Consider the following 889,238-nt stretch of genomic DNA (forward strand, 5'->3'; position numbering starts at 1 on the left):
ATCACGGTAGCGCACCCACCCAGAAATGGGAACTGATGCTAGCTGAGACAAAGAGAGAAGGAGGAGGAGGAGGAGGAGGAGGACAAAACAGGATGCTGGTCAGATGAAAGAGCCCGGAATGTCAGACAGCCTACAGACTGTTGTCGCCTTGTAATCTTAACAGCCAACACCAGTCTGATAAGCTATGTGGCAGGCCAGGAGAGTGACCAACGCCGATGAGCGCGAGGACACCGGACAGAACAAAAGCCTTATAATCCCACTTACCGTGACAGGGGGGAAGAGGGAGACGGCAGCGTCGGGAGGGGAAGCCGGGAGCCAGAGCGCCCAACAGTACCTCTCTGTTTCGAATTTACTCGAGTGATTCGTCTCTTGGCTCTGCGACCGAAGGGAGTGCAACGGGTTCATTCGGGGGTTCAGCTGAGGTAACGGCACAGACGCTTTTCACTGTGCACTCGCGTGAGGCTTTTTTTTTTCTCTCCCATTCCTCCTCCTCCTCCTCCTCCTCCTTCCCTCTCTCGCTTGTGCCGGCTCGAGCGCCTGCTGCGCTCAGTCCGGCGTAGCGAGGTGGCGGCACATAAGAAACTAGAACACTTCACCGGCAAATAAAAGATACCTGACACACACACACACACACACACACACACACACACAAAAGACCATTGATATAAATGCCCTTCCATGATCTTGCGGGGTTAAAGGTTTCAAAAGAGAAGCACTTACCAGAATGTACATGCAGGCGGCTAGTTTGGACAGACTATGAAGAGATAAAAGCGAGAGCACATGCAACAACACTAGCCTATTGCAACTCTGTTTCCCTTCGCACACGTCAATATGATTCAATACATGCTTGTATCTGGTAGCTGACTCATGCTCCCTTCCTGCAGGCAGAACAATAAGGGCAGACAAAAGGGGCGATACGGGCCGCGTTTAACGTTTGGCCTCGGAAGGTAGCGGGATGAGCGCTAGAATAAAGACGTGCGCCGCGTCTCAAACAAAAAACGCAGTCGCGGTAGCTGACGCTGACACGGCTCGCCAAACTACTCCGAAAATGGCCCAGGCAACCGGGAAAAAAAAAGACAAAATAAGTTAAAACAATGACTTTTTGGAATGAATTACTCTCACCGTAGCTTTCAAGTACTCACGCAAGGACATGCACGAAAGTATAGAGGGAACTCGGACGGGAGAAAGCCGCCCCGAAGAAAGATGAGGTGATCCTTCGCTCCGAGGTGTCCTCCTGATGCGCCGGTGAAAACACGGCGGCGTGAGACCGCAACCTTCATTCAGCCCTCCTTGTGGGGACCACGAGCTCGCCCGTGTGCTGTAAACCGGCGCGGGATCCAGCTCCATGTGCAGGACAGATAGAGATCAGTGGTAATAAAACACGTCGCAACCCCCACCGTCCTCCCTCCGAACGCCCCTGCTGACCCCAGCCCTGCGAGTAAAATTGCCTTGCCGCTCTCCTGTAACTGCGGCGGGGGCTCGAGTTACAAGAAAAAAGGAACATTGTTCTTGAAACTCCTTAATCTGTCTTTACGCAACTTAAAAGTCTTTCCTTCTTCTCATTCCAAATACAGCCCATAAAAAAAAATTTAATAAAAGGAAATCTTGTTCTCAAAGAATCACTCGCAGCGACAGCGAGGAAAAAAAAATAGCGTTGGACAAGACATGAGCTGGAGCTACAACTGGCTCTTTTTGTTCCAGACAGGGAGGTTTTGATGGATTGTCACTAGTAGAGGGTGGGGAGGGTGGCAGTGCTGGCTGCCCCCGCCCCGGTCTACAGTCAGTGCTGAGTTCAGGCGGGGCACAGAGTGCAAGTGCGTATATGTGAGACACACACAGGGGAGTGACCATACGCACGCACTCACATGCTCCCAATTGGAAAGATGCGAGCATGAGTCAGCACGCTACAGTCGTACGCTTCAATACTGAGTGGAGCCAGACCCCACAGTGGCCCCTCTCCTCCACCCCCCACCCCACCACCACCTACCCACACACACACACACACACACACAACCCCCCGCCCCCAGCCCGCCTAGTGCAGCGCTCTGTTACTCTAAACAAGCCCCTGTAATCTAGCTGAAAACAAATAAACAGTAATTAAGATTTTTTTTTCTGTGTCTACGAGTCCAATTTGGAAAGGAAACAGAACTGTCAATGTATAATGAAGCAGAAGAAGAAGAAGAAAGGAGTAAAATTATACAAGTGCGGGGAAAGAGGCAAAAGTGAGGGGGGAAACATTCCTTCCTCGGTGCGCACATGTGAATGAATAGAGGCAGTGAGCTGGGGGGGTGAGGTGGAGAGGGAGGGTGAGGCAGTGGGGGTAGGGTGGGGTTGGGGTGGGGGCTTGTAGGCCCCTGTACTTACAGTTGGGATCCCCTATCCGGCGCGGTTTGGCCCTCTGGGGGCCTCCGAGCGCGCCCCTTAAGGCGCGCTGCAGTGCCGCACCCAGCAGAGGGGCAAGTCTGCTCCCACCGACACCCACACACACACACATCGGAGGAAGCGGGAGACAGAGAGAAGGAGACACAGATAGAGGTGGCTAGGTATGGAGGGTGGAGGGGAGCTGGTGAGGAGGAGGGGGGGGGGGCACAAATCACGTCACATCTTTGTTTCTCACCCGCCCAAGGGCAGCCACAAAGGGGGACACGCTGTTCTTCGCAGTCTCCACCGCTTCCCTACGTCCATGTGGAGGAAGACGAGGGGGTTGGGGGGCAACGAGTGCAAGTCCCATCGCTGCGCACGCACACAGACAGAAAGACACACACACACACGCACGCACACTCGTACAATAGAAATAGCTAATAAAACAGCGGCAAAAAGTCAACATGGTGTTCAAAACTCCCAATAAAACAAAGAAGGAAAATTAAAGTTGTCTGGTCTTCAGATGGTGCCTGCGACAGCTGTAGTCAGCCACATTCTCCCACTCGGCGCTCAGCTTCCTCCCGCTCTCTTTCATACACACACTCGACACTCTCACACAGACGGATGAACCCGTTCAACTCACTCGCAGTGCCGCCTCTGCCGCTGCGGCGAGGAGAAATGAATGACTTCTCAGAACTCTCACATTTATCACAGGCGGATCCTGTAAGAACTGGTTTCAGCCAATTAATGGGGAAGTGAGTCGTACCGAGCTGTGTCATCACTGGCTGAAACCTGAAGGGGAGGGGGGGGGGGTCACGGGGGGAGGAGGGTGCTCCTGTAAGACGGCCCATATTAGGAAACCCTTTACAACATTTAGCCACCAAGTACAAGCTCACTACCGAACACCCTCCCTCCCCATTGTCTTGGGGGGGGGGGGGGGGGGGGGAGCCGCGGCAAGAGGTTGCAGAGAATTCCCTCGAAGAGCCAGAATTATCGCCCCAATCCCTAAAATGCAGTTTGTAATTAATCAAAAAGCAAATATATCCTAAAGACACGCTCTGGGGGCTATGCAGTGTGACATACAACATCTGAGCTGGATCATGGTTCCATCTTTTATTCGTTTCCCGGCATCATCATCAAATATTCTATACGGCAAGTCCGCGTGGGCAGGCACGTCACAAACGGTTGACTTTATGGCTGATAAGTTTCTCTTGAAGGAGGCAAGTCATTTCCGTCCCTTCCCACTTCCTCCAACACACACACGCGCACACACACGCGCGCGCGCGCACGCACGCACACACACACACGCACACAAATAATTAACATCATACAACTCAACTGTATTTGTATAGCATAAAAAAACCTCCAGATAATAATTCCAACATTTAATGTTTCACAGAACAGGAAATCACAAAGAACCAACATTGAAACTGTTGTGTAGAGAAAATGGAACCTCCTCTTCCATTCCCTTCCCCCGACATCAACAAATTCCTGGGATCTTCACACACAGAGGATGCAACAAACTCAAAACAAAAATCACGTAACCTGAATGGACATTTTGCCAGGAGTGCACAAATAGCACAAAGATGATAAAACAAAGTGTAAAAATACAAGAGCTCGGCAAGGGAAAGCAGACCGCAAAGAACAAAGAGCCCAAGAAAGGGTTTTCAGAAATGGCGGGCGACTCATCGCCGACTCGATGAGCAACACTTGAGTCATGAGCACGGCCATATTCACCAGCTAACACCGCAAAAAACGCTCAGTTTGAAAGTTGTTCATGCTCAAGAAGTCACAGGACTGTTTTACCAACAAAAATTGATTTGGAACTTTTTCTTTTTGTTTTTTTGTAGGAAATATACTTTAACCTTCTGAAAACGGATACCAAAAAAATGGGATTCGATGTTCGATACCAACCAGTGAGTAGGACTGACCTTTGCAAAGTGTTTCTGTATGGCATCAATTTGTTCCCAAGTGTTTCTTCATTCGTGTAGCTTGATGTACAGACTGTATATTTTTCGATTCATGTAATAAACAATATTGCTTTGTGCTGTAAATGTGGCTTTTCATGTTGGGCAAACGTTTGGAAGTGCTGAGCAAAATTGAGCACGTGAGAGAAGAAAAGTTTGCAAAAAAAAAAAAAAAAAACTCTTCCGGTAGTTATAGGATGTAATTTGGAAATGAGCTTCTCATCAAACTAACAACAGGTTTCTTCAAAATGCTGACCTATTAGTGACAATACAGGCACAAAAAAACATCCTAAAGCATTTCAAAAAAAGATTGTGTGAAATGTACATGTAAACGTAAAAAAAAAAGGAGCATTTGTTGGAACTAAATCTTCATGAAAACAAGCAATGACATTCTGTAATGATGGCATGCTACAATCGAAGAAACATTATGTATGTTACAATCCTATATTCATTTTAAATCCAGCAATCAAAATAAAACTCCAGGAATTGAGTCTCGAATGGTTTTCGGCATACTGTATTCATCAAATTATTATTATTATTATTATGATTCAAAAGCTCCAATGTACTCTCTTTTTTAACATCAATAAATGTGTTTGAAATTCACAACCAATGTCAAGTGTAAATCATTCACCTATTAGCACTATTGCCAGGTCATTTTTAACTTACTGTCACAATATGATTTTTTTTAAAAATCAATGTGTTTGCAAAAAAACGTGTGTGTGTGTGTGTGTGTGTGTTGTGTCTGTCGCTTCTCAGTTATCCGGGTTACACTATTCTACAAAAGATTGAATCCAGGCAAATGGATTCTGCTTGCTGGTGGTTTTTCTTGCGTGCCAAAAATGTTCCAAAATGAGAAAGGCAATTAATTGTGTGTGCTCTTCGGCTGATGGAATACTAACTTTCACACACCCCCAAAAAAACAAAAACAACAAAAAGGTTCTGTCAAATAGTAGTGGCAGTTGCAAAAATGATCATGTCCTCATTAGATTTCATTTTAAAATGATATACTGTAAGTATAATGAGTAATTCTATGCCGCATTGTGTCTGTGTATGCAGTACTGTATTACAGCTACGAAATTCCGCAGTGGTGCATTATTCTATCAAAGTGTTTTACTGATGACATGCATCATTCCGTGACTCAAGCTTGTGCTTTTTTTTTTTATGTGTTGTAAATGCGTTCAAAAGCGTACGGTTAAAATACCATATTGTCCTTATGTACAAAATGGCATGACAATACTCATGTATGATACAAAAATAGGGACCTATAACCCAGTATACGTCAATGAGAAGTCTTTGTGGTGACAAAAAGTGCAAAATGTGTTCACAGCCCTAAAAATAATTTGTTCAAGCACAATTGCGCTAATTAGAATATTGAGTCTGTCGGCACTCCCAAATGGATGTGACAAAAATTTCCTTGGAAAGGGGCTTCAAATGAGTCACTGTCCAAGGGCATCATCACCTGCACACAAGCAGGTGATGCACATTTTTTCAGGTCTTCTCCAAAACATTTCCAGTTGAATTTAGATCAGGGCTCGGACTGGGCCAGATATATCCAGAAAATGTATCCTCATTCTTTTGTTTGCGTGGATACAGTATGCTTGAGTTCATTGTCATGCAGAAAAGTGAAAATGTTTTTTATCTGTCGTGTTTGGGAGACAATTGCTATGAACAGCACAATTCTGGAGTCACGCAACCTTCACAAATGCATAGCTTGGACCTGAAGAAAAAAACAAGCCCCAAGTGTGATGGGCCCACTCGCACGCTTCTTTGTGGGTATTAAAATAAAAAAATAAAAAAAACGTACTGAAACAAAGGTCCATTTTATTTTACTGGACTAGAGTGCTGCACTCTTCTAAATAGGCTTATTATATTTTACAGGTCACGTGCAGTGCTTAATATCTACAATTTTGGTTGACACGTCACAAAATAAATCAAAATACATGTAAAGGCCCTGTTAAGAGAAAGGATAGACTCAACTTCCTTTATCGATTAAAAAGCAATCTGATTATAAATTGTAAAAAGCGCAATTTATGTATGTGTGTGTGTATATATATATATATCACACACACACACGCACACTCACACACACACACATGCACACACGCAAACACACACACACGCACACACACGCAGAATATATGTTCATTCATGACGGTGTGCGTGGCTAGATAGACTTCCTGACTTCCTTCTCTACTTGCCGTACCGTCCTTTGCGTTGCAAATTGGTTTCGGGTGAATCAGCAGGATGCCTGCTGAAAGCATTTTGCCTGCGACTGCGACCCATCAAGAATCAGAGCCACGTCGTTTGTCAATTTGCTTCAATACTCGATACATATGCCCAGCTCTACTTAACAGATGACAACATCAACCATCAATCGACGAACTTTACAAACTTTTTTTTTTAAATAAAACAAATTAATAAGTATATTTGCAACAAAACAACAACAAAAAAGTTAAACATATTTGATACAGGTTTAAGCTTATACACACAACCACAGGTAGATTATTTTAGGTATAATAAATATTCGCAACTGAAACATTTTAGGTCTGAGTGTATCGATGAATATACAGTTTTAAAAAAAATCTAAAATGGTGTTTTATCCACAGTACAACTGGCGTCATTCATCAGGTTGAATACACTGGAAGCCCGAGTTTCATGAATCTTGAAATGTTGCATTATTTTTGTTATCGGACTGATAATTCACTTGTCTGGTCGAATTTTACGAAGTTGCTCTTGTGAATGCAAATCAAACTTTGAAGTAGAGAAATAAACTTTTATACTGATTCATGGTTCATTTGTCTTTATTTTAGCAGGAGCCAAACCCAGTATGACCCAAAATATTTTGGCATCATAAATCTGATTTTGTTTGTTGTAATACAGATAAATGTATCGCTTGCGATGGTTCAGAAATACATGGAAAGAAAACTGCGGGGGGAAAAAACTCGCATGTTAAATTGCAATCGCAATATTGAGCAAAAACATTTATATTGAGAGTGTTCTAAGAAAACATCGTTCACCGTGAGCGCATACTTTACTAATTTGGGTGCTGATTCAAATGTAGTATTAAATTTATTCTGAACTGACCAGATTTGTCCTTAATCACTCCCTTCGTGTAATTCAAAAAGAAATTGAGGCTCAGTGTTTGTCTTGACAGGATGAGTCACCTGAAACCTTGACACGCAGGTGGCAGCCATCTTGAATTGCTCCCCCAGGACTAGTTTGTCTAATTTTCTCCCAGTCAACCATTGTTTTGGCGTTATGTAGACGGTGTGAAAATCTAAAAGTAGAAAAAAACAAGTCACAAATTTCCATGACAGCAAAGGAAGCTCAGTTCAAGTTCAACCTATCATTTTCGGGGGAAGTTTTCCCTCGTTGGCTAGCTTGTTTCGCCCCATCAACGCAGCTACAAAAGCATCGCTTTTCTCTCCAGCCACTGGATTTGATCCTCATTGATTTTTAATACGCGCCTCTCGCCTTCAGTCTGTATATTTTTATACAGTTAAGAAGTTAATTTACTCACAGCCAACCAGGTGAATACCGACTATCCCGCCCTCTGAAATGAACATCAAACATAGAAATTGACAAATTGACACTGTAAGTGACAGAAGTGACAGACTTGTATAAGCAATAAGTTAATGTGCATTTAAGTTTTTACAGATACGTTTTTAATAGACTTTCATATATTTAAGTAAAAAAAAGGTAAGGTTGGAGACCTTTGTATATGTTTTCTGGGAAATTGTCATTCGTGGAAACATATTTTAAAAAATAGGTTTGAGCTTTGGGTCTTGCGTTCATCTGATTTGATCACTTAAAGGACAATACAACTCAAATGTTGAGGAGACTCATTTGCTGGAATCTTAAATTATAGAAAAGATTTGAGGCGAAATGGACTCAGAATTAAATCCGCTGAAGTGAAAATGCCCCGTTGCATTATTTTGCGAAATTATGAACATGACTGAAATAAGTGGTAACAAACGGACATTATGTTCATTTGATATGCAGTAGAATCATCTTCCATTAACATTTTAATTAAGCACGGTGGTGAGTCAAATTCGTGTTTTGTTTGTTTCATTAATGAGTTTTAGTAGCCTTTAACCTTTGTTCCAAGAATGAGGTTTCTTTTCCAAAAATGTTTTCATCTGTGCCTTGCCTGGTGGGGCAATGCGTCTTACTTGATCAATAATAAGGAACACTAAGCGAACAAAGTCTGAAGGGGGGGAAACCCCCCCATGTCTCAACTTCCTGGAACCCGGATGTTGCTGAGGAGGTTTAATTGGAGAGCACTCTCATCTCCCATTTTTTAATAAATGACTGTTTCCTGGTGCTGTTTGCAAAGTCTGCACATGCGTGTTTGATGTTTTGGCATCCTGTGTTTATTTTGTTTAAAAAAAAAATTCCACAGGCCATGAGTCAGAGATTCACCTTTGACCTGTGTGCGCCTTCCGAAGGCTGCCACCTCGAATAGGCATTCACACACACGCATGCACACATGCTCTGACGTCCCAAGCAGGGCATGATAGAGAACAAGGGCTCACATGACAGCCTGGCTGGGTCCAACTCGTTACGACACCTTCACAACATCGAGCTTAGGCAACACTGTTACCCAACACGCTGCAAGGCCACAGTTCACACCTAACATAACAGCACCAACAACAAGACACAGATTTGGCAGATTGCAGACATGAGATCCAACCCTGCTCCACTTAAAAAAAAAAAAAAGAAATCAGCCATATCCAATCGAGCCAGGCTTGCTGGAGGGTTACGATTCAGGTTTACTGAGTGAAAAGAGAGAAATATGAGGAAATATTTCACTGAGGGGAAAATGATGGGTCTCGTGCAATCCAGTAATGTAATATCTGCATGTTTTCCTGCATCGGTTCAAGTGGGCTTTTTCCCCAATGATCTCATCACTAAAGCATTGCGAGCCCACTCCTGGATGGAGATCCCCCTGCCTGGAGTGTTTATCACATCCGTGCTCCACAGTCATCTCTGTATATACAAGCTCAGACACATAACTATCCTCTTGGGTAGCGGGTCTACTGCCAGGAAGCCAGGCGGGCAACATTTTTTTTTCCTCCTTTCACATCTGAACTGGCACCCAAAGGTGGTCCTCCAGCCCGTAAGACACACCCACCAGTCCCAGGTTCAGGTTTGCATGCCTACACTGAGCTTGGGTGCAGAGGTGTGAGCAGGAGCTGGTTCACACGCACGGACTCGTGGATCAATAAACTAAATCAGACAAATGATTCTTGTTGTAGCTATAGAGGGGGGAAAAAAAAAGTCAAAAGATGACTTATACATCCCCCGACATCGCACCATAAATGAACTTTTTTTCTCTCTAAACATAGAGATTTAGGAATTGCATTGTTTTTTTAAACAAACATCTCGTGACATGGTTTTGCCTTGGACTCAAATTGACAACTAAGGATCCAGTAAAATAAATAAACAAATAAATAAATAAATACTGCTTCATCTAGTGGACACAAATAGACTCTGACTCGTTATCGGAAAAAAACAGAGTACCCAGTATGTTGTGACACGGTACAGCATCTGCGCAGTCCATCTATACTGAGACTGGCTGCTAATGTGACCGCAGTGGTTATGAGCATCCCGATCAAAAGCCACAGAGTGCTGTCAAGATTTTTGTTTTACCTTATGGCTGTATTTTTTAAATCAAATCTTTTAACTTTTTCATGCACCCTGTAACCTGATAACATGATAAGCTGTCCACTGTAGTAACCGCTGTCCCTTAAAGGGTTAATATATACCTGGGTGGTATAACTCAATGTGTGGCATCTGATAATTATAAATAATAAAACCTCATCCTTGCTGGAATTAAAAACGGGTGTCCCACAAGTGTCAATGTCGGACCCCATTTTATTCTCCATCTATATGAAAAATTTAGGTTGGTACAAAGGTTCAATTTTATGCAGATGAGACTATTCTGTACACCTCCGCGATATCAGTGAGTGAGACAATAACATTAAATTCCAATCACATAATCTATTATTTGTGAGGACAAACTGGGCTCAAATAGACTACAGTCTTGGGCAAATGGCATTTATTCTATCCGTTTTCCATTACGGTTGAGGAAATTTACAAAAAAAAAAAAAAAAAGGTATTCCATGTTATATTTGAAGTTGCAACAGTTTGTTAATGTGCTGCAACAGCACTGATGACGTGCTGAAAATTGGAATCCAGCAAAACTTTATGAATGGACAGAAGGCCGTATCTGATGAAAGCCACGGTGACGACTTTTGACCGTAAAAATAAATGACATCGGCAAATCATGTTGGGAAACAAGCGTACGGTAGCTCAGCCTTGTCCCAATTAAATTGTTTTCCCATCGATGCCTATCACGGAATTCGTGTAACTTTGTCACAGAATAAGCGTTTACAGTCATGGGCGAAAACGACCACTCCCTCCCTTTGTTGGGGATGGATGGGTGACAAACTGTCTGTTATGACTGAAGCAGGGTGGGGAGCGGAGGGTTTTGGATGGCTGACCAGCTAGCTGGCTTATGAGTCACAGCCCGTCTTGGGTGACTGCTCAAACAGTGTACAGACACATACTAATGAGAAATGATGAAACACTGAATGATATTCATGGGATTTTACTAACTCCCTAAATGAGTGCATGTGACCTGCACGGAAAAATACATTCAATGGTGGTAATTCATATTAAAATACAATGCGCTCATTATGACTATGATGACTACATATAGAGGCAACATCACTTCATTTGATGAACAAGCAGCACATGCTATGTGGAAGCTGAACACAGAAGAAGAGGAAAAGATGGTCAAAATCGAGGACTGAATGCTTTGCTCATCAGCCATGCCATTAAAATCTATCTATCTATTTCTATATCTATATCTATAGATATAGATACATAGATAGATAGATATAGATATATTAAAACAATAATTTAACATATTGCACAACAAAGCATGCAAGCTGTTGTTTGAACAAACACCTTCAGGTTGGGGGACAGTACAAGGAACAATTTGTTTGATGAACTCATATTTATTTGGTGTGAAATGGAAGAAAGACAATTTTCACAACAGCAAAATTTCAAATATTTTAGTTGACGTTCCCCAATTTAAATTTTGTTTGTTGCCTTGAAATTTTGAATTCCCTCAAATTTTCTTTTTTTTTTTTTTTGCATCAGCTCATCAACATGACAAGACCTCTCCCTAGTCCTTATGTCTCTCTCTCTGACACTCACCGATGCTACAATTACATTAGGGTCATTGTTCACCCTTTCAGAGTCTCTCATTGTGCCGTTAAGTTCAGAAAGAGACCCCCCAGGCCCCCAAGTATACTCCACCGTCTGAACAATACGTCCTCTCTTCTCTGACCGAATACGAGCCTATATCACTGCGGTCGGCCGAGTCATCCTCACCGTATGCTTGCTCACTTGCATCAAATTTTAGGATTCTCAATGAGGTGATGAGATGTGAAAATTCTCATTCTTTACGGTAAATGTGAGATGCTGTAGAGGAGTGTGACGACACACGATCACAGCCCTACAACAATGACGCTCGGCTGCGGTAGGGCTAATAGCAAATGGGGCTCTATCTTAAAAAAAAAAAAAGATTAATGCCATCATTGTCAAGGTGCTTCTCAGGTGATCGGCACTCCCAGTGACTAATAGTATCACAAATACAACCTTCCTAAAGATTGGGTTAAGTGGAAGCTTTTGCTCATAGGGGACTATTTATAGGAGCCGTGACGGAGCCGAAGTGCAAATGGTCAGACATTTTGGTTTTTCTATCCATTTTAACTCATACTTTAAAGTGTGTTAATCTGGCAATGGGCAATTATTTTCCGTGGCTATCTTTGGTTCAGAACACAAGAAGGGGCAAGAAACAAAAAAACAAGGAACAAGGCTAATTAGGACGTGTAGACCGATTACCATGAAATCGCATAAATCTGCTTTCTGTGCAAGCAAAGTAACTTTGTGGTGAAGGAGAGTGAAATTTTGCGTTAGCTAATATGAACAACATTTTCCACCCACGAGTGCCACTCCCTGTATTGACCCAAATATCAAGAGTAAGGTGAAACCCTGAATGGTTCATTTCAATGGTTCTCATGATGTGACTTCGTTTAGCATGTCTAAGTTATTTGATCTTCTCTTTTTCCGTTATTTTATTGTAAATTTTTTTTAAAAAGAACATCATGACAACAGAAAAGTGCCGATGACATACAGGTAAGATATTTTTAAGTGTATAACCTCGCTCTAACACGGTTCTTTATTTGCGGCTTTGCCATTTCACAGATTTTTTTTTTTGTGGATTTTTTCTTTTAAACAATGCATTGTCATTTGCAGCCTGATGGGCAATGGGACTGTAGACTAATGTCAATAGTCTCCATGCTTCATCGCTGTCCAGCGTGCCCAAATTTTCTCTATGACAAAACCCACAATATCGCCGAAACGATCTGTACAATATTTCTAAAGACGGTCAGTTGTTTGTAAGAAAATATTTATATTTTTGTTTAGTGTTTTTAAAAAGCTTGGGCTTGAAAAAAAAGGTTGAATCTTTGGTTTCATTCAATACAGTATTGTATCCATCCATCCATCCATCTTCCGATCCGCTTATCCTCACAAGGGTCGCGGTGGGTATCTGGAGCCTATCCCAGCCGTCTTCGGGCACCAGGCCGGGGACACCCTGAACTGGTTGCCAGCCAATCGCAGGGCACACAGAGACTAACAACCATCGGCGCTCACAATTACACATAGGGACAATTTAGAGTGTTCAATCAGCCTGCCATGTTTTTGGAATGTGGGAGGAAACCGGAGTACCCGGAGAAAAGCCACACAGGCCCGGGGAAAACATGCAAACTCCACACAGGGAGGCCAGAGCTGGGATCGAACCCGGTGCCTCTGCACTGTGAAGTCAACGCGCTAAACACTGGACCACCGGGCCACCTACAGTATTGTATATAGCAGGGGTGCCCATTACTTCGATCCTGATCTACCAGTAGATCTAAGACAGGTCCCAAGTAGATCCGAGGAGTGTCGAGGAGAAAAAAAACAAACAACCATTTGTGTGTCTTTGTACATGTTAGTAATATTTTTTTTTTGGGGTTAATGTACGCTGCACGCTAATCATCCTATCAGTCTCATTTTCACAAAAAAAATAAAGCAGGTAAATCTTATTTTTATTTACGGTGGCACGTGATTACGTCACCGGAAGTTGTTAGCGCTCAGCAGTCTGCAATTGCAGCTTGTGATCAGAGCTGTTGCGCTCTATCTTTTATCGTCACTATTCTCATTCAGAGTTTGCTTTGTGTGCAATTCACCGAGGGCACGGGCAAAGAATAGGAATCTAGGAGGGCACAGGGAAGCACTTTAAAACGGTACATGTGAGCTACGATAGTTAACAGGCTGCAAAAGTGCATCACATGCCTCAGTTTCAGGCTGTTTCTCATCATGGCGTGCATGTGTGTGTGTGTGTGTGCGCGCGCGCGTGCCGGTAAAGGTAGATCCCGGGAGGTTAGTTGATCGAAAAGTAGATCTTCGGTCCAAAAGGTTTGGGCACCCCTGGTATATAGGTAATAATTGTAAAAAAATAAACAGAACTACTTCACGGATTTTTGGAAGGTAACCCCCCGCGATAAACGAGGGATTACGGTACTTGCCGAGTTTCACACCCCTCTCCTGCTGAAAGGCATTTGAGTGCTGAGGAAAATCTGGAAAGATCCAGCGGGATCCAGTAAGGGACTCATGCAACCTGCGGTGACCTGCCCTGACCCATAAACTCACGCCTGGTCTCCTTCTGAGCAGGGCTGCCTGCTGTGATACCCCTTAATGCCAGCGGCCTTGCGAGGCAGGAACAGCCATCTGCAGGCTCATTGTGCTGGTAATTAACTCCCGCATTAAAGATGGGCTTGCATGGAAATGATTGCATTCTCATGGAGACATGGAAGGTCCCCCCACCGGGCCCCCCCATTGGTCCGCCACACCAGTTAGTACTGGATAACCTTTTCAGATCTCGGCCTTTCCTTTCTGCATGTCAATGGCGGTCTCCCCAAGAGAATGCCAGTGATAGAGCCACCTTGACAGAGGAGTCTCAAGGACCCATCCAACACAATATACAAGACGCGCTGATTGGATCAAGATGGATGATTGACAACAGTCGGTTGAAATGAGACACAAGATGAGATGAGGACTGCGCCCGTCTCTCTTTAAACAATAAAGAAGCTGCGGTTCTGCTTCATATAGTCCTGGAAAGTTTCGCATATTGATGATTACGTCAAAAAGACACTCATTCAAATGACACTACAAAATTTGCAGTCCTGTACAAGTAGAATGGAAATTTCAGACCGCAAATACTGCAACTTTTTGTCAGTTGGTCAGCGTTACGTATATTATACACACACACACACACACACACACACACACACACACGCACACACACAGAAAAGCCTGCAAGTCAAAAATCTTTTTTAAGTTTAACTAATTGAAGTGAAGAGATGTTCTTTCAAATTAAGTTCTGGTTCATTCTCTTTTTTTCTCCTTTTTTTAAAGCATAAGTCTAACTACAAGCCCAAAATATGTATGTAAAATAAATCGGATGCCATTTCTTGTAATGCAGATTAATTTATTGCTTGTGTTTGTGTCCAAAAAAGTATATGGGAGAGGGAACTCCAAAAAAAAAAAAAATAATCACACATTAGATCACAAACACAAGATTATGGGGTGGGGGTGGGGGGGTATTGCAATTCAATTGTGTTTCCATGTTGTTCAGCCCAACTATTCGCCCTATCATTTGTTTTAAAAAACAAGGAGACGGCCGCAAAGCATACTAAGACACATTGGATCACAGTCACAGCCCACAATGACTCCAGTCTAGCACAATGGTGAATCACAGCAATACAAAAGTCCTCATTGTTGTCACATGCAGCTATTAGCAAAAATGTAACATCCTGACCATTTCATCTTCGATATACACAAGAAGGTTGATCGCGACAGAGAGTCCCAGGAGCTAAGCGAGAGGAAGATTTGCAAGCACCACTACTTTTCCCTCTAGTCCATTTTGTGGCATTTGCGGATTAAAAAAAAAAAAAAAAGAATTAAGAAAATTGTGAATTATGATTTCTTCACAGAACACAAGTACGTTTTCTTTCTGGGGGAAAAAAGCTATCAATCAATATTTCGCGACTAGGCCCATCAGGCTTTATTGTGGCTTAAAAGGCAGACAAAACACTAAAAGCCCGCGGTGTGTGACTGTTTCAGATGTTGATCAAAGCTGGATTGCTTTGGACTATGCAGTATATTTCCTGACTGTAGCAATGACTGTGCACGCACGGACGCTCTTCAAGAGGAGACAAGTACATTAGTCACAGGATGCAAGTCTGATCAGACACAGAGCTCCATCCACCATGGCTCCATCAGCACAAAAGGAGGCTTGCGTTGTGCATTTCTGTCAGTTCAAAGCAAAATTATCTTTATTGCCAGCAAGGCATTGCTGACGGAAGATTTTTCGATGATAACCTTACTTGTTGTACACAGGAGCTTTTGGGGAAAATTCCATTTGCAGTAAATAGGTTGACGTCAGACAAAATGCACGACATCTACGTTTCTTTTTCCTTACTCAAATGTTCTCGTTATTTGGAAAAAAAAAAGTTTGACTGAGCTAATGCCTGGAGAAAAAAAACATCATCACACATTTCCCCACTACATTTGTAGACCAAAAAAAAAGACCTCAGACTTTAAATGTTAATTATAGTATAGTTGAGGAGATATAGTCATTTTGTTATTTTGGATTCACCCCCCCCCCCCCCCCTTGAAAGCAAAAAATGAAATAAAATAAAAAAAACACAAAAAACAAACAAAAAAAAAACTTGTTTTACACTTAAAATTGCTAGAAATGTTTGCTGACCGTTTTGGAGGCTTTGTGAGATCAAATATCAGATCCAAATCTATCATGTGTCAGATTTGATTTTCCCATACAATGTAAAATGTTGATAAATGAAATGCTAATGGCGCATTTTGACACGATAATCTGTCGTGATGCTTGGATGTCAATTGTGAGTCTAAGTGATTCTGGTTGAAAAACAGCAAAGCTGAAACTGCTCAAAAACAAGTACATCATCATAATAGACCAATAATATTCAAAGATGGAATCAAATGTAAAACACACACACACACACACACACACACACACACACACACACACACACACACACACACACACACACACAGAGTCTTCCCTCTCCTTCTCTCAGAAGGAAAATAACAATTGAGGTGATTCCAAAAAGCTTCGTTGGGCTCACATCACCTACCGCGGTTAGTCGGGAGGTCAAGGGAAGCCCTGTGCTACTTACACAGAAGCAGCTAGCTAGCTAGCAACAGCTTCAGCTGGTTACCGGTGCACCTAACCACGTTGTGCAGCCGCTACTAATTCAGTAATTGTCTCCTAAGAGGCAGCGAAGGAGCGACATTACTGACAAATACCACAGTCACAAAGGGATGTCAAGAAAAGATGGAAAAACTAAGCTAAACGCTAAGGTAAACTAAGAATGATGCGCCCATACTGTATATATGTCCGTACAGGCAAAAGGAATGGCATAAGCTAAAAAGTACATGAATAAAATACGAAATATTTGACTTTTTTGGTCTCCGCAATAAATGTTCTCAAAATTACTTTCCAGCAGAGCTTTTTGTATTTGCTTCTTCACTGAAAAAAAAACACATCCTGAGAATGTCCTTAATTCGAACATGTACATCATTTTAATCATTTGCAACCCAAAATTTCCCACTGGAGACATAAATATTATTATAGATAATAATTTGCTGCTACACACAATGTGAATTCATGAAATAAAAACTGGTGATTTGATTAAAAATAATAAAATAAAATAAAAACAATTGTTCATTCATTATATTTTCATATATCATCTGCCAATCAAGGAGTAAGAAGTTGCATGTTCAGTAGAAATTAATTACATGGTCAAAAGCTTACGGATCTTTGGTCACTAACAAACCCAAAAACCAGGTCCATCATTTCCATAGATCAAAACTAAACCAGATCCACATTCACCACAAACTAAAGATGTATTTCATAAAAATTGATATGCCATCCTCAGAATTTTCATTTTTGATCAATATTAATAATATACTACTGGATAAATATCCATCCATCCATCCATTTTCCGAACCGCTTGATCCTCACTAGGGTCGCGGGGGGTGCTGGAGCCTATCCCAGCTGTCTTCGGGCAGTAGGCGGGGGACACCCTGAATCGGTTGCCAGCCAATCGCAGGGCACACAGAGACGAACAACCATCCACGCTCACATTCACACCTAGGGACAATTTAGAGCGTTCAATCAGCCTGCCATGCATGTTTTTGGAATGTGGGAGGAAACCGGAGTACCCGGAGAAAACCCACGCAGGCCCGGGGAGAACATGCAAACTCCACACAGGGAGGCCGGAGCTGGAATTGAACCCGGTACCCCTGCACTGTGAAGTCGACGTGCTAACCACTGGACTACCGGGCCGCCCTGGATAAATATAATGATGTCAATTAATTTCAATTTTAAAATGTCATACACAATACAACAAAGATGAAAACAATCCTTCAATTACGAGCGAATGAATCGAAACTGAAGGATGAACTGCTGTAAAATGAAAGGAGACTGTTCGAAAATTTGATTGTGTGTGTGTGTGTGTGTGTGTGTAATCTTCATGAAATGTTCATGCGCAAGGTAGAAGTGCATGTGCCTGCAACATGTTCAAGGTGCAAGCCATTTTCTAGTGCCTGCACGTCATCGGATACTCAACGGAGCTCCCGCCTAAAGGGTTAAATTTGAATGGCGGGCACCCATTCAATAAGATGATTTGCGGATTAAGGGCGAGGGCGGCATGATCAAAAGGCGCGGCAGATGGTTGATTGGCAGAAAGAGTGAAACTTGCTGCCGGGCCAAAGCAGGAAGTGAGTCAGAGTGCAACTGTCACAAACCAATCAACTGTCACTTAAACATGGCAGCTCAGTGAAGTGGGTTTTTTTGTTTTTTTTTTTTAAACCAGTAAACCGTTTGGTACAAACAGGACATCAGGAAAAATATACCGGATGTATAACGTATTACAATTTCACACGTGAACATTATGTGGATATCACTATTAACTATGAAGATTCTGCCTTGCATTGACAATAGATCCATCGGTCAATCAATAGAGAGATCGACTTTATTTATTCAGTGCTGAAATTTAAATGTCGATGTTGCTTGCTGTAGTTTTTGCATCCCATTGCAAGTGGTTACAAATATTTTTGAGTCTCACCTTAGCAATTTGAGGTAGTTTAAATTCAACACCGGGTCCTCATGATGGTGCAGGACAGTTGTCGATCACAAGGAACATAGAGTTAAACGGAGTTTCTGTCTGACATTTGTGATGCGGCTATTGTGTTCGGCGTCATTACAGTGTGCAATTGTACTCAACTTCAGTGAGACATCAAATATTGACCGAATCACAAAGCAAACGCAAGAAATGCCAAATTACGAAGATAACACAACTGCATTGCCTGTGTGTGTGCGTGTGTGTGTGTGTGTGTGTGCGTCCGCGTATCTGTCACTCCCACCCACAGGTGTGTCAAAGGCAGTTTCCAAGCTGCTGCCCCTGGCATTTCTTCAAGGATATCAGTCATGGCAGCAACCAGCCCCCCCCCCCCCCCCCCCGCAGCCGGTATCAAGGCTACAATTTGATTGCGCGAAACCTCATTTTCACTGATGTCGAGCTGTGTTTGGGGGAAAGAGAGCATGAGGGGAATTTTTTTTCCCCTATTTTGCATTTCTGTTGAAATGATTTCAGTTTCGCTAGTTTGATGTCTTCAGAAGAACCTGTGACGGATGGCTTCATGCAACGGGAGAGCACAAAGATGCATTTGGATGGTCGAGACGAGTCAGTCATCCTGATTCCACGATACCCTAAACACTACGTATTCCTTCACTTTAGAGAGTCTCTGGCTGCTGTGCTCTGCTGATGGCAAAACAGACAATTTTAAAAGGCCCTGAACAGAACCAAAGGTCACACCAAGATATTCTATCAGAGTACAAAGAGACACAGCCTGTTTTATTTTTTTTTCTTCCTCAGCTGGAGCTTCCCCACGGAAGAAGTAAATAAAATCGTAACGCCAATGTCTCATGAGAAATAAAACACAGACGAGGCCTCTCCTAAGGATACCAGAGACCATCTTATCCTGTGAAGCAACCACAAATTGTTCAGCAATTCGGTGGAAAAAAAATCCAAGTCATCAATCACCTCGCACACTATTTCGGCACCAAAAGGGGGGGGGGGGGGGGATGGAATACAACAAACTTTTAAACTTCAAGACCTACTTAAAATAAAGCATTCACAGGCTCGCAATATTCGGTTGAAATTAAAAATAATAATAAAATAAAAAGCTCCTGATTACAAATAAGAGCAGGAGCAGAAATTACCTGAATGCCACATGCACCGTACATCAAAAGGTCCCTTGACAGTCACGTTCAAGACCCAAGTTTTTGGCAAGTAACACACACACACACAATTTGAGGGGAAGGCTGACTACCCTAAAATGTGACGATGACAATCCATTTGTGCCTGCTACACACAAACACAAATTAGCAAGTCAGAGGATGAGGGGGGAACCATGGGGTCACTGTTTGCTGCAGAGTGTGTATCATACATTGATTTTTTATTTTTTTATTTATATATATTTTTTTACCACAGGCACAGACACACGCGGCTTGCACATCCAGAAGCGCTTGATCTCTTTTGAAACGATTACGGCTCCCTTTTTGTCCAACCGGCGCGAAGCAAAAAGCTTTTTAGATGTATGACACACCGCTGACACGACATTGGGCAAACACACGGGCAGTATATCATGTTGCAGTTTTGTCCATACTTGTGTGAAAAGGATGTAGAACGTAGCACAGGATGTGTCATTGCTGTCGAGGGGGGTGGGGGGCGGAGGGGCGCGGGGGTCTGGAGGCCAACTCCCGTCTGTTCTGATTCCTGCTTAGTCACCGGGCCAGTCGGGACAGAAAGGCGACCAGTAGGCATGATGTGGAACATGAGTTTGGTGAAAGGAATCATAACACGTGTGATAACATGTCCCGCACACGCGCGCCATTGTTTCCAAGTTGCTGAATTGAAATCTATTTCGATATGTTTTGATAAGCGATGTTGTCAGGAGACATGGTGGTCGGAGAAGACCTTAGCCCTTGGCTAGTTTGGCCTTGCAAAGTCAAGTTATGCAAAAAAAAAAAAAAAAAAAAAGGGAACGATTCAAACCCACAGAATCTTATTTTAAATTCTAGTCCAGAACATAGTGTTTCCAGGGGCAACTAAATATATACTGACGAATTACAGGGACAAGTGTATTAAATGACACACAAGACATCTAGAATTTTCCATTTGATGTAATGCTGATGCCACAAAAAAAAAAAAAAACTTTGATCAGAAGCTAATACTGACCCCTCACGTTTGGCTTCCGAGCCTGGTGGCAGTAATAACGAATGACACTCATTCGTTGACGCAGACAAATGCAGATTTATTGACGATAGCAAATGAAGAGGACAAGCTGCAAAAGGTCATGCGCAGCAAACTTCCAAACAAACTTCAGGGTAGTATGATCACCGACACTATAATTTGATAAAAATAACTCCAGGAGCACAAAAACCCAGTGGAATATCAACTTCCATCATCCTGCGACGCGATGGTCGTGTAAATAATGTGGGATGTGGTGTCGTTCATCTCTGCACTATGTTTGTTTTATTGATTGATTCATGATTTATTCTATCACTGTTGCTCTGTGCTTATGTGCTCAAAGCGTCTGTTGAAATTTGTTCCGCCAAAACATTAAATTCTATGAGTAATTATTGTCTCTAGAAAAAAAAGGCAGCAAACTTAGCATACTTAATTTGAATGATGTGAAAGGAAAATGCCTCAAATCAATAATCTTCCGTGCACAGGAATCAATCAGTCCAATGACAACTTTGCGCCGTTAAACATCCACACTACCATTTTTACAGAAAGAATATCAGACTATTAAGTGATATTTGGACGACCGCTATTTATTATTTGGTAACATCAGTACACAGCTTTGTAGACAACCTTTTACATTATTAGTCTCGCTCCGGATTTTCACCCCCAAAAATATTTGGTGATTGCCAACAAACCACATTGATCCGTCATCACACGTAGGCACAACTGACTCAATAACACCATAAAATATTTTTTTGTTTTTTGGGGGGGGGGAGGGGAGTGGGGTGGCAAGAAGGATTTTGGAGTACCGGCAGAACCCACACAAATAATATGAAGAACATGCAAACTCCAGACAGAAAAAAAGCCAGAGTTAAAATCAAGGCCAGAGCCAAGAATTAAACCCAGATTGGAACCATAACATTTGCGCTGTCAGGCAACAGTGAAAACACGGTGGAACCCGACTGTCAGTCACACGACAGACGCATTCAAAAAGCCAATGCAGTATTTGAATTTCCCAAATATATAAATAAATAAATAAACAAACAAACACAAACACACACACACACTACTTTTGCTGTCAGGGTATACCGACTATTTTTTTTTCTTTTAAAGCACTCTTTAGACTTGGTTCATTCTGATTTAATTCATTGTTTGACAATATTTAAGTATACAATAAGTATACAGCAAACACAATTTATTCCAAAAGTAACCAATTCAGAATGTCGTGAAACCTCTTTCATATATTTGGAATATAAGATATTTTGTGGGCGGCCCGGTAGTCGAGTGGTTAGCACGTCAACATCACAGTGCAGAGGTACCAGATTCAATTCCAGGTCCGGCCTTCCTGTGTGGAGTTTGCATATTTTCCCCGGGCCTGCGTGGGTTTTCTCCGGGTACTCCGGCTTCCTCCCACATTCCAAAAACATGCATGGCAGGTTGAGTGAACACTCTAAATTGTCCCTAGGTGTGAGTGTGAGCGTGGATGGTTGTTCGTCTGTGGGTGCCCTGCGATTGGCTGGCAACCGGTTCAGGTTGTCCCCCACCTACTGCCCGAAGCCGGCTGGGATAGGCTTCAGCACCCCCCGTGATCCGAGTGAGGATAAAGCGGTTCGGAAAATGAATGAATGAATGAATGAATATTCTGTGTCAGAAAATGACTTTTCGCCATCTTAAAGTATATTTACTAAGGGTGGGGAAACATATGGACACAAATAGACAAGTAACACATTTTTTAACACATGTATACAAGAGAGCAGCACGGTGGTCGACTGGTTAGCGTGTCGGCTTCAGAGGCACAGGGTTCGATTCCGGCTGTGCAGAATTTTGCATGTTCTGCCCGTGCCTGCGTGGGTTTTCTCCGGGTACGCCGGTTTCCACCCACATTCCAAAAACATGCACGGCAGGTTAATGGAACATTCTTAACTGTCCCTCGGTGTTATTGTGAATCATTGTTCCTCTATGTCTGTCCTGCGATTGGCTGGCAACCAGTTCAGGGTGTACCTTACTTATTGCCCGATGAAGGCTGGGATAGGCTCCAGCACTCCCGCGACCCTCGTGATGATAAGCGGGTTGGAAAATGGATGGATGGATACAAGAGTTGAAAAAAAAACTACTCCTGTAATTGTAAGGTTTTTGAAGGTTTTTGGACTGAGCAGCCTGGACAGAAAAGAGTTGAAAGCAGTTATTTCGATTTCTGATTCCAGGGTAGTAAGCAATTTTTGTCTTTGGTTTGCCATCATCAGTACACTTGTGTCACGGCATTTCAAATATGTACATTCCCAAAAATATGACAGCAGTTGCCTGAAAGCACTTTTAAACTGTTCGTTGGCAAGCCATTTTATTGGATTGGATTGGCACAATTCAGACGTTTGTGTTTTCAAGTGCATTGTAAATCAATTTAAAAATCAATTCGGCACATGCGGTTGACAGAGCGAAAAGAAAAACGCGTCCAAAAAAAAGAGCAAGGGTGGGAGTAATTCAGATTGAAATCCGCACCGTGTCAAGTCAAGTCAAGTCAAGTCAACAGTATTTATAGAGCACTTTCAAACAGCCATCGCTGCATACAAAGTGCTGTACATGGAGCAATTTAATCATACAATAAACAGTAAAACAAATCGGTAATAAAGGCGGTAGAAAGCACCAAACAGTAAAACCAAGAACAAATCTTAGTCATGCTGAGTCGAATGCCAAGTGAGTTTTGAGGAGGGTTTTGAAGATGGGCAGCGAGGAGGCGTGCCGAATGTTCAGTGGGAGGTCATTCCAGAGAGAGGGACCAGCAACAGAAAAGGCTCGATCCCCTCTGAGCCTGAGTTTAGTTCTTGGTACTTCTAATAATGTCTGGTCCACAGACCTGAGGCGCCGGGCAGGTGTGTAGCGGCGGATGAGCTCAGAGAGGTAAGGTGGCGCGAGATTATTCAGAGATTTGAAAACAAATAAGAGGATCTTGAAAATAACTCTAAAATGTATGGGGGGCCAGTGAAGGGATGCCAGAGAAGGAGTTATGTGCTCCCTCTTACGAGTACCAGTCAAGAGGCGAGCAGTCAATGTCGCATAATCATTGTCACAAACATGTTCAGGGTTCAAAATGCCAATCTGACTGGTGACTCTAGAAAGTTACCAGCCGATCAGAATTTCCACCAACCATTTTTCCCCCCGTTTTTTTAAGCTCTTATCTCTGCTGTTTTTATCTCCCTCTGCCTTTCTCGCGCTGGTTGCACTCTAGACAGTCGTGTAAAATTCACGTTGCCAATGGGTCTATTAAAAGTCATTATCAACCATTACTTCAATATTTGTGTCTGAAAATTTAAAAAAATCCCTATTGGGATCGGACTGTAAAAAGTCTGCTGGTCCAAACCTGATTGAGCCATATTTCCTTAAGAGTGCAGTCAACTTGATTGCTGGCCCTTTCTCCTACATTCTCAAATATCAGTCGGTGGTTCGCTTCTAAAATCATGGAAATGTGAATTTGTCCTCCCTCTTCTAAAAAGTTTGGACCCTTGAGTCTAAAAACAAATTATTGCCCACTTTCCAGAATGGCTGTCTTTGTAAAAAATGTTTGGGGTTACAAGATTTGTATACCGAGAAGAGTTGTGCTGCTTTATTTTTTAATTTATCTGAAGCATTTGACACCGTGAAATGTCACCTGCTACTGCAAAGACTGCGAAGCATAGGTTTTAGTAGTCGTGCGCGAAACTGCTTTAACCCTTTCGTGCACCCTGTATCCTGATAACATGATAAACTGTCCACTGTAGTACCCGCAGTCCCTGTACGGGTGGTATAACTCAGTGTGTGGCATTGGATAATTGTACTTTATCCTTGCTGGAATTAAAAAACAGGTGTCCCACAAGTGTCAGTGTTGGACCCCATTTTATTATCCATCTATATGAATAATTTAGGTCGGTACTAAGGGCAAAGGTTTAATTTTACGCAGATGAGACAATTCTGTACATCTCCGCTACATCAGTGAGTGAGGCAATTACATATTGACAGTCAACTTTTGTTCAAGTACAAGAATCTCTGATGGGGTTAACGTTAGCATTAAACGCTATGTGAACCCAAATGAATGATTTTTACCTGTTCATACTTTTCACTGGAAGTCACTTTGTCAACTCAGAATGGCACTATAACAGAGAGAGTGTCCCAAAAATACTTTGATATTTGGTTGGACGATAAACTGTCTTCTGGGGTTCATTGTGAGAGCCTTTAAAAAAATAAAAATAAAATTAGACCCAAGTTACGTGCTTCAAATGAAGAGGTGCTTTCCTTTTTCAGCAAGGAAAAGGTCAGTGCAGTGCACTTTTTATCAGAGTTGAAATATGGTGACCTTATTTAAATGCATGCTTCTTTAAAACAAAGGTTTTAGTGAGAGGAGCGGACACCGAATTTGACTCACACAATCGTCAATGAGTCTTCATGCAATTCATCAAAATCAACTGGTGGTCTGATCATCTTCGACAACAGCGTCAATGTGAGTCTGCTGGCGACTGATGATGTCATGGTTTTGCTGATGTGCTTTACGGAAAATGGTTAAAAAAAAATCACTGAATTCATACGAGTCATTTGCGAGCGCATGCATGCACGCGCGCGCACGCACACACACACACACACACACACACACACACACACACACACACACACACACACACACACACACACACACACACACACACACACACACACACACAAAATGTAATAATGAAATATTACATCCATATTTTGTTGAAGTGACAATAAGGTTGTCATGTTGATACAGCTATTCAATACCACTGGCACAAGGGAAACTGCATCAAAAATTCACCTCCACCACAGCTCACACCCATAACACATCTCAAGGACACCAAAAAAAGTGTATTTCCATTACACCACCCATTCACATTTCACGAGAAGATGGCGCAAATGCAGAACAACAACAACAACAAAAAGTCTCCTTGGAGACTCCTGAGAACACACCTGAAGCAGTGATGTCTACACTCACACACACACACACATTAACATCAAAGGTGAAAAAAATAAAATGAACAATCATAATAATCATAATAATAACAATAAGACCCATGAGGTACAAAGTCACCTGCTTCCTTCGCGAGCTTGATATTCTTGCTTATAATAGTGACTTGTTGCATCAGACCCAAAACCAGAGCGTGAGGAAAATTAACACAAGCAGCTACTGGTAAGATTGGGGCCCCACCGGACATGTCGGAGAGACGGGTGAAATCTTTCTTTCCGTGAGACAGAGAGGGACACACCTCGGGCAGAGGGGCCACTGGGTGTTATCTGGTCTCGTATGTGTAACCATGTTGGGACGTCCAGGACAAGCCCTCCTTCTCTCCTCCTTGCCCCATCATTTCTCTTTCTCCATCACCTCCCACAAACAATGTTCCTCTACATCAGCTCTTCTTGATGGGGTTCACCCCTCTCTCCCCCACCTTCCCCTGTACTCAGGACAAATGTCATCTGCCTATGATAAGGAAGGAGGCCAAACGGGCAAATATGCTCAACGTTTGAACTCTTTCTCAACAATGAGTCCACCCACATACACAGTGGAGACCGTCATCAGACATACTGCAAATACCTTACGGATTATCCAGGATTAGATCTATGAAGTCAATTCCTCTTTATCAGCACTTTCTTTAAAGGGTAAGCTTGTATATATTTCTTCTCTCAACGTTTCTCAAGCGCTTGGGAGTCTGAACAGGGGGCAGTGAGCAAGCACAAAATGGGGCGGCAGCAGTGACAAGCACAAAATGGCTGACTCTTTCCTCTCCACCCTGACTGCACAAAATGGCGCCCCTACAACAGCTCGCGACTCGAAAGAGGTGCCGTGATCAAGTCTGATTCATGATTTAACCGCTTCCTACCTCTAGACAAGATGAAATATGGACACGAGGCCAAAGTGAAACGGAATATGTTCAATACAAATGATGACAAGTATAAGAAGGTCAAATCTTAAACTGAATATATTTAAGTTCAATTGCAAAGTAGAATGAAGAAAACGCCCTGCTGCTTTTTCGATGTGGTTAAGCATACAGACAATTTTATTGCACAAACAAGACAAGATGACAGACAAATTTACCTCAAAAAATACTTCTGCCTTGTACCCCAGCACTTAAACACACACACATCTGTCCCCTCTGCTAAATAGGCTTCACATTCAATTTGTTAAAGACACTTTTTTCCTCACGATTTTGTTTATCTTCCTTTTTACAAGATACATTCGCAGCATAAAGAAGTACCTACACTATGAAAACATTATTTGGAGAGCAAGAGGGCAATAATTCATTAAAACAAAAGAGTATTGGATTTTGGTTTTACTGACCTTCTGGACAACGACTTCTGTTGCTGCTTCAGTTTGCAGGGCAAATTCCTGAGGAGAAAGAGGGAAAATGTGAGTGTATTTTCTATTTTGGCATTAAAATAGTAGGTTTTATTGATGTTGCTTGTGATCACATGATGTAATTCATCATAGTGTGCAGGTATATTTTCATACGATCTTTGGTGCCTTTAAAATAAATTATGCTGTGGGGAGCATATCCGTGAAGAACTATTCCCCCCCAGCAGGCAAACTTGTAATATTAATATATGCTCATTTTAATTTTATTGAAAGCTTTTAAATATTTTTTTGGGATCCGCTGGTTTCATAAATCACACATTTAAGATAACGTTTCACAAAATTGGTATTAATTCAAGAAAATATTGAGTTTCGTTTGTTCAGTCAAATCAGCAGTCGATATGATTTAGAAACTCCACATAGAAAGACCAAAAGGTGGAGTTTGAAGCCAAGAATTAGACTGGGTACACTTTTTTGAAGATTAAAACTAGAAAGTCACATTAAATCATTCCATTTTATTTCTAAAAACTCGCACATATCATCATGAAACGAAAAATATACGGAAAAGTTCACCGGCTTCTTTCTATTTTCAACTAGAAATGATAGAGTGTTTCCTCTCCAAATGGAGAAAAGACATAGCAGCTAAAAGTTTAATATCTGAAGAGTAAACAATGCAGATTGTCAAGATTTATATTTCATTGAATAGCTCCCAAACATTTGTGGCTTATTTTGATTTAGTTTAGAACCCTAAAAATAAGACAGAAATTGATTAAATAATTAAGAATGCAGCATTCATCATTTTCCATATTTTGCCCATTTTAATCTCCAAAGTGAAAAGTGAAATAATTTCACCAAACAAATAAACCAACAATTATTTTCCAAGTAGGTGAATCATTTCTTCAAATACTTAAACACAAAATGCCAAGTTTTTGAGCTGAATTGATATCAAACCATTACTAAAAATCTCCCAATAGTTCCCAAACTAGATGATCATCTTTAACATTTTTTTTTAATGACTGATTTTGTGTTTTACAAATTTTAGAGCAATCAATCTGGTCACCGTGTTATTGTGCCAGAATGATTCATTGTGTTTATCACATATATTTACGTTAGCTCCCGTGCCAATGTTTAATTGCAAGGTTGCAGGGGAGAAACCGGACAAAAGACTTTTGTCATGACACTGACTCACAAATTCTTCTTCTATGAAATGCCCTATTCCGACTGACAGCCCCACAAAGCCTCTTTTCACAGCAATGACACAGATCTTTCCCCCCAATATACCTTTTCTGGGAAGGGGGAGCCTTAATCCTTCTGGATTTTACTCATATTAGTTCTGGGAACACAGGAGGGCTTGCACAGAGAGGAAATTGCCAGCATTCTTTTTTTGTTTTTGAGGCGTTGGGGGGTGATTTTGTCAACAGAAAAGGTAAATATAATTGATAATTGATAATGATATGTTTTGAATTTAAATTGCCATTCTTCTATCTAGAAATCCTGAAATAAGATTTTGTTGGAGCTGATTTTACTTTGACTCTTTTTAAAACTAATTCTAATCATTTTGACCATAAAGATGGATAGTACAACATGAATATAGGAAACAGGTTTTCTGAATGTGTCAATCAAGCCCGAATGAAATAAGGCAGTTAATAATACAGTGGGAACTGGTTTATTTAAAATTATCCACCTCAAACTAAATACATATGGTTTTGCTACTATTTAAAAAAAACTATTAAGGAATTTGGAAAAACTAATTCTGACTACTTTACGGACCTTAGTTTCTAAATTTAACTCTGACGGTAATCAACATTTTTTGTTATCTGAGAGTAAGATATCCATGAAACATTTTGAGCTCCGTTATATTTAATTGTAAATCGTGTGGAGGATTTTCACTTATTCTCTGCATAGTTTCCATGTCTGATTTTGGACTTGTTGATTTAGAACATTCCAAAAATGAACTTTGAATAGTTTGCGGTGCTTGGCCTGAGCTTATTGAATCTAAATAAACACGGTTGCTGTTTTACATAACGCAACGCCACTTCAACGGACAAAGACGCTAGAAAAGGAACAGATGAAAAAATATACTGTATATTTTAGAGATGAAAATAATATTTTATATACGCTGTGTATAAAGGACAAGGAAAACAAATAGATTTTGTTTTCTTTCAAAAAGAAGGCCTCAGCCTTCCAAGCATCATGTTAATTAAAAAAAAAGAAAAAAAGGAGTGGGAGGAGGCTAGCAATCCAGGATCTGACCTAATATGGTCAACAAAACCAGTACAGTGCTAATGACATCCAACGCAGGGTGCAACCCAGTGGACAGGAAATCTGAGAGCCATGGGAGGTCCTCTAATAAGGTTATGGAGGGGAAGGGGGAGGGAGGGGGGAAGCAAATGGACACAGGATCCGATTGGTTTACGAATTGAATTTCAGCCTCCTCTCACATCCAATCAAGGCGCTTCCTCATTCGACAAGCATGTCATTTGAATTTCAGCCTATCCCCTTGTGTGGTAGTGTGTCTGTGTGCGTATGCGTGTATGTTTGTGTGTCGGTGAGAGAACAAGAAAGCAAGAGAGAGAAAGAGAGAGAGAGAGAGAGAGCTGTTCAGCTGGTGGACAAGGAGGAATGCGTACGGGTGGTTTGCTGCTGAACCAATGAGGACACCGTCTGGCTTGAAAACACCTGACGAGCGCCGGTGCTGCAGTGTACACGGACCCCCGCGAGGACCCATCTGTGATTTGTGGTGACACCATGGGCGCCCGTCATTGGTTTCCTGACACACACGTGGTTGGCATTCAGCGTGCAACTTTTTCACTCAAACCGAGTGCATGAATGTATGACCCAGGCGCAGGTGAATGTGTGGGTGACTTTGCGCCATTGTGATTTACTGGGGAGGAATATTTTCGTCTCTCTCTCTCAACTGGGGAGGCCTCTCTCTATGATGACAGGGGTTCAGACATCCAGACTCTGTGGTTGGTGGTTTTTAGAAAAATCATGATCTTAGCCAGGCAGTTTGCCAAAGGCTGCCTAAAAAACCCCCACCCACGCCCTGACACCCCATCAACCAGTAGCCTACGGGTGAGCAGTCACATCTGGCGAGATCTTGTCGAGAGTGCAAGCGTCATTAAAATGATCGAGGTTTGGGGTCAACGTTCGGAATAAGATGATGCACTCAGCAAAATGGCGCGGTCGCCAAACATAGGAGGAGACACGTGGTGGACGCAGTCAGTCATCATTTTTTCCAAGCGTCTTTCTATCATCCAACAATTAATCACGTGAACAGACATCACATTTTTTACAATGCAATTTTCTCTTTTTTTTCTTTTTTTTTGGTAGCTACGAGGCAATATTAACTTTTGACGCTGTGGGGGGGGGGGGGGGGGGGGGAGCAAGTCCCATATTAAATTTGTGAGGTCGCAGGAGAGAGAACATTACTTTTAATATGGTCTGTACGTGCGTGTTGCCAAGTGATGACAGTTGATAAAAACAAAATCCTTCGGGAGGAATCTGAATTTTATGAACCTAAAACGGTGGCGACCACAAAGCGTTGACAAGGAAAAGTTTTCTTTAATTAATAAAAAAGTGGCAGTTCACCATCATTATCATCATCATCATCATTCACAAGATTCAACAAATAAGGCAGGGTTGTTTGTCTTTTGAATTGCATTCCAGAGCGTGTTTAGGATCGATTCGAGACTCTTCGTGGAAAAATAATGTTGATAGCCCAGATTCAGTCGCAAGGCTGGTAACGAGTAACCAGTAACAAGACACTCGAATCCATGTGGAAAAATCTTTGCATAGCCTATACGCGAGTCAACACGAACACACGCATTTTCCTCGCCCTCTCTGTGCTTTGATTTTTATTTATTTTTTTCCCCTTCAATGAAAGTCCTTCACACAGAGGACACACGTCTCGGCAGCAGTTGCGTGCCCCCCACCCCCCTCTCCCACCCCGACACGAAGATGACAAAAGTTCATCTCATTAACTCCTGACTAGCCTGCGCCATCTCTCTCTGGCAAAGGAAGTGGCGTGATTAAGCGACTCCTGACGCAATCTAATTGTCCGCCCCACTTAAAAAAAAAACACAAAAAGGAAAAGAAAATGAGAAGACCTATCACTCCCTCACACACACACACACACACAAAAATGTACCCCTGAGTCCACGTTGACAAATTCTTTAACAAGCTGTGGTTAAAAGGAAGCTGGTTTTACTCTGAGTCACCCCCCTCCTTTCAAACGGTTTACTGGAAATAAAGAAGGAGGAGGAGGGAGGGGGCACTTTCAGAGAAGTCACGTGACGGAGCTGGGCAAACCACAGCACAGTGAGCCTTTGAGTGCAGTAGGACAGGGGGGGAGGCAGGCATACGCCCAGTGCAGATGGCCCTGATTTGAGTTACAGGAGATACAATCCTGGGAGTTGGCGATCAAGATTTCACAGCCTGTTAACCCTTTCGTAACCTCCCCAAATAAATGAAAAAAAAAAAAAACCTCAATACAGGAAATGACTTCATCATCGAGCATTCCTATTTCATATTCTTGACTCTCGCCAGGAAAGGTTCCCAGGCGTGGCATCTGGGGATGCTGAGGAAGTCCAGAGTTCTTTTTGTTCAGAGCTACTAATTTCTTCGAAGCGATTGATAGAAGCGGCTGGAACCTGAACAAAAAGGCATGACTTCACTCTTCTTAAATAGCCGGCGTGGAAAAAATAAAAATAAACGCAACCACTAGGGCATCACGCGACATTCATGGCAGGAAGTTGGCACGCGTGTGCTAACAGAAATACCACGGTGTTTAAGTCAAGATGCTGCCACCTAAAAAAAATAAAATAAAACATTCAGCCATTAACAGAAGGGACAAAGGCAACATCGAAAAGCAGTTCTGTTGCCGCAGGGTGAGGGAATATGGCAAGGTAAAGTCGGTCATACACAAAATGTCCCGTTACACTTAATCCAGTTAGGTCTGACATCAAAGATTTCTGTCCAAATCCACAATGGATGAATGCCTCTGTTTTCCCTTAAACATCGAGAGAAAAAAAAAAAAAAAAAAGGTAACACACGGAGTGGTGGTCCGGGACGTCCTTGGAAAAGATTGAAACATCCGAGTCATGTAAATGCGCGGCCAACTCATCCAGACGCCGTCCAACCGTACAGGGAGAACATTTAACCTCGAGCACAGGGCTGCCAGACATCATCAGGGAGCGAGTAATGCACAGTGGGAGATGAACAGAGTGCGTGAGAAAGAATAGGCGCATAAGGGAGAGAGTGAGACCCAAAAAGAAAAAAGAATCAACGAGAGCAAGAGGGAGAGCAAGACAACGGGAGTGTTTAAAGACGGCAGCATGCGACGTCACTTCAGATCTGCTCTCGCTTGGATGCAGGACGCGCGGAAGATGCTGTTCTTGCATCACGCCGCAGGAGTGCTGCCATAGTGAAAGTCACGTGGAACAGAAAAAAAAAAATTCTCTTCCACGTGGTGTCTCCTTGTATGATGTACGCTTGGCGTTCAGATTAATAAAGCGCAACTTGATTAGCGTAGCACGCAGTATATTGGTGGCTTGCCAGCCATGTTTTTGGAGCGAGCTTGAGTTGGATTGCATTTCTGTGGGTGTTTGCGATGACATAGTGACACTCTTTTTTTTTGGGTTTAACATGACATTATGAACACAAAAATAAGCCTATTTTTAGATACTGTACTAAAACTGGCTGGAGGAGTCCTTGTTTGCATGAACTGTGGATTCGCCCTCTAAGCAATTATGTGGGTAACTGCCTTCCTTGAATGAAGAAAAAAAACATACAATTCAAATTACGTCCAATTTACGTACTATTTTCAATATATGACGAGTCTTGGCGGGGACAAGCGGATGGATCTATGTTGTAATTCTTCAGCGAGTCACCATCCTAACGCATCGCTGTGATCTGAAAACTGATGATATCCCTGCGTGGCTTAACACGGAGGCTGTTGCATATGAAGGCGGGAGTTCCACCTCCACATCCTTCATCACCCATTCACACATTGTGAAGTTCAAAAAAAAAAAAAATTGGGGGTGGGGGGGTCAAAATAATGGATGTCGATGGGATCACGTCAGTTGTCGCTAGGCAGAAGTTCCATTTGGGTGTAGTCATGTACATTGATGGAGGGAAATCCTTCATATTTTTTTTCTATATCGCACTTTTCATACATGAAAATGCAACTCAAAGTGCTGTACCAAAAAAAAATAAAAAATACACACTAGAGATGCATACAACATTTATACACACACACACACACACACACACACACACACACACACACACACACACACACACACACACACACACACACAAAGACACCTATACACATACGTGTACATGGACGTTCACACTCTCACACATACACACAAAATAAATTCAAATCAATATATAAAAATGTGCGGCCCAGTGGGCCAGTGGTTAGCAATTTGACCTCACAGTGCAGACAGAGGTCGTGGGTTCGATCCAGGCTGCGGCCTCCCTGTGTGGAGTTTGTATGTTCTCCCCGGGCCTGCGTGGGTTTTCTCCGGGTGCTCTGGTTTCCTCCCACATTCCAAAAACATGCATGGCAGGCTGATTGAGCACTCAAAATTGTCCCTCGGTGTGAGTGTGAGCGCGGATGGTGGTTCGTCTGTGTGTGCCCTGCGATTGGCTGGCAACTGGTTCAGGGTGTCCCTCGCTTAAAGCCCAAAGACGGCTGGGATAGCCTCCAGCACCCCTCGCGACCCTTGTGAGGATAAGCGGATCCGAAAATGGATGAATGATATAAATATGCTTTTGTAAGCCAGGCGAAAAAGATGTGCCTTAAGCCTTTATGGACCACCACTTGGTATTTCCTTCAGGGATTGTTTTGTAAAGTTTGTAACCGTGTCCTACAGTTTGTAGTTCATAGTAAATGTCGTGAAGAGTGAGAAGTTTTTTTTTGTTTGTTTGTTTGTTTGTTTTTCTTCCTCTGGCATGTTGAGTCCCGAGCGACAGTGTGATCCAAGCTGTTGCATTCCTAAAAATGGTACACGGCATATGAAGTCACCACACTCACCCGATTGGTCTTTCGGCTGATTTGTGTCCCATTACAGAGCACGAGTGGCATTTCTAAAGGGGGCACAAATGGCGGGACGATTAAATTTCAGAGCATCATTTGTTGCTCTCTTAGTCATTGAGCCGTGAAAGCACACACCAGTGACGCACCGAGGTGTGGCTTGGGAAGTTTGTGCGCAAGCGGGCTGACTTAAGACGAATGTTTGATCGTTGACAAAATGGAGACGCACGTGATCGGCAGACAGGTGAAGTGAAAAATAAAGAGCATTAAAAAAAAGAGATCATGAAGATGACGAAGGGCTGAGCGAGCGTGGTATCGCCCGATGCCAGCTGCTTTTGGCCCCGAATAACTCAGAATTGAGTCATTGTCTGTCGCGGTCATAAAGTCCGGCGGAAGCTTTTGTAGATATTAATGCTCAGCTGTTTATGATTAAGTTAGTGCTCTCTGACATCATGTGTCGACAGCACAGGCTTCTGCTCACCACGTCGATAAATCTGAATTCAAAAGGAGTCGCTGTCGTTCGGAAAAGGCAGATGTTACTTCACCACGGAGCAGGGGGAGACTGACACGATTTATGAGTGTTGGGTTAATACGTGACTGCGTTGTTTTATTTGCAAATTGTAACAATCATGCGTTTGTCTTGTTACAGCAATGACGCGATGATCCCCCCCCCCCGTCCCGGTGGTGTCAAAATGAGTCATCGCGTTTCCAAAAGACAGAATTGTGAGATGACGACGCACAATAGAAATAAACAGAATGGACTCGCGAGGAGCGATCGTTCCGCAGGTGTTAATGAGTCCGACGTACATCAACGTCAAGGTCGTTGAACAGCCAAGTGTCACCTCCAAACGCCGTGTTTAATCCTCTCCGCACGCGTGGGATGTAGCGTCTTTGCTTTTATAGGTCAAAAGTTCAAGAAGTGCTCCACAAGCCCAGTCGCGTGCGACGGCACCGAGATCCTGAGATGTGACCGTCAAAAGGCGCTCGGAGCTATAAAAACGATGGAGCCCGTGTGGTTTAGGGGAGGCTTAGTATGAAGGGGACAAAGAGGAAGTGATTTGAAGGGAATAAATCCTCAGAACTTGGTGGGTTTACAGCGCCAAGACATGAGGACCGCGAGGAGGAGGGAAGTCGAGGGTGAGAAGGTGAGAAGGTGAGGGGCAAGGGTCACAATTAACACAATGAAAAGAAAAAAAAAGCTGCCAAGAAATGCAGTGGGCTTTATGGGCTGCTTACAGCTCATTACTTTGATGTTTATAGGCACGAGGGGGGGGGGGGGGGGGGGGTCGGCTGTAAAACGGGGATGAGAGGAGAAACCGGCGTATAAAATGAATGTTCCAATGACAGATGTTCTTTCGGATCCATTTAAATCTCAACACTTCCCTGACATCATTACATACGCAGACAGACGCGAGCAAAAGAGCTTGTGGCTCCACGCTTACGTTTCCCCCACCAAAAGAATCCAGTGCACTCATCACAATAAAATCATTTGCATGTAGCTGGGTAACTTGAGGTTAGCGAGCAACCATGGCAGCGACAACAAGCCCAAACAATCACTTTTTTCAGTTGGTCTTCCTACCCGGAACATGGCTTTTTTTTTTTAACTAATCTCGACGCCCTTTTTCTCTTATTGAAACCGGTCTTTGATGAAATCAGCCGTTTGTTTTCTTTACAAAAGGGGACCCGGCAGCTGCTCTATTCAACAGCGTCTGCCTCTGCACGCGTTTGTGTGGGGTGCCGCGAAATATGTCCATCTGCGGGGCAGTGACGATTGAAGTGGGCCACCGATGAGAGCTGTAGTCGTGGACCCGCAAAAAAAAAAAAATAGGGGGAAAAGGAAGCTGAAGTAGTGAGGACGGGACAGCCTCTCCAACGACCCATCCAAGAAGGTAGGTGAGTTGACGTTGTTTGTACCACAGGTGTCTATTACTCTACAAAGCGGACTGAACGCCAGGGTGACCTGAGAAGTCTTTGATCGGGCGGCGTGGACAACATCATCCCGAGCGGGGCAATAATGCGTTGGATTTTATTACGTTGGATAATGACGAAATCCCTGCCGTGCTGGCGTTCAGGGGCGGGGTCAGTGTTGTATGCACACGGGAAACGAGATCTCGATGTATTGGACCTGACTCAAGGAGCTCATCTTTGGTGAAACAAAATCTTGATGAAAATGCTTTCATATGATGATGATCCTTTGGTTTTGGTTTTAACAAGCGTCTGGCTGGAAGGGGGTTACTTTTACTCAAAAATGGACAACAAGAATGATTTGCGAGACAATCAACTGTTACTGGTTCACAACAGATTAGCAAGAACAGAAAATATCAAACGACCAATAACCCGGCGATCGACTGGTTAGCGTGTCGACCTCACAGTGCAGAGGTCGTGGGTTCGATCCCGGCTCCGGCCTCCCTGTGTGGGGTTTGCATGTTCTCCCCGTGCCCGAGTGTTTTTTTTCCGGGTACTCCGGTTTCCTCCCACATTCCCAAAACATGCTTGGCAGGCTGATTGAACACTCTAAATTGCCCCTCGGTGTGACTGTGAGCCTGGATGGTTGTTGGTCTATGTGTGATCTGCAATTGGCTGGCAAATGTTCAGGGTGTCCCCCGCCTACCGCCTGGAGACAGCTGGGATAAGCTCCAGCATCCCCCCGTGACCCTCGTGAGGATAAGCGGGTCAGAAAATGGATGGATGATGATGATGATGATGATGTACGCCTTACATTAAAACTTTTGACTCTTGACATTCATGTTTCCTGCCTTGTTAAATCATGAACATGATCAGCATCTTCACACAGATGAATATCAATAATTATTAATAATGACACAATTAAAGGTAAATCGAGCTGATTCATTATTTCAGAAATGTGCGTCAAACTGGTCGCCCTTCGCATTGATCAGTAGACACGAAGTAGCGAGAGGTGGACATTTCCTCCATCCAGCATGTTGGACATCAAGTTTTAGTCTGAAAATGATTGACAGTATAATTCATTAAATGCTCCTCATTAAATTGACTGCTGACTGTGGATGCACGCGCGGCGGCTGCAACATTGGTTCCAGGTGTGAAACCACCAGGACTGCTTAGGGGAAACTCTTAGCACCTAGTGGGGTTTTCCTTGCTAACTTGTTTTTAAAAAAATAATAATAATAATAATTAAAAAAAATCACTGTACTTGTACGCGCAGTTTGAATGCAAATTTGTTTCCTTTCAATCTCAAGCCACCAGTTGTGGAAATAATCATCAGCCTCTGTGGCTGAAATTAAATATTTTCTTTAAGTGTGAAAAAGCGCAATTTATATTCATGTGTGAATACAATATAACTAATTCAGAATTTAAAATATTGCTACGGGTATTTGCTTCCTCACACCAGGACACAAATTACATTTTAGCTGAGAAACAACATTATTCTTGTTTGTGTGTCGCCCTAATGACGCTCCCATTCGAAAACTAACACGTTCTCACGTAAGGTTAATGCGGTCCTGCGATAACATCAGTGATTGCAGAGCCTTTTTTTTTTTTTTTTGAACAAAACTAACTGGCAAGGAGGTACTCACCCACATAAATGCTTCCAGACTGACGTTGGATGAGATCACACAGAGATACAGTAGGTGTTCCCATGATTGCTACTATCCTTCTCTTCCTCTTAAACTCATGCTCAGACTTCAGACTTGCTTGGCAGGAGCAACTTGGGAGAATCCAAAGCACACAGGCCGCAATCTCTCCGAGGCTGTGTATTGAAACAGAGAAGAAGGGAAAGTGGTTGAAAAAAGAAAAAAAAACATGACAGGAGTGAATCCATGACTGGAAATAGTTTTGAGTCAGAGAAAGACCCTCTCTCGATCAGACTCCCAGCAACAGTGAGCCAAATGATGAAGAATAAGCCCCCTTTGAATAAATTAACAAAAAGGCAACCAAACCACAAAGACAGAATAGAAAAAGACAGTTTCATAGCCTCAGACTAACTACCGTGACATGACACGCAGTTTGGTCGAAAAAGGCCCCCCAAAGACTACTGTAAGGGTGAAATTAATAATCAAGATGGGTCATAAAATGCAGAAAAACAAAAGAAATTAACGGAGGATGAATAGGAAACAAACCGCATCCACAAAATGAGCTAAATATCAAATAGGCTCTTATGAAATGTTCGCAAGCATTTTACAATATTCATCTATTTTTATTCATAGATTTTTTTTTCCATGAAAAAGATATTTTTAAATAGAAATCACCCCCCCCCCCCCCCCAAGTCCATCAGGAAAACAAATGCGTCAAATGTTCATCCTCAACCCTTTGAGGGACAGCGATTACTCCAATGGACAGCTTATCATGTTATCAGGTTACAGGGTGCATGAATGGGTTAAACGGTTTTTACAATTTCAACAATACAAGTATTCAAACCTGCCGCTCCATGAGGCATCATGATTTTTTTGTTTTTAATGAGAACCCAACAATGTATAATTGCTTAATCGTTACATTATCTATCATATTGACGGCTCTTTGTATTTATATCTTGCAATTACGGTGTTGTGTGAGAAAACTTCGGAAAGGAAGGACGAGAGGAGCCGGATGGATTTCTACTGCCAGTTTTTTTTGTTTGTTTTTTTTTGGAGTCGCCAACTTTGTGATGGTGACCTGATAAACCCAAACAACTTATTCCACCGCTGCTCACATGCATTCCCCATTTATGACAAACAACCACAAGGGGATTCCTTTTCAACATGCCATTTGTAACGGCGCGACCCGCTTGAGGTGTTATTTTTGAATTATCATTCATTTTAAATATATTTAAAACATATAAACACATTTATAACGCTATCTATTCATTAAAAAAGGGGCCACATTGTATGAGTAACTAGTAGAATGGGATGACTAGGATGGATAATCATAATTAATTCCACACACGCACCATTAAAAAAATATATATCCCAAATTTGGTAAAAGGTCAAAATGTGTGTTACTTGTTTGTCCAGAGCGCAAACAAAGTATAATACCTGGTTGTCAGAAAAGAACAAATAAGCTTCGTGCAACTCGGCACAACGCTAGTGATACAATAACGACACGGACGACAGCATCATGCAAGAATATTAAACTGATCAGGCACTTAATTAGAAAGAAAAAGCCATGTGGTTGCGCAAGTCTTCGACACACACACACTGTACACCCACTTGAATGGACTTGCTTGATTGACAGATATAATTAAACAGGTTACTAACAGTTGAATGGGCCACAAAGGGGGCCAGTGTAACGCTTCATGCTCCGTTTGTTTAAGCTCATGCACACATACATGCATGTGGAGAAAAGGGTGCTTGTGACGCACTCGGGCAGTTTGGTATTACGCAACGGAGCACCAAAAGCAATCTGGCTAAACTGGGTGGAGAGAGAAGTGCCGGACTTAGATTAGGCGAGGCAGGACAAGATTTAACAAGTTTGTGTGCACGTGTGTGTGTGTGTAGGGAGCGGGGGGGGGGGGGGGGGGGGTGAGCAATGGTGTGTGAGCAATGTCTTCAGACAGGGACAGTGAACCCCTTTTGATGACACCGACGCCTTCCTGGAATCACACACGCACGCACAAAAAAAAAAAAAAAAAAGACGAACACCTACTTGTGTTTAATAAAACAACTGAAATCATTTTAAGGTCCAATTTATGACTTTACAAATGTGCTAAGAAACTCACGGGCAAAGTAAAGAAACTGTCCGCCATGACTAAAAACTCTTTTGGAGGGGGTGGGGGTGTGCAGCAGAAGCAGATTTTGACACAATGTCAAGATATAACCGCCATCTGTTAGGCGGGGATGCCCCCTTATACAGTACAGATGCCCCATGGAATTTTTCGTGAACGGGAGTGAAGCGTCTGTCTGTCTGTGTGTGTGTGTGTGTGTGTGTGGGGGGGGGGGGGGATTCCTCTTCCTATGGTGTGATTCATAAAGCTTCATGAAGCAGTGCGGACATAGAAATGTTTTGGATCACATGTATATTCTGCGCTGACGCACCAAAAATGGCGCCTCCTGTTTGTGGAAACCCAACAAAATATATTTTGGGGGGGTTCTGTAGCGCAAATAATCAGACAGGACCTTTTCCCAAGATGACATTGGTTCTCCTTCAAAACAGATTAAAAACATTTTATGATGCAGAGGCTAGGTATCGCCGACGTCACACCAAAGAGACAGCTTGCAAATTTTGTGAATGCAGTTAAAACACACACACACACAGACCACAAATAGGCCTCCTCTCACTATTTCACGATGGAGCTAAGAAGGCAGTGTCAATCAAGTGGGTGATTGCCATCGTGATGATTAAAATTGAATACACAGACTCCGTAGGAATTTATGGCTTTGACATATCGCACTTTTGTCATTGTTCTTGCAAGGTCGAGCACAGACAAGGCCATCCGCAGAAGGACAAGAACCATCCTACCCCACTTCAAAGAAGACCTTCATGGCAGAGCTATTTGGCACGGTTTTTAAAAACAACACAACTCCAACACTGTCTCCAACATTGTTGAAGATTTAATTCATTAATTAATTAAAATTCACTGGATACAAAACAAAGCTGCCAGGCTTATTTTTTATATCCCAATAGCGGAAGAAATCATTTTGTGATGCCCCCACCGGGTCATTAATTTTGCACTTTCCATCCTGAATTTAGAACAGGGGTGTCAAACTCGTTTTTGTAGTGGACAGCATTTTAGTTACCGTTTCCCCTGGAGGGCCGTTATGACTGAAACCTTATTAAAAAGTCAATAATAACGGTTTATTCAACTATTGTTTAAGTTACTGTAATGAGCGGTTTGGTAACAAGAAAACGCTTACAATATCTCGCTTATTTATTACATATGAGAATTTTACATTTTGGTAGAATTTTAGCAAGCATCATGGAAGTTTGATTTGCTTTTGCGGGCCACTTAAATTAATGTGGCGGGCCAGATCTGACACCTGAGTTTGACACCTGTGATGTAGAAGAACGCATGTGGCAAATATTTGCAAAGAACAAAAGTGCATCTTTTTAATTTTGAGAATTTAAGTCTCTACCGCCCACTTGCGCTCACCCCAATCATCGGCAAGGGTCAAGAGTGGCTCTTCCTACAACACATCGAGGCCTACCATTCCCCCATCTTCCAACCCCCGCCATTTTGCCGACAGAGTCAATGCGCTGACAGAAGCTGCAACAACTATCGCACTCGACACCGCGCTGACCCACGACCCCTGATCTGGGTTTTCTGTGACATTTTCCATAATATTTGGATTGGATTTAGTTTTGTTTCATGTCATGGAGTAAAACCAACTCAAAACATACTTTGCGCGCTTCGACCTGGCGGACTCTCAGTTCATTTTTTGTGAAAGAACATCGGATATTACGTAAACACGATTGGAAGTATGGCAAAACATATTCTGTAAGAGCCCCGCCACTTCCAATGTGTTGAAATGTGAGGTCATGCTTCAAAAGCAAAAATATATATATATCCTTTGGATTTAATTGTTCCTTCTAAAATTTGGCTGCCGCTGAAGTACAAAGTGAGCTGGACTTAAGATAAATGGTGTGTCAACATGCCCAGCGAGTGAAGATGGGAAATCTCATTGGCCAACAGACGCCGCTGAGAGGAGCAACTCTCATCCCACCGTATCGTGCGCTTTGTCCGCCGTGTGATTCATTTGTCATCACAGAAAAACCGAGGCCGGAAGTAAATGGCAATGGTTTGCGCATGACCGTCACGGCCAAATTTCAGGATTGTTATTCTTATTTTTTTTTTAAATGAAAAAAAAGGACAATTAGTTGATACAACAATGCAGTTCTAGAATTGATATCCATTTGCATTATGTCATATTCATACAAAATATAAACAAAGTAAAGCAAAGATTTATTTTCTAAAGATTGACCAAAAAGTACCTCTTTCCTAAAGACATTGTTTTTAATACCTGTCAAGACATTCATTCGTTGTGTTGCCCAGTGATTTTCATTTCCAGACTTTATAATTCTTGTCAATTGTGTCCGTTGTAAAAGTCCGCCCTGCACGTCAAAAGCTCAGGGTGCTTCCCCACTTTGTGCCATTATGAGAGTTTCCGACATGTCACATGTACCTCTTTCATCAAGTCTCGAAAAAACATTTTTAACCCTTTCAGGGACAGCGGTTACTACAGTGGACAGCTTATGTCAGGGGTGTCAAATTAATTTTAGTCACGGGCCAATTTGGAGTTGCGTCTTCCCTCGGAGGGCCGTTATGACAGTGGAACCACAAAATTATTACTTGTACACAACAAATTAATAGAGTTTCGAAATCAAGTCAATTATAATAGATTGTTCAACAATATTATTGCAAAATCTCAATGTTATGACACATGACAATTTGACATTTTGGCACAGATTTTAGCAAGTTGCAACATGATTTGCTTTCACGGGCCACATAAAATGATCCGGTGGGCCAGATCTGGCCCCCGGCCCTTGAGTTTGACACCTGTGGCTTATGTGATCAGGTTACGGGTTGTCATTATTGGTGCATGAAAGGGTTAATCCATCCATCCATCCATTTTCCGAACCGCTTGATCCTCACTAGGTTCGCGGGGGGTGCTGGAGCCTATCCGAGCCATCTCCGGGCAGTAGGCGGGGGACACCCTGAATCAGTTGCCAGCCAATCGCAGGGCACACAGAGACGAACAACCATCCACGCCCACACTCACACCCAGGGACAATTTAGAGCGTCCAATCAGCCTGACATGCATGTTTTTGGAATGTGGGAGGAAACCGGAGCACCCCGAGAAAACCCACGCAGGCCCGGGGAGAACATGCAAACTCCACACAGGGAGGCCAGAGCTGGAATCGAACCCGGTACATCTGCACTGTGAAGCCGACGTGCTAACCACTGGACTACCGGGCCGCCCTTGAAAGGGTTAATATTAAACCTAAAAAAAAATAAATAAATAAAAAACATTTGGAGGCATTGCTGCGTGCTGGAAGGACTTCTTTTTTTTCAAAGAATCAGGCCACTGAAAATGAACCTTGCAGAATTATTTTTTCTCAAGATCCTATCATTTGTTTTCAAATCTTGAAATGGCCTCATCCCACCTGACTTCTCCGCCCCTACACACCTGCCTCAGGTCTGCAGACCAGACACTATTAGAGGTATCGAGAACAAAGCGGAGGTCCAGAGGGGATCCAGCCTTTTCCGTTGTTGGTCCCTCTCTTGGGAACGACCTCCTGCTGAACGTTAAGCAAGCCCCCTATCTGTCCATCTTTACAACTCTTGTTAAAACTCATTTGTATTCTTTGGCTTTTGACTCAGCATGAGACTTGATTTTTAGTTTTACCGTTTTGGGGCTTTCTACTGTCTTGTTGTTGTATGAATTAATTTTGCTCCATGTGCAGCACTTTGTGCACAGCGGTTTTAAAAGTGCTCTAGAAATCCAGTTGAGTTGCATCAACAATCTTTCCCATGCGGGCGCTACATGTGGCACCCAGCCACTCATTAAATAATACAATTAACAACAATGTAATTAATTTAGTTTATTTCATTTTAAAAAAAGAAAAAAGAGCCATAAATAGATGACCATAGTGCACTCCAATCAAGACTTCCAAAGACAGTAGGAAACAACGGACAAAAACTTGAAGCCTTTGCCAGTGGCATCTTTTAACCAAATATTGATTAAACCAGCAACCATCTTGTGTACCTTGAAAAAAAAAAGAAAACATAAGCTCGGGTAAACTTTTTTTTTGTAGTGTTGCCTATAATTTGCTTCCCGTCTGCAGTTCGCTCTCTCTTGTGTGTGTGTGTGTGTGTGCGCGCGTGTGCCAGGACTGCTGGAATTGATGGCGAGTCAGACACATGCCTGGGATGGCTAAGATGTTCCATTTGAGAAGCCATTAATCCAATTCATTAATATGTGCATTACATACAGTACACGGAGAGCGCTCCCCATTGACAAATCCCTTTGGTATTCGTGTATAAAATCCTGGCGGAGATGCGTCAGTCACAAAAATTTTGGGCAGATTCCTGTCTAACAGGACGAAGATGGAAAATAGTTCAAAAAAAGAACGATACCAGTTGTGCTTGTCTTTTGGTCTCTTTTTTTTTTTCCAGGAGAGCAGAAATATTTGTGGCTGGGTATGTCCTTCTCATCCCAATGTAAAAATCTCCCAAGCATCAGTGCGTAAAATCTCCAACCGACTGAGCATCATGATAAATACTCAAGTGAAGACGGCAACAATGGCACATCACCGCAATTCAATTCAATTGTAATTCCAAAATGGATGCTTGTTTTACTGTAGAGCAGCTCGGGGCTCTGAGTTGGGAAGCTATTGCGTCAATCATACGTGTCAAGTGACACCAAAAAAAAAAAAAAAAAGGCAAGTGGAAAATTTACTCCAGATCGGTGCAGCGTGAGCATGAGTCACGTTTCAAACAAAACTGCGACATTTCAAGTAGGTGTTTGTTTATGGAATTTTACAATGGACGGCACACACCGGTCAGGTGAATTGAGAATGCTGAGCCACATTCTGCGTTGTTTTTTTTTTTGTTAAGAAAAAATTCTGACTTTTTGTACAGCTTAAAGTGATCTAAATGAGAGGTGTGCCACCTCTAATTAAGATGTGGAAAAATTGACAAACTATGCACTTTATAAGTTAGCAAGCCTATATGGTGAAAATTACAGATGTGTAAAAATTAAGTTGGTTATTTATGTAACTATTCCTGGAGAGGTAACCATTCACTCAAGCCCCAATTTGATTTTCGATTTTTAGTTCCCAATTTCTATTTAATTATTTTTTTTCAATCTTTTTTTTTTAACAAAATGAATGAGTCATTTTAGAACCAAAATATGATTTGATTTTAGCATCTGCATTTGGTCCTTGTTACAGTCACTTTTTGTAACTTTACAAAAACAAATTTGAAAATGAGCTGCCGGTAATCATTTTGACTATTTCCACTCCATTTTTATCCGTTCTTTGTTCTGTCAGTGCCTGAACTAAACATGAAAAAAAAATAGACAATATACAATAGATTTGGCTGTTACCGTGACCAACCCTTTTATGATCAAAAATGTGATACCGATCTTTTTATTTTTTACATTGATGCAGATTTTATCGCGTATAAATGTTTCAGTGACTCATGACATTCCCACTTATTTACTGCGAGCCAACAGAATTATTTTTTTATCCTTAAAAGGGAATTAGATGAACTTTCACTGGAAAAAAACTCCTTCAGCCCAAAAAAAAAAAAGCAAACTTTAAATTGCATGCATCAATGTATGTTTTTTCAATCCTAACAAATTCACGTCACAACTACCGTCATTCTGCTCACTCTTTGAATTGTTCATTGTTAATCCCATGACAAGTAGATTGACCAATAAACCTCTAAAAGGGATTTCAAAAAAACGTTAAACAGTGAAATAACAATCACTCAAGTGTAATGTTCAAAATAACGACAATTGAGACAGAACAATGTTCACGTACTTTGTAGAAAGTGAGAATACTGATTCCCACCTCTGTGCCCCCCCCCCAAGTGAAACAAGATCCCGTTAATGCTCATGCTATATTTTATTGTCTTTCACGGTCTGTGAATTTAGCATCCACCACCCACTAACGCCCTCCCTGGGAACAGCAGGTTAAAATACACTTGATGTAGTGCCAAGAAGGGTGCTTTTTCTCTCGCTACGCATGAGCGGCATGGTTTTTTTTATCTTTTTCCAAGGACCAGTTCTGCCCGTCTACAATGATCTCCCGCAGTCTCAGCAGGATGCACAGACCCACCAAAAAATAAATAAAGAGCTCAAATCCTCCAAGTCAAGGAACAAGAGAAGTGCCACCATACTCTTCACTTCGGTTATTCAGGATTTGCAACTCCCTCTCCCGGAGAAATGTCAGTACTTGAACAAAAAAAATGTGTGTAGTAAATTGGTGATGGGTGTGTGATTAGCCAGCAAGCTTCAACCAGCATTTGTGGCAAGTCAACCAATGTGGCAAAAGAGTGCATTAAGATGGCCATGTATATTAAATTTCAGATTTATGGGGTTAGAGATGTGACAAATTCAGCTTTCTAAATGTCAGGCTTCATGAGAGCCACCATAAAATTAGACTTCTTCCATCCAAAATGATTTTTTGGGGGGGGTGGGGTCCAAACATTAAATATGTTTGACAACTTGTATGAGAATTTTCAAGGTGCCATTTAACAAAGAGCAATGAGATAGAATAACATGCAAACAATGCGAGCAGATGACTAGCATCGCGAGACAACAACATACCTGTAAATAAAAACATTTTAAAAAGGGAACAGGCAGCTTTATATTGACTCCCAATCATGCACAACCTAATGTGCTACAGTACAGTAGTTGAGTTGTGAAAATGTATCAAATTGTATAATTATTATTATTGCAACGATTCTGTAATTGTAACATTTACAGCATTGTGTTGTCAGTGCAGAATTTTGAGCCACAATTGGATGCAAGAACTTTTTTCCTCAAAACATAAAGCTTTAAAGCCTTACCCCACTGGGGGCGCTCGAATAAGAACAGGTTGCAGAAAGGCGTGTTTGTAGCTGTATAAAATCAAGTTGCCATGGTGATTGCACCCCCCTTTGTTGTTTTCTCAACACCCAATGAAAGATCTCTGGCACCCCCTACTGATCACTTGGGAAAATACCACTGATACGCCACACAATGACTAGTACATTACCGTTTAATGAAAATCATCCAGAACAGGTAGGATTTGAAACCTTTTCACATCGTACTATGAAGTAGATTCTTTAAAAAAAACACACACAACGGTATACAGTGTATATATTTCTAATGGAATACAACGATCTCTGAAAGTTCAGCTTTTCATACCTTATCTGTTCTTCATAGATCTGTCGACCTCAAACTGATGCTGTATATTTAGCTAGCTGCATCCAATTCGTGCAAGTTTTTTTTAATCACATTCAATTGACAAAATTCTTAACTGTGAAAAAAATCTCTAATCCACCCACATTTGCTTTGAAATGGCCTAATCAAATCACAGAACCCATCGATACTTTTAGTAAATTGAACCCATTTAATCTGTAGAAACATCCACTTTCAGCATCTATAAATAGCCTACATATCTCAAAGTGTAAAATCAATATCAAGCAAATATGTATTAAACGTTGAGGTCAAATAAAACGCAATAAAATATTCAGATAAACTCGATCAGTTGGTGGATCAAACAAAAACAAGACGGTTCCTTTAAAAACAACCCAATTCATAAAAAATGCATGAGAGCGGCCCGAGCAAGGAGCACAGAGTTTCATCATGAACCCAATGACACCAAAACCTGCAGTAGCAACGACACCCGCTAGATGGCTTAAAAATAGCTCTCAAAAAGTGAGCAAGGCTAAACTCAAATTGCATGTGGGAGGGAATTAGTTGGGTTTTTAAAGCAGCAAAATGCGGGCGGTGCACGTTGTGGTTTCAGTTCAGGTCCAACGGACAAGGGGATGTGCGCCTGACTGTTTTGATGACAGATGGAGCCACAGCACCAAACACAAGCAGATGTCTTTGCTCAATTTGATTGAATCCACGGTGCAGACCTCCTTGGTTCTAAAGAGCAAAAATATTCTCAGGAGATTGAGAGAGTAGAAGGGGAATGAACACACAGAAAGGAGGGTGAGCGAGTGAGTGACGAGGTGAGGGGGGGGGGGTGAGAGTCATTTTATCCTCGTGCGCATTCATTCGGAGGGGTCAGCGAGTGCGATTGTTCTAGGACGGCCTGTCAAAACAGTGCAGCCACCATGTGTGCCCCCCACTCTCAAACGCACGAAGCCGTGCCAACACGCTCCCGTGCGCCCTCAAAAGCTTTTACCAACAGCACCATCGGGACCTTTTTTTTTTTTTTAGAGCTGCGTCACAGCGGCAACATCACCCACTGACATGCAGAGGCAAGTGAACAACATCACACAAGCAGTGCACAACTTGCTGCCGAGAGTCAAGAAAAACGTTTGCCTTACCAAGTGAGCTGGAGTCAGGTTGTGCAAACCCCCCCCCCCCCCAAAAAGGAGGGGATGCCGAGGCCAACCCGACGGCGCCTTCCTCTCCCAAGTTGAGCGCACACTGCGGAGGCCAGAGAGAGGCAATAGTCAAACACATGGCAGGGACACGCTATCAGAGTGTGAGCAAAACAAGGAAGACAAGACGAAGGGTGGGGTAGGGGGGGTACAACAGAGAGAAAGGGAGGGACAGAGACAGAGCCGGAGGAGTGAGAGAAGGTAGAGGAGTGAAAGTGTACCAAAACGGCACTTGAAAGGGTGGGAGAGGGCAAGTGAGTGGTGGAGAAAAGGGAGGGAGAGAGGGAGCGAGAGACCTAAGGAGACAGCGGTTGTTGTTGTTGAGTTGAGAGGACAGGGCCGTAGGGTAAGAGTGTTCAGCACACTGACACAAGAACAGCTCCATTCTTCGGTCTGCGTGCAGATTATATTTCACATCCCATGAAGTCATTTGAACACAAGCAAAGATCTCTCCTTGCCTCATCCCTCTCATGGAACCCGATCATTGCGATTCCATTGCCTCCTTCCCCATGGAAGAGGTACTTGCATGAGATTATCGGAAGTAAGGTGACGCTGTGGATTTGGGCTCTGACAGGAGATGCTCAACTTCCCAGGAAACCCAGCAAAACAAAAAAAACGTGTGCAGGTTCTCTCTGGTGGCCGGCTACTGGGAAGTGGCATGCCAACAATAAGCGTGTAGTCACCGCGAGGCCATTGCACAACACTTGAGTCCGTGTCAAGGGAAGGAGGGGTAGGTAACACAGCGGCAAGTTGCAAAGTGCAACAGCTTGTGGCAGGAACAACAGGAAAAAGTGGTCGCGGCCAGCGCGAAGGTTTTCTTTGACGCTGTCATTTAAACATCTCCAATAATTTTGTTTGGCTCGTAAAAGCACAACACAGCCAAGCTTGACTTCACTGTACCCTAAACTCAGTTTTGACCTGGTCAGTGCTTACTCATTTGAATGTCCACAACCAAGTGAGACAACTGAAAATGTGCACACTAAAGTATGTAATCACACTTAAATGTTTTTTTTTTAAATCTTGAATATTGCCTGTTATTGTGGCTCAAGTGGTCAAGTGTAAACACTCTCACCTGAACACTGATACTCTCATGAGGCGTGTTGGTAGAGCCGGCAGGCAGGATAAGCATTAAGCAGGGTGGACTGAACAAAATGTATTAACAAAACACTGGAAAAACTAAATGGGAGCGCATTAACAAAGCCTTGAAAAGATCGAAATTCAAACGAACAACAAAACATGAGGAACTAAGACACCACTACGGGCAACAAAACACAACAGAAACGAAACATCGCACTAACACAACAAGATTTCAGAACCCAGGAAACTGAATTCAAGCTGATGAGACAACGAGGAACACCTGGACGAGGACGAGGTTTGAGCGAGCTGATTGGTTGACACAAGGGACCCGGATGACAACAAGTGGACACAACCAAAGGAGGAAGACAAAAGCGCACGAGGAAATAAAAAACAAAAAAAAACGTAATCCAAACAAAAACAAAATCATGACAGATAGACACTGTTAAACTGGCAGCAAAAAGCAAGCGAAAATCAGAAATATATTACAGTACATGCGTCGTCCAATAAGACGATATGCGTCTCAATACATGGGGACAATTCAAGAAAAAAACACTGTTCAAGGTTTTGTAGTGAATGCCAAAATGACATCGTAGGTTTGGTCCAATTGCTTCATTTGCGAGATTATCGTTAGCAATCAGGCAGGTATGTTGACAAATAGGTCAATAGTAGCGCTCACGGACCTGAGTGTGGATAGCGTGTTTTCCCTCACGGGTACAATAAAATACGCAACATACAAGCAGGAGCTGAGATGTTAAAGTGTTTACCGAGTAGGCCGTCTGATTTTTTTTGTCAAACCCTTGCCATGCACGTCGATAGCTCAAGTGCTTCCTCACTTTGTGCCATTATTTCCTACACGTCACATTTACCTCTTTCATCAAGTCTCGAAAAAAATTTTTTTTTAATCCTTTCAGGGACAGCGGTGACGACAGTGGACAGCTTCTCATGTTATCAGGTTATAGGGTGCATGAAAGGGATAAATGCGGGTGTTAAATTGCATGGCATGGAATCTGAGAATTCTAAACAGCTGCAAAAAAAACAAAAAAAAACATGAACGCTTGGATGCAAAATTTCATTTTAAAAAAACACTTAATTTTTTCTCATCTATAGCTTGACCATATAGAAAAACTTTTTTTTTTTTTAAGCACAGGCATGCCCACCAAACCCCGATAAGTTTTGAATGCACAGAGAAAGTTGTCGTTATAATGTAACCAGAAAGGTTCCAGGGAGAGGAGAAAAAGTACCGGGACATCAATCATGTTCAAATCTGAAGAACCATGAATATTCTGAACTGTTATTAAGATGATGAGAGTATCTGCAGGTCCTCGTTTTGGGCCTCAGCTCAGGCCCTCTTGGTCTATGTTTTTACTGAGTCATGTCCAAAAACAAAATATGAACACATAAGAAAATTTGACCCTTTCATGCACCCTATAACCTGATAACATGATCAACTGACCACTGTGGTGACCGCGGTCCCTGAAAGGGTTCATCTCCATTGTGATCAGCGAATATCAACACTGGAATTCGTCATTATGTATTGAAAGGTGATTTCTCAAAAACAACATGACAAAGAGTGACTTTGTCTCCCGACTTTTGTCCTAAATCACATGTGAAGCAAAACAACTTTGGAGCCTCAAATCAGAACAGCATGTAACCTTCAGCTTGTACACGTGTTTTATAGAAATTGTACACCTGAATGACAACGTATGCCTTGAATGCACTTGAATAACCCGTAACATGAGCTCACATATCCGTGTGAACCACACGTGGAGCCATGTGCTTTTCAATGTTGTCGAAGAGCAGGTCCTCCTTTCGAGAGCTCGCTGCTCGTAGCGCTTGTGGCTCACCGCATCCTCTTGTCGTTTGCAAAATAAACACGTTGTCATCACACACTTAGAGGCCTCCCCGAGCGCACGCATGCATTGACCTTCTCGGAGGCCCCGCTGTGTTGTACATTACGCATATTTTCCGCACTATAAGGCGCACCTAAAAGCATTCCATTTTCTCAAAAGCCGACAGTGCGCCTTATAATCCGATGCACCTGATATATGCTTCAATATTCTAATTTCTTGGATGTAGTATTTTAAATGTTCTGTAAAGAACATTCTTAACCTTGGCGTTCTTAACCTTGCCAATGGGACAGAATCCAACAAGTTCATCTGCACATTCATCGAACCCTTTATGAGTGAAAAACGAAAGTATGACTTTTTACAAATTCATGACATAAAAAACACATTTATTAAAAACAAAACAAAAGTAAATAAAATTTCAAGACATAAGCTTTTTACAGAACATTTGAGCACCGAGCGAACTAAATTTCCCACAGCACTGATTGGACAAGCAATGTCACGTGATCATCTGCAGCCAGTGATGGCCAAGCGGGCGTGTCATAACTAATTGACATGTTGAGTCGGGTGTGTCTTAACCTCTATGGCAGAGGCTCCGTCGAACCCCTGAGATGATTCACCGAACCTCTAGGGTTCATTCAAAACCAGGTTGAGAACCACTGCTCTATATAAATAAAGCTGAATTCTATTGTGTTGTATTCCCCTTAGCATAGCTCCATCAAGTGGGTGCATAACACAACAGCAGCCACTATTGTGGCTTCTATTCTATGCGCCCTATAATGTGGTGCGCCCTATATATGAAAACTGTTTTAAAATAGGCCATTCATTGAAGGTGCGCCTCATACCCCGAAGCACCTTATAATGCAGAAAATACGGTACTTGTTGTGCACCCCACGGATTTTCTTCTTCGTCTGCTGACCTCCAACAGCATCTGTTTGGAATGAAAAAATTCAAGTCTTATCAGCATGCAAGATGAAGGGTACTGACAGAAAAATGGCAAGAGTGTCCTCAGATTCCACTTCTGTGCAGAATAAAATATTGCATGAGGAAGACTAAACAATGAGAAAGAAGGTCTTGCAAGTTGACAGCACCAAGATCGCCAAGGTCACCTCTTGTCGCTCTGTAACAGGCATGAGTTTTTGGGGGGGGGGGTTTCTGCCATATATGCGGTGGTGAAAGACAAACAACACAAACACTTTAGTCAGTCAGTATTAACCCTTTCATGCACCAATAATGAAAACCTGTCACCTGATGATATGATAAGCTGTCCACTATAGTAACCGCTGTCCCTGAAAGGGTAAAAATCTTCCTTTGTTTCATGCTCAAATTAATCTGTTGCAGTTTTCAAATCGGACGGTAATTTGGACAATGATAGCGTCTTTAAAAATTTTCCCTTGACATACCACCACGATGGATCTGCGATAAAATGAACAAAGTGTAAACTACAGTATCAGCTTTCATTGAAGTGCACTGTGTACAGTGGGTAAGTAGACTCTTCTTCTGCGATTCATTTAACTCTGCTCGCTAAGTCCATCTAAATCCTGGATAAATACACTTTTCAAAAATACTCAGTGAACTCATTGCCTTAACATTTCCAAATAATGCCAATCACTGCCGACTCATTTTTTAAAATTCAGCCTGTTAAATGAGAATTCCTCCATTCTTTGTTTCCGAATCTCAAAATGCCTTTCAAATCAAAGGTCTGCATCACGTGGTACAATGTTTACGGAATTCAGCCTGCGTGTAGGGCTTGTTTTTTTTTTCCATTTCATATCGCCAGAGTAGCGAGGCGGGAAGAGGTAGAAATATTTTGAGGGTATCAGTACAACACTCTTCGATGTCATAAAGATGGCATCACGTTATTGCCGTGTGTAATAGATGTACCATCTGCGTGGCTGAATTACGACTATCGCCGCAGATGTCCACTTGATTCATGTTTGTGTGGTGGATAGCTGCTTCACTGTCTTTGCTCCCCAATGTACCCCACTTTACTTTCTCAAAGCAGTTGAATAGCTAATTAACTTTGTGGCTGATGACAAGCTAACCTTAGAGTTGGGACTGTCATAACATGCTCGGAGTGGAAGGGTCCAACTCAGGTTTTTGTGGCTGAACTCAGTTTCAGTGAAGCTTCCTGGCTTGAACAAGTTGCTTGGTAGAACCTCACACATAAAGGAAATTAAATCCAATCCAGCTGAATTGTTTTCTCCCTCCCTCTCTCTTTCTCCCTCTCTCTTCCTCAAACGGCTTTACTAACCGCTGTTGTAAATTGTCTGTAAAAACTAGTCAAAGAAAAGCAGTTGCAATGAGTGCTTCTCACAAGTTCACTTCCTCTGGAAAAGCACGTGTGTGTGCATGTGTACAGGGCTGCCCATAACAGGTCGCTCAGGAACATGTCAGTGGGCAGCAAGGTGGGGGGACTCTTGACAGTGAAGCTATGCAGCTCACCATCTGGTGGAAGTGTCAGTCATGTACACATTCAGGAGTTCAGGCCTTGGAGATCCGGATCGCCTGCTCGTGTTTCAATCTGGCGGGCTCGAGAAGCAGACCGCTGGTGTCTCATGTAACTTGTGCTTCGTTTTAAAAACAGCGTACCAGGGGCCCATTTTGCTTTCATGAAGTTCTTTGAGAAGCTGCTATTTTGGTTGACAGTGATCATTTTGAGGTTATCTTGAACATTTCGAGGTGTCCTTGGAAAATCAACTCGTACTGCGCTTTATTCCCACTTGCAAACAATAATTGGAATCAGGTACAGTATAACAGAGAGTAAGGATTGGCAATTTATGGAGAAAATATGTGCATGTGTCATGTTTGAGATGGCAGGGGACCCAAAAAGCAGGCTCGCAGGAGTTGAGTTGAAGAATTTAATTACTGAATCCTGTACATTTATGTCCTACCAGTTCGAAACCAAAAGGTAACGACCAATCACGGCTTTCCTGTACATTTATGTCCTACCAGTTCGAAACCAAAAGGTAACGACCAATCACGGCTTCCGGGTTTGATCATGTGACGTACGCGACCGAAGCCCTTCGGTCTGTGACGTCACTTGCAGTCGAAAACAAGTGCCAAGATGAATAAAACAAGTGGATTTTGCTGATTCATATTCTACAAACGCAACATTAGCATATAATGTTTTGACGAATGGGTGCACACAGAACACATTAAGACAATCTTTGACTTGACTTTGTTTTTAAAAAGCTGCAGCCTGACATTGGAATAATGTAAACAACACTGCCTGAGCACTAACTGTGAATTCAGCAATCATTATCGGTAGAATAGCAGGCTCAAAAATAAAAATAATACCCATGACGCATGATTTCTACAATTGTATTGGAACCAGGACAAAGTTTTCATGACTTTGCCGCTCATTTTAATCATGATACATTTGTTTATTTTGTGTTATCCTGAGTGGGCTAAAAGCACACATTAGAATCGCATTTGTTCTTGCAAAGGCATGCCTTTGAAGCAGGCTCCTGGCATTTAAAACATGCCACCACTCTAACTGTGGACAAGAAAGAAGTTATTCATTTCACGCAAGTGGACTTGTGCACACCAAACACACACGTCAAGAAGTCCAGTTTATGTGCTTCATCCAATGTTTCAACTGTTCATCACTGTCTGTGCATTGAAAACAGATCCGTATCAACATGCGTGTGTGAGACATAGCGCGGATTGCGCAATTGCTTTCGACCAAAACAACTCAGACCTGTTGAGTAACTCGCTGAGAGAGAGAGGGAGAGAGAGAGAGAGAGAGAGAGAGAGAGAGAGAGAGAGAGAGAGAGAGAGAGAGAGAGAGAGAGAGAGAGAGAGAGAGAGAGAGAGAGAGAGAGAAAGTAAGCCCATAGCACATAAACCTCAGGATGAGATGTTTAATGGGTGGCAGAAAGCTTACATCGTTCAAAAAGACAAGCATGGGACACTTAAAGAATGATAAAAATAAGACAAGGCATAATAATTCAGTTGTGAGATAAGTGAGTAGGTTTCAACAGTTATATAAACTGCCACTGTGGCAAAATAGGCTCACGATGGGAGTCTCAAGAGTTCAGGGTGTGGCGATGGTGGAGATATGGCACAAACAGACACACCCCCTCAAAAAAAAATCTAGTTTTCCCTTGGGAGGGGTTTGGAAATGGTGCAGCCTGCAAGAAGACATTAAACAAGACAAAATGTTCATACAGTATTAGGCTGGCACAAACCACAAGACGAGAAAGTCTAATTAAAGCTCTATAAATAAGCAGATAACTTGCCCTGGAGCAGTTCTGTGACGTGTCAGTTCTTGGTGGGTTTCACATAAAAACACATTTCACAAAAAGACAATCCAAGACACATCCAAGGAAATTGGGTAGCAAATCAACAGGAGGAAAAATCTGTCATTTAAAAATGTGCCGGCAAAAATAGACAAATAAATAAATAACAGAAGCAAACAGACACTCGTAGTTTACTTGTAGAACTGGATGAGACTACTCATAGCACACCATTCAAAGTTATGTGCAGTACAAATACTTTCCGTAAAGCCTTTTGAGGATTTATGGAGATAAGGAGGGTATTTATGTGTGACATACTGTATGCCTACGAGGGGCCAGTGTGTTACGAGTGCAGCACCATACTAGTCTGGTTTAATTGAGTTCTAGTAAGCTAATGTGGCACATGTAGCGTAAAAAAAAACACTCTTGAGACAGCAACACATTAGTGCACCCTCGTCATTCTCGATGCCAACAGAAGGGTCTACAAATCTTGCTAGTGCTAGTGCTCGTGTAGTAGTGCTCAAAAAGCGGCACTAGTAATGGATCAATACATTATTCATAATTAGATTTTACGACTGGTGAATTCAATCGTCTTAGTATTCGTAAGACGATCCACAAAGTTCCAAGTGATGACAAAGCACGTGCTAGTTCATGGACTTTACATTGGATATAACTGATAACATGCTCAAAGTTTCAAACGGCTTGCCAACGAAACCGCGTTTGGGAAAAGGTAAGTACCTCTCCAATACGCTAGGTGGCGATAAAATACTCTTCTACGATTAAGACAAAAAAAATGCTACCTCTGATACACCAGGTGGCGCCACCATACTTTTCTACTATTCAAAAAGACAGAGGAAGAAGCAGCTTCTGTTCTATACGTGGAGCAGGTTTGAGTGAGTAACATTTCGAACGTTCTGTGAATAAATGTTCACCAAAGCGTTTTTGCATTCAGCCAAACGAGCGAGTTGAGCGTCAGCGCCACTGTCATAAAGACTGATGTGCGACTGACGAAGTGTTTGTAGGCGCTAACGTTAGCTTTCCAACTAGACCGTCCTGCACCAAAACTGACCCGTTGAAGCTACGTCACGTGAACGCACCATGACGGACGACAAAAGATAGTTAATGACTCTCGAATTAAAGTGGACGGAAAACGGAGCGAGTTAGCGACTGTATACATTATTTTTGCCGATTGAGCCATGCCACCCACCACTTCAACTGCTGCGTTCACTTGACCGGAATTCACAGCACACAAGCTCTTTGATTGGTTTCAATTCCGTATCTCCTTAACACCGGAGCCGATTTAAAACCTTGAAAAAGTCTGGTCGCATATTAGTTTTTTTGTCGCTGGTTGGGTCTCTGGGACGAGATGCTACATTCATACCAGGTGGGACAAGATGCCTTGTAATGGGCAAGGTAAAACTTGCTTATGATGTTGATGTCTTTTTTTCTATCGCACATTCCGTCCCGTTTCCGCCCAGTGCCATGCAGTAATATAATGACTGAGTAAAATATGTGAACAATGATTTACTAACCCTGTAAAAATTGGTCGCTGCAAATCCTCGAATACTGCTGTCCATCACCGTCTTTTATCGTCATCAGCGGGTATGTGATAAAAAGCCAAGTTTGGTGTACACTCTTGTCTATTAGTACACCCGACCGCACAACAAGATATAAGATAAGATATCCTTTATTAGTCCCACACTGGGGAAATTTACAGCCTCCAGCAGCAAGAATGTAGGCAGAAAGAAGAAGAAAAAACAAACAAACACCGTCCAATTAAGTGCAATATAAATACAAAATGGATAAATCGCAGTGCTATTTATCACCATTTTAGAAGATACTTGCTGATATAAATAGAGGATTATTGGCTTTTCGGGAGTTTCAACAGGTGCAAATAGTTATTTTGCCGTCTGTCTTGGCGGTGGGGGCGTTCCTTCGAAGACTCGTAGAGATTTTTTTTTTTTAATAAGCTCTCTACATTGACAACATCAGCGTGAGATTCCATTAAGAAACAAGATGATCAACTGGAATCAACTGTAAGTTGGGTTACATTGTCTTGTACACTAATATTAAATTTGTATGTGAAACTTGGGTAAAATGGATGGCTGCAACTTGATCCAAGTTTTGGATTCAATCATTTCATTGAAGAACAAAAACAGCATGAATGTTGTTAAATATTGCTCAATCCAAATGAAAATTACACACCAATCCCTCCAAAACGTCCAATTCAAAATCCTCCCATTTCCTACGAAAGCTTTTTGCTTCTTTGAAAGTTTATCTTCTGTTGAAATGTTAATGTTTAAAGCTATTGTCGGCAGATGCAAGTAATTGTGCCCCCTTTTAGGAATACATGTCCCATCAAGTGAGTTTTAGCAACCGTAAAAAGGTATGTAATGTTTCGTTGTTTGTGTCCCAGGTTTAACATGGACTTCCTCAAGAGTCCGTTGGACATGCTCAAAAGTCCAATGGCCATGGGTGTCGCCGTAGGACTGGGTTGCGGGCTCCTCGTAGGTTGGCAGCTGCGCGCCTTCTTGGGTCCATCACCCCGAAGTCTGATAAGCTCTATGGCGTCTGGCTCGAATGAAGCCGTGGTGATGGGGGAAGGAGGGAATTTCAAATTGACCCTTGTGGTCCGCAGCGACCTCAAGATGGGCAAGGGGAAAGCGGCCAGCCAGTGCGCCCACGCGGCTGTGGCGGCCTACAAGCAGGTGCAGCGCAGGAACCCCGAGCTTCTCAAGATGTGGGAGTACTGCGGCCAGCCCAAAGTGGTGGTGAAGGCCCCAGACGAGGACACCCTGGTTCAACTCCTGGGGCTCGCTAAGGAGATGAGGCTGCCCGTCAGCCTGATCAAGGATGCAGGCAGGACACAAATTGCCCCCGGCTCCTGCACGGTGCTCGGTATCGGTCCTGGTCCGTCTGAGCTCATTGACACTGTCAGTGGAGATTTGAAGCTTTACTAAAGCTCTTCACATCAATGTCCTGGATACAGTTTCCTCTACTAAAACTTGTGAATGGGTATTCAAAGGAAATGTGATGACATTGCCTGTCACAATATATCAGTGTCAAAGATAGATGATCAAAGATGCATTATTTTTAGTAATCATCCAGACGAATAAAGTGGAATTGGTCAATGTCCAATGGCACATGATGAATCTCACACTGGTTTAACCTAAATTTGACAAAAGCAACCAAAAGGTGCACCTTGTGTTGAAGCCTCAGCCACTATGTAAAACAGTAGTACATGTTTGGTCAGTCATAATTTGAATCTTGAGTCTTTAGGCACTGCTGCCCCACCTTGGACCAACACTATTAACATTTACCTTTGTAAAAGCTCAATTTGTATCTGGCTGTCATGTGCCCATTTGCAGTTAGTGTTGTGTAATGGGGGTGGGGGGGGGGGGGGGGACATGTTCATTTCTCCCCAAGTTGTTGCATAAACTATTTTCTACTACATTCACATCACAAATAACGTACCATGTAACATTTTTCAAAAGACCATTCCTTCAAATTTCTACAGTATATAAAAGTACATTTCTTCAGAAGGTGAATTTGGTTTTTTTTGTTAGCTGTTTGTCAAAATTTAAAAAAAAAAGTGCAACGAGTTTCCATTTTTTAAATTGAGCTACTGAAATTTTCGATATTCAAATTTTAGATACACCTGCTTGGCCACATGACGAACAAATTAACAGTATTTGCTCCATTTTTGTATTAGCATTTGACACATTTATCCTATGGCAGGACTACTCATTTTACAGGGACAGAATTTCCCCGTCTTCAATGAACCCAACATGCATATTTTTGGAATGTGGATTAAACTTGCAAAATCCACAAAGGCAGGCCTGAAATGTCAACAATGAGGCAGTCATTGAAACGACTTATTTCCACACACTTGTTAATTGATGGTAATCGCCGTTCTCAATATCTCAAGCACCATGTTTGTTGACATGTTAGGTCACACACGCGCACCGGCACAGGGCATGTTCAGTTAACACTAGACGGATTCCCAACCAAACTGCCATGGGATCAGCCATGTGGCAAATAAAATAGTCAAACCTCGGTTTTCGAACATCTCGACCAAAAATTGAGTTTTTTATGCCTCGGATGATGACCGAATTTCGGTTCTCGAACAAACTGAGCGCACTTGAATGTGTCACTTGACTCCTCTCGCCTTCCTTACACGAGGAAGTGACGCTTCCTCGTATAGTGTTCCATTGTGAACAGACGTGTTCAATAAAGATTTTTTTTTTTTTTTTAAAGAGCGTGGTTTCGGTTTTCGAACAGCCTTCTGGAACGGATTATGGTCGAAAACCGAGGTATGACTGTATATATAATTTTTTAAAATTTAGCCGGTCCAAATGACCACCAATGTGTTTATGCCACCGATGTTCTTCCTTAAGTGACATTTTTGTTTGGTGTGCTGCGAGATTTTCCTAATATAAAATGTGCCTTGGCTCAATAAAAGTTGGCAAATAATACAAGTCATCCTGTGTATGGATATATACCCACGGTAAAGATTGCCATTACACTTTTGACAAACCAGAAGCCTTTATTTTTTTGTGGAAAACAAAATGGCTGTTTCATTCATGATCCTGATTATGCACAATCAAGTATTGTAAGTGTACAATTTCATTGTGGATAATTTAGGCAGGGTTATAAATTCAGAAAAGTAATTCATGATTTTCTGTGTAGATGCAAACTTGTTGATATATATATATATCTCTATATACTTCAAATTACAACTCCTGCGACAATTCTGCACCACAAGAGGACATTTATTTTGAGAATTTCCGCAGCGACCCAGACTAAAAAGGGCAGAAATGAGCTGCAGCATCAAGAGGGTGCATTATGGGTCTGCTTCCCTCCTGAGTTGGAATGGTCCCACGTCACAAACGCATTTAAAGCACAACGGCATGTTGTATGGATACAAAGTCCTGCATAGACTGGAAAGAGTCAACCTTATCTGAAAATGCTCTCGTTTGACATTCGGCAGGCCCCGAAGACCGTTTTTGATTGGGACGACGTAGTGTTTCCGGACTGCGGCGGTCACATGATCAAAAGAAAAGGAGCACAAGTGGGTTTCGTGACGGAATATACAATATCAAATACAGTCAGGAAGCTACTTTCAAACACGCCGAATAGGGAGAGGGTCTACATGAATTTCTTCTCACTTGTGAGTGCAACGCCGAAGCTTAACAACTGAGAAGAGAACTAGCTCTTCCCCCAGCCAGGCCCCTGCCCACCCTATTGTACATAAACCACATACCATTCAAATAAAATTATTAATCTAGTCAATATGGAATGTGAGCAAATTAATCTTTTGTGATTAAATCTTTGAAAACAAAACAAGAGTCCTTCATGAAAGCTTGTAAGGGAGAAAAGTACAAAAAAGAAGGTGGGGGTGGGGGGGGGGTCTTTGTATGATCCCTAAATTTGCTCTGTGTTGATGGTAAGGACAGAGAGACAATAATGGTCTGCTGAAGGACTGACTGGATTCGAGCGCCAGTCAGCATGAGGACAAAAGGGCAGGGGGGACCTTTACATGCCGTAGCCGAATCCCGGCGCGGCGGCTGGCTGACCATACCCGGCTGGCGCCTGGTAGCCGTAGCCATACGGTTGTTGGGGGGGCACGGCGACGCTGGGGCCCGCTGTCAGCATCAGCTGGGGTGTGCCTGCAAAAGAGACATGCAACGAGCTTGAGGAGAAGGGAAAAAAAAGGGAACATACCCAATAGGATTGGATTAAATGTCTTGAGTCTTAAGACCCACTACCCCACCATAAATATGAAGATGGATGCATGTAACCCTAAGGGACTTATGTAGTCCCCCGCTGTATTAGTTCATCTTTCACACAAACTATATTATTCATTTTTAAGAAATGGTAAATACCGTATTGGCCCGAATATAAGACAGCCCTGATGATAAGACGACCCCCTCGTTTTCAAGATTCAAGTTTGAAAGAAAAAAAAAAGACTTTTTGAACACCAAATTAATTTTTATACAGAAAATAATTACAGTACATCTGAAACAAATGATAATATATTTGAGAGAAAAAGCATGTTATTTTGCCTCATTCAAATCTTGATATCTGAACCTTTAAATATGTAAACTAAGGTGCAATCACATTCGTAAATGAATGGCTTGTTTTTGAAATGTAAATTACATCATAACTTCTCAGCTGCCGGTGAAACTGGCCGATCTTCGACCCACTTTTCTCCAGATTGTCGCTACGTTTCACCATGTTCTGTTGTCTCTTCTATTATTTTCTTCTCTTTTCTTTCTTACCGCCATTTATATTTTTATTCTTCATGACAGGGGTTCGTTTTGGCCTGGGGAGTCAAGTTCAGCATTTGCTTCAATGGTGTCTGGCGCCATATAGCGTCGTGAATGGGTATAATGTCTAGACCCCGAATCTATGACGACCCCCACTTTTTCAGTCTTATTTCAATGCAAAAAACACCGTCTTATATTCGGGCCAATACGGTAGTACCGTAATGTCCCGAGTGTAAGACACCGCCTAAAATAATACCCACAATCGCATAAATAAATAAAACACCCTTAAAAAAAAAAAAATTCCCTTCTATAACTTGTGTATAATACAGGTAAGTGTCAGGTTTGCAGCGTCGATGCAGTCTTGTATGGGTGGCATGTGCTTTCTATGTCCGTGGTTGCTTTTTTTTTTTTTTAGTTCGGGAACTACAAGTGTCACCACCCTTGCCCTCCGCCCTGAGTTGTCATGGTAACAAAATCCATGACAAATGTGTTCTTAAGGCACCTGAGAGCCGTTTTGTGAAAAATACACAGGTATCCTTGAAAAATGATACTTCATACATTTTAAGACAATACAATCTAAGACAATCTGTTCTCAATCCTATATTGTCCATAAACCTTGGATGTAGAACACAGTGAGGAAAATGTTGAGATTTGTCCAAATGAGTACTGATGATTAAGACTTTTACCATAGACGATGGGCTGCGTCTCCGTTGCTTGTTCCTCTTCTTTCCTTAGTGATTCTGAGGTTTCAAGCTTGTCCAGCTGTCAACGTAAAGAACAACAAAAAAAAGGCTTAGTGGCACATACAAATGACAAAAAGCTCTAGTCGCGACCAAAACAGCCAAAAATTGCTATGCCCAAAAACCTGGCCAAAAAGTGAATTTCTCCACCATAAAAAGGAATTCGTCTTTTAGTGGAAAGTGATGCGAGAAAACAAAGGCTGATAATGCAGTGCACCTAAAGCCGTTACACATTCGCCATCCAGTTTGTTTCAACAACAGGCACTTTCCCATGCTGTATGCCACTGTGGTGGAGAGCAAGTGAGGCAGGAGGAGACTGTGTTTCTCTGGCCAAGTTTAGATTGCATTTCAAAAACACACGCACACACACACACACACACAAAAAGGAAGAACCCTGCCCCCATGTCACACATACTCATGCCTGTCAACCGTCAAAACAACTTTTGAGGAGCCACATCTTGCCTTCATGCCATGTACAGCCATTACAGTAGGTTCTCGGCTTGCCATGCAACTAAATAACGTTCTCTATATGGGGACCAACAAGAAATGGAGGGAACTAATCATGTAGTTAATGCAAGAACGACGTAGAATCCTACATCTGGTATTTAGGGGCACATATATTCTCTCGTTCGCATTTAAGTCAATTCCTTCCATGCCTTTCGAGACATGGGTGATTCTCCCATCTAAGTTTCTGCCACACCAACCATGCGTAACCGGTGAAAACTCGGGCGGCAACCGTTAGAGGTGTGACCCACTCACTCTGGGTAAACTGCAGAGATCGACAGCTAGGGTGGGGGAACCTGTCCTATTAGTTGCACACTGCACAAATCTAGCCTTTATGGAAGAGTAGCAAGAAGAAAGGCATTCCCCGAAAGAAAGAAATAAGGGCCGTTTTTCAAGTTTACCACAAGCCACCTCGGGGTCACAACAAACTTGTGAAAGAAGGTGCTCTAGTCAGATTGGACCAAAATGTAACTTTTTAGGCTAAATCCAAAATGTGATAGAATGCATAAAATAACACTGCACATCTTAAACAGATGCTGTTGATGGCACCCACAAGCTAATGCAGTGTTAAAACGGGTGCACTGTCTGTACTGGTGAACATTTGGTTGTACAAACTGGAACCATGCATAATCAAGGCTGCAGTCGTCATAACTATTTTAGATGATAAAAATCAAACTGCATTGAAAAGTTCACCTGCTCCTGGATTGCATCAACCTGTAAGAGAAGACGTTCGGAATAGAATAGAGTTTAATATTTCCCTAAACAAGTTTTATGGACTTCAGCGTCCTTATTGTGGCTGTACATAAAAAAACTAATAATTCTGGATGGTACATGTAAATCCCAAGCACATTAGATTCGCTTGATGTCGAATGATAAAGAAAAACAAAACAGCTTTGTTGTGCTGGAAGCAGGAACACTCAATACTTGCACCACAATCTTATGACTATTTTCATAGTTGTGAGCAAAGTGCAGTTGAAATCCCAGCTTCAAAATGGTGACAATTTGAGTTCGACCAACATTTTCTGGGAAAAACAAGCCTCAAAAGCCAAACAAATCTTGACAATTCTGCCCGGTCAGCATCACAAAGACCAACGCCACAAGGGTGTTTTGCTTTTTCTTTTGACAATTTTTTTTTTCCTGAAGCCATCACAGAAGCGTCCAAGTGAGGTTAGCAAGAGAACTTCATACAGCATAGGAATACATCCAGCTCAACTGATTAATGAAATATTGCCAGACTTTTTAAATTCAGTTAATCTTATCTATAAATTTATGCTCAGTGACCGCATTGCTCTGCAGACATGTCTGAATTTACAGGACAGTAGTTTTACTGTTTATTGGTAGTTTTACTGTTTATTGCACAGCGGGACCTCAATTTACAAGAGTTGTTCATTCCCATAGTCATGACGTAATGTGTACTTTTACGTAAGATGTGCCATTGTCCATCACTAATCTACCCTAATGCAGGAGTGAAGTCATAATTAAAGTAAATATTTTTATAAAGGATAGGAACAAATGAGTGTCATCTTGTGCAACATGCCATAAGAAAAAAAAACATTAATATCAATGATAGTAAGTTAAGACTATGATGAAGGGTCGAGGAAAGAATTCATTAATTTGACATGCATATGGGAAAAAAAAAATCAATAAACTTGAAGGACGTGTTTCCACTATACTGATTTTTTTTTTTTAAAAAGCAACAATTTGGGATGAGCTGCATAAAAACTGATTTATATACTAAAATTTACTTACCTTAGTGAGGTGTTCTCTCATGACCTGAATGAAGTATGGCATAGAAAAGTCCATGATGTTGTGCCTCCAGGAGGTCTCCAGCACCACGTCGGGCCGCAGGAGGTCATAGCACGAGAACAAGCACGCAGCAAAACATTCCTTCTTGTTCTGCTGCAGGAACCAGGACAGCAGCTCCTCGGCCAGCTCGGTGTCCTTCGACTCCGCCGCGTATTGCATGGCGTCCTGCAAGGAGCACACAGCGGGTTAGGAAAAGTCAATCTCACCACTCTCCAGCCCCAAAAATAAAGAATTTAAAAAAAAAGGCACCTTGTAAAGTCTGTCCTTCTTACAGAGTTCCACACTCTGTTTCCAGCGGTTGTTACCCTTGAAAAGATATGCGGCAATTCTTCTGAATTCAATCAGCTCATGCTTCTCCAAACGCTGTGCAAGTGAAATGTTGTCAAAGTTGTCGTAGGCATCTATTGATGTCCTCAAGGCCTGTAAGACATTAAAAAAAAAAAATCATGAATCGTAATAACATTTATGTCAGAATTCTTTTTAAATGGTGAATGACAAAGAAGCTTGCTCACCTGATAGTCCTCTTCTGTGATGAAGAGGTTGTTTAGTGCTTCATTGACGGACTTGTTGTTATGGTTCTGCACCGAGCGCAGGTAGGCTTTAACCAGTGGCAGCTGTTTAACCTGGGGAAAAACATCACATCATTGTGTCCAATCCAACAACAACAATGGATGTCATTTAACGGGGAAAAGGCATAATGAATAAGTTCCTGAAAAAGACAGTAATAAAAATTTAACAAAAGATACATTTGAATATTTTATTTTTCTTGAGATCTGCTCACAGCCTTGGGCAGATTATATTGCGTGATTAATCTTTGGTGAGGCAGGAGGGATTTTCCCTCACCTACTTGCTCGGGAAACTGTCAGGAGAGACAACCGCAAATGATTAAATCCTCACGAGTGTGTTCAAGACCGAGGTTGCCCGATCCACAGACTGTAGAATTGTGCCGTGAAATGGAATTTAAGAAGCAACCTGAAGCATTTTTGTCGATACAAGGAGGAGAGACTGGCTGTGTTTACTGTGGTTACCGTCACCACAGTAAAAATGACAAGAAGAGTTTGCCCTGTCAAACTTGTTAGCAGGTAGCTTTACCTTCATACATTTCCTCAACTACTCCTCTTTTAGTCTTTGTATTTTCCTGCAGTCTGGATGCCACTGTGGCACATAGTTGCTTGCCCACAGATCAAGTCTTGGTCGGCAAAGGTATCTGTGCAGGTGTGGGATGCTGTGTTGGTGATTTCAAGAACATTGAGGCACATTTTTCCCTCCTCCTCATCTACAGGGTCTTTGACATTTTACGAATCAATGTGTGTGTGTGTGTGTACACGTCACTGAACACGCCGTTATTGTGAGAAGCTAACAGTACCTTGCTGAAGAAGTTGACAGCACGAGAGTGGTCCAATCTTGGAGACAGCACGATGAGCAGATCATTCAATAACAAGGGCTTGAACTCCAAATAGAACTGGATGGCTTTGTAGTACAGTTCAACATTGGCCACCTGCACAGGTCAACAAAGAGAGAACACGTTGAAGAAACTAGTTAGCGAGAATGACAGTATGAAAGGCATGTGGACTACAATTACATTGCTGCCATAATTGTATCAAAAATATAATTGGCATGGGCACGATAACCCGTTTGCTGATTGATTAAGAATTATGCCAAGTGGGTGGGGCCAAAAGTGGAGTGCACATCGGAGAAAAAAAAATTCTAAATGTATCAATGCAGATTTTTACCCATAGTTTGTCAAAAAGTTACCAGTAATCAAAACATACTAAATGACGCCCTTGCGACAAAACTCAAGATATACCTTGGTGACTATGTCTTTGAACTGTCCTTCCTTCCAAGCATCCGTTGGGTGGCTCATCATGGTGATGATGGCGTTGTCGTACTCCTCATACTTGTCGTATAGGAAAACCAGTTCGGCCCACAGGTGGGCTTGTTCTGCTGCTCTCAGGACCTTGGGGATGTTCACTCTTGACCAGAAGAGCTCCAGGTGCTCCCTCATCTTCTGGGGTTTGAACTTTGAGTAAAGGATGGCCAGCTCTGTGAACATGCCCATGTGTGCGCGCTCCAGGCCCAGAGCCGCCTCCAACATGGTGATCAGCTCCTCAAAGTAACCGCGGTCCTGAAGGGGAAGATGAGAGGATGACCTCAGATCAGTAGGAGTTAAATGTCAAACGCAAATTTGATTAAATACCAATTTTTAAAAAGAGTTAGCGCTCCCAGTTGTTTTGCGGCTAAATTTATTCGACCATCTGTCATAGAACAACCTATACATGGAAATCATTCTTACTTGGTAGTAATTGATTAGCTCTTCCAGTTCATCGGCGTGAACCACAATGTGGAGGCCGCACATCTGAGCCAGTCGGAATTCCTGTCCATCTACGCAGGCGAAGCAGACTTCCTTCCAGGTACGGGTGCTGTTGGCTTTACGGGCGCCGTCTACTGCAGCCTGGTATTCCCCGAGGTGCACAAGGGTTGAAGCCAGTCGACCAAAGTTGGAGACGTTGTTGTACAACAGCTTAGCAGCCTCGTACATCTTCTCATCAAAGCAGCGGTCCCCGACCTATGAGATTGGAAACAAAAATATTGACGGGAGGTTGAGTTTTGAGCCAGCAACACAATGGCATAATACACCATGAGCACAGCTCACCTGCTGAATGTGAGCATTGTTGGGTCCGTTGATGAACTCTTCCAGTTCGGCGAGGCGATTGGTCTTCGCCAGTGCGAAGATCAGCTCTGTCTCCACATAGGACTCGCGGGCCTTCTTACGGGCCATCTGCAGGAATTTGACCAAGTCTTCCCAGTTTCCTAAAACACAACATGGAGTTGTAATGAAGGGATTTTGAAAACACGATTGCCCTTTGTTCGACAAAGACATTCACAACTTAGTCATTTCAAAGTTTGATATTTGCCAACCTGAATGGTGACTTATTGGACAACACCGTGCACCCGATTAAGAGCCGCAACAGCAAAATGTAGCCATTTAAAAAAATTTTTTGCATATATTGGCCGCTTCGTATAATTAACCGATGGTCTCCACGTTGTCACATGGGATATTTGCAAAGAAAGAGTGATTTAACTTTTATTTCTTTCACCTGCTGTCAGCGACAATGCAAGTCGCTAACCAAAACTGAGTGACTGCTGCACACTGCTCATTATACTCAACTCAAGATATTTTCTTTTTCAGTGAATACATTTTACAAATTGATTTTTTCCTCTTCACCCGATCTCTCCATCCATCAGGTAGGTCCCTGACAGTTTGGCTGACTTTGATGCTTAAAGTCTATAATCCCAATTTAGTAATGGTCTCTGCACCTGCCACTGGCCTGAATATGGAGAGAATTATTTTGAAACTGTTGAACCGAAGCGCCTAAAACCCTTTTCGGTGGTCCAAAAGGCACATGAAGACTTATTTCAATTCTGTCCACCAGATGGCATCACGCTTAGGGATCACTGTGAATGGACCTGTGAGGTTTGATCAAAATCAGCGGCCCTCCCTCCTTACCGCTCTTATCGGCAGCCTGCACAACCTCCATGTATGCAGAGGGGTCATCAGCTTTGATGTAGGAGTCTATGGCCTCTTTGACAAGACCCTTTTGGAGTTGAGCTTTGGCCAGCTGGCTCCACACCGCAGGTTCATTGCAGCGCTCTGCGAATTCATAGGCCCGGTCGAGGTTGCTAATGTGTTCTATCAGCACCTACAGACAAAGAGGAGGGTGTAAGCATGATAAAAGAAAAACGCTACCTTAAATGCTTGGGCTATCAAGCCAGCGATACAAAGCAATAACACTCACCTGCACGGCCGATGTGTTGACATCAAACTTTTTGAAGATGGCAAAAGCTTCTTCAAACAGCTCATTGCTGATGGCTATGTTGGCGATATCGGGAGCATCGTAGTTGTCAAGTCTGTTGATGTACTCCATCACGCGTGTGCGGTCAGCTTTGATTGCCGTCAAGATCAGCAGATTCTGCAGATTTCTGCAGGCAAGAGTCATAAGGCCGATACTTTCAACACAAATTCTTTTTGACAGTTGATCTTGATAACATTTGGTGAACAGAAATAGGGATCACTCGAGGCTGCAAGTAAATACCTGTGTTCACTAAAGACAGAGTTGTCCAACACAATCTTCTCCAGTAGCTCAATAAGCTCATTGGGCAAGTCAGCGGTCATGAAGGCCTTGACTGTGACAGATACCTCTTCTGGGTCCTGGGTCTCTGACAGTGCTGTCTGTACCACCTGAGAGAACATCAAAAGCTATATGTACTGTGGAAAAGACAATGAACGTCAACTGAATGTCTGTTTGTGAATACCTGGTCAATAAGTGGTCGCCGGTAAGGGTTGGTCTCCAGCAGCACACTAGCCCAGAGATCGGGATCTTTGCGACGCACCAGGTAACGAGATAAGCTCTTGAACAGCGAGTTTTCATTGCAGACCTGTGTGAAAATCAGCAATACAGTTGAATGAAGATCAGGAAAAAAAGCACCGACAGTAGGGCTCAATAATTATGGAAAATTATATCATATTTCCCCCTCCATAATAAATATTGCGATTACGATTTAATATCCAGTCATTTTTGTCCCGTGGTCCCTTTCTGTGTTTTTCCCCCCCAACAAAAACAGGCAATAAATTAACCTCTATTACAATAAACTATCAGATTTATCATACATAAATGTTTTAGTCTAAGAGGTTAGGTTTCTGCCGTAATAAAGGGAAATGAGACTCAATCATCAAGGAAGTCCTACATTGATCAGCTCCTGGTCACACTGCCCTCTCTCATAGGCCACACAAGCTAGGTGGGGGTCTCTCTTCTCGCAGTACTTGCCCACCACACGGCTATCGTAGAATGGGTTTTCCCTCAAGAAGCGTTCAGGGTTGTTGTTGCTGTCAATGTAGATCTTGGCCAGGGCATTGTGGGTAGCTGGCTCTTCGCAGCCCTCATGTATGCGAGACTCCAGCCATGGCAGCAGGAGCTTCAGTCTTTGAAAAACACACACGTTAACACATAAAAACAGCAAACCTGTACAACCAGCGTTGCTTTGCGCACATTCATGCTGGACGAGAAAAAGGTCTGGTCTGACTGAAGGAATTCCAACAAAATTGGAAGCAATGTTTGTCCAATAAGTCTCACTAGGTCCATCTCAACCCATGATTAATCACTACATTAAGAGGTCAGCCTCAATATTTCTGTTAATATTTGGTTTATCACCACACTACTTTACCTGTTCCTCTTCTCCACCTCAGCCACAAGTTCATCAGTTGAAAACTGCCCCCTGACTACCAAAATCAGGCTCTTAATGACATCTTCTGAGCAGTCCACATCCAAGAGACCCCCGATCACCACAGGCAGACGACTTGGGTTCACCTACAACACAGACGCGGTTGAAGTTTACATTGCAAGGCTCAAAAGTACGGTCTCTAAAAGCTCTTCTAAGATTACCTTCTGAACATAGATCTCAATGTACTTCTGTAGGTTGTTGCGGTACAAGTACAGGACCAAGTCGTGGACAAAGTCGAAACGGTCACAGACGATGATGAGCGGCAGCTGGTCGGTCAGTTTTGCTTCCTGTCCATGACACAAAGAGAGAAATAAAGGCTTATTGCAACCAGAACCCTTTAACACCATTCTACAGAGGCTTAAGCAACAAGGGGGTTTGCCTTACTATCACACGATCGATTGTGCACAATGACATTGAAACTCATCTCAATGTCAATCAAACCTGATCAGATATGTCCACTCAACTCATGTGGTGCAGTATCAAGTGAGGCAGGGCTTACAACTACAACCAAGACATCCTAGGAGTAGCCATCTCCCTATGGAAGAGGCCAATGCGGTTCCTCTGAAACAATGCAATGGGGTGTGCTGACAAATTGGACTTATCCACAAAAGATTAACAAAGTGGGATTTTGCAATAACATGCTGCACAGACTTTGGGGTGTACTGAAGGACTAAGATCACAAAATTTAATTCACTTAAAGAGTACAAGGAACTAGCTCCTTCACTAATTACTGCAGTCACACTAAAGGATGGACAGCTAGGACTCAGGATGCAAGCATTTGTACCCCTGTGCGTGGATGGATTTGTGGTATGAGAACGTACGACTATACAAATCCCAGTTTCGATCCTTCAAGTTCAACAGGGATGATTAAAAAAAAAGGGGGGGGGGGATTCTTTTCGATATGGAAAGACAGATTTACCTGATATATGTCCTGTATTCCAAGGACAAGAGTAAAAGCACAAAAATCACTGATGTAATCGCTGGTTGAACATTTGTGACCAAAACAACAAAAATAATTCTACGGTTAAGTGCGATCATCAACTTTGAGGACTTGGTAATACGAATGAGAGACTCCATGACACAAAAGCTTGAAAAAGTAGTCATGTATCATCATGATTTATGAGTTCAAAACGTTCCTTGAACGATCGTAACTCAGAACACTGGTCTCTCAATTTTTTTCCCCCTATTGAAATGAATTAACATTTCAAAGCACTATTGTATTGTACATCATAAAAACAAGTAACAATTATATGAAGTGTGAAAAATTGTATGTTTACCAAGGATGATTAATTCACTGTTTGTCTCCTTCTGGTGTGCATGCCTTTGCCACCAGAGGGAAGTATAACAGACATGGCTAAACATGAAGGAGACCGTCACAACTGCTCAGTGAATGTTAGGATAAAGTTGTGAGTATTGTTACAATGTCCGTATACATGTGTGGCTCTACCATTTGTGTTCATAAGGGTGTATTCTTTGGTGTCTTGCATTGTATTGTATCATTACGCTCGCGCAGTGTTCCTCAACCTTTGAGCCAAGCCACATATTTCATATTGGGAGAAAAATTCACAGCACACTACTGAGCAAAACAATGGACAAAAAGTGGATACATAGGTTGCCATGTAGTGGAATAATTTTTGATTGTTCTGCCTGTTACTATATATGAGGTTGGCATAGATAGATAATTTTTTTGGGGGGGCAAACAAATTTTCCGTCCAAATAATTGACAGTGGACAATTTCCTGCAGCACAATGTATTGTTTTGTGTTTTTTGTTATTGTAAAGTGTCCTTGGGTGTCTTGAAAGGCGCTTATAAATAAAATCTATTATTATTATCACTCACTGAGTCACTGAGCTAGCGGACTTGACACAAGTACTTGGGCCGTTTTTTTGGAAGAATTATTCAATGTCATACTCCCGCCTGTGACATTTGCACTGCCACCATCTTGCGCTCGTAATTCAAGTCAACGCAAAAACAAACAAAAAACAGTAAAGCGACAGTTCATATTTCAAGATATTAATATATCAATTGGGGGGGAAATGTGTTCTTATAATTAAGTGACAACTCATCCAACACAAGGCAAAACACCAAAAAAAATTTACTTCGATGAAATTAAAGAGACAAAGGTGTATTAACCTTCAGGAAATTCTTGACACGCTCAGGATCATAACAGTTGCTCTCTCGACATATACGCTCCACCTCCTTGATTTGGCCTGTCTTGCAAGCAGCCTGGATGTATTTGAAGTGAACCTCGGGGTCTTGGCTGAAGTTCACAATGGAGCCCAAGAAGTAGAAGAGACCTGAAAGAGGGAGACAGTTTACATAAGCCCAAGGGAGCCAAGCATAACAGCAAGTATAACGTGAAACAACAAACATGTATTTACTTACTATATAAACAATTACAAACTGCTATGTAACATGATATGTGACGCTTTTATGATGAAATTCTAAAATCCAGCAAATAAGGGGTTACAATATTTTCAAAAACAATCCCTTTATCTAATCTGATCCATGTGGTGCATTCTGCAAAGGTTATTGATTGCCCTGCATTGGCTCTGGCCTAATTGCTGAATTGATATTTTGGGGGCATGAATCCCGAGTACGTCACTAATGCTCAGCGATGAGTTCAATGTCATTTAACAAGCTAAGATTCTCCATCAAACAAACATACTTTTGAAAGCAGAGGTAAACAAACAAAAAATAATAATAATCGTAGGTTAATGTTAAAGGTCCTAGGCCATCATAACCCTTTTTTCTCCAGTTTTATGCATAACATTCCAAAATGCGAGATGGAATACCTAGACTTAATGAAAAAAGCCAATCTGGAGAGGTGTTGATAGAGGAAAATGGCGTCTTTGGTCAGCAGGTGTGGGAAGTAATTTGCTGCATGGGCGGGTGTTACGTACTTGAGATATAAAAAAATTGTCGTCAGTTTCAGAAAAAAAAAAAAAAGGTACAGACAGGTACACTATTAAAAATTTGCAGGATTAAATTTTTCATGCGGTGAGAGAGGCAGTGCAGTTAAGTCCTTGGCCACTAACTAGTTGGCAATACGATTGCATTATTGGTATAACAAGTATTATTGAGCTATCAGCCTGTCTCATCAACCAACTACAACAGCTTGAAAAAGGGCACCAAAGGCATTTTCAACCCTGACCTTGAAAACCCAATAAAAAGGCTGTCAAATATAATTTTCAAATACATTAAAAAAGGATAGGCGTGGCATCGTAACTTGGGTGTAGGATCTCACCTTCAAAGCTCTTGAAGGATTCAAAGAGCTCTGTGAGAGACTGTGTGGTTAGCTGTTCATGGTATTTAGAAGCCACCTGCACGCATATTTGCAGATTCTGGCGGATGTTGGCTGAGAGCATGGCCCTGAGGCACTCTAAAGAATCCTCCACAGACAGCGAGCCAAAGAAGTTCACCAGCCACTGGAATTTGAAGTGGGTACAACAGTTTTTCATGGTCCCATGCACCAAAATGCTGCTTCTCAGTTAATTAGATTCAACAGTGGAGAATTAAAAATTAGATGATTTAAAAAAGTTCTACCTCAGGGTTGAGAAGATGTGTGTGCACCACAGCACGCTTGATGTCATACAGGTCAGTGTAGTGTTCCAATGCCCTTTGCAGTAGTCCGGCCTTCTCACAAAGTTGGGCAATGTGCGCTCGGTCGTAGTTGGTGAACATTTGGTTGCCCAGGATAGCATCGGCAACCTACAGGCATGACAAAAAAAGTATTCAAAATTAATATCTAATACTTGGAATTATGTCCTTTCTGCAAACCATATATCCACCTGAGGGGCATGCATGAGATTCATCTCCAGCAGGCGGGTCTGCAGGGGACCTTCTGATGGCCTGTTGTTCTTCAGTGCATCCAGCAAGAATGAGGTGCACTGCTGGATCAGATTGTATTCCATGAATACATCCACGATCTGAGCAAACAAATGGAAATGAGAACTTGAATTTAAGAACAGATTACCTGCACTTTATGTCTGGCGAGTTCTACTTGGACAACAGTTTTTAGTCAGGACAGAAAACATAATTCAGGAAAAAAGCCAAACTGAATTTATCAATGCCATGATTGCTACCCTATCTAACCTGTGTGATATCGGCCAGAGGCTCTTCATCCTGCACCAGCATCTGGGCAAACTGTAGGCCTTGTTCTGGGTTGATGCGCATTACATTCCTCAGAAGAAAGATCCAATCTGGAGTGTAGCCCACCTGGGGAGAAAAAAAAAATACAAATATACAGGGTTTTATGATCATCATTTCTATGAGGTCATTTGCACAGTAAAAGGATTTAGCCAGACAAACAAACCTTTTTGGCATAAAGGACAATCTTGGGGAACTGGCCAGTCTCCGCGAAACACTGAATGACCTTGTTGGGGACATTGGCCCTAAGGTAGACACTAAGCGCCAAGGTGGGATCCACCGCCTTCACCAGGTCCCCAAGCTCCTCCGAGCACTCCAACTAATAATAGAAAATAATGTGAGCACAGGATAATAAATAAAATATTTGATTTAACTTGGGAATTCCCCTGGGGGGCATAAATTCAGTCAGACATTCAATACCTTGTCTTCCTTGAGCCACTTCTCCAGAAGCTGTTTTCTTCCCTGCTGGAGGACAGGCCTGCAAAGCTCAAGAGATTCAAATTTGTTGAGCTGGCCCTGGTCCAACAAGATCCCAAAGTACTGGAGCAGAGGGGATGTCTGCCCTGCTTGAGTAGGCACACCCTGGAAGCGACGAATGGTGTCCGGGGTTCGCAAAATACCCTGAAAAGAGGGACATTGTCAGGAAAAAAAAAAAGAACTAAATGGATAGTCCGTACAGTCCATTTCAAAGGACAAACAGCTGACATATCTGCATTGCCTTCACTTTAGTACCTTCGGAATTGGCACTAGGCTACCGTACTTTCACCTCCCATGCTGAAAATCTATCACAGTTTCTGGGTTGGCATCTGTACTAGAATGTGAAGAGGTTTTGGCCTCAGTGTCTCATACAGTCTGTGTTTTTCTTTTTAGTTTCCACAAGGGGGTTCTGGGTTGGAATACATTTCAATGGGGTTTGAATTCATGCTTGAATTCATCAAAACAAAATAAACAAGTAACCTGAACAGCAAGTTGATCAGGGAATTTAAATCTTATTTATAATACACCATATTCGTGTAAGGCTGACAGGAAGAATACCTTTGGTGCGTTGGCAGCCACCTTTGCAGCTTCTGAGTAGTTGCCAGCCGCAAATAAGTTGTTGAATTTGCGAGCAAAGAGCTCTTCAGCACCGGCGAGGTTGTTGCGTACAGCCAAGCGTAGAGCCAGATCTGGATTCTGCAGCACATTGGTGATATATGGAATGATGTTTTCTTCCTCCACACAGACGGACAGCACCTGTATAACATTGACATAGACGGAACATTTCAATATAATCTCTTGGCACGGACTCAGGCAAAACGTTGGGCACCACAAACCATGTTCAAATGCCAACTTGATGAACACAAAGAAACAAAAACATTATTAAAATGTAAACAAGACATTTTTTGTTCCTTTCCACAGAATGCAATCTGAACTGTGTGGCCTTTTAAACTAACCTTGCAAGCATATGACAAATACCTTAATCAAGCTCTAAAGCAAACTCGACTGAATCTCACAGTGGGTCACATTAAGTCTCTGTCTGGCCTCGGGTTGTGGCTTCTGAATAAGAATGTACTCGGAGTGGGTCAGTGTCACGCAGTTTTTGTGAACAGTCTGGCATCTGAATGAAAGGGGAGTTGAAAAAAGTCGTGGTACAAGGGAGGTGGAGAGGGGGTGCTAAGGAGAAAGACAGTCTGTGTTAGCCCCCTCGACTTACAACCTCAGCAGATCAGACCTCCATCCATTAACATAGTTGATTAGACCGCATTCTTGTCAGCACTGAAGCAGTCTGTGTCACTTATAATTGTGGGGGTGATAATCAAATTAGCACAAATGGTCCGAAAATAAATCATATGTGGTGCCAAGTATACAACAACCAGCCACAATATTATGACCACCAGCACAAAATAATGGGATAAGATAAATCACCAGGTACAGTGTAACTGGCTGGATTGACAGAATATTTAAAATCAAACAATGCCAACTTTTTCAGACGCGTGTCATGGCAGCGCAAATTTAAAAAAACACAAATGTGTCCTGTGATGTTTTCTTCCAAGCAACTGCAGAGTGGAATCTGACTTGCATTTGTTTGCAAACACCAACTGTAGCAACAGGATTTTATGGTTTGATGGATTTGCTTACAGAAGCTCGGGAGGGAAAAAAAAACCCAGACAAAAATGTTTACAAAAATATATATTTTTAAACATGTTAAAACTTGCAATACGTGGTCATGGCCTACTGAACAATTTTAACTAAAATGCATTTCCAAAAAAATTAGGTGGATAAAAGCAAGTGAGATATTAGGGAAACTTAACATTCATCCAAATCAAAAGGGAACCAAAAACATTATATTTCAACCTCTGTTCTACGAATGGCTGCTTGATTCATGATTTTGTACCAGGTTACCGATATTGCTGTCGACCTATTGACAAAACTGCAAGCAGAGGGGCAGCGGTCTTTTATTTTCCAGATCGCTGCTGCCACACCCGCCAACCCCTCCAATACCACACACACGCACACGCGCACACACCCTTCACTGCCTGATCATGCTGCCAAAACTACCATTGCCTTACGATCAGTTTTCTTCTCTTTCCTCAATTATTCATGTGCCGCACAGCCCGACTGGAATATTCATCAGCTGCCTGGATCCAGTTCTCCTTTCTGGTTCAGCTTTACACGAGCAGTAAGAAACAAAACATGACTCCCTCTCTGTGTGAAATACTACCCTTTGGATAATTTACACCGCTTTCATGCAGAGGCCCAGAAGTGATGCCGTTGTTGGCACCAGAAGCAAAAGCTTATGCGTGCCATTAGAAATGGGAGTGCTTTCTAGGTGTTAAAATGCATCCGTTTGTCTCAATATTTCAAAAATTAAAAAAAAAAAAATCATAATTTGAATGAGGTAATGCTATAGTGCCTTGACATGACACACTTACCTGTCCCTTCCTGTTGACCCCAATGATGCCTGAGGTGGCCTCATGAGGAGCTGTGACAAAGATGGTCTCTCCGCTGATGCGGTTCATATAGATGCAGGTGCCGGTTTCCAAGTCATACAGGTGAATGTAGCCATATTTAGTGATGAGGAACACAACATCCTGCTTTGAGCTTATCTGTTAAAAAAATAAATAAATAAATAGATAAAGACACATCGGGGTGGATAAAATATAAACAGAATCACTGTGGTCGCATAATACTTAATAGATAAACCGCTTGTTTTATGCCAAAGCAATTTAATGGGATCATGCCCAAAAGAAGGTGTGTAATGAAGACATGAATATCCAGCAGTTGCAAGTTTCTTTGCTGCAATGGCGATTACTAACTCATATGTTTAACTCTACAAGCATATGCACCTGCATGGCGACAGGGAAGTCATTTTGGGCTTCTGGAGGGAAGAAGACATCCACTGCTTTCTTTGGAAATGGCTGGTTGCCGGTTGGTGGGGTTCCAACTTCAATGATGTGCAACTACACGGGTTAAAAAAAAAAAATCATTATGAATAACTACATTGTTTTTTGACAGCGAATGTGCCAAGCACATTCGAATTCGTCCCCCCACCCATGATGCTCACTTACCTTCCCACCAGCCTGACTTCTTACAGCAAAGCAGAAAAGGGTTGACTCCTCAGAATTGCCCTCCATCTTGAACTGGGCAAAGCTGGCAGCATGTCCCTCAATGGGCTGAGAAACCTTTCTATCCACAGAGTACAACTGCATGGCTCCTACCACCCGACTTTGCTAGTTAGAATGAAAGAGAACCACAGCCGCACAATTCAGATTTCCAAACATTTCCAAGAGAAAAAAAACATTGCTTTAAATAAATATTTTAAAAATATATAAAATAACACACCCAAGATCTGAATGAAGGAATATTCTTAAATACTTTGTTCTTTACATAGTTGAAAGTGCTGACAATCACTAAAATTATCAATGGAAATCAAATGTCTTAACCCATGGAGGTCTGGATTTGGAGTCACACTCAAAATTTGAAGTGGAAAAACACACTACAGGATGATCCAACTCTGATGCAACGTATTTAAAACAAGTAAAAATGAGGCTCAGTTGTGTGTGTGGCCTCCTTGTGCCTGTATGACCTCCCTACAATGCCTGATGAGTTGGTTATTTTTGAAGTGTGAATAAAACCAGTCATCCTTTGCCTTAACCCCGTACCCAGGAAAGTGACTTGCAGTTTCAAAGGGTTTGGTGACCTCTGGGGTGACCGAGGAACTCTATGATTACCTGTGCTGAAATACCAATGAGGAGGAGCCACTTTTGCTTGGCGTCAGTGCGATAGTTGATAATCTGGCAGCCTGCCAGACTGGAGTGGCGGTCAAAGACTTTGACGGGCTGCGAGTCACCCTCCATGCTCCAATGGTAGACCGTGGTTTCAGTCACAAGCGCGACTGTATTAAGGGAAATCCACTTCCAAAAGGTAACATCATCGGTCATGGTGTGCTCCTTCATTTTGCTCTTCATTTCAATGTTGAAAATCTGAAGGGTTTTGCCAGCTAAAAGTGGAAGAAAAGGAGCAAAAAGCACCATTATAGTCTAGACACAGACAAACTCGTAAGATGACAAATACAAAATTGGAACAGAAATTGAAAGAATTTTTTTTATCAGGCAACAAAGGCCATACACGCGACAGTAAGAAATCGCATCCTGTTTGAATGAAATGTGACAAGTAAACGCTCTGTTATAAGATGTCAACGGGTGGATGAATTTAGAATACATATGGCCATAATTTTTGGGTTACCCCTCTGTTCAAGAAAGAAAACCCTCAATGATGATGATGAACAGAATTATATTTAAAAAAATTAAAATACTGAGACATGCCTGGACAAAAGTGATGGCCTCAACGGAATATTTTGTTGCATAGCCCTTTGAGGCAATCGCTGCAAACAATTTCTGTAACTGTGAATGAGACATATGCACCATGACCTGAGTGTTCACCTTTAATTTCTTTGGACGTTGTTGTGTGCGCTTTGGTTACTATTCAGGTGATCTGTGCCATCCATTTTCTTCTGGCGGCCAGGTGCAAGGAGACTGGCTCCAGTCCTGTGTAACTTCCAACTTCTGAATAACTGTTAAGCGTCACTGTCGTCACGGCAGCGTCAATTTTGCTTAGAGATACTCATACAGCATTTACTGTTCAACACGCTGGTCTATAATTTTCTTGCGAATCTCCCAAGACGACTGTCCTTTCACTTTCCACACGTCCATGTTCAGTGTGATACCAAACAGCATCATGGCTACTTGTCAGCTTTTCAACAGACACACCAATTATAAGTCTGAAGACACCAGTAATGTTAGCTGGAGGACACAACTTAGTTTAACATGTCCATCTGTTCAAATTATTTCAAGTATTTTCTATGGGTCCCTTCATTTTTTGTCCAGGCTGCTGCTCCTGATTCATTCTGTTGAAACATTTCCAAAGCAATGTCTGATTTTCATTGGTTTCATTGTTATTATTATTTTAAACTTTTGGTGAGTTTCAAGTTATTACGCCGACAACTGTGGGGTTTTCTTTCATTAACAGAGAGGTACTGACATTTTGTCCACGTGTGTTTTTGCATCTACCCTCAGGGAACGCAAAACATGATTCCTTAATTTGCATTGCTGCAATTAACATTAAGTCTTGGTAGAGTTACAGCATTCGGGATACCTGTAATAAGATGGCAACACAATTTTTTTTATTTAAAAAAAACAATTCACCACTTCACAAATTTTGTACATAGTTTCCAAACGGATGTGCATCCAAGTATGATCTCCAATTATGAGACCAACCCATCAATTGAAGATGCCTTCAAAGGTTAGAAATAAAGGAGATTAGTGGGTATAAACAAAACATTTTTGAAAGTTTTTGCATTCCAACTAAAACAGTGAAATAAGTGTCAAAGGCAATTATGTATTCAAGGAACTTTACAGCAAGAATTGAAGGAAATTTTTCCTGCATTTCATTTGATTCATTACATAATGACAGGCCACAAGATAAAATGTGTTACATTTACTCACCTGTATCACATTTAATTAGTTGGGGGTTAATTTAGTAAATTTAAGCTTTATTAAGAAGCGGCGTGACATCATTGTTTGATCATTATTCATGACTCTTATTCACGTCGTGAAAGAAAGCAAGTACACCAAGCCAAGCACAACCGTCACGATCACTTTGCCATCACTAAGCCAAGAGATTCAAACAATTTTGCAGCAGCAGCCAAATTTCAATGAGCAAGCGCGGAACAATACAGTGAATCACGGGCTAGTGTGTGAATAGTGACTATTCCCCAAGTTTATTATGTCAAAACTGTTACGTGCAAATCTTAGTTGTAAAAGAATCAATGATACAAAAGCAAGAACTAGTGAGTGGTTGGGACTGCTTCAAGGTTTATGAAACCAAGACTAGTACTGACTATGACCTGAAGCAATATGAAGTTTTGTGTGTGTGTGTGTGTGTATATATATATATATTTGATGTCTATCTTTCTGATTTAATTAGTAATTTAATAGAAGAAAGAAAATTTGGTCATGCCGGTGCCCTAAAGGTCTAAAATGAGATAAAATAATGGATATAGCCATAGTTTAAGTTGATGGATAGGAGCAGCCCCTACATTGTAAAACCAATGCCTTGGTGTTCTAAAATATTGATGGCAATGTGCTTCTTACTTGTAGGTGTATTTGACGTTTATGCAGACTGAATTTGTATTACTTGAACTGAGAGGTAACTACAGGTGTTTGAAATACGATGAATTAAAGATATCAAATACAATTAGGAAAAAAAGAGCAACATATTGGATCGACTGCATGGATTTAAAATGGAAATTAAGAAATGTGAATTAAAATATTGACATATGTAAAATACGTTCTAAATCAATGACACTTAAAAAAATGATGGAATGCCAGCTTGATAGCTTGAAGCCATGAAAGATAAATCCTGTTTCATTTTATTGAGGAAATGGTCCAAAAAGGAATAGAGCAAATTACAGTGGTGCGGTGGGGAGTGACTCAAGGTATTGTAAGTCCACCTTGGAACGATTTGGACCAAAACCTCATGACTGTCTGTTTAGTTCACTCAAGCATTTGTTGAATGAATCGATGACATCATTTCGAAGTCTCTTTGAAAACAGGATTTTACTTCCACAATATGAAAGTTAAATTTTAACTCACCGTCTGCAAACACAAGAAAGCAGTAAAGAAAAACAAAAGAGCACAGAAAAGACAAAGTCAAACAAAAAAAAAGTCAAAGCAATCATGGATACTTAAAGAAATATATTTTTTAAATAAAATTGGAAAAAACTATGCTTTGTCAAACAGTTATAGGACATGTTCATATAAACACACCTGCTGAAGGGAAAGTGGAGAGTTAAATTAGCTGCATTTTTAAGGCGACTGGCAAAAATGTTTGCCTTCCATACTAAAGTACTGCGAAGGAATATCTCAAGGCTGAGCAATACAGTCCATATGTAGAAACATTTGATAACCACTGGATGGTAAATAGACTGCCTTACCTTTGAGTGCAATGACCTTGCTTGCTGGATTCATGATGGCGCTGTCGGCTGAGATGGGCCTGCGGATTGGTGTGTTCGGATCAGCCACGTCAATGATCACCACCTGAGTCTGCTCGCCGACTTTCTCCCGGATACAGATGAATTTATCCGATTCCATGGTGAGGGTGCTGAAGCCGATGTTGGATGGGTTGATGCCCAGATTTTGGAGCTAGGGAAGGAAAAAGCACAGCATTTTAGGTTGACGACAAACAGGGAGCGGGGGCGGGGTGAAAGTCACTCTTTTTACATGCACACCATCGGATTTCTGACAGCACAGTGTCGATTTGAAGTGTAAACAAATGTTTGGAAAAAAAGTGTTTGTGTGACCTCTTTGCAAAAACCCAATAGACTGTTTTTAATGGCTAAATTTAACTTTAGCCGAAAATACGGTACATGGTGTGGTTCTTCCACAATGCTGCATGACAAAAACGCTCCTTTCAAGTCATTTAGAGCTGGGGAGTCTCAACCAAACAAAATGTCAACAGTACGACGAAGATCCTATTGCAATTATCAGATGCCAATCAAACGTTAAAACTCAGTCAAAGTCATGTTTTGTCTCTTGTATTCTTATCCGATTAAATTGAAAAACCTTGCACGGGTCATTCTTTTATATGCATTATGTGTAACATGAACATTTCTGAATTCTTGTTCATCAAAATAAACCAAAGGTTATTTCTAAAGCCCTTTTCCATACAATAAAATTCAACTCAAAAGTTCTTTACATAGTTGAAATCAATCCCATCACGCCCACACAGACATGCACACATAGTTTAAAAACAATAACACAATGACCTATGGCCCGGGCAGAGGGAATGCTAGTTAAGAAACACCATCCCAGGAAGCACTGGCAGGGGCCTCCATCGCAGCGGCCTAATTGGCACCTTTTTGCCACTGTAAAAAGCTCATTAAACACTGGCTCAGTATTTTATAGAGACAGAAGACTACGTCGATATTGGGCACTGTTAAAACTACAGTGTTGTGACAGTGAATATTGTGACATCCCTAATGTTATCAATTGATGGAATCGAGACGAGGTTGACTTCCTCTTTTTTTTTCCACGATCCAGTGAAACACTGGTAATTTCTAAACGTTGTCTATTTCATGCCTTGTTTTGTTGAAACTGTTTCATGAAATGTTAAAATAATTGCTGTTCGTTCATTGTTTAGAAAGCATTTTAGCAGATCAGCTGATATTTATGCCCACCGTCAAGCAAAGAAATTTAGTTGAATGCTCATTCTACAAGGGATACTACTTCCATTTCAATGACACTGCGATTAAGTGCTACAAGGACGTATCGAGAAAGAATCGGATATAGCAAAAGAAAAATTGCACCACAATGTTTACAACTGCCGTGACATAGGAGTGCCGACTGCTTCCTTTCATAGCTGCTATTGTCCGGTTTAGAGGCCAAAGGGAACATTATTACTCAAGTATTGAAACACAAAATGAGAACGAAATCAGCAAGCACTTAAATTCCAAATGAAACGGTTTTCAGTGATAAGCAGTGACCGTTGTTATCATACATTTGGAGACGCGGCAAGCGTCCTTGAACTACAGTTGCTGTAACACAAAATCCACACAAGAGCTCAACTCCATTCGGAAACTATTTGAAGATGAGACAGAAGTTAAATCTGAATAATTTGTACCCTGATGAACCAAATTGAGTGTTGGCGCTGTTTAGAGGTGAACGATATATACTGTCATCGATATCAATGTATTCACAAAGTGCAATTTTTCACTGAGTATTCTCCCCCCAAAAAATTGGGTGAGTCCTTTGATTGGCTGAAAAGTAGGAGGAAACGAACGTCTTCATTCTGCAAATCAGTGGACAGGATTCAGTCACATCACTCTGGCCCCATCCAAACAGAAAACGTGACAAAATAAAATACCTACCGAATCTGTTTCACCACGAACCAAAAAATAAATTTAAAAAAAAATGCACGGCGAGGAAAACACACGCATAACTACAGCAAATGCTTGCCAAATTGCGCGAACACGCACTGTATCGATGACAAAGCTAACTGCTGGCGAGACATAATTTCGCCATCACCTCCATGACAGGCGAGTAAAAGTTTGCCGGCTGTTCGATATTCACTCAACATTCAATTCTTCCACGCTCGTGCGCTGCATTATAGCTACATTAGCGACTATATCACTGTGATCAGGTATGGCTCAAGGTTGTTTTCCAATACAGAAAGCGGCAGAGAAAAGAATTCCTAAATACATTTTAGAATTTGAAATAAAATGGAACATTTCAGAAATTAACTTCATTTGCTGTGCCTTTAAATAGTTGGGGGGGGGGGGGCAGTGCACTTGCTTGTGAGAAAGCAATTATCAAAGCAAGAAGCCACAAATTTAAGCCAGTGGTTGTTCTGGATAAACTTTCCTGACACCTCCAGTAGAGGTTTGGACTGCTCATAGAACATGCTTACCATTTCCTTCAAAGGAAAGCATCAGCTTACTCAGCTAAAAAAATAAAAAAAATAATAGTCCCGTGTAAGTCCGTCACATAAAGTTCAAGGAAGGGCAGGGAAGGATGTGCTGTGTAATGTGCTGAGCATTGCACCACGTCATAGCCATATTCCACAACAGGAAATTTGGGACCATTGTCCATCGGGACTGAAACAAAAGGCCCGCCAAGTTTATACTCCTCCGCTAGCATGTGACATGGGTGGGTGACATGTGAGCAGCTGAAGAGTGAGGAGTAAGACCGCCTTTACGATTACTCAGATAAAGGAAAGGAGAGCTTGCTCATTTTTTTTATGTCTATCTAGTTCTCAGAAGAATTCGGAAGGGGAGAGTTGTGGCTTTGCAGTTTCCCTTTTCTCCCAAATGCTCTCTCTCTCTCATTTAGACAACGCTGCACAATGTCAAGTGTTCAGCATATCCGCAACCTTGCCAGCCAGTCACAAGGTATCAGCAGTTTTGTTACAAGCAAAGTTCAAAGGCCAAACGTAAAACTTAAGGAAGCATGATACCAAAAAGTACTGGAGAGAGCAAAAGGGAATTCATTCTGAATTTCAAAATGACATGAGTGGCCTAGTCAACTTGCCGAGTCATTAGATGGAACTGAATTCGAACTTAAATGTCAATTATAAGACTACTAGATAATGGCAGAGTACACGACCAGTGAGAAGAAATCCTGGCAAAATCCAGCCTGGACTGAGTGTATGGACGCAAATCATGTGTGACAAACTATAAAGTGTGTCTAGCAAACAAAAGGTGTTCAAGAAAACATTTAATTTGACATTCAGGCAATTAAAGTTTGCTTAACAGAGGTCAGCACCATCCTATATAAATGGATGATGTATGAAAATGCAAGCTTAGCAAGTTGACTGGCTAACAAGTCAGAAGACTTACAAGTGGAAGGTGATTCTTACTTACAGATGTGTTACTGCTGATGTGAAAAACATTTATTTCATACCCTAGCTTTTGTTTGCATACCAAATAGGCATGGGCAATAATAATCTATGAATCAATTAAGAAATATGTTGGATGTGGGGAAGTGTCACTGAGTCAGGTCATGTAGTTTTTGAAGCAACACACTCTGCTGTGGCACAACTGGAGAACTTTATGCTGCTGGAGAAGACACTGGCACAGAAATGTGCTCACGTAGCTATATCGCTGTCTCAACCAGGAATGGGCAACAGGCAGCTTGTGGGGCATATGTAGCCCTCACATTTAGTCAGCGCAGCCGGGAATTCAGTGGCTGCTACTTGAGTCAAGTCCAATTTTTGAGTTATGGCGGCTAGGGAAACAACATTCTTGTGGGTCTCCAAAGATTCGGTGCTGTTTGGCACTTGATGGAGCTCTGGGATTTTGCAGCCAAGGTTCCGTGCAAAACGTCACCGATGTGTAGTATTGTTTCACAGTATTTATTTCATGTGTCTAATTTTAGACAAAACATTTGTTGACCTCATTATCAGTAAAGTTCATCTGATGGATGACTCATTTTCCCCATTATCAAACCAGGCAAATTTAATCCCGATGCCCAGCCATTTTCAGCTTTCACATCCCAGCCACTCAAATCAAGGTACACTATTAAAGCATTTATTCTGAACCAGCTAACACATTTTGAATGTGCACTGAAGCAGACTTTCTCAGCTATGTTGTATACCAAGTTTATCTTAACGGTAAAACCCCCCCAAAAAAAATAAAAGTTTTTAGTTAAACATCTGAAAGAAAACAGTGCAGTGGGGTTTTATTTTTTGAGCAAAATAGCATCTCCATTCATTAGCGAAAGTTGCCTTTGAGCCCTCGGAAGTAGGGATAAACTATTTTTCATTTTCTGATTGAAATCCCAATTCCAGACAACACAATCATGATTGCCAAAGGTGTGGTGATCCACAGCATATTAACTATTTCACACAAATTTCATCTCCCTCCTCTCCCGCCAAGTTCACCAATCCGAAGTGGCCCAGCTACTTACAAACCAATCAGCTCTTATTTTTGGTAAAATAAACAAATATATAAAATGCATAGGGCGGCCCGGTAGTCCAGTGGTTAGCACGTCGACTTCACAGTGCAGAGGTACCGGGTTCAATTCCAGCTCCGGCCTCCCTGTGTGGAGTTTGCATGTTCTCCCCGGGCCTGCGTGGGTTTTCTCCGGGTGGTCCGGTTTCCTCCCACATTCCAAAAACATGCATGGCAAGCGGATTTGACACTCTAAATTGTGGGCGTGCATGGTTGTTTGTCTCTGTGTGCCCTGCGATTGGCTGGCAACCAATTTAGGGTGTCCCCCGCTTACTGCCCGAAGACAGTTGGGATAGGCTTCAGCACCCCCCGCGACCCTAGTGAGGATAAAGCGGTTTGGATGATGAATGAATGAATGAATAAAATACATTGTAAGAAGGCATCCATGTGACATCACACAGGCACCCATCCTCTCTTTGCAGGGAATGCAAGGTGCTAACTAAGCTAAATTGTTCTGTACCAAGCACATCTATGGGCACAAGCTACACACAACTTTCTGTGAACAAGGTATTAAAATTAGCCATCTGCCACTGTGGAATTAAATGTGAACATTTTTTTGGGATATTACTGTTCTAGAACCAAGTCATTTAATTCATGGCCAGGTGAATTGTCAAAATGCAATTCCATTCAAACAAATGTCTGCATTCATCCCCAACCCCGCAAATGTGCTATTCATTAAATTGATCCCATATCATTGGGTTATAGCTGCCTCTTTAAATGAATAAAAAGTGTAAAAACAGCACATCACATGACTTCTTGAAACCCGGGCGATCGTGAGCTCATCCAACGAATACAACTATACATGTTTTAGGGCGTTCCGAGGTTACACCGAAACTTTCAAATACAAATCACACAATGTTAGCATTTCCGTAACCATCACGCAATTTCGCAATGAATAAGTACCACAAAGCAAGGGCATATGTAGGCGTGACACGATCATGCATTTTAATTGTGTGTGGCAGCCTCAAAGTAGTAGCTGCATGCGTTTAAGACCGTCAACTTACTGAGGTGATACTAGTGTTAGACGTGCTTCGTGTACTTGGCCGAGTCAAGCACACTAAATGCTTAGTTAACGTCAGCACAGTTCATAGTCAGCCGTGTAATTTCAATCGAAAACCATCGATAATAAACTGACGCATTAAAGCCAACAAGGGCGGCTCACAAAACTGTTAGCTTGAAGGCTAGATGCTAACTAAGATAAACGTCATCCACCCTGCCCGGCTAGCTAGCAAAGCTGGCGATGCTAACTTTACTTGTTAGCAATGTTCGTTTTGAACGAGAAAGTCTCTCAAGCGCCACAAGAAAATTCATTGCGAGTACCAATGTAAGGAAAGCCACCCACATAAACGAAATAATTAAGTCATCCACTTACTTGCAGGTGCTCCTGAAAACGAATTGGCAGGATCTGAGCCATGGCGGTTCCTCTCACTCTCCTCCGGTTTCTTCGAATGCTAACAAACTACGGCGTCTCTCAGATCCCAGCCGGACAGCCAAACAACCTCAATTCGGAGGTTCCAAAAATATAAGTGTAAGTGCTGTCGGTGTGATGGTACGTTCGAATCGTCTCTTGGCTCTCGACTCACGAGCTTTCCCTGGCTAACCTCGGGCTGCCACTACACCGACTCCGTGGAACCGCAATGGCGGTGGAAGTTAGCAAGCACGTAACACATCCCGGAAATGGAAGTACTCGGTATGGCGGATGAATACAACGTTACACTTTTAAAAAGGTGAATTTGGGCCAGTTACGTTCACTCTTCCATTGATATTACAGCAGTGTTTAAAACCAACTTTTGATTTCTTGAATAAAACATGGGATTAAAAATACAGGACGAGGGCAAAACGTGGCATTCGAGGAACTATTTCTTTTTATTTGCGCCTTGATTTTTGCCACATCATTCGTCTGTGTGAATGGACGTTACGTTTGTGATGCGCGTTGTACACTTGTTCCAGTCGACCAATTAGATGCAATTAACGACCAGGGGTTCAATTCACTGCACTCTAAAAATAACAGCATGAATGGTTTTCCAAGTGATTGCTTGTAGAAGCTATGAAGTAGTCTATATGTCAATCATGCGTAAATCTACTGCAATAGGGCTGACAAGGGCTCAAAAGACAATTGACATGGCCACATCTATGACAAAACAATGACACTGCTTGGCTGGTGTCTCAGAGGTTGGCCCAGAGAAATGGCTTATATTGGTCCGCATAAACCACCCCTTGTGATTCTGCTATGGATTCAGAAATCACTCTAATGGGGCCCCTGACTGAGGGCTTATATATGACTGGACTAACGGCTGGATCCCTCGCGACTGAAGTCCAAGGGCAGCCATCTTATGTTGCCACTGTAACTGACATCGTCTTATTTTTTTTTTTTCGTGCTGAAAACGCTGTGACCAGTTCATGTTTTAGTGCCAATGCCTCTCCAAGAACAAATTTCACTGTTCGCATCGACCGTTCAGAGTACTGTACATATCTCAGTATCGTGAATAATAACTTACAGAAGTTAGGTTTATATTTCGCAACAAATTTTTGTTCTGATGGGCTTTGCATTCATTTCATTGTTTATGGTTGTGATAAGTGACAACATGACGCAGACAACTTTTTGAGTAGCACTTAGAGTTATACGTTAAAATAGAACATTAATAATAGCATTCATATCAATAAAATGTGCATGTAGCGCTTCCCCTAGACTTACTGGTACAACCGTATGGCACACATCTTGGTGTTTCTGCTGTAGAGATAGCCAAGAATGTGAAAATGCTGCAGAGAAATTAATGTAATCAAGTTTGGTGTGCTAAGTGAGTGTCAACATCAGATGATTGCTAGTGGCTTCACTTTTTTCAATGGTGAGTAAGTGACATTGTTAGTCCATTCATATATTTACACCCGGGCCTCTGAGTAGCCTCTAGTAGTGTTTTTATCATTCTGAAAATTATCCAGTGTCCGACATTAACGTAGACCAAATAGCCCTGGGCCAATGTGGCACTGTGTCAGGTCACCATGTACGGTACCTGATAGACACTGGCCTAACCGAGCCATGTATAAATGTCATACAAATATGTTCAATTTAACATATTTGTCTTTGCTTCTTTACATATAAAACAAGTAACTGCATAGAAGTGATATGTTCGTTGTTGTCTTTTGTTTTACATTTTATGGTAACTTTTATGAAAAGTGCTTTTCACAACAGATACAGCTGACTTGTCAAGCTGAATTATACACCGTAGGATCCACAACCGCCACCCCCCTCCGCCCCCACCACCACCACCAAAAAAAACAGCAGTTTGGGTCGTTTCAGTGTAGTATGTTGGCCACAGTGAGTACCCAAGTCCTCATTTCCTCTTTTAACATCCACAATTTCTTTGAGCAGAGGATGTTACCTCAATTGCTCAATGTAAAAGAAATTGCTGGGTAAGCAATCTCAATTTTCTACAGATTTTTTTCTTTCTTTTTGTGCTGATTTAGCATCTAATGGCTGTAACTCTCTAAGTGATAAATACTTTCAATGCAGCATTTGTCTTTCTTTTATTTTATTTTTTCAATTTGGGGTAATATATTGTGAAGCATTCTGTGTGATCTAAATGTATATTGCCTCATGTTGAAAGATGCACAAGGATTTTACCCAAAACATGCAAAATGATTTTAAAATTAAGAGAGTCTTTAATCACAAAGAGTTGTATAAATATATATATTTTTAAGTTTATCAACTCCGCTATGACATTCTAGCCTTTTGTCTAGATATCCTGTACATTGTATAAAGCGAGCTATTTTCCAAAAAACAATAAAAGCCAAACTTGATTAAATCTTTGTAATATTTTTGCCAAGATTTATTCAAATGAAAACAGCCGAGAGGACTAGTGGGCTAACTTCGCTCCGAAATGACAAAATATTTTCTCAAGTAATTATTACTTAATCAACAATTACAATTACAATTATATCAGAAATGACACAACAGCTGGGAAGTCTGCCCGGCAGTTGAAAGGTCCTTGATTGCTCTGTGGAGTTTACATGTTCTCCCCATGCTTGCAAGAGTTTCTTTTTTCCCCAGTACGCCACGCCCAGATTTGGCAAACATGCTTGTTAGGTTAATTCAAGACTCTCTGTTGTCCATTTGTGCGAATGTCTGTATGTGCCCTGCATTTGACTGGCAATCAGTCACTTGTGTACCAACAAGTCGTTTGGGATAGGCTCCAGCAAACTAGAATCTTAGTGAGAACGATATACAGTATATTCATCTGTTGAATTTGTGAGGTTGCTCAATTACAAAAAATCTAACCGACTGTATTTTGATGGCTATTTCTTGATTATGGAAATTGTATCAGTCAAAAATATGGAAAAAAAACTCATTAAAAAAATTTAAGTTAATCAATGTTGGGTTGAGTGAAATCTGAATCTGATGTTCTGTTATTAGTTGGAAACCAGAATCGTCAGCTCCCTCCACAGGTTTTCTACTGGATTGCAATTTGGAGACTGACCACAGTATGAATTTGAGATATTTTGAGCCACTCCCTCATCGCCTCGGCAGTGTGGTTCAGTGTAACGCTGGAAGGCCAAGACAAGAGAGGAGGATTTTATCAAAAATACTATGTGGTTCCATTCATTGGCCCTTCAATGAAGACATCCTTCACCCTTTCCCACTTTCGTGCTTGATTGAGGAGAAAGTGCTCTTTTGGGTAACTCCAATTTGTTTTCCATCCCCAAACCTACTAGGTCAACTTGAAACGCCCAAAAACTTAGTTTCATCTGACCAAGCCCAGCCTGAGTCATTGATGTTCGCTGGTCTCATAAACACAGGCATGTACACATTCCTTCTTGAGGACGGCAACCTTGGGCACAGCAAAATTTCAGTCCATTTCACCATTTTGCTTTTTTGGTGAACGAGGTCACATTTCCTTCAGATCACAGACAAGTTCCTGCCGCACTGAACTTCGAGGCTGCTTGGTTCCCTTTTTCATGACCATCCTTCTACCCACAATGTAAGACCTTTTATTACCATCTGCTGCTATTCTTAAGAGAATACATGCTGCTAATTCCAGAAATTTCTCCACACGATATAGTGAAAACACATATGCCTCACGATTTGTTTTTAATTTGTTTTGTGGATTTATTGTAAGTCGCTGATGCTGTAGTGGTACACTCTCCTATCTTGTGTGCAGGCAGCTTGGGATCGTTTCCCACTCAGTGACGGTGTGTATGTGGGTATGAATGGTTGTTTGTCTCTATATGTTCCCCGCAACTGGGTGGCGACCAGTTCAGGGTGTAGTCTGCCTTCCGCCCGAAGTCAGCTGGGATAGGCTCCAGCAACTCCCCGTGACCCTCTTCAGGATAAGCTGTGTTGGATGGATGGATGGATGGATGGATGGAATTATTGTGACAAGGCAGAGGAGGTTGTCATGGCCACTATTAAAAACAGCCATGACTTCCATGGCACTCATTAAAAAAAGAAGTAAAGTGTGACACAATTGTGGCCTTCGGACTCTAAGGATGTCACAGAGAAGGCCATAGATTTAGGCTATTATGAAAAAATAAAAGAACAGCAGCATCTTTTCCCCATATTTTCTCTTCCAAGAGCTGTTTTCATCCCCTTTAATTCATTTTGATTTTCATCTTTAGCATCAGAAGAACTGAAATAGTGTCAATGTCAAGAGAAATGAGCAGCCGTTGCACGGATGATGATTCGCAAAGTAAATGACTTGCAGCTGACAAAAAGTCTCCTTTACAGAGTTTGACCGCTAGTGCACTCCAGTACTTTGGCAAGGATTGTGGTACAGATGGGAGCTCTGTCTTCCTCTGGGGCCATCTCAGCGACTCAGAAGGGCTGTCACTTGCATCCGGAAAGCTGTGCTGAAGTCCCATAGACACTCCATTGACTCCTCTGCTCTCTTTCTCTTCCTTCTCACTCCATCTCCCCTGCCTTGGAACATTAAAATCCATCCATCCATTTTCCGAACCGCTTGATCCTCACAAGGGTCGCGGGGGTGCTGGAGCCTATCCCAGCCGTCTTCGGGCAGTAGGCGGGGGACACCCTGAATCAGTTGCCAGCCAATCGCAGGGCACACACAGACGAACAACCATCCACGCCCACACTCACACCTAGGGACAATTTAGAGCGTCCAATCAACCTGCCATGCATGTTTTTGGAATGTGGGAGGAAATCGGAGTACCCGGAGAAAACCCACGCAGGCCCGGGGAGAACATGCAAGCTCCACACAGGGAGGCCGGAGCTGGAATCGAACCCGGTACCTCTGCACTGTGAAGCCGACGTGCTAACCACTGGACTACCGGGCCGCCCGAACATTAAAATATCTTGTATAAATAGTTTTTTAAAATTGGCCTTTTCTGAGTGTCTCTGTTTGAGATGGATGTATGATGGATGGGTGATACTACTCTAATTGCCCCACGGGGATGAATAAAGTTTTCTGAATCTGAATCTGAAAAGATGTCCACTCTAGGCAAAGTTAATACATTTTTATCTAAAAGGCATTTCAATATTGCTTTTAGATGGCAGAAAGGTACTGACATGAAATGTGCATTTGCTCATTATTTCAAGAATAGCATTTTATTTACATTTGTTTGAGATGAAATAACGAATACTATCGCTGACATGAAGTTGATCTTTCAACTAGAAATTAGTTGGGACAATCTGTTGGTTGGAGTCAAGTCTTGAACTCCATTTTGCCTCAGTTATTTCATGTACAGCATGTAACAACTATAAGCTGCACTCGTGGTTCGTCCGCTTCATATTTCTAGGGTTTGGTTTTGAATCTACAGTATTTGAAAAGTAGACCTATACATGTAAGCACTGCACAATCTGATTCTAAATTATCCAAATTAATCCAAAGTATCCACATTCTCAACTGAATCTTTACTGAAATCTCGGAAATTATGAGCAGAACCTTTGAACCACTTTTGAGACTAAGTTACTAATTGACTAGATTTGGGCCTTTGCTCACTGTATACAAGTGGCTGACGGTGTGATTTGAAACATGATGCCATCTAGTGGCCTCGGAGTTTCATTTAAAGTTATGAACATGCTTGGTTTTGCAAGGTTTGCAGGGAGGATACTCAAAATACAGTGAAGACTATTTTTGCTCCTCTTTTATGAATGAATAAAACGTCACCGACCCCCGCTCTCAACTCTGGTGCTTCTTATGCTGCAGTGCCACATGATAACCATTCAACCCAGACGGTTACACCTGGCGGATGTTTTTGGGATCTTAATTGTTGTTGTTGTTTTTCATTGTTTTACAATAAAAGGGCGTAGCCTAATCACTGTATGCCCGTTACGAACAGTTGTCCTGCAGTATATTTGCTTTCCCAAGAATGCAATCTCTTTACATACATCTACTCATTTACACAAGTCTATTCTGATATTTTGATCTATCTGGGAACGGTGGCCAGGAAAATACAATTTGAAATGTTTTATTTTTATTTTTATTTTTTATGATGGAACCTTTAAAAAAATTACAAACTACACTATTTTTATTTATTCACTTTTATATATTAACAACGTCTGAAGGCGTATAGTCTTTGTAATTTTTTCGACTTTCGAGAGTAAAAAAAACATTCTCACTGAATGATTAAGGTTTGACATTAGAACCACGATAGACTGAAGTATGTTGGCCGAGTGATTTGATTAAGTATTGTGACATAAGTAACTAGACGGGCTATTGATTGTAATTAAATAACATTGCAACGAGATCTCACACCCCCATCGTTATTCTTGATATATTTTAGTTTTTACAGATGGCTCGAAAGCCCACATTATTTAGAGATTTGAAGCGATTTATGTTAACTCCATCGCAGGGCTTTCTTCCGCTTCATTTTGAAATGTCCGAAAGTATTTGAATGCACCTCTCGTCTAGCCCAACGCCGAAATTGTCACTGTTGAATGTCAACTTCCCGTGATAACCCTCGCCATTCGAACCACAAAGGTGAAGTGTGTTAAAAAGGGTTGTTGGGATTGTATGATTGCCTTTGCACGTGCTGTGAAGCGACTCTGCTAACAAGGGTAATGCAAATATTTACTCAACAGTACCAAAAGTATTTTTTGTAATTCCACATGTGTCACTCACGTCCGTTGCCAAAATACGGAGCGGGTCATCAACTACTCAATGGGAGCGAGCTGAATGGGAAGTCGTATTTACGAAAGCAAATCGTGCTACAGTGTTTAGATGGTCGTGAACGTTGCAAAGTCAAGCACTGTATTTGTGTACAAATTTCATAATGATTAGACATTGCCCCTACCCAGTGCCCCGGGGAGGAGCCACACTGTTGAGAATAAAAGTTTGGGTTTGTTACGTCTCCTGCTCTGCGACACAGCATGACATCAAGTACAGGTACGACATTTAAAATATTTGACCAAGTTATGTTTTTTTTTGTTTGTTTGTTTGTTTTGGCAGCAGTCCGCCATCCATGTTGCAAACTATTGTTTAATATTTTGATTCGTTGTCTTGTGCTCTCGGCTGCCTTTCGATTGACTATCTGTGAATGGGTAACAACTTGTACTTTTAATGCAGTTTAACTCTAAAACTACAGTCTCTCTTTCCACTCCTACTCAACTAGGTGTCTCATAGGACAAATATTAGCAAAGTGAACCTGACTAGAAGAACCTGATGAATACTGTAATCCTGCTGGCCAAAACGTTTTATGATGGGAAAAGCAAACAGTGATCCATTAGTAGCACCAAAGTGTTTTTGCTCTCCTCCAACCAAAAAGAGAAGTTGCATGGCCACATGCAGTATGTGAAGAATTCCATGCTGCCGAATTGTACTACTCAGTGCATTACTTTTATCCTGTCCAACTAGAAAAGAACAGGGAGGATGAGCCAGTGTAGTTTGTTACACTATGTGAGATGGATTAAATGTAACTGACATTGTTATCAAAAGCACGGCAATCATCTGATCCCTGTATTTGTGGGAATCATCATTGTCCTTCATGGAGTATTAACTTGGAGTTGATTGAAGTTAAGAAGCAACAAGAAAAGTATTTCAAACGGAATCTGTCTTCTATCACATGATTGATAACAGAAAACGATTTTGGCGGATATGCTGTCAAAAACCTGCACTGTATGATTCCAAAGGCATCAAATTGGTCCTGACTCAAAATTGACAATAATGAATCAATAATACAATTAATCAACCACATTCCATGACAACAATTAATGTGGAAACTACTGTTTTTACTGCTATCTTTGATTGTATTTGACAGAAGATTACGAAGTTCACAGTGTTCTTTGGAAAGCTGACCCTCCTTGAAAGAGAGCAAAGATTAAGATAATTCTCGGAAAGTTGAACCCAATTTTATGGTTCTGCCATTTAACCGTCAAACACTCTCTTGAATGCTGATGCCTCCATTCAGTGTATAGAACTGACATTCACAGAGCACGAAGTTCAAATTGATATTCTTTTCCTTGAACTGTGATTGTCATTTATTAGTCTGTGTTTTGGGCTGGGCGTTGAGAAAATAAGAAACATTGTAAATATTCACTTCACTGCATGCTACTAAAACCAGAAACTTAATCTGATCTTTTTATCTCAAAGTTTGGTAGTAATGAAATGCAGGAAAAAGAACGTTTTCCTGTTGGTCTAAACATCTATTTCCTTATCTTCCCCCGCTCTTTCAGTCAGCTTTATTGTGAACAGAGAACTGCTCAAACATGAACATGAAGCCACCCAAAGAAACACGGTACTGTATACAGTTGAGTATAATGATTAAACAACAGAGCTTCGACATGAAAACATTAGCTTGCGCAGTGCTCATGTTAAAAATATGACATTTCACCGTGTTTTTAAATGTATTTATTTATTCTTTTTTTTTTAGTACAGCATTTTCAATTTTTAGGTCACTGTCATTTTTAATCCATTGGCACCAAAATAAAACAATCTTCACAGATTACGGTTGTATTTTGGCCATATAATTGTCATGAGGGTGGCCCCGTGGTCCAGTGGTTAGCGCGTCGACCTGACAGTGCAGAGGTCGTGGGTTCAATCCCGGCTCCGGAACTCCCTGTGTGGAGTTTGCGTGTTCTCCCCCGGCCTGCGTGGGTTTTCTCTGGGTATTCCGGTTTCCTCCCACATTCCAAAAACATACATGGCAGGCTGACTGAACGCTCAAAATTATCCCTAGGCGTGAGTGTGAGCGCGGATGGTTGTTCGTCTCTGTGTGCCCTGCGATTGGCTGGCAACCGGTTCAGGGTGTCCCCAGCCTCCTGCCCGAAGATGGCTGGGATAAGCTCCAGCAACCCCCCGCGACCGTTGTGAGGCATAAGTGGTTCGGAAAATGGATGGATGGATGGATAATGATCATGACTCTATATTCATTGAATGTAAATTGTAAATAATTCATTCATTCATTTTCCGATCCGCTTGATCCTCACAAGGGTCGCGGGGGGTTGCTGGAGCCTATCCCAGCTGTCTTCGGGCAGTAGGCAGGGGACACCCTGAACCGGTTGCCAGCCAATCGCAGGGCACACAGAGACAAACAACCATCCGTGCTCACACTCACACCTAGGGACAATTTGGAGCATTCAATCAGCCCGCCATGCATGTTTGTGGAATGTGGGAGGAAACCGCAGTACCCGGAGAAAACCCACGCAGGCCCGGGGAGGACATGCAAACTCCACACAGGGAGGCCGAAGCCGGGATCGAACCCACGCCCTCTGCACTGTGAGTTCGACGCGCTAACCACTGGACAACGGGCTGCCAATTGTAAATAATTCCCACTTGATTTATGTCTAAATTAACGCATTTGATGCATTTTATTGTTCATATTTCTGATTACTTTGGGTTGATGTCACTGTGCACTGTTGCAAACCAAATCATTCTACAAAGGACAATTCCAATAAAGTGAAGTGAAAGATTGTTTCATCAAGTAACTTACCCGATACATTTAAACTGCACATACCCACCTTAATTACACGTTAAACTAAAGCGGTGTGGTCTCTTGTCTCTTGCTGTGAAGGAAATTTACATTTAATCCTAAAGAGGGAATAGACAACCCCCTGATGGTCCTTACCGAAGGTACCTCGTCATGCAAGAGCTTCTCGTCATCCACTGTCGACAAATGCATTAAAGCACCGTTCTCTTCACTTCACAGAATCGACCCCCAGACCACGTCTCTGTGTGCTTAAAAAGGAAGAAGGGGAGGCCTACGGCTTTCATTTGAGAGTGGAATGGGTGAAACAAGGACATATCATCAGAAATGTAGTTTCTGGGGGGATTGCGGGGCGCTGTGGACTCGAAGATGGAGACAGGCTTCTTGAAGTCAACAACGTTTATGTCGAGGATGCTCCTCACCAGGAGGTAAACCAGTTGAGTCTTCCATTTATTCTCTCCGCATTTTCTTTCATATCCGGGAGACGGTTCTTGTGTGTGTATGGATGTCTTTCAACTGAAATAAGAGTCATTTTGCATCAGGTGGCCAGGAGAATAAAGCTAAGTGGACATCACTTGTGCTTATTGGTTCTGGACGGGGACGCATATGAAAAGGCAACCGCCAAGGGTCATGACCTCCGTGATCTTGTCAAAGCATATAAGGGTGAAGACTTGAAGCCACCTAGACTGTGTCACATCACCAGGGATCCTGTCTTGGGTCTGGGCATGAACTTCACACCTGTTGGAGGTAACACCACTTGTGGCACTCACGTATTCAAAGACTGCGCAGGATTTTTCAGTTTTGTCCATTTTGCCACATAGCTGAAAAGGGTTGCTTCTCTGTCAGCCTGTTGCCTGGAGGGGCAGCTGAAAAGGCCGGCGTACTCAAGGGGGATCGACTGGTGTGGATGAATGGAGCCGTGGCTTCAGATATCACACACTCTGCACTCAGCAGAATGGTATAAACAGCTCGCTTAATACATAAAGATCAAGCATTTGCACAGTGATGGAATATCTATGAGTGTATTTCCTTCTGTGAAATGTTATACCAGGACTTCACCTGGTATACCCTACCTCTGCTGCTGCTTGTTGGTGGAATTGACTGCCTTCCTTATTGTTTTCAGTCAAAAGTCTTGCTCTGTTTTGTTCAGATCGTGTCACTGAGTTGACCAAGCAGGAAGTGTATTTGCCTTATTAAATTACATCTCAGACAAGCTGGCTACGGATCTGAAGATTGTTTTTGTTTTGTATTGAATTTTGGATTTCCTGTTCTTGAATTTTGCCTGTGATTTGCAGCAGGTTGAAAATCCACAGTACAATACTTACAATTTCTAAGGCATCACCGAATTGTACATCATAATCATAATTGACCGACTGCAGAGTATTCTTGAGTTGTTGATGCTGTGTATTTTTCTTCAAGAATCGATTTACAAGAAAATAATTTTATTATTGGCGGCCGACTGGTTAGCATGTCGCCTTCACAGTGCAGGGGTCAGACGTTCAATTTTGGCCTCAGCCTTCCTGTGTGGAGTTTGCATGTTCTCCCAGGGCCCGCGTGGGTTTTCTCTGGGTACTCCGGTTTATCCCCACATTCCAAAAACATGCATGGCAGGTTAAATTGCCCCACACTCGTGACCCTCATGAGGATAAGTGGATCAGACAATGAATGGATAATTTTGTTATCTTCCATTTTTGTTGCCTTCTGTGGAGATTAAGATCAGGGAATTGGCCAAAATCAGTCACCTGATCTCAACGCAATAGAACATGCTCATAAGGTACGGACGATAAATGTGAAAGCCAAAATTGAATGCGGCTGCGGTGAAGGTCTGGCCAAACATCTGCAGGGGAGAAACTCTGAATTTCGTGATGAGTATTGTCTCCAGATCTCTGGCAGTCATTGATTGCAAAGTCATTTCATGCAAGAATGTGGCTTTGTTGAAACACTTTTGAGTGCCTGAAAATAGACATACTGTACTCAGTTTAAAATGGATATGATTCTTAAATAGTTTAATTCAAACCATATATACAATTTTGTTGCAGATGAAAAAATGCGGCAATGACATCACCATCCTAGTGATCGACAGCAAGAGTGAGAAGAAGTACACTCAACTAAAAATGCCCATACTCCCTACTATGGCGGTTCCACACCATCTGCCTTATAGATCGAAAAAATTCGAGTTGGATTTGGCGCCTGAAGGTTACGGTTTCCTCCTTCGCTTCGAGAAGGCCCCTTCAGGACGTACAGGTGGGTGCTCAAAGTGTGTCCATCACCTGTATTGCATTTTAGTTTGAAACGTTTCTCCGTACGCGACAGCTCATGTGCTGCGTAAGGTGGACACTGGCAGTCCGGCAGAGAGGGCTGGGATCCGAGATGGCGATATACTGCTGGAGGTGAACGGAGAGTCTGTGGAGTTGCTACAGCATGACGAGATTGTGACAAGAGTGAGAGAGAGTGGCCGACATATCTCACTGACCACAGTTATTCCGCAGGGCCATGAGTTTTACACACAGGTTGGTTTCGTTTTGCATTCCATATTTTTTGTGTGTGTGTGTGTGTGTGTGTTGAATACAACCACAGCATCTGTGAATTTCATCTTAGAATGTCAGTGAAGCTCCATACTTGATCTAATGCCTTCACAGTTAGGACTGTCACCTCTCATCTTCTGTGAGGATGATGCTATTCAAATGGAAAGCAGAGAACCAGTCCCCGCATCAGAACATTGCCTGCAAACTGTAGGTTCATCTAAGACCAGGCTCTGTTCTCTTCAAAAAGGCTCCTTGGGGTATGGCTTCAACCTTGGCTGTAGACCACAGTGTCCTGGGACCTTCATCAGTCAAGTAGGGTTGAATATCATATTTCAATTACACTGCATGAAGGTAATATTTTTTTTTCTCTTGGTCAGGTGGGCCCAGGAAGCCCGGGGAAGAAAGCAGGACTAAGAATGGGTGATACAGTGATAGAAATAAATGGACAAAATGTGGAGGACCAATACCTAGAAGATGTAATTATGCTTGTGAAGGAAGGAGGGCCTTGTCTTTCCTTACTCGTTAAGGATAAGGAGGGCTATGACGACTTGAAAAAGAGCGAAGCACTTTCTTCCACCGCCAGTGAGGTGACAAAATATTTCACTGCACAATTAAACAAGCATTCAACAATGGTTACGTGTATAACATTTACCTTGCATTTCTGGCTCATTCTCAACAGGGCGAAGAAACAGAAGTCTCACGTTTGTGAAATGACTTCAATCGGCATGACAACAAACACTCCATGCTGTGCACCTTCTGATGGGACTTCCTCAACTCCAATTTTCTAACAGTGTTAATATTAACTGGTGACCCATTTGAATAGCCTTATATGCATGGCGCATAAAATATCCAAATCATACAAATATTCTCTCCATTTTACCGCATCACACATAATGCAGTCAAATGTGCTACTTGGATAATTCACTTTTTCTTTTTTTTTTTACTCACATGTTGGGTTTTTTTTTCTGTATTCCAGGACTGAAATGAACACCTTTGTCAAAACATAAATGAAAAAAATGCACGACATTAAATTATTGAGAGCTTTAATTGAATTTCGTTTCCCAGAATCACCCGATTAAAACATCTAGTAATATGCAGACTGGTGTCAACAGCTATCCGTGATGATCTTCAGCTACTGGTAACCACACAAAATACAATCTGCAACAACTGCATTACAATCAGTGGCTGACTACAAAAACACCATAAATGAAAAAAAAAATTCTGCCTTCATAGATGATTTCAGCAGTTTAAAAAAGTACACATTATGGCTGTTTAGATAATTAATCTTTATCTCCACTTTGGCCCCAATTAAGTAAATTCATCTAATGCACAGCTAGCTACCAAAAAAGATTGTATAATGGTCTTTATGACAAGGAAGACCGTACTGTTTCAAACTCATGAAATATGAATCATAATGATGTTACCCGGTTACAGAATTAGCTCATCGTGCAGATGTTGGATAACAGGATATTTGCTGTCATGGCTGCAGCAACTTTGATTGAAGTCATCCAGGTCCAGGGACAGGACAAAAACTCCTCCAAACTGGTATTTTTTTATGTAATCAACCTTCGGAGCCAAGGGAAAAATGTTAACTGTACATTGTGCGCGTTCATATTATCAACTTGATCAACCACATTTTGCTGACTTCGTTTGAGGGGTTTGACTTTGATTGAATTGGACTACCTTTGCATCGATAGAAGCGATGTCATCAAAGACAACCTGCGTAGTTGATGAAGCCCCAAGAAGCCCTTGCAGGAAAGAGCACACCTGAAAGGAAGACCCACATTTTGAAATACCGCATTCTCATCTGTTCAAACAGAAGCTGCCGCTGCTCATATTTTACCTCATAACGAGCTAAGAATCCTTCCGGTAAATCAGCTAAATTGCCTCTCACCACGTGAACAGTGCCCAGAATGTCAATCATAAACGATTCTCCAAATACCCCAATTCCCATGTTAATCTTATGGGCAGGTACTCCCAATTTATGCCAGACGTTCACTGCAAAAGCCTGAGGAAAAAGGTATGGTGGAAAATAGTTAGGGCCAAGAAAACAGAGATGGTGTTCAAGCCAAATAAATCATGACGCATGGATTAATTTAGGTCAGAGGTCGGCAACCCAAAATGTTGAAAGAGCCATATTGGACCAAAATAAACAAAAAACAAACATGTCTGGAGCCGCAAAAAATAAAAAGCCTGATAATGAAGGCAACACATGCTGTATGTATCTATATGAGCTATATTAGCCTGTTATCAACATGACTATCAACAAGTTGGCTACAAATACACAACAAGCATTCATGTTTAAAGTTTTTTTTCCCCTGCAGTTCATCCTGTAGAGGAGGGGTGCCCAGACTTTTTTGACGGAAGATCTACTTATCGAACAACCAACCTCCCGCGATCGACCCATTACCGCACACGCGCGCATATGTACACACATGCCGTAATGAGCAACAGCCTTAACGGCCGCTAAGATGAACGAGGGACGCACTTTCACAGCGTGCTAACAATCGTAGCTCATATTTACCGTTTAAAAATGCTTCTCTTGGCCGCCCAGATTCCCATTCTTAGCAAGTACCCTCGGTGAATTGTACACGAAAGGCAGCTGTTTTTAAAATTTTGTTTTTTTACAACAGCTCCGTGACTGACATCCCGCCCTGCAAATAGAAACGTGTGTCGCAGGCTATGACACAAATATTCGTTGACGAAATGTTGACATTTAATATTTATTCGACACATTTTTACAGCATCGTAAAACGTTAATAATGTTTGTGTCATGTTTGTTCTGTGACAGAAACCATATTAAAACAAAAAATATATATTTCCCTCCCATCTTTTTCCATTTTTAAACATTTTTGAAAAGGCTTTAGGGAGCCACTGGGGGGGGGGGGGCGCTAAAGAGCCGCATGCGTCTCGAGAGCCACAGGTTGTCGACCCCCGAGTTAGGTAAAAAGCGGGCTTGCGCTGGTTGTTACTTACCGCCTCACTGAATGATTTGGCCGGAGTGGCGAAAGATGGTTGGCCTTTTTGAAAGATGATTTCAATATCGGACGTCATCACGTTGAAGAAGTCGACGTGGCTGATAAAACACAGGAGAATTACCGCGCGGCAAAACATGAAAAGGGCGCATTGTGGAAAAATGTTTGAAAATGTGTATTTACTCTGCAATGTGTTCGACCTCGTAGCTCTGATGAATGACAAATGGCTGAGCAGAGACACTCATAGTGAGCAGGAGTTTTTCAGATGCATTTTGGGCCGCCTCGGCTATAAAAGCTTTGTGCGATTCCTATACAAACAAAAAGGCTTTGTGAAGCGGAAACACACGTTTCTCTGATGGTGTCCTCAGTAGATGGGAATTTCAGGATCATACCTGGATGAGCTTTGCGTACTGTTCCTTGATTTCTATTAAAGTCTCCGTTTTAGCCTGCCACAAGATGTTTATCCCATCAAACATATAAGCAGGTTCTCTCAGAACGGAGATTACAGACTGGATAAAGGTCTTCCTATTTTCTTGTGTGGCTATCAGTTGATGCAAACTGATGAACACAAGGAAAAGCACAGCGGCAAAACAAAATAAGTTGGGTGCAGACGAAGGGAGGGATGCAACTTTCCAGTCTTGCAATGATGACTTCAGTCATAGTAACTACAGTATGGCTACATCGTCCACCTTTACTTACAATGGATATTCCATCAGGTTGACCTCCAGAAGGATCTTTAGATCTGGATTACTGGTGGACCAAACATGTTTGCTTGTTTATTACTCAACATAATATTCAGTGAGGGGTAAAAAAAAAAAAAGACAAATTGAAATGCACAAGGTCTAACCTGGTCTTCAGATTCTTGAAGTGTGGGAATTTTGTTTTGTCACTCGAGTTTGGGGAAATGTTAAAACTCGAATCGATGGTGACAAAACTATAGATCAGGTGGGTACACAGATGCGGTTGGATGTCATCAATTGTGAAATTTCCAACCCCCCATCGTTGGTCAGAGACGCTGTTATAGACACACACCAGTCTTTCGGTTGAGCCTGAAAGATTGTAAAAATCAAATGGCATGTACGGTAAATATAGCACATAATAACCACACTATTGAGACCTTGCAAATTTTCCTCACTGGATCCACAAACCATGGCAAGACATGAACTTACCCAACCAAGCAGTGGCCAGCAAGAGACCTGCAAATTGACATACCTTATCAGAAACGTTCAAACTTCAAATGCAACCTGTTAATCTGACAATCACTGTTAAAAAAACCAAAAAAAAAAACAGTTTTATCATGTATTTGTGCACCTTACCTGCAAATAGAATTGTCTTGTGCATTCTGTTTGCTATAAAGGTACAAAAAGAGGAATTTAGAGGTCGTGCGATGCAAGATTTTACTTTGACTTGCCTTTCAGAATTGATCAAATGGTTGAATCAAGATTTTTTTTTTTAACCTTTTTTCTTATTTTTGGTGGGAAAGATTGAATCAGCGACCAAAGAACATCTGAAATGATTGGAGAAAGCGCAGGGGGAAATGAAGAGCACAATTCCTTCCATCAATCCATTTCCCATAGCGGGCACAGCTGAGTTAGAGCCATCCCAGATACCTTTGAGCAAGAGGCGGCTTACACCCTGGACTGGTTGCCACATTAGATTCAAACATTCTACCTCTCCCCCTTCACCACCAAAAAAATATATAAAAATAAGGATTTCATTTAATAGCTTTTCAAATGACTAAATCGAGAATACTCAACACATGAACATATCTACTTACCAGCACAGACAGCTTCGAGTGCCTCTCTCTATGCTGATGGGTGAGCGATGAAGAGATGGTCTCACGTCTCACTTATGTGGTTGAAAAAGGCGTGTCATTCTCTTTGGAAGCTTGCCCTTCTTTATTCAACCTTCTTATTATGCCTTCATTATCAAAACTGATTCTAATAGCCCAAACATGACGAGTCAAAAAAAACTGTTGCAATCGTCACAGCAAAGCGCCTGAGAGCTGAATATGTCGCACCCCAATGGAAGTTCAAGTTCAGCCTACAATGGCTTTTGGAGAGTCTCTTTAAATTTAACTGAAGGGTTTGGACAAAGCTTTTCGCAACACTTGTTACACGTCACCACTTATTGATCAAGCAGTGAATCATTAAAGTTCAGGTTGCGGCTTCTTTATTTATGAATTCTGTTGTTCATTAACCAGTCCGGTTTGGTGATTTGGCCATTGCTGTATGGAGCATCTGAGCTGAACTCAATTCAGTCCAAATTAACTTAATTTATACAACAGAGTCTGCAATCTGTAGCCCTTAATTATGTGGAAATGTTTGTCATGTAGACATTGCATCGAGCATTGGAATGACCCGGATTGGTCATAAATGTGATCTCATCATTATCCACGTCACAGCTGACTTTCCTCAAATTCCTGAACTACTGACATGCAACAATGGATTTAAAAACTGGCTGAGTCGATTTTGGTCGTGCAGCAAAAAACTCAACTCAATGTTTGCTGCAGTTGCAAATCAGATCTGCATAACGGTCAGGAGGAGATTTGATCTTTTCATAAACCTCTTGACTGTTCAGCAATATTCTTGGGCTGTGTTGTGTGAATGTCTTTCTCGAGGTCATGCCACAGCATCTCAATTGGGTTGAGGTCTGGACTCTGACTGGGCCACTCCAGATGGCAATTTTTGTTGTTGTTGTTGAAGCCATTCAGTTGTTGATTATCTTCTGACTTTTGGGTTACTGTCCTGTTTCACCCTTCAATTGGTCGACAGATAGTCTTGGCATCTTTCACATCATCCATAAGAGCCTGCCATGTACCAATGATAACCTGTAACCTGATAACATGATAAGATGTCCACTGTAGTAACCGCTGTCCCTGAAAGGGTTCAAGATGGTCTCATTGTCATCCTCAGTAAATGAGTGTAAAAACACTGACTAAAAAGATGAAACATTTTGTCATTTTTATTGCCCAGCGTATTTTATAGTAAACATCTTCATTTATCAATATGGAAGGAGCCTTGAATCAAGGAAATAATGTCAACAGCTGTGTAGAATTTTCTTTTTCCTGAATCAGCCACCATCTTGAAAAGCTTGTAAAATTGCGTAAGGCACCCTTTATTTTGACTCAGGCAAAATAAAAATGCCCAAGTCACACTCTTGACATAGGTAACTACATTCATGGTTAGAATGGCACAATCTGTTGAACTGAGGTTATCGGCAAATCAACAGGCAATCATAGCATTTTTTTTTTTGTAAAAAAATGACTTCTACAATTATTTTAAGAGGGTGATGATCCGAATGAATAGTTTGTACAGTACAAAAACAAAGTTTGCATTGTTCCAGAATGTAATCGTTGCTCATTAAATAATTCTTAAGGGCATAATCAGAAAACACACCCTGGATTTTATTGTGAGGTAACCTTTCACTTCTCACAACAAGTGTTGACCGTCCAATAGTTTAGGTAAAAATGCCATTGTATTGTTGAACTTGCCCTAGCTTTACTGGAGATAGCGCAGGTTCAGTTCAGGGACATTCAGGCATGGCCTACTGTCCCGATTGCAGAAACAAATGAATGAAAAGTAAAAAGACCAACCGAATGATTTTTACACTATTTTTTATTTTAGTTCTCTGGTGCTTTACACGTAATTTTTGTTTTCAATCCAATCATTTATTTCTTCAATAAAATAGCTGAATTTCCAATATATTAGAGAGAAAGGGGAGAGACGTGTCTCAAGCGACGACACACATTAACTGATACAGGCAGTTATCGTGTGTCATGTTCTGTCTGTTTTGATTGTGTTTCAGCTCCAGCTGGAGTGAAGGACGGTTCCCTCCCTCTTGCGTTTCCCCATCAAGCCTTGCCAAATATTTAAGTCTCTGTCAGATTGTTTCCAAGTTTATTATCCAGGACTCAACTAACAGCAGATGTCTGTGGCAGGCGATCCAATCCATGATGACATGGCTGCCCTCATCCCCCTGTCAGGACGTCAGCTTCCCCAATGAACTAATACATTTTTTGGATGAAACATCATTCCTACTTTGTACATTCGCACCAAAAAATGTTGGAAGTAACTGTAATGGTGTTTTAAGCCGAGGCTTCGTAGTCCTCATGCGCTGCAGAACACGCCTTCCGTCAATAATGAGCACCTCAGTAATTATTCTATCCATCCATCCAGTTTCGAATCTTCTTATCCTCACGAGTTTTGGGGACGTGCTGGCGCCTATCCCAGCCGTCATCGGGCAGTAGGCGGAGGACACCCTGAACTGGTTGCCAGCCAATCGCGGTAATTATTTTACATTTTGCATTTTAAAAATAAAAATTAAGTGAAACAAATGTGGGAACCACGAGAGGGAGGATTCACCCTTTCATGGATTCATGGATTTCACCCATTCCGGGTAATTTTTGGAACATGACACCCGTGATAAATGAGGGACCAATGCGGGCAAACCTGTGCATTTATCACAGGGTAATCAGGTGATTTTTGGGTAACACTGCTGAACATTGACGGATTACAACCCTGCCACCTTAGGGCCATATGCAGAATACACAAGGCATATTTGAAATACAATACTGACTGTACAGTACTGTACTATACTGTATACTGCATAGGTAAAAGCAAAGGTGTAAAACATATTTTGCCAGTGATTTTGCATGATCACATCCCATAGGTTTGTTTTGCCCTGCTCTCAGAAAAATTAGCTGTGGCTTGTTAAAAATGGGGTTTCCACATCTATTTTTAGATATGATGCATCGGGTAATCTCATCTGTTACCCCGTTTTCAGTTTGATTATTTTCATGCAGTATTTCAATGTTAAATGCACGGGAACGGCGGGATAACTCATGTCTGTTGACTGCCGAAAAAGTGTTGAAATCTAGGTGACATATTCATATCAACTGATAACAAATAATTTGGAGGGGTTTATGGGGACATGCAGACGAAAATCCATCCAAGTTAAACATGCTAACATTTGTGTCACCAAACCTTGAATGAGGAGCGGGAGATGCACGGCCAGGAAAAAACAGCCATTCCTCGCCAGTGACGGTGTGTGTCAACTTTAATTGGCTCTATTAATTAGAATTTATTATTTATGTAATAATCTATGTATTTAATTCACTATAATGATTACTAGGCTTGTGAAATGGAACACTTTCAAGTTGTCTATCATATTTATAATTCGGTCCATATTGTAAGGCCTTAAGATCTCAGCTTCATTCTTTTTGCTCAAAACTGATCACAGGCCATCCCATTGTTTTGAATTAGAAAGACGAGACTTTTACACGCATTTTAAAGCCTTTAAAATGGCATACCTTGCTTAATTCTTAACTCGTTAACAAATTGAAAACACATTTTTGTTCTTTTATTCCAACTATTTGTGGTGACATTGGTGTTGCTGGAAAAAAGTAAAATATTTTAATATTTTAAAGCATGGTCGTTATGGAAATACCTACTCACAGATTTAGCATGTTTAAAAGAATTTCGGCGATATGATTCAATTGATTCGTACGGTACATAGAGTATTTGCTTAATTAAATTTGGGCAACGACTTCACTTAGCATGCATGTTGCAAATTAACCACAAATCTAAAATTATTACAACACTTAGTCGAACATTCATTAAAGAAAACAATACATACAGTGTATGAAAAAGACTTGTCGGACATTCGGGACTAAATAAAACTCGGCACGTAATAAAACGTCACGTGACGCCGGCACGGATTATGTTTGCCTCTGAATCAAACACGAACGGTGACATTCGTTAGTGTTTAGGTTTTATGACGATTCCGGTGACGACCGTATAAAATACTAACACCTTAACCCAGAATGGAGTAAAAGGACATTTTCGCCTACCAGACTCATAATTTCAACTATTGGAAGAGCGTTCGGCTGTAAGGACATTACAAACTTTAACAACCTTTTATGAAAATGTATATTTTAATACACAGTAAACGCAATAAAATTTGAGATGCACAATAATCATTATTAATTGATAAGTGAACTGGATTTTCACAAAAGGGAAATTCGCAAGCTCATTTCAATAATAATTTTTATCAACAAAACATACAAGTACATTATATGGACAAGTGTAAAGACAAAACGTGTAATTTTTAAGGTGTCCCAGTTTAAGATATACAGTACACACTTGACATTCCTCAAAAGTCTTGCCTAGTTTTCATACACTACATGAAAAAAATGATCTATTCTAATTTCATTGAATAGTCAATTCAAACGTTTGACTTTTACTGGACAAACTTGGAAAGTTCACAGTATGGATAAATTCAGTAAAACATTATTTGTAACACATCTTTGTTTTAAAATTACACACCCACAAAATTATCTTGTATCTTGCATTCTTTATAGATTGTTTCTTTGCCTCTGGAAACAAATCTACTTTCTGTACACAAGCTTACATGTATGGAACATGAAAGTTAAATTAAAAATTGTAAATGCTTGAAAGTTAAATACAGCTGAACTACTTTAAACATTGATTTGGATTCTTTTACATATCATGAAAGGGAAGCCCACGAACCACTGGTGGTAGAGCAGCATATTTTGAGTATCATTGCTTAAGCCATTCGACTTTGAAGAGTCCACTGTTGTGAAGCATATTGATGGTGAAGTTCGCTGTTATGTGTGGTTTGCCCTTGAAGGGGCAAGTGTAAAATACTTTTGTTCTTCTCTTTTTTTCTTCTAAGGTGCAAAAATGCAAATCTTTGTGAAGACACTAACTGGCAAGACCATCACCCTTGAGGTTGAAGGCAGTGACACTGTTGAGAATGTTAAAGCCAAAATCCAGGACAAGGAAGGTATTCCTCCTGATCAGCAAAGGTTGATCTTTGCTGGCAAACAGTTGGAAGATGGCCGCACCCTCTCTGACTACAACATCCAGAAAGAGTCCACCCTCCATCTTGTCCTGCGTCTGAGAGGTGGAATGCAGATCTTTGTAAAGACCCTAACTGGCAAGACTGTCACTCTTGAGGTTGAGGGGAGTGACACTGTTGAGAATGTGAAGGCCAAAATCCAGGACAAGGAAGGCATTCCACCTGACCAACAGAGGTTGATATTCGCTGGCAAACAATTGGAAGATGGCCGCACGCTCTCTGACTACAACATCCAAAAGGAGTCCACCCTCCATCTTGTCTTGCGTCTGCGAGGTGGCATGCAAATATTTGTGAAGACCCTCACTGGCAAAACTATCACCCTAGAGGTTGAGGACAGTGACACTGTGGAGAATGTGAAGGTCAAAATTCAGGACAAAGAAGGCATTCCTCCCGACCAACAGAGGTTGATATTCGCTGGCAAACAACTGGAAGATGGCCGCACTCTCTCTGACTACAACATCCAGAAAGAGTCCACCCTCCATCTTGTCTTGCGTCTGCGAGGTGGCATGCAGATCTTCGTGAAGACCCTCACTGGCAAGACCATCACCCTTGAAGTTGAGGACAGTGACACTGTTGAGAATGTGAAGGCTAAAATTCAGGACAAAGAAGGCATTCCTCCTGACCAACAGAGGTTGATATTTGCTGGCAAACAACTGGAAGATGGCCGCACCCTCTCTGACTACAACATCCAGAAAGAGTCCACCCTCCATCTTGTCCTGCGTCTGCGAGGTGGCATGCAAATATTTGTGAAGACCCTAACTGGCAAGACTGTCACTCTTGAGGTTGAGGGGAGTGACACTGTTGAGAATGTGAAGGCCAAAATCCAGGACAAAGAAGGCATTCCTCCTGACCAACAGAGGTTGATATTTGCTGGCAAACAACTGGAAGATGGCCGCACCCTCTCTGACTACAACATCCAGAAGGAGTCCACCCTCCATCTTGTCTTGCGTCTGCGAGGTGGCATGCAAATATTTGTGAAGACCCTCACTGGCAAAACTATCACCCTAGAGGTTGAGGACAGTGACACTGTGGAGAATGTGAAGGTCAAAATTCAGGACAAAGAAGGCATTCCTCCCGACCAACAGAGGTTGATATTCGCTGGCAAACAACTGGAAGATGGCCGCACTCTCTCTGACTACAACATCCAGAAAGAGTCCACCCTCCATCTTGTCTTGCGTCTGCGAGGTGGCATGCAGATCTTCGTGAAGACCCTCACTGGCAAGACCATCACCCTTGAAGTTGAGGACAGTGACACTGTTGAGAATGTGAAGGCTAAAATTCAGGACAAAGAAGGCATTCCTCCTGACCAACAGAGGTTGATATTTGCTGGCAAACAACTGGAAGATGGCCGCACCCTCTCTGACTACAACATCCAGAAAGAGTCCACCCTCCATCTTGTCCTGCGTCTGAGAGGTGGAATGCAGATCTTTGTAAAGACCCTAACTGGCAAGACTGTCACTCTTGAGGTTGAGGGGAGTGACACTGTTGAGAATGTGAAGGCCAAAATCCAGGACAAGGAAGGCATTCCACCTGACCAACAGAGGTTGATATTCGCTGGCAAACAATTGGAAGATGGCCGCACGCTCTCTGACTACAACATCCAAAAGGAGTCCACCCTCCATCTTGTCTTGCGTCTGCGAGGTGGCATGCAAATATTTGTGAAGACCCTCACTGGCAAAACTATCACCCTAGAGGTTGAGGACAGTGACACTGTGGAGAATGTGAAGGTCAAAATTCAGGACAAAGAAGGCATTCCTCCCGACCAACAGAGGTTGATATTCGCTGGCAAACAACTGGAAGATGGCCGCACTCTCTCTGACTACAACATCCAGAAAGAGTCCACCCTCCATCTTGTCTTGCGTCTGCGAGGTGGCATGCAGATCTTCGTGAAGACCCTCACTGGCAAGACCATCACCCTTGAAGTTGAGGACAGTGACACTGTTGAGAATGTGAAGGCTAAAATTCAGGACAAAGAAGGCATTCCTCCTGACCAACAGAGGTTGATATTTGCTGGCAAACAACTGGAAGATGGCCGCACCCTCTCTGACTACAACATCCAGAAAGAGTCCACCCTCCATCTTGTCCTGCGTCTGCGAGGTGGCATGCAAATATTTGTGAAGACCCTAACTGGCAAAACTGTCACTCTTGAGGTTGAGGGGAGTGACACTGTTGAGAATGTGAAGGCCAAAATCCAGGACAAAGAAGGCATTCCTCCTGACCAACAGAGGTTGATATTTGCTGGCAAACAACTGGAAGATGGCCGCACCCTCTCTGACTACAACATCCAGAAGGAGTCCACCCTCCATCTTGTCTTGCGTCTGCGAGGTGGCATGCAAATATTTGTGAAGACCCTCACTGGCAAAACTATCACCCTAGAGGTTGAGGACAGTGACACTGTGGAGAATGTGAAGGTCAAAATTCAGGACAAAGAAGGCATTCCTCCCGACCAACAGAGGTTGATATTCGCTGGCAAACAACTGGAAGATGGCCGCACTCTCTCTGACTACAACATCCAGAAAGAGTCCACCCTCCATCTTGTCTTGCGTCTGCGAGGTGGCATGCAGATCTTTGTGAAGACCCTCACTGGTAAGACCATCACCCTTGAAGTTGAGGACAGTGACACTGTTGAGAATGTGAAGGCTAAAATCCAGGACAAGGAAGGGATTCCCCCTGATCAGCAGAGGTTGATCTTTGCTGGTAAGCAATTGGAAGATGGCCGCACCCTCTCTGACTACAACATCCAGAAAGAGTCCACCCTCCATCTTGTCCTGCGTCTGCGAGGTGGCATGCAAATATTTGTGAAGACCCTAACTGGCAAGACTGTCACTCTTGAGGTTGAGGGGAGTGACACTGTTGAGAATGTGAAGGCTAAAATCCAGGACAAGGAAGGCATTCCCCCTGATCAGCAGAGGTTGATCTTTGCTGGTAAGCAATTGGAAGATGGCCGCACCCTCTCTGACTACAACATCCAAAAAGAGTCTACCCTTCATCTTGTCCTGCGTCTGCGAGGTGGCATGCAGATATTTGTGAAGACCCTTACCGGCAAGCCCGTCACCCTTGAGGTCAAGACTAGTGACACTGTTGAGAATGTCAAGGCCCAAATCCAAGACAAGGAAGGCATTCCCCCTGACCAGCAGAGGTTGATATTTGCCGGCAAGCCACTGGAAGATGACCAAACCCTCTCTGACTACAACATCCAGATGGAGTCCACCCTCCACCATGTCCTGCGTTTGAGAGGTGGCATGCAGATCTTTGTGAAAACCCTAACTGGCAAGACAATCACTCTTGAGGTTGAGGGCAGTGATACTGTTGAGAATGTCAAAGCCAAAATCAAAGACAAGGAAGGTATTCCACCTCATCACCAGAGGCTGATCTTTGCTGGCAAACAGCTGGGATGTGATCGCACCCTCTCTGACTACAACATCCAAAAGGAAGCTACTCTTCATCTTGTCCTGCGTTTGAGAGGTGGCATGCAGTTGTTTGTGAAGACCCTCACTGGCAAGACCATCACCCTTGAGGTTGAAGCCAATGATACAGTTGAGAATGTCAAGGCTAAAATCCAGGACAAGGAAGGTATTCCCCCTGACCAACAAAGGCTGATCTTTGCTGGAAAGCAGCTTGAAGATGGCCGTACCCTCTCAGATTACAACATCCAAAAGGAGGCTACGCTTCATCTCGTCCTGCGTCTACGAGGTGGCATGCAGATTTTTGTGAAGACCCTTACTGGTAAGACCGTCACTCTTGAGGTTGAGGACAGTGACACGGTTGAGAATGTGAAAGCCAAAATCCAGGACAAGGAAGGAATTCCCCCTGATCAACAGAGGTTGATATTTGCTGGCAAACAATTAGAAGATGGCCGCACACTCTCTGATTACAACATCCAGAAAGAATCAACCCTCCATCTTGTCCTGCGTCTGCGAGGTGGGCTCTAGAGCAATTCAGGATTCCATGCTTAAATCTCCGAAGTTAACATGTTATGTATGACTTGCTAAATGTGATTGAATAAAAGATTAAACCCAACAATGGTTCCGTTACAATTTGTTAGGGATCTTGAGATTTGCGTTTTCTGATTACTAGTTGGTGTGTTTGCAACGGGAAGGCCCATGCTCTCACCAATCGGGGATTTTAACAATTAGAAAAAAATATCGCAATTAAAATGTCTAAAATTAAATGTATATTAAAATGGTGTATTTAACTAAATTTTATATGCACAGCAACTCCATTTTGTTTGGTGTCTGCTGCTGTAGACTTAATTTTTAGTCATGAAAGTACTCTTGAGAATTCAGTGTTGCACAGAATACATGCTCGAGTTGCTTGAGAATGAGAACCAAGGCAAATTTCCTTACTATTCTGACTTCACTGGCGGCTTCATCTGACCTGAAAGCTTCAGTGCTTTTAAGTTTCATCTGGCCATCACAACTACGGGGCAGTAGCTCCAACAAGCTATCTGCTGCCAATACAGTTTAATGATTCCGTAATGAATGAAGTGTAAGTAAAGTCAGACCAAAGCAAACTATGAACAATGTAAGAAATATTTAATATGAAATCACATCGTCAAGTTTTTGTAACCTTGCATGGAATAATGATTTCCATGCATCCAGCCATCCATTTTCTGATCAACTTATTCTCACAAGGGTCGCGGTGGGTGTGGAGCCTATCCCGGCTGTTCTCGGGCAGTAAGCGGGGGACACCCTGAACCGGTTGCCAGACAATCACAGGGAATAATGTTTTTAAGTATTGAAAATGTTTGAATAATTTTGTTTTCATTTCATCGCAGTTTATGAATGTCAATTTCAAACCTGAAAACGGTCATTTAAAATATTAATGGCATACAAATCCAATATACAATATAATTTTTTTCATAAAGCGAGTGTTGGTGTAATCTGCGCTGGTTTTGACAATGACGTTCCTCATACTGTTCAGAATTACTGATTTTTTTATCGTATCAAAACGACTGGTGGCAGAAATTTAGCAATAGACATTTTTTATTGATCACTAATATTTTTGCCCTTGTACACAATACACGAGCAATTATGTACAGGCAAATGTTTGGGCAGCTCTTGATACGGGTCCTTTTGCTGGAGGTGACATTCAGTTGGCTAGCGTCAGACGATCGAACAGCGTCGATTACCGTCTCAAAATGGCACAAGCCGTGCAAAAGCTGGTCGCTAAAGTGCCAAGTATGGTTGGCGGTAAGTTTTGTGTGTGTGTATTTGTTTTGTTGCAGTTCTATAATGCGTGTCCAGTTTGGACTCGCTGTTTCTTTTTTGGTTCCACTATGTCAGTTGAGTTACCATGACCTATCCTGGCTGGTTGCTCACCGAATAAAATAGTCGTAGCTATTGCGAGTTGGCGCATTTTGTCGTTGCCATAACGTGTATTGATTATGATTAAATACCTAATTGGGGTTTGGTTCGTGGTTGGTTGCTGAGTGATAGTTTTTTTTTGTCGGAAGCTCAGCGCTAACGTTAGCATTAGCTGCCATTATGTTGGCTGATCGTGTCTCCTCATCTCTCAGCCGCTGTCACCTACTCCAAACCTCGGCTAGCAACCTTGAGTGATCGTTTTTTTTTTGTCGGAAGCTCAGCGCTAACGTTAGCATTAGCTGCCATTATGTTGGCTGATCGTGTCTCCTCATCTCTCAGCCGCTGTCACCTACTCCAAACCTCGGCTAGCAACCTTCTGGCATTACGCCCGCGTTGAACTTGTTCCACCTAGTCCAGCCGAGATCCCCAAGGCCATCGAGGGGGCATCCAACATCATCAAGGGTTTCCAGACGGGACGCCTTGGACAAACAACAGTCAAGGTGCGTTGACGTGGTTTCACAGACGCTTGATGATGCTTTTTCCAAACGCTAATTAAAATGAGTGACAACAAGACGAAAAGACTTGTTAGTTGGTTATCAGCAAAACAACATACACGATCCTGACGCTTGCACAATTTGAAATCCTATGCAAGAGCTGCATCACTTTTTACAACTACAGTATAACAATGCAAAGTCACACGGACACTGTCGAGCGGTGCTGTGTAAGATTATTTTACTGCATGGGTGCCCAACCGCGGACTGGTCGTATTTGGAGGAAACAAGGCGCAGCTTATCACCTGGGCACTACCATCCCTACAGGGATGCAAAACACTCCCACAACATGATGCTGTGGGATGGTTTTGAGTAGCAGGACCTGGCAGACTAGTCAATATTGAGGGAAAGATATATTTTTTAAATGTGCAAATCTATTATTTCAAAAACTACTTAATTGTTAGAATTAATTTGTGTGTAGAATTTCAAGGTTAGAATTAATTTATTCAATTTTGAAATAAAACTGTAACATAAAATTGCATGAAAGTAAATCACTGTGAATGCACTCCGGTTGACCTTGGACCGTACAGAACCTGGTCAAATTCTGGTTGGTAATCCAAAATCCTTTCCGGCCATCCTGATGTTTTGAGCAATCTGTTGAGAGATTTTTACTTATTGTTTGGTTCAAGTGTTTAAAGGTACCGTATTTTCAGAGGCTTGAAATGGAGCTCATCTGTCATTCAGTTTGAAACAGTTGACTGGTGTTCTGTCTTAATGGCTTTTGTGTCTGTTACATTGATTAGACTATGGTGTAACTGTTAAATTATTATTCAGAATGGGTTTTTTTCCCTTTCTGTACAGGACGCTCTAAGGAACGGGCTGGTGGCTACTGAAGTACTGATGTGGTTTTACATTGGCGAATGCATTGGAAAAGGAGGAATTATTGGCTATAATGTCTGAACTTTTGGACTGTCTATTTTCTTTTCCTCTTAAGCATTGTATGCTCTGCATCCTACAAAATGATAGGGAACAATAAACAGATGTGTATTATGACAAAAACTGTTTTCTTCACATTGTCTCTCTCATGCATTGTTGCAGTAACTCTGAGGTATTTGACTTTCCAACCTCCAAGTAGGCAGAGTAGTTGGTGAAATATCTTTTTCGATGCTTCCCAGATATGTTCATTATTTTTATGTACAGTACCTGAGAAGTATTTTTGCTTATTTAAGTTGTAGGAACAGCAAACGAGTTGTAGTTGATCGATTAGTATCAGAAACTGCTTATATGAAAAGTCACGCCTTTTAGATTTTGCTTTTTAAAACAAAGTACATTTTTGTATTATTAATGGTATATTGTCAGTTTGTACAAAAAGGTCAGATTTTACTTGTCACATACAAAATGTGTAATACAAAAGTATGATTCAGTAATGATCAGACCATGAATGCCTTCCAAAACAACAAAAGTTGTGGAATGGCAAAGAACGCAGCCTTGTAGGAATTCCAGAATTCAAGATTTGGTTTCATTTCCGAACCCACCTACTTCATCTTGCCAGTCAAATGCTCAATAATGTTCATGTCTTATGACCGAATTGGCCCATCTCAACCGTTTTGGTTTGCAGGAACTTCAAAGTGGAGGCTGAAATATGAGAACGTTTGACAACGGGCAACCTCAGAACAAATAATTTTTAAAAAATCAGTTACTGTCATCATCCACTAGAGGGAGCTGGTGGTACATTTGCTAGACGACACACCTTATGTGTTCGACAACACCTGTCATGTGTACTTACATAACTGTTGCCTTGAGGGTGGAAAAAACAATGAAACAAACTACCTTTTTTATTTCGCTCTTTATTCAAAACTATAAATCTTTTCCAAAATATAAAATAAGACTGTTTTGTATAACAATTATCTTCAGGGTTTTCAATAAACAGTCCCCTATGTAAGTAAACATGCATAACGTTAAATAAAAGGTTAGTTGAACTGTGAAAAGGCAAATATGAGGGCATGAAATCATTTTTCCAGTTTTTTAAAATTATGGTCACAAAGAAAAATGTGACAATGCATCCAGTTATCTGTTTTGATTATAAGAACATTTGACACATCCTCTCACGCAAGATAAATATGAAATAGCAGGATGTGACATGCACTGTAACTTGAGGTGAAGCATACCACTTTTAAAGGCCTTTTTCTTTGGCAGTGATCAGTGATCTTTGAAAGTGTTACAGTAATTTGATTTTGAAAATGTATAATAATACAGTATGTGACGGTTTACACATTTTGGTGGAAAACAGCTCTAAACAGTGTAACATTGTCAATGTTATGCAAAAATATATATTTAAAAAGCATCATGCAGTAAAAGACATCAAAATGTAAGTGTTGGGTCAAATATGTTCATTTGATGGTGCAGATTTTGACCGAGGTTCCAACTCCAAAGCCTGGGTAAAGGGGCTCAGTGAACGTGGTCTCAAACCTGTGCAGCAACGTCATGCCACTTCCAATGCTATAAAAAGCCAGCACGCCTGCGCTATGGTCCAAGTACACACCTATCCTCGGAGAGTGAGGGCCGCTGACGGCTTTATCAACTCTGTTGTGCCAGGCCGAGTAGCCGGTGTCGGAGCAGAGTAGACTCCAGGATTTATCGTTGTAGCCCAGCAGACACAACGAGCCTTTGCCCTTCCGGCTGATGCCCCTATAGGCCGCTCCGATGGAGAACTCCCCACTCCACTCGATCTCCCAATAGAAGCGGCCGCCAGACAGACCTTCCCGGCACAGAACCTGGGCAAAACTGTCAAACCTGTCTGGGTTGTCCCCATATGGCTGCAGGTCCCTGGTTCGGATGACTTTTCTGCTGTGCTCAGAGATGTACAGCTCTTTGTAGGCTGTGATCGGATCCAACTTCAGCTGGCAGAAGTCTGCATTATGAGAAGCAATACACTTTTATTTTCTAACTGAAGTACGTGAAGTCAAATTCAATAGTGCTAAAATGGACATATAATGCAAATGTTACTTTTTAATGGCTTGTATACAAATATCAATCTCCGTGGTGCCTGCCCAAGCACTCATTGTGAAACGAAACAACCAGGTACTGTAAATCTTTGATCTGTCCATTTTGCATTGTTAGCAAACTGTTCTGCATTACCACTTCACTATGATGTAACAGTGGGGATATTTTACATAATAATTGTCCCCATGAGTTTTTCCACCCATGACATGACCTACGAGATGTAGGGTGGACAAAGATCCAGAGCCACTTTCAAGTGATGGCCGGACTACACTGCCAGTATCAAGCGGAGACACCCCACAGTCTCATACTGCTCCCATAACTCCAGTTGCAAGAATCATGCTGCATCCCCTGAATTAACAACCGCCCCACCACAATAGTCATTGTAGCGAAAGCCAGATTCACCATTGGCTCAGATCGACAAATATATCGGGTCGAGGTATACAATAGCCTATTTGCATATGAGAGGGCTAGCCCCTGAAAATGGGCTAATTTCAGCAAGACAAGAAATATGGGGGTGTAATATGTGGCAATTTTGACAAAAGCATTCCAGGAATGTAACATAAGCATAATTTGTCTCCTTTAAAAAGCTATTGTGAATACATACATTTGATAAAATCTGCTCTGCTCCTTGGCTCTGGGGTAGCGGGGTTGCTGTCCACTGTGGTCATATTGTGGTCTTTACCTGCAAATCAAACAGCATTTAAAAAATCTGTCGGCTGTGTTGTTTGAACTCGTGCATTGACGGGTCAGGACAGGAGTGGGTAATCTGGAGAACCAGGTGATTTCCTGTGGGCGCTACATGTTATGCTTGAGCTGCTTTTCCAGCCCTCACCTTAATTTCCTCCAGACCGAGGATACATTTTGAAATCAGTAAATAAAGTGCATTTGTAACATTTAAATTTACAGTTGCCTTGTTGCAGCAGTAGTGAAAGCACTATATGAATAAAGATGTATTCTATTGTATCGTACAAATGAAGTACTAACATATTAATTGCTATTGGTAGACCAATATATTATAGAGCACTGACTACAGATGTCACCAAGTCGCAATCATTTAATACACAAGAAACGCCACTGTGACTCTATTATACCCTGCCTGTACAAAATACCACATTAAAGAGGCATAACAATCACGGGTGTGACTTGTAAAGGTAACAAAGCAGGCAGGAAAAACTTTTCTCGAGCTGCGTGTTGCTCTGTGACGTTCAAGTTGGTGTCAGTCCACTGAGCGGTGTACCGGAAGTGCTGCGATTAAGTTTTAAATGGGAATGCTAACAGGAAACGCCATGTTAGCTGCGTAAATATCGCTGTCTTAACATCGATTGATAAATCTACCATTCAGTGCCAGGTGTGTTATCCAATGTTAAGTGCACATGCCTATCGGTCTCATTTTTGTCTTTTTGTCCACTTTAACCATCTATTTTGTTCTCATATTTCTTCAAAGTCACACCGATCGTGATCTTGTAAGCATGTTGAGTTGTGATTTTGATCAAATACAAGATGAATATTTTTGGAGAGAATGGTTTTACATTGATACAATAATGAGGGTAAAACTGTACATCTAGATTAAAACATTGTGACCTTAGGTGAGGCTGGCATTGAGCCATAAAACGTCAGAGTGGAAAATGAGCTCCACTCTGGTTATTCTAACTATTTTTGCGCATCAGCCTACCTCTGCTTCTTCTGTCCAGTGTTCGACTTTCCGTAGTGTACACCGGAACATCATTCACTGTAAGACACGGTATACATTTATTAAAATATTTTTTGAGCTTTTCTGGTGCACTTTTATTTGCGAAAATCAGACAAACCTGTTTTGGAGATCTTCAGCAGCTCTTCCCTGCCAAATTCTTCCAGCCGTTCCTTGATCTCGGCTACAGCTTTCCTGACGGCCCCAAAGGAGAAGTCGGGGTTCACGGTCACCTTTGGTATGAAGCCATCATCAGTGGGGGTGCACAGGTAGTTGAAGTTCTGAGGGAAGCAAGTTTTGACAAATAATTCATGTAAATAATATGCCCAGTGCAAAAATACATCCAGGATCACAGTATCTGTATGTAAGAATGTAAAAACAGTTCATTTATTGTCAACTCACATGAATCATAAACCATAGTTTAGCTGTTTTGGATTATCAGAATATGGTGTGTTATTATTGTGTTTGTGAATTTTTATACATTTAAAAAAAAAGGTCATGTCAGGATCAAGTCCTGCCGTGTTTCTGAAGTAGGATACCTGCAAAAAGTGGATGTGGTCGTCCGTAGAATAAAGCTGCTTCAAGCCTGACTCTTTTTTCTTCAGTTCGTCAATCTCCTGTTCCAGACGCTCGACCAAAGCTTCGGCTTGGTTGAATGCAGCCTTCTCATTGATCCCAATCAGTTTGGTCACCTCTGACCTCATCCTCTCGATGGAACGAATCATGTCCTCAAACATCTTCTGACTCTCCACCATGGCTCGCTGGGCCGAGTTCTGCACAAAAACACGGCGGATGCGTTTTACTGGAGGTACGACTACTCTATCTTGAGCAGTGTGTTATTTGTGCAGGCAAATGAGATGTAACTTGAAGGTCATGTGATGAGAGAGGACCCCCTCGAGGCTAAGCGCAATTCATTGCTAGTCCACTTTCAATTTGTCTTGTTGTTTTTACCAAACCGTTTTCACGATAAATAAAGGAGGAATAATAACAACGGGTTCTGGGACCGTTGCCATCCTAAAGCCTGAGTTTCTAATGCTTGACCTTACCTTTAATGAATCCACCGCCGTCTTCAACTCCTCCAGCTCCTTTACGCGCTCTTGACATTTTTGTCTAATCTCGGCTGTGGAGATTCCCAAGAGTTTCTGGAACAAATGATTTCTTATTATCATACTAATCAGCGCATTTCAGAAAATCTCAAAGTTATAGTTCAATGTCATGCTGGCTCGATTGTTGTTGTTGAGAAAATACAGGGGTCATATTTGAAAGCTCAGTACAAGCAGCCAACTCAGCATGTCTCATAAACCTTATTCAAAGAGGCTTCTCAATATGGGGCAGGTTTGATCTCAGGGGGGTGGGGGGGTCTGTAATGGAATTCTGGCCATGTCAGGAATGTGAAACCACCACTGACTTTTTCAAGAGATGTTTCAAGGTGACCGCCATACTGGCCTGCAGAATAGAGGGCTTTTCGAATTCAGCTTTATTCTCAAACTCACCAAGCCATTCTTCAAGATAAGCTGGTGGAATGTGGGGAATCTGGCAGGGGGAGAGTGTGAGAGGGGGGGAGGAGAGACAGGAGGAGATGGTGTGAGATTTGTGAAACTGTGATTGTAAATGTCCTGATTAGAGATCCTAGACTTTCGTGTGAGGAAATGGAAGGCAGGGGGCAAGAGGGGGGGGGGGGGGGCTAAAGTACAATAAACAATGTCGATTCATCCACACACAGTCTGCTGACCGTCTGTGTTTCCTCACAGCACTTGAGCGCCTCGATTGTGTTTGGCTTTGATTCACGATCCCGAGCGGCTGAAAGCCTTGACTCCCTGACATTCCAGTATCACTCCGAGCCTCCTCCCACAGGTGGGAAATGGCACGGGAAAACAAGTTTCTGTGTAACCATCCCACAGATGGAACACCACATTCACTGAAAATCAACTTTCGGTAGTGATAAGCGAGACACTCCCCCAAACACTCCACGCAACTAATCAGAGAGCCGCGTTGGTTTTGGCGGTGAATGCCCGCCAAGTTAGGTGATACCATTGGAAAAATAGGGCAAAGTACGTGCGGCGGTTTTCCTGAAGGTTGGGGAAAAAACAAACAGATAATTTTCAGTGAGCCAACATGGCCTGTCGAATGGTTCTTGTCTAACCATACAACAGTGACACTGTGACATGAGTACACATTTTTGTTCTCTGAGGCTTTTTGTGAAGTGATCTAACAGGTAGCTGTCGTACTTGTGTTGTCGAACAACAAAGTAAAGCATTTTCACAGACGACCCTACCTGTTTCTCACTCCTCTCGGCCTCAGCGGAGACGATGTCGTGGCCTTTGTGTTCACTGACTGTGCAGATGGCACAGATGCACATTTGGTCGGTTCGACAGAAGAGCTCCAAGGACTTCTGGTGCTGCGGGCAAATCTTCCTGTCCAGGTTTCCCAACTCGTCTACCAACTTGTGCCTTTTGAATGTGGCTGACTCATAGTGTGGCTTCAGGTGTTTCTCACAGTAGGATGCCAAACAGTTCAGGCAGGACTTGATGGCTTTGAGTTTCTTCCCGGAGCAGAAGTCACAAGGGACGTCGCTTGGCCCGGCATAGCCGTTCCCTTGGGGCATGTGGACGTTCAGGTTCAGACCACTCTTCTTGATCTTCTCAGCCACCATGCTGAGGGTGGCGTTGGGCCGCAGCACGGGCCTCTGGGTGAAGGTGATCTTGCACTGAGGGCAAATGTATATCCCCGTGTAGTCCGCCTCATTCCAGTAGCCGCTGATGCAGTCCATACAGAAACTGTGGCCGCAAGGAATAGCGACAGGGTCCCTCAGGAGGTTCACGCACAGGGTACAACTAAAGTAGTCTGGAGACGTGTGGTCAGCCATTGTGGTGGGCACACGGAACGCTTTCAGTCCTGAGGAAGTGGAGAGAAAATGCCGGGAGCAAAGAGCGCTGAGCTGAGTCTGCGTGGGAGCCCGCCCTCCTGAGTGTGCTACAGCCTGCCAGAGACAGGACCTACTTGTATTTCTGAATTCCAGAGGTTATTGATTGAAAGCAGACAAGGCCCGCCTCCTGCGCCGTGTGAGTGTATGCAGCCCTGCCCTGTTCAGATAAGCAGGTTGAGCAAGGGAGGAGAGAAAGAAAGCAGGAGGGAGGGAGAGCGAACCTTGTAGGCCGGAAAGAGAGGAAACGAAAAGGCTGAAAGAGGGAATGAGTGAAATGTGTAAAGTTCAAAACGAGAAAAGAAATATGCTCGAAAACGCCTTCATTTCCCCTCCACAGCTTAATTCCAATTCCTCCTGTGGCTCATCTGGGGATGAATTGCGCGCACTTCTCAACAGCTGTATTTCCACCTATTGTTGTCGGACAGAATCGCCATTGTCTTAAACCGGTTACAGTCCAACAAACACAAACGGAGGGTTAGGTACCGCTGGAATTTAAGGGACCACCCAATATACAAACACGGATGTCGCAGGCTTGTAGATTTTCAGGAAAACATCCTTTTCCCGCGCCTTTGATCCGAGTTATACTTCTTACATCGTAACCAGTTGGGACGGTCAAATGCAGCCCTAGAGGTCAATATGTAACCGCAGATATGGAGATTGCATCTGTTTGTTCAGCAGAAGAAACCGCAGATGCAGCCATGCGCGAACGGAACATTCCTGTGAGCTGCAGGTGTGTGTAGATGTTTGACATACTTGAGTGTTACATCACGTGGAAAGCTGCCGACTCCACTGTTCAAATTAGCCACAAGAGGCAAGTGCACGCCGACATCACAAACACCTCATTAGCGTTTCTATCAGGCCTGGGCGATGAGTTACACACGACCGTAGTCATTCTAATATTTATTATTATTATTTTTTTTTTATGGACACTGAAAAAAAAAGATTACTTTCCACAACGGAACTGGAAACAACATCAACGAAACACATTTTAAAGCAATTAAAAGTGCAGTATCCGCTCTTCGTTCAGTATCCTGCATGACTTCATGCATATTACTTCACCATATTAGGTCAGGTTGTGATAAGGCAGTTTTTTCCCCCCCTTTCCTTCCACCAGAGTAGAGGGTGCAACCTGTGATTACAGATTAACTACCTCGAGCTGTTGCGGAGGGGAAACACTTAACACACTTCTGATATAGAAAAAAGGGAAGACTGTGCAGCCACAATGTCGTTGTTGTACTCGATGAAACTTGATCATGTTTGGGATACAGGGCAGTTTTAATTTGTTTTAATGACAGGACCGTGGAAAGAGTCAACCGCTTGTTGTGAACTGAGGAGGTCTGTTTTGAGCAAACAGATACTCCACAGTCATCCGTCGTTAAAGCGAGTTCAAGGTGAAAGGTCAGCATCTCTTACGATAGAGGCGGGCATGCACTCGGCGGGGTAAAGCGCAGGCAAGCACACATGGCTATTTTATGGAAGGAAGCAAAGTCTGAGTTCACTGAGGGTGTGTAATAAAAACAGGAAGACACCATTCTAAATATATGATGCCACAAAAACACAAAAGTGATTTTTGGTAGGTACCCAAAGTGAAGACACGGACAAGTGTGACTGCCAATATCTAAATGTGCACAACATTGGAAACTAAAGTTTGAGTCTGACTTAGATAAATAAGAACCCCCCCACCCCACACACACTTTTAATTCCACAAGATAACATTGGAATAATTCAACAACAATTCGCTGGATTAATGTTATGACAGTTGAGTAGCTTGTCAAGGTACACCTTTAGTAAAACAATTAAATATTTTGATGCACCGTCAATGTCACTCAACCTTTGCGTGTGTTTCTCAGAAACTAAAACATGAGAGGAAATGTGTTTTTAATCACCAATTACAATTTTAATAAAATATATTCTGTAATCATATCCAATGAATGTAAGAGAACAACAAAAGTGGCTGGTATCAGCTATTTTTGTGGGAATTTTGACCGTTGTTATAAGTACTATTACCACTAATAATAATAACATAAATAACAATAAGAACATTTTTTTCTTCTGACAGTTTTGTAAAATAAGTCTTCTTTCTAGTCATAAAATGATTTTTTTCTCCAAACATTAGGGTCTCTTGTCACATGACATATTTCATCTCCTACCTTTGCAGATTTTGCTTTCATTTTCCTAATAGTGATGCAGCCCTAATACTTTTATGCACAGACACATCCTTCGCTTCAGATCGGCAAACAAACTTTTCGTCAGTTAGTTATGTTGAAGAAAAATTATTTTAATCGAACTAATCCTCTAAACAGACATCCTATGGAATGACTAGAATGAAGTGCAGTAATCATTGGCCAATAGATTCCTCTTCACCATAAAAACTTTGTTTTTTTTTTTTGTTGTTTTATGGAAGCAAAGTCCATTTACTGTGCAAACCAAGGTCATTTATGTTGGCAGAACAAAGTACAGACAAGTTTGCATTATCAAAACCTCCTCAGTGTCAATTTACAGCCAACGAGATTTGTTGAAACTCGAAAGAATGCGGCTCTATGGAATTTAAACAAACGTTTATTTTCACAGGATTTGCATTTCAGTTTCATTAATCATATGAACTCACCTGCCGCTGTGAAAAACCGTGCAACATTTCTAACCAGGCAAATTTTTAATGAGTCATAAGAAAGATAATCAGAATCACGACAATCATTCATTCTTCAAAAAAGATATATGAAGTCTTGTTACAATTAAAAGGAGCATCGTCCATTATTGATGTTTGTTGTGATTGATCGGCTCACTTTGCATCATTTCGATACACTGTTCTCCTTTTCCTTTTGCTCGAGCATATCAGCTGTTGTTGGTGTAGCAGACCTGTTAGTAGCCCACTCTGCAGGGGCCATCTTGGCTCTTTAACAATGGAATCTGTTTGCCCCGGCTGTTATCTGGGCTATCAAGTGTAGTCGCATTCCACTCCATTCCAACAACCCTGAAACTCCATCTTAGCTGTGTTTGTATGTGTGTACGCGTATGCGTGTTCACTGTAAAATGAAACATTCCTCTAAAGGTATTTTTTTTTCACCCAGAGGAAAAAAAACAAAGAAAACCCCAAAAACATTATTCTCTGTCAAAAAGAGTCTCTGCAGCAATGTTTTGAAAAAAAAAAATCATTACTAACCCCCGGAACCCGTATGTTCAACCTCAGTCGAAATGAGTGTTTTAAATGAATGCTAAAAAGTTACATTGATGAGTTACTTGGCGAGGTAGTGGTTGAAATATAACTCGTCCAGCATTAAAGCAAGCCAAATGAATCTAACCAAAGCAATTAACCGCGCATCACTGCAGGAACGCAATCCCTCCGGATTTCATTGATGAGACATGACGGCCGATCGTCATAAAAAAGAGGCGTGCAAACAATCTGTTCGTGGCGCACTATGACTTCAATAGCTATCATTACATGATAGCTGTGACACACCTGTATTGTTTCAGATACGCCTCATTGTTCTTATTCTTCATTCAAATGCAAATCGGCGGTGCAAAGTTCATTCGGTCCCATCTAAATTCTGTTTTGAATTCCTTTATATTTGGAGTGTCTACAGGCAATCCCATTCAAAAGAAATGATGAAACTACTCAATGACCACGTCATCTCACATTTTATTCATTCTCGAACTGATGAAGACGTTTTGCTGTGCCCTTGCCTTGCCCCGCCCTTGTTTTACTGGTTTCGGCTTAACCAGTTTAGCCTCTCCCTCTGTTTACTCCATATAACTTTACGACAGTAGTCGGGTTGGGATCATTTTGCTGCTGCGCTGACACAATCCATCGAGTGTCACAGCATTGAGTGAAAAGGACCGAAGCGGTTGCACACCATGGCGTCCGAGCAAGATAACTGCCACCTGTGTAAGGAATACCTCAGGGATGCCGTGTCAATTCCATGCGGGCATATTTTCTGCTCCATTTGTCTGAAGACATACTGGGACCACGCAGACCACACAGGCACATACCTGTGTCCTCAGTGCCGGGTTACCTACAACAAGAGGCCTACACCGAGACGCATTGGAGGTTCTCGGCATTCTACCTTGCAACGCAATTCGGACGGCTTCCCGCCGCCACCACCGTCCCCTGACTACAACATAGCCGGACCGCAGGACGTGGGCTGCGACATCTGCGTCGGCAAGAAGAACAAAGCCATCAAGACCTGCTTGATGTGCTTGGCATCCTACTGCGAGAGGCACCTCAAGCCCCATTACGAGTCGGCTACTTTTAAACGACACAAGCTGGTGGACGAAATCGGCCATCTGGACCGGCAGATCTGTCCCCAGCATCAGAAAGGTCTGGAGCTGTTCTGTCGCACTGACCAAATGTGTATCTGCGTCCTGTGTACGGTGAAGGAACACAAAGGGCACGACATGGTGTCTGCCGAGCAGGAGAGGGCGGAAGAACAGGTAAGCAATTAAGTGACATCGTACAATACTATAATCCAGAGGTAGGGAACTCCGGTTCCTCGACAGCCATATCCGGCCTGTTTTAGAGTTGTCCCTATTCCAACACACCTGATTCAATTGATGATGATTGTGCCGGGCTTCTACAGAGTTAGCTGATGAGCTGATCGTTTGAATCAGGTGTGTTGAAGTAGAGAGAGATCAAAACAGGTGCAATATGGCTCTTGACGAACCGGAGTTCCCTACCCCTGCTATAATCAAACAAAGTGGGGTAAAAAAAAAAAAAATCTAAATGTCAGAATATTTTGTAAATTTTGCTACTTTCCCGACGGTTTGTGACAAGTTAATCCGATTATTGTCGCCTCCACAGCAACGCTTAGGTGCCACCCAGGCTGAGATCCAGGAGAGGATTCATGATCGACTCAAACAGATGGAGGAACTGAAACAAGCAGTTGATGCACTCAAGGTTCGGAACAGTCATTTATCAGGATGAGAAAACCAGGCAAACCACTTGCAGATTGAATCGGATGTTGAATCAACTTCCTACACGTTTGTCATTCCTTCATGTTGGGAAAGCTTTGTTCAGGATACTTGTAAAAAAAAAAAAAAAAGGTTGACACCCGCTTGATTTATGGCCTCCCCCCGTTTCCTGCGCAGAACTCAGCCCATAGAGCAATGCAGGAATGCGAGAAGATGTTTAGCGATATGATCCGCTCCATTGAGAGAATGCAGCAAGAGATGGCCAAATTGATCTCCACCAATAAACGAGCGGCACTCAACAATGCCGAGGGTCACGTGGAGCGTCTGACCCACGAGATCGCCGACCTGAAGAGGAGAGACAATGAGATCACTCAGCTGTCGCGCACTGAAGACCACATCCACTTCATTCAGGTAACGCGGCGACTGAACAACAACAATATGATTCGGTGCACTTCATTTGTTTTTTTTTTTTTGTATTTATTTTTACTGAAATGCGACAGTGTACCCTTACTTCTCCATTTTTTTCCCCTTTCGTTATCAGAGCTACCACATGCTGATAGCCCAGACCGAGGCTGAGGAGCTGCCCACAGTGACCGTGAACCCTTACTTCACCTTCGATCCAGTTACCAAGGCCGTGTCTGAGACGAAACAGCACATGAACGAATTTGGCAATGATGAACTGGTTAAAGTAGCCAAGACAGGTGAGAATGAGTCACTTATTGTGATTATTATGTGGCTTTATTATACAATCCATTGCTATTCTCTGACAATGCCAACACATATTTGTGTTTACAGTGAACAAAATGACCTTTTGTCAACTGGAGGATGGTAAAAAGAAACGTGCATATAAAGGTGAGTTAGGTGAAAACGTCATTTTGAACTTTTTTTATTTATTATTATTTTTTTTTCTGTGGGCAGCCAAACTGAGTGCCGATTTTGGCATATGCCATCCAAAAAGGGAGATCCAGTTCACCCATTGAAAATAATGCATTTACAACTACTCCAACTCAGGGTCAAATTATTGCCGTCATAAAATTTTATTACTTACATTTTAAAACAACAAACTAGGTTGTCACCCTTAACTGCAATTGGGCTTGGCAGAAATGTCTTCACATTATGACTGTGATTATGGAAAAAATAATAATCACGATATTTAGATTGATATTTGAATCAGGATTAATAAAAAATATTATTCATTGATCTCATAGCTTAATATTTCAAAAAACTATACCAAAACTCAACTATTCAAAACAATCATACTCATTCACATACATTCCTGCATGTAGAACACTTTATTTTTGAATACTGTGTTGTCTTTGTCAAGTAAAAAATAAAATAGTAAATGTCATATCAATTTCAAGTTTCCTGCATTTCCATTCTGATGTAGCCTTGAATCCTTGAAAATTTAACTTTGAATAGAACTTGAAAAAAAACAACCACTAACAAAGTAAAAAAAAAAACTACATAGAAAAAAATTAAAATAAATACTGTGTTCTTGTTGAGCAGTGCCTAGAATACACTTTTGAGACAAGAAGGGTCGAAGACAGTTGCGACCTATTAGTATGAAATAATTTTAACACGTTTTTCAAAGATTAGAAGAATGTGTGCATTTGAGCATTGCTGTTTTACTTGTGTAGCGTTTGTGTATGAATATTCATTATTTGAAAGAATATCACTCTCGGGGCTCGACACTAATTTCCCGTTAGCACGTCATGTTATTTTCCATTGACTAGCATTAGCAAAGACGATGTTTTAAAAACGAAGCACGTCTTGTATTTAAATATATAAGGCGTGTAATTATTTTTGTTGAGTTTTTCTTTTATACTAAACTCTAACTGGGGTGTCATTAAAGAGTTTAAAGCACAAGCAGGGCAGAATCACATAACGTCACACGCTTGCCATGCAAGTAGTATGGTGCATTCAGGGTACTTTGACAACGTGTGGAACTTGCATATACACCGCACCGCTTGGTACAATATTTTTTTCTTTTCTTTCATGATGATAATCCAATGAATTACCCAGCCCTACTTCACATTCTAAACATGGCTGACTTTACAACATGCACTATGTTATATACTTTTCGTTTTATCCTTAGCGACATATCAGCTCTGTATTTTGCCGGCAGGACAAAGTCATCAAAGGGATGTTTCCATTTGAAATGAACGCATTGGGTGACTTTTGCATCACTTGGCTTGAAAAAGTCAAGAGTTGTCTTGTCTTCTACAAAGTTGTGCACAGTTCAGTCGAATATTTTCCCACTGCGGTTGTATTTTATTCATATGGCGTAATTTGACGTCACTTGGTAGCCACTTGTTCAAATGTTTACTTTGATTGTAATGTGACTTCAGTTTACATGAACACACCCATTGTCCTTTGAATCCAGCCGTTGTTTGCCTTGACCCTGTAAATACCATGAAGTTACGGTTTACTTTGCACAGTACAGACATCAAGTTTTGCTTATCTGCTTTAACAGCACTTTTTTTTTTACACAACATGTTCTGATCAGGATGTTTTTGTTGTTTTTGGTACCACTGCAGATGACGCTCCCATGTACAGATCTGTGCAACTGCAGGAACCACAGCACAGGGACGACTTCCTGAAATGTGAGTGTCAGCTGATTTCGCTTCCGTTGATTCCTGTACTCTCTTCTCGCTTGTTTCAGCGCTTAAGTTGCATTTGGTGCTCATCAGCTCCTCTGTCAGACCCTGTGGCTGACCACAAACCCAACACGTTTTTTTCTGGACATACTGTAATTTATTTGTCCCACCTTGTAACGGAGAAAGTGACACTGATTTGCTGTAAAAAGATTAGGGTTAAAAAAAGCTATCTTTGATAAGAACCAAAAATACTTTTATTATTATTATTATTATTATTTTAATAAATCAGGAATGCTTGTATGAATCCAAGCCTGAGCTTTACAATGCAATATGCTAGTTATGTTACGGCAGGTTTCTGTTTGTGGTCAAACTTACAAGCAGTGTTGATACCTCTGGCATTCCAGATGATAAACCGGGCAGAACTAGCAGGGGCCGCCGGGTGTCCCACCAACTGTGATCTGGAGAGGGAGAGAGAGAGAAAGACAGAGCAGGCAGGTGACATCTAACCCCTGCAATGATTCTCATTTGTTTGATGTGTAAAGCCAGAGGGTCTCACGCTTTTCCGCTTCAATCCACATTCCCATCTTACCTTTGAGCCTTTTCCACAGCGACTCCTTTCTTCTGCATAGAACGATCCATGTCTAAGAACATGCTTTATTCAAACTTACTTTTAATCAGTAGTGGTGTGTTGTGCATTTTTAAATCATTGTGAAGTACCTTGAAAAGTGCTTCACAAATAACAGACAAAACATTACAGAATACATTACTAACATATAAGTTACTAATACAATAACAAGAGTGGTGATATGTATTATGTTATTACTTGGCGCATACAAACACTTGTCAACATATTTCCTTACTTTTTTAAAAATCTAAGCTGCAAGTAAACGCTAGATGAATTCTTTGCACTGACCTCCCATTGAACATTCGGCAAGCCTCCTCGCTGCCCATCTTCAAAACCCTCCTCAAAACTCACTTGTATTCTTTGGCATTCGACTCAGCATGACTTAGATTTGTTCTTGGTTTTACTGTTTGGTGCTTTCTACCGTCTTTATTACCGATTTGTCTTAGTGTTTATTGTGCATGTTATATTGCTCCATGTACAGCACTTTGTATGCAGCGATGGCTGTTTGAAGGTGCTCTATAAATACTGTTGACTTGACTTGATTCCAAATTTTGCCTCGTTTTTCTCAAGCACATCAAGTGTTCATAAGACTAATACTAATAATAACAATAAGTAAGACGGTATTACATTTTGTAATATTTATGAATTAAGATTTCAGCAAAAGGTGGATTTTTTCCCCCACTGAATCGCCATGCTATAATTTACAACACATATTAAAATATGTATTGAACAAGCTTTATTGGTCAGACTTAAAAATGAAAATATGTCAAAAAACTGATGTGCTAGCTAGACAAAGAGAAAACCCCCACAATTTTAAAAAATCTGTGTCCAAAATACATTCAATTTTTGTATTGCTATTAGTATTACTATTAGCAGTAGTACAGTCGACCCTCCCATACTCATCATTCGGCACCTGCAGATTCACATTTTCACATTTTTTTTCAATCCATTTTTTCAAATTATTAAAAAATGTTTTCCTTTTTGTTTTTTTCATTTTGTGGAGGATCCCCCCCTGCCCCCATTTTGGTGGAAAACATACTGAATGATTATCAATGTTATGGGAAGAATTTGGGGGTTTGTGTTTAAAAAATAAAAAATTCGGATGCATTTCAATTTGCGTCGGTTACATGCAGCTTTTGAGAATTTGTGGGCCGACACGGTCCTTATACAGTTTCAGAAAAAAAAATTCCACCTGTTGTTGAGCCCGATTCCTAATTGAAAAAAATGTGACGAAAATATTTGACTAAACCACATTTTATCTTATTGTTATTATGGGTATGAAAGAGGGAATGGTTGGAATCAGCACAAAAATTATCGGTAAGTTTCTTTACATCTCTGATAACATTTTTGGGTAACATTAAGTGACCAGTGTAATTAAGCATATAGTGTTGCTTGTTCAATGAGGGATTCCTGTGTAGGTGAAAGAATCCAACTGTTGTGCTCAAATTTAGGACTTGAAGCTGCTGCTGCAGTGGTGATGGGACATGTGACGAATAAGCTTTTCTCATCTTGCGTTTTACCATTTCTGTTTTTTAAGTGATGTTATGTAATCTTTTAAAATCCATACCTTGTGTCTCTTCTTAGATGCATGCCAGCTTACTCTGGACCCAAACACGGCGTACCGACAGCTCCACCTTTCCCGAGGGAACAGGAAAGCTACCCTCAGGAGAGAACCCCAATCCTACGGAGACAATTCCGCTAGATTTGACTCTTTGCCCCAGGTCCTGTGCATGGAGGCCCTCTCAGGTGGCGCCTACTACTGGGAGGTCGACTGGAGTGGGGAGGGCGCTGCCATGGGTGTCACCTACAAAGGCATCAAGAGGTCCGGTTACGGGGATAGCTGTCGCATCGGCTACAACCGCAAGTCTTGGAGTCTCTTTTGCTCTGACTCCAGCTACTCTGCACGCCACAACAAGGACCAGATCGAGGTCAACGCACCATACTCTTCTCGAATTGGGGTATTCCTGGACCACGGTGGGGGAACGCTGTCTTTTTACTCTCTTGGGGAAACAATGTCTCTCATTCACCGCTTTAAGGCTTCATTCGGTGAGGCTGTCTACCCAGGCTTCTGGGTTTGGTACGAGTCAGCCATCACACTCATCCAGCTCTGATTAGAACACACATCTATGTACAGTAGTCAGTTCTCTGTTGTAAGACAAATATGATTTAATTACATCAAGCACGTTGAAAGTTATACATATATTTGGTTAGTTGGGGAAACTATATTGTTGATGACTATGAATATTCTACAAATTTGTGAATTTGTGCAATCAGATTAACCAAGTCAGGGAGTGTCCTGTATAAATCTGCATTTAAATGAGTATAAATTGTACTGATTGGAAGATCTGATGTGATTTGTATAGGCCATTTGTACAACATTTATTTTTTATCAATAAACATTTTATGAAGGTGTGTGGTGTTGAGTGGTCTGTGCTGTTTTTTTTGGTATATTTTTTTCATGACAAATCTGCAAAAAGGCAGACATCTGATCTTGAAAAGGAAATACTGTACTGTAGATGTTCATTTAATCAGGGTCATCTTTTATCAGAAGAAATATGACAGCCCCCTAGTTTCTCAGACTAGAAACTGGAGTCAAACTCAATCACTTAAGCTTCCAGGTGCCGAAATTTAACACCTAAATCCAGTGTGTGGGCAGACTGGATTAAATAGTTTATTCATGATAATACTTAAAGCACAAACTTTGAATATGAATAGTCTGCAAAAAAATTTCGATTGCCTTAATTCCATAGTGTTCATGTTTCTCTTTTCTGACAAGATGAGAAATAAAAGCCTTTTTTTCTGTAATATTTTGCTAGGTTTGAAAAGCGCATTTGTGTTTTGCAAAACTCAATTTTATTATTTTCATTCCGATGAGCGCATATACGCACTTAAAAAACATCACAATATATTGCGCTCTTTGGTGACGAGAGCACCTTATTTTCTGTAAATGTCGTTCGAGTTTCTACACTCCGTCTCTTTGGCCTGCCGGCGTTTACTATAGACCTCTGGTGGACAAACGTTCAATGCTGCCTTTATTCGAGCTTTTTTTTTTTGCGACCCTCTATTTATTGAGCCATCTCAGATCTATCCTAAATTTAATACAGTATTAAACCATCAACAAGCTTTGCATGCGATTACAATAACGTGTTGTTTAAAATTATATTTTACTTGTAGTGCCGCTTCACTATAGGTTTCCGTAGTGTAGTGGTTATCACGTTCGCCTAACACGCGAAAGGTCCCCGGTTCGAGACCGGGCGGAAACAGCTTTTATTTTTCTTCTTCTTTTTTTGGGGTGCGATTTGTACAAACAGCAAAGTCCATAACGTAATCCACAGTGGAGTTGGAAAAACATGTTAAAAAGAGGGTTTGAGCTAAATAAGTCTTAATGTACAGTATTGTTCACAAGATGTCTTCGTGTTGGTAGAGGGCAGCTAACTTCCTGTTTCTCATGAAAACCGACACTTGTTTCTCTCCGGACTCGTTTAGCCAGCGCACCTCACAGAAAGAAGCGCCGCATTCTCACGTTTTGACAACTGCGACCGTGCGGGTGAGCTTGCGTTCATATTATAAACGTTCGGAATTGTATTAGTTTCCAATATTGACACGTCCATGTGCGTTTTAGCAAGAAAACTCCGTCCACCAGCGCACCTTAATTTGCATGTAACCGCTCTACACGATTATAAACAAATGAATGAAGCTAACTTGGCTAGTTCGCTAACATAACCAACGTGAGTTCCGTCTTATCTATGCCAGAGTTGTTGAGAAAGCAGTTAACTGTTAATATTTTGCTCACGAGTAGATCAATATAAAACTTAAACACACATGCACATTCCTGTCGGTAGACGTATAGTTTACAGCCAGTCAGAGCGTGATGTTTAATGCTATTGCTTGTGTTGGGACTTTCAATGTAACAGTCGCTATGACAACCAGAGTGAACAAAGGAAAGATTTGAACCACTCGACACAAAGCCTGGACCTTATTTGTGCTCAAGTTAGAAAAATTACTAATGTTTAATGAACTAGAAATATTTGACATTCATATGTACAAGTGAACGTATAGCTTCACAGACATCAGATCGTTTCGGTAGCATACGTCAAAACACGCTTGACAAAGAATTCATGTCACTCGCCGTTGTGCAATTTTTCTCTATGGGTGCATTTATTGCTGTAGTATTGGTGTGTTGCTGATGCTTTGGTTACTTTAGCCGTATTTGAACACTTCTCACTACTCCCCACCAGAGTAAAAGGACGCTAATGTACGTATACTAAAATGAATACTCCCAATACACAAAAAGTAAAAATAAAAAACAATAGATTTTCTTTGTGAAGGCAGAGGCAGACATTTTTATTCAGCCACAATCTTCAATCAAATGAGGCCAGATGTTACATGTTTTAGTCCAAGAGAGTCTGAGCCAAAATTGGACATTTTGAGCTTCCTGTATAACCTTTATTTTATGCACATCTATTTCCATTGGCCTTTTTACTGATTACAGATGGCGACTACTACTACTAAAGTTCCAGAGGTTCGTGACATCACTCGGATTGAGAGAATTGGTAAGAATGTGCATTTCCACAGATTCTTTGGTCGAAGCCGTTGTGCATAAACCACAGTCCAACAGCCTTATATAACCATTTATGTCTGTTTTAATTTTATTTTGTCATTAGGTGCACATTCTCACATCCGTGGCCTTGGTTTGGATGATGCTTTGGAACCAAGACAGGTGCTATTTCTGTATTTAATACATACACAAGACGCTCTGCATTATTGGACGCAGGCAATAATATTTCAAGTTTCAGTTCAGGCAGGAAATCCTGTTTACTCACAACATAGTGGGGGGATTTGTTATTATTATTATTTTTTTACTTGACAATGTGCACTGAATTGGGCTTCCTGACTCTCACCCAATGTCAGCAAATATAGGTACCAGCTTACCAGCGACCTTCATGCAGGGTAGCAGTACAGAAAATGGATGGATAACTAAGTATTGCTGTTCACCTGCAGGTGTCTCAGGGGATGGTTGGCCAGCTGGCCTCCAGACGGGCAGCAGGGGTCATCCTCGAGATGATTAAAGATGGCCACATAGCTGGCAGGGCAGTGTTGATTGCAGGCCAGCCCGGCACTGGAAAGACTGCCATCGCCATGGGTGAGAGCTGAAGAGAAGAAGAATGAGAGTGTTGCTCTGCCATTGCACTTCTACACCCAAGCTAAAGAAAAGTTCATGCGCAGGTATTGCTCAGAGCCTCGGCCCTGACACCCCATTCACAGCACTGGCTGGAAGTGAGATCTTCTCTCTGGAGATGAGCAAGACAGAGGCACTCAGCCAAGCGTTTCGAAAAGCCATTGGAGTGCGGATCAAGTGAGTGGGCCAACGTGTACACTGTCCTTGTTAGAAATCAAGTTGCCGTCATGTATAGGTGGCTTTCTTTTACAGGGAGGAGACGGAAATTATTGAAGGAGAAGTTGTAGAAATCCAGATTGATCGACCCGCCACCGGAACGGTGCGTTAAGTATGCTGTACTTTACTTGGACAAAAAGCGTGCTGAAGCTCATAAATAGAAAAACAATCAAATGAAAAACCTTAATTACATTACTTCTAGTGCCGCATGATGATGAGGTATTCTTAATACGCACGCCGTTTGTAACAGTGAAATGTTTAGAACGCTGTAAGAGGACCGAGGACACTCTGCACATAAATGATATTGCTACCGACAATGATAGTGTCACAGTATTGCAATAGAGAAAACACCAAAGGAAAATTCAAAATTCCCACACAAACATCAGCACAACAGTGCGAGTAGCCGCAGCAGCAGACTTTGTTAGTATGCGCACCTCTCACATGACACATTAGTATTGCTTATGTCAGATTTTTTTTTCCTGTCAGTGCGACTCTTATACTATCCAGATATCTTTGAGAATATTCTACACAGCTAGATGTCACAATAATTTAAGAATGAAAAATTCGGTCCAAAATCACATTTTGTACCGCGTTTCGTAATTTCATGAATAATAATTTTATTGCCTAAGAAGCATATGAAAAATAAAATAATTGTATCTAAAAAAAAAACAATCTTACCTTTCCGATGATTTAATTTCTCAAATCAGAACATGTAGTCTTTGTGAATGAAATATTAAGCAAAACATGGTCTCATTGGTTAAATGCCTCACCGGATTTATAGTACCAGTCTATGTTGCTTATTTTCTCGCTTTGTTATTTAAAGTGAACCATTACTTTTGGTGCAATGATGGGAAAATGGCACTTTTATTATAAATACCCTAAACAAAAATACACCTGGTCTATTAGGGTGCCAAGGTTGGCAAGTTGACTCTAAAGACTACTGAGATGGAGACAATATATGACCTGGGGAACAAGATGATTGACAGCCTCAGCAAAGAGAAGGTTCAAGCCGGGTAGGTTTATTTTCTTGACTTATATCTTCTGTGTTTCACTGTTGTGTCAAAGTATCCCATCACTCAGGTCTGGTGGACTCCCTCCTCCTTTCCTTTTTTCCTCCCAGTGATGTTATCACTATCGACAAAGCCACTGGCAAGATCAGCAAGTTGGGCCGCTCATTCACCAGAGCCAGAGATTATGATGCCATGGGAGCTCAGGTACCAGCGCAATATTTTAAATATACCCCAAATAAAAGCAGAATGACCCAACTATGTCAGGAATAGTTTGATTGTTTACCGGAGCACAGCTATTCACATTCACCAATTTCAACTGCAACCGTAATGGCTTTCTTTGCAGACTCAGTTTGTGCAGTGTCCGGAGGGTGAGCTGCAGAAGAGGAAGGAGGTGGTGCACACAGTGTCCCTGCACGAGATCGACGTCATCAACAGCCGCACGCAGGGCTTCCTTGCCCTTTTCTCCGGAGATACTGGTGAAATCAAGTCGGAAGTCCGCGAGCAGATCAATGCAAAAGTTTGCGAATGGCGAGAAGAGGGCAAAGCGGAGATCATCCCAGGGGTACGCGGAACTCTGCTTTATTGACCTAGTTCGGACAGATGCAAATTATACAGCAACATTTTCCACAGAACATCAACGCCTATGGTATTTGGTCACTTGAAAGAATGAGAGCAGTGCTTCTCAAAAATTTTGCACCACGTACCACCTTGGAAAAAAATGCTTGTCTTTCCAAGTGCCACTATCATGACCAACATTTAAAATATAGAAGCATAGTAAGCCAAAGTGTTATCAAACACAAGGTTTTACTCCTAACATGTATGCTATCAGTCACAAGTTTGGAGACCCTCCTCCTTTCAATAGATTGAAAATGTTTCAAAACCTCTGACTGGTAGTCTACATTAGATATAGGAAAATGGAAAGCTACTTCAATGATTCAATTAAAATTCATAGTAATAAGTGTGATATCAAAATTGCAGTGATATAAAAGTTTAAAAACCAACCTGAAAGAAGAAATAAAAATGGCTTAGACTAAAAATTTAAATACAATGTACCGTATTTTCCACACTGTAAGGCTCTTGGTAGTATAAGGCGCACCTTCAATCAATGGCCTATTTTAAAATTTAATATATAGGGTGCACCGCATTATAAGGCACATTGAATAGAAGCTGCGGTTGTGTGATGCATCCACTAGATGGAGCTACGCTAAAGTGAATGCAATACAACACAGCTTTATTCCTATAGTGCTTTCACACCCGCTGCAGGTGTAATAAAGCGCTTTACAGAACATTTAAAACACGATGTCCCAAAAAAGAATTGTATGTTATAAATCCACTCCAAACAAAGAACTCGATGTCCTTGTGCATTGTGCTGATACATTTTGTTTTTCTCAAGCTAGAATACCAACGACGTGGGAAATAATTTTTCTGTGTCAGCGCAATGCATCGTGGGATATATTTTATTATAATTTTTTTTTCTTTTAAGATACGTTTTTGCTCTACTGAGTTGAATTCTAGTTATATATCTGGTCATTATATTAACTGACTGCACCCTTTTTCTTTTATTTCCCAGGTGTTGTTTATCGACGAAGTGCACATGCTAGACATGGAATGTTTCTCCTTCCTGAACCGTGCCTTGGAGAGTGACCTATCCCCTGTTCTCATTATGGCCACCAATCGAGGCATCACTCGGTATTCTTGTTGTGTGTTACCTTTATTCTTGTAGTGTGTTACCTTTTTTCCTCATTGTCTAAAGTGTCCAAAAAAATGGAAGCGTGGAGGTGCCAACGTGGAGTACAAATATTTGGCCTGGAAAATACACTTGAATGTACTCGGAAGTACGTTCAAACGTACTCTCAAATACGTGCGAACATACTCGCAAATACATTCGAACATCCTCGCAAATATGTTTGAACGTACTTGTTGGCTAAATGTTACAAACGGAGCATTTTCCCCATCATGCCATGGGATATTGACTTTCACATGCATTTTGGGAAACAATGCAGAACATAAATCATGCACTGCAGCAAGAGTAAAGCCATAAAATTAGGAATGAACAAAATTTACTACCTTAATTTTCAAACATATTGGCATTGGTATAATTAGAAAAGATCCAAGTTACCCCCATGCCAGGCACTGACTCATTTGGATGACGTAGTGTGACTCAGGTAAATCCTGACAACAAATTGGCTCTGCGCTGCCATCTGCTGGAAGAAAGTGGTAGCACACCTTTGCTTTTTGAAAAAAATCGATTCTGAACTTTGACATCAGTTTATTGAATCTTGGCATATAAAATGCAGATAATTGAGTGAGTTGATTTTTTTTTTGCACACCCCTCGTACATATCCAAATACATTGTTGTTTTAACATTTTATTTCAGTCCTACTGTCTGAGTGGTTTGCTTTGTTCGTGTGTTTCCTTGTATCTTTAACCATAAGGGGACAAAGTAAGCTGTTGATGCTTATTTCCTCTTTTCATCCCAGCATCCGCGGCACAAACTACCAGAGCCCTCACGGCATCCCCCTGGATCTGTTGGACCGCCTGCTCATCATTGCCACCTCCCCTTACACCGAAAAGGAGACAAAGCAAATCCTGAAGATCCGGTGAGGATCTTGGCTCGTCATTCACCAGCAACTTTGCGTCACTTACTACGTGTTGTCGTTTCTTAGCTGTGAGGAGGAGGATGTGGAGCTGAGCGAGGAGGCTCACACGGTCCTGACTCGCATCGGCATGGAGACGTCACTGCGATACGCCATGCAGCTCATCAGCACGGCCGGATTGGTGTGCCGCAAGCGCAAGGTGAGTCTACCTCATGCGCTTAATTTGACCTTCTCGAAGCTTTTGAATATGGCGTCGCTACATATTTCAGTACGTTTTGCACAACTTTTGAACTGAACGCCACAAGTCATTGTAGGTGTTTGATCCATGAATTGACCAATACGTTGGCTGATTCGGTGAAAATTGGTATGAAAACAATCCTCAGCGCCGTTGCTGTTTACATGTTGACATCATTAGATCAATATGATGCCTAACAATTGGTCAGCAGGCTTCCAACCGTCTCTTCTCAGAGGCAAGTGGCCACTGAACTGAGTGGGCACGGTTTTATCTCGCAGCAGAGATATGCAGAGACTGGAGGAGTCACAGAAAAGCGTAGAACCTGTGCATTCCAAAGTTTAGACAAGGTCAATTAAAGTTTAAAGGTTATCGTGCATTTTGAGTTCATTTTGAAAGTTCACCCGAAATCCAGTACCCCAAACTTTTTGCGAGTAATGGAGGCATTGGATTAATTGTGTGAGCGTGCCTTTTTTTGTCATCCTTAGGGCACAGAGGTCCAAGTGGAGGATATAAAGAAGGTTTACTCTCTCTTCCTGGATGAGGCCAGATCTTCTCAGTACATGAAGGAGTACCAGGAGTCCTTCCTCTTCAACGAAACACGTGAGCAACACCAGCACATGCAATAATGTTTTACATCAGAAAAAAAGTGAAATCGAAGCAAATAATGTGGAACGACTGACACATTTAGACTTCTAATGAGATTTTATTTCCTAATACACCCACAGATTTTGTGAGTGAATATCCTTTTGTTTTGTCTTTTGCAACTAGTAGTGTTACATGTTGGGATGGGATAATTTCATATTCTTTAATCAGATAAAGTAATTGACTGCGAATCTTGGAATTACTTCACTGCTCTCAATTTCACCTTTCAAATAACCCTTGAAAGGAACTATTTATAGACCAAAATGGTGCCGGATCATTTGTATTTTAAAAAGAATATGACAAATTAAAATGTGAATTGAAATATCATTTGGGATAAAAGAATTCAGATTTTCATGAATATTCGATCACATTTGGTGGGAAAACTTGAACGTAACTAAATTGTCCATCGGTGTGAATGTGAGTGGAAATGGTTGCTTGTCTGTACGCGCCTTGTGATCACAGCTTGGCAAAAGTCAATTGGGATAGGCGAGATGCTAAGTACTGAATAAGTTGTTTAGAAAATGGATGGATGGATCATGTTTGATTTAGACACCTTGAAAGGAGAGGTTTTCTGAATTGTGCCAGAAGTTAACAATGTACATCTGCTCTGTCCCCTCCCAGAAACAACTCAAATGGAAACGTCGTAATGAAGAAGACACATTTCTTTCGGTGTCCATTTTTAATGTTGTCCATCTTCAACACAGTTTGTCTGTTTCCAAACTTTTCCTTCCGTTTGAATTAAACAAGTGACTGGCAGGCAATAGTATGGGCTTGTTTGCAGTCGATTGTCTGTTTCTATTCTTTTTTATTTTAAAAAAAAAAATAATTTCCATCATTTGTACTCATACATGAGATAAAATATGAATACAAAAATCAAAATTACATTTTTTATCCCCCTGAGCAAGTCAACGTTGCACTGCAGTCGGTTCAACATGGAAACCTCACCCCAATTACTTGCACGATTTCTCTCCATTTATGTTCCAAGTTCACCCTTTTACTTTTCATTGAGCATTTTTGTCTTCATGTTCATCTCTGAGGCCTTTCCCATGTCTTCTTGGTTAAATTGTCATTCCATGGTTTTTTTTGTTTTTGTGAAAAAGATTAAACTGGTTTTACAACTCTGTGTTCTCTTGTCTCGCAGCCAAACCAGCTACTTTTAGTTTAGGGTGATACACTATACTGTACATTCTCTCTCTCTCTCTCTCTCTCTCTCTCTCTCTCTCTCTCTCTCTCTCTCTCTCTCTCTCTCTCTCTCTCTCTCTCTCTCTCTCTCTCTCTCTCTCTCTCTCTCTCTCTCTCTCTCTCTCTGTGTGTGTGTGCAACATCCATCTAGTATTATTTAGTAGGTTCAATTTCCCCCTATTTGTTAATATTTGTGCAACAAAAATGGATAGAACATCCACAAAATAAAAACATGACCCTTTAACTCTCCAGAATCACTGCAAATGTGACTTTGTCGCATCGGTCATGCTAAGTTTTAATTTTTTTTTTTTGAAAAATACTACGAGGCTATACATAAGCCCATAAAGCAATCACATGACAAACTCATACTATAAATAAAGAACCCAGTCAGTACTGCAATGACATAAATTGGACGGCAAAGCCATCACAGTCGTACTGCAATTCTCGGAACGAAATTTGTAATTACAATCTGCAGCCACACGGTGGCAATCGTAAACTGCTAAAACAAAGGTGAACGCCTGCAATAGTACCCAATACAGTATACATAAAAATCGTATTATATAAAAACGCACTAAAATAATCAGCAAATAAACCAATTGCATTTTTTTTCGGGATGAGAGCACATTTCTGTACACAATCCAATGTGTTTGTTTTCGTGTGACAATGACACAAATTGTCTTTGTCAGCACCGGCGTGTACTTGCTCATTCACTCAGCAGGTGAGAAATTCCCTCACACGTTCTTGGCTCTGAAATCACGATAGTGATAATCCCATCAGACCATGGTGTTGATTCATCATGAGCAATTGTATTTGCGTTTGAAGTCAAGTCAGGACATTTCATTAGTATTTTAATAGATGTGTTAAAAGCTCAGCAACCGAAGATGGAAACGTTTTCTTGAGACTTATGGAACCCATTCACACTGTACAACTGTCATTAAAATGTGGTGGACAGCAATTTAATCACTAAATACAATTCAGAACGTGTCGTCTGGGGTTTGAATCTCGCACCCCCTCATCTTCATGTATTTCCAGAGCATTGGTGTCAAACTCAGGTCCCGGAGGGCCGCTGTCCTGCATGTTTTCCAAGTCTCCCTGTTGCAACACACCTGATTCCAATGATCAGATCATCAGCATGCTCTGCGCAAGCCTGACATTGAACCTGTTCATTTGAATCAGGTGTGTTGCAGCAGGGAGACTTGGAAAACATGCAACACAGCGGCCCTCCAGGACCTGAGTTTGACACCTATGTTCCAAAGCTATGGCGTCATTGAATCCAAACAATTTTAGAGGAAACTGTGGCATGCATTCTGTAAATTGAGGTGTTCGTAGTTTTTGAATGGATGGCTCTACGTTAAGAACAACTATGTTAAGCAAAAGGAGAGATGGACTTCGTTTGAACGGAGCTTTATTTCCCAAAACGTCTGCACCGCAGTATGAACAAGAACACACCTCCTTCGGCAATTAAAACACTTCCTGCTTTCCTTTTCTTCAGCCAATCAGACGCTATGACGTCATAGAAGACAAACAATTTAGTGGCAACTGTGGCATGCTGTTATCTGGCTTTCATTTTCAATTGCTCTTCTCAGCCTCTTCCCATGCTTTAGCACGTCAACAATTCGGGTACACATGTATAGTTCGACCCAAGCTGAAACCAGCTTCCATGCCAATAATTTTCCCTTTGGTGCAACTTCAACCCCAAGCAGCAGCAGGTAGAACCCTGGTCGATGTGGTGTGTTCGAGAAGTGCCGCAGGCAAGAGTTGAAAAGTTATTTGCATGCACCTACAACACCTATGAATGGTGATTATGAATTAAGCCATTGAAAAAGAAAAAAAAAAACACCCGTAGTACTACAGTAGGTTCGGAAACACTCAGTTCAGTATGAGTCATGAATTTTTTTTTAATCAAACTGTGGCGGCTGACAACTTGCAAGAAGTGATGTGTATGTATTACAGAAAATATTACGAATGAGAATATGAATTTTTACGGGCTCCGACAAATCCTTGGAATCTGACTTTTAACTTATGAAGTGAACGCTATTGCAGATTTTAATATGTTGCGATTATTTAAAAGCAATCACACTTGGGGCTGATACTTCACTTCTGTTGGCAGCTTTTCAGTTTGTGAACACCGGCATATGGTTGCCAAGCCATCCCAATACAATATACACAGTAATGCATATCCTTGTTTATTGACAGTATCACTCAAATATATTCCAAACTTATACGTACCTGTGGCAAGAACGCAAAGTATAGGAGAGTCTGTCACCAAAATGCACCTGTGGAATCGATGGATGGTGCAAAAGATCACTGTCAACGGCCGCTCAAAATATCTCATTATTCTCTCCCACCTCCTCTTTTTTTGTGGGCCTCTTTTTCTTGACAACTACACCATGTTTTTGTGGTTCAATGAAAAAATAATTAAGTCCAGTATATATGGAGCCTGAAAACCCAATGCAGGCCATTTTTCCAAATGCACTTAGTGAATAGATGTGCAGTGCACAATCGCTTGCCACAAAAATTTCCCAAGGGTAATGGTTCGAAATAGTCCACTTTAGTCGGCTTTGCCAGCGTCAATCTTTACGCGACAGTTTTATCTCTGTGGTACGCTCTGTTGTCGTGTTGAGTACTCCAAAAACTATAAGACCATTAAGACTTGTACTGCCTTTTTCCCAGTCTTTAATGTAAAAAAATATAATAATAATGGAAAAAAATCGGTGCATGTCTATTAGTGTAATGTGTGTGTTCACCAACCAAGGGCTGAATCTCTTTCATTACCAATTATAAAATGGACCAGACCTGTCTGAGTGTTGGCAGACTGTCTCCTCCACACAAGTTAATATTTAATGCTTAGTGCTTGGAGGGAGACATTTGTGCTGCTTACGTCCCATAAATCTCACTTCCACAAGGCTGCTATTGGCTTCAGCCTTCAGCAATCGGCCAGTTCAGGGATCGACTGCTCGTTCTAATGAAGGGAGACTTGTCTTTTGTGTGTTTGTGTGTGTGTGTGTGTGTGTGTGTGTGTGTGTGTGTGTGTGTGTGTGTGTGTGTGTGTGTATGTGTGTGTGTATATAGAAAGATAAACAGTGAGCGCCTGTGTGTGGTGCTTGTTACTGCATTCACAACACTGAGCGGCATCACCTCCCCGGTCTGCTCGCTAAACCGTCGGTGCTCACAATCGCAAATGATCAAACCTGCTCGATCGTTACAATCGTACATGCACATCACGTTGCCATTTTTTTTCCGTCATGTGTGGGTAAATATTAACCAGGTTGGACATTTACGATTGTAGGCTGCAGGATAATGGAATATCTTTCACGATCAGGCCATTCCTCACTTTGATCAGAAGGTAGGCGGATGGGTGGAGTGGGCTTGGGGGCAATGCTGAAGTTTGTCCCGATTACCATATTGGCCCGAATATAAGACGGCCCTGATTATAAGACGACCCCCTTTTTTTCAAGACTCAAGTTTGAAAAAAGACTTTTTGAACACCAAATACATTTTTATACAGAAAATAATTACAGTACATCTGAAACACATGATTATACAGTAATCCCTCGTTTATCGCGGTTAATGGGGACCAAAACCACCCGCGATAAACGAAGATTTGCGAAGTACCTCCATATAGGTACATGTGCATATTTATAAGCCCAAATTTAATGGTATACATTCATGTAGAAGTAAATTTTGAAGTAATTAACATGACTTAATGCTGTATACTAATATATTTAAACATGCATAAGTTAGGTTAGTTTATGAATAACAAAATACATATACATGTAGTACAGTACTGTATATGTTGCTCTATGTGACTCGCTGTTGTTTTGCTGACTTTCGCTGCTTCTTGCGGACCTTTTGCGGTCTTAAAAAAAAAATTAAATAAATAATAGATATTTTTTTCTGAATATGTTTGAAAAAATCCGCGATTCACTGAAGCCGTGATAAACGAACCGCGAAATAGCGAGGGATCACTGCAACAATATATTTGAGAGAAAATGCATGTTATTTTGCCTCATTCAAATCTAAAGTGCAATCACATTCGTAAATGACAGTGGACAGTTTATCATCTTATCAGATTACAAGTTATCATTATTGGTGCATGAAAAGGTTAATTTCATAGATCAGTATAGTTTACCGACATCCTGCGCATGTTGCTTTCTTAACCATCACTGTCATCTTTTAAAACGGGAGCAGGTTTCCGCGGTTTGTTACGCTTGCTCTTTGTGTCAGTGTCCGCAGGCTACAAGGCATGCGCAGCATGCTAACATGCGATGGCATTTTGCCTACTGAACAGATTCCGGAGACCTTTTCTGCACCATAGGCTGGCCTAAGCAACATTTCTGTCATGTTCTGCTCTGCCTTGTTTTTTTGTTGGGTTTTTTTTTGTTTCAGCACCAGCTGGAGAGTTGGGCGTGGCCATTCAGCGGTGCACCTGTCTCTTGTCAGGCAATCAAGCTCCAGTGTATTTAAGGACTCTGACTTCTTATTGCGCTTGATTGCTTTTATTGTCCAAGTGTTGTTTTTGTAGACTTCTTGCTGATAGTTGCTTTCCTTGTCATAGCTTTTGGTGTTGACAGTATTTATTTTGTTTGAGTATTGTTGACCATTGTTTTCCTGCCCTTTTCATTTCATTTAACAGAAACTGCATGTTCTCCTTTAGCTGAATGTTTATTCTTGTGATTGTAGTTTGTAGTGTGAGACTGCGCTGCAGCATCATGAAAACTGTTCCCAATTCTCACACGGGAGGTGCAATAATCACAAGTCACCATGAAGTATCAATCACAACCGCGTGTTGCTGATGTCATGAGATTGTGGTGACGTACCAGATGAAGTGTCCAGGTTGTGTATGATGCTAGTACCATATTTTCCGCACTATGAAGCGCACCTAAAAGCATTCAATTTTCTCAAAAGCCGACAGTGCGTCCTATAATCCGATGCGCCTTATATATGGTGTCACAGTCTCTTGATGTTCCCCACTGAGTTGTTTCCCTGTTAGTGTTCCTATGCCATCTAGTGATGATTTTTAAGCAGGAACCCATTGTAACGTAAAAGGTTTCTAATTGACACGTGCATTCGCCAACACACACTCAAACAGACAACTACTTTCTGAGCTCTGCGCAGCCATTATGAATCGAAGATAATACCAAAAGCATAGTTATTTGGCCCCTCGTGGATGTGAGCCCACAAGCTTTGTGTGCCTTTTTCTTGAATCAATTGTCTTGTTTTGTAATGCCACTTAGATGTTTCGTGTCCGTGCGTGTGACCAGTTCTCATGGCTTTGTTACAGCTGCAGCATTTATGAAGGCTCGGGATAAATAAAGCTGCATTGTATTTTATTGGATTGGCTGAGCCCTATAACGTTTTAAAAATAGGCCGTTCATTGAAGGTGCGCCTTATGATCCGAAGCGCTTTCTAGTGCGGAAAATACGGTAATTTAAATGCAGCCATCGTTAAAAGAATGACTTCCATCTGGACAGTGTGTTTCTTGTGGAGTTGAGACATGATGATGACTGACGGCTCTCATCCAGATTCGCAACCCCTCAGTCATAAAAAGGCATTCTTGGAACAAGGCGTAGACTAGTACTGACGATTTTAAGAGAGCACGACTCACTGCACTGCTAAATTAGACCTGATGACTTTCATCAGCGTCACATCATTGGGTGGGGAAACTCATTCTCCTCTCGAATGAGGTTTTAAATGAATGAAATATTACAATGGATCACAGCATTTCACCTTGAAGCAATCCGCATGCTCAGACACCCAAAATTGCATACACTTATGTATTAACTCCACGGGCATCAATGTCATGCCGTGACGGCACAGAAGTAAACAATAATATATAGTACCACCATTTATTTTTTCTTGATTTTGGGGGGGGGGGGGCGTAGCTAAAACAGTGACCATGGATGTACTTGGGCATCAGGCTTGAGTTAAAAAAATTTTTTTTTTACAAAACACACAGAATTAAAACACAGATTTAATATAAATATTTATTAATATACAATTGAATAGAATGCTGTCAATTATGCTTGATAATAAAAGCTAACGCGACCCTTTCAATGAGTGAAAAAAAAGATTCCTCAAAATCATCCAGTCATATAATGACTACTTTTCACGAATATTTCCTGACACATTTAGCCTACGGTCATTTCCAGCCAGAATTCACATGAACTCAGATTTTTGGCAAGTGTCTGAATAATTTGGCCTCAACTGTAAATTGAATTCTATCCAGCAGATGTAGTGTGGTTAGCGTGGGATTAAAACTAGTGATTATATTTTCTGTGAAGCTGCAGCTAGAGCCTGGGAACTGCTTTACACCCAGTTCACATTTGTATTTTTTTGTTTCGTTGGTGTTATTTTAAACCTTTCTGTAATTTAAAATGACATTTGATTCTCCTTTGGACTCACATAGCAATCGGAAATGAAGACTTCCTAAAACACACACGGTTAACTTTCCATCGTCAAAATTACTTCTCACATTAGATCCGGCATGAATGGAAGTACTGTACTGTATAATTTTGCTTGTTATCAACCCACTTGATCATATAGTTCCCATTCTCCTATTATTATTATTATTATATCCCTACTGCCATATTTTCATGATCGACGCCGTGTTCCTTAATATGTGATTGAGAGTAAAACGACTGGAATGTGGAGCTCATGAATGGTGAGACATGTGAGCTCAAGTACAAAAAAAAACAAAAAAACATTTCATTTCTTCCATATGTGAAAAGACTGAGAATAACATTCCTCTGAAGTGGCGCTGTGAATTTTGTGGCTTTGATAAGACAAACGACAAGGAACATATGATGAGCTGATGTTTTTTCAGCCAAACCTGAGCTGCTTTCAATATTTGACCAAAAAATCATTTCATGCCTCGATCACTGTTTTAGAAAAGAAGTGTGGAGGTTGGTACTGAAATCATTTAAAGCACAGGTGTCAAACTCAAGGCCCTGGGGCCAGATGTGGCCCGCCACATCGTTTTAAGTGGCCCGCGATAGCAAATCAAAGATGACAACTTCCATGATACTTGCTAAAATGTGTAGCAAAATTTCAGATTTTCATATGTAATAAATCAGTAACATGTTCCCAAACCCCCTCATTACAGTTACTTCAACAATAGTTGAATAAAATGTTATTCTCGATTTCTTAAATCGTTTCAGTCATCCCGGCCCTCCAAGGGAAACGGTATGTGGCCTGCGACAAGTTTTTGATGAAAGCTTTATCATGGATAATAATGTCAAGCTGAATTTAAAGAACAGAAGTACCCTTATAGTTGTTTGTGCGTGTATCCGGTGTGACTTGTTCATCTGCTTCCATTCATGCAGAGCCGTTACCATTCATGACCTCAGTCCGCACACACAAGTCATTCACAAAGCTTCTTCGCTGCCTCCGTCTCACGTGTGAGATGCACCAAGCCAGACGCTGCCACGCATGCGGCCACGGGCACGTGTTATAAATAGCCTCTGGATGTTTTTTTTGTTTTTTTTTCTGAATCACTAAACGCTGCGGAGGAAACATTAGTTCTAAATATGGAAACACGAGAGCTAAAGATGGCAACCAAAAGTCAGCCGACATCATTCGCTGTTTGCCAAGTCAAGCGAGAAAGCCGCTCATGTTTAATTCAGAAAACTTTGGCGATTCGTAGACTGCGACGTTGAGCCCGCTGCGGTGAATAACAAGCCAAGTTACAGCGGCAGCACTATTCCCTTGTCAATTGACATCACATCATCCTTGTTGGTATGCATGCGAATCAAATGAGTCCCTCACTGGCACAGTATGAAATGAAGGCCCCAGCTGTTGGGCACGATGAGACATCAGTGTGATCTTCCCAACAAGTTTGAGGGCAGGTGAGGGGTAAAAGTCTTCCGCTACTCCCACCGCGGGCTTAAACTATCACTTGCCATTCTTGTCTTGCTCAATCGTTGCCTTTTGTGCCCTCAATGACATTGCTCAACCCACCATGAAGCGCAGCTCTTATTCCGCATGAGCTGACAGCAACGAGGAGGACGACATATCTCGTCTCCTCCGGAACATGTGTCAGTTCCTTTAAGCGCGACGTAACGTATGTGGAGCCTTGCATCAACGCACACGCTGACAACTGAAGGTTACTTGGCTCCTCAGGCCCGATGGTTCACACATTGCGTTTGAATTAAGCTCAAAGAAGTGACGATCGAACAATACAAAAATATACGGATGCTTGAGAGTCAACCAACTCAAGAATAAAATGTGTTGATTCCCGAATTGGTGAACAAATAATTTTCACAGCACATACTGTGTAGTTCCTAAATATTGGAGATTTTCGGGAACATGGTCAAATCCAAGGAGAGCAGAAACATAAAAGTCATTTGTGTGAGTGTTTGGTCCCTATCACCCACAAATGGTGAAGGTTTATCCATCCTTCCATCCATTTTCTGATCCGCTTTATCCTCACAAGGGTCGCGGGGGGCGCTGGGGCCTATCCCAGCACGTCTTCGAGCAATAGGCGGGGGACACCCTGAACCGGTTGCCAGCCAATCGCAGGGCAAACATTGACGAACAGCCATCAACGCTTACACTCACACCTGGGGACAATTTGGAGTGTTCAATCAGCCCGCCACGCATGTTTTTGGAATGTGGGAGGAAACTGGAGTACCCGGAGAAAACCCACGAAGGCCTGGGGAGAACATGCAAACTCCATACTCCATTTAGCTGGAATCAAACCCTGCACCTCCGCACTATTATGTCGACGCGCGAACCACTGGACTACCTGGCCGCCTTCATGAAGGATTAACAAAGTGAAATTTCTCATTCCACATTTTGATGTCCCAGAGAGAGAAATATCAAATGTAACATGCGCATATTATTGTAAAATGACAACCAAAAACTTGGAACTTGATGGGAATTGAAGAATCATGTCACGAGAATTCGCGCTGCTTGAGTTCAGTTTTTTTCAGACCAGAGAAGTGGATGGGTGAGACATTTACAGTACGAACATGATCGTGCAGAGCAGATAATCTTGAATTATCTGACACGATATCACGTCTGTTTTTTTTTTTTTAAACTCAAAGCACCAGGACTGACAAAAGATTTGCTCATTCATTCATCCACTAACCCTGATGAAGATCACAGTTTGAAAGGATTTGCATGTCATATTTTTGAGGATTAAGGACTCTGAAGCCAAGATAATAATATGATGCTTATGAATTTAAAAGTTCCTAATGACAGACAGAAAGAATCTCAGTGGTGCTCACGCTAAAAGCTGACATGGATCCTCATGAGTTCCTTAACTGTCCAACAACAGGCTCTTGAGAGTCGATGGTAATGACATTTTTTTTTTTTTACAAGGGCTGGTCCAAACAACGCCGCCTTTGAACCCTAAACAAGTCGAAGCTTCACATGGCTCGGCAGGGACGGGACCGCCTCACTTTGCCCTCGCGCGTTTCACTAAACTGTCCTCTGTGAGTTCAAGCGCTGATGTGTATATGGAAATTCCACCGCTCCCGAGAATGGCTCCGCTTTTCCTGTCTACGCCCCAGTGTTTCCTGCCCGCATTTGAGATCCGAGCGCTTGACTTTGGGGTACATATTTGCCTGCCTGTGGGAAAGGGTGTGGGTTGGTGTGGGTCATCCACCAACCAAACATTGATTCTCCACTTTGAGCTTCCTGTGGCTGCTATATAATCTTGCCCCCCCCCCCCCCTTTTTTCAAGCTGACACATTTCAACTGCAGCGCCGTCTTAATGAAAGACTCCAAAAAGCATAATCCCTGTCTTCTTTTGTCACTAATGCAGCTTATACTTAACTTTGAGTTTGCACAGGCTTGTCATAGACATATCCATTAGCGCCATTTGCATTCATGTTAATTTACTCTGTCCTCTGTAATGAACATCAACCCAAAGAAAGCTTTGAGGTGCACTTGTTCACGTCCGGCAAAGGTAAATATTAAGTTTCTTCTTCTTTTTTTTTGTCTGTGTGGCGAGTCTAAGATGTTTCAGTGCATCTGGACACCCCTCAAGAGACTCTCAAGATTATTTTACAAGCCAGGCCTCACAGAGCCCTGCCTCACTGCACCTGAACAATATACTAGTTCATTCCTGAACTCAGTCAAGCACTGTGGAGCTGTGATTTAAGTCAAGGCTTTGTGAGTCGACAAAGATGTCGACAGGAGAGAGAGAGAGAGAGAGAGAGAGAAAAAAAAGAATGTTTATAGCCACAGTTAATAAAAACAAACAAAAAAAACCAATAGAGTGTGCTTTCATGATCAGACGTTCACTTCGATGCAGTCGAACACATCAAAATGAAATTATGATTACTTTTATGAACAGGGCTAATGGGGGGAAAAAATAATTCTGATACGAGGGTATCATATTGCATTGCGTAACATTGGATTTACCGAAAAGAGTTACATTTGTAATACACTGCACCATAATGGGAGGTGTTTGTTGGTGTGACCGATGTTGTTTTGGCTACTTTGTTTAGCGGCAAATCATAAGAAACAACTCTCAGTATGACCATGCTTCCTTCCTTTCTTCCTTACTTCTTAACATTCAAATGATCGATCAATTCACTCTGGTTGAAGGTCATGTACAATCCATAACGAAACCGCCTCATGCGCGCAACCAGATGTCTTGTCCCTATTTGCTACCTGGTCGAACTTTGAGATGTGTGCATGCATGTGTTAAAATCCAAAATGTACTGTGTCGTAAACGTATTGAGAGTCATTGTTATACCACGAGAAAAAACAGCCGTAACCTTACGACCTGACACCGTGCCAGTGACAATCAAAATGAACTATTTTTATCATTTGTATCACAGCTAAGTTTTTGGTCTCGGCTTTTATTAGAACAAAGTCTCCAGTGAGTCTATGGGCGTGTCCAGGGCAATGACAATACAAATGGCCTACTTTTACTTGAAAGAAGGGAAGCCGTGGAGCAATTGGTCATCTGATTTGAAGGTGTTTAGCGGTCTATTGAAATAGTTTTCCTTTAGTTGTGCTGCTCGTTTCATTACTGGCCCCCCTATATGTATAGATGTATATATTTGTGTGTGTGTGTGTGTGTGTGTGTGTGTTTGTGTGCATGTGCGTAAGTCCCCATTACGCATGTAAAATTGAGTTTTCTGAAGTCCCCAAATGACATGGTCCAACCATGAGTTCATAAATTCTGATATTTAAACGTGTATATAAGCTCACAAAGCCACCGTGTGCATCCCTAATTTTTTTTAAATCGCTGTATATCATTTGAAAAGGGTGGTCCCCATAAGTGATGAATAAACAAGTGGTCCCCAGAAACCATAAAAACCTGAATTTTTGTGCGTGTGTGTCTATGCGCGCGCGCGTGTGTGTGTATGTGTGTCGTTAGTCCACATGCCGAATAAATAGATACACGGACAAAATGTAAGGTGATTAAATATTGTTGGTTTATTTTGAATTACAGATGTGTACATTTTGTATCAACCCATGACGGGAGCATCACAGTTCAGTTCTATCAGATAATATCGGTTCACACTTCTCTCGGGTCAGCCTGCCTAAAAATAAAAAAAATGACCTCTTTGTTTTCTGCTTGAACATCAGAAAAAAAAGAACAGATTTCTTTATTTACATTATTCTTGTATGACAAGAAATTGTGCATTCTCAACACATCATCTCAGTGATGATTAACATAGACTTACGAGATACGACAGATACTTAAGGATTGGTGCGAAATCCACTCAATTTGGCAAATCAAATTCATGACTCATTTGTTGTCCGATGCCGTGATGTGAGCATGAAATGACCTCTTGGGGTAGAGGCAGGGGACATGGATGCTACGCTATTGTTGAAATAAAATCCCTGAACATTAATGTGCAAAATGATTTAACCAGTTTTTGGAAAAAAAAACACAAAATGAAGCATCAATTAGCTGTTCCTTCTGTGTGTAAAAAGTGTGAGATAAGCTTGATGAGTTGAGCCTTCGTGAAACAAAATGTCGTGAAACCAGCAGAACCAGCAGGCGTCTCGAAACCCAACCACATGAAACAAAGTGTGATTTACACAAACCTAACAAATAAATACATTGCATCCAAGCCATCACTTTACAATATATTACGATTGCTGCATATATATATATATATATGCATATGTATATATTTCATGAAAACATTTGGTAATAATAAAAATTAATTTCAGGAAGGTAAGAAGCTTTATTAAGAAGATGCATGCGTATAAATGCATCAGGTTGGACACAATCACATTCAGTGAGCTCCACAGAGAGAAGCTAAAGCTAATCATCCATCACCAAGGACACAGCCCATACACGCACACACACACACACACACATGACCCGTTCGTCATGCGCACACATCAGTGCTACAAGGATTCCCGCAATGACGTCGTCACTTTTTATTCCTCCACCAAGGTCTACTCATCCTCATCATGTCTATTTCCTTGCAAGCCTGAAAAGTGTCCCCCCCCCCCCCCCCCCCCCCCCCACAAATCCTCCCTCCTCTTCCTTTTCATGCACCTGTTTCAAAACTTGGACTCTTATTAGTGGCTTTCAGGTTTCCCCCCAAAAAATTGCATCCACCAGTTACTGCCAAAAAATGATCCTTTGAGCTGTCTTTATGAATATTTTACACTCAAACTAACCTTTAACATTTTTTTCCCTCCTAGTTGAAGTTAAAAAAATGTGATAGTGATCCTCGCTTATCTGTTGGAACATTTCCCTTTCCTGTCTGGGATTTAGATTTCCTTCAGCAATAAACTAATGTCTACAGCTCATGGCAAAAGTTCTTTTCTGGTCAAGGCATGAGATAGCTAAAATATCGACAGGGGGTAGATGTTATTCTATCCAGTGTGGGCTGGGGCTGAACTCTTGTCTTTAAAAAGAACCTCTGTGAGGGTATTTTGTCCAGAAATTCTAAACCAAACATCAGAGAGTGAGAAAGCCAGCTCACTGATAAGGCAGTGTGGATAAAAAGCTTCCACCCCCCCAAAAAAGTATTGCTTCCCATATACATCAAAATACTTTATACATCCCCAAGTCACAATAATAACATTCTTTTTTTTTGGGGTAGGGGGCATATGTACATACCATAAATTATAAAATATATAATCCAGTGTTTTTTTTAAACCACCTCGATTGTATCATTTTGATTCCTCTGAGACAATCACAGGCAGTAACCTCCGACTATTAAAACAGACCTCAAATCGAAAAACATCCAAATAAAGATTGTGAAAAATAACTGGCAGAACTTTCTTCCCATCCCGTTCATGCTCTCTGGCACACACGCTGATTTAAGTGCTCCCAGCTAAAAAGGATACGCATCTGAGGCTTGTCGGAAACAGCTGGTTTGCTCTGTGGACAGGAGCGCTTTAAGGCTGATTCACCGACCCGTGTGCAGTAACACTTTTTGGCTCTCGGATGAAGACTATGTTTACACACACACGCAGCGCGGCCTTACTTTAAATGCGATCGTGGCGGCCGGTGAACGCGGCTGTTGCCTTTGTCCCAAGATGATGTGAAGGGATGAACACTTGCGGGTTTTACCGTAGCATTTTTTTAAGTTTGCAGCTTTGGTCTGTTCTACGGGCTTTCGACGGTGAAATCCACACGTATGATGGAGAAAGGGGAGGGGCTGGAGCTTGCGTTATCTTTTCATTTGAGGGACTGAATGGTGCATGTAAACATAGCCGGTGGTGATGTCATGAGGGTGGTCAGTGCAAAGTCTGAAGGAATGTAATGACACTATGGCACTTGGTGCAGATTTGACAGCCAACTGACGGACAAGTAGACAGACAGACAGACAGACAGACAGACAGGCAAAGACAGACAGCGCAGGTTCATGGTCAGCTTTCAGTAGTATGGCATCAGGGGGATGTCACGGAGGTCACCTCCTCCCTCTCCGAGTGAAAGTTCAGCGGATCCTCACAGACAGAGGTGAGGTGGACACCAGCTGTCACGTTGGCAGGCTTTGGCACACCGCTGGGCGTCATCTCACACCCGCTTGTGATTTCCGAGGCGTCACCAAGGAGGAGAGGCAAGACGCTCCCTCACGTCTCAAGCAAGAGGCATTTCCGCGGGGGCACGTTAAGACGAGGAGCAGCAAGGGAGGACCCCGGCCGTGGAGGACGAGGGCACGGGTGTGGCTTGGAAATCAGCGGCTCTTGAATTTGATCTCCGCTTTGTGATCCCGGTAGCTGCTTTATCACTGCGTTGTCACCTGGAAGAGGAGAGGAGGCGGATTGCGTGGTTAGTACGTGTCCTCGCCATGGGTATGTAATTAATGTTGAGGTCCAAAGCTCTTAGGCCATCTGTTCGGACCTTCATGATACAGCTAACACCAGACTGTGACCTAAATATTTCCCCCTGCATCCATAACAACACTTCGTGACCCCAACACCCAAACATGCAACAACAATACCATGCTGTGCAGACACACACATATTGACATCAAACGTACTTTGCAATCTAAACTGTTAAAAATTGGAATAATAAAGTACACACATATCGAAAAAAAAAATGAAATACACAAGAGAAAGGGAAGAACCGCGCTCGCTTCCTCAAGGTGCCATTGCTGTGATGTGATCAGAATGGATGAGACAGAAAGTGGCGTGGCCCGCTGTCTATTCCGGTCTGTCATCCGTGGCCTGCCTGCCACCGTACACAAACTACAACTGCTGCTACAATGGGATCAGTGCCCGGGAGCTTGGCACAATTCCATTCTTGCAAATATCATATTGACCGTAGATGTGGGTGATTTAATCAGTGTATGAATTAGCCAAGGGTTGGGCTTAACTCTACCAAGATCCCAAGGTTGATTGGTAGACACTAAAAGATGTTAGGTTGTTTTCCGAACCCACTCACGCTGATTTTGAGCAAGTTGGGTAACCTTAGCCAATATTTTGATCTGGCAAGCGAACATTTGATTTTATGAGCTGAAGCCACTTGCCATATTGGACATTTTGTGTAGGGTTAGGGTTAGGCGGCCTGGTGGCCCAGTGGTTAGCGCGTCGACCTCACAGTGCAGAGGTACGGGTTCAATTCCAGCTCCGGCCTCCCTGTGTGGAGTTTGCATGTTCTCCCCGGCCTGCGGGGGTTTTCTCCGGGTACTGCGGTTTCCTCCCATATTCCATGTGCGTGTGAGCGTGGCTGCTTGTTTGTCTGTGTGTGCCCTGCGATTGGCTGGCAACCGGTTCAGAATGTCCCCTGCCTACTGCCCGAAGATGGCTAGGATAGGCTCCAGCATCCCCATGACCCTTGTGAGGATAAGCGGATTAGAAAATGAAGTATAAGTAAATGTATTCTTCGAAAATATCGATGGTAGCAGTGGGTTAACACAACTGGCGTCGTCAGATAACTCAGCATTTGCTTAGTTCCTTTCGGACACAGCGCTGGGTTCACTATTTCACCCAATCTGGGTTAGTTTTAGCTCAGAGCGTATAGTTGGATGAGGAGGAGAACTTAAATGAGAACAAACTTCAAACAAATACATTAGGGGATACATACTCTTAAAGGATCATTCGCAGTCTAAAATGTGATGAACTAGTTAGAATTCCACCTTGGCTACAAATAGATCGGATGATTCCATCATCGTATGGCAGGTTAGTCTTCCCTCAACCCCCCCCCCCCCCCTCCCTCCCCACCCCCTCATAGCTTTACTCTTCCTGAGCTAATGGGAGCTGGCGAGGGAATAAAGTCCAATGAAGTTGATGGAGTGGTTTGGGACTGACAGGATGCAGATCATGATTAAAGCGGTTCCTGGCTTCACACTTGGGCACAAGTGGAAGTGTCTGGTAAAGGAGGTCAAATATTTCATCACTGGCACAGTGTGTGACGCACGGTGTCTTCCTCTTTACTGCTGACTTGCGTTCCAGAGAGTTTCTACTCAATGAATGTGTGAAGGCTAGCAGCTGTATAAACACGTCGCTTTGGATGGCGGCGGTAACCGAATGCGATTTTCGCTTCAAGATGTGATTCCCTTCACGAGCTGCGTGGTTCCTGCAGAAATGAGCGTGAGGTTCTGCTACTGTCAAGATCTCACGCTGACTAGCTTGAGAGTCACTAGCGAGAGGATGTCCTGCAGTGCGGAAGCCGAGTCCACCCACCAAGAATGTTAATTGCCTCTCAGCGTCTAACTTTGGATTTGAAGAGGATTGTCAATCATAGTTTAATCGTTTCGAAGAGTACTGCTTCACTTCATCTTCATTCGTCAGCAAAAAGATGATTGGGAATGCTCTGCCTTGGTACATGTCACGGGCACACACGCTAGTTAACCCTTTCATACACCCTGTAACTCGATAACATGATAAGCTGTCCGATGTCGTAACCGCTGTCCGTGAAAGGGTTCAACAACCATTAGCATCATTCAGCTCAAATGAACCGGTACGAGTGCTCCGATAGTTTTACCAGCTAATTTCTAATCAAGCTAACGCCAACAGTTGCTTGCTTGACACCCACATCCGCAATTATTTGTATACAAAGTTTCAGATAGCGTCAAGAGGTCGAATAATCATGGACACTACAAAAGAGGTTTGACAACATTTGGCCGAATACGATAACCTTTAAAATTAAATTTTTGGTGGAAATCGGTGAGTCAAGAGTTTATTCTTGTAACTCTGAACTGGGCCGGCGACTACATTTGCTTCTCATTGTTCTACTGTGCGGACTTGGCTGCGGCATTGCCCCTTATTGTTTTGTTTTTCTTTTCTTCCCCTCCTTAGTTAAAAATTAGAGAGCTTGGGGCAACATGTGTGTACATCTGATAAAAAAAAAAAAAAAACGTCCAGGAACTGGGGAAGGCTGCTAGCATGGGTCCTGATAAGACATTAGGCAGTGGGTCAAAGAACCGCACCAGGAATGTTAGACACTCTGTCAGCACAATGCTACTGTAAAGCAATCAGTCGTGTGTATTTTAAGTCTGGATAACCTCACGTCAAAAGGAAGTATGCTGCTTCAAGCCAGACACACTTTGGTGTTCCTCCATCCAACCATCCGTTTTCTATACCGCTTATCCTTTTCCGGGTCATGGGGGAGCTGCAGCCTCACCCAGCTGAAGACAATGCTAAGGACTTGTGGCCAGTTAATCAAATAGTAGATAGAAACAGACAAACTTTCGCCCTCCCAATGTCCCCGAGTGTGAATTGAAGCTACGCTACCTGCATGCAAATGAACCAAAATACGATCAGTGGTGTTGATGTTAAAAAAAATAAAATAAAATTAATACCTTATCACACCTTGACCGAAGTGGAGGGCCGTGAGAGCTGGCTCAACCTGATGAGAGAAAGAAAACATTTATGAATTTATATGCCAAAAACTGTTTTGGGTAGTAACCCTTTCATGCACCCTGTAAGCTGATCACATGATAAACTGTCCACTGTAGTAACCGCTGTCCATGAAAGGGTTAATGGCGGTGAAGGACGATATATTTAAAACTAGTCAAACTAATCCGCACTGCAAGCATCAACACTAGCACATACCCCAAAGCGGCTTCGTTTTTCTTTCACCACCCAATCAAGTACGCTGAGTTTTCGAGCCGTTCAGGCCAAAGTGCTCATTTTTTTCCCCCTGATATGCATAAATGAGTCAAAACAGGGTGGCCATGGCAGTTTTTTTTAGGCCATCACTGAAGTCCCCAAAGCAAGCAGTGCTCACACATCATACTGAGCGAAAAAGATGAAAACATTTCCCGGTATGGTGGCTCTCGTTTTACGGCGGTTCTGACATTTGCCATTTCCAACGGACAATTGCAAATGTACCATTTTCCCTTCGGTTGCCTGGAAGTGTTATTCATCCTATGTGGGTTAGTGATATATAAAGCCTCACCCTTTATATATGAGAACACCACAGCAGAGCACTTAATTAGATGAAGTGGTGTTCCCGTGGCAATCACAATGACACGTCTCTTCTAATTACAAGCTTACAGTAGCATCAAATTAGGTCCAATATAAAATCAAATTAGAAAACGTTGCTGCATTTGGTCCTAAAATGGTTGCAGTTTCCCTACACCCCTATATGGATGTGCCCAACGAGTCATCACTGGCGTGGCAGATGAGATCTACTCGCACATCGGTAAATGGAGATCAGGCGAGTGTGTGTATGTGGCGGGGTGTGTGGCTAGGGGCGGGGTTGCACAATGAACTATTAATGGAAAGAGTGTCGCTAAAAAAAGCAAGGAGCCTCGAAATTAAAAAAAAAATGCTCCTTGAAGCTGGAAATAGATGCGCTCCAGTGAGTATACTAGTTCAGCTCCGCCACTTTATACAAATAGCTCAGTATGCGACGACGTACTCAAAGAAGGGGAAACGGCGCTCTGTAAAGTCAGCTGGAATTGATCCAATCAGAGGCTTCATAGCGTGAATGTAATCTACAAATATCCGCCGTGGAACAACCCTTGTCGTACAAAAGGTGTCACCGTTCTTGCCCCCCGAGGAGACAATGTTACATAAGAGACCGCTGTTGTTAAAGTTTTCCTTCACTTCGATGTCTTGTACAAATTTGTGAAAGGGGAGCGACTATGTATTAGACTATGTGAGGTCTGTACCGGGATGTTTGCGAAGCATAAATACTTGGAGCTGGTGTACAATTAACCTGTGTGTGGGTGAGTCCACCCGTTTTCCCTGGTGCTTGTCTTTATTAGGGTCATGGGTGAGCTGGAGCCTGTTTGACTTCGGGCGAGAGGTGTGGGTTCACCCCGGACTGGTTCCCAGCCAATTGCGGGGGAACGTATAGACAAACAGCTATTCACAGATGCTTTCTAGCATGTTGGACCAAAAGTCAATTAGAGTTTTTGTGTGCGTTTTGAATAAAAAATGGATTGGATTCTGCCATATTTCTGTTTGATAAAGTGATAAAAGAATGCAGCACTTTGATCGATTTTATCTCAACGGGACTACAGACTAGTCGTGATAATTACTGACGTAACTACCGGCTTTGTTCTGCATATGTTGCCTTTTTGTGTTTTCCAGGAGCAGAGCCCACAAAAACCACATCACAGCTAACGTATGGCCGTCATAGACCTACTCCACTCTCAGACCTCTGTAAAATTATACATTTAACAATACACATAGGGCATATTAACAGCTTGGAATGGTAGCCTGACAGGAGTACTTCAAAGTACTGTACATGAGTCTTTCCACAAACCCTTCCCAAACGTTTCCCCGTGGTATTACTTTTCAAGCTTTTACAATCGCTAATAGATTTTTTTGTTTTCCATCTTAAGCGATAGCAAATGTCTCAATTCCCTACGCGAGGTGGTTCGGCGTGGGAACAAGTACCAAACGGCAAAGAAGACAAAGAGGCTGACTGACTGGAGACAAGATGTCAGGCGTCAGACTGCCATCCTGTCTAAAAAAAAAAAAGTCCTTCATCTTTAATAGGAAGGAACTAATTTCTGCGAGCGCAGGCAGCGGGGGAGTATGGCAATTAGATAAAACGTCAGACAAAATAAGCAGGAAGAAAAGAATACATGAAGTCATACCTCACCCCCTTGCTTTTAGCCTTTTAAGGCCATGGGGCAGCTGCGTCTTCACAGTGGGGTGTTAGAAAAAGAGTGCTCACTATAACGGGTGGCAACCGGTAGAGAAAAATAGATCAAAATAAAAACAAAATAAAGATGGCTAAAACAGCAGGGTCAGCGCTTGAGGCTTTTTAGCTAACTGACCTTAGTGGTTCAGTTTTGATCACGTACTGTACCACTGTTGGCTTTGAGTGTTCGCTCGTCCCTGACGGCAACAGAGTACCCGGTATTGCTTTTACCGATTCCCTGATTTATTCTGTTTTCTCGTCTTTTATACTCAGGCCTGACCATTTTTAAAACACACATTACAATTTATTGATTGTTGTCAGGGTCATGCTGGGATCAAAATTAGGCCGGGGAATAGTCGTCGAGGGGGGTTGTGCGGCTGCCATGCTCTGAAAATTTCTTGTTGATGGGCCGTCACACGCCGAAATGTAGCCGGCAAAGGGGTGCAGCCGTCACGTGCTGAAACGTAATCGTTGACGGGTTGTGGAGGACAGATGCTAATGTCCGTGATGGCTAGGACTCGCCCATAAATACACTGGTCGTTCAGGAAAATCAACATATTTTCCCGAACCTGTCGATGGCTCCAAGCGGCCCTGATTGCTATCTCCATTGTGTTGGTCAAGTAGGCGTATGGTGGCCTTTAAGGGTCAATAGTACGTTATTGTTGTGGGGTTTTGAGTTCCTGGTCATGGAATGTGTTCCGACTATTTTTTCAAAAATGCTCAGTAAACCAGTGCTAAACACTCGTAATTCCATATACACAGAGGATGTCCGTCAATGTTTGCGCTAGAATTTCAGGCTAGCCCACATGGGCCCAGTCCGTTCCTCGTCGGCGACAGCCAATCGGCGTTGACAACGTAATTTTCACGTCACATGCAGGCATCATCGCGCAAGCCGACATGCAGCCGAATGATGTTGATTGGTGAAATAAAAATAAAAAGCCAGTTTCCATTCAAAAAGAGATGATGAGTTAGTTCTAAAGTGTGCGTAAAATGCTCAAAGCGGATTTCAGCACCATCATAGACAAAAGTGCTTCCGTATTCCAGCATTGCCAAGAGCCACTTACTGATTCTGAGCCTTCTCTCGGTCATCCAGAAAGAAGAGCGCGGTGGCCAGGAAGAACATGCCCCCCAGGACAATGATAAAGGGACAGAGCATGAGGGCGTAGCCCAGGCTGAGGAAGCGCCACAGCGACGACGTCGCGTAGCTCTGACGAAGGCTGTCGGAGATCTGCAGCCGGCAACACGCCAGAAGAGAAAAAAAAGAACAGCTTTAACGGATGCAAAATGGAGTTCTCTTGGTTTATACAAAGAACCTGCATGGTTACTCATGAGAATAGATTCAAATCAACCTTCTGCACGACAGTGCAGATACCATATGGACAAAAGTATTGGGTCTTAGGTTCTCTCAGGCCAAACCAAAATGCATGCCTTGGTGAAATTTCTTCAGTCGAATAGAAAATGTCCTTCTCCAAACTGTTCCCACAGATTTGGATGTATAGAATTGTTCAAAATATCCTGGTAAAATGAAAACAGATGATGTTTGTCCATATAGTGTCATGCCATGGGAAAACACGCTCAAAGAATAACACCAAGAGGAGAACAGGCCTCAGTGTACCTCCATTCATATCTCAAACACAGTGACAAATGTGATGGAGAGGCTCGTTGCTTTAAATAGATCGGTAATTATTCAGAGGCGTGCAAAAAAAAAAAGGAACAAGAGCTTCTTGTTAGAGAACGACAGTTTCCAAGAGGTCAAAAGTTACCCTGGGTGAGGCGCATGGATTTTACAGTATGTTCACGTCAGCAAAATGAGATCCTCTATGGAGGGAGCTGGTGAAGTGCTGACAGGAGGAGGCGTGCATACCGGGTGTGATCGTCTGTGTGCCCGGTGTTCATCTTCAGCAGCCCGCATGTGTGTTAGTGCCGATTTTCTTCACGTGTGTTTCCCGCGACAATAAATGATTGCCCTGGGCCAATGCAGCCTGGCTAAAAATACAGAAACAGCTGCCCGTCTAATTATATACAGTATATATATATTTTTTTTTTTCCGAAGGAGATTGCTGATAGATTGTTCCTGGTGCCTCCCACCCGCTCTGCCGGCGGCCATGTCTCACTCATATAGAGTCTGTAATGTGCGTCTGCTGGGATTCTGATGTGACAACTGCGTACATGCACACGACGACATATTGGCGAGAGAATAAGAGACGTTGCATTGGAAGTTGCCGCTAAGTGATATCTTGGAGGAAGTTTATGAAGGGGTCCGACCCATTAAAGCACAGCTCTCAAAGTCAAGGCCCGGGGGCCAGATCTGGCCCGCCAAATCATTTTATGTGGCCCGCGAAAGTAAATCAAGCATGTCAAGTTTCATGTTGCTTGCTAAAGTCTGAACCAAAATTTCAAATTTTCATATGTAATCCACAATAACAGTCATGATTCTTGACTTCTGATTTTAAAACTAGTTAATTCATCAATTTGTTGTGCGCCGTGTATGCAATATGTGGAGGCGATTAAACATTTGTATGGTTTCCCAAAATTCATAACGGCCATCCAAGGGAAACCGTAACTACAATGTTGCTCGCGACAAAAATGAGTTTGACAGCCCTGCTTTAGAGGCTGTTACCTCGTACAAAAAAATCCAAAAAGCAGCTCTGTCGCAGCTTTCACGCATGTTACTCAATCACGGGATCTGCACGGGGCGGCTGTATACTGTATCTGCTTGCGCTCAGTCAGCGTCACGATGACTCCATTGCACTTGTGTGCGAAACCTCAGTTTAGGAACTGAGGCGGTGAGTAATGACGCACTTGGAGCATTGTGGCTCTTGTTGGTCAGTTGTGTGAAGCCCTGGGACTTTCACTGCCGCAGCCAGATGGAAAATGTTGGGTGCTTTCGGGTTGAGAATTCTCATACATCCGAATGTAGTTAGATTACTAAAGATTTTACTGTGCATTCTTTTAAACATTGATAATGGGAAATGAATCATTTTTGGTACCTCTAGTGGTTTGCAGCAAATGGAGCCATTTATAAGACGATAGGAAAAAAAAGTTTATTACACCCTAATTATTGATACAGTATATATCATATACTTGGTCACACAAAATACATTTTAATCCTTTCCAATCCATCCAGTCGTCATTCACCCATTTTCTCTGGCGCTTGTCCACTTTAGTGTCGCGTGTTAGCTAACTTTAAGCAAGAGTCAGGGGACACCTTGTTTTCAGATTGGACCGCAACTCCATCATTTCTAGTCAAGAAAAATATGGCTGATCATAAATGGAAAAAAAATGCAGTGTGAAAGAGATACTGTGAAATATTGTAACATTATTCTTCATCATTTAATTTAAAATCGCATCGGAACAACAATAAAACCCCTTTTTTTTTCTAGTGTTGAAATGATTGGCTCTTCACATTTTAAGGGCTCAGTAAATTGTTAGCTTATGATAAAAAATGTGCTACGTGACTTGAAATACATTTTCAAGTATTTATGTGGAGCAAAGTGGCAAGCGGCGCCGATTCCCAGCAAGATAATTCTGGGCTTGTATCTTGGCTGTGGTATTTCGAAGGGTCGTTTGCATATTGTCCAGGACCAAAACATGCATCTGAGGTTTATTTAAAACTCTAAATTGCTGACAGGTTTGAATATGAACGGCTATCACCCATTCCAGTCCAGTGACTTGAGTGATCAAAACTCAGACTTTTCATGCTCAGGATACGCAGTACAGGAAAGGCATGAATAGTAAAAAATAAATAAATTCATGCAGATTCTGAAGTAGGCCGAAAAATGCGAGTTGGGTTTTTCTTCAGTCCTAATAAAGCGATCATTTTACTTTGATTCTAAATCGAGAATTCAAATTACTTTTTGTCTTTTGAAGAGCTTGTCAACCACTGGGAATTCCTTCATTCTTGTTTGCTCAGCATTAAAAAAAAAAAAAGGGGGGGGGGGCGCTCCAGAACGGTTTGACAGCTGTGGCTAAGAATCAGTCTGATTCAAGAATCAAAGACTTCCTGACCAAGCCCCCTGTGAGCATTCCGTACAATTACACAATATGCGATGTACATCTGTCAGGAAGCTATTCCGCCGATAAACAAAGTGGACTCCGATATCCTTGATGTCACTACAGCGTAAGCGGTGACTCACGTTTTTGTGTTTTGTCATGCAAACAGTTCACTGTTCTTTCCTGTGTACTTTGATGGAGTTACATGTCAACTTAAGTTCTGGTCATCTCATATTTGGAATGACAAGAATGCTTGTTGACCAAATAAGGTGGGTCCTGTTTTACACTCCACTGAGCACAAAACACAAGTTTCATTCTTGTCCACCTGAACACTGTTCTGTGTGTGCGGGTGCGTGTGCGTGTACGCGTGCGTGTGCATGTGCGTGTGTGTGTGTGTGTGTGTGTGTGTGTGTGTGTGAGGGAGCCGCTGGGTGTGACAGTTAGAATAACTCTCTGGACTCTCGTCTTCTGGAACATTTCCTCGGAAAACCAAAACTCCAATGAAACAATGACGACTCAGAGCTGAGAGGAGCAAAGCTCACGTTGTGTCCTTTTGCACATTCCAGCTCACATCCACACCCTAGTGCGAAGCTCAACTTTTAATTTCACTGTGGGAGAGAGTCTTACCAGGCCTATTAGGTATGGACTTCCTGCATCACCGAGTAGGTGAGAGGTGAAGCTCTGGAACGCCACCGCCGTTGCTCTCCGTGTGGGAATCACCACAAACTGCACAGAGAAAGGGGCAATGAGCAACTTGAATGACCGTGTCAGGTGATGAAGATATAAATTCTCTATTGCACACGTATCAATGAATAATAAACCGATGAGGTGACACACCCCGTACATGTGAGTTTAAATCACTTGCTATCAGGACTCGGTTTAAAAGAAAAATGCTTTGGTAAAATTATTTGATGGCGTCAGTCAATGTTTATATGTACACACTGTCATGAGTGGTGTTTTTTGTTTTTTAGATGGTATTTGACTTTTGGCTTGTCATGTTGTCTTGTTTTGGGGTTTTTTTTGTCGTTCATGTTTTGTCCCGCCCACTTTATTTCCCCCCCTCTGTGCTCATCAACTGAGGCCCTCGTATCTTCCAATCAGCTCGCTCAGCCACACATGTCTTGCCCAGGTGCTCCTTGTTGTCTCGTCACTTTGCTGGTATTTAGTTCCTTGGTTTTGCGCCATTTTCGTCATTGTGTTTGTTGATTCTGTTGATGTCAGTCCTGTTTTACACCATGTCATGTCTTGATTCCGTTTGTAGTTAATTTGTGCCCGGTTTTGGTTTGTTGTTTTGAATGTCATTTTTGAACTTTGTTCATTGAGTTTTTGATTCCTTCCAGTACCTTGTTTGCCTTTTGACTCTTTTGAAATAAATGTTTTTTGAGAGCACTCTGGCCTTACTTAGTTGAAATTTATGTCCCTACCAAGTATTTGAAAAAAGAATTTCTGTCGAGGAATGTCTCTTTGATTTTTTAAAATTTATTTTAAAGGCACAACAATAACGACAGGGAATTGAGGGAATGGTGTGATATATTAAAACGAGACATGTGGCAAGAGGATTGGTGTTGTTCGCATTATGCCTACCCTACACTTATGTGACAGAATCTTCACGTACAATTGACACATTTATCGTAATGGTAAGAGTTTAATCCTGGAAAATTCATTTTCCCATTATTTTCTATGCCATGCGGCAGTATCAAACATACGGCATGCGGGCCTGAACCGGCCCCCAAGGAGGTTCGATCAGGCCCGCAGGACGATTTAAAAGTGAAAAAAATGCATAAAAGACATGGAATGAATATTTTTAATAAGGTGCAATTCATGGAGTATTCCCCCGCTGTTTTGATCAGAGTAGAAGACAACAACAATCTCAGTCTGTCACTGAGACAGACCCAACACAGCAGACGCTATCAAGGACATGTGAATATTTTATTTGTTACACATTTAATAGCACCCTCCTTAGTTTGTAAGGTGTAGGCAGGGATTAAATTTAAAATAAGGTATCCTTTATTTGTCCCACACTGGGGAAATTTACAGTCTACAGCAGCAAGATTGTGGGTAAAAAGAAGAAAGAAGAAAAACAAAGTGTTTGCTTTCACAAAATAAATGTTACAGTTTCAATGTACACCGTTCAGTTAAGTGCAATATAAATATAGATATAGATAGGTGGCTGTGTGTTATTTCACATCACATCATTTTATTTTTTATTCAGCAGCCTGACAGCAGTCGGTAGGAACCAGCGGCATTTAGATGAATTATGTACAAGTGTGAATGGTTTAAGAATTCCTTTCTTTATAAATCTTGTTTAATCTTAAAGTGCATTACTATATTTTTCAATACCAATTACTTGTGAAGGTTTTGTGCCTTTGTGCAAACAGTGGGATCAGTTGCAATGCATATATGTGAAAATCAATGTAAATTGCACATTTGTCTCAGGAAATCTTAAGGTGCTTCATGAAATGTTTTGTAAAAGATATGTTCATTCAATTTCAACATTTTCATAATGCTCTTGTGCTTCTTTATACCAAAACAAAGGAAAGACATATTATTTTGGTTATTTATAGCAGAGTATGGTATAATTTTTAATGGTCCGGCCCACTTGACATCTACCGAGGCCGTATGTGGCCCACAATGTGAAATGAGTTTGACACCCCTGTTCTATGGCATGTACTGTATATTTGTTGAAAATACGGAAACCTTAGTATATGGCAAAATGGATTTTGTTCCGCTGTCTCATGTTGTAGCGTTATCAAAAAGAGAAAACTTCCAAAATGAAAACGAGAAAGGCCAAAAGAAAGAACCTTGTTTCACCACCCGGCTAAGTGATTATAAACGATTGGAGAACATTTACACTCAGGCGGTACGAAACAAAGGTCGAGTTTGCCTGAGGATGAAAGGCCAAGTGCGCGGAAAAATACATTTGAAAAAGAACCCAGGTTCGTGCCTACATCTCATCCGCCCTCACAACTCAAAATACAACATGGGTATTTGTAATTAAACTGGTAAAATAACAGAATTCCCGGAGACGCCAAAGAGTAAGTATGGGTTTTGAGTACTCACCATTAAAATGTCTGCCGTTATGGCCCAGTTCAAGAAGAGCAGCGTCTCTCCTATGAAGATGCAGACCTAAATAAAGAGGACAACATTTAGCATTATATAGCCGCCGGGGATTAAGAGCGACCGATTTCCACTGTGTGGTTTGCGAGACACAAAGCCACAAGAAGACTTGTACATCATAGCTGCTGTGTGTGGGCATGCCCTGCTATAATACAACTGCTTGGGTTGCTGTGGTTGGAAAAACATGTTAAGATTTGGCTCGATTGCACGCAAAAACACGCAGGTCTTCAGTTTGATTCCGATGAGACAAGCCGAAAAACTGCATGGATGATAACGATTATATGCCTTGCCCGTGTATGTGTGTGTGTGTGTGTGTGTATGTACAGTATATACTGTATATACAGTACATACACACACACACACACAGTATATACTGTATATATCCATAGTTTGACTCTAGAGCTACTTTATGATCTTTTGATGTGGAGCAGTAAACTTTGAATAGCTTGTTGTGGTCGTATATACAGTAGATGAAAGGTGCGGCAGCAGCTGCAAATTCTATTTGGCGATGTTCTTAAAAAACAAACCCATTGGGGTTGTTTGTCAGAGATCTATATGGGCTTCTTTTGTGTGGCACAGTTAAATCCCTGGCTCTTGACGTGTGTTTTCTGCCGAGGAAATACCCCACTGTTCGTGCGCCAGACCTCCGGCGGTACCGCACAGCTACAGAGGCGGCCCGACACTGGGGACGGAGACACGGCTCTCGTGAAAGCCGCAAGCCCAGACGCTGTTGACCGACACGTTGCCTCTCAAGAGCACGGAAGAAAGGCCTTTCATCCAATTAGCTATGTGTCGATGATACAACAGCTGCGAGATGTCAATCCGTCTCGACAAAGCAAAACTGACCGCTACAACCGTGTCACACTGCATCATATCGCGCATCTGTCAAGCGCCGAGCCGCGAAACCTGAGCTGATCACTTACAAGAGGGACTACACTTGCGAGATGAATTCACATGTTAACAAGTGAGGTCTGAGAACATTTTAGATTTTGATAGGAGTGGAGTTACCCGTTTTATTACATGATTTTAGTATATTGTTGTTTTTTTCCCGCCCTGCACATTTTCAACGGATGTTTTTGAAACCCCAAAACACACAAGCAAAACTTATCAAAACACATTGTCCATTCCGAATGATTTAAGGACTGACTTGGAAACAGTCACAAGAAGGACTCATGCATGCCACCTGACTCCTTTCATTTCCATGTGTATGCAGAGTTTTCAGAGCATAAGGAGACCCTCTCAGAGCTGTTTTTTAGGTGTTTATATTAGGTGTGTAATTTTTTTTAGGTGTGAATATGTTTATATGGTGTTTAGGTATGTATACGTTTGTTTTTATTTTTAATATTATTATATTTTTTAATATGTTTTGTTTTTATGTTTGTTTTTTAGGTGTGTATATTTTTATGTATATATTATGTGTATATACAATATTAAATGCAATGTGTGAAGCAGACAAACTAAGTGCTGTCACGATGCCGCCAAGGAAAATCAAAATTTCATTCCTCCGAGTAGCTTTTAATTACGGTATATGGAGCAGAATATTGTTTTCCCTCTTGTTCTGTTGTCATATCTGCCAGGAAACCGAGGCGATGCCGAGGTGAGCCAAGGTAATAGTTTAAGGAATTAGGGATGGGAGACTTGTGTTGCTTGGGCAAAAGATCATCCGTCTTTTCCCATTTTTCCAACGTTAGCGGCCAAACTGTTGAAAGTCATTTCCTGTTGGTTTGTACCCGATAAGAATAAGAAGTAAGTGAGTCTAGACCTGCCAGAGTTCATTGTTTCACGGCCACGAGTGTTAAGTTGCACCCTTTCCGACTTTACAGAGCAACAAGAGGCATACATTTATGTATGTAACGTTTAGTTAGGGCAGCGGTCCGCAACCTTTTTTGCCCGGTTTAACGTCAGACAATATTTTCAAGGACCGGCTTTTAAGGGGTGACAGATAAATACAACAAAATAATATGATATGATCCACATGAAAACTGTGGTATTTTCGAAACATAATAATAAACACGAATCATGACACGAGGAAGCTCCTATCTGGCCGCAACACTCTCTGGTCGCTATGGTCACGTTTAGACATGCCTTCAAAATAAGATACACCTCAAATTCAAAGTGCATGAAAATTACGACGTACCGTCACCGCCTATTACGCAGGGTGGGCTTGGTGCGTGGGAATCTCCCGTTGCGAAAAAGCCGTATTTTAAGGAGGACTCCTGATATGGTCTCTTAACACACTGTAGACCATGGGTGTCAAACTCAAGGCCCGGGGGCCAGATGTGGCCCGCCACATCATTTCAAGTGGCCCGTGAAAGCAAATCAAAGTTGACAACTTGATGACGTTTGCTCACATCTGTACCAAAATTTCACATTTTCATATGTAATAAATCAGTGACATATTGAATGCATTTTGTGACCAAAACCCTCATTACAGTTACTTAAACAATAATTGAATACAACATTATTCTTGACTTCTTTATATGGTTTCCGTCATAACGGCCCTCCAAGCAAAATGGTAATTATAATGTGGCCCGCGAGAGAAATGTGTTTGACACCCCTGCTGTAGACGAATGTTACAGAGAATCCGCTAACTTTTCAAAATAAAATATCTTTCAGATTCCGAAATAAATAAAACGAAAGTAATGTAAGTCCTTCATTCTTTTGTGCGGCTTGGCACCAAAGACCCCACGGACCGGTACCGGTCCACAACCCGGGGGTTGTGGACCCCTGAGTTAGGGTATCCGAGGCTCTGGTTTTGGCAGGATTCTAACTTGAATTAAAATTTTTCTCAACGTGAGGAGTGTTGTTACAGTGGTTAAAACAATTCCACTTCTAGTTGTCAACTCTTGATATTTCTCTTTATCAAGGCTTTCTTCTCTTGGGGCACATGTCGATTGTTTAAGGGTGGAAAGACAAACAAACGTTTGGCCAGCAAGTTCAATGTGACTCTTACATAAGCTCCAATGATGTTCTTCTTTGCCACGACGAAAATAAGGCAGATGAAGATGGCTGAGCCCAACATGCTGACAGCGCACACGAGGGGGTCGGCACGCTCTGTCTTCTTCCGGCATAGGCGTGTGGTGGCTGCCCCGATGAGCACACCCAACAGGCCCGTGATGCACGTGATTGCCCCGAAGACAAGACTGGATGAGAGGAGAAGAAGAAGCGCGAGGGGGGACAAAAAAAATATTAGTGTTGCTGTAGTATTCTTGGGCCAAAGTTTGAATTGAGCATTTCGACATTTGTGTTTCACCTCTCTGTGCTGCTGCAAATCTCTTTGTTGTCGCACGGCTCTGCAGTCGCAGTCTTCTGCACCACCTGAGCTCTGGCAAGGTAGATGGGAATCCACATCCCGAACGCGCCCGTCGCGAAGGAAACGGCGGCGGATGCCAGGGATGAGAACACGTAGCTCCGACTTGACATGGAAAAAAACCACACATGCACATAATATTGGTTTAGGGCGGAGTTGTCAAATTAATTATCATCACAAGCCACATTGCATTTATGGTGGGACCATGATGACTATAAAAATCATCGAAATCACGTCTAATATTATTCCATTATACACAACTGGCACTGCAAAAATCGTTACACTCAATATATTTTTAATAACACATTGATTAAATTTGAACCCTTTCATGCACCCTATAACCAGATAAAAAGATCAGCTGTCCAATGTAGTAACCGCTGTCCCTGAAAGGGTGAATGGTGCAACTAACATGACATTTGGTTATATTTTTTTTCATGAGAAGGATGGTATCGGGGATGAAAGGAGTCGGCCGAACGCCAACAACATATATGTTTAGTGTTCAATTGCGGAATGACTCAAGACAATTACAGTGATCCCTCACTTATCGCGGTTAATGCGGACCGAGACCACCCGCGAAAGAGGAAAATCCGTGAAGTAGGAACCCCCCGCCCCCCCGTACAGGTATATGTACATGTGTATGAGTATATATGATATTTATAAGGCCAAATATAATGGTATATATGCATGTAGAAGTAAATTTATGTAGTGATTAACATGACTTAATGATAGATACTAATGTATATATATATATATATATATATACATACGATGGTTTTCGACCATCGTCCGTTCCAGAGGGCTGTTCGAAAACCGAAACCATGCTCTTTTAAAAAAAAAAAAAATCTTGATTGAACACGTCTGTTCACAATGGAACTCTATACGAGGAAGCGTCACTTCCTCGCCTACCCGAGGAAGCATCACTTCCTCGTGTAAGGAAGCCGAGAGGAGTCAAGTGACGCATTCAAGTGTGCTCAGTTTGTTTGAGAACCGAAATTTGGTTGTCATCCGAGGCATAAAAAAACCTCGAAATTTTTGGTCGAAAACCGATTTGGTCGAGAACAGAGACGTTCGAAAACCGAGGTTTGACTGTATAAGTTTGGTTAGGTTAGTGTATATAACAAAATACAGGAGACATAAAGATGAAATGTACATGTAGTACTGTATATGTTGTTCTATGTGACTTGCTGTTGTTTTGCTGACTTTCGCTGCCTCTCGCGGACATTTTTGCATCATTTTCGCTATTTAAAATTATTATTTGTTTTTTTTAATGAATACTTTTGAAAAATCCGCGATGCACTGAAAGTGAACCACAAAGTAGTGAGGGATCACTGTCGTTTGATCATGCACTTTAACTCTTCATGACAAAGTAGCATTGCCAAGTATGGGCTTGGCATCAATAAAACGGCCTTTTGGTTGTTTCAATTAAAAATGTGTCTTGTTTGTTCAAGATTGTTGTCATGCAAACAAACAGCTCCTGTGCTAAGTGGTAATAAAATGAAATGACTTGACTTGACAGTTTTATGTCGGGAGACAAAAATAACACGCTATTAAAACAGTTTTCCAGAGTGACTGAATGCAGAAGATTGTGTTGGCCGACACTCACACTGTCGCTCCTCCGATCAAGCATATGGCGCCTCACCTAGAATATATTTTGCAATAAACCCCCGTCGCCAAGTGAACTTTATGTCGCTGAAAAAGCTATTTTAAGAAATGTGCCCACCAAAGGTCATACAATGACAAAAGTGCACACTGTCACACATCCAAAGCTGGCTTCACTCACAGTCGAGCAGTGTTACCGAGTGGCGGCGAGTGATTGACAAAGACTCACTGTGTCTGCTGTTGACATTTCCATGACTCTTAATGGATTCTGCAGGTTAGCCACGCAAGAATGTATATTTTCATCGACAACTAAAACCACCAGCACGCATCCATCAGATCCGCCTGTCTCCCCGTGCCGATGCTTCTCGGAAGCATCGACGAGAGGCACGATTGGGATGCGAAGCGCGGATGTCATTCCCGATCGGACGTCTTACTTCTTAGCGAGCGTCTTCATGTCACACAACCAGGACGTGCGGGTCTTGATGCGTCCCCCCATCTGGTCGGCACTCCCTCGCTTTGGCTCGGGCACAAAGAGCAGGATTAGGGCTGCTGCAGTCATCCCCAAAACTGGAGACACCTGTGGGAACGGTTGTATAAAAAGACCTGGCGTCACATTGGAATCAAAGCTGAAGGCAGGTTAGTTTGGATGAGTACACATCAGTGGAAAGGACAAGGAACGGTGTGTTTAAAAACTGAATGGATGGCCGCTGTGTTTGCTGATACGCTTGACATCCAAACTTTGAACACACGCTGCTTTCTCCGCTGGTGCTGTCCTTGTGTTTGTGCGAGATGGTAACACCACAAGTTACTATACTCACTGTATCAACCGACCTCAACTATATTAATACTGTGAAATATTCGATTGATATTTATCTAATCGTTTGTGCACGTGAATTTGTCATAAAAAATGACACTTTGACACTGTTTCATTTCAGATTCCAACCTACCCATTATATATCAACCGGGTCGTGTATTTTCATACCGTTGTGTTTTCACGACATTGAAGGTTACTTAACCCTTTCATGCACCCTGTAACCCGATAACATGGTAAGCTCTCCACTGTAGTAACTGCTCTCCCTGAAACGGTTAAAGTAAGTGCACATGTAATAAATATTTTCATTTGTTTTGTAATTGTGTTTATTTTTACCTGATGACAGTATTGGCCTTATTTTATTGACAGTAGACTACCGTACTTGTATAACACAAATGAATTTTTGATCACATCCAGATATAATGCATACCTGTCAACTTGTACGTTTTCCCCGTATTTTGAACGTTTATTTTAATCATTTCAAATCATGTACGGCGTATTACAACTTTTATACGGGAAAAAAAAAACAATTGTGAACCGATCTCACAAAGACCATTTTGGCTCAAATCCAGATCGTTTCACCTGCTGGTAGCCAACGACAATGCCGTCGTCGATCGCTACTATTGTCACGGCAAACCAGCAAAAGTAATCCTCGATCGTATATTGTTTTTCATCGCTGCGTACGGTCGGATTGATAAAGCATGATATGCGCATGCACGGTAAGCCGTTGTACAGGTTTTTGTTGCTTTGTAAGGGGAATCGTAATCGTTTATAAAGGCAGCTCTTAGCCGAGGTTGACAGGTATGATAATGGAGCATAGTGTGCCATTATATTCATCTATTATGACGAAGCAGAAAAGCAGATGATACAAAAAAAAAACCCCAGCAAATTTTCTTCATATCACCTAAGTAGCTTATGAAACTGCTTCATAGGCATAAATGGTGCGGTGTGAAAAAGTGAGCGCTTTGAGGCTCATATGTGCGGGTTATGTGAGCGTCTCCGAGCCGGATGTGGGTGATGTGGCTTATTTTGCAGATAGCTGTGGTCTCTGAGGGTGTGAGGATTACACACATTGATCACATCCTTCTTTATAACTTAAGCCACATGAATATTAATAATTGAATTTTATAACGTGTTCTCAGAAAAGAGGCATCCGTCTGGACTGTGCTTTTTATTGCAAGGATTTCATCCATTTTCGATTTCATTTGTTTGCTGCTTGAGGACACCCTTTGATGCATATTTATATTTAATACATTTACTTTCTTTTTTAAAATTTTTATTCAGCGGGGCACACCATGACTTTTAACCCCTTGACTCCCCCGCAGGGCCCATTAGACACTTCCTGTACGTATGGATGGTTGGCAATCCTCGATACGAGCAACTGCCTCCCCCCCTCCCCCCCTGAAACTAATTTCTATGACTCTCTTATTTGCCGTCCACCTTTTGGCCAAACAAGGAAGGTTGCAGGAACACGGCGGGCGAAAACAAGCGGAAGCTCGGTCCAGTCATTTCTACTGACAGCAGGATACCGCTGCTGAAAACACGTTTCATGCCTTCATATTTGTTTTCCTCCCCGCATGCCGCGCCACTGACTAATTGGCTTTCGGATTGTTCTGTTAGAATGTCACCGTGGCCACGGTGGAACAAAGTGCCCTACTCATTGTGTTGTTTTTAAAAGTTCCACCAGGGCCGGTAGGAATTGACTTCCTGTTTCCCTGAAACCGAGCAAACTACCTGCATGTCACGTCCAGGAATCCAAAGAAATCCTCTGTGACCCGCTGAAGGAATGTTTATTTTCTGCCGTCAAATGTCAGTTGCTTCATTAGAGGAGTCACGGCTTTACATTGTTTCGGGGTTTTTAAAAAGGTGACCTCGAAAGTCTGCCGCACCCGCGGAATCCTGTTAGATTTTTCACAAATTTGCTTCCATGACGACTGCAATGCAACTCAACATCTGCAGTTTGATGCCTCACACTGACTGCAGTTGTAGTCCAAAAAAAAAAAAAAAAAAAGCAGGAAGACGCCAAGTGTTTACACTTGCACTCATCCATATCTCCATAATCTCCAGCAACAACTGTTGTTCCCACAGAGCAGAGAGAATTTATGCCCGTGAGCATTGTGTGGTGTGTATGTATTCAAGTGGAAGTTGTTTGAAGGTTTATAACTACAGTAACATCTACGCCTCTATTGTGTTTCAAATTGTATGTTGGCGTGAAGAAAATGACATGGTTCGGTGAACAATTTGGTGTTTAAATACATATTGATGAATTTTCTTTTGTTTTATGTGTCACCCGCATCTATGTCTGTATATATGTGAGGTTATATGACGTCAAAGAATGTTTCCAAATAATGTAGTTTATAAAAAACATTTTAAAAGTGTTTATTAAAGCATGGGGATAGGTTAAAACTGCAGAACAGGATTATATTTTGTTCATGGTCTTGAATGATCAGAATCAAATGTTTAAGTAAGGAGAGAAATCAAGGGTCTGTCCAAAATATATATTTATTAAATTAACTGAGGGCGGCCCGGGGGTTCAGTGGTTAGCGCGTCGACCTCACAGTAGGTGCAGGGTTCGATTCTGTGTGGAGTTTGCATGTTCTCCCTGTGCCTGCATGGGTTTTCTCTGGGTACTCCGGTTTCTTCCCACATTCCAAAACATGCATGGCGGGCTGATTGAACACTCAAAATTGTCCCGAGGTGTGAGTGTGAGTGTGGGTGTGGATGGTTGTTCGTCTCTGTGTGCCCTGCGATTGGCCGGCAGCTGGTTCAGGGTGTCCCCGCCTACTGCCCAAAGACTGCTGGGATAGGCTCCAGCAACCCCCCGCAACCCTTGTGAGGATAAAGCGGATCCAAAAATGGATGGGGATGGATAAATTAACTGATGAGAAAGTGTGTCTTGCATTGAAACTTAGTACGTTGTAAAAAACGATTTGGACTAATTTTAATTTTTTTTCCAGAACGAAATACTATCTTCAAGGTCCAAATGAAAAATAATATATATATCACAAGTACATGCTATTTCAAATTACAGTCTGCAAACAAGTTTGCTTTCAATCATAGTCATTTTCGCAAAGTTTTCTGAAGGATGCTGGAGGCCGTGTCAATGTTGTGTGTGACTTGTTTAGCCTTTAGCTCTCTTTGCACTGTCACTTCCTTGCAACGTCCACCAGCCTTGTGTGCCCCCCACCCCTCCCCGTGCGTCCGACCCCTCTGAACCCGGATCCATGACGGACCGACCACAATCCCTCAGGAGGGGCTCTAAATCCGTCCTTGTGTGGCTTTGTTTGTGTGTCTAATGTAGCAGTCTTACCCTCAGTGCCCAGTGCCAGTCTCCTGCAGCTACCTTGGCGCTGGTGCCCAGGATGTAACCCAATCCGCTGCAGGAAAACAACACAACTGTCGATTAGCTACACGCCACTGGCACACGAACGTCATTTATATATGAAGTCTATGACTCATTGCACTGAGTTTGCTCACTGTTTGTTTTCTTTCTATCCGTAGAACTAAACACATCCTCTTTGCAGCCTGATTAAAGAGTCGACTGTCTGCGCACTTGATGTCGATGAATACGGTACTCGCGACTGAGCTAATTTGAAAACAATTGCGTGTTTGGGTATTGAACTGGCGCAGGGTGTGATGGGAGTCATTAAAAAAATGTTTGAGGCAAAAGTAGCTGCGATAAGCCTTTTATGATGAATACAAATCGGCGTCTAATTGACAAAAAATAATAGCCTGCAAATTCACTGAGGACAAAGGACCAATCTTATCAGAGCGCATGCAGAGCAAGTCTGGAATGTACCACACTGTTAATAAATCTGCACATTAGCGTCAGTTAAACTAGGCCCAGGATGAGAGGGTCCACATAAAAAAAGGTGGAATTAAAAAAAAAAATCCTGTGAATTGGATATAATTCTTGAGGTGATTTCCTTTTAAACAATCACAACAATGTCAGCTATTAACTGCGCTTTACTCAGGCCAACCCTTTCACCTTCTATTGTGTGTGCTTGTGTGTTGCCGGGCAGTTTAGCAGGACCCGCTAAACACACTGCGCAGAGGTCACTTTAGTTTTCCCTTCTCTATTTACAGTCCAAAAAACATCAGGAGTAATCCTATAATGAAGCTCCCCACGGCCTGTTTTACCATCAGAGGATTATGTAACAAATCAACTCTTGCGTTCTTATGGCACATTATATTGATGTCATTTCAATGAAATGTTACAGCGTACGAGTTCGCCGTCTATTTGCATCTTCTTGATAGCACAGCCGGATTCTTCATGCATGAGCTCTGCATGCTGGTACGCACTGTACTGTTCATAATGTTAAACCTCCGAGGAGTTTGTCTGTGCACCATCCACCGTTTCATTCATCTTTTATCACTCAGCTTTGTTTACTCTCTCCCTATGGTCTTTATTGAATAAAGTCAAAAAGCTGCAGATTTGCACTTTACATCCCGCCAGTTCCCACACCGCTGCATATTTAAAGTTTCGCATTCTTGTGGAGGAGATGTTAGTGCAGCTGTGTCAAGATAAAAACCTTTTGTACGACCGAGCGTGACCTTCATATGTCCGAATTGACCATGCTAGCATAATCGCTAAAACTTTCTGCCGCTTACCTTCCCAAAGGGATGGCCAGGTAAAAGAAAGAGAGCATCATGGTGCGCTTGTTATTCGTAAACAAGTCTCCGATGATGGTGGGGGAGATGGATGAGTAGCTGGACTCTCCAATGCCCACCAGTCCCCGGGAGAGCACAAACAGCCAGTAGTACTGCAGAGACATATCGAACACTGAATGTTAAAATGTTCACATGCTGGACCTTAGTCATGCTCCAAAGAGTCGAATGAGATCAACAGGGGTGTAGCTAGAATATTTTTCAGCGGGGTGACCAGGGCGACACAATATTTCACTGAGGGGTGTGTACATTTGTATGCTCGTAACTTCTTCTGTAACTGAGACGTTATTGTTTTTCATACCATCCGCAATCAAAGTTTATGAAATTAAAAGCACACATATCCATAAACTCCTTGTATCTCATGCGCTGATTTGCTAGCTAACAGCCAATCAAACTGACCACTTGTCACCGACAGCCATATTGCATACCATTCTCAACAAAGGCTCAATCAATTCAAATCATATCTAAAACTCACAATAACACAAAAAATCACATAGTACTTCGGAATTCTAAACATTGCTCTTTTAGGTTTATTGCTGCTTGTAATATTTATGTGTAGGACAAGATTGGTATCTGCATGCATTTGATTTCATGAAACCGTGATTGCGGATAAAGAATGACTTCTCAGCCATGTTAGTTACTTGCTACGGTCTGAATTTTGGTTGACATTGACTGTAAGAATCAAATCTTCTCTGCTAAACACATATTTCAAAGTCTGCATTCAGTTTAATGTGAATTTGTTCTTTAAATATAGTTAAGGAAAATGCATCCATACTGCATCCATGTGAAAATGGCAGTAAAGTCACAGGTATTTAAAATTAAGTAAATTTCCCCCCCAGATGTGAGGTGGCCAGTGGGGTGGCCATGGTGGGCCACCACATAGCTCCGCCCCTGGAGATGAAGCTATAGGATCAATGCAGGAATGTATCATGTACTGTATGGATTTCATTATCTTTTCTTGCATTTTATTGGCACACTACACCAAACTGATAATAGTGTCATTAAAAGGCTTAAGGAGTGGTCACATTGGCAAGGTCACCCGTGTGGGCAACTGTTTCCTTGACAACCCACTCTGTGGAAAGATAGAGGAGGCCTGTGTCTGTAATATGACAGTGCAGCGAAATGCTTTCTGATCGCACTCAGATGTTGCAAACTACTCGTACAATTGTAACATTGTGAGAGGGGGACAATTCAACATACTTGTTACTTGTTTGCATGTTAGTCAAATTTGGAAAACAAGCCATATTAAATTTGAGTGACAATGCTAATTGAGCCGAAAGTGGTATTTGATATTTTTATTAATGGCACTGTTTTAGTTTAGTTTTGTAGTGCTGTTGACCTCAAGTGCGTATTGACAGCTGTTTATAATTCTTGCGGACCAAACATACTTGATGGCAGATGAACAGTTAATTTGAGATGATAACAAAATATATGCATGTGTTCATTTTTTGCGTAAGCAGCCATTCTTATTAATTTGATGTCATAAGATCAAGACATTTACTCGCATGTTTACTTTCTAAAAATAGCTTATGACAATGGAACATAATACGGGGTGTCAGAAAAGATCCAGGATTAGCATCACAAACGATATATTATTAACATTTGTACTACAAACTTCAAGTTTTCCACTTCCAAATATCCCCCTTGAGTTTAAGGCAGTCTTCTCTGCCGCACATCATGCACTCCTTGAAGGATCCTTTTGACATCCTCCGCAGCTACATCATCTATCAGCCATTGTCATGTTGCCCACGTCTTCAAAACGGGCTCCCTTGATGATCACTCTCATTGGGGGGAGGGGGGGGGGAAAGCACGCAGAGCCAGTCCAGGTGAATATGCATTTCTCAGGGCCAGGAACTGTCAGATGCTCAGGACATTGTGAGCAGACAGGTTGTCATGGTGAAGCAGCCACAACTTGTCCTGCCACAAACTCTTGCCTGTTCTCCTGCACTGAATGAAGCAAAGGATCTTTTGTTGTTGACTGGCTGGTTGATCATCTGGCCCACATCGAAGGGGAAAACTCATATTTTCGTTAAGTTTGAAATATATCTTTTGGAACACCAGTCCTGGAACTTGAATGGGCTGCAACAATAGCATTTTTTCCATTTATGACTTTAACCCGTTCAGGGACAGCGGTTACGACAGTGGACATCTTATCATGTTATCAGTTTGTCATGATTGGTGCATGAAAGGGTTGCCGTAAGTTCCTCTTGGTCTTATTGGATCGGCATCAGAACAGTTCTCAAAGATGGAGACTTAAAGAGTCTCGGGACCAATTCCTGAATTCAACCGCAGCACTTCTCAGGAGGGAAGGACCACTTAATTTCATCTCAGCCTTAAGCCGCCTGACTGCATTTGCCGCTCAGGCAAATAAATGACTGTCATCTTGTTGCGGAGTGGTGGACACCCTCCCGAGAGCCATCGGCGCGCACACACACACGCGCACGCATCTCAATGTCTGCGCTGTCATTTGTTCCACAGCTGAAGAGACTCTGCGGGGAACTCGGCACTCACGGAAGACTAGAAAGCGGTCAAGCCAACGACGCTGCTTTGTAACGCTGCCATATGCTCGGAGAAATTGAGTGGTTCCGTTTTTTAGGCTGCGTGTGGCTGCCAGTCAAGTTGTGTTATAATGGCAGCATGTTAGCCCTTTTCATTACCTTGGACACGGAGGTAATGTGGATTTGTTTGCGTGCGTGGGTGACCTTCCATCTATAATACTTGTCTGGAATTTTTATGACCTGTGCCTGTTATTTGAGGAATGTTGCCTATTTTGATAAGACACCCATTGATTACATGAAAAAAAAAAGGTACGATTTCAAATCATACAGAAAAAAGTGGGGGACGGGGGGGTTGTTCCAGCTAGAAATATATATTATCCATGATTTCCACATTTAAATTTAGCATAATTAGATGCTTATGATATGTTTCGTATTGTATATCTTTTATTCATTTATTTTCCGATCCGCTTATCCTCACGATTGTCGCGGCGGGTGCTGCTCACAATCACAACAAGGGACAATTTACAATGTTCCATTAACCTGACATGCATGTTTTTGGAATGTGGGAGGAAACTGGAGTACCCGGAGAAAACCCACACAGGCTCGAGGAGAATATGCAAACTCCACACAGGAAGGCCGGAGCTGGAATTGAACCCGGTACCTCTGCACTGTGAGGTCGACGTGCTAACCACTGGGCCACCTTATCGTATATCTTTCATATATATTGTGTATATATATATATATATATATATATATATATATATACATTTTGTCAGATCAGTAATAATTTGTTGTTGAGTATCTTCAAGTGAAATATTGCTTCATTATTATAGGTATTAATGACACTCACTGAAATACACAAGTTTGAGAACGCCTCCATTTTAGTTGTATTTTTTTTTAACTGAAATGAATGCAGGTTATTGTCTCATTGTACTGAGTTTCACATTACAAATGAAATCATCAAGTCAAGGCTTGAACCAAAATATATTTTCAACTTCTTTTCTCGAGCGCTTTTATCAGAGACTTGGCAATGTTGTCTGCACGCACACAATGCCTTTTACTGTGCAAGTTAATCTCACCCTGTAATTGCCCCCTGAGAGTCGTGTTATTGTTGAATGCACACAAAGGCTCGTTGAGATCTCAAAACATAACTGTCAAGAGGTAGCCAAACTGCAGTCTTATCTTCTCCTAAGTGTTGCAACCGAGCCCCTGAGCGTCGGCCTTTGTTAATTGGATGGAAGGCAAAGATATCAAAAATGCTAACGCAGCGATCGCAAAGCGAGAGTCTCGCTCAACAGGCGTGACATTTCATTTCCCCGGTTTCAACAAAAAGCGTATCCACGTTAACGAGCTTGTCTGCGATACGGACGAACACGTGCTGCCATTGTTCCCGCCGCCTCGACGTACCTCTTTGCTGATGAAGGAGCTCAAGAGCGTCACGGTGGACCAAAAGAAAATGCCGCAGCTCAGGATGACCTTCCTATTAAAGCGATCGCCCAGGTAACCGAAGATAGGAGCCGCCACCATGAAACTGCAGATAAACACTGTCCAAGGAGAAAGAAATGACAAAATGAGAGAAATGACTTTCTGAGAAAGATGAGTGTCTGTGCCCTGACAGAAGAACGGCAGATTATTTCCCACTGGCCATCAATAACTGCTCTCACGTCTTACGACTGCACAATTTGCACATCACGGGGAAATTCACATTAGTGCTTCAAAACATGTTGACTAATTGCTCCACTGCAATGAGGCCTCCTTCTCTGGGATTTTAGTCAATATTTATGGGCAGGGCCGGACCCGCGCAAATAGATCTTGCAGATTTAGCATTTTGAATCCACTCACACGCTGACTTTTGAGTCTTTGTAGCGTAGAGAGGGCAGAGATGTTGCTCTTGACAGCAGTGGGAGAGCCACGGAGGCAGGCTGCTGTTTTGACACATTGTCAGCATAAAGATGAAGAGGAGGACTGGTGGTGGGGGCTCGGGGAAGAGAGGTAAGGGGGGTGGAGGGGGGAGCACGTTATATAAAATACACACAGCCCAGCCTCAACGAGACTCAGCAGGATAAGGAGAGGAATCCGATTATGTGAACGTGATATGGCATAAAAAGAAATAGATGTCCTTTCATAACCTTCCATTAAAAAAAACAAACATCATGATTGAGGTATGTCCATTCATGGTACTTTGCTATCCAAACAATTTTCCCCATTGAAAATTGCGTGAAATGTCACTCATCTGTTCCAGCCCACCAAAATCAACAACATTTTTGCACTGTATTCGTCATTCATTCAATATCCGATGATTCTCACAAGGGTCGTGGGCGTGCTGGACGAAAATATGAAAACATACAAACAGATTGTAAAAAAAAAAAAAAAAAAATCGGCCTTCATGAAGTGTAATTAAGATGAAAGTCACGCACCCACTGCAGTCGGTGTTGATGTGTGTGTGTGCGCCTCGAGTGGGCGTGGTCTCCTGACTCCAGCTCAGTTTGGCTACTGACCATGCCGCCAGTTTATAGCATTTTGCGTTATGCAGATACGTGGCATTTAGATTTAACATCATGTCTTCTCCATGCACATTGTGTTTTTATTCTGTATTTGAGTTTGATTCATTCTCACATTAGATCAATTGAAAGTACATCAGTGAATGTCACTCTCCTATTTCACTTCACTTTCGTATCTGAAGTTTGCAAATTCAAATGGTGGCGCTCAGCACAGAATCAAAGTGAAAGTATCACTGTATTAAAATAAAAGACAATTTTTAATGAAATGTGTTCACGGTAGGCATCCCCAAAATTGTGTTTAATTTCCTGCTTCTTTATCCCGCTGTTCCCGTCTTCAACATTATGAAAATGTACAGCATGGCGAAGTGGTGTAAGGTGATTGTGTCATGCTTAATGACTGCAACCAGCTTTACCAATTCAAACACACACACACACACACACACACACAAAGACACATGCACATACATGCACACACGCGCCAGCTGTTCAATGTGAAGTAGGGGCCAGAGAGCATTAGTCGCTGTTTAGCAGCTTGTCAAAAACACCTGTCTTATCATTTAATGGGATGATTTGTAATCATTAACAAGGCATCATATCACCCTTTGTGTCTTGATTTTCCGTGACTTTGTCATTTGTTGATTAGATGATAAGATACGATATTTTTAACGTCTCATTATCCCCTCGTTGCAAAGTCTGCACGTCACAGCAGACGGGCGCTCTTGATGTTATGCTTGCAATTATTCAGTGTTAACCTTCTTAGTTGTTTTTATGCTCTGATTTCAAAACACAGCATGAAACCTTGAATTTGTGTGATTTATCAGAGGAAAACTGCCTGCTCCGGTGTTGCCATTGATTGGTTTTCAGTCTACGTGTAGCTCAATCTAACATGCTAATTGTCACAGCGGGGTTATTTAGAAATAAAATCACAGACAATAAAGTCACCCTTAGGCAGGCAACGTGCATAAAATGCCGCCCGTCCGCACAAGCCACATTCCACGTTGTCCACCTTGCCTTCCTGTTTACTCAATCTAACGGGACACATCCACATGTTTGTTTGAGCTTAACAAAGCTTTCAGAGTCCCGAAATAATCGCCAAATCTGAAAGAAAAATTGTGATTCTGAAAAGCAAATGTGGTCGGACAACCCAAACAGTTGTATGGACGTTTATGCTGCTGGCCAAAAGAGAGACAAACTATTTTGATGATCTCACGTTGGGTAAAATACCCGCGATTTTTTTGACAAAACTACATTCAACACAAGGGACTCTGTATGGAAACAAAGTTCAAATTTACGCAGCTATATGCTAAATTCAGATGACAGAATATAGTGGCGTATTATGCAGCTGTATCCCGACATCATAAACAAGAATTCTTCCATCCATACATCCATTTTCGAATCCACTTATCCTCACAAGGGTCGCTGCACAATAATTCATCTAATGGAAATAATTGTAAAAGTAAGTCGTTCCTGGTTAAGGGGGAAAAAAAATTCAAAAGTACCGTATTTTCCTCATTATAAGGCGCACCTAAAAGCATTCAATGTTCTCAAAAGCTGACAGTGCACGTTATAATTCGATGTGCCTTATACGTGGATCAATATTCAGATTTCTTGGACGTAGAATTTTAAATGTTCTGTTAAGCACTTTGTTGCAGTGGTTGTGAGAGCTCTTTATAAATATATCAAGCTGTATTATGTTGTATTCCCTTTAGCGTAACTCCATCTAGTGGACGCATAACACAACCTCAGCCACTATTGTATCTTCTATTCTATGCACCTTATAATGCGATGTGTGCTATATATGAAAACAGTTTTAAAATGGGCCGTTCATTGAGGTGCACCGCCTTATACTCCGAAGCGCCTTATGGTGCGGAAAATACGGTAATTCAATGAGTAAAAATTAAGATCTGTTCTTCTTGTTTATCTTGGTAGAAAAAGTCCCTTGTACTCAGTGACACGTGATAATCAAGTGAGATAAACAAAGATGAGTGTCACACCTGTTCCGACAATGCCCCTCGAATTCCAAATGTCATGCATGCTTGTAAAAGCTCGTAAAATGCAACCAGTGGAGAACAATGCAAGCCTGGCAAAATGACTGTATGCTAGCTGTCTTGATGGACATTCTAATGACTACTCATGGAGTCAGTCATTTCTTCACCTTAATCTTGGAGAAGAACAATTTGCTCTTTGAGTTGATTGTGTAGTTCAGGGGTGTCAAACTCGGGTCCCGGAGGGCCGCTGTCCTGCATGTTTTCCAAGTCTCCCTGTTGCAACACACCTGATTCAAATGATCAGATCATCAGCAAGCTCTGTGGAAGCCTGGCATTGAACCTGTTCATTTGAATCAGGTGTGTTGCAACAGGGAGACTCGGAAAACATGCAGAACAGCGGCCCTCCAACCTGAGTTTGACACCTATGATCTAGTTGGACTTGCAATGACTTTTAATTGAGGCATTTAAACACACAGAGAGACGCTTCAATACAGAAAGCACTGGAAATCTAGCTTTTGCTTCGATTGGTTCAGCAAAACCTCACGAGGTGAGTCACCCCTTTCAATACAAGCCACGGTGAATAGAGAGAGCATCAGGAGGAAATACAGACACAATTGTGCTGATATGAATGCGTTGAGGTGTGTTCTGTTTATTCACCAAGGCGCGTGCACACACATTTGCCTGTGAAACATGAGACTGACCTGAAGACAGCACCTGCGAAGCGAAACATTTGGTTGTGCGATACCCAAATGTTTTGTGACGTGTCTGCTTTGAATGAGAATATTTCAAGAGGGGAGCTTGTGCTTGTACAAAAAGGCAGTGATTTAGTTTGAAAAAACATGCGGAGGTAGTCGACACAAAGGGACAAGCATTATGCCGCTTTCATACCTTTGAAGTGGAAAAGATTTGTTTGAGCGGTTTCTGCTCAACTGCTTTTATGTGCTGGTGAAACTGCGACACATTTGATTCTGTCTCAAGGAGAATAATACGACTACGGCTTTATTGCATGTAACGAGAAAGGCGCGGACCTCCGCCGGGGTGGAACGATTGTGTTCTGCCTATCAACACAAAAATCTAATGTGAAGGAAGTTTTCTTTTGACACCGTTACGATTGAAAGGTGCATTGATGAAAACATATTCAATAAGAAAATAGTATTGACATTTGAATCTATCACACCACCAATAGAAAATACTCAACTTGCAATGTGAAGGGCTCTCATTGGTGCAGTTTGTGCAGCTATGCAAAGTGACAGTTTCATACCGTGTGCTGGATAGTGTGTTAACATGCGTGTGAGACCGTAGCATCTGAAATCAGGGGTGGATGGTCTTGTGAAAGAAAACAGTGTGGAGAAAAAAAAATTCCTTTCTCCACATTTTCCGTTCCATTTCTTTTTTTTTTTTAAATAACCGCAGCAACATTTAATGGTTCCCTGCTAGGCACACGCCACCGATCCACAGTTTCATGGAAATCAGTCGGGCTGTTCTAAAGTAGCTTTAACTGGCTAATAGACAAACCAACATTAACAGTGGTGAAAAGAGATTACTTATATAGGCCTAAAAGGCAATCATTTAGTATGACCTTAATCTTGAAACAAATCCGAATAAATGTCATTGTTTTATTGTCTCAAATGACTGCTGTGAAAAAGGGATCGGTCAAATAATCACACTGGTTGTGGCTGTAGAGCTTTGCATTTTAGCTATTTCACAAGAAAAGTGAGGAATATATCCCACGGTAATTGAAAGCAGCGTGCATCTGTCAACTGTGAAACCTGACAGTCAGGACGGTCAAACGAAGGGTGGACAGCTGAAGGAATTTGACCATTTAGGCCGGAGAGAGACATAATGTGAGAAGTAAAGAGGGGCACCCGCAATAATATGCAGGTCGGTACATGTCCGCAGGCTAGAAGGTGTCAATCAGTCCCATTTTTAGCCACATTGTCTCGTTCACAGCCTGTTTCTGTGTCAGTGCTTATCCCATCACACATTCTTCCATGAATACCGCAGCCTTCCGCGCTTGCAGTCGTTACAAGTTGATCAGCTTGTGGCGGCGGAGGTTGTTTGTCTGAAGAGAGAATTACGGTATGTCTGTTTTGTCTCTATAATGAGATGTGTGACTCTGCCCTCACTTTTGCATTGTTTCTTAGAAAAAAAGTTGGATAACCGGGTTGGACAACTGGCGGCTTGCGATGAATGTGATTAAATTTCAATTTTCATGTGATTAATCCCTTCCCCCTTTGATCCCACAATTTTTTGAAAAAAAAATATACATAATTTTCAGGGGGGGGGGGCAAAGCATAAAGGTGTTTCCGCTACTGCAGTTAAAGTTTTAAAATCACCATTCACCATTAGATGGAAGATTTGCGCTTTGACTGGGTTACAACAATAGTTAATAATAATAATAATAATAACAATAATAACAATAACATGAACATTTTGACTGAGTTGATTTTTATGGAGAAATAAAAAAATCACAATATCGTTTGTGCCGTCAGTGAATGGTCATTCTTATGCAAGAGAGCCCTTTGCGCTGGGGAACAAAAAAATCCCAGTATTTGGTTATTTTTGTGTTTGCTTCATGGCCTTTATCGTTGAATAATGGATCTTTTAAATGTGCATTGAGAAATGTATTATGAAAAAATTAAATGTATCAAGCGCATGTATCTTGCATGTATGCATATATTTCATCCATATATTAAATTTTTGTGAGAGATTTGGTCAGGAAGTTGTTGGACCTACGTGCCCCTTCCCCCCCAGTTGCAATGATGAAAAATTGTGGCCCCCTCCAGCATTTAAGTTGCCCATCTTTGATGTATTAAAAAAAAAAAAGATATGATTTTAAACCCGAATTAAGAAGCTATTCATGCTCTCTGTACACAGTCAATGAAAAGAAGTGAGATTCCACTCTTGCTATTCTGGGCGACATTTGCTTGTAACCATGGCGACTGCTATGTAAGGCCGTTAACTTTTACACAGGACGTGAAAAGCACACTTATTATCGCCCCATCAATACCGTGCCGACAAAGGGATGTGCTGAATATGCGGCAGAAATTGAAAGCCTGCATTCAGCGGACACTTACGGATTAAATTTAAGGAACACGGCCTGTATTGTCGCACAAGCAACATTTCATTGGAAAAAACGAAATTGTCCTTGGTGTCAACGTGCGTGTGAAAGCTTGTTTGTGTGTGGATAGCTCCAGTTGAGAGTATAAATGAGGCGTCCCTGGACAACTTTATATAGTCAGGTATTTTGAATGAAATCAAAATAGCCACGTCGGTTTCCTGCTACTGTGGTTGCAAGAAGTAGCTTTGACCGAAGGGTGTGTAAATGTAATGCTGTTTATTTTGGGGCCGGGGGGCGTCATAAAAGCGACAGTGGTGCTGCTTTCTGCCTTTTTAAAGTATCGCATAAAGTGACTCCAAATGATTTTTGAGTAAAGTTTGATTCTTGTCTTTCTGTTTACCTGACATGCGAGCACGACGATATATCATCCAAACAAAAGGTGCTCTGTGCCCTGTGTTGTGTCAAGTTGTACAGCTGGGTGTATGTTTCTTTCTCTAATGATTAATGGGACTGCCTGTGGCGGCTGTGACACTTCCATTTGGACATTCGCACATATCAGGCTTCTGCCTTCGGGATTCCCCTTCAAGTGGCGCCCCATGTATTCCTGCATTCCTCAAATTTCTGATTACCACAAATTTACTCCTCAACCCCCCTTTGCTTACTCTTGAGCGGTGTTGGATTACCAATCCGTTGAACTCCACACGCAGCCTGGGAAATACCTCGGCAGCTCCCTCTCGCCCGGATCTGAACACTTAATTCCGACAGAAGCTGCAGTCAAATGCAGCCCAAACTCCTACTTAAACCCTTTTTTATTGTATCCAATCTTCCGTCCTCTCCGAGCCGATAGCCGGTGCATGTCACAGCTGCGCTCGATCCTGACTACCTGCTCGGTGCGAGAGCTGCAGCTGGGGGTGAATTGCACGCGGCTACAAAAACAAAAACCGTCTGGCAAGATTGCGAGGCAACATAATCTTTTGCTTATTAGCCGCACATAGTAGGAGCAAACACACATGTGCTAAGACTATCGAAAAAGCTGTGAGCAGGAAGTGAGATTCACGTCAGGTCCTGACTGCTATTCAAGGCGACAGGAACAATAAAAACAGCCTTTTATTTATTTATTTTTTTGCAGGGTTTTGTCCAAAAAAAAAAAGTAGCATATAAATTTGCATAGGCGGTCCAGTGGTTAGCGCGTTGACCTCACAGTGCAGAGGTTTGATTCCAGCTTTGGCCTTGCTGTGTGGAGTTTGCATGTTCTCCCGTGCCGGCGTGGGTTTTCTCCGGGTACTCTGATTTCCTCCCACATTCCAAAAACATGCGTGGCAGGCTGATCGAACACTCTAAATTGTCCCTGGGTGTGAGTGTGAGCGCGGATGGTTGTTCGTGGTTGTTCAGGAATCCCCCACCTACTGCCCAAAGACGGCTGGGATAGGCTCCAGCACCCCCCGCGACTCTTGCGAGGACAAGCGGATCGGAAAATGGATCAATGGACAAATGAGCATATTTGTCCACAGCTTTGATATGTCAGAGTTTATACCTCGGTTGTGGCCCTCCTGTGTAGAGTTTGCATGTCTGCCTTTTTCTTCTATATAACTTGACTTCAGGATCACAATTGGATGGTCAACCGTCAGCAGTGTTATTGGTTTGCTGAGGCAAAACTGTAACTTGTAAACTTTCCAATCACAGCCAACAGCTGCCCTCCTGCGAGACAGGGCCTATAAAAATATTCCGGATATAGAGGCACATGCATACAGGGTGATGTCGGTGAATCATCGGGTCATCATTCTATTCCGGTCTCCGCACTCCGCGCTACCACAACGCAATTATTGACGTATGGGAATAAATAATGCAGAGGATTCAAATCCACAGGTGCATCTTTCTTCTACGCTTCATTTGCCTTTATCCCCGCGTCTCTTAAACTCTTCTTCGGTGCCGGTGGCGTGACAACAAGGCAAGAACAGCTGTGAAACTGCTGATAGAGAAGAGCAGTACTAAGGGATAGTGACGCGGACAAGAGACAAAATAGAAGCAAGCTGTGAGTGCTCAAAACAGCTGATCAAGCATTGATATAGCTTGACTTCCCATTGCAAAGAAAGAAGCTAGAGATGATACACACCACATTTTTTTATTAACTGCAAGACCAACACAGCGAGCAACCTGAAGCGTTGGTACACAAATACTTGGTGTAAAACCCGCATGGAGCACGGATTTGACTTTTCATGACGTATGGTTCGGATCTTTACAGATGAGCGTTCTGCAGACGCATCAGCTGCATATCCGATTTATATCCACTATTACCGTATTGGCCCGAATATAAGGCGGTGTTTTTTTTGCATTGAAATAAGACTGAGAGTGGGGGTCGTCTTATATTCGGGGTCTATACATTATACCCATTCACGACGCTAGATGGCGCCAGATATTGAAGCGAATGCTGAACTTGACTACCCAGGCCAAAGTGAACCCCTGTCACGAAGAATAAAAATAAAAATAAAAATAGCGGTAGCACGAAGAAGAAAAATAAAAAATAGCGGTAAGAAAGAAAAGAGAAGAAAATAATAGAAGAGATAACAGAAAATGGAGAAACATAGCGAGAATCTGGAGAAAGGTGGGTCGAAGATCGGCCAGGTTAACCGGCAGCTGAGGAGAAGTTATGATGTCATTTACATTTCAAAAATCAGAAGCCATTCATTTACGAATGTGACTGTACTTTAGTTTACATATTTAAATGTTCAGATATTAAGATTTGAATGAGGCATAATAACATGCTGTTTCTCACAAATATATTGTTATAATCATTTGTTTCAGATGTACTGTAATTATTTTCTGTATAAAAATTAATTTGGTGTTCAAAAAGTATTTTTTCAAACTTGAGTCTTGAAAAAGTCTTATCATCAGGGCCGTCTTATATTTGGGCCAATACGGTATATTGAAAAAAATCCGATTTGTACTGTTCACACTGCAGGAAAAAAAAAGATCTGATCCCCAAAAAATATCCAAGACAATTGAGGGGACAAAGTATGGAAGTGACCTGCAGTGTGAACACAGCCTTTGAGGCAGACATGCCAATTATCCCTCCACCTTGCTTGCCTCATTGAATTATTAGTGATTGATTCCACACAAACCTTCAAAGACAAATGCTTTTTTTGGAAAGAAACACGATGGACACTAATCGGTTGCCCCTGCAGTTGTTCCTTGAAAATCTATTCTGAATATTTTTTGTCATTATATGTTGCCAAGCAACATTTACAGCATGCCTTTACCTCGAACCATTTTCAATCTCCAATCTTTTGAAATACTCACACCAAAAGGGAATATTTCATTGAAAAATGCTGGAGCCTAAACGGTTAATAAGTCATTTCCATCTATCTGTTTCCACTTGAAAACAGTCTCTGAACGGTGCCTATGTGTTGATATTTTGGCAGCGCTCGGGTCGTCAGTCTCCCGCAGCACCTGTGGCCTCATTCCTTTGGCTCACATAGCTTCCCAATGACAGACTGACACCATGTTATGAGCGGAGGGCTGTCATGTCATTTGTGTGTGTTGTGTGTGTGCGTGAGTGTGTGTGTGTGTAAATGAGCGCGTATGTCTGGGTGTTACATTACAGACAAGGTGGTCAGCCACACACAGAATGGGGCACAGGCAGTATGTGAGCTGTTTTGAGTAGCGGCTCCTCATTAGTTTTCTTTGCATCGAGCATAGCTGACCCCGATATTGCTTCCATGCTCCCCCCAGTTGTGGATAATTACATGGCCGGCTTACATTATGACGTTAAAATTAATCCTGCTAAGACTTGAGTTTGGATTTGCCTCAAAGCACTTCTTGCATACCCTCAGGTGTTGTGTCGAAAGAAAACTCTTGATTGTCTTCGTCTGGTTGATCTCGAAACTCCCCTAACCAAAGTAATACCGTCCAGGTGAACAACCTTTTGCATTAACCTTGCCTGCACTCCACACCCTCGGGACGAGTCCAGTTCACAGCTGTGCGAGAGCGCACTCACCCCAGGCAGCCGGAGGGCCATTAGAGCAGACCTGCCATTTTCAGCAGGGGAGCTAAGAGGTTGTGCTGTTGTCTGACAAGTCCGGTGGGCTCAGGTGAGAGCGTGGATGGGCCTGAGAGCTCCAGGCTTAAACTTCAAGTTTGGAACTGACAGCGATGCACACCTCACCCTCTCACAAGAGAGCTGAGCCCGCACCTCCCCCCGGTGTAACAAAGGCTGCACATCTCTTGTCAATAGGTGCTGTCTAGGCTGTTTTTGAAGTGTGGACTATTACGAATAATGGCAACTGCGAAGACGCAACTACCCAGGGGATCATCTCATCGCATGCAAACAGAGTTGAGGATTTGGTGTCTTGCTCAAGGGCACTTTGGCAATGCTTCGGAAGGGAACAGTCCTCCTTCCATCCTGTAGGAACCAGTGGCAATTTCCCTCTGTCCCAAACCCAAGTCCCTATAAACTACAGCCTTTTATTCATTAGTGCCAAAAACACATTTGGATTTATGGAGCAGATGTGAATAATAGTTTAATTCTTTCGGTATTTACCAAGGTGGGAACAGGGAGAAGGGGGTGTTTGGAGAACGCCATCCCTTTACCAGACAATGGGGGCAGCTCCCCTCATTCCATTTCAAGTCAGCACAGAGAGAGGTGTGCGGTGTGCATGGCATGTAGATGCAGGAGATCAGCGTGATTACAAAAATAATTTTGAAATTATGAAACTAATTCTAACAATGCATTCATTGAATGGTTTTCGACAACAATTCAGAGCGTTTGTCCCACACTGGTGTCACATTTATAAATGAAATACAGCGTCATGTCGGGAGCTGAGAATCTGTCTGCCTGCACCAAAAGGGCCATCACAATTGATGGCTCCACATTGCGCCACAACTTAGACCTGCTTTCCGCTGGTCTAAAATCTAGTCGACTATGTGTCACCAAATTGGGGCATGTAATTTTAAAAAAATGCCCTCGGTCTGTCGGAACGCCCAGTAACGCGTTAACGCAGTCTGGCAAACCCCAAACACGGTAAACTAGACTCTTTGAAACCCTTCGGTGATTAAGAGCTAAACAAATACACTTGATCTGAAACACATCCGTTTTTTTGGCAACAAAAAAGTAAGGTGGTAATTGACCAACTCGATTCTAGCTGGAATAAAGACAAAATCCTTAGAAATCTCTGTGACCTCAACTTTACCAGTCACATTAGGTCCACAACAAAATCAACTGCCAACCATCTTAAACAAATACTGTTCTGAGTTAGGCTTGTAGAGTTCAGTAGGTTCTTCAAAGTGTAAGGGTGACCTGCCAGCAGAGAAAGCGAGACACCTCCTACTGCCTTTCGAACACCTCTACTGGTAGTTTGTGGTCCTAGGTGGGCGGAAGTTGCCATATCAGAGGCGGCGAGGGAGGAAAGAAGGCAAAGCAGTTCTGAATTAAGGTGAAGAGTGAAGCAATAAACTAGAGGGACATATGAGAATACCTGTACTGCAAACAGATACAGGTAGAGTCTGTGTACACACACACACTGGGAGTCAGCCATGCAACCTCACTCGTTACATCACTCCGTAACCTTCCCTTCACACTTAGCCTCCCGGCCTGTGCCCACCAGTCCCCTCAGATCACAGTTTGGACATCTAGCATTCCTCAGTCTGTTGTGAGAAAAGGTCGTCTGGGGATCAAGGTCCAAGTGGAGTCTGAGCCACAACAGGCCGAGACAGGCCAGGCAACACAAGGAGGTCTACTACTTTTAGCTGTGCCGGCTGGGTGACTTTCAGAGACGTGGAGGGCAAATCAGGCATCCCTTCACTCATGAACAATGTGAAGTGTGTGTGAGTGAGCGTGCACTAGTGTGGATGTGTCAATAACGCAGATTATGGTCCAATCCAAACAGAATTAAGAGTCAAAACCTGCCCGTGTTTCCTGCTACTTGTCAAAATTTTGGCCAAGTCTTGTGGTACAAAATGTGCTGGTGAGGTAGTGTGCTGTTGCGCTTTTGACACTTACTCAACTTGGACTGAGGTTTAAAAAATGTCAGTTGTCAAGCAGCAAAGCAATAAAAAAAAAAGGAAGAAAACCGGGACTCTAAAATGGAGTTGGGTGAAAATTAGATTTGGAGGTGATGAAATGGCTTTTTCACTGGAAAAAAAAATAACTGACATGGCTTAAGTGTTTTTTTTCCTGAAGGATATTTTTGTCTTTAAGACACCATTCAGGTCACACTTGGTTAGCCGAGGAACATCAAGTAAGGGAGGAAACACTGGGCTGTATTCTTTTACAAATGCAAGCTGGACTGCTAGGCCTCAATGGAGCTTTGTGTACCCAAGTGATGGTGTTGAAATAAATCGGCGGCCACACTGAGACAAGACTGGCTCCTGTCCTCCAATAAGAGGGCTTTGCATGGTATCTCCCTAAAAAGGTGGATTCATTAGGGTCGGGATGGGAGGAAACCCTGCCCTAAACCGAGGTGCACACATATTAAGGGTTGCATGCATGTCAGTATTCAGCCTGCTTTGACTCCCAATTTCCAATGTGTTTTCCTTTCTTGCACTACTGCTGCTGCTGCTGCTGAGTGAGGCAATGCTGCTCCAAAAAAACACCCCATGAAAACAACATTATGGAACTTTTTTTTTTTTTTTTAAACAAGACCTCTATAAAACACAGCCCGTTCTGATGAAACACCGACTAGTAATATGGAGAATGGTGCATATGCTGCAGTAAAACCCCTGAACCAAAACCAGACCCAAAACACAGCATTGACACATTATAAAACATGTTTAGTTTTCTGCAGCATATTCTGCACCTGACTCTTTTTCTAATTAGCACTTCAGGCAGTGGAGGTTGCAGCTGCCACCACAAAAGCAAAATACAGGATATTATTATTATTTTTTTTGCCTTATGCAGTGGTCACAATGTAGTCAATGAGTTTGGGCTGGGGAACAAATACCTGTTTGCAACAAGGCGACGACGCTGTCCGATACCTCGAAATCCTTCTGGATGTCAAGTGCGACGCCTGCAAACAGGAGAGGAAAATTTCAATGCGATGCAGGCGCTGTTTCAATCATTTCGAAAACCCCCCCCCCACAAAACAAAGACATTTGGATGAGTATGATTTATAGGCAGCCAGAATCACTGGACAGTAATAGCGCTTCAGTGATCAAGTGCTTCCATAATGGGCGCAAACATCATTAGCAGTGGCCTGTGATAATTGAACAATTTGCGTTTTAATGTCGCGACACACAACGAGCCACCTCAGCGGGCACCTCCGTGAGATTAAATATCGCCGACGGCTGCGATCAAAACACACGGATGAAGAGCAGTGTTGTAACCGCCTTGCAGTGTGAAAACCCGCAAGGTCTTGGAAGGCATCTTCAGCCTGTTTCTGTAACCCAAGCACCTTTTTGCAGAAATGAAGAAAATTCCCATTGCATGCACTGCTCTCATTACAAAATGACATGAACATCTCTTGACATGACATGCGTTTTTCTAGTGTGTCGCTTAAAAAAAACAAATATATATGAAACCAAATGTAAGAAGACAGAATACATTGTAATTCATATACAGTATAGTCACGCATGGCAGCTCCCCGCAACCCTGAACAGGATAATGAATATAGAAAATGGATGGATGTTAGGGGTCCTCACCTCGCCAATAAAAGACGATTCGATATGCATCTCGATACATGAGGTAAAATACAATTCAAAACCGGGATATTGTCAAGTTGAATGATTCAAATGATTCAATTCAGCACGATTACAATTTCATTTCATCTGGTAGGATAGCTGTTTATTAATAAGTAACAATAGATGAAAGCTTTGCAAAGTCCAAATTATCCATCCGTCCATTCATTTTCTGATCCACTTTATCTTCACAAGGGTCGCGGGGGGTGCTGGAGCCTATCCCAGCTGTCTTCGGGCAGTAGGCGGGAGCCACCCTGAACCCGTTGCCAGCCAAATGCAGGGCACACACAGATGAACAACCATTGGCACTCACATACACACGTAGGGACAATTTAGAGTGTTCAATCAGCCTGCCATGCATGTTTTTGGAATGCGGGCGGAAACCCAAATACCCGGAGAAAACCCATGCAGGCCGGGGGAGAACATGCAAACTCCACACAGGAAGGCTGGTGCTGGAATTGAACTATGAGGTCAACGCGCTAACCACTGGGCCGCCTCCAAACTCTTCAAGTTAATTCAATTCAAATTAGGAAGAAAAAAAATCATCAAGAACATCAAACCGTTGTACACAGATTTATAATCAAACCAAAATTAAAGTCTTGCAAGAATCATTACAATACAATGTGTGCAATGTTGCGTGCTTGGTAGCGCTCCTGTCCTCCTACGAAACACAGCTGGGGATTGCAACACAACTCCCCGAAAATGAAACGGAGGCATGACTAACATTTTTTTTAAAAAACTGGCAGCCTGTGATCTTTCCGAGCTTGACCTTGTACAACCTGACCTGGAGGCTCTTGCGTTGGAGTCTCTGCAATAAATTACTTTTAGGAGCGGCATGCAAATTGTCGTCTGCGGAGAGGGGTGTTTAGGTTAACAACGGAGATCATCACCAAGTGGGTCATCAGGTTCCCTCGCTATGGTGCTGGCCCTGCTATTTTCAGCATAGGCATGGCTTGGCCTCGTCAGCTGGGGGAAGACATCCTGTTTCAAAGAACACGTAATATACTCGGGCAGGTGCGCCGTATGTTCTTCCTGAGATGTGAATTTTCCATACATAGTGAATTTCGTACAGTACATTTTACTCTAAAAAGACTATATTTGGTCCGAGGCTAAACGGAGTAAAATAAGACTTAAATTTTAAACACAAACAAATGTTGAGTGACATTTACTTAAACATTTACCCAAGCCACTCCTACTGTGAGTTAATCGCGAGCGTCTCCAAAAGAACCCACTTCGGAAGTACAAGTATTCCGCATTACACCAGCAATTTACTTACTCACACCAGGAGTGGCATTAAGGTTGTGGTTTCGTTCCTCAACCCTTAAGTGACATTTTTTTTATACCGTGCAAGAAAAATTTACTCAAAAACCCTTCTTATAAAATTTATTGAGAATTTATTGATCTATTTATTTATTTATTTTAAGTACGTATGCAAATATCACCCAAGAAAAGTTTCGGTGTCAAATTTTTCAGGTAAACTGTACTCCACGAAATTTACTGTGTGGAGATCCATTTGAAAACATGTCATACTTAAAATATGAAATTACTTGCGCAGTGCATCTTGAAGTGATACTGATCTTCACCAATGCCGTATGTGCAGCTCATCCACAGGCTACTTTGAAGAAGTGTGCGTTTTTGCATTCGGTACTTGTTACATACACCCCCTCCGAGACAAAAGATGCTTAAATCGGAAAATCTGCGCTCATATTTCAAGGTCACTGGACACAGAGTGTGTACATTCCACGACGGTGCTTGAGTGACAAGTCAATGTGAGAAATCTACACAGCCTCAAAAGTGTGCAGCGGCGCCTTTTCTGACTTCAGCGCATGGGAGAATATCCCTCTGAATGAATTAGTGAGGTTGTTTTGGTAAACTCTTCCTTCTCTCACCTGCCACAATATGGCCACAAAACCTACAGCGAATGAAAGAAAGAAAGGCTTGAGTTGGTCCCCAGAGAGAACCACCTGCAGACGGGGAGGCTCAGGGATTAGATCGAATTCTATATGTTCCTTCTATAAACCTTTGATATAGTTCTTAAGACCGATGCCCAGATAAAGCGAGAAAATATCGCGTTCTGGCTCATGATGATGACATCTTGTTGTCATCCATAAACGTTGAACGCGGCAGTGTATCAGGGAGGAGACACAGTGTTTATCAGTATACCCTCCCAAATTTATCTGTGCTCTTCAGTAATTAGGCCAGAAGAAGTATGTGAGCTCGCCTGGGCATACGAGCAGCCTCCCACGTGGAAGGGGGGCGGCGGGGGGGGGGGGGGGGGGGGATTCCTACGCCAGATGGTGGAGTCTCTCTTTCGGACACAATCTAAAATTTGTGTGCGCCACAGAGATAAACTCACACCACACACCCACCCGAAAAATATGACGGGTAGAACCGATTTCATTGTAAGAAAACGGAGCTGGAAGGAAAACGGAAACTCATACAGTATTTCCAACTTTTCTGGAAACCTGTTCAGAAACGAGAAACATTTCGCAATCCAGCTGCAAAAGACGCATTAATTTGCGTGGCGTAAATCATGTTTTTGCACTAGATTCAAGGGCAGTGAGCTGTGTAATGAACTGTGCTAATCTGTAACAGATTACAGAGAGCAAGTAGCTCTGTGTTTGTGCGGCAGCCTATCAGACTATCATATCAAGTCTTAGCCAGGTCCCGCAAAGCCCTTCAAAAAACAAACAATGTCCTTTCTGTTTGTCTTCCCCATTAATCAACTTGCTCTCTCTGAAAATATTTCATCATTTTATTTGGAAAGGAAGCAGTGACTTTTTGGAAGAAATGCAACAACGGATGAATGCTAAGATGTATCTGATGATGAGGTAATACAAAGACGAACCCTCTTAACTGGCAGCAGAGAGTACAGTTGCCATGGCAATGCTGAGTACTCAAAAAAGATAAAGGTCAAGTATCCACACTGGAATTGAGGTGTGTCTTTTTGCAATGCTCTCCTTCCTTTCCGTTGAATCTTCGGCTTGCTTATTCTCTCACCGTGTATCTACTGATTCCTGTTCCAAAGGTTATTTGGACATCAGAAACTGTGAAAAACCATCGTACTTTTTGACACATTCACAAACGGTATCTAATCACCGCAAATGTTGGACAAAAACTCATTAAAACAAACGTAATTCGTTTCTCGGACCTCCTGGGGGTTTCTCGTGCGTGTGAGCATGACGCAAAGCAAGAGCCATTGGAGGAATGTGGATCCTCCTGACTGAACACAGCTAAATCAGCAGCTTCCATCTTCATTTACCACAGCATTGTACCAGCCAGCTTGAAGTCTGACGCAATACTCTGGGCGCTCCCTCGATCAATAATGGGAAATAACAGACAGAATACATGTCAATCTTAACAGTGTTAACAGCCTCGTCTTTTCAGTCACCTTAATTGTGAAGTTAAATACTGTCCTGTACAAACGTTTTTAGTCCACACTTCCCTTTGTTGTTTTCATGACTTTTTCAGAACAAAATAGATTTACACGGGTATGGCATATAATTCAAGGAAGAAACCACTGAAATCTGAGGACCTTGATTAAGGAATTAATTTTCAATGTGTGAGTGACTGCAGGATTAATGGAAGTGTCCACCCGTTTTACGCTAACAGCTAGCATGTGTAAAAATCCTCTGAATCAGGAAGTAGCCTGCTAACTGACAACCAAACAAAAATACTCTTCACTATGGACCTTCATTAATAATTTGGCCGAGATGGCCCAACACTTTCGCAATGTAACTTTTGAGTAGTGTACCGGAAGTGGCGAACATTGGTTTCAAATAAGAGGAAGAACCGCGGTCACTGCCTAAATGTTGCCGACTGAACAGCGATTGATAAATGTGCTTTCTTAAGTCTAAAGTATCTTTCCTTTTGGTCCCTTTCTGTCGTTTTGTCCTTTTTGACTATTTATGTTCTCATACTTGTTCAGAGACAGGTTATGATTTTGTCAGCCCATTCAGTTGTAATTTAAATATTTGATGAATCAGGGTTAATATATGTTTAGATTTTTTTTAGTTAGTTTTTATTTAGGTTTTTCTTGTTTTTTTAATTCCGTTTTTTTCTTAGTTGTCATTCGTTTTATATTTCATGCAAAATGATTTGTTTTAGCTTAGTGTTTATTGGTTTTAGTATATATACTGTATATATATTTTTATGGAGTATTTGTCAAGTGCAAGACTTTTTTTAAAAAGTCACTAAATGTGTAAAAAAAAAAAAGTAAAGTTACACCTTCCATCTCCTGAACAGACAAAAATTTAAATAAAAACATTTCAAATGACAACAAAGGACATTTGCTATTTTGAATTGATACACAAATCCGGGTCAAATTAGCCATGAAACTCCAGGGTTGAAAATGAGTCCCACTCCGACCCTGCTTCAATGTGACCTTTCAATAACGGTTTGCCTGAGGTGATCCAACACTTTTGCACAGTAACTTTTGAAACCATGTTGGTGACGTTATTGTTCTGCTGGACTAGACATAGCACTTTTTGACTCCCAACAGAACATTCACACAACAGTCGGTGCAATGCAGCGCTGACACTTGCTCCACCCTCTCATAAAGTCTGTCTTTGTGACCCCTTTTTCAATGAGCGGAAAGGACACGCAAATTGGTAAACATGCCACAAATGCTGCATTTACATGAGCGTGTGTGCAGGTTTCAATACAGATATTAACATGTGCTCTCTGCTATTTTTGGTTTTGTTGTAAAATCACACAACAGCCGACGCAAATGTCAGTTGTCTACAAATTTTACATTAGATCCCCGGCAGAGACTGAATGTCCGGGTTCTATTTCTGCCCAGAGAAAGTAGGTGAAAAGGAATGAGAGAATAGCCTGTCCTATTTAAGAGCAGTTATATGCATAAATAAATAGGTGATGGCCTTAAAAAGTCAGACAGGGTGAGTGAAGCATTTTTTCCCCCTTGTTTACATTTATATCGAGTAATGGGGGTGTGCTCCTCTATCCCCTAATTTCACTGTCACTGCGTGTGTATTTGTGTGTGTGTATCTGCCTGTGTGTGTGTATGTGCATGTGTAAGTGACGGGGAAGTAGTGGATGGAAGTCATTCATTCTGGCCAGGTTCTGGCGTGCGGCGGTAAACCGCCGTGCTGATGTGGCTCCATCCTCCCCCCTTCCATTCCAGCAAAAGGGGGTGATCACCCAGTCAGTATAAATAGTCAGTGAGAGACCAAAGCAGGGAATATAATAACCGAGGAGAAAGTGCATGTTTGGGTTTGTTCTGGGTTTGATCAGTTTTTAGATGCGAGCATGAGATAGACGCTGCGAGGGACAAACAACGTGCAGAACCAAGCCGCGATGAAGAGCGGTTCAGACTGAAGTGAAGAGAAGTCGACCGCAAATATGTCCCGTTGTGGCCGGTGGGCTCCTGACCGACTGTTCTCCTCCCTTGCCATGTGGCCACAGTGGACGAGGAAGCCAGTTTTTTTTTCTCTCGTTTCAATTCTTTCCTCTGTCACACAGAAAGGAAATGTAGTGCAGATGTCTGAGAAACAGTGAGGATTTGGCTTCACGGTCGGGCTAGAGTGCATGTTGAGGTGGATTTCCCCCACAAAAAAATAACAAGACATAGAAACTATTCATTGCTGAGTGAAAATATGTGTCCTTTTGTATCATACTTGGGAGAAGCCTTCCTATCGATTTCAAGCATTTCTCCAGTATGTCCTTTACGACAGCATTCGTAAAGGACATATTTAGATGCATGTCTTCAAACTTACTTATCACATGAAAAATATGTTAAAATTTTAATGCTGTGAGAGAAACGCCGCAGTCGAGTCTTCACCCGCTCTCAAACTCGTTGGCCAGACAAGCCGTTCTCATTTAAGTGGATTACCGGTCACAATATACTGTAGCTCAATGGGCCTCCGTTGTTTGTCCCACATTAGAGTTTTGTTGTCCAACAAGTAACTGGTGTGCACCTGTAGCGCTTTATTTCCACTATATGGTGCCCAAAGCGCAGCTCAGCAAGGTCATTGGCTGGATATATGTTGCGTTTAGCGCAGTCAGCTTCAAAAGTTACTTGAAGGGACTGTATGTGACTGTTATGGATCGTATTTTTTCAAGGACGTATTTATTCATTTTAGATAACGTACATCAAGAAATGTGTGAGCTGTCAAAATCATTCAGACTATTATCACGGAGGACCGCTAAGAGTTAGCAGGCTAGCGGGCTAGCTTGACACGCGCAACTTTTAAGTAAATAATTACTTCTCGTCACAAATCATGTACATCTTTACTATCTCAATGCCTATCTAAATATGTTTATATATATATATATATGTTTATATATATATATATATATATATATATATATATATATATATATATATATAGAGAGAGAGAGAGAGAGAACATATAAGACAGCAAATCTAATTTCCCTCACAGGATGATTATCTATCTATCTATCTGTCTATCTATCTATCTATCTATCTATCTATCTATCTATCTATCTATCTATCTATCTATCTATCTATCTATCTGTCTGTTTGTCTGTCATCCATCCATCCATTCATCCACCGATCCATCCATCCATCCAAACTAAAAGCATGTGCACAATATATTACAAAGACACCCTGCAACCGTTTTGATCAATTCCAAGCAAAAATAAATAAATATAATATGAAACATACCTGTCACTCTACTTTTTTTTAATAGATGTTTTTTTCATACACTGAGCAGGATAAGCATCGGAGAATGGATGGATGGATCCACTGCACCCAAAATAAACTGAACAGTGAACTATGATCTATCCACAGAGAGTTCTGCTATTAAGTTATTAGCAATGTATCCATTCCTAATACAGTATCGGCCTCCAGGCTTATTCAGGAATCTGCAGTCATTTCAATGATCAAAGCTTGATGTTGTTTGAGGCGGTCTTCAGTCTAATACTCTACATTTGTGACAGTTTAACTGGGGCAAAATCTCATGAATGGCTTGTATGTCTGCCAGCTTCGCCACTTTGATTCATAGACTTTTTTTTTTAACACAATTTTCTTTCACGAATCAAAAGGTTTTAATTCAGCTCTGGTGCTGCAGAACATTAGTCCCAGCCGGTATGTGCTAAATATTTGATGGCTGTAGAGGGAATTCACGGTGACGCACCACAAGAGCAGACTGAACCTATAGCTTTTCAATAATACATTCTGAGGGCAGCTCACTTGTTCGGGAGATTATGCATTAGATGGGATAGAAAAAGGGGCAGTGAAGCGAGGCAAAGGTATTTGAGGGAAGATGAGTGACTGACAAGGAAGGTGGTCTGTCTAGCCAAGGTCGAGTTGTGCGCCCCTTCTGTATTCCTCGGAGACTGTGGTTTGAATTCTCCTCGAGGTCCACCGTGCGAGGTGAGGTGTAGGGGTGTGAGAAACAATCCGTTGCTTAATTTGTTACAAAAGAATTTATATGCTATACGTTTGCCCACCTATTGCGTTTTGCATTGTCTTGTAATCATTAAACCAAATGGACTTCAACCAAAGCGATGTGGTTGCTTTAAATACACGAGTATTTTTTTTGTTTCATTTTATGTTTAATTGGATATTCATTCGTTTTTTTGGTAGCGCTTTTGCAGTGCCGTCAGACATCACTTTTCAATTTGTCATTCTGGTGTAGCGCAAGTCTGCCATAAGAATGCGAGATATAAATCACTTTGTATTCATGCTGTTGTGAAAACCTTGAAAACCTAAAGGCAACAATGTATCATCCTGTTTTATTGTGACTCCCGGTTTAAAGTTCGGGGAAATCAATGTCGGCAATGTTTTGTGAGCGTGACGTGGGTGGGCAAACAGCAGCCTCCTGGACTGTGTTATCACATACGGATGAGGAGAAGCCCGATGAGATTTTTCATAACAGTAAGCAGATTAGGTCATCGTATAGCATTTGTGATTCCGTCTTTTACTTTCCCCGCTTCGATTTGAGCACATGAATTAAGCGATGGGTGGTATTCTGTAATTAGTATAAGCTATGCACAGCTAAGAGAAAGTTTGTTTCGATTTCTGTGTTTAGTCATTTTCATTAGCATAACACCGCTTTAATTATCAACGGATTAGGATGTGTGTATCTTTCCACTATGAAAATAACCTCTATCCGATGTCCCCTCGATTAAACCGCAGTGTGAGTCTCTCTTTGGCTGTTATATCATCCACAGGTTCTCTGGGCCTCGATACTGAGTTGATATGTAATCCAAAGAGAGGAATGGGACTCTATTTTCAGTTCAATTTAGCATCAAATGGCTGCAGAATTTGCTATCTCCCAATACTCAGCAAACATAAAATATCAACTCAGGTGTAGTCATTTCAAAAAGTGGCTTTTTAAACATTTTTTTAGGGAGATATATCTCTTTCTTTTTTTTAGTCTGGAAAAAGACAAAACATATCGTATATCTTTTTAATAGGCACGGACCATCAAACATAAAATACGGCTTTGGTTTATGTACACTGGAATGTGACTATGTCTGCAAAATAAGAACACTACTTCCACTCCGATACATCAAAAAGGATTCCCTACGGGCAACCATAACGACTCCATTTCGGTCATAACTAATAACATATCTGCCATTCCCATCTCATGTAATTTCACTAAGTGTAGACATTTATTTTTAACTCGAGAAATTCTGAGATAAATATGCAAGTGAAACATGTTATTACTATGACCAGACTTCCGTCTGGCTTTTCATCGAAATCATACACACAAACACATTTATACCGCGCGAGAAGCTGTCAAGGTGACCTGTGGAAACAGTCAACTGACCAATCGCGGTCCAGCTTTCACGAGAAGTAATTTTAAGAAACTCAATTTCAGTTCTGGGCGGCCCGGTAGTCCAGTGGTTAGCACGTCGACTTCACAGTGCAGAGGTACCGGGTTCAATTCCAGCTCCGGCCTCCCTGTGTGGAGTTTGCATGTTCTCCCCGGGCCTACGTGGGTTTTCTCCGGGTACTCCGGTGTTCCTTTGAACACGCTAAATTGTCCCTAGGTGTGAGTGTGAGTGCGCATGGTTGTTCGTCTCTGTGTGCCCTGCGATTGGCTGGCAACCGGTTCAGGGTGTCCCCCGCCTACTGCCCGAAGACGGCTGGGATAGGCTCCAGCACCCCCCGCGACCCTAGTGAGGATCAAGCGGTTCGGAAAATGAATGAATGAATGAATTTCAGTTCTGGAGATGCAAGGCAGTTTAGCTCAGGCTGCTCGGTTCATCTTTCCTTGTCTCACAAATTCGGGATGCATCACATTATTTCCTCCACTATTTTGTCAAACCTTCGCAGAAACACAAAGATGTGTGTCATTCAAATGAGTTTTTCTTTCAAGTATTTTATATAAAAAAAATAATGTGACCTTTTTAAAAATCTAAACGACATTATTTACGACTCAAATTTCAATAAATAAGTGAGAACATTTCTACATTCTACACCCCTCTGACCACATCCCAATATGCACTGTAATGAAAATCCTACTATGGTCTCATTTACCTCTGACATCACTTCGATATCAACAAATCAAACCTTAAAAAAGAACGGTACTGAAACTAGAGGAGTGCGAACACATAACAAAGCTTGCCGGCTGTCTGATATGAACTATTACGTAATCCCTCCGCTGAGCTGTTGACACTATCACATGTAAATGCAGGGGGGGAAAGATGATTGTTATTTCAGAAGCTCGGCTTTTCAAATACAGCGCCACTGTAAATAAAGAGCGTATGTGAGATTACGGCAGCTGTGAGCATATGAAGAATCATAAATATACAGTACTGTAGAGATTGTTATGACTAACCGGAGCAGTGCTTTCTCAGCTCCTGGTCAAAACTGCGCTCAACAGCGAATTACAAATTTGGCCCTTCCCTGAAACGCAAACGTACAAAAATGAAACAAACGTACAAATACCTCCGTTGCCTCATGATGCAAACTGGCAAAGAATGCCCCGTAACTGACTGACTTGTTAATGATCAGTTAATTGATTATGAGCCCATCCCTTGTGTATAAAAGATGACTAAAATTAAGTTTGTTTGTTTTGTTTTTTTCAAAATCGATTGTGTGTGAGCATGTTTGCCTCACAGTTATAATGAATGGGCAAGGTTCAAATCTCGGTCTCCTCGATGTGGTTGAATGGGTTTTTCGAAATAATCCGTAGGCCACCCACCTCTCAACAGTTCACAAGTGGAAATGTCTGAATGGATGTCCTATGATTGGTTGTCAACTAGTCCAGGCCAAGATTATTATCCATCCATCCATCCACGCATTTTCTGAACTGCTTTATCCTCACAAGGATCTCGGGGGGGTGCTGGAGCCTATCCCAGCTGTCCTCGGGCAGTAGGCGGGGGACACCCTGAACCGGTTGCCAGCAAATCGCAGGGCACACAGAGACAAAACAACCACTCGCGCTCACACTCACACCTGGGGACAATTTAGAGTGTTCAATCAGCCTGCCATGCATGTTTTTCGAATGTGGGAGGACACCGGAGTACCCGGAGAAAAGCCACGCAGGCACGGGGGAGAACATGCGAACTCCACACAAGGAGGCCAGAGCTGGAATTGAACCCGGTACCTCTGCACTGTGAGGCTGACGCGCTAACAACACGAACCACACAAGGTTACTATAGTTAAGTTATTTATTTATTCAAAACACTGTAGTTCTGGTTTGAAGCAGTGATCCGATGGAATGGAATGCAGGGAGTCCATATTTTAGGCAGGATTGAGTTATTACTTGACAGTTTGTCTTACACAGCAATGTTCTGAACACATCACCTATCTCTCCAGTTCCTTCCTGTCATCTTGTTGCCTGCCAGCAGGTAAACACCACAATCTTCTTTGATAATGAAGCAGGAAGGGACGTTGCACTTTTCGATGTTGGGAGAGAATGAAGGATAGTTTGGTTGGTGGGAAGCTGGGCAAATCCTTCTACATCTGACTCATCTTTGCTTCCCACTCCAACATGCCTCGAAATCTGGACTTGGCACCGCCTTACCGCATTTAGCTCATCGCCCGTGATCCCCAACACACTCGGTGGAGGAGGCACAGGCAAACAAACGATACCACTTTGCTGTTATTTCCACACGTCCTCCCCATGATGACAAGGGAGGTTGGTGATTATCGAGTTGCTGCTCGCTATCTTTGCATGTCAAAGATCAACAGGCAGCTTGAGCAAGCTGTTGACTTGACAAGCTACTGGACTCTACAAAGATAAGAACCAGCTGAGAAGTTTCATGACAAGTCCTTGAAACAATCACCTAGAGGCCATTAACAAGACATCACTTTCATGTGGGTTTCCTTTTCGCCACGCCACTTATATCCTTGATATTCAGATTATGCTACTTTTACAATCTTTGCCCACACTAGGAAAACAATTCTGTGTCCATGAAAAACAACCAGGGTGCAATCGCGGAACCTCTTCGTCTTACCGGTGATGCCTTTTTTCACCTTCCATGACTGGATGACATTTCTCGAGCATTTCTAGACTAACTACATCTTACTAGTGAGACACTGGTTGACATCTATGGGCTACTGCTCCCACTGATAGAGTGCTAGATGCCTTTCTGTGTGGAATTTGCATGTTCTCCCCGGGCCTGCGTGGGTTTTCTCCGGGTACTCCGGTTTCCTCCCACATTCCAAAAACATGCATGGCAGACTGATTGAACACTCAAAATTGTCCCAAGGTGTGAGTGTGAGCGCAGATGATTGTTCGTCTGTGTATGCCCTTCGATTGGCTGGCAACCAGTACAGGGTGTCCACCGCCTACTGCCCGAAGACAGATTAGAAGCGGATTAGAAAATGGATGGATGGATGGATGGATGGATCAATTAAGCCATTTTGTTGTGATAGTGAAAGGTATGGATGCATTGATTTGAAGATGGTCAAAGTCACCAGTAAGTGACTTTCCAAGGTTTGTGGAATATGAGTTAAGCAGCAAAATCTACCCGTTTATTTTGCTGTCGACCGAAAATGACATCACAGTTGATCAGGGCTCAGGTAAACAACCAATCTTGACTCAGATTCAGGAAACGGTTGCGCCGTGATTGATCGTTACTTGAGCACTGAGCAACTGTGATGTCATTTTCAGTTGACAGAAAGTGGCAAAATGGCTCAAAAATTGGTGGATTTTTCTGCTTAACTCATATTCCACAAACACAATATTAATCAGAATGTCATGTTTAGATTAGTAGAGGCACAAAGAACATATTGCTGTCAAGAATTTTGGGGATTTAATTTCCCCTTTAACATTGTAAAAAGGAGCTGTTACCATCATTTGAAAGGATGATGTAATTGGAAACAGCCAGACATCAGATTTAAAGCAGCAACACCATTACTGGAGTCCCCTATATCTTTTTAATTCCCTCTGCTGTTCCAACTCTTGTATAATCTCTTTAATGTGTTGCTGTAAAAGAAAATGAAACAAGCACAAAGCGGAAGAAGGCCCACACGGCAGTTGACATTCATCCGCAACGTAAAATTGACTGAGATCTGCGGTGACGTCACGGCGAAATCCACTAAAGGCACCGACATCTACTTTTATATCTTATTTCTTGCTTCATTGCAGACACCTACGTTTTCCTCACTTCCCTCCTTCTCAAGGCGCCGTGGAACTGAAACTTTACTGAACTCTGAGCACTTCCACGCCAGACTGTTGTGGCGAGTGACATCAGAGAGGAAATCATGTCGCGGCGAAGGAAACACATGCCACATTTACCCTGTAACCACGCTGACTGTAAATGTTCGAGCGCCAGAGGTGTGAATTGCGGATGATCATGAGAAAACGGACTGAGCAACAAGGAATACATGTCAGACCGGCCGTATCTCCACATCTCTGCTACTGCGTGACAAAGAGCGGGCCGCCTTAAGAGGATTATCACCACGTGCTCATCTACGTCTAAGATGCAAGAGGCCAAAAGTATACAAGCACTTGTCCGAGAGGATGCATTTTGGTTTTGGGGTATTCCTGGAGTGACAGCTTGACATACAGTACATCTTACATGATCCAAGAATTAAGCTGTACCCCCCCCCCCACCCCTCCCCTCCCTCATCATGCGATTATCTTGCAGCCCTCAAATTACCACTTTGACAAGGCTAGGTGGGGGGCGTCGGAGATAAAAGAGATCAAGCTTGACTTACTGATCAAGCAAATAACTTTAAGTGCCGAGCGTCTGCCTCCACATATCCTCGTATTCTGTGAGCAACACTTAATCCCCTCCTCTTTATGAAAAACTCGAGGGGTGTCTGCCGTGAAACCGACTGTCGGATTTAAGGTTTCAAAGCCACCTCAAATTCAATTAAATTCTATGGCATCCAAACTCGAATATTTCTTTGCACAAACTGTGAAGCACTTTGAATAAAATGTCCACGTGCTCTTTTCTAGTATTTTTCAATGGGTCAAATTGCATTTGCAATAGCTGTTTGTACCAGACATGAATATTCCTTCCTCCTTCCTCAAGAAAACAGCCTCATATGTCGCCGTGCACACAGGACACTGCAGCCTTGTCTGCGTCACAGTCTAAGTCATAAAAAGGAGCGTTGGGCACGGCGCGTCAGCTCCGAGAGTCAGCTGAGCTTAAAGGAAAATGGCTAGTGGCATTTACTTCCTCGTACTTTCGGGAAATCTAGTTTATAGTTTTATTTGAATTATAATTGCCATGTGTTTTGAAAGTGTTCATGTAAAATTTCATTTAAAAAAAAAGAAACCAGGTTTGATTTTGAGGTCTGCAGTCTCGTCTGCCGCTATTATGATGTTTACAAAATATTGTTGAACAACTATTGGGAAAATTGTGAATCATTCATCTGGTATTCCTTAGAGGCATGATATTTCTGAATGTTCTGAACTCCTGATTCCATGCCAATGTTATTTTGCACAGAAAAAAAATAAATGCTGCCTGAATGAGATGCACCAAAGAGGAAGTCTGCATGGATGTACACTATGATGACTGTTGACGGTGGAACAACGTTCCACAGCTGACATCATGTCGCTGTTCATGAGACGTTTTTATGTGCCGGTTTCAGCTCTGATACACGAGATTAGCCGTTGGCTTGAAGTCTTTGACAACTTGGTGCATCGTTGGGTGCAATTTTCACATCATTGTTGAGAGGCAGAATAGCTCCGATGTCTGGAACGGTCACTCTCCGTTCTCACTGACAATGCTTTATTGATCCACGCACACACAACACATACTACAGTCATGGCTATCGGTACAAAGACCTTTTGACGTTCAGGAGAAGGGGTGGGGCGGGGAGTAGGGGGGCGTGGCATCACTTCTGCTTCATGCTGCCTGCATTCGACATCTACTTTCTTCTGACTGCCCTCCTTCCACTGCAGCATCCCCCTCCTGTGCTCACAACTGCCCTCATCCATTCATCCCTGGAAGGGTGGTCGGGTGCAGGGGGGAAGCATTTATTCTGGGTGTTTGCTTTCTGTGGGTGTGCACTCATGCCTGCTTAATTGACATTAAGATCTACGACTTGGGATTAGGTACCTGCTACTGAGCGGAGTCAGGGTGAGAAAAAGACTGCAGGACATGCAGAAAGCAAAGAGGATGAACAGAAAAGATGAAAAAGTTAACTGAAGGCTGAAGGGCAGGAAAGGTGGATTCACGAAGCGACTGCTGCTCACTGTATCCAATCACAATCACGCATGGTCAAACAGTCTGAGGCTCCAGCCGTACCACAACCCTGAACAGGCTAAAGTGAGCAAGGTAGTAAATGGAAGCAGGTTTCTACATTAATGGCCCAATGGCCCTTGAAGGGCCACCACGTGACTGTGTTGGGTAACCTAAAGTTTACTGACACTGTCCCAATTGGACCGGTATACATTCTTTTTTGTGCATAAATTGATCATTCATCGTGTATATCATTTTTAGATTTCTTCAGAATGAAAAGTGCATTACAAATCAACTCTATCGTAATCAAGATTTTTTTTATCTCATCATACTGATGAGATAAAGCTGCTAAAAAAAAAAACGGATTTCCAGGTTACCGGTATAGCTGTGGTTATATATATATATATATATATATATATATATATATATATATATACTGTATATATGTGTATGTTTTTTTAAAAATAATTTTTACCACCAACATTATCGAAGAAAAGGAAGCAGTAAGTCACTCGCATGCTATGTTTGGCACGATATTTACACTGGACCTTCCTTATGCAACCAAGCCGTTGGGTGGGCCGCCCGCTATGAACAGCATTTAAACCCGATCCAGTGTGATCCACTATGTCATCCAGCCGCCACTATCTGCTTCCAAGAATCTTACATTAAAATAACTTCACCTTCAGTACAAAGCAAACCTCCAAAATAGCGAGCAGCTTCAGCTCTTCGCCCAAATCTTCAACCCCAAAATAATGAACACAACCGTGGGTACCTGCTCAAAATCTGCAGCTACTCAGCAAGTGGTTTAGGAAAGCAACCCAGCATTTTTCTAGCGTGCATTCAAAATACACCCGTGAGGATGTGCAATATTGCACATGCAGTCGGAGACAATGCAAGACAGATGCAACGTGTTGATAAGCTTCCACCATCTAATTACTACTGCAACGTCGCTCACCCAGCGGGGGAGGAGAGAGAAAACCTCACAGAGAGATTGGAGGAGTTGGAGCGAGCAGAAGGATGGCCGATAAGCTCACGCTGTATGTTTGGTACATATTATTTCTGTCTGATGGTCCAATGCACATTATGCCCATTCATAATGCAAAACCGCCATGCCGAGTTAAGGTGGCAGGGATGGGTGAGCCACACCCGCATCCGCCCAGCGCACTTGCCCCATTATCACCTCCTTTTTACAGCAAGTTTGTGACTTCATATTTTCCACCAATAAATGTTGATTCAAGATCTTGATTCAGATGAAAATAATTTTCAACCCTTTTGCCAGGCCCACAGAGATGGTGAGACTAATCTCAGAATCTCTGCACACGGTCTGAGCATGGATGTTGCAGCAGCAATCTGATGCCCCGCCTGCAGTGATCATCAACACCCTCTCAAGACTCAGCCTCTTCAGAGCTGACAGACTAGACCCGAAGCCCTCAGGATGCTGAGCCACAGGCATGTGGCCACTTAGCGAGTACACATTGTTCCATGTTGGACATACTCCTCCTACTTCATGATTGCTTTCAGTCCAAAAAAAATAAATAAAAAATCCTATTGACTAGAAGTCAGGATTGCATGATAACATCTCAGTGTAACAATGATGGATTTTTTTTTTTAAACCAAGCTTGCAATTCAGCAGTGTATACATCAACGCAAATAAGCATTAATAAAAAGCGTTACTCAGGAATCACTTCCTAGAACCTCCTATTACACTTCCCTCCATTATTTGGTGCTGCAGCAATATTTTTAACTCATTCACTGCCAATGGGTACAATGTCCGATTGAGGAATGTATTACTTGTTAAACACTGGAGTTGAATTCGATTTTTTTAATTAACCCCAGCATGATCTTTTAAGATCGCATTGAATATCATCTCAATAGCACAGTAGATAATCCTTCATATTAATTTGTATGTTAAAATGTCGGTTTTGGTTTCACAAAGAATGTTGTCTTGGGGACAAAAATGCGGCCAAGAAGAATTAACACCACATGGCTTCATCTCATCATCTCACAGCAAGCTGCAGCATACAATATTGAACTATTTCTCCACCTCCAGCCCACTTTGCTCATTTTCCCTCCTTCATATCCACCCTAAACATCCATCAATCATGATCGACGCGTCACGCTCGTTTGTGGAAGAAGCGTGGCCTCAGTGGATCGATCCGTAATTATCTGCGGCATATCAGTGATCACTAACCCACTGTGGAGCATTTCCTTGAGAGATAGCGAAGGCGCGTCCGCTTGATTAAATCAACTCGGAGTCTACGAGCATGGAAATAACACAGCAAGTGTGTGTCCACTGCGCCGAGGCGATCCCATTGTTCCGCCCGTCTGAGCTGAGGTGAGCTCATCAAGACTAAAGAAGCTTCCAGCCAATTAATGCGCGGACAACAGTCCAGCAAAATTAAAAAAAAATTACAACGTGATCTTGAAAGGTTTTGTTATAGTAGTGAGAAAAAGGAAACCCTTACCGGCTACTGTGCATCTGTCCATGTAATTGAGGACGTTCCCGAAACTGAGGATCACAGCAGCGACGACCGGCGAGCGGCATCGGAGCAGCGCCGCGCGAAATTTCTGCCCGGGTTTGCAGGCGTGCAGATCCGGGTTGGATTTGAGCGCGGGGCTCATGCTGCCCGACAGCGTGCGCACCTCATCCAAATCGCTGCAGCCTTCCAGCTCGCACCCATCACCTTCCACACACATACTGGTGAAAAAGTGATTGGAGGAGAAGAAAAAACAGGAAAGGAAAAAAATATATATATTTGGACAGCGACCGGGGTGAGCGGTTCTCCGCGGGAGTTAGTCGCTGTGGAAGTGTTGTCTTGAAAGCTGGAGCGCAGGATGAGCTCTTCTCGGGATCATATTTTTTCCACCAGTGTGTAGTGACTGAGGGCCAGTGCGCTCCTGAGTTGTCTTTTTTTCCCCCCCTGTCAACCAGGCGCGCGCAAGGGGTGTGGCTAGGAGGTCTAAACCACACCCCTTTGCGCCCTGCAGCCAATGAGGGAAACGCATCTGCTTGAGCTGCCGATGCCGAAGAAACAACAGCAAACCCGCGTGAAGAGAGACCGGATGAATCAACTGACGGTTGTGAAGAGTACGGATGACTTCACTTATTTAATGATTAACGTTCAAAAGAGAAATTATGATGAATAGGTTTTGCTCAGCTCAGAGTCCATCTTTCAGGTTATTGTATTTTGCATCTTTTGGTGATTACTGTATATTCTTTTTTTTTTAAAATTCTGATAGTAAACTATATTGTAGTATAATAAGAATATTTTGGGCAGAAATTTCAGGGTGGACCAAAGGATAACGGCTTTGACGTTCTCTTAACTTGAATTGCACATGCCCTATTATTCAATGTTTCAGTACTTTTTGCACAATTCGCTTTTCTCAAACAAGGAGCTGAATGGAAAAATTCACAACAGGCGTTTGATTCACGAATCGACAAATACAGTACACAGTATTGTCGCAGCTGAGATGAGTTACCAGGTAGTGTATACACAATTATGATAACTGGTAGCATGATGGCCCTCAGTAATTTCCAACACCATACATTTCTTTTAATGTGGTCACCTTGACTTGCTATCTAAAAACTTGATGTGAATGGTGTTCACAATATTTACAATCAGCATGAAGCTTGCACAATCTATTTCCAGTGGAACCTTTTACGCTAAAGATGTTTATGGTTGTAACATATCAGCATTTGGCTAAACTATTCAAATAAGACAGGTATTACAATTTATATTTATTTTTAAATATGCTGTAATATAATAACAAAATGGATGAATTAATAGCTGTTAGAAAACTTCAATTGTTTGTTTACTTTAAACAATCACCTGCTTCAGCCAATGTGAGTGACATCATGCAACACTGTGATTACAAGATTACAATTTCAGCAACCCGCTGCCCTCATACTGGTCAGTCCTTATGTTGGCAGCGGCCTGTTGGTGCTCAGATTCTGCGCAGGAGGGAGAGAAGAAGATCCGTATGCTCGCTTCACATTTGACATACGGGAAATCCACACATTTCATTCCCTTTAGTTGGCTTACCAAAATGTTGTGTTGTATTGTTTTTCAGTGAGAGAGAACATGACTGAAGTCTCCACTGACCAGTATAAAGGCACCACAATGCTAAAATTGTAATCTCAGAGTCAAAGTGCGCATGCCGTCGCTCACCAGAAGAGCTTAAATCCCAAACGTACACATCTTGAACCACCAGTGTAGATGGTTATGCTTGGCTATCAGAGGAGCTGAATTTCTTCTTCCCTTTGCTGCAAGCAAAGAAAATGCCAAAAACAACTCTAACCCACCCGGCAGTGGACTGCAATCTCAATCTTACTTTGAGAAAGCATGATTTGAGACATATACGAAGGTCAGCAAACCGCAGGCAGGCAACTGGACCTCATAATGTCACCAGGTACTAAAAGTCTTTGAGAGAGAGAGAGAGACAGACAGACAGACAGAAGATCTGAAAGAAAACCCACGTAGGCATTAAATTGATCTTCTCATTTTGATTCTGTTTCTGAAATGACGGCTAGGAATTTCACGGTGAAACAAGTGCCTCATCGTTGACGTTGGTGTGAAAAGCTAACTGATGATAAAAACCCACCTCAGGTGACAAAGTCTCAAAATGCGTCATCTTAATATGATGGGAAAGAATTCTAAAACTTCACACCTAAAGATATTCTCACAGATTACATCATCAGGTCATGAAGACCTGATGAGTGTTCAAATCAAGGACAGTAAGTGCATCTGAATGACTTTAGAAGGCCCAATGTGGGCCAGTATGGCCTCTCAGAGTGAAGGCAGCTATTTATTGTTGTCGTGACCCTGTTCTTTTGTGTCTCCAGCAGATGGCAGATGAGGGTCCGCGCTCCAGTGTGCACACCTGCTGCCAATGTTCAAATCAATTAGTCGTGTATTTAAGGACTGTCAAGATGCTAAGCCTTTGACGGGTTATTCCTCACTTTGCTCGAGACTTTGGCTCCAGCACTTGAATTCTCTAGTCTAGCTGATCTCTCTTATCCACGCCATGTATTTTCTCGCCTCGTTTTTTTCAAACATTCTTCCTAGTAAGTATTTTTATTGCTAAGCTTCGTCTCAGTTTTGTATCCTTCGTGTTTTAGCTATCTTTGTGTCTTTTCACATCAAGCTATGTCCGTTCATATTATCCTTGCCTTTTGCAAGCGTTTATGGTTAGTTTTGTTTTTGTTATTGTAACTAGCGTCGTTTGTTGTACTTGTGTTTTTGTGTTAATAAACTTTATTTTTTGTTCAATTGGATCTCAGGCCACGTTTTGAGAGTCCGATTCTGTGGGCCCTTCAATTGTGAACATGCTCATTTTGCAGACGTAATCATTCAAGTGAAGTGTCAGTTTAAACATAAGCGGAAACGGAATCAAATCATCTGTTGATCCATCAGCCAATGATGTCTGGTGAAACGTCTTTGTCAAGACTTGCATTGTTTTCAGTAGATTGTTTCTGCCTACCTGTAGTCAGTGAATGCTTTTTCAATGTTTTAAACCGTCATTGAAAGTGTAACATGTGAAAGTCCATACATTTGAAGCAAGGAAAACAAAAAAAGGGGAATCGTATCTTAGCATCAGTGCTTGGATGTTTGCCTGGCTCTGCCCTGCAGGCTTTTGGCATTGCGAGGACCTCAGAGTTGAGGTCTGAATATTTTTTTTTTCCCCAGAAACACTCAAAAGCAATTAGCCATTCACTCCCTAATATCATCATTGAAATTCAGTCTTGTATTCATTCTGAACTCTGTATACGAACAAGGCAGCCTGCTCGTACTGTTAGGGAAGTATTAGGTAATCCTGATAATTTTGAATGGTTAATTGAGCGGACAGACGAGGGGAAAATTCAGGCAAAAAAAGAAGAGGCCCAAAGCAGACAGTGGTCTCATGTGGATAGCTTAGGAAGGAGCCCCTCAAGCGCAGTTGCTCCAATCTCTCCCTCTGCACCCCCTTTTTTTTTCTTTCTTTGAGATGTGTTTGATATGCTGCGCATGTCTGCGGGATCTTGTGTGTTTTTCTTTCAAACAGAATAGCTCGGTGGACCTGGGCCCTACCTCTGGCAGTTTTTCTGCTATGTGGCCCAGAGCCACTAAGTCACCACTCACTCTCTGAAGCCTTCCTTCCTGTCTCTGCTCAGGGCCAGCCTCCAGTGCAGGATGGGAGATAACTCCGCTAATCGTCGGGCCCAGCGGCTGCAAGGCGATAAGGCCGACCGAGTCTTGCTGAATCAAAAATGCAAGTGAAGTTTTAAAAAACCATACTGACACTTGTCTGTCATCCGAATGTTGTTCAACTGTAAATATAGGTCTGCCTTTTGTGTGTGGAACAATGTGTGCAGTGGTGATATTTTATCCTGGTTCAAATTTCCTTTAGGGGGAGAAAAACCAAAAATGCTTAATGATAGAATTCAATTTAATGAGCCATAAACATAATTTCATCTATTTTTTTATAATAAAAATAATACACTAATTTGCTGTTGCCCTTAACAGTGTAGAAAATATCCCTAAACATGTTCATCTTCGTACATTTCAACTCCTGAAGATTGTACTTTATTAGCAAATGGGGAAAAATAATCGTGTAACAGTACAACTAATTTTAAATGAGCATCATGCTTTTAGAATTTTTTTTACAAATTTGTAAAAACAATACAATATGCCTTATATAGAGCAAAACATTGCATTTTCTTTAATATGACATTTTTATCACTTCAGAAAATGGAATGCTTTACTTGAGACCTTGTTTATTTCGGTAAATTAGTCTACCAAACAATAGTTTTTGTCCATATCCAGTAGTAATAACACTACAGGATTGTTCCTTTGTTGCTCGAATGAGTCATGTTTCAGCCAGTTTAATGTACACATTTCCCCATCCTGCATTCATGGAACAATCTTCGGACTAAACGTTCTTATTTTTCCAGAGGAACACAATGTACGCTGAAGTTCCGGGAGAAGTGAATGTACAGACTCACCAATATTGTGTCCACACTGATTCCGAAGTCACATCTTGGACACCACAATCTCAGATGATTGACAGCGTTGCAGGAGCTGTTGATGTCCTTCGGACGGTGAGTCGAACTGGTTTTCTGAATGGTCAGGCGGTGAAGCATCTCACTGGACCAGTTTTGTACAGGCCAGTGAGCATTGAGGTTTCCTCCATTCAACAAAGGCAGTCTTGTACAAAAAAAAATAACAAATGCTGAACTGCATACATCGATTAAGTGCTGTGAAACACACTCTAAAAGGGCCAAAGTAATTTTCGAGGTGCTTTTCACAGTTTGCTCCAGTTTGGTCGAATTACAATACTCAATGTGAATAAAATCAGTTTTTGCATTAGTCATTTTTTTCCTCCAAAATGCCTTGAGTTGAATTCAACCCCGCAGAGGATGCAGAAAAACCGCTCCCCAACATTACTTCATTCATCCCAATGTTTGATGGATTTGAGATCAAGTTGCTGAAGAGTTGTAAACTCTCAAACCAGAGCAGAGAGGGCCTGCCCCACACTGTGCCTGCATCAAAATGAACATGAAAGTGTGATCTTGCATTGTCCTTTAAACTATCATGAAGTGATGACGGTCCATCAAAACCCATAACTTTGTGATTATTTGATGACGAGATGTGTATCAGTACTTTCGTTCCGCAGAGCTTTGTCACCCAAGTGCTGAGCAGTGCAAAGTCCATAATGCATTCACAATGCACTCTGATGGTTAGACTTTGAGAACAGCTGATTTCGAGTTGCATTAGTCCAAGATAGTCCTCCTCGAGTGCATTTGTTTTTCGAGACGGAGCCGTCTGGACTTCGATCAGCCTTGAGGTGTGGGCTGTGCTATTTTGACCTTTTCTCATCCAACGTGCCCTTCCGACCCCTGTGTTGTCGGTGCCTGGCTGGAGCTCACGGGAGCAACTGCAACGCCTTCTGCCTTGTAGCTCGCTAAAGTGAAGATGTGGAGTTGCTGTGGGCAGAGCAGCTGAGAATTTTCATTTGTACTAATGTCTCCTGATATTGGGGGTGGTTTTCGACAAGAACACAGCCGCAACTGCATTTCGTGTTCATGCGCAGAGACATCGTTTATTGGTCATTTGAATTATTCATTCAGCGGCTCTATACGCTGTTCTCCTTTGGTCGTGGGTCATCTGTCTCAGTTGCTGTGATATCACTATTTGCATCCCCTTGACTTGAATTCTTAAGCTGATGGAAAACAATGAGCCTTGAGCTCACAAAAAAACATTGTGCACCCACACAACAGAATTGAACATGCAGCGATGCCAGATCTGTGTGGTTGTGCAGCTCTTATTTATAGTCTTCATGGGTCTTGGTAATTGCCACATTGCCTTTGGTTCTTTCTGAGAATCAGCTCTCTTCAGCCCAGTGGCCAGCAGGCCTCTGGAAGAGGAATGCTAAATACATAGGAGCAGACGGCATGCACTATTGTAGAGCGAACCACAGAGTTGGCAGCCATTCGCCATCCACACTGTGACTGCAAGTCATTTGTGTGACACTTGGATGATCTCAAGGTATTTGATAAACACAAATGTGTGAAGGCTAAGTTTGCAGTCACAGAAAAAGAGGGGGAAAAAATGAAGTGACATATTGATAATTTATCACGCTTTTCTCTCCAATTGTCCCCTCTAAAAGATCGTTCTCTCCAACTACATTAAATAACAGAGGGAATGAATCCAAATCCCCTGTTGCACAGATGAACTGTTCCACGATAAAATGGCCAAACATTCTGCACAAGCAAGAAACTGACCAGGAGAAGGGAAGAAAAAAAAAGTGCCCTGAAAAAAACGGTCTATTTATTGCGAGAGCCAGCGAGCCTAAACATTTTTTGACAGAATAATTCATGAGGATGTCGGCTGGAGTGGCGACATGGAGAAAGTCAGACGAGTTCATGTCTAGAGGTGCAATATTGTGATTTGTGAATGGCCTTGAAGGTGTCGAGCAGGTGTTTGAAGTGGATCATCTGTTTGACTGGCAGCCAGTGAAGATCCTGGAGGAGGAGGGGTAATGTGATGGGAGAAGGTTGCTTGGGTAATAAGACATGTAGAAGCGTTCTGGACCAGTTGGAGTTTATGCAGGGACTTTTGATGGAGGCTAAAGAGGAGAGAGTTGCATTAGTCAATACGGGATGTAAAAAGAACGCTGAAAAGGAAAGTGACAGAATTGGGGGTTTCAACTTCGGATAATATAGATTTGGTGCCCATTATTAGAATTCCGTTGTTGTTGCTGCTTAGTTTCATACAAACGGATGAAACAGGAGTTGAATTTCAAAAGAATTAATATCTAATATGCAGGAGGTATTGGAAGAGGGTGGAAGTGAGGCACGCGGTTTCCAGGAAAGGTGGAGCCGGGTGCCATCCACTAAGTAAAGCAAGAGAAGATTAAGTTTACGGAAAATAGCGAGAAGGGAGAGGAGGTCAGTGATAAAAAGCAGGGGCCCCGGGACAGAGCCCTGTAGCACACCCGAAGTCACTAGGGAGGGGACGGATGGAAAGGATTTCTTTGGGCCTTTTCTGCACTGTCATTTAGAAGAAATGTTCAGTTTTTGAACAGAGGGATGCAAATTAAAATGTATTTTTTTTAAATGTGATTTAATGATCAATTTCCTAAATAATCGCTAGATGACATTGATTATTAGAAAATCATTAGTTGCATCCCGGTTTCAGGGTAACTCTTTTGAGAGAGATCTGTCAAATTTACTGCAGTGGCATACACGCCAATCTGATGTAATGGTCGAAATACTGAAAGAGGCCTCACTGCGGGTGGAGAAGGTCTCTTCCGAAATTATGTCATGTCACTGCAGCAGTGTCCTGGTGATAAGCAAAGAATGCAACTTCATATCCACAAAGGTTTGTCGTCTCTTATATCGTCATCATCCACTCCATTTAAAGAAAGGCAAGGAAAATATGGAAATGGAACGGATAACTTATTGTCTTTTGTTCGTGTGGATGAACACGTTGTTTAATGGGACTGCATTCCAAGCTGTTTTTATGTAAAAAAAAAATGCTCCCCGTCCTTGAGTAAACACTGACCATATCCGTTCTACCTCATTGATCGACCCGGACAATTTATTAGCCATTGTGACAGTTTCCTGTGCTGCCACGGTCGACAGGGGAAACTGAGAGGTATGCAGATAAAGTGCTCAGAAACATGGTGCACAATGCCCATTGTCTTTTAATTGCAGGTCAGACTGTTACCTCTCCAATGTTTTCCACATACCGTGAAGTGTGCGTGTGTGTTTGCTTGTTTTTGCACATACATGTCTGTCTGCTCAGTCTGGTCTGGTTTCCTTAGCATATTTGTCAGTAATCCCATATCGTCTTGAAAATGACAAGTTCAAGGACAAATCTTTTGGGAAAGGGACAAAACAGGATATTCCGTGACTACGATGTTACTCATTTCACAATTGATTGGAACCTACAAACTGTAGCCAGAGTGAAATGTGCTGTTTCTTGACATCTCCTCTAAGCGCTCACTGGCCACTTCAATAGGTAATATAACTTCTTCCCAAGACCTTTCATCGCAATCCCATGTGACATCAGTTTGAGAGTGTACAGTGTATTTTGTCAAATTGTGTGTGTATTAATCACTTTTTTGTGAAATGTATCTTAATACCATTGACTATCATTCCCACATGGTACAAAAATAGTTTGGGACCAATCCCCTGGAAACTGAAAAAGCAAAACTAACAAGACAGGGTACTGTACACTCTCAGGCTGATGTCAGATTGACTCGTAATTGTCTATCATATGTGGGCGCAAAGCTTAACATAGGTGGTGCACCCTAGACTGGTCGCCAGTCAATCACAGGGCACATGCAGTATACAGTTGACAAATGACCATTCACACCAAGTAGGCCTAAAATTTAGAGATTCAAATTAATCTAAAAAGCATGTTATGAAATGTGGAGGGGATGCAAGAGTACGTTTATAAAACACATGCAACTGTCACACTTGATCAATACAAATATTAAGGTTAAAATAATGGCTAATAATGGTGATACATTTTTTTCTGAACTGGTGGGGGTGGATACAAAAATAATTACGATGAGAGGCAAAGTATATGACACGATAAATCTTGTAACACATCAGTTTACTAGAGAGAACAGAGCACAAACACACACACGGGCCATTTCGCACATATGCAGAAGAAAAATGGACAAGATCGGCTCAACTCAGACAAAACCCAGTGGCCCGTCGCATTTTTAATAAAAGGGTTGCAGCACCCTCTAGTGGACAATATAATCACGTACTCTACACCAATTTTGATTGAGATCGTGAAATTTGGATTTTTCCTCCGTCCACTTCGGAGGGAAGATTTTTGACTCCATCAAAAATGCATACATCATAGTCGACCCTGTTTCGCCGTTTCTGCTGTTTCTTTTTCTCAACACTCAGCATTTTCCGCTTAGAATTGGACTTACCCAAGGGAAGGGTGATGAGTGTCAGCAGAACTTTAAGGGTCTCATTTAGATAAGAAAGACACGATGTGATGATCGTCGAGGAACGTTTTTTTGTCGTGTCAGCTTATCATTATCTGTGGAAAGTAATTAGGTTTAATTGGCTCATGCAAACTGGGACTGTATTACTGTATATGGAACAAAAAGCGATTGTCCTGATGTTAGACTGTGATATTAATTCAATTTTGATTCATTAATCTGCTTAAGGAGAAAATGAAAGATCAAAAAGATACCCAAAGGTTTTTGTTGTTCAATTTTATTGATAATGCGAAATATTATAACATATACTGTGTTCTGAATCTATTATATTTATCCAGTTTTAATGTTGTGCAACGTGGCAGAGAATGGAGGTCAACTTGGTGAAATGAGACGATGATATTGGTTGGGAAAGCACATCTTTCGCATTTCTGCTGCACTTTGTAACCAAAAAAAAATAAAATAAAGAACTTCTTGTCGATTCCAAAATCCATCGCCGCGCTTGTCGCGTTTGATTAATTTATTAACAAGAGCTTTAACTGCACATCTGCTTTTGTCCAGCGTTATCCACTCTGTGGATTGTTCATCTCCACAGTAGGCTCTGGTGTCGGACCTTGCAGGAAGGTATCTGAGCAATAATTCACAAGAAAGACAGAAAGAAACACATGGCGGTCAATAGAAAAGGCAACAAATGACATCTGAAGTGAATGAAGTGGCCTTAGTTGGGGCATTTCCCTCGCACACCACAAACAATGGAATTGATAGGAATGTTCTCAATGCCGGTCCAATCTAGACTGACAATGACCCATTTATCTGCTTGAATCCATTTCTGACTCAGAGATGTTGTAGAACTGGACTGTCAATTGTCGGGTCCGTGGAGGAATTTTATTTGCATTGAGGGGTGCTATCAGGTCAACAAAATAAAAATTTACTGCTCAACAACAATAATGTAGCTCCAGAGGACTTGCACAATGTTTTATGCTTTTAGTCTTTATAATCAATTTTAAATTAAGCACCCATCAAGTGATTGGAGTGTAGCATTAACTTCCAGGTTAATTTGTTATTTGTGGTTTTATGCACAATACCTTAATTCAAAATCCAATTTTTCCACTTCACATAACTTGGATGAATCTCCTATTGAAGTCAGTGGCTCTATCTGGATTTAGATGATCTTATTTTGTGCAGTCACTAGACGCAATGAAATTGAGTAAATCCAACAAAGCCATTATTTTCACTGACCTGGATCTTGTTCACTGGCCAAAACAGTGACTTATATTGGAAAGCTTTATTTATCCAATAAAAATTTAAGGTCAGTGCACAAGTAGGCATTTGTCCCCACTAGTCCGAATATGCAGCACACAAAGAAGGGAGTCCTAATAAAACCATTTTGCCTTTTTTCATTATTGCCTTCCACTACTGTACGACATTACTGTCATAACTGCATGTACCTACCGCTAGTATGAGTGATATATAAAATCTACGCTTTGAGGTCAAGAAGGGTGACAAAACTGCAGCTGCCTCTCAGTTTTGAGATTGCAAGTTCAAATCCATGCTCTGCAAACACCGCACAACACATTGTGCGGTATTTGGTGGACATGGTGGACATGCAAACACCGCACAACACATTGTGCGGTGTTTGCATGTCCACCTTATGCGTTCTATTGGGTATTGTACTCCAGCTTCCTCCCAAAAACATGTGTTCGACTCATTGAGGGCTCTAAATTTCCCATGAATGTGAGTGTGAATGGCTGTTCAGCTGTTTGAATCTTGGGCTTTTTTGTTTTGTTTTGGCTTTTGCTGCTGGGTGACACCAGCCAAGACCTACATGAAAACATAACAAAACCATGCTGGTCTATGCTATTTTATTTTATTTTTATTTTTTTTAACTCTATAGAAAATGGATGGACAGAAGAGCATACAGAGCTTCACGAGTAGTAATACTAGCGTGAACTGCAGCACTTTTTTTCCCCACAAATAACATGTACCGTAGTTGTTGCACTAATACAGCGTAATTGTTCTAATGTAATACGGTAGTGGAAGGAGGTAGTCACAGTGGGTTGCATTGTCTTATGAGTGAGCACAAAGACCAGATTAGTACTTGGACCTTAAGATGATATCGAATAAATGCCCAAAGCGCTTTCCAAGGCAGTAATTGTAGTCGTGGTAGTTGGAGTAAATATAGTAGTGGTAGTAGTAGTACCAGTAGTAAAGAACTAAGTGCTTAGTATTAATGATGGTGTTAAAAACTTGCTCAAATATTTCAAGACGTAACAATGCAATTACATACCTTGAACCAGCTGCTGAGCTGCCGTTCTGTCATCACTGATGTAAAGAGCAGTCATGAGGAAGAAAATCCCACCGATGATGGCAACAAAAGGGCAAATCAAAAAGCTGTACTGAAGACTAAGGAAGCTCCAAGTACTGGATGGAGGCTTGGATGTCTGTATTGCGTCGGATATCTGGTGTGGACACAGCCATTTGCGGTGGGGGTTATCGATGATGAAATGATCAAAGCTCTCTACTTCTTACTACAGTACTCACTATTCCTATGAGATAAGGACTCCCGGCATCCCCTAGAAGGTGGCAGACTGTAATCTGGAGAGCCTCAGCTGTGGCCCTTCTGGTGGGTACAACAATGTACTACAGCGGACAGAAAACACAATCTGACTTGAAGTGTTACAGTATTTCATTGTGTCTTGCTTGGACTTGTCACACTTACAAGTAGCATGTCAGCCAGAAGGGACCAGTTCAATGATAATAAGAGCTCTGCTATGAAAACGAAGACCTAAAATGAGATGGGGATGTCATATACTGTGTACACAAATTTTAAACGGTTCTGTACATTCCAAAACCAGAGGATATGTGTATGAATAACCAGAATGTAGGCTTACATAAGTGGCTGGGATGCTTGCTGTCGCCACAAAGATGCTGATAAAGAGGCACGGGACTGATCCGAGCATGCCTCCTGCACAGATGAGTGGATCTGCATTGGGCACTTTGTTCCGCAACCATCTGGCCAAACCAGTGCCGATACACACTCCGAGAATGCCAGAGACCACTGTGATGGCGCCAAAGATAAAGCTGTACTGGGAGCAGAGGAAGACAGCAATTTTCAAAAGCTGCAGTTATTAGGAATTGGAAGGGAATAATAAGCAGAGGGTGTTGAACACCGCACCTGTCGATGGAGTTGCAGGACCCTTTTGTGCATGGCGGTCGAAGGCCCTGAGACACCTGGGCTCTGAACAGAAAGCTGGGCATCCAGAAGGCCAAGGCTCCAGTAAGGAAGGCCATTGCTGTCACTCCCAGAGTTGACCATATGTAGCTTTTACTTTGGTGGGGGAGTGAAAAAATACCAGATTAAAAGCCTTCCTCGTTTTTCTTCAGGATCTGTGTCACATGGGATCTCAAATAATCCACCACAGCATTTTTTTAACTCGTTCACTCCCAAAGACGTATTTAGATGTCTTTTCAGACACCACACATTTAATCCCAGCTCCTCATTTTATATTGACTGTACTTGAATTTTCAGACCCTTTTCAAGTACAGTCAATATAAAATGAGGAGCTGGGATTAAATGTGTGGTGTCTGAAAATACATCTAAATACTGTACTTGAAAAGGGTCTGAAAATTCAAGTACAGTCAATATAAAATGAGGAGCTGGGATTAAATGTGTGGCATCTGAAAAGACATCTAAATACGTTTTTGGGAGTGAATGAGTTAATGCCCTACTTTTTTAGAAGATACTTGATGTCCTCCAAGTATGAGCTCCGGTTGTTGCCGTCATGGTGGTTGTTTTCTGTCACCCCCCTGGGTGGGTTTGGGCATAATAGCACCACTAAAAACAGCCCAACAAGACCGAAAATGGGAGTTATCTGTCAACACAGTAACACGCAAAGCAAGTTGTCATTGTTAGTGTTCTGTTAAAATATTTTCAGGTTGAGTTAGATAGGGTGCACTCACCCTGAGAGACCAGTGCCAGTCACCAGTCAGGCTTGCTACTGACGCCCCTGTTATATAGCCAAGACCGCTAAGGACACACATACACAAGTCATTTTAAGGGGCAATAACACTGATGGTAAAAAACAAAACAAAAAAAAATGCTAACTCAAATTCAATCACGCATCATGGATACAAAATATCTGACCTCCCAACCGGGATAAAGATGTAGAAAGCAGCAATCATGATGGTCCGTTGTCCCCCAGTGAAAAGGTCCCCGATAATGGTGGGAGCGAGAGTGGAATAACTCGCCTCACCTATCCCGACCAGGCCTCGTAACAGCACCAGAAGCCAAAAGTACTTGACAAATGAAGGCATCATAGAAACACATGATCCGTATTTCGTCCAGTGTGCTATAACACTGAACATAACACTGTGTATCATATTGTTTTTAGAACGTCCCTTAAAAAAATAAATAAACACATGATGAAGTCAGCATTGGCGTGCTGCTCGAAGGGGTAAAGCCTCTTGAAGTGTATGCGAGCATATCTCTTTTCCACATACCGAGTTAGTAACAAAAGAGCTGCCAGTTGCAGTCACCAGCCATACAGTCAAGCCCACCGCCATGATATGTACTCGGTTGTAGCGGTCGCCAAGGTAACCAAAGAGAGGGGCCGTGAGCAGGAAGCTGCAGATGAAAACTGTGAGTGTTTTAGTATATCATGTTAACAACGGAGTCTTGATGGGAGGACAACTACTTTAAAATTTTAACACAAAAAACAAGGCAAAAAATTGTTATATACTACAAGAATTTTAGCCGTTGCCATTCAAAGAACAGAGCAGCTTTGCGTTCAACTAAATAGGAGTAAAGTGAGATGAAACCATTTTCATTCAAACTGTTTGTATTTTATTTATTTATTTATTTTGGTGTGGAGTGCTGAAAATCAAAGCGGGCACGGGGAGAACATGCTACCTCCAAACAGAAAGGCCCGAGCGAATATTGTCATCCTTTCGACTGTGAGGCAGACGTGCTAGTCACCACATGCCGCCCTATTATCAAGATAATTATTTTCATCATACAAACATCAGTATATTTTACTCTGTCACTCGTAACCTTGACTGGGATAAGTAATTAAAAATGGATGAAAGGACCGATGGAGTCTGAAAACAGTACTGCAAAAATTAAGAAATAACTTTGTGATAATACATTCTGTTATGTATTTAGCAGTATGGGTTGCATATCTTCCAGGCTACAGATTTTAGCAGTTATTCTTCCAAGGCTGTTCCCATTTGATAAGACGCTTAAAAATGAATATACCGGCTGACATCTGATAAAAATAAATAAATAAATAACATTGCTAAGAAATTGGGTGTTCCTTTAATAATCCATTTTCTGATCCGCTTTATCCTCACAAGTGTCGTGGGGCATGCTGGAGCCCATCCCAGCTGTGGGACACCCTGAACCGGTTGCCAGCCAATCGCAGGGCACACAGAGACGAAAACAACCATCACACTCGCACCAAAGAACAATTTAAAGTGTTCCATTAACCTGCCATGCATGTTTTTTGGAATGTGGGAGGTAATTGGAGTACCTGGAGAAAACCCACGCAGGCCCGAGGAGAACATGCAAACTCCGCACAGGAAGGTCGGAGCCAAGATCGAACACATGACCTCTGCACTTTGACCACTGGGCCGCCGGGCTGCCTAATAATCTCATAGAATAGCTTTCAGCAATTGGTATCATTTTATATTGATTTATGATTTTGATTTCATGCACAGTGCAGTATTAGTATTATTGCATTTGGGGCAGCTAGTGGTTAGCATGCCTGCCTCATAGTTCTGAGGTTCAGGGTTCGAATATCGGCCTTGGGCTTCCTGTCTTGAGTTTAAATGTCCTCCCTGTGCTTGCATGGACTTTCTCCGCGTCCTCCTTCCACATTCCCAAAGCATGCATTTTCGGTTCATTTTGTACACGCGCGCGCGCGCGCGCGCGCGCGCGTGCGCGTGTGTGTGTGTGTGTGTGTGTGTGTGTGTGTGTGTGTGTGTGTGTTCGCCTCATGTTAGTCAGCCGGGATGGGCTGAAGCCCATCTGTGACCATAGCGAGGACAAACATGAATGAATGGGTGGATTCTTTATATTTGTCCAAACATTTTGCTGAATAAAGTTCATGAAACATAATCCAAAACACTCCTCACCTACTAGAAAGTAATCACCTCATCTACAGCACATTCTGTTCTTTGCACACAGCACTTTAATGCCGATGCGGCACGATTGCACTTTTGACCTTCCTCACATCTCTCCCGCCTGAGTCTCACTTAGCTTCCACTGGTACGCAACTCTGCCTCAAGTGTGTGCCTTTTCTTACAAGTTATGTTGTGTAAAAAAAAAAAAAAAAACGTCTGGATGATGCAGTGAAAAGACTAAAGATTTTTTTTTTTTTGCCCAAACCACTGTGCTGAGATGTGGTTTTCTGATCCAAGTATCTTCAGTGCTGTGAGACGGTCACTGCAGCACAAATTGATGCAATCGCAAACTGTATGTTCTGCAACTGCATTACAGCACTTCCTTGTGAAGCAATGGAGGGTGGAGTGAGGAACTTTCAAAACATGCACTTGGTTAAGGACTTTCAAAAAGATCATCATTTTACCTGTCTGCAGAAGTCCAGCTGTACTGTCATGTATATCAAAGAACGTCTGTATGTTGAGAAGTACACCTATATATAATAAAAAAACAATTATTTGCAATTTGGCTCATTGACCACAGTTGAACATGTTGTGCGGGAGAGAGGCAGCATTGTCCTGTGTGTAGAAACCTGCAATTGTGTATCGCTCCATGTAGTTGAGTAAATTGACATAGCAGAGCACAGCAACAGTGATGTGGGCTCGTCGACGTGATATCGCAGGTCTTTCGTCCAGTTTGGGTGTCAGTGAAGAAAGACTGTTCACAAATGAGCCATAGTGCAGACCGGAGATGGAACCCAGACTCGATCGAGGTTGTGGCCCATCTTGGCCGATGGTAACAGATCCTTTCAGCTCCATGGTGAGCAGGTTTCTCCTCACCTGGACTGGGGAGGGATTGTAGTTTCCCAGTTTCAGAGGAATCAAAACACCTCTCCTAACAAAACTGCTGAACTTGTTTTAGTTGTAAAAATGAATAAACACGATCGACTGGTTTGAACTCAAATGAGATGACAAATGTTGAAATTAATATGGCTTCTCTTGCTTTCCGTGTAATTTATTGACATTTGTGTAATTGTGTGTATTCGGCATTTAATACAAGGGTGCTTTTAAACCAATATCCATAGAAGACTGTTACACAAGTGTGGTGAAACTAGGGTGACAGAAAATAAGAGAAGCGGATTTAGAAAAAAAAGTCTGACATTTCACAATATAAAAAATCAAAATACTGTACATTCTATCCGCTTCATGGGAAATTCTGCTCTGCAATCATTGAAAACAACAGCAAATAATGATTTTTGCTCCCTCAAAGAAGGTCCATTTTTACAGCGAGTGACTTCACTGTCGGCTTTCAACATAATTTCCAGTGCCTGTCTGACAATTTATAGTAATCTGACATACTTGTTGACGATCTTGTTCATTCCATGGTAGCGGTAGTCAGATGACCGAAGAGCTCCCAGCGTGTCTCTGAGGCATGAGGAAGCCAAATGAAGGCCCTGCTCTTATATTGAGTTAGTAAGTGAGGGACAGCCCATTTTAGGGATGGCTAAATGCTTTCACACTGTTCTTCACTGCCTTGCAATGCTGTAAACAATCCATCTATCACGTTCATTTCCTCCCACTTCTTTCTTGAGAAACAATAGAAGAAAATGATTAATATTGGTAACCATTACCTTATGTTGCTTTGGTGTGGGTTTGTTCATCTGCAACACTTGTGTCTCTGTTTTTCAGTTTCTCATACCCACAAAAGAGCACAGGAACATTTCATCTTCATTTAGCACGAAAGGTCTTAAGGCAATGCAGCTTTTTCCAGGTCCAAACTTAAAGATCAATGTAAACAATCAATAATGGATCATGGCGATTAGCTTTACGCAAACACAAGTCCTGTCACATGTGGCTGTCAGGTGATGAGGGCTAAATGAATGTGTTGTGACTTCCAGATCTCAGTTAAATCACAACACAATGGTTTTAAGTGAGATGGTCTTACTATATTAAAAAATATTTTTGTGGCACAATGTATATGAATCATAAGAGAAAGTGGGACAAAAACAGTGCAGCTGATCAACCGGCATGTTACAATACAATACAATACATACATACTGATTTATATAGCACTTTCACAACAGCGGCAGCTGTAACAAAGCGCTTAACAAAACAGTTAACATAAAGTAAAATAAATAAACACAACACATAACATAAAACACGGACTTGTTGTTGCAAGTGTTTGTGCAATTCACACTGACATTCAATGTGCCCATTCACATTTACATATTCCCACTAATCCTCCATTTTCTATTTATATCCTTTTCTGGATTGCAAAACCTTTCCTGCATTACTTTGTATATGAGATATACAGCGTTGACCAGTAAATCACAGGGCAACCAGTTATCCAAGATTACAATTATGAATCTCAAATGAGCCTCAAATATAAAATTGAACAATGTGAAATAAAATATCTTTCATGACTTTCGTGTTGAATTTGTTTTCAGGTAATTGCAGGTTTAGGGAATCAATAAAAATAGCTCACATATGTCTTGTAAACATTAGTGGGAAATACTTTATTACTGTATTTACAGTAAATTATTTTTTGGGCATCTGTACTTCACGAGAGGGTACCGTACAGTGCTGTGTTTGAAATACAATTAATTTTCAGAAGATGGCAGCAACGTACCTATGAGGACACCAGCTGATGGGAAACCAACGAAGAAGAAACGGTAGCGGTGCTCAGCAGAGAGAGAACTGCAGCGAAAGGCAACGAAGAAGAAGAGATGTCGCGAGTGCTAAACGGAAAATAAAAGGAGACAGCGCACTGTGCAGTTAACGAGAATAAAACGCTGTTACCTCGGCATATTACTGTTCACAATAGCTGCATCACATTGGCTAAACTATGACAGAGCCTCAATCAGCGCTGTTACTCAGGAGACAGCTCGCAGGTAAAGAAACATTTGGCGTTAGCGGATGTTGCCTGCCTTGCTAATGAACATTTTAGCTGGGACTCAGGCGATGGCACGGTCGCAAACTGTTTGCAACAATGTCCCACACTAACGCGAATGTCCCATTCCGAATTGAATAAACTGCGGGAAGCTTGTCGAAGTGATTGTTGACAGACACGGTATTGTTTTTAAACAAAAACCTCCTGTGTGTACGTAGTCGGAGACAACGCTATCATGATGCATACAGATAAGTTGCACGTTCGTTGTCAGATATGAGGGGCCGCCGGCCACCCTTATGAACAATATTCAAGGATTGACCTCTTTCACACAATAGTAAAATACTCTTATAGACACCACTGAAACGCGTCCAGTGAGAGTACTTAGAGTACGCTGCCATGAACACTACTGAAACACTCACTCACTACCGAAACATTCTCTTTCCCTCTTGAAACATTCAGCAGTTATCCCTCGTTCACGTTGAAAGACATTCCCCCGTAATAGACGAAATCTGTTAAAGTAGTTTTTATGTTATTAGAAGAATCGTCTTTATTTGCACGTGAACACATCCATGACATTTGACCTCAGCATTGCAACACTTCAGCAACACAGTAGTGGACACAGAAAACATACACTACTCGAGGCTCACTGGAGAAGGGAGGCTTGAACTAGCGTCCATTGGTGGTAGCTAGCGATCTCAACTACTTGTCCACAGCTGCACCTTTATTTATTTGAGTATTTATTATTTACGGTATATGTTTACCAAGTAGCTATGACTGGATGTGTGTGTGTGTGTGTGCTTTAAAAAGGCAGGTCTATGCTCAGTTGGGCATCCTCGCTACAGCATTAGCCACTCCAGTGCAGGACAGGTTTGCAATTGAAAAACTCTCCGGTACTGTACAATATAAATATTTGTGATCTGGACTCGCAAAACGTGATCTAGTGAGGAACGACTTGTGTCATAAGTGCATTTCAGTATGATGTGTGAAAGGATTTGTGGGGCTAGCTGTTATCGGCATGAGCATTTTCCTTTTTATACCTTATCTGACATGCGGTTGTAGATGCAGAGTTGGCACTCACTACAGGGAAATTAACAGTTGAATTTGTGTAACAAATTGTATTTTTAAAAAATATTATTTTAAATTGTGACACTTTTTGGGTCGTTGTTTTTAGCAGGTGTTGGGTGCGATGAATACTAAGTACAATGAAACAAAAGCATGCCTCTTGTGACATATTCTTATACCACTCCAGAAACTAGTTCATTGGTTCATCATGCTGCTATTCTACTTTTGAAAGTCTTGCCAGAGTCGTTACAGAGGTGATGTAAATGACAAATGCTGGATCTTCATGTGACCACCAAGTCCGAAAATCGCATAGACACATAACTTGGTGTGACTTAACTTGCCATTTGTTTTTGTCTCCAGAGCTGAATAAAAACCCGGTAGAAGGATTCTCAGCTGGCCTGATTGAGGATAATGATCTGTACAGATGGGAAGTTCTTATCATTGGGCCACCGGACACGCTTTAGTAAGTCGTCACCTTTTATATGTTGAATGATACCGCGTTACATTCTTACATCTGACTTGCTCTTGTCACTTACGGGTTTGAATGTTTTGAAAGTATTGACATTGTTAAAGTAATTTGTTTTTTTATTTTTACTGTTCACAGTGAAGGTGGTGTGTTTAAAGCTCATCTGACGTTTCCCAAAGACTACCCTCTCAGGCCACCTAAAATGAAATTTATCACAGATATTTGGCACCCTAATGGTAGGTACAGCCGGGAGATGCATGATGTTTTTGCTGAAATATCTGCAAAAAAATCCAAAATTGTTCACGATTAAGAAGGCTTCCTTTATGGTTCACCATGAAAATATGCATCATTTTCATAAAGAGGAACTTTTTTTTAAATAACCAATAACTATTACGATGAGAAAGTACTGTAAGCTCAAGATCATCAAATTAATATGTTGTTGAATCGCCTTTAACTTTAATTACATCATGCAGTCAAGTAATTAATTAGTCGTGGATTGAGTTCTGGGCCCTGGCTGAGCCATTCCAAAACAATATCCTCTATCCAAGTGGATCGCTGTGGTTGCAGCATCATACTTATATCATAGCATCATAGTTGTAGTTTTTCGTTTTGCTCGAACAGGATCTTGAATGAAGGTGGTGACACTTATGAACCCTTTCCAATTTCTAGATCTAGTGATCCAGCCAGAAGCCAGACCTAAATCCAATTTAAAACATATGTGCTGATCTGAAAAAGGCTCTGGCAAGAGAGGCCCTTGGAGTCCGACACATTTGGCGCTTATGTATAGGGGGTCTTCCATTTATTAACTGAATTCCATTTCGAAGTACTCGATTAACCCTTTCAGGGACAGCCGTTACTACAGTGGACAGCTTATCATGTTATCGAGTTGCAAGGTCCATAAAAGAGTTAAAAAAGAAATACTTTAATACAGTGTAGCTGGTGGGTTGTGATTTTTAAAGTTGTTTTTTTTTTAAATCAGAGTATAATGTCAAACAAACATTGGTAATTATGCAACATCAGATATTGGCCAACAATATCACTTCAACTACAACAATAATGAATTAAATCTTAAATAACATAAGGAAAATTCAGTCACAAGAGATGGTCTGAAATTAATTGTTTTTTTACACTTGTGAAACAGCTCCATATGGACCGATGCATCCAGCCCAACAAAGTCATTAAGTATGGCAGTAATTGAGCATTCCGTCGCTTGCTGCGTCGCATTTGGGGATGACCCCCCCCCCCCCCCCCCCAGTACTAGGAAATGTGGGCAAAGTCACATAATTTATTTCAGTGGTTCAGCTAAAAAAGTAACACTCTTAGATAGTTTCATGACACGATATTTGGATCCCCGCATTTTGGAGGTTTATCGGTGTGTTTTGAAGATTTGTTTGGCTTTCATTTATCCTGCCCAAACCTTACCATGCATTTCAGTGGCCTTCAATTTTACTCGGCCTTTCCCTATTCATGGGCTGGCCCAGTCCCAATTACCCGTAAAGAGGAAACCCCAAAATTTGCCATCTCAAGCCCGAATGTAAGATAACAAACACTTAGAATTAGTTCGGAAATGTTCGTTCTGAAAAGTATTTTCTATATGTTTCCCGAATCATTTTTGTGATTTTCACTTTTTGAATTAAGCTATTAAAAGAAATAAACCTTTGTATGATGTTCAAATTTATTGTGATCCACCTCTATGTACTACACATTAAACAAGAAGTTTGTTAGAGTTGTCCTGACATGTCATTAATTGAATTCTTTGCTTTTTGTAGTTGACAAGAACGGCGATGTATGTATTTCTATTTTACACGAACCCGGGGAGGACAAGTATGGTTATGAAAAACCAGAAGAGCGCTGGCTTCCCATCCATACAGTTGAAACTATTATGATTAGTGTTATCTCCATGCTGGCAGACCCAAATGGCGACTCGCCAGCCAACGTCGATGCAGCAGTAAGTTGGCTTGTTTTAAAAACACAAGAAATTAGGAATGTTTGAAAAAACAGCTTTCAAACTAACCCCCCGTCCCTCCCTTTTTTTTCTCCTTTGTAGAAAGAGTGGCGGGAGGACAGGCATGGAGCATTTAAAAGAAAAGTTGCACGCTGTGTACGGAAAAGCCAAGAGACTGCATTTGAGTGACATGTAGCAAGGATCTCGATTCATGTTTTCGGGGCAAGTATGCGAGATTCGAACCCTTTCTTTGGAGGGTGAGATGTGGAAAAAATGATAAGAGTCCACATTTGAAAATAAATTCTTCTGTGAGCGTAAAAGTTTTTGCTGAAGCTATGAAGTCTCAAAGAAAAGCACCAGTTGAATATACTTTTAATCACAATATTCATTTACTCTGAATCGAATCAGTCACACTGAACGAGAATGGCAAAGAGCTCATTGAGATCACTGACGGCTCCCAAATAACCCTTATTTGGATTCAAATAAAATTTTGCATTCGTATTCATACTGCACTTCTTGTTTTCCTGCCAGCATTTTTCTTACGATTCTCAAACGCTTACTGTATAATTTCAAGGTTAGTTTTGTTATGCCAATTTGAACTGCTTCACATCTTAGTTATATGGTGTCACCCAAAATCTGGCACCTGTGAAAATGGGTATTGCAGCCCAGGACAATTAGATGACACTCCTCAATTCTTCTGCATGTCTTGGTTTTGCCTGAGAAACGACACCTTTGAAGTCATCCAATTGTTTCTTTGTCGGATTTTTAAAAAAACGGGGTTTGGCCTCTCCCCTCCGTGTTTTTATTTTGTTAGTCTGGAATCAAGATGCTGCTTGTTTACTGGTGTGTTTGGGCTCATTGTCTTGTTTCAAGAGCATTTCCTTTTTGGAGTTAAGCAACATGAACTGTGTGAGGATTCTGATGTCTTCAATCTGATCCGCGATGCTCATCATCATGTCATATGTCGGCTCAAAAGCATGAGTGTGAGAAACAGCCACTTATCCTGATGATTGTGCCACCATTCATCACTTTCTGCACAGTGCACTGTGGTTTGAATTCAGTATTTGGGGGCTATCCGGACAAAGTCTGCAGCCCCGAAACACAAGAACAATTTTGTTTTTAACAGTCTTGGAAGTAATGTTGCACCCTTCCCCTTTCGTCCAGGCGATGTGTTCTTTGGCAAGTTGGAACCTCTTCAGAGCTTTTTTTTTCTTTTTCCAAGCGAAGGTTTCTTGCTGATAGCTTGACTTGGCATCTTCAAAAATTGCAGAGGAATTTTTTGAATGTATTCAAATTGCCCGTCGACTGGATCATGCAGCACACCTCCACAAAGTACATGTACATATTTTTAGCATGTGCAAGAATGTCAGGAACTCCATTGTGAATCCCTATAGAGTCCCGATTTGCTGTTTACAATTTTTTTCCATTTGCAGATTGTTTTTTAAAATCCTCTCCTCGAGTCTTTTTGCTTAAAAAACTTGAACTCGTTGCTGTTTTTGTGCTAAGGCCACCAAAGCAAATATATGTCTAATTTTAATGACATCTTTGTTCCAAGGAACTGTTGATATGAGTTGAGGAGCGTCATTTAGACAAAAGTAGCGGCGCGAATTGGCAACTATAAGCCTTTTTAGTGGGGTCATCAATTGCTGATGGAGTTTAATCTATTTCGCAGAGGTTCATTGTACTAGTTTGAGCTGCAGAAATGGTACCGTGTTGTCTTGAAAAACAATTCTTGATAAGCCATCTTGAATCTAAAGGAGTACAAATTCGTTTCTGAACTCAAGTGGAACTTTCACACACTTGCACTTTATTTCTCACCACTTTCACTTTTACCTTGATAAAATGTATACTTTTTACACCGATACATTTCCCCTAACCACGTTTGTTCTTCGTTACTGCAAATCAAATCCAGAGAAATTGTTTGTTGACTTGATGCCTGAACCACAAAGCACAAATTGACCAATTCGGTCCTTAGATGTTGAGGATACCGTTAGGGAGCGGTCATGAAAGTCGGTCCACTGATTCGTCTTGATAATTTCTGTTCTGTGTTGTGCGCCCTTTCCACAGGTCTGCAATGAAATTCAACATGGCACTGTTTCCTGCACTCTTCCACCATTTTGCCAGGCTCGTCGTCCTTTTATTTTGGCAGGAAGACTATGACTGGCAATCCTCTAAGCTGCAATAGAACATTACAGTGACTACCACGGCTGACAAGACAACCACCAAGCAAGTGCCAACTGAACATTAAAAAACAAAACAAAACAAAAAAAACCAACACTTTGCAAGTCAATGAACTGCTTCAACATTCAGGAAGATATTGTAAAGACATGTATATAGCACAGACTAAACCGGATAATATATAAGATCCCTCTCCATACATCATGCACTTAGTCTCACTGAATCACGCTGGCTCTGATTTATTTGACCCTTTTCCCCGCTCCAACACGTGCCCCATTATTATTCGAATTATTGTTATTTTTCAACAGATGGTCTTAAATTGCGGATCGGATTGTTGCGAAGGACTTGATTGGTTCAAGCACGCTGTGAATGAAAGTTTTGTCATTTCTAGATCAGCCATATTTGGTGTTTGTCATGGATTCCCAAAACATTTTTGACAACCTAACTTTAAATGTGTTGATAATGATATTGGGTTTTATTTCGCTATTAAAAGTCTTATCATCCCATTCTTTTATCAAGAAACAAAGCAACATACGTTTTCATTTTGTGCATGCACAATTGTTTTTTTTTTATTTTTATGGGTCTTTTTGCAAAAGTGCCTCCAGATACAAATGCTTGGCCACATCATCCTGCATTGAGCAAGTAGTAAATGAAATGTTGGAAATCAATGGAAAAATGCTGTATTTGCGGTGTATAAAGTGGTCTGATAACCAGCACACACAGTATAGTAATGCTATTGTTCCCAATTTAATGTAGCAATAAATCTCCTTATATGAAGTGTAGTCTTGTACACGTGGTACAATTTAAGGTCCTCCAAAAATTTGCTCTTTTAGTGGCTGCTCTGTTTTTTTGGGGTCAGTGTCATCCATAGTAGAAATTGTTGCATGCTTGTCTTTCTTTTTCTGTTTATTTTATTTTTGTTTGTGAATGTTTGTCCATACGGTGTATGTGTTCATATCGTGCTCTTCTTTCATCAAATCCAACCTCGTTATTCTGCTCACTTGAAAGGTTGCAGTTTTTGGCTCAAGTGCAAAGACAAAATACTGATGGGTATTTTTCATGTTATGAAACCTGTCACCTGTCGTGAGCTCTTCTATTATATTGTGCCCCCCCTAACCCCCCACCCAAAAAATGCGTGTGTTAAATTCAGTCTTTTGTGTTCTGGGACCTTCATAAATAGCACATCTGTTCTGAGAAAGTTAGCTGAAGCATTTCCTGGAAGCAAATCTAATTGCCTCACTTCCATTTCCAGTACGTTATTATTTCCATACTCCAAGGGTGTCCAAACTACAGCTCAGGAGCCCTTTGTGGCCTACGCCATGTCCTAAAAATGACATTTGACACAGCCCGCTTGGCTAAAGTTAATTTTTTTTTAAAATGCAGAGGTTGGCAAAGTGAGAATATAGAGTGATGAAAAAATATTAATAAATCTAGCTTTTCTAGATATTTTGAAATACAAATAAACTAATTACGACTAAATTTCTCTTCAAAACACTGTTGAATAAAGATATTTCAACTTTAGAATGGGCGGCTCGGTGATCTAGTGGTGAGCGCATCAACCTCACAGTGCGGAGGTCGTGGGCTCGAAACCCGGCTCCGGCCTTCCTGTGTGGAGTTCACATGTTCTCCCCCGGCCTGCGTGGGTTTTCTCCGGGTACTCCAGTTTCCTCCCACATTCCAAAAACATGCATGAACACTCAAACTTGTCCCTAGGTGTGAGCGTGGATGGTTGCTCATCTCTGTGTGCCCTGTGATTGGCTGGCAACAGGTTCAGGATGTCCCCGCCTACTGCCCGAAGACAGCTGGGATAGGCTCCAGCACCCCCCCCCCCCCCCCCCCGGGACCCCTGTGAGAATAAGGAAATGGATGGAACTTTAGAATTAAAAATGGTTACTTTAATGAACATATTGATTCTCAAATAACTTAAAAATTGTCATTTTAGTAATTTGTTCCCATTTTGGCTCTGAATGTGGAGATGGGATTCGACCGCTGTTCAGTGCAGAGGGAGTGGGGGGACAGAAAAGGGCAAATCCTAACCTATACTTTCCCTTATCACCTTGAACAGAAAGTTGTTATGTAGCGGTTTTTCAAAATAATCAGAAAATATGAATACTGTAATATATAGTTGCTTACTTGACTGATTTTAGCGTGTTTAATAATCGTTGGAGAATTTTAAAGTGGACTTTGCATAATTCCATTTTATGTGTGCGACCCTCAAACAAAAAAGCTTGGACACTCCCTCTCAAAATCTATTATATTTATGAAAGAAATTCACCTGTTCACAAATCAAGAGGCAGCTGTATATTACTGCCTTTAGTAGGAGGGGAAAAAATGTTTTATTCACTCATTACGACAGATACAAATCAACTTTCTGCAAGCACAGACGTGTTCACGTGACAGCACTCCAATTGACGTGCTTGAACGCGGTGCTTCCGACCCCTCTCGGCCGTGTTGGTCTTATCGCGAGATCGCCGCCCGGTCACGAAGTCAACGCAGAGCAACATGGCGGAAGGTATGAGATTGGGTTTTTTAGGGGTCTTGTCTGTCCACTCCCTTTTATTTGCGTAGGCGTGTTACGATATATGGCTTGGCCAACTTGCTCGTACCGATTTCATGTATATTTCCTTTCGAAACAACACGACACATTGTTATTGCCCTGTTCAGTTTGCAAGTGAGCAAGCTTTTTATCAGTCGCTCTCGATGTTGCTAGCAGTTTATTTTGTCGCTTCTATTCAACTGAACGAGCAAAGACTGACAGTCGCCTATAGTGCTGCAACCGATGACTAATGTGCTTGTGCAAAACATTCGTTACGAAGTTTTAATTAAGTGACAAGCAAAACCGATCGTCGCTGTTAGAAAATAAAGACCATGTGCTGCTGAATTGAGTAGAGTGACATATTTTGGACGCACATATATGCACGTATAGCACCTATTCTCTTCCTTTTCAATAAATAGGAGCACTGAATTCTGTTGAGCTACTTAATGTCATTTCCTCCCTATCAGGTGTTTGTGCTGCCTTTACAAATGTCATGCCCATGACCACCAACAGAAGGAAAATGCTGCTGCTGTCAACAACTTAAAAAAGTCACCTACCAAGAGTGCGAACAGTTGTGATAAAGCAGGGTCGATGATGTCGCCTTAACTGTATATGTGCATTTAAATGACTAGGCTTTCTTGTATTAAGTCAGTTTAAGACCGCTTCTTTGTACTGATAACTATTTATCACGCAGTTTTCTGTTTCAGTTCGACGAAATTTAGTTTTTTACATGCTTTGAAATTTTTACGAGCACAGTTTTTGTCGCCCCTACTATGCATGGTACGGCTTGCAATGACATTATTTCCATATTGTATACAACTAAAGTCTACAAAATACAATGGCCTGTGTTTTACCGGAGCTGCGTCGTGGTTATTTAATTTTCAGATGCTGCTCCAGTATAGCACCCTTCTTATGTGGGGCTTACCACATGCTTTTTTTTCCAAAGCGACTCTTTTGGTGTCACATGACTTGCAGCATTGCCACTTACAGTTTACAAGGCAGGACAAAGTAACTAGCCTCCTCAGCACTTTTATCCTCTTTACAAATAGTTTAGTGCTTTAAAGGAAGGAAATGGGCCCCAGTGGAACTTGGTGGACTTGGCTGAGTCATGATTTAGAGTTTCAACATCAGAAGCTATCGAGAAAGTCACACCAAAAGGAAGCACATTTATACGCACCACTTGATACTTCTCTAATCTCTTTTTTAATGCAACAAATGTCCTGCAGCAACAAATAACCGCAGAATGCCATCATAGACCACAACATTGTGTGCGCTTGCACAATCAAATGCTTGGTCTTCTCGAAAAATTTGGATTTCACAAAACATTGGATCTCACTTTGTGCCGGTGTAACTAATGAATGACTGTACTGTATGTCATTGCTTTGGAATACTGCAAATGAAACTATTCTGTGCTTTGGAAGAACAGTATAGTGTCTTTTCTCCCATTCTATTTCGTTCATCAATGATTAAACTGTATGTGTATGGTGGCTTTTTGCAATTTTGTGAGACTGTGTTGCCTTAGGGCGGCCCGGTAGTCCAGTGGTTAGCACGTCGGCTTCACAGTGCAGAGGTTCCGGGTTCAATTCCAGCTCCGGCCTCCCTGTGTGGAGTTTGCATGTTCTCCCCGGGCCTGTGTGGGTTTTCTCCGGGTGCTCCGGTTTCCTCCCACGTTCCAAAAACATGCATGGCAGGCTGATTGAACACTCTAAATTGTCCCTAGGTGTGAGTGTGCGCGTGCATGGTTGTTCGTCTCTGTGTGCCCTGCGATTGGCTGGCAACTGGTTCAGGGTGTCCCCCGCCTACTGCCCGAAGATGGCTGGGATAGGCTCCAGCACCCCCCGCGACCCTAGTGAGGATTAAGCGGTTCGGAAAATGGATGGATGGATGGATGGATGATTAAACTAAACAGGCTTTTGTATTCATGCAAATTTGTTTGTCCTCTGTCTGCATGATATCAATGTGGCGCAGAGGAGGTGGCCAAGCTGCAGAAACATCTGGCCCTGCTGAGGCAGGAGTACGTGAAGATGCAGCAGAAGCTGGCTGACACAGAGAGACGCTGCGCTGTCCTTGCTGCTCAAGTGTCTGTCCAAGGCCCCACCACGCCAGCATCTGCGGACACCTTTATTAGCCGTCTTCTGGACATTGTGTCAGACCTGTATCAGCAGGAACAATACAGGTGGGCACATTGATTTGCTGAAGCAAATGCTATTATGCTTTCTTTCTTTATTTTTTCTTATCCAGCTTGTTCTGTGGTTTTCTGACTTTGTTTGTGATTGTTACCTACAATTACATTTTTGTATTCAAGTATTTTCAAGGGTGTTTGTGTTGTTCCTGCAGTGATTTGAAAGTGAAAATCGCGGGGAATCAACTCAATGCCCACAAGTTTATTCTAGCTGCACGCAGCGATGTCTGGAGTCTGACCAATATGGCCACCACCTCTGAATTGGACTTGTCTGGTAAGTGACTGTGATATTGCTGAACTGTGATAAAGGCAGTGAACCTCTACCTGTTGGCTGAGGGCCGGAGTGTGGGGGGGTCTTAAGATATTTGCTCTTTCTGTAACAAAACACAAAAAGCACAAAAAAACGGTGTAGGTAAGAGCCACAAAATGGTGCCAAAGTCAGAAGGTAATAATTAGTTCAAAGCTAAACAAAATGACAGTGGCCTCATTACTGATAGACAATTGGAATTTGTACAGATCGCATATGGAATATACACTTCTGGTGCATTAAAAAAAAAAAAATCTCCTTTAGGCCATTTATTGTTATTCATAGCAGGGCTCATCACCATACCGTCCGCAAATAGTAATAGGAATATTGTGTAGCTATGACCCCGCCATTTAATCTACCATCTCTTTGGTTGTGCAAGATGCTTAAATGAAAATAGTGGATGACTAACATTTACTTTGAAGTGCAGAAATACAGCGTGTCCGTGTCATCTTCCAACAGGGCTTAAAGTAGTAGCTCCTAGCTGAAGTAATTTGTTGGATCCAGCGGAAGTTAGAATACTGTTCTGAGAATTCTAACTGGTCTCTTTCTGCCCAACGCTTCATAACATGTCTGCAGACTGCAAACCTGAGGTTGCTCTGGCAATGTTGCGCTGGGCATACACCGACAACTTGGAGCTCAGTGAAGATGATGCATTTCTCATTGACTTGATGAAGCTGGCCAACCGCTTTCAGCTTCTGTTGCTCAGAGAAAGGTCAGCCTGGCACAAATACAGAGGGTCTTCGGTTTACAACATTTCAAGGTTCTGAATGGCGTGCAATGAACTAGTTTGCTCAGTGGGACTTGAATATAAATGGGTCAACTGGCAATCGAAGGCATGCTCAGTTACTGTTGTGCTTTTTAATTGGTTTTATATTGATGGACTCTTTTTCAAATAAATATTTACTATAATTATAACTACTGCAAAAAATCATTCAGATTACATTGCTGCCATATGTAACCAACATTACTCTGTCATGAATTGTGGTTACTGCTCACCCTAAATGGCCCCCACACCCCACAATACAGCACACCTCTTGTGGGATTTGGTGGCCATTTGAAGCAAAATAACAAACACAAAGCCAGTGATATTTATGCAGTGTGAGGAAAAAGCACCAAGTTCTGAACCTTACATGGCAGTGCCAAGACTGTTCGGAAGCTGAAAATGGTGCAACCCAAAGTTATTTTTCCTTGAAACAAATCATAAACTGAATTGTTCTCTACAAGTTCACAGACAAACGAGATGTATCCCACCGATCATCCACCCGGACAGTTAAGTTTAGAGTCTTCAATTAACAGAACACGTATGGATTTGAATGTGTGACAAGGAAGACAGTGTAGCAGAATAAAACCCACGCTTGAGTGTACAGGTGGACCTTGTGTCATGGTCAATGACAATATTGGACATACCAAGCTGACGCTACATTGTTTGCTGTCCGTGGGGTTAGGTGTGAAAAAGGCGTCATGTCCTCAGTGAACGTCAGGAACTGCATTCGCTTCTATCAAACAGCCGAGGAGCTAAACGCCACAACTCTGATGAACTACTGTGGGGAGATCATAGCCAGTCACTGGGTGAGTTCTTTTCATATCCGGGAGAGTTCCTGACCTCAGGCTAAATCATAATTCTCTCTCTGTCCTCAGAAATATGTGTTGTTAAAACTTTCATCGTATTCGCTCTTTCTCTAACATGCTCTCTATATTTTATGAATCTGCTTGATCTTTTTGAAATGTTGCATTCTTATTGTTGCAGCAGTCTAAATGAATTGTGGCTTCTGATTAATGTCTTTGTCTTTCTACTTAGGATGACCTCAGGAAAGAAGATTTCAGCACCATGAGCGCCCAACTATTGTACAAGATGATCAAGTCTAAAACGGACTATCCTCTCCACAAAGCCATCAAAGTTGAGCGAGAGGATGTGGTTTTCCTCTATCTCATTGAGATGGACTCTCAGGTCCGTTGTCATCTCTACAATCTTAATAACTCCTGACTTTGGTGAGCTGTGCTGTAACTGGCACAGCAGAATAAACATTTTTCATTGAGATTTAAACGGTTTCATTTGTAGCTGTTGTTGTTGTTGTTAGTTGCCAGGCAAGCTGAATGAACCGGACAACAATGGCGATCTGGCTCTAGACTTGGCACTGTGCCGAAAATTGGAAAGCATTGCCACCACTTTAGTGAACAACAAAGCAGATGTGGATATGGTGGACCAGAGTGGATGGAGTCTTCTACATAAAGCGATCCAAAGAGGTGTGAAGTTACTACGTAACGCTCCGGCGCTTTATTTAATTCAATCTTTGTCTCAACTGTCTATTGTTATGAACAGTGAAGACTCTGCACTCGTTGCCACTGCATTCCAAATAGCGATCATGTAAGCTTTCCTTGTCCTCCTCCATCACAGTCATCCTCTTCTTTCAGGTGACGAATTTGCCTCCGTCTTCCTAATTCGCCACTCAGCTCAGGTCAACGCCGCCACTGTGGGAGCGGTGGAAACCCCTCTTCACCTCGTTTGTTCTTTTAGCCCCAAGAAACACTCAGTAGAAGTCATGAGTGGCATGGCGCGGATTGCAGAAGCTCTGCTCAAAGCTGGAGCCAATCCCAACATGCAAAACAGCAAGGGCAGGTTGGTCCCATTTTTTTTAATGAACCTAGCATCGGGAAAATATTCTTGCACAAGACTATGAAGGTTGTTCCACTTTGATTTGTTTGGTTTGTTAGAACTCCCTTGCATGAAGCTGTATCTTCGGGCAATGAGCCAGTGTTCAACCAGCTACTTCAATGCAGGCAGTGAGTTACTCTATGCTTACCTGTTGAATATATCGCTTGAGTTTCACTTTTGATGAGAAGCTGTCTTACTATTCTACTTACTACATCTGGTTAGGCTTGACCTGGAACTTAAAGACCACGAGGGCAGCACAGCTTTGTGGTTGGCTCTGCAGTATATCACAGTGTCTTCAGACACCTCTGTAAATCCATTCGAGGATGATGCCCCGGTTGTGAACGGCACCTCATTTGATGAGAACAGTTTTGCGGCACAATTAATCCAGAGAGGGAGCAATGCCGACGCACCTGACGCATCAACGGGTGTGGATTCATTTTCTCTTTTTGTCGTGGTTTGTCTTAATGGAAGTGTACTATTTTCATGCACATTTTAATCTCATTTCTCTTTTTGTTTCTGCAGGAAACTGCCTAATGCAGAGAGCAGCGTGTGCAGCCAATGAGGCAGCTGCTCTTTTCTTAGCCTCTCATGGGGCACAAGTCAACCATGTTAACAAATGGGTGCGTTGATGAAAGGAATCCCCATATAATAAACAATTTCAACAAAACAGGAAAAATTGGGGCTTTGTAGATTGTCAATAAATATACTGTATCATGTCGTGTCCTGGAAAATATTAAAAAGCAACAAGACCTTTATCCAATATCATCAAATTCAAGACAGTAATCTGGCAAATTTATCACAAAGTCCCCAAACATTAGCTGTTTAACGTTTTAAAGAAAACAAATGCATTTTTAAAAAACTGTTTCTCTGTAAGGCTGGACCCTATGGTAAAAAAAAAAAAGATATATATATACAGTGTATATGTGTGTGTGTGTATATATATATATATAATCTGATTTCAACGATCACAATGTTTTCTTGAGGTTTTTGAAACTGACACTGAAAGCGTATTTCAGAAAACCGAAAACAAACTAAAAAGTACTTCAACATTTAGTTCACAATTGAAGTATTGTAAATCAACAATTGTCACACATTACAACAATTGCTGAATTGAAAAGTCAAAGAAGAGGCTCCAAAGAAGGTCACATTCGAATATCGAAGAGCTGCACATAGCGTTGTGACAATCGTTATAAACAAGTGTTTAATATTTTTGTGTTTTACAGAAAAAACCGAAATCAAAACTGAAACAGATTGAGACAAGTATCCACTTGTTCCCTACATACTTGGTCATTCGAATATTATGGATTGTCTCCAATTTCAGGGGGAAAGCCCTCTTCACACTGCTTGTCGTTTTGGCCTTGCAAGCCTGACAGCAGAGCTGCTCCAGCAGGGCGCAAATCCCAACCTGCAGACCTTGAAGCCTCTGCCGGATGACACCTTTGGTGTGGCTACACAGACCCCCCTTCACATGGCCATCGCTCACAACCATCCAGATGTGGTCTCTGTCATCCTAGAGCAAAAAGGTCAGAAATTTTGTCTACTTCAATTCAATCATACTGTAGGTTGAGACTAAGATGAACATATTACAGTGGATTCATTTTTTTTTATCCTCCTCCTTTGTGTTGCAGAAAATGCACTTCATGCCTCCAATAATTTCCAGATCATTCCCGACTTCAGTCTCAAAGATTCTGTGGACCAGACAGTTTTGGGCTTGGCCCTCTGGACAGGTATAATTGAACAATCTTATGCAGTTATTTATTAAAGCAACTACAGGGTGTCCTCACTTTTACGATGGTACAAACACGCAGTGTCGATGTTCTGAATGGCGTGCAACAAACTAATTCACGCACATCACCACGAGGTACACAAAAGCACGCTCGGGTACTTCGAGTTTCTCAATTTTCTTTTTTTTGTAACGGCCTTGGAAGCACTTTTCTTGCAAATATTATTCTGAAGAAAACCGAGGACCTCCCACCTATTTACATTTCATATCTGTACCTGCATGGAGATGTCTTAAACTGGCCAATCTGCTCCTGTCAGGTATGCACACCATAGCAGCTCAACTTCTGGGCTCAGGAGCGTCTATAAATGACACCATGTCCAATGGACAAACCTTACTCCACATGGCCATCCAAAGGCAGGACAGCAAGAGCGCCCTGTTCCTTCTTGAGCACCAGGCAGACATCAATGTTAGGTAACTCATCTGTCATGAAATGTTTGGGATGCATTTGCCTTAATGTCATTTTCATTCGACTTCAGGATAGTTTTTATTAGACAACTAACAACAAATAAATGATAGTCTGATGATCAAAGATTTCCATGACCAGACAGATGTAGCAGTTTCTTTCTTTATATCGTAGTTTTTATTTTGACCATTTAATCAATTACCGTAAATGATGATTGTAGACAGATCTAAAATACATTTTTGGACATTATTTTCTTTCTTGTGTCACTGTTAGGACCCAGGAGGGACAAACAGCGCTGCAGTTGGCCATCAGTAATCAGCTGCCATTAGTAGTGGATGCTATTTGTACAAGAGGAGCTGACATGTCTGTGGTGGATGACAAAGGGGACCCTCCCTTATGGCTTGCTCTGGAGAATGGCCTGGAGGATATTGCATCCACGCTGGTGAGAAAGATTAGAATTTTATTTCCACTGGCACTGAAAAGTGAATGTAGAGTCAGATTTCATGCAGATGAACTTGCGTTTGAATAGTTGAATTGAACAAGAGATGGCTACACGAACAAAACCACGTTTTTAACTCATTCAGTACCAGCCAATTCTGGACCAAGTCTGAAAAGACGTTTAAAAACGTCGTTGGGAGTGAATGAGTTAATTGTAATATCTGCCTTTTCGTTTTTCCCCAAGGTTCGCCATGGCTGTGATGCAACATGTTGGAGCAAAGGCCCTTCTGGCTGCCAACAGACCCTCTTGCACAGAGCCGTTGATGAGAACAATGAAATCACGGCTTGCTTTCTGATCCGCAGGTTTGAAACCACATTACCTTCATTCAGTGTTTGGGAAATTTAAGTATGTACACATTTTTATGCCATCATTGACTATTCTTGAATACAGACAAACCATGAATGTTGAGGTCTCAATAAACTTTGCTGTTAAATATAATTACCAAATCAAATTAGAAATATTTTATTGTACATTTCTGGAACTGGTTTAACGTGTATTGTTATTATTATTATTCCAATTGGTAGGTCAAATTCTATTTTACACAAAATTGTTCAAATTTCTGGCCTTCCTATGTGGAGTTTGCACGTTTTCCACGTGCACAGTAGCTTAATTGAAGACTTGAAATTACCCATTATTGTGACTGTGAGTGTATCTGTTCTTTGTGTGCCCTGCTATTGACTGGCGACTAAGTGCAGACTCTACCTTGCCTTCTGTCAAAAGTCTGGCAGGGATAAACTCCACCTCATCCATGACCTTAATGGAAAATGGATTGATGGATTGCACAAGTGTGCCCCATTCCCCCCCTCAATACACATCATATCTTTGTTCGGTGCAGTGGTTGCGATGTGAACAGCCCAAGGCGGCCAGGCCCAAATGGTGAAGGAGAAGAAGAAGCCAGAGATGGGCAAATGCCTCTTCACCTAGCAAGCAGCTGGGGCCTGGAAGAGGTGGTGCAGTGCCTTCTAGAGTTTGGAGCTAGTGTTAATCCACAGGTCAGTCTCATTCTAGCTCCATCAACTTTGGCCTGAGGAAAACTTGTTCACAAACGAATGCATTCTAACACATGTTCTCTCATCTCTTTGCAGGATGCAGAGGGGAGAACTCCTATCCATGCTGCCATTAGCAACCAGCACAACGTTATCATACAACTCCTGATTTCCCATCCGGACATCCGTCTTAACATACGTGACCGCCAAGGAATGACACCCTTTGCCTGTGCCATGACGCACAAGAACAACAAAGCAGCAGAAGCAATCCTCAAAAGGGAGCCAGGTGCTGCCGAACAGGTAGGAATGAAAACGGCAGAACAAACCCCAACTTTTCATCACTCATGACCTCTCACATTTGCATCTCTCCAGGTTGACAATAAAGGGCGTAATTTCCTTCACGTGGGTGTGCAAAATTCAGATATCGAAAGTGTTCTGTTCCTCATTAGTGTGCAAGCTAATGTGAACTCCAGGGTTCAGGATGCCGCTAAACTCACCCCTCTCCACTTGGCTGTGCAAGCTGGATCTGAGATCATTGTTCGAAACTTGGTATAGCCTCTACATAGTTTTTTTTAAATTTTCATTCATTTTGCCATGTCATATTTTTGTGATATTGAATCCTTTTTTTATTGAGCTTTTTTCCCTGTGTCACTCACCAGCTGCTTGCCGGAGCCAAAGTAAACGAATTGACCAAACACCGGCAAACCGCCCTGCATTTGGCTGCTCAACAGGATTTGGCCACCATTTGCTCTGTGCTTTTGGAGAATGGCATTGACTTTGCTGCTGAGGATGAGAATGGCAATAATGGTAAATTTCATTTTTGAAATTCACTTCAGATTTACCGGTAATTGATCTGCCCTTCAGAGATGCCAAATGTTCTATTTTGGCCATATTTCGTTATGGGCAATTGCCATGTCTTCCGCCGTTACGGGGAAGTCGAAAATGTTCAGGAGATGACAAGACAACAATCACAGTCGTTTAATTTATTCGCTACCCTCCCAGTATGACACTGTCTCCAGTTTGGGACTTGTACAACACAGCCAGCTTCCAATATGAGCCAAAAAGGAGCAGGCGTAGACTATTTGGCGTAGCTGATTAATAAGTGCATGGACTTCTTCACAGCTGTTGAACCAAGAAAGCAAAACAAGTTGTATTGAAATCCCCACCCACCTAAATGACTGCCGATTTTCCTGCATTTTTTTCCCCATTAATGTCGAAGACGTTTAAACATGTAAATGTTTATCTGCGGGGGTTTTTTCTTTTGCCTTCTCGTGAAGGTGGGAGTCGACTGTAGATTTTTGTCGTTTGTTACAATTGATATATTGCTCCATCTGATCAAATTAGTGATTAATTTAATTTGTTAATTATTTTTTGCTCCAGTTACACTTCAAAAACTTTGTCTTCCTGTGATAATTCCCAGCTCTTCACCTGGCAGTGATGCATGGCCGCCTTAACAATATCAGATCACTTCTCACAGAGTCCAACATTGATGCCGAGGCCTTTAATCTCAGGTACATTTAACCTTCTGGATATTTTTAATGCAACCGAAAGATATTTGCAAGTAATTGAATTCATATTTCATTGTATCCATATATAATTCAGGGGCCAGTCACCAATGCACGTTTTAGGCCACTATGGTAAAGAAAACGCTGCTGCCATTTTTGAGTTGTTCCTGGAGTGTATGCCTGAATATCCTTTGGACAAGCCAGATAATGAAGGGAACACAGGTACATCAACCTTAGATTATTTCTTGTTCTTTGGTTACCAACTCCATATTTGTGATGAGATAAATGACACTGATGTTTTTATCTGCAGTATTGCTCCTGGCCTATATGAAAGGGAACGCTAACTTGTGCCGTGCCATTGTGAGGGCTGGTGCTCGCCTGGGCATCAATAATAATCAGGGGATTAACATTTTCAACTACCAAGTAGCAACAAAACAGTTGCTTTTCCGCCTTCTTGGTAAGTGTATACTTTTTATTTATTTTTTTGTGGCCCATAGTTTGTATAACCTCAGACATTTTTAATTCATTGCCGGGTGCTTTTTTTTCAAGTAAATCAATGCCTTACCTAAAAAAAAGACAACCCCGTTTTCCCCTCATGAAAAATGTACGTTGCCACTAGGTAACTGTAATTACCTACATGACACAGTTAGCTACCGGAGCTCCGCTTTGACGGTCAATTCAACAGAAAGGAAAACAAAACATAATACCCAGTATCATGCCATGCATATCATCTTTTCAATGAATGCATTTGGTTTTCTCCCATTGTTGATTTGCCAAGAAGCACATGGGGTATTGGTTTAAAAAAAAAAAAAGAGAGAGAAATTAAATGAGCCATTATTCTAATTAAAACAAGATTGAAAAGACACTAATCATTTAAGACTAAACAGGGAATCCTCGGTTTCCGATTGAGTTCCGCTCCTACTGCAGCTCCGTAGCCAGTAAACTAATGAACGCTCCCGCGTAGTAAAGCAAAAATTACAGAAAATATTCGTATGAAAAACATTTCTTGGCCATGAATACAACAATCAAATGGGGGGGGGGGGGGGGTATTTTCTTTAAACTTTTGGAAGTGCACAGTGAGATTATCTATTTTGTTTACAAAGAAAAAGCATTAAAAAAATTCCCATACCCCTGGTGCAACACTAAAACATATTACCAACTTGTATTTCTATTTTGATTTTTTGTTTTAGATATGCTGTCCAAAGAGCCCCCTTGGTGTGATGGTTCCAACTGCTACGAGTGTGTTGCCAAGTTTGGAGTTACAACAAGGAAACATCACTGGTTAGTATCATGACCTTTCTACAGTATTTTGAGTCATTGTTTTGTCGTCATGGTGTGCCACACTTGATTTTAAATCCTGTCTCTCCAGCCGTCACTGTGGGCGCCTCTTGTGCCACAAGTGCTCTATAAAGGAGATCCCCATCATCAAGTTTGATTTGAACAAGCCGGTGAGGGTGTGTGACATCTGCTTTGATGTACTAACTCTGGGTGGAGTGTCCTAATGCACTGGCCTGGATTTTCCCTGGATGGCAATGGTCGCCACGCCGGGGCCCAACTTAGCAGTTACTGGGTACATCATAAAGGACATCAGTAGCAGTACGTACTAAAAAGAGTATTCTGACCAATTCTGGACCATTGTCTTTCTACTATGCCAGTCTTGTGAAAAGCATTCATGTTTTAATGGAACGTTTATTCATTTTGTTGTTGATCAAAGTGTCAAAAGATATCAATGAATAGAAGGCAGTTTAGCCACTGCTGGACTGAGGTAACTTAAGCTCACTGTTGGCAATGATTCGCTTGTTTTCTAAACAAATGGTTTCTTCTTTCGGTCATTGCAATTCAAGGATAAACATCTTAATTACCGAAGCAGTGTTGGTAAGATGTTTATCTGTGGTGAATTATTTCACTCTCTGCAGCTCATGCTAAGGCACCTACCCAGAGAGAAATGTTTAATGCAACATGAATAATACGCTCACGCCATCAAAATGCTGTGCAACCTGTAAAAGAAAATCAAAATCATAAGGTTGTTATGAATTGAACTCTTCCTCTTGTGACTGTGTACTGTTTTCCCTGGATAAATTATTAAATCAAATACACTTTGCAAGACTCTGAAGCATAACATGGACAGTTCCATTTCACGTGTGGTTGGGGGCGGGGGGCACAACTGCCCACAAATATGAAATTGTTGATGAACGGGATGCTTGAACCATTGATACATTTGGTCTGTATAAGTACTGACAAGCAACTTTGTATGCCTGCATGTACTATAATTTGTACCATTTCAAGATCATGTCCTCTTTTTAAAATCAGTCAGCATCTGAGTACATTCCAGTTTTGACTTGGCCAAGAGGTCGTATATCAGTTGTGATGACTGTCCCCACGATGATGCCTCAAGTCAAGTTGTCTTGACCCGACACATTTATCGCTTTGTTGATTTTCTAAACCTAAAAGGTGCACTTTATAAAGATCATGTGACATGTCCGATGGGTTGGTGGAGTCAGAATGATAGGGATGGCCGATTAGTGCGGCCTCTTAAGTATTGTTAAATTGTACAGATAAATGTGTAATATTTTTGACCACTGCTACCATTTTTGTACTTACTGCAGTTTGTGATCGCCATTGTGACAGACTTAAATCTTGCCTCTGTTAATCTTTTATGCACATTGTAAAATCTTTTTCTGCACATGTATCGTATCTGTATGCTCAGATATCTAGCCCGTTTCTTCCAAGTGTAACCTTTTTAGAGAAAGGAAGAACAACTTTACATAAAGGTCATTTAAAACAATTTCTTTCCCCCCTTGTTTATTTATGCAAAGTAACCCAGTTATGTGCCACTATCCATGTCACTGTCCATCTTTTTAAACTACTGTACTATTCAACTGAAGAGCAAGAAACCGCATGCGTCGAGCAGCCATCATATTCCTGTAGGTTAGGGTTTTCCTTGGCTGCAGATGGATCTTCTACACAGACACAACGGGATCCACTAGCACCTGCAGGGAATAGTTTTCGAGGAACACCTGTCCAACTTCTTTCAACACCACCACTGGTAAAAAGCGAGTAAAAAAATCATCACAACATTGCATCTCGGTTCTATTTGTACATACTCAAACTATTTATTTACCTCTTGGTGGAGCACCAGATCCTCCCTCCCCTCACAGAGCTCCACTCAGAATTACAGGCAGGAAATCGAAGCATCTCCGCCTCTGTCTTGGCTTTGAGTTGCTGGCCGTTTGCAAGTAATGACTCAACGTGCAAGAGAAACTTTGTGGGCGTTCCACTTTTGGAATAGAATCGTCCTATGACCAAACCTAAAAACAAGTCACATTTGATTCAAGTGTATTGCGGATATCAGTTAGTACATTCACATTTCAAAATATTGCACAGTTGTCCTGTTTGCTGTCAATGACAAAGCTGTTCTTGGAACTAACAGTCCATAAAACTATATTTACATAGTTATGGTTAGAAGATATGAAATTGGTCCATCTAACTAAAATCAAAGTATTTCTGGACACATGTCCATTCTCAACCCGCAAATGTACAGTCACATTATGGACTAAAATTGCACAATGTATGGCAAAGCATTTACGCACCTACAGTTTGATAGGTCCTCTGATAAAAGAGCAACCAGTCAAACAGGGCTACCACCTGCAATGGGGACAAACTGGACACATCATCTGTCAAGCCGCTTTCTGTGAAATCTCCTGTTATAAAGGCCAGTGATGCATCTTTACCTGGGGAAAATAAACAACATACTGTATAGACATAGATATGACCTATTTTCTGTTTAATGGCCTTTATGATTAAGATATCCTTTATTTGTTTTTGTTTTTAATAGCATCACAAAAACAATTGGGTCATTACAGAAATGGAGGACACCACCTGAGCCTCCTGAAATATTTCAAATAAACCATGCACTAAATAAACATGCCCAAAATTAAACCAGGTAAACCTATAAATATGCACATTAGAAGTGTGTATCTCTCCAATAAAAGGCAATTTGATTCGTGGGGTGCAATGTGATTCAAGGTCTGTTTGATTTGGAACAATTTGATAGGTTCGATTCAGTGATCTGATTTGATATATGGTTCAGTTTGAGAGGGTATAAAATATAGTATAATACATATGATGCAATGCGTTTCTTATTGTCATTCCACATAAATATGAATGAACTTGTCAGTCCTCGAAATGTGCCATTTCCCTCATAGATACAGGTATATCTCCAACAAAAGACTATTCGTATCTCGAAATAATTACGTGGAGTGATTCGATTCAGCTCAGTTTGATGACCAGCATTTTTTTTTAAATCAAAACAAATTTTCCGATTCAAATTGGTTTTGTTACACCCCTGATGCATTATGTAGATACAGTATGGTAAATTAAATCGATGGATTGTTTTTCATATTAAATGTGCACAGTATATGGAAGACATGAGCGCCAGCAACATTATTGTAGTGGCGCAATTTATGACTAGTGTAGTCATGCAGTATAACAGATAAGGATTCAGCATATTCTAAGTTAACTAACTCTTTATCTAAGGCGAACAAGAAAAATCTGAATCACCTGCCATAAAGTGATATGCACCACCAGGCCCGTAATGCTTGATGCCATTGTGTACGTCAAACACCTGGCCTAATATCGCCAGGTAAATACCCTTGCTGCCTACTTCGCCGTCGTACAAAGACAATTCCTGGCTGTTTAGGAGTCGCCTGGGTAGCTCCTGTGTTGATTTACTTCCTGAATATAACGACCACTGACGAGGAAAGAAAAGCACCGCCAAGGATGCCGATAACATTGCAACCAATGCAGAGCAGAGTATGCTGATTGTTGATGCCATCATTCTTTGTGGTCGCACAGTTACGCTGAAAAACAAAAATCATTAGCGCCCTCGCAGGTGCTTCCGTGAACGAAGAAGAAAGCGCGCATGCGCATGCGCAAACGGCAACGCAAGCAACGTTTCAGGCTAGTCCACGACGTACAGTACGTCAATGCGGTAGTAGTCGAGGCAGAGATTTGTGTACAGCTCTGTACAACCGTTCTCAAACTGCCCCTCTGTGGGCTCGACAGACTTATTCGGCGAAGTCTCATCGACGCAGTCATGGGGAACGCGGAGAGCGGTGGTGGTGGAGGCAGCTGCGACGACGAAGACATCGGAACAGAGAGCCCCGTGTTGGCGGAAGGCAGTCCGGCCTCTGCGGCCACTGCTGTCGGAGGCACCGGTACCGGGAGGGGTGGAAGACGAGTACCGAAAAATGTCTCCGTACCCACCGGTGGGCCGCCGAGCCCCGCCGTCTTCTTCGAACAAGTGAAACTAAGAGAAGCGGCGGCTCGTATTAGCGACTCTGGAGTCGTCATCCGGGAGTCTGTGCTGGCAGGGAACGAGGGAGTTCTGGTCCGCTGGCTGGAGGAGCGGTTAAACCGAGGAGAAGAATCCGTCAATGTTGAACAGTTTTGTGAGATGTTGGAGAGTAGAGATGCCCCCAGAGATGAATGCGAAGAGGTACATGAGCGATCACATCAAATGACTTGAATAACACGACCGCTTGTAGCGTACTGCATTTGAGGATGTGCACTCACCAGACTCTTCATTCGGCATACTTGCACAGTGAAGTCAATATTGGAGCAGTATAAATCTATTCATAAAATTATTGACACTATCGCCGAGGGTTTCGTTGAATAGCGTTGTAATTTGCAGTGTTGGACAACGACACTGCATGCAGAAACACCCCACAGTCATGACACTGTGAAGTGTTTCTGTTTTTTCCTTTTCAAGCTGGTAACCAAACTATTACAACTACCTCTCGGGTTTATAAAGCACATAACATCCCTGAAAATTACAACCACAATAATAAGCGTATTGTTACATTGACAGTCAAAACTGAGCATTGCTTTGTAAAGTTTTAATTGTTTACATAGTTTTGTTTTGAGTCCTGATCTTAATGAGATATGTCCAATTACAGTCGTGTATTGTAACTTCTCTTTCAGCATTATTTTCTGTGCTGCTTTCAGCCAAAATGTTATCACTTATCCTGTCAACTGTTAAATAACTTAACAGTACAATGTAGCACTGCTATTGGATGGCGTCTGGTCCAGGGTATTCCCTGCCTTTCATCCAAAGTAAGATGGAAAAGGCTCCAATTCATCTGCGACCCGAATGATGCCTGGATGGAATGCAACATTCCTATGAGTTGTCATTGTCACCTTTTCTAATCAGGTTTATTGTCAGAGCTGTCTGAACTTTGACCACTTTTGTTCAACCAAAGAATGTGAATGAATGGCCCAACAGGTGATTGTGTTTTTCAGTGTAAATGTAGCTTTGTTGGCATGTACTGTAGATGGAATGCCACTGTGGCAAAGCTGGCTCATGTGCCCAGAATTGCTGCTCGATGTCATCTTTCTGTCTATCCCTTTCTGCATTATCCCTTTTTCAGTCAACATGCATTCTATATTTCAATTCAATTCAATTCAATTGTATTTATAGAGCACTTTCGAACAGGCATCGCTGCATACCAAGTGCTGTACATGGAGCAATTTAACATATACAGTACAATAAACAGTAAAACAAATCGGTAACAAAGACGGTAGAAAGCACAGAACAGTAAAACCAAGAACAAATCTAAGTCATGCTGAGTCGAATGCCAAAGAATACAAGTGAATTTTGAGGAGGGATTTGAAGACGGGCAGCGAGGAGGCTTGCCGAATGTTCAGTGGGAGGTCATTCCAGAGAGAGGGACCAGCAACATTATTATTTAGTAATAAGCTAATGTAGACTTGGTCTACTGTACACCTTTCACTGTGTTGGCTTATGCATGATAAAAAATGTCACAAAGTGCGCTGTCTATCTCCATCTTAGGCCTTTGGACAGTTTGATGCTGAGGGGGATGGGGTGGTAGATGTCGAGAGCATGCTGCTTACTCTGAAGAACTCCAATGGAGCTAATCTACGGGGAGAGTTGAGTCATGTGATAAGGCAGCTACAGGCGTGCTCCCTAACCCCAGGTACGTGATGTGTTTAGTCAATTAACTCATTCAGTACCAGCCGATTCTGGACCAAGTCTGAAAAGACGTTTAAAAACGTCTTTGGGAGTGAAGGAGTTAAGTGCCATCAGTTGTTTTTGACCACACATTGTATACCACCTGTATTTTAAAATGATGCCTTCGTGTTCCCCACTCAACAGGTTTTGTTGACATCTTCTCCAAGACCAAAGACCGGTTGGGGGCACATGCCTTCAAGATCCTGAAATTTTTGCACAGGAATCACATTCCCAGCAGCGCTATTCCTTATCCTATTTTAGACGGCTACAACAGTATCTGCACAATGAGGTCGAGTGTGGTCCAGGACTTCCTGGAGGTCCTCTTGCAACGGGAAAAAGGTGAACAGCACAGTTTGAAGTTAACAGTTTAAGATTTAGGTTTTGTCACATTGTTGACAGTATTTGTTTTACACTTTTTGTGTGCTAACTGTTGTGCGGAATAGCTTTCAGACCAGCCGTTTGGTACAATGAAGATGACTACACACCTAAAACCGTGTTGTTGGTTTTTTTTCATATTCAGATCTGGATATCCAGTACAGAGCGGAACTGGACCGTGACCCAGATGTGGACAAGGTGAAGGTGGTCACACAGTGCTACAGCATGATCGAAGCTTCATCCAACGTTGCTGATGTTTACAAGATGACAAACGGAGAAACGACATCTTTCTGGCAGTCTGACGGCAGTGCTCGCTCACACTGGATAAGGCAAGGCCATTTGCTTTGAAATATGTGACGATTCAAGATTTACCTGATGATTTTACTCTGCCTGTTTTGATGTCGAACCTTTGTCTCCTTTGGGTTCCCAGATTGAAACTGAAACCAGACGTGGTTTTGAGGCGTCTGGCCGTTGCCGTGGCAGCTAATGACCACAGTTACATGCCTCAGCTGATCTCAGTAATGGTGGGCAAAAATCTCCATTCCTTGGACAAAATCAGAGACATCCGCATCCCCAGCAATGTGACAGGCTACGTTGCACTCTTGGAGAATGCCAACATTACACACCCATGTGAGTCATCACCTGTCAGTTGGTCTCATTTCATCATCGTTTGTTGCCCTTTTAGAGAATTTATTCTAGAGCCTGATTGGTGCACATCTGAATGAAACCTATTTTGCCTGCTGGCCACATCATCGTGTTTAGTAAAGAGCAACCTCAATAAAGACAGGAAGAAGGCAGAATGCAATGAGGTGCTTGTAAGCGAGAGCAATCACATGATTATGAACAGAACATTTTGAAAAGAGCTTTGCAGTGTGTGTCTCTGAACAGCCCTCTGCATTCACAACCTTGATTTCATGACCTGTTATGTGCCTGTAAATGATTCACGATCGATCCAAAGATCTCTGGCCTGACTTTACAAAGACTCCTCATTGTAAATTGTCACAACAAGTTGTTTGATTAGTAAAGCTCCACTTTACATCACACTGTGACTCTATAGCAATTCAGCACATGATTTCGACACTGCGCGTTCCATCAGTGTGTTCACAGCATTGTGTGTTGCTCAAACCCCAGACATCCAAATTAACATCAAGCGGTGCTTGAGCGATGGCTGTGACACACGGATTCATGGTTTGAAGACCCTGGGCTATCAGATTACCAAGAACAAAGAGGTGTCTGTTTCGGATGCTTCAGCCATCTGGTACCTGTCTCTCCTCACCTCTTTGGTCACTGCCTCAATGGAGACCAACCCTGCACTGGCTCAGACTGTACTTCAGAGCACTCAGTAAGACAATGTGTTGTTGTTTTTTTTTGCTTTGTTTTGTTTTTTAATAGCGATTTTTGTCAGCTATGACAAACGTAGAAGAAACACGAAGCGAATCCGTTTCATTCTTCAATGGTCTGACAGATTTTAATTGACTATGCTGCTCTTTCCAGGAAGGCATTACAACACATGCCACCATTGTCACTTACGCCGTCATCTACCAAGTTCCCCAAGTTCTTCTCCTTGAACATCTTAGAGGAGGTGGATGCATTTCTCCTCAGGATAGCAGAGTAAGGCCCTGACTTTCCATCATCACACTCACCCAACACAGCCTCGCTGAACTGATAAAGCTGACAGCATCGCATGAGAGACAGGCTCAAATCAATTCTGAGCCTTCGTGTGCTGATGACCCACTTTGTCAATTACACCTAATGTTGCATTCCCCAGTTGTTCTCTGGGACTTTTATTCGCAGCTTCATCGTGACAAGAATGATATTATCAAACATAACAATTAAAGCTTCTTTACAGTTTCATTGCATGATCCACATTGGACATGTTTCTTGACTGGTATTGGCCATACTGTATTTATACCATCATATATTACAGTATACGCTGTTTCTCTAATAACGTTGGTTATTATGTTGTCGTTGCTTGGAAAATGTATTTCACTTACATTTTAAACCTCTGAGCTTTCACTAACTGTGTCAGACAATAACAACACCCAAGTCATGACCAACACCAGTGGACACACCCACTGAGGCATAAATACGGAAGAGACTCCACGCCTAAAAAATTGAGAACTGAAGAAACCTTTTAGATGAAATATGAAGCGTCGTCTACAAATAGAAACAGTTTCCCTCATTCAACTTTTGTGACCCCTACTCTAAGGTTTACCAAAAATCAATGATCGGGGTGGTTGATCTCCTGTTTATTTGTATTAAAAAAAATACCATTAACACATGTCAGAGTTAAAATCCCGAAATGTTAAACATATGAAATGTTAATATTCAGACATATAAACATTAAAACACTCCAGTATCTCAAACGTCACATTTTTAAATGTCTAACCATCATCCAGGTATAAGAAGAAATTAAGTTTAAAAAAAAAAAGCTTTTATTTGGGTAACCTGGCTCTCATCCATCAGTTTAAATGGTTATTGTAAAAGTGTGACAAAAGGCCAAACATGAAATAGAAGAAATACACACAATGCTTGCTTGGTGAGGTCTTGTGCAAACACGCCAATTTGATGCGTGACCTCATGCATGACTTTGATTCCAAGTTTTACATGACTACAGAAGACAAATTTGGTCCACTTTAGAATGATATCATTTGGTATGGTTCCGTTGTAGTATTCTCATTTAACAACACTTCATTCACCTGGTTCACTGTTGTTTAATTTTTTTACATGCTTTAAATGTAACTAAATGCCTGTATTTTTCAATTTGTACCTGGGAAGTTGCTGTGTGAGTCCTGATGCAGAGCTGACCCTCCTCGCCTTTGCCCTGGCCAGAGGGAGTGTGGCCAAAATCCTCCAAGCCCTTTCCTGCATCAGCGACCGCTTAACGACAGAATACAAGGCCTCCTCCCTCATCTCGTCAATGGCCGCAGTTCGGCTGCAACTACTTTATCAAAATGGTAATGTCTCCGGTCTTCCATCTTTGTCATTCACGTTAAGAAATACTGAAACCAGACCTTTGTCAAACACCGGTCTCTACCAAGTCTAAAAAATTCAAGCCACCCCTGTGCAATCATTCATTCATTCATCCATCCATTCATCTTTTTATTTAATTATTTTCCTAAGACATTTCAGTTGGTTTCAGTTGTATGCACATTTTCGCTATTTGTGAGCCAGCGGATAGAGGGGCCTGAATGGTACTAATTTCGTAAACTTTACGAAATATCGCTTGCATATATCTATGTGTATAAAAGTTTTTTTAAAAAGTAGCAATATATTTGGGTCCTTTCAAACTAGATTTTTCACAGCACATACTGGCAAAAGCTGTGTGATATTTCATAATGAGATCATATCAGATCAACATCTATGTGACATCACAGGGAAGCCCCTCCAGCTGCACTTGCAGGCATGTGATGCGAAGAGTAAAGAGGAGAAATCAGGACCAGAGAATATGCTGACAGAATCCTCTAATGGAGATGGTAATAGTAAATAATACAAGTGAGCACACTTTCTCTAATCTTGGTATGACGCAACACTAAAGGACAACAATTGATGCTCCAAAGGTTTTCTCACTGAAAGTGGCAAGAGGAAAGCCACTGTGATCCTGTCAACCGAGGACCAGAGCAACTTTCAAGTCACTCAGATGAAAATCAATGTGAGTGTCCTTAACGATGGTGATAATGTCTGCTCATTTTGCTGCTCTTCACATTAAAAGGGAATGAATACATAACTGCCTCTGCATTCATGTGATAAGGTGCGAAAAGGTGCCATTGGGGCGAAATGTGGCTTGGTGTTTGCCTACAAAGACGAAGAACCGTTTGATGCCGCAAAACATTTCAAGAGGTTCAAAAAGTATGATACGTGGGACTACAAAGACTACAAGGAGTTTGTGCAAGACAAGTAAGAAGCACTTTTTGTATGCCTACAATGATGCATTGTATGACTCAGTTTTACTTCGGAAAAGGTCGCGTGGTTTTTAGACTTTTGCCTTTCTTTGTACTCTGTTATCTTTTCAACTGTCACATGTCACTTTCATGCGGTCACCATGCCAAAATGCAGTGCTATAACGCTGATTCTTACATGACCTTAACTCAACTGTATTTATAGAGCACTTTAAAACAGCCATCGCTGTATACAAAGTGCTCTACATTGAGCAACTATCATATAATACAACAATAAAGCAATAAATCTGAAACAAAGACAGTCGACTGATCGATGGCACAGCTGAGGTTGTTGAAATTTTTGATATTTTTTGATGCACAATTGGATGAATGCTTTTATCTGAGCATTCATTCAGTAAATGCAAAACACATCAGCGTTTGTGTCTGGAGTGTGGATACCCCACAGCAGCTTGGGGCTTTGGCTGAGTGGTTTCAGTTCAACGCTGACACATCATGTTGTCACTTGACCTGCAGTGTGAGGATTCCAGCACTGACTGAGGATGAGCCGATTGGCTGGTTTGAGGTGGAAGAGGACTGGAATGATGTGGAGATCAAGCTGCAGCAGTGTCGTGTTGCAAAGGTAAATTCTGTCTCAAGATCAAACTGGCAAGTGAACGACCTTGTATCCTTGAGGTGCTTTTCCCCCCCTTGCGCGTTTGATCCCAACACATGATTCCATAACACTGTTTTAGTTCAAATGATTTCTGTAAGAGCTGTAGAATGTACATATTTAATCTTGATCGGGTGCAATTTTGCTATTTAATCGCAAGTTGATTTGGATCACTAGTGTGACATCATACCATCACAATATAGTGTAACCTAACAGTAAATTTGAAGAACTCACTGCACAAAAAAAAGAAAATTAAATTTCAGATAAGGAGTGATATGTATACCGAAAATTAGCCCAACCAAACTACCTTGTGGAAGCTGGACTTTTTAGATGAATTGCTTTCACCAATTTCTCACTCATGTCTCTGTCTCCTCAGTTTCTGATGGTCAAGTTCCTGTGCACCAGGCAGGACTCTGCTGAGCGTCTTGGGGTGCAGTCCCTGAGCTTCAGTGGATATTCGTGCGGTGGGACAGAGAAGCTTGCAGATCTTGACGAGCTTAGTTCTCCAGGCGAGCACTGCAAAAGCGAGGCTGTCACCGGCCTTTGCCTTCTGAACAAGACTTTGTTCTTCATTCAACAGCTCACACAAAATATGGTAATTAGAAACAACACTACAGCATGTTTCCTAATGATGAAAGTGTACACAATTTACCTAATTACTGCCTTTGGGAAAAAAATACATGTGATTAAGCCACCACAAAACAATGAATGAATTGGTTGCCAGCCAATTGCAGGGCACACAGAGACAAACATCAATTCACATTTATGTTCACACCTACAGATAAATTAGGGGAAGTCGTTTGTGAGACGGATATTCTAACCCAGGGGTGTCAAACTCATTTTTGTCGCGGGCCTGATTTTAATTAGTTTCTCTTGTAGGGCCGTTATGACTGAAACCATATGAAGAAGTCAAGAATAACGGTTTATTCACCTATTGTTGAAGTTACAGTCATGAGGGTATTGGTACCACGAAAATATTTACAGTGTCACTCTTATTTATTACAGATGAGAATTTGAAATTTTGGTCGAGATTTTAGCAGGCATCATGAAAGTTGACTTCTTTGATTTGCTTTTGTGGGCCGCAGATAATGATGTGGCGGGCCAGAGATGGCCCCTGGGCCTTGAGTTTGACACCCGTGTTCTATTCCCTCGCTCACTGTGCTGGCCATCGAAAAATGATGTTAGACAATATTTAAAGTTGATGGATGGATGGATACAATACAATACATCCAATACATTTTTATTTATGAACTGCTTTCACAACAGTTGCGTTATGGATGTATTAAGTGATCTATGACACCACATTTCATTACTCAATGCTTTGAATTGAAGTCATGTCAAATTTGAACAACAGCAGCACAGGACCTATCAAACAACTACAAAAAACATTTTGTTACAGGAAAAAAAGGAAATCACAAAATATTCATTCATGTAAAAATGCAGTCTTAATGTTGAGTTGGGAGACATGATTTGAATGGTTGTCCTTTTTCGGCATTTGATTTTAAGCGCTCTCTTTTCCCTTAGGATTCCTCTCACCTAAAACTAAAGTACCTTCTGGACTTCACTGGGCTTAATGTGGACCTCTTCTGGAGTTTCTACACTAAGCTAATGGTGATGTAAGTAGAAGCAGCCACTCTTTTTCCCTTGCATGACCACATTGCTGCAGTCTCACTCTCACTTGTAACTGTGCTTCTGGCTTCATTTCAGTGAAGGAGAAGATGTGTTGAAAAGCAGAATTCACCTCCTCCAGTTGCTACAGAACTGTTTCTCCACGCTGCCCAATCCATTACACTCTCAAGGCCCAGAGATGAGCAGCGCAACCGTTGACCGAGCCCCAGATGGGCCATCCACATCCAGCAGTGCAGAGCTTGATTCCGTCAGGGCTGTCGAGCAGCTTTACTCTCATCTCTGCCACAGTACAAACCATATGCTCATGATCCATCGATATCAATAACAGTTTGAGACTCCTGATAATATTGTCATCCCTTTGTTTTAGTCGTGAATGAGCCCGAGGGGGCGACATTTGTGGAAAATGCCTTGCACAAAGAGGCCGTGAAGGCCATTCTTAATGGTGCAGCTGTTTTCTTCCCTGATAAACACGTTCGGCGGGACAAACTGTTCCACCTGATGGTGTGTGTACATATTTATTCTTAAAAATGTATTTTTTTTGTTGACACAAGTTGAATGTTGGAGGTTTTTATTGTGGGGGTTTTTTTTCTTGCAGAAAAATATCACAGAAGATCAGTTGCCATCTGTAAAAGTTACTTTTGAGTCACTGTGTAACTACTTCAGGTGAGTACACTGAAGATTTGAACATGTCATATTATCACATACTGTACATGGATGTACGACATATTGTACTCCATGCAGTGATCTGGATCCAAGTGGCCTTCTCCTGCTCCCACCTAAAGGTGCCCCTTCTGACTTTGACATCAGCCCAATTTTAGCAGTGATGGAGACACTTCTGCTGGTGGCAACACAAGAGGTGAGACCACTGACAGCTCTTTTAATTACGGTGATAAAAAGAAAAGCGGATTCGTAGTTCTGTTATTCAACAATTGGCAACATGTTGTTTTTTTTTAGTCCTATCTTAGGTTGTTTCACAGTGTGATGTTTTTTTGATGCATGTTGCTTTTCTCTCCAGTGTGAAGTTATGATGTCAGAGGGCAATGGTGGACCCAGTCGGCAGACAGTGTTGCTGTCCTTGTTTTGGGCTCTTCAAGGGAGCCTCCTCTCTTGGTGCTACCTCCAGCTTAAAGGACCCACCTCTTCTGCTGTTACCATGGAACTGGCCAGAGTCATCTTATTAAAATGTAAGACACACCCTCGTTTAATATTTCAAGTTATGAATTAGAATATTCTATTCTAATTCAGTGTCTTTATCTGAAGGCCACATTTTGTAATGCAATCAATTTTAAGAGGAGGACAATGAACTTGAATGTGTTGCTCAAACCACTTTTTTTAAAGTGCATATGTTGATTTCTGCTCTCTCAACAGATGTAGAACAATTCTTGGGAAGTATCAGAAGTGTCCTAGGTTCCCTGCTGGATAAGTACACTGGCGCTGAGATTACGGACAAACTAGGCAAATCTATCATTGCCACAGTCTTCAGACAACTGGTAATGTTCAATTATAGTCATGATATTGAATTGGACAGTTGTATTTGAGTTGAGATTGCTGAATTGAATACAACATTTGCTCTTGCAGCTTATTTTCCTCCTAGAACTTTCTTCTTTGGACCTTCCTCACTGTGTGCTGCTCAAGAGCTTCTCTTCTCTGATTGAGCTGCTCAGAAATCTGTCCAGTGGTACAACAGACATTTTTTCAAAGGTAAGTGTAATCTGTGTCTTTTCAATGGATCTGACGAGACCTGTCACAAATGAATCTTTTTATAATTTATTGTTCTATCGATTATTCTACTCTATTCTATATTACTAACTGTGGTGACATTACAACAAGATATGCCCCTGTGGAAAAATTCTCTGCCTGTACTGCAGTGGAAGCTTTCCACCCAAAGTGGGCACATAGGACCATGCACTTCCACACCAGATGTATGACAAAATTACCATTTTAAATACGAACAAAATATTTGCAAAATAAATACTCAATACATTTCATTTGTCATAATACATTCCTCAGTGTGTGTCCAAAAGATCCACTATTCATCATGAATCATTGACCATGACATTGTTTAGGCGAACCAGGAGAGCTGGCACCAACCCCAACAGCCAGTGGTGCTGAGGACCTGGACGATGGAGTCCTCTCATAACTATGAAGATAGCCGTCATGAAACCAACATCTTTGCCTGCCCCGGTGCTACATCGTTTGAAGTCGAATTCGATGAACGCTGCGAAACAGAGAAGAGGTCAAAAGAAACATTGCTCTTTTCTTTACTGCTTTCTATCAATCCAGCCCATTCTCATCAGTACAGTTATTCATCAGAATAGGATGTGATTAAATTGGATTTCAGTACATTTTACTCAGGCACACAAACATATATCTATATTCTTTTGATTTTCGTAGGTATGACTACCTGGAATTCACTGACTTCAGAGGTGGAAAAGTTCGCTACGACATGAAGGTTGGAAGTGAAAAGTGGCCAAAGGTAGGAATTAAGCCATTTTACCTCAAGATGCCTTCTTATAGTCCGTACCTTTAACACGTGTTGCTTCTTTCTGTCTCTAGAAGGTAACATTTGACACAGGCCCTCAGCTTCAGTTCCTCTTCCATTCTGATAGCAGCAATAACGAGTGGGGTTACAAATTCACTGTAACAGCCATGGGTCTGCCAGACATCACCATTTCGTGGATGTCCGACCTGCAGTTGCTTGTGGCTCGACTAATGGGGCGTCTCGCCTGCAGAACCATGGCGCTGAAATCACCGCATGGTGAGATTGTTGTCTAAAACTGCATGGTTCCGAACGTCAATTCATTTTTGCCCATTTTGAACCTATGGCATAAAAATATGTAGTGCGTGACCGAGTTATTAAACCACCACTCAGTTTAAATGTTGCCTTAAATTAACATCACTGGCAATTACCAGAATCATTTTTTTATTGTTTCTATACTTTTAATGCTGAAATATAGTGTTCAAAGGTACTGTTTTCTAAAACTGCACAAATCTTAGGAAATGTCTTAAGCAGTGTATACAGAATATTCAACCCCCCCCAAGACTTATCCATCCTTGTCCTGTAGAGTACCAGTCATCAAGTTAATTGTACATATTAGCTGGTAGTGTATTTACAGGAGATTTTTTTTCCCTGAAAATTGATGATGTTATTTACCATAATTCCCTCCCATAATTATTCAGAGATACGCTCTGTGAAAGAGCTGCCACCCTGGAAAGTGTCCCATGTTCAGTCTTCGCCACTTTGGAAACCCATTCTTCGACATGGGTTTTGTGAGTCAAGAGACACGGATCCGACAAAAACAATTCAGGTAGTCAAAACTGTTCTGAATCCTGCAGTCATGTTCCATTTGATTGTCATGATCTGACCTTCCCCACAAGGTTGTAATCTTACACTTTTTTTGTGTGTGTGTCTGTATGTTAGATTAGCAAGTATAATCTTGATGATGTTATGAGGCTGCTGGAAGACTTTGCCCGATGGAACCCTTCCCAGGAATCCACAGACAGCAGAACAGAACTGATGAGAAACCTTGTGCAGTCCTGTAAAAAACAGGCAATCAGGAACGAATTAGCTACAGGGTCAACGGCAGACCATGCTGTGAATGCCATTTGGGCTGTCATGATCTACCACACACCAGTCCTTATCCATGCCCTCAAGACTTATGGTAATGTGTACTACATATCAGCTTTAATAGCACAATCTCCTTATTTTCTTTTTATTTTTGTTCTGGACAATGAATTGGTGCATATAGTATTGGTCTTACTTTCTAAAAATATTTTTTTCTGTTTTACTATTTCATGTTTAGTCAATCAAGAATGCAAGTCCTGTATAAATGAGGACTTTGTACAAGTTTATTTGATGGCAGATAGCATCAGAACTTGGATGGTAAGCTTTACAGGATCCACGACTCTTTATGAATTGCTGTTGAATTTGCAGTGTATGTGATCACGTCCATGAGCTTGAGTTGTGACCCATGTTTTCTGTTAGTTGGAGATGAAGCAGAGATATATTGTTGGGAAATTGAACATTCCCGATGAGAAAGAAGGAGGCACTGAGGAGGTTACAATAGAGACCTTGGGTGAGGATCCTTGGTTCTTATTGTCTTTCCTCATTGTATCATTTGTCTAATGTGACATCATTTCTTTCTCGGCAGCTGAGATGTGCATTGAGAAGTGCCTCCTGCTCTTCAGATTTTCACCTTGTGGTATGACGTACCCCGACGGTGATTCTTCCAAAGCTGCAGAGGGCAGCAGTGCTCTTCTTCTCTGTCCAAGTTCAGTCTTAGAAGATGATTTCCACGCTAGTTCCTCACTCGAACATTCAACAACAGCATCTACCCAGGAGACTGTTGAAGCAAAACCAGTTCAGAGCGAATCCTCCAATGTCCTCACCCCCACTTGTATCCACTGCAAGTCAGACAAGAAAGGCTCCACAGAAAGCCTCTCTTCCTGGGGAGGCGGCAGTCCAGCCTCACCCTCGGCATTAACCCATAAAGCCCCATTCAGTCGGGCACGGCTACGCCTCCTGTCATGCCGCTCGATGGAAGAACCCCGCACATCCCCCTCCGTCAAAGATCGCTACCCAGTTCTCAAGCACATACTCAACTACATAAAGGACAACGCCCTCACAACTGCAAAGTATGTGACAGCCAGTCTTATTGTATAGCGTTTATATGATTTATGCCATGCAGCTTTTAGTCATGTTTTTTTTTTTTTTTAATTCCATAGTGTCCTGCAGACGTTGTCGCTGAACAAAGCTCAGGCTGTTAGTGTTTGCAAAGTCCTGGAGCTCGTTCAGGAGTGTTTGTATTCTCTGGGGAAGCCACACCTCTTTCAAGCACCTTGCATCCTGTTCCTACAAGAATTGTTGACATGTCAGAAAGACTTCACCAGGTACATGTTTGAAGAAAATTACAATAACGAGCAGTACTGCATACATTTGTATTTTAGTGACTCATATCAAAGGTAATGGGAATAGCTTAATAGGCGAAAATGTAACACTCTTGATAGTTGATTTCCTCTGTTCTTTTTCAGTTACTTCTCTCAGTTGTCAGACAGCGGGCGAGAGCTAGGGGAGCAAGTGCGACGTTCCTACCATCAGCTGGTGCTCGTTCTGGTTGAAGCAGTGCAAGGATTCAGTCATCTCAATGACAAGTCAGCATATTTTTCCATTTCCATTTCAACTGGAAAGTGACTGGAGCCGACAAGTTTATGTCGTGACCAGTATAACCTTACCCCTGTCACTCCTTCCCAGAGCTCTTCTACCAGCCCTGTCTTGTGTGCAAACCTGCTTGCTGCACCTTCTAGACTTGAATTGGGATGTGCACGACATTCCCCTCTTCCTGAACGTCAAGCTTCCTGAACTCTTACTCAGCATGTCCCAGGAGAACATTAGTGTTCATGACATTGCCATCAGGTAAAATCTGAGCCACGCGAGAAGTAAATTAGGCATAGGAAGGTTTATCAGTATGAAATGTGTACCAGAGGTTTTACATGAATGTTGAATTATTCTGTGGTCTATGTAATTTTTTCAGCCAGTGGACAGAGGAGGATGAAATTGCAGACTACAAGAAGAACCAAGAGTGGATGGATGAGTGCATGGATGGAATGTTTGAGAAGTGGTACGACAAAATTGATGAAGGGGACTCTATGGAGGACAGCCGAAAGGTGCGTGAAAATAAAAGTCCAAAAGAGTTTGATTGAAGTTTCGCAATTTTGAAAAGTAATTTCATGTGCTCTTCCATCTACAGATGCACATGTTCATTGCACGTTATTGTGACTTGCTCAATGTCGTGATTTCCTGTGATGGCTGTGAAAGGATGGCACCGTGGCACCGCTACCGATGTCTGCAGTGCATGGATATGGACCTCTGCAAGACATGCTTCCTCAGTAAGCTACACACCACTATGTATATCTCGACGCGTTCAAGTTAAAGAGCCAGAAGCATTATCCACTGTGCTAATAGGATGAAAGTAATTTGATGAAACCAAAATGTATGTTTGTTAAATAGGTGGTGCCAAGCCTGAAGGCCATGAGGATGACCATGAGATGGTAAACATGGAGTATGCCTGTGACCATTGCCAGGGACTCATTGTCGGCAGCAGGATCAACTGCAATGTGTGTGAAGACTTCGACCTGTGCTTTGGATGTTACAATGCAAAGAAATATCCTGACAGGTGACACATTCAAATTCAAACACTGGTAATTATTTTTCTTTTAATCTCATAGTTGTACGGAGCCACTAACACTGTTGCTGTTCAACTAACCTTTAGCCACCTGCCCACGCACCGGATCACAGTTTACCCGATGGTGACCATTAGAATAAGCGATCGGCATCGTTTGATTCAACCATACGTCCACAACTACTCCTGGCTTCTGTTTGCTGCGTTGGCACTCTATGCTTCAGAGGTGATTAGCGAGAAGCAAATAGACGGTGAACCCTTGGACAGTACCACCTTGAGCCAAGCGTCAGCCTTACAGACATGCTGCTCCAAGCTCATCACTGACTGCTTGCTCAAGGGGCAAACCAGCAAAGGTATCAAACCCCAATTTAATTTTTAAAAAATTCAAAATACAATTATTGTCAGAGGTCCTTTGTTTTTTTTTGACTAGTATGGAAAAGTACAAATACTCATATAACTTTGAACGTGTGTCAAATGCTGCGGACTTCCTGTAGGTCTTCGCTCTTCAGCTTTGCTCAATCTACTGTTGTCCAATGACTCAGCCTCCGACGGTGAGCTGTGTCCAGCCTCCCCAGAGTTCTCTCAGGAGGTCAGTACTGCCACAGACACTTCATCTCTCCCTGGGAGTACTGCAGCAGTCTGCTCCCCCTCATCACCCAAAGACAAGGTGAGCTACAAACACGGATATTTGTCGGCTATCGTGTGTATGGCACTTTGCATTTGATGCGCATGTATGCGTGTAACATATCTACTTGTTGTCATCACACCTCAAGAGCAAGCCATCAAGAGAAGACCAAAAGTCGAAGGAAGTGAGCTCTCCTCCCAGTGCCGCCGCTGAAATGTTTTTACCAGTGAGCACAGCAGAGGTGGAAAAAAGAAAACTTGTCACCCAAGACACTTTGGAGTCAATCAGCCTTAGCAAGACACCATCCATGTCCAGCGAGGAGCCCCTTTCGCCTGTGACACGACGTAAGTTCCTCAATAAGCTTGGTTTATATCACTGTTCATGTAAGGTAAGACTTGCGCAGCTGCCTGATTCTGTTCTATTTTGAACAGCTTCAGAGTCTAGTCAAGCATCCAATTCTCCAGCATCAGATAATGTCAAGGGGACTGATGACCGGCTTCCCAAGGTCCCCCTCCAGGAGCATGTCTTTGCAGAGTGCTCCAGAGAGAGGATCCTGGGACTTCTAGCAGCCATGCTACCATCTGTCAAACAAGTAATTCATTAATTTAAGTAGGTTTAGGAAGGGATTACATGTCCTTTTTATGATCCTTAAATGGTTTCAGAGATACACTGAGATCAAAAACGCCACCTCTATGTAAACACACCAGCTGAAACCAAAGGATGCTAAATGAGTGAACCTTTTAATATTTTTCCTGAAAATCATCTATTGGTCAGTCATATGTTGTCCTTTGTTGTCTGAAATTTGCATCAAATATTTTATCCTTTTGTTGTTTATGATTCATGAAAGGACTTTTATTCTGAATCATGAATTGTTCCCGTTTTTCCTCTTTTTAGGAAAGCACTCTGAGTCTGCCAAGTGTCAGCTCCATTCTGCACCAACTTTTCAGGGCAATCATTTCCAATGCTGGGTCTCTTAATGAGACATATCACCTTACCCTGGGGCTACTGGGACAGCTCCTGATGGGAATCCCACCCATTGAGGCTGATTGTGCTGTCACAGAGGCGCTCACAGACAAGTATGAGTTGCTGACACATAACGAGACAGCTCTTTGTGACACTCACGGGTGGAAGACCACCCAGTTGCTCTTCAGCCTGGGAGCTGTCTGTTTAGACAGGTATTGTTCGCTTCATGCTACAGACTCATACTACTTGCACCACATGACTGAAGCTTGCTGTTCAAGAAAATATCCCTGATTGTAATGCACGCCTACTCTTCTCATTCACAAACATTTAGGTTTTTGTACGATTTTTGTCATCCTTACCCATCTCTTTTTCATGTTTTTCAGTCGTATAGGTTTGGATTGGGCGTGCACAGTAGCAGATATTTTACATGATCTGAACACTTGTCCTGGTTGGAGCACCATCATTGCTGCCTTCACTAATCATTGTGTTCAGCAGCTGCCGCAAATTCTGAAACGCACCAACCTCTTCACCTTGCTGGTGTTGGTGGGCTTCCCTGAGGTAAAAAAAGAAGCACAAAATGTAACATGCTTGTTTGTACTTGGATCATTTTATTTGACACAAATAATGTGTAATCCTGTGCCTCTCAGGTGCTGTGCATTGGCACGCAGACTGTGTTCATTGACAACGCCAATGAACACCACACCATGATCTTACTCAAACATTTCACAGAAACAAACCAGGCGGCAGTGGTGGATATCAAGACTCGAAAGAGAAAAACAGGTCAGTATTCTAGTAGTGTAGGAACACACGGTCGGCAACACGGCAGCAATGAACCTTGTGGGCTTTACTTCCTTTAATAGTCAAAGACTACCAACTCATCCAGTCTCAGGATTCTACAGCATACCTTGCAAGGCAAACTGAGGGCCAGTGTCCGCCAAAAACACTGCTCAGCCGCTACCTGAACAACTTCATTTCCATCATCTGCCACCTGCTGCAGACCAGCCAGGAAAATGGCTCTCTTGATGGGGTGGAGGCTTCTTGGGTTCTCTCTTTAGCTCTTAAAGGACTCTACAACACGCTGAAGGTACCTTGAAATCTGCAAGAATGAAATATGATCTTACCACTTAGATCTGCAGACGATCAGTGTGTGCACATTAGGAACAACGTGAATCAATAAAACATATTGGAAAGCCTTATCTTTTTATCTCCTTGTTCTTCTGTGTAGAAGCATGGAGTGGAAGAAGCTCAGGAAGCCATCCAGCAAGCGGGATTAACTCAACTGCTTGTCAGCAAGTGCAGCAAGGGGACGGGTTTTAGCAAACTGTGGTTGTTACGAGATCTCGAGATTCTCTCCATCATGCTCTACTCCTCTAAGCGGGAAATACATTCCATGGCTCAGGACCCGGAGCGGGATCAAAGGGAGCAAGACAAGGCGCACGACTCAGACCACTCAAGCAGCATAGCTGATGACCCAGATGACAACAGGCCGGAACCACTTGACGGTCTAGATGAGGAGACTAAAATTTGCTTTCAGGTGACGAGGGAGACAACTTCTTTTTACTGTTAAAAATAAATAAGAGGGAAAAAATAGTTACATATGAATGAACTCGGTTCTTCTTTTCTGTACAGATCACCCCCGATGCCTTGAATGCTCCTCTGCCCATCGTACGACCCATGTATGAGTTACAGATGAAAAAAACAGACTTCTTTGCGGAGGTGCAGAAGAGGTTGGTGTAAAGAGGTTCTCCATTCTGTGTTATCTTCTGCATCTAAGATTTCCCACTTGATCATGTGACGTGCTCGTTCATTTCCAGATTTGACGGAGAGGAAATAAAAAACGATGACACAGTCCGGACTTTAGCGCAGAAATGGCAACCACCCAGACGGCCTCACTCGGAGGACAGGAACACGAAGGCTGTCGACACTGATATGATTGTGGCATCTTGCATTGTGAGTTATTAGCTAAGAAATCGCTTTTAAATTGAAATTTGAACACTTCCCTGTGGCTGTTTTCCCCTAACAGGTGTAATGTCAGAAAGCATGACTGTTAGTGAAAAGAAGAATTGGAATTGGTCCAGAAATGTTATGATGAGTGTCATAATTATGAATGTTTTCCTTTGACAGTCTATGCCAGGTCAATGTGAAAAAGCCACCGAAGAGGTTAACGTGGTGACACAGAGACTCATCACCAACTCTGAGAGCGACTTGCAGATCAGTTACGCCAAACAACGGCGTACGAAAAGCTCAGCGCTGTTGCACAAGGAACTGGATGTTCGCAGCAACAGGGCAGTTCGTCAGTACCTAGTGAAGGTTAACCACGCCATTTCCACACTGTACGCTCGCCACGTGCTTGCCACCCTTCTGGCCGATTGGCCAGTCAAGGCGGCCTTGAGCGAGGAGGCCCTGGAACTGAACGGCACGTCTCACATGGCTTACATCCTGGACATGTTAATGCAGCTAGAGGAGCGGCTACTGTGGGAGAAGGTGGGACGAGCATCAAAAGTATTATTGTCAATTTGATTCCACTCAGTCTAAAATAATGCCATCGTTGTTCAGATTCTCCAAAGGGTATTGAAGGGCTGCAGCCAGAGTATGCTGTGCAGTCTTTCCCTCACTGCTTGTCAGTTTATGGAAGAGCCCGGAATGGCAGTGCAAGTCAGAGAATCCAAGCACCCATATGACAACAACACCAACTTTGAGGTGCGTGGATTTTTATGTTTCCCTCAAAACATCAGAAGCCATAGCCAACAGCTTTGATTGTTCACTGTTCGCCAATTTGAAATGTGCTAAAATTGTTTCGCAAGGGTTTATAAGTGTTTATACGTTTACTCTGATATGCCTTAGCCATTCACTTTTCATTTTTCTACGGTTTTAAAACACCATTTTGCATCTCTCTTTCGCTGTCAGGATAAGGTGCACGTCCCAGGAGCCATTTACTTGTCTGTAAAATTTGACTCCCGCTGCCACACAGAGGAAGGTTGTGATGAATTCATTATGTCCAGCAGCAGTGACTTCCTTCAGGATGTCCACATCTTTAGTGGCTCTCCTCAGAAATGGTCTGATTTTGAAATTCCAGGTGAGGGTCCTTTTCTTATTTGTAATTTCACAACTCCTTTTTGTCGTAGTGTCAAGCTCTTGTTTGGCGATATCTTTTCTCAGGTGATACCTTGTATTACAAGTTTATGTCAGACATGAGCAACACAGAGTGGGGCTACAAGTTTACGATTACAGGAGGCCACAGGGGTCGCTTCCAGACAGGTATGTAGAAATAAAAACGCCACTCTTCCAAATGCCCAAGGTCATCTTATTGAGCCGTCTTGTTGGCTCTGTTTTTACCCTCTGTGCTTTTGCTTCTCCATCGAGTCAGGTTTTGAGATCCTGAAGCAAATGTTGGCTGATGAACAAGTGCTCAGTCAACTGCCATTGACAGACATCTGGGAGTGGCAAGTGGGCGTGGCCTGTCGCCAGACTGGGAACCAGAGACTGAAAGCCATTCACCTCTTGCTCCGCCTCCTGCAGTGTCAATCCCAGATGTAAGTGAGAGGACCAATTTTTACACTGGCTTTATCTCCTTGGCTAATTATGACATCAGTATATCCCCTTAAATCCTATTTTGTCGACAAATGAACTAGTTCGTCTTAGAAATGGGCTCTATCTAACATGAATAGAATTTGTTTCCAGACACATGAACATGTCTTTGCTTGTGAACATAATTTACGAGAATCAAGGGCGGGGAAAAATCCCATTTAACGTTCAACAGGTACTGTTATTAATACCAGATAATACAATCTTAACGAATAGAATATTGACTTAAGTTTCTTCCGTAATAACCAATCATAAACATTTGTTGACCATTTCTAATCTTGGCAAATACCGGTGTATATTTTCAAGTGATGTCAATATAGAATGTATGAGACTGCTATTTCAAGAGTCCCATCCATCTGGATATTACATTACATCAAACCTTCTTTGCATTTGTCTGAGCAGGCTTTGCATAATAGCCTTCATATATGCCTCGTGTTTTCCATCACAATCACGTGGTGAAGATTGCATTTCGGAATTTGCCTATGTGGCGACTCGCTCAATTTCCATCTGGTCAAACTGGCAGTGACATCCACTCATTATGTGATCTCAAGGTTAGGATGTCCTTGAACCAAACAGAGCAGCAGTCAGAGCACGATATCGAATTGGTCAGTTGGATTCGCAAGATAGTTAAAAACTTTTTTTATTTGACATTGGACAATTAATGTAACATAGTCAATATAATATGTTGCCTTCATGAGAGTCTTGACTTTATGCCCGTTACCTTTGCTCACATGAACTACTGGTTTGATTGAATCGCAGCTTTTGCAAGTTCTTTTGCCTGTGTACACCTTTTGTTTCTGATTCAATCTGGATTTGTTTGCACTGCAGAGCCTATGAGCTGACCTTGCTTCGACCTCTGTGGCAACTCTTTATGTCCATGGAAAACAATTTAAGCCAGGATCCAACCAGCATCACTGTGTTGCTACCTCTTCACAGAGCTCTCACTGAGCTCTTCTTCATCGCAGAGGCCCGTGCCATTGTGAGTAAATTTTAACCACACATGCTGGAAAAGACCGGTCACATCTGGTATTATGTAGACTTGAGTTTGTTGTTAATGGGAAACAAATGGGAAGTGGATTCAGAGGTGAGCCGTTCTGTCGTTTGACATTCTGCAGCAGTCAGGCCTCCTAGCCATCATCACCAGTCTTTCGTTATTGCAAGCCAAACCAAAACTGCATTCGTCAGTCGGCCACTCCGTCATCGTTATTTTCGCTTCCGTCATCACGAAATTACAGTTGGTCAACACTATTTTAGGACCACCAGATCTTCTTCTTCTTCGGCGGCGGCATATCGGCAACAGCCAGTCAGCATCAGGAACGTTCGACTTATGTCACACACATTCGCAGCACAAACACTGCTTCTAGTCCGGTAACTTGCAAACTAAAAAAAATATATTCCATAGTATCTACAGTCAATAATTACAATCATGTCTTTGACTGAAACACTTAATAAATAAATATATAACATAGCCGTGTACGCCTTGCAACCCGGCCGTAGATAAACCAAAGATAATAAAAGTCCATCACATGGCATTATACTCTCGACTCTCCAGCGATCTCACTCTCTCTCTGGCAGACGTGACTCAAACCGAAAGTCATTGCTCCCAAAATATTCTCCAAATAAATACTTTCACCAATATCTATTTATTTATTTGATTTCACCATGAAGGTGTATATGCAAATAAATACGTAAAATATTGGGCTCCAACATAGATCGCAGATTTCTGTTTTCCTGGTAACCAGTCAAAAGTAATACTGGTGCCAGCGCATCTGCAAAGTTGAGAACCTTAACAGTGTTGAAATTTGACTTGGACTTTCCTCAAATGACACTTTCCCTTGTGACACGGGTCGCTGATGTGAGGTCAATAATAATAGTAATAATAATAGGGAGAAGGAAATCCACACAACATTGTAGGCTTTACCTATGTCGGTATCTGTGTCTCAGTGACACAAGCAATGTTTTTGCTCAGATCACCTGCTCTCCCAAAGCCCCGCCCTGCCATCTGCTAGACAGCACAGAGCTGCACCGGCACCCTGCTCGCTTGTCCTCCATCTCGCTCTATCTTCTTACATTGAATTATTAATACCGGTAGTAAATAGTCTCCTGGATTATGAATGTGCAGATAGGAGTTTCCCATCCGTAGGTGCAACACGGGCTCTTCCCTTCAGGCTACCTCACAATGTTTTAGGCTGCTGCTCTGACAAAAAAACCATAAACAAAAACATTATAAATTAATGGATACCAGATGACTTATTGGTCAATATTGAATTGTTTTACCCACACAATCCCAGAAAGTTTCGAATTAAAAAGTTGTTAAGTACTTATGAACACACACCAGATGGCAGTATCACAGCAAGTTTTTCCTGCCTAATTTTTCATTGTGCATGTATACAAGTTGATTTCAAAAGTTCTCTGAGCTTCTTGTTCAACTTCATGTTGTGTGAATGAAAGCTGATGTGTATTCAATTTAGCAGGGGAAAATTGGTGTTGGGATTTGTTAAGGATGTTCGACACAATAATACCAAGAACTGTGCCAATGGCGGCTCGGAGTTTGTAACACCTGTACTGTGCTTGGTCATTCTGAATTTTACGTTGACATACCGGCAAACATTCTGCCGTGTGGATCAGTTCTCTTTTTATGAGCTTCCATCGATTGAGAATGTGTGAACCTTTAACCCCAGGAAGCGTGAGTTATATTTAAGGTGCACTACCGAGTCTAAAAATTGTGCTCGGATGTTTCCCAACACAAACACTTTGGGAGGCTGTGGCAGACCAAGGCCTCTGGACTGTGTCTACAAAGGGATGCATGTTCTCCATGTCGATGGTTTCGGCCCATTTCGCGCTGTCGTCATCTTATCTGTATTCCTCAAACGCGTGTGCTTAACCTCTCTTTAGTAGTGGAATCACTCTTCACTGTGTTTATGGATCACAATAACTCTTCCAGCATTCCACCGACCATTATTTGGCCTGTATTCTGATTTGATTTTCTCATTGTTATTGACGAATGCTGCAGCAGATCATTTATCCCCGTGACACATTGAAATTTGCACTCATTGTAAATCTGACTGTACAATAATTTATTCGCGAATGTACATCAGCAAACATACAGCTGCCTTCAATTCCTTCTATGTCGGTAATTCCTCTTCTGATTTCAACGTGCAAAAAAACCCGATAATGCAGCCATCCATTCACTGAACCACATATCGTCACTCGGGTCGCAGGTGTACTGGAGCCTCTATCCCAGCTCTCATTGAGCGAAAGGTGGGGTACACCCTGAGCTCGTCACCATACTTGTAATCAAAAACAAGAGTGAATACAATAGATGCGCATACTGCTGTTGTGATCATTTAATTCCCCTCACGGGGTTGATGAATTATCCATCTATGTATTCTAAATAGTTCCACTTGTATGTGTTTTTCAGGCACAGGGCATCCTCCAGGAGTACTTGTTAGCGATGACCACCGATGAACACCTCCTAAATCATACAGCACTGGTAAGGTTTTAATTTTTTTCTACAATTTGACCATGTGCATTCAAATCATCCCTAAAAAATGTGGCTGGGAAAAATTCACAAAGCACACAGTGATGATTGGCACTCGTCACATTTGTACACTCGGTTTCTTAAACAAGTGCTCATTTGATTGAACGGTCAAGGCCAAGGTTCTCTTTATGTCGTGACTCATCAAGCTGGAGATGCCCAGTGGAGCGCCTGCCCCCACCCCCTTGTTTTGTATGTGTGGGCAGCACTCAGAGGACTAATGTATTTGGTAACTAATTACAGTCCATTATCATTTGTGTCAGAGCACGCCTCTGTGTTCGATGTACTTAACCTTAAATAGAGCCTACGGGTTGACCAAAGCTGCAGAAATGATGTGGGGAGGTGGAAAAAATACAACAATGTAGGTGGATCTGTAGGTTTGGTTACCTAATATTCCTGAAGGGTGGGGGAACGACGACACTATTCAAGTACAGCAGAGTAGTATGTTGTTTACAAAATTTTTTCACTTCAAAGCCAGAGTCTTGCTTGGTTTCTGTCCTTATAAAGAGAGGAAATCATGTAATATCAAATTAATAAGTAAGGTATCTTATGGAGTGACGGAAACAAAAACAAACGTCATTCTGCACCGCCAATTTGTCATTGAAGTACTTTACTACTTGCTTCAAACGAGCTACACGAGCAGGGCCACCAACACATGAGCGAGGAACAATGCGCCAGCTATTGCAAAGCATTCTGGGACTTGGAGTATCAATCGTGTAGCGTACATCACGTGCTAACTGGATAATTCAGATGCGTAGAAATGTCGTGGTCCAATTGTCAGTTCCTCACCCTCAGGGTTAATACACTGTGTGACAGAAAATAGAAATAATAAAATCAGAGTGAACTCACCCCCCCCCCCCCCCCCCCAAACCCGCCTCTCCATCTTTCTTTCATTTTTGCTGTTTGGGTACTCATGTCAAAAACAAGTATGATATACTTTGGCACCATCCTGTGGCTTCTTAGTGTCAATGGACTACGTTGGAGTGAGTTGAGGAGTTGTATTTCGACAAAAATATCGCTACCATCTTGTCGTATCAGTAGGCCGTTACAGTTTTACTTTTTTCTCATGGACTTTGGCTATTTACGTCCAGGCTCGGTCCCGATCCTCCATCAATAAGGTGGGTAGAATAAAATCAGTATTCACGGTGGTACGAATGGGTCTTGCGCATATTTTATTGAAGCACGGTCCGGTCAATGCTGCTGTACATTTCAAATAAGTGTTTTCTGCTTTGTAATTGTAATTCCTCATTAACGTTGCCAGAATTTAAAGGCTTGGGGAAAAAAAGTGTCAACTTGCAAAAGCTCTTGTGTTGATGTTCTCCCCAGGCATGTATTCGATTCGCACACTGATTCCTATTCATTTTGTCATGTAGGCTTTGAAGAACATCGCTGCCATTAGCCTGGCTATCAATTACCCCAATAAGTCTACCAAGCTGCTGAGCGTGTCCCAGTGAGAGATCCGGAGGGAGACATATGAAGGGAGCAGCCTAAGGGAGCGGACACACATCTTGATCATGAAGGGAGAAGGGAGCGAAACCTCCCTGAGCAGCCAGTGCTCTTTTTCCACTGACAGGAAACACCCTGGCGGCTTTTTGCCGTACTCTGGAACTGAGCTGCTTGTGGCAGGCTCGACAAGCACTTTTTACATGTATTCACGATCCCCTTTGCCTTAGATGAAGCCCATATGTCTTGCATGTGCATTCACATGTAATTACAATGGGGTCACACACATTTTTTTTGTTTTTTAACTGGATGATGCTGTGCTGAAAGGGCCGAAAGGACTTGGTTTGCCAAATTCCCAACTCTCAAGAAAGCATGTCCCTCTTGCCTTAAAAAAAAAAGTGTGTGTGTGCGCGCGTGTGTGTGTGTGAGTTTGTTAAAAAAGTGAAGGCACAGTAGAGGTAAAAAAAAAATAGTTGAACTCTTCTCTTGAATCTTTCCTGTCTTTCTCTGTCCCCCATCTTCACTATATTTTTTCCTTTCCAGATACTTGATATAGAGAAACTAACATAGGATTTGGGGGGGAGCTTTTTTCCGAGGTTTAATCAGTGTCCCAAGAACACGCACCTCTCTGCCAGATAAACCCGATGCCTCGTCGTGGCATCGAATGGGGATTTGGGACAAGGGAAGACTGAAAGCCTCTTGTGAGTGTGTTTCTCTCATCACTTTATTCAAGTGCAGTGTCCTCAAGGGACTCGCCTGTGAATTGATACAAACCAACTGTAAAGTCATCTCATGAGAATGAATAACAAAAAAAAAGGCCCTTGCATCTCTCTTAAAGGCCTTTAGTTTTATCCACAGACTTTATTTATTGTTATTTTACGACGTGTACCTCGACGTTAGATAGTCTCGATGTCGTTTCAACGTCAGACTAAGTGGGGCCATGAATAACCGTACACGAGGCGAGTGTGTATTGCAGAGTAAACACTCTTATACCATTAAAAAGAAGGGACAGGCTTCAGGCGATGAAACATAACTGACTGTTCGTCTAAAAGTCTACAGATGAACAAGTTAGATGATTGACACTCTCATTTTATGAGGATATTTTCTGGAGGTAATGTTGAATCGCATGAAGAGAAAGAAGAGAGTTGATTAGCCGAATGCCGACAATTCCATGCACTTTTTTTTTTTTTTTTTCCGGGCAAGTTGACGGTGGTTGTTTTTCAGCTGTTACTGTGCTATTCGTTTGAGATAAAACGGGGCGGGGGGAGAAAAAAAAAGATCTTTTGTTGTAGAAAATAATGTTTGTTTATGCCAAAGAAACCCACAGCCGTGAGAATCTCCAAATGGGCTCCTAGCTGAGTTCCCTTTAGATTATTACATATCACGAAAATGAAAAGGTTGTGCAGAAGAAACATTTATAGATATGTGTTTTGTTTTTGTTTTTAAATGTTTTGGATGATAGTCCTATGAAATAAGTAGGAAAGCTCAGTGCTTTTGTTTACACCAACATCAGCTTGAATTAAATGAGGACCGAAGTAGGTAATTAGCCTCCTCCTGGCTTCCGAAAGGCCTCACCAATCTACAATGTGCCTAAGATTAACAATGAAGCAATCATAACTTCACGAGTGGGGTTCATTCATTTGATTTCAAAGACGAAATGCAATATTTTCTTTTGAACGTTCTTTTTTTTTTTTTTTTTTTTTTTTTTTTTTTTTGGTAACTTTTTACTTTTAATGTTGCATTGTTTTTCTTGAGGATGCCGGATTCAAGGCATTTGAATGTACATACTGTATCTTGTGAATAATAAATCGCACCAGAGATCGATAGCAATCCCTTATCAATATCATATTGGTCACAAGCAGATGGACAAGTCAGATTTTGTATGCATGCCACATTGAAGGCAAAAACTACTACTTGGGTTGAACCATTTCTAATATAAGAAAAATAATAAATCAAGAGAAATGAGGTCAATGTAACCCGCTGTCTTCTTTTTCCTTTTTTTTTAAATGTGTAATACATTATTTCTTTCCAGAAACAAATGCATTGATTACTAAGCTGACATTGATCAGAGCCCACACACTGTCAGAAATTAGCAGCAGCACATCACAGTTTTTTGTTTTTTTTGGTGCCTCCACGAAAACTACAGCTAAAAGCAGTAAAAATAAATAAATACCATGCGGCACATTGCTTTCCCTTTACTGCCATGCTGCGCGATGTGCTTTTTATACACGACGCGGTCTGACTCCCTCCCTGCAATCTGGAGCCTCGCAAGGTAATGATCACTGATGCGATAATGACATCAAATGGAGGAAATTCTCAATAAGGCTCCGGGTTGATTCGGTTCCCCCTCTGTACCTTCCCGGAGATCCCTCACTGTGCATGAGTCAGTTCTCCCTCCTCTGCCTCGTCTGATCGTTTGCCATCGTGCTATCTTTTTTAAGAATGACAAGCTTGGAGAGAAAAAAAGCTCATAGGATTGTTTGCACCCTGTGCTTGCTTGTGACAGAGATACTGTATAACAATTGGACTGTATTCCTCATGGAGCACCGGTGCCAAGTCTTAAGCTTTCATATACAAAGAAAGCGGAATTAGGATTTGATCCCCTTGGCAGACTTCATTAGTAAACACAGAACAGGTGCGCCTGCTGGAGGGAAACGCCCTTCTCTCCAACTGGAACAAAACAAATACAGGACATGACACTTGACTGGTCAGTTTTAATAACAAAAAGCAGCATGTCAATGTTATTTTACTGTACAGTTACCGTATTGGCCCGAATATAAGACGGCCCTGATTATAAGACGACCCCCTCTTTTTCAAAACTCAAGTTTGAAAAAATACTTTTTGAACACCAAATTAATTTTTATACAGAAAATAATTACAGTACATCTGAAACAAATGATTATAACAATATATTTGAGAGAAAAAGCATGTCATTTTGCCTCATTCAAATCTAAAGCGCAATCACATTCGTAAATGAATGGCTTCTGGTTTTTGAAATGTAAATGACATCATAACTTCTCCTCAGCTGCCGGTTAACCTGGCCGATCTTCGACCCACTTTTCTCCAGATTGTCGCTACGTTTCTCCATTTTCTGTTATCTCTTCTATTATTTTCTTCTCTTTTCCTTCTTACTGCTATTTTTTTTTTTTTATTCTTCGTGCTACCGCTATTTTTATTTTTATTCTTCGTGGCAGGGGTTCGCTTTGGCCTGGGGAGTCAAGTTCAGAATTTGCTTCAATGATATATGGCGCCATCTAGCGTCTTGAATGGGTATAATGTCTAGACCCTGAATATAAGACGACCCCCACTTTTTCAGTCTTATTTCAATGCAAAAAAACACCATCTTATATTCGGGCCAATACGGTATATGGAAATATTACTGATAATGTATGTTTTTGTTTTTTGACATTAGATTTAGTTGTGTTCATGGTATGGCTCGTTTTCTTCAAACAAATATTTAGTATAATTAGGACTTTACGACTAGTCTAGATTATATTCCACTGTCACATTTGGGTGACTTTGCAGACGTGGGAACGGAGCCCTCAAGATCAAATGATACCGTGGTTGGGTGTCAATACATGCACTCAGCCGCCTCTTTTCGTCAGCTGAAAGAGGATTGAATCACCTGCGAACTGAATGAGGATATCTAGAAAAAGGAGAGGTCGAGTTTTCAGAAATGACTTTTTTTTAAAAATCTTATTATTAGTATTACAGTATTATCTGCTGCTCCTTTTCAACGCTACTACCATCTTCATGTTCTTGGCAGCTGTGTCAAAGTTGTTGTTTTTTTTAACCTTTTCCTATCTATTCATCGTGCACACCTGATCCCTTTTGTGCACGTAGATGTAAAGGCTAGCACATCCTCACCTTGTCATAATGAGACCCACTTCCTCTCACCCACCTGGGACAGAAGGCCAGTGGAGGTCAGCCCTCATTGCGCTCAGGGATAATTGGGTCGTTCAAATAATCCTCTGAGAGTAAGAGACACTGAAACCCTGTGCTCATATTTAGCGGCTCTGCGGATAATACGGTGTCACTGCACCTGAAGAAAAAAGATGGCGGGTGTTGGTCTCATTTCGAGATTGATCTGGGTTAGGAGTTGGCTTTTATTGGAAGGACCACCTGTGGCTCTGATATAATGGATAGCCGGGGAAAGGTGAAGGCTGCAGTGCTTAGCCCGTTGACTCATCTGGAAGATTAGGAAAAGGGCTGCGGGTTTTGATTCTTTTGAAATTAAATCCTTTTTTTTAAGGGGGGGGGGGGAATACTCTTGCTCCCCAGGCACGCCTTCCTGTTTCTCTGCACTTGGGTCCTCCACCTCAAAATCACCAAAAAGATCTTCAACCTCGACGTTGAAAAATGACACAGGTAAAACTCAAGTATGTCTTACGTCATCTGCTTATTTTTGTAAATTTGTCTGTTCTTGCAATTCAGCTGGAATTTGACTGCAACAATCTCCTGTTTGTCAACACCAAAAAGGTACAGCAAGTGGCATAGCGCTGTCTCCGTGAGGGAAAATAGAATCAATTCATCTCATGGAGGTGTGCTTCGCAGTCTGCAGCCACTTTTTTCGAGTCTTGAACTCTAAAATGTAGAATGCCCCTGGTTGTCATGGTAATCAAATCTGCACTCACCATTGGCAGTATATGGGGCAGCATGAGGGCCGGCTCACATGTATCAGACAGGGTCACCCTCTCGTGGCCTAATTTCCTTATTTCACATGAATTTGCATAGACTTCACCGAAGCACTGTCAAAACACGCAACCTCCTCTCAAAAACAAAATGCTGACCTTGGATGGTTGCGTCTCTGCTTGTGTGATCGCAATTCATGTTGCTCTTTTCACCTCCAAGCACGAATAATAAATCGAGCTTGACCAAGAGTATTATGCATTTTATTAATTGAGTAGAAACTACATACATAAGCTGGAGCCTTCTGTTGCGTGACAAATGTGTCACTTGCACACGACATCAAGGTATTCTATCCGTGCCCTTGAAATCAGGTGAAGGTGACACTTGTGGCTGGCCATGTAAACGGAATCCCACATAGACAATTTTCAATGACTGTACTTTCCTCCTTTGAAAACACAAGCTTGACTTGTTCCATATTCCATTTCCTTTTAGAATCCGGCCACACACCAACGCACAGCTCTGGGCTGTTCTACTTGTCTCATTAACTTGTAACCGTGCCACACAATGCCCGTTTTCTTCTGGTGCCTGACTGTGAAAGATGATAGTTTAATTCCCTCGTTTTGATACTGCCATGCTTGGTATCCCTTCTGACAGTGACCCCGGTACACAAAGAGGCTTCAGGCTAAATGAAGTAAATACTGGTTCATATTTAATGACCATCTCTATTATTTATTTAACTGAAAAAAACAAAAGACGAGTACCGTTTTTCATTTATGCGTCGCTCCAGAAGACGTTTCCCATTGAAAAAGGAGAGCACTTTTTAACGGCTGAAGGGAAAGTTTTCAAATGATTTGTAAGAGATGGAAATTAAAAGTAAACCTGAGTCAGCATTGACCACACTGGAAAGTAGTTCATTTAAAAATATGAGTTGTAGCCATCGTTTATTTGGGGATTCCCTTTTCAAAACAGTCACTTTATGTGTGTGTGCGGGCGTGTGTGTGTGCATGAGAGAGTGACTCGCACGCAGCTTTCTGGCTACCTGTCAAAGTCAGCTGCTATGTCCTCGTGTGTGTCTCAGCCACCTGGGTGAGAGCACATATTTTAGATGCAATTGATCAGGGTGGGCAATGTGTCCATCGGGATTGACCGGTAGCTCGCGGTGTGGTCCCAAGTCGAACGCGAATGTAAAAGGGGAAAAAAAGCAACCCTAACCATTTGTGTTTCTGTGTGTGTGTTATGAACTCATTCAGTACCAGCCAATTCTAGACCAAGTCTTAAAAGACGTTTAAAAACGTCTTTGGGAGTGAATGAGTTAATCGTATATTCTAGTGTGAATCCACACTGCACCCTTAGCGTTCTATCAGTCTCACTTTTTTACAAAATGCACTGTACATTGTGCCCCAACCTCCCTCGTATAAACTCCTAGACCTGCATCACCGGAAGTTGTTCGCCGTCAGCAGTCTGGAATTGCAGTTTGCGATCAGAGTTGTTGCTGAGATCTTTTATTGTTGTTATTATTATTCGCATCCAGAGTTTGTTTTGTGTACAATTCACAGAGGGCAATGGCAAAGAATGGGAATCTGGAGTGCCGAGAGAAGGATTGTCAAACGGTACACGTGAGCTACGATCATTAACCCGCTACAAAAGTGCGTCTCATGCTTCCGCGTCACGTCTCGACCGAGTAGATAATCCCCCCCCCCACCCCAAAAAAAAGTTTTGATACATGCAGAAAGGAAGTCTCAGAACATGGTTCATTCTTTTCATCATTATTTTCTATCTTTTAGACTTTCTGCATTTCCTCATTTGCCATCCAGTTTAGAGCCGAATGAGCACTAGTTCAGTCCTTGAACTTAAGTGAGCACAGTTAGTGGTTACACACGCGCCACGTGTAGCACAATTTGAGTAAAAAGGACTAAATATAGCACTGGAAATAACACCAGCCTACATCATAAGTTTATTTGTTTGGTTATTCAAAATCAATTCCACTTTTTTATAATGCTTGTTCCGATCAGTACGACCACGGCACATGCATGAATGCATGCGTGCACAGGCAGACACACATTTTTTAACCTTGTTTACGTCCCTGCTTGCTGTCATTTGTTAGTCAAATGCTGCACATAAGTCAAGCAGACCCGCCGTCACACAAGCCGAAACAATAAATAGATTCTTGTTCTTGAGCGAGTTTCCTCAACCCCATTTAGGTTTTACTCAGACTAATACATTGCAAAGCCTACTTCAGGAACATTACGGCGGTGTGGATACATTTTGCCAAGATTGTGTCAGGCAGAGTTTCGCAGCGTAATATTTACATCACTGGGGCGCCAAGGCTCCTTTTTGAGTCATTGAGTATATTTTCAATTCCCTTTTGAGAGTGAAGGGCCGCACCGTATTTGGCTGGGCTTTCCATCAAGGACATGCGGGCGATCTGCCTTCCGCTCGCATGTGTGCAAATCTTGAGCCTTTGCTGTGAAGAGGAGCTGTTTAATCAGGGCAGCGTTTTATTTCAAGTCTCTAACGTGGGCAGCAAATTTTCTCGAGGGCTTTGCTGCATCACTGCACAGCCCTCATAGCCGTGAGCAGACCTCCAAAACTTTTAACACTTCAGCTATACTCCCCCCCCCCCCCCCCCCCCGCCCTCCTACCCCTCAACTTTGCAGCTGCTTAGAGAAGACACCAAATTCCCTCAACAATTGAATATAAAAGCTAGTGTTCAAAGGCAAAAGCTAGTTATTGCGCGGTTCAAATCTCACCGTAACATGTATTTTGCATGCATGTTGTCGACGTGCGGTTCATCAGCGCTGTAAATGCTGTATGTGGGCGGTGTGTGCCATTTGCACAGTGGCCATGTGTTTGCGAACGTGCCTGCGAAAACATAACAGGTTGGTAAACGAGGTGCGAGGTTTCTCATCTGTTCCCCCGGTTTCTTATTATGGTGAAAAGAGCAACATACCAACATACTGTAGATGGATTGGATTGGACAAGCTTTATTGTCAAATGCACTGATGAAATAACAACAAGAGTGGATGTTTGTATTTCAAATTTCAAGTTCAGAGACAGAAAAGGAAGGGATGTTTCAGTTCTTATAAGTATAGGTTTTATTTATGCAGCATCTTTTCCAGGCGGACTCACAGAGTGCTTCATGAAAATATAAAATTCAGAATCACAACACCTCTTCCTCAAGAGAGAGTCACAAATCCATTGAGAGCCAACGTCCAAGTCTCCTGAATTGATGTGGCCCTTGAGCACAAAGCTCTGGTTTGAGTGACAAACTGATTTGTCATTTCCACCATTTTGGAGCATGTGGGAGGACGGGAGATAACTGCCAGGTTCACTGGTGAGTAATTCCTCCCATCTGTAGCGATACACCTGCTGCTGGTCTGCTCACTAATGTTGCTGTCCGTAACACCCAGTGTCAGAAAACCTTCTAATGCGTTGATGTGCATTTGCTTTGAAGGGATAGATTGTACAGTCATGACTGCAGCCATGCTTGAAATTGGGGTGGATTTGTAAAATTGTATTTTAACTCGGGTAGCAGAAGAACATTACGTCTACCAAAAAATAAAATAAAAAATGTGTAGACTGAGAAGAATAAATAAATAAACTTTTTATTGAGAAAAAAAGTATGTACAGTATGTACTGTATGTATGTCCAAGATACTGACAATAATAATTTACAGATTGTAAATGTCATAAAGAATAGGATAGTGTATATTTTTTATAAAATCATAAAGTCATAACATCAGCAAATAAAATATTGTTGGCGTGGGGCCGAAAACTGCTATGTCACAATTTGGTCCAACCGGGCTGGGTTTTGAGGAGGACCCACCTCTCCAAAAGTGTCTTCCTCCAGCATTTCAGCTTATCGAATGGACTCTCACATCATTCTAAGATTGTACAGCACCATATTGTGTTCAATGTTGCACACTCGGCATTTGTTGTCGTTGTCCTGGTCATTCTAGAAAGGGGATTCCCCCATCTGCGGCCCCTTCTCAAGGTTTCTAATTTTTCCCTTTATTTTTTTTTTCCCTTGCCCTCCTTGGGGTCCAGATCAGGGGATGTCATAAATATGTGTCCACTGTAGGCATTTGAAGCCCTTTGAGACTTTTCTGTGATTAATGGCTACATAAATAAACGTGCCTCAACTTTGTAAATTTCACATTTTTTCCCGCAAATTTATACTACGAGTTAATCCACACAAGTGGTTTATTATTATTATCACTGCTATTATTGAGCAATCTAAAGTGTTGAAAATAGCCTGGGCGTTCAGATGATAGAACTGCATGCTTGACATCGAACAGGTTGGATTGCCCTCTTTGTTACACCTGGAGTTAATCTTTAAATTTTATTCAAGACATGTTTGGGTGTCGGAGAGAGAAAATGAGACGGAGAGTGCAAAAGCATAAAAACACTCAACCCACAAAGTATTGCGAGTTCATCCTTTAGCGATGCCTGCAGGTATTTAACTGTCTTTATTTATCGAGTGTCCACATGCTTGCATAATGCTCCTCCTTATCTAAATGTACTTCTGGTGTTTGCTCTGCATTTGACATTTATCCGTGTACCAGTAAATGCTGTATATTTATGTTGCGCTGGCGCTCTCCCTGTGATGCAATAGTCGTTAGCCTCCTAGCATATTTGCCTTTCGCAATTTTTAGCATTGTCAAGAAAAATAGTTTTGGTCTCAGTATTTTTTCTCACCTTCTCAGTTATTGAGGTTATGTTAATTCAGAAAGGTTGACGCAAGGAAACTAGACTTTTTTTTTTCCATTGACCGAAATTCAAATCTCATTTAGATTATGAAGATGTTGCGACATGACAGTTTGCGAAAGCTGTTGTCATAGATTCAAAGTAGTTATCGTTTGATAAATTGAACCATAGAAGCATGTTTCGCTGTCATGAAGATATTGGGGGGGAAAAAAGCTCGAAGATAAAAAGCAAATAACATACAGTTGAAAACAATATCATATAATAGAAGGTCAGCCTGAAAAAAAAAACATGGAAAGAGTAATTGTAAAAGAAGAAAGGCTAACCTTATCTGGCAACTCCAGTTGCAAGCTCTTCCTTATTTTTAATGCGGTGAATGACTAGTAAGGCACGTTTCTTTTTTATTTTTAAACACTCAACACAACCATTTGTGTCTTATGAACTGGCACAAGCTCCAGGTTGCTCCCTAATTGGCGAGCTTTATGATTCACCTCAAAAAGGAACTTCAATAACAAATGGATACAAAAAGGAGAATTTATTTTCTGTTCGCAGCTATCGTGGACACTTGCAATGATTCATTTTTGTTTCCATTCCTTCTGAACCACCGAAAAAGATATATCTCCAAAAATGTTAAACATAAACATGTTCAACACCAGTACATCACTTTTATCTCCAAATCAGCTAAAAAAAGAAATCTTTTTCCCAGAGGACCAAAACTCTCTGCGGAATCCACATCTGCTGTCCTGATCTCTGACCTCCATCCCCATGACTCACCCATTAGCTGGAGTCGGCGGAATAAAGTCCCCCGTCTACGTCCACTGCGAGGAGAACTAAAAGTCCCCACCGTGTTGAAATTTAAACAAGACCGATACTCAAAATTGTAATTCTGTAAGTCTGTTGGGATAGCATTACAAGAACGTGTTCTACAAATGATGCAGGCTGACTGATGAATGCAGTAATAATGGCACGGCAGGAAAATGTGTTAAATGCCACGAGCGTCAATATCAAATTACAAGTCAGCCGTTTAAGAATTTCGTTCATGGCAAGGGGAAAAATGCTCCTAAATTGGTCAGCTGGTTTTTTTTTGGGGTTGTTTTGAGAACGCTTATCAGAGTTAAAGGTGCTGGAAAAGCTCGTGCCCAAAGTGAGATGAGTTTCGAAAATGTGGCCTTTTCTTTTTCTTCGGGAGACATACAGTAGATTATCCTAAATGCAGTCTGAACAAATTTCTCCTCTGGAGGGGATGAAAAATAGAGTACCCTTGAAATGAAACCCTGCTGTTACGCTACAGGAAGTGCACAACAGTTCTGAGAGGTAGGCAGAAAAAAGTAGTTATTTGACATGACTTGGTTGTATCGTTCCATATTTGATTGGTGGGCAGGCACTCCAGACACACAACTATTCTTCTCCAAACTATCAATTTAAATATCCCTTTCGTACGTAGAAGTCTTATGATGTCATGGAAAGGATAAGCTAAACAACACACTCCATGTTGACACTTGCATTCTTGACAGGCAGTGGCAGTCGGAACGAACCGAGCCAGGAAGTCCTGCCAGCGGCTCCACGATGGACCGTACAACCCCAAAATGAAAAGTAAGAGCAACTCACAGCAACTGTGAGGTACATGCCGATGTACCTCATTCGTTTCTGGCGACGCGTGTGCGATCATGGAGAACAGTTATTGAAGACGAGTGTGAATTAACTGCCGCAACACAGTTTGCTTGATACACCGGTGACGGATGACAAACAGCCCACAAAAGAACCCGGCGGAGCTATCGGGTGAGTGAACAAACCAAAACGGTTTCAAAATTGTGAAAGGATATGAATTTGTATCTTTATTGCCTTCAGGTCAGACAGTATATTACGGCGTGTAATGTCCTGCCATTTTGCGATGAAGAGTTGATGAGCAGGAGCAAGATGGCGAGGGACCATCTGTCTCTCATTAAAATACGTTTGCGGGGAAGCATGAGAGCAGTCACCGCTGGACTCGGAGCAATCCATAATTCAGATGTACGTACACGCACGGGACGAGAGACAGACCAAGGATGTTTCTGTTTTTGTTGACATTGCAGTCAGGTAAAACGAACAAGAGCTGTTCCCTCGTTCAAGCGGAGTCAAATACTGTTATTCGTCCACCTTCTGTGTTCATCTTTGGAAATGCAAGTTGATTTGTGGTTTCGTAGCGACCGTTCGCCGTCGTGCTAAGAATTCAATTTGTAGTGAGGCTTTGCAGCTTTCCTCCATTCGAATAGCATAGTTTTGTGCGCCACCTGCTCCGGTCCCCCTTGCTCGGCTCCCAGTTATCAGCCGCCACCCTCCTCCGACACCAGCAAGTCTATTTCCCAGGTCACTGATTAGTAATTGGAACTGTCTGACCAGACGTGACTGCTGCCTTTGTTGCGCTCCGTCTACTGTGATGTGGAAAAGTGTGCACATTGGTCATTTCCATAACTGGCATTTGGGGAGTGAAAAAGATCCATTTAAATGAGCCATTCTGTCCTTGGAAGTGATTAGCAACCCGGAGAAAAGGATCAGATGAGACCAGGAACCAGACTTTTGACAAATGACCGTATTCTATCAATACCTTTAAAAAAAGAGAAGAAAAAAAAGGATTTGCGAATACTGGAACACATTCTCAAATGAAACTCAGGTTTGTCTGCTAGTCGATGCAAATGAAAAGACAATCTTCCAGGAACCATTCAAGTCCGAAAACAAACCATTTAATTTATCCATTCCGTGCATTTTCTGATCCGCTTTTATCTGGAGCCTATCCCAGCCGTCTTCGGGCAGTGGGCGGGAAACACCCTGAACCGATTGCCAGCCAATCGCAGGGCACACAGAGACCAACAACCCTCCACACTCACACTCACCTCGGGACAATTTTGAGTGTTCAATCAGCCTGTCATGCATGATTTTGGAATGTGGGAGGAAACCGGAATACCCGGAGAAAACCCACGCAATCTTTTCGAGCCTTGACTAGATATTCCCTTTTCTTAGTTAAATGACATTCTGTGATGATTCAGCATTTGGGATCGTGTGCCCGCTCACAGTCACCCACCGACTTGAGTTCATCACTGCTCCATCTGGAAGTTGTTGTTTTTTTCGAGCAGCTCTAACGTCGCTTCAAAGGACAAAATTCTGACCCATCTGCATGTGTTGACAGCTCTTGATGCGGGAGTTAATTGCTGGAGAAGATGCTTCACATGAACCGTGTCTGACGAAGACAGAAGGGTTGAAGAGGAAACTGCCGTGAAGTTGACGACCGCTATTAATAGCATAAGTGAGCCAAAGTGCGAGAACCAACATCCACTCTCTGGACCCATTAAATAATCTCAATGCTTTACCTAGGAAGAACGGAATAGTTTCTTAAGTACATAGGCCACGTTATTGTCCCGCAGGAATGTATGCTTGCGTTTCTGTAACTTGGACAATAATGACAGATGGGGTTAGATGCCTCCCTCCGAGCTTAGCAGCCATTGGACTAATAACCTGGAGGCCAGTAGTGGCGAAGTCACAAGTTTGACTACATTTCTCAGTAGCGTGGTGGCATCGTTGTTTGCAACACGACGGTGAAGTTACATTTAGGATCACATAACTGTAGCGTCCACAGAAGCAACATTTGCCCGGGCAGTTGTAAATCTCTATTACATCTCTTCAGTAGCTAAGACGAGTACTATGTGGTATGTAAAAAAAATAATAAAAAATGATACTTGTGAGTTGTCTGATAAACAAAACAGTTACTGAATACAGTAATCCCTCATTTATCGCGGTTAATGGGAACCAAAACCACCCGCGATAAACGAAAATCCGCGAAGTAGCGACCAATTAACATATACAGGTTAAAAAAAAAAAAAATTTAAGTTCGCAAACAGTCCGTGAGAAGCTACAAAACAACAGCGAGTCACATAGAGCAACATATACAGTACTGTACTCCATGTATATGAAAAAAATATATACTGTATATATAGTATATATATATATATATTTATATGGACACTGTATGTCCAACACAAATGTGAGCGCATCCCCATTAAGGTATTTTGTGAAGTTAAAGCGCGAATCTCCAACTAAGCTCTTCATCGCACCTCAGTCAGCAAGAAACGAGAAGCTAACATCGCAATAGATAGCGACATAGAATAACACTGTGTTCCATTCCTGTCATCATCTGCCTTTTTATTGACCTTAGGTGAACGACGACTTCATCTGAAGCTTTACATTGTTGTAGAATAACACTGCTGTTGAGTAAAGGATTACCACCCAGATCAAGCTTCTCCTTTGTTGTATTAATCGGAATCCCTTTTTCATCATGGAGAATGGTTGAGTACAGCGCCTGTCCAATCAGACTTTGCGCCACCTTTTTACTGGTCTCGTGGTTCACTTGTGTCGGATGGAGCACGACTATGTTTGGGTGTACGCAGAGCACGGGAGCCTCCGCTAATTTACCTTTGGTAAATGGTCATTTTGATCCCATTACTGAGAGAATGGCTGTCGGTAAAAACCCCATTATCACGGTGACTCATCTTGGCCCAAAAAATGATTGAACTGTAAAGCATTTTGTCTGGATGCACTGATAGAGGAGTGGACGTGTTTGTGTGTGTATGTACGAGAGCTACTGCCAAGCCTGTTTTGAAAGGGGGATGGAGATGAACATATCGGAGAGCCGTCTCCAGGCCTTGGCTGACCCTCTCACTTTGACCATTTGAGTGAGGGTGATATCCTGAAGAGAGGCTGGTTGTGGCACCCATGGCTCTGTAAAACCTTTTTTTTTCCACCCTTTCCATTCGAATTGTACCAACGGCGGGCTTCTTTCAAAACTCGTCACTGCAAGGAAAGACGCAAAGGGCATAATGAACATAAACTGAAGAGAGAAATGAGATGATGATTCATAATTATCTTCCCTGAGTGTGCATGTCTGGTGAGAATTCTATAAAATCGATTGATTCATTATGTACTGTAAAATGATGCAGGCAAAGAGACAATTCTCAGAATGAGTCCCTGACACAAATACAGAAAGCCTTCTCCGCAATTGTTTCATTGTTATAAGCAGCAGATATGAAAAAAAAAAAATTCACCCCAACGTGAGCGATGAGACCAGCTGTAAGGTTGGACAGAATTGGAACGCCGAGGTCCCATTCTGGTTCTCGTGAGCTCAAACAGAAGACCCATTTCTGTACGTCCTGTAGTAACCTCACATTTAAGGATAAAGCGATGGAAAGGAAATGTGTCACGTCACTTTCCCTGGAGCTGGCTCCCTGTCAGTGAATGAATGGGCAAATTCATTTCACTTCTGCCCAAATGCATATAATGCATTTTCCTTCTGTTAAAATAAAAACACCCCCCCCCCCCCCAAAAAAAACCACAACAAGCATTTCAAACTATCACTTAGATTTAAAATAGGTTTACGCATAATCTAAAAGTTTAAACTGAAATTTATGAGGCGCATTTCCTTGATCAGTGAACATTGAACACGGTCTACAAATGTGTGATGGTGCCATTGGTTGGACTTTCTTCGCACGTCACATGACTTCATCAGTGGTTTTCCAGGAAGTAAACTCCCAGGTCTAAAGGTGACAGTAAATAACATGCAAAATATGCTTGTCGTGTCTACTGAGGATACTCTGCACATATTCACACCAGAAAAAAAGTAGTCAGTAGTCACTAGCTGTCCACTGTCGTAACCGCTGTCCCTGAAGAACAAGGACAGAAAATCTCCTTCAATTCGAAAATGACCCAAAAGTACAAATCTGCGAAAATGTATACTTTTTGCCAAAATTTAAATACAGTAAAATTTGGTCACTGATTTTCAAATTTTACACAGTTAATATGAAACTTTACCAACATTAAAACAACGTTGACAGCATAAAACGTATCCGTCAGTAATCCGAGTTCTTCAAAATTAGGTAGCTAAAACACAACATGTCTGAAATGCATTTTTATTGAGGTTTCAAATGCTGAATTGATAAGATTATTCAGTCCCAAAACAAATGGGATATTGTTTCCTCTTCATGAGAACAAAAAGAGAAACAAGTATTCGTATGTTTACATGCCACCACTGCATTCGAAGTGATCACCCGCATGCAAAACGAGGACTGGCTTGTGTACGTCATGTGCGTTCGGTGGAAGACCCCGCAGCCGGACTGAGTGCCGACAGGTATGCGCAACCAATGGGGGCGCAGGGGGGAGTGTACAACAGATGAGAGGCGGCGCACGCCGTTTCACACATCCAAGCACACCTTCACACGCAGATGAGGTCGACAGCAGGCGAGCATTTGAAGCAGAGCCGCTTGCGACTCATTCAGAGCCGGGGGATCGCTTGTTCTTGTTCGCGGAGCGACAGGTTATCTCGTGCAAGGAGAAGCATCCAGCCGCCTCACCGTCCGTCTGCGGAAAACCTTTGAGAACCCCCCCAACCCCTTAACAACATCACCACCTCGCTCGTCTCCACCACACGAGCGCCTGAGTCGATGTTCAACTCCATGCATTCTCATCCCCTCATCTAAGCGCCAAATTTTATCCGCCGACGCCGAGATGGAAAACGCGCACACCAAAGCGGCGAGTGAAGTTTTAGACTTTTTCGGCGTGAATGAAAACACCGGACTGACTCAGGAGCAAGTGAAAGTGCAATTGGAGAAATATGGGCCGAACGGTGAGTAGTTTGACTTCTTTATCTCCTCATCACCCCCCCCCCCCCGTTCTTGAAACCTGCAAGATTCAATTAGCATCTGTCAAAATATGTGCTTTACGTTGCATTTTTCTGATGAACTTTCGGTGCAATGTTAGATTAAATGGCACCTTTTTAAATATTAGGACGAAGAAGATTTTGTTACATCGTCACAAAGACGGAGTCCCTCATTCTATAATACACATAAATGTACTCTATATGTCTAATTACTGGACTGCAAAATAGTTATTTGTACCCCTTATATGCACCACCAGGGCTGGTATGCTCACTTATTGAAATTGTCCTTGTAGGGACTCTACGAGTCCCGAACAAATGACAAGTTATTTACCCTTAAAGATATTAATTAACTCCTTTAATGTGGTCTGCTGGTCTTTTGAAGTCGTCTTATGTCAGGTTCCTAAAATAAGTCAAACAAACCCGCAAACTTCCTCTGTGTACACACCGTACACATCCCTGCTTGTCATTCAGGCCACCATGCAGGAAGTACACACACTTCAACTACTCGAATGGAAGATGAGGCGATGACGTCGATGAAACCCAAAAGCTTGATCAACCTGTTTTCATTTTAAACACTTGTTTCTCAAAAATAGGCTGATACTTTACCGCTCAAGTCACAAGATAACATCAAATAAAAACTGCGGGCTGTCATGGCATCAGCCTTGCAGCAGGGAAATACAAATGGCCCCAAAATTAATACAGTTGAACCTCGATTTAACGGGTTGTTTAAGGAAAGGCTCCTCAGCTAGTGCCGGTTGTACATGACATCGTAGTGCTTACATACAGTGCAAATTGACTGTAAATAAATATGAAAAAAAAAAAAGCTTGAAACTGTTTGCAAAATTTTCAAGTTTATTCAAGTTTACCTTGTTGGTGCTTTGAGGAAATGGCATGCACTGCATCTGGTCATGTTTATGAGTCACGATGCTGGCACTTCCTTTTTTCACCTCTGTTATGATTAGTTTCCATAGATAAGGTCTTAACGTACTATATACTTTGAGCTGCATCCTTTGGGCAACGCTTCCCATTAATTTTGATGGAACACTCGCCCCTTCTAACATGGCTGCCACGGATGTACAGTACATGCATTGTTTTTGATGGGAAGTTTCCCTTGCCAACATGGCCACCACATTGGTGGTTTTTTTTTTTTTTTTTTTTTTTTTTTTAGCCTGCTCTAGTCTACTGTAAGTCTGCTTATCTTGGACAAGAAAGCAGCACAAGCCGGAAACAGGCACTGTTTCCAGTCGCTCTGGCAAATTGTGACCAATTCCAAAACTTAGAGAATTTGAAATGTACCATTACAAAGGGGCATTTTGAGTGGTCTGGACACTATTTCTGTCCTTTTAATCAGGACTCCATTGCTACCGGGACCATTAATTCCAGGTTCCACTGTAATAGAGTGATGTTGGTGTTTGTGATCTTGTGCAGTTGAGATTGGGGAAATCTACCATCTATTTTAACAATTGAAGTAGTAAAAGTTGACTAGTCGTGCCTGGAGAGTGAGACACAAGGTTTAATGTAACACAACAACAGTCAGCTTGCTATTTGATCATTTCCAGGTATACCCTGGATCCAATTCTTACACCGATGTTAAGAACAAAGGTGATAACTGCAGCCGCATAGACTTTAAATAATAGAGAAGGTAAAATAATGATAGTTTGTGTGGATAAATATGAAAAGAGCTGGTGATAGCATTAGCATCATGCAATAGCTAGGAAGATTTCCCCTTATATAGGCTAAGACATCGCTCAGTGATTTGCGAACAAAAACACAGTGTAATTCCTTCAAAGTAAAGTAGCACATTTTATCATGTACTGTATTCATTTTATAACTACAACAAGTATATTTGGAATTATTTGATATCAATGGAAAATATTGGTTGTGGGTCGGTTCAGATTGTGAACATGCCAAGGAAGAACCCTCAAAAGTTTGGAGAGAATCTACAGTTACATATTTTCACACAGGTCCATCCATCAAAATTTTAAGTGTTTCTCATTTGTTTGTCACCACGTAAGAAGCAGGATATAGCCTGCTTGCTAACAATGACACACAAAGCTTTTTTTAAAACAGTTTCCAGCCTTGGTGGATATCTCCTGTATGTCCATCAATTGTCGAATTGCCTTTTATTGTTTAGTATCAGCTTTCGCGTGCTTCCAGCGCTGTCAACTTGTGTGAAGCCTCAAGTCAATGTCGGAGTGTTGAATGTTCACAGCCCCACCTTTCCCTCCTGGCCTGTCATTTGCATGTGTGGCCAAGCTGCGGAGTACTGTATAGCGCCATATTGTGCAAGTCAAACAGTTGGCCTCTTGTTTGCCGCGCAGCCTGTGATGACTTCATGGAAAAAGCAACGTCTCGCCGCAGATAACATCGCTTTTCGCTTTTAGCTGTGAACTTCCTGTTCGTGCGTGTGCATGTGCGTGTATGTGTGTGTCTGTCTAAGTCTGTACAGATAACAGCTGGTGCAAGGGGATACCCATTTCCCTTTTTGGATCTGACCATTATTGTGTTCACTCTTGTTTGTTCTCGAAGAGTAAGGCAAAGTATCGAGGCCAGTCTTGCATGCACTTGGCTTTGTTGACTACTTTAGGATATGTTATTACAGGGTGTGAAACAGCTGCTTCTCCTTCCCCTCTTCTCGGAAAATGTTGACTTTCGAGTTGACTGCAAGGTGTTTGTTTCTGCGTCATTATAAAAAAGCCTTGCAGTGGCACAAGCATGTTAGCTCTGGCAAACACACGTGCACCAAAAATTAGGCAGCGTTACCAGAATCTCATTTGCATGATGAGCGTAAGTGTTTATCTTGGTGTGGACATGAGATGGCAAATAAAAGGCAATCTTACATGATCCAGTTCCATTGATACACTCACGTACTATCACCAAAGGTATCCATCTGTACCTTTCCGTAGCTCCTCACCGAGATTAAACTAATATTTACTTGGCTCCTCTACCCGTTAGGGGATTTTTGTGCAATCATACCGAATCGTTTATCGAAATCGCTTACTCTTATTTGTCTGCGTGTGCAGTCACATTGTTCACTTCCCATGAAGCAGCCCAGACCAAGTGGGGAACACGAATTACAAGAACTCACCAGAGGTGTTCTTGATTCATTCTCAACTAATTTGCGGTCTAAAGACAAGCATGCAACCATCTATGGGAAGACACCCTTCTTAGACACCCTTCTTCACTGAGAAGCATTATTATGCTCTATATGACACTGGCCCGGCAACTTCATTTTCTCCGTAGTCAATCAAGGACATTTCGTGTGACACTATTTACAGGATGATATGGACAATAAACCCAGTGATTTTTTTTTTCCCCTGAATGAAAACATATTTTTGATTTGACATGAGTTGAATGTTAGATTGATAAGTACTTTACCGACACACTAGGACGCATTCTCCTACTGAGAAATGTTATCTTGTTTTGACCCGGAAATGATCATAAAGATGTTTTAAAACATTAAGGAAAAAAATAGGGAATATATGCTGTTGCATACAGTCCCCTGCAATGTAACCACATCTTATCGCTGTATCCCAACAATTCATTTTAAGCTTATCAGAAAATATCGCTTTCCGTGAGGGCTTTTTTTTAAATTCTCCTCCGTCAGACGCGCAGACGCGAAACAACTGACTGTTCATTCACACCTTCCATATATGGCCCACCAACAACTCCTTTCATTTATTCCTCCACTTACTGGCGCAGCAAAAGTGTACCCCCCCCCCCCCCCCCCCTCTCCCTCCCATCAATAAGTCACTTAAATTGCACATATTCACACACTGCCTGCGTGCGGGCACTCAAAAGAATGTTTGTGCTCATACAGTCTGTAATGCTCAATGAATTCCGTCTTGCACATTCACAGTCCACAAGCAAAGGACTCCCATTTTTAGCAGGTAGAGAGGAAAAAAAAGAGGCTTATTTTTTTCCGAGAATGGGCACACTGACACTTTAGGGATTGTTTTCCACTTTGTTTTTCCTCCTTCGCTGTCAAGACAAAATGGTGTCCTCTCCTTGATAGTTCGAAAACATGACATGACCTGACATGAACTATGGGAAGTTGGCGACATCCGCGTAGTCCTCCGCTCTGGAACAACTCCCCTGGGCAGGTTTTTTTTTTTTTGCTTAATACAACACTAGCAAGTAATTTTGAACAATTAAGAGAGCCATTATCGCAAAATGGAATAATTCTCAGTAATTATTTCATCATTTAATATTCAAATCAAGTAAATAAAGTCTGCCCTTCCCCTAAAAGTGGTTGCCGTCGGAATTATTTTGTGGCTTCATTCAAATAAAAACCTAGTCGATTATCGCACTCTCAAATCCTTATCGGAGTGGGCGACACGGAGTGTCGCTGAGCCCTTCGCTGCATGATTGACATGAAACGGAATGATGGCTAATTAGGAAGCGATGTGACGTTTGTGCTGTGCGACGCAAATTGAGGAGCAACTAGTGGTGGTGGTGGTGTTCTTCTCCCGTCATGTCCCCAATAGAAACGACAAGAAGCGTTTCGCTACTGCAATTTAGGTACCAGATGACAGATAATTTTTTTTCCCTTAATATTGAGATTGCGATTTAATATACCCTAAATTTTTCAAGGTCCGCTTCCCATGCACTTTATTCTGTTTTTAACAAACACAAGCAATAAATTAATCCAGGTTACAATAAAATATCGGATTTATTTGTCATCAATGTTTTGGATTGATGGGTTAGGCTAGCCCCCGCCCCAATAAATAAATAAATAAACCCAAACCAAAAAAACAGCAAATAAAATCATATGAAAGACCTTTTTTTTTTTTTTTGGTCGACTTCAGTTAGTTGCAGCCTTTTCAGTGTTCACGACCATAACTTCACAAATTTCTACCTCGCAAGTGTGGCGTAAATGACAAATCTCTGGCTTCAACTTTTCGTATCTCATAAAAATGATGACATGTAAACCCGTGGAAAACACTTTTTAGCCAATGAACTTATCTCGACACCACACATACAGAAATAAGTAAACATGAAAAAAAAAAGTAATGCTGACTAAGCCACTAATATAAAGACGTGGCCCCCCCAACCCCCAAATTGCAGCCTATGTGATTTGAAAATTGCATTCTACTATATCGTGATGTTGATTTTGAATTTGATTCAACCGAATGTGCAATACTTTTTGTTCTTTGTCAGTTTGGCTCAATTTTGTCATCTCTCAGCATCCGTGGGCGATTTGTGCGGGGAATTCAGTTTTCACTTTGAATTGATTATCTTGGCAAAGGAGAAGCGCTCAGTAACACAAATGTAGACAAATGATCAAACGTTTAAAAAAAATAAAACAAACAAACGGGCCTTTTGCATCAACAGAAACGGTCTTACGTCTTGGAGTTCCGCTCATGAAAAATGGCAGCGTCAACAAAAGTGACTTGTTTATATTTTTCTTTCGTGTATTATGGGTTGGTTGAAGATTCCTGTTTAAAAATATCCATCCATCCATTTTCCGATCCGCTTATCCTCACAAGGGTTGCGGGGGCGTGCTGGAGCCTGTCCCAGCTGTCTTCGGGCAGTAGGCGGGGGACACCCTGAACCGGTTGCCAGCCAATCGCAGGGCACACGGAGACCCTCACACTCACACCTAGGGACAATTTAGAGTGTTCAATCAACCTGCCATGCATGTTTTTGGAATGTGGGAGGAAACCGAAGTACCCGGAGAAAACCCACTCAGGCCCGGGGAGAACATGCAAACTCCACACAGGGAGGGAGCTGGAATTGAACCCGTTTAAAAAGATACAATGTTGAATTCTCTTTTGTTTTACGTGTTGCTTGTACACTAAAACTTCAACTAGGAATGACAACTTTCTCTTTTGGGGGCTCTCCCCTCGCACAGTTTAGAGTTCTCCTTCTGCGCCGCACCACGACTTGAAAGGCAGAATGCGTCACTGGTTGAGTGAGATGTTCCATTGTCTCCTCCTCCTCGTCGTCCTCCACGCCAACACACTCCTGAGTGTTCTCCTCAATCAGGCGTTTGTTTGCCTTTCACTTGAATTGTCTGATCATTTATCCAATAGAGAACCGCGTCGTGCTCCGTTGGAGTTATGTGGGCTGAGAAGAGCGAGTGGAGTTGTCGAAAAAAAAAAAAAGAATTCAAGGCCACTGGGTTTGGAGTCACTTCTTGGCTCAAGTGATTCCAGTGTGTCATCCTGCTTTCGCTTGTCACGTGACTTCATACATCCCACTTGTGCGGCTTGTGATCGCACGTGACGAAGGTTTCACTGAAAGGATTTTCTGTGTCAAACATTTAAAAACAACAACAAGAACAAATATCCCGTATTTTAATTGTAGTTTGTTGACGACAACATTGTTTCGTTCTAAAATTTTAATTGCAAAGGATAAATTCATTGCTCCAGCCCACCCGCACCCCGAATACAACGTGAATACATGGTACCAGAAATGGACTTTTCTGCCTGGAAACTTATCCCGTTGTCATAACGTGTTTACTCAAATGAAAGTAACGTGTTCATCATCAATTTATATTTGGATATTTCGATAAACGGAGAATTTGCTTCATCCACGAATGTGCACGTGTACCCTGTTTACTCAAAACCGTACCGTGCCGAATGTCCGTTCAACAGTTTTTACAATATTCCGTTATTTATACAGTACAATTACATCCTTTTTTAAAAACATTTTTAACGGACGATATTTGTTTGTCGTTTGATATTTTAACGTTTATCATTGTTGTGGTTTGTGAGGGCATTGCATAGCGATATCGGAAAAGATCACACCATTTACGATAAAAGCCAAAACCGTTTGATTGGATGGAAGTAAACGGAAGACAGAGCCGGTGACCTGAATTTCAAGACATTTGCTCTAAACTAGAAAGAAAAGAAGTTTCCGCTTGATTCTATCTTATGACATCGCTCAGAAACAAAGAAGAGGGGAAAAAGAAGTCAGTTTCAGACGGTACATTTTGGGCATTTGGTGAGATTTGCTCACCTCATAACATTATGAGGGTGAATTAAGGTTTGATCCAACACAGAGGCTAAAATAATGACTACACGGTATAAAGATTTTTTTTGTTCCACCCTCACCATTTTTCTGTGCATGATCCAGTGTTTAATGAGTGTCTCGGTGGTATATAAAAATCCACCATTCCATCCATTTGGAACATCATGAATAAAATTGTTTTCAAATGAGTCTTCATCTACTGTATTTTTGGAGTCCACTGCAAAGTTTTCTCCTTGTATGGTCCTTGAATTGGGCTCATCTAGAAAACTCGTTATCAAACCATTTTTGGGGGGGGGGGGGGGGGGGTGAGGGGGGGGTCAGTGAGACATAACAGAATATACAGCAGGAAAAATGTGTTATGAAAAATAATCCACAGATATCAACATAATTACTGTGTGCGCGCTCATGATCCGTCACGCATTTATTTCTGTGCAGTTGTAAATTCCAGTTTGAGGTTTCCCATGGTGACAAGCAGATTTCCTCGTTTTTCTTGTGCTGCCGAGAAATGATAAGAGCGGCTTGGTGTCACTTCGTCTGCTGGCGACGGGTATGTGGACTGAACACTTCAAGTTATTTACACAGGGCTGAAGTGAAGCAGGAATCGGACGTTGTCTCTTACGCAATCGCGTTAATACGGTTCGGTAGGAACATTGGCGACATTTGCCGTTCGCTTTTTGTTAATGCATTTCAGAGCGTTTTCCAGTGGGATCGTACATTACGAGAGGAAGTGTATGGAGGAAGCGATCATACATTAGTGCGCAATAGCTATTAGGGGGGTTCCCGGCACGATATTTTTAGGCGGGTTTTACATTCTCGTGGATGATTGGCTCAACTCTGGAGAGGTTTGGTGAAGAATATACTTCCTCGCACTTGTAATGAGCTGACCCAGAAGCTGTTTATGGTTCAAGAGAGGAAAGTAGTCGTAGCCTGAGACGAATGTCAACAAAAGCACGAATCAGACCAATGATGGTATGCTTCGCTTGTTTATTTTTGGTCTAGTTTGTTAAGTTATACACCCCAAAATGCCCCCCCCCACCCACACACACATTTCATGACGTCTCCAATTTGTGTTGATATATATACAGTATATATATATTTTTAAGAATGTACAGTGGTACCGCGACTTACAAAATTAATTGGTTCTGGAAGAAATCCCGAAAGAACGAGATCCCGGATAAAAGCGGCCGAAATGAGTTTTGTCCGCAGGGTGTCTGGGCTGTCCCTTGGTGATAAGGTGAGAAGCTTGGCTATGCAGGAGGGGGTCAGAGTCGAGCCGCTTCTCCTTCACGTCAAGAGGAGCCAGATGAGGTGGCTCGGGCATCTGATTAGGATGCCGCCTGGACGCCTCCCTGGTGAGGTGTTCCAGGTATGTCCCACCGGTAGGAGGCCCCAAGGAAGACCCAGGACACGCTGGAGAGACTATGTCACTCAGCTGGCCTGGGAACGCCTCGGGATCCCCCGGGCAGAGCTGGAACGAGTGCCTGGGGAAAGGGAAGTCTGGGTTTCCCTGCTAAAGCTGTTGCCCCTGCGACCCGACCCCGGATGAGCGGTAGAAAATGTATGGATGGGATGGAAGGAATCTCTTAAGTAGAAAATTTTATAAGTAGAGAGGCGTTTTCCATGTAAATGCCCTCATCTGTTCTAAGCCCCCCCAAAATTCAGACATAAATGTTTCCTGAAGCATAAAAGTGCATCAAAATATGTAACAAATACATGTTACAATTAGATTATTGCACAATAAATGAGAGTTGGTCATAATGTAAAAAAACAAAGAAAATGATGGTCATTTAACTTTTAACTGGGTCCTCATCATTTTTTGCCCTCTTTTATTCATGTTCTCTCTCAGAAGTGGTTTTTGCCTGGCGTTTTGGAAATAACTGATCCAAGGACGTTTGCTTTTGTCGGCTTTTAACAACCTTCAAAAAAGTCCAAGGCAAACATCAGCATCGTGAGCGATCGACCGACAGGTGAACACTTTTTTTCTGGGTGATTCACATTTATGTAAAATTGTCGGAATGCCTCATGACCCGAGGGGCGAATGACGAGGACGCTGCATCGACACATTTCTATCCATCTCCAAACAAAGACACATATGGTAGAGGTCCCTCTTAGCCAATGGGGTGCCAGGATGATGCTTGGTTGTAGCTAATGGCAGAGCAGCTATAAGTATGTTGCGTTCAGGAAACTCGGAGCTATGAGTATTGTATTTTTACCTTTCGTATTTTGAAATGTATTTCGTAACAAGAGGCAATGTTTTCCTGTCGAGGCGTTTCGTAATATGAAAATTTAAGATGAAGAGATGTTCGTAAGTAGAGCTACCACTGTATATTTTGTAATTGTCACATTTCAGGCATGTGGATTCAGATTAGAATTGTTTGCCCTGGCAATGTTGATATTTACCCGTGAGACTCAGTCACGCGTGGTAATTCTGTTCAGCCCTCCTCGTGTGACATTTATTTGGTTCTCGATCATCTGCAGATGTGCAAAGAGAGTCAAACCGTGAAAGCAATGAAACAATGAGAAGTGCTGAAAGAAAGATGTCAGGTTTCCCGCTTTTTCTTCCAACAGTTGGACACAGAAACAAACCCCTTGCTGTTGTTGGCAACCGTCTCCAGGAAGTGTTTCCCCTTTTGCTTGGCATCGACTGCTTCTCTGCTGTGTGTAAACAAGCTCTTTTTTTTCCTTTTTTTTTTTCTTCATTGTCTGGGCCCGTGGGGAGGTGGTGGGGAGGTGTTGCGGGGACACCGCTTGACGTGAGTAAGTATTCAGGAATGTGACTGGGCAAGCCTTTGGCTTGACGCAGCCCAGAGTGACTGCGAGGGAATCCTTGGCAGAGGGAAGTCCGGGAAACCCGTTCTGCACCTCCAGCCCTCCCTCTCGCTGTCTTGTCCTTTCAGTCAGTCTGTCTTTTGTCTCCCGCACTTGAGCCTCAGCCAGCCCGTCTGCTACAAAAACATCATACAACCAAGGGAAAGCGCGGTAATGGGGCTTGTGTCAGACCGGTGAAGCGTGGAAAACAGCGAAACCCACTTCTCCATATTGCTGCTCCCGCCGCTGAATTCCCCTCTGACTTCACTCATCAAACCTCAACGGTAAAAGCCCTCGAGACTGCAAGTTTGAAGTCTTCCACAGTGACTCAGCAGTTTATTACGCCCACGCTATTTATCTGGCCTGCTTGCTATGCCCCGGTTGGCAGTGGTGGCGGGCCAAGCAAAGATGCCCAATCCCAGCATCCAACTCATCGAGTTTGGGGGGGCCACTGAGGCAATCCAAGGTCAGCTTAATGACGCAGTCGCTCCAATGTGGTCTACTTAATGCCTGGACATGCCCAGAACACATCATCGGGAAAGTGTTTATTTGACACCCGTAATAAGGTGCAGTCACACTCGTCTGTTTTAATCAACATCAAGTTGTTTTCCGCCCTCGGATCGGTTTGTTTAGTCAGGTGTTAAAGTAATGGAGCTCAGGTGCGGACTGCGGACCAAATCAACTAGTTTGAGATGATGGGGTTCCAAATTAATTTTAAAACATGGTTCCTTGAAGCGGGGGGAAGCACGCAAAACCTTGCATGATCCAACTGGTAAGGAAAGAAACCAGGTAAGACATCAAACGACACAATGGTGACGTAACTCCAGGCAGCACGTTGCTTACGGAAAATCTCTTTTTTTTTAGCCTGGCACTTGAATGCAGCACTTCTTTTTCAAAAAATGTTTTTTACATACCGTATATGCCCGAATATAAGACGGCCCTGATTATAAGACGACCCCGTTTTTCAAGACTCAAGTTTGAAAAAAGACTTTTTGAACACCAAATTCATTTTTATACAGAAAATAATTACAATACATCTGAGACAAATGATTATAACAATATATTTGAGAGAAAAAGCATGTTATTTTGCCTCATTCAAATCTGAACATTTACTGCAAATGTGTAAGCTAAAGTGCAATCACAGTCATAAATGAATGGTTTCTGGTTTTTGAAATGTAAATTACATCACAACTTCTCCTCAGCTGCCAGTTAACCTGGCCGATCTTCGACACACTTTTCTCCAGATTGTCGCTACGTTTCTCCATTTTCTGTTATCACTTCTATTATTTTCTTCTTTTCTTTCTTACCGCTATTTATTTTCTTCTTCATGCTACCGCTATTTTTATTTTTATTCTTCATGACAGGGGTTCACTTTGGCCTGGGGAGTCAAGTTCAGCATTCGCTTCAATGATATCTGGCGCCATCTAGCGTCGTGAATGGGTATAATGTCTAGACCCCGAATATAAGACGACCCCAACTTTTTCAGTCTTATTTCAATGCAAAAAACACCGTCTTATATTTGGGCCAATACGGTATTTCCTGGACACAATGTAGGCGCCTGAGGTTAGCACATTTAAACGCTATCATTTTTTTTTGTTTTGTTTTGTTTTGGTTTTTGCTATGAACTTCAGATATGCCGCCAATCGAGTGCATGGTGGGGGGGGGGGATAAGAAGAACAGTCTCGGACAATTAGTCAAACACATGAATGTAAAATGAAAACACTTGCAAGGAGCAGCGAGAAGAGGCAAACTAACAGCGTGGTAAATCGAGCTGGTCTGGCCCCTGACATCATTTATTCAGCCGCGCTTTTGAAAGCCAAACGTCAAAACGCAAATACGACGCTGTGTGTGACTTTCAGCTTAGTTACGCTTGATCAAATTAGTTCTTGAGAATTCCGTTTTTTCAGCCTTGACTACGATGTATAATAGATGTGTGTTGTCAAGACGGTCCATTTTTTTCACTACACTGTTTGTACTTTCTTTGATCAACAAAATGAAACAAGCATTTATTTTCAATGATAGCAATCCGTTTTGGAGCAATATGTAAAAAATAAAAAAATAAAAAATAATAATAATGATTGCCCTTCCACTTGGTTAAAGTTGCTTCATAGTAAGAGTAGTTTGGACAAACATTTACGATTGTGGAGAAATGGGCTGGTCCTCTGCTTCGGACACCGAGCAGTCTGACATTGCAATTTTCGACCTCGGGGCGCTCCAAAATCTGCTGAAATCATCAGGAAACAAGCTTCAAATCACTGCTGGGTCTTTTGGGGACGGGACTTTTTAGTTCGGGCATCATTTTCAAGTCCACAACTCGAAAGTAAGTGCCAAAGTTTGGCCAATTGCCCTTTAAGTGGTTTCTCTTTCCGTTCGTGACGAGTGCAAACTGAGTGACTGCAAGGATTTTGTTTTTGGAAGGCGGCGGAGGCCTGGCGTCACCGTCCTCCCGCTTTCCAACTCTTTTCCCCACACATGGTCACGTTTCATAATCGTGTAAAGGACGGCTGCTCAAAACATGCTGGAGAAACATGGCGCTTCTTTCCACGGCACCATTTAGGGTCGCCGCAATCCGCATGTTGCTTCTTTTCCCACTGAAGCACATCACAATTTTTTTCTACATTCATCAGCAGTCAGGATACATTTGTTTCTTTGTGTTGGACTTGACTGAGCAGGTTTGTGTCATAAACGTGGTAACAGAATGAAACGCTACCCGCGTTTTTCAGAATACGTCTTGTTTTCTGCCGAGTGACTCACCTGAGTGCGGGGTGATCTTATTTGCTCATGAAACCCCAGCGGCAAAAAACAAAACAAAAACAATGTCGCTTTCAAAACGTTCAGATGAGAAAAATTGTCAGGTGCCGAGATTTCGTGGGAGTTTTTGCTCTGACGGAAATAGACTACAAATAAAAGCTGAGAGCCGAAGAAAAATATATCTGTTTTGGGTTTCTTTTTCAGTTTAGAGTCATAACTTCCTTTATAATCACATTTTTAAAATTTGCAACCACCATCCAACAGGAAAGGTCTCTGTAAATTATGGTTTCATGATTTTGAAAAAAAAATCTACATCTTCATATTGCGATCGTGATTTGTAATGCAATTTTTAAAAAATCATTATTTATTTATTTTGGGGAACAAAAACGAAATTATTTCGTCTCACAGAACATTCTCAGAACTATTCTCCATCACCGAATTGGTCTTCAAGGTTGATCTTCTGCTAAAATAAAGTCCAAGAGCCATGAATGAATGTGAAAGACATTTGATCAACTTCAATTGGAGTTGTTCACTCTTGAAAATGCTTTGACTTGTGGTCTTTCAAGCAGGTCCATAAAATTCAATGTTAACAAAATATATTTTCTTTTTTTTCCCCCTTACCAATCCTCGCTTCCTTTGTCTCCGCCTCCACCTCTTCAACTGTTCTACGACCATCGTGACGTCACATCGACAGAGCTCCCTGCTGAAGAAGGTAATTTTTTTTCTCCCCCCCAGTGTGACTTCTATCCTCCTCCCCTGCTTGATTAAATGTCTGGGGTGATTTCTGGAGACCCGGGTATAAACTAAGCTGCCACGCTCATACATATGTATACACGACTACTGTATATACAGATTTTTATTTTTTCTTCTGCTTGTAGATGTTCAGAAAGTAGATGATACACATTCTTTCCACTGTTAAATCTTCTCGACTTTGACTCCTTTCAGACAACTGTGTGTGTGTGTGTGTGTGTTTGTGTGTGTATTTTTGTGCATATGTGTGTGCATTTAACAGGAAAGTCCCTGTGGGAACTCGTGTTGGAGCAGTTTGAAAACCTTCTGGTCAGGATCCTGCTTCTCGCTGCCTGTGTCTCCTTCGTAAGTAACGCTCTGTTCACCCCCCTTTTTGAAATAATGACACTGGAATTGGATTTTGGATTGGGAACCGATACTGCTTATCGGCCTCATTCTCATTAAGGAGCAGCGGTCACTTAGTTGCTGCTCTGTTTTAAGCTGGAAAATAGAGCATGAAAGTCTTTTCCATCCAGTGTCGATACTGTTTTAGTGAGGGGAACATCCAAACCACTGCAGCGGCTTAAATTGTGACCCTGCTTGGAGTGAAGGTAGGGGAGGCGTGGAACGGGGAATCCAGAATATAAATGCAGATGTTTCCATCTCTTACAGCACGTCTCTGGTGTTTTGGGATGGAATTGCTATTTCTGAAACTGGGGGGGGATAATATGGCTCTAAAAATGTATTTGACACAATTTGCCCTCCCGAACGGCTCCGAGGGCAGGCGTGGGTTGGAAAAGCTCACTTTTCCTCAAGTACTGTTAGATGAAATTTTCTCTGTAAATACGTTGGTTGACGTGGAAGAGTGAAGGCAAGCTGTTAACTTCTTAAACACCCAGCCTACTTGACATTCATCAAGCTGTTACATTTCTGTTGGCTTCCACTGTTTGCGCATCCATGTTCGCACCTAAGGCAACGTTCCACCTGAGCTGCTACGACCTCTTTGCGTGACGTCACACTGATCACCTTCATGTCTTTTTGTACTTTTTGTACTACTTCAACAATCAATAATGGCAGTGCATTTGTCTTCTGTTTTAACACTCGTATTTAAACCAACTCGTTATGTAAGGTTCTTCTTCCGCAAATAAGCTTCTACTCATCCTGCCCGCTGCCCCCTGCTGGTTGGATGACAGAATCTGGATTTTTACATCACTAAGGACAAAGAGCAAATGCGAGCCAACCCGAATTCTCATAAAAACTGGATTGATTGTATTTCCATTCGTGGAGGCGACAATTCATTACAAAGCCACCAAAATACATTTGTCAGCTTGGGTGCGGATCCTTGTCGGTAGCGCAGGCACATTATTTTGCCACGTCACAATGGGGCCAACAAAAACTCTTGAAAGTCTTGCTTACAGACACATTTTTGGAAATAGCGCACAGGAACTGAACTTAATTAGGAAGTTTGACATTTGACGGGAAGACTCAACTATTTGTACACGGGCACTTCAAAAGTAAGCTTTCCATCATTCGTCTCCTTATGCGGTCAAGTGACTGTCAAATCAAATGTTTGTCTTATTTATTGACCGTGTTTATCTTGAGAGTTGGTGCTAGCTATTGCTATGCAAAATGCTCGCGTCAATGTGTGCAGACCGCGTAATGCGTTTTACAAAAAAGGTCCTTTTCCGAGAGCGCTGCCATTGTCGCCATCCAATCTCTCTGTCATAAGGCTCAAACGAAGTAGAATGACGTGCTATCGACCGCGCTTGGAGTGTCGTGAGACACTCTGTCATCCACTGAAAAGTGGCCACACTTCATCTCTCCTCACTTACGGTGCCCGTTTAATAACGGTGCTGTTACCTTCTATTGACAACAAAAGTGTAACCTGAAATACAAAACCAAATCAACACTGAGTCTCTGTTAACACATTTGTGATTAGCTGCCTGACATGATATACAAAAGATCTTTGTCCCTCATAATCCCTGCATTTTTTTTAAACCGGACTTAAAAAAACATATAAACATGCAGATAAAAAGTCAAAAGTTGCTGTCGGGAAGTTATCATTAAACCTTTCAGGGACAGTGCTTACTACAGTGGACACCTTATTGTGTTAGCAGGTGAAAGCATTAAGCTAGCAAGATGATCTTTTCAACGTCAACATTGTCACAGTCATCAAAACTGCATCGAAGACAAACAGAATGTGCAGCTGATCTAGTTTGGCCAGAAGATTTCAACTCTTAAATCTTGTCTCTCATATTTCGTTTAGTTTTCAGCCATTTTTACATGCACTGCCAACAGCGAGTGTAATCTTTCAGAGTGGTGCAATTGCAATTTAGCGCTCTCTCTTTGGGGACTTAGTTCAAGATTGTGATCTTAGTCGGTCACGTGCAACATGCCCACCGACAATGTGAGCAATCTGAGGGAACGCATAGTTTTTTGTCTTCTCCTACTAAAAAAAAAAGGAGAAAAAAAAGCCTAAAGAATGTGTACTTTTTGGACAATGATGAAGTGGAGATAGATGACGTTTGAGTCAATCAACCGTGTAAAGCGCTGCAGTAATTTTAGTGTAATGGGGCCTAAAATGTCATGGTCATTTTTTTGTTTGTTTTTTCTTGCCGGGAAGTTTGAGTTGTAAAACGGATCAACGGTTTCACTAACTATAGGCAGATTTGTTGTCCGCTCGTAATTGTGTATCAATGAGGCATTCAAATGACTTTTAAAGCAACCTGATTGCTGCAGCTGCCAGTGCAGGAGGGAGCCTGGATGCAATGAGCTGTTCGCCATTTCGTCACACATCTGTTGTCTCACTGCATCAAATGGTTTCGGCTGTGATGAGAGTCAAGTCCAAATAAAGTTAGGAGTTAGTTGGGTCTGGATCCTAAAGGTATTCCAGGGAACCCTTTGGCATCATCGCACCAAAGGTCTTTGAAGAATCGAGCGTGGCAGTTGAGAGTCACCAAAGAAAAATATGTTGAGGTCTTCAGTTCAGTACCTTCAGGAGTGAACTGCATAGCCGCTATCCGACGCCTGTGCGAAAGTTCTGGTTCCATCCATATAAACCCACAAAAATCCCAAATATGCACAAATATTGAAAAGAAATTGCTAAATAAGCGATTCCGCAGGTGCCGAATTGCTAATACAATAAGAGGGTTGGCTGTAGTTTTAAGTTGTAATATCACGAATGACCACCAGATGGCAGACATGTCTTGGTTGTGCTTACACTGCCCGATACTGCACTGGCAGTGAGCCAAATAATTTTTGCAGCTTTCGCACGATATACTGGACAAACGTAGTTACTGCCTCATTTAAAAAAAATAAATAAATCAGTTTAATTTTGCCCAAAAATGTGCAAAATGAATTCTTGCCCTTAATGCTGTTTTGTTGTTCTGCAGTTTGAAACTGTCCTCAATTGGAATTTTTATGCAAGACAGACCTTTGCACTTGGAAAAAAAAAATGCCGTATATGGTTATTTTGTTGTTTGGTACGAATGCTGATATTGGAAAAATGTATTATTAAAAACTGAAATATATTTTGAGTGCATGTGGTGCAAATTTGCATGTATTTTGTCCATATTAATTTTTTTTTTTTTTTCAGCAATCTGGTTCGGAAGTGCGTGGTCTGATGTGCCCAACACACAACATTTAACCCTTTCGGGGACAGCAATTACTACATGAGACAGCTTATCAGGTTATCAGGCTACAGGGTGCACAAAAGGGTTAAGTTTGTCATCCCTGAATTAGAATGTTGTGGAAGTGGACAGCTTATTTCAGTCATTCAATTCCAAAACTGAAATTGACATTTGTCATAATTTTGAGGATTGTAGATCATCGATCAACGTTTTTTGCCTCACGGACCGGTTTGTGGTCGGACAATATTTTCAGGGACTTTTTTAAGGGTATAAAATAATATGATATGACCTGCATGAAAACTGTGGTATTTTCAGAACATAATAATAAACACGAATCATGACATGAGAACGTCCTGTCTGGTCGCAACACTCTCTGGTCGCTATGGTAATGTTTAAACGTGCCTTCAAAATAAGATACACTGCACATACAAAGTGCATGAAAAATACGACTCACCATCACCCCATCTTATGCAGAGTGGACTTGGTGCTTGGGAATCTCCCGTTGAGATAAATCTGTATCTTAAGTACTGTCTATTAAATGTAGCCTTCTATTTCTTGGAAGTCGTAGGCCCCTCTTCTGTCTCCTGGCTTCAGCCTTTTCCCCTTCCCAAAGCTGTTTGTTTTTTACTCATTTTGACAGCTCCTGGGTTTCATTTTAGCGGTAACCTATCACATGACTGAGAAGTGCGTCTTCACCTGTGTCAAGAGTGACATATTGTAGATGGATGTAACAGAGAATCCAGTAATTCTTCAAAATAAAACATCTTTCAGATTCCAAAATGAATAAAACGGAAGTCACGTATCAAGTAAGTTATTTATTCTTTCTGTGCAGCCCGGTACCAAATGACCCACGGACCGGTACCGGTCCGTGGCCCGGGGATTGGTGACCGCTGTTAAAGGTTACAGCTCTAACAAAAACCCAAATCCAAAATTTGAAAAAATAGACAGAATTAAACAAGAATGTCTCTCTCTCTCTTTTCGAGTGGTGCAGAATTCCACCGCATCGTAACGGATGGTGCCCGAGTCACCCCCGCTTCATGACGGCACAGACTCGGATGATTAAAGTGGTGTCGAGCGTCTCCTCACAATGGAGTCAAGCGCGCGTTCATTCTCAGGAGAATGTGAATAGCAACCAGGAGCATTAGCGAACCTTTTTGGGATATGTCCAGGAATCAATCACAGCTAATGGATGAGGTTGTCTTAACATCTTGAAGTCCATATACAGTCAAAGATCCTCGCTGGTCCCAGATCTCTGTGGTATTATTGGACCTGGATCTTATTACATGCTGTTTTGTTTGAGATCATGCAAATGGTTGCATAGCTGGAGCGAAATCCCTTCAGCCAATACTGCCGTACATTTCGATTTCCCAACTCAAAAAAATCAGGTTTAATAGTAATAAGGAAAACAACTCAAGGTTGGGTCTGTTTTCTTTTTCAGACGGACAAACGACTACGGTACTTCCGCTTTTTCCCAGCATTGGATTGAAACCGTGTGACCAAATTTCCTCTGATAAAACTTGATGAATGAATAACGACTAATTTCAAAGTAGAGAAGCGTAGCTTTGACTACGTCAAATCTGCATTATTGAGTTTGTTTTGGCATGCGCACACTGTCGACCTAAAAGATGGGTTTTCAGAAATAGTCAGCCTTCTTGTGTTGTCACTACATTGCAGTCTGAAATGTTTGCAGCCTTTCACTGTTTTGATTGTTTAAAAACCAGTGGCTTTTTTCATTCCATGTAAATGCACTTTATTGACGAAAGATATCCCGTAACAGTGATGGACCAGTTCTAACCGTAGTTTCCAAATGGCATGTGGAAAAATTTATGAATGGCTATGGTTTAAAAAAACTAAAACAAATTTGAAATTGGGATTTGCTGATGAAATAATGGCAGCTTTTTGTTCTGTTTTTCCAAGGTAGCAAGCATGCAATTGAGTGTAAATACTCTCACCTTGTACTTCCTCCTTCTTTCATTTTGTTAGCTTAGAAACACTGTAAGAGAGAAACAAGAGGTTAATATTGCTTGAATTGTAATTCTGACCTTTTTTTTTTCCCAAAGTACTCAAACAAATGAATTCATAAATTGCAAGGTTAAATGTTATGATCACGTCTCACTGGAGGCGCAGCTGTCCTAAAACGATGCCATTTTTATTGTAGTCTCGACTCTGCCCTCCGTGAGGACATTTTTCCTCCGCCACACCAAAACACGACTTAAGTATCAAGTGTGTGATGAGGAAGTTGTGACTATGCGTACCATATGTTTGTCTAGGTGTTGGCTTTGTTTGAGGAGGGGGAGGAGACAGCCACCGCCTTTGTTGAGCCTGTCGTCATCCTCCTTATCCTCATTGCGAATGCCGTCATTGGTGTATGGCAGGTGAGATATGCTTCTCTTTTTTTTTTTTTTTTTTCCCCCGAAAAGAATGGCGACAGAGAACAGTGAAGTTAAACATTGTGCAGTAGATTCCTTTTCTCATTGGTGCCTTCCAGCTATATTGGCGCCACGTGAAACTGTATCATCACATGCACATTGTGATGCAATTCGACGACTGAAACCAACATCAGCCCAAGTATTACACTTAACTTGCATTAAATGGGAATATGAACAAACCCAAGAAGAAGAAATGGACATATTGAGTCTGCGCAAACCCCAGTGAAGTTAAACAGGATGCAAATATTTGCTTCATTTTCAAACTATCTTCAATTAAGTACAAAATAAAGATGTTCCCAAGAAGATGGGAAAGGGGCATGTTCACTACTCTGCGACAACATATTTCCTTTTAAAAAGAGTCAATAAGCATTTGGGAACTGAGCTTTATAGTTGGAATTCGTTCCAATCCCAGTTGCTCACCAATCTGGGGTCTCCATTCTTCTGTTTTGCACTTCATAATGTGCGACATGTTATCAATAGGAGACAGGTCTGGACTGCTGGCAGGCCAGTCTCGTAACGTGCACGATGTAGCTTGGCATTGTCTTCCGTAAAAAAGCAGTAACGTCTCTTAAAAACACGTTGCTTGAATGGCAACATGCCCTACTCACGAAAAGTTTGGGCTATTTGGCTTTCCGGTGAAATGTATGGAAAATGTAAAAAGTTGACGCTACTGTGATATCTTATCATGAAAGTAGGACAAATTAAGAATTACAATTCAAATTCTCCTCATTGGAGAAGAGCAACGTGTGCAAAAAGTACTGAAACATTTAACACTTGGACATGTGCATTCAAAGCTTTGACGTCACATTAAGTTCACCTGTAAAGGTTTGAAAGCATTATAGGCTCTACTCGACTTTTCACCTGAAAACTAAATAACTTTATGTACCTTTAAATATCACTTTTGCATGTTAACATGCTATGGGAACTAACACACCTCGATATCATACATATACACGCCTGCCCGCGCAAACACATACACACAAATTTATGGCAGCAAATGATGTACTTTATGAAGTTTGGAAGTGTTGATATGAAAAATCAAAATTCTGTCCTATTTCATGACACTCTGAGTTGAGTAAAAGTCATGACTTGAAGCATGTTGACATTTGTTCCGGTCCCGACCTGATGTCTTCTCCAACCTGACTCATCTCTTTTCAACAGGAACGAAATGCTGAGAACGCCATCGAGGCGCTCAAAGAGTACGAACCCGAGATGGGTAAGGTGTACCGCATGAACCGTAAGGCTGTGCAGAGAATCAAAGCCAGGGACATCGTTCCAGGAGACATCGTAGAGGTGGCGGGTAAGCCTACCAAACCCTTGGCGAAGCTCATTTACTCTTCCGTGTTGCTTTTTCTGAGGTGCAGGTGTGCTTTTGCTCTCAGCGGCTTGCACAGAAACATGTACTCCTGCACCCTTTGATGCCCATTCAAGAGTCTGGAACTATCGTTGGAATATCACACAAACTCGATTACATAAGTCTTTCCCCCATATTCGCAGGTGCCAGAACTACCGTCCAGTTGTGCATGCATGGATGTGTGTATGTGTGTGTGTGGTTCGGTGTAAGTGGTTGTGGTCTTTCCTTGTGTTTAAGGCCCAGTTTAACTTTCCACAGCTTTCCACTTCCCTTTGCTTTCCATACTCTCAGTCTCACCACCTGGATGTTTGTCAGGTCTTCACTCCTACCACACACACAGACACACACAGACACTCATCCCCCGCTATAAACTCGCCCGTGTGTGGGCAGCCCTATCTAAATATAGTCGTGGTGTCATTGTGGTTTCAGCATGCATGTACGGCAGACTTCATGTGCAAGCGCATGACCTCCGAAGATGAATGTGGTCACTTGACCTTTGGCTTTCCCGCTTTTGGGAGCATAGTCCATTGCCGTTGCATTTCCCCTTTTTTTGCTTGGTCTTGGAGTTTGGGCAGATTTGTGGGAGATCCATAAATGAGTGAATCTAAAATACAAGAGGTCATCAGGTTTAACTCTTACATGCTGTTGGGAGAAATGTGATTCATTTTCCCCATTTGATAGCAATACAAGTACACTACATGTCATTATTTCACCGTGAAATGTGTTGTCTTTTCTTAAAGTGACCTAAAATACTCCAAAAAAGAAAATACTAACATCTTATCATCTTTTTGTACCGGTTCTACAAAAATTGTATACACTGAGACTGTGCCGAGTTAAATTTGTTCACAAAAATTGATTTGACATGTAGCAGTATGTTTAAAAAAAACAAAAAAAAAAACATGATTGTTGTAATCTTAAAAAAGTGAAACTGTACATTCCACAAATGTGCGAATGTTTTCTGGGACAGTGTTAGCGATGTTCAAGAGGGAGCTTGAAATAGTTGCGACAACTATCTGTGGTTCCATCACGTTTGCACAGCTTCCTGCAGAAACATGCACCTGTTGAAGGGTAATGGGGGGGAATCATTAAACAATGAAATAATAAAACAGCTGTATGTATATATAGAATGTCAGAGAGGTTGCTATTATCCACCTATCCATCCATGCGTTCCATTTTCAACACCGCTTATCCTGAACAAGGTCACGGAGAGTTGCTGGAGCCTCTCCCAGCTGACTTTGGGCTTATACAACCTGTGTGGCTAAATGGGAACAATTATATGCCTCCCTTTTGAGTGTTTATGATTATGTAAGCGATAGTGCTTTGGAATTTGGGCTTGTTGCAGCCGGCGTGTTCCTTCGCACATGCGCGTGTATTCAAGAAGACTCGCAGACAAGCTCACGCAGGTCGCAAAGCATCAAAAGTACTCTGCTCAATTCCCGCCTACCGCCAACCGCTACCCTCATTGTAACTGTCAACACTGTACCGTCGTCTTGACGACGACCCAGACTCACTTTTTGCTCACGCCTTTGTTATGAGAAACCTGGATGCTATTGTGGAGCTTTGAGCTGTGAGAGTGTTGTCATCGTTTTAGTTCCCTTATTTAGCCCAATGGAAAAGAGAGAAGTCGGGTTTCGGGGTTGAGAAATTGCATTCGATTTTGCTGGCTTTTAAAATGGGTACTCCGGCCAAAACTAAAAATAAAATACGTTACAATATATGAAGATTTGAAATTGTCCATAGGTGTGAATGTTTTTTTTTTATTTGTCCTGGGTTTGGCTGGTGACTGGCATGTGCCCTCGTCTCTTGCTCAAAACTCAGTTCACCCTGCAAACTGACCCGAATGACGACAAGCGGTATAGAAAATGAATTGATTATGGGCGGATGGATATTATAATATAGTTCAAATTTCATTCTGAAAATATTTCAGACGAATGAATGAAAGAGGGCGTGTGGTTAGCGCGTCGACCTCACAGTGCAGAGGTACCGAGTTCGATTCCAGCTCCGGCCTTACTGTGTGGAGTTTGCATGTTCTCCCCGGGCCTGTGTGGGTTTTCTCCGGGTACTCCGTTTTCCTCCCACATTCCAACAAAACATGCATTACAGGCTGATTGAACACTCAAAGTTGTCCCTAGGTGTGAGTGTGAGCGCCGATGGTTGTTCGTCTCTGTGTGCCCCGCGATTGGCTGGCAACCGGTTCAGGGTGTCCCCCGCCTACTGCCCGAAGACGGCTGCAAAAGGCTCCAGCATGCCCGCGACCCTTGTGACGATAAGCAAATTCGAAAATGAATGGATGTTCAATGGAATCAATACTTCCCCATTGAAAAACCAAATCAAATCACTTCTCGAGAATTTCTTTGTGGGTCCATCATGTGGTGGCAAACTGAAATTTATTTTGTGTTTAATAGCCTGTGTGCTGTATATTCACTCTCAGGAAGATAGCTGAGCACTTCATTCTGCCCAAAAGTCCCATTCGAAAACCATCTCACACAAATAGTGCTACATGGGTACATTGACAAAGAAAATAAATCTGCATCATTGAACTTACTTCATTAAACTCCCAGTTTTTTTTCCTCTACCTCAGATTACCCGGAGGTGGTTCCACTGGAACTTGATGTGAGGAGGGTAAAGTAAACTGTATGGAGGTATTGGAAAAGGACACAATTTGACCACAAATGCCTCAGAACAGAAAAAAATATATAATAAATATATTTACATAAGGTTCCACCCCTGCAGTGTACTTGCCCTCTCGTAGGTACTTCGCTGGCAAAGCTGACCGCCGTTTTGACACGCTTGCCTTTTTGCGCCTCCATCGGAACTTTCCTTGAGGTTTTTAATGGAGTGAGTGCGGCGGTCTCGGTGTCAGGATTGTGTGAGGGTTTACAGAAGACCTGAAGAGATGGAAACCTGCGCTGCGCTTCTCCCGTTAAACGAGTCGCGCTTACTCTGCCCAGTTTCTTATGCAAGAGTGAGATTCTGACTGTGGGGTTGTGTCAAAAGCAGACGGCAAACTGAGCCAGCTGAACTTCGAATTTGTTCTGAGAAGACACTCAATGGACACTTTATTCGGCACACTGGCTCATTAAAGCACAGGTGTCAAAGTCAAGGCCCGGGGGCCAGATCTGGCACCCATATCATCATATGTGGCCCGCGAAATCAAATCAAGCATGTCAAGTTCCACGATGCTTGCTAAAGTCTGAGCCAAAATTTCAAATTGTAATATGTAATCCACAATAACAGTCCTTATTCTTGACTTCTGATTTTAAAACTAGTTATTCATCAATTTGTTGTGCACCGTCTATGTAATATGTGGAGCAGATTAAACTTTAAATGGTTTCCCCTAATTCATAACGGCCCTCCAAGGGAAACCGGAACTACAATGTGGCCCGTGACAAAAATGAATTTCACACCCCTGCATTAAAGCAAATCAAGAGCTGTCTGCATACCCGGACCAACTCGCATGAATCGAATCGTGACAGTGTCGTACATTTTGTGACAGCCAATCGACATGTTATGTTTGTGATTCTACTGTATCAGAGAGATTATTTCCAAAGGTAGATTTCAGAAAGGGAAAGTGTCTGATGGAGGCGAGGGAATCTGAAGGTAGGCGTTCTCTCGCCTGCCCCCGGCCATTGCGGCCTTGGCCAACTTGAAGCCTGCAGCCGTCTCCCACGCAAACGCAACCCACGTTGCACCCGACACCCTGTCTCCATCTCCCATAGGTGCTACACAGAGAGGCCGGCGGCTCAATGAAGTCCATGTTGTGATAAATGCAATGGCCGCTCATGAGATGTTGGTCATAAACAAGACAAAACAATTGTGCATTTGTAAAATGCATGATTCTTTTTTTTAATGGAGTTTTTCATTTCAGTTGGTGACAAGGTTCCAGCCGACATCAGGTTGACCTCTGTTAAGTCCACCACCTTGAGAGTGGACCAATCCATCCTCACAGGTACTCTCAACCGTCTCTTTATTCAAATTTGATTTGTATGGATAGATTTGTGTGTTTTTGACTGTAAAATTAAAACTGGAATTTACCCATTAGGCGCAATCAAACACTCCTTCCTCATCATCCACCAAATCTAATCCATTGTTGGAATTAAAACAATTATTCTGACGCCATCTTTTCCACAGGGGAGTCTGTGTCCATCATCAAACACACTGACCCAGTTCCTGACCCCAGAGCTGTCAATCAAGACAAGAAGAACATGTTGTTTTCTGTGAGCGTAACCTCAGAATTATTTACGTTATCATTTATGCCTCTCACCTCAACTTTAAGTCTGTCTTCATGTCGAAAATAACAAAATAAATGGATAATTAATTGATACTAGATTTATCCCCAAAATGTATCAATGATTCCAATTCGGAGCTGATCGCTCAGAAAGGACAGATTGAAGACTGACATCCGCATCCGTCGTTTGGTCGGGGCTCTCTTTCTCAGACAGTCAACAAAGCTGCTTGAACTAACAACACCAATTTAAAGTTGTACTTAAAGTGATGCGAATTGCTCCTCAAGTGGGATAAAGACTTGACATGTAAAAATCCACTCAATTCATTACACTCGTGTTCAACAAGCAGCAACTTGTAGAAAAAGTGTTGTTTCCAACACGTCCGTGGTGAATCTGACGCTTCCCTGTGTGGTTCAGTGGATCGTTTTCCTCAAGCACAAGTCTGAATTTCATTCTTCTCTAATGTGAGGCATACTGTTCCCCCCCCCCCCCCCCCCCCATCCAGTCTTCCATGAGGTTAAGAGTATTTGGACTGCAATAGCACAATGAGCTCTAGTGTGTACACAACTTGACTCTTTACTATTTCTAATGCATGTTCTGTTATAATCTTTCCATTTTCTGATACTATTAATAGTAACTCTGGTTAGGTGTTGGCGAATGTGATTTTATCTTGTAGTAATGGGTACACTTGACCAGTGTTGCCATAGGTACCTTGAAAAAGTAACTACCGTATTTTCCGCACTATCGGGCGCTTCGGAGTATAAGGTGCACCTTCAATGAGTGGCCTATTTTAAAACTGTTTTCATATATAGGGTGCACTGCGTTATAAGGTGCATAGAATAGACGCGACAATAGTGGTTGCGGTCGCTTTATATATCCACTAGTTGGAGCTACACTAAAGGGAATACAATACAATACAGCGTTATTTATATCGCGCTTTCACAACCGCCACAGCTGTACCAAAGCGCTTTACAGAACATACGTCCAAGAAATCAGAATATTGATCGGTCAATAAGGCGCATCGGCTTATAAGGCGCACTATCGGCTTTTGAGAAAATTGAATGCTTTTAGGTGCGCCTTATAGTGCAGAAAATACGGTAGTTACCTTGATGATCACTTGATTTTAAATTTACTTAGGGGAGTTACTTTTAGCCGTAGCGCCAATTCCGAATAAGCCAGTATTTCATCAGCGACTCGAGAATAAAGCCAAATGCCCCAAAATAAACATGTTTGTCTGGTGACTTAAAAATAATCCATGAATGATTATGAGTCATGACTCGATGTAAATGCCTTTCCTGACTGAGTGATGTATTAAAATGGGCGGCGGCGGGGGTCAACCTTTCACCTACAACCATCTCATTTTCCGCAGGGCACCAACATTGCTGCGGGCCGGGCTATAGGCGTCGTCGTGGCGACCGGAGTTGCCACCGAAATTGGCAAAATCCGCAATCAGATGGCGTCAACAGAACAAGAAAAGACGCCGCTGCAGCAGAAGATGGATGAGTTCGGCGAGCAGCTCTCCAAGGTCATCTCCCTCATTTGCGTGGCTGTGTGGGTAATCAATATCGGTCACTTCGCGGACCCCGTCCACGGTGGCTCCTGGATGCAGGGAGCGATCTATTACTTTAAGATAGCAGTGGCCTTGGCCGTGGCTGCCATCCCCGAAGGCCTGCCTGCCGTCATCACCACTTGCCTGGCCCTCGGAACCCGTCGCATGGCCAAGAAGAACGCCATTGTGCGGAGTCTGCCCTCAGTGGAGACCCTTGGCTGCACCTCTGTTATCTGCTCTGACAAGACGGGGACCCTCACCACCAACCAAATGTCCGTCTGTAGAGTAAGTTACGATTCCACTTATTGTAATTACACCCCCAAATCTGCTTTTGGTTGATTTGGGGGTTTGCCACTCTAGACCTGGAGTGTTAAACTCATTTTCAGGGGCCACGTCATAGTTGTGGTTCCACACAGACTGCTGTTCTGCCCTTCACAGGCATGGTTATTGCATTTATTTTTACCTAGACCTTGAATTTGAAATTAGACGTCCTGGAAAACGTGACAACCAATTATTTAAGTGTGTAATTATTCTTCAATTCATGTTACACACCCAACATGGCATTTGGGTTGATCTGATTCATGTTCTCCAATTCAACATAGACAGTCAGACAATTTAAGAGAGAAGGAACAGTTTGCTCAGAAATCATGTGGGGGGAATTCTAAATTATTCATACCAGTGGCCAGAGTTCCTTGTTCTTCCTTTGCTGTGTGCTTTATCTTTATTTATTTTCTGGGAGACATGCATATTACAGACAATGGCCGCGTTTATATTAGTTTTGGGATTGTAGGAGACAACCTCTGGTGGTACTGCACACCGTTGCCATGACTCAGCCGATCCCACAATCTCATCGGTTTACCAAAAATCACTTTATCCATTGCATTGGGCACTTAGCCTCACCTTGAACTGCAACATCTGGTGCTTCGCTAGCCCCCCCTATGCAAAACCATTGATTTTGTTTCCACAGAGTACATGTCAGTGGTGGTTGTCTTAAGTTGAGTAATATTGAGATTTCGAAAAGCAAAAAAAGGGATTAGCAGCTTTGGCTTAAGTTATTCAAAAGCATATTTATTTATATTATTATTATTTATTTTCTCTGTGGGTGTTGAAATCCTCCGTAGCCCACCAGACAAATACCCCCACTCACAGATGGCGTGGCATGCGTGTGTGTTTGTGTGTGTGTGTATATGTGTGTGTCTGAGTGTGTGATTAACGTGTAGCTGCAGGGAGTTCCCTCAAACTTGGCGGATGTGTAGGAGTGACCTCACCGCAAACCTTTAAACCCTCCCAGGCACAGAAAGACTAAGCCCAGCTGACATTGGCAAATATTGACCCGCATTCACCGAAAGGGGAGGACCTGACAGAGAATAAGGCTGCACGCTCATATACCGTCTCCCCACACAATATGAGGAACAACTGCAGTTCTGCAAAAATAAAATTAAATTAAATTCTGATGCAAAGTATATTGAGGCTCTGATCAAGCTAAATAATGTCACAAAATATTCAGAACAGCTCTCAGTATGATGCAGGGTAATTCGATAACACTGTTAAAAGTTTTATGACATCCTCAAGGAAGCGTTCTCTTCACCTGGTAGTCACTTAGTTTGTTACTAAGGAGTCTGCAAAAGCCATGAAAGCGTTTTCCAAGATACTCTGTGGAGGGGAATATGATTTTGAAAAATAATTGAAATCCTCTTTTTTTCTCCCTCAATATTATGAATTAATATGGGGTTAATTTTGCCATCTTTAAAATGATCTCACCCTTTCTCAGCACAGTATGACCTTTTTAAAAAAAAATATGATCCATCGTTTTCTGATCCATATCCCAAACTCCCTTTTCCCTTTGAGCACATGCAAACCCGAATAGTGGCTACTCGCCCCGTCATCCCCGCGCAAGATGAGATAGTGAGGAGATGAATCCGATCCTGTGCCACTATGACTGAGTCACATTGATCACACTGTGCCTTGTTACCGTGGAGACCACGGTAGATCAGATAGTGAGGGAAAAAGTGGATGGAGGACCAATCTTATTATATTTCTCAGTCGCTGCTTTGGCTGCACTGGGTGTTCTCTTGTGGAAGTCATTGGGGTCCCCAAATAGCCAGTTGTTGATTTGTTCGCGAGTTGTGGAACTGGGCCTCATAAACCTTTTGTCTGCCGCTTTTAGTTGACCAGACGACTAAGGTGCAATGAGGTCGTTTCTTTTAACATTGAGCCTCTATCTCCTGTGTCAGGACGACCCATAGATCCTCTTGCAATAACATTTCAAAGTCATGAAACTTGGACACAGACATTCATGCCTTCATCGGATCATTTCCACGGTCACCTCCTGACTTTCCCTCCTGGGATAAATGGATACAAATGATTACTTTATAGTGCCCACCCCCCTTTTTCTAGTAAAATGCAATGCAACAGTCTGCAGGATAGGATGAGACTGTCTTGATCTTGCATTTAAATTAGAGCTTCCGTCGAATGAGTGATACTCTCAACTCCCCATCTCCAAATGTTTGTCGCTGCTACGAGCAGTGGTGGAACTACAGGGTGGCCAGGGGTGGCCAAGGCCACCCGTCGTCACTTTGTAACCAACCCCCCTGGCTATCCTCATACCTCGAGGAAAATTTTTATATCAGATTTTTCTGCCATTTTGCAGTAGCCTATTGTTAGACCCCTTGATACTCCGCTGCATCTTTTTTTTTTTAACTGTGTATTTAAATAATAAAATAAATCATCAGAATTCAAACTGTACAAAAATCTGTTTTAAGTCAAGAATATTCAATTGTTACAATCGATGTCAATCAAAATCATCAATTCACACCACAGCGAGCAAACAACATGGCCGAGAAGGATTTGTTTATCGTACCATCCACAGTCATGGGGTCGTGAAATGAAATGCACACTGATAAAGACGCAAGCTTGGCCACCTCTCAGTGAAGCATGCAGTCCATTTATTATTAAGTGCTAAATCAATTTTTAGCTTCATCCTGCAGTCTATTGACATATTTTGGTAATCTCAAACAGTTTCAAACATGTTTTCCAGATTGTGTGTGTGTGCCTGTGTGCCTGTGCCTGTATCTATGGATTATGTAATCCGTTTTTTTTTTTTTTTTAAAGAGAAGAGACTGTAATGTTTTCTTGTTCAGTTGATATATTTAATCCATACAAATCTTCTTGTGTATACAACCATACTTGTATTACACATGCGGTGCATCCCGTTGTTTTTCCTGTCAACTGCGAGGGTTCAATTCCTGTCTCGTGCGCCAATGCGTTGCCAATCAACCTACTTGATGGTTTTAGGGAGTCTGAGGATTCAAGAAAGTTAGAAACGTAACTAAGGCAAGAGTCTTCAAGTGTCCTATTTCTTGACTTGATTTATGTTGCACAAAAGTGTGAGCGTGTGGGGGGGGGGGGTGGGGGGTGAGTTAGTGAGTGAGTGAGTGACTGATGAGGCATAACATGATGTGTGACTCCCCCGCTTGTTTGGAAATTGGCAGAGGGTGGAAATCAAAGATGTGAGTAAAGGATTTTTGGGGCCTTCTCCAACAGCAATCAGTCATCCGCAGCGGTGATGTCACACGGCGGATACACTGCAATCGGCTCGCTGGTTTTGAATTGAAAAAGACAAGCGAGGCCAGGTTTTCGGATTCTCAGTGGGCAGCCGTTTAGAATTAAGGAGCGGTTGTTTGAGCGCCGCAATTGGCTAGATCTGCGCAAGCTGTCTCCAAGACCGCGGAATCTGTCATGTCAAAAACTATCCGTTCCTGGACAATGTGTGTGGTTTTTTTTCTTCCCCATGGAAAGAAATACAAATGAAAGAAAATCGGTCAAACTGTGAGTGCGAATGGTTGTTTGCATATATGTGCTCTGCGATTGGCTGGCGAACAATGAGTCCTGGTTGCCGAAAGTCTCCTGTGATAGGCTGTAGCGCACCGTCGGCAACCCTAAAAAGCACACACGACATAGAAATTGAACGGGTTGATGGATTTGTGTGTCACAAAGTGACAGAAAAGTTAGCTTGAAAGAAAGTCACTTTAGTATCCATCTTCCATGCAAATGTATTCAATTTTTTAAATGTGAAATTGAATTTGCGCACCTTCACTCTCACATAGACAAAGTAAAATGACTTCTTTTGCACTTAGAATTAGATCAATTACATGACAGGTCGGTACTAATCTCGGCTAAGAATAGAAGCGACATGTTTTCGCACGAACACATGAACTGTGACTGCGCAGCTATTTACTTGTTTGTTTGTTTTTTTCCCCTCTCCAGATGTTCGTGGCGGACAAAGTGCAGAATTCCAGCTGCACCTTGCATGAGTTCTCGATAACAGGATCCACATATGCACCTGAAGGGGAAATGTAAGTTTCATATCTTAAACTTAAAAGGAAAAAAAAAAAGAGAGTGAGTTCTTCTGCAATAATTCAATTGTGTAGAGTGCATGTCTTTTATCTCGTTATTTCATAACGTGCTTCAAAATGAAAAATTATGATAGCGTCCTGTCCCAAAAAAAAACCGAAATGATGTTGAAACTGAACGACGGGGCGTTTTTAAATGTGTCTGCATGTTGTTTGTTTAGCTGCACAGTTAAGAATGTGATTCCACGTCAACCTGTGGCTTTCATAACAGCACAGCATGGGAGCTTTGCTAGCGACGGCAAGTCGTCAGGCCACCGGCGTCGTCGATCTTGAGAACGAACGCATGCCGTCCCGCAAATTCCACACCGGCATTGAAACCGTGTTTACATGACAATAGTTTCTCATCAAACCCTCCTATGCTGAACAGCCGAACGTTTTCCTCATGTCATGAATTTTCATGAGCGCCCGATGTGTGGTGAACTGTAAAGTGTTTCCCCCTTGTGTTTAAAATTTTTAGCGTCATGTTGGTCTTTTTTTTTTTTCTCTCTCTCCAGACTGAAAGGAGACCGGTCAGTCCAGTGTGGAGACTATGATGGACTTTTGGAGTTGGCCACTGTGTGTTCCATGTGCAATGACTCTTCATTGGATTACAATGAGGTCATTAAAAGCGCACGCGCGCACACACACACACGCACGCATAGCAGTACTAAATATAGTTCTGTTGCCATACAACTGGGCAACGTTGCGTCGTTTTGGTGAGTGTCCTTTTTTTGTTCGAAGAGCTCGTTTTAGCCCAATCTTGAGCGAAAATTCTTGGAATTGCTTTTCTCACCTCTTTGTCATGGCCACAGTATCTTAGTAACCAGACTGAAGAGAGAGCCCGGGGATAACACAACTTAAATTGCATGTATCCTCCCTGGCCTAACTGATCCGTGGCTGTTTTGCCGCCACTTTAATATGTTTTTAGGTGATGAAATACCTGAGTGGGAGCCCAAGCAGAAAAGAGGAGCAGCTGAGCACCGGCGAGGGGGGTAGAAGGGGTGGACGAGGAGTTTTATTGCTTTGTGCTGTCACACAAACAAATGATTGGCCATTAGTGCGTCCTCTGCCCTACTTCACTTTTCAGCACCTTTTAAAGAGACTTCACGAGTATGACTCACCACCGGGGTGGGTTTCTAGCAGATCTAAATATTGCCCTTGACAGAATGTCGAGAGCAAAGGGAAATGAGTGACTTGTTGAGTATCCTGCTTTTAGCACGTGTAATTGAGAATGACGCCTTCGGCAAGGTCATTGTGACCAAAGAAATACATTTTTGCACAACACCGTGCAGCGGTGCAGCAAATTGAGTAACTCGAGTTTAAATTGTCTGCATTTTCATCCTGTGTGCTTCCAATAAATTTAACATGCTTTGTTAAGTGTGCAGAAGCTATGACAAAGTGGAATGAATACATCTGAGCTTTCGGTTTGCTAAGCCATATAATGTTAATTAAACATGCTGTGCCATGAAATTTGTACACTACAAGAATACAGACAATAAATTCTTTTGATTTGAACGACTATCCACCTTTTAATATACCGTATTGGCCCGAATCAAAGACGGTGTTTTTTGCATTGAAAAAAGATTGAAAAAGTGGGGGTCGTCTTATATTCGAGGTGTCAACATTATACCCATTCACGACGCTAGATGGCGCCAGATATCATTGAAGCGAATGCTGAACTTGAGTCCCCAGGCCAAAGTGAACCCCTCTCAGGAAGAATAAAAATAAAAATAGCGGTAGCACAAAGAAGAAAATAGCGGTAAGAAAATAATAGAAGAGATAACAGAAAATGGAGAAACGTAGCGACAATCTGGAGAAAAGTGGGTCGAAGATCGGCCAGGTTAACTGGCAGCTGAGGAGAAGTTATGATGTCATTTACATTTCAAAAACCAGAAGCCATTCATTTACGAATGTGATTGCACTTTACATATTTAAATGTTCAGATATTAAGATTAGAATGAGGCAAAATAACATGCTTTTTCTCTCAAATATATTGTTAGAATCATTTGTTTCAGATGTACTGTAATTATTTTCTGTATAAAAATTAATTTGGTGTTCAGAAAGTCTTTTTTCAAACTTGAGTCTTGAAAAAGAGGGGGTTGTCTTATAATCAGGGCCGTCTTATATTCGGGCCAATACGGTAATTTAAAAAAAGAATTCCCTTCTTTTTCTTCGTGAAAGGTGTTTGACATTCTTTGGTCAAAGAATAAAAGCACTTTCAGCATCCGTCTGTCACATGAGTTCAAATCACGTTGCTTTGGGAGGGCAGCTCTTTCTCATGCAAGTCTTGACTCTGGCTTTTGTTTCCATTTTTCACACTCTTTGAAAAAGAGTAACCAATCTAGCAGTTGATAATTTGGTGGCTGAAAAAAAGATCATGCCTGCTGGAGCCACATAAAAGTATCAGTGCAGTTGATGTAACGTAATTTTGGTGAGTTTGATTCGAGGTGGAGACACATCCTGGGCTCCGTGGACATGTGTAGGGCATGTCATCGTATTTCATTCATAAATATTACAACAGTATATATCGAACTCCCTGAATCATTGCAGACTTTAAAGAGAATGAGAGGAGCCAAATCAAGTTGGCTGTGCTCACACCCACAACGGCACAGAGCGCCTGCTTTAAACTGCGCCAAGCCGTGTGCCTCTGCGAAAACACCCACAAAACAAAGTCCAGCTCTCCTATAAATGAGCCCGTGCTTTACCATGACACAATTTACCAAACAAATGGTGATTTGCATTTCATATTTTCATTCTTCCCGACTGATTAACGTCATAACAAATGCTTGTTAATGCTTCTCTCAGTCCAAAGGCGTGTACGAGAAAGTGGGGGAAGCCACAGAGACGGCTCTTACCACCTTGGTGGAGAAGATGAATGTCTTCAAAACGGACCTTTCCGGACTCAGCAAGGTGGAGCGTGCTGGGGCCTGCAACTCGGTGAGCCTCACGAAAGAGTGCAAATGCGCAAACATCATTGGCAGTACAAGCTTTGTGGTTTTAACAACACTCTTATCAAAGTCATTTTGACATTTTGAACTGTAAATGGTACAGATCGAAGTGAGAAAACAATCTGCAGTGATTATTCATTTTACCAGCCGAATTGCCATAAAGAATCGTCCAAATTCTAATACGCTTCTCCTCACGAGGGTCGCAGGTGTGCTGGAGCCCATCCCAGCTGTCTCCGGTGAAATAAAAAGGGTCAAAGGTCATTTGTCAGTGTCTTTAACCCTCTTTTACATTGCAAGGCCGCCAAACGGCCTCGTCAGAGCGGAACAAAACATTTGGCAGCAAAAAGGATTTGTTTTTGCAACTGAACAAAGAAATTAAGTTGAAAAAAAAATCTATTTTCGTGCCGAAATCGTGTGCACATTTACATAACGAGTTGATGCGTGATAATGGCAGTGCAAATATCTTGTGTAACTTCAAATACTTGGCGCACACGCGACATTACACAACAGGCAGGGCGATTCCAGTGTGAAACTATCCCACGTTCTCCGGCATTCACAGTTTACAGGTGACTTAGAGCTCTGATATTCCCTCTGAAGATGTTTCTGGCCATTTCGTGTTTCGTTTGCACAGGACGGGGTGTGTAGAAGTGAAAACTATCAAACTTGTTTCATATTGCCTAAACATCATTTATAAAGTCGACTCTGACTGAGAAGGACATCTAGTGGTCGAACCAGACCTGATGCAGAGTACAAGAAAATGATGATGACACAGTTCGTGACTTTATGATGTTTCTTCAACATGTTGTTTGCACTTAGCATTTGCTAACGTGACGAATGTGGTCAACTGCCTTCATGATGTTGATATTTGTTCGAAAGCCGCCTCCTTCTACTGAATCAAACCCTCCAGCTGCCCCCCCCAAAAAAAAACTGCACTATGACACTAGCCATGATCTTCCCAGGCTTTTTTATTTATTCCTGGGTAATCTGATTTCCTTCCTAATTGCAAAGATATGCACGTGAGCTTCATTAAACATTCTAAATCGTTAAAGGTAAGAAAATGGAAATAATCTATTGATACCTGCCTAGGTCTAAGGCCAACGACTTTTTTTAAAATGTATTTATTTATTTTTAATTGCTGTTTTTCCATGTCGCCCGTTGCTCCTTCAGGTGATCAGGCAACTGATGAAGAAGGAGTTCACCTTGGAATTCTCTCGCGATCGCAAGTCCATGTCGGTCTACTGCACGCCGGTCAAGCCCGGCTCTCAGAGCAAGATGTTTATCAAGGCATGGGAGAATCGTACAATTCAAGAATTTCTTTTTCCTTTCTATCACATTCTAATGTCTCTTTTTGCCTGTATAGTCAGTTGTAGTCTTTTTCAACAGGGTGCTCCAGAGAGCGTGATCGAGCGATGTCAATACATGCGTCTGGGAACCGGGAAGGTGGCACTGACACCGGCCTTGCGTGAGCAGCTCATGTCCAAGGTCCGTGACTGGGGAACGGGGCGGGACACCCTGCGCTGCTTGGCTCTGGCCACCCGTGACAACCCGCCACGCAAGGAGGACATGGATTTGGAGAATTCCAGCAAGTTTGTGGACTATGAGGTTGGTTGTTATGAAAACTAGACACAACATGGGTAATGTTTCTTGAGCTGAAATTAGATTTACTGTATTAACTCATTCACTCCCAAAGACGTTTTTAAACGTCTTTTCAGATTTGTTCAGAATTGGCTGTACTGAATGAGTTTTTATATGAAAACATTTTTTTTGCCCCCCCTCGTCACATGTTTCACTTGACTTGCTGCTAGGCGGAGTCATAACTGCCCATATGCAAATGAAAACATTTGCGAGATGACATCACCACATCTTGAAACTAATACTCTTTTTTTTTTTTTTTTTTTTTTTTTTCCCTCCTTCTTCCGTTTTAGTTGAGCCTCACATTCATCGGCTGTGTGGGCATGCTGGATCCGCCGAGAAACGAGGTGATAGGCTCGGTGAAACTCTGCAACGAAGCAGGTATTCGTGTGATCATGATCACGGGGGACAACAAGGGCACAGCGGTGGCCATCTGCAGGCGCATCGGCATCTTCGGCGAGAAGGAGGACGTGGCAGGAAAGGCCTACACCGGCCGCGAGTTCGATGATCTTTCACTGGAAGCCCAGAAAGAGGCTGTGAAACACGCACGATGTTTCGCACGAGTGGAGCCGGCTCACAAGTCCAAGATTGTTAGCTACCTGCAGTCCTTTGAGGAAATCACCGCCATGGTGAGCACAATCAAGAATCATTGAATCATTTTTTTCCAGGTGATGTCTGGCTCAGCTCAAGTATTTCTTTTGGCAAAAGTTGTGAAAACACAAACGTGATGGGTTTGTCCGGCTTTCTGTAGCCTGCTGCTTATTGTAGCATCCACAATGTTATAAGATATCCTTTATTTGTCCCACACTGGGGAAATTTACAGCCTCCAGCAGCAAGAATGTAGGCAGAAAGAAGAAAAAACAAACAAACACCGTTCAATTAAGTGCAATATAAATACAAAATGGATAAATCGCAGTGCTATTTACAGTTGTTTTTCACATCATTTAATTATTATTAATATTATCGTTACTATTTTTATTCAGCAGCCTGACAGCAGTCGGTAGGAACGAGCGGCGATATCTCTCCTTCTTGCAGCGCGGGTGTAACAGTCTCTGGCTGAAGGAGCTACCTAGTGCTGAGAGGGTGGGAGGGGCTGTCCATCATAGCTTTTAGCTTAGTTAGCATCCTTCTGTTGCCCACCTCCTCCAGAGTGACAAGGGAGCAGCCCAGGACAGAACTGGCCTTCCTTACCAGTCGCTCCAGTCTCTTTCTGTCCTGGGCTGAGATGCTGCCTGACCAGCAGACAATGCCATAATGGATGGCCGAGGCCACCACCGAGTTATAGAAAGTCTTAAGGAGCGACCCCTGAGCCCCAAAAGACCTCCGTTTCCTGAGTAGGAAGAGTCGGCTCTGTCCTTTCCTAATCAGGGTGTCCGTGTTTGTAGACCAGTCCAGTTTGTTGTTCAGAAGAACACCTAGGTACTTGTAGGAGGTCACCCTCTCTATGTCCATACCCTGGATGTTCATCGGTGCTGGTGAGGACTGTTTCCTGCAGAAATCCACAACCAACTCCTTAGTTTTCCTAGGGTTGATCTGGAGGAGATTCTGCTGGCACCAGTCCACAAAGTCCTTCGTCATTCCCCTGTACTCCCGATCGTCCCCCTCTGTAATGAGGCCAACAATCGTAGAGTCATCGGAGAACTTCTGAAGGTGGCAGTTTGGAGTGGCGTGTCTGAAGTCCGAGGTGTAGAGGATGAACAGGAATGGAGCCAGAACAGTCCCCTGCGGCGCTCCAGTGCTGCAGAGAAGCCTGTCCGACTAACAGCTCTGCAACCTCACGTACTGCGGCCGATATGGTGCCGTCCTTGGGGAGTAACACCTATTAAAAAGTAGCACATACACTACAATAAGGACTTTTTCTGGATGATAATGAATTCATTATCATATCATTTAAAAAAATAATAAAACACCGTCCAATGCCGTAAGACTATGTAATAACGCGGCTTGTTGACAGCCGTAATCAGTTTTTCATGTCATTATTTTATTCTGGCCTAGTCGTGTTTTTCATCCAAATTCATTCATTCATTCATTTTCCGATCCGCTTATCCTCACAAGGGTCGAGGGGGGTGCTGGAGCCTATCCCAGCGGTCTTCGGGCAATAGGCGGGGGATGCCCTGAACCGGTTGCCAGCCAATCGCAGGGCACACAGAGACGAACAACCATCCGCGCTCACACTCACACCGAAGGACAATTTAGAGTGTTCAATAAGCCTGCCATGCATGTTTTTGGAATGTGGGAGGAAACTGGAATACCCACGCAGGCATGGGAAGAACATGCAAACTCCACACAGCAAAGCCCGAGCCGGGATCGAACCCACGACCTCTGCACTGTGAGGTCAACGCGCTCACCACTGGACCACCGGGCCGCCCTTTCACAAATGTCTACTGTAACTTGAACTACGGCATTCGTGCTCAAGATTTTGACAGACCATGGTGGACAAAACCGACTCAAACCCATCAAACTTGTTTCGGTCTTGAATTAAACAGACCCCGACGAGAAAGATCACAAAATGCTGGAGGATGTCCATTGTTGATATTTGATTAGCTGCGTCACATTTCTCTTGCTCTTGTCATGCGAGTATGATGTCACACTGTTTACAGAAGCTGCTACCCCGCCTGCATTCCACTTTATCTGATATATGCTGTATTTATCTGATAGTTCTACTATGTATGGTATGTCTCATGCGATTCATCCTTCCTTTCAAAATATATAAAAGGATAAAGGGCATGTTTCAGTCCTCCCCTGCAGCCGCTGTCTTCTATCGGACGCTGTCATATTTTACGCGCTCTGCTGCTTCCTCTCTGTCTCAGCAGCAATATGATGCATTGTAGGTTGCGCTACGGGCCACCTCTCCCCGCTGCTTCCTAAATGATTGTTAAATCAACGCTTTTTCTCATCACAGACCGGAGATGGCGTGAACGATGCCCCCGCCCTGAAGAAAGCAGAGATCGGCATCGCAATGGGCTCGGGTACAGCGGTGGCCAAATCAGCCTCCGAGATGGTACTCTCTGATGATAATTTCTCCACCATTGTGTCTGCTGTGGAGGAGGGCCGGGCCATCTACAACAACATGAAGCAGTTCATCAGATACCTCATTTCCTCCAACGTGGGCGAAGTCGTGTGGTGAGGAAGAGCGACGTGCTGAGATACCGCAGTCATTTTTCATTCGTCTCAATGCTTATGTCCGTTTCCCTGCAGCATCTTCTTAACCGCCATTCTGGGTCTCCCTGAGGCTCTGATACCAGTCCAGTTGTTGTGGGTCAATCTGGTGACCGATGGTCTGCCTGCCACCGCTCTAGGCTTTAACCCCCCTGACCTGGACATCATGGACAAACCTCCACGTAATCCCAAAGAACCTCTCATCTCAGGATGGCTTTTCTTCCGCTACTTGGCCATTGGAGGTACTTACTGAAATAGTTGTGCCTTTTATCCACAGCTCGCTTTAAAAGAAAACTGCTTTTTTTTCCTTTTTTGACAATTTAACGCAGTTCCCAGATGTATGCGGCGATATTTTGTCAAAATGCACCAAGCACAGTTTATACACCATTTCTCTCACCTTGCCGATATCACCCAGTTGTAGAGGCGGGTTATCTCATTTAAATGAGCCAGCCCTCATCCCCGCCCTGTTTTCTGCTGGGCCAAATGCAAGTCTGGCATTTATTGCAATGAAGCGGCAACCCATGTGCAAAGAAGTGTCCCTAATAGCAATGAAAAGATTTTAACTTGTGGTGTCAGCAGTTCATACACAAGACTGTGTATGTGGCGCAGGGACACGCTGGCAAATACGGAAACCCTCTCCTACCTTTTCTTTATAAAACGTAAGCCCCTGTAACGCTGTGTAAACTTAAAATTTGCAAATGAATTTTTCAAGAATGGAGTCGTGACAACTGCTGTACATTTTTTGTATGTCTTAGGCTACGTGGGTCTGGGGACCGTGAGTGCCGCCACATGGTGGTACCTGTTTGATGAAGAAGGGCCACAAGTGTCTTTTTATCAGCTGGTGAGTCCCAAATTGATTCTCTCTCCACAGTATTTTCAATGTTGAACACGACGAATTCCCATTTCCCCCGTTCTGTACAGTCTAGTGGCATAGCATGAACTACCAAAGCCCAGGGCTAGTCAAGCAGTCACACTCTCAACAGCCAGTCCTGTAGGGAGTTTGTTTTGTCTCTCTCGGGCTGCTCTCGAAGGCAATCCAGAAGTTTCAACCAAAAAAGGATGAGTTGGCAGGTGTAACAATTCATGACTCTTAAAAGAAAACCCCCAAAAAAACTGTTTTTTTCAGGGACAGCGGTGACTACAGTGGACAGTTAATCGTGTTCTCAGGTTACAGGGTGCATGAAAAGGTTAATGCAAAAAGCGTACCGCTGGCAAAAAAGCTGAAATATCACATCACTTTTCACAGAATTATATATAAGAGTTCATAAAACCTGTGTCATTTAAAACATGGACTTCATGTCATTTCCTGGTATATCGTTTAGTGTGGCAGCAATGCGCTTGCTTCCATATGTAGCCACGGAGGCTTCCGGGCCCCTCCTGTTGATAGGTGAAGAGCTCTGCTACCTTATGAGGGTTGAATCCTTTCTTTGGTCGCTAGAAACCCATTTCAGAAGACTTCAGTACACATACTGATAACGATGTCCTCCACAGTGCTCAACATCTCACCACATGTCAAGCCAAGCAACAAGCTATATTCTTGTTCCCGTATTTTCCGCACTAAAAAGCGCACCTAAAAGCCTTCCATTTTCTTAAAAGCCCACAGCGCTTTAAAATCTGATGCGCCTTGTGTATGGTCATTACGGAAATATTTCGACCCCCAAAATGGCTCCTTGCTCGAGACATGCTGACAACGCAGAGTTCAAACTTAAGGCGATCGGTTACGCAGTTGAACATGGACATAGAGCAGCGGCAAGAGAGTTCAACATTAGTTGAACTCTCTGTTGGTTAAGTGAACCGTGTCGCTGCTTTATTAAATTAGTTTTACTGACATCTGATCGTTCTGTCGCCGTTTCCTTGGGCATAACTCCATCTCGTGGATGCGTTGTGGATTGCGTCTTACAATGCGGTGCGCCCAATGTATGAAAAAAATGACAAAATAGGCCATTCACTGAAGGTGCGCCTCATAATCCAGTGCGCCTTTTAGTGTGGAAAATATGGTACATTCTCTTATCATTTCGCGTTTCTTGTTCTAATAGAAAAATATCTTGTCTGCTCTATTGGAATGCAGCATTTTATCTCATCTGAATTTTTTTATGTCCTGTGTCACAATCCTTCCTGCTGTGGTGGAATGTTCCCCTGTGTTCCTGGCAACACATCAGCTTGTTAGCCATACATTCACACCTGCAGAGCTCAGCTGAAGCTTGTTATCCGGCCACCTTCGAAGCAGCCTCTACTTCAGCGTTGCCAGATATATCTTTTTGTCATTACACTATTTCCAGTGTTCACTTCCACATTTACTGCAGTTTTTTGATCTTGTTTATACCTGGAGAAAGCGGTGCGCCGTAATCACCCTGTGTAGTGGGGATGAGCTACGGCTGACCTTGATTCGGGGCATTGTGAATTGGTGGGGATTGGATAAGATCTGCTCGGCGTTCGTAAAGGGCCGTGGGCCCGTCTTGGTCAACACACCTCTCGAACATTGCATTGGCATCAAGTCAAGTCAAGTCAAGTCAACAGTATTTATAGAGCACTTTCAAACAGCCATCGCTGCATACAAAGTGCTGTACATGGAGCAATTTAACATGCACAATAATCAGTAAGACAAATCGGTAATAAAGGCGGTAGAAAGCACCAAACAGTAAAACCAAGAACAAATCTAAGTCATGCTGAGTCGAATGCCAAAGAATACAAGTGAGTTTTGAGGAGGGTTTTGAAGATGGGCAGCGAGGAGGCTTGCCGAATGTTTAGTGGGAGGTCATTCCAGAGAGAGGGACCAGCAACAGAAAAGGCTCGATCCCCTCTGAGCCTCAGTTTAGTTCTTGGTACTTCTAATAAAGTCTGGTCCACAGACCTGAGGCGCCGGGCAGGTGTGTAGGGGCGGATGAGCTCAGAGAGGTAAGGTGGCGCGAGATTATTCAGAGATTTGAAAACAAATAAGAGGATCTTGAAAATAACTCTAAAATGAATGGGGAGCCAGTGAAGGGATGCCAGAGTAGGAGTTATGTGCTCCCTCTTACGAGTACCAGTCAAGAGGCGAGCGGCGGCATTCTGGACCAGCTGAAGGCGCTTAATGGAGGACTGGCTGACTCCAAAGTAAAGGGCATTGCAGTAATCGAGCCGGGATGTGACAAAGGCATGAATTACCATCTCAAAGTGTTCATGTGAGAGGAGAGGTTTTATTTTGGCCAGCTGTCTAAGGTGAAAGAAGCTGGATTTAACAACGGCACCAATTTGCCGATCGAGTTTGAAATCACTGTCCAGTTTAAGGCCCAAGTTTGAGACTGTTGACTTAAGATAAGGAGACAGGGGGCCCACGTCTACAGGATGGAATGTACAAGGGCCACTGGGACCAAACAATATCACCTCTGTCTTCTTTTCATTGAATCTCAAGAAATTTTGTGCCATCCAGGTTTTGATTTCTTCCAGACAGGATAGGAGTGGCCTTAATGAGAAGGCGTCTTTCTTGCTCAGTGGGACATAGATCTGGCAGTCATCTGCATAGCAGTGGAAGGGAATACCATGTTTCCTTAAGATGGAACCCAATGGGAGCAGATACAGCGAGAACAGCAGAGGCCCCAGAATTGAGCCCTGTGGAACACCACATGACAGGGGAGCAGTGCGTGACTCAGAGCAGCCAAGGCTGACACAGAAGGTTCTGTCAGCTAAATAGGACCTAAACCACTCAAGAGCACTGCCGCCAATGCCCACCAAGTGCTGCAAACGCATCAGGGACAGTCCCTCTGACTGTGGTGGTGTTCACTCTTTTTGCAAGAAAGAGAGGACGAAGGGTGTGTGCCAATTACAGGACGATAAACATAACCCAATCTTACGGTGAAAATCTAAGAGTTGCTCAGGAGAGGGCTTCTGCTCCTGCGCATCAAGACGAGCCCGATGAAGTGGCTTCGGTATTTCATTAACTCCTGGATACCTCCCTTTGCTCCATGAGGAGGCTCCGGTGGACAACCTTGGACACGCTCGAGAAACTACTGTATCTCGCTGGCCTGAGAATGCCTCTGGATCCATACCGGAAAGGGCTTGACAAAGTGGCTAGGGAGAGAAAAGTCTGGGCTCCCCTGCTTGGCAACTGCCTCCGAAAACCAACCCTGGAAAAGCAGAAGAAATGGGTCGACGGGTGGATGGATCAAATATACTGTATGTGAGCATGAAAATATAAACTGCACCAATATGGTAGATCAAGACCAGCTCGATGAAGTGGCTTCGATATTTCATTTAGATGCCTCATGGATACCTCCCTTTGCTCCATGAGGAGGCTCCGGCGGACTACCTTGGACACACTCGAGAAACTACTGTATCTCTCTAGCCTGAGAATGCCTCTGGATCCGTACCGGAAAGGGCTTGACGAAGTGGCTATGGAGAGAAAATTCTGGGCTCGCCTGCTTGGCAACTGCCTCCGAAAACCAACCCTGGAAAAGCAGAAGAAATGGGTCGAAAGGTGGATGGATCAAATATACTGTATGTGAGCACGAAAATATAAACTGCACCCATATGGTAGATCAAGACAAACCCGATGCAGTGGCTTTGGTATTTCATCTTGATGCCTCCGGGATACCTCGCTTTGCGCCATTAGGAGACTCCGGCGGACTACCTTGGACACGCTCGAGAAACTACTGGATCTCTCTGGCCTGAGAATGCCTCTGGATCCCTACCGGAAAGGGCTGGACGAAGTGGCTAGGGAGAGAAAAGTCTGGGCTCCCCTGCTTGGCAGCTACCCCCGAAAACTAAGTCGCTAGTGGGCTCTTGTTTGACTTGAGCAACAAGGTCAAACAGGTCCTCCATTGCATCAGCGCACGCACACATTCTTGAGCTTGTATGCGTCTGTCCCCGCAGCGACACTTCATGCAGTGCACTGAGGAGAACCCAGTGTTTCAGGGAATCGATTGTGAGGTGTTTGAATCCCGCTACCCCACCACCATGGCCCTCTCCGTGCTGGTTACCATTGAAATGTTCAATGCGCTCAACAGGTCAGTCATCGTCTCCTTGAAATGTCACACTTAAATGTCAACTGTCACGTGGCTGTAATTGAAGAGACGCCGTCATCCGGCATGACACCACTTCTTTGAGAAAGCCTTACACACTTGCCAGAGGGATAACCGCATAATTTTCATGCCAGAACAACACACACATACAATGACCTTAACAACTTGAATGAAAGATAAGACTGAGTATAAAGGCTGTTTTCTTTTCCGCTCGCCACAGAAACAAGACCCGCTGTCTTATTTAGAAAGAATTTTTGGGGGGGAAAAATGAGATCAAAATAATAGGCTGCCTAATGCATGTCTTCCTAGTATAAGACAGTCTGAAAAATAAATACAAATAAATTAATTGGTACTGGAAGAAATTTCTTAACAATAAGATTGTGTAAGTAGAGGCGCGTTTTCCATGTAATTGCCCTAATCCGTTCCAAGCTCCCCCAAATTCAGACACAGATGTTTTGTAGAGCATAAAAATGCATCAACATATGTAACAAACACATGTTGCAATTAGATTATTGCACAATAAATGAGAGTTGTGCATAATGTAAAAAAAAAAAAAAAAAAGGACGCTGCATAGACACATATCTATCTATTTATCTATCTACACACATAGATACATATGGTAGAGGTCCCTCTTAGCCAATGGGAGACCAGGAAGATGCCAGGTAATAGCCAATGGCACAGCAGCTACAAGTATGTTCCGTTCAGGAAACTCAGAGCTACAAATAGCAGACCGTTCTGTATTTTTACCTTTCATATCTTGAAATTTCTTTTGTAACAAGAGGCAATATTTTCCTGTTGAGGCGTTTCGTAACTTGAAAATTTCATATGAGGAGATAAATAGCGGTACCAGCGTAACTCGATTTCAATTTACAACATAAAATATTTTTTTTGTCAGCGTTGTAAGAAGAGGCAACGATTTTAACATATAGCTCGACTGTCGAGTTATCTGCATATTCTGATCAAAACCACTTTCTCTCCCGACAGTTTGTCCGAGAACCAGTCCCTTCTGCGAATGCCTCCCTGGGTCAATATTTGGTTACTGGGAGCCATTGTCCTTTCTCTCTCCCTCCACTTCTTAATCCTTTATGTTGAGCCTATGCCAGTAAGTACATCTTTGGGGCAGTTGGTGTTACCGTCTGGTGGCGTCACGCGATTTTTGTCTCAATGAAACGCCTAAACTCACTTCAACAATCACAGTAGTTTCCTCTGCACCACGATGCCAAAAGGATGCCCGACTGGTCTAAAGCTCCTCGGTTCAATTTAACACGCTGAACCGCAAATATGTTGCAGTTCACCGTACAGTGCAAAAGTCCACCAATTATCACATCGTAAAACAGTCAATGGGAGAGAAAGATGCAGTCGGAAGAATGATGCATGAAACTTTGTGGAGGTGTGGCACATGAGTCACAGATGAAGCTAATAAATGTTGGTCTGCAAAAATAAAATCAATAAGCAAAGAGAAAAGAGTACTGTATTGACAAAACAACAAACCCAATGATGACCTTCGACATTTTGACAGTAAAACTATTTTGCAATCTTTTCAATCATTTTCACAGTAATAACCATGGCCAAACTTTTCGGAAGCAAATTATTCAATGCAGAAACTTGTGTCTGTCACCTTTCCTCAGATGACGGTGTATTTATCAAAGTCTTCCGTTGCTTTTATCATTCAGCTGATCTTCCAGGTGACCCCTCTGCGTTGGTCTCAGTGGACCGTGGTCCTGAAAATTTCAATCCCTGTCATCCTCCTGGATGAGGCACTAAAATATATTTCCAGGCATTACCTTGAAGGTATTTTTCAATTTTTTCCCCCCCATTTATTGTATTTCATCAAGTGATGGTTTCGTGAGCCTCGAGCAAGTCACGTCTGTCTGAAAGCCGTTTAATGTTCTTACGGGGATGTTTAAATCAAGTACAATTTCATCCTTTCACTGACTTTCCTTTTTTTTCCTCCTCTGCATTTCTAATGCAGCCTAAATTCTTATCTTCCCTTCTATGGAAAGGTACAACCCCTCCTAGTACCGCTTTACTCTTCGATATGATGACTGCAAACTGCTCATCATCTGACTTAAAATAACTTTTTTTTTTTTTCCTCGCTCTGGCAGGTGATGATGAGAGGAAGTACCGGAGGAAATGGCAGCAGAATTAAGTCGTCTCCCTCCAACGCGCTCACAGTTAGACACAGGCTTTCCTTCTTCCCTTTTACAAGCGACGACCCCCTACTCATCATTCCGTGTCGGATGAACCATCACTACACAGTCAAGAGGCGTGCCTGAGGAAAAACAAACAAACAAACAAAACAAAACAAAAGCTGCTGCAATCTTTGGCTTGAATGTGAGCGAATGCCGGAAAAAAAAATGTGCAGTAACTTTTTTTTTTTTTTTTTTTTTTCTTCCAGTGGAATGAAGATTGATAATGCAAGGTGGGTGGGGTGAGGTGTTAAAGCAGGAAAATAAGCCTAAACTCTGAGATGGCGTGTGGAAAAATGTGGCTCTTGGGCTGCTGTTTGTGTGTCGGGTCACTGTCAAGAACTACCGAACCTGTGCGTCTTTGTGTCTGCGGGCGCGTCCCGCGATAATCTGGTAGTACTGCCCGAGCTTCTGCAAATCACTTTTCTAGAAGTAGCGTGATATATCTCTTGATCTCAAGGTCATCACAGGAAAGCTTTCCTCATCACTCTTCATCTCTTCCCCCTCAACACAAAGCTCAGCTGTCTTGAGCTCGGGCCACTTTTTTCCGGTGCTTTATTTGCGGGCCCACCTTCAAAACTCGGCGAGAAAAAGTCTAGTTAGATGATAAAAGATAAAAGGTCAAACTGCAGTAAAACCTGTGTATTAGTTGTGTCTTTGTCATTTGGCTCTTTTAATTAATAATAATTCTGTCTGTTTGTGTGTGTGTAAATGCACGATAACCTTGACAGCTGACATTCTCTCAACTTTTTTATTTTTTTTAATGCATGAGCTCAACTGGTCCATGTTTCAATATTTTTGGCGGTGGTTTTTTGCTTTCTCTGAAAAGAGCTGAATGGCAACAGGTTGTCCGAGGACATCGGCCGCGATACCTTTCTGTGATTCTTGCCGTCTTTCCGTGTCTGTGTTGCAACCCCTCGGTGACACTCGAAGTTTACTGGCACTTCACTCTAAGCTTATTGCCAACTTCTCTCTTAGAGCATTGTTCGAAGTTCAGAACTGTGAGGTCCCGCCAATCAAATCAAATGGGTCAATGAGTGGATTTGTTTCGGAAACGTTGTCGTATTTTAACATTCAGCTCCTTCGTAGAGAACGAGGCAAAAACGAAAACATTGAAAAGTTGTGATATTTGCATTCAAAGGTTTAGGGAAGATTACATGAAATGCAGCTGTCAAGATTATTGGGCACTTTTAGTTCATCCTGTTCATCGCTAACATTTTTCGGAGTGGTGTGGCCCGTAATCTGGTTGACGTTTCAGGCTCTGAGTTGAACGTATTGTACAATATAAGTTCAAGAATGGCAAGTAGACTGCTTGATTGCCTCAAAAGTACGTATTGAATCACACCAGGCCTTATACAGCCCCACTGCAACTCCACTTGGACCAAGTGGTGAAAATGAATGTCTTACGAGCCCTTAATGATGTTTTTGCCCACCGCGACCATTCCTGTGTACCCCTAAAAGTCAAATGTTGGTCATGAGGTTCAAAAGCTTTTGCCGTGTGTGCTTGGCGCGCTACTCTTTCGCTTCTCCTACGTTCTCAAGTCTTTTAGAAACTCAAAGGGTCCATGTTTTAGATAATTCAATAATGTATTAGAAAGAAAGCGCACGGTTGAGATTGTGTCTTTTAGCTCTAAATTATTGGTTTCGTGTCGGGTCCGGAAGCTCTGTGGACTGGGTCACAGTGGTTGGCTGCATGTTTGTTTCGTTTTTTTTTTTTTCCTTCATCTCTTTGATCCACTTGCCGAACACGCACCCGGAAAAAAAAAGGCCGAAAACGGTGCAAGTGTTCCTAATGAATTCGTTTCGATTTCTTAAAAAATAAATAAATCAAATAAAAAATAAAATAAAATCTTTTGAACACCAAGAAGAGAAAGTGTGCTCAGAACCACATGCTCCCATGTCCTGGTTTTCCCATCGCTTGCCAACCTCTGGCCACCGGGCCCCATCGAGGTCTATAAATGTTTATTTACTACTGAATCCTTAATTCTGTACAGAAGATGAATATATGATTGCATGGAATCATGTTACTGTAATAATAACCTATACAGTATATAGATTGTTTGGGGAGTATCAATGAAACTACTCCCCCCCCCCCCCCCCCCCCCCTTTTGGCACTTCTTTGGATTTTGTAGAATAGAGAGTTATTTCTTGATCCTTTTTTGTTTGGCTTTTACATTTGAGTTTTTGTGTGGTGACTGTCGGGGAAGCATACAATGTCAAGTTTGAGAATCATTACGCTGATTGATTGACAATGACAGTGATCGTTTCAGTTTGCCGGTGTGACAACGATCGAGAATTCGTGTAAACGCTGGTTGACGATGAGCAAGAAGCAGTGAAGGATTCTGGGTAGTGAAATTGTGTGGCTGTACAGTGAAGGGCTTGGTGTAGATAAGCAGGCTCTGGAGACGAATGGCCCGTCCTGAGAAATTGAACTCATTGATGGGACCGCCATCATGGTGCACCGACCATCTCAGATAACCTTGTTGTCTCACAGTAGTGTGGCGATCATGTTCATATCCACAACAAGTCACAATTTAAATAAATAAAAGTCCCGAGAGCCTGACTTTCAACTGAAAAACGGAAAAAGATTGTCTGTATTGCCTTGTTAATATTGATTGTGGACACATAATTTTTATAAATAACAAAGACGTGGAAATAAAGATTATTTATCTTATTTATTCTGAGCTTCTATTTTGTTTTTACTTTTTGCAGGTTACATATGAAAAGAAAATTAACTTTTTAATTGTTTGTATACAAATAGGTGCTTTCACACCCATGAAAAGTGAAATTACAAAACCAAGTCTCACTAAAATTTGATTCTGTAAAATACAATTTGAAATGAAAATGAAGGACATATACTGCATGTACGTGTATATGCATATGAACATATGTGCATTGTACCTGGCCATGGAACAGAAGCCAATTGTCCAATTTTTTTCCTCCCTTAAAAAGTCAAAGGCACAGATAAAATGTGTTGTATTTCCGACACCGTTCACCTAATTTGGATGTAAACACCCTCCCATTAAAGCTCAGAGTCTGCATTTAAATCACGTCTCGATTGTTTCATTCCAAATCCATTGCGGTTTTATGAAAAACTGAAAATTGTGTCAATGTCCAAATATTTATGGAACAGTGTGTATGTACATATGCATGTATATGTCCACTACCCAGTACAAGGTTTATGCCACTGCAGCATCAATCGTAATCTTAATTTAGATTCTCATTCAGCATCGCTCCGCGTGATTCGTTTGCGTTTTCGAGAGGAGTAAGCAAGTGGCCATTCGATTACGTGCTCGTTTAAACATGCATTGGACTTACACCACCAGCAGAGGGCGATATTTCACCACCTCTTGTGTTTTCATGACCCTTCAAATTCAAATTCAAAATCAGCTTTGCAGCGTCATAAGAAGTTTGTTGTGGAATGAGGAAAAGAGTTTCTCCACTTCAGACATTTGTGCTCAGGACAGGGAAGTGATGCTTCTCCAATACAACTTGGGGGGTTTTTTCGATACTGGTCAAACACCTGGCTCGACTAGCACATTTTCGTGGGGAACTTGCTGTTGTACAAGTAGAACGCTTGCATAGAAAAAAAAACTCTCACAGTAAGAGGATGATCTCAAGAAGAGACCGTTTGAAATGTCCACTCTGAGCTTCGGATGGATACATGATAGTTCCACAGTCACACATATTCGAGACAGCCAGATAGTGCAGGTGATGAATCTTCATGCAACACGAAACAAATGAGAAGGTCGTGCGCACGCACACACAAACACGATCAGACAATGAAATGCATCTCCTGCCTCTGCAGTGTTTCATGATGGGCTGTTAAAAAGGACGCTCTGTTAGGAGTCGGCAATGACGCTGCAAAAACACAGAAATATGAAAAAAGACGTGTGTGCGGATGAAGTAAAAAGGCAGAAGCTAAAACTGTTTTAATACAGCGATGACGACAAACGCGCCATTTTTTTTTCTAGTGTCCACTTTGTCGATGCTTCGCTTAATATTTTAAACCACTTCCGGCATCTAAATTACATCCGGAAGTATTCAGACACACCTCTTTAATTTAACGAGGAGAAGGTAGCACGGTGGAATAGTTGTAAGCACTTCTTTACAGGGGGGTTTCTCACCTCTCACATTCCAGAACCAGGCGTGTCCTTAGGTGTGAATGTGAGTGTGAATGGTTTTCTCTCTCGACGTGCCCTGCAAATTGACTGGCAAGCAACCCAGGAAGGAGCCGTTCTCTCCCCTGAAGGCATCTGGGATAAGCTCCAGCTCATTTGTGACCTTGCGCATGAAGAAAGAATTCTCTGCTTTCGGTTTTACGGGAATAGTTTGGGGAAGGCCTTTTTTTCTGTTCAGGCCTTGCATGACTGTGCCTCAGATTCAAAGTATCACTGACCTGTGATCTACCAAATTATTTTCTGAAAGAAACGGACAAGGATTTCGTGGTAAAAAAAAAAAAATATATATATATATATATACTGGGGCGGCCCGGTGATCCAGTGGTTAGCGCGTCGACCTCACAGTGCAGAGGTCGTGGGTTCGATCCCGGCTCCGGCCTCCCTGTGTGGAGTTTGCATGTTCTCCCCGGGCCTGCGTGGGTTTTCTCCAGGTACTCCGGTTTCCTCCCACATTCCAAAGACATGCATGGCAGGCTGTTTGAACACTCAAAATTGTCCCTCGGTGTGAGTGTGAGCGCGGATGGTTGTTCGTCTCTGTGTGCCCTGCGATTGGCTGGCAACCAGTTCAGGGTGTCCCCCGCCTACTGCCCGAAGACAGCTGGGATAGGCTCCAGCACCCCCCCCCCCCCCCCCCGCGACCCTGGTGAGGATAAAAGCGGTTCGGAAAATGAATGAATGAATGAATATATATACAGTATATATTTTTTAAAAATCCTCATCTCACCCCTCGGGTGGTGTCCGTCCCTCATTAGGCTCGGGTCCTCTACCAGAGGCCAGGAAGCTTGAGGGTTCTGCGCAGTATCCTTGCTGTTCCCAGCACTGCACATTTCTGGACTGAGATGTCCGATGTTGTTCCCGGGATCTGTTGCAACCACTCATCTAGTTTGGGGGTCACTGCCCCGAGTGCTCCGACCACCACAGGCACGACTGTCACCTTGGATTTCCTGTGTCTGACGGAGACTTGGGCAGGTACTGGTGAGTACAACGCTTTGCTTGAATTGTTGCCACCCGACTGTGGTTTCCTCGATACCCCGAGGACATCAGGCCGTGGTGGAGGAACGGTGAGCATCTTTAAGAACAATTTCAAATGTAAACGGTGCACATTCACCACATCGGCCACCAGCTTTGAAGCAACCTTCTTTGAAGTCGGTCGTGTTTTCCCGGTGCTCTGTGCTGTCATTTACCGTCCTCCTAAATACAACAAAGACTTTTTAAGCGACTTTTCAACCTTTCTTGCGGAAATCAGGCTGAGATATGATCATATCCTCCTAATGGGGGATTTTAATATCCATGTGTGCTGTCCGGAAAAAACGCTAGCAAAGGACTTCTTAAGACTTATCGACTCTTTTAATTTCGTGCAGTATGTGACCAGCCCGACACATGAACAAGGTCATATTTTAGACCTTGTCCTTGCTTATGGTCTACCGGTGTCAAATCTGGAAGTCCTTGAAAATGGGATTTCTGATCACATGGCAGTTTTATTTGACGTAGTCTTATCGCGTGCTGCTGTGAAATCTGCCGCTCCTAGTTTTAAACGCCGAATTTTTAACCCTCGCACTGCTGGTCGTTTCTCTGATGCCTTTAATAACCTTTGCGTATCCTCGTCTAACACAGAGGAACTCACCTCTTGGTTCAACTCATCATGCTGTGCCATCCTGGATTTGGTGGCTCCTTCAAAAACTGTGCTCCCAAAACCTAAACCCGAGCCATGGTTTAACGACATTACCCGCGCAGCTAGGCAGGGGTGTCGCAAAGCCGAACGCAAGTGGAAAAATGACAAATTGCATGTCTCTTATCAAATTTGGAAAGACTGCTGGCGTAACTACCAGCTCACAGTAAAAGAGGCCAAAAGAGAATATCTGTCGGACCTTATTCAAGCTAACCGTCACAACCCACGCGCACTATTTAAAACAATAGATTCTGTACTCAAACCCCCTCTGCCTACTTGCTCGGATTCTTCACCCGAGATGTGCAACAGATTCCTTCAGTTTTTCATTGGTAAGGTCTCTACAGCTAGGACTCCGGTCTCAAATACCGCATCTGACCCCTCTGTCCATGTTCCATGTTCAGCTGTGCTAAATTCTTTTGAAACTGTGTCCTTGGCGCTTTTGGAGGATGTAGTTCGCCAGACAAAGCCATCTGGCTCCCCTTGCGACTCTCTTCCCCCGCACTTCTTTCAGGAGGTTCTCCCGAGTGTTGGCGCATCAGTCTTGGATATCATCAACAGCAGCCTCTCTTCTGGTGTAGTTCCCCAACAGTTTAAACATGCTGTGGTCCAACCCTTGATCAAGAAAGCTGGCCTTGATCCAGATGTGCTGTCAAGTTTCAGGCCCATTTCCAAGCTGCCTTTCATTTCCAAAATTCTGGAAAAAGTCGTGCACATGCAGTTGAAAATTTTCTTGGATGAACATAACATCTTGGAGGTCTTCCAGTCAGGTTTCAAGACGATGCATAGCACGGAGTCAGCCCTGTTACGCGTTTCTAATGACATCCTCCTGGCAAATGACTCTGGAGACCACGTGTGTCTAGTTTTATTGGACTTAACTGCAGCATTTGATACAGTGGATCACAGTATTCTGCTGTCTCGTTTGCAGCACTTGGTGGGCATTGGCGGCAGTGCTCTTGAGTGGTTTAGGTCCTATTTAGCTGACAGAACCTTCTGTGTCAGCCTTGGCTGCTCTGAGTCACGCACTGCTCCCCTGTCATGTGGTGTTCCACAGGGCTCAATTCTGGGGCCTCTGCTGTTCTCGCTGTATCTGCTCCCATTGGGTTCCATCTTAAGGAAACATGGTATTCCCTTCCACTGCTATGCAGATGACTGCCAGATCTATGTCCCACTGAGCAAGAAAGACGCCTTCTCATTAAGGCCACTCCTATCCTGTCTGGAAGAAATCAAAACCTGGATGGCACAAAATTTCTTGAGATTCAATGAAAAGAAGACAGAGGTGATATTGTTTGGTCCCAGTGGCCCTTGTACATTCCATCCTGTAGACTTGGGCCCCCTGTCTCCTTATCTTAAGTCAACAGTCTCAAACTTGGGCCTTAAACTGGACAGTGATTTCAAACTCGATCGGCAAATTGGTGCCGTTGTTAAATCCAGCTTCTTTCACCTTAGACAGCTGGCCAAAATAAAACCTCTCCTCTCACATGAACACTTTGAGATGGTAATTCATGCCTTTGTCACATCCCGGCTCGATTACTGCAATGCCCTTTACTTTGGAGTCAGCCAGTCCTCCATTAAGCGCCTTCAGCTGGTCCAGAATGCCGCCGCTCGCCTCTTGACTGGTACTCGTAAGAGGGAGCACATAACTCCTACTCTGGCATCCCTTCACTGGCTCCCCATTCATTTTAGAGTTATTTTCAAGATCCTCTTATTTGTTTTCAAATCTCTGAATAATCTCGCGCCACCTTACCTCTCTGAGCTCATCCGCCCCTACACACCTGCCCGGCGCCTCAGGTCTGTGGACCAGACTTTATTAGAAGTACCAAGAACTAAACTGAGGCTCAGAGGGGATCGAGCCTTTTCTGTTGCTGGTCCCTCTCTCTGGAATGACCTCCCACTAAACATTCGGCAAGCCTCCTCGCTGCCCATCTTCAAAACCCTCCTCAAAACTCACTTGTATTCTTTGGCATTCGACTCAGCATGACTTAGATTTGTTCTTGGTTTTACTGTTTGGTGCTTTCTACCGCCTTTATTACCGATTTGTCTTACTGTTTATTGTGCATGTTAAATTGCTCCATGTACAGCACTTTGTATGCAGCGATGGCTGTTTGAAAGTGCTCTATAAATACTGTTGACTTGACTTGACTTGACTTTACCTTCCAGGCTCTCTCCAGCTCCTCTCTGAGCCCTTGGTATTTCTCGAGTTTCTCGTGTTCCTTCTTTCTGATGTTTCTATCACTTGGGACCGCGACATCCACTACAACGGCTTTCCTCTGCCCTTTATCTATGATCACGATATCTGGTTGGTTCGCCATTACCATCTTGTCAGTCTGGATCTGGAAGTCCCACAGGATCTTCCCTCTGTCATTCTCCACCACCTTCGGAGGTGTTTCCCATTTTGACCTTGGGGTTTCCAGTCCATACTCCGCACAGATGTTTCGGTAGACTATGCCAGCCACCTGGTTATGGCGTTCCACGTAGGCTTTCCCTGCCAGCATCTTACACCCTGCAGTTATGTGTTGGATCGTCTCAGGTGCCTCTTTGCACAACCTACACCTTGGGTCTTGTCTGGTGTGGTATATCTGGGCCTCAATGGCTCTGGTGCTCAGGGCCTGCTCCTGAGCAGCCAGGATGAGTGCCTCTGTGCTGTCCTTCAGGCCAGCCCTCTTTAGCCACTGATAGGACTTCCTGAGATCAGCCACTTCAGTTATGGTCCGGTGGTACATCCCGTGTAGGGGCTTGTCCTCCCATAATGGTCCCTCTTCCAGCGCCTCATCTTCTGTTCCCCATTGTCTGAGACATTCTCTGAGTACGTCATCCGTTGGAGCCTTCTCCTTGATGTATTCATGGAGCTTGGATGTTTCATCCTGGACAGTGGCTCTCACACTCACTAGTCCCCGGCCTCCTTCCTTTCGGCTTGCGTACAGTCTCAGGGTGCTGGATTTGGGATGGAACCCTCCGTGCATGGTTAGGAGCTTTCGGGTCTTAACGTCCGTGGTCTGAATCTCTTCCTTTGGCCACCTTATTATTCCTGCAGGGTATCTGATCACTGGCAGGGCGTAGCTGTTTATTGCCCGGGTCTTATTCTTGCCATTGAGCTGGCTTCTTAGGACTTGCCTCACTCGCTGGAGGTATTTGGCCGTAGCCGCTTTCCTTGTTGCCAATTCGAGGTTGCCATTGGCTTGTGGTATACCGAGGTACTTGTAGCTGTCCTCAATGTCTGCTATTGTTCCTTCAGGGAGTGAGACCCCTTCAGTGCGGACTACCTTTCCTCTCTTAGTCACCATCCGACTACATTTCCCAAGCCCGAATGACATCCCGATGTCGCTGCTGTAGATCCTGGTTGTGTGGATCAGGGAGTCTATGTCCCTTTCACTCTTAGCATACAGCTTTATGTCATCCATGTAGAGGAGGTGACTGATTGTAGCTCCATTTCTGAGGCGGTATCCATAGCCTGTCTTGGTGATTACTTGGCTTAGGGGGTTCAGTCCTATGCAGAACAGCAGTGGGGAGAGTGCATCACCTTGGTGTATGCCACATTTGATGGACACTTGGGTAAGTGGCTTGCCATTGGCTTCAAGTGTGGTTTTCCACATCCTCATCAAGTTCGCAACGAAGGCTCTTAGGGTCCTGTTCACCTTATACAACTCCAAGCATTCAGTGATCCATGTATGTGGCATCGAGTCATAGGCTTTCTTGTAATCAATCCAGGCTGTGCACAGGTTGGTACGTCCGGACCTGCAGTCTTGTGCGACTGTTCTGTCAACCAGGAGCTGATGTTTGGCTCCTCTGGAATCTCTACCAATGCCCTTCTGTGCTTCGCTCATGTATTGATCCATGTGTCCACTTATCTTCGCCACAATGATGCCTGACATGAGCTTCCATGTTGTGGAGAGACAGGTTATTGGCCGATAGTTGGATGGGACTGCACCCTTTGAGGGATCCTTCATGATCAGGATCGTTCGCCCTTCGGTTAGCCATCCTGGGTGAATCCCATCCCTCAGCAGCTGGTTCATTTGTGCTGCTAGGCGCTCATGGAGTGCTGTGAGTTTCTTTAGCCAGTAGGTGTGGACCATGTCCGGGCCTGGTGCTGTCCAGTTCTTCATATCTGAGACTCTTTCCTGTATGTCTGCCACTGTTATGGTAACTGGGTTCTGTTCAGGGAGGTTGCTGTGCTCCTCTCTCAGGGTCACCAGCCATTGTGCACTGCTGTTATGTGCAACCTCCTTCTACCATATGCCTTTCCAGTACCTTTCAGTTTCCAGTCTTGGTGGGTCAGCTCTGTTGTTAGGACCCTGCCACTGAGCGTACACTTTTGCAGGTTGTGTTGCGAACAGCCTGTTTATTCGTCTGGCCTCATTCTCTTTCGTGTACCGCTTTAGGCGGCTGGACAAGGCTTGGAGCCTTTGTTTGGCATATACTGTATATATATATAATAAAAATGTGCAGACTCTTACGGCTCCAAAGGGCAACTTTGTACCTTTCTGCCCTTGACATTATTTGTTGCATAAGTGTGAAACATAAAATACTTAACCAGTGTGCGAATTAATATGTGGATGTGGATAGAGACTTACTTTTATTTAATCTATAAGAGGAATTAATTTTCACAGTTCTGCAATTTCATTTAAAGTCCAATTCTTTTCATTAATGCCCAACGGGGTCGTGACGACATGTTACGGTTGACACTCACATTGTGCATAACTACCACCTATAGGAATGCAGTGGAAAACAATGACAACCTTTTCAATGAAACCAGTCAGACAAGACATGTTTAGTGTTGTTCAGTCTCCGAAGCTACTCTACTTCACTCCAGTAACATCAAAGTTGTTGGGAAAATTGACTTTGAATCATTTGTATATAAATAGTTGTGTCTCTGGAGTGTTTCCCCACCTATTAGTGAGGAGTTAAACATGTAAGTATATCTGTATGGGTCTATTTTTGAAGGGGGGGGGGCAGCAAGTGAAGTGTTTGTTTTAAATGTAAACTTTTGTCAGAAGCGCAGATTGGCAGGAACGTGACTTTCTTCATGACTTGGTGAAGTTGTCTCCTCCGTGACATCCAAAAGGTCCCCAGAGTAATTAACTGACAGCTTGGTGAGAGAAACTCAAATGCATGCTGACAGACTTCTCACACGCTTGTTTAGGTTCCTGGGCGCTAAGGTCAGCTATCCCTAGCGCCGTGCATAGTTGTCATGGTAACAAAATACGTGTTTTGCTGTCAGCGTGGAAAGTGTCTCTATCCTTGGGATAGTTAGCAGAAAGCTCATTTTCCAAGAATGTTCTTGAGACTCACGGAAACTTAGTGGCAAGATCCATCATTTCTCCTTCGTGAATTATTTCGCTGGGATAGTTTGTGAAATGTCTTGTAAATTACTATCGTTGAACCATGAGGACTTGGAACTCGAGGAGGAGGCTCATCTGGTGTTATTTAACTGAGCGCCTAACATTTAGACATATAAGGTTGTGTTGTGACTGAGCTGCTCAACATAAATCAACAAGCAGGCGCGGTTCGCTGGACACTCTGATGTCTTTGCAGTCGAAGCTGTGTGAGGATATTATTTTTCTTTGGAGATTCTTGGCAAGGAGAAGAAGGCACACGCTGTGACCTCTTCCTCACAGCAAGCGGTCGTAAAGAAGAGGATGATTCTTGCGGCTCATGCCAAAGGATGCGAAGGCCAGACGACAAGAGCTTTGTCAGCTACAGTATTTAAAAAGTGCGACGTCGCAGTAATCAAATGTGGATGCTGTTGGTAAACAATTTGTTTTGGAACACTCGAAATTTAACAATGGACATACCTGTCAACTCATACGGTTTAGCCATAGTTCATACGGTGAATTTGTGGTGAATCTTACGTATATGGTCGTATCGCACGAATCATATGGATTCTGAAAATTTCCGTTTTTTTTTTCACCAACTCCAAATGATTTGGAGTTGGTGAAAAAAGTAATGCAGGAATACAACTCTGAACACAGTAATGCCACTAAGTAGAATGATGATTAGACATTAACCAGACATTGTATCATGGAGATCTACAATAAATCTCGTTGAAAATTTCGTGGGTTTTTTTTCTGCCGTTATTTTGACATATAAAATGCTTTGGTATGTTATAAGGATTTTTTGCTCTTTATAAGGATTTTTTTGGTAGTTTATACAGGTTGGCGCTCCGAAAAGTTGACAGGTATGAATGAAATTGGAAGATAATACGACATAAATGAAGCGGTGCCCTTTAAAATTGGTGTTACATGTAGGCGTAAATATTTGTGTATTGAAAGTAATGCTATTAAGTATTGTTGTTACTGCGGAATATATTGGAGCATACCGTACATGAAAAGAAAAAGCATTGTTATTTGCGCGCAAGCATTTGTTTGAACAATTGGGCCATTTTGAGCAACATTGTGATGAATGAATGCCAATTTACAGCAGCCTATTTGCAATTTGCAGTTCAGTGCATTGAAACAGCAATGCTGATGATGGTTTACAGTACGACCACTTTTTCACCCCTTGCATAAACATGCATGCTGTCATGTTTGCTTCTCTGGAGCATTCACACTCAAACCATAACATGAGGATTATTTTAGATGTGACAATTTGATCGATCTAATTCAGGGGTGTCATACATACGGCCCACGGGCCGGAACCGGTCGCCGAAGAGGTTCCATCAGGCCCGCGGGATAAGTGAAAAAAATGCATAAAAGACACATAATTAATATTTTTAAGGAGGTACAATTTATGGAGTATCCGCTAAGGGACACACTGTTTTGATCAGAGTAGAAGACAACAGCTGCTTCATCTCTCACTGAGACAGACCCAACACAGCAGACACTATCAAGGACATGTGAATACTTTATTCTTTACACATTTAATAACACTCTCCTTAGTTTGTAAATTGTAGGCAAGGATTAAATTGAGATTTTATATGCACATGTGTAAATGGTTGAAAAATTCCTTTCTTCATAAATGTAATTTAATCTTAAAGTGCATCACGATATTTTTCAATACCAATTACTTGTTAAAGTTTTGTGCCTTTGTACAATCAGTTGCAATGCACATATGTGAATGATAAAAGCCAATTGCACATTTGTCTAAGGAAATCTAAGGTGCTTCATGAAATGTTTTGTAAAAGATATGTTCATTAAATTTCAACATTTTCCTAATGTTCTTGTGCTTCCTTAGACCAAAACAAAGGAAAGACATATTTTGGTTGATTATAACAGAGTGTGGTATAATTTTAATGGTCCGGCCCACTTGACATCTACCGAGGCCGTATGTGGCCCACAATGTGAAATGAGTTTGACACCCCTGATCTAATTGTCAATGTGTAAACGTAAGTAGAGGTCAGTTTGTCCATTCCTCCATGCATTTTCTGATCCGCTTATCCTCACAAGGGTCGCGGGGGGTGCTGTAGCCTATTGCAGCTGTCTTTGGCTAGTAGGCGGGGGACACCCTGACCTGGTTGCAAGCCAATCGCAGGGCACACGTAGACGAACAACCATCCGCGCTCCCAATCACACCTGGGGACAATTTAGAATGTTCCATGAACCTGCCACACATGTTTTTGAAATGTGGGAGGAAACTGGAGTACCCGGAGAAAACCCACGCAGACACAGGGACAACATGCAAACTCTATACAGGAAGGCCAGAGCCCGGAATCAAACCCTGCACCTCTGCGCTGTGAGGCTGACGCGCTAACAAGACGAAATAAAAAAATCTCAAAATGAAAAATAAATCTCAAGTGTACTCTGAATGCTTGAGCAGGATGACTCAAATTACATTGTGGTTTATTATTATTATTTTTTTTTGCCCCGAGTCACTGCTCTGCCAATTTGCCGTTGAAAGACGTTTCGAGTTGTGCCGTTTAAGAAACGCTTTATGTAGTAATAAAAATGAGCCCAACGGTGGCGCTCTCTCTCCATCGTTCCAAACAAATGCACGGATTAAATCAACCAATATAAAATGGGGATGTGGGAATATCTAGGTCCGTGCGATCTTGCATGAATACAGAGGGCAATGCAATGTGCAGGAAGTCCAAGATTATTCTATCTCTGTGTTGTAAATATGACTGGCGCATTCTCGTGACGCTGCAGGGAACCGGGCGGAATATAGGACCCGTGTCATTCAAGTCAAGGCGAATAACTGAAGTTATGGTTTCCCGTGTGCGGCAACCAGCGTGAGACAAAAGCAGCGAGTGCTTTCACGCGCGCGGATCGCTGCTGCAGCGTGCAGGAGTGGCCGATTCGCTTGCTTTAATCTTCAGCGAGGATACGAACACATTACGAGGAGAGAGGAGAGAGGGTTCGGCGTGGGCGCACCGTGGCACTGTTATTTCCGGAAGAAAAGAGAGGGACGTCAAAAACAACATGGGACACATCTCAGGTCAGCAGCTGGTGGTTCTCGTTCGCATCTAGCCGGGCAGGACAGTTGCACCGACGCGTTGTTTTGGCGTGTGCTCGCCGAGACACGCGGGGACGGACACGTCCGACCGGGACATCCCCCGCCTATTGGGTCTGTGACAACGCAAGAAGAGGTTCGACGCTCATTTGGGTGAGTGAAACTTTTTTTTAATTTGGTGTGCGTGTTCGGTGAATGCGTTCGGTGGTGCTGACAGGCGGTCAGTCGGACCATAATATGGGGAAGTGGGTCGGGAAAATGCATGACGGTTGTGTTTCACAATCTCGGCGAAGAGAAGGCACGTACAAGGTACCCTGATTTGCGAGTTAAACTCGTTAAGTGACCAGGCTCGTAACTGAAATCACTCGCACGTGAAAACAACTTGACCATTTGAAATGAAAAAAAAAAAATACTGTTACCCCCCCCCCCCCCCCCCCATCAAAACAAGGTGGAAAGTATTTCATTGTTCAAGCAATTTTTTTTCACTCCATTTTGACAGAATTGATTCAATCTCAACTGTTTTTTGTTTGTTTTTAATTCCTGATTTTCCCACTCACACCATCTTCTTATACTTTTAATAGACCCCATCTTGAAAATTATTTCAATATCCATGGCTGGCTTGACAGTCTTTATGGTATGGGTGTCACATTTTATACTATTCACCATCACAGCACCGCCAGAAACAATGAAAGTGGAACGTCTGGCAGTTGTTGCGAGAAACTAACGTAAAGCTAGTGTCAAGTAACAACAATAATGTCTGCAGTATGGAAATACTGTTTATTAATGTGGAAAGTGGAGTCGGTGCAGCGGCGACTTGCAAAGTGTGCGAATTGAGCATTTTGCGTGACGGAAAGGAAAGGATAGGAGCCCACGTTTAACAAATTCAATCCAACACCTGAAAAATTGATGTCAGGATCGTTATCAACCTTCTGCAGAGCTTACTGATGAGCTGATCATTTGAAGTGAGTGTGGTAGAGGAGGGACAAATCCAAAACGTGCAGTATAGTGGCCCTCAAAGACTGTATTTGAACACTCCTCCTTGACTATACTTTTACTGCGAAGGGATTCAATTTCTACTGCGATAAAAATTTGGGGCCATATTGCCCATCCCTACAGCCATCCAAAATAGCCTCAAGATACGCCCCTCACTAAAATGTAGCCACATAGAAAAACACCAAATTACTCACGTAGCTTCTCCTTCATTTTCATTGCTGAAAGCCACTTGATGCGTAATAAACATAATGCATGCTTGCCTGAAGTGGTGCTTGCTCAGCTGCAAGTTGCATATTTCTTAATCACCAGCCATTGTTCTGATGGTTTACTGTGAATTTACTAGAGACTGACCTTGTACAGATCTGCATCTCTGAAATTCAAAGCGGTGTATGACAAATAAGGAAGTCCACTTTTACTTGGAGCCCTGCCCACTTGGTGCTTGATAATTATTATTAATTGAATGTTCTGGTATTTGAATGAGCCTGAGGGTGTTTAGCAACAATGTCGCCTGAGCAGCTCCACTTCCCTTTCAAATGTTCATTATATTTGCGGACATAAATATGCACTGTGATAGACATTATGCAGACGAGGGCTTCTGCAATGAGAAGCACAGTAATGCTGTGGCCCGACGACCATATTCTATCTGCACTGTGCTGTACTGACCAAAAGAAATAATAGTGACTCTGCAAGAGACTTAAAATGTTAAAGTTAAAAAAAAAAAAAAAATTCTCCTCATTTGTGTACCGGTATTTTTTTTTTGTTGGACGCTTTCACTTGATTCAAATGACTTGCGATTTCCCTTCTATTTCACACGTCACTGTGGTGCTGCTTTCTCAGCGCTGTATTAGAACCACTCGTTCACTTTGGCCATCGTGCAGAAGTGCAAGCCAGCTACTGAAAAAGAGGCCATGTCAAAATTTCATCGTCTTACAGCGCCTCTGGGAAATCACTTGATTAAGGCGAAGGGATAGAAACTGGTGTGTGTGTGTCTGTGTGTGCGTGCGCGCGTCTGTGAGAGATTTTATGCAGTTTGTGTTTCATCTCCTTAAGCCAAACATAAATACACCCATTTTCACCCATGTAGTGAAGTAAAGTACATCTGGTCTGTGAGTCTGAGAGTCGCCAGAATGTGGTTCTGCTGGATGCCAAAAATTATGTCCTGTTGCTTTTCTTATTGAAAAGTTTTTCTATTTTGGGTTGATCATAACAAGTGATGCTGATTTCCATCAAGTTGTTTCCTTGGTACACAGAGTCATACTCAATACCTGATTCGGTGGTGTCCAATTTAGGGATGGTATATTGTGAATGAATGAGTGTGCCATGTATTTTAATGAGGTAAACGAAATGAATGAATGGATGAAACTAATCATTGCATAGGATGGACCAACATACGATAGCAAACAGTTCTTTTTGTATAGATATAGATGAACGTATTGTGACTGTCATCCCTCTCGTCGCCAACGTTATTTCCACCGGTTCTGTTCCATCCCCGCTCAAACTTAAAAAAAAAAAAAAATAGACAACCTTGACAACGACAGAACCATCTTCAATGATCCATTACTAGCACTCAGTCACGCAACTCCAACATCATGCTCCATTCAGCTGTATGAAACTTTTCTGTCCGGATTCAGCTCACAAGCTGACGTTGGTTGCGTCGCCATTCTCTTTTTCCTTCATCGTTCTGACACATTTGACAGTATTAATCACACAATCCTCCTCCACCGTCTACATTCTGTTGGCATCTCTGGAACAGCGCTCTTCTGATTTATCTCGGACCTCTTCGACTATCATCACTTTGTCTTTGTCAACAACTGCAAGTCCCACACTTCCTCAGTCATCCATGTAGTCCCCCAAGGTTCCGTGCTCGGCCCCCGCCTCTTCTCAACGCACATGCTCTCCCTCTGTCAAATCATTCACCACCATGGACTCCATTTTCCTTTTTTCGATGACGATACTCAACTTTAAATCTCGACCAAATCTGTCATCCTCGACTGACTTTTTGACATCAAAACCCGAATGGACAAAAATGAAACCGCAATAAAACGGAACTCCTCATCACTATACCCAAAAGGTCACACCCTCCCCCTCCATTTGCATCCCTTGGCCGAATCATGGACTCCACTCTTTCACCAATCCGATATCGACCATATCACTTAACCCTGGAGAACTCAAGAACCCTTTTCTTATTTGGAAAATGATGAATTATACATGGGCGGCCCAGTAGTCCAGTGGTTAGCACGTCTATTTCACAGTGCAGAGGTACCGGGTTCAATTCCAGCTCCGGCCTCCCTGTGTGGAGTTTGCATGTTCTCCCCGGGCCTGCGTGGGTTTTCTCCGGGTACTCCGGTTTCCTCCCACGTTCCAAAAACATGCGTGGCAGGCTGATTGAACTCTCTAAAATTGTCCCTAGGTGTGAATGTGAGCGTGGATGGTTGTTTGTCTCTGTGTGCCCTGCGATTGGCTGGCAACCGATTCAGGGTGTCCCCTGCCTACTGCCCGAAGTCAGCTGGGATAGGCTCCAGCACCCCCCGTGACCCTAGTGAGGATCAAGCGGTTCGGAAAATGGATGGATAGATAAATTATACATTAAATGACTGCTATATGTTCACTGAACACCAAAATATATGTTTCTTCAAAAATTCACTGCTTTAATCCTAATTTACGATTAGGGCCAAATTTGACCCTTTGGGATTTAAGGGTAGTATTTGAGTAGCAGAATTTATAGGGGCCAAATTTGACCTCGTGGGTTCTCCAGGGTTAAACATCCTTTTTCTTTTCCACCCACGCAACATTGCACGCCTCCGTCGCTCCCTTTCCCAGACCACAGACAAGATAATCATTCACGCTTGCAGTCCTTTCAGATTCAACTACTGCAATAGCCTGTTCTTTGGACCTCCACTCATCTAGAAAAAAACTTGTCCAGAACTCTGCTGTCCACTTCCTCACCAACACCAGCCCCAGGGAACACATCTCCTCATCCTCCATCACCTCCACCTGCTCCTTGACCAACACTGCATCCAATACAAACCTCTCCTCCGAACCTGGCCCCTCCCTACCTCTCCGACCCATAGCAACATTCCTGTCCCACCCGGCCCCTCCGCTCTGCTGACTCGGCTCTCCTCGCACCCATCACCCGCACAGAGTGCCGGATTTCGGGGAAACCGAGCCTTCGTCGCAACGTCACAACCGATCAGGAACTCAGACTCTAGAAAAGTTCAAATCCTTTAAAAAAAAAAAGAAGAAAAAAAAAATATATATATACAGTATACATATATTTTTTAAAACTCTGTTGACTCTGTTGTCTCCGTTTTGTTGTCTTTGTTTGTCCTCCTTTTGAAAAGTGTCTGAGTGTCCAAAAATTGTTGAACAGTATAAATCAAAGGCATTATTATTATTATTATGTTTTGTGAAAGGCAAAAGTCCTCATTTTCACAAATGTGGTGGAAACAACCATTTACACAACATCCTTTTTACGAAGGTTTTGCAGTATCGCAGCCCTGATGAAATAGTTTCCCTCTGAGGTTAGACATAACCTTGTAATGCCTGCCTGAAGTGTTATTTTCAAGTCTGAAGTGTTCAGTTATACATTTTTTTATTCCGACACAAAAATGCATTTCATGTCTGAAAAGCTCTCAAATTACAATTGTAAGATGAAAAAAAAAAGTCCCACCTCTGTGTGCCGCCGCGTCAACTTTCAAAGCAAGTTCTTTTGACACACAACATCTCTGTAGAAACAAACCTCACTTGCTGGAATCTTACAAAGTAAGTCTGCTGGAGGCCTGCTACCTTTCAGTCCCTGTAATGCACCGCTCACTGATAAAATAATCGACAAGTTCTGGAAACATCGCTTGGTTCTAACACCTACATCGAAATCATGATGTGTTGGCGTCTCGATTTCCAACCAACTGCTGCTCAAGGACACCTCTCCATCCGAGCAACTTTGATACATGTAGCGCGACTATTTCTATTTATTTATTTATTTTTTGTGTGGGGGTTCATGATGCTTTTTTAAACAAAGCTGTTCATATTTACTGATTAAAGCATGAGTGGAACCTAATTTCTTTTCTCAGTGCTTTTCCGTGGCTCTATTTGTGCCCCACTTAGAAACGTACGCCTCCGTTTTTCCCCCTCCGTTTGTGCTCGGTGTTAGCGATCGTAGCTGTGGCGATTGGATATTCTCTTTCGCTCAAAGTTAGCTTTGCGCTTGAGGCAGCCCGTTGCTTGTCGAGAAGCCGCAGGAAGTACATCCTCTCCTGGGTCTTTTTCAGGACGGAGTTGATGTTGGTCTCCAACTTCAGGTCCCGAGAGACTGTCATTGAAGGCCTCGAGCCTCTCAATGGTTTCCGCAGGGCTACAGAGTCAGTGTGAGGGATTGCCGTGGCGAAGGATGTTTCCTGAAGTCCACGCTTATCTCTCCAGTCTATCATGAAGCTTCCCTCCACTTAATTAAACTTTGCCATTAGAAAGAGTAAAGTATAAATAGGTGGAGTTTGGGTGTTCTCCCCATGCTTGTGTGGGTTTTCTCTGGGTATTCAGTGCGAGATTAATGAAAAGTTCTAGTCAAAATGAACAATAGGTTAAAATGTAAGTGTGAATGTTTTATTTTTTTGCCCTGCCACGACTTGTGACCAGTCCAGACTGTAATCCACCTCATGACCAAGGGCAGCTTTTCTGTTCCGCTTTATCCTCACAAGGGTGGGTGCTGGAGCCTATCCCAGCCGTCTTCGGGCAGTAGGCGGGGGACATCCTGAACTGGTTGCCAGCCAATCGCAGGGCACACAGAGACGAACAACCATCTGCACTCACACTCACACCTAGGGACAATTTTTAGAGTATTCAATCAGCCTGCAATGCATGTTTTTGGAACGCGGGAGGGAACCGGAGTACCCGGACAAAACCCACGCAAGCCCGGGGAGAACATGCAAACTCCACACGGGAGTTGCTGGAATTGAACCCGGTACCTCTGCACTGTGAGGTTGACGTGCTAACCACTGGACCACCGGGTCGCCCTCTGTAGCACCCTAAAGGATGATTTGGAAGACCACAACAGCAGGACTCCTCCAGCATCTTGCACCGAGCTGCATTAATTATTTGTTTATTCCCCAAGCTCCGTGATGTTTTTAAATTAAATCATCAGCCCCGGAGCTCTCGCACGAGAAGGTAAATGTAGCGTGCTTATGGTCACAACTTGAGTAAATAGTGCCACACTATTTGTAAACTTAGCCTGGATTCACGACACGCAACATAATCAACGCAATTATGTTCCTTAGTTGACGACAATGCCGCAGCGCGTGGATACATAGAGACATTTTTTAGGCCTCATTAGTCTGCCTCATCTGCATGTTAGCCTTCATTATTCAAAGCATGACCAGCAAAGACTCAGGGGGGGGTTCTCAGATCTTTCCTGTTAACCGCAGCTAAGTGCTAGCCTGCACTTGACCCCATTTGCACTTTCCGTGTTCTCATTAGCTGGTATAGAAAAGACACTATCAGGAACAAGACCGTGACTGGGATCTTGCATCTTTTCATATTTTGGATGATTTGGTTATTTGATTGACCACGTAATGTTAGTGAATAATTAAAGGGCTGTAATTTCTTTTTAACAATTGAGGGTGAATACAATAAGCAGAAGATATCTTGAATTCATAAGTCAATTTTGTCTCCCCTTTGACCTGTTTTTTGAGGTCATTTTCAGAGCTTGTATTGTTTCTAAATGTTAAACCAATAACACCGTTTACTTTTTGAAATGTCGGATTGCTTTTCAAAGACAATTTTAGAGATGCAAAAAACTTTGTACACGTTGATTCTGACAGCCTGACACATTTGCTGTTCCTCCTGATCACTTTTTAACAAAACAGGCTGGTCGCCCATTAAGTGGAAATGTTTGTCTTCTGTATTCATAATCATTCTTTAACCAAACAAAAATATGCTTTATTTTTATCTGAATATCCGATTATTTGATATAATTTTCAGTCAGATATCCGAATGCCAAACTATCAGATAGCCGCAGCTCGTCTTTACATGGCTGCAGCCTTACTAGCAATTAAATATTGATGAATCAGCTAATAAAAATGTTATTTTCATTGTTTTCTATTGACCCAAAATATTTTCTGGTTGCTTAAGCACTTTTTTGAACTCTGATGCTCCAGCTTCAGTAACTAAATGAAAACTGAGCTGTCTTTTTTGGTCAATTGCTGTTGCTTTGGAAGGTAGGGGCTTATTGTGCGCCGCCTGACATCATCAGTCTCCTTTTGTGAAAATCATTCAATTTTTTTTTTTTTTTACTTTGGCTCATAAATCCAATCTGGGGAATCGACCAACCGTGGCGCCGCTCCACATTTCTCAGAGTAGGTTGGACCACGGTGGTGAATTGTAAGCTCTATTGATTTGGGGAGGAAGAAGCATGAAATTCTTTTTACTTGCCAGGATGAATCTTATCTTTGTACTTTCAAAATGTACTGTTGTCCCGAATAATCAATATGTATGTCCTATAAAAGATCTTGACGTCTCAGTTTCTAGTCCTAATAATAAATATTGCATCGTTTTTCAGCCTTTGCTAAGGTAACATCAGCATACCACTTTGGCTACGGGGACAAAGATAAGTACTTGCAGTCATTGAAATGACCTAAATTGGAGAAAATGATCTCCAAATAACAAATGGGTTTCAATTGTGTTACAAACTATTGTGGGGTCATAAAGGAGCTCCATCTGTTCTATCAACAGCTTTATAATCATGATTCACACTGCAGAAATTAGAAAAGGCATGTTAAAGTTATGGTGCTCTGTATCCACAGGTATATTCAAATGAGACTAAATTAAATTCAAATTAGCATTTTGGATGATACTACCTGTATATATTAATGTTTGGAAGTGTCTTAATAAAACATTCAAAATTCTAAATCCACAAAGCATCATAGCATCCTAAACATGCACTTACACCACCAGTGTCAAACTCAAGGCCCGGGGGCCAGATCTGGCCCGCCACATCATTTTATGTGGCCCTCGAAAGCAAATCAAACACGTCAACTTCCATGATGCCTGCTAAAATTTCAAATTCTCATATGTAATAAATAAGAGACATCCTGTAAGCATTTTCTTGTGACCAAACCCCTCATTACAGTAACTTAAACCATAGTGGAATAAACTGTAATTATTGACTTTTTATTATAAGGTTTCAGTCGCCCACAACAAAAACGAGTCTGACACCCCTGACTTGCACACTCCCAAATAGACAGTAAAATGTTTGACGATTGGATTTTCACATGTGGAGGCAGCATTTTGCCGTTGAATTTCACGTCAGGTGGTGAAGAACACCCGCCCCCATGTCAACTTAAACCCAACATTTGACAAATGTGCTGATTTTCACAAGTGAATACCAATCACACTGTTTACGAAAGATAATGTGTGGTCCCATTGTAGCACATTTTAGCTTTGACATCATTGGGAGATTGGTGTGAAAATCGTTGATGTCCGTCCATCCTAGCTGCAAAGTCATGGATGGAGAAATGGGATGTGATAGTGTTAGCACTGTACCTCCTATGTCACAAAACGGCTAGTTTGCAAACACGTTCTGAAATGGGCGGTGAACCAAAGATTTACTTGGTTGTTTCATTCCACACTTGTTGGGTGGGCACTGGGCAGGCAGTCTACAGGACCCTATTTCTATTGTAGAAAAATATGTCCCATTAAAGCTTCTTTCTGAAAATGCGTCTGTGATTAAGCCATACTAAATTTTCACCCTACTGTTTTGGAGTAATATTACAGCTACTTTACATAATAACCGCCCCCGCAGTGAGTTTCTCAGCCCACGTGTCGGCTGTTTGATTGGATAAAGAACAGCAGTCGGACTACACAGTTTCAAACACGACGTTATGTCAAAGCCCAAAAATAAATCGTCGTGCGTTCAGTTTTTTGGGATGCAAAATAATGGTTAGGCTCTTAAGGGGGAAGTCAACCCAAAAATGTTCTTGACAATAATATGTTCTATGCAACCCGGCATTCTGATGTAACATTTCATTTGTGGAATACTTCTTGCGGGCTAGGGAATCCATTCTTATACAAAACACGGCATTGTGTAAGACTTGTTTTTTAAAATTTACTGTCGTTTCCTTGTTCCTCGTCCCAACCTGTTTTAGGACAAATCCACAAGCAAGGCTGTCATGATTCTTAATGAGCCAGTGAAAATGTTGTTCAAGTGATGCCGAAAAAAAGGGAGTCAGAAGAGGGATATCACAGAGACTTGACCAATGTTCCCTCTAATTTTTACCTGACCAAAACCTGCGATCATAACAAGCTACGTGATGTTGTGTGTCATGAAAAAAAATTCCAATCACTTTTACATCAAAATAGAACATATCGTTGAATGGGGATTTATGACTGGATTAAAATAGGTCCAAGTTTGTTTGATTATTCTAGCACCCAGGTTAGTTTCAGCATAATTAATTACGCCAATCTGCTTAACTATGGTCCCCATTGTTTTAATAAAACACGAGAATTCCTAGTCACCCGACCTTCGAAATGTGCAAAAGAATAATAATAATAATAATTAATAAAAACAGCGGGCAGCCTGGTGGTCCAGTGGTTAGCCCGTCGACCTCACAGTGCAGAGGTACCGGGTTCAATTCCGGCTCCAGCCTCCCTGTGTGGAGTTTGCATGTTCTCCCCGGGCCTGTGTGGGTTTTCTCCGGGTACTCCGATTTCCTCCCACATTCCAAAAACATGCATTGCAGGCTGATTGAGCACTCAAAATTGTCCTTAGGTGTGAGTGTGAGCGCGGATGGCTGTTCGCGTCTCTGTGTGCCCTGCGATTGGCTGGCAACCGGTTCTGGGTGTCCCCCGCCTACTGCCCGAGGACAGCTGGGATAGGCTCCAGCACCCCCCGCGACCCTTGTGAGGATAAACGGATCGGAAAATGAATGAATGAATAAAAACAACATATATTTCAAGTGACCAATGGGCATTTAACACGTTTCATGTGGTCAACAATATCGATTTTAAAGCGTGTATTCTAAACATCTCAATGACATTTGTTTCTGACATTCAACTCGGACTGCAAATCAGAATGTAAACATCATATTCCATCAGCACCGGTTCCTGCCTGCCTGCATGCAGTCAAAGATGCCAAAGGCCTGAATGACGCCATTAGGCAAAATGAAATTGAGATGAAACCCAGTGCAGGAAAAATCCCGGCGGTTCTCCATGCTGCTCTTTGAGCTTTTTTGCTGCTGGTGACCTACATCCGTGACATGAACGTTTACATCATCTCCGCCTGGCCTCTCTTCAATATTTTAGCCGCTTTACAAAAAGAGGACACTGCTTCAATTTTAAGGGGAACTATACCCTTGGTGAAAGGGCCATTTTCGTCTTCCTCTGATGTTAATCTGTCTTCGGTGTATAGAGAAGAAATGATGAGCACACACAATTTGACTCTGTTGAGGGCGTTGTTTTGAGTTGTCAGTTAGAGTTTTGACTAGGCCGCTGGGTTGAATCTTAATTCTTCATTTAATAAGATAATTTTGGGCGGTTCTCCCCTTTTTCCAAGTTTTTGCGAAAGGTTTGCTGAAAGCTTTTTTTGTTCCAGCATAACGGCGCCACAGCTCACAAAGCAAAGTCCATAATTGAATGTAAAATTGTAATCATTTGTAATCAATACTATGCACGTATTGAAATCCCACACATGGCGTTGCACTGATCTCTTCCAATAAGTCACATCAAATACGTACCATCTCCAAAGCGATTCTTTGTCATTTCATTGAAATTTGTTTCTTGTCTTACCCACGCAATGATCTGTTCTCTCACCCAAAAGCTAATATTTGAGAAGGAAAATCTAATATTTAGCAACGGGTTAGTGCTCTGACTCCCGTATTTGCTCTCTGATGAATCACTTGATGTCTTGTGAAGGAGCTCCACCTACCGCAGCCATATTGTAACATGCTGCTGACACACCAGTTTGGTAGGATTCGTCATCACGTTATGATGTCATGACGTGTATATCAGCCCAAGGGACCAAATTCAAGATTTTATTTAACTGAGTGTGACCCTCTTTTTCTGTTTGTTTGTTTTTTTCAGTAATAATGTCACACTATATGACAGTTTTGTTCAGTATCGTTGGTACAGAAAAGAAACACTGGTAGATTTAGCAAGCTCATTGTAACTTGTATTGAAAAGAAGATGATAATATGCGTCACTGTATTTCGTCCTGATGTCGTCACTGATGGTGTTTGTCTGTACTTGGTTTTCACCGTATGCGATTGCCACTCACAAGGGCCAAATTCATTCGAGGATTGCGTGGCTTTAGCATCGTGCTAACCAGGAAGAATTCATCAAACCGATAGCGGCTAATCAACGTGCGGTGAAATGTGTCATAAAGTGAGACTAAGCACAATGTGTCTCGATGTGGCAGTGGGATTTCTGTATTTAAATGAGGTAACGCGCATATATTTGGCAGAGAAATTGCCCACTTCCATGCTAATGAGCCTCATTGAGAAACAACGTTTGACTACTGCCAGCGCTAATAGCAGTTTGAGTGAGGCAAATAACCGTTTAAAAAAGATGGTGTAAACTTGGCGCTCCTGTGGAAGTGTCTTTTTGTCGCATTATGACCTGCGACATCAATGTACAATGCCGTCCGAAACGACGTAGCTCGGTCTCTCATGGGTAAACGATAGCTTGGTCTCTTTTCTGATTTAAGCCAAATCTCATTGCATATCGAGTTGGTCGTTGAGCAGATAATGAATGTCAGCCGGAAGCAAGTCAAACAACGTGCTCATCCGGCCACCTGGTCACGGGTTTTGAATATTGAAGAGAGGAGCTTTGGATCAGCGGGATGTTCCGAGGAATTTAGAGGGCACCGAGTTACATGCTGAAAGGGGAGGATCCTTTCTCATTTCCAGTAGCAACATCATAATCCCTGCGTGGGTTCTCATCATTGCAGACTTCCATTGTGGTGATATTGAGCCCCCTGTCTCCCAAGCCCCATGGCTTTGCGTGATTACCTTAGCGCCTGAAATTCAATGCGACAACCTTATAAAAATAGACGTTCAAACCAGAGGGTCTAGCACGTGGATTCAACTGGTGATATGATGAGACATGTCAACAAAGACGTGAAGCTCTCTTGATACAAACGTTTGCCTGAAGGAAAAACCGGAAGGGGGATCTGGTTTGTCCTTGTGAGTGCAGCACCATATCAAGGATTCCAAAGAAGGTCAGTAGAGGAGAAATAATAGGCTCATCCAGCATGACACTTTGCAGTGTAATCCTGGAAGAGTTAATGGCACACTCAGGTGTGGCAGCCATGGCTCATAAATTTTTACTAAGGAAGATTTATTCATAAATCATAGACATCTCTGTATGTAGAGTTTATTGTGTTTGTGTCATCGTGTCTCGCTGAGGTGTTGAACAGATTTACAACAGAGTGGTGTCTGGTACAATTGCTCGCTAATCCCGTGGATTAATTTAACGAGTTCCAGGGATTAGTCTGTGTCAGACGAACAGATTCGAAAGTGTCAAGTGAAAACACCGGATGTATCATGTTACTTCCTCTGGAGTTGGGAAGAAATTCATCGATTATCCAACTAATTTTAGCAGACTGAGCGGGATTCAAACATGACGCATCCATCTACATACTGTACATCTTCAGAAATACCTAATATGTAGCGCAGTTTTATAGCGGTTAGCACATCTGCCTCACAGTTTGGAGCTTTGGGGTTTGACTCTGTGGAGATTTCATGCTCACCCTCCAGCTGCGTAGGTTTTCTTTGGCTACTGCTTACATTCCAATAACATATTTAATTGTTTTGCTTATTTTGATTCGATAGAAAATAATGAATATCAATCATTGTGGTCCGATTTGGAAAAACCAGAGTGTAAATTTTTCTGTCTTTGTCGTCGGGTTTAACAGTTAACTGTTGAACCTGTATTATTTTGCACTTCAATTTCTTTTGAACAAAGACGAAAACTCATGGTTCTGTAACTGCAGAGTGACTCTTCTACCTTTAGTCAAAAACAAATAAAAAGTCTTTCTTTCACATTATCTGATATTGGTTTAATAGAAATTTAGCATCTATGGTCATGGTGGTATCGGTTACGTGGTATCTGTATTGCCGAGTACTCAAGAGTTGAGATCGGATCACTATGAAAGAAAAAGGAAATCCCTGTAACATACCAAAATCTTTCTGGTTCCTTTTGAGGACTATGAGAGGCTTATGTAATACAGGGTTTTTGGGTTTCAAGAGAGTTGCTGATGTACATGAAAAGGTTGTGAGGGAGTAGCAATTTTCTTTGAAAACAGTCAGTTAGCCAACTACTAATTCAAAACCGACATATTATGCAAATTAAGTCAATCGGATTTATAATTTTATTTGTCCGGATGCACAGATTTGCTTTAGCGAACAAAATTGGAATCGAAACAGCCGCACACACTTGATTGCTTGAGCAGGTTGTCGATGCGGTGGTTGAGCATATTTGTTTACACACACTTAGAGCAATTTTTTCCAGATTCAGCGACATCTAAATACCCCAAAACAATTTAAAACTTTCTTGGCAGCGAAATGTGTGTCGATCAGTGTCATCAGGGTGAATAATATGAATGAACTTTCAAAACATACCAATAAAGTGTCAACGCTGTGTCTACAAATGCAACGTCTGTCCTTTTATATGAGAATCATTTAATGCACATGTGTCAAACTCAAGGCCCAGGGGCCAGATGTGGCTCGCCACATAATTTTATGTGGCCCGCGAAAGCAGCTCAAACATGTCAACTTCCATGATCCCTTCTAAAATGTCTACCAACATTTTTAATTCTCACATGAGATGTATTCGAAGCATTTTCTTGTTACCAAACCCCTCATGATAGTAACTTAAACAATAGTTGAATCAACAGTTATTGTTGACTTCTTTATATGGTTTCAGTCATAACGGCGCTCCAAGTGAAATGGTAACTCAAATGTGACCCGCGCCCCAAATGAGTTTAACACCCATGATTTAATGGTTACATCAGTATATTTTTGTACAACCAAACTCTCCTTGGTTTTAACTTTTGCGCTTATGAAAACATTTTCCGTGATGTCAAAAACGGTTTATTCCCAATCCCATAACGCATTGTTGGTGCGCTAATTTTTTTTCTTAAATGGCGCATTGACGAGGTATTTCAAATAGACTGTCACCCGACACAGCTCTCGCCCGTGTGAAAATCATTTATCTGACTTTGATTGTTTTAAAATCCATTTTTTTGCTTCCCATTACCATAGTTGAGAGCTGATTTTTATGCGCGCTCAGTCTCCGCAGAGGCCTCTGAGATGATGTGGGCCCGTGCTCATTGAAAGAAAATGGCATTCGAAAATGTCACGTTAAAATCTCAGTCAAAGATGATGAGGCATAATCACTCCCAACTGATAGCACAACAAAAGAGGACATGGGGGGTGCAAGGGGAGTTTTTCTATTTGTGTGTTTCGGGGGATGAAATGTCTCATTTAATCCGTTCAGAAAAAAAAAGCGAGAGAGGAAAAAGAGAGAAAAGAATCAAATGCATCCCTTTGTGCATGTGTATTGTGTATGTGGGGAGTGCTGTATGTTGGAGTGGGCACTCGGCAGGTGTACAGTATTCGTGCACATGTGTTTGTGTAGTGATGTCATCATCAAAAGAAGCCAGTTGATGTCCCCGACGCGCTGTGCAGCATTTCCCACTCCCGCTTCTTTGTGCTCAGTGATTTATATGACCCAGCCACATTTTGAGTCACATCAAATGTGACAGGTGAAGCAAAGTCGAGGCCTGGCACTCCTTGGGAGCGGGGACTTTGGAGGGGGAAAAAGAAATGTTAAAAGCTCTACTTTTGCACGAAGCGGGCATTTAATTTGAAACGCATATCTCCTGACTCCAACACGCATGATTCGAATGATCAGCTGATCGACACGCTCTTTACAAGCTCGATAGTGATCCTGATCATTTGAATTACGTTGGGTGACTCAATGCCACGAAAATAACATCGCACTCTCTTTATCAAAGAGATATTATCTTATAATGGCGACGTACAAAAGCACACAGTCAACAAATGCAGTCTCCCATTTTTGTATTGACATTTTAATTACCTCATTGAACTGCACGACGGTGAAATTTCTTGAAGAAGCGGTTCATTAAAAATCAACTCCACACAATTTTGAGATTTGTTTAATCAATGAATCAACAAATCAGCTTGGAATAATCAGTTATCACACGTGCCGTGTCCCCAGTCGCAGCGCTCGGTGCCTAGCGCCGTTTTTGGTGCATTCTGAATAAGATAAGATAAAACCTTTATTTGTCTCTCACAATGGAGAAATTCCCAATTTACAGCAGCAAAATTATGAAAGGGAGAAATAGAAGAACAAAAAGTATCTAAGTTATAAAATATAAATATAAGCATATTAAAAATGGGTGAGTGGGGGTGAGTCCAGGATTTCAGGTGCGTCTATTCAATAGCCTGACAGCAGTCGGCAGGAACGAGCGGCAGTACCTCTCCTTCTTGCAGCACGGGTGTAGCAGTCTCTGGCTGAATCAATCAATGTTCCGAGGCACATAACCCAATGAGTGAACTCCCAGTGCTGTCAGGGTGGCCTGGAGGGGGTGGGAGGGTCTGTCCATCAGAGCTTTTAGCTTGGCTAGCATCCTCATGTTGTCCACCTCCTCCAGAGTGTCCAGGGAGCAGCCGAATTACAAATTTGAGCAACGTTCAAGTTTCCGAACGGTCGCGCTGAGATTATTTTCGACCGCGGCCCTCATGCGCAAGAAACTGAAACTGTCTGCTCTTCCCATCTCCCACAGTGAAATAAAGACGGACTGCTCATAAAAATGAAGATAAATAAGCCTATGGAGGCTTGCAAGGTCGAATGCTTGCAATAGAAAGCTGAGGGGGGATTTATCTGTGTTTGTAATGGCAATGCTCTCTGCTCTCTGTCAATTGAAGATTTGTGTGCATTATTATAGCCCGTTCCCCATTTCTCGACCTTTTGAAAATGAAGTCTTTTGTCTTTTATTTTGGCCTCGGATCTTATTTGCCATGTGTGTGCAAAAGAACGCTGGCACAGAGTGATAGAAGCTAGCTAAGAGTGAAAGTGGTGCACTAATGGAGTCATTTGTCCACCAAACCACTCTGGAGCTTTTACCGTTATTGCTTCTCGGGTAGCTAAACTTGTGTAAAGATGGTCGCTTGACAGTCAACTGTGGCTCATGAGGCTTTCTTTCATTGGCTTTCATGGATCAATTGCTGTATTTTTTTTTTAGATCACAGGAAGCCATTTTGACATTGGACATGTGGATTTTCTTGTTAAAACCTCATCTTGATACAAAACATGCAATCATACTCATTCAAAGGGAAAATTTACACTTTTATTGTCAGATACTGTAGTTGGATTTCGATGATGCAGCCAAACATCATTTATTTTCAAAATGGAAAATGTTAAATGGCGAAAGCATTATTTAAAAAGTATTATGATTGTTAATTCCCTTTACTGACTCCCTAGATTTGAAATTATTGTTACCAGTGTCTGACAGAAAATCTGCAATGTTTTGCAGGATTCCGAGAGACGGAAAACTCTTTTGTAAAAAAACAAACAAAAAAAAAACAGTTAATTTATTTATCAACCATTATTTTATTTCATTAATCACATCACATCTTGTGCAGGCCCCATTCGATCCAACAAATTGCACATACAGGCCAAAAATGAGAATATGATGTTAGCTTTTCAGGGAAATGTCATTACTGCTCAAAAGAATAATTACAAGGCTGCTGCTACTCGCCTCGCAGCACGATATTGCTCACACGTTTATAACGGTCCGAATGGTGCAACATTGGAGAGGGACCCGCGAAGACTGATTGTCACCTCTTTGTATTAGAATGAGCAAAATGTGACATCTCTGTTTTTCTCTCGATGAGTCAGTTCACAGCCTTTACAATGGTCTGATTCTGAATAATAGTCATCTCAAATCTAAATTTCTCTTGTTTCGGAGTTCTGTGGTTGTGTGCGTTTGCAGTTTGAATGAACGATAACATGGATTATCGTGTCTGCGGAGTTTGCATGTTCTCCCCCGTGCCTGCGTGGGTTTTCTCCGGGTACTCCGGTTTCCTCCCACATTCCAAAAAACATGCATGGCAGGCTGATTGAACACTCTAAATTGTCCCTAAGTGTGAGTGTGAACGGTAGTTTGTCTATGTGTGCCCTGCGATTGGTTGGCAACCGGTTCAGGGTGTCCTCAGAAAATAGATGGATGGATAGAACAAAACGTCATCTGTGTCATCTCCATCAGACGCATGCACTTCAGGGCCATGGGATGAGTTCCGAAACCATTCGAGTTTGGCGTCTTTGGTCGCATTCACTTCAATAGCTCTGTTTTTCTTATTCTTGCCTTTTTCTGCGCCAACATTGCTCTCTCCATTATTCATCTTGACTATTGACTGCATCGTCTTGGCTGTGTGAAGCAAAGCTAATTAGTTTACATTTTTGGGACAAAATGCTGACTCTTCGCTGAGTCTCGACCAAGTGTACTGATTGGCTGACGGCCAGGAAGTGAGTGGTGGCGTGGGGGTGAGGATTAGGTGTGGGGTCTGGGGGGAGGGGGGCGGGTCGATACCTGATGTGTGTGTGTGTGTGTGAGAGAGAGAGAGAGAGATAGACGCCCCCTGGTGGCCCACAGGGAAAATGCACAGTGCTCCAGGTGAGCCTAGCAGCAGACGGATTGCAGAATATGCGTTTTGATTTGGGTTTTTTTTTCAGTTCTTTAGTTTTCTTACGCTTCGCGTCATGTGACAGTGCCATCAATAGTTTGTGACAGAAATACAGGAAGACTGGAAGAGTCACAGAAAGGCAATGAAGTTGACTTCGTTGGAATTGGTTGATTCGTGGATGTAGGTGCACTTTAGGTTCAGGTACCCTTAAGATGAATATTCCTAACTTTTTTTCTGAGTAATACTCATTAAAATAAAATAGTCGGAGTACAGCATTTTAATATTTTTATCAAACACTGTTGATGATACAGTATTGTCTTGTAAGAAATGCATAATTAGTCAGTGACAATGTTTTTCTATCCTCTTCTAGGTTTCCAGCTCTTGTAAGACAGAGAACACTGTGAACGCCAGCTGCTCCAGTTCCCGTTGATGCTGGTGGAGGCTCAATATTCCGCTTCCCGCCAACTCCGCCTGCGCCAAGTCCACCTCCCTCCCCCTGCCATGGAGATGAGCAGCGAGCCTGGCATCGAAAGGTTGGGGTCCAGTTCTGAGAAACAGAGCAGCAGTCTCACAGACATCCTGGCCGCCATGTCCACAGAAGATCTGGGTGGTTCTGTGAGAAATGGACGTGCTCAGCTGGACAGGGATCAGCCCAGAAGGACTCAACCGTCACGTCCTCAGTTGACTGGAAGGAAGTTCTCTCTGCAGGAGAGAGGCACTTACCACTCCTGCGGAGGGGGCTACACACACATCTCTCCTCGGGTAGCTCGAAGGCCCACGGTGGAGTCGAAACGTGTGTCCATATCAGACTCACAGGTGAGTATTCATTGAAGTAGAGACCATTTTCCTGGAGTTGTTGTTGTTATTGTTTTTGTTTGTTTGTTTGTTTTTGTTTTTTGGTATTGGAAAAAAAATAAACACAAAACTAAATTTGGACTTGCGGAACCACCAAAAAAAGTTTTGATGACCAACACGGAATTGCTCATGTGTGCATAACGTTTGTAAGGAAAATATCCATGAGTAGTATTATGTAAAATTTACAATAGAGCGGGGGTCACGAACCATGAAACGCCATACAGCGAGGCGACACAGTGCTATCAAACTGGATCGTAATTTTTAACGTAATTGCAGGCAGGCAAGCGAGCACATTGTTTCGCGCCAAAAATGTGATTCACAGACATAAAGTGCATAGCCATTGATCTGTGATGCTAAAGCGGGGAGTTCAGCAGAGGAGGCTGCAGCGCTGCACGACTAATTGTTCAAAAACAACCATGAGAGAGAGAGAGAGAGAGAGAGGGAGAGAAACCGAAACCTCTGGTGCTCATTTGAGAGCTCACCAATATTTTTATGAGCAGCACCACTTTTGAGCTTATACAATATGTATGGGGGGGGTTTTTTGTTTGTTTTGGTCACGGACTAATTCTTCATTTCAATACTGTGTCATCAACAATGTTTTATAAAAATATTAAAATGCTATACTCTTTTATTTTAATGACTACTACACAGAAAATAAGTTCGGAATATTCATCTGAAGGGTAAAATTTCAGGATGAACCTGAAGTGCACCTACCAATCAACCAATACAATTCCGACGACGTCAACTTCATTGCCTTTCTGTGACTATTCCAGTCTCCCTGTATTTCTGTCACAAACTATTTAGTTTAGGTGAGTTTTTCCCGCTTTTTTTTAAATCCACTGCCCTATTTTGTCATCTCATTATTTTGCACAAACCAATCAAAGCATTGCTAGCAGTCCAAAACTGGCAGGCTAAGCACTGAGGTAGTTACAATCGTAGAATAATTGCATCAGTCTCCCCGACGTGAAGTTTTTTTTTTTTTTTTAATTTCCAATTTGGCTTGAATATGCAAATTTAGCGTTGTCATTGATAGCACAAATTGCACTGTCGAAAATGATGAATTTTTTTTTCTTTTCCTTGTCTAACTGATTTATAGTGAATTGTTGTTGCTTATCAACAACCCAATTAAACAAAACCTCCATGATGACAACAGTATTTTGTTTTTAAACATAAAATGAAAAAAACAAACAAACCAAAAAACAAACCTTTTTTCCCCTGATGCCTCTGAACCAAAGCAACCCAGAGTTTCACCTGTTAATATACTTGACCATACTAAACTCTTCTTTCGAACTCTCGTTCTCATCCCTGCCCACACTCTATCACGGTAGTCAGCAATCTCCAACACAAAATCCTCATCCCAGCTGTGATTTTTATTTTTCCGGGGGGGGGGGGGGGGTTGTTAGCCCTGCAAGCAAAACCTTATATAACCTGCTTCATGAGCTGCTGCTGTATTTTATTTTTTATTTTTTTTGTCATGCTATTCCCGTCTGTTTTTGCACCATCGACAAAATGTTCTTCCCCTGCTCTCAGCCTTGGAACACAAGCCTCAGGCGGTGCTCCGGCTCTAGCCACCGCCACCTACCAACTCTCGTCCATCCATTTTTACTGGGGATCCATCTCTTGATCCTACAATTTCAGCACTCACTTGCTTTGCCGTGTGTGTGTGTGTGTGTGTGTGTGTGTGTGTGTGTGTGTGTGTGTGTGTGTGTGTGTGTGTGTGTGTGTGTGTGTCCAAAGCCTCTGACCGTTCTGTCGTTTGCTCTCCTCCACTGGCTGGCTGACACTGATCTGTAGTGACGGTGGTTGCTATGGTACCGCAAAGCAGCCTTTCAAAGCAATACCACTCTAATGGACTTGCAGATAGTAAACACCAACTACTGACTGCACCATCGACTAGCCGGCAAAAGAAATCAACTTTGGAAACCAACAGCAGCGTGTTGATTCTGTATCTTTGTTCCTTTTTTTTTTTCTTAGCCTGTGTGCGTTAGTATTGATTATTGATTATGTTTCTACTCTCCCACTTTCCTGTCCTAATTTTTACCCCTGCAGGATTGTATCCAGTTGAACCAGTATAAGTTGAAGAGTGAAATTGGAAAGGTGAGTTTGGCGGAGTGTGAATGGCGCTTCCCTGTTTCACTGTGAATTTGCGGCTTTTCACGGCACGTGTGCACACTATACAATGAAAACAAACTTCATTTATCCCGTGATGGGGGAAGGAATTAGAACAACTGTTCAAATGTTGAGGCTCATTGATTTTAACCCTTTCAGGGACAGCGGTTACTCCAGTGGACAGCTTACCATGTTATCAGGTTACAGGATACATGAAAGGGTTAATATAGTGCAATATAAATTTGTAGCTGTGTAAATATTCTCGATTAAATACGGTCAGTTTTGGTGCTGTCAGCGATGCCCTTAACCATATGTTTCTGTCGTGATCTGTTTTTGCATTAAAAGGGACAAAACATTAGAAACACATTATCTTTGACAGAGACATATGACCTTTTAATGCAGGGGTGTCAAAGTCGTTTTTGTCATGGGCCACATTTTAGATACCGTTTCCCTTGGCGGGCCGTTATGACCGAAACCATATAAAAAAGGCAATAATAATGGTTTATTTCAACTATTGTTTAAGTTACTGTACTGAGGGGGTTGGTTCCAAAAAAATGCTTACAGTATGTCTCTTATTTATTACATGTGAGAATTTTAAATTTTGGTAGAGATTTTAGCAAGCATCATGGAAGTTGACATGTTTGATTTGCCTTTGCGGGCCACATAAAATGATGTGGCGGGCCAGATCTGGCCCCCGGGCCTTGAGTTTGACACCTATTTTTTAATGCATGTATTTTATGATTAAACCTTTAAGAAGAGGATGACCATATATTTGTTACGAATGTTGGAAAAAAAACTATCAGTGAATGCCCGACATACATTGCTTGCAGCAATTTCGGCTCATTTTGTCTGCTTTTTGGAAAATTGGTCGGAATAATACACAAATAATTATAGTGTCAGTTAGTTAAAGACATAAAGCATGCAACCTGTCTTCCACATGTTTGGTTTACTTTAAAAGCAGCGCTGTGACAGAGATACTCCAGGCAGACGACCCAACCGAAAGTAGCACAGTAAGTAGAGATCCTGGAGTGGTGAAGCTGTACAGGCCAAAAACGTTGGTTTTGAAAAGATTCAGTGCAGCCTTCTTGGATGTCTGAATTTGTTTTCATTAATGAACAGCAAACTATGGGGGTAAAACCTGCCTTGACAACTGCATCTTTATTTTTTGTTTTGCAGGGTTCCTATGGTGTGGTCAAACTTGCATACAATGAGGATGATGACAAACATTATGTAAGTCGGCAAACTTATTTACCAGTTAGCAACCAGTAAATTATATATACTGGATATTTTTTCTCCACCACAGTTATTCCACACATGTCTAAGTTTTGCTTTTTTCATCACCAGTAGTTTTTAAATGATATATTCTTCTCGGTTTTCTTTACTTGGTGGAAACCAATTTGCCAGACAATGCATGTCTGTGCTTTTTACGCCCACTGCCTAACCCGAGCACCTACATGTGGTTCTAATGCTGGGGGGAAAAAAAATGCTGGATAAATGGAAAAAAAAAAGGTGAACTGTGTTTTCAGTAAAATGTTCATGAGGAGGAGTGTTTTTTTTTTTGTTTGGAGATGTCTTTTAAAAAAAAAAAGCATTCTTATTTTTCGAACCATTCACTGCTGACACTGATTGTTGAGTGTGACAGAAATGGTAGCCTCTTGGGACAGATTGTGGGTTACTGCAGCTTGTCTCCGGGGACATCTGAGTATCCATCCATGCATTTTCTAATCCGCTTATTCTCACAAGGGTCGCGGGCGGGCTGGAGCCTATCCCAGATGTCTTCAGACAGTAGGTGGGAGGTGGGAGGAGGGGGGCACCCTGAATTGGTTTGCCAATGACATCGGAGTATAATCCTAAATAACAGTGACAGGAATCAAGAGTGGAGCAGATGAATAATGGCAGATGTAAAAGGTTGATTCTGTTCCCTGGTCATTTGAATTGCATAAAAAAAAATAATAATAAATTGGCCGACGCCCACTCAATGTCAGGTTTACACCTTTTGAGAGATTTTCCTCCACGGTTAATGTTCACAACAAAACATTGTCACCAATGGACAATTCAGAATGTTCAATTAATGCATGTTTTTGGAACGTGTGAGAAGGCTGGAGGATCTGGAGAAAAAAAAAAACAACAACACGGAGCTGAATCACAAACCCTAAAACTCAGAACTGTGAGACAGACTCTCGAAACTCTCGACCACCAGGCTGCACGTAATCCATCCGTCCTTTAAATGTGATCTCACCACTACTTATAAGATGCCAGAAGTTACTTTTGCAGTCGCAAACTTTCTGTCAGCATTAGCTTTTTGTTTTCTTTCTTTCATCATAGGTGAAGGTCTCAATAACGCAATACTATCATAAAAACGGGTTAGTTTTCGATAGAGACAATTTTTTTTACAGTCAAGGCTTTAATTATAATGCTGTGAGGTCGCATATACACACCTGCCAATACATTGTTTCTGTTATAGATAATCAATTAAATAAAGACTTCGTTGATTGTTTTAGCTTGTCGAAATCTTACGGTAACCGGATCAAAAATTGCTTTTTTGCTTTGCAGGCCATGAAAGTGGTGTCCAAGAAGAAGTTAATGAAGCAGTGTGGTTTTCCACGTAAGTCAAGGCCCTCCTGCCTTCAAAAACAAAAAAGGTTGTTTTTATTTTGCAAAAAAAAAAAAACCCCATCAGGAATATGAGGATTACTTTTTTTATAAAGCATTCCCTGTATGGATGAAGAAAAAAAATCATCAAAGCATGTTTGTAAATTGGTTTTGAGGCCCATTGGCATTGAATTGCTGCATCAAACGGGCTTTTAGAAAGGGTCTAATCACGCTATTTTATCCATTGTGGTGTGTGTGCATGTGCGTGTGTGTGTTTTAATGAAGGCATTAAAATGATTTTGTTGCATGAAGAGACTGCCAATATACCAAATAATGATTACTTTTTCTATGTGACCAAGTCATTAACACCCACTCCCCCTATCAATTCAACTCTGGTTGCTATCGCTAATCAATGCAGCTGTTTCCAAGTGTGTCTTAGGTTGTGTGTGTGTGTGTGTGTGTGTGTGCGTGTGTGTGTTTGTGCGAGTGCACCATGAAATGTATTTCGCATTTCTCGATTGTGTGTTTGTTGATGAAAAGATGGCATATGCTAGGATATGTCGTATTCTGAGAAGAGATCAAGTTTGAATGTTTTTCTAAATTTGTGCATGTGCACACTTTGGGGACTGCAGGTCGTCCACCTCCAAGAGGACCAAAGGTAGTCCAAGGAGAGCAGCCCAAATTCTTGGGACCATTGGAAAGAGTCTACCAAGAGATCGCCATCCTCAAAAAGCTCGATCATGTCAATATTGTGAAACTAGTGGAGGTGAGTTGATCAAGTTTTTTATTTTTATTTATTTTACGGTAAACACGAATACAGGTACATACTGGATCCAATCACACTGACAATAGAAGATGGATTTTTCTGATTCACCCACTCACTCATCATGGAATCTTAATTTATTGTCATTGCCTATGCACTAATATAGTGCTCCAAAATTCACGTTACAACCCATCCAAAAGACACAAACCGTGACCAACAGAGAGAACCAGAATGGAAAAGCCTGGCTGGTCACTAAAATTGTCACGGATTTTCTTCGATGAAAAACAAAAACATAAGGAAGTGGGAGGCGGGGAAGCAAGTCCCAAACTTTGCTCTTTCAACTCATTCAATCCCAGCCATTTTCACACAGAGTATTTGGTTCTCATGCTATATAAACATGGAGCCTACCAAAATGAAGTTTGGACTCTCTTCTGTCTGCAGAAAAAAAAGTTTTTCTTTTTCCATTCTTCAGCAATCGGCATTACAAAATGGCTAGGTTTCATGAAAATGGCGATTCCTGGGCAAAGAAACGGAGAAAAAGAGCTTTTTGTAAAAGCATGCATTTCAAGCACGTGAGGCACCACTGCCACCTACTGGTCGCTTTTTTACATGATTTACAATGCAAACGGCTTATTCTCATTCACAGATTGCATGAGACTCTCCTCCTCTCTATGACGCAAAAAAAAAAAAGACTTAGACGTACAAGTACGTCCTTGGTAGGCGTGGCCTAATTTTAAAAAGACGTACAAGTACGTCTTATGGAATGAAAGACTTAAGGGAGGGGCACAGTATGGGATTGGAAAAAAACCCCTCTGCAACAGCCACATGTGTAGGTGGCATAAAGAAACGACTCAAATACTTGCGGGGGCAGATGTAACATGGGCGGCGACTGCAGCCTTTTAAGGTACGCTGCACCTCCTCAGTACACCTGAAGGAGAGGTTCTTGGGGGGTGACAAAAAGATTTTGATTAGAGTGTTGTGTATGCCGTTGTATGAGCATGTGAAAGTGTGTCTGTATGTCTGTGTCCTCGATCACCAGCCAGCTCGCAAAACAACATGGTCTCGTTGCAATGGAGATGACCTCCCTGACTCCTGAACTGTGACACCAAGCCCAATAAAATGAGGGGGGTGAGTGAGAGAGGGGAGGCTCCAGCGTCTGCTGGCATAAACATCCAGGAGATAAGGGTTCCAATCATTAGATTGGTCATGCCACGTTTTTCTTTGGACTCGACCTGCAACCATATCGGTGCACCTGATTGTTCCCTGAATTTTTCTCGGGTCAAAAGAACTTTCATTGTGGGTTGACTAGGAGACTGCATTCCAGTCCTTTTTTAATTTATTTTTTGGTCTCGTTATGAATATCGAAGCCCACACAGTGCTGAGCATTATAAATGTTTTGTGTCCATTTGTCACAGATGGCTGGGACAAGCAGGAATATCATCCATGCTGAGTCATAGAGTACCGCTTTTTTTATTTTCAATTAAGTTACTCGTTTAATCTCTCTTAGTCAGCTACTACATTAGTCAGCAGCCGCCAGTAAAAGTACCACCTCGCGCGGGGTCAGAATCTTCTTTCTGTGTGATGACTTACTACTTTTAAAACTATATTTGGAAAGAGTCATATTTCCATGATTACCGCATGCGTTTCAGCCAACTAGCTTTCATTAAACCGGCCATGTGTGAATTAGAAATGAAATTTACTACAAATGACGAAAAGTTTCTGAGTATTACCAATAGTCATGTTGCGATTATGTATATTGAAATATAAATAGCAAATATGTCAAAAAACAAAAACAAAAAACTTCCAGTCTAAGCCACATTAACTCGCACTAGTTGTGCCATTTTGACTGGTTCATTTTCCACTTGTCTTTCTGCGAGCATTTAATGATCCATTATTGTGTAATGATCCATGATTAAAATGCAAACGATACATTTACCAAAAAAAAAAAAAATCAATTACTTCTCCCACCCCTTTTACATCGAATTAATTCTTTCATTAGAGGATGGCTTTTATTCGCCTCAACAGCATCTTCAAGCTACTAGATTATAAACCAACATTCCCAGATGAACTTATACACTTCAGGCCTGACTTTGACAGACCTTTATCTTCCCCTCTTGTCGTTTAGCTCCGGTGATGACATGTCTGTTTCTTAAAGACGGCATCGGTTAGATTGAAGCAAGCCATTGCGGGGGGATGACATTTTAAAATGAAAGCTTCCTCTGCTGTCTGTTGCCGAACTGTAAAGCTGCTTTAAATGTGCCTTGACAGAACAGGTTGAAGAGTTAACAACGGGTGGGTCGAAAACGACTTTGCAGCTGTCACAAGGTCTCCTTTATTGATTTATTGATTTATTTTTGAATGTCAGTCGGCATATCCGTCATGCACAGAAAGTCATTTTTTTCTAAATGATGCGTTGCTTATTTATAGCATGCGGTCTCAGCCTGTCATTCACTGCCGTGTTCGTCGTCTAACAGGTGCTGGATGATCCTTCCGAGGATAACCTTCACATGGGTATGCACGCTGCATTCTCTTTCTTCTCTGCTTTTTTTTTTTTTGGGGGCCACTTCAGTAACTGGCCTTCTTATCACTAATTCAGTTTGTCCTGAGCTTCCCTTTCCATCTCCTCGAGGCGCACGCGAACCCTCATCAGCACTGCTAGGTCACAGTTGGAACGTCAAACATCTCACTTGCTTGATACAGCCCATTTACACAATTCAATGGTCCAACTTACTGTTGGCTCGCGAGACTGCGCGGCGGCCAAACGTCATGTCATGTTTGCATGAATTAATGACTTATTTTGTCTCTGGCGTTCATATTTACTGATGCAGTCTTTTTTTTTTTCCCTGACAGTATTCGAGCTGATGCGCAAAGGGTGAGTGCAACGTGTCTTTTGTTAATATTTGAAGGCTCATCCCCTCGGTTTCTCTTCCTCCTCTTCCCCTCATTTCTTCATTCCCTCCATCCATCCGCCCTCAGCCTCCGCCTTTTGAATGTTCTGCTACTGGGCTCAGTGCCGGTCTTTGCGCCTTTTCTTGGCTTCAAAGGGATTTGTAATAAGTTCATGCTTATTACCAGAAGAAGTCAGCTCCTGCATGCACGGGCTGCCTCCCCCAGAAAGCTAAAAATGGGATCAAATGAAATGAGACCTGTTGTTATTACGTAAGAGTGCGGGGAACGCGGTTAAACATTACATGCTTGCATGCATACGGTTGATCGGATTTACGATTTGATCTTTTAATCTTGAAGCGCAAGGTCACGAAAAAGGCATGTTGTTGATTGCGAAGATGATCCACAACAATCAGTTTGATCGAACTGTTTTCTATGGAGTAAGCAATGTGCATTTACAATGACCAAAAAAATGACTGACAACATCAGTTACCTGTTTCTAATTTAATAACATCCTATGCAAAAGTTCTATTGATATATTTTGATTCAAACGAGAGAAGCAAAATATTGAAAATGTATCCTTCTAGCATTCAGGGTCGAAAACTTCATTAATGACCAATCGTGATGACGTTTTGTTTGGTCAGACACGAGTACTGTCCTGTACCTGCTGTACAAGTGATCTCGAGCAGGTGACTGCACATTTAACTCAATTTGTGTCTGACCGTGTTGTGAAATCACTTCACTCTAACATCTCTCCTGAAAGAGGGAAATAAATGTCTTAATGGGGATCGTGAAAATGTAATTGGTCCAGATGAATCCATGACTCCCTCTTTCTTTTTTATTCATTCATTTTCCGAACCGCTTAATCCTCACTAGGGTCGCGGGGTGTGCTGGAGCCTATCCCAGCCGTCTTCGGGCAGTAGGCGGGGGACACCCTGAACCGGTTGCCAGCCAATCGCAGGGCACACAGAGATGAACAACCATGCGCACTCACACTCACACCTAGGGACAATTTAGTGTGTTCAATCAGCCTGCCATGCATGTTTTTGGAACGCGGGAGGAAACCGCAGTACCCAGAGAAAACCCACGCAGGCCCGGGGAGAACATGCAAACTCCACACAGGGAGGCCAGAGCTGGAATTGAACCCGGTACCTCTGCACTGTGAAGTCGACGTGCTAACCACTGGACTACCGGGCCGCCATGACTCCCTCTTGCATCCTTCAAAACATTTTTCCTCCTTTGTGGGCCAGTTCAGATCATTGTGATGAAAGCGTAAGCTACCAAAACCTAATGGAATCAGATTTACTATATTGTACTCAGATTTTTATCCAGCCTTGATTGTATGGAGAATATCCCAATGTAACAGCACTATAGGCACATAGATCAGCTACGATATATCCTGGCCTTGTAATCACAGTGTGCTGATCAATGGCGTTCACTCACCAAAATTACCTTCAGCGAAACCTTTCAAATTGTAATTGGGCAAAAACGCCTCCGGCACACATAAATGCGGCGTTGGTGATGTTTGACTTTGACTTTCCATTTCGGAGCCCTGCCCAGATATGTAATCTATCAATTCCAAGCGCCGGTTGGCATATTAGAGTGCATCTGAAATGGAAAACTGTGTGCACTGTCAATTTGCAGGCCCGTATTGGAAGTACCCACCGACAATCCGTTGTCAGAGGAACAGGCAAGGTTATACTTCCGAGATGTCATCCTTGGTATTGAGTACTGTAAGTATCCTTCACATGGAAGCCTCATGAGTACAATATAAGGGACGTTTTTAATCAAGTAAAAATTGCCACTACATTTAATTGTGCGTATTATGACCATTGTTTTGTGTCTGCCCAAAAGGACATTTTTCAGAAATATATATCAGTTTCCAACTAACGGGACTTACGAGAAGTCTTTGGACACTCCCCAAGTTCAGGACCCTTGGGGAGTGTTTCTGCTTACAAGCTAATCAATACTTTGCTTGCACTGCAATATATCCCTTCACTCATGTTTCTTTAGACGTTCCCTTGTATGCTGCAGTAGATTGGTTTCACAAGGCTTCAGTCCTAATGATCCCGAATCAATACTCGCTCGCCATTGCACCCTTCAGATAAGTGCAGAGGGGACTTGGAAACAAGATAACCTCTCATGCTGAGGGGTTCTTCAGTGAGTTAGATGAACCAGGTTACTCTTGACAAGTCTGCCTAGAAGTACTGTCCTATATTTTTCATACTTATTGTATTGAAGTCTCCATGTGAAGACATCTTTTATTTTTTGTTTATTAATTCCCATAGCAAATAGAATAGACCAGGCATGTCCAGCTCCAGTCCTCAGATTGGATTGTTTAACAATGACACTGGGGTCTGTGTGTGTCTTGTTCTATTGGACTTCACAGCAGCGTTTGATACGGTGGATCATATTATCACCCGTTGGGCATTAGTGGTAGCGTTCCAGAATGCTTTAGATCCTACTTGGCAGACAGGACTTTTTGTGTTAGCCTTGGTTGCTCTGTGTCCCACTCTTGGATGGTGTCCCACAGGGTTACATTTTGAGGCCCCTGTTGTTTTTATTGTATTTTTTGTCCTTGAGTTCAATTTTGAGAAAATAACCAGATCTATGTCATGCTAAGCAAAAACAATGGCTTCTTCTTAAGGCCACTTTTGTCGTGTCTGGAGGAAATCCAACCCCATATGGCACAGAAGTTCTTGATTGTCAATGAAAAGAAAACACAAAGTTATGGTGTTTGCTTCCAGTAATATATTGTCTTTGCTTATGCAATTATGAAAAGTTAAAATATAATCCGACTACATTTTGTAAATCACCTGCTGAGTCTTTTTTAAGCGCTATTTATGAACCTGTCTTCACAGTGCACTACCAGAAAATTGTACACCGGGACATCAAGCCTTCTAATTTGTTACTGGGTGATGACGGCCATGTTAAGATTGCAGATTTTGGAGTGAGCAACCAGTTTGAGGGCAAAGATGCTTTGCTGTCCAGCACAGCTGGTACTCCTGCGTTCATGGCGCCAGAGACCTTGTCAGACAAGCGGAAGAGCTTCAGTGGAAAAGTAAGTTGGCTGTGGTGGATGGATGGATGCCTGCATACTTAACACTTTTCCCTTTTGTTAGAGAAAGTTAGTCACACAGTACCATTTAATAATAAACATGGATGGCGATGGTGATGGTGATGGATTGGGCAGGCTCAGATTTGTCATTTCAGATCAGGGCTCGAGCTGCTTAGAAATGTGAATTTCTGTGCTGTGAAATACAAACATGTACAACAACGGGTACATTCAATTTCCATTTGAGGGATTTTGATGAGTACCAAAAGCAAAATAAATTGAAATAAATCAAAATGTACCACTCAGTTTACAAAAAGGAATTTAAAAGAAACCTGAAATGACCTGTGTGTGCGTGTTCAATAACTCACACTTCCACAGTCATTGCACACACAGACACACATTGCAAATTAGTCCTTGTCTCTTGTAGGTGTTCTCTCAACATGCAGGATTTTTTTTTTTTTTTAGATTTAAAAGAATCCTTTGAAAAAGATCTGATTCAAGATACTTGAACTAGCTATGGCCTTAAACTGTCGGGATCCATTTTATTATTTTACTCCCTGCTATTCAATCATTTATTTGCACTTTCTTTTTTTTTTTTAGGCACTGGATGTTTGGGCCATGGGAGTCACTCTCTTCTGTTTCATCTTCGGAAAGGCAAGTTTACTTCTTTCCTCTTTGTTTCAGCATTTGGTTGAGTTGTTTCATTGAGATTGTGTTTTGACGACATGATTGTTGATTCATGAGTCCACAGATTTAGATCCGTACATCATGACCTGCTGTTAAAAAAAGAGAAATGGGGGTCCGTGGTTTACCTCGGTCCAGGCAAACAAGTTGAATCTGTTTTTCATTTGATTCTGCGACCGAGGTTTTTTTTTTTTTTTTTATGGCTAAGATGTATTTCTCCAAACATTTACTGTAATTGTAATTTTACTACTACGTACCACTTGGGTAGTGATAGACTGCGGCCTGTTCCAACTTGTGTTTAAATTTGGGTTGTGTTGCTGCCGCAGAAATAGAGGGAAAAAAACCAGAACCCTTTGATTCTCTTTCTGTGAAAAGGAAGTCTTCATTTTTTATGTCAACCAGTGGCGGTCTGTCAGGGCCAGCGAGGCCTTCTCTGCCTGCTTAAACATTAAATTCTAATATTTGTTCCATCGCATTGGATTAATTTTCTCCCAACAGTCTATTCTCTTCATTTTGTAGTTTTGGCTGCACTACATGACCAGGACTGGATGTGGAGTTTAGATTTTTCTTTTTTTTTAATCCAATCAGATTTCTGACTTCTTTTTGTTGCTATGTGAATACAATCTGCCAGGGGCCTTCAGAATCAATCGTGCTGGCCGGTTGTAACTTAAAATATTTGCGATTAGACTGTTTCGTTAACCAGATTACAAATCTGTCATCCCATATCTGATGATCTCTCCATTGATGAGGTCAACATTTTTCCATCCTATTTTTGGTTGTTCAGAGTAAGTTCAACTGAAAAAAAAAGTGCGAGTTCAACATATTTGTTTGTGTTTTTTATTTTATTTTTTTTTGGTCATGTGATTAGACAGATATTTTTTTCATTAATAGCATTTTATTATATTCGATTTTTGGATACTATTGATCGTTCCAGTGGTAGTGGCAGTATTAAGAGGTGTATTAAATGAGGTATGTTCTCACTAATTGGCCGGGTACAAAAGCACCCTCAGCCTTTCATTTTAATGAGCATCAAACAACTCATTACATGCATCTCTGTTACATTTTCCCTCTAGCAACGGAATAATTGAATCTACCTTTCTTGTGTTTTTTCCATTGTTTCCCACACCCTGTCTGTAGTGCCCATTTATTGACGAGTACATATTGGCTTTGCACAATAAGATAAGGACCAAAGCTGTGGATTTCCCCGAAATGTAAGTTTCCCGTACCGCACCTGCACAATGCCACTCCATGAAAAAATACAGGCACATCCAGTTCCCAGGTCATGATCTGAAACCATTTGCCTCTCACTCCGTCTGCATCCCAGACACAAACATATCGTTGCACCGCCAGCAAGCGCTAAATGTCACCTGCATGTGATCAAAACAAGCAAAGAAAAGGCAAACGGGGACATCAGCAGAATGGGATGACACAAACATTTCTTTCCTTTCGCCTCTTGGTTCAACACACGCGTCTTCTCTGTATCTTCAAATTCAACCTTCCAATCAGGATAACACCGCAGGATACTGATGAATGGAGATGTTACATTTGGCAGCATTCATTGGTTGGTTATAGTTGTACAACAAGAAGAGCTTGTGTATTGCTTGGCAACATGCAAATGTCCTTTCACGAGGATTTCCAATTCTGTCATCGTGCTGGTTTGAAGTATGTCTGAACATTCACAACACTTATTTGAGCTCATCACTAAAACATTTGAGAAGAACAAAATGTCGACTTAGCTTTCGCCGACTTCACAGTCCCTCCCCCACAGTCAGCTTTCAAAAACTCCAATGAGTTGATTGCTTTGTTTTTTTGTGAGATGAAGCTACCGGTACATTTCTTGCAGCGCAATCGCGGTCATTACAAAATGTATACATTCAAATCAGCTTCTCGCGTTGAGGGGTTTAGAGAAGACATTCTTCAGCTTGATTTGTGAAGCAGTCTGAAGTGTAATGTGGTATTCATTCTCATTAGCTACCACTGATAGCAGAGTACGGTGCTTTATGTCCTTTAAAACAAAACCAAACAAAAAAAAAACCCCAGAACATTTGATTGCAATCAAACATGATTTAAGAGCTCAGTTTTTGCAGCGCTGTAGGGCTTCCTTTTCGCTTTTCATCTTGGGAGTCTGTCGCCGTGCCGTGTGAATCTTTGCACCATCCGTGGGTCATTATGTCCTTCTATTTATTTCGGCTCGTTTAATTCAGTGGCCAGTCAAGCGTGCCGTGAACATCTGAGTGATAACAGGGTTTGTATTTAAAATGAGTCTCTTAATTGTCACCTTTGTACTTAACGCTGCCTCACTTGCACTGGATGTTAAGTCTACACACCCCTGTTCAAATGTCACTTATGTAATGATGTACAATTGAGACCAACATACGGTAAGTCATTTCAAAAGTGGTCCCACCATCAATGTGGCGGATGACCCGAACTGCTCAGTTGATTTAAAAAAAAAAATAATAATAATAATAATCTTTTCAAGAGGGCAAGTAAAAATGTGTGCACAGCTTCTCAGAATCGTGATAGACAATTGTTTGTTTGTGTGTGTGTGTGTGTGTGTGCGTGTGTGTGTGTGTGTGTGTGTGTGCGCGCGCGCGCGTGTGGACATGAATTATTACCATTTCATGTGAGTTGAAAATATAAGATCATGCTTCCGATAGTGTTTTGGTCAGCAGAGTCCATGGCCGCACACTTTTTTTATAATTCAAAAACTTTGGATTTGAGCAGGGGTGTGTAGACTTTTTATATCCGCTCTACATAACACTCACTTCAAACTAAAACTGGTGTTTGCCATTATCCTAAACAGAAAGAGACGCAGTCAAATAACCATGTCCCGAAAGTAAATCATTTGTCGATTTATTTGCTGTTTAAAATAAAAAGCATGTCAAAAACATTTGGCAAAAAGTAGAACTTTGGTGTTCACCCTCTCACAATTTATTCACCACTTCCACCAAGCGAATGGTTGATTTTACTTCCAGAGCCAAGCAGTGTCAAGGGCATCCAAAATTCATTCACACAAAAAAAGGGACGCTCAAAGCAACTGATTAGGTGGACTGATTAGATTAATGCGATCGTTATTATTTTACTGTTTAGTGAGCCACCATTTAATTTTGATCAAAGATTCCCCGTGCTGTTTGAACATTGCTTGGATTCTAGAAAACAGGAAATGAATTTAAGTCTGTCGCAAATGATGGTTTGTTTGACACTCATGAAATCTTCAAGATGGACTGTTTTGTATTTTTCGAATGCGGAAAGAATATAATCTTTTGAGCATAGAGGCCACAATAACAGCCCGAGGGCATTCAGCCAATGAGCAAGAGTCATGGGTGAGTCTCGGTGTGTATGCTTTCTATTCATTTTACATGGGCTCCTAATTGACCTCCTGTGGCAAAAGACGTTCTCCCTTCAAGGTTGTCCCTACCTCCTATGAACTCGGCTTACTCGGCCAAGAAATCAGTCGTCAACCTCTCTTAACTCCCACTCGCGCAGAAGAGAGTTTGATAAAATAGCTTCTCAAGCCATGAATATAAAATATAAATGGAGGGGGGGGGGGGGTTAACAATAACATAAAACAAGCCCTTAGCTACACTCCTGCGGTTGGCCTGCACACTGGAAGGAGCAAAAAATAAAAAAATTAAAAAAGTTCATTGTACGGCATTCAGAAACGTGAAGGATTGTGGTTCGTTATCAAGTCTCCCCTCCAAAAAAGTCGCCCGTAGCATCATTATCTTGTGTTTTCCTTTCAGACCAAAAATCAATGAAGAGTTACGGACTCTGATCTTGCGAATGTTGGACAAGAACCCAGACACCCGAACCACCATCCCTGAGATCAAGGTAACACGAGAGAGAAAACAAAATGGGTGAAATTTATTCCACGGGGGTTCGTCACTTGATGCTTGGGTGTCATTACTCACACTTGAACTGTCCAAATTTGCTTGGCATGCTCCAGCGCATGATTGAATCCGTTTTTCCCCCAATCGAGGACTGGGCACAAACGAACATGAGCGGCAGGGATATCCGATATCTACAGGATGGCATTCCCTTTTCCTATTAGCTTTTTGCCTGACACAATCAAATTATGTGTCGATGAGTCATCCTGAGTCTTCTTCCCAAGAGACTGTGCTATGCTTGTGTTTGTGGCTCAAGACGTCATTTGGCTGCCAGGACATGCATGTTCTTTTGCACACTGTTGATGCACGTATTAATTTTAATTGGTTCTTTGCAGTTGTTAAGGACATGCAATTCCTGTTTGGTCTTGATGATTCTGAACTATTCAATGGCTGTTTAGATTTAACTTAAGCTCAATCAATAAAGGCAGATGTTAGGCAGTATATTGTTTACTGTATATGAATACAGTATATATATAAGAAACATTACATTGGAATGCAAGTAACTCGTAATCTGAAATATATTACGTCTTGTAGAGTTTACCTTTCAACGCATTCATACTCATTTATGTTGCGCAACTCCACTCAACATGATCTTAGTCCAATTTTTCTGATACACCAAAGCGAAGATTCAAACCCCCAAACCAAATCAAAACTATTAGCTTGATGTGTTAAACATTCGGCCACCAGGATATGTTAGAATTAGGATCTGAATTTGAAAAAAAAAATTCAAATATTTAAGAAAAAATATATTTCCCATGCTATAAATCGCTTTGGAGAATAAGGCACCCCTTCAATGAATCATCTAATTTAAAACTGTTTTCATACAAAAGGGTGTACCGCATTATAAGGTGCATAGATAGAGTAAATATTCTCTAGTACGGACTCGTGTTTGCGCTGTCCAATTTGTCCTGATAACAGAAATTCCTCATTTGGGAAATGAGCATGGTACATGTCCTTTATGAACCTGCAAGTATGTTGAAAAAATGCACGTGTAACAACACAATCAATAAAATACAAAAATATACTGTCCAAAAACTGTTTATATAACAAAAAACTGCAATACAGGTGTATCCCAAAAAAATCACAACAGTAAAATACGTACAGTATTTTAATGTTTATTTGTTTCTGTCTTGGGGAAAAGAAATGTGTATTTTGGATTGTTTTGTTGGATGCATTCTTTGGTTTATGACAATGTTTACATACAGTTTTCTTGCTAGTTGCAAGTAACTGTCCCGTTGATCACCGATGTCTGGTAATTCTTGTGCATACTGAAGGATTTTTGTTGCCATTTGCATTGCTTCCTTGCTGGGTGGTGGCTTGTCATCAGGAGTTGAATCGATGCCTTGTTTTTTAAAGCTTCGTAGATTTGCGTCTTTCCGACTCCAAGTGTCTGCTGGATGTTTTTAACTTTGTGTCCAGCCTCGCTCAAACGGATGCATTTCACTCGCTCCGCTCCAGTCGTTAACAGTTCTTCTACGTTTCGATGCGATGATCTACACGACGTAAGTGAATAAAGTTAAAATCTTTCGCAATTACAGTAAAACGCACGCCAATAAAAAGGCGCTTACGCGTCTTCGTTTCGAATCTGATGAATGAAAACGGCAAAGCGAACACGTTTCTTCGGTCATGTCGAGTGGGTGCTGCTTTTAAGCTAGTGCCGCGTTCTCCAGGACGTAAGTGAACAAAGTTAAAATCATTCACAATTACAGTAAAACGCACGGCAATAAAAACTCGTCGTCGTTTAGAATCTGATGATCGAAAAAGGCGAAGTGAAAACTTGTTTCAGCGTTGTCTTTTCCGTCGCATCGGGTGGGCGTTGCGTGTATTTAAGCTCCCGCGGCATTACACCTCCATCCGGGTTACGGGTAGTGGAATTTCCACTTACGCAAGTTCCGGTAACATGTAATATCGTAGTCAAAATGTTAATGCATAGGTTTTTATTCCGGGTGAAGGATATTCCTTTCCATAGAATTCCGGGGATGGGAATATTTACTGTAGAAGCTACAATATAGCGGCTGAGGTTGCATTATGCATCCACTAGATGGAGCTGAATGATCACAGCATAGGTTGCGCTTATCGGAGCGAACAATGTCCGTCCGTGTGCTTAGGTGGACCAATGGGTGACTCAGGGTGGCACCGACCCCCTGCCTCTGGAGGAGGAGCACTGCTCTGTGGTGGAGGTGACGGAAGAGGACATCAAGAACTCGGTCAAGTTTGTTCCCAGCCTCTCTGCTGTGGTAAGTCAAATGAAATGTCTTCTCTTTTCATCATACTTTAAGTAGCTCGAACGGTTTTCACCATCGAATGACTGGGAGATCATAACAAGTGCGATGTTAAGCTTTAAGCGAGGAAACTGAAAGTGTTGGATTTTTTTCTGGCATTTCAAAAATGCAAGAAAGATCCTTTCTTCCTATCGCCTCTCGTCGTGTCCGTGCATCCTCCTCGCCACAATAACGCAGTCGTCTCAGACGTGGTATATAAAGATGCTAATAAATCAGCCACCTCAATTAGCATCAGGCTTGATAAATCTCATTCCTCATGCTAAATAATCCAGTTGAGTACACCCCCAGAATGCGCATGCTATATTCATCTCGTTTCATATTCTCGCAAAATGAACTTTGCCTATTTGGCTGACGCAATTCTGTGGGTGCGCCCTGTTAGTAGTAGATCAGCTTCCACCTCTGTTTGCCTGAGCAATCAAGCAAGCAACCCTTTGGTAAATCAGGCCCCGACTGCATAAGCAACTTAGTCCCGTACTGATCCAACGCGACAATGCAAAACAAGCCCAAAGCTGTTGTGCAGTTTGAATCCCATTCGCATTGTGAATTTCAGATCTTGGTCAAAGCCATGTTGAGGAAACGCTCCTTCAGTAATCCGTTTGAGTGTCCGAGTCGAAGGGAAGAGAGGTCGATGTCGGCACCCAGCAGCCTGCTCATGTAAGTCCAGACGTCAGACTCATCCGGGGTCTTTTTGCTATTTTGTGAATAAAGAGCACAAAGGTCGCAATGGTTGTTCAATATTTAAGGTTGCTTGCGGTCTAGGGCTCTCGTTGCTACTTCCCCTCCTGTCTCCTCTTTCTCTTCTATTAGACGAGCTAGCGTCGCTGCCGCAGCTCTTACTGCTGCTTTGTCCTGTCACCATAGCGCCATAATTCATCCTATATTTGTATGCAGTGGAGCTTACCGGCTTTTGTAAGGGTTTCTTTGTATGTTGGTGTCAGACATCAGGGACAAAGAAAGGATTGGATGGGGAAAAAAAAACAAAAATGCAGTGATAAAGACCCAATTGGGTAATGTTTCATCACATCCCGGAATGCTTTTGAAACAGCAGCAAATTGCTGCAGCAGGGGTGCATAAAATGAACAATTGCCATGGCAGCTGGTTTGAACAAAGCTTGGTTTATGTTTGCGGGTTTGCATGGCTCGTACAGAAACAAACATCCAGAAAATAAATTTATCACCTAAGCGACTCAATCACCATTTTTGCCCTCTTGATGCGTCATTATGAGCCGCATACGGTAGTCGCAATTCCAATGGAAATTCCTTGTGAATCCTATGAAATGGGACAAGAAAGAAATTAATTAAATGGCGGCGAGCATTGAAATATGCCCTTTGAGAAATATGATCTTCCGAATTCAGACAATCAAGTAAAGCCCCTGCAAGTTGACTGATGATTCATCCCAATGATTGGAAGAGAGAGCATCAGTGGTCGCCTCCACCAGCTGCCATTTTTTTTCCCCTCCCGAACTCCTGAGGTTTTTCGTTCACAAATGGCTCTCCGTCTTTTCTCCTACTTTGCTGCAGGGACTCTTGGCCTTTCCGGCCAACTTTAAAACTGCACCCATCACTCAGGTAACACGTGCCATATACACTCACCGGAAACATCATTAAGTACACCTGCAAATATGAAGGGGATCCAGAATAAGAGCTGTATTTTGTCGTCAGCTTTTAGAAAGCTGACCGGAAGAGCAGCAGTCAGCAAACATCAACAAATATGAAATTCTGACCAAACGTTTGAAAATATATCTATTTGTCCATCAATATGTTAGTTAGGAAGCTACTTTCTCATTCATGAAAAATGCCTTATTAGATTTTATGAATGGTTGTTGCCATTTGATTCTGTATTCATTTTGCAAAAAAAAAGATGAATCAATAAATAAATTATAGTGATGAATAAATTACTGAATGTGATCGAAATAATAAAATAAAACTAACCAACCAGCCAACAAATCATCAGCTTTCGCTGTGTGCAGTTTGACCTTGCCAGAGCTTATGTGCTTCATGGCGAGTGATGATGTCAGAGCGGCATGAATTCAACAATGTTTTTGTGATTGTGGCTATACTTCACCAACGACTCTGCATCCCACTCATAGATATTTCTCATATTTTTGTCACCTATTAACCATGACTAAGTCACATCGCACGGCAGTAGCACAAAAAACAGCTCTCGGTATTATGCGGTACAATTGAACTACTCTGAGCAGAACACCTCTCGGAGTGTCACACAATCTATTTAGCCTTCAATGCATCTCTGATTTTATTCTTTCTGATAGAAATGGGTTAAAATCCACATCTACAAATTAATAAATTAATGCTGCTACAAGTACTAATAATAATATTTAATAATAACAATAATAAATAATAATTAATAAAATTGGTTTTGTATGTGTGTGTGTACATATATATATATCCATCCATCCATCCATTTTCCGAACCGCTTGATCCTCACTAGGGTCGCGGGGGGTGCTGGAGCCTATCCCAGCCATCTCCGGGCAGTAGGCGGGGGACACCCTGAATCGGTTGCCAGCCAATCGCAGGGCACACAGAGACGAACAACCATCCACGCCCACACTCACACCTAGGTAGAATTCAGAGCGTCCAATCAGCCTGACATGCATGTTTTTGGAATGTGGGAGGAAACCGGAGCACCCGGAGAAAACCCACACAGGCCCGGGGAGAACATGCAAACTCCACACAGGGAGGCTGGAGCTGGAATCGAACCCGGTACCTCCGCACTGTGAAGCCGACGTGCTAACCACTGGACTACCGGGCCGCCCCATATATATATATATATACATTTATATGTGTGTGTGTGTATGTGTGTGTATATATATATATATATATACACAGTATATACACACAAACGGTGTATCTCAATCAATTGTTTTTTCAGTAGTTCAATTACATAAATGAAACTCACCCATATTGTATGGATTCATTGCACAGAGAGTGAAATATTTCAGGATTCTATTTATTTGGTGATGATTAGAGCTTAGAAAACAATATTTCTATAAGAAACCATTGAAATAATTGTAAAAATAGAAATGAAGTAGGAGCTGGCCATCGAAAGGTATTTTAAAAGTGTTGAAGGCATCCATCTCCATAATAATAAGTTTCCCTTTTTGAATTGAAATTCAAATTAAGACCCATTTTTCGATGATATTGTAGCTATCCCAATTATCCATCCATCCATTTTCCGAACCGCTTGATCCTCACTAGGGTCGCGGGGGGTGCTGGAGCCTATCCCAGCCGTCTTCGGGCAGTAGGCGGGGGACACCCCGAATCGGTTGCCAGCCAATCGCAGGGCACACACAGACGAACAACCATTCACGCCCACACTCACACCTAGGGACAATTTAGAGCGTCCAATCAGCCTGCCATGCATGTTTTTGGAATGTGGGAGGAAACCGGAGCACCCGGAGAAAACCCACGCAGGCCCGGGGAGAACATGCAAACTCCACACAGGGAGGCCGGAGCTGGAATCGAACCCGGTACCTCTGCACTGTGAAGCCGACGTGCAAACCACTGGACTACCGGGCCGCCTCTATCCCAATTAAGAAAACCTTTATTAGTCTCGCAATGGAGAAATTCACGATTCACAGCAGCAAAGTTATGAAAGGAAGAAGTAGAACAACAAAATACAGGAGCTGCTGGAAAGGCAGCCACTCTCGCGGCGCCATTTTGAAGTCCAAATAACAAAAATAACACAACACAACACATAGGACACAGACAGTCGTGCAATCTTCACCACTTTTCTTTTAATCATTAGATTAAAAAATGAGTTTACAATTCACAGAGGACATGCAGTAAATTTAAGCCTTGGTGAAAGTCATCCGTCTCATTGTAATGTCTGCAACATTCTCAATACAAAGTGCTTTTGTATTCTGCTGATTAGATTATGCAGGTGTACCTAATGTTGTGGCAGGTGAATACAGTGTGTCCAACATCCACCGCATCATCGGCCTCCGCTTGCCTCGTTCTTGAGGCGATTCAACCGCTCCTTTCCCACCTCTGACTTTCTTTGTCATTTTTTTCCTGCCGCCGCCGCTGCTGCTGTCATTTAATGGCGTCAGATGCAGTCCTTGTGTATTTAATGCTCATCCGTAACGGCCTTTTTTCACTGGTTCCATTTGAAGTGCGCTGGAGATGCCCGTGTATTGACAGTCATTCTTCTTCTTTCTTTCTCTCGAATGTTTTTTTCCAGAAAGAGCAGCACAGGTGATGGACCCAGGGAAGGAGAGCTGGAGGATCTGCATGAAGATGAGCCCTCGTCTTGAGTCTTAGACATTTTTCTTCAACCTCTCTTCCCCTTTCCTTTGCTTCAACCGTTATGTGCTTGCCACTTTATGCGCTACGCAGCAAACGGGCATGGAAGTCCAGTGTTTGTATTTTTTTTCATACTCTGACGTGCTTGTGTTTGAACTTCCTGTTGACCTCGGAGTGACATTCTTCCTCTCCGCCCCCCCCCACTTTTTTTTTTTTTTTACTCCGCTTTTAATCATTTTCTCTTTTCACGTTGGCCTGTTGTGGAGAAGGAAAAGTCAAAGACTGGACCTTGGCTTCCTAGTTGGACACTCTACGTGGAGTGTGTATTCCCTTTGAATGACTTACTGCAGAATTTTTCATTTCTGACCAATTATGGCTTATTTAATTTTTGTACATAGATGTCTGAAGGTCTTATCGGGGTCATTCCCACAATTCTTATATCATATTGTTTACTCATTCCTATGTTGCCTTCTCTGCCCTTGAAGCCTGTGAAATTTCTTCCCAAAGTAACGACAACCACAGTTTTGACAGTGATCACAAAGAAAGCGGCCCTTCACTTGAACAGTTTTTGCTCTTGAACAGACCGAGACGGGGACATTTTATGACAAGAGTCTGATAAATATTCCTGGAACCATCTCCGGATTTCGTAATAGGGCAACGACAAGAGTTTAGCACGATTTGGCCGTCATACATCCCCATCACTGATTTGGAATGAAACAATCAAATTGTGTTTGAAGTGGAGTCCTGTAGAAAAATATTCCATTTGCCATTTTGGAATTATAGCCTGTCTGTGCTGAGCCCCTCAATTTGCATTTTAATGCTTGAATGAAAATCATTTGCAGTCACTGAGTTGAGTGCTTGAGGTCAAGAGCCCATAGATCATCACCAAATGCCGATTGTCCTCCCTTGAGATATTTTACCAGGTCTTCACTTGATGCTTGTTTGTGGGTCTTTCTGTCTTTAGTAAGTGACTTGAATTTGTTTTCCAAATGTCTGGAGTTCAGTCATTTTTGGGTCATTATCAGTCATCTTGCGAAAGTTTTCTCAATTTTGTAGCATTTGTCTCCATATTAGAACAGAATCAAGCCCGATTGGTGCCCCCAATCATATTCAGGGCTTACCGGTACTTTTTGTGCGTTGGCCTAACTTGTGCGTAACATGAGAACATTGCCATGGTGCCATTTTGTGGCATCCTTGCGCAAAGGAACAATGTTGAAGTCAGTTGAGGAGCTTCATGCAGTGCTCTGCTGATATCTTGGTACCAAGGAACTGTGTTTAAGTAAGTTAAGGAGCTTCCTGTGGTGCTTTGCCACCTTTTGAGACACTTGATAGGTAATTCTAAACCATTTTAGTTTGGTTTCCATGACCGGAAGTTGACTTTTTTTTCATCCATCATCCATAAACACGAATGACCTGGTTCCATTTGTAGCCCTAACTTGTGTCCACCATGTGTAATACATGATGTGGTATGCTTTGGATCATGACTCTATATCTCCATTTTTTTTTCCCAATCCTTCTGATACAAGTTGACCTCAGTTTCATTTTTGCAAAGCATCAGATGGCACTTAGTTGTATTCTATTTGCATTCATGAAGGTGTTTCTTGATTGTAGATTATAACGATAGAGTGACCTTGTCCACTTCACTTGTCTCCTGTTGGCGTCCTGGTCTTTTATTGCTGAGCTCACCAGTGCTTAATTTTAAAGAATGCAGCCAACCGTTATTTGTTTGTTTGTTTTTGCAGCATAATGATGATGGTATCCTCACTTGAACATTTTAGCCCCTGGAAATTCAATTACTCTCCACAAAATGGCTGTTAGTCCTAAATTAAATTCTTTATTTTTGTGTTTTATTTCAAATCAACTTTGGCGGTGTCGAAAGACAAAATCACTCAACTCTAGCTGAATCATCACATTCAAAACACATTGTAGTGTCAATGTCCTGTTGACGTTAAGGGAGATCTTTTTTTTTTTCCATATTGGATTCTGATATTGACGGTTGTTTTTTATTGTTCCTTACTTGGGATTAAACTGAAATTATTGACCGGGTTTTCATTGGCCACCACTTGCGAAATAGAAATCCGTTGAGCCGCACTGCCAAGGTGCATTTCAATGCCACCATTAGGCTTTGTCTGGCAAGAACAGCACTCGGCATCCATCACTCTGCTCTCCCCAGTGTGGCTAATTAGAAAGGGGGAACGTTGCACTTTTGCACGCCCTCGATCGGTTTCCTTCTCGGAGTCGTCCGGTGAAAGATGACGAGGGGGAGTATTGCTCCAACTCACATTGGAGAGCGTTTTCCATCCCGTTTTATCAAGTCTGCGTACTTTGAAAGAGTTCATGGAATCACGAACGCTGCTGACAGCCTAACCGCTATTGCATCAAGGGAGAATGTTTGTTTTGTTTCCAAAGTGTAGACAAAAGAGCCGTTTCATATTTATATCTTCATGTGAAATTATCAAAAATGTGTCGGCATCAAACAGCAAAAGTGCTCTATTGTTTTTTATATTTTTAATTGTTTTTCTTGCTGTATCTTGAAGTACTGATGTGGGGAAGTTTCAATGAAGGGCTTTTTTTTTGTGTGTATGCAAAACACTCGATGTGACTATTTTTTTTCTTTCTTTTTTAATATTTACATGTCTGCGCCGCTAACTTTTTTTGTCCAAACACTCAGGCTCTTGTGTACTGTGATTTAGTCATCAACCTTCAAAGGTAACCCACTGCTTGCACTTTACATTTACTGTAAATATGTCACTTTTACATGAAAGACCTGCAACATCTGCAAGACTAATAGTCATGATGTGCATCCCCTTTAAAACAAAACAAAACAATAGATGCTCTACTCCTGGGTGCTTATTTACTTTTCACAGTTGTGTGCTAATATTTAAAGGTATTCAATGGTAAAAGCAGCAAATAAAATAACTTACAGAAGCGCTTTCTTTCACATACCCAATGTGCATCAGTTATAAACTTTGAAATCTTTGGTGAGGCATGTGTCTGTTAACCTCTTGAGTCGGTATATAAGAGGCCCCCCCAAAAAAGGTCAACGTGTAATGACATACCCTCGCGGTATTCTGCAGCTCCAAAATATCGAAGTAAATAACCTGCATGTTTGCTTTTCTGTGCATCCTCAATGAAAAGTTGTAACACTTGCAGGAATGCTACTGTTATGCATGTTGTTTGCGATTTATGCCCAGCAGCATTTTATGATGCATACAGTTAATATATTCTTACATGGGAAATGTGAAACGTGCCCCGGTGTCGTGAGAACGGGGCTTTTAGAAAAGATGAAAATGGATGCTGCAATTGTTGCACTGGAATTGATTTAGGGTGAAGAAAAATGGAGGAATGTGAGCTTGCTGCTGTGTATTTGACTGTCCTGTTCCATGTTGAAGGTCTGTGTTGCGTTGTTTGGTACATTTCTTGCATGTACTGTGCTTAACTCATTTGTTCGACCACGTCATAAGAAAAAAAAAAACAGTATTATGAAGTGTTTTAATGTGGATGTTTTTACCGGTTTGAACAAAAATAAAGATATTTTAAAGAGTATTCATGAGCGGCACAGTGTACGAGTGGCTAGCATGTCTGCCTCACAGTCGAGAGGTCCCGGGTTGCTCAATTCAAACCTTTTAGTGTGGAGTTGGGTACTGCAGCTTCCATTCACAATTGGGGGAAAAAACTGGCGCGTTAGCTTTTATTGAAGACGGTAAACTGCCCGTTGGTCTAAATGTGAATGGTTGGCCTGCAGAGGGCTGACTGGTCGGTAAAAGTTGGGTAGATTGAAAGGCTTCAGTTCAGGCATGATCCCAATAAAGCCTAGCAGGAAATGTATAAATGGAAACTGAAATCTCCTTTTGACAACTAAATTAGATCCGTCTGACTTGTCTTTTTGAGAAGTCCGGAATTAATCAAATAAAAATGAGCTTAAGATTTTAATCGAACTCATGATTTACAAATTCAGAGATGACAATATTTATATTTTAGCATCAAGTACATCTCTCCCCCCCCCAAGAGCTTCTAAACATTGGTGCTGGTCTAATACGTTTGTTAAGCACTGTACGTAAGCAGAAACATTCCACGATCATACGGTCACATTGTAAATACAGTATCTACTTTATTTGTAAACAAAGCTATTTTTGCATGCATTTTTGTACACCTTGATTTTAAGACTCAATAAATATGGGACAGAATCCAAAGTTTTTGCTTTTTTTTTTTTTTTTTTTTTTGCCAAACTACAGTATGTTTTATTGAATATCATTAGCATGAAGAGGTTCACACAGAGATCAAGTTGGTGCGACAGCCGGACATTCACACACACAGTGTAATTCTCGCTTTGACATTGACACCGACAGGTACAGTAATTGATTGCACAACGCACAACACAACTGATGTGGAATGGTTCCCTCCACCCATCGGGACACTAGCTTTATTAGGTGCACCGCCGCAATCAAATTCCGATACAAATGGGGGTGGGGGGGTGGAGTTTGCAAAGGCAATAATTTTGAGCATGTTATGCTCAATATGAGGGTGGGTATTGTTTTTTGGGAATGTCGACTTTGACTAGATTTTTTTTTTCAGTATGCTATTTGAGTTAGGTACGTTCATTCCAGCAGTTATAAACATATTAATGCTTTTCTGACGACGTCGGGCAAGACTTTGTGTTTTTAAATGCAGAATTATTTATACTGCCATTGTGTTGGATTATTCAGGTGTACCAAACTGAAAGGCATTTTGGAAAGCCTACGCATTAAAAAAAAAAATCAATATTCATTTTACGATTATGTTGCTTGTGGTCAGTCCCCAACGGTGTTCACCATTTCGACATTCATAAATTGAATCGTGAGTTGTTTTTGCAAAGCAATTGTACTTCTGATACGACCTCACTTAGCTTGATGAGAGCAAGTTCAGAAGAAGATAGTTGTCCACAGTTCACACATCTGCAAATGTTTTTGTTGCATGTCGTACATCGTGAGGAACCGCAAAATTGTCAACTGCAATTCAAGTCGCTTTGTTTTGCAAGCACAATTAGCTGTAGTTTCTTTTTTGTTTGTTTGTTGATGTGGGTCGATGATGCACAGTCAGGTCAAAGACATTGTCCTCTTGTGTCCATTGAGAAGGGGTGTTGACTTGTGTCTTTTTGAAGGTTCCACTGTATCACATTATGCAACGCAGCTTCTGTGAAATTCTTCCCCGTTGTCACTTCTGCAAGGGAATATTAGTGGAAGTCGTAGAAATAAAGGTTAAACTCCTGTATTGCAATAAATAAATAAAATTTAACCACAATAAAATGTACTTGGGTATAAAAGTAAAATATCCATGTTGCTTTGCTAACATTTTAAACTGAGAACCCCCCCCCCCCAAAAATAATTCAATTAAAAACGCAAAATTAGCTATTGATCACAATTGAAAAAAAATACTGCATATGTTTTTTAAAGATTATACTTAATTTTAGAATGTGAGAAGCTTATGATTTTAAGACACAACATTCGCTAAGAATCATTGTTGGAGCAATTCTCTAAAATATGGCCAGGGAAGTCGAATTTCTCACGTCTCTAAATCTGTTGCATCAGATTCTTTCATGCTCCCCATTCCACACGCGCAAGTATTTGAGTTGTTACATCTTCTATTCATGTGGAAGTTTACAAACCCACAACTATGCACCTGCCCTACTGGAGCATAGTTGGTCTTTCCTTTCCCCCCCCCCCCTCCCTCCCTCTTCCTTTTTAAAAATGAATTTGTGCGTGTGTGTGTTTAAATTAACTACCCAACATTTTCAAGGTGACACCAAACGTTTGTAACCAACAGCAAGTGCCAAGCAGAGACTCTTGCCAGTAACAGGAGCACTGTTATCAACGTTAGCCACGGATGCACTCGAAAATAGGCTTTTCATCACAGATATTGAGTAGTGGGTTAAATCAGTTGAACACTTTTTAGTTGATGATGACAATTAAAATGTTCAAAGTCTATGCAGTGCACAGATGTGGAGGTCAAAAACACCACAAAAATAATAATAATAAAAAAAATAAAAGCAATTCCCTACTTTGGATTCCTCTGTCTCTGTACTGCCTGCTTCTGAATCAGGGTCCTGCATCACAGAAGCACAGGAAGTCCCCTGTTAAGAAGACCAGTCAAGGGAGTGTGCATAAACTCATGAAAATGAGACTCATGACAGGTGTGTTACAGACTGTGAATGAGACAGCTACTCTAGACTCACATTTGACCGAGCAGTGTCTTGGCCTGGTCTTGTTTTGGCTTCACTGGCGAAATAGACGCTGCTTGTGTCTAAACCGAGCGACTCGCTGTCATGCTGTGAATACAAAATGTCCTGCCTGGTTCATTGATGGAGAGCAAACTGTCTGGCATGATATATATGTATGGAATGGTTTCCTTCTTTTCAGCCTAGAATATTATACAAACGTTAATATAGGGGAGCATTCATTGAATAACTGCAGAGTGCTGCTGTTTCAGTTGTGAGGTAGATGTAATGGATACTCAGTCAAATGAATAATATCAAATCGGTATGTCGATCCTCACTGTAAATGAACTGTTCTCTTTTCCGATCTCTGCCGCCATCTTGCGGCCAAACTAACAGATTCGTCACTGAAACATTGATTGACGAACGTATGTGGCTTACCTGTCCGTGTGTGTCGGTGTATTTGAATTTCATGTTCTTGTAAAATTCTCTTTTGGGAAGCAAATACAGCAGCACCAAGTCACAGACAACAGTAGCCTGAAAAAAAAAGGTATTCAAACTGTTTGAGATCTTTTCAAATTAAAAGTTGTTTTTTTTTTCTTTTTAAGACGAATAAATAATAAAAGAGTCAGTACCAACATACCACGCCAAAAATGCCCACTCCGGAGCCTATTGCTGTTAATGTTGGGATGATATCAAATTTTCTGGCCTGTCAATACAGAGTAAGAATGTTTCAGATTCAATGCGGTAATAATGCCCACATGCGCGGAATAAAACGTGCAGGCTTGACTTTTAGCCTAATACGAATGTTTTAGGAATTAGAAAGGAAGCGGAGGTTTCATGAGAAAACCAACATGTCTACTTCATCATAACTGATAAGGTATCTCTCATGTAATAAATATCAAAGTATTTATTTATATTTTAATAATGCTATGTCAAACTTGAGACGGAAGAGGTTGATTGTATTTTGTACGCAAAACATACAGTATGTGAATACTGTGTTTATATATTATACATTACAGGAGAGTTTGGTTGTGAGTGAGTTATTTTTCTTTTCGTTTCGACGAAATGATGCTATACGATAGTGTCTTTACTGTTGCATGAAGTTTAGCGCATTGAGTTTTTAAATATGTGCACATTGTTAATTTTGTCAAGCTTCTGCTCTTCCCCTACATGTCTCTGGAAAATGTTGCTTTCATAAAAACCACTGGAGCAAACAATTATTGTGAAGTGTTAGGTACCATTTCCAAGAGAGCTCTTTTACGAAATCTCAGCAGATTGTAGAGGCATACCTGATGAATTGGTCAGTGTTAATACTTCCACAAATATGTTAGGATTTGACTTACCAGCGATTGCACAATGATATCTATCCGGATGCCAAACACTTTTAGGAGGGTTCTTTTTTGTTCCTTGCCGTCCATATAATGTTTTGCATACCTGAAAGAGTTACGGAAATGTTAACATTATATCCATGCTCTCATTTACCACATCACCCACACGTAATTTTCTCCATTCTACTACACTACTCATCATTTTGAGAATCAGAATTAGGAGGCACTGAAAGTAGAGCCAAAAGCGCACACACAGCAATGCTTGGAATAACTACATAGTAACCATGTTCATCCAAAGAAATATGGCTACACGCCTAAAGTTGTAGCCAACTGATGCTCTGGCTTTGTCTGTCTCTGCGGGGTTTCCATACAGTCCATGGAAGTTGTATGTGGGTTTGCAATATTTTACATCCACATCAAAGTTGCATGTCCAGTCAACCACGATGCCAATGGCCCCTCCCTGCACAAAATGAGCAACACAAAGTGTCATTATAATCAGGAGCGAACAAACAAAAAGCGTTCTGTTAAAAACTGAACTGGTTTGAAATGTCCAAAAAAAACCCCAATTATAATATCCCTTCCCATTCACAGCCAATCGTTCACATTAAACTTACCACTTTGGCAATTGTTTCAAAATTAAAGCCAGACTCCTTGACTATGTCTCCCAGTCTGAATATGGGACACAGTGGAGAATCTCTTGTATTGTGGAGACATTTGTTGATATATGTTGCATCAATGCCCTCGACAAGGTTACTCCTGCAAAGACGACAACGTGAACATCTGGCATTTATTATCATCTATTTTCTATCCCGCTTGTCCTCCCTAGGGTCACGGGTCTGTTGGAGCCTATCCCAGCTGTCTTTGTTTTCACATTCTCGTCAAGCCGGTCCCTTGTCTCGACCAATCGGTTTCCTCAGGTACTCTTGTCTTATCCAGGTGCTGCTCGTCTCGCCAGTTTGCTTGTATTTAGTTCTCTGCTTTATTTTTGTCTTTGTCGGTTGATTGCTTCTGTTTCTGTCATAGTCAAAGTTCCCTGAGTGAGTTAGGTTTGTAAGTTTGACTCTCGTTTTCTTGGGCCTTTTCCTCTATAATCCTTGTTTTCTTTTCCTGTAAATTTTTTTTTCTAGGAGTGAATGTTTTTTGAGATTCCTCCTGCTCCTCAGTCCTGCCACCCTGCTTTCTTGCACTGGGTACTCCAACGCCAGGAAAAAACAGCTTGTGACCGTAAGTGTAAAACGAATCTCGGCGTTGCATTGTGTGTCTTGAAAGATGTATTTTAAAGACCTCCCAGTAGGGTGCAGTGCAATCCAATATAATCCAATATTGACATATTATTACCTAACGGAATCAATCAGAACCAAGCAGGAGGCAGAATTAGTGCCGTGGCTCTTTTGGATTGGATCTCTTTTGATATAATTATAGCATGGACGTAATTTGACTTGTTTGTTCATATCTTGGGTAGCAATGTTCTTTTTTTTCTTTCTTTGTTTCTTTTCACGAGACTTGGCAACAAGTATTCTATAATGTGTCAAATGTGTTTGGAAGAAATGAGTCCTTTTGAATGTTAAATAATATTGCCAACTACTGTTATGTTATGATGCACAATAGCAAAAAAAATGTCACCAGTGATTATTCTTTTCAATGCACCACAGTTTGGTTTTGGTAGATTCTCATAACCATAATAATTCTATAATATTGTTTCTTTTTAATATTTAGCTTGTGCATTTTTTCTACAAAATGCTTTCTAGGTTCATCACATCTAAATTTTGGTCATACATACCTTGTCACACCAAATATGGGGAATGTTACAGAGTTCTTGATGAACAGTGTGTAGTTCTCTGCAGACTTCAAGAGGGGAGGGCTGGAGAAACAAGAAAATTGTACAAGCTCTCTTTCTTTGAAACAGGCTAAAGAATAGTAACGATTCAGGGTTAAGAACTTACTCTGGTATGTTGTGGTCATTCTCAATAGGGCACCATGCCAGAACCTCGCAAGTCTTTGTTGCATTATCACACACACCAGTCATATGTCCTTGAAAGAAAAACATCCATCAAAATATCCAGAATCGCTGCAGCACTAGCCAAGCACATTTTATTTTGAGCGGGCGCTTGGGGGGTGGGGGTGGGGGGGGGGGGGGGACACGTGCCACTCCAAACATTTTCTGCTTCCACTTGTGATCGACTTATCTTTAATTAGCATCAACTGTAGCAAGCGAGATGTGAAGCAAAGCAGATGCTGAATTTGCCGTTTCCCTTATCTCTCTCTCTCTGCGGCTTCTCTATCCGTACCATAGATGAATTCACAGTCGGTTTCCTAGAAGGTATTTGGTCATTCGCCATAAGCCTCCTCCCCGACATCCCCCTAGCTTACTCGTTCTCGTGAGATGACCAACGCTCCGAGTGGCGCCTCGATGTAAGCTTGATTGGTACACACATCAAGCAATGTCTTAACTCTTCGGTTTGATGTGGGGAGTCATGCAGAGGACATAAATAGTTAAATATTGAAAGATGGAGGACACGAAATATGCCGAACTATCTTTGAAATGAGTGACAAATTAGATGTTGGGCCCATCAAAGTAGCTCTCATGTTTGTTTTTAGTGGCTCAATGTCAGCTCATACGGAGCACGAACATTGAGTCTATTTGCATAGATGGACGTATGCATTTATTTGCTTAAGGCGGAGATTAGACACATGCTTGAATGTGAAGCGAGACAAGATAGAAGCATGCACAAAGTCCAGGGGCAAGAATTAATAAAAGAGACATCAAATGTTTGCCAACGATGAGTCTTCTTTTTTTTCTTCTTTTTTTTTTTTTTTGCACGAGTTCATCTTATAGCAGTTCTCATTAGCCAAAGCCCATTTTGCAAACACAAGGCCGGTGAGCTCTTTATCTCATCCGTCCACTCGGCATCATCATGTCTTAAAAAGGCTTTGAGAAGTTTGAGGAGGGCTATAAGTCTGAGGCCAAGTCAAATACGAGAAGAATAGCCAGGAGTGATCTCTTGGTTTCCCCCACAGAAAAGTAGACGGTTGTTCAGTGAGGACTGGTGCGGTCACACACTGTCGGGCCGTCAGGATTTACCATGTCCCGTACGTTTGAAACTCCCTCCTTCGCAGTCGGCGTTGGAGCTACAATTGTGCTTGCCTGGGAGCTGTTGGAAATAATGAACTGGGGTTAGGTTTTTTTTTTTTCTTCTTATAGAAGTTAAGAAAAAGTCAGCCAATGTACAGTGAAACCTCCAAAGTTTCTCTGGTCATTTTTATGGTCGTTTGCATTTATGTTATGATGGACCTCTGCCTTTCACGGGGTAGGAACCGGGACAGCTGGCGAACAGCGAAAATCCACATATAATTGGCGCCCATCGAAATGCGTCAAATTTCATTCATAAATATCAAATGTGATTATTGTAAAAATCAGTTCATTGAACTTACTGTCATATTTATTGCATCTTTTAAAACGCCTCCCTGGGTCATGGCACAGTTTCATGTGATGTCAAAATCCAGGACACGGGCTGTTTGAGCGACATAAGATGCAATGAATCAAAGTGTAGAGTTGGCTGGCTGTTAACTGCTTAACAGTTAGCCACTCTGTGTGTTGAGTGACTCAATGCAAGTTATGGCAGGTGGCGTGTTTATTTTCATATTTCATATTTTCAAGCTCAGACTTCCCGCTCCCCAGCCACTTCTTCTAGCTTCCCAGGCCAGCTGGGTGACTTAGTCTCTCCAGCGTGTCCTGGGTCGTCCCCGGGGCCTCCTTCTGGTGGGAAACACCTCACCAGGGAGGCATTCAGGAGGTATCCTAATCAAATGCCCGAGCCACCTCATCTGGCTGTGATGATAGTAAAATTAAAATCCACGATGCAGTGAAGCAGCAAAAATGAACCATGAAATAGCAGTGGATAACGGATGGCAACGAACTGTTGAGGTGAGTTGAGGAGGCTTCTCTAGAAATAAGTAGTCCTTGGTTCTCATCTTGTGGCATTTATAAATATTTACAGCATAAACCTTTTCAGGATGGGCGTCAATTATTCAGATTTTTGCTATTCGCTGCAAGGCACGCTCCCTAGTTCCTCAAACAGACATATTTTGCTCAGTTTGTACTGAGATAAGAAACTATTTTTCAAATCAATCGAGAAGTGAAATTTACTATAAATACCATCATTGGTACCTGTCTGTGGTACTATCACTCCAAAACACAAGAAAAATCGAAAGCACACTCATCGTATATTTACACATGCTCAGTGAGCCCCTCCAATTTTTACCACCGTTGTAATGTTCAACTTTGGTGTTTTCACTGTAAAATGTTTTTAAAAAGTGTCTGAAATACACACGTATGACCACAGTTAGTCATTTGATGACCAAAATCAATGCAACAATGTTTCCTCTTTGGCACAGTTATAAAAACAGTTTTGGAATGAGACCCTGTTTCTGTTTTATTTTAAGGTTTTTGGACACCTATACGATATAGGTACAATATGTCTGAGTGAAGGGGTAGGGAGGAGAGGGACTTGCATACCTCCGGACACTTTCCCATCTTTTGACCTTCCGTGATAATGTAGTTAGTCATCACCACAAATGAAGAATCTCCCTGTAGTTTACAGAAGACAAATAGTTAACAGTATGTTAAACAGTCGCATAATAAATAGCCAGATCCAGAAGATTGTGAGACTTTTTTTTTACACCGCGAACATTATTTACATTTAATACAGAACCTACGCAATTGTTATTTGACATTCCAAAGTTTTGAGCATTTTTAGAGTTAGTTAAAAAGGCCTGTCTGGTATATGGACCGACCACCTGTGGGGGGAATTTATCATAAAGTTGGAAAAACTAGCACAGTTCAGCCTTCAGGGGGGACTGTTGGGTAGAATTCAGAAAATCCTACTTTTTTCCCGAAATGTTTTATCTGTTGAAGACTGTGCATGCTGGATCACTTTTGCCAATGGCTATCGAGAGCTTCACCTCTGTTTCGTTCAAGAGGCAGCTGAAAACGTGGCCGATCACTCATCAACACTCGCGAACACTCAAAGACACTTACACGGGCACTTGATAAACAGCACCTTCTAAAGCCATTTGCCTGTAAGCACTTAAAAAAACAACAACAATCACTTCATGGTAGCACAATATAACTTGCACTTCACCCATTTTATTCCACTTGTTTTACAGTAACTGCGTTATTGTAAGGTTTATTTTTATGATTTTTGTCTGGTATTACACAGAGATGTGCAAACAGTGTATTGTCGGTGCTATTTCTGTGTTTTAATGTATGCGACTACAAATGGAAAATTATTATACGGCTAAAATGTATTTTATCGACGGCGATGCTATCCCATTCAAATAAATATATACATAAATAAATGCTGTTGATTGTGAACTGTTCCATTCGTTCCCCATACATTTCAGATTCCCATCATTTTCATAAAATTCCGTTAATTTATCATGGATTGAAGTACTCTTCGTGGCTGCAATTCCTACACTGAAGAAAATGATGTGTTGAATTTACTCAATTTCATTTTGGCTGCACACAATATAATAATCTTAGGTTAGCTTCATTTTTAAGTCGATGTAGAGTCGCTTCTTTTTTCTTTTTTTTTCCAGCGTCCATGCTAAAAATCTCTATTTTTGGAAGCCCTTTAATTAAAGCTAAAAGAGTACACATTCACTCAACCCGTTGCGGTGGTGTGAACGGCAAAATCCGAAGAAATGAAAGTTGACTTTAGTTCAATCACATGGCAGTTGAGTGTTTTACATAAGCCGGTCCTATAATTGCAAAAAAGGTCCACACCCAACACCTTACAGCCGAACAAGACAATCCACCGAGCCTTTGTTATTTCTTTCTCAGAGTTAACAGGACCCGGGAACGGGTTAGGTAAACAAAGAAATATATTGACCGCGGTCTTTTCATCGACTGTTTGCTTTGTGCTTTATGGGACACATGCGAGAGAGCACAAAGACACCTTGAGGTGAAACCGAATCTGTGCTCGTACCGTCATGTGTCGTCGTTGATTACTTCTGGCATGAAGTCAAGCTAACAATGACGTTATAAACCTTGAGCTTTGTCGCCAGGTGGTCGCCGTGCAGCTTTTGGGGAGAGCAAATCGTTTTGATGTTTTCATATCAACTCAGTCTGATTTTTATGAACCCTGACAGTTTGATTTATGGAGGCAAGGACAATGGTGACTTGAGATGTTGACCGGCTTTGACAGTGCGTCCAGTGTGACGCCTCGATTAGCGTTGACTGCAGTGGTTGAAATTTATGAAGAACGTTGCCTGTGTGAATCGCCACGAGTAATCTAGTGACCAACCTGTGGCGGGAAGACATAGTCGGCTACATCCCACACTCTCTCCTCTCCGTTCACGTTGGTGTAGCCCACTCCTTTCATTTTGGTAAAGACGGAGCTGACGGCCGTGTCTGTGGACTGGTAACCTTTCTCGTAGATGAACACCCACCTGTACAGGACAAGGGACGCAATCGGTCAGGCCCGTCATGACCTCAGCATCCAGCTACGCTCTTGCCAAGCATCTGAGCTCACAGGCAAGGACATGTTCGGGATAGTGTTGATCTTGACATGGAGCACTGCAATCTTGCCATGCCAACAGCACGCCTCACGCGTGAGTCGGTGGAGTTGCATAATGTCGTGGACTTCTACTTGAAATGTCGCAATAAGAGAGAGTGATGGATTATTTGTGTGCTCATATGACACATGAATAGCTACCTCACACAGTAAAACGGAGTATTTGAGCAGTGACCGTTTCCTCGGTGGAAGTCATTTGTCAGGGCTTGACTGAAGCTACTTTTTGTTGTTTGTTTTTTGTCTGACTGGCTTAACTTTTTGTCTTCGCCAAGTGAAAAGAATTCTCTATTGGATTCGAGATCTGACCTCTGACCTGACCATTTTAGAATCTTGGATTCATATGCCTTCAAGAAGTCATTTTCTGTAGTCTTGTCGCATTTATTCTCATGAGAGTATGTCAATACTGTATACACTTCAGTTCATTTTTGTAACTTCTATCAGTCATCTCAAATACACTGGTGCACCATTAGGTGACATCTCCATACTTTGTCTCATTAACTATTCTATTCCTTCACAATTATTTTTTCTTTCCAGTCATTCTGAAAAAAATGGACTTTGGTTTTATCTGTCCAAAGAATCTTGTTTCGGATGTTTTCTGGTAAAGTCTAATCTTAAAAACTTTCCGTCAACCCCCCCCCCCCCCCCCCCCACACACCACCACCACCACCACCACATTTATATTCTGTGTCCCAATAATTTTCATCACCTTACGTTGGAGCTATTCTGCAAAAATAAAAAATAAAAATAAAAAAAGACTATAACCCCTACCATCGTTTCATGAATACTCTTAAATTTAAAATGACAATCGACCCCACACCACAATCATATACTGTCGTTGCTTTTTAATTTCATATCTATTGTTGCGATGTATGAAGATTAAAGCCTCAAAGGTTGTCCAAGCACTTGTGGATGCAACAATACAGTATTTGTACAAAAAGACAATGCAGCAAAGTGGCCGTCATTATTCGAAAGTGCATTCTCTCATTTTCAGTCAACAGTTTGACAATTCAGTTCAGACCTCCCTTCCTACCGTTGGGTTTGCCCGTTCTTGGGTAATCCGCTTTCCTCCCCTACTCGGTTGGGATAACTGAAGACTCTAAATGGTTCATAGGCATGAATATGAGTGTGAATAATTCTCGGTCTATATGTGCCCCATGAGTGGCTCGCAACCAGTCCAGGGTGCACCCTGCTTCAGGCCTAAACACATGCTGGTATAGACCCCGGTTTACTCACAATCCGATGAGGAAAAGCACAACTGGCACATTTATGTATCAGCCTATGAAGCTTTAACCCGAATGATAAAATTGGAGTTCTACAGTTGCTTTTAGGTTATTGATGCAAGTATCACAATTAAAAATTAACCAGCCATGACAATATGACCACTTGCATTATGATCAAGTCATCATAAAAGAATATCAAAACGTGTTCAGTTTTGAATATAAATCTAACCATTTAGCTGTGAGTGAGGTTTGTAGTTGCATAGAAATGAATCATCCATAAATATCTAACATTTCATTTAGCTGTGTTACAGTAGTTGATATGCATTTGTATCTCTCAGTATGATGTGCTGTGCACCATGACAGCAAACTACAACCACATGAAACGTATTATTAAAAGAATACTTTTCGAATATTGTCAGTCAAAACTGAACATTACCTTTATAAAGGAAGAATATTTAACACACTTCTTGTGTTGGATATCATTAGATCTCACCTTTTTATTGTCATTTAAACAATAACAAAAAAAAAATCGTTATGAAAAGCACTATAGTGTCAAAGCCAACGCGTGCGTTATGGTCTTACAAAATGAATAATTAGTGAATTTTATGAAAGTATGTCTTAAATGTCTGAAAAATGATTATGACAAAATACAGCGTGTTGGAGTTTCTGGTTGTGTTTTAATTGGAAAATGGTGTTGCATGTTCCCGCCGTGCCTGTGTGGGTTTTCTCCGGGTACTCCGGTTTCCTCGCTCATTCCAAAAACATGCAAGGCAGGTTAACGGAACGCAGAAAATTGTCCCTAGGTGTGATTGTGAGCCTGAATGGTTGCTCGTCTATGTGTGCCCTTCAACTGTCTGGCAAGCAATTCAGGGTGTATCGCCCCTACTGCCCAAAAACAGCTGGGATAGACTCCAGCACACCTGCGACCCTTGTGAGGGTAAGCGGCTCATATAATGAATGGATGGAGTGTATACAAATAAGCCAGCTTCTTTTGGGTAAATCAAATTATGTCAGGTTATAGGAGAAGTGTGGGAAACTAGAGCACATTGATAGAAATATGAGAGCTTGGAAAAGCATGAAAAATGGAAGTCTAACAGTGGAAGTGAGATCTGTATCTGCTGCGACAGAAGGAGAACAGCGGCAGAAAGGAGGCCTCTTGATGCGCTGAGGGCTTTTCTCTCACCATGCTGTGCTGCAGCGATTACCCGTCAGTGTTTCAAACATCACCATCTGTCTCACATCTCAAACAATGGGTTGTCATTTTTGTCACTTTAAATGTGACATTCGGGGAATTAATTAGGTTGTTTTGTTTTTTTAATTCATTCATTTTTTAGACCAGTCGTTTACGTCTGGCTTCATCCAAGATTACGTTCTCGGCTGAAACCCTTTTCCTTTTCATGTTGTATTTTAGGAAAGATTTATGCAAAGCACCGTTTGCTCACAAAACTGTTGAATTTTCATGCCTCGGGGAGGAAAAAAAAACTCAATGGAGATTGAGAGTCCACATATTTATGCTTTCCTTAACACTAAGAAGAATGCGTAACTCCAGAAATTAAAATAAAATCTAGATTATATGAAAAACCAATCGATGGTTCACTGATCCCAGATGAAGACATCCAAATTATAAATCATAATCACATTGTGAAACCCTGATACAAAAACACATGAGACCAGCTAAATGTTTGAAAGACGAAATTTAAAACCAATGTAAAAGTCACCTGTGCTGCTTCCACAAGGTTAAAATGATCATTTGTGGACTTTCAAAACACTCAAAAACATGCTATAATGGCTACCTGATAATAATCTAATTCTAATACTGTACAATAATTCACACCCTGACCGAAATCTTTTTTTTCTTTTCCCGAAAAAACGTATTTCCCCCTCATAGTTTTCTCTGCATTTTTGTGTCTGACAATTTTGAGTGAGTGCAATCTTTTGCACTTTGACATTAAAGGGCTACTTTGACATTCTTCGACTTATTAGCCCTTTCATGCACCTTGTAACCTGATAACATGATAAGATGTCCACTGTAGTAACCGCTGTCCCCGAAAGGGTTAAACACATTCAAACCAATCCATCAAGCAATTATAATTTGCTTATACCGTATATATAATGATTACTTTGAAAAGCTGCTAAATGTCAAAGGCAAATAACTTTTTCGGGGGGGATTTTGGGGTGGCTCTGACCCTACACTGACGATTATCCAAATCATAACCACATTCTGAATCAAAACAAGGGCATGCTATCAATAAGCTGTGTTACATATTATTTTTAGAAATGCCATTAAAAGACAATGGACCATGGACAGTGGGCTACAATTGGCCCCCCAAACCATATTAGGGACACTCGTGAATGAATGATGAGTCTTCCAATCTATTCGTTGTGAAATTTGATATAGATATTAAAATTAGCAATTTTTAGAATAATGACATTTTGGACAAACAGCTAATCACAAAAAATGAACGCAACAGCTTAAATATACCCATGTACTAAATCCAAATTGAATTTAACTCAGAGTTTAACTTGAAGGTGAAGTGTAGGTCATTACATGGGTCTTACACACACACACACACACACACGCACACACACACACAAACTGTTGAAGGCAACACCCCTCCGCACTGTTTGGCAGGGAATTGGGCAGCACTTGATTGTTATCTATGCTAGCATATGTCCCAGCCTGTTCATCAGACACAGTTCCTCGGGTTCTGCAGCCTAAGGTGCGCGCACGCACACGCACACACACACGCACACTTAGAAGTAACTCAAACAACAAAACATAAATCAGCATGTAGTCCTGGCAAGTGGTCCAAAAGAAAGCAGACCTTTGAGGAGACATTTAGTGAAGTCATCATACATGTCAGTGCGTGCATGTTTGTGGATGCAACGAGTGGGTCAGTGCGTCACTCAGCTTGCACATTTGTTTCAACTTGAAGAAGAGCGAACGATGCGACTCATCGGTCTTTTCTCCTTAGCATCAGAGACATTCCAAATCCAAGAATCCTTTTATGCAAAATATAATGAGAACGATTGGGATGAAGAAGCTGTTGGAATTCAGGAGGTCACACCGAGAGGCCACTCCAAACAAGCTCGGACTTTCTGGACAATGCAAACTTCTGTATTCAAGGCAGCCAAGACATAAAAGTCTTACCCGATGATGTAAGCCAAGACCCCCAGCTGGATGAGGCGACAAACCACCCCTACTCTCCTATTCCTGACCAGCACCTGGCGCGGGGTCTCATACTCGAAAAAAAAGTCAGAGAGGGCGTTGGTGATTTGGCTCTTCATTTTCAGGTGGCTGACCAAGCGAGAGGAGGGGGCTCTTCACCTCACTCGGAGCACCCAAACGCTTGCGCTCCCTCTGGCCTGCTTCCCCTCACCAGTGACGAAAGTCTTCTGCCACCTCTCCTCTCTCAAGGAATGTCGGATGCGCTTCAAGAGAAGTCTTGACTTCCTCCCCCTCTCTCTCTCTCTCTGTCTCCCTTCCTCCCTCCCTGCCTCTCTTTTGCCCCTTCAGCCTGTGGATCTTTGCATTTATTCACTGCTTCATCTTTTATTATGTCTTTGGCTCAACATTCACATCGTGATATTTTGGGGGACTTACATTTTTCGTGTAGGTTGTTTCGAAATGAGTCCGTTGTTGCTGACACACACACACACACACACACACACACACACACACACACACACACACACACACACACACACACACACACACAGAGGCACACGCGCAAAGGAGCATGTGCTTTCTTTAAGCAATCAAACCTTATTGTCATCCTCTTGACACACACTTCCTGCATGTGAGGCGGAGATAGATGCCACAAAGTTGAGACGAATACACATTGCCTGTTTGCCGACCCTCGTGTCACTATTTGCAGACATTAAGCCGTCTTATTATCATCATTTCGAGTGGTGGTGTTCTGACGGACAACAAATTGTGCTCCCGCCTTCCACAAGGTGCTTTGAATTTATAATTTGAGTGCATAGAAAGTAGTATTATACAGATATGACATACGTACAAATAATAATCTATTAAAAAAAACTTTCCACTTAGGCTGAAAATCAGTTTTTGTTGAATTTACTCAATTTTATTTCACCAAGAGGTTGCAAAAAAGTAAAATCACATACCTAAATTTTTTTTATCTGGATCCAGATAAAACTAAGAACTCTCGGGAACGGCTCAGGTTTTGTCTCATCTAACACAGGTTTGCCTGTAGAGTGATCGGGAAAGCCTTTGTGTGTTTTACTAAAGGAGACTCGAGTCAATTGTCAGGACGTACAGTAGAGCATAATTGTTTTAGAGAACGGTAGAGCAAGTATGCTCGAATAGCTTTGTGAGAATGTTTTCAAGGAATATACACAACAGTGGCCCTAGCCCGGTGTTACGATGAGAAGCTTAGGATACAAATGGTCTGTGAAGGAAATATTTGGTTGTCGACGTCAGTATCCGATAACAGGCATTGGGTGTATGTAGTTAAAGCTTCCAAAAATGATAAAGAGGTGATGCTATGAACACATGGACACCTCTACACCGATGAGAATAATTTATCGATATATTTATAATTTACACAAATTATAATTACTGTTGTTAAGAGAGGTGTGAGGTAATCAGTCTGATTGCCTCCAACTACCCCTTTTTCTTTCTCTCTCCCCTTTGACAGCACTGTCTGGCTGTTCTGATGTTACTAAAATGGTTTTCATATTATGTTGCATAAAACTCAATTTTTATAGCTCCGTTGGCATATATATAAGGCTCAGTAAAGGAGAAAACGATGGGTCAGACTGACATTGGTCTCCAAATCCTTTGCAGGACTGAGGTGTGACCTGGAATGAGCTTTTTGTTTCATAAGCACACTGCATACTGTCCTCATGAGAATATTTCCCTGATCAGACCTGATGATTTATAAGTATTCATCAGGCCTATACAGATATAATGTACATTTAACATCGACACAGAGTATCAAAGAGTGATAAAGAATAAAACACGAAGAAATGAGTGACTCGGTATGACCTTGTACAGATGAAACGGTGCTTGAATGACAGAAACGTTAAGAATACTTGAAAATCAGCGCCGAATATGACTTTCTAAAGGTTCTAGATCATTTACTCAGACTGTGGCTGAAAAAAACAAAACACTTTAGTGCACCGGTGTCAAAGTCAAGGCCCGGGGGCCAGATCCAGCCCCTCACATTATTTTATGTGGCCCGCAGGAACAAATCATGTGTGTCAACTTTCATGATTCTTGCTGAAATCTGTACCGAAATGTCAAATCGTCATGGGTAATAAATAACGTTGAGGTTTTGCACCGGCCCTCCGAGGGAAGCCGTAAATCCAAAGTGGCCCGCGACAAAAAAAAAAAAAAAGAAGAAAAAAAAAGGGTTTGACACCCCTGCTTTAGTGTGATTAACTTTGCTGTTTTCTGTTGTGTTGCAGGAAAAAGGGTGGTGTCAAAGTGTATTGTACTCCCCAGGAGGCAAGCATATTAATGAAGGTAGTGTGAAGTGATGGGGTTTAAGTGGAACAATGTGCTGCACGGATTTTGAATGGGAATAAATCCTGCCACAGTGAATCAGAATAGTTTATTGTCATTGTGCCACAAGGTGCAACAAAATGGAACAGATACAACTCGTCCAAGAGAAATAGAAAAACAATGATCAACAGGGGCAGACAGAATGAATGTCCGCCGAGTCGCCTTTTACAGCGATCCGTTTTCGCAGATGAAAAAAAGAAAAAAAAAACACAATAAAGTAGATGTAGGCACAAATATTTTAAATCAAAGCTGACCTGACGGTGGCATATGTGGTGTCAGTTTATGCAAGGAGATGGGACTCCAAATTAAGGACTAAAGCCTCAAAGGCAAAAAGCAGCAAAAGTGAAGAGAAAAGAAATGAGGAACTACAAATCCTCAAATTGTTTCATGTGAAGGTAAAGTGTTCAAGAAAATAACCAAGAGGAAAGTCAGTTAGAGGAAGCCAGATTTAAAAACAAAAACAATCCAAACAAAATCCAAACTAGTCAGTGCACGATGATGCCTCAACCTGGCCTCGATCCGATCCTCAGCGGAACCGTCAAATCACAGTAGACGTAATTTTATAAATATTAAATCACCAGTCTCAACACGTTTATTGCCAAATTCACCACATTACAGCAGCATGGCGAAAAAGGGCACCAAGCCCAAGAAATAAGAGCTTTTGAATTGTTATGGTAAAAAAGAAAAGCTCTTAAACATGTGAACAAATAACCAGAAAAGACAACCACTTATGTTGGCGAAAGCAGGAGTACTCGGATCAGGACAGAGAGTGTGAAAGAGTTAAGATCTAGGAAGTTAAGGATGAGATAAATGAGGCAGTCCGGGCCGCAGTTGGAAGACAGGAAGAGGAAAAGGAAGGCGGAGCAATAGGAGAGTTGGGCAAAGTTCAAGGAGGAAAAATAAGGATAAGCTTCTCCGGATAATGCAAGAGGTCAAACAACAATCGGTAAAAAGAGAAAGTCTTAATTTTGCAGCAACCGGGAAGGAAAACAAACACTATGACCTCAGATACAGACACCCACTAGCTAGATATATTGAACCAGCTAATTTATTACCGATATTAATAAAAGGGACACCGCGACAATACATACATGCAACAGTTGAGCTGGAAGGCTTGATCTCCGAACTGTTTGATGTCCATGAGGGGGCCACCTAACGGATGGGGGTGTTTGAGGAAGGAATATTCGGCCCTTGGAGACATCAATGTTGTGTGGGCACCGGTGATGGGAATACCAACAGTGCAGAAAATGCTACATCTAACGGGACACCAAGGGAAATGGGTAATAATAATAACAAGAAAAAAAATAAATATTCCATTTACGTCGTGTTGTGTCGGTATGTGTTCACATGACTGAGACACTTAATGGGAAGCAAAATAGAAAAGCTTTTACAGGCTTGCCGCCCAAGGCATCCCATTTTGTAATGACGGCTGAGATATTGAAAACTACCATCCATCCATCCATCCATTCTTTACCATTTATCTGGGGTCGTGTTGCTGGGCAGCCCTTTTAGCAAGGAAGGCCAGACTTCCTCCTCCCCAGCCACTTCTTGCAGCTCCTCCCGGGGATCCCAAGGCGGCCAAGCAGAGGAGAGCTGGTTTCCACATTCCGATTCAGCAAAACAGCGATCATTTATCTCTCGAGCATTAATGAAAAATTCACCCGTTCAACAATTCCAGTCGTATTTGACCAAATAGAGTACCTTGAAAAAGGCCATCCTTCGGCATTTCCAACCGGATTATCTTCCAAAGCCAATAAAAACCCTCGTGTATTGACCTTGTAAACATTATTGAACCATTTCCTGTCGTCCGAGTCGTGCTATTGAGTCTACTGGCTGTGGTTTGGATGAGACGAGTTGGTCAACATGGACACAACCAAATCCTTTGAGGTTCTGTTCCGATCCCAAGACCATCAGCTAAAACAGCTTGATGAGCAACTCACCCCTGGCCGCCTCATAGCTCACCTTAGTCAGTAAAAGTTGTTGAACTGTGACTGCTGTTGTTTGAGTTATGTTATTGAATCCACCTGTTGCAGTCATGAGAGGGTCTCTGGGCACATGTATGACTGATGTGCGATTTACATTCTGTAGAGGGACATAGTCCAGCTGTAAATGGCGAAAATCTGCAAGTAATTGACGCCACCCGAAAAAGGTATACTGGACTGTAGATGCCATAAGATAGCAGCAAAGAACTATATTTGTCCAAAATGAATCCCCTCAACTCATTTCAACAGTTGATTGGCACTAAGATCCCACCAGGTGGCGCTTTGGCCTGAGAACCAAACTGAGCTGGCAATAAAAAAACAAAACAATAGGTCAGCAAAGAACGGAGGCTAGGTACAGCTAAAATAGCAGCGAATAGGCGAATTTGCGATTAACAAACAGCAAATACTATGTGTTCAGTGTATTTTTGAAATAGCCTAATCTAATGTACAGTATTATTATTATTATTGTTGCCACCAAAATATGGCTTGATGGGTCAATGTTATTTGCACCGAAACACTGAAATGAAAGAATGATCGTGCTCCTGAATCAACAATTTACTTGACTCAAAATGTATTTTTCATTTTTTCGATTCACTCTCATTTAGCACAAAATCTTCATGGAGTCCTGAATTTTTTAGTGTTAGCATTGTTACAGGTAAATGCAGTCAGATTAAGAAAAATAACTACAACAAATAAAAACCCTCCAACATTTATCAGGCAGGCAGTGAGGTTTGAGCACCGAAAATTTGTATAACTAATCTATCTATTCAGAACAATACACGTTTGCTTACAATTTACTGGACATTTGCCCTCAAAGTTGTTTAGTTTTGTGTGGTCGAGCATGAGACAGACTCAGGCTACCATTCTTACAATTAAAAAAAAAGGATAGAATGACACTGAGGCCATACCAAGTAAAGTGTAGCTGTTACTCAAGTTAATGGTTTGAATATCAAATGATTATAGAAAGGCTACAGAAACATTGCAGTCAGGGAAAGACAAATGCTACTGAGTCACAGCACGACAGGAAAGTATTTCCACTAAAAACAAGAGAAGGTTATTTACTGAGTGATTCCAGAGAAGCTTGGCTTAGATACAAATCCTACTTTAATCCCCAACATTAACCTAAGCACAAGAAGGTCGCAATAATAACTCCTGATGCTGTGAATTATGATGAAAAATGAACTTAATGTCAGATGGTGTATTTTTCCAATAAATAACTTGTTTCCAAGCATAACCCACATAACATATTTTCAATACCTAAAATGTCTGAAAGGTTCTTCTTCCAGGTTCATACAGTGAAGAAGACTAAACCAAAGCAGTGAAACATCCACTCAGTTCGAACGCCTTTGGTATGCTAACTTTGCTGTTGATTTGATTATGATAAGTGAGAAACCATAGCAAATGAACCATTTATACAGTTGGACACAATTGATCTTGTATGGATTGTGAATGGTTTATTTAGTCAGGAATTTATTAAACTTGTACTATAGCAACATGATCAGATCTAGATGTTAGAAGCATGAATGCAAAAATACACTCATACAGCTAATACTGAGACGGATTCAAACATTTACAAAACACACTAACAAGGCACAGTAAACTTCCATTCGAGGTAAACAAGAGATAACTCACCAATATAGAAACAATTTTCTCATTCTTTGTTTATTTCAAAGTATTTACATGCGCTCTCCAAGAAATAGTGGAGAATTTGTAAGGGATTTGGACATTCCTATGGATATTTTGTCGGAGTAAAATTTGATAGAATTTGAGATTGATTACAAAGGTAAATACTTTACCCCATGTTCAAAACTATAGACAAATTGAACGGTTTGACCAGTGTTTTCACGCATATATCTTTCCAAATTTTTGAAGACACACGGCAATTACAAAATAAATTTAAGAATTGTCCTGGACTCACTCCCATAGAAGGTGCATTTGTCATCTGTGAAAAGTCAATGAACTTGGAAAGTGAATATGCAAGGATAACTGTTGCGTCGTATTTTAGATTAAAGCCCTAATTTTATTTGAAATGCAGAATTGAAAGCGACATAACCATGTTCTTCGTCAATTTGTTGTGTAACTACGTTCCAGTAGAATTTACTCCGAGGAGAAATTTTATTATAGCGACATGAGTACATGCATCTTTATTTGTGCGACTCTTCTAATTGTAAAAGAAAATGTTTGAGTCTATATATATTGATGTGTCAGATTATATTAGCTCAAGAAAACTCTGAGGAACAGCATTTAAACCGCGAACAAGCCAAGCCAAAGAAAATGTAATAGGCTGTTATATGACGTCAAACTCATGCGACGACGTTTACCTCGTGGACCTTTTTTTTCAATGTGAGCAAAACAACCGCAGTAACGCCTGGAAATACCTTGTCGAGAGTATGAGAACCATTTTCGCTCTCATGTGTTGACACTCTCTAGCCTTAAGGACGCGACAGCGAGTGCTCTTAGGAAATCGTGTTTTCTAGATCATGCCCTACGATACCGACCATCCTCCGGCTAAAAAATTCAAGCCGGGGTCCGTTTTCTTTCGCCTCGACAAGCAGAAACCTGGTATGCTGCTGCCTGGGAAGGCAAAAGCGACCACCCCAATTGATGTCCAGAGGAAACAGCTTCCCATTTACCAAGCGAGGGCTCAGCTTTTGAGCCAGCTAAGACAGCTCCACAATGCTATTCTGATAGGTAACGTGTCACCTCGCACACGCTGTTGTGTAGTGCTGTTCACAGTAACCTTCGTTATTGTGCTTGTCATGTCTATGTCTTGTGCCAGCCATCATATATTTTTTTTGTTAAATTGTCCATAGCTAATTTAGCATTTTTTTTTTGTTGCTTAATTCACAACATGAGCAAAGTTATGTGTGTAAAAATCAAGAAACATCTTTACCTTTGTACTGAAGTACGTTTTAGAGTGCACCTTTTGTTGTCTTTTGGTCAAGTGCATGAGTTGAATCCGGCTAAAAGGATCCTGTCCGTGTGTGATGTCTCAGCACATGTACTGATTTTTTCATTTTACAAGACCCGCTCTGTGTTATCAGGCGAGACCGGCTCAGGGAAGACCACCCAGATCCCCCAGTATCTGTATGAGGCTGGGATCGGACGGCAGGGCCTCGTTGCCATCACTCAGCCCCGTCGAGTGGCTGCAATCTCACTGGCAGGCAGGGTGGCAGAAGAGAAGGGGACGCAACTTGGCAAGCTGGTATGTCCCCTTCATCCATGCAAGCATGACCAGATTGATCACAATTTTACCATATAACGCACTGGTAATGTAAAAAACAGAAACACAGACTTATGCAACAAAAGCATTGGAGCATATTTTCTAAATATAAAAAGCCACCCTATGTCGTCTTTGAGGTAAAGGGAGAGAGAACAAATGGTAACAACCAAGACACCACTGGTTTTTCCATTTTATTTTGAATAATTACTTCTTCTATTTACAACTACAACCATCTCCAGGTGGGCTACACCGTGCGTTTTGAGGACGTCACATCCTCCGAGACGAAATTGAAGTTTATGACTGATGGAATGCTCTTACGCGAGGCCATTGGTGACCCCTTACTGCTGCGCTACACTGTGGTGGTCCTGGATGAAGCTCATGAGCGCACCGTGCACACAGATGTCCTGTTTGGAGTTGTCAAGACAGCTCAGCGCCGGCGCAAAGAACTTGGCAAGATTCCTCTGAAAGTATGTTTTTAAATGGATGAAATTGTGTCTTTATGTAGTGCCCTATGTATTTTTATAGGAGACATGTTTGACTTATTTGTGGACTTTTTTTCATAATATAAAACAGCAGGTGTCTTAAAAACATCTCTGTGACTTGCTTCTGTCAAAATTCAGGATCAAGGACAATAGTATAGCTTAGCTATCCTATTTCATATCTTGTGGACATCTTCTCATTTTAAGCATCCCATGCAAGTGAAATACTGCTGCTGGGCCAGCGGTGAGCCGCTTTTGTTATCATGGTGAGCAAGATGTGGCGCATGGACACATTACCAAAAACAAAATGCCTCGACCGCATTTAAAACTCCACCAAGCAATCAAGTATGTGCTACTTATCAGAAGCGAGCACTAATCTGTGCATTTATGCAGCAAAACTTAATTCCACTCTGTTAACGTTTTGGCTTTTACATGATAGCATGGGAGTTCCACCTTTTTGGGATATGGTTATTGGCCATTACTTAAAAGTGGCTTTGGCTCTTCGCCCGCCCTAGCTTATCCTGTCGCAGCCAGACGCACTCTTTGTGAAGGCGGGGGTTATGCAATTGTGAGTAAGTGCAGCATGTCTCATTCCCAGACACATTTTTAGAAATAGGCAAATGACAAAAGGTTTACTTGGATGTTTAATTTCTTCACACTTGGTCACTCCAGTGACCCAACTATTGATATACAAGCAATTAAAATGTGTTTTTTTCCCTCCACAATACGTGCTATTTAAGTTAATTTCCTGTGAAACATGGCCCTTTTGTCTCATTGTTTTTTCTGCCCAGCTCATCGTGATGTCAGCTACAATGGATGTCGACCTGTTTTCGGAATACTTCAACAAGTCACCTGTACTTTACCTGGAGGGCAGGCAGCATCCCATTCAGATCTACTACACCAAACAGGCTCAGTCCGACTACCTGCAAGCTGCTCTAGTCACTGTGTTCCAGATACATCAGGTAGTCTCCACTGAGGACATGATAAAATAAACAAATGAATAAATAGGTAAATAAATGAGGAAGCATCCTTTTTTTAAAAAGATGAATTATAGTCTCAATTATTATTTAAATGACTTCAACAAGGGTTAAAAAAAACCAGAAACATTTGTATGTGTGAAATATCCATGAAATATGAATGCTTAAAATAAAAAGGGGACCTTGCATTATACAACAGATATTGAAATGAACTGTCATTGTGTGCCATGAGACTACATTTGATCATGCCTAGTCCATCAAAATTAAAATTAATCACACTATCACACGCAATGGAAAAAAACTAATGAATTCTAATTCAAGCAACATAGAAAATGGGTTTCTGATGGAAATGGTAAGTCTTGCTGGAAATCTTTATTTAATCAAAACATTTTCACGTTATTTTAACATGTGCGTCTGCATTTTCTGAACTGTCAATTTGAAATAATCTCTTGTTTTTGACCCAAGGAATAGAAGTTAAAACATATTTTTATTTATTATTAAAATGATCATTAGTTCCAACCCTACACACGGTAAACATAAAAAAAATACCAGTAAAGACTTTTTCCTGCGTATGTGTATATATATATATATATATGTATATATATATATATCCATCCATCCATCCATTTTCCGAACCGCTTGATCCTCACTAGGGTCGCGGGGGGTGCTGGAGCCTATCCCAGCCATCTCCGGGCAGTAGGCGGGGGACACCCTGAATCAGTTGCCAGCCAATCGCAGGGCACACAGAGACGAACAACCATCCACGCCCACACTCACACCTAGGGAGAATTTAGAGCGTCCAATCAGCCTGACATGCATGTTTTTGGAATGTGGGAGGAAACCGGAGCACCCGGAGAAAACCCACGCAGGCCCGGGGAGAACATGCAAACTCCACACAGGGAGGCCGGAGCTGGAATCGAACCCGGTACCTCTGCACTGTGAAGCCGACGTGCTAACCACTGGACTACCGGGCCGCCCTATATATATATATATATATATATATATATACTGTATATATAATGTGTGTGTCATCGTTCGCTACAACAGTCTCGTCTTTGCTCAGGAAGCACCTCCATCACATGATATATTGGTCTTCATGACGGGCCAGGAAGAGATCGAGGCTCTAGCAAGGACATGCCGGGACATTGCCAAACATTTGCCTGACAATTGTGGACCTATGGTAGTCGTCCCTCTGTATGCGTCACTGCCTCCGACGCAACAGCTCAGGGTCTTTCAGGCAGCTCCAAAGGTAAAGTCACTGGCAGAAGAGTGAAAAAATCGAGAAAGTGACGATGTTTTTTTTTTTTTTTTTTAAATGTGGCTGTTAGATGCAAAATGGATATTAATTTAATTCATGCCATTTGATTCTCTTTCCGTGTTCCAGGGTTGCAGGAAGGTTATCTTGGCAACCAACATAGCAGAGACGTCAGTGACAATATCTGGGATCAAATATGTCATTGACACAGGAATGGTGAAAGCCAAACGTTTCAATCCTGGTGAGATAACACTGTCGCCAGTCTTGTGAGGTCATTCACTGACTATGACTCACCAAATGCAACATGCTTTGCTATGCTCTATTCGGTGTATGTTGGTTGTCGATTGGCTCTCAGACAGTGGGTTGGAGGTGCTGGCTGTGCAGCGGGTTTCCAAAGCGCAGGCGTGGCAACGAGCAGGCCGGGCCGGCAGGGAAGACTCAGGAATTTGCTATCGTCTCTACACGGAGCAAGAATTTGATCATCTCATTCCTATGACTGTGCCCGAGATTCAGAGGTAACCTTTGTTTGTTCCGTTTTTGTTTTACAGTTAATTTAGGGCCAGTACACACTCGAAGCTGAACATTTTCATTCAGGTCAAACTGACCCGAGTGGCCTGTTGTTTTCAAAGGTGTAACCTCGCCAGTGTGATGCTACAGCTCATGGCTCTAGGGATTCAAGATGTTATGAATTTTGATTTCATGTCCAAGCCCTCCCCAGGTAAGATGCAACAGGTCATGAGCTGGAAAGCATTTCCGGACCGGCCTGTAAGCTTCAATTTCACCACACCGTTGCAGATGCCATTCGCTCAGCTGTGGAGCATTTGGAGCTGCTGGGGGCTGTGGAGAGGAATAACGGGCAGGTTCTCCTCACTGCGTTGGGAAAAAAGATGTCCAGCTTTCCCCTGGAGCCAAGATATGCCAAGGTAGTACTGTTTGAAATGTTTTATACAACCAAGGGGTGGGTATTCGAAGTGACATGCAAACATTTACCGGTATATTTGATTTGACTTGGCTGACAGAAAGCACATCAGAGGAAATTGTTTGGCAAATAAATTCTGTTGACGATTCTTTTTATAATCAAGCATGAACTGCCTTGCTTGAATGAAAAAAAAAATAGCGAACCCTGATTCTCAGAGGTAAACCTCACAATCAACTGCAACAACTCCCAAGTACTCAATAAATAAGTATAGTTTCAAGATATAGGAACATCCCCGATAATCTTGTAGCTGCTGTTAGTCATTAGCTCTTAAGATCCAAAGTTGCATATTTGATATTTGTGCAATTTCTGAAAATGAGAAAAAAATTCTAACATTCCAAAAACGTGGGCGAGAGAATGAATGACGGTTCGAATTCGACTGAGCAAAAATATTTGAAAAAAATGGCAACTAGTTGTTTGAGAGATACGATGTGCTTTTGGGTTACTCTTTGTGTTGCTTTTGAGCAAGGCAACAATGCATATATTGTTTTGTGCGTGTGTTCGGGCCAAAGCAGTAAAAGTACGACTTTGATGTAATGCCGTGGCATCTTGGGGACGAGGAACTGTGTTGACGTTAATTTAGGAGCTTCATTTAGACCAAAGTAGTGTTTTACAATCATCTTGTGGTGAATTGCAACCATCTTGTGGCAATTTATAGGTAAATAGAAACCTTTTCGGGGGGCGGGGTGTCAATTACTTGTGGATTTGTACTATTTGCGGCATGGCCCACCCCCATCCCTCCATGATCAGTGGGGTAACACAACTATGTACTTTATGTAGCCTCGTTGATTTGACAAATTGCCCACAGATGATATTACATGTATGCTCCCAGTTTTTGACACTTTAATGTTTCGCAGACCATCCTGCTGTCCCCCAACTATGCCTGCTCTGAGGAGATTTTAAGCATCGTGTCTCTGCTGTCAGTGGACAGCGTGCTGTACAACCCCCCGGCACGGCGTGAAGAGGTACTTGCTGTGCGCAAGAAGTTCATGTCCAGTGAAGGAGATCACATGACGCTCCTCGGCATTTACAGAGCATTCAAGAAAGTCAGTGGGAATAAGGCAAGTATTGTTTGTTAGGGCTGCTTGACAGTTAATCAGACTTCACCAAGATACTTGATGTATGAATGTTTTTTTTTCTTTTCTGTAAAGGAATGGTGTCGCGAGAACTTTGTCAACAGCAGGAACATGGGCTTAGTGAAAGACGTCCAAAGTCAACTCAGAGAAATATGCTTTAAGGTACATCTCCACAAATCCTGATGCAGAAATTCCCCATCTACAATATTTCTAGTTTGCTATTTGTTGATTTTGCAACCTATGTTCTGTTAATTAGATGGGAAAAACAAATTTTCTATTCGATTTGCGTTTCTGGGCTCTTTCTGTCATGCTTAGATGCCACAAAATGTCTCCCAAGCATTGTGAGGATAAGTAGATCAGAAAATGGATGTATAAATATTTATGCAATTTCTGGCTCTAGAGCACAATTACCATCTCTAAATTCCTCCAACAAACATGCAAACGTTTCAGCCAAGTGGTGAAGTAGGAAGATAGTATCTGAGAGGAGTTGATTGCTGAAATGAAATCATGAAAAGTAAATTGATAAATTGCAGGGAGAAATATGGAATGGAAATAATAAATTGCGACAGGAGAATTTACACTTGAATAAGAAAACAAGCCACAGTTCAGGATGTCAAAGAAGAAGTCGCGATGGACTAGGCATCCTGCCAGAATGAATTACATCTACTGGACAAAACTTTGAGGCCGTTGACAATTGCCATTCTGTCCAAAGAGTCAAAGAAGACAAAACGAAGATCATATCTGAAGTGTTTCCATTACTTAGATGTCAGCAGCCGAGAACAGGAATAATGGGTCCATCTTAATGGCTGGATTGACGATAATGGAGGCTCTGTCAGTGTTATTTTACGCAAGTGAACAGTGTAAATGGCTTCAAGTACCGCATAAGCCATTTTTTGTTGTTGTTATGAACAAACTATTATTGCAAACCAACTTCATCGCAAATAATACTTTCCTGAAACCATTTGAAAAACAATTTAACATGTTTTAGCATGCTTGTCAGGGTAATTATATGATCTGATCTGAAAAAATATATATGTATCATAACTACTGTAACTATGACTGTTCTGTTTGGCTTATTACAGCTGAACTTAAAGCTGGAGTCATGTGGAGCGGACACAGGGAAGGTTCGCCAATGCCTCGCCCACGGGATGTTTGTCAACGCTGCGGAGCTTCAACCCGACGGCAGCTACTTAGCCCTGGACACCCACCAGTCGGTGGCCATCCACCCTTCGTCTGTTCTTTTCCAGGCGAAGCCAGCGTACGTGGTGTTCAATGAGCTGCTGCACACCTCACGTTGCTACATGAGGGACTTGTGTCTGGTAGATGCTGATTGGTTGCTTGATGCAGCACCGGAGTACTTTGGCCGCAAATTGCGCCCGACCAAGAGTTAACCGTTTGTGTTTAGTGCACCTCCCAACCCCAGAGTTATGTTTTTATATATATGTTCCGGTCAATGTCCAAAAATCAGGTTACACTGGCACTGAAGCAAAGGAACTCTGTTGTAAACTAAGGACCGCCGCTCCGTGGGACTATCATAACATCTTTTGAACACCTCCTTAGGTCATAAGAGTGCTCAAAAAATCATATTGTAATACTGTATATAGTGATGGTTTACACTACATCCCACTTGAGTCTTAAGGTATCACTGCAGCATGAATCTGCACATTGATGTCTCACAACTCCGATTTGCCAGTTTTAGTAATCCCATTTTGCAAAATGTTCGGCTGCTTAACAGGGATTTGTTCTGGGATGTTAGAAATGTCTTCTCGTTCGCTTGTATTTTAAAAGAATATGAATCGCAGTTTACCGTCAGTTTATGTATTCTTTGCTGTGAATGTCAGCCTATGTAGAATAGAAATATTTGGAAACCAAATGTTGACAAGCTTCCAAAGAAAGTTCATGTAAGACTAAACTAGGCCTTGTATTGTATTGATTTGATACAAAGTGCTCTTGAAGAGCTTTTACATATGCATTGGCTGTAGTTGATTCAGTCAACAAAGTATTTAAAAATGTTAACGTTTTGACAATTTGTTGTGGCATGTAATATGAGCTCGCTTTTGTAATATCTGCACCCACTTGGTGCATGCTTTTTGACATATTTTCCAAATACTGTATTGGCCCGTCAGGGGAAGATGCATGACAGCATCTGTTGATTCTACCTTTTGATATTCTCTGTAGGTAGCTCAGAAAATGTATGCTATGCATGGAGAAGAAAATTACAAGAAAATATCTGATGACTGATTTCTTTTGCACTTTGTAGAAAGTAAATCACAACTTGTGAACGTTTCTTTTGTGATTTTGTACACTTGGGACTCAGGATTGTAAGATAAATACCTTCAAATATTTTTACACTATGGAACCATGTAAGAACACCCGCGTGTACTGTTCTAATAAAATGACTGCATTTGACAAGGTTATTTGCCTTTTGAGTTTGTAAACGCATTAACTCAGTCCGAGCTAATGCTGTTATTTATTCTGACGTCACGTCAAGAGTTTGAACCAACAAGGGGTAAAAACTACCCACACTGATGAGTTAAAGCTCCTATTACTGGAGTACGAGGTTATCCGTTTAGTGGTGTTTAAAAGTAGGACTGATTCTATTCACCAACATTTTCTATGAAAAAGAAGCCACCGTGATTTGCTGTCGACCAGACTGGGGTGTACCCCGTCGTCTCTTGCCGGAATTCAGACGGTGTGACTTGAATGAAGTCAAGTGCTATTCAAAACGGACGGTTGAAACAAAACTTGCTTTGATGCGAAACTTCTCTAATGTGAGGGTTGAACACTTTAGACTTCAAAGGTGATGTCATAGTAATGTTTTGTGAGAAGGGGGATTGGCGTGAGTTGGGACTAAGATATTTATAAAGTAAAGAGGCAGGAGAGCTGCAAGAGGAGTGAGTTGAGCTGACCAAAACGAGGTATGTAATTGTTACTTTATGAACATTGCCCCCGAGATTCTGTTTGTGCCAACAACAGATATCGACAGATTATGATGGTGATATGGGAGCTCGCATTAACAACGCGACGGGTTGCAAGCAGCTGTGGGGATTGCACAGACATGTGACGGTGTCACCATATCGAAACAAAGCTACTCCTTCAGAAAATGGATATGTGTTTGTCTTCTATTTGTTGTTGTTGTTGTTTTTTTTAGCAATCTGCTGTGAACTTTTGTAAGAACCTAAATTTCCCGTCTGGGGATCATTATTTTATACGAAAAAAAAATCCTTGTCAGAATTGACAGTCAGAAACTCCTCCCCAAAGACCACACTGACGTCAGTTTGGTGCCTATACATAGTGTCCTATTGAAATAGTGATGTCACGACTCCCATCACTTTCATTCCTGAAGAAAACGAAATCTGATGGTACCTTCTTCAAATCTCTGTGCAAATACAGTTTGTCAGAGGTGATTGCCACTAAGCGCCCGGTTGACAGGCTCTTCTTAAATTGGAGTGGGACTCTTGTGGTGGTTGAGCTTCAGGCATCTCTATTGGGATGGCGCATAATATATCTAGTAACGCACCACATACAGAACAGTGGAACAAGTCACATAATCTGAGGTAAAACAAATGTCATGTTAATTTGATTACCTCGGTGTGTGTGTGTGCGTGTGTGTGTGTGTGTGCGCGTGTATGTGTGTGTGTGTGTGTGCGTGTGCGTGCGTGTGTGTGTGCGTGTGAGTGTGTGTGTGTGTGTGTGCGTGTGTGTGTGCGTGTGTGTGTGTGTGCGTGTGTGTGTGTGTGTGAGTGAGTGAAGAAAGCGGACACGGATGCGCACATGCACACAGGTTACTGCTGGGGGGAGGTAGTAGATTTTAACAGGATGGTTAACAATATGATTATTCACACTAATAATCTGAGTCAAAGTTCCTTAATGACCAGTTATAATGTAAGAAAACCCTGCTCACAAAGATGATGATTTGTAATAGCCAAGTGTCATCAAACGGCATTTAGTCTTAAACCTATGTGCTCTTGGTACAGTACAACAATTTTCAAAGTTACTAACGGGACATGAATGCCACATCAAATATGGCAACAACGTTGACGTGCAATTTTGTGCTAAAAGAGGGCCTTTGGGTTTTCTGCTTCCTTTACGTCAGTCATTACTTCCGGCGCATCGGGCATACGTTACGACAGGTCAATGTGTCCTTCCATACACGTGTGTTGCGGCGTCCGTGTGCAGTAGCCACAAAATTTGCCGAGTCGGAAGGGTTCGTCGTGTCCCAATTTTCCAACATGCTCAAGTCTGTTGTCCGTGTGGTGGGAGCCGCTCTCCGCCTTCCGACGGCTTCCACGTCCACGACACGGGCTTTGCCGCTCAATTGCCCGACATTGTGCTCGGCGAAAGCGGCTACGGCCAGAACCTTCACCCGCTCCCTCTGGATGATGAACGGCAACGGAGCGTCGGGATACAGGCCCAAACTGTTTACGACAAAAGTGTTGAATCCTTCGGCGTCGTGTGGATGCGGTGCAATGCACACAGAGGGTAAATAGCATGTTTTAACAGTTGATGCAAAGTTAAGTGTGTGCCAACCGGTGTAACAACGTGTAAAGAGAGCATTAATAGGATAATGGCGCAATTTACAACATGCTTATTGGTAAAACATCCACAATATACTTATTTGATGGGTAAAAAAAAACATTTGGTCGTGGTGAACCTTTACAGTTCGTGGTGATATGCTAACCATAGTATAACTAGCTGGTCAGCACTCAAGCTTGAATGAATGCGTTTACGACCACTTCCTGATGTCTTTGTACATTAATGTGAGTGGTTCATGGTAGTGAATCATTTCCCAACCTTCATTCCAAATTATGTTTCATTCAAAAATTTTAATGGTACACCACCAAAGAAATGTCACTACTGTACATCGGTAGTGTGTGCAATCTCAAAGATCAATTAATTTACATAAGACTAAAATTATCAGACAGATGAATGATTCCAGTGATACAAGTGTCGTTTTCCTGAGACGCATATCAAAAAAGTTGACTCTTTGAAACTGGTGAAAATGGGCCAATTTCTGTCTGTCTGAATAGGGTTTGAGATTTTGAGTGTGACCTTTTTCGTTTTTTTTTTGACCTTTTGACTTTCAAACGTTCCTAAATTTCTGAGCCTTGATTATACATTCAAAAGGTTTCTGTCATTTGAAAGTTTTGCTAAACACATAAGCGACAATATGATGAACTTTGTATAATTATAGAAATCTAAGTCTTACAGAATACTGGTCAAGAGGATATAAATAAGGTGGTTTAATTTGGCACTCAAATATGCATAGATAAAACGACCAGAATGACCAAAGACAAGTTCTTATAAAACAGCAAGAAATAAATATAGCCCAGTTGAGAAGGATTGGTCATGGATAAAGTTCATGTAGTTACAAGAAAAGGCCTTGTCATTGCAGGCCAGAGTAACATCAAGGTACCCAGCCCACCCCCCAAAAAATGTGTGTGTGGATCAACACATTTGGCATCAAATTTGGCAGAAACAGAAAAAAACCCCACTACTCATACTCTGAATGCACAGCTGTGGTTGTCAATGGTGCGGTTATGCATCGCGATCTAGTCACGTCAGTCATCGTAAATTGTTACAAATCAGAAAAATCTGATATAAAATATCACCGATTTGTCCCATGTATTCTTTCCTATTGCAGGTGACAAGGCATTTGGGGAATTCCTATTTGATGAAATTAAAGAGGAGAAAAAGATTCAGAAAAGTGCAACTCTACCCAAGATATCCGGAGGTTGGGAACTGTCGATGGACGGTACCGAGGCTCTACTTACAAAACGCGTTGCTGGAGAAAAGTACGCCACCTGTTCCCTGTGCTTTCTGCTGTCAGAGATCTGTGATTATATTCACCTTTTTTTTTTTATCATCCCCTCGCAGAGTCACTGTCACGTTCAATGTCAATAACAGCATTCTTCCAAATTTTGCGGATGAGGCAGATCAAGGAGAGCAAAAGTCAGGAGAAGAGGTATCAAAGGTCATGATTTTCAGAGATGGAAAACATATCTACTTCGGACTAGTACTTTAATGTCCAGTTTTTAAATAAGCATCCCGCTTGTCCTTGCAGCCTGAAATTTTGTCCACGCCCAACTTTGTTGTCGAAGTTACGAAAGAGGCTGTAAAGGAGACACTGGTGATTGACTGCCAATTCCTTCAAGATGAGGTACACTCAGCCAACACCACTTTGAACAAAAGAAAAGTATCAGCACAACTCCCAATTGTCAATGATCTTATTGTTGATCTGTTTGGGCTAGCTGTCACATGGCGAAGAGGAGGAGAGCGACATTTTCGGCATCTTTGAGGTTAGCTTCCAGCCAGAAGGGGATACAGAGTGGAAAGAAACCAGCTACACACTCACCAAAGACTCTTTGAATGATGTGAGTTTCTGCACAATGGCTTACCCTGATATATTTCACAGTTTCTTGTTAAAACCCCACATTTTCCTCCTGGTCCAAGTCATAAAACTATTTCATTTTAACACAACCAATAACCCCATTTTTGTTTTTTCAGTCCCTCTATGATCACATGATGGACTTTCTGGCTGACCGGGGTGTCGACAACACCTTCGCTGATGAACTTATGGAGCTGAGCACTGCCATCGAGCATCAACAGTACATCAAGTTTCTGGAAGAACTCAAAACCTTTGTGAAATGTAACTAATCTTATTTATAGAGTCGTGGTGTCCATTTTGGCCGGTCCCACATCCACTTGCAACTAACGCAAATATTAAGAGTACTTAAGGATCAAAAGGAATGTGAGTTAGGTGTATCATTAGACGACAGACATGTTCCGGAGGTTAATTAAATCTATTGTTTTTGTAGGTCAAAATGCAATTAAAACGTTTTCCAACATCGAGGGATCATGTACCTGTATTCTTTTGCGTGAGTTAGCTATTAAAGTCAATTTGCCAGTCAGGTAATTATCCATTCATTCATTTATAGACTCGGAGAAAGTTCATAAAGATTTAATCACACAGTTCAGTTGTCCATAGATAAATAGATGAGATTCAGTCATTCCGTGTATTTGCAGTGTAGTGTGTACAAAGTGTTAGGATTAGTTTAGTCATAAATACATGCACGGAGACAAGACATGACATGACAAGCTTTCAAATCAAATGAAGAACTGCGATACTCTTCATTGTGCAGCAGGGGCCCTTAAAGAGTTCAAATGAAGGAAATGGAATGAACCATTGGCTGATACATCAGAGAGAATGTCTCATTGGTTCATGAGGAGGCTTCACTTTGCCTCATCACTGCTAAGGCCAGAAATATAAGACCATCAAATATCCATGATTGAAAATTATTCCAAAGCCACTGACCGTTCCTAACCAGAAATGTATGTAATTTAGGGAGCATTTTTCCCCACATCACGGTGCCATATGGTGGAATATTGCACTGATTGGCCTCATACTGAATGAAGGTTGTTCCCTCAAAAAAAAAAAAAAGTCTATTAATAATTACCACCTCGGGCTTCCCTTAAGGACTTTAACACCATCGAAGTGGACAGAGTGCTGTTGCACAATCGTCCACTCGGAGGAAAAAATCGTGACGCCTGGTGAAGCGGCTCAGCTGTCAAGAGGAAACCCCAAAGTCGGTCACTGTACGATATTTCTTCATTGAAAGAAGAAAAGCAGGAGGTTCGTCCTGATCGTCGCATTTTTGTGAATGGTAACACGGACTGAAAACGCGACAATGGCGGCTAACTGCAGAGTCCGTAAAGTCGTCGCCAGCGACCTCCGCGACACCTCCGAACCCGAGGCAGAACACGCTCAGTCACCTGCCAGCGGGCCGGCGTACGCGCCTTTCACCTATACGCAGGTCATCCACAGCGGGCACTTTATGGTGTCGTCACCCCACCGCGACGCATCACCGGGAGGCTTGAAAGGCGGACGGTGCCCGAGGTACGATTTCGACACGGTGAATCGGACCTGGTGTCAGACGTACCGCTACGGGCCGTTCAGCTCCGGAAGCCTGAGCATCGACCCGACACTAACCCGCCTGTTTGAGTGCATGTCCCTGGCCTACAGGTACGTGGGCCACTCCAAGACCCCGACTGCACGTTTTAATCATTTTTGGCGCCTATAACTTGGTTTTAAAACGTACTTCTACGGAAATCCGTTTGAGCATTTAGTCGCTCTTCTTGATAACGACTTCAAGATCCATTTACTAGTGCAGTGTTTCGAAAAGTTTTTACGCAAAGCAAGACAGTCCAGTTTTATTTATGTAGCACGTTTCACAAACAAGGCAACTCTATGTGCCTCACACACGCCAAGACACATTTACAAACTCTAAAGTTAACAACATTCCGAAGCAAAGCAGAGAATACAGAAATAACTTACCGATACAAATATTGCGCAAAACGTAAATTGACACCATTTAAACACATTAATCAAACTTTAAAAACATTTTCAAATGAAGTAACGAAATACAATTTCGAAAATAAAAGAAAAATGATTTAAAATTGTTTAGAGGACCTTATTGAGAAAAGATGCTAAAAGTTTAACGTGCATGTTAAAGCATTTACATGTACAGTCAAGTATTAATCATAATAAAAATAATTCTTAGTTCTCACCACCAAAATCACCAACATGAAAATAGTGAAGCACACTGTAGTAGGTGTTAACTATAAATCCCCAAAAACTATATTTTACAATCTTGAAAACCACATTTGAAACATGGGGAAAATAAATATACTGTACAAAAAAGTGACAGGAAAATTTTACCTAAGTAAAAGCTTAAAAGCAGTTCTTAAACATTATGCAAACATGTACTAGTGATGGACAACTGTTGGCCCGTGACCACAGTGAGTGGCCCAATTGGTAAGAGGAAACCAAAAAGGTTTTTAATTAATTAATTTATATTTTGAAAAAAAAATTTAACGAACCCTTTTTAGTGGATTTGGAATGATATGCCGGACAAACATACTGCCATAATAAACTTCGAGAGAGTTGTTTTGTGGAAAAATTCACAAAATGAGTTCTTGCATTTAATGTTCATTTCTTTGTTCAGCATTTTGATCCTGTTCTTGAATGGTATTTTCATGCTAGAGTTTCCTTTGCACTGAAAAACAATACCGTCAAAAATGGCTGGGATTCCATGAGTTAAAAAACATTCAATTGGTTTGTTGATATTGTTCCAGACTTGTAAAAGGTGATCATGTTCGTGTGCGCGCGCATGTGTGTTGCTCTTGTTTGTTGTGCAACCGCTTGGAAACTTAACCACAAACTGGACTTTGATTCTAGTTGGCCGCACGGGATAGATCTGAGTAGGGCTGAGGTAATGCAGAATTGTTGCAATGATACCCCTGTCTCATTTTGACACAGTGTGTTTGTCTTGCTTTTTTTCTTTTTTCATAGAGCTTTATTACAGGTTTGTGCTTTAACTAAATTAGGCTGACTAATCATCTAAACCACAATATTTGAAAAGGTAAATGACCAATACTGCTCAGCTATCTATTATGTGATACAAGGCCTGCTCCCACGTCAAAGTTAACTTTATTTAGATAATTGTTTCCATCTTAAATTGCCGTTCTCTCCCCTCCACCCACCCTCCCAATTATGTGCCACAAATATTTTTTATTAACAAGACTCCAGTACAGTGTTTTTCCTCCTGCAGCAAATTGCCGTCGTGGCTGTTTTGTGTGTGTGAGAACCCCTGATGCCCCTTCGTTAGAAGCATGTTGAAATGTGCTCTTCGGCTTGGCTTCCTAGCAACTCTGTGAGTGTCTCACATTAGCCGTCTCTCTCTCGATTCTGTAAAAGCAGAGAGACTCTGGCGAACCCAAATTAGCGAGATGCAGTCCCATTAGTCAAGATCGGGACAGCTTTTCAACAAAGACATTCATCAATGTCACCGCTTTAAAAAAAATGTTCGAGTACCTCGAAGGGGGAATTTGCTGTGCTAAAACTTCTTCAAGTGTCTGAGCAAAGTCATGCCTTTCAATAACATGTGCAAGCACGATTCTCAAATTTACAGACAACGCATATCCAGATTCAACAAATGCTTAGCTAACATTAACACAACAATAATAAAATTAGTCAGAGCTACTCTGTTGGTTGCATGACTTATTCTTAACGATGTGTTTCTATAACACTAAATGGGATATTTTCTGGGGGGGGGGGGGTGGTATTAATTAATATTGTATAATATACAATATTAAAAATTAAAAAGAGCTGATTGTTGCTAATTGTTCTTGAAGCCCCCATACCTCTTTAAGGCAACTCCTATTTTCACCTTTGTCTGAGTTTTTAATTTTCTGGATGTGGATTTCCCACAGTAGATTCAGCAAAGCTCCCGAAGCCCAAACTCACAGGTGGCTACCCAGAACGAGGCTGTGGGGGCTGTGCCGGCTACAAGTGGGCCCAGGACTCGTGATCATTGACACCTTGGTTGCCATGCCTTCTGCCTCTTGTTGAATGTTTTTCCTCAGGCGTGATGGTTTCTTTCAATTTTTTTAAGGTTTGAAAAGGAAAGCAGCAAAGTTATCGTCTTTTTGTTTACTTTCTAGTGGCAAGATTGTCTCCCCAAAGTGGAAGTCGTTCAAGGGACTGCGGTTACTGTGGCGAGATAAAATCCGTCTAAACAATGCAATTTGGAGAGCATGGTTCATCCAGTGTGAGTCTTCTCCACTTATAAACTTCTGCACACGAAAGTAGCATCATCTGTTCAGAATTTGTAAAGTGGCGATTTCTGACGACTGTTTAGATGTGGAGAAGCGGAAAAATCCTGTATGTGGCTTTGTCACCCCATTGGAGGGATCTGAGGCAGATGCCCACAGAAAGCCTGAAGTAAGTAACTGGTGTTATTGTGGATTCCTTTTGATGCTTTCCATAATGCAACGGTTTTATTTATACAGGCGATTGTACTAGAAGGCAGCTACTGGAAGCGGCGAATTGAGGTGGTCATCAAAGAGTATCACAAGTGGAGGATATATTACAAGAAAAGAGTAAGTATTTGGATTTTCTCTTTCTTGTATTTTTTTTCTCCACTTCCACCTTTGACCTGTTATCTTGTTGTTCCTTTACAGCTTCAAAAAGAGAAGGATGGCATTCTGTCAATGCTGCAAGAGGTATGACAAGTTCGAGTCCTGCTGTTTCATGATGTCACGTTCAAATGTTCATTGGAATAGATGTAAATGTATGGGACTATAGTCACAATTATAACTTTAGAACGATTATAGTCCTTGGTTTTATTTGAACGAAAAACTAATTGATTGTATCAGCGATGTTTTTCAAGGACAGGCATATGGCTGAGTAGAAAACCTACTATGCATTTTGGGAAGTATATGAAGTCCATACGTGGATTTATTTATTTTTCAAAGAACATTTTTCTTCACTCACGTGGAAGTTTATCCGGCAGATGTTGTTATCGACAAGGTCATGTTATGTAAGTCTCTCCGTCAGGAAGAAATATACAGTAGGCTTTGTGGAACCAGCAGAGGGTACAATTAATTCAGGTTCATCTGTTTTACCAATTAGCTGTGTAAACTGGCTGCTGGTCAAATCCAAAGTGAACAGGAAGTGACAGATGTTGGTCAGTGATGTTCGCAGCCAGTCTCGCGAAGTGTCATCCCTTCAGGAAAGAAGAAATGATGAATTGCGAACGCGCCTACTGGTTTTGCCTCACAGTTCTGAGCTTTGGGATTTGGATCCAGCCCGGGGCCCTCCAAAGTGGAGTTTCCATGCGCTAAAACTTGTTTCTCTGGGTATTCTCCCCCCCATTTAAAAAACAAAAACATGCTTATTATGTTAAATGAAAACTTCAGTTGTCATATGCGCCTTGTGTTTGGCTGGCAACACAAACATGGAGTTTGACCCTTGACAGCTGAATTTGACATTGACATCGGCCTCATTTTGGCTGTTGACTTTTGAATGCAGCTGCAGTCCAACGTACTGTACGATCAGCCACACAACTATTTTTACCTCGTGGGTTCAACCTCAATCAGATAAGTGGAAAGGAAAATTGCTTTGCCTGAGATAAAAGCGTTCACAACAGAACTTGCGTCATGCTCCAAACTGACGCATGATCATCGCGAGCAGCAACAATCGCCCTCTTGAAGTGTCATATTTATTTTGTAGGGAAGAAGCGCAGCAATTTAATCAAATCTGACCTATTTCCTGATATGCCTGATTAAAAAACAACAACAACAACAAAAAACAGCACGTTCAACAGTGACGTCAAATTCAGAAACGATCAAAAGATGGTGAAAGGAAGTAGAGGCGGAAGAACGGCAATGAGGACGGACGCTCTGGAAGTGCCTCACTGACAATAGCTTTAAAGTGAGGACACGTGTCTTCTCAAAACACAGTGCAGTGATCAACTGAGCCACCTCACAATTCATTTGTTTTCACTGCTGCCACCTTCCCCATGTCACTGGATGCAAAGATCAAGATCATGTCAAATGAAATCAAAGTATAGATTCCGGTTGATAGGTCAAGGTGCACTAAAGAAGACTGGTGTCTGCTATCCCACTGTATGTCGCCCTATGGATTATAATCTTTGAATGGCAAGTTCCGTACTATTTTGAATCGCATTTGCATTCTTTTGCAAACTCATTCAGAAAGCAGAATCACAGGGAGAACATGCCGATTCCAAACAGGCTGATGCTGAGATTTGAAACCTCACCTCAGAACTGTGAAGCAGATGTGTTAACCACTCTGCTACCTGAAGTAAACCAGGCTTGTCTAGGGACTATATATATGGATCTATGTTGTATGTAAAAACATTTTTTTAGGGAAAACTATAAAAGCATTTTGAAAGCTAGATATGCTCTCTTGGAGATTCAAAAGCAAGGAACAATAATTCATGGACTTTAATTTGATTAAAAATGTGCCTTATTTCAAATCGGCCTTTAAAATGACTCATGGCAACAGTGAAACTCCTCTACAACCAAATCATGATTGCAGCAAGAAATTTTTCACAACAGGGGACTTTTCACTGTAGCAAATTTGATCTCAGATGTAAACACACACACACACACACACACAAAACGTATATGTGAACTCTTTATTTTTATTCTGACAGTGTATAATTATGAGCATACACTTATTTGACACTTCATATAGAAAGAAAAAAAACGGGAAAGAAATTGTGAAATTTACGATCAGCATTCACTTTCACTTTCATCAATTTCTTGCAGAATGTCTTTTACTTTGCTTCCTCCATCTTTCTTTTGTATTACTTTTATCTCGCTTCAAGTGTCGGAGTTCTTCTTTTCTTAACTCCTTGGCATGCAAAGGTCCGTTTTGTAGCCATTTTAGCAATGCAACTTTCGTGTTGCGTCTGAAACTAACAATAACAAATACTTGCTGTACTGCACATGCTTAAAAACCAGTGTGGTGGTTGCTGTTGCTGCTTCGGAGCGAAGCAGTAGGAGTCGCTGTGGCAGGCTGAGGTCAGATTAGACTTTTGCGGAAGGCTTGTTTTCGTTGTAGTGAACCTCGTTGCGAGGCAAGGGCAGAGAAATATAGTTCGTATTACGCAACAGGGGGACTTTTCCTTGTCGGGGGAGTAGAAAAGTGGGAATGGCTTTCATGCATGACTATTTTTTCACACTCGAAAGTGAGAGACAATTTCAGTCTTCACAGTGAGAGATTTACTTCCGTTTACCACACACGTTTTCAGACCATGTGCGCCGTGCCTCCGGAAGTACGATGACACACAAGTCAATCAGTCGCATCGCTAAGCAATGGAGGGGAGTCCTGCGCTGTACGTTTTGTTCATAAGCAAGGTCGCGGCAGCAATTAGCGTCACACGGTTCATTGTAACGAAGGGCCTTTTCACCATTTTGTGGGAAAAATCTGGACGTTATAATGAAGTTTACCTTATAATGGTGTTCGTTGTAAGCAAAATAGTCAAATGGAAAATGAATTACGTGAAATCGGGACTTTGAAATGTAACCGTTATAAGGGTGAAAACGTAAACGTGGTACATTGAAACAAATTTCGACTGTATTTAGTGACCATAAAAACTACTGGTTCATAACTTTCCTTCATTTGATCTCCCTACCCGTTTCCCCAGCTCAATAATGAAAATACGAATGAAATGTACCGACAGGAAATCCCTTAAAAAAAGGCAATTCACCGGAACTAGGAAATTGCAAGCCGTGCGTTTGCGTCTGTGCTTACCGCTTCAGTTGATGGGGGACTTTAAGTCCTCCTTTTCATCCGCACGTGAGGATGACTACTGTCGTAGAATTACATGTAGGTCAGGGACAAAAGACCGCCCTTCTTATTGAAATGGTGAGACGTCAAAATAAATGAACAAACCCAGCATAATGATTACCCGGAAGGGGGCTTGTGCTTTTGAACAGTATGCCCTCTATGTATTTTTCATCATCCACCACACACACACACACACACACACACAGACGCACACAGTCAATCTTTACTCTTTTCTACTTGCACATGCATACTATTCTTCAATGACGGCCAATCAGTTGGCAAAAACAAATTGCAGGAGGAACAAGTCGTGTGCTTAGACGTAATCCAAACAGGACGTCGTCCTCCGGTCTTCCCTATAAATGTGATCTCGAATGTGGATGATCATAATGAAGCGACACATATTGGGCAGAAGGAAAGGCTGTGTAGGGACCTTCTATGTGGCTTTCAGGTCTGGATTTAGACAAGAGGTTGGTACTGAGCACTTTATATCGATACTGTATTTCGTTTTGTGTAGTTCTCGATCTGCTGCGGGGCAGTTTCACGACAATAACACGTTATTTCCGAGCCTTTAAATAGGTTAGGTTGGGGATTGACGATGGTTTTCTCATCTTTTATATGATGTCCTCAAGGGTCAAATCTGCCAGGCAAAGTTGGAGAAATGGTCCAGTCAGCTGTACCCCGAGCCTGAGGCGACACCAGAGGAGGCTCACATGTTTGACCTGGACTACCTTCTGTCTGACATCTCTGACACTCTCTTCACCATGACACAGAAGCAATGCCCCTGGGCCAGCAGCGAGTGGCACAACAGTAAGTAAGCAATCGGTTTTGGCTGCGCCAGTGCCCTTCAGAATAAAACGAAGATGTTATTAAATGTGTTTGTGCTTTTACAGAAAGTGAAAAAAAGTGCTTTAGTGACATTTGCCTTTTATTTTGTTCTTCTCAAAGAACACATTGGCTGGCGTTAGGAGAAATGGCACAGCATTTTGTGGACTGATGAAAGCTGCATTGCTCTGCTTTGCTTTAGAGGCCAAAGAGATTTTATTGGAGAAATCACACAGACCCCCCCCCCCCCCCCCCCCCCAAAGTACGCTTGGTAGAGCAAGCTTCATTATATAGGAATGTATCTCAAATGGGCCTTTTTAGGATCAATCTGAATACATGAGAATATTTTGGGAGGTCATGTTGACAAATGCCGAAGATGAAATGTCCTTAAAATCTCCGTTTTGATGAGATACTGATCCCAAAGTATAAGAAGCAACTTGTTACAAGATCTAATCAGCCAAACCAGTCTCCAGACCTTAAAACAAGTGAGATTTATTTTTTCAACTTAAGTTGTGGCATCGATTTTACAGTGTAATCTGTCTGGTTTATGTCTTTTTCTATAAATTTTTTTTTCCTTTGGCCAAAGGAGCAGTTTGGATGAAGTTGGGTGAAATGTGCTCAGCAACAAATGGCTGTGTTCATCAACAAATTCATTACAGCAGTTGTATTGATTTTATAGGTCACATTTTATTGGAGTGAAGTTTCATAGGACTCCTGAATCACACTCTTCTCTGATCTAATGTACCGTTCATGGTGATATCGTTTCCCTCCTCAGCGTACACGACTAATGCTGACATGATTCAGCCAGGCCTGACTCCTCTGCAACCCAACTTGGATGATTTCATGGATATACCAGGTACTCTTTTTCACCGCATGTGTCTGTTTTCTTTTTTCGCAAATAATTAAAGTAAATCAGATTTTCCCAGTGGATGCACTGATGATTTCTGAACTTGATTATTTGAAATGTCCACATCAGTACGCGTTGTCTTTGTGCTGTTAGCCTATTGATATGACCTTTCATTGACCGCTAATTGACTTGTGGCGCTCAAATGTCCAGACAGGTCCAATATAAAGTGGACACTTAAGTTAATTTATGACTCCAATATTACAAAAGGTGATGAGTGAAAACAACTTTCTTCTGTCACCCGCAGTAGTGAGGCCAAAATGACTGCTTTGCGCACATCATCATGGAAAATAAAATGATTGAAAAAAAAAATAGGATTCTCCTTTTACCGTGCCTTTGTGAGTTTTGCTTTGGCCTTTTCACAGATATCTTCATGAACGCGGGGGTCCAGCCATGTGACCAGTCAGGTTTTGCAGACTCAGGCTATGATGAAATTTCATCCAATATTGCACTTGCCCCTGTTGCAACTTTGCACGCAGCTCCTCATCTATTCATTGACACCCACATCTCACAGGTACTTGCACACGTAGTTATATTCACCGCATTACAGTCTGGCAAATCAAATCATAAGCCTTTTTTTTTTTTCCGCAGGCTGCTTTGTCATCTGATAATTGGCCTCAGGCCACATCATCTAAATCTCAAACAGAAGGTAGCGGACTAAACCAGCATTGTAGTGGATACCACTCGACCACCGCGGCATTTAGACTGCAATCATACACTGATCCCGTTGTCCCTGCTTCATTCCCCGCCAACGTTGAGCAGGTGTTCTCTGCTGCCGTCCCTTTATTTTCCCCATTCCCATGTCACAAATTCGGCTACCACGCGACGGCCAGCACAACGCCGACCGTCATCACTCACACTGCCTCCACAGTGGACAGTACGCAACAGGGACATAGATACCCTCACCCAGGGGACACGTACCCCCAAGCTCCATGCCCCTCTCTCGGCTACATGTCTGACCCGGTTCACGCAGCCCAGCCTCCCGGAGGCACATTGCACCGCTTTGCGGTTCCTGAACAAGTGTCGACCACAGACGTGCGAGGAAAACACAAGCAAAAGAAAGGAGGAGAAATGCCATTCGGTCCACCTGTGGGTCTGTCTTATGCTTCGTCCACCGCCCCCACGAGCTGCCTGGCGAAGCTGCTCTCCACAGGTACCCGTCCGTGAGTGGGAGTTTGTTGTCGCTGTTGTTATTCATCTTGAAAAGTAACATACGCATGACTAACTTGTGCTTGTTTGTGCTTTCAGGGAAGCCAACGGTTGGGTTTGAAACGACTTATGTGACAGTCGAAGGTCAGAAGTTACCATCTTCGAGTGCTTCGGTGAGCACGCTTTTCGCGGCAATGTGCTCGGTGCCACTTATCTCTAACAACTTTCTAAAGTTGTGGTAAAAAGACATGACCAAAATTAACTCATTCAATCCCAGCCATTTTCACTGGAGCAACCCCCTCAATCCCAGCGTTTTACTGGATTTTTGACTGATCTTGCAAAGCCCACAGAATATTTGGTTCTAATGCTATAAACATGGAGCCTACCAAAATAAAGTTTGGACACTCTTCTTTAAGCAGATAAAAAACTTTTGTTTACATCTTTTTCTATTCTTCAGCAAAATGGCGATTCCTGGGCAAAAAACTGAGAAAAAGAGCTTTTTGTAAAAGCATGCATTTCAATCACGCGAGGCACCACTGCCACCTACTGGTCGCTTTTTTACATGATTTACAATGCCAACGGTTTATTCTCAATCACAGATTGCATCAGACCCTCCTCGCTATGATGCAAAAAAAAAAAAAGACTTAGACCTACAAGTACGTCCTTGGTAGGCGGGGCCTAATTTTAAAATGACGTACAAGTACGTCTTGTGTAATGAAAGAGTTTTTTAAGATACAGTTACCATGACAATGTTCTGTTTTACTTCTAGTTTTGTTCCTCCATAATTTTTACCCTTCAGAAAACCCAAGTAAGCACAAGGGAGAACTGAGAGACTAAGGTGCTAATCACGAGACATGAAGCTGCCTTCGATCAGGATTTAGTTTGGCAATATTTGTGTATTGAAAAAAAAGGCATACCCCAAATATATAGGACTATGTTGAATGTCTGGCAGCATAGTGTACTCATGTTTAATATGTCTGCATTACACTGCTGAGGTTCGAGGTTTCAAATCTCAGCTTGCGTGACGTTTGCATATTCTACCCATGCGGATGGGAACTCTATTTATTTCAGGAACTCTGGCTTCATCCCACATTGAAAAAAAAACACAAATGAATGTTTAACTCCCAACTCTGACTCTAACTTGAATTCCATAGTGTCAAATTGACCCTAAATGAGTGTTGGTCCTTCTATACTTGGCGATTTACTCTCGCTTACTTTTCCTCTCGTCCAGTATGCGTACTTTGTCTAACAAATAATGTGTTTTGCGACAGGCTTCCTCCAGTGGGCATGTTGGAGGAGCTTCGTCTCAAGTGCTGCATGGAGCCGCTTGGCATGGAATGACCCCAGCGTTGCGCAACCAGAGTTCAGCTCAAGGTCAAAGTCGAACCTCCAAATGCTCAACAGCGCCCGCCCTGCTCACTGATGAAACTGCTCACACCAGCACTACCCTTCTCGTCCCCAAGACTGAGAAACTGTCACCTGTCCAGCTTTATGGCACAGACAGGAGCATCTTAACAGGTATGCAGCGTAACACAGTACACTTCATTGCTATGGAATATTTTCTCACACTGAGAGGGTTTTTCTCATATTTTGCCCCTGTTATCCATCATTTTTTCAACACCACCACTTGTCTTCGTTGTAGTCACGGGTAATCAGAATCTGTCCTATTGCCTTCAGGCACGACTTTGACCAAACAGCCATTCATATTTTCAAAGTCTTTTATTTATAATCATAACAAGCATGTTTTTGAAATGCATTGTTTTTTTTGGGCTGACTGATAACTTTAAGTGGCCCAGTGGCCCAGTGATTAGCATGTCGACCTCACAGTGCAGAGGTACAAGAGGTTCAATTCCAGCTCCGGCCTCCCTGTGTGGAGTTTGCATGTTCTCCCCGGGCTTGCATGGGTTTTCTCCGGGTACTCCGGTTTCCTCCCACATTCCAAAAACATGCATGGCAGGCCGATTGAGCACTCAAAATTGTCCCTAGGTGTGAGTGTGAGCGCGGATGGTTGTTCGCGTCTCTGTGTGCCCTGTGATTGGCTGGCAACCGGTTCAGGGTGTCCCCCGCCTACTGCCCGAAGGCACCTGGGATAGGCTCCAGCACCCCCTGCGACCCTTGTGTGGATAAAGCGGATCGGAAAATGAATGAATGATAACTGTAAAGTAGTGGATGTCACATCTGCCTCACAATTCTCACGTTGCAGCTCTGGCCTTCCTGTGTTGTTCTCCTGATGCTTGTGTGGGTTTTCTCAATGCATTCCAGCTTCCTCCCACATTCCTCCCTCATTCCAAAAGCATGTTTGCATGTTTGGTTAATTGAAACCTCAAAATTGACCTATACATGTGAGTGTGAACAGTTGTTTCTTTGTATGTGCCATGCGATTAGCTTCGCAACCAGCTCAAGGTTGTGCAAGCGCTAAAGAAAATTTATGGACAGTTTTATGTTAACAACATGCAGTACACAGTAATTTCTACATGCCGCGATTTTGTGACGCATGAGATTAAATCTTTCAAAGAATAGAAATTGCTTGTAACATACCTACTCTTAGTCATTGTTATTGGATTTTCAAATAGATTTTCCAGGTTATCCAGGCCAAACATCGCCCCCAACCCTGCTTGAGAAATCTTCTAATCCAGAATCTTCACATTCAGGTTTTCTCGGATATGGGATGATAGAAATGAGTAAGGTAAATCAATTGTTTTTCAATTGAAAAGGGCAGTGCTGAATCTGTTCGGAAGAAATGTGCCAAGATATATAGACTGTGTGATGTTTAATGTATTCTGTAGCACACAGAGAGCAGGAGGATAACCCACATTTCTGCCGAACAGAAGAGGCGTTTCAACATCAAACTGGGATTTGACACTTTACATAACCTTGTGACAACACTCAGCTCACAGCCAAGCATCAAGGTAGGGTAAAAGGACACAGAATCATGAAATAGTGGGGGGGGGGGATCAGCACGGTGTAATGGCTGACATGCAGTATCTTGTCTGCCTGCTGGCTCAGATCAGCAAAGCCACCACATTACAGAAGACCGCCGAGTACATCAGTAAGATGCAGCAAGAGAAAACTCTGCTGCACGAGGAGGCTCAGAGACTCCGAGATGAGATCCAGCTCCTGAATTCTGCCATCAAGTGAGACATTTAGTTTGGTTGAACGGTGTGTGTTGTGTAGGAACAATGGCTACTGTGTATATACCCCCCACACACACACTTATTTATGTATGTATGCATGCATGTTTATTTGTTCTTGTTGTTTTTTTTGCAGTGCATGCCAACAGCAGCTACCAGCCGCAGGTGTACCCATCACACGGCAGCGATTTGACCACATGAGGCAAAAGTTCCGGGAATACGTCCAGGCACAGACACTCCAAAACTGGAAGTTCTGGATTGTATCTTTCACTGTGAACAAACACAAGAGGCAGGGGTGAAACGTGGAAAGAGAAAACAGATGTCATAATGTTTGAACATTCATGAGTTAACTCAATGCTGTACAAGGGCAAACGGCGTATGGTGACGTAGTGGTTAGCACGTTATCGTCACAGTCAAGAGGTGTGAGGTTCTAGTCTCTGTCGCAAGCAATCTGTTGGGACCTGTCCACCAAATAGTGAGCTTCTCTGACAGAATAGTCATTGACAAACTGAACACGTCATTCATCAATTCTCTGATCCGCATATCCTCACAAGGGTCGCGGGACATGCTGGAGCTTATCTCAGCTGTCTTCGGGCAGTAGGCGGGGTACACCCTGAACTGGTCGTCAGCCAATCGCAGGACAATTTAGAGTGTTCCATTAACCTGCCTTTATTTCCTCAACTTGTTCTCAGTTCAGCATCATCATCGAGCCACTTTTTGAGTCCTATAATGGAATGGTGTCCACTGCCAGTGTGGAACAACTGTGCCAGTCCACTTTGTCCTGGCTGGACCAACACTGCTCTCTGCCATCTCTAAGACCCAGTCAGCCATACACAACTCATCTAATTCATTGGATTCTTGTTATTTCTGTCTCCACTTTAAATTGTGTGTTGTTTGATTCGCAGTGGTCCTGAGTTCACTCCGTCTCCTGAGCACAACTACATCCATCCTAACTGACCCAAGCCTGCTGCCCGAGCAGGCCACTCTTGCCGTCACTCAGGATGAGCCCCCTACCACCTTGGACCACTCCATACTCCACCCTTCTCAAGACAATATAGGCAACATGTGACTGAAAAAAAAAAAGTCCAATAGTCCATTTTTAGACTTGTAATTCTGCATTATTTCCTCTAAAATTCACTGGCTGTTAAAAGAACATATGCCTAAAAATGTCACTTGCATTCTATACTTGTTCCTCAGCCAGGTGAAAAATACAGTGTTTTGATGTTATTTCTCAGAAAGCAGTATGTAGAAAACAGTGTTTATTATTGTGTGTGTTTGAGAGAGAGACACACAGTGTACTTTTGAGTGTTACTCCTATTAAGTAGTAAAAGTTGAAAGTGTACTGTAGTCATTTTTTACGTAGCCCGCCCTAACATTATGAACCACAAGGTTCATAATGAACAATTAATTTAGTTTTTCGTTCAGCACCACTCCGGTTTCCTCCCACATTCCAAATACATGCATGGCAGGCTGATTGAATTGTTCTAAGGTGTGAGTGTGAGTGCTGATGATTGTTCGTCTCTTGTGTGCCCTGCGATTGGCTGGCAACCGGGTTTCTTCCCCGCCTCCCCTCTGCCCGGATCAGAAATCGGATGGATGGATGGTGTAGCACTCTCAGCAAATCGTGTGTTTCTTGCTGCATTTTTGGACTCCATGGTAAGGTGTGGCTTTGTAAAACAATACGCTCTCATGCCCTATGACAGAAACGTTCTTGCGCAAAAAGGCTTTTGAAGCAGAGCATTCTAGTCTCCCCAGAGCAAATTCCAGCATTTTAGCTTTGTGTAAGCTGCATCGTTGTGAAGTAAACAGATAATGCAACTTAATTTCCATGTGCAAAATCATCTTATAATGACCGTTGTATGCAATTTACAGTTGTGTAAATTACCATTGTAATATAAGCCAAAATATGGCATCGGGCAGAACCATTCTATCTCCAAAGTCATCACTTGGAAACTTTACTTTTCACCACTAGACACGAGGGAACTGAAGTGCAAAACATCAAGAAATTAAAAATAAAAAAACAACCTGAACACAGCAGCATACGAAAACCAAATAATTAAACGGAGCATCAAAAACAAATAATAAAGCAACATATTTAAACCCAACAACTCATCAAAAAACCTAAAAACAAATAACTACACCGAGCAAGAAAAAATAAACAGGACGTGAACTAAACTGCCCCAAAATAACAAAGCAAAAAACAGAAAAACGCAACCGTATTGAAAAAACAGAACAAAACAACTTCGACAGTAGCACATCAAAAACACAAACTAAACAAAACCCTCAACATATCTCCCGACCAGTACCTACCTACATAATGTCATGTCGTTATGCTTCGCTTTTTTTGTCCTTCTGTTTGGTTTGTCGTAATATTTGTTTTTTCATTTGCTGTTTTTCTTTTTGTTTGCTTTATTTTTTTGTGCTTATTATGCCTTGCGTTTCGGCGCCACCGTAATAGGTCAAGCCATCACCTTGCACGTCTTTACTCCTCCAGTAGATGTCGCTATCACGAAGGGCTTCACGTTGCACTCTGAACCTCCCTTTCGATAGGGGGCGCTGTCTACAGACTACCTGGATAAAACGTTAATTTCCCCTTCTTCTCTCTTCCCCACAGCTGCTCGGTGAGCTGTCCACTTCAGCACCACAAGCCGAGCACAGGCTGCGGGGACTTTGCTAATGCCGCAAAGGAGGAACGAAGAGGACCAAGCTACGGCTCCACAACAACAGCACCAGCTACCCAGCGCACAAGAGCTAGGAACGCACGCCGATATCGGCTGGGGACGCCTCCGATTACCTGTCCGAAGACTGCGGGAAAGGAAAGGTAAGAGTTTTCGAAGTAGCTTACGTAGGATTAAGTCGGTAATAGTGTGGCATCACCGAAGGAAGGATAACGAACTGGTGTTGTAAATATAGGGTCAGTATTGGCGAACGCGGCGTGTCTGCGTCTGAAAAGACTGTTTAGTGGTTAGTTTTGGTTGACAAAGGCAACACGGACGTGTTGTGTTGTTGCCACAGCCTCCCGTCGCGGTGCAGATGGTGCCGTTCTTGCCCTCGTCCATGTTTCGCAGCCTCCCCTCGGCCAGCTGCCGCTTCATTGTCAAGCCGCCCGCCCCCTCCCCTTCTTTCACCCCCGTCTGTCTCCTCCTCCTCCTCCGCATGCAGCCACGGGACAACATGTCACATCTCTCTTTTTGTTGGAGTTAAATGAAACCAGCCACCGCGTTGTAAATCTCTACTGCACTCACACTCTGATCTCAACGCCGTCAGATAAATACACAGAAAATTACTTATTTACTTGCATGTATTTTACTCTAAAATGACTATAGTTGGTAGAATTTGAGAATAAATTTTACACAGAAAAAAACCCAGTTGCTTTAAAATTCGGGTTGTTTGTTTTTTTACTCGGAAATGCAGTCATTTTTACAAAAAAGCTTTTGAGATTTTACTTGCATGCATTTAGTTTATTAAAAGAAAGTCACACAAGGGTTGAGCAATGAACCACTTTTAGATTAGAAGTCGGCCACTTGAGCTAAAAGCTGAACCACTCCTAATGTGAGTTCATTAAAAAAAAATATATGTATATATATATATATATATATATACACAATATAATCTTTGTAGCTCACGAGCATGCAAAATCAACGAGAATGGTCACAAGATATGTGCACATGCTAACTGCAGATGGATGGTCGGCTTTAGTCATATAGAGATATCAGATTGATAGAATTGATTCAGATGAGCTATTATTGAATGGTGGAAATGTTGGTTGGTATGTCAGTATAGATTCAGATTGCGTTCGGTCCAGACTTTTTGGTCATGGATTTGTCTGGTAGAACTAAAATTTAATTGGAGTTTGAGGATGGCCAATGAGTGGGACGGTGTTGGAAAGAAGTCTTTTCGTCACAATGTGGTTGTGGGCGAGAGAGCCTCAGGTAAGGGAAGTTGTTGCTAAGTTACTAAAATCACTTTTTGAATGAAGTGTATTTGTCAGGGTAGTTTTAATGCAGCATACTTTTACCTCAATATTTTTTGTGAAATAGAAACGGAGAGACCTGTGCCTCGGGTGCAGTCACATGACTCTTTCACCAATCCAACGTAATCGGTTCCACTGTTTGACCTTGTTTCACCAATCACACAGAGCCAAAAGTTGAAGTAGCACATTCCTATTTTATAGTTTCGTCTTTTTGACATTCCTGCCCTGATTGGATAAATAAACAAATAGATCTGAAGTTACTCACCAGTTACTTTGTACATGGAGGACTACCGTACTTTTTACATTTAAGCACCCCTGACTGCACGTGTATTTGGCAGCACATCTGTTTGGACTCAGCTCTGTGTTGTCATTAACCTGAGATTTGCAGCAAGACCAATTTGCCCCGACCACATCCATTCTGCAGTGTTTCCAGTTGTTCTCCTGCATTCGAGCATCCTTCTGGCGGTCTCAAACTGCTCCTCCCACTGTCCTACTTCCCTCCATGCGTGAACGGGAGGACGCAGGGAACAGTTGAGCGAGTGCCATTGGAAGAGCAGCAGGAGCTCCCTCTGCAAATTCTAAGCCTAATAGGTGGAGATCCACGGGGAACATGAGTCAGAGCAATTGAGCTCAGTTTCTACTTGAAACTGCAATTTGGCACAACCGGGTTTTATGCCTGCACGTCAGGTGGCGATGTCTTTGCTTTGTCCAAAAGGCTTGTCGGCATGTGGGAGAGAGGATGATGGACGATATTTTTAGTGCTGTATGGTTTTTGAAGTGTCACTTTCAGAAATGTTTTGTTCAAAGAAATGCTAATGGCATTACAGTACGAAGCATGTAAGTGCATAAAACCCTTCATCAGTCTCCTTCCATTGTGATGACTTGACTGGATATAAAAATCTTGGTTTGAAATGCTCTTTAGCATCCTGGAGGAGTGAAATAGTGACGGGCAACGTCTGCTTCACCTTTCTGAGGTTATGACTACATTTGGAATCTTGGCGTGGCTTTTACAGCGTTTGCTCATTTCGATTCGTTGCCTTTTCAAAGCACACGTCGACGAGCAAAATTATAAGCCCCGTGCTCTCTTTGTTCTGCCTCATCATTGCCAACCTTCTCGCAAGCACACCGCACCGTCTTCTCCTTCTTTGAGGTTATACCTAAAAAGGCTTATCAGTCGAAGCAAATCCCCACCCTGGCCTTATAGCAAGCTTGTCTCCTAGTGCTCGAGCAGACAAAATAGCGAGCCAGTCCTTCCGTGTTCAAGCGTTTCCATTTATAATCGTCCCTTGTGTACCCATATTTTCACAAGAAGTCACACACACACCGTCTCCGCTGTCACAGTGTGGTTTTTGATGTCTTATCTTATTTCAGTTTCAGACCATTTTGTTTCGCAGTGTGTCTGTGTGTGGAAGTTAGCACAACGGGGGGTTACTGAAGTCTTGCTCACTGGATAGCTGTTTTAGGTTTCTATTTGCATTATTTTAAGTATCCCCACACAAACGTTTAGTTATATTTGTGGAATTCTTGTGGTATACTGCTTGGTCATTTCACAAGCCTGTGTGTATAAAATATTTATTCGAAACATGAGCGGATGGATCTCTCTGATGTAGGGGTGCACCGATGATAATTTTCGCAGAATTTTTCATACCTCCACGGAAGGAGATGAGCTCGGTGGAGAAGATCGGTTTTATATTAAGACGCCGGCTGTCCGTAAGTGGCAATACTTGCTGTATTACTGTAGTAAATTGACCCGGGCGACATTTATGTTATGCCAAAGCCAAACACGGTGATCGACCCAAATGTTAATTTTCATGAAGATTGGTAGCATCTGAAGTTGGGTCTTCCGGCAATCCGCTGTTTAAACTTCATTTTCAGAGTTCAAAATTCCTCTGCGGGAAGCTTTTAAGCAACTTTGAAGATCACAAGAACGTCTGCTTCAACTTGTGATCAAAGGGAAATTTAATCCCGCGTTGCACCCCTTCCTCATGAACATGGGCAAAAAGACATTGATTAAAATGAATGATTTAACTCAACTTGTGAAGTTGGCAGGAAGGTGTTGAGAAAGAATTTTGCCCGTCCCACATTTATTCCCAGTTATTCATTTAGGACTCACACGTGCTTCAACTCTATTCCGTCATCTATTTGTGCGATAGCCCTTTTTAAACCCGTCATTCTGTACAACATCTCCCATCTGATATGCTGTCTGTGTTTGAATTTGAGCTGTACAAATAAAATGCCACAGTGAACTGATTTCTTGAATTCTATACACTCTTGAGAAACTGAGGTATTCTATTAGAGCTATGCCCTTTTGAAGCACCACTCGGCGAGTGTTCAAAAGGCACCGCTAGGCCGCTTGTTAGCGCTCTCTGGGACTGTGTGCATGCATGTGGGCGCGTATGTGTGATACTTTCCCCCAGGGATCCCTTTCCTCTACCTCACCAACTTTAAATCTGCCTTAAAGGTCCTCAGAGCAGCGGTCGAGGTAGCGCGGGGGTGGGTGGAGACGGGATGAGGGAGGAGCTAAAATATGACAAGGAATTGTGAGCCAATTTGCTAGGTGGGACTTCACTTGACGGCCAGATTCATTTTTGGATTATCAGTGATAATGCGCCACAAATTTGGCCCAAAACACGATGCTGAGATGACCGCCAGCCTGCTGAACTTGGTGACCATGGCGCCGTGACATCATATCTTTACAGTGCGCCTCATGGTCCGATAAATACAGTATGTGTTTATTTCTATCCGGTGTCATGAACGTCTGATTTTACTCCAGGGCTTAATAAAATAATTTATCTCTGGAAGGGGAGGGCCTTAAATTGTTGAAAGTGATTTTGAACATGCCACTGTAATGCTACATGCACGGCTGATGAGACTCTAGAGAGCGAAACACAATGAACAGCTCCTCAATTGAGGAAATGAGAGCCTCAGTAATCTATTGGTCAATGATTGTCTATTTTTTGGGGTCTTTTATAAAACAATGAAGCGACAAAATCCCTAATTAACATGCTAATTGATCCTTGCTCAAGAGCAGTTACATTTGACTACAACATGTTATTCCAGCAAGAGTGTAATTGCGCCGGAGGAACAGTACTGACCGGGCTTAATGAGAGACGGTCTCTCATCGAGTGAAACCAGCAGCCAGCAGCAGATGACAAAATGTCGTCAGAGCATGAGCAGTGCCGCGGGATACAATTTCATTTATTTGGCCACAAGACAGGAAATAGGACACAGAGGAGCACAGGCAGAAATAAAAGTAATGCTGTGTGCATGAAAATGTGATGCGGAGCTTTGAACTTTGCTTTGCAGAACAAAACCGATTTTTTAAAAAAATCCTCCCATCCCTTTTTCTGCCCTCAAATATGGAGTCAGAATCCAAAGTAAACATTACTCTCATCTCGGCGCTTGTGGGCTGATGGATATGAAAGTCGATCGTCCATGCAGTCCAATATACACTCACTGGACACTGAATGCAAGTCCACTTTATTAACAAAAGAGGAAAAAAAAACACTCCCATCTTTGGACATGCATGAGTAGTGTGTAATATTTTTTGTTTTTACTCCTTTATTGGAGAATATTGCCAATGTGGTCGTCTAGCAAATTGCATTTGCGATCATATCATGGTAAAACATACAGTGTACCAAACATGTTCATTTAGGTTTGCCATTGCTTTATCTTTTATTAAATCAGATCAACCAGCTTGCACTCGGGCATGCCTCTGGTTCACAAACAAGAAATTGCAGCAGTCAAAATATTTTTGGAAATTATTGGAGCGGCGTGATAGCACTGGAGCATGGCCGCGCCACTGAAACTGCAGGGCAGCCCCCGTGTGTATCTATGGTAACCTTCCACTTCAGGGAGAGCGTGAGCAGGTAATTGACATGGATAGTGGCTTGTGAATTATTTAGAAGCTTGATCGGGCATTTGGGTGGCAGGCAGACGCAGCCTGACGCTAGACTGAGAGGGGAGGAAAGTGAAGACATGAGCTGGCATCCCTCATGGCAGTCTGTGTCTCTGCTTGAGTAAGCAGCAGAACAGTTGAGCTGAAGTTTATGCTTGGTCTGCAGTTCGTTATATTGAGAAAACATAAGAATGTTTTCTGGTGAACCTTTTCACGTAGTATCCATTGATGCCAACACCATTACCGTATTTTCCGCACTAAAAGGCGCACTGGATTATGAGGCGCACCTTCAAAGAATGGCCTATTTTGTAATTTTTTTCATACATTGGGTGCGCCGCATTATAAGACGCAATCTACAATGCATCCACTAGATAGAGCTACGCTCAAGGAAACGCCAACCGAAAGAAAGATCAGAAATATTACCGTAATGACCATGCACAAGGCACATCTGATTTTAAGGCGCACTGAAAATGGAAGACTTTTAGGTGCGCCTTTTAGTGCGGAAAATACGATAACTCTTTTAGGGACGGCGGTGAATGCAGTGGACAGCGTATCATGTTATCAGGTTACAGCGTGCATGAAAGGGTTAATACATAAAAAAACAGACCGAGCTATCTGTAGTTTTTATGCAAAATGTTTAGTCGGAATTTAATACAATACATATTGTAAAGTGAAGCTTAACTTAAGGGGTCTGATTGTCGTGATCAGTTTCAAGAAAAATCCTCGAAGCAATGAAAGATTTTTTTCCCCGTATCATCCAACATTGCGATTTCAGATTAATGCGTTTAAGACGCAACTCTTGTTTTTTCTTAATCTTCGTTAGATTTTTTTTCTTTGTTTTACACAGACAACAAAATTTAAAAAAAAGATAATAATAACACTTAATTTTGGTTAGCCATACCAAACACAGTGAGATGTCCACAGTGGTATACTGCATTTAACTGTAGTCACAGTAAACATCCTGGAGATGCACTCATAGCTTTTGTCTTTTATGTTTGCCTCTTATTTTCTTTCTCATCTCCTTTGACAATGCTCTCCTTCTTATCCTTAGGTCCATGTTCAGTGTGGTACTCACCATGTCACCAAACAGCACCGTGCCTACTTACTGTATCACGTTTCAAACAGGCCGACAGACTGGTTACAAGTTTAAAGAACCTTTCATGCTAACTAGAGGACACTTTTTTTTTCCTAGGTGGACCATCATTTTTGTCCAGTCCTGTTTTCAAAATAATTCTGTTGAACCACAATTCAAAAGCAATGTTTGATTTTCATTGGGTTACCATAATTTTCATTTCATTTTTATTCATTAATACTTTTGTTGGCTTCAAGTTCTTGTCAGTTGTGTCCGTGTGTGTCTTTGGCCTAGAGACGAAGTCGAGGTGAGATGCAGTTGAGTCTCTGAGCTGCTCTCATATGACCACTTGAGCCTTGTTACATTTTGAGGAATGTGATTGCGGGCAAGCTCAATTGAGACATTGATTTAGGAATATTTGATGCTGGCTCTATGACACTTCTATTTGCTGCTGGGACTCGTTTAAGTATCTTGTCCAATCTCATGAAAGAGCCTCTATCGCTTTTCTCAACTCATACTTTTAGTGGTTATGGTAAAGAGTGTCTCTCAGCAGTAGGAATGCAATGTAAATATCCGTTTATAGCTGTCGCTCAAACATTTCCACAGAACTTTTCATGTTCCCTGGGTCGACGTCACAAACGGGTGTATAGAAGGCACGGCTTTTTTACTGACAGTGTTGCTTTCCCCTTCAGCCCCTCTGCCGCTTTTCGCATCTGTATTCTGCTCCGTATCTTCCAATATCATCAATTCGCCTCCACAGGTCCTGTGCTGGGTTTAAAGGACTGTGTTGTCGAGGAGAAAAGCCATGCTCTGTGCCTTTTTCATTGGGGAAGAATTTACTGTATGTCTTTGAGGGTGCAGATAAAAACCGCGGACGGTCAAACCTATAGGCAGTCACGTACGCATATATAGCTTTTCTTTTTTAAACTTACTGGCTTAGTATAGTTCTCATTTTAAAGAATTATCTTTATACTCCGGTCACCTGTTATGAGATGCAATGATTGCAAAAGTGTAACTTCTTTCTTTTTAAATTTTTTTTACTGGCTCTTCAGAGATGTATGCCAGAATGCTGTGCAGGAAACAGATGGTGATGGGGGAGGGAAAGGGCAAGGGAGGGGCGGCGGTACATCGTTGGGTGCGCTGCTTGGCCAGAGGATATTACAGCAAGCCTGCATGGACACACTTTGTGAGACTCTTTAATAACCTGGCTGGAGAAGGCCAAAGAAGGACTGTGGCAGTGGCAGATTAGGGGGATGGGATACTATGTTAGCCGTGATCCATTTTTTTCCCTCCATCTTCGAATGTTACAATTTGATTGAGTTATTTATTTTTAGGACGAGTCAGTTAATTTATCCCTGAATAGAAAGAACACAACTCGTACTCACAGAGCATGCTTATGACAGAATAAGAAACAATTTATCATATCGACACATTTAATATTTGACTGCTAATATACCGCTATAAGTCAAAAACCTGCACGAGATTTTGATATATTTTTTTCTGTCTTTTTTTTTTTTTAAACATCATAGACATTTTGACCTAAATTATACAAAAGATTCAAGTGACAGCTGCATGGTGGACGAGTGATATTAGCACGACTGCCACACAAGATGAGAGATTGTGGTTTCAAAATGGGTGGCAACTATTCTAGTGTGCCCCCCTGCCTTAAAATCAGAGATAATTCCCTGACTAGCTTAGCGCCGTTGTTTGCACACGAGCAGTGATTCAGTCATCTGATTGGTTGCCCTCTATGTCAATCAAGTAACGGGATTGATGATAGGTTGACGTAGTGCATTCTGTGCATTTCGCGCCTTTGTTTGAATGGCAGCGCCACTGCCGAGGTGTTTTCAACGCTTGTCATGTGAAAGACCGGGAGCCGCATTGAACCAGCCAAAGAGCCGCATGCGGCTCGCCAGCCGCAGGTTGGACACCCCTGCACTAAGGCATAAAACCACCTGTTGACTTATCATCCTCCACTAACCAGAAAATAGCCTGCGAACGAATAAACAGATGAATAATGCACATAAACCACTCCACAATTTTTGGAAACCGTTGAGACTTGGTGGAGGTCTGCTATCTAGTGAGTTAAGTTAATTCGGTATGTTCAACATAGCTTGTTCAAAAACCAAACCAAATGTAATCTAATTGAAAACGGTTGTATTTTACGATACAAGGAGACGACTGTCCACTTGCTATCGCCCTTTGAAAGACGCGAGCGTTTGCACACTCTAGCCGCTCACTCAATATCGACTTTTTCTGCAGCTTATTTGCTCCCGGTGACATTTTCTGTCTTCTTCTTCATCCTGGTCTGGCCTAAGGCTTTGTGTGACCTTTGAGCTGCCAAGCGTGAGCCCACTGGAGTACCTTCAGCTCACCTGACCTTTTACTCATGCTTTCACATTGCCTATTTTCACCCTTCGCGGCCAATTTACAGCCCGCTCCCTCCTCTGCAATCAAATGCGCTGCGGTCCTCGGCACCCCAAAGGACCAGCCCGCCTCAATTTATTGACACAAACCAGCATACAGAGAAAGCTGACATAGCGAATTGACTTTGAGGTACATCCTGCGGATGGGTTTTATACTGCAAATAGCCGGCCTATTTGCGATGAAACCATCTGTCAGACTTCTCTTTGTGGAACTATGTTCTAGATCAGAGTAGCTGGCATCATCTGCGTACGTGTTGAGCGTGTTTGTGTGACACTCTATCACGACAGTTTTCACTATTAAAGGGGATAAAGGAATGTGTTTTTGATTTGACTCACTGGGTCTAGTATGACATTTGCTTGGATAAAATGTTAATTATCTGAATGGATCAAAACAGTTGCATTCTTTACTCGGCATCACCGAATGATTGAATGAGGCTCTTGCTGTTCATTTGACACATCAAATCAGCTTAAGTGCCCTCCTGTTACTGAGATTAAAAAACATCTACTGTAACAATAGCAACCGTGATGCACATCTTGCTGGTGTTCACAGTGCATCGACAGAAAAGTGAGGAGGCAACACCGTTTGCCCGGCTGTCAAGAGTTGCTTGGCTGATATTTTGTGAGAAATTTGCACACTTGCCGTGCTTGCATTGGTTTTCCCCGGGTAATCGTTCCAGTGTCTAACAAAATATGCTTGTTAGGTTTCTTTGAAGACTTTAAATAACCCATACATAGGTGTGAATGGGAGGTCGTTGCAACAAGTCGAGCTGTACAAATAAATAAATTGATGTAATCATACACAAGGAAAATCTTGACTAGTCAAGTGGAATCTCGAGTTAAATTACCCGAATGTTCAAAGGTTAGCGCTTGGCCGTGATGAAAAATCTGCCTCTGTTGCATAAAACTGTTTAAAACTGCTCTCATGGATGACATCGGAGTTTGGTTCGGCGTGCATCTTTGAAGTTCAGATTTGAGGAGTTTATTGTTTACGTATGAGCAGTGGTTAACAGATATTTGTAGTACCGTAATACATACCTGTCAACTCATACGGTTTAGCCATAGTTCATACGGATTTTGTGGTGAATCTTACGTATATGGCCGTATCGCACAAATCATACGGATTCTGAAAATTTCCGTTTTTTTGTTTTTTTTCCCCCCCTAACAGGTAGTTCCGTTTGCTTTTGCCCAGAATGGTGCTCGTCTACTCGAATGCTTTCATTTCCGGAATACAACTCTGAACACAGTAATGCCACTAAGTAGAATGATGATTGGGCATTAACCAGACATTGTATTATGGAGATCTACAATAAATATAATTGAAAATTTCGTGGGTTTTTTCTGTGCCGTTATTTTGACACATAAAATGCTTTGGTATGTTATAAGGATTTTTTGCTCTTTATACGAATTTTTTTGGTAGTTTATACAGGTTGGCGCTCTGAAAAGTTGACAGGTATGCGTAATAGGACAGGTAGGTTCATCAAAATATGACGTGAAAAAATTGGATTTTATGATATTGACAGTCTAATAGACCCCGATGTAGATTGCATTGTAGATTGTAATGTGAACCGCCATCACATTATTTGCTCTTGTTATTGTCTGATATGATCCTCCACTACATTCTAACTCCGCTCATGGAAACAAACTATTTGCACAGAGGCTAGGATTACATCCGCAGGCCTCCTCTGAAAGATGTCTTAATCCTTCGCCCTAGTTTGCAGATTAGACAAACTTCTGCCTTTTGAAGATTTCTTCTTATATCGACCCCCTCCACTGGCATGTAAACACATTTGAACACCGATTAGCTCCCAAACATTGCTTGAGTCCGTCACATCCCCACCTCTAAAAATAAACATGTAGCTTTCAAAAGGCAAAAAAGCATTAGCGTGTTCTTTTATTCATGCCCGTATCGTCTCCGGAGGCAGGGCAGCGGCGTCTGTTGTTTCAGCGGCCGCTTTCGGGAGCGCACAAGCACAGCTAGTTCTTTCTTGACAGATGGCTGGAGGAAAAATCTGAACTGTCAGAGAGAGGTGGGTTGCCTCATGTTTGTTTGTCCGTGGCCTCCGACAATAGGAGTGAGGTGTTGAGATGTAACGGCACAACAGCGGCGTCACGAATAAGGGAGAAATGACCGATCTCACCTTTTGCCGGTTTTCTTTTTGGCAGCGTCCGGGTTGTTTGTGACGCGTCTTGTGGTGTAGTGAGATCGATACAAAGTAGATGACCTCCATCATTGTCTTATCCCTCCTGTCTTGTTGAAGCGGATTGGTTTCGTCGTGACCAAAAGCGTACGTAAATCCTCTCGTTATCAGTATGTCGCAAATGACTTTTATTACATAAATCATTCTACAGTATATTACTTATTACTGTTATGTAGACCTCATGAGTTATTGTACAACATTACTGTCTCTGAATCGTTGAATTGAAATACATGACATTATGCCTTTGTCACCTTTTGGCTATAAATTGCTTAAGTTTGACATTTAACTCGAAGACACTAATGGCTGCATGTTGTTCTAATCGTTAGCGCATACAGTATTCCCCGCAGTTCTGACATTTGGGATTCGAATCGTGGCCCCGGCCTTGCATTGTGTACTTTCGATGTCCTGCTGCCGCTTCCTTCCTCGTTCATTCTTAAAACATGTATGTGAGGTATAACAACACTATAAATTTTCCATAAGTGTGAATCAGTGGCGAATGCTGGTCTGTCAAGGAGGGGAAGCTCAATTTCGGCCTACATCATAAAATGTGTCCGTTTATTTCTACGTGAATTCTACTCTCTGTTCCTTTTCAAGAAAATGATCTGTGAACCTGTCATACCAACAAGGAATCTTTTCCAGGGTCTTAACTGGGGTGATATAAGTCAGTCTGCGAACACAAGCAACTATAATAAAACACACCAGAAATAAAATATTAATCTGTCACTAGTCATTTTCAACAGAGTGTGTCGCTAAGATTATTAGAAGTCTCCAGTTCAACTCAGAACAGAATGAGAGTTGAAAAATGCTCCCACGGATGCCTCCACCAAAAGATCGGTGATTGGCTCATTTCACTGTCAATCAAAAAGAGATTCGGCCTGAGACAGATCATCCAATCATCATGCAGAGAAACTGAGCGTCCGGACCAGCCGATAAACGCCCACTGTCCATAGACTCCCAGAGACGCTGAGCGTCCGATGCGCGGGACAAAACCAGCATTTATCCAATGACTCATCTTGTTTCAATGCATTGGGACAACGAGCTCTGAACTCTCTGGATGCTCAGCGTCCACACAGTTTAAACCGCAGTGAAGCTGCGGAAATGAATGAGAAGAGAGTCGCGTCGTAACCAGTAATGAGAAGCTGATTCGGAACAAAAGTTGAGCGCGTTGTAGGTGTGAAGGCTTGTTAGCCTCCATTTTGCCAGTGATTGGCTGCCGACTGACCAGCGCGCAGTTCAAGTCTTCCTGCCAGTCTTCTTGCCTCCACATCATCTAGTTTCAGTTTGCTGTCTCGACAGTTCTGTTGTCATCTGGGCAGTGTCCGCGTACGGAACCCAGCAACTACCGGTATATTTGCCAGTGGTCTTTTTCCTCTTCGCAGTCATAACCATCACCTGTAAACTCTGCTCCAAAAATGGCTCTTTTTCATGACGGTCTCGATTCATCCATCCGGCATTTTGTTCACCGAGAACTAAGAAGCGAAGAGTCTCTTCGCTTTGAAGAGATGGTTTCCTTATTTTGACAGTTGCTGAAAGAAAGCGGGGGAAAAAGTCGACAACGAAAGTACAAAAACATCCAGGGTATGGAAAAGTGAGATAACCTTGCCCTAATCTTTCTCCTTGGGTGCAGCGGTGTTTCAGAGCTGTCAGCAAAGTCAGCGTTGCCCCAGTAAGCAGCCCTTCAGCTCAGCTGTCGATACAATATGTATACCGGTTGAATACGCTAATGATGCGCAGAGGGAACCTGATCCAGGGCAGGATTTGTTCTGAGAATGTGCCTATGGCAGAGGGGCAGTTGACAGAAGCCTCCGCATCTCTGCATCCGCGATTGGTGTGTTGCTGTTGTCATGGCGATGGGGAATATTCAAGGTTATCAGAATACAGATTATAAATCATTAGGATGAATTTGAAATTGTGACGCATCAAGATGTCTTTTGCGCTCTATTACCAGCCTCTTTGTTAACCTGCAATCGCAAATATCAGAGAAGCGAACACAAGACACAAAAGGTTTGATTCGAAATGTTCATACAATCGACCAGAACGCCACATCCGCTAATTTCTAAAGAGCACCTCCGCTCACTTTAATTTGGAAATGAATGTCTAGGTTACCTTAGAGACATGCGGAGGCAGTAGTCTGACGTGGTAATTTAGGTGATCAGAAAATCCGAAAGCGTTTAATGAAATGTCATATTACATTCTGCTTTCCGTCTATTTTCCTCAACGTTTTTTCTCATTTGGGTCACAGGCACGCGTGAGCCATTCCGAGCTGTCTTTGGGCGATTGATTGGCACTTAGAGACTGACAACCATTCATACCTATAGACAATTTTCAGACAAACTTCAGAATTAGTCGTTTATATTTTATAATTTTAAGTTTGGAGGTTTAATTTTCCTTTTTTCTTGTAATTTTTTTTCAATGTGGGCATAGAACACCTGTGTACATAAAAAATTAAACAATATACTGTACTTTATATGAATGATTGAATGCCATTTTTAAAATTATTGTCATAATAATACGCCAAACCTGCATTGGCATCAAATAATCTAGCACCCGGACCAAAGTACAACCAAGCCTCATGTCAAAGACTGTCTATCTAACATTGACTCACATATATTTTATTTTATTTATTTATTTATTTTTTTGCAGCCGCTACTTAAGGGAAAGCTAATCTTATAATTTAGTACAAAAAATGAAAATTGCAGTATTTTAAGTGCAATTATGAAAAAAAAAAGAAATTTCAAGGGCCTGTAATCTGCATACCATTAGCAAATTGCTCATTATAAATGATTGCGATCAAGTAAACATTCTGACTTTTTTTTTATGTGATCATCAATGTTTGATGATTGATAAAATTGTAATTATCCTTTGAAAAATACCCATCGGAAAGCTGCAGGATAACAAATGGAAAAAAACAAACAAGCTGTAGACCGATACACAAATAAAAAGACACGGTTTCACATTGAAATCCAGCCGTGCTACAGTGTGGAATTAAAATTCAACACAGATGGCTTTTTCGAAAACCAATCCATTTGTATTTGCACGTGCGCTGCTGATGGCGTTCCGCAGAATGAATCACAGGACAGAAATTCTAATGAGCTTATTGTTTGCTTTTTTTTTTTCTAGCTCACCGCTCTCCTTAATTAAATGGAATTGCAAGTTCAGCTTGTTAGAAAGCAAAAATCTGGACAAAGATTCCAGATATCCTGCATGTTGTGGACTTATCCTGCCTTGCTGTTCATCCTCCTATGTGGAACGCGTCGTGTCTTCCAGCTGGCTTGCGTCGCTCTGATCCAGTTAAGTAGGTTTTTAGGAAGCGCACCAGCAGCGCGTGTGTGTGTGCGTGTGCGTGTGTGCGTGTGCGTGTGCGCGTGCGCGTGCACGTGCGCGTGTGTGTCGGCTTCAGCTCTGCAGACACGTGTCAACTGCTTTGGTACACAATGCTGCACTTACAGTATCAGAACTAGCACCGACTCAACGTCATTGATTTATTTTTTGGGCCTTATTCCCCCCCCCCCCTTCCCCCATTATTTTGTTCGGTATTCTTAATTAACCCTTTGAGGGACAGCGGTTACTACAATGGACAGCTTATCATGTTACACGGTGCATGAAAGTTATATTGTGTTTGAACCCGTGAACGTAGTCGAAAAGAATCGAATCAACAAATCACCTTAACACGAGGTTCCAAAAATTGGCAACCTTGAGTCGAGGTAGCTGTCAGTCAGGCTGCGAACGCCTGCCTGCTTTTGTGACACAGCGTCGGCAGGAGTCTTGTTTCACTTTTCCCAGTCGTGTTGGGAATGTTCTCTTCTTTCTCTTTAATTGCATCTTGAAGCACCTGAGGAAATGTCGAGTGTGCGACTTGACTGCAACCAGCAGAAGCACTATTGATTTAGTTTCAACCGCTCGCAAAGTGCGCTTAGACGGATACTATTGCGTAACACCCCCAGAACAGCATTATCTCGCTCGATAAGACATTGAAAGAGGAGTTCGGTACAAACTGAGAGATTTTTCCCATCCCGTTAAAATAACATGTAGGCCTTCCTGTGTGGAGTTTGTATGTTCTCATATCAAGGCTATGGACTGAATGCTGCACACAAATATCTACTATTCCATGTTAATTGAATTCCCCATCTCATGTAATTCTGCCTTTCTTTTCTTTCTCATTCCCCTCCCGCTCATTTATGGTCTTGAATCGCATCTTCTTGCAAGCCATCCTCCTGTTTTATGGCGATTGTGGTACCGCTTGGTGGGCTATGGGGGTGGGGGGGATGCGCATGCTCCTCCCTAATCCGGATTCATCCAGTGCCTTTGAAAATTAATGAATTGCATCTCAATACTTGCTGGATTGCAGGAATAAAGCAACATTAGAGATGAGGTGGATGTTAATAAGACTGTGTGTGCAAAATGCCCCCCCCCCTCTTTCCTCCCAAGACTTTGTCCTTGACTATTCTGGGAGTTCAATTATAAGTGAGTGAATTTTTCTTCTTTTCATTAACTTTTTGTTTGTTCAAGTTCCGTCAGCTTTCGCACCAATTTGAGAACCTCATTTTTCAAGTCAAGTCAAGTCAAGTCAACAGTATTTATAGAGCACTTTCAAACAGCCATCGCTGCATACAAAGTGCTGTACATGGAGCAATTTAACATGCACAATAAACAGTAAGACAAATCGGTAATAAAGGCGGTAGAAAGCACCAAACAGTAAAACCAAGAACAAATCTAAGTCATGCTGAGTCGAATGCCAAAGAATACAAGTGAGTTTTGAGGAGGGTTTATAATAGAACTGCCAAACTGTCATGGTTAACCTTTCGTAAGAGAGGTCGTTTGCATTTGTACAGTATGCACAATAAATGGAGAAAGTCAAATTACGTTCTGCCTAAGTCTTCCGGTTTTACACTGTATGTGATCTTTCATACTGCACGAAACAGAAATAATCAAACGAAACAAAAATGAGCCCCTTGTGGAGACCTCATGACATAATTTGACTCGTTTGCCTGAAGATCCGTAAGCGGCGGAGCGACTCCCTCGTAATTCACAAGCATTGTGAACTCAAAAATCATCTCACCCCAAGTGATTTTCGCTATGCCCTAAAAGTAACTGATTGGCGCTTGCTGCTGGTAATCTGAAATATTTAAGGTATTGCCGAAAGTTAAAAACAATTTGAAATTTTAGTGCGGGTGTTGGTTGGGCAAAAATGTGCGCAAATTAAGATTTAATGCAGCGACTTCCGTGCATCCTGGCGGGTGATTGCAGGCTGTTAAGTGACAAGCGTCCTCTTTAGATCTGGCAGCTGATCTCGTTGCTCTCCGCAATGCTGTGGCAGCATAAGTGCATCCGTGGAGGCAAAAAAATAAATAAAAATAAGAGAGGACAGCGCACCTCCTAGTGCCGCAGTCAGCCAACATTGGCCTCCTTTACCTGCAGGTCGGTCTTGACTTTCTCAGTTCGATTACACAGAGCAAGAAGGAAAAAAAAATGACCTCTGTATGAGATTCGGTTTCCACTTATTCTGTTACAATAATGGCCATATGAAGCCTTCGGGGAAAAAAATAGACTCAATTTCAGGAATGGTGTGTGCCAGACTTGACAGGGAGGAAAATAACGGGTAAGCGGTGCCCCCAGATGTAGCTGTAAATACCGTCACTTTCATCATCGTTTCCACCGGTAAAGTGGTGTTCACTCCGCTATACACTCCACACAATTTTCTGGTTCAAGTGGAATTGGTATTTGAACAGTCCTATTCATCATGTGGCTCGCGATTTTGACATCATGAAACAAAGTAAACACTTGTCATGATCAACAGGTTGTTCTTTGAAGAGAGGTGGAGAAAAACAGAAACCGACGCGGTCACAGAAAGAGATGGAAGTGGACGTGCCCTGCAAATGTATTGGTCGATATGCGGCTCAAACACCCGTCGTGAATTTTAACGCAAGTACTTTATTCACACCAACCTTGAGAATGTACATGTACGCAGATATTTGACACGACGAAAGAGTGAAAAATCATCCGATTGAGAAAGCTGCTCTTTTATCCTGTGCAGAAATTGTGTTTTGGCTAACCTCCAAATCGGATATATATTCGCTGTGTGAAGTTCTTCTGAAATTGTTAACACAACATTACCCTTGTGTCACTCAGGGAGTATTTTGTTGCTTGGCCTTCTTTTTTTTATTCTTATTCTCCAAAGGCTTTAAATGCCTCACAATGAATGTATTCCCACTTGCTCTTTGTGAATCATTTGGATTTTGCCTATTCGAAAGCAAAGACAGACACGAGGATATTTGATGAATTACAGGCTGGTTTTGGCATTGTGTGTTTTTATATTGGACGGACAATTATGTGTTAATATCCATCCATCCATTTTCTGATCCGCTTATCCTCACAAGGGTCGCTGGAGCCTGTCCCAGCTGCCTTTGGGCAGTAGGCTGGGGACACCCTGAAACGGTTGCCCATCAATCGCAGGGCACGCAGAGACGAACAACCATCCGCGCTCACACTCACACCTGGGGACAATTTGGAATGTGGGAGGAAACCGGAGTACCCGGAGAAAACCCACGCAGGCCCGGGGAGGACATGCAAACTCCACACAGGGAGGCCACAGCTGGAATTGAACCTGGCGCCTCTGCACTGTGAGGTCGACGCGCTAACCCAGGGGTGGGCAAACAAACAGGGGCCGCTTGACTTTTAAAATTTGACAGAAGGGCCAGGTCAGCACGAGCCATGGTACATTAAAAAAAAACTGCATTTGTTGACAGTCCATATCAAACATCAACAGAACAAAAGCATGAAAGTACGGTATTAATATACTTTTTTTAAATGACAAAAGTGTTGTTGATGACCTATTTTACCCTGTGCATCGCTGCAGATGGGTTGTGATCAGACCAGTAGAAGTAGAGCGATACAGAGGTACTAGGTGGTCGAAAAGATTGCCCCCCCCCCCCCCCCCCGTGTTCTGCAACTTCAAGTCAGTGCGTCACCTGGCGGCGAAATTCCTGTCATTACAAGTCCAATTGAAATGAATGCAATCATTCACATCGAACCTTAATTGTGGACCAACCTTCGGCGGGCCCGATTAAAAAGACCAACGGGCCGGACTCGTAGTTTGCCCACCACTGCGCTAACCACTGGGCCGTGTTAATGTGAATTATTAAACACATTCATTACACATCATTTCAATTTTGTGTTTTTATGAATGATACGCTCATGTATAATGTAGCAATCAAAAGTATATGGTCATATTGGAATTCAGTAACAAGCATGAACAACAACGCTGGTTGTCTCAAAGGGTTCCAAAAAAACCCAAACATTGTTGTTTTTTTGAACTACAGCCTTGCAAAAGACTTGCAAACTCAAATAGTAAAAAAGACCGAACTCTCAGAAATACAAAACGTTTTGAGACACACCTTTTAACGACATTGCTTGCAGTTCCACGTAAACATTGGAGAGGAATTTCAACAACAATAAGAGTGCTTTTTGCTTTTCTCGGTCAAGGTCAAGATTTTGTTCCTTCCACCAAGCAGTGATGGCTGTCTGTTCAAACGCTGTAATTCAATCACTGGGCCCCAGAGTGACGAAGCATGCGATGACAAAAGGACAATGGGGGTTGGGGAAAGTGGAATTGAAGCTTTAAGAGTTGGCCTTAATTGAAGAAAATGCCTCCAAGGCTTCAATTCATCTCTGCTTTTTGCCTCGTCCGAGCAGCAGTCACAAATGGAATGCACTTGAACAACAAAATAACAACATGGCTTCCGTTCAAACTGTAACATCTAAGAACCAGGAAAATGAGAATATTAACATGATATTAGTGCCTTGTGTTTTGTATACAAAGCATCTGATATATTTTTGAATGGGAAATTCGTATCGTCTGCAGCGGTGACAACAACAGATCTGTTATGACTTGATAGACAGATGGCCATCCATATGCTCCGTGCTGAGAGTGCCCTGCTGCGTATGATTCAAACTGGAAAAAATATATACAGTCAATCTAAAAAAAACAATATTCTCATCCAGGGCGGCCCGGTGGTCCAGTGGTTAGCACATCAACCTCACTGCAGAGGTCGTGGGTTTGATCCCGGCTCCGGCCTTCCTGTGTGGAGTTTGCTTGTTCTCCCCGGCCGGGCCTGCGTAGGTTTTCTCCGGGTACTCTGGTTTCTTCCCACATTCCAAAAACATGCATGGCAGGCTGATTGAACACTTTAAATTGCCCCTTGGTGTGAGTGTGAGCGCGGATGGTTGTTCATCTGTGTGCTCTGTGATTGGCTGGCAACCGGTTCAGGGTGTCCCCCGCCTACTGCCCAAAGATGGCCGGGAGTGGCTCCAGCAACCCCCGCGACCCTTGTGAGGATAAAGCGAATCACAAAATGGATAGTAATGGTAAGCTATAACTTTGTAAAACAATATGCTCTCATGCCCCATGACAAAAACATTCTTGGAGGGGAAAAGGCTTTTGAAGCTGGTCATTCTCGTTTTTTTTTTTCTTTTCTCCAGAGCAAATTCCAGCATTTTAGCTTTGTGTAAGCTGCATCGTTGTGAAGTAAACAGAGATAATGCTACTTAATTTCCATGTGCAAAATCATTGCGCCATCGACTGTACAAGACCTGCATCTTTGTTTGTGGTGCAGAAAAGAAAACGGACCATTGTCATCTCAAGGCTTTGTTTTTGTTTGTATTTTACACAAATTAATTTCCAAACATGGTTGACACACGGTTTCTTGAAATGCGAGAGTTATACAAGCCCTCACAGAAAAAAAGAAAAGGTTGAAGACTGCATTAATGCAGCACTGCAGATCACCATTCGTCCCCCCGCAGAGGATTCAGACACATGTCTGCTGATTTCACCTCACTCAGCGCCCTTTCTTATCTCATTTGTAACACAATGCAAGGAAATGCTTTTTTTGAGGGGTGCGGGGGGGGGGGGGGGGCAATTTGTTTCACCATGACACATAACAGTTCTATTCGTATGATGAGAGACCGAAAGAATCCGGCTCTGAGCTTCCACTGCCATTGACCACCGAGGCAAGTCAACTGGAAGATCTGCTGCTTCTAACAATGAAATTATATCCAAATGAAAAGATGACTTTTGTGAAGTGTACCGCGCTCCAAAGTCTTCAAGGCTCTGAGTAGTTTGATACTAATCCCGAATTCAGAGTGTTTAGACTAGTGATCGTGTGTGCAGATGTGAAAACATTGTCACAGATTATCAAGTGCTAATTTATGGCGGAACGCATCCTGCTGTCCCGCCACCTGTTCTGTCAGCTGAAGGCTGACTCGTCTACAGCCAGAGCCAATGCGCCTGTTCAGACGGCGGCATCCGCTATTAACCAGTCAGACGTCCGCATGCGGACACGGCATCAACTACCGGCATACAAAACTTGAGATGAGATAATATTGTGGTAGCCTGGTTTTACCCCACCCTGCCTGGTGTCTTCCGTTGTTAGCTTCAACCCTCTATGACAATGATTAAGTGCCTCAGCTTCTCATCTGTGGCTCCTCAATGAAAAATGAAGCCATTAGATTTGCAGTGGGAGACTCCAGAGTACGTGCGGCGCAATACTCCGCACGCGATCTTCCACTCTGATCTTAGTAGGACAATTCATCTTGATCAAAATATTCCCATGCCACTTTTACCAGATGAGGTTGTATTCCTGGAAAAAAATAAAATCATAACAACCCTCTAATCAAATGAGCAATGCAACCACAAGTTTGAAAAGTTAGAAAGGAAGAAAGCAGGCTCAAGTCAAGTTTAAACTGTGCGCGCGAGTGTGAGAAAAGCTTTGTTTTTGTCCGACCATGTTGTTTGTAAAAAGCAATTTATACAATTACCCGTACGCCGTCGAATAAGAACAAAGCACTGTTCACAAATGGCCTTTATTATGAAGCCGCATACGGCAACAGGCATTTAACAACTGATGCAACATAAAATTATGTTGTGACACTGGCAACCCCCCCCCCCAAAAAAAAACCCCATTTACGCTATTTTTGTAGGACTGTGAAGCAGTTTGGTGCGTTCCTGCCGAAAAGAGCACGGCCGCTGCCAGCACTGTTGTGAGTCATGCATGTCTGCATGTAGCCTGAATCCCGTGGTGCGTTTGTTGTGATCATCACATCATATCATTCTGACGTGCTGCTCAATTCAGACAGAAATCCTTCAGCTTGTCATGACAAATTAACATCAAATCACAAAAAGGATCCGCTTCCGGGGTGTTTGGCTTGGCATTTAATTTTTTTTCCCCCTGCCTTACTGGTATTCCAAAACCCTTGCGGGTGCGCATTTAAGTGAGGATTACGTTTTCTCCATGGAGTACGACTGTGTCAAGGTTATCTTGTCAAACGTTATCTGTGTCGGTTTTCGTGTGTGATAGATTCAGGATCCCAATCTTACACAAAATTAGACTGCAGAGTCCATCCGAAATCTTATTGTTGAATCTCAATTAAGACCAAGGACATCATCAATTCTCCCTGGCTCTGATCTATATTTAGTAGCCATGACATTTTTACATGGAAAAATCTCTAATATGCTCAGAGGGTTGTATTGCTTTGCTTATACTGTATAAGATTCCGTCTCTGTAAAAACCCGAGCAGATCAGATTGTAAATTGTTGCGGCTATGTAAAATAAGTATATTTTGATTGTATCGATCCAGATGAAATTGCGGATCTCTATGAATCTTTTCCTTCATGGAACTTCTGAATTGAAGCCATTCAAGCATTGATTTTACATTTGACAAATGTATTGGCCTTGGCGGATGTCTGGGCTGCTCCATTTTCCTGGATTAACATCCAAGTGTTTGGGGGCAAATCCCTTTGAGCTCAATTCCTATCTTCCTAATAAAACAAATGGAGTCATTTTGACTGCCAATTGCCGAGTTAACATTTTCTCTTTGTCTCCTCTGACCTGACAGACTACAGTCATCATGTATGATGCAGCGAGGGTGCCATCTCCCAACGATGGTGCAAACGGGCTCACCAAACCAGCGGCGCCTGCAGCAGGACCAGATATGGGGGCAACAACGGAAGGAGGCGGCCTAACGCCACCAACGGCCCTGCAAGCAAAAACTGAAGAAGGACAGCCAGGTGCAGAGGAAGAAGAACCACAGCCGGTCTTGGTTAAAAAACCACGGAGAGAGATTTTGGACCATGACAGGAAGAGGAGGGTTGAACTCAAATGTATGGAGCTCCAAGAGATGATGGAAGAACAAGGGTAAGTTTGAGTGCTTCACTCCTCAATAATTGTTCATCAAGCAAACAAAATACTTGCTGGTTAGTCAACTGACGTGTTTGCTGACTGAGACCTCATCTTTTTGTAAGATCAGTTTATTAGGTAGATGTATTGAACTTCATTTTGACTGACTTATTGAAGGTACAAATCTTACACTGGCAATCCTTCAAAAATATGACGTATTGTGAATAATTTGTTGTGTACAGTGGTACCGCTACTTATGAAATTAATTTGTGCTGGAAGGAATTTCTTAACTAGTAAATGTTGTAAGTAGACACATTTTCAACGTGAATAATCCATTCCAAGCCCCCCCCCCCCCCCCATACCCCCACCAAAATTTCAGACACAAATGTTTTCTAAAGCAAAAAAATGCATCAAAATATGTAACAAATACATGTTACAATTAAATTGTTGCACAATACATGAGAGTTGTACATAATGTAAAAAAACAAGGAAAATGATGGTCATTTAACTTTTAACTGCGTCCCCATCGTTTTTTGCCCTCTTTAGTTCATGTTTTGGAAAGGACTGATCCAAGGACGTTTACATTTGTCGGCTTTTCACAATCCTTCGAAAAAAGTCCAAGGCAAACATCAGCAGAGTGAGCGATCGCCGGACTGGTGAACACTTTTTCTGGGTGATTCACATTTACGTAAAACTATCGGAACACCTCATGGAACGAGGGGCGAATGACGACGATGCTGCATAGACACATATCTATTTATTTAGCTATCTACACTCATAGACACATACGTACAGGTCCCTCTTAGCCAATGGGATGCCGAGAAGATGCTTGGTAATAGCCAATGGCAGAGCAGCTTTTAGTATGTTACGTTCAGGAAACTCGGAGCTGCGTATGGTAGCCCATACTGTATTTTTACCTTTTGTATCTTGAAATTTCTTTCGTAACAAGAGGCAATATTTTCCTGTTGAGGCGCTTCTGAATTTGAAAATTTCGTATGAAGAGACCTTCGTAAGTAGAGCTACCACTGTATTGAATTTGACACTAGACTCCGACTGGGGTGTCATTAAACAGCTTAGAGCCTACTTAGGGAAGGCAGAATAACATCCACGTCACACGCTTGCTGCATGCAACACGGTCCTTTTAGGATACCTTCCCAATACAAGAATTTGCATTTACATATGGCGCCCTTTGGCACATTGTTTTTCTTTAATTCATCATGCAGTGATCGTGAGAAGCTAAAACCAAAATCACGATGATGTTTCTAGTAATTGCCCAGCATTACGTTGAAGCTGATTGCATATTTCTGTGTTTGTGCCTTTTTGAAACGGAACAGTGAAGACATCATTGCATGACTGGTCGATGTGATGACCGTGTGCTGTATGCACTTCGATTGTTTAAAGCCGTCTTGTGTTTTAATTTTCAAATACCATGGGCGATAGAAGAGTGACAGACAGTTTTACCACAAATTAAATCCTTTTGCGGGTGGCACAGAAGGGCACCAGTATTAAATTAAATTGTTTGAGGGATAGCACACTGGGTTAAAATGTTGACCTGACTTTGAGATTGCTATCCGTGATTCAAAAGAGTCTCGAGAAGAAGCGGTCGAGATCATGGATGAATGGAGGGTGCACATTTTGCTTTCAATCTGCTGTGCTATTTAATCAAAATTCAATTACGATTAGTACACTGCATGATTACACAATTGGCATAATCATAGCATCACTATCTATCTATATAGAATATATATATATATATATATACACACACACACACACATACATACTGAGACTATCTAATGGTGTTGCACTATATGTTCTTTTCGCAATTTTAGTAAACGACCATTAATTTTCTGACTTCCCTTTTACATGTAGGAAATTCTTCTGTTTGTGCGTGTTTTCTTTGAAGTGCCTTTCACCCTTTCATGCACCCTGTCACCTGAAACTCGATAAGCTGTCCACTGTAGTAACCGCTGTCCCCAAAGGATTAAATATATTTTTAATTATGTGAAGCACATTGAGTTAGCTTTGTATGACATGCGCTATATAAACAAAGCTGCCTTGCCTTGGTGTGGGGTGTGATTAGAATGATTTTCTTTTGTTCCGATCCGCCAATTGTATAATAACGATAAAATGCACAAATGAAGACTGATTAACTTTGTGTGTATCCCGCTTAAGAGTGATTTGAAGGACTGGTGATCTAGTGGAACAGTACAACGGACGTTACAAAATAGCAATATAGCTCATGATAGCAGAAAACAAGCAGACTCCACTCAGTCTGCTTTAACAGCTTCCTGTTTAGGCCAGACGGGCAAACATTCTCTCTTGAAGGACAGTAACCACTCACCACAGCATTAAAGCTCTGGGCTGACTCAAGCCATCTTGTTTGCCTGTAAAAATTGCCAATCTCATTTCCCCCGTGTCCTCAGACCACCCCCACCCAAGTTATTCTAATGTGCCCTTGTAACAGAGTTTGAATAAAGGATTATGGGATAGAGAAGTAGAGACAGGCCAGCCTTGAGACACAATTAAGAGGATGGCTGCAGTCTGATTGGCGTGTCTGAGATATTGTGTTGACTGAGGTCTCAATAAACTATGAGACTGGGGGAGGGATCTCTAGAGTGACGGCCAGTTGGTGTAGGAACTCATTAGAGAGCCTTGGCAATTTATAGAATATCTCAATTGAGATACTCAATGCTTCATAGTGGTCAGTGTTATTATTTTCAGACTAGAATTATATTTCTATCCATGTGCACATCAATTTTGGTGACAACCGATTACAATTTTAATTTTGTACTTTAAGTGACATTATGCCGTTTCTCAACTGAGAGAGGCTACCTTTCGATGTGAATTGAATGAAATACAGTGTATATTGAGAAATTAATTCTAATATTTTTAGACTGTAATAGCACATGCCTACACATATCCCTATAAATATTGGTGAGGATCTATCATAGTTTTTGGACATTATGCCGCCCGCCATAATATACCGTCTGGACACCATTGCACAGTTCATGTGTTGGCTGCGTCAAGCTTGCTTGACATGTCCGTGAGGTCCGCATCGCTCCACTAATTCAAAAAATACCTCAGTTCAACCTCTGTCCCCACATTTTCTGCACCACGCATCTATGAAAATTTGTAACCTGCTGGACGGTCTGCATGGGAAAACATAGTGAACGAGCAATAGCTAGTACAACAACAGTGTTTTCTTCTTACCGATTTTTTTTTCCCCCATTTACCGTATTTTCCGCACTATAAAGCGCTTTGGAGTATAAGGCGCATCTTCAATGAATGGCCTATTTTAAAACTATTTTCAAATATCGGATGCACCGCATTATAGGGCGCATAGATTAGAAGCTACAATAGTGGCTTAGGTTGCATCATGCATCCACTAGATGGAGCTAGGCTAAAGGAATACAATACAGTTTTATTTATATAGAGCTTTCACAACCGCTGCAGCTGTAATAAAGCGCTTGACAGAACATTTAAAATACTTTGTCCAAGATATCAGAATATTGGTCCATATATAAGGCACATCAGATTGTAAGGCGCACTGTCGACTTTTGAGAAAACGGAATGCTTTTAGGTGTGCCTTATAGTGCAGAAAATACGGTACTTTGTTCATTGTATGTAGACTGTTAACCCTAAACTGATAGTTTATCTGTCTTACAGGGAATAAAATGCCCTGGTTTGATTCCAGTTTGGACTGTTTTGCACATATTCCCATGTAACCTTTGTTTTTCTGCTCCTTAGGCAGAAAAACAAAGAACTGCTGTAATTTTTCTGTATATTGTACACGTGACATGTAAAACACCTTTACTTTTATTATATGGTAGCAGACTGAATGCTTTCAAGTACGTTAGACTTGTGGTGGCTGATTCACTTCCAACTCAATGACTTCTCTGAAAAATGTAATGGAAATTATATTGCAGGCTGTTTAATTGAGGCGTAGTGGTGATGCATCATTTCATGCTCTGAGGCGGGTGAGTCGTTTTTCCCGTTCGCTAATAAGTGCTACTCACAGCACCTTGCACTTTAGACACATGAACCTTGCATATGTTTTCACAAAGCTGTGGGCTATCTGCAAATGTGCACTCCGCCCCCCTTTTGCACACATTAAACTGAACCAAAGGAAGAATATGTAAGATTAAAAATCCATTATCCAAGCACATTTTCCGTACGCCCAGCATCTTTTTTTATTTGCTACATAATAGAAACGCATGATTTATTTATTTTTTGGGGCACCCATGCATTCATTTCAGTATAAATAATGTTGCTTATATATTTACAATATAAACATTTAGTGTCACGCAAAAGTAATGTGTGCCTTTTTCTGGTAACATAAATTTCAATGGGTAAATGTTTGCTTTCTTGAGTTGGTGGTTTCTATTTTATTTTGTATTTTATGGGGCCGCCATTTATTTAATACAAGAATGTGGCGTCCCCCCCAACCCCCCATCCCCACCCACCTTTCCATGGAGAACTCCTAAAAATGCCCATGCCCAGTGCTTGCGATAAAGTCATTGAAACTAATCATTACCTTTAAATGTAATCCTCTCATTAAGTTTAAAAAATAAAATAAAATAAACGTATAGACACATGCACCACAAAAATTAGACTGTGTGTTTGTAAAATAATCAGCATCTCGCTGAACTTAGGTTGTGAAGCCCTGATTGCAATATTCCAGTATCTTCAAATTTTCCATGGTATGTATGTAGAAATTCTATTCTCGAAAGGTTTTACATGAAAAATGTATCAAAGTTCAAAATAAATTAAGAAATATTGTTCTATCCAACAGTGGCTTGGAAACTTGACAGTCCTTAAATACAAGGCAAGGCTTTAATTGGGGAAAAAGGAGCAGGTGCACCTGCTGGAGGGAAACACCCTCCACTCCAGCTGTAGCTGGAACAAAAACAGACAGACATGACACCGTTTGAGAGTCAAAGCATTTCACGGTGGCACTAATTCGAAATAGCAAGGTGGGGGTGTTTATGTTGTTCTCCTGCCTTCCCACCGCCTTTCAATCTCCCTAACTACACTGCTGCGCAATTGATGGCTGCACCATTTAATGGATACGCAACAGTCCCTGGGCTCGACTTGTGGAAGCGGCATTTTCAAGCATCAAACACACAGATAAGACCGGCATGCAAACACGTACTTAATTGAGGGATAATAACATGAAGACAGTCTTAGGGTTGCATTTTGTCTTCGTTTTAGAGTATTGTGAGTTAACGGAGATGATCTACAATTGCTCAGAGATGTCAAATTACTGCAATTACGTTCCATAATCGTGGTGATTTGTTTTCATGAGCTTGACAGGGGGCTCCACAAATCGAATTGCTGTCTTTTGGCTTCCCGTCCTTTAAAATCATCATGAGGGTTTTTACTTTTTTTTTTTTTTTAAATGTTGCCTGTCCTTGCGAGAAAACGTACACATACCCATGCAAAGTAAGGTACCAATGTCAGTTAGACTTTCATTTTGATTTTCTTTCCTGACTATTTTGACTTGGGCAAACAGTCACTCAGTGTAAATCCCCTTTGATAGTATTTTGTTATGCTGGAAGCTACCCTGCTAGCTACATGGCATTAGCAAGTAAATGTGTTGTTTCGGGGGGCATATTCAGTTTGCCATTATTGGTGTTTTTGTACATTCCATCCTGTAGACTTGGGCCCCCTGTCTCCTTATCTTAAGTCAACAGTCTCAAGCTTGGGCCTTAAACTGGACAGTGATTTCAAACTCGATCGGCAAATTGGTGCCGTTGTTAAATCCAGCTTCTTTCACCTTAGACAGCTGGCCAAAATAAAACCTCTCCTCTCACATGAACACTTTGAGACAGTAATTCATGCCTTTGTCACATCCCGGCTCGATTACTGCAATGCCCTTTACTTTGGAGTCAGCCAGTCCTCCATTAAGCGCCTTCAGCTGGTCCAGAATGCCGCCGCTCGCCTCTTGACTGATACTCGTAAGAGGGAGCACATAACTCCTACTCTGGCATCCCTTCACTGGCTCCCCATTCATTTTAGAGTTATTTTCAAGATCCTCTTATTTGTTTTCAAATCTCTGAATAATCTCGCACCACCTTACCTCTCTGAGCTCATCCGCCCCTACACACCTGCCCGGCGCCTCAGGTCTGTGGACCAGACTTTATTAGAAGTACCAAGAACTAAACTGAGGCTCAGAGGGGATCGAGCCTTTTCTGTTGCTGGTCCCTCTCTCTGGAATGACCTCCCACTCAACATTCGGCAAGCCTCCTCGCTGCCCATCTTCAAAACCCTCCTCAAAACTCACTTGTATTCTTTGGCATTCGACTCGGCATGACTTAGATTTGTTCTTGGTTTTACTGTTTGGTGCTTTCTACCGCCTTTATTACCGATTTGTCTTACTGTTTATTGTGCATGTTAAATTGCTCCATGTACAGCACTTTGTATGCAGCGATGGCTGTTTGAAAGTGCTCTATAAGTACTGTTGACTTGACTTTTTAGTTTGGTTTCATGTTATGTCTTCTGTTGCTGTGTTCAATGTCAATGTCTTGCTCTCCACGGTTTTGTTATGACCTGTTCTTGTCAGCTCTGTCTCTTGTGTTAACCATTCAGCTCCGCTCCTGCCACTCCGGGTGTACCTCATGGCCTCGCCAGTTTGCTTGTGGGCACTTGCGGCTCTGGAGGACCAGTATCCTGGATGTTTTCTGTCTCATACCTGATTCAAACGATCCGCTCATCAGCAAACTCGGCAAAAGGCAGGGTAACAATCCTGATCATTTGAATCAGGTTTGTTGGAGCAGGGGAACATTTAAAATACGCGGGGTTGCCGGAGTTGCCCTCATGTGGCATAGTATCATCGATAGAAAGTTTCCGCCCACGTATATATGCCTCCTGAAACAGGTGCCATCATCTGAACCACTTTATATTACCTTAGGAGGGTGGCGGGCGAGCTGGAGCCAATCCCAGCTGACTTCGGGCAGTCGGCGGGGGTACGTCCTGTTTCAGTCCGATCATAGGTTGAAAATGGTGGATCTTCACCTAGATGCGCACAAATCTTGGACGTCAAGCGAAATAAGTCCAAGTACCAATTTATTTTCATTTCACACTTGATGGGTGGGCAGGCACTCCAGAGATTATTTTTATGCAAGAAATTCAAAAGTACATTTTCCATAAGAGGTCATCTCCTTTGGTGTAGCCAAAATTGTGTAGCCGGGTCTTTGGAAAGACTGGACTGGACACAAAATAATTTTTAGGTGGGCTTTATTCCCGACTGAACAATGAAAAATTGTTCAGCATTAAGATGAAAGACTGAGATGTTAACTGAATTTTAAAAGAGTTGGAAAAGGGATCTAAGAGATCAAAGAAAATTATCTAACAGATTAAGGAAAATTTCACCATAATAAACAACAGCAGTGGCTTGCTTGATAAGGAAAGAGAAATAAAAATACATTATTTCCAAGCCCCAACAATCCATGAAACTTAAAAGTGCAATCATTACAATCCAATGTGATGAGAGGACACACTTACTCGACACTTTCTGGCATGTTGGGTGTATACAAAACACGTGGAAAAACACAAATGATCTCCCCTCTAAAGAACAGATACACAGTTCATATCATTTCACAGTCAAAAAAACATATTTACATCTTGTAACATTGAGAAAACACTTACGCTATACAGCTGTTCACACGACTCACTAGCGGCAGATTTCAAACTCCAAACCACGATATTTTGCTCTACAAATACCATTCAAAGAATTAATCACCCGTCCAAATATAACACCTAACAAGCTTCATGGTAAAATAGCGACCAATTACCTGAATATCACCAGGGTTATTTTCATTTCACACTTGATGGGTGGGCAGGCACTCCAGAGATTATTTTTATGCAAGAAATTCAAAAGTACATTTTCCATAACAGGTCATCTCCTTTGGTGATAAAGCAAATTTCAACACATTCCTTTCCTGACAGACTTGGGCAAGGTCAAGTGGAAAGCTCTTGCAGCCTGTCATCTTGGATAACGTGTATCTTGTCTCCTTTTTCTTTTTGAGACTTTCACATAAACGCCCCCCGTTTTCAACCACCTTAGGTACAAAGCAGAAAGCGTGCAAGGGCTATTGTAAAATGTCAAGTAGCACCGAACATGTTAATGTGTCGTGTGTTGGGTGTGAAAACCATGAATATAAAGTAAGTGTTTAGGGTTTCCATTGTGCTCAGGTGACAGCTGCTGGGTTGAGAGATTGGCCAACAGTGAGACTTGATGTCGCTGTCAGACTCGCTGGGCCATCTTCCAGCTATTGCAATGCTCCATCACACTCGTACTAATCTCATTCTCCTCGCTGTCAGTACTCTGATGGCTGCAGCTAAGAAGATGTTATCAGCTTTTTTTTTTTTAATTCCTGAAAAGTGAATACCCCTTTTTCTACCCTAAAATGAGCCGCTGGTTAATTCATAAGATGTCTCGGAGCTCATCCCGCTGCTAGTTGGGTTACTGGGTTTACACAGCAGGTCTATGTGCAGAATTCCGATTTAGTGTTTAAATTTAAAAAATTTAGATGTGTTTTTTTTTTTTTTTTTAACTGTAGCTGACAACAGAGGGGAGCCATTACTGACCATCTTTTTGGGCGCGGTTTGTGTATTCCAGCGTTTTCTGTTGTTTTGGCTGGTCTGTACCCACAGGTACTGTTTAGAGAACATCATCATTTAAAGAAAACAATACTGTTTTTTTACAAGGTTGTTCCCTTTAGGTCACCCCAAAACTGATCTCATCTTTCATAACCGAGTCGGGTTGTGTTTTTCGAGCATTGTATCTGATTTTTTCCAATATTTGTCTGCTCTATAATTGTTTGGAAAAGACGGATAATAGAGGCTTATGCAACAATGACCGAGAAATTCAATTTTGCAGTTTTTTGGGGGGGGGGGGGCCATATCAAACCCATCTCGGCACCCTTGATAAAAATGGGAGACCTACAGAGAGAGTCAGTTCCTATTACTGATAATCCTTGATGGTAGCAAATCCCTGCAGCCAGATTATGATTCTAAAACCAGCAACAATCAAAATAATGTCAATGCAGAATATTGATTGCATAACGTGACCATTGTTTTTAGAAAGCGATGTAGTGTATGCAACTCCCCTGTCCTACATTGTCTGTCTATTCAAAAATATTTCCAAATGTTTAATTCCATCCTGTCTCCACATTCTCTCTCATGTGTGTCACGCGGCAGCTGATCACATATCAAAGAGCTACGGATGAGTTCATGCTTAATAAAGCCGATAGCGATCATCCATTACTCCGCCCCCCTCGTCATTGTGTAATATCTGGCTTGTGACCACATTTTTACAGCTTCATCATTCTTTTTCTCCCATTGTTCCGCTCAGTGCTTCCCTTTAGCTCATTAGAGCTCATTACTGCCACTACAAAGGCAGAATGTGGGATGGATGATGTGACAGGTGTGAGTCCATCAGCACATCCGCTCGGTGTGCAGTGCCCTGTTCCGACATATGCTGACTTGCATGTCTATCGTTTGACAATCTGTTCGCTGAACAGGACTGACGTACTATAAGATTAAGATTAAGATATCCTTTATTTGTCCCGCAATGGGGAAATTTACAGTCAGAGTTCAGAAAGGAAAACACTGGGTAGGGAGAGGGAAAGAAACCCACGCTCGCACTATCCTCTTCTGAGGATAATTTAAATCCAGGATAAAAAAAAGACCCTAGCACATAAATAAGTATATGACAGTTACAACAAGTCACAAGACATAACATGTAATGAGGGGGCGGATGAATGGGAAGGGGGCAGGGGAGGGGGAGGGGCGACCGTGACGCGGCCCGTCCGACCAGCTGCACGGTCCACCGAGCGCTCTGCAGATCATTCCACGTCGCGGGGGAAAAGAATAGGAATGATGAAGACGGTGATGATAAGGATGTGGATGCGCGTGTGATTGTCTGGTTGTGTATGCGTGAACAGGCCGCAGCTGCTTCGTCAAGGTCTGCTCATGAAGACAGTCCTGGCTTATCAGTCCATGGCCGAGAAGGAGGGGGTGATGGTGGGGGCACTAGCTTCCGTGCATACCTTCCATCCAGGGGAAAGGGGTCCAAAATAGCGTTTTTTGTTTTGGAGGGACGGCCGCCAACAATTTCAGGTGGCCTTGAGTCCGTGGCTGTATCCCTTCACTGGCGCCGATCAGCCAAATCCTCAATTCCTTTTCGAAGCAAGAATTACAACTTCTCCATGTTGTTGTCGATCGTACGGAGACGCTCCAGAACCGCAATTGCGGTTGAGCTCAGTCACCGCTTGAGTCTGAGTGTTGGACATTCGCGCTAGACCATCGAGAATGACCGGCAGCTTCTTCACTTCCAATAAAGCTGATCCCGTCGGTTGGATTTTGCGATAGAACAGGAAACTGCTAACACCAAACTGCATCATACCTGCTATCAGAAGGCCAATAATGTAGATGTCTTCCTCCTCCTCAACGGACAGTATTGACAGGCCCACCATTCTCCACTTCCTCCATGGATCTAGGGTGTACCGGCAGCAAATGTCCCGAGGGGCAAGCAGGCTCCCCACTGCCTGCTCTTCTCGTCGAGAAAATTTTGTCGATTGCATCAAGAAACCAGCCAACCAATTCCATGGTTTGTTTTTTAGGATGAAAAATACGGTGGAGGCTAGGAAAAGACAGCACAAGGACAGCACATAGACTGAGTGGCGAGCAGGAGGGGAGACAGGAGCAGGAGCAGAGCAAAAAAGCGTCCGCCTTCGTCGAGAGCCAAGCAGAAAAGGATAACTGATAACTGCTGCACTTACGGTTGTTCGGTGAAACTGGCTGAATTATTATTGACAACCTTGCAGAGAAAACCGTTCTTGTTGTGAAAGGCACATTGTAAAAGGGTTTGATGTAGTTGTCTGTATCCGTCCACTCACAATTTGACAACTAAAACCGAGTGAAATATCCCTGTAGATGGGCAACAATCAATTTAACATGGCAACACAGCACTCGACATTACTCTCTCTCTATGGCAACATGTCGGCATCCTCCTCTGGACATAGCAAGTTGTACTTTCTGCCTTAATAAAAAAACATGCCACTTGTATATGGACAACATGCACTCAAGATAAAGGATCTGTCAATTGTTTTGATATTGATTTTACTGTTGCTGTATGTTAAAAAAAAATGTTGCAGTGATGAAGATTGACATTCACGCAGCCTTTTCCAGCACCTTATTGTATTCTTGTACATGCTCAGGTACACGGAGGAGGAGATTCAACAGAAAGTGAGCACATTCCGACAAATGTTGATGGACAAAGAGGGGGTCATCACCAGAGACGGCTCACAACCAGTGTAAGTTTTTTTTTCTCCTTATTTAGGAAAATGGTACAAAAGACTTAGCTTCCAGTTCGATTCTCACCAAACCAAATCTATGTAATACATTGTATTCTACAAGCTGTTCTTCTTCACACTCAAACTACTGACATCACTGGTCTGCTCTTGCACTTCATGAGATTCAAGAATAAATTGCCTTTATCGTTGGTCCCCCTCGGTGTTTGCTTTCACTCCCCTTTACTTTGATGGCTTCTTTTTGTGTGTTCCTCTACGCTCTTTCTTTCTTTACTCAGTCCCCTCAAATGGAGGATACTTGCCTGTAAGGGCTAATCGGCATTGCCCTAGTTCCAATAACCTAAACATTCGCTGCCTGTCCTGTGGCCTGCCTCTCTCTGTATATTGTATGTACTAAGCCCTGTTTTTTTTTTTTTTTTTTTTCTCACAGTTCTGTGAAGGGGTTAGGTCAACGAAATTGAATTGCATGAGGCAAACCAATCACTGCAATACCCCCCCCCCACACTCACACACACACCTACCTTTTATTTAGCGCCTGTGGCGGCAGCAAGGTCAGAGGTGTCGGCTCAGGGAACTCACCAAGGAGGGTGGTGTGCAAAGGAGGATTCTGGGCGTGACTGCTGATGTTTACCAGTGTAGTCAAAATGATCTCTTCATCCATTTCATATACCCCTTTTTGTAATACCTTTTCCAATTGGTTTTGAGTGAGAGGTAGGGTACAGACATAGAACCATTCACACTCAAATGGACACCCATGGACAATTTAGAGTCTTCAGATTACCTAACATACATGTTTTTGGAATGTCGGATTAAACCAGAGCAAAAGAAAAGAATTGCTCTTGTATAGCATGACTTTAAAAAAAATTGTGGGGTTTTTTTTTGGTTTGTTTTTTTTGGGATGTGCAATGGTACGACAACAATATAAGACTGCCTTCAGGAAGCATACCGTTCTTTTCAACAACAACTGTGGTGACATAATGCACAATATTTTTTTTTTAAGTCTTGAAATGAAAGAAATACTGCTCAACCAGGATGACCATCTATTTATTGGTCACAATAAATGCAGTGCTTTAGTCGTTTAATCACCGGCTGACACCTTTTGTTTCAAGTAGTTACTTATTGTTTCAATGACTCCTTCCTGCTCGAAGTCCCACAAGACAAAGTGAATAAAAAGACTCTCCTGAATTTCAACAGCAGATTATACCTTTTTTTTTTCGGGACCATCTCCTGCCATATTTCAGGGTCAACCACATGCACTACTACCCAGAGGATGACGGTGAATTGCCTGCCGATGAAGATGGAGACTACGCCGATGATTATCGCAGTGACAACAGGTCAATGACACGCTCGATACACATTGTATCACGTTGACTTGTTGAACCGCTGTTAATACTCAAGTCATTCATTAAATCATCCGTGCATTATCTTAACGCGGACCCGACCAGGATTTAATTTGATTAGAACAGATAAAATGCGAGTTTTGAGATTTAAAAAAAAAAAATGCACTTGAATTGCCCTCAACAAGCGCTTCCTTACAGTTGCAGCAAAGATAAATCCATATAATGTGCTGGATGTGTTTGTATTTACCACTTATGCAGAAAGCTTTTCAATTTCAGTTTATCAGTCTATTTATATCGGTATATTACAGTATCGTTATATTCATTTTTAAATCGTGACAATGGTCTGAATGTGACCTTTAGATCTTGACATAAAAGTCTCGCTCATCCACTTCTGTCTGGTGGATATTTCAGAGCAAAGAGAAAATCAAGCAGCTCTCCATCCCCACGACCAAAGAAAAGAAAGAAGAAGAAATCTGGCCGCCGAAGAAGTCGGTGAGTGGATAAACGCTGCTTGGAGTGGCTGATAAAATAACGTTATTAAAAAGATTTGTACAGTATTCTTGTAGATTATTCAATAGCCTTGGGATAGATATACAGAGTGATTCATTCACTGATATCTGACCGTATTTTCCGCACTATAAGGCGCTTCGAAGTATAAGGCGCAACGAATGACCTATTTTAAAACTGTTTTCATAAATAGGGCGCACCGCATTATAAAGCACATAGAAGGAAGCTACAATAGTGGCTACGGTTGCGTTACGCATCCACTAGATGGAGCTATGATAATGGGAATACAATACAATACAGCTTTATTTGTATCGAGCCTTCACAACCACTGCAGCTGTAACAAAGCACCTCACAGAACATTTAAAATAGTACCTCCAAGAAATCAGAATAGTGGTCCATATATAAGGCGCAGCGGATTATAAAGTGCACAAGAAAACGGAATGCTTTTCGATGCGCCTTATTGTGCGGAAAATCACGGAAACTGGGGAGGATGCAAAATAAAACTAACCTGGTGTGCAACAAATCAGTCGTTTTTGTGAGGAAAAGCGTAAAGAAAGAGTTAAAGGACAAGTACATATTATGGTTGTCGCAGGATCTTTGCATGTGTGTCGTCAGAAGTACTCATGAGCAAATTATTCTGATGTATGAATGGAAACAGTTGGATTGTGGCGGAACAACAGTTAATTGTTCTACCTGTCACAATATGTCACCGGTATTGATAGATGAACAAAGATACATAATTTTAATGATTCAAAACTAAATAAATAATCAATTATAGTGAAAATGGAGAATTTCTCACTGCATGCCTGCCGGTGTTTCATGGCACAGTGGGCGGGAGTCGTTGACTAAGCGTGACACATGAAGTTTCCATTCACAGGTTTGGCAGCTCATCACCCAATCGCAAACAGAAGAAGAAAAAGAGTGGGAAGAGACACAAGCATTCCAGGTGTGTGCATTTATAAACAATGTATAAAGTATATGTGAGTCATCACTGGAAGCTATTAATGTTCAGGGAAAAAAATCTCACTCTTGCTGTTGAAGAGCAACTGATTTCCCCTCTCGTTAACCACATTGGCCTTTCATGCATTGACCTTGCTTCCGTTTGCCTTGGCAGAGAAGAGGAGAAAGTGGCTAAGAAAGGAATGAAAGAAAAGGAAGAAAAAGGGAAGATGAAAAAGAGGCAAGACAGGGAGGAAGGTGCAGACAGACAGTTAGCAAAGGAGGTGAGGAATAAATGATGGATGGTAAGAAAGCAGGAAAATGGATTGTGAAAGGAGGCTTTGTGAGTATGAAGAAAGTCAGCTGTGTACACACCCACAACGGCGCAAGACACCCATTTGTAACTGTGCCAAGCTGCACGCATCTGCAGAAATTGCAATACCCAGCCTACCCAGCCCGTGCTAGACTTTCACTGTGCACAAAAATAGAACCAATGGCAAAATTAAGACTAACTTACTACCTCATCAGAATATCAACTTTTATATAGGGAATATTTCGCTAAAAATATGACTTTTCAACTCACGTAAAATTTTGTCCTCTTCAAGTACATGAACATAATGAAAAAAATCTGCCCTTGCATACACTCTTGCATACACATAATATGACCCTCTGTCATTTGCATACATACAGAAAATTCCAAACGAACCAGTCCAGTCACACACAGAATGGAACCACCTGTACTTTTTTTTTTGGCATACACTCGTACACACAATATGCTTGTTAATATAGTTTATCATGGGGACTAGTGGGTCCAAATGTACAGCCCGAACAACACCCCCTCCTTGTGTGCAGGAGATTTGCATACCAGAAGAAATAATGACCCTCTTCTCAATTATCAAACACTACAGGACCCTTGTTCCCCACTTTCCAGCCACACCTCCTCTATCTCACTCCTCTCTGCCCCTCTTCTGTCACCCGAGTGTCACACTACAGCTGCTCTGCGGTGCACATGTTGTCGGTGCTTGAATAATGCATGGCCGAGGCACGTAGGGAAAGCAGAAAGGCTTCCACCCCAGAGACGGCCTCCCTTGTTGATATTCGCCCCTTTTAAGTCGCACATGCGGGTGGAAAGTGAGGGGGCAGTACTGGATTCTTACGATGCCATGAAATTTATACGGCTACTTGTACTTGTAAACATCTTGGCAAAACAGCTGAGATTTATGTAATAATGTCATGCATTTCCTATGCGGCTATTTTGGTCAACAATGAGTTCCCCAGAACGACTCCCCCTCGCCACAAGCACACAGGTGGCTCCCTCCGAAAGGGGAAAAATGGGTTGCTGCAATAATTCATATATCAGCCTGTGAGAGTTTTATTACCCCTTTTTCACCTTTCTCCTGCTGCCACGCCAGCGGACGCTGTCGGTGTGTGAATCGGTAGGGAAGCTGTGGGTCTCCTCCGCAAAATAGCAACAACTCCCACAGACCTTCACGAATTTCCATGGAAACCGCGACAAGGGTGACATTAAAGTGATATGGACGGCTGTGCGCGGCGGGGGGAGCTGTCATTGAACGCCTGGGTCAATAAATAAAGTCAATATAGTGTATCTCGTGCAGGAACCAGGAAGCTGCATCTGACTACACAAGAGCTTCCTTTCTTTTCACACATAGTAACTGCATGTAAGGACATGCCAGTGTTTGGATTCTGACATTGAGTCACGTGTTAGGTGGGACCGGTCGTGAATTTTAGTCCAAATATTTCCAGCAATTATTTGAAATTCCACTGTTATTTTGCTGCTCGTAAAAGGTCAGCCACCATCACAAATCGCAATGTGGAATTATGTCAAATCAATTCTCCGGTTAAAAATATCTTTCCTGCAGTACACACATGAATAATTCAGTTTCTGAAGCTGTCTAATAATAGCTTTGTTATACTTTTGTAGGTCGGCATCAGGCTCCACCAAAAAGAGGAGGTACAGGTATGTGTGTGGGGAAAGAGAAGGAAACTGGAAACCAAGTGCCAAGTGAAAAATATTGCGCAATGAAACAACGAAGGACACGCGATGCTTGATTTTCTCTCTCATTGGTTTTACAATGTTAAACTGGATACAGTTTAATTGCAAATTAAACTGCGATGTCAGTTGCTCTTGCTGTATTTTGTACAGCACACAGAGTTCATCCTCGAATAGCTTGTTTTTGGTTATACAATTTTTTGGTCAACTTTCTTCTTACGCCACCTCTGTTCTCGAAGACGCCATATGACACATTTTCCTTGGTGTTCGGTTTGAATCCAATATATAGTCCAAGAAAGGGAGTGATGACCTGTTAAATATAATAATAATAATGATTATTATTATTACTGTTAAATATTGAATTAAAAATTGTTCTTGACCGGTCTCTCGATTTTGTTTCAGGTCAGGCAGCCCAAAGGACAAACACAAAGATAAGAAAAAGAGGTGAGTCACCCACCCAACATCTTATTCCCATGTCAAGCTGTCAGAATTATTGGATTGATACCACCGTACTACACTTATTTTATAGATACTGTGCATTTTGCAGATTTCAGAATTTCATTTGAGAAAGCAATAGATGACTGGAACAGTGAAAAAAAATCGGCCGAGTTGTGAGCAAGGGGTCCGGTCCGTCATACATTTATATTGTTGTTTTTTTTTAAAAATCTTTTATGTCCGATTCAGTTTTATATAGAATGCTTAAGAGTATAAAACACCAATTGGTTTTCATCCCCGCTTTCTACTATCCCTTGGCTCAATCTCAAAATATTCCTCTGTGCCTTGTCCCGCTTTACATACAATCAGATGGATGACCGAGTTTGCGCGCTTGTGTGTATGTCCCTGTGGTGTACTCATACATACAAATTCCTTCCTGTTTTGTGCGTGTCTGTTTGTCCGTTTATGGCTTTTCGTTTAGGTCCCCCGCAGAGACCCCCAGGAGGAGCGTACAGCGTCAAGGCAGCTGTTGCAGCAGCCGCAGCGCTTCTCTGTCATCCGCTGGGAGCGCCTCCAAATCTCCCAGCAGGTACATTGCACAAATGACACACGTGTGTGATTTTCCCCACACAGCGGTATCACCCTGGCGTGTCACAAGCACTTAGAATTCATTTATTTTCCTTTTTTTGGGGAGGTTTAGAATAAAAATGGGACGTGTTGGCATATCTTATCATGACCCCCATGAGATGTATTTTAACGCAAATGTAATTTCCTGGTGTTCAATCCAAATCACTGGATATGTAACTGTTTAAAGGCCTTTGGGGGAGTCTATTATTTACATTTATTTAGAAATATGATTAGACTCAAATGGCAGAAGATAACATAAAACAGTATGGAACACATTGATACAGGCTGAAAAATGTGTAGTGTGCGAGTAGGATTACATCAAGTGTGTTTATGGCCATCGTGTGGACATAAGGTAAAATATGATGAAACAAAGTGAGTGAGAGAGATGGGGTATTTAATATCGGAAAACATAAAATAAATCATAATATGCCACCACATTAGCGAGACCAATAGGTCGAGGAGCGCCCCCAATGTCAGCACATTAACTAGTTGGCCATCAAATTTGCTAGCTTGGTGAAGTTCAACTATTATTGTCATCTATGTGCATGCATTCAATGTTGTACATGGTAAATGCAAAAAAAACCAAAAACCTGGCGACCAGTTCAGGGGTTTATCCCGCCTTATGCCTGAAGTCAGCTGGGATAGGCTCCAGCAACTCCCGAGACCCTCTTCAGCATAAGTGCTGTTGAAAATGGATAGATGGATGGTGACAATTTGTATTTTACCCTGGACCAAAAAATCTGTCATTTATTGGCTCTTCTCTTCCAGACTGAACTCCAAGCACAAGAGAGGTGGAAAGAAGGCAGCAAGTGCTTCACTATCCCCCGGCCCCAACAGTCCCACCGCTTGGCATAATGGAGACCACCCCAAGCGCAGTCACAACTGCCACAAAGCCGGCAGACTCAACCACACAGATGGTGATAAGGTGCAAGATGTATGTAATCTCCTCTATTCTACCCCCTTAATCCTCCCCCTTCCCCAACCTGCCCACCGTTTCTAACGTAAACATTTTCTTTATTCTTTTCATAAGTAATTCATAGGTTACAGGGCATATGCTCTCTGATTGTCCTGATATGTGATGTTTAGAAGACCCGTTGCTTTGTATCTGGCTTTCTTTTGACTCCTCTGCCATCTTGTTCATTGTTCTTGTTTTGTGGCACCACAGACGAAGGTTCCTTCAGAGTGTGTGTGTGTGTGTGTGTGTGTGTGTGTGTGTGTGCGTGTGTGTGTGTGTGTGTTTGTTCCGGATAGATCCCCTGAGTAAAAAATTAGCATATGTTCCTCACATGCAAAATCGAGCCATCTCAGAATATTATGATGCCAAATTAATGAGCAAAATAACCTGTGGTACCTTTCAGGTGGTTGCTCACTGAGGCATATGAATATAATAAGGGGGGAGGGGGGGGGGCGTTGAGCGAGTTCATGGCAGGTATGACTGACTGCAAACACTGCGCACAGATATCAAGGATATACCAAGGATGTGTGTAATTAACACAAATAGGTGTTACAGAACTTTTCAAAGCAAAACGGAAAATGATGGCGACCCCAATCAGGCACATGATATCGAAAGCTATTTATGTAATCACTCCATGAGCTGAAAACCCCAGAAAGCTCTAGCTGCTATTATCCCTGCCCTGAGCAAATTGCTTTTTTTTTTTTAAACCACCGCAGCTTCCCAAAGCAATGAAGTGGCATAATACGCATGCCGTTAAAAATATAATTTTTTGGGGGGGGGGGGGGGGGTTGTGTACAAAATGTAGTACATGGAAAAAAAATTGGAGAAAATATGCTTAAACTACAATGATAATACTAATAATCCAAACACAAAAATGATAAATAGTTCATGTGTGACTAAATAGAAAAGATCAAGATCGCAGATCTCCTGTGTGTCAATTTAGAGTTTTGCAATGAGGGGGGTTGTGATGTTGATTCGGTTCACTTCCCTCACTCCCCAAATAAGAGACTGAGGGGTGATTGGTATGACCAAAAATTCATATCAGGACATCAACTGAATCTCTTGACTCCAACGGTAGCTATCGTCGTGTACACGTAAGCATACAAATTATAATGGCAGTATTGTTCTTTAAATGTGAAACATAATTATTTCCTTGTCGAAGAAATTATCCAAACATTTGTCTCTCTGCTTCTTATACTTTGGGGTTTAAAATAGAGCAAAGAAATGCAAATCTATTGCTAATATTACCACAATTTTATATTTTAAATCAAATACTTTTGACCTTACAAGCACCTTGTCCTGGTTGACCTGATTGATTTTTATTTGGCGGTTAGGGGGTTGGAGGGGGGTCCTGTGTTCTTTGCTATACTGTATTATTTTCTCTATCCACACAATTTATCTGCTAATTTGCTTTTCAAAGCTGATTGCTCTCCGCTTTAATGCAGTTCTAGCCAGACTTCTGTGAAACGAGTATTATACACCAAAGCCCTTTTTTTCAGTTTTTGGGCAATGGCAAAGACAGACCATGGCTTGCGTCCAAAAATGTGCCTTAATCTCATCCGTAGTCTCGATGCCGCGCAAATTCGGTTAGCAAGTTAGCATCCCACCCCGACAGTTTGCGAACAGCAGCTTGAAGCTGATTGATTTGCATGACCTGTTTCACTCGCCGCCTGCTGCTTCGGATTCGTGAGCTTGGCAGGAGAGGAGGGAGATGGCGTTTTTGTGAGAAAGTTGATGCAACAGACTCGGGGTCAGGAAGGGGTCAGCGCTACCAAAAAAGAAAAAATAAATAAATAAACGGAGGTTTAACAATCACGTGATTGCTTTGTCTGTAATCGTTATTTTGATTTTTAAAAAACTAAGTGGTTCAGCCCCAGTTTACACATCTGCCTGTAGTTCATGTGTAGCTCCCTCTTATGTTGCTGGAAAATAGGTCACTCAATTCTGTCTTTATCTTGTGTACCAAGCTCTCCTTAGGACAATTAGAACAATTATTTTGGGGGAAAACGCAACCAGAACTAAACTAGAATGATCGCTATATTATCGAAATGAATCTTTCCGAAGTCGTTTAAAGCGCATTGCTGCCTCCTGTTTTGTATTCTTGCATGTGTCTTCTGAGGCCTCATCTGATCTCTGTCTGCTTCTGCCATTCATTCTTCTTTTTTTTTTAACCCCTTTAATCAATCTACGTGGTGTTTAACAATTATTAAATTCCCCAATGTCTGTTTTGTTTATATAAAAAGCACTCAAATGCTTTGGAGCTGGACCAAGTAGGTTAACTGGGTATGTGGAATTGTTTCTTCTTGTCAATCCAGTCGTCTTTCTGTCAAAACTAAGCTCTGCTCAGTCATAGATTCTCCTTTCCTGCAGGGGCACTACAGCAGGAGTTAATCGATTCGATTTTCTTTTTCCATGTCAGTGTGCATGTTGCCTCCAGGTGGCAGTATCTTCTCTGTGTTGACTACTGTCTCTATGCTGATATTTAGGGTGGCGAATGGCAAACAAGCTTTGTTAAGGTGCCTATTTCGTTTGCCTTTGAATATTTCAAGCATCTTAGCAACCATTATTTAGGTGTTGTTGACCTTCAACAAAAGGTGGTTATTGTGTGAGCATTCCCTGGGTGAAATCAATTTTGAGTTACCGTGCTGCAGCTGTGTGGTTTCGCAAATGTGATTGATTGATTGATTGATTTTTGACAGTTTCAGTTGATATATACACATATTTTGCCCTTGACTTACATTTGGGTCTGTCTCATTTCAAAACACTACTGGATGCTTTCCCAAGGGATTTTTTTGTTTGTTTGTTTGGGTTGGGCCGTGCTTAGACAAAAATGGGGAAATTAACATATAAACGTTGGCAATGAATAAATGAAAATATAACGGCATATATATATACTGTGTATATATATATATATATATATATATATATATATATATACTGTATATATACAGTATATATATATTATAGGTCACACCGATGGTTTTAAGTTTTAAAATGATTCGTGTTGTCATTTTTTTAGATCCCTGAATGTTACAAAAAAAATGACATTTCATGCAATACTAAAATGTATGGAAGGGGAGTATAGCCGGTGAAGAAAAAATAAAAAGGTTGTCAAGATTCTCGTCATTATCTCAGAATTCTGACATTATTCTCAGAATTCTGACTTTAAAGTCAATTCCTAATCATCTTGCGTAGAAATAATGAATGTGCTTAGGAATGTTTTTTTCATTTCATTTCATTCATTTTTTTTTTAACATGGAAAAAAAGCTTCATCTATGACTAAATGTGTTTGCATACAAGCTGGGTACATGTCATGGTTACTTTCCCAGCTCTGATAAAAAGCAGCACACCAAAGGGAAAGCATCCAAGGATGAGAGTGAGACAGTGTCAAACAGGGGTCGCCGCGTAAACTAAAAGAAGCGGACCCTACGGATGATGTGGGTCATCACATACTTTTATTATTAACATTGGCGTTGTATTTTAAAGGGACCCGAGCCATTTTCAACATGTTTCTCTGTCACCCAAGTTGAAACCATAGGCTCACTTTAAGGCTGCGTTTGGAATCATTTACTTATTCCCTCCTCCCTAATCACAAATTTTATAGGGATTTTTATATCGTGGCGGGGGGGGGATTCACTGAAAAAGTGTTTCACCGGTGATAAACCTTCTGTCCAAAAAAAGATGAACAAATGGGTCATTCTAATAACATATTGTTTTAATATGAGTCAATCATAAAATTAACAGCTCCGAAATTATGACAAGCAAAGCACTTTATGCCCGGCTGTGTTAATGTGTTGCATTACTTTGAGTCAAGATATTTTTGCTTCACAGCACTTTATTAGCTATTTTCTGTCTCGAATGTATTGCTTTCTAGTATCCGGCGGCTATTGGCTTTTTTTTCAAGATGCATTGTGGGATACATAGGGAATAACCTCTACTCGCTACACATTTGAAGCGCACTGCAAAATAGCACATTGGAAGGAAGTAGTGGATAGGGGGTGATTCCGGACACAGCTTTATATGTGCCGTTTTCAAAAAATAAACACACTTTACCAAAAAGAGGTGCTGACATCAAAATAGCAGTAGTACTGTTGGTGGTGGTAGTATTAAATAGTTGTAGAAGTAGTCATAGTAGTATTCGTAGGAGTAGTGGTAGTCAAAGATGGAGTCAAATGTAACGATGGCCCAGGCCAAACTATGACTGGGGTCCCTTTCAAATGTACCAACTCTCGCAAGCTCATCTTAGCGGTGACACTTTTCCTCCCTCTTGTCCAGCCATCTGTGTCATGTGACTCACAGCTGACTCTTGTTGTTGTTGCATTTTTTTTCTCCCCTTCCCGCATATCTTCCACATCTGCCAGCTCTGCATGCACACCTTACCTACCCCCCACCCCCCTCCACTACTTTGATAATAAACAACTGAATATCCACTCGCCTCTATCTTCTGCCCCTTCCCTGTTTGGATACAAATATGGCTGCATTTGTACAAAGCGAAAAAGACAAAGCAAATCATGTTGTTTCTAGAATCATCCTAATTTTCCATCTGGATTTTTTTTTTCCATTTTGTTTAGATTTTATGGGGTTTGATTATTTCTCGTTAGTCTCTGGACGAAAATGTAGCTTTGTTACTAAAAGAGGTCATTGTCTTTTTCCCATATCGCTGCGGAGAACATTCCCTTCTATCTTTTTTTCTTTGTTTCCTTGTTTTGTTGATATTGCATCCGTGTCACTGATTGAAACGGAAGGTAGGTAACGCTTTGCCCTACGCACGTGATCTTTATGCAGATGAGAATGTGACAAGCACCCTAGCCTGAGTGACGTCCATGTTTCTCTCTTTTTCTCTTTCGCTCTGTTGTTTTACAAGTGGTCTTTAAAAAAAAAAAAATTAACTTCATCGATGATGATTTTACCCTTGGAAGATTTGTTACATACTGAGAGCGCTACTTTTTCTTTTTGCACCTTAAATTCATTCTCAAAGCCAGGTGTTTCGGTGGATCTCCCTGGTCCATTTTCTCTGTCAACATTTGGGTTTTTTTCCGTTTGAGTAGAATGCATTTGTTGTCTGTAGGTGGATCGAACATCTTGTGATTTCTGCAATTTTTTTCTCTCCCCCACAATAGTTGTCACTATTGAGTGCGAGTTTTCTAATGACAGCATATTACTAAGCTGTCTTCTGTCTGGAGGTCAGAGGATCTATTTACCGGAAGGATCACATTTATAGCATCTCAGGTTGTGAAGCATTTCAGAGCTACACTGACCAGTCACATTATATCATCTCCCCTTGCACAATCGAATGAGATCCAATACAAGGGCTGTATATTTAAAAACAAAACAAAAAAAAAAAAAAAAACACGTCTTCACTCAAGACAATAATGCTCACGTTTGGTTGGTATTGTCTGAGAGTGGGTAAAAGTGGCAACGACAATTGAGCTTTATTACATCCACCAAGTATTTTGATTGTCTTTTGTTCATGAATTAGTGCATTGGTACCTTGACATTTGAATTTGATTAATTAATTCAAAGCAACAACAACAACAAAAAAATAAATAAACCATCAAGCGACAGCTCTTCACTTGAAAAACGTGTTCATCGGGGGTACTTGTCAATCAGGCTATCGCTGCGTTACGTAAAAACTACACTACCGTTTTCCATTAAACTTTGTGGTGTGAGCCAAAGCTCATTCCATTTTTTTCAAGACAGGACCATTAATTCTTCTCAGCCAACCACTGTCCGACATTACCAACCTTGAGTCTTTTCTGTTCGCAGACGTTAACTTTTAAAATGAGCATTTTGTTTAGCTGAAGCCATGTGTTTATCAATACATTGGAACCTCTATTTAATAGATGAATTGGGGAAAGAGTTTGAGCTGGTTTTTCGTGAAAGTACTTTTAAAAAATCCCAGTAAAGTATTATAAGTACAAAATATAACAAAAGCATGACACCATTTGAAAGTTTATCCAGCTATCGCTGGTTCTTTGGTGGTGGTGGTGGTGGGGGGATAATGGGTTTCAGCTGTTCGCCCGAGCTGCGATGACAAAACAAACTATACAACGCACCAAAAATAGCAAGCTTGATAGATGCTTATGCAAGCTGCCTCCATAGCTATGAAACATTAGATATGGCATGCTACTTTTGAGCTAAGCTAATGTCCAAGGCTCAATTGCCTTCGATCAGAACATTTCCTCGACTAACGTGGCCCTGGTGTCGGTGTGTCTGTGGAGTGTTTGTCTACGTCTCTGGATTGAGTCACAGTGCCACCTATTGGTCATGTGGCCAATTCGAATCAACACAATTTGACACCTACTGTACAATAATAATAATAATAATAATAATACATTTTATTTATAAGCGCCTTTCAAGACACCCAAGGACACTTTACAAGAACAAAAAACACAAAACAATTCGGGTTGAGCAGCGGCAGCCAAAACGCGCCAGCGTTTTGAATATGACCCTAGAAAGCATGCTCAGTTACCACCATACTTCCTGTTTTTTATTTTACTGTTTGTCCACAATGTTTTTTTTCATCCAAAAATGTACTGCAATTGTAACTTTACTACTACGTTAGCTTGTTCAACTTCCATCCAAATCTGGGGTAAGGGCTTGTTGTATGAATAGAACTCTGTCGTCGCCTGTATACGTACAGGCGGTGGCTACAAATATGTCTTTGTTGACAGAGATTTTTATGACTGTCATAATGCAGATACTGTTAATAAAGTCAATTTCATTTGACATTCTGGGTTTTGCCATCCCGGTGGACATGCATTCTACTCAGTGCCATTCTTTCTTTCTTTGTATGATCAATGTGTTTGATGGAGCTCTTGTGTTGGATCTCATAAGCACACGAGTGCCCATTAAAGTGTCCTGTGAATCGATATACTGTACACTTGATAATCGTACGATTGTTTGCTTTGGTATTGAGATTTTTCTTTGGCCTTTAAGACGGAGATGGCCCTGGAAAGTGTGGACCTTCAAGTATTTTAAGTAATGTATCCATGAATACTCTAAGCATTGCGCTTATAACACGATCTCATCACATTTGTTGTTTCAGGAGGAATATATACTTTCAATGACCTCAAATTCATGTATTAAGACACAGTAAAAATATCTAAAATCGTATGAAATATTTGTAATAACAAAATATAGTCTAGGGCAGGGATGGGCAACTAGTGGCGAGCGGGCCCCATGCAGCCTGCAACCACCATCAGAGTGACCCCCTTCATTAATTTTCAAAAAAAGAAAAAATGTTTTGGGGGTGGGGAATGTCTTAGACTTTTTTTTTATACAAACCCGAATAAGTCTTCACAATGAATGATGATCCTACAAAAACCATGAAAAATTATATATATATACCTGTATATATAAAGAGGAAGAAAATCAATATGAATCCCTGTGAATATGGTGGAGTTGACTGTCAGTTTAGCTAATAATATCACCAATCACCACCAGATGGCAGACATGTCTTAGTTGTACTTATATATGTGTATATATATATATACTGCCCTGACCTACAGTGTGAGAAGGCCTAATAATTTTGCTTGTTTTGTGCCATCCTTGAATGGCATTTTTTTTTAATGCAAGAGATCCACAGACTTAAATATGAATGCACTCTCAATAGGCCCCTTGCGGCTAAAGCTAGCGGTTAGCCATCTTAGTTTGCCGATGTTGTTGACTTCAGTTTTTTCTGAAAACATCAGTCTCTCTTTTACAGTCGGATCCCCCGTATGGAGAAATGAGAGCCTTTCAAAGAAAGACTTTAATTGTTTGCAATGGCCATTCAGAGTACTGTATTTTCCGCACTATATGGCGCACCTAATGGCATTCAATTTTCTCAAAAGTCAACAGTGCGCCTTACAATCCGATGCACCTTATTAATGGATCACTATTCAGATTTTTTTGGAGGAAGTATTTTTAAATGTTCTGTGAAGCGCTTTGATACAGCTGCAGCGGTTGTTCAAGCTCTGTATAGATAAAGCTGTTTTGTATTGTATTGCGTAGCTCCATCTAGTGGATTAATAACGCAACCACAGCCACGATTTTAGCTTCCTCCTATACGCCTTATAATGTGGAGCGCCCTTCATATGAAAACAGTTTTAATGTAGGTCATTCATCGAAGGTGCGCCTTATACTCCGAAGTGCCTTATAGAGTGGAAAATACGGTAGATCATCTCTGTATCATGAATTGTGACTGACAAAGACTAGTTTCGCAGTGAACTTTGTCTTGATGGTCTTTGCTTTAATTTCATTGTTGATGGTTCTGAAAGGATGATGCAGACAAATCTTTGAATAGCACTCAGAGATATACGTGATAAGGGAACATTTAAAATCACATTCTTACTGATGAAATGTACACATAGTGCTTCTCCCAAACTTATTGGTAGAGCCGTATGCCATACATGGTTGCATTTTTTGCAGTGGAGATTTATGTTATTCATCTGATTAGGAACTGGGTGGTCCTATTTGGCCGCCAAGTAGCACAGATGAAAAATTGTTGACCCCCTCCATCATTTACCAGGAAGTTGCCCATCCCTGGTCTAGGGTATTTCAGTCACAACATACTTTTAACTGGTTGGTTCACGGAATCTCCCTGAAGACACTTCAAAACAAACTTTAATACTTTGAGTAAGTTATATTCAAAAAGCCCACAGAATTGAAAAGCTCAAAGTGGCGTCCGGGTGAATGAGTGAATTACCCGGGAAGGAAAAGGGTAAATGCTGATGTTCCTGGAAGTGGTTAGCCCTGAGGAAATACTCCAGGTGCGACGGACCCCACATGCCGTCATGGTCCTCTTTGCTATGACTTTTTTTCCCATTGATTTCTATGCACTGTCTCATGAGTCACTGACAGGGAAGGGTTTTGTGTCTTTTTCTCTTGCATTTTGTGAAATCTAATGATGCACTTATGTTGCCCCACTTTTCCCTTTTCTTCATACCTTACCTACTAAAGGAGGGAATACCACTTTATTGGTAAGTGGATGCTAACCAGAAGGGAGTTAAACAAGAATAAAAAAGAAACGAAAATGGGTCGCTGTTCACATGTCAGCACTTGTCTTCAGGGGGAAAAAAAATCCAGAAAGAGAAAATTGAGTAGTTGATTATTGTTTCTGATTCGACTGATTGAATAATTGTGATCTTTATTTTGTTCCCTCCATTTCTGTGATGTTCCGTCCAGTTGTCTTCTCTTACTTTTTACTTTCATTTCTTTGACATCATGACTTTAAAATAAAAATTTAAAAAAGTCCTCTTTTTTTCTCTCTCTCTACACTATCTGTAGCTCTTTCTGCCTCTGCTCTATTATTTGGTTCACTTTTTTGGGGGCACTTCTCCCTCTCTACCTTCTTCTAGTTTGTTTTTGCGGTTATGATTTCTTCACCTCATTATGATTTTGCATGCCAAGTATTGCATGCGCTGCACCATAGAGGACTATCTGTAAGCCATATGGACAAAACTTAGATCTTTTTCTTTCTGATGTTACCTTCGTTTGGTACACCGTAGCACTCAGTAACATAAAAACGTAAAAAAAAAAAAAAAAAACATTCTAATCCTCCTTTGTCCTTTTTCCTCCTTTTTCTTTTTTTTTGGGTTTTTGTCTTTGTTGGTTATCATTTCTTTACAGAAGCCGCGGATACCGGCTCCTGGCTCCAAGATCATCCAGTCCACTTTGCTGAAAGAACAGAAGCTCTATAGCGCCCCCAGCAAGAACCAAGCAGTGCCGACCTGCACCTCGGGTGAAGCTGGAAGTGTGGACAGCGGGAACACGTCAGGGAGGAGAGCGAGTCAGCGAGGACGGAATAAGGGCTGCCACTCTCCTGCTCACAGCAGCGACTCGGCACGTTCCCACAACAACCACGCTCACAGAGGAAGGAGCAGCCGCCATCAGAGAAAGTAAGAAGAATGTTTTTAATATCCTGTTGGACCCCATCCGTCCATCTGTTTTGTCTCCTTGCCGCCCTGCTTCAAAGTCACTGCAGCTGGAAGCTGTCCCAACTGACTTGGCGTGAGAGGCAGGTTTCACGACAGATTACAATCACATCATCATAAATTTCTGAAATTTCTATGCCCCTTCACCTACATAAAAGCGTCCTTCTGCACTACACACAGAATGGAAATGGCAGTCACTTCCACACATAATACCGTATTGGCCCGAATATACGACGGCCCTGATTATAAGACGGCCCCCTCTTTTTCAAGACTCAAGTTTGAATAAAGACTTTTTGAACACCAAATTCATTTTCATACAGAAAATAATTACAGTGCATCTAAAACAAATGATTATAACAATATATTTGTGAGAAAAAGCATGTTATTATGCCTCATTCAAATCTTAATATCTGAACATTTAAATATGTCAACTAAAGTGCAATCATATTCGTAAATGAATGGCTTCTGGGGTTTGAAATGTAAATTACATCACAAATTCTCCTCAGCTGCCCACTTTTCTCCATATTGTCACTTTTTCTCCATTTTCTGTTGTCTCTTCTATTATTTTCTTCTGTTTTCCTTCTTACCACTATTTTTTAATTTTTCTTCTACGTGCTATCGCTATTTTTATTTTTATTCTTCGTGACGGGTTCACTTTGGCCTGGGGAGTCAAGTTCAGCATTCGCTTCAATGTTATCTGGCGCCATCTGGCGTCGTGAATGGGTATAATGTTTAGACCCCGAATTAAAGACGACCCCCCACATTATTTCAATGCAAAAAAACACTGTCTTATATTCGGGCCAATACGGTATAAACAGTACATCATGGCATGTCCACACTAATTGTCAGCATCTGATCGTCCATTTTTATCCGCTCGTGATAAAAATCGGCACAGATTCTTTGCGGTTTCATCCATGTTAAAAAAAAAAAGGTTGTTTGTCCTCCACCATGTTGAAACTGTCAGTGTGCGTCTGGTGTGTCACATTTAAAGGGAATGACAGGAGCCAATTTGAGTGACCTTGTTGGTGCTAGGGGGGAAATATAATGGCATGCATCTGGTGTCATTCATGAGTCACCATGTTAGCGCTTTTTTTTAACCTTTGCTAGGATTAGATGCCATGGCTACACCTCCACCCCCACACCCACTGTGTATTGTACCAAAAATAGCATTTACAACTAAAAACAACGGTAAAAATAAGATCCATCGATTAAAAGGTCAATATCACAAGCTGCGCGCCGACGGCAGTTGCTATGCTAACGTCTGTTCCCCATTACATTTGAAGGGACTCCCTCCCTTGCCAACATGGCCACCTCCTTGACACGCTTTTTCGGCCTGCTCTAGTCTACTATCACGTCGCTTTATCTTTGACAAGAGAGCAGCACAAGCTGGGAACATGTGATGGAGTACGTCTGTTAATAGCGGCACAGCGCTGTGGAGAATTGCAGTCAATTCTGGAACAGATAACAGACTTTAAAAGGTATAGCTACTGTACAAAGCTTTGCTTTCCTCCCCCAGGACAAAAAGCAGCCATTCCTCCAAGCGTCACCACCGCTCCGGTCGAGGTCAGGCTCACAATCGCAGCCCATCAGCCTCGTCAGGCCGACACTCTCACACGTCAAGCAGAAAGAAAGAGGTGTTGCGGAGCAAACAGAACAGACATCGCAGCAGCTCCTGGAGCAGCGAACGCTCATCGTGTGCCCACAGGGACCGTGGCCTCAGCACGACCAAGTCTCCTCACAACAGACAGAACGCCTCAAGGTGATCACACGCCCGCTCTCACCTTGATTCCCCTTTTTGTCACCTCTTGTGCGCGTTTACCGGGCTTTGCGTGTTACGCAGAGACAGGGACAGCCCAAATCGCTGCGACAGCGACGCAGACAGCCGGGCCCGCCGCCGCTCTCGAAGTTACTCGCCCATTCGCAAACGGAGGAGAGATTCGCCCAGTTTCATGGAGGCTCGCAGGATTACCAGGTAACACAAGACTTCTGGTCGTGTGTGAACATTCAGCCAATATTTGACTGTTGGAAGTGAGTGGTACAATTTCCTGACTGACTGGTGAACAGTCCCGAGTGTAGTTTGCCTTTCAGCCAGAGACAGGCTGGGATGTGGTACCAGCTCCAAGAAACCCTGAACAGGATAAACGGTATAGAAAATGGATGAATGGGGTCTTGTCTTGTGTGTTTTCTTCCGCTTTCAACCACCCTGGTGTATCCGCTGTACTGCAGATCTCCATCTGTACTCTATGTATATATGCCTCTCTTTAAGGGACCAAAAGTAATGGGACAATTGGCTGCTCAGCTGTTCCATGGCCAGATGGGCATGTGAGTTCACAAGCTACAAAACTTTTTACTGCTCTTAGTGTTGTTTTACACTCCTCACGGGTCACAAAAAGGGATTCCGTTGTGAGTTTTGTCATTCGGCTACTTGTTCAAGGGCAGTAAGCGGTACCAAAAGCGCAGAAACATTAACAGCTGGACATGCAATCAAAAGGTTAGGGTTGGTCGAATTAAGTTCAAGTGTAAAGGTTATAATGTATTTTAGGTTCGTGGTGAAATTTCACCCCTAACTTTTTGTGTCATGTCTAATCTCCAGTGAAATAATAAACATGATGGCATCAAAATCAAATTTGTATTTGATTTCCTTCAATATCAAAAGGCCAGCATCATAATTCGAATTATTTAAAAAATTAATTTCAAGCTGTCAAATGGTCCATTTAAGGTGTGATGCAATAGGAAGGTTGTTCGGGTAAAGATATTAAATGATACAACCGAAGTAAATATACATTTTTATTGAGAATAAATACATTCACTACAACAAGAGCATGCATAAAATAGGGCCAGCAGACTATACTGCATATATAATATTTTTTCACCTGAAATTTCTAAAAGTGTCAAATCAATTGTCACCCCTTGGCGTTTATCGACAGAAATAAATGATTGTTAAAAAGGTCAAATGTGCTTTCGTCTTTCACTCCAGCCCTTAAAGGTTCTGATGCCGAGACAAGGAGATGCGCCTGAGCTGCGGGCCAGTTGCCGTGGTAACTGTTGCCGCGCAGTAGGACCCAGCTAGTCTGATTCCTGAAGCTTTGACTGAGCAGTAAAACATCCCCAGTGTAAACCTGGCTTCCTCCTGTTTTTTTTTATTTGTCTCTCTCTCCTTCTCCACACCCCTTTCCTGAAATTCACGGCAACTCTAAAACTCTGCCCACTCACGAATATAACACAATTTACAAACGCTATCAACGTTGTTTCTTGCTCTTGCTTGTGCGTTGCCATGGCGCGTCGGCTCGAGGACACACACACGCACAGAAAATTGATTTACAACTACTGTACAGCAGCAATACTTTGATAGCGTTGTACTAACCAAGTGGCGGGCAGTGCGTTTGGCCTTCGGTGGGGACTTGAGCAACTTAATCCACATCTTTCTACCACCACTATCACGTCATCATGAAGGAAGCCATCAACACAAAAACAACCGCACACTAATGCGTCATCTAAAATCATCTGAAGCAGGTGAGAAGGAATATTGATCTCATAATATAACAGAAATGCCGATTGTACCATAAACATGAACGTATGTATGCACAGCCACAGCCCGGAGTATGTTTTGCTCGTCAAAATTGGCTGGAGTAGTTTTGTCCTGATCAATCTGAAGGAGAATGCTCACGTTACGAAGCTCAGGTCAATTTGAAATCTGATTTGTTGAAAAGAATCGGCGGTCCGGTGGTCCAGTGGTTAGCGTGTCGAGCTCACAGGGCAGAGGTCGTGGGTTAAATCCTGGCTTCGGCCTCCCTGTGTGGAGTTTGCATGTTCTCCCCGGGCCTGCGTGGGTTTTCTCCGGGTACTCCGGTTTCCTCCCACATTCCAAAAACATGCATGGCAGGCCGATTGAACACTCAAAATTGTCCCTAGGTGTGAGTGTGAGCGCGGATGGTTGTTCGTCTGTGTGTGCCCTGCAATTGGCTGGCAACCAGTTCAGGGTGTCCCCCGCCTAATGCCCGAAGACAGCAGGGATAGCCTCCAGCACGCCCCACGACCCTTCAGAAAATGGATGGATGGATAAAAAGACCCATTGCTGTAAAAAAGAAAAAAAATGAATCTGAATGGTTCAACTTTGAAATATGTTAAGTAGTAAAGTGAGTAAAATATATCCAGTAATCGAAGCACTGCTGATACTGAAGGCCCTGGGCAGATTAATTTGAGAAATCCAATGAGGCGCAAAAAAAAAAAAAATCTAACATGCCACAAACTGGAAGCAGTGCAGCCAAGAGAAACCACAACACAACGAGGAGACTGTTGGGAATAAACAACTCTGATTTCATGGAATGAATATCACCACTCACCACTGTACTAACCACACTGTTGTTGACTGTTGATGTCTATTGGTGTTTGCCTTCACTGACAAGTTCTTTTGGGTGATATTTACTTTCGGAAGCACTTCCAGCTATTAATGAGGAAACTAACAACATGCTTCTCTTCTTTGAGTGTACACAGCTTTTTTTATTTTTTTGGTTAACCCTCATAGCTGCTCTCTTTTAGCTCCTGTCCTGGTCACAACCATCTAACAATGATCTGCTCAACTAAATATCAGACAATTGATTTTTGATTTGATGATTTTGACATCCACTTCTCCCCCCACCCCCGTTCCCAGTGCTCGAAAACGTCCGATCCCGTACTACCGTCCGAGTCCGTCGTCATCGAGCTACGACAGCAGCCCCTCGCGCTCCAGCCGCAGTCGCAGTCGCAGCTACAGCAGCTACAGTCGCAGTCGCAGCAGGAGCCGCAGCAGGAGCAGGAGTCGAAGCCGCAGCCGCAGCTGGACTCGCAGTCGCAGCTGGAGTCGAAGTCGCTCTCGCAGTCACCGCAGTTACTCCAGCCACAGCAGCTATGACAGTCCCGGCTTCTGAGGGGAACCCGCAACCAGGGGCAGGAAGATGCAATTGGGTTTGTCAAGTTTTCCACTCCAGGTTCCAAATACCCGTTTACCCGAAAGACTATTCTGTACTCTGTTTAGATAATGTGATAAAACGGCACTCTGTAATTGGTAAGTATTTGGCCAATGACAGTCAGTAGGATTTGTCTTTACACAACACCACAATGGTTTTGGAATGAAAGCCTGTAATTGAAGCTCAGCATTCATTTAAGAGACTTTATGAAATAACGCATTTATTATTTCAGAAATACCGACTGTGTACGTGTGAAAGCCGATGACCCACCCCCGGCAATCTGCGCTACAGAGGCCCTAAACGAATATGTCTATAGGCGTACCCCTCCTAGACGCTTTGAACACATTTAAAAACATTTTTAAAACTGCCTTTGTAAAGTATTTTTAACACCTGTTTTTACATTCAAGAAATAGGAGATTATCTTGTATATCATCACTTCACCTTGAGGAAATGAAGACTGGATGTGACATAGAGAGGGGCTCATGGAAATTAACAGATGTCGCAATAATTATAACACACATGGAGCAGCAACTCATACAAGCAGCGCATTTAACAATACTCCGAGATGTATATTCTCTCTGACTTTGGTGGAACGACAATTACTGCAGCTTAGTAGAGGACCTACTCTGCCTTTTCTTCTCACTGTCGTTTTTAAAAAAAAAAAAAGTTTTATTTTTAACTTCAAGTCCATTGTTGTGGTGTTTAAAGGCAAATCCCCCAAAATTCTGGAGAGGGTAAAACATTCCCAAAAATGTATTCACACTTGTCAAATATGCGATTTGGCCGAGCCCTTGAACAAACCTTGCTATTTGTTGGCACGTTCTTTCACTTCCTCCACAAAGTGGCCAAAATCCGAAGTAAACGTGTGCGTGTGTGTGCGTGCACATGTGTACGTAAAAGAGAGCTGCTGAGTATACCACACATGAAACGAAAAAGCCACGATATATTTCCCCTCTCTTCCCCAAAGACGTTCACTCCTTGAGAGCAGCAAGATCAACGAAAAGCAGAACAACAGAGAACAAAACGTTTTTTTTTTTAATGCTTGAAAGTCACATTGTATGTGTTTGTCTGTATAGATCTCTTCTGGCTTTGTAAACTATGCACTGTATACTCCATTAAGTTGCAAGAGTGGAGGCGATACAGCATAGCACGGCCAATCGGAAAGCAAGTGTCCCTTTTCGTGGGGTACGTGGCTCGAACTAAACTTTGGGATGCTGCTCTAATGGGTATGCCAGCCAGCCACAAGCAAATTAGATGAAATGTACTATTTATTACCTTAAGTCTGCCCTATCTAATTTACTGTGATGCGTATGTTGATTCTAATTATCCTTCATTTATGGGTAACAGACTCTGTGTGTCAGGTTAAAGCGGGGTACACACATACCGATTTTTTTTCCAACAGGGAAGACAACCCAAAAATGTTCTTTACACTAAGATGTTGAAAGTGAGTCTACTAGTCTAAACACAAATTGGGTTTTTTGGAATATGAGTCAAGTAGCACAATTTATTTGTTTTTAGCCATTTCAGGGGGTGGCCATTTTGTCACTTTCTGTCGACTGAAAATGACATCAGAGTTGCTCAGGGCGCAGGTAATGACCAATCACGGTTCAGCTGTGTGTTTTTTTTTTTAAATGAAGATGAGCCATGAGCAAATGTGATGTCATTTTCAGTCGACAGCAACTGGCAAAATGGCCGCCCCCTGAGATGGGCAAAACCAGGTGGATTTTACTGCTTACCTCATATTCCACAAACGCAATATTAATCAGAATGCTGTGTTTAGACCAATAGGGCTATAGAGAACATATTGTGAAGAAATTTCTGTGTTGACTTCTCCTTTGACCAAACTATGTATCAGGTGTAATATTTAATATTGTCGATTGCAATGATTTTCTGAGTAGATGACAGGAAAAACTTACTGCAAAACTTTCCATGCACGTTTTGTGAATCTAATATTAATGTATTTATTTATTTATGTATTTATTGACATATTGAGTTATTTATTGGACAATTTATGATTTTAAATTATTGAACCTTTTTTTAGCACGAGGCCGTGGGCTGCAAAAACTGGTCGAATCATGCTTGGAAGATAATATTGCAGCAATGGTATTCCAATGTGAAAATGGACTGTATGCATCCATGTTGGGTGGGCGGAAGGCTTACACATACGCCCTGGCTTTTATGTTGGAGGTTGTTTCACTCGTCAATAATGGAATCGACACACCGCGACTGCCATTATTTCGTGGAGTGGTTCAATACAAGATTAACAAAGTCTCCTTCCACCGTATGCACAAAAATATGGAGATGGGCCTGTGAATTAATTCATTCATCAATTAGGAGTTTGAGAAGACTCATTAATCTGACATTTTACCAATTTGGACAGTTCTACCCCCCCCCCCCCCCACCCGAAAAATACTTAAATAGTTTGAGGATGGTTGTTTTTATGGCTTAGTGCAAAAATCAAGGTCCAAAATGTTCAGACTTCAACCCCACTACACACTTTGGAAATTATTGTTGTCAATCAAGAGCGGAAGCAGCTGAAAAAGTTGAACTTTGTCAGCGTCTGTCCTGCCTGGACAATTTACAGAAGCAAATACCGACAGGGTCCATCCGATAGTTTTCCCACCACGTTATCATGTCTTAAGTCATTTGCACTTTGTTGCATTCCTTATAAAACCTCAGAACAACAAAGCCCATCCTTAATTTATTCCAAATATAGCACTGCCCCTTTTGATCCTTTGGGTCATTCTTTGTAGTGTGCAAGTTCATATTCCTGACAATAAATTGAAACAAATGGGCAAAATAAATCCTGTTTGTTTGGTTTTTTTTCCCTGTCAGCAGATCATTTTGTGGATGATGTGTGTGTAGCTCATAAGTATGCTTTTGTCATGCTTGAACTCTCCTGATGGGTTTGAATGTTTAGCAGACAACCGGTTCAAGCAGAGATGAAATGGCAGAATAGAGCGCTCATCGACTGTGCTTATTATATCAGTCAACTATGTAATAAAACTACAGCCTTAGTCAGATTCTGCCCCCCCCCCTCCCCCTTTGACAGGAATGCCAGTTAGTTTTAGAGATTAAATTTACGTGTCTCCTCTCGAGTATGAACACAATTCTGGTTACAGTTAGGAATTGTTTGCTCAGTGTTGCAAATTATGCTCGAATGTCTCACATTTGAATAGAGATTCAGTATGAGATTGGCAATTGCCTCTATCGACGTCTAAAGAGTGGTACCACTAAAGAAGGCTACCAAAATGTGACTTGTAGAAAGGTACCGGTAATCCCATCCAAAGCACAAGCTGTAATCTGGTTTGGTTTGGTTTGTTTGTTTATTGAACATAAAACATATATACAGTAATAATTTGACAGAAAATAAGGTAGATAAAAAAAGAAAGAAATCAATCTTCATACAACACAGTTATTATGTTCAAGGGAGTAGGAAGAAGTAAAAAACTTATCTAGTCCTACCCCGTTATGTGATTGTATCTAATAAATCATTTTTATATCAATCAGAAAAGAAAGAAGAAAGAAGTCTCCATTAAGGCTCATACTTTACCCTTAACCGTGATATTTTTACAACTTTTGGTTTTCTCCCTGCAGTCGACATTCAAGTTCATGGTGAGTACTTTCAACTTTAAATCGGATCGGCTTCTAACAAACGCTGCTTTAACCCATGTTGAACAGGAATTCATACGGAGAATAAAACGTTACTCACAAGCAGATTATTTGCACTCTGTGGGAGCAGTGACAATTACTGCAGTTTAGGAGGGGACCTTCTCTGTCTCTTCTTCCCGCCCGATAGAGCTGTCCGGAATGTTGCTGCGTAGCTTTTAATTCCAACTTTCCTGTATAATATAAAAATTAATGACTTAAAAATGTGTGATGTAGTCGAGGTGCGAATGGTAAACCTCGATGCAGTGGCGGTTCCGAGTTGGCAAATAAAAGATTCAGGTGGTTGTTTAATTTCATGCTGTGCTGACATGCATATACAAGCAATTAAAAAGCCAGTTTTCCAAAATATGTCCTTTTTAGTTTGTAACTGTTTAGAATTACACCTCTTAAATGATGCTATGAAATGTAATCTTATGCCTGTCTGACTTCTTAGAAGCCTTCTGGATTCTTGTCTTTTGGAGCCATCACAGAGGAGAGGACTGATGTGTGTGTGTGTGTGTGTGTGTGTGTGTGTGTGTGTGTGTGTGTGTGTCGGGGTGGGGGGGGGGGGTTGAGGGAAGTTCAGCAGTGCAATGGTCAGCTGTCATTTGGGGAGGGCCTTCCTGCTGGATTCCACTGCAGTGCTACGTCTGCCACAAATAGATGTTCTGGTAACTTCCACAAGTGTGTGGAGGGGAGTGGAAAGAGAAAGGCTGGTGCACAGTGGTCATATAAATACGAGGGGGCCAGCATGTTGGGCGGACATTGTCAGAGAGGCCAAAGTGCACCAGCAGCTCTCCTTCATCATGGCAGAGAGACGTATTCCTTTCACCACGCTCCGCACCCCGAGCTGGGACCCCTTCCGCGACTGGCACAGCCGCATCTTCGACCAGACCTTTGGCATGCCCGCCTCAGTGGAAGACTTGGCTTTGTACCCCAGCACCCACTGGCCCGGCTACATGAGGCCCTCAGTGATGCCCACCGAGATGGGTGCCGTGATGCCTCACACTCCTATGATGTACCCGGGTGCCATGATGGCCCAGCAGGCTCGCGCCCTGTCGCGCCAGATGAGCACGGGCATGTCGGAGATCAAGCAGACCCAAGACAACTGGAAAGTCTCTCTGGACGTGAACCACTTCTCACCTGAAGAGCTGGTGATCAAGACCAAGGATGGGGTGGTGGAAATCACTGGTAAGGTCTGACTTTTGCAGCCAACATAAAAGACATTTCATAATGACTGGAAAAACATATTCGTAATTTACATATTTTTTTTCATTCATGTTTAGGATTTATCGAGATGCGTATAGAAAGTATTTATTATTCCAGAGATAATATATGTTTGAAGGAAATGCCACATTTACAGTACTGGCAAATTCATTTATTTACAGGAAATATAAAATGACAAGAAACTCAATGCAACATAACCTCTTGAATGATCTGAACCGTATCAAAACGAATCATAATCCCACTGAATCCAATTGAATAGCTCCAATTTAAAATTGAACCGTCCTTAAATTTTATCGCACCATATGTCTCAAGATTGTCTTTTATTTTATGTACGTGTGTATGTACATATATATACTGTATATATATATATCAGTGTATGAGATCCTTCTATTGGCTCTCATTAGATTGTGCAGGAGTACCTAGCAGTTCCAAAAAAAATCTGTGCCTTTCCTCATAACAGCTTAACTGTTCTGGAAACGTCGTTACATAATACCTTGGAACAATGCAGTGCTGTTTTCCCAGTGTGATAGTGGGTGTGGGTTTTTTTGGGATCAAAGCCCGCTGATACAAAAACTATTCAACATGTAGGAGTGTCCACTTTCACTGACAAGAGTGTTTTCACAATTTTTAAAGCAATTCGCAAAGCACCGTGCTTTTCGTGTGTCCCCGTGTTGGGTAAGGGTTTAAAAGGACAATTGGAGCTTGTCCAGGCTTTTACTTAGACAGCCGCCATGCTGCACAGAGTCGGGGGCACCTTAGATAAACAAAGCCCCAGTGGAATTTGCAGCCTTCTGCTCGCTTATTTCAAATCAAACAAAGACGATCTGCTTCAATAACTGTCAGCATAGATATCGAAGGCCTCCAGTTGGTCCTTTTTAGGACGGGAGGATATGTGCCTAATCTCCCTGTTGCCACAACAAACAACGCACTGTGCCACATAGTTCAAATGAATCTGGACACCTATGAGAAGCTTATAGACTATAATTATGCTTGGCAGGGCGCACATCGACATACAACCATCCGCACTCACAATCACACCGAGGGACAATTTAGTGTGTTCCATTAACCTGCCATGCATGTTTTTTGGAATGTGGGAGTAGTCCAGGGTGTAGCCCTCTTCCACACAGTTAGTGGAATTGAGTCTAGCTCACCCCAGACCATACTGGGGGGCAAGTGCTCCCTTTAGAGAGACATAATTTCAGGTGCATTTGAAAAGGGGAGTGCCTTGCGATTGGCTGGCCACCAGTTTGGGGTGTTGCCCGAAGACAACTGGGATAGGCTCCAGCACATCCTCGACCCTTGTGAGGATGTGGATGTTATTATTTTAATTTTATTCTTTTCATCCATAGGCAAGCATGAGGAGCGTAAAGACGAACATGGTTTTGTGTCCAGATCTTTCACCAGGAAATATACGTAAGTAGTCCATGCATCTAAACTGACGGCTACTTTTTATTACTAATTAATGCTCAGGGCTATCTCTCAGTTTGATAGGTGCTTTTGAAAGAGCAAACTTGCTGAATGCATCTCACGACCGGTGTTGTCCCCACTAGCTCGTCATCACGAATGGAATAGAATGGTACCATACTGACCTTTGAACTATAATGAATTGAAAAATACCAGCTTTGTTCTCTCTAAATTTGGCAAATGTTTAATTCCTATGGCAAAAGACGGTTCATTGTAGGAATCAAGTTCTATTTTCGGATCCTTTGGTGGTCCCTGGACCAAAAAGCTGCTTTCAACATCTGCCCCTCTCTTCACATTCGCTTTGGATTTGCTGCCACCCAGAGGCCACAGTGACAACTGAACCTTTTTTTAATCAAATGAAAGGACATTTTAGGCACCGGCCTTTTTGACAAAGTGAGGATTCATTTTAGAATGTTTTGTAAAGTAAAAATAATCGAATTCATCCAGATCAGAGTCAACGGGTCACTTTTCATTAGCTGTTTTACTTGTCATATATTTTGCTGTCTTTAGCGCAACCCTGTTACAGACACGTTGGCACTTGAAAAACATATACAGTATTTGAAAAAGTATTGCAAAAAAAAAGTTTGAAATTAAAGAGAATGTACGTTTGAATTCAATACTAATTGAATTGTAAAGCTGTATAGCCTATTCTCGATGTTAGCTGCTATGCTAATCGGTAAACAACAAAGTTAGCAATTGGAAAAGTTAACGTTTTGTTTTTTCATATGTTCAACAAGATTGTGGTGATTTGTTAACACAGACTATTACGGCTGGGAAAAGTGAATAATAGTACAAAGAGCTTTACTTGGGTCTACCCATGGTCAGAGCTATTCGCTCGATGATCTAATTTCAACTGAGCAATGTAGCAAATTTTTCTTTTCTCTTCCTGGACATGGCTAATAAAGTTGTTGTCAGTAAATAGACAAACACAACTCCAGAGAACAACTTTCTTTTATTTTTAATGTGTGAATTTTGATGTGTAAATTGGTCATCAAGAGACAAGAAAACATTTTCAGCGCATTTGGAAATAACGTTTACTGCAGCTCCAATTACAAACAAGTACGGTACATGTTTCTGTATTTTGTCTGTGGATTATTTGAAATGTAATGTTTGAATGGAATTTAAGTGACTACACCTTAACATTCCTATTTTCCTCTCTGCAGCCTCCCCTCCAGCGCCAACGTGGAAAAGGTCACCTCCTCATTGTCTCCTGAAGGTGTGTTGACGGTGGAGGCCCCGCTCGCCAAGCCGGCCATCGGGGCCGCAGAGACCTCAATACCCGTCACTGTGGACACCAAAAGCGATGTGGTGAAGAAATAGGAGCCTCCCACACAAACATGCATTCAAACAAGATTGCAATGCCGCCGTTGGTGAAACGGAGACCTTTGCATCTGTACTGAGCTAAGCCAGGCAGAGAGCACCCATGACTGTTTCTGTGTGTTGTCACTTTGCACTGTAATTGTTCTCCTCATCTCAGTGTGTGGTAGCTCACATTCTTTGTTCTCTCTTCCTCATTTCTGCTGAGCACATCTCCTTTCACGCTGGCTATTACGTCACACTAGAGTATAAAAGTCTCCAGAGAGCATGCACTTCACAACCCCCAAAAAGCAGAGTAATGCCAGTTAGAGGTCTACAAATAGACTGGTTTCATCCTCAGTTGATTTAGAAATGTCAACAGAGAATAAAGATGAAATGGTATGCACAATGTCTCATTTTTGGACTACTGTATTTCATTTAGTCAATGGTTAAACAATCATCTGATACGTATATTATTCATTTTCCATGCACACATAGTACACAGTATGTTATCAAATGTCAATTACTCGACTACAACTCTGAAATCTATCAATTGCCTCTCTGACATTAATGAAATGCTTAATGTTGCAGAGTAAAGGGAAAGTATATTTTTATTTGCAACATTGCAGGTACTTGTTTTCACACGCAACTGACCTGTTATTCAGGTATAGTATGTATGGTCAGTCATTGTTTGGTTGTTCTTCACTTTTATTGTTTTCTGATTCCCCTGGTCAACATGTTTTTGCCAAAAGCAAATGTGGCGGAACAAAATACCCTTTGAACACTGATATTCCCATCTCATATGAAATACACACATTTATGGCATATACCATGTACAGTTTCAATAGCCCAACCATTACCAGTATTTCAATGATTTCTTAAACTGGTAAAACTACACAATATATTAGTATACATGAAAGTGCCTCATTCTACACAAACGTTTTAACACATGCCCAAAAGAATGATGGTTTTAAATATTTGGTGTATTTTTGGTCACTCGAGGAAAAGTAAGCAAACTAAAGTTATTCACATTGCTGTCAAATGTTAAAATGGATCAAAGCTGATGTGTAAAGTATACATTTATTCGTGATCCACATATGCTTTGATTGAAACATGAGATGCAAGGGCATGCAGTTCCACTCCAGCCCTATAGAAGAAACACCATCTGCTGTATCTGCTTTGTCAAGTGGACCGCATGTAATAAAGGTAAGTGAAGAAGACATTATTTTATTTCTGAACCGCTTGATCCTCACTAGGGTCGCGGGGGGTGCTGGAGCCTATCCCAGCCGTCTTCGGGCAGTAGGCGGGGGACACCCTGAATCAGTTGCCAGCCAATCGCAGGGCACACAGAGACGAACAACCATCTGCACTCACACTCACACCTAGGGACAATTTTGAGTGCTCAATCAGCCTGCAATGCATGTTTTTGGAACGCGGGAGGGAACCGGAGCACCCGGAGAAAACCCACGCAGGCCCGGGGAGAACATGCAAACTCCACACAGGGAGGCCGGAGCTGGAATCGAACCCGGTACCTCTGCACTGTGAAGCCGACGTGCTAACCACTGGACTACCGGGCACATTATTTGATCAGCTTCTTTATTTGAGTCCTTGCCCAAATGTGATGGTTTCTGTGTAATACCGCAAACATACAAACCAATAAATTATTGTTTATTGGGCTACAAATATAATTTAAGAGTCCAAATATGATCATCTCAACCCATATTCATATTGTGTCAAAAATGTACGATGTTATTCTTCACACAATGCTGTAGTAGCTCTCTCTCTCTCTCTCTCTCACACACGCGCACGTACATACGCTCGTGTCAGGTCGTCATGGCAACAGAGCTGCGATGTCGGCAGAGAGCTGCAAGCCATCACAAAATTAATTCAAATGGTGGATTGAAAGGCCTTGTAGACTTTTGACTGAAAATAAAAGATGTGGCCTCGCAATCTGTTTGAGTTAAGAATACTGGAGAAAATATTGGTTCCAATTTCTACAGTTTTGAATACCTATACACTATACAGTACATTTTGAACGAGCCTATATTTTGTTCATGTTGTTCAGCAACATTTTGGATTTCTTGTACAATAGTAATGTGCTAATGCAGTAGTAATGCTAATAATAATAATAATAACTTAATACATTAGTTTCCTTGATAAATCACTCAATCATGTTTCTTTTGTTTTAGATTGGTTTTTTTTCGCCCTTTATGTGTATTAACAATCTCACATTCAAATGTCAAGACTGTAGTCCCTGTAGCTGGTGTTCTATATATATTATATATATATATATATATATATATATATATATATTTTTTTTTTTTTTTTTGGGACATACACACACACACACACCTCCAAATGTATACTCCTTATTCTCCCGAGGGGTGCAAGGTTAGAGCTGGAGTCTCTCGCAGCTAACTTCAGTGAAAGACAGACTAAACCCTTGACTGGTCACCAATGTCAACAGACAACCAGGATGAGTGCCTGCACCGTTCCTGTCATCATTAAAGACAGGACTCGTGATTGACTTGAATGGACACGGCGAATGTCGTGTACGTTTTTACGACAAGCTTTGCTATTTCCTCCACAGGTACATATGACATTGTAAATATGGTTAGGTATTGTTCTAAAACACCATTTGTGTACTATATATGCTGTATGTTTATATCTTTGCAGTGGGAGGTTGTGTCTCGTTCGCTCGAAACCAGGCAATGGGACTTGGAGTGGAGTTCCACCACATCAACGCCCCACTTGATTTGGCGCTGAGTGACGTTAGGCCTGTCTGGAATCTGTAATGCCTTAATTGCTTGTAGATGTGAATGGTTGTTTGTTTATATCTGCCCTGTGATTAGCTGTTGACAACGACTCTGAGGTGCACCCTGCCTCATTTGCCCAAAGTCAGGACAAGCTTGACGGAAAATGAATGGTTCGTTCTTGAATGATGTGGACAAATGAAAGCATACTTGAAGCACAGCTAACCCCATCAAAAACCTCTCTCCCTTCCGCATTGTCTGTGAAGTGTGAGGCGAGTATGTGTTCACCTCTGAAGACCTTCCTGTAAATAGAAAACACGAGTGATGCATGTTTAGCGGGCTCATTGTGCCAGTGTGATCAGTTGGAGGTCATCCAGTGCAGACGAATTAACTGTCAGAGGTGGATCAAATGAAACATGTATCAACACAACTGGTGATGGAGTCGCAAGCTGCGTGCTTCCTCTTCCTCCTCCCTGACTGTGTTCATGTTGCGTGCCAGCCCACTAATGCACATACTAACCCCACTTTTGACTCCGAAGCTGCAGGCCTGCGCTATTTTTAGAGCGTTCTGCTATGCACTCAGCCTCCAGCATGTTGTATCGTTACACAGGGCAGATAACACATGAATCACTGCCTCTGCATATTATTTTATTTTTATTTAGGCGCTGGATTTATAGGATAGTTGCCTACTGTCAGGAGGCAAAAAGCTGCGAAAGCTTCTTTATATACTGAGAAGTGCGCTCTGTATGATATGGTATGCTTAAGAAAATTATTTTTAGGGTGTACAATGAGTGTTTATTTATTAGGTGTCAAATAAGCCAGAAATAACATTTACTTTCTCTCAAAAAATATATATATTCCCCCAATAAATTATACTCTTTCTCACACACACGCAAACATCTTGTTGTTGCTTGTTCTCTCCCACACACCCCCAAAAGAATTCTCCCATACAACAGCAAAATTCTCTTACTAACTCCTCTCACACACCAAAAACTGAACGTGCAGTTAAAAAATAAAATTGTGAACACATTTGAGTATGGTACTAAAATACAAATATATTTTATAGTTCCTCTAAATTATTACATTCAAAATTTGATTCTAAATGTTCATCATATCCTCCTTCGTTTGTAAAAATGATTTAATGACTATTTTAGAATTCACTCCCACCTGCCTCCCTCTTTAAAGAAAAAAAAATGTTTATGTGCATGTGTGTTAACTGAACCTGTGGCCAAAAATGACCAAACAGAACACAAAACTTTAAACGGGGCAAAGAATAACCCGTTTTGTTCTCATGAGAATCTGGAGCGTGGTCAGTTTGGTTTTAAACCCATTCATTCCCCAGAATTCAAATGGGCACCGCCCATCTATCAGACCACAATCCTCCATGAACTAGGACGAACCAATGAACACAAATACCACTTTATTTTTTTTTAAATTCACTTTTGGTCACAGTTTGGTCAGTAAATTGCTTTGCATATTTTGCTGCTAAAATAAACTAATTTAATAGAGGCCTGGGATGTTTCTGCAGTACCTTGGAATGCTAAAAATAGGAAATATGATTTTGTATGATGAACTGCGTTAATGTCAGCTTTTCTCTTAAGCATTACGGACATTTTGAGCTGTATCGCTCAGAAAATCACAGAATTGAAAAAAAAAATAGCATAAAAATCAAGATTTGAGAAAGAAAGAATAGTTTTTAGGAATGACAATCCACCGCTCTTGTCGTGAACTGTGCTTGATGTCTCCAAAGCACTTAACATTTCAACATTTCCTCTTTTCCTCTGAGTCACCACTTCCCTTCCACTTAAACGCAGGCATAAATGATTCATGCGGATTCCCATCAAACCAGTAGCTCTCAAGGCCTTGAAACCAGGCAAGTGCCTCACGTGAAGAAGCAGTCGCCGGCTTCTTCTGAAACCCTCCCCATTCCTTCCTCTCTCTAAATGACTTTTCCATGTTCCTTTCGTGTTTGTCTCTGTATTCTCAATTCAGTCAGTATTGACGAATATTCAGTTTGTTGTCCAGTACACGGACTGGAAAAGGGACTGCAGTGTTCTCCAAAGAGACACTAAATGGTGGCGACACCTGGTGGTGATCATTTGCACTTTTTCTCCAGTCGTCACTTTTTCTCCTCCAAATTGAGATGTTCAAAATGGCCATGTGCTGAAATTCATAATTACTTGTAAGATGAATCTTAAAAGCAAACGCCAAATGGGATGTCTCAAATACGTATTGGTTAATACAAGCACAAAGGCACAAAGCATATGTCGTCCAATAGAAGGACCGGAGTCTTGATTAGCTTCCAGCCAGTTAGTTTCAAGCAGCTGTTTTTTTTTCCCCCCCCAAACACTTCAGGAAATCAAAAACACTTATTTTCCCTCATGTGTTTCAATTCATTCGAAGGACTAATGGATTTTTTACTTTTATTTTTTACTCATTCACCTCAGTAGAACTGAAGAAATTATGCCAAGAAAGTCACCTTGGGAGTTGATTATTCCGTCCAAGCACAGGCTCTTCCTCCGTTGGAAAGGTAAATTCATCCGTTACTTGAAACCGAGTTTTAGGGTTGTGGTTAAATTGATTGGTGAGCATAACATGAACACTATAATTACTGTTTATCATCATTTGCAGGAGAAATTAGGGCACCACAATGCCCCTAAATGGTGGCATTTCACTCCTAAAATTTCACTCAGTTCAAGTAACTTTTTCAACTACTTGTGTTTGTGCGACCAGAAAATGTGCTGGTTTTTTTTGTTTTTTTTAATCAGTCATTGTGAATAGTTTGGGTTTTAGCAGTAATGTAGTGAAAATGAGCGTCCCCTAAACTTTCAGGTTAGGGCCACTGTGCTCCAAGTGAAAACAAAAAAAAATTTGTCTGGAGCCCTGAATATGATGACGGTAAAAAAGATTTAGATCAGATCACTTTGTAAACGTGTTTCAAAATGTGATGGACACCTCAAAACTGTACACTGAAAAAAACAAATGCTATTTGTATTGATTCAGTTTTTGTTATTTAATATTGGTTGCATGAATTAAAATTCCGGTCTAATCCATAAATACAGATATGGATTAGGATTATTTTATTTAGTGCAACCACTTGATGAACTAAAATACCCTTTGAACTGTGATTATTTCATGAGACTCAAATGTGGGTTGAATGATAAGAAAGGTTTCACTTAATACTAGTACGGTTTAATGTACAAGTGACATATTAAATGTGGATCACAATGTTCGCTTTTATACGTATTTGTCAAAAGTCTCTCAGCTATGGATCGCCCAGTTTTTAAGATCATGCTTTTTTCTTTCCATCACTTTAATCCAATACATTGCTTGTATTTGTTTTGCATTAAGATTGATTATAATTAATTTCCTGGTAGTTAATCCTTTCAGGGACAGCGGTTACTACAGTGCACAGGTTATCATGATCATCATAAAAGGCCGCATGGTACAAGTCTGCATTATCTTGTTTTGGTCTTCGTCGTTACCGAGAAATTTCATGTGACGGCTGATTTTCAAAAAAAAAAAAAGAAAATGTAACGTTTTGCAAGTTTTGTTCTGGGTTTGTGATGAATTGATAGATGGACAGTATTGACCTTAAATGTGCATGACTAGCATTTGTACAATGCTAGATGACTGGTATATGACTATTCTGTAATCACCAAAACGATCAATACAAAATATTTCTTTAGGATTAGATTAATGGTGAGGTAGGTTTGGTGGTGGTGACCGATTAAACACGGTCAATAGCGACAATATTGGGGTGTGTGCTATTTGACTATAAACCCGTAAACAGTGTTTTATTAGTTGTGGACGTTTGACTTTATGAGACCCCTCATTGTCAAACATCTCTCGCACGTTATCGTCCTCTTCCCAAGAATTGCATGTCACCATCGTAATGTCTGTAACAGGTCAATTTATTGGTAACAATTACTGTTTTGGTATAGCGTACTTCAGCAAATGGAGTAAAGAAAACACATTTTAAAAGAAGGTCTAGCTAACAATTGCGATAAAAAGAAATAAATAGAAAATCATCTGAAATAAGGTCTAGTATTTTCCAATACCCCTATGAATACATAACATCTACAGTATAAGTTAATAAATTGAAGCTACTCTATAAATACATCACCAGCATGCACAATACCGTAATATGGAGAATACCGGAGCAGTTCTCATCTTACACCGAAGAAACAAAATACTGTCATAGGCAAAAGAAACTGCAGATAAAGTGAATCCACAAACCCCAAATGGAGCCTTCTGGTCACATTGCATGAACTCTGGCCATCATCAATACTTCAGCTTTGTGGTTCCAGAAGCCATTTCAGACGACGAACTGAAGAGTAAGGGTGGAACCATTTTCTAGCCTCGTGATCGTTCTCCACTACCGAACTCCACTTCTTATTTAAAATTTTTTTTTTTTTTGCTATGTGACTTCTGTGATTGGAATCGTTTTTTTTCTCCAAACAGGAGCCAATTGAGGCTATTATAAGTGACGACAATACTGACACTAAGGATTAGGTGTCCAAAAACAGTTAATTTATTCAATAAAGCACATCAGCACATGATAGGGACAAGCTGCACTAAGTTTACTTTATGAAGTTCTATTTAGTTACAGTATGACTGTGTGACTTAGCCGGACACACACCTGACACAAAGCAAAACAAAAAGAACACTTTTTTTTTCCCCCCCTCTCCATGTTATCTTCAATAACGGAGACATCCTGCTTTTCACTCAACGACCATAGTGTGCTGCAAACTAAAGATGTCACGTCATTACGCATGTATGTAGACACCCCTATAAGCCGCGTTTTGTCATCCGTGTGCTTTGCCCTCTCGAGAAAAGCAAGGTTCATGACATTCAAGGTTACTGAAATTTTTTTTTCCCTGTTGCTCAGAACATCAAAACTCAATTTCTGGGTACTTCTCCCCCTCATTCAATGCAATAAGACAACCTCCGCTTCATTTGCGCAATGACGTCAGCCTCTAACCAGCCATCTTCACGCCGGCGCCAAAGACACACCTCTTGCTTCTCGGCGGTATTCTAGCAAATGCTGCAGAGGCTACCAAGAAGGGGGTTTTGTTCTTCTTTTATGTATTTTTTTTTGTTGTAATAACTGTAGTTTATACCTCAAGCTAAGGTCTTCTTTTCTCCTACTTTAACTTTTGTGGAAAAATAAAGAACAGCAGCCGTGTTAATACCGTTGGCTGTCGATGTTCCACCACTTACCCCCCACCCGCTGTTTATCTTAATTGCTAACTTTTTCAGTATTATTTTATTTTGTCATTTGTGAGCGCGACTGTTGTGGTGTTTTTTTTTTTTCGGCAGAAGTGAGGTTGCAGACTCTTCTTAGTTGTTGCCCTCGCCGCCCTCGTCGTCCTGCTGGTCGCTTGTCCACAGCGTCAAGTTGTCTCGTAGCAGCTGCATGATGAGAGTGGAGTCTTTGTAGGAGTCCTCGTTGAGGGTGTCCAGCTCAGCGATGGCGTCGTCGAAGGCGGTCTTGGCCAGGTGGCACGCCTGCTCGGGGGCGTTTTGGATCTCGTAGTAGAAGACGGAGTAGTTGAGAGCCAGGCCCAGGCGGATGGGGTGAGTGGGCTGCATGTGCTCTTTGCTGATCTCGTGGGCCTCGCTGTACGACTTCTCGGAGGATTCGACGACGGCGGCTCGCTTCTCGCCGGTGGCCACCTCAGCCAGGTAGCGGTAGTAGTCGCCCTTCATCTTCAGGTAGAAGACCTTGCTCTCGTGCTGCGTCTCGTTGCAGTTCTTGATCAGGAAGTTGTCGAGGAGGTTGAGCACATCCTGGCAAACGGTCTCCAGCTCCTTCTCGATTTTTTCCCGGTAGGCCCGCACCATCTCGATCTTCTTCTCGTTACCGTCGGCGGACGTCTTCTGCTCGATGCTGGAGATGACGCGCCAGGATGAACGCCGCGCGCCGACTACGTTCTTGTAGGCTACGGAGAGCAGGTTCCTCTCTTCATTGGAAAGTGCTTCGTTCAGCTCTGTGACCTGACAGACAAAATCAATGGAACAGAATACCGGTTAACAGTTGTTTCGGTTTCACAACTCATCTTTCAATTCTAATGATATTTTTATGATTTGGAACTTTTCAATGCATTTATTTGTTTGTATATTAACACCAGTACTACTAGCCCCGCCCTCAGCACGCTGACATCATAGTCTGTGATGAATGCTGATTGGCTATCGTCATCGCTCAAAGCTTGTTTTGTAGTGTTTTGACAGGCCCGTGTCTGTCTAAGGGATTTAATCCTTTTACCCCACTGGGACTGTGTGACAGAGGACTCTTTACAGACCTTTTCAAAGTGAAAAGCCTGTTGTTACTTTTTTTTTTTTTCCCCCCCCCCGGAACCAAATTCTGTTCCATGAGCAAACCAGAGCAGGAAGTGGGGGGCGGGGCTAACTTTGCCCTTTACTATGCCTATATCCAAAATCCCAGGCCGGGTCCTCCGAAGGCTGCATTTTCGGCCGCGTGATGTCACTTCCGGAGTGACTCCACCGGGTGTGGTAATTCTGAAACGCGCTTCCGCTGGTTCCGAACAAGCAGTGCGAACTAGACTTGAGGGATGACACGTGAGGTTCCTTCTTTCAGTGTCAAAATGCATCAGTTTGTCAAGCGGCATCACTACCGGAGGAAAAGCGGGTGTCCTTCAGGTTTACCGCAGGCAATATGAGCATTCAGATGCGTCATTCCGACGGTCTCTTAAGACACCGGCGTGGATGTGAAACAGAATTGAAGTCTTTGCTAAAATAGGAAAGCTGTTTGTTTTAAACTGAGCTGTGCCTCGCAGTGAGGTTATATGTACCTGTAATGTAAAAGCAAAAGTAGGAGGAAAAGCTAATCTGATGGTAGAAGTGGCTGTTTCCATAGCAACTGCAAAATCTTGTCAGAGTTATAATCTCGAGTGGAAAGGATGCTGACATGGCTGTTGGTGTGGACAAAGCCGCAGCAGTGTGGGTGGAAATCCCTCCAAAGAAACCAATTCCCTTTCTCATACCTTTTCAGCCCTCTCATGCAGTGGCGATTCATCGTATTCGCTTTGGGGGGGGGTTCGGATACAACCCATTTAAAATAAAACTGCTTTTTAAAAGCTCCAAGAACTCAAATCCAAACAAGAGACTTTGCGAGGAACAAAGCTCATATTAATTGAATGTCAGTGTATGGTCCCCTGGGATAGAACGTGGATTGAATTAGCATTAAAGTCGTGCATCATGCTGCATTTTCTAAATGCCCCTGTAGGTATTTGAGCATTGCAACATCTATCGATATTTCCAAAAATTATATATTTTTAAAAAAAGATGACAGATTCTCAACAACACCAAAACATGCGTACGCTTATCAAAAAGCCATTCGGGTTGACTTTTCTTTTAGTTCAACATTTATTTGGAGAGGCCGTTTCATCATCCATTAACCGCATATATAATAAGTCATCTATTATTATTCACTTTGACGTGGTGAGACATAAAACTCAAGCTAGACCAAAAGTCTTGACATTTAATATCATTAAGTCTGTCCCGTGATGAAACGTAAATCAGTTTCAGTCTAATTTTTACGCTTATCTAGTTTTTCCTTAACAATGTGTCCATTTTTTTAAACACCCGGAAATAAAATGACCTCTGTACAGGAAGAGCATAAAGGCAGGGAAAACAATCAAGTGACATCAGTTGCATAATGAGCTCACTTCCAAGCACAGAGGAAAGTCACCCAACCCCCATAGCTCACTGTCGAAGCACATCGATGACTGCGGTTCCATACTGCCTGACGGATGCGTCATTTCCATTCAATTACAATTCATGTAGAGTAGGACCTGGCTGATACCGAATGCTAACAAAAGAATGAGCCAAGCACCGAAGTGACGAGGCTTAGGAAAACAAGATGGCTATCTTTGTGTTCAAGGCTTCGGGGTGAGCAGAAAGCCCTGACGGAAGCCACGGTGGCGCGATGACAATAGCGCTCTGTCTACCCATAAATGCTCATCACTCGCGGCCGCTCTCTCCTGACTCATCCTTTACACACGGCGCCCCAAACCTCCAAACAACTGGGGGCGATCAATCGCTTCCTCTCTGACAGCTCTCTTGGTCATTAAACGTACACAGGAAATGGCAAAAAAAAAAAAAAAGGGGGGGGGTGGTGGTGGAGATGCGCGTGTTTGTGAAGCCGCCGTCTCACGTTTCATTTACTGAGGTTTTGATGCATAGAGCAAAGGCGTCATCACGCTCTCCCAGCTCTTCCCAACTCCACGCTTCTTCTCTGGCTTTCCTTGCTCATTTGCTCCAAGTCTGTTGGTTCTCCTAAGCTGATGTGACAAGCCCCCCTGCTGACCCTCTTTTCAGGCAGCAGAGCACAAAGGCGTAGCGGACTACCTGACGTCACTGGCGGCGTGAATGGGGATTGTTGCTTTAGCCACAAAGGGGCTAATAAGAGGGGGGAGGAGGAGTAGCATACACTTTGGAGTTATGGCGGCGCTTCAAGTGTCACTTTGTTGCCGCGTGCGAACGACATTTCCTGTTAGTACAGCCGCCGGGCTTAGGAAACGTTACAATGACAGGTTTATCATTTCAAAAGCAATGTGTGGAGTGTGGAGGCAATGTGGGCTGCTGTAGGGGGAGGAAGTCCGATAGAAGGGAATTATACTGTGCGTACAGGAAACGGGATCGCACTTGCACACGGGGTCATATATTACTTTATGAGTCATAGCTTGAAAGAAATAAGATTAGTGTGCAAGCCAGTATCTGTATTGCTTCCAGTCCAAAGAAAGAGGAAGACGGAAGAGGAAGCGGGAATTCCCGCAGAAATCCACAAATGCAAACGCCAAACAGGAAGGCATAAGTTGATTTAGACGCAGAAGCTCTCGAGACTATGAGGCAACCACGCGAACCACATCTCAACAGCAAAAAAATATATATTTTTTTAATAAATGAGGGTAGATTCGGGATTGAACACAAAAAAAAAATCCTGTTGAAAAGTTGATCTGCTGTAAATATTTAACCAGTGTTAATTTACAGATGTTCATGATTGTTTGATTCCAGTTTGTGTTTATGTAAAGATATGCTGGTGTGTAATAAGTGAATGAGGATATGAATGCTGCAATTCCTTGTGGACTTTAGAATTTCTGTTGGACTTCGGTTGGTCTAAGGGTGTGCTTGGTGGATTTATTGTGTCTTTATGATCCTTCGTGTCTGCCATTGGTTCCCTCTATTTGCTTCTTCTGACATTATTTTAATGTGGTCTTGTCAGCCTTACCTTTCTCCTTCACTGACTACATTTACTGGTACATGCAGTCAATATTTGGGTCATGTGCAAAATTCCACTTTCTTTCAGGATAGCCCGTTTACGTGTGTGAGCGAACAGAGTTAGTCCTTTATACAGGAATATCCCGATCTAAACAGTGGTGAAGTTCGTTGTTTGACATGCTCTCATTACTCCATATACAATACAATACAATACATGCTATATGAAAATCCTTGCGTAAAACATGAACTGCTAACAGTGTTTTCAGCAGGGGGGGGGGGGGGGGGGGGAACGACAAGTTCTGTATCAGTGGCCACGTAAAATGACTGCCCTATGGCTTCAGCTGTGAGGGCCCTTTTGATTCTCGATTCATATACAGTATACGTACGTGCAGCTAAGGGGTATCATCGCACATACATGTACTTCCTGCAATCAAACAACTAAAAGTCACTGCAGCTAGAGCGGAACACAAACCAATGTCCCTTTCTGTGGAGGTATTCCGATCGCATACTGTATATGATCAAATATTTGGGTTAGAAAGGGTTAGCCCAGGGGTCTTATTCGGGTTTTTAAAAACCCGAATAGGAGTATGTTTGGGGTTTTGAGCGTATTTACATGAAAGGGTTATTGACTGCACGGAAACATAGTCAATGTCGACAGTTGTGCTGACTGAAGTTCTTGTCTCCATGTCTTTTTGTGCCTTGCCCACCTGCCTCTCAAGCTGCTATTTTCGAATTTATCCGAAAAATGCTTTCCTCCTGGCAGCATCCTGAGAGCTTGTTCATGTCGTCTCCCGTTAGGAGAAGAGAGTGTACATCATGGACAAAGAATAAGATAAGAAAACGTTTATTTGTCTCACAATGGACAAATTCCGAATTTACAGCAGCAAAATTATGAAAGGGAGAAGTAGAAGGACAAGAAGTATTTAAATAAATATATAGCGTTGAAGTGCAATTTTCCCTGTTCGTGTTTCTATGAAAATGTGCCGTATTTTACACACTATACAGCGCACCTAAAACCATTTCCATTTTCTCAACAGCCGACATTGCACCTTATAATCCGATGTGCCTAATATATGGATATATTTGAAACCGGTTTTAAAATCGGCTATTTATTGAAGGTGCACCTGATAATCCGAAGCCCCTTATAGTGCGGAAAATACGGTAAATCTTGCAGAGATCTAAACTGAGTCTCACCATGTGTAGGTAGTTGGCTAACTGCTTTATCTCACAGTCCTTTGTGATTTTCTGAAAGAAAGACCTTGGTGTATGTCGTGGAAATGGTTTGCTTCCTGTCTCTTCTTGAACAAAACAAGACGACATTAACCACTGCCAACTTCTTCAACATGTGAGATCCCCGACAACCCCCTTTTCCTCGGGCGGCTTATTGTTTGAGGAGTCATTACACTTGAGAAATCCAGTTCAAGCCGCATAACCATAGCAATGGTTTAGTTGTTCATTTTTAACGTAAACAATTTCAGATTGTCTGTTTCAAAGCCGTTTGTGATCTGAGCAGCTAATTTACCGATCAGGAGTGCAGGCAATAAGATCTGGGGGCGTTTCCCACACCACTTGAGGAGGGCAACCTCAATACCAGTTGGCTCGCTTAGGATCAGCAGAAGACTTGAAGCATACCAGTGGCATGACTAATGGCCAAGTAGATGATGTGTGACACCGATGTTGTTGCTCCATCTCATGTCACTTTTGACATGACACCAATACAATACGTTAGATACGATACGTTAGAATGTATTTGCCAGTCAAAAATGTAACGGTGACCCCACATTTAAAGTTCCATGTTTCCTTAAATAATAAATCTACATTTTTTTCCCGCGATTAAGAGTAAGACCAGAGTGCACACTGAAAACTGTAGTCATCACAAGCCGATGCCTATATATACTTGGTGAAGCCCACTCTAACATCCTTGCACATCGTGACAGAGACGTCTGCATGCCTGCAGTCAAAACTGGCGACAATTTAGGACTTCTCCTTCAGTTGAATTTGTGCACAAGTCAGAACGCTAAGTTGTCTATCACAAACCAATGCTGAAGTAGTACTTAATTACTTACCTTTAAACATTTGAATGAAAATCACTTCTCGGCCCTACTTAAAAGAAAAATCAAATGTAGCGACTTCTTCTTTCACCATGGACTCTAGTGGGCGCCAAAATTGGCTGAAAATTAACCTTCACTATAATTAGATTGAAACGGATTGTAGCGACTAATTTAAAATGTCAATTCAAAGGGAAGAGGAATTCATTGAAATCAAGATAAACTGTTAAATGAGCATAGACCTAGGTCAGGGGTCAGCAACCAAAATGTTGAAAGAGCCACATTAGACCAAAAAAACAAATACATCTGGAGCAAAAAATTAAAACCCTGAAGGCAACACATGCTGTATGTATCGATATTAGCCTACTATCAAAATGACTGTCTGCTACAAATACACAATAATCCACAGAAACCATATTAAAACAAAAATATATATTTCCCTTCAACATCTTTTTAATTTTCAAAGATTTTTGAAAAAGCTCCAGGGAGCCACTAGGGCGGCGCTAAAGAGCCGCGTGCGGCCCCGGAGCCGCGGGTTACCGACCCCCGACCTAGGTGAATTAATTTGAAATCAGCAATCCTGCCCAGGCAGAGTGGCTGTGCGTCACCTGCATTGAATTAATTCTTGAGTGCCCGCCTCAGTTGGTGTGTATTTCTAAATGGATGATGGTGGTCGGTGTACTTAAATGGGATATGAATAGAAATCGATTCCATAGTTCATTTGCTAAACTTGAAATCAAATTTTTAGTTGAAAAAAAGCATATCAAAGGGCAATGAGAACATAAATAATACATTTATGTGAAATGGGAAAATGCACCAGTGACTAGTGTAAGGAATGGAAATTCTTGAGGGACTGTCAAAACTATTGAATGTTTCATTTGATATTTTAAACTGAGTGATGTCATCTTATGGAAAAAAAAGGCAATGTTAAAAATCGGACCTCTTTTGTAAATCGTCAAACGGTGGCGCCATATAAAATCGTGCCTTGGGCGCCACACTGGTTAGGGCCGGCCCTGAGTCAGCAGATGAACATAGGTTGTGGATCCATTCCTTGAATCCCGAACCTGACTAACCTCAGTTTTTGTTTTGCGTCAAGCCGGTTGCCATGTCTACCGCGGCAAGGGATTCCCCACTTTAAATGTTGGGTGAGGCTGCAGAGTGCAGACACACCCCCTCTGCCCAGTGCTGCAGAGAAGACATTGGCAGGGTGAGGGACAGACCTCTTTCCCTCTGACTCTGCATAAATGGAACGGGGTGGAGCCACAGTCCCTGTAACATTGTGGACAACTAACATGTCAACCTTACATGTTGATGTTTGGAAGAAAACAGATATAACACAGTGCATGGAAAAATGTAGTGTCTTGTCGTGCTCTTTTTGCATACGTATGTCATAACACTGGCTTGTACTCATAGGCTTGCGGTATGATTGTATGTTGAGCTTCTCAGGGCACATCCAACTATGGCAATTAGATATTCTATTCGCTGGAATAATAAAACATGTTTGTTGAGTTCTCTGTGTCTAAAGCACTCAGATATAATTGTCATATTTAAAGGAGCAGCTTGCCAAGACAGTCGCTACGGTAGTTATTCAGACAATATGCTGCTCGTGAAATGGTGCACTAAGGGTGGGCCTGCGCTGCATCTTGGCAGATGCTGCGGCACGCCTCTGTGCGGATCTGCTCGATGGCTGCAGAGCCGAGGAGGGTCGAGGGTGCGCGGATTTGCGGCTGCCACATAAGACATCGATTATTGCGGCTGCGCCTTCCATCATGCGACAACTCGACCATTTTTTTTTTGCTGCAATACGACAATTAAGAAAGATGGAAAGGGAGAGGAGGGGGGGGGGGGGGAGCTGCGCTAACACCAACACCCACGTCTCCGAAAAAGGGCGCTTATCTTGCGCGCATCTGCGCCAGAATCGATTGCGACCAACCTTGAGCCGATGTCGTTCTTCCTTATGCGCCAAACGCGCACCCGCCTCGTGAAAAACTGCTAAATCATTTTCAGTCGATGCCAATTCAGCATCATGTAAACGGCAACCGTCGACACGGGAACCTGATCAGCGCGCAACCACCGAACCCTGACACTGGGCACCCTTAACAGTATTCGATGAGCTGTCATTTTAAACCATTGCATTAGACGCCTTTTCATCTGATCACTCCAGGGTGGAGATGGTTTGCGCGTGGAGTGTGTGTGTGTGTGCCAGAGGGAGGGAGGGAGGAGGGGGGGTGCCTAAACGACCACGCACAGAGACCGTAAAAAGGGAGCCTGACCGAAAGGCACCGCCCCAAGATCAAGCGGTCCGCATTCTCACGACCACAGACCGCTACCAGCACTATTAATACTCCAAATGAATGATTGGACCCTAAATGAGCCAAATCGTATCACGGTGTCGTCCCCCCCCCCCCCCCCCCCCCCTTCTCACATTATGTCAAAGCTATAATGCGAACATGGCTTCACGGGCCTTACAGCCAGCCCCCCCCCCCCCCCCCCCCAACCAAATAACGTTGTCCGAATTGTAATTGAACCGCATGCTGTCAGGTTCACTGGTAATTTGTTCGTAAATTTGCGGTCTTTAATTAGAACTTTCATACACCAATTTCATTTGGATTAAATAGGGACATGAATGCCACGAAAGACACCTTGCGCTCCTGCCCAGGAGCGTAATGGGCGTGCTTTTGCTCATACAAGCGCCGCAGCACACATGTATGCGTACGGGTAACACGAATGATTCTATTAAGCGAAAAAAAAGAAAAGGTCAATCGTGGGAAGGGCGACTTACCGACTTCATGGCAGCTGCCATATCGTCATATCTTTCAGCCTGCTCGGCCAGCCTGGCCTTCTGCACCAGTTGCTCGCGGTCCACCATGTCGGATGTTGAGCGTGCTGTCGTTGAGTGCACAGTACGTCTAAAGCTAAGAAATGTGTCGCTGTGACTGTGAGGGTGTGTATGTCTTCTTTTTTTTTAAATGGAGAGCGTAATGCGTTGGTCTCCTCTCGCTGCAGCTGCTGCCTGCTGTCTGACTCTGTGGGGCCTGCCGACGGGACACCCCTCCCACTCGGAGCACTTTCCACGGCCTTGTCACCGCCCACTTGGGCGTGTCCTGGTGTCGTGATGTAACGGACCTGGCAACCCGCCTCTGTACTACGTTACAACTACTACTACTACTACAAGGTAACGTGATAAAGTCATTATTAGACACAGAGGTGATAAATGTGCTCACACTCTAAAGTAGAAGTACAGATATTTGTGTTAAAAAAAGACAAAAGTAAAATTACTGATTCAACTCCTTAAGAGTAAAATGCCACAGGCTGACATGTACTTCAATACAAGTCAAATTAATTTTTATTGTCACGTAGCATATATACAATACGGTGGTACTGGCTGGGCAAAGCAGAGTGCAACTTTGGTGGTGATGAGCCAAAACCTCGGGAGGAGTTCGATGAGGCTGAATGACTTCAGAATGTCTTTGAAGAAATTCTGGTCCACCATTCGATGTCTCAAGAGGGAGGTGCAGTGCACCATCAACACTGTTTAGTGGGGCTAGGGCGCTGTTAACCTCGAGATGTTGTGAGTCAGTGGGTGGAATACTTGGAACACCTCCTCAGTTTTACCGACATGCCTTCGCATGAGGAAGCAGAATATTAGGATTTCTGATGCGAGCTCTCCTATGTCTGGGGTTGAGGTCACCAAGGTGGTTCAAAAGCTCCTCGGTGGCAGATCCCCGGAGGTCCCAAAGGCTCAGAGTGGAGCCTCTGCTCCTCCACATTGAGAGGAACCAGATGAGGAAGCTCGGGCCTCTGATTAGGATGCCTTCTGGACACCTCCCCGGTGAGATGTTCTGAGCACGGGAAGACCCCCACTGGGCTGGGAACGCCTTGGCACCCCCCCCCCCCCCCCCCCGGAAGAGGTGGATGAAGTGACTGGGGAGGAGGAAGTCTGGCCCTCTATGCTAAAGTTGCTGCAACCCAACCCTGGATAAAAAGTACACTGTAGATGGACGGATCTGTTGGATTAAATAGACAAACCCATCCTGCTTGATCAAATGAACGACTGTACCGATAGTGATATCATAACCCTTCGTTAGCACTTCGTTCTACCTCTGTCGGAATATTTCCGCTCTTTTAAACATGTAATGAAATGACACAATTAGATTGTGCTCCACTAATAATCAATATTCTGAATAAAACATATGCATGTGAGAGGATGCTTCTATGACTGACAACACAATAATGACTCAATGGAACATCAAAAAGATAATATATACTGTATCTAAAAATAAGATTTATTTGGATTCTTTTGTGATACACGTATGTCTACGAGATTTCACGAAACAGACGATACAATATATTCACAAGTCGGTAATTCATGCATGGTTATATTTTCCCCAAGCGTTGTTATGGTTTCTCTTTCCCTTGTTCTTTTGTGTGTTCCATTCGTTGTCATGTGTAGAATTTTACACAGAAATGTATGATGTGATGACATCGTATTTGAGACCAAATCTATGGTGACCAGGGTGAAATTTTTCTTCATCAAATCATCTGTGTTCATCACATATATTGTGTGAATGCTGCGAGACGAGCATTCTACCAGAATTTAACGTATTCTAACGCCATCAAAGAATAAAATATAAGTTAGTCATTTTCTCATTCCAGAATACTGGACTTGATCTGTGATGTTGTGGGACGTTTTACATGTAAATGCCATAATTATTCTCCAACCATATATTTAGCCATGTAGCATTTTAACCATTGTCCAAAATTTACATTACATACAATTGCAACTTCAAGCGAGTTGTAAAGTGCTTTCGAGACATTGGAAGTTACTATTTTTGAGGTGTCATCGTATACTGTCACTAGTTAAGTGGTGCATGAATTCCAGTGATAGCAGAATATTCCCTTTGCGATGCAACAGCTGTTATTTACATATTGTACACGAGTCCAGTATTGGTGTAACTACTTCACCCAATCTGGAAGGGTGGTTCTTTTAAAATCATGACAGCGAGCAAGTGACGCCAGCATCTTCTGAGTGGTCACAGTTGTGCACATCCCAGGATATATGGGAGCAATTCCGCAGGGAGACTTCCGTACCGTTGCACTTGAGATTGTCCAATAGGATTGTTCCTGTTCCTTGACCAAAATGGGCTTCCCCCCACGCTGCGATAGCCTCCCCACAGCCAAGCTGACGGCACACAACCTTAGCATCGGGGATGTCCCATGCATCATCACACACTGTGCCCCATTTAGAATTTAGGTACATCTCCAAGCGACCTTCGCATTCATGCTGACCATCAACGAGCCTTAGTGATCCTACAGAGAGAACAAACAGTCTTCAAATAGCTAAGCAAATTTTCATGATACTGTATATGATGTGGAGACTTGCCTTCAGTAGATGGCGTGGAGGTGGTGGGATTCCCAGAGGCTATCTCATCTGTTGTTCTAAAGTCACGGGTAAAATCTGTGAAGGGTGTAACCGCTAGGGAGGAAAAAGAGGCCACTGTTATCTGCATTTTATATTTACTGACAAATATCACGACTTTGCCTATTATTTAATATTGAAACTTAAATGCGTGTGGAATGTCACTGCTCGTTAGTAGGTACTCTATGGGCTGTAATTTCAAGTGTGAAAACACCCACATCTTTATTCTCTTTGGCGCAAGCCTCGTTGTGACTGTTTGGACATTTGGCAGACCGTTCTTGTCACAGGCTGGCTGTTTTGGTGTAGCGAGGGCGTTTCCTTTGACATGCATGCATGACAATTTGGTGGCTGGAAGTCGGTCTTTTGGCGCAAGTTGGACCGCTTGTCTAACACTATTTTGATGAATTTGATGGCGATGGAGGTGGATAGAAACACAGCTGAGCAACAGGTGTGCTGTTTCATTCATAAATATTTGACCTGAGTGTGTCAAATCCTTTGAACGTTTGTGGAAATCAGCTTATTTACTGCTTTAATATTATCATTATCGTTATTATATTTTTGAAATCATTCCGCTGGCTGCGTCAAAGCGGCGGGTAGGGACTTCTCTGAAAATGCCAACACTCGGTCTAACATGCCTCTGCGTAGAATTCAACAGCTCGCCATGCTAGACTTGTGCTGGGCACGAAAATAGACCACTCACTGCACAATGGCATGATTTTTGATTGACGGTATTATAAACTAAAATATGCTAATATGCGATTGGGATTGATATACGACTGTCAGTTTCATCAATGTGGTATTATATTTAAATGCACATTAATACCTGAAAGATGTGCCGTATTTATACGTTAAATTACCGTATCATGAAGGGGATGTAGACAAACCCTATGCTCAATAGTATTTTCCATTTTCTTAAGTTACTGTAGTCCACTGACCCCATGTTAAATAGTCAAGACTTACGTGTACAGGTAACTCCAGCATCCTCGTGATGGCCACAGTTGTGTTGACCCAAGCCGGAATGGGCGCACATGGAGAGATGTGTTTCTTCACCAGTACAATGTACATTGTCCAGCAGGATGGGACCTGTACCATAGCCATAATAGGCCTGCAATTTCACTTCAAGAGCCATGCCACAGCCAAGCTGCCGACACACCACTATGGCATTGGCCATGTCCCAGCCGTCATCACACACTGTGCCCCATACATCATCGTACTGCACTTCTACACGACCCTGGCAGCTGTCGTCTCCATCCACCACACGAATAGCCATTAGAGCTGCACGGAAAGACACATTTATAATCACATTTTTCAAGACGTTTTTTTTCCCTCTCATTCAGCGTGTACAGTTAAAATTAAGCACATAGTGTTACTAGTTTGATGAGTACCTTTTGTCTGAGCAGTGGGGGAAATACTTTTCAAGTCTGTAGCTGTGACATCAACATTTGTTACTGGAAGAAAAAAAATTATGAGAACAATAATAGACAGCTGCAGTGTAAGGTTTGGTGGCACCGTGATACAGTCCAAGAAACCTGGGGGGAAATGTCTCCACCTGTTGGTCAACTAACAACGGTGCACATCTTTACACTTTAAAAAAAAAAGCAGTTTCGTAGCTATTCGTAGTTCAACGAAAGAAATATACATTCCTGCTCCCATAAGACTTGTCTTTATTCATAAAACCTTCGCATTTAACCAAGCGGGTGCAGGAACGACAAGACACCGAGGCTATGGGGTGATATTAGCAGCATCGGAAATCTGTGTAGCAGCAGTTTTGCCCCTGCAATTTTTAAATTTTATATTTGAAAACATTTTCATTTATTTATATATTTTTTAAAAACGTAACAACGTTCACAATCCAATTCCTGCTTGCATGTTTGTGCGGCGGTTGCACTCCATGTGTGTAAGAGGAAGAGGTGGGAAAAGTATTTCATCTACTTGCGCGCTATGTTCAGACAAATAGAATACAGTCTGTTTAAGTTATAGATCATTTTGTGATCATGATTTTTTTTCTTTTTCAAAAAAGAGGCAGGATAACAAATGAAGTCTCGAAAAAAATAAAATAAAAGGGAGATAAGAAAAATGTCCTGAAGGAAACATTCTCTCACTGCTAGCTGCTCGAAACAAAATATTTGCTCTTTTAGTTATAGCAACTTTGTAGGCTTTATTATTATTTATTAGAGATTCAAGTAACTAATAACAATTAAATAGTAATAATTCTGAAATGGTGTAGTGATCAAATTCAATATTGCCAATGCATAGTTGTTTGCTTTAATTAGTTGTGCGTATGGAATCTGTTCATTGGCGGGCATATGGCTGCTGTCCCATGCTGTATCTGTCACCTTGGTATGTGAAACATTTTTGCTGTTGCCTTGTGGCCAGTTGTATTTGTTTAACAATTCTGTTGAGTATTCTTTGGCCAAATTTAGTTAAAACTACTTTCATACCGAGAATGGTTGCTTTTATTGAGAAAAAAAGAGCCTCCTTAAAAAGTAGAAGCCATGAAAATCGATTATTTGCCAACACATATCAGTGAAGACCCCGCCCTTAGCATCAGGAGAGAAAAAAACCCTGAAGCAGTGCCTGAGCGGGTGAGATTAAAACAACAATACCTGCCATTTCCTGTGTGGATCGGGTCGACCCTTGGCTTCCAGTGGGAGGGTAAACAGAAGGCACAGTTGGGGTGGGTTCTGTACCCGAGTAGACAACAGTTCAGAGTTAAGAGTTAAGTCACCCTCAAACACAATTTGTTTAGTAAAGAAACATACCGGAGCCGAGCTTTAAATCAGTCCAAATGTATGAATGTGAAACATTTGATTTTATAGTGCGATAAACACCTGGTACATATTTCTTCAAGTATACATAGAAGGTTCAGAGTAACATACCAGAGCAGGTGATCCCAGCATCTTCATGATGGCCACAGTTGTGGTTGCTCCAACCAAGATTTGTACATTGAGCGAGTTGCTCCTCACTGCCCATACAGTTCACGTTGTCCAGATGAATATGGCCGGTGCCGTAACCAAAGTAGGAGTTGGTGTGAGCGGAAACGACCTGGCCACAACCTAACTGCCGGCAAACGACCTCAGCCTCCCTTGCATCCCAGTCGTCATCGCACACCGTCCCCCAGCGTCCTTGATAGTAGATTTCCACGCGGCCCTGGCAGATGTCACTTCCATCCACTAGACGTACGCTGCCATCTAAAGATAGAGACCGTTAATTGAGGTGGGATAAGTTTCATGAAGATTTTACAAATGGTGTAAATAAGAACTTATGAAATAACGGAATTTACCCCAAAAAAATGGTTCATGTTCGAGATGGTCAATATGATGATCTAAATTCGATTATCACAGACATTGTCACCTTATGCCTCAAGCAGTGGCGGATGCCGGTCTGTCAAGGAGGGGAAGCTCAATTTCGGGCTACATCATAAAATGTGTCCGTTTATTTATACGTGAATTCTACTCTCCGTTCCTTTTCAAGAAAATGATCTGTGAACCTGTCATACCAACAAGGCGTCTTTTCCAGGGTCTTAACTGGGGTGATATAAGCATAACTGTTAACTCATACGGTTTAGCCATAGTTCATACGGATGTTGTGGTGAATCTTACGTACATGGCCGTATCGCACAAATCATACGGATTCTGAAAATTTCCGTTATTTTTTTTTCCCCCCCTAACAGGTAGTTCCGTTTGCTTTTGCCCAGAATGGTGCTAGTCTACTCGAATGCTTTCATTTCCGGTAACTTTCCAGTAAATCACGTGGTTCCTAGTTGAAAACAGCAGAGTATTCATTGCATACTTCGACCAGACATTGTATTATGGAGATCTACAATAAATATCATTGAAAATTTTGTGGGGGTTTTTCTGCCGTTATTTTGACATATAAAATGCTTTGGTATGTTATAAGGATTTTTTGCTCTTTATAAGGATATTTTTGGTAGTTTATACAGGTTGGCGCTCCGAAAAGTTGACAGGTATGTATAAGTCAGTCTGCGAACACTAGCAACTACAATAAAACACACCAGAAATAAAAGATTAATCTGTCACTAGTCGTTTTCAGCAAAGAGAGTGTTGCTAAGATGATTAGAAGAAGTCTCCAGTTCAACTCAGAACGGAATGAGAATTGAAAAATGCTCCCACGGATGCCGACACCAAGGGATCGGTGATTGACTCATTTCGCTGTCAATCAAAAAGAGATTCGGCCTCAGACAGATCATCCAATCATCATGCAGAACACACTCGAACTGACCACCTACTGCACCAAAAATTGTACCCTGTAGTTCTGACAATGGAATAGCACCAATCGTTTTTCAAACTTATAAAATGGAGAGAGTACTTACCTAAGATTGCATTCTGTGGAGGTGGTGTCGTAATATCCCCCGAAGCTTTTGCTCCTACCACCAGTGGTTCTAATAGCACAAGATTTAAAAATAAATAAATAAATAAAAACACGAAACAATTAATACCTGTCCGATTTTCTTCTTGCAGATAAATGATGCTTCAACACCACCCCGCTTGACTACTGTACTTGAACGTTTTACCTCGACATTTGATCGCCACATCCTCATAGTGGTAACAGTTGTGGACGCCCCAGCCCAGGCTGTCGCAGTGACCAAGGTTTGTTTCACTCCCCTCGCAGTCCACGTTATCCAGCACAATGGGTATCAAGGTTTGCCCGTACTTCGAGTTGCTGTCCATGGCCACAGCCACTCCGCAGTCCAGCTGCTGACACACGACTTGGGCATCCAAAATGTCCCAGTCGTCGTCGCACACTGTGCCCCAGTAATCATTGTAGTACACTTCCACGCGGCCCTCACACCTGTTCAGCCCATTTGCCAGTCGCACTTTGGACAAAAAAAAAAAGAAGACAATTTTCATTAGTTCCCTTAGTTTTTGTCTATCCATTTATGATGATTATTCCACCTCGGTAAAATGTGCCCATGCTCTATAATACAGAGACCTGAAAAATCAATTCAGTACTTTGTCACTTCCCGCCAAAGGGTTTTGCTGGCAATGGGGAGGTTCTCCAAACTGTCCACTTGCCCGCTTCGATTGTTTTATTTTTATTTTTTGTGGCTTGATTCAAATTTGAGGGAATCACATTCAAAGTGCTTTTTTGTTCTGCTCTATCACATTCACTATATCCAAACTGGGCTACATAGGATTAAAACAATTAGAATTGGGCCAGTTGAAACAAAACTATGCAAAGGAGAAATTGTGTCAACGTGTGACAAACTTGACTGTAACTTAACCCTTTCATGCACCCTGTAATCTGATAACATAAGATGTCCACTGTCGTAACTACTGTCCCTGAAAGTGAAGGACAAAACGCCTTACTGATAACGTTGTAATCTTCCCATGGTATACATCACTGGTGTCAAAGTCAAGGCCCAGGGGCTAGATCTGGCCCGCCACATCATTGTATGTGGCCCGCGAAAGCAAATCAAGCATATCAAGTTCCATGATGCTTGCTAAAGTCTTAACCAAAATTTCAAATTGTCATATGTAATCCACAATAACAGTCATTATTACTTCTGATTTTAAAACTAGTTATTCATCAATTTGTTGTGCGCTGTGTATGTAATATGTGGAGGGGATTAAACATTTATATGGTTTTCCAAAACTCATAACGGCCCTCCAAGGGAAACTTGGATTCAATGTGGCTCATGACCAAAATGAGTTTAACACCCCTGATATACATAAACACTATCTTACTGCATATTAGTTGTTGGAAAGTGTTTTTGTAAAATCGTGTGAACTTGTTTGGAAAGCCCAAGCAAGGCACTTCGTATCATTTTTTTTTCAATCTATCTGTCAACAATCATTGGCTTGAATGTTGACAGTTTCTTCAAGAAGATGAAATTCTGTGGCAGGTGCATGTACGCTTAGTATTGATAGCCCATTCTTACCTTGGTAATACTTCCTCACTGGATATTGCAGCTCACTGGCTGAAAGAAAAAAAAAAAAAGACAAACGGGACAAAAAATGAGGCAGTGAACATATGAGCAAATTCTGGATCAGGAGGAAGTCACTTGTCAGTTAAAGACGTTTACGATTTGGTAAACAGGACTGAACCCACACCTCCACATGACACCTTTTTTTTTGTTTTTCTTTTTACTTTTGTGGTTGTTTTGGTTGCACTGATGTTTTTGGCTCTGCCAATGAGACGCCCGGAGACGTTTCTTTGGTTACAACACCTCACAAAGACTTGAGAGGCATATTTCTAAACATCACACCCAATTGAGGTCATTTCACAGGCGTCTCCCTTTTTGTTTGTAAAGTGAAACTTGGATTACACATGGGATAGTAGTCAGAGTATTCAAATTTCATAGGTGCAGGGAGTGGGGGGGGGGGGGTGAAGAGTAGTTGCCTTTTTCGTGCTACATGGTTCTTCTTAATAGGCCATACTTACTACTTCTCACTTCCATCAACATCAGAAACAAAAAAGTCATCGTTACTTACTGGGTGCAGCGCGTCTAGTTATTTTGACATCCCCTGTAAACAGAGTGCGGCACATTTACATTCAAATTCAAAAAAACAAAAAAAAAAGGGACACAAAATATAAACTGGTGGAGATATGTTAACATTTACTGTTGGATTGACGGAGAGCATTAAAGATCTTTAATGCCAACGCATGTGAACAAAGTGCCTAATGTTACGTTACATGTGAAAAAAAGGTATGTTTGCTCTCTTCTTACATTTGTTTTTGCATAGTCTACCCCCACTTTAATGTTTAAAGATGATCAAACAAATGCAAATAACAGGAAAAAAAATCAATCAAGTCAACTTAAAGGGCAGTTTGTAAATGGTCATTTTATTATTAAGGTGGTGAAAAGTATTCAAAGCTACCGGGCAGTGTATGGAAAAATGATTCATGATATTACAACATACTGTAGAACACCGTAACTTAGCATGAACAATATTTTGCCTAATGCACCTACTTAAAACCTTGTCTGTACTCACCTAATCGCAACAGCACACTGAGAGCCACTAAAACAAGAGATCCAAGCAAGGTCACCAGGAGACAGATAGTCGGGTTCCAGCACTTGCAGACGCTCTCCACAACACGTTGCACTCGCATGGCTGCTTGAATGACCATCCGCCTGCAACACATGAATACACTTTCCCTCTTACAAATTAACACACCGACCAATGCATATCATACAACAACAGCCCCTTTTTTTGTGGCCTCGTTCCATTGTCGCCTAATTACAATATTGGATTGTGTTGCCAAATGAGCCTGCAGCGGTAGTCGGTATTGATGGCGTTTTGCAAAACGGTGCACAGACTTGTAAAAAGTGTGGTTCCAAATCAAAGTGCTCCCTTAGCCCATTTTGAAATGCAAAGGGGGTGGGGAATTGTTGCCAACGTTTGGTTTAGTAGTTTTCCCAAGCACTGGGGGGTGAGGGGGGGAGGGCAGGTGTCACCTGTGTTGTGGTTTTCCCTGTAGAAGGGGATTCCCTGGAGACAAAGAATTTCGGGATTCACAGACAATCACTCAGTAATCGGAGGGAGATAGTACAAAGGGGGCGGAGCCAACATTCGCCTAAGCGAGAATGTGCTGAATGACCATTGTTCAAATAATGCGTTCAATGTTTTCACGAACGTAGAAATGGTTACAAGCCGTGACTGAAAAACAAAAGCAAACCGTTACATATAGTACGAGGAGAGAACACCATGGAAGTCAGGAATTTGTTTCGAAATAGTCACTGGAAATCGATAACATCCGTGTTTTGAATTTTCCATGTGTCGTGTCTCTCTTGGGGTATTGTTTTTTTCTTTCATAGATTTCCCCCCTGACCTGACATAGGAATGTGTATGAGTGGATGATGAGAGGAGAATTTGATATTGGCCCCTCGAGATAGTGGACATTCCGGGCCCAGGGGGCACAAAAAGACATTTCTGCTTTCTATGGCCCCCATCGTCAGGCATAAACACTGCTTCCTGTAATCTGTCATTAAAACGCTTCAGCACCTGATGACACCGCAGATGTGCCTCTCATCTCCTGGACGACAGGAGAAGGGCGGGCTGCATGTTAGAATCTTAAGCCACTGTTTTGCTCAGCTGAGGTATGTTTTGCACGATCGGAAGACACGAGTTGGCCGCTACTTTTTCGATACTGCTTATTTTTGCCAGAATAGGGAGTGGGAGGGCGGGAAAGGACCATGTGGTACATTTAATGCATTTAATTTTCAGTAAGACATTTGTTCGGCAGGAAATTTTTTAATTCAATTACATTTTGAATATCCACTGTTGTGTCATTTCCCGATTCAAATGAACCGTTCACAACTCTGGGACAATTGTTCAGTGATCAAAGAGGAAAAATCTCCCCTCATAATAGGATATAACGTGAATCCATGAGGGAATAATGTTGCCTTTTGTGTCAACGTGTGCTCCCTTCTCCCTGCCCAATCCTGAGAAATAGCTGAGAAATATCATCACTGCCCAAATGTATCTTAAGGACAACACCGACATTCATTGATGAAGTTAAATATATGTGACATAAATTATTCCATAACGGTAATGCAAAGTTTGATTCGTTTTTATTGACTCGAATAAAGAGGAAAGACAACACACAATTGAACTGTAAATATTGAGGAATTTAAACCAATGACTAACATGACGCTCTTAATGGCCCTTTAACCGCTTTATTATCTTAAAATTATATAGAAAGCTACATGCATTTAAATGTATTTTTGGATCGCAAAGGAAGGTTCATGTCAAAATATCCTTGTCCTTGTATGAACTTTAATAATTAGAAGGCAACATGTAGTAATTTAAAGAACACATACCTTTTGTGAAAATATGGTGCCACTCAATTGTTTTAAAAGTCATAAAAATAAAATAGATGTCCACCTAAAAAATGCTCTGAGGAATAGCTTAGAGCTCAGTTAGCATCCCAATTCCAAGTCTCACAAATGTGACTTTGTCTAAATAGTGCCTCTTAGATCTTTCATCTCCTCGGCTCTCTCAGACTATCCGGCTTCGGTGACAGAGATTACATAAAGCAATAAATAGCTCATCATTGTATCATGCTTATCATGTTATGTACCCGCCTATACTTGAAAAAACAGAGGAGGGGCCAAAAAACAAAACAATAACAAAGAAAGATAATGCTTCATTGGTATCCCTGCATCTCCTGTTTCAGGTAAAGCTTTCCTCATAGCCATGTCCCACTTGCTTCTGTACAATCCCATTGGGAGATTGCAGTTCGGTTCTTGTGGTGGGTGTGTCTTTTTTTTTCTTTTTCTTTTTTTGCATGTTGATGTACAGTCTGGGTATGATGGGGCTGGATTGGCTGTGGCCTTGAGCTTGATTCATGAATAGTTCTTAAAACTTAATTTTACAAGCTGACTTTCAGTTATCTGAAGAAGGCTGATGATTTATGACATTAACATCACTTACGGTGTACGGAACACAAGCTATTGATTAAATACTGGAAAAAGGGACTCCCTCGTTCTACTAGGGGGAGTTTAATGCTCGCATGGGCAATGACAGTGAGTGAGTAACTGCAAGGGCTTGAGTGGAAGGAACGGACTCACCTTCAGAACCCGAGCAATTTTCTGTTACTGGACTACTGTGCTCGTTAGGGATTGTACATAACAAACATCATGTTTAAACATAAAGTTGTCCATATGTGCACTTTGTACCCCTGGGAGGAGCCAGAAAATGTTCAGTGAGTTGGCCAGGGTGACGCATCACCTTTGTGAGGGGTGGCCGGGGGTGGCCGTGCGTGCACCCGTCAATCTTTATCATAGCATCCAGTTTCAACTCCCACCTGTGGCAGAGATTTGCCCACATCTCTGAGGAGGCGGGGGACAGTGAGGTCATCTGTGCTTGTCGTGGCAGCAATCCCCAAACCCACTGGTGGACACCGGCGGGAAGGGATCCCATCAAGCAGAAGAGGGAGTCCTATTAAGCCGATTTGGCCTGTGGGACCACAGAGGCAGCTGACTGGTACTGGCTGGCCAAGCAGAATGTAGCTTCCGTGGTCATAGAGGCAAAAACTTGGGCATGGGTAGAGTTTTGCAATGCTATGCAAAACGACTTCGGGGTGGCTTTGAGGAAATTCCAGTGTCTCAGGAGAGGGAAGCAATGCACCATTAACATTTTGTATCGTGGCGATTGGGCGCTGCTGACCTCGACTGGGAACATTGTGAGTCAGTGTAGAGAAAAACCTCTGAGTCCACCAACATGCCTTCCCTTGGGGAAGCAGAGTCTGGGGAGTCTGAGGTGGGCTCCCCCTATCTCCGGGGTTAAAGTCACCGAGCTGGTGAAACAACATATTGTTATGTGAGTGTACCAGAAAATACTGAGCCCAAAGTCGCAATTCTTTCGTATTTTTAGTGGAATACTCTGCACTGACGGGTTATACAGTAATCATTAGTGGTCCTCGTCTTACACACGTTGGCTAAATTTATGTTGCCTTCATGATCATCGGTAATAAATATAGAACGGCCAAACGCCGGAGGGTACTTGAAGGCAGCACCACTCCTGGACGGTCCAGTCGGGTGACGTGTTCCTTACGGATAAACAAACCCCCTGTCGCACCATGGCTCCAAGGACCTTTTGGAGCTAACGGTAGCCACTTTTGCACGTAGTTTTAATGTACCCGAATGCAGTGAAGGCAAATTAACGTTGCAATGTACGTATCCGGTAGGAGGTAAGTTCGGTTGAAGTCGAAGCCAGACAATTCTAACTATTGCGCTCACGTTTTAGCGCAATGCATTAAATTTTGCGAGTAACAGCGAATCCAGCTCCCAATTTACCCAGGAGCCGTATCGTTCTCTTGTTATTTCATTTATGAAATCAAAGAGTTTATCCTAATATATTGTAAGCTACTCACGTAAGCTAATTAAATAGCGGACTTCTAATAAGCCATTGGCCTCAAGTTCGAAGCGTCCACGTCTGGATGTTGCACACCATAGTTTACTGTCGTGTTGTTGATCATTGCGCTGATGATGATGATGATGTTGTTGATTTTCTTTTCCTACATTATCACTTGTTGCATTCATAGATTAACATTAGTTCGACGTTTGCCGTAGTTGAAAAAACTGTCCCCTCACATACGTCCTCATCCGCATGTCATTTGCAAGTAACTAATCGATCGTTTATTACATCAGTGACACCTCTACTGAATTGACGTAGCATATCTTTAGTAAATACACCGACTATCCCCAAGTTACACAATACAGAGCCTATCCAACACAAGCGCTGTATCTGGAGCTTTTATGACACTGTCGGATTGCTGTTGTTGGGCTGGGCAGCATGGTCGTAAATTATATTCTTTCTCACCACAAAATTCCGATTTACAGTTTTGACTGATTTAGTTGCCTTTACTGATCGAAAAAAAGCAACAAAAAAAAACTGTAATATTGTCCAAAACACAAGTTTAGCTGGGTTTGAATTCCACATAAGAGATTTGCTTTATTACTCCTAATGCCATGAACGTCAGGGGGCACAATTTTCAGATGCAAATTCTGAAAGAAAAAAGTTAAAAGAAATCGTCCTTACAGATCCAGATTAATTAATCACCCAGGCACATCTGTATCATACTCAAAAGTGTTCCGAATAGTTTAAATCATTTCATTTGAGGTAACGGGACATTTGTTAAGGCAGAATAGCGCTTGAATTGGATAATGTCATAGTGTGTACAGTCAGTGGTCATGTTGTTTTAACACCCACCATATAATCTATTGCTAGACTATAGCAGTTCTATTTTTTCCATGCCATTTTCTGTAAGATACATCCTTCTCTGTCTCATCATTCCAGTGTCCTGATCTGACAACTGCATGCTGCATGACTGATATAAACTGTCCATCACCCGACTGCACGTACTTTGTGATACACTCTTTTTAAAGATGACTGTGTCACCTGTGCATACTGTGCTGTGACTGTGGCACAATGAGAAAAGACGGTCATAACCCTCTGCCATTATCATCCAAGAAACCATGCCAGGGCCTCGCGAACCACGGAACAGAGCTAGAAACGCTAAATGCTGTTTTGGAAGTGGAAGAGGAGCAAACAGAGCAGGCCCTCTCTGTGGAGATAAGGCACCCACGGGAACCACAGGAGCATGTGCAGGAGGTGACTTCCAGACGTGCGTTCCGAAAAAACAGACACTCCAACAGGCTGCGGTGTCTCTTTAAAGACCGTGGGCGATACACCAACATTGAGGCATGCAGCTCCACACGCGAAACTCGGCTGAATCTGGAGCAGCTGCTGCTGATGCTGTCTGGGAAGATAAATAGTGGGCAGGGAGTCTATAAATTGCATAGGCAGGAATTGGAGCTGGAAAAAGCCATCGTCCTCTGCCACCTGCTAGACACCCACCAAGAGTTTCTGCACAAACGACAGCTTGTGCGACAGTTCGCCCAAGATGGCAGCAGCTTCAATCAGCTTGTTCCTCATCTAAACCACTCAACGACCTCGCTGCGTGGATCCAAAATTGCTTCCTGTTCCTCCAAGATCAAAACCAAACAGAACCAGCCGGTACAGCAGGCAGCAAGCAGTGACTTGTATTTAGATGACGCCTATACCACGTGTGTAGCAGCGGACACCTGTTGGAGCAGTGCTCTAAAAATTTGTCACCCTCATAACACTTCTCATGCAGAGCGCAACGACCAGGCCCCCTACCACCCACAGTTTACTGGGTCAGATGTGTCCCCTCCCTCCAAATGCATGGACAGGAATATGGCGGTAAGTGACTTAATGTTTCCAGATTGAACCCTATCTATTTGATTGATCTGTGTTTGTATAAAATAACCAGTTAGCCATCTGGGCAACTGTGGACTGTATTTGAAATCCAGTTTTGGGGGCTCGAAATAGCAGTTTCATTATTATGGTGATATATATGCACACTGATAAATTATACTTTTTAAAAGATTTTTGAGTAAGTAATTATTGGGCCAACATCTCCCCCACCACCCCAACCCCCCAAAAAATTGATGTCAGCGGTCTCTGCTGTTGGACCCAAGAGAAGTGTGGCTCAACCCCCCGTCTATATTGATCTTTGTGGGTTGGGGCACTTGAGCATCTTTCCCCTCACAGGCGGCACATATTTCGAAGCATATGATTGTCCCTAACGTGGTTAAATGAGATGGAGATGGATTAATGATGGGTTAATTTCACACTAAGAGATGATGTGAGTCTGAATACAGGCGGTTGTCTGGCTTCAGTACTCTAACAACCCAAATGGGATCATCCCAGAAAATAGTTAGCTGGATGGAACTGATGGGTCAAGTCACCTGTTGTTGGCTGATTAACTGAGATGTGTCAATATTTTTCTCTATACCAATGAATAGAACAGAAGATACAGTGGCAGTGATTGAGTTTATTCCTCAGGCACCAAAAGCAATAGTCTTGTGATCACAAGTACAAGATTACGCAACAGTTGATTTGAATAGTGGTGTGCATTGTGAAATGAAAACATGTGAGATGTCTTGAGCCTGATATCTTTTTAAGCACATTATGCTCTAGTCTTAATGTGTGTGGTGGCAGTAAAGCTCATAAACAAGCAAGCTTCACCCAAATAAAGCCAGTCCAAACAGGAGGAAATAATTAAGAGTACCGCAAGGGTTGACTTAAATTGACTGAGATTTGGTACCTTCACAGCGGGTGGTTGCCAGTGGTGGTAATGAGGTAATTGTGGAAAGTCAAAGTCATAAATGTTACATTGTGTTGGCGCAGTACATAATGGCTAAAGGACAACAGAGACCAACAAAAAAAGCGTCACTTTTGAAAGAAGTGGCTTGAAGGCCTGCGTGCATTGAATTGACTTGTGATGGTGCTTGTAGGATTTGACTTAGAGGTTGTGCAGGCATAGTCTTTCGAACTGAACTTCTGCTCTCCGTCATGTCTGGCCTGTCATAACAACGGAGCTGGGAGGAACAGTGTTGCTAACTGTCTATTTTTATGTGCCAGCTTGCTACGTTGAAGCAGAGACTCACAAGTTTAGCTATCATGTTTAATTGGCTTGACCTATATGCAGATGAAGGCGGGGGCCGGTGGTCCAGTGGTGAGCGCGTCAACTTCACAGTGCAGAGGTTAATCTCATTGCATCTACTTGACGTTATGGTTGGAGTTAAGCTGTCAAAGTTGTCATTGCTGGGCTTACATGTGCACAGGTTTGTCAAGGCCACATGCATATTGTGTTAAGCTGTGTTAAAGAAACCCCTCAATAAAGGCACTAATAGTCAGTCACATCCCTCACACTGTTATTGTAGAATACCTGGAATAGGTAACTTGTTCTCCTCTCATCATTTGACCTTTTTGGTATCATCGACCCTGGTGACATGAGCAAAAAAAACATACCCCCAAAAAATTTTAAACCAAAAATCATATATACCCATGAAAACTGAAAAATGAAACTTACCGGTGGGTGACTAAAAATCAAAGGTCGTGTCTTGAAATTGCTACTGACACAAAGAAGTTTGAAAACTTTGAAAATAATTTTGCCATTTTTAAAAAATTAGTCTGCAGTAGCTATAAATGTTTTATCATTATTGTTATAGAATATCACAATACACGATTGAACCCATATCGCTCATGCCTCGTCATATTGAGAGAATGAAATATCTAAAATTTGATCAAAGTGACCTCAAACGTGCAGAGAAACTATTTTACCCAGGGAGGCGAATTCGATACTTAACTGCGCAAACATACTGTCAAATGAAGACGCTTTCCTGTCAAGATTCAATTTGTTTAAAATCAGGAAGACTCAGCATCTTGTCAGGCTTCCGAATGTTGTTTTACAAGTGTGAAACTGCAACCGCACATTCGCATTAGTTCCACTTGCTCAACGGTGTGTCTCATGCAGCCTCCCCGTGTTGCAGCCCGTGTTGGCTCTTGAACAATCAATAGGGAGCCAACATCATTCCAGCGTCATCTCCATGGAAACGAGCCATAGTCGCCGTTATGATTGGGCACTGACTGAATGCTTGCCTTTTTGTGATAGGATCCTGAGGAGGTCTTCCCCACCCCCCTCCTCTCAATGACAACCCCCCCGTTTCATACGCTCATTTTTCCAATCGTCCTTTTTCTTCACCTTTATGGCTCCGGAAACAATATGAGACGCAGCCTGTCGTGTGTTCTCGCATCTGGCTAAAAGCAGGAAGCAGCCCCGATGGGCACCGACTCTCGTAGGAAGAGCTGTAGTTCCACGGACATCTCAGTTTTACAGCGATGCTGCAGTAGGGACCTTTGTAGTTGGATTCGTCTTGCATTTTCGTCTCTTTGTATCTTTTTTTTGTTTGCTGTTTTATTTTGGGGCCTATATGTCTTGCTTTGACATGACATGCAACATTGGCAGTGTTTTTTTTAATTTTATTTATTTATTTTTTCCTGGGTGTTGTAAACTGGCCAAAGATGACTGCGGTAAGGCATGGATAGTGAATATTTATGAGAAGCACGGCGTTACTCGGAAGCTTGAGTTTGTCTATAAAGAGCATTTTTAGTGTCAGGATAATGAACGTAACGGACTTGCCTTTTGAAACAGAGAACATTTTGCTAGAGGTTTTTTGAGGGCACTGGCCTCGTTTTGGTAGATGTCGTTAGTTGGGGAATGACAAGGCCCTTTACAATAACTTTGTCCTTAAAGGATTTGAAACGGGCATTATAACCTTAGCAGGTTTCATGCCGTTTTTTTTTCTTTTGGGGGGGGGGGGGGTGTTGCTGACCATGGCGTCCTTAGTTTGGCTTCAGATATTAAAAGGCTGTGAAAAGTACCTCCGCTCATGGTCTTCTCACTATGTTTCATAAAAGAATTTCACAATTTTTTTTTTTTCCCAATGTACTTGTCCACCAGTTAAAAGCTGGCGCCTGATCTGTCCTTGGTGGCGAACTGAGAGTGATGTATGATCTGTGGACTCGGCCAAAGCCGCCTTAGCAGACACCTCCGCATGTAAATATGCAGTCCCGACAGGAGACCCAAATTTTAGAACAAACGGCACAAGAGTTAAGAAAATCAGAAGACCAGAGAGATAAGGGTCGAGGACTCTCCGACAAGCCCATGCCAACCTCTGCCAATATCCCTTCAGCACCGTTATTAGGAAAAAGACATCATTCGCTCTATGAAAACCTAAATGGTTTTGAAGCGGAAGGGAAACACAAGGTATGTATTGTTTGTGTTCGCTTGCCAATTGTAATAGATAACGAGAAATTAAGTTTAAATCCCTCACTATGTAAAGATCAAATGTGGGTTGCAGACTTTTTTTGAAGCCAATCAGGCGTTCATTGACTCATTGAACATCTGTTCTCCCAAGCACTGGGAATGGGCCATTATAAATTAGTCTTGGGGCCCTTCTGCTGTGGAGGGCCCACATTTGCTTTTCATTAGGAGCCTGTCAATTTAAATTTTTTGCTTGCAATGTACCATGACTATTGTTTTCGTAATAGCAATAGCAGCATCTGATAGCTTCACAGTGCGGATTATGAAGCTTTGTGAAGAGCGGGCATTGTACAGAATAACGTAAAAGGTGGTGAACATTTCCGAAAAATATATATGAATGTGTAACTTGTGCTGAAAGGGTGGGGGGGGCGGGGGGGGGGACTCTAACTGGCCTCCAATAGGACAGGAGTGTCACATGGTTTGAGAGAGTCCTTTCAAGATGGGTATTTTCTTCAGGCTGCTGATGCTGCCCTTGTATATTCGGAATACAAGTGGCGGCAGTGTTGATACAGTACAGTAGTGAGCATTTAATCTTCTGACCCTTTTGGGAGTACGACAATATTCTTGTGTCGTGATGAAAAAGCCAAGGGTACAAGATTCTGACTCAATTGCGAATATCTGATGAGATTTTAAGTCAAGTCAAGTCAAGTCAACAGTATTTATAGAGCACTTTCAAACAGCCATCGCTGCATACAAAGTGCTGTACATGGAGCAATTTAACATGCACAATAAACAGTAAGACAAATCGGTAATAAAGGCGGTAGAAAGCACCAAACAGTAAAACCAAGAACAAATCTAAGTCATGCTGAGTCGAATGCCAAAGAATACAAGTGAGTTTTGAGGAGGGTTTTGAAGATGGGCAGCGAGGAGGCTTGCCGAATGTTGAGTGGGAGGTCATTCCAGAGAGAGGGACCAGCAACAGAAAAGGCTCGATCCCCTCTGAGCCTCAGTTTAGTTCTTAAGAATAATGACGAGGCACAAATTGTTCACGGTTTCAGTGTTTGACTACTGTTGAGTTGCAAAATAACAAAGTAAGCAACGCCATTTCTTTATTGACACAAGAACAAACCCTGTGATTAGAAACAAGCTTGTTGACTGTGGTTTTCTGTGATCAAAATCTGTCTGGACTCCATATGGCCATCTTACTGTCCCCCCCAGCTCTGATCATCCCCATTGCGCATGAAGATCATGTCAGGTTACAAAGTCTTTTCCACTATTATGGAGACCTTGTCTTTGTCTTTGTCTGCCGGTAATTCTGGTAGCTTCCCATCTTATAGTTGTCTGTACTTTTGTCGCTTGCTTGAGCAATAAAGTTACAAATATTCTAACTGTCAAAAGGTATTTTCTTTCCAGTGGTCCTTATGTTCTCTATTGGCTTGCAGCTCAAGTAGTGTTTCAAACATTGTTTACATAGGATAGGTTGTTACCACAAGCCAGTTTTTACTGGACAGGCCAAATGGAGACCATGTCGCTGAAAGGTGTAAACGTGTTGGCAAGAGACACTCATGCCAGCACTGCATATCTGAATCGACCTACTTTGTGTACCTGTGGGAGAGTCAAAAGTGGAGCACTCTAGTTTTGACTAAGACCTCATTATCAGACTTTATCATTCATTTGCTTGAACCGTCCGCCTCAAATCACATTGTTTGAAATGCTTGGAGAACCAAGTTCTGCCTCTTAGGGGAAAAAAAACAAGAAAAAAAACCCCATGATGCCTCGTGTGTGATAGTTTCCTGCATCTTTTTTTTTTTAATTTTTTAAAAAATATGTGACTGTAAGCTTTGTTTTCCATCACTGATTCTAAATGGTTATATTTCCACATAGTTCCTGCATATTTGCGTATTATTACTTAATGAATAATTGATACATGAGGGTTAGGCTATTCTCGAGAGCATTTATCTCAGCAGCCCCCAACTCACCCCACCGTCTAGATGTCTGGTTGCAAAACATATAGATGGTCTCTAGGGTCGGAGGTCATGAACTGCTTTTGTTGTGTAATGCAAATGCAGTCACTTCAATACCACCCTGTATTTAACTGGAATAAACTACTGTTTTTAGAAATAAGTCCTTTCCACATATTTGTAGTTTGGACAACAGTTTGGTTCTATACTTTGGAGATATCTCTGAATCCTTTCAGTTGGCAGTAGTGCTGCAATATTTCCAGTGAAACCTGCAGTTGTGACAGTGAAAGAAATCGATGTAGCCATGATCATGTTTTTTTTTTCTTTTTCTAAATTGTGTTTGACAATAGCTTGCTTTGAAATGGGCTCCCCAGCCTGTCATATAAATGCAAAATGTAACGTAATTGTTTTTCTCTTCACGGCTGTTCATATTACAGATTGAATGGTGCCGTTTCTTTCCTTGTAGACTGTGTTGTTTTAATTGGATATATGATCGCCGCCACCACCACCTTAACGATCCTTCACAAGGGTATTTTAATTAGACCTAAAATGACTGTCTTCTAATTTCTAAAAAATATACTTTGCTTTTTTTTTTTTTTTTTGGGCATTGTGCAGGATAATCACACTAAAACCGTTACCAGTCAGCATATTTTATGTCTTTATTTATTATTTACATCAGACCCCGTGGGTGCTTGCAGAGGATGTTGGTGTAGTTTGCCTAATGCTTGGGGGGGGGGGGGGGGGGGGACAAAAGCAGCCTGTTATGGGCTCTTTGTCCTCTTGCTGGTTAAAGCAGACCACCCCCTATCCTTCAGTATCAGACACCCAAAGGGTAAATGAGTAATAAATACAGGAGAAGATTTGAGATGACACTTCATCGAGTCTGTTCACGACTTATATATGAGCATTAGAAGCTGCTATTTACTAAATCAAATCACGCAATGAACAACCTTTTGGATTGCTTCAAGATATGGGTACAATGATGTTGAACAAATCAAGTGTCACGATAGGCTGATACTTAAGGCTGACTATCTTGTAAATTCATCACAGATGATCGGATTAACTCTTATCTTTGTGCTCATGTGTTATAAAGTGTGTGTCTGTGTATAGAGAGGGGGGAGTTCAGCCTGCTCCTGAAAATTGCTGATGTTCGCCCTTTAGCTATATCAGCCTGGAGTCATTTCAGCATCCCTTACAAAGACCTACTCAGAATGGTAAAAAAAAAATGTAATCAGGCTGATTTTAATTTATATGCACAGGATGCATACCAATAATGTGCTGCAAACTAAAATCAGGTCATTCGCCTGATGTCGTATTGTTCTGATGTTTTTTTTTTCTCCAGTAAACTTCCAACACACTCTACGTCACAAAGGAAATGATTTACGTTGTCATTAATTAGCCAGAAATGAATTCATGACAGAATTTGCTTTGTACAAATTTTTTGTTGTTTTACTGTTGAAAAAAAAAGATTGTAGTGAGAGGACAATGAGACTTTTAGATGATTATCTGTTTTTTTGCAACATAATTTTATTCCTTGGTTCTTTCTGTGTGGCACACTGTCAGTGATTCACCTGCCTCTACCGTACCGCGTGCGTGTAAAGTTCTTCTTTCCTAACTGAAAAGAAAGTTGTGATTCTCATGTGTCAATATTTATTGAATGGTTTTTGTTCCAGAGTGGTGCAGACTACCGGTTTCTGGTACGGCAGAACTTTGAACTCTTGCGAGCTTTGGATGAACTTAAGAAGACATGCAGCATACTGAGGGAGGAAAATTGCCTGTTGGTAAGTTTCAAAGCAACAGCTGATTTACATGATATTGGATTGATACTGAATATGTTGTAAATACTATACTTAGGGTTTTTTTTTGGTGTGTAGTTGGTATTGACTGCAGGTGTTGTGTGTAATTTGTTTAGCGGAAAAGCAGTGCTCCAGAAACGGAGGAGAAGGTCAGGCGGCTAAGGAGGAAGAACACAGAACTGGCAGTGCTTGCCAAAAGGCTGGAGGAGAGGGCACGGAAATTGCAAGAGGCAAATCTCAAAATGGTATACCGAACCGATGTTGTAAACATGTTCACTTTATTTGTGATTAAAGTCAATCGGCATTTATTTGAATAATTTTGGGCAGGGGTGTCAAAACCATTTTCATCGCGGGCCATATTTTAATTCCATTGGATGGCCATTATGACTGAAATCAAATAAAGTCAACAATAACAAATGTATATTATTATTGTTGACTTTATTTGATTTCGCCCCTACACACCTGCCCGGCGCCTCAGGTCTGTGGACCAGACATTATTAGAAGTACCAAGAACTAAACTCAGGCTCAGAGGCGATCGAGCCTTTTCTGTTGCTGGTCCCTCTCTCTGGAATGACCTCCCACTGAACATTCTAAGCCTCCTCGCTGCCCATCTTCAAAACCCTCCTCAAAACTCACTTGTATTCTTTGGCATTCGACTCAGCATGACTTAGATTTGTTCTTGGTTTTACTGTTTGGTGCTTTCTACCGCCTTTATTACCGATTTGTCTTACTGTTTATTGTGCATGTTAAATTGCTCCATGTACAGCACTTTGTATGCAGCGATGGCTGTTTGAAAGTGTTCTATAAATACAGTTGACTTGACTTGACTTGACTACACCGGTACTGACATACACGATGTAATTTAAACGACTGTTAATAATTTTGTTTAAAATCTCGATTTCCTAATAAAACAATATGTGCCATATCTGCACGTGTAACACTTTATCCAAACAAGACGATATGCTTTTTTATTTTCAATACATTAAAAATAATATAGTACAAATCTGAGGTTTGCTCATTGGCTTGACCTTTGGCAAGCTTTTCAGTTTCTCATGTGGCCCCTTTGCAAAATGAATTGCTGGCAACCACCTGTCGGCATTGCCCTCCTGTGGAAATTGTCACAGTATATCTTAAAAATTCACCCTGTAGGTGAATTCTCCATCACTGATGAGGCCCGGATCAGTGGAACACTACAAGAGGGCATTTGCACGACAGCGAGCACGTGATCTTGCCCAGCATGCGGATACACTGCTGTGTAAGGAAAAGGAGATCGCGGCGCTGCAGCAGGATTTCAGGGAACTGGAGGCACGACTAGGCGCTGCTAAAGTATGTATATTTTCATTTCTAATTTCTTACATCTCATGCCCTCAGCCCTGATTATTATTATCATTTTTTTAAATTGTCTGGTCGTTTTTATTCATTGATTCCGGATTTGTCGGCTTGTTACTGATCTTGGAATGTTTAAATTCAACTGACAGTCCAGGCTCTGGCTCATGTTGGCTCAAGTCTGCTCTCTGCTGGACAACACTTGTACTTCCATAAATAATAACCCCCCCCCCCCCCCAAAAAAAAACCTGCTCTCCTCCAAGCATCAGCCTTGACCAAATCAATGATGTGATCACTCCAGTTCCGAGAAAAGAAATATCAGTTCGTTGGAGTGAAATGATCCGTGTTTTATGGATATCCTTCACGGCGTGTGTCTTCGTAGGGTTCGCCTGTGCCTTCAAGCAGAGTCGAATTTGAGAAACTTCTCAGAGAGTCTCAAAGAGAGGTTCTGCGGCTTCAAAGACAGCTGGCCGTCACCTCGACCACACCGCACCAAAACCACAATCCTGATCCTGGCGGCCCAGATAAGTGCGCGACATCTGCTGAGGTGGAGGTCGTGGAAGAGAAGGTAAAAATCGCTGCCGACACTTCATTATTGACCACCTCTGCCAAGTTAGTTTTTTCAAGCAAGTGCCCCTGATTTGATTCTGCTGTAAATTACATTTGAAAAATAAAACGACAACAAAATGTTCAAGTATTCCCATCCTCCTTATCTGTTGTCATAAAGGTAAAGCACATATTTTTCACCCCAAATTGGAAGAGAGGAAACTGTCTTGGCAACGGAACATTTAGCCCTGAATCTGAAGAGTATGTTTCCGCTTGGCACGCATGCTGTTTTGCCGCGTTATATAATGGCTTGTCGTTTGAGCCGATACTAATCTGCCGCAAGCCATAATGAGATGATTCCCTTTCTCAAACTTGGACCCGATCAAAGATGCAAAACTCACACACACTCTCGATCCTCTCTCTGCATTTAATACCCGACCTTCTCTGCATCCCCATCCCTCAAATCACTTGCTACCCTTTGCACTGCAGAATTGATACTTGATATGATGGCCACACTTTAGTTAGCGATACACTTAGATCATAGATGTAGGACTCACTTGCAGTACATAATGCAGTGCTGACGTTAGTACACCTGAAGCAACGCCACTCGAATGGTTTTAAAGAGACGAAAATCTCTTTACACCGTGGCAAATTTAGTGCATCACAATATATTTGTAAGTGTCAGGGGGAGAATCACTTCTGTGACGGAATAGACTATTTTTTGTGTGCGTGTGTGTTGATGTTAATGTTTAGCATGGCGTTATGCCCGACGTATCTTCCCCTTGATCCGCAAGTGTCTGTGATGTACAGTCTTTCCCTGGGAAACTCAAATGAGAATGCCGATTGTGGTAATCTCTCCTTTGTGGGCCGCACACACGCACTCACCGTGGTACACGAACACCCAGAACGGGGCCATGTTGTGTGAACTCTAATCCCCTCTAACAACAGAATGGTACAGTCCAGTAATCCGCTCTCTGTTGCTGTGGCAGCGGTGAGAGGGTTTTCGGTGGTAGGTAAGACTCCAGCCGCAGCAAAGACTTTTTCCACCGAGCCCTGCTCTGGATAACTAGCAGGTCCGGCCGGCGACAGCCTTGATGTTGCCTCAGATCACGCAAAAGGGGTAGGTCATTTGATGAGGTTGTGTCCTTTTGGCGTTGCATTTCCGTTGGCCGTTCTTCTCAGCTTTTACCTCATTCGAGTTAGTTGGAGGTGAGGTTCAAGTCATGCAATTCTCAACATTGACACGGCACATATCCGGGTGTCAATCTGGGATGGCGACAGCTTGCTCAAGGCGTTGTGTTGGAGTTTTTTGATTACTTTTATCAAGCGCTGTCTGTGTTCTCTCGTGACTAGTGACCAAGGGCCTTTTGCACGTTGGTCTCGCAGCTCTTTTAATATTAATTCCTGTTGACATGTTTTGTGGCGACCTTTTATTCGAGATTGACAGTATTTATTTTTTTTATAAATTACACTTTAAATGCACAAGGCCTATTCAACAACAGTCAAACCCCAATTTTTACCTCGAAGCCTTCAGATATTAAAGGCATCCAGACTGACGGTGACAGGATGCTACTGCATTTGACTGCTGTACGGCGATATGATCTGTATTTAAAAAGAAAATCAACGGCCAGGCCAATCCATTAAGGTGCTTTTAAAAGAAGTGATCCAGTTACCCGTTTCAGTAGTCTGCGGGGATTACACCAATGTGCTTATGGCACTCAGGGACTGCTGAATGGAGTGTGTCTCCGCGTTAGTGCTCCAGGGCCCCAGGTTGTTCTTGATCCTTGAGTTTGCCTGCACCTCCTCAGTTTCGAGTGTAGACAGACGCACTGCTGTGGATCTAGAGGTGTACTTATTAGGCCTTGGCCATCCCGCAATCCTTTCGTTGGCTAGTGATGTTGACCGATGTGTGCAGGAATACTTAATTACCGTAGTTTAACTGCACGTATATTATGAGTGAAAGAATGAGTGAGGACAGGAAATATAAATCCTGTGCCATTTCCAGTGGTGGGAATGTGGTTCTGGGCGAAAGCCCTTAGTAATGTTAAACATGTAGCATCACCGTGACATAAGGGTGGGAACGTGACGCAACCAAAATCTTCTAAACACGAGACTGTGTCCCATTTAGCAAAGGTTGACTGGGCCTCTGATGCTATCACCTCCGTCGATGCTGTAGTCTGGTTTCTCTTCTGGGGCATAGCTTCCAATTCAGCAGCAAATCACATCCATTTATCCCTTCATACTTTTTAATACACATCGCCATATGATATGCAGGGTTACGGGGGCTCACAGTCTATCACTGCTGACTGTGCGGCATGGATAAATAATCAATAGAAACAATGGACACACGGCACAAACAAGATGCCATTGTCATTATTTTATCTGGAGAAGAAGCGCACTTTTTTTCCAATCTACTCTGGTATTCCTGCGACAGTTACATGGAAGAGGGTTTTTCATAAAAGGCTCATACAGAATTTGGACCAAAGCGGGGGGAAGAGCAGAGAATGAATTCAATGAAATACAAATATCGGTTCGAGTGAAGTTGTGATGTTGTGGAAGACGTAAATAACAACAGAATACGCTAATTTGCAAATCCTTTTCAACCTATATTCATTTGCATACACTACAAAGACAAGATGGGTTCAAACTGATCAACATATTTTTTTTTTGTGTTAAATATTCATTCGTTTTGAATTTGATGCCTGCAACACATTCCAAAAAACTTGGGTGTGTGTATCACTGCGTCACCTTTACTTTGACCGTTGACCTACACGCAGTTAGCTTTTGGGAACCGAGGACACTAATTGTTGAAGCTTTAGAGTTGGAATTCTTTCATTCTTGTTTGATTATACATTCATCCATTTCAATTCTAAAATTGTCCTAGTTTGGGTCATGTGAGCTGGAATCTCCTCCAGCCGACTTTGGATAAGAACTGGGATACACCCTGGGATGCTCGACATTGATACATGTGGCCAAAAACGAACCCTTCATTCTGTTTTCCGTTTTCATCCGGACATTCCATGATGTTGTTAATGTGACGATGCTTTTGTATCCCCATCTTTCATCCGTGAGACGTTATGTAAAGTTCTCACCGTGTGCCCTTTTTGTAAAACGTATGTCAGAATTATACACCACATGGATGCTGATTATATTTACTTTGAACTCAACTTTGTGACAATCCCTTTTGAAAAGATCTGCTCTTTTACACGATTTGACCCGTTGGCTCATATTATTAGGTCACTGTGCTTATTTGTAGCATACAGCACATGTATCTTAAAACAATACGATATTTACAGTCAGTTTTCTATCAACCAATAGATGAAATAGTGACACTTTTGTGGTAAAAAGGTTGCATCTCAGGTCTTTAATTCAAATAAACGAGAGATCTCCAGGTCTCCAAAAGGAGGGTAAGACATACCCGTGAAACCTTTCAGTAGTCTTGACCGCGATGAAGACATAATGGAGCCTCGACAGTGTTCCGACTCGACGGTCATGGCCCCCGCCATGGGGCTGGTGGCTTGGGGCGGCCCGCTGGAGGGTGATGAAAGCGAGTTTTCATTCAAGCGAACGGACCCAGGGAGGTGCGCCCCACTCACTGAAATGTTTCCTACAGGCTTCACTATTTTATCCATTGGGACATATGAAATTGAAAATATGCTTCAGTATTGTTGTAAAACACAGTGTGTTCTAATGATATGGCGGCATTAGGTTAAATTCGGAAATGTCTTTATTTTTTGTGTGTGAAAGCTTCTTAGTATTAGACAATTTACAATCTGCCACTGCGCCACATCAGGCAATTCAAGTTTTGAATCGCCGCAAAACCAGTAGCTGAGACTTGCCCACTGGTGAAATTGTGTGGCAGACCCCACACACACCCAATTGCAGTAGTGGCTTAGACAGTTCGTTGGATCTCGCTTGGCCGTTCCGGATGCTGGAAGGGAAATGTGTATATACATTTTAGTACAATGTTCAGTGTGCGTCGTCCATATGAGGCCTCCATACAATGAGCTGAATACAGCCTTTTGTACATGAAATGATGTTATTTGGGGAAACACCTTCTTCTGTAAGTTGCCAGCCCTCTTAGGACTGATGTCATGCTTAGACCTATTTACCAAACATTGCTTAATTAATGCAGCTGAATGAGTCATTGTATTTTTGCTCGCATTTCACACTGTGTGTTCTGCTAACATTTTAAGTAAGCCTCACACCTGCCTTTGATAAAAATGTAGTATCGGAATTCATTCGTGCGAACTTGCACTTTTCTTAGTTCTCGCTGTGTGTTATGTGAATTGATAAGATTGTAATTGGCTAACTGTTTGAATTTTGTTAACGAGGCCTCCGGCAAATTGGCTCCTGTCCGTCACCGCAAAGCGACACAATCTGCTATATTTCTGCACACCTAGGGTTGACTTTGAAGATAAAATGCCACGTCTGATAACACTCGAGTCTCACCTCTTCGGGGCACGAACATTATTTTCTTTTTGTTCATTGCAGGCACAAAGTGCAAGAATAACTCTTATTGCAGACAGGTACCAAGTTAGAACAGGAACAGTATTGAAGAAACAATACAAGTTGAAGTGTTTTTTTAAAAGATGAATCCAAGAATGGGGGCGGAAAAAAAGTCACCACACCCTGTATTGTGAAAGCGAAAAGGAAAAAGTCTGCAGTGTCATACGAGTGTATTTCATTCGAGCCCTGGGCCTTTGTTTAAATCAATTGACTGAAGCTGGCTATATAAAGCCTCACAGCTGACAAAGCTATTAATAGAGAAACAACCGAGTCAGGAGGTGGGAGGAACTGCTTTAAGAGCTCAGAGACGCAATGATTACCACGGCACAGACTAAGATAGAGCTTCAAAAAGATTTCTGGTTACCATACACACATTGTTATACCAGAAATTTGGGGCAACCGGAATGCTTCTGGGTGGTTAAGTTCTGACGAGACATTGATCGTCTTTTTAAATAAATTGCAGGTTTGATCGCTATCCAAAGCCCTGATATATCTAAGGCGTATTCTTGAGCAAGATCCTGGGTGTGAATGAACTTAGCCTCGTAAGCAGTGAGCCAGATTTACTTCCTGGTCCTGGTTTACCGCTATACTGGTTTACCGTTCCGCCTCTGAAGCCAGGATGTTTGCTGGTCACCTTTGTCCCTCAAGCAACACTTCTGCCCGATTAATTGGCTTTGATAGGCAGAGTGTAGGGGGTAAAGATGTATTTATACTGTATGACTGGAGTGTCAATTTAAGTAAATACCTTGCAACAGAAAGCTAATGGGTGAAGTACTCACTTATACAGTACAGCGAAACAGAGAGCCACAACCTGACTGCACACATTTGTTCTTTCGGGTTGCTGCTGTTTCACTCCTCCGATTTGAGTGCTGTTGATGTTGGCAGCAGGCGTTTTGAATTGCAATCTTTGTCCTTTATTATGTGTCTAGACCTTCACTAAAAACTCAGGAAAGAGATGCATGCACATATCGACAAGCACCGCACACTTTATAATTGGGGCGGTACCTTTTGCTGTTGAAGAAATAACGCATTTTGTAATTTGTTTCGAAATGCCCTGTCCGACGGGACATGAAAACGGTTGTGGTCATTATAATAAAATCAAATACAGTGGACTCACACTGTTTGCAGGGAGTAGAGCGGAGTCCGATTGAATAGTTTTTAAAAATATGCAAATAGTCGCAGTCACAATGATTATATTTTCTGATCTTAATAGTTTAAACGGTAAATACAGTCGACCCCTGCATACTGCGGCTTCACATATTTGCAAGTTTTATTTTATCCATTTATTTTCGAATCCGCTTATCCTCACAAGGGTCGCGGGCGCGATGGAACCTATACCAGCCGTCTTCGGGCAGTAGGCGGGGTGCATCCTGATCTGGTTGCCAGCCAAACACAGAGCACACAAAGACGAACAACCATCCGCGCTCACGCTCACATCTAGAGTCAATTTCGAGTGTTTCATTAACCTGGCTTGCATGTTTTTGGAACGTGGGAGGAAACTGGGGCACCCGGAGAAAAACCACATAAGCAAAACAAACAACAACAAAAATAATAAGAGCCAGAACTGATTTTCAAAAATCACCAGGGATAGGCAAAAATAAATTTCTTAAATAGATGAATTTGTAAATGGCATACCGCAAATATGCGGGGGTGCTTTGTAACGTCAAAATTGAAGGCCAAAGTATAAGGATACAAGGCAATCCATCCTGCCCCTCAAGTTTGGTTTATTAGATTTGCAAGGATCAAATGCATGCTAACACGTCGATCCTATCGTTCCAACCGACCGTTATTACTGATAACCTGCCGTCTTTCATAATAAAATTAAACCACGGCATAATGTAAACAAGCCACAAAGTTAAAGAAATGTAAATGTAGTGTGCAGCACTGTGCTTTAACGGGGCTCCAGGCAGGCTTCTGTCAAAGTGTACTGGATCACTCAAGCACTTAAATCCGGTGTTTCACGGTAACATTAGTTTAGCATTGCAATTAGCATGGCTTCTCCGCATTTCACTCTTGTTAATTACTCCTCGTAATCCCTTTGTGAGAACGATACTTGGAAGAATCAACGTTTAGCCACAGTAGCCAGCTAAGGCTTAATGCTTGCTTGCTGCTCTGGCTTAAGTAGCATAGAACTTGCCTCGACTGCCTCAACCTGCTGACTATCTGCACGTAGGTGACTTAAATGCGTTACGTCACGCACGATCAGACCGGCGAAGCTTTTTGGGACTGCTTCTGCTGTTTAATTATCGGAAAGAAATGAGAAATCTGTTGGGTTTTGTTGGATATTTATTGTGTTTTATGAGGCACAAAATGCAAAGACTCGCAAATTACTGTGCACAAATGCTTTTTTCAGCCTTGTATAGTTTGAAGGAGCTGGGGGTTTTTTTTGCTTTTGCTGCGTTTGTTATTGCTCATTATTTCCCAAAGTAGTAGTTTTCATTATGTGTGCGTTCACCCACCTTGTAATTAATTTGTATGAACTGAATTTTGCACCATAACCTGAGGACAATAGATATTTAAAAAGACCATGTCAAAAAAGGGAATAAAAAGAAGCTGTTGAGTACAGTAGTCTGTTTGTTTGTCTATTGCTAATTCGCCACCTACTTCATGAAAAACGATGTGCTCATTGCTATCAACAATTGGGTTCTACCATTCTGTATCTGAATAAATAAATAATCAAATGTGTCAGATAAATCTAAAAAACAAATCATTTTTTGTCGTGGGCCACATTTTAGTTACTGTTTCCCTTGGAGGGCCATTATGACGGAAATCATATAAAGAAGCCAAGAATCACAGTTTATTCAACTATTGTTGAAGTTACTGGAATGAGGTGTTTGGCAACAAGAAAATGCTTACAATACCTCTTATTTATGACATGAGTGATAAATTTTGGAAAACATATCTTAGTAAGAATCACAGAAGTTGCCATGTTTGATTTGCTTTTACGGGCCACATAAAATGATGTGGCGGGCCATATCTGGCCCCTGGGCCTTGACTTTGAAACCTGTGTGTCATTCTGCAAGCTGTGGCTGAGTACTGCCGATCCTGTTATTAGGTTGCGGCTTTTGGCGTCACTAGCACAGTCACTTCTTCAGCTGTCGACCAGAAGTAGGTTTGCACTAAAATTAGACGATGCTTCACAACTCTTAACAGCCTGACTGCACTCAGTTGGGTAGAAGACAATTGGAAAATTCCAACACTTTATAAAAATAACTGCCAATAATTTGTAAGAATACTGCATCCTTCTGTCATTAAGTCATTAATTATATCCTTCCTAATTCCAATGTAAAAGCTTCCTCCTGATGAGTTGTAGTCATGTTACAAGCTCCGGGGAATCCCCATGGATTATTCGTTGTTTCTAGCCAGACACCGGGTAAGGAGGATCACTGATAATCAGTCACTCACAAATTGGTGGGGGGTGTCATGTTTCATATCACTACAGTTGGATAGTTACTCTCTTGTCAGACACTGGCTATGGTTCATCCAAAAATGGAATGAAATCATTTTAAGAATGGAATTTTTGCAATACAGTTTTCAAAACATTATTGGCACGATTTACATCTATGAATGGGCGGCCCGGTGGCCTGCGTAGGTTTTCTCCTACAGATCTGTTATGACTTGATAGACAGATGGCCATCCATATGCTCGTGCTGAGAGTGCCCTGCTGTGTATGATTCAAACCGGAAAAAAAATATACAGTCAATCTAAAAAAACAATATTCTCATCCAGTGGTCCAGTGGTTAGCACATCAACCTCACTGCAGAGGTCGTGGGTTCGATCCTGGCTCCGGCCTTCCTTTGCTTGTTCTCCCCAGCCGGGCCTGCGTGGGTTTTCTCCGGGTACTCTGGTTTCCTCCCACTTTCCAAAAACATGCATGGCAGGCTGATTGAACACTAAAAATTGTTCCTAGGGGTGAGTGTGAGCGCGGATGGCCGTTCGTCTCTGTGTGCCCTGCAATTGGCTGGCAACCGGTTCAGGGTGTCCCCCGCCGACTGCCCGAAGACGGCTGGGATAGGGTCCAGAACCCCCCGCGACCCTTGTGAGAATAAAGTGGATCGGAAAATGGATGGATGGATACATCTATGAATGTAAAATGCTTGACTTAGCCGATTTCTGCTTCTCATGTCAGGTTGTAGGAGAAACCCCGTGTGCGCCATTAGATGAATCTCCATCTACTTGTGAGAAGACTCCCGGAGAGGAGGAGGAGTTGGGGCTCCCAGTGACGCCCCTCTCGGGCCTTAGCCCGACTCCCCCCCATCAGGAGAAAAATTCAGAGGAGAGGCATCTTCACTATCTGGTCAGTAACCCCTGTAGCGGCTGAGAGCAAGATTTGACTTGTTCGAGCGTGATGTACACATTTCCAGTCCTACGTTCAGCTGCATGACATTGAAACTTATCAAGGGAGTTCAACCTGTTCTTGTTCGCAGCAGTGACTAGTATGAGTCCTTTTATGGGGATCCACATTTTTGCTATGAAATGAAATTCATTTGTTGAAAAATTGCTCATATTTGTTATACAGAGGTGTATTTCAAATGATTCATATAGGATGTCTGGATGGAAACTGAATGCTGTGTTTTCTGAAATTGTAAATGAAATATTGTTTTATTCATCACCCCAAAAAAATGATCAGATTTCGAGAATCTCACTTATGGTTTCCACGAGGTACCCCACCAAAACGATGTTTAGACCCATTCACGAGCCCGTATCAATTTCTCAGAATGATGATATAGCCAAATGAACTTGGTTTGCATTTGTTGGTATTCATTGTTGCCATTTTAGGAGAGTGAGCTGACAAAGAAGAGAAAAGAATGTGAAAATCTTGAGCATGAAGCAAAGAAGCGGCAGAAGAAATGCCTGGATTTGGTAAGTGATCATCTTTTTGTCCTTGTTATACTTAAGATCTGCATTAAACTTAAACCTTGACCGAGATTGTTTTATTCAAACCCTTTCTGGTGTTTCAATGACAGGAGAGCCGGCTTGAAGATGAGCAGGGCAAAAATGAGAAGCTAAAAGAGGAGGCAGATCTCCTCAGGAGGAAGGCACAGCTGCTCGACCAGGTTCGTGTCTGTATTGTCCGGCAAATTCATGTCTACGACTGTCTTACGGAGCATTTCTGACAAGCTAATACTTCATATGCCAACACGTTTTCGGAATAATGTTGAAGTTTGCTCTACAAGAAAAGCAATGACAATGAAGGACATTAAAATGATCATGTTTCACAGGCTCGAGTTGAGAATGAGGAGTTGAGGGAAGAACTCTCTAAAGTGACCGCTCAACACAATTCAGTTCTCGAGGAGAATCAGAGACTCTGTGCCAAACTGGAGAACCTAGAGCAGGTCCTAAAGGTGTACAATGGGCCTCAATTGCTTTTTAAAATTAAATCTGCACTGCTTTCTTCACTACTCACCACGAATATTTTGTCTTTTTGAGCAGCATATGCGAGAGGTCGCTGAGCGAAGGCAGCAGTTGGAATTGGAACATGAGCAGGCACTGGCTATCCTTAAGTTCAAGCAGGATGAAATCAAACGCTTACAACGGGTACGAAGCACAGCCTCCGCCATACCGTTTTGTTTAGGAAATGTTTTGCCCAGCAGGAGGCACCCTTTGGGCACGAATAAAGCCCCCTGGTTGTCTTAAAATTGCTTTGCCCGAAAATAACGTGTACACCGAACTCAAGCATCTTTGTCATTTTATTTTTTCTTTATTTTGTCTTTTTTTAAGGCTCAGTTATTTGCCAAGAGGGAACATGAAGGGGTGGTCCAGATGTTGGAGGTGAGGTTGTATTCCACTGGTATGATGTTTTGGGCAGGGGAGGTTGTGAACATACCAAATCTATAATGTATTGATTTTCTATATTGTATGGCCCTGTGATATCTCACCACAGGCAGACATATTTAGCTCTTACCTAATTGCTGTTTTAGACTTCCTATGTATTACATTAAAGCGCTAACTGACTCGTGACTTTTCAAGATACTTTTATTTTATTTCAAGTTTTCAGACCACACGAAGCAAAGTCATTTTTTTATTGAGTGTCTTTTCCTGTGCCTTGCACATAGCAACAGCGATCTGCTGCCTTAGCCAGTATCACATTGTCGACATAACACCGATGGTTGACATGAAACGTGTCATATCCCGTGTTAGTTTGCCGCCATGTTATTTTAGCCCATGGCACTTTGTTCTTTTAATGAATTGTGTATTTGATTTTAGGAGTTGATTCAGCTTGTGTTGCGGAGGGAGCTGGTAGAGTATAGCTGCCCCTATTATAATGCTACTTCCTGTTGCTTGGCTTCTTGGTTGAACATTCTGTCCCTTTATTTAACTCAAAAGCATCACTGTAGAAAGTCTCTGTCCTTCCTGAAAACATGAGTTGTGTAGCTACACTTGCATTGGCCATTATTTGACAGATTCAAGAAAACGAAAAAGGCAGAATTAATTATTTGCTAACAGCCAAGAAACATTCTGGTGAAACTGCATCTTGACAGGATTTTCTTGCTAACTCTGGCTCTTTAAGGTGTTTCCGAGTTTGTTGTTTCAGAAGCATGTATTTGAATTTCTTCCCTCCATTTTCTTTTTTATGTCTGTGCTAACCAGAGTACACTGGACTGCATGCAGGTACTGTTGACCTTTAACCTGCTTGAGCCCATGCACTGCAGTATTAATCTTCCCTTACGCACAATCCTCCCTAGTCTCTGTCGTTAAAATCACAATACCACTATAACCTCTATTTGCCCATCTGGCTCATTTCATTCTGGCCCAATATTTTTGGGTTATCAGCGTGAACCATATAAATTGAGACAGTCACATCATTTTGGTCGTTATGACTACAGTTTTTAAAAACGAATGTGATTATGCTATAATGCCAGACTGGGTCTCAACGTGTTAAAAACGAGCATCTTCAACTTAGTTTGTGCATCTCAGTATGCATGTAAAATGATGCTAGTGTAGGTGTTGCACACAGGAAATGTTCAGACTATTTTATGCGAATGCAACCAGGAAACCCTCACCGCAAGCCCAACCTTCACACCAACATCAGTGGTGCTTCAACTAGCTGAGTGTGTGTCTGACAAATCATACATCACCGTAATAGGGAAGAAAAATCTAAAAATCAAATCTACAGTGGTGGATAAAATAAACAGCTGTCACCAGACTCCTTCAAAGGCTGGTGGTCAACTACCTTTGAGTGGTTTAACGACCAGCAGCGAGAATGTAGTGCAGATAAATCATCTGCCTTGAACGCCATAAAACAACATTGTGGCGTTTGAGTACAATAATTGCAGGATTCAAATATTAAGATTGTCTGCAATTACTGGAGTGAAGTATGGGGTCAAATTCAGGAGCACTGTCACTTCTTTGTTGAATTTGACCGACATGAGTGCCCCCTTACTTTAGTTGCACTGTTTTCAGTTCTCTTTGTTTGCAACTGGGGATAACGAAAATGTGTGCGGCTGTGTGACTCCCCGATTTCGAAACCTCCTTTTGACTGACATAATGATCCAATCAATGTCATCAATTCTTTGGCTCAGTCAAAGGTGCGAGATCTGGAGGAGAAATGTCGCAGCCAGAGTGAACAGTTTGGCTTGTTGTCCCGAGAGTTGGAGAAGTTTCGACTGCAGGCCTCGAAGGCGAACCATGCCGGCGCCGGCCTTCTGAACCACCCCGGCTTCTCTCTTCTGACGAATGGAGTGGGCCTGTCAACAGAGCGAGGTAAATCACACAAACAAAGGCAAAAGCCACCCAACTGGAAGTATTAATTGTTCGGATTTGAAGTGAAATTGTATTATAGACTGTATTGTATTATAAAAAAGGACACAGTATTACATAAGTTGTTTTTTTTTGTAGCTCAGTTATAATCATCACTCTTTCGTTCTTTCTTTTTTTCTTAACTATTTAAAAAAAAATAAAAATCTGCCTTTCTAGGCATTTACAATGGACGTCATAGATTTTCTACCATTTATTAAAGGGGGAGGAAAGGCAAATAATTTCTTGCCAATATCATGTTTTATGTGGCCCCATGAGTCTAAACACGGTATCCTGATTAATATGCAGTTTGTTGAATACGATTTAAGCAGCAAAATCCCCCCCCCCATCCGTGGGGGTGGCCAACTTTCCATTTGCAGTCGAATGAGAATGACGACACATTTGCTCAAGAGTCAGGTGACGACTAATCACCTCAACTCGCGAACGTCACGACCAGACTCAGAAAAAGGATAAGTCGTTATTGGTTGTTGAGCAAATGTAATGTCATTTTCAATTGAGAGCAAGTGGCAAAATGGTTAAAAATACCGTAATCAAAATTGATTCACGAGAATGCCGTCTTTAGCCTCGTAGGGGCACATAGAATATATTGTTGTAAATCCTTTTTGTGACTTGACTTCTGTGTACAGTCAGATGAAAGGGTCTACAAACAGAGGTTCTTCATCTGGATTTGATCGTACCCCAGCGATTCGTTGAGCCTCTCTGTTGTTTTTGTGGTGCTTTGTGGTCGTCGAGAAACACACTCAGCGTGTGCGTCCGTTGTGGTCACCCAACTCATGTCATTGATGACGTCCCGCTGCGCTTGAGCTTCATGAGCTGCGTACTTTTCGGTTAGACGTTTTGCCGTGTTATGACTTTGTGAGCAATGCTTTTGCAAATGGTAGACAAAAGTAAAATGGAAGCAACGGAAATTGCCATATTGTATGTCAGGCAACAACAAAAGGCACATTTATTGGCAGTCAATAATCAATGTTTTGTGTGAAATTCCTGTTTAGTTTTTGAACATGGTGAAATTATGTGCCACTTATGCATTTTTCATTATATGCACTACTAAATTATTCCTTGTCCTAATGTTTATTCCAATTACAAAGGGTTTGGTGAATTCACATTTGAATCTTGGGGGTGGTGGGTTCACGACCACCACCAAGGTGAAGCACGACTGCTCCACAAGCATTTTTTGTTTCAGTCGATTTATATAATCGTTTTGTTTTCATTCATTAACTGTACTAATAGTATTAAGAGTAATATGTCACTGATAAAATGCCTTCATATAAAAAGGCTGCAGCTGCCTTTAATACAAATAACATGCTTATACTGTATTTCAGCTCTTTTCATCTCTACTCGTATTAATTGTGATGCAAGTACAGGATTGGTCTCATTTCTCCACGGTCGGGTGTTTCTGGCATGCCTGATGCTAATCTAACACCATCTGGCTTATACTGAACAGTCAATTTCTGGGCAAATCTGACAACTTCACATATCTGGCCCATACATCAAACGTCTTACCTGTTCATGTGTTTTAGACTGCACAGATGGCTCATGGGATATGGAGTCTCTGAGCGAAATAGCCTTCTGGAGTCTCGAGGGAGGTGACACTCTCTCATGCGCTGAGGGTAATGATCCGCTCGGTACTGTTGTTTTTTTTTTTTTTTTTGTCGCTCCTACTCATAATATATGGGAAAAAAAGCATGGCATGTTCAAACCCGTCATCTCATCTGCACTCAACACTGTCACGGAACTTGCATGGGACTCTGCTCAAGAGCTGAGGTGAAAACTGTCTGTGGAATCAGTTAAGCCCCTTAGCGATGCCGGTGTGACACATGCTACCACAAGGTAGTGTGACCTCTGACTACAGACAGATGGAGGCAGGATTTTTCTCCACTGTTTAATCAGTCAGGTTCAACCTTGAGTTTTTTTTATTTTTATTTTTATTTTTTGCATGTTAACCAGTGACCTCACCCACCTAGCCGCTCATGGATCCAACAGAGCTACCCACTGTGAGAGCGAAAGTGGATTGTGTATTACCGCTGTCCTCTCTGTCTCCCTCTCCCCGTTAGATGTGGCTGCTGCACTACGCATGGGGACCACCCCCTATGCTGCCGGGCTGTCCAGGGTGGAGCGCTCGCCGGTCACCAAGCATCGCGAACTTCCCACAATCAGTGTCAGCAAGTCAGCCTCGTCCTCCAGCAAGTCTGAGACGACAAACCTCACCCCAAAGTCGGAGACTCACCTTAGTCCGCACAAATCAAGCCCGTCACATGAGGTAGAAGAGTGCGGGCGTACAATGGTTAACTCAAGGCGAATCTGATGCATTTAATCACTGGGGTTCAGAAAGAGAGTTATATTAGCTGAATATACAGTATACAAGCTTTTCCATTCATGAAATTGTTTACAGGCTCTTGGGTTCTTGTGCTTAATGCGTATTGTGTGACAGACAGGTTAGGTCAGAGGTCTTATCATCCAGTCTACAGGGCTCCCTTCAATTCAATAAAGCTCATGTTTGGTAAAATAATCCACCTGCCACCGGATTATGTGGATCAAATTGTAGTAGTTGTAAAATGGTTTACCGGGAAGCTAAAAATATCCCCCTCGCTGTATAATGTGTTTCCTGATGAATGGAAATCGACCCTGCGGGTATTTTACAGACACTTTAAGACAGGGGTGTCAAACTCATTTTTGTCGCAGGCCACATTGTAGTCACAGTTTCCCTCAGAAGGCCATTATGACTGTGAAACCGTATAAATGTTTAATCACCTCCTCATATTATTAAAAATACAGTATACAATTAATAACTATTTTTGAAATCTAAAGTCGAGACAGGAGAGTTGTTTGTTCCACTGTTGTTCAAGTTTCTGTAATAATGTAAAACAAGAAAATGCTTGCAATAGCTCAACATGATTATTTACGACATATGACAATTTGAAATTTGGTACAGATTTTGGCATGCGTCAAGGAAGTTGCCCTGGTTGATTTGCTTTCGCGGGCCACATAAAATGATGTGGTGGGCCAGATCTGGCCCCCGGGCCTTGTGTTTGACACATGTGCATTAAGAGCATGTCACGGAAATAATGTTTAATTCAAGATTTTTCCTCTTAAGAAGAAAACACATTGTTGATGTTGCTTTATTCTCACTTGAAAAGTTAATGGCATGATACTGTATCTATCAAGATGAGCCAACGCTGTATTTTGTCATGGAGCTGTACAGCTTCACGCCTCGTTTGTGATTCTCAGGTTGACACAGCCAGTGAGGTTGATGAGCTGGATGTCGACATGGCGCCCGCACCTTACACCGCCTGCAGAAGTGCATCGAAGCTGCAGGTTTTTATTGCACGATACAGGTTTGTACATTTAGGAATCTGAAGTTTGTAATTTTTTTGAATAAGAATCGACACATTACAGAAAAGAGTCATCATAGTCTAACGTATTGGTGAATGCATGTGAAACAGCTATAATCCTTATGATGGCCCCAATGATAATCCTGAAATGGAGCTCCCACTCACTGCTGGAGAGTATATCTATGTGTACGGAGGCATGGATGATGATGGCTTCTATGAAGGTAAGTCTTAACAATACATTGTTTTCTGTACAATTTCATGTTGCTGTCACTTCATTGTGATCTTTTTAGGCGAGTTGGTAGATGGAAGGAGAGGGCTGGTTCCCTCAAATTTTGTGGAACGTGTATCGGACGACGATGTCATGGGTACTCATCCACCAGAGACTAGTGACGTCACCCACAACTCTTTGCTAGACAGCAGTTTGCACAGTGCCAGCCACCAGCATCACCTCCACACAAGTGTCCGCGTCTCAGATAGAACAGAGGCCTCTTCTGTCTGTGGCCCCGCCTCAGCCTCTTCCAATTCAGCCTTGGCTGTTTCAGCCCCACTCACCAATGGCCTGGATGTGGATTTGGAGGAGGTGGGCGTGGACACTGTGCCTTACCCACGTAAGCTCACCCTCATCAAGCAGCTTGCCAAAAGCATCATCATCAGCTGGGACCCTCCGTTGGTGCCGGCTGGGTGGGGCAATGTGTGGAGTTATAATGTGTATGTGGACCAGGAGCTCCGGCTCAATGTGCCCTTCGGTGCTCAGACCAAGGCGGTGCTGGAGAGGCTCGACATCAACCTCAAGGCCTACCGTGTATCTGTGCAAAGCCTGACAGAAAAAGGACTCTCAGACCAGCTGCGCTGCAGTATGCTCATTGGCCGGGACGTTTGTGTGGCCCCTACGCAGCTGCACGTGGACAGGGTCACCGCCACCTCCGCCAACCTGTCCTGGCTTCCCAGCAACAGCAACTATGTGCACATCGTGTCCTTGAATGAGCAGGAGTGTGAGCTGGTGAAGGCTGGAAGCTACTCGCTGTGCCTCAATAACCTCTTACCCAGCCTGCAGTACACAGTCAAAGTGGAGGCGCGGCCCCACCGCACGCCTTGGGAGTTACCCGTGGAGCGACGTGAACGCAGAAGTGCTAGCATCAACTTCAGTACACGAATGGCAGGTCAGGATTTTAGATTGTTTTTGCCAATGTTAACTCATTCAGTACCAGCCCGTTCTGGACCAAGTCCGAAAAGACGTTTAAAAACGTCTGTGGGAGTGAATGAGTTAATGAAAGTGTCGCTTAGTCACATCATCTGTGAGTTTTGAATATTTTTCCCATTCAAGTGAATCCTGCAGTCAAGTGTACATCATAACTTAGCTTTGTGTATGTGTGGGCGTTCCCTCCCCTTTAAGATTACATTATTTGTAGATATTTTAGAAGAGTAGTATGGTAGTAGTAGTTGCATTAGTTAGGTTTTTTGTTGTTGTTGTTATAAAAAAAAGTATTTGGAATACTTAGCACAGTGAACAGTGTCACCTCTGAATTCAGTTCACTAAATGATCACCTCAAATTTGCTTAAGTTTCATGCCCACAGTCTGGGAACACAGGTATATATATCATGGTCTATTCATTTCTGAAAGTCCCTATTCGAATTGTCGTCGTAATTGTCCGTTTCATCACCTCACAAAAAACAAAAATGTTTGTTGTCATGTACAGTACCGTTTACTTAACGCTGTGATTTTCTGTAGGCCCTCCTGATGCTCCATTGGATGTACAGTTGGAACATGGTCCTTCACCAGGTATTGCCCTCATCAGCTGGCTGCCGGTCACTATCGATTGTGCTGGAACCTCCAATGGAGTCCGTGTGACTGGATACACTATATATGCAGATAAGAAAAAGGTATGACCCTCAATTTCAAACAGGTAGTTGGGACTTGAAATGAGTCGATGATGTCCTCATTCTAATGTGGATTCGTTTCCAATCTAAGGTGCTGGAGGTGTCTTCCCCAACAGCCGGCAGTGCTCTGCTGGGGCCTTCGCAGATCCAGTCCCTACAGGCAGCTCAGGAGCTTACTGTTCGCACCATGTCTGCACATGGGGAGTCTTGTGACTCTTTTCCAGTCAATGTGCCCTCCAAGCTACCTGCTATCATGGCCGGCCCGGTTGCAACCACCCCGGTAGTGCCACCCCTCGCCTGCAACCCTGTGGGGCCCACAAACTTGGCCTCATTGCTTTCTTTGGGAAACTCTGCTGCCAAAGCCTCCACGCCACCCTGCCCGTCTACAGACACACACATTTCTAGCCTCACCGTGGAGTCCGCTGCCAACTGTCCTCATGTCCCACACTCGGAGGTCTTGGTGTCATCAACCACATTTGTAAAGGCCTGGGCCGACCCCGCATCTGCTCCCACGGCTGCGTGTGAGGCCACGTTACCCGTTACGTCAATCATCACCCCAGTGGTAATCCTCGCTCGACAAGCCTGCAATCAACGTGATTCAAAATGTGTCTTTGAGTTAATTATGTCCAATTGACTGTTCTTTTCTTTCACCAGATTAATGCGACATCCCCCACTCTCTCAGCTCCTCAAGCACCTCCTGTCGTAGCACCCACGCAAACAGCGGAGGTGGTCCCAGCGGCCATGATGGATCAACGCAGAGATGCAGACAGTCCTGGAACTATTCGTCCTTTTCCGTCCATTACAGAGTTCATTGAAGATCCCTGTGCCAAACTTGTAACGCCGGAGCGTATCCCCACACCACCCAAAGCCCCAATCACAGACCTCCTTAACCCTTTGGACACATTAATCCTCCGACCCCCAAGCACTTCACCACTGGACTCCGAGGTAGAGGAGGAACAAGAGAACAAACGTTTAGTGTCCGTTGAGGAGTTCTTGAGAGAGGACCAGGACCCAATATACACAAAGGGGCAACAGGTCAGTTCTAAAGTGTTGGCATCCTCTTCCTGTTTGCAAACATTGATTATCATTGAAAATTGAATGCAGGACTGACCTAAAAACACTAAAAACAACTTGTCTCACAAAATGTCTCTAACTGCTGAACTTCGTCAAAGAGCAGGTAGAAAATACTGTGCATGGTATCATTTCATTTTGAATGTTTTTTTTTAAATTTAAATAACAGTTCAACCAAAAGAGGTTCTCATCATCTATCCTAACGACATTCAGTGACAGGCAGAACACTTAATTGCTCCTCCAAAAGATGTCAGAGGTACAACAGAATAATAGCTTTGTGTTCATCGAAAGAGGCCAAACCATTTGTGAGTACCGTAAATTGAAACCGACAACAAACTGAGACGTTTTCTCTCATTTGCAGAGCTATGGCGCAGGGTTGGTTGAGCCTCCAGGTGACTACGTCGCTGACAGCATCCGCTCAGACTTGTCTGACATCCTAGAAGAGGAGGAGGAAGAACTTTACTCTGACCACCTCGTGGAAGCGCCCACCAGGGGATACACGGTCACAGCTGGCAGAGTATGTGGGAATTTGTGAACTCATGCTGTTTAGAATTTTCTTTGCCCAAGTTATGCATTTCAAATGCCTTCTTATTGATGTTACGCACATGATTGTGATTCCGATTTTATCTCTTTTTTTCCTTTTGCATGACTTGATCTTCTTCCTCCTTTTTTTTTTTTTTCGAAATAACCACCTGCTCAACACCAATATGCCCTTTTTGCTGGTCCGTTTCATGGATATGGTCATAGGTAACCAAATCAGAGCCTTCAGACAGTGATGAAGATGTTCTTGAGAGGATCCTCAAGTTACCCACTCAGCCATACCGCAGCAAGCAGCTGTTTAGTATTCCTAAAGTGACCGAGGAGGAAGATGGCGGTCGGAAAGAACCTTTACATCATCACATACAGATTGAAAAGAGGCTCAGTCACCTTCACCCCAGAAGCACGGAACACCTCCATCGTGCTCCTCGGTGTCACCACCATCCGCATGTTCCACCTCAGCACCACCACTTCAACATGGATCCCAGATCCTTCACCAAAGAGCCTTTAATGAGGCAAGGACCCTTACAAGTAAAGCCCAAGCTGCAGCACAGAGTCCACTACTCGGATGCCGTTGACATTGTCAGTTATAGTGGCGAAAAAGAAGTGGGTTTATGCGAAGGTCCAGCCAATAGGCGGGGTCCTGTCCGCTGTCCTCCCTATTCTGCCCCCAACAAAGACAGAGTACTACTCAGAGGGTTAGGGGATCGCCTTAGGAGGGAGGCCATGCTCAGGAGTCAGAAGGCTGCAGCGGCAGCAGCTAAACCGGGCCATGGTCCGACCCCGCCAAGACCCTACCCAGTAAGCAAAACAGTACGTACTGTGAAATCACCGATAAGTCGTGGGATGGAGATTGATGTGGAGTACGGGACGGATGACAATGAGGAACCAGATGCGTGCCCTACAGGGGAGGTGGTGCTAGGACAGATGAGGTCAGAGTGGTGGATCGAAGGCGCTGAAATGGAGCACAGAGGGTCTTCCTACCGCCAAGGAAGAAAGCCGGAGTCCGTGGTAAAGATTCGTCTTCGGCATCGTCCCAGCACCCATCTTCCCTGTGAATCCTTTTTAGCTCTTATCCCTTACCTGTACTATTACTCCTTAGACATGAGTCCCCTCTTCAATTATCATCAGTCACGATTCCCTTTTACTCTGCGCTTCAAAGTTAGCTTTTTGCGGTCACTGTCTTTGACTTAAAGGTACCGGTACTCATTACGGAATAGGGTTTTTGAAGTCAAGCTGTGAATTTGCCCGCTTCTGACGTTGTAGCTCACCTGTAAGGATTTGGGCTTTGTAACAAGAGGGTTACAATTGGAATCCAAAAGAAAACAACGGTGACTACAATTAGTTGTTGGAGAGATGTTAAGTCTCTTCTGGACTACTGTCCCACCCTTAGCTCATGAGTTGCAGCACTGTTTGCGTGCCAGTTCACTCTGACATCGCTTTGTGTAGACTGTGATCTGGTTCTCAGAGTGGTGTGCTATAAAACCGTACAGCAGAGTGCAACTTAAAATGCCTCTTGAACGATGGTAATCAGTCAAATAAATTCCAATAAAATTAATATCAGTGGAAATTGAACACCCTCAATGCTTTCTTTTGCCTTAAAGGCAATTGTTGCTTTCCAATATGTATTCAGACACTGGCACCGATGTCGCCATGTTCTAATTATGTCCACTGCAGCTTTTCCCGTGTGAATTCCCCTTGTTTTCCCTGTAAATGCCGATGATCGTTCTGTGTGAAATATTTTGCTTATTCCCGTTTTAGGAGCCCAGTGACCAAACGGAATCTGCAGCAGGTCCATCATGGGGGCCAGACTCGGAGCTATCCTCTAAATCTGTTGCTTCGCAAGGCAGGCAGCTCAAAGGTCAGAGATTCTTTTTTTTCCCGCTTCCTCGAAATTGGTGATGCGACGGAAATGCTGCCGACACACCTGTGCTTACACTTAACGAGCCGCGGTTTGCGTCTCGCATGCTGGCAGTCAGATTAGCACCATGTGTGGCAAGGGAGGAGTGTCAGGCTGTGATGGAGAAGTTGGAGGCCACTAAGCTGGGAACCAGCTTAACTTAAAGTGGCTTGTCATGACAGAAGGAAGTGACAACCTCAAAATAGCGACATTGATTAGCTGACAAAATGAGCGATGCCCCTCCGTTCCTTCTGTCTCCCTTTTTCAACCCTCTCTGCTTTATTTCTTCATCATGACGCAGACCGAAGTCCGCTTTTTGTAGATCTGAATACTCCGATGTACCGCACACGCATTCAAGCACATGCCACTTTGAACATGCAACCCACTGACATGCTCCGTATCTATTACTAATCCGCAAGGATGTGAAACTGCAAGTTCTCTGCATATGATTCTTGCCACAGATGGCCTGATTCTCCATAATGAGATAGAGAGCGGCTCGCTTCAGAGCAGCTTAAGTCTCACTACTGCTCTTCAAATTTGTCTCACTTTGTCAAATAGGATACGCGCGGGTATAACTTCGTGGGTCACACCAGCATTATGCTTCACTTCTGCAACGCTGCACAAAGTGCTTGTTTTAAGACAAAAAAAAGCACCACGTCATTGATGCCCGTTGGGTGTTTGTTGCAAGTGTGCCGTTCTTTGATCTCCATCAGATTGCGTCAAGCGCCGTTTCCCTTTCTTGCCAGGCGCCGCAGATCCTGAGCAAGTGTGCGTTTGGCAAACAGCGAGCACGGCTTAGGATCAGTTGTTTAGCTTGATTACCTCTTTTAAGGACATGCACTGTGATCGGGGGGGAGGGGCAAGCTCCCGCAACCATTGAGAACACTGGTGAACTGAGATAAATGATTAAATTCATGTGTTACTGTCGAGCAAAAACAAACAAACCATTTTGCTCTTTTATTTCGTATTTCTTTAATTGATTCCACCATCTACTCGCAGGCTGTTTTGAATCACCAAAGACAAAAGGAGACAACAGTGAATTCCGCATCTTTGTGGCGCTCTTCCCTTATGACCCTGCCACCATGTCACCCAACCCGGACGCCGCTGAGGAGGAGCTGCCCTTTCGAGAGGGGCAGATTATCACAGTACGCCCCCCCCCCCCCCCACCGCATGATATGATCCACGCAGTACAGAATAGGCTGAAATGAAAACAGACATTTACCTGAAATACGGTGTTAACATTTCTGCTAATCAATCCAGTGTTAATACACATCCAGTGAAGATGAACATATCAGTGTTGTCATGTCAGATGCACGTCATGCGTGTATGAAGCGTGAATGAAGAGCATTTTTTTTCTGACTAGGTTTACGGCGATAAAGACTCAGACGGGTTCTACAGAGGGGAGTCTGCCGGTCGTTTGGGCTATGTGCCTTGCAACATGGTGTCCGAGATCCAGGTGGAGGATGAAGAAACCCGGCAGCAGCTTCTGCAGCAGGGCTTCTTAACGACCCCAGCATCCATTGAGAAGATAGGTATGTCGAATCTTGTTTTTTTGTTTTTTTTTTATGTTGGATGATCCCTTTTTGCGTCTCTACGCATATAATCACCATCGTTCATGTTTCAGTGGTGAAGGAAAATGGCTGCATAAACCTAATTCTGCTTTGCAAAGACAGTGGGCCTGATGCAAGAACCGCTAGATATTTCCATCCCTTTTGCACCACGGTGGGGAAAGCGGCGTCGCTTCGAGGAAGACAGCTCGGCCAAAGATCGAATCTGTTAACTAAACTGCAAACTCACAAAAGTGTGAACAAAGTGAGCAGGCTGAATTGCAGTAATCTTGATTTTGTGCCCGTAGACGTACTGATATCATAAAGTGACGTCTCCCTCAGTCGTAGAACCGACGCTCTATACAGGCAATCGAAAATACAGTCTTCTATTTTGAGAGGAAACCACTTTTCCGAGCCAAGTTGCGGCCATCGAAGAGTACATATCTTTTAAAAGTTTGCACTTCAACCTCAGGTTCTCCCAAAGACGGGAGCACCAAATGCTCCCGATGAGCTGTGAAATGGCTTTTAGGATCATCTTACTGACAAAAGATCGAAATAGTGGGTCCTCACTTTATGTCAGTCCCCTAAAAACATTTTGAAGTTACAGAACGGTGCACAGCAAAATACGTTGTAAGATGGCACAAGAAGCACCCCGGGACTTCCCATTTTAATGTTCTCTATCAATAATCGAGAATTGGATTTTCGTACGAATGTTTCTTGCATTGTTGTAGATTTGTGGTACTGCATGTTCCAACTTGCTTACAAATTCTGGTTTCGTTGCCTCCGTTTGTCGTAACCCGAGGAACCGCCGTGTATAAACGCCGCTGGTTGACACAAAGAAAAATGTAAATAAATAAGAGTAACATCTCAGCCCTTTTCTTTCAATCCTGTAGCACTAATATTGAAACAGATGCTCAATTAAAGATGTGGATTGTTGAATTCTGACTAAATGAAATAAATTGCGACACAAGAAGATAATGAACAATAAAATTGGCCCTTTATGACTCCTATGGTTTTAGTGCAAAAACCTTTCCAGCAATTGAGAAGACGCATGATTGACAGCTGCAGTTCAAATGTGTAAATCAAATTACAATAGCGGGCTCATGGTAGTCTGCATGAGTCGTGACAAACTGTTCCTGCATGAGGCCCGTTTTTCTGATTAATCCAAAAGCAGAAGCCTCCTCTTTAATGTCAGTGTGCTACAGTAGTGCGCCCCCCCCCCCCTTCACTGTGTCGCTGTTCCGGAAATCATAACCATCAACACATATGCAGGGGCTGTTTTTATGCAGCGTTTGCCTTGCAAATTCAAGCTGACACTTTGCTTCTTTTTCCCGCTTTCGAGCTCGTGCAGCGTACAGAGTAAACATTTCCAGATTCAACCTTTTCACTTGCACTTGCCGCTCGCTGTTACGTCTGTTGCTTGCTGCTTTTTATTGTCTCTTTGTTTGGTCTGTTTTTTCCCCACCCCTGTCCAGCTGTTTTTGTCAGATTTTTTTTTTTTTTTTTTTTGGTGTCACATATTTTGGTTTTCTATTCTGAAATCCCATGAAGGCACTCGCACACATGCACAGCTTCCAAGTCGCCCTGTTCCACCACCAAAACCGAGACGATCCAAGAAAGGTGTGTCTCGCTCCAGATTCCCTCCCACTGCCCTCCTTTTTGGGTCTTCTCTGGTTTGTTTCTCTTTGTTGTCTGTTTCGCTTGAAGCTGTTTGCTTTTTCACCTCATTAAGTACATTTCACACAGTGACCAGAGGGGATTTGAAAAGTCAGACCTAGCATATTCGCTAAACATTTTACTTTAATATTCTGTTGCTACAGTGGAAGCTCCCAAGTGGAATATTTTGTTAGCCAACCAATCTGGGATTTGACGAAATAATACAATACAATACAAGACATCTTTATTGATATAGCGCTTTCACAACAGCTGCAAGCGCTTTACAGACCAGTTAATATAAAATAACAAAATATAACAGAACACAACATAAACAACATGGACAGTCATACATTCCTAACAGCTGTTCCTGCACACGCCTTGTTGTTTTAAGCAGTCACAGATGAAAGATGAAAGGATCAAAGTCTCTTTTCACCATTGGATCAGAGACGTCATGCTCAAAATGTGCATGATTCCCACACGTCGGCTACAAGCTAAATTTGAAAGTAAACAAGAAGCTGTAGCCGTCCATTGAAGATAAAGGAAATTGCTTCACTTTTCCTGTCTATTGTAAATCGGCTTCAATATCAAGTGGAGACTCTCAGTTCCAAATACACATCTTTGCTCCTCTCATCCATCCAGCTGCCCTAACGCAGTCCAACAGCGCCAACATCTGCGCTGAACAAAACGGGGTTGTGAAAAATGCTTCCCATTCCAGGCGCAAAAAACAGAAGCGCCCCGGGGCTGTCAAGCGGCGACAGTCAAATAGCGCTGACAATCTGTCAGAGATTTTCTCGGACAAATTTAAAGAAATGACTCGGCACACAGGAAAATTGTCTTCAATATCGGCGGGAGCGGATCTCTGAGAGCGAACGACGGTTAGTTGCTCCGCGATCACACTCTCAGTCCCGCCACCGCGAGTTCGACATTTTATTGTAACATATGCAAAATACAAGAAAAACACTGCCCCCGATGTTTGCATGCCGCACCCCGGTCCGGCTCCTCGGTAGTGATTGGTTACCTGTTTTTCCAACTTGAACCACCAGTACATTGGCGCCTTTTCTGGCTGGTCTACATCGAATTAGCATGTTGTAGACTTTGCGGATGGTCAATGTCGTCTGGGCGCGACGGGTGTTCTCAACTCGTCTTTTGTTGCTCAACCGCTGTTCCCGAATTATTCATTCCCCTTTTGTGACCGAGTGTCGCCTTCTCCCCTGTGGTTGTCCACCTGTATTGACGTGCTAATTGTGGACTTCAACAGTCCCCCGGCCAGATGGCCGGCGCCTTTGTGTGCAGGCATTTGGGGGTGCTGGATACGCACCCAAACGCTTCGATGTGCCCAAATTAAATGAAACTTTAAACATGATACAATTTTGCTCATAGATTCCAACAACACAATCTCCCACATCAAAATCAGTGCTGGTACACGCGTGCAACCATCAAGCACGGATTCTTCTCCTTTGATGGATGTCGTGGCCAAAACGCTGAAAACAGTCCACAACGGGTCCACACAAAGGACAACAAACACCATATGACAAAACAAAAGACAAAAACAAAGCAAACAAAAAAAGCAGAGCTCTTGAAGAGCTCTTGCAGAAGACTGCCAACAAGGCGCCATCTTGTAGTCGAGCTTGAAGTTGAATACGATCTAAAATTCTCAAATCCTGCAGAAATCCAAAACGTGAACTGTCGTCATTCACCTTACCATGTTAAACATTCCCAGTGATGTCACCTTAGTGAGCATCAAAAGCAGTGGTCACCAAACACTGAGCCACAAACCGGTACAGGTCCCTGCTCCCTGATATTTTCCGCAACGGTGGAAAGCAAAACCAAATTACGCAGTAGACTGGAGATAACTAACACACTTCTTTCTTTTCCTCTTACCCTCAAGATGGAACTAATCACAATAACTACATTTAATAATGTGGTTTTATTTGATTCAATGTCGGCCTATCGAAATCTTGCTCCATGAGAAGCCAGTCCATTGAGTGCTGATCTGAAGGACTCAAGCCAGTTTTTTGTTGAGATTCTATTTCAAAGGCCACCACAGACTGGCACTGAAGATGACAAACACCGTAACCGTAACATGATAAGCTGCCCACTGTCGTAACCGCTGTCCCTGAATGGCTTAATAAGGTTTATAATTTGGACAGAGGAAAGTCAATTCCTTGCTCCCCGTAATTCCGCATCAGAATCCAAACTGAAAATTTCCCAATCTCCTCATCCCCCTCTGATCATTACCTGTGAATTTATGTCCTGCTATGTGGTGCCGACTGTAAATTCAAGAGTACATTTTCAGCCTTTGAGCCACGATGTTGGATTTAGTTTGTTCCTTCTGTTTCTGCAAACGTGCCATTTTATCCCTCGCGATTTCCAGCGGAGTCTGCAACACTCTTGCAAGAGAGCGTAGACTCCTCCAGTCAAGGTTTGTCATTTGACCTTAGATCCTCAAGCTCCGCTGTGTTTTTCCTGCATGATCGCGTCCGTGGACGTTCCACTGTTCACTGGACTGCTTGCATGGATTCATTTTCTGTTTTCACGTGACTTCCCATTCGCAGTTAGGTCGACATGTAGGTTGTGTTCTGATTGCAGGTAACACCATTTCTCATCGTCATTCATTATCATAGGAGACTGCTTGATTTTATGTGTTTCACCCTACGCAAACTGAAAGCAGCCTCAATTGATAATATATCAACCGGGAGGATGGAGAATGCGCATCCAAGGGGAACAAACGTCTTCCACTAATTATTCGTTCATAACTTGGAAGCTCGCAATTGCAAGCAGTTTCTCGTCCTAACACTTCTTTCCTCAGGTTGCTTCACATAAACTAATATTTCTCTTCATGTTTATTTGCGGTGGCGCCGGGTTCTTTACGACTTAAAATTAACTGTTAGCAGGCACAAATACTAACTCCATGCCGTCCATTTTCCATTTTATGTCCAACTGCATGGAGTGGAATGTCAGATGCACGAACCGCAATCTGCATGCTGGTGGTCACGGAAGACATATCATACCTTGTATCGTATATATTTTTGAGCATGTGTTTTTTTGACGGGCAGATGTAAGCCAGGCAGTTGCTGCAACTGCAGCAAATTCCACCCCAGGATCTCGCCGGATGGTGGCCATCTTTGATTACGATCCACGAGAGAGCTCCCCGAACACAGATATTGAGGTCAGACTTGATACACGACAAGAAGTCTTATTCGGAGTTGTGGTTTGTTCATGAAGTCACTGATGGTGTCGGAAAAAAAACGATTTCTTTCATTAGATAATACAAATGGTTTTTTTTAGTTTTTTTTTTTAGGTGCATGTTAAATATTGCAATCATTTCTTTTGCAATATTCAACACCTTTTTCGCATATGGGACAGGTGTCAAACTCAAGGCCCGGGGGCCAGATCTGGCTCGCCACATCATTTGATGTGGCCCACGAAAGCAAATCAAACATGTTGACTTCTATGATGCTTGCTAAAATGTTAACCAAAATTTCAAATTCTTGTATGCAATATACTGTATAAGAGAGCAATTGTAGTAGGTTTTCTTGTTACCAAAACCCTCATTACAGTAACTGAAACAACTTATAGGTGAATAAACCATTATTCTTGACTTCCTTATATGGTTTCACAGTCATAATGGCCCTCCAAGGGAGCCGGGAACTATAATGTGGCCTGTGACAAAAAATGAGTTTGACACCCCTGGCATATGGCATGTTTTTCCAATATCGTGCAGCCCTTGTGTGAATGGTTGGTTGGCCTCTAAAGTGCCCTGTGATGGACCTTTTGTCCCGAAATCACTTGGGATAGGCTCCGAACCCACAACAGGATGAGCGGTGTCGAGAACGGCTTAATTGGCGTTTGCTCATGATCTAATTTGTTTCGTTAGGCTGAGTTGACCTTCAGTGCCGGCGATGTCATCCATGTCATTGGCGACATGGATGAAGATGGCTTCTTCTACGTGAGTATTAGATTGAAGAAAAAAAAAAAGAAAATGAACTAACGTTTATGTACAGGAAAACCGACCGATAATTACATGTAGATGATGACATGTCACATTCTTGCGAAAGTGAAAAGACCTTAAAATGGCGGCGCCCATAAACGAGTAGTCGGTATTTTGGGTTTGGTTCCTTTTGAACAGATTTTGTGTGCGTCACATGAGGTTCTCATTGAATTCATCTCCAAAAAAACCAACATCCTCCAATCTGACTGGTGTGTGTCTCAGGGTGACTTGAATGGACAACGAGGCTTGGTGCCCTCCAACTTCCTGCAGGCGTTACCAGAAGATGCTCCAGCCGAACATGTCTCTGCTCAGCCCGCAGCAGAACCCAAGAAAGAATCACAGGTAGCTGCGTACTTTTTTGTTTTGTTTTTTTTCCCCCCCCAGCGTGTCGCCTGACTTTGCTTGTCACCAACATGCTTGTTTTATTTCCTTGTCTTGTTTTGACATTTCTTGAACTGCTGTTGATGACTATCTTATACTATTCTGTTTCTAGTTCTGAAACTCAGTTGCTTTTTTTTTCCCCCCCCGCTCCGTCATTTCCTCGCATGACCTTTTGCAGAAGCAGAAACGAACGGTGCACTTTGAGACTTGATTGTAAGTGTTGTCTGAAAGGGGTAGCAAGCAGCTCAGCGATTGCTCATTAGTGACCCTCCCTTCATTCCCAGTTCATGTTGATGTGCTTCTACTGTAGACTCGCTTTGCACCCTGCATTACCTCCTCAATCCAAATGTGGTTTCAGTTCTTTGCGCCCCCTGCCTTCCATGTGTTTTCCAATAGGTCCTCGGTTTACTCAGTTGTCGTTAAATTTTGCAGTCATCGGAACTAAACTCCCATCATAAACTGAAGACCCTCTATACCAGGGGTGGGCAAACTTTTTGGCTCGGGGGCCGCATTGACTTTTAAAATTTGACAGAAGGGCCAGGTCAGCACGAGCCATGGTACATTAAAAAAAAAAAAACTGCATTTGTTGACAGTCCATATCAAACATCAACAGAACAAAAGCATGAAAGTACGGTATTAATATACTTTTTTTAAATGACAAAAGTGTTGTTGATGACCTATTTTACCCTGTGCATCGCTGCAGATGGGTTGTGATCAGACCAGTAGAAGTAGAGCGATACAGAGGTACTAGGTGGTCGAAAAGATTGCCCCGCCCCCCGTGTTCTGCAACTTCAAGTCAATGCGCCACCTGGCGGTGAAATGCCTGTCATTACAAGTCCAATTGAAATGAATGCAATCATTCACATCGAACCTTAATTGTGGACCAACCTTCGGCGGGCCGGATTAAAAAGACCAACGGGCCGGATTCGGCCCGCGGGCCGTAGTTTGCCCGCCAATGCTCTATACTATAAAGATTAGTGCGCTATAGTGCAATAATGAGTAAAACAAAACTTTTGTTCCCAAACTTTTTTCTCTAATGTCCTTTTCATCCTGAAGGGAAACCCCGCTGTCGACCAGCAGGATCCCGGGCCCTCGGCAAGTCAAGATACTTTGATCCCCCAAATCGAACCTCCTTGCCCCAACCTATCTGAACATTCAGAACCACTCCCCTATCTACAACTGCCCGCCAGCACCACATCAGAATCGGGCCCGGTTCCAAGCTCAGCGCCAGCGCACGCCTCTCCTCCAGCCCCCCACCCGGCAGACAGGCCGGTGCTCGCCGACTGCTCCGCGCAAGGCAAGAAGAAGAAAGGCTTCTTCTCCAAAGGCAAGAAACTGTTCAAAAGGTTTGGATCCAGTAAGAAAGATTGAAAGGCAGGACCTCAAACTTGATACTATTTTTAATTTTTTTTGGAAGCACTTTCTTGATAAATGTTAGTAATTGTACACTTGCCTTAGCGCACGACTAGATTAACTGTGAATGACAAAATTGTGCAATCTCTCGACTCAAATATACTCCAATGGCTCATCAGGCTTCAGTACTAAACAGAGAAGGCCTCAGCCTTCTTCATCCATCCAAAGAAAAATAAGCCCATTTGATTTGTCCCGCACATGTTTCTGCCAGTGTGTACATTTGTCCAAATGATCATGCTTTGTATCTGCATCTGTCTTTCCCTCGTTGTAGACTCGGTGGAGTGTGACGTCGATCAAGTGCAGTCATTGAAACAGGCATGACACACTACAGTGTGTGTGTGCGCGTGTGTGTAGGAATGTGTGTGTGCTGTCCAAAGCATATGGCTTTTTCAGATATCAGCGCTTGAGCTGTCGAAGTTGTCACCAGCAGCCTCAGTGATGCACACAAGCTAGTTGATATATTTTGGATGCAGTAGTAGAAGTTTGAGTGCAGCATAGAGGTGTTTTCGCAGAGGGAGCTCACATCAAAAGTAACTGTTAGAAACCGCAATAGAAATAATATTCCTGTCCACAGCACGGATTAGTGTTTTAACACAGCATGTCAGCAGCGTCTTTTCAATGATTGTCAAGTGTGATTAAGCAGAACTTTTTTTTTTTTTTTTCAACGCGCGTAGCTGCAGGTGTTCCTCAGAAATTGGCGCCTCGCCGTCCATTTTGTATCCTAGTTGCTCTGTTTCGGGTCGCTGAAGGAGCAACCTACCCCAGAGACAGTTGTGGTTTACACACACACACACACACACACACACTAACTTTTAGAATCTGTTGTGAAACCTATGTACAACCTATACCAGAATACCACTGAAACATGCATAAACGCATCATAACCCATGCCAAGGTTCAAAGCCTAAACCACTGGGACATAGTGTCCTCCAAATGCAATACTGTATAGTGCTGAACTTGTGTGATATTTTCCTGAATTCTGATGAGAACATATTTGACTTGAAGGCTGCAGTATACGTGTGCATCTCGGCATATAAAGAACGGGGAGGCTAACCTGTTTTGATCATGGGCCACTTCGTAATCAGGAGGTCGGTGATATCGGTATAACCACATAAAAATGTATAATTGCATAGTAATGTCAGACGAAAAAACACGCTGGTCAAAGTCTAAAACAACGCTAAAAATTGATTTGTTCATGCTCGTGGACCATCTGAGAAGGCTAACTGGTTTAAATGTACAGGTATCGGAACTCCAATCATTAGCGAATCATAACAGAATTGTGTCTGTGTTTTTATGATGGTAACTAGTTTTGGAGGAAAAACCCCCCCAAAAAAAAAACGAAATACAGAAATTGTGCTAAACGCGAAGCGGCCAAATGAAATGGCACGAAGGGCCAAATTTGGCCTGCAGGCGTTCGGTTGGACACACCTTATTTCACTGGGTCAATTAAAGGGGAATATATATATATATATATATATATATATATATATATATATATATGATTCACAACATTGAGTGAAATAGTTCATGGTTTGGTAAGAAACAATTAAGAGGTGTTTTGATGTAAAAAATTAGGCCCAGCATTTTCCTTTCTGTGATGAATCCCTATAATAACAGTTTCACTTTTTTGAATTGAACTGCTGAAATAAATCTGCAATATTTATTTAGATGCACCGCTATGGCCACTTTATATTTTTCCTCATGCTTGTCCGACGGTGTGTGTCGTGTTCTGTAATGTGTGCGTGTCTTTGGAAGTGAATGTGCGTTTGAGTTTGTCACAGTGCACGGAGCTCCGCCCTTTGATAGCTTCTCAGGTTTATTTTATTTCATAGCTTAGCACCCCTACAGAGCCTCCCAACAAAAAGTGGAAAAAGTGCCGAAAATGCTAAACCCGTTCGGTGCTTTTTCCTGTTTCGTTAAGCTGCAAAGGAGGAGAATTTAGCCTGGCTCCTGCCATGTTGGAGTCACTTTTAAGCCTGGAACTTTTAGTTGGAAGTTAATAAAGTCATTAGTCATTGTTAGTCAGAGGCAGCAGGACGATGCTAAGACTGTAAAAAGGAGGCAGTGGGGGTGCGGGATCAGGTTACGCTTTATTTGTAAGTTCGCCGGGCATATAGACAAGGCTGAGGCTGCAAAAATCATCTTACCCCCCCCCCCCCCCCCCACACACACACACGCTTTTTTTAAGAGGAGACAAGTTGCCGGAATGCGCTGTTATATTCACAGCCTTGAATGCACAAGTATTATCTCTACCTGCTGTTTCAGTTGACTGCACCTGCGCTGCTCCCGCTCGGCATCTACGTAGTTCACAGTATTTTAGCCTTACAAGATGACATTGTTAAGTCTTGAGCTCTTGTTTACGGGATGTTTATCGATTGCATGAAAACCAATATGATGCCCATATTCTGCCTTATTTATTCATTCCGTATTTAATATTTTCTTTTGTCTTGACGCATCTACAATGTGAATTGGAGATGGTCAAAATGCAGTGAGAAGGTCATTGTAGGACTTGGGTATGTAATGAACAGTTCTTTGGACTCTCTTTCCTGTATTTATATTGTAAAAGCATTTTTTTATATGACGTTCTAAAAATGTTTTTATTACCTATTTGGAAGCTCATCTGTAAATAATTTTATTCATATTTTTGGCATGTTCATGCAGTGTTGATGCGGTAAAGGCTTAGTATGCAAGAGAATTGAAACACGCGTCTTTTTACGTCAAATAAAGTATGTCTATTTTCACACAAAACAAAAGTGCGTCGAGCGTGTGCGGGTTTGTCTGAATAGTGGAAGAAGGGAAACGAAACATTAGATTGATTCTTTATTTCACGCTGATGACATTTTATTTCATGTACACGTCATTGATATTTTTTTTCTGCCCTCTTAGCTGCGAGGATTGACAAAATGGAGGAAAGAGTTTGCAGGCTTTGCTCCACGCCACACGGCACCCATGCGAACTAGCAGGGACGACACTCTGGGTAACGTGTAGCTTCGCGAGACAAAAGCCGCTTCCTCTTTTTGGACTTCTGGGGAGAGGCCGCTGTTGTCCCTGAAGCCAACAGTACACTCATCCATAAAGTAGGAAACACTACACTGTGGCGAGGAGTTTAGTAGTGCTTTCTACTTTATGGATGACTGCACTGTATATCTGATGGGTCGTCTTCTTTCATCTCTCGTCTTCTTTTCTTTACCTGCGCATGAACACACAGTGACCACCCCGCCCCTCCCCCCCTATCACCCCGACCGACACTATGGACACCATGCATGCAACCGCTTAACAGGCAACCTTCACTTCCCTGTAGACGGTCACTTCTTCACTTTTGCCCTTGAAAATTGTATTTGATGACTTGCTCATGAATTCCCCCCCCCCCCCCCCAGTCAGAAAAATGGCCATTTTTCGTGTCTCCACCTCCAAAAAAAAGGTCAGCCACAGGAAGCGCTATCTTGAAGAAGCCATTTTGGATGGCGTGAGTAAGCTTTTCTGTCATATTCACAAGTTACATACCCCCCCCCCCCAAATATTCAGAACTTGCCGTTTACATCGAAATCAAACGGATACAAACACACAGAGGCATCAGTGAGAAAAATAATAAGCACAGCAGTTTCATAGCAATAAAAAAGCCACTTGAAAGAATCCCAGTGGCACTTGTGTAAGCTTTAAAACTTAAGATTTGACGATTGTCATCTAACCATTGCTCAACAAGGCGGTCTATCATACGTTACCTCGACTTTTTTTTCCCCCTCCATGTGTTTGACGCGACGGTCTTCGCGCCAGCCTCGCAGGTGTCGTCGCTCGGCTCGAGAACTGATCGAAGAAGAAGAAGTTGTCTCCTTTTGAACCCTCTTGGACCACGTGATGTAACCACAGGAAGAGGTCTAACAGTCACAGCCACTCTCCTTCTTCTCTTCCGTCTTGAACACTGTGCCTCCTACAGATGGTTCGAAGAAGAAAAATGGGCAGGCCATTTAGAATGTCATCTCCCCCCCCAGGCGTTTAAACACATACTGCTCAGGTAGATGATATTCAATCTAATTTACCCACTAAACGTGAGAATTTTCTGTTATGTGTTCAGTTGGTGGGATTGTGATTTGATGACTTTTCAGATCAATCTTTTACCTCAAGTTTTTCCAAAATATTTAAGCCAAATGAAGAGGATTTGTTGTGTATTTAATTGTATACTACAATAATAATTTACTCTTGAGATCGAAGAATAACAAAACCCGTGTTTGGTGTATCTGTGTGCAGTGGCTTTTGATTCCTCAATCACGCCGAAAACTTTGTTGCACTTTTGCTCATTTCTGAGAGCCAAAATATCCCAAACTTTGGATTTGGGAAAGCATTCGAAGTGTCACACAAAGAGCGGAATTCGGACCCCATGACGTGATATTTGAAGAGTCAAAGTCGATCTACCAAAAATACAAAGTAACGACAGGGAACCGAAGACGAGGAAGAGAGACGACATTCTCACTGGAAGCAAGCTTGACGTTCTGACATGTCACTGAGTAATCCTGAGTTTGTCCTGTGAGACATCAAACCTGTCTGACAGAATAAAGAACAAAGCCCTAAAGGATCACAGCAATTGCATCGCAACTGAAACATCAAGGAGGAACAAAGAACAAACCATTTCAGCAAGAATTTCTTCTTAGCGTAATGCTTTGTAAAATGCTACGCGACATGATTTAATAACCACGTCGGTCAGGATTGAATACAGCTTGTGTATTCAATTTTATTAGACTGCACTTTCTTACCTTATAGGCGCAGGAGCGAGAGTATGGTACACTCCAACGTATACCAAAGAAGTACAGTCGACACTCACGGTTTGGCACCCGTTGATTTTCATATTTGTGGAATTCTAAGGATACTTATTTTAAATACTAAATGTAAGATTTTGATATTCTGCATGGGTAGCAACCATCCATTTAATATAATTTTATTTTTATATAGTTATATTTTAGTTACTTATTGAGCGTTTTTGTTCCTTATTTAACGCATTAGCAAAGTTGTTTTGATAGCATAAAAGTCAAGCTAACAACGCTAGCTAGCTCTTAACATAAAGCTGTGAAGATGTAAATTAATGCTTTTTCTTCTCCGTATTGCCACTCTGCTAGTTACAAAGGGAAACTATTTTGTTTTCAGCTGAGGTTTTTTTTTTTTCGTAAGCAAATTTGTCATTTTTCGGCTGTTCCCTGCAGCGGCACCTACAATGACTTACTTGAATTAATTGTTTAAAATTGACAATACAAATTACATTTAACTTTTGCTCTCACTTTTCTTCAGGACGGGATTTAAGTCAGTCGTCCTACTCTTAGCAATGTGTGTGGGGGGGGGGGGGGGTTCCCCCCCCTCACACACATCTTTACTTCCGGTACAGAGTGAGTAAAGAGGGAGAGAGTGCATTTTGCCACCTCTGACATTCGTTTTTTTTTTTTTTTAACATTTCCGCTTTTTGTAGGTGTCATGGCGAGCGTGTCCCAACACCTTAGGGGAAATGATCACGACACAAAACACGTATCCCCTTTCCCACCAATGTCAATACTGTTTTGAGTCAGGACAAAGACGCTGGTGCTTGACAGTCAAATGCAGGTCTGTGAACGTCAATTGTCGCAGGCCACAAGCTAAAGTCATATGGCCAAGCCTTCTTTTTACTGTCAGCCCCGGTTGGGACTTAATGAAGAGACATCATTCTAGCAACAGGAGTTTTAAGAGAGAAAAAGTATTCGAAAGGAAAAGATGGCAAGATAATGGGTGGGTGGGGTGGTTGATGGTGGGGGGCTCCACTGGTGCTACTCACTATTCATCCATTGTCTGAGACGCTTATCCTTAAGAGGGTCTCGGGCGTGCTGGAGCCTATCCCAGCTGACTTCGGGAAGTTGGTGGAGTGCACCCTGAACTGGTCACCAGCCAATTGTAGTGATGCTACTATTGAATACAAAAGACGTGCTGCGGTTGTGAGTGCAACGTGTTGTGCGTGCGCGCATATCTGTACCAGTGAGGAAGTGATCCTGGAGAGTGGCGTGAAGCTGAGGCCTTTCCTGAGGAGCCATAACTGCTTTTAGTGATAGACCTTATCTGGACCGGCAGCCAGCTCCCCCTTGCCCCCACCGCATTCCCTTGCATGTGCTCACTCAAGCGGACATTTCGTATTAAATTCACGTGTGCCCTGAAGATGGCATTCGTTTTAAAAGGAAGTGAAATCCTCCTGAGCATGCACGCTGTAGCGCTCAAGAGAGGAAGTCCTCACGAAACACGATGTGGGATTCTATTAATACTGTCCACCCTCCTCGTAAATGTCACCCCTTTCCTCCACCATGTTTCCGTTTTCCTTCACATTTGTGATGATGAAACCGGTCAGTGTAGATCATTGGAGACGCCCCATAAGCAAGTGAGGTGCTTCAAACGAGACCCTTTGTTTTTGCTGCTCGGTATGATGCTAACATATCCAAATAAGGGCAAAAGCGACAGTTGCAACTAGCAACGAGGCCGCGGTCTGCTCAAAAAAGAAGGCCACGCTCGGCTGCGCCAGGCAGAGTCGCGTCTGCCTTCCTGTTTGACAAGGCCTGCGGTCGAGGAAGTCTTGCAGCATGCAGCTCAGTTCTCGGTTTTGTTCTTGCTAAGGCGCTCGCGTGGAATGACTTCACTCACATGAAGCTAAACGTGCGGTGAAAACGGGGGTTGATTGCACTGGTCAACAGCAAATTTGAATCATCTTTGTGTCCCTTCACCCATTTAACCCCAAATTTTTCCCAGACATTTAAAAGTCAAATCAGGTGTCATTGGTAGCCCTTTTAAGTAATCAGTTATCAAAAAATGTTCGAGCCCTATAAATTAAATCATTGTTGTCCTTCACAAATGTGACCGGTGGGATTAAATGGGTTAATGTATTTTGATTTCAAAAATGTCTTAACTTTTTTTTCTTGCACATCAGTTTTAATGTTTTTTATTTTTTTGTTAACTTTGACCTATTAAATGTTGTGCAATGTGGATTTTACCATGTGATGTAATTTATAGCTATGACATTTCAGAAAAAAAAATTCACCTGTGCTGAAACTAACCCTTCCTTAATTCATAAATATCACACTAAATATTACATTACAAATATTTTTTGAAAACCTGATGTGCCACAAAAAAAATTGCAGTTTCCCAGTTAAGGCAATAATAATAATAATAATAATAATAATACAGAAAAAATACTTGCATCTTTGATTAAAACAGTTAGTTAATTTTTACTCCAAAAATCGCATGAGACACGGTATTTAATTCACTTTGGTTTTGGAGTGAAAGGACCACATTCACCATTGAATAATAGTTCATAATACTGTATTTGAATTGACCTCTGCAAAAATCAAGCAATTAGAAATGAACCAAAAGTACCTTTGTCAGCATGGCGATAGATGGGCGACCACGTCTGTCTCAAAGTTCTGTGGTTCCAGGTTCGAATCTTGACTCCAGCTTGCCTTGGAGTGTTTTCATGTTGTTCATGTGCTTCGGAGAAATTATTCTGGGTACTCCAGCTCCCTCTCGCATTCCAAAAATATGCATCTTAGGTAAATTGAAGACTATAAATTGTCCATAGGCGTGAATGCTGCTTAGAGCGTTTGTAGCTGGCGACCAGTCCAGGGTGTACTTGGTGCTCTCACTCCAAGTCAGCTGGGATTGACTCCAATTCCCCTGCAACACGAATGTGGACAAGCGCGATAGAGAATAGATGGATGAGTAGATGTTTTTGAATTGTAGTGTCGCGAATAATTGACAACTAGGCAAGTGTGTAGCCAATTTCTCACCCAAAACCTATCTGCACTTCGGCCCAAGCTCACCTGCGAACCGAATGAGGAAAAAGCGCTGTACAAAACAACCTTCTAAGCATGAAAGTATTAACACAACCCCATCTGCTATAACTTTTTGCAGCAGTAGAAATGTTAAATGTCTTAAAATGATCCTCTTGGCATTATAGAAACATTTACATTTTATTTGACACTACACTCATCAACCAAAACATTAGCTTGACGTATATTCCACAAAGAGTTGGTCAGTCGAATCATTTTTTTAAACTAAATTTTATGTTCACTGTAAATTTTGTGTGATATTTAAATGTATTTGATGATCCTAAACATTTAAGTGGGGAAACTATGCAAAAAAAAATAATAATGCACTATAGTCTGGTGGTGATTCTAATTTACTCACTGATTGTAGCGGACGTGGCAAAACCAGATAACACACTTTAAGCATGAAGCAGACAGTGTGGTTTGCATATAGAAGTATAAATTAGTTTTTAAAAAATCGTGGAATTTATGTGTTACGGACTCCTTTCACTATTAATATAATGTTTCGAAACTGTTACTGAAGGTGGAACTGCAAAAACGTGAGGCTTAATTCAAACTCTCGCCTTTAAATGTATTTATTTTTCACCGTGTTGCAATATATTAAATGTTCAGGATTGTGAAAGGCTTTGACTTTGTGATAGTAGAGCGCCGCAGTTTGTTTACTTAATCCGTTCAACACATTTCTTCTCAAGAACTGCGAGAGTGGGGCGGTGTAACTTTCCTGTCCTTGTTTCACATGTTCATCTGAATTCATCAAGTTAGAATGAAAACACCACTACGAATGTCAACTATAAACAAATACAGTAAGAACCGTGGTCTACACCTGAAAAGTGCCACATTCCCCTGACAGTAATCTCATTACGTCCAAAAACCTCCATGTTGTGTTATTTGGACGCTTGTTAAAAAGATTGGGAATATAGGTGGGATATGCTTGGTTGTTGACAGCCAAAGGTCGGTTGTTGATTGACGCCAGGAAATCAGTCTTAGGGTTCCCCCTGTTGGGATTATATGGTACTGCAAAAAGGTCCGATCGTTCAGGCCACACACAAATTGCATCGTATTCTTAGCGACAGGGGCATTATGGTTTTCACAGTAGCAAAAAATAAAACATCTCAATTAGTCACGATCGATCTTCCTGCAGCAACACACTTAATTCAAATGATCAGGATCATTCTCCAGCTTTTCCACAGACCTTGCTGATTGATCATCTGACCCAGGGGTGTTGCAGCATGGAGAGATAGAAAACAGGAAGAATAGCTGCCCTTGAGGAACAGGATTGAAGACTCCTGGATGTGATGATTCCACCCACTCAAAGGTAAAGGACACTCATGATTGTTCGGGTAGGGGGCTGCTCACATTATAAAAAAATAGTTTTACACACTGTTTTATATGGTATTGTAGTATAAAGTTGTTTGTGTTCAAGTGCAGGGTGACACGTAGTCTTCGGTGCTCTTTGCACTTAAAGCTACCAAGAAAATTGGTGTAACTGAATAAAACAGGACATTTACAGATTTATTCTTGATGACTACAAAACAAACAATGCATCAGGCAAATGAAAATTTAAAAAAAAAGTAATTTTAAGTATTTTTGTACAAATATTTTTGTTGCTTCTGAGCAATGGAGCTGTAAAATGGTTTGGAAGTTTTGACGTTAGGACTTCACTGCAGTGTCTCTGGATTTGTAGATCACTCCTCTGCTTTTCAGCTCTCTCACCACACCTACAGAAGCAGAAAAGAGTTGAGAATGACTATTATAGACTGAAGGTGACTGTAGGACACAATTAAGGGAACCTGGTAAAGATCATAATATGGAGAACAAAATCATTGATATGGGGCTATACCTGGAGGTAGTCTGCCAGTCACCGACACTGCATATACACCTGGTTTGAATGTGCCTGTTGCATAAAGTAGAAAGGATGCAATGAAAATTCACTTGTCAACAAAGCATTTAAGCATGTCAGTGGAACAAGGCAGTCATCGTATAAGCTCCTTTTACAGTACATTATCTAGACCTATGTACAGATGTCTCTTCTTACCTATTCGCTGCCATTTTGCTACCCAGCTGTCCTCAGGACTCATCTGGGCAATCACACTGTGGAAATAAACATAACAATAGTAGAAACGTATTGTCCTTCAAGTGAATTACTTTTCACAGATAGACAGGTTAGTATTTACCCATCAAATGAAGAACTGGTGCATTCATAAACCATCTCTCTATTCCCCTTCATTTGAAGGAACGACTCGCAGTTGTCACAGCCATCATATTCAAACTGGTCAATGGTCTAAAAGAGAAACCGATTTGGTTATATTGCTGTGATTAAGCAAATTTGTACTGCGCCCTCACTAAAACAGTCAATCTGTTAGAATACGTAAACGTGCAAGCACGTGTTTTTACGATTGCTTATCAATGACAACAAAAAACGCAGGCTGTGTTCAGCAAAATGGCGACAAGTTAGCAGCACGGCTATCGTTTCTTTTGTCAGAATTTGATTTACCTTCACTAAGGAGCAAAGCAGACATGCTCGTAGATGGCGAAGGTCTTTAGGAACTGTTTCCAGTGCCATTATGCCCTCTTCCTTATGAAAATAGGTCAGAAACCTCGGTCCAAACAAACTGGTTTGTGGTTACGGAGCTGGTCTCATGCTTATTACGTCATTGCCAGCAACGAGAGCCCACAAAGGACCCTTATTTAGACATCCTTTGTGAAATGCCTGTTTAAAAATTGACACACCCGAACATGACCTGTACTGTATTTTAAATGACGAGACGAATAACATGATTAAAAATAACTAGACAGCAATATTTGCTTGATTCAACCACGCCTTATTTTTTTGTTGAATTTATACACGAAACAAAAATACAAACGCAACACTTTTGTCCTCTCCATTTTTCTTGAGGACTCTAAGCTCAAAGAACAGAATAGAAAATTTTCCCTCAACGTTGTTCACAAATATGTCCAAATCTATGTTGGTGAGCATTTCTCCTTTGTCAAAATGATCCCTCCCTACTCATTTGGTGTGGCATTTCAAGACGCTGTTGAGACAGCAAGATTATTGCACAGGTGTGCCTTCGGCCGCAATAATGGAGGAAAAACCCCCTTCTGAAATGTGCAGTTTTGGTTTAATTGTGGGGTTTGCGGGGGTCACAAAAACGGTGTCTCGTGTGAGCATAATTTCCCTCACGCAGTGCAATACATCCCCTTCGCAGAGTCGGCCAGGTTATTGGCTGTCGCCTGTGGAATGTTGGTTCACTCCTCCTCAATGGCTGTGCGAAGTTGTTGGATATTGACAGGAATCAGAACACGCTGTCGTATACGCCAATCCAGAACATCCCAAACATGCTTCATGAGTGACATGTCCGGTGAGTATGCTGGTCATGCAAGAACTGTGATGTTTTCAGCTTCAATGAACTGCGTACAGAACCTTGAACATGGAACATATACTGTACATATATTCGTTTCAATCTCATTTGAATTATTTGTTCAATTAAACGAATTGTAACACCCGTGATTGAGATTTGTTTTTTGTGCAGTTGGGCCACTAGAGGGAGCCATTTCCCCGATTTGATTCATATCGTTCCGGTGTGTGGAGCCTGATACGCCCTGGAAAGCGTTGGTGCAGTTGCCTTCAAGTCCACTCGGAAAACACTGGTATTTTTCAGCAGCTCGACTTCTATAAGCGACACTCGAGAACGTTATGGATTTGTTACATTTTGTCAATGGTAGTGTCTGATTCCGTTCTAAAAAAAATCCATTCATATCGTTTCTATTTTTGATTTAGCTACAAATCATCGCTTATGTCTAACTGGCCCTGAATGCAGCAAACCAAGTGAGCAGGTAGCGGCTGTAAATGAGATTCACCCGGTGGCGTGGAGAGAGCGACACGCACACGGGGGAGTTGATGAGTGGGACGGTGTTTTTGCGGACGCGTGTGTTGTGAACTGTACGTGCAGTCTCTCAAGTTGACCGACTTCCGCACACTGCGGTGCTTCTTTCTATGGCACCCGCTGATGACCGACCTCGGAGGAACGTATCCACTTTCGCAGAAGTCATTCAAAGCGCGAATTGACTTGGGAATAACTTTGAACTGACGAACGGAAGGAAGGAAGGAAACGAGCCAACGGACGGACTTTACGCAAGTGTGTCCGCGGTAATTAAATTCTTTTGGGAACAACTATGTTCGCGCCGTTGAGGTCGTAAACATGTTACTTAACCGTTTGGCTCGGCTGTGATCTAGCCGCCACGGCTGAGGCAACCTGGAACGGGCCGTCTTTGAAGTTCAACTTGTCTCTTCCGCGTGCGTGAGCGAGTGCGTGTGAATGTGTACGAGTGCGTGCGCGTATGAGTGTGTGTGTGTCTGTCGGTGCGGGGTGAAAAATGTGGCGCCCTCGGGACTCGCTATCTGGGGACGCCGCTTGTCAACTCTCAACGCGGTTTTGGTAAAGGTGCAGCGAGTGACGTTGTGGATTATTATGATGATTAGATCAACCTCATTACTATCAAGGAGAAGTGAAGTTAAATGAAATTCGACTCGTGCGTGGATAGGTGCTGGGCTTTTCTTCGCGCGCGGACACGTGCGGAGACTTATTGGTGGCAACTCGGAGCATGAATTTCAACTTTTTTTTTTCATTTTTATGATTTTTATTTTTTCTTTGGATATGCGGCTGGATGCACGCTTGATTATTAACTCTGAATGGAAGGACCGGGACGTTCACGCGTGAGCTTGGATTGCGGTGCCTAAAGAAGCACAAGAAAAAAAGAGAAAAAGCTTCCGACTTGTTTTCCTGCTGCCTGCTTTGAAGTCCACCATGTGCGGCCGGGCTCCGCCGCTTCAGCCGAGGCCATGACCGTCCCCCCGTGGCGCCTGGCCGGGCTCTGGCCGTGGCTGCTGATGACGGCCCTGCAGGTGGTGCTGGGCCAGCCGGGCCCGGAATCCGAGCGGCCGGCCCTACGAGCGCTCATCAAGGTGACGCTGCTGAAGCACGAGCCGACTGGGCGTCCCATCACTCTGGAGGGGGTGTTCGTGGGAGGAAGCGCCGGTGACGCGGAGGGGAAACTAATGCAGGTAAAGACATCACTCACAAAAACATTCTCCAGTCTTTCCCAACCTTTCTTGCGCCAAAGCACATCTTTTACATTCGCGAAATCACTGCCTTATTATTCTTGAAATAAGGACCATCTTGTCTTCAACGCGTGAACACTGGAATGGTTGATTTGAACACTTTTTTTTTTTTTTTGTCTGTTTTGGGAATGGCAACAAGTTAACACAAGTTGAATCAGGGGTCGCCAACGTGGTGGGCACAGGCACCAGGTCGCCACCAAGGACCACAGGAGTAGCCCTGGGGCCTGCTCTAAAAATAGCTCAGTCACCAGTGATGGGACATTGTGATTTCCAAGGAGTGTTGTATTAGTACACTTGCAGAGATTCCTAGAAATAATGTTGCACATCGATTCCATTCCTTGTAAAATCATTGTTGTCAATTACAGTGACAAGTCATTAATATGATCAGTGTCTTCAAATCGCGGAATTATAATAGTATAAAATAGAAGGTTATTTTAGACATGTATCGAACTGTTGGCCATTCATGTTTATCAGTACCCAAGCGGTAGCCCTTATTTTCCAAAAGGTTGGTGACCCCGGGGTTAAATGACCCTTATTGAATTGTTCTACCTTACACTCCACATTTCTGACAGATAAATGAACAAAAATGTATCTGTGGTTCATCAGAGGGTGAATAAGGAGACAATGGTGGTGCTTTTGGGTGCCTTGAAATTGGAGAAGCACTGTACCCGCTACTAATGTACCACAAGATGCTGATTTGCGAATCATTGCAATAATTTAGACTGTCAGGCTTTTTTCACATGGTGTGGAAATGTCGAATGCAGACTTTTGTAGCTGCGCTGTGACAAAAACATTTACCCGCTTCCTGTACGTTTGGCAAGTTATTCGGTCTGTATACAATCGAAGTGACCACACACCAAGTGTTTTTCCCGACTTTTTTGGAGCCTATTAAAAAAAGATTTTAGACAACAACAACTCGCCACTAAAAACAAAAAAACACCAGTGTAGCACATCTGCCTCACACTCATGAACTGCAACCCTAATGAGGACAAGCGACTGCTGGCCACACACACCAATGAGCCAATGTTCGAAACTCACCACTCCAGATTTCATGAGGATAAACATTTTGTCGCTGTCAATCAAAATTCACCACCGTCTCTATAATCCCCGAACTGTTCTCAGTCTGATGCAGAGATGTACCCAATGATGTAGCCAGGAATGTATAGTCTCCCACTGTGGGTGGTCTGAGGTTCCTCTGTCATCACTAAGGACCCTAAGCTATCATCAAGTAGATGTGACAGTCTAGCAAATCAAATCTATTGTACTCGTGCTCAATAAATCTATTCCACCATCATCCAATGTAAGGTTCATGCCACAGTTCCCCTCAAATCAACAATAATGATTTACGCCACATTGCAATGGTGTGCCGTTTAAATGAAATGAATCACACTCTGAGATGCCGACTAAATGTTTTCATCCGTGCGGATGGCTACAAATGTGTTTTGCTAGTTCAACTTAGCTTGCGCTGACCAACCAATCAGAGGACAGAAAAATGCTGTTCAGTGATTGTAGGGCAAATCTAACATCCATATAAAAGGACAGGAAAGAGAAATTCTATTAAATGAAGAGACGACAATGTTAGGAAAAAAATGCTTACATTCATGGAACAAGTACAAGAATTTAGCTTGTAAATGTACATCTGTGCAGCAAACGGTGTTCATGCCTTTTGAATGGGGGCCGAGCTACGTCGTGGGCCAATGGTACTAGACAGCAAGATTTTATTGAATGTGATTCTCTGGTCTCCATAATTAGTTCCAACTCCATGCCATTTCCATACAGACAAATTACACTGAGACACATTCATGCTCTGCCATTTTAAATTTTTTTTAAACGTTCGGATTTACCGTAAACAGTAGCGAAATATTCTTTGAAATAATCACATGGAAGCATGGCACAGTCATCACAATCACATGTTAATTGTACTGCTCTTTCATCAAGATTATTACTTTTAACGACTTGGCACACAATTAAGGGCCATGAAGTCATTGTTGTCGTGCCATCCACAGTCAGGCTTTCGTGAAATGCAATGCACTCCTCGACCGTGCAAATCTTGCCCAACTCGCTCATAACACAAAGAGCAACAAATCTAGGTTAAAAAAAACATTTAGAATTGGAAAGAACAAAGAGATTGTTGTGTCACTGTACTTCTTGGAACTGATTTGAATGCATGAGCCAGTATGCAAATTAGCAGTGGCTATTCGTGACCATTGACTAATCTGATTGGCGAATCAGTGCATGAGATGAAAAATAGTCTTTGGAGATACAATAAACAAAGGCAATTTAAAAAAAATACTTTTACTCCTGCTCATACGACGAGTGTGTTGGGCAAGATTTTGCATGTCTGCATTTTATTTCATGATTGCAGCTAATATGTCTTCACAGCAATGTGTGTCGTGTAGTCATGACAGATTTCACATTGTGTGAAGTATCAGGCTGCAAGGCGGGCGCATGTGCGCTTTTGTGCTTTCTTGTGCTCGTGTTAGCTTGTGGCCACCCAAGTAAATTCTGTCTACGTCACTGCATATCAATCAATACCAATCATATTTATGTTTCTGCACTGTTAAAAAAAAGTTGTCTGAGCTCAAAATTGAAAGGCAACAAACTTGGATATAAATTTAAGTTGGTGTTCCAGTGGTTAGCGCGTCGACCTCACAGTGCAGAGGCCGTGGGTTCGATCCCGGCTCCGGCCTTCCTGTGTGGAGTTTGCATGTTCTCCCCGGGCCTGCATGGGTTTTCTCCGGGTACTCCGGTTTCCTCCCACATTCCAAAAACATGCATGGCAGGCTGATTGAACACTCTAAATTGTCCCTAGGTGTGAGTGTGAGCGTGGATGGTTGTTCGTCTGTGTGTGCCCTGCGATTGGCTGGCAACCGGTCCAGGGTGTCCCCCGCCTACTGCCCGAAGACGGCTGTGATGGGCTCCAGCACCCCCGCGACCCTTGTGAGGATAAGCGCATCGGAAAATGGATGGATGGATGGATGGATTTCCCCCAAATTGGCTTTCTCACATTTCACACCAAAGAAATAAGAGTTTACACAATAGCTGTCTCTTGTATCGTCCCTCCAAGTTAGATATGTTTTGACGCAAACGTCACACGTGCTTTGTTGTGCGAGCAAACATTGTTGCCATTAATGTCAATCTTTTATATTTTAAAGTTATTCCAATTTATGGTAAATTGCTGTTTAGGAATTGAAGCTATGCTTGAGCTGATGCAAATTGGGGTACAAAAAGGTGAATTCAGTCTCATTGGTTTAACACTATCTTTGGTTTTACCGCCCCCCCTCCCCCTTGTGTGTTGTTTACCCCAATTTTCAAATAACCAAGCGACGTCCGTAGCTGTAGCCATCCTCGATCCCGCGGTGACCTTGCACCTGCCCGCAAACGGCTCACTCCTTCCCACTCCACGCGCGATGACGGAGCATCCAAATTTCTTGAACATTAGCGATGACATATGCGTTATTTCGAGGTCCGTTGACCTCAATTTAGTTTTACGCATCGGGCAAAGTCATGCCTTGGCTGCAGCGTTGTCTCGCACTTCAAATGTTTCACGTCAACTCTTCATCCTACAACTTTATTTTCAAGGTGTGGTCGAAGACAGTTAAATGACACATTTGAACCCCAACACTGTAATTTGAGCTTAAGTGTTATTTTAAAAGTGTGCTGGTACCCTGTTAAGGGGGGGGGGGGGGGGATAGAAATGTGTGTTTCTTTTCATGGCGCTTATTCTGTATTCAGGATTGGATTAAGGTTGCCTGGCCATAAAGCTCCGCGGTGTCAATTTATTTGCCGTCTCCTAAGAAACGGGACGGTCGATATGCACCAAAGGATCTCGTCTTTCTTCGCCCACCAGGTGTTTGAGGTTTCGCCACTGTTAATAATGACCATTTCCACACCCTCTTCACGCCGATAGCTCTCCATTTAGGCACGCTGACAAGCCACTCCGCTTGTAACTGAATGTTCCTTTGTGGGAAAACAAGTTCTGATCTTGCGTCGCTCGGATCAAATGCGCTCCGGGAATTCCGGCATTCCTTATTAGTCCTCGTTATAAGTTCACAAAGGAGTTGAAATCTGCGAACAGAAATGTTCTGTAAAAATAAATAAAAAAATAAATATGGAGCGAGAGATGATTGGTGTGTCAAAGCTGCTGTCAGCGAGTCTCAGCGACTTACCGTACGATGTAAGGAATACAAAGAAGAGCTTCATCACAATTGGTCCTGTCCGAGGTGAGGAAGGCCTCGTTTTTGTCAAGACGCTGCAGGATGCTCTTTGTTGCCGCTCAGGCTTGTTCCAACAGGTCCTCAAGAGCCTGTTCAAGCCGCTTTACGCTGCGGCTTTATATTCTTGCCTTGCGGTGGAAGAGAGATGAGGGGGTCCTCCGATGCGCACTCACTCCTCGCACTTGCGTTGAGTCTGTCCTGATAATGCGGCTATACTCTTCGCTTACTTTCAGTTAGACACAAAAGGTGGAGCCCGGATTGGCGAAAGATGCTTGTTGACATTTGATTTGTTTATATTTACAAATATTGGGGGGGGGGCAGTTCCTTGGTTTGCGACAACCGCCATATGACGTTGACATAGGTCGACGTGGCGTAACCTCCTTTTTCTTTTGTTTTAAATTCATAACCCAGGAGCATTCTGTTGACAAATATTTACTCTATATAAATATGACTTTACTATTGTCTTAGCATACTGTATATGGCAATATTCCCATTACACCACCACCACCGTTGGGATGGAACTCCTTTGCACATTGAGGACTTCCTGCATTGCTATTGTGCACGCCAACATCGATTTGATGTTGTACATTTCATGAAAATCTATCAATAAATAAATTCATAGATGGATCTAGACACACACACACGCACACACACCGTATTTTCCACACTATAAGGCGCACCCAAAAGCATTCCATTTTCTTTAAAGCCAACAGTGCGCCTTTATAATCCGATGGGTTTTATATATGGATCAATATTCAGATTTCTTGGACATAGTATTTTAAATGTTGCGTAAAGCGCTTTGCTTCAGCTGCAGTGGTTGGGAAAGCACTATATAAATAAAGCTGCATTGTATTGTATTCCCTTTAGCATAGCTCCATCTAGTGCATAATGCAACCTCAGCCACTATTTTTGCTTCTCTTCTATGTGCCTTATAATGCGGTAAAATGAAAACAGTTTTAAAATGGGCCATTCCTTGAAGGTGCGCTTTATACTCCGAAGCACCTTATAGTGCAGAAAAAAAAATATATATATATATATATATATATATATATACACATACGCACCTTGTAAACGGCTTTGGAGCGCGGCACATCATGAATGGAGAAGGCACTTTTCATTTGCACGCCCCTTAATACTACACAGCTTGTTGTTGTGACTTTTTTTAACAACTTATTTCTTTATATTCTCTTTTATTTGATAAAATTCAATGCTGTTTTTCTTTGTTAAACATGTTGACTTTTTTTTAACAGATGACTGGCATTTGAATTCATTTCAGTGGAGAATGATGGATGGATGAATATTGATATATAGGGGTAAAGCGAGTTACTAGCTTGGGCATGGAACAAATTCAACTCGGGTCAAGGCACCCGTGTTTACAGTAATACCTTTGGAGCATTGAATATAGTCTACAATCGATTGACTACATTCCCATGTCCTTTCTGTTTATTACAGCCATCAGGCCTTACTTTGGTACACGTTTCCCTGTGGTCTATTAAACAGTGGCCACGTTGGACATGTGCCCTGTCCCCTGAATGGACATGTTCATTGGAGCACTTGGCCCGAGTCTGGCAACTCTATTAGGAGAAAGTACAGAGGCATTTTCGACTGTATCCCCTTTCCAGACGCACAGCTTATATGGTGGCCGTCGAAGAAGTGCAAAGGCTTCTGGGATGCCTTTGAACTTGAGAGGACCAACAGCGATGTCCTGACTTTTGTTGAGGGAAGGATAGGAGTTCAATCTTCCAATGGGATTTGTGCCAATTAGGGGAGGCTAAACATCGTGAAAGCTATTAAGCGCTTTGAGTTTTTGTAAATCTTCAGCTGGCTTTCTGCGTCTTTGTATTTTGGAGAGTTGACCTTTGCGCCTTTTCGGTGCTGTAATTAAAGCGCACCAGGCGGTTTCCAGTTAACTCTGTGCCACTTCGCATTCTTTGAAGCCTTCTCAATGTCCTGTAGGGTATTGAGCACCTCCTTTTCGTTGCCTGAGTCCGGATCGCGGCCTTTACAGTGGCGCATGTTTGCCTCTCGGACCATCTGCGCAGGCCTTTTGGGATTGAGGGATGAGAAGGGCGGAGGGGGCTCTGAGGGACGACATCAAAGTGTGTCCAGTTCTGAACGTGAGCTGGGATGATTAAAAACCAAGAGTGTTTACACTGCGCTTCCCATATGGGCCCTCGACTCCCCCTCCTTCAAGATTTCCTGTCCATACTTCCTATCTCCCTGGATGAGATAAAAGCCTGTCCAGGGCCCCCCCATGGCTGCACACTGCAAGAATGCTAGGAGCAGCTGCTTAGCATAGCGTGGCTTATTAATGGCATACGTAGCGCAAATGGCACCAATTTGCAATGTTTTCCTCAAATGCACGCAGAAGTTGATGGGCAATTGAAATTCGGGTTGCACGAATCATCAAATTTGGGTCGCGATCTAGTAGAATGCTCTTTTCAATTCGCCAAGGCTGCAATTTGGAAGAATAAAAAGATGAAGGGATAAAGCTACAAATTTATTGCTGCTTTCCATACCAATTTAAATTTCCATGTTAATCTGTCTGCTTTTTTCTTGCCCCCCCCCCCCCTCCCCCCCGGCTGCTGACTTTCCACTTTGACGCAGTTCCAGCCAACATTTCTGTGAAAGTGTACGCTCGTCCGAAGCACTTTTTTGGTGTGTGGCGACACACTATTTTAGCTTAGCGCATTAGCATTAGCTTCTTCTCCCATGCTCATGCTCAGCCACACGTCGTCCGCCTTTCGCAATAAAGATGCTTCATAGAAGTGTCGCTTATTTGCCGCCATGGAAGCGAGGATTAATTACTTTGAGGAGATGATCTGCACCACGGGTGGATAATGTTTAGCTGCATCAGATGCGCCTGCACAGCTCACAGCTTGTATGTGTATGTATATGTAGTATGCCCCCCTCCCTCAGTTTGCAAGTTTGTATGAAATATATGTCACTTATGATTACGGGAGAGGAGATGTGTGAGCTAGTTGATGAAAAATTTGGGTCATTTCAGGAGCGCTGCAAAAAACAAAGCTGCGGTGGCAATTTTGAAACCAAAAAAAACAAAACAAAAATTGACATCAATGCTGTTTTAGCTTTGCTATTGCCACCAAAGGGCCATTCAGGGACAACGGTCAACCTTTTAAATCATCATACGGCATAATGTGATTGTACACATTCCTTTTGAAGGCCAAATAAAGTTCACTCACATACTGACGTCTGTTTCCGTATGGCTATTGGCTCAGCCTGTTATTACATTTCTGTCGCCCTCGACTTGGCATTGCCTAGAACGCACCACGATGTGCGTGTGCCCCATAAAGACCGTAGTGGATTAATGGCAGTCCGGGGATCCCGCAGTCTGCAGCACAGGAAGCAGGCCGAGTGCTCTCCCGTCAGCCCTCTTCCACAAAAGATGGCCCTTAAGATGTTTCTGATGGCACTGGAAGAGTCAGGAAGGGGAGGGAAACATGGCAGGTCTCTCCATCCTGCAGGCCTCCTTTTTAAATCATTAGAACATGTCTGGAATTCTCTCGTCACAATACATTCTTTCTGGTTTTTCATACTCCTCATCCAGTTTGACAGCCACGTTCTCTATTGGGCTGGGTGAGTTTATTCTCAGCTCCTGAATTTGGGGGTGCCGGGGATTCAATGATGTAAACATCTGCCGGTATTTGCTTGACTTGTTTGTATTTTCTGATATTGACGTTCAGGTGACTGTTTATCTATTTTTGCTAAGGGGGTGTGGGGGGGGGGGGTGATACTACATATAAATTAGTCATCTACTTTGTATTTCGCTTCTCAGAAGGGTTGCACGTGAACCTGAGGCAGTCCTCGTTTACTTTGAGTAAGAGGTCACCAGGCAATAGCAAGGCAGATATACAGTAGACAAACAAATATTTACAGTACATTGAAGGCTAGTGGCAATTTCGAGTGTTTAATGATGTCGGAGTAAGTGGGAGTGCCTGGAGAAACGTAAATGTTAAATCAAAAGAGTTATCCTCTAGCCAAGATTCAAACCCCCCGCTTCAAAACTGTGAGGCAGATTTGTCAATCACTTGCATACTATGCTGGCCACTTTACAAGGCGTTTAAAAAAAAAAAAATAATAATAATAATAATAAAATAAAAAAACACTGTTAGCGCATGGAAGAAGATAATTTTGTCCAATTTCATATTAGAAAAGAACTTTTGGAAAATGTCCACTTGTGCATCCCAAAAGTTCAACATTTTTAAATAGAGATTTGAGAATGATGTATCTTAAAAAAATATTTTTTAATGTGCTCATAAAAAGATGATGGTTAATATTTCTAATCAAGGTAAACCACTTACTGAGGTTCCTCTCGGTTCTGTTCTATGGCCACTAAACCACCACAATTTGTCAACTGGGTTAGGTTTGGGGGTGGATACGGGAGTAGCCATAATTACTGCGAATATTAGTCTGAAAATCACTTTAGCCCATTAATATAAAGGCAAAAAAGGAAAACAGTAAATATGGTGGGAGCTGAGCGTGCCTTCGTAAAGCGCATTGCCAAATCACACCATAGTGCAACGTCCACATTAATGCTTGTCTTTGTGCAATCGATTGACCGAATTAAATCAGCCAACTGACTTTGGAGTGACCAAAATCAGGGATGGGCAACTTAAATGCTGGGGGGGACGGAAGAGGGTCACAATTTTTCATCAGTGCTACTGGGGTGGCCAGATAGAACCACACACCAGATGTATGACAAAAATGCCAATTTAAATATGGACAAAATACCTGCCCTTAACACTTTTCATTTTTGATAATACATTTTTTCAGTGCATTTATCAAGGATCCACTAATTTGATTCAACGACCAATTGTTTGAAGCAAATGACAAAATAACCACATACAGTACTTTGTTTTTTTTCCCCCAAAGCAAAGGGCACTCTTGCATAAAAATAATAATTCACAAACAGCACAAGAAACCAATATTAAGTGCAAAAAGTAATTTTGTTCATTCTTTGATAAAAATAAACTCACTCAAAAATGTCCTTGTTGAGGTACATTTTTCCTATATAACCCTTTTATATCCGCCAAAAAATGTTGGGCCCACTCATGTTGAAATAGCACAACCAATACATGTCTACCATCTAGTGGTGATTGGTTATAGCACAACTTAAAATGACAGTCCATCCCTGCATATTCACATATTTGCATGTTTTTTTTCCCAGTATCTTTTCATATTTTGGATTTTTCCCAATTTTTTTCCTCCCCATTTCCCTTTGTTCTTGGTGGAAAACATTGAATGTTCATCAGCAGCTTTTGAATACTTTTGTGTTTGTTTAAAAACAATATATTCTATTCTATTCTATTATACTGAGGGGCCACTCCAAGTTTGGTCGCAGGCCCCAGCCGCCATATGTTGAATATTAAACATGTTTTGTGTGAGTGTGTGTGTGTGTGTGTGTGTGTGCGTGCGCGCGCGCGTGCGTGCGTGCGTTTTGGAGGTTTGTTAAAAAAAGAATAAAAAATCCCAAAATTTAAAAAATGAATCAAGGGGCCACTTCAAATGTGGTCGCAGACCACAGTCGCCAGTTGCCCATCCCTGTAAATGATGCCCTCTCTTTTAAAGCGCGTGCTCCAAAAATAATGGCTTTTCTGCTCCAAGCCAACATCAAAGGCAAATTGGCTCTGCCGTTGTTCTTTGCTCCACTTGCCCCACTCTTTCTCCCAACAATTCGTCCTCCTCACCTCTTTCCCTCCCAAGCAGCCTTCTCCTGTTACTTGACAGCTCTTGGTTGTAATTCACTGCGAGTGCTTCAGTTTCAAGGGCAAAAATGGCGACATGCACTCAAAAGGCAGGAAGCTCTTATTTTGCTGAGAGGCTGGAGGAAAAGAGTCATCACCATTCCAGATAAATACGCTGTGACAAACTCCCTCCCTCTCTCAGATTCCCCAGTGCTCCTTCACTTTGGACTTTTTGTTTGACTTTTGTTGATTTCGCAAAAAAAAAAAAAAGTCCCAGCGGTATAATTTCCAGTTATTTGCTTCTTCTGTGACATGCTTAAAGCTATTTGTACTCCGTGTTTATGACGAGTAAATTAGGGGCCAGCACGGCGGAGAGCTACTGCACACTGAGAGCCAAATCTGGAGTCAGCTTAAAGCAGTCTGAGTGGAAGTGAAGTCTCTTCTTCTTTCTGCTTGAACGCTTGGCTCAGCCATCCAAGAGAAAGAACTTTCCACCTGTGAGATGATTTCTTTTTTTTCGTTAACAGATGTGTGTACAAGCACCAGTGAGTCTTTGAGTGCGCGCGTACGCGCACACGAGGCATGAATGACTCCTACACTGAGATAAGTCGCTAAACTATTAAGTGGGATCAAAGTGACTCCGATCTTCCAGTGTTGCCTGACTACAAAGGCCACATTGTAACCTCAGGTCTGAGTGGATCACACTCCTGACAAGAAATGCTTCATGCCTCCAGAAGTCACATGGTCACCTCCAGACAACAAACAAAAATACTGTTCCCGGGTCCCTAAAAGGCTTCAATTTTAGTGGAAGCTAACACATTGTTGAGAACCAGTCAGGTAATGGGAATACAGTGAACCGCGGTTCGTCGTAGGGCCAAACCCACGGGCGAGAGTTGAAATGCCAAAACATAGAACACTGTATTTAAATTTATTTTTAAAAATGCCAAAAATATTTAAAAATCGCTATAGTCTTTCCCCTTCCACCCTGCTTTAATTTAAAATGTCTATTACAGTGTTCTTTAGTGCCTGTTTTCATTTGAAATTCACTGCATAAATGACACACATTGTCAAACAAAACAACAAAAAACCATTGGATATTTAATCATCAAAATGTTCATCCCGATCATGTGCCTTTAATGACAATATGCTAGCTTTATGCTAACAAAATGGGAAAAGCCATAAAAGGACAAACTAAAACACGTAGAGATGTTTCATCAACACGTGACCCCAGAGAGTGCCATGTTGAACTAACAAGTTCCTTGTTAGATGGACCTAGCATGCTCATTTGAACCCTGCTTTGTACGCCGAGACACAGTCATGCTTACAACACAAATGTATGCTAGCATGAATAACAATAGCACCGTTGTAGAGAGGAGTTGCCCCGCTGAGTTGTAGCATATACAATAAATACCCTGTTCTAAGTTGAACCTCGCAATGACCGTAGCATGATCGATGGTTTGGTTAATATGGGAACCCTTTTGGTTTTGGTTTCAGTTTTTCAGCGCTAAACCTGGCACGCAGTCACAGTCGTGGTTTGAGTTTCGACCCCAAATTGCACTTACAACGCTATTATTTATTGCACATTAAAGATGGTCTTAAATTATGTGGAAACATATGCAGAACACTCTGCAGTGTTGTGTGCATGTCACATATTCTCTGTAATAGTCGTTTTGGTTTTATTTAAAGTGTCACTTGGCGTCGTTCTGTTAGTAGTATTTTATTCAGCTTTGGTGAGGAAAAAAAAAACGGGCAAGTACTGGTCTGTCTTGGATTCTTCATATATTTAAGTTCCGGCAGGGATGAGCCTTCGTCCACACTCAGAGTGACCCGCGATTAATTTCTAAAAAATCATCTTTACTGTTGCCGAGTAGGGCGAGGTATTGATTCAGATTTCCAAAATTGATTTGATTCACAAGGGCCCAATTTTATTTCCGATTCACTTCGATTGATTTGCGATTGAGTTAAGGATTTCAAGCAGTCACCATTTTACTTTGATGTGGAAGACATTTTCAGAAGAAGCAATTAGTACAAAAACGAATAAGTGGTGCAGTTTTTTTTTTTTTTAACCCAAAACTTCCCGACAACTTTACTGCCCTATGCTGGCACTCTTGAGCCAGCCCATTCAATTTGGAGATTTGAATGACGTGCAGGATAACATATATTATAACACTGAAATCTTGGAGAAAGTTGATTTACATGAAAACATGCACAGATTATAAATTTCTATCAGGAAAACACAAACAAGCAGGTCATGAAGGAGAGACACTGGGGGCGGGGGGGAAATCCACCTTTGAGGTTTTTGAGAGTTGTGCGCTTTTTAATAAGAGTTCACGGCAATACGAGAGAGTAGGCAAGCACAGCATTAATACAGCGGTAGAGGACAGCGATCATGAATGGGGAAACGGAAAGATGGATTACACACACGCATCACGCGTTGGAAATCCCCTGTGTAGATGTGGGCAAAATCACAGAGATGGCACACCACCGAATGCCAACCACATCTTGCGGCAAGCGTTTTGATTTGATGAGGCTTTTAAAAGCATAATGACCCGTGCGCCTATGCACTTTGAAATGAACTTGGAAAAAATTGGTGTTAACATGTCATTTTTTTTCCCTCCTCCTGGTCTCTTGGAAGGGATGTAAACAAGAGGTCATCCATCGTCTTGGGTCGGGAGGCCCATTTATGTTTACGTGGAAGCAACAGCTACATCACTTCTTGGATGTATACCATTGTGAAAATGTTGCAAATCATTTTTTATGCCTGTGACGAGACCTGGCGAATTCGGTTAATCCCGGTGTTTCAGGGAAATATAGATTTTTTTTTTTTCCTTTCTGTATTCTTTCGTGTGTTATGCCAATGAGTGTCGAACGAGGAGGCAAAACCTCCCTGGCCTTTGCTATCTTGTGTACTCCGACAAATTGGTTCAGGGTTCTATCCCGAGGACTACTCTGTACCGTTGACTGCAAATGCATCTTGCCTGTCATAACAGTGCCGCCTCCTCCTATTTGTCGGTCTTCTTTTGGAAGAGCTGGTTCAGCGCGGTAGTGCGACCTTGTCACATGCTCCAAAAAGAACTGAGGCCAAACTAGAGCCAGCCTAGTGTCTGAAAGGTATCAGGAGAGAGGACTGCGTATCTGGGAGACTTGTTCCAATTGGCCGTGACCTCCTGACTGGGTGCTTGTAATTAGAAGCAAGTCCCTCGCTGTGCCTCCCTCTCTTCTCCAAAGTAAATACCTTGGCATCCAACCGGAATGCTGACAGACCTCTGTTTTGGGTGCTGTGTGAGAGGTGGGAGAGAGCTCCTTGCGTTCAACACTCAGCCCTCGTACAACACTTGTTCCGTCTGTCAGCGACACGCCGTGATATTCTAAATGAAGAATATCACGGCTGTCTGACGACAACCGTGTGCATGTCTGTCAACTGTTAATAGCTTTAGCGCCGGAAATGTAAATCCATCCGTTCGCAACCGTATGCATGTTGTACGTGTATGTTTACAAATGCTTTGGGGGAGAGGGAGGGGGGGACTTGTGTCCAAGTGAAAAACATGACACAAAATCAATCTGTATACTCTTGGTGATGGATTCATGGCTTTTACATTTTACAATGACGTTAAGGATAATTCTCATGAATGAGCGAATCTAAATTGGTCTTCTTATCATGGCGGCGTAGGGATGGATGGATCTGAAGCGGATATACGTACAGTCAAACCTCGGTTTTCGAACGTCTCTGTTCTCCACCAAATTGGTTTTCGACCAAAAAAATCGTTTTTTTTTTTGTTGTTTTTTTTTTTTTTATGCCTCAGATTACGACCGAAAATCGGTTCTCGACCAAACTGAAGCGCACTTGAATGCGCCACTTGACTCCTCTCACCTTCCTTACACGCGGAAGTGACGCTTCCTCGTGCCGTGTTCCATTGTGAGCAGACATGTTCAATAAAGATTTTTTTTTTTTGAAAAAGAGCGTGGTTTCGGTTTTCGAACAAATCCGTTTTTGAACAGCCTTCTGGAACGGATTATGGTCGAAAACAGAGTTATGCCTGTATAATGTTTGAAGGACTGTCCTGGCAGAGACTTGTTAACCACCTAGCGACTGTACATACTTCAAAACAAAGTTGCCATGGTTGTTTAGCCACAAAATGTTCGTAATATGTGCGGAAGAAGACGGATCAAAGGTCGCTTAGATTATGCATTGTCTTACCCGCTCAAATTCTTCGCTTCATAATAACCTTGACCACAGGCTTGCAGTTTGCAAGGGAAATGATAGACTATCAGTTGCTGTATATATTGATTGCATAACCCGTGTGTTTGCATTGACTCCCAACACTCGACGTTAAAATAAAACTCGGTTCATCCCGACGCGGCTCAAAAGGCAGTCTGTATTTGAAAGAGCAGGCCACGGTATCTTGCTAGGACCGCTCACCTGATAACCTTCACTGCAGGGTCTACTCCAGTGCAGTGCAAGAATGTGTGTGTGTGTGTGTGCGCGCCATGTCTTTTTTTAGGATTGTATCAAGTCCTATTGGATCATTTTTTTGGATCATTGTTGACTGCATGACTGTATCCTCTCCTATTTGAACCCTCGCATTCCTTGCGCAGGACTGAAGCAGGGTGTCTCGAGCTGCTCGTTTCGGGCTCAGCAGCCTTACGCAGCAATGTCGTCGAAAGTTAAAGAAGTCTGAGGACCATAGCAGAGCCGTGAGCGGTTTTGGTGTTTGGTCTGCGCGCTCCGAGATTAGCGCAGCAGGTTGCCGCAAGCTTAGTTAATGACATGCCTATCGCCGAAGTCCTTGGGATGTCTGGTGGAGGGACCCGCACTTACAGTACACGCGAAAGGCACAGCACTTCCTTCACGAGCCGAGTAGATGTGACCTCATCGAATCACCATGGCAGGCTAACATTGCGGCAAGAGAAACAACATAAAATGTCTCTTGTCTGCCAAATGGGATGGGACATCGTCAGCCACAAATAGTCACTTAACATCCAGATGACACACCATGCTCCCATCCTGACATTAAGTCCTAATCACATTTTCCAAAGCTGAAAGGCGGTATGTGTGACTGCGCTCCTATGCAAATATAGCACGAATTAGGAACCGCTATTTAGTCAACGCAGAAGTCACCGCCGTTCGTGGCATACATTTTCATATGAAGAATGATTGCACGGATCAAGCTGTGTAACTCACTTTAATTCTTCTGGGAAGGCTGTCCACAAGGTTTCGGGGTGTGTTTATGGGAATTTTTGACCATTGCTTCCAGAAGCGCATATGTGAGGTCACACCCTGACATTGGCCAGGAAGACATGGCTCTCAGTCTCGGCTCTTAATTTTTCCCGAAGGTATGATGTTGGGTTGAGGTCGGTCTCTGTGCAGGCCACTCATCCACACCAGGCTCTGTCATCCATGTCTTTATGGACCATGTGGAAAGACAAAGTGGCCAGCTCCAAACTCTTCCCAAACATTTGGGAGCATGGAATTGTCCAAAAATCTCTTCGTATGCCGAAGTATCGCATACTGTATGTCATATTTTCCCAGCCAAAGTTCACAGAAAAATGATTTGGAAAGTATTTAACAAAAGTCATTTGGCTGTTTTTTCATCTCCTGGAAAGTTTTTTTTTTTTTTTTTTGGACCATTTTCCTCACGTTTTGTTGTTTTCTCCAAATGTTACATCCATACAGGGGTTAACCGGGTTTGGGGCTTGAGGTGGTCTCAACCTGCCTTGGTCTTTTATTTTTTCTTGACTCGGTCTGACATTGCATCTGTGTTGTTCTTCCCTTCTGTCAGTACACTGTTTATATCCTAAAATTCCTACTGTATTTTATGGGGAAAGCGTTGCTGAGTGCTAGTTACAGCGCTGTCCTATATCAGTCAGCAGCCTGTTTATGTCCAAACCCAAGAGTCGGGAGATGAGCCAAGCGCTCAGTGCTCTGCCAGATCAATCCGAGAGCGAGGGACAGAAGTTTGGGCTTGAAGGAAAAGGGGGTGTGAGCATTTCTTCTAGCGCGGTTCTCTGACCTACCTCCATGCCGCCGAGTTCCACTGTTTGCCCACTCTGTTAACTATTACCAAAAGGCTGTGTATCTTGGCTCCAGCCCAACACTCTTACACATACTGTGGCCCATTATCAAAGGAGACCTGCACGACGAGCTCTGGAAGCTTTCCAAAAGGCCACAGTTTCAACCCTAAGACCAAACCTGGCACCAGAGCACACTCCTTGTAGTTTTCTCGCAACTCTCATTCTCCGAAGCCCCCCTTGCTTGGAACATACACATTGGTGAAACTGCACTTGGCAGGTACCTCGCCCCCCCCCCCCCCCCACGTCTTTTTAGAATCTCTCTCAAATGCAGCCTTCGTTTTCAGGCCAGGCAGTAAAAATGATGCGCGATATACGGCACGCGCGCATGTCTGCTTTATGAAATGTAGATGATCAAGTGACATCACAGAAAGATAACACTGGTCAATAATTTATTTAAAAATTTTAATCGAGATGTCACTGAACGAGAGTTTCTCACATCAGTTGAAATTCTCACCTTGAAGTTCAATTGAGTTCATTTTCATGGCAAAGAGGGACTTGGAAATGGAATGCAATTGATCTTGATCACTCCTCCAAACATTCTGGGGTACATGCAAATCGCCATCATTAAAAAAAAAAATGAGGCCGTTAGACTTTGTGAAATTTTATGTTTGTGTCATTTTCAAAACATTTGGCCGCAGGAAAATAAAGTCATCCCCGACACAATTTGCTGTTGACCAGTGTCATTAGACAAGGAGTAATAAAAATCAAAGCAATGTATGCGGGTCTACTTATGACACCTGACTTAGGTCAAATACTGTCGTCTACCCGTGATGTGAGCGGATGTAGTTGCTCATAAAGTAAAATGCCAAGCATCTCCTCTTACATAAGGCAACAAGGCACAGTCTATGAATAGTGATCTTCCGATATAAACACTGGAGCCTTGTCAACACTTTTTGTTTTATTTCTGAATATCTTGACTTCCACATCGGTTGGCAAAGCATTTTCAAAACTTTGATTGGTCAAAAATGTGTCAAAATAACACCCGCTGTGGACTGACAAATAGCATAGACTTGTGAAGAAACTTGAAATAGACCAAATTGTGATATAGGACAATTTGGCCCAATGCATGCGATATGTATCTACTTACCTAGTATTCTTTCTTTCTTTCTTTTTTTTTGTCCCTTTTACCCCAAAGCATTTTGCAGTTATTCTGTCTCATGAACATGTCTACATTGTCTGAATATGGCTTTGCTGATAGTCACCGAGGGAGCATTTGAAGACGAGAACAAGCTCCAATTGCAACGCCGGTCTGCTCACTTCCAGTACCTATGCGGATTATTTTCTTCTCCGAACACCACTTTTTGCAGCTGGTCCCTTTGTATGGAATAACTGTCACGAAACGTTCTCAAACATGAAAACACATCCACATAATGTTTTTTTTTGGGGGGGTTGGTCAAGAGCCACAGCTCGTAATCATAGGTGAGCGAGTGGCGGGCTACGTCGATGGACGAGCAAATTGAGAGCTTCAAAACACACTGAGATTCTGATTCTTATCCCAACCGCTTCACACACTGCAGCAAGTCACTTGAGTGAGAGTTGAGGCGGCTTGATGAAGCCAAAATAACCAAATGAAACTAACAAACAACCCCCCCCCCCCCAAATGTCATATTGAGGCAACCAAACCATACTCCCGAAGGGCTCTGCTGCATTCTGCCTAAAAAAATTAAAAAATAAAAGTTATGGACATAATCAGTGACAAAGGGGAAACTTTGGAAAATCCCAATCCTCACCGAAAATGAATTCGACTTTCTGCACGCAATGGAGTGTAAAATCCGACGCCGGTCATACAAGGACTAAGCAGCCCGTGTCGGAGGGTCTTTCTCTGCAGACTCCCACAGCACCGCTTACATGATTCCCAGTGGGACATTGTCGAAATGCCTTCTCCAAGTCCACAAAGCACATGGAGACTGCTTGGGCAAATTCCCCCACACCCCCTTCAGACATTTGGTGAGGGTGTGGAGGTGGACCACTCTTCCACAGTCAGGCCGAAAAACCACATCGCTGAGTTTTTTTTCTTGTTGAAATAACGGTGTGGAATTTAGGAGATTTGAGTGTAACTGTATGTAAAGTTATTGTCAAACATTTTCCTAATTCAGGCCCTCCCTGTAATTTTTAATATTTCAAGTGTATATATTTTATTTAATCACCCTTGGCCGGGACTTGATTCGATGTGGATGTTATGATGTAGTGGATAAGACGTGTCATCATTTAATGAGTTGGTTGGTGTTAAAATTCAGTGAGCACAGACTACTTACTGGATGTGATTACTGTTTGTGTCCACGTCTGCGGTTGCTATGGTGTAGTATGTTACTTGATTCGATCAGGTGGCAGCCTCATCCGACTTCAGCCAGGTGTGCGCCCGTATTAGCTTCAGTCTGTTCTCATGCTGTCTTTGTTGGCATGTAAACACATCTTTTCAAGTGTCGCTAGTTTTGTGTTGATATATATGTGAAGTCAGATTCTCCGCGGTGATATGTAAACAAATGGCACTCTGAAGTGCGTGTGTGTGTGTGTGTGTGTGATTGTGTGCCAGACTGATCCGAAAGTGAGATTTTGTTATCCTTTGATGCACATGCAGGCTCACATGTTGCTTCAGTGAAGCTGTCTAATGTGAAGTACAAAGTATCTCTACTCCACTTTTTTTTTTTTGTTTTACTCTCCTGCCAAGTTACGAGTGAGAATCTGTTCTCAATTGCCATACCTAATACAGCATCTTCAAAACAGCATACCTGCAATTTGTAAAGCAGAATAAAGTTTGCTGCTGTTGTATTTCCAAAAAAAAAAAAATGAATGATGGTACAATTCACAAGTGATCTGAGCTTTCAAGCGCACACTGTACATCCATCGGCCCAGTGGTTCCCGTTTACCTGTATGATTGTCATCACCTTGGAGAGGCTAGTTCTTCCCCCTTCAGAGTTTTTCTTTTCGCTCCCTCGGGCCTAAGACACCTTTGTTTTCTTGAAGAATGATTTCCTTTTGGGTCACCTCTCCAGCCTTTCAGGGCAGTGAAAGTGGATCTGTCCAGGGCCTCTCCATTACATAGCCCATCAGATAGAGAGAGCAAGATAACTCCCCTCTGTATAATAAATGTCTCATATTTGATCTTCACAGGTGGGAGTGATCTCACAACACTGAAGCCCTGGTGCCTCTCTGGGGACCACTTGCATAAACACCGCCTTTTTAGTCTGAAAAAGATGAGTCTGGTAGCCTTTTGATATACAAGGTGGCAGCAAAAAAGTCGTCAAAAAGGCACATGACCAAGCGTTGCTTTTTCCCGTGCTTGCATGGAAAGGTGAAAGGTTGACATTGCTGATTCGATCAGACCAGGCTTTGGGGAAGCTTCATGGTGTGAATTGTAAAAAAAAACGTAGTAACCTTCAGCCCAAGTACCTTTCTTACCATAAGCCAACCAACACCACAATGTACAGGAGAGAATAGTTTAGCCTTACCGGTTCAAAGTTCAAGCACAGGTCCCGGCAATCATTGACTCAGTCAAGCTCCACACCGTTTTAATAGAAAGGAATGTAGCGGCCAAATCAAAAGGGGGAACATTAGAAGAGTTGGCTTCAGAATAGACAAGGGATCATAAATACAGTGGAAAGTAAATAGCATGGGCCAAATGCCAGGCTTCCTTGTTAGTCCATATAATGTTGCGTGGTTGCGGTTTGAATGGGATACTGTGGAGACATACTGTAGGAGGCAAGCGTAGCTGGGAGTTCTGCTTCACTATCTGCACCGGGCGTGCAACACATCTTCGGGCCGACACTCGAAACCTTGGCTTGTCAATTATTTTTCAAGGAGATTTCTTTCTCGTAGATCATTGGCCACATGAGGTAGGGGTGTGTTCCACTAGACCGCCCTCCACACGCTGCCTGGCGGGGCTTCCACGGACACTGATGTGTGCTCCGGTGTTGACAAAGTAGTGCACCGTGGCTGTAGTCTTACCTGCAGTCTATCAGCAAGCTTCATTCAATCATGAAGCAACGGTAGATTGTTGGTGGTGCTTTGGGAACACTCCATGTGGGTGATGTATGAACAGTGGCAATGATGAATGAGGTATTTGAAAGACTGACCCAAAAGAATTGTGAGAGTGGCTTAAAATAGAAATGACACAAAATGTCGACATACAGTATGTGTCTTCTGCCATAAAAACACAGGTGTCTTTTAGTGTGATAAGAGAGCTGATTAAGAACTAGGGTTGGGCATTGGACTGCATTTTCTTTGGCAAAATAAAGTAGAAGTAAGCATGAGTCAAGGCAACCAATGTGTGAACTATTGCTAGTTTAGCATCTGTACTGCCTGACACGCTGGGCTACGGCACTCCTTTTTTAATTTTAATTTTTATTTTTTAGGACTCTGAAATAACCAAACGGCATATTTGAGCAAAGCTTTGAGTTTCCTAATGGTCGCGGTGAAGCAGCACGTGCTGAGAGTGTATTTCCTAACTTCGCCACGATTAGGGAACGGGGATTTTGGGTGCGAGTCCGAGCTGTACCGTTCTTGGTCTTGGTTTGTGTCAAATAAATTTACCCCAAAAATTTGACGTTTTCTTTTTTTTCCTCCTTCATGAAGCATTTTTAAAATACTATGTAGCAACGGTGTCAAATTCATTTTTGCCGCTTTGGAGTTACGTCTTCCCTTCGAGGGCCCTTATGATCACTAAAATGTTTTAATCATCTCATCACATTATTACTTGTACACTAAATTAATGGATTACTAGTTTTGAAATCAGTCAACTGATTGGATTGGATTGGATAAAACTTTATTGTCAAATGTACTGTATGTGTAACATGTAACATACAGCACAGATGAAATTTCTTCCCTCTCAACATAAAACAAGAGGAGCCTCCGCGGGTGTCCGCGCCGCGATCAAAAGAAAAGTTAACAAACAAAATGACAAAATAATACAAAACTGATTATTTTTTATTGTCCAAGTGAGTGTAAACACGGTAACAAAATTATTGCAGAATCTCGTTATTTATTACACATGACAATTTGTCATTTCGTTACAGATTTGAGTAAGAATCATGCAAGTCGACACACATGATTTGCTTTTGCGGGCCACATAAAATAATGTGGCGGGCCGGAATTGGCCCCCTGGCCATGAGTTTGACTCCTGTGCTGTACAGTGGCGCATCGCCTGAAAAATACTGAAAAAATAACTGCAGTGTGAGCAAGTTTATTTTATTTCTTTGTAAGTGACGTCTGAAGTTCGCATTGTTTGTTGCTTCACTTTAATACAAATGGTTCATCAAATGTGATCTGATGATCATTCTTGAGATCAGTCCACCTGTGTGTTTGGGGAATGATTTCGCTTAGTGACGAGAAACTTCATGAGCAGTCAGTCAAGTGCAAACCTATTTGTGTCCAGCTATTTACAAAAATGGGAAAATACAGTGCTGTATTTAGGTTTGATTCATCCTCCATTTGTTCTTTAAGCTTATGTTGATAACTTTGCTGCTGTGAATTGGGAATTTCTCCATTGCGGGACTAATAAAGGTTTTCTTATCTTATCTTATCACGGTCTGTGTTCCCACTGCCAATGTTGGCGTCAAGTACAGTAGCGTCGCAAACAGGTTTTAACTCCCAGCGTTCTCATTGTATATAGGTTCAGTTCTTGTACACTTTGCTGTCATCCCTTATATTGTTAGATCTCTTATCTGATGTTGTCATGCTGAATAAACATCTCTTTGATTGTTCCACGTTTCGTCAGTCGGCCCTTATCAGCAGTTCCTTTGATCAGCGGCACTTTTTTCATTCTGTGAAAAGTTTGAAGGGTGCAGCCGGTGGAGCAGAAAAATATGATGGAAATGCGATCTCAATGGTTTTTCTCGACTGCGCTCAGTTCACTCAATGAAAATCAAATGACTGACAGTGGAATCCCGATTATCTCCCTCGGGTTCTTTAGAACGACAAAAAAAAAAAAAGACACCTATGTGGGTTAATCATGCTTCCTGATGTATAATTAAGTTGATATAATATTCCATATACCCCCATTGAGTGTGAGCATTTGGACCAGGGGTTGAAATGAAACATCTGAAGAGCATTTAACATCATGTGTGTTGTGTGGTTATGACTCAAAATGTAAATCATTTTCATGCTAGAAAGATGCACGTTGGAGGTTCGATTCCTGGCCCTTGTGACCACGTTCTGAGTGTCCTTGAGCGAGGTACTGAACCCCAAATTGCTATTGATGCTGCGTCATCAGTAGGTGTATGAGGAGTCGGCGTTGAGGTGCTTTGTAGGTGGAAAAGTGAAAGCCCATGTTTTAATTTTCATTCTGTACGTATGCAGCTTTTTAGAAGGGAAGCCGGGAATTCCCTCACAATGTCCAATATTTGTATTTTTCAGAAGTAGGGTCTGTGAGCCGTGCTTTGTCTGGTCCCTCACCTAGGATCTGTGGTGGCCCCCGGGCGACTTAGCTCCTAAGGTCATTGGGATACACAAAAGGCCCTCCACCACGGAAAGGTATTCAAATGATTCAGATTTTGGCTTCACAAGCTCTTATTGGCAGTTCAAAGAAGGAGTTATCACCATGTCTGTCATTGATTCCATTAACACTTGGAAAAATGTACTAGCACTGCAACTTTTGCACAGGTGTCAAACTCTGTTCCTTGAGCGCCGGTATCCCGAATGTTTCTGATGCCTCTCTCTTCTAACAGACCTGATTCAAAACATCAGGATCATTATCAGGCTCCTGCAGAGCTTGCAGGTGACCTGAGGATTTATTGAAATTTAAATGAGGTCTTTTGGAGAGGAGAAACCAGAATTTGCATGTTAACAGTTACAGTCTTAGTCCTTCAAATTTGACTGTGTGTGGGTACAGATTATGCTTTTGCCTTTGTCAATGAGTTTCATCGAAGAGGGGTTTTCAGCCAATGTTTGGTCATGGCATTGTGGCACGGGGGGCGGGGGGGCAGTTGCATTGATTGAGTAGGTGTGCATGATTGACAATTGGTGCGTATGAAGTTGAGCATGAACACTGAGCCTCTACATGCCGAGGTCAGTGCTCATTGGCCCTTTGTGGGGGTAACGTTGGGGAGCAGTATAGCCTGATGCAGAAGAGGAGTGTGGGAACCAACTGGTGCAGAGAATGGGGGTTGGGGCGAAAGATGAGGTAAAAGTTCTGGAGCCCGATAATCAGCGTGGTGATGTCTTCATTGGTTGGCCTAGTTGAAAGGGAGTGACAGAACAGGGCAGGTTGCTGAGAGCTTCGGGCTTGGAGAACACACAATATCGGACCTAGCGTCCTGGCGCGCGATGCACTCCTGTTTAAATCTAACAAGGGTCAATGCGTTATCAAAATAGACAAAATATACTTTGTAAATGACAAGCTGTTTCGACCGAGGGGGTGGAAATGTTTACTTTGCATGTGCATTTGTGACCTGGAGACACTGCTGTCTTCTATTGAATGACCACATCTCATCTGAAGAATACAAATAAGGCTGAAGATATCTTTATTGTCATTGTAATGGGTCATATATGAGCATTTCTTTTATATTTGTCATGTCAGATTTGTGTCATGTCAACAAATGGTGGGGGTGGCCGGGGGGGCTAGAGCAAGCATAAGGTCAGTTCATAATATCGCCACTAGCCTTTTTAATGTTGCTGTTAATAGTTTTTGTTGTTGGTTTTTTTTTTTTGCACCCCATTAATATTTGGGCTATATCAGGATCTTTGATTAGCATCCACCGCCATTACGGTCACCACGTTGGTCTCCACGGTAACTCTAGTCCGAAGAGACAGAATAGTTCCCCCGCCTGCATGGCAATACAACACCCTCAGTAATCTCTAGGCTTTAGTCTCGAGCATACAATCAGGAGCACCGGTCTCTCCAGTTGGAACAATATCAACCCCCCCCCCCCCCCCCCCCCCCCGCCATTGCAGTGAAATCTTAACTGCACACAATTAAAGCCTGTCAATGAGAGGCCAGCTGTTCCTCGCCCTCTGCCGGACTGTCCGGGGGCCTCCGACGGATGTGCGACACGTTCAACCCTTGTGCCCTACACACACTTGCGCACACTCCAAAGGCTTGCGCGAAAGCATAAAACGGCATTACCAGCATGCATCAAGTTACAAAGCATCCAGCTTTTCCACCCCGCTGCTAACGTAGAAAGCGGTGGGAAACATACACACCCGTGTGCTACTACACACTACAGCATGTGCTGTTTCACACAACGAGTTCTCAAGGCCACATGTTGTTCAGGACATCGTTCGGCAACCATTACGATCCAAATAGAATGAAGCGCTTGTTAGTATCCCAAAGACATCACAAGCAGCTGGAAAAGACCCCTTGGTAAACATTTCAGATTTTGGATGGTTAAACAAGTCGACCCCTGGCTGAGAAAGACAAGATCAAGCCAGCTGTCCTCAGCCATGAAGTTGTTCCAAGAGAAGAGGATCCCATGATGTCCAAGAGTGCAGCTGTACTCGCATACAACCAAACTGACACTCTCCGATCACTTAATGTGCAACTGGAATTTAAGAAGGAGAAAGAAAGTAGGCTCAGCCGTTTCTGGATTTGAGTTTTTGTGTGAATGGGGATCGAAATACTCCTCCTGGTCAACTCCTCCTGGATGTGTTTGCTAGTTTGACAGTTTGATTTGTCCGATGCCTGCATGATGTCCCGTTTGAGGGCTTAGTTTTAATGAGTGGATCTTTAATGTTCCCACGGCCGCCACCTGTTTGCAGCTGTGAATGAAACTATCAGGTGTATTTGCGACTGCGCCTGTCTTTAGCCTCAGATTCATAATAGGATGAGGAGACGGCGGCCAAACGCATTTGATGCGCTTGATGTGGACGGCAGATCGCCTGCCAAGCTGAGTGCTTTCCTAATCTGCATGTAGACTGGAATACTTGGAAACCAAATTCTGGTGGAGAAGGGTAAGGGGGGGGGGGGCAAAGAAGATTGGATCACAAGTGAAAGCAGCCCTCTGTTGGAGATTTTTTTCTTTCGTTTTTTTTTCTTGCTGAAGTATATAACTGTGACAAAATCACAAAAAACACATGACCTCAACCTGTGATCTTACTCTCCTTTCAGTTGTGATGCTAATCTAATATCTCCATCAATCATTCCCTCTATGATATGATGTATTAAAACTGCATGTTGAAGTCTATACATCTTTGAAATCAGCTGTAGGTTTCATAGTTGTCAGGCCTTATGCCTGTTTGTACCGTTTGTGTTGGGGGCGGAGTATTGAGATCGCAGTGGCTGGATGCTCCGCCTTGTTGTCTAAAGTGGTGGACATTCATTCTAAATGATGATTAGCTACGCTTGAACTTTTCCTCTGCGGTGTTAATTCGCTGTTACAAAAAGCCTTTCAAGTTTCTAGACTGCTTGTTGACTCCAGCAGGTTGACCTTGTGCGGCTTTTGAAGACTACGTCGCGTCTGCAGTCTTCATGCCCCCCTAATCAGCAGCAGAGCGGACTAAGCTAAGTAAATGGCCAGGAATGGAAGAAAGGGTAGCGGGATGAAAGAGGACAGATTACATATTCATCTGGCCAATTTAGAGGAAGTGAAGCCTACAGAGATGCCTGTCAAAGCACCATGACGAAGCCCAGATTACACAACCGTGTGCAACTGTAAGACACGCACCTCAGTCTCGTTTCTACCTTCTGTCTCCGATTCAGACACGCATGTTTTGCCACCTTGAGCTCACTGTGTTTTGTGGAAGGCCCTCACCTCCCCGATGCCGGCGTGTTTCTGCATGTACGGTCTTTGTCTCTTATCGTCACTCCACGTTGCTTATCAGTTTCCTTTTGTACACAAGGTTTTTTTTTTCTTTCTTTCTATGTCTGTTGTTGGTATGCTTATATATTTTTTTTTTTTACAGTACTGTCCTTTTAGGAAAATCGTACATTGAGGCCTTTTGTTTTTCTCCTCTTCTGTTTATGTGGCAGTCATTCAGAGCCTGTAATTGGTGCACTTACAGTCATATATTGCCTATAAAGCATATATTGGTGTCCCTTGCATAACTGCATGAGCCTATATCGCAGAATACAATCAGGCTACATTTTCTGTCCTTACTTGCGTCGGATACAATAATATTGAGGTTTTTATCAATGGCCTGAAAATGCTACTCTGCATTAAATCCTTCAGCTGCCCAACATGATGCACCATTTTTTTTGTATACTAATATATCTGTTGTTGGATCTTAAGAGAGTAAAAGATTCCAATCTCGCTTCCTACTAAGTTAGTTCGGTCAGAAGGTGATATAAAAAAAAATAAAAAATAGTACAACCACATGTTTTGCTACTTTCTGAACTCTTGTCACTTTAGGTGAGGCGATGATCGATTTGAAATATTGTGATGGGTATCAGTACCTATTAACTCATTCAGTACCAGCCATTTCTGGACCAAGTCTGAAAAGACGTTGAGAAACGTCTTTGGGAGTGAATGAGTTAAGAACATGGGTGGCGTTTTTTTTTATCATCCCCACTCGTGTTTTCTATATATTTTCTAGCAACATTTTGCCGGTTCGTCATCAGTTATTTTTAATCCGATTCTGACTGTTAGCCATTAGCATAGCCATAGCTTTTTTATTTTATTCATTCACGTTGTTTCCGCCAAACCTGGCGACAATCCACGGAGGCCCCACTGGTCGGTGATCCGGTCCAGGATGTTTAAAGTACCTGTATGGTGAAAAATGATCAGTTTGTACTGTAATCCAATGTTTTAAGTCTGCACGATTATAGTACATAACAACAAAGGTACAAGTAACAGTTAAAAAGGTGACTACTGTCCGATGTACGAATACTCCGACCAAAGCAGATCCGCCTGTGAGATGTTGCCACGGCCGTCGGGTCGGGTGACTGCCGAGGAAACCTCGGCTCCGGCCATCATTCAAGTGAATGAAACCTAGCAAGCACCACTGAAATTTTTTGCCCCAAGTTCCAATATTTATCGTAAATACTGTTTTTAGATTCAAGGAGACTTTCGCTCATTCTAGGTGTACAGCCAATATTTTTTGGAGTCGTCTTTCAAAAGATCTCATTTTACCGCTGTCGGGCCGATACAACTGACGTGATTTTTGCGGTATCGGTAACTAGTGGTCCGATAGTAATCATGCATCCCGAAATACGGCCAATGAAGTGAAATTGTATAATTTTCCATAGCTCACCTGATGGTCTCTCACAGCACATTACCAACTTAGGCATGACGTTTTTCTCCATGAAAATCATTTTATAGTCTAGTATTGTCTTATCTCTGTGTTGGCAACTTCTAAGGGAAATACTGAAGTGATTTTTTTTCCTGGACTCAAGTACCTCACGAGGTTTATGTTTAACAAGGTCGAGTGGGGTGTTTATTTTCTTCTCCGCATTTTGAAAAGAATCTCTTAATCACTGAATGCATACCTGCAAGAATCTTGCTCTCCTTGGGGGTCTGACAGCTCATCGGGCATGTTTTTGATTTCTGTCTGATTCACCTGCCTCCTACATTCTGCTTCATTAGCCTGAAGGCCCCCCTTTGATTGTGCGATTTCAATTGGATACACACCAAAGGAGTGTCAGAGGTCTTTGCTTAGGGCCAGATTCATCACATTCAAATACTGCAGCCTCTAATTAAGCTTTTTTTGAAGGGAGTGGCGGCTTTCATTATCTGCAAGTCAGTTTGGAAGTAGTCATCCTGGTTGTTGGGAGTATTTTGCCCCCGTGTTCTCGAGTCTGATAAAGTAATGATCGTGAAGCCGCTATGACTCCCAGAGACGTGTCATGCGTAGCAGCAGCAAAGCACCTGGAATTGTTATCTCCTCTTTTAGGGCCAGCATGTAATGTGGAAAACATACCGAATGTGGAAACCTTACTCAGCCAGCTCCACTTCTTTTCGCGCAATTGGGTTTCACCTGCCAGTTGAGTTTTCATCATTGTTTTCTCCAGTGAATTCATTTCTCGATAAACCTTTTCCTTGAATAATTACACAAGAGTGCCTTTTGTCTTTGCTTTGAATGAACAAGCCTGGAGTTCAAATCAATGTGATTTTTTTACCCCCCAGAATTCGCTCACATATGTGGTAAAATAATGCACAGATAGCACACTGAGGCCGAGTACATGCAGCCAGATAAAGAACAATCATACCGCCCGATGTTCCTCCGGGCCTCTGCCACCGATCATGGCGCTCCCTTGTGATGAATGTCTGAGATTCCCTGCTTGTCTCTCGAACTGAACATGTTCCCTTGGTGGGAGGAAGTGCTTTGAATGTCATTGCCCATCTACCCAGAGGGGCTGCGTGTTGAGACGCACCCCTCCTCTTTCCACTCCCTCGCTGCTATCCTTTCACACCCCATGCGCTGATCTCCCGACACATCCATCTCTCCCGAGGCGACAGTAGTGGCTCCTTTTACTAAACTGTCTAACTTCTGAGGTCCTCCCGATGAGACAAACATGCCACACTGTTAGAACCCTGCCAGCATCGGCTCCAACATGTGTTTCATCCGTACGTCGTCGTGTCAGCCACACGCGGCGTCAAAAGTTCATTAATGTTAAGGGAATGTTGGAAAGCAAATCTGAAATGTTGAGCCTGTTGTCTTCAGACGTTACGGTTCTTTGTAAGCATGCACGTTTGAATGAAAATACTGACCGGCGACTGAGTAGTGTTTGACTCGTGCACAATTTCATCCATAAAAGGTGCTCAGAAAATGGTCTTCCTCAGTGTTGACTTTAGGTTGGCATGCTTCAAGTTCCAGTTGTGGACTGTAGTTGACATCATAATGGGCTCATAAATGGCATGAATATCATATTTTTCATATTCATTTGGGGCTTTTAATCATTTACTTGAACCAGTCATATTATGAGGTGGAATTATTATAAGACATTTGGGGCTGCAGCTGTAGTGTATTTTTGGATCTCCTGGAAATAATATTCAATCGTTGGGTACCGGTATTTGGATTAAAAAAAAAGTTTTTTGTTTTTTTTTTTTTGCTTGGTTGAAGGACAATAAATACATATGAGCAAATAACATTTGACTTCATAACGAATGACAGTTTGGTTTCGTTTTGAGGTAATCAACTTTTTTTTCATAAAATGTAAACTGTGCATAGCAGCAAACTTTATTTTCTTCTGTAGAAACATTATTAATTTAGATGTTGGGCTATAGTGGGAGTTGACGTCAGAACCACAGTAGTAATTTTTTTTTCTGGCTTACATAGCACATGGGAGTAAGACTATGTTTGCTTAAAAAAATTATCAATAGGAACTGCATCTGTGTCTGCCCATCAGCATCAAAGTGACCACAATTCTTGAGCATTATTATTTTTGTGTTTACTATTATTGGCTATTATCATGGTTATCCAGTGGTTAGCGTGTCGACCTCATAGTGTGGAGGTACCGGATTCAATTCCAGATCCGGCCTCCCTGTGTGGAGCTTGCATGTTCTCCCCGGGTCTGTGTGGGTTTTCTCCGGGTACTCCGGTTTCCTCCCACATTCCAAGAACATGCATGGAAGGCTGATTGAACACACTAAATTGTCCCTAAGTGCGAGTGTGAGCACGGATGGCTGTTCGTCTCTGTGTGCCCTGCGATTGACTGGCAACCAGTTCAGGGTGTCCCTCGCCTACTGACCGATGACTGCTGGAATAGGCACCAGCATACCCCGCAACCCTTGTGAGGATAAAGCGGCTCAGAAAATGGTTGAATGGATGGCTATTATGAATGGGAGTGTGTGTGACAGGCCACAATATGAATAAAACGTACTTACTCAATTCTGAACAATATGAATTACATAGATGCGTTTCAGGGTTGTCTGTGAATGAAATTTACACCAGGGAAAAAAACAGCCTAATTTTGGTCACTGTATTCTGTATATGTAATGTATGATAGTTTGAAACGTAAAAAACAACTCTACAGATATAACAGCCTATAGTGACAGGAAATACACCAATCCAATGATATTAAATTGAAGTCTTGCAATGTATTATGATTATTATTATTATAATTACCAATATTTGAATAATTATTTTGTATGCATGTCTTTCGGTTGGCTCAATAAAGCTTTTTTTGGTTCCTCTAAGATAGTGTAACCTGATAAGGCGGACTTGTGTAAGCAATAACTGTTTCCTTTTTGTTGCTTTATCCAAGCTTGTATATATTTTGAGCAGCTGGGATTTTAGTGGTTTGCCCCTCAGGCAAGTGATAAAGCTTTTCCTGCATGGGAGGTCTCGAAACCTGGGCAGATGTTCTTCCTTTACCTTTATAGGAGACACCCACTATTAATTACAAACCGAGAAGAAAGAAAGCGATCCAAAATTCAACAGCAATTATTAATCACCGAAAACACCAATGTCCGTCGATGCATACTTGACAGATTCCTCTCATAAGCGCTAGCATGACGGCTAATGATATATCGTCACTTTTGAAACCTGAGTGACGTGAAGCCCTGGCGGCTTGCTCGGCGGTAAAGCATGTCTCCCGCGTACTTGTGCCAAGAATTATAGAGAGAGAGCATAGATAACCACCTTTTTTTTTTCTTTTCATCGAGAGACTGCCTTACTTAGCATGAAGTGCACAGCAGTCTGCGCGACGGCGATGACTCACATCTGCTCCCTGTGTTTCCCCATGGATTAATCGGGTGCGCCGTGATGACGAAACGGCTGCTTTAATATGCCGCAGTTGATTTCATAGTTCAGGCAACAGTATGGGACTGCTCTCCCAGAATGACATGCACGCAGGGACACACCTACGTCTTACCTAACGTGGTCAGGACATTACACTTAAGACGGTCTCGATTCGTCACTTCTTACTGAGCTCGTCTTGAATCTAATGAGTCACCGCTTCAGCAGGCAATGTACTTTCTGAACTGTGATTGAAAGGCGAGAGGCAACTACACTGTCACAAGCAATACATAACAAGAGGATATTTCCTCGTGTCGAAAACTGTCGAAATCATCAAATGTTTCTTCAACGTTCCAAGTAACACGTTCCCATTGGGTCCCACGTGTCCAAACTACCTTTACGTCAATACATTACACATTATTAATATTAAATCATAAAAACAAATGTGTTGGATTTCTCTCGTGTATTTGTGCCTCACACAGCTCACTTCTACATTCTTAATTGATGTTATGTACCGTATTTTCCGCACTAAAAGGCACACCTAAAAGCCTTCCATTTTCTTAAAAGTTCACAGCGCACTTTAAAATCCAATGTGCCTTGCGTATGGTCATTACGGTAATATTCCGACTCCAAAATGGCTCCTTGCTGGAGACATGCTGACAACGCAGAGTTCAAACGTAAGGCAATCGGTCACGTAGTTGAACACGGAAATCGATCAGCGGCAAGAGAGTTCAACGTTAACGAGTCAATGTTATAACTTGCTGTTGGTTAAGTGAACTGTGTCGCTGCTTTATTAAATACGATTTACTGACATCTGTTCGTTCTGTTGGTGTTTCCTTGAGCGTAGCTCCATCTAGTGGATGCATTGCAGATTGCCTCTTATAATGCGGTGCATTATAAGTATGTATGAAAAAAATTACAAAATAGGCCTTTCATTGAAGGTGCGCCTCATAATCCAGTGCACCTTTTAGTGTGGAAAATACGGTATGTATGTACACGTGTGTTTTGCAATAGCCACGTGATCGATGTCAGTGTAAAAACGCGTTAAGATAGGAAAAAAAATCTGGAAGGAAACCCCGGCGTAGTACGTGTTTTAGGCAGTGCGCACAATATCATCTCTGCATTATGCTAATAGATGATTCTAAAGTATTGCTTGGCTCCTGTAGCTACCTGAATGTATCATTTTATTCGATTGCGCAGCAGGTGTCATGAAATTAACATCTCGAGCAAACGAACATGTGCTGTGCATATTGGCGAAAAGATAACAGGTCCAGTGTTTCAAACGAATATGAATATGGCCAGCGCATTTCTCCGTTGTTAACTTTCAGCCTGTAAAGCAGGTGTTCAAAATTAGGTTAACACAACCCGGAGGGTGGCGTCTTGCTGTTTACTTAAAGAGTGCAATGTTGATGCACTACCCCCCCCCCCCCACCCCACCCCACACCCCCTCTATCTGCCACTGTGTTATTTTCACATTACCCCGCAATGATAAGCAGGTGTGAATGTGAAAAGGAGGGACGCCGAGTGCTCGAAAAGGTCAGGGTTGTTGTCGTTGCTTTGCGTCTGATGTGGTTTCCCAGGGAAAGAGTCTCAGCGCGCTGCATTTTGGCAGAGTGGCAGCTGGCCTTTGCCACTCAGTGCTGATTCCTGGAATATAAAAGCCTGTTAATGCTGGTTCTGATTTGCGGCCCACCCACACACCAGTACAATTTGAATGGACCGAACAAAGCCAAAAGCGGTGCTTCACACCCAGCCTTTATTGCTGAGCTGCCACAAATTGATAGAATTCACGGCAGTCTTCAGTTTGACTCCATTCACCTTTCGTCTCCTTTTGAGTGCTGCAGGTGCGTGCGTGCGTGTGTGTGTGCGCGCGCATGTGCGTGCGCGCGCATGTGCGTGCAGTCAGTCAAAGAGATGTTGGCTTGTCTACAAAGGCTCTGAGACAAAAATGGATCAGGAAATTCTGGTTCCACTTTATTCCTGGTACTCCCCTCACATGTCCGTCAAAGAACAAAACAAAACAAAAAAAAGCACGAACCAATCCTCTGACCATACCACAGCAAAAGGAAAAGTGCAGGCAAGTTATTGGCACATTTTTCTCGCTCGCCTGCCGCCAAGTTGGACATTTCCTCTCAGCACTGCTCAATTAGAGCTGTGATTTGATCAATCAGGAAGGAGACGAGAAAATCTGATACGGGGCTTGTTTTTCTTCGGCTCATCAGGCAAACTTGACTCAGGTGACGGTTCATAATCAGGACTGTCAGCGTTGTAGACCCTCCAGTTGATTCCGGTTGAGACGGTGCTCCTGAGTCTCCTTTCATGCCATATGAGGTCACCCTCTTTTGTGCCGATGGCTCGCACAGCGTCACGGAGACGCGCAGATCCCCTTAGTGCTCCGTGCCCTCAGGGCCAGAGGAGGAGAGCCAGCAGAGGAAATGTAAAGGTCAAATGTGAGACCGCTGATGGAGGCAACGCGAGATCGGGTTGCAGGATCAGCCTGCTCCCTATTGTCAAGCTGACTTGATCTTCCTCGCTCAGTGGAAGTTATCTCAGGGTCCTGCTTGCGTCGTCTACTGCTGTCGCTGCCCAGCGGCATTAAGTGCAGAATGTCGCAGTGGAATTCTGAATTCCTTTGTATCATGGAGGAATGCCATTCATGAAGTCGTGACAATACTTTTTCTTCCATAGATACTTTATTTACTAAAGACGGGCAAACTAATGGACCGTTTAAATTTGGTTGATTGTCTTTTAGTGAATTACATAAAAGCTGAAATGAAAGGCTATCAAGTTTCGACACATTTATCTACATCAGCGATAGGAAGTTGAGCTACATCCAACTCTGACAGTCTTCCAGGTAGCATTAATTTACTCAATGAAATCCTTTCTACTGAAGGCAAGCAAGAGTGCAGAACATTCATCGAGGGGATTCCACCATCTCATGCCATCATTTTCAATGGCGCTTGTCCTCATGAAGTTCACGAAGAGCTTGATACTATCCTAGTTGACTTTGGGTGGGAGATAACCTCAGGACACATATTGACAAACACACATCCACATTCACATTTGCACTACCTTCACACTTTTAACTGTTGAGAGTCTAAAGTTGAATTCACGTGGTTGGTTTTTTTCCCTTCAAATGTGTCCTGAACTCAAATGATGATTGATACTCCCCACGGCGGACTGAGGCAATTTAGGCAAATGCCCATTTTGAGCATTTTGATTTAATTTTTTTGGACACTGGGCTCATATCACGTGCAATTGTTTGCATGGAATTGTTGCATTTTATCGCTACACGCTCATATTCAAGTACATTTCTGTGATGGCAGACTCTTATTTTAATTTTTGCCTCATACTATAATTACCATTTAAATAGAACAATGTTTTTTTATGGGGTTTTTTTCATGGGACCTTTATATAGGACTTTGGACCAGTTTAGAAAAGCCATACTTAGTATGTGATGTTTGCCACTATTGTGTTTAAAAAAATAAATAAATAAAAGAAGAAGAGAAACTTGAAATGCCTTCCAAAACATAGTACTGCAGTTCGTAGTTGTGATCATGCTCCTCCTTCCATATTGGTATCAGAAACATCGATATCAAACAGATATACAAGAGGTAAGAGGAAAATATTTTAGGGCATGACAGGATGTGAAAGGATAATAATAATCATGAAACCGAGCTAGAATTAGCATTGGAGATGTGTCTTCAATTAACTTAGCCATCCAGCCATCCATTTTCTGATCAGGCTGTTTTTTTCCCTGGTGTAAATTTCATTCACAGACAACCCTGAAACGTATCTACATAATTCATATTGTTCAGAATTGAGTAAGTACGTTTTATTCATATTGTGGCCTGTCACACACACTCCCATTCATAATAGCCATCCATCCAACCATTTTCTGAGCCGCTTTATCCCCACAAGGGTCGCGGGGCATGCTGGAGCCTATCCCAGCCGTCTTCAGGCAGTAGGCGGGGGACACCCTGAACCGGTTGCCAGCCAATCGCAGGGCAGACATAGACGAACAACCATTCGCGCTCACACTCACACCAAGGGTCAATTTAGAGTGTTAACCCGCATTGCATGTTTTTGGAATGTGGGAGGAAACCGGAGTACCCGGAGAAAAGCCACACATGCACGGGAAGAACATGCAAACTCCACACAGGAACGCCAGAGACAAATGAAGTTATATCGAAATAAAAGTTGTGCGTTTAGTTTTACAATAAACAACGGGAGGGGGTAGGGGGGAATTAACAGGTCACATGCTTGGTGCGAGCAACACAAGTGCATTCAGGGTGCTTTCACAACTTGGAACTTGTAAACACAAACCAAGTGTTTTTGATTGAATTACATTTTTTGGGTTATTTTTTTTTTTTATGATCGTGAAAAGACAAAATAGAAATCATGATCAGATTTTGATTAATTGCCGAGTCCTAACTCACTCCCGGGATATCATCCATCTCCATTTCCTCATCCAAATGAGCATAAATGCCACTGAAAATCGAAGATGAATGCATTCCTGTCATAATAGAAGTTAACTATTGTTCCAATCAATCATAACTTCAAAGCCGTACCATTTTCTTGAGCAAATGTTCTAGTCCTATGGTGATGTTCTCTTGTTTTTTTCCCTATTACTGGCACCGCAAAATGGTGCAATTAAAAAAAAAAAGATTAAAATGACACTAAATGACAAAGAAAATGTCATTCATTGCTCTTGTGACATTTGCATGCTTCCTAGACTACTAATGCAGTCGAAAATGACATCAATGCATTCTCAAACCTGCCTCGATAAACTCCAGCACACATCCAGAAGCACCAGTAAGGCAACTTTTGTCACTCTGCTCCACAGTTATGCGGCGCCAACTTTTCAACCACTTCCGCCGTCAGACCATAAACGGAGTTTAGTCTGCACGTTTTTCGAGCTTCCAGGTTAGCAGACAGGGCAAAGATAAACTGTAGCCTTCCTCGAGTTAGCCTCGTGACCAAGGAGAGTTGTGTCTACTCGCGGTGGTGGTTGCCCGGTAAACCACCGGCAAAATGCCTTGAGTGAAGAGATTTGTCCGAGTACCAGAATACACCAGCAAGTGCCAATTTAAAAGCCTGCATGTGATTTGACTGCATAGCATTGATGACAGACTAACTCTAGACTCTCGTTTACCTTTCATCTCACAGAGGCAGCGCAGACGACTGTTGCAAGTAGGAAGCACGACATCAGATCGTTGCCGCCGTGGTAGAAAGGCGCCATGTGTGGTTTTTTTGTTGTTTGTTTTGTTTTACAGTTTGAGGGAGAATTTTTCTAAGCTCAATACGCAGAGCCTCTTCTGTAATTACATGCCAAAAATATTTTAATGAGGAAGAATGTATAAATAATGCCATCTTTGTCAAACCACCTCATTCTCCGTGGGACTTGGAGCGATATTTTGGATGTGTCACCTAACTTTGCTCAATGTTTAGGGTGAGATACTGTCAGTTAGCATTGCTTGGTTTGTCCACTGCATCCAGAACTGAGTGCTGTTGATCTGTGCATCTTAACTTACGCAGTTAGTGCAGTCCTGCAAAACAATGAGAGAACATCTCGCCCCATGTCACCAATTGCAGGGGCAGCTATTGCTCAATAGGTCTGTGTTTTATTTGACGTCGCTTGAAAAAGTACAGGCAATATTAGCGCTCAAGCAACTTTTGTCCCTTAAGAGTACATCGACAGTGGGAACAGCATGCAAGGGAGATGCCTGAATTAGTGACGACAGCTCACTGACGAACTGACCGGTCTGACGATGCCCATCTCTGCAAGTTACATCTTGCTACTCACACAATTGTGGAAATCGTAGTATCTGGGGGATACTCAAAAGGCAGATGACGCACAAGTTCCATCGTCCATGGGTCACCACTGTGCAATTGACAATAATGGCGACTCAGGCAGCGTATCAACCCCTTTGTCTTTACCTCACTGTTTGCCTCTGATGCCGTGCGAGCACGAAGGGAGTTTGCGAACTTAGATGTTGGAGCGTAGAGATAGTTAGCTTAGTGCTTGCTGGCTGGTGCGACAGACAACTAATGGATTTAAAACTTTATCAAAAGAGGAAAAAATACCCTCTGATGTGCCATTGGTCAGTGTCTGGAGCGGAATCCTGGAAATTAAAAGTAAATGATTTGAAAGGGTAACCTTCCCGTAGGTTAACGGCTGCATGTGTACTCTTAGATCCGTTTTCGAGAAAGGCTTGGTAAAGCGCTCTGGACAACATTTGGTGTACATAAGCATGATATATACCCTGTTTAACATTTACCATTTGATCAAATTGGACTTTTAATTTTTGGGACGAGGTACAGTTCGTAGTAACCCATTCGAATGGATTCGGGATTCAGTGGTTGAATGATAAACTAAAATGCAACCGAGCATTACATGTACGAGTCCCGGGCATTTTCGGCGTTCGCACGGTTTGCACGATGTCGTCGTTCCTCATCGCCCAAATTTTTCATTAGTAGCACACCACGCCCTCTCTTGACAAATATTATCATGGCACGGGAAAAGGCCAAAACATGGTCAAATATGTTTTTAAAAGGACTGTTTTGGTGGGAAAGGCCTTCAAGGTTTTACTGTACCCAGCATAAACTACCGTATGTCTCCAAAACTTTGTACGCTTGCACCTCTTTGATGAGAATCAACAAAAAAAAAAAAAATGTTCACGTACACTTTGGATGGAACGGCAGAATGATGAGAGTGGTGTTCCAAAGGGCAACTGTTTTATGTGTTTACCTGCCCACTTGAGTGGATTCCACAGCCTGCTGGCTCCAACAGTGAGGTAGAGGCTCCGGTGCCTGCATGTCTGCTGTCTACTCCGGAGACATTCTTAGTCTGATATCACCGCTGCACGTTCAACAAAGATTTTTGAAAGGCCAGCGCTGACAGAATAGTGTATGGTATATGTTAGGAGTAGGCGGGTGCAATTATACAGTCAAAGAGAGTGGCTGCCTTTACAGCGGCTCCTATACTTTTTGTTCTTCCACTTTCTTCCTTTCATAACTTTGCTACTGTAAATTGGGAATTTCTCCATTGTGAGACCAATAAAGGTTTTCTTATTCTTATTCTAATAGTTGCGTCGTCAAATTCCCTCCAGTCAGAGGGCCAGAAGCTTTGAAGTGCTGCCTGTTCAGTGGGGCAAGTGTGGGCGTCTGTATTTTTGTGTGAATGGACAGTGTGGGTCCGCATAGGCATGGGTGCAGACAAAACAGTCATGGTTGCTTGTGTGTCTTCATTCTGTTGCTTTTACAAATATCGTCGATTGCATTTTACCCAGTAAATACATGTGCGGCCAAACTATTTATTTCCTCGGTTGTTCTTTCCCCTTTCATGCACCCTGTAACCTGGCATCATGTTAAGATGTCCACTGTAGCAACCGCTGTCCCTCAAAGGGTTAAACACACTGCCCTGAGGAATATTTTGACTTCATAGTCTGCAAGCTGCCGTTGCCTCCACACTCGTGATTTGTTGTAAAGGCATCCTCCGTTTACCATCCTCCAGTCGCTAGTTCATAATAGATGGAGTAAAAACATATATAATACCATGCCAATTGTTCTTTTGGTTGGTTTACCCCGCCCACATGCTTTAAACACAATTTAACGGTATTCAGATGCATTTAAACTTACTAAATTACACTTTATAAAGAATTCCAGAGTTTTTATAAAGAATTCCCTCCCCACTCTTGTGCTCGCTGTTCTCCAAATGTGAAGCCAAATATGCTTGCTCGGGGCTGTTTGTCATTCCCAGTTGAACTGTAATGTAAAAATGACACAACAGAAGAGAACTAGACATTGTATACAGAAACTAAGGCCGGACCAAGATGGAATTTATTTATTTATTTTTTGGAGGCCGTTGCAGATTCCCATATTTGGCAGATTAAAATTCCACCCCAAAAAAGGCAAAAATAAAAATAAAATTGGCCAAGCCACAGTTCAAATGTGTACACGGATTAAGTTCTCATTTTTTTAAGTACTTGAGGTGTCAATTTAGAGCCTTCCATTAACTTATCCGGAGTGTCTGACTGTGATGCATAGGTGCAAGGATAGCCACATGCACCTTACCACCCCACATACGTTTCATTTCATTCAAAAGGCTGCATTTGGCATCACATTCCTCTCGGCACTACTATTTGTTGAACTGAGGTCTCGTGAGATTGAATGCATATCTCACTCGTCATGTCAAGCATGAAGTATAACAAGCTTTTGTGGAACTTCAGTAGCCCCTCCCAACAAAGTAGATTTGGTCCATCTTTACATCACCTGTGTCTGTGGAATGCCTTGCACATTTTCCAGAATCATTCTTTTTGTGAGTGTGTGGGTGCGTGTGTGTGCGCCTGTTTTTTTTTGTTTTTTTTGTGCGATGAGGAGATTGAAGCGACTTCAAAGCGGCGTGGCAGCATTTCTGTCAGCCCAGCCTGTTTACACTGCTCAGTGGAGACTGCATTCCTGTCTCATTTTTCCATGGCATTCCACGAGGAGCTCCATGCTTTTGGCCGCGTGCCCACACCGCCGCTAACCCCTCCGACCACCCCGCCTCTCTGTATTGAACATACAACCCTATCCCGCAGGACAACTCTGTAAAGCTGGAGTAGACGGATAGACGAAGGTATATTTGCAATGAATGAATCACATGGGGAAGTCAAGTGAAATTGAAAAATCTCCCATGACTCACCTTATGATCCAACACCGCACGCTGGTAGGGAATCACTTGCTCTGAGCAGCAAAGGGCCACATAAGAAATGCTGTTTTCAACTATTTACTGGCGAGTTGCTAAGGAGTTGCTAAGTGTGCGGATAGTGGATACCACATGAACACTGGAGAAGATCACGAATAATGTGGAAAAGCCTTTAATTTATTTTTTGTGTTTCCTTTTCCCTCTCTTTCTAACATCAGTAGTGGAGGGGAAAAGCAAAAAAAAAATAGTCTTTTCCTACTCGGTGACATATTAGGTTATGACGTACAGGGTAAAATTATCATCTGAAGGCTTTTTTTAGTTTGGAATCTTTAAATGTTTTTTTGTTTTTTTTTTTGCGTGCCAAGAACATTTTTGGGTAGACCACATCCAAGTCTAAAGTCTAATTCAGTCAACTATGCTCCCTTTGTTTATGGCAGATGATTTACGTGTAATGTGGCAGTGTGTATATTCTAATGGTTTAGCATGGCATATTTTACAATGTTTACACATATAGAGCTGTGAGACTCCAAAATATAAATGTGTGTGTGTGTGTGTGTTACCCGGTAGATGACTGGTTAGCATGTCGGCCTCACAGTGCAGAGGTGCACGGTTCGATTCCGGCTCCATCCTTCCTGTGTGGAGTTTGCACATTCTCCCCGTGCCTGCGTGGGTTTTCTCCGGGTATTCCGGTTTCCTCCCATTTTCCAAAAACATACATGGAAGCGTCCTACCACACCCATGGCAGACCTACTGTATCTCTGTCAGCTGTAGTTTATTCTGTGCGACTTAGTGGGGGATGACATCTACTATTATGCACCAGCGGTTGAGCACGTCCAAAATGCAGCGGAACACACATGACCGCGGCCGCATCATTTCAATAGACATGTTTGTTTTGATTCCAATGCTAAGGATTTAGGCTCAATCTGACTACCATATAGCAAGCTCGTGAGAGGCAAGGAATTCAACAACAACAACAAAAAAGAACAATGCAATACAAAACGGACCCTCAGATCTCTTTGAAATAGAAATTCTTCTTTGTCTAGACATGGCATATAAAACGGATGCTTGCTCTCAAATAGTCGACAAATGCCGCCAGCCATATTCATATTGCACGTGACTTAATTCTTTATTTTTTTCACTTTTTAGTGTAAGTAGTAAAAAGTCACTTTTGTAGCTCACATCATCCTTCTCTGATTTAGCACTAATTGTTCACGTTGTAACCAGTAACCAGACATGAACTAATCAAGAGTACGACAAAGCTAGTGGGCAGCTAGCCTCACGTGAACTCTGCAGGTGGGTTTAGCAGCTTCAGATGCAGTTCGACACACTATAAAAATGTTTATTCTTTACTTTGCGTACCCTTTGGTAAACCCACTTCCCTACTTCTCACCGCTTCGGATTTACAAAAGTGATTGACAATGTGAAAAGTTAGACGTTTGTCTCTTCATGATGTGGAAACGTGAGCGATATCCTGCAGGCCAGCGGAGGGCCAGAGGAAGCCTGGAGGACGCGTGGATGTGGCCTCCGTGTCTACATGGAAGAGGGATCACTGCAATGCTAACAAACCGCTGGGTTAGCAAGCCGCTGAACTGTTATGACAGGGAAGTGTTGTTGATGTTGAACTCGGAGCTTTGAAATGTATCGTGCAGTGCTAGCCTGAGGCTGATGGAGCGCTCCAAGTTGTTGTCGGTAGCCTTCGTACGTTTTATTGTGTGCATGGATGCGGTGCTCACAAAAAGTGAGTCAAACTAACCTGAACAGGAAGTTAGTCATGGATTCCGTTTTTCATGACTTGACACATTTCACCTATCGGGGGATACAGTTGCTAGCTATATAGTCAGTTCCATTTGAGTTGGTCAAAGATCCAAATACTGAGAGCCAATGATGGTTGCGTGATATCATGCTTGGCCTTGGATCAATTCGTTTTTAGTGTCCCCAGGTGTAATTTCATCGGTCTACTGGATGAACCACTGAGCCATTTTTAAGAAACTGCACATTAATCCTCAAAAATATAACTGATTTTGCGAGGCCTGATGTGTGTGCGAACTTTCATAGGTTTTCACCCAGGTTTCGATCAGCCCTCGAGGGCCGCTCTCCACACACCTGATTGAAATGATCAGCTCATCAGCAGGCTCTGTAGAAGCCCGATGATGATCCTGATCGTTTGAACCAGGTGTGTGGGGAGCATTGAAACTTCCATCGTAAATTCAAAATGGTGGACTTGCTGTTAGATTGAGCACATTAAAGTGAGTTTTCTGTAACGCGCGTCACCCTTTAACTTTTCACCTCTTTGACTTCTTAGTCTCATGCCTTTTAGAGAATATAAACCATTTTAATGAACTACCCTCCCTTCGAACACATCAAAGAAAATTAAGCTAATTACTCAGGTCTCATTATGGGATCACATTTCATTTTCAAGTCATTCTTTGTGGTAAATGTTACTGCATGCAGGCTGAAACTGTTGATGAAATGAGGCAGAGAAGACGCACCCTTTTTTTTTTTTTTAACTGGTCAGAAGCACTCATGTCTCCTGCTCGTTTGCTTGCATTTGCTATTTCCAAATGCTATGAAAGAGAGTCAAAGAGGATATTTTTCCCAACTCCGAAGTACACGTGAGAATGGATTAAAACGACCATTTTGCTTAAGTGACGTTCTGGGGCATAAATTTAATAACAGGTATCCATTCGGACACTTTCCAAGACCACTTTTCACTTGGCACATGACCTTTCGGCGCTGCATTCATGTGGACACAACACGGTTCAAAGGGACAAGGCTCGGCTCGGAACGTTGGCTCGTGCAAAAAGTACATGCACAGGCGCCCAACTTATTGTATAATCAATGTAATTGCTCCTTATTAATGCTAACTACCTCCTTGCACAATAGGCAAGGCTAGGAAGCTTTATTTATATAGCGCATTACATACACAAGGTGCGTCACATCATTAAAAATGCATTTAAAAGCATGCATTTACAAATAAAACACATTTAAGATATGAAAGCAAAGAAATAAAAAGTAGTTCACTAAACTTTTCAAAAGAAAAACGTACAGCCGCCGTTCCATCATAAGAAAAGTCAGTTATGCAGTGAAATGATGGCACGCATAAAAATCTTGAAGAACAGATAAAAATGAAGTAAATGCGGGCCAGGGTAGGGAAATGTCATCCCACTAATGCTTTCTCACGGATTGCATTCTCTCAATAAATTCGGTGCAGTCCCCATGTTTACATATCATTGTTTTGTGAAACATGAAACGTTGATGTGATATTTAAAATCTTTTTTTTTAATCTGATATAGGGTGACATCGCTTCTTTGGTGGGGTTTTGTGAAATTGTCGGAGCGAACGCTTAACCCTTTTAGGGACAGCGGTTACTACAGTGGACATCTTAGCATGTTAAAAGGGTTAAAAGACTGCAAGTCAGTGTTGAACCATTCAAATTGAACTCACCAAATAAATTGTCTTTCACATTTCTTTAAGGTTCATTTGCCTTTTTTTAGCGTACAAGGCCAAAAGATTTATGTAGAATAAATCGGATATGGTTGATATTGACATCGTTGATATTAATATATTGATACCGGAATTGCCCGTGTTTGTTCACAAGTAAACGGGAAAGGGACCTTGAAAAAAAAAATCACATATAAAATCGCAATCGCCAAATTGAACCGGGAGCAATCAATTTGATTATTTTTCAAACTGATCCAGCCCTACCAGACAGCATCCGAATGTTACCTCCACGCATCTATTCATTTTCTATACTGCTTTTCCTCATTCGGGTCCCGCGTAAACCGGAGCTTCTCCGACTCGAGCTTCGACCACACTCGACTCGCAAAGGTTCCGCTGCTGGTTGATTAGGCCAAGGACAAATGTGATAATTGAGAAACAAACCGGTGGTAGCACTCTGCTTTCTCTTTTGAACTCAACATGCAATATTGACACACACACACACACACGCGCGCTGTGGGCTGCACCAAGCCTTGTCCAATTATCAAAGCAGACAGTATTTAATCCCTCGTCGGGACATTTTAAGTTAACGTGTTACATGATCGTTTTGCGTCTCTCGGTACGACTGCGCAGCATTTGTGGATATTGTATGTTCACATGCAAGCACATGCATGTGCGCCTCTAGCAACAAACTTGGCCTATTATTCGGGGCGCTTCCATCTTTGATGTTGATCCTGTATGACTCAACAAGGGCATCATAATTTTTGAAATTGTTTGTGGGTGTGTTATGGGCACACCAAAAATGTATCTCCAGCAATCAGCCTACTTTCCATTCAGGTGCCAGCTAAGAGGCCAACATTTTTGCAAGCAACAAATGTCAGTTCTTTCTATGATGGATTCAATTATGTGCTCGCCTGTAAAGCTTTGGGAGCACAAAAGGAGCTGGGGCGTTTTGAAGAAGGCTACTTACGGCAGGTTTTTGGGACTGAGTAACTTGCGAATCAATCTAGAACGAATGTGTGCGCGTGTTTATCTCGGTTCTGGATATTAAAATTGAATTGCAGTACTTGCTGATATGCGCAAACCTGATCTGCCCAGCTCAAACACTGCATTTATGGCTAAGTATCTCAAGAATTGTCCAACCTACATTATTTAGTATACTGTGATACTTGAACAAGTTTAATTCAATTTGTTTCTCAGTTGACACCTATATCAAATATTTGAAAGAAATTAAAATGTCATTATTCTGTTCGAGCCCCCCCCCCGCACCCCCCCTTTTTTCCCCCCAAAATTAGATTTTGGATTTTTAATGAAGCTTGCACTTTATATCGGGCTGAATGATTTTGAAAAAGAATCAAATTGCCTTTCTTTCCCACCCCCTCTAAATATTGCAATTGTGATTTAAAATACTTTTTTCCCCCAATCTCCTCTTCCCATTTATTTCTGAACAAACACACGCGATAAATGAATCTGAATTTCAGATTTATTCAAGATGAATTTCATTTCGACTTCAATTAATTGTTAACTTGGTCAAGACTTTGACTTCAGGTTTTTTAAACGTTCACTGTCAAGCGTGATGTAATCATAAATCATCAACTCACAAACCAAATTACAACACTAAAGCAAAAAAAAAAGAACTGTGGCTTTATCATTTCAATTGATCACATATCATGAAATAGGAAACCTATCACCTGACTAAAATGATTTAATTTTTTTCCCAATTTGCAGCCTTCACGATTTGAAAATCGTATTCTACTACATTATGATTTGGTTTATTTCAGTTCATTTTTGGCCCTAACTCTATTGTATGAACACAATCATAGAGAAAACAACTGGTTTTATAAAGTGGTGTATTCTTGTGTTAAGTGTGGGGTTTTAAGGGGCGTGGCCTATTGAGTGGCAATAGGGAGCTGGAGTCAGGTTGGCCTGTGCTGGAATTTCGGATTTGTGTGTTTGACCTGTTCAACAAACAGCTGACTGTGTATCCAATTGCTTCCCCCCGCCCGCACTTCCCTGTATCTAAAACTTACTCATACTTCAAATTTTGGCTCGCAACACAAAGCAAAAAAAAAAAAAATCAGGTGAGCGACATTTCTCTTGTTGACACTCTTTTCAATTAAACACGCGTTTGAGTGAGGGAGCGAGTCTTTCAACATTACCGTAAATGACACGTCATCGAGTTCTCAATCCACCCGTTCTTTTTTCAAAAGACGATGAACCGCTAGTCATTGATTGGTGGAGACTGATGAGCTTCCTTTCCTCCAACGCTGGCTGGCAACAGATGAACTAGCGAGCCCTCTCGCTGATTATTGGCAAATGAAAAAAGAACATCCGCAGGCCTAAGCAAGGGGAAAATATTATTGACTTCTCACCACAGCTACTATTTATTTTTTCCCCCCTCTTTTTCTGTCCATGTATTTGTTTTTGAAGCTGTTAGTGTCTTGCCTCAGAATATTTTTGTAACAGCCTTTGATTGAACTGGAAAAGAATGCCTTTAATCGTGGCTACAAAAGAGCCAAGGGACATGTCCCCGTCAGTTTGCAACAGATCTAGACAGATGAGGAGGAGGCGGACTGGAGGAGTGAGCATTGTTAACAGTCTGTGGGGAACTGTTTTGCGTGCCCTGTGGTTTCTTGTCTCTGTGAAATGGAGACTTGGTGATTTGGTTTCCCAGGCCCCTTTTTTCTCAAGGCCACACAAAAAAACAAATGAAGACGTTCCGGTCTGTCCCGATGCAGTTTCTACCTTGACGGCAGTGTGACTATTCAGTGTATGATGACACCCACGGTTTTACACGGCTGATTCGAAGCGGTGTGGGCATGTCTGTAATAGACATTCCGGTCATGTTCGGATTTAGAAAACTTTGCTTTTCCTTAAAGATAATGAAAATACAGCAGAATTATAGTCAAACTTTGCACAGGTGTTTTTTCAATGGTGCATGCCACTATAAATTGTTCTGTCCTTTAATCAGGTTTGAAAGATAATTTAGATTTGGAATGCTCAGAATGTCCTTTTTCAAGCTATTTTAGTCGGTTGAAAAATGCCCCGGATCTTGAATGGTCCGATTTATCCTGCTGTGAATTGGGAATTTCTCCATTGTGAGACTAATAAAAGATTTCTTATCTTATCTTATCCATAATATGAAATATGTGGATTTGCTTTTCCCCTCAAATAGAATATGGAAGAAAACAGTTTTCCTCTGATTGGGAGTTGCTGATATTTCATAGGCTTTGGCGGCCATGTTGGGAATTCACTAAGCGATAGCAATGGCGACGCGCACTCACTGAACGACATGGACGCCTGTATACGTTTTTGCGGCTGCAAATAGGGTATATTTATTACTAGTAATAAACCATAAAGAGATACAATACAATACATGCTGATTTATATAGCGCTTTCACAACAGCGACGGCTGTAACAAAGCGCTTCACAAAACAGTTAACATAAAGTAAAATAATAAACGCAACACATAACATAAAACACGGACAGTCGTGCAGTCCTAACCACTTTTATGGAGTAACAATCAAGGCAGAAGCTTGTTGCTACAGAAGAACAACATGGTCTGGAATAAAATACTTAATACATAAACTTCATAGGTTATATTGGTCTTTTTAATAGTGGTAGAAAGAAGTTGGCTACTGTTAAAAGGGTAAAAGCGATCGAAAGTGTGCTCAATCATTTCACTGGTCAACAACAAATCTAAATCAGAGACGGCTTTATGGGTCCATCATTCATCTTTTGGTGCTGATTTCAAAAGTGGCTTTACTTTTTTCTTGCGCATCAGGTATTTGAAATATTTTCATTTTAAAATTTTTAGTTTTTAATTTTTTTGTGCGCAATATAGATGTTACCGTACCTTGTCATTTATAGCTGTAACAGTTCTGGAAAAAAAAACATTGCAGCTATTTCTTTATTTCTTGATTTTTTTTTTTTTAACAAACTCCTGTTTGAATTCTGATTGCTATGACTTCAGGGACATTTGATTTCCGATATACATTTGATTTCCGATATTGAACTACACAGGTAAATTCAACATCCCCGATTCTCATTGTGTCTCAGAAGTGTCAGCAATTGGGACGAGAGCGAGGCGATTTAAAAAGCACTGTCACGTTTCAGTAAAAACTTTTTTTTTTTTTTTAACTGCCTATGACTCCTTTTCAACATCTCATACAGAGCTAATACTTAACAAAAGTGGAGGTCAAGCCATCATGAAACCATCTTGTAAAATGGGCTTCCCTTTTGTTTGTTAGGGGCCAAGTTAAACTGTAAGCCTTTCACATCGACCTTGTAAATTGCGGGGTGGAAGCGGCATATGGCAGCACAGTATGCAGGCCAGGCCAGTGGTTGCTGCATTACTACGATGGGTGGGCATTGGTTGTATTGGGGGGGGGGGGGGGGGGGGGTGTCAGCAAGAATGTGAGGGGTAAAGAATTCCAATCTCTGTACCTCCCCTTTGTCAGTTGGTTCACTCTTAGTTCTAGCTGTCTAGTTTTACTGATGAGTGCAATCCATTGCTCTCTTGATTTTTCCATCTTACTCCTCCACTTGCTTTTCCTCTCCTTTTTTCAAGCCTGCTGTTTTCCCTCCTTCTTTTGCTTCCGCTCTCTGACAGACAAGCACCAGCCCTTTGCAGAACATTACGTCAAATCCCCCTTGACCGGGGTGCCAGCTGTTGATGTCACCCCTTGGGGAAGCGGCGCGGGGGGTTTAATTTAGGGATTTCCGCTGGGTAAGACTAGGGGCAGCCCCGTTGATCTCAGCCCACACAGCCACATGAAGAGGCCGAACGGGGCAGGAGCAGGCCAACATGGGTCAGTGCATGGTCCGGCAGGGTGGGACCACTTTGCTGGGGTGGGTTAACCTGTGAGCTCTATTCATTCTACTAAGCATGGTTCAGTTCAGTTCAGTTCAGGTCTGTCCCGTATTATTATTTATTTATGTATTTATTTTATTTTTTTGGTCCATTTCCATTTTAAAGAGTGTCAAAATAATTTTTGAGTTGGGGTTAGGGATGGTTTACCGTTTACTGATAAACAGTTGTAAAGTACGTGCAGTGAATCTCCATTGGAAGTGTTTTTTTTTTTTCATTTAACCCTTTCATGCACCAATAATGATAACCTATAACCTGATAACATGATAGGCTGTTCACTGTAGTCACCGCTGTCCCTGAAAGGATTAAAACATCCATTGGTCGTAACCAATATCAAAAGATGATGCACTTTGATTCAAAATAGCAGGTCTATTATCTCCGCACCGGACACTTCAAATTCAAATTTAGATTGGAAATAGATATTAGGAAGCACCTCTCAGTTAAGCCACAGTCATAAACATGCATAATATCCAATATTCAAGACTGTATTAGAGATACAACTCTCATGTAGAGAGTGAACAAAATCACAGAGTAACTCACATATGAACACAAAATTTTGCCAGCAGTATATTGTAGACAATACAGCGATTTCGATATACTGGTAGAAAAATGAAATTCAACTTTCATACATCAGTAGTGGGTGTTTGATGACACCTCTGGCAACTAATGAAGGTTTGTCAGATAACGTATCACGAACTGTGTTTTTGCTGTTGATTTTAGAAAATTGAGACATTCCATTGGTAAGCTACATTGCTGGGACTTGATGCAAGTGTACCGTAACGATACAATACATTGCGATATCAAGATAATTCACCGAATCGTTCTGGTCTTTAGGCTTATTCCCGGTTTTGCATATTCCACTGGTCAACAAATGTGTCCATTTTTTTTTAAATCAAAGATGCATGTAAACTATTTTTCATTAACTTTTTTGTGCCAATTCCAAATTGGCCCTTGTTTTCTTTTCCTCTGCCACATCAGGTTTTCATAATTCAGAATAATCATATGATACAACAATAGCAATAATATATAGGTGGAGGGTTTTTTTCTGAAACGCCATACCTATAATAAAGTATTGCGCAAGCTTTTATTGGTCAAACTTAAAGGGGAAGTCAACCCCAAATTTTAGTTAGGCATTTTTGTCCATTCCAGGCGGTGGCCATTTTACCTTTTTTTTCTCGTTTTTTTCGTTTATTTTTTTGACATTTTTAAAATATCTATAACATATACTAATACATCAGAATTTCATTGATCAGCTTATTAAATGTATTAATGAAATGTAGTATGATGAATATGAGAAAATTGATATAAAAATATGGAAGAGTAGGTATATACAAACCGAGAGCTGTATAGAGAGATAAGTACAGTACACATAAGGATAAAAGCATTGATGATATGTTGATTTTTCCTTTATTTTTGTATTGAAAAAGTCATGTGTTGCGACATAACAAGGGGTAGGACGAGATAAGTTTCTTTCTTCTTCCTACTCCTTTGAACATAGAATTGTGATGACTGTTTTTTTCTTTTCCTTTTTACAATTTTTCCTTGCATTCACTTTTTGTCAATTTGTTGTTGTATTGTGTTTTATATGTTCAAACAAACAAACATCCTTCATTACCTTTTATTTGTTGTTCTATTTCTTCCACCGATACATTGGAAGATTGTAAACTGTGCCTTTGTGTTTTTTTGTGCAGTACCACCCTCTGTCACTGTGCAACACAAGCGAAGATGAACGGCAAGAGAGCGACTTCATCACCATCGTCAAACTGGAGCAGAGGGTTCCTCGCTGTCTGCCGCTGCTGGATAAGGTAGAAACCAAATCTTCATTCCTGTCGCAACGCTTTCATCGACTTATTTCCCTTTCCGCTGTGGCAACCCGTCCGTCATTTGGTATCATCATTCCACATCTGATTCCGCTCTTAAACTTAAAAGAGAAAATGGGAATGATTTGGAAGAGGATGGTGATGGCTTTCGCATAGGGGAGTGGGCTTAGATCAGAGGTGCTGCGAAGCATGTGGCGGTGAGCCATGGCTGTGGATACGAGACTTTCAAGGCCAGCTGTCACTTGTCCCGTCTCAGCCCATCAGATCCAGAGCATAGGCCATCTCCATTTCTGCTTCCCTCTAATATGAGAGCAGCCAGAACTTAGAGCCACAACGGTTAAGACGTATGTGCAAGTGACCTGGATCTCCCTTGTGTTTAAGTATTCTTCCATGCGCACGCTAACTTAAAAGGAGTGTGATTTAAAACTGTTGCTATTTTTCTCCTTTTTCAAGTGGTGGCACAAATTAGCAGGCAGGAGTATAGTTAGGGGGGGACTGCCTTTTTTAGCTGGTGTTTTCTTTTCCCCTAATTTAAAGCCATGTTGTCGAGCTGGCCGCCATGGTGATGATGTTGAGACATTCCCACACATTTGCCGTCGTCCTCCTCCTGTTTGCTCTCTCACTGGGAACCAAAGAAAGGGGAGGGATGGATGTCACTCTAGGCTTAATGCAGAAATGGTTTTGATTAAAGCCTTAATGGCATCACTGTGTTGTCCCGTGAACGAAGCACAGTCCGAGCGCTTCCTCCCTCCCGCCTTTGAAATCAAGAGGAGGGGAGGCGGGAAGGCGTTCTTGTTCCTGTTGTTGTTGTTGTTATTGTGGTCTGTAAAATATGCACGCCAATAGAAGCTCCACTCCAACCACCTGCATCCTTGCTTCCGCACTTTTGGTCTTAGACTTTTTTTGGGGGGGATTCATCATGCAGCTGCTTGGTTAGTTTGCCCTCCTTTGAAAAGGATGAGTCAGATGGTTTGGATGTGCGGTTCTTTGAATGAGACTTGTTTACAGTTTAGTCTGACTGTAACACACCCCTCTGATCTATAGATACTCTGATGCCCACAGAGGGTTCATTTTGCACCACACGCACACACACACACACACACACACACACACTAAAAATAGACTGCAAACTAAATAACGTGAAGCTGCCAATTTTTATGATTATACTTTGTCTTCATTTTTTTGGGGAGGTGCACTCGGTATTCTCAGACACACAGTGAGGCCAAACCTGGCATTGATGTTCACTTGCTTTCTAATTGTGAAGGAGCTGCTACTTCTTTTCCTCCCTCTCCGAACCACTCGAGTTAGTCTGTGCCTCTGCAGTGATTCCAAACATTAATACGACTTTGCTCGGTCCACAAGTACAACTCTTTCTCCAACTGGACAGAACAGGTTGTGTATTGGTATATATGGCCGTCAAATGCTACCCTCTACTGGTACACACATACACATAGCCAGGGAATGATTCTGGACTATCCGGAAAACGTTAAAATAATATAATATACATCGATCGCCCACATCTTTCGGTACACCTGCGCGCGCATGTCGAATGGGGACCCTTTCAAGAGCTAAATCAAAACAAGGATCAACCATTCCAGCTGTCCCGTTTGCACAGAAACCGATATGACTGTAACTACCTCCGTAGCTAATCAGCACAACATTCTGGAATGCCTTTCTATTTCAACATTGGTGCAGCGTTCAAAAGTAACAAGAGACAAAGGAGTTGGTGGGGTGACGGTTCATTTGGTGGAGAGAAAAATCTAATGAGAGTCACACTGAGAAAGAGACCTCTTGACCGTTTATTTAGTGTATCCTTAACCATTAAAAATGTTTAGCCAGGACTAAAGTGGCAAGGTTAGTGGTTCACATAGCCCACTTCTGTGCAGCCACTTCCCATTCAAGCACATTTCATTTCACTAGTCTAGCATGTGGTCTACCACCCCTGCAATGGCCCTCAACAGGATAAGCGATTTAGCATTTTATTTAATTTATTTTAAATAGCTGCATGTGTTTTTGTAAAATGGTGTTATAATTGATTCACTTTTTAACTCCACGTGTTTCTCATCTCAGAAATGAGGAAGAACTGATACTTATGCTGAATGTAGCCCAAAGTTTATGGGCAGCACGGTGGAAATCTGATTAGCACAACTGCCTTCCCCGTGTGGGGTTTGCGTGTTCTCCCCGTGCTGTGTGGGTTTTCTCCGGGTACTCCGGTTTCTTCCTACATCCCAAAAACATGCGTAGCAGGTTCATTGCACACTCTAAATTGCATCTAGGGGGGGATTGTGAGTGTGAATGGTTGTTGTTTGTCTGTGTGGGCCGTGCGATTGGCTGGCAACCAGTCTAGGGTGTACCCTCCTACCGCTCAAAAACTGCTGGGATAGGCTCCCGCATGCCACTCGTGAGGATAAGTGGTTCGGATCATGGATGGATGGATAAAAAGTTGATTCAAAATGAATGGAATGACTGTACACATCTGTTCCAGGCCAGCCAGCCACCTCTTATTCAGTCACTGTTGCTTCATTCAATTGTTCATTCATTCATGTGCCTGAATCCAAACTGTCGCTTCAGTGACGTTACATAAACTCAAGCAACTTAATTACTCTCTTACCCAACCATCAGACTGTATTGGAGGTGTTCTGTTATTGGCTTTTTTTGTTTGTTTGTTTGTTTTTGTTGACACTAAGCCTTGAAACAGTTCTCAGAGCAACGCATGATTCATCGGGCAAAGACATTGCAGCGGTGCCAAGAGGCCGAGTCTAAACTCCACAAGAGGCTTCCTGTACTTTGCTCTGAATAAATGCTGTAATCTACAAAGTTCAAAGCACAGTTTTATGTTTGGGAGGTTTGACTGACTTTTCATTCATTCAGACACAAACCAGCTCCATCACAAAGAATCCCCATCGTTTTTGTGAGAGCAACCCTCACACTGATTGAGGGTTTTGGCCCATGTCTGAACCTGTCTACTCTTATAGAAAGCCTCGCTTATTGATTCTAACTCCTCTGATGAAAAGGGCTTTGCCGCGATTGTGCCGTAATCCTGTTGTCGTCAACTCGGCTTTTGCTGTGCACTCGCGTAGATCTTTGTGCGTTATCGGGATCGTGCTTCCTGAAGACGACTGTCCAAAATTTTCAAACGCTTTCAGAAAAATGATTCACTTTTTGAGAAGACAGGAGCATTGTTTTCCTTTCGGTCACAGCTTAGCAACGATGCAATCATGACATGTAAAAAATGCAAATAGTAGCACAGAACAGCAACCTACAAACCAACATTATTTGCTTTACATTTCTACTTTTTTGTTGTTGTTGTTTTTTGTTTTTTTTTGACAAAAGGCAGTTTTCACTCCTCTACAAGCTACACCATGTAATTAATGACAGATGCTTCTGTTTCAGAAGGGACATTTGTTTTCACAAATACTAGTGTAAAGACGCACCTGTGCAAGTGCTCTGGCAAAGTCCCAAAGTAAGACAAGATGAATTAACAAACCCCCAACAAGCATTACATTGTTTACATTGTGAGCTGTAATACAATATGATATATCGATTCGAGTTTCCACTTGCTGCTCTGCTGTAAAACCTTGTTGATGTGGTTCTTGTTTGTTCAGATTTTTTTTTTTTTAACTTCAGCAATGTTTATTTTTCGACCAGATTCTCATTGGTAGAACGAAGGGACTGCTATAAAAGTGAAACCAATAAACACCACGGTGAATGTTTCATATTTTAACCTTACAAACTATATTTGGGTTAGGTGTTGCACCCGCTATGGCAGTGCGTGAGCGAGTACAATAACTATGATTTAAGTTTTTGAGTTCTTTTGGCAATATTGGGATATCGTTAACTTAGGCCACTGTAGTTGATGTGCATTGTTCAGACAGTTTCATCTCGGCAGAATGGAAGGAAAACGAAAGCGAAGGACAACAGAGAGAGAATTTTATTCAAATTTAGGAAAAGAAATATACATTAAAAAAATACAGATACCTATATACAGTAAATACATTTTAAATGCAAACCCCCCCCCCCACCCCCCCCACATCTGCCACCCGAAGTACCGTATTAGCCCGAATATAAGACGGTGTTTTTTGCATTGAAATAAGACTGAAAAAGTGGGGTCGTCTTATATTCGGGGTCTAGACATGATACCCATTCACGACGCTAGATATCAATGAAGCGAATGCTGAACTTGACTCCCGGGCCAAAGTGAACCCCTGTCACGAAGAAGAAAAATAAAAAATAGCGGTAAGAAAGAAAAGAGAAGAAAATAATAGAAGAGATAACAGAAAATGGAGAAACGTAGTGGCAATCTGGAGAAAGGTGGGTCGAAGATCAGCCAGGTTAACCGGCAGCTGAGGAGAAGTTATGATGTCATTTACATTTCAAAAACCAGAAGCTATTCATTTACGAACGTGATTGCACTTTAGTTTACATATTTAAATATTAATATTTGAATTAGGCAAAATAACATGCTTTTTCTCTCAAATATATTGTTATAATCATTTGTTTCAGATGTATTATTTTCTGTATAAAAATTAATTTGGTGTTCAAAAAGTTTTTTTTTTCAAACTTGAGTCTTGAAAAAGGGGGTCGTTTTATAATCAGGGCCGTCTTATATTCGGGCCAATACAGTACTTTTTACACATTACAAACCGTGAACAGCAACAACAACAATTATTTCTCATACTTTAGGAGCCCACAAAATTGACTTAAAATTATCATGACGGTGAGAGTGATCACAGAGATGAGTCAAAACATTAGCGGTCACAAAGCCAGAAAGGCCACTTTCATCCTGCCTTCCTGGGAATTTGCTGGGTCACAGGTATAAAGCTACCATTTACTCTCCGCTTCCTTTATGGCAGAGCTCGCTGAAGCGAGACATTGCTGTGTTGTGTTCCTGAGACCTTGTGGCTTTGCACCTTCAGATAATGAAATGGGTGGTGATGCACATCTGGGACAGCTGCAGTTGCTTTCAACACAAAGGGGTGTGAGCAATGATCTCATCTTAGGTTTAAACTTCACACTCTGATGTCTGGCAACAATCCCTCTGGTTGGTTATATCTCTAATACGACATGGTAAGCTGAAAAATGTGCAGGTCGACTTCAGCGCCCCATCCAGCGATTGTACCTTACGCGCAGAAGAGCGGGCTCTGCGAAAAACAGTGTAATTCACGCCGAGTTATTGATTGAGCAAAATATTACATTGTATGTTGTACCGATAGTTTTATTTCTAAAAGTCTATATAATTTGTCAAATAAATGTTAACTTGAAAAAGTTTGAGATTTATTCAAATCAATATTTATTGCCGCAAAAAAGAAAGTACAGAAAATTGGTACAATTGATGAACAGTATCAATTCCCAGGTACCAAGAATCGGAACCGTACTAGTTCAAATGTCAAAGGTAAAACATAAAAACAAAGAGAATTACATGATGCAAGTTTAAAACACCGTCCTGTGATTTTCTGCCGATCAGTTGAGGGTGTACCTTGCCTCTCGCCCAAACACAGCTCGGATAGGCTCCGGTATGCCCACAACCTTAGTGAGGATAAGCATCAATATGTGTATACAGACAATATAATAATACTCAGACATGTAGTCCTTATCCTCTGTGATAAATTAGTAAAATTACTGCAGCATTCATTGTAGTTGTGAAACTCTTCTTCTTTTGTGTCTACATGGCTCCGGAACTAATCATGATGCAGAAAACTTAAATTCTTTGTTACATTTATTTTGATTTTGGTATTTATATAAAGTACATTTTTATAGACTGCTATAAAAACCCATTGTGAGGAAAATGGATGGATGGACAAACGTTTTTGCTGTTTTGTTGTGGAAGCTGGAATGGATTAATGTCGCTCCCATTCATTTCATTGGAGACAGATGGTTTGTGATAAGACTGTTTTGTTTTACGAGCACGGTCACAGACAAATTAATCTCATGGCACTCCTGTACCCTTTGGCCTGACATACTACAGACCGTGCAGATGGTGTCATTAGATCTCCTTTGGTGGTCAGGCCAGGACAAGTGGTTCCAGTTTCAGGAAGTGGTCAAAAACAAGGGAAGCCTGGAGAAGAATGACCCTCATGACAATGTTTTTGTCTTGTCCTGTCTCATTATCTGTAGGGGGTGCCTCTGACCTTGGTCTATTCCTGAATGCTGTTTTGCAGTTAATCGCTTGAATAGCGACGGTGGTCTCAGAAACTTTTGTGACCGCGTTCCAATATATCGCTTTCATTGGCACAAGAACACAGGCACACACTGGGGGGAAAAAAGGCAGTGTTCTTGAAACTTTGAGGGGAAATCTTAAAAGCAGCAGGTACACAAAGAATGAGATCTGGGTTTACATTTATTTCCCCACTTCCTGAAATGTTTTCTTTGCTTGTCTGTGCCAGAAATTTGAACGCGTCTTCAAACGGATAGACGATACCTGTTCGGCAACGTCTGACAACCATTTTTTTTTTTCATCATAGCAGGAACCTTTATCCACTTTAATCCCCACACACTTTGAAACCCATCTCGCTCTGCATTTAATCGTGTTTCAAAACATAGCATTTATACTGTTGATCACTGCTTAAAAGTTGGGGACCTTTTCAAGGTTAAAAAAAAAAAACATCACTCTTCAAGGTTCCTTTCTTCCTGTTAGCCCAAGGGCCAAATTCTCTGCTCCTTGACTCTGCTTTGATCATTTCATCTCAAACGCACAAGCTTCATAATCATGTAAAAGTAGCTTAGGGCACATCTCTCGACATGCCTCACAAATGGTTTTTTTTTCTGCCTTTAACTGCTCAAAGCAGTGCAGTCTGCTCGATTCTCTTCATGTAATTCCTTTAGTCCTCTGTTTGCGCCTGTTTGACCCTCATGCCACAGTCTTTTCCCTCCCATTTCCTCTGTAGCTAAAGTTAGCCACTGTCTTAGTTCATCATGTCAATGAGAAGATAACTTTGTAGTAAGCACTTAATGTAGTCTAATGGTTACCTTCTTTTCCGACACTTTGATTCTTTATTTTTACTTCGTGTCAACCCTTGCTGTCATTTTAGGGCATGATGATCTTTTTTTTTTTTTTTTTTTTTTTTTTTTTTTTTAACTCGGACTCTTTTCTTTCATAATGACACTAACAGGCAAACCACAGGAGTTGTTTTTATCCAGCCAGATCCACGGGTATCTTAGTCTTCTGTTTCTTTATTCTCATTCCTCAAAAGGTATCCAATGACCAACATGACTCGAATGTTGTTTGTTTTTTGTTTTTTTTACCCATAACTGCCACGGAAACCAACAACAAAAATATTGCATGACAATAAACGTCTGTACAGGACACGCATGTCCAGTACAACATTTTTCCTGTATGCTACAACTTTGTTTGTAAAAAATTCATCAGCAACCCTACCTTGAGCTGTTCTAAACAAATCATAAAGATTGATTAGAGAAATTAGAGATTCATTTAGCATCCAAGTGTATGCGTTGAAATGTCTGTGGGGGAGACTTAATGGTGTAAAATCCAGTCAAGGCCACCTATCGATTTCCTGCACCGCTTATCCTTATCAGGGCTCCCAGTGTGCTGGAACCTCTCCCAGATGAATTCAGGTACACCCTGAATTGATTCCCCAGCCAATCGCGGGGCACATACTGTATAGACCGGGGGTCAGCAACACGCGGCTCCAGAGCCGCATGCGGCTCTTTAGCGACATCTAGTGGCTCCCTGGAGCTTTATAAAAAAATGTTTGAAAATGGAAAAGGTTTTTGATAGTAGGCTAATATAGCTCAAATAGATATAGATACATGTTGCAGCTCTGAAAAAGGAGAGCTGTGGTGTTGGTTTTTTAAAACGTACACTTTATTGATGCTTTTAACAGTCTCGACAAATACAGACACATCTGCGTCCAACTCCGTGCCTTCTCTCTTCTCGTTCGACTCGAGAGGCATTCAAAGACAGCCTCCGAAAAACGGAAATTAATGATCACTTCACTGACACTAAGAAAAGCGAAAATAATGCACCAAAACAAAAAAAATCAAGCGAGGAAATTACAAAATAAATTCTATGGGGGCGTTTGTGAACACACAACAAAGGAATGAATAACAAACAATTCTGAGACAGTCCAGTCTCCTACATACATACAGCATGTGTTTCCTTCATTGTAAATTTTATAGAAGGCTTTTATTTTTTTGCGGCTCCATACATTTTTGTTTTTTGTTTTTTTGTTCAATATGGCTCTTTCAACATTTTGGTCTTGCCGACCCCTGCTATAGACAAACATAGACTAACAACCGCTAACACACAGCATTCATACCTAAGAACAATTTAGTTTTCAGTAAACCTGCTATGCATGTTTTTGGAATGTGGAATGAAGATTTCCCCCGAAGAAAAGCCACCTAAGCACGGAGGGGAGGCGTAAACGTAAACCCACCTCATGCATTAACTTGAAAAATTTATGACCCTGCGTCATAAATAAAAACAAAATAAAACATTGACATGACATGGGTAACAAGTAGTTTGGGATGTCTTGCTGCTGAAGCACAGCCAAAAACAAATGTGCTGACTGCTTGCTTGTTTCTGATGAATCAGGGATTCTTCTCATGAGGCACAGCAATTGACAACGCCGATTATTTAAAAAAAAAAGGTTGAGATTAAATTCACAGACAGTTGTTAGGACATGTTGTCAAGTATCTGCTATGTTAGAAGTCCAAGGACAACCCAGCCACGAGATTAGACTTTTGCCTTCACCCAAACATGAAGCACCACAATCGGGGTACATGGTGGGAGAATTAGAACACAAAATCCAGAAGCAAAAAAAAATCTGGTTTCTGTGCTGGTCTTTCTTCGACGGGCCAGTCATGAGAGAAACCTGAGTTTTCACCGGCTGGTTTCACTGCGATTAAATGGCTGTTGATGAACAATGTGAAAAATGTTTCAAGGTCCCCTTCTCATTGGAAAAGTGCATTCCTTTGTTGGTCACCGTTTCTAAAAGTGTTTTGCGCGTTGCATTCTGCAGTGGCTTTGTTTCTCGGGTGAGTTGTGCGGCTGGCAAGACGATGAAAATCAAATATTAACATAATTATGACAGTTGGGATGGGCAGGTGGGAAACAGATTAGACTGAATAACAACTTGTTGCTGCCAAATGGGCTGGGTTGCTTTGGTGAGGTGATTTCGACTGACGGTGCAAAAACAAGTTGAGTCGATTCACAGGGCGATGAAATGTTCAAGAGAAGCTGTCGAAATCTCGACTCGCATCGTGGTTACGCCGGTGGCCTTCAATGCCGTCGGCGGATGGGGAAGGCGGCATCCTTGCGCCCGTTAAACATCACATAAGCCGCCTGTCATTGAGCATCTGTAAATAGAACGATCCGGTGCACATCTGAATTGCGGGTTTTCAGGTCGAGAGGGTCACGGCAACAGGAGACTGCAGGCCAAAGGGCCTTGCAGGTCCACGGTGAACAGATGTCACTTGGACCTACGGCATTGTTGTCGTTGAGCTTGGTTCAGTTCTGTCATCACTCCTATCAACGAGGAGCGAGTGATTTGCGGGGGGCTTGCCCCTCTGCGTCTCTCTCTCTCTCTTTCTCTCTTTCTCCAGTCATGTGACACCTTCAATAAATGGAAAATTCTCTGGCCTAAAGGTGCGCATAGCACGCCAGCAGCAGAACACACCCCATCGGCGGCACCTTTCATCCTCACGTCTTGCCCTTGTTCAGTTTCCCTCCTATTGTTGGCATTGTTGAGCTGCTTATTTACTGCTCGCTTCTGCTGAATACATTTGTATGACGTGCTCTTTGGTTCGGGAGATTATTATTATTTTTTCCTTCTCGACGAAATATCTGCAGTATGTTCTCACACTTTTTTTCTGTTCTTCCCTTTTCCTCCGCCCTCATTGAAATAGCACATACCGTAGCCTTCTATAAAGTCATTGGAGCCTTGTTGAGTTTGTCGTCACCATCACCGCAAAACTTTTATACACAAACAGTGAGATGTCTGCAGTGCCGTTCAGTGGCAAGTACCTCTCCAAAATAGAAGCACTTGGAATGTCACCTGCATGCGTGTATGTGCGGATCGCCAAATACCTTGTAACATTTTTTGTCAAATACACATAGGCATGATCTTAAAATATTTTTTCCACATCCCCCCCCCCCCCCACAAAAATCCGTCAATAAAAACAATGCTATGCTGCTGTATTTCTCTTCAAGTTCCTAAATTAACTTTTATCCAGCAAGTTGAATTCCAAACATTGACTTGTCATTTTTGTTTTATTTTTTTCTCTTTAAGTATAAATCCATTGCATTACATTTTTGATAAAAATTGCACTCGAATGTGTATCCTCGCGGAGGGTAGTATTCCACGTTGATGCTCCTGGTGTTTCTGAACACAGGCTTTGCATCTCGAGGCCTTCTTTTTCTTGGGGGCGGGGGGGCGTCATATCCCTTATTCGTTACTTCAAAGGGAGTGCACATGGGTCAGGATTTCATCTGGCTGTCGCCGCCACTGGCCGCAAAGGTTTGTAAGAAAACGAGACCATAAAAATAGAAAGCTGCGCAATAGGCCGAAACAGAGACGGAAACCAGACGATACCACTCTTGGCCAAAAGTGGCCATTATAAGATGTTCATTTTACTGAGAAGCAAACATTTCAGCTCCATCAACTTCAGATTTCAAGTTTTTGTCTTCTGATAGGCACACTCCCCACAAGGGTGGTTGCCTTCTGACCCTGTAGTTACAGGTGTGCTACGGCATTGTCGTCATCAGGATTTATTATATTACCACAGTGATTATAAAAATCCTTTGATGCTGGGGGGTTTTTTAATTGTATTTTTTATTCTGATTTTTCTTTTGGGTGGCTCAGCAAAATAAGATAAGATAAGAAAACCTTTATTAGTCTCGCAATGGAGAAATTCCCGATTCACAGCAGCAAAGTTATGAAAGGAAGAAGTAGAACAACAAAATATAGGAGCTGCTGGAAAGGCAGCCACTCACGCGGCGCCATTTTGAAGTCAAAATAACAAAAATAACACAACACAACACATAGGACACAGACAGTCGTGCAATCTTCACCACTTTTCTGCATACACTTTGTTGTCTGAAGCAGTTCTAGATGAAAGAGGAGAGGATCAAAGTGTCCTTTCACCAGTGGATCAGAGACGTCATGCTGAAAATGTGCACACGTCTGCTACAAGCTAAGTTTTGAAAGCAAACACAAAGCTGTAGCGTCCATTGACGAAAAAGAGATTGGCTCACATCTCCTGTCCCATGTAAATCCACTTCAATTCCAAGCCGCAACTCCCAGTCCCACATCCGCATCGGCGCTCCGCGCTAAGGCTCCTTTCTTCTCATCATCGGCTCCTCAAGCCTTACATCCATCCAGCCGCAGACCGTTCAACAGCACCGATCTCTCCGCTGAACAAAGTGGGGCTGTGAAAAATGCTGCCCATAACAGGCGCAAGACACAAGCGCCCCGGGACTGTCCAGCAACGACAGTCAAATGGCGCCGACATTCCTCCCAGGCAAAAACAGTGCTGGTATACCTATGCTGCCGAGAAGGCGCAACCACCAAGCACAGAATTTCCTCCTTGATGAATGTCGTGGCCAGAAAATGCTGAAAAAAGTCCACATCAGGTCCACATGACGTAACAACAAACACAAAGTGACAAAACAAACCAAAAAACAAAAAAAAAGCAAGGCTCACGGGAGCACTTGCCGATGGCTGCCTACTCGGGCGCCATCTTGACTTCTAAGTCAAAATAGCTTTGCGCATGAACTCAGACCCAGTCTCGTCCGCAAAGGCTCAAAGAGGCCTCGAGGTAGGAAAAGCTGAGTGCAGAACACTCACACTGCATTCTCATCATTATCCCCCTTCAAGTTTGTTATACAAAAATAATTCATAAAAGCTACTTAACGAGCCCAATTGTAATGCTTCTTCCGTCTGTTGTGAGTTGGACTAAAAAGACCTTTTTTTTTTGTTTTTTTTTAATCTCAAGAGCTGGCTTTAAATTGCTTCTCTGGAGCCACAATTGACATTTTAGCCAAGACATTCCTTTCATAATGACAATGGCAAATGTCTTCTTTTGAAGAGGAGGAAGAGAAGTGAGTTATCTGCTGCTCCAGTCACTTCTCTCAACACTCTAAGGTTTCTCTACTCATGCATTGGCTCCCCGAGCACAATATAACAATAAAACTTGATAGTTGCTAGACATCAAATTACAAAAGAGATCTTTTGGAAACATTTTTTATGTTGTGTGGCACCTCTGTGAGTAGAGTGAAACTCCTCTACAACGAAACCTACATGGGCGAAAATGTCCCCTAGTGTGAAAAAATCTTAATGCATTAAAAGTAGAGCTGTCAGTTTAGCGCGTTTTTATTGGCATTAATTTAAATGAATTTTAACGGGATTAAATTTTTTCTCACGAGATTAACGCGGCACACGTCACAAGCAGATGTTACGTTGCTCTATAAATACACCAGAAACAAAACAACAAGCGCGCTGCAGAAGTCCACGCCCATGTCTGTTTTGCCAGCCACGGCAGCGCGAGACACCGAAAACGGATACTTAAGAGTTTATGAATGGAAGGGTTTGCTTTTAAAAAGTTGCCAGATTGCTCCACTGACAAGACCAAAGTTACCTGTATCATACAGGTATACGATGTGTGCCACTGACACGATTGCTACTTGTTTGGAACTATTTTGTGTGGAAGGTTACAGTGTTCCGTGTCAATATAAATAGAGCGGGTGGCGCTTCTCTGTGTTCGTCTGACAGTGATGGTGAAGTTCAGCAGTGCAGGGGTAGCGACCTAGCGAAAATAAAACGTCTCCAGTGTTGTCATCGAACCAAGTGTAGTCATCCGAAATGATGTCTACACAAAACCGTAGAGAGACTTGCGCGCAAGAAGGACCAAGAGAATCAACATAGCCTGACTGCTGTGTTCAAAGCAATCTTGAGAAAAACAAAGTATGCAACCATGCCTTAAATCCACTATCGGCTGAGTACTAGTTTACCTTAGATGTACACTTTATAATGTTATATTGCTCTGTTTTGATTCCATACAAAGAGCTGTTAAAGCAGCTGTTGTGTGACAAAATATTGTTTTCACTTTTGTTGATGGACAGTAATATTGTGTGAGAGATTAAGTGTGAATAACTGCTCCAAGTAAAAAATGTTCATGTAAAATTGAAAATCGAAATTATTTCAGTAAATATTTGTATTTTGCACATAGAAAACTCATTCATGATTCCATGTTGATGAGAGCATTAAAATGGGGAAAAAATATAAAAGGAAATTCAGAAACGATAAAAAATGCGTGAGTAATCACGATTAATTTTTAGCGAATTTGAGTTATGATTAACTATTAAATATTTTAATCGTTTGACAGCTCTAATTAAAACCATTCCCACTTTTGTGCTCACCCTAAAATGAAAATTCCCCCTGTTGCGTTGTACAAAATCTTTTTCTCTGCCCTTGCTTCGAAACGAGATTCACTACAATGAAAACAAGCCTTCCGCAAAAGTCTAATCCAACCTCAGCATGCCACAGCGACCTCTACTGCTTCGTTCAGAATAAAAATAAAGAGTACACATATGTTTGTGTGTGTGTGTGTGTGTGTGTGTGTGTGTGTGTGTGTGTGTGTGTGTGTGTGTTTACATCTGAGATAAATTTGCTATAGTGAAAAGTCCCCTGTTGTGAAAAATTTCTTGCTGCAAACATGATTTCGTTGTAGAAGTGTTTCACTGTTTTTGGTTTAAAAACATTGATTGTCTCGAGGTATAAGGAATGATGAAGCGACAAATCACAAAATACACATTTTCAAATTATTTTGGAAATTCAGACTGACGGCATCAAAAAAGCGACTTGGGACAGCAACCAAATTGGTCACATATGCGACAAGGTTTTCAGCATGTGAGAGTCAGAATGTCATTTGGTCGCGTTTGTGCCGAGTGTATACATTTTAATGCTCTCACCTGCCTACGCAGGCCATAGACGCATGTTTTCCACGCACAGCTCGCGCATCCCTATCGTAAACATACTTGCACGCATGTGCATTTTGTAATCCAAAAGCCGACACTGCGAAAGCAAAAGACAAAACAGCTGCTGTTTTTGTGGTTTCTTGTAGTGTTGGATGAGACGACCATCAGTCCTCATACAAAATAGGTGTCTTTTGCGGAGTCAGGGTGCCTGTATGCGTTCAGCCAAAACGTCCGCCCCTACCTATTACCTATGACACACGAAAACATCAATGTCCCCACATAAGCAAAAACGGTTATCTTACATTTAGAATTTAATGCATTCATTTTAGCAAGTCAGTCAAAACTAATACTAATTGATTACTGCTAAATACATACCGACAGACAGTGCGTGACTTTTTCGCGGAAGGCATTCATTCAGCAATTAAGAAAGCCTTTGTTAACGTTCAGTCAATCAGCGTTTTGGGAATTGATGAATATGTTGCCAGGCAGGATATTGCACTGTGGCTCTCCCACGGAATGGGTCAAAGAGTTTGCGCTGTCGAGTTGAAGGGAAAGTTATGCTGCTGTAAATTGTGGAAGTCCAGCATTTATCATGAAAGTAGAGTCTTTATGAAGTCAGTGTAGAGCCCTGTTCACCGCCACAATCTTGTCAAGGACCTTGCAACTACAAAGCCTAGCCACATAGTGTCATCTAGAAACGTGTACACGCGAGCTAGCGTCGTCCTCTAGCGTCCACATCTTATGCATCCAAGTTGGCTGCGCCCGCTTCTGAATGCAAGTTCAGAGGACAGATTCATGTTAGCTATTTATAGACTGGTTTTCCTGGAATAACAAAGACAAAATGTTCAGCATACAAGATCCAATGAATCAGATTACTCATACGTAGGTTTGTTCAAGTTGTAACCACAGAGAATTATCGTCAATGGGTTGGTTATTTCTTCATTACCTTTGTGAAAAGGCTTTGATTTTCGGCCGCATTACTGCAGCTCCGTTTACCGCGCAACATCTGAGAAAATGGCTGTTATCAGTTTCTCTGTGTGATTGTGAGGACGGTTATGGCAGTTGATGAAATACCTTCTCGACATTCTATTGTGTAAGGTGGTCTAGTTGCATTTTAAAAATTGCATAGCTTTGAGCTTCTGCCCAGTGTAACTTCAGATTTTCGTCTTCTTGTACTTGAGTGTTGCTTCTTCTTTTTCTTCTGCCACATTCGTATTAGAATTTGACACAGTTACGGTGGAACTTTGAAAGGCCAATCTGTTCAAATTGGTTCAAATTATTAAAATAATGTTTCCATAGGGTGGCATGATGATGGACTGGTTAGCATGTCCGCCTCACAGTGCAGAGGCCGTGGTTTCGATCCTGTCTCCGGCCTTAAGTGTGTGTAGTTTGCATGTTCCCTGTGCCTGTGTGGATTTTCTCCAGGTACTCAGGTTCGCTCCCACATTCCAAAAACATGCATAGCGGATTAATTGAACACTCTAAATTGTCCCTAGGTGTGAGTATGGGTGCGGATGGTTGTTTGTCTTTGTGTGCCCTGCGGTTGGCTCGAAACCAATTCAGGGTGTCCCCTGCCTATTGCCCAAAGACAGTTGGAATAGGCTGCAGCATTAGGGCGAAAATATTTTTTTCAGTCATTCTTTCCATTTTCACATGACAATTGGCCAAAAGAAAATGGTGCTGGTTGTTTTATTTCTTTTTTTAATAACACACAAAAAAGTGGGGAAAATGCATATATTTTTATATGCCAATTTTAGGCTTGAATAAAAATTAATATTCAATTGGAGTTTATGTGATTTAGAAGTTTGGCATTAGCAACGCTATGTTAGCTTGTTAGCTATCAGTCAGGAACACAACCATTAGACATCAAATGATCCATCAGCCAAATTATAAAATAGACAATATCATTTCATAGAATAGGAGGTCTGTTAGCGTTGGCTTACTACCGCAGTCTCAAATTGTTTTGGGGACTGAATCGTGTGACTCTCGAAGGAAGACATGGCAACTGCTTTCACCACAGTCTGATCGTATCGTTCTGGGCTCGAGGTGTTCAACCTTTTTGGTTAAGGTTGGGGTTCACAGCACTATTTTCATACTTCTTTCAACCATGTGCAAAGTAAGTGTATATGACTCGGGTGACTCACACGTAACAGCTGTCCATTACCAAACGGTGGTCATGTAAACAAGACCAATTCTATTAAATTTGAATTGAAAATGAATCAATTTTGTACTTTGTATCCGCGCCTAAAGTGTAACTATGAAAATCTAAAACGTTTTTTTTGTTTGTTTGTTTTTGTTTTTTTGTTAGTTAGTCAGTTAGTTAGTTCCACCCATTCCTATTTGGAGCATTGGGCGACGAGTCTCCTCCATTTGTTCTGGTCACTGGCGACCCTTCTTGCTCCATGCCAGCTGACACCCATCTCACTGAGGTCTTCTTTGGCCTACCTCTCTTCCTCTTTCCACCCTCTGGCATCCAGTCCATGGCCACACTTGCCGGTCTCTCTCTTGGCAGTCGGAGTACGTGGCCAATCATTTTCCTTCTCCTTTCCTTTTTTGTTAGATTGTAGAAACAAATTATCTCCTTTTTCATTTTAGATTCCCATTCAAAAACAGAACGTTTGATTGATGAACGGATTAAAAAACACTTACGGTTAATCCCTAAATGAGTTTGATATTTGCTAAATGGACGCCTTGCGCAATAGGCTGACATTTCACTTGACGTCATGCTGTTTCACCTTGGACATTCAATGCAACTTAAAGGCATGTTTCTCACGAAAAATCAACTGGCTCCATTTTCCGTAAAAAGGGAATCCAAGAAGTTGATTCAGCGAAGTGCGGGTTTGCCGATCTAGTCCATCTCGTTATTCTAGGTCAAGTCCATCAGGTCACAACCAGGCCTGTTGACAGGAACGTTTGTCGTGACTTTCCTCTCCACTTTCACATCTCTCCCCTCCCATTTTTCCCCATTGTTGTCACTCACATTCCCATGTACACCTAATTCTTTCTCCACCCTCCTGCCTTTAATCGACCAGTCTGGCACATCCCAGTTCTCATTGTACACACTGAGCCGCCGGCCCTCTTTAAGGTCTGCATTAGAATGTTGTTTTTATATGGCGGCAAGTGGAGGCATGCGGAGCTTCTTTTGAACTGCTTGACAAACAGGTGGAGGTTATTCATGGTGCCTTTATGAGATTAAGTGAAAAATTCCCATAAAAAAAAGAGACACACCTTCACACTTTACTGACATGTGCCTTGTTTGCTGTCTTTCTCTCGCTCTTTTTTTTTTCTCATCTTTCTCACCCCCGTTTTTGGGCAAATGCCCAGCACTATTAGGCGGAAAAAGGCAGGTTAGTGTTACCAAAAACGTCCCTCCCCAGGCAGGGAATCAAGCATCCAAACCATTGCAATGCCGCCACAATGCAGACAAAGGGTTTCTCCTTTTCAGTATGAACCTGTTTAAAGTGTGACTCAGGGAGGTTAGCGCCAAGTGCTCCACCCCACCGGCTGACTTTTAACAAGGGCTTGACAAAAACATTTGTAGTGCAGACAGTAGGCCTATGTGGACTGCAGGAAGTTACATTTGTATGACTCTGAGAGGCTGGCAAGTCAAGAGTTCAAAGTCTAACTGCAAGTAAAGCCTCGACAAGTCTTTTGCAGATTTCATTGTGTTTGTCCCCCCCCCCACCCCCCTTCATACAGCTTTGCGTGTGATTTTTTTTTTTTTTTTCCTTATCTTATCCATGCGATTTTATACTGTATGTGGAACAGGAAGCTGCGTCAAAAACGGATCTTTGAAATTGCCTTTTGGAATCCTCAACTCGTTTAGGCGGACACATTCAGCCCAGCCTCAGAATGATGAGAAAACCTTATTGTCCATCATGACATCCACAGTGTCATTTTTTCATGTCGTTTATTTGACGAATTTCACCAATTCTACGATTACAGGCGATTGAAGGATTTCAATGTTCGCTTTGACGTGCATCTCACCAAACAACCCAACACGCTATATTTGGCATAAACAAGTTCAACATAAGTAATTTAGATTTACACCGCGATACGCTTTATCTTTTTTCCGATTTTGTGGTTACCCAGTTTTATTTGCCTGTACTATAATTATATCTCGCCAGGATTGACTCAAGATTGCAAAACAGTTCCTTCAAACCCCAGCGACTTAATTAGCGGAACCCGATTGCTCTGTGGAAACTCTTTTATGGCTTACAATAAGTCAAGTGGCGTATGCTGACTGACACACGTTGTGGTCATCGATGACCTCGGCTCTCTGGAAGTTATGCGCAAATATACAATCGCTGTTATTGCACTTATGCAAGGCAGCTTGGAATACAGAGTTGCATCTTCGAAGCTTTGTTGTTTTCGTGCTGCGTGTTTACAGGCGGCGTGTGTCACTGTGTTCGGTGTGTGTGTGTGTGTATGCGTCTGTGTTTGATCTGCAAAGAGACATGGCTCACTGCATGGCCTATTCCAAGAATGAATTCCTGGAAGCTTACAAGAGCTGTTGAATGAGTGCTCAAGGCAGGAATGACGGGCGGGACTGGAGGGAGGTAGTTCAACACTGCAGGAGGGGTGTCAGGCTCTCACTTACTGGCTTGATTAAATAACAGGATGCTTTATGAAAACAAGGACATTATCTGCGTCTTTTAACGGCCAGGAAAGGCTCTCTAATTGGCTTCCCCGACTCATGACAACGCGTATCAGCCGGTTCCAAAAATGAAAGAAATAAACATGGACTTGCTCTTTCTCGACCACATTTACAAGACATTCGTCAAGATAAGCTCTGAAGAGCATCTGTGTCTCTTTCACCTCAAATAAGCAGGTTCCCCACCTAAATAGCTTGCTCGAGTGCACAACAAATAATAGAGATTCCTCTGTTGGATCAGATGATTTGTTATGGGAGAACGGAGAAGAGAAAAAAAACAGCAACCAGAGGTGGATTTTGCTGTGTTTTTAATCGCTGCATGATCAAAGCATCGAACATCTCCCTGCGTGACATGCAACCCAGGTGGTTTAGCAAATTATACACATTACAGTCAAATCACACTGTAATTAAAGTATATCCAGAAGTGTGTAGCCTTCAAGAATTGTTGACATATTTCAAGTTTGGACAGCTTTTGTGAAATTACAGGAGACCCTCAGAACTCCAGCACGATTTCTTCCAGGAGTTCCAACTTCGATTTGTTCAGATTTTAAATTCTTTTTTCCATATCGCAAATAACATCAGTGTCGTGAGAGAGTCACACTTTTAAAATTGGACCTCCTGCGGGCGGGCCCATCACCAGATTTTACCGGCAACGTCAGTCCCCACCTGCGCCGCTTCCTTTATTTTTCAAAGATGCATGAAGCAAGCGATTGCATTTCAAGTGGCATTTGGCTCACTCCCGTCATCTTTTCCTTTGCAGTTCAAATCTGCGTCACACTGCACCGGGCACCCTGGTAAAAGTGGACAGAGTGAGCGGTTTGGTCCAGCACTTGAATGAGCTCAGATCAGGTGTATCGTTTCAACACACTTTGGGTTCCTTTTTTTCAGATGGCCTGTCTCTGAATAATGTGCTCATGAATGGGAAGTACAAGTAGGAGGAGTGTGTGATTCAGACCCACCCCTCGGGCTTAATACTTTACCCGAGAGTGTAGAATCCGCTCACCTGCCCTGACATGCCGCACGCCCCTCCTCCTCACGTTCAAACCCCCTCCAACACCCGACTCTTTACAGTGGCCTCACATCAAAGTAAGTAATGGATACTCAGAAAAAGCCACACCTTTGCCTCCTTCATCCAATTCAACTGCCACTCAGTCGACTGGTAGTCAGCACATATCACACACACACACACACACACACGCACACAGAATAATTTGTCACGCAGTTACAGTTAATGCTGTCTTCACTTAATTTTTAAAATGCTACCCGCTTCCAAAAACATTCAATTGGTTGCACAGTGTTCCCTCGCTACTTGGCGTTTCGATTATTGTGGCCTCGCTCTATTGCAGGTTTTCATTAGTGACCATAATTTCAACGATTGCAGTTTTACCTCGCTATTTTGCGCATTCTTTTTCTTCCTTCCAAGTTGCACCAGTCCAAAATTATTATGATGATTATTATTTTGGGGTTGGGGGGATGTGGGGGAAAGAAACCCAGACCATGAACACAAATCCCAATTACCTCATTGTGGGTACGTTCGGAAATACACTCTGAGCGTGTTGCTTCACTCCGACAGTTGAAAAACTCAAAACATCGTTCAACTGTGCCGGTCAGTTCTTCAGAGTGCCTCAAAAATAGGGCCCAACTTTCGGTTCTCACAACAATTAAGGTGCAGTAATCCACCAGGGTTGTACCTTTGGCTACAATGCGACGCAGGGTTATGGTTAAGGGAAGCCATTTTAATGTAAAAAGAAAAACTTTTGCGTAGTTCTGAAGCCAATGTTTTGTCGTCCTTGTGTGCTGCCGGAGTGCAGAGCGCACTCAGCTCGCATTAATTTACGAATGCAGCCTGTAATTAAAAGTTTAATTTATTGTGTGCAGCAAGTGTTTAGAAAGATGGCAGCAGTGTGCGGGCATTCGTAATGGCTTCATAGAGGCATCGTTTTGTGTTACGAGCCAATTTCAGACCAAGCTTTGGCTATGGATATAAGAACCGGCTACATTTTTTAATAATTCATTTAATGTTAGCTTGTATCCTCTTTTGCTGCGCCTACGCGTTGATTAAATCAACTGGTCTCAGTAAAGGTGCAAACTCTATCGCGTGGTTTACATGTGAAACGAAAGCCGTCTGGCCTCGGTCCACTACAAGTCCAACTCGCTGTTGGAGCTTTTGTTTTCACTCTGAATGTCTTTGTAGCCCTCAGCTCCTTTGTATTCTGTGATGCAACGCGCAGCTAACATGATAAGCTAGTGTGTCAATAATAAGCTCCCACCATGCTTTTGAATATCATGATGGTGATGTAACTACATGTGGCATCTAAACAGATTAGAATGTTGACTTAACAGACGCGGCCTTAGTTTCACATGTTCGCAGTTAGCAGCCACATCGATGTCTGACAGCACATCTTCTTTTCATCAAACTGAAGAGAAAGTCGTGCCGAGCGCAATCTGCTGTTTGCTGCTCTTTTATAGCCTGCATAAAAGTTCATAATTGTTCATGTTATAAAAAAAAAATAAAATAAAAATAATGCCAGTTTGGCTCCACTTCATTCACTAACCATTTGCTAATCCATATGGCAAACGTATTCCTGTTTACATTCTTGTGACCAATAAGAGAAGAGACCGTGGTTTGTGTTCACGCATTTTGGTACGCTTGGAATTTTTACTGTGTGAATACAAACTGAGCCAGGGGGGCACAGTATTTACAATCCCGTCAACTGATTCTGAGAAAGCAAACTACAGGTGTGAGAGCCTAGTCTTAACTCGACAAAGCCACATTCACAGATGTGCCTCGTGTGTGTGTATTTTTTTTTTAGTCTTTACGATCATAAAGTATTCAGGATAATCTCTGTTGACCAGGAACACACAAAGTGAACGGTCAACCCTGTTGAGTTCATGTTTGAAACTGATACTAACATAAGATTAGAATTCAAGACACTGTTACAAAAAGACCAGGCAAGTGACTATGAATAAGATAACATTTGTGCAACAAATGGAAATAGCATGCTAACTATCCCCCGGTGACACTGTTCATGTTAAGCGGTGTTGAAAATGGATGGATGGATGCTACAGGACAGCTAACATCATAAACTTGAATTTGACGCTGAGCATATTTTATGCACTGCTGCCCTTCCTGGAAGATGATGAATTTGCTTTTCAAAACCCTCGATTGCGCGGTTCTTATCTTGGTGTCCCACAAAAAATAAAAGCCACGAAAAATAAGACAACCTGGGTCTTGTAAGGGGCTAAAGTCACACATGCAGGCAGTTGGAAGTTTTGTGCCATATTACACTTGATAACCACGGGGGGAACCCAAGAGATGAAAAGGAAGGAAAAAAAAGTTTCCTATTTACGTTAAAAGTGCAGCGGTCCTTGTGGGTCAAATTCTTGACATTAAAGTGGATGACCTGTCAAACACAATGTCCACAACATAAATGCAGACTGCACCTGTTTTCAATGCCATTTAACCCTGCTATCACCACCACGCGCCCACACCCCTGTCTGCTCCTCATTTAGCCAAGCGGCGTGTCCCTGGGCCGCAGTAATGCTTGCCGTGTGCCGAGCCGCTCTGGAGAAATGACAGGGCAGGGAGAGTCCCGCCTTGGGCCTATAGGCACACTGCTCTGTACTCTGTCATTAGATACTTTAATGCAACGGCAGAACCACAGCATGCACGCCTCACTCTTCCCCTCGCCTCTAGGCCTTTCTCTTTCACTCTCACTCCGTCGCGCCACACAGAGGATTCCACTGTGTAATTTGCCTCTGCACTGAATGATGTGGGTAGTCACACCGGAAAGAGAACCTGCATGGTCCCCACAAAAAGCAGTATGCTTGATTGATTATAAAAGTATAATGAGTCGGGTTGTTTTTTTTTGTTGTTGTTTTTTAACGTGGGGTTATTTGAAATGTCCAACATGACATTCACTGTATCCAAAAAAAGAGGAGTGTCTAAAGATGTGTAAAATTACAGAACATACCAATTGGCATGTTACAATTTGGTCCAAACCTTTTTACACCCGTATTTGAACCGACTAGAACCACCTGCGTTGTCTTATGTGAGAAGAGGAGACAGCTGTGGAGGACAGCAGACACGTGTCCACACAGCATAGCCACAAAGTCATCAAACTTACAGGAGCACTCTTGCGTTGGTCGGTCCCAAAGAGCCACACAGTCATTTCTGCTCCAATATAAATTTTATATATAGATATAGATCTATATATACTTTCTGCTCCAACATACATTTTATATAAAGATATAGATATATTTTTTTCAACTAAAAATGTTTAACTCATTCAGTACCAGCCAATTCTGGACCAAGTCTGAAAAGACGTTTAAAAACGTCTTTGGGAGTGAATGAGTGGTGGCAAAAATACGGCTCTGGTCGAAGACTTCCAACAAGATTTCTTCTTTCATCTCAAAAGTGTTTGATAAAGTTGTCAAGTTACCTTCATTCCACACCAAATTCATTCAACGAAGATTTTATGGTCCCCCCCCCCCCCTTTCAATAAGCACAATCATACCGAAACTGAGAAGAGCCCATTAACTGTGGATAAGGCACAACATCTGATTTATGTATTGTCATTCAATTATGTTAAGAAAATAAGAAGAAAAAACAAAGTACGATTGTCATAACATTAAGTATTTTTCTTGTGGGGATCTGTGCGTTTTTGTTGAAATTAGGACATGGCTGCAAAATGAAGGGACTATGCCCATGTCTTAAACCCACAACAAATAGCAAGGTCTGCACATGTGAAGTGACCTTCAAAATAAAGTGCAGGAATGACCCCCGTGAATGTGAAACGGGTCGTTTTTGCCATGTGGAGAACACGATGTGATGCCAGCTCGCTGGCTCGCAGACCACACTGGAGCAGGGATGCAAACAAATAGCGTTGGCTGAGCTCAAGCAGGCCACCCCTTGAAGGAGAGGGCAGATCACTGGCTCGATGTGTGTGTGGTCACCAACAACATCTGTTTGCATCATGGCATCAACATTTCAATAGTCGACGTAGCTGATGCATGGAGCGCTCCATTCATTTTCTTTATTTTTCATCTTCACTCAAGTCATCGGCGAGATTGAGCCTGTCCCATCTATCCTTGTGCATGTGGTGGTTAGGCCCTAAACTGATTACATGCCAATCGCAGGGCAGCTCCACCATTTGTAATACACATGTTATTATTAATACAGAGCAGTGATTAAATTGCAAAGTATTGTGCTTTCAGAAAATTATCTCATAAATTTATAGTGCAAAAACTCGATAGCTAGGAGCAGTTTTTCAGCCCGGGGGTTGCGGCTCACATGTAGCCTTCATTTTTTTGGGCAAATGGGGCAGTTATGATTGAGCCCACGAATCTCTGCCTAGCAACAAGCGGCCCTGGCAAGGAAAAGAATACTCTCCTGTAGTTAATAAACGTTTTTGTACTTTATGAAAGGACCGCAACCTCTTTATGTTTCTGTGCAATTGTACTTTGCTGTCGGATGAGGAATCAGAATTTGGCGGAGGGGAGTGTGGCAAAATCACGACCCTGCCTGGTTGAAGTGACCCAAAAGACTTTCCGAATGTAATCTAGGACTATCCACTCATCTATTTAGCAAAAGAGACATTTCATCAGATGTGGATGAAAGTGAGATATGAATTATAGTGCAACTACACGAAGTTGTCACTATGCCAACCGGAGAGATAATATCCACTTGGATCCAAATAACAGTGGGTTGCGAGAGAGTACTGTATTATTATATTCAGAGTATATACATATGTTAAGTGGTTGTTGTCCCACCATTTCTTTTCATATGAAAACAGTAAGTGCTGTGACTTTTTAACCCCATAGTCACTTTCTCTCTTGTTCACCAGAAGGACTGTTTGACAAATGCCATGTCTGTTGCATCGTAGTGGGTGTGTTTACTTGTCCAGTTAGTGTATTCCTATGTTTATCCTCTGCACGCGTAAAGATGAAGTAGAACCGCTTTCAATCCTGGAATGAGATCTCATAAGTGACTTCCGGCTGCGTCACACAGCAGAGACATGGGGAGTGTGCTTGTGACCTTTTTCTAATATGAGAGGCAGTAAGGCCAAAGGTATATGTAACAATGTACGCTCAAACCTGCCCACTGTAGCGTTCACCTGCAAGAAAGTATTTCAAACATTTCACTCTGTCTGTGTTAGACCCCAAATGTTCTAATTAGAGGAGGAAAAAAAAGTGAGAATTTTCCTGTCAATTTATGTGTGTTAACAGGGCACAAGCGTAGAAGGGATTCGTTAACAATATTGCATGTAATCAAGGAAGTGTCTGTTCCTTTCTTGTCATGTATTAACTTTCCCTTTTTTGAAGTGTTAAATAATGTTCGGCCTTCAGTGCTGTCGCTCACCAAACTAGGTTTTTCATTAACTTGTGAAATGGATCAAGTGAGTGATGCTTTTTTTTTTTAAACCCGAGTCCGCCTGCCTGTCCTGTGAACGCGGATTCAGTTTGCTTGCGTCTCCTCATTAGACGCAGAGAGATGCCTGTCACTCGCCGGCATGTGATGAAACACTGATGAAAAGGTGGCGTTTTGTTTTCACGCTCTCCTCTGGCGACGCTTGTGAAACGCGTTTGTGAGCTTTTGTAGAATGGGCCCATAGTACAAACATTGTTGAAAGCGCAGACGCCCTCACACAGAGATGGCCTCTCAGGTCAACCCACCTCTGTTGAGAAGGGAGCGCGTGACTTTTTCTCCGCCTTGCCGCCTTCATCCCTAAACAAAAAAAAAATCGCTACAATGACCAATATTTATCTGACGTGCCCTGCCAGGTTGATTGTTGTATTTCAACTCACGAACTTGACTGCTTCACTCTGGTCTCGTTGCTTTCTTAGCAAAGTTTTCAGCTGCAGCATGCAGCTGCATTGGGATAAAAGGCTCTCGCTTGAGAGCCAGACAGAGGAATGAGTAAACAAGCAACTGCTTGGGGGAAAAAACAGACAGGAATCCAACAAGAAAATCAACAAAATATATGCATCTGTTACATGAAATGTCAAATATCTGCCAATGAGCGTGAATGGGATGACTGTTCTGTACCGTTTGGCATTTGACTAAATCTTCTTCTTGAAACCTTTTTTTGGACCTAGGTCTTATCCTCGTCGATGTGTGTGGGGTCCAATCCTATTCGGATGATATACAGACTGCAAGGCTCGATCAAATTTCCATTTTAATCTTGTGCGAAGGACATTAAGTAAAAGGCAGAGGGCAGTGATCTAAGAGGACAATAAAATGACGCCAAATACACCAAGCATGGTGGAGACGACCAATTTATATGGGGGGGGGGGGCAATTTGTTCATAATGCCTTGTGTTGGCATTATGTACAAATTGGAGACAGTCGAATGTGGTTTCGTTTATAGTTTACAATGAAATCAAACTGACCTGAATTTAGATGTTTTGGGGGGGTGGAGGAGGTAAAGGTGTAAGAGGCAGGAGCAGGTATCGTTTTAGTTTTCATTAAAACCCATGGCCTGATCAAATATGACCCCTAGGGTTTGTTAAGCTACAGAGGACGTTTTTTTGAAAGTGACCTAAAACAGCTAAGCCATCTTTTTTGGTGATTTGCAGAAGTTCAGGTTGAAGTTCAATTGCCAGCTTTTGATGTTGTATCAGAGCACCCCACGATTGTACAGTATCAGAGGAAGCCACTTTCCGAGTGGGAATTGTATCCTGCAAGACGACCGCTACTGTGATGAAAATGATTGTTCCTGTCCCAAACATTGATGTTGTTGTCACCATGCATCGAATTATCTCAATGCACAAAGCCACGACATCTGTGTGAGCACACCAGAAAGGCACAGTCACCCTAACGCTGGTTGCACCTTGTACACCTTTGGTGCAACTAACTGTGCTGAGTATGTCAGTGTGTAAGGGTCTGTTTAGACATTTAGAATGTTTTAATATTGTTCTTTTTGGAGTTCAAATTATTTGTACTACTGTACTGTGGTACTTTCACATAGGGTTTGTTGGGGGGGCGGGGAATATGTGTGTGACAATCATCGTGACATTGTAACTTATTAGTCAATCTAACAAATAACTATTGGTTAATTTTTTGGTACTTTATAGTTATTGATGGTGTGATATTTCTGATGGGGTCCTGCAGCCTTGTTTTATGAAATTAACTGCATTAGTAAGCACTGCTTATTTTGAACAATGATGCAAAGCAGTTGAGCAGAATGCGGGCACTTGTAATGTTTGTCATGACGCACACAGAGCAGTCCCTTAAGCGTGCACAAACAAATAAATAATCGGAGGATGAAATATTTTGTAAGTCTGTCGGATAGGTAATGACCTACAGTCGTTTGTTGAGTCTTAACAAACGTGTGAACAATCAAATGACTCCGCTCTGTTTGCTGTCATTCTGCCTGCGTGACTCCACATAACTTCCCCCCCCCCCCCCCCCCCTCACTCAGGAATAACAGTCACGCTCTTCAACGTTATGAGAAAGCTTTTTGGCCGAGCAGCAAGTTGGTACTCTGGCCATGAGATTCCCAGGAACACATTTTCAAAGGGGAGCCGAACATGTGCTGAGGACATACTGTCATTGTGTGACTGCCACCTAGTGAGCATTCCGTGCTTTCATTTTTGGCTTAAGTGGCAGATATGCCTGTTATTTTGTCAGCAATGTATATGTCATATTCGTATTGGGAAAAAAAAGAAAACATTTTGGTTACTTGAGACAACTCCATGTTGTGGTTACTTCGAAGCTAGAGCTGAAGTTGCTAGCGTTGGCCCAGGCATTTGTTAGCAAAGCAGCGTGCTCCCATAACATTGCAAACACTGTGAACTGGTTTACAAAAAAATGCTAAAAAAGAACTAACTCAAAACAAAAATACATCTTATTTCTGTGTTATGTCAGATTAGATGGGGAATTTGGGAAGTTGGTGGTTTTTAAGACCCAACACGTTCGGCAGGAAACATTCTTGGAGTCAACAAACTCTCTTAGTTGAGGCCCTAGATGGGTGACTACCTGACTTTTCTCAAAAATATATATTTTTTTTCTGCTAATTTTTCTGTCCCCAAGATTTTAATCACTAGATTCTGTTCATTTAAATCTGAATCATGGTTGACTTTCCCTTTTCTATCTTTGCATCATGTCATGTTGTCATTTGCTGGGGTTCGGGGGGAGGGGGTTGAGGAAGGGAAAGGAGAGTTATTCTTGTTCAAATGCATCAAGTAAAAAGATGTCGGAAAAATAGTGGATGTGCATCTATAACTCTCGTCCTGTGTTTCCTCCCGCAGGCCCGCATGGCACTGGAAAAGGGAGCTCAGGCGGTTATTTTCGATGTCAGCGATGATGTCAACGCGGCTGTCGAGGTGAGTGTGAAGGCCCTAGAACCTGCACTTATGTCAAAACAAAGATGATCCCTAGTTTGGTGGTATTTCTGCATCTTGCTTGTTTGCACAACTGTCATTCAGCTGAGAGAAACAGATTCCCTTCCCCGCCCGGTCGTGCTGGTGGATGCTGACGATGCGGAGGAGTTGATGGCTCTGGTCAACAAGAACGAGGAGGCTAAAGTTCGTATTGAGATATTGGTGGAGCCCAGATGGGTAAGCACAGGCTCACAAGAGCACACAGACACACACAGCTGCAAGACTTTTCATTTGTTGCCTGGAGAGGGGTGGGGGGGGGGGGGGGGCAGTTCTTTGAAGGGTTGCAGGGAAGAACTTTTGAACTGTGAGATTTCAATGACATGAGCCAATATTTCTAATCTCTGTGCTAAATAGACTTTTAGTGTGTTATTGTATACATGAGAATGTATAATTACAATGTTACAAACATTTGCATGGACAGCATGTGGTGGCTGTTGCCCTCCTTTTTTTTCTTTGTAATTGCATGATGCAGTCTGTCTTATAATTAATATTTGCTCCATTTTCAGCCACATTATGACGTGGGTATCCTGCTCACCATTGTCTTTGCAATCGTGACCATCATCCTCATCTTTGCTTTCCGCTACAAATGCAAGTCCAATAGAACTTGGGTAAGTGAAACCAACAACACTCTTACACGTCAACCTTTACAGAAAGCCATTTTAGCATGTTTTCAATATTCCTGATATCCGTCTTAAGGTCCATGCACAAGTCTGCTCTTTATCCTCACTAATGGGACAACTTTGGCAGACTAGGATTGCTACAGTACATGTTACTAGTGAGGCAAAACTGCGCGAGTTGACATCTGCGTGTTTCTATAGTTCTTAATTCAGCAGGACATCAAGGATATCGGCTAAATGCTCAAACAGCCTTTCCTTCCGTAAGCCTTCTAACTTGTCGCCTCACTCATGCAGGACTCGGTGCATCAGCAGACCATGCGGGCAATTAGTCGATTGGAGACCAAAACCTACATCTCTCAGGGGTGCTCAGGCTCACAGCGCCCCCGTGGGGCCTGGGGTTCAGCGAGCAGCTCCAACTCCACCCCAGTCTGCGCTATCTGCCTGGAGGAGTTCCAGGATGGCCAGGTAAGAGGAACTGAGCATAGGGCCTCCTGAGCTTAAGACATAATTAGGGCTGGGTGATTATGGAAAAAAAATAACCATCACAATTAATTTTGAGTGATGTTGAAATCATGATTGATTCAAAGTGATGATTTAGTTAGTATTAATTCAACTACCAAAACTCAGTTCCTCCGACCATCATAAGCTGCAGCCGCACCTTTGCTACATCAACCCCGTTGCTGCATTGCACACATTCAAACCGTTAATATGCATCTCCCTTATCTCTTAATCATATTTATTTAATCTTATTTTGTTGTTCTTTATTTTATTTGCACAAGTCTTGGGGCATCCTGGGCTAACATAAGACTTCTGGTATCGTATTCCTTGCCCATATCTCATGGAAATGTCAATAAAATTTCCTTGAATCCTTGAGAATTCCACTTTAAAAATAACTTGGAAGAAAAAAGAGAAAATAAATAAATAACAAAGTAAAATACCGGTAAGAATATGCTAAAATAATAACACATTTTAAAAAACGTATTAAAAATAAATAATGGCCGTTCCTGCGGTGTGTGCTGTGGCCTCTCAGGGGCAGTATGATGCCATTGATGGAGTACACACTTGGAGAGACATTAGAAGAGTAGAGAAAGAAAGTTGTGATTGAGATCTATCAATATGATGCGTTTTTCACAGATTGGGAAGAACATGTGCCTTTGAGTAACGTTATGTTACTTGCATCGATGTGTTTCGACAGTGTTTGCATGTCAATGTGTTATTTGAAGGCATATTATACCAGGAAACTAATACAAATTTCATGTTAGCATGTCAATGCGATTTTACATACCTAGCAATAGCACTGGCACCGTTTTTTCTAAAAACAAAACATAGTATATTTAAATATACAATACGCAAAAGTGTTTTTGTAGTTTGTTTAGTTTTACAGTAAACTCCAACTGGGGTCGCATTAAGCATTTAAAAGCATACTCAGGGAGGGCAGAATCACAACATTGGGAACATTCACACACAGACCAATGTTTGGCACCATAATCATTTTAAGATCGAGAAATGCCAAAATCAAAATCCCAATTAAATTTTGATGAATTGTCCAGCCCCTAATATAACTTGTTCTTATTAACATTCATCTCTCCCCCCCCCCCCCCTTTTTTTAACCCAAGCATCTCAGGATCATCTCCTGCGCTCACGAGTTTCATAAAGATTGTGTTGATCCCTGGTTACTACAGCACCGCACCTGTCCTCTGTGCATGCACAACATCATGGGTGAGGATAAAGCCCATTTGCACATAATCTAATGAGATCTGTTATACAATAGCTGGATCAAAAAATAACTAGAACATTCCTGAATAGAGTGCAGTTCTTTGCAAAGGTGGACCTGTTTACAAAGGTAAAAATAAATAAAGCGGTTTGTTTGAGTGTTCATCGGGCGGTTAGTTCGCAGTGTACTTCCTGCTTCACGGAGAATGAAGTCGGCACGTTACAAATGAAGAAGAAAGTCCCTTTTTTTTTTTCTCGTCTTGTTGCCAAAGAGTGTTCCATTGACTCAGACCGCAGAAATAGATTGCATCCACGCCTTCATTGGCACTCTCAGAGAGGTTAGTTTTAATTTCCAATGACGTCTACCTGGACATTGTCATAGTTGAACGTGTTTAGTTTTGATGACATCATACCAATAATTTCAAACCACTATGCCATGGCACATTGACAACCAATCTATGAACCCACTTTTTGTGGTGTTTATTTATTTTTATGTATTGTGTTTGTTGGTGGGGGGGGGGGGGGGTATATTATGCCTAGGGATCTCTAGTGTCATATATGTGCCTTAGCTCAGTCAACATCTGGAAACAGCGCCTTATACGACATCGCACAATGCTGTTATTATTAACTTGTATTGGCTCTGATTCGATGATGCAGGTATACCAAATGATAAGGGCAATGACTGGAAAGTAGGAGCTAAAAGTATCGTTGCCTCTTCTCATTGGCCATCAAATAACATTTGTTTTTAGATTCTCTGATTTATTATCCTTTGGCATCACTTTTTTTATGAATTTAAGAAATGAGCATCGATACCAAACAATAGTGTAGCATGTCTTGTAACGATGGTTGTAATCCACAGGGGCGGAGAGGCATGCCCAGAGGAACAGACACCAATCCAGTCCAGAACAGCGTTTCCTCCACCCTCAGCCTTACAGCAGTCCACGAAACCACCCGTTCCCCCAGCATGACATCCCATTTTCTATGAGGCCACTTTATCCTCGTGGTCCCTCGGGCTCGTATCCCCCTGTTGGCCACTACAATTCCTCCTCTCCAATGGACAGCCAAACCCTACGTTTGCTGACCAGCAGGCCGCTGGGTGTCCCCTGTGGGTACCACCTTCCAGCAGAGGGTCCCAGGAGGCCTCACAGGACTGGCGGTAACTGCAGGACCTCTACTCACCACTACACCCCCCGCCGGTCCTGCCACAACTACCGCTCATCTTGCCCAGCTCAGCGCAGCGCTTCCAACTCCAGAGTGCACCACATCGCCTCGGCCACCCCACAAAGCCGCGGAGTGGCGGCCCATGGTCGACTGGACGAGGGCAGCTGCTCCGGCGGCAGCTACCACACGGATCGCAGTGGATATTTGGCCGACGGGCCGGCGAGTGACTCGAGCTCAGGGCCGTGCCACGGCTCCTCCAGCGACTCAGTTTTGAACTGTACTGACGTGTCCTTGCAGGGAGTTTACGGCAGCTGGTCCACTTTCCGCAGCTCACTGAGTAGCGACTACGATCCATTTGTGTATTATGGGCCGGGCTCCGTCGAAGTGGAAGCCCAGGGCCGGCCCAGGTCTCTGGATTCTGTGGTGAACAAAGTTGGCTGCTCTGAGGAGCAACCTCAGACTGTGTTTAGCCACATCCACTACCACCGCCATAGACACCACCACTATGATGATGGGGAGCACAGCCAGGACCCAAGCAGAGGCTCAGATGAGGAGCAGGGGGCCGGTGCAGCCGCAGCACCTCCTGCACTCGTCTTGGATAAAGACTCACCCGTTGCCCCCCCAAAGCCAAGTCACTGCCAGTGCCAAAAACCAGACTGTACACATCTGCTGCCCATTTCTGGGACAGAAGGTCGGGATCCGGACCCGAGCACGTCTTCGGGGCCTTCTGTCCTGGTGTCCTCTATCCCCTTACATCTACAAACCCACTGCTGCCACCAGGGACATTCTCCCGCAGCTCTCGGACGGAGCTGTGGGCGAGACCACCCTTCTGTTCGTTTCCACCAGAGCTTGGACCTTCAGGATGATCGGAGCGTCCGCATCCACTTCGGCCAAAGCTCGGGCTTCTGCTGCTCTCCCCCTGAACTTCACCCCGCCCTCCTTCCCGTACCTCTAATTCTGGACTCGGGAGGTATAGACGACTGGCCCTGCTGTGCCGGGGCCCATGTTGTGTGGCAAAAGCGGGTGCAGGAGGCCCACTCTGAGCCTCATCTCCTGGGGACCAAGACCTCGATTGAGAGACCTCCTTGCAGGTCCCAGCATGGCCTTGCTGCAGACCGCAACACAGACAGTTGTTTATACTGCCAAAAAATGTACCACAATCAGGGTGAGTGTTGTCAGTTTCTTTGATCCATTCTAACACGACCAACTATTGAACTTTGGAAAGGTTGAATCTGCTTTATTACAAGATCATTTTTTGTTGCCAGCTTATCCTCACAATGATATATTTTGTGTTGCATTTCAAGCGCATCGTTCATCTGGCACAATTCTATTTTTTTTTTATATACTGTACACGTATAAATTATGTGTCATGGCAGCATAAATTACAGCAGTGGAATCCAATATCGGAATCAGGCCTCTTCCAGATGTTGATCATCGTATGTCTGCCAATGTTATAACACACACAGATATTCTCTGTCTATGCTATCACGATGACGTCAAAATACATCAAAAAATAAATGCGTATACACATCCGTGACGCTGTAAATCTACGAATACAGGGGAACCTCTGAAGCTGAATGCCCCTCGGGTCATGCAATGTAGAAATCAACCACAGTGGGCCTTAATTTATTCAGTGTAAAATGTGAACTCTCTGCTGTATTTTGCTCTGTCTTTGACTTTTTGTGCGAAACTAATTCTCATCGAAGCGCAGCCTCAACAATTTTTTTTTTCTTCATGTTTTACATTGGTTAGCTTCTTATACTTAGTCGACAATAGACAGTGTTCCAAAAAAAGGCATGAAGCGCATCTGCCACGTGAATCGTCGTTATCGGTCATCATTTCAGAGTTTTTCCCGCCTTATAATAACAACGATTAACTTCGGCGTATCTAATATTCTCCTTTATCAGCAGACTCTTTGAAGAGCCGTTGTTTCTTATCCAAGTCGATGCGTAAATTCAACTTTTCTTTGATGTGTCCGCAGGATCTGAAGAGGAGTCTGGTGTGTGAGAACTTGTTTCCCTAATATGACGCTGCTATACAGAGCCAGAATGGATGATCCTCTTAGTTGCTCGCACTCTTGCCTGCTGCCACCTACAGTCGTTTTGCTTGCCAAGTCTTCGATTCCCTCTTCAGAGTGTCTCATGAACATCATTTTGTTTCGAATGCTTGATGACGAGATTCCGGGCTCAATCACGAAACAAATTAGCACCTAACGCACATTCGGTTGCTTTGCATGACCATCCGGAGTTGATGGGAACACCTCCACAAAGGGTTTAAAGTGTGGAAAGAGTGGGAAAAGGGGCTCTTGTTCTGGCTGTTGTCACTCACGGGGTCAGACTCCATGTGTGCGTGGCTCACCTAATTCAGAAGAACTTGATTTTGCTCACCGCGGTACCTTCATTCATTCACTCACGTGATCGAGATCTTCCTCCTTGCTGAGTCGAGCCTCAGCTGATCAAACTTTTCTCTAAGCCTACCTCAGCTCAGAATTTGTCTTGCCTCACACAGGGTTTTCTTTCAAGGTACTGCTGTAGTTTTTTTTTTTTATCAAATCCAAGTAACTCCCACAACCTAAAAAGATATCATGTTGCTAATTTGGCAGAGGGAAAGGTTGATTCAGCTGAAAGTTCGGTGAGGTCGCTGAGTCTTCCGTGGGCCTTGTTTTCAATACAGTACTTCAATAATGGCAGCTCCTTTCAGCATTTTTTGTGCGTGGTTTTATTTTTTATTTTTTTTGTTTGTTTGTTTTTGGTACAATATTCCTTTAATTTGTCCAAATGACTGAATAGTGTTGCCACCATGACAAGCAACTGTCTCCTTGGCACTTTGCATCTGAGGGATGACCTTTTTTGATCTTTTCTGCTCAGCTCATTACCCCACCCCCCTAATCTTCTCCAGCAACTGAAGCTCCTCAAAATTGTTTTACATTGTAACCTTAGAAAACACTCAGTGCCTTTAAGTTTTCTACATACCAGTGGTATAAAGCCTAACGAGAGGCAGACTTTACTGCAGGGTGCCATAGCTCAGAAGTGCCACGTGCTGTTGACATGACGCATGAAACGAATTATAAAACCGGTGTCTCATTGAGCAGCAACGGTTTTTTTTTTTCTTTCAATCCAATTTTGCGAACAGTTGCAAAGACGTTTGCCAGACATTCCCAAACAATTTTGCCGGTCGCAAACAGTTTTTCCAAATTTTGAACATGTTCCGTCAAGAAAAAAAAATTGGGATCATTAAAACTGTTGGCAAACGTCTTTGCGAGCTTGACAGGACCCTGATGAAAAAACAAACTTCGGTATGGGCGTACACACTTGCAAACCTTCGCCGCTCAGTGAGGTTCGGCCATTCGGGGAGGATCCTGAGGAAAGACCCTGTCCCAGTGAGCGGCAAACAATTGCAATATTTACGAAGGCGGCGAACGTTGCGCTTTGGACCGGGTTTGTTTTGGTTCGTTTGAGCTCGCAAATGATCGCTGAACGGTTGCCAGGCTTTCAGCAGATGTTGACCTATACTTTTCTTGTCGCAGGGGAATTTAGAGCAAAATTTCTTTGCAACAAGAACAACTACCTAAACTGTTGGCAAAGGTTCTGCAAACATTTGTGACCTTGAACGAACCCTCACTACCTCTGCCAAATTTTGCTACTGTCTCCAAGAATCACAATCGTTGCCCCCTCATTGGAGGAGGTGCTGAATGTCTCAGTAATTGCCAAACACTGGAAATTCAGTAATTCAGTTAAATCAAAGCTAGTTAAAAAGTGGGGGCCCCACTGAAAAAATAAAATAAAGGGGCTCCTCGGTTCTGTTCCTACAGTGGCCAAAAATTGTACGAAAGTGACACCTATGAAATGGAAAAACGGTAAGCACACAGCAGTCACCAAACGTGCTTTCTTGTGCCCCGAGACGATATCGTTTTTTAGCTATGTGACGTTTGTAACCGCAAAATGTCACGTGAAATGTAAACCGAGGACCCCTGTATCGGGAAAAATATCTTTCCAGAAAAAAAAAAACAAGTACAATTAAAAGAGTTGAGTAGTGACTCCAAGTCAAAATATTCGAAGGTTATTCTTGCAAGGAGGAAAGTGAACAATTTCAAGCATAAAGTAGAATTGTTTCAAGACAAAAGTTGTTTTTACGAGATGAAGTCAGGATTTTACAAACTTGAGTTTAAATCTGAGAGGGAAAAAAACCTTCTGAGCATACCGTTGTGAATAATACGATAAAGAGTTTTAATTTGACAAGAAGAAAATACATTTGTGTGAAAATTAAAAAATGAATTACGATGAAATCTTTGGATTGTATGAGGACAAAGATGGCATAGGTAGTGAGGAAAAAAAGTAACTTTTACTTGAATTGCAAAACGCTTGCTTTCACGTGAGTTCTCGACACAACAGGATCACTGTTTTGTCACACATAGCCTACGTGAAATTACTTTTGTATGATCACCAACCAGACTTGTGTGAAACAAATATTAATATATGGCATGCTTCAAGAGGGACAGACACAGCAGCTGCTTGTCTTGTAATAATGATATTTGTCTTTTAAATATTACCACTTACCATGATCAGTTGAGTTTGTGTTGAAAAAGTGTCTTTTTTGTTTTCCTCGTGACTTTCTGACCTTTGTCTTGGAATATTACAACTTTATTCTTGCAATAGTTTTGACTTAGTTACATAACATTTTCATGCTTTTCCCGTAATACCCGCAACTTGAGGCCATTAACAGAGCAAAATGTTGCTTTTTGGCGTGCCCCTTAAAATCCCTCGGTCGACGTTTACCCGTCGTCGTATTTTGTCACTGTCAAATATGCGTTATCAACTGACACCAAGTTGACAGTCGCCCAGCCATTAATTTGCTCTGCGCCCTTTTAGCCACTCAACACTTGACCTTTGCACATACAACCACAGCACGACCGATCCTTTCTCCACATTTGCAGTTTCCCCCTGCTCCGTGCAAGTCTGGTAGTAGTTCTCATGGCCCCTCTTGCCTTGCCTTACTTTAACTTTGACAAAGGGCAGTTTTACCGCAAATATACTTTCGTGCCAATTGACGTTAAAAGCTCGCGGGCATTGCAATGTAACTGGTAGCACTTAGCGGAGCCTCATATGTGCCTTACGCGTTCACGAGCCACATCGCAGATGTTCTCTGCTCTCTATGGCCAGCCAAGGAAGCCAAATCAAAACAGTGCCTTTCTCGAACGTCTCCTTTTTTCCTACACCTCCACCAATTGAAGTAAAATGAAAGTGGTAATCATTTTGGACTCGAAAGGACAATCATGGAGACATACTGTACCTATGAACATGCTTTACACTAATCTCAGCTAAAGAATTCGGGCGTCCTTGCCTCTTGTTTTTTTTTTTTTTTTTTTAATCCCTGGTCGCTTTCTCTGCCATGGATGTGACTGAATTCAACCAGCACTTTGGGTGAAGCACATGTATACAAAATCCAGAAATAAAATACTACATATTAAAAACATAATTTAAAAAAATTTAAACAAGCCCAAAAAGGCAGAGCATGGAATTTTCATACAATTTCAAACAATTCTGTTTGTGTATGTTTTGCAAGAATTTTAACCTTAACACTGCCTTCTTTTTTAATAGAGTGCAAAAATAAATCTCTCCAAAACCCAAAGGGATCTCAGTATATTTTCGATACTTGTGTACAAAAAGAATACAACAGAAACAAATAGTGTTGTATTTTATATATATACACAAATATATATATAATAGAACATTTCAATACAGTGACTTGTCACTGATGTATTTATTTACTAATATATATTTATCCATTTTGTCCAGGTTTGAAAGGGTGGTTTCTGTATAGGTCTTTTTTTTTCTGTATGGAAACTAACCACAGTACCATCACAAATGTATCAACCTGTCTTCATTCCAATTATATGAAAATAAATTATTTTGAAATAAATCAAATGGCTATGTTTTTCTTGTATGACAAACATTCATACGTTACATGCAAGTCCGGATATATGCTCGGACAGCCCCCAATGTGACCCAAGCGTGGTACCTCTAAATAGTGCACTATCATGCTCAGTTTGGATTGACACAATCCGGGAGGCAACAATGTTTTATTTTTAAGGTTTGCAACGGCATTAAACGGAGTTAAGTGTGTCAACGGTGGTTCCCTCATTTAGCTACATGAGGGTCAACATGTCAGAAATTTTCAAAGTCAACAATCGTGTTGCGAATTGAATACTGAAGCGCTTTCTGTCAAGTGGCGTTGTTTAGAAGAACTAAGGGCAAATACTTGATTTCTGCCACTGTTGAAATGTGTTTCTGTAAATCAAATTTGGTTGACTTTTGTTGAAGCATTCCTTTACTAATAACGTGAATTACAGCTTTACTTCGGCCTTAGTGAAACTTCTGAATTACATAACATTTTCGAATTAAACGATTGATATACGATCGTGTACTTAACAAGTCACTCCAAATTGGCAATGGAGCGCTTCACCAAATGCTTTTTGACCCTCATGGCCAGCCGTCTTCAGGTTTAATTTGGAGCTCAGCAACTTGTCGTGCGACGAATCTTTCAACAGACCCGCAACATAAAACTTCATACCATTGATAATGTGGTTCAAATCATAAATACCGGTATTACACTTGAAAAAAAATTAAGATGCCTAATAATTCGGGGCATAATTGCGGAGAAGTGGTTCGATTAGCACGGTTGATGAGAGGTCTCAGGTTGTAACAGGCAGGTTTGTGTATACAGTACTGGGACTCCCTCCCGTAGTCCATAAACATTCATGAAAGCAAAGGTTAATGTAAGAATTATTAGGATATTTTGAGTCTAAAAAGGCAAGTTGTGTAAATATGCCTGGTGACAGGCTGTCGTCCAGTCCAGGGACCTTAATTAGGTCAAGTACTGTAGTTCTGTATTTTTTTTTCAAATATTTACCTTTACTCCCCTACTCTACCTTTCAAAGCGTGTCTGTGCCTTCCACTCCTTCTTTTGTCCAAACAGGCAACTGCCAAATACGGAAATAGGTGAAGTCAACTCAGGTGGTGAGTGGTGATTGATTGAGAGCTCTGATGCTCCATTCCAGGAAAAGTGCACGGGGACGCCACTCAAACTGGGAGATTGATGCTAGATTCAAGGAAAAGTGCACGGGGATGCCACTCAAACTGGCAGTTCCAAGTCGCAAAGTCGAAGAACAAATATCTCCCCTGACTTCACCGTGTTGCTTCATTGACAACCCGTATGGTGACACATCAAAGGCCAAACAAAATAAAGATTAGAGAGCTATATTTAGCTATCTTATGTTAATTTTGTGATTTGAAATATGTTCGCGGAACACCACTCAGTGGTGGACCCTCAGGGCCAGCAAGGCCTTCTCTGCTGGCCTAAACATTCATACAATAACATAAATTTAATTCATGTTATTTTATTTTCATAAATATGTAAACAAAATTATTCTCTGTATTCTTTACGTCATAATATTTCCACTTAGTCACGTGGCTTTCAATGTTATTTTAAATAACATTGAAAGCCACTCGATAAATAACTTATTTATTATGGTAGAGTTTTTAACCAATCATATTTCAGCTAGCTTGTGTTGCCAGGTAAATTAAACTTGCTCGGGGCCTTCATATGAAACAGAGCAGGCCCCTCTGCGCTGTAAATGATGTAAATCGTGTTATATGAAACTGCGACATTGCGCAATTTATTGGACAGACTTGTTAAAGATCACACAGCGTAATTTTGGTGGCATTTTATTTTGTATTTTTAAGTCATCTTTTTATTTTTGACAATATCTATAAATTTAGTTTCCTGCTCTTAATTGTGAATGCATACTTGGTTTTAAATGCTGCTGAAATTAAGTGCTGCTTGACGAGCCTATACTGTATTGTGTTAATGTATGCGACATCACTGAAGGCCGAAGGTTGAAATGCACGGCCCGTGGTGTCACCACGTGATTCGTACTGGTCGCGTGAAGATAAGCCGCTTTCTCCCCGGATTTGGTGAACTATATCATCAGCCACGGGGCATAATTTCCCGAGTCGTTTTTCAATATTTTGGGAAAAGAAGAAAGAAGACATATTTTAGAACACACGTTGGTATTTTTTAAATTGGGTCTTTTTTTCGGCTTACTTCTTCACCCATTACCAAAAAAAAAAAAAAGACTGCAGTGAAACGTGCAGGTTCTCCCCGGGCCTGCGTGGGTGTTCTCCGAGTACTCCGGTTTCCTCCCACATTCCAAAAACATGCATGGCAAGCTGATTGAACAGTCTAAATTGTCCCGAGGTGTGAGCGTGAGCTCGGATGGTTGTTCGTCTCTGTGTGCCCTGTGATTGGCTGGCAACCGGTTCAGGGTGTCCCCCGCCAACCGCCCGAAGACGGCTGGGATAGGCTCCAGCACCTCCCGCGACCCTTGTGAGGATTAAGTGGATCGGAAAACGGATGGATGGATGTAGATGGAGGGATGTGAAGCAGGAAGCATTAACATTGCATTGTTTTATTTCATCTACAAGAATGATTCAATATCGTGTCTTATGGTAGCCAAAGCACCCCCGGCTTCTTTAAAATTTTACTGAAGTTGAATCATTGCTTTGAAAATTAAATAGCAAAGTAACTGTTTGATCGTGCTAAATCTCTTACAAGAAAACACTCACAAATCGCAGCAGTTTCTTTTTTATCCATGGCTGAATTCACTCAAGTCATACTGTATCTGTGAATAAGGAGATAAATCCAATAAATGCATGTAGAGTAATCCCTCGTTTATCGCGGTTAATGGGGACCAAAACCACCCGCGATAAACGAAAATCCGCAAAGTAGCGTCCAATTAACATAAACAGTTAATTTCTTTTTTTTTTAAAGTCCGCAAACGGTCCGCGAGAAGCTGCAAAACAACAGCGAGTCACATAGAGCAACATATACAGTACTGTCCGCGATGCACTGAACCCGCGATAAACGAGGATCACTGTACTGTATAATTGCGGGATGCATTACATCCATTGGACACATGGGGAGCTCTAATGTTGTTAATATCATCAGAATGGCTGTTTGTCAAAGTAATTCTTTCATGTCTTAGCCGGCGACTATCTTTATTTAGCCAAGTCACGCCAAACGCTTGGAGACAGCCAGCACTCCCGCACATGACTTGATGGAGGTAGTTGTTGGTTGCCTCTGAGATGTGTCGCTTAACAGAATCAGTAGAAGGCCTGGTCCTGGCCCTTGGGTGTCACCGCAGTCAGATTGCCTCTGGCTTCCTGGTCCATCTCGATGGCTTCAAAGAGGGACTTGAAGTTTCCTGCCCCGAAGCCCTGGAGAGAGAGAGAGAGAGAGAGAGAACACATGCACATAGCTGAGTCATCAATTTAACTTTGATGCACAATCTTCTAATGAGGAGATTAAACATGTTGGCATTTTCAGAGCCCAAAACAGGAAGCCAAAAACCTTGTTGTGACGAGGGGAGCCTTTTAATCTGTGCATGCGTGTGTACGTGTGTGTGATTGATTTACTGAACTTTTAACAAGCGGCATCATGTCAGAGAGTGCTCACTATGGGTGGGAGCCATAAACAGGCGTTCAACCTGCTCAGCTTCTTTTTAATGGTGTTGAAACTTTGAAGCTACAGGTGTTAATCACTGTCTGTTATGCCACCGAACAAAAGTTTCAATACTTGATCTCTTTGTGAATCAGTCAAAGGGGGTGGTCACGTCGGTGCACAACTTAAAAAGTTGAAAAACATGCTTTCGATTGAGGGAAAGCAGGATTTGATGCCCTACTGTTGGCTCCCACGGAATAGCTGGTGCCCAGGTGGTATACACTTGGTGTTCCAAAAGTCACTGCAAATTTCCTTTTTTTTTTCTATTTATTTGTATCTATTCTTTTTTTTTTTTTTTTGCAAATGAAGAAGGTGTGAGTTAGTGAGCGTCAGTCGTAAATTATGCCAAAGAATAACCTAAATTGGGGCAGCACGACTACCATCTCAAACTGGTGCAGAACTGCAGTCAGGGACAGCAAAACCTCTTGCCAGGCAGAAATTTTGCAACGCCACTCCAGTATCAATTGATAAGGCGTAGAAAAAAAAGTAGTGTGTTTCCGGTAACATGAAATTTCAGCATCGGGTCGGTAGGTCGGACAAAGTTTTTTTTTTTAATCTTTTTTTTTTCCATCAAAAATTTAAACAAAATAACCATAAAACATAAAACAAGAAGACATTGTACCCGCCGCTCCGCGACTGGCGCCGCTGCCACCTATTTAGATTTCTCCCCGCTTTGGACTCGGGGGGGCCGGGGCGCGCCGCCGCCTCCGCCGTCGTCCTCCTCCGCCCTCGGTGTTTACTCGGTCCGTGGTGTTCATCAAATAGTTCGCAGATTTTTTTCGATACATCAATGGATGCTATTTTCTTAACATTACGGTGCGAGCATGCAACTGTAACACAGAAACGCGGTTTAAACTGTTGTCGCAGATCGCGGCCGCCGCCGTGTTTCAATGTTGTTGACAGACGACAGGGCAAATGACGCACGCGCTCAACTTGAAGGTCGCGAGAGTTTGCACCGATGTAAACCCTCTCCACAAAAATGTAGAGGGTTGTTCGAAAAAAATCCCGACCGTAAAGATTTTTTTCAACGTAGAAATTCTCGGTCGGTCGGGTTACCGGAAACACACTACTTTTTTTCTACGCCTAAGCAATGGATGTGATATGCTTACAGCCTAAGAATGACGATTGCGTCACGTCTGTCTGAAAGACGACTGAAACAAAATGGAGAAAAAAAAGGGGGCACTCTGTATAAAGATGTACTTCATTAAATTAAAATTAGTACTCTTTGCTCGTACCGAGCCATGACTTAAGGGGCACAAATATTTGCCTTCCCCCAAGAACTGCCTACCAATGGTAAGGCAAGGCATTGCAGATTTATTATTATTGCGCATTTCATACACAAGATAACTGAATGCGCTGCACATTATTAACAATACAACATTTAAAAACAGCGTACAGAAATAAAAGCTAGCTTACTGAAATAACAAAAAATGTACAGTACAAGATTTTTTTTCCCATTTATTTTCAAAATGCTTTAAAATTTGTGTGCAGCATAACAGCCAAATGCTGCTTCATCATGTTTGCCATGAACCCTGGGCTACGCTAATTCACTCGGGGTCTGCAGTCTTCAGAGTCCAACTGGGTTTATAACCCATTAGCATTTCTTTAATATATTCAGGACCTAAACCATTCAGTGATTTATAGACCGATAGCAGAATTTTAAAAAATCTATTCTACAGCTGACTGGGAGTCAAGCTTTTAGAACTGGAGCAAAGTGCTTTGATCTCTTTCCTCTGGTCATAACCCAGCTGCCGAGTTTTCAATGAGCCGCAGTTGTTTGGCGCTTTTTCGAGTCCGTCAAGTCAGAAAACCGTTACAATACTCGAGCCTACTGGAGATAAAAGCTTGTCCTGGTCTGCTTGGAACACCCACCGCTTCAATCTGGATATGGTTTTGTTTTCAGATGGGAAAAGACTGTTCTAATGATTATTTTGATTTAACTGCTAAAATCTAGCACCACGCCAAGGTTTCCGACTTGATCTTATTTGAATGACGGCGACTGTTAAGTGTTTACTTGTTTCCTTATTCCCTAAAACAATGACCTCTGTTTTGTTTTGGTCGAGTTGAAGGAAATGCATTTGCCAAGTGGTTTGAAACTTACAAAGTGGTTGTTCCTCTGGATGACCTCCAAGAAGAGGGTGGGTCTATCCTGCACGGGTTTGGTGAAGATTTGGAGGAGGTAGCCCTTGTCGTCAAAGTCAACTAAGATTTTCAATTCCTTGAAAGGAAATATAGTACAGTAGTGTGAATATTAGGGCGGCAGCAAAACGGAAAATGCGACTGAATTCGGCATCTCCTCACCTGCAGACGGTTGAGGTCCTCCTTCACTTTTATCTTGGCAATTTTGAGCTTCTCCCTCAGGGTGTCGTAGTAGGTGTCAGGTGCTGAGAGGAACTCCATCCCTCGGGCGCGCAGGTTCACAATCTTTTGGTGAGGTTGCAAAACATGTCTTTACTTGTCGATTTTAGAAGTCGGGGTGTTGTCGGCTTACTGGAATTTCGATGATGATTAAACACTCACGGCTTGAATGATGTTTGATGTGTTGAGGGCAATGTGCTGAACGCCCGCTCCCCCGTTATAGTCCACATATTCCTACGCGGACACAGGAAGTGCGAGGATATCAAACCGTTGTCACAGTGGTGAAAGACATTATGCGGCTAGCGCTATAGTTTCATATCCCACCTGTATTTGTGACTTCTTTTTCCCCACTGCGGGTTCATTGATGGGCATCTTAATGGTTTCTTCGTAGTTGGTCACCACGATTGACCTGAGTGAACTGTACTGCGTGTGGATCTGCTTGTCATCGATGGACCAGAACCGATGGAACATCAAGCACTTCTGATACCTGTGTGGTGGAGGGTGAAAATCAAGATATGTCACGTTCAAGGTACGATTGAGTGCACACCAGTTGAATTCAGTCCAAATCATTTGGATTTCGATAGCACCAAAGGTGTGTCACGTTGCAGATTTAATACTTTCAAGCACCCTGTAACCTGATAACATGATAAGCTGTCCACTGTAGTACCGGTAATCGCTGTCCCTGAAAGGATTAAGAGCCCTCAAAAAACTGATTCGAGGATAGTTTAGGGTTTCATACTAAGATTTCAAGACAGGATTAGGCTTGAATTAACAGTTTTCTAGCCAGGGTTCAATATTCATGTTGGGCCTTCGATCCTGGGTTAGCATTTGTTGTGGTATTAGTTGGTTTCAGATCATGGGTTCAAGCCAGAGTTGTGGGTTATGGTTTCAAATTAGGGTTTGAAGGCTAGTGTTAGGATTTCAAATGTGAAATTGTGTGTGTTGACCTGATGCAGACACATGGCGCACTCTGTTTTTTAATATGGCCCTCTAGTGCATTGTTAAGCGTCCTACTTGTTGCACTAATTTAGCCAATTTGGGGCCTTATGTACTGCAACACATTAAGCATTTCTGGTGGGAAGGTCCTATTCAGCTGCTGGGATGCCATCAGACTGAAAATAAGATGTGTGGAATAGGTAAGGGTGTGGTGGCCAATAGAAAATTTGGGGTGCGGTGGCCAATAGGAAATTTGGGAACATTTGTGAATTTTCCTGAACGGCCAGCTGGCTGACACCGACCGAAGTCCCTATTACCCTCCTACCCCCTGCCCCCCCCCCCGCCCCGCCCCCCGTTGTGCTGTGTCAACTGTGTGCAGACGTGCTGTCAAGCACGAGGCTTACCAGTCTGATGTTGGAACCATTTGGTCATCTGGCTGGTTTCCCACTACGTGATCGATGAAGCGCAAACCTACTTGTGGCCTGCAGAGAAAAGCAAAAATAAAATAAAATAAAATACCGCAGAGGTAATTTCATTCTTGATATTAGCAAACATTTATAAGGAACCCTGACATCCTAATTTTTAAATCTGTACATTCCAGAGATAGCTGAACAACCAATTGACGGTGCCGAGAGGTCACTTCCAATCAAGAGGGTAAGCATGCTCAAAAGTTATAACCGTGCTACTGATGAGTAACATAATTATGCTCAGCTAGGCCCCACCCAATGCAATAAATAAAGAGCGTGAAAACGTGATATGGAGTTTGCATGCTCTCCTCATTCTTAGATGAGTTTTCAAAAAAAAAAAATCTGCCACCAAATATTACATGTTATTCATTTAAAGTAAGGCTTTGGAAAGCACTTTTGAGCACGTGTCACCAACAATCTGATATTTCGTAAATGCTATTGCATTCAATGTCAAATGTTAAAAATTGCATCTTTAAAGCCACTCACAGTTTGGTTAAAAGTGGATCCCTAAACATGGGTTCTTTGTAGCCAGGCAAGAAAAGGCCTTTGTAGGGCCCCAGGTACTCAATAAATGTGTGCGTCGTATCTCCATACTGCAGACAGAACGCGAGAGTTATTCTTATGTCATATTTCAATTCTAGGAGTGCATCCAATTGGATTTCAGTGTGTGCGGGTGTTTACGCACCGTCTGCACCACAGCATACTTGACCCTGCCGTGGATGTCCTCCTCCACCCAGGGATCCTTCACAATGACAGCTCCTCGCTGCTTGGCCGTCTGACAGTGGAAAACATGGAACACTTGTCAGTTGGAGTCTGCCTCCACTTGACAGGGCGTCCGGGTGCCCTCCAGTGGTTGGAGACATCCTAACGTCTCAAATCACAAACGGAGTGACAAGGCACGTGGATTGCGTTGCCAAAAAAAAAAAAAAAAAAATCAAATCTAGTCAGCCCTGCTTTGTTATCAATGAAATTTGAATTGAATACAGCTTTATTGTCAAATGTGCTGTACGTATGTGTAACATACAGCATAGATGAAATTTCTTCCCTCTCAAAATAAAACAAGAGGATTTGGAGATTTCGCTGTATTTGAAAGTTGTACATTTGTGTGACGAGTGGCTCTTTTATTTGTTGGTTCAAATATCTGTTTTGACCTTGGCTTAGATAACGAGTTCAATCGCTTACCCAAACTTGAACGCTTTCATGTTTATCCATTTCAACATACTCTTACCCAAGCATGACAAGAAAAGTGGTCGTGTGAGGAAAAACGCTTGAAATGAAATACGGAATAAAGGACGTTTTTGCTTTAAAAAAACCGTAAAAAAAATAAAATTAAAACAATTTTAAAGCCACGCTTTGATCTTAGTGTGTACTTATCTCGACTGACCTCACTGAAGTTGACACAATACTTACATTCTCGTCTGTGTAAACTTGTGGCTCGTGTATATAAGTGTTTATAGTTACCATAACCCTTGTGCAAAAGCAATGACACTTTCGAAGTCGAACGCTGCAAAAAGTTCAAAACAAAAGCAAATCTTGGTTCAAAGCAACTCAATGAAAGTAATTAATTAATTTTGCTTTTTTTTCTTTGGTGCCATCACGGAAGATAAACGTGTCATGATAGCCACAAAACTAGAAATAGTTCCACCTGAACATACCATCTTACAAGTTTTTGAGACATTGCGATCGATTAAAGTTAAAAAAAAAAAATTCAACGGAGTTACGAGCTTTGTTATGGAATTAATTTAAACTTATAAAACAGGGTGCCAATGCATCAATTTATCAACCGGGTGTTAACAGAAATGCCCGATGACTAGTTATTAGTATAAAAATGACCAGATAAGTTTGCCAGCAAACGGTAAAATGTTACCGTGTGGAAAAAGATATGAAGATGTGTTTTTTTTATGCTGCCTGCCTACTCTACTGTTCTTTCTAGTAGTACCTATAAATGACCGCTAGGTGTATTGATGCGGAAAAATCTTACACCATCACTAATCAGGCATCTTCAAAGGGTATGTAGTTTTTAATTGACAGTATTTTAGGTTTATATTTGCTTTATTATACAGTGGTTAACTTTTTTAACACGTGTATGATAGTTTGGAATGTTAAATCGAAGTTTTGTACTGTGACAGGCAATTGAGTTTGCTTCAGTCAGCACGCTTCATTTGCCTCCAATTGAATCGGTTAGTATTTGCAGTTTTAGAGACGTTTCGGAGAATGTGGTGTGGCTCTCTGGCATGTGACGTCATTTGTAACAGTTCAAATGCACCTCATTTTACCTTGATTAGGTAGTCACAGTCCTCCACTTGGAACGCAATGTCTTTGGCGCCATCTCCGTGCTTCATTAAGTGCGCTCCCATCTCTGACAGGACATGCCATCATGTTGATATTACGGTAATATTTCATATTTTAGCTACTGTTTTCTCATATGCCTTCACAAGCTTCTTGCCTTCATTTCCAGGATTGAGTGGAGAATCAAATGCAAATATGATCTGTTTGGAGTCAAGAACAGAGTCAAAATAAAGATTGGACATGCAGTTTTAAAATCTGTGACTTCAGGATGTTCAAGCTGCCCTACCTTATCTTGCCTGATGACATGTGAGACGACCTCTCGGCTGCCAGTCTCCAAGCCCTTGTAGGCCAGAGGCTCAAAGCCCATCTTGTCACAGTAGAAGGATGCCGCCTGAAGACAGGACAAAAAGTCTTTTCTATGAAGGTAAAGTCTGCCAAATAATAATATTGCCAGTGGATAATTGGCTCCCACTTCTGTGCAGTCTGGCTAAAACAGTACATTTCATTTTTATTTAACCGGGTGGGTATCTTGTAGCTAAAAATAATGAAATGGTCAAGGACTGTAAAGTTGTGAGAAGGTAATAATGAAAAATATTAGTATTGATTGTGTTGCATTTCGAACATAATTCAATCATAATCCTGATCTTAATAGACATTTTTGAAGAAGCACAATCTTGTGCCTGATTATAAAGAATCCTGCTTTGTCTAGCATAACCAGAACAGGGGTCAGCAACATGGTGTCAGTGGGAACTAGCTGGGGCTTAATAGTTACCCGTGGGCCAGCTTTAAAAATTTCGCTGCGTAATAAGTCTAATTCGTTTTGATATTGTAAAAAAAAAAACAGCAACAACAACAATCTGCATATCTGCATCTAACTTCTGTTGTTCTTATTATATATTTTGAAATCACACTTTTATTTGTGGGACAATTATGCAGCCATTTCTATTCCTTTTTGCCTAGACGTATTTTGAGGATATTTTTAAACAACCGTTTGTATTTCACATAGTGAACGGCGTAACTTGCAGCAGCGACAATGTTGAACATCATCTTGTTTAAAAAGAGTCTGCATTTGCATACTGACCTGTTTGGCATTGCCGACCCAGAAGGTGACATGATGAAACCTGACAAATTTTCCCCTTTCATGCTAGAAAAGACAAAATAAATGTGTTTTTGTTTTTACATATTTCACAGATATCAATATAACGAAATTCTGCATCTACTGTTTCTTCACTGTAAACGATTTATGTCGAATGTCTCATCAGTGCTTCATATATCACGCCACGTTGCAACTTACCTTCTCCCCTTTATCAGTGTAGCTTGTCTAAAAGGAAACAACAAATATTGATGATGACATCATCAAAGTCGGCATTGTGGATATTTCTTCTTATTTACAGTTTCTGTCTCCATCATGTTAATGGCGACGAGGATAGTCTTACCATGCTGCGTGTGGAGCCTCAGTTCGACGAGAGGGACATCAAAAGCATCGTCTGGGTCTCTGCTGCTGATATGTACTGACTTGATGGCTATCCGTGATTGGTCATTGGGTGTCTCCACCCACCTGTCCAGTGTCCACCTCTTCTTCGTGTCACTCGTGGATCAAGTTTGAATGCACTCATCAGTCTTGCATCCACAATCAATTCACACGACATTTGTCATAAATCTGACATATTCACTTTTGAATTTACATCATGAAACACGCATCAACCTGAGTGCAAATTGTAAAATTTGGTTTTTATATTACAGTCATGGGTCAACTGGAGCCAAGCTAAGTCTTTGGGTAAGGGGATGTGCCATCCTGGACGGTCACAAGTCAGTACAGACTAACAAGCAGTCACACTTACATTAAAACCAATCAACTATTTCAATTCTTCCGTCAAACTAACAGGTGTGCTTTTAGAATGTAGGAGGAAGGACAATGGAGAAAAAAAAGTGCAGCACGAGGAGACCAATGCCAAGGTTCAAACCCAGAACATCTCAACTGAAGGCAGATGAGCTAGTCGGCAACTTTGTAGAGCGGCAGCTGGTCAACAGAGGGCACAAGGGCACCGCCATACTGCTCAGCGCAGTCATCTTGAATAAGACAAAAATGAAAATCAAAGTATACAGTTATCAACGAGTAAGATAGTTTTGTTAATCTCTGTCGTCTCGTTGCAGAGCTTCCAATTTGGCTGCAATCATGTTTTCCCTGTCGATTCTCGTTCAAAGTTTGACATTCGGGTGTCACTTCTCTTTAATGCGAATGCTATTTCTGATTGACAAAAGAGACTGGACCTGCTTTTACAGTCAAACCTCGGTTTTCATCCATAATCCGTTCCAGAAGGCTGTTCGAAAACCGAATTGTTCGAAAACAGAAACCACACTCTTTTTAAAATAAAAATGTTTATTCAACACGTCTGCTCACAATGGAAAGCAAAACGAGGAAGCGTCACTTCTTCGTGTATGGAAGGCGAGAGGAGTCAAATGGTGCATTCAAGTGCGCTCAGTTTGTTCCAGAACCGGAATTCGGTCGTCATCCGAGGCATAAAAAATTCAATTTGCTCTTTGATTGCTACTTCCTATGAGGCCAGGTGGCAATTGGGAAAATCGGAAGAACTCCCCAACGGCCAGTTTTATCCAGGTTGACTCAGTTCAATGTTTGTTTGTTTTTTAATAGGCCATAATTCCCATTTAATTTCATGTCCATCTTTGAACAAACCAATTACAGATTACTGTTCAAGAAATACAGGATGTATTGTACTATTGGTTGGCCTGCAAGTATAATGTCAATAAAGCCATGCATGACAAGTGCATTGACCGTGCGTACACCAAGGGAGAGAGGCAGCAAGCACATGGCTGGCCGAGTGGCTCGGCTGCAGTCAATGTCAAATGCAACAAGAGTCACATGCAGGTAGCAGCACTTTACAATTAATGATAAAATTGTTCAATGCTTTCGTACTTTTCTGTTGTATGACTGAATATTATGTTTGATCAGCATCAGAAAATGAAGAAGTCTCTGTGACCTGACTTTGTGATTTGTTTGTTGTTTGTTTTTTGTTTGTTTGTTTATTGAACATAAAACATATATACAGTAATAATTTGACAGAAAATAAGGTAGATAAAAAAAGTAAAAAGAAAGAAATCAATCTTCATTCAACACAGTTATTATGTTCAAGGGAGTAGGAAGAAGTAAAAAACTTATCTAGTCCTACCCCGTTATGTGATTGTATCTAATAAATCATTTTTATATCAATCAGAAAAGAAAAAAGTAAGAAGAAAGAAGTCTCCATTAAGGCTCATACTTTACCCTTAACCGTGATATTTTTACAACTTTTGGTTTGTATCGGGATTATATACTTCCACACCCTGACACTCTTGTGTCAATTTTCTCTTAAATTCATGGATATTTGGTAACATTGTGCTATACATTTACTCACTTGAAGGTGACAATGGCAAAACTGATGTCATCCTGCGTAATGTAGGCAATTGTAAAATGTTTAGCATATCACAAAAATGATAAGACCTCAACTCATTTCTTGGTGAGGGAGAAACAAAACTGTTTGGCCTTGTCATGATCACGTTCTGTTAATATCCAGCAGGTGGCAGAAGCGGGACTGGTTTTCCTCCTGCGCACCTTTATTGCGTCACAATTATTGGGACTATTTAAGGACCTCATAGGGTCGATGCTAAGTCATTGTTCATGTGCATTTCGTCTGTCTAGACGCTCTCTCATTACTCACGTTCCGTTTTTTGCTATTGCCTTGATTTTTGTTTTCTTCGTTTTTTGGCTCTTGACTTTGCTTTTATTCTTCGTTGTTCACGTAACTCGTTATTGGTCTGTTTAAGTGTATCCACGGTTTGTTCTTTATTGTGCTTTTATGACAAGCTATTTTCGTTGGTATTTTTCCTTGCTTTGTGCAAGCGCTTTTTGTTTTCATCGCATTATTTCAGTGTCATTATTTGTACGTTGTCGGCCTTGTGCCCATTTTTTTTAAAAACAAATATTTTAGTTAGATCAACTTCCCTGAATCTACGTTTGTCGGGTCCGATTCTGTTCGGAACCTTTGCGACGACCGACAGGCCTAAGATAGCACACATTGGGAATATCTCCATCTCAAATTCCTGGAGTGTATATCCATTGTCGGAGTCTTGAGAGAACTCTTAACATGTGGATATTTAACGTTTCGTCAATCAATAAAGTGATAAGAGAGCACTGTATACTGCAGGGCAATGTTCCTTCTAATATGCGCACGTGAGCAATTCCGCACTGCTCTCACTCTCCCCGCGCGCAGCACATGTTTGCAGCGCATAAAAAAAAAAAAACCTGAGCTGCATTTTGTAATTTCGTGTTGTCCTGTAAATAAATTGAACTGTTTATTTGGCACACGTGGCCGACGGAGCTGGAAAGAAAAATGCGAAAAAGACAGAAATGCACCCAGGTTGGACATTGCTCTCCACCAAAGTCACTTCCAATGGGGCAGGGGTTCCACTTTCCCGACATAGGTTATTACCTGTACAAAGAGCATATGTAGCCATGTTACAAGAGATGGCACGCTCAGTTACCACAGATGATTGAGTGCTGTAATCTTTTCATTTTAAAAACTAAACGCCAGAATATGACCGATTTACGTCCAGATTGTGTTTCTGTCACCGTCGTACGAACGGAACCACTTTACTGTCTAAAACTAACTATTCTTTCCTTTGCCACCAGAGGGCGCAACGTGCATGAAACGAGAGGTCTGAATAAACGAACGAGTAATATTTTGCCTGTTTAGGAGCTGAATTATCGTGTGAATTACTTAAATCGATTAGTCAAAGAGTCTGCAAAACATACAAATAAATTGGAACCATATTTTATGCGATTTTAGTTCATGTTGTATTTAAAGTAATGTGACAAATGCCACACGGTTTCTTTTTAGGATAAAAATCTCACTGGATGAAATCAAAGTACACCGTGTTGTCGTGCAGTGTCTTGTGGCTGCTGACTTGTACTGGGGAGCATTCTAGGTGAGTTCCCTTCTGTAACTAAGTCCAAACAACAAAATAACGCTCCATGCGTCATGCCTATGACAGACGCCATAAATCATAATTTTATCAATTACTGCGTGAGCCAGTGCAAACATTGGCACTATGTGTATTGGGCATACACATATCTTAAATGCTGAAGCGTGCCATTTTTTTCCTGTTAGTTTTGATAGTAACTATATCGATACATGTTGAGTTAACCATTACACCAAGTGATAATCAATGCACAAAGAAGCCGTGTCAAACATTGGCGACTTTTTAAGGTAATGTCATGTGACATAGATTCCACAAATCAGTGATTATAAATCACGCTAATAAGAAATTCTGATAAGAATTATAACGCTTCAATTTGCAAGGTGGCTTTACTTGACTTGAACTTGAATTTTACACATGACTACGTTTTGGACAACATGTACAATTTTGTCGTGCGCGTGCCTGGCTTGATTTAGAGTAGCGTACGGAGGACAAGGGCGTCTGCCGCGGTGTGATTTTCTATTGGTGGGTACCGGGCTTCTGTTCACACGTGATTGGCTTTGCTGTGGGTGTGTATGAGCGAACGTTTAGTATTGTCGATTATCATTGGCTATTGTGAATGTTGCATCGCAATTGGGCTATACGACCTACTTTTCTCTCTCATGGTTGGCTCATGCAGTTGTCATCGCACAAGAATGCGGAAGTTGGGTAGTCTACTGAGTCACCGTCGTGTCAGCTGATTCTGTTCGAGTGAGTAACTTGATTTAACTTTAAAAATAAGTCGATCGACAATAAACTTTAGACACGTGACATTTTTGCGGGTTTTCGCGCATGTGTTTGGAGACTTGAATAAAGTGCCGCTTTGAAATTTGCGTGTGTATCAAAAATACATTCCTAGTCAACTAGTACTCGGGGCCGGTAACTAGCTTGATATGCTAACGTTTGCAAACATTTCACCTCAGTCATTTACTTTTGCGTTGTCCTCTTATCATCCTTTCGGTATTGGCGGGTCAGCTGCTGTATAAAATATGGTTTCACTTTCTCTTGACAAGTCTATAAACTTCACATCGTTTTTTACACGTTCACACCTGTTGTTTGCCGGTGGTGAGGGGCACCTGGCGAGTGACGTGCACGTATAACGGAATTTACTACATTTATCAGGTGTTGTGATGTTAAAAATGAATAAGGAAGACGTATTTCCATAACTTACACTCGTTGATAATCACTGCACTGGACAACAGATGCTACATAGTTAACCCGTATATCCACTTTCTCTGAATCGTTTTGTTCAGTGTTGTGTCGTGAGATTTCTTCTAAAGTGAAATATGTGCCTTGGCTGAATACAGGTTGGGAAACACTACTGAAATTATCCCAGAGGGAAAATTGTCTAATCCAACAATGCCTATGTATGCAAAATGGTGGAAACATTGTACTTATTTTTCAAATTAAATATATTGGCAATTACTTTTCAGGAGGATTCCAACCTGATTTCTATTTTGGAAAACATGTATATTTAATCTTCTAATTTCTTGATGCCATATTTGAAGTTTTGATATGCTCACAGCTATATTTATCAAAGTTATAAAATATATATATACAGCATATCACTGTGTGTAGGGAATCTGTATCATGTATGGACTTCACAATTTGAATGGAATGACTAACATGACCATTTCCACATATTTATTGAGGCACCCACATATATTGCCTACACGTTGCATTGTTGCTATTTCAATTGTAAAAATTTGAACTAATGTTTCTGCTTGACTGCATGTTGCTTTCCTTGGTCCGCTTATAATAGAGGCCTTTCCTGTTGATTATTGAGTTATAAGTGCAAGTGAGTTGAATGCCCAGTAGAATTGCCTCAGTCACATTGGCAAATCCGGCCCTGAAAGAGTGGGAGGGAAGCCAGAGTAAGTACTAGACACAAGGAGAGGGAGGGAGGTGTGTCATGCCCTGGATTACACTCGGTGTGTGTGTGCCTGTGTGTGTGCGTGTATTTCAGAGACTGCAGCGACTGCTACTTTGAAAGGCATTGAGATTTTAACTCAAACAATTAAGTTGTCAAAGTTTTCTACAAATAACTCTTGGGACAGAAGGACTCTGCTCTTTGTCTAGGGTAAGAAGTTTACGCCGAGTTTTGGCATGTTGGTGAGGCAGTTTATTTTTTCCTCTTCGTAGCGCCGTGTGTGGAAGGGGGCGTGTCTGATGGGGAAACATAGGGAAGTGAGACCTCAGCTATGTACTCTGAAAAATGTCGGGTTTAAAGTTGTCCTTGTGCTCGGCATGTTGCTTCCACGTACCATCGAGGTCAAAGCACATTACAGTGAACAGTGTGCATGTTATGTCTGGCTGTCTATGTGTGTGATATGATACATTCTGGTGAACTGATCTGTACAGCTCAATGCACTGCCAAACTTTGGACTGGTGGAACTCGGTATAATTAACCTTGCCAACATAAAACCTTAAAAAAAAAGTCAATGTTTAAAGAAAGATTCTTAATGTCACATGTTAAGAAAAAAAAGTAAGCCACTGTTAACATTAAACACTCAAGTCTGTTCAATCTAAATGGTACATTTACATCGTTTGATCTATTGGAGTGAAATGAAACCACCAAGTGAATCAGCTTATTTTTGAAAAACGCTGTGAGTGAACCATTTTACACTTCTGTTCCACTGTTGTTTAACAGTGGTAGCTGTGTGCAAGATAAGCAGAGCTGCATTGAGTTTCTGTTGGCGAGATGACCAAGAAGCCGAAAGTCACAGGCAATAACAGCGAAGCTTTAGCTAACAGCATAACCTTCTGGTAATCGGCACTTGCCTGGTTGCTGTGTGAAGGCATCAGTGTAGTTTGTTGCCACAGTGAAGATGGCCAAACGCCAGTCAGAATGTGCTCGATCGCCGAGTGAGATCCAGTCTGTAGCTCGTCATTGTAACCAAAGCCCGACTTGACCCTTGTTGAGAAACCCGCATCTATGGCTGGTTTTACACTGCAAGTGCCAAAAGTTTAATGTTTAAATACGGAGGACGTGTAGCCGGGGCTTTTGGTCTGACAGAAGCTCCTCCCCCCCACATCAACATAGTCCCTTGACACCTAGGTGCCGCCAAAACACTACTTTTGTATTGGACAGGGCTTTGGCCTGAGCACAGAATCAGTGAAGCTTTGGGGTTTTTCTTGAATAAAGAAAGATTGTTTCCCAAAAAGATCTGTCAATGGGTAAACTTGTGAGGATTGAATCGTGCATTTGTGAGGGAACACTACATACTGGATATCCAATATGGCTGTTCGGATTTGACAAGCGTGATCACAACTTGCATGTTAACTCATTCAGTACCAGCCAATTCTAGACCAAGTCTGAAAAGACGTTTAAAAACGTCTTTGGGAGTGAACGAGTTAAGTACTCCACAAGCGCCAAAACCAGGCAGTGGCAACACGGAATAAACAATTCATAATGAGATACAAATAATGATCATTTATATAGCTTTTTAGTTGACCTGAGCTGAGTCCTTCCCCATCGATGTTAAAGTAGATTAACCTCCACATTTCTGAATAGGCCAATCTCATCTATTTTGCTTAATGATCAACATACACACCCCTCTTAATATACAGTATTTGGAGTACCGGTATATTTTATTGTCAAAGTTTTCACTGTAGGTTCGTATCTCCAGTTTATGCACTTACACAGCACTCAGAGTGGCAGACACGGAACATACCAGATTTTCATCCACATTTGGAAGAGGCCTCATTCTGATTTGTAGATGTCCAATTTTGTGTGTTTCAGCCTCAGTAGGTCACTGAGCTGAACTCTTGTGAGATGTGCTGAGGCGATATGTTGACGCCCCAGGTGACGTCATTCTTGACTGCAGTCCATCTGTTTGAATATGTGTTGCAAAAATGCGTGGCGGTGGTTCAAGCTCAAGGTTTTGAGACTTTAGAAGTTTGTTTTTTTTTTCAGGGGAATTGTCATCAAATTCTGAATTTATTTACTTTAAGAGGTTTCGATGAACAGAATTATCAGATTGCCCACACTCCTCTCTTTCAAGGTCAGTGTAGCAGTTCAAAATTCTCCTAGTAGCTATCCACTTATTCGAATCATTTGCAGGAGCAAGGTGTCATTAGATTGCAGACATCCACGTGAGAGCACCAATTTGTGTGCTGGGTGTGGAATTGTAAGATGGAATTTAGTCCCTTGGCTCCAGACCTTAACATGCATTAACCTGCACATCTCTCTGCAGTACTGGATGTTCTGTCTCGAGGTGAACTTGCTCTCCTCTCTCATGACTTCATGTAGTTTCCAGCAGCTATTTTGCGCTTTTCATGTCTTGTGAATTATTAGATGATTTTAGTGCCAAATTAGATTCTGTATCAGGGAAGGGCACTTCTCGTTGTAGCTTCTTTGCAATCACATGCACACTACTCAGCCACCCACGCATAGGCATCTTTCCGCACACACCCACTAGATCATAAAGTTTATTTTTTTTTCCTCTGTTGGCAGGACTTGTCAGTGGCAAGACCAAGCCCAGTAGACTGGAGGAGAGGGCGGGACGAGGAGCACCCACGCCTACCGTCTTCAGCATGGTAAGCCAATGAGGAGGCTGGTGCGGCTGTTTGTTCCAAATGCGTCTTCTACTTAACCATGTGTTTTCTGCACATAAAAAAAAAAAAAATTCCAGGACGTGCTGCCCTAAAACAGGAAGTGGCACTCTACTTTCACATGCCCAAACAAAATGCACTGTGTTGTAACATATTTAGCAACAGGCTGTACTGGAGATATTGTCTTTTTTTTTTTTTTTTTTTGAACTTTCAATGCACATTTCCCTTTCAGCCTTTCCTCTCTTTAAGCAGCATGTCAGCATGACCTCAGTCAGTTCAGTGGAGCGCTTATTGAAGTCGCACAACATTCACAGCCTATCCCAGCTTTCTTAGAGCAGTAGTTATACCCCAAACTGGTTGCCAGCCAATTGCAGAAATACAATTATATGAATGGACAGACAGATGTTAACATCATCTTAAATGAATGGACAAATAAGTGGGTGTTGGAATTTCTTGTGAGTGGACAGACAGATGTTGACATCATGTTTGTATGTGAATGGCGGCGGTGTTAACGCCCTGTTAAATATTGCCGATGTGACATAATCTTCAATTATACAGTACGTAAATAAAACTCACCCATTAGGCTCTCCCAACACAATAGAGAGTCCTCCAGTCTCTGATTGCTCTTCACTTACTAATACTTTAACCCAGAAAATACTGGAAGTAGCTGGTTGAGTACAGTTGCTGCTTTAAATACTGTAGCTGCATGCGTATCTATTACACGATGCTATTGATGTAAATGCGTCCAGTTTATTTGATCGTGTTGCAACTACGCCTGTTGGAGTTTTAATGTTTGTAGATGATTGAAAAGAAAATCACGTATGTTTCCCTTGTCATATACAAGCCCCCGAGGCACGTCGGCGCTGCATTTTCGCAAATACGTTTCCTGTAATGCTTCTTAATTCACTACTGGCAGTAGCAAATATGTAAGGATTCAGGGGTCACGGTTGGAAAACTGAAATGAAAAACTACTTTCAGGGAAGATGATTAAATGCGTATGCTTTTTATGCTTTTTAGTACATGTTCCCAATTTCCTCATTGAAAGGAAAGGCATCATCATCATCAAACACAGACAAAGCCAGTGTCCTTGCCCCCTTTCTCAGCCAGCACGTCAAGAGAGAGCTAATGGTAGCCAGATGAGGCACAAATTATTTAAAAAGACTCGTAGGCACAGCTTTTATTCAATACAAAAGGGGAGGTGTGGGAGGAGCATATGTGTCCCAAAGTTCCGGTCAACTGGGTGGACAGAATGCAAACGTGGCGGGCCGCCCAGAGCTTTGCTTTTATGGGGCACACAATCAAGCAGTTGGTTTAATTGACGGCGCGGCTGATAGGCAAATAATGTGTCCGGCCGGGCATGTAAATGAGAGCGCATAGACTTGAGTTTGTCCAGGGTTAGGCCTGTCCTGCCGTTCAGTTTTAAACATGTCTCAACCGTAATGCTACGCTATCCTTTACTTTCGTAGTCGCACTTCAGGTGGGTTTGGAAAGTGGAAAGCAATATTTGAAGCCTTCTTTTTTTTAAATATTTTAGATAGAATACAAACCTTTCATAAACCGTGTGAGATCTCCAAACTACTGTAGAATCACTGATGATGATAATTTCCCTTCTCAGTTGTCTTGGGTCATGTTCTTTCAGGTGGGATTAGAAGGCATTTTGCGCCATTGGTAATAGGATCCTTTTAATCCAGTCTTGTGAAGCAGCGATTAATTGCTTTCAGTGTTCTCACCGAAACAATCAGGGAAGTATTGAGTTCATATTGTTTTCCACTCGTGCTGCCGTATTGTAAGCTGCCGGCAGGGAAGCTAGCACAATGGTGTTCCTTTATTCCGCCTCGAGAGTTAGAATGCACTGTACGGTAACGCTATCCCTTACCGCTTCGTAGGACAGGCTACTGTGGGATGGGAGTTTGTTTTGCCGGCCAACACGAGTAACCTATATGTGTAGTGCTCTATGTTTTTGTCCACCCATACTTAATTCTCGCTCATTGAACTTAAATCTTCTACAAACTAATAGGACCATTTCATTAGTTTACGTGGAATCCAACTGGAAGGCAATGCATCCCAACATAACCTCCTTGGTAGAGGTGATATGGCACCAGGAATTGCCCTCCCAGTTAATAAAGCGAACATCCTGTATTTTTATCCTTGAATGCTTGACTACAGTTTGAGTCAGTGCAGTTATTTGCATCGGACAGGTTCTGCAATTATTGTAGCAGCTAACTTAATTTGTGGAAAAAGTTCCAGATTGTGGCTTGATATTGTAAATGTTTTGCAGAGGGGCCTCACTGGTAGTGCATGTTCAAATTCACATACAGTACAGTTGTTGATAGCGGTGCCATAACGTTGTCCAGACAGGTTTCCTGCTTTCCTAAACTAAGACATGAGAAACGGGAAGACAAATTTGCTGTTCATTTTCACACCTGATGTATGAGTGTGAATCTTTGTGTATGATTGGCTGATGACCAGTTGAGGGTGTGCCCCACCTCTCAATCAGCTGGGACAGGCTCCAGCTCACCCTGATAAAAAGTAGGACAGAAAACAGATGGATGGATGCCTGGAGAGACGATCCTGCAACAATGGAACCGCCTACCTTTTAGATACACATGACCTAATCCCATACATATAAAAAACAGGAAATATATGGCATTTGGTTTTTCTGATGGTCTGTTAGCATGCATTATATTAGAATGAACAATCTTGGACTGAGTAAAGGTCTTGTGTTTTGGGCGGCGTATGATCTGACCTTATCCAGGGACTATGGATGTTCTTATGTATGTTCTTAACTGGGAGCACTCGACTGAAATTGTAAAATGCAAAACATCCGTACAGTTACGGCTTTGCACACAGAGCTTAATTGATATTCACGACAGCAAAACTATCTTTGTACTATTTTGCCAGTCCCGTACACCTATTGTGCAGACGGTACATATGGTGAATATGTCCTGTGTGTTAAATAATGTCAGGTCATACAATTGATGGCGCGCGGATGTCACGACTGCCAGTGACAGATGATGCGGATGTCCCCGTGTGGTATGGGACAATGTAAGCACCATTGAAATATGGTGACCTTCTGAATAGGAATATGCCGTGGCTGAAAGCAATAGACTGCTTGTCAGCCACAATTCTTCGTTAGCGATGGGACAGGAAGACGTGGTGTTTGGAGAATGCTGTGTCACTGGAGTTCTCCGCATAGTCACTTTACACAGCAACCTCTCCCTTTCCTATCCACTGCAATGCAATCCCCCCCCCCCCCCCATCACATGCTATCAAATGATGTGTGGTTGTCCAACCAGGGTGCTCTATTTATGAGGGTGGGTTTTTTTCTTTTTTTTGTTCAGCACCGCCTCGACTGACAGCTTTACGCTTCATCATTCGGGCAGCATGTCGGATGGCGCATGCACAGGAGCGTTCCTCTGTGCGCCGGCGCTAGTGTGTGCTGTACCTTGTCTCGTTGCTGAGGGGAGCGGCATATTTATGAGATGTCGGTGAAGGGTGAACAAGGAGGGAGTGGGGGAGGAGTACAGAGATGAGAGGGAGACTAGAGGAGAAATGTGAGCGTGTGATTATGAGAGAGGGATGTTGATGCTAATGCAGAGGGCGGAGCTTGGCTGGCATCTCGTTCTGCCGTACCATCTCTCACGCGCCTTGTTTTTTTCCCCTCCTCCTTACACTTACTACAGCACAGGGCGCTTCCATCTGCAGTCATCTCAACCCTTTTGTTTTCCCTTCAGCTCTGCTGACCCATTGGACTGCTACCTTTTTTTTCTTCTCTTTTTGTATCTTCACGGACCATTGGGCCACTCTTTCAAGCCACCGTTCTTTTACAGCAGGGCCCGTCTTGACACATGGCTATGAGGGGGTGTGGTGTGGTACGATGAAGCCCTGATTTAAGCAGCACTCCCCGAGAAGTGGTAAATTAGGTGAGGAGGGGGGACTGACAGAAAGGTAAGTGGAGGGATTTGTGGTGGAAGACGAGTAAAGAGGATCCGGTTGAGGAGAGGAATGATGGTGCCGGCTCCTCGTGCAATGGTCGTGCTGCTCCTCCATAGGCTGCGTGTCATCCCAGCACAGCCCCACGTCACCTCGTCATGAGCGTTGCAGGAAGAGCATCCTGCTCCATGCTCAATTGCTTTGTAAGTCCGTCGGTGTTTATTTCTTCATTGCATTTTAAAAAATATATATTGGTGACTTTGATTTTTGATATTTGTTTCTCGACGCCCACCTCACCCTAACTTGCTAGTGGCCTGCCTGCCAATCACTGATGGGAGGGCGGGTTTTGATGCTGCTCGATACATGTGAGCTCTGCAGTTGCAGTTATTGAGTAACCATAACAGACTCCATCTACAAGTGTCTTCCACATATGTGTAAGGTGATGATGAAAAACCTGGTTCTGTTAAAAGTTTTCATGCCACTGCGTTGTGTGTTGGGATTCTGAACTGTCTGCCTGCTAATCCTGATTGGATGGCAGAAGGCCGGTGGTTGAAATGTGTGCTGTTCAGATCAGAGGAGTTGCGCTTTCAGCCTTCGTGCTCATGTGTTTTCGCTGCTGTACAAAAGCAAGAGTTTCGAGTGTCGGGATGTACCAAGCTATTCATGACAATGACTGATACAGAACAGGTGGTTCACTTAGTTTCCATCTTTGGTCCTGATGGTGAAAAAGATGAGGAGGGTTAAAACTGAAAAGAATGCTGTGTTGAAATTACTCAATTTTATTTTCAGTGGCTGCACAAATTAAAGTTATCTGCATCCTGGTACATTTTTTTAAGTAGACGGTATTCATTCCGCCTCTATTCATTTTTTAAAAAGTAGACTCTCCATCTCCTGAAAAAATATATATGGATCCAGATAATTTTGTGAACCGTATTGATGAAATCAAATTGAGTAAATTAGACAAACTTTTTTTTTTCCAGTGTAGGAACAAGACTCTTGCTCCTATGTGGCGTTTAATTATCCATAGGACTGCTAGTAGGCCTCTGACTATTTGTTTTGTGTGACTTCAAGTTTTGTTTGAATTCTTTGTCTTCTACTACAAAAAGTTACATAAATGTGTTTTATTTTCAAATTTAGAGGGGAAAATCGACTAACTGCTTATGCAAATTGCTGGTTCTCTGGAGTGCCTGTCCAACCATCATCACCTTTGCCTATTTTTCAAAACGTCTGTGGCCGTTACTGGTTTGGCCAAGATGTGACATCACGATTTGTCAATGCGCCACTTAGACGAAGTACAATGTAGAACTGTCTCCACGAGTGAATATGTTTTATTGTGTTTTCGAGCAACTGCTTTCTTTCCCAACACTCTGGGCTCTGCTCCCTCAAGGAGAAGAAGCTCTCGTCGCAAGGCTCCACCCTCCTCTCTGTTGCATGAGGCATGACTAAGACTGACTCATTTCAGCAGGGCAAGAGTTAGGGTAACTAAAGGGTCCTATAATTCTCGGTCCAAGGTGTTTTTTAATGAATGCATGTCACAGACCTGTTATGAAAACACCTGGGCAATCTTAAAAATAAATTTATATACTGTATATATATATATATATATATATATATATATATATATAAATACTGTCACTTTTCATCACTGTCCAATTAAAAACTGACTTTGCCTTTATAAATTGTTGAAATGCTCATTCACATGTGTTTTCCCATACAGTGGCACTTGTAATGCAAGTTGACTGAAAAGTCATTTCAAAATAGTTCCATAGAATATGATGTAAAGTTAATTAATTTGCTGCCAAGTCAAACTGTTGCTTTATTAAAAAAAATCATAAAATACTGTGCAGGCAAAGTTTTAAAGGGACTGTGTGTCAAATTTTTTGAAATTTTTTTTTTCATTGTTCATTCATTTAAAAACACTTAATTTCAAGAATATGCAAAGAAAGTATGTTATCACTGCAGCATTCTTTTTTTTTTTTATATAAGCATAATAATTGCTAATTTATATTCCATTGGTTGTGTCTCACCTTGTAGGAGGCTAACATGTTTTGCCACCATCTTTCTGCTATGGATACCGGAAGGAGACAAACTTGGCGAACGAACTCATCTGAATCAATTTACAATTAAAAAAGAAAAAAAAAAACATTGCGCTTGCTTCGTCACTTGAGGGATACCAGAAGTGGTTTGTGGCGACATTTTGCTTTCACCTCTGCTGAAGAAATTGCTTGTCGGCTTGCGATGTGTGATCCCTTTGAGCAACAATCGAGCACGCTGGTGCTCAACATTAATCCACACTAATGGCAATGCTTTTGTTTGAATTAATCAACTTCATCATTGGCCATGTTTAAAGAAATCATTGGTTTGTCTCTGTTACCACATTCGCGCAACCATTTCATTTCACTATTTTATGATGCTTGTCAAATGTCCGCGGTTCCGCTCGTGCTGAGTCATCAGTTCTTCTTCCGCGTCACCGGCTGTATAATTTATATCCGTGCCCTTCTAAATGGATGAACACTCTGCCTGTGCTCTTGTGAAATTAGGATGTAGCATATTGCTCTCACAGTCACCACCCTTCTAGTCCGACTGCTGCTATAAAACGCCTCCATTCACTTTTTCTACAACATGCTCGCAGGACCAAAAGGAGCTATAAAAATAGTTTTCATTGAGTTGTTGGTATTAAATTGGAAATATTTTATAGGCTGATGGGCACCAGTGAAGGATTTATTTTCAGTACAGTGGTTACCGTCTAATACCAGTGCAGTCTGTCACTCTGGAAGTAAAGTGCATGCTGTGCTTTGTTTTTTGGACGGTGGTATGGAAGGAAGCATGGCACGCTAGTGGTCTGTTTGTCTGCTTCACTGTTCTAAAATGCGAAGTTCAAATCTCGACTTCAACCAGTTGAGATCTCTAAATTGTGTGAACAGTTGTTTTGTCTATGTGGCCCTTCAGAATGACTGGCGACCAGTCCAGGGTATACTCCAAAGTCAAATGCAGCTCGACTACCACCCAAATAAGGACAAGCGACAAAGAAAATGAATGGATGGATTTAGACATAAAAAGTTGCTTTGTCTTTCTGCATAGTTTGTTCCTCGACTTTTGTTAAAGATGAATTGTTTGTATCATACTTTTTGGAACCGTAGTCTGCAGTTTTCTCAGGTCTTATATGTAATTCAAATTGTGCGACTGTAGTTGGACAGAACATTCAGTACACTGTGGTCTATGAAATATTTATTTTGCATGAGAAGGGATGGGCAGAGAGGTGCATTTGGAAAGATTTGTCATGCTCTGTCTTGACCCATTAATATTGTCTGCAGCACGGCCTGGCACTTCAGAAGAATATGGTTTTCTGATAGGTCGTCAATTTCATTTTACTTTTATTTCATTTTTCTTTTCTTTTTGCCGTTCATCTGCACTCGATGACCGCTTCTCCTTATATCTTGGGAAATGTGCCAACCCTCGTCTCCCTTATTTATGAGCACAGCAGTATTTCAGAAATATACAGTTGCATAGTGCACGTTCGCGATGTAACATAGGCATCAGATGGTGGTTCTCTAATCTGCTCACAAAGCCTCATTCAGATTTTAGTAATCTTTTGAGTAAGGAAAGATTTTTTTTCTCTCTTTAAATGATTTCACATCAAGCAATTGCTGTTGCCATGGCAACTAGACACTTATTCTTGCAGCCCGGGCCTTTGTTTCTCCATCTCGCCCTGCTACCTTGTGTCTGCACAGATTATTTGATTTTCAAGGGTTTTTTTTTTTTTTTTTTTAAATGAGAGTATTGGTACTTGAATCTCTTAACTGATCTGCTCTGTCCGGCCTGCAATGCTTCTAGTTGTAACTTGTCACTGTTATTAGAGTATCGAGACATGAAATGTACCTTTAACTCTGGCGTTGATATTTGAAGAGAGCCATTTGCTTATATGCACATCCCTCTCGGATTCAGCGCTTTCATTTGTGCTTGGACTAAGGTGGGGGGAGGCTTTGCAGGCTAACAGCAGTGACGAGGCAAAAAAAAAAAAAAAGCAACTTGTGCTCGAGCCAGCTGTGCTCCATATTGGGGAGGTAGGGATGTCTCTTCTTGAATCTTGTCAAACCGAGGCACCTTGCCTCTGACCTTGTTGTTCTCTCTAAGTGATGACAGGATAGGTTTCAGTGTCACCGACTCTTGCGGTGTTCTCATTCTGATGTGCAATAATTTTCATATGGAATTATATGATATCATGTGACTGACCAATCGGACACAACCTAAAATGCACATGACCATTCAATTGGTGAAAGGTATCCTCGAGCATTACTTTTGGAATACATTGAGCTTGATTAGTTTGCCCCATGAAATCAATGAAGTTCTTTTGAAAGCAAAATTGTCATTTCTTGAGGTCCATTATGAATATCGCTATTGCAGGATTCAACATTGTGCAAGCCTCGTGTTAATTATCTTCAGAATCAGCAACTTTATTTAGGATTGTCAGGATGCTTGAGCCAGTGTTGGCAGCACCTTTTTTGCAAATTTTTTTTTTTTTTGTTGTGTTTGATATTGAATTTTTGGTCTCTCGTGGTCAATGTTTAATCACTTGGGGCAGCAAGTGCATCTTGTGAAATTTTCTGCCTGGGGTATATTCCACATCAAAGGCCAAGCGCCCTGATGAACACTGGAAACATATTAACCTTATTTGATTTGGACTGACATTCCTTTGCTCAATGACCACTCTTGTCCTTGTTTATATTGCAGGATATTTATCTTTAAATTTACTCTTTAAATAACCTGTAGTGAGATTTTTTTTCCCTCCAATAATGTGTCATTTATTTGAACTGTTTATTTGTAGGGTGAAGAGGGGCCTCCCAGTCTGGAGTACATCAAGGCTAAGGATCTATTCCCCCAGAAGGAGCTGGTGAAGGAGGATGAAAGTCTTCAGGTAAATGGAACAACGTTTAGCTAAACCCTTGACAAACACTGCTTTAAGTTCAGTTGACTTGCTAAACACTTAAAGCTACATTCCTGTGGATTAAAATAGAGCGTCTACTGAGCGACCTGAAACCCGTATCTCACTGAACGATGAATGCTTGCAAAGGGAACACATTTTGGATTACCGGTAATCAACTTTTCTGACGATTTTTTGGGGGGCGAAAATCAGGGTGTCATTAGTGACATTTGGCTTTGTTTCGAAACAACGTGCGAATGTTTGGGGAAAGGCTGCCTTTGAAAAGTAGTCCACTGATTGTCGGGGGTGGGCGCCGGCCGAGTGGTTGCACCCTGGGCGAAGGGCCAAGGCAGCTAGCTGTTAGCCACCAGCCGTTAACGCCGGCAACTGATGAGAACAGCTGTTGAGTCAGCGCGTTCACTTTAGCTGGCTAGGTCTGATTGATGTCTAGCTTATTGTAGCTGAAAATCTACCAACTCTGTTGGGTTTTGTCAGTAAATGATGAAGGCAGGGAGGACCATGTCATATTTTTGCGACTTCAAACATACAATGACGTAAATGAGTCAACAGGCAAATAGAGGCAGCATTGTAGTTGTACTATAAAATTACAGCAAATAAAATTTTATAGATTTAAGTGAGCAATGTTAGATGATCTGCACATTTGTAATATAACATCAGTTTTGACGTCTGGGATTGAGTTTTCCTGAAATGAAATTTGGCCAGGTGTTGGAAATTTGAAAGATTATTTTACAATGGACCCACTGCCCAATTTGTGGAGGGTATGCACAGGGTTGGTAGGTGAATGCCGGCCGACGTGCTGAATCGCGACTATGTGGTAGTCCACTGTATGGTCAGCATGGAACTCCCAAGTGGTTGACACTCACTGCCAGTGTTCTGGATCTGCACAAAAACAATTTTTCCTCTGCCTGTGCCACACCCATCCGCAAGTCTCAGTGGCAATGTAGTTTTTCTGTCGTCTTTCACAAAAACAAAGTTGCACAAAAACAGTGGCTAAGAAAACATCTGCCCTTGCTTGCATGTGGCAGCAGTAATTCAAAGGTATTTGAATAGTTATTGTCGCCCCCTCTTGTCAATCTAAAGTCATTACATAAAATATGCTGATGGAAAAACAAAGTGCAAAGACAAGAAATGTGTAATCCACATACTGTTGAGCACACAGGGCACACCTGCATGAGTGATACTTTTTTTGAGTGGTACAGTTCTCTTTTTCTTATCCTACCCACATAATTTGCTAGCAATGGTTATTCAATCGATGAGGTGCAGTCAGTGGTTGCACTTTTTAAAGGGTACATAAATCATGCGCTGAGTTTTGCCTGCAGGTGGTTGTTGCACACACGCAGGAACATGCTAAACGGCGATAGGCCAGAGATTACAACAAAATGAACAGTGTGTAAAGTCTGCCATGCTCAGGTAATTTGATAACAGGTTAAGCAAATATACTGCTTTGTCTATGTGGACAGTTACACATGCGAAGTGCTTGGTCATTTTTTAAAAAAGCGAAGTGTGGCAAGTATCTATCATCAACACGCATGGTGTTTTTCTGCAGCAGCAAGCCGTTTGTGTTCGAGGATCAATCCACTGTTGTGTAGGGGTATTTTTTTTATTTTTTTCATGATTGTCTAGTGCAGTCATGTTTGCTACACGCAGGGGGCCTTGTATGCTACACGTTGTATCCAACTTATTTAGTCACTCAGTATTCTTTAATTGGATCAAAAGTCAACACGTCAAATAAGGTGGAATGTGGAAACAATACAACAGGTTCTGCTGTTACTTGTTCTCATTTTGGTCATTTTGAAACAGGTCCCATTTCATTTGTCTGCCCAGTCATGTTGGTTACCCTCTTCCCTTGCACACGAGCTCTCATATTGTCTTCGTTTCTGTGAAGGCACTCCCACTGTTACTTTCACTGACACCTCAGTTTTCTAGCCGGCAATCCCCCATTAAATATATGGTTTAGCACACTCTGCTAAGGCAGCAGCTGTGATGCATGCATGCGTGCAGCTGTGTATGCATACTTGCATGTTCTGATTGGCCAGCTCCCTCAACCGGAAGTCACGACTCACAAGTCACTGTTATTTATGAGTCTCTCGCTCTCTCTCTCACTTGCACTTATATTCTCGCTCACCCTTTTTCTAAATTAATTATTTCTGCTGCCGAAGTGTTATGGAGGACATGCCATACTATCTTCTGCTGCACTCGCAGGCCTCTCAGTGACTCATACATCTACTTTTGGAGTGCAGCTGGTTGAATGCTGTCAGGCTGTACAACATGTTAACGGTGGCACTCTCAGCAGGACATCTTTTGGTCTCGTTTGCAGAGTAGCACAAAGACCGAAGACCGACATTCTCATTTCTGCTGCTTTCGAATCAATACTAAATTCAATTGGCTATGTGTGAACTCGCACACAGGTTGTTTTTTTTCCAAACTGCGAAGAATCTAGATATTTCACCATCAACATGATTAGACCCAAACATGAATCTTTATGTTGTTTAAATGTTTTATCTTTTCGATCAACTTTTTGATGTCATTAAAATAGGGGCCTCCCTGCGTATCTGAGTCTCTGGTGTCAGCCATCTGACTGCCTATATTTGGCTGTTTCGGTCTCGGTGCAGCATGTGTTCCAATTCCCAGGTTAAGCTGTTTCCACATGCATCCAACCAATGTGCGCACACACAGTACAGATGCAACAGCGGGTGCGGCGACAGTTTAATACACTACGCTGAAGACTTTCCTCCAAACAATAGCATTTATGGTCAGTCTTAAAACAATTGTGGTTTAATGTGTAATCCAAACACGTATTGCTGTCTATTGACTTTCCTTCGTGATTTTAGCTAAGACTGTGCTGTTCACCCAGTTAAAGCAGTCTCCATTTTCGAATATTTTACAATAATCCCCATCTGCTCTGCTGTCTGCTGCATATCCTCCACATCAGTGGGTCCTCCCCTGCGTGACTCGGCATTGCATGCTCATGCAGGACAAGCTAACGTGGTCTCTCCACCAGCCAGACGGCGGGACTGGGCTTGAAATTGCTCATTCCCTGATGTCATGTTGATAGCGGAAGACATGTCGGTGCAGGCAAAATGTCGGGTTCAACATTGATGGCACACTGACAATGCATCTTGGGTTTTTACATTTAAGGAGATTTGAAGTATATTAAATCTCTGTATTCACTGACAGACGACAAAGGATCACACTTTTCAACTCCTCAAAAAAAGACAGGACAGGAAATTGTTCGCCAAAGCAATAGTCTTCTGCATCAGTGGACAAAATTGTTGATACCCCTCAATTCGATTCATAGCCTCTCCCTCACTTCAGGATAGATAGACCAATGTTTTGGATGTTTTTAGCTGTGTGTTTTGGATCATAGTCCTGTTGCAATACCCGTGACCTGCTACTGAGAGCAAGCTTTCTGACACTGGGTAACAAATTCCTCTGTAAGATGCCTTTTGTAGTCTTGAGATTTTATTGTCGACTGCATAGATTAACGGTACCCTGTGCCAGAATGCCGCCACAGTACATAAGAGGCTCAGAGTGTGCCATTAAGCATGTATGATTTTTGGAATGGGAGAGGGGGTGTGGGGGGGGGGGTTACCCGGAGAAAACCCACACAGGCACGGGGAGAACATGCAAACTCCACACAGGAAAGCGGGAGCTGGAATCGAACCCTGCACCTCTCTGCACTGTGAGGTGAACGAGCTAACCAGTCAACGACCGTGTCGCCGCTAGTAATTTCTGAACAAAATTAGATAAAAATCCAAATACAGTATTGTCAACTTGCACATTGCCATTAAATACCTGATTCTGGAGGTGTAAATGGCACAGCTATACCTTTTTCCTAATCACTTGATACGTGTTGATGCTTTGTTACTACCGGTAGTTGTGTTAATATAATCTGTGTGTGTTGTCTTGATAGGTCCCCTTTCCAGTTCTTCAGGGGGAAGGGGTGGAATATCTCGGCCAGGCGGATGAGGCTGTCATTGCCATTTCTAACTACAGACTCCACATCAAATTCAAGGAGTCGGTCATCAATGTAAGTCCACCTCACTGACTTAACTCGTACAAAAGAATTACTTTGTGATCAATCTAGGTCTACGGGTATGTACTAAATCCACCAATATGGACATACTGTACATGTACAAGGCTCACAATAAGCAGTTTGAAAGTCAAAATTTCGTCAATCATCATTGGATGCTGCTCCTGAGGGGTGGATTTCCCTCAGCTCCCTCTGTGCAGGACTCGGGAGACGGGTAGTGCAGCAGCATCGGTGGCTCCCTCATAACCAATCCAGGAAGAGCATCCTGCTCATGTGTGCACCTGTTAGTGCACAGTACTGCAAAATACATATGAGGTGTCGATAGTCTACGCGTTTTGCAATTCACATGTAGTTCTCACGGCTTGCTCACAACTTGCTGCCTTCATCAATGCACGAGACACTAAGTCACACTTTAGGTATGTCAGATGGCTTGCCACGTCACGGGCAAAAATGGTTTGTTTCACTCTGCTTTGTGCTCAAGTCCAATTTGTGAGCAAGTAGCTGCATTTAACATTTTTACCTTACAACAGTGTGCTCTTGTTTTGAAAGTGAAGATGTGATTGGGCTGCTGCTCAGTGCTCTTTATTCTTGTGAAGACTCGAAGAGCACCACCACAAAATTCTGAAAAAGTCGACCATCCACTGTTTGCCTGTCACCTTTTAACAAAAAGCTGTAAAGTAGCAAAAAAACCCCCTATATATATATATACACACACACATACATATACATACACACACACACACACGCACAAATATCTATAATTGCTTGGCGGAATTATTTTGGGGTGTTTAATAAATTAAAGTCATGGAATGTAATTGTAGCCCTTTCATGATGAAATAAATCTCTGTACACACTGGACCCATGCACATTTGTGGTTCAGCACCCGCAGATGTGTGTATTCAAATTTTTGTTTCCAATTGTTGCAAATTGTTTATTTGGGATTGCACCATGCACAGGTGTAAACATGTTGCTTAGCAGTGCTTTTGGAAGAATTTTGTGTGGGGGGGGTGCTTTTTTTTTTCTCTCGCTCTAATGCATTTCAATGGCCGTCAGTTATATGCAATGTTTTGCTATTTACAGGCCTTTCTCCATGAATAGCAGGGGTCCGCTGTGTGGCTCTCTGAGATAAAAGCTTGGAATTATATTTGTTTTTTTTTTTTCTTTTCCCCTTTCCTGTGTGCACATGTGTGTTTGGTTTCAGCAATCATGGGTGTGTAAACGTCACCAATTGAAGCAATTGTCCCACTTGGTAGTACAAAATTGGAATTGTCACTTGAACCGTGGATTATAAATCCAGCCTTTAAAACATCCTGACTACATTAAACTTCTCCTTCACGAATCCTTGACACATTTGCCAGAAACACTGTCATTTTTACAACAGATGGCAAGGACAAAAAAAAAAGAAAATCACACGGCCATCAGACTGACTAGCGACTTTACCTCTTACAGCAGTGACAAACACTTGCTTTAATTTCAACAATCAACGACCTCTCCTCCACACCCCCATTCACAGGTTATTCTCATTCTTTCAAGCTGTTTTGTTGCCCTTTGCTCCTGTCCATGTTTGTCTATCCCTCCATGATTTCAATTTGGCAAGGTCATGTGGTCACGCGGCAAGTAGCACACTGCGTCATGCGCTCTGTTATCTGGAATCCTTCAAACTCATGTTTTCTTTCCCTTTTAACTTGTCATTCCTTATTTTTCCCTGGTTTTAATTAATTTTCCATTTCCTCTTGTTCTGTGTCCTCCCTCTCTGTGTGCTCCATGTTGTTGCTGTGCTTTAGACCTACCCAGATGTGGACAATGAAATATCTGTGAGTACCTCGTGTTAAAGCACCCCTTGCCCAAAAACTGGCACGCTTTCCGTTCCAAAGCAAGGATGCATTGCATCTTGTATCCATATGAAAAACTGACATGCTACAGTTTCCCGCGACACTGCTCGGTTTTTGTGCAGGAAATTCAGACAGATTTGGGACAACCCAAGCACCTTCCTTCATGACACACATTTATTATTTAAGCGTCTTGTTGTTCCTTTGGGCAAAGTCAGGTCTATACTTGCTGCTTTGTGTGATGGAGGCCTTGAAAGTGTGATGGAAAAGGCCTTGCTTGGATTGGTCTGTTCCCGACCTGAGGGTGGTCATCTTAGTCTCTGCTTTGTTCTCTGTCAGCGGTCCGCCAGGTCCATTTACACATGCTCTTTGTCTCCCCCTACAGGTGCCCCTCAGGCTGATCGAGAGCGTGGAGAGCAGAGACATGGCCCAGCTGCACATTATCTGCAAAGACTCCAAAGTTGTCAGGTAAACAGAAGAAAATATGGAGGACATTAGATGATGGGGAAATATTTTGGATCCCGTTGCCTTGTTATAAGACATCTCTTTTGGGTATTTATAGAATAATTGCCACTTAAGTGCCTCTTGCTAACTTGCCACTTTCTATCAATTAATCAGATGTGCTAGTGGTGTCATTATCTGAAGGCTTCGATTTAAGTGGGTATGTGATATAATGGATATCAAACACTTGCCGGAGGCTTCACATTCCTTATGCATTGTAGGTGCCACTTCACCACATTCAAGCAGTGTCAGGACTGGGTCAAGCGTCTGAGCGGGGCCATAGCTCACCCATCACGACTCGAAGACCTCTTTGCCCTGGCCTATCATGCATGGTGTCTGGGAGGCAGTGCTGATGATGAGGATCAGCATGTTCATCTGTGTCGCCCAGGTCTGTACAAGCGCACACATTCAGACATATCGCAATCATAAATGATAATGTTCTTTTTACAATACGTTGAGACAATATGACCATAGAAAGCCCCCCCCCCCTCCCTAAAGTATGTGTCTTTGTTCCATTTGTCTGCAGGTGATCACGTGCGTCAGAGAATGGAGATGGAGGTTAAAAGAATGGGCTTTGACACGCAAAACATCTGGAGGGTATCATCCATTAATTGCAAATACAAGTATGTCACATATGTTGCATCCATAAATAGCATGGCATCTCTGATTTTGTTAAATAACAGCATGAGAATTAAAATGGTTGAGTGGTTTGTTTAGCTATTCATGGACATTCAGTGTTTGTGACTGCCGTGTGCTGTTCTGTAGAGGTGTCTAATTTTTTTTTGGTATTATGCCAAAAGTGATGTCTCCTGTGATTAAATGTTTTCATTTTTTTTTCTAATTCCCTGTGACAAGTTTAGCATCTTAGATTGCTAATATGGTGTTGACGTGATACATAGTAAAACTCTGGTTGATTTGAGACAGGATAGCAAACATTGACTTATTTTCGATGTGGGTGTGCAAGCGAGCCCGCTGCTAACTCCCCTTTATAAAACACAAGCAGTCAGGATGACTTCGACAGCATTTTCTTTCTGTTACTTTTCGTCTTCTGTGAATGAATTAGTCCTGACAGTCACCACTTTTCAATCCATTCCCTCTGAGTGGCTTTTAAACTGGCTGTATTCATTCGGGAAGCCTGTCATTTGCTTCAGCGACAAGCAACATGCAATTCACCTCGCATCGTTTGCTTACAGTATCATGGCTATGACTGTGGGAATGGAGGCAAGATGGTCCATTCAACTATTTGTGACAATGTATCCACTTGTTGGACTCGTCCAGCCTGCTTATGACAAAAGCATCGCTGAGTTGCCACCTTTAACCAAGTCAAGTCTTTAACACACATACATAAATGCCATTCCTATATGCGGCAATTAGAAGAAAACAGTTTGAGTGTAACACTACAAGAATGCCACATCACTGTAAGAGAGACCATATTATATTCATTTCCTCAGGCATGTACAGTGTCTCTATACAAACAGGAGAATGTGTGAATTAAACAAGCCACAACGTGCTGAGCCACATGATTCGGCACAGTGTTCGATTGTCTCTTCCCTCCCCCTTTGACAGCTTTAACAGGTGATTTAACATTTTTTTAGAAAGTAAATTTTTGGCAACAAAAATATGTTAATGAAAATGCATGTTTTTTGTGCTGTTTCTTTTTTTTCCCCCTCAAGTTGAATCACTGCCCACTCAAGCTCTCTTGCTGTATAATATGAAGTTTCAAACTACATTTTGTGTCTTCAGGCTTTGCTCCAGTTACCCACAGAAGCTTCTCGTTCCAATATGGATAACCGACAAAGAGCTAGAGAGTGTGGCTTCCTTCAGATCCTGGAAGAGGATTCCCGTAGTGGTCTACAGGTCAGTTAGTTAATCTGCGATTTACGTTTTCAGGGACCACGATTTTATGACCCCAATCTTGATTTCCAGACACCAGAAGAACGGGGCAGTGATTGCACGCTGCAGCCAGCCTGAGATCAGCTGGTGGGGCTGGAGAAATACAGATGATGAGTACCTGGTGACATCCATTGCCAAAGCTTGTCAAATGGATTCAGGAGCCAAGGGTACTTGTGGTGCACCTGCCTGCCAGCAACGTGGAGAAGCGCCCGACTCATCTGACAGTGATTTTGGTAAAGTGTCATGATTTACAGCTGTATATTCTGCCAACCCAGCATGATTTGACTACAGTATTTTACTTGACGAGAATGCAAACCCGCGCCACAATCAATTCATTCAGTGATTATTCAACAAGATACCTTATTGACCCGAATATAAGACGGCCCTGATTATAAGACGACCCCCTCTTTTTCAAGACTCAAGTTTGAAAAAATACTTTTTGAACACCAAATTCATTTTTATACAGAAAATAATTGCAGTACATCTGAAACAAATGATTATATTATATTTGAGAGAAGAAGCATGTTATTATGCCTCATTCAAATCTGAACATTTAAATATTTAAACTAAAGTGCAATCACATTCGTAAATGAATGGCTTCTGGTTTTTGAAATGTAAATTACATCAAAACTTCTCCTCAGCTGCCGGTTAACCTGGCCGATCTTCGACCCACTTTTCTCCAGATTGTCGCTACGTTTCTCCATTTTCTGTTATCTCTTCTATAATTTTCTTCTCTTTTCTTTCTTACCGCTATTTTTTATTTTTCTTCTTCGTGTTACCGCTATTTTTTTATTCTTCGTGACAGGGGTTCGCTTTGGCCTGGGGAGTCAAGTTCAGCATTCGCTTCAATGATATCTGGCGCCATCTAGCGTCGTGAATGGGTAAAATGTTTGGACCCCAAATATAAGACGACTCCCACTTTATTTCAATGCAAAAAAACACCATCTTATATTCGGGCCAATACGGTAGTTTGTTTATATTTCAATACATTTACCAGACAGAAGTGTGAGGAAGATTCTCTATATTTAACCATTATTCAAACCGCTTATCTTCATGGGGGTCAGAGGTGTGAGCAATTTTAAAGCAGCCTTAATTTATACCAACTAGTAATTGATCAAATGCATTATTCAGTGTATATATGCTGTTGTGATTGTATTTATTTTGCATTTAATTTTATTAGCTGGGGGGTTTCTTTCTGCTGTCCAACAGTTTATACCAACAGCACATATGAATAATCAGTATTCTTCTAAATGTCCCCTGTGACTTCCGAGATTCCCTTGTTCTCCCTTCCTCTGACTGCTGATTGCATCCAATAACACCATCTGCGAATAATAACACAAATGGTGTCTTTGTCTTGTGTCATCAGACTCTTCACTGACCGGTAGCTCAGGTTGTGATGACAACACTGTGCGACAGAAGCTGCTGATTCTGGATGCTCGCTCATACACTGCTGCAGTGGCCAACCGTGCAAAAGGTGGAGGCTGTGAGTGTGAAGGTTAGTACTATTAATTGATCAAATTACTCACTGTGCCCGCCACATTCAGCACCACCATTGTTAAAACGGGGACAGGTCGCTGTTCAGGTGGACTCGAAGAAGTAAAACGCAGTTCAATCAAGGAAGCTGTTGTCTTAATATGATTATTATTTTTAAGTTGTCATTAAGCAATAACAGAAACATAATCACTAAGTTTCAAGTGTCAAATTTTAACCTTTAAATATCTAGTAACTCTCTCTAGTCCAGAGTAATTTTTTTAAATAATAATTGAACTTGACCCTTTCTTTCCCTGTCAAAGTGTGCAGAAAAACAAGACTTTCGCAGATTTCCTTAAGATTGTGGCATGCGTTAGGTGTAGGTCGATTTCTAATTTGTTTCATTCAAGTAGTTAGGCTCTACTGTATTTGTTCACTAATATACTGTACATGCACTTATTTTCAAACTAATTGTACTTTCCACCACTTATTATAGTTAATTCAGTGTGTGTCGGTATGCTTTGTAAGACTAAACCCCGAACTGGCTTGTGTGTTTGTTTTAAATAGCAACACACTGTAACCAGCTAGTAAATTAAACAAAAAAGGAATATGACAGTAAACAAATTGCAACAATGGGGCCACCCAGAAAAAAATGTTCTGTTTTTCTCTGAATAAGTTTATTTACTACAAAATGGCAAAAGGTGTGTTTTGAGTTCTTCTAATGACGGTCGTTGTTGCACAATACTGGCAGCTGTTTTTGAGTTTTTGTCAACTCTTCAAAGGACTGTTGTGTCACGCTCTGTTGTGTGACGTTGTGTGACGCTCTGCCATTTATGTACCCTACACTGCGGTGTAGGGTACATAGAAAGGCTACGTAGTATTTTGTTTTTTTGGGACCCTCCATAACTTAGATCTGTGAAAGGTGAACGCTTTACAAAAATGCACGACATCCATGTGTGTGACATTATCATTGTTTGTGTTCAGAGTATTACCCTAACTGTGAGGTGATGTTTATGGGAATGGCCAACATCCACGCCATCCGGAACAGTTTTCAAGCCTTGAGGACAGTCTGCAGTCAGATACCTGATCCAGGAAAGTAAGTCGACCCGTTTGACCTTTTGATTTGAGTGTCTGCTGCGGTGTCCCCCTTTCTCCCTCCCCCCCTTTGTGAATTGCTCTAAAAGCTCCACCACAAGAGATGGAGAGGCTGCCTCGGGTCCAATCTCGTTCTTGCTGAGTGGGCCAGCTGTCTGTCTGGTCACTCAGACATTGGAGCCATGTGTCATGTGTTTCTGTTTACCCCAGTGTTCACTCAAGTGTTTTTGTCTGTGGCGGTGTGTACATGAAACTGTGATGCCGCATTGTTTTTCATTCAAGCTTGTTGAGATCGTTTTGGCATCGAATGACGCAGGAGGGCTTCCATATACTTTACATAGGGGCAGCAGTGCTGCCCTTCTCCTTAAGTCAGTCTAGTACAGATGTGAGGAAACGTTTGCAATTTTATTGAATAAAATATAGCAGTCTTATTTTTTGTATTTTATGTAGAATCTGTTGAAGTGAGTTCATTTGAAGAAAAAAAAGGTCTCTTATGTTCTATACGATATATGAATGGATAGATTGTAATTAACTAATTTGCGGGGAAAAACTAAATTCATGCCAGAAGTATTTAATGCTTATGGGCATGATTAAAAACGGCCATATGTGGCCCCTGGGTCATTTTTTGCCAACCCCTGATTGGCCGCATCTATTCAATGTCTTGTCTTCGGGAGTTTAACTCGTGACAGTCCATATGTTGGTTAAGGGGTCTCTTCTCTTAAGGTGAGTCATCTCTTCTCTTTCTTAGCTGGCTTTCAGCTCTGGAGAGCACCCGTTGGCTGCAGCACCTGTCTGTAATGTTGAAGGCGGCCACCCTGGTGTGTTCCTCACTGGAGAGAGAAGGTCGTCCTGTCCTTGTGCACTGTTCAGATGGATGGGACCGTACACCCCAGATTGTTGCCCTGGCCAAAATCCTTTTGGATCCTTACTACAGAACACTTGAGGTGATGGTCTGTCTGCCTGGTGTACTTTTCTCTTTGACCACTGAAACAATATCCATCCATTTTCCGAACCGCTTGATCCTCACTAGGGTCGCGGGGGGTGCTGGAGCCTATCCCAGCCGTCTTCGGGCAGTAGGCGGGGGACACCCTGAATCAGTTGCCCTGAAACAATATGACGTGGTGTATGTAGATCAGTGGTCAGCAACCTTTTTGAAAGTGAGAGCTACTTCTTGGGTACTGATTACCAGGCTAATAGTATGATACACACTTCTGAAATTACACATTTGCTCAAATTATATTCGGTCATGTTATTATATTATTAATTAATGACATATGTGAAGACAGTGCACCATCCATGATTTCTCATAATAATTAGGAAGCAGTTAAATGTCAATACGCGAGGCTTTATTTCCATAAATGTCTGCAAGTGTTTACATCTTCTCATGGTTGCTTCGACAACATTCTTAGAAAATGATGTTCCATTATCGGTGAGTTATTTTTCAAACAGGCCCGCAGGCTACATATGTGACATGGTCATTATGTCGGTGACCCCTGATATAGATTGTTACATTTCTCCACATTATGATGTACTGACAACCACGTGATCCACAGGGTTTCCAGTTACTTGTCGAGACTGATTGGTTGGACTACGGTCACAAGTTTGGTGACCGCTGTGGCCACCAGGAGAACGCTGACGATGTTAGCGAGCAGTGTCCCGTCTTTCTGCAGTGGCTTGACTGTGTTCACCAGCTGCTCAAACAGTTCCCCTGCCTGTTTGAGTTCAACGAGGCCTTCTTGGTGGGTGGTCGTCATGTGCCGTTTTGCCTTTCTAATCATTGTCTGTTGTCATCAGTATACAAAGGACTTGCTTGGCGTTTTTTGAGAGGACATGAACATTTTGTACAGCGTTAACAACATAATCATGCAAGTGTAATTCTTGGTTCTATTTCTCATGTCTTTTTATGCAGGTCAAGTTGGTGCAACATACGTACTCATGTCTATATGGTACCTTCCTTTGTAACAATGCTCGTGAGAGAGAGGCAAGGAACATTTACAAACGCACCTGCTCCGTCTGGTCCTTGCTTCGCACAGGAAACAAGAACTTTCAGAACTTTCTCTACATCCCAAGCCATGACATGGTCAGTTTTTACAATTTTGTTACATTTTACTCTGGAATGGACACCAGAACCTTTCTAAAATCACTTCTGTTAATGTTCTTTCCCATTTTACTGAGACACTGGGGCGTACCGGAGAGGTGTTACAACGATTCAGCCCACAAAATACCTAATTTCAGCTGGCAATCCATTCGGGCTGTTACAATTCTACCTTTACAAAAACAATCTTCTTGGAGTTAGATCAATTGAACAGACTTACCTAAAGCTAGTTTTAGCACATGCTAAAGAAGTTAGCATTTCTTTGCTTCTTACACAGTGGTCGATTCTTAAGGTGATATACTGCCACCTATTGGTTTTATGTGGTTTATTTTCACTGTTTAACTTGAAGGTGCTGCAGCCAGTCTGCCACACGCGCGCATTACAACTGTGGACAGCAGTTTACCTCCCCACCTCCTCCCCTTGCACTGCTGTGGACGAATCTATGGAACTCTACTTGTCCCCGAGTGTCACAGGGGATGAACTTGGCTCCCGTTCCCTTGACAGGTACATTTTGATGCGAATTTCACCTCTTGGATTCAATGTTACTTGCACAATTTTCCTTCGCACTGTTATTTATGAAAGCAGAGTTTCTCAAACTTTTTTGGCTCCCTATGAATGTGGTTTCTCCTTGGGATGCAAACTTAGAAAACATTCTCAATGAACATCTATAAATTAAGAAATGATAAAGAAAGAGATTCTGGTTATATGAGGGCTCCCAGCTTACAGCAACAAGAAGTATGGTCGTAACTGAGGAACTATATCAAGTCAAATATACTTAGCCATGAATTATGTTGATTTCTAGACTTCCCAAGACCCGCTCCATGGACAACCTTCTGTCTGCTTTTGAGAATGGGATGCCCCTAACACGGACATCCAGTGACCCCAATCTTAATCAGCATTGCCAGGAGGATCGCCCTGCCTTGGAGGCCACGCCCACCCCGGACAGTACAGCCGCAGACGACTGCTCTGACGAGATGGCGTCTGACGATGGCGATGAGAAAATTCCACAGCTGTGTCCTACCAAGCCATCAGATGGCTCAGGTGCTGAATGTGGCGAAGATGCACCAGAGGAGCCGTGTCTCACCACTCAGCCCCTACCGCTTCCTCCTGTCCCCCGAGCTTCTGACATTATGCAGGCTCACACTCCATTTCTTGCTCCTGTCCTGCAGCAAGATTCTACACACACACCTATCTCTCCCCCTCTTCCAACCCCTTTGCTGGAGGCCCCGAGACCCTCTGCGACTGCTGAGAGCACCACACCGGCCACTCCTAAATCAGAGCCGTGCTTACCACTGAGCCAGGACGCCATACCAGCTGCAGCCACCCTACTCGGCTCCCTGCTTGACAGCCAGGAAAATGGCCTCTTGGAGTCTGATGACCTCATGACTCTGAAGCTTCTAAAGCCACTGGTTCCCATGGAGGACTCCACTGAGACTCTTACAGATCAAGGAGAACTTTCCCACGCCCTGCCTCACCCGCAGAGCAATGGTCTTACTCTGAATCATTTTACGGATGAGGAGCAGCAAGGGGCGCATGTGTCAGCTGAGCCACGCAAAGAGGGGGTAACAGACCTTGTCAAAGGAAGAGATCAAACGTTACCTGCTGCAGCATCTCCAATGGACTGCATCCAGGGAGCCGCTCGCCATCTCATCTCCCAGAGTCCGCTGTCAGACATGTCACTTATGGGCCCCCATTGGGAGAGCGTTCAGGGCCTAATGCAGTCCGCTTGCGGCGGTGCCACTCACGGTGCCAGCCGCTCTCTGCAGTCTAACGCCTACCAGAGTCGCCGACTTGCCTACAAGCTTCTCCGCTCGCAAGGCTTTGCCCTCGCCAGCGGTCCCCAGTGCTGCCGCAAGGAGGCTCTTTGTTGTCCCAGCAGCCCCGTGCAGCCCGGATGGCCGTCTGCAGCAAGAAGCGTGGCAGGGTTCACCAGCCTGAACGCACCTGTGGCCAACAACTGCTCACTAGTGTGCCACCAGCTGCCAGCCGTATCATACCCTTCGCCCTCCCTCTCCTGCTCCCCTCTCCCGCTGCAAACTCCAGCGTACCTTGACGACGACGGGCTGCCGGTGCCCATGGACGCCGTGCAGCAAAGACTGCGTCAGATCGAGGCAGGCTACAAACAGGAAGTAGAGGTGTTGCGTCAGCAGGTGCGACAGTTGCGGATGAGATTGGAGAGCAAACAATACAGCACCCCTCCCTCAGAGCCCGACATCGACTACGAGGATGATATCGTTAGTTTTTTTTCCCTCCTCTTCGCACTTGAGCCACACACCTTTATTTGTGAACGTTTCAAGAAAACCTCCTTTGTGCCTTGCTACGCTTTCAGACGTGTTTACGGGAATCGGACAACAGTCCCGAGGAAGACTCTCTGTCCACCCAGAGTGAAGACCGACTGTCTGAGGGCAGCTGGGATCGAGTGGAGAGCAAGGACACAGAGGTCGGCACCCATTTCAGTCCACACTTTCATGTCTTTTCTCCCTCCCTTTCACCCTGTAATGGCTTTTATTTCCCCTCTCATCGTCTAAATGTATGTGTGTGTAGGTCACGAGGTGGGTGCCTGACCACATGGCCTCTCATTGTTTCAACTGTGACTGTGAGTTCTGGATAGCCAAGAGACGTCACCACTGCAGGTGGGACTTCGCTATTTTTCCTTTCACACAAGCACACAAAAATGATTTCTTGTCAACAAAAAAAAAAAAAGTACGTAACAAATCCCTATATGTTCTCTGATAAAATCTGTGGTGTGGTTTCCTTTTTTGTTTCAATTGTTTTCTTTCAGTACAGGAAAAATGACCCTGCCTAATGACATTATCCTTATAAGTTAAGTCTTCAATAGATGAAAGCCCCATGTACAGTATTAGCGCTTTGGCATTTGTGTATTCATCAAAACACAGATTTAATTTTATATATTAAACATATTCCCTTATCAGCTGGGGGCGTCATAAACTGACGAGAGTAATGATAAATGAAACAATGACAATTGCTTTTGAAGTGTGGTTCAACAGAATGATTTTTTTATTCCAAAATCCCGACTGATTTAACAGGCATGGACATAAATGATGGCACCCTTCATACATATGTATTTCTTTGTCGCACAACCTTTTGAGCCACTTACTGCAATCAAATGATTTTTGCCTCAAGTCCACAACAAAATAAGAGCAGTAAGAAAACACTTGACGATTTCTTTCCTTCACGTGTGGGGTCCCATTCATTTAAAAATATGGTCGTGGTATATTTTAAAATGTTACATGTGTACTGTGCGTTACATGCTAAATAACGGGCAACGGACATGTTTGGGCCAACTAGTTGGAGCGGCCTTTCAATTTACAGAAAGTATTCTTTTTATGAATTCATTACATGAAACTCCGGGAAGTAGTGAAATACTTATTGAGCCGATGAAGGGGTTTCTTTGGCTAGGAAAAAGGAAGGGGCCTCTGAGTAAGCCGTTCTTTGTCACATAAGGGAATGCTATCTTAGGGGATATTTACAGTAAGAGAAGCGGCGAGCAGGTATCGTAGCTTGTGCCAAACAATAAACAGCCTTTGACTGCAAGTCTTTCCTGACACATACACAAATAGTCGACATTGTTGGCACCTCGCTGTTGAGGAAAAGAAAACCGTTGCAGAATAAGCTTGAGTCTGACAAAAGTAACGATGAATTTAAAATTTATCAGACATTGCTGTTGAATTGTGGTTCAACACAATTATTTTTTTAAAAATGTAAACAAACCTGGATAAAAATTCTTGTACCTGTAACTTGTTTTTTTATTTTTTGGTCTTCTCAAGTGCACAACATACTCCAAAAGACAATTTCTTTCCCTCACGTGTAGAGTTTCATACATTTTAAAATTAGATTAAAACATCTAAACACAATACGTGTGCGCTCTGCGTTCTGTGCTAAAAAAAAACTGGCAGCAAGATTTTTGGAACAACTCCTCTTTCCACTGAGAGGAAATTATTCTCTTGATGAATTTATTACATGGAACTCGGGAAGTCGTGGCATACTTATTCAACCGATTAAGTGGTTTCTTTGGCTTGGAAAAAGGAGGAGTCCTCTGTTTTCTCCAAAAGAAAAAGCCGTCCTTTGTTACATTGGGGGAACACAGTTGGGACTTTTACAGAGAGAGGTAGCAGGGTAGGTAGGAAGCTTGTGCCAGATATTAAGCATCCTTCGAAGTCTTTCCCGATACATACTGTACACATGGAGAAAATTGTCGGAATCACTCTCTTGATGAAAGAAAAGCCCCGCAGTGGTCTCAGAAACATCTTGAATCTGACAAAAGTAAGGATTCACTGAAAATTAACCAACGAAAATCAGGTGGCTTTTTAAATTGTGGATTCACAGAATTGTTATTTTTTAAATGATGAAACAGGCCCGGACAAAAGTCATGGTACGCTTGTTGTACAACTTTTTTGGGCAATCTGTCTTTCCAAATCACTTCTGCACCTCTCTTTGGGTATTTTGGCTTACTCTTACTGAGCAAACTACTCTAGTTATCAAAGGTGCTTTCTCCAAACCACGTTTCATCTTCTTCCACAGATATTCAGTAGGATTTAAATCAGGGCTCATAGAAGGCCTCTTCTTCGGTTCAGTTGTCCAATGTTTTGCTCATAGCCATTCTTGAGTGTTTTTTAGCAATGTGTTTTGGGTCATTTTCCTGTTGCAAGACCCTTGCAACCTGTGTCAGAGACCAAACTTTGAGATTAATTAATTAAACCGTTTGTAATTCAACTTTTACTTTGAGGTGACCAATGTAATCTGACGATGACGGATGTTTGTTAGTGTGTTACCCTCTCGTAAATCAAAGTACCATCATACTGAAAAATTAAATAAAGCAAAATAACCTTCCAGATGTGTGATATAGCAGGGTTGTTACAGTGTGGATTTACTTTTAAATAAAAATTTTTTTAGGACATTGTTTGTATTTTGCAAGTAAAAGCAGCATGCAGTCAACAGCTCACAGAGAGCAGTCCTTTTGTCATGTTTTGTCCACAGCTACTTTTTGTCGCCTCTTTGTAGGAACTGCGGCAACGTGTTCTGTAAAGATTGTTGTCATCTCAAGCTCCCCATCCCGGACCAGCAGCTGTACGACCCGGTACTGGTGTGCAACACCTGCCACGACCTGCTCCTCGAGTCCCGAACCCGCGAGATCCGCAGCCAGCAGTTCAAAAAGGCCATCGCCACAGCTTCAAGTTGAGGGGAGTGTCTCCTGTCGGGTCTTGTCCTTTTTTTTGGACTCACGAGGTGTCGCCCCCCCAACCAACCGGCTGTGTGGATCTTTGCTTCGATGGTGTTTGGGAGGTGATGAGGAGATGGTGTCTGAAAATAGGGGTGCACTGTGGTGGTATGAGGGTATGTCCCAGCACAACCTCCTGGACAGAGGATATTTCGGCTTGCTGCACGGCAGCACTCTCTTGTGGTGTACCCCTTTTTGGAGCTCACCGTAAGTACCGAGAACCTGAACTCTCCATGTAGTTGCGGTCGTCACACTTCAGAGGGACAATCGGTCGGCAACTCCAAGCCTTTACCTGATCTACTGGAGGCTTTCTGCTTGGAAAAAAAAAGAATTGCTGCTATTGTATTTAAAAGTCTAATTTTGTATTCTTATTTTGTGCACCTGTAAATGTCGTTGTATATTGAAGGGAATCCTGAGACCAAACTTGAGCGAAAGGGAGAGATCTGCTGTCAACTTTGCCATTGTATCTTTGAATGTAAAACGGGCAATTGGACTGACTTCACGTGCGTGTGTGCATTCGGTGAGTCTTATTTGTGTTTTTTGAATTAAGTGTATGCACAGTCAATGCGGCCGAATATTCAGTGACGCTCTTGCAGCTACGTTTTGGTGTTGGAAGGCTCTGCGCGAGGCACACTAAAGCGACGCTGTCTGTGTGTGTTGGTAATTGAAGCGTGTTGGGGTGTGTTTTGGTGCACGACATGTTTCTGTGAGGTCCTTATTGAAAGTCATTGAGGGTATTTCTGGGAAATGACTGAGAATTTTCCAAGAGGGTCTGCCATACCTCTGACTGAAAGGCCCCCCAAAAGCCTCATTGTCCTCCTGATTGGCACTTCAAGGAAGAAAGACTGAACTAATGATTGACAGTTCTTTTGCTCAGTCGGAGAGGGCGGCCACAGTTCCTCCAATTTACAACATACTCGTTTGCGTCAACTGGGAGTTCAATTGTGCCATAATTTTTTTTTTCCAACTTCAATTTTTTTCCTTTCCATAGATGACAGCAGATTACTATTTGACTCCTCCTGTGTGTTCATGGTACAGATGTTTAGCTGCTAAAGTTTCACATATACTTCTAATGATTTCACTGGATGATCATATGTCACTATATTAGCTGACCTAATGATTTGGGTTTTTCTTCAGATGGCATTAACATCTCTTTTAGACAAATGTTCTGAACTGTAACATACATCGTGAAATCTGATCCATGGTGGTGGCAAATACCAGTTATTTAATTCATGAATAACTTGTGAAGAATTGCACATAAAAGTCAATTCCCAGTGGCGAAGATAAAAGATTATATGATGGATCTGTTTCCTAGCTTGTTTATTTTCCTTATATAAAAAAAGGTGCAATTTTTTTTCTACAATGATGGAACTCGTCTGCAAGTCACCACAGAGATGCAAAGGTACGTCATTGCGTAAAACCTGTCATATGTTCCAGTTTAATGATGTCACCGCAGAGCTTTGAGATTTAAAGAATTGGCAAAATGGACAAATGTAAAGAAGACATATGAAAGTGTATGTCGTGATGTCTCATATCTTGGATACATTTTACCAATTCAAATGCACTCATTGGCAAGACCAGAGCTGTATCAAATACTGCATTGCCAATACTAGTATGCAGTTTTTTTTCATTAAGCTGGTGGTTTGCTGTGGTGTAGAACTGCCCTTCATCAAGAAGGTATTTTTGCTTTTGATGTCAACATAATTTAAACGGCTCTATGTGAGGAATAGTGCAGTCACATAACCACAATAAACAATGCATCCCTCACCGCAAGATTGCATTCGTATTTGGTTGTGCAGGTGCTCTTAATGTTGTGAACGGTGACCAAAAGTGCATCTTAATAAATTACAATAATGTGGAAAACCTAATTTCACTAGTCTAATTCCAAATGTATGCCTACAGCACGCCGGCTTTCTTTTGGGGGTGGGTGTAATTTTCTCTTTGCCCGTTAGATGACGCCCTTTCCACAGTAGTGTCATAAACTGGCGCCACCTGTGTGTTGGAACGTGGCCAGGGCACCTTCACCAAATCAAGACGTCATGGCATGATTCCTCATTTCTCATCTTCCCGAGTGTTCCTGAGTGAGTAAACTTCCTTATCAGAAGTCACGTCCACGCTGTCCACAAACGTGCAGTCATTCTGTACTACCGAGAACGTTACAAAGGAAGGGCTCCCTCCCCGCGATACGCAATTACAGTATGTATAGTATTGTAATATCTCCCCCGCACGAAAGCCTTTATACGGCGTCGCCCCCCGAACACACGCGCGCGCGCACACACACACACACACACACAGAACTTTAAACATAACCCAGCTTTTTAAGTATACAGTACATTATCCTTTCTGAATCAGAACTTTTCCACTGCACTCATAAAACTTGATTAATAATTCACGATGAGGGCACCCTAGGTAGCTGTTGTCATTGTCATAAATTAATTTGTCTTGAGTTTTATTTGAAGTCATTGTGAAACTATAATATAGCCGTATTAGTTATTAACTCCACACCTCACTTATCAGCAGCTTAATTGCATCACTTAACGACAATCTCACCGAGGTGTTCATTGATAGGAAGGAAGATGCCTGTCGAAGAGGGCGGGGCCAGTCTCTCCATTTCCTGCGTGGCATGCTGATGGATAAGTATAAGACCCCCCTGCAACAATGCGACCACGAACGAGTCATTGCGTTGCCTTCACCTCCGCCAACATGCAGCATCTCACCTTGGTGGCCGTCCTCCTGGTATCCTCCTGGAGCCTCTGCACTGGAGCTGCTGGTGAGCGAACCTGCATGCCCCGATTCATGGCAATCATGTGTTTACTTGGGCTTGTTTATTCATTGCCAGTTTACCTGATTTTATTTTTTTCCATTTGTTAAATACAGTATAACCCTTTTAATAGCCTTCTTTTTATGTATGAGTTCTCTTCAAAAATATATTTAATTTGCATATGATTTACAGCGTCATTAATGCTGACTGGGAGCATATGTCATCTAAAAATATTATATATCAACAGATCCAACATTTTGTGAAATCAATATATTTTTTTAAACAGAATGAAAATATATTTAGTGCATGAATCCCTCTTTTATTTTTATTTTTAAATGACAGTAAACCAATAGAGGAAAGGACCACATGAATGAATGAGTTCCCCCCTACAGTGGCGAGCCCATCTTGTGCCCACCGCACCTGTGCCGTCCATCTCTGTATTGTCCGTGCTTGACACGCGCTGCCCGGCTGCGTGTCTCATCATATGCCTGTCCTTTTCCCATACGCTGGACCGAGCCGGCCCAGACACCCAATGAGGGGGGAATTGGTCCTCAGATTCTCTCCTCACTCTCTCTCGACGCGCGCTCTCTTTTTTTTCTCTCCCTCTCTCTCTCGCTCTCTCTTTCGATGGTGCACCTGCGCATGAGCCAATGACGTGTGCTCCCTTTCTGCGGCAGAACCTTCTCACGGGGGTGCATTCCACCAAAGTCCATTTACTTTGGTACTCCAGCTGTAATGTACGAGGTGTAATCTGGTCATTTGATCGGGGGCAAAAAAAAAAGTTGGAACTTAATATTTTATCAACGCAGTTCGCCGTAAATGCGCCATAAATGCGCTGTTTATTATTTTAAATTTGAAATCCAAATACATGGAGTTGGTCTTAACGTTTTAACTGCGTTCAGCAATAACATTGTTTTAGTATTGCAGTGTTATAGCTATTCTACACAACACGCACGTTTATTGTAATTTGCAATGGCGTACGAATGACCCAAATTTTTGGTTACTATGTGCCTCTTTCTAGTGCCAATCCTACAAGTGTTTCGGTTAATCTAACACGAGCAGTTATACAAATGAATAACTAAAATATATATAATAATGAAAATATTCTGTTACATTGTGTTCAAACCCGGACAAAAACGCAATATTGTAAAAACTCATGACTGGGCATACGTTTTGATGCTCCGACTGAATTTCGCATTTATTTATCTATGAATATATATTGTTTGTCGCTGTTATTGTAATCGATCATTTAGAGGTAAAACGATTATTTCCATGATTGAGAGCGCAATGGTGAATTGCCCTCCTCGTTCGGGTGGGTGGAAAAAAAAGAAGGGGGAGGGGCTCCGGCACGTGTTTCGTTTATTCTGTGTGAATAAAGTGAGTCGGCAGCACCAATGCAGTCGATCTTGGTTAGATGCTCCGTGAGAAAATGTGTAGTTCGTGTGGTGGATGGGACAATGCAGCAATTCAGTCTCCATGTCTACCGTCTGAAGTTTCCCCGACGCGACGTGAGACCGCAGGGGACCGGAAGTATTGTGTTGATGTTTTTTTTTATCCCCCCGTAGTATATCATGCGATGTTTTAATTACACGCACAAAAAGGGGTGGCAGTGGGGGGGGGGGTGAATTAAATGTTTGCTCTTCCTGCCGTGTTCCTTTTGCCGTTGTTTCCCCCCTCCAAGTTTCCTCGCAGATACAATGACAATGTGTTGATGTGGTTCTTCGACCTGACGCCCGGCACATTCGTGACGTCCTCTCATTGGTCGACAGTTGTGCGGACAGCGATTTGATTGGCTGAACTCAAATAACTGTTGGAAGTCACTTTTTATAGAACACGCACAATGCGCTGAGCTTGATTGTAGTAAAGTACAGTATACGTAACCACTGCATTTACAAAAGTAAAGTTAGCTCGGTGTCGGTGATGGTGTAGTGATAAACTAGGTGGTTCACACTCTGTGATGGTGTGAATGGCTGTTCGACTGACATGGCGACCAGTTCAGAGTGTCGTCTGCCCTCTGCCCAAAATCAGGTGGGATAAGCTCCAGCGAACCCCCTACCCCACTTCTGTGACTCTGTTCAGGATAAACGGTATTGAAAATGGATGGATTGTTGGAAGGTTAGTTCAAAACATGTCATTTATTGGGGTTGTAGAACTGAACTGCCTCATTCCGAGCCACAAATATTCTTACCCCCATTCAAGTCAATAAAATGGATAAGGGAATCTTTGTACATAGATCAGGGGATGGGGAACTGGACAACTTTTTTTTTTTAACAAACCCAATGAATTCTACAACAAACACTGATAAACATTCACACTTTTTCCATGAAAAACGGGAATCACATAAAACCGTGAAACATCAACAGTAGTAATAATACAATGGGGGAAGGGGGGGGGGTGGAGATTCGCAAATATGCCACTCCACAGGTGCATTCGATTATTTTGTTGTTTGCTTAAAGGGGATAGTGGATCTTTTATATTTGCATTGAAACATGTATCATCAAAAATGACATATTTAAAAAAAATATATCATTTGTATACAGTATGTTGGTCCATCCCCCCCACCCCCAAAAAGCCTAAACCTGATGTTGGGGGGGGGGGGGATTAAGGCAGTTTTGAAATGCGAGTCAAAAATATGTTTAGGGACACAAAGCCATCTCGGATTGAAATGTGCCGTGGGCCAATGTAATTCAAAGTAAAATAAACTGTATTGTAATAGTACAATCCAAAATAAAACATACAATAAACACTTGCTGTCTTTGCCATATTAGTAAAATAAACAAGCTCCAATCATTTCGAGTGGATAAGATCACAACCAGGAACTTGATAGGTTTGACATGAATCACAATGCCTGCCACAGTACAAGTGCTGGTGGGAGTTTGTTTTTTAGCAACCGTTATTGTGCCTGCGCGAGAGGAAAAGGTCGACATGGCAATGACTTCCGTCTCCAATGCTTCATACAATTCTAATAACAGACCTGGAGTGCCTCCTGCAATTTTTTTTTCAATGGCATGCGTAGTTTTTTTTATATATATATAAATATTTGATTGCTCAGATAGCGGCAGATATTTATCTCAGAGTATATGGGAAGGCAACGTGCGCTCCGATTGTAAAATATTAATAAACTTCACAGACAAACCATGTGAGAGCGTGTCGCCACTCATGTAAGAGATTCTATCTGTGTTTATTTCTGATAGGAAGGAAAGATATTTGAGAATATAATAACAGATCCGGTGTGTTTGGCATTTGTATGGTTGGTTATAAGAACGGAGTTAAATATAGATGAGCACTTGACAGGTTAAGTGTCTTAAAATAATGAAATGTCCACATCATATTTCGTTTTCACTTTCTCTTTCAGACTGGTGTTATCAGTCCCAGTTCACCTGTGCGCAAGAATGCAATGGTAAACTTGATTTCAATACCTTTTATCACTTAAGAAAACGCCAAACTGAGAGCTTTTCGTCAGCTTTGAAGTGCCTTTGCGTTTCAGGGCCAGACAAGTGGAACCACGCAAACAGTGCCTGCGCTGGAAAATCCCAATCCCCCATCAACGTCGTCACCAGAAAGACCCTGAAAGACGAACGTCTGACGCCGTTTGAGTTCACAAACTACCAGCAGATCTTTCGAGGCACCATCAAGAATAACGGGCACTCAGGTGGGTATCGAGTCACCGGAAGGTAAGGGGGGGTGTCGAAGTCAGGATGCGGTGCTGACGCGTTTGTCTTCTCTAGTTCAAGTTGGAGTTCCTCACCTCAGCACCATTTCGGGAGGAGGACTGCCAAGCACCTACAAAGCCGTCCAATTCCACCTGCATTGGGGCATCAACGGCGGGCCTGGTTCTGAACATACCATTGACGGGGAGCAGTACCCCATGGAGGTACCTTACCAATCATTTTTTTTTTAAAAAAAGGCTCTGTGCTGGCCATTTGTGTCCACCTCTTTTTATCGTCGTTGTCTTTTATTTTTTTTTTAAACCATGTTAGCTGTGTTTGCAAAAATTTCTAATGGGTGGGGATTATTGTTTAAGTTTAGTTTCCAAATCTTGTACTCAATAACACTGGTCAACAGCAAATTTCAATCTATTTTTGATGCTGATTAAAAAAAATAAATTACTCGAGCTTTTGAGATAATTTCATTTTATGTTTGCTCAGCCAGCTGGACTTGAGCGATTACTTGTCAACTCACGGCTGAAGAAACTCAGTTATATGCTCAGTTATAAACTCAGCGGTTATAATGCAAATTAGGCATACAGGGGCATCGCCGTTTAGTAAATTTACATTTGCAAGAGAAAATGCTGCCATCTTTTAATTTTGTTCAGAGAAAAAAAAATCCCTATGTCATCGTGAATTGCATTTGTGTTCATATGCCCCCAAATAAAGAGTATTTCTTCTTTTTCTTTATTTCTTGAAGTCACTGTGAGAAACTATTTAAAATTTTGTAGCATAAGCATTGAAGCTAACACATTCGAAGTGCCTTGACTGGGCAATCATATTCCCTTCCACTAAAGTAAGTGAGTAACGGTAACATCCACAATGGCCAAAATGATATTGTGTTCAAACAAGCCAATGTACTTACCAAATGATTCTGAAACTTTTACGCAAAAGGACAGTTATTTAAGAGAAGTTTACATTATTATTTGATCCAAATAAGGGAGAATTCCATCGAGCTGCTCACAACCACCTCATTCAATAGCAAATTTTACAGATTTGTTCGAGCAGCCCTGAGAGGTGTTTGATAAGTCAGTCTTGTCACACAAGCTGCATTCCTTAGATTGTCGAAGCTTTTGTTCGACTGCAACTTTTTGTCCACCTAATTTTGAAATTCTTCAGAGTGATAAAGCTGCGACAGTTTTTTCGTCACATTCTGACTTTTGTCATGCAGCTGCATATAGTGCACATGAAGCATCACTACACGGATCTGATGACCGCACTGGCAGATCCAGAAGGAGTCGCAGTTCTGGGTTTTTTCTATGAGGTAATAATTTGAATGTCATGCTTTTTCAAAATCACAAAGTCAGTAAAGTAGAAATTCGGCCAAGATAAAATCTGCTATTTCCCATTTTCAAGGTGTCCAACAGTGCAAACCGAAAGTATGATTCCTTTATCAGTGCTCTGCGAGCCATCAAAAACACAAGTAGGTACTAACTTCCAATGAAAGTAAGTTAAGCTTAAACGCATTGCCGTAGTCCTCATGTTGTCTCTTTTTTCCCCAGACGCCAATACCTCCCTGCCTCCTACCTCCTTGGCGCAGCTGATTCCACCTGAGCACAACCTGACCTCCTTTTACCGCTATCGGGGATCTCTGACCACACCGGGCTGCACCGAGGCTGTGGTTTGGACCTTGTTCGAGAACCCCATCCCACTGAGCTTTGAACAGGTTAGGATGTGTGAAAAGAAATCACAAGCGGAACACAAATGTGGGGGGGGGGGGGGGGGGGGCAGATTAATGTGGGAATGAAATAATTTTGCTGATAAAACATAACTGTCTTCAGTCCGCAGAGAGTCAGCATTAGATGACCCGCTTTCATGTCTGCTTGAGTAATTGTTTCTGTCTCATGAGGTTACACTGATAAAAACATAAAAACTCATAAATTTTGCTTTGTATTTAAAAACATGTACAATATACCGTACACAAACGCACATGGATAATGTGTATATAATATAATATAATATGATATACAGGGGCGGCCCGGTAGTCCAGTGGTTAGCACGTCGGCTTCACAGTGCAGAGGTACCGGGTTCGATTCCAGCTCCGGCCTCCCTGTGTGGAGTTTGCATGTTCTCCCCAGGCCTGCGTGGGTTTTCTCCGGGTGCTCCGGTTTCCTCCCACATTCCAAAAACATGCATGGCAGGCTGATTGGACGCTCTAAATTGTCCCTAGGTGTGAGTGTGGGCGTGGATGGTTGTTCGTCTCTGTGTGCCCTGCGATTGGCTGGCAACCGATTCAGGGTGTCCCCCGCCTACTGCCCAAAGACGGCTGGGATAGGCTCCAGCACCCCCCGCGACCCTAGTGTGGATCAAGCGGTTCGGAAAATGGATGGATGGGTGATATACAGGAACAATGTGAATAATAGTGATCCAAGCACAGAGCCCTGTGGTACCCCACGATAAACATTTAAAAAATATTTTCAAATCCAATAATACATTGTGATCTAAAAAGAACATTCTGATCAACTTTGAAGAAATATTGATGCGCTATCTTCGTCTCTCTTCAAATGCTGAGACTTTTGATGTGTTTTTTTTTTTTTTCCTTCAGCTGCGGGCTTTTTCGGAGCTCAAGTTCCGCGACGGGAAACCAATGGTGGGAACCTTCAGGCCAGTGCAGCCCCTGAATGGCCGCCAGGTGTATCGATCTGGAGGTGCGGTGCTCTTGGTCAGCTCCAACCTCCTCATGGCTGCCCTGGCTACGGCCTTGGGACTGTCCCGGCTCTATTAAGAGCAAGGCGCCTCTGCTGCACTGCGACACTCATGAACATTAAACATCAGTCTTAGTTTTGCGACACCATCACCACATGGTCTCCAAAATGGTTACACACGTCGTAGTGCATGCATGACTCACCTAGGGGACCCACCCCCCCTTATGACACAGATGATAAAGGTGTTAAGAGGACACCTTGGAGGTGTATAAGGGTCGATATGCATGCATGCACGCAGAGTGAATCACTAGGTCATACGTCCGCCTTACGAATGTGCCATGGAGTACTCGGTGGCCAGTGCAGTCAGACCCCTGCCCTGATATTTCACAGCATCATCAAAACGACTCACACAAATATATCCTCATGCACTTTGGTTCGGCCACCTTGAACAATGTCAAGCCTATTTAGCCTTTGCTCATATCAGTGTGAGTGGCTCCGATCTTGTGAACGGGGCACGTGATGCCTCGTTCTCTCTCAATGGCACATGAGAACTGAACGGCGCTATTAATAGCACAAGTGAGTCAGACAAACAAGCTCAGTGTCCGAGCCAGCGGTCAAATAAGTCAGTATGTTGCCGTCTTTCTTTCTTTCTTTTTTTTTTAACCTCATCTCAAAGTCCAGGCAGTTGGAGTGACAGGCAGGTGTTGCCAATCTTCACTTTTTTTTTGTGATTCTGAGCCCATGCTGGGATCACGTCCCACAATCTGAGGCCTACTGTGACACCTTAAATGTTATGATGGGAAGATGGAGAGACTGTCGCACGGGGATAAAAGGAGAGACTCATGGAAGCGGGCAGCAAAATCAAATTCATTATATTCCTGCATCGCCCACAGCCGAAAGTTCCGTGGGTCAGCACATCTTCATGATTGCCGTTTGAGGAAGCACAATCTAAATTCAGACGCACACTCCTCAAGCGTCCCTCCTCTCATTTCGGACTGCTACTGGGTCTGCTGCATTGAGCGCTACTGACTGTGAATTACACCCTACGGACTCCTCTCTGATCATCCTGTGGGGCCGCTTATGCGTTCTGATGGGAGATGGGTGCCATCTGCCAGCCACATTTGTTGTGATGACCAAGGAAGCTGTATATATTTTTTTTCCATAGTTTCGTGATGCATTAACTTATATTTCTAAGCCGTTCTAATGCACATGATTCACATGTATTTTATGCACTGAATGTGTCTATTGATATGAAATGCATTTTGGTATTATTTATGTATTGCAAACGGTCATATATATCGGGTTGTATGCGTTTGAGGATGTGAACTTGTGAAATATGTCATAGGTGATCTAAAGAATGTGTTAATGTTCAACAATAAATATATGCCTTTTTAATGAACAGCCTCTTTGTCGGTGCAAATTATTTCTCGTAAAAGAAATTGACCTATTGGTAGCCGAAAAGAGAACCACTTTATTTACTAAACTGTGCTGTTGTACAGTTGTCAAATAAAATAAATGTAAGTCTGACTTCATTTTTATGTTAAAAAAAATCAGGATAACAATAAGCACAACTTTCATAATGGTCAACGCATTTTTCCTTTTTTAATTTTTAACTCCGATATGCAAGTAAACTACAACCCTGTCATAAAACTCTGTTGTCCCAGCTGAGCCCCCCCCGAATTTGATATTCTAAAAATCCTCCCTCGGCTCCCATGTATCGGTTAAGCCCCGCCTTTTAGTGGTGTTAAAAACAGAAAGTTCGTGTTTCATGAACAATTCTCTTCATGCTTCAGTCATCGTTAAATTACTGTTAGTCACCACTAATTCAGTTGTTTTTAAAAGAGGAGTTTTTTCCCCTACAAGACTCCAAACAAAAAGAGTTGAAACAAATTTCGAGTACCTCTCTTGTTCTGAATGTTATAATTGGCAGGCTGTTGCTGTGATGAGATTATCAAGAAAAAAGTGGATTGCCCTCACCACCGTTGCTCAATTTCTCCATGAGTGGCGAATACAAAGAGGGGAAACGAATGTCAAGAAAAGCAGACTATGTGAAATCTTTCATTCTTGTCCCCAGGTTCAAACATGGCCCTCACGCATCCTTTGCAAGCTTCTCCAGGCTGCTTCCCAAGATTCTTGAGAAGCCGATGGCAACGATAACCCCGTTCAGTGACCGCATGGACACCAACTTTCATGCATTCAAATCAGCGGGAGTAAAGAATCTCTGTCACGCTTCAGTTTGTAGCCACAGGTACGTTGGAAATTATGAATATGGTTAAGTAAAAAAAACACATATATATATATTCTGCAGCACTTGCTGATGATCTGATCATTTGAATCAGGTGTTGCAGCAGGGAGATTTGGAAAACATGCAGGACAGCGGCCCTCCAGGACCCGAGTTTGACACCTATGGCTTAGAGGACTTCGAAGCGTCCCGTGGCTGGCTTTGAAAGTTCGTTGCATGACATCAGCTGAGCAATGCTGCCTCGTGTGGTGATCGAGGGGAAGTCACGTTAGAGACGGTGAGTGAGTGGAAAGAAAAACCACCAGGTCTGTTACTAATCTCATTATGTTGCAAATAGTCCTAATTCTGTGACACGTCTTGTTTTACTGTATATTATTGATAGACCTGTAGTGTATGCTGCAGTTTTTGTGTTGTAAACAGTTTTTGGACCATATACTGTATTTTTGCATTTTATTGCTTGTGTTGTTACGGGTGTATTTTGCTAACATACTTGCATGTTCATAAAGGACATGCACCGTAGTCAGTTCCCACATATAGAAATTCAGTTTTAAGGAATGATTAGACAACACAAATATAAGATAAGATAAGATAAGATAAGATATCCTTTATTAGTCCCACACTGGGGAAATTTACAGCCTCCAGCAGCAAGAATGTAGGCAGAAAGAAGAAGAAAAAACAAACAAACACCGTCCAATTAAGTGCAATATAAATACAAAATGGATAAATCGCAGTGCTATTTACAGCCTGATTTAAATATGATTCCTTACTGGTGAATACTTGTGTGTGAGTGGGGTTTTTTTGTTTTCATTTTAAGGTGGTTACACACATCCCGGCAAACAGGCCTAATTTGAGCATTCCCCTGTCGTAGGCCTGATACTTGGATGTCTTTAAAAGATTATCATGAGCGATAATCCTGGGGTGTGTTGAGTGATTCCTCGTCAATCATAACGTTGCCAGCATTCATAAATATTCAACAAAGACTGTTGTGAAAAATCAACCACTACATTTTGTGGGCTGTTTACAAAATGGCTAAAATGACTCACACCAATAAAGTTGTGTCGCATTTACAAAATATCACGATGTAAGCCACGAAATATGGATGGCAACAACCGTCCAACTATGTGCACGAATCCTCCCCTTCTGTCCGAGCACTGGTGTCATACAGCGGACTATTTACACAACCGCAACTACAAATCACGCATGTTGTTTACAAAATCCTATCTCCTTTCGAGTTATTAATGATGTTGCTCTTCCCTTCTTTTGTTGTTTGCCACCATTAAGGAATCAAAAGGCTCTCTGTGATGTAAAGACGCAGGAAGACATCGGCCTCTCGGCGATACACGTGCAGGTAAGGAAAGCTTCCTGTTCATCCCTGTTAGGACTTCTTACCACTTATGAGTCGGGAAAGACTGGGCATCAAAGCTGAGGAAGTTGACTATCTGGCAGAAGCTACAATACCCGTCTGCCACCGTTATTCGATGTCCTCTGAACGACTGCATTCCGCCAATGTCTGTGACAAATAATGCTATTCTCTTTTGGGGAAAACAGAGGCACTTTCCTCTTTCCTAGCCAAACACCTTCATCATATCACTCAACATGTCACTACTTCCTGGCGTTCCATGTCATGAGTTCATCAAGAGGGCAATTTCACGTAGGTTTAAAGGCCTTGACAGTAGTTGGTCCAAACCTCTTGTTGACAGGTATTGAGGGGAGGATGAAAATGCCAAAATGTTCTCTCATAGTCGATGTGTGTATCCCAGTTTGGCTTCCTTTCATTTAAACTAAAAGCGGGTATATTTATTAAGCGTCTCAGGGACAGCGGTTACTACAGCGAACACACCGCGCCCTTCACATTTTCGCCGCTGACAATCATGAGTTCTTGTTTTGAGGTGAAAATTAAACTTTTGTTCGTGCGGTACACGGATGTGGAAGGCCCCCATGAATGAGTTTGGCTTGGCCCCCCGGATGACTTCATACACCGCTGGCTGCCAGCTCTCCACAGCAGATAACATCAGTTCACATGCGGCGCTAAAAAAAATGACCGGCAAGTGTGTACAGCAACTTGAAGCCTTCTGATCTCACTGGCCGGAACAATGACTTGGGGGAGAAACAAAAAACTTTTCAAAAGGCCGGTTCCCCTTTTCAAGGACTCTTGAGCGTCAATGGCGGGACAGGTCAAAGGTCGGTGAGGTCAGAATGAACACAACGGCCTTAAAAGTTAATTTGGTTGTGTGCTCGGCAGTCATATGAGCAGCAGGGGTACTTTGACCACTATCATTGTTCCTTTTAGAAACAAGTTCTGGAATGGAATAGAAGATGTGGAGATGCGGAAAGGTTGTAAATATTAGCAACAGGCAGAATTTCTGTAGGTGTAGCTAACATCGCAGCAGGTTTGGAGCTTAACAATTAACAAACATATTTTCTACTTGATGGGTATTTCTGTTTTTCATTCCTCAATGGGTTCATCCATCCATTTAGAACATCCGTTAGCTCGTTTAAGGGGGGGGGGGGAATAAGTTGACCAGCTGACTTGGAGTCAGAAGCTCACAGCCAATCACAAGGGACAAACAGGGAGACAGGCGCCATCATCAGTGAGTCGGAACTCAACTCATGCAGCGTGCGAGTGAGGCACGACACCATTAGCGACTCTGTTTTCAATATTAATGATTGCATGATCGACGGGATCGGGTGAAATTGCATTTGAAAAGTTAGAAATAGTAAAAAGCCTTCTTCACATGCCAAAAAGCGGGAAATAATTCCTTTGTTTCATCTCCTGCTGAAGTTTGCTCACCATCCATCCATCCATTTTACGATCCGCTTATCCTCACAAGGGTCGCGGGGGGTGGGGGGGTGTAACCTAACCCAATTATCTTCGGGCAGTAGGCGGGGGACACCCTGAACCGGTTGCCAGCCAATCGCAGGGCACACAGAGACGAACAACCATCCGCGCTCACACTCACACCTAGGGACAATTTAGTGTGTTCAATCAGCCTGCCATGCATGTTTTTGCAATGTGGGAGGAAACTGGAGTACTCGCAGAAAACCTACGCAGGCCCGGGGAGAACATACAAACTCCACGCAGTGAGGCCACAGCTGGAATTGAACCCACAACCTCTGCACTGTCAGGTCGACGCCCAGTTTGCTCACTTGTAATGGAATTAACCGTCCCCAATTTTTATGTTTTTCTTTATTGACTTTGTTGTAAGACGGACTATCATCTCAAAGGAAAAAAAAACCACATTATTTTTTTGAGGCGAATACAGTAATGATTTCCTGACATACAACCCAGTTGGAATTCTGATCCCCCCCAGATTGTTGGGTGCCTTTGTGGCACACAGCTCAAGTTTGCCAGTGAACGTCTGAATGACTCAGCAAAGGCTTGGGAGATGAAGATTTTTTTGTTTTCGTTTAAGGCAGCTCGCTGTTGAAGAGATGCTCGTCTGCTTCACGGCTCCTTTTTATTTTGAAAAAAAAAATGAATACAGTATATGGTGTGCTGTCGGCGTGGGTTTCGGGAATCCGCTGAGGCTGTGTGACTTTGCAAAGAAGTTTTGCCTTCCTGACTGATGACATGATATGACAGTGTGACGTATTTTGTAGCGTGCCACATTGTCACAGAAGTGGCCCGATGATATGATTCAGCAGACGGCAGCTGCTATCACCGTGCTTTATGTTTGCGCTGTGCTCATAAAAAATAAAAAATAAAAAAATAGACTGCGGCACATTGCAAGAGATTGCAAAACTCTGCACCAGGATGACTTGTACATTTTGAAACAAATGGGCACCTGTCTCCAACAAAGACCTCCTTATTTTGCCATAACTTTCAGTTTGGACACATGCGTTATTCTTCTCACCTTTAGATTAGTGATTTGTCACTTGACAAATATTGCACTTGGTCGCTGTTTGTGTAGTGGTTCACTGCCATGCTGACAGCACGGCTTCATTCAATTCAATCAATTCCCATATCGAACAAAAGATGGCTAATTTCAGCGGTTCAATGACTCAGATAACACTTTTCGGCAAACCAATTCTTACCTCATTTCTGGATCAAAGATATTTTTGGATCAGTTCTTCAGAGTGTCGTTGTCAAAATGTTGAATTATTATTTTATTTGTTATCTGGAAGCTATAATTGTGAAAATGCTAACAAATACAACTGTGACATACTGAAACGAATTGAGTTTGCTACACTATTGGATTTTATTTGATTGAAATGCACCATCTGATCTAATATGTGTAACCACTAATACAAAGCGCCTTATCGCAATCCGAGATAAATGATATCAAGCAAGTCGGAGCAGTCCCAAACACGAACAAGGTTAACATAACACAAGTTATTCATTTCGAAACAACGGCAAATTGTTTGCTCCCGCTGGCATTGTTCTACAGGCCAGCAAGGGGTGAGGGTCTTTTTCGGAGAAAAAAAAAAAGCCTCAGAAGAAAACGCCAGTATTTACATTGTGCTTTCCAAGAACCAAAATGTATTGTCCTCAACATGGCGGATGTTTAGAATTCCCCAAAAATATTGGGTGTTTACCATGTTTTGAAGAATTTTGAGGAAAGTTTTCTTTTTGCATTTCTTCAACTGGATCTGATCTGTCCTCACCACTAGTTGTCACGCACGAACACACGCACGCACGCACGCACGCATACATGCACGTGCACATTCGTGATTGCGCCCTTGATGGTATATTAGTGTCAAAATAATCAGGTCCAGCTGGGCCTTTTCTGTGGGCCAATAAAAAACTGTCATAAGCACGGACAAACATTTCAATCCTAAATTCTAATACTTGTCCCTTGAAATTGGGTTGATTTATTCTCAATGGTCTGTTCTTATTCTTTTGGCTGCACTGCTTTTCAGTACTTGTGTATGTTGTGATTTTAACATCCGCAGTGCTTGCCAATGTAACCAAAACTATATTCACAATGGGACGGTTTCTCTCATGAATCAGATTTAAAAATGTGTCATCACAGGGACAGACTGGCCGGGCTTCGATAATGTCGTCACTTTCCCGCCCTCTGATTGGTTGATATGAGTAAAACTTGATAGTTTATAGCCAATTTTAATAAGCAAAACATGTCCGAAGGGATCTGTTCAAATGAACACTTCTGATAATCAGCGTCACTGGCGAGTATGATGCATTTCATTTCGATGTGTCATGTTTTTGTCATTTAATTTGGTTAATATTCATTCTGAACAATTTCAAATGATGTAGTGTCGATTGTGTCCAGTTAATGGTATTTTTCTATGGTAATTATGTTTTCCATAATTGTGATGCGGGCGTAGACAGGCAGTATAAAGCGATGAGTCGACTAGTCAAATAGTTGCCTTAACTACGCCGTACCGATAGTTAAAGCGAAAGTTGACAATGTGCAAATCACATTTTGGGGCATTTTGTCTTTGGCCAATTTGCAGTGGACTTAGGACTCGTCCATCTGCCACCAACAAGGCATCTTTATAGTCTGCACAGGTCAGAGAGTAAAAAAACCCCAAATGTGTCGCTGTACAATACTGAGTCAACACTTGCGTGGGTTTTCTCCGGGTGCTCCGGTTTCCTCCCACATTCCAAAAACATGCATGGCAGGCTGATGGAACACTCAAAATTGCCCCGAGGTGTGAGTGTGCCCTGCGATTGGCTGGCAACCGGTTCAGGGTGTCCCCTGCCGACTGCCCGAAGACAGCTGGGATAGGTTCCAGCACCCGCCCTTGTTGAGGATAAAGGGGATCGGAAAATGAATGAATGAATGAATGAATAAAATAGGACAAGAACAACTTGTGTAAGATTTTTTTTTTTTAATCCTGTTTACCCAATAGGTTGCGCCGTCCACACCTTGGACAGTATTTGCTCCATGGTTGTTTGCTGTAATTTGGATCATAATGCTAACAGTCTCACGTCACGCCCCACAGTGGCTTCTTTTAAAAAAAAAAAATTGATTTTAAACAGTCACTGATGGTCGTCGGTGGTTGATTAGCTTCAGCGCAGGCTACAAGAGTTCACATCCCACTCAGTGATGGTGGAAATGTGAATGATTGACTGAGAGTGTAAGTCTACCTTTCATCCAAAGTCAAACTGCGATAGCCTCCGGCTCCTCGTATAGGATCAGTGATGTAAATGTTGGATGCATGAACTACAATTTGAAATGCTTTTGTAATTTAAGAATTTTTTTTTATGGCCCCTTGTTTTTCCTCACACAGTCTGAGCTCCGCTACCGCTAGTAGAAGCAAACTGTTACCCCTTCCCACCGTCTCGCATCCACTTTGATGATGAGAGGCAGGCTTGCGAAGCCTCTCTAGTTGCAAAGCTCGGGGTCCTCCCTTGGTTGCCATAGTAACAAAATCCCGATTTATTTATTTATTTTTTCCACGAGGCGTAATCGGAGCCGGCTCATTTGCGCGAGACAGAGCTGACTTGGGGCAGAGTTTTCTGATGAAAGCGTGCCGCAGACATGAAGTGGAGACAATATTCTAAATTGCTATACAAAATGCCACACCGGAGAAGACTAAATTCCTCATTCCGTTGCAGTAGATTTCATGTCAAAGTTGTGTGACATACAAGGGCTTGAAACTCGACATAGAATCCCATAGGTCGCCTCCACTCATGTGCTTTTCACAAATGTCGACTTTTTGTCATCTTTCACCGTCCTCGTACATTTTCAAGCTCCGCAGAGCTGCAGAGAGCGCTGACCTTCGGAAAGGTCTTCCATATATTATTACAGCACCTTTCCCACGAGAACAGCTAAAAGTGCACACAAGGGCGCACACAGAGCACACCTCTGAGTCCTGACATCCTTCCAAAACGGGAAGCTAAAAAGGAATAGCTTCCTTCTTCTTTCTGAACGCTGTGAATGACATCTCGGCAGGTGGTCATTCGTTCGACTGTGGAGAGTCGTTCAAATCGCAGACAGGAGCGTTGTTCGCATGTATACGTCCTGGCCACCCATGTTTCGTTTGAAATCTACGAGCACTTCGCTTTCAAAGCGAATGAATGCATCGCTATCATCCAAAATTAATGTTTTTATTCATCTCAAGGAAGGGGGCGGCCATTTTACCATTTGCTGTCGACTGAAAAGGACATCGCAAGTTGCTCAGGGCGCGGGTAACGACCAATCGCAGTTCACCGCGGGAATGTCACATGACAAAACTCAGAAGACAGGTGAGCTGCGATTGATCATTAACCGCTCCCTGAGGTACTGGGATGTCATTTTATGGCATACTGTATTCCACAAAGGAAATATTCATCAAACTACAGTGTTTGATTGGAAAGGAACTTTATTGGACTCCCTTTGTAATGTTATGATCGTGATTCAATATGCACGCACACACACACACACACACACACACACACACACACACACACACACACACACACACACACACACACACACACACACACACACACAGAAACACGCACACATTTCCAGCACCGTGTGGATGTGGACACAGCCATCCTCTCAAATGTCAGCTTTAGCTTCATTCAGCTGTTTTCTTGCGCCGGGGGGCTTCTTTCTCCTTCTGTTGAATTTGTGCTTATTTTGGAGCTTCAAAAAAAAAAGGTGCTTGTTCAGGGTTGTTTGTGCCTTTAAAGCACGAGCAAGGAATAATTGGGTTCATTGCACCTTGCTTCCCCAAGTGCAATGTACTTCAACAAATCAGAAGTACTGTACTGTACGTACATCAGTGAAAGATAGTAAATTTAAAATAAAGCAAATTTAACCCAAATACAGGAGACACTTCACTAGGCCAAGACCCTTGGTACAATTTATTAATGTGCAACTTAAACACTCGTCTGTGTCCTAATTGTTGATCTGGGGTCCCACGCATGAAAGAATGAGCTGCTAGTCTCTCGTCCGCCACCGTTCTTTCATTGGTCATCCTCTGAAGTTAAAATCATTCCAGACTGTGACTTGAATTTGGTCAAGGCGTTCTTTCAGCGGTCATCCTGGCAAAACCCACTCAGCACCACTTGCTCTGTCCCTCTTGTCCTCCAACCAAATGATTCAGCCAGTATGATGCAGCACATACAGCAGCTTTTGTCAGCATCAAAAAGATGACCGCTGATGCTTGTGGGTACCGTTGGTGACGTGATACACATATGCAGTGGAATATGACGTGGCTTCAGCTCTCCAGTTAATGACCGTGGAAAGATTTGACAGGTCAGATATTCCAGCTTACTACAGACCCTAAATATAACAAGTGCGATACAGTTAGACCAGGTTTCGACAATAAGTTCTCAATGAGGGCCAAATTAATTCATGGTTGCCAAGTCGTGAGCCAAATTGTCTCGGGGTTTGTTTGTTTTATGCATTGGACCAGTAAATATTGTTTTCTATGCAGATTGTATTGGTAGTAATCCATTTATGAACCAATAATGATAAGCAACAGGTGTGAAACTAAAGGTCCGGGGGCCAGATCTGGCCCGCTACATCATTTTATGTGGCCCGCGAAAGCAAATCAAACATGTCAACTTCCACGATGCTTGCTAAAATCTCGACCAAAATTTAAAATTCTCCGATGTAATAAATAAGAGACATACTGTAAGCATTTTATTGTAACCAAACCCCTCATGACAGTAACTTAAAACAATAGTTGATTGTTGAAACGTTATTATTGACTTTTTTAAAATTTGGTTTCAGTCATAACGGCCCTCCAAGGGAAAAGGTAATTAAAATTTGGCCCACGACAAAAATGAGTTTGACACCCATGTCCACTGCAGTAACCGCTGTCCCTGAAAGAGTTAAAAGTAGTCATATTATGATTATAAGTAGAGTTTGTCGTCACAGCAGATACTGTATAGTGGAGCCTGTGTTGATGGAGAGAGGAGGGAAAAAAAACTAAACCATGTTGATTGTGTAGCAATTTAAGATAAGATAAGATAAGACATCCTTTATTTGTCCCACACTGGGGAAATTTACAGCCTCCAGCAGCAAGAATGTAGGCAGAAAGAAGAAGAAAAAACAAACAAACACCGTTCAATTAAGTGCAACATAAATACAAAATGGATAAATCGCAGTGCTATTTACAGTTGTTTTCCACATCATTTAATTATTATTAATATTATCGTTGCTATTTTTTATTCAGCAGCCTGACAGCAGTTGGTAGGAATGAGCGTCGGTATCTCTCCTTCTTGCAGCGCGGGTGTAACAGTCTCTGGCTGAAGGAGCTACCCAGTGCTGTCAGGGCGGGCTGGAGAGGGTGGGAGGGGCTGTCCATCATAGCTTTTAGCTTAGTTAGCATCCTTCTGTTGCCCACCTCCTCCAGAGTGACAAGGGAGCAGCCCAGGACAGAACTGGCCTTCCTGACCAGTCGCTCCAGTCTCTTTCTGTCCCGGGCTGAGATGCTGCCTGACCAGCAGACAATGCCATAATGGATGGCCGAGGCCACCACCGAGTTATAGTTTTAACCCACAGTAAAAAGTTAAAACTAATGACGCAATAAACTAAGAAACAAGATGATGAGTGTCAAAATATGCAAACGGAATTCCCGCACAGACAGCTAACAGCAACGTTTTTGCAACCACATCGTCTATCTAGAATATGCTAATAAAGACAAAAGAAATGAAGTACAATGCAAAATGTGTTTGCATACTCTCTTGCCTGGTGCGTTTTCTTTCTTATGAATATTTAATATTTCTGGTTTTGGAAGAGAGGAGGAATCCAAAGAACCCGCGATTAGATTTGCTAGCTTCATAAAGTTTTTAAAACCGTGAGCTCGTTGAGTGAAATGGGAGGGGGGTGGGGGGCAGTGGACAAAGTAAGATAATGGAAGGCAACTAGTATACATTCCGGTACTTTTTTTTTTATTTAATGGTGATGCTGCTACGTTATGTCAACCGTGAAAAAAAAACAAAAAAACATGGCCAAGTCTAAGATTGCTCATATGGTCTTTAAAATGTTAAACTGTGGATGATTTGAAACCGGGAAAACATTTACAGCAGTTGGGATGACTTTGACAGCTCATACTTTTCTTCTGTAAATGAAGAAGTCCTCCAGTGAGTGAATCTGGTCCAAACAGTCACCACTTTCCAATCCGTTGCTTCTGAGTGGCTTTTAAATTGTCTGCGTTAGGGAAGCCTACATGAATTATTTCTTGATCTAGGAGAACCCGTGTGTGTGTGTGTGTGTGTGTGTGTGTGTGTGTGTGTGTGTGTGTGTGAGAACGATTAAATCCAGTCAGCGTCCTAAATAATTGTCTATAGGGAAGATCGCAAGCCTGTTCAGAGGCCGCTTCTGATAGGCAAGACAGGGAACAAAATCTCCCATGGGAATGTTTAAAATGTTGGGTTGTCAACCAATTTCTGTATTTTTATTTTTTTTTTTTCCAGTGCACAGAAAGATAGAAACACAGAGCCACACCAGGATGCACACACAGGCATACACAGAGAGATGCAAAATTCATAAAAGGCTTTGCTTTCATTCACGTTTTCGCCAAGTATTGTATCTATTCATAGCGAGGGATATGTCGAGAAGTCACATGTCCTTCATGCTTTTCTGTGCATACTACACATATGCAAAAGATAGCATCAAAAACAGAATTGAATGTATTTTTCTTTCTGATATCATTTTTTTGGTTGAATAATTCGAATAAATATCCACCCATAGAAACATTGTTTTGTTTTGTTTTTTTGCCTAATATTGTCATTCCCACGGCCCCGCATACATTTTTGGAACCGTGTTTGGGTTTTCTTCCCCTACCAGATGAGCGACTCTCAAAACATTAGCCCCACGGATTATTAATATTTATCATTTACACATCCTGCCCTCAATTATTCTCCACAATGGGATGAGATTTTGTCTGTAACTGAAAAGAAGAAGAAAAAAAGAAAAACGTGGCATTGTTTATTTGGGGAAATGGGGCGTCACTCTATGAGGCATTCTTCAGACCTCACAAAGAATTTTATTTTATTTTATTTTTAAAATTTTCGACTCTGATTCTGCTGCCTTGAAGCCAATGGTTGAACTTGCGTTTTACTCCAATGATTCCTCCGCCTCCTTGATGGTGACACGGAGGACTCCTTGTGACGGCGATGTGGAACGCATCGATTAGCTTTCATTCTCACGAGAATTGGAATTCACTTCGATTAGATCCCGAATTAAGTACTTGTAAGCAGGTGCGCCGTAAATTAGGGGTGGAAACTGTCGGAAGATGGCACTGAGGAGAAATAGAAGAGCATATGATTGACGGAGAAAATCTTTTCAATATGCGTCATTGATGTGGTGGGTCCCACCTGCCTGTGTGACATTTGTTGTTTTCACACTATTCTTGTTTTGATCGGTGCACACACAGCAGGTAATGTGCCAACCTAGATAGACAATCTACCACCAAATTTTTAAATAGCCTCATTTTACAAGGAAGAAAAAAAATCCTCGTTCATGAAAGGAGATATTTGAAACATTTACTGTGCTACCATTGCAAGCTGCACGGATCATCTCGTATGAATAATTGCAGTAACGCTGCCGATCAAATGACGGCCGTATCTCACTGAGCGGCGAAGGTTAGCGAGCAAATTCTGGTTTTTTTCGTCAGGGTTCGTTCAAGGTCGCAAACGCTCGCTAACAACATTCGCTATAGTCGCAAACCTTCACTGCTCAGTAAGATACGAGCTGCGAGTATCCACTTGCAAAGCATTTAAGGCAGCGTTAAACAAGGACTGTGATTCAGACATTGAGTGCACTTTAGTGCTCTCGCCAGCACTTACGTAATAATATTTGATCATAGTTGAGAAACAACGCCGCCGATGACAATCCTCCATGGACAAAACTCACACTCGTATCAAAACGGAGGAACATTTTCCTCGAGGAAAATGTGCTTCGCCTCGCTTTTTGGATTAGTTTGAGCAAAATTACAAACAAAGTACAAAAGGGCAAATGAAGACTATGACCCCTCCCACCCCCCACCCCCTCCCCCCATGTGCCCCACTATCATTTTCATGGTCCATTTGGCAGCGTTAAATCAAACAAGACATAAATTTAGCTTCAGGGGGATGCTAAGTAGGGAGGAAAGATGACCAGAATTTGACCAGTCTCCTAAATCATTGTGTTTCCCATCTTTACTTGAGCCGAGGCACCCAATTCACAGTGGAGAAATCTCATGGCACAGCACCAAACAAAAATGTCACCAAAGTATGAATACTGACATTATCTCATCTCAATTTCCTGATAAATGCACTCTCTGTTTGAAATCTGGGCCTGTTTAATTGATCGCAAAGCTGATATACAGTACTCGCATGAATTTATTCTACAATGGAAGAATATTCAATTGTTCTGTCTGTCATTATATATTGCAGGGATAAATAGATGAAATAAGATTTTATAATTTTATGTCATTACACGCTAGTGTCCCATCGCACCCTGATTGGGGGGTGGGGAGGGGGGGGGGCAATGATGTGTGATGGGTTCTGGCTTGGAGATTCAAATGAAGCACTTTAACCCTTTCATGCACCCTGTAAATTGATAACATGATAAGCTGTCCGCTCTAATGACCGCTGTCCCCGGAAAGGTAAAAGCAGCATTTAAAAAAAAAATGAAAATCTGCGTTAAAAAAAAAAAATCAATATTGATGATAACCATACAAAGGAAAGCATCCTGGTTAGCGATGATGAGATGTTTAGCAATGTACAGCGAGCACAACTGGAATGATAGAAAATGTATTTGTGGCTATTGGAACCCAAAACACCATTCATGGAGTTTGACGCCAAGGTGAGGTTGATCATTTTTGCGCTCTTTTTGCAAATGTTTGTTTTGCCGCAGATGGAGAAAGCGCAGCACTGAACTGCCGACCTCGAGCCTCCACCCCATTGTGTGAACAGCGAGCGGGTCGCCCTTTTGCCCGCACGACAGGATAACATACCGTTGGTGATGAGGCTGTCTATAGGTAGGAGGTAGGTAGGGCGGAACAGTGACATCACATACTGTACGCTCAGCCCATGGGGAGGATGTGGGAGAGACACCCAGAATCTTGTTTGTTTTCACTTGGGGGGGAAGTTGTCGTGTGAGAGAACAGGAGATAAGGAAAACAATACATCACAGCCTGATTTCACATTATTTCATAACGTTAATACAAATACGGAAAACGGACACCTGACAGACGGCTCAGTGTAATTCAAATGTACATTCCTGGCTTATTGCAAGTACAGAAGTTTCACCCCGGCGTGCTTATCGGAGATGGTCCGTGCACAAGGCTTTCTCACGATTGCTGTTCCTTACTGCATATTTCTCCCGCGGCAAATGAAAACCTCAAAGGTGACAACGTCCGGCATCCATAAGTCAGCTGACAACGCAGACTTGTCGCGACGCGATGGCCATGCAAATCCAAACCAATAACCGTCAACAAATCTCTGCTTTTACGTCTACTTACGAAGTTAATTGGTTCTGGAAGAAATTTCTCAACTTGACAACTTTGTAAGTAGAGAGGCATTTTTCATGTAAATGCCCTAATTCATTCTGAGACCCCCCCCCCACCCAATTCAGACAAAAATGTTTCCTAAAGCATAAAAATGCATAAAAATTTGTAACAAATTCATGTTACAATTAGATTATTGCACAATAAATGAGAGTTGTGTAAAAAACAAAGAATAGAGTAAAGAATAAAAACACAGACTTCACAGTGCAGAGGTATCGGGTTCGATCCCAGCTCCAGCCTCCCTTTGTGGAGTTTGCATGTTTTCCCCAGGCCTGCGTGGATTTTCTCTGGGTACTCCGGTTTCCTCCCACATACCAAAAACATGCATGGCAGGCTGATTGAACACTCTAAATTGTCCTTAGGTGTAAGTGTAGGCATGGATGGTTGTTCGTCTCTGTGTGCCCTGCGATTGGCTGGCAACCGATTCAGGGTGTCCCCCACCAACTGCCCGAAGGCAGCTGGGATAGGCTCCAGCACCCCCGCAACCCTCGTAAGGACAAAGCGGTTCAGAAAATGGATGGATGAATAGTTCATGTTCTCTCTCAGAAGTGGTTTTCGCCTGATGTTTTGTAAAGAACTGATTCGAGGACGTTTGCTTTTGTCGGCTTTCAACAATCCTTTGAAAATGTCCGAGGCAAACATCAGATAGTGAGCAATCGCCCGACTGGTGAACACTTTTTCTGTGTGATTCAAATTTACGTAAAACTATCACAAACCTCCTGAGCGAATGACGAGGACGCTGAATTGACATCTATCTATCTATCTATCAACACACATAGACACATTATACAGTAGAGGTCCCTCTTAGCCAATGGGATGCCAGGAAGATGCTCAGTAATAGCCAATGGCAGATAAGTATGTTGCGTCCAGGAAACTCGGAGCTGCGAGTGGCAAGCCATACTGTATTTTTACCTTTCGAGACGTTCGTAAGTAGAGGTACCACTGGAATTCTTAGTTTTAATGGACCCTCTCTGAGAGGTATTCACCGTTGGTAAAGCATGCGTTGATTGCCGACCAGTCCAGCGTGAAGTCTGCCGTTTGCCCCGAAGTCAGTTGAGCTAGACTACAGCTCCATGACGACCTTGAACAAAATAAGCGGCATTGAAAATGGATAGATTAAAAACAGAAATATTACATTTGCATATTATTATATACGTTGTGCATGCATCACTCTGTGTCCCTATAGTGTCGACCCACTTTGCCGCTGACATACGGTACATTTCCTACCGTGTACAAGTTGAAAGTAAACAATGAGGCGCGTGTTGTCTTGTCAGATAAGAGCACGGGTGACCGAAAGTTTATCGCATTCGCGGAGGGACGGTCCGTTTTAGCGAACATAAACAAGAGCGTAATATCGTAGGTCAAAATGTTCTCTCCATTGATCATGTTTGTCCTAAATATTGTACTGTTCAAAAGGCCATCAAATGACGTTTGATGTTTGCTCACGTTCTGTGGTCATCTTGCCGCACGATCCATCGAGCAGATTCTAAGACTCGGGGCAAATTTCCAGGAGATCGGCATATTTTCTTTGAACATAGTGTGAAACTCACCTACAGACTTTCCCAGAAGGTCATCAGGTGACTAATCTTACAAGTGATTCTTCTGTTTGATATTGTAAAGTGGATGCTTGCCTGTCTGAAAACACAGGAAAAGCGTCGAGATGTAGCTTGTATGGCAGACTCCTGAAATGACCAAAAGGAAGAGGTAGAGACGTTGTGTCCACTCTGGGACAATGGGAACAAACCTGTGTCGCGTCACGGCACAACCATTCATAGCACGCTGCCGTTTGGCAGGGAAGGGGGGGAGGGCGGCACAGGGGTGGGGGGAGGGGCTAAAGGTCAAAACAGTTCAGCACAGGTCGACTGTGAGGTGAGGCGCGACAACCTGCTCCTACTCGGAGCAAAAGCCGTGCCCAGCGTCAATGCGGTGTCCTGCATTGTGCTGGCACCACCATCTGCCTCTTCTGATAAGATCACAACGCTCATCAAGCCGCTCTCGTTAAGTTGTTGCTGGCACAAGAAATGAGCAAGGAAATCCCTGCGGTAATGCTAAGAACAATATAAAAAGTAACTTCGTTCGTAAAGGAACTGATCCGCATCGTACATGTAAGATAGGATCACTATTCATTAGTATACACACATCTTGACAATTCATCTCTCGCCTTACATTTGACGTCAGCCCTCAACCCCACTCTAGGAATAGTTTGCATTTGACCTAATTTGAATGGTAAAATCACTTTGTGGAGAAGAGCAACAATGGAAAAGCCGATGAAGTGGCCTATCCTCTCCAAGGTTTGTCTTAACGCATACCAGAAAAGGATGTGGGCTGAGAGGTAAACATCGTTTACCTGGGAAGACCTGAAACAAGATGCCAAACTCATAAAATAAAAACTGTTTATACAAATCAGAGACTACATGGAATAGCTTGGCTCGTGCCCAAGTCCTCTCGAACGTTCCCTAGAAATTCTTTTATCGATTCATCCGGCCATTTTCTGTGTCGCTCTTGTCCTTATCGAGGTCGCGGGAGAATTGGAGCCTAGTCCGGATGACATGATGCGAGAGGGAGGCTACACGCTGGACCGATCACACGCCACCGCTAACCTCTAAGCACAATTTCAGTGCAGTTTTTCTTAAATTATGTTCGCACTGGAAAAAAACTCATCCAGTATTTTTTGGGGTGATGCTCAAGCACACCTAAATTGGGGCCCAGCATCCCTAAAATTTGGGAGATTTGATGTTGTTTACTTGATGTTCTTTTAAAATAAGCTACAAAAGTGTCCAATCATATCGTCCTCCTCTGAGATGTAATATTTTAACAACAAAAATACAGCGTGTCCCCCTTGCCTAAAAAATGGTTTGTCATATAAGTATCAGGCTTAAACCAGGAAATGGGGGTTGTACCGCTCAATGCTAGCACACTATTCTGACCACAATTCCTCACTGTTTCTGCATTTAGTCATAGCCTACCATTAATGTTGTTTTATAGGCGTCGCTTGACATTGTTGTCTCGGTAGGAAAACGTTTCAGGTTGTTAGGGACAGCACCTTTCTCCTCTGTTTGAGATGGAAAGATAGCAGCTATGCTAGCTGTTATGTGCGTGTTCATTTTAAAGCCAAGGTGCGACTGACGGGCTTTACATTATAACTCATTTTAGGACACAGGAAAATCGAGGGGTACATTTGATTTGAAATGTCCAAATTAGTGAAATTTATCTTGCTGGGAGTAGAGCACCTCTAAACTGATCCTAGAATCACCCCGAACCCTCATTCGTGTCATGGGTGAAAATTATTTTAGGAGGAATGATGTCAATCTAAAGGATTTTCCTTCGAGGCCGTCATTGTACCGGAGTTCTTCATATTGTTCTACTGTCGCTTATGACGTCTATTTAGACTTACCGGTAAATTAAAGTCTGATATGTGCCATGTGCCCTGTTTTCCCGGCAAAAGAATTTGGGTGTGTTCGTAACGCGGGTGCTCCTAACAGCACAATGACCACAAAAAAAAAATTTAATAAATCTGCACACATCCTCCGTGTTTGTGTCTGACGTATTGTGTCATCTGGAGAGAAGTAGTTAGGAGGTCTTCTGATAAGTGTACAAGTGACTCCTGCACACAATCCAACATGTCGCTTCCTCTTCCTGCTTGTGAAGCACTTGAGTCACAGGCGAGATCACAGGAGAAAGTCAGGGACAATATAAATAGGTCCAATGACACAGCGGTGGGGAAACTTTTCAGATTTATCTCATTGTCTTCTCCCCGGTTGTAATGAGGTTACATTGGGGAATGCGATCGGAGAGACTTGTCGGCCAGCTTTGCGGACGTGGACATTGGGAACACTGGTTTATTTTGTCAGCTGAAGACCCCCAAGGCGCTGACCCACACCAGGAGAACAGACCGCCCGTCGGTTAAAACTGAAGCAATCGGAACAGTCTGTCCTCACCCTGATGAACAGCTCCAAAAAAAAAGAAAATCCAGCATTGAAATTACTCATAACGAACAACCAAACCAAGTAACATCCATCATCCATCTGCTCAGTTTTCCTTCATGTTGTCACTTTAGGCCAGGCACAATTCTCACGTTTGTCATAATTTGTGTTCTCGAAGTTAATTGCAGTCATATTTCTGTGTGTTTTTCATCATAATAATCAATCAGCGTTGAGCATTTTAGCAATTAAACACATGAGATTGACAACCAGTACAAGGCCAAACAATAGTGACCATATCAGTGTGACCGCATCTATCCATTCTCCATCCTTTCATCCTGTTCTGGGTCACGGAGACCTTGGGCGTATCACAGCCCCGACTTTGAGCAACAGGCAGACTACACCTTCAACTGGTCGCCAGCCAGCCTCATTTCATTAAAAAAAAAAAAAAAAGAAGACATTTTGGTAGGCACAGAGGTTCGCATGTCTGCCCCCCCAAGTCAAGAGGTCTTGGATTTGAATCTTGGCACCGGCCTTCCTGTGTGGAGTTTCCTGCGTTCTTGTGTGGATTTCTTCCCGGCATGCCGGCTTCCTTCCACATTCCAATATCATGCCTGTTAAATTAATTGAAGACTGTAAATTGTCCATAGGTGTAAACTGAATGAGAATGGTTGTCTCCCCTTTTCTCTATGTGACCTGTAGTTGACTGCTGACCAATCCCGGGGTGTAATCTGCCTCTCACCAAAATCACCGGGAAAGGCTTCAGCTCATGACAACCCTGAACAGGATAATCGGAACAATAAATGGATGAACGGGCATTTGGTGACATTGCAACATTCCTGTCCTTTTTAGTCGGGGTATTGAGAGAAACTACAGTATGTCGTTGTTGTTTTATGAAAATGCCATTCCCACAAGGAAAAAATAAATAAAAATAATTAAATACCAGAAAAGAACTATGTTGTAATATACTTTATAGAAGACAGACATGCGGATGTGTCATAATGGAGAATCAGCTCCTCTCTCAGCCACTCACTACAGCAATAATATTAGCCATTCTTTGCAGAGTATAAAGAATATATGAACTCACAAGTCAGGTCACTTGTACCTCAAGGCACCACCGTACTATTCTTTTCATCTTGTTTGTATTTTGCTGCGGTGTGGATGCTCTGAAGCAGATGCCGTCTGGGTTGTAGTGGGAGATATTCTGTGTTTTGTGTGCTGCGTTTGGCCATCGCGAGTACAACCACACACCATGTTGCGTTTTGAGTGAGGGATAATGTCTTTAATGGTTCTTCAGTTGTCACATGCTTCTGCCACTATTTGCTTTTGGGTTCGCCTGCTTGCACAGGAGTGCATTCCTAGTAACTTATTGCTGTCTCAGTTACAGTATTTACTTCCTTGTTGGTGAAACAGGCACTGTGCCGTATCTTGTTACCATTGTTATAAATAATAAGGACCAAAGTATAGTTATTATAGTGGATGTTCTTAACACCTATTAGAAATGTATTGAAAAATAAATGAACCGGGGGTCATTGAGTCCAAGTGACCCATGTTCCGTGCCTCCATTATTTAGGAAGCCGACCGGAGCTGTGGCCATAAAGGGGTTGATGCTTCTCATGGCAGCAATTGCGGAACCTGTCGGTGGAGACCGGCGATGAGGGATGCTGTCAAGCTCCTGAAGGAGTCCTGTTGGCCCTTTTTAGCCAGTAAGCCTCCATAGGCAGCTGATGGGTACCGGCAGACAAGACAGTTTTGGTGGTTGCTGAGGCAAAAACTCAGCTGTGGGAGGAGTTTGGTGAGGCCATGCAAAATGGCTTCCGGATGGCTTGGAGGTCATTTCTGGTCCAGCGTCTCAGGATGAGGACCTCCTCAATTCCATCGATATGCCTTCCTTTGAGGAAGCAAAATCTTGTGGTTGAAGTCACCAAAGTGGTTAAGAAGTTATTTGATGATCGGGCCACGTCCGTGAATACGTTTCCCCTGTAGTTTATCAAGGTTCTGGATGGTGGGCTGCTATCTTGGTTGAAACGTCTTTACAACATCGTATGGACTTCAGAGAAAGTGCCTGTGGATTGGTAGACCAACTACGATGGATCACACTCCTAAGCCGCCCTAGTAAGGTCTATTTGGGGGTTCTGGAGAAGGAAGCTCCATCAGGAAGTTGAATCTCAGATCCGGGAGAAGCAGCGTGATTTTCATCCTGGCCGTGGAACAGTGGACCTTGGGAGTTTGCCCCAACTAGTCTACTTTGTGGAATTCGAGAAGACATTCCACCGTGTCCCTCTGCGAATCCAGTGGAGGGTGATCTGAGAGTATGGGGTAGCAGACCCATTAATTAATATGGGGTGTTTAGACATGTCAGAGTTTGGTCGACATTGCCAGTCGTAAGGTAGCTATGTTTCCAGTGAGGGTTGGACTCTGCTGTCATTTGTCACAGATTCTGTCCATGACATCTCTGGACAGAATTTTTGACACAGCCAAGGCATCGAGGGCGTTCGGTTTGGCAGCCTATTGTGTTTCTGCTTTTGATTGATTATCTATTATTTGATTATTTGGTTCTGAGGTGGCATGGGCATCTGATTCAGATGCCCGCTGGACACCCACCCTAGTGAAACATATAGCAGCTCGTTCTACTAAGACGAACGTCAGAGGATGTCCCAACGCTGCAAGAGTCACTAGGCTGGCCAAGGAACACCTCGGGATCACCCCGGAAGTGTAGGGAGAGGAGTTTCAGTTTCCATGCTACAGTTGCTACCCCCGCAACCCGATCCCGGTCATGCGGAAGACGAACTCACTGTGTCATGCTGACAATTTTCTACCACTTTGGTTCGTAAGTCAGTAAATATAGGAAAAACTGCTCAATACGAGTCGCGTGGCACTTCAAATTACAATCCTCAATATCAATACACAATAAGGTGACGAAATGTGAGTCTGTCGATGAGTGGGCAGATAAGTAACGTTGTCGAAGAGAACTATCAACTGTGTTTTCTATCAGTTGTCCTGAGTTGAAAAAAAGGTGGTGCTTTTGGCCACAAAGGGTCCTTTTATAGTGAGCCTGTATCCATTTCTTCCAGCCCCTCTTTCGCCTTCAGTCAATATGTGACCTGCATTGCAGGTTCAAAAGATTTACACCTCAGTATTACTTCACGATGTGTCGTGTCAATCATCGCTGCGGCACCTGCTGAAAAAAGTGCCTCGAGTCAGTCAATAAAGTGGGAGCTCTGACTTTCATAAGAACCAATTAAGACTTCTACCGGGGACATCCTCTGTTCTGTAATATTTTATGTGCTCTGACACACACTCGAGCACGAGAATATAAAGACCTGACAGGACACAAACTGCTCCCTGGTGTTTTTAATGATGCATTAATGATGATGACCTTCCTACGTACGTTATTTCAATCAGCAAATGTGCAGCCAGCTCTTTTGTCTTGCCTGAGGGTTTGTTGCTTCTGTACATGCATGTGAGGTGTATATTTAGAATCGGCGTGCATAGCAGAGGGCATTGCGTGGGAAGACTTTTAACACTGTAAGCGCTGCAAAAAAAGAAAAGAAAATAACCGCACATGCATAGTGTAGATGTACCTGTACATATTTGTAACGTCAGACTGAGAACCCCGCGCACTCATACACACACACTACGAGGGAGGTAAACCTCAAATGCACTGTCACACCCTGCAGAGGAAACCCCAGCTAGTAGACACGACTCCGCACGATGCTTCCCTGATGCATTATTCACCTCTTTGAAGCCGATTCTCCTTTTCACTTCAAACTCTGATGGTCAGAGTGCTTTGCAAGGGGCCACACAAGCACGTGGGTGTAGTGTGTTGGAGATGTAGCCCACCGTATGGATAAAACAAGCCCCGCGAAATGAAAGTGAGCTATTTTAGTTTATCTAGCGGAGCCTTTTAATGTGTTGCTTTGTCTTTTTTTTTCTTTTTGGCAAGACGTGCAGGTGAGAGAACACTGAGCAGGGGAAGCCCTCATCTTCTCCATCTCATCGGCATGCATGGATTAATTGTTCGCACGTATTCATTATTCACCTCCCACGGGCAATGAATTATTCAGCGCCTGCATTTCCACATGAGGACAGAAAGGGGAAAATATGAGGAATGCCGTTAGCCTGAATTCTATCTCGTCCTCAGGCTTAGCACCCCCCTCCCCCCCACCCCCCTCTTACACATTTTCACTACACCACTGTGAGAACAAATTGGTAGACATTACCCACCTCCAATTACTGTGAATGTTCTTGCTTCAGGCAGTCGGGGAGGATGAAAAAGGCCTTGTTTTGATGTCTCTGCTGAAAGCCATTATCATGTCTCTCGAATTGTTTTGGGGGGAGGGAGGGGGACCCATCTCTGGAAGTTTATGTGTATCTGCAGATGCCTCTGCTATACCCTGTACCGTGCAAGCACCATCATCAAGATATATTGCTTTAGATTGAATGTATTTTCATGCAGTGTTTATACTGTATTAGAATGACTTGGTGGCAGCTGGTTGGATCTTACAAAATTGTAATTTTGTCATCAGGGATCATGTGATATGGTGTTTTATTTTTGGGGGATTGGCCGTTACATTTGCAACATTGCAATGACGTTCACCCACGGTTTTGATTTTGAATCGGAGCAAAACTAGTTGCAATCAGCCACTCTTGAGAAGTATTTGCATTGTCATTCATTTACAGTGGTACCTCTACTTACAAAATTAATTGGTTCTGGAAGAAATTTCTTAACTAGAAAATTTTCTAAATAGAGACGCGTTTTTCATGGAAATGCCCTAATCCGTTCCAAGTCCTCCAAAAGTCAGACATGTTTTCTAAAGCATAAAAAATGCATCAATATATGTATGGTAACAAATACACGTTACAATTAGATTATTGCGCAATACACGAGAGTTGTGCATAATGTAAAAAACAAAGAATAGGGTAAAGAATAAAAATATCCATTTAACTTTGAACTGCGTCCTCTTTTTTTGCCCTCTTAAGTCTCTCTCAGAAGTGTTTTTTGCCTGGCGATTTGTAAAGAACTGATCCAAGGATGTTTGCTTTTGTCGCTTTTAACAATCCTTCGAAAACGCCCAAGGCAAACATCAGCATAGTGAGCGATCGCCCGACTGGTGAACTTTTTCTGGGTGACTCACATTTACATAAAACTATCGCAACACTTCATGGCCCGAGGGGTGAATGATGGCGATGCTGCATAGACACAGATCTATCGACACACATACGACAGAGGTCTCTCTTAGCCAATGGGATGCCAGGAAGATGCTCGGTAATAGCCAATGGCGGAGCAGCTATGAGTTTGTTGCGTTCAGGAAACTCGGGGCGACGAGTAGCAGCCCATAATGTATTTTTACCTTTCGTTTCTTGAAATTTCTTTCGTAACGAGAGGCAATATTTTCCTGTTCAGGCGTTTCGTAACTTGAAAATTTCGTATGAAGAGACGTTCGTAAGTAAAGGTGCCATTGTATGTCTATTCAAGTAGTGCTCATCGGACAAGATTTTCTGAAAATGCCTTCAGCAAACAGGACATGAGCAAAGGCAAGGGGATTTTGTTGATTCGGTGGCCTGCATGTAATCAAAAAATATTCTTAATCTTTTACCTTTTATTCTATAGCGTGTGTGACCAAGCCTTCAAGTCGTTCCAATACAGGGTTTTTCGAACCCGACGCTGCCTTCTGCTGTGATGTTTGGACAAGGGCAGGAATTGGTATTGGAGTTGAAATCGATCGAGGTTCCGTCTGCAGCTCTCTCCTTGATGTCGTACTATCATGCGTCTTTTTCATTGTGGCCTCTCGCAGCCGCTTGTACTCAGCTGTTATTAAAACGATACAAGAGATCAATTACGGCGTTGCTGCTCTCATTAGAGACATAAAAGTCGCAATGAGACCAAAACCGTAGTCATTTGCACGATTCCGATATCCTTGGGCTCTGATGACAAATTAATGTCAGACATATTACAACTTATTTCAAGAACATATCAGTCTGAATGGATCAAAAGATATTGGGTCCATCTTTCTTTTGTTCAGTTTTGTCGAATGTTAGGGTTACACAAAATGTGACTCGATTCAACGTGAATATCCGCTGTCAAAACAAGCAAAGCGGGATGAAATGTGGAGCGCTTGAGACGAAAGCAGGCTCTTGATCACAGTCTGCGTCTTGGCAGAGAAACGCGTTGGCAGTGGGGCACAGCGGGACTTCCGAAATGTCTTCCACTCAGCCGTGCATGCGCCCACACAATCAATCTGTCATAATATTGCATCCCCCTCGTCTCCCCAATGTGGCTATACCCGAACGGTTTCTGACACTGCTCAATACACAAGAGGGAAATATGTGTATGCTTTTTTTTGTGTGTGTGGGGGGGGGGGGGGGGGTGACATAATGAGTGTAAAGAAGTTTGAAGAGTTAACGCCACAATAGATACGCAATAATGCCTGTGTTGATAAGAAAAGACTGACCTGAAATGACAAACCATTTCCTGCATTCCTGCCCTCGTAACACATTTACACAGCCATTTATAATGTTCAACTCGGAGCCTAATCTAATGCCAGCTAATATTAGACACCTCATGAGGTTAACTGCCAACGACGCTCTCAATGATGGGCTTATTTTCCAAACGGGTGAGAATGTGACTGGGATGCTTTCATTGCGTTTGACATTTAAAAGTGGCTGCTGGCGGAAAAGCTCACCGTAGTGTTTCTCACTGCTCGATCCTTTTGGAACACATTTAAGCGGAAGCGATGATTCAAGAGCAGCCACTTGGTGGTCCTTGTCTTATGAAAATAGATGGTGAAAAACGCACACTATATAAAGTGCGTTTGCAGAAAAAAAAAACGTCACCGCCAAGTTTGTGATTTTGTTTGTTCATGAATAATTGGCGCCGAGCGGTTCGGATGTCTTTCACAATCTGTCGCCATTGTTTTCACCTCTCCCACTCTGCCTGTCAGCCACAAGCACCTCATTAGCCACGCTGCTCACAAAGCTATTTCAAATCAGCACTCGGACACTTTTTAAGGCTCTCCTGCTCACTTGCTTTTTCGGCGATTGTACTAGCGCCCTCATGCAACTTTTCAGCACTTCTTCGGAATGACCTCCCATCCAAGACTAGGCCTGCCTCTGTCCTTTCTGCCTTGTCGTTTTATTTATCTCCGGTACTCACCTCATCCTTCTGTCCCAGACGACAAGGCTCCTCCCCCTTTTGTTTGCCTGTTTGTTGTTGTGCTGCAACTCCATTTCAGAGTGCATTTTGTTGTTGTGCTACCAGTGGGTTGTGGAATATTATCTGTCTATGAACCAGCACCCGTCGCAGGTCTTCAAGTTTTTTAAATATACCGAGCATCTGTGAAGTGTTTTTTAAAGCAAATTATTATAACCTTGCCTGGAAAATATACACAATAATCAATATTTGAAAACAAATTGTCTAACGGTCCATGAAGTTAGCAAAAATTAGCGCTAGCTATTGCTGCTGTTGTGCTAAGGGCATGACATGCACTCAACACCTTCATCCAACCACCTATTTTCTGTCGCATGTCATCATTTGGTTCACGGGTGAACTAGAGCCTTTTTGCAGATCACCATAGGCAAAAGTAACTAATTATTGTGGGGGGGGGGGGGGGGTTCCTCCAGTTGGTGAGCTCAGAAGTGTACCCACAAAAAATCTTTGATCCCGACTTTGTTGGCCTCTTTCCTCTCCATTTTTCTGCCTTTGGCTGTTTATGCCTCATTTCATCAGTTCCAGTCTGTCTGAAGTTCAGACTCTGAACACCCTAGACCAGCACCAATTTTTGTTCTACAGTGAAAAAAACGAATTGGGAGTTTTTACTTGTGCATGTCTTCCTGTTTCTCTCCTCCTCCTCCGAGCTCATTGTGGAGTTGTGCACGCCTGTAAACGTTTTTTTTTCTTGGCATCTTCCCAGCTGTCTTTTGTTTTGTCACACTGGAAGTGTGAGTTAGTCCCCAGGTTTTGTTCACTCATCAGTTCCCTGTGTCTTATTAGTAGTCATATGGCCCGATTCATTTGAGTCACTTTCCTGTGGATAGTTATTTTAACTTTTGGAGTTTTGCTTTTCCTGGAACTTTGCATTCAGTTTTTTTTGTGGGGGGACTCTAATCCTTTTTATCTCCTTTATGACAAACAATATCTCTCTTGAAATCTCGACACAGTAGAGCTTTAACTTATTCCACCCAGACAAAACAACTTGCCTCATGAATTATAGAATTAGAATCATCACCGGAACAATTTAATTAACTTATATAACAAAAGATAATTTTTGACTGACATTGAGACTGCTCAGTAAAAAATTATTTATTATTTTGGTTGTTGTTTGCATTGACATACTTACTACATGGTTAATTTGGAGGAAACAGCTCTTGCTGCAACGCAGTCAAATAATGGATAGAGCAAGTCTGCTTCCAGTTCTGAGGTTCGAGGCTGAATCTTTTTTTTTCTTATGAGTAACTGGTTTGCACTGCTTTGAGTGCCAAACTCCATGATGGCTAAAAACTTTTTTTTTTTTTTATAAATGTGAAAAATAGAAGACTGTTTAGTACTAGCTATGGTCAGCTTGATGATGTCATTCATGCTGAGTCATGTTGCTCACTTTTTTCCTCTTCCTCGAGATGGGTAAGAAGGTTTGGGAGTGGTGCATGGTTGACATTCACCTTCAGAGTAGAATATAATGCCGATTTAAAATCAATCTGTGATGAACCGACATGTTTCAATAATACAAGCTATACTATGTTTCTGGACCTTATGCATGGCTTATTAGAAAACTCGTGTGGGGTTGTCAGATGGCAACATGTCGTCCAATTCTAGAATGACCCTTGTGTGTACTCTGCGGTTCACCCAAAGCCAGATACAGAGGGCTCCTCATGAGGACGAGCAGTAAAAGCTGGACACGGATGAATGGAAGGACATTAAAGATGTTCCTAATGTGGTGACTTTATCGTCATTTAATTACTCAAAGCAGCCAGTTGTTCAACACAAATTACAAGGATAGCCCTTTTTTTGTCTAAAACTAGCATGCTTGTTGTGATCAAATTAACTTCCATAACAAAAGTAATCCGCATTGTCTGCTAAAGTGAAAATCAAACGTATAGAAACATGAAGTGGTTCTTGTCCCTAAATTTGACAATCTGTCGCCACGATTTCTCAATTCAATTTGCAAGCATTCATTCCTGAAGAGATTCCAAGAGTGACGCACCAAGCATTGCTGTGTATGTTGAACACAAGGGAATCTAATTAAAAGCACCCAAAATAGTTTTTATTTTTTTAATTTTGGCTCATTTGAAATGAATTGGTGGGAAACTGACTTGAAAGTCTCTTAGCACAGGAAATGAAAAGAGAAGTGACCATTAACCTTGCATTCATGTCAGCAAGATGTCAGTCGCATGAATTGTTTAGATGAGATTGTCCCTGTGTGAAACACAAACCTGATTTAGAAGCCCTATAAATTTAATTCCCCCATCCAGTCCCAGAAAGCCTGACTTGAGCTTACTAAAATGTTTCACTCGGCGGCTTTGATTATCTTTGTGTTTACGACGGTTTTCCCAATATTCATATAAAACACTCTGGATTATATTAGAACGTCATGATGTTGATTTAGCAGGGGAAACAAATTCTTCAAGGAGGGAATCGCAAACAAAACTGTCAGACTTTAATGTCCAAGTAAAGTAAGCACAAACTCAGAAAGTACAGTAAGAGGCCGACTGTGAACCTCGCTATTCAATTAGGTCGGTTTCAAGAGGTTTATTGTCATGCACTATCAACAGAAACGCAACGAATGACATTTTACAATTAAAATGACTTCCGCCGATTGGTAGGGAGGCCCCCTACAGGGACCACATTGATAGTCCCCTTTGAAATATTGCTCACCGGTGATGGGACATTGTGATTTCCTGGGATTGGTCCAAGCGCGAACATTTGAAAAAGTAAACACGTTCGCGGATTTATATAAAATATTTAATTTATATCAATTGTTGCAAATAGATATTTACAGCAACCCCCGACAGGGAAAAGCTGAAAGTCACTTTTTGTTTGTTTGTTTGTTTATTGAACATAAAACATATATACAGTAATAATTTGACAGAAAATAAGGTAGATAAAAAAAGTAAAAAGAAAGAAATCAATCTTCATTCAACACAGTTATTATGTTCAAGGGAGTAGGAAGAAGTAAAAAACTTATCTAGTCCTACCCCGTTATGTGATTGTATCTAATAAATCATTTTTATATCAATCAGAAAAGCAAAAAGTAAGAAGAAAGAAGTCTCCATTAAGGCTCATACTTTACCCTTAACCGTGATATTTTTACAACTTTTGGTTTGTATCGGGATTATATACTTCCACACCCTGACACTCTTGTGTCAATTTTCTCTTGTATTCATAATGGATATTTATATACCTTTCTCTATTTTCATTTTTCATCTTGTTCAATCATTGTTGATATTATTGCGTCTTCACATCGATGGTTATTATTCCATATTAATATGAGCAAATGTATTATTTCAAAAGTGTTTATTAAACCGGTAGACCTACAAATCTACCGGTGACGTGTCATCAGCCATTCAAGGCACACATTAACAGTCAATTTCCCATTCACACGTGCACGTATTTGGAGCACGAGGGAGGACATGCAACCCCCAAAGACAGGAACATCTGAATCCGAATTGGAAAGCCCAAACCTCAGAACCGTGGGGCAGACCCACTCTACACCACCATACTGCCCATTGCAGGCAGAAAAAAGTCAAATTTTAAACACTTGAATTTTTAATGCATACTAAAAGTTGAACAGATTGACTTCGAGCCATGATACGCGGGAGACATAAAGCAGGCGACGTTACTTTCCATTCAGAAAAACGGCGATTCTTTTAGCTTTGGATTTGGCGCTACCTAGTGTCAAATTTGAATTATTGCAGTCCGACTAAACAGATCAAATAAATCAGGAAGACGCCCAATGAGTCCGGATGACTTACTTTCTCATCAAAATCGTATTATCGCGACTTATTATGCCCCCACCACCATATTACAGGGAAGAATAATAAGTATAAAATCGGTCCTCGGTTTACGAGGTTTGTTTACGGTTTACAAGCGGCGTGAACTATGTGATGTAAAACTATACACGAAGAACATATCGCTAAGTCAGACCGCCATCGTCGAACTTACTGTTTTTCATGTCATTATTTAATATTTATAGCCCAGAAGTGTATTTAATACATATATTTATCATGACTATGCTGCTGCGTGTTTCACGAAGAAAACAAACGTATGTGCAATAGGTGCATTTACGTACATTCACCGTTTTAATTTGTAGTGCTGGCAAAATTGAAGAATTAATTAAAACGGCATTGAAGCACATTTCAACAGAGTAAGACTAACTTAAATAAAATGAGTTTGACACATAACAGTTTTACCACAGTTCAAAATAATTCGCAGCAGAGACTCCGGGGTAAATGGATATTTTTCTCACGCAGCAATTAAACTTATTGGAATTAAATTGAAGTCGTTTCTTTTTTTCTTTCTTTTTTTTTTTTTACCTATTAACGATCGAGGGACATTAGGATTTCAACTCGCACCCTTAATACACAGAGAAAAACGACGACGTCATGCGGTCGGACGAAGCTGGCTTGGGACGCGTACAGCGCGGCTCGCCTTAATACACAGACACAACACGGCATCGTCAATTGTCAGATTCGTTACACAACATTACATGGGGACGTTTTTTTCTCCTCCCCCCCCAGCCTTCGTTGCTCAAAGGTGTTTGGATCGGAACCAGCAAGCTTGCATGAGTGCATGCTTATTGGAGTCATCCCGTTTGAGTTGCATTGGGGAAATGTACCCACAGGACACAATTCATAATTTCATTCAAAATAATGTTGTCATGGAGAAACCAAAGAGGTAACGTGCGCACACTTATTTCACCGAGGGGAGAAAAAAAACGACTGGATATTCCTGGCTGTTTTTTGGTATTTATTTTAATCACCCAAAATGTTGTACATTACCTACACTGAAAAAAAAAATTGTGAATTAAATAGACTTAATTTTATTTGGTCACCATTTTTTTTCCAAAGTACTTTTTGTATACTGATGACATTGTTGACCAATTGGAGTGATAGCGTGTTTACATGTATACATTTGGTTGGGCACACAGGTGGCTTTCTTGACAGTTTGAAGCTTATTTGGCATATTTTTAATGTATTTTGTTTGTGTGTTTGAATAATAAGAAATATCGAATAAATAGATTACAGTGCCAGTTTTAATAGCAACGCTTCGAGAATGAAACTAACTCCTTTTATTAAATGCTTACGGGTTATTTTTTGTGCTATTTTTTTTCAGGTATGTGTCCAGCTCAAGGCAAAATAACGTAACGACAACAATAATTGAGCTGCAGCATCCAGCAAACTACCTGACGAAGTTCTCACTTGAATCAAAGTTGCCCGATAGTGAGTCTTAACAAGACACCATTGAATTGTGATGCATCTTTTGAGTGTTGATTGTTCTTTTCTCACCTACGTTATTTTTTCCAGTCAAATCACATGTCAGGAATGTGTTTTGTACCAGCGCCTCAAAGAAGCCACTGGTGTCAGCGGGGTCTTTTCTGCTCCCCGCTGGCCTCCCGGCAAAAAGGATGTTTACAGCTTCGACAAAGGTGCCCAAGCCGCCTCTTTGTATTGTTGACACCAACAAGGGGCACAAGGAGTTTCATAATAAACTCTCCGGACTTGTGCCTGTGTACATCAGGAAAAAGGTATTTTCATATAGAGAACATTTACCAGCACGCAAAAATATATTAGAATCATGTTTAGGATAGGGCTCTGATTGAAAATCTACTTTTTAGAAACGTGATGTTGGGGCTTTTTTATATTGAAGGATTATGGTGAGATACCCGCATATCTACTGCGGCGCAAAGGAAAGCACCCAAAGTCTCTGGAGGAGAAAAGTATGACTGAGGTGACGAAACCAGAGGAGCCGGAAATCGAAAACCTGACAGAGGAGGAGTGTCGTGAAATCATTGAGGTAATTGATCACAATAGATGTAAAATGCCAGATTTTTCAAGCATTTTCTTTTACATGATGTTTGCAAAGCCAGCCCATGTGCATTGTGATGTAAATATCAGTCGACAGCAGTTGGCAGTACAGTACAAAATGTCAATCCTCTTAGATCAGGGGTCGGCAACCCAAAATGTTGAAAGAGCCATATAGGACAAAAATAACAAAAAACAAATACTGTATGTCTGGAGTCGCAAAAAAATAAAAGCCTTCTATAAAACTTACAATGAAGGAACACATACATGCTCTACTGCGATTGGCTGGCTAACAGTTCGGGGTGTCCCCCGCCTACTGCCCGAAGACGGCTGGGATAGGGTCCAGCACCCCCGCGACCCTAGTGAGAATGAAGCGGTTCGGAAGATGAATGAATGAATGAATACATGCTGTATGTATGTAGGAGACTGGACTGTCTCAGAATTGTTTGTTACTCATTCCTTTGTTGTGTGTTCACAAACGCCCCCATAGAATTTATTTTGTGATATCCTCGCTTGATTTTTTGTTTTGGTGCATTATTTTCACTTTTCTTAGTGTCAGTGAAGTGATCATTAATTTCCGTTTTTCGGAGGCTGTCTTTGAACGCCTCGAGTTGAACGAGAAGAGAGAAGGCACGGAGTCGGACGCTGACGTGTCTGCGTTTGTCGAGACTGTTAAAAGCATAAAAGTGTACATTTTAAAAAACCAACACCATAGCTGTCCTTTTTCGGAGCTGAAACATGTATCTATCTATTTGAGCTATATTAGCCGACTATCAAAAGCTTTTTCCATTTTCAAACATTTTTTATAAAGTTCCAGGGAGCCACTAGATGTCGCCAAAGAGCCGCATGCGGCTCTGGAGCCGTGTGTTGGCGACCCCTGTCTTAGATGGATAAAAATGTGTTATTTCTCTGCTTAGTTCTTATTCCACGAATGCAATATTAATTAAGAATATGGTGTTTAGACTAATGGCTGCCCATAGAACATACTGTTGCAAAATATGATAATGATATGGGACATTGCATTATTGTTGTTTATTTGTTTTTAGTAACCAAACAAAAAAAATGTCCAAAAATAATCAGTTAAGAAACAGTAACCTGAAAATTGCTTTGAATTTGAATGTCTGAGTGGGGTTAGGTGTCTTAGATTACCCTGTTCTACATCATGAGTCATAGGCTTCAGGTCTTGCGGATTTTGAAATATGCAGGACTAACATTGTACAATAATATTACAATTTTGAGTGTGTTGGATTTTGCGAACCCCCCCCCCCCCCCCCAGACGAAATGAGTTATTGTTGGTTTCGTGATAGTCAGTTTTGTGCCATCCTTTGTCATCATGGGTGTTCGTGTGTGGACAGTATCACAAAATCACATGGAAAAAAACAAAAGACGCTTGTTGAATTATCGTTTTAGAAGATGCTCACTGAGTTGATATCTCACAAGATTTGTGGTCATTGTCCATGATGATGGCGGTTTGAAGTCCCACATTTTGTTTGACATTTTAAACATTTTTTTTGTTGCTCTGTTCAGCAGTAATACTTTTTTTTCTCCACAATCTTAGGACCTGAAGAAGAAACTTGGAAAGCTGAACACGTCCTACCAGCGCCTCCCATTTGTCATAGACACACCGATGTTGAAGAACCGTAAGACGCGACTGGAGGGGGAGATGCAACAGCTGGAGTCTGACATTGAACTCCTTGAAACATTGGTTTTCAACAAGTAGTGCAGGAGCCTGCCCCATGTCTTCACCAAAATGAGCATGTGCATGCTAGATTTTTTTTCTCTTTCTGTGCCTGTGTGGGTTTTCTTCGGGTACTCCGGTTTCCTCCCACATTCCAAAACCATGGAATGGCAGATTACTGGAACACTCTAAATTGTCCCTAGATGTGAGTGTAAGCGTGGATGGTTGTTTGTGGACCCTGCCTACTGCCGGAAGACAGCAGGGAAAGGCTCAAGCATGCCCCGCGACCCTCGTGAGGATAAGCGGATCAGAAAATAGATGTGCAATATTGGTATTCCCAACGCAGGGGTTGCATCCACTTTGGGTCAAGTTGTTGATTTTGGTGGTATCCCATTGATATAAAAGTGAAATGACGCTGACTTTTTGACCCGTTTCATACTCTACCCATACCCAACTTTCCAGTGACATCCATTTTGAAAAATTCGATTGGCAAAAAATTGGAATAAAGTTGGTTTGAAAAGTCCTCTGTCGCCATTTTGGCTGTAGAGGCTATACAGTACTAAGTTTTGGTCAAGTTGGTGTATTTGGTGGACTCCCATTGGCACTGCAGTAAAATGGCAGTGAATTTCTCAATTGTTTTACACTCTACAACTTTGCCAGCTTCCAAATGAGATCAATTTTGGAAAAAAAATTCAATTGGGAGAAATTTGGTTTGTAATGGCTTACATAGCTATTTTGGTTGCAAAGGCTATGCGAACATTTGGTCAAATTGGTGATTTTGGTGGGCTTGCCATAGCCACAAAAGTCAAATGGCATTGATGTGGAGTAAGGCGTTTTTAGCACAGAAAAAACAACCATGTATAGTAAGGTGTTTTGAGCCCCTAAAAAACGGCCATGTGTAGTAAGGCGTTTTTAACTGAAAAACCTACCATGTATGGTATGTTTTTTTAAACCGAAAAAATACGACCATGTATATACAGTATGTCAGAGATTTTCTCGGACAAAGTTAAAGAAATGACTCGGCACACAGGAAAATTGTCTTCAATATCGGCGGGAGCGGATCTCTGAGAGCGAACGACGGTTAGTTGCTCCGATGATACACACTCGGCTCCCTCTCCGCCGGTTCGAACTTTTATTGCAAAATACAAGAAAGACACTGCCCCAGAGATTTGCATACCGCGCCCCCCGGTCCGGCCCCTCGGTAGTGATCTGATCTACCCGAAGTCACAGACTTTGCTGATGACAAATGTCCACCTGGGTGCATCAGCTGTTCCCAAACTGTCTTTTGGTATTCAACAACTCTTTGTTCCCAATTTGTTTATTCCCACTCTGTGATTGAATCTAGCCTTCGCCCCCCTTGCTTTGACGTGATTACTCAAGAAAAGGCCCTCCGCCCAAACGGCCGACACCTCTGCGCTGAGCATGTCCAGACATGCCCAAATTAACCAAAACTTTAAACATGATACAATTTTGTTCGTAGATTTCTCTATCAATATAGTAAGGGGTTTTTAACCGAAGAAACGGATGGCCATATAGTAAGGCGTTGTTAGCTGAAAAAAAGTACCATGCATAGTCAGCCGTTTTTAGCCCAAAAATCGACCATGTATGGTAAAGTGTTGAAACCGAAACAATGACCATGTATAGTAAGGCTTTTTTAACCGAAAAAAAACAACCATGTATATGAAGCTGTTTTTAGCAACCAAAAACGATGTTTTTAGCTGGAAAAAAACAAGCATGAAGAGGAAGGTGTTTTTAGCCGAAAAAAAAAAACATGTATGGTAAAGCGTTTGTAATCGAAAAAATGATCATGTATAGTAAGGCTTTTTCAACCGAAAAAAATCACCATGCAGAGGAAGGCGTAAGTTGTTTTGAATAGATGAATAGCGTAGAGGTGCATTTTTAGCAGCTCCACCACTGGTTAGTGTGACGGCTTAACAGCGTAGGGATGCAGGGTTCAAATCCAGGTCTTGACCTTCCTCTGCAGTTTGCATGTATAATTAGACTTTTTCTAATGACTATGCATGGGAAGGCTTTCTTCAAACGACCATGTATAATAAGGCGTTTTTCGCCCCCAAAAATGACCATGTATAGTAAGGTGTTTTTAACCCAAAGAAACGGCCATGCACAGTAACGTGTTTTTAGCCCCAAAAAACGTCCATGGGAGGAAAGGCATTTTTAGCCTGAAAAAAATGACCATGTATAGTAAGGCGTTTTTAGCCCAAAAAAAACGACCATGTATAGTAAGGCATTTTTAGCCGGAAAAAAACGACCATGTATAGTAAGGCTTTTTTAGCCCGAAAAAACAATCATGTATACTGAGGCGTTTTTAGCCCGAAAAAAACGACCATGTATAGTAAGGCGTTTTTAACCCGAAAACAACGACATAGTACAGTAAGGCATTTTTAGCCCGAAAAAAATGACCATGTATAGTAAGGTGTTTTTAGCCCGGAAAAAATGACCATGTATATATAGTAAGGCGTTTTTAGCCCAACAAAAACGACATAGTATAGTAAGGCGTTTTTAGCCCGAAAAAAATGACAGGATAGTAAGGCGTTTTTAGCCCGAAAAAAATGACCATGTATAGTAAGGTGTTTTTAGCCCGGAAAAAATGACCATGTATAGTAAGGCGTTTTTAGCCCAAAAAAAACGACCATGTATAGTAAGGCGTTTTTAGCCCGAAAACAACGACATAGTATAATAAGGTGTTTTTAGCCCAAAAAAAAAACGACCATGTATAGTAAGGCGTTTTTAGCCCCAAAAAAAAAACGACATAGTATAGTAAGGCATTTTTAGCCCGAAAAAAAACGACCATGTATAGTAAGGCGTTTTTAGCCCGAAAACAACGACAGTATAATAAGGCGTTTTTAGCCCAAAAAAACCCCGACCATGTATAGTAAGGCGTTTTTAGCTCGAAAAAAATGACCATGTAGAGTAAGGCGTTTTTAGCCCGAAAAAAACGACCATGTATAGTAAGGCATTTGTAGCCCGAAAAAAACCGACCATGTATAGTAAGGCGTTTTTGGCACGGAAAAAACCGACCATGTATAGTAAGGCGTTTTTAGCCCAAAAAAACGACATAGTATAGTAAGGCGTTTTTGGCACGGAAAAAACCGACCATGTATAGTAAGGCGTTTTTAGCCCAAAAAAACGACATAGTATAGTAAGGCGTTTTTAGCCCGAAAAAAACGACAGTATCGTAACGCTTTTTTAGGCTGAAAAAACGACATGTATACTAAGGCATTTTTAGCCCGAATAAAACGACATAGTATACTATGGCGTTTTTAGCCCGAAAAAACGACATAGTATAGTCAGGCGTTTTTAGCTCGAGAAAAATGACCATGTATAGTAAGTTTTTAGCCAGAAGTCACAGTCACTGGTGGTGTAGGGGTACCCATGCAGGTGTTTGGTCCAGACAACCCTGGTTCGAACCCCGCTCAGTGATGTGTGAAAATACAACACCAAGCACGAAGTTACTTTTTTCCTGCAAACCTTTCGTAGTGCATGTCAAATATGCCGACAGTGCAGATGAAGTCACTGTCACTGGCAGTGGAGAGGTACACATCCAGGTGTTCAGTCCAGGCAACCCCGGTTCAAACGACCATGTTTTTTGGGCTAAAAACACCTGACTATCCATGGTCATTTTTTGTGTTAAAAAGGCTTTCCAATACATGGTCGTTTTTTTCGGCCTAAAAACGCCTTACTATACTGTGTCGTTTTTTTCGGCTTAAAAACGCCTTACTATACTATGTCGTTTTTTTCGGCCTAAAAACGCCTTACTATAGTGTGTCTTTTTTTTCGGCCTAAAAACTCCTTACTATACTATGTCGTTTTTTTCGGCCTAAAAACGCCTTACTATACATGGTCGTTAGGAGTAAGGCGTTTTCAGCCGAAAAAAACGACCATGTATAGCAAGGCAGTTTTAGCCGAAAAAAACGACCATGTATAGTAAGGCCTTTTTCGCCTAAAAAACTGACAATGTGTCGTAGCGTAGAGGCACACGCGCTGGCTTTCGGCTCAGGCTCCCTCGGTTCAAATCCCGCTCAGTCACATGTGAAAAAAAAATACACCAAATACTTTGCTTCTTTATTAATGTAAACCCTCCCTAGTGCATTCCAAATACGCCTATAGTGCAGGGCAAGTCACAGTCACTGGTGGTGTAGGGGTACACATGCAGGTGTTTGGTCCAGACAACCCCGGTTCGAACCCCGCTCAGTGATGTGTGAAAATACAACACCAAGCACAAAGTTACTTTTTTCCTGCAAACCTTTCGTAGTGCATGTCAAATATGCCGACAGTGCAGATGAAGTCACTGTCACTGGCGGTGGAGAGGTACACATCCAGGTGTTCAGTCCAGGCAACCCAGGTTCAAACGACCATGTTTTTTGGGGTAAAAACACCTGACTGTCCATGGTCATTTTTTGTGTTAAAAAGGCCTTCCAATACATGGTCGTTTTTTTCGGCTAAAAACGCCATACTTTTTTTCGAGCGAAAAACTCCTTACTATACATGGTCGGTTTTTTCGGGCGAAAAACGCCTGACTATACTATGTCGTTTATTTCGGGCTAAAACGCCTTAACTATGTCGTTTTTTTCGGCTTAAAAATGCCTTACTTTAAATGGTCGTTTTTTTCGGCTTAAAAACGCCTTACTATACTATGTTGTTTTTTTCGGCTTAAAAACGCCGTACTATACTATGTCGTTTTTTTCGGCCTAAAAACGCCTTACTATACTGTGTCGTTTTTTTCGGCCTAAAAAAGCCTTACTATATATACTATGTCGTTTTTTTTAGCTAAAAAAACCTTACCATACTATGTCGTTTTTTCGGCTTAAAACGCCTTACTATACTATGTTGTTTTTTTAAGCTAAAACGCCTTACTATACTTTTGATGTTTTTTTCGGCCTAAAAACGCCTTACTATACTGTCGTTTTTTTCGGCTTAAAAACGCCTTACTATATATACTGTCGTTTTTTTTCGGCCTAAAAACGCCTTACTATATTATGTCTTTTTTTTCGGCTTAAAAACGCCTTACTATATATACTATGTCGTTTTTTTCGGCCTAAAAAAGCCTTACTATACTATGTTGGGTTTTTTTGGCTAAAAACGCCTTACTATACAATGTCGTTTTTTTTGGCTAAAAACGCCTTACTATATATACTATGTCGTTTTTTTCGGCTAAAAATGCCTTACTATACTATGTCGTTTTTTTCGGCTTAAAAACGCCTTACTATACTATGTCGTTTTTTTTCGGCCTAAAAACGCCTTACTATACTATGTCGTTTTTTCGGCTTAAAAACGCCTTACTATACTATGTCGTTTTTTTCGGCTTAAAAATGCCTTACTATACTATGTCGGTTTTTTCGGCCTAAAAACGCCTTACTATACTATGTTGTTTTTTTAAGCTAAAAACGCCTTACTATACTATGTCGTTTTTTTCGGGCTAAAAACGCCTTACGATACTATGTCGTTTTTTTCGGGCTAAAAACGCCTTACTATACTGTGTCGTTTTTTTCGGCCTAAAAAAGCCTTACTATATTATGTCGTTTTTTTTAGCTAAAAAAACCTTACCATACTATGTCGTTTTTTCGGCTTAAAACGCCTTACTATACTATGTTGTTTTTTTAAGCTAAAACGCCTTACTATACTTTTGATGTTTTTTTCGGGCTAAAAACGCCTTACTATACTATGTCGTTTTTTTCGGCCTAAAAACGCCTTACTATACTGTCGTTTTTTTCGGCTTAAAAACGCCTTACTATATATACTATGTCGTTTTTTTTCGGCCTAAAAACGCCTTACTATATTATGTCTTTTTTTCGGCTTAAAAACGCCTTACTATATATACTATGTCGTTTTTTTCGGCCTAAAAAAGCCTTACTATACTATGTTGGGTTTTTTTGGCTAAAAACGCCTTACTATACAATGTCGTTTTTTTGGGCTAAAAACGCCTTACTATATATACTATGTTGTTTTTTTCGGCTTAAAAACGCCGTACTATACTATGTCGTTTTTTTCAGCCTAAAAACGCCTTACTATATATACTGTGTCGTTTGTTTCGGCCTAAAAACCCCTTACTATACTATGTCGTTTTTTTTTAGCTAAAAACACCTTACCCTAAAATGCCTTACTATAAATGGTGGTTTTTTTCGCTTTAAAACGCCTTACTATACTATGTTGTTTTTTTCGGCTTAAAAACGCCGTACTATACTATGTGGGTTTTTTTCGGCCTAAAAACGCCTTACTATACTGTGTCGTTTTTTTCGGCCTAAAAACGCCTTACTATACTATGTCGTTTTTTTTTAGCTAAAAACACCTTACCATACTATGTCGTTTTTTCGGCTTAAAATGCCTTACTATACTATGTTGTTTTTTTAAGCTAAAAACGCCTTACTATACTTTTGTTGTTTTTTTTCGGGCTAAAAACGCCTTACTATACTATGTTGTTTTTTTCGGCCTAAAAACGCGTTACCATACTATGTCGTTTTTTTCGGGCAAAAACGCCTTACTATACTATGTCGTTTTTTCGGGCTAAAAACGCCTTACTATACTATGACATTTTTTTGGGCTAAAAACGCCTTACTACACTGTCGTTTTTTTCGGCCTAAAAACGCCTTACTATACTATGTCGTTTTTTTCGGCCTAAAAACGCCTTACTATACTATGTTGTTCTTTTTCGGCTTAAAAACGGCTTACTATACTATGTCGTTTTTTCGGGCTAAAAACGCCTTACTATACTATGTCGTTTTTTTCGGCCTAAAAACGCCTTACTATACTATGTTGTTTTTTTCGGGCAGAAACGCCTTACTATACTATGTCGTTTTTTTCGGGCTAAAAACGCCTTAATATACTTTGTCATTTTTTTGGGCTAAAAACGCCTTACTACACTGTCGTTTTTTTCGGCCTAAAAACGCCTTACTATACTATGTCGTTTTTTTCGGCCTAAAAACGCCTTACTATACTATGTCGTTTTTTTTGGGCTAAAAACGCCTTACTATACTATGTCGTTTTTTTCGGCCTAAAAACGCCTTACTATACTATGTTGTTTTTTTCGGCTTAAAAACGCCTTACTATACTATGTGTTTTTTTTCGGCCTAAAAACGCCTTACTATATATACTCTGTCGTTTTTTTCGGCTTAAAAACGTCTTACTATATACTATGTCGTTTTTTGCGGCTTAAAATCGCCTTACTATAAATGGTCGATTTTTTCGTCTTAAAAACGCCTTACTATACTATGTCGTTTTTTTCGGGCTAAAAACGCCTTACTATATATACTATGTCGTTTTTTTCGGGCTAAAAACGCCTTACAATACATGGTCGTTTTTTTTGGCTAAAAAGGCCTTACAATACTATGTCGTTTTTTTTTCGGGCTAAAAACGTCTTACTATACTATGTCGTTTTTTCGGGCTAAAAACGCCTTACATGATCGTTTTTTTCGGGCAAAAAACGCCTTACTATACATGGTCGTTACAAGTAAGGAGTTTTTAGCCGAAAAAAACGACCATGTATATCAAGGTGGTTTTAGCCGAAAAAAACGACCATGTATAGTAAGGCGGTTAGCCCGAAAAAAACGACAATATAGTAAGGCCTTTTTCGCCTAAAAAATTGACAATGTGTCGTAGCGTAGATGCCCACGCGTTGGCTTTCGGCTCAGGCTCCCTCGGTTCAAATCCCGCTCAGTCACATGTGAAAATAAAATACACCAAATACTTTGCTCCTTTATTAATGTAAACCCTCCCTAGTGCATTCCAAATACGCCTATAGTGCAGGTCTAGTCACAGTCACTGGTGGTGTAGGGGTACACATACAGGTGTTTGGTCCAGACAACCCCGGTTCGAACCCCGCTCAGTGATCTGTGAAAATACAACACCAAGCATGAAGTTACTTTTTTCCTGCAAACCTTTCGTAGTGCATGTCAAATATGCCGACAGTGCAGATGAAGTCACTGTCACTGGCGGTGGAGAGGTACACATCCAGGTGTTCAGTCCAGGCAACCCAGGTTCAAACGACCATGTTTTTTGGGGTAAAAAACACCTGACTATCCATGGTCATTTTTTGTGTTAAAAAGGCCTTCCAATACATGGTTGTTTTTTTCGGCTAAAAACGCCATACTTTTTTTTGAGCGAAAAACTCCTTACTATACATGGTCGTTTTTTTCGTGCGAAAAACGCCTGACTATACTATGTCGTTTTTTTCGGGCTAAAAACGGCTTACTCTACATGGTCGTTTTTTTCGGCTAAAAAGGCCTTACTATACAATGTCGGGTTTTTTTCGGCCTAAAAACGCCTAACTATACCTGGTCGTTTTTTTTAGCTAAAAACGCCTTACTATACTATGTGTTTTTTTTTCGGCTTAAAAACGCCTTACTATACTATGTCGTTTTTTTCGGCTTAAAAATGCCTTACTATACTATGTCGGTTTTTTCGGCCTAAAAACGCCTTACTATACTATGTTGTTTTTTTAAGCTAAAAACGCCTTACTATACTATGTCGTTTTTTTCAGGCTAAAAACGCCTTACGATTCTATGTCGTTTTTTTCGGGCTAAAAACGCCTTACTATACTATGTCGTTTTTTTCGGGCTAAAAACGCCTTACTATACTATGTCTTTTTTGGGCTTAAAAATGCCTTACTATACTATGTCGTTTTTTAAGCTAAAAACGCCTTACTATACTATGTAGTTTTTTTCCGCCTAAAAACGCCTTACTATACAATGTCGTTTTTTTCGGGCAAAACACCTTACTATACTATGTTGTTTTTTTCAGCCTTAAAACGCCTTACTATACTATGTCGTTTTTTCGGGCTAAAAACGCCTTACTATACTATGTCGTTTTTTTCGGCCTAAAAACGCCTTACTATACTATATCGTTTTTTTAAGCTGAGAACGCCTTACTATACTTTTGTTGTTTTTTTCGGGCTAAAAACGCCTTACTATACTATGTCGTTTTTTTCGGCCTAAAAACGCCTTACTATACTATGTTGTTTTTTTCGGCTTAAAAACGCCGTACTATACTATGTCGTTTTTTTCGGCCTAAAAACGCCTTACTATATATACTGTGTCGTTTGTTTCGGCCTAAAAACCCCTTACTATACTAAGTCGTTTTTTTTTAGCTAAAAACACCCTAAAATGCCTTGCTATAAATGGTGTTTTTTTTCGGCTTTAAAACGCCATACTATACTATGTTGTTTTTTTCGGCTTAAAAACGCCGTACTATACTATGTCGTCTTTTTTCGGCCTAAAAACGCCTTACTATACTGTGTCGTTTTTTTCGGCCTAAAAACGCCTTACTATACTATGTCGTTTTTTTTTTGCTAAAAACACCTTACCATACTATGTCGTTTTTTCGGCTTAAAATGCCTTACTATACAATGTTGTTTTTTTAAGCTAAAAACGCCTTACTATACTTTTGTTGTTTTTTTTCGGGCTAAAAACGCCTTACTATACTATGTTGTTTTTTTCGGCCTAAAAACGCCTTACTATACTATGTCGTTTTTTTCGGGCAAAAACGCCTTACTATACTATGTCGTTTTTTTCGGGCTAAAAACGCCTTACTATACTTTGTCATTTTTTTGGGCTAAAAACGCCTTACTACACTGTCGTTTTTTTCGGCCTAAAAACGCCTTACTATACTATGTCGTTTTTTTCGGCCTAAAAACGCCTTACTATACTATGTCGTTTTTTTTGGGCTAAAAACGCCTTACTATACTATGTCGTTTTTTTCGGCCTAAAAACGCCTTACTATACTATGTTGTTTTTTTCGGCTTAAAAACGCCTTACTATACTATGTGGTTTTTTTCGGCCTAAAAACGCCTTACTATATATACTCTGTCGTTTTTTTCGGCTTAAAAACGTCTTACTATATACTATGTCGTTTTTTGCGGCTTAAAATCGCCTTACTATAAATGGTCGATTTTTTCGTCTTAAAAACGCCTTACTATACTATGTCGTTTTTTTCGGGCTAAAAACGCCTTACTATATATACTATGTCGTTTTTTTCGGGCTAAAAACGCCTTACAATACATGGTCTTTTTTTTTGGCTAAAAAGGCCTTACAATACTATGTCGTTTTTTTTTCGGGCTAAAAACGTCTTACTATACTATGTCGTTTTTTCGGGCTAAAAACGCCTTACATGATCGTTTTTTTCGGGCAAAAAACGCCTTACTATACATGGTCGTTACAAGTAAGGAGTTTTCAGCCGAAAAAAACGACCATGTATATCAAGGTGGTTTTAGCCGAAAAAAACGACCATGTATAGTAAGGCGGTTAGCCCGAAAAAAACGACAATATAGTAAGGCCTTTTTCGCCTAAAAAATTGACAATGTGTCGTAGCGTAGATGCCCACGCGTTGGCTTTCGGCTCAGGCTCCCTCGGTTCAAATCCCGCTCAGTCACATGTGAAAATAAAATACACCAAATACTTTGCTCCTTTATTAATGTAAACCCTCCCTAGTGCATTCCAAATACGCCTATAGTGCAGGGCAAGTCACAGTCACTGGTGGTGTAGGGGTACACATACAGGTGTTTGGTCCAGACAACCCCGGTTCGAACCCCGCTCAGTGATCTGTGAAAATACAACACCAAGCATGAAGTTACTTTTTTCCTGCAAACCTTTCGTAGTGCATGTCAAATATGCCGACAGTGCAGATGAAGTCACTGTCACTGGCGGTGGAGAGGTACACATCCAGGTGTTCAGTCCAGGCAACCCAGGTTCAAACGACCATGTTTTTTGGGGTAAAAAACACCTGACTATCCATGGTCATTTTTTGTGTTAAAAAGGCCTTCCAATACATGGTTGTTTTTTTCGGCTAAAAACGCCATACTTTTTTTTGAGCGAAAAACTCCTTACTATACATGGTCGTTTTTTTCGTGCGAAAAACGCCTGACTATACTATGTCGTTTTTTTCGGGCTAAAAACGGCTTACTCTACATGGTCGTTTTTTTCGGCTAAAAAGGCCTTACTATACAATGTCGGTTTTTTTTCGGCCTAAAAACGCCTAACTATACCTGGTCGTTTTTTTTAGCTAAAAACGCCTTACTATACTATGTGGTTTTTTTCGGCTTAAAAACGCCTTACTATACTATGTCGTTTTTTTCGGCTTAAAAATGCCTTACTATACTATGTCGGTTTTTTCGGCCTAAAAACGCCTTACTATACTATATTGTTTTTTTAAGCTAAAAACGCCTTACTATACTATGTCGTTTTTTTCAGGCTAAAAACGCCTTACGATTCTATGTCGTTTTTTTCGGGCTAAAAACGCCTTACTATACTATGTCGTTTTTTTCGGGCTAAAAACGCTTTACTATACTATGTCGTTTTTTCGGGCTAAAAACGCCTTACATGATCGTTTTTTTCGGGCAAAAAACGCCTTACTATACATGGTCGTTACAAGTAAGGAGTTTTCAGCCGAAAAAAACGACCATGTATATCAAGGCGGTTTTAGCCGAAAAAAACGACCATGTATAGTAAGGCGGTTAGCCCGAAAAAAACGACAATATAGTAAGGCCTTTTTCGCCTAAAAAATTGACAATGTGTCGTAGCGTAGAGGCCCACGCGTTGGCTTTCGGCTCAGGCTCCCTCGGTTCAAATCCCGCTCAGTCACATGTGAAAATAAAATACACCAAATACTTTGCTCCTTTATTAATGTAAACCCTCCCTAGTGCATTCCAAATACGCCTATAGTGCAGGTCAAGTCACAGTCACTGGTGGTGTAGGGGTACACATACAGGTGTTTGGTCCAGACAACCCCGGTTCGAACCCCGCTCAGTGATCTGTGAAAATACAACACCAAGCATGAAGTTACTTTTTTCCTGCAAACCTTTCGTAGTGCATGTCAAATATGCCGACAGTGCAGATGAAGTCACTGTCACTGGCGGTGGAGAGGTACACATCCAGGTGTTCAGTCCAGGCAACCCAGGTTCAAACGACCATGTTTTTTGGGGTAAAAAACACCTGACTATCCATGGTCATTTTTTGTGTTAAAAAGGCCTTCCAATACATGGTTGTTTTTTTCGGCTAAAAACGCCATACTTTTTTTTGAGCGAAAAACTCCTTACTATACATGGTCGTTTTTTTCGTGCGAAAAACGCCTGACTATACTATGTCGTTTTTTTCGGGCTAAAAACGGCTTACTCTACATGGTCGTTTTTTTCGGCTAAAAAGGCCTTACTATACAATGTCGGGTTTTTTTCGGCCTAAAAACGCCTAACTATACCTGGTCGTTTTTTTTAGCTAAAAACGCCTTACTATACTATGTGGTTTTTTTCGGCTTAAAAACGCCTTACTATACTATGTCGTTTTTTTCGGCTTAAAAATGCCTTACTATACTATGTCGGTTTTTTTCGGCCTAAAAACGCCTTACTATACTATGTTGTTTTTTTAAGCTAAAAACGCCTTACTATACTATGTCGTTTTTTTCAGGCTAAAAACGCCTTACGATACTATGTCGTTTTTTTCGGGCTAAAAACGCCTTACTATACTGTCGTTTTTTTCGGGCTAAAAACGCCTTACTATACTATGTCTTTTTTGGGCTTAAAAATGCCTTACTATACTATGTCGTTTTTTTTAGCTAAAAACGCCTTACTATACTATGTCGTTTTTTTCGGGCTAAAAACGCATTACTATACTATGTCGTTTTTTTGGGCCTAAAAACGCCTTACTATACTATGTCGTTTTTTAAGCTAAAAACGCCTTACTATACAATGTCGTTTTTTTCGGGCAAAACACCTTACTATACTATGTTGTTTTTTTCAGCCTTAAAACGCCTTACTATACTATGTCGTTTTTTTCGGGCTAAAAACGCCTTACTATACTATGTCGTTTTTTTCGGCCTAAAAACGCCTTACTATACTATATCGTTTTTTTAAGCTAAGAACGCCTTACTATACTTTTGTTGTTTTTTTCGGGCTAAAAACGCCTTACTATACTATGTCGTTTTTTTCGGCCTAAAAACGCCTTACTATACTATGTTGTTTTTTTCGGCTTAAAAACGCCGTACTATACTATGTCGTTTTTTTCGGCCTAAAAACGCCTTACTATATATACTGTGTCGTTTGTTTCGGCCTAAAAACCCCTTACTATACTATGTCGTTTTTTTTTAGCTAAAAACACCCTAAAATGCCTTGCTATAAATGGTGTTTTTTTTCGGCTTTAAAACGCCATACTATATGTTGTTTTTTTCGGCTTAAAAACGCCGTACTATACTGTCGTTTTTTTTCGGCCTAAAAACGCCTTACTATACTGTGTCGTTTTTTTCGGCCTAAAAACGCCTTACTATACTATGTCGTTTTTTTTTAGCTAAAAACACCTTACCATACTATGTCGTTTTTTCGGCTTAAAATGCCTTACTATACAATGTTGTTTTTTTAAGCTAAAAACGCCTTACTATACTTTTGTTGTTTTTTTTCGGGCTAAAAACGCCTTACTATACTATGTTGTTTTTTTCGGCCTAAAAACGCCTTACTATACTATGTCGTTTTTTTCGGGCAAAAACGCCTTACTATACTATGTCGTTTTTTTCGGGCTAAAAACGCCTTACTATACTTTGTCATTTTTTTGGGCTAAAAACGCCTTACTACACTGTCGTTTTTTTCGGCCTAAAAACGCCTTACTATACTATGTCGTTTTTTTCGGCCTAAAAACGCCTTACTATACTATGTTGTTTTTTTCGGCTTAAAAACGCCTTACTATACTATGTGGTTTTTTTCGGCCTAAAAACGCCTTACTATATATACTCTGTCGTTTTTTTCGGCTTAAAAACGTCTTACTATATACTATGTCGTTTTTTGCGGCTTAAAATCGCCTTACTATAAATGGTCGATTTTTTCGTCTTAAAAACGCCTTACTATACTATGTCGTTTTTTTCGGGCTAAAAACGCCTTACTATATATACTATGTCGTTTTTTTCGGGCTAAAAAGGCCTTACAATACATGGTCGTTTTTTTTGGCTAAAAAGGCCTTACAATACTATGTCGTTTTTTCGGGCTAAAAACGCCTTACTATACTATGTCGTTTTTTAAGCTAAAAACGCCTTACTATACAATGTCGTTTTTTTCGGGCAAAACACCTTACTATACTATGTTGTTTTTTTCAGCCTTAAAACGCCTTACTATACTATGTCGTTTTTTTCGGGCTAAAAACGCCTTACTATACTATGTCGTTTTTTTCGGCCTAAAAACGCCTTACTATACTATATCGTTTTTTTTAAGCTAAGAACGCCTTACTATACTTTTGTTGTTTTTTTCGGGCTAAAAACGCCTTACTATACTATGTCGTTTTTTTCGGCCTAAAAACGCCTTACTATACTATGTTGTTTTTTTCGGCTTAAAAACGCCGTACTATACTATGTCGTTTTTTTCGGCCTAAAAACGCCTTACTATACTATGTTGTTTTTTTCGGCTTAAAAACGCCGTACTATACTATGTCGTTTTTTTCGGCCTAAAAACGCCTTACTATATATACTGTGTCGTTTGTTTCGGCCTAAAAACCCCTTACTATACTATGTCGTTTTTTTTTTAGCTAAAAACACCCTAAAATGCCTTGCTATAAATGGTGTTTTTTTTCGGCTTTAAAACGCCATACTATACTATGTTGTTTTTTTCGGCTTAAAAACGCCGTACTATACTATGTCGTTTTTTTTCGGCCTAAAAACGCCTTACTATACTGTGTCGTTTTTTTCGGCCTAAAAACGCCTTACTATACTATGTCGGGTTTTTTTAGCTAAAAACACCTTACCATACTATGTCGTTTTTTCGGCTTAAAATGCCTTACTATACAATGTTGTTTTTTTAAGCTAAAAACGCCTTACTATACTTTTGTTGTTTTTTTTCGGGCTAAAAACGCCTTACTATACTATGTTGTTTTTTTCGGCCTAAAAACGCCTTACTATACTATGTCGTTTTTTTCGGGCAAAATCGCCTTACTATACTTTGTCATTTTTTTGGGCTAAAAACGCCTTACTACACTGTCGTTTTTTTTCGGCCTAAAAACGCCTTACTATACTATGTCGTTTTTTTCGGCCTAAAAACGCATTACTATACTATGTCGTTTTTTTTGGGCTAAAAACGCCTTACTATACTATGTCGTTTTTTTCGGCCTAAAAACGCCTTACTATACTATGTTGTTTTTTTCGGCTTAAAAACGCCTTACTATACTATGTGGTTTTTTTCGGCCTAAAAACGCCTTACTATATACTATGTCGTTTTTTGCGGCTTAAAATCGCCTTACTATAAATGGTCGATTTTTTCGTCTTAAAAACGCCTTACTATACTATGTCGTTTTTTTCGGGCTAAAAACGCCTTACAATACATGGTCGTTTTTTTGGGCTAAAAAGGCCTTACAATACTATGTCGTTTTTTTTTCGGGCTAAAAACGTCTTACTATACTATGTCGTTTTTTCGGGCTAAAAACGCCTTACATGATCGTTTTTTTCGGGCAAAAAACGCCTTACTATACATGGTCGTTACAAGTAAGGAGTTTTCAGCCGAAAAAAACGACCATGTATAGCAAGGCGGTTTTAGCCGAAAAAAACGACCATGTATAGTAAGGCGGTTAGCCCGAAAAAAACGACAATATAGTAAGGCCTTTTTCGCCTAAAAAACTGACAATGTGTCGTAGCGTAGAGGCCCACGCGTTGGCTTTCGGCTCAGGCTCCCTCGGTTCAAATCCCGCTCAGTCACATGTGAAAATAAAATACACCAAATACTTTGCTCCTTTATTAATGTAAACCCTCCCTAGTGCATTCCAAATACGCCTATAGTGCAGGGCAAGTCACAGTCACTGGTGGTGTAGGGGTACACATGCAGGTGTTTGGTCCAGACAACCCCGGTTCGAACCCCGCTCAGTGATGTGTGAAAATACAACACCAAGCATGAAGTTACTTTTTTCCTGCAAACCTTTCGTAGTGCATGTCAAATATGCCGACAGTGCAGATGAAGTCACTGTCACTGGCAGTGGAGAGGTACACATCCAGGTGTTCAGTCCAGGCAACCCCGGTTCAAACGACCATGTTTTTTGGGCTAAAAACACCTGACTATCCATGGTCATTTTTTGTGTTAAAAACGCCTTACAATACATGGTCGTTTTTTTTGGCTAAAAAGGCCTTACAATACTATGTCGTTTTTTCGGGCTAAAAACGCCTTACTATACTATGTCGTTTTTTAAGCTAAAAACGCCTTACTATACAATGTCGTTTTTTTCGGGCAAAACACCTTACTATACTATGTTGTTTTTTTCAGCCTTAAAACGCCTTACTATACTATGTCGTTTTTTTCGGGCTAAAAACGCCTTACTATACTATGTCGTTTTTTTCGGCCTAAAAACGCCTTACTATACTATATCGTTTTTTTTAAGCTAAGAACGCCTTACTATACTTTTGTTGTTTTTTTCGGGCTAAAAACGCCTTACTATACTATGTCGTTTTTTTCGGCCTAAAAACGCCTTACTATACTATGTTGTTTTTTTCGGCTTAAAAACGCCGTACTATACTATGTCGTTTTTTTCGGCCTAAAAACGCCTTACTATATATACTGTGTCGTTTGTTTCGGCCTAAAAACCCCTTACTATACTATGTCGTTTTTTTTTTAGCTAAAAACACCCTAAAATGCCTTGCTATAAATGGTGTTTTTTTTCGGCTTTAAAACGCCATACTATACTATGTTGTTTTTTTCGGCTTAAAAACGCCGTACTATACTATGTCGTTTTTTTTCGGCCTAAAAACGCCTTACTATACTGTGTCGTTTTTTTCGGCCTAAAAACGCCTTACTATACTATGTCGGTTTTTTTTAGCTAAAAACACCTTACCATACTATGTCGTTTTTTCGGCTTAAAATGCCTTACTATACAATGTTGTTTTTTTAAGCTAAAAACGCCTTACTATACTTTTGTTGTTTTTTTTCGGGCTAAAAACGCCTTACTATACTATGTTGTTTTTTTCGGCCTAAAAACGCCTTACTATACTATGTCGTTTTTTTCGGGCAAAATCGCCTTACTATACTTTGTCATTTTTTTGGGCTAAAAACGCCTTACTACACTGTCGTTTTTTTTCGGCCTAAAAACGCCTTACTATACTATGTCGTTTTTTTCGGCCTAAAAACGCATTACTATACTATGTCGTTTTTTTTGGGCTAAAAACGCCTTACTATACTATGTCGTTTTTTTCGGCCTAAAAACGCCTTACTATACTATGTTGTTTTTTTCGGCTTAAAAACGCCTTACTATACTATGTGGTTTTTTTCGGCCTAAAAACGCCTTACTATATACTATGTCGTTTTTTGCGGCTTAAAATCGCCTTACTATAAATGGTCGATTTTTTCGTCTTAAAAACGCCTTACTATACTATGTCGTTTTTTTCGGGCTAAAAACGCCTTACAATACATGGTCGTTTTTTTGGGCTAAAAAGGCCTTACAATACTATGTCGTTTTTTTTTCGGGCTAAAAACGTCTTACTATACTATGTCGTTTTTTCGGGCTAAAAACGCCTTACATGATCGTTTTTTTCGGGCAAAAAACGCCTTACTATACATGGTCGTTACAAGTAAGGAGTTTTCAGCCGAAAAAAACGACCATGTATAGCAAGGCGGTTTTAGCCGAAAAAAACGACCATGTATAGTAAGGCGGTTAGCCCGAAAAAAACGACAATATAGTAAGGCCTTTTTCGCCTAAAAAACTGACAATGTGTCGTAGCGTAGAGGCCCACGCGTTGGCTTTCGGCTCAGGCTCCCTCGGTTCAAATCCCGCTCAGTCACATGTGAAAATAAAATACACCAAATACTTTGCTCCTTTATTAATGTAAACCCTCCCTAGTGCATTCCAAATACGCCTATAGTGCAGGGCAAGTCACAGTCACTGGTGGTGTAGGGGTACACATGCAGGTGTTTGGTCCAGACAACCCCGGTTCGAACCCCGCTCAGTGATGTGTGAAAATACAACACCAAGCATGAAGTTACTTTTTTCCTGCAAACCTTTCGTAGTGCATGTCAAATATGCCGACAGTGCAGATGAAGTCACTGTCACTGGCGGTGGAGAGGTACACATCCAGGTGTTCAGTCCAGGCAACCCAGGTTCAAACGACCATGTTTTTTGGGGTAAAAAACACCTGACTATCCATGGTCATTTTTTGTGTTAAAAAGGCCTTCCAATACATGGTTGTTTTTTTCGGCTAAAAACAGCATACTTTTTTTTGAGCGAAAAACTCCTTACTATACATGGTCGTTTTTTTCGGGCGAAAAACGCCTGACTATACTATGTCGTTTTTTTCGGGCTAAAAACGCCTTACTATAAATGGTCGTTTTTTTCGGCTTAAAAACGCCTTACTATACTGATGTTTTTTTAAGCTAAAAACGCCTTACTATACTATGTCGTTTTTTTCGGGCTAAAAACGGCTTACTATACTGTCGTTTTTTTTGGCTAAAAACGCCTTACTATACTATGTCATTTTTTTCGGCCTAAAAACGCCTTACTATATATACTATGTCGTTCTTTTCGGCCTAAAAACGCCTGACTATACATGGTCGTTATTTCGGGCTAAAAAAACGCCTTAGTATACTATGTCGTTTTTTTCGGGCTAAAAACGCCTTACTATACTAGGTCGTTTTTTTCGGGCTAAAAACGCCTTACTATACTGTCGTTTTTTTCGGGCGAAAAATGCCTTACTATACTATGTCGTTATTTTCGGGCGAGAAAAGCCTGACTATATATGGTCGTTTTTTTTGGGCTAAAAATGCCTTACTATATATACATGGTCGTTTTTTTCAGGCTAAAAACGCGTTACTATACATGGTCGTTTTTTCGGGCTAAAAAAACGCCTTAGTATACGATGTCGTTTTTTTTCGGGCTAAAAACGCCTTACTATACATGGTCGTTTTCTTTCGGGCGAAAAACGCCTTACTATACATGGTCGTTTTTTTCGGCTACAAAGGCCTTTCTGTACAATGTCGTTTTTTTCCGGCTAAAAACGCTTTATACTATGTCGTTTTTTCGGGCTAAAAACGCCTTACTATATATCCATGGTCATTTTTTTCGGCTAAAAAGGCCTTTCTGTACTGTCGTTTTTTTCGGGCGAAAAACGCCTTACTATATATACATGGTCGTTTTTTCGGGCTAAAAACGCCTTACTATACTATGTCGTTTTTTCGGGCTAAAAACGCCTTACTATACATGGTCGTTTTTTTTTCGGGCGAAAAACGCCTTACTATACATGGTCTTTTTTTTTCAGGCGAAAAAGGCCTTACTATATTTGGTCGTTCTTTTTTGTGTTAAAAACGCCTCACTATACATGGTTGTTTTTTTGTTAAAAACGCCTGACTATACATGGTTGGTTTTTTTCGATGAAAAACGCCTTACTATACATGGTCGTTTTTTTGGGGGGCTAAAAACGCCTTGCTATACATGGATGGGTTTTTTTGTTAAAAACGCCTTGCTATACATGGTCGTTTTTTGTGTTAAAAACGCCTTACTATATTTGGTCGGGTTTTTTTGTGTTAAAAACGCCTTACTATACATGGTCGTTATTTTGTTAAAAACGCCTTACTCTACATGGTCGGGTTTTTTTGTGTTAAAAACGCCTTACTATACTGAAAAAAGAAAAACGTACAGACGCATGGTCGGGTTTTTTTCGGCCAAAAACGCCTTGCTATACATGGTCGTTTTTTGTGTTAAAAACGCCTTACTATATTTGGTCGTTCTTTTTTGTGTTAAAAACGCCTTACTATACATGGTCTGGGTTTTTTTGTGTTAAAAACGCCTTACTATACTGAAAAAAGAAAAACGTACAGACCCATGGTCGGGGGTTTTTCGGCCAAAAACGCCTTGCTATACATGGTCGTTTTTTGTGTTAAAAACGCCTTACTATATTTGGTCGTTCTTTTTTGTGTTAAAAACGCCTTACAATACATGGTCGGGTTTTTTTCGGCCAAAAACGCCTTGCTTTACATGGTCGTTTTTTTTGTTTTAAAAACACCTTACTATACATGGTCGTTTTTTTCGACGAAAAACGCCTTACTATACATGGTTGGTTTTTTTCGGGCAAAAACGCCTTGCTATACACGGTCGTTTTTTTTGTTTTAAAAACGCCTTACTATACATGGTCGTTTTTTTCGGCTAAAAACGCCTTTCTGTACATGGTCGTTTTTTTGGGCTAAAAACGCCTATATATATACATGGTCGTGTTTCGTTGCTAAAAATGCCTTACTAGACATGGTCAATTTTTCGGCAAAAAACGCCTTACTGTACTTGGCCGTTTTTTTCGGCACCATTAAGTAGGACATTAGCATTGCCATCTCGTGTAGCTTAAAAAAAAAAAAAAAAAAAGACAACACTGGATGGTCACCTGAAAAAGTTTTTTTAAATACATATATATATATGTGTGTATATCATATATACAGTGTTATTCAGTAAAAACCAGTAACTTATATCTTGTTCTTAAGAGTGGTGTGGTCTCAACGACTTCTTTACACTCACTCAGTATGAAGTGCAAATGTTGGGGGAAAAAAAGGCTAATCGTCAAAAGCAGAAGAAATCACTGGCTGAATGACTGACAGCAATTCCATGTCTTTCTACTGCCTCCAGAGTAAGTTAAATGTCGAAAATACCCCCGAAAGTACACAGTGCACCGGTCAGACAAAGCCAAACTCCATTGACTGCTGCAGCGCACGATAGCCATCTGAAGGAACAAACGGAACACAAAACATGAAAGGAACTTCTGCAAAGTGACTGCCGAAGAGGAAACACGTGACTCCAGTCTTGCGTACGACCCCTAACAAAGAAAATGTCTAAACAGTTCAGCCTTATCTTTCATGATAACACATATTGGAATGCCTAGTCTCCAGTGTGACATGCATAAAATTAGTAACAACACATTTAATTGTGACAGGTTGGATACATAACATAGCAAACCTCTCCAAGTGTAGAAAAATACAAATATGGAGTTGGTTGCCTGGAAATGAAGGAAGGAACTTGATGTCTACTCTGTTTGATGCCCCTTTCGTGAGGTTTTGTTGTTTAACACAAGGCACATGTAAAAGCCCAGTCCCATCAGCTTGTTACATTTTTTTTTGCAATGAAAAGACATGATCAAGCAAATGTTATGATTAAATGTTAATGAACTTGTCCGTTTGCATTCTGAGAATGTCACCTGCTGTTGATTGCATCACATAGTGCCCAAGTCAGCAAACATTGATTGACCTGCCGTAGTCACCCAAAAAAAAATTATAAATAAAGAAAAATTAAAAAAAGAATCATTCCCATAGTATTGTGTCCAAGCTGACCTTCTGGAACAAGGCACTGACAGCTTAAAAAGAAGCAAACAAGAGACTTGAAAGGATGTTTCCCAAAATTTGTCAGGATAAGCGGTCATAATAGGCATAGCATTTTTTTTTCTCCAAGATGGCGCCCGAGTAGGCAGCCTTCGGCAAGTGCTCTTCAAGAGCCTTGGTTTTTTGTTCTTTTTTGGTATTTTTGTCTTTTGTTTTGTCACGTTGTTTGTTGTTTCATCGTGTGGACCTGATATGGACTGTTTTCAGCGCTTTTTGGCCACGACATTCGTCAAAGGAGAAGTATCTGTGCTTGGTGGTTGCGCCTTCTCGGCAGCACGCCTGTACCAGCACAGATGTTGATTGGGAGGAATGTCGGCGCCATTGACTGTCGGTGCTGGACAGACCTGGGGTGCTTGTGTTTTTTGCGCCTGTAATGGGCAGCATTTTTCACAATCCCGTTTTGTTCAGTGGCTATGTCGGCGCTGTTGGACAGTCGGCGTTGGTGCGGCTGGATGGATGGCTGCTGAAGTTGAGGATGAGGAAAGAGGAGCGTTGGCGCAGAGCGCCGATGCGTATTTGGAACTGAGAGTCGCCTCTTGGAATTGAAATGGATTTCCATGGGACAGGAGAAGTGAACCAATCTCTTTTTTCGTCAATGGATGCTACAGCTTCTTGTTGACTTTGAAACTTAGCTTGTAGCCGACGTGTGCACATTTTGAGTATGACGTCTCTGATCCACTGGTTAAAGGACACTTTGATTCTCTCCTCTTTCATCTCAAACTGCTTCAAACAACAAAGCGTGTGACGGAAAAGTGGTTAGGACTGCACGACTGTACGTGTTTTATGTTATGTGTTGTGTTTATTATTTTACTTTATGTTAACTGTTTTGTGAAGCGCTTTGTTACAGCTGTCGCTGTTGTGAAAGCGCTATATAAATCAGCATGTATTGTATTGTATTGTATAGCTGTGGTGGTAATGAGTTACTCAGGTTATCGAGGGTTGCAAAGGAAATCGAGGTAAGTCAGCTGTTATGCCGAAGAGAAGTTTTCAGGTTCACGCGATAGTCACCAGTAGCAGTTATTTCATCAAGGCTTTTCTCCTTCGTATGTTCGGCTGTTGTCAGCACTTGTGATCCTTATCAAGTCACTTGGGTGTTCACATTAACATGTATGCAAAATATATACATCAGAAGATAAATATGGTCATCATAAGATCTCTCACTTGGTCCAGTGTTAATGTGTTTTTGTGTCCATCCCCAGTCAAACGTCTTTTTAAATGGTCTGTTTTGGTCTTTGTGAGTGGGTGGCAGTGCTGCAGGTGGAAAATCTTAACCCTGCTCTGAGCTCTCTGTTACTTGCACAGAAGAGTACATGGGCCCAGATGTCTGTCGCGTGAAAAAGGATGCAGCTCTTTTGGGCTTTAAGCATTTGATTTCTTTTCCTGGAGAGACAAAAAGAGAGAATAGACAAAAGTTGAATTAACTCTTGGGATCCTGATTCATCTCTGCATTGTGATCGAGGAGGAAGACTCACCATTGTCAACATAGTTTATGGTGTTAAGCGAATGGACCCGGCTGCACACCACGCTGCTCTGCCGGCGCAACATCCCACGCCGCCCCCCGCGTCCATGCTTGTCACCGTCATCTTTGCCAGAGGCTTGTTGTGACCGACTTGAATCACCATCTATTTCCGCTGCAGCTCCTCCCTCAGACACTGACCGAAGCTCCACGCAAAACTCGATGAAGCCACTCATGAGCTCCGCCTGACCAACAGATGTGCAACAGACAGTTCAGCCGAGCCTTCGTTTTGTGTGGCCCATGAATGCATCACCTACACATGATGAAATCAAGACCTGACAGGAGGATGTAATAGAGGTATAATTATGCAACACCTCACCAACACGAACACACATTTTGAAAAAGAAAACAAAGCAAAAATATGTAAAAGTGGTTAAAATCACTGCGGAGTAGGTGAGTTTTAAGAAATGAAATAAAGGATTAGAGGTCAGTGCAGCTGTGTTACATCTGTGTATACACACACACACACGTTTTTTTTGTTTGTTTGTTTTTTAAACTTGTGTTTGCTTGTGCTACGCCTGTGTTTGACATCAGTCAGTACGTTCAACACCAATTAAAGCCTTGACTCTGCCAGCCATGAAATAATGATGGACCTGGACAAAATTAATGAACATAACATACTTACTTGTTTGGAGTAAATTTTCAGCAACTTGTTAACCGGAGTACCATCTTCGTCGCCATCAAACTCAAGCCATAAGATGTGCGAGTCCCCTTCCTCCTCGGGGGAGCTGTGGTCCCAGGAAAGCTCATAGAAGCGCAGGCCGAGAAGCACATGCTGCAATGACATATATCCAAGAAGAGCAGTCAGTGTTATGGGTGGGAAATGGAAAGTGCCTTATGTATTTCACAAAGCAGACAAACAAAGAGCACCCACTTTGTCTTTGATGTCCATCACATAAACTCCCTCCAGCGAGATCCCGACTATGACAGCTTTGCGTTTGACCCTCTGCAGGATTCCTTGGGCAGGTTTGTCAATCTCCCCATCAAAAAAAGCACACCTGTTTTAACAGTTCCTAAAGTTGTCAATTCTCTGAGATGTCACCTTTTTTTTTTTAATGAAAGGATCTCTTACCCATAATAAGGAAGAGAGTGACATGTTCTCAGGTACTGATGTATAAGCTCTGGGTCTTGCTGACAGTCTCCAGATAAGTTGATCTTTCGGTACTCTTCCAAAAGACTTTGCTCCAACCCTGCCTGACGGCTTGACTTCCCTCTCAGCGTCGAGAATAAACCTCCACTCGCCATGGCCACATGTGCTGGTAGGAAAGAAGACAGCTTCTTCTCTCTGCGGGTGGACGAATTCAGCATCAATGATAGAACACTTTCATACTGTATTTGAATAAACAAACATTGCTCCAGGCATTCAGATATTTTCATATACAGTATAGTATTCCATAAATAAGACATACATACATACAATTTTTTCGGCAAGTGCATCGCAGTACAATCTTCTGAGTCTAAGGAGAATTGCACTACCCAGTGGGGAAGTGGAGAAACTACAGTTTTATTAACTATTTGTGACCAAAAAAAAAATGCTACTCCTCACAAATATAAAATGAATACTATTTTAGCCTGTGTCGAGAGTTAAGTGTTATTATCTTAAAAGCACACAATTATTCCAAAGATTCCTGTGTTAAAGTGATGTGTCAGGCCTCTAATATTTTAGTGCCTCAATCCCACCCTCAGAAAGCATTACTGTCGGGAAAAAGATAATCCATTGATACTTGAAATCTGTAGAAAATAGTGGAGTGATGCAGTGGTGAGTGCCTCCTCCTCACACAAAAAGTGTTGGCCTTTATGCAAAATGCCTGTGAATTTCCATCACGGGGTCCAAGGGAGTGTGCGCGTTCTGTAATTAGTTTTCATGAGCAGCAAAAATTAGCTTTGTGTATGCAGCGAGATCCAGCTGTACTAACAGAGTACAGGAAAACGACGTGGGTTTTTTGTTGTTGTTTTTTTTACAACAATACTTAACTATTTAAATTGAGATGTGTATCTGTGGCAATAAAGCAAAGTCTCTGAAACATACGAATGCAGTCAATGAATCGGACAATTACTGCAAATGCTCTCAAATTTTGTGGACCTCAAATTGCTTTCACCCAGTGCAAGAGGCAAGTTGCAATTGATAATCAGATTTGGGACTCTTCAATTGGCTGTCCACTAGCACAGAGTGTACCCTATTCAGATGGATGAATATTATCTGTGTTGAGGGACAGGAGATGAGTACATTCAAATGCAAGTGTGAGGTGGCATTTCTGAATCGTGACAAAAGACTCATTCATAGCAGAAAAGCCTGAAAACATCTGTTGACTGCGAATAGCCCAGCCTTTACTTACCGTATAGCAGAGGTCAATTTCTGCCTTTCCAGGCCTGTTCCCTCATCAAGAGCAAGAGATAAGCCTCCAAGAGAGGCCCAATGTTCAGGATCGCAGGGGTATCGTCCAGTAATGATATTGTGCTTGGCTTCTTCATATAAAAGTCGTAGCACTCCCTCATCTTCTATCTGAAGAACATGGTTGTGATTGATTGAACAGAAAGAGGCATTAAAACTGAATCATGTTGCTATACACACTGCTTTTAATACAAAAATAAAAACACACACACTTAAATCCATCCATCCATCCTTCACTGGGGATAAAGACCAATAAATACCTGCAGCTCTTTAAATTTGGGATAAAACACGTTCCGACGATACTGGAGGCAGGGCTCATCTGAAGAGTGAAAAGGGGAAATCCTTGAGTGCATGAAGGTGAGGTGATATTACTGAGTAAATTGGATGGACTTGTCATACTACTTTTACAAAGACTTAAAGTCACTTTTTATGTATCTATATTTGAACGTAGAAATTCTGAAACACATCCACACTATTAGACCCTCTTTTTCATTCTGAGCATGAAATCACATTTCAACATCAAAAATGTTCAAAACATCATCATTTAACACAAGACAAAAAAAAAAGAAAGGCTTGAGTCCAATGTTTCACCTTGTGAAATGTCTTCCTCTGAGGCTTCTGTGAAGCGATACAGCAAGTCTTGCCACTGGCGACACACCTTGTACGGTCGGTGCCTTGCCTTTAACTGCAGCTCTGTTGAAAAAAACAAGAGGCACACAAGATGATCGGCTACATCTGTATTTGTAAAGTTCCTGTGTGTAGAAAAATAAAAGCAGTTAAAATTACAAAAATTCTCAATTTGCATTTCATTTTCCCCTCATATGATTCATAAGTTATAGAGTCTTTGTACAGATTGTAGGTGTGTCTTCACAGTTCATTCCCTGTCAAATTGTAAGTTCAAGATAATTGCATTTGTTGACTTGATCTCCTCTGGCTGAAAATGACAAATCAAAGTTGCGCTCAAGATACCAAATGAAAAAAGTCACCATTTTCTTTCGTCAAGCATAATACCAAACCTTGGTTTCCCCACCCCAAGAATCTGGTTCCTCCTTGGGATCCAAAAAGGACTTCAAGTCCATTTAGTACCAGTGAAAAGTTGTGGCTCTTCCATTAAGATTCAGAGACCAAACGCCAGACAATTAGGTGGAGGAGCTTGATGTTGCCAAGGAAGAAGCGGTCAAACTCCAATGTCAAGCATCGTCCACTGCGAGTTTTGCCATAGGGCAAGACAATTGACTGGCAAAACTACAAATAAATCCTGTGGTGTTTACTTTTCCCCACAAGGGAGACAAATAGAAAATTGTAGCAGAACAACTTGTGGCTAATTCAACTTCATTATGCCAACTACTCACAAGGCCGTGCATCTGACAGTTCCTGTCCGAGAATAGTAAATGGGCCGTCACTTGTAGAGTCCATTTTGACCTTCAAGGTACGCCAAACGCTTTCACGTTGTTTCCTCAGTCACCTACTGATGATGCAGCATCAGCAGTAACTTACTCAAGGACACTTGGACATGGTCACAGGGACTCAGGATTGAACCCACCGCCGATTTGGGTTGGTTGGGAGCGGATGCGCAAAGCTCAAGACGTGGCCGAAAATAAGATGGTGGTGATGGCAGAGCTGCAGAAGACCACAGGGCCACAAGGCTTGAAAAGTATGTCAGACTCAACAGCACAGCTAACTTTACAAACCCGCAGTGACACGAGTCTTGGAATTGTTGTCACACTTTGTTTGGAAAAATCCTTCTTCAGATAAAATCTTTTCTTTTTGTCGCTTCTGTGCTACACTTCCGCAAACGTGGCCCAGTAATTGCAAATAAGTTGTGTGTTCACAAAAAAAGTAATTCAAGTTAATGTTAAAAGCATGAGAACAGAACAATGCAAGTTGGGCAAAGCCACATTTTATTTTTTGTTTAATTTACAAGAACTCAGATATTAGTGAGTCTCAAAATTCTGAATTCTTGTTCTTTTGCTCACTTAAAAATGGTTGATTTTCGCGTGTCGACCTCACAGTGCAAAGGCCGTGGGTTCGATCCCAGCTCCGGCCTCCCTGTGTGAAGTTTGTATGTTCTACCCTGCCTGCGTGGCTATTTACAAAGTACTCCATTTTCCTCCCAAATTTCAAAAACATGCATGGTAGGCTGATTGAACATTCTAAATTGTCCCTAGGTGCACATGTGAAAGCGGATGATTGTTCATCACTGTGAGCCCTGCAATTGGCTGGCAACCAGTTCAGTGTTACTGCCCAAGGACAGCTGGGTTGAGGCTCCAGCATGCCCCGTGACCCTTGTGAGGATAAAGCGGATCAGAAAATGGATGGATGGATTAAAATAACATTGAAAAAAAGGCAATATTCTGTAAATTTAAAAAAATTAAAGTGAGAACAGAGCTGACAAGGATGTACGTATGCACAGTATGTTTTTGTTACCAAGGAGGGGAGAAGACAGCCAGAAGGCAAAAGCATCCTGTGCACACTCAGGAACATGAAGAGCCTCTCGAACAGAACGACCCAACTCCTGCACAGTAACATTGCCGAGCCCTTCTACTGATAAGTGTACCGCGCTGTCACCAAACAGGTATATGAGCACATCTTGAGCTGGGAGGAAAACACAGTTAAAATACGTATAAGATATATGTCCCGATGAGTATTTCACATGATGATTTATACATTGCACATACAGGGGGAGAGTGTAGCAGAAGAAGCTACACTTCCTCTTTGTGAGCGGTCATCTGACGACTCTGGGGGGAAGCTACACACATCTCCTTCCATCTCAAATCTGAAACACAAAGAGAAAAACCTGTGTGCATATCAATGCATTATTTAAGCCAGGGATTCTCAAACGTTTTGACCCCCTTCCAGCAGAGAATTGTTTCGCCCCCGACGAATAATACCAACGCTAATTAAAAATGCCGCTCGCTGGCGGCACATTACCGTATTGCAGAGTATTAACAATCCCTGTGGCGGCTGGCTTGACTTCAATTTTTCGAGTGGAGGCTGGCCTGACCGCAGTAAATAGCTTGATGTAGGCTATGACGATTAGTTGTGCGATGACGTTATTTCAAAACAGGGAAGCATCTTTTCCAGTACATTAATTAACTTATATTTCTGTGACTGTCGACATGGTGACGGAAACAAACACCCCGGTTAAGCAATGATAACTTGTTGACGTGGATTTATCGTTTAGTCTCAATGTGTCACTGTTCGTCTGCCCATCAACAAGGGATTCCACAGGACTTAGTTCATCGCCATAATACTTCCAGCTAACTTGTGCGAAGCGTTATTTAAGGCCGGCAACAATGGCTAGCGAGATAAACATTGGGAAACGAATTCTACCGAGTGTGTCCATATACGGTCAAACAATTGTTCAAGGATGAAGCATTCAGACTCAGTCAATTTAAGGTTTCTAAACGAGGTGCCAAGAGAGTACAAAACAGTCTTTACATGTTACTGCAATAGCATTCACCCAGCTGGTAGGCCCTAGACTTAAAAAAGCAAACAAACAACAAAAAACAACATTAAAACTATTAGCGTTAATGATGTTAGCATGCAGCCTAAACTGTTAAGTGCTAGTGGAAGAGCAATATTTCGTAGTGGTCGACCAACCTGTCAATTTGAGTGTAGTTGTTGCTCCACTCCTCTGTCGTCTGTGGGCATGAAGTAAGGTATCTTAACTCATTAGACACTTTCGCATACCACTGATTTACTACCTCGCCGACAGCTTGTCTGAAACTAGCTTTCCGGACAAGCACGATTGTTACCGAGCGCTCGAGTGACGAACGAATCGTTTTTTTCTGAACGGCTCACTACTGGGCGTGACAGCGCCTTTCAAACGCCCAAAATCGTGTTCAAAACTGTATGTAATAGAACACGTTACAACATAACCCGAAATAAACGCATAGAGTGCGGTTTAATGGAATGATTCAAAGCTAGACGAAATTGGTTCGGAAATGACGAATAGAAAATAGAGTCAGATTGCTTCCGGTAGGCAGTGGACATGACGTCATATATCACATGATCCAGACGTCGCTGCAGCTATAATTATGCAGTCAGATGTCAGAAGTAAACCGATATAGTCTTACAGTAAAACGGAGTCAAAGTGGAAATACGCACCAATATAGAATAAATAAATATAATACTGTATATCAAATTGTAACGTATACAATTTTTAATTTGTATATTTCGTATTTATCATACTCTATGATTTCATTGACCACCTCGAAACCAGATAACACATATACTGTACATACAAAAAAGCTTATCAGAGCAAAAGGGGAGTGCAGTGTTGCACATCTTCAACTCAGGACCAGTGGGATCAGGGTCTTGCTCAAGAGCAACTTAATTGCTCATGTTGTAGGGATGCTGACGAACATCTTTCCAACAACTAGTTGCCATGAAACTTTTTTTCGTCAGCGGGACTCAAACGGGTTCCAAAAATGTCCTTGTATCCCAGTGAGGGCCAAACATTTGTGAATGTTGAATTGTACGATGAGCCCAGGTAATGCCTTCCCTTAATCATCATCATCATATTATCCGGGTAGATTGAAATTGACATTAAAAAATAGAGGACAAAATCTTGGATCTCTTTTGGAGATTGTAAACTGGAATTTGGTCAGTACAGACTCCCAAACATGTTTTATAAAAGCCTTTTTAATAAAACAGCTATTAATTGTGTCCAATTAATTAACCCAATTAATAAACTTTGTTATTCCCCATTAGGAAATACAATTAATTGCGATTTATTTCATCACAGCACAGTATTATTGTTACCTTTATTTACAATGTTATACGACAACACATACAGTAAGAAGAATTAGTTCTGTAATGCAGTTACAATTTCAGACTGCAAGGGCAGCAGGTGTCGTATTAACAAATGAGATTAACAGGTTTTACAGGGGGGTCACGTTAGAAGACACCCTTAATGGCTTCCAATGCATTACTGAAGTAGTTTAATCGGTTTGTTTTTTTTAATCCCATTGTTCACCATTACAGGAGCCAGATATAATGCATCATTTAATGGTGCATGACATGTCTGATAGTTTTTAAAAAAGGAAATGAAATTGAAATACATTTGAATTATAACTGAGTTTCCTGCACAGGTGTCAAAGTCAAGGCCCGGGGGCCAGATCTGGCCCGCCACATCATTTTATGTGGTCCGCAAAAGCAAATCTAGCATGTCAAGTTCCATGATGCTTGCTAAAGTCTAAACCAAAATTTCAAATTGTCATATGTAATCCACAATAACAGTCATTAATCTTGACTTCTGATTTTAAAATTAGTTATCCATCAATTTGTTGAGCGCTGTGTATGTAATATGTGGAGGTGATTAAACATTTATATGGGTTCTCAAAATTCATAACGGCCCTCTAAGGGAAACCGTAACTGCAATGTGGACTGTGACACAAATGAGTTTGACACCCCTGGTCTACTGAATTCAGATTCAGATTCAGAAAAATTTCTTCCCGTGGGGCAATTAGAGTTGTGCGGGAGCGGCTTATTTATATTTATAACAATATATATATTTATATATATTTATGCATATAGTAGGACATTCAAATTTTAATTCTTGAGCCCCCTCTATTATTCTACTTTCCCCCACAAAAATACTTGAATCAGTACTTTTTTTTGTAATGATGATTCCAAACCACCGTGCTATGGCACATCTCGTTATAAATAATGTATCTTTATTCATCTATCCATACCTGAGACTTATAGTGACCGCCAGAAGAATTAAATGCACATCCGCTAGATGGCAAAAATGAACTGTGTATTATATTTATTATTATTATGATTATTATATTTTTGTGACAATTTTACTGGTGTAATGTGTCTGCGGTGAGCCCTGGATCATATAATGTAGGCTAGGAGAAACTAAAAGTATTTGTGGGAGTAGAGCAGAAGGGAATCACAAATATAATGATCAAAACTGACTCCAGTGGTTGTGTGTGTGTGTGTTTTTTTTGTAAATGCAAATAAATACCATGTACATAAGAGGCAAACATTCAATAGACACATTCTTACATAGTACTGTAATGTGTTGAGATATTTTGAGTTGTATTATTCATGTTTCAATTGGTGTAGTTGACAAAACGAGCAAAATACATGTTTCTTGTCTATATTCTGCTGCAAGGCATGCATTCAATAGAGAATGCATAGATTCACTTTATACAATTTGAAGAGGAATGTGAAATATTTTGATGTACTTTAATTTGATGGTCCACTGGAAATACAAATTCTATCCCCCCCCCCCAACAGATTTTCATAACATCGTCTCCTTCTTAAAATAATGGGCAAAGTCATATTTTGACCCCCCCCCCCCGCCCCAACCTTCTTAAAATAATGGGCAAAGTCATATTTTGACCCCCCCCCCCGCCCCCGCCCCAAACCCAAAATTGTTTGCCCTTAACATCTTTTCAGGATACTGGCCATTTCTGCTAAAACCGGCTCCATCCTAAATTATACAAATCATTCTACTGCCCGAAGACGGCTGGGATAGGCTCCAGCACCCCCCGCGACCCTAGTGAGGATCAAGCGGTTCGGAAAATGGATGGATGGATGGATTCTATTTGGTTCGATTCGTCATGTTTCCCGAAAAAGCAAAATCATGAATGAAAAATAAAAGAATAAATAAATAAATGACATAGGCCACAATTTTAGGAAGGAGACGATATTATTCAGGATTTTAATGTTTTTCATTCCCTTCGTAAAAAGTATATACACATGCGTGACCAACCCCGATGTTTAGGAGGAAGCTGGGGCTGTTGTGCCTGCAGGAGTGCCCTCCTGCACCTGGTTTTTCAGCAACAGAAGCTTGAGAACAGGATCAAAGTACTCCATGAAGGTGTCCTTCAGTCCCTTCTCCAGTAAGTATCCTTCAGTCTCAATTTCTGTGTTCTCCTTCCCTGCTACAGCCTCCATCGCAGTCTGCAGGAAGCGCAAACTCACCAGCACGGAACCCTGGGAATGAAGAGGCATCAGGAATAAAAATGATCGTTTTTGTGCATGACAAGAATCAATCACCAACTCTGCACATTTTATTGCCAGGCGTCTCTCTCGAAATACCTGCAAGAGGAAGACTGACAGTACTCCAGCCCCAATGGTGTTCATCAGGCCCATGTAGTAGTTGACCAGGGCTTCCCTGCAGCCCCGCAGATAGATGTTGAGTTCCTCTGTTTCATACTCATAATTATAATGAGCGGAATTGTTGGTGAGGCGATACTGGATGCACGGTCGAGGAGAAGTGGGATTACAACAACTGAATGGGACGCCGTCGACCAAATATCGTCCATCAACATTGCTTTTGACGCGCCTGGGAAAACGAATCGTTTGCTGATTATTCATTTCATCCGTTGTGTAATGCGTCTCACACACACACATGACTTACACTTTCACTTCGTTGGAGTTGAAATCAAGGTAGCGGTTGCTGATCCACTGGACCTCAAACCAGTCCTTGTGGTCGTTGTTTCCACAACACTGAAAGTCCATCTGCAAGCGATCGATGTTCTGCTTCTGAAAGCAGCGTCCTGGGGTGTCTGTGTCTTTGTAGAAGCGGATGCCATTTCTCAGGCCCACCTTCAGAGAAGACTCCAGATTGCCTTTCATCGCATAGCTCATGATGACTGCTAGCAGCATGAGGACAGTGAAGAAACAAGAGACGGCAAAGTAGGGCTTCAAAAAGGTCTTCCAGCGAGGAAATCGGCCAGCGTCCAGGGCATCCTGACAGATCTTTGATGCAAAGTAGTTGATACCCAAGGAGGCCAGACCAACTATCATGAGGGTGTTGGGCACGATATGTATGTCTGCATTATCCATTACCTGTACAAGAGTAAAAATAGAATATATAATACATAATATATAATATATACGGTATACAGTAATATGTATAATATAATACATAACATATAATACATAAGATAGAATGAAATCACAGGATTCCAAAAGTCATCATACTCCAGTTTATACATTCAAGACTGTTGAGCATAAATCAAACCAGAAAAAAACTTTTTTTGGTCCATATTTCTGGTTTGAGTTAAATGTTTATTTGGAAGCTTCTCCGTTTACAAACATCCACAGGTTACCCTGTGGATGTTTGTGAAATAAAGTCATCCTGTTAAAATTCATTATGTATGGGATGGTTTGCATATATTCAGCTGTTGTTGTGCATTTGAAATAGATCAATGCAAAGTATACTGTAATTAAAATACACCTGAAAAGACAAGAGAAAACCGATCCTGTTAAAGTTGAGGGATTAATGTGATTAAGATGATCAGGATATGGCTCATCAGATAATGAATAAGGATTCAAAGTGGGTCACTGGTCTCCACGTTTGAAGGACAAGATTTTAATGTGACATTTAAATTAAGCTTGGTTGACATTTTACCCTTTTTTTGTTACAATTCCTATATCAGGTCAAAAGCTTCTCCCAGCCTGGCAAATTCTGATGCACGTGATATTTTGTCCAATGGAAATAATAAAATTAGCACTTCTACAAAAGCTATAAGTACAAGTGTTTAATGGTTTCCCCGTGTTAAGCGCCGAAATGTCAAAAACACAAATACTTGTGCGATACTGTAAATCAGAAACAATAAATGGCCTACCTCTGCCCTCCTGCGTAGCTCTGCCTTGAGGATGCACCCAAGGGTGAAGGTGATGGCCCCAGCTACTGTGGCACACCAGGAGAGGAGCCACAGTCCCTGAGCCAGCTTTACCCTTTTCTGAAAGGGGAACTTCATCTTCATCACCACCATGGTTGCGGCGGAGGGCTCCGAGTCTTACCGGGGGGAGTAGGGGAAGGAGAACGGCGACAGCACGCAGGGACGAGGCTGTACTCGTCTGATTGGTTGAAAGAGTAAGAAAGCGGAAAACATTGAGATTCAAATCTGCAATTTGAAAACATGCAACTGCAACAGCAATGCAACTGATGTACGAACAAACTAAGATAGACCAGATACAAAAATAAGACATTTGTGTGAAATCTTTGAGGATCACGTTTCTAAAATGCGACGCCTACAATAACACAATTTACAAGCATTAACGCATTCAACTTCACCTTAGTTGTTTCCCCAAAAGGTACTGAAAAAAAAGTCCACAAATAAGCAATCGACCACTGTGTAGCTCCCAAGGTGCCACACAGTGGATTTGGCAAACCTGAATGCTGGGAGCAACTTAATACTAATGCCTGCCTATCCTATTAAACTGGTCAGGGAATCCAGGCTATTGTCTGCTCAGCATCCATCGTACTCGGAGGGCGGACAAAGTTGACAAAGTGGATTTGAGAACACAAGATACTGATGGATACAATGAGCCATTACGTGACAAAAATGTGAATGCACACTGTACCGTACTGAAGAATGTAGCCTTGTAAAGGGCAAAGAACCATGCTCTGTAGTTAGTTAGGCTCACTATACATGTGACTTTTCAAGAACTCTGTGATTTCATCGACCAGTCAGCATAAATCAGTACAAACCACATGTAACAATTATTTGGGGGAATTCTTTCACACATTTGACCATTCTAAGACCCAATTGTGTCGTCGAGGAAAAAAAAAATATATAGAAAGGCAACAAGCAGCATTCACAACTGTAACACTTCCCCCCGGAGATCAGTTCATGTTTTAAAAGATCTCCCCTAAAGAAATTGTGTGACATTCCATGCTGCCTTCAGGGCACAGCACTGATATTACCATTTCATCATTTCAGGAACAAGAATTGACAGTCTCTGCATCATTGAACACCGGCAGAAGCCATCTATTTTTTTTAACCTATAGTATGTGGAACCTTCTATTCATATCAACATGACTTCTGTGAAAACATTTGATAAAACACCACAACTGTTGCTATGCGCAGACTTCGACACACCACTGCATAGAAAAAAACATTTCAGAATATCCATTATGAATACCCAATGCACCCGTGGAGGGTCAGGGGCGTGGCGTATCTCAGCTGACGCTAGGAGAGAGGTGGGGTTGTCCTTTTCAGCTCACCAGTCGATTACAGAGCTGACACAGAAGCACAAAGGGGAATTTGAATCTGTTCAGAGGATGGATAAAAGCCCCCCCCAAAAAAAAGGCACATCACCTGTCCATTACATTCCAAATCAATGTTTAATAGTGTCTTTATTTGTGGCATTGGATTACTTTAATGACATGGCCAGAGCGGATGACTTATCTGGTGCATAATTCTCCTGACAGGCTAGGTATTGTTACTATGACAGAGGAAACATATTTGCACAGAAAAACACCAATGTTTTCATTTCTTCAGATTGCATTTATACAGAATATCGACAAAAATACAACATACAGAACAAAAATGCTCATCCTGTCACTTATCAAGCTTCTAAATACCACTTAATATCACAATTGGACTACCGGTACTTATTTACAAGCATCTTTAAGGTATTTTAGCATTCTGCATCACTTTCAGGTGGCGCGGCAGTCGTCTGGTTCGCACGTCCACTTCACAATGCAGAGGTCCAGGGTTCGATTCCAGGCACCGGCCTGCTAGCGTGTTCTCCCTGTGCCTGCGTGGGTTTTCTCCAGGTACTTTGGTTTCCTCCCAAAGTCCCAAAACATGCAAGGCAGGTTAAGGGAGCACTCTAAATTGTCTCTCGGTGTGATTGTGAGCGCAAATGGTTATTTGTCTGTGTGTCCCCTGCGATTGGCTGGCAACCAGTTCAGCTGCCCAAAGACAGCTAGGAGAGAGTCTAGCACACCCGCGACCCTCGTGAGGATCAGCAGATTAGTAAATAGATGGATGGATGCTTCACTTTCAAAGGTAATGATTACATTTTTTCTGTACATGAATTCTACATTCAAAAATTCAACGGGATTTCAACAAAGCAAATAGGCCATATTCATATTCTCAATTCTGCTAAATGGACTGGAAAGGAAACAACCTAGTTAAAGTAAACTGCATATTATTAGGAATACACGTGCATTTGTCTTTATGCTCAGTTTAGAGCTGTCAGTGAATCTGATTAAATGTAGACTTTTTCAATATGATACATTGTATCACTGTGACCAACATTAACCCCAAAGTTGTCAGCACAAAGCAAATTGAGTATTATTTCTGGTTCTTATTTGCCTTGGTTGTTATGGTCCAGGGGTTGCGCTTCATTGAACGATCCTGCTCGGTAAACTTCAACTTGTATTTGAGCTCAGGATGTGTGAAGAATTTTTGAGGATCACAGTTGTGTTTGCTCCCCTCCTAACACCTCCTCCGCAATCCCTCCTGTCCAGCCGTGCATTTCCGACCTGCTCTGACATATTCCTTCGCTGCGCTGAGGCTCACACATGAACTGGTTGAGCATCTGTTCGACATACTGCAGACTGCACGGAGCGCTATCGACCTCTGATGACCTTCCATCCCTCTTGTTGTTTGTTCTCCAATGATGAATGATCTCATTATCCATATCGTCACTCGCTTCATCCCCAGAGTGGTGGAGGTCCATCATGGCCTCCGTGCCTCTCAGCTCCTTCGGCATTTGATGGCAAGCAAGCGGGATTTCCTCCAAGCTCGTTGACCTGATCAGCATGGTCGAGCCGAGGTTCTGACTGGCGGTGATCCGAAATGTGTTCTCACCTGTCATACTTGAGAAGCAAGCATTGGCTGGTGGGGCAGGTAAAATCTCATTGTGGATGGTGAACTGGAAATGAGGTACCTGCAGAGGTCGGGGAGATTGATATCGGACAATTTCCTCACCACCTGACTCGCTGTCTTTGTCCGCGTTTCCTTCCCTGTGCATCCAGGCTTGGCTTCTGTTTGAGCCTGTCAGTATAAATCGTGGGATCTCTTCCCCAATTTCTGACCAGTCGGACTCCTCCTCCTCGGGAACCGAACCCAGGCATTGGTCTTGTCCTGCGGCTTTGACCTTTTCATAGTTTTGGCTGTCCATGAACTGGACTGGAGGTGGCGCCAGAGGGAGCATAACCTGACTGATGGCATCATCATCCGGATGAAAATGGTCGTTGGGTTTGTCGAGCGCAGAATTCACCTGAAAATGAGAGCATTGAGTGCAAAGGAAGCATTTCAACATATTTACAATATAATGACTTCCAAAACACAAGCCATGTTTAAATTCTGCCTTAAGGTGCAAATAAAAACAATAAGCAACACATATATGTATGGGACTGTATCCAGAAAACTTTTGACTCTCTTTTTGCCTTCAAGACTGTCTGAGAACCGTCAATAAATCCATTTTGGACCGCTTATCCTATTCAGCATCACAGTGGCGCTGGAATGTGCAAAACACAAACAAACTCAAAATTAAATCTGATCTCTTCAACGATTATATTTTTATGGTTGAAGCTTGCAGTGATGTCAAACATGACTGTGTAAAATTAAAAGGCGCGTCAATTTTTACTTATTTAGTTTCACGAGAGGTGGGAAATAGTCCCGATATTCTGAAATCTTTCTGTGTGCTCTCACCGCTGCAAACCACATCATAATAAACATCTCAATACTTTCGTGACAATGTCAATCAAAACTGAGTATTATCATCATCATCATTAATGGTTAGACATAAAAATGAGAACCAAATAAGAAACTAGAAATACCGCACTGATGGATGAGCGCCCCCCCCCCCCCTTTATGTCCACTGAAAGTCTTTAAGGTCTTACATGTAATGTGTCTGCATTGTTGGCATATTTTGCACCAGCCAGTTGTTCTGTCAATGCTGAAATTCGTCGGCTCAACCTCTCGCGCTCTCCTTCCATGCTCTTTGCCTGTCAAAAAGGTGGTATGAATAAAATGTCAAAGTGCATGGGACAATTCATATTTGGGACAAAAAAAAATATTACCACAGAATTGAGTTTTTGCTCCAACAGGCTATTTGTTTGTTGTGTGGATGAACAGTTCTCATGGAGTCTAAGAACAAGACAAAAGGAAACAGCGAGATCTCGTTGACACAAAGCTTTCCAAATCACAGCGGGCAGCTGTCATTTGAATGTCTGTTTACATTTTAAAACTCTCCGTGAGGTTACTCAGTTCCACACGCGTCCTCTGCAGCTCCTCTTCCAGAAGCTTATGGCTGTTTAAAAATTCTCCAAAGCACTCCACCTGGATTGCCGACTTCAAGTAACTCTGTTGAAAACCTTCGTGATCTTCCTGCAGGATCCTGCAAGGGGAAATGAGACAGACGAAGAGAAACATGCGATGTATTGGCATGTTTGCGTGACCTCTTATTCACTGGCTTGTCCAAAATGCTTACACTTGCGACACCAAGCTCATTTGACCACACTTACATAATCTTGTCCACTTCATGTGTTGGTTCCTGTATTGAGGAGAGAAAGACATCGCTCAAAATAAGCACTTATCAGAAGTGAGAGAAGCAAAAGAACTGTCATTTAGGTCACGATTCCCAATCAGAGTGCGATGAGAGATTATCAGAGGTATAAAATTATCCAATTTCACTTGACTAATTCGGTACCAGCTGCTTTCAGACCCTTCTATACCTTTAAAAAATATATAAATAAGTAGCGGGGATTGAATGTGTGGAGTCTGAAAAGACATTTAAATATGTCTTTGGGAGTGAATGAGTTTGCAATGGTCTGAAAGTTCATTTGATGACAAATATATCTTTGCTCATCTATTTATGGGAGCGACTTATAATGACAATTCTAATCGATGGCAGATGTTAAAATAAACTCGAGAATCCACCTCTTGCCATCCATCCAACAGATTGCTTCTTGCGAATATGTCGTCTCTGTGTCGACTAAAACCAGCCAATTTGTGGGTACATTGAGACCAGATCAGCATAATTTTTTAGTATTCTTACTTTTAGTAATATTTTTTATTTGGTGGGTTGGCATGACAATATCTTTTTTTTTTAAATGGGTGCTTTGGCTCAATTATGGTTGAGAGAACCGTAAAGTGTAATGTGACAGCAATGAGATGCACACTGAGCAATCAATATGGAGTGAAATTATTCAAACCCTTGCATCACCCTATAATCAAGCAAGCTGAACATGGAAAGTATTGATTTAACCTTTAGGATACAGCAACAAAGGGAACTTAACCCTCTTGTGCACAAATCATGATAACCTGTAACCTGATAAGCTGTCCAATGTAGTAACCGCTGTCCCTGAAAGGGGTAATCAATGAGTGGCTTTACAGTGGACTCGCTGGAATTCGGAAATTCCATTTGAACCCCGGGCAAGTGTCAACTTTATAGAGCGGGGTACCTTGTTTTACAAGATGTTGATGGCATACTTGCAGTACTGATGGGCCGGTGAAGTCTGTTTGTTCCTCATCTCGACCGGAAGGGCTGGTCATCTTTGTTGAATCCAATTTGCAGGAAAGAACTCCCTTCTTCTGGTGTGGAGGCAGACTGGCAGCAGACTGTCTATTCATGTTATTGTGCTTGTCCTCATGTTCCGGCTCATTTTTGGAGAGGCGTTTGTTTTGATGTGGCTCATGATGACTTGGATCCCCATGAGTGTTTTCATGGGTGCGACTATGGTGACCCTCATGCTGGTGATGACTATTTAGACTTTTGTGGTCGCCATGGTGATGCTGACGATGAGAACCGGTATGATCTCTGCTGTGGTGTTGGCCGTTTGGACTGCGCTGGTGCCCTGCACTTTGTTGTTCTCCGTGACTATGTTGATGCAAATTACTGTGGTGATCCTCACGGTTTGGACTGTGTTTGTCTCCATGATAATGGAGACGGTTTGGACTGTGGTGAGCTCCATAGCGGTGCTCTTGATAGGAATTTTGGCTCTCTTCGTCATCAGGTTGGTGCACGTCCTTGTGGTCGTCGCCGTGTTGATGCTGACGGTTGGGACTATGGTGGCTTCCACGTTGATGATGTTGATAACCTGGCCTATGATGGTCTCCAAGTTGTTGGGCTCTGTGGTGAGGACGGTGCTCTCCATCTCCATGGACACGCTGGTTGTGCTGCTGGATCCCACTGCGTTGATCTCCATGGTGACGATTAGGATGATCGCTGTGAGGAACGCCGTGGTGATGTTGGTCCTTTAAACTGTGATGCTGAACAAGGCCACGCTGGTCTCCATGGTGATGTTTTGAGTGTGGCTTATCGCTTTGGTCACAGCTGTGGGCTTGGTTTCCGTGACGCGGTGTGGTCGGGCGTTTTGTATTTAGTTGATTGCTACGGTGATGATCTTTGCTATTGCGAATTTGATGACCGGAGGCTCGGTTGTGGTGCTCTTCACGGCGAGGAACATTACCATGGTTGTAGTATCCATGGAGATAGCGGGTATGATGTTCACCCTGCGGGTAAATAGCCGGGTCATGGTAGTCGGTGCGATGGGGATGAGTTAAACTGCTGTAGCGGCCTCCGTCGCGGTTGCCCTCGTGGTGATTGCGGGGAGAACGTTTGTCATGACGATAACTGGAACTGTCGGAATCTCCATGATTGGGATAAAAGACAGGACCGTAGCATCTACGATGATGATGATGAGGACTTTTGTCGCGGGGGTGTCTGTGATGACTCGGGCTGTGTCGGAGGCTATGATGATGACACCGTTGAACATGATCTTCTTGGTTGCGACGGCGGTGCCGTTTACAACGTGGTGATCGTGAGCAATGCTGAGAAGTTTGAGAGCATGACGGATGTCTTTCCAAACAGCTTACGTCAGTGCAGCTTCTGGGCTTAGCTTGCATGTGATCGGGTGAGTCCGGAGAGCGGTGACTACGGTGGTGGTGCTGGGACGATTTTGACTTTGAAAGATGAGCACGAGAAGACCGGCGGGAGTCAACCGAGTCGGCGCTGACGGGCCGACTGCTTTGCTGTCGGCTCCTGTCTGTATTGATCTCAGACTTACTGGATCGAACAGAGGTGGGTTCTGTGCTGCTTGGTTTCTGTGCATCTGTGACACCCAGCGTGGTGAGTCTCATTGGGCTGAGCACTTGTCGAGTGATCTCATTGAGGAAGGCGGAGAACTTCATTTTCTCCTTCATTAAATTCTTTCTGACTTCGTTTTTTTTCTTCTCCCGTTCTTCGTCGTTTGCGTGCCCCTCTTTTTCTGAGGGGCAAGTGAGGGCCTCCATCGATTTGGATTTGCGGAAACTTGCACTCTCGTGTGTCTTCTTCTGGGTGCCTTGCTTGGCGCCGTTGTGAGAAGACTTTCCCTCTGCCCGTTTCTGCTTACCTACATGACCCCTGCTACCAATCAAAGGTGCTGTGTCGTCTCCATCTTCGTTGTACTTCTCATAAATGTTTGTACAAGACTGGGAATGTTGAGGCCTCCTAAGGAGGAATCTATCTGAACCTTCGCTGCTGCTCTCGGATGACAGGCTCGAGGAAGATGCCGAGGTAGAGGAGGAGTTGGATGATGAAGAACCCGAAGAAGAGGAGTCCGTTGCTGATGAAGAGGAGAAAGTGGATGAAGATGTGAAAGAAGTTTCGGAAAGGGAGAGCCGGCCATGGTTTGGCCTGTGGCGGTAACGATGAGGATGTCGATGATGAGGGAGGTGATCGCTGAGCAAGCTGTCCTCCGCTGTTGAATGAGTGCTATTTCAAAAATAGAACATGGGTTTTAAAATGACGAAATTACAAAAATAATAATTGAAATACTTAGCAATTGAAATGAATAGCAAAGTGCGGGCTGTGTGTAGTATAATTTACTCACTCTTGGTCATCTTCTTCATCTGACTGACGGAACGTCTGCTGATGATGATGCAGGTGACGGTGGTTTTGTTTGGAGTGATGGCGGTGTTTCATTTTTTGAGATTGGGCATCTGTTTTTTTGTTCTTGACTTTCTGTTGAGGGTCACACATTTCTCGTTTTTTACCCTAAAAATCGTCCGTTAGCCTGATAGAAAGGGTGAAATAATTAGTTGTCAGGTGCAAGCCATTTATGAAAATTAAAATTCAACTTTTTTTTTTTGCTTTCCAAATATACAAACATCGCTCTACTGCAGAAAACATGAAACATGAGAAAGGATTTTGCAAACACTATACATGCCAACAAGTCAGATTCAACTTAGATTCAAATTAATAACTTAGACCGAGTGAAGATAAATTCACTTGTTTGTATGAAGATTCAATTACAAAGCAGTCACGGGGTTCTGAGATGAATCAATTAGTTTTCTATACTCAATTTAATCAACCAATTCATTCATACATCTACTGTGTTTACTTACAGTCACAGAGCGGCTAGCCACCAAGATGAAGCGCAAAGAGATGTTCACTGATACTTTGTGCCAGAAGCTGAATGACATTGTGTGTCATTCCCTTTCCATTTGAACAGTGAGGCGTGTGCGACACACACACACGCACGCACGCGCACACAATTCAATAGTGTTACCCAATGACATGGGTCAGTTGTGAGGGTAGAGGTGCGCTTTAGTAGCACAGAATGAGGAAAAACTGGTTATCTATGAGACAGATTAAAAAAAAACACACACACAATACATTAACATCACTGTTTGGATGTCAAGATGATGTTTCAACAGCGAATAGCACCATGGGAGAAGAAAGGAGTATAGACTGCAAACAGCGATGCTTACTGTATGAATGTGCCAACCTATTGATCAGTATGCCCCTATTATGTCAGTGCAATTGGCAAGCTAACACTCAAAGTTAGTGAGAAATGCATTGAACTCCAATAGAATGGCAACCCAAGCATAAAATGTGGCATTAATTAAAGCTGCAATGTTGAGGAAAACCCAAAAGGAATTTACCAAAGCCTCGTGACAGACAAAACAGATATACGCATTCTTTGTCACTCTGCAGAAAGTATATTAATAACCACCGCCAAGGGCACCTTTCCCTGCATCAATGGAACATGGCTCCGATCCACTCGATATCAATGCGAAAACCTCCAGTAACGGTTTGGCTAATGCAATGGAAAATTGGAAGAGCTAAACAAAAGAACCCATGCGGTGCAAACATGGCATACTTGTGAATATTCCCAACTCGCCTTGCCTGGGGTTCTTAAAAGTCAAACCACAGAACAGCATGAGTCAATGCTTCATATTATCAAATGCATAGCACACGATGCAGCATTCTGGATATGGTGGATTATCGGGAGACAAACACCGTGGGTATCAAACATCTGTACATTTGTTCAAATGCCAAGTTTTAGTGATATAGAAAAATGAGGCCGGTATCATTTCAAAACATTTTCCACCATTAAATTACCTTGACCACTTGATTGCATTTAAAAGACACACAAAACATAAAGCAACTCAGACAACTTAATTCCACTTTTTTCCATTGAGCCATAACACATTGGCTGACCTGCTTTTGGGAAATTTCAAGTGTGTTTTCCAAATGTTGAAACCAGGGTTGAACCATTTGGCCAAACTTGCAAAAGGCGTGTTCGCTGCAATCACCACTAAAACGCCAAATGCGTTGTACCTTCTGTGAAGCATGTTGGTGGCAGCATCAGGATTTGGGGCAGTTTTTCTTCAGATGGAACTTCGGCCTTTGACAAAGTGGGGGTGAGGGGGAAATTATAAACAGCCAACGCTTCTAGTAAGTTCAATAAATTCCCCCAGAGAACATAAAACTCTGGATCTAACAGACTCCACTCTCTTGTTCAGCACAGTTAGTTAATTCCTCCATGCCAGTTTGACCTCCTCGTCTTGCCATAGGATAACAACGAACAAAATATTCTGCGTAATGAACTGTCAATGGTTCATAATTTTAAAGCTTAGAGTGTAGGCTGTTGTAAGGAGAGCTTTTGGAGTGATGTTGTTTTTGAAGTGGTTAATGAATAGGCACCACAATGACAACATTCTGCGGTATTCCCATTTAATTGACAATCAAAAAAAAAAAAAAGAAGAAAAAAAAGAACCCAAAAGAGCATAAAGATGAACATAAATTAAGTATTTAAAAACACTCAATTTTCAAATATATGTTCATAATTAGGTGTGTTTTGACTCCAGTTTCGATGCACTGCACTTTTGCAACTAATGTGGAAGCGTTTATTTTTTCTTTTACATTCACAATTATATACATCATAGTTTAAGATTCCATAATATTTGCTATTAGTCAGTCTACTGGTAAATATAAATATTGCTTCCATCAGACCTATTCACCTGAATACACCTTTGTTGGTCCTTAATAGGAAGAACTTTCATGAATGAGAAATGGCCTCCATTTCTCAGTTCCTGGTGGGTAAATGTCTCTCTCTGCTGGGCAAATCGTGTACTACAGTGGCTATATGGGTTTTCGACACAAGGTTGGGTAAAAATTGGTAATCAATGCCTGATTTCAGTTTTTGCCCACACGAATGTGTGGGTTGAGAAGAGGATCTAAATTTGGGTCTGAACCAGCTGAGGCACGTCCAAGTTTAGCCATTATGATAATCAAAGTAAAGAATCCCAGCACACCAACCAAAAGGAACATGAAGACCCTCTGTTTCCAGGTCAGAGATGTCCGTTTTGTGCCTGTACAGTTCCTGAAAGACAACCAACCCAGAGTCCATGATACATTAACTACAATAGTTTAAAATGATAGGGAATCCCACACTACGGAACTTACTTGAGAATTCGCGCAAACCAGCCCAATGTTGGTCGTCGTCTGTACTTGTCATCATCAAAGTCAATCTGTGTGACAGAGCTGTTGTCCCTCGTGTCATAGATCTTTCTTGGCGACGACCCTGAAGAACAATATTTTATATTAATTGCCAATCTAAAGTACCGCAGGATTAAACCAATTTAAAAAAAAACCCTGTTAATGAGTGAGACAATGGCTGCATCCTCAGATTTTAATGCATAAAGGAAGGTTGCACACACAAAGACGCACTGAAGAAAATAGTATAATCTCACTGGTGAAGAAAAGGAAAAACACAAGGCCAGTAGTATTTCAGACACTCTTTTTTTCTCTCCCTTTACCTGCGTGAATAGTAATTGTGTCGCATGTTGTGTCTTCTGGAAAGTTGACAACCGAGTGATCTTGACTATGCGTATCCCCATTCTTATGCGGAAGCCCAAAGTTGTCCCCTGCTGGGGATGAAACAGGCGCTTGGCTGAGGCTGGCATTGTGGGAGTGGCTGTGGTAAATGTGACTTTGTTCTTGTGCTGTAACCGCAAAGAGAGAAAGGGAGTGGACCAATCAAGAAATTAAAACTGCAAACACAAAGGCATGTGGACTCACCATCAAATGAGGACCAGTCAGTGTAGTCTGTAACATCATTTGCTGTAACTTCCTGAAGGATATCGACTGGCTCGTCAACCTGGATTGGATTATGAAAATATACACACTGTAGTATGGACACATTGTTAGGTGCACAAAGGTATGACTTGAAAAAGATCATTTCCACTCAATTGAGTCAAGCCATATCTACAATGTTGCTCGTGATGAAAATGAGTTTGACACTCCTGATTTAGTCTTCAGTTAACCTGACAAGCATGTTTTTGGACTGTGGGAGACGCCGGAATCCTACACATGAACGGTTAAAACATGCAGCCTCTACACACAAAAGCATGAGACTAGAATCAAAGCCAGGCCCTTTGAACTCTGTGGCAGACACGTGAAATAAACATTTGAAATTATATGGAAATTGTTTTGAATAGTTCATTGATTTCACATCTCAACGTGATGCAGTATATTTGTACATCGCTGGAAGACATAATGGAGTTTTACCATCGTTGTACAAGCTCTCATTAGAAGGTTTAGAAGGTATGCCTAATGGAGTGGCTCATGAGAGCACATTTGATCCCCATACAAATGAAAAGTCAACATTTCATTCTCAGTTAATATAGTGTACTCTATAGGTCCTACTCCTTACCAGTGGCAACCCTAAACCCGCTCTTGCCCAGTTAACAGAAGACAACTGCTCTTTAAGCACATCAGCAATCGGGCTGGCCAGGTTGGAAGGGGGAAACACTGGACCCTGACAGCTGGGACACTGGTAACCCGCTGGCGCCGTATGGAGGGGCAGGCGGGATGCCAAGTTGTTAAGACAAGTCCAGTGAAAAACATCTGTGGGGGGGGGGGGGGGGGAAATCAACAGAATGGTCACACAATTCAAATAATGAGGAACATAGCAACGTGAATGATGCTTTAGGTTGGTGCAATACAATGTAAACAGCTAGATATGAATGAATAGTAGTAGATTTCATTCCCACATTATTGATTTTCTTTCACACATCTCAAAATGGTCTGCTACTGATATAGAATGAAGAGGACAGAAATTTCACCATAGCAGATGAGCCTGACGGTGTCTTCAGCAATCAGAGGATTATTGCACAGAGGACAGTTTGGATTATAATCACTGTCCTGAAGCCATTGCAGATATGACTGTACAATGCACTGAAAGGAGCACAGGGGAAAAAAACTCATGATTAATTATGATGACGAATATAGAAATGTTTATGCATCCTTTTTTCTCTCACTGACCTTGTTGTGGTTGGAGACGAGGCAATGCTCGCACACATTTACACGATGCTCAAAGCAGAATAAATTGGTCACCTTTCTCTTTGGACACTTGCACAGACCCATAGCCCCCTGTGGGGAAAACGGAAATGTCATTTTCCCCTCACCAACATACAGAGAACATGGTAACAAAACTTAATTCTGCACTGTTATTGACATTGTCAGGTAAGTGGTCGAATACAGTACTCAATGTATACAGTATTACTTTGGTACTACTCTAATATAGTGTCATGCTGCAGCACTACTCAATCTAATCTTCAAAGCAAATATTATTTTAAATTATCCTATCCGTTTGCTCTTTTTAACAATTACATTTTTTATTTTAAGTCAAATGTAATATACTAATACGATTAACTTAAGCCATATTGCATATCTTCAGTTTTATTATACATTTTAGTAACTGCAATACTGTAGTCTGACGAGCCGTAGGTTATCAATGACTACATTTTATTAATACAACGTTCACATCGCCTTAGGCTTCGCCAGCGTTTACTTGCCTTAGTTTTAAATGTACCCAACGTGTCAACGTGACATTTAGGCATTGGCTCCTCAGACTATTTCTACTTAGCATGCTAAGTATGCTCGCTAATAGAGCAGAAGCAATCCAAACGTTAACCGTCAACGGCACACAAACCTGCAAGACAGACTTCAATCAAGTCCCGGTGGCTTTAGGGAACGTTGTAAGGATGACATTCACTCTGTTTTATGTGGAAATGTGAAAGAACGAATGATGCGAGGGAGCTGTCATGAATAAACTTCCTGCTTCTGTTTTTGTGCCACGTCTCTTCCGCTTTGCAGCCACTTCTTTTTTTGCATGTCAGAAGAACGGGCGCCACCTATTGCCGTGGAGTGTACAGTGCGTCAAGTGACGAGTTTTTTTTTTCCCGAAGGGATAATCTAAGAAAGACAATTGCTGAAGAGCTGAATCCGCACTGCAATGCCGTGGAATTGTTTCAATGTATATTGAGCGAAATGCAGTGTGTTAATGTGTGAAATCTGGAATTTTTGGAATGTGAGATGGAATTTGGAAAATAGTTCCCAAGATGTCCTGAATGAGGTTAAAAAAAGAAATAACATTCCATTAACAGGTGAATGGTTATAATCTGGTTCGAAATGTGTGAAGTGGCTCGACAGTTGTAGAACGTGATTAATGAAGAATATTTATCATAATCCTGTTTTCATTTCGAAATGTTTAATTTGTTTAATCTTTTCAGAGAACACAATATGTTTTGCCTCAAGAATCCTGGTAATATCCTTTGAATTTACAATGATGGATAACCATTTATTGAATATGGACAAGTAGGTTAGGTTGATTGAAGACTGTAAATTGACCATAAAAGCCCTTCCTTTTATATTCTTAAATAAATGTATAAATTATTTTCTCAGACCCCCTTTTGAGAAAATAATCCCGCTGCATTGTGTCATATCGTAATCCCACGCAAAACAACATCTCTTCATGATAAATAGTATTTATTAAATACTGACTACAGTAACAAAATATGACTACTGTGTCCCAATTGTATTTTGGGGTTCCGCCAGCAGATGGAGGACCTACTGGTTCGTCAACGTAAGAATGGCCTGGACAAAGACTGTGCAAAGGATATGCATTTTGGTTTTATCCTTAGCACACATAGAGAGTTCCTTTCACCCAAAAACATATTTTCATCACAAACAGTGGTTATAAGTTTCTATGCTGATGTTTTTTTATTTTTATATTATTTTTTTATATGGGTGATTATTTGAATGTAATTAATCCGCTTGACTTCATTTACATAAGTTAATGTGATTGAAGAACCTTTTTTGTCTGGGGTAACATTTCATCTTCTGATGGTTATCTCATCATGAAAATAAATTGATCTTTGCTAAACGTGGTATGTTCATTTAAACCGATGAGATTGTGGTAATGAGCAACATTTCTAGTCACTCCAGAGACCTGTGCCTGCCAAATGTCCAAAATGTAAATGCAAATGAGGGATATGAGATAGTGAAGGATTGTAAGTATAGGAAACGATGGTCATAAAAACACTGGAACATCCCTGATAGACACCTCGGGTGTTGTAAGAATTCAAACAGCGTTGCTTTAAAAGGAAGGGACCATCACATCTTGGACAAGTGCAGCCATTATTAATCCAAATGCTTTTTTTCCCCAGAATGACACCAAGAAATGCCGTGCCGCATGTAGATGCAAGCTTTTATATTTGTTCAAAATAAATAACGAATTCCAACTTTTAAGTGACATTCATCTGATTTTTACGAGTTGCAATGTTTGGGGAAGGATTGCATTTGCACTAGAGAACCATCTCAAGTAATTAGATAAAAGAGAAGACTTTTTTTTTTTTTAATCTGAGGCCAGATGAGCATGAATTAGAAGTGGAAGGTCAAGGACACATAAATCAGTGACAGCTTTAAAGGGCATCTGTGAAGCATTTGAACTATCAGATGGAAGGCAAACGTGAAGACAAATGACACCAACACTGGAGGACAAATGAGCCCTGCAGCCGTGGCAGTTGGGAGTGAAGTGCAGTGATCAGATAGGTTGTCGGTTTGGGACAGAGGAGTGGGGGCTGGGGGGGCTAGACTGAGGAGTCAATGACAGATTGGTCTGACTATTATCAATCAGGTATCAGCTCTATCTACGAGGCTTATATTCAAGCCTGCTTCATGCAGCCTTGAAATCGGAAGTAATATTGACAGTCAAAAAAATGATCTGTTATAGCGCTATGAAATACAGTAAAAACAGGGACAGCAGCAACACAGAACGTGAACCAAGGAGCATTAATGACAGAGGTAACAGTGTCGGAGATCCAAGATATTCCCCATCCCTGGCACCCATGGGGCTTGTTAGATGGGTATGAATCTGTCTACAGCACAGGTGTCAAACTCAAGGCCTGGGGGCCAGATCTGGCCCGCCACATCATTTTATGTGGCCCGCGAAAGCAAATCAAGCATGTCCCCTTCCATGATGCTTGCTAAAATCTCTACCAAAATTTAAAATTCTCATATTTAATACATTAGAGACATATTGTAACCATTTTCTTGTGATCAAACCCCTCATTACAGAAACTTAAACAATAATTGAATAAATCGTTATCATATGGTTTCAGTCATAACGGCCCTCCAAGGGAAACGGTAACTAAAATGTGGCCCGCGACAAAAATCAGTTTGACACCCTTGGTCCACAGGAAGGAGGTACACAGGCTGCTAGCTGTAGCTGAATATACCTTTCTCACCTAAAACTAAGGTCTGTTTCACATTGTTTATTTTCTTTTTTCTTAATCGATATTTAATTTTTATTATGACCATTTGTATCCTGCTGCATCACCGGACTGACATAAAATTACGAGTTGTGAAGGTTCCTTTCACTGACAATGGTGATAAAATCGTTCCAAAAATTGTTTGCTGCCTCGGTGTGTATCAATGAAGGGCGAAGAGAAAGACACAAGCAAACAGCAGAGTGTAAGAGTAGGCCTGAAGAAGGGAACTGCAACCGTGGCTAAAGCGAGACCCCCTGATGGGTCAAGGAGAGTATTGAATCTGACAGAGACAAATGGAGTGTGAGAGACAGAGAGAAAGAAATTCAGACATGTGCCTGCTGACCTCAACTGTTTTTTGTTTTTAACAACTAATCAATACAGGCAATCGTGTGTGTGTGTGTGTGTGTGTGCGCGCGCGAGTGGTTGTGCACATGGCACACTTATTTGTGCCTCTCCCAATAAAGATCAGAAACTGTGACATTACCTCAGCCCTGCCTTCCTGCCCCCCCCCCCCCCCCCACCCCAACCTTTGCACATGCTTCTATTTAATTTTGTAGCCCGTAATCTTATAAAAGACGGGAGAGGTCTGATGCACTTAGACCGGCCTAGTCAATTGCGCTCAATGACCAAAGTGGCAGATAAAACATCACTGTTTCACAGCAACACGAGCCACTACAACTCCTGACACTTTTTCAAAGCAACGATTGATTTGGTTATTTCTGAAAAACTGTTCACTCCCAAGCAAATAGACTAGTCGGAATGATTTGTTTTCAGGCCATGCTTATATTTGATAAAGGCGAGGTACAAACAATGTACACGGAAGAGCAAGAGCTGCTCTGGGCTGTTATCGTTTCTTCGGATTGAATGTAATCACCGTAAAGTCTCAAGGGGGCTTCAATTTACGAGGCACCAAATCTACACGTTAAATCAACGCTCCCCACGCACCGAGTTCCTCCTGGAGAATGCCACAACACTTCTATGAATATGTCAAAAATATTGCGGGGAACCTTGGGCGGAATGGTAGCCACCCCGCCTGTAATTGATTGCTATAATAATGGAACATAAAACAACACGCTGCAGAAACACTTCAAGGACAGTTGGTTGTGAACAGTTATTTGTTATTCAGGCTCTGAGGGTAACAGGAAGGGCATCGAGGTCACATGCGGTGAGAATTCTAACCCCCGCCCCACCCCCCATGTTTTTTAAATGATTCATTATGTAATTAAATCAAAGAGAAAGCGTTCATTCAAAATGGCACATGGGTGGTTTGAACTGTTGCCTTTATTATGCCACTATGGCGTCACCTCCCAAGCAGTTTGGCTTTTATTGGATCTTACATCATGTTTGGACGGACTAAAGTTTAATAAGCTTGCAAATTCAACAGTCTAAGGATTGGTTCAGGGAAATAACTGATAGAAACCACTCGTGGAAACGGCAGATCGTTTCTAAAATGAAGAAGACAGCAAAACAGCCAGTAGCGTACCATTATTATCACCGGTATTATATTCTCATTTTAGGGGAGAATGTCAGAGTTGTGCGCATATGCTGTTGGGGATTCCAGTGCAACTAAACAAGGAGAGCACGTTTTACAAATTTTATTGAACCGAAAGAACATGTGAGCGCGAAGAGATACCAACAACGGAAAACGATGCGACAAAAGGTTGAAGTAAAAAAGATAAAACATAAATAAGTTAGGTGGACAGAACTTCACCAGAAAATGCGGAGGGTTTGCTGTGGACAGAGATGAACATCTGACCATCATATCTTTTTTATTATTCATACATTTTATTCTTTTACACTGACTTGTTGGGCACAATTTAGGGGCTGTTTACATGAGACAGATGATGAATAAAAACCGTGTGATTTTTGTAAACCGTCTACATGACAAATGCAATTAGGAACCTGAGAACAGGCTCCATTTCAACCAGCATTTTCATGCGGAGAATCAAATTATCTTTGAAAACAGGATGTGCATGCACTAAATGTTCAGCATGACAATGCATAAGTCCAAACAACAATGAGGGAACTCATTTTGTTGGGTTTGCAGTCTTCTGATTCTCGTTACCCCTCTCTTAGGAGTACCTACACTTAATGAATCACAGAAACAAACTCTTTTCAATATTCAATAGGAACAGGGCTCAATTTTTAACATTTGAAAAAAAAGAAAAAGCTCTCTTCAGCACATTGTTAATGGGGCTATCGTTCATTCTTCCCGCTAAACCCCGCACACACATTTGGCAGCCGCTTCTCCATAAATGGTGCCATTTATGTGGACCACATGCTTGTGTGTACAACACAAAATGAGGCAGATGTCGGAGAAAATACTTATACCTGTGCAGGAAATGAGGTGGTGGCGACATTACAGGAGTTGCAATTATGGTCACAGCTGGGCTGATGCCTAAAAGACACAAGGACATATCAACCTGCAAACAACATAAAATATGCAATACAGTGCTATAAAATGATAAAATGTTTGCTATAAAACAATACCATACCGGCAAAATATATACAGTCCATGCAAAGAAGTTACTGTATTCCAACAAATGAAGTGAATGCAATATCGGCCTGCAGCAATTTTGCAATCAAATGTAACATTGGATCGTGTAGAGCACAGGTGTCAAAGTCAAGGCCCGGGGGCCAGATCTGGTCCGCCACATCATTTTATGTGGCCCGCGAAAGCAAATCAAACATGGCAACTTCCATGATGCTTGCCAAAATATGTACCAAAATTTATAATTCTCATATGTAATAAATAAGTGAGAAATTTTAAGCATTTTGTTGGTGCTAAACACCTCATGACAGTAACTTAAACAATAGTTGCATAAAGTGTTATTCTTGACTTTTTTATATGACTTCAGTCACCCCTGGTGTAGAGAATGATTACCCAAATTTTCTAACCTTTCATAAAATACAAATAGATACAGTAGACATAGTACAGGAAGAAAAAATGACTTAGTTATTCAAAACTAAATAAGAAAAACGGGATTATAAAAATTAAAAAACCTTTAATGAATGGGCCCAGCGCATTCACATCTTGCCAAAAAAGAAAAGCTTTTTTTTTCATTCCACAGCTTGTTTTAATTCACTAAGCAGTGACATATTATTCAAATAAAATAATTCTTTTTACCTTGGTGGTGTTTGTGTTGTGCCCAACAAATAGTGGAATCATTCAATGGCATGAGCGTCATTTGCAAATACACACAATGAACTGCAGTGGAGCCCCACATACTCGCTGTTCGGCACTATGATAAATATATTTTTTTTTCACAGCAATGTTGTTTTAATTTTCCAATGCATTTATAATGGCTGTAATGTCACAAATTTTTGCTATTCTGTGAATAGCGGGGGTCCATTGTACGATAAAACGACTGCAGAATGATTCACTTCATAACAGTTAAGTATACTTTTTTTTTTTAAACAAAACTCAAAATTACAATCCCATGTCATTGGGATGTGACAAACACACAGACAAAACTTGCCGTACAGTCACTTGCCTCCATTCTTTGCGACAGCAACTGCTGCAGTTTTCCTGTAACTGAATGACTGTGGCGTTATCAAACGACTCTCCAAGACCCCTTAAAAACATTTTTGTTCCTTGATCCAATTGTAAAGGAGCTATTCACTCTACAGAACGTTGTACCCATCTAAAGCACTGTTTCAGTCTTTGCGATTGAAGAACTTGAACTGAACTTATGATTATCCACAAGTGATTTGTGCTCCAGTAGATTTTGGGTCTCTAAGGAAATAAAAACTCAAGCAAGATAATTGAAACAACACACAATTAATCTGGAAAAAAAAGTAAATATTTTGGGTTTAAAGGCAGCTCTTACCTACTGAATCCACAATTGAAATGTCCCTAACCCTTACCTATTTGTTCCCTAAATTATTTGTTTCCATAATTATCAACGCATAACTGTATTTTTTTTATCCCTCTCTACGCAATATCCTGGGGTGGCCTCATTTCAACTGACATATTTTTCATTTCTAATTTCCTGTTGTTTTTTTTTCCTCCTCACAGTACAATGAGATTAATAAGGGACAGTTTTAAATTGTCAGTAGTGTTGCCAGAAATAGGTTACTGCGCCACCCATTCTTCAGGTCACAGTGACTTAAGCTCTCACATTACTGACCGTGGCAAGAGGATATTCTTCCCTCTCTGAGAGTAAGATGTTTGAGACAGCAACACACATATTGCGAAATGGACAAATACATAGGGAAAAAGTGCCATTATATATGCAGTAAAGTCATTATTCATACCATTCCCAAAATTCTTTTTTTTTTTCCATACTGAGAATTTACATGAGAACGTGACAAAAGACGAACAACCCATCCTTGGACCTATGAATGTATAAACGATCAATTTTCATTATTGTTTTTTCATTTCAACAAAACATTCCCAATTTCTTTTTGTACTTTTACACAATAAGCCTCCAGGTATATCCAGAGTTGTAATAGTGGATTAGAATGTACTCCATTTCGCTAGAAGCTACCACATACACGGTGTTTAAAATGTAAACTTAACTGTGAATAGTTTTCAGAATGGAACATTTGTGAAAATGGGGCATATTCACCATGATTATTATTATTTTTTTTTTAATTAGCCTTTTGCAGTTTCATTTCCAGCCAGAAAATACCAATTTGACAAATACAAACTCAGTAACTCCAAATTTGGCCAGGGGTATCGTTTTGGCCTGAACTGTACCAGTTAAAAACATAAAATAAATAATTAAATTAAAAAAAATCCACTCTTCTGGGAAGACACTTTGCAATATGCTGAATTGTATTTGCAGAAGGCCTTGGTTCACAATCTCGATAATTGTTGATCCAAAGCTACAAGGAGAGATCTAAACATACCAACATAAATTCATCCATCCATCCATCTTCTGATCCGCTTTATCCTCACAAGGGTCGCGGGGGGTGCTGGAGCCTATCCCAGCCATCTTCAGGCAGTAGGCGGGGGACATCCTGAACCGGTTGCCAGTCAATGGCAGGGCACACGTTGACGAACAACCATCCGTGCTCACACTCACAACTAGGGACAATTTGGGGTGTTCAATCAGCCTGCCATGCATGTTTTTGGAATGTGGGAGGAAACCGGAGTACCCGGAGAAAACCCACGCAGGCCCGGGGAGAACATGCAAACTCCACACAGGAAGGCCAGAGCCGGTATCGAACCGGTCCGGTCAATACACGAACCACTGGACCACATGGCCGCCCCCGAACATAAATGATCATTTCAAAATATTCCAAAATGTCACATGTACCAAAGAATAGTCGGTAATCCAACCCCTAATTGATAATGGACTTCCACACCGCAAACACGTGCTGTAATCCAACTGCTTTTTGTGGGAAGCTTCCTAAAGACTAAGGATTACTGGTAAACAATCGTTTTTCAATGTTCTTTAATTAATTTGTGTTGCGTTTGGTTGGAATGCACACGTTGGTCTTGAAGGGCTGCAAATCTAATTAACTTATGGTGCTCTGCGGGGGGATGTTTGTTGCCATTACAAACTGTTTACGATGCTTCTCAGCACCTGATTCTCGCTCACACCTACAATGAGCCTGTGGCTCGGGAAGAAATGTCGGCGATGGTTGTAAGGCAATCAAATTAAAGTTGCCCAGAAACCAAGTTCATGAAGGAAAATGACTAAATTAAACAAACCGAAACACTTTGGTGGCATTTTATTCTTCTTAAGTTCTTATAGTTTGTGGTTTTCTTGCTTTGAAGTGTATTGGAGTGTTTTGTTTATCCAAGCCAAATACATTAATATGATTCATGTGACACAAGTAGAGATGACACTAACGCACTGGATTTCTCATTACAGCACAATAATTGCTTAGTGTGTACAGAGGAGAAAATATAGCCATTAGTCACTCACACACAGTACAGTCATATGCCATTAAAAAAAATGACAAATTGTGTGCACTCTACCCACAAAAAGAAAGAAAGTGGTTCACAGCTCTCATTATGTATCCGTACAAAAGAACGGAATACATTTTTTTTGCAATTCCTTTTCAACCCGTATTCAAGTAAATGCACTACAAAGACATTTACGAGATACAAAGAGATGAACGGGAAAGTTGTTTTACAAACATTCTCTCATTTTTGAATGAAAACCATTTGTGATTGACAAAGTTTGCCGCCACATTTACAAAATGAAATTGAAAAACTCTTCCATGCAAAGCGAAAGCCATATACCAACAACACTCGGAAACGTCGCTGGCTTTGCTGGACTGACACAAAATGGAAAGGTGTGTTGTGATCGGATGGGTACACTTTTAAAACTGTTTCAGGAGACACTGGACATAGTGTCCTCATGGCCATTAATGCCGAAAGGTACGCAGAGGTTTTGGAGCAATGTATGCCGCTATCCACGCAACATCAAGCCGAATACAAAGCCACACTTTGTGCGTGTTATAACAGGATGGCTTCGTAGTAAAAGACCTGCCAGCAGTCCAAACCTGTATCCCACTGATAATGTGCAATGCATTGAAAGAGCGAAATGTGAAAACCGGTTGTTGAGAAACTGAAGTTTAAACATCAAGCAAGAATGCTTCGGCATTGGTGGCCTTAGTTCCTAAATGCATTTCAAAGTGAAAGCATGTCTCTGTCCCAGCTTTTTTGGAACATATTGCAGGCATCAAATTCAAAATGAGTGAATATTAAAAAAAAAAAAACAAACAAACAAAAAAAAAAAAAAAAATGAAACAAACCAAAAAAAACACCTGACAAAGTTGATGAGTTTGAACATTAAACATCATGGTTTTGTTTTCAATTGAATATAGGTTAAAAAGGATTTACAAATCATTGTATTTTTTTTGCATTATACAAAACATCAAAAGTTTTTGAGGATTTGTAATTGATTCGATTGGGATTTGCCCCTCATAACACAACGGTGAGTATTTGTACAAATAACTTCATTTGTATTTGCTGACTTAGCACAATTATTTTCCATCCGTGTTCAAGTTACCAAATGATGGTGAAACGTCCAACTCGCCCTCAAAGTCCCCCAACAATGTCTCAATTTGAGTTCTTCACTTGAAGTGAGGAGTCTCACACTTCTCATACAGACAAAATGATCTCTACTCAGCGCCGTTTAAAAACCTCCCACGTTTGTGGTTGCCGCGGGTTCATTGCACTTCGTTTGTACTTTTGTAAAAATGCATCCACGAATAGTGATATATATTTTTTCATTTCCAGAAGTCGTGTCGTCGTAGGCATCATGTGAAATGACAATGTTGAGTAAGAACAAAAGATTAGAAAACCTTTATTGATACCATCTGCTGTCACACAAATCCATTTGATTTCACATCGACATTTTATGCAAATTTATGGCACCCTTTACCTTCTACAAATTCAGAGAAAAGAAATGGTGTGACCGTGGGTATGGTTATATTTATACAAATGATGCAAAGGTATGTATTAGGGATGGGCATTTCTTTGATCAACTGTTGGAGGTAATCAATCGTTATTTTTTAATCTATTCAATGGCATGATAGAATCTCTCCCTCTGAATGTTCTGTACATGTTTTTCAATAACTCTCTTTCTCATATTGACCAATACAGCCATCGGAAGAGTTGCCCTATCGTGTGAATGTAGCTGAAACTCCCCACAGTTGGTGTGGCGTTTTTCTTCTTTACACCATAAACAATTTCAGACTGAATCAATGGCAGCCCCCGCTAAACAGTAAATCCATTAGTACGCACATTTCTCATTTCGAAATGAAGGAATATCAACATTCTTTTCAATAGAACGATCCAGGCCAGTGAATTGCTATTTCTAGCTTTTGGGTGCAAGTAGAATGATAAATTGCTCTGACATGTTGTCGGAGTCCACAGTAAAGCTGTGGTAGACAAACAATCAAGGAAGCACAATTGGTTTCCCCTTGGAAAGTAACATGGTAGTAAACAACGTTAAGCCCGAGGCCCAATTCACAGCAATTTGTGAATGACAAACATATTGATGCATGGGTGAACTTCATCATGACAAAGCTATCAATTTTGTGTCTTTGTCAGTGCCTGGAGAAGTAACTTTACCCGCCATCGTATCTCTCATTACATTTATTCCCCTTCTTTCCTAAGTGCTAATACATTTTAAGTGCCACTCGGTCATAAAAATGTCAAATCGAGTCTTTTACCCTCCCAAAAACAAACACCAATAAACCTTGCTTATCACACCCTCCTTGAACGACTCCACCCGTTTATCCACTTGCTTGCTCGTGGCTGTAAATCCAATGCGATGCCTCACCCCCCCCCGCGATTTGTCTCCTACAGGAAGCTTATGAGAAGCCCCCCCGAAGTAAATTTGTTACTTTCAGAATATGGATGTCTACAGGTGAAGTGTAAACAGCAGAATTCCCCAAATGCCTAATTGAAGTTGATGCCTTGGAGGTGTAAAAATTACATACACTATACTGTAGAAACCCGGAGACTTGTGTTTCTCTTTAGATAAAATAATTCACTCTCAAAAGTGGTTTTCATAGATAGTGACAAATGTGAGGGTGTACAGTTTTAAAAAAACATTTCAGTGAAAAAACACACAAAAAAATAACATGAATAAGAAGCTATGCAACATGGCATATCAAAAAATCAAGAGTTTAGAAACAAAGAACACACAAGCCAATCAATACCAAATGTAATTATCTACACACTAATGTGTCATTCCATGACATTAGTGCAAGACAGTGACGCTTGATTATGAACGATCTGCGATTTGACCAAGGTTGACCAGTGACAGAAAGATCTCCAACCTACCCAAAACTGAACAAGGTAATGACAAGATTAACTTTAAGACAAGTGGTTCTTTCTTTTTTTGAATTAGAACAATTCACAGCTTTACAAAGCCCTTTCCCTGGATAGCTGGTCGGGCACAACGATAGAATTGAGGCTTTTGGAACAATGATTTGATCAAATCTTATAACTCTAACTGATGCACAAAAAGGAGTTGAAAATGGGAAATGTCTCTTGAACGTAACTTCCATTTTGATAGCGGCTGCTGTTTGAGAAACGAATAAGTCAGTCTCCACTATCATCCCAATCTTTCCACAGTGTGATACATTCTTTGCTTACATGTCACAGAGAGGGAGCATACACAATTAAAACATACATGGGCCATTACTATGATGTCAAGAAATGGTCCACTGTGTTACACAAAGGATAGTATGTCTGCTCTCTGCAGTGAATTGTTCTCGCACAGTTTCAGGTCCGGATAATCCTATACTGTATTTCCTAGTGCAGAAAACCACAGGTAATATGGAATGGGAGACCAGAAGTCAAAGGCACAGAAGGGTGCTTCTGAAGTTGTCACGTGGAGGAATATTGTGCATCTGAGAGAGTTTGCCAATGATTCTGTGGTCAGGATCTGGTGCAGTACATCATGTGTAACTGTAGTCTATATCTGGGATTCCTCCTTCTCTATAACCCCTGTTGGTGCTTTGCCTTGCATTGGACATGTGATTGGCACCTTTGTAGAGGCCAGTGCCATTCGATGGGAATATGGTATGAATGATGTAATCCTCTTGTAGGGGTTTGGGCTGCATTGGCTTGCAAGCTGCCATTGGTGTCATCTGTAACCCGGGACCGCGGATCTCTAATATGGTATTGTCCTTCTTGGTTCCCGACTCAATGTAGTCATCATAATTCTTGCTTTTGCGGGAGCTTTTGCGAGTGTAATGGTCTCGAGAACACAAGTGACCACTCCTGTGACCATACCAGCAAAAGATGGCAAAAATAAGTGCCAAAGATACAATTGCAGTCGCTCCACCAATAATCCCCGTCAGAGGCAGCACAGTCAAAGGCAGCGAATTATCATCTTCGTCTTCCTCCAATGGACTCGGATCAGACGTTTCAGCTTTTGCGCACACCTGAGCTTCATCGGCGTCAGCTTCTCCTGGAATCCCCTCTTTATTCTCCGAACTGGCAGGCATGGGCACCATGCAGATGATGTAGCTTGAGCGTGGTTGCAAGGAGGTCAGCAGATATTCCCGGCGATCGCCCCGGACCAACGTCTCGGTGATTGAGCCCATGGCATTACCGATACCTAGTCGGAGCCAACTGAGCCTGAAGGACGAACTTGGCTGTGCTACACTCCAGGTAACACGGACACTATTATGAGAGAGGGGCTTAACATTGAGAGCCAAACTCTTTCCGACACCACTGCTGCTGAGAGTGTAGTCCAAGCCAGAGTCAGGAAGTCCCAAACCAGGTCGCTTTGACCGGAGGGTGAAGAGGGACCCCTGGGGAGGTGTGTTGGTGGTAGAAGCCTCTCCTCCACCGAGACCTGCTCTGTCTTTAGTCCCAGTTGACCTCACCACTTCACATTCCTCCATCTCAGTAGCCAGATCTTTCAAGGCCATTTCACGAACCCTTTCAGGCCCATGGCAAGTGAGACCTCTCACTGTGATTGAGTTCCCACGGGCATGTAACCAATCATATAGCCAACGTAGGTTACAGCCACAGTGCCAAGGATTACCTCGCACCAGTAGTTGACCTAAGTTATCCAGGTCTTTGAACAGTCCCCGCGGCAGAGTTGTTAGGTTATTTCCAGAGAGGTCCAGTCTTTGTAGCCTGCGCATGCCATCCAAAGAACCTCGGGGCATGTGAATCAGGGCATTCTCCTGCAGCGAGAGGCGCTGGAGATGGGCTTTAGGAAGGTTGACAGGCGGGGTCTGGAGGGAGTTACGGACTAAGGACAACTCTGTCAGGTTGGAGAGACGTGAGAATGTGTCATCGGCGATGCGCTGATTTGCCAAAAGATTCCCATCCAAAACAAGACATCTCAGCGAGCTCAGACCACGGAAGGCATGTGTCGGGATGGTGGAGATCCGGTTGTCGTCCAGACGGAGTTCTTCCAGCGAGGCAGGCAAACCTGAGGGAATGCTGGATAGGTGATTCCGGGAAAGGAAAAGCAGGCGCAATCGCGGGTTGTCGGCAAAAGCCTGATCCTCAATGCTGACGGTGGAAATAGAGTTGTCGTCCAAGTGCAGCTTCTCCAGAAGGGGCATCCGTGCCAGAGCAGTACGAGGAATGGTGCGGATGTTATTGTCTTGCAAATGCAGCTCACGGACAGATGGTGGCAAGTGCACGGGGAATTCATCCAGTTCGTTATCATAGAGGTAGACGACACGTACAGTGAGCTGGCGTTCCAGGGAAGTCGGAAGGCCTGGGTTATTTATCTGGTTGTTTTGAAGGTAAAGGACCGATGCGGAAGCAGGCAGTGAGGGGATGGAGCTCAGGCCACGATCATTGCAGTAGATAAAGTCTTCATCGCATCTACACACAGATGGGCAAATGGCGTCTTTTTCGCCAATGTATCCTTGTATCGTGGCCGCGGTGAACTCAAGCACACACACGGCCATTGTCAAACAAAGAAAAAGCAATGGCAGTCCTGCCTCCAATTTAACGACACCAGAAGTTGCCATGACGGTGAGTAAAGGGATTGTTGATGTTGTGGTCTTTTTTTTTTTTTTTTAAGCCTCAAACTGCTGCAGTGAGGTGGAATCCAGTGACCTATAAGATAAAGGGAAATTACAGTTAGCAACGATGGAAAATATAAATAAATACTGACTTGTTGTCACCTGGAATCAAAACTACATGTGAAACATATAAACTAGTGACAAACATTTTGTACGAAAAACACCATTGTTCATTTCATCAAACATCTGTCGTGTGAACAAATCGTCTGTGGCGGAGTTCCATCATCATTGTGCCAAGGATTAATAGCAAAGTAAACAAAGATAAGAGCACAGTTAATAATCATTTTTCAGAAGGCCACCTCTGCAGTCATAAAATCGGAGTTTAGCTGTCAGGCTTGCTATTGTATATCATCTAACAAACAAGGTGTTACCTTCCGATATTGAATTGGATAATTCATTGTCACGTCATTTTTATATTCCGTTAGTTTCGGTTTCCTTTAAATGCCGCAGTATTCTTCCTCCACTCCACCTCCACTCTTCCACGCTGTATCAGACCTAATCATTGTCATGTCAGTGTTGTTGTTTTTCCTTATGTAACTTTCCCTGACCAAGGCTCTCTGTGTACACTCAAGGCAAGACAGGTCCTGGAACAAAGCCAGACCATCAAATTAAAACTTACTGCAAATGGCCTTTTTGACTTAAGTAATCATGACAGAATTGGACTCCCCCCTTGTATTTTCTATTCCACTGAATGTGCAAAGCGGAGAGAACAGCAAAGTCTTAAAACTCAAATTGACAAATTCAGTTCTACATTTAGAATTACGTTCCCCACGTTGATAGATATAAAGACTTAAGAATACTCTAAATTATTTAAGAGAACTTGAGAGTCTCCAGGAGTTGCTAGCAGATGGTTCCATTAGCCAGACAGAGCTCAAGGCACTTTTCATTATCTAAAAAGGAAGACAATGCACAAGAGTTTAATTTCATCATTTAGGTGAGCCGAAGGCTATTTCTGATTGAAAAAAAAAGTCTACATAATGAAGTGTCACATTTAAAAAGTATGCATAATTAAATATTTCAGCTGTACAATGTAATGTCGAAGTGAACGTGGATATCCTGCATGGGCGGAACTTAAAATAAATTACATTCTCATAGGAGTCGAAAGTAAAAAAAAAAAAATTTTAAAAAGAGAAAGCGAGAGAGAGACACACACACACACACACTTCACTAGTTCAATGAAGATTTACCCGTAAGTGGTGGGAAAAAAAATTGCACTTCACCATACTGAGAAGTGTTATTATTGCTTAACCAAACAACTACATATACGATTGAACAGTGTACGTTAATATAATTGCCGGATTACTTTTAAGATGCAGCTGTTGCTTTTGAAAGTGTCTTATGATGAGATGGTTACAAATGAAACCTCTTTGCCAATTCCTATTTTAGGTCCTCAAAAGTGGTCATGATTTTCCATTTTATTTTTCTTCTGACACTCTACCACAGACTTTAAAGGTACCTGAGCCCTCTTCTTGTGAGGAGGAGTGCTGTTGCCGCTCTTTGAACCACATAGAGTAGTCTGTTGCTCATATCTAATGGTATGATTATGCACAATCATTACTTGCAGTCAGTGTGCCTATCTAGACTGCACAATCGTACCTGTGAGCACGATTTTGCCATAATTCAGTTTCGATGCAGTGCTTTGAAAACTGCTGTAGAACAACACAGGGACAATGACAACTTGAGCCCTTTAGACTCGTCAACAACCAGTGTCTTTCGTCAGACCTTTATGGCCCACACAGCATCAGACACACTCACGTTGTCGTATTGATTCCTTCATAAATCCGAGTGATCTAACAGAGCCAGTCAGCGCTCATGTAGATTATCGTATTCTCGAGGGTGTAAGAACAGTACGGTAATTGGCCAAAGGAATGTCAGCTCTCTTGGGAATTTACATTAAAATACTCAAGACATTTTAAGTGGGGTACATACATCGGCGTACATGACCAACAGGGAAAACCCCCCCAAAAACACACACACACACACACACACACACACACACACACACACACACACACACACACACACACTAGATATTTACCTAATCCGCAATTTTACGTAATCTAATTTTTTTTGTTTATTTTGGGCTTTGTTTTTTGGAATTTCTTTTCAGTTTGTATATTTCGCTGAATTTATTTTCCTGTTTTATGAAATATTTTTATTCTGTTTTTTTTGGAATTTTCTAATTTTTTTAATATCTCTTCCTGTCATTTAAAAAAATTATGTATTTGGAAAAACAAACTTATTCCAAACAGAAAAGAAATTCCATAAAAGAGAAAAAAAATGGTCCAAAAAGCAAAGCCCAAAAAAGAATTGCTCAGAAAGCCATTGTGGGATATAGCAGTATTTCAAAAAGAAGGGGTAAGACTCAAAACTGACCAGTGATTCTCGGATTATGTGTTGCAAAAAAATATAGAATGACTCTTTTTTGCATCTATATTTGACCTCTTACATTTGACAATGTTGCTGGGAATGCACGTGGCAACTCTTTGTGATTGCGGCTTTGTACGGTATTTGGATGTTTGTGGTTCAAATGCACTTGAGTGATTGACTGACCATGCATGATGAATTTGTGGACACTGACCCATATGTGGACAATGTGCATATCCAGTTTCTGTCTACATTTCAGCTCCGTGCACATGAGGAGCAAAGCAGCCCGGGATGTGGGGTAATATGCTCAGCAGACAGACAGTCGCCTCAGGGAGAATACAGGACACAGAACGACCCCCCCCCCCCTCCCCAACCTAGTACTGCAACCCAAGACTGGATCAATTTACAAATTAGTAAAAAGGCAAAAAAGTGGAGAGAGTGAGCGAAAGAAGCTTTGAGTGAGGACCTTTGAATCCTATTCACCACGAAGACCCCCCATAGAGAGACAGAATGAGATTTTAGATGACAAGAGGGGTCAGGAGATCCAATTTACTGACGGCAGGGAAAAGATAATAGCAAGCCCGCAGCTTATCTTACATGCAATGTTTATGTATTTTCTTGTTGATGGACAGATTGTACATGGGGAAAGGAGGACAGAAAACATGACAGTGTAGGTGATGACAGAAATAAATCAAGGGATGTGAGTTGGGGAAACATTAAAAAGCCAAGAGTGTGGCCTATTCATTTGGTTTGTGTGCACGTGGGTATGTTTTTTCTTCTTATAATAGCGTAGCTGTTTTGCAATCATGGACTGTACTTGGAGGGTAGAAAATGGCTTTAAATCGGCAGAAAAACAAGGCATAAATGAGAACGACTGTTTTTCTCCCCTGAAGCATGATGAAAGTCTTCATTTTCATTCATTACATTCAAATATTAGGAGTTGTGTGTTCATTCTGTGCCTGAACAGTTTTACCATTCTCTGTATTAAAGGGGAACTAAACGCTCTACATGAGCGCAGCTTTGTGTTTTGGGGAAAGTGTGTGTGTGTGTGTGTGGGGGGGGGGGGGGTCTCATTGGTGAGTGCGCAGCTCCGAGAGCCCTTAAGTGACTTGATTTTTAGTTGAAGAGCACTGCAACATTCTTTAACTGAATTCTCCTGTAACTTGTGCCGTCAGTAGCGCCACCAGTCGCCTTCTATGTTTTCCCGACTGCTGCTACCCCTAAATTCTTGCGGCTCGGTTTTTCTTCCCCGAGACGGGCAGATTACAGGTAAATCCCTCAAAAGGGACATGCTGCGCTGCAGAAAAATGCGTACAATGAGGAGAACTAATCTGACATTGCGTGGGAGTGGGAGAGGATTTTACTCAAACTGCACTACATGTAAACGCAATCCAAAAGGCGAGGATGCTTCCACATGGCTTCAGCGTGCGCTCATCACGTTTGTTAGCTTGTTAGCTCGTGGGATTATGGGTGGAGGGATTGGATTAGCACGATTGAGAACAACAATTTCAGGACAAATATGAACGACACAAAGAGGCATCTTGGATGGTCCGCCCATATTATAGACCACAAAAGTCAGGGATCTGGGGTTGCCATGGTTATGGCAATAAAGTAAAATAACTACATGCTCGTGCTTTAAATATTAATAAGGTATTCGTGCACCTTCAGAAAATGCCAGTTTGGTCACTAGCCTTGAGATTACAGAATGGAGGATCTTCTTGCTCAGCCCCCATCGGCGTCATATGCATGCAAGCTTGGCAGACAAGCCTGCAAATAAACTTTAGATGTGTCACTCCTGCCAGGGATCATATTTCACTCTTTGATCACCCCCCTTCTAAGTCTACATCCGGAGCTCATTTGGCTCGTATGTGCTGTTGGTGCTAACATAAATTAGAGGAAATTGTTTATTCTGAAGACGGTAAAAAAAAAAAAAAACGCTCTATTTTAAGTAAATGCTGTGGTACGGTGTCTTCTCCCGTCAAGACAAGGTTGTGGTTATCGTGCGTCAAGATTATGTAAATATGAAGATAAAAGAAAACAATACTTTTAAGTTAAGGCTATTCTATTCGATTTGGGCATTTGTATCTTTTCTAATTGTGGTTTATCAACAAACTCATCAAATTTTGAGATGAAAGAGTACTTAGCCGATGGGAGTGATGATACATCCAACAATACACTTTTTTTTTTGGTCCATAAATATACAAAGCACCCATGTCTCTTCACCATGTCTTTTTTTTTTGTTCAATTTACTTATCACTTGGATTTAATTTGGGAACAGTCAAAACCGTTTTTGTGCTTCATTTCCTTGCATAATTTCCTTGTTTGTTTTATGTCTACAAAGAGATCTTTCTCGATGTCAACTCTTTCTAAAAGCAACATTTGGCTGATGCCATTTTAGACAGCCTCTAAATCTTCCAAACTGAAATCTTAAGGAGAACAAATGGCTCCTCTTCAGAGGCTGAAACAATAAATGCTGGCAAATAACATTCAGTTACAATCTCCTTCTGTCTAATCAAATGTGATCCAAACGGAAACGACAGCAGTAATGTGACTTGGAAAATTAATAGCAGAGTCATTAAATCAATAAATCTAATTCAAGTACATTTGCAGAAGCTTGAGTTCTGCGCGCGAGACTGATTTTTATTTTTATTTTTCAAGATAACCACTGTCTGTATGCAGTTTGGGTTCATGGGGACCCGAACATTATCTTAGCACAATTTAGGAGCGCTGCGGCGGAGAGAGCAATAGATTAATAAACATATAAGTTACCTTTTGGGCTCAGAAAAGATAATCACAAGTATGGCAGTGACTTCACAGCATGGGGCCTTCTACGATATCGAATTTCATCCGTGCAACTTCTATTTGCTATTTTCAACATCGTTTTCTATTTGCTAATCTTAAATCTGCCTCGCACGGTTGCTAAGCACTCAAAACACACAGCTTTTGTAGCACACTTTTATTTATGAAATCATATCACCTCACTTTCACCCCCCACAAGATGAATTACATTCGAATAAGATCAGGAGAGTGTGATCAAATAATTGACGGATAAAAATAGATTAACAAGTCCAGTTATCACGGGACACAGTTTAGTTCAATGCAAGCTTGATGTTAGTCTGCTGCACTAATTTCAAATTTTTATTATTTGGAAAAAAACGTTATTTTTCAAGTTGAAGACAGAATTATTTTTCCTTTGCGGACAGTTTCAGCTGTCACTTCAGCCTTCGTCAGAAGTGTCACACTTCCTTGTTGTCATGATTTGGTTTAGGGACCAACAGGTGGCACTGTAGGGCTCCCCCGGCAGCTGCACACCTGTTGGTCATAACTAATTAGGGCTTTAAAAGGACTCCCAGCCCAAACACTCAGGGTCGGGTCAATGTTGCTTCTTGCTACTGTCATGTGTGTTGCTGTTGCTTTTTGCTACTGTCATGTGTGTTTCTGTTATGTTTAGTTCATTGTTATGTTTTAGCTTTAGTCATGGGTTTTGGACTTCGTTTGTTTTGGATTTAGTTTTCTTTGTTTTAAATACAATTCTTCAAATACACCCTGCTCCTCCCTCCTGCCTGCTTTTTGGGGTCCACCACCACCTTGCTACGTGACACTTGTGTGACGTGCCGAAAAAAAAACAGCTGGAAAACCTTCAAAATAAGGTTCCGGACCTGCTCAAAACCACACCTGCTGTTTTTAGACACATCAACAATGTAAGAGAATTCTCTCTTCAAAAAAAAAAGGAAAGAAAAAAAAAAGAAGAAAACTAAACGTATGAGGTCTAAACAGTGTTGCTACAGTCATCTTCCAACATTCAATGATTGTATTTCTTTCTCAGAGCAAGAATATTGCCCTGAGGGCATTTGTTGTGTTCACTTTGGCATGAAAACAGACCCGTTGTTGTTTTTTTGTTGCGTCACAGCACAAAGAACACCATGTACTGCATCAGCACTATGAATACTCGATGATCTCGGAGATTTCCAAAAGCTTATCGTCGAACGACATTCACGACTCTCGCCATCTGGTTGAATGAAAGCGTTCTCTTTACAGCTTGATTACAATCACAATTTTCCTGTTGCAAATGTATTTCCTCTTTTCCCCCTCTTTTTGTAAAACAACCAAAAATATTGCAGGGTGGCTGAAAATGAGTAACACTCTGATACAATTTAGTTCATAATAATTAAGTAACTTGAAAATATGAACCCTCTCTTGTGGAAATCTCTAATTCGATTCCCATGGTGGTTGTATCTTGCATCATATTGATTGACAGCGGCAGTATTTTAGTCACCATATTTTGCATACCTTACACAAGGAGAATTACAAAATACACTCACCATAACAAAAATATTGTTGCATGAATCTCACTCTGTCCAAAAAAAAAAAAAAAAATCTGAACACTAGAGTGGTACCTCTACTTTCGAACGTCTCTTCCTATGAAATATTCACATTACGAAACACCTCGGCAAGAAAATATTGCCTCTTGTTACGAAAGAAATTTCAAGATATGAAAAGGTAATATTACAGTATGGGCAGATAGTCGCCGCTCCGAGTTTCCTGAATGCAACATACTTATAGCTGCTCTGCCATTGGCTATTACCTAGCATCTTCCTGGCATCCCATTGGCTAAAAGGGACCTCTTACCGTATGTGTCAATGTGTGTAGATGGAGAGAGATGAGTCGATGCAACGTTCTCGTCATTCGCTCCTCAGGCCATGAGGCATTCTGACAATTTTACGTAAATGTTAATCATCCAGAAAAAGTGTTCACCAGTCCGGCGATCGCTCACTATGCTGATGTTTGCCTTAGACATTTTCGAAGGATTGCTAAAAGCCGACAAAAGCAAACGTCCTTGGATCAGTTCTTGACAAAACACCAGGCAAAAAACACTTCTGAGAGAGAACATGAATAAAAGAGGGCAAAAAACGATGAGGACGCAGTTAAAAGTTAAATGACCATCATTTTCTTTGTTTTTTTACATTATGCACAACTCTCATTTATTGTGCAATAATCTAATTGTAACATGTATTTGTTACATATTTTGATGCATTTTTATGGTTTAGAAAACATCCTAATTTTTTTTTGGGGGGGGGGGAGGCTTGGAACGGATTAGGACATTTACATGGAAAACGCGTCTCTACTTACAAAATGTTGTAGCTAAGAAATTTCTTCCAGAACCAAGTAGAGAAGTAGAGTTCGTAAGTAGAGGTACCACTGCATCTGTATTTAAGGTGCATGCAAGTACTTTGTACAACTAAATGTGGACAGCCAATTTTCACTAAATGGGTTCATAAAATCCGGAATCCCATTTTTAGATTCGCAATAATGTAAGGACATAAATATTTGAATGTAAAATCTGCTCCAACATTACAAGCAATTAACATAATTTTGAGAGAGAAAAAAAACAGCCATACCTTTCTTTCGGTGCCATTTGCTCTACATTTGCCACCCACCGCTCCTCCCCACAAGCGATTCTTTAAAGTGTGCCAGCTGTATCTTCTCCAGCTCCTGTCGACACGTCGTCCATAAAGTGTGATACACGAGGTGTTGTTTGGATGTGTGTTGCCACTATCAGCCGCAGAAGCTCTCTGGAGTCTTTTTATTTTCCGTTTTTATGTCAATGAGATGCTGCCGCTGGTTTCAGATGGGCGCTCTGTAGAGAAAGTGATGGCAGATAAAATCACAAGGGGATCACAGTTGACCGTCAATGTAAATCAAGTGTCAAAATGTCACATTCCGGAATTAAACTGTAATGGCATTACTGATCTTTCTGCAGGCCATCGCCTGTCAAGTGCGCTATATTGCACATGTCACATACGGCAAAGTAGTTCTTAGGTCTTTATTTTTTTGGGGTGGGTGGGGATTACATGATTTAGTCTTAAACTTTCATTACGCTCTCTTGGAAATAAATCAGTGTTTGCCAAAGCTTTGCGAATGCTTATTGAATTTTCTCGATGTGATTTTTAATACCAATTATAAAGATAAACTGTCGGACCACTTGAAAAGTCATTAGATTTTCAATCCAACGTCATATGTTGCTCTCATTTCCGCTTAGTTGATGAAAGCCTCTTCATAAAAGTCCGACCAAAGTGAGTTCAAAGAAACACTTCCGAGTTGGTTACCTTTGCTAAAATGTGACGGCATCACAGTATTCAATCAATATAACCTTCCTCAAAGATTTGGCCTCTGACTGCAAAAACACCTATTATGCAAATCAAGCATTTGCCACTCCTACTCACGGGACTTGGGGTGTATCTGTTACGGTCTACGATATTTCGTGACCGTTTATTTCGTTTTTTTGTGTTGTGCGTGTGTGTGTGTGTCAGCTCTCCTCTTGCCCTTTGCTGATTGGTCGCCCTTGTTCACAGCTTGACCGACCAATCAGTGCAGGTGAGAGTGACCCCATTCAGCAACTAGTTTCAGGTGTGCCGCAACCTGCAAAGATTAACCACTGCCATTTAAAAGGACTTTGTTCCTTTCAGTAAAAGGAGTAAAAGTCCTGTGTTGTATTGTCTTCCCTCGTGTGTACCACTGCCTCTCGATTAGTGCAGCCAAATTAGTTCACCGCCATCATCGTTATCTATTCGGTTCATTCGTGTGTTCGGGAACGTCGCCATCATTTGTTTTGTTTGAGTCATTTTTATTCGATCTGCACTATGGTAATGGGGATTTGGGAGTGTTTATTCCAACCTTGTCCTGTTGTGTCATGTGTGTGCTGCTGGACTTTCAACCAATTATCTACGATGCTAAAAGTGTCAGCAGCTTCACCCCCAACATGTAAAAGAACCGGACAGTGTCTGCTCTGTGAAAAATGTAACCCGGAGAAAGTATGGAGAGAGACGAGAGCCACATTGAAATGAAGTGAAGTGAAGCAAGCAAGAAGAAAAGGAGATTTAAAGGAGATTTGTCATGTGGTTGCGCAAAATAAAATCATGTGGATCGAAATGAGAGAATATGTGTTTCATTGTTTTTTCTTTTTTATTCTGATGATTATATTATATTGTGTTGTTTTGTAAATTAATTTATAAAGTTCATTTGCAAAATGGGTGTACTGTACCTCATTGAAGCTTAGTTCAGTAAGTGTGGGATATACTTAGCTTTTTTTCGAGGGGGGGAGCTTTTATTTGCAGCATTTATGCTAAAAGCAGCACACGCGTTTGGGGGAAAACGGCGGGATTCGTTTCACTGGTTGTTGACCTTGAACAATAAATGCAGCAATCATATTCAGCAGACTGATCAAAAACGAAGGTGTCGTTGTTACTTGGAGTGAAGTTGAACATCCGCAGCAGTTGAAAACATTGCATAAGCCATCTCTCACCACAAGCCCTCTACTTGATGCTGTCACCACATCCACACACACCCAAACTGACCTTTTGCTTCACCACTGTGACTCACAAGCAGGGTTGCGTGTTTCCAATTTTCTTCTCGAAATCTCCCATTGGATTTCTGCCAAACGCCTCCCGATTGACCTTGACACTAACCTGCTGTTCTCCTCCCAGAAATCCTACCATTAACAAGAGCCGTCAATCACCATGGCATTGGCGCGCTCAATCCCGAGCAGGTCGCTCGAGCTGAAATTGCAGATGTGCCGTGTAGGAAAATGCGCTGACTCAGACGGACTCTTTGTCTGCCACCTGGGGTTGCCTAAATGAATTTGATAGTTGGAAAAAAATAACTTGGTCTTTGTCGACAGCTACAGAATCAACCACCCCAAGGTCTCATGAAGAGGTTTTTGAATTTCATGTAATATATATTTTAAGGCCTTTTTGGCTGAACATCAATCTACTTTACATTCATACTTGTTGGACTGCGTAATCGTTCATTTGTCATCCGTAGGTTCCTGCTGTCCATATTTGCCTCAAAAGAAGGTGGGTGTGGCATGCTTATTTGTGGCCACATTTTTTTTACATTGTGGTTCAAGATGATTCTAATTCAGGCTGAATTAGAAGGGAGCAAACGTAATGTGCCTGTATAAGGGACAAACCGTTAGTTTATTTCACGTGTGGCTAACCGAAGGCTCGGGGGGCAGATCCGGCCCACCACGTCATTTTATGTGGCCCGCGAAAGCAAATCACGTGTGTCAAGTTCCATGATCCTTCCTAAAATCTGGACCCAAATTGTCATGGGTAATAAATAACGTTGACATTTACACTCACTTGAACAATTGATCAAACAACAAACAAATAGCTGATTTACTTCAAAACTCGTAATCTGTCCATTTTTTAAAGTTATCCTACGATGCGATGATCAAACAATTATTCGGTTTGACTGTCATAACAGCCCTCCGAGGGAAGACGTAACCCCAGAGTGGCCCAAGACAAAAAATGAGTTTGACACCCCTGGTTTATATGGTCGTTTTACGGTGGTTTAAAATTTTAAGGGTTTTAACAAACGTTAACTTTCACTGGAAATCGTTTTTGTTTTTGGGGGTTTTGTTTCTATAATCAGTCATTCTTAAGCTCTCGGAGCGCTCCAAGTACCACCATAAAGAGCTATATATATATATATATATATATCTTTTTTTTTTTTTTTTTTAACAATGACATAGTAGGCATGAGTGTTCATGAAAATAATCGCAAGTCACAGTAACGTAATTTGCAGTTGGATATTAACACTGCGCCTCAATATAGGAAAATTGTACTAAAAAGTGAAATACAAACTAACTGCACTTGAGCAGTGATTCTTTCGCGTACTACCAGAATGAGCTTGAATTCTACTAGCGGTACGTACTTGTATCCCACGTTGAAAAGTATTGCTATAATCCATTCCAAACTGTAACTATTTACAGTTACTGTGTGTTCTGTTTCTATGTCGAAATGTCTGCTGTGAAAAAAAGAGATTGAAAAAACAAAGCTAGCGGTGACCGGACACTTTCACAGCAATCGCGACTGTGAAAATGAAAATATCTTTAGCCATTTTATTTGAATAACGGTGACATCTCCTGTGCCGGTGCGATTTACAGGAAGAATAGTAATTACCTATAAAGTCTCAGAGGAACCTCTCTGCGTCCGCATGTTTAAAAATGGTGCCAAAGGAGTGTTGTGAGTAAGGACAGCATGAGGTGTGTTCTCCCGGCTATGAAACGTGACCGCATGGATGCTGCCGCGACACAGCATCTGGGATGCACGGTTAAGTATGCATTGTGCTGCTCAGTCTCGCGGAAAAGACGTTTGGTGCTTTAACAGCCACTGGTCACATTCAAGCATCCTTGTGTCGCAGTCTACGGTCATACTATAATATATTTATTCGCTATTATGTTTGCCGTTATGCTTGGGCTTGCGATTATTAGCGGTAAGGGGCAACTCTGCATGAAGGGCAGAGTAACAGGGGAACAGATGCTGGTGGTGTTTAACACCCCTACACCCCACCCACTTGGCTCCCGATTCTCCAATTCCAACTTTACATTTAATACAGACTCCAGAGCAATGATTCAATTACGAAAGCTTCCGACCGGCCATTTTCATGAGGGTCATTTTAAGCGTCGCAAGTAAGTGGAGACTAGCCCAGCTCACTGAGCGACGACACTGGACTGATGGCCAGTCAATTGCTCGCCAACTACTCTGTATAATGCAGTATGAGCCTTTATAGATGGGACAACATGAAATGTAATACAGTATAAACATCCATCCATCCATCCATCTTCTACCGCTTATCCGGGGCCGGGTCGCGGGGTCAGCAGCTTTAGCAGGGAAGCCCAGACTTCCCTCTCCCTAGCTACTTCTTCCAGCTCTCCTCGGGGGATCCCGAGGCGTTCCCAGGCCAGCTGGGTGACATAGTCTCTCCAGTGTGCCCTGGGTCGTCCTCTGGGTCTCCTCCCGGTGGGACATGCCCAGAACACCTCACCAGGGAGGCGTTCAGGAAGCATCCGAATCAGATGCCCAAGCCACCTCATCTGGCTCCTCTCGATGTGGAGGAGAAGCGGCTCGACTCTGAGCCCCTCCCGGATGACCGAGCTTCTCACCTTATCTCTAAGGGAGCGCCCGGACACCCTGCGGAGAAAACTCATTTCGATGGCTTGTATCCGGAATCTCGTTCTTTCGGTCACGACCCATTGCTCGTGACCATAGATGAGGGTTGGGACGTAGATCGACCGGTAAATTGAGAGCTTTGCCCTTTGGCTCAGCTCCTTCTTTACCACGACAGACTGATACAACGTCCGCAGTATAAACATGTCAATTACAAATATGTGTATATCTCCGAAAAGATTCAGTCAGCAAATATTAGCCGCCATAGGTGCCAACGACGTCTGGTCGACTCCCTTTCGAAAGTGAGAGACAATTTCAGCCTTCACAGACAGCGACATTTACTTCCGTTTACCAGACATTGTCACGTTGCGAGGTGGTGGGAAGACCCCAAAAAGCAGGCAGGAGGGAGGAGCAGGGTGAACTTGACAAATTGTATTAAAGAAATACAGAGAGAACTAAATCTAAAACAAACAAAGTCATAAGAACAAAAATAATCCAAAGTATCAAACAAAAACCACAACTGAAGCTAAAACCTAACAGTGACCGAAACATGACTGAAACAAACATGACAGGAACCAACAAACAAACAATGACCCGACCCTGAGTGGTCGTGCCGGGAGTCCTTTTAAACAACTAATTACATAACGACCAACAGGTGTGCAGCTGCAGGGGGAGCCCTACAGTGCCACCTGTTGGTCACAAACAGAATCATGACAGACATGTACTCAGGACCGCGCTGTGCCTCCATGAGTTACGGCAGGAAGTACAACAATGAACCGAGTTGGTCAGTCGCGTTGCTAAGCAACAGAAGGGAATCCCGCGTTGTACATTTATTTCCTAACCAAGGCAGCGGTGGCAGTTAGCAAAGGCCTTTTTGCAATTTTGTGGGAAGAATCTGCTTGTTACAATGAAGTTTACGTTATAAAAGGCATTCCTTGTAAGCAAAATCGGCATGAAAACGTAAATGGGGTATGTTGAAAAGAGGTTTGACTGTATTATAATATTATAGCTCCCACTTATAGCTACTTTGACTTTCTATGAAATCACTCGGGGTGATTGGCTGGGATCCATTCTAAATAAAGTGGATTTCTGATATGACGAGGAGGTTATAAGGAACACTTGCGACTAAATTGAAAATATCAGTCCTCGTCTATTTCGTTGCATTTTGAATTTCTCTGCGTAAGGCTCAACTTTAATGGCAGCTTTACTTCACGCAAAGAACCACCTATTGCTTGTAAATTATTTACAAGAGCATTTCCAGTGAATGGAAGCAAACGCATCAATGAACAGAATCCATTGAAACCTATTTCAAAGTGTCACAGGGTAGGATCAGTTTGAAATGATTTACACGATAACTGCATTTTAGATAATTCCATACATGTAGTTGATTTTGCCGGAGGTCGTGAATCATCCCGTTATTATTTCATTAAATAGTTGCACTTGCATCTTCAAATAAAACCTATCAAAAATAATGCTTTTACAAACAAAATGAGACTCTGTTTTGCAGTTTTTATTATATAGTTAGATAACTATATCATGCTATTAGGCGTTTTTTTTTTACTGTTTTGCATGTGTGTATAATGCAGTTCAGTTCTTAAAAGCCAATAATTGTCAGTTCCCAGGCCTCATCTAGGAATTCCTTACAGTACAAAGCCTCTCAACTCATGTTTATTTATCGAGCGCTTTCACAACAGCTGCATCCATAATAAGACACTTTACAGACTAAAATACTGTGCATAAACTCCATTGTTGTTGCTCAAAAAAGTGGGTATAATTTTCTCGTGTCTTGCTAAATATTGAGACGTGTTTCATATTATTGTGAAACAGATAAAATGCCAAGGCTAGTAATGTGTGGTAAAAGTCCCCAGGAGTACGACAGAACGATGCCAATGGGAAGTCCAAAATTGTCACTTGCGCACCCGCCGAGAATCTGGCAAAATAAACACGACTTATTGAATTGTAACTGCTACCCTGAAAACTAAAATACATTTATGACAAATATTGGCTGCCACGAGTTTGAGGCACGTTGAGGAAAACACTCGCTGGGGTCAGTTGAAAATGGGATTTAATCGTCCTCGAACATCTACGGAGTCACTGTTTTTTTTGTCAAGACTCCAACATCTTTGCGGTGTTGTTAATGAGCTAAAGCGTGTTCAATGGCAATGTGATGAAATCAAATATTGTTTGGAGGACAGTTCAAGAGCCGGGATAATCTGTATTTCCTAAATGGCCTGCTCTCCAAACGGAGGATTTTGTTGCACAGGTCTGTTATTACAGCACATCCTCATAAAAGATTCAAACGTTCACGCCTGCTGTAAGTGGTTTGTAGCTCACTGTGATTTTACAGTGATAGATGTGCACAAAGCGACGCTGAGATGATTTGACACACACACACACACACACACACACACACACACACACACACACACACACACACACACACACACACACACACACACACACACACACACACACACACACACACACACACACACACACACACACACCAAGAGTGATCAGACTTTTAATGTGGCAGCACATAATGTCTATTCAGTGACGAAGTGGAAGAGAGCAGTGTAGTCTGCAGTGTCAGAGATGACACATTATGGAGGCAAGAAAAGCACAAAAATGTGATGAATTCATATGAGCAGTTGGCTCGGACATTTCTTTGTCATTGGCTTGAAGTGTACTCGCGCCTTCTTATTCACCGATTGGCTGTTTGACTTTTTTTCTTTCAGCTCCTTCTCAATGACAAGTGAAAGAGCATTCTCTGTTCCCATTTTAACTAAGAAGCACATCTGTCCTCATAAGAAGCCTTTCACATAGTTAATTAAGAGATACGAAGATGCGGTATGCAATGCTAATCCTACTCTTTGTCTTTATTGCAGATTTTTAATTTTATTCAGCATCAGTCACTGGGACTTGGTTTACCTATAACGTGGCTCTTTCTCTATCGAAGCGCACTCCGGCACTCATGACTGTCCAATTTGCTCTGTTTTTGAGCCCTCCCCACCGGTTCGTCCTCCGCTGCGCTCATTCACGAGAGCTTTTTATTTTCATCCTCAATGTTGTTAATTCAGGGCAGACAAGAAGGGAGGAGAAGGCCGAAAAAAGGGGGGGGGGGGTGAATATGAATAAAGAAGGCAATAAATGAGCTGGTACAGGGAGATGATAAAATACAGGAAATAGGGTGCAGCTTTCTACCCAAACACAAATATTGGCAGGGACTAAGCCTCAGGAGCTGGCCAGTGAAACTAATGTAAACATGAAAGGAATATAGAGTGGAGAGTTCATAGAGAAGCTGTGGAAATGAAGGAGGAAAAACAGATGAGGAAGAAGACAAACGAAACTTTGAAACAGTACTATGTACGAATGAATATACATGTTTCAAGTTTCAATGCTGCGGCATTGAAAAGTCCAGTGGTTAGCACGTCGACTTCACAGTGCGGAGGTACCGGGTTCAATTCCAGCTCCGGCCTCCCTGTGTGGAGTTTGCATGTTCTCCCCGGGCCTGCGTGGGTTTTCTCCGGGTACTCCGGTTTCCTCCCACATTCTGAAAACATGCGTGGCAGGCTCATTGAACTCTTTAAAAATTGTCCCTAGGTGTGAATGTGAGCGTGGATGGTTGTTTGTCTCTGTGTGCCCTGCGATTGGCTGGCAACCGATTTAGGGTGTCCCCCGCCTACTGCCCGAAGACAGCTGGGATAGGCTACAGCACCCCCCGCGACCCTAGTGAGGATCAAGCGGTTCGGAAAGTTTCAATGCCATTCTTGAATAGTCTCATGTTACCATAGCAACCTGGATGGTGATGATGATCATCATCATTTTCTCAATTTGGGGCTTAGTGACCGAGTGGTGAGCACATCTGCTGAAGCGTTTCCGACCTGTGGCCTTACTGCATTGAAGAGGACCTACAGCGCAGGGTAACTAATTATGTGAGTCAAGGGATTCCATTTTCCTGACCACCTCAAATCTGGCATGGCGTGCAGTCTAAATTTGCGACAGTAGATGAGTACCTAGTACCAGTACCGAGCTATCCCCACCAACAGTCATTCATGTGACCCCTCCACAGCTATGTGCCAGCCAGTTGGATGATTTCAAAACTATAGTAAAATTCTACCACTAATCACATACTGCTAGTATTACTACTACTATTCCGAGGACTACTACTACTAATAAAAATAACAATAATCCATCCATCCATTTTCTGACCCGCTTATCCTCATAGGGGTCGCGTAGCGTGCGCGAGCCTTTCCCAGCTGTCTTCGGGTCGTAGGCGGGGGACACCCTGAACTGGTTGCCAGCCAATCGCATCACACACATAGACAAATAACGATCCACACTCACAATCACACCTAGGGACAATTTAGAGTGTTCCATTAACCTGCCATGCATGTTTTAGGAATGTGAGAGGAAACCGGATTACCCAAAGAAAACCCACACAGGCAAGGGGAGAACATGCAAGCTCCACACAGGAAGGCCGGAGCTGGAATCGAATCATGCACCTCTGCGCTGCGAGGCCGATGTGCTAACCAGTCGCACACCGTGCCACCCTAATCATAATCCATTCAATTAATTTCTTTCTACAATGATTCAGGATGCTCGCTATTGTCATATTCATGAAAGAAATATCATCCATGGAGCACATAATCTTTCGACTCTGATCGAAATTCACCAAAATTGCATGAGGCCAGCGGTCAATCGATTGGGAATGACACAAGCTCTCCGCACCAGAGCTCTCAGCCAAATTCCCAAACAGGCAAGGCTAGGATTGGGCCTGCATTCCCGCATACGATAACAGAGCCCACTGAGTAAATGTGTGAGTTCCGAACTGGAAGTACATCATAAAATCAGTGATAAACCCAACTTCACTCATCAACAACTAAATACGCTGTACCTTGTTCATCTAAAAATACATATAGTACAGAAATTGTGAAAGATTTATTTATTATGATCCTCTTTATTACACACTGTATTTTGTCTTCAAGGAAAGTAACGTTGTGACCACCGTGTATGGCGTGGCAGCGCCCTAGCACCTTCGATCGACGAGCCGCCACCGGTCATAAAGTCGTGTTGTGTTAAAGCTAGCAAGGATTCCGACGTTACTGCTCGGAGTCAAGTGTTCTGCTTGTACAAATCTGCTACATTTCAAAAGCGAGAGTGGCAAGTGTTAATTGACCTATGTTTTTATCCCACATATCCTCATGAGGGTCATGGGTGAGCTGTAGCCTATCCCAGCTTTGGGCGAGAGACGCGCTGCACTGATCGCTAGCCAATCGTAGGGCACAATTAAACGAACAAGAACCATACTCTCTTTCACACTTATGGGCAACTTTGAGCCCATGATTAATTAATATGCATATTGGTGGGAGTGTGGGAAGAAGCTGGCACTCCGCCTCCCCCAAAAAAAAAAACAACCTCCCACACAAGTACAACGAGAACATGCAAATTCCACTCCTAGATTTGAATCCCAAACCTCTGCACTGTGAGGCAACGTTCAAGCCACCAGTGTGCGATGCTGACGAAATGCAACCACAGTGTTCCTTACTTACTGTTGCTTTCAGGATTACAATGCAAATTGTGAAAAAGGGACGTGGAGTTCCGGAAAGAGAAACAAACCGAGCAGGTAAGGCACCAGGCAAGACTGGCCATATTAAAAGTCATCATCTTCCAACATTAATTAAAAGTTAACCACAGATGAATTGCCTTGTGATAAATTGTTTCCCTTTCAATAAAGCTGTGCGCGCGTCCCAGAGGGGATCGGGGCCACTAAATCTGTCATCCGTGTTTTTCATGCCCTCTGCTCTTGACAGTAATGAGCCAGGCTAGTTTGATTGGCTTTTCAGCGGCGGATGAAAAGTAGTTCCTTCTAACGCATGGATTTACGCTGACATTTCAGGTGCACAAATCTAATATGCTCATCATCGTGGGGCGAATTAATGATTGTTTGAAGACTTTTGCATATTTTTGGTGATCCTGCTAAATCAGTCTTGTTAATGAAAATAAAAATAATATCATTATAGTCATTTCGGGGACAGAGGTTACTACAGTGGACAGCGTGTTTTATGTTGAGAGGGAAGAATTTTCATCTGTGCTGTATGCACATTTTAAAGTTGTATCCAATCCAATCCTCTTATCATGTTATCAGGTTACAGGGTGCATAGAAGGGTTAAACTACTTTACCAACCACATGACCACTAGTGGCGCAACATTTACTCACAGACAAGAACATTACTTAAACACATATTATCTAGTGAGATCCAAAACATGAGTTCTATGCTGTTTTCGCTGTTTCCTGTACTGTCTCGGAGAACTAAAAATCGTCATTCTGAGGAGTGGTTTGTAATATTTTGCTATTTATGTAAGATTTCAACACCACTGTAATAAATGTATTAACTGTAATGATGTCCATGCATCCATTTTCCAATCCGCTTTATCCTCACAAGGGGCGCTGGAGCCTATCTCAGCCATCTTCGGGCAGTAGGCTGGGGACACCCTGAACCGGTTGCCAGCCAATCGCAGGGCACACAGAGACGAACAACCATCCACGTCTAGTTTAAACACATCATTAACATAATAATGTACCTTTCTGATAATGTCTATTAAAACTGACCATTGAAATATTTAGAAATAAGTGATACTGCAGCTGTGGTGTCGTGTTCATAATCGAAAACATGTTCACCTCTGCAAATGTGCACGTTGGATGCACTGAGGTTGAATTGGTATGAGACAAATTGAAGAGTCTCCGTGGCGGGCCCTTGGCTGCCGGTGTTTGGCAAATTCTGCCCACAAAAGCTCCACTAATCATCGGAGCCTGTCAGGGACACGCCCCTCCTCCCCAGAGATGGAACCGTCATGTTGCTGGTCTTTCAGGCAACCTTCATGTAATGAACACTTACTGAATATATACAATTTCCCTCACATATATGAACTGAAACACGGCTTTACTGCTACGAATGTGTGCAAACCTGCCCACGACGACGCTTTATTAAAGATTTCTGTATTCTACAAACATCTCACAAACACACACGTGCACACACTCATCGTAATGCTGTATAAGCGTAATTGATGCAATGACTGGAAATAAACAGGCAATTTACGTGCTGGACAGCTCACTGCTCCACAAGCGTACGCATCGCATACATTGTGGACAGTCTGACAATGGAGCAAGGTGGAATAAAAGAGACAAGGTCAACATGCCGGGGACAAAGAAAGAGAGGAAATTAAGCAAAGAGGCACAGAGCAAATCCAGAAAAGAAACTAATCTTCGGGATGACTCACTGGACGGCCTCGTTTGATGACAAATTTACAGCCCCACAAGAACATGGCAGATTATATTAGCACTCTCTGGCCATTTGTGGTTATGGCTCCTTCAGAACAAAACATCTTCTTTCATGTCCTGCATATTCTTGGCACACTCACTCTCACCAGCCACCAATTGTCATGCTTTAACCCATTAGTTACCTACAGTGGAGAGTTTATTATATTATCCGGTTATCACAAAGCAGGACCTGAACCTGGTACAGGATGCTGACCAGAGAACATTTAACATTACAGTCAAACCTCGGTTTTCAAACGTCTCTGTTCTCGACCAAATCGGTTTTCATCCAAAAATTTTGAGTTTTTTATGCCTCGGATTACGACCGAAAATCGGTTCTCGACCAAACTGAGCGCACTTGAATGCGCCACTTGACTCCTCCCGCTTTCCTTACACTTTTGGGGGGGGGGGGGGGGGGGGGCATTTCATGAATTGATTACCAAGTATGAATTCACAACGCATCACTAAACAGGATGTGTACGTGTATGTGCGCGTGCGTGTCTTTATGATGACCTGTAACAGCACTAATTATGAAAACGCTAGCTGTCAAAACGTATGCTTGGCTCACCGTGTTCTGCACTTGACTGCATTTATCTAATCCCACTTGGTCCTGTTAGCATCTGTTGGGAACAGTCATCCCGCATGAATATTAAAAGCTCACGGCCAGTTCTGTATGCAACAGAGTTAATAATAAACGAGGTCTAATAATTTAATGGATCTGCATGCTGACATATCCCTAGGGCTGCCCTTACAGTCGGTGCAAGCGGTAGTAATAAGGAAAATGCATGAAGCATCGAGTGGGACTTGACAAATGGAGAGCAGCAGAAACAAAGGCAGGAAGGAGAAACATTACTTTCCTGTGGCAACCTCCACTGTGGATGGAGAGAGAGAGAGAGAGAAAAAAAACACGTTTCCTCAGACGGCCTCAGATTATCCACAGTCCCCTGAGTCCAATTTTATGATGCCAGCAAAAATCTAATTTGATCAAGGTGACATTTCAAAAAACCTCCGAAAGGTATAATTGCAGTTCTGTATATATATTTTTCCCACTACCTTCCTTGCAGTAGGTAAACGTTCAGTCAACTACTCAATAGAGCAAAGACCTCCATGAAGGTTGAACTGTTGACCTTGTGTTTGTTCGACCACACTGTAGCCACTCGCCAAGTCTACAATTAGCAGCATGTACATGGACAAGAATGCGGGAGGAGAGGAAAATGAATGAACATCCATCCATTCATTTTGTATAATTGATTACCCTGTTCGGGGTTGTAGACAGCTGGAGCCTATATCCCGGCTGGCTTTGGATGAAAGGCAGACTAAACCCTGGAGTGGTCACCATTTAATCACAGGGCATATACAGAGATTGACAACTGTATGCACTCAAGTCAAGTGAGTGGATCACTACACCAAAATCATCATTAAAGTGCCTGAAGCGAGAAAATAAAAACGTCTTTTAAATTTGACACAGCACAGAGAAGAGAGTCGTGAACCACCCTGCCAAATTTGAATGGGAAAAATACAAATCATTGAGTATATACAATCAAGGTTATGCCTGCACATCCCTACATGCTCGTGCCCCCAAAATACAGCGCATCCGCTTAAAGACTCAAATGGTTGGAAGATCTCCTTCCGACTCGTCGCGGGGCTCAGTGGCAATGTGGCACCCATGTCGAAATTTTATGCGGTGCGCCACTCCGTCGATGCACTTTAAAAATAAATTGAGTTGGATCATTTTTAACGTTGCCTTAAAATAATGGGATTCAATGACGCACAATTTGAAATATAAAATAGATTTTTATTTTTCACTTCATGACGAGTCATGCGCGTGACTTGCTATTGCAACATCCATCCATTTTCTCATCCGCTTTACCCTCACAAGTGACGTGGGGGGTTCTGGGGCCTATCCCAGCCGTCTTCGGGCAGTAGGCGGGGGACACCCTGAACTGCTTGCCAGCCAATCGCAGGGCACACATAGACAAACTACCATCCGCGCTCACACTTACACCTAGGGACAATTTAGAGTGTTCCATTAACCTGCCATGCATGTTTTTGGAATGTGGGAGGAAACCAGAGTACCCGGAGAAAACCCATGCAGGCACGGGAAGAACATGCAAACTCCACACAGGAGCTGGAATCAAACCCTGCACCTCTGCACTGTGAAGTAGACGCGCGAACCACCGGACCACCGGGCCTCTCTTCTTGCAACATCTAATTGGCTAAACCAAGAGGACCAACAACCTGACCTTTTTCTCCCCCTTCCCTCTCTGTTTTTTTCTACTTCGTGCTATGGACAATTTTGACATATTTATTAAGTTCTCTAGGGTCACGTCAATAAGTTTGCCCCCCTCCCACAAAGAGCCAGCAGTATACCGATCAGCCAGATGATGGGGTATTTGGTTTTATCAGATTTTTTTTAATTATTCACACTACTATCTTCTCTGGATTTTATTGGATGATCAAGCAATGTTTTTGTTTTGTCTCATTTTATTTTAACATCCAGTAGTTTGACAGCTCAACAAGAATTTTCATGGTAGTTTTTTTGTTTAGTTTTAAGTGACCCTAATAAGTAAACCAAAGCAGATTAAAACAATACCTCACACCTATGCACTTGGTAGAGGTTATCATGTATAATCATTATCATTTGACATGTTTGTCTGGTTCTATTCTGTTTGCTGCTCTGAGAATGACATGCTTATGTTTCAAAGTGCAGTATAAGACTAAACCTACAAAAATCCCTTCGTCTTGACATATACTATGGAAATCCTGAAAAAGTTTTTTTTACATGTCTTGTAAAAGAAGAATGGAAAAACATCCATTCTTCTTTTACAAGACATGTAAACGTATCACCAATATGAACAGTAAAAGTGATTTTTTTATGTTGTAATCTGTCTTGAGATTTTTTAATAAGCACTCATACGGTATGTAAATGTATTATATTATATTATATTCATACAAGTGGACAGCGGAGTGATTAGAATCATTTATGGTCCCGTTTTATTTCTTTGCACTGCAATTTCTGGAAGCCGGCGCGCATGATAGCAGGGTTTGCTCCACCTAAATGGAGCAGGGGCCATAATTATTAATTGCATCTCCAGCAATGACAGTCCAAAATGGCTTCTCTGAAAATGTAGAGCGGTTTCTTCAGGGACTATAATGAACAAAAAATGCTTATTAAAAGGATCAGGATATGTGTAAAAGTATTTGGTCTGTAAATATGCTGCAGGGATTTCTTTGCTTGTTCCCCATCCACTGATGTATGACGAACTTCACTTCGTACCAACGCCCACTGCAGTGCTTCTACTTCATTGACTGTAGTGCAATACTCCAATAGCCATCTCGCAGTTTGCACCAGTGGAAGTGAGATTATCTCCCTTTATGTCCTTGTATTCTTGATGCAGCTCCGAGCTAGAAAGCTTCTCCCAGTTCACCCCCACCCTCAATATCACACAAGTTTATTTTCTCTTATTTGTGCACTGGAAGTCTGCCATGGCCTTGTGCCTAATTGTGATTGACCCACTGAAAAAGTACATGGGAGGAATTTTTCAAATGGGGGGGAAACACTTGTTCTGTCACCAAAATAAATCTGACAATCGTATTTACTGCAATTTTCTAAAAGGCTCATTAATCACACAGTGCATTGTGATACGCAGACATACATATTTCACGACTGACATCTGTATATTAAACGGCGTCAATCCTCCGAGATGTTTTCGGTTCGACTGAGCATCGCGTCATTTCACTAAGCGCAAGTCTGAAGGAGAGAAAAAGGGGAGAGTGCTGCTCAGGGGGCAAGGGAACGAGATGAGGTGTTGGTGTCGTGTGGGGGAGGAAATGAGTAGCGGCGGTGAGCCCGTCCATCTGGGCTGCTGGTTACAGCTCCCTGACAGGGCATCCATGCTGCAAGATGTGTCGCTGTAATGCGATCTAGTGCGGGTGCTGCAACAGGCTCTTATGGCTGCGATGAGCCGGTCTTGCGACCCAGTTTCGGGTTTTAAGCAAAGCAGGGCTGGGCGCATTTTTTTTTTTTTTTAAACATTGACTACATGCAATCTTTTCTTTCTAGCACTCGTTGACAATTACGAGTTGGGAAATGAAGGAACTCTGAGTACTGGGCTGCTGTTCAGTTCTACTAGACCGGGGGTTGGCAACACGCGGCTCCAGAGCCGCATGTGGCTTTTTAGCGACATCTAGTGGTTCTAGGAGCTTTATAAAAAATGTTTGAAAATGGAAAAAGATTTTGATAGTAGGCTCATATAGCTCAAATAGATATAGATACATGTTGCAACTCCGAAAAAGGAGAGGTGTGGTGTTGTTGTTTTTTTAAAAAAAATGTACACTTTATTTATGCTTTTAACAGTCTCGACAAACACAGACACGTCTGCGTCCGACTCCGTGCCTTCTCTCTTGTCGTTCAACTCGAGAGGCGTTCAAAGACAGCCTCCGAAAAACGGAAATTCATGATCACTTCACTGACACTAAGAAAAGCGAAAATAATGCACCAAAACAAAAAATCAAGCGAGGAAATCACAAAATAAATTCTATGGGGGCGTTTGTGAACGCGCAACAAAGGAATGAATCATAAACAATTCTGAGACAGTCCAGTCTCCTACATACATACAGCATGTGTTTCCTTAATTGTAATTGAATTGAATACAACTTTACTGTCAAATGTGCTGTATGTCTGCGTAACATACAGCACAGATGAAATTTCTTCCCTCTCAACATAAAACAAGTTTTATAGAAGGCTTTTTATTTTTTTGCGGCTCCAGACATTTTTTTTTGTCCTATATTGCTCTTTCAACATTCTGAGCTGCTGACCCCTGTGCTAGACTGACATCGAAAGGTTGGATGAAGCGCATTGCGGGCCTATTCCAACTCTTCACCGAGTACTCAAGCTCATCTCTTTGTTACAGCTTCTTCCTGCTACAGCTCTAGAGTTGTATAGCAACAAAGGACATGCACACTATATCTGGTGGATAACAAACAATTCTGAATCTATTGTTGTCATCCCCTAAATCTATTGTCATCTTCTCACAGAAAAACAGACAAGGTTATCTTCGGTGACTGTATCCCCTTCGCTGAATGATGAGAACAACACAAAAAGTGGAGCTAATCATGCACGCTCAGTAGTTGTTTGCCACGATTTAAAAACTGTTGTTTGTGCCGAGTCTGACCCCCCGTCGAGCTCGTCTTCTTTATACAGTTTAATGCGGCCCTAATCCTGAATAAAATAAGTCCTGTTTTGTTTTGTTTTGGCGGTCCAGAGGAACTCATGCTGGGCATCGAAATGACACATTCGGCATCTTAACCCCGAGTCAAGTTTTCAACGTTGAAGATTTTTGGGGCCCCTGATTGTTTTTGTACCCATCCATACATAGTTTTAGCTTCAACTTGACTTTTAACGTTGTGTGATGATAATCAGCATCCTCTCAAGTCTTTTGTCAGGTTTTTTCTTTTTTTTTTTTTTACATCATGACCCAACATGGACATGAGAACTGCAGGCAAATGCGTTTGGTTCTTTGCCCACTTCGAGTTGGCCACCTAAAGAGATTTCCTGTAAATTCTTTATCATGTGGCTCACCCCAGCATAGAGATGTCCCAAATATAAAGTTTCATGCTTCTGATCCGGCCACATTTAGAGCATATTGGACTCATGTTGTAGTTCAGCACCTCACTCGTGAACAATTTGACTGAGCTTTCTCTGATGGTCTGTGAATTATTCATTTCAAACATGATTGACTAGCGGATTGAATTACGGGACAGATTGATCGGTGGGCTCGTAAAAAGCAATCCCAATGACCACTGAAATCTAAGTGTGACGTAAATGACTGCAGGGGTGAAGCCACTTTAACGCTGCTGTGTGCTGAAGCAGCGCAGTGCAATTTTGCGACAACGCAAGCCCGAATGTTACTTTTGTTTTTGTTTTGTGAAAATGTTTCTTTTTTTCACAATACAGGAAGAGAACTACTGTCTGCATTGCTCGTCGCCGTAAACACAAGATTGATGACACATTATTTCATAGCAGATGTGCATCAAATTTGATGAAAATAAATAACACGCCTTTCATAAAGATAACAAAAGTCCCCTTTTCATTGTTTGTAAAAGACGGCATTGTCAAAATCAGTTTTTCCTGTGTCGCTGCATGAATGACATCAGATCGGGAGGACAAGGGCAAACCGGCAATTTTGGAGACTCGGGTAGTAAACAGAGGCGAGAAACCGGTGGATCTCACCTGAGACTCATTTCTCCTGCGTTGCTTTGTTGAAAGTTGCCGCGGTACTGACAAGGATCGAAAACTGCAGTGATTCCAAACGTGGTACGCGTACGACAATCATGAGAGAATCACGACCTACGCGTCGGTCCAGCGGTATTTCACTTTGAAACTCAATACATTTGAATTTGACCTTGAAGAGCAGTTTATTGTTTTAGGTATGATTTGTATTTCATATACATGCATACAGAAATATCGTGCATCATCTAAAAGGCATGAATAAATCAATGATGTGTGATGTTGTGACTCATGCACGTCATGCTTGATCTCAGATCTCACGCTCGTAACCCAGAAAGGCTCTTCAGGGAATCAATAGCTGAGGCTCAGCATATGAAATACAAATAATTTGTCTTGTTTTTTTTTCTTCTTCGCCAGCCTGTCTCTTGATGTGCCTTCAGTCTCTGACCCAGAAAGTTACAACGCTCCTCAAAGTTGGAATTTCTACTTGTGAATTCAGAGCAAATCGATGCAGCCGAATGTCTTTTGGTACGAAGAAGTCTCATGTTGCACAACTGCGAGCTGCATATTATGAAATGTCATAAAAAGTATGTATATATTTTTTGCTATACTTGATTTCAGAATTAATCGCAGCATGGAAAAATCTTCAATATATGTCATCATTCTTGAAGTGTGAATATCACGCCTATTGAGGTCATCGACCATGTTGATGGGTTTTTTTTCATCCTCAAAAACACTGAGGTCTGAGCTTGGCCATGCCGTGTTGTTTCTCGCCTCAAGTCAGATCCCTCAGAATGAGCATCAGCAATTCTTTCGAGCCCAGCGCACCCTCGTGAATAGCTTTACCAGTCAATTACGCTAAAATGAACAACTCTGTGTCTTGTTCTCTAACGCGATTTCCATTTTCACTGTGGATGGATCAAATATTTAATCAATTAAATAATTCATCAAGCTTTTGGATGAGAAGCTTCTGGTGAATAGTTATTCTTCATTTTAGACATTGGGAACAATTATACGTTACTACCTTTCGGTCCGTGCCCCAGTGCGCGTATTAATGTCCGGAAAAGTTGCTTGGATGGCTTTGGCGCAAACCTTTTCACTTCCAGAACTGCGCACCTGCAAGAGATGTCACACCAAAAAAAAAAAAAATCTCCAGGCTTGAAATATTATCTTAAATTAAAGTTGACTGGTAAAGTGTAACAGCCATTGCAGCTCTTTCACCAGCCGCCGCCACCACCCTTGCTCCGCACTCCCACTCTGCAGGGCCTTGTAACAAAGAGTCCGGCCATCGTCAGTTTTCTCCGCAAGCTCTTTATAGCAACGAACTAGTGTCCTAACCTAGTACAAAACATGAATATCCTTGGGACCCTTCTATATGCGACTGAGCGATGCAACTATGGCAACAAAACTCATAATGACTCACTTTCAATAGACCAACGCCATCAGTTGTACATTCTCATAAAACAGGAACGCTTTTGCTGCTTCAAGAGGAGTTCGGCACTGTTGTTACACCGCAGAGGTTTCTCATTAGAAGAACACTACAGGACATTGATAAATTCAGCCTCTGTTAAAACAAGACCCGCAGTCAAGACAAAACTGAACTCCCTTCAATTTCCAGCCACTTTTGCTCCGTTCCATATTGTCAGCACATCGTGAAAAACGGACAATCACAAAAGGCGCTAGTCTTGTCCGACCGTCGTTTAAAAAGCCATTCGCTGTCTTCCAAGACAAAGAAGAAAATATTCACATTCCAAATGCTTTCGCTTTAAAATGAATGAAACCGAGCACCAGTTATCACATTTTTTTTTTTTTTTACCGATCAGGTCTCTGACTATGAGTTAATGGGTTCATTGTTGCCACTCCAAGATAAGGAAGTAATAATGGTGTCTCTGTAAGTGTCTTGTATCTCCAATTATCACCAGTCTCAGCAGGCGTCATAGAACAGTTTCACAGTATACTAGCAAAACGCCGTCACACGTATTAAAAGTCGTCTTCTGCGATGTACTTATTTGCGACGGTGAAGCGTTTCTTTCGCCATGTTTTGCACTGATAACGTTCATTCTCATCAGTGGAAGATCAATATTCATGTATTCTATTTCTATCGATGGAAATATGGGTGGTAAGGCCCTCACAAAATGTGCATTTGTGTGTGTGTGTGTGTCACTGAAGCAAAGCAATCGACACTCGCGTTTTTTCATCAGGGGTTTATCCCACGAGGTTCAAGCCTGCCGTGTTGCGTCCTTTTTTTTTTTCTATTTGTGCCTTTGGGTGGACATGCCCTCCTTCTGCACTGAAGTAATCCTAGATTACACTTCGATATCCAGTGTGTGCATGTCATTCCCTCTCGCGTTTTTTTTTTTCTCCACTGTGTGTTCCTTTTAATCTCGTGTCCGTTTTCTTTGCAATCACTGACCTCTTCGCTTCCTGTTAATTGTTGTGAAATTCCTCAATCTCGCTTCCACAAAACACTAATAAGATCTCGGATTTTCTCTGGTTGTGTACAGTCGACGTCATTGACAGATCCTGACCCAAATCGCTTTCCGATGTGGGGTGACAGAGTGGAAAAGAAAGGCTTTATACTCCCGGGGAACGCTCGGAGAAGGTGAAAATTATGAAAGCGTAATCACGGCAAACGCTATTCGCCAGTTTGATTTTCACATATTCAAGACTAATCTTGGCATCTGCCGTGTGCTATCTTGTGTGAAGCGTGAGAGTTTTTGCACGGGGTGGGGGCGGGCAAACGCTGTTTGTATAATAGAAGGTGCTGTTTGCATATTGCAGGATCATTACAAGAGTCCGCTTTTTACTTTGTGCTATAAACCCTGAAGCATGAGTCTTTAATAGAGGAGATGAGAAAAGGCCGACGTGAGCAAGTAAGCAGTCATAACACCAGAGGTACTTGTGGCATTTTGCAAAAAGTAATGATTAACAACTTTATGAAATCATGACCAAAAGGGAATGTACGCCAACCCACCACAATAATATGACCACTTGGGCAATTCAGAATACTGAATACAAGCGAAAAGCTCGGCCTTGCAAATTGCCGGAAGTGACGTTTAAGGCTACGGAGAGTATATAATAAACAAATAACAGAAAAATGAAAGCTTTCTTGTTACATATTTAGAAATATGGCACAAAATTATGATCACTCTCGCAATGCAATCCAATGAAAGTGCGTCATCAAATTCTTGTTTTTTTTTTCCTGACAAAAATATATACTGTACATAACTAAATAAATAAATACTACTCCCACTAATTCGAAATATTTAAGAGAGCATATGCCAAGCGGCCACAACATTACAGAAGTTGAAAGATCTTGTGTGAGAAGTATAACGGATTCCGACGACGATGACGCAACATGCCGGTCAACAGTGTCAAAGCGATATTTGTGTGATTTAACAGTATGCCACTGGTTGTGGTTGTAACGTGCGGCATGGTAGACCTGCACCGCATCATACCGAGAGCTGTTTGCAATGTTTTCGTGAGCTAGTATATCTGGTTGACCACCAAATTAGACACAGCTATCAATTCTACATCACTATTACAAAAAACTTAACAACGAATGCATGTTTGGTTATCAAAATATTAGCTTGTGCAGCCGCTTATACTGTTATCATGTATCTAGTCGTGCTGTCACGCGATTAAAAAAATGTGTGATTAATTAGGGTCTGTAATTCATTAATCTAATTCATCTATATTTTAATCTCATCTAAAAATTACTGAAAAAAAACCCTATTTTCATTTTAAATTCGATCAAAAGATAAAAGAAAAAGTGGCATTATAAAGTATTTTATTGTTTTTCAGCAGACTTGGACAGATGCAGTCCTAGCCATTTATTTTCTGCTGTATTTGAGACTAGTCTACCTGCAAGCTTTAGTTTCGTCCACTGTTTTGTTTGTTTTTGTAATTAATGGTATAATCTAGATAAATTTTTAGTCTGGTGTAGTTTTTGAAATCCATTCTTATCTATGCCTTCCCATTTTTAACCCTTTCAGATTACTACAGAGGACAGCTTATCATGTTACAGGGTGCATGAAAGGGTTAAAGGTCGATTTCACAGCATCTATCTGCCTTGCACTCATAACATCGACTTTACCGGTTTTACTCTGAACAAACCTTTGCCGTCTTTTAGGATATCACACAATATGTGAGGAACAGCGTGCTCACGTGTTAAAGTGAACCAATCAATCAAATACTGCTACTGGTTACTCTAAAATGGTTCAATGATTTGTTGTTTACGATGATACTAATGCAGCGTGTTATACCGGAGACAAATTCCTTGTGTGTTCTACATACTTGGCCAATAAAGATGATTCTGATTCTGATTCTGATTCTGATTCTGATCAAGTACATGCGGGGAGGGATTCTCAGCTCCAGCACGTGCGAGGCAGTCATGCTCAAGTGTGCATTTTCTCAAGTCACTTGGCAAAAATGTGCACTTGGGTTGGCATGGCCACTGTACCCTACTGGCTGCCAGCTGTCACTCACATAGATGGAAGATAAAGAACAAAAGGGGAGGGGTGGAAGATGAAGAGAGCGGTGAAGATGCGAGGACACGAGCCCCGAGGCGTCCTCTCGCTCTCATGCTTTCTCATTTTCTCTTTGACGATAACAAAAAAAAAAAACATGGCAGCTAGAAGGAGAGGTTGACTTCTGAGGGGAGGGCAGGAGGGGTGAATACAATGCTGAAGGAAAAAGGAGAGAATGAGACAAAAAGTAAAGAGAATAATTTCTCACGTTAATGGAAAATGGGACCACTAAATATGCGGGTCGTAGCATCGTTATTCAAATGCACGTATTGAATTCACTTCACCGTGAGAGTAAGCACACAGTACAATGTGCGTTTCGTGCGTGCTGCTTTGCTTGCAAAGGACAACAGGTTTATCCACAGCCTATTAAAGTATTCATTACATCACGCACCCAACGAATTAGGGTAGACTTTCCCCTCTGTGCAATAAGATGCTCCGCCCCCACCCCCGCTCGACCCCCCTAAAAGCAAATTTTAGCTGGCTTTAAAACAAACTTGCAATGAATCCTTTCAAATGCTTTTTACAGCATATCAGCAAATATCTGCGTTTGCTTAATAAGCAAGACTCAAACACATTATGCTCATTTGGGCGGCGGCACGACTGCAACACGCTAAACCAAAGACGAAATAAAACTGAGTAAATTCAACACACCATTTTTTTTCCAGGGTAGCATCAACCGCTACCTTATCTTGTTAGCTGCCGATGCTATCACTGATAATATGCTGCATCGCGAATTACAAAGAGAAGCAGGCGACAGAGTCGTTTAATCGCAAAAGCATTATTAAGAATAATTCCAATACAAAATCAGCAGTACGACCCACTAGAAATGTTATCACGGTGTAATCAGTGCGTCGTGAATCCTTTAACTCCTACGCACAGCACTGCAGACCGGGAGAGTGAGGCCACATTTATTGGTGCAAAGGCATTCAGTACCAGCCAATTCTGGACCAAGCCTGAAAAGACGTTTAAAAACGTCTTTGGGAGTGAATGAGTTAAAAATAAATGTATTGTTAGCGCTAGCATCGGTAAAACCGTCTCTTAGATTTGGGCAGAGATCGTTGGAGGAATATGGGAAAATGACGGGACCTTTGTGGTAAAAATGCACCTCGAAAGTCACATAATACTAGCCGGTCGATCTATCCTTGCATATAGCTCAACGTAACCTTATCATGCCTGATTTTTGCCAAGACTTCAGCATGTCTCCCACGACTTGAACTCATTACGATGTCGGAAAATGTACGTAGAAAAAGTTACAAGAAGTCAGCATCATTAAGTGCAGGGTTGAAAGATCTTGAGTTATTGTCTCGAACAATAAATCCGACGTGAGGCATATTTTTTCTTTAACCTCAGCTTTCGATGCTCCTCTGTAATGATTGTGAGAAGCAAGAGAATGAAACTGTTAAAACGTACACTTAGATTTCGCTACAGGTGCAAATGCGACTAAATACCACATGAAAAGTGTTTTGTTTTGTTTTTCCGACAATAATAGTACCGGTAATGATAAGGCTAGAGGCGGTTTCTGCGTGACTCACTGGAGTCGCACAATGTCAGATAAATTACAGCGGTGTGTGTCAGGATGTTTTGACACAAAAATCCTCCATATTTTTTGCTACGAAGACTTTCCATTTAATATGAATCTTTACTTGAGTCTTGACTATCGCACATCTGGGCATGCCAATATGAATCGAATACTTCTCACCTCTCAGGGTCGATTAATATTCAATAGGCTAAAAGTTTAGAATTGAGCTGTGTTCAACATCCACGTTGTGCATTATATAATCAAACGTCAGCTCCAGTAAATGCATGATATCGTTCGATTCCGATGATGCAAAATGGCTTAAATAATTTACGGAGTCACTGACAAAGAGTGTTTAGGAAGCCAGCGCAAAGCTTGATTTGGTTCATACGCCGCAATGAAAACAATACGCCAACACTACCGAAAGCTGAGCTAAAATGTACCATTTTGGAATACATTTTCAAAAGATACAATCGATTCTGTACCAATCGTGATGATGACATCACACTACAAAACTAGAACCCTCCGCCCCCACCAAAAAAAATGAATCTGTCAGAGGCAATGCCTAAAACCACAGTAAGTGGTTATATCAGCATTGCAGCTGGGGGAAGGACGTGCACATACTGCAAGAGTGAAACAGGGCAGGGGAGGGAAGGTAGCTGATGCTTGCTCTTTTTTTTCCTGAAATTGATCCATCTCTCATCTTTGTGAGATTCAACTTAAAAATTGATCCGATCAGAGTCTCAAGTGGTCTACGTATTTGGTCGGTGTGGCTGTAACAGCACACAGAATTTACGGGTAACTGTCAGCCTCAGTAGTCCTTGACCATTTTTGTCAGACATGTGCATGGATGAGTCTGCATTTCTGTTGGACAAAATGTTGGGAGGCGTGCCCGCTTTCTGCATCGATGGACTTCAGAAGTCAAGTGGAAAATTTGGTGTGCAGATGGGAACTACGTAGTAACAATTTGGAGGATAAAAAAAAAAAAAAAAGATTCTGTTGCTGGTCATTTGTGGGGATGTCCGGATTCGACATTAACCTCAGTCATGGAGCAGCTCTCGTCTCTCATTTGCATGTACAGCGAATTTGTCAAACTCTGTCACAATTTAACTTAAATCCACATTTGAAAAAGGTCAATGTGAGGTCAAGAAGAGAATTTCATGTATCTAAACTTCTGATCATGTTTGAGCCTTGATAGAAGACTTTCAAAGGCCCTGACGGCACAGCCGCTGTTGCAACCAACGTTTTTGTGATTCAATGAATACCTGTCTGACAGTTTCGATCAATATTGAGGAAGCATATCTTTTTATTTAATACAGTAGGAACTAAAAGAATCTTGACGGAACTAAAACTTATACTAACGAATAATCATCAAACTGAACAGAGGACTGTTTTCCCCATTTTTATTCATTTACCCAGGAAGGATTTAGGTTTGCTAATAGAGCCACTCCCCAAATCTGCCAAATAAACAGCACTCATAAAATTCACGTCTGCTGCACAGGATGGCGGCAGGTTGTACAGTACATGTCTGAATAAGTCTATGAAAGGCAGCATTGCAAAGTCTTTTTCTGTTTCTTTCAATGAAATATACTAATGGGGAAGAGGATGTGACGCCTCGACTCCCATAGAAATCAAGCAATAGGCGATTTATCATCTGGAAGAAAAAACTGTATTCTGTGAAAAAGAGAGAGGGCTGTTTTGAAAAGAAACGCTGCTCTTTTGGCTGGAGGTCTAGCCCAACGTGTACTTCAATACGCCGTTTACCCTGCAAATGTGCAGCAGATGAATTTGTCACCAAGGTCTAATATGGAAGCTGTCCAGCTCAGCACAGACGCCTGTAGCAAGGGTAGCAACATCAACCTCCTTTTCCTCTCTCTCTTCCCGTCCTCCTCTCCCTACGACTTTAAAGCAAAGCGGAAAAAAGCAGCGTTTCTGCTGCTGCAAATTGCCCAGGAACGGCTTTTATTTGAACAGCAAAACCAGTGAATGCAAATGCGATGACGAGCCACATGACAATGAACGCGTGACAACATCCGCGTCCTTCTGAAAATTCAAGAAACATTCACACGCACATTGTAAAATACATCTTTCGGTGAGTTCCAGAAACGTGTGGACAATGGGATGATATCGCACTTGGCCAATTAACCGATTCAAATGCGGAGATATTATTGAGCCCTTCAAAATGGTGACACGCCATATAAAATGACAGTAATTTTGTAATATATAAGGTCTTCAATTAATATTGAAAGCCTGCACCAATCACACCTTGGAGTGATTTGATTCGAAACTAATGTGGTAGTGAATAAATCCTAAATTGTGCAAACTCTTTGCCCAACTAATTCATCCATCCATTTTCCATACCTATCTACTGCATATCATGTTATGGACTGCAGAGAGCTGGAGCCTTTCCCATCTGATTTGGGGCGAAAGGCTGACTACACCCTGGACTGGTCACCAGTCACCCACATAATAAAAATAGAACTGTACTGTATGGAAGTCAAGCGAGTGAGCCATTACACCGTCTGACTCTTCTTGTCAGGCAAGCACAATAAGAGGAACAGAACATTTCTATCCGGACTTCCAGAGCTCTCGAGATACATGTATAGATATATCCATCCATCCAGTTTCCCATCCGAGTATCTTCACAAGGGTCGTGGGGTGTGCTGGAGCCTATCGCAGCTGTCTTCGGGCAGTAAGCGGAGGCAAGGGGAGAACATGCAAATTCCACACAGGGAGGCCGGAGCTGGAATCGAATCCGTACCTCTACACTGTGATGTTGACACCCTAACCACTGGCCCACCGGGCTGCCTATATTATATAATGTGAATGTGTGTTTTTACCACAAACAATCTGCACTCTCAATCTCCAGTCCAGCAATCAGAGACTTTACAGCGACAACTGTGTCAGCATGTCAAAGGACGTGATAGAACGATTACCGGTATATGAAATGCAGGCTTGCAGTTAATAAGGAAATCAAGATAAAAAAAACTTCTGGGGAAAAAAAATGTACATTGAGCCACACAAGCCACGTACACAAAAACATGTTTCAAATCTGGTATTAGATTCAAAGTTATAGATAGAAAATATGAGCACTTGGATCGCATACTCTCTCTTATCGGCTCCATTTTAAATATAAATATTTCAAGCGGGCCATTCATTTAATTTTAAAATCCAAGGATGAAGAGAGTATTGATATCCATAGACTGCTCGGATTTAATATGCCTAACGTCACCCACACTAACCATGCATTTTCCCTGGCAACAAAGGGCACTTGAGTTGTGAAAATGACACTGTTGTCATGGATAAAACGTCTCTGATGTTATGGTTTAAGAAGGCAAGGAAGTTGAGATATTCCCAGCGTGATTAAGAAGCGCTGACAAGAGGACAGACGGTTTGCAGTTTGCTAGCGTTCAAACTGCATTCGTTCTGTCTGATATAGTCAAGTTGCTTTGAGGCAAGCTTGACACTTACTAAATGTAAAGAAGGTATCCAGCACCCTTGTTAAGTGCGGCGCTATCTTGTTCCTCTGAAACCTTGAAAGCACAATTTTCTTTTTTCCATCGTGTACAATCATGTCAAACAACTTGTAGGAAATATGCCACGGAAATGCCACCTGGCCATCGGTCAAGCGGCAAAAGTGTCAATAACTCGAGTATCTTTGCAGTTTGACGGATGTATTAACAGCCAAAGACCGCCAACGATTTTGATTACAGCTCTTCATTTGTTTACAATAGTCTAATCTTCAACAGAATTCCAAGTAAATAAAAATTGATAACATAGAATAATGATGTCAATAATTGAAATGTAATACAGTATGTCGAGAATGCTGTCCAAATTTTCTAAATGTGTTTGCAGAACACACATAATTTCAAGTATCAAGATGTCGAAGCACACATTTGTACATGTTTGTAAAGTACCTGCCCCCCCCCCCCACCCCCACCCCCGTCCCAACAACCTTATCCTGTTAGCCGCCGCTGCTATTGCTAAAATGACTGTCGTACCACGCACGCTGCATCACATCATATAGAGTTGTTTAGGCTAGAAATGGATGCCCTCGTATGCAGGTTGTAGCATATTGCTCGCGGTTGAGCCTGGGTGATCCGCACCAATGTTTGCTAGCTTTGTTTCAACGTGCCCAACTGAACCGCACCTATGGGGGATTCGAACTGGACTTCGATGAAAACGAAAGCACAGTAAGTTGCCAAAGCCATCGAGCAGCAGATGTGTAAGAACCCTGAGTCACAATGGAAATGAAATCAATGCTGTGCCCGCTCTTTTATAATTCACATAAACCAGGAAGTAGCCTATGACTGCATAAGGCTAACACTTATGCAACACAGCACATTTTTGTTTCATTTTGTTAACAGTTCAACCTTAGCGGAGGTTTTCGCTCGACTGAGTGTTGCTTTAGTAATGAGATGCAAAGACAAGACTGACTAATGACCGGGTATCTTTCATTCTGAGCTCCTCTTACAATTGCAAATTTCAATTGCTTGCAAATCTATTGATGTATGAATAAAGCATGCAAATCAATTCAGCAGCACTCTGCAGCATGGCAGCCGAGGTGCAGCTCAGGATTTTATTTTTTAAGATCCCAGTAATCAAAGCTGCTCTCTGTGGCTGCCAGTCCCCCACCCAACGTCCAAGGGTTGCCCGTCGGAGAATTTCTCATCCAACTTTCACAAGATGGTCTCCTTTGGAGACGCCATCTGTTTGTCTAACACCCCGTTCGCTATGTATGTTCACGCATGTTAAGTCAAGTTATTTCAGCAAGCTTGCTTCAAGCTACGGCAGTCCTTTATTCACACACAATTCTTCATTCCTATTTTTTTGAATTGGAAGTGCTCATTTGACCTGTCAATCATGATATAGAGCTTTCTGTGTTCATGATGAGACAATCATTATGAATTGGATTTATCCGATTTAATCTCTGCATATTTGTGCTACAAATCAATCTGTCTTTACATTTTTTTTGCATTAATTATGACAAAGACACAAAGCAAGATGCACAGAAATTGACGTTTCCAACTAGGTGCGATTTCTTTTTTTTTTTGCTGATTCAGCAAACACAAAGCCCCTCCCTGTTGATCTGATTGACCAACGTTGCTGATTTCAACCGTCAGTGTCATAAAAATCGGACGGTTTTACAGTCTTAATGATAAGTTAATGGTGAGAGGGAGCGGGGCGCTGCTGCATGACTGATTTATGCAGTCTTCCAGTAACGTCCATCACAGCAATCAAATGGGTACCTGCTTTTGGGGGCGTGGCTTTTAAGGAGAGGCATGAACCGAAACACATGTGACCAACCGTATTCGAATTTATACCTATACCAGTGACAGGTTGATGTCGTTTGTTTTTTTTAAACCAATATCCAACTTTCCTTCACCAAACGGGCTGCACTCAAACGTCAAGTTATATTTTGATGATTCAGTGTCATGCATCTTGTCTGCGTTTTTAAAATGAACGTAAATCCAAGAACGGGCCTATTCGGATCACACTGTCAAACCCGACAGCTAACCCTGCACCCTCAATCAAGTGGTCGGGCACAAGCAAAAAGAGTCGAATGGATTGTTTCACGGAAAGAGCCGGGGCTTTTTCCCCCCACACAGCAGCAACACAAAAAAAATCTGGCAAATAGTGACGTCTGTTTGAATGCACAAAAGAAGGTGAGAATTTGGTCGGATGGAATGGCGAACATAATATTGGCAATGCACGCACGTCAATCAAGTTATCACCTACCGGAGGGGTAAATGAGAGGATGCTGTCGCTCTCTTTCTGTCTTGGGTGCAAAGATTCTCGCGTCACGGGTCCCTCACGGTTCACCCGAGCCAGCGAGCTCGGCTAGTTGTATTCCCATATGTTGTCCCCGGCTCGATTAGGAGTGCTCCGGTGCATCGGCGACTGGTTTGGTCGGCGTGATCGCGAGTTGCCAGTTTCTCCTGTGTGGCAGCGATGCTCCCTCCGCCCCTGAATCTCCTCGATGCGGCACTGGACTGCCTACATACTCGTAAAAAAAAAAAAAAAAACGTGCACTGGCCAACTTCTTATGGCATTTAGTCGCCGGAGCCAGCCGCGCTCGCTCATGCGTGCCCTTTTGGGATTGCAAAAAAAAAAAAAATGACGGCGCTCTATTGTCACAGAGGAGAGGTGGGGAGAACGCTCAAGAGACGCAGAAACGTGCTTTTATTTCCCTCCGAGAGAAGAGGCAGACTGAAGCGTAAAGGATGGAGAGGATTAATGGTGAAAGAGGCACACAGCTCTCTCGCTCGCTCTCTCCCGCTCCCCTTTCTTCCCCTCTCTCCCTCCTCTCTGTCTCCGTTTTCTATGCCTAGACACATACTACTTTGTGAATGAATCGCATCACACTATAGGATTTGCATTGACACACACAAGCGCGCACACACACACATACACATGCGCGTACACAAAACCCAGCTGGGTTTTGTTCCGCAATTTTGCTTTTGTTTAATCATTGCACATATCTCCAAAGTGGCGGCACATCTGCACAGTCTCGCGAGTGATGTGGACTACTGCTCACTCAAGGTGTGACCAGGCAGACTGAGGCGGTGTGCAGTACAATTCCCACTGGATGGAGCTCCGGCTACCACTTAGATCGGACGCCTCGCGTGATTAAAAGCAAGACCTGTCATCTTGAAAGCTTGATAGGAATCGGCTTGTGTAATTATATGTTGGGAGGCCTTTTCCCATCATGTGATCTATTTTGATTTGCTCGATAGTGTTCGTTGTGAGAAAAAAAAAAGAAAAAAGTAAGCTTTTGATTTTGGGAAGACAAGCAAAAATACCGCACAAAAGACGATACTGTACAACTCTTAAAGCTCAGAATGCCTCTGAAAGCACAAAGCAGAGCATCAGCATATCAATGATTCAGCAGGTCTAGAAAATGAAAATGGAGCTACTCTTGTGCTTATGGTGCATCTGTCAAGTTTATATCTCCGTATGAAGGAGAGCATTGCAACGGGACATTAGGGTACAACAGCGTAACGACGATGATAACATTAGCCGTGTGAGCAGCCGAAGTGACTTTTTGCAGTGAGTCAGTGGGAGATGGAGCTCGACCCAAACAAAGTTGAATGGCACACTGAATCATCATCAACTGGGCAGAGTGAAAGAGCTACTTGTGACTAGATTGTTGTCACAATGTCTAAAAATGTGAGATTTGCGTTGCTTGTGTTTAGGGGCGCCGGCAGGGATTTAAGTCCCCATGAAAGACAAAGAAAAAAAACCCCCAACAACTTTGGGTCCCACCAATTGAAAATAATAGGATCTAGAGCCTGCCACGGGCTCTGGCCCGCAACAGTCGTGATGACTTTCTCCCTTTACACTGCCCCTGCTTGTGTTTGTCGAGATGAGTCACTTTGTTGCATCAAATTGTGCGAACTGAACACGCCGCTAGCGATAAGACAGACGGGCTGCTTTAAATCAGATGATGATGACAGTGGAGCACCAGTTAAATGCTGCGAAAACTACAGTACGCTATCTTGTCATCAAATCATTTTTTTACCCCAATTTCTCTTCCAACGGGAATGAATAATTATTTTTTCCCCAAGCCAAGGCACATCATTTACATGAAAAACATCTCACGACACACCACTAAACCACGACGTCACGAGGGGCGTACTGTACTGAAATGTACAGAAAAATTGACGGTCTCATCTCAAACTACTCACAAATTTCCTTTGTGTGAAATTTGGGCCAGTTGGACACAAAGCTATGATTATGTTTGATGAATGTCATGTAGTGGAAGAGCACATAAATGGTTTGCCTGTCACTATACAATACCTTGCTGGAATAGATAGACCTACATGATCAGAGAGACATAACTTGTCGTGGGTAAATAATACCGTATTGGCCCGAACATAAGACGGTGTTTTTTGCATTGAAATAAGTGGGGGGTCATCTTATATTCGGGATCTAGACATTAACCCATTTATGACGCTAGATGGCGCCAGATATAATTGAAGCGAATGCTGAACTTGACTACCCAGGCCAAAGTGAACCCGTCACGAAGAATAAGAATAAAAATAAAAATAGCGGTAGCATGAAGAAGAAAAATAAAAAATAGCGGTAAGAAAGAAAAGAGAAGAAAATAATAGAAGAGAAAACAGAAAATGGAGAAACGTAGCGACAATCTGGAGAAAAGTGGCTTGAAGATCGGCCAGGTTAACCGGCAGCTGAGGCGAAGTTATGATGTCATTTACATTTCAAGAACCAGAAACCATTCATTTACGAATGTGATTGCATTTAAATGTTCAGATATTAAGATTTGAATGAGGCAAAATAACATGCTTTTTCTCTCAAATATATTGTTGTAATCATTTGTTTCAGATGTACTGTAATTATTTTCTGTATAAAAATTAATTTGGTTTTCGAAAAGTCTCTTTTCAAACTTTAGTCTTGAAAAAGAGGGCGTCGTCTTATATTCGCGCCAATACGGTACATGAAACTTTTTATTTCAGAAATTGACACTCAAATCTCTGGAGTTCATGCTGCTTTGTAAAAAAAAACTACCATCAGGTCCACCATAATAATAATTGAAAAAAAAATAGCATAACAAACAACAGCAATCGCCAACAAAATGCTCCCCCCCCCACCCCCGACCTCCCGGTGACTTTATTGTTTTGGCTTCGAAAGACGACTGATGCGTTGCTGTTGTTGCTTTGGCAGATGCCCTAAACTCCTTTCCTTGATTCCTTTGCAATCGATTGGATGTCAGTCCATGAGCCACTGTGGTAGTAAATATAATTTAGTGTCAACAAATTGTAATTAGACCTCTAAATAGCCACCTGAGTGTCATTTGGCATGCATTTTGGTTTTGGGTTGGTTTCTTATTGAAACATTAAACTGTATCTGACAATGAGACCAGAGATTTGTTTGCAGTATGGTAAATATGAGGAACTAAGGGGTGACTGGGATGATCACCTTCAAAGTCACCTTTCCCCTCTAGTCTGGAGGAGAGCTCAGCATGCAGGACCCGGAAAAGGAGGGTGTAATATTTGACCGCGTGTGTGACTGATTTAGTTCATTATTCTCTTCCCTATTGTCACCATTTTCCGTCTATGCCGCTTTCGCTCCCTTTATGCCGTCTCAGTGGGAGCAGGAGTGTAATTATGCAGTCAGACACTGTTACAGTGTTTACAGACGCAAAAGTGCCTTAATTTATTCCAACTGTTAGCAGTAATTCCCCGCTTTAATTTATAGCTCATCCTCCCGTTGGGTAAATGGGAGAAGCAGATAGTGGGAGCAAGGGGGTGGAGTTTCTATGATGTTATTTACAGGGATGGCGTTCAAAGCTTCACTGTGCTTTTTAAAGTCATAAGAAACATCATCAAGTTACTTTTTTTCGGAAGAACGGTGCCAACACTACCTGTGAGTGACTGCCAAACAGCCCAAGGGTGTAGCGTGCCTTTCGCCCAACGATTCCTCTCCTCGCGACCCTGAACAAAAATAAGTCATTTAGAAAATGGACAAATGGAGGCGGTTCAATGAAGCCTGCACAAGAACAACATCACTAATTTTACTGCATTGCTGTCTTGTGCCTTTCATCGGTTGTGTATCATCCACGGAGAGGAGTTCATTAATGTCAAAAATGTCCGACTTCGATAGCCTTGTTGTCCTCCATGTAGTGGTAATGCTCAAATCCTTTGCCAAAACGGATGTCTTACGAAGACATTTATGACGGAGGCGTTAAACCATGCCGGCAGAATCATGCCAAGAAATGACAGTTTGTCATGACTGTCAGCTAATTAACACTTTGAGGCACCACTCGGCCAATAACTCACCTAATAGAATGACTCAATATGACGTGAAAATTTACTGCGGTGTTTTCTTAAACTTTGAAGCCCCCCCCCCCCCCGCCCCGTCTTAAAACTGTGCACGACAGGAGTAAAACTCTGGCATCAATAACCTCCAGAGAGCCCATTCACAACTGCTACAATGGTTCTTACTGACGTTTTAGAAACTGCAAGGAGGTGAGACACAATACCTTAATGAGCGGGCTAAAACACTTATGTCAAGATAGCCAAGAAAAACAACCGCGGAGCTTCAGGCTCCAAAGCGGGGCCTTCACACAGCATGAGAGTACATTATTGATATTTGAAAAATGAACACAGCAGACGTTTTTATGTTCAATTGAAAACATAACCAAAAAATAAAAATAGAGTCAAGTTGAGCCTGTGCAATGATTCCGACACAACAAACGCGAGTTGGTTGAAAGCCAAGCTACTCTCAAATTTGTCATCATCACGCATAAAACTAACAACGCCGTCCTATACGGTACACGGGCATGAAAACAAGGGCATCCAAAATTAGAACAACACACTTGATTAAACCAAAGTCAAAATCACAAATGCCTTACAATAAACGTTCCAAGTCAGTAAATATCAAGAGATTCAAATATATCAAGTAATGGAGAACAATAAGAAATTATTAATTGCTCATTAGATTCAGCGGGAGAGTTAAATGTTGTCAAAATGCATGTCAAAGAAAATAATTCAAGATCATTTCCCAGGTTAATAAATTGCAGCATAGCAGAGCGTATCGGCTTCCTGCCGGTGAGCAGAATTAGAATACGGTAACATCTCATCTATCCCGGGCGTCTTCGGGCAGTAGGCGGGTGCACCCTGAACTGCTTGCTAACCAATCACTGGGCACACATAGACAAACTACCATTCACACTCACAATCACACTTAGGGACAATTGTGTTCCATTAACCTGCCATGCATGTTTTTGGAATGTGGGAGGAAACCGGACTACCCGGAGAAAACCCACAGAGGCACGGGGAGAACATGCACACTCCACATCTGAAGGCTGGAGCTGCAATCGAACCTTGCACCTACGCACTGTGAGGCAGACGTGCTAACCATTGGCCCACCGGACCGCCCCATATTGTGTACAGATTTTCTAAATAATAATAATAATACTTTATCAAGTTTAATAGCGCTTTGAGTTCTGGCGGCACAAACAATTCCGCCATTTCAAGGACAGTTTCGTGTCGGGATTTTCACTTTGGATATTGTGTCGTTGCAGCCCAAGGGGAAGCGTTTAATGAACCACATTATAGCGTGGGAACACTATATAGTTTATTTGCTTTCTCCTCAGACTCCATCCTTACAATAAGCTGATTTTGCACAATCGTAACCATCTTAGCACTACATTATAACTATACTATAAAAGTTTGTACGATCTTTCGCGTGGCGGCTCCGTTCTTCTTTAGTACCATACGGCACCCGCGTTCATGCCGTAGTGGCAGGATACTGCGGCATAACCATTTCTTCTTTGTTCATTACCATGAGGTTTAACTTCTCCTGGAGCGCCATAACCTTCTTCAGGCGCTTCGGCTGTCTGCCAGAAGCCTTAAAAGGAGCAGCGCGTTTGGGCGGCATTTTATCATGATTGAAAGAGCACAAAAATATCCATGTAAGTGGGAAAAGGTCTATTTTTATAGTTATGTACGATTCAGTACGAACCGCGTTTCCAAAAAGCGTATGGGATGGACTAACAAGAACAATAGCTCTTCCCAAATGGTGCGTTCGCAATTAGCAATTTGCAAAAGAGTATTTACAAGGACTCACTGCTAACAACACTGCTTTGACAGCAGCATTCCTCCAATTAGCTTTCTGATGCAGACAGAGGCACCGAGAGCTGTGTTGACCTTGAACATTATTTGTTCATTAACGTTCAGGATCAGCAGGGTTCGTTGATCTGACAACAAGTGAAGCGGTACAAAAACAAGAGAGACTTTGCGCATCGCTAATAATTTCTTGCTTCAAGGATGGCTGCTGCTCACCTGGTGAGGAAGTGGCTTATAGTTGGTTTGCCGAATTAAATCAAATGCCTGTCATAATACAAACGTTGAAGAATGTGAGAAAATAACTAGCTTTATACGTTTTCTGTCGTCAAGACCACCAACTGGTTCAGTGGTCATAATATTGATGGACCAGACAGGACACCTCGTTTGGGCGCAAGGTTTTAGGAAAAGGTCTGACATTTTAACATGATGGCCAGAGTCCGGTGTGTTTTTGTGTTTTCCTGTGGTGTAATTCGGCAGCTTGGTGGTGAAGTGCTGCCACGATGAGTGAAAATACAAACGATGCCTTTACGTTTCCGAGGAGGCTCACGTCTCTCTTCGGACTCTGAGCCCGTTGAGAAGTAGCAGCTCCAACCCTGTTGTCATGGTAACAAAAGGCAGCTTCTGCATCAGCCCATTTGCAGAGTGCGGGGGTGGGGGCAGGGTAGTTTATTGACATAAAATAGGACCTCCTATCCCGACAAACAAATTTCAGTGAGATGAGAAATATACTGCGGTCTGCTGCGTTTCTTGGTCCTTGTTATGCTTGTCATATTACACTTTTTTTTCTCAAAGAATACTGACCTTTATCTTTAGTTTCGTATGTCAAATGATCATTCATGTACTTTATTAGCTAGACTAGGTAAAAAGGCATCAGGAAGATAAAAATCTCACCTGATGCTAAAATACAATAAACATATTGGTCAAATAATATTTAAAATGTTATGCTGAGTCGAGAAGTCAGGAGTTGTGTGGAATATATATTATTATATACAGGTATGTAATATTAAGAATTATTTACAGTAAGCTTGACAAAAGTTTGAAGTACATTTCAATTTTCCCGTCTGGCCTCAATATAAGTATTATTCCAGTCGGGGTGCCTTTTGTCAGTCAATAATGGGCAAAGAAGTTCATCACATTAGTATACACATTTGTTGAATTGACGTCGGGTAATGAAAAGCGGTCAAACTGAGGTGAGTAAAGAGTTAGAATTGTCGATGTTGGAGTTGTATCCCCGTTGCCTATTCATGGAATCAACAAAGCGTTTAACCCAACCACAAAGGGTAGTGGTCCATTACAGCGTGATAACATTCATCTGATTCATTCACACTACATTGAGCAGAGTGGAATCAGTCAACTACAGCCGCGGCAGCTGTCAATGGCCCGCTATTGCCAATAAGTTATGCTCAGCACATTTTGTTTGTCCTTGTGGGTCGTTTGATTCTATTCATTCATGTGATGCATGCATTTCAATTGTGCAATGAGAAGAAAAAAAGAGCAATGGAAGCATCACGAAGGATGTAGTAACAGTATGAATGGGATGCAATCCAAAAGAGGATCTGTATAAAAAAAAATCTCTTTGAAATTAGCATCAATAGCACATAATATATATATATATAAACTTCATTTTTTCATTTTCTTTTTTTTTGGAGGGGGGGGGGCAGAAGATTGTCCAATATGTTTTGTTAAGACACCTGGCCATTCTTTTAAATTGAGAAAAGAACATGGTTCCTTAGATGATGACAGTATGCTGTAGGACTTTTTTGGTCACAATCGTAACTATATGAGAAAATGCACAATGTCAACAGCACACCGTCATGATCGAGCGGGTGATTTTTATTTTTATTTTTTAAGAATGAAGCTTCAGCCCCCCCCCCCCCCCGCCCCCCCCAACTACCAAAGACATGTTCATCAAAGAATGCATTTTGATGATTCCAATTAAGGGTGTGATTTTCCACATCGCTGAGCTGACTTTACTCAGGCTCGCGACATACGGTACAGTACCATTATAGCAGCGCTGTTGAGAGATAAAATCAGCACATATTGCTTGTGCAAAAGGAGAGAGCTTTTTTTTTTTTTTTTTTTGCTCCTCGTAGATCACCCGTAGTGTCCTCACAGACAGCGGGTGCATCAATGGCCAGCCAAAACAAAGAAGTGAGTGCACTGGCACAATCAAATTCACATTTCTCTTCCTCAATGGCAAAAGCTTTTAGCGGAGCAGACGAGGAATATGATTTGTGAGTTTTTCAAAAGCTTGTTTGTTTAGTTGATCGTTTCCCTGTAGGGGTAAAACATTGTCGGCATGACACAGAAACTTGAATTTTGGGATTCGGGGTTGAATTTCAAATGTTCTCCCGGTACTCTAACTGCCACCTACCTGCTAAAAGAACGCCGTGTCCTGAGGTCTAAATGTTAGTGTGACTATTTGTATGTTTGCGTGCACTGTGATTGACTAGTTACCAGTCCTGGGTATCCTCTCGCTCAAAGCAAGCTGGGATAGGCTCCAGCTCGCCTGCAACTATAATGGGGACGAGAAAGCCTTCTAGAGAAAATGACCGACATTTGATATACACCAAACATCCACAACATGAGGTGGAAGAGAGCACAGAAAATAATGGTTTCTGTTTTCCTACTCATTTCAGTAAAAGTTACACAACAGTGTAAAACTATTCGTGCAAGAACTGGAACATGAAACGAACGGTGAAGGACTACACAGTGTAACTAAATTAATAATAAAGCCACCATAGCACAAAATTCTTCCCTCGGTGTCAACCATTTACCACCAACCCTTGCTGTCTTTCCTTTCTGAGCATGTGCACACATGCGCATATAAACATTTACATATTCAGGCATACTTTGGCTCAATCCTCCTGCAGCATGTAAAATAATCTAATTACAGTGCTTCACTGTTTTGCGCAAGGGCAAGAATGCATTCCAGGTCTCCTTCGGCACCTTTGACATCTTCAGCACATATGAGGCGAGGCCTGACCGATCGCTGCGGGCGCTCCCGATAGCCGCCGTATACATCAGCGTCGGCTAAAGAGCAGTTTAGAGACTCTTAATAAGAGCAGTGCACGACTCCACAATAGAGTTATTGTATTTTGCCTGAAACGCCGTTTGTGTGCGCCGAGCGTCAGTCTTGCGTGCGCCTGTAAATGCACTCATGCATTTCAAGGGCTTGACCCAGATCACAGAGAGACATAATAACGAATGACAGGTTGTCCTTTTGAAAGCCCTCTGTCCTAAAAGGCAGACTGGCCATTGCCTGCCTCCGTATCCAAATAGCCTGACGCCTAAAGGAGGAAGTGCAGTACAACAACACTTAACTTGAAATTCCATCTTGTGCCCGTTTGAATGCACTCTGTGCTTGCTAACTGCTCATCACGATGTTCATTAAAGCTCCCTCTCGCAAAAGAGAGTTGTTTTATGGCTGCTCAAAAATGTAAATGTGTTGTCTTTTTTGGGAGGGGCGAGGGTGATTTTTAATTTAAAGTTGACTGCTACTAAATTGCTAGCTTAATATGTTTTACCAGAAAACGTGATCTTTGTGAGGCGATGAATTTCTCAATTGAGGGATGAACATTTGCTTACATTCCCGAAAACAACAATCAACTAATTGATTCATTGTATGTTTCAACTATTATTTTCAATGGATAGGAATAGCTTCTCTCTGAACGTATTGAGTTATGGTTTGAAACTGTGACTAATGTCACAATGTTCTTTTAACGTTCTTTCGAAAACAGGGAAAAAAGATCATTCGAATTTACTTAATTTGAACATGTACATCAGTTTCTCATGTTTTCCACGAAACCCCCCCCCCAATTCATACGTGCTACAGTATTTTCAAACAATTTAATCACAAGCAACCGAAAATCAAGTCCTCCCTTTATTTCTTCTTCAGTGTACCATCTCATTCAGGCTTACTCAACAGTGCCTCGTCTGTTACAGCTAGGTACTGCATTTGATTTTGCCTCCATTGAATTGACATCACAAAAACTACTTAAAATCATTCTGCCCATCACAACTATCACTGAATATCACACTTCATTGTGTTCTAAATTTATCTCACTCTAAATATAGCTCAAATTGAACACAGTTTGTATAACATGCGCAAGCCTCCTTGGATCATATGTATCCATAATACATGGAAACGTGTCTGCATGTCATTAAAGATGCAGCCGAGCAGCTAATCCCAAAGACGTTAACGGCACTCTTCGGCAAACAAAGATCATGTTTTATTCACGGTATGTCATGTTGTGACACAGCGCACTGTTTTCACAAATTCCACTGCTTGGAGTTATTCCAAGCTAATGGGCCTGAAGTCATCCTGAGTGGTGTCATGTGAAGGACACATGAGCCATGTGGACTGGAAGTGGTAGTACATCAAAGCTTGAACATTTCATACATTTGCAATGTGGTCTCAAGAGAAGCAACCCAACAGGATGGGGACAAAAGGATTTTTTTTTTCCTCGTGAAATGGTGGCAACAGCAATCCCGCACGGCATCAAACACTTGAGATGATCACTGAAATTATTAAAAAGGTATCGCTATTAAGCGTCCATAATTTATGATTTGAGCATAAAGATCGTGTTGCTGATAGTGGGCGCATGTCGCGCCTGTACTAATCCATGTTGTTGTCCAACTGTTACAGAATAATCTATGCTATGTGACGGCTAGTCTTCCGCTCTCTCTCCAAGATCTGGTGAAGTCTGTTACGGCTTCTTGCAGCTTCCTGAAGCGTTTAACCTTGTCAGAGATACGCTGGATCTATTAAGATTTCTTGAAAGGGTTGAGAGATACAGGCTCATTTGGAATGACTTCCATTTTTAATAAACTGCTCACAGCCCTGTGAGATCCGATAGCAAGGACATGGCACAGAGAGAGAGAGAGAGGTCTTATAATTCTCTATAAATATTAGAGAAACCAAAAAAATATTCCACCGTCCTTTGCATTGTGATGCGCTTATTTCTATTCTGTGGGAGAGATTTTCTTTCCAAAGGCGGTCTCGTAATTTCTTTCAAAGTTTACCTCGCAAAGATCCACACCGCAGACGTCGACAATAGGCTCCTGAAGTGTCCAATTCGTTTTCACGGGCGATGAAATTCAAATTTTGAATCTGAAGTAAACGGTGTCGCAATGTCACAGATGTAACATACTAAGACAATAAATTGCATATTGCGTTTTACAACAATACAGGAACAATCTATAATTTCCAAAGTAACCGTGGCTAAACAGTAAAGTGTGGTAATGACCATTCCGTGACCCCCCCGCCCCCACCCCAATAAATTAATTGGAAAATTTTAACCAAGCATATTTTTATTTGAATCAAACTTGCTGTACTTCTTGATAATGCTGTCATACGAAATCTCCAATTTTAGGTCAATCGGTGGAGGGGTTTGGGAGCAGAAAGGGGCGGGGCCACCTTTCTTTGAAACTGCTTTAGTATTCGCAAAACAGGTATTGTTGGAAAGGAAATTCAACAAGGAATACAAATCTACCATAATTAAGACTTTTTGTGAATATTTTAATGACTTTACCTTTTGACCTATAACTCGATCTTGTGGATCACACACCAAGAGTGTTTGCAAAATGCAGAAGTGTAGACAGGCAATCGTCACAAACGGCCTTTCCAATTTACACACTCTCGACTTGATTCTCGCAATCTTCCTGGACAATCATGCTACATGCTTGATGTTACACGAAAATACTACTGTGCAGTATACCCATGTGGAAATGTTGCTTCGTGATTAAAACCAAAACAAAACAAAAAAAACCAAAAACTCCAAGAGTAGCAGTGTTTTCCATAACTGGAAATCAGTAGATGTGTGGCGTGGCATCAACAAATGTTCACATCTGTTTAGTTCCGTCACATTTGGTTGAGTTTCTCGGTGTGCCCTAAAAGCACCTCTACTGCAGTTGTCATGTTTACTTTTCCAATACTTTTTTTTTTAAAGAACCTTGTTCAAGTGGACTACTGACCAAGAAATTGGTCTGTTAGGCTTGCTGCACATCGAGTGACATTTTCAAATGTGACTGAACTGGGTAATTGCTAGAAAGGAAAAAAAAATCCACACAATTTTCGACTTATACCCGCACACCAGGCGATTTGATTGACCCTTGCACCCGTGACTCACAAATTTCAATGAAAAAATTGTGATCGGGAAACAAGCTTTTGAGGTGCCACAAATATAGCATATCTGTCCATTTGTTTTTTACTGAACCACGAACAACATAGTGCAATTGGCAAGGAGGACTGTATTTGCCCTGGCCACTGTACCAATAAATGAAAGACAGCGTATGGAAATGATCGGCCCAGTCATTGACTGCACTTACTTATTTCAGCCACATAGACTCCCCACGCTTTGCTTTTTAGCCACTGATAAACATGAGAGAAAGAGCGAACACTGCAATAGGATACAGAGACCATCTGGATCTCGCTTTATGCTCTGGAATGTTTCTTTTTGCGCGATTTGTTGTGAAAGGTCGTAATAGGACACTTGGAGACACCGGTGAAAATTTTCAATCACAGCAAAACTTGTAGCCAGCAGTTGGCAACTCATGATAACAGCAGTACGCCAGGCGGCGCGCAACAGGTCGGTGGCGTTCAGCCGTGTCACTCTCTGTGAGGCCGGAATTACTATCAGCAAATAAGATGTCAGCGGCAGTTGTACCAGAACGTCATGATGCCTTGAAGATGGACGTGTGAGGGAAGGTAATGAAAAACCTCATTTCAAGCAGAAGCTGGGAGATGATGGAAAAAGAAAGTCAGTGGGAGGAGTCACGGTGATCCAGCGGGCAGGGTGAGGTCAATTGAATTGAGAGTAAAAGATGTCGGGAGCCTGTTTGGAAACTGCGAGAGATGGAAAAACCTTTTAGTCTTCTGAATCAATTTATTCTGATAATCGCTTTGTGAAGGCTCTTTTAGTGCAAAGGAGAACATGTCTATGGTAAAGACAAATAGAAAGGAAAACCTTTGTGTCTTTCTATGGCTCCTTCCGTTCCATAAACTAGTATTAAATATGAATGGCCCTCGGTAGAGAAAATCTTGACCAACAAATTGGGTCAGCAGCATCAAATTTGCACAAGAAAATCAGTACAAAACTAGAACAAGCAAACATTACCGATTCTCTTTCCGTGACGGATTTATCTCGTCTTCGTTCATTTAACAAAATCACAGCACAATCTCAGCGGTCAACATTGAACAGCAATGAAGTCAGAAATGCACATGCATACAAGTATATTCAAGAATTTTGCATGACTGATTTCGCTATAAAAATCCAATATTGGCTCTGCACCTTTCTCTCAATCTCCAACAAATCTCGTGCCGTCACAAAATTTTATTTCACAAAAAATAACAATCAACAGCATTCTCAACTAGGCAATTACAACACAGGCAGCGCCGATCAAAACCCGGCATTGTTATCTTTGTAATGGAAGATTGTTTGATTTAGCTCTGCATTGGACTTCATCGTGTCGACTTTTTCCCCTTGATTTTAAAGGACAAACAACTCAGTGCCATGTAGTCGGCTACTCGGGTACCACATGAGGATCTTTATGTCAAGATCTGTTCATGTGGGTTGGCTGCCACTAAAAAAAAAAAAAAAAAAAAAAAAAAAAGTTGCCTGTGTAAATGCCACTGGGTCCGAGGAGAACAAAGGTTGCAGGGCAAATGAAGTCATACGCACACACTGCTCATCTTCAAACGCAAGCTTTCTATCCTCCGATGCCCTCAGCAAGTCATGCGAATAAAGTGGCTCCTTTTCCCCTGCAACCATGCAACCCGCACGGACGAATAGCCCAAAAGCTGCCAGGGGATTTGAACTGCGGACCTCTTGGACATACTAATTAATGGCAGCTTTAACTTCTGTTGGCCCTCAGGTGATAAACTAATTTGTAACACGGGGTTTTCAAAAGGACTTATTGAGGGAGATTGGGCACTAGACAGGAAAATGAATTCATCAAGTTCATTATATTAAGAAATTATCATATGAAGTCCTTGCAAGTATTACATTTCCATCATAAAATAAAAAGAATATGAATGTTTTGTTTTCTGTTTGTGATTACCCCTCATTCTCTCTTGATTTCACCTCTCCTGTTGGTTTTTTTCCAGCATAATGGTGCTGAGTCAGCTGTCATCACTTCCCCAATCACCACTTCCTGGTTTTTGCTTTTTTTTGGTGTGGATTTACTGGGTCACGCCCACCAGAAACAATTTTTTTTCTGGGCCATTATATTCTTTTTTTTTTTTTTGCCAAGAGTAAAAAAACACATGATGCAAAAATAGAGACTGCCTCATCACAGCACAATAGTGGTAAAGGTGGTTCAGAAACTGTATGGATGGATGTCAACAACATTGTCTTGTTAACTAGTTTTAAGTAGCCAATCGCATATTTTGGGGGTTTCATTATATGATGCAGTGAAATTGACATGAGAGCATACACGGAAAAAGTATCTTTGTGTCTGCTTTATTTTTCAGGTAATCATTTGGCCACAAAAGAAAGGCAACAAGAAGATTGATTTTAAAAGGCCTTAATGAGAAATCAACCCAAAAGACCTTGGCCATATTTATGGATTCATAATAAAATCTTTTCTTACTTGGTCTTTTTCTGTTCGTGAATTTCCCGTCTATCTCGCGGCGTCAAGCCTGAAACTATAAGATTGCACTCCTGTTTCTAGTACAATGATGTGACATACATTTTTCATGTGATGTACATGCACAACCCAAACAGATGAGACTGCAGTCAGGCAAATGTAACCACTGTGATTGTAGATATAATTACAATTAAGTAATATTAGGTGGCACTTTTTAAAATGACACTGCCATTGTTCATTTTTCTGATTAATTTGCAAAAATCATGTGGTTCTCTGACCTCATAGTGGGTACATCCTGCCCACACATTTCAGTTCCTTGAATGCTAATGGATTGTTCATAGTGTTTTATGTTTCATTTCTATACACGCAAGCTCTGAAATCGTGCCAGGAAGCAACTTAATGGCATGAAGATCCTGCTGACTATGTTCTCAAATGATCCATCCAGATCTGTCTTTGTCATGCTCAATATACTACTTTATTATCCACTCAATATATTATTAATTATCCACTCAAAAATTAATTTGATTAAAGGCTGCACGACACATTATATCAGACACTATATCACTTAACAATTGCTCGGAGTGGCTTTCGGGATGTTAGTGCCAAGAAGCCTACTGACCCCCGGTGGAGTGGAGTTTATGGGGCTCAGTGCCATGGACGGCATCAGTGCACACAAGACTTGAAAGCGAACCGTTCGAGCGTTGGGGGCCCTCAATGAAAAACACTTGACTGTTTAAAATTTCATCAGGCGTACACATCAGTTGTTAGGACATCGCATGTAGTCGCGAAGCTCAGAGTGGATCTTATCAGAGTTTCTGTATCCACCTTTAAGTTGAGACAAGAAGCCTTTAATGTTTCACCTCTGATTTGGGATCGTTTTCAGAGTGGTTCATGAAAGTTTTATGAGTAAAAGTGCTTCTTCTTGTGAGCACTTGTCCTTCGATGGGTGCCCGTGAAAGAGATGGCTGGAGCGGTAACAGCAGTGTTTTGCTGCCTACGCAGTACGCTTGGAGATGTTGTGCACCTCTCAAGTGTAGCACGGAATCCATTGGCAAGCCAACAATCAATGTGCGCGCTCCAAAGCATGTCAATCACTTCCCGCCGGCTCGTACTACGATGTCACGTTTAGTGTATCTGCCGATAGTTGCAGAACGACCGATCGAAACGGATTCAAAACCCACAGCGTAGAAGTGAAAGCAAATGTGCTCACCACTGCTCAACTATTTCCTACTGTACCGGCCATAAACGTGCTTCGTTACAGAGGATTTAAAACACACTTCATTCATGATCCAAGTACCCCTTTAGTCGCACTAATCACCGCATGGAAGATAAATCACTAATGAACCTTTAAGTACGGCAATGACTTCATCACCATCTGTTCAAATATCACTCGGACCTCTTTCTTCTTCAGTGATTCCTCATTCGAATTGATCCAGATGCTGAAAAACACCAAAGAGATTAAACGTTCTCGTTCATATTTGTTTAAATACAATAGCTTCTTCCCAGTAGCGGGCCGTGCATTTCAACCTTAGGCCTTCAGTGACGTCGCATACATTAACGCAATACAGTATAGGCTCGTCAAGCAGCACTTAATTTCAGGAGCATTTAAAACCATCAAGTATGCATTCACAATTAAGAGCAGGAAACTAAATTTATAGATACTGTATTGTCAAAAATAAAAAGATGATCTAAAAATACAAAATAAAATGCCACCCAAATTACGCTGTGTGATCTTAAACAAGCCTGTCCAATAAATTGCGCAATGTCGCAGTTTCATATAAGACACCAACCAAACAAAAACAAAACAAACTATTCTTTGAAAATAAAGTAAACAGATCATTTGCATTTTG

The 889,238-nt window shown here is 42.0% G+C and overlaps 37 protein-coding genes, 4 long non-coding RNA genes and 1 other non-coding gene across 76 annotated transcripts; 24 read left to right on the plus strand and 18 right to left on the minus strand.

The window, feature by feature from the left end:
- Positions 1-484: 484 nt before the first annotated feature.
- Positions 485-49,496, minus strand: LOC147193536 (uncharacterized). Its single transcript, XR_015102982.1, has 5 exons — positions 49,239-49,496; positions 48,110-48,212; positions 37,722-37,894; positions 27,114-27,161; positions 485-7,605 (listed from the first exon to the last, which is right to left on the minus strand). It is a non-coding gene; the product is annotated as an uncharacterized LOC147193536 (long non-coding RNA).
- Positions 49,497-56,184: 6,688 nt separating this feature from the next.
- On the plus strand, positions 56,185-58,466 carry ptrh2 (peptidyl-tRNA hydrolase 2). 3 transcript variants are annotated; one of them, XM_086130330.1, is made up of 2 exons: positions 56,185-57,364; positions 57,745-58,466. In XM_086130330.1, the coding sequence occupies exons 1-2, from the start codon at positions 57,345-57,347 to the stop codon at positions 58,286-58,288; spliced, it is 564 nt and encodes a 187-aa protein (XP_085986456.1). In that variant the 5' UTR covers positions 56,185-57,344; the 3' UTR covers positions 58,289-58,466. The 3 variants fall into 3 exon arrangements, with proteins under 3 accessions (XP_085986456.1, XP_085986458.1, XP_085986457.1); XM_086130332.1 differs by having other exon boundaries at positions 56,185-56,712; XM_086130331.1 differs by having other exon boundaries at positions 56,185-56,221.
- A 1,388-nt stretch (positions 58,467-59,854) lies between these two features.
- Positions 59,855-87,700, minus strand: cltca (clathrin, heavy chain a (Hc)). Its single transcript, XM_086130329.1, has 30 exons — positions 87,435-87,700; positions 81,551-81,758; positions 78,288-78,556; positions 77,625-77,786; positions 77,403-77,516; positions 76,989-77,162; positions 75,112-75,309; positions 74,497-74,697; positions 74,243-74,395; positions 74,023-74,145; positions 73,719-73,856; positions 73,474-73,638; positions 73,175-73,355; positions 72,061-72,224; positions 70,089-70,214; positions 69,871-70,013; positions 69,394-69,628; positions 68,962-69,084; positions 68,742-68,887; positions 68,445-68,628; positions 68,156-68,348; positions 67,301-67,458; positions 66,941-67,213; positions 66,455-66,772; positions 66,014-66,145; positions 65,160-65,270; positions 64,897-65,067; positions 64,591-64,812; positions 62,284-62,359; positions 59,855-60,997 (listed from the first exon to the last, which is right to left on the minus strand). The coding sequence occupies exons 1-30, from the start codon at positions 87,474-87,476 to the stop codon at positions 60,864-60,866; spliced, it is 5,037 nt and encodes a 1,678-aa protein (XP_085986455.1). The 5' UTR covers positions 87,477-87,700; the 3' UTR covers positions 59,855-60,863.
- A 6,250-nt stretch (positions 87,701-93,950) lies between these two features.
- nherf4b (NHERF family PDZ scaffold protein 4b) lies at positions 93,951-100,469 on the plus strand. 3 transcript variants are annotated; one of them, XM_086131955.1, is made up of 12 exons: positions 93,951-94,073; positions 94,314-94,401; positions 95,688-95,761; positions 97,025-97,083; positions 97,160-97,365; positions 97,480-97,684; positions 97,759-97,895; positions 98,977-99,181; positions 99,251-99,447; positions 99,577-99,774; positions 99,840-100,049; positions 100,142-100,469. In XM_086131955.1, the coding sequence occupies exons 3-12, from the start codon at positions 95,721-95,723 to the stop codon at positions 100,169-100,171; spliced, it is 1,488 nt and encodes a 495-aa protein (XP_085988081.1). In that variant the 5' UTR covers positions 93,951-94,073; positions 94,314-94,401; positions 95,688-95,720; the 3' UTR covers positions 100,172-100,469. The 3 variants fall into 3 exon arrangements, with proteins under 3 accessions (XP_085988081.1, XP_085988084.1, XP_085988083.1); XM_086131958.1 differs by having other exon boundaries at positions 95,688-95,749; XM_086131957.1 differs by having other exon boundaries at positions 93,956-93,996.
- Positions 100,470-100,488: 19 nt separating this feature from the next.
- LOC147193540 (acidic mammalian chitinase-like) lies at positions 100,489-104,510 on the minus strand. The gene is made up of 11 exons (XM_086131959.1): positions 104,215-104,510; positions 103,754-103,786; positions 103,607-103,633; positions 103,285-103,486; positions 103,137-103,187; positions 102,830-102,995; positions 102,621-102,745; positions 102,439-102,538; positions 101,306-101,470; positions 101,146-101,229; positions 100,489-101,028 (listed from the first exon to the last, which is right to left on the minus strand). The coding sequence occupies exons 2-11, from the start codon at positions 103,776-103,778 to the stop codon at positions 100,891-100,893; spliced, it is 1,083 nt and encodes a 360-aa protein (XP_085988085.1). The 5' UTR covers positions 103,779-103,786; positions 104,215-104,510; the 3' UTR covers positions 100,489-100,890.
- A 4,631-nt stretch (positions 104,511-109,141) lies between these two features.
- LOC147193541 (polyubiquitin-A) lies at positions 109,142-113,251 on the plus strand. 2 transcript variants are annotated; one of them, XM_086130569.1, is made up of 2 exons: positions 109,142-112,458; positions 112,687-113,251. In XM_086130569.1, the coding sequence occupies exons 1-2, from the start codon at positions 109,142-109,144 to the stop codon at positions 113,249-113,251; spliced, it is 3,882 nt and encodes a 1,293-aa protein (XP_085986695.1). The 2 variants fall into 2 exon arrangements, with proteins under 2 accessions (XP_085986695.1, XP_085986694.1); XM_086130568.1 differs by having other exon boundaries at positions 109,142-113,251.
- A 1,129-nt stretch (positions 113,252-114,380) lies between these two features.
- Positions 114,381-116,175, plus strand: atp5mg (ATP synthase membrane subunit g). The gene is made up of 3 exons (XM_086130571.1): positions 114,381-114,511; positions 114,965-115,125; positions 115,978-116,175. The coding sequence occupies exons 1-3, from the start codon at positions 114,460-114,462 to the stop codon at positions 116,074-116,076; spliced, it is 312 nt and encodes a 103-aa protein (XP_085986697.1). The 5' UTR covers positions 114,381-114,459; the 3' UTR covers positions 116,077-116,175.
- A 768-nt stretch (positions 116,176-116,943) lies between these two features.
- Positions 116,944-122,815, minus strand: ftr82 (finTRIM family, member 82). Its single transcript, XM_086130570.1, has 7 exons — positions 122,082-122,815; positions 120,853-120,948; positions 120,346-120,579; positions 119,928-120,087; positions 119,792-119,848; positions 118,724-118,801; positions 116,944-118,027 (listed from the first exon to the last, which is right to left on the minus strand). Exons 1-7 carry the CDS (start codon positions 122,670-122,672, stop codon positions 117,507-117,509), a joined length of 1,737 nt encoding a protein of 578 aa, XP_085986696.1. The 5' UTR covers positions 122,673-122,815; the 3' UTR covers positions 116,944-117,506.
- A 3,660-nt stretch (positions 122,816-126,475) lies between these two features.
- ftr83 (finTRIM family, member 83) lies at positions 126,476-133,271 on the plus strand. Its single transcript, XM_086130783.1, has 7 exons — positions 126,476-127,160; positions 127,528-127,623; positions 127,815-128,048; positions 128,179-128,338; positions 128,433-128,489; positions 130,175-130,240; positions 132,444-133,271. The coding sequence occupies exons 1-7, from the start codon at positions 126,585-126,587 to the stop codon at positions 132,968-132,970; spliced, it is 1,716 nt and encodes a 571-aa protein (XP_085986909.1). The 5' UTR covers positions 126,476-126,584; the 3' UTR covers positions 132,971-133,271.
- Positions 133,272-134,049: 778 nt separating this feature from the next.
- Positions 134,050-134,122, plus strand: trnav-aac (transfer RNA valine (anticodon AAC)). Its single transcript has one exon. It is a non-coding gene; the product is annotated as a tRNA-Val (tRNA).
- Positions 134,123-134,307: 185 nt separating this feature from the next.
- On the plus strand, positions 134,308-141,528 carry ruvbl2 (RuvB-like AAA ATPase 2). Its single transcript, XM_086130784.1, has 14 exons — positions 134,308-134,406; positions 135,352-135,412; positions 135,524-135,579; positions 135,861-136,002; positions 136,086-136,215; positions 136,291-136,357; positions 137,161-137,267; positions 137,375-137,468; positions 137,608-137,826; positions 138,835-138,953; positions 139,745-139,864; positions 139,931-140,060; positions 140,582-140,696; positions 141,360-141,528. The coding sequence occupies exons 1-14, from the start codon at positions 134,308-134,310 to the stop codon at positions 141,383-141,385; spliced, it is 1,485 nt and encodes a 494-aa protein (XP_085986910.1). The 3' UTR covers positions 141,386-141,528.
- A 12,859-nt stretch (positions 141,529-154,387) lies between these two features.
- spns2 (SPNS lysolipid transporter 2, sphingosine-1-phosphate) lies at positions 154,388-214,081 on the minus strand. The gene is made up of 13 exons (XM_086131250.1): positions 213,660-214,081; positions 195,882-195,947; positions 182,804-182,940; positions 178,842-178,993; positions 177,541-177,607; positions 173,854-173,996; positions 171,764-171,925; positions 171,464-171,653; positions 168,454-168,519; positions 166,021-166,119; positions 162,465-162,628; positions 159,101-159,147; positions 154,388-156,097 (listed from the first exon to the last, which is right to left on the minus strand). Exons 1-12 carry the CDS (start codon positions 213,889-213,891, stop codon positions 159,105-159,107), a joined length of 1,521 nt encoding a protein of 506 aa, XP_085987376.1. The 5' UTR covers positions 213,892-214,081; the 3' UTR covers positions 154,388-156,097; positions 159,101-159,104.
- An 8,822-nt stretch (positions 214,082-222,903) lies between these two features.
- On the minus strand, positions 222,904-230,246 carry spns3 (SPNS lysolipid transporter 3, sphingosine-1-phosphate (putative)). 2 transcript variants are annotated; one of them, XM_086131663.1, is made up of 13 exons: positions 230,155-230,246; positions 229,389-229,640; positions 229,224-229,289; positions 227,140-227,276; positions 226,784-226,935; positions 226,600-226,666; positions 226,369-226,511; positions 225,815-225,967; positions 225,531-225,720; positions 225,359-225,424; positions 225,181-225,279; positions 224,927-225,098; positions 222,904-223,267 (listed from the first exon to the last, which is right to left on the minus strand). In XM_086131663.1, exons 2-13 carry the CDS (start codon positions 229,612-229,614, stop codon positions 223,203-223,205), a joined length of 1,536 nt encoding a protein of 511 aa, XP_085987789.1. In that variant the 5' UTR covers positions 229,615-229,640; positions 230,155-230,246; the 3' UTR covers positions 222,904-223,202. The 2 variants fall into 2 exon arrangements, with proteins under 2 accessions (XP_085987789.1, XP_085987790.1); XM_086131664.1 differs by lacking the exon at positions 227,140-227,276 and having other exon boundaries at positions 226,784-226,907.
- Positions 230,247-231,482: 1,236 nt separating this feature from the next.
- ube2g1a (ubiquitin-conjugating enzyme E2G 1a (UBC7 homolog, yeast)) lies at positions 231,483-238,815 on the plus strand. Its single transcript, XM_086131573.1, has 6 exons — positions 231,483-231,686; positions 233,108-233,210; positions 233,352-233,449; positions 234,983-235,161; positions 235,261-235,380; positions 237,226-238,815. Exons 1-5 carry the CDS (start codon positions 231,641-231,643, stop codon positions 235,345-235,347), a joined length of 513 nt encoding a protein of 170 aa, XP_085987699.1. The 5' UTR covers positions 231,483-231,640; the 3' UTR covers positions 235,348-235,380; positions 237,226-238,815.
- Positions 238,816-239,760: 945 nt separating this feature from the next.
- On the plus strand, positions 239,761-252,296 carry ankfy1 (ankyrin repeat and FYVE domain containing 1). Its single transcript, XM_086130460.1, has 25 exons — positions 239,761-239,848; positions 241,841-242,048; positions 242,210-242,328; positions 242,938-243,073; positions 243,807-243,930; positions 244,160-244,309; positions 244,440-244,605; positions 244,774-244,978; positions 245,074-245,142; positions 245,237-245,439; positions 245,537-245,634; positions 246,336-246,537; positions 246,643-246,741; positions 247,055-247,208; positions 247,474-247,642; positions 247,883-248,001; positions 248,535-248,691; positions 248,785-248,985; positions 249,058-249,234; positions 249,345-249,492; positions 250,106-250,196; positions 250,288-250,412; positions 250,501-250,647; positions 251,381-251,471; positions 251,560-252,296. The coding sequence occupies exons 1-25, from the start codon at positions 239,839-239,841 to the stop codon at positions 251,690-251,692; spliced, it is 3,501 nt and encodes a 1,166-aa protein (XP_085986586.1). The 5' UTR covers positions 239,761-239,838; the 3' UTR covers positions 251,693-252,296.
- A 665-nt stretch (positions 252,297-252,961) lies between these two features.
- Positions 252,962-255,156, minus strand: cyb5d2 (cytochrome b5 domain containing 2). Its single transcript, XM_086130462.1, has 4 exons — positions 254,751-255,156; positions 253,781-253,921; positions 253,312-253,498; positions 252,962-253,233 (listed from the first exon to the last, which is right to left on the minus strand). Exons 1-4 carry the CDS (start codon positions 255,025-255,027, stop codon positions 253,062-253,064), a joined length of 777 nt encoding a protein of 258 aa, XP_085986588.1. The 5' UTR covers positions 255,028-255,156; the 3' UTR covers positions 252,962-253,061.
- Positions 255,157-255,285: 129 nt separating this feature from the next.
- On the plus strand, positions 255,286-282,081 carry zzef1 (zinc finger, ZZ-type with EF hand domain 1). Of its 2 annotated transcripts, none has more exons than XM_086130458.1 (54): positions 255,286-255,687; positions 257,041-257,185; positions 257,365-257,559; positions 257,741-257,924; positions 258,026-258,225; positions 258,727-258,937; positions 259,090-259,206; positions 260,374-260,552; positions 260,973-261,071; positions 261,156-261,247; positions 261,347-261,492; positions 262,008-262,113; positions 262,520-262,738; positions 263,668-263,759; positions 263,851-264,059; positions 264,140-264,273; positions 264,368-264,435; positions 264,514-264,628; positions 264,788-264,956; positions 265,141-265,262; positions 265,351-265,473; positions 265,839-266,008; positions 266,167-266,248; positions 266,329-266,530; positions 266,953-267,080; positions 267,194-267,434; positions 267,576-267,655; positions 267,758-267,848; positions 267,924-268,407; positions 268,498-268,662; positions 268,804-268,923; positions 269,024-269,185; positions 269,304-269,436; positions 269,520-269,658; positions 269,780-269,945; positions 270,042-270,304; positions 270,446-270,618; positions 270,725-270,920; positions 271,008-271,168; positions 271,471-271,751; positions 271,923-272,097; positions 272,187-272,319; positions 272,400-272,623; positions 272,765-273,073; positions 273,169-273,266; positions 273,354-273,489; positions 273,664-274,023; positions 274,096-274,239; positions 274,447-274,615; positions 274,699-274,797; positions 274,907-275,072; positions 275,953-276,103; positions 278,546-278,617; positions 280,036-282,081. In XM_086130458.1, exons 1-54 carry the CDS (start codon positions 255,286-255,288, stop codon positions 280,114-280,116), a joined length of 9,081 nt encoding a protein of 3,026 aa, XP_085986584.1. In that variant the 3' UTR covers positions 280,117-282,081. The 2 variants fall into 2 exon arrangements, with proteins under 2 accessions (XP_085986584.1, XP_085986585.1); XM_086130459.1 differs by having other exon boundaries at positions 270,494-270,618.
- Positions 282,082-284,138: 2,057 nt separating this feature from the next.
- On the plus strand, positions 284,139-293,687 carry LOC147193553 (uncharacterized). The gene is made up of 4 exons (XR_015103069.1): positions 284,139-284,473; positions 290,952-291,216; positions 291,286-291,447; positions 292,601-293,687. It is a non-coding gene; the product is annotated as an uncharacterized LOC147193553 (long non-coding RNA).
- A 1,996-nt stretch (positions 293,688-295,683) lies between these two features.
- atp2a3 (ATPase sarcoplasmic/endoplasmic reticulum Ca2+ transporting 3) lies at positions 295,684-344,556 on the plus strand. 4 transcript variants are annotated; one of them, XR_015102999.1, is made up of 21 exons: positions 295,684-296,083; positions 309,345-309,362; positions 309,663-309,745; positions 315,279-315,383; positions 316,599-316,737; positions 320,660-320,740; positions 320,923-321,008; positions 322,387-322,851; positions 326,833-326,921; positions 327,473-327,575; positions 329,763-329,894; positions 331,073-331,507; positions 331,831-332,166; positions 334,440-334,660; positions 334,736-334,938; positions 335,452-335,537; positions 339,545-339,678; positions 340,678-340,795; positions 341,367-341,484; positions 341,799-343,140; positions 343,178-344,556. XR_015102999.1 is itself a non-coding variant. In XM_086130488.1 (21 exons), the coding sequence occupies exons 1-20, from the start codon at positions 295,966-295,968 to the stop codon at positions 341,668-341,670; spliced, it is 3,075 nt and encodes a 1,024-aa protein (XP_085986614.1). In that variant the 5' UTR covers positions 295,684-295,965; the 3' UTR covers positions 341,671-341,696; positions 341,799-344,556. The 4 variants fall into 4 exon arrangements, 3 of the variants coding, with proteins under 3 accessions (XP_085986614.1, XP_085986615.1, XP_085986613.1); XM_086130488.1 differs by adding an exon at positions 341,666-341,696 and having other exon boundaries at positions 341,799-344,556; XM_086130489.1 differs by having other exon boundaries at positions 331,073-331,189; positions 331,289-331,507; positions 341,799-344,556.
- Positions 344,557-355,757: 11,201 nt separating this feature from the next.
- On the plus strand, positions 355,758-400,722 carry camkk1a (calcium/calmodulin-dependent protein kinase kinase 1, alpha a). Of its 2 annotated transcripts, XM_086130242.1 has the most exons (17): positions 355,758-356,267; positions 374,172-374,617; positions 376,706-376,753; positions 377,942-377,995; positions 379,319-379,370; positions 379,990-380,123; positions 382,595-382,631; positions 382,971-382,992; positions 384,651-384,739; positions 385,868-386,067; positions 386,662-386,715; positions 387,883-387,956; positions 390,489-390,576; positions 392,741-392,869; positions 393,465-393,568; positions 394,435-394,482; positions 397,115-400,722. In XM_086130242.1, exons 2-17 carry the CDS (start codon positions 374,231-374,233, stop codon positions 397,185-397,187), a joined length of 1,593 nt encoding a protein of 530 aa, XP_085986368.1. In that variant the 5' UTR covers positions 355,758-356,267; positions 374,172-374,230; the 3' UTR covers positions 397,188-400,722. The 2 variants fall into 2 exon arrangements, with proteins under 2 accessions (XP_085986368.1, XP_085986369.1); XM_086130243.1 differs by lacking the exon at positions 394,435-394,482.
- A 540-nt stretch (positions 400,723-401,262) lies between these two features.
- p2rx1 (purinergic receptor P2X, ligand-gated ion channel, 1) lies at positions 401,263-415,953 on the minus strand. 10 transcript variants are annotated; one of them, XM_086130245.1, is made up of 14 exons: positions 415,644-415,953; positions 411,003-411,147; positions 409,214-409,285; positions 407,792-407,849; positions 406,641-406,728; positions 406,478-406,558; positions 405,312-405,453; positions 405,012-405,157; positions 404,713-404,803; positions 404,010-404,075; positions 403,808-403,903; positions 403,388-403,480; positions 403,214-403,285; positions 401,263-402,375 (listed from the first exon to the last, which is right to left on the minus strand). In XM_086130245.1, the coding sequence occupies exons 1-14, from the start codon at positions 415,778-415,780 to the stop codon at positions 402,370-402,372; spliced, it is 1,293 nt and encodes a 430-aa protein (XP_085986371.1). In that variant the 5' UTR covers positions 415,781-415,953; the 3' UTR covers positions 401,263-402,369. The 10 variants fall into 10 exon arrangements, 6 of the variants coding, with proteins under 6 accessions (XP_085986371.1, XP_085986373.1, XP_085986370.1 ...); XM_086130247.1 differs by having other exon boundaries at positions 403,214-403,258; positions 407,780-407,849; positions 415,644-415,952; XM_086130244.1 differs by having other exon boundaries at positions 407,780-407,849; positions 415,644-415,952.
- Positions 415,954-417,912: 1,959 nt separating this feature from the next.
- dhx33 (DEAH (Asp-Glu-Ala-His) box polypeptide 33) lies at positions 417,913-430,407 on the plus strand. Of its 2 annotated transcripts, XM_086130241.1 has the most exons (13): positions 417,913-417,983; positions 422,560-422,695; positions 423,049-423,209; positions 423,467-423,694; positions 424,498-424,668; positions 425,747-425,932; positions 426,068-426,179; positions 426,294-426,453; positions 426,568-426,656; positions 426,734-426,861; positions 427,772-427,975; positions 428,066-428,152; positions 429,073-430,407. In XM_086130241.1, the coding sequence occupies exons 1-13, from the start codon at positions 417,978-417,980 to the stop codon at positions 429,379-429,381; spliced, it is 1,977 nt and encodes a 658-aa protein (XP_085986367.1). In that variant the 5' UTR covers positions 417,913-417,977; the 3' UTR covers positions 429,382-430,407. The 2 variants fall into 2 exon arrangements, with proteins under 2 accessions (XP_085986367.1, XP_085986366.1); XM_086130240.1 differs by lacking the exon at positions 417,913-417,983 and having other exon boundaries at positions 422,322-422,695.
- A 1,703-nt stretch (positions 430,408-432,110) lies between these two features.
- On the plus strand, positions 432,111-434,842 carry c1qbp (complement component 1, q subcomponent binding protein). Of its 2 annotated transcripts, none has more exons than XM_086131990.1 (6): positions 432,111-432,472; positions 433,635-433,785; positions 433,868-433,964; positions 434,055-434,150; positions 434,242-434,364; positions 434,498-434,842. In XM_086131990.1, the coding sequence occupies exons 1-6, from the start codon at positions 432,223-432,225 to the stop codon at positions 434,645-434,647; spliced, it is 867 nt and encodes a 288-aa protein (XP_085988116.1). In that variant the 5' UTR covers positions 432,111-432,222; the 3' UTR covers positions 434,648-434,842. The 2 variants fall into 2 exon arrangements, with proteins under 2 accessions (XP_085988116.1, XP_085988117.1); XM_086131991.1 differs by having other exon boundaries at positions 433,868-433,955.
- A 665-nt stretch (positions 434,843-435,507) lies between these two features.
- Positions 435,508-450,910, plus strand: mlxipl (MLX interacting protein like). 6 transcript variants are annotated; one of them, XM_086130550.1, is made up of 19 exons: positions 435,508-436,013; positions 438,494-438,600; positions 438,691-438,773; positions 438,842-438,931; positions 439,013-439,054; positions 442,778-442,955; positions 443,746-443,826; positions 444,240-444,388; positions 444,466-445,027; positions 445,123-445,196; positions 446,295-446,541; positions 447,597-447,709; positions 447,810-447,932; positions 448,030-448,157; positions 448,291-448,414; positions 448,847-448,976; positions 449,060-449,219; positions 449,740-449,810; positions 450,769-450,910. In XM_086130550.1, the coding sequence occupies exons 1-19, from the start codon at positions 435,652-435,654 to the stop codon at positions 450,777-450,779; spliced, it is 2,835 nt and encodes a 944-aa protein (XP_085986676.1). In that variant the 5' UTR covers positions 435,508-435,651; the 3' UTR covers positions 450,780-450,910. The 6 variants fall into 6 exon arrangements, with proteins under 6 accessions (XP_085986676.1, XP_085986677.1, XP_085986675.1 ...); XM_086130555.1 differs by lacking the exon at positions 450,769-450,910 and having other exon boundaries at positions 435,513-435,623; positions 435,696-436,013; positions 449,740-450,237; XM_086130551.1 differs by lacking the exon at positions 450,769-450,910 and having other exon boundaries at positions 447,852-447,932; positions 449,740-450,238.
- On the plus strand, positions 450,826-508,691 carry srrm3 (serine/arginine repetitive matrix 3). 5 transcript variants are annotated; one of them, XM_086130560.1, is made up of 15 exons: positions 450,826-450,975; positions 472,612-472,910; positions 484,118-484,213; positions 485,452-485,544; positions 485,962-486,042; positions 486,935-487,003; positions 488,939-488,974; positions 489,410-489,451; positions 489,924-490,031; positions 490,838-491,003; positions 500,637-500,905; positions 502,458-502,700; positions 502,782-502,913; positions 503,208-503,263; positions 503,919-505,737. In XM_086130560.1, exons 2-14 carry the CDS (start codon positions 472,624-472,626, stop codon positions 503,218-503,220), a joined length of 1,635 nt encoding a protein of 544 aa, XP_085986686.1. In that variant the 5' UTR covers positions 450,826-450,975; positions 472,612-472,623; the 3' UTR covers positions 503,221-503,263; positions 503,919-505,737. The 5 variants fall into 5 exon arrangements, with proteins under 5 accessions (XP_085986686.1, XP_085986682.1, XP_085986683.1 ...); XM_086130556.1 differs by lacking the exon at positions 503,208-503,263 and having other exon boundaries at positions 505,593-508,691; XM_086130557.1 differs by lacking the exon at positions 503,208-503,263 and having other exon boundaries at positions 502,788-502,913; positions 505,593-508,691.
- A 1,524-nt stretch (positions 508,692-510,215) lies between these two features.
- Positions 510,216-513,924, plus strand: hspb1 (heat shock protein family B (small) member 1). Its single transcript, XM_086131768.1, has 3 exons — positions 510,216-510,726; positions 512,112-512,175; positions 513,390-513,924. Exons 1-3 carry the CDS (start codon positions 510,342-510,344, stop codon positions 513,544-513,546), a joined length of 606 nt encoding a protein of 201 aa, XP_085987894.1. The 5' UTR covers positions 510,216-510,341; the 3' UTR covers positions 513,547-513,924.
- Positions 513,925-520,171: 6,247 nt separating this feature from the next.
- Positions 520,172-530,605, minus strand: ywhag1 (3-monooxygenase/tryptophan 5-monooxygenase activation protein, gamma polypeptide 1). The gene is made up of 2 exons (XM_086130970.1): positions 530,349-530,605; positions 520,172-522,275 (listed from the first exon to the last, which is right to left on the minus strand). Exons 1-2 carry the CDS (start codon positions 530,433-530,435, stop codon positions 521,619-521,621), a joined length of 744 nt encoding a protein of 247 aa, XP_085987096.1. The 5' UTR covers positions 530,436-530,605; the 3' UTR covers positions 520,172-521,618.
- Positions 530,606-531,897: 1,292 nt separating this feature from the next.
- Positions 531,898-540,114, minus strand: LOC147193563 (scavenger receptor cysteine-rich domain-containing group B protein). The gene is made up of 11 exons (XM_086131098.1): positions 539,942-540,114; positions 539,441-539,473; positions 538,888-538,926; positions 537,520-537,822; positions 537,319-537,387; positions 535,865-536,176; positions 535,592-535,669; positions 534,371-534,433; positions 533,946-534,260; positions 532,950-533,042; positions 531,898-532,876 (listed from the first exon to the last, which is right to left on the minus strand). Exons 1-11 carry the CDS (start codon positions 540,090-540,092, stop codon positions 532,560-532,562), a joined length of 1,773 nt encoding a protein of 590 aa, XP_085987224.1. The 5' UTR covers positions 540,093-540,114; the 3' UTR covers positions 531,898-532,559.
- A 3,421-nt stretch (positions 540,115-543,535) lies between these two features.
- tspoap1 (TSPO associated protein 1) lies at positions 543,536-596,011 on the plus strand. Its single transcript, XM_086130391.1, has 37 exons — positions 543,536-543,641; positions 544,751-545,677; positions 552,721-552,828; positions 552,960-553,088; positions 553,993-554,169; positions 554,552-554,737; positions 563,354-563,521; positions 564,004-564,087; positions 564,192-564,281; positions 564,447-564,569; positions 564,658-564,762; positions 564,946-564,996; positions 565,432-565,464; positions 566,748-566,928; positions 568,503-568,592; positions 569,037-569,242; positions 570,211-570,317; positions 570,426-570,535; positions 570,605-571,474; positions 571,876-571,902; positions 572,044-572,195; positions 572,284-572,754; positions 572,847-573,227; positions 573,625-573,780; positions 574,011-574,811; positions 575,562-575,661; positions 576,700-576,845; positions 577,064-577,232; positions 578,799-578,867; positions 581,278-581,325; positions 581,960-582,072; positions 582,781-582,852; positions 583,117-583,236; positions 584,332-588,700; positions 589,444-589,505; positions 593,699-593,823; positions 595,715-596,011. The coding sequence occupies exons 2-34, from the start codon at positions 544,883-544,885 to the stop codon at positions 584,644-584,646; spliced, it is 6,753 nt and encodes a 2,250-aa protein (XP_085986517.1). The 5' UTR covers positions 543,536-543,641; positions 544,751-544,882; the 3' UTR covers positions 584,647-588,700; positions 589,444-589,505; positions 593,699-593,823; positions 595,715-596,011.
- On the minus strand, positions 594,000-595,173 carry supt4h1 (SPT4 homolog, DSIF elongation factor subunit). Its single transcript, XM_086130392.1, has 5 exons — positions 595,003-595,173; positions 594,683-594,789; positions 594,544-594,599; positions 594,349-594,402; positions 594,000-594,226 (listed from the first exon to the last, which is right to left on the minus strand). The coding sequence occupies exons 1-5, from the start codon at positions 595,069-595,071 to the stop codon at positions 594,159-594,161; spliced, it is 354 nt and encodes a 117-aa protein (XP_085986518.1). The 5' UTR covers positions 595,072-595,173; the 3' UTR covers positions 594,000-594,158.
- Positions 596,012-596,330: 319 nt separating the features above from the next.
- Positions 596,331-684,359, plus strand: rnf43 (ring finger protein 43). Its single transcript, XM_086131766.1, has 9 exons — positions 596,331-597,570; positions 646,857-646,970; positions 674,824-674,898; positions 675,001-675,132; positions 675,462-675,563; positions 675,867-676,037; positions 677,189-677,291; positions 678,145-679,611; positions 680,428-684,359. Exons 1-9 carry the CDS (start codon positions 597,349-597,351, stop codon positions 680,451-680,453), a joined length of 2,412 nt encoding a protein of 803 aa, XP_085987892.1. The 5' UTR covers positions 596,331-597,348; the 3' UTR covers positions 680,454-684,359.
- Positions 684,360-686,897: 2,538 nt separating this feature from the next.
- On the minus strand, positions 686,898-696,074 carry hpda (4-hydroxyphenylpyruvate dioxygenase a). Its single transcript, XM_086131508.1, has 14 exons — positions 695,491-696,074; positions 695,349-695,375; positions 695,136-695,198; positions 694,341-694,445; positions 694,212-694,254; positions 694,042-694,124; positions 692,451-692,540; positions 692,252-692,358; positions 691,703-691,780; positions 690,687-690,849; positions 690,525-690,596; positions 690,306-690,428; positions 690,106-690,222; positions 686,898-687,721 (listed from the first exon to the last, which is right to left on the minus strand). The coding sequence occupies exons 1-14, from the start codon at positions 695,491-695,493 to the stop codon at positions 687,608-687,610; spliced, it is 1,188 nt and encodes a 395-aa protein (XP_085987634.1). The 5' UTR covers positions 695,494-696,074; the 3' UTR covers positions 686,898-687,607.
- Positions 690,753-692,509, plus strand: LOC147193568 (uncharacterized). Its single transcript, XR_015103093.1, has 4 exons — positions 690,753-690,891; positions 691,678-691,824; positions 691,900-691,952; positions 692,407-692,509. It is a non-coding gene; the product is annotated as an uncharacterized LOC147193568 (long non-coding RNA).
- A 3,657-nt stretch (positions 696,075-699,731) lies between the features above and the next one.
- On the plus strand, positions 699,732-731,952 carry mtmr4 (myotubularin related protein 4). 4 transcript variants are annotated; one of them, XM_086131154.1, is made up of 20 exons: positions 699,732-699,778; positions 703,524-703,606; positions 712,380-712,469; positions 716,410-716,526; positions 718,314-718,343; positions 718,744-718,826; positions 719,081-719,247; positions 719,386-719,482; positions 720,603-720,716; positions 720,786-720,985; positions 722,119-722,247; positions 723,207-723,318; positions 724,066-724,261; positions 724,871-725,056; positions 725,227-725,397; positions 725,762-725,916; positions 726,215-727,646; positions 727,742-727,852; positions 727,957-728,045; positions 730,435-731,952. In XM_086131154.1, exons 2-20 carry the CDS (start codon positions 703,604-703,606, stop codon positions 730,610-730,612), a joined length of 3,660 nt encoding a protein of 1,219 aa, XP_085987280.1. In that variant the 5' UTR covers positions 699,732-699,778; positions 703,524-703,603; the 3' UTR covers positions 730,613-731,952. The 4 variants fall into 4 exon arrangements, with proteins under 4 accessions (XP_085987280.1, XP_085987281.1, XP_085987278.1 ...); XM_086131155.1 differs by lacking the exon at positions 699,732-699,778 and adding an exon at positions 701,011-701,147; XM_086131152.1 differs by lacking the exons at positions 699,732-699,778; positions 703,524-703,606 and adding an exon at positions 707,014-707,757.
- On the minus strand, positions 700,697-702,018 carry LOC147193570 (uncharacterized). The gene is made up of 2 exons (XR_015103076.1): positions 701,849-702,018; positions 700,697-700,916 (listed from the first exon to the last, which is right to left on the minus strand). It is a non-coding gene; the product is annotated as an uncharacterized LOC147193570 (long non-coding RNA).
- A 1,325-nt stretch (positions 731,953-733,277) lies between the features above and the next one.
- Positions 733,278-741,163, plus strand: ca4a (carbonic anhydrase 4a). Its single transcript, XM_086131962.1, has 8 exons — positions 733,278-733,421; positions 736,768-736,812; positions 736,900-737,064; positions 737,141-737,286; positions 738,291-738,383; positions 738,476-738,542; positions 738,622-738,785; positions 739,665-741,163. Exons 1-8 carry the CDS (start codon positions 733,310-733,312, stop codon positions 739,842-739,844), a joined length of 972 nt encoding a protein of 323 aa, XP_085988088.1. The 5' UTR covers positions 733,278-733,309; the 3' UTR covers positions 739,845-741,163.
- A 29,986-nt stretch (positions 741,164-771,149) lies between these two features.
- On the plus strand, positions 771,150-774,061 carry LOC147193572 (enkurin-like). Its single transcript, XM_086131424.1, has 5 exons — positions 771,150-771,214; positions 771,653-771,759; positions 771,844-772,064; positions 772,187-772,333; positions 773,900-774,061. The coding sequence occupies exons 1-5, from the start codon at positions 771,150-771,152 to the stop codon at positions 774,059-774,061; spliced, it is 702 nt and encodes a 233-aa protein (XP_085987550.1).
- Positions 774,062-794,328: 20,267 nt separating this feature from the next.
- frmd8 (FERM domain containing 8) lies at positions 794,329-805,511 on the minus strand. The gene is made up of 11 exons (XM_086130994.1): positions 802,829-805,511; positions 801,904-802,001; positions 801,653-801,820; positions 799,817-799,918; positions 799,486-799,544; positions 799,170-799,336; positions 797,906-798,118; positions 797,708-797,831; positions 797,459-797,608; positions 796,790-797,018; positions 794,329-796,697 (listed from the first exon to the last, which is right to left on the minus strand). Exons 2-11 carry the CDS (start codon positions 801,992-801,994, stop codon positions 796,585-796,587), a joined length of 1,416 nt encoding a protein of 471 aa, XP_085987120.1. The 5' UTR covers positions 801,995-802,001; positions 802,829-805,511; the 3' UTR covers positions 794,329-796,584.
- A 94-nt stretch (positions 805,512-805,605) lies between these two features.
- Positions 805,606-808,399, minus strand: rom1a (retinal outer segment membrane protein 1a). The gene is made up of 5 exons (XM_086130993.1): positions 808,272-808,399; positions 807,820-808,054; positions 806,607-807,037; positions 806,285-806,531; positions 805,606-806,179 (listed from the first exon to the last, which is right to left on the minus strand). Exons 2-5 carry the CDS (start codon positions 807,967-807,969, stop codon positions 805,964-805,966), a joined length of 1,044 nt encoding a protein of 347 aa, XP_085987119.1. The 5' UTR covers positions 807,970-808,054; positions 808,272-808,399; the 3' UTR covers positions 805,606-805,963.
- Positions 808,400-809,317: 918 nt separating this feature from the next.
- On the minus strand, positions 809,318-816,389 carry LOC147193575 (uncharacterized). The gene is made up of 8 exons (XM_086131865.1): positions 816,328-816,389; positions 815,814-815,996; positions 813,430-815,695; positions 812,463-812,491; positions 812,177-812,335; positions 812,019-812,085; positions 811,839-811,943; positions 809,318-811,213 (listed from the first exon to the last, which is right to left on the minus strand). The coding sequence occupies exons 2-8, from the start codon at positions 815,960-815,962 to the stop codon at positions 810,404-810,406; spliced, it is 3,585 nt and encodes a 1,194-aa protein (XP_085987991.1). The 5' UTR covers positions 815,963-815,996; positions 816,328-816,389; the 3' UTR covers positions 809,318-810,403.
- A 1,712-nt stretch (positions 816,390-818,101) lies between these two features.
- On the minus strand, positions 818,102-821,340 carry zfpl1 (zinc finger protein-like 1). The gene is made up of 8 exons (XM_086132018.1): positions 821,205-821,340; positions 820,535-820,642; positions 820,336-820,447; positions 819,924-820,117; positions 819,290-819,368; positions 819,028-819,213; positions 818,675-818,792; positions 818,102-818,591 (listed from the first exon to the last, which is right to left on the minus strand). The coding sequence occupies exons 2-8, from the start codon at positions 820,634-820,636 to the stop codon at positions 818,405-818,407; spliced, it is 978 nt and encodes a 325-aa protein (XP_085988144.1). The 5' UTR covers positions 820,637-820,642; positions 821,205-821,340; the 3' UTR covers positions 818,102-818,404.
- Positions 821,341-831,076: 9,736 nt separating this feature from the next.
- flrt1a (fibronectin leucine rich transmembrane protein 1a) lies at positions 831,077-843,295 on the minus strand. Its single transcript, XM_086131960.1, has 2 exons — positions 843,066-843,295; positions 831,077-835,333 (listed from the first exon to the last, which is right to left on the minus strand). Exon 2 carries the CDS (start codon positions 835,243-835,245, stop codon positions 833,200-833,202), a length of 2,046 nt encoding a protein of 681 aa, XP_085988086.1. The 5' UTR covers positions 835,246-835,333; positions 843,066-843,295; the 3' UTR covers positions 831,077-833,199.
- Positions 843,296-889,238: the final 45,943 nt, after the last annotated feature.

The sequence above is a fragment of the Hippocampus guttulatus genome, chromosome 15 (assembly GCF_054856545.1).
Source record: "Hippocampus guttulatus isolate MCC_2025c chromosome 15, RoL_Hgut_1.0, whole genome shotgun sequence".
NCBI classification, from domain to species: domain Eukaryota; kingdom Metazoa; phylum Chordata; class Actinopteri; order Syngnathiformes; family Syngnathidae; genus Hippocampus; species Hippocampus guttulatus.

Coding starts and splice junctions, on each gene's coding strand:
- ptrh2 (XM_086130330.1), top strand. CDS start 57,345: ATGATCAACTGGAATCAACT. Junction 57,365..57,744: donor ATGATCAACTGGAATCAACT/GTAAGTTGGGTT, acceptor TTTGTGTCCCAG/GTTTAACATGGACTTCCTCA.
- cltca (XM_086130329.1), bottom strand. CDS start 87,476: ATGGCTCAGATCCTGCCAATTCGTTTTCAGGAGCACCTGCAA. Junction 74,396..74,496: donor AGTGGCTCAAGGAAGACAAG/GTATTGAATGTC, acceptor TTCTATTATTAG/TTGGAGTGCTCGGAGGAGCT. Junction 66,773..66,940: donor AGCTAATCAATTACTACCAA/GTAAGAATGATT, acceptor CTTCCCCTTCAG/GACCGCGGTTACTTTGAGGA.
- nherf4b (XM_086131955.1), top strand. CDS start 95,721: ATGAACATGAAGCCACCCAAAGAAACACGGTACTGTATACA. Junction 97,685..97,758: donor GAACTTCACACCTGTTGGAG/GTAACACCACTT, acceptor TTTGCCACATAG/CTGAAAAGGGTTGCTTCTCT. Junction 99,775..99,839: donor CTGGGACCTTCATCAGTCAA/GTAGGGTTGAAT, acceptor TCTCTTGGTCAG/GTGGGCCCAGGAAGCCCGGG.
- LOC147193540 (XM_086131959.1), bottom strand. CDS start 103,778: ATGCACAAGACAATTCTATTTGCAG. Junction 103,487..103,606: donor GCTGGCCACTGCTTGGTTGG/GTAAGTTCATGT, acceptor ACAATCTTTCAG/GCTCAACCGAAAGACTGGTG. Junction 101,230..101,305: donor GATTCTTAGCTCGTTATGAG/GTAAAATATGAG, acceptor TCTTCCTTTCAG/GTGTGCTCTTTCCTGCAAGG.
- LOC147193541 (XM_086130568.1), top strand. CDS start 109,142: ATGCAAATCTTTGTGAAGACACTAACTGGCAAGACCATCACCCTTGAG.
- atp5mg (XM_086130571.1), top strand. CDS start 114,460: ATGGCACAAGCCGTGCAAAAGCTGGTCGCTAAAGTGCCAAGTATGGTT. Junction 114,512..114,964: donor AGTGCCAAGTATGGTTGGCG/GTAAGTTTTGTG, acceptor CTCATCTCTCAG/CCGCTGTCACCTACTCCAAA. Junction 115,126..115,977: donor TTGGACAAACAACAGTCAAG/GTGCGTTGACGT, acceptor CTTTCTGTACAG/GACGCTCTAAGGAACGGGCT.
- ftr82 (XM_086130570.1), bottom strand. CDS start 122,672: ATGGCTGACCACACGTCTCCAGACTACTTTAGTTGTACCCTGTGCGTG. Junction 120,580..120,852: donor CGGCGGTGGATTCATTAAAG/GTAAGGTCAAGC, acceptor GTTTTTGTGCAG/AACTCGGCCCAGCGAGCCAT. Junction 120,088..120,345: donor ACCACATCCACTTTTTGCAG/GTATCCTACTTC, acceptor TGCTTCCCTCAG/AACTTCAACTACCTGTGCAC.
- ftr83 (XM_086130783.1), top strand. CDS start 126,585: ATGGCGTCCGAGCAAGATAACTGCCACCTGTGTAAGGAATACCTCAGG. Junction 127,624..127,814: donor AAGCAGTTGATGCACTCAAG/GTTCGGAACAGT, acceptor TTTCCTGCGCAG/AACTCAGCCCATAGAGCAAT. Junction 128,049..128,178: donor ACCACATCCACTTCATTCAG/GTAACGCGGCGA, acceptor TTTCGTTATCAG/AGCTACCACATGCTGATAGC.
- ruvbl2 (XM_086130784.1), top strand. CDS start 134,308: ATGAAAACCGACACTTGTTTCTCTCCGGACTCGTTTAGCCAGCGCACC. Junction 134,407..135,351: donor TGACAACTGCGACCGTGCGG/GTGAGCTTGCGT, acceptor TACTGATTACAG/ATGGCGACTACTACTACTAA. Junction 140,697..141,359: donor CTTCCTCTTCAACGAAACAC/GTGAGCAACACC, acceptor GTCCCCTCCCAG/AAACAACTCAAATGGAAACG.
- spns2 (XM_086131250.1), bottom strand. CDS start 213,891: ATGTGTGTGGAAGGTGATGGGTGCGAGCTGGAAGGCTGCAGCGATTTG. Junction 182,941..195,881: donor CGTCGCCTTGTTGCAAACAG/GTATTTGTTCCC, acceptor CTCCTTGGACAG/TGTTTATCTGCAGTTTCATG. Junction 166,120..168,453: donor TAACGGCAGACATTTTAATG/GTGAGTACTCAA, acceptor TTCTCTGTGCAG/TTTGTGGTGATTCCCACACG.
- spns3 (XM_086131663.1), bottom strand. CDS start 229,614: ATGGAGCTGAAAGGATCTGTTACCATCGGCCAAGATGGGCCACAACCT. Junction 227,277..229,223: donor AGCTGGACTTCTGCAGACAG/GTAAAATGATGA, acceptor AAACACTCACAG/TTTTCATCTGCAGCTTCCTG. Junction 225,280..225,358: donor TTCTGGCTGACATGCTACTT/GTAAGTGTGACA, acceptor TGTCCGCTGTAG/TACATTGTTGTACCCACCAG.
- ube2g1a (XM_086131573.1), top strand. CDS start 231,641: ATGACAGAGCCTCAATCAGCGCTGTTACTCAGGAGACAGCTCGCAG. Junction 231,687..233,107: donor ACTCAGGAGACAGCTCGCAG/GTAAAGAAACAT, acceptor TTTTGTCTCCAG/AGCTGAATAAAAACCCGGTA. Junction 233,211..233,351: donor GGGCCACCGGACACGCTTTA/GTAAGTCGTCAC, acceptor TACTGTTCACAG/TGAAGGTGGTGTGTTTAAAG.
- ankfy1 (XM_086130460.1), top strand. Junction 244,310..244,439: donor TCATTGAGATGGACTCTCAG/GTCCGTTGTCAT, acceptor TGTTGTTGTTAG/TTGCCAGGCAAGCTGAATGA. Junction 246,538..246,642: donor TGTCATCCTAGAGCAAAAAG/GTCAGAAATTTT, acceptor TTTGTGTTGCAG/AAAATGCACTTCATGCCTCC.
- cyb5d2 (XM_086130462.1), bottom strand. CDS start 255,027: ATGATGGCATCAACAATCAGCATACTCTGCTCTGCATTGGTTGCAATG. Junction 253,922..254,750: donor TGCATATCACTTTATGGCAG/GTGATTCAGATT, acceptor TATTTTCCCCAG/GTAAAGATGCATCACTGGCC. Junction 253,234..253,311: donor ATCTGGTGCTCCACCAAGAG/GTAAATAAATAG, acceptor GCTTTTTACCAG/TGGTGGTGTTGAAAGAAGTT.
- zzef1 (XM_086130458.1), top strand. CDS start 255,286: ATGGGGAACGCGGAGAGCGGTGGTGGTGGAGGCAGCTGCGACGACGAA. Junction 264,436..264,513: donor TCACTGTGTAACTACTTCAG/GTGAGTACACTG, acceptor TACTCCATGCAG/TGATCTGGATCCAAGTGGCC. Junction 276,104..278,545: donor TCGCAGAGGCCCGTGCCATT/GTGAGTAAATTT, acceptor TGTGTTTTTCAG/GCACAGGGCATCCTCCAGGA.
- atp2a3 (XM_086130487.1), top strand. CDS start 295,966: ATGGAAAACGCGCACACCAAAGCGGCGAGTGAAGTTTTAGACTTTTTC. Junction 321,009..322,386: donor AGAAGAACATGTTGTTTTCT/GTGAGCGTAACC, acceptor CATTTTCCGCAG/GGCACCAACATTGCTGCGGG. Junction 340,796..341,366: donor TTTATGTTGAGCCTATGCCA/GTAAGTACATCT, acceptor TTTATCATTCAG/CTGATCTTCCAGGTGACCCC.
- camkk1a (XM_086130242.1), top strand. CDS start 374,231: ATGCTGGTGGAGGCTCAATATTCCGCTTCCCGCCAACTCCGCCTGCGC. Junction 380,124..382,594: donor ATATTGTGAAACTAGTGGAG/GTGAGTTGATCA, acceptor GTCGTCTAACAG/GTGCTGGATGATCCTTCCGA. Junction 390,577..392,740: donor CCACCATCCCTGAGATCAAG/GTAACACGAGAG, acceptor CCGTGTGCTTAG/GTGGACCAATGGGTGACTCA.
- p2rx1 (XM_086130244.1), bottom strand. CDS start 415,780: ATGAAGAGCCAAATCACCAACGCCCTCTCTGACTTTTTTTTCGAGTAT. Junction 411,148..415,643: donor GTCTTGGCTTACATCATCGG/GTAAGACTTTTA, acceptor TGTCCTGTACAG/GTGGGTGTTCATCTACGAGA. Junction 406,559..406,640: donor AATGACCACAACATACCAGA/GTAAGTTCTTAA, acceptor TTGTTTCTCCAG/CCCTCCCCTCTTGAAGTCTG.
- dhx33 (XM_086130240.1), top strand. CDS start 422,485: ATGCCCTACGATACCGACCATCCTCCGGCTAAAAAATTCAAGCCGGGG. Junction 426,862..427,771: donor TGGAGCCAAGATATGCCAAG/GTAGTACTGTTT, acceptor AATGTTTCGCAG/ACCATCCTGCTGTCCCCCAA. Junction 428,153..429,072: donor TCAGAGAAATATGCTTTAAG/GTACATCTCCAC, acceptor GGCTTATTACAG/CTGAACTTAAAGCTGGAGTC.
- c1qbp (XM_086131990.1), top strand. CDS start 432,223: ATGCTCAAGTCTGTTGTCCGTGTGGTGGGAGCCGCTCTCCGCCTTCCG. Junction 433,786..433,867: donor AAACGCGTTGCTGGAGAAAA/GTACGCCACCTG, acceptor ATCCCCTCGCAG/AGTCACTGTCACGTTCAATG. Junction 434,365..434,497: donor CCAAAGACTCTTTGAATGAT/GTGAGTTTCTGC, acceptor TTGTTTTTTCAG/TCCCTCTATGATCACATGAT.
- mlxipl (XM_086130549.1), top strand. CDS start 435,652: ATGGTAACACGGACTGAAAACGCGACAATGGCGGCTAACTGCAGAGTC. Junction 442,956..443,745: donor CAGCAGCGAGTGGCACAACA/GTAAGTAAGCAA, acceptor TTCCCTCCTCAG/CGTACACGACTAATGCTGAC. Junction 445,028..445,122: donor GGCGAAGCTGCTCTCCACAG/GTACCCGTCCGT, acceptor TTGTGCTTTCAG/GGAAGCCAACGGTTGGGTTT.
- srrm3 (XM_086130556.1), top strand. CDS start 472,624: ATGTATGATGCAGCGAGGGTGCCATCTCCCAACGATGGTGCAAACGGG. Junction 472,911..484,117: donor GAGATGATGGAAGAACAAGG/GTAAGTTTGAGT, acceptor GTACATGCTCAG/GTACACGGAGGAGGAGATTC. Junction 491,004..500,636: donor ATGGTGATAAGGTGCAAGAT/GTATGTAATCTC, acceptor ATTTCTTTACAG/AAGCCGCGGATACCGGCTCC.
- hspb1 (XM_086131768.1), top strand. CDS start 510,342: ATGGCAGAGAGACGTATTCCTTTCACCACGCTCCGCACCCCGAGCTGG. Junction 510,727..512,111: donor TGGGGTGGTGGAAATCACTG/GTAAGGTCTGAC, acceptor TTTCATCCATAG/GCAAGCATGAGGAGCGTAAA. Junction 512,176..513,389: donor TCTTTCACCAGGAAATATAC/GTAAGTAGTCCA, acceptor TCCTCTCTGCAG/CCTCCCCTCCAGCGCCAACG.
- ywhag1 (XM_086130970.1), bottom strand. CDS start 530,435: ATGGTGGACCGCGAGCAACTGGTGCAGAAGGCCAGGCTGGCCGAGCAG. Junction 522,276..530,348: donor TGGCAGCTGCCATGAAGTCG/GTAAGTCGCCCT, acceptor TTTGTCTGTCAG/GTCACAGAGCTGAACGAAGC.
- LOC147193563 (XM_086131098.1), bottom strand. CDS start 540,092: ATGTGTTGCAGGCGGATGGTCATTCAAGCAGCCATGCGAGTGCAACGT. Junction 537,388..537,519: donor TGTGGCGATCAAATGTCGAG/GTAAAACGTTCA, acceptor TTGTGCTATTAG/AACCACTGGTGGTAGGAGCA. Junction 534,434..535,591: donor ATCCACACAGGAAATGGCAG/GTATTGTTGTTT, acceptor TTTTTCTTCCAG/TAACAAATGTTGATGTCACA.
- tspoap1 (XM_086130391.1), top strand. CDS start 544,883: ATGAGAAAAGACGGTCATAACCCTCTGCCATTATCATCCAAGAAACCA. Junction 564,282..564,446: donor AGGCACAGCTGCTCGACCAG/GTTCGTGTCTGT, acceptor CATGTTTCACAG/GCTCGAGTTGAGAATGAGGA. Junction 565,465..566,747: donor TTGTGTTGCGGAGGGAGCTG/GTAGAGTATAGC, acceptor TCTTTGGCTCAG/TCAAAGGTGCGAGATCTGGA.
- supt4h1 (XM_086130392.1), bottom strand. CDS start 595,071: ATGGCACTGGAAACAGTTCCTAAAGACCTTCGCCATCTACGAGCATGT. Junction 594,790..595,002: donor TGCTTTGCTCCTTAGTGAAG/GTAAATCAAATT, acceptor TTTCTCTTTTAG/ACCATTGACCAGTTTGAATA. Junction 594,227..594,348: donor GACTGGCAGACTACCTCCAG/GTATAGCCCCAT, acceptor CTGCTTCTGTAG/GTGTGGTGAGAGAGCTGAAA.
- rnf43 (XM_086131766.1), top strand. CDS start 597,349: ATGACCGTCCCCCCGTGGCGCCTGGCCGGGCTCTGGCCGTGGCTGCTG. Junction 597,571..646,856: donor CGGAGGGGAAACTAATGCAG/GTAAAGACATCA, acceptor TTTTTTGTGCAG/TACCACCCTCTGTCACTGTG. Junction 674,899..675,000: donor ATGTCAACGCGGCTGTCGAG/GTGAGTGTGAAG, acceptor ACTGTCATTCAG/CTGAGAGAAACAGATTCCCT.
- hpda (XM_086131508.1), bottom strand. Junction 695,199..695,348: donor ACACTGATAAAGGGGAGAAG/GTAAGTTGCAAC, acceptor TGTCTTTTCTAG/CATGAAAGGGGAAAATTTGT. Junction 694,446..695,135: donor GGGTCGGCAATGCCAAACAG/GTCAGTATGCAA, acceptor TCCTGTCTTCAG/GCGGCATCCTTCTACTGTGA.
- mtmr4 (XM_086131152.1), top strand. CDS start 707,713: ATGAGCGTTGCAGGAAGAGCATCCTGCTCCATGCTCAATTGCTTT. Junction 724,262..724,870: donor CTTACTACAGAACACTTGAG/GTGATGGTCTGT, acceptor CGTGATCCACAG/GGTTTCCAGTTACTTGTCGA. Junction 727,853..727,956: donor TGGAGAGCAAGGACACAGAG/GTCGGCACCCAT, acceptor ATGTGTGTGTAG/GTCACGAGGTGGGTGCCTGA.
- ca4a (XM_086131962.1), top strand. CDS start 733,310: ATGCGACCACGAACGAGTCATTGCGTTGCCTTCACCTCCGCCAACATG. Junction 737,287..738,290: donor GGGAGCAGTACCCCATGGAG/GTACCTTACCAA, acceptor TTTGTCATGCAG/CTGCATATAGTGCACATGAA. Junction 738,786..739,664: donor TCCCACTGAGCTTTGAACAG/GTTAGGATGTGT, acceptor TTTTTCCTTCAG/CTGCGGGCTTTTTCGGAGCT.
- LOC147193572 (XM_086131424.1), top strand. CDS start 771,150: ATGTACCCACAGGACACAATTCATAATTTCATTCAAAATAATGTTGTC. Junction 772,065..772,186: donor CTGTGTACATCAGGAAAAAG/GTATTTTCATAT, acceptor TTTATATTGAAG/GATTATGGTGAGATACCCGC. Junction 772,334..773,899: donor AGTGTCGTGAAATCATTGAG/GTAATTGATCAC, acceptor CCACAATCTTAG/GACCTGAAGAAGAAACTTGG.
- frmd8 (XM_086130994.1), bottom strand. CDS start 801,994: ATGGAAGGAGATGTGTGTAGCTTCCCCCCAGAGTCGTCAGATGACCGC. Junction 799,545..799,816: donor AGAGGAAGACATTTCACAAG/GTGAAACATTGG, acceptor TTCACTCTTCAG/ATGAGCCCTGCCTCCAGTAT. Junction 796,698..796,789: donor CATAAACTATGTTGACAATG/GTGAGTCTTCCT, acceptor TTGTCTCTCCAG/GAAAAGAAATCAAATGCTTA.
- rom1a (XM_086130993.1), bottom strand. CDS start 807,969: ATGGTGGTGATGAAGATGAAGTTCCCCTTTCAGAAAAGGGTAAAGCTG. Junction 807,038..807,819: donor AGCTACGCAGGAGGGCAGAG/GTAGGCCATTTA, acceptor ACTCTTGTACAG/GTAATGGATAATGCAGACAT. Junction 806,532..806,606: donor AACTCCAACGAAGTGAAAGT/GTAAGTCATGTG, acceptor TCGTTTTCCCAG/GCGCGTCAAAAGCAATGTTG.
- LOC147193575 (XM_086131865.1), bottom strand. CDS start 815,962: ATGTGTGACCCTCAACAGAAAGTCAAGAACAAAAAAACAGATGCCCAA. Junction 812,336..812,462: donor CATGAAGTGGACAAGATTAT/GTAAGTGTGGTC, acceptor TTCCCCTTGCAG/GATCCTGCAGGAAGATCACG. Junction 811,214..811,838: donor ACAATGCAGACACATTACAT/GTAAGACCTTAA, acceptor TCTCATTTTCAG/GTGAATTCTGCGCTCGACAA.
- zfpl1 (XM_086132018.1), bottom strand. CDS start 820,636: ATGGGTCTGTGCAAGTGTCCAAAGAGAAAGGTGACCAATTTATTCTGC. Junction 819,214..819,289: donor TGACTGGTCCTCATTTGATG/GTGAGTCCACAT, acceptor TTGCGGTTACAG/CACAAGAACAAAGTCACATT. Junction 818,592..818,674: donor TGGTTTGCGCGAATTCTCAA/GTAAGTTCCGTA, acceptor GTTGTCTTTCAG/GAACTGTACAGGCACAAAAC.
- flrt1a (XM_086131960.1), bottom strand. CDS start 835,245: ATGGCAACTTCTGGTGTCGTTAAATTGGAGGCAGGACTGCCATTGCTT.